General features: G+C 44.8%; 1 protein-coding gene across 8 annotated transcripts; it reads left to right on the top strand.

Moving 5' to 3' along the window:
* The first annotated feature begins 323,449 nt into the window (after positions 1-323,449).
* ASTN1 (astrotactin 1) lies at positions 323,450-974,847 on the top strand. 8 transcript variants are annotated; one of them, XM_073643365.1, is made up of 24 exons: positions 323,450-323,682; positions 324,275-324,581; positions 652,130-652,314; positions 684,247-684,643; positions 702,894-703,067; positions 751,054-751,161; positions 752,381-752,533; positions 755,962-756,129; positions 756,445-756,529; positions 779,792-779,866; positions 782,335-782,472; positions 782,884-783,034; positions 836,165-836,331; positions 843,124-843,318; positions 845,798-845,925; positions 883,362-883,466; positions 909,707-909,895; positions 937,503-937,774; positions 944,746-944,879; positions 949,911-950,074; positions 950,758-950,893; positions 951,427-951,527; positions 965,581-965,764; positions 974,534-974,847. In XM_073643365.1, the coding sequence occupies exons 2-24, from the start codon at positions 324,308-324,310 to the stop codon at positions 974,769-974,771; spliced, it is 3,921 nt and encodes a 1,306-aa protein (XP_073499466.1). In that variant the 5' UTR covers positions 323,450-323,682; positions 324,275-324,307; the 3' UTR covers positions 974,772-974,847. The 8 variants fall into 8 exon arrangements, with proteins under 8 accessions (XP_073499466.1, XP_073499465.1, XP_073499464.1 ...); XM_073643364.1 differs by lacking the exon at positions 323,450-323,682 and adding an exon at positions 323,689-323,971; XM_073643363.1 differs by lacking the exon at positions 323,450-323,682 and adding an exon at positions 323,689-323,894.
* The last annotated feature ends 56,755 nt before the right edge of the window (positions 974,848-1,031,602 follow it).

Consider the following 1,031,602-nt stretch of genomic DNA (forward strand, 5'->3'; position numbering starts at 1 on the left):
ACACACCACACAAACACACACTGTATACGCCATACACACCACACACACACACTGTATACGCCGTACGCACCACACACATACACACACTGTCTATGCTGTACACACCACACACATACACACACACTGTATACGCCATATGCACCACCCACACACACTGTATACACCGTACGCACCAAGCACACACACACACACACTGTATACATTGTACACACCACACACACAAACTATATACGCCGTACGCACCACACACCCACTCTGTATACGCCGTACACACCACACACACACTGTATACGCCATACGCAACACGCACACTGTATACGCCGTACACACCACACACACAAACTCTGTATACGCTGTATGCACAACACGCACACTGTAAACGCCATACGCACCTCCACACACACACTGTATACGCCATACGCACTACACACACTCTGTATACGCCGTATGCACAACACGCACACTGTATACGCCGTACGCACCTCCACACACACACTGTATACGCCGTAAGCATCACATACAGACACACACTGTATACGCCGTACGCACCACACACACGCTCTGTATATGCCGTATGCACCACACACACACTGTATATGCCGTACGCACCACACAAACACTGTATAAGTCGTACGCACCGCACACACACACACTGTATATGCCATACGCACCACACACACTGTATACGCCGTAAGCACCACCACACACACACTCTGTATACGTCATACGCACCACATACACACTGGATACGCCGTACGTACCACACAAACAAACTGTATATGCTGTATGCACAGCATACACACACACTGTATACGCCGTATGCACCACATACAAACACACACACACACACACACTGTATACGCCGTATTCACCACATACACACACACACACACTGTATACGCCTTACGCACCACACACACTGTATACGCCGTACGCACCACCACACACACTCTGTATACGCCGTACACACCACACACTGTATATGACTCGCCCCCTGGGCCGTGGGGCACTCAGGACCGATCTTCAGGGCAATGCTGGGAGTAGTAGTGGCGACCCGCTCCCGTGGCTCAGGGTGGTCAGACCAGTGGTAGTCTATGATGTGCTGTAAGTAATGTCCGACTACGCCACCCGTGGATTGCGGCCAGGGAGGACCGCCGCTGCAAGGCAGACCACTGAGGCTGGTGTTGGGGATGCAGCAGGGAATAGTACAACTCCCCACGGGAGGAGTGTAGCCTCAGGGCAGTGTAATAGGATTCTGGGGGTGATGGTGCAGGCGCAGCAGTAACCACACAGAGTCCAATAATGCAGTCCAGGGTCTTTTACTGATCTTATCAGAGACCCAACAGGAGTACAGGGTAGGAATGGACCTGGGTGTCTGAGGGCATTCAGGCGAGCTCCGCTGGTCAGGGTGAGTGGGTAGGCCTAGCGTTCTCTCTCTGCCCTTGCTGACTATCTCCCCCTTTAGTGGTATGATAGCCCACGTCCCTGAGCTTGTCGTGTACTACGCCTGTATGGCTTGCGACTCGGGCCTTAGGTACCTGTAGCTTCTCCGTGCTGTACCGGTCCCTCTGTGCGGCGGAACCTCCAGGCTTCTTGGCCAAGGGACCTGAAATCCCTTGCGGGTTGGTTATCTGCTGCAGGGCTTGCAGCCCTGACAGCCTCAGACCCCAGTGTCCGGTTGTATAGTCTCTCTCTGTCAGGACCGGCTCTCGTCGCCTCTGTCCCTGGCTTTCTGTTCCTCCTTTGCCTCCTGGACTCCTCAGCTGCTGCTGACCTGTCCCTCTCTTCTGGGAACACTTCTGGATACTTCAGAAGTGGGTCCTGGTCTCTCTAACCCTGCCCTCAGTACCAGTTTTTATAGGGGCAGCCTGCTCCCCCTACTGGCCTGGGAGAGGAGGTGCTGCATGCAAATGGTCCATGACCAGAGAACCTCCCTCCTGCTCTCAGACACAGCCTTACAAGTTTGTGGCATCCTGGCCTGGGGTGACACATATACACCATACGCAGCCTCTTGTGTGGTACCACCAGCCGAACACCGTCGTGAACACGCCGCACACACCACACACGCCACCGCCGGGATCAGCCGAATGATTCTCTGACTGCCTTCATCTTTGTACAGGAGGAGCGCATGCGCAGTTTTAATGTGACCTCCGCTATCTGCCTGCACAAAGATGGCGGCGGTCTGATTTACTGCACCACACACACATACAGACACACACTGTATATGCCGTGCGCAGCACACACACACACACTCACACTCTGTATACACCGTACTCACCACACACTCACTGTACACGTTGTACGCACCACACACACACACACTGTATACGCCGTATGCACCACCACACACACACTCTGAATATGCCGTATGCACCACACACACTCTGCATACGCCGTACGCACCACACACACATTGTATACGCCATACGCACCACACACACACACTATATAGGACGTACACACCACACACTGTATACGCCATACGCACCACACACACACTGTATACGCCGTACGCACCACACACACACACTGTAGTCGCTGTACACACACACACTGTATACGCCGTATGCACCACATACACACCACACACTGTATACGCCGTACGCACCACACAGACACTATACGCCGTACGCACTACACACACTCTGTATAAGCCGCACGCACCACACACGCACACTGTATATGTTGTACGCACCACGCACACACACTGTTTACGCCGCACGCACCACACACACACACTATACGCCGTATCCACTACACAGAAACTCTGTATATGCCGTACTCACCACACACACTGTATACACCGTATGCACCACCACACACACTCTATATACGCCATATGCACCACACACACTGTATACACCGTATGCATCACAAACACACACACACTGTATATGCCGTATGCACCACACACACACACACACTGTATATGCCATACGCACCACACACACTGTATACGCTGTAAGCACCACCACACACACACTCTGTATACGTCATACGCACCACATACACACTGGATACGCCGTACGTACCACACAAACAAACTGTATATGCCGTATGCACAGCATACACACACACTGTATACGCCGTATGCACCACATACAAACACACACACACACTGTATACGCCGTATTCACCACATACACACACACACACACTGTATACGCCATACGCACCACACACACTGTATACGCCGTACGCACCACCACACACACTCTGTATACGCCGTACACACCACACACATACACACTGTATACACCGTACGCAGCCTCTTGTGCGGTACCACCAGCCGAACACCGTTGTGAACACACCGCACACACCACACACGCCACCGCCGGGATCAGCCGAATGATTCACTGACTGCCTTCATCTTTGTACAGGAGGAGCGCAAGCGCAGTTTTAATGTGACCTCCGCTATCTGCCTGCACAAAGATGGCGGCGGTCTGATTTACTGCACCACACACACACTGTATATGCCGTGCGCAGCACACACACACTCACACTCTGTATACACCGTACTCACCACACACACACTGTATACGCCGTACGCACCACCACACACACACTCGGTATATGCCCTATGCACCACACACACATCGTATACGCCATACGCACCACACACACACACTATATAGGCCGTACACACCACACTCACGGTATACGCCATACGCACCACACACACACTGTATACGTCATACGCACCATACACACACACACTGTAGTCGCTGTACACACACACACTGTATACGCCGTACGCACCACATACACACCACACACTGTATACGCCGTACGCACCACACAGACACTATACGCCGTACGCACTACACACACTCTGTATAAGCCGTACACACCACACACGCACACTGTATACGCCGCACGCACCACACACACACACACTATACGCCGTATGCCCTACACACACACTCTGTATATGCCGCACTCACCACACACACTGTATACACTGTATGCACCACCACACACACTCTGTATATGCCATACGCACCACACACACTGTATACACCGTATGCATCACACACACACACTGTATACGCCGTACGCACCACACACACACTGTATTCGCCATGCGCACCACACACATACACTGTATACGCCCTACTCGCCACATGCACACACACTGTTTTTTCCTGTGTACACCATACACACACATACACACTGTATACGCTGTACGCAGCCTCTTGTGCGGTACCACCAGCGGAACACCTTCGCGAACACGCCGCACACGCCGCCGGGATCAGCGGAATGATTCACTGACTGCCTCCATCTTTGTACAGGAGGAGCGAATGCGCAGTTTCAATGTGCCCGCCGCTATCTGCCTGCACAAAGATGGCGGCGGTCTGATTTATTGCGCGTGGAGACAGCTCAAACGAGAGAACATATGAGGGAAGAAGACAGCACAGGGGTGGAGAGAGAGAGCAGACAAGAGGGAGACCACATGGGGTACACTGGTCAAAGAAGAGATCACATGAGAAGAGAAGACACCAGATGGGGGAGAGAGAAAGCGCACACGGGGAGAGGGACAGCTCAAACGGGACTGCACATGAGGGGAGAACACAGCACGGGAATGAGAGAGACAGCAGACAAGGGGGATAGCACATGGAGTAGACTGGTCAAAGAAGAGAGCACAGACGGGAGAAGTCAGCACATGGGAGAAAGAGAGTGGATAGGTGGGTTAGCATGTGAGAGTGTGAAATGTGATAACAGCAGGAGAGCACTAGGACCCTGTCACTTTTGCCTGGCTGGGCTCAGAGGAGGGGCTGTGCTAGAAACTGTGTGTATTCTGAGAGCGTCTGATGTGTGAGTCTAGACAGGAAGTCTGTGAACAGGAGCTGCAATACGATGCTGTCTTTACACTCTTCTGTGTGGAGTTTGTTTACCCCTATCTCTGTTTAAGAACAAGTGCTGAGCTGGGGAAGCTGTGTGGCTCTGTGCAGTTTTGTGGAAGTCCATGCTGAGTGGATTATAGACTTTGTGCTGAAGGAGTCACGTGTCAAGTGATGAAGGGACTGAGTAATCCATTTCTGTGACTGAGCATGCGGTTGGTGTACTGGATAACAGTGAGAGACTTCGGGAGTAAAGAATATTTCTGGTGCTATTTCCACTGAGAGGATATTGACAAGACTTTGTGAAGAGATCTTCCCAGACCTTAATCTGAGGCTACAATCTGAGGCGTGTGGGCTCGGCATCGGCCGACAAGACAAGGAATTTTTGCTGTTTTGTGAACTCTGTTTTTGTTTTGGCGCCAAAGTTTTCCGGGACTAGCTGAAGCCACCGTGATTCACAGGCCTGTGATAGACTGCATCTGAGGTTAACGGTACCATAACTTTAAGATATTCGGGTATCCTGATAATAAGAGCAATTGATATAGTTTCATGCATTATTATTGTTCATAGTGGTTGGATTGTATTCAGTGTGCCATCTCAGGGGGTCCCCATAGACCGCCCTCACTAGACTGACACAGTGTTTAGATAAAATTGTTCCAGATCTCTAGATTAATTCACACAAGCTGGAAACCTTGAGATTGGCACATTGATTTCAGCTTTTGCTGATTGTGTGTATTTAGTAGGGATAGTGTCCCAGGCAGAACCTGAGACTGATTCATTCAATACTGAATTTTAGTCTGATCCCTGTTTTAGTAAAGAAAGTGTTGTTTATTTCTGTCTCAGTCTCAGTTTGTGACTCACTGGATCTCTCTCGGACCTCCGGTCATTACATTTTTGGCGTACTCGGCAGGATCCAGTGCTTGTCATGGACGGAGACGAGGGAAGAAATGACTCTGCCGCACCAGCAGCCCCTCCGCTGGTAGCGGAACCCCTGGCAGCTGCGACGACTGTGGGAGGATATGTGCTGGTAGGAGCTTTACTCCAGCACATGCCGAAATACGACGGGCGTAACATGCCATTGCAGGATTGGGCTGAGAGGGTTCTTAGTGTGCTGCAGATGTGTAATCTGGCCCCCGCCTTACGGGCAGAGTTGGCATTAAATGCACTAGAGGGCGACGCTAGGCGGATGGTGATGGTACGTCCAGAGTCAGAGAGGAGCACGTTAGAGTGGCGTTCAGGAGGCCGGGCTCGTGTGGCCCAGCATCGTTCCTTGTTTTTCAATCGGCCCCAAAGGGAATGTGAGACTTTGATGCAGTACTCGAACACTTTACAGGAAACGTTGAATGAGGTGCAGCGACTAGACCCAGGGGCCATGGGGGCATTCCGAGAAGTAGACCGCTTACTCCAGGATCAATTCATAACGGGGTTAGCCAATAGACTCCTTTGAGACAAACTGATGGAGATGTCCCGAGCTACCCCGGAATTATCCTTCTGGCAGATTTATCGGGCACCGGTGGAAAGGGAGGAGGAGTCTACTCTGGTGGCCGAGGGGGCAGTGGACAGTGCACAGCTGGAGGGAGGTCAGGCGCCAGTTTCAGGAGGGGGTGGACTGGTAAACGTTGTACAGGCTCTGCGTGCCGAACTGAAGGAGTTAAAGCTGGAGGTGTCTAAACTCAGAGCTGGGCCGGTCCCTACTCCTATGGAAGGGCCACCCGCCCCGTCCTCTGGAATGGTGGTTCCACAGTCTGCCAGGTCGCCCCCCTCGAATGATCCAAGTTCTCGTCCACGAGGAGCAGTCACCTGCTGGAGGTGTGGGCGTGGGGGACACATCTCCCGGTACTGCCGGATGTCTGCAGCCCTGGAGCCTCCTTCGCCGGCGTTAAACTCCCAGCCGCTGCCATGAGAGGGCGAGCAGCAGCAGCCCACCCCACACAAAGCCCTCGACGGGAAGAACAAGATTTCGCGTGCAGTCCAGTGCTGGAAGCAGAGTTTGAAGGGCGGAAGATGAGATGCTTGGTCGACACAGGATCCGAATGTACCATAATGCCCTTAGAGGTGTACGAAAGGCACTTCAGTCAACTCGTGGTTCCCGAGGACGACCGAGTGATAAGACTTACAGCCGCTAACAATGGCCCACTGACGGTGAAGGGGATCGTGTGGATGCAACTGAAAATGTTTGGTCAAGAGCTGGGTCAGAAAGAGATAGTGCTGGTGGACCACCCTCCCAGAAGAGGGATGGAGGTGACGCTCGGAATGAACGTTCTGCGAGATTTAAATCATCAGATGTATGCCAGGGAGGGACCCAGATACTGGGCAAGTGCTACCCACCATCGACCCACCCAGAGAATGTTACACCGTCTAGTGCTGAGCTGCGATCTCCTGAAGAGTGCGGTCCCTGGGGGTCGGGTGGGCCTGGTCCGAGTGCCATCGCGGACCACGATCTCGCTAGCGCCCCGGCATGAAGAACTCTTAATGTTACCGGTGGGGGCTGCGCAGAGACTAAATGGGCTTGAAGTACTCATCGAGCCAGCCCCAGAGAAGTCCTCGTTCGCCAAGGCGCATGTGGCCCCGTCTCTGGCGATTGTGAAGAATGGACGGGTGCCAGTTAGATGTATCAACGTTTTAGATGAGGCTGTTACAATTCCTGCTGGGACCATTCTGGCTGAATTGTTCGTGCCGGCAGGGAAGGTGCCTGATAAGACAGTGTTTGAACTTCGCTCAGATGAACAGTCTTCCTGGACATTCGTGGTTGAAGTAGGCCAGACGGAATCTCCTACCGAAGAATGGAATGGTCGTGTGATCATGGACCAGATGGGAGTGGATCGGGAGAAACTGACCCCCGTGCAATTGGAGCAGCTGGAGAAGGTCTTGTGGGAACATCAAGAGACCTTTTCGCGACATGCGGAGGATTTCGGTTGTTCCCGGACGATTGAGCATGAGATTCCCACAGGGGATACTCCTCCTATTAGGGAACGTTATCGTCAAATCCCCCCAACACTCTATCAAGAGGTGAAGAGCATGGTGGCCAGTATGCTTGACAACCAAGTGATCCGAGAAAGCCAGAGCCCTTGGGCGGCCCCTGTGGTCTTGGTGCGGAAGAAGGATGGGACCCTTCAGTTTTATGTGGACTATCGCAAATTGAATGCTCACACGGTGAGGAACGCATATCCATTACCTCGCATAGAAGAGTCTCTGTCGGCATTGGGTCGGGCCAAATATTTCTCGACGTTGGATTTAGCAGGTGGCTATTGCCAGGTACCAATGGCCGAAAAAGACCGAACCAAGACGGCGTTAGTCCTACCAATGGGGCTCTTTGAATTCAACCGGATGCCCTTCTAATGCCCCGGGACCTTTTCAGCACCTGATGGAACATTGCTTAGGTGATATGAATTTTGAATCAGTCCTGATATACCAAGATGACATTGTGGTGTTCGGGGCCTCATTTGAAGACCATCTTGAGAAGTTACGTCAAATTCTCCGGCGGCTCAGTTGTTATGGCCTAAAAATAAAACCAAAGAAGTGCCAACTGTTACAGAGTCAGATTGAGTATCTAGGTCACGTGGTGACTCCGGACGGGGTTCTGCCCGCGACCAGTAAGGTCATGGTTGTGCAGGAGTGGCCACCCCCCCGTACCCTGCGAGAGGTTCGGGCCTTCTTAGGTTTAGCGGGATACTATCGGCGATTTGTACCTAAGTTTTCACAAGTAGTGAGTCCCCTTAATGAGCTCTTAAGAGGGACGGCACAAGGCCCCCAAAATCGCCCCATCCCATGGGGACCCCAGCAGCGAAAGGCATTTGAGGAGGTGAAGGCCGCCCTAACGAGTGCTCCGCTGTTAGCGTATGCCCGGTTCGATTCCCCTTTCCAGCTATATACCGATGGCAGTTTGCATGGCCTGGGGGCGGTACTAGCACAAGTGCAGGATGGTCAGGAGTGAGTAATCGCCTATGGCAGCAGGTCTTTGAGAGACACTGAACGCAACCCAGCTAACTACAGTTCGTTTCGCCTAGAGCTACTGGCCCTGGAGTGGGCGATGATGGAACGCTTTGCCGAGTATTTAACGGGAGCTGAGGTGCTGGTCATGACTGATAATAACCCTCTGGCTCACCTAGAAAACGCAAAGCTGGGAGCGTTGGAGCAGCGGTGGGTCGCTCGCCTTGCTAAGTTTAACTATCGAATTAAGTTTCGATCTGGGCGGGAAAACAGAAATGCGGATGCACTCTCAAGGGTGCCCCTTGGGTCCTCAGGGGAAAATGTTGATGACCAGCTGGAGGACACTGAAACCCCTGACTTGGGGCAGGTACCTATCTTCCGAAGTTTGGTACATTCAAGTGGGGTGGCGTCAGGGATGCCGTGTGTTCTGGGGAAAACACCCTCGGATTGGGTGAAGGACCAGAACGATTGCTCTGACATTGCACTAGTGCGCAGTTGGGTACAAAAAGGGGTCTGGCCGCGTTCAGAGGAAAAGGCCCAGCTGTCCGTGGAAGAAGTGAAACTACTGCGACAGTGGGATAAGTTGTGCGTGGAACAGGGCCTCTTGTACCGTAAGGTGTACCTGCCATCTGAGCTGCAGCACCGGTACCAGCTAGTAATTCCTATGGGGATGAGTCCGGTAGTCGCTCGCGAGGCGCATGAGAAGGGGGCCCACTTTGGGAGTGAAAAGACACTCCAGTGGCTGCAGCGAGTCCTCTATTGTCCTGAATTGGGGGAGATGGTGACAGAGGCGTGTCGGCAGTGTCGGGTCTGTGGTCTCAGTAAGAGCCCTGAGCAGCGGGCGCCCACGCAATCTATTAAGACTTCTGCTCCTTTAGAGCTGCTCATGATTGACTATGTCCTGATAGGATACTCAACGTCTGGGTATTCCTATTGCTTGGTAATGACAGACCACTTCACCAAGTATGCTGTAGCAGTGCCGACAAGAGATCAGACGGCGGAGACGGCGGCTGAAGCCGTGTGTCGATATTTCATTCAGGTGTTTGGGTGTCCGCAAAGAATACACTCGGATCAAGGGGCATGTTTTCAGGGGGCATTGATGAAGGAGCTGTACCAGCTGTATGCTGTCGCACAGTCGAGAACGACACCTTACCATCCCCAAGGTAACGGAGTTTGTGAGCGGTTTAATCGGACTCTGTTGCAGATGTTGAGGACGTTGGAGGGTAAACAACAGGTACGCTGGCCTGAGTATCTTCCCGAATTGATGTGGGCCTACAATAATTGAGTGCACAGCACTACTGGCTACTCAGCACACATGTTGATGTTCGGGAGGCCAGGGCAGGACATTGAGGATTTGAGAATGCCAGATCCCTCCTCCAATCCCCCTCGGACCGCATCAGAATGGGTTCGGGAACACCGGCGGCGATTGAGGGTGGTGTATCAGGTGGTGGGTGATCGACTCAGTCAGGTGACCCATAGGGACACGCGCCCCGTGCAAACCGAGCCTTTATCCCCGGTGGATAGAGTGTTGGTGAGAATCAAACGACGGTTCGGAAAGCTGAGTGAACGGTGGGAGGCGACTCCGGACCTGGTAAAAAAAACGACTGAGCCCTGAGATTCCAGTCTACGAGGTTGAACCGGTGGGGACATGGGGACCATCCCGTAATCTTCATCGTAACATGCTACAACGGTGCTGGTTTAAAGATGCCGTCCCCGTTTCCCCGGAACCACAGGCCGTGTCCCGAGGGGTGGGCATCCCTAATACTCTCGAATTTGATGGTGGGTCTGTCTCCGCCCCTGCTTACTTGCCCTCTGCGACCGATCTGTCCCCGTGTGAAGAGAGTATTGAGAATGTGGTATGTCCTTCAGAGAACGGGGAATCCGGTCAGTTACCTGATCCATATGATGTGGCACAGGGCGCCACACCTCAGGAGGGAGCAGCCTCATTGGCTCCCATTGAAGAGACTTCTGCTCCCTCGGGAGCCGAGCCTGTTGGGGTGGGTCTCAGGAGAACTACTCGAGCTACGGCAGGTATACCTCCACAACGCTATGCACAAGACGACTTTGAGTGGGGAGGTGTGTCGAGGACTCCAACCTCTAGTGGGGTGGCATGTGAGAGTGTGAAATGTGATAACAGCAGGAGAGCACTAGGACCCTGTGACTTTTGCCTGGCTGGGCTCAGAGGAGGGGCAGTGCTAGAAAGTGTGTGTATTCTGAGAGCGTCTGATGTGTGAGTCTAGACAGGAAGACTGTGAAAAGGAGCTGCAATAAGACTCTGTCTTTACACTCTTCTGTGTGGAGTTTGTTTACCCCTATCTCTGTTTAAGGACAAGTGCTGAGCTGGGGAAGCTGTGTGGCTCTGTGGAGTTTTGTGGAAGTCCATGCTGAGTGGATTATAGACTTTGTGCTGAAGGAGTCACGAGTCGAGTGATGAAGGGACTGAGTAATCCATTTCTGTGACTGAGCATGTGGTTGTTGTACTGGATAACAGTGAGAGACTTCGAGAGTAAAGAATATTTCTGGTGCTATTTCCACTGAGAGGATATTGACAAGACTTTGTGAAGAGATCTTCCCAGACCTTAATCTGAGGCTACAGGACTAAAGTCCCCGGCGTGTGGGCTCGGCATCGGCCGACAAGACAAGGAATTTTTGCTGTTTTGTGAACTCTGTTTTTGTTTTGGCGCCAAAGTTTTCCAGGACTAGCTGCAGCCACCGTGATTCACAGGCCTGTGATAGACTGCATCTGAGGTTAACGGTACCATAACTTTAAGATATCCGGGTATCCTGATAATAAGAGCAATTGATATAGTTTCATGCATTATTATTGTTCATAGTGGTAGGATTGTATTCAGTGTGCCATCTCAGGGGGTCTCCATAGACTGCCCTCACTAGACTGACACAGTGTTTAGGTAAAATTGTTCCAGATCTCTAGATTAATTCACACAAGCTGGAAACCTTGAGATTGGCACATTGATTTCAGCTTTTGCTGATTGTGTGTATTTAGTAGGGATAGTGTCCCAGGCAGAACCTGAGACTGATTCATTCAATACTGAATTTTAGTCTGATCCCTGTTTTAGTAAAGAAAGTGTTGTTTATTTCTGTCTCTGTCTCAGTTTGTGACTCACTGGATCTCTCTCGGACCTCCGGTCATTACAAGCACATGGGGGGGAGAGATTCTCAACGCTGCAAAGCCTGCCCCCATAGTGACATTACCGCCCTCCCGATGCAATAGCATTGGGCCTCCATCTGGTACTACATATTTTGATAGGATCTTGGAGATGGGAATACCCCTTTAACACTAGTAATCACTGGACTATTAGAGTCTGCCCGTGGAGGAAGATGGTTTCCTGCACTCCATGAAGACCACCATTGAAGCTGTATAGGTTGTCAGCCTGGGTTGAGTTAGATAGGGATAAATCTAATGCAGCTGTGAAAGAAATGTCAAACTGGAGGAAGATGGGTAGCAGTGCTGAGCACAAAACCGTGAGAGGCCACAGCCGGACCTACTAGGGTCTGCAGTGAAGCCGACTCGGATATCTGAAGATCTGAGGTATTACCTGGATAGTATTGTCCTTAGATGGGTCATTATTTTTATGGGGTCGTGTAACAAGGACCCTTAAAAGCAATGTCAGAGTTAGGAAGAGGCATCCACCTAATATGGAGGTCTTTGTGAAGTAACAAATTCCTGGGGTGTAGCTTCTGTAAAGTGATCAGGAACCTAAGGTAAAGAGGGACACTAATATGGTTATTTTCTGTTCCACTTCACTCATGTAACAAGAAGTAGCAGTGACACTTTGTGAGTACTGAAACCATTATGCTCTTGCTCCTCATCTGAGTATTGTAACTACCAAGTGTATCGCCTAAAGAACTTTGAAGAAAACAGAGAAAGGTATTTGATATCAGTCACTGAATTTTCCATATAAACTAGTCCTTGATACTCTCCACTCTGACAATTTGCCATATCAAGAGGATGATCAGTTGGAAATGTTGTGTCCCAAGTTCTTTTCCAACCGTTTCCCAGGAGATGTCTAGGCTCTTGCCACTTTTGGCCACTTTCCCTACTGCTTGTTCAGCAAAGCAGTGTCTTGCAATCCGCTGAATACAGAAAGTAATGTAACCAGTCAATCGATAATGAGAAAGAATTAACATCACACTTCATATAAAAGAGAAAAATTACTTAATTAAAAATGTAAGTCACATGAGCATGGTGGAATGCAGATATATCAAATAGATCATTTACAAAGCTATACATTGTATATATGAATCCTGCAGGGGTTAGATGCGGCATGAAAGATAGAGGACAGGGAGGGGTGATGAAACAGAGAGACAGCTGCAGGGATACTGTTCCAAGACTAAAGATGACCTGTTACCTTTCATATGGAGATATACCATGCAGCACAGATAACTAATTCAAAGAGGTCCGGATTTGGCTTTAAGACACAGTAACTCTTCAGTGATTGCAAATTGTCATATTGTCCCTTTCTTGCCCTCTCCCTGATTGGAGTGATGCTTTAGAAATCTGCTGTGCTTTGGGGTTGCATAAAAATTAGCAAGCATATTCTCAGACTGCTGACCTGCTGAACAGAAAGGTGCCTCAGACCCAACTTAAAGAAGAAGAGGAAAGGAGCCAAGAAAAGAAAAGAAGCCAATATGGAGATTTTCAATCGCAGAAAAGATGCAAACTTTGCATCTTTTACAGCTGAGCCAGGGCTCAGTTGAATTTTCTATCAGCGCTGTGTATCATAAGTCTGTGTGCAAAAGTCACCCAGTGCTTTAATATTTCATGTGTTTGATTCCCTTTAAGAAAGAGATGATGAGCTGAGAGGGGATTTTGCCAGTTGGTAGCTAACAATGGTTATAATACTAGTAATACCAGTATTCAGGAATAAATTTAAACTGACTTTAAAGTTTTTGATATCATTGGAGTCTTAGAGATGCATCCTCAGGTAACTAAAATATTGGGTCGAAAGCAGAGCACAAGATAAATCTGTAGATTTTTGTTCAGCAGGCTTGCTATGTTCACATGTCCAGTAATCACTAGAACTAAAGATGAACGAGCCCGAACTTGAAAGTTCGTCATTCGTACCGGACCGTTAGTGTCCAGTGCTAAACGCCAAACATGGACTTTCCCCAGAAGTCCGTTGCAGTGTTTGGAGTTCCGGGGAGAGAGAAAGATGAGGTTCGGGGTTTGGTTAAAGTACGGGTACAGTTCTGGTACCCAAACCAAACTTTGTAATAAAGTTTGGTCAGGTACCAGAACCCAAACTTCTGTAAGGTGCCCAAAAGAGGTAGTCGTGGGTGAGCTGTAGCCAATGCTCGCTTTGGCCCCCTACAGACAAGGTGTGTCCTCCCTCTGGTGTGCTGCTGTGTATGTGGTGTCTCCTACTTACTTCTGACCTGCCGGCCTCTTCTGACTCCATTAATTTCACTTCTGGAACCATGGCAGCAATCAGTTCAGAGGACACAGAGTTCATAACAACAACTAGAACTTTATTTGGTAACTGGCAGTATTTACAGTATTTACAGGCAGGTATAAAGGATAAGGCCCAACAGGTTGTCATATTTCCCACAGGTACCGGATACAACTTCAGCCCTTGTTCCCGATTCAGGTGAAGCATCTCTGTTGCTTTCTTCTCTAGCCCTAGACACTCTTCCTCACCAATGACAGTATATCTTGATCCCAATCCAGTCCACCTCCTAGAGCTTAAGTCCTGACTTCTTTCGCAGCCTCACAGACAGAATGTGCCCCCAGTCCCCTGACGACTTTCTCGAGGTTCCCAGGCCGGATAAGAGGACTCTTGTGTAGAGATTCTTTGGCGATCCACTCTCTGGGATACTAGGCCCAAGTCTACCCTAGCAGCCACTATAAAGTCTGTCAACTCTCTGAAGTACTGCACACTACTGACTGAACTCACTTCCTGCTTCTGGAAACTACCCAGAGATTCCTAAAGTGCCCACTTACTATGGACTATCCTCATACAGGGTTAACTCTCACACTGTCATAAATGCCTGCCATGTTACTGGCAAACTTCACCTGTCACATACATTCTAGACAGTGACATCTTGTAGCCGTTTGTTAATACTACAGCCCACAAGGAGACATATCAGGGACAAAACATTATTCAAATTCTATACTACACCAACATTGATGTCTTCAGAGGGAATATGGCAGCTGGTCATCTCCTTATGTAGCACCCCGAGGACTCGGCTGCTACAGGGGTATTGCACCTCAGACCAGAGGTGTGGTATTCCACTCCCGGGTAAGGATGGAGTGTGGAACTGGGCTCAGTTAGCTGCATGCACTACACTCACCCCATTTCCGGGGGACAGATCAACGGTACTCCCACCAGATAGATGTGCAGGTACGACAGCTTCTGTCCCTGGCTGGAGTGGGGGGGGGGAGGAACATCCCAGTGGTGTAGGAGCAGACAGGGGAGGGACTCTGGGCATAGGTAGGAGCCCATTGGTTGCTCGTCACCTGGGCTCGGGTGTCAGAGGGAGTATATAAGGTGGGCACCATCTTAGGACAGGGTCTGTTCTGTGCAGAGAGGAGCTCAGCCAGAGAGGGCTGATAGGGAGCTGTGGCTCAGTCTGGGCCCATCTCCAGAGTCAGGCCTGGAGTGGAGGCCTGAAGCTGAGAGAGGGAGAGAGAGAGAAGTCAGAGGAAGAAGGAACAGAAACACCAGGAAAGGCCCAGAGACACAAGAGAGAGGGAACCCTGAGATCCCACGAAATAACGGGTGAAGGGTTGGCAGAACAGGGTGCCGGATCCCAAACTGGTGGAGGCCAATTATCCTTAGCCAGGAACCGGAGGTCGTGGACAAGTTTTGGCGCGACCCCTCGCCATATCTACCAGGAAGGCATACCATATAGGGTCAGGGAAACCGGGAAAGGTTTCACCACCAGAAGGCACGAGGGAGCTGGACAAAGGTGGATCCCTGGTGGGGACGGCCAGTAGAAAGGAAGAGAGGGGAGCTCAGGACCACGCTCTGGAACTGCCTGGGAGTTGGCCGAGTCCCGCACCTGGTGGACGCAGGACGGCTCGGGTGGTCCTAGCTGTACACAAGGGACCTGATAAAGAACTGTGAGTAAAGCTGTGAAAACTGCAATTGCACGTCTCTGAGCTTCCTTGTCACACCACCACTACCACTATCATCTTTTCCTGCTTCACCATCTGTCCTGAGGCCATACCCCTCCCGTTGGGGGTTATACCATCCACGCTGCACATCCGTACCACCGGCCTCAGCGGACCGCCCTGCAGCGGCGGCTTCATAGCCGCATTCAACGGGTGGCGTAGTCGGACACTAATACCATCATATCAATAACGCCACTTAGTTTGACACCCTGGGCACGGACCGGGTCACCGCCACACGAAGACTACTAACCCCATCGGATCCGGCTCCGGGTATTCCCCGCGCGCACGCGCGCCGCACCCCAAACATGGCCCAGGGGGTGAGTCACTTACACTTCCACCGGTCCGCTCAACCCTAGTTAGAACACCTCCTGCAGCAATGCATTGACAAAAAATTTGTTCAGACACTATCTAACTAATCCATTTTCCATAGACTTCAATGTTAAAAAAAATGGATCTAGTTGAAATCAGTTTTTTTTCAAGTGGACAAAACATTTGTGTCTGCACAAAGTTTTGTCAATAGATTTCTTCTGGATCTGTTCTAACTAATGATTACTGGACATCTGACCATGTCCAGTAGTCATCCGTTAGACCAGATCCAGCAGCGATCCATTGACAAAAACATTGTGCAGACACACCTTGTTTGTCCACCTGAAAAAAACTGATTTCAACTGGATACATTTTATTCAACATTGAAGTCAATGGAAAACTGATCCGTTAAATAGCCATCCGTTTTTATTCCATTTGAAAAGTATCCACTTTTTTGCTTACTTGTGAATGTTCCAGTAATCATTCATTTGAAACTGATCAAATAAACAAAAATCGTATCCTTTTCAAATGGGAGAAAAATGGATGGCTAATTAACATATCCGTTTTCCATAAACTTCAATGTTGTAAAAATGGATTCAGTTTTTTTTCAGGAGGACAAAAAAATAGTGTCTGCACAACTTTTTTGTCAACGGATTGCTTCTGGCTCCATTTTAATGGATGATTAATGGACATGTGAACTTAGCTTTACAGTGGTTGCTCAGTGAACATAATAGTCAATGATTGTCCAGGTAAGATGAGCTATCCTCAGGATAAGTGATACATTATAGATTGGTAGGGGTTTAACTGCTGGGATCCATATCCATCAGCAGGACAGGACATTTTAATCCCCGCTAATGCTCCATTCATTCCCAATGGGGCTGACGGAAAAAGCCGAGTGCAGCGCTCAACAGTCCCATAGGGAGTGAACGTGGCAGCAGCTGGGTATGCACACTGCCTTTCTATTTTAATGTGGATGAAAGTACTGCTCTATGCCTATCGGTCCCATCATTTATCCCCTCCCACCAATCTACTGTACAAGTTCTAACGTATCCTAGGGATAGATGATAACTTATCTTCAGTTTAAAGTGGTCCTTTGTGGTTGGCACCATATTGGGAGCTCCCTAAGGCAGGCATATATAAAAATCATAATCAATAATTTTAGTATCATTTTTCAACAATTATGTGCTCACTAAAATCCCATTAGAATCAATGGAATGCGTTGTTACATCCTTCCCGGTACATCTTTCGTTCTCTTAGCTATTAAATAATCTTCTACCTTCTGGTAGAAAGAGAAGACATAAATTAAATTGTCTCCAACCTATTTACAAATATAGCAGATGCTGGATGCTTCAACCACCAGCTGATCATAACAATATATTTTGTTACTTGTCACTGTTCATCGTATTGTGGTGCTCTTGGATAATATACCGCAACAGAATGCACAACAAGTGATGGCAAATGGCAACTGTCACATCGACCTATATCTAAATTTGTGAAATGGGGAGTCTTACAAGATTACTGGGACACTAAGTGCAATTGAGAGGTGGAATAACAATTGCAGTCACAAAACGTGTACAAAAAATGTGTACAGCTGTCAGTAGTGTAAGAAAAATAACTAGAATTAATCATTAAGATGATGGAATCCTTTAACATTCAATTTCACCCAGTTTGAAGAATTCTTCCTAAAAATTTGATTTGCATTAAATTGATTCATCGTGATTAGCAGTACTGTACAGCCTCCAACTGTCCTGAAAAGATGTATGGAACACTCTGAGATCTCCTAGGACTGTATCCAACCCCGGTCAAGCTCTTTAACACAACGCACTGAGAGACTTTTCATATTTTTTTTAAATTAAACATTAAAATTAAAAATATTTTCAATAAAAAAAAATTGTCCAAACATCGATGAATTCTAGAATGAAGTTTATTGAGAAGGTTATAAGTCAGCGTGTTTTGAAGTTATTTCCAACTTCTTCTTCAGAAATGAGGTTATGTCCTGAGGACAAAGTTGGAAATAACTTTGAAACGCGTTGACTTATAATAACCTTTTTAATGAAATTCATTCAAGAATACATAGTTTCCTGGAATTTCATCAGCAGTGCAGGTTATACATATATTACCTGAAACAGCACATCCATGGTCATTGACACTTTTTCTTCTACCATACATTTTTTACAACACTATAATTAACTTTTGACACTCTTTTGAACCCCAAATATTCAACCAGCTCATGTAAAAAAGGATGTAATAAAAATTATAGATTTGTAGGTAGGTAGGTACACATACAGAAAGAAAAATGTGGCAGAAAACCACAGTATAGGTGTGAATATACAGTTGTCGAATTTGACTAGTAAAACAGGTGTGCAAAAACAGACATGTATCTATATTTTTTTTATTTAACAAAATTCAACCCACTTCGAAAAAAATTACGTACTAAGAAATGCTAGGTAGATAAACGTCCAAAATGCCAGCACCTGCAGCAGGGTGCTTTTTTGGTGTGGTGAATACTGATGTAAAATCTGACTTGTAAATTGATGTGCAAAAAAAATGATTTATGACATGCACACTTTGCCAGGCAGACCGTCACAGTTTCATTTCGAGATTTTGTGGAACTTTCTTTTTTATTTAAAAAAGAACAATTGTTCCCGCTTGTACAAAAAATTCAAAAGGGTGGTTTAGTCACTTTTGACAAACAACAATACCATCTCTGATGAACACAGATCAAAATTTTTTTTCTGTAAAAAAAATATTGTGCTGCCTTACTGCTGCTTTCTAGTGCATTAGTTGTAAAAATGAAAGTGTGACATTTAAATGCAGCAAAACAGATGTCAGCTATAATATATCACTGATCAATCACACTGAGTCTGGAACTGCTACTATTTCCTCTGCTATTTCTCACACATTCACAGACTACTACTTTCATCTTCAGTGCTGCATTTGTTAAACACATTATTGTCTGGAGTATTTGTTCAATTCCATTTTTTAGAGATTTTTCTTCCTATTTTTTTATCCTATTGCTGAGCTGTGAGCTTTGATATCCTCGCACCATCCTAAGTCACCTTTAAATGGCTGCTGCATTCCCTACCTAAGCATTTAATCAGGCTATGATAGTCCCTTCAGATTAACAGTGCTATACCAACTGATGTGATGGCTGTAAGACATTACGGTGAAGCCCACAGTTTGTTATTGATGATACCTGAGCCCTCTGTGGCTGATGCAGTCTTCTGAAGTATCTAACATGGAAGTGGGCAATTTTTTTGGCATTTTGCCGAAATGGAATTGCAAAATATCCACATTTGCCACAATTTGCAAAATTCATAAAATTCGACAAGAATTCAATTTGCATCCAATCGATTAGATCATTTCTAATTAATCCGTTTTCTTAACACTTTCACTACATCTGACTTTCCAGTAGTTAACTATCTTGATTCTCTAAAACTATTAGTACAGACAAAATAAAATAATCTAGAAACCTACATGAACATAAGTAGCAGACAAAGTAGAGCTAACTAAATTATAAGGCTCCATCTGTTCCCCATCATCTATTAAGAATGTAATTAGTTTAGAAAGGTTGTACTTGATGGACCTAGGTAACAATGGGTAAGTCTGCAATAAAAAGGGAACAGATGGACGAAGGTATGATTGCAAGAGCAGACTTAAAGAGGTTGTCCACTTTCTTTTGTTAGAGCAGCTTTCTGGATATGCACAGCACTTCTGTCCTTAAAATGGCTGCAGATCGAGGTACATGTGACCAGACAAGTCAGCCTCCCCCAATTGTACAACACCTCACATGGGAAATCTGCTTTGCTATTGGATGAGGAGAAGTAGGAGATAGACTTTCTGGTAGACCGTGCTTCTGTGAAAAAGGAGTAGTTCCACGTGTGGTAATACTTCAAGTAGTTTTTGTTAACGCGTTTCAGGTTCGCATCGAATTCTCTCTCAAAGCTGAACTATGTATGAACTCATGTAGTTCAGTTCTGAGAAAGTGTTCGGTTTGAAGTATTACCACATGTGCAACTACTCCTATTTTACAGCAGCACTGTTTACCAGAAAGTCTATCTCCTACTTTGCCTCTATCTACATGCAAAAGAAGATCCTCTTTTATCTGCAGACTTGACTGCAGCTGCTGAATAATAAACAGGCATTATTTTTGGAGTTGTGACATACACAACCAATTAGGTGAGCAACCCCTCACCCCTGATATCATTTTTAAAATAGATTACCCTTTGTGCGCTTGTCTCCTTTTTTCTTTTCCTTTCTATTGGATGAGGTTGATGGACTGGCCTGGTCCCGTTCTCCTCCATCAGCAGCTATTTTATGGTCAGAAGTGCTGTGTACTTTGTAAGACAAGTTGTTCTAACAAGAAAAAGTAGCCAACTCCTTTAATCCAGTTTGCTTGTAAAATGAAACAGTGTAAACACATAGATCAGCATTGCAACTGTATCTACAAAACGATCTGAAACTTGTACTGAAGATTATTTGCAAAGATTTTTTAATTTCTTTTATGCCATAATGATTCTTAATGCATATAGCCTTTAAAATATTCCAGAAAGGGGCTGGAGGCAGGGCAACCTAGAAGGAAGCCCCACATGACCGGGATGGGCCAGCAGGGTGTAATTTGAATCCCAATAATTGGGATTGGGTAGAGGTCAGGAAGGGCGGGCATTGGGACGGGGGTGGAGATGGGGGAAGAGAGGTATAAGAAGGAAAAGTGCGGGAAACTGTTAGTCCAGAGGAGAAGCGCATAGGAAAAAGTAACAGAGGAACATTAAAAAAAAAAAAAAAAAAAAAACCTTAATTCCAAATCGTTTGGGACGCTTCTCTGGCTGTCATGGAGTCTGTGGAGTCCCTTGTCGCTAGGTTGAGGGAGGCAGCAAGATCCAGGTGAGGAGGATGGCTCAAGGCCCAGCTGTCTGGTCTGCTGGGGAATGCAGGCGAAGAAGAATCCACGTCGGGATCAGGAAGAACCGCCAGGAGGACGCGGCCACCCGAGAGGCTCTCCCCGGAGATGGTGGGTATGGGCAGCAGGCGCAGGCTGCGGAGACCCTCAGGGGACCCTGCATCTGGTGACCATGCCGGCGGAACCCCCCGCCAGCGTGCACGCCGCGGCAGGAATCCGCCCAGCCGGCCTGCTGGCTCCCCAAGTGTCGGGTTGCGGTCCAGGAAGATGGTGCCCCGCTCCGTCGTGGTGCGGCCTGCTCCGGCGGCGCGCCGCAGTACCAGAGCGCAGGCCGTGCCGGAAGGAAGGCCCATGCTGCAGACGCGTCATCCAGGGGGCGGGGCCTCACCGGAAGGGCGGCCTACGTCACTTCCGCCCCAGGAAACAGACGGCAGGAACGACAGGCCTATCAGCGGCGGGCACGCGGACACGCCCCCCGCTCCAAGATCCCGCGGCAACGTACGGAGCGGGAAATTCAAAAGTCGGAGCACCAGCGCTACTGCAGAGGCGGATAACGGAGGGAACACTAGCGCGGCAGGCACACCTGGCGAGGTACCTGTCGGGGTGCCTGCCAGACAGACCAGCAGGGGAAGGATGCAGCAGAGGCGCACGGGCAGGCAGCAATTCCAGGACCTCCTGCCTGGCCAAGTCACACCAGGCAGAGGGATGAGGCGGCAGGCAGCAGCATGGGGTTGCCTGGCAGTTTTTCGCTGTCTGACACGGATCGGGCCAGGGAGTCCGGATCTGTCAATCAAGGCCGTACATGGATGGCGGTGAGGACCGGAGCAGAGATGAGTGGAGAACGAGCGGCTGGGACATCATCACGGGCTCGGGTCCCCCCTGGTGACGTGGAGGCCAGGGGCGCGGGCCCTGAGCGCATGGAGGCGGGCGGATTGGACTTCGGTGGAGATCAAGGCGAAGCAAGGAATCGTCAGGACTCGGGGCGTACGGCTGGCGGGGACACAGCACCCGTGCAGCTCGGTGAGTATGCATCTATGTATGGTTTGTCGACCGCGGGGTCTTTAGCGGACGGGGTGGGGGATAGGCAGTTGGCGGGCCCCAGCGGGGGAAATGTTAGAGGAGGTAGTGGGTCGGATGTATGCGGGATTAGGGATATGTTGGTTAACATGTCGCTCATTCTGGCCAGATAAGAAGGCGGTGGGGCTAATCAAGTGGGGTCGTCACCAGCGGGGGCTTGGGTACATAGTCAAGTGGCGCTGTCACAGGAGGGGAGCGAATCGGCCAGGTCAGCGGCGGTGGCAGCCGGGATACCGTCTGGTTTGTCGGTGTGTGTGCAGACCGAAAAGGAGAAAGGGGATACCGTAAAACTGGATGATAGGGCGAAAGGGGAAGTATATGTGTGTTTTGAGGGGCCGTTGGAGGCGCATTTAAAAAAAGAGGTTAAGGAAAAAATTTGGCGGGATGAGTATGTGGAAATTTTTTCCCTTCTTCCGTTGGAAAAGTTTAACCTGGATAAGGGAAAAAAGGACGACAGTAAGAAAGAGGAGGAAGAAAAGCGCAGGTGGAGGTTGATTCCACAGACGTTTGTTAACTGGTTACAAGCTTTTGCAATAATGGCTAGCGTTATTGGGGAAAAGGCTCCTGATAATTGCTCGGGGCTGTTTTGCTACTTGGACGCCATTGGGGAGGCTCATAGGACTTATGGGGGTCAGGCATGGTTACGGTTTGACGAGCAATTTCGTCAGAGGAAGGCAGTTCGCCCGGAGATTAGATGGGATCAAAAGGACATTGGATTGTGGCTGAAGGTTATGGCCCCAGTGAGGTATGGGCAGTCCTTTCACGGGAGCAACAGTGGCGGGAACCAATCAGCAGGACATGGGGGAAACAGTCAGGGGGCACAAAGCACTAAGAAAGAAGCGGGAACTTGCTGGCAATTCAACGATGGCCATTGCAAATATGGGAGCTCCTGTAAATTTAAACATGTGTGCTCCCATTGTAGTGGAGGGTCACACGGAGCAACAAAATGTTTTAAAAAGGGTAAGGGAAAGCCGACAGTGGGTACCGGTCAAGGGGGTGACTCCAGTGAGGGTGCAGGCAATGGCCCCCTTTCTAAGTAGGTATCCGGATCAGTTGAAGGCTAAGGTTATTTCGGAAGGTTTTTTGGAAGGTTTTAGAATACCTCTTCCTGAGCACGAGGTCCCCGTTTCAGTAAAAAATTTGTTGTCTGCCTCCCTTCATCCTGATGTGGTCAGTGTGAAATTGGCTAAGGAAGTGGAGTTGGGCAGGATGGCGGGACCGTTTCAGGACTTACCTAGTAGCAAAGTGATTATCTCGCCACTGGGGGTTGTGCCCAAAAAAGAGAGGAATAAGTTTCGGTTAATTCAGCATTTGTCGTACCCCAAGGGGCTCTCGTTGAACGATGGCATTGCACAAGAATTGTGTTCAGTTGAATATACTTCATTTGATGCTGCGGTGCAATGGGTACGGCGATATGGGTCAGGATCGTTGCTAGCAAAAGCGGATATCGAGTCGGCTTTTAGGTTGCTGCCAGTTCGCCCGGATAATATCCCGTTGTTAGGTTGTTTTTGGAATGGGGCATATTACGTGGATAGGTGTTTGCCAATGGGTTGTGCAATTTCGTGTTCTTTGTTTGAAACGTTTAGTACATTTTTGGAATGGGTTGTGAAGGACCTGGCATCAGTTAAGTCAGTCATTCATTATTTGGATGATTTCTTGTTTATAGGCCCTCCGCAATCGTTGTTGTGTAGGAATTTATTAGGTACTATGGTGTGGGTGGCAGAGCATTTTGGCGTACCATTGGCCGAAGAAAAGACAGAAGGCCCTTGCACAGCCATAAGTTTTTTGGGCATTGTAATTGATACAGAAAGGATGGAGTGTCGGTTACCGGAGGACAAATTGATTTTGCTCAAGCAGGAGGTTGATAGAGTCGGGAGGCTGCGCAAGGTGACCCTGAGGGAGTTGCAATCACTGTTAGGGCGACTGAATTTTGCATGCAGGATTATGCCAATGGGCAGAATATTTTGTCGCAGGTTGTCAGGCGCGACAGCAGGAGTGCGGGCCCCCCATCATTTTATTCGGCTAAATAGGGAACACAAGGAGGATCTAAAGGTTTGGAAGCTGTTTTTGGAAAGTTATAACGGCAGGTCATTAATCCAGCAGGAGTTCTTAAGCAGCTTTGATTGTGAGATATTTACGGATGCGGCAGGAGGTGCTGGTTATGGGGCCTATTGGAAAGGGAGGTGGAGTGTTGGAGTGTGGCCGGGCGAGTGGACGGAGAAGGGTCTTATGAAGAATTTGGCTTTTTTGGAATTGTTTCCCATCGTTGTTGCGGTTACTATTTGGGGTGAGTGTTTTGCCAACAGGAGAATTCGGTTTCATTGCGACAACATGGGAGTGGTGTCTGTCATAAACAGCTTGTCGGCCTTGTCCCCGCCTGTGATTAGGCTGCTGAGAGAACTAGTTCTTTGTTGCCTTAACTTGAACGCTTGGATTACAGCGGTACATGTTCCAGGTGTGCAAAATACCATAGCAGATGCCTTGTCTCGTTTTCAGTGGGACCGTTTTCGGGCGCTAGCACCAGAGGCCGAAGACGCAGGACAGGAATGCCCTTCGCATTTGTGGCAGCTGGTTATGGAAGAGCAGGACGTTTAATACAGGAATCCATTACAAGGCAGACTTGGGCATCATACGAGGCATCATGGCGAGTATGGCAAAGCTGGATTTTGCAGTGGGGTGGCGTGGAGAGTGAGGGAGATAGAGAGATGGCGGTGTTGTTTCTTGTGGGAAAGGCAGCGGAGAGCAGATGGTCCGTTTCAAAAGTTAGTAAATTTGTTGCAGGATTGGCATTCGGTTTTAGATTACAGGGGTTAAAAGATGTTACAAAATCGTTTTTAGTGAAACAAGCAATTAAGGGCTTTAGGAGGGGAAGTAAAGTGTTAGATAAACGAAGACCGGTGACTTTTAGTATTTTAGAGCGGTTGGGTTTTGTGTTGGATAAGATCTGTTGTTCGGTTTTTGAAGCCACACTGTTTAGGTTGGCTTTTTCATGGGCGTTTTTCGGCGCACTAAGATTAGGTGAGTTGGTGGCACCAAGTAGGAATAAGGCTGGGGGTTTGTTTGCCGAGGACGTGAGCGGTCGGGACAGGTGCATTGAATTCTGGATCAGGAGGGGGAAGACTGATCAATTGGGAAGAGGCAAGCGAGTGGTATTGGGGGAAGTTGATGGATCGTTTATGTGTCCTAGGAGATGTTTAATGGCTTATTGGCAAGTCTGGTCGGGACGTAAGGGCCCATTATTGTGTCATAAAAATGGTGAGTTTTTGTCTCGTTTTCAATTTATTGCAGTGTTTAAGAAAGGGATCATAGAATTGGGCCTTAGCCCTGAGGTATACGAGTCGCATTCGTTCAGAATCGGTGCGGCGTCAGAAGCGGACAGTTTGGGTTTAAGCAAGGAGGTGATAAAGCGCATCGGGAGGTGGAGTTCAGATCGTTATCTGTCCTATGTACGGCATTAGGTGTGCAGGCTTATGTTTTATCTGGTCAGAAGTGAATACAATTCTTTGGTTGTCTTTTTGCAGGTGGCGTCCCATTATTAGTCTGGATTCTCGGACACTCTTTCGTTCATTGGGGGGCACTGCGGGCGGATGTGAGGCCGAACGGTAGGCAATTGGGTTTTAGCAGGGAGCAAGCGGTGGTTCGGTGGCTAGGTTTTCGAGGGATGGTATGGAGAAGGATGCTGTCTGAATTCCATAAGGCGGCTCGTTTGGACCGGGCGCCGGATATTTTGGTAGTGCATTTGGGGGGGAATGATTTGGGGTCTCGGCCGGTTAGGGAATTGATGAGGGATATTCGGATTGATTATTTAAGGTTGTGGACATCTTTTCCGGGGGTGTTAACGGTTTGGTCTGACATTGTACCGAGAAAAAAATGGAGGGAGGCTAGATCAGTGAAGGGCATTAACAGGGCACGAGTTAAGTTAAATAGGGCCATAGCAGCGTTTGTCGGTAGGAACGGGGGAATAAGTGTTCGGCATCTTGATCTTGAGGCAGGGGTTGGAGAATTTTGGGCAAAGGATAGCGTACATCTGAACGATGTTGGAATTGATTTGTGGACATTGGCTATACAGGAGGGGATTGAGAGGGCCATGACGGTGTTTGGGCGCTCAAAAGCCAGAGGTGGTCAGGGCTGTTCGTTTGTGGCGGGGGGTGGGGTTATTGGAGTTGGCACAGAAGTGTCGGTGGAAAATTATTTGAATTTTACAGGCAGTGGTTTGATTAAGCGGGGTGATCTGGCATCTGGTTTTTGGGGCTCTGGACGGGGTTTTACCCTGGGAGCTTTTGGTGCCCTCGAGCTGGTGATGGACGGCTGAGGGTAACACGGTGGTTCGACTTCGGTTTAGTTTTGCCAGATCAATTTTTAACTCCATGAACCCTCCCTTCTTATTTATTTCATAATAATGTATATATGTTAATGTTGTTTGTTAATAAAATGGCCGCTGTGGCCAAATTTATCCAAAGAAAATTACAGGTGCAGTGTTTTTATTTGTTAAAGTATGTAAGTGTGGTAAGATGGGGGCGGAGGCATATGAATGGTGGAACCCGGGTTGGCCGTATATGGTCAAGAAAGGGGCTGGAGGCAGGGCAACCTAGAAGGAAGCCCCACATGACCGGGATGGGCCAGCAGGGTGTAATTTGAATCCCAATAATTGGGATTGGGTAGAGGTCAGGAAGGGCGGGCATTGGGACGGGGGTGGAGATGGGGGAAGAGAGGTATAAGAAGGAAAAGTGCGGGAAACTGTTAGTCCAGAGGAGAAGAGCATAGGAAAAAGTACCCACCCACCCACCCTCTTTTTCCGTTGGTATCTTTGTAGGTTATGGGTAGAAGGGTGTTTTTTTCTTTTAGCAGGGATGAATTAAAGGGGCATTTGATGTGGCATAAAGAAGACTATTTAAGTTGTGTAAGAAAGATTGTCACAGTGGCTTGGCGGGGGGTGGGGTTCTTGGAGTTGGCACAGAAGTGTCGGTGGAAAATTATTTGAATTTTACAGGCAGTGGTTTGATTAAGCGGGGTGATCTGGCATCTGGTTTTTGGGGATCTGGACGGGGTTTTACCCTGGGAGCATTTGGTGCCCTCGAGCTGGTGATGGACGGCTGAGGGTAACACGGTGGTTCGACTTCGGTTTAGTTTTGCCAGATCAATTTTTAACTCCATGAACCCTCCCTTCTTATTTATTTCATAATAATGTATATATGTTAATGTTGTTTGTTAATAAAATGGCCGCTGTGGCCAAATTTATCCAAAGAAAATTACAGGTGCAGTGTTTTTATTTGTTAAAGTATGTAAGTGTGGTAAGATGGGGGCGGAGGCATATGAACGGTGGAACCCGGGTTGGCCGTATACGGTCAAGAAAGGGGCTGGAGGCAGGGCAACCTAGAAGGAAGACCCACATGACCGGGATGGGCCAGCAGGGTGTAATTTGAATCCCAATAATTGGGATTGGGTAGAGGTCAGGAAGGGCGGGCATTGGGACGGGGGTGGAGATGGGGGAAGAGAGGTATAAGAAGGAAAAGTGCGGGAAACTGTTAGTCCAGAGGAGAAGAGCATAGGAAAAAGTACCCACCCTCTTTTTCCGTTGGTATCTTTGTAGGTTATGGGTAGAAGGGTGTTTTTTTCTTTTAGCAGGGACAAATTAAAGGGGCATTTGATGTGGCATAAAGAAGACTATTTAAGTTGTGTAAGAAAGATTGTCACAGTGGCTTGGCGGGGGGTGGGGTTCTTGGAGTTGGCACAGAAGTGTCGGTGGAAAATTATTTGAATTTTACAGGCAGTGGTTTGATTAAGCGGGGTGATCTGGCATCTGGTTTTTGGGGCTCTGGACGGGGTTTTACCCTGGGAGCTTTTGGTGCCCTCGAGCTGGTGATGGACGGCTGAGGGTAACACGGTGGTTCGACTTCGGTTTAGTTTTGCCAGATCAATTTTTAACTCCAAGAACCCTTCCTTCTTATTTATTTCATAATAATGTATATATGTTAATGTTGTTTGTTAATAAAATGGCCGCTGTGGCCAAATTTATCCAAAGAAAATTACAGGTGCAGTGTTTTTATTTGTTAAAGTATGTAAGTGTGGTAAGATGGGGGCGGAGGCATATGAACGGTGGAACCTGGGTTGGCCGTATACGGTCATGTTTAAAAAAGTTATTGTAACTCACTGCTCCACTTTTCAGCTCTGGTGGAGGACAATGGTTCCAGTTATTTGGAATTTCAGATAGCATGAATCTTCTATCCCAAGTAGTTTTCATTTAAGATGGAACTCCTTCACTTCTGGTTACCATCCATGTTGGGTGTTCAGAGTCTCTGGATGACTTCAGAGCAATTGGACTATTTCAATCGGAACCTTGCATTTAGAAGGGGCTAGGTGACTAAGATACCAGCCTTTCCTGGCCACAGTTTGTTGTTTACAGTGAGTCATTGATGAGTTTTTGATTCTTCACTTTGTCTATTTCTCACCACGATATTTTTAGTTCTATTTTTCGGATTCTGAGCTTGTCCTGTTTCTGACTACAATTCTGGTTAGTCCTTGTCTGAATTGACTATTGATCTCAGCTGGCCTCTGGTTATGCCAAAAATTTGCTGTTTCCCTGCCATCGATCCGAGACTACTCTACTCTAGAAAATTTATTGCATTAATGTCCACATCACAAAATGGAGATTAAAGAGTGAGTAACAGAGTATATGTTAGATTTTGCAACCCTGTTTCTTGTGGAACCACTATCCAGTTCCATATATACAACCCCAATTTCAAAGATTTGTGATGCTGTGCAAAGAGTAAAGAAAACACGAATGCAATGATTAGGAAATATCTTTTAGCTATATTGTATTCACAACAACTCTGCAGACAAAGGAGGAGAGCAGTGGCGTACCGCCAATGGCGGCAGGCCATGCGACTGCTATGGGGCCCGTGAGCTGGGTGGGCCCCATAGCAGTCGCCCCCCTCCTGCACTCCCCACTCAGCTGCTTGATTGCCGCCGCCTCCCACCGGCACTGTTTTCAGGTATGGCCGCGCGCAGTGCGCTGTGCGGCTGTGTATTGTAGTAATGACACGGCAGGGGCGACACTGCGCCTTTAATTGTGCTTGTGTTGCCCCTGCCGTCATTACTAGCAGACACAGCCGCAAAGCGCACTGTGTGTGGCCATGCTTGAAAACAGTGCCGGGGGCCAGCGGCGGCAATCAAGCAGCGGAGCGGGGGGTGCAGGAGGGGGGCCCCGATGAAGAAGGGTTCCTGATGAAGGGAGGTCCTGATGAAGGAAGGCCACGAGGGGGGCCCTGAAAAAGGCAGGCCCCGAGGGGGGCACTGATGAAGGGAGGCCCCGAGGGGGGTCCTGATAAAGGGAGGCCCCCAGGGGGGCCCTAATGAAGTGCCGTCAATTAAGCAGCGCTGGTGGAGCAGGAGGGAGGCCCTGATGAATTGCCGGCAATCAAACACCGCCGAAGGTCCTCCCTTTGGAGATGCTGGGGAAGCGGTGTGGGCCCCAACGGCGAGTGGGCCCCTCTGATGGTCCAGGGCCTGTGATGGCCATCAGACAAGCTGGCAGCCCTGCACAGCTGGACCGGACACAGGCCAAGGGGCAGGTGAGTGAGGCTTGTCGCCAGATTCCCCAATCCCCATATTAAATATATTTCTAATGTGTCTTGTGTGTATGTCAGTGTGTATGACTGTGTATATATATATTTATGTCTGTTTTATGTGTTTTTAAGAATGTGTTCAAATATGTACGTATGTCTGTATGTGTACTTATCTGTGTATCTGTTTGTGTATGTGCATATCTGTGTACCATGTGCATGTCAGCTTACCATGTGCGTGCATGTCTGCTTACTGTGTGCGTCCATGTCTGCTTACCGTGTGCATGCATGTCTGCGTACCAAGTGCGTGCATGTCTGCATACCATATGCGTGCATGTCTGCGTACTGTGTGTGTGCATGTCTGCGTACTGTGTCTGTGTGCATGTCTGCGTACTGTGTGTGTGCGTGTCTGCGTACTGTGTGTGAGTGTCTGTGTAATGTGTGTGTGTGCGTGTCTGCGTACTGTGTGTGTGTGCATGTTTGCATATGTGAAGGGTGAGGGGACAGCCTGGGCCCTGTGTACTATACCTATATTTCTCCGCCGTTTCTGTGCATCATGAATGTTGGTATGTATTAAAGGGCCCACTGAGACTCTTTCGCCCGGGGCCCACGAAAACCTGGAGTCGGCCCTGGTTGATAGCAATGATGGAGGAGGGAACATCATGTGACACTCTCTCTCCCATCATTCCTCCTCTGCGTCTGATGCAGTAGCGTGATGACGCTCCACGCTCTGTCAGACAGTGGAGCTGACAGCTGCTGAGGTGATGACAGAGACGCTCTGCAGAGACTGAAGCAGCAGGGAACGATGAGCGGTAAGTATGTATTTATTTATAAATTGGTGAGTACTGATAAAACTGGTGGACTGGGGGCTGCATTTTACCCTATGGTGGGGGGAAGCTACATTTTACCCTAAGGGGGGCTGCATTATATTGCGTACAGGACCATGGGGTGCAATATACTGTGTTGAGGACCATGGCAAATGTCTTATACTGTGTGGAGGACCATGGCGAGTGAATTATACTGTGTGGAGGACCATGGCGAGTGTCTCATACTGTGTGGAGGACCATGGCGAGTGCATTATACTGAGTGGAGGACCCTTGTGAGTGCATTATACTGAGTGGAGGACCATGGCGAGTGCATTATACTGTATGGAGGATCATGGCGAGTGCATTATACTGTATAGAGGATCATGACGAGTGCCTTATACTGTGTGCAGGACCATAGTGAGTGTCTTATACTGTGTTGAGGACCATGACGAGTGTCTTATACCGTGTGGAGGACCATGGCGAGTGTCTTATACTGTGTTGAGGACCATGGGGAGTTCATTATACTGCGTGGAGGACCATGGCGAGTGCATTATACTGCATGGAGGACCGTGGCGAGTGCATTATACTGTGTGGAGGACCATGGTGAGTGCATTATACTGTGTGGAGGACCATGGCGAGTGTCTTATAGTGTGTTGAGGACCATGGCGAGTGTCTTATACTGTGTGGAGGACCATGGCGAGTGCATTATACTGTGTGGAGGACCATGGCGAGTGTCTCATACTGTGTGCAGGACACTGGCGAGTGCATTATACTGAGTGGAGGACACTGGTGAGTGCATTATGCTGAGTGGAGGACCATGGCGAGTGCATTATACTGTTTGCAGGACCATGGCGAGTGTCTTATACTGTGTTGAGGACCATGACGATTGTCTTATACCGTGTGGAGGACCATGGCGAGTGTCTTATACTGTGTTGAGGACCATGGGGAGTTCATTATACTGCGTGGAGGACCATGGCGAGTGCATTATACTGCGTGGAGGACCATGGCGAGTGTCTTATACTGTGTGGAGGACCATGGAGAGTGCATTAGACTGTGTGGAGGACCATGGCGAGTGTCTTATACTGTGTGGAGGACCATGGCGAGTGCATTATACTGAGTGGAGGACCCTGGTGAGTGCATTATACTGAGTGGAGGACCATGGCGAGTGCATTATACTGAGTGGAGGATCATGGCGAGAATATTATACTGTATGGAGGATCATGAAGAGTGCATTATACTGTGTGGAGGACCATGGCAAGTGCATTATACTCTGTGGAGTGTGGAGAGGTGTGGGGCCATTATATTTTATGTAGGCCCATTATACTGTATGGAGGGCTGTGTGGGGGTCACAGTTGGGGGATCATACTGTGTTGTGGTCACCATACTTTGCCCTGGGAGTTGAGGTGGGGTACAATAGGGTCATTATACTGTGAATGTGGAGGAATTTACCATGGGGGTATCATACTGTGTTTGGGGACACTTTTGTTGGCATCACACTTTATGGGGCAATGAAAAAGGAATCTAGGACTTCAGCAGGAGGAAAATTACTATGTAAAGGCTGGAAAGTTGTGAGATCTGCTCTTCTGTGACCCCTACAATTATTTACTTTTTTTTTGGGGGGGGGGGGCAATTAGAACTTCTGCTATGGGGCCCCATGATTCCTATGTACGCCCCTGGAGTAGAGGGACCATCCAGCTTGTTATCAGCACACATTTCCTGCATCTCTGATGATACTAGGCCGCATTAGTGCCTATGGCATGAGCAGCTCAACCTTCTTATAAGGAACTATCAATGATGAGCATTATATAGAGGTTTTAGAACCACATATGCTCCATCCAGACAATGTGTATTGCAAGGTTGCAAGAAGACCTTGCATATTTCAGCAAGACAATGCTAAACCACATACCAAATCCATCACAACAGCACGGCTTCATAGAAGAAGAGTTCAGGTGGGGAACCCGCCACCTTCAGTCCTTATCTTTCACCAATAGAAAACATTTGGCGCATTATGAAATGAAAAATCTGGCAAAAAAGACCCAGGACTGAGGAGCAGCGAAAACATAACATCAGACAAGAATGGGACAATGTTCCTCTCCCAAAACTCCAGCAATTGATCTCCTCACTTCCCAGACTGCTGTAAAAAGAAGAGGGGGCGCTACACAATGGTAGACATTTATCTGTTCCAAGTTTTTTCAGATGTGTCGCTGCAATCAATATCTTCATGTATTTTTTTTTAATAAATGGAAAAATGTCCAACGTTCACCTTCTGATGTTCTGTATAAAATATGGAGACAATAGATTTCCAAATACTTGTTTAAAGTTTACACTTTTTTAAATTAAGATAGTAATATCTACAAGTGTGTTTTTTTTTAAATCAGCAGCATTAGTCAGTGCTTTCTTTTTATTTTACTGCTGCATACTACTTGGAGGAGATATTGCTAATTTGATGCTATCCACCAATTGTTCCAATTAAGTCTTGAGAACAAGCTGTAACAGATAAACAGGACATGTGTGGGCAAGGTTTATAAACATGCAAAAGTAAGAATTAACACCAGACAGTTTTTAGGTAATCCATAAACCACCACATCTATACTAAATTATCAGTGCAGAGAGACAAAGACATCCATTAGTGTGTAAAAGTCAATTTTATTTCATCAGTCAATTAAAATTATAACAACCAAGTTATCCACAAAACAGATAGCTAAAAAACAGAGTGCCCAGTATGGGGGACTAGCTCCTGCCCAGAGATATAATGTCCATAAAGGCTCATAAGTGACTACCCTAGTATAATATTGCTATAATCCTAAGGACTTCCTTAAGGTAAAAATATCTGCATGAGGTCTATAATCTATATATATAATTGTCTTATCCCGTCTGTCTGTCTGTCTGTCTGTCTGTCTGTCTGTCTATCTGTCTGTCTGTCTGTCTGTCTGTCCAGGAAATCCCGCGTCGCTCACTGGTCCGGCAGCGGCCAATCAGCGCCGCGGGATTTCTGAAAAAATATGGCGGCCGTTAGTGGCTCATCTGTGGGACGGAGCTCAGCGGTGATGCAGCCGGGAGATGAGAGCCGCGAGGCGCTCATCTCCCGGCCGGTACCAGCAGAAGGACCTCGACCGCCGGACCCATCTGTGGGACGGAGATGCAGCCGGGAGATGAGCGGCGCGAGGCGCTCATCTCCCGGCCGGTAGCAGCGGAAGGACCGCCGGCGTCGCTGACCTCCATGCGGAAGGGAGGACCGGGGAGCGGCGCTGCGGGTCTGGATGCTTCTGCTGCGAGCGCCCGCTCATGTCCCGGGTTCTCGCTGCGGAAGTACCCGCACAGGCAGCGCCGCTCCCCGGTCCTCACCAAGACGATTCGATAATTGTTCGCGGTCTTCGGACCCGACCAATCACTGATCTTGCCACAAAAGTTAAACACTACTGTGCTGATTGGTCGCGGACGCTGCCCGCGACCAATCACCGATTTGGGTGGCAAATTTAAATATCGGCCGCGACCAATCACCGATCTTGGCTCCACATTTAAACACCGCTGTGCTGATTGGTCGCCGACGCTGGGCGCGACCAATCACCGATTTTGGCGCCACATTTAAATAGCGTCCGCGACCAATCAGCACAGTGGTGTTTAAATGTGGAGCCAAGATCGGTGATTGGTCGCGGGCGATATTTAAATTTGGCGCCCAAATCGGTGATTGGTCGCGGGCAGCGTCCGCGACCAATCAGCACAGTAGTGTTTAACTTTTGCGGCAAGATCACTGATTGGTCGCGGGCCAAGACCGTGACCAATCACCGATTTGTGCGGCACATTTAAATAGCGGCCGCGACCAATTGGATGTCAGCGCCGCTCCCCGGTCCTCCCTTCACACCCTAGCCACATGGATGACAGCGGCGCTGCCTGTGTGGATACTTCCGCTGCGAGAACCCGGGACATGAGCAGGCGCTCGCAGCAGAAGTATCCGGACCCGTAGAGCCGCTCCCCGGTCCTCCCTTCACACCCTAGCCACTGATGTCCCCACAGTATCCGCATGGTGCTACAAAGGTCTGGATATTTGTGTTAAAAATCGCTGATTGGTCGCCGACGCTATTTAAATGTGGCGCCAAAATCGGTGATTGGTCGCGCCCAGCATCGGCGACCAATCAGCAATTTTTAACACAAATGTCCGGACCTTTGTAACACCATGCGGCTACTGTGGGGACATCAGCAGCTAGGGTGTCAAGGGAGGGCCGGGGAGCGGCGCTGCGGGTCGGGATACTTCTGCTGCGAGCAGTCGCTCATCTCCCGGCTTCTCGCAGCAGAAGTAGCCGCACAGGCAGCGCCGCTCCCCGGTCCTCACTAATACGATTCCGCTCTCCGGTCCTCACCAATACAATTCGCTGATCTTGGCGCTAAAGTTAAACACCGCTCTGCTGATTGGTCGCGGCCGCTGCCCGCAACCAATCACCGATTTGGGCGCCACATTTAAATAGCGGCCGCGACCAATCACCGATCTTGCCGCCACATTTAAACACTACTGTGATGATTGGTCGCGGACGCCAGCCGCGACCAATCAGAGAGATTGGCGCCAAATTTAAACAACCCTCTGCTGATTGGTCGAAGCCGCCGGCCGCAACCAATCAGCGATTTTGGCGCCAAATTTAAACCCCGCTCTGCTAATTGGTCGCGGATTCCGGCCGCGGCTAATCAGCATTATTGGCGCCAAATTTAAACCCCGCTCTGCTGATTGGTCGCGGTCGGCAACCGCGACCAATCAGCAGTATTGGCGCCAAATTTAAACCCCGCTCTGCTGATTGGTCTCGGTTGCCGGCCGCGGCTAATCAGCATTATTGGCGCCAAATTTAAACACCGCTCTGCTGATTAGTCACGGTCGCCGTCCGCGACCAATCAGCAATATTGGCGCAAAATTTAAACACCGCTCTGCTAATTGGTCGCGGTCGCCGTCCGCGACCAATCAGCAGTATTGGCGCCAAATTTAAACCCCGCTCTGCTGGTTGGTCGCGTTTGCCGGCCGTGACCAATCAGCAGTATTGGCGCCAAATTTAAACCCCGCTCTGCTGATTGGTCGCGGTTGCCGGCCGAGATCAATCAGCAGTATTGGCGCCAAATTTAAACACCGCTCTGCTGATTAGTCACGGTCGCCGTCCGCGACCAATCAGCAATATTGGCGCAAAATTTAAACACCGCTCTGCTAATTGGTCGCGGTAGCCGTCCGCAACCAATCAGCAGTATTGGCGCCAAATTTAAACCCCGCTCTGCTGATTGGTCGCGTTTGCCGGCCGTGACCAATCAGCAGTAATGGCGCCAAATTTAAACCCCGCTCTGCTGATTGGTCGCGTTTGCCGGCCATGACCAATCAGCAGTAATGGCGACAAATTTAAACCCCGCTCTGCTGATTGGTCACGGTTGGCAACCTCGACTAATCAACATTATTGGCGCTAAATTTAATCCCCGCTCTGCTGAATGGTCGCGGTTGCCGTCCGCGACCAATCAGCAGTATTGGCGCCAAATGTAAACCCCGCTCTGCTGATTGGTCGCGGTTGCCGGCCATGACCAATCAGCAGTATTGACGCCAAATTTAAACCCCGCTCTGCTGATTGGTCGCGGCCGGCGATTGCTACCAATCAGCATTATTGGCGCCAAATTTAAACCCCGCTCTGCTGATTGGTCGCGGTTGCCGGCCGCGACTAATCAGCATTGTTGGCGCCAAATTGCCGGCCGCGACTAATCAGCATTATTGCCGCCAAATTTAAACACCGCTCTGCTGAATGGTCGCGGCCGTGACCAATCACCATTATTGCCGCAAAATTTAAACCCCGCTCCGCTGATTGGTCACGTTCGCTGGCCGCGACCAATCAGCATTATTGGCACAAAATTTAAACCCCGCTCTGCTGATTAGTCGCGACCGCTGGCCGTGACCAATCTGCGATATAGGCGCCAAATTTTAACACCACTTTGCTGATTGGTCGCGGTTGCCGGCCTCGAGCAATCAGCGATTTTGGCTCCAAATGTAAACACCGCTCTGCTGCTTGCGCCCGGTCGGCCGCATACCTATTCTAGAATACCCGATGCATTAGAATCGGGCCACCATCTAGTCTATATATATAATCGTCTTATCTCGTCTGTCTGTCTGTCTTTCTGTCTGTCTGTCTGTCTGTCCAGGAAATCCCGCGTCGTTCATTGGTCTGGCCGCGGCCAATCAGCGACGTGGGATTTGAGAAAAAGATGGCGGCCGTTAGCGGCTCATCTGCAGGACGGAGATCAGCGGCGATGCAGCCGGGAGATGAGGCGGCGCGAGTCACTCATCTCCCGGCCGCTAGCAGCAGAAGTATCCCGAGCGGCGGCGGCGCAACTGACCTCCATGCGGCTAGGGTGTCAAGGGAGGACCGGGGAGCGGCGCTGCCGGTCGGGATACTTCTGCTGCGAGCAGTCGCTCATCTCCCGGCTTCTCGCAGCGGAAGTAGCCCCACAGGCAGCGACGCTCCCCGGTCCTCACCAATACGATTCCGCTCCCCGGTCCTCACCAATACAGTTCGCTGATTGGCGCAAAATTTAAACACCGCTGTGCTGATTGGTCGCGGCCGCTGCCAGCGACCAACCAGCGATTGTGGTGTCACATTTAAACAGCGGCCTCGACCAATCAGCGATCTTGGCGCCACATTTAAACACTGCTGTGCTGATAGGTCGCGACCAATCAGCGATTTTACCGCAAAATTTAAACAGCGGCCGCGACCAATCAGTGATCTTGGCGCAAAATTTAAACACCGCTGTGCTGATTGGTCGCGGCCGCTGCCCGTGACCAATCAGCGATTTTGGCGCCACATTTAAACACTGCTGTGCTGATTGGTCGCGGACGCTGCCCGTGACCAATCAACGATTTTACTGCAAAATTTAAACAGCGGCCGCGACCAATCAGCCATTTTGGCGCCAAATTTAAACAACGCTCTGCTGATTGGTCGCGGCCGCCAGCCGCGACCAATCAGCGACATTGGCGCCAAATTTAAACAACACTTTGCTGATTGGTCGTGGCCGCCAGCCAACCGCGACCAATCAGCGAGATTGGCGCCAAATTTAAACACCGCTCTGCTGATCGGTTGCGGCCGCCGGCTGACCGCAACCAATCAGCGAGATTGGCGCCAAATTTAAACACCGCTCTGCTGATTGGTCGAGGCCGGCGGCCACGCCTAATCAGCATTATTGGCGCCAAATTTAAACACCACTTAGCTGATTGGTCGCGGTCGCCGGCCGTGATCAATCAGCATTATGTGCGCCAAATTTAAACACTGCTTTGTTGATTGGTTGCGGTCGCCGGCCGCGACCAATCAGCATTGTTGGCGCCAAATTTAAACAACGCTCTACTGATTGGTCGCGGTCGCCGGCCGCGACCAATCAGCATTATTGGCGCCAAATTTAAACACCGCTTTGCTGATTGGTCGCGGCCGGCGGTCGCGACCAATCATCATTATTGGCGCCAAATTTAAACACCGCTCTGCTGATTGGTCGTGACCGCCAGCCGAGACCAATCAGCGATATTGGCGCCAAATTTAAACACCGCTCTGCTGATTGGTCGCGACCGCCGGCAGCGACCAATCAGCGATATTGGCGCCAAATTTAAACACCGCTCTGCTGATTGGTCGCGGTCGCCGGCCGCAACCAATCAGCGACATTGGCGCCAAATTTAAACACCGCTCTGCTGATTGGTCGCGGTCGCCAGCCGCAACCAATCAGCATTATTGGCACCAAATTTAAACCCCGCTCTGCTGATTGGTCGCGACCACCGTCCGCGTCCAATTAGCGATATTGGCGCCAAATTTAAACACCGTTTTGCTGATTGGTCGCGGTTGCCGGCCGCGACCAATCAGCGATTTTGGCGCCAAATTTAAACAACGTTCTGCTGATTGCGCCCGGTCGGCCACAATCTAGTATAATATATGGCTATATCTTAATATAGTGGGTATGGATCAATGAAGGGACACCAATTAACCCTTTCCTTAGATCCAAATAATTCCCAATTGATAGAGGAAGCCAAAAAATTAATTCATTTGTACACACTAATGGATCTCTTTGTCTCTCTGCACTGATAGTTTAGTGTAGATGTGGTGGTTTATGGATTTGTTTGAAGTGCCATTCTTTGTATATTTATATCCAATTATTTGATGTTCAGTTTTTAGGTAATAAACAGTGTTGAGCGAACATGCTCGACACTGCTCGGTACTCGCCCGAGCATCACGCTACTCGGGATGTTCGGCGAGCACCGAGCATTTCCGGGTTACTCGGGCAGGAGCTCGGGTCTCCGCCCTGTATGTTTGGCGCTCTTTACAGAGCCAATGAACATGCAGGGATTACCAGCCAGTCACTGTAATGCTGCAGCCATGTTGGTTGTGGGCATTACAGTGATTGGCTGGCCGCACAGCGGTCAAATCGCTGTACTATTCAGTTTTGGGCCTTTGGTATCTAAAAAAAAAGCAGTTTGAGTGTGTCGCTCACTGTTCAGCCGCAAATATCTCTATTTAAAAAAGTGTGGTATACCCCAGTAAAACAATAACTGTGGTTTTGCCATCCCACGCTAAAAAATCTCTATTATTCAGGTTTTGGTAGTTTTTTCCGTAAAGAAAAACAGTAGTGTCTCCTGACTGTTGTGACACAAAAATATATCTGTTGAAAATAGTCTTGTGTAGGCCCGACATCCCAGTGTGGTTTTGCAGTTCCACGGGTCAAATCGCTGTACTATCCAGTTTTGGGCCTTTGGTATCTAAAAAAAAAGCAGTTTGAGTGTGTCGCTCACTGTTCAGCCGCAAATATCTCTATTTAAAAAAGTGTGGTATACCCCAGTAAACAATAACTGTGGTTTTCCTCTTCCACGGTTCTAATCTACTCTTTATTACCCTTTTTCCATTGATAGTGCAAGTGTAAGCTATTTTACTTCATTTACAATGGGCAAGGCGCGTGGCAAGGGACGTGGAAGTGGACGTTCTGGTGATGGTTCGTGCAGAGGATGGGGCCGTGGCCAAGGTGAAAATGTGCCACAACCAACAGCCACATCTTCTCGCTCCCACTTCTTGACCGAATTACTAGGGAAGCACACTACAACACCAGTATTGAGAACTGATCAGTGTGAACAGGTTATTAATTGGATAGCAGATAATACTTCCAGTTACCTGGGCACCACCACCTCCGGTCTGTCTTCCACACGGTCAACTCTTAGTAGCCATGAGTCTCGACCGCATACTCCTCCTCACCCTGATGCTCCTTCCTCCCACCATGCCGAGTGTCGTCATACAGCAAGTGATCCCACACTTGGACACTCTGAAGAGCTGTTCACTGGTCCATTTCCATATTTGGGCCCCTCGCCTGATACGCTTGAAGTGGTGGAAGAGGAGATCCCATGTTGCGATGCCCAAATATTTGAACAGCCACGGCCACTGGAAGTCGACGTTGGCAATCTGTAACAAGAGGTGGACGATGACGAGACACAATTGCCAGGAAGTGAGGAGGAGGATCGTGGTGCGCAAGTGGAAGAGGAGGAGGTGGTGGATGATCTAGTAACTGACCCAACGTGGAAGGAGGACATGCAGAGTGAGGCCAGCAGCACACAGGGGGAGGGAGGCAGAGTACCCCAACAGGCAGGAAGAAGCAGTGTGGTGGCCGCTGACAGAAGGCAGGCAACCGTTCCCCGTAACACCAACACGAGGGACGTTGCCAGTACAAGAGGTAGGTCTTCCAGAGTCTGGAATTTTTTTAAAGACTCTGCTGATAACCCCAAAAAGGCCATATGTTCCACCTGCCATGCCAGCATCAGCAGGGGTGACAAAACTACCAGCCTGACCACCACCAGAATGATCAGGCACATGGCAGCAAAGCACCCGACTTTGTGGGGCGAAACCCAGGGTCCACGACCAGTGTCAGCGGGTGTCACCACTGCTTCTTCCACTGTTGTGCGTGCAATAGAACCCCCTGTTGTGTGTGCAAGGCAATCCCCTGTCCATACTGCATGTAAAGATGCCCCCTCCTCTCAGTCTTCACTTGTTATGGCAGTTTCTCATGAAACAGCATCAACGTCCACGTCCCACCGCAGCGTTCAATTGTCCATATCCCAGACCTTTGAACGAAAGCGGAAATTCGCAGCTAAAGCCCCACAGGCCACAGTCCTAAATACGCACATTTCACGACTGCTTGCATTGGAAATGCTGCCTTTTAGGCTGGTGGAGACGGAATCCTTCCGCAATCTTATGGCGGTGGCCGTCCCTCGGTACTCGGTCCCCAGCCGACACTATTTTGCCCGGTGTGCCATCCCCGCACTACACAAGCACGTGTCCCAAAGCATCTGCCGTGCCCTCAACAACGCAGTTACTGGGAGAGTCCACCTGACAACGGACACGTGGACAAGTGCTTGTGGCCAGGGATGGTACATCTCTCTGACGGCACACTGGGTAAACATAGTGGAAGCCGGGACCCAGTCGGACCTTGGGACGGAACACATCCTCCCCACACCGAGGATTGCGGGCCCTATGTCAGTCAGAGTTGCCCCCACAGTGTACAGCTCCTGCGCATCCTCCTCCTCCTCCTCCTCATGTTCAGCCTCCATCTCAGATATCACCACATTAGTTACAAGCTGGAAGCATTGCAGTACTGCCTCCGCCAAGCGGCAACAGGCTGTGCTGAAACTCATAAGCTTAGGTGATAAACCTCACACTACTTGTGAGTTGTGGACAGCTGTGAAAGAGCAGGCAGATCTGTGGCTGAGACCGCTGAACCTACATCCCGGCATGGTCGTGTGTGACAATGGCCGTAACCTGGTGGCGGCTCTGAGGCGAGGTGAGATCACACACATACCATGCCTGGCTCATGTGCTTAACCTCGTGGTTCAGCGGTTTCTTAAATCGTACCCCGAGTTGCCAGATCTGCTCGTGAAAGTACGCCGCCTGTCAGCTCATTTTCACAAGTCGGCTACAGCTTACGCCGCCCTTGCTGTGTTGCAGCAGCGTTTGCAGCTTCCGGCACACCGACTGGTGTGTGATGTCCCCACACGTTGGAACTCTACCCTCCACATGTTGCAAAGGATTTGTGAGCAGAAGAGAGCAGTTGTGGAGTACCAGCTGCAACAAGGCCGTCAATATTCAGGTCAGACTCCACACATAAGACCTCAGGAGTGGACCTGGATGTCTGACATATGTACCATCCTGACAAACTTTGAGGAGGCCACCAAGATGGTGAGTGGCGATGACGCCATCATTAGTGTCAGCATCCCACTTGTCTGTATTTTGCAACGCTCTCTGCAGAGAATTAAAGAGGAGGCATTGCAGCCAGAGTATGATGAGATGGATCAAGAAGCCGTAGCAGGCGATTACACACAGCCCAGCCTCATCTCATCCCAACGTGCATTGGAGGACAATGAGGGAGAGGAGGAGGAGGAAGAACAGGAGCTGCTATCATGCGTTGTAGACGGTAGTACCTGTACAAGTGTCATACTGTCGGTTCAGCGTGGGTGGCCTGAGGACAGGGGGGAGGAGGAAGAGGAGGAGGAGGAGGAGGAGGAGAGCATGGTCAGTCGTCATCTTGGTGAGGACACGGAAATCTTGCCCGTTACCAGCCTGGCATGCATGACTGACTTTATGTTACGCTGCCTTAACCGTGACCCTCGCGTTGTCAAAATGTTGGGTGACAGTCATTACTGGTTGGTGACACTTGTAGACCCCCGCTACAAGGAGAACTTTCACTCTCTTATTCCTGAGGTGGAGAGTTCTACAAAAATGGGGCAATACCAGAAGGCCCTTGCTGCAGAACTCTTAAAAAAATTCCCATCTGAACACGCTAGCGGCAGAGGTCACAGTTCGTTGCCCAACCAAGGCGTACAGGCGAGAGAGATGCAACTCCAATTGAGCAGAGGCAGGGGAACACTGTCAACGTTCTGGGACAGTTTTCTGACACCCGCCCAGCTTACTGAGGCGCGGGGTACTCTCACAAGGAGTGGAAAGTTTCAAAAGATGGTGAGGGAGTACCTTGCCGACCGTACCAGCGTCCTCCGTGATTCCTCTGTGCCTTTTAATTATTGGGTATCCAAGCTGGACACTGGGAATGAATTCGCTCTGTACGCCTTGGAGGTCCTGGCCTGCCCTGCCGCTAGCGTGTTATCGGAGGGTGTTTTTAGTGCCGCTGTGGGAATTATAACTGATAAGCGCACTCGCCTGTCAACTGACAATGCTGACAAGCTGACCCTTATCAAAATTAACAAGGGCTGGATTGGGCCAGACTTCTCATCACCACCAAATGACAGCAGAGTAACATAAAGTCAAATCCACTGTGTTATTTCGGGAGGTGTATTCACATGCACCGCTTCACACCCACACATGGGTATACGCTTACTCGTTTCGGCTGTTTAATCTTCTTCTCCTTATCCTCAGCCTCCACCACCACTATACCACCAGGGTGCCAGCATTGCAAGATCCTCCGTCCTTATTTTTGGCAGCTTTTGCTTGCAAGGCATAAGCAAATACTATGGGACACCCACTCCCCAATAATGGGACTTATGTTTGCAATATGCTGTACTGCATGGCTCTTGTAAGGGGCATTGCAAGTTGCTCCGTCCTAATTTTTGGCAGCTTTTGCTGGGAAAGCATAAGCAAATACTATGGGACACCCACTCCCCAATAATGGTACTTATGTTTGTAATATGCTGTACTGCATGGCTCTTGTAAGGGGCATTGCAAGTTGCTCCGTCCTAATTTTTGGCAGCTTTTGCTGGGAAAGCATAAGCAAATACTATGGGACACCCACTCCCCAATAATGGGACTTATGTTTGTAATTTGCTGTACTGCATAGCTCTTGTAAGGGGCAATGCAAGTTGCTCCGTCCTAATTTTTGGCAGCTTTTGCTTGGAAAGCATAAGCAAATACTATGGGACACCCACTCCCCAATAATGGGACTTATGTTTGTAATATGCTGTACTGCATGGCTCTTGTAAGGGGCATTGCAAGTTGCTCCGTCCTAATTTTTGGCAGCTTTTGCTGGGAAAGCATAAGCAAATACTATGGGACACCCACTCCCCAATAATGGGACTTATGTTTGTAATATGCTGTACTGCATGGCTCTTGTAAGGGGCATTGCAAGTTGCTCCGTCCTAATTTTTGGCAGCTTTTGCTGGGAAAGCATAAGCAAATACTATGGGACACCCACTCCCCAATAATGGGACTTATGTTTGTAATATGCTGTACTGCATGGCTCTTGTAAGGGGCATTGCAAGTTGCTCCATCCTAATTTTTGGCAGCTTTTGCTGGGAAAGCATAAGCAAATACTATGGGACACCCACTCCCCAATAATGGGACTTATGTTTGTAATATGCTGTACTGCATGGCTCTTGTAAGGGGCATTGCAAGTTGCTCCGTCCTAATTTTTGGCAGCTTTTGGTTGGAAAGCATAAGCAAATACTATGGGACACCCACTCCCCAATAATGGGACTTATGTTTGTAATATGCTGTACTGCATGGCTCTTGTAAGGGGCATTGCAAGTTGCTCCGTCCTAATTTTTGGCAGCTTTTGCTGGGAATGCATAAGCAAATACTATGGGACACCCACTCCCCAATAATGGGACTTATGTTTGTAATATGCTGTACTGCATGGCTCTTGTAAGGGGCATTGCAAGTTGCTCCGTCCTAATTTTTGGCAGCTTTTGCTGGGAAAGCATAAGCAAATACTATGGGACACCCACTCCCCAATAATGGGACTTATGTTTGTAATATGCTGTACTGCATGGCTCTTGTAAGGGGCATTGCAAGTTGCTCCGTCCTAATTTTTGGCAGCTTTTGGTTAGAAAGCATAAGCAAATACTATGGGACACCCACTCCCCAATAATGGGACTTGTGTTTGTAATATGCTGTACTGCATGGCTCTTGTAAGGGGCATTGCAAGTTGCTCCGTCCTAATTTTTGGCAGCTTTTGCTGGGAAAGCATAAGCAAATACTATGGGACACCCACTCCCCAATAATGGGACTTATGTTTGTAATATGTTGTACTGCATGGCTCTTGTAAGGGGCATTGCAAGTTGCTCCGTCCTAATTTTTGGCAGCTTTTGCTGGGAAAGCATAAGCAAATACTATGGGACACCCACTCCCCAATAATGGGACTTATGTTTGTAATATGCTGTACTGCATGGCTCTTGTAAGGGGCATTACAAGTTGCTCCGTCCTAATTTTTGGCAGCTTTTGCTGGGAAAGCATAAGCAAATACTATGGGACACCCACTCCCCAATAATGGGACTTATGTTTGAAATATGCTGTACTGCATGGCTCTTGTAAGGGGCATTGCAAGTTGCTCTGTCCTAATTTTTGGCAGCTTTTGCTGGGAAAGCATAAGCAAATACTATGGGACACCCACTCCCCAATAATGGGACTTATGTTTGTAATATGCTGTACTGCATGGCTCTTGTAAGAGGCATTGCAAGTTGCTCCGTCCTAATTTTTGGCAGCTTTTGCTTGGAAAGCATAAGCAAATACTATGGGACACCCACTCCCCAATAATGGGACTTATGTTTGTAATATGCTGTACTGCATGGCTCTTGTAAGGGGCATTGCAAGTTGCTCCGTCCTAATTTTTGTCAGCTTTTGCTGGGAAAGCATAAGCAAATACTATGGGACACCCACTCCCCAATAATGGGACTTATGTTTGTAATATGCTGTACTGCATGGCTCTTTTAAGGGGCATTGCAAGTTGCTCCATCCTAATTTTGGCAGCTTTTGCTGGGAAAGCATAAGCAAATACTATGGGACACCCACTCCCCAATAATGGGACTTATGTTTGTAATATGCTGTACTGCATGGCTCTTGTAAGGGGCATTGCAAGTTGCTCCATCCTAATTTTTGGCAGCTTTTGCTTGGAAAGCATAATCAAATACTATGGGACACCCACTCCCCAATAATGGAACTTAAGTTTGTAATATGCTGTACTGCATGGCTCTTGTAAGGGGCATTGCAAGTTGCTCCGTCCTAATTTTTGGCAGCTTTTGCTGGGAAAGCATAAGCAAATACTATGGGACACCCACTCCCCAATAATGGGACTTATGTTTGTAATATGCTGTACTGCATGGTTCTTGTAAGGGGCATTGCAAGTTGCTCCTTCCTAATTTTGGCAGCTTTTGCTGGGAAAGCATAAGCAAATACTATGGGACACCCACTCCCAATAATGGGACTTATGTTTGTAATATGCTGTACTGCATGGCTCTTGTAAGGGGCATTGCAAGTTGCTCCGTCCTAATTTTTGGCAGCTTTTGCTTGGAAAGCATAAGCAAATACTATGGGACTCCCACTCCCCAATAATGGGACTTATGTTTGTAATATGCTGTACTGCATGGCTCTTGTAAGGGGCATTGCAAGATGCTCCGTCCTAATTTTTGGCAGCTTTTGCTGGGAAATCATAAGCAAATACTATGGGACACCCACTCCCCAATAATGGGACTTATGTTTGTAATATGCTGTACTGCATGGCTCTTGTAACGGGCATTGCAAGTTGCTCCGTCCTAATTTTTGGCAGCTTTTGCTGGGAAAGCATAAGCAAATAATATGGAACACCCACTCCCCAATAATGGGACTTATGTTTGTAATATGCTGCACTGCATGGGTCTTGTAAGGGGCATTGCAAGTTGCTCCGTCCTAATTTTTGGCAGCTTTTGCTGGGAAAGCATAAGCAAATACTATGGGACACCCACTCCCCAATAATGGGGCTTATGTTTGTAATATGCTGTACTGCATGGCTCTTGTAAGGGGCATTGCAAGTTGCTCCGTCCTAATTTTTGGCAGCTTTTGCTTGGAAAGCATAAGCAAATACCATGGGACACCCACTCCCCAATAATGGGACTTATGTTTGTAATATGCTGTACTGCATGTGACGCGCCCCCTGGGCCGTGTGTACACGTGTGTGGGATACCCGGTGCCGGGTCTCTGGGGTCTCTAGTCTCTGTGGCGGTGACCCGGTCCCGTGGCTCAGGCTGGTCAAACCAGTAGCAGTCTTTCTTAGGTTTTGAGGTTAATTGTCCGACTGCGCCACCCGTGGATTGCGGTCAGGGAGTACCACCGCTGCGAGGCAGACCGCTGAGGCTGGTGTTGTGTGCGCAGCATAGAATGGGATAACTCCCCTCGGGAGGAGTATAGCCTCAGGGCAGTGAGTGTGGATGATGGGGGTGATGGTGCACGAGCGCAGCAGGAATGACTCAGAGTCTTTGCAGTGAAGTTCAGGGTCTTTACTGATGATTAGAGATGAGCGTTGTTCTACTCGAACTGTTCGCCAATCTCAAATTCGAGCTGTTTTGGGCGGTGTTCGAGCCGGTCGGCGAACACGAACAATTTGAGAAAAATTCGGCTGTTCGAGGTTATGTTCGATAACTGTTCGTGCACCAAAATCATAACTGGATTTTTTCTCAGTAATGATGAAAATTAATGTTAATACGCAGTTTGAGTGTACAGCGGGGTGGGGGGAGGGGCAGGGGATGGATCTCTGCAGGAACAATGAAGATCTCCATTTTTTTTTCTCTTTCCCGCATTTGCAGTGGGGAGGTGCAATCTGTCAGCCTATCAGCAGCGCACACACGGAGCGAAGTGCTTTTTTTCACACAAGCAAGGGCATGTGTGATTGGCAGTGTATGTCACATGTCCTTGCCCTATAAGACCAAGCCATTTTCCCCGTCGCCACCATTTTCTCACTGCTGCAGTTGCGTGTTAGACGGCACCGCTGTTGCTGTGTGCGCTATACCTTGTTAATTTCAAGCCAATTTTCGCACAAATATACAGTTAGCTTGGGAGTAGGGAATAGTTGTGATTGCAGTCCTTTTAAGGACTAGGTTACAGCATTTCCTACGACTTTTATCAGGCAGGTCTGTGCTCTTAAATAGATAGATTGTGGGAGTAAAGACTAATTGTAATTGGAGTCCTTTTCAGGACTAGGTTACATGAGTTCCTATCAGTTTTTGCCAGGCAGGTCTGTGCCAGTGCTGTGCAAGTTTTTTTCACAGCATTTGGCTGAATCTAGCAAAGCTAATCCTTTTTGGCCTATTGCAGAGTGTGTTAGTCAGTGGAGTAGCCTATCTGTGTTGCAAGATATACCACCTATGTATAGAATACCAATTTTTTTACTGCACCTAGTGAAGTAAAATCTTTTGGGCATAGCATCATTCTATTAGTCCATCTATACTGACCTCCATCAGGTTGCAAACTGAATATAATTTTTTTCTGCATCTAGCTCTGAAAAAATATTTGGGCTTCTAGCAGTGTGTGGGACTTGGTCTATTAGTCCATCTATACTGACCTCCATCAGGTTGCAAATTAAAAATAATTTTTTTCTTCATTTAGCTCTGAAAAAATATTTGGGCTTCTAGCAGTGTGTGGGACTTGTTCTATTAGTCCTTCTATACTGACCTCCAGCAGGGTGCAAATTGAATATAATTTTTTTCTGCATCTAGCTCTGAAAAAATATTTGGGCTTCTAGCGGTGTGTGGGACTTGGTCTGTTAGTCCATCTATACTGACCTCCATCAGGTTGCAAATTAAAAATATTTTTTTTCTGCATCTAGCTCTGAAAAAATATTTGGGCTTCTAGCAGTGTGTGGGACTTGGTCTATTAGTCCATCTATACTGACCTCCATCAGGTTGCAAATTAAAAATAATTTTTTTCTTCATTTATCTCTGAAAAAATATTTGGGCTTCTAGCAGCGTGTGGGACTTGGTCTATTAGTCCATCTATACTGACCTCCATCAGGTTGCAAATTAAAAATAATTTTTTTCTGCATCTAGCTCTGAAAAAATATTTGGGCTTCTAGCAGTGTGTGGGACTTGGTCTATTAGTCCATCTATACTGACCTCCATCAGGTTGCAAATTAAAAATAATTTTTTTCTGCATCTAGCTCTGAAAAAATATTTGGGCTTCTAGCAGTGTGTGGGACTTGGTCTATTAGTCCATCTATACTGACCTCCATCAGGTTGCAAATTAAAAATAATTTTTTTCTTCATTCATCTCTGAAAAAATATTTGGGCTTCTAGCAGTGTGTGGGACTTGTTCTATTAGTCCTTCTATACTGACCTCCAGCAGGGTGCAAATTGAATATAATTTTTTTCTGCATCTAGCTCTGAAAAAATATTTGGGCTTCTAGCGGTGTGTGGGACTTGGTCTGTTAGTCCATCTATACTGACCTCCATCAGGTTGCAAATTAAAAATAATTTTTTTCTGCATCTAGCTCTGAAAAAATATTTGGGCTTCTAGCAGTGTGTGGGACTTGGTCTATTAGTCCATCTATACTGACCTCCATCAGGTTGCAAATTAAAAATAATTTTTTTCTTCATTTATCTCTGAAAAAATATTTGGGCTTCTAGCAGCGTGTGGGACTTGGTCTATTAGTCCATCTATACTGACCTCCATCAGGTTGCAAATTAAAAATAATTTTTTTCTGCATCTAGCTCTGAAAAAATATTTGGGCTTCTAGCAGTGTGTGGGACTTGGTCTATTAGTCCATCTATACTGACCTCCATCAGGTTGCAAATTAAAAATAATTTTTTTCTGCATCTAGCTCTGAAAAAATATTTGGGCTTCTAGCAGTGTGTGGGACTTGGTCTATTAGTCCATCTATACTGACCTCCATCAGGTTGCAAATTAAAAATAATTTTTTTCTTCATTCATCTCTGAAAAAATATTTGGGCTTCTAGCAGCGTGTGGGACTTGTTCTATTAGTCCATCTATACTGACCTCCATCAGGTTGCAAATTAAAAAAATTTTTTTCTTCATTTATCTCTGAAAAAATATTTGGGCTTCTAGCAGCGTGTGGGACTTGTTCTATTAGTCCATCTATACTGACCTCCATCAGGTTGCAAATTAAAAATAATTTTTTTCTGCATCTAGCTCTGAAAAAATATTTGGGCTTCTAGCAGTGTGTGGGACTTGGTCTATTAGTCCATCTATACTGACCTCCATCAGGTTGCAAATTAAAAATAATTTTTTTCTGCATCTAGCTCTGAAAAAATATTTGGGCTTCTAGCAGTGTGTGGGACTTGGTCTATTAGTCCATCTATACTGACCTCCATCAGGTTGCAAATTAAAAATAATTTTTTTCTTCATTTATCTCTGAAAAAATATTTGGGCTTCTAGCAGCGTGTGGGACTTGTTCTATTAGTCCATCTATACTGACCTCCATCAGGTTGCAAATTAAAAATAATTTTTTTCAGCATCTAGCTCTGAAAAAATATTTGGGCTTCTAGCAGTGTGTGGGACTTGGTCTATTAGTCCATCTATACTGACCTCCATCAGGTTGCAAATTAAAAATAATTTTTTTCTGCATCTAGCTCTGAAAAAATATTTGGGCTTCTAGCAGTGTGTGGGACTTGGTCTATTAGTCCATCTATACTGACCTCCATCAGGTTGCAAATTAAAAATATTTTTTTTCTTCATTTATCTCTGAAAAAATATTTGGGCTTCTAGCTGCGTGTGGGACTTGTTCTATTAGTCCATCTATACTGACCTCCATCAGGTTGCAAATTAAAAATAATTTTTTTCTTCATTTATCTCTGAAAAAATATTTGGGCTTCTAGCAGCGTGTGGGACTTGTTCTATTAGTCCATCTATACTGACCTCCATCAGGTTGCAAATTAAAAATAATTTTTTTCTGCATCTAGCTCTGAAAAAATATTTGGGCTTCTAGCAGTGTGTGGGACTTGGTCTATTAGTCCATCTATACTGACCTCCATCAGGTTGCAAATTAAAAATAATTTTTTTCTGCATCTAGCTCTGAAAAAATATTTGGGCTTCTAGCAGTGTGTGGGACTTGGTCTATTAGTCCATCTATACTGACCTCCATCAGGTTGCAAATTGAATAAAAAAATTTTCTGCATCTAGCTCTGAAAAAATATTTGGGCTTCTAGCGGTGTGTGGGACTTGGTCTATTAGTCCATCTATACTGACCTCCATCAGGTTGCAAATTAAAAATAATTTTTTTCTGCATCTAACCCAGCCAATAGTTTTGGCCTAATACCACAGTTTGGCCACTCAGCTCTGCTCGGTTACCATCCATTGTTTTTTTGTGCAAACAACTCCAGAGTTGTGAATTAGTTAACCACCAAAATGAGTGGAAAAAGGCCTGCTGCTGGTGGAAAGGGGAATAGGCGTGTTGGGAAGGGGAAAAAAGGTTGTGTCCGTGGGGTAGGTGCAGAAGAAAGACCATCTTCCAGCCAAACTAAAATGTCTACTTCTTTTAGCGGACAATGTGATAAGATCCCTTTCTTACGGCCACGCCAATCGCTACAAATTCCAGATGAGGCACAAAAACAGCAGGTGCTTCAACGGATATCAAGTGCTCCTTTAAGTGGGCTCTCCTCCACATCAACTTCAACATCACAAATACTCCAGTCCTCAAAGGTGTCACCCAAATCGCACTTGCTTCCTCACAGCTCCCAAATCTCCAGCTGCCCGTCTGAGTATGAGGTAGAACAGATGGTTGAGTCTGCAGAGCTGTTTACTCATACTATAGCCTGGGAATCAGAGGTCGACTCCAGCGCTTCTGTGAATCCAGACGAGGAAATGATCTGCACTGATGCCCAGAATCTTTATGAGTCGGATCCAGGACCAGACGCAGAAGGTTCTGACCATAATGTAGACCCTCATTCCCAAACTGTAACTCCTGTTGGTGGAGACAATGAGGAAGACGATGATAAGACTCAAATACCTGATTGGAGCGACAACTTTAGTTTTTTGTCAGGGCAGGAACAGGTTGGCTCTGAGGACGACGGGTGTGATAACGCACAGGGTGATGATGATGAGGTCGGAGATCCCACTTACTGTCAACCCACAGTCAGCCAAGAGATGAGGTCAGCAGAGGAGGTGGAGGAAGATGCTAGTGACGACGAGGTCAGGTTGCGCCTTCCTGGACAGAGACGTAGTACTGGAAGCACGTCAACAACTGCATCCTCAAACACAACTCTGCCTCTCACCACAAGTCGTGGTGGCTCTTCAGGTCGCATGGGTGCTAAGCCTTGCATAGCCTGGGCATTTTTTCAGATCGATAAAGATGACCCAACTCGTGTTATCTGTAACATTTGTCAGCAAAAGCTAAGTAGAGGCCAAAAAATACATAGTTTGAGTACTTCATGCATGAACCGGCACATGGACATGAAGCATAAGTTGCAGTGGGAAGCTCAGTGTGCTACAATGCGGTCTAGCCGGCCGGGCCAACCACCGTCTGCCATATCTTGTGCATCCGCGGCCTCTTCATCCTCTGTGACTGGGGGGACAGCAGTCACACCTGTTTTGGGGCGCAGACCTGCCACCTCTTTACCCGCAACAGCCAGCGTGATTGGCAGGTCATCATTTTCTTTGGAGGTGGTAACACCAGCTGGTCTTGAGCGCTGTCCGACATCGATAGCACCACCTTTGGATCAAGGCAACCTAACATGTCCGCCTGCATCTTCCTCACAGACCGGCAGTTTGCCGGGGACACCCTTATCAACCCCGTCTAAGCACAATAGCCAGCCCTCGGTCCCTCAGATGTGGACAAGTAAAAGACCATTTCCTCCTAGCCATGAGAAAGCTAAGAGGTTGAATTTCACCATCTGCAAGCTCTTGGCTACAGAAATGCTGCCTTTCCGCCTGGTGGACACAGAGGATTTTCGAGACCTTATGTCCGTCGCAGTGCCCCAGTACCAGATGCCCAGTCGGCACTACTTCTCAAAGAAAGGTGTGCCTGCGCTCCACCAGCATGTCGCACACAACATCACCGCTTCTTTGAGAAACTCTGTGTGTGACAGGGTGCATTTCACCACAGACACTTGGACGAGTAGGCATGGACAGGGGCGTTACATGTCGCTGACTGGGCACTGGGTAACTATGGTGACAGCAGGACAAGGGGCTGCTGTCCAAGTCTTGCCGTCCCCACGAGTTGTGCGTCAATCCTCTTTATGTCAAAGTTCCACCACTGCTTCTGCCTCCTCAACCTCCTCTCGGTCTTCCACCTGCACCCAAAGCCTGTCTGGTCATGCCACAAGCTTTCTAACTGCGCAGAAGGGATCCTGCACACCTCCTTACTATGCTGGCAGTAGGGCTCAACGTCATCAGGCGGTTTTTACATTGAAATGTCTGGGAAATGTGAGTCACACAGCTGAGGAGTTGTGGTCAGCTCTGGAGAACCAATTTCATGAATGGTTGTCTCCACTGGACCTGAAACCAGGGAAGGCCGTGTGCGACAATGCTGCAAACCTGGGTGCGGCCCTTCGCCGGGGCAATGTCACACACGTGCCTTGTATGGCTCACGTGTTGAACCTGGTTGTCCAGCAATTTTTAGCCCACTATCCCAGACTAGATGGCCTTCTGCAGAGGGCACGGTCGCTGTGTGCTCACTTCCGCCGTTCGCATCCCGCAGCTCAGCGACTTACATCTCTACAGAAGTCGTTGGGCCTGCCACTTCACCGGCTAAAATGCGATGTGCCTACCCGGTGGAATTCAACTCTGCACATGTTGCAGCGACTGTGGCAGCACCGACAAGCCCTGGTGCAATACGTTCTGACGTATAGCCTGGGCCAACGAGATTCAGAGGTGGGGCAAATCACGCTGGAGGAGTGGTCTCAGATCAGGGACCTATGCACCCTTCTGCACAGTTTTGAAATGGCGACGAAGATGTTTAGTGCTGACGATGCCATTATCAGCATGACTATTCCGGTGATTTACATGCTGGAGCACATGTTAAACAGAATTCAGAGTCAGGTGGTGGCACAAGAGGAGGTGGAGGAAGTAGAGGAGGAGGAGTTGTATGCGGAAGGGCTAACATCTGCAAGGTCCAGACGGTCGGCAGCACCAAGGCGGCAGGCATGTGAGTGTGGGGGAGATGGTTTTACCAGGGCGCATGGTAGCAGCCAAACTAGTGAGGAAGGTGCAGGAGCCCAGGAAGAAGTGGAGGACGAACTGATGGAAGACTCATCAGATGAGGGAGACCTTGATCACATTTCTGTTGTGCGAGGTTGGGGGGAGAGGACAGAGGAAGGAAGCATGATTGTTACCTCGCCACCAACACAACAGGGACTTGGTGCTCCTGGATGCGCAACACACATGAGTGCCTTCTTGCTGCACTACCTGCAACATGACCCTCGAATTGTGAGAATTAGAAATAATCCTGACTACTGGGTTGCCACACTGTTAGATCCCCGGTACAAAAGTAAATTTGCAGAAATTATTCCTGCCATAGAAAGGGATGCACGCATGCAGGAGTATCAGCAGAGACTGTTGCAGAATCTTACATGTGCTTTTCCACAAAATACCAGTGGTGCACGTAGTGAATCTCACAGTTCCAACTTGCCAACCGTGGGACCGTCAAGTGTTCAGCACTCAATCCGTGACAGAACCACAGTATCTGCTGGTAACATCAATTTTGCGGAATCATTTCACCACTTTTTTAGCCCATCCTTTGCAAGGCCACAGGAGACAAGAAGTCTGACACATAGTCAACGCCTAGAGACGATGGTACAGGAGTATCTCCAAGTAAACATTGAAGCCACGACTGTGTCACTGGACCCTTGCTCTTTTTCGGCTTCCAATCTGGATAAATGGCCGGAGCTAGCCACTTACGCCTTGGAGATCTTGTCATGCCCCGCAGCCAGCGTTCTGTCTGAACGTGTGTTCAGCGCTGCTGGTGGTGTGCTGACAGATAAGCGCACGCGGCTCTCCACTGATAATGTAGACAGACTCACGTTCATAAAGATGAACAAATCATGGATCCGAAACGACTTTTCTACCCCTGTGTCATCCTGGGGAGAGTAAAAGCTTGATGATTGGTTAAAATCACCCTACCAACCGTTTTAAGCTTTCAAATTACTAATCATGTTTATCTGTATCTTGACTGGAAAATAATTTGGGCTTTGTAGCAGTGTGCAGCACTGATCCTATTAGGCCATCTATACTAAAGCTTCACCAGATTTAAAATTAAAAATAATTTTTAGCTGCATCTAGCCCGGAAAATAATTTTGGGGCTCCGAGATGCGCAAGGCACATAAGTGCCTTCTTGCTGCACTACCTGCAGCATGACCCTCATATTGTCAGAATTCGAAGTAATCATGACTACTGGGTTGCCACACTCTTAGATCCCCCAAACTTTTCGATCAACCTTTTCATTTTAATAAAGACCAAAAAAATGGTCATTTTTGAAATTATAAGCATTAGCAGGTTGTTAGAAACTGAAATCAAACAGTTTTCAACTCAAAACTTTATTCTAGGTGATGTTACATTTTCACATAGGACCCCTTGTTCGAAAGGAGCTTCTGAACTCTCTCGTCCATTGAATTTGTCAGGTTTTGGATGGTTTCTGCTTCAATTGTTTTGCATGAGGACAGAATGCCCTCCCAGAGCTGTTGCTTAGATGTGAACTGCCTCCCGCCATCATAGACACTCCTTTTAATGATGCTCCAAAGGTTCTGAATGGGGTAGAGGTCAGGGGAGCATGGGGGTCACACCATAAGTTTGTCCCCTTTTATGCCCATATCAGCCAGAGATGCAGATGTTTTATGTGCAGCATGAGATGGTGCATTATCATGCAGAAAAATGATCTTGCTGTGAAATACACGGTTCTTCTTCTTGAACCATGGCAGGAAGTGCTGTTTGAGAAAATCCACATACATTATGGAGTTCATCTTTAGCGCCTTCAGGGATCCTAAAGGGGCCGACAATCTCTCTCCCCATGATTCCAGCCCAAAACATTACTCCACCTCCTCCTTGTTGGCGCTGTAGCCGTGTTTGCGTGGGTGTCCATCAACCAGCCATCCTCCACTCCATCCATCTGGACCATCGAGCGCTGCACGGCACTCATCCGTGAACAAAACAGTTTTGAAATCAGTCTTCATGTAATGTTTGGCCCACTGGAGCCGTTTCTGCTTGTGTGAAGTGGATAGAGGAGGTCGACAGGATGGCGTATGCACAGCTGCAAACCTCTGAAGGACCCTGCATCTTGTTGTTCGGGGGACGTTGGAGGCACAAGCAGCTTCAAAAACTTGTCTGCTGCTATGACAAGGCTTTTTTGCCGCTGCTCTTTCAACCTGACGTAATTGCCTGTAGGAAAGAGTCCTCAATTTGCCCTTATCAGCACGCACACGTGTGTACTGTGAATCAGCTACATACTTCTTGATTGCCAAGACACTTCATCCTGATCATCGCACAATGTTGATTGTAGTCATGCCTTGACCTAAACACTCCACAATTTGTTGCTTCTCAGCAGCCGACACATCCTTTTTCTTTCCCATTTTGGCAGAAAATGTAGGCTGCTTAATAATGTGAGAGAGCCTTCTTAAGTAGTCTTGCCTTTCATTGGACACACCTGCCAAACTAATTAGCACAGGTGTCTGCAATTGCTTACAGTGATATAAAGAGCCCTGACACACATCACCATCAATGAGTTTAACTGACAAACAAACAAATTCTTCCCTTATCACTCCTAAACACTTTTTGCATAATAATTTGGAACGCGGTGTACATGTGCTTTTCCACAAAACACCAGCGGTTCACGTAGTGAATCTTACAGTTCTAACTTGCCAACCGTGGTCTGTATGGAATTGTTCAATAAAGGGCCCAAAATTAAGATAACATAGATGGGAGAGGTCTCTATGAATAGGAATTCCTAAGTATTTGATACCCTGTGAGGGCCAGGCAAAGGAAAAGTTGGACTGGATGGAATCCTATATGGATTTGGGGAGGGAGACATCGAGGGCCTCAGACTTCGCTGCATTGATTTTAAAATTTTACCATGTAACAAAGTGATCTATTTCAGCCATAACAGCATGGATGGATATATGTGATTGAGTGATATATACTAGGACATCATCAGCAAATAGAGAGCACTTGTACTCGGTGCCTCCCACCTCAATCCACCTAATATTGGGGTTATGGCGAATTGATGAGAGCAGGTGCTCCGTCACTAGGATGTATAAGAGAGGGGACAGAGGACATCACTGCCTTGTCCCATTGGTGATTGTGAAAGGTGATGAAAATGTTCTGACGCACCCCCTGGGCCTTGGGACACCCGGAGCCGGACCCTTTTTGGTGGATGCTGGTGGTTGTAGTCTTCGTGGCGGCGACCCAGTTCCGTGGCTCAGGGCGGTCAAACCAGTGGCGGAACTATTTATGTGGTTTTCATGTTTAAATGTCCGACTACGCCACCCGTGGATTGCGGTCAGAGTGAACCGCCGCTACAGGGCAGACCACTGAGGCTGGTGTTGTGGGTGCAGCAGAGCGTAGCATAACTCCCCACGGGAGGAGTATAGCCTCAGGGCAGTGTATGCGGAGGATGGGGGTGATGGTGCAGGGCAGCAGCAGTAACGACACGGAGTCAGTGATGCAGTTCAGGGCCTTTACTCACAGTTCTTATTATCCAGACTACGTCTGCAGGTAACGGCTGCCCACGTCGTACTGTGCTCACCAGGTGAGGGGCTCAGACAACTCCCAGATAACTTTGGAGCACTTCACAGGACCCCCTTTGTGTGTCCTTTGTCTGGCCTTTCTTACCAACACTTCTGTCCGGCTGCCTCGGGCCTCCTCTTGGTAAACTTGGCGCCAGTTTCCCTGACCCTATGTGGTGCCTTCCTAGCGGGTGTAGCGAGGGGCTGCGCCACATAAAATGTCAGAGCCTCCGGTTTCTAGCTGAGGGTCGTTTCCTGCCTCCACTAGTTCGGGGACCGGTCTCCCCCTTTGGCCTGACCCCTCCACGCAGGTGGATTCGGGCGTGCGGTGGCGACTCGCCCGTCCGCACCCCTGGGATCCCTTCATTCCTCGTTCCTGGAGCCTTCTCCGCTCCTCTTCCTTCCTTCTCCCTCTTCCAGGCCTGGGCCTCTGATACTAGGCCCGCCTCCGGAGCAGAGCTCATGCAGAGCCCCTGCTCCCTGCCACTTCTGCTCAGACTTCTCTGCACTGAACTAAGATGGTGCCCACCTTTTATACTCCCTTCTCAATGCACCCAGGAACTGCTTCCTCCCTGCTCCTGCACTACAGGGTTCCCCTTCCTCAGTGTTCCCTCCCCCCACTCCAGCCAGGGACAGGGACTGTCGTGCCCATCTCAGGGGCATATTGGTCGCCCTGCCCCACGGCAATGTGGTGTAATGCATGCAGGTGTCGGGTCCTGATCCACACTCCATCCTTACCTGAGAGTGAGATATCACACCTCTGGGTGAGGTGCAATACGTCTTTAGCAACCGAGCCCTCAGGGTGCTACAGTTCCATTTATCTTCAGCCTAGGTGACGTATTGCGATACAGGGCCGTGATTTTGGCTATAAAAGGGTCCCCTAGACCCCTACCCCAAGCTTTTTAAGAGAATCATATATGGCGTGCCAGGAGACTCTATGGAATGCTTTCTCAGCATCCAACGAGAGTATCTAATTACAAATTTTTAACTGCATCTAGCCCAGGAAATACTTTGTGCCTAGTAGCAGTGTCTGCTAGTAAGCGGATTATCCCGGCTGTTAAGCAAGCTGCACCACCTGTAGTTTAGACACTTAATTTTTTCAAAGGAAATGCTTCGGGACCATGGGATACTTAGTGAAGAGCATCAGGAGGCACCCCAAGGCATAGGGGCTGGGACTGGCAGTAGGATGCCTTGCGGTAGACAGCCGAGCTCGATCCTTATAAAAGCTTTTTAACTGCAGCAGCTTTAGTGGACGCTACTGGAGCTGGAATTACCGCGGCTGCTGGCATGAGACTTGCCCTCCAATAGATCCTTGTAAATGGATTTAAAGTGTATTCATTCAAATTAGAGAGACAATTTAAATTAAAAAGCTTAGAGCTGCCTCCACCACAGGGGGGCTCGCTCGACCCACCAGCGGACAGGCACCAGTATTGGGAGAGGGGGGCTGGCCGTCAGGGTTCACCGCGGCTCTGGCACAAACCCGGCGACACGGAGGTGGCACGGGCAGGAGCGGACTGGCCGTGTCGGCTTCTCACTTTTTGGATTTTAGAAGGGCATGACATGCCTATATCTGTGTCTCCCCCTCCTTTTACTCCTCCACCTCTTTTATTGTCGCATGACTATATGTACTTGTCACTTTTCCATGTGTTAGTTATGTCTTCTGAGCAGTTTGTCAGCTTTTGGACACCTTTGAAGGTGTTTTCTATGTGTTTCTATGTGTTTTTGTTTGCCTGCCATTGGTTTTAACGGTGTTCGAAGGTGTTCGACGAACAGTTCGACGAACAGTTCGGCGAACACACGGGTGTTCGACGAACCGAACCGAACTCGAACACTACGGGGGTGGCTCAACACTACTGATGATTATAAGGTAGACCCTCCCGGGAGTACTGGCTAGCATAAGAGGCCTGGTCAGTCTGTGAGCAAGCAGGAGTTCCCCTGGCCAGGTGGAGTTGTAGGCCTCCCCGTCTGTCAGCACTCTTCCTGGCTACCTTGCTGTAAGCGGGTAGAAGTAGCCCACGTCCCTGAGTGTACCGTGTAGTGCTCACCCGTATGGCTGGTGACTTGGGGCCTTCTGTTAGCCTCCGCTCCACGACGGCAGTGCTGGTCCCTTGCTTGTGACTGAGCCTCCGGGCTTCTATGGCCAGAGGACCTGAAATCCACTGCCGCTGGTTTCTGCTGCTGGATATATAAGTCCTCACAGCTTCGGACTCCTGTGTCCGGTTCCTATTGTCTTCTGCCAGGGCGAGCTCTGCTCAGGTTCCAGCCCCTGGTCTTTAGCTCCTAGCTCCTACAGAGCTCCTTGCTGTTACTTTCCCTTGCTCTCACTCTGACTCTGACTGTTCTCTTACTCACTCAACCCCGCCCCAGATCCAGTTTATAAGGGCAGAATTCTCCCCTCCCAGGATTGGGGCAGGAGGATGTTGCATGTTTAAGGGATCCTGACCAGGAAACCTCCCACTTGCTCTCCGACGTAATATCTCTATTACTGTGGTGACCAGACCCCTGGAGTGCCACACATGGCTCTTGTAAGGGGCATTGCAGTTCCTCATAATTTTTGGAAAGCCTTCCATTCACTGCTTAGGCCAACAGTGCATGGGAGACCCAGTTGCTATAAATGGAAAAAAATGTTTAGTTAACGCCCTCTGACCTCCATGTCATTTCCAAGGGCCATTGGAGTGGCTCGAAATTTTTGGTAGGCATTGCACTCACTGTATGCCCTATAACTGTGTAGCCAAACCGCTCCTTTTGTTACAGAAACATATCCTACAAGACATATCTGGTTGACTGGCCTGATATTGATGTGAATGGTCCCTGTTCCTCCTGCTCTTTCTCCTTTGCCACTACCTCATCCATCATTTATGACCTGAAGCTTTGTTTTAACGGGAGTCATAGAACTTGGATAGTAGCAGGAAAACATCCAGCAATCCTCGGAGGAGGTAGGATATGCGCCAAAACGCTGACCACCTCAGGCCTAGCCGCTACTACATACATGCGCTTGCATTACAACAAAACAAAGCAGATGCTAACTTCTATCATCCTCATCACGCTCCTCACCTTGGCACTCTCAACTCCCCTGATGGAGAAGTCAGGGCCCACCGGAGGAGTCTGATAGTCCGGTGGGCTCGGCCAATGCTGCCCTAAAGCAGGCCAGGCTAAGAAAAGTGTGGGAAAGGTTACCGGGACAAATAGGGGTGGCTGGGGACCCAGTATGGACACCCGGCCACCCCCTGGAGGCTGGGGAGCAAGCGGGGACACCCGGCCACCAGATGGCTGGGGACTGAGTATGGATACCACGCCGCCGACACAGCCATGGCGTGGTGGCCAGATTCCGCCTCCACATGCCTAAAAGGCCCAATTTAAATTGCAAGCAAGCAAGCAGTATGGTATTGCAGCCTGGGGGTGGGTGGGTGTCAGGCTGCATACTTGCGCTTGTATTGCAAGGAATGGGAGAGGTACAATTGAATACTGCCCTGGGACAAGGACTTGAATGGGAATAGTTGCAAGTCTGCAACGACAGGTGCAAGGTGGGAGGCATCTTCGCATGTACCATGAACAGGGGTTTGGCATGCACACACTACAGCGGAATAGGCTCTCCTTCCCACTAAATGCACTGGGGAGGGCACAGGTAATGTTTTGGTATACGCGCTTAATCTTATGTATAAGGCACACCAGGACAAATATGGGCGGCTGGGGACTGAGTATGGATACCTCGCTGCCGAAGCAGCCATGAGGTAGTGACCAGCTTCGGCCTCCTCCAAACTAAAAGGCCCCATTTCAAGTGCAAGCTAGCAGTATGGAATTGCAGTCTGGGGTTGGGTGGGTGGCAGGCTGCACACTTACACTTGCATTAAAAGAAAACATAGCAGACGCTAACTTCTGTCATCATCATCATGCTCCTCACCTTGGCACTCTCAACTCCACCGATGGAGAAGTCAGGGCCCACCGGAGGAGTCTGGTTCTCTGGTGGGCTCGTCCAATGCTGCCTAAAGCAGGCCGGGCTAAGAAAAGTGTGTGGGGGGATGTTCCAAGGAGAAATAGGGGCGGCTGGGGACCATTTTTGGACACCCGGCTGCCCCCAGGCGGCTGGGGACCGTGTGTGGACACCAGGCCGCGGGGCGGCTGGGGACCGAGTATGGACACCCGGCCGCCGGGCGGCTGGGGACTGAGTATGGATTCCAGGCCGCCAACACAGCCATGACGTGGTGGCCAGATTCCGCCTCCACATGCCTAAAAGGCCCAATTTCAGGTTCAAGCAATCAAGCAGTATGGTATTGCAGCCTGGGGGTGGGTGGGTGGCAGGCTGCATACTTGAGCTTGTATTGCAAGGAATGGGGGAGGTACAATTGAACACTGCCCTGGGACTAGAACTTGCATGGGGATAGTTGCAAGTCTGCATCTTCTGATGCGGTAAGGATCACTTATGATGGGCACACTTTTAGACAGTGACCTGGGAGTCAGAGATGCTTCCAGGGGTCTTCCCCATGCTGTTCCCTTGTCTTTTCAGCACTTTATGCATGTGTCACACAGCACATGGCCAGATAAGGTTGTAAAATGTTAAAATGACATTTCACGGTGAATGCATTTGTCATAGTTGAAAGCAATACAAAAGTGCAAAAACGCATAAAAAATGCTACTTGTGAACATAGCCGAAGGTGTGGAGGAGTATTTTTGTTTTTGGTCATTTATTTTAACTTATACACAAGTCTTTACCCTGGAAAGGATATTCCTTAACATATTTCACAGGAAAAAAGATTCACTTTCGTTTTTGAACGTTTTATTGTGAGCCTGTAAAAGTGGCTTAATACCTCTGACCACGTTGTTGACAGCAGTGACCTGGGGGTCAGAAATGCTTCCTGGGGCGATCCCCATGCTGTCCCCATGTCATTTGAGCACTGTCACTATCGTTTTGGGCACTTGTTAGGCTTTTAAAAGACTGCCGGGGGTGCCACCGCAAAAATGCTCGAGTCTCCCATAGACTAACCTTGGGCTCGTTGCTCGGGTGGAGCACCCGAGTATCACGGCGAGCTCGGCCCGAGCTTCGAGCACCCGAGCATTTTAGTGCTCGCTCAACACTAGTAATAAAGTATATTAATGCTTGGGTGCTGGGACATCACTCTAAAAATAATGAAAAAAAACAAACAAAAGTCCATGAAATTCATACAATGTTTATATGTTAAAAATTAATGGAAAAATCTATTTTTGCCCATCAGTTTCTGACACTACAATTACAATCTATATCAAATACTTAGTAAAGAGATTGATTTAGCCAAACCAACCAAAGACCAAGGAGATCTTTAGAAATGAAGTTATGATGTGCAACAACAACAACAGTGCCTGTTGTGCCCTGTATAGTTATTACTGTACAATCACTTCAAACATTGAGACGTCCATATGATCAGTCTTTTACAGAAGCAGCTGCAAACCTAATAGACTTTTTCCAGACAACCACTATAATAATCAGTCTCAAAAATTTCTTAACAGAAATGAATTTGTAGCTCTATCGAAAAAAGCTGAGTGCCCGCTATAAAAAAAAAATTCTGGAGCTATATTGATTGAATAAAATAAATCATAGGCACAGTTTCCGGTAATCGACCACTGCAATTAATTGAGGTTCACTATCTTAAACTATATATTAATAAACTTTAAAATAATAGTAGTAAAGCAAAAAATAAAATATTAACTACTAAAGCATACAAAGCCTCCTGGAATATTAAAAGGTAACCGTAATTTCAACAAACTTTGCATGAATTAATAGTATATGCAAATATAAGAAACTTTCTATTATATTTTATCAGAGAAATCTGCTTCTTTTCCCATTTATTAGCCACCTCTTTTCCTGCCTCCTGAATGTAACATTCACTCTGAATCCAAGGCGTAACGTTTCTCCATGCGGAGAGTGACATGTTAAGCATGTCAAGGTGAGAAGACTTTTAAGCTGCAATGCTCCTCTGGGAAATATGCAAATTGCCTCTTCAGAGTGGAAGAGGACTAGAACTCTAGTGCCACCTATAGGAAGTAGCAATCCTAAAAGTCAATATCGACCCTTTAATGAGCCTTGTCACATGACTTAGGATAAAAGCCAGAACAATAATCTCAATTTGCAGACACTGCACTGACGAGGGGCAGTACCCTGAAACACAGAGTCTGCAAATTGGGCTTTTACATCACGTCATAGCTTGATTCACATCCAAACAGCTCAGGACTGCTGTATAAAGCCCTCCATGCTGATGCTTCAACTCTTTGTGTATATTAGGGTGCTTTCACACTGAATTCTGGCACCTATTTTTGTCGCATTGGGGCTTTCATTCAAATCCCCCGCAAAACAGGATTCGGGTGTATATGCAGATGGGGCCATAGACTATAATGGTGCCGACAGAGCAAACGTGCTCTGTCATGTATCATTTTCACGAGTGTATGCCTACTGGAGACAGACACCCAGGCACAGTCTACCAAGTCTGAGTGTCCACCTCTAGTAGGCGTATATACCCAAAAATTATGCACGACAGTCTATGGCCCCATGAGCGCATACGCCCAAATCCCGATTTGTGGGGGGATTTAGACACAAGCCCCAATGAGACCAACGAACAGGCGCCAGAATGCAGTGTGAAAGTACCCTTAGTCTCCTCCCAATAGCCCAGAGTCAATTGCAAAATAAGAGATAGAGCTTGCGGACAGTGAAACTAGTGAAAAATGCAGGATACAAGTCATGTAATGGCCAGATAAAGTGTTATTCCTCATGTACCACACAAAAACAATTATTTTGGAAAGTCAATCAAAAGTATGCTTACATTTTAAAAGCACCAATCAGTCATAACATAAAAACCATATATACCATTTGTGCTGTCAAAAGATCACTGACCAATTAAAGCATTGACTTCACCAAACCTGTGAAGATATCCTATGGTATCTAGCTCCAAGACATTAGCAATAGATCCTTTACGTCCTGTAAGTTGTGGGGTGTGGCCTCTATCGACCAGACTTGTATTTAGCAATTCACACATTGGAGGTCTGGCCAACACTGTGAACTCTTTGTCACGTTCCTCAAATCATTCCTGATTTTTTTTTTTTGCAATGAAGAAGGGCATATGTAGGTGGTATGTGTGAGGGAGACATCCCTATCATTCCCAGGACTGAAAGATTACCAGTAACACAAAGTCCAGATGAGTTTTAACATCTTTATATAATAGTTAAAATTAACTTTAACCGGTTCAGGACTGCCCATTGTACATAAACGTCGGTGCTGCCTGGTCTCTGTGCAGCGCCGACGTTTAAAAACGTTGGGTGGTCCCGCAGCCCTCAGGACCCCCAGGGTCCTGAAAGCGCTGCGGTTCCGGTGCAGAGCGATAGCTCTGACAGGGGACATCATCGGGACTGGATTGGATCAGGTCCCAATGATGTTAACCCTTTGCTATCTTCTATATGCCGTGATCTATAGTGATCGCGGCATATAGAAGATAGTGAGAGGAGAGGGGGTCATCCACTCACCTCTCCGACGGCCCCCTGATGCCTTCCAGGACCTGCCGTTGTTATGGCAGCTAGAGGTCACATGACCGCCTCCAGATCTACAATATATGGTGTCCTGCTAGGCTCAGCCTGCAGCTGAACTCTAGCAGGAGACAGACAGTGTAAAACTGTCAGCAAAGATCTCATCCAATGCAATACCTGTCTATTACATTGGTTGAGATCAGTGATTAGAAAAATAAAAATTAATGTCCCATACAGGGACTAAGTAAAAATGTAAAAAAAAGTCAAAAAAATGTTTTCAAACTGTTAAAAAAAAATCACAAAATAAATAAAAATAAATAAATAAAATATTAAACCAATAAATCCATATATTTATGCAAAAACAAAAAAAGTACACATATTTGGTATCGCCGCGTCCGAAACAACCCGATCTATAAAACTATCACACTAATTAACTCCTTCTGTGCACACCGTAATAAAAATAAATAAAAAACGGAGCAAAAAACTATGCTTTTTCATCATATCACCAAACAAAAAGTGGAAAAAAATGCGATCAAAAAGCAAAATGGAAATAAAAATGGCACTGCTGAAAACGCCATCTTGTTCCGCAAAAAAAAAAAAGCCGCCATACAGCTCCATCAGCCGAAAAATAAAAAAGTTATAGCTCTCAGAATAAAGCGATGCAAAAAAAATATTTTTTCTATAAAATTGTTTTATTGTGTAAAAGCGCCAAAACATAAAAAAATATTCAGCAAGTGTAGTATCGCTGTAAACGTACTGACCCGAAGAATAACGCTGCCTTATCACATTTACCACACGCAGAACGGCATAAAAAAAAACCTCTAAAAACAATTCCTGAATTGTTGGTTTTTGTTAATTTTACCTCCCAAAAAACGGAATAGAAAGCGATCAAAAAATGTCACATACCCAAAAATGGTACCAATAAAAATGTCAACTCGTCCAGAAAAAAACAAGCCATCACATGACTCTGTCGGCCGAAATATGGAAAAATTATAGCTCTCAAAATATGGCAATGCAAAAACTAGATTTTGCAAAAAAAAGCGTCTCTCAGAGTGTGACAGCTGTCAATCATAAAAACCCGATATAAATCTGGTATCTCTGCAATCGCACCGACCCGAAGAATAAAGTAATCTCATCACTTATACCGCACGAGGAACGGCGTAAAAAATAAATAAAACCAATTCTTCACCTGCTACTGATTTGTTTATTATGTCTCCCAAAGATCGCAGTAAGGCTCTGCTCACATTTATCCTGTGCTCTGCGCTAAGCGCTTACACCAGAGTTTCCGTGTAAATCTCTGAAATACGTGATTCAGACGGAACCCATAACGGAAGATTCCCTGTAATGAGGCAGATATAGGCCACTGTGGATGCTGTCTGGCCTGTGATCCCACGGTGTCAGTTTTTTTAGGCGTGCATAAAAGTGCGGTTGGCCACAGTTTTGTGCACTTCTGAAAAAAAGGACACCGCTAAAGAGAGGCCAGATGGAGTCCAGAGTAACTCTGCTGTCTCATTACAGTGAATGGATCCCACAGGGGTTTCATCTGAATTACATCACTTGGAAATTCAGATGGAAACCCCGATGTAAGTGCTCAGCCTCGAGCGCCGGATAAATGTTACGTAAAATGTTCCCAATAAAAGCTTCAACTCAGTCCTCAAAAAAATCTAGTCCCCACTCAGGTCTGTCATCTGTTAAAAATATTCCAATCTGGAAAAGCGAAATGGCCCTTGCCCCCCAAAAGAAATTCAGAAAATTTTGTGCTCCCAAATAGTGTTGAGCCACCCCCGTAGTGTTCGAGTTCGGTTCGGTTCGTCGAACACCCGTGTGTTCGCCGAACTGTTCGTCGAACTGTTCGTCGAACACCTTCGAACACCGTTAAAACCAATGGCAGGCAAACAAAAACACATAGAAACACATAGAAAACACCTTCAAAGGTGTCCAAAACCTGACAAACTGCTCAGAAGACACAACTAACACATGGAAAAGTGACAAGTACATATAGTCATGCGAAAAGAAAAGAGGTGGAGGAGTAAAAGGAGGGGGAGACACAGATATAGGCATGTCATGCCCTTCTAAAATCCAAAAAGTGAGAAGCCGACACGGCCAGTCCGTTCCTGCCTGTGCACCTCTGTGTCGCCGGGTTTGTGCCAGAGCCGCGGTGGACCCTGACGGCCAGCCCCCCTATCCCAATACTGGTGCCTGTCCGCCGGTGGGTCGAGGCCCCCCACGGTGGGGGGGGGGGGTAACATCTGCAGAAGAAAGACCATCTTCCAGCCAAACTAAGATGTCGACTTCTTTTCGTGGACAATGTGATACGATCCCATTCTTACGGACACGCCCATCGCTACAAATTCTAGATGAGGCACAAAAACAGCAGGTGCTTCAACGGATATCAAGTGCTCCTTCAAGTGGGCTCTCCATCACCTCAATTTCAACATCACAAATACTCCAGTCCTCAGAGGTGTCACCCCAATCGCACTTGCTTCCTCACAGCTCCCAAGTCTCCAGCTGCCCGTCTGAGTATGGGGTAACACAGATGGCTGAGTCTGCCCAGCTGTTTACTCATACTATAGCCTGGGAAACGGAGGTCTGCTCCAGAGCTTCTGTTAATCCAGATGAGGAAATGATCTGATCCGATGCCCAGAATCTTTATAAGTTGGATCCAGGACCAGATGAAGAAGGTTCTGAGCATAATGTAGACCCTTGTTCCCAAACTGTAACTCCTGTTGGTGGAGACAATGATGAAGACGATGATGAGACTCAAATACCTGATTGGAGCGACAACTTGACTTTTCGGTCAGGGCAGCAAGAGGTTGGCTCTGAGGGCGACAGGTGTGATAACACACAGGGTGATGATGACGAGGTTGGAGATCCCACTTACTGTCAACCCACAGTCAGACAGTCGATGAGGTCAGCAGAGGAGGTGGAGGAGGATGTGACTAGCCCTGGGGATGGGGATGACTCGGTACCCGGGCATTTGCCTGGCCTTGGGGATGTCGCGGTGGTCGGCTCCCTGGCCCGTACCCTGGGGTCTCTCTTTAAAAGGGTGGATAATTGTTAATTTTATAAGAGTTCATGACGCCACCTGTGGTATCTGGTGACAAGCACCAGCGCTGCAGCAGTCCACTGAGGCCGGTGATAAGGCAGCTCGATGGTATAGCTCCCCACAGGTGGAGCTAGGTCTCAGGGCAGCGTATGCAGGGGGAATGCAGGACAGGCGAGACACAGCTGGGTCAGAGCAAGAATGGGAACGGACACGGTAGTCACTTCAGTACCTTTTACTGGTGGAAATTCAGGCACATCCCGGAGCACTGTAGGGTGAAGGGTGCATATCAGGATCCTCCCCAATGAGCGGGTGTAGGGCCTCCTGTTTCTTGCCTCTGCGTAGTAAGTTTCTGACCTGCCTGGAGCTAGGCCTAACTTTGTCTCTGTCCTGCGCTGGCTGACCTTGTGGTAGGGCCTTCTCTTGGAGTTCACGCTCCCAGTATGCGGGGCCTAAGCGTCTCCTGGCTCTGTTACATATCAGCACCTTAGCGATCCTGGGACTTGTAGTTCTCCAGGGATTCCGGTTATGCCTTACTGGGTCATAGAGATACCGGTAAGCTCGGATCCTGTGTCCGGTAAATGCTTCGGGGTGAGCTGGTTAAGCTCCTCTGCCCCTTATGTACTAACTCACCACTCGCCTTCGGCCTACTCGGGCCCTCACTAGGCTATACACACTAACGGCAGCTTGCCACGCTTCACTGATCTTACGGCACCGGCACACCTTAAGCTCTATCTGGGCTCCCTGAATCTAGCAAGCAGGAGCCTCGTGCTCCACTGCTGAACTATTAACTGCGTTCTCTAGACTAGACTGAGCTCCACTGCAGACTGACCTCTCTTAGGCTTCTCTACTGCAGGAACTCTTCAGAGGAACTGAACTGCCTAGCTCCACCTTCCCTATTTATATCTCTAACGGGCTCCCTCTGCTGGTCTGAGGTGGAAGGTGGAGATGTGTGAATGTTTATGGGGGCCTCTTGTGGAGGATTCCATCAATGCACTCTTGTAGGATCTGTGATACCAAGCGCAGCGGGGCATCACAGATGCTATTGACGACGAGGTTAGGTTGCGCCTTCCTGAACAGAGACGGAGTACTGGAAGCACGTCAACAACTGCATCCTCAACCACAACTCTGCCTCTGACCACAAGTCGTAGTGGCTCTTCAGGTCACATGGGCTCTAAGCCTTGCATAGCCTGGGCATTTATTCAGATCGATAAGGATGACCCAACTCGTGTTATCTGTAATATTTGTCAGCAAAAGCTAAGTAGAGGCCAAAAAATACATAGTTTGAGTACTTCATGCATGTACCGTCACATGGATATGAAGCATAAGTTGCAGTGGGAAGCTCACTGTGCTACAATGCGGCCTAGCCGGCTGGGCCAACCACCGTCTGCCCCATCTTGTCCATCCACAGCCTCTTCATCCTCTGTGACTGGGGGGACAGCAGTCACACATGTTTTTGGACGCAGACCTGCCACCTCTTTACCCGCAACAGCCAGTGTGATTGGCAGGTCGTCAGTTCATTGGGAAGTGGAAACACCTGCTAGTGTTGAGCGCTCTCCGACATCGAGAGCACCACCTTTGGATCAAGGCAACCTAACATGTCCGCCTGCATCTTCCTCACAGACCGGCAGTTGCCGGGGACACCCTACTCAACACCGTCTAAGCACAACAGCCAGCCCTCGGTCCCTCAGATGTGGAAAAGTAAAAGACCATTTCCTCCTAGCCATGAGAAAGCTAAGAGGTTGAATTTCACCATCTGCAAGCTGTTGGCTACAGAAATGCTGCCTTTCCACCTGGAGGACACAGAGGATTTTCAAGACCTTATGTCCGTCACAGTGCCCCAGTACCAGATGCCCAGTCGGCACTACTTCTCAAAGAAAGGTGTGCCTGCGCTCCACTAGCATGTCGCACACAACATCACCGCTTCTTTGAGAAACTCTGTGTGTGACAGGGTGCACTTCACCACAGACACTTGGACGAGAAGGCATGGACAGGGGCGTTACATGTCGCTGACTGGGCACTAGGTAACTATGGTGACAGCAGGACAAGGGGCTGCTGTCCAAGTCTTACCGTCCCCACGAGTTGTGTGTTAATCCTCTTTATCTCGAACTTCCTCCACTGCTTCTGCCTCCTCAACCTCCTCTCGGTCCTCCACCTGCACCCAAAGCCTGTCTGGTAATGCCACCTGCTTTCTAACTGCGCAGAAGGAATCCTGCACACCTCCTTACTATGCTGGCAGCAGGGCTCAACGCATCAGTGTTTACTTTGAAATGTCTGGGAAATGTGAGTCACACAGCTGAGGAGTTTTGGTCAGCTCTGGAGACCCAGTTTCATGAAAGGTTGTCTCCACTGGACCTGCAACCAGCGAAGGCCATGTGCGACAATGCTGCAAACCTGGGTGCGGCACTTCGCCGGGGCAATGTCACACACGTGCCTTGTATGGCTCACGTGTTGAACCTGGTTGTCCAGCAATTTTTAGCCCACTATCCCGGACTAGATGGCCTTCTGCAGAGTGCACGGTCGCTGTGTGCTCACTTCCGCCGTTCGCATCCCGCAGTTCAATGACTTACATCTCTACAGAAGTCGTTGGGCCTGCCAGTTCACCGGCTGAAATGCGATGTGCCGACACGGTGAAATTCAACTCTGCACATGTTGCAGCGACTGTGGCAGCACCGACAAGCCCTGGTGCAATACGTTCTGATGTATAGCCTGGGCCAACGAGATCCAGAGGTGGGGCAAATCACGCTGGAGGAGTGGTCTCAGATCAGGGACCTATGCACCCTTCTGCACAGTCTTGAAATGGCGACGAAGATGTTTAGTGCTGACGATGCCATTATCAGCATGACTATTACGGTGATTTACATGCTGGAGCACATGTTAAACAGAATTCGGAGTCAGGTGGTGGGACAAGAGGAGGTGGAGGAAGTAGAGGAGGAGTCGTATGCGGAAGGGATAACATCTCCAAGGTCCAGAGGGTTGGCAGCACCAAGGCGGCAGGCATGGGAGGGTGGGGGAGAGGGATTAACCAGGGCGCATGGTAGCAGCCAAACTGTTGAGGAAGGTGCAGGAGCCGAAGAAGAAGTGGAGGACGAACTGGCAATGGGCATGGAAGACTCATCAGATGAGGGAGACCTTGATCACATTTCTGTTGTGCGAGGTTGGAGGGAGAGGGCAGAGGAAGGAAGCATGATTCTTACCTCGCTACCAACACAACAAGGACTTGGTCCTTCTGGATGCGCAAGACACATGAGTGCCTTCTTGCTGCACTACCTGCAACATGACCCCCGGATTGTCAGAATTCGAAGTAATCCCGACTACTGGGTTGCCACACTCTTAGATCCCCGGTACAAAAGTATATTTGCCGAAATAATTCCTGCCATAAAAAGGTATTGACGAATGCAGGAGTATCTGTTGCAGAATCTTACATGTGCTTTTCCACAAAACACCAGTGGTGCACGTAGTGAATCTCACAGTTCTAACTTGCCAACGGTGGACTGTCGAGTCTTCATCACTCAAACAGTAACAGTAACACAGTATCTGCTGGTAACAGCAATTTTGTGGAATCGTTTCACCACTTTTTTAGACCATCCTTTGCAAGGCCACAGGAGACAAGAAGTCTGACACATAGTCAATGCCTAGAGAGGATGGTACAGGAGAATCTCCAAGTGAACATCGAAGCCATGACTGTGTCACTGGACCCTTACTCATTTTGTATTCCAATCTTGAAAAATCGCCGGAGCTCGCCACTCACGCCTTGGAGATCTTGTCATGCCATGCAGCCAGAGTTCTCTCTGAACGTGTGTTCAGCGTTGCTGGTGGTGTGCTGACAGATAAGCGCACGCGGCTGTCCACTGAGAATGTAGACAGACTCACGTTCATAAAGATGATCAAATCATGGATTCGCAAGGACATTTCTACCCCTGTGTCATCCTTGGGAGACTAAAAGCTTGGGGATTTGGTAAAATCACCTCACCAACCGTTTTAAGCAACAGTGGGGCAATTGATGCCACTTAACCCTAGAACGCATGACCATAAAAATCTACACTTTCACATACCTGGGGCCCTTTAGGCCCATGTGCAAATAACATGGAATAACTCAAACTCAAATGACAAACAACTATATACATGAAGAATACCTAGAGTTTCAAAATTCTAACTAAAGCAATCTTGCAGAAAATAGAAAACAATTAACTGGGCGGGCCTGCAAGGCCACAGGTATGCGTTCTAGGGTTAAGTGGTGTCTGTGCCACAATTTTGGGAGTCCCCTTGCTGTGTCTTACGTGACGTTGGCATCGTCAATTCCAGGTAGGTTGGGTCGCACCCCCCCCTTTTAACTGTAAGAAACTACATACACTATGGCTTGGGGTAACACAGATGGTTGAGTCTGAAGAGCTGTTTACTCAGAGGTCTGCTCCAAATCTTCAGTGTCTGCTAGTCAGCGTAGAATTTTTAACTGCATCTAGCCTAGGCAATACTTTGGGCGTAGTAGCCCAGCTGCGAAGCAAGCTGCACCGCCTGTGTATCTAATAAGAATTTTTAAATTAATCTAGCCTAGGCAGACTGTGGGGACCCCCAACCAAACCCAGATGCTCAGCCCCCCTACCGCCCCCCTTTCATGGACAACCCAATAATGTAACTCTTACAACTGGATGGGTGAGGATCGGTCACAGCTTTATTAACTCTTTATACTCATTCCATTAGAAAGGCATTTTATTTCTAAAATAATTCAGCTTGTTGCAGCATGCCCTGGGTCCCCACTCCGGCAAGTTGGCCAACAAGTGTAACTCTCCAACATGTCCATTCTATTTCCAGGCCACGGAGGATCCAGCGTACTCATATGCAGGACTCTGACCCCCACCCATCACTCTTAACGCTTGTTCCACTCCGTCCTGGATTCCTGACAGGAATATGTCCAGTCCAATATCTATTAAGTGAACACTGTCGGGCCGTATGAGGCCTGCTTTATCTCCTTTCAGTTGTCGGTGTCGTATCACTACACCGCCTCTGTCTCTTCTAAATTTTGCCATCCGAATATTTATTACCCGCCTTGTCCATTCGATGGCCGTGATGTCTCGCGCACCTTGCCATACCGCTATCGGCACAATCTCTGACCATACTATAGCCAATTTTGTGAAAAACTCTCTGAAGCGCTCAGTGTCTAGTTTCATTATTGCCATTAGTTATGCGCTCTTGTGATGACCTAGGTTGTTTCCCCCGGCCTGTATAACTAAGATGACCGGACCTCTTGCCTCTCTCCCTACCTTGATTACCTCCATTAGTACCTGTGGCCATAGCAGGCCTCTAATACCTCTCCAGTTGAAATATGTGTTATGAAACTCTAATTTCCTCCCGCCTGGGCGGACTTTCGCCCTTTTTTGTGCCCAATATATATACGAGTGGCCTATCACTCACACTGTTGGCTTAACGTCACCTGTAAAAGAAATAAACCACGTTAGGATAACAAGTCCGGTCTTATGTATCTCGCCAAACACGTGGATCGCCATCTCCCTATCCTCTGAACTTCCGTTTCTGACAGTCCTGCTCTTGCTGCTTCCGTGGCTGCACATATGCGGAATGAGTGTGTCCCGTAATCTTTGGGGTGGTTCCCTGCCGATGTTATGCATTTATTAAATATAGCTTGGAACAGGTATCTTGATAATGGCGTTCCATCAATGTGTGATACGAAGAAATTACTTTGTGATCTGATGGTTAGATATGTTTTTACTATTGTTACCCGACTCAGTGTACCGTTTGTGGGTTGTAGAAGTACCCAAGTACCCCTGCCCGCTGGAACCGTTTTCGATTGGTGTATGCGTACACGTATTGCATTATTGGCTATGACTACTTCCTGGTGTAATAAGTGTCCACTGGTGGTAATTTTGGATTGAGGGACTAATTCGCTTATACATAGCGCCCCGAAGAAGGCGATCACAAATACAGTAGACATTAGTGTTGCTTCAAATTGTGAGTGTCATGTTAATGGTGTTAGGGATAAGATGTGAGAAATCAGTTTTAGTGACACGGGATGGGACGTCTACATTCCTGACTTGGCTGACCCCTTTTCCACCCTTTTATGGATTATCTGATGATGAATCTTTGTCACATCTCCCCAATTCAGTAGTTGGAAGTGAAATGCTACTCCGGTCAGACACCGCTGCGCTGACGCCCCTGATATGCCCCTCATCATTAGCTGGTGGAGAAATTCTATGGTGACTTGTGATCTGGCTTGTTCACATTGGTCAACCCGTCTGCCTGCTACTAGTCGTGTCCACTCTTCCCATGCCTTAACGTATGCTTGCCACGTTGACGGGGCAACTGACGCTCTGATTAATGGCATCAACTATTCGCCACTAGATCCCATAGGGAGGGTGGGCAACTGTTGCCCGATGGGTGGGCGTTGTGGAAGAGCTCTGTGAAAATCTGCCAATTGAATTGTTATAAAGCGTTAGCAGCAGCTTTATACCCCTCAGCATAGCGACTAGCGCGGACCCATACATTGTGTTTTAGGCACAGAAATACTAGCCTGCGTAGTAGGCCTAGCACTGGGAGAGACGATGATGCCATCTTATTAATGCAGTGCGCTAGGCTGGTGTTTTGTGTTATGAAGCGTATATTTTTGTTAGCCAGGCGCGCGCCCCATATTTCTATTGCTACCACTATTGGGAAAAATTATTTTCAGGGCTAGATGCAGCTAAAAATTATTATTAATTTCAAAGCTGGTGGAGCTTGGTATAGATGGCCTAATACAATGAGTCCCACACACTGCAAGAAGCCCAAATATTTTTTCAGAGGTAGATGCAGATAAAAATTATTTTTAATTTGCAACCTGATGGAGGTCAGTATAGATGGACTAATAGAGAAAGTCCCACACATTGCTAGAAGGCCAAATATTTTTTCAGAGCTAGATGCAGATAAAAATTATATTCAATTTGCAACCTGATGGAGGTCAGTATAGATGGACTAATAGAACAAGTCCCACACACAGCTAGAAGCCCAAAAATTTTTTCAGAGGTACTGTAGATGCAGATAAAAATTATTTTTAATTTGCAACCTGATGGAGGTCAGTATAGATGGACTAATACAACAAGTCCCACACACAGCTAGAAGCCCAATATTTTTTCAGAGCTAGATGCAGACAAAAAATTATTTTGAATTTGCAACCTGATGGAGGTCAGTATAGATGGACTAATAGAGAAAGTCCCACACACTTCTAGAAGGCCAAATATTTTTTCAGAGCTAGATGCAGAAAAAAATTATATTCAGTTTGCAACCTGATGGAGGTCAGTATAGATGGACTAATAGAGAAAGTCCCACACACTGCTAGAAGGCCACATATTTTTTCAGAGGTAGATGCAGAAAAAAATATATTCAGTTTGCAACCTGATGGAGGTCTGTATAGATGGGTTAATAGAACAAGTCCCACACACAGCTAGAAGCCCAATATTTTTTCAGAGGTAGATGCAGAAAAAAATATATTCAGTTTGCAACCTGATGGAGGTCTGTATAGATGGATTACTAGAACAAGTCCCACACACAGCTAGAAGCCCAAATATTTTTTCAGAGGTAGATGCAGATAAAAATTATTTTTAATTTGCAACCTGATGGAGGTCAGTATAGATGGACTAATAGAGAAAGTCCCACACACTGCTAGAAGGCCAAATATTTTTTCAGAGCTAGATGCAGATAAAAATTATATTCAATTTTCAACCTGATGGAGGTCAGTATAGATGGACTAATAGAACAAGTCCCACACACAGCTAGAAGCCCAAATATTTTTTTCAGAGGTACTGTAGATGCAGATAAAAATTATTTTTAATTTGCAACCTGATGGAGGTCAGTATAGATGGACTAATACAACAAGTCCCACACACAGCTAGAAGCCCAATATTTTTTCTGAGGTAGATGCAGAAAAAAATATATTCAGTTTGCAACCTGATGGAGGTCTGTATAGATGGATTAATAGAACAAGTCCCACACACAGCTAGAAGCCCAATATTTTTTCAGAGGTAGATGCAGAAAAAAATATATTCAGTTTGCAACCTGATGGAGGTCAGTATAGATGGACTAATACAACAAGTCCCACACACAGCTAGAAGCCCAATATTTTTTCAGAGCTAGATGCAGAAAAAAATTATATTCAATTTGCAACCTGATGGAGGTCAGTATAGATGGACTAATAGAATGATGCTATGCCCAAAAGATTTTACTTCACTAGGTGCAGTAAAAAAATTGGTATTCTATACACAGGTGGTATATCTTGCAACACAGATAGGCTACTCCACTGACTAACACACTCTGCAATAGGCCAAAAAGGATTAGCTTTGCTAGATTCAGCCAAATGCTGTGAAAAAAACTTGCACAGCACTGGCACAGACCTGCCTGGCAAAAACTGATAGGAACTGATGTAACCTAGTCCTGAAAAGGACTCCAATTACAATTAGTCTTTACTCCCACAACCTATCTATTTAAGAGCACAGACCTGCCTGATAAAAGTCATAGGAAATGCTGTAACCTAGTCCTTAAAAGGACTGCAATCACAACTATTCCCTACTCCCAAGCTATCTGTAGATTTGTGCGAAAATTGGCTTGAAATTAACAAGGTATAGCGCACACAGCAACAGCGGTGCCGTCTAACACGCAGCTGCAGCAGTAAGAAAATGGTGGCGACAGGGAAAATGGCTTGGTCTTATAGGGCAAGGACATGTGACATACACTGCCAATGACACATGCCCTTGCTTGTGTGAAAAAAAGCACTTCGCTCCGTGTGTGCGCTGCTGATAGGCTGACAGATTGCACCTCCCCACTGTAAATGCGGGAAAGAGAAAAAAAAAATGGAGATCTTCATTGTTCCTGCAGAGATCCATCACCTGCCCCTCCCCCCGCCCCGCTGTACACTCAAACTGCGTATTAACATTAATTTTCATCATTACTGAGAAAAAATCCAGTTATGATTTTGGTGCACGAACAGTTATCGAACATAACCTCGAACAGCCGAATTTTTCTCAAATTGTTCGTGTTCGCCGAACGGCTCGAACACCGCCCAAAACAGCTCGAATTTGAGATTGGCGAACAGTTCGAGTAGAACAACGCTCATCTCTACTCCCAAATCCAAATGCCTATTCTACAATAATTTGTTCTCCAATTGTCAAATAGCGCTCCGTCCCTCCCAGATCTCGCTGTATGGCTAAGCGGTACGATACAGCCACATATGGGGTATTGCCACTTTTAGAAGAAATTGTGTGACACATTTCGGCACCATTTTTACCCATTGCCCTGTGTGAAAATGTAAAATCTGAGGGTAAAACATTTTTTTGTGGTAAAAATATAATTATGTTTTCTTCACTGCCCAATGGTATAAATTTAAAAATTTAAAAATACTCACTACTTCCCTAGATGAATTCCTTGAGAGGTGTCATTTACAAAATGAGGTCACTTGTGGGGGTTTCTGCTGTTTCGGCATGTCAGTGACTCTCCAAATGTGACATGGTGTCTGCAACCTATCCCAGCCAACATAGCGCTCCTTTCTCTTCCGAACCCTGCTGTACACCAAACCAGTGGTTTTCCCCCACATATGGGGTATCAGCGTAATCAGGAGAAATTGCACAACAAATTTCATGGTACAATTTCTCCTGTTATCCTTATGATAATGCAAAATTAGGGAATGAAAAACATTTTTTGTGGGAAAAATGTGAAAATTTTATTTTTACGGCTCAATATTATAAACTTCTGTGAAGCACCTTGGGGTTCAAGGAGCTCACCACACATCTAGATAAGTTCCCAAAGGGGTCTAGTTTCCAAAATGGTGTCACTTGTGGGGGGTTTCCACTGTTTAGGCACATCTGGAGCTCTCCAAACGCGACATGGCGTCCGCTAATTATTCAAACAAATTTTACATTCAAAAAGTCTAATGGCGCTCCTTCCCTTCCGAACCCTGCAGTGCGCCCAAACAGTGGTTTTCCCTCACATATGGCTATCAGCGCACTCATGAGAAATTGCACTACAAATTGTGTATTCCATTTTTTCCTGTTACCCTTGTGAAAATAAAAAAATTGGGTCTAAAGTAACATTTTTGTGAAAAAAAGTTAAATGTTCATTGTTTTCTTCCACATTCCAAAAATTCCCATTAAGAGGGGTAAGAGTAGTTTTATAGAAAACAATATCCAGGTTTCAGGCAGTTAGTTAGTCAGGGTGTAGTCCATGACACGGACACCCTAGTTCTGGGTCTACGACCCTTACAGCACAGGACCGGTGCAGGTCCTGTACAAGAGAGAGTGGAGTGGAGAAGAAAGGCTGAACAGACAGGGAGACAGGTTCCAGCAAGCAGAAACCGTGAAGAAGAGAGTGTTTTATCAGCGCACGTTTTCTGACAGCATGAGGACACATTTGATGCTCGATCTGGACGCCAGCACAGTCCTGGGCTTAAGACCTACAAGAAGTACTGAGAAGAGGAAGTGGAAGATGTTGGGTCTCAGGATAGGATGAGGATGAACACTGAAAAAGCACATAACCAAAGATACTTCACTAACCAAAGAAAATTTCTTAATCTGTATGCGGCAGCCGAGTGTAGAAGAATTTCACAGTAAAAGTGAGCCTGTTAATCCTGATCTTAGATCTCCTGTCTTGTTTGAAGTCAGTTCCGGTCCCATGGACAATGTAACAGTGAGTAAAAAAAATCCTCCATCACACAATACACTCCACTATCCGTTCTTTATAGAAGATGGGACACAGGACAAAGAGAACTCAATTCCGGCCCACAGCATGTTGAAACCGGCCCTGTGCCTCCCCCCTTCATTCCACCCATGGCCCAGTTTATTCATCAAAGTCTCAGCATTCCAGGTGGCCAATGTGGGACAGATGAGACTTGATTAATGAAGGGCCCACATTTCCACAGCTGCACATCTTGTCATGGACCACATAACCTTACCGTATCCTTAAAGTGCAAACTTTACAAAACTACAAATGTGGTGACAATAAAAACCTTTAAAAAGATAGTATCACAGACTGATAAATGTCATAGTAATATTCATGCCATAACTATACAATGGCATGATTCTCTCTTATTGTTTTCCCCCATGCTTTGATAGTAAAGCACCACTCGAGAGTTGTTTTTTTTGCACTGCTGGAGTGGTGCTTTAAGTGTAAGTCCTCTGCCCCCTGTCTAATACTCAACTTTTGGCATTTTCATCCGTTTTTGCAGTAGGTCTCCGGCGAAAAGCGATCTGCTCACAGCTCCAGTATTTCATGGAGCTGCGCGGAGGTCACTTTACTATACCAATCTATGAGAGCCTCGTTCTGGTCTCATAAACTTGCATTGCACTCTTGTGACGTAGCTTCTGACTTCCAACCAGTCAGAAGCTGCGCTCACAAGATGGCGCAGGGGGACTCGAGCGGCAATGAAGAAACTTTAAAGATGCCGGAGGGTTATTATATGACCAGGGGAAAGGTGCTTAGATTAAAAGCGTCACTCCAGCGCTGAAAAAAAGCAAAATGCTGAAGGGGTGCTTTAAGTCATATGCAAACATCTTGCAAATGGATTTCACTGCTTGCAATATCTCCAGGATTTGTTTATCGGTACTTCACAATCTGTGTCATATGTAATTTCCAGCTTGTAGTGCTCCAGTGCTGCACTTCTTACTGTTTCTCCATCTTCTACATTCAGTCCATCCGTGAAAATCGGACTGTACCTGGATGTCATCAGAGTGCGGTCTGATGTTTTCCACAGACCCATAGATTTGAATAGGCAAGTGTCATCCGATTATCGGAGGCAAATCGTGCATGCTGTGATTCTTTTCCTCCGACCGCTCTGTCAGAGAAAAAAATTGGAGAATAACATTGGTGCAATCCAATGTGTTGACAGATCACACTCATGCCAAAACTACTGTCTTGTGCCCGAGCCCTTAGTCTGATGAAGAGTCAGATAGGCCAAACAAAAGGGCAGATGATCTGCTGATGGGCTCATGTTCTGATGCAGTAAAAAGGCTATGAGGCTATTACTTACAGAACTTGTCTTTGGCACAGGACCATTTTCGTTCAAAGTATTGTCTCAACACGAAAATTGATAAAATTGCAAAGCACTTATAGAAGCAAACAACTTTGATATTTACCTCTTATTAAAAATTCTTCCCAATCTTAATTATAGAAGGTCATTTTATTCTATAGCTTACTATAGTTTAGGTTATCAGCCACTTCGGAAGTCTACCAGAGGTGCATAGTCTCCCAGGCAATGAGCACAGTACTTGCAAACACTTTACTACAGAGCTTGCAAGTGCTGATTCGAAGCTAGTAGGACTGCTGTATCTGTCTAGTTTCTGTGTCCCACCACTCCTCTTATACTGCATATGTAATGCCCCAAAGCTGTTGTGTATGCACCTTTAAGATGTAGCAGAGCCAGCTACTACCTTACTATGTTTGCACAATGTTCATATTCCCTTTTGCAGATAATGTACAGGATGGTTTAGTACATAGAAATGGTTTAAATAATAATGTACTTATGTTCTGCTATCAGGAGATTAAGAGTTAATGAATTAGCCTTGCTTTCCATATATGGAAATAAGGTCACATGGTTATACCACTTGACCAAGGTCCTGAGCTTAGTACTCAGAGAGAGAGAAGGAGACATCTTATTGTGTGGTGTGGTCCTTTCCTGGAAGCTGAAGGAGCAGGTAGGAAGCTCAGATCTCCTGTTTATATCCACAGCATTAGCTGTGTGATAGACTGTACAGATAAGCAGAAGATAGTACCTAGGAATCACTGCACCATTTATGTATCTGCATTATCATAGTGGAAATTAACTGTGCTTGCTGCATTGAAACTGAAACTCTGCTGAATCATCGTTTGTCTGGCTGTACCTCTGTATGGATGCAACAAGTAAAGCTTATCAATAGCCTATTCATCTCTGTGTTTTCTGGACAATCAGGTGCTCAACAAAACATCACACCAGGAATCAAAAGTTAATACAGTGCACCCTGGCGTCACAAACTACATTTTCTTTTACTTTTATTCCTGCCTTAGTGAAGTGGTAATACCCACACTCCACACGATGTGTGACCTATGGCAGAGTAGTGCATGTTACGCACACGCCCGGACTGACTGGAGTGAGCGTGGTTAGTGATCCCACTGGACCATGAACCGAGAAGTGCCTGGAGGGGCGTGACTAAGTATCAACTCGGTCCGACCAAGGTCGCACGGCGGCTCAGTCGACTCCGTGAACCAGGGAGGAACCGAGCAGAGGGACCAGGTGCTACTCCAGGTCAGACCCCGGTCACAGCTGTTGACTCACACCGGGGAATACAGGAATAGGCAGGTTAGGTTGGGATACAGACAGGTGAGTACTGGCAGGCATGGCTGGTATGCAGACAGGTGGGTACTGGCAGGCACAGCTGGCATACAGACAGGTGAGTACTGGCAGGAACGGCTGGTATGCAGACAGGTGGGTACTAGCAGGCACGGCTGGTATGCAGACAGGTGGGTACTAGCAGGCACGGTTGGTATGCAGACAGGTGGGTACTGGCAGGTAGGAACGCAGGCAGGATAGGGACCAGTACAGACTGGGATACAGGAACAGAGCTGCAGGTGCGGTAGACAAGCAGAGCAGAGCAAAACCCGCAGGTGCAGTAGACAAGCAGAGCAGAGCAAAACTCACAGGTGCGGTAGACAAGCAGAGCAGAGCAAAACCCGCAGGTGCGGTAGACAAGCAGAGCAGAGCAAAACCCGCAGGTGCTATAGACAAGCAGAGCAAAACCCGCAAGTGCAGTAGACAAGCAGAGCAGAGCAAAACCCGCAGGTGCGGTGGACAAGCAGAGCAGAGCAAAACCCGCAGGTGCGGTAGACAAGCAAAGCAGAGCAAAACCCGCAGGTTTGGTAGACAAGCAGAGCAGAGCAAAACCCGCAGGTGTGGTAGACAAGCAGAGCAGAGCAAAACCCAAAGGTGCGGCAGAAAAGCAGAGCAGAGCAAAACTCGCAGGTGTGGTAGACAAGCAGAGCAGAGCAAAACCCGCAGGTGCGGTAGACAAGCAGAGCAGAGCAAATGCACACAAGGTACTTACAATGAAGTAGCGAGTGGACACTAAACTCACAAACAGAAGTACAGAAACAACGAGTTGGAGTTAGGTGCAGGTTCAGACACTGCAGGAAAAGAGAAGGGATGGACATAGAGACAAACAAGTAATGGGCTAAGACACTGTTCAGACAGAAACTGAACCAGGAACAAGATACAGGAACGAGCCTGGGAACTCAGCCCCCAGGGTGGCAGAAACAGACTAGAAGTCACAGATACAGGTAACAGGCCTGGGTATACAGCCCCCAGGGTGGCGGAAACAGACAAAATACAGGACAGGACCTGGCAACTCAGTTGCACAGAACACACTGAAAGAAAGTGTTGCTCAGGCCCCTCCTACTGGGTGGAGGGAGTTTAAGTATCCAGTGACTCACAACAATAGGCTGGGGATGCATTAGGACTGTGCACACAGTAACTATAAGAATCAGGCAGTAACCTAAGCAATCAGACAAGAGACACAGCAGGTACCGGAGCAAAGTGTGCAGCCTGTTCTGATAGGTAAGATGGCGGTCTTGCATGGTGGGAGGTGGTAAGCCATGCCAGCACGCCGCCAGGGATGTTACAGTGCATCACTGGCATTACATATAGGTAAAGTTAATTTTGCATTCTGTGTGACTGCTGACTTATGAATCCCCTGAGCGCACATTCTGAGTGCTGCAGGGATTTGCCAGTTTCAAACCCAGTAATGGAGGGTATGTATGAGTTATACATACACCCGGACAGTGGGCACAGCCTCGCTCACCATACACTTGTATTGAACAAAGGCTGCGCACCATCTAGTGTCATGGCCAGTGGGCATGGCCGACTAGAGGGTGTGTAAGGTGCCCCAGCGAGGTAGTCGTGGGCGAGCTGTAGCCCCTCTCGCTCTGGCACCCTACAGACAATTCGTGTCTTCCCTCTGATGTGTGGCTGTGTATGTGGTGCTCTCCACTTACTTCAAACCATCCGATCGCGGCTGTCTCCAGGCATTTCTCTTCTGGGACCAGGGCAGCAATAAATTCAGAGGACACGAGGTTCTTAACCATAACTTGGACTTTACTTGGGGAAGAGGAATATATACAGTATTTATAGGCAGATATAATGGATAAGGCCCGACAGGTTATTATCTCTCTCACAGGCGCTGGCAACATCTTCAGCCCTGGTTCCCTCTTTAAGTGAAGCATCTCTGTGACTCTAATCTCTAGCCCAAGAGACTCTTCTGCAATACCAACAATGATATGGATCCGATCTCTCCCCCACGTCTTAGCCTGGAGTCCTATTTATCTTCCTCTGCTTCCTGCAGACTAGAAGTGCCCCGGGTCCTCAACACTTCCCTTGAGTTTCTCCGGCCGGCTAACAGGACTCTTGCTCTTGCGTAGGGAGACTTTCACACTAGTGATCCCACTGTCTGAGGGTATGGAGCACCCGTCTACCCTAGCAAACACCATATATTCAGGCTGCCCGCACGGTTCACTGTCCTATCTCTTACTCAACATCTCTTCCTGCTTCTGGAAAACTAAGCAGGGATTTTCCTAAAGTGCCCACCCTCTGTGAGCTGTCATCACTCAGTATTAACCCATCACTGTATGTGACACTGCTAGCAGACTCAACCTGACATCTGCACCCAGGACAGTGGCATCTTGTGGCTGTTTACAGGTACTACAGCCCACAAGGAATTATGCCAGGAGCAAGCTCTATATCGCTCAGGGCTTGATCAGGGCACTAAGTTCCCCCTTTACTCTGCTGACTGGACCACTGAAGCTAACCCGTTAGCTTAGCCTACCAACAGTTCAGAGAAGTCTAACTACAGGAACACTTCTTTTAACTATCTCAGTGCCAAGGGAAGGCTACGTCCTTCCCCATTATTACAGGTGCAGTCTTGCTCCATACAAGTCTATGGAGAGCGAAGCCAAGCCCACTGCCCGGGGTATATAAAACACATACATACCCTCCATTACCAGGTCTGAAACCATCAAATCCTGGTAACGATACAAGGACAATAAGAATACTGACAGTACAGCTTGATGCGGATAAACACATTTATATGTTATTGATTTGCTTTCATGGCTTTCTTTGCAATGTAACGTGGGTGGGATTACTTTGTGATGGACAGTTTTGCTTTTGTCCCGCTGTGTAACAACCTCGGGTGTTGCAGCTTACAGATTGCTGGATGGGTGTGTACATTTTTCCCATTTATTTATAAATCACTTTTATACTTTGCAATACCATTTTCGGCTTCCCAGTAAGTTCTGGCCAAGGTTGAATATGGAAATCAACGTGAAAATTATACAGCATCTTTTTTAAAGTTGTGCTGTTTCTCTTATAAAACCTTCTAGAAATGTATTAATAAATTGGCAACTAGGTGATAGTGTGGCGCCCCTGAGGGTTCAGTCGCCACAGGGGTACTACAACTGATGGTGCCTCACTCTCTGGTAAGGAAAAGGGTACAGCCCAGGACACCAACACCTGCATCCAACACTACACTGCTCCAGGCCGGCTGGAAGGGCAAGACGCGCTGTGTTCTGCTGAGCCCTGTCCCTAGCTGGAGTGGGGGGAACCAGAGTGAGGGGGAACCAAGTAGTGGGTGTGGGTGGAGGAAGGAGTTTAGGGGAGCATTTTGTTAGGATTATAAATAGGGGATCCATCTTAGTTAGAGGGAGTGTAAAGAAGTGAGAAAGAGAAAGGAAGCAAGAAGGAGAGGAGCAGGTGCTCTACAGGAGCTCTGCTCCAGAGTGGGCCTAGTAAATGAGGCCCAGCGGAGGAGAGAAGAGGAGAGGAGCAGAGGAGGAAGGCTCCAGTAACTGAAGGGGTCCCAGGGGTACGGAAGGAGCAGGAAGCCACCCGTACGCTCTAATCTGTCTAGTGTCAGAGGGACCAGGCCGCAAGGAGGGAACCAGTCCCTGGGCTAGTCGTGTCTCTTCAAGCCTTGGCTAGGAAACAGGAGGCTTCTGACTTTTATGGTGCAGTCGCCATACTCGCATTCTAGCAGCCAAGAAAGGTAGCCGAGTAGGACCAGGGAACTCCAGGTGTCCCTGAAGGATCCGAGGACGCCATCTTGGGGCTCAGTTTGTGAGGCGCAGGGCAGGAGGGAGAGACCCAGTGCGGAAAGTCGGCTGAGGAAAGGAACATATAGAAAGGGGGTCCCAATAAGTACTCTCGAATTGCCAGAGGGACTTCTGAACCGCTGCTTGGTGAACGCAGCGCGACGTGGGAAGCAGTAACCGGTACAGTGTACCTGAGGAGCCTAAAAATAACTGTGAGTAAAATCGGATGACTGCACTCCACTGTCTCTGTCGGTTATTGCCACTGCGCCATCATCCCTCCTATGCTACAACACCCTGCATCCCTTCTATCAACTCTGCCCTGGGGCCCGCTCTGCCTGTGGGGAGCAGAAACATCCCAGCTGCCATCCCATCACCCCCCAGAGGTCTGCAGCAGCGCTGGTACCAATTACCAGAAACCACAGGTGGCATCACGAGACAAACTGTACACTAAAACCCCCTTTTAAAGAGTGACCCCAGGGTACGGGCCCAGGAGCCGACTGCCGTGACATCCCAAATAGGTAAAGGCCCGGGTACCGAGTTTCCCCCATATATCCTCCCTGGGCAAGTCAATAACTTTTGTGGCATGCCACTGCAGACTTTGATATTCTCAAATTAATAATGATTAGTGCAGACTATACAGGACACGCCTCTTTGACAAGAAGAATCCAAAATCCCAGTTCTCTTTTTATTTATAAAAAAGACTTAAAAATAATGATTTAAGAATACCAAAATTGAAATTTTTATTAAAAATTGGAAATTTCAGTGTAATTTATGAATGAAGCAAGAACTGCCAAAAATTAGATGTTAGAGGCACTCAGATACACCCTGTATTAAACATAAAGGAGGGCCTCATACTCATTCTGTTCAAATTGTCATGTGGTGATACTGCTAGACTCATAGAGGCTGTGCACTAAGTGTAAAGTCTGCCAAAAATTACAAGCAAGGTCATCCATATGTAATAGAAGGAGAAAAGTCTTTCAGAGAATCAATGCGAGATGTATGTAATAAGGAGAAAGAGCACCATCTGGTGAGCATTTCAAGTTTGGACGCTGGACCCAGCGAGAGAGACGGGGGTGAGAGACCATAAGGCAAGACGGGTGGCTGCCGGTGAACGAGTGTGGGATTCAGCGCAGCGGTCCCTTGGGTGTCACGGCTATGGAAGAGGACCGGGACTTGGTTACGACATTAAGGAAATGTACTAGACCCTCCTACCCACAACGTGGTAAACTGCCCCAATTAACAGGACACAGAGAGTCTAGAAATGAGTCGTGCCGGAGAGATCACGTTAGCAAAAGCCGACGAGTGTCATCACTGAACAGGGCTGTCACTTCAACCGCTCCCTCACGGTGCCGGGAACAATCGGGTTTAGGCTATCAGGTTGGGAGGGGGACGGTTGAGGTGGAACAAGCCAAACAGGATCTAATTGACTTTGTCAGAAAAAGACTTAAAGGCCTAGCGGAAATAACCGGAGACTCCCGCTAGGGCCATTTGCAGAACCGATGGACTTCAGTGATTAATCCCTTATTTGGGCTAGATACAGTATTTTAGAGAAGGATTTTATTGCTATTGTTATTGATATTGTGCTGTATTGTGTGTTATTGCTATTGTTATTGCTATTGTGATATTGTTCTCATTACTAACCCCTGTTGCAATCCCTGTCAGCTTTGTTTAATATATATACATACAGTACAGACCAAAAGTTTAGACACACCTTCTTATTTAAAGATTTTTCTGTATTTTCATGTCTATGAAAATTGTACATTCACACTGAACGCATCAAAACTATGAATTAACACATGTGGAATTATATACTTAACAAAAAAGTGTGAGACAACTGAAAATATGTCTTATATTCTAGGTTCTTCAAAGTAGCCACCTTTTCCTTTGATGACTGCTTGGCACACTCTTGGCATTCTCTTGGTGAGCTTCAAGAGGTAGTCACCGGAAATGGTTTCCACTTCACAGGTGTGCCCTGTCAGGTTTAATAAGTGGGATTTCTTGCCTTATAAATGGGGTTGGGACCATCAGTTGTGTTGCGTAGAAGTCTGGTGGATACACAGCTGATGGTCCTACTGAATAGACTGTTGAAATTTGTATTATGGCAAAAAAAAAAGCAGCTAAGTAAAGAAAAACGAGTGGCCATCATTACTTTAAGAAATGAAGGTCAGTCAGTGCGAAAAATTGGGAAAACTTTGAAAGTGTCCCCAAGTGCAGTTGCAAAAACCATCAAGTGCTACAAAGAAACTGGCTCACATGAGGACCGCCCCAGGAAAGGAAGACCAAGAGTCACCTCTGCTTCTGAGGATAAGTTTATCCGAGTCACCAGCCTCAGAAATCGCAGGTTAACAGTAGTGTTGAGCCACCCCCGTAGTGTTCGAGTTCGGTTCGGTTCGTCGAACACCCGTGTGTTCGCCGAACTGTTCGTCGAACTGTTCGTCGAACACCTTCGAACACCGTTAAAACCAATGGCAGGCAAACAAAAACACATAGAAACACATAGAAAACACCTTCAAAGGTGTACAAAAGCTGACAAACTGCTCAGAAGACATAACTAACACATGGAAAAGTGACAAGTACATATAGTCATGCGAAAATAAAAGAGGTGGAGGAGTAAAAGGAGGGGGAGACACAGATATAGGCATGTCATGCCCTTCTAAAATCCAAAAAGTGAGAAGCCGACACGGCCAGTCCGCTCCTGCCCGTGCCACCTCCGTGTCGCCGGGTTTGTGCCAGAGCCGCGGTGAACCCTGACGGCCAGCCCCCCTCTCCCAATACTGGTGCCTGTCCGCTGGTGGGTCGAGCGAGCCCCCCTGTGGTGGAGGCAGCTCTAAGCTTTTTAATTTAAATTGTCTCTCTAATTTGAATGAATACACTTTAAATCCATTTACAAGGATCTATTGGAGGGCAAGTCTCATGCCAGCAGCCGCGGTAATTCCAGCTCCAGTAGCGTCCACTAAAGCTGCTGCAGTTAAAAAGCTTTTATAAGGATCGAGCTCGGCTGTCCACCGCAAGGCATCCTACTGCCAGTCCCAGCCCCTATGCCTTGGGGTGCCTCCTGATGCTCTTCACTAAGTATCCCATGGTCCCGAAGCATTTCCTTTGAAAAAATTAAGTGTCTAAACTACAGGTGGTGCAGCTTGCTTAACAGCCGGGATAATCCGCTGACTAGCAGACACTGCTACTAGGCACAAAGTATTTCCTGGGCTAGATGCAGTTAAAAATTTGTAATTAGATACTCTCGTTGGATGCTGAGAAAGCATTCCATAGAGTCTCCTGGCACGCCATATATGATTCTCTTAAAAAGCTTGGGGTAGGGGTCTAGGGGACCCTTTTATAGCCAAAATCACGGCCCTGTATCGCAATACGTCACCTAGGCTGAAGATAAATGGAACTGTAGCACCCTGAGGGCTCGGTTGCTACAGACGTATTGCACCTCACCCAGAGGTGTGATATCTCACTCTCAGGTAAGGATGGAGTGTGGATCAGGACCCGACACCTGCATGCATTACACCACATTGCCGTGGGGCAGGGCGACCAATATGCCCCTGAGATGGGCACGACAGTCCCTGTCCCTGGCTGGAGTGGGGGGAGGGAACACTGAGGAAGGGGAACCCTGTAGTGCAGGAGCAGGGAGGAAGCAGTTCCTGGGTGCATTGAGAAGGGAGTATAAAAGGTGGGCACCATCTTAGTTCAGTGCAGAGAAGTCTGAGCAGAAGTGGCAGGGAGCAGGGGCTCTGCATGAGCTCTGCTCCGGAGGCGGGCCTAGTAACAGAGGCCCAGGCCTGGAAGAGGGAGAAGGAAGGAAGAGGAGCGGAGAAGGCTCCAGGAACGAGGAATGAAGGGATCCCAGGGGTGCGGACGGGCGAGTCGCCACCGCACGCCCGAATCCACCTGCGTGGAGGGGTCAGGCCAAAGGGGGAGACCGGTCCCCGAACTAGTGGAGGCAGGAAACGACCCTCAGCTAGAAACCGGAGGCTCTGACATTTTATGTGGCGCAGCCCCTCGCTACACCCGCTAGGAAGGCACCACATAGGGTCAGGGAAACTGGTGCCAAGTTTACCAAGAGGAGGCCCGAGGCAGCCAGACAGAAGTGTTGGTAAGAAAGGCCAGACAAAGGACACACAAAGGGGGTCCTGTGAAGTGCTCCAAAGTTATCTGGGAGTTGTCTGAGCCCCTCACCTGGTGAGCACAGTACGACGTGGGCAGCCGTTACCTGCAGACGTGGTCTGGATAATAAGAACTGTGAGTAAAGGCCCTGAACTGCATCACTGACTCCGTGTCGTTACTGCTGCTGCCCTGCACCATCACCCCCATCCTCTGCATACACTGCCCTGAGGCTATACTCCTCCCGTGGGGAGTTATGCTACGCTCTGCTGCACCCACAACACCAGCCTCAGCGGTCTGCCCTGTAGCGGCGGTTCACTCTGACCGCAATCCACGGGTGGCATAGTCGGACATTTAAACATCAAAACCACATAAATAGTTCCGCCACTGGTTTGACCGCCCTGAGCCACGGAACCGGGTCGCCGCCACGAAGACTACAACCACCAGCATCCACCAAAAAGGGTCCGGCTCCGGGTGTCCCAAGGCCCAGGGGGTGCGTCAGAACATTTTCATCACCTTTCACAATCACCAATGGGACAAGGCAGTGATGTCCTCTGTCCCCTCTCTTATACATCCTAGTGATGGAGCACCTGCTCTCATCAATTCGCCATAACCCCAATATTAGGTGGATTGAGGTGGGAGGCACCGAGTACAAGTGCTCTCTATTTGCTGATGATGTCCTAGTATATATCACTCAATCACATATATCCATCCATGCTGTTATGGCTGAAATAGATCACTTTGTTACATGGTAAAATTTTAAAATCAATGCAGCGAAGTCTGAGGCCCTCGATGTCTCCCTCCCCAAATCCATATAGGATTCCATCCAGTCCAACTTTCCCTTTGCCTGGCCCTCACAGGGTATCAAATACTTAGGAATTCCTATTCATAGAGACCTCTCCCATCTATGTTATCTTAATTTTGGGCCCTTTATTGAACAACTCCATACAGACCACGGTTGGCAAGTTAGAACTGTAAGATTCACTACGTGAACCACTGGTGTTTTGTGGAAAAGCACATGTACACTGCGTTCCAAATTATTATACAAAAAGTGTTTAGGAGTGATAAGGGAAGAATTTGTTTGTTTGTCAGTTAAACTCATTGATGGTGATGTGTGTCAGGGCTCTTTATATCACTGTAAGCAATTGCAGACACCTGTGCTAATTAGTTTGGCAGGTGTGTCCAATGAAAGGCAAGACTACTTAAGAAGGCTCTCTCACATTATTAAGCAGCCTACATTTTCTGCCAAAATGGGAAAGAAAAAGGATGTGTCGGCTGCTGAGAAGCAACAAATTGTGGAGTGTTTAGGTCAAGGCATGACTACAATCAACATTGTGCGATGATCAGGATGAAGTGTCTTGGCAATCAAGAAGTATGTAGCTGATTCACAGTACACACGTGTGCGTGCTGATAAGGGCAAATTGAGGACTCTTTCCTACAGGCAATTACGTCAGGTTGAAAGAGCAGCGGCAAAAAATCCTTGTCATAGCAGCAGACAAGTTTTTGAAGCTGCTTGTGCCTCCAACGTCCCCCGAACAACAAGATGCAGGGTCCTTCAGAGGTTTGCAGCTGTGCATACGCCATCCTGTCGACCTCCTCTATCCACTTCACACAAGCAGAAACGGCTCCAGTGGGCCAAACATTACATGAAGACTGATTTCAAAACTGTTTTGTTCACGGATGAGTGCCGTGCAGCGCTCGATGGTCCAGATGGATGGAGTGGAGGATGGCTGGTTGATGGACACCCCACGCAAACACGGCTACAGCGCCAACAAGGAGGAGGTGGAGTAATGTTTTGGGCTGGAATCATGGGGAGAGAGATTGTCGGCCCCTTTAGGATCCCTGAAGGCGCTAAAGATGAACTCCATAATGTATGTGGATTTTCTCAAACAGCACTTCCTGCCATGGTTCAAGAAGAAGAACCGTGTATTTCACAGCAAGATCATTTTTCTGCATGATAATGCACCATCTCATGCTGCACATAAAACATCTGCATCTCTGGCTGATATGGGCATAAAAGGGGAAAAACTTATGGTGTGACCCCCATGCTCCCCTGACCTCTACCCCATTCAGAACCTTTGGAGCATCATTAAAAGGAGTGTCTATGATGGCGGGAGGCAGTTCACATCTAAGCAACAGCTCTGGGAGGGTATTTTGTCCTCATGCAAAACAATTGAAGCAGAAACCATCCAAAACCTGACAAATTCAATGGACGAGAGAGTTCAGAAGCTCCTTTCGAACAAGGGGTCCTATGTGAAAATGTAACATCACCTAGAATAAAGTTTTGAGTTGAAAACTGTTTGATTTCAGTTTCTAACAACCTGCTAATGCTTATAATTTCAAAAATGACCATTTTTTTGGTCTTTATTAAAATGAAAAGGTTGATCGAAAAGTTTGGGGGATCTAAGAGTGTGGCAACCCAGTAGTCATGATTACTTCGAAATCTGACAATATGAGGGTCATGCTGCAGGTAGTGCAGCAAGAAGGCACTTATGTGCCTTGCGCATCTCGGAGCCCCAAAATTATTTTCCGGGCTAGATGCAGCTAAAATTTATTTTTAATTTTAAATCTGGTGAAGCTTTAGTATAGATGGCCTAATAGGATCAGTGCTGCACACTGCTACAAAGCCCAAATTATTTTCCAGTCAAGATACAGATAAACATGATTAGTAATTTGAAAGCTTAAAACGGTTGGTAGGGTGATTTTAACCAATCATCAAGCTTTTACTCTCCCCAGGATGACACAGGGGTAGAAAAGTCGTTTCAGATCCATGATTTGTTCATCTTTATGAACGTGAGTCTGTCTACATTATCAGTGGAGAGCCGCGTGCGCTTATCTGTCAGCACACCACCAGCAGCGCTGAACACACGTTCAGACAGAACGCTGGCTGCGGGGCATGACAAGATCTCCAAGGCGTAAGTGGCTAGCTCCGGCCATTTATCCAGATTGGAAGCCCAAAAAGAGCAAGGGTCCAGTGACACAGTCGTGGCTTCAATGTTTACTTGGAGATACTCCTGTACCATCGTCTCTAGGCGTTGACTATGTGTCAGACTTCTTGTCTCCTGTGGCCTTGCAAAGGATGGGCTAAAAAAGTGGTGAAATGATTCCGCAAAATTGATGTTACCAGCAGATACTGTGGTTCTGTTACGGTTTGAGTGCTGAACACTTGACGGTCCCACGGTTGGCAAGTTGGAACTGTGAGATTCACTACGTGCACCACTGGTATTTTGTGGAAAAGCACATGTAAGATTCTGCAACAGTCTCTGCTGATACTCCTGCATGCGTGCATCCCTTTCTATGGCAGGAATAATTTCTGCAAATTTACTTTTGTACCGGGGATCTAACAGTGTGGCAACCCAGTAGTCAGGATTATTTCTAATTCTCACAATTCGAGGGTCATGTTGCAGGTAGTGCAGCAAGAAGGCACTCATGTGTGTTGCGCATCCAGGAGCACCAAGTCCCTGTTGTGTTGGTGGCGAGGTAACAATCATGCTTCCTTCCTCTGTCCTCTCCCCCCAACCTCGCACAACAGAAATGTGATCAAGGTCTCCCTCATCTGATGAGTCTTCCATCAGTTCGTCCTCCACTTCTTCCTGGGCTCCTGCACCTTCCTCACTAGTTTGGCTGCTACCATGCGCCCTGGTAAAACCATCTCCCCCACCCTCACATGCCTGCCTCCTTGGTGCTGCCGACCGTCTGGACCTTGCAGATGTTAGCCCTTCCGCATACAACTCCTCCTCCTCTACTTCCTCCACCTCCTCTTGTGCCACCACCTGACTCCAAATTCTGTTTAACATGTGCTCCAGCATGTAAGTCACTGGAATAGTCATGCTGATAATGGCATCGTCAGCACTAAACATCTTCGTCGCCATTTCAAAACTGTGCAGAAGGGTGCATAGGTCCCTGATCTGAGACCACTCCTCCAGCGTGATTTGCCCCACCTCTGAATCTCGCTGGCCCAGGCTATACGTCAGAACGTATTGCACCAGGGCTTGTCGGTGCTGCCACAGTCGCTGCAACATGTGCAGAATTGAATTCCACCGGGTAGGCACATCGCATTTTAGCCGGTGAAGTGGCAGGCCCAACGACTTCTGTAGAGATGTAAGTCGCTGAGCTGCGGGATGCGAACGGCGGAAGTGAGTACACAGCGACCGTGCCCTCTGCAGAAGGCCATCTAGTCTGGGATAGTGGGCTAAAAATTGCTGGACAACCAGGTTCAACACGTGAGCCATACAAGGCACGTGTGTGACATTGCCCCGGCGAAGGGCCGCACCCAGGTTTGCAGCATTGTCGCACACGGCCTTCCCTGGTTTCAGGTCCAGTGGAGACAACCATTCATGAAATTGGTTCTCCAGAGCTGACCACAACTCCTCAGCTGTGTGACTCACATTTCCCAGACATTTCAATGTAAAAACCACCTGATGACGTTGAGCCCTACTGCCAGCATAGTAAGGAGGTGTGCAGGATCCCTTCTGCGCAGTTAGAAAGCTTGTGGCATGACCAGACAGGCTTTGGGTGCAGGTGGAAGACCGAGAGGAGGTTGAGGAGGCAGAAGCAGTGGAGGAACTTTGACATAAAGAGGATTGACGCACAACTCGTGGGGACGGCAAGACTTGGACAGCAGCCCCTTGTCCTGCTGTCACCATAGTTACCCAGTGCCCAGTCAGCGACATGTAACGCCCCTGTCCATGCCTACTCGTCCAAGTGTCTGTGGTGAAATGCACCCTGTCACACACAGAGTTTCTCAAAGAAGCGGTGATGTTATGCGCGACATGCTGGTGGAGCGCAGGCACACCTTTCTTTGAGAAGTAGTGCCGACTGGGCATCTGGTACTGGGGCACTGCGACGGACATAAGGTCTCGAAAATCCTCTGTGTCCACCAGGCGGAAAGGCAGCATTTCTGTAGCCAAGAGCTTGCAGATGGTGAAATTCAACCTCTTAGCTTTCTCATGGCTAGGAGGAAATGGTCTTTTACTTGTCCACATCTGAGGGACCGAGGGCTGGCTATTGTGCTTAGACGGGGTTGATAAGGGTGTCCCCGGCAAACTGCCGGTCTGTGAGGAAGATGCAGGCGGACATGTTAGGTTGCCTTGATCCAAAGGTGGTGCTATCGATGTCGGACAGCGCTCAACACCAGCTGGTGTTACCACCTCCAAAGAAAATGATGACCTGCCAATCACGCTGGCTGTTGCGGGTAAAGAGGTGGCAGGTCTGCGCCCCAAAACAGGTGTGACTGCTGTCCCCCCAGTCACAGAGGATGAAGAGGCCGCGGATGCACAAGATATGGCAGACGGTGGTTGGCCCGGCCGGCTAGGCCGCATTGTAGCACACTGAGCTTCCCACTGCAACTTATGCTTCATGTCCATGTGCCGGTTCATGCATGAAGTACTCAAACTATGTATTTTTTGGCCTCTACTTAGCTTTTGATGACAAATGTTACAGATAACACGAGTTGGGTCATCTTTATCGATCTGAAAAAATGCCCAGGCTATGCAAGGCTTAGCACCCATGCGACCTGAAGAGCCACCACGACTTGTGGTGAGAGGCAGAGTTGTGTTTGAGGATGCAGTTGTTGACGTGCTTCCAGTACTACGTCTCTGTCCAGGAAGGCGCAACCTGACCTCGTCGTCACTAGCATCTTCCTCCACCTCCTCTGCTGACCTCATCTCTTGGCTGACTGTGGATTGACAGTAAGTGGGATCTCCGACCTCATCATCATCACCCTGTGCGTTATCACACCCGTCGTCCTCAGAGCCAACCTGTTCCTGCCCTGACAAAAAACTAAAGTTGTCGCTCCAATCAGGTATTTGAGTCTTATCATCGTCTTCCTCATTGTCTCCACCAACAGGAGTTACAGTTTGGGAATGAGGGTCTACATTATGGTCAGAACCTTCTGCGTCTGGTCCTGGATCCGACTCATAAAGATTCTGGGCATCAGTGCAGATCATTTCCTCGTCTGGATTCACAGAAGCGCTGGAGTCGACCTCTGATTCCCAGGCTATAGTATGAGTAAACAGCTCTGCAGACTCAACCATCTGTTCTACCTCATACTCAGACGGGCAGCTGGAGATTTGGGAGCTGTGAGGAAGCAAGTGCGATTTGGGTGACACCTTTGAGGACTGGAGTATTTGTGATGTTGAAGTTGATGTGGAGGAGAGCCCACTTAAAGGAGCACTTGATATCCGTTGAAGCACCTGCTGTTTTTGTGCCTCATCTGGAATTTGTAGCGATTGGCGTGGCCGTAAGAAAGGGATCTTATCACATTGTCCGCTAAAAGAAGTAGACATTTTAGTTTGGCTGGAAGATGGTCTTTCTTCTGCAGATGTTACTGTTGCTTTAACACCTACCCCACGGACACAACCTTTTTTCCCCTTCCCAACACGCCTATTCCCCTTTCCACCAGCCTTTTTCCACTCATTTTGGTGGTTAACTAATTCACAACTCTGGAGTTGTTTGCACAAAAAAACAATGGATGGTAACCGAGCAGAGCTGAGTGGCCAAACTGTGGTATTAGGCCAAAACTATTGGCTGGGTTAGATGCAGAAAAAAATTATTTTGAATTTGCAACCTGATGGAGGTCAGTATAGATGGATTAATAGAACAAGACCCACACACAGCTAGAAGCCCAATATTTTTTCAGAGGTAGATGCAGGAAAAAAATATATTCAGTTTGCAACCTGATGGAGGTCAGTATAGATGGACTAATACAACAAGTCCCACACACAGCTAGAAGCCCAATATTTTTTCAGAGGTACTGTAGATGCAGATAAAAATTAGTTTTAATTTGCAACCTGATGGAGGTCAGTATAGATGGACTAATAGAATGATGCTATGCCCAAAAGATTTTACTTCACTAGGTGCAGTAAAAAAATTGGTATTCTATACACAGGTGGTATATCTTGCAACACAGATAGGCTACTCCACTGACTAACACACTCTGCAATAGGCCAAAAAGGATTAGCTTTGCTAGATTCAGCCAAATGCTGTGAAAAAAACTTGCACAGCACTGGCACAGACCTGCCTGGCAAAAACTGATAGGAACTGATGTAACCTAGTCCTGAAAAGGACTCCAATTACAATTAGTCTTTACTCCCACAACCTATCTATTTAAGAGCACAGACCTCCCTGATAAAAGTCGTAGGAAATGCTGTAACCTAGTCCTTAAAAGGACTGCAATCACAACTATTCCCTACTCCCAAGCTATCTGTATATTTGTGCGAAAATTGGCTTGAAATTAACAAGGTATAGCGCACACAGCAACAACGGTGCCGTCTAACACGCAGCTGCAGCAGTGAGAAAATGGTGGCGACGGGGAAAATGGCTTGGTCTTATAGGGCAAGGACATGTGACATACACTGCCAATGACACATGCCCTTGCTTGTGTGAAAAAAAGCACTTCGCTCCGTGTGTGCGCTGCTGATAGGCTGACAGATTGCACCTCCCCACTGCAAATGCGGGAAAGAGAAAAAAAAATGGAGATCTTCATTGTTCCTGCAGAGATCCATCCCCTGCCCCTCCCCCCACCCCGCTGTACACTCAAACTGCGTATTAACATTAATTTTCATCATTACTGAGAAAAAATCCAGTTATGATTTTGGTGCACGAACAGTTATCGAACATAACCTCGAACAGCCGAATTTTTCTCAAATTGTTTGTGTTCGCCGAACGGCTCGAACACCGCCCAAAACAGCTCGAATTTGAGATTGGCGAACAGTTCGAGTAGAACAACGCTCATCTCTAGTTAACAGCAGCTCAGATTAGAGACCAGGTCAATGCCACACAGAGTTCTAGCAGCAGACACATCTCTACAACACCTGTTAAGAGGAGACTTTGTGCAGCAGGCCTTCATGGTAAAATAGCTGCTAGGAAACCACTGCTAAGGACAGGCAACAAGCAAAAGAGACTTGTTTGGGCTAAAGAACACAAGGAATGGACATTAGACCAGTGGAAATCTGTGCTTTGGTCTGATGAGTCCAAATTTGAGATCTTTGGTTCCAACCACTGTGTCTTTGTGCGACGCAGAAAAGGTGAACGGATGGACTCTACATGCCTGGTTCCCACCGTGAAGCATTGAGGAGGAGGTGTGATGGTGTGGGGGTGCTTTGCTGGTGACACTGTTGGGGATTTATTCAAAATTGAAGGCATACTGAACCAGCATGGCTACCACAGCATCTTGCAGCGGTATGCTATTCCATCCGGTTTGCGTTTAGTTGGACCATCATTTATTTTTCAACAGGACAATGACCCCAAACACACCTCCAGGCTGTGTAAGGGCTATTTGACCAAGAAGGAGAGTCATGGGGTGCTACGCCAGATGACCTGGCCTCCACAGTCAGCAGACCTGAACCCAATTGAGATGGTTTGGGGTGAGCTGGACCGCAGAGTGAAGGCAAAAGGGCCAACAAGTGCTAAGCATCTCTGGTGACTCCTTCAAGATTGTTGGAAGACCATTTCCGGTGAAGCTCATCAAGAGAAAGCCAAGAGTGTGCCAAGCAGTCATCAAAGCAAAAGGTGGCTACTTTGAAGAACCTTTACTATAAGACATATTTTCAGTTGTTTCACGCTTTTTTGTTAAGTATATAATTCCACATGTGTTAATTCATAGTTTTGATGCCTTCAGTGTGAATGTACAATTTTCATAGTCAAGAAAATACAGAAAAATCTTTAAATGAGAAGGTGTGTCCAAACTTTTGGTCTGAACTGTATATAAATTGTTATTTAAAGCCATTTGACTGCCCTCATTTTGTGACTCTGCGCGTTGCATTCTGACACCTGTATTACATTTACACCCTTGAAGGCAACAACTGTAGTTCCTCATTCAAATATTGTGAACAAAGTATAGTTATGGCACTCCTACATTCATAAAGGCTCTGCACACAGTGCAAAACCAGACAAAAATTACAATCAGTGTCATCCATGCACTCTTAAAGACACCAACTATAGTGCCTCATTCAAATATTAAAGAAGTTGTCCACTACTTTGCCATTGATGCCCTATTCGTAGGAAATGTGCCCATTTAGCGTGTGGATGGCTAGGAATTTTCTTTTTTGTTCCCAGGCCTGGGGTAGGGACAGCTGAACGCTGTGCTTTGCCAAAGATTTGGAAGAGCCTGATGATGGTGTGTCACCCTGGGGGATATAGGGGACTCGGTACCCCGGCCTTTTACCTTGCTTAGAATGTCACGGCAGTCGGTTTCCGGGCCCGTATTCTGGGGTCTCTCTTGAAAAAGGGGGTTTTTAGTGTATGGTTTGTTTTGTGACGCCACCTGTGGTTTCCAGTAATGGTTACCGGCGCTGCTGCAGACCTCCGGGGGTGATGAGATGACAGCTGTGATGTTTCGGCTCCCCACAGGCAGATCGGACCCCCCGGGGCAGAGTTGATGGAAGTGATGCAGGTGAGAGATGGCCAGGTCAGGGGGAATGACGGACACGCACACAGGGGGTTCGCTTCAGTACCTTTACTGGTGTAACGGCAGGTATGGTCCAGGGTTCTTGCTAGGAAGGGTGTGTGGCACCCCAGGGGTCTGGTTACCACAGTAATAGAAATATTACGTCTGAGAGCAAGTGGGAGGTTTCCTGGTCAGGAGCCCTTAAGCATGCAACACCTCCTGCCCAGACCTGGGAGGGGAGGAATCTGCCCTATATAAACTGGGTCTGGGGCGGGGTTAGACAGTCAGAGCCTGGAGTGAAGTTCCAGACACAGGGCAAGAAACAGCAGGAGCTCTGTAGGAGCAGGAGCTAAGTGCCAGGGACTGGAAGCAGATATATTGCTCGTCCTGGCTGAAGAGACTACTACCGGACAACGGAGTCCGAGGCTGTGGGAACCTCTAAGTCCAGCAGCAGAACCCAGCTGGCAGGGGATTCCAGGTCCTCTGGCCATAGAAGCCCGGAGGCTCAGTCACAAGGAAGGGACCAGCACCACCATCGACGAGTGGAGGCTATCAGAAGGCCCCAAGTCACCAGCCATACGAGTGAGCACCACACGGTATACTCAGGGACGTGGGCTACTTCCACTCGCTTACAGCAAGGTAGTCAGGAAGAGTGCAGATAGACGGGGAGGCCTACAACTCCACCTGGCCAGGGGAACTCCTGCTTGCTCGCAGACTGACCAGGCCCCTTATGCTAGCCAGTACTCCCGGGAGGGTCTGCCTTAATATCATCAGTAAAGACCCTGAACTGCACTGCAAAGACTCTGAGTCATTCCTGCTTTCTCACCGCATACAGCAGTACTAGTACTGGGATGCCCGTGCACCATCACTCCCATCATCCACATTCCCTGCCCTGAGGCCATACTCTTCCCGTGGGGAGTTATCCTATCTTTAGCTGCACACACCACACCAGCCTTAATAAATAAATACGTAGGGGGACGTCCGGTCTTGCCTGTGGAACTGGATGGCATTCCTATGAGTGCCCTACTAGACACTGGGTCACAGGTGACTACCATCCCGTATGTGTTCTTTAAGCGGTACTGGAATGACTCGGACATAACCCGCTACCCAGATGATGACCTGAGTATCATCGCCAGCAATGGTCAGCCCGTGCCGCAGGTGGGGTTCAAAGAGGTGACCATTAAGGTTGATAAGGTTGAACTGGCGGCACAAGGACTGATTATGGTGGACATTGACCGTCATGAGAGTCACCCTAGAATAACCTTGGGAACTAACGTGATTGAAAATTGTCTTGCAGAGGTGACTCTCATTTTACAGCAGGTTGCCAAGAACGCCAGTTCCAGCCAGCAGCGTGTCCTCCAAAAAGAAATCGGGGCACTGATGAAACGGCAACAGGTGGAATTATCTGGTGGTGAGATTGGTAGCGTGAGAATGTGTGACCCGTTCCCTATTGCCATGCCCCCGAAAAGTGAGATGATGATATGGTGCCGGGCAGCTATTGGTCTAAGAGGTAGAGACTACCAAGCAATGGTAGAGCCCGTCTACTCAGACAGTAGGCCCACCATTTTGACAGCACGGGGAGTGGTCGATGTACGCCATGGGAGGGTACCTGTCCGCATCGTAAATATCGGGGAGAGAGAAGTACACCTGCCCTGGTATGCCACGCTAGCCAAATTGTTCACCATAAACCAAAATTCTGTAAAGGCCATAGAACCCTTGCCTCCATCTCAACCAGAGGAAGGTAACGGCTCTAAGAAACAAATGGAGGACTGGTGTCAGCAACTGCATTTGGGTACTGACTCCACTCCCTCACACCAAAAACAGGGAGTCTACCTGTATGAAAGAGTCTTTAGTAAACACCCGCTAGACTTCGGGCGAGTAAAGGGGGTAGAGCATCACATCCCCACAGGAGACCATCCACCCATAAAGGAAAGATACCGACCTGTACCCCCTGCACACTATCAGCATGCAAAGGGGATGTTGCGGGACATGAAGGAGGCTGGGGTAATCAGGGACAGCTGTAGCCCCTGGGCAGCTCCACTAGTTCTAGTGAAAAAGAAGGACAACACAATGAGAATGTGTGTAGACTACAGAAAGGTCAACCGTATCACACACAAATATGCGTACCCGTTACCTAGAATAGAAGAATCTTTAGCTGCATTAAAATCTGCTAACTTCTTCTCCACTTTGGATCTTACTAGCGGGTACTGGCAGGTTCCTGTAGCAGAGGCAGACAAGGAGAAGACTGCATTCACCACCCCGATGGGTCTCAGCGAATTCAACTGTATGCCGTTCGGGCTCTGCAATGCACCAGGAACCTTCCAGCGGTTGATGGAATGCTGTCTGGGACACCGGAATTTCGAGACGGTCCTGTTATACCTGGACGATATCATCGTTTATTCCAAAACCTACGAGGACCATTTGAAACACCTGGCAGAAGTGTTTGACGCCCTGGCAAGCTACGTCCTAAAAGTGAAACCATCCAAGTGTCACCTGCTGAAACCAAAGGTGCAGTACCTGGGACACGTGGTGAGTGCTGACGGAGTGGCTCCCGACCCCGATAAGATCACCGTGATTAAAGACTGGCCAAGACCCTCCAGCATAAAGGAAGTGCGGCAGTTTCTCGGGTTGGTAGGCTACTACCGAAGATTCATTCCCGGTTTCACCAAAATGGCAGCTCCTATGCAGGACCTCCTGATAGGTCAATCCAGGAAGGCCAAAAACCAGAAGCCGCCCTTCAGGTGGGAAAAGCTGGAAGAGGAGTCCTTCCGCCAGCTGAAGATGGCCCTCACGGGGGATGAAATCCTGGCGTACCCTGACTACAGCCAGCCCTTTATCCTCCACACGGACGCGAGCAACATCGGGCTAGGAGCCGTACTGTCCCAGATCCAGCAGGGGAAAGAACGGGTAATCGCTTACGCCAGTCGAAAACTAAGGCCCGCAGAGAGAAACCCTGAGAATTATAGCTCATTCAAGCTAGAGTTCCTGGCAGTGGTGTGGGCAGTGACTGAACGTTTCAAGCATTACCTTGCCTCTTCCAAGTTCACCGTGTACATGGATAACAACCCGTTGACACACATGGACACTGCAAGACTTGGTGCCCTGGAGCAGAGATGGATGGCCCGTTTGTCCAACTATGAATTCACCATCAAATACCAGGCGGGACGCTCAAATGCCAACGCGGATGCCCTGTCCAGAATGCCAAACTTACCGGACGTAGGGGAAGATCCAGAAGAACTGGAAGAGGTCGAACTCCCTGCGTTCCACCGTCATGGGATTACCCTGTATTCCCACCGTGTAAGGGACAGGCGCTCTGCCGCGTTCAATTCCTTACCCCACTACAGCTGGGCGGAGACACAAGACAGTGATCCCGCAGTCCGACTGGTGAAGGAAATGCTGACACAGGCTGATGCCCGTCTTGACCCAGACGCTCCGGAGGAGACCAAGCAACTGTGGAAGGAGAAAAGTAGACTGTTTCTTTACAAGGAGAAGCTGTGCCAGAGAATGGTCAACTCTAGAACACATGAGCTGACCTGGCAGGTAGTGGTCCCAAGACGAGACGCGGCTATGGTTCTGGAGGCATACCATGACGGAGCAGGACACTTCGGATGGAAGAAGCTGGAGTTCCTGTTGCGTGGACGGTTCTACTGGGTAGGCATGAGAGGAGCCATCGAGAGGTGGTGTAGAGACTGTGGCCCGTGCAACCTAAGAAGGAAGGACCGCGCCAGCCAGAAGACTCCCCTGCAGCCCATCATCACCAGACAGCCACTGGAACTGGTAGCCCTGGACCATGTGAAACTGGCTCCAAGCAAATCTGGGTACATCTACGCCCTGACCATCGTAGATCACTACTCCCGGTTCCTGGTGGTGGTCCCTGTCAAGGACTTAATGGCTCAAACAGCAGCTAGAGCCTTCCAGCAGCACTTCTGCCGTCCACACGGGTATCCGGAGCAAGTGCTGACGGACCAAGGACCAGCCTTCGAAGCGGAGGTCTTCCAAGAGTTCTGCAATCTGTATGGCTGCAGGAAGATAAGAACAATGCCCTATCACCCTCAGACCAACGGACTATGTGTGAAAATTAACCAGGTGGTGATAGACTTGCTAAAAACGTTGCCCCTGGAAGAACGCAGTTTCTGGCCTGGAAAAACTGCCTGATTTGGTGGACTTATATAATCACATCCCTGTAGGTTCCACCAACTGTATCCCGGCTTACCTAATGAGAGCAAGACCTGGTAAGCTGCCTATTGACCTGGATATGGGATTCCTGACACCTGAGGACACCTCGCCAGAGGCAGACTGGGATACAGAACGGCAGCAGCAGTATCGGAAAGTACAGGAGAGCGTCGAGCGAAGTCTGTCTCAAGCAAGTACCTGGAGAGCAGGTCTTGAAGAGAAAGAGGCGGCTCCACAAGTTGGACGACCAGTGGGAGAAGGACCCGTACACAGTACTGCCTTCAAGCCATGATAATCCAAAAGTCTGTGTAATCAGTAAGGATGGAGGAGAGACCACAGCTATTGTCTCCAGAGACCACCTGAAAAAGTGTCCCGAGCAGCTGCAAAGCCCTGACTAAGATCAAGAGAACCCTCAACCCGCAGAGGAAAGGGAAGAAATGATCAGTACCGTACTCGGAGACTTTCCCCGGTCCTAGACTCAAATCAACAACGCAGTCGTGGTACCCGTCCTCACCTTTCTCCAGCCAGCCCCAGAAGGGCATACAGAAGAACAGGTAGTGTCAGAAGAGCAGCTGGCCCAAGAGGCAGAAGAATCCATACCAGCAGCCCAGGAGAATCAACCCTCTGCTAGTAGTGAGCCTGCCGTGCCCCTAGTAAGCCAAAGAGTACGCAGAAAGCTGCCAGGCCTACCCGCAACACCTTCTACACCCTGTAGTGCAGAACCAGATAGTGGGTTACGTAGGTCCACCAGGAGCACTAGAGGACAGATGCCCGCTCGCTGGAGAGTCTAATGCCAAGTATATATTTACCTGTACATACGTAAATGCTGAAAAAGGTTTATGTTTTTGTTGCCTGTTCATTGATTATGTTTCTCTAGTTACCCTGCAGGTTTATTTGGACTGACTGGTTATGGACGCTGAGTAACCGGAACTACATTGTAGATAGTTGCACCTTGGTGCCTCTTGCGAAGATGGCCGCGGAAGAGAAAAACCTGTCTGGCGTGGCCTCCTTGTGGCCCAAAGTATCTAGCCTCAGCCTTGCAGCCATACCCAGGGCCAACGTTTGGGGTTTGCTTTGGACAGGTCCCCTACTCTGTTCCAAGACTTCACCTTGTTGGGTGACATGTACACCCGGTTACGGACACGCCGTGACCTCTAAAGACTAAAGCTTCTTGTACATATGTTGTTGTATTATTGTTTATACCCTGTATCTGTGTTTTCTTAAAAATGTGTTTAGTCCCGGAGTACTAAAATTTACTAGGGGGGAATGTGGCACCCCAGGGGTCTGGTTTCCACAGTAATAGAAATATTACGTCTGAGAGCAAGTGGGAGGTTTCCTGGTCAGGAGCCCTTAAGCATGCAACACCGCCATCGAGGAGCGGAGGCTATCAGAAGGCCCCAAGTCATCAGCCATACGAGTGAGCACCACACGGTATACTCAGGGACATGGGCTACTTCCACTCGCTTACAGCAAGGTAGCCAGGAAGAGTGCAGATAGACGGGGAGGTCTACAACTCCACCTGGCCAGGGGAACTCCTGCTTGCTCGCAGACTGACCAGGCCCCTTATGCTAGCCAGTACTCCCGGGAGGGTCTGCCTTAATATCATCAGTAAAGACCCTGAACTGCACTGCAAAGACTCTGAGTCGTTCCTGCTTTCTCACCGTATAAAGCACTACTAGTACTGGGACGCCCGTGCACCATCACTCCCATCATCCACATTCCCTGCCCTGAGGCCATACTCTTCCCGTGGGGAGTTATCCCATCTTTAGCTGCGCATACCACACCAGCCTCAGCGGACTGCCTCGCAGCGGCGGTACACCCTGACCGCAATCCACGGGTGGCATAGTCGGACATTAAACCACAAAAACCCTATAAAGACTGCCACTGGTTTGACCACCCTGAGCCACGGGACCGGGTCGCCGCCATGGAGACTACAACCCCCAGAGACCCGGCTCCGGGTAACCCACACGCTTGCACACACGCCTCAGGGGGCACGTCAGGTGCACTTCAGGACTACTCCCCAGTGAGCGGGTATAAGGCCTCCTGATCCGTGTCTCCCTCTCTCTAAGCTTCTAGCCAGCCTGGAACTTGGCCTAGCTTCTGTGTTGTGTTGCTCTCTCACCTGACCGCTTGGTAGTAGGACCTTTCTTTGGCAACCACTATCCCTGGACGCCGGGGCCTTCGTGGTTCCTAGTCCTGTTATTGCTGGCGGCTTCAGTATGACCAGGGGTCGGGAAGCCTCCTGGTATGCCGGTTGTCCCTACTGGGTATAGAGGACCCTGTAGGCGCGGACCCGGTGTCCGGTTTGTGTATTGGGGTGAGCCTATGATGCTCCTCTGCCCCCTCAACTCCTCTCTCCTCTCCTCTTTGCCTCTGGCCACACTCGGGGCCCTCAATACAGCAGCAGACCTGCTGCGTCTTCACTGCTCTCAGTGGCAGCACACTCTCTGACTCACTGACTGCCTAACTCCACCCTCCATATATATCCCTAACAGGGCTCCCTCTGGTGGTATGAGGTGGAAGGGTGGAGGTGTTTGTAGTGAGGGCCTCTTGTGGAGAAGTCTGTCCATGCACCCTTTTGGGTCCTGTGGTACCTGTAGTATAGCAGGGTGCCACAATGGTGCTTCAGAATGTGCAAGCACCTAGCACAGGGGAAGAGGCAGTGTTGTCAGCTGCTGGTACCAATTGTGGACCCAAGCGTTCGGCCCACCTAGTCTTAGATGACATGTGCCTGGTCATGCTGGTGGTGGTTAGGCTCTTAGTGGTCAGACCCCTGCTGATCTTGGTGTGGCTCATGTTGCAAATCACCTTTTTTTTGTCTCAGAACTCTCTTTAAAAAAGTCCTAGACTGGGGAACACCTAACTCTTTGTCGGAGAAATTCACGAATGTTGGTGCTCTGCGGAACTGTTGCCTTCCTGTCTGTTTCAGTGCTGTCGATCTCTCCCCCGCAGTGCTGCTGTCCTCGGTCTGCATGCCAGCTTCCCAGGTGGATCAGTGACTTCTTCATCCACAACCTCGTCTTCCATCGCCACACCCTGATCTTCCTGACTTGGTGACTTAACAACAACATGACTTATTGGCAACTGTGTCTCATCATCATCTACCTCCTTAGACTAAATGTGACTTTCCACCCCGTCATTTTCTTGTGACTGTGGCTGCTCTAACTTTTGTGCATCACTAAACAGCATGCCCCACTGTCTCTCTTGGAACATGCAGGGTGAGAGGCCAAAATCAACTAATGATAATGTAAAGAGCTCCTTGGAGTGTCCTAGTGTGGGACCACTGGTCTCCTAGGACTCGACATGGAGGAGGAAGGAGGAACAGGGTGAGGATTAAGTAAACCAGACTGTTGGCTGGTGAGACTGGACCATGTGGAAGACTGGGTGGTACTGGCAAGCATACTGGAAGCATTATCTACTATCCAACCGAGACCACCTGTTTGCACTGGTGTGGCTACAGAAGTGGCATCCCGTGCCTCCCTGCAAAGTGTGATAGGAAGCTATGTGGATTGGTGTGTTTCTTGTGCTCCAGCAACAGGCGCAGTCGCATGTGCCCCACGTCCTCAGCATCTGCGTGCACCATCATCAGCACTACCACTTTCCTGAACCTTACCGCACAACTTACACATTTTGTAATTGCCAGGTCTCTGGAAACCAAGTTTCCTTGATTCATTGAAAATACATTTTTTTTCAATAAAAAAAAATGTGGTTACTTGCAGCAGGCAAAGCGTTTTTTTTTTAAATTTAATATCACCATCATTTAACAAAAAGCAGGTTAAACTGTATGGATGACAATACAGTAAATTTTTTTAAGGTTTTTTTTTTAGTTCAATACCACCGTAATTTAACACAGAGCATGTTAAACTGTATGGATGACAAATTCAATACAGTAAATTTTTTTAATATTTTTTTTTAGTACAATACCACCATAATTTCACACAAAGCAGGTTGAACTGTATGGATGACAAATTCAATACAGTAAATTTTTTTAAGGTTTTTTTTTTAAGTACAATACCACCATAATTTAACACAAAGCAGGTTGAACTGTATGGATGACAAATTCAATACAGTAAATTTTTTTGAAGTTTTTTTTTTATTAGTATAATACCACCGTAATTTAGCACAAAGCAGGTTAAACTGTATGGATGACAATACAGTCAATTTCTTCACTCCCCCACCTACTCCCCCCCAAAAAAAGTGTAGTCATCTGCAGCAGCTATATACACTGCTCAAGAAAATAAAGGGAACACTCAAATAACACATCCTAGATCTGAATGAATGAAATATTATCATTGAATACTTTGTTCTGTACAAAGTTGAATGTGCTGACAACAAAATCACACAAAAATCATCAATGGAAATCAAATTTATTAACCAATGGAGGTCTGGATTTGGAGTCACCCCCAAAATTAAACTGGAAAAACACACTACGGGCTGATCCAACTTTGATGTAATGTCCTTAAAACAAGTCAAAATGAGGCTCAGTATTGTGTGTGGCCTCCACGTGCCTGTATGACCTCCCTACAATGCCTGCGCATGCTCCTGATGAGGTTGCGGATGGTCTCCTGTGGGATCTCCTCCCAGACCTGGACTAAGGCATCCGTCAACTCCTGGACAGTCTGTCGTGCAACGTTATGTTGGTGGATGGAGAGAGACATGATGTCCCAGATGTGCTCAATCAGATTCAGGTCTGGGGAACGGGTGGGCCAGTCCATAGCTTCAATGCTTTCATCATGCAGGAACTGCTGACACACTCCAGCCACATTGTCTGGCATTGTCCTGCATTAGGAGGAACCCGGGTCCAACCGCACCAGCATATGGTCTCACAAGGAGTCTCAGGATCTCATCTCGGTACCTAATGGTAGTCAGGCTACCTCTAGCGAGCACATGGAGGGCTGTGCGGCCCTCCAAAGAAATTCCACCCCACATCATAACTGACCCACTGCCAAACCGGTCATGCTGAAGGATGTTGCAGGCAGCAGATCGCTCTTCCCGGCATCTCCAGACTCTGTCATGTCTGTCACATGTGCTCAGTGTGAACCTGCTTTCATCTGTGAAGAGCACAGGGCGCCAGTGGCGACTTTGCCAATTCTGATATTCTGTGGCAAATGCCAAGCGTCCTGCATGGTATTGGGCTGTGAGCACAACCCCCATTTGTGGACGTTGGGCCCTCATGCCACCCTCATGGAGTCGGTTTCTAACCGTTTGTGCAGACACATGGATATTTGAGGCCTGCTGGAGGTCATTTTGCAGGGATCTGGCAGTGCTCCTCCTATTTCTCCTTGCACAAAGGCGGAGGTAGCGGTCCTGCTGCTGGTTTGTTGCCCTCCTATGGCCCCCTCCACGTCTCCTGGTGTACTGGCCTGTCTCCTGGTAGCGCCTCCAGCCTCTGGACACTACGCTGACAGACACAGCAAACTTTCTTGCCACAGCTCACATTGATGTGCCATCCTGGATAAGCTGCACTACCTGAGCAACTTCTGTGGGTTGTAGAGTCTGTCTCATGCTACCACGAGTGTGAAAGCACAACCAACATTCAAAAGTGACCAAAACATCAGCCAGAAAACATTGGTACTGAGATGTGTTCTGTGGTCCCCAACTGCAGAACCACTCCTTTATTGAGGATGTCTTGATAATTGCCAATAATTTCCATCTATTGTCTGTTCCATTTGCACAATAGCATGTGAAATTGATTGTCAATCAGTGTTGCTTCCTAAGTGGACAGTTTGATTTCACAGAAGTTTGATTTACTTGGGGTTATATTCTGTTGTTTAAGTGTTCCCTTTATTTTTTTGAGCAGTGTATTTAGCAATGGACTGCAAAGCCCTATGCCCAGCCTACAAGCTGTATTCAGCCACTCTCCCTGCTCCAGCAGCTGTACCTAGGCTGAATGCAGAATGTATCACATAGAAACAAGAAAGCACAAGGTTAGCCCTTAGAACAACTTTTTGTATGGTGGTTCCTCAACAGTATCACCACTAGAGTACTCTGATTCCTGAAACTGTGCACACAGGTCTAGACAACTACTCACTCCCTCCAATCAGAACTGTCCCTGAGCTGTGCAATGGCGCTAGTGTGCAGAGTGTGGTGGCGTCGGTCCTTTTATGACCTCTGGTGAGGTAATGCGGCCAGTCAATCACAGTAATGCCACTACCAAAATGGCTATGGCATTACAGTGACTGGCACGCAATCCCCACATGTTTATTGCCTGTGTAACAGGCGCCAAACACGCGGAGCAGGGATTCGAACATTAAATCCGAGGACCACCCAATGCTCGGCGAGTGCTGAGAACATTCAAGCACCCAGATACTCAAGTGATATCTGAGTATCACCGAGCACGTTCGCTCATCACTAAAACTATACTTACAAGTTGTCATATAATCCCTATGATCCCCGATAAAAACCACAGAAGCCAATTGACAGTGACCATGGCTATGGAATCAGATTGAGCTAGTAGGTGAATAATGATTCTAAAATTACATAATGTATTGCTATTATTAGCTCTGTTAATGATATATTCACCATTAAGAATGTACGGTAGCAGGAGTACTGTATGCGACCTCCTGGAAAAAAAAAAGGTGCCATGAAAAACAATGAATTCGAATATCCTCATGCCCTCGCTAGCAGAAACTTCACACTGGCTGACATTCTGTAGAAATAGATGCCATAGGTCTCACAATAGCTTAACAAGCAGTACTGAAAATTACATTCCAGGACTCCGAGGCTGACAACATCGGCTATATCATTACCTTTTCTGCCCTTATAGTTTCTTGCAGCATAGACCTATATATACGAAGCGCTCATGTCACAGTAATTCATTTGTATAGTTGAGCATAATTGTAGAGCACAAATTCTGTAACTTTGGGTCCTTTTAGAATTAGAGTTGTAATTTTGCTTTCATGTAATTAGCTTTTTTAATAATGCATATATAATCCAGGCTTAAAGGGATCCTACATCAGAATAAAAATGTGCCCCATAGATATCAGTCTAAAAAAGTATAACTCTTTAATATGTTGGCCATCCTGATTCTGCTTCCCCATGCAGCAAACTTAGGTTGTAACAAGGTACAGTATATAGGTGAGAATTTCCAGAAAGTATTTTTCAGTATTTGCTCTTCCGTCAACCATTATAGTAAACAAAAGCTCTTTGCCTTCTGCCCTGTGATCTTACCTCAGCACCCCTAGTATCTCCAGTTTTAGATCAGATAGACAGGGTGGACGGTAGTGTTATTTGGCCTCTTCTTCCAATAGCACCCCAGGTATCTCCAGTATGAGATCAGACAGACAGAGTGGTCAGCAGTGTGAGCAACCTCTTCTTACTTCAGCACCCCTGGTACATGCAGTATTAGATCAGATAAACAGGGTGGATATTTGTGTGAGCAGCCACTTCCAACAGTACCCCTGGTATATACAGTATTGAATCATATAAACAGGGTGGACAGCAGTGTGAGCAGCCTCTTACCTCAGCACCCCTAGTATCTCCAGTATTGGATCATATAGACAGGGTGAACAGCAGTGTGAGCAGCCTCTTTCAATAGCACCCTGGTATATCCAGTTTTGGATCATATAGACAAGGTGGACAGCAGTGTGCGCAGCCTCTTTTTACCTCAACGCCCCTGTTATCTCCATTATTAGATCAGATTGACATGTTGAACATCAGTATGAGCAGCTTCTTCCAACAGCACCCCTGATATCTCCAGTATTAGATCATATAGACAGGGTCAACAGCAGTGTTAGCAGCCTCTACCAATAGCACCCCTTGTATATCCAGTATTGGATGATATAAACAGGGTGGACAGCAATGCGAGCAGCCTCTTTTTACCTCAGCACCCCTGGTATCTCCAGTATTAGATCAGATAGACAAGGTGGACAGCAGTATAAGCAGCCTCTTTTTACTTCAGCACCCCTGGTATCTTCATTATTAGATCAGATTTTCATGGTGGACAGCAATGTGAGCAGCCTCTTCTTACCTCAGCACCCCTGGTATCACCAGTATTACATCAGATAGACATGATGGACAGGAGTGTGAGCAGCCTCTTACCTCAGCACTCCTGGTTTCTCCTGCATTATATAAGACATAGAGGGTGGGCAGCATTGTGAGCAGCCTCAGACCTCCTGGTATTTCCAGAATTACATTAGAATATCCTGCAAATGAAGAGAGGAGTGCAGAGCTTCTTATCGCACATAATCACAGGCACATGTCCTATTAACATTCTATGACAGGTTTCAGTCAGTGCAACAAGATACAGGTCATTTTAATTCTATATTGATTACCTCACTAGACAGAACAAGCACACATTACTAATTAAAGGTATTTAGAAATTTGTTTATAATGATTTTTTTTTCTGTATTTTTTATGTTCCCATAAAAGCCTTTCAACTCCTTCCTGACAAAAGGCATACTGGTATGTCTCATATTGGGTCCCTGTGTATGGAGCGGGCTCAGGGGCTGAGCCCGTACTTTATCAGGCAGATGCCAGTGGGCATCTGCGTATAATTCCAGTGCCAGGAGTGCTCCACAATAGCTATAGTTTTACCAGTTAAATCTCTGACACCGATGGGCTATGAAAGCAGTTAGGGCCTCCTGAAGGCCACTTTGGTCCTCCTATTAAATCAGCCTGTGGGTGGACTTCATAGGAGAACATCTTTTTCAGTATATACTTCAATACTATTGTATTGCAGTTTTTAGTGTAAGTAATCAAACTATTACAGGTTTAAGTCCTCCAAGGGAACTAAAAAATAAAAAACCTTTTCAAATGAAATGAACTACTTTATATTTCTGCATCTGAAAAAGTCCAATCTATGAAAATATAAAGTTAATTAAGTCGATCAGAAAATGCCATAAGCAGAAAAAAAAATTGACACACTAGAATTTTGTGTTTTTTTTTGTCACCACAACACCTAAAAAATAAGGCAATAAAAGTGATGAAATTGTTGTATCTACCCCAAAATAGTATCAATAAAAAAGTCAGCTTGCCACACAAGAAACAAGCCCTCACAAATCTCCATTCTTGTAGAATGAAAATGTTATGGACCTTGTAAAATTAAAAAGAAAAATTCAACAAGTTTGGCATCGCTGTAATTGTACTGACCTGAGAATTATGTTGCCAGGCCAATTTTACCACACAATAAACACTACAAAAACAAAACCCAAAAAATAAATGCACCATTGCATTTTTTTCATTTGCTCAATTTCACAGCACTTGAAATTTTTTTCTGGTCATCAGTACATTGAAGGGTAAAATGTACTATAATATTACAACGCCAATGTGTCCTGCAAAAAACATGTCCTCATCTAAGCTGATATAAAAGGTATGGTTCTTGGAAGAAGGAAAGAAAAACAACAAAGTCCAAAAAAATGGAAAATTACTGTCAGGAAGGTGTTAAAGCCTCATCCCTGATAACTTCTTCAAAGCATCCAGGAAAGCCCCATAAATGACCATGTCATGTCTGTCAGAGGCCACAGGATAAAAAGGCTACCTCTGACAGACTTGGCACAATACTCTCCATCTGGCAGATTCTAGAGAAACCCCAACTTCTAACCTTTATCCCCTTTACAGGATCTGGTCCTACAACAGGTTCATCTGTTATTTCCCCTAGAAATGTGTGAAAAAATTGTCTACAAGGTGTTATAATTTCTATTATCCATATAGTTATTATTATTAATTAGTGGCTTTTGGCTCGATCTCAAGCCATGTTGACTTGATTGATGAACGATTTGTAGGAAGATCGATCTTGCGCAAGCCGATGTTACACTCACGCCACTAGGTTCAGATAGGGGCGAGACAGGTTACATGAATTCTTTGGAGTCCTGGGGGAACTGTCATTCAGAATGACCTTAGACCATGTGCTGCAGCTTCTCTCAGGCACACAGGGGTATTGACCCTCAGGCACAGACACATAGGTTGTTTCACTTCCTGACCAGACACACTTGACAAGAGTCCTCATAAACGGTAGAACAGTAGCATTTAATAAGAAGCCGCACAGCCAGTGCAAGTTAACTCTTATGAACAACAGGCACCAGTGACAAACAGTACAGTTTCCTTCGCAGCACAGCAGTTCACAGTCTTCCCAGCAGTATAGGACAGCACAGCTCTAATGCAAACACACATTAATGAACACAGCATTCTTTACAGCACAATGAGATTGATGAGGGGGGCGAGTTTGCTGAGGGAGATGATCCCTGTGGCACCATTTCTTCCAGTCCTTATCTTTCTGCCTGACAATACTCTGCACTGTTAGTCCAGGAACTCTACCTGACCTGTGCTTAGCTTCACTCCTGACTTGAATCCTTTTCACTTACAGGGGCGCTGCTGTGAGATACAGAACACACACACCACCTTTCTCTTCGGCTCCAGCCAGACAGTAAACAACTTCCTCACAATCCCCCTGGGGCTTTGCTAAAACACTCCCCTTCTCCTGTTACTGTGTTAACCCCTTAAGTTGCTGGATGCTTCTGGAGCACAACACTTCCTGTCTCATGTGCTTGTGCTAATTCTAATAGTTGCTGAATGCTTTTAAAGCAACAGTACTACTTCTGCATGTCACACTCTGCAACAGCACTACTTCTGCATGTCACACTCTTCCCTCCTTTTTGAATGACGTCCTTGAAATTCATCTTAATCAGTCAATCTGACCAATTCTAAAACTGTAGTCAAAGTTGGATAACTTTATATAGAAATTGGCATTGTGAAATTGGTATAACGTTCATAAACATTGATAGCAACCTAATCTTACGACCTTTTTCTTGTAGGATGCCTGTAAGAAATAAACAATTAACACAATTAAAACAATCAGCATCTCTTCAGCTGGAGCTTTTCGGACGTCTTCAACCAGCTTTCTCTCTCTATGCTTTAACAGTTCTTTGTTTCTGCTAAGTCTTTTAAGGAAAATCAAAGCATGAAAACAAGTCTTTCCACAAGGCACCATCTTCCATACTGCCTCTCGGTGGTGAATACCACTCCAGTGGGCTTACCTGGTCCACAGGCAAAGATACCTCTTTCCAGTCGACAGTTCTTCCCACTTGACTCGGTTCACCAAGTGTCTCATACGTCAGCATCAAGGGCCTCCTCACTTCTTGAGTCGACATCCTCCTGGTGGGTTGTTCCTCAGAGACCACGGGTTCTTCGGTCACAGAAGTTTCTTCCACCGCACTCAATTCCCGTGCTTCTTCAGATGCTCTTGGAGCTGTCTCTGTAAGTTCCTGTACTTCTCCTGAGTCGCTTATTTCCGCTCCTCCTGAGTGTCGATCGGTTTCTTCAGTGGTCGGTGATCAATCATCAGATTTGAATTGGGCTTCATCTGTACTCCTTGGTACGAACTCTTGAGCCTCAGGACTTAGTTCACTCTCCTGAGGATGGTATATCCCTCTCCTTGCCAGTCCAAGAAATACAACGGTGTGTTCTTCTCCATCGAAACTTTCAAGGTCACTATCACCTCCGGGGCTTCAGGCTGTGGTGGTCCCTTAGTCGATCTCGGACGATGTCGGTCTACTTCTGGGAAGTCTTGTTGTGTTGGGAGATAATCACAGGGTAGTAGTAAATTCCTATGGACTATTCTGTTTTTCTTGTCTCCTGTTTCCAATCGGATTTCATACACTGGGCAGTCATCAGCTTTCTTCTTTACGACCACATACACCTTGTCTTCCCAGTACGAATGAAGTTTTCCTGTACCGTCTTTCTCACGTACGTTCTTGACTAGCACACGGCTTCCCGGTGCCAATTCTGCTCCATAACATTTTCAATCATAGTACTCCTTACTCTTGCTCTGTCCTTGCGTAATGACTTTGGACGCTATGTTGTATGCCTCTGCCATCTGTTCCTTCCGTTTCCGAACGTACTCTGGATATGTTCTGTAAGTCTCTCACACCGGAGTATCAAACATGATGTCAATTGGCAGTCTTGGCGATCGTCCATACAATAGGAAAAAGGGTGAGTAATCAGTTGCACAGCTCTTTGTATAGTTATAGGCATGTACCACTTTTGACATTGACCTCTTCTAGCCTTTCTTCTCATCAGCTGTTAAAGTGCGCAACATCGACAATAATGTCCGGTTAAAACGTTCCACTTGTCCATTACCCTCTGGCTGATAGGGCGTTGTGTGGGATCTCTGAATTCTACAGTACTTTCCTAGCTTGACAAAGAGCTGGTTCTCAAATTCTCTTTCTTGGTCATGGTGTAACCTTGTAGGGAACCCAAACCTCAAAGCAAAATCATTGAAGATCTTCTCTGCTGCTGTTCGACCTGATTTATTGGTGGTGGCATATGCTTGAGAAAATCTAGTGAAATGGTCCATCACCACCAAGATGTATTCGTAGCAAGTCTCCAGATGCAGATAGCCTATTGAGAACATCTCAAATGGATACATAGTTTGGATGTTGCCCATAGGTGCCTTGGTTGATGTGTTGGGACATTTATCTTTCAGACATCCACACTCCCTGGTCACGTACCTCTCAAGATCTCTCTGCATGTACAGCCAGAAGAAACATTCACGGATCAAATTTGTTGTCCTTTCCACTCCCAGGGGTCCCATGTTTTCATGGAGTTCTTTGAAGACCAACCTACGGAATACTCTGGGTAGTACCAACAGCTGGTTTTGTCCTCCTTTACGATACAGGATACCGTCTTCACTGAGGTAGAGCTTCGTCCATTCTTTAATTAAAACAGATACTGCTGGTGACTCATTGTCTCTCTCTCATTTACTTGGAAACCGATTTTGGCCCACATAAAGTAATATTATACCAATTATCTGATCTTCCCGTTGTGCCCTACAGATTTTCCCTTTTGGTAGTTGTTGAATAAACCGGGGGTGATCTTGTTCTCTCCCCTTTATGGTGGTTTCCACCATCAACAGAAAACACAATGGTGTATCTTCCTCCTGATTAGCTTGCACTGCTTGGGTAGTGCTCTCAATTGCTTCCAGACTGACTTCTTCCAAGCATTCTTGCATGAACTCCTCAGGCTCTAGTGGCATTCTTGACAATCCGTCAGCATCTGCATTGCATTTTCCTGGCCTATACTTGATGCTGAAATTGAAGTCAGCTAGTTCAGCGTCCCATCTTTGACCCGTTGCATTCAGTTTGGCTGTAGTGAGGACATAGGTCAAAGGGTTGTTGTCAATGTATACCTCAAACTCTTTGCTGTAGTAGAGATAGAGATAATCTCTAAATCGTTCACAGATGGTCAATTTCAATGGCAGGAACTGCAATTTTCCGGAATGTAGATGGCAATTCTTCTCGGCGTGTGTCAACGTTCTAGAACCGTAACCGGTGACCTTCAATTTTCGATCTTGATACTGATACAGGGCAGCTCCCTGTCCAACCTGAGAAGCATCACAATGAAGAACAAATGGTAAATTGAAATCAGGATATCCCAAGATGGGTGGTTTTAACAGGTAGTCTACTAGTTCTTCCAATACCTCCTGGTGGTCTTCTGTCCAGAGAATGGGCTGTTGGGGCGAAACAGTGTTGTTTCTTTTAAGTCCTGTCCTACCCGCGTTCTTCCTTTTCTCCGTGGGTGTTGTTGTCTCTGTCCCCCCCCCAAGAGGAGGTATAGTAGGGCGGCAATCCTGGAGAAGTTTTGAACGTAAGTACGATAGTAGGAGAGGAATCCTAGTATCTGCCTCAACTCCCCGACGGTAGAGGGCCGCTTGTCTTTTAAGGCCAGTACCAGAGCAATTTCTGCTGGGTCTATAGTATATCCTTCTCTGGACACAATTTTCCCTAGAAATCAGACTTGTCTTTTGAACAGTTCACACTTCTTTGGGGTCAACTTAACTCTGTGTTGTTGATACCGTTGTAATACGATCCTCACGTGTTCAACATGCTCCCGGTAGGTTTTGCTGTGTACCACATTGTCATTCAAGTACGGCTGGCAGATATCGTCCCTCAATCCTTCAAAACATGTCTCCATGCTCCTCTGGAATTCTGCTGGAGCTGAACTGAGCCCAAACGGTATCCGGATCCACTCATATAATACCCACGATGTGATGAATGCTGTCAAGGGTCTACTGGACTCTTCGACAAACCCCTGGTGGTATGCCTTACCCTGATCAAGGACCGAGAACCAGGTGCTTCCTGATAGGCTATCCAGCATATCTTGAATCTTTGGTATTGGGTGTTGATCAGGTACTGGCTTTTGGTTTAGTTCCCGGTAATCACAACAGAGTCTCAACGCACCGTCCTTCTTCCTAACACGGACAATAGGAGAGGAATAAGATGACTTCGACTTTTGGACCCAACCTCTGTTGATGAGATCTTGTAAATATTCCTTCACTTCACGATGTAATGGTTTTGGTACAGACATGTAACTTCTGGTTACAGGAGTCGTGTCTTTCAAATTAATTTTCAAATGCAACGACGGGATACAGCCTATATCAGAGTCATCTTTGGAGAACGCATGACACTCTTCTCTCAGCATCTGTTTTTCTACCGCTAGATCTTCAGCACACAAGTGCTCCAGGGGTACTGGGGGATCCCAGGTCCCCGAGGTGGGTTGCGCAATTTCCTCCCCTAGGCAACTCCTGTTCCTTGATGGGGAGACTGAATTCACTGTAGACCCCTGGGCTGGTCTCACACTGGCTGGATATACCGTTTTAGTGGTTTCAATGTGACCTAACACAGCCTTTGGATCCAGTCTAATTTCGTGTTTCGTAGTATTCATCACCAGTACTGTCACTCGAGCAAACCCTCCAGTAGGAATCGTATGCACAGTCTCACCTTGAACTAAGCCTTCCGGAAGTTCTGAGGATTCTTTTGGCACAAACAGTCTTTTCTGGACTTTTCTTCCTGGTTGTACTTGAACTCCACACCTCACCCCCACCATTTGGTTTGCAGGGATGATGGTTGGGCGCAAGCCTACCTTGACTTCTTTTAGGTCCATTGTATTCTGTGCTTTCTTTACTCTATGAATCACATTTTCCACCACAGAGTTGGGTATGGCGAGCGATGTGGCGATTTCATCCACCACCAACGCCCCTGTCTTGTGTTTTATGATGACCTCACTGATTACATTATAACCCAGGATAGGATCCTCTGCCACGTTCTGATTACTGGTCATGAGAAAAGGTACCAAAAGCTCGATGGTGTTGCTGTTCTTCGTGGCCCTGAGTTGGAAAGTCACTTCCACCCAGCCTGTGAAAGGGATTTCGGAATGGTTGACGGCTTTGCCGTGGAGTTCCACTGGTTCCAAGAGTTATTTTAGTGACCGAAGGCAAGTATGTGGCAGGTAGCGCCTTCTCCATTCTTCATTTAAAAGGCTCGCTTGGGCTCCTGTGTCCCACAGTGCTTTTACTAGGAGTCCATCTAGATGGCACTGTATAAAGAACCTTTCACCGATTAGGCTGATGAGGCTATCTTTAGTGACCGAGGAATCCTCCTCCCAGGAGTACATCACTTGACCTCCGCATTGGGCATTAAGTAACTGATGCCCCTGTCTCCCTTGCTGCTGTTGTAGATGGTAACACATTTGAGGATAGTACTGACGCAGCCGTTTTACCTCATGCGCTGTTCTGGGGTTTGGTGAGATTTGAATTTGCTTCTGGGGCCTCCTCCATGTCACGGTTACCAGTCAGCCCACACTGGTAACCTCCTGTCTTTTAAACCAAATGACCGTGACCATTGGCATTCCTTGGCATAATGTCCTTCCTCACCACATCTTAGATTTGACACACACCGTACTCTGATTTGATGAACAGCATGCTTCACAAGCCGGGTATCTTCTGTTTTGGAACCCATTCCTGGGTCTGAGGGATACCGGTTCTGGCCTGGAACAAATCAACTTTTTCACATCCATCAACTTGGCTTGCAGTTCTCCTATTACTTCCACCCAGTCAGTGCTGGCAGGCCTCTCGTTTATTGGTGATTTAAGGTTCCTTCACGAAGGTGGCACTGGAGGGTCTCTATGATGATCTTCAGACTGGCCATCGGGCGTCTCCAACTTCAGCTGACTCATTTAGGTGATTTTAGGAGCAGAGCCTTTCTTTAACTTCTGTTTGCTATCTGACTCAAAACTAGCGGCCTCATTCATTTTATCAATTAGGACTTTGTCCAAAATGCCAGGATCTTCTTGGTACTGTTTCAGCTGCAACTTAATATCTTTGCTGATTAATCCCATTCCCAATGATCTCAAGAACTTCTTCTGGACTAGTCCTGCATCAAATTTCTCTTCCGCTTCTGCATCTCTGGATGCAAACAACAGTCTATCCTTCAGTTCAATTGCTCTGAACAAGAAATTTTGGGGTGATTCATTATTTTTCTATGAGAATTTAATGAGTCGGTGGAACAATTCTGAAGTACTCTCTTCTTTATAGTGCCCTTTTAAAATCATCTTCAGCTGTTGCAAGGTCAATTGACTTTTCATTTCTAGCATGCTACAGAGGTTCAGTCCTGGGCTGATTGCTTTCACCATCCCCTCATCGATCTCATCTGGCTGGTAGCCTTTCTGTAAGCCTGCATCGATCTGGTGCAACAAGTTCCTATAAGACAGTCTCTCTTTCTGTTCACACTCTCCAGTCTGTCCCAAGATCTTGAATTCTTTCCTTATGGTGATTTGAGGTGTTAGAGAGGACTATCTCCCTGATTTATCTAATCCGAGCAGGTTAAAGGTCCTGTCTGAGTCTATCACCCATTCAGAGGTTTTGGTCAATTCCTGCAGGGCTGTTGTTAGGGCTTTGAATTGTTCTTTCAATTCCTGTAGTTCAGTCTATGGACGGAGATTCCCACTTTTGGTAATTGGTGCCGCCCCTCCATCCCCCAACTTCAACCTGGTTAGAAACTGTGTTAGTTCCTGGAGGAATATCCCCATGACGTCTTCAGCTTCTTTCTCCCCCAGCTCATCCATTATTACATTAATGGCAGCTAACAGTTGCCTGCGGTTGTGTGCTTTGGAAATCTGTTCTACTGACATCTTTATATGTTCTGCTACTGTTCTCAATTCTTCACAGGTTAACTGAAGAAGCAGCTCACTAATTCTGTCCATTTGTATTTCCACATCCATTGCTGCTAGTGAGTTTATCTTTAGGGCTGGTCCCCTTTAAGTGGTGTAGCAGAGTCTAAAAATGTATATATTTATTTTGTTTCATTAAAACACTCCATTGCCTGTGTATTAAAAACCAAAGTGGCAACTATCAATATTCAATAATGACATTACTCCCTCAGGAGGATAAATAATAAGGACTTATATTGCCCTGATACAGCTCTATTCTTTGACGCGGAGGTTGGCACCCTAATAGCGTATTTGGCATCCCCGCTTAGCGGCGGCTGTCCCTTCCTGTCCCTATTGTGCCCTATCAGGTGAACTAAGCACAAAAGGATAAGGTGACTGCCTATTCTAGTACAGAGGTATTTCTAGCATAAAAATAATCAAGAGTAGAGATACAGAAAATAGATAAATGAACTTATCTCATATTTAGACTTTGCTTCAACACGTTTCTCCAATCATTATGGTTCATCAGGAGGCCGATGGCTGAATTCTATGCCCAGAATGGATAAAGCTGCATATTGTAGGTGCTGCAGAATAGCAGGATAGGTAGGGTTGCAGCAGGATAGCTGGCTAATGATTGGAGAAACGCATTGAGGCATAGTGCATTAAATTTGTTAATCTCTACACAGGGGTATTGACCCTCAGGCACAGACACGTAGGTTGTTTCAATTGCTGACCAGACACACTTGACAAGAGTCCTCATAAATGGTAGAACAGTAGCATTTAATAAGAAGCCGCAGAGCCAGTGCAAGTTAAGTCTTATGAGCAACAGGCTCCAGTGACAAACAGTACAGTTTCCTTAGCAGCACAGCAGTTCACAGTCTTCCCAGTAGTACAGGACAGCACAGTTCTAATGCAAAGGCGCATTTATGAACACAGCATTCTTTACAGCACAGTAAGATTGATGAGGGGGAAGGGTTTGCTGAGGGAGATGATCCCTGTGACACCATTTCTTTCAGTTCTTATCTTTCTGCCTGACAATACTCTGCACTGTTAGTTCAGCAATTCTACCTGACCTGTGCTTAGCTTCACTCCTGATTTGAATCCTTTTCACTTACAAGGGCGTTTCTGTGAGATACAGAACATACACACCACCTTTCTCTTCGGCTCTAGCCAGACAGTAAAAAACTTCCCCACAATCCCCCTGGGGCTCTGCTAAAACACTCCCCTTCTCCCGTGACTGTGTTAACCCCTCTAGTTGCTGGATGCTTCTGGAGCATAACACTTCCTGTCTCATGTGCTTGTGTTACTTCTAATAGTTGCTGAATCCTTTTAAAGCAATAGCACTACTACTGAATGTCACGCTCTGCAACAGCACAACTTTTGCATGTCACACCAATGTCTGCTCCGCCATTAGCTTGATAGTATCAAGCCATCAGGTTGCTGGTCTTCCTCTTCACCTTGTTCCTTCTTTTCTTCTGACCATGATGTTCTTCTCCAGTGATTGTTCTCTTCGTCTGATGTGTCCTTAGTAGGTAAGTCCTACTCAGGTGATTGCTCTCTTCAAATTCATATAGTGCATATATAACACACCCCTGAAGGATTCAGCTAGTCAGTTTTTAATCACGTGATGTCATAGACGTAATGGAAAAGAGAAGAATTAACTGGGTAGAAAGGCAAATTGAGCAATTGTAAGTACACAGTGCTGTATAAAATGATGATTGCAATATATTAAGAGGATAAAAAACTTTGAGAAGAGGAGGGCTTCTTTAAGTTATGTGTTAAAGTAACCATAGCAAATACTGAGAGATACTGTTATCATTCCCTGGATTCTGACATTATTCACAATATGCTTGGCACACTTCATTAAACAGGCAGAATATAAATGTTGCTTCTGTCGCCTGCAGTAAAATGTCTTGTCCAAGGAAGTGCGTTACTGGCCCCGTGGCTCTGGCTTCTATTCTTCACATTTTGTGCCACAGCGGGTGTCAGTATCGGCTGAGCGGTTTCTACTAGTCTATGTGTGTGAGTTACTTAATTTTATCACATCGTCTTTCTATGAAAAAAATGAGCAATTTTTCTGTCTTGCTGTGAAAAGAGAAAAAAATGGGTGTAACGCAGTGATTATTCCTTTTTTCAATTTATTATGAATGCCAGGAAATGAAATTGATATCATGATAAAATTGTATTAGACTGCCGGTAAAAGTAGACATTTCACAATTCACAAAATTCTTTAGTGGAGAAGTAGCTTTTTAGCTCTTTCTGGAGGAGTGAATAAAATGTGTAATGTGCTGCACAAATTGTTCACCATGTAACTGTATTGATGAACGGAGTATGAATTTTCTCTCTGCTCCGTGCTATGATGTGTTTCCAAATTCACAATAAAGGGCCTGAGATGTGAGATTTATGACTGCGCTCATTGTTGTATCTTCTTGTATCACAATGGTCCTCGCAGCAGCCATTCCTAATATTGTGTTTTACGTGTTTGGTAGCTTAAAGAGTTATTCCCATCTTTAAAGGTTATCATGTATCCTTAGCATAGATAATACCTTGCCGATTGGTGGGGGTTCAGCCATTGGGACCTGCATCAATCTTTAGTTCTTGCAGAGCCCTGTTCTCAGGATCTTGGTAGGACCCCCACTGATTACTAAGTTATCACCCATCCTACAGTCGTGACCAAAACTTTGGAGACTGAAACAAATAGTTTTCTCAAAGTTTCTTCAGTGTTTTTTGATCTTTTAGTCGAATATTTCTATGGTTACCGAAGAAAAATTATAAGAATTTCATAAGTTTTTTTTTTTTTACCCAATACATCAATTTACTGCAAAGACTGAATATTAATATAGTGTTGAGCTTTATTTTTGAAGTGTCGTACAATTCGCCCCAACAGCTGGATATCAGGTTCTAGGCCAAATCCACACTGATGACCACACATTCTTGTCTAATCCGAGCTTGGAGCTTATCACAATTTTTGTTTTTTTGCTTGTCCACTTGCTTTTTGAGGATTGACCACAGGTTCTCAATAGGATTGAGATCTTGAGAGCTTCCTGGCCATATATCCAAAATTTCAATCTTTAATTTCCTCTTTAAAAATCATTTTTGCCTTGTGATATGGTCTCCATCATGCTGGAAAAAACATTGTTCAACACCAAATTGCTCTTTGATTGTTGGGAGAAGTTGCTCCTAGAGGATGATTAGATCCCATTCTTTATTTGTGGCAGTGTTCTTAGGAAAAAAATCGTGAGTGAGCCCCTCTATGGATGAAAATCCTGGTGTCAGGATTCTTTACTGTTGGCAGATCACAGGACTCATGGTAGGCTCACCTTTTCTTCTCCGGACAATCATTCTTCCAAATGTCCCATACAGTAAGAAGGGGACTTCATTAATGTGGTTGTTCGGTCTTAGGGTACAAGTCTGCAGTCACTCTATGTGACTGCAGACTTGTGAATCCTCAAAACACACACAAGGTGAAAATTTTCCGGTGCAGGTGCCAGGAGCATTGGGTGCATGACTGCAAGTATGTGATTTGTATACTGTACATGTGGTCACAAGCTGACTAGACATGCACAGCCTCTCTTAATGGAAGTGTATTGAGCGAGGCTGGACACGTCTAGTCAGAATGTGGCCAGAAGTATTTATATCAAATCCTTTCAGTCACATAACCGCCCACTCCCGTGTGCATGCTGTGAGGAGTCACAAATTTGCAGTCACATAGAGTGACTGCAGACTTGTACCCTAAGGCCAGGCAACCCCTTTAAAGAAAATAACTTTGCGGGAAGTACAGAGAATGGACTACAGACAACTTTATCCTATGCAGCCCCCTTCAGACTAATTGGGACAGAATCTGGAAGAATGTCCAGTTAGTTACTAAAGTAATAAAAAAAAAAAGCAAATGCTGTAAAACAGACAAAAAGAGTGCTTGGCTTGCTTCTCCTATCCCAACAGATCCCTCACTCCATGGTACTGTGCACACATTGTCAATGACAGCCAGAATACAGGCAGCAGAGTGAGTGGTTCTACCTGCATCCTGTTCAAGGAGTCAAGGAGCAGCGCTGCTAACAGTCAACTGCATCTACGCCCTTATGTTGATGCAGTTGAAGTCGAATAGTGAAACTTCAAAAAGCTAAAGACGGCTTCCTTCTGGTTGACTTCTGTATTGTGCAGGCAACGCAAAGATGTCAATGTGCCACCTGCATCTTTTAGCAGAACCATGGCCAGTAGAGGCCAAGGCTGATCAGGAAGGTCAGATGGAAGGTGAGTAATATTTTTTTTGGTCTTTATTGCTGGTCCCGATGGATAATGTTATTTTCTACTATGTATAGAATGGTGGCAGACACTTTAAGTAATTTGCTAAATTCTTCAAAAAAATTACGCAAATTTCTTGCTCATCAAATTGATTTGTTCTCCTCTAGACTCAACATAAAAACCTGATATAAATAACTAGATGGTGGCCCGATTCTAATGCATCGGGTATTCTAGAATAGGTATGCGGCCGATGGGGTGCTATTAGCAGAGCGGCCGCGACCAATCACCGATCTTGGCTCCACATTTAAACACCGCTGTGCTGATTGGTCGCGGCCGATATTTGAATTTGATGCCCAAATCGGTGATTGGTCGCGGGCAGCGCCAGCGACCAATCAGCGATTTTTAGCACAAATGTCCGGACCTTTGAAACACCATGCGGATACTGTGGGAACATCAGCGGCTAGGGTGTGAAGGGAGGACCGGGGAGTGGCGCTGCGAGTCCGGATACTTCTGCTGCGAGCAGTCGCTCATCTCCCGGTTTCTCGGAGTGGAAGTAGCCGCACAGGCAGCGGCGCTCCCCGGTCCTCACTAATACGATTCCGCTCCCCGCTCACCAATACGATTCGCTGATTGGTCGCGCTCTCCGCACGCGACTAATCAGTGATCTTGGCGCTAAAGTTAAACACCGCTGTGCTGATTGGTCGCCGACGCTGTGCGCGACCAATCACCGATTTGGGCGGCACATTTAAATAGCGTCCGCGACCAATCAGTACAGCGGTGTTTAAATGTGGAGCCAAGATCGGTGATTGGTCGCGGACGATATTTAAATTTGGCACCGAAATCGGTGATTGGTCGTGGGCAGCGCCAGCGACCAATCAGCGTTTTTTAACACAAATGTCCGGACCTTTGTAACACCATGCAGATACTGTGGGGACATCAGCGGCTAGGGTGTGAAGGGAGGACCGGGGAGCAGCGCTGCGGGTCCGGATACTTCTGCTCCGAGCGCCCGCTCATGTCCCGGGTTCTCGGAGCGGAAGTATCCGCACAGGCAGCGCCGCTGACATCCATGCGGCTAGGGCATGAAGTGAGGACCGGGGAGCGGCGCTGCGGGTCCAATTGGTTGCTGCCGCTATTTAAATGTGCCGCACAAATCGTTGATTGGTCGCGGACTTGGCCCGCGACCAATCACTGATCTTGCGGCCAAAGTTAAACACTACTGTGCTGATTGGTCGCGGACGCTGCCCGCGACCAATCACCGATTTGGGCGCCAAATTTAAACACCGCTGTGCTGATTGGTCGCGGCCGATATTTAAATTTGGCGCCCAAATAGGTGATTGGTCGCGGGCAGCGCCAGCGACCAATCAGCGATTTTTAGCACAAATGTCTGGACCTTTGTAACACCATGCGGATACTGTGGGGACATCAGCGGCTAGGGTGTGAAGGGAGGACCGGGGAGCGGCGCTGCCGGTCGGGATACTTCTGCTGCGAGCGCCCGCTCATGTCCCTGGTTCTTGCAGCGGAAGTATCCGGACAGGCAGCGGCGCTGACATCCAATTGGTCGCGGACGCTATTTAAAATTGCCGCACAAATCGGTGATTGGTCGCTGTCTTGGCCCGCGACCAATGACTGATCTTGGCGCCAAAGTTAAACACTATTGTGCTGATTGGTCGCGGACGCTGACCGCGACCAATCACCGATTTGGGCGCCAAATTTAAATATCGGCTGCGACCAATCACCGATTTGGGCGCCAAATTTAAATATCGGCCGCGACCAATCACCGATCTTGGCTCCACATTTAAACACCACTGTGGTGATTGGTCGCGGCCGATATTTAAATTTGGCGCCCAAATCGGTGATTGGTCGCGGGCAGCGTCGGCGACCAATCAGCACAATAGTGTTTAAGTTTTGCGCTAAGATCAGTGATTGGTCGGGTCCGAAGACCGCGACCAATCATTGAATCGTCTTGGTGAGGACCGGGGAGCGGCGCTGCCTGTGCGGATACTTCCGCTGCGAGAACCCGGGACATAGCGGGCGCTCGCAGCAGAGGTATCCCGACCCGCAGCGCCGCTCCCCGGTCCTCCCTTCCGCATGGAGGTCAGCGGCGCCGGCGGTCCTTCCGCTGCTACCGGCCGGGAGATGAGCGCCTCGCGCCACTCATCTCCCGGCTGCATCTCCGTCCCGCAGATGGGTCCGGCGGTCGGATTCATTCTGCTGTTGCCTGCCGGGAGATGAGCGCCTCGCGCCGGTCATCTCCCGGCTGCATCGCCGCTCAGCTCCGTCCCGCAGATGAGCTGCTAACGGCCGCCATCTTTTTTTAGAAATCCCCCGCCGCTGATTGGCCGCTGCCGGACCAATGAGCGACGTGGGATTTCCTGGACAGACAGACACACAGACAGACAGACAGACAGACGGGATAAGACGATTATATATATATAGATAGGTTGAGTTCTGACAGCATATTCTCTTTTATTACATGTTTAAGTGGGACATACAAAATATATATAAAAAAAGATTTAAAAACCCAAAATGATGTTTAAAAGAAAACTTTAGCATCTCATTAGAATTAGAAAGTGATGTGCAGCTATAGCGATATCACATTTTACAGTGAGAATTTTAGGAGAAGGTTTCGAAGTGCATGAGATACTTTTGATACACATTAAAATGAATTTGGAGCGAGTGCACTTATAGTGGATACAACTGACCTTGGAATGTTAGATTTTTGCCCTTAAAGCCAGATCACGAGATATGAGAATTTCACGGACTCGGGTATAGGTATAAAGGTACTGAAGGGTTACAATGGAAGAGTGGCAGAGTTCTCGGGTCGGGTGAAATTGCTATAATCTGTCATTTACAATAGCTGTCAGTCTTTCACATGACATGACCTGATCCAATCTATCATCTACCAATTTGCAATGGTATAAAATAAGATTGTGCCATTGATTTGCAATGTTCCATCTTGCCGGAGCCATGACGTACGTAAAAAAATATTCTTTAAGAATGTGCAATCAATATGAATAATAGCAGCTGGCGGTATACAGTATCTAAAGATGCATGTTTATTTAAAGGGGAAAAGGCACCAAATATTATTAGCATTTTTTTTCCAAAGAGGGTTCAATATTACTGTGCAAATGCATAAATCAGGTTTCTCCTATGGATTCTCTTACATGTGAGAAATTGGATTTCGTTATATGATCTCATTGTATTAAAAAAAAGCAAAAATGACTAATCAAATTATAAAACTGCACAAAATATGTAATATGTCTGTGAATATATTTTTAAATTATATATATACACTGCTCAAAAAAATAAAGGGAACACTTAAACAACAGAATATAACTCCAAGTAAATCAAACTTCTGTGAAATCAAACTGTCCACTTAGGAAGCAACACTGATTGACAATCAATTTCACATGCTGTTGTGCAAATGTAATAGACAATAGATGGAAATTATTGGCAATTATCAAGACACACTCAATAAAGGAGATGAGCGTTGTTCTACTCGAACTGTTCGCCAATCTCAAATTCGAGCTGTTTTGGGCGGTGTTCGAGCCGTTCGGCGAACACGAACAATTTGAGAAAAATTCGGCTGTTCGAGGTTATGTTCGATAACTGTTCGTGCACCAAAATCATAACTGGATTTTTTCTCAGTAATGATGAAAATTAATGTTAATACGCAGTTTGAGTGTACAGCGGGGCGGGGGGAGGGGCAGGGGATGGATCTCTGCAGGAACAATGAAGATCTCCATTTTCTTTTTCTCTTTCCCGCATTTACAGTGGGGAGGTGCAATCTGTCAGCCTATCAGCAGCGCACACACGGAGCGAAGTGCTTTTTTTCACACAAGCAAGGGCATGTGTCATTGGCAGTGTATGTCACATGTCCTTGCCCTATAAGACCAAGCCATTTTCCCCGTCGCCACCATTTCCTCACTGCTGCAGCTGCGTGTTAGACGGCACCGCTGTTGCTGTGTGCACTATACCTTGTTAATTTCAAGCCAATTTTCGCACAAATCTACAGATAGCTTGGAAGTAGGGAATAGTTGTGATTGCAGTCCTTTTAAGGACTAGGTTACAGCATTTCCTATGACTTTTATCAGGCAGGTCTGTGCTCTTAAATAGATAGGTTGTGGGAGTAAAGACTAATTGTAATTGGAGTCCTTTTCAGGGCTAGGTTACATCAGTTCCTATCAGTTTTTGCCAGGCAGGTCTGTGCTCTTAAATAGATAGGTTGTGGGAGTAAAGTCTAATTGTAATTGGAGTCCTTTTCAGGACTAGGTTACATCAGTTCCTATCAGTTTTTGCCAGGCAGGTCTGTGCCAGTGCTGTGCAAGTTTTTTTCACAGCATTTGGCTGAATCTAGCAAAGCTAATCCTTTTTGACCTATTGCAGAGTGTGTTAGTCAGTGGAGTAGCCTATCTGTGTTGCAAGATATACCACCTGTGGATAGAATACCAATTTTTTTACTGCACCTAGTGAAGTAAAATCTTTTGGGCATAGCATCATTCTATTAGTCCATCTATACTGACCTCCATCAGGTTGCAAATTGAATATAATTTTTTTATGCATCTAGCTCTGAAAAAATATTGGGCTTCTAGCTGTGTGTGGGACTTGTTGTATTAGTCCATCTATACTGACCTCCATCAGGTTGCAAACTGAATATATTTTTTTCTGCATCTACCTCTGAAAAAATATTGGGCTTCTAGCTGTGTGTGGGACTTGTTCTATTAATCCATCTATACAGACCTCCATCAGGTTGCAAACTGAATATATTTTTTTCTGCATCTACCTCTGAAAAAATATTGGGCTTCTAGCTGTGTGTGGGACTTGTTGTATTAGTCCATCTATACTGACCTCCATCAGGTTGCAAATTAAAAATAATTTTTATCTGCATCTACAGTACCTCTGAAAAAATATTTCGGCTTCTAGCTGTGTGTGGGACTTGTTCTATTAGTCCATCTATACTGACCCCCATCAGGTTGCAAATTGAATATAATTTTTATCTGCATCTAGCTCTGAAAAAATATTTGGCCTTCTAGCAGTGTGTGGGACTTTCTCTATTAGTCCATCTATACTGACCTCCATCAGGTTGCAAATTAAAAATAACTTTTATCTGCATCTACCTCTGAAAAAATATTTGGGCTTCTAGCTGTGTGTGGGACTTGTTCTATTAATCCATCTATACAGACCTCCATCAGGTTGCAAACTGAATATATTTTTTTCTGCATCTACCTCTGAAAAAATATTGGGCTTCTATCTGTGTGTGGGACTTGTTGTATTAGTCCATCTATACTGACCTCCATCAGGTTGCAAACTGAATATATTTTTTTCTGCATCTACCTCTGAAAAAATATTGGGCTTCTAGCTGTGTGTGGGACTTGTTCTATTAATCCATCTATACAGACCTCCATCAGGTTGCAAACTGAATATATTTTTTTCTGCATCTACCTCTGAAAAAATATGTGGCCTTCTAGCAGTGTGTGGGACTTTCTCTATTAGTCTATCTATACTGACCTCCATCAGGTTGCAAATTCAAAATAATTTTTTGTCTGCATCTAGCTCTGAAAAAATATTGGGCTTCTAGCTGTGTGTGGGACTTGTTGTATTAGTCCATCTATACTGACCTCCATCAGGTTGCAAACTGAATATATTTTTTTCTGCATCTACCTCTGAAAAAATATTGGGCTTCTAGCTGTGTGTGGGACTTGTTCTATTAATCCATCTATACAGACCTCCATCAGGTTGCAAACTGAATATATTTTTTTCTGCATCTACCTCTGAAAAAATATTGGGCTTCTAGCTGTGTGTGGGACTTGTTCTATTAATCCATCTATACAGACCTCCATCAGGTTGCAAACTGAATATATTTTTTTCTGCATCTACCTCTGAAAAAATATTGGGCTTCTAGCTGTGTGTGGGACTTGTTGTATTAGTCCATCTATACTGACCTCCATCAGGTTGCAAACTGAATATATTTTTTTTCTGCATCTACCTCTGAAAAAATATTGGGCCTTCTAGCAGTGTGGGGGACTTTCTCTATTAGTCCATCTATACTGACCTCCATCAGGTTGCAAATTCAAAATAATTTTTTGTCTGCATCTAGATCTGAAAAAATATTGGGCTTCTAGCTGTGTGTGGGACTTGTTGTATTAGTCCATCTATACTGACCTCCATCAGGTTGCAAATTAAAAATAATTTTTATCTGCATCTACATTATCTCTGAAAAAATATTTGGGCTTCTAGCTGTGTGTGGAACTTGTTCTATTAGTCCATCTATACTGACCTCCATCAGGTTGCAAATTGAATATAATTTTTATCTGCATCTAGCTCTGAAAAAATATTTGGCCTTCTAGCAGTGTGTGGGACTTTCTCTATTAGTCCATCTATACTGACCTCCATCAGGTTGCAAATTGAATATAACTTTTATCTGCATCTAGCTCTGAAAAAATATTTGGCCTTCTAGCAGTGTGTGGGACTTTCTCTATTAGTCCATCTATACTAACCTCCATCAGGTTGCAAATTAAAAATAATTTTTATCTGCATCTACCTCTGAAAAAATATTTGGGCTTCTAGCAGTGTGTGGGACTCATTGTATTAGGCCATCTATACCAAGCTCCACCAGCTTTGAAATTAATAATAATTTTTAGCTGCATCTAGCCCTGAAAATAATTTTTCCCAATAGTGGTAGCAATAGAAATATGGGGCGCGCGCCTGGCTAACAAAAATATACGCTTCATAACACAAAACACCAGCCTAGCGCACTGCATTAATAAGATGGCATCATCGTCTCTCCCAGTGCTAGGCCTACTACGCAGGCTAGTATTCCTGTGCCTAAAACACAATGTATGGGTCCGCGCTAGCCACTATGCTGAGGGGTATAAAGCTGCTGCTAACGCTTTATAACAATTCAATTGGCAGATTTTCACAGAGCTCTTCCACAACGCCCACCCATCGGGCAACAGTTGCCCACCCTCCCTATGGGATCTAGTGGCGAATAGTTGATGCCATTAATCAGAGCGTCAGTTGCCCCGTCAACATGGCAAGCATACGGTAAGGCATGGGAAGAGTGGACACGACTAGTAGCAGGCAGACGGGTTAACCAATGTGAACAAGCCAGATCACAAGTCACCATAGAATTTCTCCACCAGCTAATGATGAGGGGCATATCAGGGGCGTCAGCGCAGCGGTGTCTGACCGGAGTAGCATTTCACTTCCAACTACTGAATTGGGGAGATGTGACAAAGATTCATCATCAGACAATCCATAAAAGGGTGGAAAAGGGGTCAGCCAAGTCAGGAATGTAGACGTCCCGTCCCGTGTCACTAAAACTGATTTCTCACATCTTATCCCTAACACCATTAACATGACACTCACAATTTGAAGCAACACTAATGTCTACTGCATTTGTGATCGCCTTCTTCGGGGCGCTATGTATAAGCGAATTAGTCCCTCAATCCAAAATTACCACCAGTGGACGCTTATTACACCAGGAAGTAGTCATAGCCAATAATGCAATACGTGTACGCATACACCAATCGAAAACGGTTCCAGCGGGCAGGGGTACTTGGGTACTTCTACAACCCACAAACGGTACACTGAGTCGGGTAACAATAGTAAAAACATATCTAACCATCAGATCACAAAGTAATTTCTTCGTATCACACATTGATGGAACGCCATTATCAAGATACCTGTTCCAAGCTATATTTAATAAATGCATAACATCGGCAGGGAACCACCCCAAAGATTACGGGACACACTCATTCCGCATAGGTGCGGCCACGGAAGCAGCAAGAGCAGGACTGTCAGAAACGGAAGTTCAGAGGATAGGGAGATGGCGATCCACGTGTTTGGCGAGATACATAAGACCGGACTTGTTATCCTAACGTGGTTTGTTTCTTTTACAGGTGATGCTAAGCCAACAGTGTGAGTGATAGGCCACTCGTATATATATTGGGCACAAAAAAGGGCGAAAGTCCGCCCAGGCGGGAGGAAATTAGAGTTTCATAACACATATTTCAACTGGAGAGGTATTAGAGGCCTGCTATGGCCACAGGTACTAATGGAGGTAATCAAGGTAGGGAGAGAGGCAAGAGGTCCGGTCATCTTAGTTATACAGGCTGGGGGAAACAACCTAGGTCATCACAAGAGCGCATAACTAATGGCAATAATGAAACTAGACACTGAGCGCTTCAGAGAATTTTTCACAAAATTAGCTATAGTATGGTCAGAGATTGTGCCGATAGCGGTATGGCAAGGTGCGCGAGACATCACGGCCATCGAATGGACAAGGCGGGTAATAAATATTCGGATGGCAAAATTTAGAAGAGACAGAGGCGGTGTAGTGATACGACACCGACAACTGGAAGGAGATAAAGCAGGCCTCATACGGCCCGACGGTGTTCACTTAATAGATATTGGACTGGACATATTCCTGTCAGGACTCCAGGACGGAGTGGAACAAGCGTTAAGAGTGATGGGTGGGGGTCAGAGTCCTGCATACGAGTACGCTGGATACTCCGTGGCCTGGAAATAGAAAGGACATGTTGGAGAGTTACACTTGTTGGCCAACTTGCCGGAGTGGGGACCCAGGGCATGCTGCAACAAGCTGAATTATTTTAGAAATAAAATGCCTTTCTAATGGAATGAGTATAAAGAGTTAATAAAGCTGTGACCGATCCTCACCCATCCAGTTGTAAGAGTTACATTATTGGGTTGTCCATGAAAGGGGGGCGGTAGGGGGGCTGAGCATCTGGGTTTGGTTGGGGGTCCCCACAGTCTGCCTAGGCTAGATTAATTTAAAAATTCTTATTAGATACACAGGCGGTGCAGCTTGCTTCGCAGCTGGGCTACTACGCCCAAAGTATTGCCTAGGCTAGATGCAGTTAAAAATTCTACGCTGACTAGCAGACACTGAAGATTTGGAGCAGACCTCTGAGTAAACAGCTCTTCAGACTCAACCATCTGTGTTACCCCAAGCCATAGTGTATGTAGTTTCTTACAGTTAAAAGGGGGGGGTGCGACCCAACCCACCTGGAATTGACGATGCCAACGTCACGTAAGACCCAGCAAGGGGACTCCCAAAATTGTGGCACAGACACCACTTAACCCTAGAACGCATACCTGTGGCCTTGCAGGCCCGCCCAGTTAATTGTTTTCTATTTTCTGCAAGATTGCTTTAGTTAGAATTTTGAAACTCTAGGTATTCTTCTTGTATATAGTTGTTTGTCATTTGAGTTTGAGTTATTCCATGTTATTTGCACACGGGCCTAAAGGGCCCCAGGTATGTGAAAGTGTAGATTTTTATGGTCATGCGTTCTAGGGTTAAGTGGCATCAATTGCCCCACTGTTGCTTAAAACGGTTGGTGAGGTGATTTTACCAAATCCCCAAGCTTTTAGTCTCCCAAGGATGACACAGGGGTAGAAATGTCCTTGCGAATCCATGATTTGATCATCTTTATGAACGTGAGTCTGTCTACATTCTCAGTGGACAGCCGCGTGCGCTTATCTGTCAGCACACCACCAGCAGCGCTGAACACACGTTCAGAGAGAACGCTGGCTGCATGGCATGACAAGATCTCCAAGGCGTGAGTGGCGAGCTCCGGTGATTTTTCAAGATTGGAATACCAAAATGAGCAAGGGTCCAGTGACACAGTCATGGCTTCGATGTTCACTTGGAGATTCTCCTGTACCATCCTCTCTAGGCATTGACTATGTGTCAGACTTCTTGTCTCCTGTGGCCTTGCAAAGGATGGTCTAAAAAAGTGGTGAAACGATTCCACAAAATTGCTGTTACCAGCAAATACTGTGTTACTGTTACTGTTTGAGTGATGAAGACTCGACAGTCCCACCGTTGGCAAGTTAGAACTGTGAGATTCACTACGTGCACCACTGGTGTTTTGTGGAAAAGCACATGTAAGATTCTGCAACAGATACTCCTGCATTCGTCAATACCTTTTTATGGCAGGAATTATTTCGGCAAATATACTTTTGTACCGGGGATCTAAGAGTGTGGCAACCCAGTAGTCGGGATTACTTAGAATTCTGACAATCCGGGGGTCATGTTGCAGGTAGTGCAGCAAGAAGGCACTCATGTGTCTTGCGCATCCAGAAGGACCAAGTCCTTGTTGTGTTGGTAGCGAGGTAAGAATCATGCTTCCTTCCTCTGCCCTCTCCCTCCAACCTCGCACAACAGAAATGTGATCAAGGTCTCCCTCATCTGATGAGTCTTCCATGCCCATTGCCAGTTCGTCCTCCACTTCTTCCTCGGCTCCTGCACCTTCCTCAACAGTTTGGCTGCTACCATGCGCCCTGGTTAATCCCTCTCCCCCACCCTCCCATGCCTGCCGCCTTGGTGCTGCCAACCGTCTGGACCTTGGAGATGTTATCCCTTCCGCATACGACTCCTCCTCTACTTCCTCCACCTCCTCTTGTTCCACCACCTGACTCCGAATTCTGTTTAACATGTGCTCCAGCATGTAAATCACCGTAATAGTCATGCTGATAATGGCATCGTCAGCACTAAACATCTTCGTCGCCATTTCAAGACTGTGCAGAAGGGTGCATAGGTCCCTGATCTGAGACCACTCCTCCAGCGTGATTTGCCCCACCTCTGTATCTCGTTGGCCCAGGCTATACGTCAGAACGTATTGCACCAGGGCTTGTCGGTGCTGCCACAGTCGCTGCAACATGCGCAGAGTTGAATTCCACCGTGTCGGCACATCGCATTTCAGCCGGTGAACTGGCAGGCCCAACGACTTCTGTAGAGATGTAAGTCGTTGAACTGCGGGATGCGAACGGCGGAAGTGAGCACACAGCGACCGTGCACTCTGCAGAAGGCCATCTAGTCCGGGATAGTGGGCTAAAAATTGCTGGACAACCAGGTTCAACACGTGAGCCATACAAGGCACGTGTGTGACATTGCCCCGGCGAAGTGCCGCACCCAGGTTTGCAGCATTGTCGCACATGGCCTTCCCTGGTTGCAGGTCCAATGGAGACAACCTTTCATGAAACTGGGTCTCCAGAGCTGACCAAAACTCCTCAGCTGTGTGACTCACATTTCCCAGACATTTCAAAGTAAACACTGATGCGTTGAGCTCTGCTGCCAGCATAGTAAGGAGGTGTGCAGGATTCCTTCTGCGCAGTTAGAAAGCAGGTGGCATTACCAGACAGGCTTTGGGTGCAGGTGGAGGACCGAGAGCAGGTTGAGGAGGCAGAAGCAGTGGAGGAAGTTCGAGATAAAGAGGATTAACACACAACTCGTGGGGACGGTAAGACTTGGACAGCAGCCCCTTGTCCTGCTGTCACCATAGTTACCCAGTGCCCAGTCAGCGACATGTAACGCCCCTGTCCATGCCTTCTCGTCCAAGTGTCTGTGGTGAAGTGCACCCTGTCACACACAGAGTTTCTCAAAGAAGCGGTGATGTTGTGTGCGACATGCTAGTGGAGCGCAGGCACACCTTTCTTTGAGAAGTAGTGCCGACTGGGCATCTGGTACTGGGGCACTGTGACGGACATAAGGTCTTGAAAATCCTCTGTGTCCTCCAGGTGGAAAGGCAGCATTTCTGTAGCCAACAGCTTGCAGATGGTGAAATTCAACCTCTTAGCTTTCTCATGGCTAGGAGGAAATGGTCTTTTACTTTTCCACATCTGAGGGACCGTTGTGCTTAGACGGTGTTGAGTAGGGTGTCCCCGGCAACTGCCGGTTTGTGAGGAAGGTTTGTGAGGAAGATGCAGGCGGATATGTTAGGTTGCCTTGATCCAAAGGTGGTGCTCTCGATGTCGGAGAGCGCTCAACACTAGCAGGTGTTTCCACTTCCCAATGAACTGACGACCTGCCAATCACACTGGCTGTTGCGGGTAAAGAGGTGGCAGGTCTGCGTCCAAAAACATGTGTGACTGCTGTCCCCCCAGTCACAGAGGATGAAGAGGCTGCGGATGCACAAGATGGGGCAGACGGTGGTTGGCCCAGCCGGCTAGGCCGCATTGTAGCACAGTGAGCTTCCCACTGCAACTTATGCTTCATATCCATGTGACGGTACATGCATGAAGTACTCAAACTATGTATTTTTTGGCCTCTACTTAGCTTTTGCTGACAAATATTACAGATAACACGAGTTGGGTCATCCTTATCGATCTGAATAAATGCCCAGGCTATGCAAGGCTTAGAGCCCATGTGCCCTGAAGAGCCACTACGACTTGTGGTCAGAGGCAGAGTTGTGGTTGAGGATGCAGTTGTTGACGTGCTCCCAGTACTCCGTCTCTGTTCAGGAAGGCGCAACCTAACCTCGTCGTCAATAGCATCTGTGATGCCCCGCTGCGCTTGGTATCACAGATCCTACAAGAGTGCATTGATGGAATCCTCCACAAGAGGCCCCCATAAACATTCACACATCTCCACCTTCCACCTCAGACCAGCAGAGGGAGCCCGTTAGGGATATAAATAGGGAAGGTGGAGCTAGGCAGTTCAGTTCCTCTGAAGAGTTCCTGCAGTAGAGAAGCCTAAGAGAGGTCAGTCTGCAGTGGAGCTCAGTCTAGTCTAGAGAACGCAGTTAATAGTTCAGCAGTGGAGCACGAGGCTCCTGCTTGCTAGATTCAGGGAGCCCAGATAGAGCTTAAGGTGTGCCGGTGCCGTAAAATCAGTGAAGCGCGGCAAGCTGCCGTTAGTGTGTATAGCCTAGTGAGCGCCCGAGTAGGCCGAAGGCGAGTGGCGAGTTAGTACATAAGGGGCAGAGGAGCTTAACCAGCTCACCCCGAAGCATTTACCGGACACAGGATCCGAGCTTACCGGTATCTCTATGACCCAGTAAGGCATAACCGGAATCCCTGGAGAACTACAAGTCCCAGGATCGCTAAGGTGCTGATATGTAACAGAGCCAGGAGATGCTTAGGCCCCGCATACTGGGAGCGTGAACTCCAAGAGAAGGCCCTACCACAAGGTCAGCCAGCGCAGGACAGAGACAAAGTTAGGCCTAGCTCCAGGCAGGTCAGAAACTTACTACGCAGAGGCAAGAAACAGGAGGCCCTACACCCGCTCATTGGGGAGGATCCTGATATGCACCCTTCACCCTACAGTGCTCCGGGATGTGCCTGAATTTCCACCAGTAAAAGGTACTGAAGTGACTACCGTGTCCGTTCCCGTTCTTGCTCTGACCCAGCTGGGTCTCGCCTGTCCTGCATTCCCCCTGCATACACTGCCCTGAGACCTAGCTCCACCTGTGGGGAGCTATACCATCGAGCTGCCTTATCACCGGCCTCAGTGGACTGCTGCAGCGCTGGTGCTTGTCACCAGATACCACAGGTGGCGTCATGAACTCTTATAAAATTAACAATTATCCACCCTTTTAAAGAGAGACCCCAGGGTACGGGCCAGGGAGCCGACCACCGCGACATCCCCAAGGCCAGGCAAATGCCCGGGTACCGAGTCATCCCCATCCCCAGGGCTAGTCACATCCTCCTCCACCTCCTCTGCTGACCTCATCGACTGTCTGACTGTGGGTTGACAGTAAGTGGGATCTCCAACCTCGTCATCATCACCCTGTGTGTTATCACACCCGTCGCCCTCAGAGCCAACCTCTTCCTGCCCTGACCGAAAAGTCAAGTTGTCGCTCCAATCAGGTATTTGAGTCTCATCATCGTCTTCATCATTGTCTCCACCAACAGGAGTTACAGTTTGGGAACAAGGGTCTACATTATGCTCAGAACCTTCTTCATCTGGTCCTGGATCCAACTTATAAAGATTCTGGGCATCGGATCAGATCATTTCCTCATCTGGATTAACAGAAGCTCTGGAGCAGACCTCCGTTTCCCAGGCTATAGTATGAGTAAACAGCTGGGCAGACTCAGCCATCTGTGTTACCCCATACTCAGACGGGCAGCTGGAGACTTGGGAGCTGTGAGGAAGCAAGTGCGATTGGGGTGACACCTCTGAGGACTGGAGTATTTGTGATGTTGAAATTGAGGTGATGGAGAGCCCACTTGAAGGAGCACTTGATATCCGTTGAAGCACCTGCTGTTTTTGTGCCTCATCTAGAATTTGTAGCGATGGGCGTGTCCGTAAGAATGGGATCGTATCACATTGTCCACGAAAAGAAGTCGACATCTTAGTTTGGCTGGAAGATTGTCTTTCTTCTGCAGATGTTACTCCCCCCCCCACTGTGGGGGGCCTCGACCCACCGGCGGACAGGCACCAGTATTGGGATAGGGGGGCTGGCCGTCAGGGTCCACCGCGGCTCTGGCACAAACCCGGCGACACAGAGGTGCACAGGCAGGAACGGACTGGCCGTGTCGGCTTCTCACTTTTTGGATTTTAGAAGGGCATGACATGCCTATATCTGTGTCTCCCCCTCCTTTTACTCCTCCACCTCTTTTCTTTTCGCATGACTATATGTACTTGTCACTTTTCCATGTGTTAGTTGTGTCTTCTGAGCAGTTTGTCAGGTTTTGGACACCTTTGAAGGTGTTTTCTATGTGTTTCTATGTGTTTTTGTTTGCCTGCCATTGGTTTTAACGGTGTTCGAAGGTGTTCGACGAACAGTTCGACGAACAGTTCGGCGAACACACGGGTGTTCGACGAACCGAACCGAACTCGAACACTACGGGGGTGGCTCAACACTACCCCAGACCACATCTCAGTACCAATGCTTTCTGGCTGATGTTTTGGTAATTTTTGAATGTTGGTTGTGCTTTCATACTCGTGGTAGCATGAGACGGACTCTACAACCCACAGAAGTTGCTCAGGTAGTGAAGCTCATCCAGGTTGGCTCATCAATGCGAGCTGTGGCAAGAAGGTTTGCTGTGTCTGTCAGTGTAGTATCCAGAGGCTGGAGGCGCTACCAGGAGACAGGCCAGTACACCAGGAGACGTGGAGGGGGCCGTAGGAGGGCAACAACCCAGCAGCAGGACCGCTACCTCCGCCTTTGTGCAAGGAGGAACAGGAGGAGCACTGCCAGAGCCTTCAAAATGACCTCCAGCAGGCCACAAATGTGCATGTGTCTGCACAAATGGTTAGAAACCGACTCCATGAGGGTGGCATGAGGGCTCGACTTCCACAGATGGGGGTTGTGCTCACAGCCCAACACCGTGCTGGACACTTGGCATGTGCCACAGAACATCAGGATTGACAAAGTCAACACTGGCGCCCTGTGCTCTTCACAGATGAAAGCAGGTTCACACTGAGCACATGTGACATATGTGACAGAGTCTGGAGACGCCGTGGAGAGCGATCTGCTGCCTGCAACGTAATTCAGCATGACCGGTTTGGCAGTGGGTCAGTAATGGTGTGAGGTGGCATTTCTTTGGAGGATGGCACAGCCCTCCATGTGCTCACCAGAGGTAGCCTGATTGCCATTAGGTACCGAGATGAGATCCTCAGACCCCTTGTGAGACCATATGCTGGTGCGGTTGGCCCTGGGTGTCCTCCTAATGCAGGACAATGCCAGACCTCATGTGGCTGGAGTGTGTCAGCAGTTCCTGCAAGATGAAGGCATTGAAGCTATGGACTGGCCCGCCCGTTCCCCAGACCTGAATCCGAGTGAGCACATCTGGAACATCATGTCTCGCTCCATCCACCAACGTCACGTTGCACCACACACTGTCCAGTAGTTGGCGGATGCTTTAGTCCAGGTCTGGGAGGAGATCCCACAGGAGACCATCCGCAACCTCATCAGGAGCATGCCCAGGCATTGTAGGGAGGTCATACAGGCACGTGGAGGCCACACACAATACTGAGCCTCATTTTGACTTGTTTTAAGGACATTACATCAAAGTTGGATCAGCCTGTAGTGTGTTTTTCCTTTTTAATTTTGGAGGTGACTCCAAATCCAGGCCTCCATTGGTTAATAAATTTGATTTCCATTGATGATTTTTGTGTGATTTTGTTGTCAGCACATTTAACTTTGTACAGAAGAAAGTATTCAATGAGAATATTTCATTCATTCAGATCTAGGATGTGTTATTTGAGTGTTCCCTTTATTTTTTTGAGCAGTGTGTATATTTATATATATAACAGAAAATGTGCTATCTGCATTCAAACAAAATTTGACAGGTGCATAAGTATGGCCACCTCACCAGAAAAGTGACATTAATATTTAGTAGATCCTCCTTTTGCAAAAATAACAGCCTCTAGTCGCTTCCTGTAGCTTTTAATGATTTCCTGGATCCTGGATGAAGGTATTTTTGACCATTCCTCTTTACAAAACAATTCCAGTTCAGTTAAGTTTGATGGTCGCCGAGCATGGACAGCCCTCTTCAAATGATCCCACAGATGTTCAATGATATTCAGGTCTGGAGACTGGGATGGCCATTCCAGAACATTGTAATTGTTCCTCTGCATGAATGCCTGAGTAGATTTGGAGCGGTGTTTTGGATCATTGTCTTGCTGAAAGATCCATCCCCTGCGTAACTTCAACTTTATCACTGATTCTTGAACATTATTGTCAAGAATCTGCTGATACTGAGTGGAATCCATGCGTCCCTCAACTTTAACAAGATTCCCGGTGCCGGCATTGGCCACACAGCCCCAAAGCATGATGGAACCTCCACCAAATTTTATTGTGGGTAGCAAGTGTTTTTCTTGGAATGCTGTGTTTTTTTGCCGCCATGCATAACGCCTTTTTGTATGACCAAACAACTCAATCTTGGTTTCATCAGTCCACAGGACCTTCTTCCAAAAAGAAATTGGCTTCTCCAAATGTACTTTTACATACCTCAGCCGACTCTGTTTGTGGCGTGCTTGCAGAAATGGCTTCTTTCGCATCACTCTCCCATACAGCTTCTCCTTGTGCAAAGTGCGTTGTATAGTTGACCGATGCACAGTGACACCATCGGCAGCAAGTTGATGCTGCAGCTCTCTGGAGGTGGTCTGAGGATTGTCCTTGACTGATCTCACCATTCTTCTTCTCTGCCTTTCTGATGTTTTTCTTGGCCTGCCACTTCTGGCCTTAACAAGAACTGTCCCTGTGTTCTTCCATTTCCTTACTATGTTCCTCACAGTGGAAACTGACAGGTTAAATCTCTGAGACAGCTTTTTGTATCCTTCCCCTGAACAACTATGTTGAATAATCTTTGTTTTCAGATCATTTGACAGTTGTTTTGAGGAGCCCATGATGCCACTCTTCAGAGGCGATTCAAACAGGAGAACAACTTGCAAGTGGCCACTTTAAGTAGCTATTCTCATGATTGCATATACCTGGCTATGAAGTTCAAAGCTCAATGAGGTTACAAAACCAAAAAAAGTGCTTTAGTAAGTCAGTAAAAAGTAGGTAGGAGTATTTAAAACAAGAAAATGATAAGGGTGCCCATACTTATGCAACTGTCAAACTTAGTTTGAATGCAGATTGCACATTTTCTGTTAGTACAATAAACCTCATTTCAAGGCAGAAACATTACTGTGTCCAACAGTTATTACATATATCAAACTGAAATAGCTGTTGCAAAAACACCAATTTTTATAAAACATTAAGCTTAAGATTAATAGGGGTGCCCAAACTTTTTCATATAACTGTATATATATATATATATATATATGTATATGTATATATATATATATATATATATATATATATATATATATAATTTTTTTTACATTTTGCTTTATTTTGCAATGTATTGTGACCATTTTGTGTTGTCTTCCAGAATTCCATTGAAAGTTGATGAAGCGGTTCTCCTGAACTCAGTGGCAAGAGGTGTTTTCTCCCCATCCCAGAAAAACGGTCCGGTTATATGAATCAGACTTTGATCAGAGTTTAATAAAGTTTTCCTTTCTAATAATAAAATGAGCATTACTTTCTATCTCATTAGAATGTGTTTATTTTAACATCAGGATTATAACAACATTCTGATATGAATTTTTATAGTTAGCACACCAGCCTCATCAGGTCTAAAATAGCTATTAAATAATGTATGCAGTTTGTATTGTGGAATCTGGTGTTAGATCCTCTTTAAGTGTTCATGTTTATCGCAATCAATTGCAGTATGCTCATTTTTTTTTATAGGAAAAACTGATTGTGACTGATTAGGTTATTGATTCTGTGTTTATTTGGTAAAATTGTACAAATTAAAGTGAATCTGGCATCAAATTACAACATACAAAATGCATACATTATTATATAGATTGCTTAGACCTGATGATTTTAAAAATGCATACATGTCAGAACGGCTTTTCCAAAGTATTCCCCTTGCTATTAAATAAAATAAAGATCTAGGCAGGAAATATGAGGGGAAAAAAAGGAGAAAGTGCTATCTGAGCATAGTAAGTAATGGTGTACTCAATATGAAAAAACAAGATTAAAGTTTGCTCACCTGACCTGGCTGTGCGATGTAGGCACAACACTATGAATCAATTTAAACTGATAGACATCCTTTCATCGGCATGCTGCTCTTCAGAGGAAAGTGGAATAAGAGTTTTACTGCCTTAAAAAAACTTGTCCACGTGAACGTCTAGTAAAAGAAGGGGGATCCGAAGGCGCTTCCATTGGTGAGAGGGATTCCAATCCACATTGAGGTGAACAAAGGCAGCGAACTTGAAAGATTCTAATATTTATTTTCTGCAATAATGATCCAACACTCAAAGTGCAAACAAAGTATACACATGAAAGGGATCAAAGGTAAAAACATGCTAAGATAAAAACATGCTAAATTTGAACCGTTTAAAAAATCTTTGCACAACGCGTTTCAACTATAAAATCTTCATCAAGTGCCTAAAGACATACAGTTGTGCTCAAAAGTTTACATACTCCGGTAGAATTTTTCCTTTCTTGACCTTGTTTCAGAGAATATGAATAATAACAAAAAAACTTTTTCTCCACTCGTGTTTATTAGTTGGGTGAAGCCATTTATTATCAAACTACTGTGTTTTCTCTTTTTAAATCTTAATGACACGAAAAACATCCAAATGATCCTGATCAAAAGTTCACATACCCCAGTTCTTAATACCACGTATTGCCCCCTCTAATATCAATGACAGCTTGAAGTCTTTTGTGGTAGTTGTGGATGAGGTTCTTTATTTTCTCAGATTGTAAAGCTACCCATTCTTCTTGGCAAAAAGCCTCCAGTTCCTGTAAATTCCTGGGCTGTCTAGCATGAACTGTGCGCTTGAGATCTCCCCAGAGTGGCTCAATAATATTGAGTTCAGGAGACTGAGATGGCCACTCCAGAACCTCCACTTTGTTCTGCTGTAGCCAATGACAGGTTGACTTGGCCTTGTGTTTTGGATCGTTGTCATGTTGGAACGTCCAAGTACATCCCATGTGCAGCTTCCGGGCTGATGAGTGCAAATTTTTCTCCAGTATTTGCTGATAACGTGCTGCATTCATCTTTCCTTCAACCTTTACCAAGTTTCCTGTGCCTTTGTAGCTCACACATCCCCAAAACACTAGCGATCCACCTCCGTGCTTTACTGTAGGAATGGTGTTCCTTTCATCATAGGCCTTGTTGACCTCTCTCCAAATGTAACGTTTATGGTTGTGGCCTAAAAGTTCAATTTTGGTCTCATCACTCCAAATTATTTTGTTCCAGAAGTTTTTAGGCTTGTCTCTGTGCTGTTTTTCGTATTGTAGGCGAGATACTTTGTGGCATTTGCGCAGTAATGGCTTTCTTCAGGCGACTCGACCATGCAGCCCATTTTTCTTCAAGTGCCTCCTTATTTTGCATCTTGAAATAGCCACATCGCTAGTTTTCAGAGAGTTCTGAATTTCAGCTGATGTTATTTGTGGGTTTTTCTATGCATCCCGAACAATTTTCCTGGCAGTTGTGGCCGAAATTTTTGTTGGTCTACCTGACCGTGGTTTGGTTTTTACAGAGCCCCTGATTTTCCATTTGTTAGTCAGAGTTTGAAGGCTGCTGACTGGCATTATCAATTCCTTGGATATTTTTTGGTATTCCTTTCCTGTGTTATACAGTTCAACTACCTTTTCCCGTAGATCCATTGACAATCCTTTTGCTTTCGCCATGACTCACAATCCAGAAACATAAGTGGCTGGATGAAAGTTGCAAGAGTCTGTCTAGATCCCAGAAACTCACTCAGCTTTTATGCCCACATACTGATTACAAGCAAACAGGTCACAGGTGAGGATGTTACCTTTAGTAGCCATTCAAACCCATTTGTTTCAAATTCTGTGCATGTTATCAGGCCAAAATCACCAGGGTATGTGAACTTTTGATCAGGGTCATTTGGATGTTTTTGGTTATCATTAAGATTTAAAAAGAGAAAACACAGTAGTTTGACAATAAATGGCTTCACCCAACCAATAACCATGAATGGAGAAAAAGTTTTTTTGTTATCATTCATATTCTCTGAAACAAGGCCAAGAAAGGAAAAATTCTGAGGTTGTATCTAAACTTTTGAGCACAACTGTATGACCCATACAAACTATTTAAACCTAAATTCATTGTGTCTGTGTGTGGTTTCCCCACAGGAGAAATCCAATCATTTTTATTCATTCTACTAAGAATTTCATTGGGTAGAACTGACTTTAGATATTTTATATATTGAAAATCCTTTTTATTAGTGTGAATTCAACCATGTTATGTAAATTTCATATTTAAATATATAACTGAATAATTGTATAGTATAGCATAGTTTATTTATTTCAAAATTTAAAAAAAATTCTAAAAGTTTAAAAAAAATAATAATAAAATAAATAAAAGTTTAAAAAAAGCTTAATTTTTTTTAAAGTTTCTAAATAAAAAATGGAAAAAAGTTTTCTAAAAAAAGAAAATGAAGTACATCTCATATAAAAGGTAAATATTAGTGATGAGCGAGCATGTTCTGTTAACCCTTTCGGCGAGAATGCTCGGGTGCTCGCCGTGTATTTGCGGCGTGCTCGAATGTTATGTTTGAGTCACTCCCGTGTGCATGATTTGCGACTGTTTGACAGCTTCAATACATGTGAGGAATGTCTTTTTGATAGGCATTCCTCACATGTATTAAAGCTGTCAAACAGTTGCAAATCATGCTCACAGAGTGACTCAAACATAACATTCGAGCACGCTGAAGACACTCGGAAAACACCCAAGCATGCTTGTAAATCTTGAGTAATGAGCATGCTCGCTCATCACTAGTAAATATATATTATTTTATATGTTACAAAGAAGATCAGTATTGTTTTTATATTTGTATGGCTACACACATGTTTAACTATCACATGTCTCTTAATACATGTTAAAATAATAGTGATCGAAGAAAACGATCCACTGAAAAAGACCAGAGTGAGTGCCATATAAGGTGCTCTTTTCTGTATCGATCGTTATATTCAGCCACCTAAAAAAGCCTTGATATTAAAATAAGCCTTTTATTAGTTCAAATAGAGTTATTGTTTGCTTGTTTTAATATTAGGAATATACAGTCATTCTAACATAGATTTTCAAAGTAAGTACACCAGCCTTGCCAGCCTTGTCAGGTTTAAGAGATCTATTTAATAATGTTTGCAGTTTGTAAAGGCTGGTAACAGATTCACTTTAATGCCATGTTCATACCAAACTGTTGCATAATGCTATATTTTTATAGGAGAAACTGATCATGACAGACAACGTTTTGGAGTCTTGGTTCATTTGGATTAATCTATGTATCTATTTCAAAATGAAATGAAGGAAACATTTTCCAAACTAAAGTGGATCTGTCACCAGATTTCACAATGAAAAAAAATCATACATTGTTAATCAGATATCTTATTCCTGAAGATACAAGTGTACTTACTTTGAAAATCCATATCAGAACTGCTCTTCTCCTTGCTATTAAAATATCCTTAAAAGGGTTGTCCAGACTTGGAGCTAATGTATGCAGTTACTCTGTTATGCTCACCAGGTGTGGTGGGCTCTCTAAGCTTTTGGGTACATGGACCCCGGGTGTTGTTACAGCAGCAGGAAGGCATGGGCAGCAAAGACTTGGCACATAAGCAATCTGACGAGCAGTAGAATGGATGAAGTCGAAACCAACAGGGATGAATGCAAGGACACACAAAAAGCATAGCTGGGGGACCATAACAAACACAGGACTGGAGTCTCAATCCCAAGACACAGGAGTGTGCCTAAATGAACCTTAAATAGGTCTAGGGAGATGATGTCATTGATTCACTCCAGAAACTTGCAAAATCCAAAGTGAAGTACGAAAGAGTGCAGCGGATCCAGGGGAAGGAAGCCTAGGATACCCAGGACAGATGTGGAACACACTCTGTGACTGCAGACATTTGAATCCTCACAGCCAGTACAGACTAGACGTGTCCGGCCTCATGTGAGAGGGAGATGTGTGGACATTGCTGCGGTATCAGCCTCCGGTCTCTGTTGCCTCTAAAAGTGACTCTATGGTGAACTTGATGGTGTGTGAGTCTGCAAGAGCAAGTAGTGAGGAGAGGAAGGAGATTGTGGTGCTGCACCTTAAGAGCTCGGTGTGTGCAGCGTGCTGGGAGTGTAGCAGAACTTTGAGTGAAGGTGAAGCCTTGCCTGTGTCTCTGGCCAAAGAGAAAGAATCACTTTGGGGGAACGACTACGGTTGGATGCAGAGTTGGATTCCCCCCCACTCATCTGAGTGACGTGAAGGGCATTCTGCTAGTCTGACAGACTGAAAACTGCGCTCTTGTGACAAGTACAGTGGCGGGACCCTGATCCATGGGAGCTTTCCGGGAAGTGGATAGGCTGTTGCGGGACCAGTTAATTTCTGGATTAGCGAATAAATTCCTACAGGACAAGTTGCTGGCGATGACCCGGATGACGACCGACATGACCTTCTACCAGATCTACCTCGCCGCAATAGAAAGAGAAGAAGAGTCCACGCCCGTGACAGACAAAGTAGTCAATGGTGCGCAGGTGATGGAAAGCCAGACAGAAGCCGAAGACTCGGATACTTTGAAGGACGTGGTGCAGGCTCTGCACGCAGAACTGAAGGATCTTCGACTGGAAGTGTCCCAGATGCGGACGAGATCCGTGCGACCTCAAGAGACGACACCGCCCTCCCGAGCTCCTCCGTCGGTCTCGACTTGGCCGCGGAGGCAGAACCAAGGAAGCGCCTTTTGAAATGAAAATCTCTTGAAATTAATGGTGTTTTTTATATAAAACTTTAAAAATGCTGAAATAAAGCTATGTGTGAGGGGTGAATTCATATGCGGCACATTTGTTGCCAGAATTTCTTAAACTTCTATTCATCTAAATGGAGTTTGACAAAATCCATGTGCTCACTGCAGCAACATTCACACACAGATGAAGTGAACTGACTACCAATTTCATACATTTCTGTAACTAATCTCTCTTTTATGAATATACCCTAAAGCATCACTGTATAGCTTAACATTGTGAGGTTTGGCTTGGGATCAACATGTGGCTCTTGGACCCCATAAGTTTCTAAAAGTTGGCAGCAGCTGATACTACTGTCTAAATGAATAAAAGGATGTCATATACTATAATTAAAGGAGTATTCCCATCTTAAAATGTTCTGGCATATTTTTGGGCAAAGTGGGAAATAATAGACAATAGGATGGGCACAAACTGAAACCTGTGAAACCTAAATTATTAAAAAATAGAAAGCAGATATCAGAATTTTCTAATAATGAACTATTATTTAAAAGCTAACATTGCATCATGCTAGTCTTTTATTTATTAGCCTTAGGCGATATTCACACTAATATATTTTCGGTCGTTGTGCGGTCTATGTGTGCAACTGACCAATGTGCAAGGGCACATAAGCTGCAGACGGACCTAGTCACATCATAACCTGCAGACGTGACTTGGCAACTATATGTGCTTGAAGGCTTTCAACCACATAGTGACGTATCTAGAGTCATATGGGCCCTATTGCAAAATTTGGACCTGGGTCCCCATCAACATGTTGGTCAGTTGTACGGGTCCTTGTAATAATGTCCTCTGTCCTAACCCCTATCCTCTAATAATGTTCCCTTTCTGTGATAACATCCCCATCTTGGCCCCTATCCTGTAATAATGTTCCTTTCAATAATTATATCCCCATCTTGACCCCTATCTTGGTCTTCATGCTATACAGTAATAATGTCCTCCGTCCTGCAATAATTAGTGATGAGCGAGCACTAAAATGCTTGGGTGCTCGATGCTCGGGTCGAGCAAATTGGAACACTTGGGTGCTTGACCCGAGCAACGAGCCCAATGTAAGTCGATGGGAAACTTGAGCATTTTTCATGCGGCTCCGGCAAAATAAATAACCAAAAACAAAAATACTCCTCCACAACTTGGGCTATGTTCACACATAGCGTTTTTGATGCGTTTTTGCTCTTTTGCATTGCTTTCAATCAAGACAAATGCATTCATCAGGAAATGTCATTTTAACATTTTACAACCTTATCTGGCCATGTGGTGTGTGACACATTATCAGACACATGCATACAGTGCTGAAAAGACATGGGAACAGCATGGGGAAGACCTCTGGAAGCATCTCTGACTCCCAGGTCACTGCCTAAAAGTGTGCCCATCATAAGTGATCCTTGACGCATGCGAAGATGCCTCCCGCCATGCACCTGCAATTGCAGACTTGCAACAATCCACGTCCTTGACACAGTGCAGAGTTCAGTTGTTCCTATTCCATTCCTTGGAATGCAAGCGCAAGTATTGAGCCAGCTACCCACCCACAGGCTGCAATACTATACTGCCAAATTTTTGACAGCTGCTTGCACTTGAAAAGTGGCCTTTTAGGCACATGGAGGCGGAAGCTGTCAACAATCTTATGGCGGCAGCGACCGGGTATCCATACTCGGTCCCCAGCCGCCACTATTTGTCCGGGTGTTATCTCCGCCTTCCACAAGCACGGGTCCCACAACATTACCCATGCCCTCCCCAGTGCACTTACTGGGAAGGACCACCTGACCACAAACACGTGGTCAAGTGAATGTGTGGCGCCCAGCTGCGCTTGGTACCACAGATCCTAGAGGGGTGTATTACCGGATTTCTCCACAAGAGGCCCTCACAGCATACACACACCTCCACCTTCCACCTTAGACCAGCAGAGGGAACCCGACAGGGATATAAATAGGGAAGGTCGAGTGATTCAGCAGTTCCTGGTCAGACACAGAAGGTGTCTAGTCAAGTCAAGTTTAGAGTACAGAGTGATTCTGCAGTTTCTCTGAAGAAGTTACCTCGGAGGACAGAGCCTGTTCCAGCTCCTGCAGCTGCTCTCCTGCAGTGGAGTTCTTCCAGACTAAGATTCAGTTGTAGCTCAGAATAGTGAGCTTTAGGTGTGCCGGCACCATAAGATCGGTGAAGCGCGGCAAGCTGCCGTTAGTATGTATAGCCTAGTGAGGGCCCGAGTAGGCCGAAGGCGAGTGGAGAGTTAGTACACAGGGGGCAGAGGAGCTTAACTAGCTCACCCCGAAGCAGTTACCGGACACCGGGTCCGAGCTTACCGGGATCTCTACGACCCAGTAAGGCATAACCGGAATCGCTGGAGAACTACAAGTCCCAGGATCGCTAAAGTGCTGATACGTAACAGAGCCAGGAGACACATAGGCCCCGTAAGCCAGGAGCGTGCAATCCAAGAGAAGGCCCAACCACTACGTCAGCCAGCGCAGGACAGAGACAAAGTTAGGCCTAGCTCCAGGCAGGTCAGAAACTTACTACGCAGAGGCAAGAAACAGGAGGCCCTAAACCCGCTCATTGAGGAGGATCGTGATATGCACCCTTCACCCTACAGTACTCCGGGACGTGCCTGAATTTCCATCAGTAATAGGTACTGAAGTGAATATCGTGTATATCCCTGTTCTTGCTCTGACCCGGCTGTGTCTCACCTGTCCTGCATCCCCTCTTCGTACGCTGCCCTGAGGCCTAGCTCTACCTGTGGGGAGCTATACCATCGAGTTGCCTTATCACCGGCCTCAGTGGACTGCCGCAGCGCTGGTGATCCTCACCAGAAACCACAGGTGGCATCACAAACTTTTATAAAATTAACAAATATCCACCCTTTCAAAGAGCGACCCCAGGGTACGGGCCCGGGAGCCGACCACGGCGACATCCCCAAGGCAAAGGCCCGGGTACCGAATCATCCCCATCCCCTGGGCTGGTCAAATGTGGCCAGGGACGGTACGAATCCAGTCCACAGATTTTTTTGCTGTGTTTTATTTCACCACAGCCATTCTGTAGCTTGATGAAAGGACTTGGGAAACCATATCTACTCCAGCTGTCATTTCTCCCAGGAAGTCCATTAAAGCTACTTTCACTTGAAATGTGGCCTTTTAGGCTCATGGAGGCAGAAGCTTTTCATAACCTTATGCCGGCGGCGGCCGGGTGTCCATACTTGGTCCCCAGCCGCCACTATTTCTTCCGGTATTGTCTCCGCCTTCCACAAGCACGGGTCCCAGAACATTACCCGTGTCCACCCCAGTGCACTTACTGGGAAGGACCGCCTAACCACAAACACGTGGACAGGTGAATGTGGCCATGGACGGTACGGAGCCAGTCCACAGCTTTTTTTGCTGAGTTGTATTTCACCACAGCCATATTCTTTAGCTCGGTGAAAGGACTGGCATAGAGGGAAACCATATCTACTCTGGGTGTCATTTTTCCCAGGAAGTCCTCTAATGCAGCTTGTTGCAGAAGCAATGGCAGCCCATCCTACATCAATTCGCACTTGTCGGTGGTGCTTTGACACACAAACATCTTTCTTTGCGCATTTAATTTCTTGAATACAGAGTTGGACAATGGCCTGATCTGCAATTCAGTTTGAGAAATAACATGAATAAGCACGTCCGATCCACATTAAATAAGCAGCCATAGAGTGTCCGGGAACCTTCCCCCACACTTTTCTTAGCCAGGGCTGCTTCTAGGCAGGGCTGGATGGACCCACCAGAAAACCGGCGACTCCTCCAGTGGGCACTGACTTCTCCTTCAGGAGAGTTCATAGTGCCGAGGTGAGGCCATGATGATGATAGAGGTCACCATCTGCTTAGTTTTCTGTTACTTGGCATGCAAGCGCAATTATGCAGTCAGAAACCCACCCACCCACAGGCCGCAATACTGAACTGCCGGATTTCTGGGCAGCTGCTTGCACTTGAAATGTGGCCTTTTAGGCTCGTGGAGGTGGAAGCTTTTCACAACCTCATGCCGCGTGTCCATACTCGGTCCCAAGCCGCCACTATTTCTTCCGGTGTAGTCTCCGCCTTCTACAAGCGCTGGTCCCTGAACATTACTGCTGGTAGTTTTCTGTGAGAATTTGCTTGCCTCCTAACAACCTGGAATATTTACAGTAAACTATGGCACGACGCCATGGTATTAGCACTGCTCCCAGTACCATTAGCGAAGCCATCCCCAATTTCCTTCTCGGGAATTTTATTTGGTAGACTGAGTGGCTGCCCAAATACATTAGTTTCAGTTTCTCACAAAAGAGCTGAAGATAGAGTGGCAGTAGGTGCAAGTTTCTCCAGCCTGTTAGATTTTAGAGGGTGAACGGCAACACATTGAATCAGTGGTTAGCACTGAAGACTTGCAGCGCTGGGATCCTGGGTTCAAATCCCAGCAAGGACAACATCTGCAAGGACTTTGTATGTTCTCCCCGTGTTTGCGTGGGTTTCCACCTCAGTAAAAAATCAGCCATACAGTGTCTGGGAACCTTCCCACATACTTTTCTTAGCCAGGACAGCTTCTTGGCAGGGTTGGACGGTCCCCCCAGAGAATCCTCTGGTGTACCCTGGCTTCTACATCAGGAGAGTTCATGATAGTGCTAACTTTGCAGCTGTTATGGGGCTCTTGAGCGGGGGGAGAAAGGTGCGCCCTCAGAATCAAATCCTCTGGTGGGCACAATGTTTTTCAATCTGAAACAGCTTCTCAGTGGGAGTTGTATTTCACCACAGCCATATTCTTTAGCTCAGTGAAAGGACTGGCATAGAGGGAAACTATATCTACTCCGGCAGTCATTTCTCTGTCGCCAGGTTCCGCCCATTGTCATACACGACCATGCCTGGCTGTATGTTCAGCGATGAGAGCCACAGATCAGGCTGCGGTGTAACAGCTTTCAAAAACTCTGCAGCGCTGGGCGGTTTGTCAATTAAGAATTAAGCATGTTACTGTATCTTCAGCACAGCCTGTTGCCGCTTGGCCAAGGCAGTGCTGCAGTGCTTTCAGCTTGTGACTGATGTGGTCATTTCGGAGATGGAGGAGGAGGTGCATGAGATGAACAATGTGATTACATTGAGGTTACATTGACGACTCTGTTTTTTATTCTAAAGAAAGATCCTACTGTTTTTTTTACATTATTTTTTAAGACAAATGCATTCACCGGGAAAGTCATTTTAACATTATACAACCTAATCTGGCAATGTGGTGTTTGACACATCATCAGACACATCCTGTTTCATTTATGATGGAGGGACTCTGAATGTCACCCCGGTGATATGCTGGTGGAGGATGTGCATGAGGAAAAGGAGAAGGACAAGAGCAAATAGCCAAAATCAGGAAGCGTATACCCATGTGTGGGTGTGAAGAGGTGCATGGGAATACAGCTCCCAAAAAAAGACACTGGATTTGAGTTTATATTATGCTGCTATCATTCGGTGGCGTTGAAAAGTATGACCCAATCCAGCCCTTGATCATTTTTATAAGAGTCAGCCTGTCAGCATTTTCACCTGACAGGCGGATGCGCTTATCAGTTATAATTCCACCAGCGGCACTAAAAACCCACTCTGATAAAACGCTAGCGGCAGGGCAGCATAGGACCTCCAAAGCGTAGAGAGCCAGTTCATTACACGTATCCAGCTTGGATACCCAATAATTATAAGGCACAGAGGAATCATGGAGGATGTTGGTACGGTCGGCAAGGTAGTCTCTCAGCATCTTCCCAAACTTTGAACTCCTTGTGAGAGTACCCCGCACCTCAGGGCCTGTGCGATGGGAGGGTCTGAGAAAATTCTCCCAGAACTTTGACAGTGTTCCCCTGCCTCTGATGGATTGAAGTTGTGTCTCTCTCGCCTGTACTCCTTGGTTGTCCAACGAACTCTGACCTCTGCCACCAGCGTTTTCAGATGGGAATTTTTTTAATAGTTCCACAACAAGGGCCTTCTGGTACTGCCCCATTTTTGTAGACCTGTCCGCCTCAGGAATAAGAGATATAAAGTTCTCCTTATAGCGTGGGTCTAGAAGTGTCACCAACCAGTAATGACTGTCACCCAAAATTTTGAGAACGCGAGGGTCATGGTAAAGGCAGCGTAACATAAACTCAGCCATGCGTGCCAGACTGCTAACAGGCAAGGCTTCCATGCCCTCACGAAGAGGATGACTAACCATGCTCTCCTCCTCCTCCTCCTCTCTGTTCTCTAGCCATTCATGCTGAACAGACGGTATGACAGTTGTGCAGGTAGTACCGTCTATAGCGCATGAAACTAGCTCCAGTTCTTCCTCCTCCTCTTTTTCCTCATTGTCACCCAATCCACGTTGGGATGAGATGAGGCTGGGCTGTGTGTAATCACCCTGTATGGTTCCTTGCTCCATCTCATCGTACTCCACCTGCAATGCATCCTCTTTGATTGTGAGCAGAGAGCATTTCAGAAGACAGAGAAGCGGGATGGTGATGCTAATTAAGGCATCATCGCCGCTCACCATCTTGGTGGAGTCCTCAAATTTTTGGAGGATGTTACACATGTCTGACATCCATGCCGACTTCTGAGGTCTTATGTATTGAGTCTGAACTGAATACCGACGGCCTTGTTGATGCTGGTATTCAACAACTGCCCTCTTCAGCTCACAAATCCTTCCCAACATCTGCAGTATAGAGTTCCAATGTGGGGACATCACATACCAGTCTGTGAGCCGGAAGCTGCAAACTCTGCTGAAACATGGCAAGGGCGGTGGAAGCTGTAGGTGACTTTCTAAAATGGGCACACAGGCGACGTACTTTAACAAGCAGATCCGACAGCTCCGAGTAGGATTTGAGAAACTTCTGAACCACGAGGTTAAGGACATGGGCCAGGCATGGTACGTGTGTGAGCTCGCTTCGCCTCAGAGCCACCACCAGGTTCAGGCCATTGTCACACACGACCATGCCTGGCTGTAGGTTCAGCAGTGTGAGCCACAGATCTGCCTGCTCTTTCAGAGCTGTCCACAACTCTTCAGCATTGTGCGGTTTGTCACTTAAGCATATTAGCTTCATCACGGCCTGTTACCACTTGGCCGAGGCAGTGCTGATGTGGTCATTTCGGAGATGGAGGCTGAAGAGGAGGAGGAGGCTGAGGAGAATGAGATGCAGGAGCGGTAGACTGTGGGGGCAATCCTGATTGACTGGGTCACGGCTTCCACTACGTTAACCCAGTGTGCTGTGAGCGAGATGTACCGTCCTTGCCCACAAGCACATGTCCATGTGTCCGTGGTTAGGCGGACTTTCCCGGTAACTGCATTGTTGAGGGCACGGCTAATGTTTTGGGACACGTGCTTGTGTAATGGAGTGACGGTACACCGGGAGAAATAGTGACGGCTGAGGATTGAGTACCGAGGAACGGCCGTTGCCATCAGGTTGCAGAATGCTTCCGTCTCCACGAGCCTAAAAGGCAACATTTCTAGTGCAAGCAGTCGCGAAATGTGGGAATTTAGTAGTGTGGCCTGTGGGCCATTGGCTGTGCTTGCTTGTTTCAAGGACTGGGGTATGAACAATTGAACGCTGCGCTGGGACAAGGACGTGGACGTGCTTCCTGATGCTGCTACTTGAGAGTGTGCAATGACAGGTGCAAGGCAGGAGGCATCTATGCACCTATGGACAGGGGATTGGCTTGCATGCACAACAGCGGAAGAAGCAGTGGTACCACCCGCAGACACTGTTCCTGGACCCTGGGGTTCGGCCCACAAAGTCGGGTGCTTTGCTGCCATGTGCCTGATCATGCTGGTGGTGGTCAGGCTGGTCGTTTTGCCACCCCTGTTGATGCTGGCCCGGCAGTTGGTGCAAATGGCCTTTTTGGGGTTATCGGCAGAGTCTTTAAAAAACAACCAGACTCGGGAAGACCTAACAGTTGTACTGGCAACTTCCTTCATGTTGGTGTTACGGGGAACGGTTGCCTGCCTTCTTTCGGCGGCTACCACACTGCTTCTTCCTGCCTGTTGGGGTGCTCTGCCTCACTCCCCCTGTGTGCTGCTGTCCTCGCTCTGCATGTCCTCCTGCCAGTTGGGTCAGTTACTATATCATTCAACACCTCATCTTCCACTTCCGCACTCTGGTCCTCCTCCTGACTTTCTGGCAATTGTGTCTCTTCATCGTCGACCTCTTGTGACACTTTCCCACCGTTGCCTTCATGTGACTGTGGCTGCTCAAATATTTGGGCATTGCTACATGCGATCTCCTCTTGCCCCGCTTCAAGTGGACTGGGCGAGAGGCCCGAATCTATAAATGGAAAAGTGAACAGCTCTTCGGAGTGTCAAAGTGTAGGATCAGTTGTCTCTGGGCACTTGGCATGGTGGGAGGAAAGAGGTTCCGGGTGAGGAATATGCGGTCAAGACTCACAGCTACTGAGACTTGACCGTGTGGAAGACAAGGTGGTGGTGGTGACTAAGTGACTGGAAGCATTATCTGCTATCCAACCAATAACCTTTTCACACTGCTCTGTGATCAATAGTGGTGTCCTGCGGTCCCCTATTAATTGGGACAGGAAGGTCGAGTGAGAAGATGTGGGTGTTTGCTGTGGCACAATTTCTGCTTGCCCACGGCCTCGGCCTCTCCATGCACCATCATCACCATCACGTCCAGTTCCCCTTCCCTTACCACGTGCCTTGCCCATTTTAAATGGAGGACCATATCTTCCACGCTTACTACAAATGACTGAATTTGGAGCGAATCCGTGTGACGGAGAAAACACAGTTTTAAATAGCTGACCTGTAGGTAACTATTTTGAACAGCAAACTGGTGTCAATTGCATCACTGCCACAGATTTTTAAAGGAAGTCAGAAATGGCAGTATTTTCTGAAAACGTATATGTGATCTGTGTGACGGAGAAAACACAGTTTTAAATACCTGCCTTGTAGGTAACTATTTTGAACAGCAAACTGGTGTCAATTGCTTCACTGACACACTGAAACTAATTTTTAATGGAGGTCAGAAATGGCAGTATTTTCTGAAAACGTATATGTGATCCCTGTGATGGAGAAAACACACATTTAAATACCTGGCCTGTAGGAAACTATTTTGAACATCAAACTGGTGTCAATTGCATCACTGACACACTGAAACAAAGTTTTAATGAAGGTCAGGAATTGCAGTATTTTATGAAAATCTATATGTGATCCATGTGACAGAGAAAACACAGTTTTAAATAGCTGGCCTGTAGGTAACTATTTTGAACAGCAAACTGGTGACTATTGCTTCACTGACACAGTGAAAAATTTTTAATGGAGGTCAGAAAATGGCAGTATTTTCTGAAAATGTATATGTGATCCGTGTGACAGAGAAAACAGAGTTTTAAATACATGCCCTGTAGGTAACTATTTTGAATAGCAAACTGGTGTCAATTGAATCACTGACACACTGAAACAAAGTTCTAATGGAGGTCAGGAATAGCAGTATTTTATGAAAATCTATATGTGATCCATGTGACAGAGAAAACACAGTTTTCAATAGCTGGCCTGTAGGTAACTATTTTAAACAGCAAACTGGTGACTAATGCTTCACTGACACACTGAAACAAATTTTTAATGGAGGTCAGAAATGGCAGTATTTTTTGAAAACGTATATGTGATCTGTGTGATGGAGAAAACACAGTTTTAAATACCTGCCCTGTAGGTAACTATTTTAAATAGCAAACTGGTGTCAATTGCATCACTGACACACTGAAACAAATTTTTTAGAGGAGGTCAGGAATTGCAGTATTTTATGAAAATGAATATGTGATCCATGTGACAGAGAAAACACAGTTTTAAATAGCTGGCCTGTAGGTAACTATTTTGAACAGCAAACTGGTGACTATTGCTTCACTGACACACTGAAACAAATTTTTAATGGAGGTCAGAAATGCTAGTATTTTCTGAAAATGTATATGTGATCCGTGTGACGGAGAAAACACAGTTTTAAATAGCTGGCCTGTAGGTAACTATTTTGAACAGCAAACTGCTGTCAATTGCATGACTGACACACTGAAACAAAGTTTTAATGGAGGTCAGAAATGGCAGTATTTTCTGAAAACGTATATGTGATCCGTGTAACGGAGAAAACACAGTTATAAATAACTGGCCTGTAGGTAACTATTTTGAACAGCAAACTGGTGTCAATTGCTTCACTGACACACTGAAACAAATTTTTAATGGAGGTCAGAAATGGCAGTATTTTCTGAAAACGTTTATTTGATCTGTGTGACGGAGAAAACACATTTTTAAATACTTGCCCTGTAGGTAACTATTTTGAACAGCAAACTGGTGTCAATTGCATCACTGACACACTGAAACTAATTTTTAATGGAGGTCAGAAATGGCAGTATTTTCTGAAAACGTATATGTGATCCGTGTGATGGAGAAAACACAGTTTTAAATACCTGCCCTGTAGGTAACTATTTTGAACAGCAAACTGGTGTCAATTGCATCACTGACACACTGAAACAAAGTTCTAATGGAGGTCAGAAATGGCAGTATTTTCTGAAAACGTATATGTGATCCGTGTGACAGAGAAAACATAGTTTTAAATGGATGGCCTGTAGGTAACCAATTTGAACAGCAAACTGGTGTCTATTGCTTCACTGACACACTGAAACAAATTTTTAATGGAGGTCAGAAATGGCAGTATTCTCTGAAAACGTATATGTGATCCGTGTGACGGAGAAAACACAGTTTTAAATACCTGCCCTGTAGGTAACTATTTTGAACAGCAAACTGGTGTCAATTGCATCACTGACACACTGAAACAAATTTTTAATGGAGGTCAGAAATGGCAGTATTTTCTGAAAACATATATGTGTTCCATGTGATGGAGAAAACACACTTTTAAATACAAGGCCTGTAGGTAACTATTTTGAACATCAAACTGGTGTCGATTGCATCACTGACACACTGAAACAAATTTTTTAGTGGAGGTCAGGAATAGCAGTATTTTATGAAAATGAAGATGTGATCCATGTGACAGAGAAAACACAGTTTTAAATAGCTGGCCTGTAGGTAACTATTTTGAACAGCAAAGTGGTGTCAATTGCTTCACTGACACACTGAAACAAATTTTTAATGGAGGTCAGAAATGGCAGTATTTTTTGAAAACGCATATGTGATCCGTGTGATGGAGAAAACACAATTCTAAATACATGCCCTGTAGGTAACTATTTTGAACAGCAAACTGGTGTCAATTGCATCACTGACACACTGAAACAAAGTTTTAATGGAGGTCAGAAATGGCAGTATTTTCTGAAAACGTATATGTGATCCGTGTGATGGGCAAAACACACTTTTAAATACCTGGCCTGTAGGTAACTATTTTGAACAGCAAATGGGTGTCAATTGCTTCACTGACACACTGAAACAAATTTTAATGGAGGCCAGAAATGGCAGTATTTTCAGCGCAATTATATGTGATCCGTGTGACGGACAACACACAGTTTTAAATAGCTGGATTTTTAGTGTTGAAATATGGAAAGGACCTGGCTGTATTCTGCAGTGCCAACAAGCAAATGGTGCAGAAAAACTGTGTTCTCTGGATTGCTTTTTAAGCAAATAATGAGGATTAACATCCAAAAAAAAATTATTCCTGGCCACTGAGACCGGGGCCTATTTCTAGAAATATCTAACAGCAGCAGCAGACAAAACTGGAATGGAGCCTCTTATGCTATATGCACTGCAGTCTGCTATATACACTGCCTGCCTGCCTACATACACTGCCTGCCTGATATCTCTGCAGATGGATTAGTCCTCAGAAGGACTGTTTGTTGAGATGGATATGTGTCTCTAATATAGTTTGGTATACCTACACTAACTAGAAACAAGCAAATCTCTCCCTAGCTCAGCAGCACCTCTCCCTACACTGTCTGATTCCGGAGTGACTGTGACGAGCATGGCGGCGCCAGGTCTGATATAGACCTGATGACGTGCGGCCAGCCAATCACTGTAATGCCACAACCAACATGGCTACGGCATTACAGTGAGTGGCAGACAATCCTTGCATGTTCATTGGCGCTCTAAGGAGCGCCAAACATGCAGGGAGGAGACCCGAGCTCCCGCCGAGGAACCCTGGAAATACTCAGTGAGTGCCAAGCATCTCGAGCAGTGAGATGCTTGGGCGAGCACTGAGCAGTAGCGAAAATGCTCGCTCATTGCTAGTAATAATGTCTTCCATCCTGACCCCTATCCTGTAATAATGTCCCCTTTCTAAAATTATGTCCCCATCTTGGCCCCTATCTTGGCCTTCATAATATAATAATGTCCTCCATCCTGTAATAATGTCCCCCATCCTGTAATAATGTCCCCCATCCTGACCCCTATCCTGCAATAATGCTCCCTTTCTATAATAGTGTCCCAATCATGGTCCCTATCCTGACCTTCATACTTGAAGAAAGTCCACTGTCCTGTAATAATGTCTCCCATCCAGGAATAATGGTCCATCATGGCCCCTTCCTGTTATAACTTCTCGTAATAATGTCCCCTTTACTGGCCCTTATCCTGTAAAAATAGCCCCTGTCTTTGCTCCCATCCTGTAATAATGTCCCCCATTCTGGCCCCCTTCCTGTAATATTCTCCCCTGTCTTGGCCCCTATCCTGTTATAATGTCCCTTTTCCTGGTCCCTATTGTGTAATAATTTCCCCCGTTCTTGCCCTCTTCCAGTAATAATATCCCTAGACTGGGACCCAATCCTGTAATAATGTCCCCCCATTCTGGCTCTCCTCCAGTAATAATGTCCCCAGCCTGAGACCCAATCCTGTAATAATGTCCCCCTGTTCTGGCCCTCCTCAAGTAATAATGTCCCCAGCCCGAGACCCAATCCTGTAATAATGTTCCCCGTTCTGGCCCTCCTCCAGTAATAATGTTCCCAGCTCGAGACCCAATCCTGTAAAATTGTCCCTCTTCCTTCCCCTCCTCCAGTAATAATGTTCCCAGCTCGGGACCCAATCCTGTAATAATGTTCCACTTCCTTGCCCTCCTCCAGTAATGATGTCCCCAGCTCGGGACCCATTCCTTTAATAACATCCCTCTTCCTAGCAATCTTCTCCAAGACATTTAAAAAAAAAAGATTGTTCTTACCTGACCCCTCTCCCTACACCCTTTTCTTGCGCCATAGCTGGCGCAGATGGGTGGGGCAGCACATGGCAGTGACAATTATACGGTGCCCGCAATGAGCACGCCAACATCAGCTTCTGACTCCTGATTGGCTGGCAACCTGTACAGCTATTGTGGTACAGGGAGCTGGTAACCTCGGAGGCACATCCAACTCAAAACAACCCTGGCATCAGCAGAAAAGCTGACTCCAAGTGCTAGTTCGCGGTCACGCCCTCTGTGATGTGACCGTGATCGATACACCCTTGACCACAGATATACGCTATGTGCAATGACCCAGCATAAATTATGAAGCCTGAAAAGTAATGATAATAAATACATCAATTAAGAAGAGAAAAAATGACCAGCAGCAGGAGATCGGACAGGGATCAAGGGAGCATCCGGAGATGTGAGCAATAAGGTGAGTTTGAGGGGGTTTTTTTACATCCTAGGTTTATTATGATCTGGGGTCTAGAGAGACCCCATTGCATTATAAGGAACATTCAATTTGAATATAACTTCTCTGCAAATCGAATTTCCTTGGAAAATTTGTCTAATTAGCATTTTGTCAGATTTTCTCATCTCGACAGGCTTCTCATTGTCCATCTCCATGTGTTTTGATTTTTTCAGTGTTTTTATGTGTATATTTTTTATCTCCATTAAATCTATATGTTTAATATTATATATTGATATAACTGTGTCACATTCATGCTTTAAGGTGATGACTATTGATAATTTACATGAAGCCATTTAATTCTTTTGTTTTGCTATTAGCTTCTGTTAACAGAATAACGAGGAAGTAATCCCATATTTATTGCTGATCCACAATGATATATTATTCCTAACTATTGGCCTCTATTAAAGTCAGCGCAGTGTCAGGGTTTCATTGTTCCATTCTGTGATATTTTTCCAGTTAGTTTAATGAAAAATGCAAAATAATTGTTAGGAAACAGTTTATTGGGTGACTCTTTGTGTGACTCTACAATGGCATACCATGGGATCCAACATTTCTACGCGTCATGTTATGGATTCATCGGACACCGATCTATAATAGGGTTGTGGGCATGAGGCTTTATGACAGTAACATCGTCCAATTAAAATTCCTTGCATTTGCGCTGTGGTTAGCAAACCCCCTCTGCTGGCATTTAGGAAGTCTATTACACAATTGGGTTGTGATGAATTGGAAGCAATTATAAATGACTGGAGGAAAATGTTTCAGGATAACAACAGATTAGTTCAGTCAAATAACTGAGAATTACTGATGACATTTGGAAAGTTGGAAGGGCAAATGAACACTGTAGTAATCCAGGTGATGAGATACATGTATTGAATTGATATTGGGAAAAAAGTTTTTTTTTATCCATATGTACCATCCATCTGTACAATAAACAAATGGAAACATTATTCAGGGAATGCATGTGAACTATAAAAATTGGTTTCTGTAAAAGTTGCAAGATGGAGAACTCTATCAAAACTGATTAAAATGATATGCTTTTCACTTCAAAGATTAGTGTTGCACTAAGTAATTATGATTGGGACCCCAAACCTTAAAGGGTTGTCAACTACTGGACAACCCCTTTTTATTAACTCATCTGTGCAGCAGAAAGTATTTAAAAAAACAGTATACTTCACTAGAGGAGCCAGGGGCTACCTGCATTATGCCACCTTATGCCACCCCACAACATAATCCCGAGAGAAGGATCAGTGTGATGTTCCCTTGTGAAAGCCTCTTTATGGTGTTGCCCATTTGGTCTCCAGCTCAATCTCCAGGTCTCATTGTGTCTAAGACAAAAGCAGGATTCATCAGGATTCATGGAAGAGGATAGACCCCCATCCCAGACTCCATTTCCGTTTTGCACTCCACCATGGCAGTCTTTGAGACTGGTGGCGTGATGTAATTGTGGCACCCCAGAGGGTCTGGTTGCCACAGTGGTAGTAATACCATGTCTGGGAGCAAAACAGGAGTTTCCTGGAAAGGAACACATTACATGCAACACCTCCTGCCCCAAACCAGAAAGGGGAGGATCCTGCCCCATATAACTGGATCTGGAGGCGGGGTACGTCAGTCTAAGTCTGAGTCTAGAGTTCAGTGTGTGGAGTCAAGTAGGACACGAAGGAGTAAAGAGCCAGGGACTGGAGCTGGAGCTAGCTCGTCCTGGATAGTATCCACAGAGGACCGGACGCCGGAGTCCGAGGCAGTGGGGATTGCATACCCAGCAGCAGATACCGCAGGGCAGGAGATTGAAGGTCTCCTGGCCCAACAGAAGCCCGGAGGCTCAGACACACGAAAGGACCCGCAACGCCACAGAGGAGCGAGGAATACACAAGGTCCGAGTCGCCAGCCATACGGGTAAGCGCAGCACGTTACACTCAGGGACGTGGGCTGCAACACGACTAGAAGCGGGATAGCCAAAGAGTATAGTCAGAACGGCATGCCTACAACTTCACCTGACCAGGAGGACTCTAGGATTGTTCACAGACTGATCAGGCCCTCATCACTAGCCGGTACTAACGTTGGGGCCCATATAATTGCCAACAGTAAAGACCCTGGGACTGCACTGCAAAGACTCCGTGTTGTCATTACTGATACCTTGCACTACCACCACCATCATCCATACACGCTGCCCTGAAGCGCCACTCTTCCTGTGGGGAGTTACATAACCTTGCTGCACATACCACCACCTTCAGCGGCTGCTCCGCAGCGGCGGTTCCCAATAACCGCATTCCACAGGTGGCGTAGTCGGACTATACATAACAGATATACATAAACTACCCTTAGATTGACCACCTGGGTCACGGACCGGGTCACCGCCACAGTGACTACAACCCCCAGCATCTACAGGCCCGGCTCCTGATACCCACGGTCCAGGGGGCGCGTCAACTTTGGGGTAGTCGGCAGGATTTCGTGCCCGCTACCACCGGGTACTGCGCGCCTTCACAGACTGTGTCGCATACCGTGGTGAAGATTTCCCGCCATTTGTTGCCGTTTTCCCGCCGTTGTCCACCATTTTTGAGTCGCCACGCGGGAAGAAGAGGGGCGTGATCATTGGAAACACGCGAAGTCTGAAGCCCCGCCTCACGCACGGACGCAGCGCCAGGTCCTGGAAGGAGCCACAGCGAATGCTGACATCAGACGCATGCGACGCCAGGTCCTCGACAGAGACCATCGCCTGCGGAACTGCGGCCTACGGAAGAAAAGAGAAGGAAGGTAGGCCACGGTTCACTATGGGGGAGGAAGACGCCTGATATGGAGGGAACTTCAACCACCGGCGCGGCCGCTGCCGCGGTAATGCCATTCTCCATGCCATATATACCGGGGGCGGCGTGGTTGCCCCAGTACTCAGGAGAGTCGCACACCCTGAGTGACTTCAAGGAGAGACTAAGCAGTTTATTTAAAGTATACCCCCTGTCCGAGGAGCAGAAAGTGAGAATCCTCATAGACCAGTTGATTGGTGCAGCCCAGAGAGAAGTAAAATCCTGGTCAGCCAGAGAAGAAGGGACTGTAAAAGAGATACAGGCCCGCCTAAAGGACACTTTTGACACTCGTACTACGGCAGAGATAAAGATGACGTTTTATGGGTACAAACAAAGGGCACAGGACAGTGTACGGGACTATGCTTTAAACCTGCAGGAGGCGCTGAGGGCCATCAAACAGGTAGACCCTGACAGTGTGCGTGATGAAAACAGACTGTTAACTGAATAATTTATTGAGGGTTTACTGTCCAGTGCCCACCAAACCCAGCTGCGCATAATGGCTCTGCAAAACCCTGACTTGGACTTTGCTCAATTTAAGGACAGGGCCATCCGGGTGCTTCAGGAACCAGCACCAGGTGGCGCTACAGCTCACCGGCGCCCAGCTATCACCTACCACCACGAGGTGGCACCCTTTTCCCTGGAGCCTGTAGGAGCTGATGCACAGACTCTGGACAATGCCCCGTCTACAGACCTGCACCATCAGGTCCAAGAGTTAACTGAAAGTGTAGCTGCGCTAACCAAAACTGTGCAGTCCTTGCAGGTGTATCCCAAAGGAAAGATCCAGCTGGCTTCCAGTCCGGAGGACATCCCGTGGCGCCGACAGAAGAGGATTCCACCATCCAGAGGGAGGAACAGCGACCGCTACGACCAGGACGGACAACCCATCTGCCGCCGCTGCAACCAGCCAGGACATTATGCAAAGTACTGTCATTTAAACGAGCAAAACCTGGGGCAGAGGGCCAACCCCCAGGCGTAAGACCACCAGGCCCATCAAGCTGGTGAGACAAATATGTGGGAGGGAGACCAGTCCTACCTATCGTGCTGGACGGCTTTCCAATGAGCGCGTTGCTGGACACTGGGTCCCAGGTGACCACCATCCCCTACATTCTTTTCAAACGGTACTGGACTGACTCTGACATTACCCGCCGTCCAGACGAATATTTGAGCATTTATGCCAGCAATGGTCAACCCGTACCTTAGGTGGGATTCAAAGAAGTGACAATAAAGGTTGGCAAAGTTGAACTGCCAGCACAAGGACTGATTATTGTCGACATTGATCGCCGAGAAAGTCATTCCATGATAACCTTAGGCACTAATGTCATTGAAAATTGTCTTGCAGAAATAATTGTCTTGTTACAGCAGGTTGCGGAGACCGCCAGTTCCAGCCAGCAGGGGGGTTCTACAAAGAGAGATCAGAGCCCTGATGAAAAGACAACAAGTAGAACTGTCTGGTGGTGAAATTGGCTGTGTCAGGATGAGTGACCCATTCCCTATTGCCATGCCCTCAAGAAGTGAAATGCTGATATGATGCCGGGCAGCGATCGGTCTCCGGGGTAGAGATTACCAGGCCCTGGTAGAGCCCGTCTACTCTGACAGTAGGCCCACCATTTTGACAGACAGGGGGGTAGTTGATGTCCGCCATGGGAGAGTGCCAGTCCACATCCTGAACATTGTGGAAAAAGAAGTCCATTTGCCCCGGTATGCCACCCTAGCCAAGCTATTTACCGTCAATCAAAATGCTATAAAAACAGTGAAAACCTTACCTCCATCCAAGCAGGCGGAGGGTAAAGGCTCCGAGGGACAGATGGAATACTGGTGTCAGAAGCTGCATGTGGGCACTGACTCCACCCCTCAACACCAAAAACAAGGAGTATACCGGGTAGTCCAAGAGTATGAAAGGGTCTTCAGTAAACACCCAATCAACTTTGGGCAGGTAAAGGGGGTTCAACACCATATCCCCAAGGGAGACCATCCACCCATTAAAGAAAGGTATCGGCCTGTACCGCCAGCACACTACCAAAATGCCAAAGGGATGTTGCGAGAGATGAAGGAGGCTGGGGTAATAAGAGACAGTTGTAGCCCCTGGGCAGCTCCATTAGTTCTTGTAAAGAAAAAGGATGGCACAATGAGAATGTGTGTATACTACAGGCAAATTAACCGCATAACACATAGATGCATATCCGCTACCCAGGATAGAGGAGTCACTAGCTGCGTTAAAATCTGCTAATTATTTCTCTACTTTGGATCTTACTAGTGGGTATTGGCAGGTTCCTGTAGCAAAGGAGTATAAGGAAAAGACCGCATTCACCACCCCGATGGGCCTCAGCGAGTTCAACTGCATGCCATTCGGGCTCTGCAATGCCCCAGGAACCTTCCAGCGGTTGATGGAATGCTGTCTAGGGCATAAGAATTTCGAGACTGTCCTGCTGTACATGGATGACGTCATAGTATACTCCAAGACATATGAGGATCATCTGAAGCACCTGGCGGAAGTGTTTGAAGCCCTGGCTGGCTTTGGCCTGAAGGTGAAGCCGTCTAAGTGCCACCTGCTGAAGCCCAAAGTACAGTACTTAGGACATGTGGTAAGCGCTGACGGTGTAGCACTAGACCCCGATAAGATCACCGTAATCAAGGACTGGCCGAGACCTTCCACCATCAAAGAAGTGCGGCAGTTCCTCGGGTTGGCAGGCTACTACCGAAGGTTTATACCAGGCTTCACCAAGATGGCGGCACCCATGCAGGACCTCCTGATAGGCCAGTCCAAGAAGGCCAAGAACCAGAAACCACCATTCAAATGGGACAAGCTGGAAGATGAGTCCTTCACCCGGTTGAAGATGACCCTAACAGGAGACGAGGTCCTGGCCTACCCTGATTATGGCCAACCCTTCATCCTTCACACGGACGCGAGCAACGTGGGGCTAGGAGCAGTGCTGTCCCAGATCCAGCAAGGCAGAGAAAGGGTGATAGCCTACGCCAGCAGGAAGCTCCGGCCCACAGAAAGAAACCCAGAAAACTACAGCTCCTTCAAGTTGGAGTTCCTTGCCATCATCTGGGCTGTGAATGAGCGCTTCAAACAATATCTCGCCTCGTCCAAATTCACTGTGTACACGGATAATAACCCGCTGACACACCTGGACACTGCAAAACTTAGTGCCCTGGAACAAAGATGGATGGCCCGACTGTCTAATTACGAATTCACCATCAAGTACTGGACTGGGCACAAGAATGCAAACGCAGATGCGCTGTCCAGAATGCCTAACTTGCCAGAAGGGGGAGAAGACCCAGAGGAGCTGGAAGAGATAGAAATCCCCGCGTTCCACCGCCATGGGATAAAGCATTGCTCCCATTGTGTGAAGAACAGGTGCTCTGCCAACAGAGAAGCCACGTTCAATCCATTGCCCCACCATGGATGGGCAGAAACACAAGACAGTGACCCAGCTGTTTGCCTAGTCAAGGAGTTGCTGACACAAGCTGACTCATACCCTGATTCAGATACTCCAGAAGAGACCAAACAGCTGTGGAATGAAAAGAGCATCATCTATGAAGGGAAGCTGTGTCGAAGAACTGTCAACTAGAGATGAGCGGTGTTCGACTCAAACTGTTCGCCAATCTGAAATTCAAGCTGTTTTGGGCGGTGTTCGAGCCGTTCGACGAACCCTAACGATTTGAAAAAAATCCGGCTGTTCGAGGTTATGTTCGATAACTGTTCGTGCACCCAAATCGTAACTGGATTTTTTCATAGTAATGCTGATAATCAATGTTAATACACAGTTTGACTGTACAGCGGGGCGGGGGGAGGGGCATGGGATGGATCTCTGCAGAAATAATGTAGATCTCCATTCTTTTTTCTCTTTCCCGCATTTACAGTGGGGAGGTGCAGTCTGTCAGCCTATCAGCAGCGCACACACGGAGCGAAGTGCTTTTTTTCAAACAAGCAAGGGCATGTGTCATTGGCTGTGTATGTCACATGTCCTTGCCGTATAAGACCCAGCCATTTTCCCTGTCGCCAACATTTTCTCACTGCTGCAGCTGAGTGTTAGACGGCACTGCTGCTGCTGTTAGCGCTATATTGTGTAACTGAATTGCAAGCAAATTTTCTCTTAAATAGACAGAAAGGTTTAGGGAGTAGGGACTAGTTTGTAATTGCAGCCCTTTTGAGGGCTAGGTTACAGCAGTTCCTATCACTTTTTGCAGGTCTGTTTTAGTGCTGTGCAAGTGTTTTTCACAGCATTTGGCTAAATCTAGCTAAGCAAATCCTTTTGGGCCTCTTGCAGTGTGTATTAGTCAGTGGAGTAGCCTATCTGTGTTGCAAGCTACACCTCCTGTGTATGTAATACAAATTTATACTGCACCTAGCCAAGTAAAACCTTTTGGGCCAGTAGCAGTGTGTGGTAATCAATCTATTAGGCCATCTATACCAAGCTCCACCAGCTTTGAAATTAATAATAATTTTTAGCTGCATCTTGCCTGTAAAATAATTTTGGGCATATTAGCAGTGTGTGGTACTCATTCTATTAGGCCATCTATACTAAGCTCCACCAGCTTTCAAATTACTAATAATTTTTAGCTGCATCTTGCCTGGAAAATAATTTTGGGCATATTAGCAGTGTGTGGTACTCATTGTATTAGGCCATCTATACCAAGCTCCACCAGCTTTGAAATTAATAATAATTTTTAGCTGCATCTAGCCCGGAAAATAATTTTGGGCTTAGTAGCAGTGTGTGCTACTCATTGTATTAGGCTATCTATACCAAGCTCCACCAGCTTTGAAATTAATAAGAATTTTTAGCTGCATCTAGCCTGGAAAATAATTTTGGGCTTAGTAGCAGTGTGTGGTACTCATTGTATTAGGCTATCTATACCAAGCTCCACCAGCTCTGAAGTTAATAATAATTTTTAGCTGCATCTTGCCTGTAAAATAATTTTGGGCATATTAGCAGTGTGTGGTACTCATTCTATTAGGCCTTCTATACCAAGCTCCACCAGCTTTGAAATTAATAATGATTTTTAGCTGCATCTGCCCGGAAAATAATTTTGGGCTTAGTAGCAGTGTGTGGTACTCATTGTATTAAGCCATCTATACCAAGCTCCTCCAGCTTTGAAATTAATAATAATTTTTAGCTGCATCTAGCCAGGAAAATAATTTTGGGCTTAGTAGCAGTGTGTGGTACTCATTGTATTAGGCCATCTATACCAAGCTCCAACAGCTTTGAAATTAATAATAATTTTTAGCTGCATCTAGCCCGGAAAATAATTTTGGGCTTAGTAGCAGTGTGTGGTACTCATTGTATTAGGCCATCTATACCAAGGTCCACCAGCTTTGAAATTAATAATAATTTTTAGCTGCATCTAGCCCGGAAGATAATTTTGGGCTTAGTAGCAGTGTGTGGTACTCATTGTATTAGGCCATTTATACCAAGCTCCACCAGCTTTGAAATTAATAATAATTTTTAGCTGCATCTTGCCTGTAAAATAATTTTGGGCATATTAGCAGTGTGTGGTACTCATTGTATTAGGCCTTCTATACCAAGCTCCACCAGCTTTGAAATCAATAATAATTTTTAGCTGCATCTTGCCTTTAAAATAATTTTTGGCATATTTGCAGTGTGTGGTACTCATTCTATTAGGCCATCTATACTAAGCTCCACCAGCTTTCAAATTACTAATAATTTTTAGCTGCATCTTGAATGTAAAATAAGTTTGGGCATATTAGCAGTGTGTGCTACTCATTGTATTAGGCCATCTATACCAAGCTCCACCAGCTTTGAAATTAATAATAATTTTTAGCTGCATCTAGTCCGGAAAATAATTTTGCGCTTAGTAGCAGTGTGTTGTACTCATTGTATGAGGCCATCTATACCAAGCTCCACCAGCTTTGAAATTAATAATAATTTTTAGCTGAATCTAACCTGGAAAATAATTTGGGGCTTAGTAGCAGTGTGTGGTACTCATTGTATTAGGCCATCTATACCAAGCTCCACCAGCTCTGAAATTAATAATAATGTTTAGCTGCATCTTGCCTGTAAAATAATTTTGGGCATATTAGCAGTGTGTTGTACTCATTATATTAGGCCATCTATACCGAGCTCCACCAGCTTTGAAATTAATAATAATTTTTAGCAGCATCTATCCCGGAAAATAATTTTGCGCTTAGTAGCAGTGTGTGGTACTCATTATATTGGACCATCTATACCAAGCTCCACCAGCTTTGAAATTAATAATAATTTTTAGCTGCATCTAGCCCGGAAAATAATTTTGGGCTTATTAGCAGTGTGTGGTACTCATTGTATTAGGCTATCTATACCAAGCTCCACCAGCTTTGAAATTAATAATAATTTTAAGCTGCATCTAGCCCGGAAAATAATTTTGGGCTTAGTAGCAGTGTGTGGCACTCATTGTATTAGGCCATCTATACCAAGCTTCACCAGCTTTGAAATTAATAATAATTTTTAGCTGCATCTTGCCTGTAAAATATTTTTGGGCATATTAGCAGTGTGTGGTACTCATTGTATTAGGCCATCTATACCAAGCTCCACCAGCTTTGAAATTAATAATAATTTTTAGCTGCATCTTGCCTGGAAAATAATTTTGGGCTTAGTAGCAGTGTGTGGTACTCATTGTATTAGGCCATCTATACCAAGCTCCACCAGCTTTGAAATTAATAATAATTTTTAGCTGCATCTAGCCCGGAAAATAATTTTGGGCTTAGTAGCAGTGTGTGGTGCTCATTGCAATAGGCCATCTATACCAAGCTCCACCAGCTTTGAAATTAATATTAATTTTTAGCTACATCTAGCCCGGAAAATAATTTTGGGCTTAGTAGCAGTGTGTGGTACTCATTCTATTAGGCCATCTATACTAAGCTCCACCAGCTTTCAAATTCCTAATAATTTTTAGCTGCATCTTGCCTGGAAAATAATTTTTGGCATATTAGCAGTGTGTGGTACTCATTCTATTAGGCCATCTATACTAAGCTCCACCAGCTTTCAAATTCCTAATAATTTTAGCTGCATCTTGCCTGGAAAATAATTTTGGTCCTGTAGCAGTGTGTGGTACTCATTGTATTAGGCCATCTATACCAAGCTCCACCACCTGTGTATCTAATAAAATTGTTTTACTGCTTCTAACCCAGTCAATCCTTTTGGGCTAGTACCACAATTTGGCCACTCAGCTCTGCTCGGTTTCCATCCATCGTTTTTTGTGCAAACAACTCCAGAGTTGTCAATTAGTTAACCACCAAAACGAGTGGCAAAAGGCCTGCTGCTGGTGGAAAGGGGAATAGGCGTGTTGGGAAGGGAAAAAAAGGTTGTGTCCATGGGGTAGGTGTTAAAGCAACAGTAACATCTGCAGAAGAAAGACCATCTTCCAGCCAAACTAAGATATCTACTTCTTTTAGTAGACAATGTGATACGATCCCTTTCTTACGGCCACACCCATCGCTACAAATTCCAGATGAGGCACAAAAACAGCAGGTACTTCAACGGATATCAAGTGCTCCTTTAAGTGGGCTCTCCTCCACCTCAACTTCAACATCACAAATAGTCCAGCCCTCAAAGGTGTCACCCCAATCGCACTTGCTTCCTCACAGCTCCCAAGTCTCCAGCTGCCCGTCTGAGTATGGGGTAGAACAGATGGTTGAGTCTGCAGAGCTGTTTACTCATACTATAGCCTGGGAATCAGAGTTCGGCTCCAGAGCTTCTGTGAATCCAGACGAGGAAATGATCTGCACTGATGCCCAGAATCTTTATGAGTCGGATCCAGGACCAGATGAAGAAGGTTCTGAGCATAATGTAGACCCTCGTTCCCAAACTGTAACTCCTGTTGGTGGAGACAATGAGGAAGACGATGATGAGACTCAAATACCTGATTGGAGCAACAACTTGACTTTTTTGTCAGGGCAGGAAGAGGTTGGCTCTGAGGACGACGGGTGTGAGAACACACAGGGTGATGATGACGAGGTTGCAGATCCCACTTACTGTCAACCCACAGTCAGCCAGTCAATGAGGTCAGCAGAGGAGGTGGAGGAGGATGCTAGTGACGACGAGGTCAGGTTGCGCATTCCTGGACAGAGACGTAGTACTGGAAGCACGTCAACAACTGCATCCTCAAACACAACTCTGCCTCTGACCACAAGTCGTGGTGGCTCTTCAGGTCGCATGGGTTCTAAGCCTTGCATAGCCTGGGCATTTTTTCAGATCGATAAGGATGACCCAACTCGTGTTATCTGTGACATTTGTCACCAAAAGCTAAGTAGAGGCCAAAAAATACATAGTTTGAGTACATCATGCATGAACCGGCACATGGATATGAAGCATAAGTTGCAGTGGGAAGCTCACTGTGCTACAATGCGGCCTAGCGGGCCGGCCAACCACCGTCTGCCCCATCTTGTGCATTCGCGGCCTATTCATCCTCTGTGACTGGGGGGACAGCAGTCACACCTGTTTTGAGACACAGACCTGCCACCTCTTTACCTGTAACAGCCAGTGTGATTGGCAGGTCATCATTTCATTTGGAAGTGGAAACACCAGCTGGTGTTAAGCACTCTCCGACATCGAGAGCACCACCTTTGGATCAAGGCAACCTAACTTTTCCACCTGCATCTTCCTCACAGACCGGCAATTTGCCGGGGACACCCTTCTCAACCCCGTCTAAGCACAACAGCCAGCCCTCGGTCCCTCAGATGTGGACAAGAAAAAGACCATTTCCTCCTAGCCATGAGAAAGCTAAGAGGTTGAATTTCACCATCTGCAAGCTCTTGGCTACAGAAATGCTGCCTTTCCGCCAGGTGGACACAGAGGATTTTCGAGACCTTATGTCCGTTGCAGTGCCCCAGTACCAGATGCCCAGTCGGCACTACTTCTCAAAGAAAGGTGTGCCTGCGCTCCACCAGCATGTCGCACACAACATCACCGCTTCTTTGAGAAACTCTGTGTGTGACAGGGTGCATTTCACCACAGACACTTGGACGAGTAGGCATGGACAGGGGCGTTACATGTCGCTGACTGGGCACTGGGTAAACATGGTGACAGCAGGACAAGGGGCTGCTGTCCAAGTCTTGCCGTCCCCACGAGTTGTGCGTCAATCCTCTTTATCTCGAAGTTCCTCCACTGTTTCTGCCTCCTCAACCTCCTCTCGGTCGTCCACCTGCATCCAAAGCCTGTCTGGTCATGCCACCCGCTTTCTAACTGCGCAGAAGGGATCCTGCACACCTCTTTACTATGCTGGCAGCAGGGCTCAACGTCATCAGGTGGTTTTTACTTTGAAATGTCTGGGAAATGTGAGTCACACAGCTGAGGAGTTGTGGTCAGCTCTGGAGACCCAGTTTCATGAATGGTTGTCTCCACTGGACCTGCAACCAGGGAAGGCCGTGTGCGACAATGCTGCAAACCTGGGTGCGGCCCTTCGCCGGGGCAATGTCACACATGTGCCTTGTATGGCTCACGTGTTGAACCTGGTTGTCCAGCAATTTTTAGCCCACTATCCCGGACTAGATGGCCTTCTGCAGAGGGCATGGTCGCTGTGTGCTCACTTCCGCCGTTCGCATCCCGCAGCTCAGCGACTTACATCTCTACAGAAGTCGTTGGGCCTGCCACTTCACCAGCTAAAATGCGATGTGCCAACACGGTGGAATTCAACTCTGCACATGTTGCAGTGACTGTGGCAGCACCGACAAGCCCTGGTGCAATATGTTCTGACTTATAGCCTGGGCCAACGAAATCCAGAGGTGGGGCAAATCACGCTGGAGGAGTGGTCTCAGATCAGGGACCTATGCACCCTTCTGCACAGTTTTGAAATGGCGACGAAGATGTTTAATGCTGACGATGCCATTATCAGCATGACTATTCCGGTGATTTACATGCTGGAGCACATGTTAAACAGAATTCGGAGTCAGGTGGTGGGACAAGAGGAGGTGGAGGAAGTAGAGGAGGAGGAGTTGTATGCGGAAGGGCTAACATCTGCAAGGTCCAGACGGTCGGCAGCACCAAGGGGGCATGCATGGGAGGGTGGGGGAGAGGGATTAACCAGGGCGCATGGTAGCAGCCAAACTAGTGAGGAAGGTGCAGGAGCCCAGGAAGAAGTGGAGGACGAACTGGCGATGGGCATGGAAGACTTATCAGATGAGGGAGACCTTGATCACATTTCTGTTGTGCAAGGTTGGGGGGAGAGGGCAGAGGAAGGAAGCATGATTCTTACCTTGCCACCAACACAACAGGGACTTGGTGCTCCTGGATGCGCAAGACACATGAGTGCCTTCTTGCTGCACAACCTGCAATATGACCCTCGAATTGTCAGAATACAAAATAATCCTGACTACTGGGTAGCCACACTCTTAGATCCCCGGTACAAAAGTAAATTTGCCGAAATAATTCCTGCCATAGAAAGGGATTCACGCATGCAGGAGTATCAGCAGAGACTGTTGCAGAATCTTACATGTGCTTTTCCACAAAACACCAGTGATGCACGTAGTGAATCTCACAGTTCTAACTTGCCAACCGTGGGACTGTCGAGTCTTCAGCACTCAAACAGTAACAGAAACACAGTATCTGCTGGTAACAGCAATTTTGCGAAATCCTTTCACCACTTTTTTAGCCCATCCTTTGCAAGGCCACAGGAGACAAGAAGTCAGACACATAGTCAACGCCTAGAGACGACGGTACAGGAGTATCTCCAAGTGAACATCGAAGCCATGATTGTGTCACTGAACCCTTGCTCTTTTTGGGCTTCCAATCTGGATAAATGGCGGGAGCTCGCCACTCACGCCTTGGAGATCTTGTCATGCCCCGCAGCCAGCGTTCTCTCTGAACGTGTGTTCAGCGCTGCTGGTGGTGTGCTGACAGATAAGCGCACGCGGCTGTCCACTGACAATGTAGACAGACTCACGTTCATAAAGATGAGCAAATCATGGATCCGCAAGGAATTTTCTACCCCTGTGTCATCCTGGGGAGAGTAAAAGCTTGAGGATTTGTTAAAATCACCTAACCAACCGTTTTAAGCTTTCAAATTAATAATAATTTTAGCTGCATCTAGCCCGGAAAATAATTTGGGGCCTGTAGCAGTGTGTGGTACTCATTCTATTAGGCCATCTGTACTAAGCTCCACCAGCTTTCAAATTACTAATAATTTTTAGCTGCATCTTGTCTATAAAATAATTTTGGGCATAGCAGCAGTGTGTGGTACTCATTCTATTAGGCCATCTATACTAAGCTCCACCAGCTTTCAAATTACTAATAATTTTTAGCTGCATCTTGCCTGGAAAATAATTTTGGGCATATTAGCAGTGTGTGGTACTCATTCTATTAGGCCATCTATACTAAGTTCCACCAGCTTTCAAATTAATAATAATTTTTAGCTGCATCTTGTCTGGAAAATAATTTTGGGCATAGTAGCAGTGTGTGGTACTCATTCTATTAGGCCATCTATACTAAACTCCACCAGCTTTCAAATTAATAATAATTTTTGTTCTCTCTGAACGTGTGTTCAGCGCTGCTGGTGGTGTGCTGACAGATAAGCGCACGCGGCTGTCCACTGACAATGTAGACAGACTCACATTCATAAAGATGAACAAATCATGGATCCGCAAGGATTTTTCTACCCCTGTGTCATCCTGGGGAGAGTAAAAGCTTGAGGATTTGTTAAAATCACCTCACCAACCGTTTTAAGCAACTCTGGGGCAATTGATGCCACTTAAGTGGTGTCTGTGCCCCAAATTTTTGGAAAAAATGGAGACTCTTTTCGGAGTCCCCTTGCTGTGTTTTACGTGACGTTGGCATCGTCAATTACAGGTGGGTTGGGTCTCCCCCAGCCCTTTTAACCGTAAGAAACTAAATACACTATGGCTTGGGGTAACACAGATGGTTGAGTCTGAAGAGCTGTTTACTCAGAGGTCTGCTCCAAAGCTTCAGTGTCTGCTAGTCAGCGTAGTAACCCAGCTGCGAAGCAAGCTGCACCGCCTGTGTATCTAATAATGATTTTTAACTGCATCTAGCCTAGGCAGACTGTGGTGACACCCAACCAAACCCAGACGCTCAGCCCCCTACCGCCCCCCTTTCATTGACAATACAATCATGTAACTCTTACAACTGGATGGATGAGGATCGGTCACAGCTTTATTAACTGTTTATACTCATTACATTAGAAAGGCATTTTATTTCTAAAATATTTCAGCTTGTTGCAGTATGCCCTGTGTCTCCAGTCTCCACAACGGCAAGTTGGCCAACAAGTTTAACTCTCCAACATGTCCTTTCTATTTCCAGGCCACGGAGGATCCTGCGTACTCGTATGCAGGACTCTGACCCCCATCCATCACTCTTAACGCTTGTTCCACTCCGTCCTGGAGTCCTGACAGGAATATGTCCAGTCCAATATCCATTAAGTGAACACAGTCGGGCCGTATGAGGCCTGCTTTATCTCCTTCCAGTTGTCCGCCTCAGTCTCTTATAAATTTTGGCATCCAAATATTTGTTAGCCGCCTTGTCCGTTCGATGGCCGTGATGTCTCGGGCACCTTGCCATACCGCGCTCGGCACAATCTCTGACTATTTTTGTGAAAAATTCTCTGAAGCGCTCAGTGTCTAGTTTCATTATTGCCATTAGTTATGCGCTCTTGTGATAACCTAGGTCGTTTCCCCCGGCCTGTATAACTAAGATGACCGGACCTCTTGCCTCTCTCCCTACCTTGATTACCTCCATTAGTACCTGTGGCCATTGCAGGCCTCTAATACCTCTTGAGTTGAAATATGTGTTATGAAACTCTAATTTCCTCCCGCCTGGGCGGACTTTTGCCCTTTTTTCTGCACAATATATATACGAGTGGCCTATCACCCACACTGTTGGCTTAGCGTCACCTGTAAAAGAAACAAACCACGTTAGGATAAAAAGTCCGTTCTTATGTATGTCGCCTAACACGTGGATCGCCATCTCCCTATCCACTGAACTTCCGTTTGTGACAGTCCTGCTCTTGCTGCTTCCGTGGCCGCGCCTATGCGGAATGAGTGTGTCCCATAATCTTTGGGGTGGTTCCCTGACGATGTTATGCAGTTATTAAATATAGCTTGGAACTGGTATATTGATAATGGCGTTCCATCAATGTGTGATAGGAAGAAATTACTTTGTGATCTGATGGTTATATATGTTTTTACTATTGTTACCCGACTCAGCGTACCATTTGTGGGTTGTAGAAGTACCCAAGTGCCCCTGCCCGCTGGAACCGTTTTCGATTTGCGTATGCGTAGACGTATTGCATTATTGGCTATGACTACGTCCTGGTGTAATAAGCCTCCACTGGTGTTAATTTTGGATTAAGGGACTAATTCGCTTATGCATAGCGCCCCGAAGAAGGCGATCGCAAATACAGTAGACAGTAGAGTTCGAATTGTGAGTATCATGTTAATGGTCTTAGGGATATGATGTGAGAAATCATTTTTAGTGACACGGGACGGGACGTCTACACTCCTGACTTGGCTGACCCCTTTTCCACCCTTTAATGGATTGTCTGATGATGAATCTCTTTGTCACATCTCCCCAATTCAGTAGTTGGAAGTGAAATGCTACTCCGGTCAGACACCACTGCGCTGACGCCCCTGATATGCCCCTCATCATTAGCTGGTGGAGAAATTCTATGGTGACTTGTAATCTGGCTTGTTCACATTGGTCAACCCGTCTGTCTGCTACTAGTCGTGTCCACTGTTCCCATGCCTTACCGTATGCTTGCCACATCGACGGGGCAACTGACGCTCTGATTAATGGCATCAACTATTCTCCACTAGATACCATAGGGAGGCTGGGCAACTGTTGCCCGATGGGTGGGCGTTGGGGAGGAGCTCTGTGAAAATCTGCCAATTGAATTGTGATAAAGCATTAGCAGCAGCGTTAGACCCCTCAGCATCTTGGCTAGCGCGGACCCATACATTGTGTTTTAGGCACAGGAATGCTAGCCGGCGTAGTAGGTCTAGCACTGGGAGAGACGATGATGCCATATTATTAATGAAGTGCACTAGGCTGGTGTTTTTTGTTATGAAGAGTTTATTTTTGTTAGCCAAGCGCGCGCCCCATATTTCTATTGCTACCACTATTGGAAACTTGGAAACAGTTCCAGGACTGTCTGTTATTTTGTCAGCACTTGTTCTGCCCAATACAGAGGCCATAAGCTTGTGCACCATTGGTTATTTAGTATCGCTGCATATCCGCCTGATTCTGCCGCCCCGGTGAATAATCTTAGTTGAATGTTGGACTGTTCTGCTGACATAAATAACGTGTTTCCGTTGAATGATTATAAGAAGGTTTTCCACACCTCTAAGTCCGCCCGTAGCTGCCTGCTGATTTTGATTGTATGACTCGGTTTAGATGCCCCTTTTGTTGCGGGCGATAAATGAAGAGAAAAAACTCTTCCGACTGGCATCACCAGGCTCGCAAACACGAGGAGACCTAGTAATACTTGCATCTGCTGTAGTGTTACTTTCCATACTGCGCAAAAAACCTAGATCAAGTGTAATGTTTTGGTATTTTTTCCCATGGGAGGCGGAACAACCTTGCTGTGGTGTCGATTTCGATGCCTAAGAAAGATTTTTTTAGTTGTTGGGCCTATGTTTTTGGTTGGGCATAATGGGACTCCAAACTGACGGGAGATGTTTGTGAATTCGTTGAGTAAGGGGCAGCGAAAGTGGATGACCAATCGCCACATGGCAGAAAAAGAAAGGAAAAAATCAGCTCACCCACCTAGAAGATCAACAGCATGGAGCCAGGAGTGCTACCAGATGAACATGAGGAACCAGGAAGATCCAGCTGAACAAATCTTCTAAAATCCACTTTTTATTGGGTCATACAAAAAATATTTTAAAAGTCCACCTTGGAGAAGAACAGCAAACGCGTTTCGAACTAAAGGTTCTTAATCATTGCATATCAAAAAAACAGCAATGAAGTGGTATTTATATGTCATGTCCTGCTATGCACCTGTTCAAGGCTGAGTTAATCAGAAATTTAAACACACATACCATGTTAAAATCGTATAGCATAGAAACAATGCATATAAATGTAAATAATCCAAAAGAAAAAGAAAAGAAGAAAAAAGGAACATATATATAATAATAATCTATAAATGATCATTAATATTGATACATCAAATCATGTCTGATATTTAAACCCGCTGGTACACGTGTATTTAAAGTATAAATCCACCATCTTTCTCTATTAAGGAGCTTTCTCCTATAATCATCCACCAAATCTCCACCAATCGCCACGGCCCATGGAGGGGACACCACAGTCAGTGAATCCTTCCTTATTTAGTATAGAGTCTACCAATACTTTGGGCGTATTAGCCCAGCTGCGAAGCAAGCTGCACCGCCTGTGTATCTAATAATAATTTTTAACTGCATCTAGCCTAGGCAGACTGTGGGGGCCCCCAACCGAACCCAGACGCTCTGCATCTAACCCAGCCAATCATTTGATAGTATTGCTAGTAGCAGAGTCGCATGGGCTCTAAACCTTGCATAGCCTGTGCATTTTTTCAGATCGATAAGGATGACCCAACTCATGTTATCTGTAACATTTGTCACCAAAAGCTAAGTAGAGGCCAAAAAATCCATAGTTTGAGTACTTCATGCATGAACCGTCACACGGATATGAAGCATAAGTTGCAGTGCGAAGCTCACTGTGCTGCAATGCGGCCTAGCAGGCCGGGACAACCACCATCTGCCCCACCTGTGTCATTCTGGGGAGACTAAAAGCTTGAGGATTTTGGAAAATCACCTCATCAACCATTTTAAGCAACTCTGGGACAATTGATGCCACTTAAGTGGTGTCTGACCCACAATTTTGGGAAAAAATGGAGACTCTTTCAGGAGTCCCCTTGCTGTGTTTTACATGACGTTGCCATCGTCAATTCCAGGTGGGTCGGGTCTCTCCCCCCCTTTTAACCGTAAGAAACTACATACACTATGGCTTGGGGTAACACAGATCATTGAGTCTGAAGAGCTGTTTACTCATACTATAGCCTGGGAATCAGAGGTCTGCTCCAAAGCTTCAGTGTCTGCTAGTCAGCGGAGTAGCCACCGCCTGTAGATCTAATTACATTTTTTTTTTTCAAATTCAAGTTTTTTTTTATTTTTGTGTTGAAAAAGTACAAGAAAATACAATATACACAGTAAAAGGGGTAGTATAACTATAAATCTATGCATAACGACAGTACATTGGGGGGTACAGGGAGGGTTTTCCATCAATATCCAGATCAAGCATGTATTTTTCCATATGAAAGATAGAGAGAGAGGGAGCGGACCACGGCAGACCACCAATCAATAGAGTGCGATTATGATCATTGTTGTGCCGACATCATGGATAACTTTAGTTGGGGGCTAGATGGTAGGCGTCAGAGTTTTGCAAATCAATCCAATCCCTCCAAATCACACAGTATCTATCAACATCAGCCGGTGAGATGGCAATCAGATGCTCCATCCTATTAAGGAGGGAGATCTCCGCAAACCATTCCTCCACAGTGGGTGGGTCTCTGCTTTTCTAGTGTCGTGGAATGACATTCTTAGCCGCCTGTATTAGGTAACCTATTGATGACCTTTTATAACTACTTTTACGTATTGGTAACATTGATAAAAGGAGGGCTTCTGGCGTATTAGGGATAGTCAAACCAGTTATTTTCTCAATCATGGGAACCACCTTTGCCCAAAATGCATTTATTATAGGGCATGCCCACCATATGTGTGACATTGTTCCTTCCCCCTCCCCACATCTCCAACATCTATCTGAGACCACTGGATACCATCTATGAAGGACTGCTGCTACCCAGTACCATCTAGAGATAATTTTGAAGGAGGTTTCCTGAGCTTTGGACCCTATTGAGATTTTATGTGTTAGGAAGAAGCATTTATCCCATTGTGAGTCAGACAAGGACTTCCCCAGTTCCCTTTCCCATGCACCGCAGAATCCTGGCCTATTGTCAGTTACCTGGGCAATGAGGAGATTATACGGTAGGGAGATGGAGTGTGTAGGGGGTAACAATGATAGGCTCAATTTTTCAAAGTTTGTGAGATCTCTATGAAGATGTGTGCACTTCTTCACAGTTGAATAGAAGTGTTGTAACTGGCTATATTCAAAATTAGCCTTCGGGGAAGTGGCTCTTCCCTGTAACAAGTCATTGAGGGGGAGCAGCGAAGTTTTGGAGATGACATGAGAAAATAATATCGGATGGGATTTATTTGAACCGAGAAATCTATTTGCAGATAGTTCTGGTGGGAAATCTGGATTATCAGAAATCGGGAACAAGAGGCCCTGGGGGTCGATTGAGGATAAGCTTTTTTTTGGGGATCTCAAAGCCAAAGCAGTGGCATAAGTACTATATGACAAGAGGCCAAGAGAGGGGACAATTAAATGGGCGCACCATGGGAGAGTGGTAAGAGCTTTAGGACAAATGGATTGAGCTATTTTGACCCACAATTTCCCCTCCGAATGATGGAAGAAGTCCAGGATTCTAGCGTGTACTGCTGCCATGTAATACCTTCTACAATCCGGAAGGCTAAGGCCCCCCTTTTGTTTGTGTCTGATCAGAACGTCCCCCCGAATGCTTGGATGCCCACTTGCCCAGATAAATCTGCAAAAGCTACTGCGTAGTCTTTTCCAAAAATTTGAGGGAATTACCACAGGAATGGTTTGGAAGAGGTATAAGAGTTTAGGTAGGACGTTCATTTTTAGTATATTTATTCTGCCGAACCAGGAAAAATCCTTCACCGGCCAAGAAGTAAGATCTCTATGGAGTTGTTCAATAAAGGGCCCAAAATTAAGATAAAATAGACGGGAGAGGTCTCTATGAATACGAATTCCTAAGTATTTGATACCCTGTGAGGGCCAGGCAAAGGGAAAGTTGGACTGGATGCAATACTGTATGGATTTGGGCAGGGAGACATCGAGGGCCTCAGACTTCGCTGCATTGATTTTAAAATTTGACCATGTACCAAAGTGATCTAATTCAGCCATAACAGCAGTGATGGATATATGTGGTTGAGTGATATATACTAGGACATCATCAGCAAATGCAGAGCACTTGTACTCGGTGCCTCCCACCTCAATCCACCTAATATTGGGGTTATCGTGAATTGATGAGAGCAGGTGCTCCATCACTAGGATGTATAAGAGAGGGGACAGAGGACATCCCTGCCTTGTCCCATTGGTGATTATGAAAGGTGATGATAATGTTCCATTTATCTTCAGCCTAGCTGACGGATTGCGATACAGGGCCATTATTTTGGCTATAAAAGGGTCCCCTGCCCCAAGCTTTTTAAGAGAATAATATATGGAGTGCCAGGAGACTCTATGGAATGTTTTCTCAGCATCCAACGAGAGTATCTAATTACAAATTTTTAACTGCATCTAGCCCAAGCAATACTTTGCGCCTAGTAGCAGTGTCTGCTAGTCAGCGGATTAACCCAGCTGTTAAGCAAGCTACACCACCTGTAGTTTGGACACTTAATTTTTTCAAAGGAAATGGTTCGGGCCCCCGGGACACTCAGTGAAGAGCATCGGGGAGGCACCCCAAGGCACAGGGGCTGGGACTGGCGGTAGGACGCCTTGCGGTGGACAGCCAAGCTCGATCCTTATAAAAGCGTTTTAACTGCAGCAGCTTTAGTGGACGCTACTGGAGCTGGAATTACCGTGGCTGCTGGCATGAGACTTGCTCTCCAATAGATCCTTGTAAAAGGATTTAAAGTGTACTCATTCAAATTAGAGAGACAATTTAAATTAAAAAGATTAGACCTGCCTCCACCGCAGGGGGGCTCGTCGACCCACCAGCGGACAGGCACTAGTATTGGGAGAGGGGGGCTGGCCGTCAGGGTCCACCGCGGCTCTGGCACAAACCCGGCGACACGGAGGTCGCACGGGCAGGAACGGACTGGCCGTGTCGGCTTCGCACTTTTTTGGTTTTAGAAGGGCATGACATGCCTATATCTGTGTCTCCCCCTCCTTTTACTCCTCCACCTCTTTTCTTTTCACATGACTATATGTACTTGTCACTTTTCCATGTGTTAGTTGTGTCTTCTGAGCAGTTTGTCAGCTTTTGGACACCTTTGAAGTGTTTTCTATGTGTTTCTATGTGTTTTTGTTTGCCTGCCATTGGTTTTAACGGTGTTCGAAGGTGTTCGATAAACAGTTCGACGAACAGTTCGGCGAACATACGGGTGTTCGACGAACCGAACTCGAACACTACGGGGGTGGCTCAACACTACTGTCAACTCCCGGACACATGAGCTGGTCTGGCAGGTGGCAAGTGAAGATATCCCCGAGCAGGTCAGGCTATGTCTACGCTCTCACCATCATAGACCACTACTCCTGGTTCCTGGTAGTAGTGCCAGTCAAGGACCAAATGGCTCAGATAGCAGCCAGAGCTTTCCAACAGCACTTCTGCCGCCGCCCGCATGGTTACCCAGAATGTGTGCTAACTGACCAAGGTTCGGCCTTCGAAGCAGAAGTATTCCAGGAATTCTGCTCGCTGGAGGATTTAGATGTAACCTATAACTGTAGTATTGCAAATGCTGAAATGTTTTATATGTGTGTACTAATTATGTTTTTTTCCAGTTACCCGACAGGGTTCAAAGACTTTCAGGTTATGGACAGTGAGTAACCAAAAACTTACCCTGTAAATAGTTGCACCTATAAAGTGCCCCTTTGTGCCAGACCAAAGAACAAAAACCCGTGGAGGTGGCTGAAGACGTGGTCCAACATCTGGATCATCAATGCCCTGCAGCCACCCCAGGGCCTCCGTGGAGGGTTTTAGACGGGTCCCTCAAATGTACACCTTATTTGGGTGAAATGGACACCTGGTTACGGATGATACCGTGACCTATAAGGACTGTAATGCCTGTAAACATGTTCATGTATTGTTATTGCTATTGTTTATGGTTATCTGTTATATTTTTGCAAAATGTGCTCAGTCCCAGAGTACTGAAATTTACTAGGGGGGAATGTGGCACCCCAGAGGGTCTGGTTGCCACAGTGGTAGTAATTAGAGATCAGCGTTGTTCTACTCGAACTGTTCGCCAATCTCAAATTCGAGCTGTTTTGGGCGGTGTTCGAGCCGTTCGGGGAACACGAACAATTTGAGAAAAATTCGGCTGTTCGAGGTTATGTTCGATAACTGTTCGTGCACCAAAATCATAACTGGATTTTTTCTCAATAATGATGAAAATTAATGTTAATACGCAGTTTGAGTGTACAGAGGGGTGGGGGGAGGGGCAGGGGATGGATCTCTGCAGGAACAATGAAGATCTCCATTTTTTTTTTCTCTTTCCCGCATTTACAGTGGGGAGGTGCAATCTGTCAGCCTATCAGCAGCGCACACACGGAGGGAAGTGCTTTTTTTCACACAAGCAAGGGCATGTGTCATTGGCAGTGTATGTCACATGTCCTTGCCCTATAAGACCAAGCCATTTTCCCCGTCGCCACCATTTTCTCACTGCTGCAGCTGAGTGTTAGACGGCACCGCTGTTGCTGTGTGCGCTATACCTTGTTAATTTCAAGCCAATTTTCACACAAATCTACAGATAGCTTGGCAGTAGGGAATAGTTGTGATTGCAGTTCCTATCAGTTTTTGCCAGGCAGGTCTGTGCCAGTGCTGTGCAAGTTTTTTTCACAGCATTTGGCTGAATCTAGCAAAGCTAATCCTTTTTGGCCTATTGCAGAGTGTGTTAGTCAGTGGAGTAGCCTATCTGTGTTGCAAGATATACCACTTGTGTATAGAATACCAATTTTTTTACTGCACCTAGTGAAGTAAAATCTTTTGGGCATAGCATCATTCTATTAGTCCATCTATACTGACCTCCATCAGGTTGCAAATTGAATATAATTTTTTTCTGCATCTAGCTCTGAAAAAATAGTGGGCTTCTAGCTGTGTGTGGGACTTGTTGTATTAGTCCATCTATACTGACCTCCATCAGGTTGCAAACTGAATATATTTTTTTCTGCATCTACCTCTGAAAAAATATTGGGCTTCTAGCTGTGTGTGGGACTTGTTCTATTAATCCATCTATACAGACCTCCATCAGGTTGCAAACTGAATATATTTTTTTCTGCATCTACCTCTGAAAAAATATTGGGCTTCTAGCTGTGTGTGGGACTTGTTGTATTAGTCCATCTATACTGACCTCCATCAGGTTGCAAATTAAAAATAATTTTTATCTGCATCTACAGTACCTCTGAAAAAATATTTGGGCTTCTAGCTGTGTGTGGGACTTGTTGTATTAGTCCATCTATACTGACCTCCATCAGGTTGCAAATTAAAAATAATTTTTATCTGCATCTAGCTCTGAAAAAATATTTGGCCTTCTAGCAGTGTGTGGGACTTTCTCTATTAGTCCATCTATACTGACCTCCATCAGGTTGCAAATTGAATATAACTTTTATCTGCATCTAGCTCTGAAAAAATATTTGGCCTTCTAGCAGTGTGTGGGACTTTCTCTATTAGTCCATCTATACTGACCTCCATCAGGTTGCAAATTAAAAATAATTTTTATCTGCATCTACCTCTGAAAAAATATTTGGGCTTCTAGCAGTGTGTGGGACTCATTGTATTAGGCCATCTATACCAAGCTCCACCAGCTTTGAAATTAATAATAATTTTTAGCTGCATCTAGCCCTGAAAATAATTTTTCCCAATAGTGGTAGCAATAGAAATATGGGGCGCGCGCCTGGCTAACAAAAATATACGCTTCATAACACAAAACACCAGCCTAGCGCACTGCATTAATAAGATGGCATCATCGTCTCTCCCAGTGCTAGGCCTACTATGCAGGCTAGTATTCCTGTGCCTAAAACACAATGTATGGGTTCGCGCTAGCCACTATGCTGAGGGGTATAAAGCTGCTGCTAATGCTTTATAACAATTCAATTGGCAGATTTTCACAGAGCTCTTCCACAACGCCCACCCATCGGGCAACAGTTGCCCACCCTCCCTATGGGATCTAGTGGCGAATAGTTGATGCCATTAATCAGAGCGTCAGTTGCCCCGTCAACGTGGCAAGCATACGGTAAGGCATGGGAAGAGTGGACACGACTAGTAGCAGGCAGACGGGTTAACCAATGTGAACAAGCCAGATCACAAGTCACCATAGAATTTCTCCACCAGCTAATGATGAGGGGCATATCAGGGGCGTCAGCGCAGCGGTGTCTGACCGGAGTAGCATTTCACTTCCTACTACTGAATTGGGGAGATGTGACAAAGATTCATCATCAGACAATCCATAAAAGGGTGGAAAAGGGGTCAGCCAAGTCAGGAAGGTAGACGTCCCGTCCCGTGTCACTAAAACTGATTTCTCACATCTTATCTCTAACACCATTAACATGACACTCACAATTTGAAGCAACACTAATGTCTACTGCATTTGTGATCGCCTTCTTCGGGGCGCTATGTATAAGCGAATTAGTCCCTCAATCCAAAATTACCACCAGTGGACGCTTATTACACCAGGAAGTAGTCATAGCCAATAATGCAATACGTGTACGCATACACCAATCGAAAACGGTTCCAGCGGCCAGGGGTACTTGGGTACTTCTACAACCCACAAACGGTACACTGAGTCGGGTAACAATAGTAAAAACATATCTAACCATCAGATCACAAAGTAATTTCTTCGTATCACACATTGATGGAACGCCATTATCAAGATACCTGTTCCAAGCTATATTTAATAAATGCATAACAACGGCAGGGAACCACCCCAAAGATTACGGGACACACTCATTCCGCATAGGTGCGGCCACGGAAGCAGCAAGAGCAGGACTGTCAGAAACGGAAGTTCAGAGGATAGGGAGATGGCGATCCACGTGTTTGGCGAGATACATAAGACCGGACTTGTTATCCTAACGTGGTTTGTTTCTTTTACAGGTGACGCTAAGCCAACAGTGTGAGTGATAGGCCACTCGTATATATATTGGGCACAAAAAAGGGCGAAAGTCCGCCCAGGCGGGAGGAAATTAGAGTTTCATAACACATATTTCAACTGGAGAGGTATTAGAGGCCTGCTATGGCCACAGGTACTAATGGAGGTAATCAAGGTAGGGAGAGAGGCAAGAGGTCTTAGTTATACAGGCCGGGGGAAACAACCTAGGTCATCACAAGAGCGCATAACTAGTGGCAATAATGAAACTAGACACTGAGCGCTTCAGAGAATTTTTCACAAAATTAGCTATGGTATGGTCAGAGATTGTGCCGATAGCGGTATGGCAAGGTGCGCGAGACATCACGGCCATCGAATGGACAAGGCGGGTAATAAATATTCGGATGGCAAAATTTAGAAGAGACAGAGGCAGTGTAGTGATACGACACCGACAACTGGAAGGAGATAAAGCAGGCCTCATACGGCCCGACGGTGTTCACTTAATAGATATTGGACTGGACATATTCCTGTCAGGACTCCAGGACGGAGTGAAACAAGCGTTAAGAGTGATGGGTGGGGGTCAGAGTCCTGCATACGAGTACGCTGGATCCTCCGTGGCCTGGAAATAGAAAGGACATGTTGGAGAGTTACACTTGTTGGCCAACTTGCCGGTGTAGAGACCCAGGGCATGCTGCAAAAAGCTGAATTATTTTAGAAATAAAATGCCTTTCTAATGGAATGAGTATAAAGAGTTAATAAAGCTGTGACCGATCCTCACCCATCCAGTTGTAAGAGTTACATTATTGGGTTGTCCATGAAAGGGGGGCGGTAGGGGGGCTGAGCATCTGGGTTTGGTTGGGGGTCCCCACAGTCTGCCTAGGCTAGATTAATTTAAAAATTCTTATTAGATACACAGGCGGTGCAGCTTGCTTCGCAGCCGGGCTACTACGCCCAAAGTATTGCCTAGGCTAGATGCAGTTAAAAATTCTACGCTGACTAGCAGACACTGAAGATTTGGAGCAGACCTCTGAGTAAACAGCTCTTCAGACTCAACCATCTGTGTTACCCCAAGCCATAGTGTATGTAGTTTCTTACAGTTAAAAGGAGGGGGTGCGACCCAACCCACCTGGAATTGACGATGCCAACGTCACGTAAGACACAGCAAGGGGACTCCCAAAATTGTGGCACAGACACCACTTAACTCTAGAACGCATACCTGTGGCCTTGCAGGCCCGCCCAGTTAATTGTTTTCTATTTTCTGCAAGATTGCTTTAGTTAGAATTTTGAAACTCTAGGTATTCTTCATGTATATAGTTGTTTGTCATTTGAGTTTGAGTTATTCCATGTTATTTGCACACGGGCCTAAAGGGCCCCAGGTATGTGAAAGTGTAGATTTTTATGGTCATGCGTTCTAGGGTTAAGTGGCATCAATTGCCCCACTGTTGCTTAAAACGGTTGGTGAGGTGATTTTACCAAATCCCCAAGCTTTTAGTCTCCCAAGGATGACACAGGGGTAGAAATGTCCTTGCGAATCCATGATTTGATCATCTTTATAAACGTGAGTCTGTCTACATTCTCAGTGGACAGCCGCGTGCGCTTATCTGTCAGCACACCACCAGCAGCGCTGAACACACGTTCAGAGAGAACGCTGGCTGCATGGCATGACAAGATCTCCAAGGCGTGAGTGGCGAGCTCCGGCGATTTTTCAAGATTGGAATACCAAAATGAGCAAGGGTCCAGTGACACAGTCATGGCTTCGATGTTCACTTGGAGATTCTCCTGTACCATCCTCTCTAGGCATTGACTATGTGTCAGACTTCTTGTCTCCTGTGGCCTTGCAAAGGATGGTCTAAAAAAGTGGTGAAACGATTCCACAAAATTGCTGTTACCAGCAGATACTGTGTTACTGTTACTGTTTGAGTGATGAAGACTCGACAGTCCCACCGTTGGCAAGTTAGAACTGTGAGATTCACTACGTGCACCACTGGTGTTTTGTGGAAAAGCACATGTAAGATTCTGCAACAGATACTCCTGCATTCGTCAATACCTTTTTATGGCAGGAATTATTTCGGCAAATATACTTTTGTACCGGGGATCTAAGAGTGTGGCAACCCAGTAGTCGGGATTACTTCGAATTCTGACAATCCGGGGGTCATGTTGCAGGTAGTGCAGCAAGAAGGCACTCATGTGTCTTGCGCATCCAGAAGGACCAAGTCCTTGTTGTGTTGGTAGCGAGGTAAGAATCATGCTTCCTTCCTCTGCCCTCTCCCTCCAACCTTGCACAACAGAAATGTGATCAAGGTCTCCCTCATCTGATGAGTCTTCCATGCCCATTGCCAGTTCGTCCTCCACTTCTTCCTCGGCTCCTGCACCTTCCTCAACAGTTTGGCTGCTACCATGCGCCCTGGTTAATCCCTCTCCCCCACCCTCCCATGCCTGCCGCCTTGGTGCTGCCAACCGTCTGGACCTTGGAGATGTTATCCCTTCCGCATACGACTCCTCCTCTACTTCCTCCACCTCCTCTTGTCCCACCACCTGACTCCGAATTCTGTTTAACATGTACTCCAGCATGTAAATCACCGTAATAGTCATGCTGATAATGGCATCGTCAGCACTAAACATCTTCGTCGCCATTTCAAGACTGTGCAGAAGGGTGCATAGGTCCCTGATCTGAGACCACTCCTCCAGCGTGATTTGCCCCACCTCTGGATCTCGTTGGCCCAGGCTATACGTCAGAACGTATTGCACCAGGGCTTGTCGGTGCTGCCACAGTCGCTGCAACATGTGCAGAGTTGAATTCCACCGTGTCGGCACATCGCATTTCAGCCAGTGAACTGGCAGGCCCAACGACTTCTGTAGAGATGTAAGTCGTTGAACTGCGGGATGCGAACGGCGGAAGTGAGCACACAGTGACCGTGCACTCTGCAGAAGGCCATCTAGTCCGGGATAGTGGGCTAAAAATTGCTGGACAACCAGGTTCAACACGTGAGCCATACAAGGCACGTGTGTGACATTGCCCTGGCGAAGTGCCGCACCCAGGTTTGCAGCATTGTCGCACATGGCCTTCCCTGGTTGCAGGTCCAGTGGAGACAACCTTTCATGAAACTGGGTCTCCAGAGCTGACCAAAACTCCTCAGCTGTGTGACTCACATTTCCCAGACATTTCAAAGTAAACACTGATGCGTTGAGCCCTGCTGCCAACATAGTAAGGAGGTGTGCAGGATTCCTTCTGCGCAGTTAGAAAGCAGGTGGCATTACCAGACAGGCTTTGGGTGCAGGTGGAGGACCGAGAGGAGGTTGAGGAGGCAGAAGCAGTGGAGGAAGTTCGAGATAAAGAGGATTAACACACAACTCGTGGGGACGGTAAGACTTGGACAGCAGCCCCTTGTCCTGCTGTCACCATAGTTACCCAGTGCCCAGTCAGCGACATGTAACGCCCCTGTCCATGCCTTCTCGTCCAAGTGTCTGTGGTGAAGTGCACCCTGTCACACACAGAGTTTCTCAAAGAAGCGGTGATGTTGTGTGCGACATGCTAGTGGAGCGCAGGCACACCTTTCTTTGAGAAGTAGTGCCGACTGGGCATCTGGTACTGGGGCACTGTGACGGACATAAGGTCTTGAAAATCCTCTGTGTCCTCCAGGTGGAAAGGCAGCATTTCTGTAGCCAACAGCTTGCAGATGGTGAAATTCAACCTCTTAGCTTTCTCATGGCTAGGAGGAAATGGTCTTTTACTTTTCCACATCTGAGGGACTGAGGGCTGGCTGTTGTGCTTAGACGGTGTTGAGTAGGGTGTCCCCGGTCTGTGAGGAAGATGCAGGCGGACATGTTAGGTTGCCTTGATCCAAAGGTGGTGCTCTCGATGTCGGAGAGCGCTCAACACTAGCAGGTGTTTCCACTTCCCAATGAACTGACGACCTGCCAATCACACTGGCTGTTGCGGGTAAAGAGGTGGCAGGTCTGCGTCCAAAAACATGTGTGACTGCTGTCCCCCCAGTCACAGAGGATGAAGAGGCTGCGGATGCACAAGATGGGGCAGACGGTGGTTGGCCCAGCCGGCTAGGCCGCATTGTAGCACAGTGAGCTTCCCACCGCAACTTATGCTTCATATCCATGTGACGGTACATGCATGAAGTACTCAAACTATGTATTTTTTGGCCTCTACTTAGCTTTTGCTGACAAATATTACAGATAAAACGAGTTGGGTCATCCTTATCGATCTGAATAAATGCCCAGGCTATGCAAGGCTTAGAGCCCATGTGACCTGAAGAGCCACTACGACTTGTGGTCAGAGGCAGAGTTGTGGTTGAGGATGCAGTTGTTGACGTGCTTCCAGTACTCTGTCTCTGTTCAGGAAGGCGCAACCTAACCTCGTCGTCAATAGCATCTGTGATGCCCCGCTGCGCTTGGTATCACAGATCCTACAAGAGTGCATTTATCGAATCCTCCACAAGAGGCCCCCATAAACATTCACACATCTCCACCTTCCACCTCAGACCAGCAGAGGGAGCCCGTTAGGGATATAAATAGGGAAGGTGGAGCTAGGCAGTTCAGTTCCTCTGAAGAGTTCCTGCAGTAGAGAAGCCTAAGAGAGGTCAGTCTGCAGTGGAGCTCAGTCTAGTCTAGAGAACGCAGTTAATAGTTCAGCAGTGGAGCACGAGGCTCCTGCTTGCTAGATTCAGGGAGCCCAGATAGAGCTTAAGGTGTGCCGGTGCTGTAAGATCAGTGAAGCGCGGCAAGCTGCCGTTAGTGTGTATAGCCTAGTGAGGGCCCGAGTAGGCCGAAGGCGAGTGGCGAGTTAGTACATAAGGGGCAGAGGAGCTTAACCAGCTCACCCCGAAGCATTTACCGGACACAGGATCCGAGCTTACCGGTATCTCTATGACCCAGTAAGGCATAACTGGAATCCCTGGAGAACTACAAGTCCCAGGATCGCTAAGGTGCTGATATGTAACAGAGCCAGGAGACGCTTAGGCCCCACATACTGGGAGCGTGAACTCCAAGAGAAGGCCCTACCACAAGGTCAGCCAGCGCAGGACAGAGACAAAGTTAGGCCTAGCTCCAGGCAGGTCAGAAACTTACTACGCAGAGGCAAGAAACAGGAGGCCCTACACCCGCTCATTGGGGAGGATCCTGATATGCACCCTTCACCCTACAGTGCTCCGGGATGTGCCTGAATTTCCACCAGTAAAAGGTACTGAAGTGACTACCGTGTCCGTTCCCGTTCTTGCTCTGACCCAGCTGGGTCTCGCCTGTCCTGCATTCCCCCTGCATACGCTGCCCTGAGACCTAGCTCCACCTGTGGGGAGCTATACCATCGAGCTGCCTTATCACCGGCCTCAGTGGACTGCTGCAGCGCTGGTGCTTGTCACCAGATACCACAGGTGGCGTCTTGAACTCTTATAAAATTAACAATTATCCACCCTTTTAAAGAGAGACCCCAGGGTACGGGCCAGGGAGCCGACCACCGCGACATCCCCAAGGCCAGGCAAATGCCCGGGTACCGAGTCATCCCCATCCCCAGGGCTAGTCACATCCTCCTCCACCTCCTCTGCTGACCTCATCGACTGTCTGACTGTGGGTTGACAGTAAGTGGGATCTCCAACCTCGTCATCATCACCCTGTGTGTTATCACACCCGTCGCCCTCAGAGCCAACCTCTTCCTGCCCTGACCGAAAAGTCAAGTTGTCGCTCCAATCAGGTATTTGAGTCTCATCATCGTCTTCATCATTGTCTCCACCAACAGGAGTTACAGTTTGGGAACAAGGGTCTACATTATGCTCAGAACCTTCTTCATCTGGTCCTGGATCCAACTTATAAAGATTCTGGGCATCGGATCAGATCATTTCCTCATCTGGATTAACAGAAGCTCTGGAGCAGACCTCCGTTTCCCAGGCTATAGTATGAGTAAACAGCTGGGCAGACTCAGCCATCTGTGTTACCCCATACTCAGACGGGCAGCTGGAGACTTGGGAGCTGTGAGGAAGCAAGTGCGATTGGGGTGACACCTCTGAGGACTGGAGTATTTGTGATGTTGAAATTGAGGTGATGGAGAGCCCACTTGAAGGAGCACTTGATATCCGTTGAAGCACCTGCTGTTTTTGTGCCTCATCTAGAATTTGTAGCGATGGGCGTGTCCGTAAGAATGGGATCGTATCACATTGTCCACGAAAAGAAGTCGACATCTTAGTTTGGCTGGAAGATGGTCTTTCTTCTGCAGATGTTACTCCCCCCCCCACCGTGGGGGGCCTCGATCCACCGGCGGACAGGCACCAGTATTGGGATAGGGGGGCTGGCCGTCAGGGTCCACCGCGGCTCTGGCACAAACCCGGCGACACAGAGGTGGCACAGGCCGGAACGGACTGGCCGTGTCGGCTTCTCACTTTTTGGATTTTAGAAGGGCATGACATGCCTATATCTGTGTCTCCCCCTCCTTTTACTCCTCCACCTCTTTTCTTTTCGCATGACTATATGTACTTGTCACTTTTCCATGTGTTAGTTGTGTCTTCTGAGCAGTTTGTCAGCTTTTGGACACCTTTGAAGGTGTTTTCTATGTGTTTCTATGTGTTTTTGTTTGCCTGCCATTGGTTTTAACGGTGTTCGAAGGTGTTCGACGAACAGTTCGGCGAACACACGGGTGTTCGACGAACCGAACCGAACTCGAACACTACGGGGGTGGCTCAACACTAGTAGTAATACCATGTCTGGGAGCAAAACAGGAGTTTCCTGGTCAGAAACACATTACATGCAACACCTCCTGCCCCAGACCAGAAAGGGGAGGATCCTGCCCTATATAACTGGATCTGGAGGCGGGGTTAGTCAGTCTAAGTCTGAGTCTAGAGTTCAGTGTGTGGAGTCAAGTAGGACACGAAGGAGTAAAGAGCCAGGGACTGGAGCTGGAGCTAGCTCATCCTGGATAGTATCCACAGAGGACCGGACGCCGGAGTCCAAGGCTGTGGGGATTGCATACCCAGCAGCAGATACCGCAGGGCAGGAGATTGCAGGTCTCCTGGCCCAACAGAAGCCCGGAGGCTCAGCCACACGAAAGGACCCGTACCGCCACAAAGGAGCGAGGAATACACAAGGTCCGACTCGCCAGCCATACGGGTAAGCGCAGCACGTTACACTCGGGGACGTGGGCTACAACACGACTATAAGCGGGATAGCCAAAGAGTATAGTCAGAACGGCAGGCCTACAACTCCACCTGGCCAGGAGGACTCTAGGATTGTTCCCAGACTGATCAGGCCCTCATCACTAGCCGGTACTCCCGTTGGGGCCCATATAATTGCCAACAGTAAAGACCCTGGGACTGCACTGCAAAGACTCTGTGTTGTCATTACTGATACCTTGCACTACCACCACCATCATCCATACACGCTGCCCTGAAGCTCCACTCTTCCTGTGGGGAGTTACATAACCTTGCTGCACATACCACCAGCTTCAGCGAACTGCTCCGCAGCGGCGGGTTTCCAATAACCGCATTCCACAGGTGGCATAGTCGGACTATACATAACAGATATACATAAACTACCCTTAGATTGACCACCTGGGTCACGGACCGGGTCACCGCCACGGTGACTAAAACCCCCAGCATCTACAGGCCCGGTTCCGGGTACCCCACGGCCCAGGGGGCGCGTTATAATCCCGAGAGTAGGATCGGTGTGATGTTCCCTTGTGAAAGCCTCTTTGATCTCCAGATCAATCTCCAGGTATCAAGACAAAAGCAGGATTTATCATGGAAGAGGATAGACCCCCATTCCAGCCTCCGCTCTGCACCATAATATCCTTTGAGAGAGGTGACGAGATTTCAATGGACACCTTCATGAGGGAATGTAACACTGGTCCTTCGCCAGAAATCATAGTGTGGGGTGGCATAATTTACGGTATTAAGATCCTTCTAGACTTTGTTCCAAGTACACTAACAGGTTTGTATTACACTAATTTAGTTGTGGAACCAGTAGATCCATCACACACATCAGGGACGGCATTGAGTGGGAATTCCAAAGGGAGCTGCCAGCAGCAGATCTTGATGATTGTCATGCCCAACTGCATTCAGCATGGCAGAGCATTCCTCAAGCAACCATTAACAACGTTATTGATAGCAGACAAGGCTACATGTGACGCTCATACTGAATTAATAAAAATGTTTCAAATATTTTGTTTTCATTTTTCACAAACCAATCACAAACTAAAATGTTTTTATACAAATGCACAAAGCATGGGCAACAAACAAGGAGAATTGGAACTACTAATGCAGGAAAAGGAATATGATGTCATTGGAATCACTGAAACTTGGTGGGACGATACACATGATTGGAATAAAAGGCTAAAAGGATACAACTTATTTGCAAGAAACAGACTTGATAAACGAGGAGGAGGTGTTGCATTGTATGTTAGAAAAGCGTATATCTGCACAGAGATTGAAGCTTCAGAGACTGGGAGTTCTGTGGAAACTGTTTGGGTAAGAATACAAGGAGAGAACAACGGAAAGGACACCATTGTAGGCATTTACTACAGGCCACCTGGGCAAGCTGAAGATATGGATGAACTCTTTATGTATCAAATGACCAAGTTCTCCAAAAAATATGACGTAGTGGTCATGGGAGATTTCAACTATCCAGACATTTGTTGGGAATCTCTCTCAAGTAAAACTAACAGGTCAAGCAAATTCTTATCCTCTCTTGCTGACAACTTTATCTTCCAAAAGGTAGGGGAGAAAACAAGGGGATCTGCTACTTTGGATCTAATCCTTATAAACAGGGAGGAAATGGTTGAGGAGGTAAAGGTGGCTGGGACCCTAGGAGGCAGCGATCATGCTATTATAGAATTTTGGATAACTAGAGGAGGAAGACATGTGAAGACTCAGACTTCAAGGTTAGATTTTAGAAAGGCAGATTTTAAGAGACTCAGAAAGAGAATAGGAGGGATCCAATGGCTGGATGTCCTTAAGGACAAAAATGTCCAGGAAGGATGGGAAATTTTTAAAAATGAGATTCTCAAAGCACAATCGTTAACAATCCCGAAAAGTAGGAAGAATGGGAAGCATTTAAGGAAACCAGGATGGATGAACACAGAACTTAAACACATGCTAAAAAGAAAGAAAGAAATGTTTATTAAATGGAAAGAGGGAGGCATATCTAAAGAAGATTATAATGCAGTCTGCAGATCCTGCAGGGCACGTATCAGGTTAGCTAAAGCTGACAATGAATTAAGGCTTGCAAGAGATGTCAAAAGCAATAAAAAAGGATTTTGGGGGTATGTCAAAAGTAAAAGAAAAGTCAAAGATGCTATAGGATTTTTACAGGATGAAAATGGAGAAATGGTAAGAGAGGATGTTGAGAAGGCCGAACTTTTTAATTCCTATTTTGCATCTGTTTTCTCTCAGAAAGAAAATGTAACATCAACTGATCTTCACTGTCCTTTTAAAGGAATAGAGGAATCCAAGTTATCTGTAAACAGAAAGATTGTGAGGGAATATTTAGCTAACATAAATGAGTTCAAGTCTCCAGGTCCAGATGAATTACACCCCAGAGTACTGAAGGAGATCGTAGAAGAAATTTTAGAACCACTCTCCATAATCTTTGAAAATTCTTGGAGAACAGGAGAAGTCCCAGAAGACTGGAGAAGAGCAAATGTTGTTCCTATCTTCAAAAAGGGGAAGAAGGTGGACCCAGGGAACTATAGGCCGGTGAGTCTGACTTCTATACCAGGAAAGATCTTTGAACAAATTATTAAACAACATGTATGTAAGTACATGGATAAGAATGAAGTGATTAACCAGAGTCAGCATGGGTTTGTAACTAACAAGTCATGTCAGACTAACTTAATTTCCTTCTATGACAGAATCACTGACTGGGTGGATCAGGGAAATGCTGTAGATATAGTATATCTTGACTTCAGCAAAGCATTTGACAAAGTATCTCACACCATCCTTATTGAAAAAATGACCAAGTATGCAATGGACCAGGCAACTGTTAGGTGGATTCATAACTGGCTTAGTGATCGGACTCAAAGGGTGGTTGTAAATGGCTTCACATCCAGCTGGATGAATGTCTCAAGTGGGGTACCACAGGGCTCCGTCCTGGGACCTGTATTGTTCAACATCTTTATCAATGATTTAGATGAAGGAATTGAGGGTAAACTGATTAAATTTGCTGATGACACAAAGCTAGGAGGGATAGCTAATACTAGAGAAGAGAGAGAGAGGATTCAAAAAGACCTAAATAAACTGGAGCAGTGGGCAGCAACCAACAGAATGGTTTTTAACAGGGAAAAATGCAAAGTACTACATCTGGGCAATAAAAATGAAAAAAGCATATACAGAATGGGAGGAATAGAGCTAAGCAACAGTACATGTGAAAAAGACTTAGGTATACTAATAGATCATAGACTGAACATGAGTCAACAGTGTGATGCAGCAGCAAAAAAGGCAAATACAATTCTGGGATGTATTAACAGAAGCATACAGTCTAGATCACGTGAAGTCATTATCGGTCTTTACTCCTCTTTGGTCAGACCTCATCTGGAATACTGTGTACAGTTTTGGGCACCACATTTTAAAAAAGACATAGACAAACTGGAGCAAGTTCAGAGAAGAGCGACCACAATGGTGACTGGTCTGCAAACCATGTCCTATGAGGAACGGTTGCAGGATTTGGGAATGTTTAGCTTGCAAAAAAGAAGACTGAGAGGAGACTTAATAGCTGTCTACAAATATGTCAAGGGCTGTCACATTGTAGAAGGATCATCTTTATTCTCATTTGCACAAGGAAAGACTAGAAGCAATGGGATGAAACTAAATGGGAGGAGATACAGATTAGATATTAGAAAAAACTTTTTGACAGTTAGGGTGATTAATGAGTGGAACAGGCTGCCACGAGAGGTGGTGAGTTCCCCTTCAATGGACGTCTTCAAACAGAGGCTGGACAGACATCTGTCTGAGATGATCTAGTGAATCCTGCTTTGAGCAGGGGGTTGGACCAGATGACCCAGGAGGTCCCTTCCAACTCTACCATTCTATGATTCTATGATTCTATGATAATTACATATCATTAACATGTCTGTCCATCTTGTGATTTCCCCAACTCCACGACTTTTCCTTCTTGGTGTGTCAATTTCAATGTTAAGGTGTATGTATATATACTATATATGTGTACACACATATATTTGATACACAGCTTTTGAGCAGTGACTGCATGATATACAACCATAACAGTTGTGACTTTTAATTTTGCTTCTTAGCAACAAAATATCATCTATTATTTGGTCACTATGTTCTATCAGTAAGAAAATGTCAGTTAATGATAAGCTTCTGAGGAGCTCGTTCAACCAATGAGAAGCAATATATCTGCACTTCCTGTTTCACTAGTACAAAATGGCTGACGTTACAAAACAGAAAAGTGGCAATATCTCATTTGGTGAATAAAGTATAATTAACAAATTTTGGCAGTTATTCTAATTTTTGATTTACTTAACCCCTTTCCGACGTGGTACATAATAGTACGCAACACGTCGGCACCCCCTGTTCAACACGGGCTCCGGCGCTGAGCCCGCACTAAATCGGGCACATGTCAGCTGATTTATACAGCTGACATGTGCCTTCAACAGCCGTGGGTGGAATCGCGATCCACCCTTGTCTGTTAACTAGTTAAATGCCACTGTCAATCTCTGACAGCAGCATTTAACAGCGCTGCGGTCTCTTACCCCGTCCATTGGTGACCCCTTCACGTGATCGCGGGTCACCGATGCGTGGACATGACAACCCGGGGTCTGCAGCAGACCCCTGTAGTTGTCACATCTAGATTGCTATGAGCGCCACCCAGTGGCAGAGGCAATCAGACAGTTGCTGCTTCTAGTCTCCTATGGAGACTATAGAAGCAAGCAAAAAGTGTAAAAAAATGTTTTTAAAAAAATATAAAAGTTTAAATCACCCCCCTTTTGCCCCATTCAAAATAAAATAATAAAAAATAAACCCCACATACACATATTTGGTATCGCCGCATTCAGAATCGCCCGATCTATCAATATAAAAAAATAATTAATCCGATCGGTAAAGAAAAAATTCCAAACGCCAGAATTAGGTTTTTTTGGTCGTTGCGACATTGCAATTAAATGCAATAACGGGTGATCAAAACATCGGATCTACCCCAAAATGGTATCAATAAAAATGACATCCCGGCACACAAAAAATAAGCCCTCTCCCGGCCCCAGAAAATGGTGCCATATATTTATTTATTTTTTTAGCAAACTTTGGATTTTTTTTTCACCACTTAAATAAAAAAGAACCTATACATGTTTGGTGTCTACAAACTCATAATAACCTGGAGAATAATAATGGCAGGTCAGTTTTAGCATTCTGTGAACGTGGTAAAAAAAAAAAAAGAAAAAAAAACAACAACTGTGGAATTGCATATTTTTGCAATTTCACAGCACTTGGAATTTTTCCCCTTTTCCAGTACACGATATGGTAAAACCAGTGATGGCGTTTAAAAGTACAACTCGTTCCGCAAAAAGTAAGCCCTCACATGGCCATATTGACAGAAAAATAAAAAAGCTCTGGCTCTGGAAAGAAGGGGAGCAAAAAACGAAAACACAAAAATGGAAAATGATCTGGTCATGAAGGGGTTAATGTATAGCTAATTTTCCATTTTAGGTAAAAAACACTTAAATTTTTTAGCATGTAAAATGTAATATATGTTTATTCTTCTAGTGCTTATTACTTACAGTACGTAGAAAAGATTTAATGCAATTCAAGGAATCACATGATGCAACTGTTTCTCATGAACCCGTAACATTACACCGATTCATTGGGCTGCTTTTTCCTAATAAATACAGATTATCCTCTCATCATGGTTCCAAATTAATATCCAATTAAAACACATACACTAAATTAGATGCAATCTAGATTCTCAGATCCTCAAACAGCGGGATCTCTTTTAGTTTTAGGGACATGTTGTTTTTGGAAAAATATAATCATGCATACCGGCTGATCATAGCATATTTTAGTTTAGCCTTTGGTCACATGTTATTTGTCTTATATATTACATTAACACAGTTTTATATACAAAAAAGGATAAAAAGTTACACTATAATGAACCTATAGATGTTTTGGGGAAAGAATTTGCCAGCGGTATAGTCATGCTATGTTGAAAACCAAAAGTATAGCTAAGACCAGGTGTAAACCACCCCATTTTTCTCAAGGCGATAGACTCTAAGGGACAAACATGGCAAAAAAATTTAGCAAGCAAAACTATTATATTTTTGTTTTTAGAAGGAGTTTTTGGAGGTTTACAGAGTTGAAATCTCTCAGCATTCCTTACAGACATGATAATTGTGGTGGTGGATGGGTCAAAATTAATGCAAGAAACAATAGAATAGTTGCCTACTGCTTTTATTTACCAAAAGGCCCCCAAAATGAAATGCACTAGAGAAAAATTTGTATAGATGGTAATATAATACCAAAATGAAGATTTAATAAATAAATAAAACAAAACAGTAAGAAAGCATAAAAGGCTACATGTATTGATAATGATGTTCCAAGTCATGAATTTTGCTCAATGTCCCAGTATCTTCTACTTAGACCTATGTGTAGAAGAAATAAAAAGTCATACCTACACTCTAAAAAGCTTAAAGTTGATTCAGAATGCATGGAAGTTGAGGACCAGAGTAATAACAGTGTTTAGCGTAGAGACAAGAATATACTTTGCCATCTGGAGATTACGGGCTACAATGTAGAGTTTATACTGATGAAACCAGACTTCATAATCCACAAAGATTCCAAGAATTGCAGTAGTGGAGGAAAATGACATAAGGCTCACTAAAGATGTAGCGCAAAAGTATAGATAGTTATAAGGTAGAGACATGAGTCAAGATTCGTCTTTTTGACAGTTGCCTCACGAATCAAAGAAGAGAGAAAATATCAGGAGTGATTGAGATATTATATGAATAGTGTACACAATAACAGGGCTGACATAAGTTTACTAACAGTCCAAACTTAGTTTTATAAACTTTTTGCCACCATCTAGTAGGTTCTTAGTAGGTAGTTGTATTGTCCGGATTTTTATTTTTGTATAGAGCAAACGGGGTAACTTTAAGTGAGGGTTACACCTTTATTATTTTTATCCTTCACATCTCTTTTAGAGGTGGGGAGCAAATTGAATGTATCGAAATTTCTGAAAATCACAGGTTCCGGAAAACTTGAACAATTGTGATTTCATTCCCACCATTTCACGCATTGTAGAAAATTGCACCAGCCACAGAAGGCCTCCTGACCGCAGACACAACAATGCTGGCTTACCCATAATGCCTTGCAGCTATCACATCACATGGTTTAGACCAGTGTTTCTCAAACTCCAGTCCTCACGGTCCCCAACATGTCATGTTTTCAGGATTTCCTTAGTATTGCTCAGATGATAGAAGTATCATCAACGCATCAGTTTGTACAATACAAAGTTATATTGTGGTACCGTGTTAGGCATAAAAATTGATGTAATTACTTTTATGCCAAAAATGACAAAAGTATTCTTGGAGTGATACCTTTATTGTCTAATTAGAAAAAAAATAAAATAAATATATACATATATATATATATATATATATATATATATATATATATATGCAAGCTTTCAGACCACAAAGGCTCCTTCATCAGGCAAGATTACAAATGAATTCATAAAACAAAAGGCACAACATTTGAGAGATGTTACAACAAAATATTTGTTCATGAGGTGTAAGTTGTGATGCATCCTACTGACAAGTTAGGGAGATTAAATTAGTTTTTTTTTGTTGCAACAAAACAAGCGGTTCTGCAACAAAACAAAAACTAATTTGATCTCAGGAGGGCCTCCTGAAAACAATGTTCCCATTAATAGGAAGTAGGTCTCCCATTGTTTTTGCCTATGCAGTGAATGCAAGGGGTTCCAAAAAAGTGGAGGCACTCCAATGCCCCTTAGAAGAGACGTAGAGGTCAGAGGGCTTCCTGAAAACAATGTTCCCATTATTAGGAAGTAGGTCTCCCATTGTGTTTGCCTATGCAGTGAATGCAAGGGTTGCCAAAAATTTGGAGGCACTCCAATGCCCCTTGGAAGAGACGTAGAGGAGTGCCTCATAAAAGAATGTTCCCATTAGAAAGGAGCGGGTCTCCTATACTAGTAATGCCCATGCACTAAGTGTATGGGCTGACAAACATTTACCCCTGGGGGGTATACATGAACATATTGTATAAATTTTTTTTTACGGCCATCATAAACACCCTTGAAAAAAATTATGTGGGTGTTGCATCACGGACCACGTTCATCCTGGTGATATGGTGCTGGAGGATGAGGAGAAGGAGGAGGACAAGAGCAAATAGCCAAAATCAGTAAGTGTATACCTATGTGTGGGTGTGAAGGGGTGCATGGGAATACACCTCCCAAAAAAAGACACTGAATTTGAGTTTATGTTACGCTGCTATTATTCGGTGGTGTTGAGAAGTCTGGCCCAATCCAGCCCTTGTTCATTTTTATAAGAGTCAGCCTGTCAGCATTTTCAGTTGACAGACGGATGCGCTTATCAGTTATAATTCCACCAGCGGCACTAAAAACCAGCTCTGATAAAACGCTGGCGGCAGGGCAGGCCAGGACCTCCAAGGCTTAGAGAGCCAGTTCATTCCACGTATCCAGCTTGGATACCCAATAATTATAAGGCACAGAGAAATCACGGAGGACGTTGGTACGGTCGGCAAGGTACTACTTCAGCATCTTCCCAAACTTTGCACTCCTTGTGAGAGTACCCCGCACCTCAAGGCTTCTGCGATGGGAGGGTCTGAGAAAATTCTCCCAGAACTTTGACAGTGCTCCCCTGCCTCTGCTGGATTGAAGTTGTGTCTCTCTCGCCTGTACTCCTTGGTTGTCCAACGAGCTGTGAACTCTGCCGCCAGTGTTTTCAGATGGAAAAATTTTTAATAGTTCCGCAACAAGGGCCTTCTGGTACTGCCCCATTTTTGTAGACCTGTCTGCCTCAGGAATAAGAGATATAAAGTTCTCCTTGTAGCGTGGGTCTAGAAGTGTCATCAACCAGTAATGACTGTCACCCAAAATTTTGAGAACACGAGGATCATGGGAAAGGCAGCATAACAAAAACTCAGCCATGCGTGCCAGACTGCTAACAGGCAGGACTTCCGTGTCATCACCAAGAGGAAGACTGACCATGCTCTCCTCCTCCTCCTCTCTGTCCTCTGGCCATCCATGCTGAACAGACGGTATGACAGTTGTGCAGGTAGTACCATCTATAGTGCATGAAACTAGCTCCTGTTCTTCCTCCTCCTCTTCCTCATTGTCACCCAATCCACATTGGGATGAGATGAGGCTGGGCTGTGTGTAATCACCCTGTATGGTTCCTTGCTCCATCTCATTGTGCTCCGCCTGCAATGCATCCTCTTTGATTGTGAGCAGAGAGATTTTCAAAAGTCAGAGAAGCGGGATGGTGATGCTAATTATGGCGTCATCACCGCTCACCATCTTGGTGGAGTCCTTAAAGTTTTGGAGGATGGTACATATGTCCGACATCCATGTCCACTCCTGAGGTCTTATGTGTTGAGTCTGAACAGAATACCGACGGCCTTGTTGATGCTGGTACTCATCAACTGCCCTCTTCTAATCACAAATCCTTCCCAACATCAGCAGTGTAGAGTTCCAACGCGTGGGGACATCACATACTAGTCTGTGAGCCAGAAGCTGCAAAAGCTACTGGAACACGGCAAGGGCGATGGAAGCTGTAGGTGACTTTCTAAAATGGGCACCCAGGCGGCGTAGGTTCAGCGGTGTGAGACAATTTATGGGTCAGGACTGAACCAGCTAACTACGTAAAATCACCTGATGCTGATGGGGGAGGGAGTGCACATGCCAAATAGAGAACTTATAAACACAGTGAAAATGACCAGCACATCCTTACTAATGTGAACAGGAGCCAACTAACAAAATTCACACTATAAAAAAGGTCAAAGTTGCCTCGACAGTTGCATTTCAGTCCTGACCCATAAATTGTAGGCTTGAATTTCAGCCCAAGAGAGGTGAGAGAGAAGGACAGGAACCTAACAATGAAAGACGCCTTGATGCTGGCTATTGGGCACACATATATTGGCCAATCTATGCGCTAAGTGCTTTACTTTACTGTAACTTTTCATATTAATATTGCAGAATTTTTTTTAAAATATTTAAGGTGTACATTTTTTAGGGCTTTCTTATGTTTCTATTGCTGTAATGCAGTTTCAATGTCTTAGAGCAATCACTCTTAGCAATTTAGGAGGCAGCTTTGACCTTTTTTATAGTTTGAATTTTTTTAGTTGGCTCCTGTTCATATTAGTAAGGATGTGCTGGCCATTTTCACTATGTTTCTAGTAGAGAAATTAAATTGATGGGTGAGGGTAGATAAATACTATAGGGGAGGTGTAAACATTAGTGCTAGTATGATTGAATAATAATATGGTGTAGCTGGCAATTGTCCTGCTTTGAATTGCAAATACTTATTTTTTTATATCCTTAATGCACCAGAAATCTGCAAGCCAGCACAATATTTTTACAGAAAACAAAAATCTGAAATCAGTGTCAGTGCTTGACAAAAGCAACTGTACTGAGCTTTTGCATTTCTTGTGAAATCCTTTTTGCGAAGGGGGACTATTTTATTTTTTTAAATAGACAAGACAACTCCCTAATAGCGAAGAGCGAGCACTAAAATGCTCGGGTGCTCGATGCTCGGGTCACGCACATTGAAATACTCGGATGCTCGACCCGAGCAACGAGCCCAATGTAAGTCTATGGGAAACTCGACCATTTTTCAGGCGTCTCCCCGCAGCGGTCTTCAGAGGGCCTAAAAATTGCCCAAATTGATAGGAACAGTGCTCAAATGACATGGGGACAGCATGGGGAAGACCCCTGGAAGCATTTCTGACTCCCAGGTCACTTCTGTCAACAACGTTGTCAGAGGTATTACGCCACTTTTACGGACTCACAATAAAACATACCAAAACGAAACAAAAAAGGATTTTCCTGGGAAATATGTTAAAGAATATTCTGACCAGGGTAATGACTTGTATATAAGGCAAAATAAATAACCATAAACAAAAATGCTTCTCCACACCTTGGGCTATGTTCACATGTAGCGTTTTTAAAGCGTTTTTTCACTTTTGCATTGCTTTCAACTGTAACAAATGCATTCACCAGGAAATGTTATTTTAACATTTTACAACCTTATCTGGCCATGTGGTGTGTGAGATATCGTCAGATACATTGTGTTTCATTTATGAAGGAGGGACTCTGAAAGTCACCAAGCCTATTTTTATAGGGCCATCAGGCGGCCTTTACTATTCTTAAAGGGCCAGCAGTCGGCCCTCACTATTCTTAGAGAGCCATCAGCCGGATATATTATATTGTTTCCATTACTAAAGAGTGGGTCTCCTATTCTGTTATTGCGTATGCAGTGAGTGGCAGGGCTGCCCAAAATTTGAATGCACCCCAATAACACTTTGAAAATTTGGATGCACCCATATTCCCCTTTGAAGTGACTTAGAGGAGGGCCTCCTGAAAACAATGTTCCCATTATTAGGAAGTAGATCTTCCATTGTGTTGGCTTATGCAGTGAATGCAAGTGTTGCCAAAAATTTGTAGGCACTCAAATACCCCTTAGAAGAGACGTGGAGGACGGCCTCATAAAACAATGTTCCTATTGGAAAGGAGAGGGCCTCCGATACTTGTAATGCCCATGCACTAAGTGTATGGGCTGACAAATATTTACCCCTGGGGGGGTATACATGAACATACTGTATCAATTTTTTTTTTACGGGCATCATAAACACCCTTTAAAAAAATGATGTGGGTGTTGCTTCACGGACCACGTTCACCCTGGTGATATGGTGCTGGAGGATGAGGATGAGGAGAAGGAGGAGGACAAGAACAAATAGCCAAAATCAGGAAGCGTATACCCATGTGTGGGTGTGAAGAGTTGCATGGGAATACACCTCCCAAAAAAAGACACTGGATTTGAGTTTATGTTATGCTGCTATCATTCGGTGATGTTGAGAAGTCTGGCCCAATCCAGCCCTTGTTCATTTTTATAAGAGTCAGCCTGTCAGCATTTTCAGTTGACAGGTGGATGCGCTTATCAGTTATAATTCCACTAGCGGCACTAAAAACCCACTCTGATAAAACGCTGGCGGCAGGGCAGGTCAGGACCTCCAAGGCGTTGAGAGCCAGTTCATTCCACATATCCAGCTTGGATACCCAATAATTATAAGGCACAGAGGAATCACGGAGGACGTTGGAACGGTCGGCAAGGTACTCCCTCAGCATCTTCCCAAACTTTGCACTCCTTGTGAGAGTACCCGGAGACTCAAGGCTTCTGCGATGGGAGGGTCTGAGAAAATTCTCCCAGAACTTTGACAGTGTTCCCCTGCCTCTGCTGGATTGAAGTTGTGTCTCTCTCGCCTGCACTCCTTGGTTGTCCAACGAACTGTGACCTCTGCCGCCAGCGTTTTCAAATGGGAATTTTTTTAATAGTTCCGCAACAAGGACCTTCTGGTACTGCCCCATTTTTGTAGACCTGTCTGCCTCAGGAATAAGAGATATAAAGTTCTCCTTGTAGCGTGGGTCTAGAAGTGTCACAAACCAGTAATGACTGTCACCCAAAATTTTGGGAACGAGAGGGTCATGGGAAAGGCATCATAACAAAAACTCAGCCATGCGTGCCTGACTGCTAACAGGCAAGACTTCCGTGTCCTCACGGATGACTGACCATGCTCTCCTCCTCTTCCTCCTCTCTGTCCTCTGGCCATCCATGCTGAACAGAAGGCATGACAGCTGTGCAGATAGTACCGTCTATAGTGCATGAAACTAGCTCCTGTTCTTCCTCCTCCTCTTCCTCATTGTCACCCAATCCACGTTGGGATGAGATGAGGCTGGGCTGTGTGTAATCACCCTGTATGGTTCCTTGCTCCATCTCATCGTGCTCTGCCTGCAATGCATCCTCTTTGATTGTGAGCAGAGAGCATTTCAGAAGACAGAGAAGCGGGATGGTGATGCTAATTTTGGCGTCATCGCCGCTCACCATCTTTGTGGAGTCCTCAAAGTTTTGGAAGATGGCACATATGTCTGACATCCATGTCCACTCCTGAGGTCTTATGTGTTGAGTCTGAACAGAATACCGACGGCCTTGTTGATGCTGGTACTCAACAACTGCACTCTTCTATAAAACCAAACAGAGACTAGGAGTATAAATGGCTTATAAAAGAAGATTGTTTATTAATAGTAAATAAACTGCTCATGTGACCAATTTGGGGCGTATATATTAAGATCCTACAAACTCTTATGCACACTTCCTCTTGAGAAAGCTGTCCTGTGACAGCAAAACGTGCGTCGAGGTGCGCCTGCTACCCTGAGGCTCCCCCCTTCCCTGCGTTCCCATCCACTTTGCGGTAAGTATATACTGTTTCCTACCTGGCCAGTGGGGTTTTCCCACATCCATTTGGGCCCCTACTGCAGTGGTGAGTGTGTCTTGAAATTTTGATGGCCGCACCTTCCTCAGCATTTGGGATGGGATGCAGTGAACTTTTGGGGACCTTGGTTTAGGCACTTTGCACTTTTTTTCCCCTTCTCCTACATTTATGATATTTAAAATGTATTTTTGTACTATATATTTATCTATTAATAAACAATCTTCTTTTATAAGCCATTTATACTCCTAGTCTCTGTTTGGTTTTATATATGCTGTGAGTAGGCTGTCTGGGTAAGGCCCGGTTATCCGGGATTCTAACCCGTTTTTTTTGGTTATTTGACATGTTGACTGCTGTTTATAAACTGCACTCTTCTGCTCACAAATCCACTTCTGCAGTGTAGAGTTCCAATGCGTGGGGACATCACACACCAGTCGGTGAGCCGGAAGCTGCAAACGCTGCTGAAACACGGCAATGGCGACGGAGGCTGTAGGTGACTTTCTAAAATGGGCACACAGGCGGCGTACTTTAACAAGCAAATCCGGCAGCTCCGAGTAGGATTTGAGAAACTGCTGAGCCACTTGGTTAGGCACATGGGCCAGGCATGGTATGTGTTTGACATTGCCTCGCCTCAGAGCCACCAACAGGTTCAGGCCATTGTCACACATGATCATGCCTGGCTGTAGGTTCAGCGGTGTGAGCCACAGATCTGCCTGCTCTTTCAGAGCTGTCCACAACTCTTCAGAATTGTGTGGTTTGTCACCTAAGCATATTATCTTCAGCCCAGCCTGTTGCCACTTGGCCGAGGCAGTGCTGCAGTGCTTCCAACTTGTGACTGATGTGGTCATTTTGGAGATGGAGGCTGAAGAGGAGGAGGAGGCTGAGGTGGATGAGGTGCAGGAGCTGTACATCATGGGGTCAACCCTGATTGACCTAGGGCCCACAATCCTTGGCGTCGGGAGGACGTGTTCCATCCCAAGGTCTGACTGGGTCCCGGCTTCCGCTATGTTAGCCCAGTGTGCCGTCAGCGAGATGTACCGTCCCTGCCCACAAGCACTTGTCCACGTGTCTGTGGTTAGGTGGACTTTCCCGGTAACTGCGCTGTTGAGGGCACAGCTAATGTTTTGGGACACGTGCTTGTGTAATGCGAGGACAGCACACCGGGAGAAATAGTGGCGACTGGGGACCGAGTACCGAGAGACAACCGCTGCCATCAGGTTGCGGAATGCTTCTGTCTCCACGAGCCTAAAAAGCCAACATTTCGAGCGCAAGCAGTCGCGAAATGTGAGAATTTAGTAGTGTGGCCTGTGGGGCATTGGCTGTGTATTTGCACTTGCATTCCAATGACTGGGCTATGGAAAAATTAACGCTGCGCTGGGACAAGGACGTGGACTTGCTTCCTGATGCTGCTACTTGAGAGTGTGCAACGACAGGTGCAGGGCAGGAGGCATCTTCGCATGCACCATGGACAGGGAATTGGCTTGCATGCACAACAGCGGAAGAGGCAATGGTGCCACCCGCAGATACTGTTCCTGGACCCTGGGGTTCGGCCAACAAAGTCGGGTGCTTTGCTGCAATGTGCCTGATCATGCTGGTGGTGGTCAGGCTGCTATTTTTGCCACCCCTGCTGATGCTGGTCTGGAAGGTGGTGCAAATGGCCTTTTTGGGCTTATAGGCTGAGTCTGTAAAAAACAACCAGACTCTGGAAGACCTAACAGTTGTACTGGCAACTTCCTTCTTGTTGGTGTTACGGGGAACGATTGCCTGCCTTCTGTCTGCAGCCACCACACTGCTTCTTCCTGCCTGTTGGGGTGCTCTGCCTCCCTCCCCCTGTGTGCTGCTGTCCCGGCTCTGCGTGTCCTCCTGCCAGGTTGGGTCAGTTACTATATCATCCACCACCTCGTCTTCCACTTCCGCATCCTGGTCCTCCTCCTGACTTTCTGGCAATTGTGTCTCATCATCATCCACCTTTTGTGACACTTTTCCATCGTCGCCTTCATGTGACCATTGCTGTTCAATTATTTGGGCATTGCTACATGTGATCTCTTCTTGCCCCGCTTCAAGTGGACCGGGCGAGAGGCCCGAATCTATAAATGGAAAAGTGAACAGCTCTTCAGAGTGTGCAAGTGTGGGATCATTTGTCTCCAGGCACTCGGCATGGTGGGAGGAAGGAGGGTCAGGGTGAGGAATATGCGGTCCAGACTCAAAGCTTATGAGACTTGACCGTGTGGAAGACAGTGTGGTGGTGGTGGTGGCTAAATGACTGGAAGCATTATGCGCTATCCAACCAACAACCTTTTGACACTGCTCTGGGTTCAAATCTGGTGTGCTGCAGTCCCCTAGGAATTGGGACAGGAGGGTCGGGCGAGAAGATGTGGGTGTTTGTTGTGGCACAATTTCAGCTTGCCCACGGCCTTGGCCTCTGCATGCGCCATCACCATCATGTCCAGTTCCCCGTCCCTTGTCACCCACCTTGCCCATTTTAAATGGAGGACAATATCTTCCACGCTCACTACAAATGGCTGAATTTGGAGCGAAGTTATATGTAATCCGTGTGATGGAGAAACCACAGTTTTAAATACCTAGCCTGTAGGTAACTATTTTGAACAGCAAACCGGTGCCAAAAACTTTGATGACATACTGAAAAAAAATTTGAACGGAGGCTAAAAATGGCAGTATTTTCAGCACAGTTATATATGAATGTGATCCGTGTGACGGAGAAACCACAGTTTTAAATGCCTGGCCTGTAGGTAACTATTTTGAACAGCAATCCGGTGTCAAAAACTTTGCTGACACAGTGAAAAAAAATTTGAGGCTAAAAATGGCAGTATTTTCTGCGCAATTATTTGTGATCCGTGTGACGGACAAACCACAGTTTTAATAGCTGGATTTTTAGTGCTGTAATATGGAAAGGACCTGGCTGTATTCTGCAGTGCCAACAAGCAAATGGAGCAGAAAAACTGTGTTCTCTGGATTGCTTTTTAAGCAGATAATGAGGATTAAGATCCAAAAAAATTATTCCTGGCCCTGAGACCTGGGCCTTTGTCTAGAAATATCTAAGAGCATCAGAAGGCAGAACTGGAATGGAGCCTCTTGTGCTATATGCACTGCAGTATGCTATATACACTGCCTGCCTATATACACTGCCTGTCTGATATCTCTGCAGCTGGATTAGTTCTCAGAAGGACTGTTTGTTGAGATGGATATGTGTAATGTACGGTTTTTCTCCCTACACTGCCTAATATACAACCGAATCTCTCCCTAGCTCAGCACCACCTCTCCCTACACTGTCTGATTCCAGAGTGACTGTGACGAGCACGGCGGCGCCAGGTCTGATATAGACCTGATGACGCTGTGCGGCCAGCCAATCACTGTAATGCCATAACCACTATGGCTGCGGCATTAGAATGAGTGTCAGGCAATCCCTGCATGTTGATTGGCGCTCTAAAGAGCAACAAACATGCAGGGAGGGGACCCGAGCATCCGCCCGAGCATCTCGAGTACTACTCCCTAACGTCCAGACATTTGATTGTAACTGTCAGTTATAATGTTGAAGAAAATGTATGGTGAAAAAAAAAGTGGCAATGGCAAAGGATGGGATTGTATGAAGGAAATTAAAATCCCTATACTGTGCCTAAGAATGTAGGAGCTGCTAGCAGTAGCAGAAGCACCACCACATCCACTGGCACAAGCCATCAGGGCAGTAATACAACCAAACACAAATCACAATTGTCATCCTTTACCTCCATCAAGCACATTATTGGGTAGGAAGCGGAGAGAGTTATGGAATATACAGCGCATTTTTTGTCTCAGCTTATTTGTCACAGTAGGATTATGTTTCCTCTGACAGAAACATTGTCAGTTTGAGTCAGTGTTCTGTTCTGCACTGTGGACTGGTGATTAATTTAAAAAAACATTAAAAAAAATCTGCTGTAACATTATTGCAACTTATAAAAAGAAGTTTTAAAGAGAATCTGTCAGCAGGTTTTAACTATGGAATTTCAGGTCAGCAAAATGCAGCAGCTGAGATACATATTTCAGGGATGTGCCACTTATTAGGCAAGGTGCTGTTGTTTCCATACAATGAAGGTTTAATCAACAGGAGATAACCACAGCTTGGGCTGATGCTCCCGTGAGCCCTGGTTGGACCACGCCCCTGTGATAAGCAGCTCACTGTCAAAAGACAATATACACAGAAAGCTATGGGGAAGGGAAGCTTTCTGAACTCGGCATCATGCTACATCTAAAATCTCTGATTGTGTTACAAGTGCTGCACCCAATAAACTTAAGCCCTCGTCTCACATAGCGAGATCGCTAGCGAGATCGCTGCTGTGTCACGGTTTTGGTGATGCAACAGCGACCTCACCAGCGATGTCGCTATGTGTGACACTTTGCAGCGATCAGGTCCCTGCTGTGAGGTCGCTGATCGCTGCAAAGTGTCCTGGACCATTTTTTGGTTGTTGCCCTCCCGCTGGTCAGCACACATCGCTGTGTGTGACCAGCGGGAGCAGCGATCAGGCCGGTAACCATGATAAACAGCGTGTTACTAGGGGCACACGCGCACTTAGTAACCCGCTGTTTATCATGGTTACGAGCCTGCTAAAGTGAGCGGTAACCTCCCGCTCACCGTAGCAGAGTGGTAACCATAATAAACAACGGGTTACTAGGTGCGCGTGTGCCCCTAGTAACCCGATGTTTATCATGGTTACCAGACTGCTCCTGCTTCAGCAGGCTGGTAACCAGGAGCAGGACATCGTGGAAAGATTCTTTCCACGATGTCGCTGCTCCCCTGATCGTTGGTGAGCCTGCCTGTTTGACAGCTCACCAGCGACCACACAGCGACGCAGCAACGATCCCTGACAAGTCGTATCGTTGTCTGGATCATTGCAGCGTCGCTAAGTGTGACGGGGCCTTAAGTGATACATCGCTGGTATCAAGGTCTCTTTTCCTACATCCTGCTGCTCTCAAATGAAGTAGCAAAAGCCTGCTTATAGATTCCCTTTAATAGGATGAAAATTAATGATTTCTCCGACCAGATTAAAAATAACTCAAGTCATTACCCTTGCTAAATTACTTTATAAATATGGCTCGCTTAAGTGAGGACTCCACCAGTTATTATCACCCAATATTTAATTTCCTGGTTCCCTGTGAACATGATGAGAGATAATCCATTTCATTTTGTGTTTTGCATTTCATTTCAAAGTATAGTGCCATTTTGGTATACCAGCCATACCTAAAACATTGTATAAATTGTTGTATGTCACACATATTTTTTTAAATATTGAAGTATGTTACCACTAGTGTTGAGCCACCCCCGTAGTGTTCAAGTTCGGTTCGGTTCGTCGAACACCGTTAAAACCAATGGCAGGCAAACAAAAACACATAGAAACACATAGAAAACACCTTCAAAGGTGTCCAAAAGCTGACAAACTGCTCAGAAGACACAACTAACACATGGAAAAGTGAAAAGTACATATAGTCATGCGAAAAGAAAAGAGGTGGAGGAGTAAAAGGAGGGGGAGACACAGATATAGGCATATCATGCCCTTCTAAAATCCAAAAAGTGAGAAGCCGACACGTTCAGTCCGCTCCTGCCCGTGCCACCTCCGTGTCGCCGGGTTTGTGCCAGAGCCGCGGTGAACCCTGACGGCCAGCCCCCCTCTCCCAATACTGGTGCCTGTCCGTTGGTGGGTCGAGCGAGCCCCCCTGTGGTGGAGGCAGCTCTAAGCTTTTTAATTTAAATTGTCTCTCTAATTTGAATGAATACACTTTAAATCCATTTACAACGATCTATTGGAGGGCAAGTCTCATGCCAGCAGCCACGTAATTCCAGCTCCAGTAGCGTCCACTAAAGCTGCTGCAGTTAAAAAGCTTTTATAAGGATCGAGCTCGGCTGTCCACCGCAAGGCATCCTACTGCCATTCCCAGCCCCTATGCCTTGGGGTGCCTCCTGATGCTCTTCACTGAGTATCCCGTGGTCCCGAAGCATTTCCTTTGAAAAAATTAAGTGTCCAAACTACAGGTGGTGTAGCTTGCTTAACAGCCGGGATAATCCGCTGACTAGCAGACACTGCTACTAGGCACAAAGTATTTCCTGGGCTAGATGCAGTTAAAAATTTGTAATTAGATACTCTCATTGGATGCTGAGAAAGCATTCCATAGAGTCTCCTGGCACGCCATATATGATTCTCTTAAAAAGCTTGGGGTAGGGGTCTAGGGGACCCTTTTATAGCCAAAATCACGGCCCTGTATCACAATACGTCACCTAGGCTGAAGATAAATGGAACTGTAGCACCCTGAGGGCTCGGTTGCTACAGAGGTATTGCACCTCACCCAGAGGTGTGATATCTCACTCTCAGGTAAGGATGGAGTGTGGATCAGGACCCGACACCTGCATGCATTACACCACATTGCCGTGGGGCAGGGCGACCAATATGCCTCTGAGATGGGCACGACAGTCCCTGTCCCTGGCTGGAGTGGGGGGAGGGAACACTGAGGAAGGGGAACCCTGTAGTGCAGGAGCAGGGAGGAAGCAGTTCCTGGGTGCATTGAGAAGGGAGTATAAAAGGTGGGCACCATCTTAGTTCAGTGCAGAGAAGTCTGAGCAGAAGTGGCAGGGAGCAGGGGCTCTGCATGAGCTCTGCTCCGGAGGCGGGCCTAGTAACAGAGGCCCAGGCCTGGAAGAGGGAGAAGGAAGGAAGAGGAGCGGAGAAGGCTCCAGGAACGAGGAATGAAGGGATCTCAGGGGTGCGGACGGGCGAGTCGCCACCGCACGCCCGAATCCACCTGCGTGGAGGGGTCAGGCCAAAGGGGGAGACCGGTCCCCGAAACTAGTGGAGGCAGGAAACGACCCTCAGCTAGAAACCGGAGGCTGCGACATTTTATGTGGCGCAGCCCCTCGCTACACCCGCTAGGAAGGCACCACATAGGGTCAGGGAAACTGGCGTCAAGTTTACCAAGAGGAGGCCCGAGGCAGCCGGACAGAAGGGTTGGTAAGAAAGGCCAGACAAAGGACACACAAAGGGGGTCCTGTGAAGCGCTCCAAAGTTATCTGGGAGTTGTCTGAGCCCCTCACCTGGTGAGCACAGTACGACGTGGGCAGCCGTTACCTGCAGACGTGGTCTGGATAATAAGAACTGTGAGTAAAGGCCCTGGACTGCATCACTGACTCCGTACTGCTGCTGCCCTACACCATCACCCCCATCCTCCGCATACACTGCCCTGAGGCTATACTCCTCCCGTGGGGAGTTATGCTACGCTCTGCTGCACCCACAACACCAGCCTCAGCGGTCTGCCCTGCAGCGGCGGTTCACTCTGACCGAAATCCACGGGTGGCGTAGTCGGACATTTAAAAATCAAAACCACATAAATAGTTCCGCCACTGGTTTGACCACCCTGAGCTACGGAACCGGGTCGCCGCCACGAAGACTACAACCACCAGCATCCACCAAAAAGGGTCCGGCTCCGGGTGTCCCAAGGCCCAGGGGGTGCATCAGAACATTTTCATCACCTTTCACAATCACCAATGGGACAAGGCAGGGATGTCCTCTGTCCCCTTTCTTATACATCCTAGTGACGGAGCACCTGCTCTCATCAATTCGCCATAACCCCAATATTAGGTGGATTGAGGTGGGAGGCACCGAGTACAAGTGCTCTCTATTTGCTGATGATGTCCTAGTATATATCACTCAATCACATATATCCATCCATGCTGTTATGGCTGAAATAGATCACTTTGTTACATGGTCAAATTTTAAAATCAATGCAGCGAAGTCTGAGGCCCTCGATGTCTCCCTCCCCAAATCCATATAGGATTCCATCCAGTCCAACTTTCCCTTTGCCTGGCCCTCACAGGGTATCAAATACTTAGAAATTTCTATTCATAGAGACCTCTCCCATCTATGTTATCTTAATTTTGGGCCCTTTATTGAACAACTCCATACAGACCACGGTTGGCAAGTTAGAACTGTAAGATTCACTACGTGAACCACTGGTGTTTTGTGGAAAAGCACATGTACACTGTGTTCCAAATTATTATGCAAAAAGTGTTTAGGAGTGATAAGGGAAGAATTTGTTTGTTTGTCAGTTAAACTCATTGATGGTGATGTGTGTCAGGGCTCTTTATATCACTGTAAGCAATTGCAGACACCTGTGCTAATTAGTTTGGCAGGTGTGTCCAATGAAAGGCAAGACTACTTAAGAAGGCTGTCTCACATTATTAAGCAGCCTACATTTTCTGCCAAAATGGGAAAGAAAAAGGATGTGTCGGCTGTTGAGAAGAAACAAATTGTGGAGTGTTTAGGTCAAGGCATGACTACAATCAACATTGTGCGATGATCAGGATGAAGTGTCTTGGCAATCAAGAAGTATGTAGCTGATTCACAGTACACACGTGTGCGTGCTGATAAGGGCAAATTGAGGACTCTTTCCTACAGGCAATTATGTCAGGTTAAAAGAGCAGCGGCAAAAAAGCCTTGTCATAGCAGCAGACAAGTTTTTGAAGCTGCTGGTGCCTCCAACGTCCCCCGAACAACAAGATGCAGGGTCCTTCAGAGGTTTGCAGCTGTGCATACGCCATCCTGTCGACCTCCTCTATCCACTTCACACAAGCAGAAACGGCTCCAGTGGGCCAAACATTACATGAAGACTGATTTCAAAACTGTTTTGTTCACGGATGAATGCCGTGCAGCGCTCGATGGTCCAGATGGATGCAGTGGAGGATGGCTGGTTGATGGACACCCCACGCAAACACGGCTACAGCGCCAACAAGGAGGAGGTGGAGTAATGTTTTGGGCTGTAATCATGGGGAGAGAGATTGTCGGCCCCTTTAGGATCCCTGAAGGCGCTAAAGATGAACTCCACAATGTATGTGGATTTTTTCAAACAGCACTTCCTGCCATGGTTCAAGAAGAAGAACAGTGTATTTCACAGCAAGATCATTTTTTTGCATGATAATGCACCATCTCATGCCGCACATAAAACATCTGCATCTCTGGCTGATATGGGCATAAAAGGGGACAAACTTATGGTGTGACCCCCATGCTGCCCTGACCTCTACCCCATTCAGAACCTCTGGAGCATCATCAAAAGGAGTGTCTATGATGGCGGGAGGCAGTTCACATCTAAGCAACAGCTCTGGTAGGGTATTCTGTCCTCATGCAAAACAATTGAAGCAGAAACCATCCAAAACCTGACAAATTCAATGGACGAGAGAGTTCAGAAGCTCCTTTTGAACAAGGGGTCCTATGTGAAAATGTAACATCACCTAGAATAAAGTTTTGAGTAAAAAACTGTTTGATTTCAGTTTCTAATAACCTGCTAATGCTTATAATTTCAAAAATGACCATTTTTTTGGTCTTTATTAAAATGAAAAGGTTGATCGAAAAGTTTGGGGGATCTAAGAGTGTGGCAACACAGTAGTCATGATTACTTCGAATTCTGACAATATGAGGGTCATGTTGCAGGTAGTGCAGCAAGAAGGCACTTATGTGTCTTGCGCATCTCGGAGCCCCAAAATTATTTTCCGGGCTAGATGCAGCTAAAAATTATTATTAATTTTAAATCTGGTGGAGCTTAGTATAGATGGCCTAATAGGATCAGTGCTGCACACTGCTACAAAGCCCAAATTATTTTCCAGTCAAGATACAGATAAACATGATTAGTAATTTTAAATCTGGTGGAGCTTATTATAGATGGCCTAATAGAATCAGTGCTGCACACTGCTACAAAGCCCAAATTATTTTCCAGCCAAGATACAGATAAACATGATTAGTAATTTGAAAGCTTAAAACGGTTGGTAGGGTGATTTTAACCAATCATCAAGCTTTTACTCTCCCCAGGATGACACAGGGGTAGAAAAGTCGTTTCGGGTCCATGATTTGTTCATCTTTATGAACGTGAGTCTGTCTACATTATCAGTGGAGAGCCGCGTGCGCTTATCTGTCAGCACACCACCAGCAGCGCTGAACACACGTTCAGACAGAACGCTGGCTGCGGGGCATGACAAGATCTCCAAGGCGTAAGTGGCTAGCTCCGGCCATTTATCCAGATTGGAAGCCCAAAAAGAGCAAGGGTCCAGTGACACAGTCATGGCTTCAATGTTTACTTGGAGGTACTCCTGTACCATCGTCTCTAGGCGTTGACTATGTGTCAGACTTCTTGTCTCCTGTGGCCTTGCAAAGGATGGGCTAAAAAAGTGGTGAAATGATTCCGCAAAATTGATGTTATCAGCAGATACTGTGGTTCTGTTACGGTTTGAGTGCTGAACACTTGACGGTCCCACGGTTGGCAAGTTGGAACTGTGAGATTCACTACGTGCACCACTGGTGTTTTGTGGAAAAGCACATGTAAGATTCTGCAACAGTCTCTGCTGATACTCCTGCATGCGTGCATCCCTTTCTATGGCAGGAATAATTTCTGCAAATTTACTTTTGTACCGGGGATCTAACAGTGTGGCAACCCAGTAGTCAGGATTATTTCTAATTCTCACAATTTGAGGGTCATGTTGCAGGTAGTGCAGCAAGAAGGCACTCATGTGTGTTGCGCATCCAGGAGCACCAAGTCCCTGTTGTGTTGGTGGCGAGGTAACAATCATGCTTCCTTCCTCTGTCCTCTCCCCCCAACCTCGCACAACAGAAATGTGATCAAGGTCTCCCTCATCTGATGAGTCTTCCATCAGTTCGTCCTCCACTTCTTCCTGGGCTCCTGCACTTTCCTCACTAGTTTGGCTGCTACCATGCGCCCTGGTAAAACCATCTCCCCCACCCTCACATGCCTGCCGCCTTGGTGCTGCCGACCGTCTGGACCTTGCAGATGTTAGCCCTTCCGCATACAACTCCTCCTCCTCTACTTCCTCCACCTCCTCTTGTGCCACCACCTGACTCCGAATTCTGTTTAACATGTGCTCCAGCATGTAAATCACCGGAATAGTCATGCTGATAATGGCATCGTCAGCACTAAACATCTTCGTCGCCATTTCAAAACTGTGCAGAAGGGTGCATAGGTCCCTGATCTGAGACCACTCCTCCAGCGTGATTTGCCCCACCTCTGGATCTCGTTGGCCCAGGCTATACGTCAGAACGTATTGCACCAGGGCTTGTCGGTGCTGCCACAGTCGCTGCAACATGTGCAGAGTTGAATTCCACCGGGTAGGCACATCGCATTTTAGCCGGTGAAGTGGCAGGCCCAACGACTTCTGTAGAGATGTAAGTCGCCGAGCTGCGGGATGCGAACGGCGGAAGTGAGCACACAGCGACCGTGCCCTCTGCAGAAGGCCATCTAGTCTGGGATAGTGGGCTAAAAATTGCTGGACAACCAGGTTCAACACGTGAGCCATACAAGGCACGTGTGTGACATTGCCCCGGCGAAGGGCCGCACCCAGGTTTGCAGCATTGTCGCACACGGCCTTCCCTGGTTTCAGGTCCAGTGGAGACAACCATTCATGAAATTGGTTCTCCAGAGCTGACCACAACTCCTCAGCTGTGTGACTCACATTTCCCAGACATTTCAAAGTAAAAACCGCCTGATGACGTTGAACCCTACTGCCAGCATAGTAAGGAGGTGTGCAGGATTCCTTCTGCGCAGTTAGAAAGCTTGTGGCATGACCAGACAGGCTTTGGGTGCAGGTGGAAGACCGAGAGGAGGTTGAGGAGGCAGAAGCAGTGGAGGAACTTTGACATAAAGAGGATTGACGCACAACTCGTGGGGACGGCAAGACTTGGACAGCAGCCCCTTGTCCTGCTGTCACCATAGTTACCCAGTGCCCAGTCAGCGACATGTAACGCCCCTGTCCATGCCTACTCGTCCAAGTGTCTGTGGTGAAATGCACCCTGTCACACACAGAGTTTCTCAAAGAAGCGGTGATGTTGTGTGCGACATGCTGGTGGAGCACAGGCACACCTTTCTTTGAGAAGTAGTGCCGACTGGGCATCTGGTACTGGGGCACTGCGACGGACATAAGGTCTCGATAATCCTCTGTGTCCACCAGGCGGAAAGGCAGCATTTCTGTAGCCAAGAGCTTGCAGATGGTGAAATTCAACCTCTTAGCTTTCTCATGGCTAGGGGGAAATGGTCTTTTACTTGTACACATCTGAGGGACCGAGGGCTGGCTATTGTGCTTAGACGGGGTTGATAAGGGTGTCCCCGGCAAACTGCCGGTCTGTGAGGAAGATGCAGGCGGACATGTTAGGTTGCCTTGATCCAAAGGTGGTGCTATCGATGTCGGACAGCGCTCAACACCAGCTGGTGTTACCACCTCCAAAGAAAATGATGACCTGCCAATCACGCTGGCTGTTGCGGGTAAAGAGGTGGCAGGTCTGCGCCCCAAAACAGGTGTGACTGCTGTCCCCCCAGTCACAGAGGATGAAGAGGCCGCGGATGCACAAGATATGGCAGACGGCGGTTGGCCCGGCCGGCTAGGCCGCATTGTAGCACACTGAGCTTCCCACTGCAACTTATGCTTCATGTCCATGTGCCGGTTCATGCATGAAGTACTCAAACTATGTATTTTTTGGCCTCTACTTAGCTTTTGCTGACAAATGTTACAGATAACACGAGTTGGGTCATCTTTATCGATCTGAAAAAATGCCCAGGCTATGCAAGGCTTAGCACCCATGCGACCTGAAGAGCCACCACGACTTGTGGTGAGAGGCAGAGTTGTGTTTGAGGATGCAGTTGTTGACGTGCTTCCAGTACTACGTCTCTGTCCAGGAAGGCGCAACCTGACCTCGTCGTCACTAGCATCTTCCTCCACCTCCTCTGCTGACCTCATCTCTTGGCTGACTGTGGGTTGACAGTAAGTGGGATCTCCAACCTCATCATCATCACCCTGTGCGTTATCACACCCGTCGTCCTCAGAGCCAACCTGTTCCTGCCCTGACAAAAAACTAAAGTTGTCGCTCCAATGTATTTGAGTCTCATCATCGTCTTCCTCATTGTCTCCACCAACAGGAGTTACAGTTTGGGAATGAGGGTCTACATTATGGTCAGAACCTTCTGCGTCTGGTCCTGGATCCGACTCATAAAGATTCTGGGCATCAGTGCAGATCATTTCCTCGTCTGGATTCACAGAAGCGCTGGAGTCGACCTCTGATTCCCAGGCTATAGTATGAGTAAACAGCTCTGCAGACTCAACCATCTGTTCTACCTCATACTCAGACGGGCAGCTGGAGATTTGGGAGCTGTGAGTAAGCAATTGCGATTGGGGTGACACCTTTGATGTTGAAGTTGATGTGGAGAAGAGCCCACTTAAAGGAGCACTTGATATCCGTTGAAGCACCTGCTGTTTTTGTGCCTCATCTGGAATTTGTAGCGATTGGCGTGGCCGTAAGAAAGGGATCTTATCACATTGTCCGCTAAAAGAAGTAGACATTTTAGTTTGGCTGGAAGATGGTCTTTCTTCTGCAGATGTTACTGTTGCTTTAACACCTACCCCACGGACACAACCTTTTTTCCCCTTCCCAACACAACTATTCCCCTTTCCACCAGCAGCAGGCCTTTTTCCACTCATTTTGGTGGTTAACTAATTCACAACTCTGGAGTTGTTTGCACAAAAAAACAATGGATGGGAACCGAGCAGAGCTGAGTGGCCAAACTGTGGTATTAGGCCAAAACTATTGGCTGGGTTAGATGCAGAAAAAAATTATATTCAATTTGCAACCTGATGGAGGTCAGTATAGATGGACTAATAGAACAAGTCCCACACACAGCTAGAAGCCCAAATATTTTTTCAGAGGTAGATACAGAAAAAAATTATATTCAGTTTGCAACCTGATGGAGGTCTGTATAGATGGATTAATAGAACAAGTCCCACACACAGCTAGAAGCCCAAATATTTTTTCAGAGGTAGATGCAGAAAAAAATTATATTCAGTTTGCAACCTGATGGAGGTCTGTATAGATGGATTAATAGAACAAGTCCCACACACAGCTAGAAGCCCAATTGTAGCGCCGGCGTCCCTGCCCTCTGCTAGGCAGGGACGCTGTTCCCCTCACCTCTCTGCTCCGTGCCCGGCATCCTCCTTCCGCTCTGCTGGCAGCGCGCGCTCCTTCCCGGCCACTGTGCTTAGGGCGCGCGCGCTCTCCCTCCCTCTTAAAGGGGCCGCGCGCGCCGTCCTAAGGAGTCCCCGGCCAATGGCCGGAGGACTTCACCATATATTAGGCACCTCCTCCAAAATGGAGGTGCCCGAGCAATGTTGTTACACTGTTCACTACTCTGCTTCAGCCCTCAGGTCCCGTTGCCAGTTACCTGCCAGATACCTGCCAGATTCCTGCCAACTTGCTGTCTTATTCCTGCCTGATTATCTGCTACCTGCCTGCTAGTCTGAGGTCCGACGGTCTGCCTTACTACTCCTGTCAGTCTGTCTAAGGACCAGCCTGTCCGCTCACCTGGGAGCGCACTTCAGCCACCTGCCTGCTTGCCTGAGGTCCGACGGTCTGCCTTCCAACTCCTGTCAGTCTGTCTATGGACCAGCTTGCCTGCTCACCTGGGAGCACACATCTGCTACCTGCCTGCTAGCCTACCTGGAGGCTCCGCCGTCACGTGCTGTGACCACCTGCCTGTCCAGTGACTCCTGCCCGCTCACCTGGGAGCGCTCATCTGCTGCCTGTCTGCTAGCCTACCTGGAGGCTCTGCCGTCACATGCTGTGACCACCCGCCTGTCCAGAGACTTCTGCCCGCTCACCTGGGAGCGCTCATCTGCCGCCTGTCTGTTGGTCTTCCTGGAGGCTCCGCCGTCACATGCTGTGACCACCCGTTCATCCAGAGCCTGCTCACCTGGGAGCTCACGTCTATCATCAGCCGCCACAGGTCGTACCAACCCTTTACCTAGAGACTGCCCCGGTCACTTGCCGTGACCATCTGCCCGTTCATCCAGAGACTGCCCCGGTCACTTGCCATGACCATCTGCCCGTTCATTCAGAGACTGCCCCGGTCACTTGCCGTGACCATCTGCCCGTTCATTCAGAGACTGCCCCGGTCACTTGCCGTGACCATCTGCCCGTTCATCCAGAGACTGCCCCGGTCACTTGCCGTGACCTCCAGCCCGTTCACTCAGAGACTGTCCCGGTCACCTGCTGTGACTTCCTGCCCGTCTTCCCTGGTCGCCACCCGCTCCCTTACAAGGACCGCCCCCTTGTATAGTAGCTCAGAGGTTCCGCCTCCCAGACCCGTTACAGTTTGCTCGGGCCATGGAACCCGGTGGCACCCAAGCTCCCTCGCTCTCGGACCTGTGTCATGAACTGTCCCGTCAAAGGTCCCAACAGGAGTCCATCCTGGGTCACCTGCGGAATGTCAATACTCGCCTGGACACTCTGACTGCTCCACCAGCAACCTCCGCCAGTGCCATGTCTCGCAATCCGGCAGCTCCGCTGCCCACTAATACCATGGTATCCTACCCCGGACCCCGGCTTTCTGCACCTCCTCGCTTCGGAGGCGACTCCGCCCAGGCTCGGGGCTTCATAAATCAGTGCACCCTGCACTTTGAACTATTGTCCCACCAGTTTAACTCCGACCGAGCCAAAATTGCATTCATCATGTCCCATCTCACCGGGGAGGCCCTGGCCTGGCTAAATCCTCTATGGGAGAGAGGAGACCCCCTGGTGTCCAACTTGCCTGCTTTTCTCACGGCTTTCCGGAAAGTCTTCGACGAACCCGGACGGAAGACCTCATCCGCATCATCACTGCTACGCCTCCGTCAGGGAAGTCTCACCGTGGGCCAATATGCCATACGGTTCCGTACCCTTGCCTCGGAGCTGGCCTGGGATAACGACGCTCTGGTATCCGTCTTCTGGGAGGGTCTGTCCGGCCGTATTAAAGATGAACTTGCCGGTCGGGACATCCCTACCACTCTCGATGACCTAATAACTCTTGCCACCCGGATTGACCTACGGTTCCAGGAGCGTGCCAAAGAGGTCACCCGTGAGAGGAGGTTACCACGTCTAGCTCCTACTTTTCAGAAACCCGTCACTCCCTCCGTCTCTACCCAGGTACACTCTCCTGAGCCTATGCACGTCGACCAGACCAAGATGGTCAAAACCCGTCAGGACTTACGCCGTGCCGAGGGGAGCTGCTTCTACTGTGGCAGTAAGGAGCACCGGATCCGTACCTGCCCGGAGAGGTCGGGAAATGCCTGTGTCTAGGTTCGCTCAGAGAGGTCGACCTAGACAAGAATAAATCCTCTCCATCTCTGCTGTTGTCAGTCTCAATCGTCTGCGGGGAGAACCGTTATTTCGAACTAGCCCAACTTGACTCTGGAGCAGCCGGGAATCTTATTTCACAGTCCCTTGTAGAGAAATACCGCATCCCCACCAAACCTCTGGCTGTACCCTTGTCTGTTGCTGCCGTGGATGGGGGTCTCTTACCACGCCCCATCCAACTCATCACCGAATCCATTACTCTGCAGGTGGGAATGCTGCATTCTGAGAGTATCTCCTTTCATGTTCTGCCTGGACTCTCCCACGCCCTCTTGCTAGGCCTACCTTGGCTCCAGAGACATGCACCCGTGCTTGACTGGCAGACCGGAGAAGTCCTTCGCTGGGGACAGGACTGCCATAAGACCTGTCTGGTTCCCGTCCATCCCGTCCGTCCTTCTCCTACCCCAGCTAATCTACCTGGACTTCCGATTCCTTATTGGTCTTATGCTGATGTCTTTAATAAAAAGGAAGCAGAGACACTACCCCCTCATAGACCATACGACTGCCCTATCGACCTGTTACCTGGTACTACTCCTCCCCGTGGGCATATTTATCCATTATCCGCTGCTGAGACCCGGTCGATGTCCGAATATATTGAGGAGAATCTGGCCAGGGGATTCATCCGGAAATCTACCTCCCCGGCGGGAGCAGGCTTCTTTTTCGTCAAAAAGAAGGACGGCTCTCTCCGTCCCTGTATAGACTATAGAGGCCTTAACCAGATCACGGTGAAGAATAAGTACCCCCTTCCGCTCATTCCGGAGTTATTTGATCGTCTGAGGGGAGCTAGAATCTTCACCAAACTGGACCTCTGTGGGGCGTACAACCTGGTTCGTATCCGTCAGGGGGATGAATGGAAGACGGCATTCAACACCCGGGACGGCCACTATGAATATCTGGTAATGCCCTTTGGTCTCTGTAACGCTCCTGCCGTCTTTCAAGAGTTGGTCAATGACATCTTCCGGGACCTTCTCTACTCCTGCGCAGTGGTGTACCTGGACGACATCTTGGTCTTCTCTCCGGATCTCCAGACTCACCGGAGGGACGTTCGTCAGGTCCTGCTCAGGCTCAGGCAGAATCACCTCTTCGCTAAATACGAGAAGTGCCTCTTTGAGCAGACCTCGCTTCCGTTTTTGGGCTACATTATTTCTCAGACCGGCCTACGAATGGATCCAGAGAAACTGTCTGCCATCGAGAAATGGCCTCGACCGGAGGGGTTGAAGGCCATTCAGCGATTCCTGGGCTTCGCTAACTACTACCGCCTCTTCATACCACACTTCTCTTCCCGGACTGCCCCAATTTCCGCGCTCACCCGTAAGGGTACTAATCCCAAAGAGTGGCTGCCCGAAGCAGAGGAGGCCTTTCTTTCCCTAAAACAGGCCTTCTCTTCCGCCCCGGTGCTGCATCGCCCGGACGGCAACAAGCAGTTCTTCCTGGAAGTTGACGCCTCCTCCTCTGGAGCCGGAGCGGTACTTACTCAAAAATCATCTTCCGGGAGAATGGTAACTTGTGGCTTCTTCTCCAAACTCTTCTCCTCTTCTGAGCGCAACTATTCCATAGGAGACCGAGAGTTATTGGCCATCAAGCTGGCGTTGGAGGAGTGGCATTACCTACTCGAGGGGGCTCTTCACCCGGTAATAATTTACACTGACCACAAGAACTTGGCTTACCTCCAGCATGCCCAGAGACTTAACCCGCGCCAAGCCCGGTGGTCCTTGTTTTTTGCTCGCTTTGATTTTGTTCTTCATTTTTGCCCGGCTGACAAAAACGTCAAAGCAGACGCCTTGTCCCGATCCTTTCTGGTGTCCTATCTCGAGGAAGAACCTAAACATATCATCGATCCCGCCAGAGTAATGCAGGTGGCTCCCGTGAGTCTAAATCGTCTCCCTCCCAGTAAGACGTTTGTTTCAGTACCTGATCGGAAGAAGATCCTACACTGGGGCCATTCGTTTAAACTAGCTGGCCACGCCGGTCAGAAAAAGACCCTCCAGCTTATTGCCCGGCACTACTGGTGGCCTACCCTGCACAAGGACGTAATAGACTTTGTTTCTGCCTGTGTGTCCTGCGCCCGCAACAAAGTCCCGAGACACCTGCCAGCCGGTCGCCTCCTTCCGCTTCCTGTGCGTGCTGCCCCCTGGCAGCATATTGCTATGGACTTCATAACTGATCTCCCCGTCTCCGCCGGTTGTACGGTCATTTGGGTGGTCGCTGATCGCTTTTCCAAGATGGCTCACTTTATTCCCCTGACAGCCCTCCCGTCTGCACCCGAGCTGGCTAAAGACTTTATCCGCCACATCTTCTGTCTTTATGGCCTGCCCCTCCACATCGTGTCGGATCGTGGGGTACAGTTCACCTCACGTTTCTGGAGAGCCACTTGTAAACTGCTAGACGTCACCCTGGACTTCTCTTCCGCTTACCACCCACAGTCCAATGGTCAAGTGGAGCGGATCAATCAGAACCTGACCAGTTACCTCCGGCACTTCGTTAATGCCCATCATTCAGACTGGGTGGATCTCCTACCATGGGCCGAGTTCTCTTATAACAATCACGAGAGCGAATCCTCCTCCAAATCCCCGTTTTTTGTAGTCTTCGGTCAGCATCCTCGGATTCCTTTTCCTGTCTACACCTCTGTGGACAACCCGGCTGCGGAATCTCTCGTTAGCAAATTTTCCTCCATTTGGGAGAGTACCCGATCCGCACTCCTTCAGTCGTCCGAACGGATGAAAAGACACGCTGACAAAAAACGCCTGGATCCTCCACAATTTCGTCCTGGAGATAAAGTCTGGCTCTCATCTAAATATGTCCGACTCAAGATACCTTCTTACAAGTTAGGGCCTCGGTTCATCGGTCCTCTGGAGGTCATCAGTCAGATCAACCCGGTGGCCTATAAATTGAAACTCCCGGCCAACTTACGGATCCCTAACTCCTTCCATGTATCTCTCCTCAAACCTGTGGTACTTAACTCTTTTTCCAAGTCTACAGGTACGCCTCCTGCTCCGGTTTCTGCTGAGGACAAGTTTGAGGTAGAGAACATTCTTGCCACCAAAAGGGTAAGAGGAAAGACCTTTTTTCTAGTAGATTGGAAGGGGTTTGGTCCTGAGGAGAGAACGTGGGAGCCCCGGGAGAACATCCATGCCCCTCTTATCCTAGCTAAATTTCTGTCTGGCCTAAAAAAGGGGGGCCTAAAGGGGGGGCTACTGTAGCGCCGGCGTCCCTGCCCTCTGCTAGGCAGGGACGCTGTTCCCCTCACCTCTCTGCTCCGTGCCCGGCATCCTCCTTCTGCTCTGCTGGCAGCGCGCGCTCCTTCCCGGCCACTGTGCTTAGGGCGCGCGCGCGCGCTCTCCCTCCCTCTTAAAGGGGCCGCGCGCGCCGTCCTAAGGAGTCCCCGGCCAATGGCCGGAGGACTTCACCATATATAAGGCACCTCCTCCAAAATGGAGGTGCCCGAGCAATGTTGTTGCACTGTTCACTACTCTGCTTCAGCCCTCAGGTCCCGTTGCCAGTTACCTGCCAGATACCTGCCAGATTCCTGCCAGCTTGCTGTCTTATTCCTGCCTGATTATCTGCTACCTGCCTGCTAGTCTGAGGTCCGACGGTCTGCCTTACTACTCCTGTCAGTCTGTCTAAGGACCAGCCTGTCCGCTCACCTGGGAGCGCACTTCAGCCACCTGCCTGCTTGCCTGAGGTCCGACGGTCTGCCTTCCAACTCCTGTCAGTCTGTCTATGGACCAGCTTGCCTGCTCACCTGGGAGCACACATCTGCTACCTGCCTGCTAGCCTACCTGGAGGCTCCGCCGTCACGTGCTGTGACCACCTGCCTGTCCAGTGACTCCTGCCCGCTCACCTGGGAGCGCTCATCTGCTGCCTGTCTGCTAACCTACCTGGAGGCTCTGCCGTCACATGCTGTGACCACCCGCCTGTCCAGAGACTTCTGCCCGCTCACCTGGGAGCGCTCATCTGCCGCCTGTCTGTTGGTCTTCCTGGAGGCTCCGCCGTCACATGCTGTGACCACCCGTTCATCCAGAGACTCTCGCCTGCTCACCTGGGAGCTCACGTCTATCATCAGCCGCCACAGGTCGTACCAACCCTTTACCTAGAGACTGCCCCGGTCACTTGCCGTGACCATCTGCCCGTTCATCCAGAGACTGCCCCGGTCACTTGCCGTGACCATCTGCCCGTTCATTCAGAGACTGCCCCGGTCACTTGCCGTGACCATCTGCCCGTTCATTCAGAGACTGCCCCGGTCACTTGCCGTGACCATCTGCCCGTTCATCCAGAGACTGCCCCGGTCACTTGCCGTGACCTCCAGCCCGTTCACTCAGAGACTGTCCCGGTCACCTGCTGTGACTTCCTGCCCGTCTTCCCTGGTCGCCACCCGCTCCCTTACAAGGACCGCCCCCTTGTATAGTAGCTCAGAGGTTCCGCCTCCCAGACCCGTTACACCAATATTTTTTCAGAGGTAGATGCAGAAAAAAAATATATTCAGTTTGCAACCTGATGGAGGTCAGTATAGATGGACTAATAGAGAAAGTCCCACACACTGCTAGAAAGCCAAATATTTTTTCAGAGCTAGATGCAGACAAAAAATTATTTTTAATTTGCAGCCTGATGGAGGTCAGTATAGATGGACTAATAGAGAAAGTCCCACACACTGCTAGAAGGCCAAATATTTTTTCAGAGCTAGATGCAGACAAAAAATTATTTTGAATTTGCAACCTGATGGAGGTAAGTATAGATGGACTAATAGAGAAAGTCCCACACACTGCTAGAAGGCCAAATATTTTTTCAGAGCTAGATGCAGACAAAAAATTATTTTTAATTTGCAACCTGATGGAGGTCAGTATAGATGGACTAATAGAGAAAGTCCCACACACTGCTAGAAGGCCAAATATTTTTTCAGAGCTAGATGCAGATAAAAATTATTTTTAACTTGCAACCTGATGGAGGTCAGTATAGATGGACTAATAGAGAAAGTCCCACACACTGCTAGAAGGCCAAATACTTTTTCAGAGCTAGATGCAGAAAAAAATTATATTCAGTTTGCAACCTGATGGAGGTCAGTATAGATGGACTAATAGAACAAGTCCCACACACAGCTAGAAGCCCAAATATTTTTTCAGAGGTAGATGCAGATAAAAATTATTTTTAATTTGCAACCTGATGGAGGTCAGTATAGATGGACTAATAGAGAAAGTCCCACACACTGCTAGAAGGCCAAATATTTTTTCAGAGCTAGATGCAGACAAAAAATTATTTTGAATTTGCAACCTGATGGAGGTCAGTATAGATGGACTAATAGAACAAGTCCCACACACTGCTAGAAGGCCAAATATTTTTTCAGAGCTAGATGCAGAAAAAAATTATATTCAGTTTGCAACCTGATGGAGGTCAGTATAGATGGACTAATAGAGAAAGTCCCACACACTGCTAGAAGGCCAAATATTTTTTCAGAGCTAGATGCAGACAAAAAATTATTTTGAATTTGCAACCTGATGGAGGTCAGTATAGATGGACTAATAGAGAAAGTCCCACACACTGCTAGAAGGCCAAATATTTTTTCAGAGCTAGATGCAGACAAAAAAATATTTTTAATTTGCAACCTGATGGAGGTCAGTATAGATGGACTAATAGAGAAAGTCCCACACACTGCTAGAAGGCCAAATATGTTTTCAGAGCTAGATGCAGATAAAAATTATTTTTAATTTGCAACCTGATGGAGGTCAGTATAGATGGACTAATAGAGAAAGTCCCACACACTGCTAGAATGCCAAATATTTTTTCAGAGCTAGATGCAGAAAAAAATTATATTCAGTTTGCAACCTGATGGAGGTCAGTATAGATGGACTAATAGAACAAGTCCCACACACAGCTAGAAGCCCAAATATTTTTTCAGAGGTAGATGCAGATAAAAATTATTTTTAATTTGCAACCTGATGGAGGTCAGTATAGATGGACTAATAGAGAAAGTCCCACACACTGCTAGAAGGCCAAATATTTTTTCAGAGCTAGATGCAGACAAAAAATTATTTTGAATTTGCAGTGTGATGGAGGTCAGTATAGATGGACTAATAGAACAAGTCCCACACACTGCTAGAAGGCCAAATATTTTTTCAGAGCTAGATGCAGAAAAAAATTATATTCAGTTTGCAACCTGATGGAGGTCAGTATAGATGGACTAATAGAACAAGTCCCACACACTGCTAGAAGCCCAAATATTTTTTCAGAGCTAGATGCAGAAAAAAATTATATTCAATTTGCAACCTGATGAAGGTCAGTATAGATGGACTAATAGAATGATGCTATGCCCAAAAGATTTTACTTCACTAGGTGCAGTAAAAAAATTGGTATTCTATACACAGGTGGTATATCTTGCAACACAGATAGGCTACTCCACTGACTAACACACTCTGCAATAGGCCAAAAAGGATTAGCTTTGCTAGATTCAGCCAAATGCTGTGAAAAAAACTTGCACAGCACTGGCACAGACCTGCCTGGCAAAAACTGATAGGAACTGATGTAACCTAGTCCTGAAAAGGACTGCAATTACAATTAGTCTTTACTCCCACAATCTATCTATTTAAGAGCACAGACCTGCCTGATAAAAGTCGTAGGAAATGCTGTAACCTAGTCCTTAAAAGGACTGCAATCACAACTATTCCCTACTCCCAAGCTATCTGTAGATTTGTGCGAAAATTGGGTTGAAATTAACAAGGTATAGCGCACACAGCAACAGCGGTGCCGTCTAACACGCAGCTGCAGCAGTGAGAAAATGGTGGCGACGGGGAAAATGGCTTGGTCTTATAGGGCAAGGACATGTGACATACACTGCCAATGACACATGCCCTTGCTTGTGTGAAAAAAAGCACTTCGCTCCGTGTGTGCGCTGCTGATAGGCTGACAGATTGCACCTCCCCACTGTAAATGCGGGAAAGAGAAAAAAAAATGGAGATCTTCATTATTCCTGCAGAGATCCATCCCCTGCCCCTCCCCCCACCCCGCTGTACACTCAAACTGCGTATTAACATTAATTTTCATCATTACTGAGAAAAAATCCAGTTGTGATTTTGGTGCACGAACAGTTATCGAACATAACCTCGAACAGCCGAATTTTTCTCAAATCGTTCGTGTTCGCCGAACGGCTCGAACACCGCCCAAAACAGCTCGAATTTGAGATTGGCGAACAGTTCGAGTCGAACAACGCTCATCTCTAGTTACCACAAGTCGGATATGCAATGGATTTATTGTATGACTTTCCCAACAGAAAATCTACTGCAGATTATAGCATGTGTTTTGTAAAATCTCATCCATAGGCTTCGAAAAAAAAATCTGCTAAATACATCTTTCCTGCAAAAGTGTATAATATGCAGTGAGCGCTGCTGATAACACTGAAATGGCGGTGTATTAGAAGCAAGTACCTCCAGCCTCATTTAAATAAATATTCAAAGTTGGCCTTAGTGATGTAATATCCCCTTGCATCCATGAGGGTATATCAACTTGTCTTTTCCTAGCTTAGCTACCAATGTAATTAGTTTGGTGACAATAAACCTCTAGACAGGTTCCCTTTAAAATGTAGAAAAGCTTGCTAAATTGAATGCATTTGACATGATTGGGGCTGTATTGTTCCAAGATTCATGAATGAACACAGAGGAAATGTCCTTGGAACAGACAATTAAAACAGATTAAAGATGATTACAATACAAAAAGATAATTGTAGTATACAATTGTAAGTATGGATAAACCAGGTGAAGGCAGAGAGATGTGCAGACTATTGGGGGCTGGGAAATAGAGTAATATAATGCAAGAGCAAAGGATAAAGGACCAGAAGATCATTAAATCATTAAGCGGTTAAACATAAGCAAACAAACCAATAACCTTCAGAGAAGAAAGTAACGCAAAAGATAAAAGGTGACAATTTTATTTTCTTAAGCCCCCCATACACTATAGAACGATGATTTATGAATGACAGTACTGCCAAGCGTTTAGTCATCAGCTATCTTGGCCATCTCTTTCGTATATATAGAGGTGTATGTGTTCTCCGAGAGAGCCTCTGCCAGACATCCCTGTCGGGGGCTTATCTCTTAGAGAACAAAAGGATTGGGAGTCTAAAACGAACATGTTGGATCCTTATTCTTCCCCATCTTCTGTCAGGGGCCCCCATACACATTTGATTGTTGGCAGAACTCATCGATATCAGTGAGTTTCAGCTAATATTAGCCTAAAGTGTTATGGGGGTCTTTATGCAGTTGAGCAGTGCTGCTTCTGCCATGAGGTGAGATGAGCATCTCAAATCAGGCAGTAATCTGTGGTGTCTCCAGTGGGGGTGGCATTTGTCATTTTTCCAACCCCAATGAATGGAATTTGGCCAGTTCTCTAAACTGGTTGTTAAATGACAGCCAATTCGGAGCATCAGTATAATGCTGAATATTTGCTATCTGCATTCATCTGTATTTAAGTCTGAAAGAATTGAAGAAATGAGCATTGGCGCTCCAAGGGCAGAGGTGACATGCAGGGTGTGATAATGTCACTTCATCATGAAATCACTGCTGCACAACAGAGTAGTTGAAGACAGTATGAAGGTAAGCACTCAAAGCTGAATATATAAGGGACTTGTATTGCAGATGGGGAGGAGGGGAAGAGAGTTAGTGTGAGTGGACAGTATGGGGAGGACAGTATGCAAAGAAGGGAAAAGTCTGAGAGGGGGCACAGTATGGAGAAGGGACAATGTCAGGTGGCACAGTATGGAAAGAGGACAGTATGAGAAGGGGAAACAGCATGGAGAGAGGGCAGTGGAATAAAGTGACACAGTTAAAAGAGGGGGCAGTGTGGGAAAACAGTGTGGGGATGGAACATAGTATAGGAAGGGGAGGCAATGTATGGGCGAGTATAGTGTGGGGAGATTGTACGCAGTCGTGGCTGCACGGGAAGGTACAGTGTAAGGGACAGTGCCCTTACACTGTAAAGAGGAGGCTGTGTGGGAGGACACTGAAGATGGGGACAGTGTGGATGGGGGTAGTGCAGAGATAGTGATAGCATAAGGGGAAACTGAGGACAGGGGAGAGTTTGATGTGAAAAATGGTGTGCAAGCCATACTTCATAAGGCAGGAGAGAGTGGCAGTCATAGTTCATAAGGGGGACAATGTGACAGTTATACTCATAATGCTGGACAGTGTGGTGGGCAAAAAAGAACAAAAACTGACCAGCACTTTTTTGGCAGAATAAAGCAAGTGAGAACATGTGTAAGCTGCTATGACTACATAATATGCAAACAAAAAACAGCACTCTGTATATATGCTAACAAGTATGCAAACAGTGACTATATGGAATATATATTGCATTACTGCTAGTGTTGAGCGAGCACTAAAATGCTCGGGTACTTGAAGCCCGGGCCGAGCTCACCGTGATACTCGGGTGCTCGACCTGAGCAACGAGCCCAACGTTGGTCTATGGGAGACCCGAGCAATTTTTGCGGCAGCACCCCCGGCATTCTGTAGAAAGCCTAAAAAGTGCCCAAAACGATAGTAACAGTGCTCAAATAACATGGAGACAGCATGGGGATCACCCCAGGAAGCTTCTCTGACCCCCATGTCACTGCTGTCAACAACGTGGTCAGAGGTATTAAGCCACTTTTACGGGCTCACAATAAAACATACAAAAACGAAACTGAAACTGTTTTCCTGTGAAATATGTTAAGGAACATCCTTTCCAGGGTAAAGACTTGTGTATAAGGTAAAATAAATAACCAAAAACAAAAATACACCTCCACACCTTGGGCTATGTTCACAAGTAGCATTTTTTATACGTTTTTGCACTTTTGTATTGCTTTCAACCGTGACAAATGCATTCACCGGGAAAAGTCATTTTAACATTTTACAACCTTATGTGGCCATGTGCTGTGTGACACATGCATACAGTGCTGAAAAGACATGGGAACAGCAAGGGGAAGACCCCTGGAAGCATCTCTGACACCCAGGTCACTGCCTAAAAGTGTGCCCATCGGTAGTGATCCTTGCGGCATCAGAAGATGCAGACTTGCAACTATCCCCATTCAAGTTCCTGTCCCAGGGCAGTGTTCAATTGTACCTTGCCCATTCCTTGCAATGCAAGCGCAAACATGCAGCCTGCCACCCACCCACCCCCAGGCTGAAATACCATACTGCTTGCTTGCACTTGAAATTGGGCCTTTTTTGGCATGTGGAGGCGGAATCTGGCCACCATGTCATGGCTGTGTCGGCGGCCTGGTATCCATACTCAGTCCCCAGCCGCCCAGCGGCCGGGTGTCAAGACTTGGTCCCCAGCCGCCAGGGGGCGGCCGGATGTCTATATTCGGTCCCCAGCCGCCCCCGTTTGACCCGGTGTGCCTTATACACAAGCGCGCATACCAAAACAGTACCTGTGCCCTCCCCAGTGCATTTAGTGGTAAGGACAGCCTAACCACAAACACGTGGACAAGTGAATGTGGCCAGGGATGGTCCATCTCACTGATGCCTTCACACTGGGTTAATATTGTGGAAGCCAGGACACAGTTGGACACTGGGATGCAACACGTCCTCCAGACATAGAGGATTGCGGGTCCGGGGTCAATCAGGCTTCAACACAAAGTTCAGAAGGTAGACAGCAGCAGTCATCGGCCTCCTACACAACGAGTAAATTATTCATGATCATTAGCCAATTGATCTCCTTAGCTTTCTGTTCCTTGGAATGCAAGCGCATGTATGTAGTAGCGGCTAGGCCTGAGGTGGTCAGCTTTTTAGCGCATATCCTACCTCCTCCGGGGATTGCTGGATGTTTTCCTGCTGCTATCCCAGTTCTATGACTCCCGTTAAAACAAAGCTTAATGTGATGAGTGATGGATGAGGTGGTGGCAAAGGAGAAAGAGCAGGAGGAACAGGGACAATTCACATCAATATCAGGCCAGTCAACCACGCATGTCTTGTAGGATATGCATCTGTACCAAAATGAGCCGTTCTCCTACACAGTTATAGGGCATACAGTGAGTGCAATGCCTACCAAAAATTTCTAGGCACTCCAATGCCCCTTGGAAGTGACATGGAGGTCAGAGGGCCTTAACTAAACTGTTTTTTCCATTTAGAGCAACTGGGTCTACTGTACACTGTTAGCTTAAGCAGTGAATGGAAGGCTTTCTAAAAATTATCAGGATCTGCAATGCCCGTTGAAACAGACATGGATTACAGCATACTAAAAACCTTCTACCCATTATTGGGGAGTGGGTCTCCCTTAGTGTTCGCCTATGCATTGAAAAGCAAAAGCTGACTAAAATTAGGAGGAAATGCAAAGCCCGTTGGAAGAGTCGTGGAGGTTTGAGGTAATTAAAAACAACATTTCAATGAACCTTGGAAGAGCTGTGGAGTTCAGAGTGGTTTAACAAGACGGTTTTAATGCCCCTTGGAAGATACATGGAGGTCACAGTAGCTTAACAAGACGGTTTTAATGCCCCTTGGAAGAGACGTGGAGGCCCCAGTGGAATAAAAAGACAATATCAATGCCCCTTGGAAGAGTGGTGGAGGTCGCAGTGGAATAAAAAGACAATATCAATGCCCCTTGGAAGAGACGTGGCGGTCACAGTAGCTTAACAAGACGATTTTAATGCCCCTTGGAAGAGACGTGGAGTTCAGAGTGGTTTAACAAGACGATTTTAATGCCCCTTGGAAGAGACGTGGAGTTCAGAGTGGTTTAACAAGACGGTTTTAATGCCCCTTGGAAGAGACGTGGAGTTCAGAGTGGTTTAACATGACGGTTTTAATGCCCCTTGGAAGAGACGTGGAGGTCACAGTAGCTTAACAAGACGATTTTAATGCCCCTTGGAAGAGACATAGAGTTCAGAGTGGTTTAACAAGACTGTTTTAATGCCCCTTGGAAGAGAGGTGGAGTTCCGAGTGGTTTAACAAGACGGTTTTAATGCCCCTTGGAAGAGACGTGGAGGTCACAGTAGCTTAACAAGATGATTTTAATGCCCCTTGGAAGAGACGTGGAGGTGACAGTAGCTTAACAAGACGGTTTAAATGCCCCTTGGAAGAGACGTGGAGTTCAGAGTGGTTTAACAAGACGCTTTTAATGCCCCTTGGAAGAGACGTGGAGGTCACAGTAGCTTAACAAGACGGTTTTAATGCCCCTTCAAAGAGACGTGGAGTTCAGAGTGGTTTAACAAGACGGTTTTAATGCCCCTTGGAATAGACATGGAGATCACAGTAGCTTAACAAGACGATTTTAATGCCCCTTGGATGAGACGTGGAGTTCAGAGTGGTTTAACAAGACCGTTTTAATGCCCCTTGGATACGACGTGGAGGTCACAGTAGCTTAACAAGACGGTTTTAATGCCCCTTACAAGAGCCATGCAGTACAGCATATTAAAAACATTATTCCCATTATTGGGGAGTGGGTCTCCCATAGTCTTTGCCTATGCCTTCCAAGCAAAAGCTGCCAAAAATTAGAATGGAGGTACTTGCAATGCTGGCAACATGGACCACGGTCACCCTGGTGGTATAGTGGTGGTGGAGGCTGAGGATAAGAGCAAAAAACAGCCGAAATCAGGAAGCGTATACCCATGTGTGGGTGTGAAGCGGTGCATGGGAATACACCTCCCGAAATAACACAGTGGATTTGACTTTATGTTACTCTGCTGTCATTTGGTGGTGATGAGAATTCTGGCCCAATCCAGCCCTTTTTCCCTTTTGATAAGGGTCAGCTTGTCAGCATTGTCAGTTGACAGGCGAGTGCGCTTATCAGTTATAATTCCCCCAGCGGCACTAAAAACACGCTCCGATAACACGCTAGCGGCAGGGCAGGCCAGGACCTCCAAGGCGTACAGAGCGAGTTCATTCCAAGTGTCCAGCTTGGATACCCAAATATTAAAAGGCACAGAGGAATCACGAGGGATGCTGGTATGGTCGGCAAGGTACTCCCTCACCATCTTTTGAAACTTTCCACTCCTTGTGAGAGTACTCCGCGCCTCAGGGCCGTTAAGCTGGTCTGGTCTCAGAAAACTGTCCCAGAACGTTGAGAGTGTTCCCCTGCCTCTGCTGGATTGGAGTTGCATCTCTCTCGCCTGTACGCCTTGGTTGGGCAACGAACTGTGACCTCTGCCGCTAGTGTGTTCAGATGGGAATTTTTTAACAGTTCTTCAGCAAGGGCCTTCTGGTACTGCCCCATTTTTGTAGACCTCTCCACCTCAGGAATAAGAGAGTGAAAGTTCTCCTTGTAGCGGGGGTCTAAAAGTGTCACCAACCAGTAATGACTGTCACCCAACATTTTGACAACGCGAGGGTCACGGTTAAGGCAGCGTAACATAAAGTCAGCCATGCGTGCCAGACTGGTAACGGGCAAGACTTCCGTGTCCTCCCCAAGATGACGACTGACCATGCTCTCCTCCTCCCCTCTGTCCTCAGGCCACCCATGCTGAGCCGACGGTATGATAGTTGTACAGGAACTACCATCTACAGCGCATGATACCAGCTACTGTTCTTCCTCCTCCTCTCCCTCATTGTCTCCCAATGCACATTGGGATGAGATGAGGCTGGGCAGTGTGTAATCTCCTGCTATGGCTTCTTGATATATCTCATCATACTCTGGCTGCAATGACTCCTCTTTAATTCTCTGCAGAGAGCGTTGCAAAAGACAGACAAGTGGGATGCTGATGCTAATGATGGCGTCATCGCCACTCACCATCTTGGTGGACTCCTCAAAGTTTGGCAGGATGGTCATATGTCAGACATCCAAGTCCACTCCTGAAGTCTTATGTGTGGAGTCTGACCTGATTATCGACAGCCTTGTTACAGCTGGTTCTCCACAACTGCTCTCTTCTGCTCACAAATGCTTTGCAACATGTGGAGGGTAGAGTTCCAACGTGTGGAGACATCACACATGAGTCGGTGTGCCGGAAGCTGCAAACGCTGCTGCAACACAACAAGGGCAGCGGAAGCTGTAGCTGACTTCCGAAAATGAGCTGACAGGCGGCATACTTTGATGAGCAGATATGGCAACTCCGGATACGATTTAAGAAACCGCTGAACCACGAGGTTAAGCACATGAGCTAGGCATGGTACGTGTGTGATCCGCCTCGCCTCAGAGCCGCCACGAGGTTACGGCCATTGTCACACACGACCATGCCTGGATGTAGGTTCAGCGGTCTAAGCCACAGATCTGCCTGCTCTTTCACAGCTGTTGACAACTTACAAGCAGTGTGAGGTTTATCACCTAAGCATATGAGTTTCAGCACAGCCTGTTGCCACTTGGCTGAGGCAGTGCTGCAGTGCATCCAGCTTGTAACTGACGTGGTGATATCTGAGATGGAGGCTGAACATGAGAAGGAGGAGGAGGATGATGCGTAGGAGCTGTACACTGTGGGGGCAACTCTGACTGACATAGGGCCCGCATTCCTTGGTGTGGGGAGGATGTGTTCCGTCCCAAGGTCCGACTGGGTTCCGGCTTCCACTATGTTTACCCAGTGTGCCGTCAGGGAGATGTACCATCCCTGGCCACAAGCACTTGTCCACGTGTCCGTTGTCAGGTGGACTCTCCCAGTAACTGCGTTGTTGAGGGTACGGCAGATGTTTTGGGACACGTGCTTGTGTAGTGCGGGGATGGCACACCGGGCAAAATAGTGTCAACTGGGGACCGAGTACCAAGGGACGGCCACCCCCATAAGGTTGCGGAAGGATTCCATCTCCACCAGCCTAAAAGGCAGCATTTCCTACGCAAGCAGTCGTGAAATGTGCGAATTTAGGACTGTGGCCTGTGGGGCGTTGGCTGCTAATTTGCGCTTTCGTTCAAAGGTCTGGGATATGGACAATTGAACGCTGCGGTGGGACGTGGACGTGGACGTTGATGCTGTTTCTTGAGAAACTGCCATAACAAGTGAAGACTGAGAGGAGGGGGCATCTTTGCATGCAGTATGGACAGGGGATTGCCTTGCACACACAACAAGGGGTTCTCTTACATGCACAACAGCGGAAGAAGCAGTGGTGACACCCGCTGACACTGGTCGTGGACCCTGGGGTTCGCCCCACAAAGTCGGGTGCTTTGCTGACATGTGCCTGATCATGCTAGTGGTGGTCAGGCTGGTAGTTTTGTCACCCCTGCTGTTTCTCGCCTGGCAGGTGGTACAAATGGCCTTTTTGGGTTTATCAGCAGAGTCTTTAAAAAAATTCCAGACTCTGGAAGACCTACCGGTTGTACTGGCAACGTCCCTCATGTTGGTGTTACGGGGAACGGTTGCCCGCCTTCTGTCCGCGGCCACCACACTGCTTCTTCCTGCCTGTTGGGGTACTCTGTCTCCCTCCCCCTGTGTGCTGCTGGCCTCGCTCTGCGTGTCCTCCTGCCATGTTGAGTCAGTTACTAGATCATCCACCACCTCCTCCTCTTCCACTTTCGCACCACGGTCCTCCTCCTCTTTTCGTGGGAATTGTGTCTCATCATCGTCTACCTCTTGTGACAAATTGCTAGCGTTGCCTTCCTGTGGCCGTGGCTGATCAAATATTTGGCCATCGCTACATGGGATCTCCTCTTCCACCACTTCAAGCAGAGCAGGCGAGGGGCCCAAATATGGAAATGGACCAGTGAACAGCTCTTTAGAGTGTCCAACAGTGGGATCAGTTGCTGTCTGACGACACTCTCATGGTGGGAGGAAGGAGCATCAGGGTGAGGAGGAGTATGCAGTCGAGACTCACGGCTACTAACACTTTACCGTGTGGAAGACAGACCAGAGGTGGTGGTGCCCAGGTGACTGGAAGTATTATCTGCTATCCAATTAATAACCTGTTCACACTGATCATTTCGCAATAGTGGTGCTGTTGTGTGCTTCCCTAATAATTTGTTCAAGAACTGGGAGCGAGAAGATGTGGCTGTTGGTTGTGGCACATTTTCACCTTGGCCACGGCCCCATCCTTGGCACGCACCATCACCAGAGCGTCCAGTTCCACGTCCCTTGCCACGCGCCTTGCCCATTGTAAATGAAGTAAAATAGCTTACACTCTTACTATCAATGGCAAAAGGGTAATAAAAAGGAGATTTGAACTGTGGAAGAGGAAAACCACAGTTCTATTTCTCTGGCCTACACCAGACTCTTTTAAACAGACATATTTGTGTCTGAACTGTCAGCGAGACACTGAAACTGTTTTTTTTATGCAAAAAGGCGGATAACACCCAGATTTGAACCGTGGAAGAGGAAGACCACAGTTTTATTTCTCTGGCCTACACCAGAATCTTTTAAACAGATATATTTGTGTCTGAACAGTCAGCGAGACACTGAAACTGTTTTTTTTATGCAAAAAGGTGGATTACACCCAGATTTGAACCGAGGAAGAGGAAAACCACAGTTCTAGTTCTCTGGCCTACACCAGAATTTTTTAAACAGATATATTTGTGTCTGAACAGTCAGCGAGACACTCAAACTGTTTTTTTTTATGCAAAAAGGCAAAAAAGTGGATAATAGAGAGATTTGAAACGTGGAACTGCAAAACCACAGTTATATTTTTCTGGCCTACACCAGACTCTTTTAAACAGATATATTTGTCTGAACACTCACAGACACACTCAATTTTTTTTTTGGGGGGGGGGTAAAACACCAAAAGGTTAATAAGATGGGTATTTGTACAGTCTGACTGAGGAAAAAAAAAAAGAGGATTTAGATGAAAAAAAAAGGATTTTTCCTGGCCCCTGAGACCTGGGGCTAAGTCTAGCAATTTGAAAAGCAGCACACTGGACTGTAATGCAGTGTTTGTTGGTATAACCACTGCATCTCCAATACAGCCTGCCTGCCTGCCTGATATCTTGGATGGATATTAGTCCTCAGAAGGACTGTTTGTCTGATTTTGCAGGCTTTAGCGACCCTACACTACCTATTTCGCAGTATAAATCTCTCCCTAGCTTAGCAGCACTCTCCCTACACTGTCTGATCCGGAGCGACTGTGTCCAAGATGGCGGCGCCTGGTTTTAAATACTCGAGGTGACGCTATGCGGCCAGCCAATCACTGTAATGCCCACAACCAACATGGCTGCGGCATTACAGTGACTGGCTGGCAATCCCTGCATGTTCATTGGCTCTGTAAAGAGCACCAAACGTGCAGGGCGGAGACCCGAGCTCCCGCCCGAGTAATCCGGAAATACTCGGTGCTCGCCGAACATCCCAAGTAGTGAGATGCTCGGGCGAGTACCGAGCAGTGTCGAGCATGCTCGCTCAACACTAATTACTGCTATATAGAATATACTTAGAAAATTAAGGTTCTTGGTGCAAAAATTGGCCAATTCATGAGAGCCCATTAGTTGCGACAAGGCTACCTCTCTGGTAGGACCCTAGACATAATATTTAGCAAACATGCCTCTCACGGGATAAAAGCTTACAAATGGTAGGATCCAGCACTAATTAAAAGCAGCTGTACACTGATGGAAGGAGCGCAGCCAAATATGGAGGCAGTCACCAACTCCAATAATATACTACGAATTAAAAAAAAAACTTACCAGCACCTACTAATATTAATTGCATTAGGCAGCAGGGAAGCTAAAATTAACACTGCATATAAAATATGAGGAATGCATTTTTGTTACTGATTATCCCTAAATTACATGGCCATATGCGATGCCATATGGTGATATGTGGAGGTGGCACTGTGTGCGGACATACAGGCTTCTTTACAGCTGTGCCATGTACATGGGACCTGAGACTGAGACAACTGAGACCTCACTCTGTAGATACAATTCTGCTATTTCCCTTAGAAGGGCTTCTTCACGAAAATAAGATACAAGAAAAACAATTATTACATTACAGTAACATGAAGCACCATCAGTGTTACGTTATCAGAGCTTATATGACAAAAGAAACATATACTGTATACAGTATACTGCCACAAGATATATTAAAATGCTTCATAATGCACTCAGACTGGCCAAGACAACATTTTAGTAGTCAAGTTATTTAATGCGTTACATCCTCTATTGAGAAAAATAGAAACTTTAAAAGTATGGATAATCATTTTAAAGAAAGTACACTTAGCAAAGAAATTGGCAATTCATGACAGTCCGGTAGAATGTTAATATGAGTTTAATGGCTTATTAATCAATCATGATGTTGGAATATTTTATAGATTCATTTTGTTACAGGAAAGTCTTGATTTGCTCGGTATATTTATTAATTTTAACTTTTTTATTCATTAGATTTGGAAGAAATTAACAAAAATAAAAATATAAGATTTACAGCCAATTTGATGGATGAACCAGGGGCGGACATACCGTCGGTGTAGCCTGTGCAACTGCACCGGGGCCCGGAGGATCAGGGGGGACCTTGTCGGGTTGCTAATATTGAGGGCAATCTGGCCTGCTTCTCAGATTGCCCTCTCATGTGCGGCAGGCATGGAGCGATCCCTCCAGCTCCGCTGCTGACAGGAGAAAATGGCAGCGGAGCGGAGGGATCCGTCCTCTGCTTCCTGCCTGGCGCTTCCTCCCTGACACAGACACGTGTGACTTGATGACGTCATCATGCAGCGCTCGCCTGGGTGAGGGACAAAGTTGCCGGCAACGAGGAGGATGCTGCAGGGGAGCGGGCTGAGAGGTAAGTTTTTTTTGTTTTTTTTTACTGAAACACTGGGGAAAGGAACAGAAGAATGAGGGGAGGTGGGGGAGAGCAATGATGGGGATGGGGGCGATGGGGAGAGCAATGATGGGGATGGTGGGAGTGGGGAGAGCAATGATGGGGAGAGCAATGATGGGGATGGAGGAGAGCAATGATGGGGATGGGGAGAGCAATGATGGGGCTGGGGAGAGCAATGATGGGGATGATGGGGATGGGGAGAGCAATGATGAGGATGGGGAGAGCAATGATGGGGATGGTGAGGATGGGGAGAGTAATGATGAGGATGGTCGGGATTGGGAGAGAAATGTTGGAGGTGCTGGGAGAGAGCAATGACTGGGGGTGCTGGGAGAGAGCAATGATGGGGGTCCTGGGAAACAGCAATGATGGAGTTGCTGGGACAGAGCAATGGTGAGGGTGCTGGGAGAGAGCAATGACGGGGGTGCTGGGAGAGAGCAATGATGGGGGTGCTGGGAGAGAGCAATGTTGTGGGTACTGGGAGAGAGCAATGATGGAGGTGGTGGGAGAGAGCAATGATGGGGTGGTGGGAGTGTGCAATGATGGGGGTGCTTGGACAGAGCAATGATGGGGGGCAGGGAGAGAGCAATGATGGGGCGCTGGGAGACAGCAATGATGGGGGTGATGGGAGAGAGCAATGATGGGGGTGCTGGGAGAGAGTATTTATGGGGGTGGTGTGAGAGAGCAATGATGGTGGTCTCACTTTGCTTGTACTGTAAAGCCTTGTATATTTTCCGTGTGCACATAGCCTTACACTTAATTGGGGAGAGTCACAGAGACTGAATCATTTATATTATTGGCCAGTGGAGATCATAATTAATGGGGGCACAGTGCTGCTTATAACTTTATATTTTGATTACTAAGTGCCTAATAGTATATTAATGGGGGGGTACATATCTGTAGTCAGGGGCACAGTGTGGGGGAGACACATGTATATATACACAATATATGTCACTTTGTTATTTTTAGGGCTGCACTGATCACCGTGACAAGACGAGACGTGGCTGGGAGATGTCGACATGAAGGTCTGACCAGATGGAGAAGGAGCAGCAGAAACCCACTCTTATCAGATGAGACGTCAGCGGTAAGTGCCTGGATGTAAATATTATTCTGTATCTGCACTTTGTGACTTGGAGTGATAATGTTGTTAGAACACTCCTGTTTGTTTTTTCCATCTAGTGTTTTGCGGTCACGTGACCATCTGCCTTTATATTCCAGCTCCGCCCTCCTGGCTGTGCTGAACTTCAGTGTTGTTGACTGTTTTTCTAGCCAGGTGCTTCAGTGCCTATCTCTGTCAGTTCGCTTGGTCCTTCTGGGACCTCTAGTACCTTTTTGTCTGTTTGTCTTTTTGTGTTCTGCAACAACTTCTCTGTTTAACAGGTGTCCCATTTTTTCTTCCAGTCCTTAGTTGTTTTAAGGACCCCTCCCCTTATGCTATAGGTCTTCGTTCAGACTAGCCGAGGACTAAGTCGGGTCTGTTCGCTAGGAACAGGCAGCCCACTACATCGTAGGGATTCAGCTTAGTCTTACTGTAGGGACAGCTTTCCCCTTTCTTTCCTTAGTTCATGTTGCAGATCATAACAAATGTTATCTGTAAAATCCCTTAGGCTGCATTCTCACATTTGTGTAAAATGTCCGTGTGCTGCCAGATTTTTTTATCAGACAATCCACGGACTCGTAGAGTTTTATAGATCCATTCACACATCCATGAAAATCACGGATCTGAGAATGAGATCTGTGAGGGTCAGAGAATGTCCTGTCCTGATCCAATTTTGAGGATTAGAATAGGACATGCTCAATGCGTCTGTAAAACAGGGCAGCACACTGACACTGCACGCAGATGCAGGAATGTAGCCTTATTATGTATAGCACAGTCCCTTAGTACATAGTGTACTCACTTATTATGCATAGCGCCATCCTCAGTTATATAGTTTAATATTTATTATGTATAACACCCTTCTTTATTACTTACCATCCTCTCTAGCTATATATGGTGCTGTCTCTTATTATATAGCTTCCTCTGCTGTTATGTACAGTGCTGTCCCTTACATAGCATATTCTTGTTATTTTTGTCAGTCACAGCGCCCTCTTTTATTACATAGTCCTCTCTTGTTAGATATAAAATGACTGCTGATTGAGCAGCCGGTGACCAGAAGACCAGTCCATCAGCTCCTCCATCAGAAAAGAAGCATTTGCATGCTCCATCAGCCGTCATTGCATTATATATCTAGAAAGAGAGGACGGTATGTAATAAAGAACAGGGGGCTATAAATAATCCAATATGTAAGGGATGGTGATGTACATAACAAGAGAGGGCACTGTATAATAAGGGATGGCAATATACATGCTGTAATAAAGGAGGCTATGTAAGAGGTATATATGTGTGTGTGGCTATATATACATCTGTAGCTTTGTTGCTATAAAAGATGGGGGGCCCAGACACATTTCTTGCACAGGGGCCCCAAGCAGTCAGTGTCTGCCCCTGGGATGAACGATCTGTAGGAATATCAATCTTGTGCAAGCCAAGAGAAGTCCACCAGGGTCTTCTCCACCATTATCTTGATTGTATGAAGCCATCGGGTTGCTGGTCTTCCTTTTCACTTTGTTCCTTCTATTCTTCCGTCAGTGTCCTTCTCCAGTGATTGCTCTCTTCGTATGATGTGTCCAAAGTAGGCAAGTCATAGCTTGGTGATCCTTGCTTAGAGTAACATGTCTGGCTTGATTTGTTTCAAAATTGATTTGTTTGTCCCTTTTGCCATCCATGGTATTGATAACAGCCTTCTCCACAGCACATTTTGAAGACGTTGATTTTTATTCTGTCTTGTTTCTCTAATGTCCAGGTTTTGCATCCGTATGTTACCATAAAAAAGGCAAAACTATGTATGAGCTGTGTCTTAGTTGCCAGTGAAATGTTCATCGATTGTAGACCTTGTCCAGTGACTTCATTGTTGATCTGCCCATAGCTATTCTCCTATTGACTTCTGGTGTCATTTCTGCATGTTGAGTGATCATTGAAGTCCTTTACAACTTCCAGTTCGTCGCCATCCATCTCAAATGTGTCCCAGCCTATTGTACTAACTACAGTATCTCCCAGACTTGATTGCATAGGTATCTGTTAGTTCACGTATTCTAAAAATTCTAAAGATTTCCAACGTGGTAACACCATTAAGGGTTCATGCACAGAGTGTTTGGAAGGAGCCAAGGTAGCCTTGCCATGCATGTGGAGGAGTACTCTACTACTCTACTATGGCTCAATTGCCTTCAATTCAATGGAGGCTTAGAAAGCACTTCCAAACTTTGCTGTAAATCCTTGCTGTCTCCACCTGGCTATAGGGAGGAGCAACAAGATCATGCAGAAATTTAACCCTGCTGTGTCCTGCAGGGTTTGTCTTCCTCAGCCAATCCCCTGTTAGACAAGGAATATAATAAACAGCTCTTCCCTCCTCATCTTTGCTTGAGCTTAGGTTCTAGTGGCATTTGTCTCTACCTTCTTGCCAAGGTGTACCTCTATCTAGTCTCTTGTCTTGTCTACTCTTCTATTTTGATTTAATAATAATAATTTTTTATTTATATAGCGCCAACATATTCTGCAGCACTTTACAATTAAGCGGGGACATGTACAGACAATAAATTTAATACAATTTAAGGACAGTTTAAACAGTTACATTAGGAGTGAGGTCCCTGCTCTCAAGTTTACATTCTACAAGGAAATGGGGGGACACAATAGGTGAAAAGTGCTTGTTATTTCAGGTCTGGCAATTATAATAAATAGGGATTATCATATAAAGCTGTATGATCCGGTCATCAGCCTGTAAGTGTAAGTGCAATACTCGAGTACCGAGTGCAGTTATCTTGTGCATGTGTAGCACTCCGAGGGTTCGGTTGCTACAGAGGTATTGCATCTCACCCAGATGTGCGATATCTCACTTCCAGGTAAGGATGGAGTGTGGCTCAGGACCCTAACACCCACATGCACTACACCAGATTTCCGGGGGACAGCTCGACGGTGCTCCCATTAGTTATGCAGGCACGAGTGAGCATGTCCCTGGCTGGAGTGGGGGGAGGGAACACCTAGAGAAGGGAACCCGGTAGTGTGTGCGTGGGGGAAGTAGATCCTGGGTGCACTCTGTACAGGAGTATAAGAGGGGGGCATCATCTTAGAAAGAAGGTGAGTTCAGAGAGGAGAAGACAGGGAGCAGAGCTGCTGTATGGGCTCTGCTCCACAGGCAGGTCCTGTCAGGAGGCCTGAGCCTGGAGGAGGGAAGAAGGAGGAAGAGGAGAAGACTGGGCTCCAAGAAGGACAGAGGGGACCCCAGGGGTGTGGACCGGCTGGTAGCCACCACACGCCCGCCGCTACCTGAGTAGGGTGGTCAGGTCAAGAAGATGGGAACCGGATCCCAAATTAGTGGAGGAGAGAAACCACCCTCAACTAAGAACCGGAGGCTGCGACATTACATGTGGAGCAGCCCCTCACCACACCCGCTAGAAAGGCACCACATAGGACCTGGGAAACGCAGGCCAACGTTTGCCCACCAAGAAGGTCCGAGGCAGCTGGACATAAGCGTGGTCACTAGTGGGGTTGAAGACCAGAGACAGGAGACATAAAGGGGGTCCTGCAAAGCACTCCAGAAAGACCTGGCGGTTAACCGAGCCCCTCACCTGGTGAGCACAGCGCGACACAGGCGGCCACCTCTGCAGCGGTGGCCTGGAGCAGTAACCGAGTAACCGTGAGTAAAGACCCTGAACTGCACCATCAGGACACCGAGTTGTCTTTGCTGCGCTCGTGCACTACCATCACCCCCATCATCCATACCTGCTGCCCTGAGGCTACACCCCTCCCGTGGGGGGGTTATCCCATCCCAGCTGCACACATAACACCAGCCTCAGCGGTCTGCCTTGCAGCGGCGGTTCCAGTGACCGCAATCCACGGGTGGCGTAGTCGGACAATTAACTTAACATCATGCTCATAGACTGCCACTAGGTTTGACCACCCTGGGCACGGACCGGGTCATCGCCACGGAGACTACTACTATCCCCCCAGAGATCCGGCTCCGGGTATTCCCCGCACACGTGCGTGCACACAACACAGGCCCAGGGGGCGGGTCACATGGAGGGTGTGATTTCTCCACTCCTGACCCCGGTTTGAATAATGAACCTGTGCTGTCTGTCCTGACCTTGGATTGTCTGACCTCGTCATTGCCTTCGTCCTCCTGTACCTGGTACGGTGCCTCTGACACTCCGGTCAGCTGCTGCAGACCCAGGGACTGCCCTGGACTGGTACCTGGTGTCTACCTGCAGCCAAGCCTATCCTCATCACGAGAGGCTCTAGCGAAAACAAGGTAGTCGCTTAGTTATGTCCCTCCAGGGTAAGCCTTACAACTCCATTCGATAAGAGCTATTCAGGTTTTTGCCACAGGATTTTGAAATGTGCATGAGCCATAAAGGGGTTGTCAACTGTATCTTTATTTTAACAAATATGGTAGGAACATAGTTATGTGACACTTAATAACAGAGAAGTATTACAGGTTTTAATCCTACACATGTTAGTGCAGTCTTCTTCACACAGAGACTGCATACAGCTCCTATTCTCAAAATGTTTACTAAGAGAGGGCCATATGATCAGATCTGTCCAATTGAAAACACTACACATAGAATGGTTGATTTTAATTGGATAAGGTTGATCACATGCTGATCACATGCTGGTCACATGCCCTTCCATCAACTACCATTTTTAAAATAGGATTTATGTACATTCTATGAGGAAAGCTGCAATAACAAGTGAAGGAAGAATACCTGTAATATTAGTAAGTGCCTCAATATTTTGCCCACAATTTGTTAAAATAAAAGTAAAGTGATCAACCCCTTTAAGATAGGCTATAGAAGGTAAAATGCTGACTAATTTTTTTTAGCTATTTCTATAACAATAGACCTAGAAGACCAAGTTTGGGAAGTGAAAGCGGACATTTTAAAAATAATTCTGGACATTTTGGCGCAAATGTGAGAATAATATAGTTGCATGGAGGAACGTGAACTCTAGATCATATTTACATTAGGGGAAATTGTATGCAATCTCATTGGTTGTAAATGCCATGTAGTAACGCCAAAGACGTACTTATAGAAAATTAATTTATGAGCCCCAATGGGGACAGTAAGCAACAACAATGTCTGTAAATCACTGTACAATATATCAGTGCTGTAAAAGCAAGAAAAAATAAATAAATCCAATGTGTTTTAAATTCTATTTTCTTTTTTTTTTTAGCAATTTTAATCTCTAACATTGCATGAAAAAGGGGAATGACTCGCCCCCAGGGCCGTGGGGTACTCGGCAGCCGGGCCTCTGGATGCCAGTGGGGGATATCACGGTGGATGGCCCGGTCCGTGGCCCAGGGCGGTCACCAAAAAGTTGATTTGGAAAGTTTGTGACACCACCTGTGGAATGTGGCTAAGGGGTGCCGCAGCTGCGGAGCAGTCCTCTGGAGCTGGTGTTATGGCAGCAGGGATGGTGTGGCTCTCCACAGGTAGAGCTAGCTCCAGGGCAGTGTAGGGGTAGATGGTGAATGCTGGTGAGAGATGGCAGGAAGGTCCCGGAGGAAAGACGGACACTCACACGTAGGTAAGCTTCAGTACCTTTACTGGTGATGATGCAGGCACGGTCCAGGGTACTCCAGGTGAAGGGCGCACTTTTGGACTCTCCCCAGTGAGCGGGTATAGGGCCTCCTGATCAGTGGCTTTACTCGCTAAGCTTCTGACCTGCCTGGAGCTAGGCCTAGCTTGGTTACTGTCTCTCTTTGCACCTGCTGACCTGGTGGTAGGGCCTTCTCTTGGAGATCACTCTCCCTGGTTGCTGGGGCCTCCGTGACTCCTAGCCCTGGTACTGTAATCAGCGTTTGGTGAACCTGGGACCTGTAGTCCTCCAGGGGTTCTGGTGGTCCCTACTGGGTATAAAGGGACCCTGTAGGCGCGGACCCGGTGTCCGGTATATATCTTGGGGTGAGCCTGCTATGCTCCCCTGCCCCCTCGCTACTTCTTCCTTCTCCTCTCGCCTTCGGCCACACTCAGGGCCCTCACTAGGCTTTCACTCGTGCTGTAGGCCTTGGCTTGCCTAAGCACAGCAGCCAGCGTGCTGCCTCTTCGCTGCTCTCTGAGCATCAGCACGCTCTCTGCTCAACTCTCTCTGTGTCTGACTCTAAACACTAAACTAAACTGCCTGGCTCAACCCTCCATAAATATATCCCTAACGGGCTCCCTGTGGTGGTCTGAGTGGGTAGGGTGGAGGTGTTTGAATGTGTGAGGGCCTCTTGTGGAGAAGTCCATCCTTGCACCCTTCTGGGTTCTGTGGCACCAGTGGACAGCAGGGCGCCACAATAACATAATAAGTTCTTTTGTATCTGAGCAAGAGAGACAATGATTAGTAAATTGAAAGACTGGCAATAAGCATACCTTTAAGTAATTCCAAATATCTTTTCGTCTTCTAGTCCACAATGCATTGACATTTAGTGTCTATTTACTGGCTATAAAACCACGATTGTAGTGAACCAAAAAGAGATAAGTATAGAACCCCAGTCAACCATATGAAGCATTGTGGTGGGAAACTAATCCATACAACTAAATGTGGATAAATCACTCATAGAAAATCGGTTACATGCACTCAGCCGCCAATCATTATCCAATACAAGAGCACAATCTATAAAATCATTAGGAGCTTACTTTGGGAAATCAATGGCTGAGTGTCTTAAAGAACAGTGAACATGCACAACTTTCTAACACCATTTTAACTGTCTTTAGTTCTTCTTTTTGAAAAAGTGGCAGGATTTGTCTGTGAATACTCCAACAAAAAAAGTGTAATATCTGTGCCGGTTTCTGGTTTGCCGTGCCTTTGCTGCTATTTTATTCCTGAAATTTGTGGCGATGCTAGTCTGGAAGCTATGGATTAATCCTTCTTGGGTTTCCTCCTGTTATCAGCCAAGAATGGAGCTGTTCACTATATAAACCACTGAGAGCCAGTTCCCACTACCAGTCAATGTTTGTGCTATCTGGCTTTACCTGTGTTCTGTGCTTCTGATGTTTCATTCTGATTTATTAAGTTCCCTGACCTCCGCTAGTTTATTGATGTTTCTAATGCTTGATGATTTTGTACCTCCCTTATGTAGCATCGGCGTCTCTGCCCCCTGCCAGGCAGAGACGCCGTTCCTCTCACCACCGCGCTCCCCGCCCGGCGTTCTCCAGCGCTCCTCTTCCTGCTGCTGCCGGCGCGAGCAGATTCCCGGGCACGGTGCTTAGGGCACGCATGCGGGCTCCCTCCCTCTTAAAGGGGCCGTGCTCGCCACCCTAAGGAGTCCCCGGCCAATTGCCGGAGGTCCTCCCATATATAAGGCACCCCCTCCAAAATGGAGGTGCCCGAGCAATAGTTGTTGCATAGTGTACTTAACTCTGCTTCAGCCCTCAGGTCCCGCTGCTAGCCTGACTACTAGTCCTGCCCACCAGCCTGACTACCAGTCCAGTCTGCCAGCCTGACTACTCTCCAGCCCGACAGTCTGTCTTCCGTCCAGCCTGACAGTCTGTCTATGGGCTCTGCCCGCCTCCTTACCTGGAAGCACCTGCCCGCTACCTACCGTGCCTACCTGGAGGCTCCTGCTTGTTACCTGCCGTGCCTACCTGGAGGCTCCTGCTTGCTTCCTGCCGTGCCTACCTGGAGGCTCCTGCCCATCACTTGCCGTGACTAACTGTCAGCCTATCTAGAGGCTCCTGCCCATCACTTGCTGTGACCACCTGTCAGCCTACCTAGAGGCTCCTGCCTGTCACTTGCCATGACCACCTGTCAGCCTACCTGGAGGCTCATGCCCATCACTTGCCGTGACCACCTGACAGCCTACCTAGAGGCTCCTGCCTGTCACCTGCCGTGACCACCTGACAGCCTACCTAGAGGCTCCCGCCTGTCGCCTGCCGTGTCTGCCAGTTCATCTAACCGGATCACTCATCAGCCTGCCTGCTGTGCCCATCTGCAATATCGGTCAGTCCCTACCATCTGTACCATAGGAGTCACCTGCTCCCTTACAATGTCGTCCCCAGAGTAGCACCTAGTCCCTCTGCTCGGACCCTGGTCACGGAGTCGATTGAGCCGCCGTACGACCTTGGTTGCTCCGAGTTGATACCTAGTTACGCCACTCTGGGTCCCTCCTTGCACCGCAGCACAGAGGTTCCACCACCCGGATCCGTAACACCTTACCTCCTGGATCTGACCCAGATACCTGATTATTCTTCTTGCCTGCTTGCGCCTCTGAACAGCAGCTGACTCTATGGCCCTTGCCCAGGGACCCCTGTTTAAATCCAGATCCCCGTCACTGGCCAATATTAAGTTTCAGCTCCCTCCAAAGATTTTCTATTGGGTTCAGGTCTGGAGACTGGCTAGGCCACTATAGGACCTTGAAATACTTCTTACAGAGCCACTCCTTAGTTGCCCTTGCTGTGTGTTTCGACCCAGACACGACCCATCTTCAATGTTCTTACTGAGGGAAGGAAGTTGTTGGCCAAAATCTTGCAATACATGACCCATCCATCTTCCCTTCACTACACTGCAGTCATCCGGTCCCCTTTGCAGAAAAGCACACAAAAAGTATGATGTTTCCCCCACCATGCTTCATGGTTGGGACAGTGTTCTTGGGGTTGTATTCATCTTTCTTCTTCCTCCAAACATGGCGAGTGGCGTTGATACCAAAAAGTTAAATTTTGGTTTCATCTGACCACATGACCTTCAGGTCATTGACCAAGTCCTCCCATGCAGTTCTGGGCTGATTCCTGACCTTTCTCAGAATAATTCTTACCCCACGAGGCAAGATCTTGCATGGAGCCCCAGACCGAGAAAGATTGACAGTCCTCTTGTGGTTCTTCCATTTTCTAATAATTGTGTCAACAGTTGTTGCCTTCTCACCAAGTTGCTTGCCTTTGTCCTGTAGCCCATCCCAACCTTAAGAAGGTCTCCAATTTGTCCCTAGTGTCCTTAGACAGGTCTTTGGTCTTAGCCATGGTGGAGAGGTTGGAGTGTGATTGATTGTGTGGACAGGTGTCTTTTATACAAGTAATGAGTTCAAATAGATGTAATTAATACAAGTAATGAGTGCAGAGTAGGAGGACTTCTTAAAGAAAAACAAACAGGTCAGTGAGAGCCAGAATTCCTGTTGGTTGGTAGGTGATCAAATACTTATTTTGTGCAATAAAATGAAATTTAATTAAGTAAAAATCATACAATGTGATTTTCTGTTTTTTCTTTTAGATTCTGCCTCTCACAGGTGAAATGTACCTACGATAAAACAGAACTCTCCATTCTTTGTAGGTGGGAAAACTTTCAAAATCGGCAGTGTATCAAATACTTATTTTCCCCACTGTACCTTTATTATGCTCTGGGGTCTGGAAGGACTCTAGAGAATTATAAGGAACATTCAATTAACATCAAATAGCTTTGATGCAAATCAAAATTCCTTGATAAATTCAAGGGATTTGCTGAATTTGAATTTCTGTAGGTTAGATTATCTTTGTGGGCAATCCTTTTAATATTTTGACAATATTTTTGCAACTACCTCCTCCATCTCAGTTGAAAGTGGAATTGGCTAAAAATGTCCCAATAACCCAAGTCATCCCACCAGTCACAACTGTTTCTAGTGTTTCTTGCTTAGAGATTTTTCCTTGGTCGCTGGTCATCATAGATGTCATCAAAACCTTTTCCAAAAATATTCAAAACATGGCAGCACAGCTTGTGGATCCAGTGGATTTTGTAGATGGTGAAAGACTGACCGGTCTGATGTCTCAGCAAACTAGGAGAGAAATAATTTGCAAACACTAGAAGGCTTAGCTGATCCTGTCTAGTTATGATAATGATTAAAGATAACCAAGAATATTCTACTTTGATGAATGATAAAAATCTAAGAATTTCTTGCTTTGATCAGGAACTAAATTTCGCCTCTGGCAAAATATGATTTATAGAATTATAAATGAACTTTCTGATATAGAATATATAATTTGTAGAAAGTCTTTACAGCCACAGTATGCTACATTAGTGACATTTCTATTGATGCAGCTTTTAAACAGGAATCTTAGCTGTCTCCCTTGTGCGCTTAGAGAGGAAGAACACATGGGATTGCCTTTTTTTCTTATCTACTCTTCAGTCAATGATTATTCACTTTTCCCTATTTGTCCTGTAAATTCTTTTTTATCCTCCCTCCCCCATCATCTTTCAAAAGATATCTATTTGGTATCCACTTTTTAGAGAGTTCCACAAATTCTTCTAACAGGGAGCATTTGGCAAAAACTGGGTTTTTCTGATTGGAGAAGTTGACTAATTAGAGGTATTTGCCAATATTATTATTATTACTACACTTAATATATATTGGGATATGATCTTGGAGATGGGAATACCCCTTTAAGTCCCTTTAAGGTACATAAAGGTAAAAATGGAGAAAGTGATATACAAAATTTCACTAACCCAAGAGACCATGAAAGAACATAAATGCCTATATAGGGCGTTGTTAGCAATGTAATCCTACTGAAGAGGGCAGAATGGTCAGCAAAGGGAAACATCATTGAAGGAATATGTCACCAATAATGGATGACAAAAAACAATGAAACAATGAATAATAGAATAATAACATTAGAATAAATATGTGCACTGCTGTGTGCAGATGTGGGAAAAACAATGAAAATTAACTGAAACAAAAATGATAAAGAATATATATGTGGTACATGAAAATACCGTGGTTAGCAGCGTAATCCTTCCGAGCTCCCTATCCCAGTTAAAGGGATGATAGATTCCAGTATATGAATGGAAAATAAATGAAAAAATGAGAAAATTATTAAATCAGAATGAATATGTATGTACACGGGTGTGTACAGATGTGGGACAAAAATAAAATGAAAAATGGATGATAAAATATATTTATATATATATATATATATATATATATATATATATATACATATATATATATATATATATATATATATATATATATATATTGTGAGGCAGTGACCGGGATCGTATACGAGGGACGTTACATATCCCCCAGAATGTGTACAGAGACCTATTAAATCCCTTGGAGTGCATTGCAGTCACAAACTCACCTGCGGCAGCAATGCAGGAATGAAGGTGAGCATTGACCTGGTCAGACTACCTGGCTAAGGCAGATTAAGTAAAACCCGGCAGGGCCTTCATTTCTTGGAGGAGGTCACAGGAGGCAGTGGGGCGGCCTCCTCCCTCCAACCCGGGTTTTCCAGTGGCTCTTGCCACAGATCCTTTAAAACCCCTGCACTAAGGATCAGTGTGGTTCTATGTTGGAACCTGCTAGGAGCATAGCAGGAAAGCTCAGCAGGATTGAGTGTGGCTGAACCCCCGCCTGGCAAGGCTCTGCACATGTCAGGCTCTGAGCGGCCCGGCGCGGCCGTTGCCCCCGGCAACCGTTGTTTATAGACTCATGTTAACCCGGTTGCGAACCGGAGGACTTTCTCTTTACCCATGAGTGGCTGAATGAAAGCTGTTTATGTTGGACTTGCTTGGGTCACTGCCTCAGTTACTGCACGGTGTGAACAGCGCCGCCTTACAATATATATATGTGATACATGATATAATTAAAACATAAAATGGGCCATTTACAAAATATTACCATGTGCCCATAGCAAACATTGCCATCCCAACATTTCTTTTTGTGAGGACCTAGCAATGTGATTGCTATGGGCAGCTGCTCCACTTCTTCTTTGCATCAATTTTGGTAAATCCACCCCAATGTGGTCCATTTTGATAAGTTTGCCCACTTGGGCAGTTGGGAACGTTACACTCTACGGGGAGTGAAAATTGGTGGCTGTCGCCTAATGGTGACTCCTTCTTTTCCATTCCTAATTTGACAAAGTTTTTGAAATGATTTGGGGTCCTACGCTACATATGGCTCTTTCGCCAATTGCCATATCTACCAATACCGATTGTCTCTGATTGCTAGAAGTGCTTAAAGTCCTAATCAGTCAGATCAGTCTGATGATCCAAATCATCTGTCTAATTTGATGGACAGAAATATACTTCATTCATTCCTCATCTATAAGCTACTGGCTCATTATTAGGCAGCTGTACAGCTGCCATTCACCCCCGAACAGGTTACGGTAGACCTTAAAGCAAGAATGTCAAACTCAAACACAGAGTGGGCCAGAATTAAAAATTCGGACAAAGGCGCGGGTCAACCTTGATATTTATTTAAAAAAGTCTACAATTGAAGTTTTTCCTTTTCATCAATTATAGTGATGAAGTTTTTCATATGGAAAAAAACTTAAGTTTTGCTTAAGCATTGAATTTGGAACAACCAAAGCTTAAAGAGAATCTGTCGCCAGGCTTTTGCTACCCCATCTAAAGGCAGCATAATGTAGAGCCATAGACCCTTATTCCATTGATGTATCACTTACAGAGCTGCTTGATATAATTTTTATAAAATCAAAGTCAAGAAGGTAGGGAGTGAACAAAAAACGTAAGATCTCTTTAAATCTTTGGTTGATTTATTGTAATGCTGCATAAACCAACATTTAGTCCATAAAAATAAACACAGCCCACTGGGCAAAACAGGAAAACAAAGCAAAAATGGTAACACATAGAACACAGTCCTTGGAGTAGCAGGGATTCACCTGCTGAGAGTTCAGCAACTCCACATGGTTCAAACACAAGCTCCCTTCTGGAGCTTACTTCTCCAGACATTAAACTCTGAATGCCTCAGCTGCTGAGTATTTAAACCTCCCCCAAACCACACCCTGGGGAGGAGATATGAACAATCTCCCACCCGCTCTATGGTTGTTCTCATAAAAACACGCCCTTTGGAAATTGAGACTTAACCCCTCCTTGCACATAACATGCTGGAGGAAACTTAACGGTTTCAATTCACTGACGCCCATAGCTTCAGGGAAACATATCTCCCCTCCACCAGTTTGCTAGTGACTTTGTCACAATGTGTATAATCTATTTATGGCAAATTACTATTGTCATTTTAATTAATAACCCCATAAAATAACTATTATAATGTAGCACAATAAAAGATAAGTTTTATTGATCTGCTAGAAAGGGGTCTTATCTAGTGGGGCTTTGCCCCTTTAGGACATATCCTTCCCAGGTCATTCATCTCCATTTGTGGTTATATAAAACTGTATTAAATCATGGCATGAGCGCATCGGCTCAATAGCATACCTGTGCCCACCTTGTGGAGGAGATAGAGGGGAGTAGTCGCCATGCACGCTGAGATGAATGTGAGAGCACAAGGGGCATGTGCCCTGATGTAGGATGAAAAGGAGGGAACTTTCAGCTCAGGTGAATACCCATCAGGACGTGCGTCATAGCTGGGGAGCGCATTACTATGAGGTGAGTGGTAAACAGCCTTGGAGTAACCAGGGAGAGTGCCAGACCAGAAACGCAGGATTTGTAGTACTAGTATGCGCTGTCTACCGATGGGCCAGCTCTAGTACACAGTTGCTATTTTCTCTCCGGCCAAATATACTTTATTTTTCGGACTATAAGACGCAGTTTTTTCCCCCCAAATTTTGGAGGAAAATAGGGGTGCGTTTCATATGCCCGAATGAAGGCTGGCCTGCGGCGGTGGTGGAGTAGGTTTCACAGGAGGCAAGGTCCCTTCTTCAGGAAGCCGGCGGCGGTAGAAGTGTGGCAACGCTGCAGGCTCGGTGTCGGTGGTGAGCAGAGCGGACTGCATTGCTTCCCCGAAGGCCACCTTCCTGAAGCCGTGGGCTTCTGGAGGGCCACCCACAGCTTCAGAAAAAATGACCCCTGGAAGCGGCGCATGTGCAGATTGAGATCTCGTCTGAACCGAGATCCCAATCTGCCCATGTGCTGCCGGAGGAGGCCATCTTCCTGAAGCCCACCGCTGGGAAAGCCATGCTCTCCACTCAGCCTCACCGCTGACATCAGGCCTGCAGCATCGCACTGCTTGTACACTCTCTCCTGTCACACAGGGCCTGCAGCATCGCCTCACTTCTGCCGCCGTCGTCTTCTTGAGGAAGGTACCATGCCTCCTGTGACACTGCTCCATCGCCGCCCCCCCCCCGGTAAGATACCTTAAATTCGGACTCTAAGATGGGCTCTCATCTTATAAAAAAACTTTTTTTTCCTATTTTCCACTCCAAAATTTGGGGTGCGTCTTATTTTCCAGTGTGTTATATAGTCCGACAAATACGGTAATTACATTGCGGGCCAGATTTGGTCCATGGGCCTGAGTTTGACTTGAATGCCTTACAGCAGGGATGTCAACTCAAACACACAGAGGGCCAAAATGAAAAACGTGGACAAAGTCATGAGCCAACCAGTATACAGTATAATGGGCCTCACAAAGTCCTCCATACAGAATAATGGGCTCCACATAGTCCTCCATACAGAATAATGGCCCCACAAAATCCTCCATACAGTATAATGGGTCCTACATAATCCTCCATATAGAATAATAGCCTCACATAGGGGTGGGGGATTCTGGTGTCGAGGGGCAAATAAAACTACCCAGCGGGCCAGATTTGGACTATGGGCCAGAGTTTGACATGTATGCCTTACAGTGTTTATCACATGTACATTTATATATATATATATATATATATATATATATATATATATATAGTGCATATGGTTATTCTAGAGAATCTGACAGTACTTCTATTCTTGCACTAAAAATAAGAGGCAAATGTAGGAACAGTAGAAACCTCAAAAGCTTTAATGTCAAACCTATTTTGGTTAAGTACATTACAAAGTCTTAAAGGGGTTGTCTACTACTTTTATATTAGTCACCCATCTTTGGTATAAGTTAACAATATAAGATGGGTCTAGTTTTAACACCAAGTACCTCCACCGATCCGCTGTTATGACCTATTACGGCAGATGGATGTAAACCTTGTATGGAGCTCCTCAGCTTTGTGCACATTTTTGTGGTCCTGCAGATGAACTCCTATTGGAGTCAGCAGTGTGATGGTGGCAGCAGGTCATAATAGCTAATTTTTACGGGTGCTCGGTGTCAGACCCCAATTGATCTTATATTGGTCATCTATCCCAAGGATAGGTAATATAAAAGCAGTAAGCGTTGATACTGACAAAGAAAAATTGAGTGGGCTTTGCCTTTGATTCACCGTACATACACACAAAGTTCACTTCTCCAAGTTGAATCCTCGATTTTAGAGAAAAGCATCACACAGATGCAAATCCTTCCTAACCTCAATGATTGAGCCCAAGCTGCTTTATAAGTAATTGCAAAGTGTTTTCCTCTGCGGTGCTGTCTGGCCGAATTCACTTTGCACACCTGTGGATTGTGCGCTTAAATGGACAAAATGAAATTGTTTTACTTTGAGGTACAATAAACATCAGCTGATATTGGCCACCAAAGAAATGACATTATATTGTAAAATGTGTCAAGGGACATCCTTCTACCCACATGAAGAAAATCATTCAATTTTTAGGACTCTGCCACTGTCGACACACGCTTTGAACAAAAATAAAAGGCGAATTATCATCAGTAGAGTGAAATCCCACAACAATAAAATGTGATTCAGAGCACAAGGAAGCTCAGTGAAAAACCATGTACCTACAGATGAAGCCTCTTATATGACAACACTGTATGAAAACATAAATGGACAGGTGCAACCTGTTACACTGCAACTATACTAGTAATATACAGTATCTGCAGGGGCAGGCTCCTACATCATGGCGTTGTATGAAATTATATATCTAGAGGTGCAGCCTGTCACATTGCAGCGCTGCAAAAAACTAAATACAGTAATGCATCTGCAAGTGCAGACTCATAAATGATGACACTGTATGAAATCATACACCCACAGATCCGGGATATTACATGATGGCGCTGTATGAAATGATACACCCACAGATGTGGGATATTACATGATGGCGCTGTATGAAATCATACACCCACAGATCCGGGATATTACATGATGACGCTGTATGAAATCATACACCCACAGATGCGGGATATTACGTGATGGCGCTGTATGAAATGATACACCCACAGATTTGGGATATTACATGATGGCGCTGTATGAAATCATACACCCACAGATGCAGGATATTACATCATGGCACTGTATGAAATCATACACCCACAGATCCGGGATATTACATGATGACGCTGTATGAAATCATACACCCACAGATGCAGGATATTACATCATGGCACTGTATGAAATGATACACCCACAGATGTGGGATATTACATGATGGCACTGTGTGAAATGATACACCCACAGATGCGGGATATTACATGATGGCACTGTATGAAATGATACACCCATAGATGCAGGGTATTACATGACGGCGCTGTATTAAATCATACACTCACACATGCGGGATATTACATGATGGCACAGTATGAAATTATACACCCACAGATGCGGGACATTACATGATGGCACTGTATGAAATGATGCACCCACAGATGAGGGATATTACATGATGGCACTGTATGAAATGATACACCCACAGATGTAGGATTATTACATGATGGCACTGTATGAAATGATACACCCACAGATGAGGGATATTACATGATGCACTGTATGAAATCATACACCCACAGATGCGGGATATTACGTGATGGCGCTGTATGAAATGATACACCGACAGATGAGGGACATTACATGATGGCACTGTATGAAATCATATACCCACAGATGCGGGATATTACGTGATGGCGCTGTATGAAATGATACACCCACAGATGAGGGATATTACATGATGGCACTGTATGAAATCATACACCCACTTATACGGTATATTACATGATGGCGCTGTAAGAAATGATACACCCACAGATGTGGGATATTACATGATGGCACTCTATGAAATGATACACCCACAGATGCAGGGTATTACATGATGGCGCTGTATGAAATGATACACCCACAGATGCGGGATATTACTTGATGACACTGTTTGAAATCATACACCCACAGATGCGGGATATTACATGATGGCGCTGTATGAAATAATACACCCACAGATGAGGAATATTACATGATGGCACTGTATGAAATAATACACCCACAGATGAGGGATATTACATGATGGCACTGTATGAAATGATATACCCACAGACGCGGGATATTACATGATGGCACTGTATGAAATGATACACCCACAGATGTGGGATATTACATGATGGCACTGTATGAAATGATACACTCACAGATGCAGGGTATTACATGATGGCACTGTATGAAATCATACACCGACAGATGCGGCATATTACATGATGGCACTGTATGAAATCATACACCCACAGATGTGGGATATTACATGGTGGCACTGTATGAAATCATACACCCACAGATGCAGGGTATTACACGATGGCGCTGTAAGAAATGATATATCCACAGTGTATGAAATCATATATCTACCGGTGCGGGATCTTACATGATGGCTCTGTATGAAATCATATACCTACAGATGAGGGATCGTAAATGATGGCGCTGTATGAAATGATATAGCAACAGGTGCGGGATCCGATATGATGGTGCTGTAAGAAATCATACACCTACAGTTTATGAAATCATATATCTACAGGTGTGGTATCTTTCATGATGGCACTGTATGAAATTATATAGCAACAGACAAGGGAACATACATGATGGCGCCGTATGAAATCCTATATCTACTGGTGTGAGATCTTACATATTAGTGCTGTACGAAATCATATACCTACAAATGTGAGATCTTACATGATGGCGCTGTACGAAATCATTTACCTACAGTGTATGAAATCATATATCTACAGGTGCGGGATCTTACGTAATGGCTCTATATGAAGTCATATACCTACAGATGAGGGAACTTACATGATTGTGCTGTATGAATTCATATATCTACAGGTGCGGGATCATACATGATGGTGTTGTATAAAATTATATTCACACATGGGGTATCTTACATGATGGCACTGTATAAAATCATATAGCAACAGGTTGCAGTGTGGCGCCCCTGAGGATTCAGTCGCCACAGAGGTACAGCACCTCACCCAGAGGTGTGGTGTCTCCTTCTCTCATGTAAGGAGGGAATGCTGCCCGGAACCCCAACACCCACATTCAACACTACACTACTCCAGGCCGGCTGGAAGGGCAATATGCACTGTGTTTCCTGCTGAGCCCTGTCCTTGGCTGGAGTGGGGGGAACCAAAGGTAGGGGGAACCAGTAGTGGGTGAGGGTGGAGGATGTAGAGTAGGGGAGCACCATTGTAGGAGGTATATAAAGGGTAGCCATCTTAGGGTGGCCGGAGTTCAGACAGCAAGGACAGTCAGTCAGGGAGCAGAGTCTCGTTAGGAGCTCTGCTTCACAAGTGGGGCCTAGTAATAGAGGCCCAGGAGGGGAGCAGAGGAGGAAGGCTCCATTCTATAGAAGGGATCCCAGGGGGTACGGCGAGTGCAGGACGGCACCCGTACGCCCCGAATCTGCCAGGTGTCAGAGGGATCAGGCCGCAAGAAGGGGACCGGCCCCAGGACCAGCCGTGTTACTCCAGGTCTCGGCTGGAAAAACCGGAGGCTTCTGCACTTCCATGGTGCAGTCGCCACAGTCTCATCCTAGTCACCGTGAGGGTCAAGTAGGTCCGGGAACTGCAGGTTGCCAGAGGGACTTCAGAGCACCCGAACGGGACTGTGTGTGGGAAGCGCAGGGCAGGAGGGAGAAGACCCAGCGCGGGAAGTCGGTCTAGTTAGGAACATAAAGAAAGCGGGGTTCCGTCATGAGCTCCTGACACATCTGAGGAAGAGCTGAACCCCTGGTCTGGTAGACGCAGTGCGACTCGGAAGCGGACACCCGTACAGTGTACCTGAGAACCTTGAATAAGAACTGTGAGTAAAACTCGGATGACTGCACTGTACTGCCTCCGTCAATTATTTCAGCTGAGCCATCCATCCCGCCTGCACTACAAGTCCCAGCACCACCCACCACCAAACTCCACACTGCCCCGGGGGCCCGCTCCGCCTGTGGGGAGCAGAAACATCCCAGCTGCCATCCAATCACCCCCACCGGAGGTCTGCAGCAGCACTGGTAATCCTTACCAGGTACCACAGGTGGCGTTACAAACTTTTTACTTTATTTTTATTTTCTATCCAAGTTCAATCCCCTTTTTCAAGAGTGACCCCAGGGTACGGGCCCGGGATCCGACCACCGCGACACCCCCAAACCAGGCAAAGGCCCGGGTATCGAGTCATCCCCATCCCCTGGGCGCGTCAGCAGCATCTTACATGATAGCGCTGTATGAAATCATTTACATACAGGTGTGGCTTATCATATGGCAGAACTGTATGAACACATGTAATTACATGGCAGCTTCATGCTGACTGCACTGCATTTCTTGCTTTTTAAAATAATATTTGTTTGATTATTATTACCTTAATAAGTAGCTAACCATAAGGACCTCAAATATCTACATGTACCTGTCTTCTGAATGAAAAACTGTCACTGAGACTCTTTTCTATTATTTATTAAGACATGTTGTTTTGTCTTGTTTTATACTGTTTATAAAGAGAACCTGACAGCTAATACATGCTGCCCGAACCATGGGCAGCATGAATTAGACACTGTGGCTGTATCATTCCAGCCAGGTATGTTTCACTCTGAAATGCTGCAATGTTTTAGAATAATCATTAGTGATGAGCGAGCACTAAAATGCTCGGGTGCTCGTTGCTCGGGTCGAGCACATTGGAATACTCGGGTGCTCGACCCGAGCAACGAGCCCAATGTAAGTCTATGGGAAACTCGAGCATTTTTCAGGTGGCTGCCCCCAGCGGTCTGCAAAAGGCCTAAAAATTGCCCAAATCGATGGGAACAGTGCTTAAATGACATGGGGACAGCAAGGGGAAGACCCCTGGAAGCATTTCTGACTCCCAGGTCACTGCTGTCAATAACGAGGTATTACGTCACTTTTACGGACTCACAATAAAACATACAAAAACAAAACCAAAATGGATTTTCCTGGGAAATATGTTAAGGAACATCCTTTCCAGGGTAATGACTTGTATATAAGGTAAAATAAATAAACAAAAACAAAAATGCTCCTCCACACCTTGGGCTATGTTCACAAGTAGCGTTTTTGATGCGTTTTTGCACTTTTGCATTGCTTTCAACCAAGACAAATGCATTCACTGGTAAATGTCATTTTAATATTTTACAACCTTATCGGGCCATGTGGTGTGTGACATATCATCAGACACATTCTGTTTGATTTATGATGGAGGGTCTCTGAAAGTCACCAAGTCTATTTTTATAGGGCCATCTGGCAGCCCTTACTATTCTTAAAGGGCCAGCAGTCGGCCCTCGCTATTGTTAGAGAGCCATCAGCCGGCTATGCTTTGTTGTTCCCATTATTAACGAGTAGTGTTTAGCCACCCCCGTAGTGTTCGAGTTCGGTTCGGTTCGTCGAACACCCGTGTGTTCGCCGAACTGTTCGTCGAACTGTTCGTCGAACACCTTCGAACACCGTTAAAACCAATGGCAGGCAAACAAAAACACATAGAAACACATAGAAAACACCTTCAAAGGTGTCCAAAAGCTGACAAACTGCTCAGAAGATATAACTAACACATGGAAAAGTGACAAGTACATATAGTCATGCAAAAAGAAAAGAGGTGGAGGAGTAAAAGGAGGGGGAGACACAGATATAAGCATGTCATGCCCTTCTAAAATCCAAAAAGTGAGAAGCCGACACGGCAAGTCCGTTCCTGCCCGTGCCACCTCCGTGTCGCCGGGTTTGTGCCAGAGCCGCGGTGGACCCTGACGGCCAGCCCCCCTCTCCCAATACTGGTGCCTGTCCGCTGGTGGGTCGAACGAGCCCCCCTGTGGTGGAGGCAGCTCTAAGCTTTTTAATTTAAATTGTCTCTCTAATTTGAATGAATACACTTTAAATCCTTTTACAAGGATCTATTGGAGGGCAAGTCTCATGCCAGCAGCCGCGTAATTCCAGCTCCAGTAGCGTCCACTAAAGCTGCTGCAGTTAAAAAGCTTTTATAAGGATCGAGCTCGGCTGTCCACCGCAAGGCATCCTACCGCCAGTCCCAGCCCCTATGCCTTGGGGTGCCTCCTGATGCTCTTCACTGAGTATCCCATGGTCCCGAAGCATTTCCTTTCAAAAAATTAAGTGTCCAAACTACAGGTGGTGTAGCTTGCTTAACAGCCGGGATAATCCGCTGACTAGCAGACACTGCTACTAGGCACAAAGTATTTCCTGGGCTAGATGCAGTTAAAAATTTGTAATTAGATACTCTCGTTGGATGCTGAGAAAGCATTCCATAGAGTCTCCTGGCACGCCATATATTATTCTCTTAAAAAGCTTGGGGTAGGGGTCTAGGGGACCCTTTTATAGCCAAAATCACGGCCCTGTATCGCAATACGTCACCTAGGCTGAAGATGAATGGAACTGTAGCACCCTGAGGGCTCGGTTGCTACAGAGGTATTGCACCTCATCCAGAGGTGTGATATCTCACTCTCAGGTAAGGATGGAGTGTGGATCAGGACCCGACACCTGCATGCATTACACCACATTGCCGTGGGGCAGGGCGACCAATATTCCCCTGAGATGGGCACGACAGTCCCTGTCCCTGGCTGGAGTGGGGGGAGGGAACACTGAGGAAGGGGAACCCTGTAGTGCAGGAGCAGGGAGGAAGCAGTTCCTGGGTGCATTGAGAAGGGAGTATAAAAGGTGGGCACCATCTTAGTTCTGTGCAGAGAAGTCTGAGCAGAAGTGACACGGAGCAGGGGCTCTGCATGAGCTCTGCTCCGGAGGCGGGCCTAGTAACAGAGGCCCAGGCCTGGAAGAGGGAGAAGGAAGGAAGAGGAGCGGAGAAGGCTCCAGGAACGAGGAATGAAGGGATCCCAGGGGTGCGGACGGGCGAGTCGCCACCGCACGCCCGAATCCACCTGCGTGGAGGGGTCAGGCCAAAGGGGGAGACCGGTCCCCGAAACTAGTGGAAGCGGGAAACGACCCTCAGCTAGAAACCGGGGGCTCTGACATTTTATGTGGCGCAGCCCCTCGCTACACCCGCTAGGAAGGCACAACATAGGGTCAGGGAAACTGGCGCCAAGTTTACCAAGAGGAGGCCCGAGGCAGCCGGACAGAAGGGTTGGTATGAAAGGCCAGACAAAGGACACACAAAGGGGGTCCTGTGAAGCGCTCCAAAGTTATCTGGGACTTGTCTGAGCCCCTCACCTGGTGAGCACAGTACGACGTGGGCAGCCGTTACCTGCAGAAGTGGTCTGGATAATAAGAACTGTGAGTAAAGGCCCTGGACTGCATCACTGACTCCGTGTCATTACTGCTGCTGCCCTGCACCATCACCCCCATCCTCCGCATACACTGCCCTGAGGCTATACTCCTCCCGTGGGGAGTTATGCTATGCTCTGCTGCACCCACAACACCAGCCTCAGCGGTCTGCCCTGCAGCGGCGGTTCACTCTGACCGCAATCCACGGGTGGTGTAGTCGGACATTTAAACATCAAAACCACATAAATAGTTCCGCCACTGGTTTGACCGCCCTGAGCCAAGGAACCGGGTCGCCGCCACGGAGACTACAACCACCAGCATCCACCAAAAAGGGTCCGGCTCCGGGTGTCCCAAGGCCCAGGGGGCGCGTCAGAACATTTTCATCACCTTTCATAATCAACAATGGGACAAGGCAGGGTTGTCCTCTGTCCCCTCTCTTATACATCCTAGTGACTGAACACCTGCTCTCATCAATTCGCCATAACCCCAATATTAGGTGGATTGAGATGATGTCCTAGTATATATCACTCAATCACATATATCCATCCCTGCTGTTATGCCTGAAATAGATCACTTTGTTACATGGTCAAATTTTAAAATCAATGCAGCGAAGTCTGAGGCCCTCGATGTCTCCCTCCCCAAATCCATAAAGGATTCCATCCAGTCCAACTTTCCCTTTGCCTGGCCCTCACAGGGTATAAAATACTTAGGAATTCCTATTCATAGAGACCTCTCCCGTCTATGTTATCTTAATTTTGGGCCCTTTATTGAACAATTCCATGCAGACCACGGTTGGGAAGTTAGAACTGTAAGATTCACTACGTGAACCACTGGTGTTTTGTGGAAAAGCACATGTTCACTGTGTTCCAAGTTATTATGCAAAAAGTGTTTAGGAGTGATAAGGGAAGAACTTGTTTGTTTGTCAGTTAAACTGGTTGATGGTGATGTGTGTCAGGGCTCTTTATATCACTGTAAGCAATTGCAGACACCTGTGCTAATTAGTTTGGCAGGTGTGTCCAATGAACGGCAAGACTACTTAAGAATGCTGTCCCACATTATTAAGCAGCCTACATTTTCTGCCAAAATGGGAAAGAAAAAGGATGTGTCGGCTGCTGAGAAGCAACAAATTGTGGAGTGTTTAGGTCAAGGCATGACTACAATCAACATTGTGCGATGATCAGGATGAAGTGTCTTGGCAATCAAGAAGTATGCAGCTGATTCACAGTATACACGTGTGCATGCTGGCAGATAAGGGCAAATTGAGGACTCTTTCCTACAGGCAATTACGTCAGGTTAAAAGAGCAGCGGCAAAAAAGCCTTGTCATAGCAGCAGACAAGTTTTTGAAGCTTCTGGTGCCTCCAACGTCCCCCGAACAACAAGATGCAGGGTCCTTCAGAGGTTTGCAGCTGTGCGTACGCCATCCTGTCGACCTCCTCTATCCACTGCACACAAGCAGAAACGGCTCCAGTGGGCCAAACATTACATGAAGACTGATTTCAAAACTGTTTTGTTCACGGATGAGTGCCGTGCAACGCTCGATGGTCCAGATGGATGGAGTGGAGGATGGCTGGTTGATGGACACCCCACGCAAACACGGCTACAGCACCAACAAGGAGGAGGTGGAGTAATGTTTTGGGCTTGAATCATGGGGAGAGAGATTGTCGGCCCCTTTAGGATCCCTGAAGGGGTAAAGATGAACTCCATAATGTATGTGGAGTTTCTCAAACAGCACTTCCTGCCATGGTTCAAGAAGAAGAACCGTGTATTCCACAGCAAGATCATTTTCATGCATGATAATGCACCGTCTCATGCTGCACATAACACATCTACATCTCTGGCTGATATGGGCATAAAAGGGGACAAACTTATGGTGTGACCCCCATGCTCCCCTGACCTCTACCCCATTCAGAACCTCTGGAGCATCATCAAAAGGAGTGTCTATGATGGCGGGAGGCAGTTCACATCTAAGCAACACTTCTGGGAGGGTATTCTGTCCTCATGCAAAACAATTGAAGCAGAAAACATCCAAAACCTGACAAATTCAATGGATGAGAGAGTTCAGAAGCTCTGTTTGAACAAGGGGTCCTATGTGCAAAGGGGTCCTATGTGCAAATGTAACATCACCTAGAATAAAGTTTTGAGTTGAAAACTGTTGGATTTCAGATTAACCTGCTATTGCTTATAATTTCAAAAATGACCATTTGTTTGGTCTTTATTAAAATGAAAAGGTTGATCGAAGAGTGTGGGGGATCTAAGAGTGTGGCAACCCAGTAGTCAGGATTACTTCGAATTCTGACAATCTGAGGGTCATGTTGCAGGTAGTGCAGCAAGAAGGCACTTATGTGTCTTGCGCATCTCGGAGCCCCAAAATTATTTTCCGGGCTAGATGCAGCTAAAAATTATTATTAATTTTAAATCTGGTGGAGCTTAGTATAGATGGCCTAATAGAATCAGTACTGCACACTGCTACAAAGCCCAAATTATTTTCCAACCAAGATACAGATAAACATGATTAGTAATTTTAAATCTGGTGGAGCTTAGTATAGATGGCCTAATAGAATCAGTGCTGCACACTGCTAGAAAGCCCAAATTATTTTTCAGCCAAGATACAGATAAACATGATTAGTAATTTGAAAGCTTAAAACGGTTGGTGAGGTGATTTTAACCAATCATCAAGCTTTTACTCTCCCCAGGATGACACAGGGGTAGAAAAGTCGTTTCGGATCCATGATTTGTTCATCTTTATGAACGTGAGTCTGTCTACATTATCAGTGGAGAGCCACGTGCGCTTATCTGTCAGCACACCACCAGCAGCGCTGAACACACGTTCAGACAGAACGCTGGCTGCGGGGCATGACAAGATCTCCAAGGCGTAAGTGGCTAGCTCCGGCCATTTATCCAGATTGGAAGCCCAAAAAGAGCAAGGGTCCAGTGACACAGTCATGGCTTCAATGTTTACTTGGAGATACTCCTGTACCATCGTCTCTAGGCGTTGACTATGTGTCAGACTTCTTGTCTCCTGTGGCCTTGCAAAGGATGGGCTAAAAAAGTGGTGAAATGATTCCGCAAAATTGATGTTACCAGCAGATACTGTGTTTCTGTTATGGTTTGAGTGCTGAACACTCGACGTTCCCACGGTTGGCAAGTTGGAACTGTGAGATTCACTACGTGCACCACTGGTGTTTTGTGGAAAAGCACATGTAAGATTCTGCAACAGTCTCTGCTGATACTCCTGCATGCGTGCATCCCTTTCTATGGCAGGAATAATTTCTGCAAATTTACTTTTGTACCGGGGATCTAACAGTGTGGCAACCCAGTGGTCAGGATTATTTCTAATTCTTACAATTCGAGGGTCATGTTGCAGGTAGTGCAGCAAGAAGGCACTCATGTGTCTTGCGCATCCAGGAGCACCAAGTCCCTGTTGTGTTGGTGGCGAGGTAACAATCATGCTTCCTTCCTCTGTCCTCTCCCCCCAACCTCGCACAACAGAAATGTGATCAAGGTCTCCCTCATCTTATGAGTCTTCCATCAGTTCGTCCTCCACTTCTTCCTGGGCTCCTGCACCTTCCTCACTAGTTTGGCTGCTACCCTGGTAAAACCATCTAACCCACCCTCACATGCCTGCCACCTTGGTGCTGCCGACCGTCTGGACCTTGCAGATGTTAGCCCTTCCGCATACAACTCCTCCTCCTCTACTTCCTCCACCTCCTCTTGTGCCACCACCTGACTCCGAATTCTGTTTAACATGTGCTCCAGCATGTAAATCACCAGAATAGTCATGCTGATAATGGCATCATCAGCACTAAACATCTTCGTCGCCATTTCAAAACTGTGCAGAAGGGTGCATAGGTCCCTGATCTGAGACCACTCCTCCAGCGTTATTTGCCCCACCTCTGGATCTCGTTGGCCCAGGCTATACGTCAGAACGTATTGCACCAGGGCTTGTCGGTGCTGCCACAGTCACTGCAACATGTACAGAGTTGAATTCCACCGGGTAGGCACATCGCATTTTAGCCGGTGAAGTGGCAGGCCCAACGACTTCTGTAGAGATGTAAGTCGCTGAGCTGCGGGATGCGAACGGCGGAAGTGAGCACACAGCGACCGTGCCCTCTGCAGAAGGCCATCTAGTCCGGGATAGTGGGCTAAAAATTGTTGGACAACCAGGTTCAACACGTGAGCCATACAAGGCACGTGTGTAACATTGCCCCGGCGAAGGGCCGCACCCAGGTTTGCAGCATTGTCGCACACGGCCTTCCCTGTTTTCAGGTCCAGTGGAGACAACCATTCAGGAAATTGGTTCTCCAGAGCTGACCACAACTCCTCAGCTGTGTGACTCACATTTCCCAGACATTTCAAAGTAAAAACCGCCTGATGACGTTGAGCCCTACTGCCAGCATAGTAAGGAGGTGTGCAGGATCCCTTCTGCGCAGTTAGAAAGCTTGTGGCATGACCAGACAGGCTTTGGGTGCAGGTGGAGGACCGAGAGGAGGTTGAGGAGGCAGAAGCAGTGGAGGAACTTTGAGATAAAGAGGATTGATGCACAACTCGTGGGGACGGCAAGACTTGGACAGCAGACCCTTGTCCTGCTGTCACCATAGTTACCCAGTGCCTAGTCAGCGACATGTAACGCCCCTGTCCATGCCTACTCGTCCAAGTGTCTGTGGTGAAATGCACCATGTCACACACAGAGTTTCTCAAAGAAGCGGTGATGTTGTGTGCGACATGCTGGTGGAGCGCAGGCACACCTTTCTTTGAGAAGTAGTGCCGACTGGGCATCTGGTACTGGGGCACTGCGACGGACATAAGGTCTCGAAAATCCTCTGTGTCCACCAGGCGGAAGGGCAGCATTTCTGTAGCCAAGAGCTTGTAGATCGTGAAATTCAACCTCTTAGCTTTCTCATGGCTAGGAGGAAATGGTCTTTTACTTGTCCACATCTGAGGGACCGAGGGCTGGCTGTTGTGCTTAGACGGGGTTGATAAGGGTGTCCCCGGCAAACTGCCGGTCTGTGAGGAAGATGCAGGCGGACATGTAAGGTTGCCTTGATCCAAAGGTGGTGCTATCGATGTCTGACAGCGCTCAACACCAGCTGGTGTTACCACCTCCAAAGAAAATGATGACCTGCCAATCACGCTGGCTGTTGCGGGTAAAGAGGTGACAGGTCTGCGTCCCAAAACAGGTGTGACTGCTGTCCCCCCAGTCACAGAGGATGAAGAGGCCGCGGATGCACAAGATGTGGCAGACGGTGGTTGGCCCGGCCGGCTAGGCCGCATTGTAGCACAGTGAGCTTCCCACTGCAACTTATGCTTCATGTCCATGTGCCGGTTCATGCATGAAGTATTCAAACTATGTATCTTTTGGCCTCTACTTAGCTTTTGCTGACAAATGTTACAGATAACACGAGTTGGGTCATCTTTATCGATCTGAAAAAAATGCCCAGGCTATGCAAGGCTTAGCACCCATGCGACCTGAAGAGCCACCACGACTTGTGGTGAGAGGCAGAGTTGTGTTTGAGGATGCAGTTGTTGACGTGCTTCCAGTACTACGTCTCTGTCCAGGAAGGTGCAATCTGACCTCATCGTCACTAGCATTCTCCTCCACCTCCTCTGCTGACCTCATCTCTTGGCTGACTGTGGGTTGACAGTAAGTGGGATCTCCAACCTCATCATCATCACCCTGTGTGTTATCACACCCGTCGTCCTCAGAGCCAACCTGTTCCTGCCCTGACAAAAAACTAAAGTTGTCGCTCCAATCAGGTATTTGAGTCTCATCATCGTCTTCCTCATTGTCTCCACCAACAGGAGTTACAGTTTGGGAATGAGGGTCTACATTATGGTCAGAACCTTCTGCGTCTGGTCCTGGATCCGACTCATAAAGATTCTGGGCATCAGTGCAGATCATTTCCTCGTCTGGATTCACAGAAGCGCTGGAGTCGACCTCTGATTCCCAGGCTATAGTATGAGTAAACAGCTCTGCAGACTCAACCATCTGTTCTACCTCATACTCAGACGGGCAGCTGGAGATTTGGGAGCTGTGAGGAAGCAAGTGCGATTGGGGTGACACCTCTGAGGACTGGAGTATTTGTGATGTTGAAGTTGATGTGGAGGAGAGCCCACTTAAAGGAGCACTTGATATCCGTTGAAGCACCTGCTGTTTTTGTGCCTCATCTGGAATTTGTAGCGATTGGCGTGGCCGTAAGAAAGGGATCTTATCACATTGTCCGCTAAAAGAAGTAGACATTTTAGTTTGGCTGGAAGATGGTCTTTCTTCTGCAGATGTTACTGTTGCTTTAACACCTACCCCACGGACACAACCTTTTTTCCCCTTCCCAACACGCCTATTCCCCTTTCCACCAGCAGTAGGCCTTTTTCCACTCATTTTGGTGGTTAACTAATTCACAACTCTGGAGTTGTTTGCACAAAAAATAATGGATGGGAACCGAGCAGAGCTGAGTGGCCAAACTGTGGTATTAGGCCAAAACTATTGGCTGGGTTAGATGCAGAAAAAAATTATATTCAATTTGCAACCTGATGGAGGTCAGTATAGATGGACTAATAGACCAAGTCCCACACACTGCTAGATGCCCAAATATTTGTTCAGAGCTAGATGCAGAAAAAAATTATATTCAATTTGCAACCTGATGGAGGTCAGTATAGATGGACTAATAGACCAAGTCCCACACACTGCTAGAAGCCCAAATATTTTTTCAGAGCTAGATGCAGAAAAAAATTATATTCAATTTGCAACCTGATGGAGGTCAGTATAGATGGACTAATAGACCAAGTCCCACACACTGCTAGAAGCCAAAATATTTTTTCAGAGCTAGATGCAGATAAAAATTATTTTTAATTTGCAACCTGATGGAGGTCAGTATAGATGGACTAATAGACAAAGTCCCACACACTGCTAGAAGCCCAAATATTTTTTCAGAGCTAGATGCAGAAAAAAATTATATTGAATTTGCAACCTGATGGAAGTCAGTATAGATGGACTAATAGACCAAGTCCCACACACTGCTAGAAGCCCAAATATTTTTTCAGAGCTAGATGCAGATAAAAAATATTTTTAATTTGCAACCTGATGGAGGTCAATATAGATGGACTAATAGAACAAGTCACACACACTGCTAGAAGCCCAAATATTTTTTCAGAGCTAGATGCAGAAAAAAATTATATTCAATTTGCAACCTGGTGGAGGTCAGTATAGATGGACTAATAGAACAAGCCCCACACACTGCTAGAAGCCCAAATATTTTTTCAGAGCTAGATGCAGAAAAAAATTATATTCAATTTGCAACCTGATGGAGGTCAGTATAGATGGACTTTTAGAATGATGCTATGCCCAAAAGGTTTTACTTCACTAGGTGCAGTAAAAAAATTGGTATTCTATACACAGGTGGTGTAGCTTGGATAGGCTACTCCACTGACTAACACACTCTGCAATAGGCCAAAAAGGATTAGCTTTGCTAGATTTAGCCAAATGCTGTGAAAAAAACTTGCACAGCACTGGCACAAACCTGCCTGGCAAAAACTGATATGAACTGATGTAACTTAGTCCTGAAAAGGACTGCAATTACAATTAGTCTTTACTCCCAACCTATCTATTTAAGAGCACAGACCTGCCTGATAAAAGTCGTAGGAAATGCTGTAACCTAGTCCTTAAAAGGACTGCAATCACAACTATTCCCTACTCCCAAGCTATCTGTAGATTTGTGCGAAAATTGGCTTGGCTTGAAATTAACAAGGTATAGCGCACACAGCAACAGCGGTGCCGTCTAACACGCAGCTGCAGCAGTGAGAAAATGGTGGCGACGGGAAAATGTCTGGGTCTTATAGGGCAAGGACATGTGACATACACTGCCAATGACACATGCCCTTGCTTGTGTGAAAAAAAGCACTTCGCTCCGTGTGTGCGCTGCTGATAGGCTGACAGATTGCACCTCCCCACTCTAAATGCGGGAAAGAGAAAAAAAAATGGAGATCTTCATTATTCCTGCAGAGATCCATCCCCTGCCCCTCCCCCCGCCCTGCTGTACACTCAATCTGTGTATTAACATTCATTTTCATCATTACTGAGAAAAAATCCAGTTATGATTTTGGTGCACGAACAGTTATCGAACGTAACCTCGAACAGCCGAATTTTTTTCAAATCGTTCGTGTTCGCCGAACGGCTCGAACACCGCCCAAAACAGCTCGAATTTGAGATTGGCGAACAGTTCGAGTCGAACAACGCTCATCTCTATTAACGAGTGGGTCTCCTAAACTGTTATTGCATATGCAGTGACTGCAAGGGCTGCCAAAATTTGGAGGCACTCCAATGCCCCTTGCAAGAGAAGTAGAGGTCAGATAGCATCCTAAAAGCATTGTTCCCTCCTAAAAACAATTTGCCCATTATTACGAAGTGGGACTCCTATAGTGTTTGCCTATGCAGTGAAGCAACGGCTGCCAAAAATTTGGAGGCACTCCAATGCCCTTGGAAAAGACGTAGAGGTCCTCCTGAAAAAAATGTTCCCATTATTAGGAAGTGGGTCTCCCATAGAGTATGCCTATGCAGTGAATGCAAAAGCTAACAAAAATTTGGAGGTTTGGAGGCACTGCAATGCCCCTTGGAAGAGACGTAGAGGACCTCATGAAAAAATGTTGCCATTATTAGGAAGTGGGTCTCCCATAGTGTTTGCCTATGCAGTGAATGCAAAAGCTGCCAAAAATTTGGAGGAGCTCCAATGCCCCTTGGAAGAAACGTAGAGGTCCTCCTGAAAAAAATGTTCCCATTATTAGGAAGTGGATCTCCCATAGAGTATGCCTATGAAGTGAATGCAAAAGCTGCCAAAAATTTGGAGGCACTGCAATGCCTGTTGGAAGAGACATAGAGGGCCTCATGAAAAAATGTTTCCATTATTAGGAAGTGGGTCTCACATAGTGTTTGCCTATGCAGTGAATGCAAAAGCTGCCAAAAATTTGGAGGAACACCAATGCACCTTGCAAGACACATAGAGGAGGTGATATGGTAGAAATGGTGGCGAACGATATGGCCATGGAGGATGAGGAGAAGGAGGAGGACAAGAGCAAATAGCCAAAATCAGGAAGCGTTTACCCGTGTGTGGGTGTGAAGATGTGCATGAGAATACAGCTCCCAAAAAAAGAAACTGGATTTGAGTTTATGTTATGCTGCTATCATTCGGTGGTGTTGAGAAGTCTGGTCCAATCCAGCCCTAGTTCATTTTTATAAGACTCAGTCTGTCAGCTTTTTCAATTGACAGGGGGATGCGCATATCGGTTATGATTCCACCAGCGGCACTAAAAACCCGCTCTGACAAAATGCTAGTGGCAGGGCAGGCCAGGACCTCCAAGGTGTAGAGAGCTAGTTCATGCCACGTGTCCAGCTTTGATACTCAATAATTATAAGGCACAGAGGAATCACGGAGGACGTTGGTACGGTCGGCAAGGTACTCTCTCACCATCTTCCCAAACTTTGCACTCCTTGTGAGAGTAGCCTGCGCCTCAGGGCCTGTAAGATGGGAGGGTCTGATAAAACTGTTCCAGAACTTTGACAGTGTTCTGCTGCCTCTGCTGGATTGGAGTTGTGTCTCTCTTGCCTGTACTCCTTGTTTGTCCAACGAATTGTGACCTCTGCCGCCAAAGTTTAAAGATGAGAATTTTTTTTAATAATTCTGCAACAAGGGCCTTTTCGTACTGCCCCATTTTAGTAGACCTGTCCGCCTCGGGAATAAGAGATAGAAAGTTCTCCTTGTAGCGTGGGTCTAGAAGTGTCACCAACCAGTAATGACTGTCACCCAAAATTTTGAGAACGCGAGGGTCACAGGAAAGGCAGCGTAACATAAGCTCAGACATGCGTGCCAGACTGCTAACAGGCAAGACTTCCGTGTCCTCACCAAGAGGACGACTGACCATGCTCTCCTCCTCCTCCCTGTCCTCAGGCCATCTACGCTGAACAGACGGTATGACAGTTGTGCAGGTAGTACCGTCTATAGCGCATGAAACTAGCTCCTCCTCCTCTTCTTCATTGTCACCCAATCCACGTTGGGATGAGATGAGGCTGAGTTGTGTGTAATCACCCTGCATGGTTCCTTGCTCCATCTCATTGTGCTCTGCCTGCAATGCATCCTCTTTTATTGTGAGCAGACAGCGTTTCAGAAGACAGAGAAGCGGGATGGTGGTGCTAATTATGGCGTCATTGCCGCTCACCATCATGGTGGAGTCCTCAAAGTTTTGGAGGATGGTACATATGTCTGACATCCATGTCCACTCCTGAGGTCTTATGTGTGGAGTCTGAACTGAATACCGACGGCGTTGTTGATGCTAATAGTCAACAACTGCCCTCTTCTGCTCACAAATCCTTCTCAACATCTACAATGTAGAGTTCCAATGCGTGGGAACATCACACACCAGTCGGTAAGCAGGCCGCTGCAAACGCTGCTGAAACACGGCAAGGGCGGCAGAAGCCGTAAGTGACTTTCTAAAATGGGCACACAGGCGGCATACTTTGACAAGCAGATCCAGCAGCTCCGGGTAAGTTTTGAGAAACCACTGAACCACAAGGTTAAGCACATGGGCCAGGCATGGTACGTGTGTGAGCTCACCTCGCCTCAGAGCCGCCACCAGGTTCTGGCCATTGTCACACACAACAATGCCTGGCTGTAGGTTCAGCGGTGTCAGCCACAGATCTGCCTGCTCTTTCAGAGCTGTCCACAACTCTTCAGCGTTGTGTGATTTGTCACCTAAGCATACTAGCTTCAGCACAGCCTGTTGCCGCTTGGCCGAGGCAGTGCTTCCAGCTTGCGACTGATGTGGTCATTTTGGAGATGGATGCTGAAGAGGAGGAGGAGGTGCAAGAACTGTAGATTGTGGAGGCAACCTTGATTGACCCAGGGCCCGCAATCCTCGGCGTCGGGAAGACGTGTTCCGTCCCAAGGTCCGACTGGGTCCCGGCTTCCACTATGTTAACCCAGTGTGCCGTCAGCGAGATGTACCGTCCCTGCCCACAAGCACTTGTCCACGTGTCCGTGGTTAGGTGGACTTTCCCAGTAACTGCATTGTTGAGGGCACAGCTAATGTTGTGGGACACGTGCTCGTGTAATGCAGGGACGGCACACCGGGAGAAATAGTGGTGGCAGAGGACCAAGTACCAAGGGATGGCCGCCGCCATCAGGTTGCGGAAAGATTCCGTCTCCACGAGCCTAAAAGGCAACATTTCGAGCGCAAAATGTGGCAACTTAGTAGAGTGGCTCATGGGGCGCTGGCTGCATATTTGCGCTTGGCTTCCAAGGACTGGGGTATGGACAACTGAAAGCTGCTCTGGGACAAGGACGTGGACATATTTGCTGATGGTGCTATTTGAGAGTGTGCATGGCAGGAGGCATCTTCGCATGCGCCATGGGCAGAGGATTGCCTTGCACACACAACAGTGGAAGAAGCAGTGGTGCCACCCACAGACACTGTTCCTTGACCCTGGGGTTCGGCCCACTTAGTCGGGTGCTTTACTGCCATGTGCCTTATCATGCTGGTGGTGGTCAGGCTGGTAGTTTTGCTACCCCGGCTGATGCTGGCCTGGCAGGTGGTGCAAATGGCTTTTTTAGGGTTATCGGCAGAGTGTTTAAAAAAACAACCAGACTCGGGAAGACCTAACAGTTGTACTGGCAACTTCCGTCGTGCTGATGTTACGGGGAACGGTTGCCCGCCTTCTGTCTGCAGTCACCACACTGCTTCTTCCTGCCTGTTGTGGTGTTACGCCTCCGTCCTCCCGTTTGCTGCTGTCCTAACTCTGTATGTCCCCCTGTCAGGCTGAGTCAGTTACTATATCATCCAACACCTCATCTTCCACTTCCACACTCTGGTACTCCTCCCGACTTTCTGGCAATTGTGTCTCGTAATCGTCCACCTCTTGTGACAGTTTCCCACCATCACCTTCGTGCGACCGTGGCTGCTCAAATATTTGGGCATCGCTACATGCGATCTCCTTTTGCCCCGCTTCAAGTGGACCAGGCAAGAGGCCCGAATCTATAAATGGAAAAGTGAACAGCTCTTCGAAATGTCCAAGTGTGGGATCAGTTGTCTCCGGGCACTCAGCATGGTGGGAGGAAGGAGGATCAGGATGAGGAATATGCAGTCCAGATTCACGGCTACTGAGACTTGACCGTGTGGAAGACAGGGTGGTGGCTAAGTGACTGGAAGCATTATCTCCTATCCAACCAATAACCTTTTCACACTGCTCTGTGTTCAATAGTGGTGTTCTGGGGTCCCCTATTAATTGGGACAGGAAGGTCGAACGAGAAGATATGGGTGTTTGTTGTGGCACAATTTCAGCTAGCCCACAGCCTCTACCTCGTCCTCTGCATGCACCATCATCACCATCAAGTCCACTTCCCCGTCCCTTGCCACGCGCCTTGCCCATTTTAAATGGAGGATAATATTTTCCACGTTCACTACAAATGGCTGGATTTGACCCGCAGTGATATGTGATACGTGTGACGGAAAACCACAGTTTTAAATAGCTGGCCTGTAGGTAACTATTTTTAACAGTGACCTCTTATCAATAACTTCACTGACACACTGCAACAAAATTTCAATGGAGGCCAGAAATGGCAGAATTTTCAGCGCACTTAAATGTGATCCGTGTGACGGACAAACCACAGTTTTAAATAGCTGGCCTGTAGGTAACTATTTTTATCAGTGAACTGGTGTCAATAACTTCATTAACACACTGCAACAAATTTTCAATGGAGGCCAGAAATGGCAGAATTTTCAGCATACTTATATGTGATCCGTGTGATGGACAAACCACAGTTTTAAATAGATTGCCTGTAGGTAACTATTTATAACAGCGAACAGGTGTCAATAACTTCGATAGCACAATGCAACAAAATTTCAATGGAGGCCAGAAATGGCAGAATTATCACTGCACTTATATATGATCCATGTGATGGACAAACCACAGTTTTAAATAGATGGCCTGTAGGTAACTATTTTTAACAGCGAACTGGTGTCAATAACTTCGCTAACACACTGCAACAAAATTTCAATTGAGGCCAGAAATGGCAGAATTTTTAACGCACTTATATGTGATCCGTGTGACGGACAAACCACAGTTTTAAATAGCTGGCCTGCCGGTAACTTTTTTTTAACAGCGAACTGGTGTCAATAACTTTGCTAACACACTGCAACAAAATTTCAATGGAGGCCAGAATTGGCAGAATTTTCAGTGCACTTATATGTGATCCGTGTGACAGACAAACCACAGTTTTAAATAGATGGATTTTTAGCGCTGTAATATGGAAAGGATCTGGTGGTATTCTGCAGTGCAAACAAGCAAATGGCGCAGATAAACGGTGTTCTCTGGATTGCTTTTTAAGCAAATAATCAGGATTAAGATCCCCAAACAATTATTCCTGGCCCCTGATACCTGGGCCTATTTCTGCAAATATCTGTAAAAGCACCAGCAGACAGAACTGCAATGAACCCTCTTGCTATGTCACTGCAGTCTGCTATATACCATGCCTACCTAGCATTGATATCTCTGCAGCTGGATTAGTCCTCAGAAGGACTGTTGGTTGAGATGGATATGTGTCTCTAATATAGTCTGGTATACCTACACTAACTAGAAACAAGCAAATCTCTTCCTAGCTCAGCAGCAGCTCTCCCTACACTGTCTGATTCTGGAATGACTGTGACGAGCATGGCGGCGCCAGGTCTGATATAGATCTGATGACGCTGTGCGGCCAGCCAATCACTGTAATGCCACAAACAACATGGCTGTTCGCTCCAAATTCAGCCATTTGTAGTGAGCGCGAGAGATATTGTGTTACATGCAGAAGTAGTACTTTAAAAGCATTCAGCAAATATTAGCAGTAACACAAGCACATGAGACAGGAAGTGTTATTCTCCAGAAGCATCCAACAACTAGAGTTAAAACACAGTCACAGGAGAAGGGGAGCGTTTTAGCAGAGCCCCAGGGGGATTGTGGGGAAGTTGTTTACTGTCTGAAGCCAAAGAAAAAGGTAGTGTGTGTGTTCTGCATCTGACAGAAGCGCCCCTGCAAGTGAAAAGGATTCAAGGCAGGAGTGAAGCTAAGCACAGGTCAGTTAGCGTTCCTGAACTTGCAGTGCAGACTATTGCCAAGCAGAAAGATAAGGACTGTAAGAAATTGTGTCACAGGGATCATCTCCCTCAGCAAACCCTCCCCCCTCCTCCATCTCACTATGCTGTAAGGAATGCTGTGTTCATTAATGTGCCTTTGCATTAGAGCTGTGCTGTACTGTACTACTGGGAAGACTATGAACTGCTGTGCTGCTAAGGAAACTGTACTGTTTGTCACTGGAGCCTGTTGCTCATAAGACTTAACTTGCACTGGTTGTGCGGCTTCTTATTAAATGCTACTGTTCTACCGTTTATGAAGTATTGATAGGACGACTCGCTCGGCCACTTTCGGAAGTAGACTCAGGAACCCGGGTTTTCTTTGCAGGCTTTATTAGCAGCATAAAGCTCTGCACTCCAGCAAAATAAATACAGCCTTAATTGGCTAAACCACAAAACAAAAGATAAACTGTAGCAGAGTCCATATATGTGTGTGCGGGTCACACATACAGGTTATGTCCAGCCTTCAGCTACCTCCTGAGCTATGGCTGTCCAGTCTGGAGACCTTGCTTCTCCAAACACAACTCAAAGAAAAAAAAACAGGGCTGAACATTTAAACGATCCTCAGCCACACCCTATGGTGGAGGTATGGGCAATGACGTCTCTCCCATCACTTTCATTCCTTTAAAACACACCCTTTAAGTGAGTTAACCCAGCAGCATATAACATGCTGGCAGAAAGTTCATTAGTTTCAGTTCACACAGGCTAGCAACCTGTGCGACACATACCTCCCCTCATATATCATGCCAGTGACCCTGTCACATATTCCCCCCCTTAGCCCAAAGCCGGGGGTTTGGGCACCTTCCCATACCAGACAGGGAATTCTAGAAAGGGCATTAGCGTTCTCGTGTAACTTCCCAGGCCTATGCTCTACGTGAAAGTTGAAGTCCTGAAGAGCTAGGAACCATCTAGTTACCCTGGCATTTTTACCCCTTTTTTCCCTCAACCACCTCAACGGGGCATGGTCTGATACCAACTTAAACTTCCGGCCTAATAGGTAGTATCTTAGTGTATCTACGGACCATTTTATGGCTAGACACTCTTTTTCTACTATTGCGTAGTTTTTCTCGCAGGACGAAAGCTTCCAGCTCAGATAGAAAATGGGATGTTCTTCTCCATTTATCTCTTGAGAGAGTACAGCTCCTAGACCAACCTCTGAAGCATCTGGACCACAAACTCTTTCTTGAAGTCTGGTGTGACCAGGACTGGCTGATTACACAGTGCTGACTTCAATAGTTGAAACGCAGTCTCTGTTTCCTCCGTCCACTTCACCATAGTTGATCTGGTGCCTTTTAGGAGATCCATCAGTGGCTCGGCCATCATGGCAAAATTTGGGATAAACCGCCGGTAATATCCCACCATTCCCAGGAATGCTCTCACTTGCTTCTTTTTGGCCAGGTCTGGATTGCCTCCACTTTATTAACTTGCGGCTTTATTTCGCCTCTCCTGACGACGTAGCCCAAGTACTTGGCCTCCTCTTTTCCAACGGCGCATTTTTTGGGATTTATTGAAAATCCCGCCTTTCTTAGAGCATCCAGAACGGCTTGTAGTTTAGGTAGATGACTTTCCCAGTCTGGGCTAAAGACTACAATGTCATCAAGGTAGGCTGTGGCATACTTCTTATTTGGGGCTAGGATCCTATCCATAGCCCTCTGGAAGGTTGCTGGGGCCCCCTGTAGTCCGAACGGCATCCGAGTGTATTGGAAGCACCCATCAGGTGTTGAGAAAGCCGTCTTCTCCTTGGCCGTCTGGGACATGGGGATCTGACAGTAGCCCTTTGTCAGGTCCAGAGTGGTGATATACCTCGCCGGTCTAAGCCTCTCGATGAGTTCATTGACGCGGGGTATCGGGTACGTGTCACACTTGGACACCTCATTCAGCCAGCGGTAATCATTACAAAAACTCCACTCTTCGTTGGGTTTTGGCACGAGGACGATGGGGCTCGACCATCCACTCTTTGACTCCTCTATCACACCGAGGTCTAACATCCTCTTCACCTCAGCCGAGATCACCTCCCGGCGTGCTTCAGGAATCCTGTATGGCTTCAGGTTTACCCTTATATGTGGCTCTGTTAGCACATCATGTTCTACCACCTGGGAATGCCCCGGCAACTCTGAGAACAGGTCCCGATTCTGCTGGAGCAGTTCTCGACACTGTTGCTTCTGGGCTGGCGAAAGGGTCTCCGCTATCGTGACATCTTTCACCTGGCCTTCGGGAGTAGCTCCCAGGCAGGGAGTTCCCACGGGCTCCCGATCTCGCCACGGCTTGAGCAGGTTTACATGGTACATCTGGTGTGGCTTTCTTCGGCCAGGCTGGTGGACTCTGTAGTTCACTTCACCGAGCTTCTCCACCACCTCATATGGGCCTTGCCACTTGGCCAGAAACTTACTTTCAACGGTGGGAATAAGAACCAGGACGCGATACCCAGGTTGGAACTGTCTCAGCCTTGCCGACCGGTTATACACCCTCGCCTGGGCTTCCTGCGCCTGGAGGAGATGTTCCTTCATGATGGGCATCACCTTCACCATTCTCTCCTGTAACTGGGCGACATGTTCAATGATGCTCCCGTGGGGCGTGACCTCGGCCTCCCAGGTTTCCTTGGCGATGTCTAGGAGACCTCTTGGATGCCGTCCATACAGGAGCTCAAATGGAGAGAAGCCAGTGGAGGCTTGAGGAACTTCTCTGACAGAGAAAAGCAGAAATGGGAGCAGGTAGTCCCAGTCTCGCCCATCCTTTTCAACGACCTTCCTGAGCATCGCCTTTAAAGTCTTATTGAAGCGCTCCACTAAGCCGTCCGTCTGCGGATGATAAACTGAGGTCTGAATCTGGGCTATCTGAAGGACTCTGCATAGCTCCTTCATCACCTTGCTCATGAAGGGGGTTCCTTGGTCTGTCAAAATCTATTTTGGCAGACCTGTCCGAGCAAAAATATGAACTAGCTCTGGGGCTATACTTTTACTGGACGAGTTCCTTAGGCGTACCACTTCGGGGTACCGGGTCGCATAGTCCATGACCACCAGGATGTATTGGTGGCCCCGGGCCAATTTAACTAAGGGACCCATAAGGTCCATGGCAATCCTCTCATAGGGAACCTCTATGACAGGTAGTGGAACTAATGGACAACGGAAGTGGGAGGTGGGCGCGGTTATCTGGCAGGTGGGGCAGGACCTACAAAAGTTTAAGATTTCCCGATGACATCCTGGCCATTAAAACCTCCTTACAATTCTCTCCTGGGTTTTCTCAACCCCTAGGTGTCCCCCCAGAATATGTAAGTGTGCCATGTTTAATATCCTCTGACGGTATGAACCTGGAACTAACAGTTGTTCCACTACCTCTTCACTTTTTAGTTTGGTCCCCCTGAACTGCAAAGTGTGGGTACCTGGTGTCCGCCCCCGGCTCTTGAGCAGCACCATTACAAACAGTAACATTATCCCACGCCCCTTTCAAGGTCAAGTCCCGAACCTGAGCTAACCCAAAGTTCTCTCCAGGCATCTCTAATTCAGGGAGGTCGACCACCTCAGACATAGTCTCGTCCTCGTCGCCGACAAGGACACATAGTGGGAACTCATCCACTTCCGATGTCGACCGGGATATTTCTCTAGGGTCCTGGCTTTTTTCCACGGGACTCGGTCTGGATCCCTTCCCCCACAAGTCCCAGAACAAGGGAAAATCGCGCCCCAAAATGACGGGATGTATCAGGTCCTTGACCACCCCGACCTCGTGGGATTAGGCGCCACAGTCTGTTCCGACTGTCACTCTGGCCACCGGGTAGTTCTTGGCATCCCCATGTATGCAGCGGATGCCCACAGATTTTGTAGGGATCAGCTGGTGGGGAATGGTGGCACTGATTAAGGTTACCAGACTCCCAGAGTCCAACAGCCCCAGGACCATCACAGCGTTAACGGATACGGCACATGCCTGTGGCCCCTCGCCGCGTTGACAGTCCACACTGCAGGCTGGGTAAGCATAGTATGAACATCGTCTGCCTAGGCTGCAGTCCATTGGCTCAGCAGACGTATAACACTGGGCGGCTATGTGTCCCGGATTGCGACACCGCCAACAGATTACATCCTTAACAACAGTCCTTGCGGCACTTTAAGTGGAAGTGGGACGCCCCCCAGTTGTGGCTCTGACCCCCTTCCGTGGTGAACCCGCCCCCTTTTGGGCACTCCAGTATGGGGAGGTGATTATATTGGGTTTCCCTAGGGATTTTTCGACCTCTTGGTACCTCTTTACCAGGCCAACAAGGTCGTCCACATTCCGAGGGTCGCCCTGGGCAACCCAGGTCTGCACCGGCCTCGGTAGGGAATGGATGAACCTGTCCATCACCACACGCTCAACCATCTGGGCAGGAATGGAAGACTCCGGCTGCAGTCATTTTTGGACTAGATGTAACAAGTCAAACATCTGTGAGCGTGGAGGTTTGTCGCCAGCATACGCCCAGTGGTGGACCCTTTGCGCTCTGACAGACATAGTCACTCCTGAGCATGCCAATATCTTGGTTTTTAATTTCGCGTACTCCTTTGCTCTTGTAAAGTCAGATCATAATAGGCCTTCTGCGGCTCCCCGGTCAAATATGGTGCCAGAACCTCTGCCCACTGCTCCTGAGGTAATCTCTCCCATTCCACCACCCTTTCAAAAACAGTCAGGAACGCCTCAACGTCATCCCCCGGGGTCATCTTCTGTAAGGTTCTCCTTACCGTTTTCCTGACGTGTGCGTCCTCACCTGGATCTGGGGGTGGAGCTCCAGCTGTTGTTGCTGCTGCTGCATTTGCTGTATTAGTTTATTTGTCTCCTGCTGGGTCTGCTGCATGCTCTGCTGGATTTGGACCAGGTGCTTAATGAGCTCATCCATGCTGCTGGATTTCTCTGGCTGGCAGCCTTTACATAGGACATCTGCTGGTCTCTGTGGCAGGTACACGTGTTCCTGGAATCTTGCACTCACTCTCGCACCAGCTGTGGTAGAACGACTCACTCGGCCACTTCCGGAAGTAGACTCAGGAACCCGGGTTTTCTTTGCAGGCATAATTAGCAGCTAGCGTTGAGTGAACATGCTCGACACTGCTCGGTACTCGCCCGAGCATCACGCTACTCGGGATGTTCGGCGAGCACCGAGCATTTCCGGGTTACTCGGGCGGGAGCTCGGGTCTCCGCCCTGCATGTTTGGCGCTCTTTACAGAGCCAATGAACATGCAGGGATTGCCAGCCACTCACTGTAATGCCGCAGCCGTGTTGCTTGTGGGCATTACAGTGATTGGCTGGCCGCACAGTGTCACCTCGAGTATTTAAAACCGGGCGCCGCCATCTTGGACACAGTCGCTCCGGATCAGACAGTGTAGGGACAGCGCTGCTGATTTAGGGAGAGATATATCCTGCAAAATAGTTAGTGTAGGGTCTGTAAAGGCTGCCAGATCAAACAAACAGTCCTTCTCAGGACTAATATCCATCCCAGGTATATCAGGCAGGCAGGCTGTATAGGAGACGCAGTGGTTATACCAGCAAACGCTGCATTACAGTCCTGTGTGCTGCTCCTGTTGCTGAAATTGCTGGACTTAGCTCCAGGTCCCGGGGGCCAGGAAAAATCCTTTTTTTTATCTAAATCCTCTTTTTTTTTTTCCTCCTTCACAATGTACAAATACCCATCTTATTAACCTTTTGGTGCCCCCCCCCCCCCCAAAAAAAAGTGTGCCTCTGATTTTTCAGACACAAATATATCTGTTGAAAATAGTCTGGTGTAGGCCAGAGAAATAGAAGTGTGGTTTTGCAGTTCTATGGGCCATTTGTATCTAAAAAAAACAGTTTGAGTGTGTCGCTCACTGTTCAGCCGCAAATATATATATATTTTAAAAAGCCTGGTATACACCAGTAAATTATTACTGTGGTTTTGATGTTCCACGGTAAAACATCTCTATTATCCTGTTTTTGGCATTTTTTGCTGCATAAAAATATTAATAGTGTCTCCCTGATTTTTCAGACACAAATATATCTGTTGAAAATAGTCTGGTGTAGGCCAGAGAGACAGAAGTGGGCTTTTGCTGTTCCACGGTAAAAAATCTCTATTATCCTGCTTTTTGCATTTTTTGCTGTAAAAAAAAAAAAAAATAGTGTCTCCCTGATTTTTCAGACACAAATATATCTGTTGAAAATAGTCTGGTGTAGGCCCGAGAAATACAAGTGTGGTTTTGCAGTTCCACAGTACAAACCTCTGTATTATCCACTTTTGGGCCATTTGTATCTAAAAAAAACAGTTTGAGTGTGTCGCTCACTGTTCAGCCGCAAATATATATATATTTTAAAAAGCCTGGTATACACCAGTAAATTATTACTGTGGTTTTGATGTTCCACGGTAAAACATCTCTATTATCCTGTTTTTGGCATTTTTTGCTGTATAAAAATAATAATAGTGTCTCCCTGATTTTTCAGACACAAGTATATCTGTTGAAAATAGTCTGGTGTAGGCCAGAGAAATAGAAGTGTGGTTTTGCAGTTCTATGGGCCATTTGTATCTAAAAAAAACAGTTTGAGTGTGTCGCTCACTGTTCAACCGCAAATATATATATATTTTAAAAAGCCTGGTATACACCAGTAAATTATTACTGTGGTTTTGATGTTCCACGGTAAAACATCTCTATTATTCTGTTTTTGGCATTTTTTGCTGTATAAAAATAATAATAGTGTCTCCATGATTTTTCAGACACAAATATATCTGTTGAAAATAGTCTGGTGTAGGCCAGAGAGACAGAAGTGTGCTTTTGCTGTTCCACGGTAAAAAATCTCTATTATCCTGCTTTTTGCATTTTTTGCTGTAAAAAAAAAAAAATAGTGTCTCCCTGATTTTTCAGACACAAATATATATGTTGAAAATAGTCTGGTGTAGGCCCGAGAAATACAAGTGTGGTTTTGCAGTTCCACGGTACAAACCTCTGTATTATCCACTTTTGGGCCATTTGTATCTAAAAAAAACAGTTTGAGTGTGTCGCTCACTGTTCAGCCGCAAATATATATATATATTTTAAAAAGCCAGGTATACACCAGTAAATTATTACTGTGGTTTTGATGTTCCACGGTAAAACATCTCTATTATCCTGTTTTTGGCATTTTTTGCTGTATAAAAATAATAATAGTGTCTCCCTGATTTTTCAGACACAAATATATCTGTTGAAAATAGTCTGATGTAGGCCAGAGAGACAGAAGTGTGCTTTTGCTGTTCCACGGTAAAAAATCTCTATTATCCTGCTTTTTGCATTTTTTGCTGTAAAAAAAAAAAAAAAAATAGTGTCTCCCTGATTTTTCAGACACAAATATATCTGTTGAAAATAGTCTGGTGTAGGCCCGAGAAATACAAGTGTGGTTTTGCAGTTCCACGTTACAAACCTCTGTATTATCCACTTTTGGGCCATTTGTATCTAAAAAAAACAGTTTGAGTGTGTCGCTCACTGTTCAGCCTCAAATATATATATATTTTAAAAAGCCTGGTATACACCTGTAAATTATAACTGTGGTTTTGCTGTTCCACGGTAAAAAATCTCTATTATTCAGGTTTTGGTAGTTTTTTCCGTAAAGAAAAACAGTAGTGTCTCCTGACTGTTGTGACACAAAAATATATCTGTTGAAAATAGTCTTGTGTAGGCCCGACATCCCAGTGTGGTTTCGCAGTTCCACGGGTCAAATCGCTGTACTATCCAGTTTTGGGCCTTTGGTATCTTAAAAAAAAGTTCTAATCTACTCTTTGTTACCCTTTTTCCATTGATAGTGCAAGTGTAAGCTATTTTACTTCATTTACAAGGGGCAAGGCGCGTGGCAAGGAACGTGGAAGTGGACGTTCTGGTGATGGCTCGTGCAGAGGACGGGGCCGTGGCAAAGGTGAAAATGTGCCACAACCAACAGCCACATCTTCTCGCTCCCACTTCTTGACCGAATTACTAGGGAAGCACAGAACAACACCAGTATTGAGAACTGATCAGTGTGAACAGGTTATTAATTGGATAGCAGACAATACTTCCAGTTACCTGGGCACCACCACCTCCGGTCTGTCTTAAACACGGTCAACTCTTAGTAGCCGTGAGTCTCGACCGCACACTCCTCCTCACCCTGATGCTCCTTCCTCCCACCATGCCGAGTGTCGTCAGACAGCAAGTGATCCCACACTTGGACACTCTGAAGAGCTGTTCACTGGTCCATTTCCATATTTGGGCCCCTCGCCTGATACGCTTGAAGTGGTGGAAGAGGAGATCCCATGTTGCGATGCCCAAATATTTGAACAGCCACGGCCACACGAAGTCGACGCTGTCACAAGAGGTGGACGATGACGAGACACAATTGCCAGGAAGTGAGGAGGAGGATCGTGGTGCGCAAGTGGAAGAGGAGGAGGTGGTGGATGATCTAGTAACTGACCCAACGTGGAAGGAGGACATGCAGAGTGAGGCCAGCAGCACACAGGGGGAGGGAGGCAGAGTACCCCAACAGGCAGGAAGAAGCAGTGTGGTGGCCGCAGACAGAAGGCAGGCAACCGTTCCCCGTAACACCAACACGAGGGACGTTGTCAGTACAAGCGGTAGGTCTTCCAGAGTCTGGAATTTTTTTAAAGACTTTGCTGATAACCCCAAAAAGGCCATATGTTCCACCTGCCATGCAAGCATCAGCAGGGGTGACAAAACTACCAGCCTGACCACCACCAACATGATCAGGCACATGGCAGCAAAGCACCCGACTTTGTGGGGCGAAACCCAGGGTCCACGACCAGTGTCAGCGGGTGTCACCACTGCTTCTTCCACTGTTGTGCGTGCAATAGAACCCCCTGTTGTGTGTGCAAGGCAATCCCCTGTCCATACTGCATGTAAAGATGCCCCCTCCTCTCAGTCTTCACTTGTTATGGCAGTTTCTCAAGAAACAGCATCAACGTCCACGTCCACATCCCACCGCAGCATTCAATTGTCCATATCCCAGACCTTTGAACGAAAGCGGAAATTCGCAGCTAACGCCCCACAGGCCACAGTCCTAAATTCGCACATTTCACGACTGCTTGCATTGGAAATGCTGCCTTTTAGGCTGGTGGAGACGGAATCCTTCCGCAATCTTATGGCGGTGGCCGTCCCTCGGTACTCGGTCCCCAGCCGACACTATTTTGCCCGGTGTGCCATCCCCGCACTACACAAGCACGTGTCCCAAAGCATCTGCCGTGCCCTCAACAACGCAGTTACTGGGAGAGTCCACCTGACAACGGACACGTGGACAAGTGCTTGTGGCCAGGGACGGTACATCTCTCTGACGGCACACTGGGTAAACATAGTGGAAGCCGGGACCCAGTCGGACCTTGGGATGGAACACATCCTCCCCACACCGAGGATTGCGGGCCCTATGTCAGTCAGAGTTGCCCCCACAGTGTACAGCTCCTGCACATCCTCCTCCTCCTCCTCCTCCTCATGTTCAGCCTCCATCTCAGATATCACCACATCAGTTACAAGCTGGAAGCATTGCAGTACTGCCTCCGCCAAGCGGCAACAGGCTGTGCTGAAACTCATAAGCTTAGGTGATAAACCTCACACTGCTTGTGAGTTGTGGACAGCTGTGAAAGAGCAGGCAGATCTGTGTCTGAGACCGCTGAACCTACATCCCGGCATGGTGTGTGTGACAATGGCCGTAACCTGGTGGCGCCTCTGAGACGAGGTGAGATCACACACGTACCATGCCTGGCTCATGTGCTTAACCTCGTGGTTCAGCGGTTTCTTAAATCGTACCCCGAGTTGCCAGATCTGCTCGTGAAAGTACGCCGCCTGTCAGCTCATTTTCACAAGTCGGCTACAGCTTCCGCCGCCCTTGCTGTGTTGCAGCAGCGTTTGCAGCTTCCGGCACACCGACTGGTGTGTGATGTCCCCACACGTTGGAACTCTACCCTCCACATGTTGCAAAGGCTTTGTGAGCAGAAGAGAGCAGTTGTGGAGTACCAGCTGCAACAAGGCCGTCGATATTCAGGTCAGACTCCACACATAAGACCTCAGGAGTGGACCTGGATGTCTGACATATGTACCATCCTGACAAACTTTGAGGAGGCCACCAAGATGGTGAGTGGCGATGACGCCATCATTAGTGTCAGCATCCCACTTGTCTGTCTTTTGCAACGCTCTCTGCAGAGAATTAAAGAGGAGGCATTGCAGCCAGAGTATGATGAGATGGATCAAGAAGCCGTAGCAGGCGATTACACACAGCCCAGCCTCATCTCATCCCAACGTGCATTGGGGGACAATGAGGGAGAGGAGGAGGAGGAGGAGGAGGAGGAAGAACAGGAGCGGCTATCATGCGTTGTAGACGGTAGTACCTGTACAAGTGTCATACCGTCGGTTCAGCGTGGGTGGCCTGAGGACAGGGGGGAGGAGGAAGAGGAGGAGGAGAGCATGGTCAGTCGTCATCTTGGTGAGGACACGGAAATCTTGCCCATTACCAGTCTGGCACGCATGGCTGACTTTATGTTACGCTGCCTTAACCGTGACCCTCGCGTTGTCAAAATGTTGGGTGACAGTCATTACTGGTTGGTGACACTTGTAGACCCCCGCTACAAGGAGAACTTTCACTCTCTTATTCCTGAGGTGGAGAGGTCTACAAAAATGGGGCAATACCATCAGGCCCTTGCTGCAGAACTCTTAAAAAAATTCCCATCTGAACACGCTAGCGGCAGAGGTCACAGTTCGTTGCCCAACCAAGGCATACAGGCGAGAGAGATGCAACTCCAATCCAGCAGAGGCAGGGGAACACTGTCAACTTTCTGGGACAGTTTTCTGACACCCGCCCAGCTTACAGGTCCTGAGGCGCGGGGTACTCTCACAAGGAGTGGAAAGTTTCAAAAGATGGTGAGGGAGTACCTTGCCGATCGTACCAACATCCTCCGTGATTCCTCTGTGCCTTTTAATTATTGGGTATCCAAGCTGGACACTTGGAATGAACTCGCTCTGTATGCCTTGGAGGTCCTGGCCTGCCCTGCCGCTAGAGTGTTATCGGATCGTGTTTTTAGTGCCGCTGGGGGAATTATAACTGATAAGCGCACTCGCCTGTCAACTGACAATGCTGACAAGCTGACTCTTATCAAAATGAACAAGGGCTGGATTGGGCCAGACTTCTCATCACCACCAAATGACAGCAGAGTAACATAAAGTCAAATCCACTGTGTTATTTCGGGAGGTGTATTCACATGCACCGCTTCACACCCACACATGGGTATACGCTTCCTCGTTTCGGCTGTTTAATCTTCTTCTCCTTATCCTCAGCCTCCACCACCACTATACCACCAGGGTGCCAGCATTGCAAGTTCCTCCGTCCTAATTTTTGGCAGCATTTGCTGGGAAAGCATAAGCAAATAACATGGGACACCCACTCCCCAACAATGGGACTTATGTTTGAAATATGCTGTAATGCATGGCTCTTGTAAGGGGCATTGCAAGTTGCTGCGTCCTAATTTTTGGCAGCTTTTGCTGGGAAAGCATAAGCAAATACTATGGGAGACCCACTCCCCAATAATGGGACTTATGTTTGTAATATGCTGTACTGCATGGCTCTTGTAAGGGGCATTGCAAGTTGCTCCGTCCTAAGTTTTTGGCAGCTTTTGCTGGGAAAGCATAAGCAAATACTATGGGAGACCCACTCCCCAATAATGGGACTTATGTTTGTAATATGCTGTACTGCATGGCTCTTGTAAGGGGCATTGCAAGTTGCTCCGTCCTAATTTTGGGCAGCTTTTGCTGGGAAAGCATAAGCAAATACTATGGGAGACCCACTCCTCAATAATGGGACTTATGTTTGTAATATGCTGTACTGCATGGCTCTTGTAAGGGGCATTGCAAGTTGCTCCGTCCTAATTTTTGGCAGCTTTTGCTTGCAAGGCATAAGCAAATACTATGGGACACCCACTCCCCAATAATGGGACTTATGTTTGTAATATGCTGTACTGCATGTGACGCGCCCTCTGGGCCGTGTGTACACGTGTGTGGGATACCCGGTGCCGGGTCTCTGGGGTCTGTAATCTCCGTGGCGGTGACCCGGTCCCGTGGCTCAGGCTGGTCAAACCAGTGGCAATCTTTCTTAGGTTTTGAGGTTAATTGTCCGACTGCGCCACCCGTGGATTGCGGTCAGGGAGTACCACCGCTGCGAGGCAGACCGCTGCGGCTGGTGTGTGTGCGCAGCATAAAATGGGATAACTCCCCTCGGGAGGAGTATAGCCTCAGGGCAGTGAGTGTGGATGATGGGGGTGATGGTGCACGAGCGCAGCAGGAATGACTCAGAGTCTTTGCAGTGCAGTTCAGGGTCTTTACTGATGATTATAAGGTAGACCCTCCCGGGAGTACTGGCTAGCATAAGAGGCCTGGTCAGTCTGTGAGCAAGCAGGAGTTCCCCTGGCCAGGTGGAGTTGTAGGCCTCCCCGTCTGTCTGCACTCTTCCTGGCTACCTTGCTGTAAGCGGGTAGAAGTAGCCCACGTCCCTGAGTGTACCGTGTAGTGCTCACCCGTATGGCTGGTGACTTGGGGCCTTCTGTTAGCCTCCGCTCCACGACGGCGGTGCTGGTCCCTTGCTTGTGACTGAGCCTCCGGGCTTCTATGGCCAGAGGACCTGAAATCCCCTGCCGGCTGGTTTCTGCTGCTGGATATATAAGTCCTCACAGCTTCGGACTCCTGTGTCCGGTTCCTATTGTCTTCTGCCAGGGTGAGCTCTGCTCAGCTTCCAGCCCCTCGTCTTTAGCTCCTAGCTCCTACAGAGCTCCTTGCTGTTAGTTTCCCTTGCTCTCACTCTGACTCTGACTGTTCTCTGTTCTCTGACTCACTCAACCCCACCCCAGATCCAGTTTATAAGGGCAGAATTCTCCCCTCCCAGGACTGGGGCAGGAGGATGTTGCATGTTTAAGGGATCCTGACCAGGAAACCTCCCACTTGCTCTCCGACGTAATCTCTATTACTGTGGTGACCAGACCCCTGGGGTGCCACACATGGCTCTTGTAAGGGGCATTGCAGTACCTCATAATTTTTGGAAAGCATTCCATTCACTGCTTAGGCCAACAGTGCACAGGAGACCCAGTTGCTATAAATGGAAAAAAAGGTTTAGTTAACGCCCTCTGACCTCCAAGTCATTTCCAAGGGGCATTGGAGTGCCTCGAAATTTTTGGTAGGCATTGCACTCACTGTATGCCCTATAACTGTGTAGCCGAACGGCTCCTTTTGTTACAGAAACATATCCTACAAGACATATCTGGTTGACTGGCCTAATATTGATGTGAATGGTCCCTGTTCCTCCTGCTCTTTCTCCTTTGCCACTACCTCATCCATCATTTATCACCTGAAGCTTTGTTTTAACGGGAGTCATAGAACTTGGATAGTAGCAGGAAAACATCCAGCAATCCTCGGAGGAGGTAGGATATGCGCCAAAATGCTGACCTCCTCAGGCCTAGCAGCTACTACATACATGCGCTTGCATTACAACAAAACAAAGCAGATGCTAACTTCTATCATCCTCATCATGCTCCTCACCTTGGCACTCTCAACTCCCCTGATGGAGAAGCCAGGGCCCACCGGAGGAGTCTGATAGTCCGGTGGGCTCGGCCAATGCTGCCCTAAAGCAGGCCAGGCTAAGAAAAGTGTGGGAAAGGTTACCGGTACAAATAGGGGTGGCTGGGGACCGAGTATGGACACCCGGCCACCCCCTGGAGGCTGGGGAGCAAGCGGGGACACCCGGCCACCAGGCGGCTGGGGACTGAGTATGGATACCAGGCCGCCGACACAGCCATGGCGTGGTGGCCAGATTCCGCCTCCGCATGCCTAAAAGGCCCAATTTAAAGTGCAAGCAAGCAAGCAGTATGGTATTGCAGCCTGGGGGTGGGTGGGTGGCAGGCTGCATACTTGCGCTTGCATTGCAAGGAATGGGAGAGGTACAATTGAACACTGCCCTGGGACAAGGACTTGAATGGGGATAGTTGCAAGTCTGCAACGACAGATGCAAGGTGGGAGGCATCTTCGCATGTACCATGAACAGGGGTTTGGCATGCACACACTACAGCGGAATAGGCTCTCCTTCCCACTAAATGCACTGGGGAGGGCACAGGTAATGTTTTGGTATATGCGCTTAATCTTATGTATAAGGCACACCAGGACATATAGGGGCGGCTGGGGACTGAGTATGGATACCTCGCTGCCGAAGCAGCCATGAGGTAGTGGCCAGCTTCGGCCTCCTCTAAACTAAAAGGCCCCATTTCAAGTGCAAGCTAGCCGTATGAATTGCAGTCTGGGGGTGGGTGGGTGGCAGGCTGCACACTTACACTTGCATTAAAAGAAAACATAGCAGATGCTAACTTCTGTCATCATCATCATGCTCCTCACCTTGTCACTCTCAACTCCACCGATGGAGAAGTCAGGGCCCACCGGAGGAGTCTGGTTCTCTGGTGGGCTCGTCCAATGCTGCCTAAAGCAGGCCGGGCTAAGAAAAGTGTGTGGGGGGATGTTCCAAGGAGAAATGGGGGCGGCTGGGGACCGTTTATGGACACCTGACAGCCCCCAGCCGGCTGGGGACCGTGTGGACACTCGGCCGCGGGGCGGCTGGGGACTGAGTATGGAAACCCGGCCGCCGGGCGGCTGGGGACTGAGTATGGATTCCAGGCCGCCAACACAGCCATGACGTGGTGACCAGATTCCGCCTCCACATGCCTAAAAGGCCCAATTTCAAGTTCAAGCAAGCAAGCAGTATGGTATTGCAGCCTGGGGGTGGGTGGGTGGCAGGCTGCATACTTGCGCTTGTATTGCAAGGAATGGGGGAGGTACAATTGAACACTGCCCTGGGACTAGAACTTGCATGGGGATAGTTGCAAGTCTGCATCTTCTGATGCGGCAAGGATCACTTATGATGGGCACACTTTTAGACAGTGACCTGGGAGTCAGAGATGCTTCCAGGGGTCTTCCCCATGCTGTTCCCATGTCTTTTCAGCACTTTATGCATGTGTCACACAGCACATGGCCAGATAAGGTTGTAAAATGTTAAAATGACATTTCCCGGTGAATGCATTTGTCATAGTTCAAAGCAATACAAAAGTGCAAAAACGCATAAAAAATGCTACTTGTGAACATAGCCGAAGGTGTGGAGGAGTATTTTTGTTTTTGGTCATTTATTTTAACTTATACACAAGTCTTTTCCCTGGAAAGGATGTTCCTTAACATATTTCACAGGAAAAAAGTTTCACTTTCGTTTTATTGTGAGCCTGTAAAAGTGGCTTAATACCTCTGACCACGTTGTTGACAGCAGTGACCTGGGGGTCAGAAATGCTTCCTGGGGCGATCCCGATGCTGTCCCCATGTCATTTGAGCACTGTCACTATCGTTTTGGGCACTTGTTAGGCTTTTAAAAGACTGCCGGGGGTGCCACCACAAAAATGCTCGAGTCTCCCATAGACTAACATTGGGCTCGTTGCTCGGGTCGAGCACCCGAGTATCACGGTGAGCTCGGCCCGAGCTTCGAGCACCCGAGCATTTTAGTGCTCGCTCAACACTATTAGCAGCATAAAGCTCTGCACTCCAGCAAAATAAATACAGCCTTACTTGGCTAAACCACAAAACAAAAGATAAACTGTAGCAGAGTCCATATATGTTTGTGCGGGTCGCCCACACACGTTATGTCCAGCCTTCAGATCCCTCCTGAGCTATGGCTGTCCAGTCTGGAGACCTTGCTTCTCCAAACACAACTCAAAGAAAAAAAAACAGGGCTGAACATTTAAAGGATCCTCAGCCACACCCTGTGGTGGAGGTATGGGGAATGACGTCCCTCCCATCACTGTCCTTCCCCTAAAACCACGCCCTTTAAGTGAGTTAACCCACCAGCACATAACATGCTGGCAGAAAGTTCATTGGTTTCAGTTCACACAGGCCAGCAACCTGTGCGACACATACCTCCCCTCATATATCATACCAGTGACCCTGTCACTGAGGACTCTTGTCAAGTGTTTCTGGTCAGCAAGTGAAACCACCTACGTGTCTGTGCCTGAGGTTCAAAACCCCTGTGTGCCTGAGAGAAGCTGCAGCACATGGTCTGTGGTCGCCCTGAGTAATAGGATTCCAAAAAATTTATGTAACCTATCTCTTCCCTATCTGAACCTAGCGGCATGCGTTTAACAATTGTCCTCCATTTAAAATGGGCAAGGCACGTGGCAAGCGACGGGGAACTGGATGTGATGGTGCATGCAGAGGCCGAAGCCGTGGGCAAGCTGAAATTGTGCCACAACAATCACCCACATCTTCTTGCCTGACCTTCCTGTCCCAATTACTAGGAGACCGCAGCACACCACTATTGAACCCAGAGCAGTGTGAAAAGGTTGTTGGTTGGATAGCGGATAATGCTTCCAGTCACTTTGCCACCACCACCACCACCACCCTGTCTTCCACACGGTCAAGTCTCAGTAGCCGTGAGTCTGGACCGCATATTCCTCACCCTGATCCTCCTTCCTCCCACCATGCCGAGTGCCCGGAGACAACTGATCCCGCACTTGGGCACTCTGAAGAGCTGTTCACTTTTCCATTTATAGATTCTGGCCTCTCGCCCGGTCCACTTGAAGCAGGGGAACAGGAGATCACATGTATGTAAGAGGGTGACTGGGACGGTCATGCGCCTCTTTCCCTTTTGTGAATGTATTGTTCTTCTCTGTGTTTACATATGAATACGTAAATGTCTACTGTCTAATGTTAGCTACAGGGACAGTATATGTTAGGAGTGGATGGTATATTAGATTAGGAATTAGGTACAGTGCAGTGGTGGGCACAATAGTTTAGGATAGAAATAGTTAATATATTTAGTAATAGCTGCAGTGTAAAAGGAGTTGGGGTAGTAACGGAGTAGTTTGCCCAGCAACTGACGGAGACGGTTGATGATTGGACCAGTTGAAAAAGGGGGAGGAGTTTGGGCCAGAGAAGAGCAATGGCTATTCCTCTCAGGAAACAGTTCAGTCAGAGCAGTTGTTGCTGTTGGTAACGTTAAAGTATGTGCTGGAGGAATACTGAGGAGAAGCTTGTGGCCCTTGAGGCTGAGGGTCAATAAGGATACCGACGGGCATTGTTAGAAAGAGTTAGGCAGCTTGGGGAACGTTGAAGCGGTAAACTCTGAGGAAAATTCCCTAAACGTCCGAGGCCTGGAGAAGGACTGATGGAGCCAGTCTTCACAACTCCCAAAGAGGGGAGAGCGGACGGGGACATACCTGAGGAGAGTAGGACCGTGTTCTAGAAAGCTGCCTTACCAGAGAATCTAACTCTGAAGATAAGACCGAAAGGGACAGAAGAGAGGTTGACTTGACAAATGTAATTGTGATGTGCAAAGGAACTGTATCTGTGACCCAGGGGCGGACACAGACTGTAGTGGGCCCCTGTGCAAGAAATTTTTGGGGGCCCCCCCTGCCCTTCATAAGGCAACAAAGTTATGTAAACATAACCCCCCCATGTGCATCTCTCACCCCCCCATGTGCAGCTCTCATCCCCACCATGTGCAGCTCTCATCCCCCGATGTGCAGCTCACCCCCCGTGCATCTCACCCCCCCTGTGCATCTCTCATCCCCCCCCGTGCATCTCTCACCCCCCCGTGCATCTCTCATCTCCACCCCATGCATCTCTCATCTCCCCCCCGTGCATCTCTCATCCCCCCCGTGCATCTCTCACCCCCCCATGTGCATCTCTCACCCCCCATGTGCATCTCTCATCCCCCCCATGTGCATCTCTCCCCCCCTTGTGCATCTCTCACCCCCCCATGTGCATCTCTCATCCCCCTGTGCATCTCTCATCCCCCTGTGTATCTCTCATCCCCCCCGTGCATCTCTGATTTCCCCCACTCCTAGTTAATTAATTGTATTTAAAAAAAATAAAACTTGGTATACTTACCCCCATGCGATCCCTGCAGAATCCTGGCGCTCGTCCACGTCGCTGCCACCAGGTTCTCCTGACGTTCGGCCATGTGACGGCGCCACATACATAGCCAGCAGCTTTTGTTTTGGCCAAAAGATTTTTAAAGCCGCCACCACGATAAGGTAGACTCTTCTGGCCGGGCCCTACTCTAACCTATTAAAATTTTCTTAAAATATCCAATACTCTTTTTAGATATATTTTTATTTAGTTTTCTTTAAGGGAATGTGTCATATACATTTTTTTTTAAATGACCAATAATACCACATAAAGGGAATACCGCCACACCATGACCAGACCACATATTACCACAACATAGTGACCGAATAATACCACACAGAAGGGAGAAAAACTGCCACACCATGACCAGACCACATATTACCACCACATTACTAATATTACCACCACATTACTAATATTACCATAAGTGTCATTATACACGGGAGCTCTATACATGGCATGTATAATGTAAGTGTCCAGGTAATCTAGTGATCACCAGTGACATTATACACAGGAGCTCTGTATATAGTGTCAGTGTACAGGTAATACAGTGATCACCAGTGACATTATACACAGGAGCTCTGTATATAGTGTACAGGTAATACAGTGATCACCAGTGACATTATACACAGAAGCCTGGTACATAGTATATAGTGTAAGTGTACATGTAATACACTGACTCACTGGTGACGTCTCTAGGTGAAGTCCTTCAGCTACGCTTTTCTCCTTCATCCAGCACAGACCGCCATCACGTCTTCCAGCCAGGACTCGTCTCTGCATAAAATAACACAGTTATCTAGAGCACATTCCCCAACTTCTACATTACGCAGCTGAATACAGACGTGCATCCACCATCAATATATGGTTAGTTATTATACAACCTACCATTCCAAATATAAATTGTAATCCACCACGGTGCCCCCATTAACTGTAAATAGGCACTTAATATATAATTTAATTAGAACCTCTACTCTTTCCGCCAATTTGTTACCAGTTACACTCCTGCATCCGCAACGTCCCCTACTCCATGCTTCCTGCTCCCCACATTCATTATTTACATGCACCCCCTGCCCCAATTCATTATATCATGTCCGTGCTCTCCCCACCCCATCATCATTTATCATTTACTCTCCCCCACCCCACATTCATTATGTGCAGCTCATTATCCCCCTACTCCCAATTCCCCCATGTGCAGCTCATTTTCTCCCAATTCCCCCATGTGCAGCTCTCATCCTCCCCATGTGCAGCTCTCAGCCCCCCATGTGCAGCTCTCAAACCCCCCCTTGTGCAGCTCTCAAACCCCCCATGTGCAGCTCTCAAACCCCCCATGTGCAGCTCTCAAACCCCCCCATGTGCACATCTCTCACCCCCCCACATGTACACATCTCTCATCCCCCTCCCCCACATGTGCACATCTCTCATCCCCCTCCCCCACATGTGCACCTCTCTCATCCCCCTCCCCCACATGTGCACCTCTCTCATCCCCCTCCACCACATGTGCACCTCTCTCATCCCCCCCACATGTGCACCTCTCTCATCCCCCTCCACCACATGTGCATCTCTCATCCCCCTCCACCACATGTGCATCTCTCATCCCCCCACCACATGTGCATCTCTCACCCCCCCACATGTGCATCTCTCATCCCCCCCACATGTGCATCTCTCATCCCCCCCACATGTGCATCTCTCACCCCCCCACATGTGCATCTCTCACACCCCCCACATGTGCATCTCTCACCCCCGCCCACATGTGCATCTCTCATCTCCCCTCCCCACATGTGCATCTCTCATCTCCCCCCCACATGTGCATCTCTCATCTCCCCTCCCCACATGTGCATCTCTCATCTCCCCCCCCACATATGCATCTCTCATCTCCCCCCCCACATGTGCATCTCTCATCTCCCCCCCCACATGTGCATCTCTCATCTCCCTCCCCACATGTGCATCTCTCATCTCCCCCCCACATGTGCATCTCTCATCCCCCCCACACACATGTGCATCTCTCATCTCCCCCCCACACATGTGCATCTCTCATCTCCCCCCCACACATGTGCATCTCTCATCTGCCCCCCCACATGTGCATCTCTCACCCCCCCATGTGCATCTCTCACCCCCCATGTGCATCTCTCATCCCCCCTCCATGTGCATCTCTCACACCCCCCATGTGCATCTCTCACACCCCCCATGTGCATCTCTCACCCCCCCATGTGCATCTCTCACCCCCCCCACATGTGCATCTCTCACCCCCCCACATGTGCATCTCTCACCCCCCCACATGTGCATCTCTCACCCCCCCATGTGCATCTCTCACCCCCCCACATGTGCATCTCTCATCTCCCCCCACACATGTGCATCTCTCATCTCCCCCCCACACATGTGCATCTCTCATCTCCCCCCCACACATGTGCATCTCTCATCTCCCCCCCACACATGTGCATCTCTCATCTCCCCTCCCCACACATGTGCATCTCTCATCTCCCCCCACATGTGCATCTCTCACCCCCCCACATGTGCATCTCTCACACCCCCCCATGTGCATCTCTCACACCCCCCATGTGCATTTCTCACCCCCCCATGTGCATCTCTCACCCCCCCACATGTGCATCTCTCACCCCCCCCACATGTGCATCTCTCACCCCCCCATGTGCATCTCTCACCCACCCACATGTGCATCTCTCATCTCCCCCCCACACATGTGCATCTCTCATCTCCCCCCCACACATGTGCATCTCTCATCTCCCCCCCCACACATGTGCATCTCTCATCTCCCCCCCACACATGTGCATCTCTCATCTCCCCTCCCCACACATGTGCATCTCTCATCTCCCCCCCACATGTGCATCTCTCATCTCCCCCCCACATGTGCATCTCTCATCTCCCCCCCACATGTGCATCTCTCATCTCCCCCCCATATGTGCATCTCTCATCTCCCCCCGCACATGTGCATCTCTCATCTCCCCCCCCACATGTGCATCTCTCATCCCCCCCCACATGTGCATCTCTCATCTCCCCCCACCACATGTGCATCTCTCATCCCCCCCCCCCACATGTGCATCTCTCATCTCCCCCCTACATGTGCATCTCTCATCTCCCCCCCACATGTGCATCTCTCACCCCCCCATGTACATCTCTCACCCCCCTCCATGTGCATCTCTCACACCCCCCATGTGCATCTCTCACACCCCCCCATGTGCATCTCTCACCCCCCCATGTGCATCTCTCACCCCCCCACATGTGCATCTCTCACCCCCCCACATGTGCATCTCTCACCCCCCCCACATGTGCATCTCTCATCTCCCCCCACACATGTGCATCTCTCATCTCCCCCCCACACATGTGCATCTCTCATCTCCCTCCCACACATGTGCATCTCTCATCTCCCCCCCCACACATGTGCATCTCTCATCTCCCCCCCACATGTGCATCTCTCATCTCCCCCCCACATGTGTATCTCTCATCTCCCCCCCCACATGTGCATCTCTCATCTCCCCCCCCACATGTGCATCTCTCATCTCCCCCCCACATGTGCATCTCTCATCTCCCCCCCCACATGTGCATCTCTCATCTCCCCCCCCACATGTGCATCTCTCACCCCCTCCCATGTGCATCTCTCACCCCCCCTCCATGTGCATCTCTCATCTCCCCCCACTCCTAGTTAATTGTATTTTAAAAAAAATAAAACTTGTTATACTTACCCCCATGCGGTCCCTGCAGAATCCTGGCGCTCGTCCAATATCGCTGACACCAGGTTCTCCTGAGTTTTGGCCATGTGACGGCGCCGTCACATGACCGGAAGTCAGGGGAATCATGAAGGCGCTGCCAAAGCAGCGCAGCGCAGAGCTGAGATGTCCCGGACCCGGCGCTTAGCATGGGGCCGGAGGCCCCATGAGGAGAGAGACGCACAAGAGGGGGGCCCCCAATGGGGCTCCGAGGGGGCCCCTACCGGCCGGGCCCCATACTGGAGTCAGGGCAGTCATGCCCTGATGGCGGCCCTGCTGGAGGGGCCCCCTCTCCCTCGGGGCCCCCGTTCAATGAACGGGCTGCACGGGCGGTAGTTCCGCCCCTGCTGTGACCAGAATTGAGCGACAAAAGGAGTTTAGTAAAGTTATGTTATAAAAAAGAGAGACTGTGTGTGACAATGATTGCTAGCCTCCAATGGCTGGATTCCTAAAGAAGATAAAGGAGCAACAGAAATTTTAAGTGTTGAACATTACATACAAATTACCAGACAACCGCGACATTATCTTTTATTTCTGGGCGGTCAGGGTGTAGGAACACAACAACTGCAGACTCGCCACTACTATCACCCTGTACCTCTTACATGTAGCGATGCCCAAATATTTGAGCAGCCCCGGTCATACGAAGGCAATGGTGGGAAAGTGTCACAAGAGGTGGACGATGATGAGACACAATTGCCAGAAAATCAGGAGGAGGACCAGCAGGGCCGGCGTCAGCACCCGGCGCACCCGGGCAAATGCCGGGGCCCTGAGCAGGCAGAGGGGCCCACTGGCAGTCGCGCACCCCGCTGGGCTATGGGCAGAGGAGAGCGGTGTCAGCGCCCGCCCTTCTCCGCCGCTTGCTCAGGGCCCCGGCAGCTAGATACTTACCTCTCCCCGTGCCTCCGCAGATCAGCTGTCTTCCTGCTCTGCACTCCCTGTGACGTCTCAGGTCAGAGGGCGCGGTGACGTCTTTACACCGCGCGCTCCCCTGAGCCGTCACAGGGAGCGCTGAGCGGGAAGACGCCGACAACGCTGGAGTTCGGACCCGAGCAGCGGGCAGCAGGTAGCAGGTGAGGAGAAGGGAGGTGAGTATTTGATTTTTTTTTTTTAATGTATGGAGGCATGGAGCATTATAAAGAGAGGGGGGGGGCATCCTGCATGGGGCATTATAAAGAGAGGGGGCGACATCCTGCATGGGGCATTATAAAGGGGGGGGCAGCCTGCATAGTGCATTATGTGGGGGGGAACAGCCTGCATGGAGCATTATAAGGGGGGTGGCAGCCTGTATGGGGCATTATGTGGGGGGTAACAGCCTGCATGGAGCATTATAAGGGGGGGACAGCCTGTATGGGGCATTATGTGGGGGGTAACAGCCTGCATGGAGCATTATAAGGGGGGGACAGCCTGTATGGGGCATTATGTGGGGGGTAACAGCCTGCATGCAGCATTATATGGGGGCCAGTATCCTGTATGGAGTTTTATAAGGGGACCAGTAACCTGTATGGAGCGTTATATGGGGGCCAGTATTCTGTATGGAGCCTTATATGGGGGCCAGTATTCCGTATGGAGCCTTATATGGAGGCCAGCATTCCGTATGGAGCCTTATATGGGGGCCAGTATTCCGTATGGAGCCTTATATGGGGGCCAGTATTCCGTATGGAGCCTTATATGGGGGCCAGTATTCCGTATGGAGCCTTATATGGAGGCCAGTATTCCGTATGGAGCCTTATATGGGGGCTAGTATTCCGTATGGAGCCTTATATGGGGGCCAGTATTCCGTATGGAGCCTCATATGGGGGCCAGTATTCCATATGGGGCCTTATATGGGGGCCAGTATTCCGTATGGAGCCTTATATGGGGGCCAGCATTCCGTATGGAGCCTTATATGGGGGTCAGTATTCCGCATGGAGCCTTATATGGGGGCCAGTATTCCGTATGGGGCCTTACATGGGGGCCAGTATTCCTTATGGGGCCTTATATGGGGGCCAGTATTCCGTATGGAGCCTTATATGGGGGCCAGTATTCCGTATGAAGCGTTATATGGGGGCCAGTATTCCGTATGGAGCCTTATATGGGGGCCAGTATTCTGTGTGGAGCGATTCACCGGTTTCTGAGCTATTGTGGAATTTACAATAGATATCACTCATGTAATGTAAGAAGTGAAATCTTTGCATTGTACAATATATATATATATATATATTTCTCCGCCGTATCTCTGCATCATGAATCGTGGTATGTGTTAAAGGGGCCCACTGAGACTCTTTCGCCCGGGGCCCAGAAAAACCTGGAGCCGGCCCTGAGGACCAGGGTGCGGAAGTGGAAGATGAGATGTTGTATGATATAGTAACTGACCCAACCTGGCAGGAGGAAATGCAGAGAAAAGACAGCAGCACACAGGGGGAGGGAGGCAGAGCACCCCAACAGGCAGGAAGAAGCAGTGTGGTGGCCACAGACAGAAGGCGGGCAACCGTTCCCCGTAACACCAACATGACGGAAGTTGCCAGTACAACTGTTAGGTCTGGTTGTGTTTTAAAGACTCTGCTGATAACCCCAAAAAGGCCATTTGCACCATCTGCCAGGCCAGCATCAGCAGGAGTAGCAAAACTACCAGCCTGACCACCACCAGCATGATCAGGCACATGGCAGCAAAGCACCTGACTAAGTGGGCTGAAGCCCAGGGTCCAGGAACAGTGTCTGCGAGTGACACCACTGCTTCTTCCACTGTTGTGTGTACAAGCAAATCCCCTGTCCATAGTGCATGCGAAGATGCCTCCTGCCCTGCACCTGTCATTGCACAATCTCAACTAGCTCCATCTGCAAGCACGTCCTTGTCCCAACGCAGCGTTCTTTTGTCCATACCCCAGTCCTTGAAATGCAAGCGCAAATACGCAGCCAACGTCCCACAGGCCACACTACTAAATTCCGACATTTCACGACTGCTTGCGCTTGAAATGTTGCCTTTTAGGCTCGTGGAGACCGAAGCTTTCTGCAACCTGATGGCGGCGGCCGTCCCTCGGTACTCGGTTCCCAATCACCACTATTTCTCCCGATGTGCCGTCCCCGCATTACACAAGCACGTGTCCCACAACATTAGCCGTGCCCTCAACAACGCAGTTACAGGGAAAGTCCACCTAAATACGGACACATGGACAAGTGCTTGTGGGCAGGCATGGTACAACTCGCTGACTGCACACTGGGTTCACATAGTGGAAGCTGGGACCCAGTCGGACCTTGGGACGGAACACATCTTCCCGACACCAAGGATTGCGTGCCCAAGGTCAATAAGGGTTATCCCCACAGTCTACAGATCCTGCACCTCATCCTCTCCAGCCTCCTCCTCCTCTTCAGCCTCCATCTCCGAAATGACCAAATCAGTCACAAGCTGGAATCACTGCAGCACTGCCTCGGCCAAGCAGCAACAGGCTTTGCTGAAGCTAATTGTGGACAGCTCTGAAAGAGCAGGCAGATCTGTGTCTGACACCAATGAGTCTACAGCCAGGCATGGTCGTGTGTAAAAATGTCCGGAACCTGGTGGCGGCTCTGAGGCAAGGCGAGCTCACACATGTACCATATCTGGCCCATGTGCTTAACCTCGTGGTTTAGCGGTTTCTCTAAAGCTACCCGAAGCTGCTGGATCTGCTTGTCAAAATACGCCGCCTGTGTGCCCATTTTAGAAAGTCACCTACAGCTTCCGCCGCCCTTGCCATGCTTCAGCAGCGTTTGCAGTTTCCGGCTCACCGACTGGTGTGTGATGTCCCCACGTATTGGAACTTAACACGGCAGATGTTGGGAAGGATTTTTGAGCAGAAGAGGGCAGTTGTTGACAACCAGCATCAACAAGGCCATCAGTATTCATTTCAGACTCCACACATAAGACCTCAGGAGTGGACATGGATGTCAGACATCTGTACCATCATCCAAAACTTTGAGGACTCCACCAAGATGGTGAGCAGTGATGACGCCATAATTAGCGTCACCATTCCGCTTCTCTGTCTTCTGAAATGCTCTCTGTCCACAATCAAAGAGGATGCATTGCAGGCGGAGCACGATGAGATGGAGCAAGGAACCATACAGGGTGATTACACACAGCCCAGCCTCATCTAATCCCAATGTGTATTGGGTGACAATGAAGAAGAGGAGGAGGACGAGGAAGAACAGGAGCTAGATATATGCGCTATAGACGGTACTACTTGCACAACTGTCATACCGTCTGTTCAGGGTGAATGGCCTAAGGACAGGGAGGAGGAGGAGGAAAAGGAGAGCATGGTCAGTCATCCTCTTGGTGAGGACACGGAAGTCTTGCCTGTTAGCAGTCTGGCACGCATGGCTCAGTTTATGTTACGCTGCCTTTCCCGTGACCCTCGTGTTCTCAAAATTTTGGGTGACAGTAATTACTGGTTGGTGACACTTTTAGACCTACGCTACAAGGAAAACTTTATATCTCTTATTCCTGTGGCGGACAGGTCTACAAAAATGGGGCTGTACCAGAAGGCCCTTGTTGCGGAACTATTAAAAAAATTCCCATCTGAAAATGCTGGCGGCAGAGGTCACAGTTCATTGGACAACCAAGGAGTACAGCCAAGAGAGACGCAACTCCAATCCAGCAGAGGCAGCAGAACACTGTCAAAGTTCTGGGAGAGTTTTCTCAGCCCCTCCCATCTTACAGGCCCTGAGGCGCGGGGTACTCTCACGAAGAGTGCAAAGTTTGGGAAGATGGTGAGGGAGTACCTTGCCGACCGTACTAAAGTCCTCCGTGATTCCTCTGTGCCTTATAATTATTGGGTATCCAAGCTGGACGCGTGGCATGAACTGGCTCTCTACACCTTGGAGGTCCTGGCTTGCCCTGTCGCTAGCGTTTTATCACAGCGGGTTTTTAGTGCCGCTGGTGGAATTATAACTGATATGCGCATCCGCCTGTCAGTTAAAAATGCTGACAGGCTGACTCTTATAAAAATGATCGAGGGATGGATTGGGCCAGACTTCTCAACACCACCAAATGATAGCAGCGTAACATAAACTCAAATCCAGTGTGTTTTTTAGGGAGGTGTATTCCCATGCACCTTTTCACACCCACACATGGGTATACACTTCCTTATTTTGACTATTTGCTCTTGTCCTCCTCCTTCTTCTCATCCTCCACCACCATATCACCAGGGTGACCGTGGTCCGTTATGCAACACCCACATAATTTTTTTAAAGGATGTTTATGATGCCCGTAAAAAAATATTTTTATACAGGATGTTCATGTATACCCCCCAGGGGTAAATGTTTGTCAGCCCATACACTTAGTGCCCACTCCTTTCTAATGGGAACAAATTTTTTATGAGGCCCTCCTCCACATCTTTTCCAAGGTGCATTGGAGTGCCTCTCAATTTTTGGCAGCCCTTGCATTCACTGCATAGGCCAAGATTATGGGAGACCCACTTCCTAATAATGGGAACATTTTTTTTCAAGAGGCCCTCCTCTACATCTCTTCCAAGGGACATTGGAGTAGGTCCAAATTTTTGGCTGCCCTTGCATTCACTGCATAGGCAAACAGTATGGGAGACCCACTTCCTAATAATGGGAACATTGTTTCCAGGAGGCCCTCATCTAAGTCTCTTCAAAGGGGTATTGGGGTGCATCCAAATTTTCAAAGGGGTATTGGGGTGCGTCCAAATTTTCAAAGGGGTATTGGGGTGCGTCCAAATTTTGGGCAGACCTGCCACCCACTGCATACATAATAACAGTATAGGAGACTTACTCTTTAGTAATGGGAACAACAAAGCATAGCCGGCTGATCATAGAATCATAGAATCATAGAATGGTACAGTTGGAGGGTACCTCCTGGGTCATCTGGTCCAACCCCCTGCTCAAAGCAGGATTCACTAAATCATCTCAGACAGATATCTGTCCAGCCTCTGTTTGAAGACGTCCATTAAAGGGAAACTCACCACCTTTCGTGGCAGCCTCCCATTCAGTTTCATCCCATTGCTTCTAGTCTTTCCTTGTGCAAATGAGAATAAGGATGATCCTTCTACAATGTGACAGCCCTTGAGATATTTGTAGACAGCTATTAAGTCTCCTCTAAGTCTTTTTCTTTGAAAGCTAAACATTCCCAAATCCTGTAACCGCTCCTCATAGGACATGGTTTGCAGACCATTCTAAGAATAGCGAGGGCCGACTGCTGGCCCTTTAAGAATATTAAAGGCCGCCTGATGGCCCTATAAAAATAGGCTTTGTGACTTTCAGAGTCCCTCCTTCATAAATGAAACAGGATGTGTCTGATCATGTCTCACACACCACATTGCCAGACAAGGTTGTAAAATTTTAAAATTACATTTCCCAGTGAATGCATTTGTCACGGTTGAAAGCAATGTAAAAATGCATCAAAAACGCTACATGTGAACATAGCCCAAGGTGTGGAGGAGTATTTTTGCTTTTAGTTATTTATTTTGCCTTATATACAAGTCATTACCCTGGAAAGGATGTTCCTTAACATATTTCCCAAGAAAATCCATTTTGTTTTTGTTTTTGTATGTTTTATTGTGAGTCCGTAAAAGTGTGTAATACCTCTGACAACATTGTTGACAGCAGTGACCTGGGAGTCAGAAATGCTTCCAGTGGTCTTTCCCATGCTGTTCCCATGTCATTTGAGCACTGTTCCCATCGATTTGGGCAATTTTTAGGCCCTCTGCAGATCGCCGAGGGGAGCCGCCTGAAAAATGCTCGAGTTTCCCATAGACTTACATTGGGCTCGTTGCTCGGGTAAGGCACCCGAGAATTCCAATTTGCTCGACCTGAGCATCGAGCACCCGAGCATTTTAGTGCTCGCCCAACACTAATGTTCAGTAAATGCACTCAATACTTGGTCGGGGCTCCTTTTGCATCAATTACTGCATCAATGTGGCGTGGCATCAAGGCGATCAGCCTGTGGCACTGCTGAGGTATTATGGAAGCCCAGGTTGCTTTGATAGCAGCCTTCAGCTCGTCTGCTTTGTTGGGTCTGGTGTCGCTCATCTTCCTCTTGCTGGCCAATCAAGCACAGTGATACTGTTGTGTGTAAACCAGGTATTGGTACTTTTGGCAGTGTGGACAGGTGCCAAGTCCTGCTGGAGAATGAAATTTCCATTTCCAAAAAGCTTGTCAGCAGAGGGAAGCATAAAGTGCTCTAAAATTTCCTGGTAGACGGCTGTGCTGAATTTGGTCTTGATAAAACACAGTGGACCTACACCAGCAGATAACATGGCTCCCCAAACCATCACTTATTGTGGACTTCACACTAGACCTCAAGCAGCTTGGATTGTGGCCTCTCCACTCTTCCTCCAGACTCTGGGACCTTCCAAATGAAAATTGTAACTCTGGGACCTTGTGGAGTGTGTCAATGACTGCCTTCTGGACATCTGTCAAGTCAGCAGTCTTCCCCATGATTGTGGAACCTACTGAAACAGACTAAGGGACCTTTTTAAATGCTTAGGAAGAATTTACAGGTGTTTTTTTGTTAATTATTGTAATTTACTGAGATAATGACTTTTGTGTTTTCATTGGCTGTAAGCCATAATCATCAACATTAACAGAATTAAACACTTGAAATAGATCACCCTGTTTGTAATGACTCTGTATAATATGAGTTTCATTTTTTGTATTGAAGTACTGAAATAAATTAACGTTTTTATGATTTTCTAATTTAGTGAGATGCACCTGTATGTGCCAAGTTAATCAATTTTGTTTTTTTAAGTCACTTTTCTTTTTTGACTTGTGTTTTCTACTGAGAAGTTTTTTAGCGTGCATTCTTTCAGGTAGCGAGGTGCTGATGTAAGGGGTAGGTAATCCCCACACTATCTAGAAAGTCAATTCACTACACACTCTTAAGTAAAGGTGATGCAAGTTTTATCATTCAAAATTGTTTTATTATGGTCCGTGAAAAAAATAAGTAATGATGCAAAGCGACTATATTACAATATAAGGCGTTTCGACCCATTCCGGATCTTACTCATTAAGTCGTTGTTTGTAGCATGTGATTTGTATGATAATAGAATAGGTGGAATTAGCAGAGGAAATCCCCAGATGAAGTTGTGATAATACAGTATAGTCATCAGTGCTTTATTCTGGGTAGAGAGTGCTTTTAGACCGCAGTATTCAGGCGGTGCTCCAGCTCTAACAGGAACAAGGTGCGGGAGCACCGCCTGAATACTAGAGTTGGTGCGAATCAATTCACACATTCCATTCCATTGGCCACGAGAGTGATCTGTAGGCTCTGCACAAGAGCAAGAGTATTACCTTTTACCTACAGGTATCCATGGCTCTTCTTTTGATTAAGCAGCATTGGGCGAAGTCACATGTGTATAACGCCACAATGATGATGTCAGTCCAGGCCAACTAATCAAAAGAAGAGCTGAGGATGCCGACAGGTAAGAATCGGTACTTTTGCTGTTGAGAAGCAGCCACAGACCACTGTCGTGGCCGATGGAATGGTAGATTTTAGATTTCATGAATCTCCTGACTTGACTTTTGATATGTCTGTACATCGCTATGATGTACTAGGGTTGTCTAGAGAAATTGTATAGTCTCACACCCTTATATTGCCCAAACTCTGAGTACAACCAGAAATGGGTGCTATTAATGGTTTTATGACATCAGAACTCCATATTAGTCTGTTGTTTCTTGGTTGGCAAAAGTAAAAAAAAAAAAAAAAAAAGATTCATCTTTCAACAATACATTATGAATAGCATTTTATCATTTATAAATGGGAATTCACTGGCAAGATGTAGGTGACGTAAAGGCTTGTAACCAGGGCTATCGTGCAGTAGTCGGTGACTGCTGGGCTGAATGTCCTCATTTTGTGAGGCTCACAAGGTCCATGTAGTGAAAGTCAGTGTTAAAGTTAATCTAAAAAGATGACTGGTAGTGCTGTCATCAAAGAGATGGATATCAAAGTGAAGTTTGAAGCCTTATTATTCTCATGAAATGACATTTTCAGGGATACTTGCCTTTTCCTCTGATAAATGAGACAGCATCTCTCCTCCTTCTCAGAAAGGGACAAGTAGTCATGAAACACTTCAATTCTTAAGACCAATGAAACCTTCGAGATTTACTTTGATGTCCATTTCTTCGTTGACAATGCTACCAGTGGTCTTTTTACCCTTATCTTCAATACTTTCTTGGTTGTCAGCTTCTTAGGTCACTGAAGAAAATACTGCTTCTAAACCTAAAATTTTGTGTCTCTTGTTACTATGGTATATATTCTAATATAAGGGATCATTCAGACAAGAGATAATTGGTCCGAGTTTCATCACAGTTTTTTTTTTATTAGAATTTCTTCAGAGTTCAGTCAATGTCAGTTTTTACCATCAGAGTTTGTTCCGAGTTTCATCAGCTCTTCTCAGATGAGAAACAAAAATGTTCTTTATATTCACTTAACTAACAGTCTGTGAAAAATAAACACCGCACCACTCAGATGACATTCGAGTTCTGTCCGATTTTTTCACTGACTTGCATGGCAGATTTTCATCTCATGCTAGGATCAATATCGGACATGTCTCGGCAACTTTGCAAGGACCACTTGGTCCACAAAAAAAAATCAGACTTGTGAACAGCCCCATAGACAAACACTATGAAAAACACGAATAGAACTAGTTCACAAAAAATGGACGTATGAGTGAGCCCTAACTGGTAGAAATGTTTAAAAAAGTTGACTTAGTTGATGCTCCGGAAAGAGAATCAGATTAATATTGTATGAGGCTGAAACTTGACAAATTACTTCTCCCTTTGCATATAGATGAGCAAAGAATAAAATATTTTTCTCCAAGTTGATAATCTTCTAACCTAATACTATAATTTCAAAGCTGTTACTTAACCCCTTTCTGCGGTGACCAATTTTTATTCTTACGTTTTCATTTTTTCATTCCCTTCTTCCAAAAGCTGTAACTTTTTTAATTTTTCCATTGACATACCTTTTATAAGAAGAGTTGTAGCTTTGCAGGAAACAATTGATTTTACCATACAATGTACTGGAAGCCAGAAAAAAAATTGCACAGTGGGTTGGGTTACTGCTAGTGGTGCTGAAGCTCGAAGACCCCAACAGCCTTGAATCTTTAATAGTATTGATCTTCTTTTATGGGCTAAAGGGACATTTTGTCATGCAAGGTGTGTGAAAGATTAAGTGCAATACAAAGGGAACGGGAAAAGGGAGCCCAGACTCTAGAGAAATAGAGGAGTGGAGACCTCCTAGGCTGATCTGATACCACCCTGTCTCCACTAACGTCTCTTATTGGTTCCTCACCAATCGCCGCATGTGAACCTAAACCCTGTATTTCCCTAATGCTTGGCCCTAGATAGGGAAGGGGGGATGAGCACTAGTCAATCGCTACTGACAACTAAAGACAACAAGGGAACAGACACGGGAGAAAGTAGCTTAACTTTAGCCGACTTCAGATAGATAACTCCAAGCATCCTCCTAGCATGACAGAGGAAGATAGCAGTATGAGAGCTCCAAGCATTCACAAGGAAACATGTGAGTATCACCGGCCCCTCCCTGCAGCAAAGTGAAACTATTTAAACACCCAGGCCAGGGTGTCAATAGCAGGAAGGAGGTGGCTGCTGGGTCCTAGAGTGAAACAGCTAAAAAGTTGTCTGTAATGCCAAGCGAAGAGATCTTCTGCAAAAAAATTCAGGGTGACTGTCTGTCACATCTGACACACCCATGACAGTACCTCTCCCTCTACGAGTGGCATCCAGACACTCAGGACGAGTTTTCTCAGGATAAGAGGTGTGAAATGAACGAACAAACCTGGGAGCATTCACATCTGATGCTGAAACCCACATCCTCTCCTCTGGACCATAACCCTTCCAGTGCACCAAGTATTGTAGAGAATGACATTGGAGACGAGAATCTACAATCCTCAAAATCTGAAACTCCAGATTACCATCAAACATTACTGGGAACGGCGGTAGAGGTGAGGGCTCAGAGGTTCCACATACTTCTTGAGTAAGGACCTGTGGAAAACATTGTGGACCTTAAGGGCCCGAGGAAGCTCAAGACAAAACACTGCTGGGCTACTTACGGCGGTTATGTTATAGGGACCAATAAACGTAGGTCCCAGCTTCCAAGAAGGAACTTTCAATCTTATATTCCTGGTAGACAACCACACAAAGTCATTCACATTCAGGTTTGGACCTGGCAAGCATTTTCTGTCAGCCATACGTTTATACCTGTCTCCCATGATCTTTAAATTACTCACAACCCCCTGCCACACCGAGGAGAGCGATGAAGAAAAACGTTCCTCTGCAGGAACTCCTGAAGCTCTTCCCCCACTAAAGGTACCAAACTGTCAATGGTAACTGTATGCACCAAAGAACAGTGACCTGCCAGTGGATTCTTGATGATGATTATTAATGGCAAATTCTGCCAGCAGTAAGTAGGATGCCCAAGCCTCCTGATTTTCGGAGACAAATTACCTGAGGAAGGTCTCCAAATTCTGATTGATGCACTCGGTCTGTCTATTCGATTGAGGGTGGAAGGCAGAGGAAACGGACAGTTGTACCCCCAGTCGAGAACAGAATGCCTTCCAGAACTTGGAAACAAACTGAGTCCCCCAATCTGACACCACATAGGAGGGAACCCTGTGAAGCTTCACGATCTCATTTATGAACACCTGACCAAGTGTCTTGGCATTCGGAAGTGCAGGTAATGCGACGAAGTGAACCACTTTACTGAACCTATCTACAACCACCAAAACCAACGTTTTGCCTGCAGAAACTGGTAGGTGAGTGATAAAATCCATGGACAAGAGTGTCCAAAGCCTACTAGGGATAGGTAGTGGAAGAAGAGTACCAGACGGATGGGTATGCAAAACCTTAGAACGCGTGCAAATACTACAAGCAGATACGTGTTCAATCACATCCCAATGCAACCCCGGCCACCAAAAACGACGAGAGAGGAGGTCCGTGGTTGCCTTACCACTTGGATGACCAGCAAGCACAGCGTTATCATGTTCCTTAACCCCTTTACCCCCGAGGGTGGTTTGCACATTAATGACCAGGCCAATTTTTACAATTCTGACCTCTGTCACTTTATGAGGTAATTACTCTGGAACGCTTCAATGGATCCCCCTGATTCTGAAATTGTTTTTTCATGACATATTGTACTTCATGAGTGTGGTAAAATTTCTTCGATATCACTTGCGTTTATTTGTGAAAAAAATGGAAATTTGGCAAAAATTTTGAAAATTTTGCAATTCTCAAAATTTCAATTTTTATGCCCTTAAATCAGAGACATATGTCACACAAAATACTTAATAAATAACATTTTCCACATGTCTACTTTACATCAGCACAAATTTGGAACCAACATTTATTTTTGTTAGGGAGCTATAAGGGTTAAAAGTTGACCAGCGATTTCTCATTTTTCCAACATGGTTCCAATTTGTTAGTGGACACCATGTCACGTTTGGAGAGCTCCTGTGTGCCTAAACATTGGAGCTCCCCCACAAGTGACCCCATTTTGGAAACTAGACCACCCAAGTCACCTATCTAGATGCATAGTGAGCACTTGGAACCCCCAGGTGCTTCACAAATTGATTCGTAAAAATGAAAAACACACAGGGGCTCTCCAAACGCGACATGGCGTCCGCTAACAATTTGAGCCGATTTTCCATTCAATTTGTTAGCGGACACCATGTCGCGTTTGGAGAGCCCCTGATGTGCCAAAACAGTGGAGCTCCCCCACAAGTGACCCCATTTTGGAAACTATACCCCTCAAGGATTTTATTAAGGGGTATAGTGAACATTTTGAACCCAGAGGTACGACACAGAATTTGATAACATTAGGTCATCATATTGAATAAGTTGTCATTAGTCTTGAGCGCAAGTGCTCGCTACTTGAGTTTGCATTGGGTACTCAGGTATGCACCATGTACTGCGTGTGTTCGAGTGACATGCTCGAGTCCCTGCCCCGCATGTTTCACGGTTATTAGACACCCAAGAAAAAACATGCGGAGATCGCTCATGCATGGCAGGCAATACCCGCAAAGTTTTTTTGGCCGCGAAGCATATGGGGCGGAGACTCGAGCATGTCACTCAAATACCCATGATACTCAATGCATACCAGAGCACCCGATGCAAACTCAAGTAGCAAGAACTAGTCGCCATATCATCATCTTTTTTTCTTACTTTTGAAAAAAATCCCAACCCCATCACAACCCTAACCCCAAACCTAACCCTAACCTCAGCCCTAACCCTAGCCCAACCCTAACCCTAGCACAAACCTAACCCAAGTGTTTATTTTTTACGCCGTTCCTCGTGCAGTATAAGTGATTAGACGACCTTATTCTTTGGGTCGGTGCGATTACAGTGATACCAGAATCATATGGGGTTTTTATGATTGACAGCTGTCACACACTAAAAGACGCATTTTTTGTAAAATCTAGTTTTTGCATCGCCATATTTTGAGAGCTATAATTTTTCCAGATTTTGGCAGACAGAGTCATGTGATGGCTTGTTTTTTGCGGGATGAGTTGACGTTGTTATTGGTGCCATTTTCAGGCACGTGACATTTTGTGATTGCTTTCTATTCCGATTTTTGGGAGGCAGAATAAACAAAAACCAACAATTCAGGAATTGTTTTTTTTTTTTTATGCCGTTCCGCGTGTGGTAAAATTGATAAGGCAGCTTTATTCTTTGGGTCAGTACGTTTACAGCGGTACCACATTTATATCGTTTTTCTATGTTTTGCCCTTTTACATAATAAAAGCAGTTTCATAGAAAAAAATATATTTTAGCATCGCTTTATTCTGAGAGCTATAACTTTTTTATTTTTCGTCTGATGGAGCTGTATCGCAGCTTGTTTTTTGCGGGACGAGATGATGTTTTCAGCGGTACTATTTTATTCATATTAGTCTTTTTGATCACGTGTTATTCCATTTTTTGTTTGGCGGTATGGTGATAAAGCATTGTTTTTTGCTTCGTTTTTTATTTATTTTTTTTACCGTGTTCACTGATGGGGTTAACTAGTGGAACAGTTTTATAGGTCAGGTCGTTACGGACGCGGAAATACCAAATATGTGTACTTTTATTGTTTTTTTTATTTTTTTTTATAATAATATTTATTGATGGGTACATTATATTTTTATTTTTGGTGGATTATTTTTTTTATTTTTTTTTTAAATATTTTTACAATTTTTTTTTTTCACTTTATGACTCTTTTTACACTTTTTTACTTTGTCCCTGTGCCATGCAGGCTGTCAGCGCTGGACAGGGAGAAGATAGTTTGGAGATGCACTGCGCATGTCCAAAAAATCTTCCTGCTGTCTGGTGACCCGGATGTTGTCATGACGACATCGGGTCGTCATGGCACCATCCTGGAAGCCGCAGCAGACAGCACTGGAGGCCGGAAGAGGAGGTGAGTATCGGCGATCACCTCCCCTTGCCACTGCAATGCTGCGATTGACTGCGATCGACTTCGATCGCAGCATTGCGGGGGTTAATGTGCCGGGAGCGGTGCGGGACCGCTCCCTGCACATAGCACCGGGTGTCAGCTGTGACAATCAGCTGACACCCAGCGGCGATCGCGCCCACACAGCCTGTGTGCGGGCGAAATCGCCAGGGCGTATAAATACGTATCTGGTCCATAAGTCCCAGGGCACAGATACGTACTAATACGCCCTATGTCGTAAAGGGGTTAATTACTTTGCGGCGCAGATTAGATGGTACAAATAACCTTCCTGAAGGGCAGGAGGCAGGGTGGTCCCCCTGAACCTCCAACACCTCACCTTCTAGTTCACTATATAATGCCAAAATCACTACCCCCTTCTGTAATATCGGGGCAGGGTTCTCATGGTCACCGTCACCAAGGAAGCTCCGGGACAAAGCATCAGCCTTGACATTTTTGACCCCTGGATGAAAAGTGACAACAAAATTGAACCTAGTAACAGAAAGGGACCATATGGCTTGCCTAGGGTTGAGATGTTTAGCTGACTGGTGATATGACAGGTTCTTACGGTCAGTAATAAAAGTAATAGGATGGACAGCTCTCTCCAACCAATGTCGCCATTCTTCGAATGCCAATTTGATCGCCAAAAGTGCCTATTACCCACGTCATAATTTCTCTCAGCCGAAGACAATTTCTTAGAAAAGAAGGGGCATGGACGCCATTTACCAGGGGACCGACCCTGAGACAACTACCACAACCCCCACATCCAATGCATCAACTTCCACAATAAAGGGCTGGTAAACATCGGATTGACTGAGTATAGGTGCAGTGGCAAAATAATTCTTTAAGGAATAAAAAGCCTGGAGGGAGGCTTCCGACCATTTGGAAAAATCAGACCCCTTCCTGGTCATTTTAGTAAGGGGTTTCACGATTACTGAGTAATTTTGAATGAATTTCCGGTGAAAATTAGTAAAGCCCAAAAAACATTGTAGAGCCTTCAGGTTCTTAGGACGGTCCCAATCAAGGACTGTACGGATCTTCTCCAGATCCATCCGAAAAACCAGAAGATGACAACAAGTACCCCAAAAACTGCACCTCCTGAAAGGTGAAAACACATTTCTCTAGTTTGGCATAAAGTTTGTTATCTCTAAATATCTGTGGCACCTGTTTAACATGCCCCCAATGTGTCTCAAAATCAGGTGAGTAAAGCAAAATATCGTCCAGATAGACCACTGCAAACCTCCCCACCAAATTATGGAAAATATCATTTATGAAATGCTGGAATACCGCAGGTGCATTGGTCAAAACAAAAGGCATAACCAGACTCTCGAAATGCCCCTCAGGGGTATTGAACGCTGTTTTCAATTCGTCTCCTTCTCTGATTCTAAAAAGATAGCAGGCTCCCCTTAAATCCAACTTGGAGAACACCTTAGCTCCTACAACCTGGCTGAACAAATCAGGAATCAGAGGAAGAGGGTATGGATGGTAATTTGATGTAATTCCCATATGCAAATTGCCTTGAGGACTTGAACTCTTTAGCGCCACCTATTGGAAGCAGCAATCCTACAAGTCACAATCAACCCTTTAACGAGTTGTGCAATATGACTTAGGATAATAGCCAAATCAGAATCTCAATTTGTAGACACGGTGTTTCAGGCTGTTGGCCCTCATCAGTGCAAAGTATGAGAACTGATTTGGCTAGGTGAGAGGCTTTAGACTGAGGTCTAAGGGGTAATGTTTCTCCTTGTGGAGAGTGACACACCGGCTCTGGTTTAATTTCCAGAAATCTAAACAGGGACGTAGACCGCCATCTTTTTTCTTCACAAAGAAAACCCTGCTTCCACAGGCAAAGACGAAGGCCTAATGTGTCCCTTCTCTAGACTTTCCGCAATGCAATGCTTCATCCTACAACTCTGCCGTTCACCTCCCCAAACAGACTTATCTCACCTTCCTGATCTCCTCACTATCCAACAACCCAAAAAAACTCTTCGACACCTTTCACTCCCTCCTCAGTCCTAAAGCGCAGGCCCCTATCATGGACATTCGTGCTTAGGACCTGGCCTCCTAATTCACAGAGAAAATAGAGAACATCCAACAGGAAATCAGCTTCCAGCCACCAAGTGCCGTGACTCCCATCCCTCCCCACATCTCCTCTGGATCACTCTCCACATTTGACACAGTCACAGAAGAAGTCTCCAGGCTCCTCTCTTCTTCTCATCCTACTACATGCACCACTGACCCCATTGCGACACACTTACTCCAGTCTCTCTCTTCAGTTGTCACTGATCACATAACTAAAATCTTCAACCTCTCTCTTCTGGTATCTTCTCCTCATCCTTAAAACACTCTATCATCACTCTATTATTAAAAAAGCCCTTTCTTGACCCTTCCTGCACAAACAACTACAGACCAGTCTCCAATCTCCCGTTCATCTACAAACTCTTGGATCGCCTGGTCTACTCCCGCTTTACCCGTCACCTCTCCATTCACTCTCTTTTAGATCCGTCACAGTCCGCCTTCCGCCCCCTACATTCAACAAAAACTGCACTCATCAAAGTGACCAATGACCTTCTGACAGCAAAACGTAATGGTGACTACTCTCTGCTCATTCTTCTTGACCTCTATGCAGCTTTCGACACTGTTGACCACCACCTCCTACTCTCTTTGCTTCACTCAATCGGCATAAAGGACACTGCTCTCTCCTGGTTCTCCTCTTACCTATCTGACTACTCTTTCAGTGTATCATTCGCTGGCTCCACTTCTTCCTCTCTTCCTCTCATTATTGGGATTCTACAGGGTTCAGTCCTTGGCCCTCTTCTCTTCTCTCTCTACACATCCTCAATTGGACAGACCATTATCAAATTTGGCTTTCAGTACCATATTTATGCTGATGACACACAACTATACACTACATCCCCTGACCTTACCCCCACTGTACTACAGAACACCAGTGACTGTCTGGCCGCAGTTCCCAACATCATGTCCACTCTCTATCTGAAACTCAACCTTTCCAAAACTGAACTTCTTCTGCTCCCGCTGTCTACTCACCTCCCTAAATCTGACGTCTCCCTCTCAGTGTGTGGCACTAAAATAACACCTAGCCAGCAGGCTCACTGTCTAGGTGTTGTGTTTGACACCAATCTTTCCTTCACCTTCGATATACAATATCTTGTCGCTCTTGTCACTTGCACCTGAAGAACATCTCTAGAATCTTCCCCTTTCTCACCTTGGAAACAACAAAAAACCTCACTGTTGCCCTGATCCACTCCCTCCTTGACTACTGTAACTATCTATTAATTGGCCTCCCCCTCACTCGACTTTCCCCTCTCTAGTCCATCCTTAAAGAAGTTGTTCACTACTTTTACATTCATGCCCTATCCGAATGGAGAGGTGAGCAGTACAGGTGACGTTGCATGTATTGATACCTGCCAGAATTTGTGTGTGATCAGCAGCTGTCTGAACCTGTCCCAAAACTGCACTCTGAAGATGATCAAAAATATTCGCAGGACCCCTTGGTCCAGAGATCAAATTGGTAGTCCATAGCCGCTGAATCAGAGCCCCACAAACCTTCTATCTGCCGTAATTCCCAGTGCCTCCCCAGTGCCACTTCTGTCTAATAGATTTGGTGCAACATTATCATGTATTCATTATGCCAAACTGTGTCTTCTAATCAGAAGAGGCAAGTTGAAGGAGGTTCACAAAACTCTGGTCCAGCAGCCCGTGCACTACTGATGTAGTATAGTACCGATGATCATCTCTACTGCGCTCTCATCAGTAAACATAACATCACCTACCTCCTTACTTCTCCATGTGGAAGTAACCAGAGCAGGATTAACCCTTTTATATTTTATGTACGGTAGTTACTACTTAATACAATAATATATAGTGAATATTATAAAATGCTTGGAAAGCATCGCCAAACCAGGGATTGAAGCTTGAAGAGGACAATTTGCATATTCCAGGTGCCTTCTGGGAAAAGCGAAGAGTCTCCTTCAGCTAGAAGATCGTTGGGTACAGCCGGGACCAGCTGCTTGGAAAGCATCGCCAAACCAGGGATTGAAGCTTGAAGAGGACAATTTGCATATTCCAGGTGCCTTCTGGGAAAAGCGAAGAGTCTCCTTCAGCTAGAAGATCGTTGGGTACAGCCGGGACCAGCTGCTTGGAAAGCATCGCCAAACCAGGGATTGAAGCTTGAAGAGGACAATTTGCATATTCCAGGTGCCTTCTGGGAAAAGTGAAGAGTCTCCTTCAGCTAGAAGATCGTTGGGTACAGCCGGGACCAGCTGCTTGGAAAGCATCGCCAAACCGCGCGCCGTCAATTTGTTTTTTTTGTTTATCCTAGGGTATCACAAGAAAGAAGACAGACATCAAGTCAGCAGGGACAAGGAGCAGCATGGCAGATGTGACAACCTACATGGTGAGCTGCAACATGTGCTACATGTTCACAGATCGACCAGAAGCTGAAACCAACTTCACCTGCCAGAAGTGTAGACTACTGGCTCTTTTAGAAGAAAAGGTGCGGGGACTGGAAGAAAGAATTGCGACATTAAAACTCATCAAGGAAAATGAAGACTTCCTGGACAGAACAGAAGCATCACTACTGGTCACGGAAAGTGAAGGAAGCGTCAGAGAACCTCCAGAGGCAGACAAGTGGAGGCAAGTGACCAAAAGAAGCAAGAAGACCATGGAGACACCACCAACCACACAACTGAGAAACAGGTTCCAAGGACTTGTGGAGGACGAAGATGGCACACCTAAGGATGAGGAACTACCAGCAAGCAAAAAAGAAAAGAGCACCCAGAAACACCCAGAAGCGACAAGAAAAAGGACAGCCAAGAAGGGAAGAAGAGTGGTGGTGGTGGGAGACTCACTACTGAGAGGAACAGAAGCAGCTATCTGCAGACCGGACATAACCGCAAGAGAAGTATGCTGCCTCCCAGGGGCGAAGATCAAGGATGTTACCGATAGGATACCGAAGCTCATCAGTTCCAAGGATGTCCACCCATTTCTTCTGATACATGTTGGCACCAATGACACGGCAAAGAAGGACCTACCGACAATCTGCAAGGACTTTGAAGCATTGGGGAAGAAAGTAAAAGAACTGGATGCGCAGGTAGTTTTTTCTTCTATCCTTCCAGTAGACGGGCATGGCGTCAGGAGATGGAACAGGATCCTTGATGTGAACAACTGGCTGAGACGATGGTGCAGACAACAAGGATTTGGATTCCTGGACCACGGTGTGAATTACCTCTATGACGGACTCCTTGCCAGAGACGGACTACACCTCAACAAACCCGGGAAACACACATTCGCCAGGAGACTCGCAACACTCATCAGGAGGGCGTTAAACTAGAAGAAGAGGGGATGGGAAGAAAAACGCCGGACATGAACATGCAACCAGAGAACATACTAATGAAAGATATGAAGTGCGACAAAGAAGGTCCAAGACAAGATACTTGGAAGGGAGGTAAGAAAATTTCTAATACAATCCACAGGGAGAAGATTGGAACAAAACAAAATCGTGTAAACTGCGTGCTAGCAAATGCCAGGAGCCTGACAAACAAGATGGATGAACTGGAAGCAGAAATATCTACAGGTAACTATCACATAGTGGGAATAACAGAGACATGGTTAGATGAAAGCTATGACTGGGCAGTTAACTTACAGGGTTACAGTCTGTTTAGAAGGGATCGAAGAAGTCGGAAAGGGGGTGGAGTCTGTCTATATGTAAAGACGTGTCTAAAGCCTACAATACGGGAGGATGTATGGGAGGGAAATGAGGCGGTCGAGTCCTTATGGGTGGAGATACATGGGGCAAAAAACAATAATAAAATTATCATAGGAGTCTGTTATAAACCACCAAATATAGCAGAAGCCACGGAAAGTCTATTAATGAGACAAATAGACGAAGTAGCAAAAAATAAAGAGGTGATTATTATGGGGGACTTCAACTACCCCGATATAGACTGGGAAACCGAAAGCTGTAGATCTCAGACAGGAAACAGGTTTCTGTCAATTATCAAAGACAATTATTTGTCACAACTTGTGCAGGAACCAACTAGAGGGACGGTCCTTTTAGACTTAATATTAACAAACAGGCCAGACAGAATAACTGAGGTGCAGGTCGGGGGGCACCTGGGAAATAGTGACCACAACATTATACAATTCCACATGTGCTTCAGTAGGGTGCCCAGCAAGGGAGTCACAAAAACACTGAACTTCAGGAGGGCAAAGTTTGATCAGCTAAGAGATGCCCTTCACCTTATAGACTGGGATAGTATCTTTAGTAATAGGAGCACGGATAGAAAATGGGAAATTTTCAAAACAGTCCTACATAGTCACTGTAGAAGGTACATACCTTATGGGAATAAAAGGGCTAGGAATAGGAGGAAGCCAATGTGGCTAAATAAGGAAGTCAAGAGGGCAATGAAAACCAAAAAAAGGGCTTTCGGTAAACTTAAACAAGAAGGCAGCGAGGAAGCGCTAATATCTTATAGGGAAAAAAACAAAATCTGTAAGAAACAAATAAGAATAGCAAAAGAGGAGACAGAGAGACTAATTGCCAAGGAAAGAAAAACGAATCCCAAACTGTTCTTTAACTATATAAACAGTAAAAGGATTAAAACTGATGGAGTTCCCCCATTGAAAAATAACCTGGGTAAAATCATAGAGGGCGATGAGGGTAAAGCAAACCTACTCAATAGCTTCTTCTCCACTGTTTTCACAAAAGAAAACAATTTATCGGAGGAAATGCGGAGTGATAAAGTAAACCCTTCGCTAAATATCACCCACCTAACCCAGGAGGAAGTTCAGAAACGCCTAAATAATATCAAAATAGACAAGTCACCAGGCCCAGATGACATACACCCCCGGGTACTAAAAGAATTAAGTAATGTGATAGACAGGCCGCTGTATCTTATATTCAAGCACTCTTTATGGACAGGGGCTGTCCCACTAGACTGGCGCCAAGCAAATGTGGTACCAATATTCAAAAAGGGGTCTAAAAGTGACCCTGGGAACTATAGACCAGTCAGCTTAACTTCTGTTGTGGGTAAATTGTTTGAAGGATTTCTTAGAGATGCTATTGTAGAATATCTTAATGATAATAACTGTCTAACTCCATATCAACATGGATTCATGAGAGATCGCTCCTGCCAAACAAACCTGATGGCCTTCTACGAGGAGGTGAGCTCACAGCTGGACCGGGGAGAGTCAGTGGATGTTGTATACCTTGACTTCTCCAAAGCGTTGGATACCGTGCCACACAAAAGGTTGGTATATAAAATGAGAATGCTTGGTCTGGGGGATAATGTGTGCAAGAGGGTAAATAGCTGGCTGAGTGATAGAAAGCAGAGGGTGGTTATCAATGGAGTAAGCTCAGGGTGTGTCAGGGTTACTAGCGGGGTGCCTCAAGGGTCTGTCTTGGGCCCTATATTATTTAATATATTTATTAATGATCTAGTGGAAGGGTTGCATAGTAAAATAGCAATATTTGCAGATGATACTAAACTTTGTAAAGTAGTTAATACAGATGAGGATAGGGCACAGCTACAGGAGGATTTAGATAAATTGGGGAGTTGGGCCAAAAAATGGCAAATGGGGTTCAATGCCGATAAATGTAAGGTCATGCACATGGGAAAGAAAAACAGCAGTCACCCATACATATTAAATGGGAAACCGTTGGGGAAATCTGACATGGAGAAGGACCTGGGCGTCTTGGTTAATCGCAAATTAAATTGGAGTGCCCAGTGTCAGGCAGCAGCTGCGAAGGCAAATAGAGTCATGGCATGCATCAGAAGAGGAATAGGGGCATATGATGAGAACATTGTTCTTCCTCTGTATAAAGCGCTGGTAAGGCCGCACTTAGAATATTGTTCACAGTTCTGGGCTCTGGTGCTCAGGAAAGACATATTGGAGCTAGAGAGGGTACAAAGGAGGGCGACTAAGGTAATAAAGGGAATGGAGGGACTAGAATTCCCAGAGAGGTTGTCAAAATTAGGCCTATTTACGTTGGAAAAGAGTAGGCTTAGGGGAGACCTCATAAACATGTATAAATACATCAGGGGGCAGTACAGAGATCTCTCCCATGACCTGTTTATACCAAGGATGTTGACAAAGACGAGGGGGCACACTATGCATCTGGAGGAAAGGAGGTTCCTGCACCAGCATAGAAGGGGATTCTTTACGGTCAGAGCCGTGAGACTCTGGAACTCTCTGGGAGAGGAAGTGGTGATGTTCAACTCACTTAAAGAGTTCAAGAGAGGCCTGGACGCCTTTCTTGAGAACAATAAAATTACATCTTATGCTTAGTGATAGTTAATTAATCCAGGGATTTAATCTGACTGCCAGATTGGTGTCGGGAAGTGAATTTTTCCTCAATGATGTAAATTGGCCTATACCGCATGGTTTTTTGTTGCCTTCCCCTGGATCAACGCTGCGGAATAGGTGCAGTGCACAAGAAATAGGCTGAACTGGATGGACGCTTGTCTTTTTTCGGCCTTATAAACTATGTAACTATGTAATATAACTTAAAACAATACAATCTATGGGATAAATTTCAATACCATGTATCAGTAGACACCTCCTCGCTCAGCTCTCTATGAGGAAGTTAACGAACACTTTAACATTCTTAATTATTTGTTCTAATGAAACACACTAAATAATACAGAATACTTTAGAATACAAAATAATGGTACAATGTCTATGATATCATTATAAATTATTATTTATTATTTTTGTGCTCTATTAGTAAATATTAAAACTATTAGTAAACATTGTTATGTCACAGACTCACAATGTAATCTATGATAATAAATATTGTTAAATCACTTTCACTACATTCTATATTATATTGTACCATGTTATTTTAGATTAGTCACATGTGTAAAAGTTATTGGGATGCTTTGTGATTTCCTATGTCGCTGTGCAGAGCCAAGCTGTAGACCAATGACAAGTAGTCTTGGAATTACTGTCAACGCGAATATAATGGAAGTTGTCTGGGGAGGGGACTTTAAAGTTGAGTGGTATTAAATCATTCAGCCTGGTTAAGAAAAACAAGGCATCTGGATGGACGTACAATGTTTTCCACCTTTGGTTCTTGGAATTCAACAGTCCTTGTAATAACCAGAATTGTGCTGCATATAGTCAGTGGAAGCACGCTCCATCCATCCCTCCCTCTCCCATCCATCCCCTCCTTCCACCTCTCTTCTATCTCATCCTTCTTTCATCTCCCTCCAATCCCCACTGCCTATAGACAAAAGAAATCAGAGCCAGGCTTAGGGTCTTCATTGCACTCAGAAGCTTCTCCGTGGAAAAAAAAAGGGTCTTTCTTCCTTCACCCTAGCAAGAGGGAGACGGGAAGCAAGGAAGAAAGGTTCGGGGAGGGAGGGGAAGAACAAGGGAGAGGAGGGAAGAAATATAAAGCGAGACAGATGGGCAGAGGTGATAGGCAGATGTGGCTTAGTGTGTGTAACTGGGCATCTTGATGCTGTGCTTGTAGGTGCAGCGAGGAGTTAAAGGGAGAGATTGAGGACATGCACAGGTACTGAGGGAATTTCTGCAGTGAAGGGTTACACCGGCTGTCAGGTAGGAGGGATGCGTGTGTCGATGTGTTTGTGCCTGCAGTGAAGGATTGTGGCATTGTATTTCCAGCGTATGCTTGGGTACGTCCAAGGAATGATGAAGGGTTTACACCGGTTGACATAAAAGCCAACATTAAGTATTGTTTGCATGTGATACAGATGATTGATGGTGGGATGAGAATTGACTGCACATCTGCAAAGTAGTGGGGCACGCGTGTGTACATGGGCTGCTCAGGGACCTTTCCACACTCTTTTAACCCTTCCCCATTGCAGGTTGTGCCTGTAGTTGTAGCTAGCGTAAAGGGAAGTGCACACTGTATGTGAGGTCATTGATAGTTAACCGTGTTTGTGTGAAGATACTGTAGAATTTCTCTGTGCCTGCAGCTAGGAGACATAGGAAGTGTTGGAAGACTAAAGATGGCTCCTGCCGGTGCTTTCTGGGTGCTGGTAGCCGGTTTCCTGTTCATATCAAGAAGTGGCGGAGAGGAGGATTCATCCAGAGAGCTTGAGTGTAAAATGAAGAGCATCACGGTGTCAGCTCTCCCCTTCCTCCGAGAGAACGACCTCAGCATCATGCACAGTCCATCTGCCTCTGAGCCCAAGCTTCTCTTCTCCGTCCGGAATGACTTCCCTGGGGAGATCGCAGTAGCGGATGATTTGGAGAATACAGAACTGCCTTACTTTGTGTTGGGTGAGTGCAACCTGCATCTTAGCACACGATTCACTCCTTAAAAAAAAAAACCTCACATGAACCTGTGTTGTCTATTGCAGAGGGTCATTCATCATAAACATCCACTGCAGGTGCTGTGCTCCACAAGGGCCTGCAGGATGCATATACTGAATGGAGAAATTACACTGTAAAAGTCTTCTTCATTGCAGATATGTACTGTTTATCGCTATGTAATGATGTGCGCCTATGTCAACTCTGCTGTGAGCCTGCTCCATGCCTCAACTGTCACCTCACAACTGCTAAAACAAATTAGAAATTGCCCGTGATGTCTTTGTACATGAGCAGTCCGGCACTTCGGAGATGAAAGGCTCATCCCTTCCTAAAACTTGAGCTCTATCAGATTTGGCCACGGGCATGCTTGTTAAATTGGGACTATTGATGTAAGAACTTAGTCCAGCGGTCAGAGCGAGGGAGAGGGAAAAAAAATGTCCACTTTAAGATAACACAATTTTTCATTCCAAAAATCTGTTTTTTGTTTGGGAACCACTGATGGCAGGATGGAGGTTACATGGCAGATCTTGAAATCAGTGAAGTGAGCACTGGCTAAATGATATGTATCATACACAGTAACTAATGCATTTCTTTTCATCTGTAAGGATCAATTAGCGACTTAGGTCACTTTGAACATGGGCCAAATTTCTCACTCATTCATGACGAGATGGCTCAGAAGTGCACTTGCTGTGGCTCAGAACATAACTTTTTTGGACCGAGATGCATTTGTCAGAGATGTGTTTTCCTTATGCTCTAAGTGGTTCAGGTGGGTGACTTCTAAAAGGGTCATAAAGTTATGAGATCATTACTCTAGATTGAAAACTACGTAAAACTTTATTGCATAAACTTCTGAAGATGATTTTCTCAGCTTATTGCCAATCAAGTTGTGCTCCTGTATAATGTATTTTAGTCTACTCAGCTGTTTTGGAGAAAAACTGTTATGGGAAAAATGGATGTTTTTTGCCAATAAGGCCTTAGGTGACTCTACACAACCTTTGAATTATTCAGAGCCGTAATATTGGTCTCATAAAAATATATGGTGTCCTAGACCTACTGTGCCTTTAGTCAACAGCTATTAATTCCAGTCTCTTACACAAATGCATGTTCGGCCTGGTTGAGCGGACAAATTTTCTCAATATATATAGAGTTGGTTAGGCCGCTGGTCAAAATCCCAGGCATGGATTGTCTCTCTTAAGATGAATTCAGACATCCAAGAATGGACTATGATTTCCAGGACTGGTCAGTGGTCTTCTGTTCCAAACTCAACAGTCCGGGAATCATGGTCCATACTCGGACCAACGAACATGGACAAATTTACCTACAGGTGAGAGAATTAGAATATCTATCACTGAATCAGTAGATAGCTTTGCCCACTAAATGATATTCCATGTGAGATCTGAAATATTATCGATACCAGAACTCTAACAAGAACTTCAGAAAACTATTGGGTAAAGTTTAACTTGGGTATTTTAAGCATATCACATATGCGTACTATATAAATGCATAAAGCTGGAGATAAGATCTCTGTGGGGTCCCCATAGCAAAATCTGTAATGCCATCCATTGCCCAATCCCCTTAATCACTAGTCTGGACAGCTATATACAAGGAAGAACAGATGTGTTACAGCTTTTGGAGAAACAATTGAAAGTAGCATCTGACCCTCAGATGGTTTTTGTTTTTTACTTAATGACATGTTCAGTTTAGTGTGTCTCAATATCATATCTCCAAAAGGGTCCCCAACTATCATGAATCTTTAAAAGTTTTGGTTTTCTTACTTTTTGTCCCTCACCTTCTCACCCCCAGGCTCCACGGCCCTGGTGTGGCAACAATCACTGCACCCACTCTGCGCCTCTCGTTTTCTTTCAGCATCTTTTCACTGGAAACAGATAAACTTGCCATTAGACACATTACAAATGGCCTATAATCTGGAATAGTTTTTTTTACATTAATTTACTTTACGATACGTCTTTTAAGACAACAATTCAAATCTGTGTAGATATTGAGCTGGAAAGGAATGCTGGGAGATCACAGCTCTGAAGCCTGCAAGGTTGTTAACTATAATATAGACTGGTATTAAGCATCAATATAAAATAAGGAATACAAGAAACACTATTTACAAACTTCTAAAACTGTTTTTTATACATTAATTGGTATATTGAAAAATGGAGTTAAAAAGTAGATGTAAGCTTTAAAGGGCTTGAGTACGAGTAAAATAAATGAAAGTCCTTCTAGAAAATGTTATAAACTACCAAACCAAACATTACTCACCTGACAAAACCAGGTCTGCTCCAGTGGAATTGTCCCCGGAGGTCTTGTCCTATAGTGATGATGTGTCGTGCATCCATGTGATTGCCTCAACCAATCAGTGGCCTCAGTGGTCATGTGCCATACTCGCCACCATTACCACAGAGGTCAGTAAATGGCTACAGTGATAAGGTGTATGTACAGTATGTCCTATCCTTTATTATAATATCTTTTATGTTCCCTTTGGAAAGTTTAAGAGTTGAAGTTTTGGCTTTAGCTTGAACATAAAGTTTATACTACATTTTATAGCAAAATGTGTCATACGTTGGAAGTGTTGTCAACCGAAATGGTCCCGTATTTACGCTTTTGAGCTATTGGGTGAACTTTACATTATAGAGTTGATCAGCTGTAATACCCGGAGATGTTTAAGATTTTTTCCTTTGTAAACTGAACTGGTATGCCATATCTGATGCTGAGACAATCATATTTTTTCTTGGTTTCTACAAAACAGTGTTTGACAGGTAAAACATGTAGCACTTACTGCATCTAACACATGAAGGCGTAGCTTGAAGTATATGGGCTTCAATGTAAAATATGTAACTGGCCTTCCGCCCATTTGTATTACTAGTGTCTACTTTGTGCTGAAGACATCTTTGGGTCCTCTTAAGTACCTGGGTATGGGTGACACTTTAGTGTCCAACCAGTCAATGGTCTACTTTTAACACTAATAGTCTTGAATAAAGTAATGAAGGGTCTTCATCTTCGGACTGATGTCTTCAGAGCCATATCTTGGAGGATGGGGTTGGTACACCAATGTGCTGTCTACTAGGCAGGTTTGGTGAGGAGGACATGAAATGAAAACCTGTCTTTGGTTAGGATATTTAGGTGCTGGACTAAAGTAATAAACAATATATGCTTTGGAAGAAGGAAAACTATGATTCTGGTCTTTTAGTGGGAACAATCACATTTCGATAATATCTAAAGGTGCCTTCTACTAAGACAACATAGTTTAGGAGTCTGAAAATTGTGCATTGATTTTTAAACACTCAAGTCAGACATACAGAGGGTCGTAATCTTCATTATAAGTATGGGTCTGTCTGACATAGGAAGTTTACAAAACTTTTATTTACTTTAATTTAGTTATTTCCATTTCCACTCATGAGAGTTGCATTATGTTAATTATGTGCCCTTCCCAATTATCACAGCAATGGCATGAATTAAAATACACAGAATGAAAGAAAATGACCTACTTGAGAGAACAGCCTGAAAATACCAGTAGGCATAAAACAAAAAAATCATTTCAAACTTTCAAATTTATTTGGCAGGGAATCTGAAGCATAAATTGGGCATCAAAGTTGATTGGCAGCTGGAGAATATGTGTATACAATTCTTATTAAACCAATTAATAAATGGTAAAGCTGATATATTTTCTACCCTAAAAAATATGTAAACTGACTAGTTGTGGACTAATGGGAATGTGAGTGTCGGCTTTCAGCACAACCGGGCACTTTAACTGACAGTTGGCTCTGCAGGACATCAGTATATTGCCAGTTGTCAGTTAAAGTGTCGGGAAGTGTTTTTACAACCGCTAATCACAGTGATGTGAGTAGTGAATGTAGCCGCGCTTGCAAGCCTTTATGACTTATATCCGAAGGCTGCAGGGGGAAATAAAATTCATTTTTTCCCAGGAGCTGCACTTTCAGTATGGCAGTTTGACAGCTTTGTAAGGCTATTAACCTGAAAATTAATCCCATATTATTAGCATTTTTCAAAGTGACAGGTTCCCTTTAATCAATAAACTAATTGATTTCCAACTTTTTTTAAACAAAAACAAACAACAAAAAAATTAATAGTCTAGCCAAAAATTTAGACCTATTGGAAAGTATAATTCACCTATCCATTTACTTTAAGAGGATGACAGCAAAAAAAAAGATAGCTGATAAATGCATGATAGTTAGAGAACCCCTACTGATCATCAAAACAAAGGTCCCATATCTCATGGTTGAATAGAGCAATCGTCACACATATGACCACCACTCCATTCAGTGTCAGTGGAACTGCTGGCCATAAGTTTTACATGGCTTTCTTCATCAACATATTTCCAATCTTCCCAGAGATAAGGACAACCCCTTAAACTACTGCATTGTTGGCAACATGAGTTTGCCATCATTCAATAAACCTGCTATGGGGCAAAATCTCTGCCTGGCCTGGTAACATCAATTTCTCAAATGTATCTAACCCAGTTACTGATGGTTGCTATCCCAGTACATATCTGAGGAAATTTGAATGGGTAAATACAGGCTCTTTGGCAGGAAAATTCCCAGCAACAAAAAGGGATCCACTTTGAGATATTTTTTTATAAATACAGTACAGTGTAAAAGTTTTAGACAGGTGTAGAAAAATGCCGCAAAGTATAAACGCTTACAATAATAGAAGTGTTATTAGTTTATTTTTTATTAATTAACAAAGTGCAAAGTGTATGAACAAAAGAGAAATCTAAATCAAATCAGTATTGGGTGTGACCAGACTTTTCCTTCAAAACAACATCAAAGCATCAATTTTTCTACATACACTTGCCCACAGTTTTTGAGGGAAATTGTCTTGGAGGTTGTTCCAAACATCTTGGAGAACTAACCACAGATCATCTCTGGATGTACAGTAGAATCTTTGGTATCTTCATGTAATCTGAGATATCAGGGCTCTGTAGGGGCCATATTGTCACTTCTAGTTCTCTATGTTCTTCCTTAAGGTGAAAATAGTTCAAAATGCCATGAGCTATATGTTTGGGGTCGTTGTCCTGCTGCAGAATAAATTTTAAGCCAATCTGATGCCTTTCAGATGGTATTGATTGATGGATAAGTATCTTCCTGTATTTTTCAGCATTGAGAACTCCATTAATCTTGACCAAATTTCCAACTCTATTTGCAGAAATACAGCCTAAACTTGCTTCACTGTTGGCTGCATATACTCATTATTGTACCATTGTCTGCAAACAAACTATCCTCAGCCAAATATTTTACATTTTAAATTATCAGTCCTGATCACCTGCTGCCATTTTTTATAGCCCGGTTCCTATGTTTATGTGCATGTTTGAGTCACTAGGCCTTGCTTCCATGTCAATGGTATGGTTTTTGGCTGCAGTTCTTTAATGAAGAACACTTCTGAACAGACTTCTCCGAACAGTGGATAAGAATAGGTGGGTCCCATTTGTTGCAGCTAGTTCTGGGCTGATGGCACTGCTGGACATCTGATTTCTAAGAGAAGTGAGCATGATGTGTCTCTCATCTACTGCACGAAGTTTCCTTAGCCAACCACTACATCTGTAATCCTCAACGTTGAAAATTTCTGGGTGTCCTTAGGCTATGTGTCCACGATGCAGAAATGCTCAGGATTTTTTCCTGAGCGTTTCTGCATCTCCCTGGCAGAAAAACATGCATGCGAATTGTACATGTGGATTGTACATGCGTTTTCCTGCCAGGGACAAGCGGAAGTGAAGCGTTCTTCACATGCATTTCCGCATGCTGGTTGACAAGCGCTTTCCAAGCGATTTTAGCATCACTTGGAAAGTGCTTGTCAACTTGGTCACACTATATAAATCCATGCAAACGGCATGGATTTATACAGTGTGACGGAAAGAATGGTAAAAAATAAAAAAATAAATCTATACTTACCCTCTGATGGCCCCCGGTGTCTTGCTTCCCTCCATTCTCCCTTGCCGGCAGCGGTACACTGAAGGACCTGCTGACGTCAGCGTCGCGTAGACCCGTCACATGACTATGACGTCAGCGCAGGTCCTTCAGTCCATCGCGACCTGCCGGCATGCGAGGATGAGCGCATCGGGGGCCGTCAGAAGGTAAGTATATATTTATTTTTTATTTTATTCTTTTTTTTACAGTTTTCTATGGTACCCGGGTCCGGAGGAGAGTCTCCTCTTCTCTAGACCTGGGTACTGTCCGCACATTAGAACGCATGGAATGCGCATCTACATATACAGTGATGCGTAATCCATGCGGTCTAATGCAAGTCAATGGCGGCGAAAACGCAGCTCTTCCCCAAAATAATTGGTAGTGCTGCGTTTTTTTCCGCAATGATAATCCGCAGCGGAAATTTCCACAGCATGTGCACAGCACATGCGGATTATCATTGGGGGACACGGCAGGCCTTCTACCATGCGTTTTTAAGCGTTTCTGCAGCGTTTTTGCCGCTGCGGAAACGCTTAAAAAACACATCATGGGCACACAGCCTTAATGCTGAGAAATGTCAATGACTTTAAACATGCAGCCAGTCATTAAACAGGTTGCCCCATCTTAAACTACAAGTCTGCAGTGACTCTATGTGACTGAAAACGTGTGAATTTCCCAACGCACACAGTGTGCACTGTGAGGATTCTCCAGTGCCTGCAATGGGAGAGGAGGATCGTGTCCGCAAGTATGCAATTTGCATACATGCAGTCACGTGTCCACTAGACTGTATCTGACCTCGCTCAATGAATGTTTATTAAGTGAGGTGGGATACAGTCTAGTCATAATGTGGCGAAAGTATGCAAATAACATACTTAAGGTCACATGACCACTCACTGCCGCCACCAGAAAATTCTCACATTGTACAGTGCACGTTGTGAGGATTCTCAAGTTTGCAGTTACATAGAGTGACTGCCTGGACAAACCCTTTAAGAACTATCTCAGTGTAAATAACAACAAGAAGTTCTGGAAGTAATGATATGGCCCTGGCAATCCAGCCTGTGTGGGATTGCTTAAAGAGACAGAGGTATTTGTAAGAGCCTTCATCCGCAGAAGATCTATGTTTAATTCTCCAAGATGTTTGGAACAACCTCCCTGATGATGTCCTTCAAAAACTGTGCACAAATGAACTGAAGTATTTATGTTTTCATGCTGTTTTAAAGGCAAAAGGTGGTCACTAGTGATAGGCAAACCCGTGACTGTTCGGGTTTGGCTAATTGAGCCGAACGCCAAACAGTTTTTTAAAAGTTTGGGTTCGGGTACAAGAACAGTACCCGAATCCCGAACCCGAACACGGACGCCGAATATCCCTGCTTTCCAGCGTTGCTACTTGAGTGACAGCGGAGGAAACACAACTCTGATCAGTGGTAATAACATTACCGTGGTCAGAGCACTGTGGCATCATGCTGACAAGTGTCAGCATGATGCCACAGCTGTGACAGTGATACACAGTAAAAAGCTTACTACGGGTCGTAGGCGCCGGCTGATTGTACTACTACCATCATCAGCCGGTGCCTCCTGCCGTAGGAAACAGCGAGCGCAGGCACCGCTGGATGGGAGCAATAGTCTCCCATCTGCTGGCGCCTGTGTTCTGCTGAAAGTTAAAAAAAATGTTCAAATTAAGAAAAAAATGTTCAAATAAAAATAAAACATATTATACTCACCTACACCTTGTCCCCAATGTTCGCCACACCTGCAAAAAATAAAAAAACACCATATACTCACCTTACACCTAGTCCCCGAAGCCCATGATCACCTGTAATAAAAGTAAAATAATAAAGCAACCTCATCCTCACCTGTCCGCCACAGTCCAAATAGTGAGGGTCCCACAAAGATCCCATGAACAGAGCGGCCACATTGTAAAATGTACCCGCTCTGTTCAGCAGCCGGCAATACACTGACTCAGTGTATTGCTGGCAAATGAGGTCAACACATGTGCAGTGAGTATTTTTCCCACACTTGCCAATGAGTTGAACTCAGAACTCAAAACGCTCAGTGTATTGCCAGCAAATGAGGTCAGCACATGCGCAGTGAGTATTTTCCCACGCTTACCAATGAGTTGAACTCATTGCCTGTGCATGTGCTGACCTCATTTGCTGGCAATACACTGAGTCAGTGTATTGCAGGCTGCTGAACAGAGCGGGCAGATTTTTCAATGTGCCCACTCTGTTCATGGGATCTTTGTGGGACCCTCGCTATTGGACTGCGGCAGAAAGGTAAATATGAAGTTGCTATATTATTTTATTTTTATTACAGGGGATATTGGCTTCAGCTGGAATGGGCGTGACGGTAAGTATGGTTTAATTTAGAATATTAAAGGGTGTCTGCTTTATTTCAAATAAAATATTTTATTCTGGATGTGGATGTTTTTATTTTACATTTGCCTTATATTATGGGTTAGTAATGGGGGCGTCTTATAGACGCCTCTCCATTACTAACCTGGGCTTGATGTCAGCTGGCATTAAAGCTGACATCAACCCCAACCCTACAACCCCACTGCCACCGCTACAGGGCAGTGGGAAGAGCGAGGCTAAGTGCCAGAATTGGCTCATCCTATGGATGCGCCATTTCTGGGGAAGCTGAGGGCTCCTGTTTCTAGCCTCAGAGGGGGCCAATATTAGTAACCCCTTCCTAGGCTATTAATATCAGCCCCCAGCTGTCTGCATAGCCTTTGCTAGCTGATAAAATAGGGGGACCCCACATCATTTTTTGGGATGGTCCCCCATTTTAATAGACAGTAAAGGCTATGTATACAGCTGGGGATTGATATTAGTAGCCTTGGAAGCTCCATGGGTATTACCCCCTTCCCAGGCTAAAAACATCTGCCCCAGCTGTCCGCTTTCCCTCTGCTGGTTAATAAAATTACGGGGGACCACACGCCATTTTTTTCCATAAATGTAATAATTTATTAATAAATGACATAAACAGTAAGGTACACATGCAAAGCACGGATTATATATATCACATATATATATCACATATTTATATCTATTTGTAAATCTATCTATTATCTATATATGTAGTTATCCATATATCTATCTATCGATCTATTATCTATTTATCTATTTGTCTATCCATATATCTATCTATCCATACATCTATTATCTATCTATCAATATATATATATATAAATATATCTAACTATAATCTATCTATAAATCTAGCAAAAAAATGGGGAACAGCACCATATATTCTAAATCCGGGTGCAAGGCCCCCACACAAATATCCGTTTGTTAGACAATACAGGAGGCAAAACAAGATATCTATAAATCTATTTATCTATCCATATATCTATGTATCTATCTATTATCTAATTATCTATCTATCTACCTATTATCTATCCATATATCTATCTATCCATATATCTATTATCTATCTATTTATAAATCTATCCACAAAAAGATTGGAGGCAGCACACAAACAGATGATGAAAAAATATCTTTTAATAGCCCATGTGGCTGTAGCAAAGTTTTTGGACCGAAACGTTGCTACAGCCACATGGGCTATTAAAAGACATTTTTTTCATCATCTGTCTGTGTGCTGCCTCCAATCTTTTTGTGGATATACATAGGACTGGTGTGTGCCTGGGGGCTTTGCACCTTTTTCCATTTTCTGTGCTGCTTTTGATTTATCTCTTTTTATCTATAAATCTATTTATCCATATATCTATCTATCTATATATCTATCCATACAGTTAGGTCCATATATATTTGGACAGAGACAACATTTTTCTAATTTTGGTTCTAGACATTACCACAATGAATTTTAAACAAAACAATTCAGATGCAGTTGAAGTTCAGACTTTCCGCTTTCATTTGAGGGTATCCACATTAAAATTGGATGAAGGGTTTAGGAGTTTCAGCTCCTTAACATGTGCCACCCTGTTTTTAATGGGACCAAAAGTAATTGGACAATTGACTCCAAGGCTATTTCATGGACAGGTGTGGGCAATCCCTTCGTTATGTCATTCTCAATTAAGCAGATACAAGGCCTGGAGTTGATTTGAGCTGTGGTGCTTGCATTTGGAAGGTTTTGGTGTGAAGTAAACATGCGGTCAAAGGAGATCTCCATGCAGGTGAAACAAGCCATCCTTAAGCTGCAAAAACAGAAAAGACCCATCCGAGAAATTGCTACAATATTGGGAGTGAGGTCTAAGATGGCAGACATACAAGAAACAGAGGCATGTTCACACTAGCAAAAAAGAAGCAAGACAAAAATATATCTCATACCCTACCATAATTATATATAAATGTAAAGCAAAATTGCATAATAAATATAGGGTACTTAGTGAACTATTTTTGATCAAAAAAAGTATACAAGCCGTCCCACCAGCGGCAAGGTGACCCTAAATTGGGACGGTACCTATACTGCCTATATTAAAAACCTTACTGTATATCAAAGTTGAAGTAATGCATATAAAAGGGTAGACAAATAGGACCGGGTCCCAACTCCAGACCACCTAGGCCCGTGGTAAGCTACATATATACCAATCAGCTCAACAAAGGGCATGCCACACCCTTAAATTGCACAGAATGCAAACAAGTCAAAAAACCAGACAATGTGAACTGAGGTCTAAGATGGCAGACATACAAGAAACAGAGGCATGTTCACACTAGCAAAAAAGAAGCAAGACAAAAATATATCTCATACCCTACCATAATTATATATAAATGTAAAGCAAAATTGCATAATAAATATAGGGTACTTAGTGAACAATTTTTGATCAAAAAAAGTATACAAGCCGTCCCACCAGCGGCAAGGTGACCCTAAATTGGGACGGTACCTATACTGCCTATATTAAAAACCTTACTGTATATCAAAGTTGAAGTAATGCATATAAAAGGGTAGACAAATAGGACCGGGTCCCAACTCCAGACCACCTAGGCCCGTGGTAAGCTACATATATACCAATCAGCTCAACAAAGGGCATGCCACACCCTTAAATTGCACAGAATGCAAACAAGTCAAAAAACCAGACAATGTGAACTGAGGTCTAAGATGGCAGACATACAAGAAACAGAGGCATGTTCACACTAGCAAAAAAGAAGCAAGACAAAAATATATCTCATACCCTACCATAATTATATATAAATGTAAAGCAAAATTGCATAATAAATATAGGGTACTTAGTGAACTATTTTTGATCAAAAAAAGTATAAAAGCCGTCCCACCAGCGGCAAGGTGACCCTAAATTGGGACGGTACCTATACTGCCTATATTAAAAACCTTACTGTATATCAAAGTTGAAGTAATGCATATAAAAGGGTAGACAAATAGGACCGGGTCCCAACTCCAGACCACCTAGGCCCGTGGTAAGCTACATATATACCAATCAGCTCAACAAAGGGCATGCCACACCCTTAAATTGCACAGAATGCAAACAAGTCAAAAAACCAGACAATGTGAACTGAGGTCTAAGATGGCAGACATACAAGAAACAGAGGCATGTTCACACTAGCAAAAAAGAAGCAAGACAAAAATATATCTCATACCCTACCATAATTATATATAAATGTAAAGCAAAATTGCATAATAAATATAGGGTACTTAGTGAACTATTTTTGATCAAAAAAAGTATACAAGCCGTCCCACCAGCGGCAAGGTGACCCTAAATTGGGACGGTACCTATACTGCCTATATTAAAAACCTTACTGTATATCAAAGTTGAAGTAATGCATATAAAAGGGTAGACAAATAGGACCGGGTCCCAACTCCAGACCACCTAGGCCCGTGGTAAGCTACATATATACCAATCAGCTCAACAAAGGGCATGCCACACCCTTAAATTGCACAGAATGCAAACAAGTCAAAAAACCAGACAATGTGAACTGAGGTCTAAGATGGCAGACATACAAGAAACAGAGGCATGTTCACACTAGCAAAAAAGAAGCAAGACAAAAATATATCTCATACCCTACCATAATTATATATAAATGTAAAGCAAAATTGCATAATAAATATAGGGTACTTAGTGAACTATTTTTGATCAAAAAAAGTATACAAGCCATCCCACCAGCGGCAAGGTGACCCTAAATTGGGACGGTACCTATACTGCCTATATTAAAAACCTTACTGTATATCAAAGTTGAAGTAATGCATATAAAAGGGTAGACAAATAGGACCGGGTCCCAACTCCAGACCACCTAGGCCCGTGGTAAGCTACATATATACCAATCAGCTCAACAAAGGGCATGCCACACCCTTAAATTGCACAGAATGCAAACAAGTCAAAAAACCAGACAATGTGAACTGAGGTCTAAGATGGCAGACATACAAGAAACAGAGGCATGTTCACACTAGCAAAAAAGAAGCAAGACAAAAATATATCTCATACCCTACCATAATTATATATAAATGTAAAGCAAAATTGCATAATAAATATAGGGTACTTAGTGAACTATTTTTGATCAAAAAAAGTATACAAGCCGTCCCACCAGCGGCAAGGTGACCCTAAATTGGGACGGTACCTATACTGCCTATATTAAAAACCTTACTTTGTTGAGCTGATTGGTATATATGTAGCTTACCACGGGCCTAGGTGGTCTGGAGTTGGGACCCGGTCCTATTTGTCTACCCTTTTATATGCATTACTTCAACTTTGATATACAGTAAGGTTTTTAATATAGGCAGTATAGGTTCCGTCCCAATTTAGGGTCACCTTGCCGCTGGTGGGATGGCTTGTATACTTTTTTTGATCAAAAATAGTTCACTAAGTACCCTATATTTATTATGCAATTTTGCTTTACATTTATATATAATTATGGTAGGGTATGAGATATATTTTTGTCTTGCTTCTTTTTTGCTAATATTGGGAGTGGCAAAATCTACAGTTTAGTACATCCTGAGAAAGAAAGAAAGCACTGGTGAACTCATCAATGCAAAAAGACTTGGGCGCCCACGGAAGACAACAGTGGTGGATGATCGCAGAATAATCTCCATGGTGAAGAGAAACCCCTTCACAACAGCCAACCAAGTGTACAACACTCTCCAGGAGGTAGGCATATCAATATCCAAATCTACCATAAAAAGAAGACTGCATGAAAGTAAATACAGAGGGTTCACTGCACGGTGCAAGCCACTCATAAGCATCAAGAATAAAAAGGCTAGACTGGACTTTGCTAAAAAAACATCTAAAAAAGCCAGGACAGTTCTGGAAGAACATTCTTTGGACAGATGAAACCAAGTTCAACCTCTACCAGAATGATGGAAAGAAAAAAGTATGGTGAAGGCGTGGTACAGCTTATGATCCAAAGCATACTATATCATCTGTAAAACATGGTGGAGGCAGTGTGATGGCTTGGGCATGCATGGCTGCCAGTGGCACTGAGTCGCTAGTGTTTATTGATGATGTGACACAGGACAGAAGCAGCCGAATAAATTCTGATGTATTCAGAGCCATACTGTGTGCTCAGATCCAGCCAAATGCAGCCAAACTGATTGGTCGTCGTTTCATACTACAGATGGACAATGGCCCAAAACATAAAGCCAAAGCAACCCAGGGGTTTATTAAAGCAAAGAAGTGGACTATTCTTGAATGGCCAAGTCAGTCACCTGATCTCAACCCAATTGAGCATGCATTTCACTTGTTAAAGACTAAACTTCAGACAGAAAGGCCCACAAACAAACAGCAACTGAAAACCACCGCAGTGAAGGCCTGGCAGAGCATCAAAAGGAGGAAACACAGCGTCTGGTGATGTCCATGAGTTCAAGACTTCAGGCAGTCATTGCCAACAAAGGGTTTTCAACCAAGTACTAGAAATGAACATTTTATTTACAATTATTTAATTTGTGCAATTACTTTTTGTCCCTTTAAAAACAGGGTGGCACATGTTAAGGAGCTGAATCTCCTAAACCCTTCATCCAATTTTAATGTGGATACCCTCAAACGAAAGCTGAAAGTCTGAACTTCAACTGCATCTGAATTGTTTTGTTTAAAATTCATTGTGGTAATGTCTAGAACCAAAATTAGAAAAATGTTGTCTCTGTCCAAATATATATGGGCCTAACTGTATATCTATTATCTATCCATATATCTATCCATATATCTATCTATCTATTGATCTATTATCTATTTATCCATCTCTCTATTATCTATCCATATATCTATCAATATATCTATATATCCATATATCTATCTATTATCTATCTTAGATAGATATATGGATAGATAATAGATATATGGATAGATATATGGATAGATCGATAGATAAATATATGGATAGCTAGATATATAGATAATAGATAATATATATACAGATAGATATAAATATGTGATATATATAAGCCGTGCTTTGCGTGTGTACCTTATTGTTCATGTCATTTATCAAGAAATGATTAAATTTATGAAAAAAAATGGTGTGGGGCCCCCCGTAATTTTATTAACCAGCAGAGGGAAAGCGGACAGCTGGGGCAGATATTTTTTAGCCTGGGAAGTGGGTAATACCCATGGAGCTTCCAAGGCTACTAATATCAAGCCCCAGCTGTATACATAGCCTTTACTGGCTATTAAAATGGGGAACCCCCAAGAAAAATGACATGGGGTCCCCATGAATATTAGCCCCCTCTGAGGCAAGAAACAGGAGCTCCCAGCCACCCCAGAAATGGCGCATCCATAGGATGCGCCAATTCTGGCACTTAGCCTCTCTCTGCCCACTGCCCTGTAGCGGTGGCAGTGGGGTTATATGGTTGGGGTTGATGTCAGCTTTAATGCCAGCTGACATCAAGCCCGGGTTAGTAATGGAGAGGCGTCTATAAGACGCCCCCATTACTAATCCCATAGTGTAAGGCAAATGTAAAATAAAAACACCCATACCCAGAATAAAATATTTTATTTGAAATAAAACAGACACCCTTTAATATTCTAAATTAAACCATACTTACCGTCACACCAGCTGAAGCCAATGTCCCTTGTAATAAAAATAAAACAATAAAGCAACCTCATCCTTACCTTTCCGCCTCAGTCCAAATAGCGAGGGTCCCACGAAGATCCCATGAACAGATCGGGCACTTTGGCAACTCATTGTTCAACTAATTGGCAAGCGTGGGAAAATATTCACTGCACATGTGCTGACCTCATTTGAGTCAGTGTATTGCTGGCTGCTGAACAGAGTGGGCACATTTTACAATGTGCCCACTCTGTTCATGGGATCTTCGTGGGACCCTCGCTTTATTATTTTACTTTTATTACAAATGATCATGGGCTTCAGGACTAGGTGTAAAGTGAGTATATGGTGTTTTTTTATTTTTTTCAGGGGTGGCAAACATCGGGGACAAGGCGTAGGTGAATATAATGTGTTTTATTTTTATTTTAACTTTTTTTTATTAATTTTAACATTTTTTTTTTTTTTACTTTTAGCAGAGCACAGGCGCTGGCGGATTGGGAGACTACTGCTCCCAACCAGCGGCGCCTGCGCTCGCTGATTTATATGGCAGGAGGCGCCGGCTGATGGCGGTAGTAGTATGATTAGCCGGCACCTATGACCCGCTGTAAGCTTTTTACCGCTGGTCACTGTCACAGCAGTGTCATCATGATGCCACAGCGCTCTGACCACAGTAATGCTATTACTGCCGATTAGAGCCTGTGTTTCCTGCGCTGTCACGCAAGTGGCAGCATGGGAAACACCCGAATCCGACCGGAACCCAAACAGTAACACGGACTTCCAAAGGAAGTCAATGTTCGGGGCCCGTGACTGAGCAGTAGGTGTTCAGTACGGACCCTGAACTTTACTGTTCGGGTTCGCCCATCTCTAGTGTTCACACTAAATATAGATTTGATTTGGATTTATTTTACTCTTTCACGTGGCATCTTGTTAATTGATAAAAATTAGCTATTAACTAGAGATGAATGCATCTTTTGAATTTTGAATTGGCTGAATTTTCCCAAAAGATTCAATTTGTAGAAATTAAATTCACTTGAATCACAATACTGAAAAGTTTGTAATTGCTTAGAAAATTCATGCAGAGAGAGAGGATAGAGAGAGGACGCCACCTGCTCATAAGAGCTTACACACTACAGGAGGGAAAGAGAGAAACCTGCTGACTATAAGAACTTACACTCTACAGGAGGGAGAGAGAGGACCCTGCTGACCATAAAAGCTTACACTCTACAGGAGAGAGAAGACCCTGCTGACCATAAGAGCTTACACTCTACAGGAGAGAGAGGACCCTGCTGACCATAAGAGCTTACACTCTACAGGAGAGAGGACCCTACTGACCAAAAGAGCTTACACACTACAGGAGGAAGAGCGAGGACCCCGCTGACCATAAGAGCTTACACTCTACAGGAGAGAGAGGACCCCGCTGATCATACGAGCTTACACACTACAGGAGGAAGAGAGAGAGAGGACCCCGCTGACCATAAGAGCTTACACTGTACAGGAGAGAGAGAGGACCCCGCTGACCATAAGAGCTTACACTCTACAGAAGAGAGAGGACCTCGCTGATGATAAGAGCTTACACACTACAGGAGGAAGAGAGAGAGAGGACCCCGCTGACCATAAGAGCTTACACTGTACAGGAAAGAGAGAGGACTCCGCTGACCATAAGAGCTTACACTGTACAGGAGAGAGAGAGGACCCTGCTGACCATAAGAGCTTACACTCTGCAGGAGAGAGAGATTTACCCAGTGACGGAGTCCCGCGGCGTACTGGCAGGACCTGCGGTGACGTCATTTAATCAGCTGATGGTCATGAGACCGCTGACGTCAGCGGTCAGGTGATGGTCGCGTGACCATCAGCTGACTAAATGACGTCACCGCAGGTCCTGCCAGTACACCGCAGGACACCGAAGAGAGAGGACGCGGCCGGGAGGAGACCGGAGAGGTGAGTATACAGGGTTTTTTTATGTTTAACTTTTTAATTCTTTTTTTTTTACTATAGATGCAGCATTTAAAGCATCTAAGTTGGTCACACAATATAAATCCATGCCAGTTGCATGGATTTATATTGTGTGACCAACTTGTCAAGCACTTTTCCAAGTGATGCTCAAAATCGCTTGGAAAAGTGCTTGAAAAAACGCATGTAAAAACTCTGAAAAAACGCTTCTCTCTGGCAGAAAAAACGCATGTAAATCTGCATGCGTTTTTTTCTGCCAGAGAGAGGCAAAAACGCTCTGCATCAAATCTGCATCGTGGGCATTTACCCTAAAACTTTAGCACAGTGCTATAGGTCGAGAATCGGGTTGTGGAACCCATTAGCAACAAGATTCTTAAGACTCCCATACATTATGACAGTTGCCTCAAACTGCAGATTTTGGCAAGACTGGCTGACCAACATGTTGAATTTCAACCCTTGACTGAACCTTTTGTTTTCCTGGGAGATAAGATGCCATCAGTGGAGTCTAAAATGGAGTACTAGATCCTCCCAATGCAGAACACATGCACTGTTGGTCAAACAAGGTATGTAGGGCGGTCAACTGAGACAGTTGTTGGCCGAGCAAGTGATGGCCAATAATTTTGACTTGACTGAACCTTTTGTTTTACTGGGAGATAAGATGCCACTAGTGGAGTCTAAAGTGGAGTACTCGTTTATCTTATTGCAGAACACATGCATTCTTGGTCAAACCAGGTGTGTAGGGCTGTCAACTAAGACAGGTGTTGGCCAAGTGAGAGATGGCCAACAACTTTCTAATGTGTATTGTAGGGTTTGTACTTACTCTGCTCCGGTTAAGGTAGCCACAGGAAGCGGTTTCTTTAAAATGTCCAAGGCAGGTTTATTGCAACTTTATAAACCGCACTCTTAGAAGTAAACGAAACACAACCTTGTCCGGCATAGAGTAACAAACAGAAAATAAACAGTCCATACAATATGGCAGGTTCACCCGCTTACGGTCAGTGTCCTTTAGCTCAAACTTGCTGGAGGTCTCCACACCTCCAGCCACAGACACTGAATGAGACACTTGGTCTCCATTTTATTTACAAAAACCACGCCCTCGGGGGGGATATGTGAGCAGCCATTCCCTCCCATCTCTTATGACTGCTCGTAAAAAACAGCCTTGATAGGCCCTCTTAACCCTCTCAGCACTACATGTGCTGGAGCATGCTTTCCCGGGTTTACATCACCAAAGCTATCAACCTCGGTGATACATACCTCCCCTCAAGGACCTGTCCGGCGGCAATCTTACAGTATGGACTTTTTGGGCATTGCCATATATCCTGAATGTTCAAACCATGAGATAAAATAAAGACTGGGATGACAAATTTTAGGGTGAATTAACTTATCATATTCCAGACTCTATCAGTCTATACTCCCCATTGCAATTTTGGAGAAACTGCATTATGCCGAAAGCAAACCTAGCTTCTTACAGGTCAAAGACGATATGTATCAAGTCTAGCCTGATGCTTTGCTCTCTGCATTTAGCAGACATTTATGAAACAGAAGCTTTGCGTTCATACGTGACTGCAGCCTACAGGTATGCTTGGCCTACATTTTTAAGCATGGTAAATCATTGAATGTCTATGTAAATTAGCTTTTTCTACTAGCGGAAGATAAAAGCAGTTGAAAGAAGCATGCAAGAGTATGTTAAGGAGACTTCTATAAGACTTAGACTTAGAGGGCCAAAATAACTTCTGCTCAGAATATTAAGTTATGAATTGACATTGTAATTCACTGCCTTCATAAATTATTCAAAATAATGAGTCTAGTTATATATATATCCGTTTCATTTTATTTTTACATTTTGTTTTCTATATGACATTTACTTAGCATTTTGTAATTAAGAATAAATACATAAGAGCCTCGTTTAGAATAAAAAATAATCCAAATAATTAAAAAAATTCATATAAATTTAAAATGAGGATAAGATTACGTGCACAGTCATAGCTCAAGGCGCCACATTATATAATTAGGAATTCTGTATATTGTATTTGCAGTTGAATGTAAAGGAGAGCTTTGGTTAAAAATGGCAAATTGTGCATTTCCTTTTTCTTTGTTATGCTACGGTCTTCAATACATCGACTCTAGAGATAAGCCTTTAAAAATGTGCAGAGTCTGCATTATGTCCACTGGAGAATTCTCTATTACAAAGCTGAATTCGCTGCATGTAAGTCAATGGAGGCTGAAATGATTGATTATGGATCCATATTGTTACCTACTTTTTCTTTTATGTCTCTTCTCAGCTTTTTTAATTGACTTTAGGATCACACGTGCACAGTTAGACTGTTATTGAATGTAATATAGGATACCTTCTAAGTATAGTGGCTCTTTACATTGTACAATGTATGCTTCTGAAAGCTGATAAATCTAATGTTTATGGAGGTCCTGGAAAACTTATTGTCGGAGGAGTTAAAGATCTAGAATGTAGAATTTTGGGAAGTCAATCCTTTTGTTCCAGGAGATAAGCCGCCGTCAGACATATTTGGCTTTGGCCTTTTCATAAAGAACACAGGAAGACTCGGATGAATGAGCACTCTTGTGTAGGGGAGAGATGGCACAGATCCCTGCCGGCCAGACGATCAGTGGAACCATTGTTCGGCCGACAGTCATCTAATTTGGCTTTACAGTTCCTCTTGGCTCTGCATATCTAGAGATATGTTGTCGACATGACCAGATTTGACAAAACAAGCAATCATAATACTCTGTCGGCAGTTTTTATGCTATATGTGTCAATATATGACAAACGTTTACTTGCGACGTGAGTGTTCTCTTTGGCTGTCATGATAATGTGTTGAACTTGTACAGCAACGAATTGGAGTCCTTAATTAAATTCTGGAAAAAGTAAGAGAGGACACTAGAGTTGAGTGAATTTGTTTGAGTGGAATTAAATTTTCTTCCAATTTTACAAAAATTCGCATTCTCAAGAATATGGATTTTTCCAATCTGCTAAGTGTAAATTCAGAAATTTGTCTGCTGACATTTTGCTGAACCGCAGAGGGCCGGCAAAAGGCTACAAATAACACTCACTTACCCAGCCGCCCTTAAAGCCTGTCATCTGGTTCTTAACACATCTTCATTTTGTCTTCCCCAATCACACAATTTTTCTTCGGCCGTTGTCACTCTGGGCCAAGACTTCTGGCTCGACCCGACCTCTGACATCACTGCACTCTGTGCTGTCACCGAAATGTCTCCCCAGAGGGACCCAATAGGCCTGGAGCAACACACGTCGTAACGTGGTGCGGTGTCGTCAGAGGCTTGGTCGAGCTTCTATCCCTGTCTCCATCCCTATGTTATATGTATGACTATAGTATTGGAAACATACACAATAAGTTGACTATTATATAATATTTCTTATTTATTGCAGAGTTTACAGATTGTTACCTTATATACATGAGATGTCTGATAGCACTTGTACAAAAATAGACAGAAAAAGAGATAGAAATACAACTTTATAGAAGTGTTGAGAGACTCTCCTGGTAGCACAATTATTTCCACAGGGCTTCAGCTTAACAGCCAGAGTGAACTTCTTAGTCTTTATCTATATCGGGATCCTTCCTAATGAAGAGCACAGTTTATAGGCAGCGTCACTTCGGGCTCTGTCATGGCTTATATACATCACTAACAGGCACATCATACTGTGCCTTGATCTATGCTCATTCTCTCTTCCTGACATTCAATCTGGGACTTAGTTTGCCACCTACAATCCAGCTCTAAATAAAGGCAGGAAAAACTAAACAAAGTTTTTAAACTCTGTTTCTTATATTCCTATATATTCCCGTCTGGCCCCACAAGTACTCCCGATTTTAGTACATCATATTTGGATGCAGGAGGTATGTTATATAAATTGGCATCCTCCAGAGGTTTTCTGTTGGCCAACTTCTGAGTCAATAAATCATAAAAAGAATATAAGACACTTTCCTGTTTTGTAGTTATTTAACAATCTTTGCCAACTAAGCCTTCACTTCATATATCCACACGAACCCCTGAAAATGCTAAACCATATGGTTTTTATATATATATATATATATATATATATATATATATATATATATATATCAGGTATAACAGCAAGGAGAATCGCGCAGATCGCACCGCTGCCACCAATTTGTCAAGGGACACAACTCTGCAGCCTCCAATCGTCAGGACAATTATGACGGATTAGGCCGCGACTGTTTTCACTACTAAGCCAGTTATTGGGGAATTCGCAGTGAATGCATCTTTTATATACCTCCAATTACAATGCATGGAATATATATATATATATATATATATATATATATATATATATATGCCGATACGATCACTGCCAACTCTGCAATAACAGAAGGAACTACTAGCTGCCACCACCGATCATTTATACAGGCCAATTGGACACTCCTTACAAGGTAGCGTATGATTTCAGGGATGTGGTTTATAGAGCAAGAGAAACATAGTTATTAAATGTTATATATTTCATCCGGAAAGGTAGACAGTGTTTGTAAAAAAATATACAAAGATGTTACAAAATGGAGACAAAACAATACGGTATATACAAATCAAATGAAATAAAAGGGATGACAAAAGAAAAGTACTAAACCTGGGTCACGGAAATGGCTCAGAGCTTACTGGATGGAGGTGCTCCTTTTTAGGCAAACGGACAGAACCACAGTAAATATACCTTCCAGGACTGACAAAATACAAAAACCCAAACTCTGCTTTTTATTAGATCAAGGTTACAACCACATACCTTCTCTTGGTGAGCTTATATGGGTGTTGGCCGTTGGATGTGCTAGGTCTTTTAGAAGTTTATGAGATCCCCATCTTTCAGTATATTTTTGTTCCTGGAGGTCCCAGGCGGGAGATATTGTTGTCATGTTTTCTATCACTGTTTTACCTTTCTATAGAAATTAAATATTACATGGATAACATGATCCATCTGACTAATATTAGGTTGAAGGTGTTCAACTGGCTTTATGCGTTGTGTTTGCTCCTTCACTACAACAAAAATATATCTCCCATAAATATTGGATTGATGCAAAACCCAATATTCATCCCCGACCACTGGCTCCAGAAAGTCTGAGATAATTCCTTTGAACAGAAGAAGATCTTGCCTCAGGACATGTACTTCTCCACCTTTGAGTATACAAATCCTAGACTTGTTAGCTGGTTCTCAGAGATCCCTTGTTGTAATTACATATTCACTGCAGGAGGTCTTTCTTTAATGGATGTTGAAGTGTCAGCTCTTTCTCACTTCCCCAGTTATAATTAATCCCATATGTTCAATCTGAGGGTAATATATCCCCTCTCAGGAGATGTCTTTATGGATTTTACAATTTTTCTCTACGAAATATATATATATATACTGTATATATAGCCTTTAACAAATCTTAGCATTACAAACTGCACATCCCTGCACATTCCTGCACATAGTAGCAGGAATGTAAAAGAAAACATTTTTTTCACTTTTTTCTCTTCACTCTGTGGTGGAGATACAGAGCGCAACAATTTCTGGCTCCAATTTTCTTATTGTTCATCTGGCCGTTTAATTTCTTTCAGCTCTGAGAGCGTGTACTTTCATCCCATTATGTAGCTGTCCAATCATAAAAAGGCAGCATGGTAGGGATGAAAAATTGCTAGGCACCCATTGTTTTGACAGAAATGGAACGTCCATAGAGAAGGTCAAAACTGTGCCAGCATAGTCACGTGAGACTTTATCTGTCTCGTGTGACCACCCATAACAGAGCTGCCATTCTCAGCTGCTCCGGTGATGCTCCTTAGGCCACATTCACATGTTCAGTATTTGGTCAGCATTTTACATCTATATTTGTAAGCCATAACCTGGAGTGGGTGAAAAGTGCAGAAGTGGTGAGCGTGTTTCCATTATACTTTTCCTCTGTTTGTTCCACTCCTGGCTTTGGCTTCCAAATACTGAGGTAAAATACTGACCAAATACTAAATGTGTGAATGTTGTCTACTCTGATGCTGCTGTCCCCTTTCTCTCCTAGCTCTCTAAGGCCTCCTTCACATGTCCATATAAAATACTGTGGTAGATCGACTCACTTGGTTGCACATAGAGTTAGACACAGGAACACTGTCTCTTTAAATCTTCCGTGGTTTATTAAGGGAATTGCAATGTTTGCAAAACAAAACATGGCCTTCCAGGCCTAACAGGAAAAACAAAACATAACGTATGGCACAGTCCTTGTTGCTACGGGTAACAACCCGCTTCAGGAACAAACAGCCCAAAGTTTACCTTTCCTTCACATGACAAAACAGCTCCAGAGCTTGTGCCTTCAGGCCCACCCCACACCAAATGCTCTAAAAGGCTGGGAATTTATCTTCTGACATCTTCCCTCTCTACAGGTGTTTAATCACCCTAGCACTAAACATGGCTGATTAACCCCTTATCACTTTGTGTGCTGGAACATTTTTTCTATGTTTATATAACTGGAGTTAACAATCTCAGTGCTACATATCTCCCCTCTAGTACTTTGCCCGTGACTTTGTCACAACACGTACATGAAAAACCGGTACTGGTGTAATCAATTTTTTCCATTAGTGTGTCATCCATGTGTTCGTTTTTACCATCAGTGCTTTTTACGGATGAATAAAGAACTAAATTACGAAGCTTCTCCTATACTATGCAATGTTAAACATGAACAGGACATGGATGACACACATATGGCACACGGTTGCCATGTGTGTGTTGTACGTGTTTTTCATGGACTCAAAGACTTTTATTGGCCCTTGTCATCCGTGCTGTGGGAAAAAAAATGGACCTGTCTCCATGTGTATTGCACTGACACGATTCCTGAAAAACATGGACATGTGCATAGCACCATAGGTTATAATAATGGGTACATTTGGTATCTGTGAAGAAAATGGATACCACATATACAGGAAACACGGATGTGTGAAAGAGGTCTATTAACGGGATTAAGGCGGTGTCAACGTGACTGGATGAGATTTTATCTGCCTCACATGATCTCACTTGATCACAACTCCCTACAGGGATTTCCTGTTATTAAGGAACTGGTGTAACAGGCCGAATTAACCCCTGTTCAGATTAAACCCAGGTATAATTTGGCCCAGGACAGAATATACCCTGGGGGATAAACTGTGCTAGACCAAACTATACCTAGTGGGTGTAAAATATCATAGGCCAAACTATACCCCTCCAGGCTACAATATACCTTTCTATTTCATGAGCCCTTCTAAATGAGTTTAGATGCAATTTTTTAATAACATCTAACTGATTTATACATAGTGTGAAGGTATTTGTGTTGTTAATCACATGATGAAGATTGATCTTACAATACAATGTGATTGGTAACGGACAACAGTAATTACATCTGAGATTACACTGTTGTCCATTAAGATAAGTGATTTTACCTTAGAATGCAATTGTAACTTGATCTTATCACTTCACTGGTTTTCTCATCCTGTCTCTGATTGGTTGAAAAGTGTACAGATCTCTTTCTATCATACTCAGACACACAGCTGCTTTTAATGTGTAACTACTGAGAAGTGCGGTAGGATTCTTTACCTTATTATATCTTTGTTGGAATCTAATATTTTTACTGATTGAAGTTTTTCTGGTTCAAGTAATAAATAAAAGTCTATATGTTTAGAACTTGAAGATTTAAGTCAGCAATCTTGTCACACAACTTACCTGACAAACCAAAGACAACATCTGCAAGGAGTTTGTATGTTCTCCCCATGTTTGTGTGGGTTTCCTCCAGGTTCTCCAGATTCCTTCCACACTCCAAAGACATACTGATAGGGAATATAGATTGTGAGCCCCAATGGGGACAGTGCCCAAAATGTCTGTAAATTGTCTGAATTGTAAAGCTCTGCGGAATATGTTGGCGCTATATAAATAAAAAGATTATTATTATTAAACCTGAACCCCCAATAAGATCTTGAAAAATTAAGTAATTCTTGTGTATATCACTCAACGCTGCTGATATCAATGGGGGTATAATCTGGTATCAGTTATCATTTTTTGTGAGGAAACATCTGAACATCGGGCTTCCTGATGAATCAACAGCGTGAAACTCATTGAGGCATAGTTGATATGAGGCAAACGAGGCAATCCTGAGATATATCAAAATGATGAGTACCCATCTTACCTTTATTGGATGTATTTCTCACACTTATCACCTCAAATGACATGTTTATTTGATCAGTCTATAATTATCTACACATACTGATCTTAAACTGATGCTGATGCATCTGAGAATCAGGATTTATTTTTACATATAGTGCCTGAAGGTTAAAACGGATATACAACTTAAGTATATATTTTAAAATTGATGAGGGGTCCGATATTTGAATTACCCCAAGTTTTGCCTCCTCTGATATGATTAACATTTTGATTTATCTCAAGCTGTGGATGTTGTTTTACCCCTTTAGTGCTACAGGTAAAACCCTGTCTAGTGTTAGTTATCCCTTTTGTATAGCACATTCTATATAGGGTATAACAGAGCACTTAGGGTTAGCCGCCGAGGAGCTGGGGCGCCACAACACTTCCTCTAGGGTACCGACCCCCGCATCTAGGCAGATGTCAGCACTGGAAAAAATATCGTGTATCAGAATACATAATACTCTACAGCTATAAGATCTCTATATATATAGTTGTACGTTATATGTTGTTAGTCAGTGTGGGATTCCTTTTTTAAGGTGATTAAATAAAGTTGTATTTTAACATTTTAGGTCCCAATATGATTTCATACTAATTGACCTTATTTGTTTGATATATTTTTCTCTATTTATACACTATGAAATGGTTTAGGCCAATTTGTCCCGCAGAGTATAAATTGGCCTAGGCCATAATATACTCGGGAAATATAATCAAGCCTAGGCCACTTTAATGTGGCACCCCTGAGGGTTCAGTCGCCACAGGGGTACTGCACCTCAGATAGAGGTGTGGTATCTCCTCTTCCAGGTAAGGATGGAGCATCACTCAGGACCCCATTTCACCACTCAACACTACACCACTCCTGTCCTGTAGGGGGCCTAAATGCACCAGGGTGCTGCCCCGGTCCGGGACAGAGGAGATGGGGGGGGGGACCAAAGATAGGGGGAACCTAGTAGTGGGTGAGGGTGGAGGATACACTTTTAAGAGGCACTTATTGATTGATATATAATCAACGGCCATCTTAAGTTCAAGGTCTTTGATTGAGCGTCTTCTGTCAGGGTCCAGCAAGAGTCTGTAGCTGGCTGAAGATTCGCGGTCCTCGTGCTCTGGCCTTGAGACGAGGAGCGGGTCAGAGTTAACCACTGTCTCTACCCGGTCAAGGTCCTGTCCTAAGAAGGCCTAGGAGGGGAGCAGAGGAGATAGGCTCCACAGGCAAAAGGATCCCAGGGGGATACGGACGGAGCGGAGTCGCCACCTGTATTCTTCAATCTGGCTTAGTCAGAGGGATTCCTGCTGCAAGAGGGGTGACTGGCCCCCGATATCTGACTTTGTCACTTCACATCTCAGTCAGAAAAGCCCGGAGGCTTAGTGGATCCCAGGGGGGTACGGACGGAGCGGAGTCGCCACCTGTATCTCTTAAACTGCATTTACCCAGTGGGACCCGGCCTTACACCACGTTCATACCACACACAGTCAGGAGAAGACTTAGTGGGAGAACTTACCAAGGAGAGGAACACACACCATCGGGGTCTCGACAGGTGCTCCTGATCTACCTGGGAAGTGCTGAACCGCCTTCCCGGTGGCCACAGTACGCCATGAGTAGCAGAGAGAAGCTTTGCGGCTGAAAGTTTATCTAAAGTGAGTAAAAACCCGGATGACCTCATACACCGCCTCCACTTGTTTATTCCTGCGTGGCACTGCACCCACCATACTTCCACATAGTTCTCCAATCCACTGCCCTCAGGCCTACTCTGCCTGTGGGGAGTAGTACCAACTGTGCTGCTAGAACACCGGCCTCAGTGGACTGAAGCAGCGCTGGTGGCCATCACCAGCAACCGCAGGTGGCGTAGTAGAAAAACCACTCATCCTCAAAAGCCCATTATTTTAATGTGACAGCCCTGGGCACGGAACGGGTCGAGGCCACGACTGCATCCCCGGCAACATCTACATTGAACCGGCTCCGAGTACCCCACCGCTCAGGGAGGGCGATAGGTGTCACATTAACACCGGGAATAGTCTGGGCTCGGGGTATACTATGGCCTGTTACAGCGGTAGAGGAGGTAATGCTATAAAAAAAACTCTGTATGTTTTTGTATGAAATCAGAGACAAACAGAGGTACAACATGAATGTCTTTGGGTGTCCTATTATGTCTCTATATGGAACCATAATGCAATAGTGTGAATAGGACTATAGACATACTTTATTAATAGTCTGATTCTGAAGCCATGTGTTACTTTACATCATCTACACATTCTTTTACTGTATGTTACCAAGAACAGGTGAATGTAAGAGTGATCAGAATTAGACTAGACTCAGCTTTTGTTTGGAATGTAGTCTGTAACCATGACAACATATGGGTCTGTACCAGAGATGTATACACTAAACTTAAAAAATGAGCCAGAGGACAATCAATAAAATATTTATGTAAATAATTATTGATGATGCAATGATTTACATGGTACAAAAATAAGAGGTGGACACTCACAGTAGAGGGCTCCTGTGCAAGTACTGAATTCAGGCCCCTTGTATGCTATAGCTCATCCTAGCAAAACACTAGAGATGAGCGGATTATTTCACTGCAAATCTTCAATTTAAATTTCCTTACAATCGCTGGTCCTGTCAAATTCAAACAATTTGTGATTAGATTCACAAACATTGCAAAAGAAAGCCATTTCACACACTTCTGAAGACTGCATTAGTCAGACAGCAGGCACTTACGACATCAAGCAAACTGGTTTCTCCTTTATGCCTTGCAACTTTCACATCATAGGGTTTAGCACAGACAAACAGGGGGAACTATCACAGGAACAATAAACAATGAAGGCAGGGAAAGAAGTCTAGGGGTAGGAGATCAAAGCGCACAGGTTATTATTATAGATAGGGAGGTGCAGGACCTGCAGAGTCAGTGTGACTGTGAATTTTTTGATTTGAGATACGCTGCAAAAACTGCACCTTAACAACGGCATTATTTCTTTATACTTCACACACTACAAAACAAGAGGACAGTTTAATACTCCTCTATCTTAATTTTATGCTTGTATTACAGTGCTGAAAAGGGGTTCAATATACTGTATTCCTAGGAGACCTCAGTGTTAGACACTTATTTCCCTTGCATTTAGATTAATTAGAGGATTTGCATTATTAAGATTCATTGCACCTTTATTAATTTTTTTGGAGAAAATTTGGCAACGATGGCAAGTTCTAAATTCAAAAGATTTGCTCATCTCTACAAATCACCTAGGGCTCGATTCATCAAAGGTTTCATGCTAGAATTCTGTTGTAAAAGCTTTGAAAAGTTGCAAAATTTAAGCGCAACTCGGAATTATGCCAAAATTTTGTGGCTCTTCTTCATGCCAGTTTCTCCCAGCTATTTTGAGATGGGTTCAGCTGGATAGGATGGTGGCACGGCGGGGTATGTGACGTTGTGGTGTTACATTCTCCGGAAATCTCCCTCCAGTCACTGGATGAAGTGAGATTTTGCACTTCATGATTCGTGAAGATGTGCGCACTAGTGATGATTGAGCACTATACTGCTGGAGTGCTCAGTACTCAAATCGAGCAAGTTGTTCACTCGGACATGTTCTACTCGAATAATGAGAATAATGGAAGTCAATGGAAAGCTCAAGCGTTTTTCGGGAAGACCGTATCAGGAGGGTTGGGGAGGCAGGAAAATCGATGAAATGGATGGAAACAGCACTCTAATAGAATGGGAACAGCATGGGGAAGATGCCTGGATGAATTTATGACTCCCAGGTCACTGCTGGGAACAATGTTGTCAGAGTATTACTCCACTTTTACGGACTGACAATAAGACATACAAAAACGAAGATAAAATGGATTTTACCGGAAAAATCTTAGGCAACATTCTTTCTAGTATAATGACTTGTATATAAGGCAAAATTAAAAAAGAAAAAAAGCCGGTCCATCTCTCACGGCATTTCCCCGTCACCTATGACTACAGTAGTAGTCACCGTTAAATTTAATTTTAATATTTTACTACCTTATCTGGGCATGTGGTGTGTGTGACATGGTCAGACACATCCTGTTTAATTTATGAAGAGGGACTCTGAAACTCATAAAGCCTATGCGGACAATGCAAGAACTGCCAAAAATTATAATAGAAGAGGGACTCCAATACTAATCCAATAGTATTAGACATAAAGGAGGACCCCATACACAATTCTGTTAAAATTGTTAGATAGTGGGGCCCCTAGACTCATAAAGCCTATGCACTAAGTTCAAGGGATGGCAAAAATTAGGACTGACTGCAATACACCCTGGAAGACACATATAAGAGGGCCTAAGAAAACATTTTTGCCATTTTTAAGGAGTGGGACTCCTAGACTGGTAAAGCCTATGCACTAAGTGCAAGGACTTTTAAAACATTTACCCCTGGGGGTATACATACAGTGCCTACAAGTAGTATTCAACCCCCTGCAGATTTAGCTGGTTTGATAAGATGCAAATAAGTTAGAGCCTTCAAACTACAAACGAGAGTAGGTTTTATGAACAGAAGCATAAATCTTACAAACCAAAAAGTTATGTTGCTCAGTTGAATTTTATTAAATTTTAAACATAAAAGTGTGGGTCAATTATTATTCAACCCCTATGTTTAATATTTTGTGGAATAACCCTTGTTTGCAATTACAGCTAATAATCGTCTTTTATAAGACCTGATCAGGCCGGCACAGGTCTGTGGAGTTATCTTGGCCCACTCCTCCATGCCGATCTTCTCCAAGTTATCTAGGTTCTTTGGGTGTCTCATGTGGACTTTATTCTTGAGCTCCTTCCACAAGTTTTCAATTGGGTTAAGGTCAGGAGACTGACTAGGCCACTCCAACACCTTGACTTTTTCCCTATTGAACCAGGCCTTGGTTTTCTTGGCTGTGTGCTTTGGGTCGTTGTCTTGTTGGAAGATGAAATTACGACCCATCTTAAGATCCTTGATGGAGGAGCGGAGGTTCTTGGCCAAAATCTCCAGGTAGGCTGTGCTATCCATCTTCCCATGGATGCGGACCAGATGGCCAGGCCCCTTGGCAGAGAAACAGCCCCACAGCATGATGCTGCCACCACCATGCTTGACTGTAGGGATGGTATTCTTGGGGTCGTATGCAGTGCCATCCAGTCTCCAAACGTCACGTGTGTGGTTGGCACCAAAGATCTCGATCTTGGTCTCATCAGACCATAGAACCTTGAACCAGTCTGTCTCAGAGTCCTCCAAGTGATCATGAGCAAACTGTAGACGAGCCTTGACATGACGCTTTGAAAGTAAAGGTACCTTACGGGCTCGTCTGGAACGGAGACCATTGCGGTGGAGTACGTTACTTATGGTATTGACTGAAACCAATGTCCCCACTGACATGAGATCTTCCCGGAGCTCCTTCCTTGTTGTCCTTGGGTTAGCCTTGACTCTTCGGACAAGCCTGGCCTCGGCACGGGAGGACACTTTCAAAGGCTGTCCTGGCCGTGGAAGGCTAACAGTAGTTCCATAAGCCTTCCACTTACGGATGATGCTCCCAACAGTGGAGGCAGGTAGGCCCAACTCCTTGGAAAGGGTTTTGCACCCCTTGACAGCCTTGTGACCCTCCACGATCTTGTCTCTGATGGCCTTGGAATGCTCCTTTGTCTTTCCCATGTTGACCATGTCTGAGTGCTGTTCACAAGTTTGGGGAGGGTCTTAAATAGTCAGAAAAGGCTGGCAAAAGAGATCTTTAATCCACACATGTGAAGCTCATTATTCTTGGTGCCTGAACTACTTCTTAATACTTTAGGGGGACCAAACAGAATTCTTGTGGTTTGAGGGGTTGAATAATAAATGACACTCTGAATTAACTTTTTACGTTTTAAAAAAACAAACAAAAAAAAAACAAAAACAAAATTTGCTGCAGTGCATTTCCCACTTCCAGGCTGATCTACAGTACAAATGTCACAATGCCAAGTTAATTCCGCATGTGTCAACCAGCTAAATCTGCAGGGGGTTGAATACTACTTGTAGGCACTGTATATATATATATATATATATATATATATATATATATATATATATATATATATATATATATATATATGTAAGAGAATTGTAGAGTTAGGCCTCAAACACATCCTGTAAAAATTATGAAGGAGTGCAACATAAACACCCCGGAAAAATTAAGACTGAGGGTCGCATGATGACCCTCTAAAAATTATGAGTGAGGGCCACCTGATGACCCTCTAAAAATTTGGAGCGAGGGCCGCCTGATGTACTTCTAAAAATTTGAAGCGAGGTCTGCATGATGGCCCTGTTGATATGGTGGACGAGGAGGAGGACAAGGAAAAGAAGAAACCATGAACCGTATACCCTTTTTTGAGTGGAAAGTAATGCAGGGAAGACACGAGAAAAAAAGGAACATTTTGATTTGGCTTTATGTTAAGTTGCTGTCACCCGGTAGGGTTGAGAAGTTTGGGCCCACGGCCTCGACCTCTGTGTGCACTATCAGCAGTACGTCCACTTCCCTATCCCTTACCGCATGCCTTGAGTACTTTAAATTAAGTATTTAACATAAATCTGCAAACTTTCCGATATTAATAGGGAAAATAAAATATGTAGCCCTGAAAAGGACTTTGGTTTTTAGGTTGCAGCAGCAGTATACCTATTGAAGGACCGTAAGGCAATAAACCCTATGTATATGTCTCTAATCCAAAACGATCCCACTTCCACTAGCTATCCCTACACTGAATGCAGGTAACAGCAGTTTTACTAGAGAAAGGACAGTATGTAGCCTTGAAAATGACTTTTGTTTTAATGGTGCATCAGCGGTATACAAGTACTGTAACAGCAATTAAACACTGCCTATATGCCTGCTGAAATCTAAGCTCTCGTTCCTATATTAACTCTCCCTGAACTTCTTCCAGAGGAGAGTGTGCCGAGCATCGCATCAGCAGATCTCGTATAAGACCCGATGATGCAGCCGGCCAATCACAGTAATGCCAGTAGCCAACATGGCTACCGCAATACCGTATATGGCAGACAACTCCCACATGTTTATTGGCTATCTAACAGCTGCAAAACATGCGGGGTGGGGATTCAAGCATGGCGCTTGAGCACCCTTGATACTTGATCAAGTAACGAGAGTACCCGAGCACCCCAATGCTCGCTCATCTCTAGTGTGCATCCTTCATGAATCAACATTTATATTCCAACTCTATATATCTAGACAGTTTAGAAAACAATACCGAGCATCTAAATACTTTCCGTTCTCAGTACAAACCTCTTTACTTCTAACCAGGTTTTAGAATTGTTCTTCCATGTGTTTTTTGGATTTTTTTTGAATGGATCAATTCGCTGTACTAATGATTTTTTATTATAGTAATTCCAAGTACTTATCTTATTGTGATAAGAAGTTCCAGCTGTGTTCCTAATCCTAAATCATCCCAGAGTATTTTTTGCCTATGTATAGTCAACGGTTTATTTTCTCAGCATGCTGTTCATCAGCTCTGGAGTGTTCTGGTGTTGCATGCTGATCATCCAAAAAAATGTTTTAAAATATCTGGTAGTAATCCTGGAGTCTCTTAGCTGTTAAATCATATTTGCCAACTTTCATGAAATTCCAGAGAGGTTTCAAGAAGAGGGGTCTTGTACTTCCAGAAGAGTTGCCATATCTTCCGAACCCTAACTCTAATCCCTTCACCACCTTGCGTTTTTCCGTTTTTGCCCTTTTGTTTTTTGCTCCCCTTCTTCCCAGAACCATAACTAATTTTATTGTTCCATCAATATAACCATATGATGGCTTGTTTTTTGTGGGACGAGTTGCACTTTTGAATGATACCATTGATTTTACCACATAGTCTACTGGAAAACGGTAAAAAAATTCCAAGTGTGGGGAAATTGCAAAAAAAGTGCATTTCCACAATTATTTTCTGATTTTTTATTTACCATCTTCACTAAATGCTAAAACTGACCTGCCAGTATGATTCTCCAGGTCAGTATGAGTACACAGATATCAAACATGTCAAGGTTCTTTTTTATTTAAGTGGTGAAAAATAATACAAAGTTTGTAAAGGAAAAAAAATGTTGCCATTTTCTGAGACCCATAGCATCTCCACTTTTTTTAATCTGGTGCTGGGTGAGGGCTTATTTTTTGCTTACCATTTTCAGGTACATAAGATGTTTTTATCCCCCGTTATTGTATTTTATTGAAATGTTGCGACGACCAAAAAAACGTAATTCTGGTGTTTTGATTTTTTTTTTACTCATTATGCCGTTTACCGATCTGATTAATTTACTTTATATTTTGATAGATTGGACATGAAATGCCAGGGAGGCTCCAAAAAGAGGGGTCATGAACTTCCAGAAGAGTTACCAAGTCTTCCGAACCCTAACTTAAAGGATTAGTGGGGTTCCCGACAATTAAATCCCCAGTTCTGAGTTATGTGTAGGGATGAGCAAAATTGATCTGTAAATTTCATGGTTTGTACCGGACACCTAGTGTCCAGGGCTGAACTCCGAACACAGACTTGTCCCAAAAGTCCGTGTTACAGTTTGGATGCTTAATAAAGCTTGTTGAAAGGCTGCAGCACAGCCAATCAACAAGCTTTTAGGTTGTGGACACTTCTGCAGCCATCACAGCCCTGCCAAGTATTGGTTGGCACCACCCATGACCTGGCCTGTCTAACCACAGGATCACGAGTGGCGCCGCCATTGTGCACTGACTAGCTCAACCAAGGGACAGTGTAAAAGAAAGAAATAATTTCAAAAAATGATGTAGGGTCCCCCATAATTTTAATAACCAGCCAAGGGAAACCAGACAGCTGTGAACTGGTCTTATAATGCTGGGAAATGGCAAATATCCATGAGCTTTCCCAGCCTATTAGTATCAGCCCCCAGATGACTGCTTCGCCATTGCTGGTTACTAAAAATGAGAGGACCCAAAAGAAAATGACATGGGGTCCCCCCAATTTTTAACAACCAGCTAAGGTAAAGCAGACAGCTGGGGGCTGATATTAATAGGCTAAGAAGGGCCATCAATATTGGCCCATTCCCAGCCTAATAAGACTAGCCCTCAGCCGCCCCAAAAATGGTGCATCCATTAGATGCTTAGACTCTGCTCTTCTCAATTGCCCTGGTGTGGTGGCAATAGGGGTAATAGTTTTGGGGGTTGATATCAGCTGTGTAATGTCAGCTGGCATCAAGCCCAGGGGTTAGTAATGGAAAGGCGTCTATCCGACACCTCCGTTACTAACCCTGTATTTAAGAATAAAAAGACACACACAGGAAAAAAAAAGTTTATTTGAATATACACATTCCCTGCTTTACCCATTTATTATTAAAAAAAAATCCCAGCAGGTCCGACGTAATCCATTTTGGATTCCCACGATGTCCAGCGATTCTCTCCCTCCACCTATTGAGCATCATTCTGAGAACGACACTCCATAGGTTACTCGCGGTCATGTCTCACGAGCAATGACATCAGCAACATCATCGCCTGTGAGACATGACCGTGAGTGACCTATGTGTCACTGTGAGGAAACACCTTTAACTTATGTATTGAAGTAAAATAATTTTTGGCATTGCACTTTTTTATCGTGCCACTTACAGTAGTCCATTTTTGTATTAAAGAAGTCATTACATTCATTTTTTAGGAGCCTCAGATATAAAAAGCCTATTTATGATTTCAGTTTTCTACCCCTATTGCTGCAACATGAGGACAGCTCTGTAATAACTCCAGAGCATGCAATGGAGCACACGGAGGCACATAAAATCATAGGCATATTGAAGTACTCTATCCTATATAGCCTGTAGAAATCCATGGTCTGCCCCTCGCGCCCCACAACTATAGATCTTTTGGTGAAAATGGCTTTTTAATATGAACAGAAATCATCTGGATTCTTCTCTTTATAAATTGCCACACACTCTTTTGAGTAAATGGTTCCCCCTCATCAACATCCTGCCAGCACTATAGGTACATGAACTTCCTTTTCCTCCCCTCTTAGCATGCAATGGAGCATGAGAACAGCTCTTTAATTGACGCGCCCCCTGGGGCCATGGAGTACTCGGTAGCTGGGAAGGTCCTTTTCTGGGGTAGTCACAATGGCAGTGACCCGGTCCGTGGCCCAAGGCGGTCAAATAAAAGGGGAATAAAGGAATAAAGTTTTGGGGAAAATGTTTGTGACGCCACCTGTGGTATGCGGCTATATGGGGCCGCCGCTGAGGTGCAGATCCTCTGGAGCTCTTGGTGACGCAGCAGAGTTGGTTCAGCTCTCCACGGGCAGAGCTTAGCTCCAGGGCAGTATAGATGAGTTATGAGGTAGATGTTGTCGGTGCAGTGTAGTGCAGGGCAGGTGATGCAGTAATTAGCCAAGGACACAGTGGGGTGCAGTCTTCAGGTTTTACTCACAGTTCTTAAGTTCTACAAGTTACAGTTACCGGTGTGTAACCACCCACGTCGTCCTGTGTCCTCCGGGGTAGTGATCCAGCAAACTCTCAGGTATCTCAGGAGCACTTGCACGGGACCCCATTCTATGTACCTCTCCAGGTCGTCTCACTGCGCTGGCTCTCACCCTCCTGACCTGCACCTCACACCCAGTGTCCCAAGCCAGTGGCCGCGGACCTTGTCGGGCGACATCCTCTCGGTCCCCTTGGTCCTCTATGGCCACCTTTTCGGCAATTAGGTGTGGAGTGTGGCTGCAGCACCTGAAATGCTGCAGCCTCCGATTTGCTAGCTGAGACCTAAAGTACTCCACTGGGCTGGGGCCGGTCCCCTACTACTGTAATTCGGGCGCACGGGTGGCTTCCTGCACTCGCCATGCCCCTGGGATCCCTTCTGTCTCTCCGGAGCCCTCCTCACCGCTCCTGTCTTCTCACTTTCCTCCTCCTGGGCCTCTCTCACTGGGCCCTGCTCCTCCCTTGCTCCCCTGAGCAGAGCTCCTCCTGAGCTCCCACTCTGAGCTGACTCAACTCTGATCTGAACTCCTTCTAGAACCTTCTACCCTCTTTTATACTCCTTCTGCCTGTGCTCTCCTAATCTACTTCCTCCACCCACCTCCTCTACCTAGTTCCACCCTCCAGCTAGGGACCAGGGACTGTGCTCTCCCTTAGGAGCTATCTCGCCCTTCCCTACTCGAGTAGTGTAGTGTTGGATGTGAGTGGTTGGTTCCCGTGTAGCACTCCCGCCTTACCTGAGAGTAGGGTACTGTAACGGGTCTGGGAGGCGGAACCTCTGAGCAACTATACAAGGGGGCGGTCCTTGTAAGGAAGCGGGTGGCTCCCCGGGAAGACGGGCAGGTAGTCACGGCAAGTGACAGGGACAGTCTCTGAGTAGAAGGACGGGTACTCACAGCAAGTGACAGGGACAGTCTCTGGGTAGAAGGACAGCAGGCAGGTGGCTGGTGAACGCTCCCAGGTGAGCGGGCGAGAGTCTTTGGACAGGCGGGTGGTCACGGCAAGTGACGGCAGAGCCTCCAGGTAGGCTAGCAGGCAGGTAGCAGGTGAGCGCTCCCAGGTGAGCAGGCAAGAGTCTCTGGACAGGCAGGTGATCACGGCAAGTGACGGCAGAGCCTCCAGGTAGGCTAGCAGACAGGTAGCAGGTGAGCGCTCCCAGGTGAGCAGGCAAGAGTCTCTGGACAGGCAGGTGGTCACGGCAAGTGACGGCGGAGCCTCCAGGTAGGCTAGCAGACAGGTAGCAGGCGAGCAGGCAAGAGTCTCTGGACAGGCAGGTGGTCACGGCAAGTGACGGCGGAGCCTCCAGGTAGGCTAGCAGACAGGTAGCAGGCGACCGCTCCCAGGTGAGCGGGCAGGCTGGTCCATAGACAGACTGACAGGTGTCGGAAGGCAGACCGTCGGACCGCAGGCTTGCAAGCAGGTAAACGAATATCATGCAGGTATCAAGCAGGAATCTGGCAGGTGACTGGCAGGTAACAGGCAGGAATCTGGCAGGTGACTGGCAGGTAACAGGCAGGAATCTGGCAGGTGACTGGCAGGTAACTGGTAACGGGACCTGAGGGCTGAAGCAGAGTGAAGGCTTTGCAACAACATGGCTCGGGCGCCTCCATTTTGGAGGAGGTGCCTTATATATGGTGAGGTCCTCCGGCCATTGGCCGGGGACTCCTTAGGACGGCGCGTGCGGCCCCTTTAAGAGAGGGGGAGCGCGCGCGCGCCCTAAGCACAGTGGCCGGGAAGCAGCGCACGCTGCCAGCATTGCGGGAGGAGGACGCCGGGCACGGAGTGGAGAGGTGAGGGGAACAGCGTCCCTGCCTAGCAGGAGGCAGGGACGCCGATGCTACAGTACCCCCCCCTTTAGGCCCCCCCTTTTTTAGGCCAGACAGAAATTTATCAAGGATGAGAGGGGCATGGATGTTCTCCCGGGGCTCCCACGTTCTCTCCTCAGGACCAAACCCCTTCCAATCTACCAGAAAAAAGGTTTTTCCTCTTACCCTTTTGGTGGCCAGAATGTTCTCTACCTCAAACTCGTTTTCAGCGGAAACCGGAGCAGGAGGCGTACCTGTAGACTTGGAAAAAGAGTTAAGTACCACGGGTTTGAGGAGAGATACATGGAAGGAGTTAGGGATCCGCAAGTTGGCCGGGAGTTTAAATTTATAGGCCACTGGGTTGATTTGTTTGATAACTTCTAGCGGGCCGATGAACCGAGGCCCTAACTTGTAGGTAGGAATCTTGAGCCGGACATACTTGGACGAGAGCCAGACTTTATCTCCAGGACGGAATTGTGGAGGATCCAGGCGTTTTTTGTCAGCGTGTTTTTTCATCCGCTCGGACGACTGAAGAAGTGCGGATCGGGTACTCTCCCAAATGGAGGAAAATTTGCTAACGAGAGATTCCGCAGCCGGATTGTCCACCGAGGTGGAGACGGGAAATGGGATCCGAGGATGCTGACCGAAAACTACAAAAAACGGGGATTTGGAGGAAGATTCGCTCTCGTGATTATTGTAAGAGAATTCGGCCCATGGCAGGAGCTCCACCCAGTCTGAATGGTGGGCATTAATGAAGTGCCGGAGGTAACTGGTCAGGATCTGATTGATCCGCTCCACTTGACCATTGGACTGTGGATGGTATGCGGATGAGAAGTCCAGGGTGACGTCTAGCAGCTTACATGTGGCTCTCCAGAAGCGTGAGGTGAACTGAACCCCACGATCCAACACGATGTGGAGGGGCAGGCCATGGAGACGGAAGATGTGGCGGATAAAGTGTTTAGCCAGCTCGGGTGCAGATGGGAGGCCTGGCAGGGGAATGAAATGAGCCATTTTGGAAAAGCGGTCAGCGACCACCCAAATGACCGTACAACCGGCAGAGACAGGGAGATCTGTTATGAAGTCCATAGCTATATGCTGCCAGGGGGCAGCAGGTACAGGAAGAGGAAGGAGGCGACCGGCTGGCAGGTATCTCGGAACCTTGTTGCGGGCGCAGGACACACAGGCAGAAACAAAGTCTATTACGTCCTTGTGCAGGGTAGGCCACCAGTAGTGCCGGGTGATAAGCTGGAGGGTCTTTTTCTGTCCGGCATGACCAGCAAGCTTAGACGAGTGACCCCAGTGTAGGATCTTCTCCCGATCAGGTACCGTTACGAACGTCTTACCGGGAGGGAGACGATTTAGAGTCACGGGGGCCACCTGCATTACTCTGGCGGGATCGATGATGTGTTTAGGTTCCTCCTCAAGATCAGACACCAGGAAAGATCGGGACAAGGCGTCAGCTTTGATGTTTTTGTCAGCCGGGCGAAAATGAAGAACAAAATCAAAGCGAGTAAAAAAACAAGGACCACCGGGCTTGGCGTGGGTTAAGTCTCTGGGCACTCTGGAGGTAAGCCAAGTTCTTGTGGTCCGTGTAAATTATTACCGGGTGAAGAGCCCCCTCGAGCAGGTAACGCCACTCCTCCAATGCCAGCTTAATGGCCAATAACTCTCGGTCTCCTATAGAATAGTTGCGCTCGGAAGAGGAGAAGAGTTTGGAGAAGAAGCCGCAAGTTACCATTCTCCCGGAAGACGATTTTTGGGTAAGTACCGCTCCGGCTCCAGAGGAGGAGGCATCAACTTCCAGGAAGAATTGCTTGTTGCCGTCCGGGCGATGCAGCACCGGGGCGGAAGAGAAAGCCTGTTTTAAGGAAAGAAAGGCTTCCTCAGCTTCGGGCGGCCATTCTCTGGGATTAGTGCCCTTACGGGTGAGTGCAGAGATTGGGGCAGTCCGGGAAGAGAAGTGCGGTTTGAAGAGGCGGTAGTAGTTGGCGAAGCCCAGGAACCGCTGAATAGCCTTCAACCCCTCTGGTCGAGGCCACTTCTCGATGGCAGACAGTTTCTCAGGATCCATTCGTAGGCCGGTCTGAGAAATTATGTAGCCCAAAAACGGAAGCGAGGTCTGCTCAAAGAGGCACTTCTCATATTTAGCGTAGAGGTGGTTCTGCCTGAGCCTGAGCAGAACCTGACGAACATCCCTCCGGTGTGTGGGGAGATCCGGAGAGAAGACCAAGATGTCGTCCAGGTACACCACTACGCAGGAGTAGAGAAGGTCCCGGAAGATGTCATTGACCAACTCTTGAGAGACGGCGGGAGCGTTACAGAGACCGAAGGGCATTACCAGGTATTCATAGTGGCCGTCCCGGGTGTTGAATGCCGTCTTCCACTCATCCCCCTGACGGATACGAACCAGGTTATACGCCCCACGGAGGTCCAGCTTGGTGAAGATTTTAGCCCCCCTCAGACGGTCAAATAATTCCGGAATGAGCGGAAGGGGGTATTTATTCTTCACCGTGATCTGGTTAAGGCCTCTATAGTCTATACAGGGACGGAGTGAGCCATCCTTCTTTTTGACGAAGAAGAAGCCTGCTCCCGCCGGGGAAGTAGATTTCCGGATGAATCCCCGGGCCAGATTCTCCTCAATATATTCTGACATGGATCGGGTCTCAGCAGCAGACAAAGGGCAAATGCGCCCACGGGGAGGAGTAGCGCCGGGCATCAGGTCGATTGGGCAGTCGTATGGTCTATGAGGGGGTAATGTCTCTGCCTCCTTTTTATTAAAGACGTCCGCATACGACCAATAAGGAGCCGGAAGACCAGGTAGATTGGCTGGAGTAGGTGAAGGACGGACAGGATGGACGGGAACTAAACAAGTCTTATGGCAGTCCTGTCCCCAGCGAAGGACTTCTCCGGTCTGCCAATCAAGCACGGGTGCATGTCTCTGAAGCGAAGGTAGGCCTAGTTAGAGAGCGTGAGAGAGTCCAGGCAGAACATGAAAGAAGATGTTCTCAGAGTGCAGCATTCCCACCTGCAGGGTTATGGATTCGGTGATGAGTTGGATGGGATGTGGTAAGAGGCCCCCATCCACGGCAGCGACAGATAAGGGTACAGCTAGAGGTTTGGTGTGAATGACATATTTCTCTACCAGAGACTGAGAAATGAGATTTCCGGCAGCTCCAGAGTCAAGTTGGGCTAGTTCAAAATAACGGTTCTCCCCGCAGATGATAGAGACCGACAGCAACAGAGATGGAGAGGGTTTACTCTTGTCTAGGACGACCTCTCTGAGCGATCCTAGACACAGGCGTTTCCCAACCTCTCCGGGCAGGAACGGATCCGGTGCTCCTTACTGCCACAGTAGAAGCAGCTCCCCTCGGCACGGCGTAGCTCTTGACGGGTTTTGACCATCTTGGTCTGGTCGACCTGCATAGACTCGGGTGAGTGCGCCTGGGGAGTAGCGGGAGAAGCGACAGGTTTCTGAATGGTAGAGGCTAGACGTGGAAACCTCCTCTCACGGGTGACCTCTTTGGCGCGTTCCTGGAACCGGATGTCAATCCGGGAGGCAAGAGTTATTAAGTCGTCGAGAGTGGTAGGTATGTCCCGACCGGTGAGTTCATCTTTAATACGGCCGGACAGACCCTCCCAAAAGACAGACACCAGGGCGTCGTTATCCCAGGCCAGCTCCGAAGCAAGGGTACGGAACCATATGGCATATTGGCCCACGGTGAGATTTCCTTGATGGAGGCGTAGCAGAGATGATGCGGATGAGGTCTTCCGTCCGGGTTCGTCGAAGACTTTCCGGAAAGCCGTGAGAAAGGCTGGCAGGTTGGACACCAGGGGGTCTCCTCTCTCCCATAGAGGATTTAGCCAAGGCAGTGCCTCCCCCGTGAGATGGGACATGATGAAGGCTACTTTGGCCTGGTCGGAGATAAACTGGTGGGACAGGAGTTCAAAGTGCAGGGTGCACTGGTTTATGAAGCCCCGATCTTGAGCGGGGTCGCCTCCGAAGCGTGGAGGTGCAGAAAGCCGGGGTCTGGGGAAGGAAGCCATGGTATTGGTGGGCAGCGGAGCTGCCGGGCTGCGAGTCATGACACTAGCGGTGGTTGCTGGTGGAGCAGTCAGAGTGTCCAGGCGAGAGTTGACATTAAGCAGATGACTCAGGATGGACTCCTGTTGGGACCTCTGACGCGACAGTTCATGACATAGGTCCGAGAGCGAGGGAGCTTGGGTGCCACCGGGTTCCATGGCCTGAGCAAACTGTAACGGGTCTGGGAGGCGGAACCTCTGAGCAACTATACAAGGGGGCGGTCCTTGTAAGGAAGCGGGTGGCTCCCCGGGAAGACGGGCAGGTAGTCACGGCAAGTGACAGGGACAGTCTCTGAGTAGAAGGACGGGTACTAACGGCAAGTGACAGGGACAGTCTCTGGGTAGAAGGACAGCAGGCAGGTGGCTGGTGAACGCTCCCAGGTGAGCGGGCGAGAGTCTTTGGACAGGTGGGTGGTCACGGCAAGTGACGGCAGAGCCTCCAGGTAGGCTAGCAGGCAGGTAGCAGGTGAGCGCTCCCAGGTGAGCAGGCAAGAGTCTCTGGACAGGCAGGTGGTCACGGCAAGTGACGGCGGAGCCTCCAGGTAGGCTAGCAGACAGGTAGCAGGTGAGCGCTCCCAGGTGAGCAGGCAAGAGTCTCTGGACAGGCAGGTGGTCACGGCAAGTGACGGCGGAGCCTCCAGGTAGGCTAGCAGACAGGTAGCAGGCGAGCAGGCAAGAGTCTCTGGACAGGCAGGTGGTCACGGCAAGTGACGGCGGAGCCTCCAGGTAGGCTAGCAGACAGGTAGCAGGTGAGCGCTCCCAGGTGAGCAGGCAAGAGTCTCTGGACAGGCAGGTGGTCACGGCAAGTGACGGCGGAGCCTCCAGGTAGGCTAGCAGACAGGTAGCAGGCGAGCGCTCCCAGGTGAGCGGGCAGGCTCGTCCATAGACAGACTGACAGGTGTCGGAAGGCAGACCGTTGGACCGCAGGCTTGCAAGCAGGTAAACAAATATCAGGCAGGTATCAAGCAGGAATCTGGCAGGTGACTGGCAGGTAACAGGCAGGAATCTGGCAGGTGACTGGCAGGTAACTGGTAACGGGACCTGAGGGCTGAAGCAGAGTGAAGGCTTTGCAACAACATTGCTTGGGCACCTCCATTTTGGAGGAGGTGCCTTATATATGGTGAGGTCCTCCGGCCATTGGCCGGGGACTCCTTAGGACGGCGCGCGCGGCCCCTTTAAGAGAGGGGAAGCGCGCGCGCGCCCTAAGCACAGTGGCCGGGAAGCAGCGCACGCTGCCAGCAGAGCGGGAGGAGGACGCCGGGCACGGAGTGGAGAGGTGAGGGGAACAGCGTCCCTGCCTAGCAGGAGGCAGGGACGCCGACGCTACAGGTACCACATCTCTGGGTGAGATGCAGTACCTCTGTGGCAACTGGACCCACAGAGGCGCCACATAATAACTACAGAGCATGCAATGGAGCAGATGCAGGCACATAAAATCATAGGCATATTGAACTACTGTATTCCACATAGCCTGCAGAAATTCATGGTCTGCACCTCATGCCCCACAACTCAATTTTTTATGAAAATGTCCGTCTAATATGATTAGAAGTCACCTGGATTCTCCTGCTTTGTAAATTGCCACACACTCTTTTGAGTGCATGGTTCCTCCTCATAAGCATTCTGCCAGCACTATAGGTACATGAACTTCCTTTTCTGCACCTCCTAGCATTCAATACTCCTTCCATTGTCCAATAGCTTGCCTGACCCAAACTGAAACCCTACCTTTCCATAGATTATCACAACAGGTAGTGGACAGCAAGTTAGGAAACAGCAAGAGCCTATATCAGGATACTTTTAGTGTGACTTAGTCAAGTAGGTGGTTTTGATTTTCTTTCTACTCTCAGTCTCCATTTAAAGCACATCTGTCCTTTCACACAAAGCCTATAGAAATTCATGGTCTGCCCCTCGTGCCCCACAACTATAGATCTTTTGGTGAAAATGTCCATCTAATATGATCAGAATTTATCTGGGTTCTCCTGCTCTATAAACTGCCTTACACTCTTTGAGTCAATAGATCCGCCTCATCAGCATTCTGCCAGCACTATAGGTACATGGGCTTCCTTCTCCTCCCCTTCTATCATTTATTACTCTTGGTGTTGTCCAATAGCTTGCCTGACCCAAACTGAAACCCTGCCCCTCCATGGATTGTACTTGGATTGTACTTGACAACAGGTAGTGGACAACAAGTTAGATAGAAAAACAAAAAACAACCATTAGTCGACTGTTTTAAACAATTTTTTTAGCGGTCAGATATGATTTTTAAATGAAGTGATTTGAAGATTTATTTATTTTTTGGTTGCACATATATAACAGACTGTATGGAGAGTGTGAACTTTTACATTAGTCTTTATATAGTGTACATTGTATATATGTGTCACTATTTGAAGAGTTTTTTTTATATGAGATATTTGATCAATTACGATAAAGAGATAAAAGTCAGAGATGTGTCTGTATGTTTTGCTGTATCATGAAGAAGAATTTCTCTATGACCCCGTGACCTTCAAAATTCCAGGCTCAATGAAAGAAAACACAGAATCTCTAAAGTTGAACCACCTGATTTGTTTTTTTATAAGTTTTATATCTTTTGGATTTGACTGTTTTTTTTGTAGGTTCTCATATATTGTGGTATGACAACGGACCAGACAAGCTCCTCTTTATTGAGTCTCCAAGATATGAATCAATCCTGTTTGCTACGAATATCCAAAGTGACGATGAGTCAGTTGAACATTTTCTAATACAAAATCCAGTTTTATACCAGGAAGCATACAAACATATATTGTATTTTATAGTCGTCTACAAGGGGAGAAATATCTTTTAAAAAAAAAATTATGTTTCTACCTCAGTCATTAGTCACAGGTTCAGTTCAATGTGTATTGTCTCCTGACATTCTCTTGTCAAACTTGACATAAAAGTAATTTGTCAACAGTGAATTAATTTCCATTCACTTCCAGTATAAGAATGTGTTTGTAAACACACTAACTAGTTCGTGGTAAGTCTTGGACTGGCCCACGAGAGAACAGGAGAATCCTCCGTTGGGCCCCACCACCCTCTTATATGAGCAGTACTTGGCACAATATACTTGAATCACTATGTACAGACAAATGTAGCATCTTATTCATTTACCAGTCTACCAAATTCATTGTTATATAAATTTGTGATTGATGATAATGTCACATTTGCATGTAGTTGAAAAGTGGGGCCCTGAAGTTGGTTACTGGTGGGCCCTTGGCACCACAGTCTGACACTGTCTGTGGCTACTGACTAGGGATGTGCGGACCTGAGAATGTTCAGGTTTGTTGGGTTAGACTGAACTTTTGTCCAAAGTTCGGATCGGGTACTAGGAGTCTACCCGAACCTGAAACGGAGAACCATGGAAGTCAATGAGGACCCGAACTTTGGTGCTGTAAAATAGTCAGAGTAAGGACTAGGGGGCTGCCAAAGGAAACAGAGTACCCCTACAGTCTCTCGCTCTCTTTCTCTGTCTATCTCTCTCTCTCTGTGTTCCCCAGGAACTCCGAACACTAAACGGACTTCGGAGAGAAGTGCGTGTTCGGAGTTCGGCATCGGACACTAGGTGTCCAGTACAAACCCCGAACTTTATAGTTTGGGATCGCTCATCTCTATTAGTAATCCTTTTAGGCTATCTTAACATATGTTTAAAGGTGGTCAGTCTTTGATGCAGTTTCTTGAGCATAAAGTATGAATTGGGTTGAATAGAAATGGGAACTATAAAGGAAGGACTTATACTTTTGTCCACCCTTACCTTTTCTTGAATATGGTTAAAAGGATTTTCTGAGATTTTAAAAAATAACAAAATAAGCATTAAGTGACAAGTAATTAAGGAGGAAAGAGAAAAAATGAAGGGGGTGCATATGGAGGAGACCAGACTATTCACAAGATGAGATGTGTAATGGTCCGACCCCTTCATCTGGTGCATCACACAGGGAGCGCTTTGCTCTTTTTCCTTCCAAGTAGAATTCCCAGACACCTCAGCACTGTTGCCATTATAGTCACTACCGGTCCATCGATAATGTTGTCCAATACAGAGGCGGGCATACCATTGGTGCAGCCGGGCCCAGGAGGTAAGAGGGCCAACTGCCGCCTCCAAAGCAGGTGGAATTGTGCATTATGATGAACTATTGGACTGGAAAGTGCCCATATATTGTTCTTGCACAAGGGCCCTTTTCTGCCTCTGTCCGCCAGTGGTCCAATACATCATTCACGTGACCACTGAAGATCCCTGGTCTTACTGGCCATGTGCGGTACATGTAAACCTCTCTACGGACTCATGAAATTGACTGCATGGGTCCTAAGAATTTCTCACAAGGAAAAATTCAGTATTGTAGCATGTTAAAAACAATCTCAGCTAGCTGTAATTCTACTGTAATTAAAAACACTTTGTGGCCACAAATAGACACATATATTATAAGCATCTCCCAACAGAGTATCACAAAATCAATAAAAAAAAGCTAATAATCTGTGGATTTGTTGTACCAAGAGAAAAGGTTAGGTAGGACACGTGTGTAAACTGCTCTATTCTGGCCTTGGCTAAAAAAAAATTGCTGTTGATGTTTTTCCCCCAAAAAAATGCTGTATGTAAAACCACCCGTAAACTTTGCTCTATCATTTTTATGATGTCCATTTGCTCAAAAAATAGGTAATAGAAAATACGATTATTCACGGGATAGACATTGGAGGCAGAGTCCCCAACAATTGACATAAGGTGGCATCGGAGATAGCAAATGACCTTGCCATTTTGGATTGTTTCTTTACTCTATTCAGCTTTCTTTAGAGGCTCTGTGGTCGGTACATAATCAATAGTCAACGATGCAACCCCCAGGAAAAAGCCAAATTGGGCAGTCAAGGCGTTATAGAACTTACTTCAGTTCTGGCAATCAGTAGAGACCAGTGTAGTGATATGTCTGCAATATGTACATTGGTGGCCTTTCCAAGCGTTAGATCACCAATATCTACCTTCACATCACATCTTTAAAGAAGCACTCCTCCCATCAAAGTTTCTATCCTCCTGATATATTGCAATCATCATATAATACAGCACTGTGTACTAACAATTACTCACTTTGACCTTCTACCCAGTTAATTCTTCTCTTTTCCATTAGGTCAATGATATCACATGATTAAAATCAGACTGGATGAATTATTCTAAGGTGTATGTAGAAACAGGAAGTCTATTTTACTGCATGAGTCACAAGTAGAACTACAATCCTACATCATTGCAAAGTCCCTGGCAGGTGGAGGAGTGGAGCAGCTGAGTTAGGAGATGAAGAGGGGGTGGAGCTGGGCCACCAGGGACTTTGCAATGAAGTAGAATTGTAGTTCTAATGATGACTAATTCAGGGAAAAGAGACGTCCTGATTCTACATAAAGCTTAGAAGGGTTCAGCTAGTCAGTTTAATCATGTGATGTCATAGACTTAATTGAAAAGAGAAAGAAGTAACTGGGTAAAATGGCAAAATGAGCAATTATAAGTGCACAGTGCTATATAATATGATGATTGCAATATATTTAGAGGATTAAAAATTTGATGGGAGGAGGGCTTTTTTAAAAGGAACTTGTCATTAGATAAATGCTACCGAACCATGGGCATCGTGAATCAGAGCCTATCGTCACGATTGCAGTAAGGTATGTTTTATTCTGTAATGCTGTGGCATTTCAGAGAAAACATAGTTTGAAAAGCTTATGTGCAGGGAGAAACCTGTCAATCAACTTCTGTGAATCAGGGAGAAGCTGTCCAGGGCCATCATCTGAAAAATCAGGTCTCACCCGATAGTTCCTAGATCACTTTTCACACTATGTTTTTTTCTGAAATGGTATGTAAAAAATACTTGGCTGCAATTGCATGGCCAGGCTCCGATTCATGCTACCCATGGTTCAGGCAGCATGAATTTAATTACAGATTCCCTTTAAAGAGGCCTTCCTCCCATTAAAGTTTTTATCCTCTTAATATATTGCAGTCATCACATTATACAGCACTGTGTTCATACAATTGCTCATTTTGCCTTTCTACCCAACTAATTCTTCTCTTTTCCATTAGGTCAAATCATTACATGATTAAAAACAGTCTAGCTGAATCCTTCTAGGCTCTACGTAGAAAAAGGAAGTCTCTTTTCCCTGCATGAGTCATCTCACTCTTCAACTCCTGACTCAGCTGCTCCGCTTCACCTCCCGGCCAGGGACTTTGAAGTGATATAGAATTGTAATTCTAATGATGACTCACGTAGGGAAAAGAGACTTCCTGTTTCTACACAGAGCTTAGAAGGATTCATCTAGTCCTATTTTTAATCTTATGATGTCATTAACTTAATGGAAAAGAGAAGACTTACCTGGGTAGAAAGGCAAAATGAGCAATTGCAAGTACACAGTGCTATATAATATGATGAGTGGAATATATTAAGAGGATGAAAATGTTGATCAGACTGCTTCTTTAAGCTTTGGTTTTCTGCTGCACAGTATTTGCATGGAGAATATATCCATGTGATTGATTATTTTGTAATTGTTTTATTCCAGTTGACGCTTTGATTTCACGACTATTATTTCAGACCTTTATTGGAATCCAATGTAACCATTTATCACCAATTTCCTATCCTTAATATCACACAGATTAGTTTCATTGACATATATAGCTAGAGGTCTTCATTTAACCCCGCTAATATAGTGACGAGGAGAAGATGTTATTTTAATTTATCAAATCCTTGGTAATATCGCTAGGTTCACATTTGGCTTGTTTCCTATAGAAGACATTTGAATGAATCCTTCGGGGAAGAACTAGGATTATTATTATGCAGCTTTCTATATCGGTAGAGACTTTTAGAAGCCAACGCTTCTATTTTTATTACATCTAGCTTTGCTTTTTTTGCTTGTAGTCACTATTTTGGTTTTTAACGCTCGGACTCTTAATTTTTATCGATTTGTTACTCTCTTACTAAAAATGATGTTTTCTTTGTAGAACTTCCTTTCCAGTCTTCAGACGTCCTTCCTTTACTCCTGACATTTATGCAGGTACATTAGATCTTGAGTGTTCTTTAATGAGGCACTTACTCCACTAATGTGCTCTATTATCTTCAATGCCTCTTAGCGCCTCCCCCCAATAATATAAAAAGGGTTTCGGATCATATGTTATAGATCTCAGCATGGATTTACTTTTTTTTTAGTATCCTCAGAACAATTTAGTTTGCCTGAAGACAAAACACAAAATGTAGCCAAGTCAATGTCAAACTAACCAAGTCGTGAAAATATGTAGATAATTTCCTTCAACTGGGTATCTGATAATCCAGAAAATCTCAGAATATCGAATTTACCATATATCCAATTCAGAACTGAAATATACAGTAAAAGTGGGTTGTGTCAAATGCACAAACAGAAGATTAAAAAATTCCTTTGTTGAAAAACAAAATTATAATAGACTGTTAACATGGTATTTTGGTCTTCCGATAAGATATACTGTATTATTACAAAGAGTTTTATTTAACTTTCTTTGTCTTTTTTGAGTAATCTAGAATGTTTGATCATCTGACATCTGTCAAGTCCCGTGATGTCAAATTAAAAAAAATTGGATTTTTAAAGAAACGTTCATACAATAAATGAGATCTAGAAATATTTACAGTGGGTATGGAAAGTATTCAGACCCCTTTAAATTTTTCACTCTTTGTTTCATTGCAGCCATTTGGTAAATTCTAAAAAGCTCGTTTTTTCTTCTCATTAAAGTACAGTCTTGACTGAGAAAAAAACAGAAATGTAGAAATTTTTGCACATTTAATAAAAAAGAAAAACAGAAATATCACATGGTCATAAGTATTCAGACCCTTTGCTCAGGATTGAGTAGATGCACACTTTTGAGCTAGTACACCATGAGTCTTCTTGGGAATGATGCAACAAGTTTTTCACACCTGGATTTGGGGATCCTCTGCTATTCTTCCTTGCAGATCCTCTCCAGTTCCATCAGGTTGGATGGTGAAGGTTGGTGGACAGCCATTTTCAGGTCTCTCCAGAGATGCTCAATTGGGTTTAGGTCAGGGCTCTGGCTGGGCCAGTCAAGAATGGTCACAGAGTTGTTCTGAAGCCACTCGTTTGTTATTTTAGCTGTGTGCTTAGGGTCATTGTCTTGTTGGAAGGTGAACCTTCGGCCAAGTCTGGGGACCAGAGCAATCTGGAAGAGGTTTTCATCCAGGATATCTCTGTACTTGGCCGCATTCATGTTACCTTCAATTGCAACCAGTCGTCCTGTCCCTGCAGCTGAAAAACACCCTCATAGCATGATGCTGCCACCATCATGTTTCACTGTTGGGATTGTATTGGGTAGGTGATGAGCAGTGCCTGTTTTTTTCCACATATACCGCTTAGAATTATCACCAAAAAGTTCTATCTTCGTCTCATCAGACCAGAGAATCTTATTTTTCATAGTCTGGGAGTCCTTCATGTGTTTTTGAGCAAACTCTATGTGGGCTTTCATATGTCTTGCACTGAGGAGAGGCTTCCGCTGGGCCATTCTGCCATAAAGGCCCGACTGGTAGAGGGCTGCAGTGATAGTTGACTTTGTGGAACTTTCTCCCATATCCCTACTGCTTCTCTGGAGCTCAGCCACAGTGATCTTGGGGTTCTTCTTTACCTCTCTCACCAAGGCTCTTCTCCCACGATTGCTCAGTTTGGCTGGACGGCCAGGTCTAGGAAGACTTCTGGTGGTCACTGTGCTCTTAGGAACCTTGAGTAATGCAGAAATTCTTTTGTAACCTTGGCCAGGTCTGTGCCTTGCCATAATTCTGTCTCTGAGTTCCTTGGACAGTTCCTTTGAGATCCTGATTCTCATTTGGTCTGACATGCACTGTGAGCTGTGAGGTCTTATATACACAGGTGTGTGCCTTTCCAAATCAAGTCCTATCAGTTTAATTAAACACAGCTGGACTCCAATGAAGGAGCAGAACCATCTCAAGGAAGATCACAAGGAAATGGACAGCGTGTGACTTAAATATGAATGTCTGAGCAAAGGGTCTGAATACTTATGACATGTGATATTTCAGTTTTTCTTTTTTAATAAATTTGTAAACATTTCTACATTTCTGTTTTTTTCAGTCAAGATGGGGTGCAGAGTGTACTTTAATGAGAAAAAATTAACTTTTTAGAATTTACCAAATGGCTGCAATGAAACAAAGAGTGAAAAATTTAAAGGGGTCTGAATACTTTCCGTACCCAATGTACATGCAGCCATGTCTTTTATTTTTGTCCATTTTTCCATTTTCTTATTTCTTATTCAACAGCCCTCGGCTTGATCTCAAGTCATGGTGACTTGATGGATGAACAATCTATAGGAAGATCGATCTTGTGCATGCCTAGATAGGTCCACTAGGGTCTTCTCCAGCGTTATCTTGATGATATCAAGCCATAGGGTTGCTGATCTTCCTCTTTACCTTGTTCCTTCCATTCTTATGACCATGATGTCGTTCTCCAGTGATTGCTCTCTTTGTATGATGGGTCCAAAGTAGTCAAGTGGTAGCTCGGCGATCTTTCCTTTGAGTGACATATTTGGCTTGATTTGCTCCAAAAATTGATTTGTTGGTTCTTCTTTCCATCCATGGTATTGACAACATCTTTCTCCAGCACCAGGGTCCACTAAGGTTTTCTCTTCCATTATCCTAATCGTATCAAGTTATTGGGTGGCTGATCTTCCTCTTCGCCTTGTTCCTTCTATCCTTTCGACCATGATGTCCTTCTCTAGTGATCGCTCTATTCGTATGATGTGTCCATATATGGGAATTAAATTGTACTACCTTTGCAATTCTCCCTCGGTTCTCCCCTTGAAGCACAACCATGACGAGGAGGAATTGAATGGAGCAGCCAGTTAATCCTGCGCCATAAGGCCTCATACGCACATCCGATTTTCTCACGTATGAGGAAAACGGACAAATTATTCTGATCAGACTTTGATCAGATTGTGGTCCAAGTGTCATCAGTTTTTCTCGACTTAGAAAAAAGTTTCTCTACCTTCTCCTTTCTGATAGTCCATGAAATTCGGTCCGGACTCGGATGTCATCCAAGTGTGGTCTTATTTTTTCACAGGCACCTAAACTATTCTAACTATACCATGGCTGCAGTACATGGATCAATACACCATCATTTTCTGAAATGCACAGGTATCACTAAAGCTAATAAAGATAAACACATAGCCTCCCCAACAAGTTTCGCCTATACAGGCTTTCTCAGGGGGCTGGGGCTATAATGGAATGAAAATGATAATCCCAGCCCCCAGAGGAAGCCTGATACCTCTGCATTTCATATAAGTTAGCTATCCAAATGATACTGTATTAATCCATGGAGTGCAGCCATGGTATAGTTAGAATAGTATATATCTTATAGTGCAAATGCATTAACAGCAGAGAGGATAGGACTCTAAACACGTTTGAGTCCAATTTGGAAAGGAAAATACAGGTTCACTACTGTAATTTAACATTTTTACCACTTTTAAATAGAATACAATACAAGTACATTATTAATACATCCCTTTATTTGGGTTTATTTACCCTCTGGGTAATTTGGCAGTAATGACAGTGTGCAACGTGCACACTGTCAGGATTCCCTTGTATTCACATGGTCTCAAGTATGCAACTGGTGTGGTTGTGGTCAGATGCCAACTAGGTTTTTATCCTAGTCTCTCAATGTTCTATTGCATTGTGGGACAACTCTCTCACGCTGGCAACAAAGAGGAATCGTGACAGTGTGCAGTGTGCACATTGCACACTGTCACCATTCAATAATCTGCTGTCACATGAAGTGATTACAGAAATTTGTCTAGCGTCTGGAAGTGGGAGTGATAGAGGTTTACTAAAACTGATATAAAATAAATACATTTTTTGTGGAAAACTTTCTTTTTTATTTATTTAAAGTCTCAATCATGGCTAAGAGTTAATGCTCCAAAAACATAATTTTTTTTGTAACGTTTAATTTATATTCAGTTATTTGAGGGGATTAAGTGGTCCACCTCTGGGGGTCTTTTTTTTTAGATAAAAAGTTATATTTTTAAATTTTGCACTATTTGCTTTTTACATGTTTTTTTTTTGGTTACCCTGCACATTCAACTTTGATGTGATCATAAATCAACTGGGAGCAGATCAGAAAAAAAAAAGATAAAAACAGCTGCAAACTCTTTCTCTCACTGATAGATTCTCAGTTAACTCATTCTGTAGTCAACAATAGCCAGTTCAACACAATGGCTGTAGAATGCAAATAGTGAAAATTTGTTAATGTAAACCAATTGCAAAAATCAAATACGTGCTCTTAATTTAAAAAAAAAGTCCCTAAAAGTGGACAATAGTTTTAAAATGAATTATTTGTATTACACAAGAAGTCGCCGTTAAGAATTTGACCATTACTGTGTTGGATATTTTACTATATTGCACAAACTGAACAAATAAAGCGCCGCTAATCTATCAGAACGGCTTATTCGGCTTTAAGAAAAACAATATGAAAGCTTCATGCAGCTTTACATCAGATTTTGCCAACAAATACCAGATTATAGCAGCAGAACCAATGATTAACAGAACATTGCTCAGACTTATGGAAATGCATGTTGTATATTTGTGCTAAAATTTCCCATTCCTAAATATTCTGCGAACCCAGACTTTTGCTCATGTTTAAGGCTTAGCTGATTGCTTTTGATTTGTTCTGGGGAGTGATTTGTTAGATTGAGTGAAATATGCTGAAATCTCTATATCATTTGGGTGAACATCTGGTGGCAATAATTACTATATATGTGTGTTGTAATAACCTGTGCAGCTTGATGGAGCAAATCATGTCATTACGACCCACTATGCCACAAACGAGGGATTGTGAGTTATAGCTGAAGGAGCAGGATTTAGTAACACAAGTCAGCGTGCGCACGTGCGATGATCTAAATCAGTCGCTTGAAGAGATGAAGAGTGAGGATGGTATTTTTGGAGATATAGTACAAGCCCTTTGGGCCTGACTTAAAAGAGGACCCGTCATCTATCTTTTTCTGCAGGCGCTGTAGCAATGTGTATGTTTGTCAGATATGCAACCGATCCAGCAGATTGTGACATTCCTTAAAGAGGTGCTCTGGAAATAGAAAATCAATAAATAACTAAAGGAAATATTGTTATGAATAACTTCCTAAATACTTTTAAATAGATAATGACAACAGTTTTGTCTAGGGAGGGAGGTAATTACTATATTATTAAGACGGCCGTTGCCTTGTAAAACAGACAGAAACCTGTAATAGAATGTTAAGACGGAATCTTAGAATCTTAGATTGGTCCGATTTTTTTCTGTTCTGTTGCTCTTGCATGATAAGACTCACACAGATATGTGAATGTTGCTTTAAGCTATGTGCCCACGTTGCGGACCTGAAGCATATTTTTTACGCTTCTCCCTGGCGGGAAAATCGCATGCGGATATTACATGCGGTTTTCCCGCCAGGTAGAAGCGTTTGTGAGGCGTCTTTGCATGCATTTCCGCATGCGGGTTATCAAGCACTTCTCCAAGCATCACTTGGAAAAGTACTTGACAACTTGTTCAGAATGGTAAAAAATAAAAAAATAAAGTTTATACTCACCTTCTGATGCATTCTCTGCCCCGTCTGGAGGCTTGAGCGGCTCACGCTGTTGTGTGCAGGACCTGCGGTGACGTCATTGAGTCATGTGATGGGTCACATGACTCAATGACATGGCAGGTCCTTCAGACAACAGCGCGACGGAGGGAAAACATCAGAAGATAAGTATAAACTTTATTTTATTCTTTTTTTTACAGGTTCTTTGGTACCCAGGTCTGGATGAGAGTCTCCTCTCCTCCAGACCTGGGTACCATCCGCACATTGATTCCGCTGCGCTTCCGCAAAATTAATGAACATGCTGCGGATTTTTGACCGCAGCATATACGCTGCGGAAAAATCCGCAGCATGGGCATTGACATTGCGGAATGCCATTGGGGACCATGGGGTACGGATATACATGCGTTTTTCAAGCGTTTACGCTGCGGAAATTCCGCAGCATATACGCTTGAAAAACGCTACGTGGGCACACAGCATTAAAGAGGTTTCTTTCTCCAAGATCCTATTCCAATATGTAGTAGATGTAATAATAATAATATTAGTAAATACGTCCAATTAGAGATGTAGTATAGCCCTGTTTAACTATGTTGCTTACCCCATGTGCAGGGCATTGCAGTTGAAGGGCCCCCTGGGCCTTGGGGACACCCGGAGCCGGGCCTTGTTGATGCTGGGGGTTGTAGTCACCATGGCGGCGACCCGGTCCGTGACCCAGGGCGGTCAAACCAGGGTAGTCTATGTGTATCTAGTTTAAATAGTCTGACTACGCCACCTTTTAAATGCGGTTATTAGGAACCGCCTCTGCGGAGCAGTCCACTGAAGCTGGTGATATGCGCAGCAAGGTAGTGTAACTCCCCCAGGAAGAGTATAGCTTCAGGGCAGCGTGTATGGATGATGGTGGTGATAGTGCCTGGATCAGTAATGATAACACAGAGCCTTTGCAGTGCAGTCCCAGGGTTTTTACTGGTGGCAATTATATAGGCCTCAACGGGAGTACTTGCTAGGGATGAGGGCCTGGTCAGTCTGGGAGCAATCCTAGAATTCCCCTGGCCAGGTGGAGTTGTAGGCCTGCCGTCTGACTGTACTCGTTTGGCTATCCCGCTTATAGTCGTGTTGTAGCCCAAGTCCCTGAGTGTGACGTGCCGTGCTCACCCGTATGGCTGGCGACTCGGATCCCGTGTATTCCTCGCTCCTCTGTGACGGTACTGGTCCTTTCGTGTGGCTGAGCCTCCGGGCTTCTGTTGGCCAGGAGACCTACAATCTCCTGCCGTGCGGTTTCTGCTGCTGGGCTTGAAGGGTCCCACAGCCTCGGACTCCGGTGTCCGGTTCTCTGTATGTACTCTGGCTAGGACGAGCTCTGCCAGCTCCAGTCCTCAGCTCCTTGCTCCTTAGTCCTGCTTGACTCCTGACACTGACTAGACTCTGGCTAGACTGACTAACCCCACCTCCAGACCCAGTTATAAAGGGCAGGATCCTCCCCTTTCTGGTCTGGAGCAGGAGGAGTTGCCTGTTATGTGTCCCTGACCAGGAAACCCCTGTTTTGCTCCCAGACATGGTATTACTACCACTGTAGCAACCAGACCCTCTGGGGTGCCACATTCCCCCCTAGTAAATTTCAGTACCCCGGGACTGAGCATATTTTGCAAAAATAACAGGTAACAATATACAATACATGAACATATTTACAGTCATTACTGTCTCTTTAGGTCACGGTATAATCCGTTCCCAGGTGTTGATTCCACTGAAGATGTAGTTTGAGGGACCCGTCCCAAACCCTCCACGGAGGCCCTGGGGTGGCTACAGGGCATTGATGACCCGGATGCTTGACCACGTCTTCAGCCACCTCCACGGGTTTTTGTTCTGTGGTCTGGCACAAAAGGGGCACTTTACAGGTGCAACTATTTACAAGGTAAAGTTTTTGGTTATCCATTGTCCATAACCTGAAAGTCTTTTTGGACCCTGTCGGGTAACTGGAAAAACATATTTAATACACATATAAAACATTTGTAATAATACAGTTATATATTACACTTTAAATTTACCAACGAGCAGGGATCTGACCTCTGGTGATTCTGGTAGATCTGCGTAACACACTGTCTATCTGTGTTCTACCTTGGTCCCCTGTATTTACCCCTGGTGTGGTGGGCTCAATGTTCACCTCACTACAGGTGTTTGGAGATGTCACTGGTAGGCTGGGCAGCTTCCTACGGATCCTTTGGCTTACCGTGGGTACGACAGGCTCGCTACTAGCAGAGGGTAGATTTTCCTGGTCTGCTGGTGAGGAATCTTCTGTCTCCTGGGCCAATGGTTCTTCCAACTCTACTGGGACTTCTACAGCTTCTTGAGGGGCTGGTTGGAGAAATGTAAGGACTGGCACAACTATTGCATTATTTACTTGTGTCCACGACCTGGGAAATTCTCCGAGTACTGTGCTGACCATTTCTTCCACTTCCTCTGCGGGTTGAGGGATATCTTGGCCTTCTTCAGCATGCTGTAGCTGCTCGGGACATTTCTTCAGGTTGTCTCTGGAAACTGTTGCTGTTGTCTCACCTCCGTCCTTACTTATGAGGCACACCTTTGTGTTATCATGACTTGATGGTAGAATGGTGTATGGCTCTTTTTCCCACTGGTCATCCAACTTGTGGAGTCGCGTCTTCCTCTTTAGGACTTGCTCTCCAGGTGACAAGGGGGCAGCAGGGGCATGTTGATTGTAAGTCCTCTCTTGCCTTTCCCTGGCTTGGGACAGACTTCTTTCAACACTTTCCTGTACCTTACGGTATTGCTGTTGCCGCTCAGTGTTCCAATCCGCATCCGGTGAGGCGTCCTCTGGTGTCAGAACTCCCATATCCAGATCGATGGGCAGCTTACCAGGTCTCGCTCTCATCAGGTAAGCTGGTGTGCAGTTGGTGGAATTCACTGGGATATGATTGTAGAGGTCCACCAGGTCTGGCAACTTTTCTGGCCACAGGCTGCGTTCCTCCAGGGGCAATGTCTTCAGTAGGTCTATCACCACCTGGTTCATCTTTTCACACATCCCGTTGGTCTGGGGGTGATAAGGCGTTGTCCTGATCTTCTTGCAGCCATACAGGTTGCAGAACTCCTGGAATACTTCTACTTCGAAGGCCGGACCTTGGTCAGTTAGCACACGTTCTGGGTTACCATGCGGGCGACAGAAGTGCTGCTGGAAAGCTCTGGCTGCTGTCTGAGCTGTTTGGTCCTTGACTGGCACTACTACCAGGAACCGGGAGTAGTGGTCTACGATGGTGAGAGCGTAAACATAGCCTGACCTGCTCGGGGATAGCTTCACATGGTCTAGGGCTACCAGTTCAAGTGGCTGCTTGGTGATGATGGGCTGCAGGGGAGCCCTCTGGCTGTCACGGTCTTTTCTTCTCAGGTTGCACGGTCCGCATTCTCGACACCACCTCTCGACTGCTTTCCTCATGCCAACCCAATAGAACCGTTCACGTAGCAGGACTTCCAGCTTCTTCCATCCAAAATGTCCCGCTCCATCGTGGTACGCTTCCAGGACCATAGACGCATCTCGCCTCGGGACTTCCACCTGCCAGACCAGCTCATGTGTCCGGGAGTTGACAGTTCTTCGACACAGCTTCCCTTCATAGATGAACAGCTTGCTCTTTTCTTTCCACAGCTGTTTGGTCTCTTCTGGAGCATCTGAATCAGGGTATGAGTCAGCTTGTGTCAGCAACTCCTTGACTAGGTGGATAGCCGGGTCACTGTCTTTTGTTTCTGCCCATCCATGGTGGGGCAATGGATTGAACGTGGCTTCTCTGTTGGCAGAGCACCTCTTCTTCACACAATGGGAGCACTGCTTTATCCCATGTCGGTGGAACGCGGGGATTTCTATCTCTTCCAGCTCCTCTGGGTCTTCTCCCCTGTCTGGCAAGTTAGGCATTCTGGACAGCGCATCTGCGTTTGCATTCTTGTGCCCAGCCCGGTTCTTGATGGTGATTTCGTAATTAGACAGCCGGACCATCCATCTTTGTTCCAGGGCACCAAGTTTTGCAGTGTCCAGGTGTGTCAGCGGTTATTATCCGTAAAGACGGTGAATTTGGAGGAGGCGAGATAATGCTTGAAGCACTCTGTCACGACCCAGACAATGGCAAGGAACTCCAACTTGAAGGAGCTGTAGTTCTCTGGGTTTCTTTCGGTGGGCTTCCTGCTGGCGTAGGCTATTACCCTTTCTCTGCCTTGCTGGATCTGGGACAGCACCGCTCCTAGTCCCACGTTGCTCGCGTCCGTGTGGAGGATGAAGGGCTGTCCATAATCAGGGTAGGCCAGGACTTCGTCTCCTGTTAGGGCCATCTTCAACCTGGTGAAGGACTCATCTTCCAGCTTGTCCCATTTGAATGGTGGTTTCTGGTTCTTGGCCTTCCTTGTCTGGCCTATCCCAAGGTCCTGCATAGGTGCCGCCATCTTGGTGAAGCCTGGTATAAACCTTCGGTAGTAGCCTACCAACCCGAGGAACTGCCGCACTTCTTTGATGGTGGAAGGTCTCGGCCAGTCCTTGATTACGATGATCTTGTCGGGGTCTGGTGCTACACCGTCAGAGCTTACCACATGTCCTAAGTACTGTACTTTGGGCTTCAGCAGGTGGCACTTTGACGGCTTCACCTTCAGGCCAAAGCCAGCCAGGGCTTCAAACACTTCCGCCAGGTACTTCAGATGATCCTCATATGTCTTGGAGTATACTATGACGTCATCCAGGTACAGGAGGACTGTCTCGAAATTCTTATGTCCTAGACAGCACTCCATCAACCGCTGGAAGGTTCCTGGGATGCTGCAGAGCCCGAATGGCATGCAGTTGAACTCGCTGAGGCCCATCGGGGTGGTGAATGCGGTCTTTTCCTTATCCGCCTCTGCTACAGGAACCTGCCAATACCCACTAGTAAGATCCAAAGTAGAGAAATAATTAGCAGATTTTAATGCAGCTAGTGACTCCTCTATCCTGGGTAGCGGGTATGCATCTTTATGAGTTATGCGGTTAATTTGCCTGTAGTCTACACACATTCTCATTGTGCCATCCTTTTTCTTTATAAGGACTAATGGAGCTGCCCAGGGGCTACAACTGTCTCTTATTACCCAGCCTCCTTCATCTCTCGTAACATCCCTTTGGCATTTTGGTAGTGTGCTGGCGGTACAGGCCGATACCTTTCTTTAATGGGTGGATGGTCTCCCGTGGGGATATGGTGTTACCTGCCCGAAGTCGAGTGGGTGTTTACTGAAGACACTCTCATACTCCTGGACCACCCGGTATACTCCTTGTTTTTGATGTGGAGGGGTGGAGTCAGTGCCCACATGCAGCTTCTGGCACCAGTCCTCCATCTGTCCCTTGGAGCCATTATCCTCCGCCTGTTTGGATGGAGGTAAGGGTTCCACTGTCTTTATAGAACTTTGATTGACAGTGAATAGCTTGGCTAGAGTGGCATACCGGGGCAAATGGACTTCTTTTTTTCCCAATGTTCAGGATGGGGACTGGCACTCTTCCATGGCGAACATCAACCACCCCCCTGGCTGTCAAAATGGTGGGCCTACTGTCAGAGTAGACGGGCTCTACCAGGGCCTGGTAATCTCTACCCCTTAGACCGATGGCTGCCCGGCACCATATCAGCATTTCACTTCTTGGGGGCATGGCAATAGGGAATGGGTCACTCATCCTAACACTGCCAATCTCACCACCAGACAGTTCTACCTGTTGTCTTTTCATTAGGGCTCTGATCTCTCTTTGCAGAATCCGCTGCTGGCTGGAGCTGGCGGTTTCCGCAACCTGCTGTAATAAGACAATTATTTCTGCAAGACAATTTTCAATGACATTAGTGCCTAAGGTTATCATGGGATGACTTTCTCGGCGATCAATGTCGACAATAATCAGTCCCTGTGCTGGCAGTTCAACCTTGCCAACCTTTATTGTCACTTCTTTGAACCCCACCTGAGGTACGGGCTGACAATTGCTGGCATAAATGCTCAAATGTTCATCTGGACGGCGGGTGATGTCAGAGTCAGTCCAGTACTGTTTGTAAAGAATGTAGGGGATGGTGGTCACCTGGGATCCAGTGTCCAGCAACGCGCTCATTGGAAAACCGTCCAGCACGACAGGTAGGACCGGTCGTCCTCCCACATATTTGTCTCGCCAGCTTGATGGGCCTGGTGGTCTTATGCCTGGGGGTTGGCCCTCTGCCCCAGGTTTTGCTCGTTTAAATGACAGTACCTTGCATAATGTCCTGGCTGGTTGCAGCGGCGGCAGATGGGTTGTCCGTCCTGGTCGTAGCGGTCGCTGTTCCCCCCTCTGGATGGTGGAAACCTCTTCTGTCAGCGCCACAGGACGTCCTCCGGACTGGAAGCCAGCTGGATCTTTCCTTTGGAAGACACCTGCAAGGACTGCACAGTTTTGGTTTGTGCTGCTACACTTTTAGTTAGCTCTTGGACCTGATGGTGCAGGTCTGTAGACGGGGCATTGTTCAGAGTCTGTGCATCAGCTCCTACAGGCTCTGGGGAAAAGGGTGCCACCTCCTGGTGGTAGGTGATAGCTGGGCGCCGGTGAGCTGTAGCGCCACCTGGTGCTGGTTCTCGTAGCACCCGGATGGCCCTGTCCTTAAACTGAGCAAAGTCTAAGTCAGGGTTTTGCAGAGCCATTATGCTCAGCTGGGTTCGGTGAGCGCTGGACAGTAAACCCTCAATAAATTGTTCAGTTAACAGTCTGTTTTCATCACGCACACTGTCGGGGTCTACCTATTTGATGGCCCTCAGCGCCTCCTGCAGATTTAAAGTATAGTCCCGTACACTGTCCTGTGCCCGTTGTTTGCACCCATAAAACTTTATCTTTATCTCTGCGGTAGTACGGGTGTCAAAAGTGTCCTTTAGGCGGGCCAGTATCTCTTTTACAGTCCCTTTTGCCCTGTTTGACCAGATCTTTACTTCTCTCGGGGCTGCACCAATCAACTGGCCTATAAGGATGCTCACTTTCTGTTCCTCGGACAGGGGGTATACTTTAAATAAGCTGCTGAGTCTCTCCTTGAAGTCACTCAGGGTGTGCGACTCTCCTGAGTACTGGGGCAACCACGCTGCCCCCGGTATATAAGGCATGGTGAATGGCATTACCGCGGCAGCGGCCGCGCCGGTGGTTGAAGTTCCCTCCATATTGGGCGCCTTCCTCCCCCCTAGTGAATCGTGGCCTACCTTCCTTCCGTAGGCCGCAGTTCCGGAGGCGATGGTCTCCGTCGAGGACCTGGTGTCGCACGCATCTGACGTCAGCGTGCGCTGTGGCTCCTTCCAGGACCTGGCGCTGCGTCAGTGCGTGGGGTGGGGCTTTGGACTTTGCGCGTTTTCAGCGATCACGCCCCTCTTCTTCCCGCGCGGCGACCCGAAAATGGCGGACAATGGCTGGAAAACGGCAGAAGATGGCGGGAAATCTTCACCACGGTATGCGACACAGTCTGTGAAGGCACACAGTACCCGGTGGTAGCGGGCACGTAATCCTGCCGACTACGCCAAAGTTGACGCCGTGGGGACTCCCGGAGCCGGGCCTTGTAGATGCTGGGGGTTGTAGTCACCATGGCGGCGACCCGGTCCGTGACCCAGGGCAGTCAAACCAGGGTAGTCTATGTGTATCTAGTTTAAATAGTCCAACTACGCCACCTGTGGAATGCGGTTGTTAGGAACTGCCGCTGCGGAGCAGTCCACTGAAGCTGGTGATATGCGCAGCAAGGTAGTGTACCTCCCCACAGGAAGAGTGTATGGATGATGGTGGTGATAGTGCCTGGATCAGTAATGATAACACAGAGCCTTTGCAGTGCAGTCCCAGGGTTTTTACTGGTGGCAATTATATAGGCCTCAACGGGAGTACTTGCTAGGGATGAGGGCCTGGTCAGTCTGGGAGCAATCCTAGAATTCCCCTGGCCAGGTGGAGTTGTAGGCCTGCCGTCTGACTGTACTCGTTTGGCTATCCCGCTTATAGTCGTGTGGTAGCCCACGTCCCTGAGTGTGATGTGCTGCTTACCCGTATGGCTGGCGACTCGGATCCCGTGTATTCCTCGCTCCTCTGTGGCGGTACTGGTCCTTTCATGCGGCTGAGCCTCCGGGCTTCTGTTGGCCAGGAGACCTACAATCTCCTGCCGATCGGTTTCTGCTGCTGGGCTTGAAGGGTCCCACAGCCTCGGACTCCGGTGTCCAGTTCTCTGTATGTACTCTGGCTAGGACGAGCTCTGCCAGCTCCAATCCTCAGCTCCTTGCTCCTTAGTCCTGCTTGACTCCTGACACTGACTAGACTCTGGCTAGACTGACTAACCCCGCCTCCTGACCAAGTTATAAATGGCAGGATCCTCCCCTTTCCTGTCTGGAGCAGGAGGTGTTGCTTGTTGTGTGTCCCTGACCAGGAAACCCCTGTTTTGTTCCCAGACATGGTATTACTACCACTGTGGCAACCAGACCCTCTGGGGTGCCACACAGTAGTTTAGGTATCCATGGTTATTATGACCACTCATACAGCAACAGTTAGTTGTTAGTGCTTATAACCATGGATACCTAAGTTACTGCAATGCCCTGAACATGGGGTAAGTGACATAGCTAATCACGAGAACTATACTACATTTCTAATTGGAGGTATTTGCTAATATTATTATTACATCTACTACATATTATGATAGGATCTTGTAGATGGGAAGACCCCTTTAAGGTTACATTGGGTAGATCTGTCAATCTCCTTTTAACTGCATTATAAACTTTGATACCATCAATGAAACCATACCTGTCATCAGTAATCTTGTATATCAGCCTATTAAAAAGTGGTCCTATGTGGTTTATAAGGGTGTAGGAGGTTTAGGAACCAGACATGCTTAGGCAAAACCTTGATTGGTAGCTTCCGGACAGCTGAAATATGGTCGGCCGAGGCTGCTATGTTTATGAGCCTTGTTTGTGGTCGCGTTATTTTATTAATGTCTCTTCTACAACTGTATAAAACTGCGAGAAGTGGAAATGGAGCCGGAGAGGCAGTGTTTTTTATTTGTATTCTCCCATCAGGCCTTTATAATCCAGGTGATTACACTGGGATTTTGAACTATCTGTAGTTGACATGAATAATCCATCCTGCTTACTGAAGGGAGAAAGCTTTTGCTCATCCTTTTAACATTACAATGGGCTGGACACATAGAAATAAGTAGTGTTTTATGGTAATGTGCTTAGGGCAGACACTTGTGGGATTTAGCAAGTTTACTGTATAATACAAGTATTCTAGTGCTCGGCACCTAATTGTCTGGGACAGGCTTCAGCAGTTTTGACTTAAGTTTCTCTTTATAATTCTGCCCAAATTCTCTTCTACTTTTATGATTTATTTTGTCTTGCTGGTGATTTAGAGAACGGATGCAGTACAAGCCTCTCCAAAAAGTAACTTTCTTTGCCCACTGTCCCCATTTCATACTTCCGGGAAATACATTTCTATGGCAGTAAAAATGTTGCACTCAGTTTTATACCAATTTATTGTGTATTTTTGACACTTTTTGCAGCTTGTTCCACAAAGGAGCATGACTTTCCTAGATGGAAAAGGGGTGCCATAAATGAGTCTAGGTTCACCAAATTGCACAAAAAATTTGAAAACAAAATTTGGCACAAATGAATGTGATTCTGTCACAAAATGACTGTTCAAACCAAGCACAGGTGCTCAGTGAATTAATGGCATGGCCGAGCAGTTCATTGCATCTTGCTACTTACCGTATTTGTTTTCCATCTATTTTCCTCCCTACTCTGGCTCCTGTTAAGCCGGAGCTGTCAATCAAGGAAGAGGTGGGAGACAGATGCAAAGCATGTAGATAGGAAAGTGCAATAAACTGCTCTGCCACGCCAAGAGTGCACCAAGCACCTAAGCTTAGTTTGAACAGTCATTTTGAGCTGATAGAATGCTCTAACCCAGGGGTGCACAACCTGTCACAGCTCATCTGCGGTCACCAGAGACGAGGGTCCGACAACCTCCGAGTAAGTCCAGCGTTCAATCAGGACCCCGCACCAGAGTGTTCCTAAAACTACAGACCGAGTACTATCCTGTCTGTGTGTGCATAGGCCGGGTCTCCCTCTGAACTCCTCTCAGAAAAAGGGCACGGGTGGCAGCTCCGCTCCTTCCGTTACCCGGTGGGATCCTCAGGGCCTACCGGGCTTTCCCGATCAGGACGTGGAGTAGCAAGGTCGGGTGTTGGGGGCCGGTCCCCCTCTTGCAGCCAGACTCCCTCTGAATATATCAGGTTGGCGAGGACAGGTGGCGTACACCGCTCCGTCTGCATCCTCCCCAGGATCCATTTGCGGTGGAGCTACACTCTTAAGCTCCGGGCCTTCTTGGTCATGGTCCTTGACCGGGCTGAGACATACATTATCTGCAGCCTGCCCCTCGACCCAAGGCTAAGGTACGAGGGCTGTGTCTCCATCCCCTGCAGGTCCACACTGGATCTACGCTCAGGGTGGGAGATCACAGTGTTCACAGTTCCAAGACTGATCAAAGCCCAAAAACCAAAAATGGCTTTATTATTAAATATGAAATTTAAAGTGTCACTAAAATGTGAGTCCTCCACCCTCACCCACTAAATGGTTCCTCTAACTCTTGGTTCTCCAATCTCCCTGTAACCAGGAGGGCAGCACCTAGTGCATACTAGCCCCCTCTGGTGGAGAAGTGTGGTGTTGGCTGTGGAGGTTGGGTCCTGACCATCACACTGTTCTTACCTCAGAGGAGGAACACTACACTCCATTACAGAAGTGCAGCATCCCTGTGGCGGTCGAACCCTCAGGGGCGCCACAATGTCGCAGTTCACCTCCTCCTCCTGTACAATGACTGTTAACGCCTCTATATAATGTAGATAACACAATATCCACAAATTACAATAGGTGAAGTCACAGCTCACCTCCTCTGTTGCCTGCACATTGATCTTTGTCCAGACTAGAACATTTCCAGACAACCATTCTGTACTAACAAATAGGGTCTGAGTAAATCTTTTGCTGCTTATGTCCATGTAAAGATTAGGAAAAAAGGGTTTCATACTGTATTTATTTTTGCAAGATATTTTTTTCATATAAATAGTCATATGAGAAAAATACAGAAAAATAAAAAAAACTAATAAATATTTTTAGAAAATACATTTAACATAAAAAAAACCTGATTTAAACAACAGGTCATTTTCTGATGACACATTCCCATTGACCTATCAATGAATATTGTATATAGGAACAGATTATAGGAGGAACACAAAGGGCATACAGTGCGTTCTGGGGCGTCCACTATCTATGGGTCTCAAACAACCTCTACCAAGGGCTAACTCCTGTGTATTCTCAATATAACCACATGTCAGCCTGAATCTGTCATCTTGTGACATGTTAATCACATATGTCACAGAGGTCACATCCGTGAAGACAAAAAAACTGTGATGCCTATCAATATCTGGAATGAAAGTGTCCTGCGGGCACATCCACCACTCTTGTATAGATATTATCAATGAAAGTTACTGGGATTTATAAGATCATTCCTACTCGTAATCTACTAAGAGGACTTGTTACAATTTCTGAACATACTATCATTAATCCTGAAGACTTGTGTAAGACCTTAAAGGGGTTTTCCCGTGAACCAAAGTTGATTTTAATCAATAGATCTTGGAATAATAATAACTTCCACAATTGGATGTGTTTAAATAAAGTGTTCCTGTGCTGAAATAATCTTATAAATGTGCCCCTGCTGTGTACTGTGTAATGGCTGTGTCTGACCGTGCAGGAACATGGTGTGATCATACCACATCTCCTGGGCAGGGGAGGAAGCAAAAGAGTATACAGACAGGAAAGCACGGGATCACAGCTGATTCTTTTTGTGAGATAAAACATTTCACTGCCTGTTTTTAAACAATGTTTTACTTCAAAGAAAGAATCATTTGCGATCCCCTGTTGTCCTGTCTGTATACTGTTTTGCTTCTCCCCCCTGCACAGGAGATGTGGTATGATCAGTCCATGTCCCTGTACAGTCAGACACAGCCATTACACAGCACACAGCAGGGGACATTTATAAGATTATCTCAGCACAGGAACATTATATTTAAACACATCCAATTGTGGAAGTTGTTATTATTCCAAGACCTATTGATTAAAATCAACTTTGCTCATGGGAAAATTCCTTTAAGTATTACATTGAAATAGGTTATTTTTTTTAAACTATTTATTTCAATTATGTTTTTGCTTTTCAAGTTTCCCTAAAATAAATGCCCAAGATTTACCAGGAAACCTCAGTCCACATCCCTTTAAGGAGGTTAGAGCTGGAGCGCAAGTAAATCAATCACGGGTGCAATCACGTTGATTGATCTATCTGCGCCGTGTGGACTGTTAGCAACATTCCATGACTGAAGTTGCTTACTCAACTTGTAGTTTTTATAGAAATCTCATGCACACACCCTGGTTTTTGTTTCATCAGTATTTTGTGCTTTGAATGTTTTTTTGCAGAATAGAGCATGTCACTTCTTTCAGCGTTTTTCACCCATTGGAATTAATGAGGGGTGAAAAAACGCTGAAAAAAACTCACCAAAATGCAGGTGTCAATTTTTTCAGCGTTGTTTGTGCCAAAACCTGATGAAATAGAATGAGATTTTTTTTTTTCCCCGAACTTTATGTACATGCATGAGACAAAAGGACAGTGAAAAAAATTCAGCAAAAAACGCAGCAAAAACTCAGCAAAATAACAACCAAAACTATCGCCATGCACACTTCAGATATGACAGTTAGTTCTCCTAAAGATCTATGGAGAACTGAAACGGTCTGTGTCTGCCTCTAGCTCCTCCCCCTTCCCTTCTCCATAGAATCTTGTAAGCACCAATTGTCATCTCCTATCTAGATAAGGGGAGAATCTGTCTTCACTGATTAAAGATTGTACCCATGATTTGAGAGCGAAAGAAGCAAAGAGAGAGAGAAAGTTCAGTGGAGGATTGGGTTCAGGTTCACCTGAACTTCCATGGGTCCGCTCATTCCTATTTCTGAACTAAAAATTAAAACAAAGGTTACTTTTTAATTTTCTTGGTTGTTAATTATAGAAGCTGAGTAGAATTGCATAGATTTGGTAATATAAGCTAAACATGTCAATGGCGGACTTCATTGGACCATGTTAGAGAATGGACTTTAGAATACCCACATACGCTTTGGAGAAATATAGCAAATTAATTTTCACTTCTTTGCAGTCACGTTATTGTAAGTACTCATTGGGGAATATGTTCACATTTATACCAATTCCCCTAATGTACCGGAGGTGACATGTTAATTTAGTAGAGGTCCACTTTGCCGACCTTATCGCTGGTTTTGTATTTCTGTTTATGTATTATTTATGGCCATGCTTCTTTTTTTTTCCCCGTCATTTCATCAGCAGATACTTGAATTCATACATTACCTGGTCAGTAATGACTTTTATATTCCTTGGAGATGTATAGCTTTCGATCTAGAATTTAGACTCTTCGTATCTGACTGCGCCGAGTCTCCGCACCGGAAGCGATTCTAGTCCTGATACTTTACGCACAATAGACACTTGAATCCAGATCTAAATTAATTCCGATATGTAAATGAACTGTAGAACAATTATAATCTGCTGCACATAATTTCTCTGTGATGTATTCAATGGGACTTAATTTTTCTAAATAATCTTTCTGTAACCAGGAATAGTAATTCATTTGACATGTTCTGTACTTTAAGTGCGGTGAGTGGGTGTTAGGCTATGTTCACACATCATGAGGTTTTTTTTACATCAATTTTCTGCAGCAAAACCTGATCTTCAAGGGTATTTTGTTCAGGATTTTTCTTGCAGTTTTGGTGCTTTTTTGATGCGTTTTTTCAGTTTTTTTGACATGCATGTCTGCATGTACATAAAGTTCTGTGAAAAAAAAAAAGAACCCCGTTTCTATTTTGGCATCAAAAAATGATGAAAAAACGCTGAAACAAATTTTGGTGCGTTTTTTGATACGTTTTTTCACCCATTACTTTCTATGGGTGAAAAAAAGGCGGAAAGAAGTGACGTGCTCTATTTTCCAAAAAAAACATGCAAAGCACAAAAATCCTGAAAAAAAAATACATGATGTGTGAACAGAGACTTCGGGTTTCTCATAGACTTTGCTGGTACTGCAAAAATTTGCATAAAAAACTGCATCAAAAAACGCTGAAAAAAAAAGATGATGTGTGAACATAGCCTAACTTTAGTTCAACCCTGGTTTTCCGACATTCAGGGGGTGTAAAAGCTCTTAATTGAATTGGCCATTGACCTTGTGTTTTTACATAGCCCATAGTTGCCCACCCCACCACCCCCACCCGAAACACAACACATTACCGAGATGCTCTGCCTCATTTATCACAACTAGTGCAATGTGAATGCTGACTGCAGGCTGCTACATGTTCCACTCATGTAAATCTGCCTCCACAGGTAGATGAGTCTGGGAATAAATTGGCTGTGACCGAACATCTCTGTATTTTTATCTGCAGATTATGTTTGCCTTTTATGTTGCCGGTTTGTCTTATATTGTAGATTGCATTGCACAATGAGAAAGTAATTTGCCATATTCAGAGCCTGTCCTGCCGGAACGTGCAAATGAAGGTCACTTGATACAGCGCAGGATGCATGGAGAGCGCTGGTCATGGCATATTTAGTCCCAGCAGCACTTCAACATCCACAGGACTGGATGTAATAATGTACAGTGGGGGGTATGCCGTCCCTTATATAATCTACTCTCCGTTCTTTCCACTTTGCATGCATTTATGGCAGATTTAGCCTCTTAGGAGTGTTAAAACCTTGACGCCTAGTAGGAGAGAAAATGCCTGGAAACATGGACTGCAGCTCTTTAATTTTTAAAAAAAAAAAAAAAAAGGAGTAGTTGGGTATTTTTGATGAGTGCTCGTTCACACTGCAGTATATTCTCTCATTCGATAGAATCGGCCCGATTGTGCAAATGACACTAGGATCAAACTCTGTCAGAGATTTATCCGAGTGTCATCTGAGTGTGATCCGATTCTCTCGCAGGTGCGGAGAAGACAGAGAACCTAATTTTTCCATCTTCTCCATTGACTCTGTGAGAATACATCTGACTGCACTCGGCTGACATACGAGTGCAGTCGGATGTTTCACACGCACCAATAGACTTGGAAAATTTGGGACAATCGGAATTTAGGCCAATGTAAGTCTATTCAGTAGCAAATGTTACATTTACCGACATATAATTCCAAAGGCAGGATCAAATGTGATGTCAACATAAATATGCAAATTGCCTCTTCAGAGAGGAAGAGGACCTGAACTCTATGGCACCACCTGTTGGAAGCAGCAATTCTACAATAACAGTATGTCATTCTCCACAAAGGAGAAATGTTACCACTTAGACCTCAGTCCACAGTCTCTCACCTAGTCAAATCAGTTCTCATACTTTGCACTGAGGAGGGGCAACAGCCCGAAACACAGTGTCTGCAAATTGAGATTCTGATTTGGCTTTTATCCTAAGTCATATTTCACGACTCTTTAAAGGGTCGAAAGTGACTTGAAGGATTGCTGCTTCCAACAGATGGCGCCAAAGATTTCAAGTCCTCTTCCTCTCTGAAGAGGTAATTTGCATATTAAATTTCCCAGAGGAGCATTGCACGGTGAATAAGGCTCCTTACATTGGCATGCCAGAACCGGTATGTCACTCTCTACAAGAGGAAACGTTACCCCTTAGACCTCATGGAAACATAAAGACATTAAAAGGTGCTTTATGAAAAGCTATTGGAAATACTGGAGGTACATGTACTATTTTTGGACAAGGGTCCTCTCCAACTTGTATTTGTATCTTTGGAGCTCATAATGATTTTTGGAGCTCAGTATGAGTCATACTCTAACGATGGTGCACAGCTGCTAATAGATTATTATATCTACACACAATAGACTGTACAGTATCTCATATGAAAAAAAATAAGTTAAAAAAAACTCTAAACATAACTAAAATGATATAAATTGTAATAATGTTATATATTAAAATAAAAAAATTGAATAAAAAAGAAAAATGATGACCAAAAATGTACCATAATGTGTATAATATGAGGTTCACAGGGAAGCCCCAAATGAGGAAAAAAGTAACATGGACGTCAGTACATGGGCAAAAAATGATCATGTAACTAGCAAGCAGTTGTCAGTTGTACAAATAATAATCGTGCATATACATATATTAAATGAAGGATCTCAAGTAAATAGTGATATACCAATAATGCACGAGAATATCCAAAATACCAAGAGACACACTACTAACGCACAGGAACATTATAAGCTAAATCACTGTGAGATAATAGTAAATAGATATATAAAGCAAAGATTCCTGGGCAGAAGAAAGACAGTAATGGTAAATGAAAAAGGTGATTACCCATAGTACGCATGTACAAGTGTGCTCCTCCTGAACTCCAAAGCATGTTTCGCTTAACCTTCCTCAGGGGGTGCTAACAATAGACTTTATAAATGTGAGAACTGATCACAGCATTACCAGCAGATATTTATTTAGGAAGATATTGGTTAAAATGTGCTGATTGAGTCTGGTAGTAGGTTGTGGGTAAGACAGAGGAGATATCTCAGCTTGGAACAAGAGTATTATTGATAGTCATTTGGAGGAGGGGTGTCCTAATTGGGACCAATTTATATCACTTGCCATTACCGTGAAGTTGAGTACAATCTAGTAGTTAATTTGTGTGAAAGAGAATAGTTGGATAATTACTATAGTCAAGGCAACCAATTAATGACTGCAAATAGGTATTTGAGTTAATACCTAAAATCCAAGAAGCGCCGGTGTCTGTGACTACAGTAGGTTGATTTGTTATTGCTCGTGGCGGAGCAGCTGCAGAAGTGAGGATAGTTCCATTTCTCACCTTTCTATTAGAAACAAACAAGACTAAAATCTGTCTGAGGCTACAAGTTAACACATAGGAGATATTTTATGAAATTGATTATGTCACGATGAAGAAGCAAAGTCAGCTCTAGTCTTCGAAAGTTGTCTCCATCTGTATCTAGGTAAGGAGGTGAATGTATATGACTGCCCATGTAGTCTTTAATGTTGCCTTTTTCTTAAAGGGCTAGATTGAAGTGGTAGAGATTTGTAAGAATTTTCATATATTGTTCTAAGATAGTATCGGGGAAGACTTGGCACCAATAGGTGGAATGTGAGCTGAGTGATGACTATGAATATTGATGGACTCCACATTAGTATGGACCTGGTCATCAATGAAGAGCAAAAGTGACCATCTATGGACAGTAGAGGAAAGCTGAAAGCTGAGGCTGTATGGAAATGATGAACCGGCTATGGAGAACGATCACATTGCGGTATTAAAATCTGAATGTAAAGACCCCATATACACTAGATAAAAGTCATTCAAACCCACCAGTTTCAGCAGGACAGGACAACAATCTGACGCATTTGGGGACCTCTTGCCTCTTCCCGACAGATGATGTCAGAGAAGAGAAGGATTGGGCAATTGGAATCTCAACAGCTGATCCTTTGTGAGTAGATACGCCATTGCCAAAGGTGTCTGGCAGCAGTTTTCTCTTAACTTTCCAATGAAAATACATAGCTTTCTGCCAAAGAAACTCTCTAAATGGACTAAAAATCTGTATGAAAAAAACACAGCATGCACTAGTCTCTTCCATATTATGGATGAGACTCATCTATTCAAGTCTAAGGGCTTTGCAAAAAAACTGGATCCTAAACAGATCATCCTTATAGCATTTGATTCCTATGGTTTACATTGCAATTATTTCCAATGGGAAATGTATTTATTTTTGAAAATTTTATGAGCTACTTATGTACGAAATCAGATGTCATATGGATGCCAAAAAGTGGACATACGGATGGGAAACGAATTGCATACGGATGACAATACAAATAAAAAATGATCCGTTTTTTCGATGAAAATTAAATGATTTTTTTATACTCTTGTGTGAACTTACAAAGTAAATATACAGAAAAAGATGCCCACTTCATATCAGTAAAATACCAAGACACCAGGTAGAACAGATTCCTGCACAAATGGCAGTTTCGCATTAGCTTCTTCAGGGGGCTGTAGGACAGATGCTGTAGAATTTTTCTGTTTGGAAAATGGCCTGTGATTCAGAGTTATAAATGTGCAGCATGTTAATTTCTTTTACAGATTTTTATCCATTTCAATGTTGAGGGTTGAAATCCGCACCAAATTTCCCGCAAAATCACCAGGTTACACACAAATCCAGAGGTTTTGAGATTTCCTACAGCATTACCTAGGTATAATTGAAAGCAAAAACTCCCACAGAAACAAAGGAGCACAGAACATGTGCAGGAGGTCAGCCATTATATTTTATTTACAAGTGGCATGCACTTGTACAAGAAAAGATGGGCAAAGTCTTTGGTACATTGACACAAGTTCATCTCTAGAATGCTGCTTATTGATTGTTCTGAGGTTAAGAACACAATCTTAAGGAAGGATGACAGGACTCGCATACCGTAATTCAAACAAAAATTACATTTTTACCAGGAAAACCTGTATTGCGCAGTCTTCATAACGATGTTTGGACAAAGAAGTATAAGGTGACGGGAGATGGCAGAGGGTAGATGTAGCTGTAGGACAGAGAGTGACAGTAGTGATGAAAAGGAAGAGTCGGAGGGGAGAATAAAATGATCAGGCGAATGGAAAGTGACGGTGCTATGTCAAGGAAGAGTGACATACAGCATGGATGAAAACGGGCTGAGGGAGTGGAGGACGAACATGGATAAATCGAGAGTGGAAATTGCCATCAGGCACACATAGAAGATGAAGGGGAAATATGTGCATGTTTTATTCATTTATGCATGCGTTTAAGAACATAGAAAACAGTGGATGTCATGGTTTAATTCATGACCACATTAAATATATTCTTGATAAAAAATATTCATATGAGACGTTCCAGCCCCTGTAGCTATAGTGCCTGCTCTAAGGAGGTGGCGAGCTACAAATAACTCACAACAATGTTGTCAAGAGATGATGATCAGTAATTCTGATTGCAGCCCAAGGTAGGGCATAGTAAACTACCCATCAAAACCGTTTTACCCTTTAAGATTTGAAGAAACTCATAAATAAGTGTCACCCATACCTGAAGAAAACTTTGATGTGTAAATCCAAGCCTTCTTTGGTGGATACAGAAGTGATCTTGTGCCCAACCTAATCAAAGACTGTGAATAATGCTGCAATTCTTCTGTTAGTCAAAAGGCAGTGCCTGTTAGAGAAGAAATAAAAATTCTTCTTGTTTGCACTAAAAAATCTTCAAAATTTCACCATGGTGCATCTAAAATAGAAAAATACAAGTAACTTTGCAATTAGTCCTTATTAAAAATTTCTGATCATTTCTTGACTATGACTCCTATAAAATGTTCATCTGCCCCTACTTTTACTAAATGTATCCTAGCAAAAATGAGGACAGAGGGCAAGGAGGATGGAAAGGAGTAGGACCCATGAAAGTTTTGACTGCAGGCCCAGACTGAATGGTGATATGATTTCATTGCTTGGGAGAACTTGTATTTTATGTAGAATTAATTGATGATTTTTATTAATATCCAATCATCAGCTATTTGAAAACAATAGCCACAACTCATCAAAGCTTTTACGCTAGAAATCAGGAGTAAACATTTTTCAAACTAGCTAAATTTTTGCTCAATTTTGCAACTTTTGAAGTGAAAGCTGCAATTTTTTTTTGTGCAGCCTCACATTGCACGAAAAAATTGTGACTTTTAAAAGCTTTTTAAACCAAATTTGCCCAGCTCCAACAAAGTGGGCAAAGCTGAAGCAGGATGGGGGTATAACGGGACATGGGAACAACTGCTTCTCAAATTCCTGATAAGCGGTGGTGATCCTTACTTGACAAATCTTACTCCAGTCTCTGATTGGAGTAAGATCTGTGGTGGGACACACACGCACACACACTTCACTCCTCTCCTGATTTATTAAGAGATGTGCATCTCTTACTTGACCCTGCCCCTTCAGGGCCATTGTGTTTCTTTTAAAAGTGCTGCTGTATTTTTTTGATTGTTTGTTTGCTTTTAGGGTTTTAGGTGAATTTTTAAGACATTATCATAAATATTATTTATATTTTCTATCTGGAAATTGTGTAAATTCCTATTTGTTTTCAATTTTCTTTCCAACATTGAAGGATCATTTATACAATAAATGTGAAACTGTTTATGGTCACTAGTAAAATATTTGCTCCTAGTATGGAAATGTGACTTGTATGTATGAAAAATAACATCATTTAACCCTTATTACTAAATAAAAATTAACTTAATATGCAGTGAATTGTCCACTAGATTTACTCATATTTTATGGAAGAGTAATTGAAAAGCTGTATGTTAGTGTTGCTTAATAATGGTGATGCAAACTGCTGCAATGGACACATAAAATAGTTATATTGTGATGAATATCAAGGAAAAAAGTCAAATTCCGAGAAACTCCGACATCTTAAAATATTCAGAAGAACATGACATTTTTTGATGATAGAATCCCATAGACGGATGCAATTATATGGTATATCCATCTAATGGGGTGGTAGTTGATCATCAATTTCATCCTTTATAGATTAGATATCGAGCCAAACAATATAGCTAAATTAGATAAAAAATGTTCTTTTGTTTTTTTTCAAAACAGTAATATTTATAATCTATCCAATTGTCCATTAATATCAGATAGGTGGAGTTCCATCTCCTGGTACCCCTGCCGACCAGCTGACTTAAGGGGCTGCTCAGTTTAGTGCCTTTTTCCCTTCACGGTGGACTACATTTGGTAGTGCCTGTGTCTGGTATTGCAGCTCAGTGCAGCTCATTCCCCTTTATATGAATGGTACTAAGCTGCCATGCAAAGTTGAGAAAGGAACTTGACAGTCTCCAAGGCAGATGGAGTGGAAAGAGATTGAGAATTAGGATGAGCGGACAATTCTACTACACATGGACTTTTTGATAATATCATAACTAAAAATGAGCAAATAAATTCAAGTGAAATTGAATTCTACTCCAATTTTTTAAAAATTTGCATTGTAAAATGTGCATTTTTTTGTAAATTGCTTCCACATGGATTCAGCAAAATGGCCATCAAAAAGTTTAAAAAAACTCTGCCCCTCACTGCCACCCGTCAGGTTCTCTTTGACTCTTCTGATCTCTATCACTGGGATCGTTCTGCACTTTGACCTTTTGTGCGTTTGCGCAGAACCCATCCGGGTCTCATCCAAGCCGTAAGTCCTGGCTCTGTGTGAGAGGCCCAGGGATTCCATCATGAGTGGTGGGGATCAGAAGATATGACGCGATCAGTAACAGACAGGAGCAGAGGGGTCGTAGAGGTGAGCGGTGAGGTGAACATAAGGATTTTATCTATTTTTTGCATATTACGTTTATTATGCTCTGGGGTCTGGATAGACCCCAGAGTATAATAAGAGACATTAAATTTGTGGAAAATAACTTCTCTGCGAATTGAATTTCCTGGCAAAATCCATGTGAACACGAGAATGTAAATCTTGCCTGATCTGCTCATCTCTAGTGATAACCCATTATGGTGAGAGCCTGGTCTTAGGTCGTGGTCGGATGGCCGTATAATTCAGAACGAGATAGGAATGCAGAGGATGGATGGACTGGCCGGTGGCTCACCCGACCCCAGTGTGACAACTACATGTACTTATATGCAGCTGTCAAGCTCGGATTGGAAGTACCGCCGGCCAGTCCGTGCACTGCGTTCAGATCTCACTCCAATTTTTACGGAAATCTGACTGCGCCCTTAGTCTATAATGCCATAAGGTGAATTTTGAAGATAGTCCACTCCAAAAGGGGTTGTTTGTTTTACATTGTCCCTAGGAAATGTTTGTAATCTTTAGCATAACCTGACTGTGTAAGTGCTCAATTTACCTGTAGTGCCACCACAGTTGCTCATTGACAATAATATTCTGTTCATTTAAAGACAACGCCACTCTTGTCCATAGGTTGTAATGGGTATTGCATCTCAGCTCCATTAAAGTGAATGAAGCTGATCTGCAATAATATATATGACGCACCCAGGGGATGGGGAGGACTCGGCGCCCGGGCCTTGTTGGTAGTTTTGGGGGATGTTGCGGTAGTCGGCTCCCGGGCCCTTACCCTGGGCCTCTCTTTTAAAGGTTGGATAATTATGTGAAAGTTCGTGACGCCACCTGTGGTGTCTGGTGAGGATCACCAGCGTTGCGGCAGCCCACTGAGGCCGGTGTTAAGGCAGCTTGGGTGGTATAGCTTCGCACAGGTGGAGCTAGGCCTCAGGGCAGTGTAGGAGAAGGGATGCAGGACGGAGGAGACCCAGCCGGGTCTGAAGAAGGATAGGCAAACACACAGTTCACTTCAGTACCTTTTACTGATGGAAGTTCAGGCACATTCCGGAGCACTGTAGGGTGAAGGGTGCATATCAGGATTCTCCCCAGTGAACGGGTATAGAGCCTCCTGTTTCTTGCCTTTGTGTAGTAAGTTTCTGACCTGCCTGGAGCTAGGCCTAACTTTGTCTCTGTCCTGCACAGGCTGACTTTGTGGTAGGGCCTTCTCTTGGAGTACACGCTCCCAGCTTGCGGGGCCTCTGTGACTCCTGGCTCTGGAACGTATCAGCTCTTGGGTGATCCTGGGACCTGAAGTCTTCCAGGGGTCTCCGGTTGTCTCTACAGGGGGATATACTGCCCTGTAGACGCGGACCCGGTGTCCGGTATATGTTTTCTGGGGTGAGCTTGTACAGCTCCTCTGCCCCCAATGCTACTCACTCCTGTAGCCTTCGGCCTCGCTCGGGGCCCTCACTAGGCTATACACACTAGCGGAAGCTTGCCGTGCTTCACCGCTCTTATGGCGTCGGCACGCCTTGGGCTCTAACTGAGCTCCCTGAGTCTAGCTTGCAGGAGCCTCGTGCTCCACTGCTGAACTCTTAGCTGTGTTCTCTAGACTGAGCTCGACTCTGTAGTCAGACCTGTACATGCTGAATTCTCCAGAGGAACTGACTGCCTAGCTCCATCTTCCCTATTTATATCCCTATCGGTCTCCCTCTGCTGGTCTGAGGTGGAAGGTGGAGGTGTGAGTATGCTGCGAGGGCCTCTTGTGGAGGAATCCGTCCATGCACCCCTCTAGGATCTGTGGCACTAATGCGCAGCAGGGGCGCCACATTTACAACCTGTGAACAGGTGTTGTATTGATTCATGAAAATACATTTTTTTATGCTAAACAAGCTCTTTAAGGCTTCTTTCCACTCTTTTGCCACCTATAAGGTTACTAAAAAAAAATCTTAAAAAATTAAAAATATAAATAAAGAAAGAAAACTCAACATATCATTCATTACACATAGCCAAGGGTTTAGCGAGGCACTTCCAATATGTGTGCCAAGTAATCCAACTAGACCTATTAACCCATTAGGCAGTAGGGTCTGTAACAGGCATAGTATTCACCAGTGATGTATCTACTTTGTAGCTACAGTTGCATAGTCTTGGTTATTGCTTTAGACTATTAAACAGATGCTTCCGCTGTGTGTAGGTGAGCTTCGCATTTTAATCAAGAACCTCAAGTCAACCCAGTCTCACGAGAGACACTAGAAAGGGGTTTAGTCATTAAAGTCTGACTTTTGAGTTTGTTTTCTTGAAAACCCATCATAAGCGAGAAGCATTGCCTCCCGTGTCCGACCTATTGAATCCTACATCATTTGAACAACTAAGTACATATTATGATTTGCGGCTCGTACTTCTGGCAGACCGCTCTTCCTTTTAAGTTTGGCACTTTGTTTTGCATTTAGCTGACGCCAGCAAAAAATCTATAGAACTGAAACATATATGCATTTTTTTATCCGTCAAGATGAAAAATAAAATCAAATTTGATGGTAGAAAAAATTGCAGTAGGCGGCCCACCAAAGACTAATATTTAATGTCTACCCTTCAATTCTGCTTCCGTGATTCACGTTTTGCCGACTAGTTACAATCTTGTCACCTAAGAAACAGATCTGACCATGTAGAGAGAAAACCCTATTATTTATCTCATTACTATTCTTGTTCCATTTCTACATATATCAGTTCGAGATCCCATCTGTGGTAATTGATTTGACTGAAAACAAAACAAATTTATTCTTGATTAACCTTAGGCACTTTGTAAATTGCGTCCTTTCAGATTTGTGCTGCAACACTTCAGATGTAACTGTTTCTGTATTATTGAGGACTCGGCTTTTTTTTTTGTAACAGGGAAATTCTCTTTTGGATTAAAAAAACAAAAAACAAAAACATGAACATATTTGTTGGTTTTGCTAGACAGTCCACAAGATGGAAGTTGTAAAGGGTTGAACTAATGGTCCAAAAAGCAATTTGTACCTCCAGGCCCCCAAAACAAAATCTCAAACAGGGCCCCAACCTATCACGTGCTTTGTATAAACCACATTCTTCTTATGCAATGTCTGTGACCACTCAAGCACCAAGAACCAGTTGATAATGTTAGTGCATGCCCTCATCATCTCCCACCTCGACTACTGCAATATTCTCTTCTGCGACCTTCCTACTAATAGCCTCGCACCTCTCCAGTCCATCCTTAACTCTGCTGCCCAACTAATCCACTTTTCTTCTCGCTACTCCCCTTTGCAAATCCCTTCATTGGCTCCCAATTCCCCAATGTATCCAGTTTATACTACTAACATTGGCCCACAAAGTTGCCCTTAATCTGTCTCTGCCGTATATCTCCGAACTAATCTCCCGATATCTTCCAACACGCAATCTCTGATCCTCATAAGACCTCCTCCTGTCCTTAACACTTATAAGTTCCTCACCCTTCGCCTCCAAGACTTTTCCTGAGTATCCCCCATCCTTTGGAATTCTGCGCCCCAAGATGTCCGATTATCCACCACACTCGGAACTCTACGGCGGAACTTGAAAATTCATCTCTCAACCTCTCCAAGAAAGCTTACATCCTGCAATAACCCACCTCACCACCACCGGAGCTGCATCTAGCCCCCAGCCTACTGTCTCCTTCCCCATTAACCTGTAGACCACAAGTCCACAAGGGCAGGACCTTCTGCACCAGTTTGTCAATATTAGTTTATTCACTGTAATTTATATTAGTATTTTGTATGTAACCCCTCCTCATGTACAGCACCATGGAATCAATGGTGCTCTAAAAATAAATAATAATAATAATATTCTTATCTCTGTACCCACTTTAGCAATGCCCCTAATTCAGCTTGACTGCTGTACTGTAATGGGTCCCTGTTGATTCCATTGACACTTTCTACGTGTGATCTTATGCTCCATTCTGCCAAAATGGAGTCACTTACCAGTATCATGTACAACCTTGCTACTTGTAATATAATTGCTACATTTGATTGCTGGCAGATCCCCTTTTTGGTTAGATTTAACCATGCTAGAGAGTGGCGGTAACTCATGGGTGGGACTTTACCAATAACACACATTTCTGGCCAATTAGATATTTTCCATTTTTTCTAAAATATAAATTTATGCAATTGTCTAAAATTATTTGCATTTTCATTTCTCAGAATTTCTGCTTGTAGTAGTTGAATTGGAACATTCACAATTTTATGAAAATCTACCTTTGTTATGGGATGATCACACAGGTAAATGGCTGGTTACAAGGCACATCCCTGATTCTGTAATTAGTTATGTACCTGTCTGCTCATGCCATGATCTGGACAGATTTTCCAGATCATCAATTACATAATTAAGGATCTCAGTAAATAATTGAAAGTGGAACATAAGCAGAAATCTGGAAAAGAGAGAGGGAAATAGAGAGAAATACAGCATTGGGGTTTCACCTGGTGTCCCCATTTCTTGTCTAAATTTATATAGTCTGAAGGTTTGTTATATTGTTCATATAGGGACCAGATAATACAACGAAATTATAAATTTAGATTAGAAAGGACTATGCTCCAACTCTTTTTGGAGTCCATATTAGTCAGTAAAAATAATAGTCTATGGCCAGTTTTCTGACCATTATTCACACAAAAAAAATGTCCCCATAGGATAGGAGATAACTTGCTGATTGCTGGGGGGTCTGACAACTGCGGACCCCAGCGATCATGAGATCAAGGCTCAGGAACCTTGAAACTGAGGCTCTGCAGGCCAATCCTGAACTAAGCGGAAGCGTGCATGCTCAACCTCCGCACAGTTTATTGTCTATGGGACTGGCAAGACAGCTATTTATGTCAGTTCCATAGACAATGAATGGAAGGGAGGGTCAATATGTGCACCTCCATTCCATTCATATCCAATGGATAGGGGATCGTTTGATTTTTTTTTTTGATAACCATTTAACACTCATTTGTTCATTGCAGCTGCCAAAAACACACATCTTTATATACACCTTTTATGTAGACTAATGAAGGCTTGATTCAGCTGAAACACGTTGCATAATCTGTTTTTCAATTTTGTCCTATATATTTAATTTTATAAATTACATTTCCCTTAGTCCCCCCAGTCTGAGGCCTCTCTCCTAGTTAAATCAGATATCCTGCTTTGCACTGATGAAGGACAAACACCCAGAAACACATTTGCAAATGGAGTATCTGGTTTGACTTCTATCTTAAGTCACGTGAAAAAGGTAGTTAAAGGGTCGATATTGACTTTTAGGATTGCTACATCCAATAGGTGTCACTAAAATCCAAGTCCTCTTCTTCTCTGAAGAGGCTAATTGCATATAAAAGTAAATTATTAACTCTTCTAGTTTTGGAAGCATTTTCTTCTTACCTGCTTAAGACTTTTGCACAATACTGTAATGTTTCAAATGAATGTTTGACATTACGATGGACATTTAAAGAAGGTGTCCACTACTTGGACAACTCCTTGTCATACACCACGCTAAGCCCCGATAAAATAAAAAAGCCTATACTCACCTCCCGTACTGGCGCCGTTTCAGCGGTGTCGGCACGCGCTCCGGTGCTGTTTTTGTGACACGTGACCCCGGCGCCTAATAAGCGCTGGTGTCACTGTCTCTGCCACCTGTTGAAATTGATCATAGAGGAAGTCAGAGATCAGCTGTAGCCCGGACTTCTTCTTCAGGTTTGATTTGTCCGAAGGCGGGGGCAGTGACGACAGAACTGATTGGGCGCTGGGGTCACGTGTCACAAAAACAGCACTGGAGCCCCAGGGAGAGCAAGTGCTGATACCACTGGAACAGTGTCAGTACTTGAGTTTAGATCAAGAAGGGATTGTCCAAGTAGTGGACAACCTCTTTAAAGAGGGTTATACGAGAATTGAACATGGGCTGTGTCTTGTATTGCCCCATGCAAGTCAATTGGGCTGTACTGCTTTATTCGTCACAACCCATATTCAAAAGTAGTGATATTTTTGTGAATAAAAAAGATTTAGAGTTATTTGAATTTAGTTTTTTTTTTTCTACAATGGCCACGTTGAAGCTATCCATTAACTCCAGCTGTGATAGCTCGTCTACAGCAATTTGTAACTTTTCTTAGAAACCGCTTCTATATAAGCAACTTTCTATTTTAGTCTAGTGGTTCTTTTAATGCAGGAAGATGAATTTTTGAACATAATTTCCAGCACGAAAACAAACATGTATTGAATGTGACTGTAGGCACAAACAGAAATGGAAACGACGCAAGAGATGAAATTCACAGCAGGGTTTCGGCTTCTTATATCAGTTTCGCCGTCATTTTGTACCAGCAAAGTTTCCTGGCTGGCAAAGGCTGATTACAAGAATGTTGAAGACCTTTTTTTTTTCCACTAATCTGAACATTTGAAATAAAGAGTAGAAGAGGGTATCAGTTCTAAACAATTATCTACATAGAGTTTTGGTGGCTCATAAATATGGCATACCCATCTGGGTTCTAATTAATATTTCTCACAGAGCCATTTATGGTGAAGCGTGATATTTAGATTAAAGTATGCTTTCAAACAAGCCAAGCAAGTTTCTAGGATGTAGGATAACGGAAGTTGGCTGGCAAGCAAATTTAAACAGCAGGCATCTGATACAAAGCCACCAAAGTTGAGCCTCTATCAGATTTTTAGGGTTTTTTTCCATGAGATTCAGATTTTTAGGGGTTTTTGTATGAGAAAAAAATGGACTGTCTCTATCCATGTGGTGGATTCCATTTTCATCCATTTTTGGTCTTTGTGTCCATTCTGACTATCCAAGTGGCATACGTTTTTCAGGTAGGCAAAAATTAAATCGCAAGCTTCTACCTGTAAAAAGCTGTGGATGACACATAGATGGCATCTGTGTACGTTCTGTTTTTACATGGATCCATTGATTTGCATTGGAGAGTATGATTTGCAACTATGATCAAAAATGGATATGTCACCATTTTTTTTTTGCCGATACTTTGGGATGATTCATTAAGACTGGTGTCATGCACATGCCAGTCTTAAAGGAGTTGTCCAGCCTTAGGCTACAAGTCTGCAGTCAGTCTACATGACTGCAGACTTGTGAATCTTCACAGCACGCAGAGCGATTCTCAGGTGCAGGCACTGGTAGCGGCAGGCACGTGATTGCAAGTGTGCAGTTTGCATACATGCAGTCACATGCCAACTAGACGTGTGGAGCCTCTATTAATGCAAGTATATGGAGCGAGGCAGGACACATCTAGTGGGAATGTTGCCGGAAACATGCAAATTGTATATTACTGCCCTTTCCCAGCGCCAGCACAGTGCACACAATGTGAGGATTTACATAAAGTGACTGCAGACTTGTAGCCTAAGGCTGGACAATCCCCTTTAATGAAGTACTTGCTTGAGTACAAACTAATGCTGTAAAGAGTAACATCCATAATAAATCACACTTGTAACAGTCCTCAAAGTCTTATGAAGACACCCCCTTTCCATATGCCCCTCATTCTTGCTTTCCCGCTAAAAGTCAGAATGGACAGAAGTCATTCATCTGAACAATCACCAAGTAATACAACATTTCCCAGTTTCCTAACCACTGCAAAAATCTGCGAACCGCCAGTGTTGCAGAAAGTGTTACCTGGAGGAGGCCATATTTTAAAAGAGCTGTATAAGGGTTCAGAATTAGAAAAATATACCTGCTTTCTTCCAATAATATCTCCACACCTGTCCATGGGTTGCATCTGTTGTTGTAACCTAGCTCTGTTAAAGGGATTGTTGCCTACTTTAAAATTTTAAAGGACATGTGTCATCTTGGTCAGGACTCCAGTTCCCTTTTGGATATTTTATGCCCTATCCTATGTTATATTTACTTTGGGACTTGCATTTTTACATGCTATAATTTAACTATCTTGTTCACACTGTGATGATTACAGACATTTCCTTGCTTGACCCTTGCGTATATACGAGGGTCAGTCAATAAGTAATGCCTCCTATTTTTTTACTCCTTTTAATTGGCAAGAAATTCAAATGCAATTACATAGGTTGAAAACCACAACATTAACGATTAATTTGTCACTTTTCAATATAATCTCCATCCATTTCCACAGTCTTGGTCCACCGTTTAACAAGGGCATGTATTCCAGCATGGTAAAAAGCATTCTTGGGACCCACCGTGCACAATCTTTTCTGTATCCCAGTTGTCCAATAATTTTCATCACACTGCCTTTACTGAGGCTGATAATGCCACACAATTCATCTGCAGTCATCCGGTGGTCACCACGAATGATGTCATTGACTTGCTGAATGTTGCTTGGAGTCACTGCGGTTACTGGCCTGCCACTCCGCATTTTGTCAGCCAAGTGTGATGGCCCTTCAGCTGTGTTACAGCGACGAACCCATCGTCTAACAGTACTGACATCCACTGTTGCATCACCGTACAAATTTTTCAGTCTCTCATGAATTCGAATGGGCGTTTCACCTTTTGCATGCAAGAATTCAATCACAGAACGTTGTCTAATACGAACATCGATGTCAGCCATTTTGCAAACGGATACAGTCCTGCCACCTGTTGGTGCAGGAAGTTGCAATTGCTGTGGATTGGAGAAGAAGGTTTGAGGAATTGTGCCAAATTCGAATATTTAACATAACTACCTTATTTAAGGAGAAAAAAAATAGGAGGCATTACTTATTGACTGACCCTCGTATGTGCACATATATGTTTTTTTTTACTGACTAATTGTCCTTGTGGTACATTTACATTTTTATGACTCCTGATATAAATTATGGTTATCGAAAACTGTCGTAAAAACTTTAAAAGGTCACAACATTTTTGCATGACAGGGAATTGTGTAAAATATTTGTGACTTTTAGGCCACGTGCACACGTTGAGTATTTGGTGTGTTTTTTACCTCAGTATTTGTAAGCCAAAACCAGGAGTGGAACGATCAGAGAAAAAGTGTAATAGAAACACGTCACCACTTCTGTATTTATAACCCACTCCTGGTTTTGGGTAACTTACCAAATGCTTAACGTGTGCATGTGGCCTTAGCGTTTTTCACCAGTTTGACGTAGCTCCGCCAAAATGGGTGAGGCCGAGGAGGGACAGGTTGTGTTCATATCTTCCCATAAAATTTTTAAAAATGCTGTCTCTTTATACACTACAAAAACTACCCCAGCTGCTGACTAGCGTAGAATTACTGGCGCACAGAGGCGTGCACCACTTACTAGAGGCACCAAATTCATTAAGAGGCGTGCGTCTCTTAAAGCTATCGGGGCCTTCTATGTAAGCAAGACTGGCATAATGTGATTGTGCGCTACACCAGTTTTGATGAATCGGCCCTAATGTATTTGTAGTATCCTTATCCTCTCGTGCCGAGCTTTGACGCCTTCTGCATTGTGCGACCCATGTTTTTTTTAACCCTCTCCAGATATGTAAGAAAGATTATGCGTTTTTAAATCTTTTATTGTTATGTTATTCATGGACACATGGTCGATTTTCATTCTTATTAGTATCACACCAAACTCTGCTCTTGTAGGAGAGTGGTGGGCTAAGAGCCTATTTCTGCACAGAGGTCCATCAGGAGATTCACCCATTTCCCTGTGGGCCAGTCTGAGACTGATGAGGAGTAATGTTTTCAGGAGGCTTCTTAGACATCATGAGCTTTGTAAAACCAGTCTGGGAGTAGTGTTGAGCCACCCCCGTAGTGTTCGGGTTCGGTTCGGTTCGTCGAACACCGGGATGTTCGAGGAACTGTTCGTCGAACTGTTCGTCGAACACCTTAGAACACCGTCGAACACCGTTAAAACCAATGGCAGGCAAACAAAAACACATAGAAACACATAGAAAACACCTGCAAAGGTGTCCAAAAGCTGACAAACTGCTCAGAAGACACTCTCTTTAAAAAAGCCGGCCGGCAAATTCAGCAGCGGCATACACCGGTACCCGACAATTTAGACAAGAAGGAATAGAGCATCACACATAGATTAGATAGATAGAAACATGTCAGTCACACATATAAGAAGCACAGTGACAGTGTTGGTTACTGCACTTGTCATTTAGTGTAAAGGATTTATTTAAAAAAATATTAGTGTTTTCGTGCACCGTCTCTTTAAAAAAGCCGGCCGGCAATTCAGCATCTGTACCGGACAATTTAGAACAGAAAGAATAGAGCTTCACACATAGATTAGATAGATAGAAACATGTCAGTCACATATATATGAAGTACAGTGATAGTGTTGCTTACTGTACTTGTCATTTAGTGTAAAGGATTTATTTAAAAAAATAATAGTGTTTTCATGCACTGTCTCTTTAAAAAAGCCGGCCGGCAATTCAGCAGCGGTACCCGACAATTTAGAACAGAAAGATAGAGCATCACACATAGATTAGATAGATAGAAACATGTCAGTCACATATATATGAAGTACAGTGATAGTGTTGGTTACTGTACTTGTCATTTTGTATTAAAATAAAGGATTTATTATTAAAAAAATTGGCGTGGGGTTCCCCTTAATTTTAGGCTCTAGCGGAGGTTAAGCAGACGGCTGGGGCAGATGTTTGAAGCCTGGGAAGGGGGTAATACCCACGGAGCTTCCCAGGCTACTAATATCAGCCCCCAGCTGAATACATAGCCTTTACTAGCTATTAAAATGGGGGACCCCCCCCAAAAAATGACGTGGGGTCCCCCCTAATTTAATAGCTAGCAAAGGCTAGGCAGACAGCTGGGGGCTGATATTAATAGCCCAGGAAGGGAGCCATGAATATTGGCCCCCTCCCAGGCTAGAAACACCAGCCGTCAGCCGCCCCAGAAATGGCGCATTCATAGGATGCGCCAATTCTGGCACTTAGCCTCGCTCTTCCACGCTGCCCTGGTGCGGTGGCAGGGGGTAATAGGGTTGGGGTTGATGTCAGCTTATAATGCCAGCTGACATCAAGCCCAGGTTAGTAATGGAGAGGCGTCTATAAGACACCCCCATTACTAACCCCATAGTCAAAGTTAAAAAAAACACAAACACCCAGAATAAAGTCCTTTAATTGAAATAAAGACACAATCCTTTATTGTTCTAAATTAAACCATACTTACCATCACGCCCATTCCAGCTGAAGCCAACGATCTCCTGCAATAAAAGAAAAATAATAAAGCAACCTCATCCTTACCTTTCCATGGTTCCCACGACAGCTTCAGCTCTGCTACATCGAGATGACAGGCTGGACCGCAGCAGAACGCTGCCATCCAGCCTCTCATCCCGCAGACACTGAGAAGCGCAGGCTTGCTTGCGCTGCTCAGCGTCTCTCTGTGACGACATCCAGATGAGCCGAGTTCATGTCCAATGAACTCGGCTCACCTCATGCACGTCACTGACAGCGTGGGAAAATTCTCACGCTGAAGCGGTGAGTGCAGGAGAATTCTCCCACGCTGTCAGTGACGTGCATAAGGTGAGCTCATGTCCAATGAACTCAGCTCACCTCCTGCACGTCACTGACAGCGTGGGAGAATTCTCCTGCACTCAGCGCTTCAGCGTGAGAATTCTCCCACGCTGAAGCGCTGAGTGCAGGAGAATTTTCCCACGCTGTCAGTGACGTGCAGGAGGTGAGCTGAGTTCATTGGACATGAGCTCACCTCATGCACATCACTGACAGCGTGGGAGAATTCTCCTGCACTCAGCACTTCAGCGTGAGAATTTTCCCACGCTGTCAGTGACGTGCATGAGGTGAGCCGAGTTCATTGGACATGACCTCGGCTCATCTGGATGCCGTCACAGCGAGACAGTGAGGAGCGCAAGCATGCCTGCGCTTCTCAGTGTCTGCGGGATGACAGACTGGATGGCAGCGTTCTGCTGCGGTGCAGCCAGTCATCTCGATGTAGCAGAGCTGAAGCTGTCGTGGGAACCATGGAAAGGTAAGGATGAGGTTGGTTTATTATTTTTCTTTTATTGCAGGAGATCGTTGGCTTCAGCTGGAATGGGTGTGATGGTAAGTATGGTTTAATTTAGAACAATAAAGAATTGTGTCTTTATTTCAATTAAAGGACTTTATTCTGGGTGTTGTGTTTTTTTTAAATACTTTACTAGAAATTCATGGCGGTCATGTCTAATACTGGCGTGACCCCATGAATTTTGGGCTTGGGGCCAGCTGATAATACCAAGCTGGCCCTAACCCCTTTATTACCCAGTGAGCCACCGCACCAGGGCCCTGGATGAGTTGGGTACAGCGCCAGAAGATGGCGCTTCTATGAACGCGCCATTTTCCGGGGTGGCTGCGGACTGCAATTTGTAGCGGGGGGGGGCCCAGAAAGCTTGGGCCTCCCTGCGCTGCAGATTCCAGCCCCCAGCTGCCTAGTTGTACCTGGCTGGACACAAAAATAGGGCGAAGCCCCACGTACTTTTTTTTAAATTATTTCATGAAATTCATGAAATAATTAAGAAAAAAAGGCCTTCCCTATATTGTTGTGTCCGGCCAGGTACAAATAGGCAGCTGGTAGTTGGGGGCAGCCCGTTCCTGCCTGCTGTACCTGGCTGGACACAAATATAGTGCGAAGCCCCACTTCAATTTTTTTTAATTATTTCAGGAAATTCATGAAATAATTTAAAAAAAATTGACGTGGGGCTTCGCACTATATTTGTGTCCAGCCAGGTACAGCAGGCAGGAACGGGCTGCCCCCAACCACCAGCTGCCTATTTGTACCTGGCCGGACACAACAATATAGGGAAGCCCTTTTTTTCTTAATTATTTCATGAAATAATTTAAAGAAAATTGACGTGGGGCTTCGCCCTGTTTTTGTGTCCAGCCAGGTACAACTAGGCAGCTGGGGGCTGGAATCCGCAGCGCAGGGAGGCCCAAGCTTTCTGGGCCACCCCCGCTGCAAATTGCAGTCCGCAGCCACCCCGGAAAATGGCGCGTTCATAGAAGCGCCATCTTCTGGCGCTGTACCCAACTCATCCAGGGCCCTGATGCGGTGGCTCACTGGGTAATAAAGGGGTTAGGGCCAGCTTGGCATTATCAGCTGGCCCTAAGCCCGAAATTCATGGGGTCACGCCAATATTAGACATGACCACCATGAATTTCTAGTAAAGTATTTAAAAAAAACACAACACCCAGAAAAAAGTCCTTTAATTGAAATAAACACACAATTCTTTATTGTTCTAAATTAAACCATACTTACCATCACGCCCATTCCAGCTGAAGCCAACGATCTCCTGAAATAAAAGAAAAATAATAAAGCAACATCATCCTTACCTTTCCATGGTTCCCATGACAGCTTCAGCTCTGCTACATCGAGATGACAGGCTGGACCGCAGCAGAACGCTGCCATCCAGCCTGTCATCCCGCAGACACTGAGAAGCGCAGGCTTGCTTGCGCTCCACAGTGTCTCTCTGTGAGGGCATCCAGATGAGCCGAGTTATTGTCCAATGAACTCGGCTCACCTCATGCACGTCACTGACAGCGTGGGAAAATTCTCCTGCACTCAGCGCTTCAGCGTGGGAGAATTCTCACACTGAAGCGCTGAGTGCCGGAGAATTCTCCCACGCTGTCAGTGACGTGCAGGAGGTGAGCTGAGTTCATTGGACATGAGCTCACCTTATGCACGTCACTGACAGCGTGGGAGAATTCTCCTGCACTCACCGCTTCAGCGTGAGAATTTTCCCACGCTGTCAGTGACGTGCATGAGGTGAGCCGAGTTCATTGGACATGAACTCGGCTCATCTGGATGTCGTCACAGAGAGACGCTGAGCAGCGCAAGCAAGCCTGCGCTTCTCAGTGTCTGCGGGATGAGAGGCTGGATGGCAGCGTTCTGCTGCGGTCCAGCCTGTCATCTCGATGTAGCAGAGCTGAAGCTGTCGTGGGAACCATGGAAAGGTAAGGATGAGGTTGCTTTATTATTTTTCTTTTATTGCAGGAGATCGTTGGCTTCAGCTGGAATGGGCGTGACGGTAAGTATGGTTTAATTTAGAACAATAAAGGATTGTGTCTTTATTTCAATTAAAGGACTTTATTCTGGGTGTTTGTGTTTTTTTTAACTTTGACTATGGGGTTAGTAATGGGGGTGTCTTATAGACGCCTCTCCATTACTAACCTGGGCTTGATGTCAGCTGGCATTATAAGCTGACATCAACCCCAACCCTATTACCCCCTGCCACCGCACCAGGGCAGCGTGGAAGAGCGAGGCTAAGTGCCAGAATTGGCGCATCCTATGAATGCGCCATTTCTGGGGCGGCTGACGGCTGGTGTTTCTAGCCTGGGAGGGGGCCAATATTCATGGCTCCCTTCCTGGGCTATTAATATCAGCCCCCAGCTGTCTGCCTAGCCTTTGCTAGCTATTAAATTAGGGGGGACCCCACGTCATTTTTTTTGGGGGGTCCCCCATTTTAATAGCTAGTAAAGGCTATGTATTCAGCTGGGGGCTGATATTAGTAGCCTGGGAAGCTCCGTGGGTATTACCCCCTTCCCAGGCTTCAAACATCTGCCCCAGCCGTCTGCTTAACCTCCGCTAGAGCCTAAAATTAAGGGGAACCCCACGCCAATTTTTTTAATAATAAATCCTTTATTTTAATACTAAATGACAAGTACAGTAACCAACACTATCACTGTACTTCATATATATGTGACTGACATGTTTCTATCTATCTAATCTATGTGTGAAGCTCTATTCTGTCTGTTATAAATTGTCGGGTACCGCTGCTGAATTGCCGGCCGGCTTTTTTAAAGAGACGGTGCATGAAAACACTATTATTTTTTTTGATAAATCCTTTACGCTAAATGACAAGTACAGTAAGCAGCACTGTCACTGTACTTCATATATATGTGACTGACATGTTTCTATCTATCTAATCTATGTGTGATTCTCTATTCTTTCTATTCTAAATTGTCGGGTACAGATGCTGAATTGCCGGCCGGCTTTTTTAAAGAGACGGTGCACGAAAACACTATTATTTTTTTTGATAAATCCTTTACGCTAAATGACAAGTACAGTAAGCAGCACTTTCACTGTACTTCGTATATATGTGGCTGACATGTTTATATCTATCTAATCTATGTGTGAAGCTCTATTCTTTCGGTTCTAAATTGTCGGGTACAGGTGTATGCCGCTGCTGAATTGCCGGCTTTTCATGTTTCACTGTTGGCACTGTTCCCATCGATTTGGACAATCACTGTAATGCCACAACCACCATGGCTGTGGCATTACAGTGAGTGGCAGACAATCCCTGCATGATTGGTGCTCTAAATAGCGCCAGACATGCAGGACACGCTTTTGGTGCACGAACAGTTATCGAACATAACCTCGAACAGCCGAATTTTTTGCAAATCGTTCGGGTTCGTCGAACAACTCGAACACCGCCCAAAACAGCTCGAATTTGAGATTGGCGAACAGTTCTAGTCGAACACCGCTCATCTCTATCTGGGAGGTCTTATATTTTTTCAAGAGCCTCAAGGACATCTTACAGGTGAGTCTTATGTAGGTAAATAGCAACAGGCGACTAGTGATCGTGATTAACGAGTGGAACAGGCTGCGTGGTGGTTCTTGAGTTCTCCTTCAATGGAAGTCTTCAAGCCGAGGCTGGACAGACATCTGTCTGAGATGGTTTAGTGAATCCTGCATTGAGCAGGGGGTTGGTCACAATGACCCTGGAGGTCCCTTCCAACTCTAACATGCTATGTTTCTATAATTCTGTGAGATGTTCCCATACATTCACTATCTATTTTGTGGACAGGTGATACATGTATTTTGTACAGACGCCTTTTTAGCTGTGTAAGCAGGTTGGCAAACCTCAGACAACACCGATCTCTGCATATTAATAACATTTGGAAAGCTAAATTTAGGTAGAGAACCGCTGACAGCTCGCAGGATCATCAATGGAAATTAGGCCCAAAGTATAAAATATAAGTTCTTGCATCGGACAAGCTTCTTCATAGATGACTTGAGTAGAACTTCCCTAGTGGGAATGCGGGTTATTTTATGCACCATTCTCTTTGACTTAGAGTTGCTATGGCAACCGGCAATCTATAATAAGGTGTTACAAGCTTCCCACCCATGAATATCATAAGCCCTTGCTGTCCTCTTTCAGTTTCTGACTCTCCAGTGTTTGATTCTCAACATATTTCTTTACTTACAAAAATTCCTTGGAGATTATATTGGTGACACACTTTGCATCTCCGAGACATAATTTCAGCTCAAAACTTGGAAGCATTAGGCCGACAGTTATGCCAATTTATACTTAAAGCGGCAGACATTCTGGCGTGAAAATGCTGCCTATGTAAACACTTCTGAACTAATCCGTGGCTCTGTTTTATTAGCAACAATAAGATTAACACATAAAATACCTGTAATAAGCAGCCAATTACCACCAGCAACAAACCAGCTCTCTGTATACTTAGTGCTGGATTTTCCATGCTTCATGGATTTGTAGGATCCTTCATACATGTGTATGGGATTTTACTCGTCATGGGACATGATGTTCTACAGACAGTAAGACCATGAAATATTTGGCCATTAAGTGCTGGGAGATGGGATGTACGTGTAAAATCTGGCTTTTGTAGATAAGCCTTTTAAATAGCGCCAACAGCGTGAAAAAAAAATTCTCATAAAGTTAAAAAAATATTGCTCGAACATACCTTCATTTACAGTAGTATATCAGCCAGCTGCGCACACTTAATGTATTCAGGAAATATTTCTGCTGGAGATGAGGTGATCAGACAAACTTCCATTGGCGGTGAAGTTATTATCTGCACTTTTAATGTCTCTTATTATGTTCTTCTTCTCTCTAGACCCCAGAGCAGAATAAATGTAATATGTAAAAAAATAAAAATAAATTTTATACTCACCTCAACTCTCACCGTAACTCATCCGGTCCTTGCCACGTCTCCGGTTGTCTCCGCTCATGCTGAAATTCCCATGCCTCTTCCCAGTGAGAAACCCAAGGATTTCAGTGTGAGCGGAGGCAATCTAAAGATCTGGTGAGGACCCGACAAGTGACGTAGAGGAGACTGAGAGGTGAGTATAAGGATTTTTTTTTTTTAACATTTTGATGGCCTTTTATGGTTCAGAAAAATGGCAGCCAAGGGACATCATTGTGCTGAATCCATGCAGAAATGAATAACAAAAAAAACCTGCATTTTGTCGAATGTGAATTTTTGTAAAATTTGAGTAGAGCTCAATTCCACTCTAATTTATTTGCTCAATTCTCATTTCTACACTTCTGTGTCATTGTGGAACTTATGCTTTCATTTCACCAATTCACACTAAAGTAAATTAATAAATGTAAGAAGCAAAAGAGTATCCAAAAATATTTTACAAAATTTATATAGAAAGACAACATGTTTTAGAGCTCCGAAGAAGCTGGTTATAGGAAGTTTCGCCCCCAGCAGTTCGCCCCCAGCAGTTCGTCCCCAGCAGTTCACCCCCAGCAATTCGCCCCCGGGTACATTTCGCCCCCGCACATTTTGCCCTTATCAATTCACCCCCAGGAAGATTCGCCCCCGCACATTTCGCCCCCGCACGTTTCGCCCCCCCCCCCGGACCGGTGCGACCTGGGGGCGATATGTGCAGGGGTGAAATGTGCGGGGGCAAAACATCCTGGGGGCCAAATGCTGGGGACGAAATGTGTGGGGGCGAATTGCTGGGGGCGAACTGCTGGGGACGAACTGCTGGGGGCGAAACATCCAATTCCCGAAGAAGCTATTGCTACAACGTTACTTTCTTCTCCCTAACCGATTCTCGAAAAACAATACGAAAGCCCATAGGAAAGTGAAAAGCACATATCCCCTTCATGATACCAATTAGATGCTCAATGTAATCATTAGATGGCACCACCATTGCTATTACATATAAGTGAAAACTCTCCATCTCTTTGCTTTACTGTACTTTTATACAATGATCAAAAAAAAATCTTCTAAATAAATTATCCATTACAGAAAATGAACAGAGTATTCGTGAATGATTACATTGTACAATTTCCTTGATGCAATTCTGAATAATTTAGATCTGAAATCCAGAAAAATTGTTCAACCGCTGATTTAAAAGGTTTTTCCATGTGAAAACAAAATAGTATATGAAAGTATAAATGGATGAGTTGTTCTTTTATGTGACATCTCTCAGTATTCACCAATTTATGAGTAATTTTGCTCCTCTATACACTGTTGATATTACATGCTTGGTGATTAATACTAATGGAAGCCATTGAAGCACCCCAGTCATGACCACTCTGCCTTGCTTGTTTCATTATGTAAGTGTTTCTGGTAGTTTTCTAGTTAAGGCCTATATACCATGATGGATACTTATCTACTTTACGTAAATTATTCAATTCAGCTGTAAGGTGAAGGTTCAAGCTAAACACCAACAACTGGGCTTGGCTTTGAGACCATCGCTTGACCTAAAGTGCCATCATTATACATGAGTGTCATTGCCCTGACCGGCAACCTGGCTTTCCTCCCACCCAGCTGCAACGCCCAGCAGCTACTCCGAGGACTCAAAGAAGGGTTCCTGTGTAAGTTCACAACCATGTACAGAGGTTAAAGGGTGAAGGCCAGGGCTGCCTTGGAACCTAATAGTTGGATTAACTAATGAAAAGCCTCCCTATTCAGAGCTGCCAGGAAACCCACGGACAGAGATACTTTATGGGCTTTTACCTAGTTTGGGGCTCCATTTCAGCAAATGGAGTTGGGTATTTGGTCAAGATTATTGGTGTCCTCAATGCTGAAAAATACACCAGATACTTATCTATCATGCAATACCAGGAAGGAGGTGACTGATTGGCTCAAAATTTATTCTGCAGCAGGAGAACGACTCCAAACATACAACCAATGTCATTAAGAAATATTTTCAGTGTAAAGAAGAACAAGGAAACCTGAAAGTGGTGATATAGTATGGCCCCACAGAGCCCTGATCTCAACATTATCAAGTCTGTCTGGGACTACATAAAGAGACAGAAGAATTTGCATAAGAGATATCAACAGAATATCTGTAGTTAGTTCTTCAAGATGTTTGGAACAACCTCCCTGATGAGTTCCTTCAAAAACTGAGTACACGTATATCTAGAAGAACTGATGCTGTGTTGCAAGCAAAGAGTGGTTCCCACCAAATATTAATTTGACTGAGACTTCTCTTTTGTTCATTCACTTTGCCATTTGTCAATTTATCAAAATAATTTATTAACACATCCATTTTTAAAAGCATTCTTACGTTGGAACATTTTTTGCACACCTGCCTAAAACTTTACACTGGTGGAAAGCTCAGATTTAACCCACTACATTTGCATATATTGAAATACATCAGTCATAGACTCCCATACTAGAAAAAGTAGTTTATTTGCAGATGTATGTGTACCCACTTGTATACTGGCCCGTCGAAGGTCAAGATGACACTTTTTTGATCACTATATGTTGAGTGAAGCCCTTTGGATAGGATCACCATATAGCCTGGCAGCTATATCGGACATATACTAAAAAAAAAAGGATGTCTGAGACTTGAAAAAAAAAATGTGCCTATGTACTACCAGGACGATAGTTGTGTTGTGTCCGGCGCCGTTCTCCGCCAGCACACAGTGGTCGCACACTTCCGCTGACGCCTCGTCAACAGAGAGGCAGTTTGTCTTCCTATTGACAGGGCAGTACTACTGGCATCATGCTGATTGACAGCTGACTCTTTGCTGCCTAATTGGGTAAGCCGACTGTCAATCAGCATGACACCAGTAGTTCCGCCCTGTCAAAAGGAAGACAAACTGCTGTTCTATTGAAAGGGAGTTGCTTAATCTCCGTCAGGAGCCGTCAATGACCTGCGTTGGGTGCAACAGACAGGTAGTTGCCTCTGTTAGCAACTACATACCTTTTTTCAAAGTCCCGGTTATGCCCTTTAGATAGTCCTGAGTGTAAACATGCTTTGGTTTGTTTCTAGTACTTTGATATTGCGTGGTAAGAACCTGGTCAGGATTCTACTTTCTAGAACTTTGTTAGCAAATAAGATGGCAAGGAATAAGTTCAAGAATCATGAAGAGAGTGTGATTGGGTCAACTGAAGTCAGCCCTTTCACGATTAGCGTCAAAACCAGGCACCATATTGGGAGATCTCATTTTTATGCTTTGGTAGAGACCACCTCTCTTTTATTAGGTCCCTGATTTGTAATTCTGTTTGTTCCAGTGGAACCAATGTTACGTCTGGACAACTGGTGCAAAAAATGTATTGCTTTTTCAATCCATTTGCAGAGTCATTAACCATATGCTTCTCTGCTGTTGAATTACTACATAATGCATATAGGGTAAGGACTAGTTAACCGTTCAACTGCTCAATGGCAGAGACGACAAAGATGACCGGACCACTCTTTAATCCAGGAAAAATAGCCAGCCGCCTTTGATGTGAATCACAAAAAAATCTGATTCTGGGGAATCCAATTTTTTTCGTGAATTCATTTTGTCTTGAATCCATATGCTTTTTTCTACATTCAACCACTATGTCGTATGGATATTGCATTGCATATAAAGGAGAAATGCATAGACTGTTTTTGCATTTTATTAATATGAGACGGATCGTGCACAGGAAATAATTACACACGTATGAAGCAATGTTGCATCATTGTGGGAATTAATCTCCCATGTCCGGATTTCCCTTCCTGCACATACTGAATATATTGCTGCATTTTCACTTCTTATCATTAGCACTTACCATTATTTATCTCCCGTGATACTGAATGTAAGCTTTGTCGGCTGTGGTAATCAGAGGATTTTTTAATCATCTTCCATTTGCTCCATTATTCTAATGTTATTTAGTCTGCATCTTATATATACAGAAAATGCAAAAAGGCATGACGGCACTAAGTTTATTATGGATTTATAAAAGGAATGGACCTAAAGACTTTACACTGCTGCCTTTATACACATTAAAAGGATAGACATAAGATACAGTAAGTGTTTGGTTAGATAAATCTCACATTCAGCAATTAACTCATGTGACTCATCCATTAGCATGCACATTTAGCTCAGGCAAACATGCACAGTAAGCCCTATGGAGGTCGGAACGGTTTGTTACTGCCAGACAACGCCGGAGTCGCTTATATCAGGAAAATCAAAAATGTCAGATCAGCATCCTACCAAAAATTTACACAAGAGGATCCCAGTTAAGTTATATGAATAACCATGATGTGACCCAGCAACAACAATCTAATGATTGGGGATTCCACTATCACCTATCCTTAGGATCAATATCAGATCTGTGATTGATCGGTGACTTTTTGAAGGTGCAATTTGCCTCTTCAGAGAGGAAGAGGACATGAACTCTAGCGCCACCTATTGGAAGTAGCAATCCTACAAGTCAATATCGACCCTTTAATGAGCTTTGCAATATGACTTAGGATAAAAGCCAAACAAGAGCCTCAATTTGCAGAAACGGTGTTTCGGGGTATTGCCCCTCGTCAGTGCGAAGTTTGAGATCTGATTTGACTGTGATTTTTGAAGGTATTGTAGCACCCTGAGGATTCGGCTGCTACAGGGGTATTGCACCTCAACCCAGAGGTGTGATATTCCACTCCCGGGTAAGGATGGAGTGTGGAACTGAGCTCAGAAAGCTGCATGCACTACACACATCCCATTTCCGAGGAACAGACCAATGGTACTCCCACTTAGAAATGTGCAGGTACGACCGAGTCTGTTCCTGGCTGGAGTGGGAGGGGGGTGGTACATCCCAGTAGTGTAGGGGCAGATAGGGGGAGCAGCCTGGGTAAAGATAGGAGCTCATTGGGTGCTGGTCACCTGAGCTCACACATAGAGGGAGTATATAAGGTGGGCACCAACTAAGAACAGGGTCAGTCAGCCACAGTCTGTCAGTCTGCCACAGTCGGTCAGTCTGTGAGAAGTCAGAGGAAGAGAGCAGAGCAGCCCCAGAGCAAGAGTGAGAGAGAGGAGAAAGGAAGAAAGACCCAGAGGGGGTGAAAGAAAAGGACTCTGAGAACCCAAAGTCCATCACCGGGTGAAGAGTTGGCAACTGGGTACCGGATCCCAAACTGGTGGGGGCTAAAGCACACCCTAGCCAGAGACCGGAGGCCGTGGGCAGGATCTGCCACGGCCACCCACCACATCCACCCTGAAGGCAAACCACGTGTAGGGTCAGGGAACCCAAGGCCAAGGGTCTCCCAACAGAAGGCCCGAGGGAGCTGGACCTAGGTGGATCCCTGGTGGGGACGGCCAGAAGACAGGACAGGAAGGAGGGCTCAGGGTCACGCTCCGGACTTGCTTGGGGGTTGGCTGAATCCAGGACCTGGTGGACGCAGCACGGCTCGGGTGGTCACTTGAAGCTGGAGTGACCGGAACATCAGCAGTAAGTAAATACCCTAAACTGCACAACCCGACTCTGTCTTTAATTACCATCTATGCTGCACCACCACAACCCCCATCCTCTGCACCTGACCCCCTGAGGCTATACCCCACCCGTTGGGGGTTATACTATCAAAAGCTGCACCAACACCATCAGCCTCAGCGGACCCTGCTGCAGCGGCGGCCGTAGTGACCGCAATACAACGGGTGGCGTAGTCGACATAAAGAACTTTATAACATCTGTAGGACTGCCACATACTCTGAGCTTGACACCCTGGGCACGGACCGGGTCACAGCCACTCGGAGACTACAACCCCCATCTGATCCGGCTCCGGGTATTCCCCTAAAGAATATGGCCCAGGGGGTGCATCAACTTTGGCGTAGTCGGCAGGATAACGTGCCCGCAACACCCGGGTACTGCGTGCCTGAAGAAAAGAACAAGTTTACCTCAAAAAGAAGTCTCCTGCCGGTTCCGGAGGGTCCCCGCCATCGGACTCCATCACAGGTCGATTCCCGCCGGTTGTCCGCCATTAACAGCTTTTTCCCGCCATCTGCAGAGTTTCCCGCCACTGGGAGACGATTCCCGCCATTTCCAAAGGTTTCCCGCCTTGTCAGAGCGGACGCCATTATGGGCGTGCCAGAGGATGGCAAGAGGCCGCCTCCCATCGTGGGCCAGGACCAAAAATGGCGCCAAAAGTGGAAACCGCCCCCACCAACAGAGACTGTGATGCTAGAGGTGTCTGTCAGTGTGAAAGAACTGCCCCTGGAGCTGACAATCACCAAGTGGCCCCGGGACCGCCCTCGAAGTGGGAGGACTGAGAAGAAGAGAGCAAAGATGGGTGTCGCCTGGAGCAGTCTGGAGAGAGCGCACCCGGAGACAAGAAGCCTAGAGCTGAGTCCAGAAGAAGCTTACCCGGAGATGGGAGAAGAGCAGAGCAGCACCGGCCCGCTGGCCAGGAGCCTGCTGGAGACAATGGAAGGAGAGCAGAGCAGCACCGACCCATTGGTCAGGAGCCTGCTAGAAGCAACGACCCCACTAGGCTTAGTGGAGGTCCTGGCACAGCTCCCCCGAGATCGGGAGTGTGCACAGACCGCTCTGGAGGGCCTCGCAAGGAGGATGGCCCGAGTGCAGCGAGAGACGTTGGCGGAGTGGAGCCGTGAGATGGCCCAGCAGACCGAGACCCGTCAGCGGAGCACGCCACCCAAGACGAGGAGACAGACCGCCTCTGAGGATGGCGCAGGAGGACTGAAGGCCGGAGACGGCGCCGAGAAGGGAGCCGAACGAAAGGAGGCAGGTAAAGGGGACGTCTCTACCCCAAGCCGGGAAACCGCGTGCCTGCCCCAGCTCCCCGTCGCAGAGCCCGAAGTACCCCCTGCCGTGCCCGTAACCGCAACGTCACTGCCACAGACTAGGCCTCAGCCGGAAGCCGCAGCCGCGACCCCTGTGACGTCACACGCCTCGACCCCGAGCGTGACCAAGCAGGAAGTACCACCAGCCTGGTCGCAAGGCCTAGTACCCCCGGGCGCCGCAATACTAACAGCGCCCCCTACCTCCGCGGAGCCACCGGCCTGGTCGCAGGGCCAAGTAGCCCAGGGCGCCGCCGTCCTTACGGTGCCCTTCACTTTCCAGGTGCCCCAGGCCTGGCCGCAAGGCCTGGGCAACCCGGGCGCCGCCACCACCACCGCGCCCATAAAACCTAAAGTGCCGCATCTGGGAGAAGATCTGTTCACCCAACACACATGGCCGGACGGGCAGCCCTTTGTCTGGCCCAGGGAGTACTACGAACAAGAGCTCCAAAAGAGGGCAAGGCCCATGTGTGAACCCCTGATTCCGGTTCCAAAGCCCGTAAAAAGGACCTCGCCCCCGCTAGAGGAGGCACAGTTTGAGTGGGACCCCACCGGAGAAGACCTCATGGGGTTCACTCAGGAGACTCGGGCAGCCGCAGCGGAGCGTGCAGAGTGCTGCCGCCAGCAGCTCGAGGTCTTTGAGAGTGAGCGGAGAGAGAGGCGGGTCCGGGAACAACAAGCCCAAATAAAGAGCGCGGAGCAGAAGAGCCGGGCCAGGAGGAGTCCCCGTGCAGCTCATGGTCCCCCTTCCACCGGGACTGTGATCAAGTTTAATATGCAGCACGGGTGGGGCTTCATAGGAGCAAGAGGACCCGGACGGGTCTGAAGCTAAAGGTAACCACAAAGAAAGAGCAGGAGGACGCCGTCGTTAAGTACAGCAGAGTACAAGCTGTATATAGTTGCCCGTCGGGGCACAGTGAACTGTTGCTAATATAGTCCCCGTTGGGACCAGCGAATTGAACTGTTACCCGTATTTCCCTTAATCCCACTGACCGAGGACATAGAGCGGTCATCCCTATTCCCATTACCTGGCCGAGGACTGAGAGCGGCCATATCCCTTGTAAATAGTTGCGCTTCCTAAAGCGCCCCCTACCGGTTTTATAGGAAAACCATTTTTTTCTAGAGAAACTGTTGCACTTTTCCCGGGCACACGTTGCACAGTGTCCGGAGGAGGAACCAGAAGAACGAATGTTAATATGAAAAGTTTTATGATGCTGCTAATATATATATTTTATATGTTTTATTATGTTGTTTATGAAAAAAAAAAATTGTATGTTTGGATGATGTTTTATATCTTACAGCCCGAGGACGTGCTGTGATTTACCAGGGGGGAATGTAGCACCCTGAGGATTCGGCTGCTACAGGGGTATTGCACCTCAACCCAGAGGTGTGATATTCCACTCCCGGGTAAGGATGGAGTGTGGAACTGAGCTCAGAAAGCTGCATGCACTACACACATCCCATTTCTGAGGAACAGACCAACGGTACTCCCACTTAGAAATGTGCAGGTACGACCGAGTCTGTTCCTGGCTGGAGTGGGAGGGGGGTGGTACATCCCAGTAGTGTAGGGGCAGATAGGGGGAGCAGCCTGGGTAAAGATAGGAGCTCATTGGGTGCTGGTCACCTGAGCTCACACATAGAGGGAGTATATAAGGTGGGCACCAACTAAGAACAGGGTCAGTCAGCCACAGTCTGTCAGTCTGCCACAGTCGGTCAGTCTGTGAGAAGTCAGAGGAAGAGAGCAGAGCAGCCCCAGAGCAAGAGTGAGAGAGAGGAGAAAGGAAGAAAGACCCAGAGGGGGTGAAAGAAAAGGACTCTGAGAACCCAAAGTCCATCACCGGGTGAAGAGTTGCCAACTGGGTACCGGATCCCAAACTGGTGGGGGCTAAAGCACACCCTAGCCAGAGACCGGAGGCCATGGGCAGGATCTGCCACGGCCACCCACCACATCCACCCTGAAGGCAAACCACGTGTAGGGTCAGGGAACCCAAGGCCAAGGGTCTCCCAACAGAAGGCCCGAGGGAGCTGGACCTAGGTGGATCCCTGGTGGGGACGGCCAGAAGACAGGACAGGAAGGAGGGCTCAGGGTCACGCTCCGGACTTGCTTGGGGGTTGGCTGAATCCAGGACCTGGTGGACGCAGCACGGCTCGGGTGGTCACTTGAAGCTGGAGTGACCGGAACATCAGCAGTAAGTAAATACCCTAAACTGCACAACCCGACTCTGTCTTTAATTACCATCTATGCTGCACCACCACAACCCCCATCCTCTGCACCTGACCCCCTGAGGCTATACCCCACCCGTTGGGGGTTATACTATCAAAAGCTGCACCAACACCATCAGCCTCAGCGGACCCTGCTGCAGCGGCGGCCGTAGTGACCGCAATACAACGGGTGGCGTAGTCGACATAAAGAACTTTATAACATCTGTAGGACTGCCACATACTCTGAGCTTGACACCCTGGGCACGGACCGGGTCACAGCCACTCGGAGACTACAACCCCCATCTGATCCGGCTCCGGGTATTCCCCTAAAGAATATGGCCCAGGGGGCGCGTCAGTATCATGGCTCACCAGTAGTGGAACAGCTTCGTACTTGTTGTAGTGGCCATGAGTATTACTGCATCTCTCTCTTATACATAAGAATGGCGTACTGTCCCAATCTCAGCCAACGCACAATGTACGGAGCTGTACATATTCCTATAAAGGGGCTATTCAAAAAATATTAAGCTATTCTATTGACGCGCCCCCAGGGCCGTGGGGTGCTCGGCAGCCGGGCCTCTGGTTGCTGGGGGATATCACGGTGGCTGGCCCGGTCCGTGGCCCAGGGCGGTCACTCAAAAGGGGGATATGTATATATGGGGAATTTGGGAAAGTTCGCGACGCCACCTGTGGTACCTGGTGAGGATCACCAGCGCTGCAACAGTCCTCTGAGGCAGGTGTTAGGGCAGCTTGTGATGGGACGGCTCCCCACAGGTGGAGCAGGCCTCAGGGCAGTGTAGTAGTAGAGAGTGGGTTGTGCTGGGCGTTGTAGTGCAGGGGGAACGATGGCGCCGATGAAGAATAGACTGAGGCAGTGCAGTGCAGTCATCCAAGATTTTACTCACAGTTCTTAAGACACTTCACAGGTGCACTCTACAGGTAAAGGCCTCCCGCGTCACGCTGCGTTCACCGGGCAGTGGTTCAATCCTTCCTCAGGCAACTTGGGAATACCTGGCAGAACCTGACTTTCTTGTGTTCCTATTTTGACCGTCTTCACTCTAGTCTTTCTCCCTCCTGCTCTGCGCTGCCCACTCTCAATCCCACTTGGGTGCTCTGAAGTCCTTCCTGTACGTCAGACCCGGGACCTACTTGACCCTCCTGGGGATTAGAATGCTGCAATGATCCCTCTGTCTTCTGACAGATGCGGGGCGAACGGGTGCCGTCCTGCACGCGCCGTACCCCCTGGGATCCTTTCTGTAGAATGGAGCCCACTCCCTGCTCCCCACCTGGGCCTCCTGACTTGGCCCTACTTGTGGAGCAGATCTCCTAATGAGACTCTGACCCCGGACTGTTCTTCTGAACTGTCCCGAGCTGTTCTTCTGAACTTCTCCCTAGAACTGAACCTAACTCTGAACTGCCACCCTAAGGTGGCTTCTCTATTTATACTCCTACTAAAGTGCTCCCTCTAACTACTTCCTCCACCCACACCCACTACTGGTACCCCCTACCTCTGGGTTCCCCCCATTCCAACGAGGGTCAGGGCTCAGCAGCTGCGATCTGCATGTTGGCACCTCAAGCCGGCCTGGAGCAGTGTAGTGTTGGATGCAGGTGTTTTGGGGTTCCGTGCAGCACTCCCACCTTACCTGAGAGAAGGGAGATACCACACCTCTGGGAGAGGTGCAGTACCTCTGTGGCGACTGAACCCTCAGGGGCGCCACACTAGCAATAGGGGATCACTCCATAGGATAGCAGATAACTTACTGATCACTGATAGCTCAACCGCTGAGACCTACAGTGATCCCAAGATTGGGGCTCTGGATCCCGAGAACTTTGCTGGTAGGCTCACTAGGTGAGGTGGTTCCTCAAAGTTGAAGGTCTGGGTGGGCACATGGGGCACAGGCATCAGGCAGTTGAGGCACACAAGAAAAAGGTAACAGAGATTCTGGAGGTCACAAATCGGTAGCAGAGGTCCTTGAGACTACATTCAGCTAGCAGAGGTACTGGAAGCCGCAGGGGTACAGGAGACGTAGAAACAGGTAGCAGAAGTGCTAGAAGCTGCAGGCAGACAAGGGGCTGGGAAGCAGGTAACAGAGGTACTGGAAGCTTCAGGGGTACAGGAGACTAAGAAGCAGGTAGCAGAAGTGCTGTAAGCTGCAGACAGACAGGAGACCAAGAACCACATAACAGAGGTACTGGAAGCTGCAGGCATACAGGAGACCTGGATGCAGGTAGCAGAAGAGCTGGAAGCTGCAGGCAGACAGGAAACTGGGAAGCAGGTAGCAGAAGTATTGGAAGTTGCAGGCAGACAGGAGACCTGGAAGCAGGTAGCAGAGGTAATGGAAGCTGCAGTAATGGGTACCCAAGCTGGGTAATACCAATACCCATGTGTGTGTCTTGGTCGGCCATATATAGGCCTAGGTAGATAATCACATGGGAATACGATGGGTTACTTGCAAAGCCTGATGTGGAGCACAAAAGTGAAGGGAGCAAACTCCGGACCCATGACAGATGTGAAACACTGGCTTTGCAAAAGCCTATTTTGAAAGTGGCAGAGGTTCGAATAATCAATCTCTCTATTTATTGTCACTGTTGAAGAAAGCGAAGTACAGCTCTTGGCTATTATGGACAGTCTCATAGACAATGAATGAAGTGAAAATCGAGCATGCCCACTTTCCCTCTATTCAAAATGGGGCTACACAGAACTAATCTCCTGGGTTCAAGAGTCTCGATCATGAGATCACTAGGGGTGCCAGCGGTTAGACCCCCAGTAATCAGTAAGTTAGGGATAACTTAATCATTTGGGGATAACCATTTAATCAGTGATCAGTGGTTGAAGTTATTAATTAGATCCACACTAATGACCTATATCAAAGTTCCGTAAAACTGCTTTAAGAAAAATGTTATATCTACAATGCAAAAGATCTGGAAAATCTTTAGTGTTTGTTCTGATATCCTCTTTGTTAAAATGTGGTTTCTAGTATCGATCTGAAAAATGATATTATTTGTATACACATCCTTGTCCATTGAGATGAGAAGTTCTATAGATATCTAATTACTGTAAGTATCCAATGCATTTGGCCGAGATGTGTGCAAATAAACAATTCTGTGTTCAGCAGTTGCAGATCAATGAACAGAGACCATAAAGGATTTAAAAGCTTTTCTCGCTCTAAAGATACTTATTAAATTTTGATAGATTATTAAGTTAGTGTCCAAAAATTTGGAGCTCTACTAATTGGGAAATCCAGTAATGGTGAAGAGTTACTAGCACGTGTGATTTCTCCAATCCGAAAACCAATCAAAAAAGTCCAAACCAATCCGAAAGGATTAAGTCTCTGTTAGCTATGTACTTTAGATTCTGAACAGTCAAGTGGGCGCAATCAGATGATAGAATTCTCAATATGTAGAGAATGAGGTCACATCTTCCCTGAAATGATGATCAGGCCCCCATTTCTGTGGACTGTTGGAGTGTCCTAAGCCTTCAAACCGCAAAAGATCAGAATTTTATTGCATATGTTATTGAACAGTAATACAGAAATCTAGAGGAAAAAACAATTACAGAAGCACTCCCAAGTTTTATCCTCTTAATATATTGCAATCATCATATTACATAGCACTGTGTACTTACAATTGCTCATTTTGCCTTTCTACCCAGCTAATTCTTCTCTTTTCCATTAGGTCTATGACCTCGCATGATTAAAAACTGACTATCTGAGTCCTTATAAGCTTTATGCATATGTATGTACTGAAGTGAAGGGGAGCACTGCCACTATTGAAAGATTAAAGGGGGGTACCCCTGACACTTGCCCTGTGCAACTCTAAGCTCCCTAGCGTCCCTGGACATGTTCTTTCACCCCGTGTGGCGATCATGTTCCTATCCCTGTCTTACCCTGAGAACGACCCTAACTAGTGTGTAGGGCAGCAGGAATGCTAGTCCTGCTCTAACATAAAGACACAAAGGGAAACAGACAGGGATAAAAGAAATAGCAATCACTCAACGCGCTCCCAGACTACAGAAAGGGGAAAGATTAGGTGAGGTAAACCAAATAGGAGATAAGGTAAGAAAAAAAGCTCAAACAATCGTCCAAACAGATATCTCCAGAAATTAGGTTACAGTCCCACTATCAGTATTTTCTCAGTATTCGGTCAGTATTTTTTCTCGGGAGTGGGAGCCAAAACCAGGTGAGGAACAATCAGAGATAATGTATAATAGAAACAAGTCACCAATTCTGCATTTATCACCCACTCCTGGCTTTGGCTCCCACTCCTGAGAAAAAATACTGACCGAATACTGACCAAATACAGATAATGGGGTCGTGGCCTTAGACGATCTCTCTTCACAAAGCTCACACCTCCAGTTTCATACCAGGTTATAGCAAGCTATTACTGGCAACTACTCAAGCTAAGAGGTGAGCATTTACCAGAGGGGAGTGGAGAACTCAGAACAGCTGGGATAACTCAGGATGGAAAGCTCCAGGTGACAAACAGAATTATTTAACCCTAGCAACAACAGAGCAAGAGAAATTTGTACAGCTTAACCCTTGCAACACCAGAATTAGGGAAATCTATACAGCTAACTGGAAGGCAAAGCAGATCCATCCAGTACAGGTGCACATGTAGCCAGATGCCCCGTGACAACTGCATACAGTGAGTTCTTGGATGTGACATTTTATGTTTTTCTTTTTTCGAGTGCTCATTGGCTTTATTTCAAAACACTGTATACTCTTTGTTATGACATTTCATGGCCATTCCTATAAGACTAAAAAACGGGACTGCGTGAAATAACCCATAGGTTGTGTTCTCACAATGAATTTTTGGAGAGTTTTTGACTCTGTGTATTTTCAATAAGCCAAACATGCCGCATCTAAGGCTGTTTTCCAACAATGAGTATTAGATGCTGTGTATTATCACTACGTCAAAAACGCAGCATTTTACATTTCCAACAAAGTGGATGGGATTTACAGAAATCTCATGCTCTTGATGCTTTTTCTTTATTCAGCGTAAATTAACTTGCAGTGCATATTTCAAATCCACAGGTCAATTTCTCTTGCGGTTGCGCTATGTTTTATGTGCAGGTTTTCCCCATAGAATTGCATCAATTGTAGAAAATCCATAGGTGAAAAATTCATGAGTTTTTAGCGCGCTTCTGTTGTGGAAACTCACTAAAAATGCATGTAATCTACACATTACTGTGTCAATAGAGTTTTGTCAGAGCCAATTACCAGGAAGTATCAAAAACAAAGCAGCTTTATTAAAATATGACACACCAAAAAGAGACAAAAACGCAATATCAAAAATGTGATAAAAATTCATGTAAAAATGGCAGTGAAAAAATGTAAGTAGCCTAATAGGTGCAGAAATGCCGAATAATTTCTGCAACATCAAAAACTCCCCAAATATTTATCATGGTAAATTCATTCTGTTATCATTTTATAGGGAGCAACCATGAAATGTTCAATGGGTAATGTTTTTTTTTAATTGCACTTGTTGAAAAATAAAACAAGACCTCTTATACCTCCTTTAGAGGGTGGAACAGGGACAGGAAAATCGGTGAAACAGTAGGCTATATATGAATCAGTCAGCAAATATAACCTTTTAAAGAGTAACTAAACTTTTCCTTTATTTAATTATCCTCCAAGCGTTACAAAGTTATGAATTTTTGCACTATACTTCATTACCTTACATTGCCTTCTTCACTCCCGAACACTACGCTACAGTGCTCTATCAATGTTCACTTCATGCTCCTTAGAAGCTACAGGAACTGTACAATTCAATCAGGAGATCCATGGCTGGTCCGGGCATCGTGGTCCATACATGGACTATGGAACGTAGAAGTTTGAATTTGGCCTAAAGGACTTGGAGCCGCTACCACTGTGTACCTATAGGGCAATCAATCAGTAGCATCTGGTGTACACTTGTGAATGCTGTACGGTTTTACATGTCAGACATTCACCACTTAAGTACGAACCTCAAAGTCTGGACCTGCCAGAAATTTACAGACTCGAACTCAACAGCCTCATAGACAAATATGAAACTACTGAGTACAGGTTAAAAGACTCACTGTCATGTCTGTCAGGGGCCACAGGCTCAAAAAGGCTGTGAAGACCCTGGGTCTTCCGTGGATATAATACTACTCAGACAACACAGGGTGAGGGTAAAACAGTGTGGCAATACTTTATTGAACCATCAAACAGACAATAATATATAGAACAGTCCCAGAAAAATACCCAAGATGGTGCAAAATTGCAAAGTATCACCCTTCTGCTGAATCACCGGTATTAGAGCAGCTGCGACTCCAGGGCTCCCAGGGTCAACTACCCCATCAGTGGCACCTCGCTTTTGGCGGACACTCACAGAAAGGAGGTAACAACATGTCCCAAACTGGCTACCCCAAACATATCCATGGGACCAGATGACCGAAGGGTCCCAACCTGGCTTCCCCAAACGTTTCCATGGGGTCAGGAGACTGGAGGGTCCCAACCTGGCTTTTCCAAATGTATCCTTGGGTTTTGTGAAAATCAATGGAGCAGATCTGTGTTCTTCCAGCTGGGTCCGTGGTCCGCTAAGCTGACATCCTGTAGAAAGTCAATTCTGGAGCCATGTTGTCCCAGCTGTTGCATTGGCAAGTCACTCTGATTCTTCTTGCAGAACGATATAAATCCCTTTCATACCCTCATCTGTGGCTCAGGTCATCATCCACAGGTCAGGGGGGGAGGTGGGATTAGTTTAACTCTCATTGTTTGAGCATTTAATCGATCTGCATAGTTCGTCCTTCTCTGTTTTGCACATCAATAAGCCACAGGGCCCACACAATGGTCAATCAATATATTTAGCTAGCATCCATTGTTCAATGACCATGCGAAATTAGCAGACAATAAGTTGCAGTGAATATCAACTCAACTTTCAACATCCAAGCTTATACAAACAATAGTCTGTGTTTCTTGACCAACCAATGAAAAACACATAAATTCAAAAGTCAACATAAAGATAATAGCGTATGTCTCCTGGCCTACTGAATTTACATCTGGATACCTAAGTTTAAATGCTGTTTTGCTACTTTACTCCCCAATCTTAATTAGCCAGACGTGATAGGCTTCCAATCATCCTTCTCCACTTATTGAGGACAGTCCATCAGTATGTCCTTAAGCACAGACACGAATGTAAGAGGTCTCACCTTCATGAGAACACAATTTTGTATCATCCAGTTTCCTCAGAGCATATTCCATGCTTTCCTTGCAAATAAACTCCACACGTAATTGGCGAGGACAGACTAGTATGCATTGCGTTCACACATGGCATCCTCCACATCCCGTGGTTCCTGGATCAAATCCGACCAAGTGTCAGTGGTTTGGTATTTAATCTGTTGAAGCTGTCACGGTTCCTGTAGTCTCCGTTTCTTGTTGCGGTTACACATCCACTCTGGTCCTCCTTCCAAGGCCGAGCATATGAGGTTGGACATGGTAGCATCCGAAACCTGCTGTGTATGCCTCTCCTATGGTCTGCTGGATTTGACTATATGCCTCTCTGGTTGTGGAGCCCTTGGACGGTGTCTACGAACACCAGTCCTCTGCAGCTCCCCTGGTTCCGCTGGACTGAGTAGTATCCCACCGCTGCCACCAAATGTAGAGATACGGGGGTCTCCCGTGGGCATAATACTACCCAGACAACACAGGTTGAGGGTAAAACAGTGTTGCAATACTTTATTGAACCATAAAACAGACAATAACATGTAGAACAGTCTCACCCTTCTGCTGACTCACCAAGATTAGAGCAGCTGCGACTCCGGGACTTCCAGGGCCGACTACTCCCACCAGTGGCACCTCACTTTTGGCGGGCTCTCACAGAGAGGAGGTAACGACAAGCTTAGCAAGCTGACAGTCCACTGAGGCACATGACCAGGCAACAGGATGGTCCTAATATGGCTACTCTGAACGTTTCCACGGAGCCAGGTGACCGGATGTTCCCAACCTGGCTTCTCTGAGTGTATCCATGGGGGCCAGGTGACGGGAGGGTCCCAACCTGGCTACCCCAAACATATTCATGGGACCAGGTGACGGGGGGGGGGTCCCAACCTGGCTTCCCCAAATGTTTCCTTGAGTTCTGTGATATTCAATGGAGAAGATCTGTGTTCTTACATCTGGGGACATGGTCCCCTAAACTGACATCCTGTAGAAATTTAATTCTGTGACCCTCTTGATGGAGCCATGTTGTCCTTGCTGTTGCTCTTTCAAGTCACTCTGATTCTTCTTGCAGAATGATAGAAATCCCTTTTATACCCACATCTGTGGCTCGGGTCATCATCCACAGGTCAGGGGGTGGTGGGAACAACTCTCATTGTTTGAGCATTTAATTGATCTGCATAGTTTGTCCTTCTCTGTTTTGCGGGTCAACAAGCCCCAGGGCCCACACAATGGTCAATCAGCATATTTAGCAATCATCCATTGTTCAATGACCCTGCGCCCCTGTCTTGAAAAATTAGCAGACAAAAAGTTGCAGTGAATATCAACTCAAGTGTCAACATCCAAGCTTATACAAACCATAGTCTGTGTTTCTTGACCAACCAAAGAAAAACACATAAATTCAAAGTCAACATAAAGATAATAGCGTATGTCTTCTGGCCTACTGAATTTACAGCTGGATAATTAAGATTAAATGCTGTGTCATCACAAAGGCTATCTCTGAAAGACTTGGCACAAGCCACTCCATCTGGCAAATTCCAGAGAAACACTGACCTTCAACCTTTCACCCTTGTTCATGAATATGGTCTTACAATGGGGTTCAGTGGATTGCTTCCACAGAAGGGCTGCCATCTGGATGAGCGAACCAGAGGCAGGAAGGGTAGCTAAGCAGAGCCAAAGCCAAGAGCTCACATCAGGAACAGAATCTTAAAACCAGCCAGTCAAAATTCACACCAAGGTCAGTAAACAGGAGGAATCAAGAAAACCCACAAGCGAGGACATGAGCCCAAGTCAGGTAGCAAAAGTCAGTTAGCAAAAATTGACTGGCAGTGGAAGTCAGAGACCAAAGGATTTAAATAGCAGGCTGTCCCACCAAGGGCTCCCAGAAAGGAGCAATCAAAATCAGACAATTGACCCCATTGTTTCCTGATCTCATGGCACCAAAAGTCCCAGGAATAAAATAGGACTGATGCTGTCAAGCTTCACCTGCAAAAAAAAAGAGTGGCCAAAGGAGAAACTGGTACAGGGGTTACACCCGCCACCGGTCCGGACATTGTGCACCCTGAATGTCAGATGTGTGGAACTGGAATTACAATTAGGTTCTTATAGATGCGCTTTATTAAAGGATTACAGTATGTTTGCTCTCCGATTCCCATATGCTCTACTATTTCAGATTTTTATATTTTTATAGAGCCTCTTTAAGGTGACACAGTTTTAAAAAATTTAAAAAAAAACACAGAACAGATGCTCATATGGTATACATTCATAAAACGATGCTGCAGTTTTGTAGCATACAGTCACTGGATTATTCTCATATTTTCCTAGCGCCAAACCAGCTGGATCCGATCGTGTCATTCACCCCTCTCATTTCATTTTATGTTCCCATTTCATTTGCATATTTAAATCTATTGCATAATATGATGCATTCTCTCTCCTCTCATCTAAGCATCCTCTCTATGCCTTGTGCTAGGTAAAACGTTTGCTGTTAAAAAGCTAATTATGCTGCATAAATAAGTAAGACTTCAAGGGAATATGCCACTGAAAGGAAAAATGCAACATTTTAAGGAGATGTATATTTTACAATTGCGCTCGTTCTGCAGGTGTAAAGTGCACATATGCCGGAGTTCTGGCAGGTCTTCTTTTCGGTGATTGTGTTTCGTAGCTCTGATTGTATTTTTAAGAGCTCGTTGGGTCTTGCCCAGGGGAGCTTCAATGGAGAGGTGGGTAATGTTCTCTCCTTTTTTTTTTCCGACAACCTATTTTTCCTGCTCCGTGGGTCACAGCCCGGAGGTGGTGCATAGCAGATTATCATAAGAATGAAGGCTGTCTGGCTACTGTGCAGAAGTACATGCATCAAACTGTCATCTAACGCTGGGTGTTATCTCTTATTTTATGCTTTGCTACACGGTAAGGGGCCACAATGTGTGATGTGTTTTTGCACAAAGGGAAATGATGGCACCATATCTACTAGAATATTTATCATTATATATGGAAAAAGGAAAAAAGCAGCGTACATGTAATATAGAAAGATAGACCTGGTCGTGTCTGCTGTGTGGCTCGTTCCCCATAATCTGATAGTGTGATTGTTAGAGTCACCAGGTGAGCTGAATCCTCCAAGCCCAAGTTTTGGGTGGGCACATGTATCAAGTAACCAGTCTAGTAACACTGAAGTCTTAATACCAGGAGACAGGTGTGTGTCTTGGTGAACCTTATATAGGCCCCGGCAGAAGATCACTGTGAGGACATGGCCACTTTCTAAATACTTTTCCAGCACTGAGCACCCATTTTCATCAATCTTAATTTTGTGTTTTGTTAGTAATTTGCTTGCTGTGTTTTGTTAGTGATTTGTTTGCTCATCAGTTCAACCTCAGGTATCTATTCCATTCAGTGACCATATCTCCGAGACCTTGGGCCATTGTTCTCTCCGTCACCACAGGTAGTCTCACATGCAAACCCAGGGGATGGGTTCCACCTGAAAAAATATCTCCACTAAGACACAATTAGCTGGGGGATGGAGGGGTGAGCTCTTCTGCCGATTCAGGGGGCTGAACCCTGTGCAGGAGAAAGGGAAGATTCATTGCTAGTCGGACTGAGAGACTGGGTGGTATCACGGGCTGCGGTCATTATATCCATCATCCGAAGGAGCATATGCTGTGACTGCCAATATACCGGCGGGAGATACAAAAAGCTGTGGGCCAATCAAAAGAAGGGGGACAGTGGCTATCACCTGGTACGGGGCAGTGGAACTACTGATCCCAGGTTGGAAACTCAAGGACTAAGAGAATTGCCTGTTGGACATTTACCTTGAATTGCTGTTCACCGTGGTCGGAAGGAATCAAACTATTAACTACTACTACTACCTGCCTAGGTGATTATTAAAACCCACAACCGCACATCTTTACAATCACATAGGAGCACACTGGGCCATCTGCAAAGCCCGGCGTGGAGCCACAAAGACTTTAGCAGACTGGGGTGAGGAAAGCAAAGCACGAATCCGAGAGAGGTGCATAACAGTGATCCTATAGTAAGCAGAATGTAACAGCATCAAGATTTAGGGCATTCACAGGAGTCTCATAAAACATCCGTCCTTACCTTTCCTCTCGGCTTGATATATCTCAAGATGTGTGTCAGCTTGAGATAATCCACCTTGAAGAACAAAAAATATATATACAGTGGGGGAAATAAGTATTTGATCCCTTGCTGTTTTTGTAAGTTTGCCCACTGACAAAGACATGAACAGTCTATAATTTTAAGGCTAGGTTAATTTTAACATTGAGAGATAGAATATCCAAAAAAAAAATAAAGAAAATCACATTGTATAAATTAGATAATTTTTTTTTGCATTGTGCAGTGAGAAATAAGTATTTGATCCCCTACAAAACATTATGAGTTCTGGCTCCTACAGACCAGTTAGACGCTCCTAATAAACTCGTTACCAGCATTAAAGACAGCTGTCTTACATAGTCACCTGTATAAAAGACTCCTGTCCACAGACTCAATTAATCAGTCAGTCTCTAACCTCTACAACACGGGCAAGACCAAAGAGCTTTCTAAGGATGTCAGGGACAAGATCATAGACCTGCACAAAGCTGGAATGTGCTACAAAACCATAAGTAAGATGCTGGGTGAGTAGGAGACAACTGTTGGTGCAATAGTAAGAAAATGGAGATAAAAAATGACTGTCAATCGACATCGATCTGGGGCACCATGCAAAATCTCACCTCGTGGGGTATCCTCGATCATGAGGAAGGTGAGAGATCAGCCTAAAACTACACGGGGGGAACTTGTTATTGATCTCAAGGCTGCTGGGACCACAGTCACCAAGAAAACCATTGGTAACCTTAAAGGTTTAAAATCCTGCAGTGCCTGCAAGGTTCACCTGCTCAAGAAGGTACATGTGCAGGCCAATCTAAAGTTTGCTCATAAACACCTGGATGATTCTGTGAGTTATTGGGAGAAGGTGCTGTGGTCAGATGAGACAAAAATTGAGCTCCTTGGCATTAACTCAACTCGCAGTGTTTGGGGGAAAAAGAAGGATGAGTACAACCCTAAGAACATCGTCCCAACCGTGAAGCATGATGGGGAAAAATTATATTTTGGGGGTGCTTTTCTGTAAAGGGGACATGGCGACTGCACCGTACTGAAGGGAAGATGGATGAGGTCATGTATCGCGAGATTTTGGCCACCAACCTCCTTCCTTCAGTAAGAGCATTGAAGATGGGTCGTTGCTGGGTCTTCCAGCAAGACAATGACCCAAAATGTGACACTTCTCGCCCTCCCTGGGAAATGGGGTTACTCGGAACCGGGTCAATGTAGGTGTTACGGGGGATGCAGTCGTGGCCTAGACACGTTCCGTGCCCAGGGCAGTCACATAAAAGATGTAATGGGCTTTCAAGTAAGAGTGGAGTTTTGACTACGCCACCTGCGGTTTCTGGTGATGGACCCCAGCGCTGCTTCAGTCCACTGAGGCCGGTGTTACGGGCAGCTAAGATGGGATGGCTCCCCGCAGGCCTCAGGGCAGTGAGTGGAGAGACGGTGGGTGCAGTGCCGCACAGGAAATAACGAGCTGAGACGGTGTATGAAGTCATCCGGGTCTTTACTCACTTGGGATGAACTTTCAGCCACAAAGCTTCTCTCTACTACTCACGGTGTACTGCGGCCACCGGGAAGGGGGGTTCAGCACTTTCCAGGTAGATCAGGAGCACCTGTCGAGACCCCGCTGGTGTGTGTTCCTCTCCTTGGTAGGTTCTCCCACTAAGTCTTCTCCTGACTGTGTGTGGTTCGAACGTGTTGTAAGGCCGGGTCCCACTGGATAAACGCAGTGTAAGAGATACAGGTGGCGTAGGCCGCTCCGTCCGTGTCCCTCTGGGATCCACTAAGCCTCCAGGCTTTTCTGACTGGGACGTGAAGTAACAAAGTCAGATATCGGGGGCCGGTCACCCCTCTTGCAGCAGGAATCCCTCTGACTAGGCCAGAATAAAGAATTCAGGTGGCGACTCCGCTCCGTCTGTATCCCCCTGGGATCCTTTTGCCTGTGGAGCCTATCTCCTCCACTCCCCTCCAGGCCTTCTTAGGTCAGGACCTTGACCGGGTAGAGACAGTGGTTAACTCTGACCCGCTCCTCGTCTCAAGGTCAGAGTACGAGGACCGTGTATCTTCGGTCAGCTGCAGCCTTTTGCTGGACTCTGGCGGTAGACCACAATCCAAGATAAGGACCACAATCAATGACGAAGATCACAATCAAAGACCTTGAACTTAAGATGGCCGTAGATTAAATATGAAAGAATAAGTGTTTCCTAAAAGTGTGTCCTCCACCCTCACCCACTACATGGTTCCCCCTATCTTTGGTTCCCCCTATCTCCTCTATTCCGGGCCGGGGCAGCACCCTGGTGCATTTAGGCCCCCTTCAGGACAGGAGTGGTGTAGTGTTGAATGGTGAAGTGGTGTCCTGAGAGATGCTCCATCCTTACCTGGAAGAGGAGATACCACACCTCTACTGAGGTGCAGTACCCCTGTGGCGACTGAACCCTCAGGGGCGCCACAAAAACATACAGCCAAGGCAACAAAGGAGTGGCTCAAAAAGAAGAACATTAAGATCATTGAGTGGCCCAGCCAGTCTCCAGACCTTAATCGCATAGAAAACTTATGGAGGGAGTTGAAGCTCCGAGTTGCCAAGCGACAGCCTCAAAATCTTAATGATTTGGAGATGATCTGCAAAGAGGAGTGGACCAAAACTCCTCCTGACATGTGCACAAACCTCATCATCAACTACAAAAAATGGCTGACTGCTGTGCTTGCCAACAAGGGTTTTGCCACCGAGTATTTTGTGTTGTTTGCCAGAGGGATCTTATACTTATTTCTCACTGAAAAATGCAAAAAAAAATTATCTGATTTATACAATGTGATTTTCTTGATTTTTTTTAATATTCTATCTCTCAATGTTAAAATTAACCTACCCTTAAAACTATAGACTTACAAAAACAGCAAGGGATCAAATACTTATTTCCCCCACTGTATATAATTTTGCTTTACTCTGCCAGGAATTGTTTATTTTATATGAGTCTTTATGTGGCCTTCCAGACATTGAGAATGATGTGTGTTTTAGTTTTCTAATGGGTTTTGCAAGTGTATTGAACATTTATCAAGAAACATTCCAAAATATAATTCTCACAAAGGTAAGGGTCCTTTGAATGCCACACAATTTTCTATGGACAATCAATATTTTTCAAGGGAATCTTTTAGCCCGTAGTCCTGAGCCAATCTCCCTGATAATCTGCCACCAGAGCTTATTTTGAATGAAAGTGGGAGTTGCCAGCGTGAGACATGTAGATTAGGAGAGCAGACTGTCAGTCATTACATGTCTCACACTGGTAACGCCTTCTTTTTTTTAAATAACCCCTTGGGGCAGATTCTCTGGGAGATCTACTGTATGTCGGCCCATAGATCTTAACAGCTGATTATATATTAAGAAAAAGGTGGATTTCTCTGGAATAAGACATCGGATAGCAGATATCAAGGTTTCATTTTATTCAACTTTCTATGACCTGCGTGTCTATCTAGACGGCTTAGGAGGGTTGATCCTACTGACACATTCCGTATTAGGCCTTATTCAGACATCTGAGTTTCACATACGTCTTCTAGCCTTGTTTCTTCATTGAAAGAACATATATCTGTTGGAATTTATGGGGCACACAGGTCCATATTTTGCTGCAGAATGAGTATCTGCAAAAAATGTAAAAAAAAAATTGAGTCTTGTCCGTTTTTGATTCAAGTCACACACCCAAATAACCCATTCAAATAGATGGGTTCAGTAATAAAAAAGATAAGAACACTAATGCCATCAAGGGTCATCTGAAGGTTGTCCATTTTTTTAATGTTTGATGATTAAGAGAAGCAATGGATTTTTTTTTTTGCATATGAGAAAAGCAGATGCTGCAAAGACGGTAAAAGTATACACGGACCAAAGATGGATTCAAATCAGATCCGGCACACTGATTAAGGACAGCTTGTTATTTTTCATGTACAAAAAGAATGGATATTTGAATGAAAAATTGTCCATTATTTCTCATGTAAAATCCCCCCTAAAAAAATATTTGAATGAGGCCTAATGCGGAACCCATGTACAATGAGAACTATATTTAGTAATTCAGCCCCCATAGCTGCCTACAGTGTAATTATGCCAATTTTGGTACAAAGTTAGGCACAATCATACAAATACTATAGTAGGTTCTTATGTTGCGGATACTTAGCAGATTTGTCTGGAATGGATTTTCTGGGTGAAAAATTTTTAGTAGTTACATACAGTTTCAGACTGGGATGCCAAGGGCCCATCAGTAACAAACTCCAGGGCCCCACTTTTCATCTTCATGCAAATGTAACATTATCCTCAATCACAAATTTATATAACAATGAACTGGGTAGATTGTTAAATGAATAAAATGCTGCCTTTGTCTGAACATAGTGATTCACGTATATAGTGCCAAGTACTGCTCATATAAGAGGGCGGTGGTTCACGCTTACACAGCGGCCCACCAGAGAATTCTCCAGTTCACCTGTGGGCCAGTCCAAGTATATTATGCCAAGTACTGGTCATATAAGAGAGTGGTGGCCCACCCGAGGATTCTCCGGTTCATCTGTGGGCCAGTCCAAGTCTGGTTAAATAGACGTCTTCTCCACAAACTGAGTGTCAATTTATGCGGCAGATTTTTACAGAACAGAATTGCAACACGTCGGGTAAAATTGTTAGCAAATCCACAGAGCAATCCACAACAAATTTTCCTGCCACTCATGGTGGAATTGTTTATAAAATCCATTCTGTTCTAAAAAGTTTGTATCAATGAAACACTACAGTATATCTGTGTAAAAATAATGGCTTATAGCCTCCTGCAGAAAACAAGGCAAGTAGAATGTTGCCATAATTTTATCCTCTAGCGCTGCAAAAATAGAGCGTTATGGGGAAAATTGCAAAATTCAAGAAATGACTTCAATGTGACTCTTTTTAGATACTTTAAAGTCTATATTCACCTTGAAACCATGATTTTAACCTAAATATATAGAATTGCTCCATAATGCAAAGAACAGTACTAAAAAATGTTCCCTCTGCTCCAACTGCACTTAGCTTTCTGGTAAAAGATTTCACGATTCAAGTGTCGCACTTCCACGGTTGTCTGTAATCAGGATGGCAATTAGCCAAGTACAGGATGTCATTTACAGCTGGCAGGAGATGGGGCAAAGTATGAATTTTGAAAGCCTTCTCCATAGCCAGTCAGGCAGTCAGATGGGTATTTTCACTAATTGCAGTATGTGATGCAATTGCTATATAAGCAATTTCTTATACATATACTTTCTAAAGAAATGAATTGGTGAAGTTGTACTTACCACTTCTTATATTACCCCAAACAACCTTTTTTTTTGTTGTTAATCAGCATTTACCTAATGTAGCCTGAATGCTATTATATCAGTCAGAAAATAAATCACCTATCATTCTTTTTACCAAAGTCATTAAATCATTAAGAACATTTGCAAATTGATTCTCATTTCATTCCAATGCAGATGTTTTGCTAAAAAATCTGCAGTGCTCAGAAAACTGTGTCGAGGAAAATGATTTTCCAGGTACTTTGTGAAAATCGCCTGGCACAAATCATCAGTGCTGAGCCATATTAATAGGGACATATGAGTTGTTTATGAGCCGCTCTGAGCTGCAGGATGTTCAGACGTAATGCTGCCACTTGGTGCACGATCTGGGTACAACTAGAATGGCTGATGAGACATTTCCAATTTCGTTTGCAGCCAATAACTGAATATTTAAAGGGGGTTTTTGTTACATAACTTGAGAACAGCATGAGGTAGGGGTTAAAACACAGATTTCAATTATGTGTCACTTATCAGGCTGTGTGCTGTTGTTTATGTACAATGAAGGTTTTATCACCTGATGATTGTCATTGCCTAGACTACATGGCACATGCTTGCTAGACCGACCATGCCCCCTCCCGTGATAAGCAGCTCACTGCCAATAGACAATGTACAGAAAGAGCCTGGTGTGGGCAGGGTTAGTTTTCTCAGCTCTGCTTGATGGTGTATCTAAGAACTCTGATTGCGTCACTACTGATGCACTCAGTAAACTAGGTGATACATGTTTGAATTCAGGCTCTCTTTGCCTACATTATGCTGCTCTCAGATTAGGAAGCACAAATCTGGTGACAGATTCCCTTTAAGGTACATTCACAAGGCAGATTTTTCCTGTTGAAAAATTGCTGTATGTTGGCTGGGATATCCTCAAAGGAAAAACTGTGCTATTTTCACTACATTTCCCAATCTTCATAAAGGATGTGTTCAATGCTTTGTACGTGTTGTGTGGCACCCCAGGAGTCCCGTTGCCACATTGGCATTGCCTCCCTCACAGGGGGTGATGCCATGCCTAGAAGCAAGGAGGGGTCCCCTTATCAAGTAACACCAGCATCCAACACTTTTCCTGGCTCCAGACCAGAAGGGGGAGCTCTAACCCAGTTTCAGGGGAGCTTCCCTTTTAAATTGGAGCCTGGAGGTGGGGTTTAGAAAAGTCAGTTGGAGTGCGGAAAGTCAGTTGGAGACAGGAGAGCGACGAGGGAGACGGGGTCATGCTAGTAAATATCTCAGTAAATTAGAATACTTTATAACACCAGCTTGAAAAATTATTTTAAAATCCTGTTGGCCTTTTGAAATGTATGTTCAGTAAATGCACTCAATACTTGGTCGGTGCTCATTTTGCATCAATTACTGCATCAATGCAGCGAGGCATAGAGGCGATCAGCCTGTGGCACTGCTGAGGTGTTATGGAAGCCCAGGTTGCTTTGATAGCAGCCTTCAGCTCATCAGCATTGTTGGGTCTGGTGTCTCTCATCTTCCTCTTGACAATACCCCATAGATTTTCTATGGGGTTAAGGCCAGGTGAGTTTTCTGGCCAATCAAGCACAGTGATACTGTTGTTTTTAAACCAGGTATTGGTACTTTTGGCAGTGTGGACAGGTGCCAAGTCCTGCTTGGGAATGAAATCTCCTTCTCCAAAAAGCTTGTTGGCAGAGGGAAGCATGAAGTGCTCTCAAATGTCCTGGTAGACGGCTGTGCTGACTTGATAAAACACAGTGGACCTACACCAGCAGATGACATGGCTCTGACGCGCCCCTGGGCCTACTTAGTGTAGCGTTGCGCACGCGGGGACTACCCGGAGCCGGGCCTGTTGGGGGTAGTAATTTCGTGGCGGTGACCCGGTCCGTGCCCAGGGAGTCAAACTGTGTGGCTGAGTATTAGCAGTAGATGTTGGACGACTACGCCACCCGTTGAATGCAGCTATGGAGCTGCCGCTGCAGGGCAGACCGCTGAGGCCGGTGGTACGATTGTGCAGCGTAGATGGTATAACCCCCAACGGGAGGGGTATGGCCTCAGGGCAGCCGACGTGGATGACGGGGGTAGCAGGAACCACTCAGAGACGATGCGGTGTAGTTCAGGGTCTTTACTGGTGATAAAGATAGACCCTCCCGGAGTACTGGCTAGCGATCGGGGCCTGGTCAGTCTTTGAGCAGATGGGATCTCCCCTGGCCAGGCGGAGTTGTAGGCCTCCCCAACTAATTGTACTCTTCTGGCTACCTTGCTAGAGGCGGGTAAAAGTAGCCCACGTCCCTGAGTGTATCGTGTGGTGCTCACCCGTATGGCCGGTGACTCGGGGCCTTCTAGTGGCTTCCGCTCCACGACGGCGGTGCTGGTCCCACGCGTGTGACCGTGCCTTCGGGTTTCTTGGCCAGAGGACCTGAAATCCCCTGCCGGGCGGTTTCTGCTGCTGGGTCTGGGTTAATCCCCACAGCCTCGGACTCCGGGTCCGGTGGTAACTCTTCAATCAGGGCGAGCTCTTCAGCTGCCAGCCCCTGATTCCTTTTTGCACTGCTCCCACTGAGCTCCTGATCTTTCTTTCCTAAGCTGCTCCTCTTCTTCTCTCTACTCTACTCCACTCACTAACCCTGCCTCAGCCCCAGCTTTATATAGGGGAAGTTCTTCCCCTCCCAGGACTGGGCAGGAGGTGTGGCATGCATAGGATTCCTGACCAAGAGACCTCCCACCTGCTCTCAGACATAACATTGCTATTACTGTGGAGACCAGACCCCTGGGGTGCCACATTCCCCCCTAGTGAAAGTTAGTACTCCGGGACTAAACATACTTTTGTAAACATAACAAGGTGCAAACAATAACATTCTAATAGAGACAACACATAAGGTGGTCACGGCGTGTCCGCAACCGGGTGTAACTTTTGAGGAAAATAAGGGTGTCCATTTCACCAACACAGGGAGACGTAACCAGGTAGGGGTCTGTCCTGCCCCGAGTCCTTAACAGTCTTTCAGTCCGTCCTGGGTTACGCTCCAACTATATGCACAAAGGATTCCCGGTAAATCCACCAAAGACTCCTATAAATAACTAGAAACACATAATTATACACAAGCAACAATAAACAGGTAAACATTAATAAAATAGCTTGAACATTTAGATCCTACGCCGTATGGGCAGCTGGCCTCTAGTGACCCTAGTGGACCTACGGAGCTGGTTGATTGGTCCTGAGCTACAGGGTATAGGGGCTGTCAAGGGTAAACTGGGCAGCCGTCTACGGACTCTTTGGCTCACTAGGGGTATGGCAGGCTCACTATAAGCAGAGGGTTGATTTTCCTGGTCTGCTTGTGTGGGGCCTTCTGCCTCCTGGACCGGCTGTTCTTCTAGTTCTACCTGCGTCTCCGTAGGCACTTGGGATGCTGGTTGGAGGAACGTGAGGACGGGTACCACAACAGCACCATTGACTTGAGTCCAAGACCGAGGGAAGTCTCCGAGCACAGTACTAACCATATCTTCCCTTTCCTCTACGGGTCGAGGGTCCTCTTGTTCCTCTTCAGGGTTCCGTAGCTGTTCGGTACACTTCTTTAGGTGATCCCGGGATACAATGGCTGTGGTTTCCCCTCCGTCTTTACTGATTGTACAGATCTTCGGGTTGTCGTGGCTTGAGGGCAGTACGGTGTACGGGTCCTTCTCCCATTGGTCGTCCAACTTGTGGAGCCATCTTTTCCTCTTCAAGACCTGCTCTCCGGGCACCAGGGGAACAGCGGGAGCATACTGGTTGTAAGTTTTCTCTTGTCTTTCCCTAGCTTGACAGAGACTACGCTCCACGCTCTCCTGTACTTTTCGGTATTGCTGCTGCCTCTCTGTGTCCCAGTTGGCTTCTGGTGAAGTGTCCTCGGGTGTCAGGACTCCCATCTCCAGATCAACAGGAAGCTTACCAGGTCTTGCCCTCATTAGGTAAGCCGGGGTACAGTTGGTGGAACCTACAGGGATGTGGTTGTATAGGTCCACCAGGTCGGGCAGCTTCTCAGGCCACAGACTGCGTTCCTCCAGGGGCAATGTTTTCAGGAGATCTATCACCACCTGGTTCATTTTCTCACAAAGTCCATTAGTTTGCGGGTGATAAGGTGTTGTTCTTATCTTCCGGCATCCATACAGGGTGCAGAACTCCTGGAAGACCTCCGCTTCAAAGGCAGGCCCCTGGTCCGTCAGCACCTGCTCCGGGTATCCATTCGGACGGCAGAAGTGCTGCTGGAAGGCTCTAGCTGCTGTGTGAGCCGTTAAGTCCTTGACGGGGACGACAACCAAGAACCGGGAGTAGTGATCCACGATGGTTAACGCGTAGACGTAGCCACTTCTGCTTGGGGTCAGTTTTACATGATCCAAGGCTACCAGTTCCAACGGCTGTCTGGTGATGATGGACCGCAGGGGAGTCTTCTGGCTGGCACGGTCCCTCCTTCTTAAGTTGCATGGGCCACAGTCTCTGCACCACCTCTCGATGGTTCCTCTCATGCCTACCCAATGGAACCGCCCGCGCAGCAGGAACTCCAGCTTCTTCCATCCGAAATGCCCAGCTCCGTCGTGGTATGCCTCCATCACCATAGCTGCGTCTCTTCTTGGCACCACTACTTGCCAGATTAGTTCATGCGTCCGGGAGTTAACCATTCTGCGGCACAACTTTCCCTTATAAAGGAACAGTCGACTCTTCTCAGCCCACAGTTGCTTGGCTTCCTCCGGAGCGTCTGGGTCAAGGCGTGCATCTGGCCGAGTCAGCATCTCCTTTACCAGACGGACGGCAGGGTCACTGTCTTGCGTCTCCACCCAGTTGTAATGAGGTAAGGGGTTGAACGTAGCGGTTTGCTTACTTCTTACACAGTGGGAATACTGGATAGTCCCATGACGGTGGAACGCGGGGAGCTCAACTTCTTCCAGTTCCTCTGAATCTTCCCCTACGTCCGGTAGGTTTGGCATCCTGGACAGGGCGTCTGCGTTGGTATTGGAGTGTCCTGCCCGGTATTTGATTGTAAACTCATAGTTGGACAAGCGGGCCATCCATCTCTGCTCTAGGGCACCGAGTCTTGCAGTGTCCAGGTGTGTCAACGGGTTGTTATCCGTGTACACGGTGAACCGGGAAGAAGCGAGGTAGTGCTTAAAGCGTTCGGTGACTGCCCACACCACTGCCAAGAACTCTAGCTTAAATGAGCTGTAATTCTCAGGGTTTCTTTCGGTGGGTCGCAGTTTTCGGCTGGCGTAAGCAATTACCCGTTCTTTCCCCTGCTGGATCTGGGATAGTACGGCTCCTAGCCCGATGTTACTGGCGTCGGTGTAGAGGATAAAGGGCTGGCTATAATCAGGGTACGCCAGGATTTCATCCCCCGTGAGGGCCATCTTCAGCTGGCGGAAGGACTCTTCTTCCAGCTTCTCCCATCTGAAGGGCGGCTTCTGGTTCTTGGCCTTCCTGGACTTGCCTATCAGGAGGTCCTGCATAGGAGCTGCCTTTTTGGTGAAACCGGGAATGAACCTTCGGTAGTAGCCTACCAACCCGAGGAACTGCCGCACTTCCTTTACGCTGGAGGGGCTTGGCCATTCCTTAATTGCGGTGATCTTATCAGGGTCGGGAGCCACTCCGTCAGCACTCACCACGTGTCCCAGGTACTGCACCTTTGGTTTCAGGAGGTGACACTTGGAGGGTTTCACCTTTAGGCCGTAGTTTGCCAGGGCTTCGAACACTTCTGCCAGGTGTTTCAGGTGGTCCTCGTAGGTCTTGGAGTAAACGATGACATCGTCCAGGTATAACAGGACCGTCTCGAAGTTTCGGTGTCCTAGACAGCATTCCATCAACCGTTGGAAGGTTCCTGGTGCGTTGCAGAGTCCGAACGGCATGCAGGTAAACTCGCTAAGTCCCATCGGGGTGGTGAATGCGGTCTTCTCCCGGTCCGCCTCTGCTACAGGAACCTGCCAGTACCCGCTAGTGAGATCCAAGGTGGAGAAGAAGTTAGCAGATTTTAAAGCAGCCAAAGACTCCTCTATTCTTGGTAAGGGGTACGCATCTTTGTGTGTGATACGGTTAATTTTCCGGTAATCTACACACATTCTCATGGTGTTGTCTTTCTTTTTAACCAAGACTAGTGGAGCTGCGCAGGGGCTACAGCTATCCCTGATTACTCCAGCCTCCTTCATGTCTCTAAGCATCCCCTTGGCGTGTTGGTAGTGTGCAGGGGGTACGGGTCGGTATCTCTCCTTTATGGGAGGATGGTCTCCCGTGGGGATATGATGTTCTACCCCCTTTACTCGCCCGAAGTCTAACGGGTGTTTACTAAACACTCTCTCGTACTCTTGAACCACCCGATAGACTCCCTGTTTCTGGTGTGAGGGAGTGGAGTCAGTACCCAAATGTAGTTGCTGACACCAGTCCTCTATTGTTTTCTTAGAGCCGTTACCTTCCTCTGGTTGAGATGGAGGCAAGGGTTCCACGGCCTGTACAGAATTCTGGTTTATGGTGAACAATTTAGCTAGCTTGGCATACCGGGGCAGGTGTACTTCTCTCTTCCCGATGTTTATTATGCGAACGGGCACCCTCCCATGGCGTACATCAACCACCCCCCGTGCTGTCAAAATGGTGGGCCTACTGTCTGAGTAGACGGGTTCTACCATTGCTTGGTAGTCTCTACCTCTTAGACCAATAGCTGTCCGGCACCAAATCATCATTTCACTTTTTGGGGGCATGGCAATAGGGAAAGGGTCACACATTCTCACGCTTCCAATCTCACCACCGGAGAGTTCCACCTGTTGCCGTAGCATCAGTGCCCGGATCTCTTTCTGGAGCACTCGCTGCTGGCCGGAGCTGGCGTTCTTGGCAACCTGCTGTAAAATGAAAATCACCTCCGCAAGACAATTTTCAATCACATTAGTTCCTAGAGTTATCTTTGGGTGACTCTCGCGCTTGTCAATGTCTACAATGATCAGTCCCTGTGCTGCCAGTTCGACTCTACCGATTTTAATGGTCATCTCTTTGAATCCGATCTGTGGCACAGGTTGACCATTGCTGGCGATGATACTCAAGTCGTCGTCAGGGTAGCGGGTTATATCTGAGTCATTCCAGTACTGCTTAAAGAGCACGTACGGGATGGTGGTGACCTGTGACCCGGTGTCAAGTAGGGCACTCATAGGAATGCCATCCAGTACCACAGGCAAGACTGGACGTCCTCCCACGTATTTGTCACGCCAGTTCGATGGGCCTGGTGATCTTATTCCTAGGGGTTGGCCCTCTACCCCAGGTTGTGCCAGTTTAAAGGACAGTACCTTGCCATATGTCCGGGTTGATTGCAGCGGCGGCAGATAGGTTGTCCTTCCTCGTTGTACCGGTCGCTGGGTCTTCCTCTGGCCGGTAGGGTCCTCCTTGGTCGACGCCACGGGATGTCCTCCGGTCCGGATGCCAGCTGGATCTTCCCTGGAGGAGCAACCTGTAAAGACTGCACAGTTCAGGTTAGCGCAGCTACGCTTTTAGCTAGCTCTTGGACCTGATGGTGCAGGTCTGGAGCCGGGTCATTGTTCAAAGCCTGCGCATCAGCCCCCACAGGCCCTGCCGACAAGGGCGCCGCCTCCTGGTGGTAAGCGGTAGTAGGGCGCCTGTGGGTCACAACGCCACCCGGTGCCGGTTCTCGGAGCACCCGGATGGCTCTGTCCTTGAACTGTGCAAAGTCCAGATGAGGATCCTGTAAGGCCATTGCCGCAACTGGGTTCGGTGGGCATTGCAATATAATCCCTCTATAAATTGTTCGGTCAACAGCCTGTCCTCGTTTCCCACGCCGTCAGGGTCGGTCTGCTTAATGGCTCTCAGGGCCTCTTGTAGGTTTAGTGCATAGTCCCTTATACTCTCATGTGCTCGCTGCTTGCACCCATAGAATCTAAGCTTAATCTCGGCTGAGGTGCGGGTATCAAAGGTGTCCCTCAGCCGGGTTAGTATCCCTGCGACAGTCCTCCTCCCAGGTGGCCAGGACTTTACCTCCCTTTGGGCTGCCCCGGTTAGTTGGGCCACCAGGATGCTCACTTTTTGCTCCTCTGTGAGGGGGTACACCTGGAAGAGGCTATCCAGCTTTTCTTTAAAGTCATTCAGGGTATGTGACTCCCCTGAGTACTGGGGTAGCCAGGCTGCTCCCGGGATATAGGGCATGGTGAAAGGCATGACTGCAGCAGCGGTGGCGCTGGCGGGGGTTGAGGCAGTGAAGCTCTCCTCCATTTCCGACATCTTTCTCCCCCCCTAGTGGACCGTGGCCTACCTTGCGATGATCCTCTTCCGTAGGCCGCGGCTCCGCAGTGGATCGTCAGGGTTGAGGTCCTTCCGTCGCGCTCCTGTGACGTCGGCGTCTGCTGGGCTCCTTCCAGGACCTTACGCAACATCCGGACGTGAGGCGGGGCTTCAATTCTCGCGCGCTTTCGGAGTCCACGCCCCTCTTCTTCCTGCGCGGCGTCTTCAAGATGGCGTCCAACGGCGGGAAAACTTCGCGGATGGCGGGAAGAAGGTAGAAGATGGCGCCGGATGGCGGGAAAACTTCGCGGATGGCGGGAAGAAGGTAGAAGATGGCGCCGGATGGCGGGAAACCTCCACGGATGGCGGGAATCTTCACCACTGGTAAGTTTGAACAGTCTTTTTCAGGCACGCAGTGGTTGCGGGCACGAGATCCTGCCGACTACGCCAAAAGGTGACGCGCCCCTGGGCCTACTTAGTGTAGCGTTGCGCACGCGGGGACTACCCGGAGCCGGGCCTGTTGGGGGTAGTAGTTTCGTGGCGGTGACCTGGTCCGTGCCCAGGGAGTCAAACTGTGTGGCTGAGTATTAGCAGTAGATGTTGGACGACTACGCCACCCGTTGAATGCAGCTATGGAGCTGCCGCTGCAGGGCAGACCGCTGAGGCCGGTGGTACGATTGTGCAGCGTAGATGGTTTAACCCCCAACGGGAGGGGTATGGCCTCAGGGCAGCCGACGTGGATGACGGGGGTAGCAGGAACCACTCAGAGACGATGCGGTGTAGTTCAGGGTCTTTACTGGTGATAAAGATAGACCCTCCCGGAGTACTGGCTAGCGATCGGGGCCTGGTCAGTCTTTGAGCAGATGGGATCTCCCCTGGCCAGGCGGAGTTGTAGGCCTCCCCAACTAATTGTACTCTTCTGGCTACCTTGCTAGAGGCGGGTAAAAGTAGCCCACGTCCCTGAGTGTACCGTGTGGTGCTCACCCATATGGCCGGTGACTCGGGGCCTTCTAGTGGCTTCTGCTCCACGACGGCGGTGCTGGTCCCACGCGTGTGACCGTGCCTTCGGGTTTCTTGGCCAGAGGACCTGAAATCCCCTGCCGGGCGGTTTCTGCTGCTGGGTCTGGGTTAATCCCCACAGCCTCGGACTCCGGGTCCGGTGGTAACTCTTCAATCAGGGCGAGCTCTTCAGCTGCCAGCCCCTGATTCCTTTTTGCACTGCTCCCACTGAGCTCCTGATCTTTCTTTCCTAAGCTGCTCCTCTTCTTCTCTCTACTCTACTCCACTCACTAACCCTGCCTCAGCCCCAGCTTTATATAGGGGAAGTTCTTCCCCTCCCAGGACTGGGCAGGAGGTGTGGCATGCATAGGATTCCTGACCAAGAGACCTCCCACCTGCTCTCAGACATAACATTGCTATTACTGTGGAGACCAGACCCCTGGGGTGCCACAGCTCCCCAAACCATCACTGATTGTGGAAACTTCACACAAGACCTCAAGCAGATTGTGGCCTCTCCACTCTTCCTCCAGACTCTGGGACCTTGATTTCCAAATGAAATGCAAAATTTACTTTGAAGTTGACGCGCCCCCTGGGCCGCGTATGTGTGGGGATACCCGGAACCGGACCTTTTGTGGATGCTGGGGGTTGTAGTCCTCATGGCGGCGATCCGGTCCGTGCCCAGGGCGGTCAAACCAAATGGCAGTCTATATGCTGAATGTCCGACTACGCCACCCGTGGATTGCGGTCAGAGTGAACCGCTGCTGCAGGGCAGTCCGCCGAGGCTGGTGTTGTGGGTGCAGCAGAGGATAGTATAACTCCCCACGGGAGGAGTATAGCCTCAGGGCAGCAAGTGTGGATGTTGGGGGTGATGGTGCGCGGGAGCAGCAGTAACGACACAGAGTCCAGAAATGCAGTCCAGGGTATTTACTCACAGTTCTTTATCCACGTTACTACAGCTGGTCATAACGTCCCACGTCGCACTGTGTTCATCAGGTGAGGGGCTCGGCCTACTCCCAGATAACTTTGGAGCGTTTCACAGGACCCGCTTTGTGTGTCCTTTCTCTGGCCTGTCATACCCCGCCAGTGACCTCGCTTCTTTCCGGCTGCCTCGGGCCTTCTCTGGTAAACCTTGGCACCGTTTCCCTGACTCTATGTGGTGCCTTCCTAGCTGGTGTAGCGAGGGGCTGTGCCACATAAAATGTCACAGCTTCCGGTTTCTAGCTGAGGGTAGTTCCCTGCCTCCACTAGCTTCGGGGACCGGTCTCCCCCTTTGGCCTGACTCGGGCATGCGGTGGCGACTCGCCGGTCCACGCCCCTTGGGTCCCTTCGTTCCTTGTTCCTGGAGCCTTCTCTGCTCCTCTTCCTTCCTTTTCCTTCCTCCAGGCTCTGGCCGCTCTCTCAGGCCTGCCTGCGGAGCAGAGCTCGGCCTGAGCCTCTGCTCCCTGTCTTCTCCTCTTACTCTCTCCTTGCTCTTTCAGTGCTGGCTGGGCCTCACAGGCTAGGCCCGCCTCCGGAGCAGAGCCCCATGCAGAGGCCCTTACTCTGTCACTTCTTCTCTCAGACTGAACATGGAACTAAGATGGTGCCCACCTTTTATACCTCCCTCTAGGTGCACCCAGGAACTGCCCTCTCCCTCCTATGCACTACAGGGTCCCCCCTCCCTTCCTCGGTGTTCCCTCCCCCCACTCCAGCCAGGGACAGGGACTGTTGTGCTCTACTTGGAGCATATCGGTCGCCCTGCCCCCCGGAAATGTGGTGTAATGCATGCAGGTGTCGGGGTCCTGATCCACACTCCATCCTTACCTGGAAGTGAGATATCGCACATCTGGTTGAGATGAAATACCTCTGTAGCGACCGAACCCTCGGGGCGCTACACATTTACTTAGTGTCAATGACTGCCTTCTGGACATCTGTCAAGTCAGCAGTCTTCCCCATGATTGTGGAGTCTACTAAAACAGACTAAGGGACCTTTTTAAATGCTTAGGAAGCCTTTGCAGGTGTTTTTGTAAATTATTCTAATTTACTGAGTTCATGACTTTTGTGTTTTCATTGGCTGTAAGCCATAATCATCAACATTATCAGAAATAAACACTTGAAATAGATCACTCTGTTTGTAATGACTCTATATAATATATGAGTTTCACTTTTTGTATTGAAGAACTGGAATAAATTAACTTTTAGATGATATTATAATTTAGTGAGATGCACCTGTAGATCTTCCAGAAAGTTTTCCTCCGTTACTTGTTTTTGAGCTTAGTGACACCTTGTATGTAAATTACTACCTTTGTTGCATGTATTATATCCAGCTCAGTTCATAAAATCTTGGGTGTGCACAGATAGCCACTGTCCTTGCTTCTGTGAAGTGTTCTGCACTTTTATGGACACTAGCCTCAACTCCTGTATGTGCAGGAGCCACACAGCCATGTAGGAAGAGATTGATGCTAGAGCACATAAAAGGGTAGAACACTTCTTTTTCCTTGAAGCTGATCTTACCCAGGATTCAAACTCAGTACCTGTAGCATGGAAGGCAGAAACATTAACAATGAGCCACAGTCAGCATAGTACATCTGTAATTGTTCACTTCTATGAAACTTTTTATGCCCTTAAAGGTTGAGAAGTACAGTGGTACCCTACAAAAACCTATGGGTAAAGGAATATGTCTACAGACAACTCAGAGACTGTATGGCACCATACTAAAACAATGTTCATGAACTTTCCTTTGAAACCAACAAGTTATAGGGTGTCTGATGGTGAGGTTGAAATATATATGTATGGGTGTGTAGAATGTATCTAAATGCACCTGAACAACAAGGGTGAAGTATAGAACAATGGGGCATATTAGTAGCCGCTCAGCAAGTGAAACACCAGTATAGATATTTTGTGTACATGGTTTAATGAATACATCACAGCTATTGAATTTGGTGCAATATATCACCGCTTCCTTAGGTTAAACTTCATGCACTTTTTCCCTTTCTTCCTGAAAATGCAAATGTAAGAAAACGTTTTTCTTTTTGATATAGTAAAAAGCTGACTTAGCCTCATCCTATAGACATTTTATGGATCACATAGACTGTTCTGCTGAAGCCCAAGCATAATCTGAGCTGTTCTGATCCTTGGTCTGGTGACCTGGACCCTTACCAATCAACACTACTAAACCGAAGCAATAATAAATAAATATATATATATATATATATATATATATACATATACAGTACAGACCCAAAGTTTGGACACACCTTCTCATTTAAAGATTTTTCTGTATTTTCATGACTATGAAAATTGTACATTCACACTGAAGGCATCAAAACTATGAATTAACACATGTGGAATTATATACTTAACAAAACAGTGTGAAACAACTGAAAATATGTCTTATATTCTAGGTTAATCAAAGTAGCCACCTTTTGCTTTGATGACTGCTTTGCACACTCTTGGCATTCTCTTGATGAGCTTCAAGAGGTAGTCACCGGAAATGGTTTTCACTTCACAGGTGTGCCCTGTCAGTTTTAATAAGTGGGATTTCATGCCTTATAAATGGGGTTGGGACCATCAGTTGTGTTGTACAGAAGTCTGGTGGATACACAGCTGATAGTCCTACTGAATAGACTGTTAGAATTTGTATTATGGCAAGAAAAAAGCAGCTAAGTAAAGATTAACGAGTGGCCATCATTACTTTCAGAAATGAAGGTCAGTCAGTGCGAAAAATTGGGAAAATGTTGAAAGTGTCCCCAAGTGCAGTTGCAAAAGCCATCAAGCGCTACAAAGAAACTGGCTCACATGAGGACCGCCCCAGGAAAAGAAGACCAAGAGTCACCTCTGCTTCTGAGGATAAGTTTATCCGAGTCACCAGCCTCAGAAATCGCAGGTTATCAGCAGCTCAGATTAGAGACCAGGTCAATGTCACACAGAGTTCTAGCAGCAGACACATCTCTTCCACAACTGTTAAGAGGAGACTTTGTGCAGCTGGCCTTCATGGTAAAATAGCTGCTAGGAAACCACTGCTAAGGACAGGCAACAAGCAGAAGAGACTTGTTTGGGCTAAAGAACACAAGGAATGGACATTAGACCAGTGGAAATCTGTGCGTTGGTCTGATGAGTCCAAATTTGAGATCTTTGGTTCCAACCACCGTGTCTTTGTGCGACACAGAAAAGGTGAACGGATGGACTCTACATGCCTGGTTCCCACCGTGAAGCATGGAGGAGGAGGTGTGATGGTGTGGGGGTGCTTTGCTGGTGACACTGTTGGGGATTTATTAAAAATTGAAGGCACACTGAACCAGCATGGCTACCACAGCATCTTGCAGCGGCGTGCTATTCCATCCGGTTTGCGTTTAGTTGGACCATCATTTATTTTTCAACAGGACAATGACCCCAAACACACCTCCAGGCTGTGTAAGGGCTATTTGACCAAGGAGGAGAGTGATGGGGTGCTACGCCAGATGACCTGGCCTCCACAGTCACCAGACCTGAACCCAATCGAGATGGTTTGGGGTGAGCTGGACCGCAGAGTGAAGGCAAAAGGGCAAAACAAGTGCTAAGCATCTCTGGGAACTCCTTCAAGATTGTTGGAAGACCATTTCCGGTGACTACCTCTTGAAGCTCATCAAGAGAATGCCAAGAGTGTGCAAAGCAGTCATCAAAGCAAAAGGTGGCTACTTTGAAGAACCTAGAATATAAGACATATTTTCAGTTGTTTCACACTTTTTTGTTAAGTATATAATTCCACATGTGTTAATTCATAGTTTTGATGCCTTCAGTGTGAATGTACAATTTTCATAGTCAAGAAAATACAGAAAAATCTTTAAATGAGAAGGTGTGTCCAAACTTTTGGTCTGTACTGTATATTATATAAATTAAAGACAGCACCATTTCATATTACTCACTAGTGGGTGCCAAGCCTCCAAACAGTCTGTCCAAACTGCTGCATGTCAATAGAAAAAATATAAAGAGGCAGCACTCCAAGAAATTTTTGAAAAAAAATGGACTTTAATGAGCCCAAAGGCGACGTTTCGGTTCACAGAACCTTTCTCAAGCACAACAAAATCACACAAAAATGGAAATCAAATTTATTAACCAATGGAGGCCTGGATTTGGAGTCACCCCCAAAATTAAAGTGGAAAAACACGCTACAGGCTGATCCAACTTTGATGTAATGTCCTTAAAACAAGTCAAAATGAGGCTCAGCATTGTGTGTGGCCTCCACGTACCTGTATGACCTCCCTACAACGCCTGGGCATGCTCCTGATGAGGTTGTGGATGGTCTCCTGTGGGATCTTCTCCCAGACCTGGACGAAAGCATCCGCCAACTCCTGGACAGTCTGTGGTGCAACGTGACGTTGGTGAATGGAGCGAGACATGATGTCCCAGATGTGCTCAATCGGATTCAGGTCTGGGGAACGGATGGGCCAGTCCATAGCTTTAATGCCTTCATCTTGCAGGAACTGCTGACACACTCCAGCCACATGAGGTCTGGCATTGTCCTGCATTAGGAGGAACCCAGGGCCAACTGCACCAGCATATGGTCTCACAAGGGGTCTGAGGATCTCATCTCGATACCTAATGGCAGTCAGGCTACCTCTGGCGAGCACTTGGAGGGCTGTGCGGCCCTCCAAAGAAATGCAATCCCACACCATTACTGAGCCACTGCCAAACCGGTCATGCTGAAGGATGTTGCAGGCAGCAGATCGCTCTCCACGGTGTCTCCAGACTCTGTCACGTCTGTCACATGTGCTCAGTGTGAACCTGCTTTCATCTGTGAAGAGCACAGGGTGCCAGTGACGACTTTGCCAATCCTGGTGTTCTGTGGCAAATGCCAAGCGTCCTGCATGGTGTTGGGCTGTGAGCACAACCCCCATCTGTGGACATCGGACCCTCATACCACCCTCATGGAGTCGGTTTCTAACTGTTTGTGCAGACACATGCACATTTGTGGCCTGCTGGAGGTCATTTTGCAGGGCTCTGGCAGTGCTCCTCCTGTTCTTGTTTTTTGAGCAGTGTATATATATATATATATATATATATATATATATATATATATATATATATATATATATATATATATATATATATATATACAGTATATATAAAGTTTAGTTATCTTTTAATCCTTTACTTGAGGGTCCCAAACTTTCAAGTTTTAACCAGAGCATGATTGTATAGATTGTTTTACCACCTGATAGAAGAAGAAAAAAAGCTAGTTAAAAATGCTCTTTAAACCTTCTCCCTTTAATGGGATTTCTTCCCTAAAGAGAAAATTGGTTGCAAAACACTACATGTGAACCAGTATTTGAAGCTGAAAACAGAACAAAAGGAATACTACTGTGCAACTGGTCAATGCGTGGCTTTCATTCCTCCCCTCCAGGGACAGACTCTCTCAGATTATAAGCATTTGGAAATTTCATTCTTAGCATTGACTGCTCAGAATAATCCTCCTCTTATTTACTACTGGGCATCAGATTTTCTTTCTTTGCTTTTACTGATTTGAAATAATGTATTCTTTAATTAGATTTACTGAGCCTATCCAAGAATTCTCACCAGGAAATGTAACGCAGTGTGAATCTTTAAAGTGATATCCCCATTCTCTAAATTAAGGGTGCATCACTATGATATGCCATTGCTTTATTATGGGGGAGAGTCTGACTTCTGGGAATTACAATGAGGGCTTGCTCACACCAGCGTATACATCGGATGAGTGCTATCAATATCATTCAATGGGGTAGCGTTGATACATGATTTTTTCAATGAAAAAAAAAATTGCAGCATGCTGTAATTTGCCATGCAAGTTTGATGCCATTCACACATTCAAGTCTATGGGTACGAGGAAATTATCGGACTGCACTCGGATGTCATCCGAGTGCAGTCTGATTTCCAAGGACTCACAGAATGGTGAAGGAGAAATTTTGTTCTTCATCTTCTCCTCACAATGTGTTACGGTTCACTCATCTGAGAGAATCGGATTACACTATGTTGACACTCGGATCAAACTCAGTTTGATCCGAGTGTCATTTACATAATCAATCTGATTCTTTCAGAAGAGAGAATCTACGGCCGTCTGACCTTTACACTGAAAATAAAGGAGCTACAGCACTTGGTTTAGTGATGCAACCTATTCACAGGAGGCTGACTGTGCAGTGAAAATTTAGAAGGGGGTGTAATACTAAAATAGCACTGTGATGTTATCAGGATCTATGGGGGTCCCAGAGAACAGAACTTCACCCATGTTATAGATGCCTTCCCTCGAACTGTTTGGAACCTAAATCTTTGTATATGTGCATGTATAGTGAGTATATTAATATACTCACCTACCACTGTCTTCTCTGGTATCCAGTGCCACTCCAGTCCTCTTCTGAGTGACATCACTGCTCTTCAGACTCTCCGGGTAAAATTGCCTCTTCAGAAAGGAGAGGACTAAAACTTTAGTGTCACCTATTGGAAGTAGCAATCCTAAAAGTCAATATCGATCCTTTAACGAACCTTGCTATATGACTTGGGATAAAAGCCAAATGAGAGTCTCAATTTGCAGACACGATGTTTCAGGGTATTGCCCCTCATCAGTGCAAAGTATGAGAACTTAGTGGTAACATTTCTCCTTGTGGAGAGTGACAAGCCATAAGATGGACACATACTCTTTTAAGATGACATCATGAGTTTTGGCTGCACAGTGTATAACCTGGCCTCATCAATTTCTACAAAGAGACCTTAACTTTTCATTGGTTGTTAGACTCATAAGTGTCCCTATATATTGTCCCTGTGCTCCACTAGGGATTGTATACCAGAGTTTTCTATCCTGTAGTGTCTAATGGAATGGAAAGTAATCTTTATGAGACAGTTGCCTTATATTTGGGGTTATTATTATTATTATTATTATTTATTTATATAGCGCCATTGATTAAAAACATTATTACCAACTTCAATATCGCAATCGGAATAAATCCTGACCGATCTATCAAATATGAACAGGACTTGTCTGTTGGACTCGTACCAGTTACCACATCTAAAATGGTTCATGGTTCAGAATTTTCGAGGTCCCACTATATGTCTAATTCCCTCGAAATGGTTCAACGCTTGGATCTATTCCTGGATTTTTAGCGGATGTGTCGGGTATGTAAAGCAATCATTTTACTGATTTTATCTGAAACCAAAGAGATTAAAAATATATAGTGTTTGTGACCATTTCTAGTTTATCGGCTCTTTATTTGGAGCCAAGCGGTAATTCACGGAAAATAATTCCAAATTTCATGTAAGTGGATATTGGCTAACATTGCTCCTAGTATAAAAACCACTGGCAGCCAAATACCTGGTGTTTCATCTCAGCCCCGTAATGACCTATCCAATTAGGTCTTTTATGTTCGTCACCTTTTATTACCACTTGGTAACATTTCTTTACATATGCCCCAACCTGTAAGCCAAGAATGGTAGCAGCGAGTGCCCTACGGATGAGCTAAAACTATTCTGCCAAGTATTTGGAAGATGAAGGTTGCGTTTATGGTCCTTAGGGGCCAAATACTACTTGTAAGAAGATCTTGGACGCTACATAAGATCAGTGAAACATCCCAGATACGTTAAATCCACCGTCTAAATATAAAAATAAATAAAACATGGCATTTTTATATGTTCTCGTCTACAAGCTGACACTCTCCTCCCACTATGGATTAGGAAGTTTATTATCTGGTTCTTTGTATTCTGCCCACCTCTCCCTGCCCATCCAGACAATTTAATTTTTCTTTACTGCCGAGACACACGCTCCCACTGTCTGTATAGTCACTTATTGCACTTTCCTTTTCTTTGCTCTGTCTGAGATTGTGAAGCATTGTTGGCTCTGTATAAATAAGGATATACACGCAGAAAGCAAGGAGAAAACTGCAAGTGCTGCAGAGAAGGCATTGAATTGTGTCATTTTAATTCCCTTCACGTCAGTAACTAGCGTTTCCCCTCTATTTCTATGATATTCGCAGTTTAAGGTGTGAACACGATTGGAAAAAAAATTGGATACCGTCGCCATTTGACAGCTTGGTAGCAGAAAAGCGTTGGCTATTGTTGTGTCAGCTGATTAATAATACGTTTTCATTATGTTTCCAGATGTACATGTTGTTTCTATTATGTAACTATTTCTTTTGTGCACTTCTTTTTTTTTACTATTTGAGTAATAGTCATCGATAGAAATATGAACACCAGAGATGGAGGAATTTATTTAAGTGGAATTAAATTCTACCTGGATTTTTCAAAAATCTGAAGAATACAGAGTTTTTTGTAGTTCACTATGCAAAATGGTGGCCAGCTGCTGAACGGTAGAGGGATGGCAAAAGGTTAAAAGAAAAACTCACCTTACCACTCACCGGTCACCCCCGCTGCTCTCTGTTTGCTCTCCACTACCGCGGCGTCATTATCTCAGATCTCCAGCCCGGTGTTCATTCTAGGTTAGGGCTTATGGCCGGGATCAGGCCTTAGTGTTTACTGCACATATTCTGGAAGCCTACTTGTGGCCGGAAGTCCCCGTCTAGAGTTAACACCGGGTCGTAGATGTGATGAGACGAAGCCACGCAGTATCGGATAGCAGGCAGGGAGCTGTGGGGAGAATTGAAAAAGTGAGCGGTATATTTTTCTTTCTTTTTAACCTTTTTCCAGTCGCTCACCTCTCCGGATGCCACTGCTGCTCCTTGCCCACTGTCTGGTCCTCTGGTGCACCGCATCTCTGGCCACTGTTCACTCTAGGCTGGGGCTTCCGCCTGTGAGCAGGCCCCAGGCCTATTTGCAGCTGGAAGTCCGAGCCTAGAGTGAACAGCAGGTTGAGGATTTGATGACAGGGGCACGGAGGAACAGACAGGGAGTAGCAGTGACATCTGGAAAATTGAGCAAGGAGGCAAGTCTGTTTTTCTTTTTTAGGTTACAGCCCCATTATCAGTGGGAGACAAAACCAGGAGTGGGTGATAAATGTAGAATTGGTGACTTGTTTCTATTATACCTTTTCTCTGATTGTTCCTCACCTGGTTTTGGCTCCCACTCCTGAGAAAAAAATACTGACCAAATACTGATAGTGGGGCAGTGGCCATAATCTTTTGCCGGTTGCATACCACTCGGGCCGCGCCAGCCGATTCTTACCCACTGTCCGTTCCTTTATCGTACCACATCTCTGGCCCACTACTCATTCTAGGCCAGGGCTTCTGGCCACTAGCAGGCCCTGGAATTAACTGCACATGCTATGAGGCCTACTCACATGATAGAGGAGTGGAGGACAAGACAGCAGGCAGAGAGGAATGGCAATGGCCAGAGAGTTGAGCGGTGAGTTCAAGTATTTTTGTTTAATTTTTACATAATTACATTTATTATGCTCCTATTGTTGTCGTGAGCCCAAAGCATAAGAGACATTACATTCGTGGAGAATTACTTTTCTGTTAATTAAATTTCCTGGAAAAATCCACATGAACAGGCGAATCCAAATTTGATGATCCGCTCTTCTTTAATGAATACAAAAAGGTTTTGCCTTACCTTTCCGCTTGACTTTACTTATCATGAGACCGGTTAAAAAAAAAAAAAAGATTTTGTCATACTCTTACAGGAGATAGTTGTGCCATGTAGTCGACCAGTGGTTGTCATATACCTTGCAGCCTGTCGATGCTTTTGCTAACCTTGTGAATTGCAGCCTGTTGAGAGTTACTCTTCTGTACCATCGACACAGTATGCGTCAAAACTTTTCTGGTGTATACATTGAACATGTTTACAGAAAATGTTTGAACAGAGCCTAATGGTCAATTTTTATGCGACACGCCATGCTTACTAGTCATTTCTATCCAAAGCATATTGCTCAGGCTAACCACACTCCTATAACAGGAGGATTCAGTGCTTGCTTCTCCTATCTCTGTTCTAGTAACCTTGGGTTAATTTTCTTCATGTTTGTAAGCAACATCCCCAAACCACCCTTACCTCAATTCTTCCAAACCCAACATTAGGCTATCATGAGATATACTTCAAAGGAAATCAGTCATCAGATTTATGGGGGCAGACTAAAATAGTGACATAGACCCTGATTCCTGTACTTTTCATTAAGTCCAATCGGAAGCCTAGGTCCTCCCATGCTTGCCAACAGTCCTGATTTTGCCAGGACAATCTAGGGAACTGTACCACAATAGGATAGGGATTATTCAAATCCCCAAATCTAAGTGGCCATTCGTGTCTGTCTTGGGGGAAATGGTCCTCCGGTGGAGCTTAAATATTCTTATCTGGGTGGGTCACTAAAATGGTAATAAGTACATACTCCTATTCATGAGTGGTGGGCTCCCTCCAACCAAAAGGAAATATCTGTCATCTTATAAACATCAAAGACTAGTAAGTGGACACTGCAGTGCAAATTGCCTCTTTAGAGAGGAAGAGGACAAGAACTCTAGTGCCATGTATTGGAAGAAGCAATTCTAAAAGTCAATATTGACCCTATAACAAGCCTTGTCCCATGACTTAGGATAAAAGCCAAACCAGATTCTCAATTTGCAGACACATGTTTAGGGGTGTTGCCTCTCCTCAATGCAAAGCATGAGATCTGATTTGGCTGTATGAGAGGCCTCTAAATGAGGCCTAAGAGGTAACGTTTCTCCTTGTGGAGAGTGAAATGCCAGTGTAAGGAGATTTATAGGTCATGCAATGATCGGCAACGCTTTGCACTGAGGAGGGGCAACACCCCGAAATGCATGTCTTTTAGGATTGTTACTTCAAATAGTTGGCACTAGAGTTCAAGTCATCTTCCTCTCTGAAGAGACAATTTTCATATTTCCCAGAAGAGCACTGCATGGCCTTTAAGTCTCCTTACACTGCCATGTCAAGCATGTCCCTCTCCACAAGATGAAATGTTACCCCTTAGGCACAGCATTGAGTATACTATACTGTTCAGCTTGTAATGCAGAAGAAAGTGATTTCATAAAAAGTAAGGTAATAATACTGCTAATTAAGATACAGCTGGAATCAGGGGCTGTGGCAATACTTTATTCTGCCCTCAGATAGGGCAACATAAACCCGTTGAGTTTGCAGCTTCCTTTTAGATTTATTACTCTACCATAGAGCGCTAAAGCACTGGATAAAAATGACCGCACTTACTGGTATTTTTTTTCCATTCTGTCCTATTTTATGATATATCTACAAGATACAGAAGGTATATTTGGTAAATAAAATATATCCTGTTTTACTTATTCCCTGCACATTTCCACGGAGGTGAATTTCTATGTTAAATGATTAGAGTGACCTACTTTTGGCTCTGTCTCTTGAAACATGTTTTTTTCCTTTCCTCTATAAAGTCAGATTTTTTTTTTATATTATAAAAATTTCTGGGCATCTTGATACAGCTCTGACATAACATTTCCTCAGTACATAAAAATACTCAATGTCCTCTGGATAAAAAATATGCAACAAAGCGCTTATAAATCTCTAATCCATCTCGTCTTGCTAATTCAAGCATGTCAAGAGTGAATTCTCCGAAATTACACTCTGAGAAAATTTCCATTTTAATACTTCCAGTGTTAAAAACCAGGAGGGACCTCGGAAAACACAATTGTCAATCTATACTTCACCGACAAGTGAATCACACTCCATAAAACTTCTAGCAAACACAGGTTCATTGCTAATAGTTATTTTCAGAAATTTATAAAATGCAGAAAAATTATGTAAAAAGTATTGGAATTTGCTGAAAAGGAAGAAATATAGATAGAAGTAACGTAAAGCAGAGTACTTTGATCATGAATAAAAAATTGTGTGTGTGTTTACATATATACAGTATTGCAATGCATCAGAAAATGATTGCAGTGGTTAGATACCTACCTTGGCTTGCAAAAGTATTCACCCCCTTGGCATTTTTCATGTTTTGCTACCTCACAACCTGGAATTGCGCTTTATTGTGAATGAAACAAAAAATAGGACAAAATAAATGAAAACTTCAGTGTGCATAGCTATTTACCCCCCTAAAGTCAGTACTTTCTAGAGCCTCCTTTTGCGGCAATTACAGATGCAAGAAGCTTTGTTTTAGTCTCCATGAGCTTACCACATCTCGCCATTGGGATTTTGCCCATGACTCAAGGCAAAACTGCTCCAGCTCCTTCAAGTTAGATGGTTTCCTCTGGTGAACAGCATGTTCAAGTCTGACCATAGATTCTCAATTGAATTAAGGTCTGGGCTTTCACTAGGCCACTCCAAAACATTTACATGTTTCCCATTAAACCACTCTAGTGTTGCTTAAGCAGTATGCTTTAGGTCATTGTATTGTTGGATTCAGAACCTCTGTCACAGTTTCAAATCACTACCAAACTGAAACAGGTTTTGCTCAAGATTATCCATCCTCCCCTTGACCTAGACCATTTTCCCTGTCCCTGCTGCAAAAAAACATCCTTATAGTATGATGCTCCCATCTCCATGTTTCACTGTGGGGATGGTGTTTTTATAGTGATGAGCTGTGTTTGTTTGGCGCCAGACATAGCAATTACCTTGGTGGCCAAAAACTAAAATTTTGGCCTCATCGAACATGAGAACCTTCCTCCATAGATTTAGGGAGTCTCCCAACATATATTCACCTTCTGATGGCCCCCGGTCTCCTTATCCCATGCGTCCGGTCTCCCCACTGTCTCGCGGTTGTGTAAAAGGACCTTCCATGACGTCATTTAGTCATGTGACAGGTCACGCGACTGCCGACGTCAGCGGTCGCGTGACCCGTCACATGACTAAATGACGTCATGGCAGGTCCTTTTAGACCATTGCGAGCTGCCGGGGAGCCAGGACGCATCGCTAAGGAGACCAGGGCCATCAGAAGGTAAGTATAATGTATATTTTTTATTATAATTCTTTTTTTTTTACAGGTACTATGGTACCCGGGTCTGGAGGAGAGTCTCCTCTTCTCCAGACCCGGGTACCATCCGCACATTGAATCACTTAATATCCGCATGTGCACATGTAGTCATGCGGATATTAAGCGATTCAATGCAAGTCAATGGCAGTGAAAACGCCACAATTACGCAAAATAATTGGTAGTGCTGCGAATTTTTCCGCAATGATAATCCGCAGCGGAAATTTCCGCAGCATGTGCACAGCACATGTGGATGATCATTGGGGAACATGGCAGACCTTCTACCAAGCGTTTTTTAAGCGTTTCTGCAGCGGAATTGCCACTGAGGAAACGCTTAAAAAATGCATAGTGGGCACACAGCCTAAGCAATCAGTATCCCCAGTGAAATTTTGACCACCTCTATATTGCACATGTGACTGCAGTTTTTTATTCTTACATCTTTTCCCAAATGAATTAAAGCAGCCCTCCTCCCACCATCAAAATTGTTATCCTCTTAATATATTGCAGTCATCATATTATACAGCACTGTGTTCTTACAATTGCTCATTTTGCCTTTCTACCCTGTTAATTCTTCTCTTTTCCATTAGGTCTATGACATCAAGTGATTAAAAACAGACTAGCTGAATCCTTCTCAGCTCTATGTAGAAAAAGGAGTTAAACTTTCTCTGCACAAGTCATGAGTCACTGCAAAAGTTTCTGGCAGGGGGGAGGAGGGAGCAGCTGGGTCAGGAGTTGAAGAGGGGAATGATAAATGCATGGACAAGAGACTTCCTGTTTCTACATAGAGTAAAAAGAAGAATTAGCTGGGTAGAAGACCAAAATGACCTATTATAAGAAGACAGTACTGTATAATATGATATTTGCAATATATTAAAAGGATAAAAACTTTAATGGGAGTGCTTCTTTGAGTAGGCACAGATTGTACTGCTTCCTTGTCTCTCTCTATAGATGATATAGTTATAGATAGCACTGCCTCCCTGCTTCTCCCTGTGAATGATGTAGATACTTATCTTTCTTGTTTTTTCTTTCATTGATAAAGGCACAGATAGTTTTTCTTCCAAATCTTCCATTTAAATATTGTAGGCACAGATAGTACTGCCTCTCTGTCTTTCTTTTAAATGATATAGCCACAGATAACCCTCCCATAACATCTTTCGTTTAAATGACACAGACTCATATATCACTGCCTACATATCTTCCTAGTAAATTATAAAAGTACAGATAGTACTGTCTCCCTGTCTTTCCTATAATTGATGTTGGTCCAGAAAGTCTTGCCTTCTGTATTTCCTATAAGTGATATAGGCACAGATAGCACTGCTTCCTTGTTCTTTCTTTAAATAATATTGGCACAGATAGTACTTTTTCCCTATCTCTCTTTACTTTATAAATAATAAGCAACTATGCATAGCCAAAGAAAACATTAGCATAAAGGGGTGGATCGCTAACCGGCCTTGGGCAGTAGACCCCCCCTTATTTTTAACCGTTAACTGTCCAAAGAACATGGAAATAAATTAGAGAAATAGACAGATGAACTGGTATAAATGTGCAATGTTCATAATCTCCAACTATTGCAATATGCCCAATGGCCAAATTCACCTCACATGCTCGTGGGTGACTAATATGAAAATGTTGATGGCCAGTTTGTGAAAGCACAGTGGCCCAAATTTTACAGAAAAGAGGCACAATGCAAAAAATAGTGAGGTCAAAGACTGAACAAAAGATAAACATATAAAGACGCTGAGCTGTGTATACATGGAGACCTCCTGATAAATGTAAAGCTGTTTGCCGAATTGCTTACCAGGGATGGAGAAAAGGTGGTGAAAGTAGAATGGTGCCCGACGCGCTTTTCGCGGTACAACAGTCCGCTTTGTCAAGGGCAGAAATTATGCAGTTTAGGGAATGAGGCCCATATATATATGCCGTAGGTGTACATGTGTGCCGGAGAGCACCGGAAGCGCGGCCGCGGAAACCGGAAGTGCGTCACCGGCATCACATGATCATGAGGGTATGTGTTTTACGGCGCATGTGCGCCGCCGCGACCCAAACCCCAGGCGCGCTCCCAAGCTGTCAAGCCGCCCGTGCGCATATAATAGTGCACAGGGCAGCATAGAGATAGACGGGAGCGCGGCGGGGATGGTCATTGCGGGACACATGCGCAGCAGATATCCATCAGGAGCACAGTCAGAAAATTAAGAATGCACCGTCAAAACACGCAAATGAAGGAAAACACACCAAACATAATACATGTAAGTGTCAATTTGAATTAGTAACAACAACATGATATAATACTACACACTATATCTGTAATTAGTAGAACTTCCATTTATCGTGCGATGGGCCATGCTCAGGTTTCAAAATCCTACAAGAGGCTAGAATGTGAAAGCAAAAAATGAAAAGAGGAAAAGAAAAAGACATAATGAATAAAGAGACACCACAACACAAATATAAAAACAATTAAAATTAAAACCTGACCACCATTTGATGGACAGGGATATGACAAAAGGATGCCAATTTAAATTACAAGTAGGAGGAAAAGCTCAGAGACTCGTTTAGTCCAAAAGGCGTAACTGTATTTAATCGCACAATCCATTGGGCCTCCCACTGTGCGAGGAGTTTCTTGACATTGCCGCCCCGTATCCCTAACTTCACTACATCAATCCCACGGACCAATAGGGAACGGGGATCGCAATTATGTTTATCCCTAAAATGGCGTGGGATGGTCTTTAAGAGGGAGGGGTCTGATATCGTCCTGGCTGCCCCAATGTCCCTCACATGTTCGCGGACGTGAACCCGAAGTTCCCTTGACGTCAGACCAACGTAAATCAAAGAGCAGCTACACGTAGCATAATAAATCACGTTAGAAGTGCTACAAGAAATATGGTGTCTTTTGTCGAAGGTCCTTTGGCCGTCCGCTGAAATAAATGAAGTACAACGAAGGACATTGGGGCAAGCCAGGCAATGTCCACATTTATAGCAGCCCAGTGTACGTCCCCTTGAGCCAAATAGGCTATGTTTTTCGGGGATGTAATGGCTCTTCACCAGGAGATCGCCGAGATTCTTAGATCTCCTGGGAGTCATCAAAGGACGGTCCCCTAGATAGGTTCACAGGGAGGGCTCCATCATCAATATGTCCCAGTGCTTGGCCAGGATCTGACGCATGCTCGACCACTCATGCTTGTAGATGGAAATAAATCTTATTTTTTCATTCTCATCGTCCCTCCTTTTGGAAAGGTGGAGTAAGGCATTGCGTGGAGTTCTCCTGGCTCTCTCGTAGCCATGTTTAATACATCTACGGCTATAGCCACGCTGCTCGAACCTATGTCTCAGATCCTGGGCCTAACATTCAAAGTCCGAGTCCGATGAGCAGATCCGCCTCATCCTTAGGAACTGTCCAACCGGGACGGCCCTAATCGTGGAAAGAATGTGGACAGACCCGGCGTGAATCAGTGAATTTACCCGCAGTGGACTTCCTATACACATCAGTCTGCATGCACCCTCGAGAGTCTACACGCAGCGAGATGTCTAGGAAGTCCACATTTTTGGTGTCAAAGGTATAGGTCAGTTTAATATTATACTGAGTCACGCCGAGCTCGTCTATAAAAGTCCCGAGCTGCTGGCTTGATCCCTGCCACAAAAATAAAATATCATCTATGTAACGTAATCAGCACATCACACGGTGGGCGGCCGATGCACCCCCATCGTCAAAGATCTCCCTCTTTATAAATAATGTAGGCACAGATAATACTGCCTCCCTGTCTTTCTTGCAAATAATATAGGCACGGGTAACCCTCCCTTAACGTCTTTCCTTTAAATTACATAGGTCCAAATATTACTACCTACATATCTTCCTAGTAATTTATGTAGGCACAGATAGTACTGTCTCCTATAAATAATGTTGGCCCAGAAAGTGTTGCCATCTGTATTTCCTATAAATGATATAGGCACAGATAGTACTGCCTCCTTGTTCCATCTCCAAATTGTTTGGCACAGATAGTACTGTTTTCCTACCTCTATTTTATAAATAATGAAGACTCAGTTGGTACTGCCTCTCTTTGTCTTTCTATAGATGATAGAGATGGACATATTAAATTGCCCTCTCACTCTCTTTTATGCTTTTCCCAAAATTTGAAACAAATACCCCATTTTTCATTACTAAACTTCTTACACCAAAATGATCCTCCATGCCAAAAAATGAAACTTTTCAAAATCCCATTAACATTTTTAAAAAAAAAAAAAAATCTCACATATTACGATGTTCACAGATCCCTGCAGCTATCTTACAGAATTCATCTGTCTCTGAATACACATATTAGTTGGCTGTTTTTTACCTGGTATTTATTTTGATTATTAGTTACTATATCTGTCTTTATGTTCTTTTTTCATTTCTTAATGTCTGCAATGCATTTCTAAGATTCCATAACTTTTTTCCGTAAATTCTAAGATCAGAATTTCTTTAGGAAGTTACAAATTCTTTGTGAACTAAGAAGATTGAGTTGATCGCTTAGAAGCTGCAATGGTTTCTCTTGGCGCAGTAGCTAATGGTCCTTGCCATGTTTTATATATATAGGCTTGATCACATCATAGAAATTTTTGGTGGTGATATACAGATAATGCGGCGCACACTGTGCTTGGTGCCGACTCTGCTCCATTTTCACAGCGTGAAGACTGAGTAACAGCTGTTTGCACCTCTGACTTTGAAAGGCTTCCTAAACTTTACTAGTTAAGATATCACTAATTATTTTTTCTCATTAATAGCTTGTTGCCATGGGGACAAAGTTATTATTTTTAATGTATTCGTTCTGTTAACGGTCCCCTAGACTTCAATTGAGTCTTACTGATTTTGGTCCTTGGAGGTTTTTTGTATCTCAGATCAGTTAATTGTGTATATGGTAATTTACAGTAGAATTATTCCGACATCAGAACATGGGGGAGATTGGAATATAATATAGATATCAAAAAGGCAGAGAACGGAAAGATTCCTGGACATGAGAACCTCTAAATGGAAGCGAGAGGTGGGAGTCATAGCTCAATTTGTAGAGTACATAGAGCAGGTCATGGTCCATTAAAAAGTCATTAGATTTACTTTATTACAATGGATGAATGACAACTGTTGGCTTGGATTTTTTGCATTTTTCTAGGTACGTTATTTACATTTACCAGCTAATAGAAGCCATGGTTTCTCTTGGGGCTTAGGAGAACAAGTAGATGTTTCTTCTTAAAGAAATAGCTACTTTCATCTCTAGAATAGGACATCACTGGATTGTTCCATATTATTTAAGAGGTTGTCCGTGATTTTTTTAAAAAAAGTAGCTTAAAGGAATGGCGCCGGCACCGGAGATGAGCAAAAGTATTGCTATTTTAAAAAGGGGAAACATATGGCTTGAGAAGGGGTTATGTTTCCCCTTCTTAAAAAAGCAATGATTATGCTCACCTCCGGTGTCTACGCCATTCCAGTGGTGTTGGCGCTGTCTCTACCAGCGATCACGTAACTGTATGACGTCACGTGAACCCTGCAAGCAATCAGTAGCCCTTCACTTTCCCCGCATTCGGATAAATCACTTACATCCGGAGGAAGTGAGCACTGCTACTCTCTCTCTTCCTCTGGATGTGTCTGACATGTCCAAAGGGGAGACTTTGAGACAAACTTCCTGAAAGTTGCAGGTCTCGGCAAATTCATACAATTAACAATTTGATTTGTGAGGGACATGCACACAATATATGCCCGGTACTATGCCCGGTACCATAGAAAAAGGCCTATCCTGATTGTGGTTACTATTGCAGTGCTAAAACACTTAAAAATGGAAATGTTGGCTCAGTCTGTGAAAAATAGTCTAAAGATTCAAGCTATAGGGAAGTGCTGGACCTGAAGAGTCAGTGTGACTGTCATTTGAGTGATCTGTTATTTACTGCACTGCCAACACCACCTTATTAACAGCATTTTATTTTCTGCCTACACACTGCAACAAGGTGGGCAGTTTATTATTCTGCCGTAATTTTGCTACTAAACAAAAATCCTGAAACCAAGGCTTGTGCGTGACAGAAAGTGTGCTTCATGCATTGTGATTATAGGCAAGCCATATATCTCCTTTTTTTCTAAGACTAAAAAAAATCTCATAATCCAGCAATTTAAAATTGTCTATGTTGTAAAAAAATATATATCTATATATACAGTACAGACCAAAAGTTTGGACACACCTTCTCATTTAAAGAATTTTCTGTATTTTCATGACTTTGAAAATTGTACATTCACACTGAAGGCATCAAAACTATGAAATAACACATATGGAATTATATACTTAACAAAAAAGTGTGAAACAACTGAAAATATGTCTTATATTCTAGGTTCTTCAAAGTAGCCACCTTTTGCTTTGATGACTGCTTTGCACACTCTTGGCATTCTCTTGATGAGCTTCAAGAGGTAGTCACCGGAAATGGTTTTCACTTCACAGGTGTGCCCTGTCAGGTTTAATAAATGGCATTTCTTGCCTTATAAATGGGGTTGGGACCATCAGTTGTGTTGTGCAGAAGTCTGGTGGATACACAGCTGATAGTCCTACTGTATAGACTGTTAGAATTTGTATTATGGCAAGAAAAAAGCAGCTAAGTAAAGAAAAACAAGTGGCCATCATTACTTTAAGAAATGAAGGTCAGTCAGTCCGAAAAATTGGGCAAACTTTGAATGTGTCCCTAAGTGCAGTTGCAAAAACCATCAAGCGCTACAAAGAAACTGGCTCACATGAGGACCGCCCCAGGAAAGGAAGACCAAGAGTCACCTCTGCTTCTGAGGATAAGTTTATCTGAGTCACCAGCCTCAGAAATCGCAGGTTAACAGCAGCTCAGATTAGAGACCAGGTCAATGCCATACAGTGTTCTAGCAGCAGACACATCTCTACAACAACGGTTAAGAGGAGACTTTGTGCAGCAGGCCTTCATGGTAAAATAGCTGCTATGAAACCACTGCTAAGGACAGGCAACAAGCAGAAGAGACTTGTTTGGGCTAAGGAACACAAGGAATGGACATTAGACCAGTGGAAATCTGTGCTTTGGTCTGATGAGTCCAAATTTGAGATCTTTGGTTCCAACCACAGTGTCTTTGTGCGACACAGAAAAGGTGAACGGATGGACTCTACATGCCTGGTTCCCACCGTGAAGCATGGAGGACGAGGTGTGATGGTGTGCGGGTGCTTTGCTGGTGACACTGTTGGGGATTTATTCAAAATTGAAGGCATACTGAACCAGCATGGCTACCACAGCATCTTGCAGCGGCATGCTATTCCATCCGGTTTGCGTTTAGTTGGACCATCATTTATTTTTCAACAGGACAATGACCCCAAACACACCTCCAGGCTGTGTAAGGGTTATTTGACCAAGAAGGAGAGTGATGGGGTGCTACGCCAGATGACCTGGCCTCCACAGTCACCAGACCTGAACCCAATCGAGATGGTTTGGGGTGAGCTGGACCGCAGAGTGAAGGCAAAAGGGCCAACATGTGCTAAGCATCTCTGGGAACTCCTTCAAGATTGTTGGAAGACCATTTCCGGTGACTACCTCTTGAAGCTCATCAAGAGAATGCCAAGAGTGTGCAAAGCAGTCATCAAAGCAAAAGGTGGCTACTTTGAAGAACCTAGAATATAAGACATATTTTCAGTTGTTTCACACTTTTTTGTTAAGTATATAATTCCACATGTGTTAATTCATAGTTTTGATGCCTTCAGTGTGAATGTACAATTTTCATAATCATGAAAATACAGAAAAATCTTTAAATGAGAAGTTGTGCACTTTTGGTCTGTACTGTATATATATAACTTTTTTTTTTGCAAACTTCCTTTTTATATTAAACCTGTGCATGCCACCAGCTACCATCCGTTTTCCCCTGGCTAATAGTACATGTATTTTCCAGACAAGTAGAGGCTTTGCAGCATGGTTTCTTGGCAAATTTATTCTCTGCAAATCTATTTTTTGGGGAAAATTTGGCAAAGCTGGCGAATTTGAGTTTCAAATGATCCACTCATGTCTCAAAGAAAGTACAATAACTCCGTGGCCGCTGGTGAATGGAGAATCAAGAGTACATGGAAACTCGACCATCATTACTGATCATATGTGATATCTGACAATACACATAAGCACTATGTCAAGGATAGCCTTGTTAGTAAATTGTGACTTATGTCTCATTCTGATCGTTTCACTGTCCCCGAGGAGCATTACTCCATGTTTTACAATCGCTTCTGCCATCACTTTAGCTGTATGCCGCCCAATTATTTTTAACAATTAAAATCAAGATCATTCTTGATGTTTATTATTTTCATCCCAAACTTTCTACTTTATAATGTTATATATATATATTAAGTTATGCTTACTATCAACTCAGACATTTTCATAGCCAAGAGATTGTATTGATCTTTTATAAGACATGATGTAGCTGTTGCTGGATGATATAACATTTCAGGGTCAACTGGTTTGGACAGATCCTGACTATACTTACTGTAATTGTAGAAACAAGTCTTTGCACGGCCTCGGGTATAGGTTGCTGCACTGGGATCCAAGCCTTGGAGGTACACGTTGGCCTATTTCGTCTACATAATCACAAGTTTTATATGGAAGATAATTTACTGAAAATTTTGCTGGCATTTTTATTGAAATCTTTTGGTAATTTTAAGTTTGTTATGGAAATATATTTTTTATTAAAGGGAATCTGTCATGTTTTTTTCTGCCCCATTTGAGAGTAGCATTATATAGGGGCAGAGAACATGATTCCAGCGATGTATTGCTTACTTTGCTGGTTGTTGCAGTGTTGATTAAAAACGGATTTCTCTGCTGCAGATCTAGCAGTTTTCTGAAAGCTGAGTTCTGTATAGCCCCGCCCACATCACTGATTGGTAGCTTTCTCTGTATAACCCCGCCCACACCACTAATTGTCAGCTTTCTCTGTATAACCCCGCCCACACCACTAATTGTCAGCTTTCTCTGTATAACCCCGCCCACACCACTGATTGGCAGTTTTCTCTGTATAACCCCGTCCACACCACTAATTGGCAGTTTTCTCTGTATAACCCCGCCCACACCACTGATTGGCAGCTTTCTCTGTATAACGCCACCCACAACACTGATTGGCAGCTTTCTGTGTATACTGTGCATTGAGAGATATCTGCCAATCAGTGGTGAGGGACAAGGTTGGACTACCCAGCAGCAGGCATATAGTCCTCTAGTGAGAATTTCCTGCTAATAAAACACCGACTTTTATAAACACTAAACTTAGTTAGTAGCCCAATAAGTGTTACGTTGTTGGAATCATGGTCTCTGTCTCTACCCTTTGCTGCTCTCAGATTAGATGGCAAAAACCTGGAGGCACATTTTCTTTAATTACATGATAGATTGTACCTTTTGAAAGTAAGCACATGTAATATGCTATGATGATATATTAAGAGCCACAGTGACATCTGCAGGCAGTAAAAAGGTACAACAGTCCATGAAAAATGTACAAGCGTGCATAACTTTTGTGTTTTTCCTCATGCTTGCAATGGTAGAATTTACCAGTTGCTATCGCGTACCTCTCTTTCTCTCATAGTAATATGTGTAATATTCATTTAAATGATCGCTACCATCTCAATAAACTTAGACTTATCTAATGGCAAAACAATGGCTAAAATTTAATACAACATTATTCATCCAAAATGACATATTTTAGCCCAAAAATTCACTCCAATTTGCTGTGCCTCTGTTTCTTGACAAGTTTAATCTGTTCCTAATGGGGGCAGCTTTTTATCTCTGTGCTGTTGCTCTCCTGTCGGTCAAACTTCTTATAGGACGGTGGCTCAGTGGTTAGCACTGTACGGTGGCTCAGTGGTTAGCATTGTTGCTTTGCAGCGCTGGGGTCCTGGGTCCAAATCCCACCAAGGACAACATCTACAAGGAGTTTGTATGTTCTCCCAGTGTGGACTTTCTCTGGGTTCTCCAGTTTCCTCCCGCACTCCAAAGACATCCTGACAGGGAATTTTGACTGTGAGCCCCAATGGGGACAGCAATGATAATGTCTGTAAATTGCTGCAGAATATGATTGTGCTATATAAGCAAAGCATAATAAATAATAATAACACTGGCATAAAAGAGAGGTTTGGGGTAGACAAGTCACTAGACAATGGTGGGAAGTAAGGGAAAGGAGATGTTCCAACACCTATAGTGCTGGCAGAATACTAATAAAAATGAATGGCAAATTAAAATACCTGAGAATTGAGACAGTTTATGGTAGCTGTACCGTAAGCAGTTTTAACTTGCAGGATCCGATAGCTGCAAGATTATGTTTTTACTCTGGCTTTGGGCAACGAGGTATATAAGGTATATCCATACATCAATTCACATACCGAGAAAAGTGAGGTTGAGCTCGATATAGTCTCTTTTTTCTACTAAGGGCTTTGGTATTTTTTCTACAGCTTCCAAATTGTTATGAAAGGCGTAATATGAATTTAAAGTGAGTTTATATAACATAAACGCGGTCAAGAACAAGCCTTTATTTAATTCCACAGATGCACTCAAAATCTGACCTATTGCACTGAATATAACAGCCAAAGGTTAATGTAAGCACTGGCTGTCCTTATTAGAGGTCACTCTGCTTTTGGAGCTTCATCATGCAACTTAACTTCATACTTTAATGGCATTTTAAGTATTTTCTGTTTTTTTTTTTTAATTCAAGAACATAATATGGAACCTGTTTATCAAAGCAGATGAGAGATGGCGAGGAAACTTGGAACCAAGCTGACTCTGTCAATGGAATTAAATGTTACTTTTATTAAATCATCTTCAGTTAAGCCATGGTTTTAGCGGATAAGGAGAGTAACAGATGCACAGGAAGGCGGTGTGTGCACTCAGATGTTATAGCCTAATGAAAAACATGAACCCTAGCGTCAACATGATGGACTAGGAGATGGAGACAGTGGCAAACTGTAAAGGTTAGGTACAGCGCTGATGGAAAATAGACATTAGCAAATCTTGTTTGGATCACTTGAAATGTTAGCGGATAGACTGTTACATGTCTCGATGGAAATTCTCTTTTTTTTTTCAGGTCTGATATTGGAAGCTAACTGAAAGAGCTATTCCAGGTTCTTAACATGCCCATGCATATTAGATGTAAGTCGGCATCTGTGTATGTAAGACCGTGTAACATAAAGGATGAGAATCCCAGTGCTGTGTGGCATTTGTGCATGAGGACTGCCATCTACTGTCCAAATTGGACTTTGCGGAACTGACCGAAAGAGGGAGAGTTTCAGGAAGGGATGAATTAAGATGGAGCACTGGGTCAGGTGGCCTTGATGATGCAGTTCCCCTGATATAAGAGGCCAGTGTGCCAAAACAGGAGCTGATTTGGTGTCGATAAGAGGGACGGTCAGGAAGTGGGAGTAGATGCGGAGACTGGTGTGCCATACCGTGACAGGAAGGTTGTGCCAGCGGGCTGTGGTGCATATGGAAGCAGAACCAGACGGCACCAGGCAAGTTACGGAAATCCAGATGACGCTGGTCAAGGCCCAAAGACCAGACCTGCGCCAGGCAAGTTCTGGAACCCAGACTACGCAGGTCAAGGCCGGAAGACCAGACCTGTGCCGGTCTAGACCTGGAGCCCAGATGATGCCAGTCAAGAGCCGACTCCCAGCCCTCATTTCCCTGGGTACAAGAGACATCAATCATTGGTTAAGCACCGAAGTTCATTGAGGGAACTCCGCTTGGGGGTGGACGCCTGCAGTGGTGAACGAGAGGCGCGAGTGAGCCGGAACTTTGCTTCCAGCATTGATGTACAGTACAGGGTTTGGCCTCTGATAGTACAACAGACAGGACGGGGGCAGGTTACTGCAAAGGAGGCCCAACAAGCCTTGTTAGACTTTGTCTGAAGGACTTGTGGCCTAGCGGAAAAAAACGGAGACCCCTGCTAGGGCCTGTGTTAGAGGAAGAAACAGTACAGTGACTCAGAGTACTGGGACCATTACCCCTGTTAGAAAGTTATAAGAATATTTCATAGGAGACTGTTGTAATAGTTATACAAGGAATCCTCAGGTTCACTCTATCTATATTGTATATTTGTAGGTATTGGAGGCGCTATTAGGCTATATATATATTGTATATTTCATGCTGAAATTACTCTGCTTTGCAATATTCACTATTGCCATAGTTAATACAATTTCCCACCATTGATAGAGAAATAAAAAGTTTAATTGGTTACTTCCGATGGCATCTGAGTGCAGTCCAATGTTTTGCACGCACTCATTGACTTGAATGGGTGCGCGCCGCTCGCGATACACTGGCAATTGCAGCATGCTGCGTTTTTTTTTCTCATTCCGAATCAGTATGAGAAAAAAATCGCAGATCTGCTCTGCCTCATCGAATAACACTGATCAGAGTGCAATGTGAGATTTTCTTGCATTGCACTCCTTTGTATTTTACGCGGGTGAGAGCGAGCCCCAAAGCTAACATATGCACCTGATAGGTTCAAGAAAATGCCTGGGGCACACTGGTTTCCTCTGTGTTTTTAAAGTAGCACTCCTCCCATCAAAATTTCCATCCTCTTACCATATTGCAATCATCATAATATACAGCACTGTGTACTTACAATTGCTCATTTTGCCTTTCTACCCAGTTAATTCTTCTCTTTTCCATTAGGTCCATGACATCATGTGATTAACAACTGAATTGAATCCTTCTAAGCTTTATGTAGAAACAGGAAGTCTCTTTTCCCTGTATGAGTCATGAGTCACTGCAAAAGTCAATGGTAGGGGGGAGGAGGGAGCAGCTGGATTAGGTGTTGAAGAGGGAAATGATTGATGCAGGGAAAATTGACCTCCTATTTCTACGTAGAGCTTAGAAGGATTCAGCTACTCAGTTTTTATTCACGTGATGACATAGACCTAATGGAAAGAAAAGATTTAACTGGGTAGAAAGGCAAAATGAGCAATTGTAAGTACATAGTGCTATATAATATGATGATGGCAATATATTAAGAGGATAAAAACTTTGATGGGAGGAGGAGGGCTTCTTTAAGTCTTGTGTAACCTTTCTCGGAAAGGACACTACTGTGTTATCTACCATTTATTTGTTTTCAGCCTCTTCTTATAATTTGTCTATACTGGATATTAGAGTCTCAACCTTCTGTATAGGAGGCAGAAACTCTAAGTGCTTATTCACATGTCCGATTTTTGCATACAAGTGGTATCCGTGGTTTTCACTCGTACATGTGCTACTCTTTGGGGCTATTCACATGTCCATGATTTTTTGCCATGCTGTTTGTCTGCGGAAAATCACAGAAACATGTCCATTTTTGATCCCAGGGTCAGATCAAAATCGAAAATACAAGTCTATGGGTCAGTGAAAATAGTCGGACTTCACTCGTATGACTTCCGAATGCATTCCGATTTTCACGGACTGTCAGAATGGAGAAGATGGAGAGATATTTTTAGTTTTAGTTTTCTCCGCATACGAGAAAAACTAATGACACTAAGACCAAACTCTGATCAAAGTGTGATCCAAAAAAAAATCAAACTGCTTTTCTCCTATATTTAAAAATGGGACGTGTGAATAAGCCAGCCACATTATTATCTATGAGGTCATTTTTCTCAGTTTAGAAACCTAAATAGTGTTCTTCTTTACAGGCAGAAGGTACTTTTAAGAAAATATACATTTTGATATGCCTGTATATTATGAGTAAACAAAAAAAAAAGCCAGAAAAATCAAAAGTTTTATTTTTTTTAAGTTACTAAAAAAATAATAGTACAAAAATAATAAAAATAAACACATTTTAATCTTGCATATAATTTTTTTTATCCCTAAACAGTAAGTACAATAGATCTATTTGGTATACCTATAACCATACAGTCCTATACAATACATTAAGCACTTTATTTATGGCGATCTGTAAGTAAAAGCTGGCACAATTGCAGTTTTTTTTTCTGCATATATTCCATAGGAAAAGTAAGAAAAAAAAATGATATACCGATATACTTACTTATATGTATGGCAAAATGGCACACAAAAAACGAAAACATATGGTATATAGCAGGAATAAAGATCTCAGAGTTCTTGATGTTAAAATGAAAATAGAACGGTTCTTCTGTCTAAGGGCTCGTGCAGATGACCACATAAATCGGATGAGTGTTATCCATCACTTTAACAGATAGGACTTGTCCCCATGTTATTCTGTTGGGCTGTGCACATGTCCAATTTTTTTCCGTGGACCGAGCCGGTCTAAGGAAAAAAATTGCAGCATTCACGATTTGCATCGTTTGCAAATTTGCAAAGCTAGGAGGGATAGCTGACATTAGAGAAAACAGAGAAAGGATTCAGAAACATCTAGATAAGCTTGAACAATGGGCAGAGACTAATAGAATGGTATTTAACAGGAGCAAATGCAAGATTCTATATCTGGGCAAGAAAAACGAAAATGACATCTACAGAATGGGAGGAATAGAACTAAGCAACAGCCCGTGTGAAAAAGACTTAGGTATACTAATAGATCACAGACTGCACATGAGTCAACAGTGTGATGCAGCAGCAAAAAATGCAATAAACATCCTAGTGTGATCCGATTTTATGGACTGACTTTATAGAGAAGGTGGAGAAAATCGGATCACACTCTGATCAAACTCTGACAAGATGAGGCCCCTTTCTAGATTCAATGCAGGTCTCAACAGTGGAAGTCATATCTATCAGACATTTATGGGTCTTATAGTTTTGCCTTAAATGTCTAAGATTGCACAACCACTTTAAACTATTTATTTTGGGGAGGATAGCAGGGGTTGAGGAGGATGTAAACACTCTTACAAAGAGTAAAATATTACATTTTTCCACATGCAAAATAATATAATTTCTCTTGTATACAACTCTGGCGCTCAGATGTGAAACAGGCGATGAGAATAAATTTATATCTCCCCAGTAAGGTTTGCAGTAATAAAAAACAAGACATCTTTGCATTATTATTTAAACATTTGGGAGATGGAACGAGGATGAGGAACCTGGCGAGCTATATATTAAGAATTCATTGCAACTTTTATGATGCTATGTTTCTCTAAATTCACTCTTAGTCCCTAACAATGCTGAACAAGGACGAATATTCTATAATAGTCTCTTATCACATATATAAATAGTTTCCGGAACTGTGGGGTCAAACAATCGCAGGCACCAAAACGAAACCGATCTGTCTGGTTGACAAGTTAATGATCCGTACCGTCTAATAATCATCAAAATCTATTATAATAGGCTTAAACAAAGATAAAAATAAAGCTATCAGAACGATTTAGTAACGCAACAGGTTTGCAAACCACAAAGGGAAATGTGGGAAGCTGTCCAACACAGTCTAGATGATGCCGTAATACCAGAGCCAACATTTGGGATTTTTTTTGTATATCCAGCACATCTTGTGCTTGAGGCATTTTTCGCTGTCACTTTTTTACGCTTTTCCTTGACACATGCTATGTAGTCAAAATTCACATGTCTTTAGACTGTGCTGACATTCAGCTAAGTGTCTCGCACTTGGAGACTCCTTATGTTCTCTCTTGAAGAGAATTGTTTCCAAAGCTATGCAGATGGCTGATCTATGTTCACGTACTGATGACTCCAAGAAGATAGTTTAATCTATAAATAAGTCATCCATTATTTTTGCTATCTAAAAAAGAGAGACAGATAGACACAGAAAGACATACACAGACAGATAAAAAAAAAATTGAAGCAACACTCCAAAAATATTGCACCTTATAGGAATTAGTTGTCCATGTGGTGACATTTTGGTTCATAGTGTGAACCTTTCTCAAGTTTACACTATGAACCAATACGTCACCGTATGGGCCATTAAACTCCTATAATTGGCACTATTTTTGGAGTGCTGCTTCCATTTTTTGTGTTTACTATTCAGGTTGGTCTATTGCTGGGAAGCTCTGCACCCCAATTCACCTCTTTTGATGTACAGTGTAATGACCGGGGGTCCGAGAGAGATCCAGTGAGTCACAAACTGAGACAGAGACAGAAATAAATAACACTTTCTTTACTAAAACAGGGATTAGACTAAAATTCAGTATTGAATGAATCAGTCTCAGGTTCTGCCTGGGACACTGTCTCTACTAAATACACGCAATCAGCAAAAGCTGAAATCAATGTGCCAATCTCAAGGTTTCCAGCTTATGTGAATTATTCTAGTTATCTGGAACAATTTTACCTAAACACAAAGTCAGTCTAGTGAGGGCGGTATATGGGGGACCCCCTGAGATGGCACACTGAATACAATCCTATCACTATTAACAATAATAATGCATGAAACTATATCACTTGCTCTTATACCCTTATTATCAGGATACCCGTATATCTTAAAGTTATGGTACCGTTAACCTCAGATGCAGTCTATCACAGGCCCGTGAATCACGGTGGCTGCAGCTAGTCCCGGAAAACTTTGGCGCCAAAACAAAAACAGAGTTCACAAAAACAGCAAAAATTCCTTGTCTTGTCGGCCAATGCCGAGCCCACACGCCGGGGGACTTTAGTCCTGTAGCCTCAGATTAAGGTCTGGGAAGATCTCTTCACAAAGGCTTGTCAATATCCTCTCAGTAGAAATGGCACCAGAAACCTTCTTTCCTCCCGAAGTCTCTCACCCTTATCCAGTACACCAACCATGTGCTCCGTCACAGAAATGGATTCCTCAGTCCCTTCCTTTATCACTCGACACATGACTCCTTCAGCACAAAGTCTCTAATCCACTCAGCATGGACTTCCACAAAACTCCACAGAGCCACACAGCTTCCCCAGCTCAGCACTTGTTCTTAAACAGAGAAAGGGGTAAAAAAACTCCACAGGGAAGTGTGTAAAGACAGCGTCTTCTTGCAGTTCCGTTCGCACAGACTTCCTGTCTGGCCTCTCACACCTCAGACACTCTTAGAACACACAGAGTTTCTTGCACTGCCCCTCCTCTAAGCTCAGCCAGGCAAAAGTCACAGGGTCCTAGTGCTCTCCTGCTGTTATCACATTTCACACTCTCACATACAGCTTGTAACACCACTGCCTGCGTCCCTGCAAGGCTTTCCATCTCCGCCATGCAGGGACACAAACATACTCACCACTCCAGGATGTGCAGTGAGCTCCTTGTCCTCTGCTTCCTGTGTGCAGTGAGCTTCTGGTCCTTTGCTTGCTGTACATGTTTCCTGTCTGCATGCTTAGAGTGGCAGCGCCTGCAATTCCTGATTCTTAAAGACACAGTGTGCACATTCCTAATGTGTCCCCAGCCTATTGCTGGGAGGCACTTGGTACTTAGGGCACCTTCCCTTGTGGGAAGGTGGCTGAGCATCACTCTCTTTCAGTGTGTGTGCAACTACTGAGTAGTCAGGTTCTGTTTCTGCCCCCCTGGGGTTTGAGTGCCCAGGCCGGAACCCTGAAGCTGTTTGTACCTTTGTCAGTTCTTGTCTGTATTGACACCTATCTCTGAACCTGTTTTGTATATGTATCTGGATCTTTCCCTTCATCTCTTATGTCTGAAACCTGCAGTGTCTAAACCTGTACCTATCTCTAATCTGCTGTTGCTGTGCAACAAAAGTGTTTAGTGAGTACACTTGCTACTTCATTGTAAGTACCCTGTGTGAACTTGTTCCAGTCTGTCTTGTTCGTACCAATCCTTGCATGGTCCTGTGTTATCCTGATGGTTCCCTGCCTCTCCGCGTCTGCGGTTCCCTGACTGTCTGTTCAGCATGAACTGGATCCTACCCATGTTTGTATACCAACTGGTACTGTCCGCACCTGCCAGTGCTAAACTGTATACCAGCCGAACCTGCGCACCTCATTGAGCATTAGCAGCCGTGTGTCTGAGGTCTGCCCTTGGTGTAGCACCTGGTTCCGCCCCTCTTGGTCTCTCCTTGGATCGCGGCACCGTCAGTTGCCGTGCATCTGAGGTCAGTCTGGGAGTGGCACTTAGTCACACCCCTCCAGGCACTCCTCGGTCCGTGGCACAGTGGGACTACGATCCTCGCTGGTTTGAAATAGTCTGAACACGAGCATAACACATATGATGTGACTTTGTTTTCTTCCTTTTTTTCCTTTATATAGTTTGATAGATAGATAGATGTGAGATAGACAGATAGGGACAGATAGGGAAAAAGAAAGTGGAGTTGCCCAGTCTTGCAAAATGTGGGTGCAGTCCTCCAAATCGACTGGCAAATGAATAATAATAGTATATAGGAGAAAAAAGGGTTGCACTCCAAACATAGGAAAAAGCATGAAAAAAATCTATTCCATGCTAAAGGTACACAATGTTTCGGCTCAAGTTGAGCCACTTGAGAGAAGCTTACACCTTGAGCTTAAATGTTGTGTACCTTTGGCATGGAATACATTTTTTTCATATTTTTTGCTATGTTTGGAGTGCAACCTCATTTGCTCCTACATATAAATATGAGATAGATGATGGATGGATGAATAGATATATATCCAAGTAAAATAGGCAGCACTCCAATATCCCAATGGCAGAAATGTAGTAGAGCTACTCAGCGGCATTATTACTGTGTTAGGATGTGCAATCTATGCTTTTATCCTACCTATTTTACACCACTGCCAGGACATAACCATGGGACACAACTAAACAATTTTTAAAGGAATTGTATGTTTTTATATGTTAGCAATTCCATTAAAAAAAATGAAATGTGACCTATTTAACAATCACAGCAAATGCATACATTCTGTAATAGATTTCTAGAGAAATGTCAGGAAATTTTTATTATTAACCCCTTACAAGCCAATTATTAGATTACACATGTAGAGTGAACAACTCACATACAGTATATTCCCGGCCAGTGGAATCCTCAGAGGTGAACCTCCATCTTACAGCCAAGTATTGACTTTTATGCTAATCCGCTTAGACTCTTCTTCTTCTTCTTACAAATGAAGTTTCCGAGCCCGGTGTCATGAGTTTCTACTATACCTTTAAATAGACAACTAAGCGCTCGGGTAGAAAATCCATCAAACATCTAATAAATAAAGCACGTTTGATTCCATTGTGGCAAATTCACATCTAGTCGCTCAGTCTCGCTAGGGTGAGCTAGGTAAATTGAATTTTGCAAATTAAGTTGATCAAATTTGCTACATCAAGTGACTGAGCTAGTTGCTGTGAAATTTTTCAGAATTGGGGACATTCATGTCTTAAGAAAGGTTGTTGAAATGAATTTGCATCTAGAAAACCAATATGATTTGTGAAGAAAAAAAAAATAAATGATGGTTTTTCACAGGTTTCTGTGTAGGAAGAAAGCTTTTTTTCATGCAAATTATTAATGGCTAGAAATAGACCTGGTAATTGTCAAAACTCAAAGCTCCTGGACCCTGATGCAAAATCTGTGACAGTCGCCTCAATCTCCCTGTTGTAACATGACCTAGAAGTGATTCCTTCTTATACTGCAGCGAAACGTTTTGGTCCCAAGAGTCAACATGCAACTGCAACCATTGCATCCCCTCCTGGTGATATTCGGATCGCATTCGGAGATGCAAGTCCACGAGTCTGAGGAAAACATTGGACTACACTCGGATTACATTTAAGTGCAATCCGATTTCCACGGACTGACAAAATAGAGCATATGGAGACATTTTTTCCCATCTTCTCCGCATCTGAAACAATTGAATCCCACTGTGATCATACTCTGATCAAACTCTGATCGGAGTGTGATTCGCATAATTGCCCCAATATCTTGGATGATAGACTCTACGACCGTTGGCACCTGCCCTTCTAGGAAAAAATGAAAGTCAGATCAAGTTAGACCCATTTTGCAAAAACTCCCATGCAAACAAATGTTTTTGGGGTCTATAAACATCTGAACCCAGATTACATAGTCTGCTATTCTAGTAAATTCTTGAGGAAAGCAAGGATTTATTTTGCTTAGATTAAAAATAAGGCTGGACTGATAAGAATCATAGGACAATACTTGTCAACGTCCAAGGTTGGCCACTTCGGAGGAGACTGAGGACATTTTCTCTATAGCCTTGTTGTCTTGTTCAAACCACATTTGACAATTCTTTAATGCCCACTGCAGGCCTTTCTATTTCACCTGAATGTGCATTTGGACATCAGGGCTCCATCCAATTAAGGAGTATCTTGTCATTATCCAAAATCTTAAAAAAAAACTTTTGGAAGCACTGGAACTAAGCTTCTGTAGCACCCGTTGGATTTGTGAAATCTTGAAAACTCTGGAGGTCTTCTCATTTTCTGGAAACCTCCTTGATGTTTGGAAAAAGTTGGTAGGTATGCAATGGGGTTACCACATTTGGTGTAGTCTTACCTGAAGGATTTCCATAGAATAATTATTGACGGTAGGGTATACCATCGTGTGAGATCCCAAGCACTAACAAAATGGAAGATGATGTTCTACCATTTTGCTATTATCAGGTGAGTTATCAGTGTTATCCTTGTACTGTATCAGCGCAATATGGATGAGCTGCAATTTTGCCGAAACACAAGATGAAGGCGGCATTTGGAAAAAAATCAAAGAGACTTCAGTTCTCCACCAAATCTTATTTTAGCCTTTTTGAATCCGCTTCTATGCAGACCTGTCTGTATCTCTTCAGACAACAAACGCTGCATGTAACTTGATTAGAGATGAGAAAATCAATTTATAACTAAATTTGTTACAAATTTTCCGAAAAGATGTTTTAGGACTAGATTCATAGGAATCCAGCAAAATGAGAATCAGTTGGCTGCCATTTTGCTGGATTCTTTTTAGGAATGAAAAGTGGTTATAATACAAATAAAACTTTATGCTCATCATGTGTAACTTGTTATTACACCGCCTCCACCATTCCTGTCACTGCATCTTCCTGGTCTTATATTCTGCCATCACTCCATTCAGGTATTGAGGTCAATCAGAGCACTGTTATTGGCTTCACGTGACCATGTTAGGTGGAGATGCACATCATGAGCTGCAATGGCAGAGGTGGTAGAGGCACCAGAAGATCAAATGAGATAGGCCATGTAAGAACAGGTTAAAAAAGGCAAGTATCAGGTTGCTTTTATTTTTTTTTAACCCCTTCTCTCCTTTATGGCAATTGGTGCAGTTTTCTATTCAGAGCTAATTTATTCGGACATAATCTGACCTGCCAGCCAAATTCAAATGAATCTGCCTGAATTGAAATTAAGGAGATTCTTTAAAGCACCACTCCAGTATTTTTTTTATTTTACCGCTGAAGTGATGCCAATAATCTAAGTTCCTTGCACCTAGTCTTGTACTTACCAGCCACCATCTTCTTCTCTTATCGACGCTGCCCCGGTTGGTCTTGTGCAGTTTGTGACCTGCCGAATCGTTTTAGTGTTTGCTGGATGATCCGGAAGTCACAATTCAATGCAAGTCTATGAGAGCCAGAGCAAGGCTCTCCTAAAATTACATTGAGAGCTTGTGACCGTTACCTCTGACTTCCGCTCAGTCAGAAGTTGTGGATACAAGATGCTGGATTGGGACTGGAGTGGCACTGGGAAGAGCTGAAGACAGTGACTGATAAGTAAAATACTAAGGTCAGGGATCTTACATTAGTAGCACCACTCCAGCACTGAAATAATAAAAAGAAACGCAGGAGTGGTGTTTTGTTTTCTAATCTGTATCCTTTGACCAGACTATACAAACTACAATGTTTAAAGCTTGTAACCATGGACACCCCTAGATCAGCGTAGGTGCTGTATGTACAAAATTGTAGGATCATTTTTAGCTAGTCTGTAAGCAAAGTTGCTTCCTTTTTTAAATTTATATGCCAAAACAATGCAAAAAAAATGCATTAAAAATAAAAAAGTAAACTTATTCTTATATAGCGAATGAGTTATTTTTCCAAAATATGTGTTTCTATGAGCTTCATTTACCCTGAATACATTGACTCGCGAGTCTTTCTCATTTCATTAAATATAGTATCTGGTTTCTTCAATGAACCTGGTGTAGAAAATGTACTCCGCGGAAAATGCATTTGTCTATGTTTACAGTAAATTTGTAAATCCTGGCAAATTGTCTTAAGAGTAAAAAAAAAAATCCAGAAATTTTCCTATTATGGACTACAATGTGTTTTCAGTTCTATAATCCCCCTGTATTCTCATTTGCAGTTTGTGTATGTACAGGGAGGGAGGCTGACCATGCCCGGCCTGGCATCCTGCGCCGGTTCAGTGAGATGAGAAGCGTGGCCTTCACGACGAGCCGTTATTTTATATTCCAAAACCAGTCAGCATTACGATAAAAAGATTTTCGTCTTCTTCCTGCTTTCACGCGGATGCATCAAAGTTGTTGACAAACTGGCAGAAAGTGTTGACTCGCTCATTATCGCACCGTTGACCTGGATTTATAGAAAACATGTAAATATTTACCAGCTCGGAACCGGTAAAATAATGGTAAGCCGGATTGCCAACCACTTAAAAATAGAAGACTTCAAGTCGTCCTATGAACCGCGTCTTCCGACAAGAACGCCACAATGTGTCACCTTCATGTGATTTAATAATGAGAGCAGGAAGAGAACATTTTTTTGGCACGAGCACGGAACAGATGTGAAGATGCAGATGCCGGAATGGTTAATTCTGTAAATAAAGCGTTAGGTGACACGGGATGAAATTGGAAGGAAATAATTACATTTTCCAACATGCTTCTCCCAGCTTTCAGGGAAAAGAGGCAGAACCAGCAGTGTTGTCTCGCTGGGATTTCTGCTGATCCACGCAGGTCTCCTTAACTACTTTTTGGGTAACCATGGTTACTGCATATTGCATCTCATTCTTCTGCTCCAGTGTGGCTTAGCCTGTCAGCTCAAGCTAAATTGGGAAAGCAGGATGGAAATAGACAGAGATGGTTTATTTCTACGGCTTTTCTGATTAACCTCTTTGCGGCAACACAATCGTAATGAGTCGGAAAGTCCTGTGACAGAAGAGCAGTTACAACTTTGTAAACAGCCGATTCCGGCGCTTATTTAACGTGTTTTTCAAAAAAATAATGGTTTTGATGCGAGCGACAACAAACACGTCAGAAGAACTTGTTTTGAATACTCTCGGAGTATTCCACAGCGAAACCCAAAAATAATCTAAACTCTAACGTGTCACACAATTCTTTTTAAAGTCTGCATTACATTGGTATCTAACCGTAAACTGATCATTCCACTGATTGGACCATCAGCAATTAGCAGTTATTTATTGGGATATTTTGCAGCATTTAAATTCTCTACAGCTCCCCCGCAGGTGGAAGGAAGTATTACATATTCCTCCACAAGTAGACTTATTTTTAGTATTTTTTTGCTGTGCTAATAGAAAAAGTACTCTTCTCAATTGGCCAAAAAGTCTCTAATTTGGTATTTGGAAATGTGTTTCCTAAACCATAGAACTCCTTTAAATGGGTGATCCATTAATTTACAACAGTGGTATAATGGAACAAGGGGCATGTAAAATATGTAAAAAATACATACTAAGCTGCTGGAATTGTGCCACTGTAATTGTGCCACTGTTGTGCACCACTATAAGAGATGAGTGAATAAATTTGTAGGTCCTGGTCCAGTGGCCAATTGAGTATTCTGTGTCGGCTGGACAGGAGCCTTGTGAACCACCTCCTACCTATCAGCATCCTCAGCTCCTCATTTGATTGATGCAATGTCGTATGTGCCTCACAACGCAATAATGACATTGTGCCAGGCTGTCTATTCAAAAGAAAAGTTGTGGATGCTGGCAGGATGAAGGCAGTTGGCAGGGCTTCCATCCAGAAGCTACCAAATACCGACTTGGCCACTGGAACATGAACATGTCAACTGATTTGCTAATCTCTTGTGAGTATCTTTTTTTTATCCCTAGCACGCTGAGCCCATTAAGCCACTATGAAAGTAATGGACATCCGCTTTAACTATTAGAAATTTAGACATCCTTGGTTTTAATTTTGCAAGTTTAACAGTGGCCCATCAAAGTACCATGTGACACCAAAGTAGGCAAGGTATTGGCACAATAATGGGCTTTTACTGCAAAATACCCTCACAGGGGTTTTCCAGCTGCAAAAATAAGTTACAATGTATTTTAAGTGAAAATCAAGAAAATGTACTAATATACTTAAATTAAATGGACTCTTTCAGCCCAAAATGACTATTTAAATCATGCACAGGCTTTTGGCACACCCTTGGCGTGACTGTGCATTTTGGTACACTTTCCCCCAACTACTTGTTTTCCATCTGCTTCTGCTCTCCTCTTTCTTGATTGACAGCTCTGGCTGATTGATGGGAAACAATTAAGTTGGATGGCTTGCTGCACCGAGCGCCTGTGCTTGGTTTGATTAGTCATTTTGTGCTGACAGACCCCCTTTAAGAAGTCAGCTCTGATCTCAGTGGCTATCCTGGGACCTGGTACTTCCACTTTCAGGTTTGTTTTAACACTAAAATAAACTTTTTTCTTCTTGTCAAAACAAATGATAATTTCCTGTCCTTCTAGGAAAATGTAATGCATTCTTTCCTTTGGGGTAGGATGGATCAACACTAGTGTTGAGCGAGCACTAAAATGCTCGGGTGCTCGAAGCTCGGGCCGAGCTCACCGTGATACTCGGGTGCTCGACCCGAGCAACGAGCCCAATGTTAGTCTATGGGAGACCCGAGCATTTTTGCGGCGGCACCCCCGGCAGTCTGTAGAAAGCCTAAAAAGTGCTCAAAATGATAGTGACAGTGCTCAAAAGACATGGGGACAGCATGGTCATCGCCCCAGGAAGCATTTCTGACCCCCAGGTCACTGCTGTCAACAACATGGTCAGAGGTATTAAGCCACTTTAACGGGCTCACAATAAAACGTTCAAAAACGAAACTGAAACAGTTTTCCTGTGAAATATGTTAAGGAACATCCTTTCCAGGGTAAAGACTTGTGTATAAGGTAAAATAAAGAACCAAAAACAAAAATACTCCTCCACACCTTGGGCTATGTTCACAAGTAGCATTTTTTATGCGTTTTTGGACTTTTGTATTGCTTTCAACCGTGACAAATGCATTCACTGGGAAATGTCATTTTAACATTTTACAATCTTATCTGGCAATGTGCTGTGTGACACATGCATATAGTGCTGAAAAGACATGGCAACAGCATGGGGAAGACCCCTGGAAGCATCTCTGACACCTAGTTCACTGCCTAAAAGTGTGCCCATCAGAAGTGATCCTTTCCGCATCAGAAGATGCAGACTTGCAACTATCCCCGTGCAAGTCCTTGTCCCAGGGAAGTGTTCAATTGTACCTCCCCCATTCCTTGCAATGCAAGCGCAAGTATGCAGCCTGCCACCCACCCACCCCCAGGCTGCAATACCATACTGCTTGCTTGCACTTGAAATGGGGCCTTTTTGTTTGGAGGAGGCCGAAGCTGGCCACTACCTCATGGCTGCTCCGGCAGCGAGGTATCCATACTCAGTCCCCAGCCGCCCGGCGGCCGGGTGTCCACGCTCGGTCCCCAGCTGCCAGGAGTCGGCCGGGTGTCCATACTCGGTCCCCAGCCACCTCGCGGCCGGGTGTCCATAAACGGTCCCCAGCCACCCCTATTTCTCCTTCAAACTTCCCCCACACTTTTCTTAGCCTGGCCTGCTTTAGGGCAGCATTGGACGAGCCCACCAGAGAACTAGACTCCTCCGGTGGGCCCTGGCTTCTCCATCAGGTAAGTTGAGAGTGCCAAGGTGAGGAGCATGATGATAATGATAGAAGTTAGCATCTGCTTTGTTTTCTTGGAATGCAAGCGTAAGTGTGCAACCAAACACCCACCCACCCCCAGGCTGCAATACCATACTGCTAGCTTGCACTTGAAATGGGGCCTTTTAGTTTGGAGGAGGCCGAAGCTGGCCACTACCTCATGGCTGCTTCGGCAGCGAGGTATCCATACTCAGTTCCCAGCCGCCCGGCGGCCGGGTGTCCACGCTCAGTCCCCAGCCGCCAGGGGGCGGCCGGCTGTCCATACTCGGTTCCCAGCCGCCCCGCGGCCGGGTGTCCATAAACGGTCCCCAGCCGCCCCTATTTCTCCTTCAAACTACCCCCCACATTTTTCTTAGCCTGGCCTGCTTTAGGGCAGCATTGCACGAGCCCACCAGAGAACCAAACTCCTCCGGTGGGCCCTGGCTTCTCCATCAGGGGAGTTGAGAGTGCCAAGATGAGGAGCATGATGATGATGATAGAAGTTAGCGTCTGCTTTGTTTTCTTGGAATGCAAGCTCATGTATGTAGTAGCGGCTAGGCCTGAGGTGGTGAGCATTTTGGTGCATATCCTACCTCCTCCGAGGATTGCTGGATGTTTTCCTGCTACTATCCCAGTTCTATGACTCCAGTTAAAGCAAAGCTTCAGGTGATGAATGATGGATGAGTTGGTGGCAAAGGAGAAAGAGCAGGAGGAACAGGGACCATTCACATCAATATCAGGCCAGTCAACCACACATGTCTTGTAGGATATGATTCTGTACCAAAAGGAGCGGTTCGGCTACACAGTTAAAGGGCATGCAGTGAGTGCAATGCCTAACAAAAATTTCAAGGCACTCCAATGCCCCTTGGAAGTGACATGGAGGTCAGAGGGCCTTAACTAAACCGTTTTTTCAATTTATAGCAACTGGGTCTCCTGTGCACTGTTGGCCTAAGCAGTGAAAGGAAGGCTTTCCAAAAATTATGAGGAACTGCAATGCCCCTTGAAACAGACGTGGATTACAGCGTACTAAAAACCTTCTACTCATTATTGGGGAGTGGGTCTCCCTTAGTGTTCGCCTATGCATTGAAAAGCAAAAGCTGACTAAAATTAGGAGGAAATGCAATGCCCGTTGGAAGAATGATGAAGGTCGCAGTGGAATTAAAAGACAATATCAATGCCCCTTGGAAAAGTGGTGGAGGTCGCAGTAGCTTAACAAGATGGTTTTAATGCCCCTTGGAAGAATGGTAGAGGTCGCAATGGAATAAAAAGACAATATCAATGCCCCTTGGAAAAGTGGTGGAGGTCGCAGTAGCTTAACAAGACCGTTTTAATGCCCCTGGGAAAAGTGGTGGAGGTTGCAGTAGCTTAACAGGACGGTTTAAATGCCCCTTGGAAGAGATGTGGAGGTCGCAGTGGAATAAAAAGACAATATCAATGCCCCTGAGAAAAGTGGTGGAGGTCGCAGTAGCTTAACAATACGGTTTTAGTGCCCCTGGGGAAAGTGGTGGAGGTCGCAGTAGCTTAACAAGACGGTTTTAATGCTCCTTGGAAGAGACGTGAAGGATGCAGTAGCTTAACAAGATGGTTTTAATGCCCCTTGGAAGAGATGTGGCGGTTGCAGTAGCATAACAAGACGGTTTTTAATGCCCCTTGGAAGAGACGTGGAGGTTGCAGTAGCTCAACAAGACGGTTTTAATGCCCCTTGGAAGAGACGTGGAGGTTGCAGTGGAATAAAAAGACAATATCAATGCCCCTGGGAAAAGTGGTGGAGGTAGCAGTAGCTTAACAAGACGGTTTTAATGCCCCTTGGAAGAATGGTGGAGGTCGCAGTGGAATAAAAAGACAATATCAATGCTCCTGGGAAAAGTGGTGGAGGTCGTAGTAGCTTAACAAGACGGTTTTAATGTCCCTTGGAAGAAAGGTGGAGGTTGCAGTAGCTTAACAAGACGCTTTTAATGCCCCTTCGAAGAGACGTGGAGGTTGCAGTAGCTTAACAAGACGGTTTTAATGCCCCTTGGAGGAGACGTGGAGGTTGCAGTAGCTTAACAAGACGGTTTTAATGCCCCTTGGAAGAATGGTGGAGGTCGCAGTAGCTTAATAAGATGGTTTTAATGCTCCTTGGAAGAGTGGTGGAGGTCACAGTAGCTTAAAAAGACGGTTTAAATGCCCCTTGGAAGAGAGGTGGAGGTCACAGTGGAATAAAAAGAAAATATCAATGCCCCTTGGAAGAATGTTGGAGGTCGCAGTGGAATAAAAAGACAATATCAATGCCACTTGGAAGAGTGATAGAGGTCGCAGTAGCTTAACAAAATGGTTTTAATGCCCCTTGAAGAAGTGGTGGAGGTCGCAGTAGTTTAACAAGACGGTTTTAATGCCCCTTGAAAGAGACGTGGAGGTCGCAGTGGAATAAAAAGACAATATCAATGCCCCTTGAAAAAGTGGTGGAGGTTGCAGTAGCTTAACAAGACGGTTTTAATGCCCCTGGGAAGAGATGTGGAGGTCGCAGCGGAATAAAAAGACAATATCAATGCCCCTTGAAAAAGTGGTGGAGGTCGCAGTAGCTTAGCAAGACGGTTTTAATGCCCCTGGGAAAAGTGGTGGAGGTCGCAGTAGCTTAACAAGATGGTTTTAATATCCCTTGGAAAAGACGTGGAGGTTGCAGTAGCTTTACAAGATGGTTTTAATGCCCCTTGGAAGAGACGTGGAGGTTGCAGTGGAATAAAAAGACAATATCAATGCCCCTTGAAAAAGTGGTGGAGGTCGCAGTAGCTTAGCAAGACGGTTTTAATGCCCCTGGGAAAAGTGGTAGAGGTCGCAGTAGCTTAACAAGATGGTTTTATTGCCCCTTGGAAGAGACGTGGAGGTCGCAGTAGCTTAACAAGACGGTTTTAATGCCCCTTGGAAGAGACGTGGAGGTCGCAGTGAAATAAAAAGACAATATCAATGCCCCTTGAAAAAGTGGTGGAGATCGCAGTATCTTAACAAGATGATTTTAAAGCCCCTGGGAAAAGTGGTGGAGGAGGTCGCCGTATCTTAACAAGATGGTTTTAATGCCCCTTGGAAGAGCCATGCAGTACAGCATCTTAAAAACATTATTCCCATTATTGGGGAGTGGGTCTCCCATAGTCTTTGCCTATGCCTTCCAAGCAAAAGCTGCCAAAAATTAGGACGGAGGAACTTGCAATGCTGGCAAACAAGAACCATGCAGTACAGCATGTTAAAAACATTATTCCCATTATTGGGGAGTGGGTCTCCCATAGTCTTTGCCTATGCCTTCCAAGCAAAAGCTGCCAAAAATTAGGATGGAGGAACTTACAATGCTGGCAACACAGACCAAGGTCACCCTGGTGGTATAGTGGTGGTGGAGACTGAGGATAAGGAAAAGAGCAAAATACAGCCGAAATGAGGAAGCGTATACCCATGTGTGGGTGTGAAGCGGTGCATGGGAATACACCTCCCGAAATAACACAGTGGATTTGACTTTATGTTACTCTGCTGTCATTTGGTGGTGATGAGAAGTCTGGCCCAATCCAGCCCTTGTTCATTTTGATAAGGGTCAGCTTGTGAGCATTGTCAGTAGACAGGCGAGTGCGCTTATCTGTTATAATTAACCCAGCGGCACTAAAAACACGCTCCGATAACACGCTAGCGGCAGGGCAGGCCAGGACCTCCAAGGCGTACAGAGCGAGTTCATTTCAAGTGTCCAGCTTGGATACCCAATAATTAAAAGGCACAGAGGAATCAATCACGGAGGATGCTGGTACGGTCGGCACGGTACTCCCTCACCATCTTTTGAAACTTTCCACTCCTTGTGAGAGTACCCCGCGCCTCAGGGCCTGTAAGCTGGGCGGATCTCAGAAAACTGTCCCAGAACGTTGACAGTGTTCCCTTGCCTCTGCTGGATTGGAGTTGCGTCTCTCTCGCCTGTACGCCTTGGCTGGTCAACGAACTGTGACCTCTGCCGCTAGCGTGTTCAGATGGGAATTTTTTTAACAGTTCTGCAGCAAAGGCCTTCTGGTACTGCCCCATTTGTGTAGACCTCTCCACCTCAGGAATAAGAGAGTGAAAGTTCTCCTTGTAGCAGGGGTCTAAAAGTGTCACCAACCAGTAATGACTGCCACACAACATTTTGACAACGCGAGGGTCACGGTTAAGGCATAACATAAAGTTAGCCATGCGTGCCAGACTGGTAACGGGCAAGACTTCCGTGTCCTCACCAAGATGACGACTGACCATGCTCTCCTCCTCCTCCTCCTCCTCCCCCCTGTCCTCAGGCCACCCACGCTGAACCAAAGGTATGATAGTTGTACAGGTACTACCGTCTACAGTGCTAGATACCAACTCCTGTTCTTCCTCCTCCTCCTCCTCCTCCTCTCCCTCATTGTCCCCCAATGCACGTTGGGATGAGATGAGGCTGGGCTGTGTGTAATCGCCCATTACGGCTTCTTGATCCATCTCATCATACTCTGGCTGCAATGCCTCCTCTTTAATTCTCTGCAGAGAGCGTTGCAAAAGACAGACAAGTGGGATGCTGAAGCTAATGATGGCGTCATCGCCACTCACCATCTTGGTGGACTCCTCAAAGTTTGTCAGGATGGTACAAATGTCAGACATCCAGGTCCACTCCTGAGGTCTTATATGTGGAGTCTGACCTGAATATCGACGGCCTTGTTGCAGCTGGTACTCCACAGCTGCTCTCTTCTGCTCACAAATCCTTTGCAACATGTGGAGGGTAGAGTTCCAACGTGAGGGGACATCACACACCAGTCGGTGTGCCGGAAGCTGCAAACGCTGCTGCAACACAGCAAGGGCGGCGGAAGCTGTAGCCGACTTGCGAAAATGAGATGACAGGCGGCATACTTTGACAAGCAGATCTGGCAACTCGGGGTACGATTTAAGAAACCGCTGAACCATGAAGTTAAGCACATGAGCCAGGCATGGTACGTGTGTGATCTCGCCTCGCCTCAGATCTCGCCTCGCCTCAGGTTACGGCCATTGTCACACACGACCATGCCTGGATGTAGGTTCAGCGGTCTCAGCCACAGATCTGCCTGCTCTTTCACAGCTGTCCACAAACTCACAAGCAGTGTGAGGTTTATCACCTAAGCTTATGAGTTTCAGCACAGCCTGTTGTCGCTTGGCTGAGGCAGTACTGCAGTGCTTCCAGCTTGTAACTGATGTGGTGATATCTGAGATGGAGGCTGAACATGAGGAGGAGGAGGAGGATGATGCGCAGGAGCTGTACACTGTGGGGGCAACTCTGACTGACATAGGGCCCGCAATCCTCTGTGTGGGGAGGATGTGTTCCGTCCCAAGGTCCGACTGGGTCCCGGCTTCCACTATGTTTACCCAGTGTGCCATCAGGGAGATGTACCATCCCTGGCCACAAGCACTTGTCCACGTGTCCGTTGTCAGGTGGACTCTCACAGTAACTGCGTTGTTGAGGGCACGGCAGATGTTTTGGGACACGTGCTTGTGTAGTGCGGGGATGGCACACTGGGCAAAATAGTGTCAGCTGGGAACCGAGTACCGAGGGACGGCCACCGCAATAAGGTTGCGGAAGGATTCCGTCTCCACCAGCCTAAAAGGCAGCATTTCCAACGCAAGCAGTCGTGAAATGTGCGAATTTAGGACTGTGGCCTGTGGGGCGTTAGCTGCGAATTTGCGCTATCGTTCAAAGCTCTGGGATATGGACAATTGAACGCTGCGGTGGGACGTGGACGTTGATGCTGTTTCTTGAGAAACTGCCATAACAAGTGAAGACTGAGAGGAGGGGGCATCTTTGCATGCAGTATGGACAGGGGATTGCCTTGTACGCACAACAGGGGGTTCTATCACACGCACAACAGCGGAAGAAGCATTGGTGACACCCGCTGACACCGGTCGTGGACCCTGGGGTTCGCCCCACAAAGTCGGGTGCTTTGCTGCCATGTGCCTGATCATGCTGGTGGTGGTCAGACTGGTAGTTTTGTCACTCCTGCTGATGCTGGTATGGTAGGTGGTACAAATGGCCTTTTTGGGGTTATCAGCAGAGTCTTTAAAAAAATTCCAGACTCTGGAAGACCTACCGGTTGTACTGGCAACGTCCCTAGTGTTGGTGTTACGGGGAACTGTTGCCCGCCTTCTGTGTGCGGCCACCACACTGCTTCTTCCTGCCTGTTGGGGTACTCTGCCTCCCTCCCCCTGTGTGCTGCTGTCCTCGCTCTGCGTGTCCTCCTGCCACGTTGGGTCAGTTACTAGATCATCCACCACCTCCTCCTCTTCCACTTGCGCACCACGATCCTCCTCCTCACTTCGTGGCAATTGTGTCTCGTCATCGTCCACCTCTTGTGACAAATTGCCAGCGTCGACTTCCTGTGGCCGTGGCAGTTCAAATATTTGGGCATCGCTGGATGGGATCTCCTCTTCCACCACTTCAAGTGGAGCAGGAGAGGGGCACAAATCTGGAAATGGACCAGTGAGCAGCTCTTCAGAGTGTCCAAGTGTGGGATCAGTTGCTGTCTGACGACACTCGGCATGGTGGGAGGAAAGAGCATCAGGGTGAGGAGGAGTATGCGGTCGAGACTCACGGCTACAAAATCTTGACCGTGTGGAAGACAGACCGGAGGTGGTGGTGCCCAGGTAACTGGAAGTATTATCTGCTATCCAATTAATAACCTCTTCACACTGATCAGTTCGCAATACTGGTGTTGTAGTGTGCTTCCCTAATAATTCGGTCAAGAAGTGGGAGCGAGAAGATGTGGCTGTTGGTTGTGGCACATTTTCACCTTGGCCACGGCCCCGTCCTCTACACGCACCATCACCAGAACGTCCAGTTCCACATCCCTTGCCACGCGCCTTGCCCATTGTAAATGAAGTAAAATAGCTTACACTCGCACTATCAATTGAAAAAGGGTAATAAAAAGGAGATTAGAACCGTGGAAGAGGAAAACCACAGTTCTATTTGTCTGGCCTACACCAGAATCTTTTAAACAGATATATTTGTGACTGAACAGACAGGGAGACACTATTACTGTTTTTTTTTACGTAAAACAGGCCAAAAGCTGGATAATACAGAGATTTGAACCGTCGAACTGCAAAACCTCAGTTCTAATTTACTGGCGTTTACCAGACTTTTTTAAATAGATATATTTGGGGCTGAACAGTCAGTGACACACTCAAACTGTTTTTTTATGTAAAAAAGACCCAAAAGTGGATAATACAGAGATTTGACCCGTGGAACAGCAAAACAATAGTTATAGTTATGTGGCGTACACCAGAATCTTTCAAACAGATATATTTGTGTCTGAACAGTCAGGGAGACACTATTACAGTTTTTTTTATGGCAAAAAATGCCAAAAGCAGGATAATACAAAGACTTGACCCGTGGAACTGCAAAACCACAGTTCTATTTTTCTGGCCTACCCGAGACTCTTTTAAACAGATGTATTGGTGTCTGACCAGTCAGGGAGACACTATTACAGTTTTTTTTACGGCAAAAAATGACAAAAGCAGGATAATACAGAGATTTGACCCGGGGAACTGCAAAACAACAGTTATAGTTATGTGGCGTACACCAGAATCTTTCAAACAGATATATTTGTGTCTGAACAGTCAGGGAGACACTATTACAGTTTTTTTTTTACGGCAAAAAATGCCAAAAGCAGGATAATACAGAGACTTGACCCATGGAACTGCAAAACCACAGTTCTATTTTTCTGGCCTACACCAGACTCTTTTAAACAGATGTATTGGTGTCTGACCAGTCAGGGAGACACTATTACAGTTTTTTTTCGGCAAAAAATGCCAAAAGCAGGATAATACAGAAATTTGACCCGTGGAACTGAAAAACCACAGTTATAGTTATGTGGCATACACCAGACTCTTTTAAACAGATATATTGGTGTACGACCAGTCAGGGAGACACTATTACAGTTTTTTTTATGGCAAAAAATGCCAAAAACAGGATAATACAGAGATTTGACCCGTGGAACTGAAAAACCACAGTTATAGTTATGTGGCGTACACCAGAATCTTTTATACAGATATATTGGTGTCTGACCAGTCAGGGAGACACTATTACAGTTTTTTTTACGGCAAAAAATGCCAAAAACAGGATAATACAGTGATTTGACCAGTGGAACTGCAAAACCACAGTTCTATTTTTCTGGCCTACACCAGACTCTTTTCAACAGATATATTGGTGTCTGAACAGTCACAGACACACTCAATTTTTTATTTTTTTTAGGGGGGGGGGGATACCAAAAGGTTAATAAGACGCGTATTTGGACAGTCTGACTGAGGGAAAAAAAAAATACAGGATTTAGATGAAAAAAAATTTTTTTCCTGGCCCCTGAGACCAGGGCGATAAGTCTAGCAATTTGACCAACAGGAGCACACAGGACTGTAATGCAGCGTTTGCTCGTATAACCACTGCGTCTCCTATATAGCCTGCCTGCCTGATATCTTGGATGGATATTAGTCCTGAGAAGGACTGTTTGTTTGATTTGGCAGGCTTTAGAGACCCTACACTACCTATTTTGCACTATATATCTCTCCCTAACTCAGCAGCACTGACCCTACACTGGCTGATCCGGAGCGACTGTGTCCAAGATGGCGGCGCCCGGTTTTAAATACTCGAGGTGACGCTGTGCGGCCAGCCAATCACTGTAATGCCCACAAACAACATGGCTGCGGCATTACAGTGACTGGCTGGCAATCCCTGCATGTTCATTGGCTCTGTAAAGAGTGCCAAACGTGCAGGGCGGAGACCCGAGCTCCCGCCCGAGTAACCCGGAAATGCTCGGTGCTCGCCGAACATCCCGAGTAGCGTGATGCTCGGGCGAGTAACGAGCAGTGTCGAGCATGCTCGCTCAACACTAATCAACACCAATGATGAAAGTGCAGGTCACACCAATAAAAAAGCAGGAAAGACGTGATTAAGACTTACCACTATGGTCCCGATTTGTTTGGACTATCCATTGGCCTAGCCCTTTTGTCGAGATCCACTACCTTCTTGAAATTCTAACCTCGGACTGTTTCCTGACTATGCCTTTGTCTCATCCCTCTGGTCTATGTCGTAACCTCTTGGCTTTTGACCTTGGATCTCTTGACTACCCAGCCTCATGGCTTGTCTGTAAGTAGTGACTAGCGGCACAGGCAGAACAGAAGACATTAGATATAATGACTATAGATTAGAAATATGTAATTACATTCAATATCAGAGGTTGAAGGTCACTTTAATCCAGTTTGTAAAAGTGGACACTGCAAAATACCCTAGAAACCCACAACCTCAGGCTTGAATTTGATGGAGACTATTGCTGATATAAGAGGACATTCGACAAGAAATATAAAATATATTTATAGTGGATCCACTCTAGGAGAATTATGTTTGGATTTTGCTAAATGGCCCATAACATTCTATGTGTTTTTAAAAGTAAAATTCCAATAAGCCTCATTTGTCATGATTGGAGGCAGTTAGTAAAGTAGACGAAAAGCATTTATTCTTGAGCTGTTAACATAATGAAGTGGATTTTGGTTTTCTACCTTCTCTGGGCGTCGTTGGTCATAATAGCTATATTTGCCACAGTGATTATTTAGACAGTGCACAGTTTGAGCTAAGTATTAGATAGGGGCAGGTAACTGAATCCTTTCATTTCAGGTCACACTGAGAGTACGGAGCTGTCTGACAGCCGCTGTGCTCTTTAATTCAAGGGTATGTAGAACACAGCGGCTCCCGGACCACACTCTGTGCTTAAAACTGTACGTATGGCAATGTCCTTTTTGAAAGCTGCCTGCGCAGTCATTCATTTTATCTTGTCCCGTGCATTCATATTGTGATACAGAGGCAGAATTGTTTATAGATAGGACCCTAACATATTTTTCTGCAAAAGCCTGTGGTTTGAAGTCCTTTACTCAATTGACAATTATTAATAGACTTTAATATGGCTTATCTCCTGTAAGGTTACATCGGCACTGAATAAAGAATGGCCTGCTTGTTTCTATTGAATCCATTTACTTTTACATTTCGTTCACTATATAATTTATTACTTTGATGTTGCATATTCTGGAACACTATATCCCGTCCTATCTACCTTACCCAAAATCTAGAAACTGAGGTAGATAATGGGTAAAATAATATTATCCAATGCACTTTTTTCTTAAACTTCTGTTCTATTACCCCATAGACTGCAGCCACAGATCAGAGTCCTATCAGACAGCTCTCTTCAGTCAATTGATTTCAATATAGCAATTAGCTGCTCACCTCTTTACCTCTACTTCTTAGCTCCTTACAAGCTGCTGTTATAAATCTTGCAAAATCAACAGCCACAACCTTAGGACAGCTTTCAGATCAGGTCTTTTAATCATAGGATAGCTCTAAGCTGCTCAAGAGACAACTTGAGAATCATCCTCCCACTGTCCTTTAGCAGATTTAGGCCACGGCCCCACTATCAGTATTTGGTCAATATTCGGTCAGTATTTTTTCTCAGGGGTGGGAGCCAAAACCAGGAGTGGGTGATAAATTCAGAATTGGGGACTTGTTTCTATTATACTTTTTCTTTGAATGTTCCTCAACTGGTTTTGGCTCCCACTCCTGAGAAAAAATACTGACCGAATACTGACCAAATATTGATAGTGGGGCCGTGGCCTTAGTTAGACAGTTAATGGATCAATTAATGTTTAATGTTGACCAAAAGTAACCATTCAGCATCACCGGTTGAGAAGTTTAACAGCTTACCCTTCTTCCTTCATTCAGGACACATGCAAGCTTCACCAAGCAGGGTATGATTGCATGTTGATGGGGAAGATTTGGTGATAGCTGTTTGTCAAACAGCTACCTAAATTGCCTGTAGAGGGAAGGGACCACGGGCCACAGTGCTTGAAAAACAAGTGCTCCTTTATTGACTTACTTGAATTGCATTTTCTTGCCCGTGGCCAGAAGAAATGCTGGAGAAACATCTGGCCCTTTGATCTTCTCTGATCAGAATGTTGTGACTATCCTAGTGGTATATTATATTATATCAAAGTTTGAATATCAAATTTAAGTCTAATTTTAGATTCAAACTAAAGTCAATATTATAGAAAGTTGATATGTTTTGGGGTCTGGGAGAGAACTTGCAAGTATGAGGAGAACATACAAACCCAATACACACGGTATCCCGAAAGTTGAGTCCAGAACAGCAGTGTGACAAAGTAACATTATTAACCAGTAAGGCACTGTGCTGTAATACAGATCACATAATGAAACTATTATAACTAAGTGCCAATTACTAAAACTTATACAACTGCGAGCCAATCACATCTATAGAGAAGGAGAGATCAGTACGTGCAGAAGGGGATCCGACGGGTACATGTGTAGCAGCGGGGGTAAGGTACATTACACAATTAGATTTCTGAAAAGACGAGTTGGCAGAGATTTGATATAATCCTATTATCCAAGTCATTTCCTATAATAGTATTATAAAAGGGGCCACAGATCATGTAATTTGCAATATCATATTAGCACAGATTCCCTTTAACCACACGGTCTTTTAAGTGCTGTCTCAGGGAGAACTTTTCACTTTTTGGAGAATGCCAAGCTGGCATAAGGAGACTTATAGGCCATGCAATGCTCCTCTGGAAAATATGCAAAGAGCCTTTTCATTGAGGAAGCGCCAACTATAGGAATAGTAACAATATTAAAAGTCAATATCGACCCTCTAAGTAGCCTTGTCTTATAACTTAGAATAAACAGACGAGCCAAAAAATCCATTTGCAGACACGTGTTTTGTGGAGTTTGCCCCTCATAAGTGCAAAGCAGGAGATCTAAGTTGGCTGGGTGAGAGGCCTGTTTTAGAGCCTCTTGCTTTGCGCTGATGAGAGGAAAACATCTCGAAACACGTGTCTGCCAAAAAATGTGTCTAGTTTGGCTTTTTATCCAAAGTCATGTCAAGGCTTATTAAATGGTCAATATTGACTTTTAAGATTGCTACATCTAATAGGCGGCGATAGAGTTCAAGTCCTCTTCCTCTCTGAAGAAGCAATTTGCATTTTAAGTGCTGAATATGCTACCCTATGTGAAAGAAAATTTACCGTAATTATGAAAGTGTTCCTGAATAAATAATTGATACGACACATGTATGCAAGGATAAAACATGGGCCCTTTGCTTGCCAATATCCCATCATAGTGCGCCCCCTTATGTATATCTGACTAATCCTAGTAATTCTGAGCTATGGAATTTATTAGCTCAGTATCTTACAGGCAATATAAATTACAGTCATAGCCTGCATGGAAGGTGGTTGTAGGCCCCCTAACCTACATTACAGACCAAAAGTTTGGACACACCTTCTCATTTAAAGATTTTTCTGTATTTTCATGACTATGAAAATTGTACATTCACACTGAAGGCATCAAAACTATGAATTAACACATGTGGAATTATATACTTAACAAGTGCTAAGCATCTCTGGGAACTCCTTCAAGATTGTTGGAAGACCATTTCCAGTGACTACCTCTTGAAGCTCATCAAGAGAATGCCAAGAGTGTGCAAAGCAGTCATCAAAGCAAAAGGTGGCTACTTTGAAGAACCTAGAATATAAGACATATTTTCAGTTGTTTCACACTTTTTTGTTAAGTATATAATTCCACATGTGTTAATTCATAGTTTTGATGCCTTCAGTGTGAATGTACAATTTTCATAGTCATGAAAATACAGAAAAATCTTTAAATGAGGTGTGTCCAAACTTTTGGTCTGTACTGTATGTTCGCACCTGCACTGCACAAACATTATCATTCCACAATTATCTGTCTGTCTGTCCCTCTATCCATCTATCTATCAATCTCTCTGGGGTGTAACTATAGTGGGTGCCAGGGGTTGACTTTGCTCCCAAATCCTGTAACCTAACAAAACCTAAATGGTCTATCTAGTTATCTGTCTGTCTATCCCTTTTATTTTTATAAGGCGAGTCTTATGTTCCTGATGGCTCTCTGCCTGACTGTGATACATCAGACTTTCTTTCCCCGCATGCTGCGGAGCTATAATCAGGCAACGTCTATATCTGTTGTAAATAACGTGAACAGTTGGGCGGCCATGGGACATTACATTAAGGAAAAATAATTCAATTTTGGTTATCATTATAAATGGTAAATTGCAAGATGTTGAAGTGCAGAATGGTCGGAAGAATAAATTGTTTCTCCCCATTCTTTGTGTCACCATTATCATAAACCCGGTGGATCCGCTCTGTTTGCATGAAGTGGAGGTGTAAACAGCTTATTCTTGCATCAAATAGTGTCCATAGCAACTGCAATTCGGAGATTACCGCACTATATGGAGATTTCTGCAGAAATGTTTAGTAGCCGAGCAGAGAACATGTGATCACTATGAAATCAGAAGACTCGTGATAAAATATGTTCACCTAGAAGTGATGGATCATGGTGACATCTGGAGACAAAAGATGCTGAGACGCTTTTACTTTTTTAGAACACAAATAAACTATTAGTTACAAAGTGGCCAGAGTTATTTTATTTGTATTTAAGTATTTAGAAAGAATATTACATTTTGAGACTTAAAGATTTCTTTACAATTTGCCCTGGTTTCCTTAGGAATGGGAGTAAAATCGCATTCACACTTGTGGACTTTAGTCAGTAATTTGCATCAGTATTTGCGAGTCAAAATAAGGAGTTGATACAAAACCTTGAAGTGCAAATCTTTCCATTATAGTTTATTTCTGTATGTTCCACCTTGATTTTTGGCTTACAAATACTAACCAAAATACGGTGGAGTGAATTAAGGCTTTAACCTGTATGGTAACACATGGAGCCATATGGTCCCCTAACATGACCCTCCACCTCCAACCCTGAATGTGCCTATATGTTTCCCATATAAAGTCACCATACCTAGTTCCCTCTGTTCCACTATCGCTTCCTCCCCCTATCATATTCAGAGCTCATTCTCCTATTTTTCTTGCATGAACATGAGGCGCACAATGGAAAGTCTGAACTACGCCTCCCATGCCTATTTTCTGTCAGTTGATGGACTCAACACCATCATCATCGGTGATGGGCCACCCAACATCAACAGAAAGGCAAGTAAGAGTGGTTCAGACTTTTCACACCATTCTCCATACTTTTGTGGGGGCTATTTTGGAGAAGAGAAGTAAGGCAGCAGCAACAGAATGAAGATTGCCAGGTACAGTAGCTTTGAATGTAAAATGTATAGTCACATTTAGTTTTGAGTGGAGTGTCACTTTAAGGTCCCCATATGCCTTAACCTGTCAATCATCTGATGTGAACAGTGGCCTCCCGAATAATCTGTTTTCAGTCAAGATAAGCAGTGTCTGGCAGTGGCTTTCTACTCTCTCCCTCTTAAAATAATGTGGATTCTCAGCCTAGTCTTAGGATCTGAGCCGCAGTTCTCGGCAATGGTCACTATACAGTGAATGTAGCTGAGCAGTTCAGCTTCCATCACTCTTTAGATCTGGTCACCACTTGATCTGATAATAGCTGATAATGGGGGTGTGGGGTGCCGGACCACCACCGATCTGATATTGATGTCATTAATTTCAGAAAAACCCCTTTAAGGCAGAATTGGGCTTTTATTGCTGCACAGGATGTTTAACCCAGCACTAAGGGGCATTATAGCCTCCAAAAGAATCAATACCCCTGTTTTATAAGCTGTAATGGAGCATACAACAATTTTTTTTAATTGAATCTGCAAGAAAAAAAGTTTAATGGAAATTCTGTCAAATACTTAATAATTAAATAAAATAAAAATAAATATAAAAGTATGTATATGATAAAATATTGGGTTCAACCTATTATTGCATTCCTGTCTTTTTTTGTCTATTTCTTGGTGTTTCTACCTGTTTTTCCTTCTTTTATTTTGCTCATTTTTCAAGTTTATTTTCAATATATTTCCTTGGGGTTTTTTTTTGTTTTGTTATTCAGTGTTCATCATTGTGGTCAGGGTTTGGGATTTCCAGATGTTTTTTTTTTTGCTTCAAGTAGGTGAAACGAGACTTTTTTTAAAAAGTTGCAAAAAAAGGTGAAAAATGGAAATAAAAAGCATTTTTTTTTATTTTGAGCAAAATTCTTGTACCATGTGTAACATTTTGAAGAATTTAGAGCAAAAAAAATCAACAAATGCTGTTAGACAAAAATAAGAAAAGTGACTTATATAAAAAAAAATGATGAATCAGACCCTTCGTGCCTGACTATGTCCTAATCTTCATGTTCCCCAATGCAATGCACAAAACTGTGGCGTATATGACATTCAGTCCAACAGATACAACATTTATAACTCATGCTTCACCATATAAGAGCACATGTGCCAATGACATGTTAAAGGCTATCAATCGCTCGAAGACAGTAATACATAAATATACATAAATTACCATAACTCTGCCTCACTGATGTCACTATGCTGCTTCTTTGCAAAAACAGCGCCTCACCTTTTGTACAGAAAATCCTACCATACCGTTATTAATAAGTCATTTTTTGCAGGTGTCACAGCCCCTGCCCACCACCTCCGGCTCAATAGACTTCGTTGTCCACTGATATGCTTATAATTTTATGTTGACAGCGTCTTCTATTGTCATAAAATATTTTTAAGTTCAATTTTCATTAGGTTTATTATTTTCTAATATCTGAGACAAATTGCTCTGAGATTTCAATATCCCCCTAATTTGTGGACTGAAAGACGTATTTTCTTCATAAGTTATTAGTTCCTCTGTGTTGGGTATTGGCACTGACAATTCTGCATCACTTGGGAAACATACATTATTATATTTTGCTGGGGTGGCCATAGCCATGTGGTGTGTATCGTGGAGTGGGGCGGTAGCTGTTGGTGAGGTGCTCATATGCTACATGAAAGTGGGGGTCCTGGCTGGGTGTGTGGACTTGTGCTGTGAGGGCTTTACATCCTTGCAGACCTCATGTAACCGACGTTGCTGGTTGGCCAGGACCAAACGTTGGACAGTTCGATGAGGGAGACCACCAGTTAAACATAAACCTTTTACTGAACGGAAACTAGGTAGGGAATATATACAGGAGATAGCAGGTTGACTAGGACCAGACGTTGGACAGTTCAATGAGGAAGACCACAAGCTAAACATAAACCTTTTACTGAACGGAAACTAGGTAGGGAATATATACAGGAGATGGCAGGTTGACCAGGACCAGACATTGGACTGTTCAACATAAACCTTTTACTGAACAGAAACTTGGTAGAGAATATATACAGGAGATAGAGGGTTGACTAGGACCAGACGTTGGACAGTTCATTGAGTGAGATCACCAGTTAAACATAAACCTTTTACTGAACGGAAACTTGGGAATATATACAGCGTGTAAACAGTCTTATGAACATTTCTCTCTTCATAGTGTAGATCATTGCAATGATTGATTGACCCTATTGGTGCCTTTTACCATAATCATCCTCAAAACTGAGAATTTTTGGAATTGAGGGAAAAATACATTTCTGTTCCATTATCATCCAGTACTACAGTATATACAGTGGTTGATAGTGATCCTTATATGATTACTCAGCTTCATCCTTGGCTTTCCCCAGAGGTCTTCTCAGCAGCTTAAACCTAAAACAGATACCCATTTCCTTGTAAATATATCACAATTTCTGGTTATGTGACAAGTGACAAGGTTGACAAGAAGAAATATGGATGATATACAGCTGGGTTGTGGAAGCTATAATCTTGTGCTGGAATTGCAATACTTAGAAACACTTTCTTGAGGTGCTTTGCTGGGTTCAGCATTTCAGCAGTCTACTCTAAAAAGGCTGTCAAAAAAAGTTAACTATTTTTACTTTCTCAGAAAAAGGAAATTTACTTTATATTCTGCTTAGCGACAAGTACGGCAATGCTGGAAATATCTATTTTTTTAAGTTGGCAACATATCAATGGGAAAGGAGTGCTCAATGCATGGTAAAAACAAAATTCAATGAAAATCCAAAAAGAAGGAAAAGGATGCTATGTAAAAAATCAGCACATTCCAATGAAATTATAGCCATTTTTTATTTAATTTCCACATATGAAATATACAGTATATAAGACTATCACAGTACGAACAGTGTTTAAAACAATTAAAAAACCCACATATAACATGGTGGCTCAATGGTTAGCACTGTTACTTTGCAGCGCTGCGGTTACCAAATATAACATCTGAAAGGAGTTTGTATGTTCTCCCCGTGTTTATGTGGGTTTCCCCTGGGTTCTCCAGTTTCCTCCCCTACTCCAAAGACATACTGATAGGGAATGTAGATTGTGAGCCCCAATGGGGACAGATGATATCTGTAAAGTGCCATAGAATATGATGGTGCTAACTCCTCCTTGGTCAGACCTCATCTGGAATACTGTGTTCAGTTCTAGGCACCATATTTAAAAAAAAACATTGAAAATCTGGAGCAAGTTCAGAGAAGAGCTACCAGGATGGTGAGCGGACTGCAAACTATGTCCTACAAGGAACAGTTAAAGGATCTGGGAATGTTTAGTTTGCAAAAAAGAAGGCTAAGAGGAGACTTAATAGCTGTCTACAAATATCTGATCAGCTGCCACAGTGTAGAGGGATCATCCTTATTCTCATTTGCACATGGAAACACGAGAAGCAATGGAATGAAACTGAATGGGAGAAGATACAGATTAGATATTAGAAATCACTTATTGACAGTGATGGTGATCAATGGGTGGAACAGGCGGCCACGAGAGGTGGTGAGTTCTCCTTCAATGGAAGTCTTCAAGCCGGGGCTGAACAGATATCTGTCTGCGATGGTTTAGTGAATCCTGCATTGAGCAGAGGGTTGGACACGATGAGCCTGGAGGTCTTTCCCATCGGTGTCACACCGGAATAAAGTACCAAGCAGGGAAATCCAAAGCATATGTAGTTCAACTATCAAGCCACAGGGTCTGGATCTGAATGATATGACCAGTGCAAAGAACTCATGGATATATATACAGTACAGACCAAAAGTTTGGACACACCTTCTCATTTAAAAATTCTTCTGTATTTTCATGACTTTGAAAATTGTACATTCACACTGAAGGCATCAAAACTATGAATTAACACATGTGGAATTATATACTTAACAAAAAAGTGTGAAACAACTGAAAATATGTCTTTTATTCTAGGTTCTTCAAAGTAGCCACATTTTGCTTTGATGACTGCTTTGAACACTCTTGGCATTCTCTTGATGAGCTTCAAGAGGTAGTCACCGGAAATGGTCTTCCAACAATCTTGAAGGAGTTCCCAGAGATGCTTACCACTTGTTGGCCCTTTTGCCTTCACTCTGCAGTCCAGCTCACCCCAAACCATCTCGATTGGGTTCAGGTCTGGTGACTGTGGAGGCCAGGTTATCTGGCGTAGCACCCCATCACTCTCCTTCTTGGTCAAATAGCCCTTACACAGCCTGGAGGTGTGTTTGGGGTCATTGTCCTGTTGAAAACTAAATGATGGTCCAACTAAACGCAAACCGGATGGAATAGCATGCCACTGCAAGATGCTGTGGTAGCCATGCTGGTTCAGTATGCCTTCAATTTTCAATAAATCCCCAACAGTGTCACCAGCAAACACCCACACACCATCACACCTCCTCCTCCATGCTTCACGGTGGGAACCAAGCATGTAGAGTCCATCCGTTCTCCTTTTCTGCGTCGCACAAAGACACGGTGGTTTGAACCAAAGATCTCAAATTTGGACTCATCAGACCAAAGCACAGATTTCCACTGGTCTAATGTCCATTCCTTGTGTTCTTTAGCCCAAGCAAGTCTCTTCTGCTTGTTGCCTGTCCTTAGCAGTGGTTTCCTAGCAGCTATTTTACCATGAAGGCCTGCTGCACAAAGTCTCCTCTTAACAGTTGTTGTAGAGATGTGTCTGCTGCTAGAACTCTGTGTGGCATTGACCTGGTCTCTATTCTGAGCTGCTGTTAACCTGCGATTTCTGAGGCTGGTGACTCGGATAAACTTATCCTCTGAAGCAGAGGTGACTCTTGGTCTTCCTTTCCTGGGTCGGTCCTCATGTGAGGCAGTTTCTTTGTAGCGCTTTATGGTTTTTGCAACTGCACTTGGGGACACTTTCAAAGTTTGCCCAATTTTTCAAACTGACTGACTTTCATTTCTTAAAGTAATGATGGCCACTCGTTTTTATTTACTTAGCTGCTTTTTTCTTGCCATAATACAAATTCTAACAGTCTATTCACTAGGACTATCAGCTGTGTATCCACCTGACTTCTGCACAACACAACCCAATTTATAAGGCAAGAAATCCCACTTATTAAACCTGACAGGGCACACCTGTGAAGTGAATACCATTGCCGGTGACTACCTCTTGAAGCTCATCAAGAGAATGCCAAGAGTGTGCAAAGCAGTCATCAAAGCAAAAGGTGGCTACTTTGAAGAATCTATAATATAAGACACATTTTCAGTTGTTTCACACTTTTTTGTTAAGTATATAATTCCACATGTGTTATTTCATAGTTTTGATGCCTTCAGTGTGAATGTACAATTTTCAAAGTAATGAAAATACAGAAAAATCTTTAAATGAGAAGGTGTGTCCAAACTTTTGGTCTGTACTGTATATATATATATATATATATATATATATATATATATACAGTATATATATATATATATATATATATATATATATATATATATATATATGTCTAAATGTATAAGTATACAAAAAAAGATAGAGGCAGCACACCAAAAAAGTCAACTAGTCAAAAAGTGGCGATGTTTCATTGCTAATGAGGGACTTTTTCAAGGCTTGAGAAAGTCCCTCATTAGGGACGAAACGTCGACACTTTTTGACATGGGTCAATAAATATTTCATAGTTGACTATTTTGGTGTGCTGCCTCTATCTTTTTTTGTATATTTTGAGGTCTGGTTGTACCTGTGAGGATTCGCATCCATTCTTTCAGCTGGTGCTGCACTTTTATTTTTTGCATATATGTATAAGTAGATATTACATATAATATAATATATATATATATATATATATATATAAGATAGATAGAGCGATAGATCTATTTTTTAGACGAAACTGAGGCTGGGGTACAGGAGAAACACCTTTGAAGATATGACCAAAATTGAAAAAAAAAATTTTTTGGGGGGGGGGGGTGAAGTCTGAATCGGTTTGGAGAGCTTTGCTTATCCATCCATTGTCAAAGTCTCAGATGTTCTATCTATAATATATGTGGTCGTATCATGGGGGAGGGGGTCCTAATTATAGTTATGCATCATATGATTTCTATTAATGTGAACATAGAGTTAAACATCTGCACTATTGCAAGGTTCATCCCTTCTATACTCCATCATGTCAAAGACATCTGTTCTGCTTCCCTACTGCTTAGCTATGGAATCTGGCACTCCAATAATGTTACATTATAGCGAGATTAAAACGGATTTGATCAGTCAGCGATTTATCATTTTCACTGAAGAGTAGATAATGTCTTACAAGACCTTCATTTTCAATGACAGGAAATAAAGATCAGGTAGAAACACTCTACGCATTGTCTATGTTGTCTCATTGAGTGCTCTATGTGGCAGTACACACTGAGCTTGATTTATTGTATTGTATTTACACGCCGCTAGCGCCGGTTTGTCGCACTTCATTATTGCAAACCACTGTCGGAAATGAGTGTCTGCCGCTGAAAGGAACATTTTGATGAGTGGCAATGGCGGAACAATTAGCCTCATCGTTTGTACAATAACTCACGTTACATTACATCTGGAGCTTGTAATTACTTGGAGCATCGTGATGTTACTTCATGATTAAGAATGTAAAGCCAAGTTGTAGACCCTTCCAAATTATTTCTCTCTACATAATTTTAAAAAATGGCACCTCAGTACACAGCTGTATGTGCCAGTGGAACTAATTATTGGTCATAGCATAAATTTTGATTTTATTGTACCTTTTACAATTTCCGAAGGGCGTGATCCACCATAAATTTTCATAATAATTTTACCAATATTGTTGTTTTCTGCATCATTCTTTGGAAAAATTTAAAGTGGGAAGATTTATTGAAAAATTTAAAATTGAATAAACCAGTAGGTAGAGCCTTCTCTGCAGATCAGATGGAATATCCTTCACTTTTCACAAAAAAACAAGCGCAGCATGCAGCAGTATACTAGCTTTCAAGATGATTTTGACATAATTTACATACATCAAATAATAATTCAGTTGGGTTCATTGCTCTCCACTTTTATCCATCATAGGGCAGATATAATCACAGCAACATGACTTCCACTTCTTCTCCACATCCTCACCAATCACACATTAACAGTTCACATTGAACACCGTAGCCAGCAGATTTTGTTTTGGCTAAAAGATTTTTTAAGCCGCCACCTCGACAAGGAGACTCTTCTGGCCGGGCCCTACTCTACTGTAACCAATTAAGCATCTCTTAAAATATCCAGTACTCTTTTTAGGTATATTTGTATTTATTTTTCTTTAAAGGAATGTGTCACATACATTTTTTAAAAAGACCAATAATATCACATACAAGGGACAAATACCTCCACACCGTGACCAGACCACATATTGCCACCACATAGTGACCGAATACTACAATACTGATCATTAATAAAAAAAACACAACACTAATATTACCATAAGTGCCGTTATTCACAGGAACTCTGTACAAAGTATACAGTGTACAGTGTCAGTGTACAGGTAATACAGTGGTCACCAGTGACATTATACACAGGAGCTCTGTATATAGTATATAGTGTATAGTGTCAGTGTAGAGATAACACACTGACTCACCAGTGACGTCTCTAGTTGAAGTCCTTCATCTTTGCTTTTCTCCTTCATCCATCACAGACCGCCATCACTTCTTCCAGACAGAACTTGTCTCTGCATAAAATAACACATAGTTATCTAGAGCACATTCCCCAACTTCTACACTACACAGCTGAGTACAGACGTGCACCCACCTCTTGAAGCTCATCAAGAGAATGCCAAGAGTGTGCAAAGCAGTCATCAAAGCAAAAGGTGGCTACTTTGAAGAACCTAGAATATAAGACATATTTTCAGTTGTTTCACACTTTTTTGTTAAGTATATAATTCCACATGTGTTAATTCATAGTTTTGATGCCTTCAGTGTGAATGTACAATTTTCATAGTCATGAAAATACAGAAAAATCTTTACATGAGAAGGTGTGTCCAAACTTTTGGTCTGTACTGTATGTCTGGAATTTTGAAGCAAACTTTGCAACATTTTAATAAAACATGTGACTTTTTACGTTAAAAGGTCACAAAAACGGGATAAGGACAAAAATAAAGAGGATTTTTAGTTTTGCATGAAATTCACAAACCCTTTGGTGCAGAAAAAAAGTCAAAGAATAACAAAGGAGAAAAAAAGAAAAGGGACTTAAAAAAACCTCAAATGATAAATCGGACCCTTAAGGTTTGGGCAAATGAACCTCAGTCTACTTGTCTCTATATTAAATGTATGTATATGTGCACAATGACTATGTATGAATATTCAGTTATCGTAATGGCGTAGTGATTAGTGTTGAGCGAGCATTAGCGACACTGCTCGGTACTCGCCCAAGCATCTCACTACTCGGGATGTTCGGCGAGCACCGAGCATTTCCGGGTTACTCGGGCGGGAGCTCGGGTCTCCGCCCTGCACGTTTGGCGCTCTTTACAGAGCCAATGAACATGCAGGGATTGCCAGCCAGTCACTGTAATGCCGCAGCCATGGGGTTTGTGGGCATTACAGTGATTGGCTGGCCGCACAGCGTCACCTCGAGTATTTAAAATCGGGCGCTGCCATCTTGGACACAGTCGCTCCGGATCAGACAGTGTAGGGAGAGTGCTGCTGAGTTAGGGAGAGATATATAGTGCGAAATAGTAAGTGTAGGGTCTCTAAAGCCTGCCAAATCAAACAAACAGTCCTTCTCAGGACTAATATCCATCCCAGATATCAGGCAGGCAGGCAGGCTGTATAGGAGACACAGTGGTTACACCAGCAAACGCTGCATTACAGTCCTGTCTACTCCTGTTGGTCAAATTGCTAGACTTATTCCGACCCCCGGTCTCAGGGGCCAGGAAAAATCCTTTTTTTTTCATCTAAATCCTGTATTTTTTTTTTCTCAGTCAGACTGTACAAATACACGTCTTATTAACCTTTTGGTATCCCCCCCCCCTCATAAAAAAAAAAATGAAGTGTGTCTGTGACTGTTCAGACACCAATATATCTGTTTAGAAGAGTCTGGTGTAGGACAGAGAAATAGAACTGTGGTTTTGCAGTTTCACAGGTCAAATCTCTGTATTATCCTGCTTTTGGCATTTTTTCCGTAAAAAAAACTTTAATAGTGTCTCCCTAACTGTTCAGACACAAATATATTTGTTTAAAAGAGTCTGGTGTAGGCCAGATAACTAGAACTGTGGTTTTGCAGTTCCACGGTTCAAATCTCTGTATTATCCTGCTTTCACCATTTTTTCCGTAAAAAAAAACAGTAATAGTGTCTCCTTGACAGTTCAGACACAAATATATCTGTTTAAAAGAGCCTGGTGTAGTCCAGAGAAATAGAACTGTGGTTTTCCTCTTCCACAGTTCTAATCTCCTTTTTATTACCCTTTTTCCATTGATAGTGCGAGTGTAATCTATTTTACTTCATTTACAATGGGCAAGGCGCGTGGCAAGGGACGTGGAACTGGACGTTCTGGTGATGGTGCGTGTAGAGGACGGGGCCGTGGCCAAGGTGAAAATGTGCCACAACCAACAGCCACATCTTCTCGCTCCCACTTCTTGACCGAATTACTAGGGAAGCACACCAGTATTGCGAACTGATCAGTGTGAACAGGTTATTAATTGGATAGCAGATAATACTTCCAGTTACCTGGGCACCACCACCTCCGGTCTGTCTTCCACATCGTCAAGTTTTAGTAGCCGTGAGTCTCGACCGCATACTCCTCCTCACCCTGATGCTCCTTCCTCCCACCATGCCGAGTGTTGTCAGATAGCAACTGATCCCACACTTAGACACTCTGAAGAGCTGTTCACTGGTCCATTTCCATATTTGTGCCCCTCGCCTGCTCCACTTGAAGTGGTGGAAGAGGAGATCCCATGTAGCGATGCCCAAATATTTGAACAGCCATGGCCACAGGAAGTCGACGCTGGCAATTTGTCACAAGAGGTGGACGATGACGAGACACAATTGCCATGAAGTGAGGAGGAGGATCGTGGTGCGCAAGTGGAAGAGGAGGAGGTGGTGGATGATCTAGTAACTGACCAACGTGGCAGGAGGACACGCAGAGCGAGGCCAGCAGCACACAGGGGGAGGGAGGCAGGGTACCCCAACAGGCAGGAAAAAGCAGTGTGGTGGCTGCACACAGAAGGCGGGCAACAGTTCCTCGTAACACCAACACTAGGGACGTTGCCAGTACAACCGATAGGTCTACCAGAGTCTGGAATTTTTTTAAAGACTCTGCTAATAACCCCAAAAAGGGCAGTTGTACCACCTGCCATGCCAGCATCAGCAGGGGTGACAAAACTTCCAGCCTGACCACCAGCAGCATGATCAGGCACATGGCAGCAGAGCACCCGACTTTGTGGGGCGAACCCCAGGGTCCACGACCAGTGTCAGCGGGTGTCACCACTGCTTCTTCCGCTGTTGTGCGTGTAATAGAACGCCCTGTTGTGCGTGCAAGGCAATCCCCTGTCCATACTGCATGAAAAGATGCCCCCTCCTCTCAGTCTTCACTTGTTATGGCTGTTTCTCAAGAAACAGCATCAACGTCCACGTCCCACCGCAGCGTTCAGTTGTCCATATCCCAGAGCTTTGAACAAAAGCGCAAATTCGCAGCCAACGCCCCATAGGACACAGTCCTAATTTCGCACATTTCACGACTGCTTGATTTGGAAATGCTTCCTTTTAGGCTGGTGGAGACGGAATCCTTCCGCAACCTTATGGCGGTGGCCGTCCCTTGGTACTTGGTCCCCAGCCGACACTATTTTGCCCGGTGTGCCATCCCCACACTACACAAGCACGTGTCCCAAAACATCTGCCGTGCCCTCAACAACGCAGTTACTGGGAGAGTCCACCTGACAACGGACATGTGGACCAGTGCTTGTGGCCAGGGACGGTACATCTCCCTGACGGCACACTGTGTAAGCATAGTGGAAGTCGGGACCCAGTCGGACCTTGGGACGGAACACATCCTCCCCGCACCGAGGATTGTGGGCCCTATGTCAGTCAGAGTAGCCCCCACAGTGTACAGCTCCTGTGCATCATCCTCCTCCTCCTCCTCATGTACAGCCTCCATCTCAGATATCACCACATCAGTTACAATCTGGAAGCACTGCAGTACTGCCTCAGCCAAGAGGCAACAGGCTGTGCTGAAACTCATAAGCTTAGGTGATAAACCTCACACTGCTTGTGAGTTGTGGACAGCTGTGAAAGAGCAGGCAGATCTGTGGCTGAGACCGCTGAACCTACATCCAGGCATGGTCGTGTGTCACAATGGCCATAACCTGGTGGCGGCTCTGAGGCGAAATCACACACGTACCATGCCTGGCTCATGTGCTTAACCTCGTGGTTCAGCGGTTTCTTAAATCGAACCCCGAGTTGCCAGATCTGCACGTCAAAGTATGCCGCCTGTCAACTCATTTTCGGAAGTCGGCTACAGCTTCCGCCGCCCTTGCTGTGTTGCAGCAGCGTTTGCACCTTTTGGCACACCGACTGGTGTGTGATGTGCCCACATGTTGGAACTCTACCCTCCACATGTTGCAAGGGATTTGTGAGCAGAAGAGAGCAGTTGTGGAGTAGCAGCTGCAACAAGGCCATCGATATTCAGGTCAGACTCCACACATAAGACCTCAGGAGTGGACCTGGATGTCTGACATATGTACCATCCTGACAAACTTTGAGGAGTCCACCAAGATGGTGAGTGGCGATGACGCCATCATTAGCGTCAGCATCCCACTTGTCTGTCTTTTGCAACGCTCTCTGCAGAGAATTAAAGAGGAAGCATTGCAGCCAGAGTATGATGAGATGGATCAAGAAGCCGTAATGGGCGATTACACACAGCCCAGCCTCATCTCATCCCAACGTGCATTGGGGGATAATGAGGGAGAGGAGGAGGAGGAGGAAGAACAGGAGCTGGTATTATGCGCTGTAGATGGTAGTACCTGTACAACTGTCATACAGTTGGTTCAGCGTGGGTGGCATGAGGACAGGGGGGAGGAGGAGGAGGAGGAGAGCATGGTCAGTCGTCATCTTGGTGAGGACACAGAAGTCTTGCCCATTACCAGTCTGGCACGCATGGCTGACTTTATGTTACGCTGCCTTAAAAGTGACCCTCGCGTTGTCAAAATGTTGGGTGACAGTCATTACTGGTTAGTGACACTTTTAGACCCCCGCTACAAGGAGAACTTTCACTCTCTTATTCCTGAGGTGGAGAGGTCTACAAAAATGGGGCAGTACCAGAATGTCCTTGCTGTAGAACTGTTAAAATAATTCCCATCTGAACACGCTAGCGGCAGAGGTCACAGTTCGTTGACCAACCAAGGCGTACAGACGAGAGAGACGCAACTCCAATCCAGCAGAGGCAGGGGAACACTGTCAACATTCTGAGACAGTTTTCTGAGACCCACCCAGCTTACAGGCCCTGAGGCGCAGGGTACTCTCACAAGGAGTGGAAAGTTTCAGAAGATGGTGAGGGAGTACCTTGCTGATTGTACCAGCGTTCTCCGTGATTCCTCTGTGCCTTTTAATTATTGGGTATCCAAGCTGGACGCTTGGAATGAACTCGCTCTGTATGCCTTGGAGGTCCTGGCCTGCCCTGCCGCTAGCGTGTTATCGGAGCGTGTTTTTAGTGCCGCCATGGGAATTATAACTGATAAGCGCACTCGCCTGTCAACTGACAATGCTGACAAGCTGACCCTTATGAAAATGAACAAGGGCTGGATTGGGCCAGACTTCTCATCACCACCAAATGACAGCAGATTAACATAAAGTCAAATCCACTGTGTTATTTCGGGAGGTGTATTCCCACACATGGGTATACGCTTCCTCATTTCGGCTGTTTTTTGCTCTTCTCCTTATCCTCAGTCTCCACCACCACTATACCTCCATGGTGACTGTGGTCCGTGTTGCCAGCATTGCAGCTTTTGCTTGGAAGGAATAGGCAAAGACTATGGGAGACCCACTCCCCAATAATGGGAATAATGTTTCTAATATGACTCTTGTAAAGGGCATTAAAATCGTCTTGTTAAGCTACTGCGACCTCCACTTCTCTTCCAATGGGCACTAAAACCGTCTTGTTAAGCTACTGGGACCTCCACCACTCTTCTAAGGGGCATTGATATTGTCTTTTCATTCCACTGCGACCTCCACCACTCTTCCAAGGGGCATCAAAACCGTCTTGTTAAGCTACTGCGACCTCCACCACGGTTCCAAGGGGCATTAAAACCGTCTTGTTAAGCCACTGCAACCTTCACGTCTCTTCCAATGGGCATTAAAACCATCTTGTTAAGCTACTGCGACCTTCACCACTTTTCCAAGGGGCATTAAAACCATTTTGTTGAGCTACTGCGACCTCCACGTCTCTTCCAAGGGGCATTAAAACCGTCTTGTTAAGCTACTGCAACCTCCACCACTTTTCCAAAGGGCATTAAAACCGTCTTGTTAAGCTACTGCGACCTCCACCACTTTTCCAAGGGGCATTAAAACCGTCTTGTTAAGCTACTGCGATCTCCACGTCTCTTCCAAGGGGCATTGATATTGTATTTTTCTTCCACTGCGACCTCCAACATTCTTCCAAGGGGCAGTAAAACCGTCTTGTTAAGCTACTGCGACCTCCACGTCTCTTCCAATGGGCATTAAAACCGTCTTGTTAAGCTACTGCGACCTCCACCACTCTTCCAAGGGGCATTGATATTGTCTTTTCATTCCACTGCGACCTCCACCACCCTTCTAAGGGGCATAAAAACCGTCTTGTTAAGCTACTGCGACCTCCACATCTCTTCCAAGGGGCATTAAAACCGTCTTGTTAAGCTACTGCGACCTCCACCACTCTTCCAAGGGGCATTGATATTGTCTTTTTATTCCACTGCGACCTCCACCATTCTTCCAAGGGGCATTAAAACCGTCTTGTTAAGCCACTGTGACTTCCACCACTCTTCCAAGGAGCATTGATATTGTCTTTTTATTCCACTGCGACCTCCACCATTCCTTCAAGGGGCATTAAAACCGTTTTGTTAAGCTACTGCGACCTCCACGTCTCTTCCAAGGGGCATTAAAACCGTCTTTTAAACCACTCTGAACTCCACAGCTCTTCCAAGGGGCATTGAAATGTTGTTTTTAATTACCTCTAACCTCCACGACTCTTCCAAGGGGCATTGCATTTCCTCCTAATTTTAGTCAGCTTTTGCTTTTCAATGCATAGGCGAACACTAAGGGAGACCCACTCCCCAATAATGGTTTTTAGTATGCTGTAATCCCCGTCTGTTTCAAGGGGCTTTGCAGTTCCTCATAATTTTTGGAAAGCCTTCCATTCACTGCTTAGGCCAACAGTGTACAGGAGACCCAGTTGCTTTAAATGGAAAAAACAGTTTAGTTAAGGCCCTCTGACCTCCATGTCACTTCCAAGGGGCATTGGAGTGCCTCAAAATTTTTGGTAGGCATTGCACTCACTGTATGCCCTATAACTGTGTAGCCGGACCGCTCCTTTTGGTACAGAAACATATCCTACAAGACATGTGTGGTTGACTGGCCTGATATTGATGAGAATGGTCCCTGTTCCTCCTGCTCTTTCTCCTTTGCCACCACCTCATCAATCATTTATCACCTGAAGCTTTGTTTTAACGGGAGTAATAGAACTGGCATAGTAGCAGGAAAACATCCAGCAATCCTCGGAGGAGGCAGGATATGTGCCAAAACGCTGACCACCTCAGGCCTAGCCGCTACTACATACATGCGCTTGCATTCCGAGGAACAGAAAGCTAAGGAGACGGATGGCCTCATGATCATGAATAATTTACTCGGTATAGGAGGCCGACCACTGCTGCTGTCTACCTTCTGAACTTTGTGTTGAAGCCTGATTGACCTAGGACCCGCAATCCTCTATGTCTGGAGGACGTGTTGCATCCCAGTGTCCAACTGTGTCCCGGCTTCCACAATATTAACCCAGTGTGAAGTCGTCAGTCAGATGGACCATCCCTGGCCACATTCACTTGTCCACGTGTTTGTGGTTAGGCTGTCCTTCAAATAGGGGCGGCTGGGGACCGTTTATGGACACCCGGCTGCCCCCAGGCGGCTGGGGACCATGTGTGGGCACCCGGCCGCGGGGCGGCTGGGGACCGAGTATGGACACCCGGCCGCCCCCTGGCGGCTGGGGACCGATCGGGGACACCCAGCCGCCGGGCGGCTGGGGACTGAGTATGGATACCAGGTCGCCGACGCAGCCATGACATGGTGGCCGGCGTCTGCCTCCACATGCCTAAAAGGCCCAATTTCAAGTGCAAGCAAGCTAGCAGTATGGTATTGCAGCCGGGGGTGGGTGGGTGGCAGGTTGCACACTTAAATTGCATTCCAAGAAATCAAAGAAGATGCTAACTTCTATCATCATCATCATGCTCCTCACCTTGGCACTCTCAACTCCCCTGATGGAGAAGCCAGGGCCCACCGGAGGAGTCTGGTTCTCTGGTGGGTTCGTCCAATGCTGCCCTAAAGCAGTCCAGGCTAAGAAAAGTGTGGGGGAAGTTCCCAGGAGAAATAGGGGCAGCTGGGGACCCGGCGGCGGGGCGGCTGGGGACCGAGTATGAACACCCGGCCTCCCCCTGGCGTCTGGGGACCGAGCGTGGACACCTAGCCGCCGGGCGGCTGGGGACTGAGTATGGATACCAGGCCGCCGACGCAGCCATGACATGGTGGCCGGCGTCTGCCTCCACATGCTTAAAAGGCCCAATTTCAAGTGCAAGCAAGCTAGCAGTATAGTATTGCAGCCTGGGGTGGGTGGGTGGCAGGTTGCATACTTACGCTTGCATTGCAAGGAATGGGGGAGGTACAATTGAACACTGCCCTGGGACAAGGACTTGCACGGGGATAGTTGCAAGTCTGCATCTTCTGATGCGGCAAGGATCACTTCTGATGGGCACACTTTTAGGCAGTGACATGGGTGTCAGAGATGCTTCCAGGGGTCTTCTCCATGCTGTTCCCATGTCTTTTCAGCACTGTATGAATGTGTCACACAGCACATGGGCAGATAAGGTTGTAAAATGTTAAAATGACATTTCCCGGTGAATGCATTTGTCATGGTTGAAAGCAATACAAAAGTGCAAAAACGCATAAAAAATGCTACTTTTGAACATAGCCCAAGGTGTGGAGGATTATTTTTGTTTTTGGTTATTTATTTTACCTTATACACAAGTCTTTACCCTGAAAAGGATGTTCCTTAACATATTTCACAGGAAAACCATTTCAGTTTCGTTTTTGAACGTTTTATTGTGAGCCTGTAAAAGTGGCTTAATACCTCTGACCACGTTGTTGGCAGCAGTGACCTGGGGGTCAGAAATGCTTCCTGGGGCGATCCCCATGCTGTCCCCATGTCATTTGAAGACTGTCACTATCATTTTGGGCACTTTTTAGGCTTTCTACAGACCGCCGGGGGTGCCGCCGCAAAAATGCTCGGGTCTCCCATAGACTAACATTGGGCTCATTGCTCGGGTCGAGCATCCGAGTATCACGGTGAGCTCGGCCCGAGCATCGAGCACCCGAGCATTTTAGTGCTCGCTCAACACTAGTAGTGATGTATTGTATGTCTATATTTGCTTGCATTGACTGTTTGTATGTCTGTTATTACTTTTTGCTCTCTATACTTACTTTATGGTTTGTTTTGTAGTCTGTCACTGTGAAATGCAAAACGCAAAAACATTAACAAGCTAAGGTTTATGGAGAGCATGCTTATTATGTGTCCCTATTTAATCCATACGCATAACGGAGCCCTGCTGTAAATGGGCTGCAGGTCTGACTGAAATGCTGCATATTTTTTATGCTTCTCCCCGGCAGGAAAAACGCATGCGGATTTTACATGCGTTTTTCCTGCCAGGTAGAAGCGTTTGTCAAGCGTTTTTGCATGCATTTCTGCATGCGGGTTGTCAAGCATTTTTCCAAGCGATTTTAGCATCACTTGGAAAAGTGCTTGACAACTTGGTCACACTATATAAATCCATGCAACCGGCATGGATTTATATAGTCTGACCAAGTAATAGTTAAAAAAAAAGGAATAAGAATGGTAAAAAATAAATATTATACTTACCTTCCTATGGCCCCCGGTATTTTCTCTGCTACGTCCGGTCTGTTGTATGGGTCGCCGACGTCAGAGATGGGGTCACCTGTCACATGACTAAAAGACGTCATGGCAGGTCCTTTCACATCACCGCGACCCATACAACAGACCCGACGTAGCAAAGAAAATACTGGGGACATTAGAAGGTAAGTATAATCTTTATTTTTTATTTTAAATTCTTTTTTTTTACAGGTACTTTGATACCTGAGCCTGGAAGAGAGTCTCCTCTTCTCCAAACCCGGATACCATCCGCACATAGAAACGCATATTATCCGTGTGTGCAAATGTGCTGACACGGATAATATGCATTTCAGTGCAAGCCAATGGCGGCAATTACGCTGCGTGTCTGCAAAATTAATGGACATGCTGCATATTTTTCCACAATGATAATCCGCAGCGGAAATTTACGCAGCATGTCCACAGCACATGCAGATTATCATTGGGGACTATGGCGCACATATTACCAAGCGATTTTAAGCGTTTTGGCTGTGGAAATTCCGAGGCAAAAACACTTGAAAAATGCATAGTGGGCACGCAGCCTAAGACTCATCACAAGGTGGAAATTTTGGCATGTCCCTATCAAACAGCAATAATCTGCAGTAGAATCCAACAGTAAGGCTATGTTCACACGTTGCTTTTTTGCTGCAAAACCTGATCTCTTGCCAGTAAAAAAGCTGCAGCCAAAGCGCAGGTTAGGTTTTGTTGCCTATTTTGCCGCTTTTCTTGCTGCGATTTTGCTATGGATTTTTTGCTGCATTTTTCAGGTTTCTAAAATTCAACTTTGCTTCCACCTTGCAAGTATGAGCAATACAAGGTGCTTGATCACCTGTACAAGACATATGTGAAACCATTTTGAAAAAAGGGCAATTTGATAAAATTATTTAGCAGTCAAAGTTTTGTTATGTCTGAAAAATGAGTGACTATTCTGAACAAAAATGGTATATTTATGTATGAAGTATAGCCGTCAACTAAAGTTACATGGGTTCATGAAAAAATGCACAGTTGCAAATGTAAAAAAATGGGAAAGTTCAGTTGGTCAGTCATTATTTACTTTTGCACACTGGTAGAGCTTTTAGCTGGTAGAGTATTGTTCACTTTCACACATTGTTAGGGCATTGTTTACTTTTACACATTGGTAGGGCATTGAGTTTGTAGTGCATTGTTCACTTTTATGCAATTGTAGGGTATTGATCACTTTTATACATTGGCAGTACATTGAGTTGGCCACGCATTGTTTACTTTTATACTTAGGTAGGGCATTGTGTTGGTTTGGTATTGTTTACTTTTACACATTGGTAGGACATTGAGTTGGTCGGCATTGTCTACTTTCATACATTGTTAGGGCATTGTTTACTTTCACACATTGGTAGGGCATTGAATTGGTTGGCATGGTTTACTTTTATACATTGGTAGGGCATTGTTTACTTTCACACATTGGTAGGGCATTGAGTTGGCCGGGCATTGTTTACTTTTACACATTGACAGTGCATTTAGTTGGTCGGGAATTGTTTACTTTTACACTTTGGTAGGGCATTGAGTTGGTCAGTATTGTTTACTTTCATACATTGGTAGGACATTGTTTACTTTAGACATTGGTAGGTCATTGAATTGGTAGGGCATTGTTTACTTCCACACATTGGTCAGGCTTTGTTTACTTTAACATGTCTCGCCCAGGGGGATACGTGGGTTACTCGGTACCCGGGCCTTTTACCTTGTTTAGCATGTCACGGCAGTCGGCTCCCGGGCCCGTACTCTGGGGTCTCTCTTGAAAGAGGGGTTTTTGGTCGGTAACAGTTTTTGTCTCGTGACGCCACCTGTGGTTTCTGGTAACGGATACCAGCGCTGCTGCAGACCTCTGGGGCAGGTGTTAGGGCAGCTGCGTTGGTGCTGCTCTCCACAGGCAGAGCACAGCCCCAGGGCAGTGTAGGTGCAGATGGTGATGCTGGGCGTTGTAGTGCAGAAGAGATGGCGCAGCAGGAGTAACTGACAGAGACAGGAGATTCACTTCAGTACCTTTACTGGTGCAGATGTCAGGTACAGTCCAGGGTACTCGGTAGGAAGGGTGCACTTCTGGACTCTCCCCAGTGAGCGGGTATAAGGCCTCCTGGTCCATTTCTCCTTCTCTCTAAGCTCCTGGCAAGCCTGCAACCGGGCCTAGCTTCTGTGTTGTGTTGTTCTCTCACCTGCCGCTTGGTAGTAGGACCTTTCTCTGGCAACCACTATCCCTAGACGCTGGGTCCTTAGTGGTTCTTGGCCCTGTAAAGGGTTTAGCTTCAGGTCGACCAGGGATCTGTATTTCTCCTGGTATGCCGGTAATCCCTACTGGGTGTAGAGGACCCTGTAGGCGCGGACCCGGTGTCCGGTTTGTATTCTGGGGTGAGCCTGTGATGCTCCTCTGCCCCCTCAACTCCTCTCTCCTCTTTGCCTCCAGGCACACTCGGGGCCCTCAGTACACAGCAGCTCACGTGCTGCTTCTTCACTGGTCTGAGTGCCAGCACACTGTCTCTCAGACTCACTACCTAACTCCACCCTCCAGATATATATCCCTAACAAGGCTCCCTCTGGTGGTATGAGGTGGAAGGGTGGAGGTGTTTGTAATGTAGTGAGGGCCTCTTGTGGAGAAGTCCATCCATGCACCCTTTCGGGTCCTGTGGTACCTGTGGTAGCAGGGTGCCACAAACACATAGCACTAATTTAATTAAATGACGCGCCCCCTGGGACATATTCCTTTTTGAGGGGAATACCCGGCACCGGATCAGATGGGGGGTTGTAGTCTCCGAGCGGCTGTGACCCGGTCCGTGCCCAGGGTGTCAAACTGAGTTGTATGTGGCAGTCCTACAGATGTTATAAGTTCTTTGTTTGTCGACTACGCCACCCGTTGTATTGCGGTCACTGTGGCCGCCGCTGCAGCAGGGTCCGCTGAGGCTGGTGGTGTAGGTGCAGCTTTGGTGATTTAACCCCCAACGGGTGGGGTATAGCCTCAGGGGGATCAGGTGCAGAGGATGGGAGTTGTGGTGATGCAGTGTAGACGGCAATCAGAGACTGAGTCGGGTTATGCAGTTTAGGATGTTTTACTCACTGCTGATGTTCTGGTCACTCCAGCTTCGAGTGACCTCCCGAGCCGTGCTGCGTCCACCAGGTTCTGGATCCAGCCAACTCCCAAATAAGTCCGGAGCGTGACCCTGAGCTCTCCTTCAGTCCTTTCTCTGGCCGTCCCCACTATTGATCCACCCAGATCCAGCTCCCTCGGGCCTTCTGTTGGGACACCCTTGGCCTTGGGTTCCCTGACCCTCCACGTGGTATGCCTTCGTGGTGGATGTGGTGGGTGACCGTGGCAAACGCTGCCCACGGTCTCCGGTCTCTGGCTGGGGAGTGTTTTTACCCCCACCAGCTTGGGTTCCGGTACCCTGTGCCGACTCTTCACCCGGGGATTTAGTTTGGGGTCTTAGAGTCCTTTTCTTCTGTGCCTCTGGGTCTCTCTCTCTCTCTCTCCTCTCTCGCTCTGGGTCTCTCTTCTCCTCTGCTCCTGACTTTCTCTCTGCAACTGACCCTGTTCTTAGTTGGTGCCCACCTTATATACACCCTCTATGTGTGAGCTCAGGTGACCAGCACCCAATGAGCTCCTATCTTTACTCAGGCTGCTCCCCCTATCTGCCCCTACACTACTTGGGATGTACCACCCCCCTCCCACTCCAGCCAGGAACAGACTCGGTCGTACCTGCACATTTCTAAGTGGGAGTACCGTCGGTCTGCTCCTCGGAAATGGGATGTGTGTAGTGCATGCAGCCTACCGAGCCCAGATCCACACTCCATCCTTACCCGGGAGTGGAATATCACACCTCTGGGTTGAGGTGCAATACCCCTGTAGCAGCCGAATCCTCAGGGTGCTACATAAACTGTACCAGTACTAAAATCCATGCTCATGTGAGGACACCAAGACATTATGGTAAAATATAAACTTCATAAAATCACAAAAATATTTCACATCCTGCTGTTCCTGTGTTTTTCCCCAAATCCGCTGCAAAAAAACTGATAGCTGTGTTGTTGCTGCCTTTTTGTACTTGCTCATTGCTTTATATGGGTAAAAAACACTGAAAAATGCAGATAGAATTGACATGCTGCAGTTTTCAAATCAGTTAGAAAAAAAACAATGGGCGTATGAGATTTCTGAAATGTCATAACTTTTACTGGTACTTTAAAAAGAAGCTTTTAATTTGCATAAAAAAAAGAAGCAAAAACGCAACATTGTCTAAATGTGCAAATCTACAGTGCCATCACATTGGAAATAAATTGCTCAGTTACACAATGCCCATCAAGATAAATGATCTATCCATTTAATATTCAAACATGTTGGCTCCCCTAGATGGAGAGATGACTTTTGGAGCTACACTCAACTCGGGCTAATAGTTAAAGGCTTCCGAACGAGGAAACCCCCCCTCCTCTATTATCTCTGAATTTTCTAAGTATGTGTTTGAATTAGGTTTTTTAAAACCACCCAATTAAAGGGAATATGTCATCTTGAAAATGCTGTTTAATCCACAGCCAATATTTTGACAACGAGATGTTGAGTCCATGTTAAAGATTAGGAGGATCTGAGGAGAATGATATATACCTGTAGGTTTGCCGTAAAAGTTTCAGTGAAACTTGTAATTAATTTGTCTAAGTGCTTAGGGGTCCAGTGGGCAATCTTACTGATCATTTACGCCCACTGGACTCATAAGCATAAAAAGAGTAGGGATTTAAATTAATAAAATACAAATTATACTGAACCTTTTTCTGTAAACTTATTTATCAATCTGCTTATGCAATCAATTTTGCCGGTAAGTCATCATGACATAGACATAAGATGTTCTACTATAGTAGCGTAGATTCCGTAATGTATTCATAGGTTCTTACCCCTTTAAAAAAATCCAGTCTGTTTCTGACAGGTGGGTGTATCACCATCTGTTATATAGAATTACAATTCACACTCTATGTTCCTGTGCAGGCAGAGTTTCTCCATCATCTTAGGAATTATAGTAATTATGTCCTTTTGTGTGCAATGGAGTTTATCCTAAAGATAAAAATGTTTACCGTCAACCAAGCAAGGCTCCTTTCATTTTTTTACATACCGTCACTTCTGCTCGATGGCTGTAAAGCCGCCTGAGAAGTACAGAAGCTACAATTCTGACAACATTACTAAACCTACTATAACTATTCGTGTACTAATTATATATCTCGTCTGCAGCTGCAGAACACTTGGAGTTTCTCTATTGGTGTAGGCAAAAAAAAGAGCAAGAAGGCTTGTATTCAAGAGAAATCATCTGTTAAAGAGCCAAATCATATTTATATATGGAAATCTGCTGGTTAGAAATGATTTACATAACTGGCCCCAATGAGTATTTAAAAGGGTTATGATTGTCTGAAGCAAGTATTATATTCACACACACCACAACTTTTTTGACTTATCTAAATAAATAAAATAAAAAAAATGGAGAATCTTTTCTTTGAATTCTGCATTGTGCTGTCCCTTTGTTAAATCCCCCATACGCATAAGATCATTAAAGGGTTTTTCCCACAAACAAAGTACATTTTAATTAATAGATCTTGGAATAAAAATAACTTCCACAATTGGATGTGATTAAAAAAAATGTTCCTGTGCTCAGATAATCTTAGAAATGTGCCCCTGCTGTGAACTGTGTAATGGTCGTGTCGGACCATACAGGTACATGGTCTGATCATACCACAGCTCCTGGGCAGGGGAGGAAGGGAAAGAAAGGATAAAGACAGGACAACATGGGATCACAAATTATTTTTTTGTGAGGCAAAACACTGCAAGTTTTTAAGCAATGTTTTACCTCACAGAAAGACTCAGCTGGGATCCCATGCTGTCCTGTAATGCTGAATGTAGCTCGCGGCCTAGAAGGCAGGCCACCATGATAGGGTGTGGTTGGGAACGCAGTTTATTGCAGTGGCAGGGATTGAAATTGAATTGATGAGTGCTTATATGAAGGGCTGAGTTGGTTTATGATGTCAGGAAAGGAGGTGGTCTTAAAAGGGGAGGGGGATATAAAAGTTGGGAACCATTAGACCAAGCCATTTTTGGTTTAGTTGACCCATTAAACTCTCACCCACCTTCCCTTAGTTATCCTGTTTAAAAAAAAATTGGGTGGGGTTTTTAAAATAAGGATGGAGTGGTATATTGGTCTTGAAAATTGTAGTGTCACGGGTGTGTCAGGTGTGACAGACAATTGTTCTGGATCCAGCTGTAGAAGGTCAATTGCGCTTGTCTCTACAGGCACCTTATTGATCTTTTCATCTCTGTAGTATAGTGATATCCTTCTCCCTTTAGAACCGAGCAATGACCTACACCTTCTCCTGCTAATTGGCACACCATTGCTGGATGTTTAAATACCTTCATTCTCTTCAGAGAGTTGCTGGTGATAGCTCTATTTTTCTCTGTCCAGACATGAAGTACTAGTAGTCGGCTAGTGTCTTCTTGGAGTTCCCTTGGAGGGCAGTTGGGGTGATCTCTCTGGTGTCTTCTCAAGCTAAGTGTTTCCCTTGTCTGTTTACCTGTTTGCCTTTAGTTGCAGTGAGGGCTGACTAGGGCTCACCCCTTCCCCTGCCTACAGGGCCTATCGCTAGGGGCAGTTAGGGATTAGGTTTCCTGCTCAGCGATAGGTGCGGAACCTATTTAGGGATGTTGGGGGAGTCAGGGTGTTGTCAGATCTGCCTAAGGGTCTCCACTCCCCCTTTCCCTAGTGTTTGGGCTTCCTCCCCCTCTTCCGATTGTTGTGCACTTAGTCTTTCCCTCACCTTGCATGACATATAGTTTGTTTGTCACAGCAGTGGAGGTGGAGGGAGGAGGTCTGTTCTATCTATTCTATTCTTACTTGTCATGCTGTGATTTTACTATACTCGTCTGATGAAATGTTGGATTTTCTAGGAGGTGGGTGCGTAAAAATCGGATGGCACGCTCATGGTCTGTGTGCCGTGCAATTCTTTTCACACACCCATTGACTTGCATTGGCGAGTCTCATCCGATATACATGGCCACTCGCAGCATGCTGGGATTTTTTCTCACTCCGATCCGAGCTGAGAAAAAAATTGCAGATGAACAGGGACTCATTGAATAACAATGGTCAGAGTGCAATCCGATTTTTTTATTGGATTGTACTCGTCCGTTTTTCACGCAAATGAGTATGAGCCCTAAAGGTTCTAAACAGACAAATGTGTTTCTATAGTTACAAACTATACACAAACCTTGAGTTGCCTGATCCAGCATTCATATTCTCTTTCTTCTCGTCTCCTTTCATCAGATCCGTTGCTTAGTTATCAAACTGTATCTCAGCCAGAAATAATAGGCAGAAAATAATTGTATGTGGATTAAATCAGAATTATGTGTTGTATTTGGAATAGTATCAGGAGCGGCTGTTTTTATTCTGCTGACAGATTTCCGGGGCTACAATGAAAAAATTGCCAATTCTTATTTGTCATATTATAATGGTCTGAGACATTTTGATAACAACATAAAATTAGGAAATTGATCAATTTGTAGTTCCCCTACATGTTCTTGTAAAGGTAACTGTATTCTTTGACTTTACTTGTTCTATATGGGATCTAAGAGGTAGCGTTTCTCCTTGTGGAGAGTGACAAGCCAGGTCTGGCATGTCAGAGTGAGGAGACTTATAAGCCATGCATGCTCCTCTGGGAAATTAAATATGCAAATTGCCTCTTCAGAAAAGAAGAGGACTTGAGCTCTAGCGCCACCTATTGGAAGCAGCAATACTACTTCCAATAGGTGGCACTAGAGTTCAAGTCTTCTTCTCTGAAATGGCAATTTGCATACTTGCTCTATATGAAATGGTTGACATTCACACGAACCCTGATGTGACCTTGGTATGAAGACAGTCATACTGAATGCGGGGATCCTGTGCTGCACTGCATGTTGTGTCTATCTTATAATGTCTAGTTTGCCTGGACATGATTACACTTTTCTATTTTAATATCATTACAGTTATGTCCAGAATTCCATACATAAATGGGAATCTGAAAATGGTGGAGGTGTTTTTTTCCCCCTGTTTTTTTCCTGTTTCATGCTGTCCTTCAACGTGACTTCTAATTAAATCAGAGTCTTGCTTAACTTCCCAGCAAACAGCTCTGCAGTGATATGGAGCTATCCCCAGGGGGACTCAATCAGCTTTAGTCTGTCAAACCCAGCTGTCCATCAGGTACAAGAGGAAAGCAAATCAGTTTTTTCCTTGTCCTTTGTGCTGTTTTTGTCGCTGTTTTATTTATATTTATACTTTCATTCTGTTTTTGTTTTGTTTTTTTTCTTAAATATTGTTATCGGAGTGTTTGGCAGGTTCTCTGCTTCAGGCTATGTGCACACAAAGCGTTTTTGATGCATTTTTGCAGCGGTTTTCCCGCCGCAGAAACGCTTGTTAATAGGTCTGCCAGGTATAGCAATGGTAATCCTGATGTGCTGTGCACATGATGTGGAAATTTCCGGTCTGGATTACCATTGCGGGAAAAAACGCAGCATGACCATTGTTCGGGCGTTTTCGTCGCGAATTCGCGTCCATTGACTTGCAGTGAACCGCAACAAGCCCGCAGGTATAATATCTATACTTGCGGTTTTCCTGGGTTTCAATTAAAGCCAATAGGCGCGAATTTGCGCCGGAAACACGCTGTGGGTGGTACCCAGGTCGGGAGAGGAGGACTACTACTCCTCTCATTCAACCGCAGCTCCCGCTGATAACAGCGAGAGCGGCGTGGCTGGGAGGAGCAGTAGTCTGCTCTGCCAAGTCCACGTGCCCGCGGTCAAAAAAAGGAAATAAAAAAGTAAAAATAAAAAAAAAAAACCTTCATACTCACCTGTCCGGCGCCCCCGGTGTCCTCCTGGTCCCCGGCGGTGATGCTCACCTCCCGGCAGTCAGCGGTACACTGCGCTCACTCCCAGCAGTGTACTGAGCTGCCAGGACCTCCTGTGACGTGGCGATCAGCTGATCGCTCACATGACCTCACCGTGGGAACCTTCAGAAGAAAGTTTCCAGGGTGATGGTGGTGAGAACTCACCGGGGCTGATCAGCTGATCTTCAGCTGATGAACCCCAGCGACCTCCTGCAGCAGCTTGTATACTGACAGGGGTGATTTTACACGCCTGTCAGTACACACTGCTGTCTTCTACAGCAGTGATATCAGTGATTGCTGATGTCACTGCTGTAGAAGTGACACGGATCGTCGAGGGACACTCATTGGCGGTGATCGTGGATTACGTTGCTGACGGCGGACAGGTGAGGGATACGGTTGTTTTTTTTTTTACGTTTTTTCAGGAGATCAAGGGATTCAGGGACTGAGAGGGTAATAAAAAAATTGTAGAACTGTGTGTTTTTATTTCATTAAAATACTTTATTCTGGCCGTGTTTTTATTGAAAAAGCGCCGACTATTTTACTACGCGGTTAGTAATGGGGGCGTCTTATAGACGCCCTCCATTACTAACCTAGGCTTTATGTCAGCCGCCAATACAAGGCTGACGTGAACCCCAACCCCATTACCCCACTTGCCACCGCTACAGGGCAATGGGAAGAGCGGAGGCTAAGCGCCAGATTTGGCGCATCTTATGGATGCGCCATTTCTGGGACTGCTGAGGGGTGATATTAATAGCCATGGAGGGGGCTAGTATTCACAGCCCCTTCCATGGCTATTAATATCAGTCCGCAGCTTAGCCTTTTCTGGTTAGATTTTATAGGGAAACCCCACATCATTTTTTTTTTGGGGTCCCCCTGTAATCTAGCCAGTAAAGGCTAAAACAAACAGCTGTGGGTTGATATCAATAGCCAGGGAACATTGCTGGCTAATGGCCCCTTCCCCGGCTACTAATATAAGCCCCCAGTGGTCGGCTTTCCCTCTGCTGATTATAAAAATGATGCGGGAGCCCACACCATTTGTTCTTTTTAATAGTAGGCTCTGGGCCCTCGATCTGGACATAGCAGCGCTTTGAAAGAATATTTTTTGCTGCATCCAAAATGTTGCATTTTATTGAACGCAGGTAAATCTGCATGTGTTCACTGAACCATGCGTATTTACCACATTCTATACCTTTCAGTAGTCAAATTTCTGTTGCGCAGACAAGTGACTCCGCAAGAGAATTTGACATGCTGCAGTCCTGAAAGACGCGCTGCATGTCAGTGTCCATGGGTGATCTGCAGCCTCTGATGCACGCATAATGGACATGGGATTTCTAGAGATCCCATCCACTATATGGTAATAACAGGATGCTGTGCGTTTGACGCTGTCTAAACACGCAGCGTCAAGCCTGCAGCGGCTCCTGATCGTGGCCATGTACCCAAACTCACCCGCAACATGTCACTTTCTGTAGCGGACACGCAGATTTTGACCGATTGAAGTGTCATTATATGCGGTGAATTCACATGTACCAACAACAAAAGTGTGGCATTAAAACACCGCCTTTTGGACGCAACAAAAATATGCTGCACCCAAATCGCTGCTGAGTGCTGATTGGGGGGACGTAGCTGCTAAGGAACCAGCTGTGAGCTGTTAATTATGGCAAGGGACCATGTTTGCCTAATGGCACCTTCCCAGGCCAAAAATACAAGCTCACAGTAGCCGCATAAATTATATGAATAGAAATGCTAATGAAGATAGGGTGAATGGGACTAGCTGACACCTAGCTCTTTTGTTTGATAATGTCAAGGTGTCAATCAGACCTTTTCATGACCAAACCTATTTAAAGTAAAGTAAAGAGTTAAATAAACACACAGAGTAAACACTTTATTTGAAATACAACAGACACATTCTTTAATTATTCAAGTTAACCAATATACTCACCCCAGTTCTGATGGTAATCTAAGGTTTAAGCAATGTGCCACCAAATAACTTTATTTAGCGCCAAAAAGCATTCATTGATGTACAAAAATGCTTCAAAAAACACATGCAAAAAACGCATGCAAAAAAGCATGTAAAAAACACGTCAAAAATACGCATACGTTTTTCCTGCCAAGTATATGCGGAAACGCACAGGAAATTTCTGCTTCAAATCCTGATCGCACGCACATGGCCTCAAAGTGATTTTTTATTAATAAGGTTTATTTTTCTTTAAAAAGTAACAAAACCTTAATTTAATGTTGCACTTTTCTGATGCTTCTTATCTGCATGATTTCTGCAGATGCCAGCATCAAACTATGCAATAACAATCTTCTCTGATTTGTTTTTGCTGCTTTTTCTGTGTTTTCTCCCATTTTTGAAGAAATGCTTTTAATGTCGCTTTTATAGTACAAAAAAGCTTTGATTCTGCCTTTTGTCCAAGTAATGGAAAACCCCTGGTCAAGTATTATATTCACACATATAAAATAAAAACAGCCTGAACTCGCCTCCGATGCTGGCACAGTTCTAGGGATGTCGGCACCAGGTTTCCCGAGGCTCTTGTGACGTCATTATGTCACGTAAGCCCTGCAGCTAATCAGTGGACGCTAACGGTCTGCTTTAGTCTCACTTCCTTTGGTCAAAATTCACAACTATTTCACCCCTTTAAAAAGCCATCTGCAATTTTTTACATATGTTTTTACATTTGTTTATTTTCAGGCTCCTCATAGAAGCCTGAAAGCCAGGGCAGCACGGTGGCTCAGTGGTTAGCATGGCAGCCTTGCAGCACTGGGATCCTGGGTTCAAATCCCAAGGAGTTTGTATGTTCTCTCCATGTTTGTGTGGGTTTCCTTCCACATTCCAAAGACCGATATGGAATGTAGATAACAGATTATAATGTCTGTGAAGCGTTGTGGAATTAATGGCACTATATGAGTGAGTAATAAATTCAAGCCCATAGAGGAAAAATGTGCCAAAAATGGCACAGTTCAACAGCATCTTTAGCAAAACAGTGGGCACAAGCCTTCATGGAATCACATTTAGTTTGCTCGGATAGTTAAACGCAGTAGATACACTGTAAGAGATGTGAAAATTATTACATAATGAACTGAATTAGTAACAAATTTCACAAAAAAATTGGACTCTCTTGAATTGTACAGTTTTTGGACTTTGATTTGCAGAAATTCAGCAAGATGGCAGCCAGACAGCCATCAATTTGCTATATTATTTGAAGCCCAGGAAGGGGCGTGTGTGTGTACAATATACTTGTAAGGTGCCCCAGCGAGGTAGTCGTGGGCGAGCTGTAGTCCCCACTCGCTATGGCACCCTACAGACAATACGTGTCCTCCCTGTGAAGTGTGGCTGTGTATGTGTTGCTCTTCACTTACTTCAAGCCATCCGATCACGGCTGTCTCCAGGCATTGCTCTTCTGGGACCAGGGCAGCAAGAACTTCAGAGGACACAAGGTTCTTAACCAGAACTTGAACTTTACTTGGGGAAGAGGGATATATACAGTATTTACAGGCAGATATAATGAAGGCCCGACAGGCAATCATCTCTCTCACAGGCACTGACAACATGTTCAGCCCTGGTTCCCTCTCTGTGTGAAGCATCTCTTGTGACTCTATCTCTAGTCCACGAGATTCTTCTGTAACGTTAACAGTGACCTGGATCAAATATCTCCCCCACGTCCTAGCCTGGAGTCCTATTTATCTTCATCCTGCTTCCTGCAGACTAGAAGTGCCTCGGGTCCTCTCTCGCTCTGATGAGTTTCTCCGACCAGCTAACAGGACTCTTGCTCTTGCGTGAGGAGACTAGCACATTAGTGATCCCACTGTCTGAGGGTGTAGAGCTCCCATCTACCCTAGCAGCCACTATAGTCAGGCTGCCCGCACGATTCCCCGTACTGTCTCTTAATGGCCTCTGGACACTAAAACCGAGGTTTTTTGTCAATGTGCCCACCTCCTGTGAGCTGTCATCACACAGCATTAACTCACAACTGCCTGCAACCCTGCTAGCAGACTCAACCTGACATCTGCACTCAGAACAGTGGCATCTTGTGGCCGTTTACAGGTACTGCAGCCCACAACAAATTATGCCAGGAACAAGTTCTATATCACTCAAGGCTTGATCCGGGCACTAAGTTCCCCCTTTACTCTACTGACTGGACCAGTAAAGCCAACCCCTTAACTTGGTCTACCAACAGTTCAGAGAGGTCTGACTTCAGGAACACTCCCTTTAACTATCTCAGTACCAAGGGAAGGCTAAGCCCTTCCCCACTATTACATTCCCCCGATTACATTCCCCTTCCCCACTATTACATACTCATCAGCCTAGGCCTTTACCTCTCTGCTTACATTGCCTCCGCTGCAGCTCCATGGTCCTTTGCAATGGTCCTTTGCATGGGTCTTTGATTCTTCTGGTGTTGAAGCTAGTGATTGGCCTCACATGCTCACATGTGGAATGAAGCATGTCATTGACGTAACATGCATTCCCCCCACATGACCCAAAGGGGCTAATCACTACCCTCAGTGCTTGAAAACCCATGCAGAGGACTGAGGAGCTGTGGTGGTAGAGGAGACTTGCAAAAGGAGTCACGTGATTGTCTAGAATCGGTGAGTTTAATGAGTTGGGTTCTTTTAACACCTTCCCTCCGTTTATTACGCTTTAGGGTTTTGAGTGACTTCAGAGCATTATAAAAGTATTTTCTCAGCAATTGGGGTCCTTTGGATTTTATTCATAGCAAATCTGCTGGCCTAATCTCCCTGAGTGAATCTCCCCAAAATGAATTAAGTCAAACTGTCTCATGATTGCTTATAAAGGGTGAAGTGATAGAAAACTTACCTTGATTAAGGTGCTCCAAGATCCATAGTTGACCCTGGAGCTTCAAGTCAAACCTCTTCTTCATATTTTCGTCTCCAGTTATCACTAAGTCTTAGGGTACATTCATACAAAGTTATTTTGACCTGGATATCGGACCAAAATCCACATCAAAAACTGCTTCAAAAACCTTTTTGAATACATTTCCTATTAATTAGCAAGACATGTCTATAGTGCTCGTAATTCTGGGATATTTTTCGTTGCATTTTTTTTTTCAGAGTCAAAAATAAAACAGCAAGTCAATTCTTGAGGTGTTTCTGCTTAAAAAAAACCTCCAGGTTTGACTTTTATGGTGCAGTAAGACGGCCATATAACGTGGATGATAACAAAGCTGGGCCTGTATTTCTATGAAGCTTTTAGGCTCAGGTCAGGATAGCCACCGGTCAGTCCGAGCATTGCGATGTGATAGTCGTCCGTGTTATACAGCCGTCTGACTGCGCCCTTAAAACAATAAAAGGAGAAAAAAAAAAAGCCCCATAAAAAAATATATATATATATCACACCAAAAATGCTCCAAATAATTAAATTATGTTTTCTCGATGTCGATATTTTAAAAAGTAAAACCCTTACAATGATCTTGATTCTTTCATACTATGTAAAAGAGCTCCAGTGTTGTTGACGCGCCCCCTGGGCTGTGTGTGGGGGAATACCCGGAGCCGGGTCTCTGTGTAATGTCAGGGGTTGTAGTCTCCGTGGCGGCGACCCGGTCCCGTGGCTCAGGGTGGTCAAACCAGTGGCGGATCTGTTTACTTGGTTTTTAATGTTGAAATGTCCGACTACGCCACCCGTGGATTGCGGTCACTGAGAATCGCTGCTGTGGGGCAGACCGCTGAGGCTGATGTTGTGTGCGCAGCAGAGGGTAGTATAACTCCCCACGGAAGGAGTATAGCCTCAGGGCAGCGTGTGTAGATGGTGAGGGTTGTGGTGCATGGGCGCAGCAGAAATGACTCAGAGTCCGTGCAGTGCAGTTCAGGGTCTTTACTGTTGATAATGAAGAAGGCCCTGCCGGGAGTACTGGCTAACATTAGAGGCCTGGTCAGTCTGTGAGCGAACAAGAGTCCCCCTGGCCAGGTGGAGGTGTAGGCCTTCCCGTCTGACTGCACGCTTCCTGGCTACCCTGCTGTAGCCGTGTAGTAGCCCACGTCCCTGAGTGTACCGTGTGGTGCTCACCCATATGGCTGGTGACTTGGGGCCTTTGGTACCTTCCGCTCCTCGATGGCGGTGCCGGTCCCTTGCGTGTGACTGAGCCTCCGGGCTTTCTATGGCCAGAGGACCTGAAATCCCCTGCCAGGTGGTTTCTGCTGCTTGATGTGGATATCCTCACAGCCTCAGACTCCGGTGTCCGGTTCTCTGCGTCTTCGGCCAGGACGATCTCTGCTAGCTCCAGTCCCTGGCCTTCAGCTCCTGTCTCCTACAGAGCTCCTTGCTGCTACTCCACTCTACTCTGCTCTACTCTACTCTGCTAACCCCGCCCCAGATCCAGTTTATAAAGGGCAGATTCCTCCCCTCCCTGGACTGGGGCAGGAGGCGTTGCATGCAATAGTGCTCCTGACCAGGAAAACCCATGCTCGCTCTCATGGTATTTGTACCACTGTGGCAACCAGACCCCCTGGGGTGCCACATTGTCATCTGTACTTCAAGTAAAAAGTTTGGTATGTTTGGTCAAGGTCAGCAATATGAAAATGTAAAACTTTCCACCATAACTTCTTTATAGGCCATGTTTAATATTTTACATCAGTATTTGTAAGCTAAAACCAGGAGGGGAACAATCAGAGGAAAAGTATAATAGAAACACGCCACCACTCCTGGTTTTGGCTTACAGATACTGATGTAAAATACTGACCGAATACTGAACGTGTGAATGTGATTATAAGGGTGAGCACTAAAACGCTTAGCAGGGCTGAAGGAGCGCGGCGTGTGTTTAGCACAGCTGTCAGTCGGAGAGTGTCACGGTGGTTGGACACCACCCATCAGACATTGACGTCATGTCATCAATATGACAACCCTTCCAGAATCTCACATTAATGACCAAGCTCGTGACATGGTGCCAGAATCCCATTACTTTACTTGCTGTTTCTGATTACCCTGCACTCAGAGCCATCTGCTGGATCAGATTATGACAATGATGGCTCATGGAGTACTGTAACATGGAGGTGAAATGATCATTTCCCTATCACTACAACACACTCAGCAGAGGGCTCATGTTGAGTGCTGCGTTTCCAAAGGCAGAAGCGCTGCACCCTTCTCAGCAAAAGGGTCTGGATGCATGCACAGCGGAGACCCCCTACATCTACTGGGTATGTTCAGGTGTTCAGATCACTGGTGATAGTGATCTCATTGACTGTTCAGTAGATTTCTGTATATGGGTAAAATGTAAAAAAGGAAAAAAATGTTTAAACATAAGGCCATGTTAACACATGAAGGGTTTTTCAGTGTTTTTTGCTGCAGATTTTTATGGTACCAGCAAAGTCTATGAGAAACCAGAATTCTCTGTTCACACATCATGTTTTTTTTGTTGTGTATTTTGTGCCTTGGTTGGGCTTTTGGAAAATAAAGCATGTCACTTGTTTGAGCGTTTTTTTCACCCATAGGAAGTAATGGGTGGTGAAAAAAATGCATCAAAAATGCACAAAAATTTGCATCAGCGTTTTTGATGGCAAAATAGAATGGGGTTCTTTTTTTTCACAGAACTTTATGTGCATGCGTAAATAGAGACAGAAGGACGGTGAAAAAAACGCAGCAAAAAACACAGCAAAACCTGCGTTTTTGATGCAGCTGATTTCCTGCCAGAGATTAGGTTTTGCTGCAGATTTGTGATGCTGAAAAACACAACATGTGTAAACATTGCCTAAAATGGGTAAAGTTTCTGACCCCCTAAAATGTGTACATGTGACACCCCAGGGGTCTGGTTGCCACAGTGATAGAGATGTTATGTCTGAGAGCAGGTGGGAGGTCCTTTGGTCAGGGATCCTGTGCATGCCACACCTCCTGCCCAGTCTTGGGAGGGGAAGAACTTCCCCTATATCAACCCGGGGCTGAGGCAGGGTTAGGAGTCAAGGAGAGTAGAGACGAGAAACAGTCATAGGAAGAAACAGCAGAAGCTCAGTGGGAGCAATACTACTACGAGTCAGGGGCTGGCAGCTGCAGAGCTCGCCCTGACTGAGAAGCTTTCTTACCGGACCCGGCGTCCGAGGCTGTGGGGACTAACTCTTACCCAGCAGCAGAAGCCGACCGGCAGGGGATTTCAGGTCCTCAGGCCCAGAAACCCGAAGGCAAGGTCACACGCGTGGGACCAGCACCGCCATCGTGGAGCGGAAGCCATTAGAAGGCCCCGAGTCACCGGCTATACGGGTGAGCACCACACGGCACACTCAGGGACGTGGGCTACTTGTATCCGCTTCTAGCAAGGTAGCCAGAAGAGTACAGTCAGTTTGGGAGGCCTACAACTCCGCCTGGCCAGGGGAGATCCCATCTGCTCAAGGACTGACCAGGCCCCGTTTGCTAGCAAGTACTCCGGGAGGGTCTATCGTTGTTACCAGTAAAGACCCTGAATTACACCGCACCGTCTCTGAGTGGTTCCTGCTACCCCCATCTTCCACGTCGGCTGCCCTGAGGCCATACCCCTCCCGTTGGGGGTTATACTATCACGCTGCACAATTCTACACCGGCCTCAGCGGTCTGCCCTGCAGCGGCAGCTCCATAGCTGCAAATCAACGGGTGGCGTAGTCGACACTCAAATAACACCTATCAAGACTGCCACACACTGAGTTTGACTCCCTGGGCACGGACCGGGTCCCCGCCACTCGGAGACTACAACCCTCATCTGATCCGGTTCCGGGTAAGCCCCCGTGCGCGAGACGCTGCGCGACACAGCAGGCCCAGGGGCGCGTCATACACATCTCTCAGCCCATACAAAACAATTTTTTGGCAGGAATACACATTGTCCTCACTATGCAAGGGAGAATTATTTTTTGGTATAAAAATGAATCATAGGTGGGCTAGGGTCACACCATAGTATTTTGCCTATTATACTAATCACACTCTGATCAGACATTGATCTAAGTGTGATCCGATTTTCTCGGATGTGGAGAAGATGGAACAAAAAATTCTCCATCTTCTCCATTCTGTCAGTCCGTGAAAATCAGACTGCACTCAGATGTCATAAGAGTGCAGTCCGATGTTTTTCACGAAATCGTTGATTTTCATGGCCGAGTCTGATCTGAATATCGGATGCAGATCGTGCGCATGCTGGGATTTTTTTCCTCCAACAGACTGGAAATATCATACGTGTGCCTGGCCCCAGAGACTAATATTGGCCCGAGTGCGATCAGATGTTTTGTCGGATCACACTAGCACCGAAAATACGGTCATGTGCACAAGCCCTAAAAAAAAACTTTTCTAAGGTTACTGAGGTTCTAAGTAATATAGAAGAGCACTTATCCCTGAGTTAGGCTAGGTGCCCACGATACAGAAATGTTCTGAATTTTTCCTGAGCGTTTCTGCATCTCCCTGGCAGAAAAAACACATGTGGATTGTACATGCGGATTGTACATGCGGATTGTACATGCGGATTGTACATGTGGATTGTACATGCGGATTGTACATGCATTTTTCCTGCCTGGGACAAGCGGATGTGAAGCGTTCTTCACATGCATTTCCACATGGGGGTTGTCAAGCGCTTTCCAAGCGATTTTAGCATCACATGGATAAGTGCTTGACAACTTGGTCACACTATATAAATCCATGCAACCGGCATAGATTTTATATAGTGTGACCAAGTTAGTTAAAAAAAGAATAAAAATGGTAAAAAATAAAAAAAAACATATACTCACCTTCCGATGGCTCCCGGTCTCCTTATCCGATGCGTCCGGTCTTCCCGGTGTCTCGCGGTTGTGTAAAAGGAACTTCCATGGCGTCATTTAGTCATGTGACAGGTCACGCGGCCGCCGACATCAGCGGTCGTGTGACCCGTCACATGACTAAATTACGTCATGGCAGGTCCTTTTAGACCATCGCGTGCTGCCGGGAAGACCGGACGCGTCATACAGGAGACCGGGGGCCATCAGAAGGTGAGTATAATGTATATTTTTTATTTAATTTTTTTTTTTTACAGGTACTATGGTACCCGGGACTGGAGGAGAGTCTTCTCTTCTCCAGACCCGGGCACTATCCGCACAATGAATCGCTTAATATCCGCATGTGCACATGTAGTCATGCGGATATTAAGAGATTCAATGCAAGTCAATGGCGGCGAAAACGCCGCGATTACGCAAAATAATTGGTAGTGCTGCGTATTTTTTCACAATGATAATCTGCAGCGGAAATTTCCGCAGCATGTTCACAGCGGAAACGCTTAAAAAATGCATAGTGGGCACACAGCCTTAATGTTCGATAGATGATGCCAAACTAGCTCAGCAATTTCTTTTTATCATTTTCAATGTCTTATCCGGTTCTGTGCTGCACCTTTGTTTTGATGCCACCAAGGCTTGTTGTGGAAGGGATTATAATGAGCAACAGTTCCCATTATTCCTTTCCCTCTTATAGCCATTACCTCTATTTAGAGCTGCCTATGTGCTTTTTTGATTATAAGGCCACGGCCCCACTATCAGTATTTGGTCAGTATTCAGTCAGTATTTTTTCTCAGGAGTGGGAGCCAAAACCAGGAGTGGGTGATAAATGCAGAATTGGTGACTTGTTTCTATTATATCTTTTCTCTGATTGTTCCTCACCAGGTTTTGGCTCCCACTCCTGAGAAAAAATACTGACCAAATACTGACCGAATACTGATAGTGGGGCCGTGGCTTTAGGCTTAAAGTGTTGCTTTATTTACTCACACACAATGCAAATCTACTAATGATAGACAGTTCAGCTGTCCTGCAACTCGCTAGATACTGCTGCTCAGCATGAAACTGACTTTGGGTATGTGCACCCATTGAGTATTTGCAGCAGATTTTACTGCACCAAAAAACCAAACTGTTGGCAGGAAAAAGGCTGCATAAAATACATGAATTTTTTGATGTATTTATACTCACTTTTTTCCCATTCATTTGAATGGGTGAAAAACATTGCAGAATTGCCACCCTGCTGATATGAAAAAAATGCTTTGATGGTTCAAATCCTCAAAAGAAAAACATTTGCAGCATGTGCTTGAGATTTCAGAAATCTTATTCACTTTGCTGCTACTGTTAAAATGCTGTATTTTTTAACCTTGAAAAATGCAGCGTGTGAACAAACCCGTACATTCCAACGACAGACAATTCACCAGTAAGTCATGCATTTTACTCCACATAAGCCATTTGTGCATATTTTTTAAAGATTAGAAAATAAAGCATCAAATTTAGGAAAAACAACTTTTTTTCATGTTTCTGCCCTTTTTGTTAAAATCCGAAGACCTTGAAAATCAATAGAAAATCCCAGCTGTACTGCAAAAAAAAGTAGAAAAAATAAGGGGAGAAAAGTATTTAGAAGGTTCTTGTCCCCCGATTTATATAGAACATCGCACTGGTTGGCTCGGTCAAAAGCCTTTGAGATTGCTCTTTCTACTTGCGTAGATCCAGCTGGTGTAGGGGGTCTCAAAAGCAATGCTCTCTTGGAAAAAGTATGCAAATAAGTGCTCCTCAAGAAGGAAGAAAACGCTCTCTCTAGTGCCAACTGGTGGCACTAGAGGGGCAATTCACTTGCTTCTGGAGGAAAGCTAATCTGCATAACATTTCTTAAGGTGAAACTGATAAATAAAATGTCCCAAAGTCGTTTTTTCCCCGAGTCACGATAGGATTAATTTCTTTGTAGAAATGGTTATATTTGAAGATGTTCTCTTTGTCTTTAACTCCGTCTTTACTAGTGTCAGCCCTTATTGTGTTGTAGTCAATATTAGCCCTGAATAAATGTAGTTGAATGATCTCCGGGAGGAAAATAATCTAGAACAAAGGTTTTTTTTTGGAATTGGGGATACTTCACTTGTAACATCCAGTATAAGGCTTTCGGAGATGGAAGTGATCGTCAATAAGGCGCAGTGATCAACTTCAATTCTTCCCAAAAGTGATGAAGAATTAACAATGCAATAAGAAGGAGGGAAACCAAAGACAGTTGTAAGAGGCGACAAATGAAAAAGTAAAAGGCGAAAGAAGCAAGATAGATTTAGCTGTCGCGGCTCATGAAGGTAATAATGAGTGCTGAGAGAAGAAGCTACAAGTTCTAAGGAAGCATGACGCCTAAGAGGAGGACTTGAAAGACTAGTACGAGGTAAATGGTTGGCATAGGATTTCTATGGGTGTAACAGAGGTTGGAAAACCAGAACAAGTAAAAAAAAAAAAAAAGGTTGTGATCGTTCGATCACTCAGTTGGATATTTATCATGTAAATTGCAGATGACAGCTGTCCAAAAGAAGAGGATAATATATGTATCAACTGGGTATGACATACGGTAAATGTGTAAAGTTGCCAAGAGCGGTAGTCATGACCGAGCTGCTGTCCGGTAACGCTCTGGCACTTTACAGGAAAACCGTGTCCCAGTCCCAATGTGCTGTCAGGTGTGGGGTGCATCACACTCACTTGTAGGCCGCAGGCCTTCGCTGTCTCCAGGCCTCCGTCCTCAGGAGCCACCACACTCAATTCAGGGGACACCAAGTACATTGCAACAAGCAAACTTTTACTGGCCAGTTCAAATTCATCATAGAGTAACATGTGGGATAGGGCACAGCACTTCTTGTTTCTTACTTCATTAGTACAACGCATTTCCAGCTCAACTCATTCATCTTGGACTATCCTTAAGACCACTGACTCCGTCAGACTCAGGAATTTCCTGTCCACTTCAGCAATGCACCCATGATTCACCACCTTCCGTCTACACGGGTCCCTGTCCATCTTCCACTGTATGCCAAAAGGACACAATGTGCCCAGCAGCCCCTATACCAGACTTTGGGCTCTGGATGCGACAGGAGCGTCCGCTCGGGATTCTCCCACTGCTTTGAACAACCGGTACATGCGAGCCGTAGCAGTCCACTGCACCTGAACTTGACCTTGTCATGGTACTTCCCTATCTGATTGAATCAGGAAGTGCCCAGTTTTCACTAACACTAGTCCCCACCCACTTGGCTAGTTCTATCCAGTAACTATATTCTTTCCTATAGACTAATCCTATTGTCCTTATCTTATATCCTATGCTGTTGCTAAGCCAGTTAACTATATGAACAGTACTATAATAATAATAATAATACTATTTTTTTATTTTTATAGCGCCAACATATTCTGCAGCACTTTACAATTTTAGGGGGGGGGCTTGCACAAACAAAAAGACATTACCAAATAAGCATAACTCAGATATTAAAAGAAGTGAGGGCCCTGTTCGCAAGCTTACAGTCTATGAGGAAATACGGGGGGACACAAAAGGTACAATGTACAAATATAGTATAATACAGCCATAATATGCTAAATAGGGTAAGTACATAGCACTACATGAACTGGTCACCAGCCAGTATGTGTACAGTACAGGCAGAGGCTAATCAGTGCATGCATGGGATGAGCATGATTTTGAAAAAAAAAATTGATATGGGCCAAACTGGGATAGTTAGACAAGTGTGTTAAGGCGATAGGCCGGTCTAAAGAAATGAGTTTTTAGGGCACACTTAAAGCTGTGGGTATTGGGAATTAATCGAGTTGTCCTGGGTAGTGCATTCCAAAGAATTGGCGCGGCACGTGAGAAATCTTGGAGATGGGAGTGGGAGGTTCGGATTAAGGAGTATATTAGTATAAAGTCATTAGCAGAGCAGAGGGCACGGGAAGGATGGTAGACTGAGATGAGGGAGGAGATGCAGAGTAGTGCTGAATTGTGGAGAGCTTTGTGGGTAAGAGTGATAAGTTTATATTGAACTGTGTATTGGATGGGCAACCAGTGCAATGACTGGCACAGAGAAGAGGCATCGGTGTATCGGTTGGAGAGGAATATGATCCTGGCTGCTGCATTCAGGGTGGATTGGAGAGGGGAAAGTTTAGAAAGAGGGAGCCCGATTAGTAAAGAGTTGCAATAGTCCAGACGAGAATGAATAAGAGCTACAGTAAGAGTTTTTGACGAGTCAAAGGTAAAAAAGTTCTGATTTTAGAGATGTTCTTGAGGTGTAGATGACACGAGGGAGTGATTTGATGTGAGGAGTGAAGGAAACATCTGAATCGAGTATGACCCCAAGACAGCGGGCTTGTTGCTGGGGTCTAACCCTGTGCTTACCCTCCACTATGCACTACTCACATTATACATTAACACTTTACATCCTTATATGCTGTACATTACCATCATACAATGTAAAAGACGCACATCATTATTCACGTTACACGTAAAATCGTATAACACTGTACACGTAGCGAGATTGTTGCCTTCAGGGGTAGGAACATAGCAGAACCGTCCATCACTCTTACAAATGAAAAAACTTTACATTCCAAGACTCCATTCTAGAATTTTTATACTGTAGATGTCTTTTGAAAAAATCCAACATATTTAAAGTACTTCTAGGCACAGGCAGATTGTGCAATGGTGGCTATATACAGTATATGCTCAGCTAGGTGACAATCCTCAATCCCCAAGTCACTCATTCAGCGGCAGCATTATTAATTTTTATACCGTTGGTAGCCTCACACTATAAAAAAAGAACAAAAAAAGGAGAATGTTATAAAAAAAACATCAGTATTACCCCAGCATGTAACATTATAAAGAAGTCAAGACTTAAAATCTCCCAAGATTCACAGTTCTTTTAAAGTGTCAGTCAACTAGAATAGCAAGGACTTGAAAGTCCCACTAAGGAAGGTATCACAGCAGGAGCTAGAGTGCCACCTTCTTGGAATGTGTTAAAGTGGTTAGCGGGGAAGGGGGGGTCTACGGAGCTACCGGTAAAGTCGCAGGTTACAAAAATAACACATCCAAAATTTTTATAGAGGAATGGAGAAATCATTTTTTGCTTTCAGAATAATTAACCCTTTATCATGATGCAATGATTTACTATTTTTTAACAGACTCTACGCATAAAAGATACGGTTCCGAAACATTGGAATTGGGTTGGGAAATCGATGCAAAGATCAAACACCCAGGACATGTTTTACTCATTTCTTTTCTCAACGTTAAATAACAGAAACTCTCCACTCATGAGTGGTGTAACCGAGACATAATTTGTACAAATTACATAGACATTTACACGTGCATGTAAGGCTTTGTTTTTTTTGGGGGTAGATTAATAATTGATGAATATCGTTGAAAGAAACATTTTCCAATGCAACAAAAAAATGGTGCATGTATCTCCAAGTTTATCAGCCTGGTTCATGTGGTCTTGGCACAGCTTGTTAGACATTTCTCTCTTCGTTATATCACCTCCCGCCTGGTATAATTTACACCTCTGTTTTGTGACTAACAAATACACACATTTTGATTAATTTGCTATGTTTTATGATCCCCAACCTTTAAAGACAAATTTTCAAAATTGTTAAAAAAGATGAAAACAATTTATCTATGCAATTTTTTGGGACCAAATTGTGTCTGATTGTCTACCACTTTATACTGTTTTGTCTTCTATCTCATCTTTGTCCATTCCTTTATCTTTGTTCCCTTTTTTTATCCTCTTTAGTTTCTTTAGCATCTTCTTGGTCAGCTTCATTCATTTTAAAGGAAATCCAGCAACAAGAGTTTTTTGCTATGTAATATGAGGACAGCATGAGGAAGGGGCTGAGACACTGATTTCAGTCATGTGTCACTTATTAGGCTGTGTGATGTTGTTTCCATACAATGTGTGTTTTATCAGTAGGGGATTATCACTGCTGGACTCGGTGTCTATGTACATCCTAGTCTAACCACATCCCTACCTCTGAATAGCAGCTACTGTCAATATACAATGTACATAAAAAGCTGTGGTGTGGTTAGCTTTCTGAGCTCTGCTGCATGCTACATCTAAAAACTCTGATTGTGTAACTACTGCTCCCCGTAAACTAAGTGACACATTGCCGGAATCAGGGTCTCTTTCCCTACATTAAGCTGCTCTCAGATGAGGTAGCAAAAACCTGGTGGCAGATTCCCTTTAAGCAGTTTTATCACCTCTTCATCACAATTTGTATGAAAATACATAGGGAGAGTCACAGTTTCTTTGACTGTTGTGTAACTTTTGCTTTAAAAGAGAGAAACAAAATGAGCATACACCCTGCTGTAAGTAAAAAGCAATAGAACATATAAATAACATAGGATACTTAGCAAACACTGTTTTTGATTAAAAAAAAGCATGGCCAATGTGAACCTGCTCCTACGCTTTGCATGTATGCCAACTTATACTCCAGTTCATTTCTTTAGGTTTTGCTTTAGGTTCTTGCACGCAGTGCACACAAGGGCTTGGCCTCCCGTTCTTTGAGCTGGGCATTATGTTTATATAGCTTTCCATTGCTGGGAGTCCATAGTTGGGCCTCAGTCCTGCTCAGCTCCTTATTCACGTTGAGGTCATTTTTGACACGTTAATGTCTTAATACTAAAGGTTAAGACCATCTCTATTGGGGTAACCTTGTCGTGGTAGGATGGCTTTTACGCTGTTTTTAATTAAAAATAGTGTTTACTAAGTATCCTATGTTATTTATATGCACTATTGCTTCTTACTTACAGCAGGGCATATGTTGACTTTATTACTATCTTAGGTTTTGTCTGTTTAATGGCCAGTGTGAACATGCTCCTACAGGTTACATGTATACCAGCTTATACTCCTGTTCATTTCTTTCAGTTTTCCTGAAAGCCTAAGTTCATACTAGTGTCACAACTTCCATTAATAAAGCATGCCTAACAGATGTGATGGATTCCATTGACTTATTAGGGATTCTGTAAAGGTTCCCATTGCTTTACAAAGATTAGTAAAGTGTCCATAGCACTTTTAAAATCAGAAGAGTGACAGAGTAAAAACAGCGCAAAGGTATCCACTCGGCATAAATAGTTCAAAAGAGGAAAAATGACAGCGCTCACCGGGGTTGCAAGAAGCTGAACAGAACTTTTATCCTTCCCTCCACATAAAAACAAGTGGCGTTACAAAAGACCATGAAAGTTTTTACGTGGATGGAAGGATTACAGTTCTCTTCAGTTTTTCTGCAACCCCGGTGGGTGCTGTCAAGGTTCCCATCGCTGTTCCCGAATTTTTGCCAATAAGAAGAATGAAGTAGATTACTCTATTTTTACTCTCAAAAAAGCAACATAATCCTGGCAAAATGGGGAAAACAGCAATATTAGGTATTAGAGATGAGAGAATCGAATCAATGTGAATTGAATTTTTGTAAAATTTTTAGCAATTCACTGTACCCAGCGAATATGAACAATGTGCACTTTGTTTTTTGCAAATCGTCCACTGTTTTATACACTGCAGAAAATTGTATGATCCAGAAAAGGATCACATGACCTCGGGCATAGCGGGGCGAGCTACTCCATGATGCCTTGCAGATATCACATTACATAGTATAACGCTGCCCATCAGGAGGGATTATTATAGCCTATATAAAAGCAGATGCAGGGAATGCAGTAACCAGTTTTTGGTGAATCTCCATAGTGGAAGTACGTACAGTACAGACCAAAAGTTTGGAAACACCTTCTCATTTAAAGATTTTTCTGTATTTTCATGACTATGAAAATTGTACATTCACATTGAAGGCATCAAAACTATGAATTGACACATGTGGAATTATATACTTAACAAAAAAAGTGTGAAACAACTGAAAATATGTCTTATATTCTAGGTTCTTCAAAGTAGTCACCTTTTGCTTTGATGACTGCTTTGCACACTCTTGGCATTTTCTTGATGAGCTTCAAGAGGTAGTCGCCGGAAATGGTCTTCCAACAATCTTGAAGGAGTTCCCAGAGATGCTTAGCACTTGTTGGCCCTTTTGCCTTCACTCTGCGGTCCAGCTCACCCCAAACCATCTCGATTCGGTTCAGGTCTGGTGACTGTGGAGGCCAGGTCATCTGGCGTAGCACCCCATCATTCTCCTTCTTGGTCAAATAGCCCTTACACAGCCTGGAGGTGTGTTTGGGGTCTTTGTCCTGTTGAAAAATAAATGATGGTCCAACTAAACGCAAACTGGATGGAATAGCATGCCGCTGCAAGATGCTGTGGTAGCCATGCTGGTTCATTTTGCCTTCAATTTTGAATAAATCCCCAACAGTGTCACCAGCAAAGCACCCCCACATCATCACACCTCCTCCTCCATGCTTCACGGTGGGAACCAGGCATGTAGAGTCCATCCATTCACCCTTTCTGTGTCGCACAAAGACACGGTGGTTGGAACCAAAGATCTCAAATTTGGACTCATCAGACCAAAGCACAGATTTCCACTGGTCTAATGAACATTCCTTGTGTTCTTTAGCCCAAACAAGTCTCTTCTGCTTGTTGCCTGTCCTTAGCAGTGGTTTCCTAGCAGCTATTTTACCATGAAGGCCTGCTGCACAAAGTCTCCTCTTAACAGTTGTTGTAGAGATGTGTCTGCTGCTAGAACTCTGTGTGGCATTGACCTGGTCTCTAATCTGTGCTGCTGTTAACCTGCGATTTCTGAGTCTGGTGACTCGGATAAACTTATCCTCAGAAGCAGAGGTGACTCTTGGTCTTCCTTTCCTCGGGCGGTCCTCATGTGAGCCAGTTTCTTTGTAGCGCTTGATTGTTTTTGCAACTGCACTTGGGGACACTTTCAAAGTTTTCCCAATTTTTCGGACTGACTGACCTTCATTTCTTAAAGTAATGATGGCCACTCATTTTTCTTTACTTAGCTGCTTTTTTTTGCCATAATACAAATTCTACCAGTCTATTCAGTAGGACTATCAGCTGTGTATCCACCTGACTTCTGCACAACACAACTGATGGTCCCAACCCCATTTATAAGCCAAGAAATCCCACTTATTAAACTTGACAGGGTACTCCACACCTGTGAAGTGAAAACCATTTCCGGTGACTACCTCTTGAAGCTCATCAAGAGAATGCCAAGAGTGTGCAAAGCAGTCATCAAAGCAAAAGGTGGCTACTTTGAAGAACCTAGAATATAAGACATATTTTCAGTTGTTTCACACTTTTTGTAAAGTATATAATTCCGCATGTGTTAATTCATAGTTTTGATGCCTTCAGTGTGAATGTACAATTTTCAAAGTCATGAAAATACAGAAAAATCTTTAAATGAGAAGGTGTGTCCAAACTTTTGGTCTGTACTGTAACTGCTCACAGTTTAGTCATGAAGATAAGGAGGAAAAAAACACCGAATAAACTGTACAGATAGTGTGGGACAGCACAGCAGTGGAGAAGATTAGTGTGCGAGAAAAAGAGAATAATACAGATTTAAAGGGGTATTCCCATCTCCAAGATTTTATCCCAATTTGTAGTAGGTGTAATAATAATATTAGCAAATACCTTGAATTGCAAATGTAGTATCGGTCTCCCTCTTACCAAACTTTCTTCTCTCCAATCCGTCCTGAATGCATCAGCCAGGGTCGTATTTCTGTCCAGCCGCTTATGCCTCCATCTTGTGCCAGTCATTACACTGGTTACCCATTCACTACAGGGTCCAATATAAACTCATTGCTCTCACCCACAAAGCTCTCCACAGTTCTGCACCGCCTTATATCTCCTCTCTCATCTTTGTCTATCGCCCTACACGTGTTCTCCGCTCTACAGATGACCTAAAACTAACATCCCCCATAATCCGAACCTTGCACCTCCGTCTCCAAGACTTCTCTCATGCTGCGCCAGTTCTCTGGAATGCTCTACACTAGGCGATCCGACTGATGCCTAGCCCCCATGTCTTCAAGCGAGCTTTAAAAACCCATCTCTTCAAACAAGCTTACCACCTCAACTACTCCGTAAACTTTCCCCTGTTCCCTCCTAAATATTATTCAGAATCTGCTCCCTACTATTCATCTGTCTCCACACCCTCCATGCACAAGATAACTGCACTCGGTACTTGAGTATTGCACTTAAACATACTGGCTGATGACCGGATCATGCAGCTTTATATGAAACTCCCTATTTATTATAATTGCCAGACCTGATATAACAAGCACTTTTCACCTATTGTGTCCCCCCTATTTCCTTGTAGAATGTAAGCTTGCGAGCAGGACCCTCACTCCTAATGTACCGGTTTAAACTGTCCTTAAATTGTATTGAATTTATTGTCTGTACATGTCCCCGCTTAATTGTAAAGTGTTGCGGAATATGTTGGCGCTATATAAATAAAAATTATTATTATTATTATTATTAGTAGTGTAGTTCTTCAGATTTGCAATGTCACTTACCTCATGCAGGGCATTGTAAGAGCTGTCTGACTAACTGTCACTATATGAATTTTCGTAACCATGGATACCTAAGCTACTTCAATGCCCTACATGAGTAAGTGACATAGGTTATCAGGAGAACTATACGACATTTCTTTTTGGAGGTATTTGCTAATATTATTCATATTACACCTACTACATATTGGGATAGGATCTTGGAGATGGGAATACCCCATTAATTGAAAGGGAAAGACTATGAGAGTCACTGTGTCTGTGAAGCAGGACAAGGGAGGGACACATAGCTGGCAGCTGATGCCATTTAAATGTAAAGCAGGTGTCAGAAATGCAATGCGCAGAGACACGAAATGAGGGCAGTCAGAGATGTATAAAAACAATTTATATATAACCAAGCTTTAACAAAGGGGTTAGTAACAAGAATCAATAGGGAATTTGCAATAACAATGAACAATCTCCCAAAATAATGTGATGCGCCCTGGCGTGGGAGTCACCACGGCAGTTCTTTAACTCCGTGAATGGCCCTAGCGGAGGTCACCGGTTATTCCCGCTAGGCCACAAGTCTTTTTCTAACAAAGTCAATTAAATCCAGTTTGGCTTTTTCCACTTCTCCCGTCCCCCTCCCAACCTGACATCCTAAACCCCACTTTTCCCGGTACCGTGGATGATCATTTGAAGTGACGGCCCTGTTCAGCGATGCAGCTCCTCTGTTTTTGCTGGCGTGACTCCTCTGACTTAGTTCTCTCTTATCTCCTCTTTGCTCGGCTGTTGGAGGCGGTCTCTCACGCCTTGGATAGCGGGGTCTTAACCAATGACTCTGGAGATGGAAAATGAGTCTACCGTACAAACTGTGCTCCACTGGGAACCGCTGATCTGTGATGGCCGAGGTACTGACCACCATTGTACAAGGTATGATAATCCGCTAGATGTCATAGCTGCAGCAGAGGCCCAAGCGACCACGCAAAAAGACATTATCCTGCTCTCTGATGCTTCAGCAGTGTGGGAAATGGTGCCGGGCAAGTATTTTTGTCTTTGTGAGCCGCGAAATGTATCTCAAAATGTTTGAATTCCCGTGAAACCACAAAGTTAGTCTCCGACTCGATCCTCCGCAGTTCTATCCACTCATCTCTAGTCATCTCTTTTAGCTATGCATTTAATAGTAATATTATTAATTATTATTATTAAATATATATATTATTAATATAGCGCATAGATGGTACAATGGCCCCAATTCATCACTGCTGGTTAATTTTTGCCTTGTGGTATTCGCTGATGTTCATTGTGTCAAACTCATTAACATGGTGCACACGATTCCCAAATTTTGCACAAAATTAAAAACTGACTTTTTTTTTGTTTTTATCCATTTTAACAACATTTGTTTAGCAAAAAGTTGTATCTTTTTCAAAATGTCATAAAATTTGCTCAAAAATTTCCATACATTTCCATACATGTACTGCAGTACATTTGCAACAAATTTTGCGGTTTTTTTTAACAAGTCACAAATGATAAAGTATTCTAAACATCTGGAAACCCTAAACCATGCCCACAGTGGCAAAACTTAAATAAAACAATCAGATTACAACATATAAAATAGACTTAAAAAAAAGTGCAAACTAAAAGATGAATTTGGTGCAAACAAAAAAAAGACACAAAACACCAAAAACTAAACAAAAACCAGGCGCAAATGGAGTAATAAATTGGGCCTTATATGATTAAGGGAATATTTAAACTTCTATTTCTCAAAAACTATTTAACCTGAAAGTAATTAAGCGTGCTCGATAAAATGAAATCTGTATCTAGACAAGTCACTATTCAGATAATCAGAAATCTTACCATAAAAACGGGATTTTAATGCTGCAAATTTAATGAGCAAAGAAAATGTTTTTTAAAGACATAATGCATCTCCATAGACATAATGCATCTCTATAATTAGTATTTCAAGGTAGATAATAAAACATTAAAGGAACATAAAACTGACACGTAATTGCAATAACCTTGCATTAGTCGACACTTCTATGATGTATGAAACAATTGTATGATGGATTCCTTTTAAAAACGGCAAAAATACCGCATTCATGCTAATCTAAATAATGCGCCTTTCCGTTACAGTATAGATAAAGCAATCAAAACATTACAGCCAACGAAACAAAACATATTTCAGGCTGCAGTCATTCACGTGCCGTATAATGCGCGTCAGCGATGCTTTATGACCGCCTGATAATGTATTAGTAATTGTGCTTTATGCTACATGTTTACAGTTTAGGATTTGGAAATAATTCACGGGGCTTTGTTTTCTGCCTAGGAGAACTCCGAGCTACTGATAAAACCTATCCACAGTCAAGATACTGTGCTTAATAGAATACCTAGCTAACCTATGTTAATTAAAATGCATTAAAGTGTCCAGGGAGAACTGAGTTATACCACGTATCGACTGAACGGCTACATTTAGAACATGACTGTAAAATATTTTTACTAACTACATTAATAATTTATAAAGCATTAAGGCTCTATATCATAATGCCTTTTCTAGTACAGTTGCCTGTTTTTATGATTAGAGGGTGTACTTTTTTATTGTGTACCTTGTGACATATCTCCCCTCACATATATCACCAGTGACTCTGTTTCACTGAGGCTACTAGCTTCAGTGAACTAAGCCTACAATTTCCTCCAGCATGTTATGCGTTGGGGGTTAAACCACCATTTTTGAAGGGAGTGTTTTTTTGCGAATGACATTGAGAAGGGTGGGAGGTCATTCAGCATATCTCCACCTCAAGAATGTGGCTGGGCAAGTTAAATTCTCAGCTACTGTTTTTTTTTCTCTGTTGTGAGTTTGGGGAAGGAAGTCTCCAGACTGTGGAACTTCAGCTTAGGAGGACCTAAACTGTGCTGCAACTTAAGCCGGCGAATCCCGCATATATATGGACAGTGCTATCATTTATCTTTTGCTTTGCCATTATGCCAGCAAGGCTGTGTTTATTTTGTGGAAACTGCAGTGCTTTATGCCAATTCAAATAAACCTTCAGATGAAAATGTTCCTATGTCTACTTCTGGAAGCAGCCGAGTGAGTCGTCCTACCACAACCTGTATATTTTGAAAAGAAATGGTTTAAAGGTGTTTTCTAGTTTTGGAAAATGCCTGTCCCTCAACAACAGTTGGTATTACCAGCAGCACTGATGTCAAATCGACAGCGCTGCAGCCAATCAGCAAACTCAGTGGCTCTGAGACCTGGTTCACACATTAAGTATTTATAAGCCAAAACCAGAAGTAGAGATGAGTGAATCCGAACTTAAAAGTTTGGTGTTCGAACCGAATAGTTAGTGTCTGGCTCTAAACGCCAAACACCGACTTCTTCTGCAAGTCCATTCAGAGTTCAGAGAGAGAATTTTTTTCCAGATCCAAAATTTGCATCTCCATTTTTTTAATGAGTTCGCATTCTGGCAAGTCCGAGTACAGTTCTGGTACTCAAACCGAACTTTGAACTAAAGTTCGGCTCGGGTACCAGAACCAAAGATTCCATAGGTCCGTTCATCCATAACCAGGAGTGAAGGAATCCGAGGAAAAGTATAATAGAAACACGTCATCACTTCTGCATTTTTCACCCACTCCTGATTTTGGCTTACAAATACTGATGTAAAATACTGACCAAATACTGAATGTGTGAACGCGGTCTAAGAGTCAGAGAAGCTCAGTTACTGGCTGTTGATGTTGATGTGATGTTAGCGCTGCAGATAAAGAAGCTAGGAGCAGCAGTGGAGACTCAGCACTGGACCAAGGGAGCGTGAATAAAGTACAGATTTTTGGGTATTTCTTAAACTGCAGCCAAGGGAAAAGGGGTTTTACAAAACCAAAAGGCCCTTTCAAAAACAGACCAAATGGAGGAGTTGTAAGGTTATGTGCACATTGGAGTTGATTCATTAAAGCTTTTATATCAGAAAACTAGCGTAAAAGCTTTAGAAAGTCACCACATTTTTGTGCGATAGGGAGTTGTGCAAAAGTTTTGTGACTTTTAGCATTTTTACACCAGTTTGACTCGGGTCTGCCAAAAGGGGTGAGTTGTGGTGGAATCAGGGTGGGACATGGCATTGGCAGACTCACTCCTCAAATGTATCAAACATACCAGCGCTTTGTACGCCAGAACTGCTACTCCAGTAGCATTTCTGGTGCAGTGCTTGGAATACTTAATGAATCTGGCGCCTTCTATTTCAGCAAGGCTAGTGTAGCGTGATTGTGTGATACGGCAATCTTGATGAATCGGCCAAATAAAGTCATTTTCACGTTTTTGAGGACTTTTGACACGTAATTGGAGTCACTGTTGCTTGCTCAATTTTCTAAGCTTCTAATCAAATAGAGAGAAAAACCTATATATGATGTAGAAAAGATTACTACATAGACTTGATGGGCTTAGTAACAGTTAAAAAAGTTGTCCAAACAGAAGTCCCTTGCAGAAGATCGCAATCCACCAGCTAGTCAGCCATTGAAACTCATACTGCTCACATCAGGGAAAATTTTAAGGCTATGTTCACACATGTTGGGTTTTTCAGCGTTTTCTGCTGCAGATTTTTATGCAAATTTTCAGCTGCATTTTGCAGTACTAGCAAAGTCTATGAGAAACCGGAATTCTCTGTTCACACCTCATGGTTTTTGTTTGCTTCGTATTTTGTGCCTTTGTTGGGTTTTTGGAACACAGAGCATGTCACTTCTTTCAGCTTTTTTTTTACCCATGGGAAATAATGGGTGGTGAAAAAAACGCTGAAAAAACACATCAAAAAACGCACCAAAATTTTTTTCAGCGTTCGTGATGGCAAAATAGAATGGGGTTCTTTTTATCACAGAACTTTATGTACATGCATAAATAGAGACATTAGGGCAGTGAAAAAAACGCAGCAAAAAACGCACAAAAAACGTATAAAAAACATAGCAAAACCTGCGTTTTTGACGCAGCTAATTTCCTGCCAGAGATTAGGTTTGCTGCAGCTTTCTGATGTAAAAAAAACACAACATGTGTGAATATAGCCTAAATCTGAATTTCCGTTCATTTTCTTCTCTGAATCAGCAATAAGACTCAATATGCACATAGCCGTACACAGAGTTTTTTTAACTGGATTTTGAAGTGGAATTACTACAAAATCTGTATCTAAAACCACTTCAAATACTCTTCATAGTGATTTCAATGGGAAATCCTGAGCCAGATTATTGGGAGTATTTTTTTATGGGGTTTTAAAAACATTATAGAGAAATAATAGAAGTGGCATGTGGCTTCTCTGATACTGATTGCCCATGGAATCTGCTCAAAACTTGATAAGGAAGGCTGCAATGAAATGTGGAGAAAAGCAGTTTTGAAAACCATGAAAACCACTTCAAAATTGAGTCAAACACCCCATCAGATCTGAAGATCTTGTGAAAAACTACAAGGATGTGGACTTTTCTTGAAAATCATGTTGGATTTGTTAATCTGAAAAAACTTTGCTTGACCATATCTTTATAGTGTCACAAAGCCAAAGACAAAAGTTGGATAGTAAGAGGCAAGCTCAAACATACATTTCTATTTGCAGATAGATTTTGGAATCACTGAAAAAAATCATCTTTGATGCTTTCTGTAAATGAGGTCACATGCACACCGAGATCAGTCTGATTCTCGACCAGTACACAGATTCTCTACAGCTCTATGGGATTTAATGATATTTGCTATAGCTAGCAAAGTCTTATGCATGCACCACTATTCTGGCCAAAAGTATGTGCACTAGTGATGAGCTAGCACTAAAATGCTCGTGTGCTCGAAGCTCGGGTCGAGCACATTGGAATACTCGGGTGCTCGACCCGAGCAACGAGTCCAATGTAAGTCTATGGGAAACTCGAGAATTTTTCTGGCAGTTGCCCCCCCCCCTGCCAGTCTGCAGAAGGTCAAAAATTGCCCAAATCGATGGGAAAAGTGCTCAATTAAATGTCAGGCAGGCAGAATATATAGGCATACAGGCAGGCAGGGTACATAGGAGGGTCCATGAAAAACATTGCAGGGCACTTGGAACACACTAGTGCTCTCCGATTTTCATGCACACGTCTCTTTAAAAAAGCTGGCCGGCAGTTCATCAGTGGCATACACCGGTACCCGACAATTTAGAACAGAAAGAATAGAGAATCACACATAGATTAGATAGATAGAAACATGTCAGTCACATATACAATAAGTACAGTGACAGTGTTGGTTACTGTACTTGTTATTTAGTGTTAAAATAAAGGAAAAAAAAAATTGGCATGGGGTTCCCCGTAATTTTAGTCTCTAGCGGAGGTTAAGCTGACGGCTGGGGCAGATGTTTGAAGCCTGGGAAGGGGGTAGCGGTGGCAGTGGGGTAATAGGGTTGGGGTTGATGTCAGCTTATAATGCCAGCTGACATCAAGCCCAGGTTAGTAATGGAGAGGCGTCTATAAGACACCCCCATTACTAACCCCATAGTGAAAGTTAAAAAAATACACAAACACCCAGAATAAAGTCCTTTAATTGAAATAAAGACACAATTCTTTAATGTTCTAAATTAAACTCTACTTACCGTCACGCCCATTCCAGCTGAAGCCAATGTCTCCTGCAATAGGAGACATTGGATAGCTTCAGCTCTGCTACATTGACATGACAGGCTGGATCGCAGCAGAACGCTACCATCCAGCTTGCCATGCCGCAGACACTGAGAAGCTCCTCAGTGAAGCTCCTCAGTGTCTGGCTGGGATGGCATCCAGATGAGCCGAGTTCATGTCCAATGAACTCAGCTCACCTCATGCACGTCACTGACAGCGTGGGAGAATTCTCCTGCGCATGCGGTGCCGGCAAATGACGTCACCGCTTGAGCAGGAAAATTCTCCCACGTGGAATGGCATTGAGATGGCAGGCTGGATGGTAGCAGAACGCTGCCATCCAGCATGCCATCCTACAGAGACATTGCCTGCGCTCCGCAGTGTCTCTGAAGGATGACAAGCTGGATGGCAGCGTTCTGCTACCATCCAGCCTACCATCTCAATGCCGTCCCAGCGTGGGAGAATTCTCCTGCTCAAGCGGTGGCGTCATTTGCAGGCACCGCATGCGCAGGAGAATTCTCCCACGCTGTCAGTGACGTGCATGAGGTGAGCTGAGTTCATTGGACATGAACTCGGCTCATCAGGATGCCGTCACAGCCAGACACTGAGGAGTTACGCTGAGGAGCTTCTCAGTGTCTGCGGCATGGCAAGCTGGATGGCAGCGTTCTGCTGCGATCCAGCCTGTCATGTCAATGCAGCAGAGCTGAAGCCGTCCTGGGAACCATGGAAAGGTAAGGATGAGGTTGGTTTATTATTTTACTTTAATTGCAGGAGATCGTTGGCTTCAGCTGGAATGGGCGTGACGGTAAGTAGAGTTTAATTTAGAACATTAAAGAATTGTGTCTTTATTTCAATTATAGGACTATATTCTGGGTGTTTGCATTTTTTTTTAACTTTCACTATGGGGTTAGTAATGGGGGTGTCTTATAGATGCTGTAGCATCGGCATCTCTGCCCCCTGCCAAGCAGAGACGCAGTCCCTCTCTCCGCCACGCTCCCTGCCCGGCATCCTCCAGCGCTCCTCTTCCTGCTTTTGCTGCTGGCGCGCACAGCTTCCCGGGCACTGTGCTTAGGGCGCGCGCGCTCCCTCCCTCTTAAAGGGGCTGCACGCGTCGCCATAAGGAGTCCCTGGCCAATTGCCGGAGGTCCTCCCATATACGTATAAGGCACCTCCTCCAAAATGGCGGTGCCCGAGCAATAGTTGATGCACAGTGTACTTACCTCTGCTTCAGCCCTCAGGTCCCGTTGCTAGCCTGACTACTAGTTCTGCCCACCAGCCTGACTATCAGTCCAGCCTGCCAGCCTGACTACTCCCCAGCCCGACAGTCTGTCTTCCGTTCAGTCCGCCAGTCAGTCTATGGGCTAGCCTGCCTGCTTACCTGGAAGCACTTGCCTGTTACCTGCCATGCCTACCTCGAGGCTCCTGCTCGTCACTTGCCGTGACCACCTGACAGCCTACCTAGAGGCTCCTGCCTGTCACTTGCCATGACCACCTGTGTGCCTACCTGGAAGCTCCTGCTCGTCACTTGCCGTGACGACCTGACAGCCTACCTAGAGGCTCCTGCCTGTCACTTGCCATGACCACCTGTCTGCCTACCTAGAGGCTCCTGCCCGTCACTTGCCGTGACCACCTGACAGCCTATCTAGAGGCTCCTTCCCGTCACTTGCCGTGACCACCTGACAGCCTACCTAGAGGCTCCTGCCCGTCACTTGCCGTGACCACCTGTCAGCCTACCTGGAGTCTCCGTCCCGTCACTTGCCGTGACCACCTGACAGCCTACCTAGAGGCTCCCGCCTTTCGCCTGCTGTCTCTGCCAGTTCATCTACCCGGACCTCTCGTCAGCCTGCCTGCTGTGCCCATCTGCAGTATTGGTCAGTCCCAACCATCTGACCCGTGGGAGTCACCTGCTCTCTTACAAGGTCGTCCCTAGAGTAGCACCTGGTCCCTCTGCTCGGTCCCTCCCTGGTCACGGAGTCGTTAGCCGCCGTACGACCTAGGTCGGTCCGAGTTGATACTTAGTTACGCCCCTCTGGGTCCCTCCTTGCACCGCAGCACAGAGGTTCCACCATCCGGATCCGTAACAGACGCCTCTCCATTACTAACCTGGGCTTGATGTCAGCTGGCATTATAAGCTGACATCAACCCCAACCCTATTACCCCACTGCCACCGCTACAGGGCAGTGGGAAGAGCGAGGCTAAGTGCCAGAACTGGCGCATCCTATGGATGCGCCATTTATGGGGCGGCTGACGACTGGTGTTTCTAGCCTGGGAGGGGGCCAATATTCATGGTACCCTTCCTGGGCTATTAATATCAGCCCCCAGCTGTCTGCCTAGCCTTGGCTAGCTATTACAATAGGGGGGACCCCACATCATTTTTTTTTTGGGTCCCCCATTTTAATAGCTAGTAAAGGCTAGGTATTCAGTTGGGGGCTGATATTAGTAGCCTGGTAAGCTCCATGGGTATTACCCCCTTCCCAGGCTTCAAACATCTGCCCCAGCCATCTGCTTAACCTCCACTAAAGACTAAAATTATGGGGAACCCCACGCCAATTTTTATTTTAATAAATCCTTTATTTTAACACTAAATGACAAGTAAAGTAACCAACACTGTCACTGTACTTATTATATATGTGACTGACATGTTTCTATCTATCTAATCTATGTGTGATGCTCTATTCTTTCTGTTCTAAATTGTCGGGTACCGGTGTATGCCGCTGATGAATTGCCGGCTTTTCATGTTTCACTGTGAGCACTGTTCCCATCGATTTGGGCAATCACTGTAATGCCACAACCACCATGGCTGTGGGATTACAGTGAGTGGCAGACAATCCCAGCATGATTGGTGCTCTAAATAGCGCCAAACAAGCAGAACGGGGACCCAAGGTCCCGCCCGAGCATCGCGCAAGTACTCGGCGAGCTCCGAGCATCTCAAGTACTGAGATTCCCGGGCGACTACCGAGCAGTGGCGAGCATGCTCGCTCATCAGTAATGTGCACTACTCTTTTTTTTTTTTAGTGAGCAAAAACACCACTGATATATTGCACATGCTCATGCTTTGCCCACAGAATGAAGAGTACTAAGCATGAAATGGAAAGCACGTTTGGCTGCTGGTAATGGTGGCGAAGCGAGCTGAACAGTGTCATTTTATAACCCAAAAGCTCCAAGCTTTTTATGTTTTACAAAACAAAATCACAACAAAATGTAATTTATATGTTTATAGTGCACAAGTATGGTACAGCGATTTCTGTTGGTCCAGGTTTTCTCTCTCTCTATGCTTCTTGGTGCAATGTCAGTACTATGCTGTCCTCACCATGAAATGAAGCATCATCAATGATGTCTATTTCAGGGATTGGGCTAGTCCCTGCAATACTGAGCATCCGTTGGTTGTCAGTTCTGACATATGCTCAGTATGGGCTCCCTTGTTATTGTGCGATATTACTTTCAATGCACAGTGACAATGCGCTCCCTCACTGGCTCTGATGAGCACTGATGAGCCAGCATGAGTGTGCACTGTCAGTGCACATTATAAGAAGAACCTGGTGAGCAGGAAAAACAGAGACCAGTGCCACCCCCAAAAGTGACTCCACAATTTTTCAGTAGCAACAGCTCCACAAAGTTCAGAGCTTCTCTGAATTTAACTTTAACCCCTTAACCCCCGAGGGTGGTTTGCACGTTAATGACCGGGCCAATTTTTACAATTCTGACCACTATCACTTTATGGGGTAATAACTCTGGAACACTTCAATGGATCCCTCTGATTCTGAGAATGTTTTTTCATGACATATTGTACTTCATGATAGTGGTAAAATTTCTTCGATATCACTTGCGTTTATTTGTGAAAAAATCAGAAATTTGGTGAAAATATTGAAAATTTTGCAATTTTCTAAATTTAAATTGTTATGCCTTTAAATCAGAGAGATATGTTACACAAAATAGTTAATAAATAACATTTCCCACATGTCTACTTTACATCAGCACAATTTTGGAACCACTTTTTTTTTTTTATTAGGGAGCTATAAGGGTTAAAAGTTGACTAGCGATTTCTCATTTTTACAACAAAATTTACAAAACCATTTTTTTAGAGACCACATCACATTTGAAATGACTTTGATGGGCCTTTATGATAGAAAATACCCAAAAGTGACATATTCTAAAAACTGCACCCCTCAAGGTCCTCAAAACCACATTCAAGAAGTTTATTAACCCTTCAGGTGCTTCACAGAAATTTTTGGAATGGGGAAGAAAAAAAAATGAACATTTAACTTTTTTCACAAAAATGTTACTTTAGACCCAATTTTTTCGCAGAGGTAACAGGAAAAAATGGACCCCAAAAATTTGTTGTACAATTTCCCCTGAGCACGCAGATACCCCATATATGGGGAAAAAACACTGTTTGGGCGCACAGCAGGGTTCGGAAGGGAAGGAGCACCATTTGATTTTTTGAATGTAAAATTTGCTTGAATAATTAGTGGACGCCGTGTTGCGTTTGGAGAGTCCCTGATGTGCCTAAACAGTGGAAACCCCCCACAAGTGACACCATTTTGGAAACTAGACCCCTCAGGAAACTTATCTAGATGTGTTGTGAGCACCCTGAACCCCCAGGTGCTTCACAGAAGTTTATAACATTGAGCCGAAAAAATAAAATTTTCACATTTTTCCCACAAAAATGTTTTTCAGCCCCCAGTTTTGCATTTTCATAAGGGTAACAGGAGAATTTACACCATACCATTTGTTGTGGAATTTCTCCTGAGCACACAGATACCCCATATATGGAAAATAAATCACTGCTTGGGCGCACAACAGGGTTCGGAAGGGAAGGAGCACCATTTGACTTTTTGAATGTAAAATTTGTTTGAATAATTAGCGGACGCCATGTTGCAGCCATTTGGTAAATTCTAAAAAGTTAATTTTTTTCTCATTAAAGTACACTCTGCACCCCATCTTGGCTGAAAAAAAAACAGAAATGTAGAAATTTTTGCAAATTTATTAAAAAAGAAAAACTGAAATATTACATGGTCATAAGTATTCAGACCCTTTGCTCAGACACTCATATTTAAGTCACATGCTGTCCATTTCCTTGTGATCCTCCTTGAGATGGTTCTACTCCTTCATTGGAGTCCAGCTGTGTTTAATTAAACTGATAGGACTTGATTTAGAAAGGCACACACCTGTCTATATAAGACCTCACAGCTCACAGTGCATGTCAGACCAAATGAGAATCATGAGCTCAAAGGAACTGCCCAAGGAGCTCAGAGACAGAATTGTGGCAAGGCACAGATCTGGCCAAGGTTACAAAAGAATTTCTGCATTACTCAAGGTTCCTAAGAGCACAGTGGCCTCCATAATCCTTAAATGGAAAAAGTTTGGGACTACCAAAAGTCTTCCTAGACCTGGCCGTCCAGCCAAACTGAGCAATCATGGGAGAAGAGCCTTGGTGAGAGAGGTAAAGAAGAACCCCAAGAACACTGTGGCTGAGCTCCAGAGATGCAGTAGGGAGATGGGAGAAAGTTCCACAAAGTCAACTATCACTTCAACCCTCCACCAGTCGGGCCTTTATGGCAGAGTTGCCCAACGGAAGCCTCTCCTCGGTGCAAGACATATGAAAGCCCGCATAGAGTTTGCTCAAAAACACATGAAGGACTCCCAGACTATGAGAAATAAGATTCTCTTGTCTGATGAGACGAAGATAGAACTTTTTGGTGATAATTCTAAGCGCTATGTGTGAAGAAAACCAGGCACTGCTCATCATCTGCCCAATATAATCCCAACAGTGAAACATGGTGATGGCAGCCTCATGCTATGGGGTGTTTTTCAGCTGCAGGGACATGACGACTGGTTGCAATTGAAGGAAACATGAATGCGGCCAAGTACAGAGATATCCTGGATGAAAACCTCTTCCAGGGTGCTCTGGACCTCAGACTTGGCCGAAGGTTCACCTTCCAACAAGACAATGACCCTAAGCACACATCTAAAATAACAAAGGAGAGGCTTCAGAACAACTCTGTGACCATTCTTGACTGGCCCAGCCAGAGTCCTGACCTAAACACAATTGAGCATCTCTGGAGAGACCTGAAAATGGCTGTCCACCAACGTTCACCATCCAACCTGATGGAACTGGAGAGGATCTGCAAGGAAGAATGGCAGAGGATCCCCAAATCCAGGTGTGAAAAACTTGTTGCATCATTCCCAAGAAGACTCATGGTTGTACTAGCTCAAAAGGGTGCTTCTACTCAATACTGAGCAAAGGGTCTCAATACTTATGACCATGTGATATTTCCGTTTTTCTTTTTCAATAAATTTGCAAAAATTTCTACATTTCTGTTTTTTTCAGCCAAGATGGGGTGCAGAGTGTACTTTAATTGGAAAAAAATTAACTTTTTGAGAATTTACCAAATGGCTTCAATGAAACAAAGAGTCAAAAATTTAAAGGGGTCTGAAAACTTTCCATACCCACTGTATATCACTAAAACTGCAGCTGCATCCCCCCCTCCTCTCCTCCCAGTTTTCTATTTACTGCATTGCTCTGGATGGATTTTTGAGAAAGTTTCTTAGCATTTACAGAAAGCCAGGAGGCTTAAAAAGGGAATTATATGATGCCGTTTTACAAGGTTTCACATATTTACCTGTACTTCTGATCTATGCAAAAGGTTTGTGGGAAGTGCATTTAGGAAAGGGTGGAAAATCTCCTATGAATTCTTCTAGCTATTTCAAAGCACAATTAAAAGGATTGTCTACTGAAGACAAAGCATTATAAACAAAGCTGCCCTCGAGCTGAATGCTATGGGTCTGGCTTCTGAAACCCCCTGAAATCAGCAGAAGCTGTGGTAAGCCCTGAACGGCCATGTATTATATGGAATCTTTAGTCGGCTCAGATAAAATAGAATATTGTGCTTTCTTAAATAGGGCTGAGCCGCATGGACCAGACCCAGACCATGGGCGAGACTGGTGCTTTTTTGGTGTAAGTTAGTTGTTTTTCTAGTCTTAAAGAACCTATTTAACTTCATTCCATCTAATTACCTTCCCTTGAGATACAGATAGATATTAAAGGGAATTTATCACCAGATTTTTGCTACCTAACCTGAGAGTAAAAGCACAGAATTTGAGCTTGGTTTAAGTTTATTATACATGCTGCACATAAATGCATGTTCACAATGGCCATAAATCAGAAAAAAACTACAAGAAGCAAAATGAACATAAACCCTGCTGTAAAAAAATAAATAAAAGGCAAAAGTGCATTTAAATAACATAGGGCTCTTAGTAACACTGTTTTTGATCAAAAATATCATGAAAGATATCCCACCACGGCAAGGTGAACCCAATAGGGATAGTCCTGCTCTGTCTAATATTAAAAACCTTACCATGTGTTAAAGTTGTCCTCAGTGTGTGAATAAGGGCAGACAAAGGACGGGGTCCCGAACTGTGGACACCAGCCTAGGGAAGCTTTAAATGTATTATCCAGCTCTAGGGAGGGAGGCCACACCCTGGCTTGCATAGAATGCAAAAAAGTACAAAGAAAAAACACAGAATTTGAGCCTGATGTAAGTTGGAAATACATGTGAAGTGACCGGGGGCAAGGCCGCGCGTTGGTATCTATGATCTGGCCCAGCAAGATCCCCACACACAGACTCTATCTTGATAACCGTATCTTTACTCGTATACATTTTTAACATAGCAGAACACAATAAATGACAACTGTAAATGTTCACAGCAATAACGTGTACTTATAAGCTGACTCTCACTGTCCCTACTTACACATTACCAGTCCTTTACTCCAGAAGGATGTATCCCCCGTCGCAGGCCTGTCTGTCTTTGCAGGAAGGCGTCCCAGCCGAAGAAAAAAAAACAGGAACAACAAATTTCGCTGAAAGGAAGGAATACTTCGGCCTCTCGCCAGAGGTCCCGCTTACAGTCTCTCTGATCCGGATAGCAGCTCTTGTGGATTCCCTTGTGTAGTCCACACTCCAGTAGTGGGGAGTGTAACAGCTGAATCCTTCAGCAATGCGGAAGCTGGGGAAAGCTCTGAGGAAAAGATGTCAGATAACAGCAGCCACGTTGAGAGTATCCTCTAAGGCACACACGAGGACCTGCACACCGTCCTGGTTCTTTTCACAGACTCCCTCAGACTCTCCGCGCGCTTTTTCTTGCTTCTCACTCTGGTCACGTGACTCTCTAGGGCGGGACACAGGAGACTCAGTCTTTTTCTCTGTCATCACACCCTGCGCAGGTGCAACCTCTGGCCACAAGGTGGCAACACTATCCTGCGTAATCATTTCTGTCACAGGCTCTATCTCAATTATCACAGAACAGCCAGAGCCTGCCAGCTCACTACACGCCCCCCCACTCAAAGGTTGGCAGTCCCTGTCAACGACCGGCTCCAGGGCGGCGATGGCTGTGGATGTGACAGGGGGCGGCTGGGAAGAGGGCCACACATTGTGGTCTCTGTAGGACTGTCCTGGAGGTACCCCTGCAGTGTTCCACGTTGTCCGCCTAACGGGTTGGATCCCCTCTCTCCGATCAGTCACCCCACTCTCTTTTCCAGTCAACATGTCAGTAGAGGAGGTAATCGGTTCAAGTGCGTCAGTCGGACGGACAGGGGTAGGCATGCATTCAATCTCTACATTCCCGGGGTCAGTGTCTCCGACAGTATTAGTGATATCCATCTCTCTAGGTATCACAGTAGGGGAGTCAGGCTGGGAACGGCAGGGGCGCAACATATTACGGTGCAAAGTTCGGATGCTGCCGCTGTCTTCGCCCTGCACTCGATAGACGGGGCCACCGGGGTACGGCTGTCCAATTACTCGATAGACTTCGGTCTCCCACTTGGGCCGGAGTTTCCCTTGCGGTTTCTTTATACGGACAAGGACCAGTTGACCTACATTCAGTGAGTCCTCTTGTACCGGACGTGGGTCAGCGTGCACTTGATCCTGGATTTGTCGGCCTACTAGCCGGTAGACAGTCTCCATTCTCTGGCGGTGTGTTTGTAGCCAGGAAGGATAGGTACCACAGGTATCTTCTTCGGAGCTAGACAGTTGCAACTCATGGATGTCTTTGCCTGGACGGCCAAAGAGAAAGGTGTATGGGGTGTATCCGGTGACGGAATGGACTTGATTATTATAGGCCCACAGCAGTTCTGGGAGGAATCGAGGCCAGTCGGGCTTTTTGTCTTCAGCCAGTGTCCGGATCAGTTGTAGGAGGGTCCGGTTAAAGCTTTCACACGCGCCATTCCCTTGTGGATGGTAAGGGGTGGTCCTGGACTTCTTGATTCCATACATCCGTTGGAGTTCTTCAATGACTCGCCCTTCGAAACAAGCCACCTGATCAGAGTGTAGCCGCTCCGGACACGCGTAGACCCGAACGAATTGCTGACAGATGGCCTGTGCAGCTGATTCGGCAGTCTGATCCCTGGTAGCAACAGCGACGGCGAATTTCGTGAAGTGGTCCACCATCACCAGACAGTACTGGTAGCCACTGTTCGCCGTTCCGATCAACAGATAGTCCACCATCAACAGCTCGAGGGGCCTCGACGTCTTAATAGTCTGGACGGGGGCACGCTGCTCCGCGGACTTGTGGAATTCACAGGTACGGCATTCTTGACAGATGTTTTCAACCAGCTTACGGAGCCCCGGACAAAAAATGAACTGCTGAGTCCACCAGAGGGTCTTGTCTATGCCGAAGTGGCCGTTCCTCCTGTGAGCTTCGCCCACCATCTCATGGGCCAACTGCACCGGGACGACAATCTGCAAACACTCCTCCAGCATAAGGGATAAAAGGGCTCTGCGATACAGGACTCCATCTTTCACGATCAGCCGATCCCATTGGGCAAGCAGAGCCAAGGCTCCGGTCGATAGTCGGGCTCTCACTTCGGAGGGCGGTTTCTCTTGTTTATTCACATACTGTTTCAGTAAGACGTGCTCGGGATCTCGATCTTGAAGCTTGGCCCATTCTTGCTGGGACAGGGGAGATCCCACCACGGCTTCAATCCCTCCTACTGCATACTGGCGGCTATCTTCTATTTGCTTTGCGAGCCGGGCAAAGTCAGGCATCTCATCTTCCTTCAACTCTTCATCCCGGTCCCCCACTGGCGGGGATGATGTCACTCTAGACAGGCTGTCAGCATTCTGATTCTCATTCCCCGCTCTGTATTTAATTTTGTACTGGAATCTAGAGAGCCTGGCCATCCAGCACTGTTCCATTGCCCCTAGTTTAGCATTCTCTAGGTGGGCAAGAGGATTGTTGTCCGTCATGACCAGCACCTCCGCTCCTGTCAGATAGCCGGCAAATTTCTCCGTCATAGCCCAAGTCAGAGCCAAGAGTTCCAAGCGGAAGGAGCTGTAGTTGACGGGATTCTTTTCGGTATCACGGAGAGACCTACTGGCATAGGCTATCACACGTTCTTTATTATCTTGAACTTGAGAGAGGACCGCCCCTAGACCTTGAAGGCTGGCGTCGGTGTGCAACTGAAACGGTAATGTGTAATCTGCATACGCCAGAACAGGGGGTGATGTTAGAGCAGCCTTAAGTGTCTGAAAGGATTTTTCTCGGTCAGGCCCCCAACTGATGCGTCGTCCTCTCAGACTGTTCGCGGTCCCTCGGAGAACCTCATGCAGTGGTTCAGCAAGCCGAGCAAAGTCCTTGACAAACCAACGGTAGTAGCCTGCCAGCCCCAGAAAAGCCCGGACTTCTTTGACGGTAGTTGGCTGCGGCCACTCTTGAATGGCTGCTATCTTCTCCGGAGAGGGCTGTACACCTTCGGCCGAGATCCAGTGACCCAAGTAGTCGATTTCCTGCTGGAGCAGACGGCATTTGCTGGGCTTCAACTTCAAGCCGTGTCCCCTCAAGCGCTGGAACACTTGGCCAAGCTTGTGAAGATGATCCTCGAAGGTGGCGGAGTATACCACAATGTCGTCAAGGTATATCAGTGTAAACTCAAAGTTAAAGTCTCCCAGACAGCATTCCATCAGTCTCTGAAAGGTCCCTGGTGCGATATTCAAGCCGAACGGCATCCGGTCGAACTCCTACAGGCCCATGGGAAGGATGAAGGCGGGCTTTTCCCTGTCCTTCTCACTCATTGGAAGCTGCCAATATCCACTGGCCAGGTCTAGGGACGAAAAATATTTGGCCTTCTTCAGGGCGGTCAGTGACTCTTCGATCCGAGGAAGTGGATATGAGTCCCGGATAGTGCAAGCGTTCAGCCTACGGTAGTCTACGCAAAATCTCAGGGAACCATCTTTCTTTTAGACTATCACCACGGGTGCAGCCCACGGGCTCTGGCTTTCACGTACCACTCCGGCGTGTAGCATGGATTCTAATAGGCTTTTCACTTCCTGGTATTGTTGAGGTGGTATCTGCCGGTACCTCTTGCGGATAGGGGGGTTATCGCCCGTGGGTATCTCGTGCTGGATACTGGTGGTACACCCAAAGTCTGTGTCATGCTTTGCAAAAGAGTCTTGGTGTTCCTGCAGGAGTTCCTCCACTTGAGACACTTCTTGTTTGGTGTATTGGGACTTGTCTAGCTGTACTTTTTCCCGTAGTTTTCGCCCAATGTCTTCATCGTCTACTTGAGCGTTTATGGCTGAGACGGTTACCGTCCAGTCGCCTTCTGTAGACGGGGTGAATTTTAGGGGTCCAATGGGATTCACTTCCGTGGGTAGAGCATATACCCGGGCAAGTTGAGTGCCGGCTTCAAGGGCTAGGCCTACGTCTGCGGTGTTGTTTAGCCTGACAGGGACTCTCCCGTTCCTCACGACGGCTAGAGTGCGAGCAACTAGTGGGTTTAGCTTACCCCCACTTGGGGTCCTCGGCTCGATCAACACTTCAACCCCCTCAAGTTGTCGGTGGGTGTTAAGGGGTAAGGAAATGACTGTCTCTTTTTCAGCAGGCAAAGTAATCCGGGTACGACGTGGCACCATAATGGTGGCTAGGGGTAGTTGTTCCTCTGCCATCTGTTGAAGTCCAACGGTCCGGATTGCGCACTGGAACGCCAGACGAGTCGGCTTATGTTTGGTGACTTTCTGCCAGTATTTGGGTCCTTTTCTTGTCAACAGCATAAGATCTAGGTCTTTCAAGATGTTCAATCCAACTATCACTGGGGTCTCGGAGCCGAAACCTTCCTTGACGAAGACGATCCCTCGTTTCCCTAAGTCCTGTCCGCAGGCCTTTGTGTCCATCCAAGCAACTCCGGTCACTGGAATGGGTAGATTATTAGCCGCAATAATCTTAATGGCGGTGTCTGGGTCACAAGCAGTTCTTGGTTTGAGGTAATTTTCGTAAAACTGTTCAGAGATCGTGGTCACTTGTGACCCGGTGTCCATCAGTCCCTGTACGGCAATTCCTTCCAGGACAACTTCAAGTGTCGGGCTATTCGAGGCAAGAGCACTCCGCCGTCGGCTCTGTTTTTCCACACCCCTCTTTTTGGCCTCCCCTGCTGCGCGAGACTCAGCTGCAGGGGTGTCTAGTTTAACGGCGGCCATTGTGGTGAGGCCCGGCGTGTAGCTCTGCTTGTGGATATGGCTGGGGTTCCATTCGCTGGTCTGATCGAAATTCCCTTCGCTGGGGTGACTGAGGGTTTGTTCGTTGGTGCGACGGAGGTTTTTGCGGAGGGAAGTGTTGAGGACAACGATTTGCCCTATGGTGAGGATCACCGCATGACCAACACTGTCCCACGGGACGACTAGTCTGTCTTCGCTGGTCTCCCTGTCGGTCTAATGTTAACTGTAATACCTGATTCTGTAAGTCTGCTACTGTAGCGTCGGCGTCCCTGCCCTCTGCTAGGCAGGGACGCTGTTCCCCTCACCTCTCCGCTCCGAGCCCGGCGTCCTCCTCCCGCTCTGCTGACAGCACGCGCTCCTTCCCGGCCACGGTGCTTAGGGCGCGCGCGCGCTCCTCCCCTCTTAAAGGGGCCGCGCGCGCCGTCCTAAGGAGTTCCCGGCCAATGGCCGGAGGACTTCACCATATATAAGGCACCTCCTCCAAAATGGAGGTGCCCGAGCAATGTTGTTGCACTGTTCACTACTCTGCTTCAGACCTCAGGTCCCGTTTCCAGTTACCTGCCAGTTACCTGCCAGTTTCCTGCCAGTTTGCTGTCTGATTCCTGCCTGTTATCCGCTTACCTGCTTGCTAGCCTGAGGTCCGACGGTCTGCCTTCCGACACCTGTCAGTCTGTCTATGGACCAGCTTGCCCGCTCACCTGGGAGCGCTCACCTGCTACCTGTCTGCTAGCCTACCTGGAGGCTCCGCCGTCACGTGCTGTGACCACCTGCCAGTCCAGAGACTCTTGCCCGCTCACCTGGGAGCACTCATCTGCTACCTGTCTGCTAGCCTACCTGGAGGCTCCGCCGTCACGTGCTGTGACCACCTGCCAGTCCAGAGACTCTTGCCCGCTCACCTGGGAGCGCTCATCTGCTACCTGCCTGTTAGCCTACCTGGAGGCTCCGCCGTCACGTGCTGTGACCACCTGCCAGTCCAGAGACTCTTGCCCGCTCACCTGGGAGTGCTCATCTGCTACCTGCCTGTTAGCCTACCTGGAGGCTCAGCCGTCACATGCTGTGACCACCTGCTTATCCAGAGACTCTCGCCTGCTCACCTGGGAGCACACATCTGCCATCTGCCTGATAGCCTACCTGGAGGCTCAGCCGTCACAGGTCGTACCTACCCTTTACCCAGAGAGTGTCCCGGTCACTAGCCGTGACCTGCCGCCCGTTTACCCAGAGACTGTCCCGGTCACTTGCCGTGACCTCCTGCCCGTTCACCCAGAGACTGCCCCGGTCACTTGCTGTGACCTCCTGCCCGTTTACCCAGAGACTGTCCCGGTCACTTGCCGTGACCTCCTGCCCGTTTACCCAGAGACTGTCCCGGTCACCTGCTGTGACTACCTGCCTGTCTTCCCTGGTCGCCACCCGCTTCCTTACAAGGACCGCCCCCTTGTATAAGTTGCTCAGAGGTTCCACCTCCCAGACCCGTTACAGCTACCATCTGGTTCAGGTCTTCCGTGTCACTGTTCGGATTTTTAATGTCAGATATGGATCTGCACGCAGCACCTGGAATCCCCACATCCATGACGGGTCCCCTTGAACGTTCTATGGCTTCCTGTTTGACTTCAGCAAAAGTAAGAGTCGGCATCATCCGGATCAAGTCCTGTAACGTGCTGTTAAGATACTGGTCTCTCAGTCCTATTACAAATTGGTCTCTCAGTACCAGGTCACGAGGAGCCATACCAGCTAGTTGTTCCCCTTTTCCACAGGCTTGTTCAAGGAGTACCTGAAGGGCGTTCGCATATTGGGGAATATCCTCCCATTCAAGCTGCGTCCGTCTAAAGAACATGTGTCGCAGTGTTCCCTGGTATGTGGTCGGCCCATAGGTGTTCTCCAGCACCCGCACCAAATCATCCACTGTACGCTGGCCCCTGACAATCTCCAGTCTGACTGTCGTCCATGCCTCCCCCTCTAGCGTCAGTACCGCCATTACTGCCAAGGTCTTAGGGTCAATATTATGCATTTCCCCCAGTATCCGGACTTGTTCCGCCCACTCTGGTACAGGGTAGTTTCACCCGCCAAATTTCCTGACCTGATTCACAATAGACACCGGCGGGGGTTTCTGACTGTACACGTGGCCTGGGTGGGAATCTTGTTGGTCACAGATCCTGCCGACTACACCAGATGAAGTGACCGCGGGCAAGGCCGCGCGTTGGTATCTATGATCTGGCCCAGCAAGATCCCCACACACAGACTCTATCTTGATAACCGTATCTTTACTTGTATACATTTTTAACATAGCAGAACACAATAAATGACAACCGTGAATGTTCACAGCAATAATGTGTACTTATAAGCTGACCCTCACTGTCCCTACTCACACGTTACCAGTCCTTTACTCCAGAAGGATGTATCCCCCGTCGCAGGCCTGTCTGTCTTTGCAGGAAGGCGTCCCAGCCGAAGAAAAAAAAAACAGGAACAACAAATTTCGCTGAAAGGAAGGAATACTTCGGCCTCTCGCCAGAGGTCCCGCTTACAGTCTCTCTGATCCGGATAGCAGCTCTTTTGGATTCCCTTGTGTAGTCCACACTCCAGTTGTGGGGAGTGTAACAGCTGAATCCTTCAGCAGTGCGGAAGCTGGGGAAAGCTCTGAGGAAAAGATGTCAGATAACAGCAGCCACGTTGAGAGTATCCTCTAAGGCACACACAAGGACCTGCACACCGTCCTGGTTCTTTTCACAGACTCCCTCAGACTCTCTGCGCGCTTTTTCCTGCTTCTCACTCTGGTCACGTGACTCTCTATTGCGGGACACAGGAGACTCAGTCTTTTTCTCTGTCATCACACCCTGCGCAGGTGCAACCTCTGGCCACAAGGTGGCAACACCATCCTGCGTAATCATTTCTGTCACAGGCTCTATCTCAATTATCACAGAACAGCCAGAGCCTGCCAGCTCACTACACATGCAGCACATAAATGCATGTTCACAATGGCCATAAATCAGAAGAAACCTAAAAGAAGCAAAATGAACATAAACTGTTCTGTAAAAAAATAAATAAAAAGAAAAAGTGCTCTTAAATAAAATAGGGTTCTTGGTAACACTGTTTTTGATCAAAAATAGCATGAAAGCTATCCCTCATAAATCAGTTCCTATTTTTGTATGCAAGGCTCCAACACTCTCACTATAGATCAATGAGAAAAATAACTGCTTTTCTATGTTCCTACTAAACGTATTTGTTAGCACACAGACTTGCTTTCCTATGAAGCGTTTTGCACATAAAATATCTGTTTTTAACATGCCTAAACAGGTAGTTTAAAAACATCTGCTGAAGTGTGAATCAATGCACGTTTCTGATATTCCCCGGGACATAGTAGTAAAGTCTTATACAATTAAGCTACTTTTAAAGCTTCCTGTATTGTCATGCTCCTATCCATCCTGAAGATTGTTAAATGTTTAAAGGGAATTTGTCCTCAGAATAACAGCCTATTGTATCATCATGCTATTGTGCTATATGGATTTGCGGAAAAAATGGCAATTTTTATATATATATAATGCGATCTTTGTTAAAAAAAATTGTAATCTTGCGATTTTTAGACTGGTCACTGTTTTTTTTTTTTTACTTCCATACTTCCTTTCCTTTTAGCAAGAGTTTTCTGCAGGCTCATTATCATCAGAGGCAGGATTATAATGAAAAGTAACACCTCTACACACAGCCGATAACAAAGGATGCACCAATAACAATAGGTGATGTTACATTTCCCCCTACTCCCCCTCCCTTCACAATGACCTTTGCACTCGCCCATTAGATGCTTTAATAGAAATGTCTATTCATTGTGGCTAATGTACATGTTTTCCTGAAACAACAGGAAGTTAGTCTAAACCCCCCCCCCCCCGGTGGCCAAAGTAAAAATTGCAAGATTTCTCATTTTTATTTTTCACAAAGATTGTGATATGGGAAAAAAACATTGCTATTATTTTTCTAATATTACATGTAATCTTAATTTAAACAATAAGAAATTTTCTGATGACGCATTATTTTTAAAGTGGCGAACAGGAGCAGCCACCACTGGATAAATGAAGTATTACGCGGTGGCAAAAAATGGTTTTCCAAAACTGCTCCAATTGGCCAAAGTGGAAGTTCAGAGAGTTGGGGAACCTTTCAATAATGGCTATATTAAGATAGGGGTTGTCTCCATAAGACAACCATTTTATTTTTTATTAAGGCACCGTTTCTTATATAGTTGTACATATCGCTTATTTTCTTGATCTAATATTTCCTATTCTTTTTATCTTTCTTACATGTGCTTATCTTTTCATATAATGCATTAATGCTCAACTTACTGTGCAAGTTGTATGGCATATGAAAAGAAAAAGTGGAAATTTAAGCTTATCTGACTTATCTCCAAAGGGTCAAAATATTGTGGCATCTTCTTGTCTGTTTCTTTTGGATCTTGATTGCTTTTTCTAGATCCTGATATCCTTTATGGATTCACAGCTTTCTGTTGCTTTCTTAACAGTTTTTTTTTTTCCTTTAATTTTGAATGCTCTGTCTGTATTAGTTGCTACAGAACCCAACAGAGAGAACTTTCAACTTTTACAGAGTATTAGTGTTTCTCATCCAGTGGCTCAAATTCTGCTTGTGGTCTTCTTGGGTCCAGAGCAAGAATCACATGAAAATAGCTGCACAGAGAGCTTCCTCTTGACCCCATATACTACTTTTTATGTCGCTATTTTGAGCTCAAAGGTGGCCAACGTTACACTATGGTGTTTATTTGTCACTGCTTCTACAAAGACACCAATACTTATCTCTCTGACATAGAAAATACATGTGAGATGCTAACAGACAAAGACAAGCATATTGACCCACCTCTTCCGACAAGCCTACAACCTGCAGTAACCACCGCTGCACGACCAGCTCTACCCTCACCTAATGTATCCTCACCCACCCCTAATAGATTGTGAGCCCTCGCGGGCAGGGTCCTCGCTCCTCCTGTACCAGTCGCTGACTCGTTTTGTTAAGATTATGTAAATGCTTTTGCTATATATACCCCTATCACATGTAAAGCGCCATGGAATAAATGGCGCTATAATAATAATAATAATAATAATAATAATAATATTGGAGTTAATATGCAAGAAGGGTTCAAGGTTCAGTCAGATAGAAGAGGTTGTCCAGGTCTGGTACAAAAAAAAATTCTCCAGTGTTGGCAGCAAGACCGCCTGGTCTTGTATTGAGTGAGGCCATGCACATCTATTTGGAATGTGCCCAGGAGCATGCATGTCACATACTTGTGGTCACATGAATGCCCGCTCCCGGCACCAGCATCGGAGGATTCTAAAAACATGTGCTATACACAATTTGAGGGCGCAGTCAGATGACAATCGCATCGCAATGCTCGGACTGGCCACTGGTTCTCCTGACAGCCTGTATTTCTATGTAGTTGTCACGCTTGGGTCAGAAGAACTGCCGGCCAGTCCGAACATTGCGATATGATCCTCCTCCGTGTTATGCTGTCGTTTGACTGCACCCTGAGGACTCACAAGTCCGCAGTCCAGGTAAAACTTGGACAACATATTTAATCATGGTGCACAAACACACAGAACAGGTGTGGACCCTTCTTGTATTTTTTACTTCATTGGTGGATTAAATTAGAAGCCACTCACAAGTTAGTAAACCTCAAACTCACCTGGTGCACAGGCTACGTTGTTGGATACACCCGATGGTTGGGGTCTACACAGTTGGACACTGTGGTCTGCATGTTGCCCCCTTGTCTCAAAATTTCTCCTATACACTATACCCTTCAAGAACAATAATGAAGCAATGTACACAAGTTTTAATAGATGAACTAAAATCCAACCTGAATTTTCATATTTTTTGGTCAGAGCTTTTCCTGACAATAATGTATACGTATTTCTATTATTTGGAATTTTTTCAGTAATGATTGAACTGTCCAATATTTTACAATCAAAAATACAATTGCTGTCAAGTGTGGCAAGGTTAGGGAGTAGTCCAAGGTCAACTCCATGCAGGGTTTTGCCATGGGGCGTCTACATTGTTTCTGTCGAGACTGAACGGTACAGAAATATCTAGAAGACATTGCAATACGCATTGCTTTGTGCCGTAGTGACATGTAATGTAAAAATAAGAAAATCTAGGAACACAATATTCCCAAGCTCCTCAGGCCATGTTGAGGGTAAGAAGGGTGTGTGGGAGTTGTCAGGGTTGGACTCGTCAGCTGCATTTCTATTAATGAACATGACAGTTGTGACTGGACTTAGCACTCCATAGGGCACTTCTTTTACTGCATCACTCTAACCGAGCTGACACATGTCCACTTCGTGCTTCCATCTCACTGCCGCTGTCTTTTCCAATAGAAGTCTGTCGACGGAGCACCTGTCCCACCACACTGACGGTGGGAGCTCCACTGGATTAAATGTTCACCCAAGACGTGATGTAGAGTTTAATCCTCAGTGCTGCTATCTGTGTTACAAAACACCAGGCGTATCGCTTAACACCGAGATCCAAATTTATATTCCGCACCTCCCAACAGCACCATAAACTCTGTACACAGCGCCGCGCCGCTGGACGTAGACTTGTCTCCGGCAGTCGGTGCATTATAAATGCTTCCCATATTGCTCCTCTCTGACATATAGGCTTATCCTCCCAGAAGCTTCCTATTGCTATAAACATTATAGATATTTCTAAACCCTGATATATGGATTTACCTTCTCCGCTTCCATGGTGCTAACATTATACGTCGATGGATTTTCCAACTCGCGACAATCTAACAAAGAAAGGAAAAAAAAAAGATGGACGGAAAAAGGCTTAATAGTATTTTTTTTTTTTGCTATAGGCAAAGCTAAAACCGGATGAGTTCTTATAGGTGCGGGATAATATAACCTGCTTAGAACGTGGCGAGAACGATTTCACAGAATCGCCTTTCATTAGAAGCGCTTCTCAAGAACGTAATCAGAAGGTCGCGCTCATCTCTAGATATAAGGCTTCTTACTCTCTCCAGAAAACTATGGGGTAGGGTTAAGACCACCCAGATCCCTAGTTTCGCATTTATAGGCTATTGTGTTAAGTAAAAATAATTAGGTGACGGAGTGCAGTATTACGGCTGACAATCGTCTAATGAACTAATGCGCTCAATTGCGGATAATTTTAGAATCACGGAGCGTGACTGGCCGCCCGCAAAGATAAAATTGCATCTCTTAACAACCATTTAAAAATAAAACCCCTTTTTTTTTTCCTTATTACACCGCCCCCCTAGAGAGAAAAATGCTGATGGATAAATAAGTCTGTAATACATTTGTCTCGCGCCCGGCTGTATCCCCTATTCTTTTCAATTAAGTTTGCGAGTCTTATTAATGTCGACTTTGTCTTCCCACATCCTCTGAGTCATTCCATCTGAAAAAGAACCAGCCAAGGAAATGTTTGGCTACTTGCAAAATGCTTGTGATGATTAACCCCTCAATAACTGGGCACAGGAGACAGTGGATAGGGGTACGAAACCGGTATGTAGTCATCTGGAGGAATGTTCATCAGGCCCCTATGCTTGTTGTGTAGCCTCGGCATTACCCTGGTAATGACCACCTCTGGATTATTGGTGCATTGTCTGGTTTTCACTTAGGACTCACTTTAATTTTTTAAATGTGGTACCAAGCTCGACGTATATCTCCTCCTCTTCTCCTGGAACCAAAAGTACAGACTAACATGTAAATCTATCATGCCTAAGGGTAATGTGCTTTAAATTTCCTGTTAATGTGTCTCTAGTTACTTAAGTGTTATCATGTATTTATTATGAAATAACATTAATTCCTTTGAATTCAATAGCATTATTTATATGTAAGAGTATATAATAAGATATGAAGCATATAATATTCTATCTATCGGTCTCATTCTCATCCAGGAGAGTAAGATGATTTTTTTCTCACTTGTCATCTGTGTTCAATCCATTTTTTTACTCAGCAGCAATGAGTCTTTTCCAGGACCACTTACAGTTTCCTGTGCTACAGAATTATAATGTATCCGGAAAAATTGCAAACCTTACTGACGATCCGTGTGGAATCCAATTTTTTTTCTTGCACTGTTTTTGATTTCTGAGTGATATCAATTTTTTTTCTCATGCTGCATACAGCTGAGAAAAAATACACAGATCTGCACTGCCACATTGAACAACATTGGTCCGACTGCAATCCGATTTTTTTTTTATTGGATTTCCCTCGTACGATTTATACTGTGAGAATGCTACTCACTTGAGTGCGTGGTAAGGTAACACAGGAACTGTTTCCATTTAAATTCCCAGGTTGGTTTATTGCTGCTTCCTAAACTGTGCCACAAGCAAAGGAAAATAAATGGCCTTTTAGTGCAGGCAAAACAAAGTAAACAGTTCCAACAAAGTCACTTTAGAGACAGTCCAGGACACTTCTTACCTCCACACACAGGCCATGCGTCAAACTAACAGACTCCATTTTTTCATGTGAACCACACCCAGGGGTGGAGATATGGTGAGCAGCCAGACCCACCCATCTCTCCAGCAGCCCATAAATCTGGCCCGGATGCACAAACAAGACTCTTAGTACTCTGTGTACTATATCATTGCTCCAGGTTTACATCACAGAGGACAGCTACCTATATGATACATACCTCCCATCAACTACAGTACAGACCAAAAGTTTGGACACACCTTCTCATTTAAAGATTTTTCTGTATTTTCATGACTTTGAAAATTTTACATTCACACTGAAGGCATCAAAACTATGAATTAACACATGTGGAGTTATATACTTAACAAAAAAGTGTGAAACAACTGAAAATATATCTTATATACTAGGTTCTTCAAAGTAGCCACCTTTTGCTTTGATGACTGATTTGCACACTCTTGGTATTCTCTTGATGAGCTTCAAGAGGTAGTCACCGGAAATGGTCTTCCAACAATCTTGAAGGAGTTCCCAGAGATTCTTAGCACTTGTTGGCCCTTTTGCCTTCACTCTGCGGTCCAGCTCACCCCAAAACATCTCGATTGGGTTCAGGTCTGGTGACTGTGGAGGCCAGGTCATCTGGCGTAGCACCCCATCACTCTCCTTCTTGGTCAAATAGCCCTTACACAGCCTGGAGGTGTGTTTGGGGTCATTGTCCTGTTGAAAAATAAATTATGGTCCAACTAAATGCAAACCGGATGGAATAGCATGCCACTGCAAGATGCTGTGGTAGCCATGCTGGTTCAGTATGCCTTCAATTTTGAATAAATCCGCAACAGTGTCACCAGCAAACACCCACACACCATCACATCTCTTTCTCCATGCTTCACGGTGGGAACCAAGCATGTAGAGTCCATCCTTTCACCTTTTCTGCGTCACACAAAGACACGGTGGTTTGAACCAAAGATCTCAAATTTGGACTCATCAGACCAAAGCACAGATTTCCACTGGTCTAATGTCCATTCATTGTGTTCTTCAGCCCAAACAAGTCTCTTCTACTTGTTGCCTGTCCTTAGCAGTGGTTTCCTAGCAGCTATTTTACCATGAAGGCCTGCTGCACAAAGCCTCCTCTTAACAATTGTTGTAGAGATGTGTCTGCTGCTAGAACTCTGTGTGGCATTGACCTGGTCTCTATTCTGAGTTGCTGTTAACCTGCGATTTCTGAGGCTGGTGACTCGGATAAACTTATCCTCAGAAGCAGAGGTGACTCTTGGCCTTCCTTTCCTGGAGTTGTCCTCATGTGAGCCAGTTTCTTTGTAGCGCTTGATGGTTTTTGCAACTGCACTTGGGGACACTTTCAAAGTTTGCCCAATTTTTCGGATTGACTGACCTTCATTTCTTAAAGTAATGATGGCCACTCGTTTTTCTTTACTTATCTGCTTTTTTCTTGCCATAATACAAATTCTAACAGTCTATTCAGTAGGACTATCAGCTGTGTATCCACCTGACTTCTGCACAACACAACTGATGGTCCCAACCCCATTTATAAGGCAAAAAATCCCACTTATTAAACTTGACAAGGCACACCTGTGAAGTGAAAACCATTTCCGGTGACTACCTCTTGAAGCTCATCAAGAGAATGCCAAGAGTGTGCAAAGCAGTCATCAAAGCAAAAGGTGGCTACTTTGAAGAACCTAGAATGTAAGACATATTTTCAGTTGTTTCACACCTTTTTGTTAAGTATATAATTCCACATGTGTTAATTCATAGTTTTGATGCCTTCAGTGTGAATGTACAATTTTCAAAGTCATGAAAATACAGAAAAATCTTTAAATGAGAAGGTGTGTCCAAACTTTTGGTCTGTACTGTATGTGTTCGGTAGCTACCTTACAATACACTAATGTGAGCGAACCCTAAAAATGATGCAGGCTATGCGGTCCACTACCAGATCTGCCATTTGTCAGATAACCAGACCAGTCCTGTATACACAGCGCTGACCAATAGTTGTATACACAGGTGAGGAAGCCTAACAGCGCTTCCTCCTTCCATTTTAGCGATCATGTAATCACCGGTGTAATGAGGACTAATATGTCAGCTCCAATTACAGTGGAAATCAGCAACAAAAAATGTTTTAGTGAAAAAATTTCAAAGATCTTTTATGACCTTATGGGGGGGGGCACAATGTGTGAAATAAATAAAATAAATATAGAAAAAATAAAACAAAAAAAGACAATGTCAGTCCAAATTGCTGTTTCTTTTCCCCATAAAAAATTATGACTGACATATAAAAATAATTATTACAGAAAAGGGAGCACAATTGAAAATGTGTTTAACCGGTCCTTTGTGATCATAAAAACAATGTGAAAGCAGACATTTTTTGTCTTTGCAATTCAAGACAATATAGTAAAAAAATAAACATATGAAAATAACATAAAAATAAGGTCCTATTATCACAAAAGAGAGGCAAAAATTATTTGATTAGTTTAAAGAGAAAAAAATGTTAGACCTATTAAAACAATATGTACGGCAAAAAAAAAATGTGTTGGTTCATAAAATGGGGAAAGCTGGCCAGTCTTAAACTGGTTAATTATATGTAAATATGTTTAAATATGTAAGTTAGGACCCCGTTGACTACTCTCCTCTAATAAAAGGCAGCATATTCTAGCTGTGACATTTCAGACTCGAAGATCCAATACTTTCTCAAAAATAACATGTCAAAAATGAATTTATCATCAGATGTCCCTAGATCTCTTGTGCCATTTCAGATAAGAGACATCCGAGTCAGTGAAGCACATTGGCTGTGTGTAATATTTCATTTCTCAATCTTCTTACATTGCTGCTCTTGAAGAATTGTCCTGCTTATTCTTCAATTCTGAAATCTGCACTTTCATCTGCTCTTTCACAAATAAATCCTTCTCCGGCCTTCCTGCTATTGAACTTGAAACTCTTCAAGCCATTCCTTTACTCTGTTTTTGAAGCAGTATACCCCATAAAATTCTTCATTTCGCACAAAGTCTAGTTCCTGTCCTTCAAAGATCCCGTGTCCTCAACGACCGGCTGCATTTTATCTTTAATCTCATGCTGCACCCTGTCTCATCCCTTGCAGTTTGCCAAAGGCATTCTCCTCTCCGCTCTCTTTTGTCTTTGCATCTGAGTTCTACTGACAGATATTTAGTAATTCTGCGTGCACCATTGGTCAAAAGTTGGACATAACAGGATGGTGGTACCTCTGCAACTGCAAAAGGAAGCTACAAGAAATGAAGGAGAGGTTGCTTCCACCTAAAGCAAAATATATTTTTATATATATATATATATATATATATATATATATATATATATATATATATACCTCAACTGTGCCGCCATTCTGCAGTCATTCCCATTTATGTACAGTATCTCTCTAAATAACTCCGGAGAGCAATAAACTCAGGTCCATGGTTATCACTTCTCCGGATTTCTCTAGTTGCTTACCGGTTTTCCTTTTGGAGGCCCAACTGGTGTAAGGCAATGCTTCTTGGGAAAAAATAGTTTTTACCTAATTTTCCTACTTTTTTATCAAAAAATTAATGGGTCTTACATTTCGGAAAACTCCCCTTCACCGGGTGAAGTTTGTTTACAAAAACCAAACAAATTGGCTTTACTCTGTATATCCAGAGATGACTCTCCACCGCTGCTCCCAATGACTGATACTGTCTACAGTGCTGACGTCTGCAGCCAATCGGTAAGCTTAGCGCCTCTGCTCACTAATTGGCTGCAGCGCCATCTACGTAGACAATAACAGACACTGAGAACAGAGGCAGAGTCTTCATCAGACGCAGGGAGGGTGAAAATGAGTCTGATTATGCTAATCACACTCTGATCAGAGTTTGACCACAGTGTGATCCGATTCTTTCGGAGGTGCAGAAAAGAAAAGGGTTTCTCCCCCTTCTTCATTCAGTCTGTCCGTGCAAATCGGACTGCACTCAGATGTCATCCAAGTGTGGTCTGATGTTTTCCATGACTCCATAGACTTGAATGACTGAATGCAATCCGATTCGGAGGCAAATTGTGCATTCTGCATGGCCATGGACTTGGACATGTGCACGGCCTCATTGAACAACATGAAGATAAGTGCTAGCCATCAAAATGACGTCTAGCATTCATCTTATTATTATGATGTCTGCATGTGGATGAGTAGCCCGGTGGCTCAGTGGTTAGCACTGTATGGTGGCTCAGTAGTTAGCACTGTTGCTTTGCAGCACTGAGGTCCTGGGTTCAAATCCCACCGAGGACAACATCTGCAAGGAGTTTGTATGTTCTCCCCGTGTTTGTGTGGTTTCCTCCCGGTTCTCTGGTTTCCTCCCACACTACAAAGACATACAGATAGGGAATGTAGATTGTGAGCCCCAATGGGGACAGTGATGATGAAGTCTGTAAAGCGCTGTGGATTATGATGGTGCTGTAAAGGAAAAGAATAATAAATAACTTAGTTGAGTAGGAAATAGAGGTGTCAATGGGTTACATGTGGTTGGACCACACTATAAAAAGTGAGGTCTCACAGAAAAAGACTTTAAAGGGAATCTGTTGGCAGGCTTTTGCTATGTAATCTGAAGACAGTAGGAGATAGGGGCTGAAACACAGAATTCAAGGATGTGTCATTTGTCAAAGAGCGTGCTGTTGTTTACCAACTGAGAAGGATTAATCACTAAGAGATTAACATGGACTACACTAGTCTGGCAGTGCCCCCTCCTGTGATAAGCACCTGACTGTCTATGGACTTTGTACAAAGAGAGCCTGGTGTGGGCGGGGTTTGCTTCCTCAGCTCTGCTTCATTCTAAATCTAAAAGCTCTGATTGTGCCAGAATAGCTGCACCCAGTAAACTAAGTGAAACATTGTTGGATTCAATTTATCTTTACCCACATTAATCTGCTCTCACATGAGGTGGAAAAATTGTTTATAGACTCCTTATAACTAAGTAGGGGTTGATGGTTTTCAGCTTATGTACATTCAGCGACCTTTAGTTTATTATAACTCAAAAAATGTCTGGAGAGAATATTTAGATTTTTAAAGGATAGAATAAGTCAAGAACATGTTTTTCTGCTTTTTTTTATTATTTTAGATGGAAATGTTTTTATTTTTTACTCTTATACAAACTTTACTTGTCTTTAACAATTTGCCTTGATATTGCCCCGGGTTCCTAAGAAACTCATCTCTATTAAAGTGGCTCTAGGCAAAAAGATTTGACCACATTCACATAAGCACTCCAATTTTGAAATGTTTGTGTTTTAAGAGAAGCTGTCACCATTCCTGACATGTCTGCTTTACTAAATACTCGTATTTCTCATAAATTAATTCAACATTGGAGCATTTTTTTCGGAAATCTCTACCAAGTGTCATTCCTTCTGGAAATGTATGAATAGTTTGACAACTGGATGTTACCCTTTCCCTTGTCGATAGGGCATGTCCCACCGCAGTCTGACATTGTTAGCACTCATGTGACATTATTAGACTGTGCAGGGGCATGCCCCATTGACAACAAGAATGGCAATAACTATGGTAGTTTTCTAATTCCTACATTTCCAAAAATAATAACAGATGAAAGGCTCGTAACACTATGATCATAAAAATAAGTATTTGCAAACATGCACAGATGTCTTGCTGTCATTATAATAGTTTTTAAAGGGTATATTATACAATAGTATTTTTCTTTTTCTTATTACTATTTTTTCAATTCATTTATTTCTTTTCAAAATGCTTAAAAAAAGGAGACATTAAACAATGGCAACTAGAAAAAAAACTAAAATTATATAAAAATCATAAATGGTTACAATGAACATTTTTGCTGCTAAAAGGGAATATTTATTTTTCACTAAGTATTTTACATGTGATCAACTTTTTGATTGTAGATTATTTTCATTTTATTTCTTGTGCATTCAGAGATTTGCTTTACAGGAGCCATATGGTTATAGACCTTACGAAACCATCGTCTGATGTTGTTTATTGATGATTATGAGAAAAATTTAAAGGCATGCTTATTTGTGTAGATCTTACAGTGTAGGAAGGGAGAGGGGGTGAGCTGTGACCATCACTTGGTGGATTCTGTATTATCTATAAATTGGTGCTACCATTCATTCTAATCCTGCCTGTGATGATAATGTGTGGCGCCCCTGAGGGTTCAGTCGCCACAGGGGTACTGCACCTCAGCTGAGGTGTGGTATCTCCTCTTCCAGGTAAGGATGGAGCATCACTCAGGACCCCACTTCACACTGAACACTACACCACTCCTGTCCTGTAGGGGGCCTAAAAGCACCAGGGTGCTGCCCCGGTCCGGGATAGAGGAGATGGGGGGAACCAAAGATAGGGGGAACCATGTAGTGGGTGAGGGTGGAGGACACACTTTTAGGAAGCACTTATTTATTGATATATAATCTATGACCATCTTTAGTTCAAGGTCTTTTGATTGTGGTCTTCTGTCAGGGTCCAGCAAGAGTCTGTAGCTTGCTGAAGATTCACGGTCCTCGTTCTCAGGCCTTGAGACGAGGAGCAGGTCAGAGTTAACCACTGTCTCTACCCGGTCAGGGTCCTGTTCTAAGAAGGCCTAGGAGGGAAGCAGAGGAGATAGGCTCCACAGGCAAAAGGATCCCAGGGGGATACGAAAGGAGCGGAGTCGCCATCTGTATTCTTCATTTTGGCCTAGCCAGAGGGATTCCTGCTGCAAGAGGGGTAACCGGCCCCTGATATCTGACTTTGTCACTTCAAGTCTCAGTCAGAAAAGCCAGGAGGCTTAGTGGATCCCAGGGGGATATGGACGGAGCGGACTCGCCACCTGTATCTCTCACACTGTGTTTATCCAGTGGGACCCGGCCTTACACCACGTTCATACCACACACAGTCAGGAGAAGACTCAGTGGGAGAACTTACCAAGGAGAGGAACACACAGCAGCGGGGTCTCGACAGGTGCTCCTGATCTACCTGGGAAGTGCTGAACCCCCCTACCCGGTGGCCGCAGTACGCCGTGTGTAGCAGAGAGAAGCTTTGCGGCTGAAAGTTCATCTAAAGTGAGTAAAGACCCGGATGACTTCATTCACCGCCTCCGCTTGTTTATTCCCGCGCGGCACTGCACCCACCATCCCTCCACACTGCTCATCATTCACTGCCCTGAGGCCTAATCCGCCTGTGGGGAGTAGGTAGTACCAACCAAGCTGCCAGAACATCAGCCTCAGAGGACTGTTGCAGCGCTGGTGGCCTTCACCAGAAACGACAGGTGGCGTAGTCGAACAATCACTCATCCAAAAAGCCCATTATTTTTCATGTGACAGCCCTGGGCACGGATCGGGTCATGGTCACGACGACACCCCGCACCACCGCCCTACATTGGCCCGGCACCGAGTACCCCACCGCTCAGGGAGGGCGTCACAAATGAGACTGCTGAAAAGTGATCTCTACGGAAAAAAAAAACAAGAGCATCCGCCAGTTATGTGATTCAGTGACTAGAGTGAAAATTGCAAGATTTCAGGATTTTTTTTTAAATATAGATAGTGACATGGAAAATAAAAGATAAAAAAATCACCAAAAATTTTGAAAAAAAAATACATATAAACTTGACTTAAATGGTGTTATTTTCTGATGACACGTTATTATGGAGCAATTTCAATAAATTACACCTTCTTATTACTTTTCATCAATTTTTCACATTTTATTTGAAGTAGAAAAAAATCCATCTCCCTATGTCTCTTAGACAGCTTTATTGTCAGGCTCATCTGGTAAGGTGGATTCTCTAAGCTTCAGGTCAGGGTGGGCACATGGACCCTAGGTGTTAATGCAGAAAGTAGGTAAGACATGTGGGCAGAGAGAACTTGGCAGACTCAGGAATCTCAGGAGCAGAAGGACGGATGAAATGGAACCCAGCAGAGATTAATGCAAGCACAAACACAAAATGTACAGCTGGAGTACACCAAACATAGGACTAGTCTCAATCCCAAGACACGGGTGTGTCATAATGTGTCTTAAATAGGTCTAGGGAGAGGATATCATTGACCTACACTGGGCAACTTGCAAAACTCAATGTGGGGCACAACAAAGGGCAGCAGACCAAGGGAAAGGAAGTGGAACCCGAAATACCTGCGACAGGAGTATAACAGTTATTCTGGTATATTAATGTTGGCAATGAGGCAGTTCAGACCCATTCACTTATGTAAGGTTTAGCTGAAATGCCAATTATAGCCCAAGCACAAGAGAGGGGCTGTTTCTTATAAAAGGGAAATAAATTTTTCTAACTTCAGACAAACTTTTGACACAGTTTGACAATTCGAAAACCTTACATTGAAAAGTTGACTTTATTCTATTTAATAATATTTACATGTAAATGACTTGAATTTATTTAATTTTTACATTTTATTTCATATTTTTTTTTATCACATTTTAATTTATATCCTCAGTACTACTCTAACTCTTAGCAGCAGAGATCCTAGGGCTATGTTATACCCACCAATCACATGGGCCATTCAAATGTCAATGACTCTAAAAGTATGCACAAAAAGATTTGCATTTCTTCGATAATTTTACATTCATGAAAGCTAAAATAAATAGTTTTCCATAAAATCACTTATATTCAGATAAGACACATTTTTATGGGTTCTTCTCGTATATTTTAAGATATGTTTCCACCACACAATTCTAGTGTTACTTTAAATTATATTCCCATAAAATGCTGCTTTACATTTCAGTGGAAACTGCTGGCAGGGGTGTTGTTTTAGCAAGAAGAGAGTCGTATATCTATAATCCAGAAAGATTTAGTGGCACGTATAACAATATGGGATATTTATCGCACATGAGATAAACATCTATTCAAGAAGTGTTTTTCTAAGAGCCCAATTCATCCAACAGTGACGAATCCCCAACTATATGGATCTATAGCTATAAATTTAATCCCGCTACTGATTAATGTCTCAAGAGTTAACCCCGCAAAGCTGGATGAAATTCTCCTTATCTCGGGTCAGTCGTTTTGATTTATAGACTAGTAAAAGTAGATTAATTCATAACACTGTGTAACCATAAAAAATGGTTGAGATGGATAATCTGCCGTCATTAAATGTGGGAGACCGGGGACAGTAATTAAAATATTCTAGATGAAGATGACTACTTCTGCATGTAGGTGGCTGATGAAGTTGGAATATGGATTTTATTAACTAATGGTAAAGACTGCATGATGTATCTATCAGCCATTTTGTAATCTATAATCATCATCTCCGTTCACAAGGAATTGACTATCCAATTAGGTGAAAAAGGAACATAGAGCACTTTAGTATTTTTAGACAGAAACTGCCACATTGGCACCAGACTAGCAAGACATGTATGATTGAAAATATGTACACTCCTCAACATTGAAATTGCAACACTAAGAAGGAAAATTTGTGGAATTATGGAAGTCACAGACATGTTAATTATCTGCAAACGATTAATAAAATCAGAAACAAAATATTAAAAACATCTCGATTTTATTCAGTATGGAGTGTGAGTGCCATCAACAGAAATCCCCGCACTTGCAATCTTGGTTGCTATCAATGAGGTTATTATTGGTTGTCTGAGGAAAATCATCAAGATCTGGTGCTGGCAGCTGCCTTTGTAATTGCTGACCAATGACATCCCAGATGTATTCGATGGGAGACAAATCTGGAGACCTGGCAGGCCATGGTGACAATATCGATCCTGTGATTTCCATAATACCAAGACTTTTCTTTTTGGTGTTACAACTTAAATTTTGAGGAGTATGTATGACTGGGGCTACATGTCACGCACAGTGTGGGAAAGACTAAGTGCAACACAAAAGGATAAGGGGAAGGAAGCCCAGACACTAGGAAAAGGGGGGCTGATCTAAAAACACCCTGCCTACCCTACCGTCCCTATATTGGTTCCACACCAATCGCTGAGCCGGAAACCTAATCCCTGTATATCCCTAAAGCTAGGCCTTTGATAGGGAGGAGGCGGTGAGCACTGGTCAGTTCCCACTATAAACTAAAGACAACAAAGAGGCAAAACTTAGCTTGAGTAGACACCAGAGAGATAACACCAAACGTCCTCCAAGGGCACCAAAGTGGAAGCTAGCCGACTGCTATAGCTCCAAACCTTCACAAGGAAAATGTGAATATCACCAGCAACTCCCTGAAGCAGACTGAGAGTTTATAAACACCCAGACCAGGGTGTGTCAATCAGAGCAGGAGGGAGGTTGCCGCTGGGTCCAAAAGTGAGAAAGATTAAGGAGACGTCTGCAATGCCAAACACCGTGACCTTCTGCAGCCAGATGCAGAGCAGCTGTCTGTTACATCTGACACACCCGAGACAGTACATGGTGACTTTTGGGTAGGCAAATGGTGCTACAGATCACATTATGATCATACAATGAAAGTGAATGAGTTTGCTTTGTTTCTGTGTCCTCAACAAGCAAGTCGAAAAATGTCCTGACCTTCTAGACTTGCTTGCTATGGTCAAGCAATTTGTTATAGACAGTGGTTTTGTAGTTAGAGCCATGAGATCTTGGATCACTAGAGAAATCTTCCTGCTTTACTCATCCTTGGGGAATCATGAGAAGATTAAAAGGAATCCATGAGATCCTTGTTCAGAATTTTAGATCTGACTAATTTGGGAAGTTTGGTGAATTACATAATATTCTTGCAAACCTTACAGCAATTTTGTACTAAAAAAAAGTACCCATCTTTTTATAAATGTATTCTCTTCATTATGTGACCTACAGATGGGTGGGGGCCTTGGTCCTGAGATCCCTACTGATTGCCGAAAAACAGATTTGGAGCACTCTGCTCAGCAGGCAGAAACGGTGAGCTCCTGCATGACTACTCTCAAGAAAAAAAGAAAGAACATATTTAAAGAGGTTGTCCACAACTTGCACAACCCCTTTTCAATCCCTATGTTTCTCCCTTGCAAACTAATAACCCCCATGCTGACCTCTGATGATGGCACTGTTGAAGCGGTGTTGGCACTGGCTCTCCCAGAGAGCTGCTACTCTCTCACGTCTTCCGGATGTATGTTATTCATCCGTAGGTGGGAAACGTAAAACCAATGCTGATTGGCCACAGAGATTATGTCGTGCGATCCCCGGGAGAGCCAGTCCCAACACCGCTGGAACAGCACAGGCACCAGAGGTGAGTATAGGTATTATTGTTTTACAAGGGAAAAATGGGGATTGAAAATAGGTTGACCAAGTAGTGGACAACCCCTTTTAAGAAAATGATGGGTTCTCTTTAAATTATTTATAGTTAGAAAATTATTTTTTTTTCTGGAGGCTGAATTTTTATTTTACAAATAAGACAGATATTGGGGTCCTGATAAGTTTGGACTCCGGGTGAACTTTTCCATTGCATGGACCTGTATATGTATTTTATTTGGTTGTGTTGACATTGCATAGTCTCATAGAGATGAGTAAATCTGTTGAAATTCAAATTTGGCAACTTCGCTGAATTTTCCCACGCAATTAGGTTTGTGGTGAATCAATTTGTCACTAATTGAAAATACCTCCAAAACTTCCAATTTCTACACTAATTTTCTTCATAGCCGTGCTGTTACACACACTATCTACACAGTTTTGTCAGTATTTTATAGCTTTCTCTACCTATTTCTATGGCTAAGCTGCGAGCTATGGTGTCGCCTCACTTTCCAGATTCACCATAATATGTCAGCTGCATTCCCTTCTTCTGCTTTTATACAGACTATGATGCTATACCATGTGATGTGATATAATAGCTGCAAGGTATATCTGGGAAGCCCAAAAAGAGATTAGACATTCACATCAAGTAATATTGTTTAGTAACGCGCTAAAGCCTACATTAGACTAATGTTGACCAAAACCTGCCTATAACGATGGGTTTCGGCCAACAATCTAACGTGCATGGGGACCTTGAAGAATAAAATGAGCTGTCCACTACTAGGACAACCCCTTCTCATACCTCACACTTGGTCCCGATAAAATTAAAAAGCCTATACTCACCTCCCGTGCCCGTGCTGTTGTTGTGACACGTGAGCCCGGCGCCCAATCAGTGTTGGCGGCACTGTCCCTGCCTTCTGTCAAATTGAACATGAAGGTGAAGTCCAGGCTGCATCTGATTTCTGACTTCCTCTACATGTTCAATTTGTTTGAAGATGGAGACAGTGATGCCTGCATTGACTGGGCAACACGCTCACGTGTTACAACAAATGCACGGGAGTCCAATGACCACGAGTACCAACACCACTAGAATAGCACTGGCAAGGCAGGTTAGTATAAGCTTTTTTATTTTATCGGGGCCAAGAGTTTGGTATGACAAGGAGTTGTCCAAGTAATGGATAACTTCTTTAATTATTGTGGAAGTTAAGGCTCCAGCATGCCAGATTTAGGACTGCCGATCCTTTTGTTTTCTCTGAGATAAGCTGCCACCAGACTTGTCTGGCACTGGGTTACTCATACAGATCACAGAAGCAGAAGTACTTGGCAGATTGAGCGCTGCTGTGTATGGGAGAGACGGCCAAGATAGTTGCCGACTGAACCATACCATCTATAGTGTACCGGGGGGTTTTAGGAGAGCCTAATCTGCTCTATATACTTTTTTGAACGGCAGGAATTACTTCCTTTTCAGAAAGCTCTTCATAACAACCTTCTTGATAAAAGGTCTTAAACCTGTACATCCCGGTTATCAGGCTAATTGCCAGCTATTGTTCTTTGTAATTAAGCATTTCAGGTCCATGTGGATTAAGTCTGTGTTCTTCGAAAGTTTTCTCCAGTAACTGAAAATCCAGACTCAGACATCTTCAAGTGGAGCTAAATCCAAAGACTTCTACTTTTCATGTATAGAGCACGAGGCGGAACAGGACAGTCTTGCCTTTGCTTCAATGTCAGAACATCTCCAGTTAATCAGACAATCATTTAGAGGTTGCTCAATGTCTAGAGGTCAGCTCCATATTTGTATTACATTCCATTCTACAAACCGGATTAGTGCTGGGATCAATAAATAACTTTCCCTGTAAGTAGCCGTTTAGACTGGAGCAGAATTTCATCTCCATTGTGAGTTAACATTATAGATTATTATGTTATGGTTGGGATATCCGATGCCTCGAATGAAAGACCATGGCCTGTCTTAGACCTATATCCAAGATTTAAAGGAGCTGCACAGGATAATAAGAACATAGCTTCTTTCTTCCAAAAACAACACCACACCTGCCAACAGGTTGAATGTATTATTGCAGCACAACTCCTTTTGAATAGGTGAGGCTGAGATCATGAAAAAAAAGCTGCTGTGCATTTCCAACCCTGCAGAATCCCATTAACTATTTGTGACTTAAGAAGGTGACATTTCACACCCCGTTGTTCAGATTGGGTTGGACGCAGTGGCGTACCGCCAATGGCGGCAGACCACGCGACTGCTATGGGGCCCGTGACCCGGGGGGGGCCCCATAGCAGTCCAGGGGTGGACATACCGCCGCCGGTGCAGCTGCGCCGGGTCCCCACCATGCAGCTGCACCAAGGGGCCCGCAAGGTGCAGCTGCTCCCTGCACGCGGTTAGGGAGCGATCCCTGCAGCTCCGCTGCTGTCAGGAGGAGAATAGCAGCAGAGCTGGAGGGTTCGTCCTCTGCTTCCTCCCTGACCCAGGCGCGCAGCTTGATGACGTCATCATGCAGCGCGCGCCTGGGTCAGGAAGAAAGCTGCCGGCAACCCGGAGGATGCTGCTGCAGGGGAGCGAGCTGAGGTAAGTTGTTGGGGTTTTTTTGTTTTTTTTTTACTGAAATGCTGGGGAGCGGAGGTGGGGGGAGAGCAATGGTGGGATGGTGGGGCTGGGGAGAGGAATGAAGAGGCTGGGAAAAGCAATAATGGGGCTGATGGGACTGGGGAGAGAAATATTGGGGCTGGGGAGAGGGCTGATGGGGCTGGGGAGAGGAATAATGGGGTTGATGGGGCTGGGGAGAGCAATAATGGGGTTGATGGGGCTGGGGAGAGGAATAATGGGGCTGATGGGGCTGGGGAGAGGAGTGATGGGGCTTGAGATAGGAATAATGGGGCTGGGAAGAGCAATAATGGGGCTGGGGAGAGGAATGATGGGGTTGATGGGGCTGGGGAGAGGAATAATGGGATGGTGGGGCTAGGGAGAGCAATGATGGGGCTGGGGAGAGGAATGATGGGATTGATGGGGCTGGGGAGAGGAGTAATGGGATGGTGGGGCTAGGGAGAGCAATGATGGGGCTGGGGAGAGGAATGATGGGGATGGTGGGGCTGGGGAGAGCAATGATGGGATGGTGGAGCTGGGGTGAGCAATAATGGGGCTGATGGGGCTGGGGAGAGGAATAATGGAGTTGATGGGGCTGGGGAGAGGAATGATGGGATGATGGGGCTGGGGAGAGCAGTAATGGGGCTGGGGAGAGGAATGATGGTGCTGGGAAGAGCAATAATGGGGCTGGTGGGGCTGGGAAGAGCAATAATAGGGCTGATGGGGCTGGGGAGAGGAATGATGGGGCTGGGAACAGCAATAATGGGGCTGATAGGGCTGGGGAGAGCAATGATGGGGATGGTGGGGAAGGGGAGAGCAATGACGTGTTGCTGGGAGAGAGCAATGATGGGGGTGCTGGGAGCGAGCAATGATGGGGGTGCTGGGACAAAGCAATGGTGGGGGTCTGGGAGAGAGCAATTATGGAGGTGCTGGGAAAGAGGAATGATGGGGGGCTGGGAGAGAGAATTGATGGAGGTGCTGGGACAGAGCAATGATGGGGGTGCTGGGACAGAGCAATAATGGGGGCTGGGAGAGAGCAATGATGGGGGAGGTGGGACAGAGCAATGATGCGGGTGGTGAGAGAGAGCAATGATGGGGGTGCTGGGAGAGAGCAATGATGGGAGTGCTGGGAGAAGCAATGATGGAGGTGCTGGGACAGAGCAATGATGGGGGGCTGGGAGAGAGCAATGATGGAGGTGCTGGGACACAGCAATGATGGGGGTGCTGGGACAGCAATAATGGGGGCTGGGAGAGAGCAATGATGGGGGTGGTGGAACAGAGCAATGATGCGGGTGCTGAGAGAGAGCAATGATGGGGGTGCTGGGAGAGAGCAATGATGGGGGTGCTGGGACAGAACAATGACGGGGGTGCTGGGACAGAGCAATGACGGGGGTGCTGGGAGAGAGTAATGATGGTGGTGCTGAGAGAGAGCAATGATGGAGGTGGTGGGAGAGAGCAATGACAGGGGTGCTGGGAGAGAGCAATAATGACGGTGCTGGGAGAGAGCAATGATGGGGGTGCTGGGAGAGAGCAATTATGGGGTTTTCACTTTGCTCGTACTGTGAAGCCTTGTATGTTTTCCGTGTGCACATAGCCTTACAGTTAATTGGGGAGAGTCACAGAGTGCAGATTATAGTTAATAGGGGGCACAGTGCTGCTTATCACTTTATATTTTGATTACTAAGTGGCTAATAGTATATTAATGGGGGGGCGGTACATATCTGTATTCAGGGACGCAGAGCGGGGGAGACACATGTATGCATACAATATGTGACCTTGTTATTTTCTAGGCTGGGGATCATCGTGACAAGACAAGTCATGGCAGGGAGATGTCGACATGAAGGTCTGACCAGATGGAGAAGAAGCAGCAGAAACCGGCTCTGATCAGATGAGACGTCAGCGGTAAGTGCCTGGATGTAAATATTATTCTATATCTGCACTGTGTGACTTGAAGTGATAATGTTATCTGTAAAATCCCTTAGGCCGCATTCTCACATTTGTGTGAAATGTCCGTGTGCTGCCAGATCTTTTTATCGGATGGTCCACGGACTCGTACAGTTTTATAGATCCATTCACACATCCATGAAAATCACGTATCTGAGAATGAGATCTAAGAGGGTCAGAGAATGTCCTGTTCTGATCCGATTTTGAGGATTAGAATAGGACATGCTCAATGCGTTGGTAAAACAGAGCAGCACACCGACACTGCACACAGATGCAGGAATGTAGCCTTATTATGTATAGCACAGTCCCTTAGTATATAGTGTACTTACTTATTATGTATAGCACCATCCTTAGTTATATAGTTTCCTCTTTTATTATGTATAGCGCCGTCCCTTATTATGTACCATCCTCTCTAGCTCTAGGGGCTCACAGTTGGGGGATCATACTGTGTTGGGGTCAGCATACTTTACCCTGGGAGTTGAGGTGGGGTACAGTAGGGTCATTATACTGTGCATGTGTTGGAATTCACCATAGGGGTTTCATACTGTGTTTGGGGGGCCCTTTTATTGGCATCACACTTTATGGGGCAATGAAAGAGAGATCTAGGACGGCAGCAGGAGGAAAATTACTATGTAAAGGATGGAAAGTTGTGAGATCTAATCTTTGGTGACCCCGACAATTATTTTAAAATTTTTTTTTGGGGGACGGGGGGGTCCCAATTAGAGCTTCTGCTATGGGGCCCCATGATTCCTATGTATGCCCCTGGTTGGACGAAGCAGTGAGCTTGAATATCGTAAAGAAGAAAATGGAAAGAAGAAAATACATCATCCTATACTTTGGGCGAGCCATATTTGGTTAAGGTCAAGGAACACTCCAGTTGTGGACACTTCAAAGCAGAGTTAGTGAACGCCCTTCCCTCTCCCAATTTATGGTTTGGGAGTTTTTTTGTCTCTGCTCCTACAATGTTGGGGAATGGAAGGATCAGACAATAAAATGATTGAGTTTTAAACTTCATGACTAATTTTAGCAACCAGGGCAGCAGTGTAAAGCATAGGGGTATGAGGTAATGTTAAATCAGTAGTGAGAGCGGAGGGCTGGGTTAGGCTACCTGAGACTTTTCCTTTTCAGCTTATGCTATGAAATAACCAAGCTTTAGCTGCCGATAATAACCATACTCTTAAGAGTGCAAAGCTTAAAGGGGCTAGATCTGCTTAGTTGCCGGTGGAGGTGGGAACAGCTGATCAGTCAGGGTGCCGGGTGTCACACACCCAAGGAACAGACATTGATGACCTATCCTAAGGATAGGCCATCGATAGAAAATAGATTGCCGTTATCATCCTGGTAGTGCTTTATAGGAATTAAAGTTTTTGAGATCATTGCTAGAATTCTAGCTTCAATCTTGGAAATTCTTTTACAATTAGATTTTTCTCAACAGCAGCTGATGCACCTGACTTTTTTATTTTCATTATGACATCCCCGAACTTGTATATACTGTATCTGGTGCCAGCCATGTCGATCAATACCTGCAAAGTTGCACTGTGTCATCAGAAGTATTATTCAATGATGTTTTACCATTAAGCTCTCATCCTAAGACTGCAGCTTGTTAACATCAATTTATAATTACAAGACTTAAACTCTACTTTTTTCCTAGGAAGCTGTCAATAATTTGTAATAGTGCAGCAAAAGCATTTAACAAACTAGACCTGGAAGCAAGAAGATGCGCGGCTCATCCGCTCCATAAAGTAGTCATTAGAGATGAACGGATCAGGCAAAATTCAAATTCACCTGTTCTCTCGAATTTTACCAGGAAATTTGATTCTCTGTGAATTTAATGTGCTTTATTAGTCTCTGGGGTCCTGCCAGATCCCAAAACATAATAAATGTAAGATGAATGAATTTAAAAAAAAAATACTTAGACTCCCCCTATACTCAACCCTCTGGCCACTTCCGCTGCACTCCGCCCGAGGCCAGTCCTCCACGATTCTGTCATCTTCATCTCTGGCCATGTGCTCACTCTAGTCCCTGCATGCTCCAGGGCTTACTTGCAGCCAGAAGCCCTGTCCTAAATTGAACACTGGGCCAAAGATGAGACATAACGGAGGAGTGGAGGATCAGTCAGCAATAAGGGGAAGTTAAGTGGTGGCAAAAGGTTGAAAAGAAGAAAAAAAACATACTTCACCCCTCACATTTCCAGCCATCCATGCTGCTCCTTGGCTTCTGCCCAGTCCTCCGCGCCTCCGTCACATCGTATCTCAGGCCCTTTTGTTTCAGTACAGATCTGCCTGGCTTTCGTCAAAGGATGAAGCAATCAGTGCACTGATTTATATAAAGTCTAAGTATCTGTATACAGCTTGCTCTGTTCTCCAATAGAAAAGGCAATCAAAGCAGAAGAAAAGTGAAGCACTCTGCATGATCAGTGGGGACTTAACACTTTTGGCCCCATAGCTCAAAGGAAGCCCCATCATGGAGCATTCATTTACCATTGCCCATGGATGGCTATATATATATATATATATATATATATATATATATATATATATATATATACAGTACAGACCAAAAGTTTGGACACACCTTCTCATGTAAAGATTTTTCTGTATTTTCATGACTTGGAAAATTGTACATTCACACTGAAGGCATCAAAACTAAGAATTAACACATGTGGAATTATATACTTAAAAAAAGTGTGAAACAACTGAAAATATGTCTTATATTCTAGGTTCTTCAAAGTAGCCACCTTTTGCTTTGATGACTGCTTTGCACACTCTTGGCATTCTCTTGATGAGCTTCAAGAGGTAGTCACTGGAAATGGTCTTCCAACAATCTTGAAGGAGTTCCCAGAGATGCTTAGCAGTTGTTGACCCTTTTGCCTTCACTCTGCGGTCCAGCTCACCCCAAACCATCTCGATTGGGTTCAGGTCTGGTGACTGTGGAGGCCAGGTCATCTGGCGTAGCACCCCATCACTCTCCTTCTTGGTCAAATAGCACTTTCACAGCCTGGAGGTGTGCTTGGGGTCATTGTCCTGTTGAAAAATAAATGATGGTCCAACTAAACGCAAACCGGATGGAATAGCATGCCGCTGCAAGATGCTGTGGTAGCCATGCTGGTTCAGTATGCCTTCAATTTTGAATAAATCCCCAACAGTGTCACCAGCAAAGCACCCCCACACTATCACACCTCCTCCTCCATGCTTCACGGTGGGAACCAGGCATGTACAGTCCATCCGTTCACCTTTTCTGCGTCACACAAAGACACAAAGATCTCAAATTTGGACTCATCAGACCAAAGCACAGATTTCCACTGGTCTAATGTCCATTCCTTGTGTTCTTTAGCCCAAACAAGTCTCTTCTGCTTTTTGCATGTCTTAGCAGTTTTTTCCTAGCAGCTATTTTACCATGAAGGCCTGCTGCACAAAGTCTCCTCTTAACAGTTGTTGTAGAGATGTGTCTGCTGCTAGAACTCTCTGTGGCATTGACCTGGTCTCTAATCTGAGCTGCTGTTAACCTGCGATTTCTGAGGCTGATGAGTCGGATAAACTTATCCTCAGAAGCAGAGGTGACTCTTGGTCTTCCTTTCCTGCGGCGGTCCTCATGTGAGCCAGTTTCTTTGTAGCGCTTGATGGTTTTTGCATCTGCACTTGGGGACACTTTCAAAGTTTGCCCAATTTTTTCGGACTGACTGACCTTCATTTCTTAAAGTAATGATGGCCACTTGTTTTACTTTACTTAGCTGCTTTTTTCTTGCCATAATACAAATTCTAACAGTCTATTCAGTAGGACTATCAGCTGTGTATCCACCTGACTTCTGCACAACACAACTGATGGTCCCAACCCCATTTATAAGGCAAAAAATCCCACTTATTAAACCTGACAGGGCACACCTGTGAAGTGAAAACCATTTCCGGTGACTACCTCTTGAAGCTCATCAAGAGAATGCCAAGAGTGTGCAAAGCAGTCATCAAAGCAAAAGGTGGCTACTTTGAAGAACCTAGAATATAAGACATATTTTCAGTTGTTTCACACTTTTTTGTTAAGTATCTAATTCCACATGTGTTAATTCATAGTTTTGATGCCTTCAGTGTGAATGTACAATTTTCAAAGTCATGAAAATACAGAAAAATCTTTAAATGAGAAGGTGTGTCCAAACTTTTGGTCTGTACTGTATATGTAACATTAACAGATTAATTGCAACTTATTACAAAGTGTTTCTGTCTCTGCATTTGGAGTGGAGTCTCACTTTAAGGGAGCACAAAAGATTCCTTGAAGGACATTATAGTCTTCCACTCTGACTGCCAGATTAATAAATGGTAATTTTATTAGGTTACAGTATGTCTCAATCAAAGCACATTTTCAATTAATGTAAGATGGATATTGTGCCAGTGTGTGTTTTGTGTCACAGGCTTCTAGAACACAGCTACTTCCATGTTTCGGATTCTTTTTTTTTTTTAAAGTAACTGCTTTATAAAGTCATTTTTCATGATAATTCACTGTCCCCTTGAAGTCTATAATTGACTTTAATTTTAGCTCTGTGGGAGTCACAGTGTAACTGCTCTCAATCCAATTAATAAATGTAAGTAAGCACAGAAATTAGTGATCTCTATGCACAGAATGACCTATGCGAATTTTAATGAGCAATCATAGTAAAAAAAAAAATCCTATATTTAAAGCTAGCCCAGTGTGTACTAATGCAGGCGGGCTGTGTTTCTCTGTACGGCAACACCAAATTTGTCAGTTGGCACAAGGAAATTATAATGTGTTTTCTGTATATTAAAGTAGAACAGTATAATTGGGGGATTTAATATATAAAATATCCATGTAGGGATAAGACATCTCTGAAATTTACATGCAGACTGTGCTATTGGTGGAAAGTCCTGCCTGTGCCTCTCATCCATCCTATATTGTCTTAAAGGGCTTGTCCAACTCTGAATCATTTTTAAAAAAGCATCCAGAATGCTCAAAAACAATAAAATAAAGTTTACTCACTTCCTCTTCCAGCAGAGGGTGGGCACTGGTGTCACTCACCACTTGTATTTCCACCACCTGATGATGACTCATTTGAGGAGGGTGATAGAAGCTGTGGGGCAGCACTGGTGTCACTCACTCCTTCTATCTCAGCCCCTTCTTACAGTTAGAAGCTATGAGAGATAGAAGCAGAGAGTTGGCACTGCACTCGCATCTCCTACAGTGTCCATCACCCAGGGTCCATGACCGCTTCAAAGGGCGATGATGCAAGAAACTGTAGAAAGTAACTGCAGTGCAGTCCTTTGATGATGTCCGTTTCCAGGAGGGGCTAGAGGCTGTTGGCAGGTGCTGGTGCCACTCACTGATTCTGTCTCTGCCACCTTCTTCCAGTTAGATGGTGGCGGTAGAAGCAGAGAGCCGGCGCTGCACTCACATCTCCCATAGCATCCATGACCCAGGATCCAGGATATCTTCAGAGGGCGACGATGCAAGAAACTGTAGTAAGTAACTGCAGTGCTGCCCCCTGATGACATCCCATTCCAGGAGGGGCAATGGACGCCGCCGGGAGTGAGTGCAGCCCCAATCTCCTGTGATATCAGGCTTGAGACTCCTCTAGAATGAAACATCATAGGAAGTACAGTAAAAGAAACACATTTAGGGATTAACAGCATAGGGAGAAGTGTAGGGTATTGTGTAAAGTAAATTACAAAAGTGGCTAGGGTATAAGGATGGATAATGAGAAAGTACATTTTAGCTGCCGGATCACCCCTTTAAGCCAAGACAAAAGATTTGGAATGACAAATTTGTATATACTTTATTATTCTTTTTATTATCTAAACAGTATGCAGTAAGCGCCATAGCTCTCTCTACTGATTTCTGCAAATACCTATGCAGGGGAATTAAATTTCTGCATCAAGAAATGGGATGTTCTGACCACAGGAAATTTGTATAATCATAGATTAGTTAGAAGAAGGTTACAATCACATATAAACACATGAGCCTCACTTTAATATATAGATATCAGAAAGCCTCCCTTTACGTTACAAACAGCCTGTAACTGAGGACATGGATAAAAAGGTTCAGGAAATTGCATTTTAGCAAATAATACCTCAATTTCCTTGCACAGGAACAAATGACAGATCCATAAAATATGAAATGGATGAAAAAGACAAAAGCAGAAAGACTACAAAAATGAAACAAAGATAGAAGTATGTTCATGAAACACAACATAAACCCTGCACAAATGGATTCCCGCACTGTCTCAAAACTCTGAAATTCCATTAAATTCTCCCATTCAGGCTGATTTCACTGCTCCTTCCTCTCTGCCTCCTTTTACATAAAGCTGTTTTTCTTTCGCCACATCCTATTGGTTTTTAGTAGTCTGTGTCTCAGTGTGCTCGCTCTTCACCTCTGATTACATCTCTCTATCCCAGTGCTCTTAATCTCCTCTCCCTGCCTCTGTCTGTACTTTCCCTCAGCTCTTCTTGTTAACCTTATCTCCTTTCCTCTCCAGCTCTTGTTTCAATCCTCTCTTGCCCCTAATGCCATACACTCTGCATTGCCAATCCGTTCTTATCCGGTCATAACAACTATTTGTCTTCTCCGCTGTTTGAAGCATTGTATTCCAGAATAATTTCAATTAGTAACAAAAGAGCTGGAACCGGGGGCTTGTATTTTCTATAAGAGCGAGCAAATTAATCTCAATGGCCCAGATATCAAGACATCAGTAACCAGTACTGTATAAATAGACAGAGATAGAAAACCCAATTGTTTGCAGACAGTTTATCTGGATGCCGCAAAATCTCTTGACAATCAAAGGAAATAGACAAAAATGAGATTACTGAAGCTGACATTGTCCATACTCCAAACCCAACTTTGACCATGAACTTAACTGGGGTCTAACAAAAGGCATAGCTGGTGATACACCGATGGTCCATTCGGCTATCATCTATTCCTCCCAACTTCCCATCTACATGCATGTGTCTGGTGGCAGAGTTACCCCCTCTGGGTGTGTTGCTTTTGTGTGGTACTGTCACGCAGGGTGAGGGAAAGAACAAGTGTACAATGATGTGAAGAGGGAGAAGGGAGCCCAACAACTAGAGAAAGGGGGAGTGGAGACCCTTAAGAAGATCTAATATCCCCCTTTCTGCCATTTCATCCCTAAATAGGTTCCTCGCCTATCGCTGAGCTGGAAACCTAATCCCTTAATGTCCCTAGAACTAGGCCCTAGGTAGGGAGGGGACGGGGTGAACGCTAGTCAGCCCCCACTGTAGCTATAGCCAACAAGGTAAACAAACAAAGGGGATACACTTAGCTTGAGAAGACACTAGAGAGATCACGCCAACTATCCTCCAAGGGAACTCCAAGAAGATACTAGCCGACTACTAGTACTCTAGGCCTGGACAGAGGAAAATAGAGCTATCACCGGTGACTCTCTGGAGACACTGAGAGTTTTTAATCAAGCAAGGGTGTGTCAATTAGCAGCAGAAGGTAGAGGTCACTGCTGGGTCCTAGAAGGAGAAGGATATCACTACACTACAGAGATAAAAGGATCAAGAAGGCATCTGCAAAGCCAAGCACAGTGACCTTCTACAGCTGGATCCATAAGTACTGTCTTTCACACTTGATACACCCGTGACAGGTACCCGGCTTTGTCTCATTGCATTGGGCTTAACTTGTTGCTCACCACCATTTGCTAAAAAATAGTAGGGCTCATATGAAAAAATAGAGATGGTGTGAATTAAGGTTTTGCAGCAACTAGAGGCCAAACTGGAAAAAAGCAGGCTCCAGTGGTAGACATGGTTATGGGAGAAGAAAAGCAGATAGAGGTAGGAGTCTCTCCACCATAGTTCTAAGTGTGTGTGGGTTGGGACACCGAGTTAAGCAGCAGCAAATGTCTGACAGTGAAGTAAACTGACAGTGCAGATCTTATGCCAAGAATATACCCCTACACTATGGAAAAGAATGGCAGTCAGTGGTTAGAATAGTCACCTTGCTGCCCAGTTGTGCTGCTGTGGATTACAAAATTGTTCAACTTGTTGTCTAAAGCCCCGATACACGCCAGATTAAAGTTGATTAAAATGAACAACTTCAACCAAAACAATTATTCATTGCGTGAAAAAAAACAAAACATACAGGGGTTATCCCATCTTCTCGTTAGAGTGCACTGCTTCCACCTTCCTACTTTGATTGGCAGTTGGACCAGCGGCATGGGTACACTGTTGACCCAAGCTCTCCGATGCTGTAAGCTGATTAAGCTTTGTCTCCGTAGTATTAGAAGAGCATTAGGGCACAGAAACTGAAGGATCCAGTGATCCAGCCAACTTCAGAGCAGTGCTTACAAGCTCTATAGAAAACAGTTTGTAAGGACTTAGCTCCTTGACTAGGTGACAAGCTACTGGTGATAGAAAGAAGATGTGATCTGTAACTTTCACAACAAACAGTAAACAATAAGATTCAAAATCCCTCTGTTCTTGCTTGTTTTTATAGGCATTTCTCACTTTTACCCATTTATGATAAGACAACCCCTATCAGAATGAAAGATCGTTTTATCTAACGGATCAAAGACCGTCATTGTTTGAAAAGAAGTCAAACATTTTTATTTTTTTCACCTTAAAGTTGGATATAAAACTTTTCGTACAAAGAAAAATTGTTTGTCCGTGAGCAGTCTTTCATTGAAAGAATATTCTCAATTGATCATTCATCACCCACTGTTACTGAACATATATAGTCAGGGTTAAGCCACGGCCCCACTATCAGTATTTGGTCAGTATTTTTTCTCAGGAGTGGGAGTCAAAACCAGGTTAGGAACAATCAAAGAAAAGGTATAATAGGAACAAGTCACCAATTCTGCATTTATCACTCACTCCTGGTTTTGGCTCCCACTCCTGAGAACAAATACTGACCGAATACTGACCAAATACTGATAGTGGGGCCGTGGCCTTAATGACTATAACGGGCAACATGGACTAAAAATGTGTATGGCTGTCTGAGCATTACATCTGTTTATCGATTGCTGATTAAAAGATCGTTCAACCAGCAACCGTCAACCCAATGTGTATGGAGGTCTTAAAGGGAATGTTTCCTATGAAAATGTTTAAATCAAGTTTTTCTGTTAAATGTAATTTTTAAAAAATGATGGTAATGTTTTTTTTGTTTTCTTTTACATATCAGAATATTTGTTCAAAATAAAAATTAGATATCTTGCAATTTTCACACTGGCCACCGAGGCTTTTTCAGACTCTCACTTCCTGTTGCTTCAGGAAACAACACATGTACATTAGCCACAATTAACAGACTCTGACCCTCTATTTTGTATTGAAGCAGCTAATGATCATGTGCAAAGGTCGTTGTAAAGGGAGGAGGAGGATGTGAGCTGTGACATTGCCTATAGTGATTAGTAGATCCTGTGTTATCAACTGTGTATGGACGTATTATCAATCATCAAAATTCTGCCTCTGTTAAAGAAACTGAAAAGACGGGAGGTATTATTTATTTTACTCGCTTATATAGCCTCATTAATTCCACAGTGGTTTACAGACATTATCATCACTGTCCCCATTAGGGCTCACAATCTACATTCCCTATCAATATGTCATTTTAGTGTGGAAGGAAACCAGAGAATCCAGAGGAAACCCACGTAAATATGGGGAGAACATACAAACTGCTTGCAGATATTTCCTTGGTGGGATTTTAATCCAGGACCCCAGCACTGCAAAGCTACAGTACTAACTACTGAGCCACCGTGCTGTCCATAGCCTTTGTGGTCACTGTTAAAATTGCAACATTACTATATATACTAAATATATTAATATTGGAACAAAACCATTGCCAAACAATGCTTAAAAATGAATGTAGCAGAAAAACTTGATTTAAACAATAGATCATTTTCTGACAACTCATTCCATTAAAGAGAAGATTTTCTGTCTTCCTCTGTGATCACATAATTGTTGAAAAATTCATCCAGGGCTCAATGTTATATGTGACTCAACCCTGCATTATCACACCTGCACTGGCTTATTCTTGGCTTATACATGCTGGGTTTGGCTGAACATTTATGTGTTCTCACTGTAGAGAGGGAAGAAAGCTCCTGCGTGACAACTCTGGAGCAGTTTATCTCTATTGAGAACAAAGGATTGGTCATGTTGAATTCATCATGCTTAGTCATGGTTCCCTCCTTCCTTCTCATCCTATAGGAAAGATTTATGGGTTTGGTTGACTTCAAACTAATTTGTTTGTGCACCTTAAAGAGGTTGTCCACTACTTTTACACTGATGTCCTATCCGCAAGGTACTGCACATCCACTTCCTATAGAATTGAATAGGAGGCAGATATGCAGTACCAAGTCCCGGCAACTACAATTAGACAGCCAAACTCCTCAAGTAAGTACTTCCGGCTGACGGCCTCAGCCGCAGGCACTGATAACAGCTGATCGGCAGGGGTGCCGGGTGTCTACCTTCTACCTAAGGATAAGGTATCAATGTAAAAGTAAGGGACAACCTCTTAAGGCTGGAATGATGCAGCACCATTGGTCACGACACAGGTCACATGGGAAATGATCACTCTATGCGGCTGCTATATCGTAACGTAATGTAAGAGAATGAAATTGCATTGCGACCCACAAGGTATTTCAACCGTGATCAGAAAGTTTTAAAAAATCGTAATCAGTTGGATTTTTTGGCAGCTTGCTAGTTGCAATGTGATGTAATAGCAGCATTCAGCAATCTTTGGCCATGTGACCTGTATTGCAGTTAGTGCTGCCGTATAGATCCAACCTAATAAAGGTGAGTTAATCGCCCTGAGATGTCTCAAAAAGTGTCTACATTCATGTTGTACGATTTGCTCTACCACATCTTTGTTTTCAATATTCCTTAAATTGTCCATCAGTGACCCCTCATTTTGCCAATTTAATGTGCCCTCCGGTCTAAAGTGATAATTTGACTATATGTGTCAAAAGCATAGACAATATACTTGGCGCCCTATGTGGGAACAATGGTGCTGCTGTTGCAGAGTTGTGATCTCTGCTTATTTTCAGAATGCCCTCTAAAGTTAAATGAAGAGCACATTAACTGTCTGAGTGAGACATGTCTTCTGTCCTCCAAATGGACTAGTGCCGATGGTCAGTAGAGGGGAATTGGTCAAGTTTTAGACTTTTCAAACCCTCTCCTTGAGACTGTGGTGGTCACTTTGGAAATAAATTCCCACGCAGGACACCAGGTCTTGTATATTGACTACGATATGCATTTGACATTTCTAGTGGGTCACCTTAATGTAAATATATCCAAAATGTTGTACAGATTTATTTCTAAATTGATCGAGGTTTGGAGCTCTATATCTCTGAGTTACAAATCCCCTGCATAGCCAGCGAGTTAAATGGTTTAACCAGAAGCTTAGAAACTAATTGCTCACTGTTTGCTCGGTAAGAAAAAAAAGTGTGCAGCATGTTCTTAAGTTCCCACAAGTGGTGGCTGCAAAGAATCAGACCGTGAACCTATAAGTCTATGACTATGCAGGGGATTTGGAGCCCTGCAGCAGAAAAAATAATCTCAGATTTTTGTAAAGATATAGCAAGAAAGTTTTCTGCAAAAACTTTTAGACCCAAAAAAGTTAAAGGGGGAATTATTGAAATCGACTTTGCTTGTGACTGTGTTGCTGTTATTTGAAGCAAATGTATCAAAGTATTGTACAATGTATGGACGCAACTTTGAATTTAAAACTTATGTCTAGAGCTGATTTTCCACTTTTTATTCCACGCCTATTCTGGAGTGACTTTTACACCTTTTTTAACCGAGTCCCGTCACAAATTATTTTTGTTTTTATCCTTTTGCTTTTTCTTCCCCTTCTTCCAAGAGCCATAAAAATGTTATTTTGATGTCCACATAGCCATAGGACGGCTTACTTTTTGCGGGATGAGTTGTTTTGAATGACACTGTTCATTTTATCATACAATAAACATGAAAAAAAAAAATCCAAGTGTAGTGAAATGGCGAAAAAAACAAAAACACAAATCATCCAATGTTTTTTCACTTTTAATTTTAGTCTTCATTGTACGGTAACAATATCCATGAACGTCCAGATCAGTATGGCTACAGTAATAAAAAAAGCTTGTATATATATTTTTATTATTTATTTAAGTTGTGAAATAAGAAATTTGTAAAAAAAATGATCGTGGCTTATGTCACAAGGCTGACATTGTTATTGTCACCATTTGGGGGTATAAACAACATTTTCATCACTTTTTATTGCATTTTTTTACTTATATGAAATGGCCAAAAAAATCTTAATTTGATTTTTTTATTCTTTGTGGTGTTTATTGTATGGGTTAATTAATTTTATATTTTGATAGATTGAACATATCGATACCACATCTGCTTATTTTTTTATTTCTTTATTTTTAATATAGGGAATAAGTCCCAAATTATGGCACATGACATATTTGTGCAACAGTTTGAAACTTTTTTACTTTCCACAACTCACGGCACTTTTCTAAAAGCTGTGAGGAGCTTAGCGGGATGGGATGCATCAAGCCACAGCACAACAAATGCACTATAATGTATGCCAGAAAACATGCTCGTGTAGATTTTATTTTCTGGCACATTTACAGGTCAAAAATGTGCCTAATTTGTTACACTTTACTCTAGCGAGCTATAGATTCAATATCTGTATATGAAATGCCAGTCATGAAAAATTCCCCCCATAGTTTAATAAGGTGGAGAATATTTAACATTTAATATTTATCCAACTTAATATTATAGGTTTGTGGAAACGCTTAACTTCCCTGGAGATTATGTTTAGGTAATATCTGCAGCTCAAATCAATTCTTTGCACATTATTAAGAGATGAACAGATTTTTTGAATTTCCAATTCGCTGACACCTTCAAATTTTCCCCTAAAAATATGACATGCGGTGAATACATTTGCAATGCTGAAAAGCTTGTAACACTTGGAAAATACACACGAGAGAGGGGAGAGAGAGATCACCAGCTGCCCATAAGAGCTTACACTCTATAGGAGAGAGAAAGAGAGAGAGAGAGGACCTTGCTGACCATAAGAGCTTACACTCTACATGAGAGAGAGTGAGAGATCTCACACTCTACAAGAGAGAGACAGGATCCTTCTAACCCCTTTAATCATAAGAGAGAAAGTACCCCACAGACCATAAGAGCTTACACTCTACAGAAGAGAGGACCCCACTGACCATAAGAGCTTACACTCTACAGAAAAGAGGACCTCACTGACCATAAGAGTTTACACTCTACAGAAGAGAGAGAGGACCCCGCTGACCATAGGAGTTTACACTCTACAGAAGAGAGAGAGGACCCTGCTGTCCATAAGAGCTTACACTCTACAGAAGAGAGGACCTCACTGACCATAAGAGCTTACACTCTACAGAAGAGAGAGAGGACCCTGCTGACCATAAGAGCTTTCAATGTACAGGAGAGAGAGGACTTTGCTGACCATAAGAGCTTACACTCTACAGGAGAGAGGACCTTGCTGATAATAAGAGATTACACTCTACAGGAGAGAGAGGACCCCATTGACCACAAGAGCTTACGCTCTACAGGAGAGAGAGAGGACCCCGCTGATCATAAGATCTTACACTCAATAGGAAAGAGAGATGACACTGCTGACCATAAGAGCTTTCACTCTACAGAAGAGAGAAGACTCCGCTGATCATAAGAGCTTATATTTTACAGGGGAGAGAGAGGACCCCACTGACTGACTAGAAGAGCTCACACTCTATAGGAGAGAGACAGGACCTCTTTAATCATAAGAGCATACACTTTACAGGAGAGATAAAGAAAGAGGATCTTTCTGACCATAAGAGCTAACACTCTACAGAAAAAAGAGCGAGAGAGAGGACCTCGCTGACCATAAGAGCTTACACTCTACAGGAGAGAGAGAGAGGACCCCGCCGACCATAAGAGCTTACACTCTACAGGAGAGAGAGAGAGGACCCCGCTGACCATAAGAGCTTACACTCTACAGGAGATTGCATTCTAAAACCCTTTTTACAAAGTAACAGTGCATTGCATGCAATTCGAGGTTTGATGTTCCTTTAAATACGAGTTATAAAAAAGTGAAATAATTGTGCTTGATCATCTACCCTCACATTCGTGCTTTTGTCCTCTTGCTTTGTGCTTGAAGTTATTTTGACCTCAAATGGCTTTCTATAATTAAAATAAAATCTGCGGAAAAATGAAAAAAAAGAAAAGCAAAATTTGTGCTAAAATAACATTCTCCATAGTAGATCCTTTTCGCTCACTTTATGAGTCACCTCTGAAATCTGCTGCTGCTCTATAATGGCAGATATCACCTTCTAGCAAAGAAATTTGTAATGACTTTTCTGAATTCAACACAATTGCGCTATAGAACACTGTAAAATACATTAATAGCTGTGAAACGGCTCCAGGAAACCCATTCGGAGAAGTCCACTTTCTTATTAGCAGCTTAAATACAGATTTTTTTTACGAAAATTTCTTTTTACAAACACCAGCCCATATGTGGTTCTGTATTGAGGTCCACTTCATGCAGTTTGCAGACCAGGACCCTCTACTGGTGAGGCATGATGTCACAATTCCACCTTTCTGTGTGTCTGGATGCAGTGAATTACGGTCTGCTGTCCAATCTAGAGCAGGGGCATGTTGAGCTGTCAGTATTTGATGGACAGTTCAGCTGCCCAATCGGATGCTGTGGCGTCCTAAGCTGTCAGTGTCTTGAATGACAGTTTAGCCATCCAATCAGAGTTAGGGTGTTACCTGAACTTCATTCATGTGTCTCCTGTTTAGATAATTACCTGGCTATTTAGCCAGCTCTCTGCCTCAGAATAGTGCCAATTGTAGCTTCTTACTCACTGGTGTATGTTTGACTTGTTTCTCTGTGCTCTGATCTACTGCTACTTTACCTAGGACCACTCTCTGACCATCCATTTGCATTGACCCTTTGTTTGATCCACTACATTCCTGGTATGTTGACCCCTGGACTGTGACTTGACTATTCTTTTGTATCACCCCTCTGTCTATGACGTACCCTTCTGGCTTTTGACCCCTGGACCGTGACCTGACTATTCTTTTGTCTCATCCTCTGTCTATGACATACCCTCCAGGCTTTTGACCCATAGACTGTGATCTGACTATTCTTTCGTCTCACCCCACTGTCTATGATGTATCCTTCTGGCTTCTGACCTCGGACCTTTTGATTACCCAAACTCGCTTTTCCATGAGTAGTGACTAGCGTCACACTTGGTTCCTATCTATGGGACACTGTGATGAGCTGGATAAAAGTACTTTGCACATTTGGATCAATAATCCAAAGAGAATTTGCAACTCCTGGTCTGACCTATCTTGGGAAATATATTTGGACATGATGACGCTAAAGTGGTTCTTCAGAGCACATACCAAAACTATAGCTAAAATGACTACAGGTGCTTTTGTATTACTGTCACGGACAGCACCCTCACCCACCCTCTGTGACGTGGGGAGTATAATTTTAAGGTGTTCACGTCAGTCAACAGTTCAGTCTCACACTCACCTCTCACTCAAGCTACAGATTGAGCACAACATGTACCCCCAATCAGTCCACACATCCAAGACGACCAATACTGCCACCACTTACCAAAAGGGTGGTAAGTCCCACAATGTACTCACTGCCCACAGGCCATACACAGGTCACATGAACAAGCTACCACTTAGTCTTTATAGAGATGCTTAGGGCAACAATGAATCAATATTAAAGTCTAAGGCCCTGATTCATCAAAGCTTTTATGCTAGAAAACCAACGTGAAAAGCTTTAAAAATTCTCACATTTTTATGCACAACTCGGAGCTGAACAAAAATTTTGCGGCTTTTACCATTTTCACACCAAAATGGTGGAGCTGGAGTGGGAAGAGGGCGCAACAGTGGCGAGACCCCTCGGCTTGTATAATTCATGATGAGTTGTGGCGTTCATTACACCAGAAATGTTACTGCAGTTCCTGACCGAAAAAGATTTGTGGTGAGGAGCATTGAGGCGCACGCCACTCGACAGACACACTGGATTCATCAAGAGGCGAGGGTAATCCTTCGGGGGGCTTGGTTCTCAAGAAGTCACCTAAAGTGAAGAGTTGAGGTCCATACTCACTTCATTAAAAATAATACAGGGAAGGAAGCGTCATATCACAGGAATGGAGAGGCGTGGGACCAAAAGAAAAACAACGCCTGATTCAGGAGAACACACCAGGTAAAAAAAATAATTACATTTTTATGGCAGGAGACAGCTCCTCTTTAAAAGAGTGATCTGTTTTGGACAATCCTTGTTTGTTAGAATGGTCCCTTGACATAAAACTGATCACAAAGGGTGAGCCCCATGGGGATTTCCATGAAACATCACCAAAAGGGAAATTAAGCATTACTTTAGGCCAATTAAAGTCAATGCATTGTCTGTGTCACGCCGGACAGGATAGGTCCTCCAGAGCAAGATGCTCTTTGCAATCGCTCTCTACTCTATCAAAGAGCTCAGGATTGTGAATACAGAACATCCCTTCTATATATTTGGTGTTTGTCTCTAGGGCGTACTTGCACTGTGTTCATGCTATATTTTTTAATGGACAGCACAGTGTATGATCATAACTGTTAGAACCTTGCTGTTAGGTTTTTTTTCCTTTGCTGGTCACATGACCTTGTTGGCCTATTTAATCCTGCTCCGCCCTTCTGGCTTTGCTGGACTTCATTGTATATCTACTTTCTAGCTAGCCTGTGCTCTGTATCTAACTCTGTTAGTTTGCTTGGTCTACGGACCTCTATGTTCTATCTATTTTGTTTGTTCGTCTGTCTGCTACTATTTCTGTTAGGAGGTGTCCCATATTCCTCCCAGTCCTTAGTACTTGTAGGGATTCCCTCCCCACATCTATAGGTCTCCGTACAGACTAGATTAGGACTTTAGCAGGTCTGATCGCAGGATCAGGTTCCCTGTTACATCGTAGGGATTCAGCTGAGTCCTATAGTAGGGACAGATCTCCTCTCTTTCCTTAGCTTTGGTAGCAGAACATAACAATAACCTTGGGAGGACTTTGATGTAATTTGTTTGAGTTGGGGTCCTTGCCTTAGGAATGTGAAGAAACACTATCATAGAACACCTGAAAAAATATCACTTAGAAATAAAAAAAGGAAAACTGAACGCATTTTTTATGCTTTTTTTATTATTGCATCTGCTCTGCATCTTACAGGAACATACTTTATGCGACACATTTTGTAAAGCACTTTTTGTTGTCATGTAACAAATGTTATAGGAGTTGTCCAGTAGAGCAAAAATATGCTTGTGCTTGAAAGATTATATTATGGCACTTACTAAAATTCTATATTTCATTATTTCTATTTTACTGTAATGCAATGTTCCAGTTTCAGCACCAACCTTGAGTCCTACCGGCAAAACATGTTTGACATGAGACAGAACTTCCTTTATTGCCATATGCTGTGTGTGAAGTTGACTGTTTGACTGTCTGTTGAAATGAGCCAGTTTTCCCCTTAATTAACATCACTAGTCACATTCCAACACAGATTTACAAAGTCCCAAGATCAGAAAAGCAGTTCTTATGTAGCACGGACAGGTTGTGCTGGTACAGCAGGGAGGTCTAGTGAGTACAACAGTGGCAGGAAACTTGGAATTAAGACAATTGGAGCAGGAGGAGCAGATGGTGTAGCAGAATTGGAATTAGGGTAACTAGTGTAGAAGAGTTGTAATCATTAAAGGGAAAGGGTAAGCTCAATGAAGAGCTGAGTTTGTGGTGGTGACTCAGTGTACCAGACTTGGTACAGTGATATAGCAGAGTTCAAGGACAGAGCTGGTCTAGTGATGTAGCAGAGTAATCTGGCAAAAAGGCACAGGTATATTAAAGCTGGATGTGCAATGATGTCCAATGACAGAACTGGTAAAGAAGTTAAGCAGAGTTTTATGGCAGAACTGGCCAGCGATGCAGTGGAGTTAACTCCACAGAAAGTGAAATAAAAACTGGAAAGACAAAAAGCACAATAGAGTCTTATCCGGTAAAAAAAAGATAAGATAAAAGCAGAGTATGCTCACCTTATGGGGTTGTGAAAGTCATAACTTGTATTAAAAGCTTGTACAAGGCTCCTGCAGCACCCCCAGGTAGATAGGAAGCAAATGCTGGAAGATGGGGTGGTTTGTCTGAATGAAGAGGTTGGATTACCTCGAAACGCATTGACGAATAAAACCGCATCTAGACTTTTTTTGGTTCCCTATCATATATTGAATCCATGGTAGCACCCACCCCATCTTGAAGCATTTGCAACTCCACAGAAAGGCAGAGGTCTAAAAGAGCTGGGATTACAACAATGTAAATTCAATTACAGTGGTAGGAAAACTGTAGGGGAACAAAAGTGCACAAGGCCATCAGGTGAAACCGTTGGATATAAGGAAAGTAAAAAGAAGGTGCCCACCTGAGCTGGTTGTGTGCAGGCACAACTGCTATGAACACCTGAAAATATCAGCTGCTGCTGCCTGGTGACTGGGAGATGATTTCCTACAAGATGACTTGAATGGTTACCATTTCCACAGTAAAATAAAAACCGTTCAACTCATCTTGGTCCTAAGGATTCTTCACTACAGCAGTGCGGCCTGATATTGTATTCTTGTCCAAACTGGCAAGTTAATTACAATATCGGCATGGACACATACTGCTTAAGTGAAACTATATGGTCCGACACAGTGACGTCATTCAAATGCATCAGGTTGCCATTGCAACCCAAAGAGCAGAGGGACCAGACATCCACAAATGGAGGTGATGGATCCATGAGAAGTGAGTAACAAGGGCTTCTAAAACAAGGATATCAGGGTATGTTCAAAAAATAACATATATATGTAATATTCCAAATACAATGGAGCATATGTTTATTCTGCCGGACACCCCCTTTAAATGTTTCCTGTTTAAGATTAACATTGAAATTGATTACATCCTGAAGGTCCCGGGTGTGTTGGCTGATGGACTACTTAGATTTGTTATTTTGTTTAAAGTTTTGCTTTATCATATTGTAGCTATTCCACAGACGCCTTGCCATTATCAGCCTCTATCCTCTATTCATTTAAATAGGCATTGATAACATCACGTCTACGGTGAGGGAAGGGAATGAGAGACATGTACGCTGTCTACATCTCCAGCACCTCATACCCTGCGCAGTATCTTATTCCGCATTACTGTCCATCTCTTAGCTCTAATTGCAGTGGAGCCATGACTTTATCTTTTCAATCATAATTCTGTTTTCCGACTGTCCTGACCTGCATCAATAGAAATTTAACCGTGAAAATCACTAAGATAAGATTGTACAGGGATTGCAAGACCCAGAAGCAAGGTCAGTATGGGGAGCTTCAATCTGATAAACATTGGAATATAAACCAAGTTTCAGGCAAACTACTGTGCTTTACTGGTAAAATTACATCCTACTTATAATAGTGAGAACGACAAGAATATCAATAAAGTCGAAAGAAACAACATAATATAAAGTTACTTGTTGTATTAGTCTCACTCCAAAACTAAGGCCCCCTTTGAAAACACCCCCCGTAATTCCCAAATAAAGTCCAAAAGTCACAGCTCTATATAATCCGCCCACACCACTGATGGTGGTGTGCACTGTGCATAGGCAGAAAGTTGCCAATCAGTGGTGAGGGTGGGATTATGCAGAACCCAAGAATATGGTGGACTACATGGCAGCAGGTTTACTAGTCATCTAGTGATAATCTCCTGCTGATAAAACTGTGATTTTATCAAAACTACAGCAAGCAGCCCAGTAAGTGACAAATCTCTGGAATCGAGGTGTCTGTCTCTACATTGTGTTCCTCTCCTATGCGTTGCAAGACAGTTTGAGTAGGACACCCTATTTTGTTGCTATTGGCCATTCTGATGCATTATATAAGCCTCAATGGGGCTCCCTTTTCAGGAAGATTGAGATAATCAGGTAACCGTGCTGCCCTTTCATGTAACAAGGTCAAATGCTCCATTCATGGTCAGGTCCATAGACAAAATATATGCAAGGGTCAACTCTCTTATTCTTTAAAAAAAAATATATATATGACATTCTGTCCCTCCCTATCATTTTTTGGCTTGCTTCTTCTTGTGCTTCCAAAATCTTTTGTTCCCTTCACCAGCTGAACAAGGCAACTGGTGGACACCCCTCATGTTGCTGGCGGGATCTCATTTGGTCCAGGAACCATATCCTAGACTTGGTAGTCTCAGTTCTTCATTCTCCAGCAAAATACTGGTTTATTCTTTCAGATTCTAAACTCTGTCATGATGTAGATGTTTATGATGAAGTCATCAAAAGTCTCCTAAATAACCTATTTGCTCAGCTTAAGGTCATGTTCACGCGTTCAGTATTTGGTCAGGATTTAACATCAGTATTTGAAAGCCAAAACCAGGAGTGGGTGATAAATGCAGAAGTGGTGACGTGTTTCTATTATACTTTTCCTCTGATTGTTCCACTCCTGGTTTTGGCTTACAAATACTGATGTAAAATACTGACCATATACTGAACGAGTGAACGTGGCTTAATGGTTTCTGATTGCCAGGTCTAATCTGTTAAGTCTCTAGCCTGATATATTTCTATGTAGTTTGCCTGTATATAACCTAACTCTATTCCTGAACTACTGTCTTTCCTGCAACTTTTGTCAACGCCCAAATTCTGACCCCTACTTACTCCTGACTGTTCTCCTACCTTGCTCAACAGATACCATGCCTGAAACATATATTTCATACCCACTGGCTTTGACCCCTTGCTCTGTCTCACCACACACTTGTCCCGTTGCCACTGCAATGCCTGACGGCCAATAATATGACATTTTATGGGCACAGAACGATCATATTAATAATCGTTCTGCGCGCAAAGAATATTCCAGGTCAGTAAATGACCTTAGCGGAAACGCACTAGAGCTGCATATGTGTTATTCAACTGCAGATTTTCCTGCATCTAATGCAAGTCTATGGGGAAAATCTGCTCATAAAACTCAGTGTATCCCCATGAGAAATGCTGTGTAGAGAGGAGCAAACCCAAACTGCAAAGTTCGGGTGTTCGTACCGGACAACTAGTGTCCGGTTCTGAACTCCAAACATGGACTTCTCTTGGACTTCTCTTCTTTACAGTTCAGGAGACCGGGGACGAGAGTGAGAGAGAAAAAGATTTTCCAGCTCTAAAGTTCAGCCCTCCATTGGTTTCAATGGGGTTAGGGTTCAGGTTCAAGTTAGGGTTAGGCTTTGGACTAAAGTTCGGTCGGGTAACTGCTCCCGAATTTCCTGGAGTCAGCTCATTCCTAAGGCTTCGTTTTTGGTGCAGCAAAAATGTACAACATCAAAAACTCACCAAAAACTCATTGTGGGAACTTAACCTAAATCTCTGAACTAAGCCCCCTTCCAACCTATAGCTAGCGTGCATAAAACCCATGTCACAGTCCCAGTTGCCTCATCCGCAACACGCTTGTTCTAGTTGGAAACATAGAAGCATTTTAATAACTCAAGACCATATGACGTGCTCCGTGATCTTCTTGCTGATTCCAAGGTCAAGTTGCGTGCAATGCTGCATCAGTTACAATTTTTTTTATTGTGCCTCCTACCATTGTGAAATAAATTAGCGCCCTTGACGGTCTCCTACCTCTGCCTAATTTTTGTCCCGGCCCTGACTGCACCTCAATTTGGTCAGCCCCAAAACCATTTGCAGCCACAAGGGTCAACAACCAGATCACACACGCGTTATGTGACCCAAAATATATAGAATATGAAAATAACTCTTTGATGGATGATTTTCATTATTTTATGATATTTTCTACAATGTTTTCAATGATTTTTGTACTGATGGGAGAACAATAGATTTGGTACAGCCATTCAAGTCTGGAAGAAGATAGTTATTATGGCACCATTCTTTTATAGTAATATGATCATTTGATCATACAATAGTTTCAGGCTGAAACAAGGTTGGATCTGATTGACGTATTACAATAGTACCATGTTGGCCATTATAGGACTCTAATGAAAAAATGATCAAAAGTTTCCTTTTCCTTCCCGGCATTCGCCAGTGATGTTTGATATGTGAATTTAGACTTAATTCCAGGAGCGATGTGTTAGGAAATACCATGCCCTACATTCCTCAAACACAGAGTTCTGCTCTTTCTGTAGATTTGCATTCGTACAATTCCTGAAGGGTAATTTTGAGTAACTCCACAAGAGATAAAGGGATTCACAACACAAATGATCAGCAGGGAGTGTATTTTTCAAAGTAAAACATAAGACATGTTGTATCTCTCCTACTGAGAAATGGTCCTGCAGAAAAGGCTCTTCCTGGTAGGGATGCCACCTTTTTGGGAGAAAAGATACTTGCCTATTGATTTATTATTGACACCAGATGAAAGTTTTTCCAGCACAGATATTGATTAATTCTTCTAACTTGAAAGACTCATGCAGCAATATCACATTTGTGCCTAATGAAGCCTTTTCTTCAATACGCCTTTACCAAGAATCAAAGATGCCCCTAAAGCTCCTTACGCACAAAAAAAGAGACTACAAAGGCTACGATGACCTTGGGCTTTGCCTTTCCTTTTGAAAATAAACAAGAAAATAAAATTTCGTTTCCCGTGTTTTCAAATGAAGAGTGTTTTGCTCTAGCCCACAATATAGAAAAACTTGGCTTTCAATGCCGCAAGAAGAACTTGACATTCCAATGTGAACAGTACCTGCCTGGCGAATGCCAAAAGGATTGCTTTTTTTCCACCATGTTATTTTTTGTGTCGTCTTTATGAGAATCAATGTATATGGGGAAAATATTTATTAAAAATCTTATTTCAAAATCATTCTTTATATCTGATCTCTAGAGTTGTGAAAAAAGTCAATGAAATGCCATAAGCCAAGTGTTAAGAAGATGCAACCAAGTCTCTAAAACAACACAAAAAAAGAACCTGACTGCCGATATATGCTGCACGATCCATGTGCGACATGTATAAGACACTGACTGACTGATTTCATCCAAGTAAAAGCATACTTTTAAAAGCCACCTAGCTACATAGAAGAAAAGTCAGACAGGCAGGTCCCCAGCGCCTTCTCCCTCTTTCCCTGCATGTGTGTGTAGGGAGAGACCTGTCACTTCAGGGCAGTGGGTGGGAAGAAGCCACTTGAGACCCGCCTTTTTGACTAAGATCCCATGCAGCTTGGTCCCTGGCAAGTATGTTATTCTCGTAAATTCTGCAGAGCTTCAGAGTCAAACATACTGTACATGTATGAAATCATGCAACCAGTGTCACATATATGCTGCCCATGGATCAGGCAGCATGTATCAGCTAGTACAGTTATATGAAAAAGTTTGGGCACCCCTATTAATCTTAAGCTTAATGTTTTATAAAAATTGGTGATTTTGCAACAGCTATTTCAGTTTGATATATGTAATAACTGTTGGACAGAGTAATGTTTCTGCCTTGAAATGAGGTTTATTGTACTAACAGAAAATGTGCAATCTGCATTCAAACAAAATTTGACAGGTGCATAAGTATGGGCACCTCACCAGAAAAGTGATATTAATATTTAGTAGATCCTCCTTTTGCAAACATAACAGCCTCTAGTCACTTCCTGTAGCTTTTAATGAGTTCCTGGATCCTGGATGAAGGTATTTTTGACCATTCCTCTTTGCAAAACAATTCCAGTTCAGTTAAGTTTGATGGTCGCCAAGCATGGACAGCCCTCTTCAAATGATCCCACAGATGTTCAATGATATTCAGGTCTGGGGACTGGGATGGCCATTCCAGAACATTGTAATTGTTCCTCTGCATGAATGCCTGAGTAGATTTGGAGCAGTGTTTTGGATCATTGTCTTGCTGAAAGATCCATCCCCTGCGTAACTTCAACTTTATCACTGATTCTGGAAACATTATTGTCAAGAATCTGCTGATACTGAGTGGAATCCAACAATAACAAGGACAGTGTATAGCAATCACCTGCAAACAATGACAGTATCCTCAAATCCCTAAATATATATTAAGAAAATCATCCAATTTTGGGATATAAGGTAAAGGTATGCAGAGAGATGTAGAGATGGAATAGCAGGCTAGTACTTACATATGTTGGGAGCTTATAGGGAAACAACCCCGACGATGCCGTTTCGCGAGTGCTTCTTCCGAGGGGGGCATGTATCAGCTGTCAGGTTCCCTTTAAGGTACAATACCAAGATTGTAACACCTATGCATAGGATTGGTAAGAAGCTGGTAAATGCTGGGGATTCCACTGCTTGGACCTCAAATTATCATGAAATTGGGGATTCTGAGTCTCCCATTTAAATGAAGCTGCAGCAGAGCAGGCATATTGCCATTGACTTTTCTAGATAGACTTTTCCTTTGAGCATGCTCCAGAGGAAGAGGTCTCATGAAGTCAGATCCTGTACATCATCATCATCCTGATTATAAATTGAGTGTTGCGCATCTGTCCCAGATCCAGACTGTGCTCCCCTGATTCTTGTCCACTGAACTCTGCTGTGTTCCACGCTGGGCTGTGCTGGTGGCCCGGTGTGATCTCATGTGCTCATCTGCCTGGGCCTAAATAAGGCCTACCAAGACACACACATGTGTCTTGGTATTAAATCTGTTAGTTTGTCAGTGCACCACGACCTTTTTCCTGTCTCCCAGCACCTCTGCTATGTGTCCACTTGCAGCTTCCAGGACATCTACTGTTCACCTGTGGCTTCCAGGATGTCTCCTATCTACTTGTGACTTCCAGTTACTCCTTCCTCAATAAGACTTAATTAGCCTCTACTACCGGTCTTCGGTCTCCAGGACGTCTCCTATCAGCCGGCGTCTTCCAGTAACTCCGCTACCTGTGTATGATCTCTAGGATATCTCCTGTTTCCCATATCTCTGCTATCTGTGTCCTGTGTGCCGCACCCATCTGCTGCGCTGACGTCCGCAGCCCGTGCGCCCACCCAAACCTTGAGCTTGAAGGATCCACTTCACCAGGTGAGTCTAACATTGAGTGGCTGAGTGAAGGTATACGGAGGTATGGAACCAGAAGTTTCAAACATCTTGATGGCTGTCTGGCGTATACCTCATCGCACTGACGTGAGGCCATCCTGGCTTTGTGGAAGCTTCATACCCTGAAGAGCACATTGTTTCGTTGAAATTGCACCGTCCTAGCGAGAGTTATTACAAAATATTCAGGGCCTCTTTTTCGAGTGAATCTCCGTGTAGAAAAAGTTATTTTTCTACACTTTTTATAAATGCACCACACATCGGCAAGCATAGTATGTAACACTGAGCGCAGTGAGGGTGAATTTGCCCTCTGGTGATTCAAGCACACTGTATTGAAATATTAAATCTAGAAATCTTCTAAACATCTTTCTTTCCCCCCTAAGACAGTCATTTTTTAGCTTCATTTGACACTCTTGTCTCTTATAATGTCTGCTACATATATAAAAGACTGTTTTCTTCATAGTGTCTCAAACACAATTTCATTTATCTGCATGATACATTATCACCAGCCCTCCACCTAAAATGAAGATTATTCATGGGCCTGCAGAGGAGGGATGAAAAAAAATAATTTTGTGATTTTTGATGGTTTATCTGTTTATTAAATCCTGCATGAATGTATCCTATTGCGTAGCAACAACAAAAAAATCTTTCACCTTCCTGCTTACATCTGCATTGAGCGCGAGCCTCTATTTAATCAAGTTTCTTCTATTCGCTGCGTCTTGTATCCCAGGGAAATTTACACCATCGCAGACCCAGAAGATTTTATGTTAACAATAGATTTTAAAAAATGACATCGAGAAGCAGAGCAATGCAATGCCATATAATGTAGGCAGCTCTTATCAGATATATATTGTGGCGCTCGCAACATAGCATAGCGCGAATACTGTTTTTTTTTTGGATACGTCCTTTCTTAATGTTTTGCATTAATTACCGTTTAGCTAATTACATTGTCCACTTTTTTATTAGTATATATTATTTGGTGTCATATAATAAGACTTGATATAGGGTCTGTTTCGAACTTTGATTTTTTTGCAAAAACAAAAGTATAGAGAGTAAATGTCATTTAATTAAAACTAAATTTAAAGGGGTTGTTCACTGATGATTATTTAAAAAATGGACCCATGGTGGTCATAAAATAATAAAAAAAAACATATGCTTGCCTACTGGACCTGTCACGCACAGTGTGGGAAAGACTAAGTGCAAATGCTAGGGAAAGGGGGAGTGGAGACCCCTAGGCAGATATAATATCACCCTACCTGTCCTACCATCCCTATATAGGTTCCGCACCTATTGCTGAACAGGAAACCTAATCCCTGTATATCTCTAGAGCTAGGCCCTAGATAGGGAAGGGGGGAGGGTGAGTACTGGTTAGTCCGCACTAAAAACTAAAGACAACAAGGGAGACAAACAAAGGGGGGAAAACTTAGCTTGAGCAGACACCAGAGAGATAACACCAAACGTCCTCCAAAGGCACCAGAGAGGAAGCTAGCCAACTGCTATTGCTCCAAGCCTTCACAAGGCAAAATAATGAGAATATCACGGGCGATTTCTTGAAGCAGACTGAGAGTTTCTAAACACCCAGACCAGGGTGTTTCAATCAGAGCAGGAGTTAGGATGCCGATGGGTCCAAAAGTCAGAAGGATTAAGAAGGAGTCTGCAATGCCAAATACAGTGACCTTCTGCAGCCAGATCCAGAGCGACTGTCTGTTACTTCTGACACACCTATGACAGGACCCCATACTTCATCTGTATTGCTGCCCATGTTTCCTGCTAGTCTTCTAGCTCTCTCTTTTAGATCAGAGAGCATGTGACTGCTGCAGCCATTAGCTACAGATTGCCTGCAGTGGTTACATAATGCCATCATTTAAAAGACTGATGGGGACTCATGAACAATAGAGCAACAGAACGGCGCGGTTCATGGGCTTTTTCCAGTACAAAAAAATAGTTAATTTCACTCGTAGAAAGGAAGCTAAACTTCCTTAAAGTGTTTTCTGACCCAAGGTGGCTAAGAGGTGTAAAGTGCATAAATGATGATAGACACATTACTCACCCAATAAATCCACTGCCGTTCTAGTACTGCAAGTCTAATACTTCCTGTGAAATTCTCTTAATATTTTATTTAGACATTTTGAATAAACGACTTCATAAAAGAAGACCTGGTCAAAAGTGAATGTCCAAGTCTGGAAGCCTTTTTGAGCCTGCATCCTCTAACAGACGTAACACTGTGGCTGCTTCTGTTGTGTCCCACTATTCTTTTACATCGGTGGCCCCCAACAGCCTTTGGCCCTGTAGCGGATAGGGTTAAGTTACTCCTATCACACATTCCTTTATATCTGTTTCCCCAACTTTTCTTAAACCTTCTGCTTAAAGGTCAGTGAACAGATTATAGTTGAGTAAAATATTAGGTTGATCTACGGAATTATTATAGGATGACAAATTAAGAATTTTCTTCAATGTCTCCATCTAGACCAGGGATGCACAACCTGTGGCCCAAGGCCCACATGCAGCTCAGGATGCCATTGTTTGTGGACCCAAGCCATCTCTGACTCCTCTTTGATCAGTTACCCTCATGAACGATGGGCATATTTGCACCTATTGCATGATCATTTTGACTCCTAATTTCTTTACTGCTAAAAAGAGGAGCAGTGGGACCTCTTTGTCAACAGTACTGAAAGTTCCAGATATAGAATCTCAAATTAATAGATTGTTACATATAGTACTGTCGATATATACTTAGTATCAGAAGACCAATATAACATTTTAGACATCACTTTGGAGTGATATAATCACAAAATTTGCCACTTGGACCTGAAAAGATTGTGGTTGTCATGCACGGTGTGGGAAGACTAAATGCAACACAAAGGGAAGAAGGGAAGGAAGCCCAAACACTAGAGGGAGTGGAGACCCCTAAGCAGATCTAATAAATCCCAGCCTACCCTACCGTCCCTATATTGCTTCCGCACCAATTGCCGAGCAGGAAACCTAAGTTCTGTATATCCGTAGAGCTAGGCCTTAGATAGGGAGGGATAGGGGTGAGCACTGGTCAGTCCCCACTATAAACTAAAGACAACAAGGAAGACAGACAAAGGGAATAACTTAGCTTGAGCAGACACCAGAGGAGAAATGCCAAGTGTCCTAGACACTTCCACTAATCCCATCTCCATAATATGCTGCCATCAGACCACTTTAAACCAGCATCAGGAAAGTTACAAAGAAAGACGGAACCATGGGATATTCACAATTTTCAGGATATTTGGGCCTCGTACAGCTTTATAAGATGTTTTTATGTTGTCACGATATAGTGGTATTGCATAGGATGGAAAGAGCATAGTACAAATTTTTGCCTCCTTGACCGTACCCCAGCTCTGGGTCAACATAAGGTCTAAAAAAAACATACAACCCTTTTTCTTTTTTTAACATTGGTCTTTTCTGCACTGTGATAAATAACCTAAATGTGTTTGCATTAGTTTTTATTGCCTTCTTCCTAATTATTATAATGGGGTTGAATGGCTCGCCTAGATACCATTGGCTGTCTAATTTCATTTCTTCAGCGCTGAATAAGCCCTGGTAGGATTATGTCCAGAGTATTATTGCTCTTGACTGGTGAATGCTGGGAGAAAACTCTTTATTTCCCATTATCATCAATTTAAATAAGGAAGCCTTTCACACTGGAGTGAGGGGAGCATGTAGTGCGAAAATGGACGGAATAATTACGTTGCACCTAAGCGTATGTGCAAGTGCCTCATTGATGGAGTCGAGCGGCAGAATACTTGAATTGCGTCCGCGTGACATAAGCAAGGGAGAGCGAACAGACAATTACTACCCTCTTTACATATTCTGCAGCAATCACTCTACAGCTGCCCAAAACCGTTCTCTGCCTCCAGTGCATTTCGGAAAAAATTGGTTCTCAAACACGAGAGATGAGCATGTGAAATGACAATGTCATTTGTGTATATAAATCCACGCGCCGATCTCGAGAAGCAGCAGGTCAGCCAGGGGTTCAACAACACTTTTTCTTCCCCTTACAGGAACTAAATATAATCAATCTAATCTTGTACCATTCAGAAGCTCACAGCTCCCATTTTGCAGAACATACCCTTACTCCTTGTATTAATAATTTACAGACTTTCTTTGAACTAAACAATGACAGATTTTCTAATTAACATATATAGCTGAGTTTTTTATGCTTAGAAATTATGATTTTTTTTTTTATAAATTCTAACTTTATTTTATTTTTAAATTTTTCAAAGGGCCGTATATTTTCAAAATAGTTTCTAAGGAAAAAAACACAAAAAAACAAAATAAAGGAAATAATTATGTATTTTATTTTGGAGGATCCCCAAATTGGTCCAGGCTATGGCACAATAATGGTTTTCAGTAGAAAACAAACACATTTGGAGCTGATTTTGGAGTCTATCACTTGGATTCTGACTTGGTATGCACTATGCGTGCACTGATGTTATTACAGTTTACAAAGTAATCAATTATTATGTATGAATTAAAGAGTTATTCCCTTCTTAAAAGATGGGTTTAGTTGGAAAGTGCTTGTAACAATAGGCAGCAAGGTGGCTCAGTGGTTAGCATTGCAGCACTCGGATCCTGGGTTCAAATCCCACCAAGGGCAACATCTGCAAGAAATTTGTATGTTCTCCCCTTGTTTGCGTGGGTTTCCTCTCGGTTCTCCTGTTTCCTCCCACATTTCAAAAACATACTAACAGGGAATCTAGATTGTGAGCCCCAATGAGGACAGCTGTCAGGGGGGTGTCAGGTGTGACAGACAGTCTTTCTGGATCAAGCTGTAGAAGGTTATTGCGTGTGACTCTGCAGGCACCTTCTTGATCATTTCATCTCTGTAGTGTATTGATATCCTACTCCTTCTAGGATCTAGCAGTGACCTTCACCTTCTGTTGCTAATTAACACACCCTTGCTGAATGTTGAAATACCTTCAGTCTCTCCAGAGAGTCACCGGTGATAGCTCTATTTTCCTCTGTCCATGCTTGAAGCACTAGTAGATGGCTAGTGTCTTCTTGGAGTTCCCTTGGAGGATAGTTGACGTGATCTTTCTGGTGTCTTCTCAAGCTAAGTGTATTCCCTTGTTTCTTTACCTGTTTGTCTTTAGTTGCAGTGGGGGCTGACTAGGGCTCACCCCTTCCCCTGCCTATTTAGGGCCTATCACTAGGTTTCCTGCTCGGCGATAGGTGCCGAACTTATTTAGGGACGTTAGGGGAGTCAGGGTGTTGTCAGATCTGCCTAGGGGTCTCCACTCCCCCTTTCCCTAGTGTTTTGGCTTCCTCCCCCTCCTCCCGTTGTTGTGCACTTAGTCTTTCCCTCACCTTGTGTGACAACAGCGATGATAGTGTCTGTTAAGTGCTGTGGAAGTAATGGTGCTATATAAGTGATTAAAATACATAAATAAAAAACAATCATCTTTCCAATTTACTACTTTAAAAAATTTTGCATAGTTCTCCATATAATTATACTTTTATTTTTTTGTTGTTTTTATCTTGTTGCCTAATTAAAAGGCCACTTCTGCAGTCTTGGAGTGAATGAACTTGTAATTTGCTTACAAGCTCTTTCTATTGAGCTTGTAAGCATTTAACTGTAGCTGGCAGGGATCACCATCTTCAGTGCCACTGCGCTCTTCCGATGCTGTAAAGGCAAAATTGCATCTTCAAACAGGATCGGAGAGTGCAACGTTTGAGCCAGTGCTGTTGGTCTGAACTAGCAGACAAGCAGGAGCGTACTTCATCCTAGCAAGCAGGAGGCAGGGGAGAGGTGAACTCTTGAAACAAAAGTATGAGACAAATCCTTTAAATGAAAGAGTGTTTGTTCTGTATAGATGGAGGGAAGACTCTTGGAATTATTTCCTCCAATGGGTCCTGGAGCCGTAATCAGACTCTATGTGAAAAATAAACATTCTTTTTCATTAGGTTTCATTTAATAGCAATATATCTTGCTATTGTTTTAGTTACCAGGGCAACATTCTATGTCTGGGAATGTGGAGACCGCTCGGTTTCATAAATGTGTGTACTGTTTGTACGTTCTACATAATGTGCATATTTCACCATATTTAAGCAGTCAAGGACTAATGTCAAATGAAAAAAATTATCCTACAATTATTATCCACTCACTATAACACTATGGAAAAATACCAAATACCAATGTAGAAAAAAGAGCAGAACAAACTAGAAATTACATATAAAAATGATTTTTATTATATCATTAAAAAACAATTAAATATGCACAAGGGTAAGGATAAATGGGAGGCAGCCTGATCAGAGCAAACCGTAAATTACATATACAAATGGTTTATCCACAGGAGGCATAGCATTATATGGGCCAAGTGGCAAAGAAATAAAAATACATACATATACAGTATATAGATCAAATTAATAAGTTCTATATAATTGATAGCCAGTCCTGGATAAAAGATTACAAATAGTACATTACCAAGTAATTGCGCAGAAAGATCAGTCAGCCACCCAGAACTCGACATTTGTTTCACATATCTGCTTCATCCGGGGTTTATATGTAATCTTTTATCTAAATAAGTTTTACTATTATCAATAAAATATGCAGTACTCCTGGATAAACAATCACAAATAGTACATTACCAAGAAATTGCTCAGAAACATCAGGAAGCCACCTAGAGTCCTACACACATTTCGCATATTTGCTGTGGGGTTATTAGTGATGTTTTATCCAGAAGTAGCTATCCACTATATATCTGTCACGGGTATGTCAGAGATGACAGACAGTCGCCCTGCAGTTGTTTGCAGGAGATCTCTACGTTTGACATTACAGACATCTTCTTAGAGGCTGTCTCTAGGACCCAGCAGCTACCCCCTCTGGCTAATTAACACCCTGCCTGGGTGTATAAATACCTACTGTGTTTCAGAGGGAGGTGCCGGCGATATTCATTAGTACTTGTGAAAGCTTTAGCAAAAGTAGTACATCATCCTCTCTGAAGCTTGAGGACATGTGCGCATTTGTCTGGAGTTCGTCTAAAGCTAAGAAATTTCCCCCTCTTTGTCTACCCCTGTTGTCTATAGTGTTTAGTGGAGATCGACTAGGGCTCATCTCCTCCCTTCCCTAGCCTTAGCCATACACCAGGGAAAGACAGGGCGAGGCACGCATACGGTGATTGGTGAAGACCCATTACAGGGACGTTAGGGGAGACAGGGTGACGCAAGATCAACCTAGGAGGTCTCCACTCCCCCCTTTCCCTAGAGTCTGGGCTCCCTTTCCCTCTTCCCTTTGTGCTGCACTAAGTCTTTCCCACACTTTGCGTGACATTATCTTACTGCTTTGATCTATATATGTATATATTCTTTTTCCAAGTGGGACAAGTTACAGTAAAATTGGTATTTTGTTCATTGAAGACCCTGGTGTTTGTATGCATACGAGTCTAGTAGGCGGTCCTTATTAGTGATTGACAGTTTCCCTGCATAACAGTGCAGAGATAGCTTTCAATCACTAGTTGGACCGCCCACTGGACTTTATACATACAAACATCAGGAATTTCAATTCATAAAATACAATTTATAGTGAATCCTTTTCAACAAACCTATATATCATTCTGCTCAGCTTCTTTTTCTCTATACCCTGCTGTCAACAGATCAGACTGCATGTACAACTTTTAAATCTGTGTTTTATGCTCAAATTATTATTTTTTTTTAATTTTATGGTTTTCTTAACATTTTTATATCACTATCAATCAGAAATGTAGCAATTTTTGCACTTACCAATGAACTTTATGCCAGACTCCCACTTCCTGTTCTATGCAGATGGCTTTTCAGTATTTTCATTATCATTACAGACAGAATTACAATGACAGGTAAGATATATAGTAGATAACACAAGATCCTACATTCACAATAGGCGAAGTCACAGCTCAACTTCTCATTTTCCCTTTAAAATGACCTTTTGCTCTTAATAGATCTTGCTCAGATAATACTTTTATTCGAATAAATAGGATCTGAGTGAGCTTATTTTTGGTAATTCCCATGCAAAGATCAGGAAATAGGAAGCTAACATGGGACTTAGTGGTCACTGTGAAAATTTGAAACTTTTTTTTTTAATACAGTGATATGAAAAATAATAAAAAAAATCCTGATTTAAGAATTCTCTTTAACTTATTCAAAAAACTTCTATTAGGGAGGGAATAATTGCTTGTTTCTGGCTAACTTAAATTGATTTTAAAACTTTTTATGATGAATTAAAAATCCAAACACTTCAGCTTGTAAGCATCAATCCACAATTTTCACATATCAGAAATGATTGTGTATTAATTATTAGAGATGAGCGTTGTTCTACTCGAACTGTTCGCCAATCTCAAATTCGAGCTGTTTTGGGCGGTGTTCGAGCCGGTCGGCGAACACGAACAATTTGAGAAAAATTCGGCTGTTCGAGGTTATGTTCGATAACTGTTCGTGCACCAAAATCATAACTGGATTTTTTCTCAGTAATGATGAAAATTAATGTTAATACGCAGTTTGAGTGTACAGCGGAGCGGGGGGAGGGGCAGGGGATGGATCTCTGCAGGAACAATGAAGATCTCCATTTTTTTTTCTCTTTCCCGCATTTGCAGTGGGGAGGTGCAATCTGTCAGCCTATCAGCAGCGCACACACGGAGCGAAGTGCTTTTTTTCACACAAGCAAGGGCATGTGTGATTGGCAGTGTATGTCACATGTCCTTGCCCTATAAGACCAAGCCATTTTCCCCGTCGCCACCATTTTCTCACTGCTGCAGCTGCGTGTTAGACGGCACCGCTGTTGCTGTGTGCGCTATACCTTGTTAATTTCAAGCCAATTTTCGCACAAATATACAGATAGCTTGGGAGTAGGGAATAGTTGTGATTGCAGTCCTTTTAAGGACTAGGTTACAGCATTTCCTACGACTTTTATCAGGCAGGTCTGTGCTCTTAAATAGATAGATTGTGGGAGTAAAGACTAATTGTAATTGGAGTCCTTTTCAGGACTAGGTTACATCAGTTCCTATCAGTTTTTGCCAGGCAGGTCTGTGCCAGTGCTGTGCAAGTTTTTTTCACAGCATTTGGCTGAATCTAGCAAAGCTAATCCTTTTTGGCCTATTGCAGAGTGTGTTAGTCAGTGGAGTAGCCTATCTGTGTTGCAAGATATACCACCTGTGTATAGAATACCAATTTTTTTACTGCACCTAGTGAAGTAAAATCTTTTGGGCATAGCATCATTCTATTAGTCCATCTATACTGACCTCCATCAGGTTGCAAACTGAATATAATTTTTTTCTGCATCTAGCTCTGAAAAAATATTTGGGCTTCTAGCAGTGTGTGGGACTTGGTCTATTAGTCCATCTATACTGACCTCCATCAGGTTGCAAATTAAAAATAATTTTTTTCTTCATTTAGCTCTGAAAAAATATTTGGGCTTCTAGCAGTGTGTGGGACTTGTTCTATTAGTCCTTCTATACTGACCTCCAGCAGGTTGCAAATTGAATATAATTTTTTTCTGCATCTAGCTCTGAAAAAATATTTGGGCTTCTAGCGGTGTGTGGGACTTGGTCTATTAGTCCATCTATACTGACCTCCATCAGGTTGCAAATTAAAAATAATTTTTTTCTGCATCTAGCTCTGAAAAAATATTTGGGCTTCTAGCAGTGTGTGGGACTTGGTCTATTAGTCCATCTATACTGACCTCCATCAGGTTGCAAATTAAAAATAATTTTTTTCTTCATTTATCTCTGAAAAAATATTTGGGCTTCTAGCAGCGTGTGGGACTTGTTCTATTAGTCCATCTATACTGACCTCCATCAGGTTGCAAATTAAAAATAATTTTTTTCTGCATCTAGCTCTGAAAAAATATTTGGGCTTCTAGCAGTGTGTGGGACTTGGTCTATTAGTCCATCTATACTGACCTCCATCAGGTTGCAAATTAAAAATAATTTTTTTCTGCATCTAGCTCTGAAAAAATATTTGGGCTTCTAGCAGTGTGTGGGACTTGGTCTATTAGTCCATCTATACTGACCTCCATCAGGTTGCAAATTGAATAAAAAAATTTTCTGCATCTAGCTCTGAAAAAATATTTGGGCTTCTAGCGGTGTGTGGGACTTGGTCTATTAGTCCATCTATACTGACCTCCATCAGGTTGCAAATTAAAAATATTTTTTTTCTGCATCTAGCTCTGAAAAAATATTTGGGCTTCTAGCAGTGTGTGGGACTTGGTCTATTAGTCCATCTATACTGACCTCCATCAGGTTGCAAATTAAAAATATTTTTTTTCTTCATTTAGCTCTGAAAAAATATTTGGGCTTCTAGCAGTGTGTGGGACTTGTTCTATTAGTCCTTCTATACTGACCTCCAGCAGGTTGCAAATTGAATATAATTTTTTCCTGCATCTAGCTCTGAAAAAATATTTGGGCTTCTAGCGGTGTGTGGGACTTGGTCTATTAGTCCATCTATACTGACCTCCATCAGGTTGCAAATTAAAAATAATTTTTTTCTGCATCTAGCTCTGAAAAAATATTTGGGCTTCTAGCGGTGTGTGGGACTTGGTCTATTAGTCCATCTATACTGACCTCCATCAGGTTGCAAATTAAAAATAATTTTTTTCTGCATCTAACCCAGCCAATAGTTTTGGCCTAATACCACAGTTTGGCCACTCAGCTCTGCTCGGTTACCATCCATTGTTTTTTTGTGCAAACAACTCCAGAGTTGTGAATTAGTTAACCACCAAAATGAGTGGAAAAAGGCCTGCTGCTGGTGGAAAGGGGAATAGGCGTGTTGGGAAGGGGAAAAAAGGTTGTGTCCGTGGGGTAGGTGCAGAAGAAAGACCATCTTCCAGCCAAACTAAAATGTCTACTTCTTTTAGCGGACAATGTGATAAGATCCCTTTCTTACGGCCACGCCAATCGCTACAAATTCCAGATGAGGCACAAAAACAGCAGGTGCTTCAACGGATATCAAGTGCTCCTTTAAGTGGGCTCTCCTCCACATCAACTTCAACATCACAAATACTCCAGTCCTCAAAGGTGTCACCCAAATCGCACTTGCTTCCTCACAGCTCCCAAATCTCCAGCTGCCCGTCTGAGTATGAGGTAGAACAGATGGTTGAGTCTGCAGAGCTGTTTACTCATACTATAGCCTGGGAATCAGAGGTCGACTCCAGCGCTTCTGTGAATCCAGACGAGGAAATGATCTGCACTGATGCCCAGAATCTTTATGAGTCGGATCCAGGACCAGACGCAGAAGGTTCTGACCATAATGTAGACCCTCATTCCCAAACTGTAACTCCTGTTGGTGGAGACAATGAGGAAGACGATGATAAGACTCAAATACCTGATTGGAGCGACAACTTTAGTTTTTTGTCAGGGCAGGAACAGGTTGGCTCTGAGGACGACGGGTGTGATAACGCACAGGGTGATGATGATGAGGTCGGAGATCCCACTTACTGTCAACCCACAGTCAGCCAAGAGATGAGGTCAGCAGAGGAGGTGGAGGAAGATGCTAGTGACGACGAGGTCAGGTTGCGCCTTCCTGGACAGAGACGTAGTACTGGAAGCACGTCAACAACTGCATCCTCAAACACAACTCTGCCTCTCACCACAAGTCGTGGTGGCTCTTCAGGTCGCATGGGTGCTAAGCCTTGCATAGCCTGGGCATTTTTTCAGATCGATAAAGATGACCCAACTCGTGTTATCTGTAACATTTGTCAGCAAAAGCTAAGTAGAGGCCAAAAAATACATAGTTTGAGTACTTCATGCATGAACCGGCACATGGACATGAAGCATAAGTTGCAGTGGGAAGCTCAGTGTGCTACAATGCGGTCTAGCCGGCCGGGCCAACCACCGTCTGCCATATCTTGTGCATCCGCGGCCTCTTCATCCTCTGTGACTGGGGGGACAGCAGTCACACCTGTTTTGGGGCGCAGACCTGCCACCTCTTTACCCGCAACAGCCAGCGTGATTGGCAGGTCATCATTTTCTTTGGAGGTGGTAACACCAGCTGGTCTTGAGCGCTGTCCGACATCGATAGCACCACCTTTGGATCAAGGCAACCTAACATGTCCGCCTGCATCTTCCTCACAGACCGGCAGTTTGCCGGGGACACCCTTATCAACCCCGTCTAAGCACAATAGCCAGCCCTCGGTCCCTCAGATGTGGACAAGTAAAAGACCATTTCCTCCTAGCCATGAGAAAGCTAAGAGGTTGAATTTCACCATCTGCAAGCTCTTGGCTACAGAAATGCTGCCTTTCCGCCTGGTGGACACAGAGGATTTTCGAGACCTTATGTCCGTCGCAGTGCCCCAGTACCAGATGCCCAGTCGGCACTACTTCTCAAAGAAAGGTGTGCCTGCGCTCCACCAGCATGTCGCACACAACATCACCGCTTCTTTGAGAAACTCTGTGTGTGACAGGGTGCATTTCACCACAGACACTTGGACGAGTAGGCATGGACAGGGGCGTTACATGTCGCTGACTGGGCACTGGGTAACTATGGTGACAGCAGGACAAGGGGCTGCTGTCCAAGTCTTGCCGTCCCCACGAGTTGTGCGTCAATCCTCTTTATGTCATTTTTCCTCCACTGCTTCTGCCTCCTCAACCTCCTCTCGGTCTTCCACCTGCACCCAAAGCCTGTCTGGTCATGCCACAAGCTTTCTAACTGCGCAGAAGGGATCCTGCACACCTCCTTACTATGCTGGCAGTAGGGCTCAACGTCATCAGGCGGTTTTTACATTGAAATGTCTGGGAAATGTGAGTCACACAGCTGAGGAGTTGTGGTCAGCTCTGGAGAACCAATTTCATGAATGGTTGTCTCCACTGGACCTGAAACCAGGGAAGGCCGTGTGCGACAATGCTGCAAACCTGGGTGCGGCCCTTCGCCGGGGCAATGTCACACACGTGCCTTGTATGGCTCACGTGTTGAACCTGGTTGTCCAGCAATTTTTAGCCCACTATCCCAGACTAGATGGCCTTCTGCAGAGGGCACGGTCGCTGTGTGCTCACTTCCGCCGTTCGCATCCCGCAGCTCAGCGACTTACATCTCTACAGAAGTCGTTGGGCCTGCCACTTCACCGGCTAAAATGCGATGTGCCTACCGGGTGGAATTCAACTCTGCACATGTTGCAGCGACTGTGGCAGCACCGACAAGCCCTGGTGCAATACGTTCTGACGTATAGCCTGGGCCAACGAGATTCAGAGGTGGGGCAAATCACGCTGGAGGAGTGGTCTCAGATCAGGGACCTATGCACCCTTCTGCACAGTTTTGAAATGGCGACGAAGATGTTTAGTGCTGACGATGCCATTATCAGCATGACTATTCCGGTGATTTACATGCTGGAGCACATGTTAAACAGAATTCGGAGTCAGGTGGTGGCACAAGAGGAGGTGGAGGAAGTAGAGGAGGAGGAGTTGTATGCGGAAGGGCTAACATCTGCAAGGTCCAGACGGTCGGCAGCACCAGGGCGGCAGGCATGTGAGGGTGGGGGAGATGATTTTACCAGGGCGCATGGTAGCAGCCAAACTAGTGAGGAAGGTGCAGGAGCCCAGGAAGAAGTGGAGGACGAACTGATGGAAGACTCATCAGATGAGGGAGACCTTGATCACATTTCTGTTGTGCGAGGTTGGGGGGAGAGGACAGAGGAAGGAAGCATGATTGTTACCTCGCCACCAACACAACAGGGACTTGGTGCTCCTGGATGCGCAACACACATGAGTGCCTTCTTGCTGCACTACCTGCAACATGACCCTCGAATTGTGAGAATTAGAAATAATCCTGACTACTGGGTTGCCACACTGTTAGATCCCCGGTACAAAAGTAAATTTGCAGAAATTATTCCTGCCATAGAAAGGGATGCACGCATGCAGGAGTATCAGCAGAGACTGTTGCAGAATCTTACATGTGCTTTTCCACAAAATACCAGTGGTGCACGTAGTGAATCTCACAGTTCCAACTTGCCAACCGTGGTCTGTATGGAATTGTTCAATAAAGGGCCCAAAATTAAGATAACATAGATGGGAGAGGTCTCTATGAATAGGAATTCCTAAGTATTTGATACCCTGTGAGGGCCAGGCAAAGGGAAAGTTGGACTGGATGGAATCCTATATGGATTTAGGGAGGGAGACATCGAGGGCCTCAGACTTCGCTGCATTGATTTTAAAATTTTACCATGTAACAAAGTGATCTATTTCAGCCATAACAGCAGGGATGGATATATGTGATTGAGTGATATATACTAGGACATCATCAGCAAATAGAGAGCACTTGTACTCGGTGCCTCCCACCTCAATCCACCTAATATTGGGGTTATGGCGAATTGATGAGAGCAGGTGCTCCGTCACTAGGATGTATAAGAGAGGGGACAGAGGACATCCCTGCCTTGTCCCATTGGTGATTGTGAAAGGTGATGAAAATGTTCTGACGCACCCCCTGGGCCTTGGGACACCCGGAGCCGGACCCTTTTTGGTGGATGCTGGTGGTTGTAGTCTTCGTGGCGGCGATCCGGTTCCGTGGCTCAGGGCGGTCAAACCAGTGGCGGAACTATTTATGTGGTTTTGATGTTTAAATGTCCGACTACGCCACCCGTGGATTGCGGTCAGAGTGAACCGCCGCTACAGGGCAGACCGCTAAGGCTGGTGTTGTGGGTGCAGCAGAGCGTAGCATAACTCCCCACGGGAGGAGTATAGCCTCAGGGCAGTGTATGCGGAGGATGGGGGTGATGGTGCAGGGCAGCAGCAGTAACGACACGGAGTCAGTGATGCAGTTCAGGGCCTTTACTCACAGTTCTTATTATCCAGACCACGTCTGCAGGTAACGGCTGCCCACGTCGTACTGTGCTCACCAGGTGAGGGGCTCAGACAACTCCCAGATAACTTTGGAGCGCTTCACAGGACCCCCTTTGTGTGTCCTTTGTCTGGCCTTTCTTACCAACACTTCTGTCCGGCTGCCTCGGGCCTCCTCTTGGTAAACTTGGCGCCAGTTTCCCTGACCCTATGTGGTGCCTTCCTAGCGGGTGGAGCAAGGGGCTGCGCCACATAAAATGTCAGAGCCTCCGGTTTCTAGCTGAGGGTCGTTTCCTGCCTCCACTAGTTCGGGGACCGGTCTCCCCCTTTGGCCTGACCCCTCCACGCAGGTGGATTCGGGCGTGCGGTGGCGACTCGTCCGTCCGCACCCCTGGGATCCCTTCATTCCTCGTTCCTGGAGCCTTCTCCGCTCCTTTTCCTTCCTTCTCCCTCTTGCAGGCCTGGGCCTCTGTTACTAGGCCCGCCTCCGGAGCAGAGCTCATGCAGAGCCCCTGCTCCCTGCCACTTCTGCTCAGACTTCTCTGCACTGAACTAAGATGGTGCCCACCTTTTATACTCCCTTCTCAATGCACCCAGGAACTGCTTCCTCCCTGCTCCTGCACTGCAGGGTTCCCCTTCCTCAGTGTTCCCTCCCCCCACTCCAGCCAGGGACAGGGACTGTCGTGCCCATCTCAGGGGCATATTGGTCGCCCTGCCCCACGGCAATGTGGTGTAATGCATGCAGGTGTCGGGTCCTGATCCACACTCCATCCTTATCTGAGAGTGAGATATCACACCTCTGGGTGAGGTGCAATACGTCTGTAGCAACCGAGCCCTCGGTGCTACAGTTCCATTTATCTTCAGCCTAGGTGACGTATTGTGATACAGGGCCGTGATTTTGGCTATAAAAGGGTCCCCTAGACCCCTACCCCAAGCTTTTTAAGAGAATCATATATGGCGTGCCAGGAGACTCTATGGAATGCTTTCTCAGCATCCAACGAGAGTATCTACTTACAAATTTTTAACTGCATCTAGCCCAGGAAATACTTTGTGCCTAGTAGCAGTGTCTGCTAGTCAGCGGATTATCCCGGCTGTTAAGCAAGCTACACCACCTGTAGTTTGGACACTTAATTTTTTCAAAGGAAATGCTTCGGGACCACGGGATACTTAGTGAAGAGCATCAGGAGGCACCCCAAGGCATAGGGGCTGGGACTGGCACTAGGATGCCTTGCGGTGGACAGCCGAGCTCGATCCTTATAAAAGCTTTTTAACTGCAGCAGCTTTAGTGGACGCTACTGGAGCTGGAATTACGCGGCTGCTGGCATGAGACTTGCCCTCCAATAGATCCTTGTAAATGGATTTAAAGTGTATTCATTCAAATTAGAGGGACAATTTAAATTAAAAAGCTTAGAGCTGCCTCCACCACAGGGGGGCTCTCTCGACCCACCAGCGGACAGGCACCAGTATTGGGAGAGGGGGGCTGGCCGTCAGGGTTCACCGCGGCTCTGGCACAAACCCGGCGACACGGAGGTGGCACGGGCAGGAGCGGACTGGCCGTCTCGGCTTCTCACTTTTTGGATTTTAGAAGGGCATGACATGCCTATATCTGTGTCTCCCCCTCCTTTTACTCCTCCACCTCTTTTCTTTTCGCATGACTATATGTACTTGTCACTTTTCCATGTGTTAGTTGTGTCTTCTGAGCAGTTTGTCAGCTTTTGGACACCTTTGAAGGTGTTTTCTATGTGTTTCTATGTGTTTTTGTTTGCCTGCCATTGGTTTTAACGGTGTTCGAAGGTGTTCGACGAACAGTTCGACGAACAGTTCGGCGAACACACGGGTGTTCGACGAACCGAACCGAACTCGAACACTACGGGGGTGGCTCAACACTATTAATTATAGAATAGGAAGATGGAGTAAAGCAAAATACAAACTTGCCGAGCCTAATTTATAATAGTTCACTCAGGAAAAAAATGCATTTCGGAAAAGGTCAAAAAGATCACGGCCTTGGGTGGCAAAATAATTAATTGTGGCATGCAACTGGTAAGAGTAACACTTTGACCCAGCTCAGGGCACAGTGGATGATGAGAGGGGGAGAGAGGTGAGTGTTATATATAAATCAGCACCTGTTACAGTGGAAAGTGACATCTGTTTTAAGGCAGAGTAGAAAAATGAGCCGTTTTAAGTTGGAATAAAAGGTATTGTAAGTTCAGTCCCTCAGTAGGTAAAGAAATTGATGACTTTATTCCCCTATTTAACTGGATTAATCTAATTAGCTGCTGTGTTAGTATACAATGTTTTTAGGTTCTGTATTAGAGATGAGCAAATGAATTTGATTAGAATTGAAGTCTACTTGAATTTAACAAAAATCCGCATTCACCAAATTTCTAATTTTTTGTGATTCACTTACACTTGGCTTAAGGAAGATGACGGCCACTAGCCACCATTTTTCTGAACCATGAAAGGCCATCAAAATATTAAAAAATAAATCCTTATACTCACTTCACCGCTTACCTTTCCGGCCCCTTGGCTCCTCACCGCTACCCATCAGGTCTTCGTCACATTGCCGGATTGTCGCCGGCTACACTGAAATCATCGGGCCTCTAAGATGTCATGACTTCAGTACATGCGACGTTGACCTTTGCAAATGCATTCACAGACCCCTCCCGGGTTTATCATTCCCTAAAACCCTGGCCTAGCATGAGAGGCTCGGGATTTAAAGCGTGGATAACGGCAATCGAAAGATGTAACGAGGGCCAAACAGGTGTCGGTGAGGAGCGAAATGGTCAAAGAGGTGAGCGATGAACACAATTCTGGTGTAATTCCGGTGCAATACTGGTGCAGATTTTAGTAATGAAAATCTGCAGCAATTTCATAGCAAATGAAGTTTGCCACAAAACCTTCTGCAGATTCACTGTTGATTCAAGGCAAAATCCAAGGTGAAAAATTACCCTTACATCTATAATTCAGAAAATTCAGAAATTGGTAAAATGCCTTCATTTGTATCGCACCATGAAAGGAAAGCCCAAAAAACAACAGCAGAATTGCGTTTTGTTTATCTTCACCATTTCACCGCACTTCTTTTCCTTTGTATGATAAAATAAACTGCATCACTCAAAACTGCAACAATAAAAAGGGGTTACTTTTTACACATTTCGATCAAGGATGAGCAGACCCATGGAAGTTCGTGTTCTGGTACCCGACCAGAACTTTATTACATAGTTGAATTCAGGTATCAGAACTGCACCCGAACTTTAACCAGAACCCGAACCTTATTGAAAACAATGGGGACCTGGACTTTTGAGCTGGAAAATTCTATCTCTCTCCTCCTGGACTTCTCCTGGAACTCAGAACATTGCAACGAACTTCCAGGAGAAGTCCGTGTTCGGCGTTTAGCTCCGGATACTAACTGTCCGGTACGAACTCGAACTTTTGAGTTCGGATTTGCTCATCTCTAATTACGATTATTATGCTTTATGGTCTAGAGAGACCCCAAAGCACAATAAGGTCATTAAATTCATGGAAAATAATTTCTATGAGAATCAAATTTCCCAGGAAAAACTGTGTAAACAGGCGAATTCGAATTTTGCCTGATCTCTATTCTGTATTTACTAAATATTTGATATTATCCATTACTTTTAACAATGATTTTGTACATTAAAAAATATGGTTTGTTTTTTCTAATGACAGTACCTGCAGCCATCGCTAGGAAAGAAAACTACATATAGATGAACTACATATACATCAACCACTGAGTGCAATACTAGCTGTATAAATCCATATGTCGTTATCTCCCCCTAGTGGTGGCTGCATACAGCCAAAATTATATAATCTATCAAATTAGTAAAATACAGCTCCCCTAGAGAGATGAATTCTGAAATAAATCACACACAATTTTGGACCTATAGTAAAAGTGGAATAGAGAACACAGAGAAGATTTAATACAGATGTAATATATTTGGCAGCGCTCTCAGTGGGGATAGGAGCTCGGTTTTGCAATGGTGCCCTAGGATTTCTGTTTACACCATAGCTTATCTATAATACGGACATTGAAGAATTCAATACATAGATTATTCTTATCTAGAGCACATTCTGAGATTGAGCACGGCAGTAGGATCTGTTCTCAACTGATGTCAATAAGATCACGTTCAGATGTGAAGGATTTGTTCTGCATTTTAGAGTGGATTTTGCAATAAAGTACATCCATGAAAAATGTGCAATGCAACTCTGGTGCTGATTTTAGAGACTGAGCTTCAGGGTTTGCAAAACATTACATCGAAATCTGCAGCAATTCCATAGCAAACACTATTTGCAGCAAATATAATTCAGACATTGTAACAATACCTTCATCTATACCACACAATGAACACCATGAAAACCCCAAAAATAGTGGAGGAATTCTCTTTTTTTCACTATGTCACTATATTTTGACCTTTTTTCCTTTGCATGGTAAAAAAATTGTATTGTTCAAAACTACAACTTATCCTGCAAAAAATAAGCCCTCATATGGCTATGTTGAAGAAAAAAGTAACAATTGTATGACTCTTGGAAGAAGAGATAAAAATGAATGCACAAAAATGAAAATGTATACAGTGGGGGAAATAAGTATTTGATCCCTTGCTGTTTTTGTAAGTTTGCCCACTGACAAAGACATGAACAGTCTATAATTTTAAGGGTAGGTTAATTTTAACATTGAGAGATAGAATATCCAAAAAAAAATAAAGAAAATCACATTGTATAAATTAGATACATTTATTTGCATTTTTCAGTGAGAAATAAGTATTTGATTTCTTAAAAATCATTATGAGTTCTGGCTCCTACAGCCAGTTTGATGCTCCTAATCAACTTGTTACCTACATTAAAGACAGCTGTCTTACATAGTCACCTGTATAAAAGACTCCTGTCCACAGACTCAATTAATCAGTCAGACTCTAACCTCTACAACATGGGCAAGACCAAAGAGCTTTCTAAGGAGGTCAGGGACAAGATCATAGACGTGCACAAAGCTGGAATGGGCTACAAAACCATAAGTTAGATGCTGGGTGAGAAGGAGACAACTGTTGGTGCAATAGTAAGAAAATGGAAGAAGTACAAAATGACTGTCAATCGACATCGATCTGGGGCACCATGCAAAATCTCACCTCTTGGGGTACCCTTGATCATGAGGAAGGTGAGTGATCAGCCTAAAACTACACGGGGGGGAACTTGTTAATGATCTCAAGGCAGCTGAGACAACAGTCACCAAGAAAACCATTGGTAACACATTACGCCTTAAAGATTTAAAATCCTGCAGTGGCCGCTAGGTTCCCCTGCTCAAGAAGGCACATGTGCAGGCCCGTACGAAGTATGCCAATGAACACCTGGATGATTCTGTGAGTTATTGGGAGAAGGTGCTGTTGTCAGATGAGACAAAAATGTAGCTCTTTGGCATTAACTCAACTCGCCGTGTTTGGAGGAGGAAGAAGGATGAGTACAACCCTAAGAACATTGTCCCAACCGTGAAGCATGGTGGGGGAAACATTATACTTTGGGGGTGCTTTTCTGCCAAGGGGACATGACGACTGCACAGTACTGAAGAGAAGGTGGATGGAATCATGTATCGCGAGATTTTGGCCAACAACCTCCTTCCCTCAGTAAGAGCATTGAAGATGGGTCGTGGCTGGGTCTTCCAGCAAGACAATGACCCAAAACATACAGCCAAGGCAACAAAGGAGTGGCTCAAAAAGAAGCACAGTAAGGTCATGGAGTGGCCTAGCCAGTCTCCAGACCTTAATCCCATAGAAAACTTATGGAGGGAGTTGAAGCTCCGAGTTGCCAAGCGACATGTGAGCAAACCTCATCATCAAGTACAAAAAAACGTCTGACTGCTGTGCTTGCCAACAAGGGTTTTGCCACCAAGTATTAAGCAAAATACTTATTTCTCACTGCAAAATGCAAAAAAAAAGTCTTATTTATACAATGTGATTTTCTTCATTTTTTTTACATTTTTTTTGGATATTCTATCTCTCAATGTTAAAATTAACCTAGCCTTAAAATTATAGACTGTTCATTGTCAGTGGGAAAACTTACAAAAACAGCAAGGGATCAAATACTTATTTCCCCCACTGTATATGTACCATATTTTTCGGATTATAAGATGCACTTTTCCCCACTAAATTTGTCTTATAATGCGAAGGTACAGTATTTTACCTGGGGGAGACGGCATTGGTGGAGCGGGGCCACAGATTCAGGGGGTTGGTGGTGGCTGCAGCAGGAGTGGGGCAAGCTGCTGGTCCTGTTGTCTAAAAAGAAGTCGCCGGTGAGCGGAGGTTCCCTCTCCCATACATATCCATGCGGTGGTCATCAGGAAAATGGCCGCTGGAGCATGTCAGATTGAGATCTCGGGAGACAAGATCTCGTCTCTCGAGCTCTCGATCTGCGCATGCTCTGGCAGCCATTTTCCTGAAGACCATCCGCTCACCGGTGACTTCTTCTGAGCACAGGGCCCTCAGCATCGCCCGACTCCCGCCACCCCCCCAGTCCTCCTGAATCCGCTACCCTTATGTGAGGGGACGGGGCCTGCAGCATCGCCCCACTTCTGCCGTAGTTGCCGCCGACCTCTAGAACCCTGGCTCCTGTCACCCCTGCTCTAATGTCGCCACCTCCCCCCAAGTAAAATGGATTATAAAAGGCGCACCATTTCCTATTTTCCACCACAAAATTTGGGATGCGTCTTATTATCCGGTGCGTCTTATAATCCGCAAAATACTATATATTCTTTTTTTAAATTATTCCTTAGGTTTTTATTGTAATGTTTCGGCTGAACAGTACTAATTACAAGGTTTTGGATGCTATAAAAGAAAAAACTAACACGAGTGTAGTCTATTGAGCTATTCAGAGGTGATAATGGTAAAAATCTAATTAAAGTATCTTTAATGCACAAGCTCTTCTAACGTGACAGGTCATCTATAATAACGAAGATTTCCCTTAGAAAATTGGAGACAACACTTCATTAAAGTCTTTGGTGAATGTTCTTCTAGATTTTAGTCTCTTTGGATTGTACTTTCTGTTTTTAGTACAAATATATTTTCCCTCCAACAATTTCACGTTTCCAGCACCACCCATGGGGAGCACTTATCAGAGTCGTTGTGATATCTGCTATGTTCTTCTCGCTTGTGTACAGAAACTGAAAAATTTAGCAATTGGTGCCACTGGCTTAAGGCCACTGTGATTGCGCCCTTTGGGGCCAATAATCTTCAGAATAAGCAGTAGTCATTAATCATAGTCTTGGTTGGGGAGATATGAATGTGTCCCTATGGCATAAATACAATGTTAGTTTTATGGCTCCATTGTAGCCATTTCTAAGACACAACAACTCTTCAAAGTTCTATCAACTCGGTTTGGTAATTTGACCTAAATTTAGGCTTTTGCTGCGTGCTAAAAAAAAAAAAAGGGCAAAACATTACGGCATAAGGCACATGCTCGAAACTACTTAAAAGTAATTATATGCGTCTGCTTCTGATAGTTGAGGTGCGCATCAATGCAAAGTCATCATCATAACTCCATCTCGAAGATTTAAAATTACCACTTAGAAAAAAAAAAAAAGGAAATGTCAACATTTTTCTCCTCCGTCTTTTTCTCTCTTTTCTTTTTTGTTTAAGCTAAATGATATACTTTTTTTTCTATATATTTTCTTAATATTCTCATAGGAAACTTGTTAGGTTTCTGAAAAAAAAAATGTTTGATCTTCAGTGTTGAAATCTTCAATCAAATTGCTCCCGCAGAGAATAAAAAAAAAAAAAGACGAAACTAAAAAACAAAAAAAGTAATATAGCAAAATTAAATTTCAGAAGTAAATCTATAAGAACTTCTCTGTTCTCGCTGTTATTTTATGCTTGGTTTACCTGTGCATCTATTTAACATTTTGATCAGACATTCATGAGATTCTCATGCACCTTTCCTGTAAGAGCTATTCATTTGTATAATGGCAGCAATCATCCTCGTTTTTATGAAAATGAATGAGACGTTGTCACAGTCCTGAGCCCGGTTACTTACATCATTGAATAGTAATGTCATCTTGCGGATAGTCCTTTTCTGTAACTATGCATGTGAATTGAAGGAAACAGATAAAATAGAGTTGAAACTGTCATTTTGCTACTGTACAACTAAATCTGTCACTTTCACTTAACTTACAGATACATCCAACCTTATTTTTCCAAGGACATAATTTTTTTCACAATACCAATTTAATAAATACTTGTGACACTCAAGCAAAGAAACTTAGGCTGCTAAGTACATCACAACCACTAGGTGGCAACACAAAATGATTTTGTGATACTCTGTTGGGAGTTGATTGTGCTATATATGTATAGCACAATCATCTCCCAACAGAGTATCACAAAATCAATTTTTTTTTCAAAGCATCATTTTAACTCACAATATCATAGTGAAATGGTTTCAGCAAAACTTCAGGAAAAAAAACTAATCAAAGGCATCACCTATTCATTTCTAAATGTGTACTTGACAACGAAAATCTAATGCTTGCTATGGGTATGTACAGCACATTACCTTATGTGATTAATCGCATCCTTTTGCCTTGCTTTATTTTTTTTATTTTTTATTTTATGGTACTAAATGCGAAGATGATTGTACAGTTTTGCACAGACAGCATGTTTCATCATTAATCCTCCCATTAACATGCACATTAATGAAGCAGGGAGAAAGAATGGCTGCAAAGCTGCCCTCTGTATTTTTTCTCTAACCTACAAATGATTCCTTTCTCCATAAAGAACTCAATTCCATTGAATACAAATTGAATACAATTATCATAAAATGCTATCTAAACTGCAGATGAGCAAAACTTTTGAAAATAAAAATTTACTATATTTGTCACATTTTTCTACAAATTTGATTTGTAGAAAATCGATTTACAGCTAATTGCAAATACTTCAAAGCCTTCAATTGCCCAGAAAAGGCTTGTGTAACACTCTGAGGTCTCGTAGGACTGCATCCAACCCCTTTCAAACTCTTAAATGGAATCTGTCACCAGGTTTTTACTACCTAACCTGAGAGCAGCATAAGATAAGGGACCAAGACCCTGATTCTATCAATACATCATTTACTGGGCTGCTTGCTGTAGTTTTGATAAAATAATTGTTTTATCAGGAGGAGATTATCACTAGAGGACTAGTAAAAACTGCTGCCATGTTGTCCTCCATATACATAATCTGTATAATCCCACTTCCACCACTGATTGGCAGCTTTCTGCATTCGCACAGTGTACACAGAGAGCTACCGATCAATATTGTGGGTGGGGTTATACACAGATCAGCATTTGGATAAATGGTAGATCTGCAGCAGATAAAACAATGATTTTATCAAAACTGCAGCAAACAGCCCAGTAAGTGATACATCAGTGCAATCAGGGCATCTTCGCTACATCATGCTGCTCTCAAATGGGGTAGCAAAAAATTGGTGACATAATCCCTTTAACACAAACTATTTTTTACTGCTGTCCAGTTATACACACATCTGTTTATTTACTGTTTTATGGCTTTCTGTCCCTATCTATATAGATCTAAGCTGTGAGCTTTTCTGTCCTCTCTATCCACAGTCAACCAAAAAATGTCTGCTGCATTCCCTGTCTGGTCTTTTTTACTGGCTATGATAGGTTCTATTGAATGGATGTGCTATACCATGTCATTATGATAAGCACGTATGGTAAGCCATGCCTAATGTCATATGAGCCCTCCCTGTCTGAAGAAATATTATGCTCTCTGTAAAACCGTGGTGAGCATTTTTTTTTTGCAGTTCGCACGAATCACAAATTGATCACATTCACTGGATCCAGAAAATTTCCTAAAGATAGACAAGAATTCAATCTGCATCAAAGGTTTAATGATAATCACAGTCGGCAATTCTTTACTGTAAGAGCAGCGAGACTATCGAACTCTCTGCCACATGATGTTGTAACTGTTGACTCACCAACGACGCTCTGGGCCTGGATGCCTTTTTTGAAAGATATAATATTAGAGGTTAATGGGCACTAGATTCTGTGATGGGACGTTGATCCAAGGAACTAGTCTGATTGTCGTATGTGAAGCCAGGAAGGAATTTTTCCCCTAACATGGGGCAATTAACAGCTGCGTCTTGGGGTTTCTGTTTTCCTCTGGATCAATATGTAAGGTTATATTTTGAACTCGATGGACATCCGTTTACCTTCAACCTTAAAAGCTATGAAACTATAAATTGATTCACTTATCTATAATCAAATCCCTTACCAGGCTGCAACGTACATCATAACCACTAGGTGGTTACAAATTGAAAAATATAGTATAAACATTTCCTGACAGAGTAGCACAAAATCCTATTTTTATTACAAAGTTGGTCATCATCACACAACACTTTTCATGTAATATGTTGTTATGAAAGGAAAGGAAAAGAAGAATTCATCTGTAGTTCAGTAGACCGATTTAGAGTTTTCTGGGAGTTTTAGCCCAACACAAAAGCTAATAGCGACAGGTTGAATAACATTAACCTAGACCAGGGATGTCAAGCTCAAACACAAAGAAGGTCAAAATGAAAAATTTGGACAAAGTCGCGGGCCAACCAGTATACAGTATAATGGGCCCCACACAGTCCTCCATAAAGAATAATGGGCCCCACATAGTCCTCCGTACAGTATAATGAGCCCCACATAGTCCGCCATACAGTATAATGGGCCCCACATAGTCCTCCATACAGAATAATGGCCCCACATAGCCCTCCATACAGTATAATGGGCCCCACATAGTCCTCCATACAGTATAATGAGCATCACATAGCCCTCCATACAGTATAATGGCCCCACAGTCCTCCATAAAGAATAATGACCCCACATCGTCCTCCATACAGAATAATGGGCCCCACATAGTCCTTCATGCAGAACAATGGGCCCCACATAGTCTTCCATACAGTATAATGAGCATCACATAGCCCTCCATACAGTATAATGGCCCCACAGTCCTCCATAAAGAATAATGACCCCACATAGTCTTTCATATAGAATAATAGGCCCCGCATAGTGCTCCATACAGAATAATGGGCCCCACATAGTCCTCCATACAGTATAATGGGCCCCACATAGTCCTCCATACAGTATAATGAGCATCACATAGCCCTCCATACAGTATAATGGCCCCACAGTCCTCCATAAAGAATAATGACCCCACATCGTCCTCCATACAGAATAATGGGCCCCACATAGTCCTTCATGCAGAACAATGGGCCCCACATAGTCCTCCATACAGTATAATGAGCATCACATAGCCCTCCATACAGTATAATGGCCCCACAGTCCTCCATAAAGAATAATGACCCCACATAGTCTTTCATATAGAATAATAGGCCCCGCATAGTGCTCCATACAGAATAAGGGGCCCCACATAGTCCTCCATACAGTATAATGGGCCCCACATAGTCCTCCATACAGTATAATGAGCATCACATAGCCCTCCATACAGTATAATGGCCCCACAGTCCTCCATAAAGAATAATGACCCCACATCGTCCTCCATACAGAATAATGGGCCCCACATAGTCCTTCATGCAGAACAATGGGCCCCACATAGTCCTCCATACAGTATAATGAGCATCACATAGCCCTCCATACAGTATAATGGCCCCACAGTCCTCCATAAAGAATAATGACCCCACATAGTCTTTCATATAGAATAATAGGCCCCGCATAGTACTCCATACAGAATAAGGGGCCCCACATAGTCCTCCATACAGAATAATGGCCCCACATAGTCCTCCATACAGTATAATGAGCATCACATAGCCCTCCATACAGTATAATGGCCCCACAGTCCTCCATAAAGAATAATGACCCCACATCGTCCTCCATACAGAATAATGGGCCCCACATAGTCCTTCATGCAGAACAATGGGCCCCACATAGTCCTCCATACAGTATAATGAGCATCACATAGCCCTCCATACAGTATAATGGCCCCACAGTCCTCCATAAAGAATAATGACCCCACATAGTCTTTCATATAGAATAATAGGCCCTGCATAGTGCTCCATACAGAATAATGGGCCCCACATAGTCCTCCATACAGTATAATGGGCCCCACATAGTCCTCCATACAGTATAATGAGCATCACATAGCCCTCCATACAGTATAATGGCCCCACAGTCCTCCATAAAGAATAATGACCCCACATCGTCCTCCATACAGAATAATGGGCCCCACATAGTCCTTCATGCAGAACAATGGGCCCCACATAGTCCTCCATACAGTATAATGAGCATCACATAGCCCTCCATACAGTATAATGGCCCCACAGTCCTCCATAAAGAATAATGACCCCACATAGTCTTTCATATAGAATAATAGGCCCCGCATAGTGCTCCATACAGAATAATGGCCCCACATAGTCCTCCATACAGAATAATGGGCCCCACATAGTCCTCCATACAGAATAATGGGCCCCACATAGTCCTTCATGCAGAACAATGGGCCCCACATAGTCCTCCATACAGTATAATGAGCATCACATAGCCCTCCATACAGTATAATGGGCCCCACAGTCCTCCATAAAGAATAATGACCCCAAATAGTCTTTCATACAGAATAATGGGCCCCGCATAGTCCTCCATACAGAATAATGGGCTCCACATAGTCCTCCATACAGAAAAATGGGGTCCACATAGTCCTCCATACAGAATAATGGGCCCACATAGTCCTCCATACAGAATAATGGGTCCCATATAGTCCTCCATACAGAATAATGGCCCCACATAGTCCTCCATGCAGTATAATGGGCCCCACATAGTCCTCCATACAGAATAATGGGCCTCACATAGTCCTCCATACAGAATAATGGGCCCCACATAGTCCTTCATACAGAATAATGGGCCTCACATAGTCCTTCATACAGAATAATGGCCCCGCATAGTCCTCCATACAGAATAATGGGCCTCACATAGTCCTCCATACAGTATAATGGGCCGTACATAGTCCTCCATACAGAATAATGGGCCCACATAGTCCTCCATACAGAATAATGGGTCCCACATAGTCCTCCATACAGAATAATGGCCCCACATAGTCCTCCATACAGTATAATGGTCCCCACATAGTCCTCCATACAGAATAATGGGCCTCACATAGTCCTCCATACAGAATAATGGGCCTCACATAGTCCTCCATGCAGTATAATGGGCCCCACATAGTCCTTCATACAGAATAATGGGCTCACATAGGGGTGGAGGTTCTGGTGTCGCGGGCCAAATCTAACCGCCATGCGGGCCAGATTTGGCCCACGAGCCGGAGTTTGTCATGTATGACCTAGATTGACAATCTCTAACATGGAAGAAGGGCCTGACATGTGCTAGTGGAGATAACTTTCAATAAAAGGAATTTATCACTGTAAATATTACAGTAAAATCAAACTTACTAGCGAGCTTCATGGTATAGTGATTGATTGTGCTCCATCTGCTTCTCTTCTGCTCCTTCGCTCCATAGGAATATGTCATATGAGTGCTCCAAAAGGTCGAGAGTGATCATGGAAGAGAGATGTCACATGGACTCTTTACGTAAAATCTTCAGCTCATAAGTTATCATTCTTGGAGGCCAATTATGAAAGTAAATGTCTTGACTAATATAACAAAGAATGTAATGATTACATTGTATCTGGATTCATGCAACCAACTAGAATTCTAGTTATATAAATCTCAATACTGGTTCGTTAGTATTATCCACCGGAAAATCCACAGTAAACAAGTGATAATTAGTTTAGAAGGTGTTGCAACTACACATACACATCATACCCATAATGGACGATGAACCTGCACAGCAACATAATGGCTCCCTTGGGATCATGTCATTTTAGAAAAACTTTTGCTCTTTAACTTTGTCTACTGGACACAATGATCAATAAGTAGTAAGTCCCTAGGGGATGTCACAGGTTGTATTCTTGTCTCCCGGAGCAAGCCAGAGGAAATAATTTAAGGGTTATTATTTTTTATTTTTTTTGTATGAAACCTTACTGATGTCCAAAGATTTAACAAATTTTCCCCTGAAACATCACTAAAATAGAAACAATTTTTCTATATAAGTTAATAATACAGATGATTAATTAGGCTCAGTGCTGGAGTACCAGATGTTTAGAAACACTAATTTTTCTAAATTGTAATGTGTTTAATACATCAGCGCAGAACTTACCCAGAGCATGGCTGCTCATTCAAAATTAAAATATATCTAGAATAGGTTTATTTTATCTTCCTATCTTATACCTAAATTTCACCTAACCTCTATGTGTTCTCCCTGTTTCATAGATGAAAAATATAGAATGTTGTAGGTACAGAAAAACTAGTTATTGGCTCGTCATCAGCAGTGAGCTTTATATGTGTCACCAATGAAAACACACAGGGTATTAAGAATTGCAACAATTATTTATCAAGAATATTAGACAACTGTACAGATGTCACAGATGGAAAATCAGCAATTTAACCTGAAAACACATCAAAATTAAAGGGAAACTGTCAGCAGATTTTTGCCATGCAATCTGAAAGCATCATGATGTAGAGGTCGAGGGCCTGATTCCAGCAATATGCGACTTGCTAGGCTGAATTTACTTTTTCAATGAAATCAGTGTTTTATCAGCAGGAGATTATCACTATAGGACAAGGTGGCTTGTGCCTCCTAGTCTTCCTGCTCTGTGTAATTCCGCCCTCACCACTGATTGGCAGCTTTCTGTCAATGTACAGTGTTGTGGGCAGGGTTATACAGAGCTCAGCATTCTGAGCACTGCCAGATTGTCACGCAAGGTGTGGGAAATACTTAGTGCAACTCAAAGGGAAGAGGGAAGGGAGCCCAGACTCTAGGGAAAGGGGGGATGTGGAGACATCCTAGGTTGATCTAGCGTCACCTTGTCTCCCCTTACGTCTCTGTGTTGGCTGTTCACCAATCGCCGGATGCGTGCCTCGCCCTGACTTTCTCTTATTGCTAAGGCTAGGGAAGGGAGGAGATGAGCACTAGTCGATCTCCAATAAACACTATAGACAACAAGGGTGAACAAACAGGGGGAAATGGCTTAGCTTTAGATGATTCAGACAAATGTGCACACGTCCTCAAGCTCCAGAGAGGACGAAGTACTGCTCCTGCAAAAGCCTTCACCAGTAGTAATGAATATCGCCGGCACCTTCCTCTGAAACACAGCAGCACAGCAGATATTTATACACCCAGGCAGGGTTTTAATTAGCCAGAGGAAGGTAGCCGCTGGGTCCTAGAGACAGCCTCTAAGAAGATGTCTGTAATGTCAAACGTAAAAATCTCCTGCAACCAAGCGCAGGGCGACTGTCCATCACTTCTGACAGATCCGTGACACAAATCTGCAGCAGAGAAAACAGTGAGTGTATCAAAATGACAGCATGCAGACCGGCAAGTGACACATCGCTGGAATCAGGGTCTCAGTCCTTACATCATGCTGCTCTCAGAATACATAGCAAAAACTTTGTGACAGATTCCCTTTTAATAGTTTTCTGAAGGTCAAAATGCGACTAAATTAAAAAAATGGTTGTGGAGGGAGGGCAGGGAATGGCTAGCTGCCGGAAAAGATGCTGCCCTCATTTATATAGCAGAGTTCCTTCATGTGCCACATGAAGTAACACAACATTCACTATCGACTGCTGAGTTTTACAATTTGCCGTGGAAAGATAATAAAATGTTCAACTTTTGCCAACTCCCACGAGCAGTCCAATTATACGAATAATGACCCTGCTGACATTTTTTGGCTCCTACTTATCTATGTCAGGGAATGAGTGGGATAAACTGATTTTGAAACTTCATTTATAATTCATCTTCTATAAGACCTCATTGCTACTTTTAATGAGTGTACTGATGCTTGAGCGTTCTTACAAATCAGACTATTTCTAGGAAACAGACAATAAAATAATATTGCTGTAATTTAACACGAATTAACACAAGGATGAAATCTGCATTAATTGCACCGTCACAGCTGTATCAACATTTCACCTTTGGGTAAGTAGTCCCAGCACACAATATACCTGATACAGGCAGATGTTCGACATAAACCCGCATGTGATAAAAGTAAAATGCCACTCGAGTGTTCACCTTCTTGAATTGGCCTTTTCTGCTTCAAATTCATTCATTTTAAATTATTCTGAGAAGTGAGAAAGAACAGGGATAATCTGGATTTCATGATATGGCAGCTTAAGTATTTGTTAATTTTTTTATACATTTTGAAAACTTATTGAGACAACAAACAAACATATATTGAAAAGGGATCTTCTAGGGGATGGTCTTCTCAAAGCGTAAAATATAGTGGAACTGAAAAACTGTCACAGTAAATCTGGATATAGGGCAACCTTCTTAAAGAGGTGGTATTCTGGTTCTATTCTAAAATCTGATTTCTTAAAGAACCACTACCATCAAAGTCTTTATCCTCTTAATATATTGCAGTCATCATATTATATGGCACTGTTTTCTTACAATTGCTCATTTTGCCTTTCATGTGATAAAAACAGACTAGCCGAATCCCTCTAAGCTCTATATAGAAACAGGAAGTCTCTTTTCCTTGCATGAGTTATCACTAGAACTACAATTCTACATCACTGTAGATTTATACCACTGAAACTCTATTTGCTACTTTACTTGTCAGATTACATACAAATGCAAAAAACTTGTGTGTACCAATGTAGGAAATTGGAAGCATGCAGAGGTAAGGGGTATTTCTTCCTTGCTGTAATGAAAATCTTTACTCAATGCAGACATGTTGGTTGCCAATGTAAACGGGCAAGGCTGCAGTGTAAAAAATAGTGAGACACATAATAAAACCCTTAGTCTATGATTAGACCACAGTTGAGCTAAAAAGGCATATAGCACCAGGGTTTTTGCTATGTAATCCGAGAGCAGCAAGATGTAAGTGCAGAGATCTTGATTCCAGCAATGTGTCACTTACAGGGCAGCTTGCTGTAGCTTTGATAAAATTGTTGTAAATCTTCTAGTTCTCTGAATGCTGAGCTCTGTATAACCCTGAACCAAACACAGTGTACACTGTGCATAGGCAGAAAGCAATGGAGAGAGTGAAGTTATACAGTGCTCATAGATATGGCGGACTTCCTGGCAGCTGTGAAATTCCTGCTAATAAAACAGTGATTTTATTAAAACTACAGCAAGCAGCCCAATAAGTGAAACATCAGTGGAATAAAGGACTCGGTCTCTACATTATGTGGCTTTCAGATTAGATAGCGAAAACCTGGTGACAAATTCCCTTTAATATTTCAGACTCTAGACAATACAGGTAAAAGTCGTAAATTAAAGTTTTTCTTACTAAGAGCTTTAAAGCAGGGTTCCCCAACTCCAGTCCTCAAGGCCCACCAACAGGTCATGTTTTCAGGATTTCCTTAGTATTGCACAGGTGATAATTCCATCATCAGCACAGGCAATAGTTACATCACCTGTGCAATACTAAGGAAATCCTGAAAACATGACCTGTTGGTGGGCCTTGAGGACTGGAGTTGGGGAACCCTGCTTTAAAGGAACCAATCAATGTAGCATGAGAAGCTGAGAAAACTAATATATAGTTTTTCTACAAAATTTGTACTTGCCTCATTTTATTTCCTGCTTTTTGGGGGCATAAGGGTCCAGTAGCTGGTTCTACCCACTGGTGGATGCCCACTTATACAAGAAAGGCAGTCAATTGCCAACTGGACTCCTAAGCCAAAAGTGTTCAAGATACAATTAATACTCTGTTTTTACCCTGAAAATTACAAATCAATCAGCTCAGCTCCTCCTGCTCTACGACTTTCTACTAAATTTGATGCAAATCGATTTGAAGAACCCGGACCATCAGCTACATCATTACTGTGTGGTCGGAAGCCCTGAGAGCCGCCTCTCACCTCATGGCATCCTCAGCTCTGCTTTTGATTATCTCAATGTCGTATGTGCGTTATTCTTCAATGATGACATGGCGCCTGGCCGTCTAATCAAGAGAAGAATTGCAGATGACGAAGGTAGGAGGTGGTGCTCACAGATCCCATCAATAAGCAACAGATTAATGTTGTGGTCGATGGGCCGGGTCTTTAAAATCAATTACCACTAACTCTACTTGCTGATCACAGATCTTACATTGACAGGTTCCCTTTAAAAACAATCAACCAACACGAAAGAAAATAATTAATCATAATTTTTGCTCAAATTATTTAATCTTTTGATGTTTTTTTTTTCTAGAAATTGCTGGAAATACAGATGACATCCCACTAGTCCGTTGGAGACAGCAGTGGCTTGAAAATGGGACTCTACTTTTTCACATTCACCACCAAGATGGATCATCAAATTTGCCAGGTCAGGAACCCACAGAAGAACCTCAAGGCGAGGCAGAAGAAGAGTTAAGGATTCTCCATATTTCCGTCATGGTAAGAGTATGTTCAACACTGCAAATTCCTTGTACATGTGAATAGAGAGAGGAAAAATGCTCCATGTGTAAATCAATATTACCAAGTAGACATTGATGTGTAACCACTCACCTAAAGTGGTTGTGCTGGGCCGTCACTACACTGGTAAAAGGCAAGATACAGTGGGGAAAAATAAGCATTTGATACACTGCTGATTTTGCAAGTTTTTCCACCTACAAAGAATGTAGAGGTTTATAATTTTTATTGTAGGTACACTTCACTTGTGAGAGACAGAATCTAAAAAAGAAAAAAAAGAAAATCACATGATTTGTAAATAAATAAATTGCATTTTATTGCATGAAATTAGTATTTGATCACCTACCAACCAGCAAGAATTCTGGCTCTCACAGACCTGTTAGTTTTTCTTTAAGAAGCCCTCTTACGCTGCACTCATTACCTGTATTAATTGCACCTGTTTGAACTCGTTACCTGTATAAAAGACACCTGTCCACACACTCAATCAACCTCTCCACCATGGCCAAGACCAAAGAGTTGTATAAGGACACCAGGGACCAAATTGTAGACCTGCACAAGGCTGGGATGGACTACAAGACAATAGGCAAGCAGCTAGATGACAAGGCAACAACTGTTGGCACAATTATTATAAAATGGAAGAAACACAAGATGACTGTCAATATTCCTCGGTCTTGGCCTCCATGCAAGATCTCGCCTCGTGGGGTAAGAATGATTCTGAGAAAGGCCAGGAATCAGCCCAGAACTACATGGGAGGACCTGGTCAATGACCTGAAGAGAGCTGGGACCACAGTTTTAAACATTACCGTTAGTAACACACTACGCCATTATGTATTAAAATCCTGCAGGGCATGCAAGGTCCCCCTCCTCACGCCAGCACATGTCCAGGCCCGTTTGAAGTTCGCCAATGACCATCTGGATGATCCAGAGGAAGCATGACAGACGGTCATGTGGTCAGATGAGACCAAAATAGAACTTTTTAGTATCAACTCCACTCGCTGTGCTTGGAGGAAGAAGAAGGATGAGTACAATCCCAAAACATCATCCTAACTGTAAAGCGTGGTGGAGGAAACATCATACTTTGGGGGTGCTTTTCTGCAAAGGGGACAGGACAACTGCACTGTATTGAAGGGAGGATGGATGCGGTCATGTATCGCAAGATTTTGGCCAACAAACTCCTTCCCTCAGAAAGAGCATTGAAGATGGGTCGTGGCTGGGTCTTCCAGCATGGCAATGACCTGAAACACACAGACAGGGCAACTAATGAGTGGCTCCATAAAAAGCATTGCAAGCACCTGAAGTGGCCTAACCAGTCTCCAGACCTGAACCCAATAGTAAATCTTTGGAGGGAGCTAAAAATGTTACCCAGCGACAGCCCCGAAACCTGAATGATCTGGATAAGATCTGTATGGAGGAGTGGGCCAATATCCCTGCTGTGGTGTGTGCAAACTTGGTCAAGAACTACAGGAAACATCAGACCTCTGTAATTGCAAACAAAGATTTCTGTACCAAATATTAAGTTCTGTTTTTCTATTGTATCAAATACTTATTTCATGCAAGAAATGAAATTAATTATGTAAAAATCATACAATGTGATCTTCTGGATTTTTTTTAAGATTCTGTCTCTAACAGGTGAAGTGTACCTACGATAAAAATGACAGACCTCTCCATTCTTTGTAGGTGGGAAAACTTGTAAAATATGCATTGTATCAGATACTTATTTTCCCCACTGTGTATCCATAATGCGGCTGCTGCACCGACTGCCGGTTCTGGATCCCTGGAAACGGAACTAAAGAGATATGCCAGAAGGAATGAATTGCGGTATAGTAGATGCGCTGCCATGGATGTAGATCAGAGTCGTAAGGGAGGGTAATATCTGTTAATTACGACTACGTGTTTCGGAGACAATACAGATATGATCGTCTCCGAAACGCGTAGTCCTAGTAAGCAGATGTTATCCTCCCTTCCGACGATGATCTACGTCGACGGCAGTGCCCGTTTGATACTGCAATCCATTCCTTCTGGCCTAATTCCTTGTACATGGCTGGAATACAGATGCGTTTTACTGTCCATATTACATTTTTACACCCATAACTTTGTATATTCTATTGAAGCCAACTTAGAGGTCTGCTTTTGATTTAGCAGAACAGCATGGGGTTCAAGTGATGGAGCTATTCTAGATGCTAAAATGCAGAATTATCATGGTTGAATGGAAACAGTCCTACGGAGATAAAAGATAAATATCTATAACTACTTTATTTTCGGGCTGTATCCAACTTTCTGACAGTTCAAAAGTTATCTTGCTGATCGCAATGTTTGTTTGGTTATTTTTGAAGGGTTTTCTTTAAGCATTTTTGTAAATTATTTACTTGGATTTTGCAGTTCAGCTTTAGTATTCTGCTACTGGTTTGAACTGTTAGGGAGAATGTAAAGTGCTTCTTGCTTTTTCTGCTTATACATTATTTATTACATGGTACGCTCTCATGTCCAGTGTACACTGTAAAATGAATGGAGGCCTAAGGATTTGTTCTTTTTTTCCCTGAGTGGCTTTTTATTCAAAGTGAATATTTTCTTTTGACTGGACTATATTTTCCATCTTACAAAGAGATATATAGGAAAAGATATGCACCGAAAAGATTGTAATTTTTATTAATGGGATTATTTAATGATTTTCTTTGTTTTCGAATGTAAAGCACCTGTCAATTGTAAAGCTAGCCACACTTAACATAAATGTTCATGCTTGACCAAGCTTGAATGCAGATGCAGTTTCATCTAGGAGACATCTGGAGCCTGCATAAGCCCAAAGGTCCCTTTTGAGCATAAAGAAAGACCAATTCTATTATAGACCCATAATAGTTACAAAAAATAAAAATCTGTAGTGACACTTTAATTCCACTACTAATTGCTCAAAAATACAGATGGGATACATATATTACTCTCAACTGTATATTTAGACCACATATGTCAAACTTTGGCCCGTGAGGCAAATCTGGCCTGCAGGGTGAGTATATTTGGCCCGCAATGTCGGGCAGGTCCCCCAAGTATATTTGGCCACGCCCGGCATCGCCCTTTCAACTATATTGGCATTCTAGATGCCAATACAGTTGAAAGCAATGATGGCGGAAGGAGTTTGCTGACGCTCCCTCCCCCATCATTCCTCCTCTGCATCTGACATCTCAGCGGTGTGCAGAGGACTTGAAGACACTATGAAGCGACCAGATAAACGGAGGAACAAGCAAAGGTTAGTATTTACTTATTTTTTCAATGTGGGGCCTATTATACAGTATGGAGGACTATCTGGGGCCATTATACTGCATGGAGGACTATGTGGGTTCATTATACTGTATGGAGGACTATGCAGGGTCATTATACTGTATGGAGGACTATGCGGGGTCATTATACTGTATGGAGAACTATGTGGGGCCCATTATTCTGTATGAAGGACTATGTGTGGCCTTTATACTTTATGGAGCACTATGTGGGGCCATTATACTGTATGGAGCACTATCTGGGGCCATTATACTGTATGGAGCACTATCTGGGGCCATTATACTGTATGGAGGACTATGTGGGCCCATTATACTGTATGGAGGATTATGTGGGGCCATTATACTGTATGGAGAACTATGTGGGGTCTATTATACTGCATGGAGGACTATGTGGGGCCATTATACTGTATGGAGGACTATGTGGGCCCATTATACTGTATGGAGGACTATGTGGGGCCATTATACTGTATGGAGGACTATGTGGGCCCATTATACTGTATGGAGGATTATGTGGGGCCATTATACTGTATGGAGAACTATGTGGGGTCTATTATACTGCATGGAGGACTATGTGGGGCCATTATACTGTATGGAGGACTATCTGGGGCCCATTATTCTGTATGGAGGACTATGTGGGCCCATTATACTGTATGGAGGACTATGTGGGGCCATTATACTGTATGGAGGACTATGTAGGGCCATTAAACTGTATGGAAGACAATGCAAGGCCCTGTAAAACTGTATGGAGCTCTATGTGGGGCCCATTATACTATATGGAGCACTATGGGGGGCCCATTATACTGTATGGAACACTTTTTGTGGCTATTATACTGTATGGAGGACTATGTGGGGCCATTATACTGTATGGAGGACTTTGTGGGGCCATTATTCTGTATGGAGGACTATGTGGGGTCATTATACTGTATGGAGCACTATGTGGGGCCCATTATACTGTACTGAGCACTTTTTATGGCCATTATATTGTATGGGGGGCTGTGTGAGGATTACAGTTGGAGAATCATACTGTGATGGGGTCACCTTCTTTGTAAGGGGGATTAAGGGAAGTGGGGTATAGTAGGGGCATCATACTGTGCATGTGGAGGATACTGTGGATTAATTCATTGTGGGGGTATCATACTTTGTTTGGGGGTACTTTTGTTTGCATCATACTGTATTCCAATATTTTATTTTAAGATTTATTTATTAATATGTACTTTGTTCGTGGGACAATTCCTTTAAGTTTATTTCCATATGGAAAAAGTTATTTGTTATATTTGATGATAAGGAAAACCTTCATCAATTGTAGTAATTTTTTTAATAAATATCAAGGTCGGCCCGTGACTTTGTCCAAGCTTTTAATTCTGTCCCTCTGTGTATGTGAGTTTAGACAATCCCATCCATCGAAATGGATCTCGAGATCAGGTCCTGAACTAGGACGTAGTATTTATTAAACAATGTGTCTTTTTTATACTATATTTAACCATTCAACAATCAGAATGATTTTTTTCATAAGGGGCAAAGTAAACAAAAGCAAAGTGGAAAACCAAAGTAATAAAATCAGACTTGATCCAATGCAAGATTGTCATAAAACCATGGAACAATAAAATAAACAAGCAGGAGTATGTCTCCTTAGCAGTCAGTCATTACCCGCTTCTCTTTGAACCGCTCCTGACGGCCTCTCTCTGTGCTTTGTTGTATTTATAGATAGCAAGCATTTCGGCTGACTTGAGATGAAAGATAGAACCGCTTCCCACTTTTCTCCGTAAGCCATTTCAGAACAAGTTATGCCAGTCATACTTCACGCGCAGAACGTCCTTTAAGGTGTACCTGTTAGATTTTGCCTAATGAGACGCTGAGTTAGCCCCATTTAACAGTCGTAACTGTGAGAGGAAGACAATTATAATCTGCTTCTCTTTTATCCCACCTGAAATGTACATTCGACAGAACGCATTGTCGAGGCCCTTCTTTATCTTTGAAGAGAGGATATTCAAACAATAGCAATTATCCAGATTTGCCATTTTAATTGGGTGCCTAGCAGTCTGTATCCTGACACACGTCTGCAGCAGGATACACGGTAATGAATTAAAAACAGCTCACTTTATTATGGCAGTCATCTTATACGAGGACTACCTGACACTTAAATGAAGAACATTGCATTATTACAGAAGTAGGTGATATAATCCTGTGGTGTAATATATTTGAAACAGATTTACATAAAGTATAAGAGTTGATCCCCCCAAAAAAGTGGATATAGCAAGTATAAAATGTGTTCAGATTTATTAGGGTGACTTTAAAGATACATAGAACCCAACGAACCTTATTCATCAAGACTGGTGTGAACAACGCCAATTTTTGGAGTTGAGTCAGATGCTCATGATTCATTTAGAGGCATACGCCTCCTAATGAATCTGGCGCATCTGAAAAGTGACGTGTGCCTCCGCGCACCTCCGCGCGCTTGCCACAACTCTTATTACAGTCAGGCTCTAGAGCAAAATGTTTGGTGTAAGGTATGACAAACTAGATGACCTGGGTGTCATGCCCCTGATCCTTTCCTGTCCTGCCTCAAGACCTGGGTGTCATGCCCCCGATCCGTCCCTGTCCTGCCTCAAGACCTGGGTGTCATGCCCCCGATCCGTCCCTGTCCTGCCTCAAGACATGGGTGTCATGCCCCCGATTTGTCCCTGTCCTGCCTCAAGACATGGGTGTCATGCCTCCGATCCGTCCCTGTCCTGCCTCAAGACCTGGGTGTCATGCCCCCGATCCGTCCCTGTCCTGCCTCAAGACATGGGTGTCATGCCCCCGATTTGTCCCTGTCCTGCCTCAAGACATGGGTGTCATGCCCCCGATCCGTCCCTGTCCTGCCTCAAGACCTGGGTGTCATGCCCCCGATCCGTCCCTGTCCTGCCTCAAGACATGGGTGTCATGCCCCCGATTTGTCCCTGTCCTGCCTCAAGACATGGGTGTCATGCCTCCGATCCGTCCCTGTCCTGCCTCAAGACATGGGTGTCATGCCTCCGATCCGTCCCTGTCCTGCCTCAAGACCTGGGTGTCATGCCCTCGATCCGTCCCTGTCCTGCCTCAAGACCTGGGTGTCATGCCCCTGAACCTTCCCTGTCCTGCCTCAACTCTTCCTCTTTTGGCAGAGCTGGGCAAAAAATGGCATGAAAAGCCCAGAAGTCACAGAATTTTTGCACAGCCTTATGTTTCGCAAATATTTTGCGGCTTATCAAAGTGTTTTACAACAGATTTCTGCCAAAAACACTTGGGCCTTAATGTATGAAAAATGTTTTACTGTTAATGAAGGTATATAAAGAAACTGCTAAAAATTTACAAAAAGTAAGACCCTCATTAATCAATTGTGTTTTTTAAGTGAATTTTCTTTTTTTGCTTGTGGTTTTAGTTGCAATTTTTTGGCAACAAATTCTTCATCGTGGGTTGATGAATTTTGCGCATAATCAATGATCCTCTTTTTTCTTGCCTTTTACCTTTTAGAATCAAAAATTGTATGATCCTATGAAATGTCACATGTTAGTCTTCAACTGTGCAGAAATAAAATTAAGCAGATTTTGTACTCCAGTAGGATACTGGAATATAATTGTGCAAAAAAATTCAATATTTTGAAATGTCATAAATGATGAGTTTGGGTAAAACATCTGGACAAGGAAAACAACACCCACATTGCTGAACAAAAATAAATAAACAGAAAAAAAAGTAAATTTAACTTAAAAAAAAATTGCAAATTAAATAATGAAGTAAATATAAAAATGTCCATATTAGATCCATTGTTTTTTTTAGAAAAAAAGAAGCAAAGACAATGATAAATCAGGTGCTACAGCTCCAAAGTTTTGGTCGCTGCTCAAAATATTGCCTTATTTGATGCATCTATATCTTAGGCTGGAAGCTTTATATTTTTATTGATATCCAAATTGTAGGAGAAGTTAGATACTTCTTACTGACAGTATTTTTTTTCCCCAAAATATTTTTTTTAACCTTGAATAGAGATGAGCGAACTCGAACTTAAAAGTTCGGGGTTCGTACTGGACAATTAGTGTCCGGTGCTAAACACCAAACACGCACTTCTCCCGGAAGTCCGTTGCAAAGTTTAGAAAGTTTAGTTCGTTGCAGAGAGAGAGAATTTTCCAGCTCAGACATTCAGGCCTCCATTGTTTTCAATGGGTTTCAGGTTCTGGTTCAAGTTCCGATTCAGTTTCGGTACCCGAACCGAAGTTTGGAATAAAGTTCGTGTCGGGAACCAGAACTTGGACTTTCACGGGTCCACTCATGCCTAACCTTGAAGGTTAAAAATAATGGAAAGAGTTCTAATTTGGCGAGAAAGTGGAGAAAGAAAAATATTTGCATAGTAGAAGGAATAATATGTTCTCTTACTGTCAGAAAGATAAAGAGAGATAGAAGAGAAAAACCTTTTAGGTGAAGAGGTGATAGCGGTATTAATATGGTTAGCCCATGAAAAAAGTTATATGTTTTGTGGGAGTCATACAAATAAGACCCCCATCAATCAACAATCATGTGAATGAGGGTCATATTTCCCCTATTTGGATGAAACAGTAGGCACACTACTACTCTATTCATTCTCTATGGGACTGACAGAGATGGTTGAGTACAATGCTTGGCTATCTCCATCAGGTGCATAGACAATGAATGGAAGAGCAGTTTACACTGTTCCATTTAAACTCTTCCAGAATTGTACCTCAGGACTTCTATTCTAGTCACTGAGCGCCTCCCAGCTGTAGGACACCCAACGATTATACATATCATTTATCCTGTGGATTCAATAAGCTAGGAAAAGATGTGATTGATTCTTTCTCGAACACTGTAGAAGAGTTGATAGCCTCTGTCACTGTGAGAACGATAAAGAAAGGTGGAAGAGGATGACCCTTTGGGTGGAATTAATAGGATTAACACACATAAATAATCTATGCTTGTTGCAATCACACTACTGAGGCCCCACCAGTCATGAGAATGAGGGTCCTTTTCCTCCATTTGAATTGAATGGAGGTCACACTTGCACACTATTACTCCATTCATTGACAATGGGACTGACGGATATGGCTTAGTACACTGTTAGGTTGTCTTCATTAGGTCTGTAGACAGTGAATAGAAGAGCAGTTCACATAGATGACCAATGCTCCATTAATCTTCTTCCAGAACCATGTCTCTGGGCTCCCATTCTAGTGATTGTGTTGGGTTTCGGCAGTGAGAAGGCCAACAATCATACTGTACATATCATCTATCCAGTGGATTAAAGAAGCTAGTAAAAAAGTGATGGATCAACTCACTGCGAAGAAGAAACAGAGAGATGGAAGTGGAGGTCCATTTGTGAAATGTGGGGTCTCATGACTGAAACCCCATCAATCAGGGTCCCATTTCTTCCATTTGAATGGAGTGGAGGTCATACTTGCTCACTATTACTCCATTCATTGTCTAAGTAACTAATGGAGATGGCTAAGTACATTGCTCAGATGTCTCCATCAGGTCAGTAGACAATGGCTGGAAGGGCAGTTTACATATGTGACCACTGCTCCATTTAACCTCTTCCATAACCATGTCTCTAGACTCCCATTCTACTAAATGTGGGGGTCCCAGCAGTGGACTGGCCAATGATAATACATATCACCTATTCTGTGGATTCAAAAAGCTAGTAGAAGAGGAGATGGGTCAGAAAAATAAAAAGAGACAAAAATGGAAGACCCTCTGGGTGAAGAGGTGACAGTGGAAATAGTAGGGGTACCCCATGAAAAAGGTATAGATTTGTTGGAAGTCCAATGAATAAGACACCACCAATTACGAGAATGAGGGTCTCATTTTCACCTGTTTAAATGGGATGGTGGTCACACATGCATACTACTACTCCATTCATTGTGCATGGGATTGATGGTGATGACTGAGCACAGTGTTTGACTATCTCTATCAGTTCCATAGACATTGAATGAAGTAGTAGTGTGCATACTTGACCATTGCTCCATTAGACCTCTTCCAGAACTGTGTCTGTGGACTCTCATTCTAGTGTTTGTGGGGATCTAAGCAGTGGGACAGCCAACGATCACACATATCATCTATCCTGTTTTTGGGTCTGATGGATATGGATTACAGTGTTTGACTATCTCCATCAGTTCCATAGACATTGAATGGAGGAGTGGTGAATTTTGACTACTGGTCCATTAAACTTCTTCCAGAACTGTGTCTCGGGACTCCCTTTTTTGTGATTGTAGGTGTCCTAGTGGTGGATATATATAAGTCATGGAGATGTTCAGGCTAGCTTCAATATAAAAGGGGGTTGTGTATATGATTGTTTTAGATAATATATACAGTAATATGAGAGTATATGGACTAGATGAAATCATATTGTGTCTATTGATACATTATTATTTTTTGCTGTGCATAGTCATTACCAGTCTTCTTACTTTTACATTCTTCTGAAGTCACTTGCGCATTTTCTACGAGTGGGCGAAGCCACTAATGACATTAATAATCTTCAGTAATCTTCCAACACCGGAGTGTATGATGGATGCATGCCCTGTAGACTCTCTTGTACATAATAAATTGGGACATTGAGTATTGTCATTTACAGAATAGGTCAGAGCCTGGGGGCTTCCAAGTCACTTTTCTTATTCCTTCTGAAACTAGAAGATCCCCCCGTCACTCTCTTCTAGGCGATCTCAGTAGATATTTATTTCCTGGATAATTAATTTTGATAACAAGCTGTCTGAATTCCCCTCTCCACATTCCCTTTTCTCTACCATCCATCACACTCCCAGCTCACATCTTAATATATTATGTGAATAATTAGAACAAAAGCAATGAGCTGTCAACACGTCTCCAGGTCCTTATATTAGTGAATGCCGCTCACTTTGTCTCTCTCAACCCCACTGTCTTTGGGACTTAGTCTTTGTTTGCTTAGAATAATATTATGTCACTTTGTCCCATTACCTTCTTGTAGAATATTAATACTTCGTAATAGGAAAAATTAAGGCTAAGCCGTCTGCATTAACAAAAGTTTGTATTTTGTAAAATTATTGCTGTATACAAATAAATAACAGATTTTCTGTACCGATATGCTTCAAGGAGTTTTCAAGGACTTCTAAAAATGCTTACGCTGGGCAAAATACATAATAATAACCAATTAAGGAGCAGTTCATATTCTAACCTTAAGCACCTTTTTCACGAGTGTTTTAAAGCACCTGGAAGTCCTGGAAAACCAAAAGGCGATGCATCATCAGAAAATGACCCGTTGTTTAAATCAGGCCTTTTTGTTCAATGTATTTTTAAAAACCTTCTGATCTTGTTATCTATCAATCTTCCATATTACTAACTAAATAGAATTAAAATCAGAAATCTTGCAATTTTTACAATGACTACAAAGTAAAATATTAGACTTTTCAGCCACCTCATTATCATCACAGACAGGATTACAATTGAAAGTAACACAAACTATTCGCAGTATATGACACAGGATCCACCAATCACAATCTCGTAGATTGTGAGCCCTCGCGGGCAGGGTCCTCTCTCCTCTTGTACCAGTCGCTGACTCGTTTTGTTAAGATTATTGTAAGTGTTTTTTGCTATGTATACCCCCTTTTTCACATGTAAGGCACCATGGAATAAATGGCGCTATAATAATAAATCATAATAATAACAATAGGAGATGGTTACAGGTCATCTTCTTCTCCTTCGCCTATTTTCATAATGACCTTTGCCCAGATCAGAGCATGCCCAGAAAATCTCTCCTGTATAATTTATTGTGTTGGTCTACTACACCTTATGTCTATATGGATTAGATCACAGAACAAGAAGATTGAGACTAGTTTTTATTGGGAAAATTGCAAGATTTTAGAAATTTTTTTTGAACAAAGATCTGAAATTAATAATGAAAAGAACCTTAAATTAATATATAACATAATATAAATATATATATATATATATATATATATATATATACATATATATAATCTCGTGGTAAAGCGACTTGCTCGGCTCTCCAGAGGCTGACACAGGACACACGGTTTGGGTAGACTTCCTGCTGGTTTATTCAGTGGTATAAACTTCAGCAGTGTCCCATAAAAATAAACACTCCCTCTCGGGGTTAACGGGAAAAACAAAAGAAGATAAGGTATAACAGAGTCCAATAGTAAGCAAGGCTCTGCTCGCTGCAGGTAGCACATTGAAGTCTTCAGCAACACCAGTCTTCCGGTGTTGCTCTCTGGTTTCACCCAAACACAGCCTGGAGACTTCCCTCTCCAGACCACACACTCCACAGAAACAAAGCAGACTGAGCATTTAACCTTGCTCAGCCACACCCTGAGGGGAGGTAGGGGGAATGACTTCACTCCCATCTCTATGTCATTCCCATAAAACCACACCCTTTAAATGAGTTAACTCTCCAGAATATAACATGCTGGCAGAAAGTTTATTGGTTTCAGATCACACAGGATAGCAACCTGTGTGATACATACCTCCCCTCATAGATCCTACCAGTGACTCTGTCACAGTATATATAAAGAGACATTATATGTGTATATATACATATATTTACTTAAATATATATTTAACCAAGAAAGTATTTTCTGATGACATATTCCCTTTAAAGTGGATCTGTCAGTAAATTTCACAATAAAAACTATGCATAATACAGAATGCATACCTCATTAGACCTGTTGAGGCTGATATACTTACTTTGAAAATCCATGTCATAATGGCTGCAGAGTATAGTCCTTTTTAATAGTTTACTCTCAATTATCAATCCACCAAACCTGATTGACAGTTCCTCAGTGTCCCTCCTCCCTGCTGTTCAGTACAAGCTGCAACTGTCAGTCAGGCTGGGTGGGCGGAGACTGAGAACACTTGGACTCGTGAGCTCTCTTACTCTTTAGCTGGATTAAATAAAATGCTCATTTTAATAACTGAATTATATTGCCACTCAAACAAAGATTTTCATAGTAAGTACATCAGTCTCATTGGGTCTAAGAAATCTGATGAATAATGTATGCAATTTGTCTTCAACATATCTCCACCTTCTATGATCCCTATAAAGTCAGAGCTGTCAATGAAGGAAGAGGAGTGTGGAGATAGAAGCAAAAAATGCCCAAATTACCCAACTTTAAATTTTAATATATAGGTGGAGACTGGAGATGCCTTTAGAAATGCACTGACCAGGTTCTCATAAATCATTATATATGGCTGTTTCTGAGTTAGTTTTCGTCCTTGCTGTTAGGAGTTTGGCCCACAGTCATCTCGGAGTCTGGGCCAAACATTTATATATTCTATTTGTTGCACTGAGATTCTTTAAAACATGTCAAATATGACTAAAAATTTATACACAGCAGCTGCCAAAATTTTAAAAGCATTTGCTGATAACATCTCCTAGATTACTACATTCCCTATCATGAAATGGGTATTAAAGCTGCCATTAAATTAATCATGTACAACAAAAATGAACTACAAAAGGCCAGTACAATAAATTTTCTTAAAATAATCACGCTGGGAAAAAACAGACCCATTTTTGGAAATTAATTTAGTTACTTGCACAGTAAATGCCTGTGCGTAAATGCTTGATAAGTGGAATTCCACTGTCTGGTTACCGTTCTGCCAGGCGAGGTGCTCAGGATGGGCCAAATCCAAAAATTAGCCTAAACGAAGGGGTGTCTGAATATGGATATGTCTATCACTTCTGTTTTGGTTGGTGGATGCATTCAGAAATAAAATAGTTAATAGTTGAAATAACAAAGTGCAAAATGAAAGGAGAATAAAGAGAATTGTAAATCAAAACAACACTTGGCGTGACCATCCTTTGACTCCACAACAGCATCAAAGAATCACTTCTTCTTGTTACTTGCACCGTTTTTGAAGGAACTTGCAAGGAATTTGTTCCAAACATCTTTGAGAACTAACCACAGATTTTATGTGAATGTCACTTGTGCAAATCCTACTGTCTCTTCATGTAATCTCAGACAGACTCAATGATGTTGAGATCAGGGCTCTGTAGGGGCTGTATCATTTCCATTACTCATTTTACTTTTTTATGCTGAAGATAGTTTTTAAAGGGGTTGTCCACTGCTTGGACAACCCCTTCTTAAATGTTCGGCCTGATAAAATAAAAACACCTATACTTACCTCACGTGCCAGATCCATTCCAGCGGTGTCGGCACTTGTGGTCCCGGGGCTGTGATGTGGTGGCGTCACTATCCCCACCTAAACATGAAAAGGAAGCCAGAGCTGCAGCTGACCCCGGACTTCCTCTTCATGTTCAGCTTATCCAAAGGTGGAGACAGTGACGCCAGCGCTGATTGGGCGCCGGGCATCACATGTCATTCCACCGAATCACAGCCCCAGGACATCCCTGGAACGGAGCAGGCATGGGTGGTGAGTATAGACTTTATTTTATCTGAGCCGAACATTTAGTTTCAGAAGGGGTTTTCCTAGTAGTGGACAACCCCTTTAAGGACTTTGACTGTTTGTTTGGGGTCATTGTCTTCCTACAGAATAAATTTGGAGCCAATCATCAGACCCCCTGATGGTTTTACATGATGGATAAATTCACTGGCCTGCAGACAATCATTATGGTATTACTCTCCAGCCCTTCGGTAAACAAACTGCCTTCTGTTACAGCTAAATATTTCACTTTTTGTCTCATCAGTCCAGAAAACCTGCTGCCATTTTTCTGCACCCCAGTTCCTATGTTTTTTTGTGCGTTGTTGAGTCAGTTGACCTTGCTTCCATTTAGAACATATGGCTTTTGGCTGCATTTCTTCCATGAAGACAACTTCTGGCCAGACTTTGCCAAATTAAGTATTTGCACAAGCCAACATCCACAGAAGATTTGTGGTTGGTTCTCCAAGATGTTTGGAATAACCACTCTTCTGAGTTCCTTCAAAAACTGTGTGCAAGTACCTTAGAGTCAATTATGTTTTAATGCTGTTTTGAAGGCAAAGGGTGTTCACACCAAATATTGATTCGATTTAGATTTTTCTTTTCACTTTGTATTTTGTTAACGGATGAAAAGAAACTATTAACACTTTCTATTTTTTAAAACATTCTTACTTTGCAGCACCGTTTCTACGTCTGCTCAAAACTTTTACATAGTACTTTATGCATATACCATATTTGTTTAAAGTGAGAAACCCGTTCTCATCATATTATTTTATATACACTAGATGTATTAATGGAAGGCTACAATCACTGAGTTATGTGACAACAAAGTAATACAGTAAAACATGGAATACATGTATAGTGTTGTAGAGATGAACAAATTGATTCAATGTGAGTCAAAATTGTGTAGAATTTTTAGGAATTCATTAACCTTAACAAATTCAAACAAAATGCGATTTGAATAACTAAAATAGTTGCTGTCATTTTACACATTACAAAAGACTGCATCAGCCAGAGAAGGATCACATGAGGACCTCATAATGTCTTACAGTGTCACATTTATTTTTATAGCACAGCCAATCAGGAAGGATTATTATAGACTGTATAAAAGCAGAAGTAGGGAAGGCAGAAGCCATTTTGGGGTGAATCTGGATAGTGAGCTGATGCCATTGCTTACAGCTTAGCCATAGAGGTAGAGAGAGAAAGACAGAAAACACTGAAGAAACTGTATGGATAGTATGTGTGACAGCACAGTAGTGCTGAAGATTAGTGTGTGAGGAAAAGAGAATACTACAGATTTAATAGATAGAGAGTGGGAGATGGAAGTGTCACTGTGTTTGTGAGTCAGGGCTTGGAAGGGCCACATAGTAGGCAGCCGCTGTTTGTTTGACTAGCATGGTTATAATGCATATATTCATTCACACATGTCTTTAAGGACAATGGGAGGGTTTAGAGTAAAGACAATGGGAGGGTTTAGAGTACTTTTAATTTGTGACCAATGGATTCACTGCAAGTCAACTTTTTGGGCAAAATTTGGGAAAACTGGTGAATTTCAATTTGAAAATATTCGGTGATCTTTAGTTGAGAGAGATGGCTGTCAGCCAACAGTGTAAGAGAACTTTCATCTACTATAACTTGCCAAAAACAAAAGAGGTAAAACCCAAATTGAGATGCCATGAACGACCATACGGAGTCACAACGACTTTGTCCACACTTAGAAATGGCATATTGACCTTGTGCAGTTTTCCAGGTGTGAATCAAAAATGAGCTTCAGTTTGTCAAACTGTTCAAATGGCTAACTTGGCAAAGTTGATTGTTTACTTCTCTTTATTATAGGATAATTCCTCCCATTCCCATTGGCAGCTGTCACCTTTAAACGCCATTTAGTATTTTACTTTCCATTTACTTTAAAATCTTATTCATCCAATTCTTTGCACAGATTGTTAAACATAATCCAGAGAGCTCACCCAGTACAGAATACAAAAGATAGGGTTTTATACAGTACTAAAAATCTGAACAGAGCTCATCCATTTTATTCCTTATTTTACAATATTTCTTAAAAGTTTTCTCCGATTAATGGGACCCAAAGAGCTGAAGCTGTAATTGATTCATTAGAACTCATTTATAAAATTGTAATTTTGGAAAAATACGACAATATCACAATAAAAAAAATCACTTGAAGCTTCAGTCAGATTCTTCTCTCCAATAGACATGTTCAAAAATTGATGCAACAGAAAAACATTTAGGGCTCATCAGGGTAGTTGTGTCAACAGGTACAGAGGTATGAAGATTTTTTTTTTGTTAGATTTACACAGTTTTCATCAGAAAGAAAATTGTAATGTGTTCAATTGGGTGCTGTATTAAAGGAGTTGTGCACTTCCATTTATTGTAATAATGAGCCCAACTGCATGGTTTAAAAATAAAAAAATCTATACTATATATATGAATCCCCAGTTGTTTCTGGCTGAGTTCCCCACTGGTCTTCTTAATTGCTCTTCCAATAGAAACAGCAGTTCACCACTGCAACCAATCAGTGACCACAGTGGTGACCACTGATTGGCTGCAGCAGTAACATACCATTTAGACCATGTTCAGAACAGTTTAAATTGAAAAAAGAAAAGGGGAGTTGATAGTAAATAACCCTTTAAAGAATATTGTTCCATAGTAGCATTGCCTATAATTTGGTGGAATACATATATGTAAATACACATGTTGTACCTTTGGTTCTTCAGTGCGTAGCCATAAGGTAAGCTGCTGTATAGGTTGTATGCCCATGGTTCTGTCCAGTGCAAAAATAAAATGCCTTAAAGGGGTGGTCCGGTGAAAGCAAGTTACATAGGATAGATAATAACTTGCTGATCAGTGGGGGTCCGACCACTGGTACCTCAATCAAAAGGCAGAATGGGTACGTTTTATCCCTTTTAGTCCCGGTGTAACAGGCCAGATTAATCCCCAGCCCAGAATATACCCGGGGTTAAAGTGGCCTAGGCCAGATTAGGCCCCCGGTATATTCTGCCTAAGCCAAACTATACCCCGGGGTATAAATTGGCCTTGGCCAGATTATACTCCTCCGGGGTCAGAATATACCCCAGCTGCTGTACATCAGATTTTTCAGGCTTTTGAGAACCATTGAGTGATATACTTAATAACGGGGCTCCAGGCATCACAGGGGCCCCAGGCAGCACACGGGGGGGGGGGGCAGAGACAGCGCACGGGGCCCCAGACAGCACACAGTGGGGCAGAGACAGCGCGCAAGGGGGGGAGAGACAGCACGCAGGGCCCCTGTGCGCTGTCTCTGCCCCCATGTGCGCTGTCTGGGACCCCCTGTGCGCTGTTTGGGACCCCCTGTGCGATGTCTGGGCCCCCATTCTTGAGTATATCACTCAATCCTGTGCGATGTTTGCGGCCCCTGTGCGATGTGTGATGTCTGGAGCCACTGTGTGATGTCTGGGGACCCTGTGCGATGTCTGGGGCCCCGCTCTTGAGTATATTAAAGATTAAAGTATATTAAAGTATATTAAAGTTCAGATTTTTCACGTTTATGAGCACCATTGAGTGATATACTCAAGAATTACATAATTGAAACAACATTTTATTGTTTCAAACTCTAAACACGCAGACTTTTTTTTCTTCAAACAGAAAAGCTTGACGGTTCATAAAAAACTTGACTGTTCAGGATATAATAAAAGTCATAACATTCTGAAACTTCAGCTTATAAATGTACCTTTACATGGGGCGATTATTGGTTCCAGAGAGGCTTTCGGCCGATAATCGTACACATGGCTGGTGACAGGACACTACAATATCAACGTTCAAAGGTAAACACTGATAACAACATTAAAATGATTAGTAAACACTGATAACAACATTAAAATGATCATGCTTGTTTTCACGATAAAGTGCATGTTCTATTGTTGACTGCAGATTGAAGCTTGCGGGATAGGTCAACCAATCCATGGTGTCAACGACTTTTGTGTGGATGACAATGTCACAACTCAACAGATTTGCCATGATTTCTGCATCAGTTGCCAAGACTCCATCACGAGAGATGCCAGAGGTGTTCACATATTCATTCACATCTTGATTAAAGTAGCCATGTAGTTTAGGATATAGCTGATGGCCTGAAAGTAGCAGTTCCCATCACCTTTGGTTTTATATGTACGCCGTGGTTGTCCAAGATCTCTTGTGCATCCAAAGTACACAACCCTACTAAACGTAAGGTCAAGAGTGGTGGTAAGATACTTCCTTCCTGAATTTGGTAGTGGGTTGAAAGTATTGCTTTGCTTGTGTTTCTGAGTGGCAGAGTCACTGGGACAGTCATCAGGGGACTGGGGTGGTAGAGAAGTCTCTTCATTCTGGTAAATCTTAAGGTTGCTGGCATGGTAGGGGTTGTTAGTATCTTGCCAGTCTTATTGTTCTTAAGTTTTACTCGTCCCTTGGTTAAGGATTCCACAACTAAGTATGGTCAAACCCAGTGTGGTTCCATGTTTGAACCCATGCGATGAATGCGACATTGATTCTTGATATAAACAATGGTGCCAGCAGTGATTTCTTTGTTGCTGTTGTGTTGGCGATCAAAGGCACACTTTTGGTGTTCCTGAGCAGAATGGATGTTGGTACTTACAGTTGAGTGGATCCTGTTATGAATGGTTGTGAGTGTATTTAGCACATCAGGGTTGGCATCATCTGAAAGAGACATGACATCCACAGTGACATTTTCTGGTGGATTGAGGTCAATAGGAAGCTTAGCCTTTTGTCCATACATGACTTCAAATGGAGTACACTTGGTTGAGGCATGCACAGATGTGTGATAGGAAAACAAAACACCAGGGATGAACTGGTCCCAGTTGGTTCCTTGGTCATTGACAAGCTTGTGAAGAGATGGTATACTGTTGAGCGGTGGAGCTTCTTTGTTGATTTTGGGACTTGTGACAAAACTGTTTTGACAGGCTTTGACATGTTGGTGAACATCGTTCTTCATTCCCTTCCAGTAATAATGGTCAGAAATTTTGGCAAATGTTTTATCTCTGCCAAAATGACCACCAGAAGTTGGGTTGTCGTGACAGGCCTTCAGGATATTTGGCAGTCGGCTTTTAGTGAGAACCTCCGTTTTTCCATAGTAAATAATCCTTTTCTCTGCTCGATATGGCTTAGATGTTTGTCTAAACTGGAACTTGGCATTTGAACATTTCTCTGGAGGTAGATCATAGATCCACTGGGGGTACTTTTGCTCTGTTGCAGTGTAGAATCTCAAAAGCTGATCATACAGTTGGTCTTCGATTGTTGTCAAAATTGGAAAAAAATTTTTTTTGGAGGTGTTCCAAGTTCTCTTTATATACCTTATCAGGATAGAATAGGAACTCACACTGGAGAACTTAAAGTGCGTATCATAGAGAGCAGGGAGAAACATACATAACAAGTTACAACACATAACACTAACTATGCACTGATGGAACTGCACCATCTACTGTCAGTTCAATGTAATGCCTCCAACACATGCCGTAAGTCTTGTCCACCCATTCCCATGCACTATATTTGCTGCTGATTTTCCACAGGGAAAAAATCAGCAGCCGATCTGCATCAAAATCCGCATCCCAATGATGTGGATTTTTTGTACAGAATCACAGCAGATTTCTCCGTGTCACGTGGAAGAGGGAAATCTGCTGCAGACCACATCGAAAATCTGACAAAAGCTGCATAAAATGGTATATGGTTTATGTATGTGCATCTATATATACTGTAGCACTACAGCAGCAAAAACACACTAATATTCTGCCCTAGAGGAGTATAGACCATGGGTATATTATAGCCGAGGCCAAACTATACCCCGGGGTATAAATTGGCCTAGGCCAGATTATACTCCTCTGGGCCAGAATATACCCCTGCTGCTGTAGATCAGATTTTTCACGCTTATGAGAACCATTGAGTGATATAGTCAAGAACAGGGCCCCAGACCTTGCACAGGGGCCCCAGACGTTGCACAGGGGCCCTAGACGTTGCACAGGGGCCCCAGACATCTCACAAGATTGAGTGATATACTCAAAAATGGGGCCCCAGAAAGCGCACAGGGGGGCAGAGAAAGCTCACAGGGGCTCTGCGTGCTGTCTCTCCCCCCCATTGCGTGCTGTCTCTGCCCCCCTGTGTGCTGCCTGGGGCCCCTGTGCACTGACTGGGGCCCTGTTATTAAGTATATCACTCAATGGTTCTCAAAAGTGTGAAAAATCTGATCTACAGCAGCTGGGGTATATTCTGACCGGGAGGGGTATTATGTGGCTTAGGCCAATTTATACCCCGGGGTATAGTTTGGCCTAGGTCATAATATACTCAGGGTATATTCTGGCCCAGAGGGGTATAATCTGGCCTAGGCCAATTCATACCCCGGGGTATAGTTTGGCCTAGGCCAGAATATACCCGGGGTATAATCTGTCCTAGGCCACTTTAACCCCGGGTATATTCTGGGCGGGGAGGTTAATCTGCCTCTTACACCGGCAGCCCCATAGAGGATGAATGGAATGGCGGTCAGGTATCTGACCTGCCACTCCATTTTGTAACAGGGATAAAAGTGCATCATCTGGGATAAAAATTCTCCTTTCTGCCAATTTGTGCAGGTCCCAGCAGTCAGTACGTTATCACCTATCCTAAAGATCAGTTGTTTTCATCAGACATCTCCCTTCAAAGGGTTGCCTATGCTTGGTGTTAAAGTCTGCATTCACTGTATGTGACTGTAGACTTGTAAATCTTCACAGTGAGCACAATGTGCACTGTCAGGATTCTCCTATGCTGGCAATGGGAGCTAGCAGTTGCATGACCACAAGGATGTAATTTGCATACATGCAGTCACATTCAGACTAGACTTTCAGTACCAGATATCTCTAGTCGAAATGGGTCCAGAAGTATGCAAGTCACAAACTTGTGGTCAATTCACTGCCCACTCCTGGCACTGGAGAATCCTAACAGCAGGCAGTATACACACTGTGACGATTCACTAGTCTGCAGTCACATAGAGTGACTGCAGATTTTATCCACAAGCTTGGACAACCCCTTTAAGTTAACATATATCATGTCAGCTTACATACCACAAAAAATAGAGCAATTAAGAATGCATTTTTAATTATTTTTTATATGAAAATTGCAAAAAAAAAACACAGACACTAGACTCTTTTTTTATGTTTGTTTTACATATGGATCAACAAAGTCACATACACTAAAAAGGCGGATTACTGTATATCCAGCTGACATTTATCAACACTAAATCAAACACCGCCTTAGCATCTGCCAACAACCTCTACTATCACCTGTTGTGATGACATTTCCTGAGGACACCCGCATCAACCATCAGTCTGACTTTTGCTCTCTATTACTTTAAAGAATCAAATGTTTCTTTTTCTGCTTTTAAAATATATATTTTCCTAGAATCAGCTAGAAGAAAAATATGAGCAAACTCCCTGAATTCTTAATAAACTGACTTTCTGCAGCTTTGACATAATGCCTGTCTTCAGAGGTCTTAATGTTTCATAGTCCATCAACTAGACTTTTTCGCAAAATGTCAAAATAAAAGGCAAATGCTGGAATCGTGTTGATGGGTTGAGTGTTTGAGGCTGAGCTAATAAGTGACAGGGTCAGACCGTTGTTAAGAAGGGGAATGTGACCGTCCCACACTTGCTCACATGAGGCCCTCACATTTACAATATTATTTTGGCAGGAGAAAAATCCAAACATAAAACTTGAGTTTTTGCAGAGTAAACAAGATCCAGAAGAAATGTAATGAAAAATGACAGGACTTAAAGTTATCGGCATCGGAAAGAAACATTCGCTTTAATTCCTCATCACCTTCCACAGGAACTACACCTCCGGTTTCTTTTATGTGATTTTTGTAATAGTTTTTCTCTCACTATCTACGTAAAAAATCTTGAAATTTTGACGTTTTATATTTGATCTTTGAGGCTTAGGATAGACTGATGCTCCATGTTCCGTAGAGATCACATTTTAGGAGTCATTTCATTACAATTGCAGGCAAGATCGAAGTCAAGAGTAACACATATAGATAGATAGATAGATAGATAGATAGATAGATAGATAGATAGATAGATAGATAGATAGATAGATAGATAGATAGATAACACAGGATCCACCATTCATAACAGGTGTTGGACACAGATCATCTTCTTGCCCTCTCTGCACGATGACGTCTGCACAGGTCACAGAGCGTGCCCACTAAACTCACCAATACAAATCAATTAACATTACAACCTATTGTTCTGGGAGCAGTTAAGGGACACTTTGTAGATACCTTTTTATCAAGGGGTTCCTCTAGCAAAAAAAGTATTTACCAAAGCAGAGAACTCGTTTTACAGTCCCATGTATGCACTAATCGTCATTGATAAAATAATAATATCAAGTATACCAAACCTTATATTAGAGTTGCGCAAACCTCCAGGCATTAAAATTGCATCAAATAAATTTGTTGTAATTAAAATCTGCCGAGAAAGGGTTTAAAAAATATAAACTTTTATTCTCCCCTATTCTTGGCCCTTATTATACCTGTCCCATCCCCACGACCACTCTCCGTTCCAGTCCTACAATCGGCTCCTCTAACGTCTTCCACCACCACTGGCTACGCTCCACGTTGTCATAGGTTGCGATGCACAGAGGAACTCAAGGCAGAAGAAGAAGGAAGAGCAGCCAATATGAGGACTGGGCAGGGAGCAGCAGCAGTGGGAAAGGTATAGAGAGGGCCGAGGTGAGTTTAAGAGTTTATTGGGCTTTTTTAATCCAGTCCTCAGAATCCAGAAAAATCATGGTCAACTGGCAACCAATTTGCTGAATTCATACAAATTGAATCCTGAAAATTTTGACTCATTAGAGTCTGGATTTTGGGGAAACATAATTAATTCAATCAGTTGAGAATCAATTTACTCACCTCTACATAATATACAGTACCGTGCAAAAGTTTTATGCAGGTGTGGAAAAAATTCTGCAGAGTAATAATGTTTTCAAAAATAGAAGTGTTAATAGTTTATTTTTATCAATTAACAAGATGCAAAGTGGATGAACAAAAGAGAAATCGATATTTGGCGTGACCACCCTTTGTCTTCTAAACGGCATTAATTCTTCCAGCTATGCTTGAACAAAATCAGGGATTTTGTAGGATTATATTTGGGTGTATGAACTGATTATACCAAACAAGTGATAATGATCACCATTTTTATGTGTAGGTTAAAAAACATTCATTACAGAAAAGGACATAGCTGTGACTCAATTATGCACAAAAACAAATAAATTGATAAACTGGAGTGCAAAAAAACAGCAACAAGCATTCTGGACTAATGATTCAAAATCTGAAAAGTAGGCATCAATAGAAGGCACTTTATTCACTGAAGTGCTGGAAAGCAGTAGAATAATGAGTGTCTGCAGGAAGAGTAAAGCATGGTGGCCAGTAAAGGTTTCTTGCAAGTTTGGGGTGGCATTTCAGCAATTTAAGTAGGGGATTTGCCTCATTTCAGAGGAAAAACATTCATTTAAAAGACAGATCTCTCTGCAAAGGAGACTAGTTCCAAAGATTTCTCCCCACCTTGCTCTCCTTGAGTGACAGGTCTCTCTCTATATATCTGTATAGGTGTATTTACAATAGATAAGTCCCCTGCGTGCACCACTCTTGTCCGTGCTCACTTGGTGGAAGCCTCCACAAGGTTGTAGCAGTACAGAGAAATCCAGGAATCCAGAAAAATCACAACGTTTCGGCGGCCGCTCAGGGACTTTATCAAGTCATAAAAAAATGCATAGCTCTCTTTTTTATATCTTGATAAAGGCCCTGCACGGCCGGAATGTTGTGATTTTTCTGTAGTAATAAAGTTACCAAATGGAGTATGTCTGGTGCCCTGGTTCCTGGATTTCTCATGTCTGCATATAACAGTATATATCAGCTGTTAGGTTCTGTTTAATGGCCCTGTTTAATGGTTTATTGTACTTAAAGACAACCTGTCATCAGGATTTTATACCCCAAACTACGGGTGTTCATGTAATGGTGCTTTAATGTTACTTTTCTTGTAGAAATCCATTTTGCTGTTTTAGAAAAATTTATAGGTGAAATTGTAAGCTAAATGGCAAGTGCAGTGGGCGGGCGATGCCCTTACAGCTGTCCTGCCTCTCTGAATATTTCCCACCCACTGCCTACCTCCAGTGTATGACTGACAGGACACTGAAACATGTCACCTGTCAGTCAGAGACAGGAGGCAGGCAGAGAAGGAGGGAAAAAGACAGAGAAGGAGGAGAGCTGTAAGTGCACCGCCCGTCCACTGCACTTGCAACTCATAGTTATACAATTTCAACTATGGATTTCTCTAAAACACCAAACCTGATTTATGCAAAAAGATTTAATCAGCAGTAAAGCACCTTTACAAACACGCCCGTAGCTTGGGGTATAAAATCCCGATGACAGGTTCTCTTTAATGTCTTATTTCAGCTACATTTTCAGCTTAATCTAAATCTGTCATTAAAATAGGCAACATATTCTGAGCAGGAATTCCTTTACTATTTAATGAATTTTTCAGTTTACACATTCTTAATAAAAAGAAAAATCCAACTAATGACTATGTGAGATGAATGGACATACCTCAAAAGTCAACATGCATCAATGTGCGGCTGCCCGGAATGTCCAATTTGTGATTTTTCGCCTTCACCTTCTAATTTGTGTTTGCCTGTCAAAATCTTGTTTTTTTTCCTCACTGTTCAATTCCGATAAACACATGAACTTTTTTTTGTGTATCAAATCTTAGAATGCAATGGGAAATCTAATCACATTGCAACCTTTATTTAATGAAATCCCTTAATTGACCCTCATTTACTTACCAGATATCTTTCTTATTCCTGTGCCGGCACTCGGCACTTCTCCAGAATTCCATGTCTCCGTTTTGTATTTGCCTGTCATCTTTCTCTGTCTGATACAAGTGCACCATCACCGAATGCTGCCCAGGAGAAGACCCAAGGGACTCAAACCTCTTCTCGTGAACTGAACTCTAACTCTTTCTTTGCATTGCACACATGTTATGTTAAAAGCCAGGACATCACGACAAGCCCGTTACAACCTTTTTCTTACGGGATATGAACAGTCCAGGGACACCATGGATAGTGCGATATTCAATGACCTCCTCCTGGGCAGCAATCATCAGTGATCTTATGAGCAGTAACAGACAGTGGCAGAAGAGCACTTAGGCTATTGATGTCCTGTGTCTTACCAAACCACCAGGAACGTAGCATGACTTCACTTTACCCTCTTATCTTGTTGGTTGTCATTAGCTTTCGTAATATATATATTAAAGCTTCCAGTAAGATGAACTATTTCCTACCAGGGTGGCATGGAGAAGTACTTTAAGGAGAAATTCAGAGGTGTGGTGATGCTGAGTATCGAAGAAGGGGTTTAGAGTGCTCCGTGGGTTGCTTGCTCTTGATGTTGCCTTTCTTGAGTGCTGTAGAGGACACTAAATTATAATGTGCAGCAAATGGATCAATTTTCTTCACTTTCATTCCACTTGTGTGAGTAAAGGCATAGCAGTATCTTCTTGACTACACGGCACCAAGGGCACATAGGCAATTGAATGCACATCATTGTCAATTTTTATTAACTCCATCAATACCATCATTCTCCATGTACTGAGCTCTCTGGCATATTTTCCTCATTACATTTTTTTTCCTGATTTAATTCCTCAGCACAAAAGGATCTCATCCTCTTCGCTTTCCTTCCCCAACCCCCCACCCCTCGTTCTCTCCCTACTATATTATTATACAGGAACAACCTCTATTTTAGCTATAATTTTCTTTTGATATGAAAGCAGCCCATTTCAGCCCAGACTATCCAGCCATTACTGCTGACAGCACAGAAACCTATTTGGAGGAAGAATATAATTATGGAAACATTATATTGGTGTAAACAATTTTTAAATATCCACTTATCATAGAGCGAGAGCTGTTTTCAGCACCACCCTCAGTGGACAGCTCCGGCACTCACAAACCCGTTTAATGGCAATCTTTTACTATTTCTTCCATGCAATTAAATGATATCTTATTTTTAATTAAACTACCAAAACGACTTTTGGATTCGGAGCTTAATGCACTAAAAATAGCTTTGTCTGAACATAAACCATGCCAAACCCTATCAGATCATCGCTTCTTCAGAATTGGGCTACTGCTCGCTGCAGGGTCAGATGTGAAACAGTTTTTTTTTTTTAATAACAAATCTTAAATCTGATCCAGATTGCTAATCAGCTGTGTTTATTGTGTCATACATCTCAAAGGAACAAAGAACACAAGCCTTGCCGACTCTCTCTTAATGCACTTAGCTGTTAACTATGCTGCTATCCACAGACAAAACTTCCAGGGCAAAAGCATGAGTAAAGGTCCACTTAGACAGGCTGATAATCGGGAAGAAGAGCTTCTAGAAAATTTTCATTATCAACCTGTTTAAACAGGAAGACAATCACCTTAACAATGAGCAAAATGCTCGAATGTCCGATAAGATGGTTTTAAAGGGAATCTGTCACCAGGTTATTGCCACCTAATTTGAGAGCAGCATAATGTAGAGTCAGATAGCCTGATTCCTGTGATGTGTCACTTACTGGGCTGCTTGCTTTAGTTTTGTTAAAATAACTGTTTTATCAACAGGAGATTATCATTAGAGGACCTGCTGCATGGTATCCCAACCACGCCCCCATCACTGATTGGCAGCTTTCTGTGTTCACTGTGAAAGCTGCCAATCAGTGGTGTGGGCAGGACTATACAGAACTCAGCATTTAGAGAACTGCTAGTTGTGCAGCAGAGAAAATAGGGATTTTATCAAAATGACAGCAAGTAGCCCAGTAAGTGAGACATCACTGGAATCAGGGTCTTCGTTCTTGCATTATGCTGCTGTCATATTAGGGGTCAGAAATCTTGGGAGAGATTCCCTTTAAGCAAGTTTAAAACATTCACTGTACATTGTCTTGTCTAAAGACTTGATATGCTGCTGATAAAATAATGTTCTGTGCGCACAAAATGATCGTATAAATGCTAATTCTGTGTGGTAGGACTTTGTCGGACAGACTAAAAAAGTCGTTAACCAACCACTGATTGGCTTGCATGTACTCAATCGGCCGTTTGTTTAGCGTTCAGCCTTCGGCAGGTGTGACTGTGCCTTAAAAAGTTCCTAAATGATCATGCATTATTTATAGTATTGGTTTTCTCAAATAGTCAGGGGAATCTTTGTGCCTCCAAGGCTCCAGGGAAGTGGGGTAACTTGCAGCTCGCGTGCCCCAATGCAAAATCCCAATAGGGCCGCCGACTATTGCAGGTCTTTAATATTAATAGTCTTTCCATGTGGGCCAAAGAGACCTTTTGGGCCATCTAAGCTCCGGAGCCCCAGTACGATTGCACAAAGAGACCTTTTGGGCCATCTAAGCTCCGGAGCCCCGTACGATTGCAACCCCTGCAACTATTTATAGTTATGCCCCTGCTCCAGGGCCCTTGTCTATACACAACCTATGTACTCCTTATACTTAATCTCATGCTGCTACAGATCTGTCCTTCCTTACCTTTTTTCTTGGCTTGAGATATCCAGAGAAAAGTGACATGAGATGACCGGCTTTGAAAACAAAAATTGTCTTACTCTACTGGGCGGTTTTTATGTTATAAGTGTCTGCTTGAGAATGTATTGAATTTGTATTGTGAAAAATGTGAAGTCCTTAAAGCACCACTCCAGCAATTTTATTTAGCTTTCCTCTGTAGTGGTGTCATTAATTTAATTTTCCTGCCCGTGGTATTATACTCACCAGCAACCATCTGTTATCGGTGCCGCTCTGGTCCTCTTCTGCAGGTTGAGACCTGCCGGATCTCTCCAGTGATTTGCCAGATTAAGGCTCTCATAGACTTACATTGAGAACTTGTGACCTTTAGCTCTGACTTCCGATCAGTCAGAGGTTGCAATTATAAGATGGCAGAAAGGGACCTGAACGGCGTCGAGAAGAGCAGAAGACAGGGGCTGCTAAGTATATTACTAAGGTCTGGGATCTTACGTTAGTGGCACAACTCTAGCACTGAAATAAATTTAAAAAAAAGTACTGGAGTGGAGCATTAATGAATTTTTCAGTATTCCAAGGGTGGACACATTCCTTCACTGTTTGCAAATCAAAATTTCCATATTTCTACCTAAGATGATTTTGTATTGCTCCCTCTAGTGTTATTCATGCAATATGTGTCTATGTGAGAATGTGTTGAATCTGTACTGTAAAAATTGTCTTTTAATGGGTTCTCTTATCTTCATAAATGGGAAAAATTGAAAAGGTTCTTGTAAAAACAAGCAACTTTGCAATTTACCACTTATTGAAAATCCTCTCCGTTCTCAAGAATTTTAATATTATAGTTAATTGCTCATTGCCAAGATGACTGGCCACTGTGGTGGCTCATCTCTTAGGCAAGGAGTTCAGTGTTTGCAAGCTCTACTCTATAGAGTTTGTAAGTGCTGCTTTGAAGCTGGCTGGATTGCTTGACCTGGCCAACTTCAATGGCCCTGCACTCCTAAAATGCTGCAGAGGCAAAGTTGCTTTTGCTTGCAGAATTGGACAGTATACAGTTTGGACCAGAGACTCAGCCAAGTCGCTGGTCCGAGCTATAAGTCTTTAGGAAATAGTCCAGGATACAGAGGAGAGGTAGTCTCATGAAGATAGAAAATGCAATAACCCCTTTAGGCTGTAATCACATTGCATGCCATGCTGTGGCTCATATCTACAGCAGCTCTGTGTCGCAGTGGTCTTTCCACCGTTTCCCTCTGCTATTCCTTAATCTTTCTGGGAAACAGTGCAGAAGCCAGATGGTATTGTGGATGAAACAGTAGATCTTCCAGGTGATACAGCCATTTTCCTGCAAGATTAAAGGGGTTGTCCGGGACCATGGGCATACCCAGGATGAAAACTAGGGGGGGCAAGCCATGGTCACAGATACCGAAGAGAAATATATATATATATAGTACATTGCAAAGATTTCACTTCTTACATTACATGAGCGATATCTATTGTAAATTCCACAATAGCTCAGAAACCGGCGAATCGCTCCACATAGTATACTGGCCCCCATAAAATGCCCCATACAGGATACTGGTCCCCATACAATGCTCCATACAGGATACTGGCCCCCATATAACACTCCATACAGAATACTGGCTCCCATATAACGCTCCATACAGGATACTGGCCCCCATATAACGCTCCATGCAGAATACTGGCCCCCATATAACGCTCCATGCAGGATACTGGCCCCCATATAACGCTCCATGCAGGATACTGGCCCCCATATAACGCTCCATACAGAATACTGGCCTCCATATAACGCTCCATACAGAATGCTGGCTCCCATATAACGCTCCATACAGGATACTGGCCCCCATATAATGCTCCATACAGAATACTGGCCCCCATATAACGCTCCATACAGAATACTGGCCACCATATAACGCTCCATGCAGGATACTGGCCCCCATATAACGCTCCATGCAGGATACTGGCCCCCATATAACGCTCCATACAGAATACTGGCCTCCATATAACGCTCCATACAGAATGCTGGCTCCCATATAACGCTCCATACAGGCTACTGGCCCCCATATAATGCTCCATACAGAATACTGGCCCCCATATAACTCTCCATACAGGATACAGGCCCCAATATAATGCTCTATACAGAATACTGGCCCCCATAAAATGCTCCATACAGAATAATGGCCCCCATATAACGCTCCATACAGGATACTGGCCCCAATATAATGCTCCATACAGAATACTGGCCCCCATAAAATGCTCCATACAGAATTCTGGCCCCCATATAATGCTCCATACGGAATACTGGCCCCCATATAACGCTCCATACATGATACTGGCCCCCATATAACGCTCCATACAGAATACTGGCCCCTATATAACGCTCCATGCTGGATACTGGCCCCCATATAACGCTCCATGCAGGATACTGGCCCCCATATAACGCTCCATACAGAATACTGGCCCCCATATAACGCTTCATGCAGGCTGTTCCCCACACATAATGCCTCATGCAGGCTGTTCCCCCCACATAATGCCCCACGCAGGCTGTTCCCCCCACATAATGCCCCACGCAGGCTGCTCCCCCCACATAATGCCCCATGCAGGCTGTTCCCCCCCTTATAATGCCCCATGCAGGATGGCACACACACCCCCTTCCTTATAATGCCCCATGCAGGATGTCACACACCCCCCTCCCTTATAATGCCCCATGCAGGATGTCACCCCCCCTCCCTTATATTGCCCCATGCAGGGTGTCACACACATCCCCCTCCCTTATAATGCCGCATGCAGGATGTCACACACCCCTCCTCCCTTATAATGCCCCATGCAGGATGTCACTCCCCCTCATAATGCCCCATGCAGGATGTCACCCCCCCCTTATAATGCCCCATGCAGGATGTCACCCCCCCTTATAATGCCCCATGCAGGATGTCATACCCCCCTCCCTTATAAAGCCCCATGCAGGATGTCACCCCCCCTTATAATGCCCCATGCAGGATGTCACTCCCCCCCCTTATACTGCCCCATGCAGGATGTCACTCCCCCCCCTTATACTGCCCCATGAAGGATGTCACCCCCCCCTTATAATGCCCCATGCAGGATGTCACACACCCCCACCTCACCCCCCTCCCTTATATTGCCACAGGCCTCCATACAATAAAAAAAAAAATCAAATACTCACCTCACTTCTCACCTGCTGCCACTGCTCTGGACTCCAGCGTCACCGGCCTCATCCCGCTCTGCGCTGTGACTGCTCAGGGGAGAGCGCGATGTAAAGACGTCACCGCGCCCTCTGACCTGAGACGTCACAGTGCAGCAGCCATGGAGGATGCAGGAGCTGCTGCGGAGGCACGGGGAGGGGTAAGTATTGTGCCGGGTGCCGGGGCCCTGAGCAAGCGGGGGCTGACGGTGAGGGGCCCCCCCGCCTGCTCAGGGCCCCGGCATTTGCCCGGGTGCTGACGCCGGCCCTGGTGTGCGGCATGCGTCCCTGCTTCTAGGGGGGGGCAGCTGCCCACCCCTGCCCCACGGTGGGTACGCCCATGTCCGGGACTTTAACATTGATGGTCTATCCTTAAAATGGGTCATCAATGTCTGATCGGTAGGAGTGCAATTCACGGCACCCCCACGATCAACTGTTCCTGGTGTCGGCAGTGGCCAGAGCTGCACGGCACAGCTTCATCGACTGAATAGTGGCCGCGGTCGGTTACTGCACATCCATCCCCTATTGATTTGAATAGGGAGCAGATGTGCAGTACCCGGCCGTGACCACTTTACAGTCAGCGGAGCTGTGTATCTCGGTAACTGAGCAGTTCCTTACACCGCCGACACTGGGAACAGCTGAGCGGTGGGGGTGCCAGGTGTCGCACCACCACCAATCAAACATTGATGACCTATCCTAAGGCCATCTATGTTAAAGTCCCTTTAAGTGATTATGCAGTGAAGCATTGGCACAGAGCTGACACAGCATGACCACAGCTAGTGAACGCAGCCTTAACTAAATTTGCAGTTTGGTAAGGGTAGACAAATTTGCGCCTCACAGCTGAACTAAATTTTCATATTTATAGAAAGGTTAAATTATTTGCAGTCAATTTGCATCAGTATGCACATGAAGAAGTTAACAAGATTGGATATTTTTTTCTGCAGGGTATATAAACAGGAGCTAATATCTTGTTTTCGTGCACACAGCTGCTTTTGTCATGTTAGCTGCACTCCAGAAAGATATACTTTTTCCAAAATTGATTTTTAGGAGTGCATGCCTAAACTTGCATTTTTATTTTGAAGGGAAGGGAATGAAATATAATGTACGATAGCTGAAAGCAAAATGTGCTGCTATAATGTAAGCAGCTTCTCTCCTTGCAGATGTACCATAAAATTCTCCCATTGTTAATTCAATGTAAACACCCACTAGATAGCGGATAGCGAATGGTTTGGCTATTCCAGAGAGCTAATTTAACATCTAATGCACAAATAAAGTGATATGATAATATTTCTCGTACAAGCAGACTTTACTTGATCTTCTATTATTCAGATTCATTCTATCCGGATATCAAAAGATTTCCATATACTCATATTATGCAAAACATGATCTTAAGCATTCGGTTATTGTGTTTGTCCTCTTTGTCTCTACCTAGGCTGTTTGCATTGGATTTATTTCTTTCCTAATGTAATTCTTCGTATCTTTTTTTTTCTTCTCCACATTGTAATAGGGTGGAATGATTGCTCTCCTGCTGTGTATCCTGTGCCTTCTCCTTATTTTATATACTAGACGACGGTGGTGCAAGAGGAGACGTGCACCCCAGCCGCAGAAGAGTGCAAGTGCAGAAGCTGCCAATGAGATCCACTACATCCCTTCCGTGCTTATTGGAGGTGGTCATGGACGAGAGAGTCTTCGCAACGCACGAGGACAGTCTACTCATCCGGGTGGTACCCTTGGAATTCGTGAAACCCCCATCCTTGATGGCTATGAATACGATGTCACTGAGCTTCGTCATCATCTCCAACGGGAGTGCATGAATGGTGGGGAAGATTTTGGAAGCCAGGTGTCCCGTACACTGGACTCCCTTCATGGATGCAATGATAAGAACACCATGGACCTCACTCCTGGTGTGTTTTCAGTGAAAGAAACCATTTCAAAGCTAACAAATCTCTTGAGATCTCTAGAGATTTGGTTGCTTGTACTTGTGTCCATGTTTAATGTATCATGATTACAGATGTGTCCTTCCTTACCTTTCCTACAAACTAGAGATGAGCAAATCTTTTCAAATTTTAATTCGTTAGGTCCATCGAATTTCTTCCAAAATTTTTTTTTTTGGCAAATCGATTTGTAGCGAAAAGCAAGTACTCAAACTGTCCTGAAAAGACAAGTACAAGGGTAGACATAAGTATCCAGAAGAGCTGGTAGCTGACAGAACTCATGTAAGTGGATACAAGTCCAGACACACCAATAAACTCACTTGGAAATGTTCAAGCATATATACAGGTAGACAGCGTCCAATCCAGGGTGTTCAATCAAATGTGAAGTTTATTCCGCCATAAATATGCAAGACAAGTACAAGGGTAGGGTAAGAGGACTGTTTTCTCTCCATCTGAGAAAAATGGCTCTATTATGCTGATCAGAGTTGGATCTATTTTTCTCAGAGGTGGAGAGAAAAATAAGTTTCTCCACCTTCTCCATTATGTCAGTCAGTGACAATCGGACCACACTTGGAAGTCATCCGAATGTGGTCCAATGTTTTCCATGGACCCATAGACTTTCATTGTCGATTTTGATGTTCCACTCGGATCACTAGGTCAGAGAAATAAATTGGACATTTGCAAGCCCCATAGAATAACATGAATCAAAACCATAGATAGCACTCGTCTGATTTAAAAGGTGATGTGGAAACCCTTCTTCTTTCTTAGGGAGAGCTTTGGAATAGACAGCAAAGGGTCTTCACATTGCCAGTGAGATTCAAATTAAAATAATTCATCGATGAAGAGAGGGAGACAAAATACATGCGACATGCATTGTCAGCAGGTAGAGTCTGTCTGAGGCAGCTAAGACTCACCATATTTATTAGCTAGACAGAGCGGAACTACAACCGTTACATGCAACTGAACAGGAAACCGAAATAGACTATCAGTGATAACACACTTCCCGTGGCCCAACGTAAAACCTTCTTGTCAGGAAACTCACAGGAAACCAGTATCTTCGTCCGACATTCCATGATGCAAGTTTAGCTGCAAAGACTACAGACATAGAAAAGCATATAATATATATAAATATATAAAATATTAACCATAACAACGGTCATGTGCACGGTCCCTAACAGCGAGGTCACCTAGGAATGTATACGATTAATTTCAAGCTCTTTAATACAAACACATCCTTAATAATGTCAAAGTTACCTCAACATATATGACTATGGGTAAACAGATGGTAACTGTTCTTCACCTCTGTGCTGTCGCACACTATCCGTAATGTTTATTCAGTGTTTCATGGCTTTTTATCCCTATCTCTATTGCTGTGGCAGTCTCTTACAATGCAGACTCATCTTAAAATGACTGCTGGATTCCCTGCCTCGGCTTCTATATAGGCTACCTTTTATTCCCTCCAGATTGGCCAACCCAGCTACACCCCCAAGGTCATTTGAGCCTTTTCTGCTTCATAAGATCTTCTACAATGTGTAAAATGGCAATTGAATTGAATAGCGGATTGCTCGAATATGCCAGGTTTAGCAAATTTCTTAAAATTTGTCAGGAATTTGATTTGCTCATCTCTACTCTCAGCATATCCTGAGTTAAGTGGCATGACCAGCCTAAAAAAACAACAACATGATTTTACAAAACTCTGTTGGGATATGCTTGTACTATATGTGTGTCCACCCTAAAGTTGTGATGTAGATTACGGCCCATTGAGGGTTTTGCTAACGTGTCCTGACAATGTAATGAATTTGGATCAGAAATAATTTAAACTCTTGATGAAATTTGTGGAAAGGTAAAAGCAGACACATCTGTACAGTATGTTCAGTAAATTACCAGTAGTTGTCTTCTCGGTGGGAAAAGCAGCTGGTGTCTAGTAGTATAATATATTCTTGTCGTGAGCAGTTCAAAATATTTGAAGCAAAAATTGGAATATACAGGTACTTCATTTTTTAATTCAGCACCAATCCCAAGTCATAGATTATTGATCTTCTGCCTCCAGCATGATGAAGTGTCATGAGTCTGGAGCAGTGGACGTAATGTTACCAATGAAGCCAGCGATTGTCTGCTTTGGCCATAGGAGGGCAGTGACCCATACAATGTGTTTCCATGCACATAAGCCTATCTTTACAGCTCAGCTCCCTTAGGGACTGCTCATATCGACATGTTTGCATTGATGGAGTACTCTAGAAAAGAGAGAAAAAATCAGCTCGCCCAAAGTAAGATATTCCGTATGAACGGAACATTGTAGCATGGCAAGTATGCTTGTAAGAGGAAGAGAAAATCCAGCAAAGAGGGAATTCTTTAAAATGTAGAAGTTTATTCCAAATTCTTTAAAATCCAATCCAGAACCTCAGACGCGTTTCAGACTTAGTCTTTATTCAATCAAGTCTGAAACCCGTCTGTAGTTCACTATGCTGGATTAGATTTTAATGAATTTGGAATAAACTTCTACAGTACATTTTAAAAGATTCCCTCTTTGCTGGATTTTCTTTCCTCTTACTCTAGAAAAGCTCCTGGTATGCACAATAGAGAAGTCCAAAGAGGTCAAATAGGCAGAAAGAGGATAAAAAAGTGTTCTTTTGGACCCCTATACCAGTATATTTCAAAGTACCATAACCATTGTATTAAATAACATAGCAAACCTTGCTTGTCCATTCCATGGAGTGCAGTAAAAAGTCACATGCTTCGCAATGTTTGCTTTTTTAACATGAGAGCCAATAAGTAATGGATGATCCTCTACGGCATGGAAGACATCATTTATACCTACAAGCCAGGAAAAGCTCCCTACAAATCCAGTCCAGGACATCCTGACAGGTGCCTTAAAGCGCCATCCATCCCCGATATAATGGCATCTGTTTAACGGATTCCTTTTGAGCTGTCCATGGTCTTTCCATGTCATATCCATTGGAAGGATGTCATTGTTGCAGATGGGTGATGAGTGTGATGGATACAACATACAGTGGCACCCGTCACCCATTAGCTATAATGGGGTCCATTTAACTGATATGTCATGTAAAGCTCATGGGCAGGTCAAGAGTTATCCATTAAACAGATCCCATTATACTGTGGGTGGATGGATGGCATTGTAAGGCATCTGTGGCAGGCTCCTGCTCTGTGTAAGTGGGGAACTTTTTCTTAAATATGTATTAAATGGAGAAAAAAATGTGATGTGAACAGGGTCTTGGTTCTGATGATCTTCATGAGTGATCGGAGTTAAACGCCCACTGATTAAACATTAATGGCCAATCCTTAGGACACGCCGTCAATATTTTCATCCAAGAAAAGTCCTTTAAAAGTAAAGTAGGACTCTATTTTTTGCTATTTGACATAAAAGAATTGTTTTTTTAGAGAATGAAGGAAAGATTTGCTCTTTAGTACCTCTCCTCGTTGGAAGTGCTGTGTGTCATGTAATGCTTTGCAGAGAAGCCGTCACTTAGAATAGAAGGAGCGATGCTATTTTCCAAAACACTTTTGGAAAGATAAGTGTGTGCTGCTTTTTTTTTGTGTGGCGCTTTTACCACTCCTATAAAAGCAGAATATTTTTTCCTCTATCTAGAGGAGTGCTTCTGTCGTCAAAGTGCTCCTCGTTCTACTTAAAATGCATGCCCCAGAGGCATCATTACATGTGTGATTCTTCAGCCCCCAGTTCCATCAATAATAGAAAAAAAAAGAAAAGAAGACAAAAAAGAAGAAAGTTTAGAAAAAAAATTATTACATTTTACTTAGATTGTTTGACGGCAGAAGGTTATGTCAATGTTTTCGACAATCCTCATATCATAGAGTTATAAATATGGGGATGATCTCATGAAAGTAAAATCTATAGTTTATAGTTAGAATTGAAGATAATTATGTGTCTTCATCCCGTATCTGAAGAACCTTTAAGGACTTTTCCCAAAGTAATACGCTATCCCCTATCGATAAGATAAGATTACTGGGGGTTCCAGTGGTCAAACCTCAAGCGATCAGCGAGACATCCCCTAATATCAGAGCTCTGGAACCCGAAAAGCAGATTCCGCACTATTCATTGTTTATGGGACTGCCTGCGAAAACCGAGGGCTGCACCCCAGTGATCAGAAAGTTATCACATATATCCCATCAATGGGGATAAGTTTTTTTTTTTAAGTTTCTATATATTAGCAAAGGACTCTTAAAGTTCTCATGAAAGCAACATATTCTTAAACAGAAAATAGATTAACTATTTGTTCAAATTCAGGAAGTTTGTATTTTATGGAGGCCATTGATCAACTTTGTAATACATGTGTGGATCCGTCTCAGTGAGAGCAACTCTTTGGCTCATTGAGGGGCGAGAAGAACCCCACACTGGGATGTTTAAATGCCCAATAGGAAGACTTTACAGAAAGTCTCTTGCCATCAAATCAAATGAAATCCAATGATAGTTTATTTCTAACCACTTTTTTCAATATATTTTCTTTAACCCTGGGTGACAAGTGACTATGTGCTCCTGCCTGTTAATGAACAGTGGAGTAACTTGATATATATTTAAAAGTTTGTATCATAGAATTAATAGCCCCTGATTGCTGCAATATTTCCAACCTTGCAACTGTCCATGATCCAGTAGGAGAGTCCATAATTGGGAGCTGCCCGGGAAAAAATGGCTATTTCTTGATTGCAGCTCTCCAGCACGGTGATATCTCTTCTTCTTGTTCAGTTTTTCCTTCTCTGACTCAAGACTTTGTGTCTGTGTTCTGTAGATTCATTGATAAACTCTTTGCTTTTCCTATGATTTGATCCTCCCCGGGAAAACTCTACATGCTGTTCTTCTTTATAGGCACATTGTACTAGTACATAGAAATACAGATCTGTGTTACAGTACACCTCTATATACTACTAACTTACTAAATATACCTACAGTATATTCACCTCCATTATCAACTATCACTCCAGTGGCATCACTCGGATGTCCTTCGTCAATTTTTGCAAATTTCCTGCAGCAAGGGAGATGTGTACATGTACGGAATGTGATCACTGGGGCCAGTTATTGGCTGCAGTGGTCACACGAAGCATGTATGAAGGCATGTCATATCAGCAGGATACACAGTAAACTTAGACTCGAGGAGAACACTGGAATGGATGCACTGGAGTGACAGGGAATTAAAGATTTGAGTTTAGTCTATTTTTTTTATTATTTAACCCATTGCCTGTTCACTGCAACTCTTTTTATAAAAAAAACTAATTAAAAAAAATGTGTTTATAACTTAAAGGGTATGGCCACTTGATTGGGACAATGTCCATTTTACATGCCATTTTCAAACTAAGGTGAGCAAAAAAGAAAAATGGAACTTTTGTATATTATAGCCAGCCACATATCATGATGATTTTAGGTGATTGCAATATGTATGGAAATGTCCAAGACAAACTGAAAGAGAAACCAATGTTTTAATTTTTTTTTTAAAAATATATATTTTATTAGAGAAATCTGCCTTTTTCGCCTCCTGGACTGATATTTCATTCTCAAAAATCTCAGCTGACGGGTAAAATCTGTCTTCAGTGAATACAGAATTTCCTATTACTGTAATAGGACATGACAGTTGGTGCTCATAAAGCTCTATGGTGAACTGTTATTTCAGGAGAATTTGGAGCAGAATAGAATTTTAAAAGCTCTGCTACTTTCTATCTCAGTAATTGGGAAATCTGTCTTTATTGAGTACAGATTTTACCCATGAGTTGAGAGTGAAAGATCAATCCAGGAGGAGAAAGAAGTAGATTTCTCTGATTAAGATATACTACAAAGTTACTTATTTTCATGTGGACTATTGATTTATGAAATAAAAATTAAAACCAAGGTTACTTTTTTATTAAATATATTCCCATGCATAAATCCAGTGGCTGCAGTGATAGCTGTTGTACTGCTCTCTAAGGGATCTAAATGCACGTTGGCACTTAATGCACCAGATTTTGCATTGAGCCTCAGATCTATAAAAATGATTGGGTCAATGGGAAATGGATAAATGACAACATATTTCTCCATTGGATTTATTCAAGGGCAAAGAGTAGCAAACACCAGCAGCATATGAATGCCCTGTAAGTACAGTACGTACATTACATCTCCATTCTTCAATAATTTAATCTACAGTTTTAGTGTTCTTTATCCGCATACAATATTAAACAGCTTTATGCGGAGAATGCATTATGGCAAGTATACAAGTGTAGCCTCCCAATTATTGAAGCTGCCATGTACAGGAGGTGAAAGCTGAGCCTTAGAAATAGCAGATGTTAGTCTTGATGAGATGCAAATGATGTGATAATGAGTCCTAAGCGTACCCCTTTCATTGACATATACAGGTGTTAATGCCGAAGAATAGCATCACACTTGTAATTCTGCGCATCAGTAAATCTGAACCTTCTAATGTCTCAGGTATTTGTGCAGTGCACACATATCTGTGTGTAGAATAAAAAGAATAAATTACCCCCTGGAGCATAATTAGGTTACAAATGATCCAGTATTGTTTTTAAATTAATAATTGATTTTATCATATATTAATTATGCATGAGGTTTCTCTTAAATTTTTAGCCAAATGGAGGAAAATAGGGATAAAAGACTTTCTTTGGTTACCATATAAGTAGAATTAAAATTTAAAGGGATTGTTCACTAAGTTTATTTTAATAGATGTGCTGGAGATAAAATTGTATTAATATATACGCATTACAGATTCTCATGTTTGCTTGTTAGTACATGCTTCCTCAGGGACTACACAGTTCTACTAGTGTCATAATGACTGAGGAAGGAAGGGCATGTGACCAGCATGTGATCAGCCTCCCCCAATTGAAAAGCATTACACGTGAGAAAGCTGTTTATCAATTGGAGGAGGCTGATCACATGCTGGTCACATGTTCCTCCAACGGTAGTCATTTTGAGCTGTGTAGTCCTTGAAGAAAACAGGAAGAGAACATGTACTTATGTTTGCGCAACTGCTACGAAATCATGTCCTTGGTATATTTGATAAAATAAAGATGAAGTGGACGAGCCCTTTCAGGAAGAAAAAAATGTGACGTGAAAAATATTTGAATGGTGGCACAGAGACTTTATGGCTCTTTACCATGGATCTCTACACTCTGTGTGTCGGCATAAAGTGAATTTAGTAATGTTCCAAGTGAGATCCAACAAAATATACCTTCATGTCTCTACATTAAAGCTGACCCAAATGCAGGTACATTGTAGCCAGGCCTCATGGCAACATATTTCTTCTTTATACATCTTGGAGATTGTGGGGAGCTTTAAAGGGGTTGTCCAGGATATTAGCATTGATGGCCTCCTTAGGAGAGATCATCAATGTCTGATCAGTTGGGATGTGACACCCGGCACCTTCGCTGATCAGCTATTCCCGGTGTCAGCGACGACAGGAACTGCTCAGTTATGGAGCTGCACAACACAGCTCCTTCGACGGAATAGTGGCCATGATCGGGTACTGCAATCCACTTCTTTTTGATTTGAATAGGGGTGGATGTGCAGTACCCGGCCACAGCCACTATAAAGTCGAAGGAGCTGTGATGTGCCGCTCCGCAACTGAGCAATTCCGGCCTCTGTCGACACAAGGAAGAGCTGATCAGCAGGGGAGCCAGGTGTCGCACCCCTCACCTATCAGACATAGATGACCTATCCTAAGGATAGAAAATCAATGTTAAAGTCCCTGTGGGGTTTCTACTCACTTGGGTGCGTCGGGAGGCAAACAGGAAGCGTTTTCATTTAAATATCCATGATGGTTTATTGCGTCATAAGCCAGCCAAAAGCAAAAGGAAGACAGAGAGCCTTCAGAGCAGACAAAACAAAGTAAACAGCCCTTTAAGCAAAGTCTCTGGCTAGCCAGTCCTATGGGCACACAGGCTAGATAGCATCCAGTACACAGGCTCAGTCTGGAGATGACAGCACACATGAGGTATTCTCCCTCCAAACACACCCCATGTGCCAAACAACGGCCTCCATTATAACCTGTTAACCACACCCAGAGATGAAGTATTTGGGTAGCTAGACCCGCCCATCTCTCCAACTACCCATAACCCGGTCCCAGATGCACCAAACCGTCCTCTCAGTGCTTACGTGCACTAGATCAACATTCCCGGATTGCATCACAAAGAACAGCGATCTCTGTGATACATACCTCCCATCAACTATGTGTCCGTTAGCCACCTTACATCCCGGACAGTCCCTTTAAAGGGTTATTTTAAATCATTAGATGTTATAGGATAGATAATAACTGCCAATCCTGAGAACAAGATCTGAAATTGCCCATCAGAATATAGGGTTGACTGGACATGCACAACACAGCTCAATTCTTTCTCTATGGGACTGCTGGAGATAGCCGAGTACAAAGCTTTGCTTTTTTTGCTAGTCGTATGGAGAATGAATGGAGCGGAGGTGCGCATATCCGCCCAACACTATATTATATACACTAGAACAGCGGTCAGACCCCCATGATCAGCTTAATTAAGCATAGCTTGGTTAACACTATGGATAAAACATGGGAGTAACTCTTGAATATGTGCATGAGGCTTGGGAAACATTCTTGACAACAGAGAAAGGAATAAAGTCAGATTGGAAAAAAATCAGGCAACTGAGGGAGATAGAGACAAATCGTAAAATCAAAGAATGCAGAATCTGAGAACGAAAGAACAATTATGAAACAGTGATTAAAGGGAATCTATCACAAGGTTTTTGCCAACTAATTGGAGAGCAGCATGATGTAGAGACAGAGACCTTTATTCCAACGATATGGAACTTTCAGGGCTATTTGCTGTAGTTTTGATGAAATAAAAGTTTTATAAGCAGGAGATTATCACAGGAGGACTAGTAAACTTCTTGCCATGTAGTCTTCCTTATTCATGAGCTGGGTATACCACTGATTGGCAGCTTTCGGCCAATTCAAAGTGTACATAGAAAGCTGCCAATCAGTGATGGTTATACAGAGCTCGGCATTCAGAGAATTGCTAGATCTGCAGCAGAGAAAACTCTAATTTATCAAAACTGCAATTAGCAGCCAAGTAAGTTATACATCACTGGAATCAGGGTCTCTGCCCCCATTCATGCTGCTCTCAGATGGGGAAGCAAAAATCTAGTGAGAGATTTCCTTTAAGAAATTGTGATTGTCAAACATTGCATAGAAGAAAAAAACAGCTTATGTCCCCAAAAACAGCATCATTCCTATCAGTAGATTTTGTCTGATATTCTGTTTTATTCCATTTTAAGGCCACTGAATAGTTTCCTACGTCTTGGATGTGTGGGAGGCTAAACTTTTGTATTATATCTTGTTTATCACAATGAAATAGCATTTCTTAGGACTGCAGAGAACACTGTTAGCCTAGAAGTGGAAACAGACGGGATTTCTACGAAATATCACATTGTACCCAGTCCTCCTACCTTCTCCACCTACTTACTGTACATTGCTGGTGTTACGGAGCACAGGCTCCCAGCACTGCTAAAATGTGCTGTAATTTAGTGTGAATGAAAGTCTGATTAGCAAATAACAGTTTTGTCTCCACAATATTATTCTGTATGGAAACTCTTTAGAACAATGCTGTGTAATACTTGTTTCAGCAAAATGTATGTTATCAGGAAAAAGGAACCTGCTACTTCTTCTAAGATTTGCCACACAGTTTTTCAGAGTCCCTAAGTGCAAGCTTTCCTCCTGCTGAAGAGTAACTGAGAATTTATAATGTCTGTGTCACGCCAGCAGGTGGCGTACGTAGTTCATGGACCCACTGTGCCACGGGGCCGGGCTTGCCTGGGAGGGGCATAGCTAGGTGGCTACTTGGTGTTCACCACTGGAGGTTGAGTCAGGCTTGAGCTGCAGGTAGCTGCCAGGTACTACTCCTAGGCAGTCCCTGGTACTGCAGTTGCTGACCCTAGGGGGCGGGTTCGCTGGATGGGAACACAGGAATGGAGTCGCTGGCCGGCAGGATACGGAGACTGATAGACAGTTCGAACAGCATGGGGTTCAGGGATAAGTTCTCGGTCAGACACATGGGTCTCAGGAAATGGTTCAGGTACAGCCTTAGCGGCTACAGGGTTCAGGTACCGCCTTAGCGGCTACAGGATTCAGGTACCGCCTTAGCGGCTACAGGGTTCAGGTACTGCCTTAGCAGCTTCAGGGTCACGTATAAACTACACAGACTACAGGGATGATACTGAATAAGGAATTTACTATAATAGACTAGGGATGGCTGACCTGGCAACATACAGTTGTACACACGCTACCACTAAGTAACTAAGTAACTATTTGCTGGGGGCATCTTTGCAGGTGTGCACGCTGCCCCGTTAAGAGCAGGGGAGCTCACTAGGCACACCACTGGAAGCCTGTGCGGCGTGCACAAGAGACGGAGGCTGAGGACATTGCTGCGGCTGGGGCATTGAGTATGGCAGTGTCCCCACATGGAGGAAGAAGGGGAACCGGCAATAGGTGTTACAGTCTGCACAGTTCTTGAGTGCCTTAAAAGACTTATTCCCACCTTCATAAATGGATATTTTCGAATAGTACTTGTAAATACAAGCAATTTTGCAATTTACTGGTAGTCAATTTTTGTAGCCATTCATAAGATATTAAAGAAATTGTCCACAACTTTTTATTTTCCCCCCAATGTATTCAGCAGGTGCCCATAAGGGTTTTTGTAATTACCTTTATTTGTCCTTTTTGCCTGTGAGCGGCGGTTCCGCGGGTCGCTCACAGGCATCACGTGACCCCCCGCTGATGTCACGTCAAGTGAGGTGTGACATCAGTGACGCAGTCCCCGCGGTTGATGCTGGGCTGTAGGCAGGGTTTCTCCATGCGTGACACACAGCATCCACCGCGCACTTTCCCAATGAATGAGGAGAGGGAAGGTGTATGGTGGATGCTGGGTGTGACATGTGGGGTAACCCCACCCACAACCCAGCATCCACTGTGAGTACCCCCTGCTGCAGCCAGAACTTGACGTTACATCAGCGGATGTGAGAGCCAGCTGTAGCCGGGGGTCACGTGATGCCTGTGAGTGGCCAGTGATAGCGCCGCTGACAGGCAAAAAGGGCAACTAAAGGTAATTACAAAAACCCTTATGGGCACGGGCTGAATGCATTGGGGGGGATAATAAAAAGCTGTGGACAACGCCTTTAACACTTTTCTTTTGTTTACTGCTCTTTGCCTTGAGACTGACCACCCCTGCTAGACAGGAGAATATGAGTATTGCTTACAAGCTCAATTCTATTAAGCCAGTAAGCAGTATATTGAAACTTGCTAGGATTGCTGAAGTGTGCCAGTACCTTCAAATTCCAGCCAGATTCAGCGCAATACTTACGAGCAGTGGTCGGTCTCCTAGGCAATGTGCTGTAAACAAAAGAAAAGTGTGAATATCTCAAGAACGGATGCAAATTTTAATGAAAAGTAAATTGCAAAATTGCTTTTTATTTACAAGCATTATTCGAAAACATATATTTATGTAGATGAGAATAACCCTTTAACCACTAAAAGTAATGCTGTTGCTGTTGTGGAGGCTTTAGCTCTCTGGTAGTTGCTTGGACATGCACGGACACCAGGTTTTAATATCAAAGCAAAATAAAGTTTATTGTTCTTCATAAACTTTTGAGATACAAAAAATAAACATAGCTTTCTTCAGCATAAATTAATAAAAACAGTCCCTTCTTTGGATAAGGCAAACTAAATCAAATGGTCTCACCAACTTGGTGTCACAGAAATCTCTCAGTCTATAACACAGACTATCCACTAGCTATCTCTTTCTCCAGTCTCAGCACAACTACTTCTCCCTGACCTAGTCCAGCTGCCTTTTATTAGGCCTGTAAGACCTGAACTGGAGTATGAGAGCAACCTTTCCCACCCAAGCTCTTTTGGTCACTCCTAAATCCCGGACCCAAAATCCAGACAAAATAAAACCACCTCAGTAACCTATTGTAACTGACGCTCTTATTCCATGACTTACATCACCGGGACCAGCCACCTCGGTGACAAATACCTGCCATCCAGGATGTTACCTGCTGCATTCTTGCACTGTACAGATTGTAACTCAACTATAAAAATGATTCCTATTTTGTAGTAATCAAAGTTTTGAAGTCATGATTCTAGAGATATGGACCTTTTTTATTTTTAAGTTATTTACAAGGGGTCGTTGCTCACAGATTAATACTGCAGGGCAGACTAAAAACATACCCCTGAGGAACGCTTAAGCACTGCCCCCTTGATAACCACCATAAAATTAGCAGGAAATATAAAGGCCTATATCTCTGGAACTGTGGCTGACTTAAAAAAGGAGAAAATTGAATACTCGGAAGCAGCGGGAATAAAGTAAGAACGAAAAGAGATCACTTTTTACCTGGTTACATGTCCTCTTTAAGTGAAAAAAATGGCCTCAGAGGGTGTCTGAAAAAGAAAAGAAAAGATAAAGAAAACTAATTAAAAAGTTGAAGGAGTTTTTACAATCAGCTTTAGTTCTACGTAACCTTTTTAAAGAAAATTCAAGGTGTTACGTTTACTTGTATTTTCTTTTATTATGGAGTGAAATGTCTTCTTACATGACTTTGCATCAATCTTAATACTTAGTGATAAAGTTGACTTTGTATTTGAATTTTAGTATTATGCATTTTTGGCAGATTGTCTTTACTTTCATGAACACATAGAAGTGATTGTGTATGGCGCTGGTTGTCAGGTAAACTGCACCATTAGGCCGCCCCCTCGGTGGTATCAGACTGATAAAGCGTGGGTTTATTGTAGTCATTAGGAGAGGACAGATGCTGCTCACCTTCTCTTTTGCATTTTGCGTCTTCTAGATTCTTCACTTCTGTCAAGATCTAAATGACAAGACAGTGCAAAGGGAATTACTTTCCACAACAGCTCTGTAACCTTGAGCCGCCGCTCCATTGTTTCTCCGTAGCCATTTATCTCAGTGCTGAGCGCAGAACTCGGAGAAATAAAGACTCACTTTTTTTTAATATTACCCCCTTTACCCGTTTTCAGTAGATCTAATATAAGATTCATTCAACCATTTTATCAGTTTGCAAATGCAGTCACGCTCCATCGGATTAGGAAAGAAATTGAATATCTATCCCAAAACACAGCCGTGCATTGTTACAAATATGTGCCAACATAAAAGTACCGCTACTTGTGAAGATCATGGCACCGTGTGCATACATAGCAATTCCCAAAATCACCATTGTTATAATTAGTATCATTATTGGAATCTCCCCTAACAGAAGTCTGAATTCTAGTAATAATGTGCCTGCTGCGGGGAACTTTAATATTCATGTACTTTACCCCCTGCAGATGCATCAGCCACCAATGCGCAGGCGCCATTTATATTAGTACCGCAGTCAGTGTTTTCCATAATGTCCATAGGGCATTTGCCCTTCTTACTGCTCCGTAGAATCATCTCTATATTCTAAATGGAGAAAAAATAGTAAAAATCAAAATATGAAAATATGAGGCTATCTATAGTGTATATCTATTTCTTGTATCTCTTCTGTATATGTTTATCATAGTCAGTCTTTTGGGTAGTAGACTATCAGCATGGCACATCTAGAATTAGCAATTTTTGCCCACTCTTCCTTGCAGCAGCGCTCCGAATCTGTCAGATTATGAAAGCATCTCCTTTGTACAGTGTCCTCTTCATGTCACCCACAGTTTCAGGTGTGGTCTCTTGTTGAGCCATTCTAAAACTTTGATCTTCTTCTGGCAAACCCATTCTTTTGTTAATTTGGAGGTACGCTTAGGGTCGTTGTTGTGGTGAAAGGTGAAATTCCTTTTCATCTTCAGCTTTTTAGCAGAAGACTGAAGATTTTGTTGCAAAATTGACTGATATTTGGAACTGTTCACAATTCCCTCCACCTTGAAAAAAACATCAGTTGCAGTTGCCAAAAAAAAATCCCCAAAGCATAATGCTGCCTCTACCATGCTTGACTGTGGGTATGATGTACTTTTGGTGATGTACAGTGATGATGGTTTTGAGTCAAACATACCTTTTGTAATTATGGCTGAAAAGTTCACCCTTAATCTTATCAGACCATAGAACATTTTCCCACATGCTTTTGGCAGACTTGATGGAGGTTTTAGCAAAACATAGCCAGGCGTGGATGTTTTTCTTTGTAAGAAAAGGCTTCCATTCTACGCCACAGATCAGACATATGAAGAATACAGAAGATTGTTGTCACATGCATTATACAACTAGTATTTCTCAGAAATTCCTGCATCTCCTTTAATGTTGTTGTAGGCTTCTTGGCAGCCTCTCAAACCAATTTTCTTCTTGTCTTTTCATCAATTTTTAGGGATGTCCATTTCTAGGTAATGTTACTGTTAGGCCAAACTTAAGCCACTTTGTGGTGACCGTCTTCAGTGTTCCATAGTTTATCTAATGCCTTGAAATTTTTTTGTACTTTTTTCCTGACTAATAACTTTCAACCATGAGATGCCTTTGCTGTTTTGTAAGCTGTTTACAAGCCATGGCTTGTTCTGTAAAATGCAACTCAGAAGAATCATACTAGAACAGCGAAACTTTATATGGGGTTAATAAAAATCACTGTAAATGATGTCAGATGTGTACTGACTACTTTTTAACATGAGTTTAAAGGGACTGTCCACTACTCGGACAACCCTTTCTCGATTACTAAATTGCCCCCATTTAAAATAATAATAGCTATATTCACGTCCGGTGCAGACGTTGCTCCAGCAATGTCAGTGCCTGGTATCCCGGAGATTGTGTAACACAAGATAGGCAATCAGCATCAGCTTCACTCTCATCTTCTTTGGATCAAACTATCACCAGGAAGAAGTGAGTGCTGCTGGTCTTTGACTTCCTCACATTCGAAGGAGGTGAGAGTGAAGCAGACAATCAGTTTTTTTGTGGGACAGTCTGTTATAAAGCTTTCCCAGATTCCTGAACATCGGACGTGCCCAGTAGCCGTGCCAGGGATTACATTGCACTATAACTGGGCAGATCAGTCTTTTTCCATGCTGAGTGGGTCACTCTCGTGAGGAACCATAATGATACATTCTGACTTGACAGAAGAGGACAAGTAAAGGTCTTGTATTTGCTGATTATTTTATGGATACTGTATACTGTAAGCTCTTCATTTTTACTGCTTCTTTATTTATAGCCTTTATATATTTTGCAATAAACTAATTTTCCAAAACGTGAGATTCCCCTAACAAATTTTAGTTTTGCGCTAGCATGTTGGATTCCTGACACCATCCACAGCTTTGTTCATTAGTGTTACTTTTGCATATCTGATTAGGCATTCTCGTTAGGTTGCTACAATTACTACCTGCTGGGCTGACAGTCTCTTGGAACACAATTGAATTTTCCTGCATGCATCCTTGTGCTGCAGCGTAGCTATAAATTATGTTGTCATTTCAAATGTCCTTGAGTAAAGCGAAGACCAATGTGAACCTGGTCCATACAACTGGTAAGGCTTTGTTCACACAGAGTTTTTGGAGGGTTTTTTTTGAGTATATCCGTTCCAAGATACACCTCAAAGACGTCTTCAAACATACTTGTGGAAAAAACAAAATTGTATTGGAAATCCACTTAAGGCCACGGCCCCACTATCAGTATTTGGTCAGTATTCAGTCAGTATTTTTTCTCAGGAGTGGGAGCCAAAACCAGGAGTGGGTGATAAATGCAGAATTGGTTACTTGTTTCTATTATACCTTTTCTCTGATTGTTCCTCACCTGGTTTTGGCTCCCACTCCTGAGAAAAAATACTGACCGAATACTGACCAAATACAGTCATATGAAAAAGTTTGGGCACCCCTATTAATCTTAAGCTTAATGTTCTATAAAAATTGGTGTTTTTTCAACAGCTATTTCAGTTTGATATATGTAATAACTGTTGGATACAGTAATGTTTCTGCCTTGAAATGAGGTTCATTGTACTAACAGAAAATGTGCAATCTGCATTCAAACAAAATTTGACAGGTGCATAAGTATGGGCACCTCACCAGAAAAGTGACATTAATAGTTAGTAGATCCTCCTTTTGCAAAAATAACAGCCTCTAGTCGCTTCCTGTAGCTTTTAATGAGTTCCTGGATCCTGGATGAAGGTATTTTTGACCATTCCTCTTTACAAAACAATTCCAGTTCAGTTAAGTTTGATGGTCGCCGAGCATGGACAGCCCTCTTCAAATGATCCCACAGATGTTCAATGATATTCAGGTCTGGGGACTGGGATGGCCATTCCAGAACATTGTAGTTGTTCCTCTGCATGAATGCCTGAGTAGATTTGGAGCGGTGTTTTGGATCATTGTCTTGCTGAAAGATCCATCCACTTTGTAACTTCATATTTATCACTGATTCTTGAACACTATTGTCAAGAATCTGCTGATACTGAGTGGAATCCATGCGTCCCTCAACTTTAACAAGATTCCCAGTGCCAGCATTGACCACACAGCCCCAAAGCATGATGGAACCTCCACCAAATTTTACTGTGGGTAGCAAGTGTTTTTCTTGGAATGCTGTGTTTTTTTGCCACCATGCATAACGCCTTTTTGTATGACCAAATAACTCAATCTTGATTTCATCAGTCCACAGGACCTTCTTCCAAAAAGAAATTGGCTTCTCCAAATGTGCTTTTGCATACCTCAGCCAACTCTGTTTGTGGCGTGCTTGCAGAAACGGCTTCTTTCGCATCACTCTCCCATACAGCTTCTCCTTGTGCAAAGTGCCTTGTATAGTTGACCGATGCACAGTGACACCATCTGCAGCAAGTTGATGCTGCAGCTCTCTGGAGGTGGTCTGAGGATTGTCCTTGACTGATCTCACCATTTTTCTTCTCTGCCTTTCTGATGTTTTTCTTGGCCTGCCACTTCTGGCCTTAACAAGAACTGTCCCTGTGTTCTTCCATTTCCTTACTATGTTCCTCACAGTGGAAACTGACAGGTTAAATCTCTGAGACAGCTTTTTGTATGCTTCCCCTGAACAACTATGTTGAATAATCTTTGTTTTCAGATCATTTGACAGTTGTTTTGAGGAGCACATGATGCCACTCTTCAGAGGAGATTCAAACAGGAGAACAACTTGCAAGTGGCCACTTTAAGTAGCTTTTCTCATGATTGCATACACCTGGCTATAAAGTTCAAAGCTCCATGAGGTTACAAAACCAAAAAAAGTGCTTTAGTAAGTCAGTAAAAAGTAGGTAGGAGTATTTAAAACAAGAAAATGATAAGGGTGCCCATACTTATGCACCTTTCAAATTTTGTTTGAATGCAGATTGCACATTTTCTGTTAGTACAATAAACCTCATTTCAAGGCAGAAACATCACTGTGTCCAACAGTTATTACATATATCAAACTGAAATAGCTGTTGCAAAAACACCAATTTTTATAAAACATTAAGCTTAAGATTAATAGGGGTGCCCAAACTTTTTCATATGACTGTACTGATAGTGGGGACGTGGCCTTACTGTTCATATCAGGACTTTTTTTTTTTCTTGAAGAGGTTTTAAAAGGCATCTGGTGGAAAAGAGTGCACGTCATTTCCTTAAAGCTGATTCTGATGGAATCTGCTCCAATCTGGGCACTGTCCGACCAAAAGGCTCCAAAGAATGCTTCAGGAAAAAAAAACTCTTTTCAAATGCATCAAAACTTGTTAAAAAAATGCTTCAATTAAAGAACAAATAATTAAATAAAACCCAAAAGGTCATTTCGAGAATAGGTTTGCGCTTGCAAAATTTGTCACTGTTGAACCTGATCCATATCAATGAGAACCTTGTCCATGTAACACACAAAGTTTTTGAAGGAGTTCTTTTGAGCAGATCCGCTCAAAAATACTCCTTAAAGACTACTTCAAAACTTTAGGGAAAAAAATAAACAAATTTGTATTGGAAATCCACTTTACTGTTATATCAGGAGGTTTTTTTTAGTTTTTCTTCTTGAAGAGGTTTTGAATGGCATCTGGTGGAAAAAAAGTGGATGTCATCTTTTTGAAGCTGATTCTGATGGAATTTGCTCCAAACTGTCCAACCGAAAGGCTCCGAAAAAAACTTCCCAGGAAAAAACTCTTCCCAAATGCATCAAAGACGTCTTCATAAAAGTTTCAGTGAAAGAAAAACTCATTAAAACAAAAACAAAAAGGGTATTAACAGAATAAGTATGCATGTAAAAAAATTAGTAATTTTTGAAAGTCTAAAAAATAAAAACAGCCTGAAATGCTAATGATTGTCTTTTTGTCCTTCTCTTCCAGTCTTTGCATTGAACTCTGCGTCTTCGGGAGGCGATAACGCCAAGATGTCTCTGATGAGCAAGTACAAGGAAAGCATGATCTCTAACAATCCGGGGGACCCCAACAACCAGCCCACCACCCTGCTGTCACACGGTGCCTCCATCCAACATAAAAGAATCAACAGCAAGTCGCGAGGTGCCTGCGTGTGAGAGAGTCTGCGTGGGTGTATTTCTTCCATTGCGTAAATGCCTGTTTTTGCTAATTAATTTCACCACGTATGTTGAGTTAAGGGCAGGAAAAAAAAATCCGTGTGAATGCAATACATATTTGTTATAGCCTTTACAAAAAAAATCTGTGTGTATTTCCATATAATCCGTATGTAGAGCTTTGTCTGTGCTCATGTGTTTACTATATAAATGTAAGTTTACCAGATATCTGCCATTAGCAGGAGACTTTTATTAGAGGCCGCCCGTCTGTTCTTGTGCCTAAGGTTGCATTAATAAACCAAGTTTATTTCAACCTATTTTGTGTGCCTTCGTTAGTATATCATAACTATAACTGTAAGAAGCAAAGTCAAGATGTATGGCTCATATCTGTCTTCTGTATGGTGAGCGAAGCCGACGGCAGATTACTGATCCCTTGTATCTTATTAAGTCAATGGCAGGGATCATTGAGCCCTATGAGATATCTTTCATTAATTTCTACTTTATTAACACCTTGTAGGCCATTTGTAGATAAATAACGATTGAGTTTGAGTCTTTATGGTTGGGTTTTAATTACATCTTCCAATAGAGAAGCCACACAAGGCTGCACCAGTACAACATCACGGAAAACAATGGGTTAGATTAGATTTATTAATCCTTGTCCAATTTTAGTTTGTCTAACTTAAAGGCCCCGTCACACTTAGCGATGCTACAGCGATCCCGACAATGATACGACCTGGCAAGGATCGTTGCTGCGTCGCTATGTGGTCGCTGGTGAGCTGTCAAACAGGCAGGCTCACCAACAATCAGGGGAGCAGCGACATCGTGGAAAGAATCTTTCCACGATGTCCTGCTCCTGGTTACCAGCCTGCTGAAGCAGGAGCAGGCTGGTAACCATGATAAACATCGGGTTACTAGGGGCACACGTGCCCCTAGTAGCCCGCTGTTTATCATGGTTACCACTCTGCTACTGTGAGCGGGAGGTTACCGCTCACGTAGCAGAGTGGTAACCATGATAAACAGCGGGTTACTAAGTGCGCGTGCGCCCCTAGTAACCCGCTGTTTATCATGGTTACCAGCCTGATCGCTGGTCCCGCTGGTCACACACAGCGATGTGTGCTGACCAGCGGGAGGGCAAAGACCAAAAAATGGTACAGGACATTCTGCAGCGATCAGCGACCTCACAGCAGGGGCCTGATCGCTGCAAAGTGTCACACATAGCGACATCGCTGGTGAGGTCGCTGTTGCGTTACCAAAACCGTGACTCAGCAGCGATCTCGCTAGCGATTACGCTATGTGAGACGGGGGCTTTACACCACCTATTGTTGGTACATTTTGGTACAATTTGGCACAGGTAGTTTTAAGCCACATCCATTGCCTTCCAAGTCACACCCTCTTTCTCTATGCCACACCCATTTGTGATTGAGGAGCAAAAAGTGTCTAAAACACTTGAAGTTTTGGGACTGACACAAACTTTGGTTATCTTAAAGTCTGCTACTTCAGCGTTTTTAACTCTTTAGTTAGATGTTTAGAGGATGTCTGAAGTACATTTATAAGCATTACATAAGTTTTTACACTTTTATTGACAAATACGTCAAGTTTATGTAAGACTTAATATTTTCACTGATGACCCTTATTTTTCAAGACTTCTGGAATTTGTCTAAGATACTGTTTAGATCCCATTCTTTATTCATGGCAGTGGTCTTCGACAAAATTGTGAGTGAACCCCTCCATGGATGAGAAGCCCCAACACATAAATTGTCTCAGGAGGCTTTACTGTTGGAATGACAGAGGACTCATGGTAGCACTCACCTTTTCTTCTCCAGACAATCATTCTTCCAGATGTCCCAAACTGTCTAAAACGGCTTCATCAGACAAAATAACTTTACCCCAATCCTCTTCAATTCAATCCCTGTACTTCCTGCAGAATCTCAGAATATTTTTCTTGGAGAGAAGTGGCTTACTTGATGTCCTTCTTGGACCAAGCCAGCGTCCAAAAGCCTTTGCCTCACAGTGCATGCAGATGGACTGACACCTGCCTGCTGTCATTCCTGAGCAAGGTCTGCACTGGTGTTGAACCAATCCCATAGCTCAATCCCCTTTATGAGATGGTCCTGACACTTGTGGGACTTTTGTTGGGTACTTTGAAGCCTTCTTTACAGCAATTTTCTTTAAAGTTCCTGATGATCTGATAAATGGTTGATTTATGTGCAATCTTTCAAGCATTAATGTCCTTGCCTGTAAAGTCCTTTTGATGCAAAGCAATGATGGCTGCAGGTGTTTCTCTGGAGGTAACCATGGTTAATATAAAAAGACAATGATTTCAATCACTAGCCCCGTCTTAATGCAACCAGTCTACTCTTAGAATTCAAACAGCATGACAGAGTATTATCAGCTGCCTTGTCCTTGTTAACATTTTCTGTTGTGCTAATGAGAAGATCACTGAAATAATGTAAGCAGATCATTTTGTAGCAGGACTGAAATTCAGTGGAAATTGGTGTTTGCCGATTAAATTCATTTTCAGGCAAGGAATAAATTTGTAATTTTTTTTGCAATTCATCTGATCACTATTCATAATAATCTAGAGTTAGTGCAAACTGCCACTATAAAAATTGAAACACCAAACTTTGTGAAAACCAACATTTGTGTCAGTCTCAAATCTTTTGGCCACAACTATATGCCAAAACATTTGAAAAACGAAGGCATATTTTTCACAAACACATTTTAGCACATTGTCCTCAGTATTGCATTCAAATGTAAATATAAATGTATCCTTATACATTATATTGATAATACATTTTAACAAGTTTTGCTCTGTATTTGGACCCAAAATATTTTCTGTATTATATAAAATTCCAAAATCAGAGAATGCCCCCTCTCATTGGGTCGATCACTGGCTCGGCACCTCTTCTCTAGTGTCAGTGTTTGGCTACAATGGGTACATCAACAGCTCTCTGTAGCTAGTCAGTGAGCTTAGCAGCTCATGCTGTGTAACGTGGCTGAGCCACTGAGTACATTGTTGTTATATACATGTGAATGGAATACCATACATTTGCAATAATTTTAAACATGTAGCATGCTCACTGTGCATCATATTGATTTAATTGTCTGATGTTTTTTATCACAGCTCACTGTATCTTACAAAGACCTCATGTCCACAATTTACAGCTCTATAGAACATCCATAGACTTTCATAACTACCACCGTAGACTTCTGTGGGACCATGCTGTACTCCACACCATATTCCATTTAAAGGATACCCATACTTTTATATGACTTTTTAGAATAAGCTGTTGTCTGTGTGTATATAAAGAAGAACACTATTTTATAATATGTCTTGTATCATGGATTTTTTACCAGTCTTCTCCGTTGCATGTTCTATTTCTAAGTTGCAATTGACACCGAGCTGGTGGGTGAAGACTAGAAGCTATGATGAATCCTATAAACAGCACACACATACAGAGAGCTAGACAGTGGAGAATGCCTGGTTTTCTTTTGTTAGGTAGTACACCGACAGCAGCAGAGGCATGATGGACATTATACTACAGTACTGACCAATGTACCTGTGAATCCAGCACTGAGATAAGCTCACTAGAATCTGATGATCTGTTACTCTGCTACTCCCAGATCTTCTCTAGATACAATTCAATATGATTTGTAGCCTGATAACTCATTGTACTGAGTGCTCATCATTTTTTCTCTGTCTTCCACTCTATACAAAATAATCGGTGGTGTAACTTGATACTTCACTGTCCTGAGTGCTCATAACTTCTCCTCTGCCCTGCATTCTATACAGCATAATAGGAGGTGTAACCTGATAACCTCACTGTGCTAAGTGCTCATCATTTCTTCTCTGCCTTGCACTTTGCACTCTATACAGTACAATATATGATGTAACCTGATACCTCACTGTGCTGAATGCTCATTCTTTCTCCTCTGCCTTGTATTCTATACAGTAAAATAGGTGGTGTAACCTGACACCTCACTGTACTGAGGGCTCATCACTTCTCCTCTGTCCTGCACTCTATACAGTATAATATGTTGTGTAACCTAATACCTCACTGGGCTGAGTGCCCATCACTTCTCATCTGCCCTGCATCCTGTGCAGTATAATAAGTTGTGTAACCTGATACCTCACTGTACTGAATGCTCATCACTTCTCCGCTGCCCTGCATACTGTACAGTATAATAAGTTGTGTAACCTGATACCTCACTGTACTGAGTGCTCATCACTTCTCCTCTACCCTGCACTCTATACAGTATAATAGGTGGTGCAACCTGACACCTCACTGTGCTGAGTGCTCATCACTTCTCCTCTACCCTGCACTCTATACAGTATAATATGTTGTGTAACCTAATACCTCACTGTACTGAATGCTCATCACTTCTCATCTGCCCTGCATACTGTACAGTATAATAAGTTGTGTAACCTGATACCTCACTGTACTGAGTGCTCATCACTTCTCCTCTACCCTGCACTCTATACAGTATAATAGGTGGTGCAACCTGACACCTCACTGTGCTGAGTGCTCATCACTTCTCCTCTACCCTGCACTCTATACAGTATAATATGTTGTGTAACCTAATACCTCACTGTGCTGAGTGCCCATCACTTCTCATCTGCCCTGCATACTGTACAGTATAATAAGTTGTGTAACCTGATACCTCACTGTACTGAGTGCTCATCACTTCTCCTCTGCCCTTCACTCTATACTCTATAATTGGTGGTGTAACCTATGGTATACAGTATAATAGGTGATGAAACCTGACACCTCACTGGGCTGAGTGCTCATCACTTCTCCTCTGTCCTGCACTCTATACAGTATAATATGTTGTGTAACCTGATACCTCTCTGTGCTGAGTGCCCATCACTTCTCATCTGACCTGCATCCTGTACAGTAAAATAAGTTGTGCAACCTGATACCTTACTGTACTGAGTGCTCATCACTTCTCCTCTGTCCTACTCTATAGACAGTACAATAGGTAGTGTAACTTGACACCTCACTGTGCTGAGTGCTTATCACTTCTCTTCTGCCCTGCACTCTATACAGTATAATAGGTGGTGTAACCTGAGAGCTCACTATGCTGAGCACTCATCACTTCTCCTCTGCCCTCCACTCTATAATAGGTTATGTAATCTGACACCTCACTGTGCTGACAGTCCATCTTGTCTTGAGCAAGACGGATTTTAGCAGTTTTTTAGAGTGAATAATACGGAAATTTCAGTTGGCAGGTGAGAGGGGAAGAAGTGGCTCATAAATGGAGAAAGAAGCATATTTCTCTGATAAGCTATGTTACAAAGTTTCTTATATTCACTTGTATAGTTGATTTATGCAAAGTTTGCTGAAATCAGATGGTGCATTACAAAGGAATATTTTCATAATATAGCACCATGGAAAGCCCAATATGGCAGCTCATGGACTGTATTAAGCTCAGTATTAAAGTTCTGTATAGACTTTGTGTACCTACATTCAGTCTCCGTGCATAAGGAATCCATTCTTTATAAGATATAGAAAAAAATTAAAGTCCACATGCATCATCCATGTCCTAGAATACATGGCCTTGTTCCTCATTACAATCATATTCCTCTATATTGGGTGACTATAGACTGTAAAGACACTTTTTCTCGAAGACAGCTCTGACTTATGGTGGGCTATGTTTGCCATGCATTTATTAACTTGTATGTTATTCCTATTGTTCTGCATTCATTCACACCAGCCCTGCTGGGACTCAGGACACAATATCCTTATCTCTACCATATATATGTATGCATAATAGAGCAAATTTCATAGGGAGTCAATTAACCCAGCAATATGTCCTCTGGAGGGAGAGAATATAATAGAAAAATTGTCAATTACCTTATGAGCCATAGAATAATGGAATATCTATGAGAACTATAAGGGTCTGGTATTGGAGAGATTCTAATGTATATGTTACTGGGAAGAATAAAGACCTTGAGTTTCAAGGCAAAATCTTTCCTTCAGTACAAATACCTAGAAAAATACATAATATATGCGGTTGTAAGATATTTCTTGAAGTTTGCTAATCGATAATTGAGGTCTAAATGCACTTGTGGTATAAAAAGGGTATCTTCTTATGTTAGGATCAAAAAGCGGTTTTGGTTACATTGCAATAAAATTGCAACATTTTGCTACAATTTTACAATAATCCTGGCAAAAAAATGGGATTTGAAGGTAAAAATTAACGCAACCTATGTTGATGCTACAAAATAGCCCCTTTGTCTGATATCAGAATATTTAAGACTTATTTTAAGGGTTAGTGCACATGACCGCATTTTCGGTCCAAGTGCTACCTGACAAAACTTCGGATCACACTTGAACCAATGTCTCTCTATGGGACCGTGCACAGACAGAGTCTGTCCAAGGAAAAAAAAACGTAGCATGCATGGTTTGCATCCGGATCGCACTCAGCCATGCAAGTCATTGAGCCCATGAAAAAAATCAGGCCGCACTCGGATGACATCCAAGTCTGGTTCGATTTTCATGGACTGACATATTGGAGAAGATGGAGAAATTTTTTTATTTTCCACCTTCTCTTCGGATCACACTATGATTACACTATGGTCAAATTTGCATAATCAACCGGATTTTCTTGGATGAGAAAAAATACGGTCGTGTGACCCTAGCCTTAGAATAGGTCATCCATATCAGATCAGTAGGGTTACGCCACTGATCAGCTGCTATAAGCTCCAAAGGTGACCAGATGTAAACATATTGAACAAAACTAAAATATAAAGTTTTATTCAATGTGTAGCTGTCGCTGCTGGGTACTGAGGAACAGCTCCTAGTCAGTAGAATAAGAGGTGATCTGCAGTCCTTGGCAGTGACTGCTACTCAGTAAATGGAGCAGTTTAGTGTGTTTACTTTGTAGCTGTAGCTTTTACTAGCTGATCGGCGGGGGTGCTGGGATTCGGACCCCCACTGATCTGATACTGATGACCTATCCTATGGCGAAGTCATTGATATCCTGTGACAGGACAATTTTAAAATTATTAACATGTACAGACTTAAATGTTGTGCTATGTTCTAGAGGTATGTATATATTTATTTTGGTAGAGAGAGGAGAATAAGCCAATGCCAGAAAAAGGATTGAAATCCAACATGTCCAATTCAAAACAAAAGTAGCCAGAATATTCTTAAAGGGAGTCAGTCAGCACAGAATGACTGATCAAACCAAATACAGGCACTGTGCACCCTTGGTGTGGCCAAACATTTAAGTGCACCTTCCCACCTACTTGTTTTTCATTTATCTCTGCCCTTCTCTGCCTCTATAAAGCCAGAGCTGTCAATCATAGAAGAGGGGGTAAGAGATAGAAAACAAGAAAGGTGGGAAGGTGCACCTAAATGTTTGGCCACACCAAGGGTGCACCAAGTGCCTGTACTTGGTTTGAACAATCATTATGTGCCGACAGATTACAAATAGATTTCATTAACTTCCTTTCTTGGTGATTTTAGTGACTTTAATAGGCTATTCTCCAAACAGAAATTTATCCCTAAATAATAGGGTAGGAGATAACATACTGATCACTGGGGGGGGGGTCTGACTGCACGGATCCAAACTATCAGTCCAACAGTGAACAGCAAGCTATAGGTTGGTGATAACTTGATATCTTGTTACAAATCCTATAAGATTTACTCAGGAGAATAAAGAAAGTCACAGTTTGAATTGCACAGGACATTAAGACTCCGTCTGAAGTGATGTGTTCTCCCACCTGTCAGTATTAGTGATATCAGTGACACAAGCTGTTTTACCCTTTTAATGAATAATTAAGGTACAAGAGGGATATCTTTTTTTTTTATTTATAGAAAGCTTCTTATAAATGTTAATCTCTGTCTACAAAATGAATATGTTGACTGGGGCTGTTGAAGAGAGGCTAGAATTATCCCAGCTTGGTGCCCTTTAATTGGTTTGCCTGGTACAATAAAAAAAGCATGTTGGAATTATAGCGTACACGGTGTTTTCAGGACGCAGAACAGACATAACCCACAGTTATAAGATGTATACGACTGGTATATAGTGGGTGAACAAAGCTGCTCAGTGAATAGATTTCCTGTTGTTTAAAAAAAGGAAAGGAAAACTTTAATATTTTTAAAACTCTGAAACTAGATAAAAATGTGTAAATATATATATATATATATCTGTGTGTATATATATATATGTACACACATATATATATATATATATATTTTATGTGTATAAAGTATATACAGAAATAGTTTTTGACCTATAGTTTTTTGAGAAACTAAGAAACGGACCATTTTCTTCTTAGGTATCATGCCTCTTTTTTCATCCTTTTCTAAAAGGAATTTTTCAACAGTTTTTTGCTACCTCATCTGAGAATAGTGTGATGAAGACAAAGAGACCCTGATTCCAATGATGTATCACTTAGTTTACTGGGTGCAGCAGTAGGGACACAATCAGAGTTTTTAGATGCAGCATGTAGCAGAGCTCAGAAAGCTAACCCCACACACACCAGGCTCTCTGTATACATTGTCTATTGACAGTAAGCTGCTTATCAGAGGAGGGGGCGGAGTCGGTCTAGCAGTCATGTGAGCTGTAGTCTTAGCAGAGATCAACTGGTGATAAAACCTTCATTGTAAATAAACAACAAATCACAGCCTGATAAGTGACAGACTACTGGAATCTGTGTTTCAGCCCCTATCTCCTGCTGTCTTCAGATTACATAGAAAAAAACTGCTGACGGATTACCTTTAAATACTGAAGTCGGTAAACTGTCTGAACTTTTTTTTAATTCATTCTCTCTTAACAATGGATCAGCGAAAATCTGATGGAACTCCGAAGTGTAAAGTGTGTCTTCCATTTTTCATCTGTGTCTAGCAGATCACTGTGGACTTTAATGGCCGAGTTTGATCCGAAAAGTGGATGAGAATAGGGCATGCTCTTCGAGGGGTTGTGCAGAAAAGCCTGCAGTCACTCTATATTTTAGCACGTATCTACAGAAGTAATAGTTTCAAGGTGTTAATGTGTATCTAGCTATTACTTCACCCAAAAACTATTTTTGGTTCATATATTACTCTAATATGTCTAAGAATTGTCCAATTCTCATACTTTGTGACTTTCCATCCACTCTTTTTAAGTGGACAGTTCCTCTTCATTAGCATTCTACCACTACTTTCATATATTAAAGTGTGCCGATTGGTTCCCCTTAAAATATGCTCCTTTATTTAACTTTTTGATTTAGCCTATGCAATATATGTACTTTTATTTTAGTGGTTGAATGCACAAACTTCAGGATTTGCCGAAGATTCTGTAGTTTGTTTGCACATTTCAGTTTGTGCTCAATGGGTGAAATACTGATAATGTTGGTGACCGAGTGTAGAAACATTATAATATTTGGAAAAGACATCGCCTGTCCCACATAGTCTGCTCTTAGATCAAGATTAGATTAAAGTTTTACGGTACAATATTTTTCATTATATTGCTTGAAGTAACTTTTTACATTTCTTGCTATTTAATTACTTTAGTGGTGATACAGTCTTCTGTCTCCCACAGCAATATCTCAGCTCACAGAAAGACATACATTTATAGAATCAAACATTGAACGTTTCCGGATTCGCTCCATGTACTGTACTTGTACTCTATTCGTTGCTCAGCTATATATTTATATATTGATAGGCTACATTAAATGATCGTAGAAGGTGAACATTGTTTTCTATTGTAGAACGAGTTCACTGATGTTCGAGGAACTTTCTGAAACAAGTTTTTGTTCTTTGAAGAAAGAACCCAATTTGTTATCCTTTTTTTTTTTTTGGGCTGAACGAACATTTTTAACCCAAATTTTTCTTTTCCGCGCAATGCTTTTTCCTCTCCTTTTTTCCAATAGCCAAAACATTTTTATTTTTGCATCAACATAGACATATGAGGTCTCCTTTTTTCAGGATGAGTTATAGTTTTGAATGACCACATTCACTTTAACATGAAATGTAATAAAAAAGGGGAAACAAATTTCAAATGAGGTGAAAGGATGGAAAAAAAAAACTCAATTAGGGTAGGTCCACATGAGCGTATAACAAAATCGTTCAGTTTCATCCAGAAAATGGGACAAATTTTTTCTAACTTATCAACCGTGTGCAATCCGTTTTTTTTTATAGCAGCAGCTGTTAATCATTTACAAGACTATTTACAGTTTCCAATGAAACTATGATTTCCTATGATTCTCCAATACAATACAATAATTTTTTTCCCATTTTTCTTTTTTCATTTTACTGATTTTAAAACTTTTGAGACCTATAACTTTTATATTTTCTGTCTATGGAGCTTAGTTTACAAACAGCTTTTTAATAGCTTTTTATTGTATGTTTTGCAATCATTGTTGTGACCAAAAAATGACAATTCTTGTGTTTTGTTTTTATTACTTAGCGATGTTTACTGAATGCATTGCTTGTACATTGTATATTTTGAGAGATAAGAGACTTTTATGAATGTGGCTATTTATTTGATGTTTTTGTTCTTGGATTGGGCATAATTATTTTTATTTCTTTTTTATTTAATTTTTTTATTATAAAAATTAAAAATACCCGTTTGAATGTTTTAGTCCCTCTAGAGAACTTGAACCTGCAGTTCTTTAATCACATGTACTAGATATTTCAATACTTTTATATTGGAGTATATATAGAAGTCAATGATCTTCTATGAAGCCCACCCACATAGGAGCACTAAGATGGCTTTGAAGGGGTCCTGGGCTGCCATGGTAATGATACAGCAGCCTACAATTACATTGCAAAGGGAGAGGAGGACACCCAAGCACACATTAGGAATCATTTAGAAACTGATCTGAATAGTTAAACAGCAGCAATGTGAGATAACTCTTGTCACTCCTGTTAAGTCATGACCCTGGTATTGTCGACGGTCCGTTATAATAACCTCGTATAAACCCTTATGTATTTCCCCCTTTAAACCCCCCTGATACCTATGAAATAAAACTATGACACAGATCAATTGGAAATTTTGGGCCACAGCAGCCTTTATTTAAACATACAAATGTGATTTTTAACATAACCATGGTAGGGTCCTTGAAGTTCACAAGATCTGGTGAATACCAATAAATGCAACCAACCATAATTGCTTCCAGCCATTACCCCACTGGCTCGGAAGCACCATAACCCAAAGGGTTCAATTGTACACTTAACTTCGATGAATCCGACAACTCCTTGCCGTAAATCCCACCGAAATTCACCAGATCATAACCATAATTTACCAATTAAGGAATCCATATCCTAATGTATCCCCCATACCAATTTCAAACCGACTTCAAGGACCCCCCAAACTTCACAACGAGGCCATTTGAACACCTCAAATGCCTGAGCACCCCCTTAAATAGACTGCTATGGCCCTTTCTATCCCTTCCTGTAAACCCAATGCCCATAGGTCAATGTCCACAGCATTCAAGTGCTGCTAACAAAAATTCCTCCCCACTCTTCTCCAAATCCAAATGGCGCACTGTAATACCCCCATTCCTGTTAACAAAATTTGACCCCGCCCTGTTCACCTTTATGCGTGCCTTATTTATCTTATCCACTGACCGGGAGTTCCTCCAACACTTACAAGGGACAATTTCGGACCAAACCTTAGCCATGCCTGAAAATGCAGTTCATAGGCGCAACAAATCATGTTTGATTTCTTTTACTAACTCCCTGAATGGACGAACACCGAGGTCATTGCCAATCACATATAAGACCAAAATATTGGGTGCCCTATCTAAACGAGTGCTGTGATGCACCTCCTGTAACACCTTACTCCAACCCATGCCCCTAAAGGCCAGCCACCTGATCACCGCTGTGTCTCTGGAAAAGCCGAGCTGTTTACCCTCTCGCCTCACGTCAGCACTCAGTGCTCCCCTGTGGTCATAAGCTATGACCCATTATCCAAATCAATAAAGGATCATAACCTGGAACCAAACACAAACAGTGATAACAACAAAACTCCCCTTTTTTATATATATATATATATATATATATATATTATTATAACTTTGATATATGCTTCAACATCTATCCAATTGACCCATCCGATCCCTAGCGTTCAACTCCATCCCAATCCTAGTGAGGAAACTTTCAACTAAACCTTGAGGCCTGAAATAAACCTGATACCGCTTAGACTCCCAACGCCCAATCCGCTGTATCGCTTCTGCACTCAGACCGCCCACTGAAGCTTCCCTCGCTGCCCCGATTCAAAATGAATGGAATGCGAAACACTGAAATAAATTGATATTTTGACAGGAAGGACCCATTTGTATGACATAGTAATGGAAGAACCCGACTGGGCCTCAAAGCCATAAATAGGTGCAAACAACATAATAGGCACATTTCCGATCCGGGCACCACTCCCAACACTACACACTTATCCTTTCTATTCCGATCCATTTTTGACTTTCAGATCCAGAATTCCAAACCCCGCGATGAGGTCACAACATCCGCTTCAAAAATTCCCCCACCCGTTTTTTGGTTGAGGGATACGATCTCACCCACCCTCAATGCGCCGAAGACGCAAGTGAGAAGGCCACCCGAAAGAGACAGGTCTCATACTCCAAATTACAAATAGAACTCAAGACCTCCCCCAATTGTTCTAAAACTCCTAACGAAACCGGACGTCTATTATCCTTGTGCCCCCTCCCTCTGTGAAAACCCTTTAATGCTTGCTTAATTAAAAAACATTTAGTCAGATCTTTCAACCCGCGCATTTTGAAACCAAAAGCTAAGGCTGCAATGACCCGAGAAATATCTAACCCTCAGATGCCCCTTGACTTAACCACATTAACAGCTCACCCACCCAATCATCATTCTGCAAACTCACACCCAACTGTGCTAACCGATCCTCCCACAAACACCATACCGACTGATATGCCGCCCAAGTGCCAGACGGAATATAGACAGAAGAAAACAAACGATCATAAAGCCTATAACTTTATATATAAAATATCAAAATTTTATTAGAAATCATACAAAAAACAGACATAGGGGTAGGGTATAGAGTATAGCCACTGTGAACCAGATACAACCAGCTACACGCAGTACAGCATAGCAATCATATTATGTTAAATAGATATTCACAAATTTGTGCCAAAAATTCAAAATATTATATTCCAATATTTTAATGCCAAGTGCCAGCCGTCAGAGAAGACCTGATCAAAGACTCCACGGCTCGGAGACCACGTCCCAAAGTTCCGCCGGGCACTCCAGCCCCTTGTTCTCCGCCTCCGGTGCCAACAGCCGAAAATGCTCCCACTGAAAACAAGAAAGTAATCAGCAATTGAGTTCTTCAGGCCTGGCACGTGAGACGCCGTAACATGAGCATTTATGGTAAGACAGCTCAGCACCAGCTGCCGAAGTACCCGAATCATTGGGGGGGGGGGGGTGATGCAGTAATACCATTGATAGCACAAGCTACCCTCATGTTATCACAATTCAAACGCCCCCTCCTGTTCGGCAATTCCTGCCTCCATAACTGAACTGCCACTAAAATGGGAAACATTTCAAGCAAAGCAATATTTTTAATTAACCTGATCTAAACCATTCCTCCGGCCATTTGCCTGCGCACCACTGACCTTTTAAATAAGCCCCAAAACCGAGACCCCCTGCAACATCGGTAAGCAAATCTAACTCGCAACTGTCCACAACTTCTTCCTTGAGCAGGGATCTGCCGTTGTATTGTTCTAGAAAATTCCCCCACACCACTAAATCGGCTTTGTGCTCAGAAGATAAACGCATGTAATGATGAGGGGATCACTCACCTGAAGTGGCGCTCGCCAAGCTTCTAGAAAAAACCCTTCCCATAGAGATGATACGGCATACGAAATTAAGCTTTCCGACAAGCAACTGCACTTCTCTCCATGTTAATTTTTTAACTCGTTTTGCCCTGGCTACCTCCTGCTTCAAATCTGCCAACTTCTCTTCCGGAAGTTGAAATTCCCACTTCAAGGAATTGATAACGATACCTAAAAAACGAATGGTCGTACATGGGCCCTCAGTCTTGCCTGGCGCTAACGGAACCCCGAAATGCTCACCTATCCATTGAATGGTCCTAAGAATCGTTTCGCAGCAAAGGGATTCCTTTGGACCAACACATAAAAAATCATCCAGGTAGTGAATGATTGAATCAAGGCCTGAAACATCCCGAACCATCCATTCAAGGAAAGAAATGAATGCCTCAAAATGCGTGCATGCCAAGGAGCAGCCCATGGGTAAACATCTATCAAGGAACAGCCCATGGGTAAACATCTATCAACAAAATATTCCCCCTCCCAGTAACAGCCCAGTAACCTAACACTGTCTTGATGGACCGGCAATAAACAAAATGCTGATTCAACATCATTTTTGCCATCAATGCCCTCCTGTCACACTGCCTGACCCAGCACGCTGCCTCGTCGAAGGAAGTGTAAACAACTGAACAAAGCTAAGCATCAATCCCATCATTAACAGACATCCCCCGAGGATAAGACAGATGGTGAATGAGCCAGAACTTATTGATCTCTTTCTTGGGAACAATTTCCAAAGGAGAGATCACAAGATCACTAAAGGGCGGTTCTTTAAATGGTCCTGACATATGGCCCAAAGCCACCTCCTTGCCCAACTTCTCTGAAACCACCCCACCCTATACTGATCAGCAGATTTTAAATTCTTAAAGATGCAAGGGATTTTGAATGGGGGAGCTGGAATTTTAAAACCTTCTTCAAATCCCGACACTAACAACGCAGTCTTTTCCCTATCCGGATACCTATCTAGGTAGGGGCTCATCGTGGTAAGCATCACCGGAGTCTCCCCTTGTGAATCACCAGTGGCTGACTTTGATTTATTCTTTTTGAATCATCTGATAGCTCCGTGTGAGGACACGCTGCAATGTGAGCACAAATGCTTGAATTTACAGTATGACTCTAACCTACACTGGCTCTCGTTAAATTGCCAGCATTTACCTGGCTTTTTCATCCCCTACTGTCCTGATTGGCCTCCGATCCCTTGCGTTCCTGACTGATTGACGGACTGGCCGAATCTAGTGGGAGCCATCACCCTCAACCACAGGTCGATGTCCTTCTGGTCCCAGTGTACAGTAGGACGAATAGCCTTATGTTGATGAAATTGCTCATCATAGCGGAGCCATGCTTGTCCCCCATAAATCCTATGGGCCTCCCCGATGGAGTCCATATAGCAAAATAGGGGTGAGCAGTTCTCTGGGGCTTTTTCACCTATAATGCTGGCCTAAATGGCAAAAGCCTGCAGGCAGTTAACGAACGTTTAATGAATCAAGCACCATCTGAGCTTCTCCTCATCCTCCTTCTTACTGTCATCTTTTTTACATTTGTCTAAATTTAATTTTTCCAATGGTAACAGGGAAAAAAGTTCGGGAAGCGCTGCCCGGGACCAACATTGTAGCTGGGGAATTCCTGTGGGGGCTTCCTATATGGACCAATAATAAATTGCTGCCTGTTTGGTGGCCATCACTGGGCATCCTGTTGTCAAGGGGCGAGGAAGAGGCAGGCCGCCCGACCGGAGCCTCTCCATGGTGGCCGTGACGTCGCGGTTCCCAGAAGCCTCGACGCACACAGACCCTGCCCTTGTCCTAGGCTGAGGCCTGGTAACAGCCGCTGGACTCGGCCCTGCAGTCGGATTCCTCCCAGGCCAGTGCCGGTTTATATGCCTGTTCCTCAGCCCTGAAGGGGCTCCTGCGCCGGCGCTGAGTCCAGGGAGCCAATTCGGGCGACAACCTCATGGGAGGCCGTGACCTGCGGGAACGGTGCTCGGGCTGCTATGACGCCTCAGCCGTTCCCGCTCCCCCCCGATGATGCCCGCAACCTGCTCCTCCACCCAGGCGGAAGGGTGGGATACACGCAGTGGGAGCACGCAGGCTCTCCAAAAGTTGAGCCACGGAGGCCATCTCGGGTGAGTCCAGGAGTGTGTGTGCAGGGGACTGAACGTATCCCCTGCGAGCGGAAAAGTGCCGGACCCCTCCCCCTAATGACCATATATATAACCCCAATACAATGCCCACCCTTTTTAATTCGGACCACCCACTCCCTCCAACCCATTGTCATGTCGGCCTCCGCCCACGCCAGGGTGGGGGTCAGCTGAGCTCTGGCCTTTCCTGGTGAAACCTTTTCGTTCACTCTTTTTGATAAGTTTTTCTTAATCAGCATTTTGCCAGCACTATATGTGCTGACATTTGCTTTTGCTCCCTTACTTCTACCTTGAACTGAAAAATCACTTGCCTGTTATGCCTACATACAGTTTCACAGTAGGAGAGCAAGAGGCAAAAGTCTTCCTCCATGGAAGACGTAGATCACCCATTCACTACACAGATACACAAGATGCACCATTGATTTTAACAGACACCATGTAATACTTTATTTCTCCAGTGGTGGCATTGCATGAAAATTGCACATCAAGCTTTCCTTTTCTTTTGTTTTTCTCATAAAAAATATTCATAAAAATGCAAGGAAAGTAAAGTGAAAGTTGCATGGATGGTGAGTATTTTGTATGGTGATGAACTCTTGGTGGGGCACAGATGTGTACCTTCTACAGCCCCTCTCTCTCTTCAAATCAATGGTGCTGATTCTTTACATCATGAGTCAACTACAGCCATAGAAGCCTTGACTGCTACAGTTGAGAAAAAGGATTTGTGCAGTTCTAGTTCACTAGTTCAGGGTTCAGTTCGGTCCTCCATGGCAGCTTCTGTGGCCGGCATCCTCAACCTGGCATCCTGATCACCTCTGGTGACTTATGTCGCTCCATAACACGTGTCGTGATGTCACTTGTCACTTGTAAACACCAGAGGCCCACAGGATGCCAGGTTGAGGATGCCGGCCACAGAAGAGAAGAGTGTCCTGGTTCGGCTGTAAAGGAGTCCTGGATTGGATATTGGACCAGGGCAGAAAAAATATTGTATGCAAAGAAGAAAAGATCCAACTTCTGGTGTGAAAATTCGTAAAAAAGTATAAACTTTATTTAAATGATTAAAAATATATGAAGGCAACACTGTGGCATACCAGGTATGGATGTGACTGGGGATATGGGGAACAACGCGTTTCGAATACTTTGTGTGTTCTTAGTCTTGTTTTTATGGGTGCCGCAACATTGCATTAAAATGCAATAAAAGGCAATCAAAACATCGTATCTACCACAAAATGGTATCAGTAAAATGTCAGCTCAGGGCTCAAAAATAAGCACTCACCTAGCCCCATATCCTGAAAAATGAGAGCATTTTGGATCTCAGAAAATGGCAACAAAAGCAAAAACTATTTTTTGACAAATTTCTGAATTTTTTTTCACCACTTAAATAAGAAAAACAAACTAAACATGTTTGGTATCTGTGTACTCGTTCTGACCTGAAGAATCATATTTACCAGGTCAGTTTTGTCATATATTGAGCATGGTAAATTAAGAAACAAAAAAAATTGTAGAATTGCAATTTTTGTGCAATTTCACCGCACTTGGAATTTGTTTCCCGTTTTCCAGTACAGTATGAGGCAGAATTAATGGTGTCATTCAAAAGTAAATCTTGTTCTGCAAAAAACAAGCTCTCATACTGCTATATGGCTGGAAAAATAAAGTTATGGCTTTTGGAAGAAGGGAAGGAAAAAACAAAAAACAAAAAATGGAAAATCGCATGGGGATGAAGGCGATAAAGGCTCCTTTACACAGTTACAAAAGTTTGTATACTTCAAAATAATAATAAAAATTCCATTAAATACGGAAGTGGTGTATTTCTATCTATTCCTCATACTAAGTATCCACATGCAAGCAGGAGGTCAACACAGGTAATAAAAGCAAGCTCTAAGCCTAGTCAAATGCACTTTAATATTTTATTTGTGCATTATGAACCAGCGCATGAAAAATCCGACAAAACACGCTAGAGCTAGTTTGATGTTTTTTCTGAATAGCAACAAACCATTCAGCACAGATGTGGAAACTGGAGCTGAATCCTAAAACGTAATTTGCTACGAATTCTACAAGTCAAGCCCCAAGACTTTGCTTTCTTCTGTCTTTGCTCAACAGGGGGTAGCTGTGCTCTGAGTGGACTTGTTGTTCCTAAGGGGTATTTTTATCATTAAATTTAGAAATCCTCCAAATGTGCTCTGCATTATTTTTTATCTTTTTCTTTACTAAGATCCAAATCTGGAAAAATGGCATCAATTATTTGGACTGTAGAATAAATACCTGGAGATTTGCTGTTAACTTTCATCATTTTTTTTCAATGTTTTATCTCTGCTTTTTAAATACCCGATTTTTTTTAATTTCTATCTGTAAAGAGATGGACATATTGCCCACGTTCCCCCTTGAAGAAACAAGTATATTGTTGTAAGGTGAAAAGTGATATGCGTTGATGATGTTTATATGTGTAGTGATCTGTGTTGTTGCTGATGAGACTGTGTTCTGCCCAGCAACAGGTAGTTGATAAGGACAGCAAGAGTTAATGGTTGGAACTAGCCCAGAGAGGAAGGGGCTAGGCTGAAGGGAGAGTGACAGTTTCCTGGTAGTGAGTCAGATAGGGTCCAGAGTGCATAGAGAAAAGCTAAGGTCCAATGTGAGCAGTGCCACATTCTTGGGTGTTCCTAAAACGAGAGGGGACCGGGAAAAAGAGATAGCATGATCTGGAGCAGTAAAGAGGAAGAGTGACTGAGATAAAGAGTGATTCTCCAGAGAAAGGTGCTGGGAGAGGAAAGTGAGAGAAAGTAACGGGCATAGACAGAACTGAGTACGCAAGACGAATAGAGTGCCCCGGGTGGGAGTTGAAGAGCGTCAGGGTTAGAGAAGATGAGTACTGTCCATAACTGGCACCATAGCTCCCCTAGGGGGAAAGAAGACGCCGAACCACAGGTTGAGTAAAGGGTTCTGGCTAGCTGAACAGTAGTGTCGAGCTGGGTTGTGGTGAAGTAGTGAGGAACAGTGAAGACAGAGGACTAGTAAAGAGAGAGAAAAGAAAGGGACTGAATTTCTGTGAGGAAATGTTACGCATTATCAAGGAAACGTTTGAGAAGATATGTACCCGCTATCTAATAATAATAATAATTTTATTATCTACTGTATAACCAGCAACATCAGTTACATGCGGCCTCCACAGGCGTAGAGCCGACAAAGAACAAAACCACACACTCAGCCAGGTAATGTGCCGGGGCGCAAGACATGAGCACCTCATCCATGGCTACCGCTCTGCGCCACGTTACACATTGACATAAGAACTTGCTTTTGCAAATAGAGTTGTATTTTAAGATTAAACCATTTTTGGATACATATCATTGATGGTATCATTTTACCAATTTGTTTGAGGAGACGGGATATGAGTTTTTTTTTTTAATGGCTTTCATTTTACAGTTCCGATGACTTTTTAACAACTTTTTATTGTGACTTTTTGGAGGATGAATTAACAAAAACCTTTAAATATTTGGCAATATATTTTTTTACACTATACACCACGTGCTGAATTATTAGGCAAATGAGTGTTTTGATCACGAGATACTTTTTATACATGTTGTCCTACTCCAAGCTGCATAGGCTTGCGAGCCAACTACCAATTAAGTAAATCTGGTGATGTGCATCTCTGTAATGAGGAGGGGTGTTGACTAATGACATCAACACCCTATATAAGGTGCGCTTAATTATTAGGCTACTTCCTTTCCTTTGGCAAAATGGGTCATAAGAGAGATTTGACCGGCTCTGAAAAGTCCAAATATTGTGAGATGTCTTACAGAGGGATGCAGCAGTCTTGAAATTTCAAAACAATCAATCGTTTCATGGCAAATAGCCAACAGGGTCGCAAGAAGCGTGTTGGCCAAAAAAGGCGCAAAATAACTGCCCATGAATTGAGGAAAATCAAGTGTGAAGCCGCCAAGATGCCATTCGCCACCAGTTTTGCCATATTTTAGAGCTGCAAAGTTACTGGAGTATCAAAAAGCACAAGGTGTGCGATACTCAGGGACATGGCCAAGGTAAGGAAGGCTGAAAAACAACCACCTTTGAACAAGAAACATAAGATAAAATGTCAAGAATGGGCCAAGAAATATCTTAAGACTGATTTTTCAAAGGTTTTATGGACTGATGAAATGAGCGTGACTCTTCATGGGCCAGATGGATGGGCCAGAGGCTGGATCAATAAAGGGCAGAGAGCTCCACTCCGACTCAGACGCCAGCAAGGTGGAGGTGGGGTACTGGTATGGGCTGGTATCATCAAAGATGAACTTGTGGGAACTTTTCGGGTTGAGGGTGGAGTGAAGCTCAACTCCCAGACCTACTGCCAGTTTCTGGAAGAAAACTTCTTCAAGCAGTGGTACAGGAATAAGTTGGTATCGTTCAAGAAAAACCTGATTTTCATGCAGGACAATGCTCCACCACATGCATCCAATTACTCCACAGTGTGGCTGGCCAGTAAAGGTCTAAAAGAAGAAAAAATAATGACATGGCCCTCTTGTTCACCTGATCTGAACCCCATAGAGAACCTGTGGTCCATCATAAAATGTGAGATCTACAGGGAGGGAAAGCAGTACACCTCTCGGAGCAGTGTCTGGGAGGCTGTGGTGGCTGCTGCATGCAATGTTGATCGAAAACAGATCAAGCAACTGACAGAATCTATGGATGGAAGACTGTTGAGTGTCATCATAAAGAAAGGTGGCTATATTGATCACTAATTTTTGGGGTTTTTGTTTTTGCATGTCAGAAATGTTTATTTCTAAATTTTGTGCACTGATATTGGTTTAACTGGTGAAAATAAACAAGTGAGATGGGATTATATTTGGTTTTTATTAAGTTGCCTAATAATTCTGCACAGTAATAGTTACCTGCACAAACAGATAGCCTCCTAAGATAGCCAAATCTAAAAAAAAAAAACACTCCAACTTCCAAAAATATTAAGCTTGGATATTTATGAGTCTTTTCGGTTGATTGAGAACATAGTTGTTGATCAATAATAAAAATAATCCTCTAAAATACAACTTGCCTAATAATTCTTCACACAGTGTAATCACGCAAAATATATAGTGAAATTGTTTTATTGATTGTTTTAACCTTATAGATATGGTGATACCAATTATATACGTTTTTTTTCTTTTTTAAGAAATATACATTTTTTATTGGGAAAGGTTGATTTTTTTCAATTTTCTAAACACTAAAGACTATTTTTTCAAAGTGCGGATAGAGGCCTTGAATATGTACTCCTTACATTGCAATACTGTATTATCCACTGCATTGTACTGCATTAGGTTTTCTACTTTGAGTCAACGGTCAGCAACAAAGAGGTTAAACAGCTAATATTGGAGTTGCTTCTAATAAAACCATTGTCACCCACAAATGACGGCACAAAGATTCTCATCCCCTCGGCATTTTTGCAGTGTTATACTACAGTGGCTCGCGGAAACTGCATAGTTTTGGCAATGTGCCAATGTACATCATGGGCGGGTAGAGATTAAAAAGGTATTTTTGCTTTGGTCGGTCTTTTTTTGGAATAGTCTGCCAACAATAAGATGATCCAACGTGCTCTAACAGATCATATGTAATCTCTGAGATGGAACCCAGCAACAAGTGATCAATCCCATCTTAAGGAAGATTAAGCATTAGAGAATTTCCATTAAAATCAATGAGCTGTTCATATAAATCAGGGACTGATGAGTCCTCCCAGAAAAGGTGCGCTTTGTAGCTGCTCTCTGCACTGTCTCCTAGTTGAGGTTCCCAAGCCGAATTGTGGTTACTCTTGGATTGATTCTAAGAAACATAGTCCCTGACATCATAAATTGCATATAATGTACAGGGTTTATTGAGGCTTTGTCTTTTAAAGAGGCACTCCTCCTCCTCCTCCTCCTCCCATCAAAGTTTTAATACTTCTAATATATTGCAGTCATCATATTAAATAGCATTGTGTACTTACAATTGCTCCTTTTGTCTTTCTACCCAGCTAATTCTTCTCTTTTCTCTGCTCTATGTAGAAACAGGAAGTTTCTTGTCCCTGCATTTATCATCCCCCTCTTCAACTCCTGACAGAGCTGCTCCCTCCTCTCTCCTACCAGGGACTTTTGCAGAGATGACTCATGCAGGGAAAATTGACCTCCTGTTTGTACATAGAGCTTAGAAGGATTCAGCTAGTCGGTTGTTAATCATGTGATGCCATAGACCTAATGGGAAAGAGAAGAATTAACTGGGTAGAAAGGCAAAATGAGCAATTGTAAGTACACAGCGCTATATAATATGATGCCTGCAATATATTAAGAGGATAAAAACTTTGTTGGGAGGAGGAGTTTTTTTTTAAAATTTTAATCTAGTTGTCCAGGCTTATGACATTGACAATCAACTCTTAGGCTAGAGTCACACCAACGTATATTGTTTCATCCGAGAGATCAGAGTTTGATCAGAGTGTGATTATAGTGTGAACCGATTCTCTCGGATGAGGAGAAGATGGAAAAGAAAAATTCTCCATCTTCTCCATTGTGTCAGTCCGGTCCACAGACTCATTGACTTTTATGGCCGAGTGTGATCCAATAATCGGATCCAACTCGGGTATGCATAGAATAACGTTGGTCCTATGTTTTGTTGGATTGCACTCAGACCGAAAATATGATCATCTGCAGCAGCCCTAAGGATAAGACATCAATATCAGAGCAGTGAGGGTCCAACAACCTGACCTTGCAGCTGAAAACAGTTGATTAATGGTGGTGCGAAGTGTCGTGTCGGACATCCACCAATCTGATAGTGATGACTTAAGTCATCAATATCATAAGTTTGGAAAACTTCTTTAAATAGGAGTGAAGTAGAAGAGTAAAAGTCTTTGGATCAAGTTGGGGTCTCTATCGCTATGTTATATTAATCCGGGAAAACTGAATGTCACCTACAGTCAGAATTGTTAGTTTTATATTAAGTTTTGCGGTACATAGTTTTTCTCTCCCTTTTGCATGCCTCATATATCAATTGGCAATAAGCAGCATCATTAGCTTTTTAAATGTAAATGAATCAATTGTGTAAGGGTAATACTATCCCTACGCCACACAGCTATATCTTATTATAAAAGGGTTATTAACCTTCCATCACCAAACACTTATATTTAAGTGCTGTAATTGATGAGTAAAGCATTGCTGTTCTCAGCATTGGGACGAGAGCAGTTTTGGATCTAGTCCTCAAATTTCAAGTAGTTTTGCAGCAAATGAAAAATAAAAGGGACTTGAATTCTACATTTTTTATTGATGAACTGCAGTTATAAACTAATCATTGCATAGTAACTTTCTGACATAGGCACATTAATTAAAGGGAATCTGTCACCAGGATTTTGCTACCCCATCTGAGAGCAGCATGTGTCACTTATGTGGCTGCACACTGTAGTCTTGATAAAATCCCTGTTTTTATGAAGATCTACCAGTTGACTAGATTCAGAACTCTTTCTAACCCCATTCACATCACTGATTGGTAACTTTCTGCCTATGCACAGTGTACACAGAAAGCTCATGAATATGGAAGACTAAATGGCAGCAGGTTTACTAGTTCTCTAGTGATAAACTCTTGCTGATAAAACAGTGATTTTATCAAAACTGCGGCAAGCAGCCCAGTAAGTGACACATTGCTGGAATCAGGGTCTCTCTCTATATTATGCTGCTCTCCGATTAAGTGGCAAAAATCTAATGACAGATTCCCTTTAATAGTTAGCAATAAGTGGATACATTTCACCAGGGCTATATTGACAAACGATTCGCTTTTACTGCATTTTACGAAATGCATGTAAAAACTGCACATTCGCCTTATAATCATCTCATTCTCAGAGATCGATTGGTGGACTGTGCCTTATAATTATTTTGCCCTCGCTGTGACTGATATCAGCGCTCTATGCACGGACCTCCTGAGGAGCTTGTGATGGGCTTGTGTTTATGAACAGCAGCCAATCAGAGTAATAGGAGGAGGAGAGAGCAGCTGCCTGAACCAATGATGAGACAGAGGGCGTGTCTCAGACTACTTCACACTCCCTTTAGGCAAAGTAGCTGAACTGTAGTCACAGATCATTGATCTTCACTTGTAAATCTGGGCTGAATAGCAGCCAAGTAGCAAAAATGAAAATAAACAGGCAAACACTATCTATAGGTACTGACTTATCTATCGTATTTGAACATCTGCTCTAATTCTAGACCTCTAGTGATAATCTTCTGCTCATAGAACAGTAATTTTATCAAAACTACAGCAAGCGGTCCGGTAAGTGATACATCGCTGGAATCAGGGTCTTTGCCTCTACATCATGCTGCTCTTTGGTGGGGTAGCAAAAACCTGGTAATGGATTCCCTTTACAGATACCCATCCACCTTCATTAGCTGTGAACTAACTGCTCTTCAAGCTGACAGCTTTTCCTCTCAACCCTCCATAAACCTGAACTCTTGGTTTCGCCTAGCTGGGTTGCATATTCAGAGGAGAGAGGGAAGCTTTTGGCTGCACCTTATCTTCCTTGGGAACAGAGGATTGGACATTGCAATTCAACATGACCAATCCTTATATCCCATAACATCATCTGTTGGGGTACAGCTGGGAATCCCCTATACATATCAGATGCTGTAATGTGTATATACACCTATAGAGATGCAACACTAAAGCTAGTCATGCATATCAGATGGCTGTCAGCCCAACCATTCGGCCGGCAGCCATCTCAGACGACCTTCCCATACAAAGGAGCGTTCGCTTGGCCGATCATTCCTGTGTTCTCTATGAGAGAGCCGCCAACTGATACATTGGTTGGCGTCTTATCTCCGGTAGAACAATGTGATTGGCTGTCTGAAATCGGACATATCCGATTGACATCTCTCCTGATCAGTCGGACAGCTCCCCCATACACATTAGACCAGTGTTCCCCAACTCCAGTCCTCAAGGCCCACCAAAACGTCATGTTTTCAGGATTCCCTTAGTATTGCCAAGGTTATAATTGCATCACCTGAACAGGCAATAATCCCATCACCTGGGCAATACTAAGGAAATCCTGGGAACATGACCTGTTGGTGGCTCTTGAGGACCGGAGTTGGGGAACTTTGCATTAGACAGTCAGATGAACCTGTCGATATTGGCGGGTTAAGCCGACATTAGTCTGATATATGGCCAATGCCATATGTCTTATGGATAGCTATCAGCTGACAAGTGTGCACTAGTTCTGAGTGGAGTGGTGTCTAGTGAAACAGATGAAAGCCATCTACCCAAGCCTCATCTTCCTATATATAGTGGTTATGTCATCATGACTTCAGCGCACTTGACTGCTGCAGCCAATCACTGAGTTCAGCAGCTAAATTGGTGTACGTCGACTTCATCAATATGTTTAGTGATTGGCTGCAGGGGTCACATACATGCAGTTGTGATGTCATTGCTGCAACCTTCCAATACCCTTTAAGACATTGCACATGGAGGGAAGCATCATTATTATAAGGCAAAGCAATACAGCTGAAAGTTATTTATATAGATGTAATAAAATATTCCTCTAATATTTTTTCTGGCTGCACTATTTTTGTTGAAATTGCACTTTGAAGGATTTTTATTTTCTTTATTGCTTTTGGATGCAGTACAATATGCTCATTAGTATAAAATGCATAAAAGCAATCAGTTTTGTTATTTTAGGACAAAGGAATTAACTTTCTATAATAAATAAAAACAAAGAGGAAGATAAAAAAAGAGAATGTAAAAGTTGTAGAAGGGTATGTCAGATTCATGCAAATTGATCTAAAAAGATAAGCCTTTTTATAAACGTAGAAAATGTTAAATATAATACAATAATGAATAGTTACAGGAAAAGCAATTAGGTGATAAGAGAAGACTTTTTTTCTAATTAGTTCTAATAGCTATGAAATGTTCAGCACACAAGTTTTGGCACCTACAGTTAAATTAGGAGTGTAATAATTGCAGGAACTATTCTTTTCATGATTCTATCATTAACACATTATTATATTATCAGTCTTTTCCTGTAGCATATATAACACCTAATTTATAGACTATATCCAGTTCAGGTGCTAATAATGGTAAAAATCATTTTGCACATTGTCCAAATTGGTGTCCAAGAATATGGAACATAAAACAGGTTATGGTGCAGATGACGCTGACACCTTATATCTTCTTTCTATAAAACTAACTATATTTTAATGGTTCCAATTCTTACATTGTGAATTAATATACGGTATATATATGGCATGTTATTGTTACATTGCTACAATACTGTATTTCACTTTTCGGAGAGGCAGGATTGGAAACTTAACGTTTTATTTTTTCCGGTCAGCTTATCAAAAAATCATGGACAGACAATATTTTTTACGGACACATTGGTAAACTGTAATAAATCATTATGATTATGAGTGATCCATGTCTACAGCCCATAATTCTGATATGTAGACATGAGGTGCATATACTGTAAACTGTAAAATGATGATAATTACAGTCAGAATAATCTGGATACATTTCTTCAGCTGGAAAAATAATCACGGACGCCTTAAAAAAAATTTACGGCATAGAAATTAGTGCCCTATTTTTAGAGACTGTCTTGGAATTTCTGAACGATTGTCAACCCTACATGGAAGTGATGGGGTGAATGCACACAAGCAGCAGAGTAGTCGCTCCCTCCAGCACTGCAGCCTCTCTTTCCTTCCTTCCAGCACTGCAGCCTCTCTTTCCTTCCTTCCAGCACTGCAGCCTTCCTTTCCTTCCTCCAGCGCTGCAGCCTCCCTTTCTTCCCCCAGCACTGCAGCCTCCCTTTCCTTGCTTCAGCACTGCAGCCTCTCTTTGCTTCCTCTGGCGCTGCAGCCTATCTTTCCTTCCTCCGGCGCTGCAGCCTCTCTTTCCTTCCTCTGGCGCTGCAGCCTCTCTTTCCTTCCTCCAGTGCTGCAGCCTCCTTTTTCTCCCTCCAGCACTGCAGCCTCCCTTTCCTTCCTCCAGCACTGCAGCCTCCTTTTCCTTCCTCCAGCGCTTCAGTCTCTTTTTCCTTCCTCCAGTGCTGCAGCCTCCCTTTCTTTTCTCCTGCGCTGCAGTCTCTCTTTCCTTCCGAAAGCACTGCAGCCTCCCTTTCTTCCTTCCTCCAGCACTGCAGCCTCCCTTTCCTCCCTCTAGCACTGCAGACTCCCTTTCCCCCCCCCAGCACTGCAGCCTCTCTTTCCTTCCTCCAACACTGCAGCCTCCCTTTCCTTCCTCCAGTGCTGCAGCCTCCCTTTTCTCCCTCCAGCATTACAGACTCCCTTTCCTTGCTCCAGCACTGCAGCCTCTCTTTCCTTCCTCTGGTGCTGCATCCTCTCTTTCCTTTCTCCAGCACTGCAGCCTCTCTTTCCTTCCTCCAGCGCTGCATCCTCCCTTTCCTTCCTCCAGCGCTGCAGCCTCCCTTTCCTTCCTCCAGTGCTGCAGCCTCCCTTTTCTCCCTCCAGCATTTGCAGACTCCCTTTCCTTGCTACAGCACTGCAGCCTCTCTTTCCTTCCTCTGGCGCTGAAGCCTCTCTTTCCTTTCTCCAGCACTGCAGCCTCTCTTTCCTTCCTCCAGCACTGCAGCCTCCCTTTCCTTCCCCCAGCGCTTCAGTCTCTCTTTCCTTCCTCCAGCACTGCAGCCTCCCTTTCCTTCCCCCAGCGCTTCAGTCTCTCTTTCCTTCCTCCAGCACTGCAGCCTCCCTTTCCTTCCTCCAGCGCTTCAGCCTCCCTTTCTTTTCTCCAGTGATGAAGTCTCTCTTTCCTTCCTAAAGCACTGCAGCCTACCTTTCTTCGCTCCAACACTGCAGCCTCTCTTCCCTTCCTCCAGCACTGCAGCCTTCCTTTCCTCCCTCCAGCACTGCAGACTCAATTTCTTCCCTCCAGCACTGCATCTTCCCTTTCCTCCCTCCAGCACTGCAGCCTCTCTTTCCTTACTCTGGCGCTGCAGCCTCTCTTTCCTTCCTCCAGCGCTGCATCCTCCCTTTCCTTCCTCCAGCACTGCAGACTCCCTTTCCTTCCTCCAGCACTGCAGCCTCCCTTTCCTTCCTCCAGTGCTGCAGCCTCCCTTTTCTCCCTCCAGCATTACAGACTCCCTTTCCTTGCTCCAGCACTGCAGCCTCTCTTTCCTTCCTCTGGTGCTGCATCCTCTCTTTGCTTTCTCCAGAATTGCAGCCTCTCTTTCCTTCCTCCAGCGCTGCATCCTCCCTTTCCTTCCTCCAGCGCTGCAGCCTCCCTTTCCTTCCTCCAGTGCTGCAGCCTCCCTTTTCTCCCTGCAGCATTTGCAGACTCCCTTTCCTTGCTCCAGCACTGCAGCCTCTCTTTCCTTCCTCTGGCGCTGCAGCCTCTCTTTCCTTTCTCCAGCACTGCAGCCTCCCTTTCCTTCCCCCAGCGCTTCAGTCTCTCTTTCCTTCCTCCAGCACTGCAGCCTCCCTTTCCTTCCTCCAGTGCTTCAGCCTCCCTTTCATTTCTCCAGTGCTGAAGTCTCTCTTTCCTTCCTAAAGCACTGCAGCTTCCCTTTCTTCGCTCCAGCACTGCAGCCTTCCTTTCCTCCCTCCAGCGCTGCAGACTCAATTTCTTCCCTCTGGCACTGCATCTTCTCTTTCCTCCCTCCAGCACTGCAGCCTCTCTTTCCTTACTCTGGCGCTGCAGCCTCTCTTTCCTTCCTCCAGCGCTGCAGCCTCTCTTTCCTTCCTCCAGCACTGCATCCTCCCTTTCCTTCCTCCAGCGCTGCAGCCTCCCTTTCCTTCCTCCAGTGCTGCAGCCTCCCTTTCCTCCCTCCAGCACTGCAGCCTCTCTTTCCTTCCTCCAGCACTGCAGCCTCCCTTTCCTTCTTCCAGCGCTGCAGCCTCCCTTTCCTTCCTTCAGCACTGCAGCCTCTCTTTCCTTCCTCCAGCACTGCAGCCTCCCTTTCCTTCCTCCAGTGCTGCAGCCTCCCTTTCCTCCATCTAGCACTGCAGCCTCCCTTGACTCCCTCAGCACTGCAGCCTCCCTTGACTCCCTCAGCACTGCAGCCTCCCTTGACTCCCTCAGCACTGCAGCCTTCCATGACTCCCTCATCACTGCATCCTCCCTTTCCTTCCTCCAGCACAGCAGAGATGCTGGATGGAGGAACGTGGGATTACGAGAGGGTGGGTAGCATGCCGCGAAATGACAAACTGACCTGTGAGTGCCATGGAATGACGAGATGATTAGCAGGCAATGGAGAGGTGCCACAAAGTGATGCGTGGAGGTGGGGTCCCATTCAAAAGTTTTCTTTGGGGCCCATTGTAATCTATTTACGGCACTGCGTAGATAAGTGTAAATCTGACTTTTTTGGATCACTGTCAATTAATAGCTTGACCTTGTACTTGGTCATACCAACTTTTCCACTTGAAGTCCTTAGAAGCTCCTTTGGCGCTCCAAACTGTCTTTTTGTGGGACTTTTTAGAATTAGCTGTCATTCTCGTGTGCATGCTAAATTAATAACACCATTTCTGGCCATTACGTCATGTGACTCGCCCCCTGGGCCGCGGGGCACTCGGATCCGGGCAATAGGGGGAACGATGGGAGTAGTAGTGGCAACCCGGTTCCGTGGCTCAGGGTGGTCAGGCCAGTGGTAGTCTGCTACATTCTGCTGATAATGTCCGACTACGCCACCCGTGGATTGCGGTTATTAGGAACCGCCACTGCATGCAGACCGCTGGGGCTGATGAGGTGTGCAGCTAGGGTAGTGTGACTCCCCACGGGAAGAGTGCGGCCCCAGGACAGTATAATGGATGGTGGGAGTGATGGTAGTGAGAGTCCCAGTGTTAATAGTGCTGGAGGAGCAAGGAGCACACAGACAACAAGTTGCAGTCCAGGGTCTTTACTAAAACAGGTAAACTGACCCATAAACAGTCCCAGCTAGGAGGGGACCTGGATGTCTGAGAGCAACGGGGAGATTGGCCCTGGTCAGGGTGAGGGTGTAGGCCTACCGTGCTTTCTGCGCTCCTTCTGGCTATCTCCTCCTTATAGGGTAACAGCCCACGTTTCCGAGCTTTCCGTGTATTCTCGCCTGTATGGCCTGCGACGTGGGTTCCTTTCTGCTCCCAGCCTTGTACGGCTTTGCTGGTCCCTTCTGTTGTGGCAGAGCCTCCAGGCTTCTTAGGCCAAGGAATATACAGTCCCCTGCGAACTGGTTATCTGCTGGGGGATGTAGAATCCTCCCAGCCTCAGACACCAAAGTCTGGTAAAGTCAGTCTCTTATCTGCCAAGACAGGCTTGCTTCGCCTCTTGTCTCTGGCTTGTGGCTCTCCTCCTGCCACACTTCCTCTTAGGTGCAGTGCAACTGTCTGTCCCTGCTCTGCTCTGGGACAAGTCTCAGTGCTGAGACAGGCCATCAAGTTCTCCCTAACCCTGCCCCCAGCACCAGCTTTTATAGGGGCAGCCTGCTCCACCTACTGGCCTGAGACAGGAGGCATTGCATGCTAATGTTCCCCTGACTAGAGAACCCCCCCCTTGCTCTCAGACACAGCTTTATTACATTTTGTGGCATCCAGGCCAGGGTGACACATTCCCCCCTAGTGAAATTTAGTACTCCGGGACTAAACAATACACAAAGACAATATGCATAACTATAAAACATTAATAGACAAACGACGCACAGATTGAGTTCTTAAGGTCACAGTGTGGCCTGTGACCGGGTGTCCATATCACCAGCACAACGGGGAGCCATAACCAGGTGGGGGTCTGTCCTACCCCAAGTCCTTTACAGTCTTAGTTCATTCCTTGGTTAGGCTCCGAACGCAGTCCATACAAGGTCCCGGTTATAAAAAGTCCATAACCTGTGAGTCCTTACGGTAAATGCAAGAAACTGAAACACAGAATTACCAAACATGCATGTAACTTTGCAAACAATTCAACATTTGGCAACAGGGTTATTTACAATTTTAGTGCACCCTATATTCTCCAGCGAGCGGGTATCTGCCCTTTTGTGCTCCTTGTTGATCTACGTAGCCCACTGTCTGGTGGTGGACCAACCAGGCTTTCCCCACTAGCGTTAGGGGTACAGCTACCAGCTGGGTGTACAGGTAGGGCAGGCAGCTGTCTGCGGGTCCTTTGGCTTACCGCAGGCATGGCAGGCTCACTGTCAGCAGAGGGTTGACTCTCCTGGGCTGCTGGTACAGGCTCTTCTGCCTCTGGAACCGCTTGCTCCTCTTCACCTTCCGGCTCTGGTGTTGGTTGTTGCTGTGCCGGTTGCAGGAAATGCAGGACAGGTACCACTATGGCATCATTTATGTGAGTCCAGGACTGAGGGAACTCTCCGAGAACGGTGCTGATCATTTCTTCCTTGTCCTCTGCGGGTTCAAGGTCACTCTGATCCTCTTCTGCACTAAGGAGTTGCTCGGGGCATCTTTTAAGGTGGTCTCTGGAGACGGTACTAGTGGTTTCTCCTCCGTCCTTGGTGATCACGCACACCTTCGGGTTGTCGTGATCAGACTGCAGTACGGTGTAGGGTTCCTTTTCCCACTGGTCGTCCAACTTATGTAGCCTTCTTTTTCGCTTTAGGACTTGCTCACCAGGTTCTAGGGGACCAGCAGGGGCGTGTTGATTGAAGAGTTTTTCTTGCCTCTCTCTCACCTGGGCCAGGCTCTTCTCCACACTCTCCTGTACCTTCTTGTACTGCAGTTGCCTTTCCGTATCCCAGTCCGCATCCGGGGAGGTGTCCTCAGGTATTAGGACTCCCATCTCCAGGTCTACGGGCAGCTTTTCTGGTCTAGCTCGCATCAGGTAAGCCGGGGTGCAGTTTGTAGCATTCACCGGGATATTGTTGTATAGGTCTATCAGGTCCGGCAGTTTTTCTGGCCACAGGCTGCGTTCCTCCAGGGGCAACGTCTTCAGGAGATCAATGACTATATTGTTCATCTTCTCACACATCCCGTTGGTTTGGGGGTGGTAAGGCGTTGTACGAATCTTCTTACAGCCATAGAGGTTGCAGAACTCCTGGAAGATTTCAGCCTCGAACGCTGGACCTTGGTCTGTCAGGACCTGTTCCGGATACCCGTGTGGACGGCAGAAATATTGCTGGAAGGCTCTGGCCGCTGTTTGGGCTGTCAAGTCCTTTACCGGGACCACCACTAGAAAACGGGAATAGTGGTCCACGATTGTCAGGGCATAGATGTATCCAGACCGGCTTGGAGCCAATTTGACGTGGTCCAGAGCTACCAGCTCAAGAGGCTGCGTGGTGACGATGGGCCTCAAGGGTGTCTTCTGGCTGGTGCGGTCCTTCCTCCTCAGGTGACAAATGCCACAGTCTCTGCACCACTTTTCTACAGCTCCTCTCATGCCGACCCAAAAGAACCTTCCTCTTAGTAGGAACTCCAGTTTCTTCCAACCGAAGTGTCCCGCTCTGTCATGGTAAGCTCCCAGGACCATAGCTGCATCCCGCCTTGGAACCACGACTTGCCAGGTCAGCTCGTGCGTCCGGTGGTTGACAATCCTTCTGCACAACTTGCCTTCGTAGAGGAACAGCTTGCTCTTCTCCTTCCACAGCTGCTTGGCTTCCTCTGTAGCATCCGGATCCATGCGGGCGTCTTCCTGGGTCAGCAGTTCTTTCACCAGATGGATGGCAGGGTCACTATCTTGGGTCTCGGCCCAGCTGTGGTGAGGTAGGGGATTGATGATCACGGTTGTTAGATCCTCCTCTTTCACGCGGTGGGAGTATTGAGCGGCTCCATACCGGTGAAACGCGGGGAGTTCTACCTCCTCCAGCTCTTCTGGGTCTTCGTCACCTTCAGGTAAGTGAGGCATCCTTGATAGGGCGTCCGCGTTGGCATTGGTTTTGCCTGCCCGGTACTTGATCACGAAGTCATAGTTGGAGAGATGGGCCATCCACCGCTGTTCTAGGGCACCCAGTCTTGCATTGTCCAGGTGTGTCAACGGGTTGTTGTCCGTGTACACCGTGAACTTCGCGGAGGCCAGGTAATGCTTGAAGCATTCCGTCACGGCCCACACCACCGCCAAGAATGGAGCTGTAATTCTCCGGGTTCCTCTCGGTGGGCCTCAGCTTCCGGCTGGCGTACGCGATCACCCGTTCTCTGCCCTGTTGGTTTTGGGACAGTACGGCTCACAGTCCCACATTACTGGCGTCCGTGTGGAGATTGAAAGGCTGACCGTAATCAGGGTAGGCCAGGATCTCATCCCCCGTGAGGGCCATCTTTAGCAGGCGGAAGGACTCCTCTTCCGGTTTATCCCACTTGAAGGGTGGCTTTTGACTTCGGGACTTAGACTGTCCGATCAGGAGGTCCTGCATAGGAGCTGCCATCTTAGTGAACCCGGGGATGAACCTTCGGTAGTAGCCTACCAACCCGAGAAACTGTCTCACCTCCTTGATGTTCGAGGGGCTTGGCCAGCTCTTGATTGCCGTGACCTTGTCAGAGTCGGGGGCCACTCCTTCCGCGCTTACCACGTGCCCTAGGTACTGGACCTTTGGTTTCAGCAGGTGACACTTTGATGGTTTCACCTTCAGGCCATAGCCTGCCAGGGCTTCGAACACCTCGGCCAGGTGTTTGAGATGGTCCTCATAGGTCTTCGAATAGACGATCATGTCGTCCAGGTAAAGGAGGACCGTCTCGAAGTTTCGGTGCCCTAGACAGCATTCCATCAGCCGCTGGAAGGTCCCTGGTGCGTTGCAGAGCCCGAAAGGCATACAGTTGAACTCACTCAGTCCCATCGGGGTGGTGAAGGCGGTCTTCTCCTTGTCAGCCTCTGCCACAGGAACCTGCCAGTACCCGCTAGTAAGGTCCAAAGTAGAAAAGAAGTTAGCTGATTTTAGTGCGGCTAAAGACTCCTCTATTCTAGGCAGCGGATATGCGTCTTTGTGGGTGATACGGTTGATTTGTCTATAGTCGACGCACATTCTCATGGTGCCGTCTTTCTTTTTCACCAGAACCAAGGGGGCTGCCCAGGGGCTACAGCTGTCTCTAATGACCCCAGCTTCTTTCATCTCTCTTAGCATGCCCTTTGCGTTCTGATAATGTGCAGGGGGTACAGGTCTGTGTCTTTCTTTTATCGGTGGGTGGCTCCCTGTGGGGGTGTGGTGTTCTATCACCTTTACTCGGCCGAAGTCTAGGGGGTGCTTACTAAAGACTCTCTCGTACTCCTGTACCACCCGGTAGACTCCTTGTTTTTGGTGCAGGGGAGTGGAGTCAGCACCCACATGGAGTTTCTGGCACCAGTCCTCCTTTTGTTTCTGGGAGCCATTACCCTCCGCCTGTGGAGATGGAGGCAAGGGTTCCACGGCCCTGATAGCTTTGTGTTCGACGACAAACAGTTTGGCGAGTGTAGCGTACCTGGGTAAGTGTACTTCCCTCTCCCCAATGTTGAGGATGCGGACGGGCACCCTCCCATGACGGACATCAACCACCCCCCGGGCTGTCAAAATGGTGGGCCTGCTGTCTGAGTACACGGGTTCTACCATGGCTTGGTAGTCTCTACCTCTCAACCCGATTGCAGTCCGACACCAGATCATCATTTCACTTTTGGGAGGCATGGAAATGGGGAATGGGTCACTCAGTCTTACGCTACCAATCTCACCACCAGACAGTTCTACCTGCTGCCGTCTCATCAGGGCTTTTATCTCCTTGTTGAGGACTCTCTGTTGGCTGGAATTAGCATTCACCGCCACCTGTTGTAGAATTACAATTACCTACCTCTGAAAGACAATTTTCAATTACGTTAGTACCAACAGTTATTTTAGGGTGACTTTCACGACGGTCAATGTCCACAATAATCACTCCCTGTGCCGGCAGTTCAACTTTACCAATTTTAATGGTCATCTCCTTGAACCTCATCTGCGGCACGGGTAAGCCATTACTGGCGATGATGCTCAAGTTACTGTCTGGATACCGTGTGATATCAGCATCAGTCCAATACTGCTTAAAAAGTACATAAGGAATAGTGGTTACTTGTGACCCAGTATCCAGCAAGGCGCTCATGGGGATACCGTCCAGCACCACGGGTAAAACCGGGCGCCCCCCCAACGTACTTATTACGCCAATTATAAGGGCCTGGTGATCTTATGCCTGGGGGTTGGCCCTCTGCCCCAGGTTGGACCCGTTTAAATTACAGTACCTGGAAATGTGTCCGGGCTGGTTGCATCGACGGCAAATGGGCTGTCCATCCTCTGCGTAGCGGTCTGTGGGCCTCCCTCGGAACGACGGGATCCTCCTCTGTCGACGCCACGGGACATCCTCCGGACTTGAAGCCAGCTCGATGGGTCTTGACGGGTCCACTTGCAACGCCTGGACGGTCCTGGTCAATGCCGCGACGCTCCTGGTCAGCTCCTGGACTTGGTGGTGCAGGTCTTCCGACGGGGCTTGGTTCAGGGCCTGTGCATCAGCCCCCACGGGGTCCATAGAGGAGGGCGCCGCCTCCTGGTGGTAGGTGAGAGCAGGGCGCCGGGGGTTTATAGCGCCACTGGTTGCAGATTCACGGAGCACCCTTATGGCCCTGTCCTTAAATTGGGCAAAGGTCAGGTCGGGGTTCTGAAAGAACATGAGGCGCAGCTGGGCCCTGTGGGCGCTGGACAGCAGACCTTCTATGAATTGTTCTGTTAGCAGTTTATCCATTTCCTGCACACTGCCAGGGTCAGTTTGTTGAATAGCCCTCAGGGCTTCCTGCAGATTTAGGGCATAGTCTCTGATGCTGTCCTGTGCCCGCTGCTTACATCCATAGAACCTCATTTTAATTTCAGCGGAGGTACGTGTGTCAAAGGTACCCCGCAGCCGGGCCAGAATACCCTTCACAGTCCTTTTCTCCTCAGTGGGCCATGATTTTACCTCCCTTTGGGCTGCGCCAGTTAACTGCCCTGTCAATATGCTGACCTTCTGTTCCTCTGTCAGGGGGTAAACGTGGAACAAACTGTATAGCCTTTCCTTGAAGTCAGTTAGGGCATGGGGCTCCCCTGAGTATTTGGGCAGCCAGGCCGCTCCAGGGATGTAGGGCAGGGAAAAGGGCATCACCGCTGCTGCAGCTGCGTTGGTGGTAGTGGGCGCCTCTGTGTCCGACATCTTCCTCCCCCCTAGTTAAGCATGGCCTACCTTCCGACGATCCTCTTCTGTAGGCCGCGGCTCCGCTGCTGCTGCTCTGGACGAGGACCTTGCGTCGCGTCCTGATGACGTCAGCGTCGCTCTCTCTCCCTTCCAGGACCTTGCGCAGCGTCGGTGCGTGGGGCGGAGCTTCGGGTCTCGCGCGCTTTCGGCGTCCACGCCCCTCTTCTTCCCGTGCGGCATCCTGAAGATGGCGTCCGATGGCGGGAAACAGCTGCGGATGGCGGGAAGACGGCAGAAGACGGCGGGAAACGGTCCAAGATGGCGTCTGATGGCGGGAATCTGCTCCGGATGGGGGGAAACTACTTCGGACGGCGGGAAACTTCGCCACAGGTAAGTTACAAAAGTCTTTTTCAGGCACGCAGTACCCGGTGGTTGCGGGCACGAAATCCTGCCGACTACGCCAAAGCTGACTCGCCCCCTGGGCCCTGGGGCACTCGGATCTGGGCAATAGGGGGAACGATGGGAGTAGTAGTGGCAACCCGGTTCCGTGGCTCAGGGTGGTCAGGCCAGTGGTAGTCTGCTACGTTCTGCTGATATTGTCCGACTACGCCACCCGTGGATTGCGGTTATTAGGAACCGCCACTGCATGCAGACCGCTGGGGCTGATGAGGTGTGCAGCTAGGGTAGTGTGACTCCCCACGGGAAGAGTGCGGCCCCAGGGCAGTATAATGGATGGTGGGAGTGATGGTAGTGAGAGTCCCAGTGTTAATAGTGCTGGAGGAGCAAGGAGCACACAGACAACAAGTTGCAGTCCAGGGTCTTTACTAAAACAGGTAAACTGACCCATAAACAGTCCCAGCTAGGAGGGGACCTGGATGTCTGAGAGCAACGGGGAGATTGGCCCTGGTCAGGGTGAGGGTGTAGGCCTACCGTGCTTTTTGCGCTCCTTCTGGCTATCTCCTCCTTATAGGGTAACAGCCCACGTTTCCGAGCTTTCCGTGTATTCTCGCCTGTATGGCCTGCGACGTGGGTTCCTTTCTGCTCCCAGCCTTGTACGGCTTTGCTGGTCCCTTCTGTTGTGGCAGAGCCTCCAGGCTTCTTAGGCCAAGGAATATACAGTCCCCTGCGAACTGGTTATCTGCTGGGGGATGTAGAATCCTCCCAGCCTCAGACACCAAAGTCTGGTAAAGTCAGTCTCTTATCTGCCAAGACAGGCTTGCTTCGCCTCTTGTCTCTGGCTTGTGGCTCTCCTCCTGCCACACTTCCTCTTAGGTGCAGTGCAACTGTCTGTCCCTGCTCTGCTCTGGGACAAGTCTCAGTGCTGAGACAGGCCATCAAGTTCTCCTTAACCCTGCCCCCAGCACCAGCTTTTATTGGGGCAGCCTGCTCCCCCTACTGGCCTGAGACAGGAGGCATTGCATGCTAATGTTCCCCTGACTAGAGAACCTCCCCCTTGCTCTCAGACACAGCTTTATTACATTTTGTGGCATCCAGGCCAGGGTGACACACATGCATATGATGCATTTTTCACCAGTTCATTCCTCTTCATGCTCTTCTCTGATTTTCAGTTATCATAGGAGCTAGTTTCAACCCATTAGCTCAGAGATGTCTCCCATACATAGTACACACAGAAATTATGTATTCCTGCTCTCTGCTACCTATGTTGTACAGTGCATGTTCAGAAGCAGCATGGAGGACACAATTCTATACAATATAGCTGTAAATTCAGCCTGGGGTGAGAAAAACACTTACTCCTCCTCCTATTCTCTGCACTCTAGTATCCATTGATGTTAATAGGCAGCTGTAATCTGATCCCTCAGTGAGCTGGCAGTCCATCTTGTTTTGAGCAAAACAGATTTTTGCTGCATTTCTGAGTGAATGATTTGCTCTTGAGGAGGGGGGAGTGCAGAAGACGTGGCTCATAAATTGAGAAAGCAGCATATTTTTCAGATTGGATAGGTTACAAATTATTTTTATATTTGCTTGTACTATTTATTCAAAGTCCGCTTAAGTGACAGTGACCATTTACAATCAGTATATAGTCGTAACCCCCTTCCTTTTGCACTGTGGCCTTCAATCTCTCATTCTCTATAATTTTGACCCCTAAGTTTTCAAAAGTGTGAGTTGTATAAATATTAAACTTTTCCAATACAATTTGAAATATTGCATTTGGTTTCCATAGTTCTAGTTGGTGACATTTTGATGGATGCACATAAATCTTCTTCAACATCTTAAAATAATTGGTTCTCTTATGCTGATTAAGCATTTCTCGAAATTGTTTAACATTGAGTTCCTCCCTTGCTTGGAGATATTCATGAATCAGATTACTGTACTTATTCCAACAATGTATGATCCTAAACCTGGAGGCTATAGTTTATGCACATGGTGAAGCTGCATAGCATGGACAATCGACTCCATGTTGGCCTATATTTTTGCACCGCCATATTGTGCCTCTGTTCTGCAATCATTCTAGTGGAGAATATCTCATATCACAGTAGTAGAACATGCTACATTTTTTCTTTATGATTGATTTCATAATAATTAATAAACAAAACCCAAGAAAAAAAAATCTGCATATACCATGTAGTGAGTAAATAATAATAGTACATGTAAATAACATAGTGTTCCCAGTTGACATTATTTTGATCAAAAAAGCGTAAAAGCCATCCCACCACGACAAGGTGTACCCAGTCAGGATGGTTCTATCCTTTCTCTAGTATCAAAACCTTAATTGTTTCAGCTGATCTCAATGTAGGTAAGGGTAGACGGGAGCTTCACAGCTCAGACACCTGTGAATGGGAAGCTATATAGATGACATGCCTAGCTCAAAAAGGTATGTACAAAGTACAAGAAACTACAGCAAAACCAAAGAAATGAGCTGGAGCTTAAGTTGAGATATGTGCAATGTGTAAGAGCACGTTCACACAGTGGCAATTTCAGAAACATAACCCAAGAAAAAAACAAATGATTATATACCCTGTAGTAAGTATATAAGTAAATCGGAATAGTACATGTTAATAACATAGGATACCCAGTTAACATTAGTTTGATCAAAAAAGCGTAAAAGCCATCCAACCGCGACAAGGTGACCCCAATTGGGATGGTTCTATTCTGTCTCTAGTATTTGAACTTTCCCTTGTGTCAGCCGACTTCAATGTAGATAAGGGCAGAGCATGACAGGGGCCCAACTATTCAGACACCTGCCCATGTTTCTTGTACTTTGTACAAACAGGGGCAGGGATCCACTTTTGAGCTAGACTTTTCATCTATATAGCTTCCCATGGACAAGTGTCTGAACAGTTGGGATTGAAAGTCATTACTGGGCACTGTTTTACAGATGTATACAATACTGTCTGTAATATGGCCATCATCAGCCCTAAGACACTCAGTGAATTCACTATATGTAATTTTTAAAATCCTATTTGAGCGCTGATCGGTTAGTTGTCCTTTGTCTCTGCATTTACAGGATTTTTATTGAACCCTATAGCAGAATGTACATACAATTCTTTCCGGTTTGGACTTTGAATCTAAGATTTCGGCTTTTGATCATTTTCATGTTCATTGGTAAATTAGAATTGTTCTTAACACTGCTGGTGGCTGCTTTCTTTCTGATCCAGTAGGTATCACTGATACCAGGAAAGGTGGTGTGGACCTTAGTGAAGGGTGATATGTACTCTGATCGTGACTCTACTGGAGGCAGATTGCACTCACCTCCTGCAGGAATGCTACCGAGCCCTGAATATGAATGATTTAAGAAAAGTTAATAAAAGTAGTCAATCACTGAGGCTAGTCAGCAGCCAAAGACAGGATTTTATGGCCATTAGGGGTGTATGTTGCCCTATTTAAACCCCATGTGATACCAGTCCCTTGACAATCATTGCTTTTTCTTTTTCATCAAATATAACATTTCTCTCTACTTCCTACATCTATCATTCCTATGTGTGAATCAGCACAGACTGGCTTACTCGAGTCCAATACTGAAAAGGCTCACCTGGAATCATTGTGCAATCTCACGCGCAACTCTGATATTAGCAGACTACTGTAAAGCTATGTGCCCACGATGCAGAAATGAAGCAGAAAATTTCTGCAGCATTTCTGCATCTCCCTGGCAGAAAAAACGCATGCAGATTGTGCATGCGTTTTTCCTGCAGAATACATGCGGAATACATGCGGATTCACATGCGTACCCACATGCGTTAACGCATGTGTTTCCGCATGTGGACTGACAAGCACTTTCCAAGCGATAGCATCACTTGGAAAGTGCTTGACAACTAGGTCACACTATATAAATCCATGCAAAAGGCATGGATTTATATAGTGTGACCGTAAAAATAAAAAAATAAAGCTATACTTACCCCCGATCCCCCGCCGCGTGTGCTGTCGCGCTCGTCCTGGCTTCTTCCGGGTTGCCGGCATCTCGCGAGACAGCCTGCGGTCACATGACCGTGACGTCATCTCAGGTCCTGGAAGGAGAAGCGCTGCAGGGGCCGCCAGACAGGTGAATATAACTTTATTTATTATTTTATTCTTTTTTTTACAGGTACAATGGTACCCAGGTCTGGATGAGAGTCTTCTCTCCTCCAGAACTGGGTACCATCCGCACATAGAGACGCATATAATCTGCTTGTACAAATGTACAGACACGGATTCTATGCGTCTCAATGCAAGTCAATGGCGGCGCTTCCGCTGCGCTTCCGCAAAAATTAGTGAACATGCTGCGGATTTATTTGCGCTGCAGAAACGCTGCGGAATAATCCGCAGCATGTGCATTGACATTGCGGAATGCCATTGGGGACCATGGGGTGCGGATTACCATGCGTTTTTGATGCGTTTCCGCTGCGGAAATTCCGCAGCATAAACTCTTGAAAAACGCATCGTGTGCACGCAGCCTAACTCTGGTGCCCTTAAATTTAATAGACCCTTTGTATTCAAATCTGGATTTGTTCCTCATGTTCTCTTCTGTTTAACCCATTCATGTCCTTCTAGATTTGACCCTTGGCCTGTCTGGCCTGTCTGAATATTCTTTTGCCTAACGTCTGTGAAAAAGATTTGGGTATACTAAAAGATCACAGGAGTCAACAGTGTGATGCTACAGCTAAAAAAGGCAAACACAGTTCTTGGATGTATTAAGAGAAGCATAGAGTCTAGATCACATGAAGTAACTATCCTCCTCTACTCCTCCTTGGTCAGACTTCATCTGGAATACTGTGTTCAGTTCTGGGCACCGCATTTTAAAAAAGACATTGAAAAACTGGAGCATGTTTAGAGAAGAGCTACCAGGATGGTGAGCGGACTGCAAACTATGTCCTACGAGGAACGGTTAAAGGATCTGGGAATATTTAGTTTGCAAAAAAGAAGGTAAAGAGGAGACTTAATAGCTGTCTACAAATATCTGAAGGGCTGTCACAGTGTGGAGGGATCATCCTTATTCTCATTTACACATGGAAACACGAGAAGCAATGGAATGAAGCTGAAAGGGAGAAGATACAGATTAGATATTAGGAAAAACTTTTTGACAGTGAGGGAGATCAATGAGTGGAACAGGCGGCCACGAGAGGTGGTGAGTTCTCCTTCAATGGAAGTCTTCACACAGAGGCTGGACAGACATCTGTCTGAGATGGTTTAGTGACTCCTTCATTGAGCAGGGGGTTGGACACGATGACCCTGGAGGTCCCTTCCAACTCTAACATTCTATGATTCTATATCAGACCTAATGGCCTTGAACCTGACTATCCTCAACTAAGCTTTTGGAAACCAATTTTCTCATTGTCCTCTTTGTATAGAATGTAGCCCAGAGATCTTTGCCATGAAGGTCAGATCCTTCAATAGGGGTGAAAAGGTAAATATTGGAGAGTCCTTGGAACCTGCTAGGTTCGTGTCAAGCCTGTCCACGTTGGCCCTTTTGAGTTTTGACGGATACATAATAGTAACTTTTCTTAAATTATTTATGTGAACTATACAGAATATTTCAAAAGTATCTTCATGCAAAAAAAATGAAAAGCATCTCATCAAAACTTCTTAAATGCTATTATTAAAAAAATAAATCTTATTTCCTATACTAAGACACAAATGAAGCCTGAGCTGGCCATGGCTGGATGATTTTCGAGCTGTATTGGCATAAGCCGCAATCATTGCAGGTGGCCATGGCAATGTTTTAATGTTTTCTGTGTTGCCCTTATGATATTGCTATGACTAGGACAGACTTCAGGTGTGACCTAGGAAAAAATAAAAAAATAAAACATGTAAAAAGTCTTTGGGACTGAACTTTTTTTTGAAATTTATAAAACTTTACTTGGTTTATTATAAAACTTTACTTGGTTTCTGTAACTTTAGTTTTGTATCTTTACTAACTTGCTTTTTCTTTTTCATCAAATATAACATTTCTCTCTACTTCCTACATCTATCATTCAGTTTATATCTAAGTTATGTCCTTGGCCTCCTTCTGCTCTCCATATACTCCTTAGGCAAACTAATCAACTCTTACAGTTTAAATCACCATCTATATGCTGATGATACATTAATGTATATTTCCACTTGCATCATATCTTCTTATTTTATTGCAAATTGCCTTAAATCCATCTCTTCCTGGACGTCTTCCAATTATCTCAAATTAAATCTGGTCCAAACTGAATCAATCATTTTCCCGCCATCTTCCTTGCAGATTTTCTATAGCAATTGACCACACCACAATGTCTTCACCCCCCACCACTATTCAGTACTTTAGAAGTGCCTGATGTTCTGGCATATTAGTGGACATATTAAAAAACTAATTAAATTCTGTCTTGTCCAGCTGAAAAAAAACCCTGCAAAACTTATACTATTACTAAATCATTTTTCCCTGTATAAACTGTGCATAATTCTGTGCTTGCATTAATGCAGTATTCTCCTTATCTCCCATTTTTACTTAGCCATTCTCTTTTCAATCAATTATTTAATCCTCTGGATAAAAATTGTCTATCCAAGGCTCTTTTCGCTTCTCTTCAAGGGTTCCGATATTTAGATTTTTAGATTGCAATGTTGTTTTTGCCATAAAAAATACTGGAACTCCAACAGAACATAGATGGGCCCCATTAGAAGTTGATGAACTCTATCAAGATTTCTTGGGATCTGTTAAAGAACAAAAGGTCCTTCATGGCTCTCATGGCCTTATTATGGAAGAAACACAAAATGCTAGTATGAATAGAGTCTAAAGCTCCCCATTCACTTTAGATATCTGTTGGCCGAATGATTTTTATGTTGACCACTCTGTCGGCAGCTATTTCCCCCGACTCTCCTATACACAACCGCTCGCCCTGCCAAGCACTCCTGTGTTCTCTATGAGACAGCCAATGCTAGACTTCTTGTCATGCACAGTGTGGGAAAGACTAAGTGCAACACGAAGTGATGAGGGGAAGGAAGCCCAGACACTAAGAAAAGGGGGAGTGAAGACCCCTAGGCAGATCTAATAACACCCTGACTACCCTACCATCTGAATATTCGATCCACACCAATCGCTAAGCAGAAAACCTAAGCCCTGTATATCCCTAGAGCTAGGCCCTAGATAGCGGGGGTGAGCACTGGTCAGTGCCCACTATAAATTAAAGACAACAAGGGAGACAAACAAAGGGGGTAAAAATTAGCTTGAGCAGACACCAGAGGGATAACACCAAACGTCCTCCAAGGGCACCAGAGAGGAAGCTAGCCAACTGCTATAGCTCCAAGCCTTCACCAGGGAAAATGAGAATATCATCAGCGACTCCCTGAAGAAGACTGAGAGTTTATAAACACCCAGACCAGGGTGTGTCAATCAGAGCAGGAGTGAGGTTGCCGCTGGGTCCAAAAGTCAGAAGGATTAACCCTAGAACGCATGACCATAAAAATCTACATTTTCACATACCTGGGGCCTTTTAGGCCCGTGTGCAAATAATAAATAAATGACCAACTGGAAATGACAAACCACTATATACCTGAGGAATACCTAGAGTTTCAAAATTGTAACTAAAGAAATCTTGCAGAAAATAGAAAACAATTAACAGGGCGGGCCTGCGAGGCCCCAGGTATGCGTTCTAGGGTTAAAAAGGCATCTGCAATGCCAAACGCAGTGACCTTCTGCAGCCAGATGCAGAGCGACTGTCTGTTACATCTGACACATCTGTGACACTTCTCTAATGGCAGCTTATATCTTACAGAACAAAAAGGAATGGCTGTCCAAAATTGAACATGTCAGATCTTTCTGTCCTCCAACATTATAAGTTGGGGGAAGAGTCGGTAATATAGGGGCCTTAAGTAATCCCACCATTCTACCCCATTCAATAATTCTCTTCCACTTCTATGTTGTGTTTTACATTAATAATGCCACAAAACATACCACAGGTGCCAACTGGTTCCATTGACTTACAATAGTGTCCAACAGGGTTCTGTTGTAGTGTTCATGTTTTGATGATGGGAATAATTCTGCATGTAATGTTATTCCTCCAAGCAAATTTGGCAAAATTTGTAATGGAGGCTCCTTCACGGAACCAGAAGATGCAAAATAGCTCTTCTTATTAGCTCTTCATACTGATGAATTGTGCAATTTCCATTTGACGGCTCTACGGGTTTTAACTTGTTGGGTTTCTGTTCCTGTAGCATAGTAAATAGAAGAGCACAATGTTTTTGGTGGCTCTAAAATGCAGCAATGGTCAAAAATATTAAATATATTATCTGACCAATAAGTAGGTTATTATTTTATATTTCTAAACTGTGAAAACTATGAAAAATGGCTTGCTTGATAGAGAGTGCCAATTGGGACTTCTTGTAGGATGCAGTTTTAGTGACGTTCTACTCAATATTTTAGGCTGCTCTACTTACAAAACAATATGAAGTTTTAGAAGTAAAATATTTGTAAACTTTACATGGAATTTGTCGCCTTCCATGTACCTGCATATTCGATGATTCTCAAGATGTTGAAAGCCTAACAATTATCTCTGCTGGTGTTAATACCATACATATGGCCATTGCATCTGATGAATAGATGGAATATATGTAACGAGGACTCTTTAGACACGAGTAAACGTATTATTCAGTGTGAAATTCTTTTGTGTCTAAAAAATCTAAAGCGGATTTGCGAGAAAATCTGCAACAAAAATCCAATGCAGAATCTGGGATTTCTGCCGTGGAAGCGTAGCTTGATATGCTGTGTATCTGCACATAGATTAGCCACATTCAGTCAGGAAAATCTGGTGAGGAATCATTCGCAATAATACACCTGTCACATTTTATATTTTTCTGTGATGCTGATTTTTAAATCCGTAGGAAAACAAATGTGCTCGGAGCACAGATTACGTATTAAAATTGAAAGCGGAGGGTTTGTGGCCAAATCTCACATGGAAACCAATGTGAAAATATAACTCCATGTGAATCTATCGTTAAAAGGATCTTTCTTAACAACAAAACTTTCTCTAAAAACAGTTGCTGAAGTGATCATCAGTTTGCCATAAAACTTTAAAACTTACTCCAGGGGATTAACTGATCCAGATACAACCATGTATGTGGAGCAATTTGTACTTAGCGACACCCTCTTCTAATTCCTCGAAGGTGCTACCAAGCAAAGGAAACTCTCCTACTTTGCCAATTTGCCCTAAAACTCTTTTGCAGTAGAATGTAGAAGAAAAACAAGTCCAGGCCTGACGAAGGCACTGAAACTCGAAGCCTCAATAAAGTGACTGTGCGTCTACCTCTGAGCCATCAACTTTTTCAGCAGTGCCCATTGGTCTCTTGTTTTTCTTGTACCCTCTTCTGCACTTACTGTGGTTGGCATACTGCATAACTGGCACCAAGAGGAGCAGCAGCTGGTACACTCTTTACGAGCTTTCTAAAAAGTTTTGCCTGTTCTAAGCCCCTCTTGCTAAGGTGCACAGTTCCACTTACTCTTACAGTTACTTTAGATACCCTTTTGGGTATATGAACTTCATAAACATGGCGTCGTGCCTGTAATATACTATATAGCTGTCTGCTTATTTTAATGCAACACTTCAAGTATAAATCACTAATAGCTTAAAGGGGTTGTCCACTACTTTACTGTATATCCCCCCCCCATGTATCCCCCCGGGGCCCCTAAGACTTCTTGTAAATACCTTCTGTTGCTGATACTGCCTGTGAGTGGCGCTATCACTGGCCGCTCACAGGCATCACGTGACCCCCGGCTGCAGCCGGCTCTAACATTCGCTGATGTCACGACAAGTGCTGGCAGCAGCCGGGGGTCACGATCTTCCTGGTTCCACGGTGGATGCCAGGCTGTTGGCGGGATTACCCCCCGAGTCACACCCGGCATCCACCACGCGCTCTGCCTCTCCCCATTCATTGGGAAAGCGCGCGGTGGATGCTGGGTGTGACGCGGGGGGTAACCCCGCCCACAACCCAGCAGCCACTGCGGGGACCCCAGTGCTGAGTCATGCCTCACTTGTTGTGACGTTAGCGCGGGGTCAGGTGATGCCTGTGAGCGGCCACCGATAGCGCCGCTCACAGGAATTATCAGCAACAGAAGGGGGGATAAAGTAGTGGACAACTTCTTTAAGTTGGCAATAATAGCTGATCACTCGAAATTTCAGGATCTTTAAGGTAATGTTCACCAAAGATTTTTTTTTTGGAATGGATCCGCTTCGAAATCCTCCTCAAAAAACAATTTTCAGAAAAAAGAAAAACTCCAAAAATTTTCCAAAAAAAAAGCATTTGCTAAAGAAGTTATCACTTGAAAAAATTGTTGTTTTTGAGCACCTCAAAAAATGTAGCACTTTGTACATGCCCGTCTTAGCGAAGGAGCACGGTGGAGTAAGAGGCACCAGATTTATTAAGAGGCACAAGCCACTTAATGAATTCGGGCATCTTAGTGTGCACTGCTGTGTGCCTCAAAAGAAAGCTTACCCCTGGCAGGGAATGTAGTAAGATGGCATAAGGTATGCCACTTTTGATCATGAACTTGATGGGTAGGCATTGCCGTGTGCCCATCCCACCTATGCTTTACCCACTTTGGCATTGCTGGCTTGACTGGCGAGATAACTCCTAAAGTGGCACAATTTTTGTACAATGTGGTGTTGTGCAAAAATTTAGCAACTTTAGCATTTTACACCAGATTTCTGCTGTAAACACTTTGTTGTATTGGTCTCTTATCGTGAGCGTAGCCTAAAAGTGAAGTGTTGCCTTCTTATGACAACCTGTTTCCATATATCCTATTAAGACATATGGACGCTAAAGAGAGAAGTCCCTTTTCTATGAGGTAGGAAGTTTGGGAAACAGGATAGGATAGCTGAGATTGCCAAACGATTGCATTCTGAACTAAGAATAATTACCAGGAATAATGGTTCTTCAGTAATATTATAATCAAATACAATCTGGCGGATCCTAGCCCTCACCGCTTCCGCTAGATCAATTACTGCCCCCGCTCTGCATGGTCTACTTTGGCTATTTTTTTTATTACCTAGAGCTGCAGAAGAAAAATAAATGCGTTCTCAATCTGTTTATTATTGTAATTACATTTTCTCACTTTCTGAAATTAGCAGTATGTTCTTTTACGTTGGAACAATACGAGTTTGGCTAAATCACTCTGCAATTTATCCTAGATTAAGAGGTTCTTTGTAGTTTCAAGGCAACAGCAAATTTGTGATTGCTTCGGCTGCGGTGTGTTGTCCTTCTGGTGCCCTTGAATTGAGAATTATTAAGATGGAAAAATGCGAATGTGCTAATAAGAGTCATTTCAATAGGTATCCAATGGCTATCATCCAATGGCCTGCGGATCACCATCCAAGAATCACCCCAGAAAGTATTCTTAAAATCAGATGTCGTATGAGACAGCAAATTAAGAGATAAACGCTACCAGCTACTTAAGATTTCTTTACATAGTTTTTTTGTGCTTGTTTTAATCTCTTGACTGCCAGAGGCTTTGGAAGTATGTCGTTTTGCAATTTGTTGCTGGCCCCTCGAGCGATGGAATATGTTTGTGTGAGTTTATTTATATTTCATCAGATAATTTCATTGATCCTACTCTTCTCCTCCCGTCCTGTCCTATTTTCGTTTTGCTTATCGAAAGACGCTGACTTATATCTTACAGCGGGCTCAGCCTTTCTGAACCCCGAAGGAGATTGCGGAGGGGAGATGGATAGTGAAACTCAGCTAACCTTCTATACAGACCCGTCTCGCAGCCGGAGACGAAGTCGAGGTCAGTAAAATAATGCAATGTATTCTATGACCTATTGGGCCCTTCAGACTCAGGAGAAATTGAACCTTTGCATCCCCTATAATAACTCTACTTTTTAAGGCCTGTTATCAGATAGCCCTATAAACTTGTATGCCTGTAAACTTGTAGCAATACACCGAGGCATCATTCTATTAAACCAAAAACAAACAAAAGGTGCAGCAAAATGTCTCACAGAAGGAAATACTTTATTAATATAACCGAGGTATATGGTAGCGGAATTTTTTTTTTTTTTTAGAAAAAGACAGAGTGACTAAATGCAGGGCCACAACCCCATACACAGTTTACACTGTACATTGATTCTAGTACAAGGTTGCCTTAAATCTAAGTCCCAGTGGATAATATAAGGCAAAACATAGTTATTAAAATCACTTACATAATACTATTGTGGTAAGATCTGGTGGTGATGTAGCCCTGGTCCCCCAACGCACGTTTCACTAAGGTTCATCAGGGGTGTCCTCCTGACAAAGCTTGGAGAAAATTCTTATTTGGCTTTATATTCTGAATCATCTGACTACCATCTTTAAAGTCTTTTAGGATTGTTGGCTCCAATAAGTGGCACCCAAGACCATGCTCTCTTACTCAGGGAAGAGACTATTTGCACATTTTATTTCTCAGGGAGCATTGCTTGACCTATAAGTCTCTGTGAGCCAGTTTAACATTTTCCTGAACCTGACAGCGGATACATGCTGCCCGAACCACGGACACCATTTATCAGACACTGGTGGTATGATTTCAGCCATGAAGGTTTTGACTCCAAAACATTTTGGCATAAAAACTATAGAGGACGAAGCTGCACTGGAAAATAGTTGGACAGGTGGGTCCTCGGCAGCTTCACTTCTCCCGCTGCCAATAACTCAAGGGTCTCTCCCTATACATGCATGCAAGGAGAGACCTGTCATTCAAGAGGAGAGGGCATGTAAAAAGCTGCCGGGGACCAACCTTTCCGACGAGTTATCCATGCATCTTTTAAAGAATGTTTTTCTCTAAAATGCCACACTGCTGCTTTTCCTTTAAGTTTTCTTTAGTTCATATACAGTAGAGTGGAAATAATGCTGATGGGTTCAATTTCTATGTATACAGTAAATATGTATATTATAGTTACATGGTCTATGTCACGCAGCTTGCTTGCGTTGTTGGGTATGATCCCACAACAATCCTATTTCTTTTATTTTTATTTCAGCAGTAGGTTCTCCACGCAGTCCTGTCAACAAGATGACTCTGACCCTTCTCAGTATAACCAGCTGTGTTATTGGCTTGGTATGTTCATCCCATATCAGCTGCCCTTTGATTGTGAGGATTACACTTCATGTTCCAGAGCACCTTATTGCTGATGGTAAGGATATACTTCAAAGCAAGACTGTACTTATAACTCAAGAGTAGTGGGTGTTCTGACAAGAAGAGGGAAATGACAAAGCACATGATTGTAGAAAATATATGTAGGTGTAAAAAGCCATACAGGTCCACCTAAACAACATTATATGGCTGCTCTCTGCTCTGACAAGATCATCTATCCACAATTGATGCAGAAGGTGTCTACAATGCTTATTCTTATAACACATCTAGACTACAAAGACATAAGTACATTTTATTCTAGTACATCAGGTCCTGTATTAAATAACTGTCAATATACAGTATATATACACTGTATATATACACATATATATATATATTGTGGTAGATCGGCTCACTTGGCTGCACATAGAGGTTCACACGAACACTGTCTCTTTAAATTCTTCCCAGATTTATTAGACAGGCAGCATAAACCGTGGGGAAGTAAAACAAACATGGCCCTTTCGGCAAAAGCAGGAAAAACAAAACAAAACAAAGTGATGATACCAAACACAGTCCTTGTAGCTGCGGGGATCCACCCGCTCCAAGTCCAGAAAACTCAGGGTTCAGATTAGCACAGAACACGCATCTCCTCTCTGGAGTTTGCCTCTCGAGATTCACTGATCAACTAATGCCTCTGCAGGTCTTGTATTTAAACCCCAGACCACACCCTGAGGTGGAGATATGGAGAACAACCTCCCGCCCACTCTATGGTTGTTTTCATATAAACACACCCTTTTACAAATGGTGGATTAACCCCTCTCAGAAAATAACATACTGGAAGAAACTTAACGGTTTTAATTCACTTAAGCTAACAGCCTCAGGGAAACATATCTCCCCTCCATCACTGAAATGGCATGGGAATAGCATGGTGAAGACCCCGGAAGCATCTCTGAATCCCAGGTCACTGCTAGAACAATGTTGTCAGAGTATTACACCACAATTCTTCTAGATACACTTTCACACAGTTTTTGAGGGCACTCAGCAGGGAGGTTGTTCCAAACATCTTAGAGATCCAACCACAGATCTTTTGAGGATGCAGTCTTGTGCAAATCCGTCTACCTCTTCATATAATCCCAATGGTATCCTTAATTCTAAAAAATAAAGACAGATACTTATCCATCATGCAATATCACCAGTGAGGCATTTGTTAGGCTCCAAATGTATTCTACAGCAGGAGAATGACCACAAACTTACAGTCAATGTCATTAAGAACTATCTTTAGTGTAAAGAATGATAAGGAGTTCTGGAAGTGATGATACGGCCCTTGCTGAGATTTGATCTCACATCATCTAGTTTGTCTGAGATTACATGAAGAGACAGAGGATTTGCGCAAGGGACATCCACAGAAGATCTGTGATTAGTTCTCCAAGATGTTTGGAACAACTTCCATGCCAAGTTCCTTCAAACACTATGTGCAAGTGATAAGTGTACCTAGAAGAATTGATGTTTTGATGCTGTTATGAAGACAAAGTGTGATCACACCAAATTTTGATTTGATTTTGATTTCTCTTTCATAAAATTCATAAATTCATTGGTATTAATATGGAGTTTGCCCTTCTTTGCAGCTATAACAGCTTCCACTTTTCTATAATATTTTGGCGTGTCTGTGGGAATTTTTCCCCATTCCTCCAGAAAAGCATTTGTGAAGTCAGACCCTAATGTTGGAGGAGAGGCCAGGCTCACAATCTCCATTCTATTTCATCTCAAAGTTGTTGAATGAGGTTGAAATCAGGGGTCTATAAGGTCAACTCTATGCGGCCAACTCCCACAACCATGTCTTTGCAAACCTTTCTATGTGCAATGGGGCACAGTCATGCTGGGACAGAGATGGAAGCTACAATTGTCTAAAATGTCTTAGACATTACGAAGGGCCTAGAAAAAAGGGCCTAGGCCAACCCCATAGCCTTATCTCCAAGTACCAAACTTTACAGCTGCACAATGCAGCCAACAGGTAACGTTCTCCTGGCATTCACCAAATCCAGACTATGGGATCAGATTCCAGATAGAGAAATGTGATCTGTCATTCCATAAAACATGTTTTCACTGCTCCAGAGTCCATTAGTGCCAGCTTTACGCTTCTCCATCTAACGCTTGGCATTGTGGGTGTTGAGTTAAAGAGGTAGTCCACTACTTTTTCATTGATGCCCTAGGATAGGGCATCAATGTCTGATCAGCCCTGGTGACTTTTCTGCCCTCTGCTCCTTAGCACTAGGTAACTCTGCTCTGTAACTTTACATGGTCTCCACTTCGTGACTGAGTAGCTGCGGTTCCTAATACTTTTACCAACACAGTGTATATATTAACTTATTAATAAATAAATACAAATATAGGAAAAAAAAGTAGCTGCACAGTCTTCAGTCTGGTGCTGCTCCTGGCTGACTTCTCTCCCATCCAGCTACAGTTAATTGACAAGTCTCTAACCATGTTTGTTCATAGGGAAGGACCTGTCAATCAACTGGAGTTGGAGGGAGAAGCCGGACGGGATGGCTTTCCAAACTATGCTCTCTGAAATATTGCAGCTTTCCAAGGCTAAACATAACTGGCTGCAATTGCATGTCCAGGCTCTGATTTATGCTGCCTGTTGAATATAATGACATTTTACCTTTAACCCTTGTTGAACGAGACACCACTATGGCAGCAATGTTTAGTGTTAGGCTATGTGCCCACGATCAGGCTATAGCAGTGCTTTGGACTCAGCATATTTTCGTTGCGTCCAATGAACTGCGTCCGATCACGCATTTCATTGAACACGTGCGGAGTTACCGCATCCTATACATTCTATTGGGGAAATTTCTGTTGTGGAGACTAGCGTCTCCGCAACAGAAATTGAAATGCTGCGGCTCGTAAAGCCGAGCCACCGGTGAGTTTATGCGGCATCAAATAGAAGCACAGTGGGCATGGGTTTTTTACAAATCCATCCATTGTGCTTTTACTGTACAACGCAGCATTTTGGATGCAGCGCAGGTGTTGCCTGATGAAGAGCAATAACCTAAAACGTTGCTACATATAATTTTGTCATAGTGGTGTTTCATCAACATAGATCTATACAGCTAGCACTAGTTTTCATTTCACGACCACAGTAGAATGCTGACCCTTTCTCTCCATGCCATTATATACTGTGGAAATGAGGTCAACTCAGGACTTATCCCCCACCAAGTTTTGATGCTAAACATTCAGATAAAAAGCCAACTTTGAAGTGCCTTTACGGAGAAATATGTGTTGCACCAAATTTATCGAGCAGAAACTTCTGTCAATCTGCACTGTTTTCGACAAATTGGAAATGTCTAACACTACTTGGCCAATGAACCCCAACCATAATGATAATGAAACCAAAGAGGAGATGTTTTCACATATTTGACATACGTTCATTATGTTTGCATGTAATTGGCATGTATGATAAGTAACTCACATGTTATCCCTTACATTTAGGAAGTCGCTTCATCCTCCTGGAGGGCAGCCAGTTAGATGCTAGTGACTGGCTGAACCCTGCACAGGTAATTCTCTTCTCACAGATGAACTCCAGTGGTCCCTGGGCCTTAGACCTTTGTGCAAAACGAATTCTGGACCCTTGTGAGCATTTATGTGACCCTGAAACAGGTATTATATCTTTTGTTCCCATAAGTACAGGCTTTTTTATACAGTTTTTGCGATAATGAATACTTTCAGATAGCAGAACTCGTTAAGCTTCAAACAATGTAGGGTGACTCTTAAAATCAATTACATAATGATTGCATTTCCTAATTTCAATCAACTTAACAGAGCATTGCATAAGATCAAGTTCTTAAACTCTTTCATTTTTATAACCTGAAATGTATTCAATCTTGACCAAATTTTTTTAATTCTCCGTGAAACAGTTCTAGTAGAGTAGAGGTCATGACGGGTCTATGAGACAGATTTACTTTCTACTTCCAGGAGAGTGTTTATGCCATGAAGGCTACATGAGGGATCCAGTGCACAAGAACCTCTGTATACGGAATGAATGGGGTACTAACCAAGGGTATGTAACACAAACCAAAAATTCCTGCCATGTTTATATTTCTAATATGGACATTAGTGTTGAGCCACCCCCATAGTGTTCGAGTTCGGTTCGGTTCGTCGAACACCCGTGTGTTCGCCGAACTGTTCGTCGAACTGTTCGTCGAACACCTTCGAACACCGTTAAAACCAATGGCAGGCAAACAAAAACACATAGAAACACATAGAAAACACCTTCAAAGGTGTCCAAAAGCTGACAAACTGCTCAGAAGACACAACTAACACATGGAAAAGTGACAAGTACATATAGTCATGAGAAAAGAAAAGAGGTGGAGGAGTAAAAGGAGGGGGAGACACAGATATAGGCATGTCATGCCCTTCTAAAATCCAAAAAGTGAGAAGCCGACACGTTCAGTCCGCTCCTGCCCGTGCCACCTCCGTATCGCCGGGTTTGTGCCAGAGCCGCGGTGAACCCTGACGGCCAGCCCCCCTCTCCCAATACTGGTGCCTGTCCGCTGGTGGGTCAAGCGAGCCCCCCTGTGGTGGAGGCAGCTCTAAGCTTTTTAATTTAAATTGTCTCTCTAATTTGAATGAATACACTTTAAATCCATTTACAAGGATCTATTGGAGGGCAAGTCTCATGCCAGCAGCCGCGTAATTCCAGCTCCAGTATCGTCCACTAAAGCTGCTGCAGTTAAAAAGCTTTTATAAGGATCGAGCTCGGCTGTCCACCGCAAGGCATCCTACTGCCAGTCCCAGCCCCTATGCCTTGGGGTGCCTCCTGATGCTCTTCACTGAGTATCCCGTGGTCCCGAAGCATTTCCTTTGAAAAAATTAAGTGTCCAAACTACAGGTGGTGTAGCTTGCTTAACAGCCGGGATAATCCGCTGACTAGCAGACACTGCTACTAGGCACAAAGTATTTCCTGGGCTAGATGCAGTTAAAAATTTGTAATTAGATACTCTCGTTGGATGCTGAAAAAGCATTCCATAGAGTCTCCTGGCACGCCATATATGATTCTCTTAAAAAGCTTGGGGTAGGGGTCTAGGGGACCCTTTTATAGCCAAAATCACGGCCCTGTATCGCAATACGTCACCTAGGCTGAAGATAAATGGAACTGTAGCACCCTGAGGGCTCGGTTGCTACAGACGTATTGCACCTCACCCAGAGGTGTGATATCTCACTCTCAGGTAAGGATGGAGTGTGGATCAGGACCCGACACCTGCATGCATTACACCACATTGCCGTGGGGCAGGGCGACCAATATGCCCCTGAGATGGGCACGACAGTCCCTGTCCCTGGCTGGAGTGGGGGGAGGGAACACTGAGAAAGGGGAACCATGTAGTGCAGGAGCAGGGAGGAAGCAGTTCCTGGGTGCATTGAGAAGGGAGTATAAAAGGTGGGCACCATCTTAGTTCAGTGCAGAGAAGTCTGAGCAGAAGTGGCAGGGAGCAGGGGCTCTGCATGAGCTCTGCTCCGGAGGCGGGCCTAGTAACAGAGGCCCAGGCCTGGAAGAGGGAGAAGGAAGGAAGAGGAGCGGAGAAGGCTCCAGGAACGAGGAACGAAGGGATCCCAGGGGTGCGGACGGGCGAGTCGCCACCGCACGCCCGAATCCACCTGCATGGAGGGGTCAGGCCAAAGGGGGAGACCGATCCCCGAAACTAGTGGAGGCAGGAAACGACCCTCAGCTAGAAACCGGAGGCTGTGACATTTTATGTGGCGCAGCCCCTCGCTACACCCGCTAGGAGGGCAGCACATAGGGTCAGGGAAACTGGCGCCAAGTTTACCAAGAGGAGGCCCGAGGCAGCCGGACAGAAGGGTTGGTAAGAAAGGCCAGACAAATGACACACAAAGGGGGTCCTGTGAAGCGCTCCAAAGTTATCTGGGAGTTGTCTGAGCCCCTCACCTGGTGAGCACAGTACGACATGGGCAGCCGTTACCTGCAGACGTGGTCTGGATAATAAGAACTGTGAGTAAAGGCCCTGGACTGCATCACTGACTCCGTGTTGTTACTGCTGCTGCCCTGCACCATCACCCCCATCCTCCGCATACACTGCCTTGAGGCTATACTCCTCCCGTGGGGAGTTATGCTACGCTCTGCTGCACCCACAACACCAGCCTCAGCGGTCTGCCCTGCAGCGGCGGTTCACTCTGACCGCAATCCACGGGTGGCGTAGTCAGACATTTAAACATCAAAACCACATAAATAGTTCCGCCACTGGTTTGACCACCCTGAGCCACGGAACCGGGTCGCCGCCACGAAGACTACAACCACCAGCATCCACCAAAAAGGGTCCGGCTCCGGGTGTCCCAAGGCCCAGGGGGTGCATTAGAACATTTTCATCACCTTTCACAATCACCAATGGGACAAGGCAGGGATGTCCTCTGTCCCCTCTCTTATACATCCTAGTGACGGAGCACCTGCTCTCATCAATTCGCCATAACCGCAATATTAGGTGGATTGAGGTGGGAGGCACCGAGTACAAGTGCTCTCTATTTGCTGATGATGTACTAGTATATATCACTCAATCACATATATCCATCCATGCTGTTATGGCTGAAATAGATCACTTTGTTACATGGTCAAATTTTAAAATCAATGCAGCGAAGTCTGAGGCCCTCGATGTCTCATTCCCAAATCCATATAGGATTCCATCCAGTCCAACTTTCCCTTTTCCTGGCCCTCACAGGGTATCAAATACTTAGGAATTCCTATTCATAGAGACCTCTCCCATCTATGTTATCTTAATTTTGGGCCCTTTATTGAACAACTCCATACAGACCACGGTTGGCAAGTTAGAACTGTAAGATTCACTACGTGAACCACTGGTGTTTTGTGGAAAAGCACATGTACACTGTGTTCCAAATTATTATGCAAAAAGTGTTTAGCAGTGATAAGGGAAGAATTTGTTTGTTTGTCAGTTAAACTCATTGATGGTGATGTGTGTCAGGGCTCTTTATATCACTGTAAGCAATTGCATACACCTGTGCTAATTAGTTTGGCAGGTGTGTCCAATGAAAGGCAAGACTACTTAAGAAGGCTGTCTCACATTATTAAGCAGCCTACATTTTCTGCCAAAATGGGAAAGAAAAAGGATGTGTCGGCTGCTGAGAAGCAACAAATTGTGGAGTGTTTAGGTCAAGGCATGACTATAATCAACATTGTGCGATGATCAGGATGAAGTGTCTTGGCAATCAAGAAGTATGTAGCTGATTCACAGTACACACGTGTGCGTGCTGATAAGGGCAAATTGAGGACTCTTTCCTACAGGCAATTACGTCAGGTTAAAAGAGCAGCGGCAAAAAAGCCTTGTCATAGCAGCAGACAAGTTTTTGAAGCTGCTGGTGCCTCCAACGTCCCCCGAACAACAAGATGCAGGGTCCTTCAGAGGTTTGCAGCTGTGCATATGCCATCCTGTCGACCTCCTCTATTCACTTCACACAAGCAGAAATGGCTCCAGTGGGCCAAACATTACATGAAGACTGATTTCAAAACTGTTTTGTTCACGGATGAGTGCCGTGCAGCGCTCGATGGTCCAGATGGATGGAGTGGAGGATGGCTGGTTGATGGACACCCCACGCAAACACGGCTACAACGCCAACAAGGAGGAGGTGGAGTAATGTTTTGGGCTGGAATCATGGGGAGAGAGATTCTCGGCCCCTTTAGGATCCCTGAAGGCGCTAAAGATGAACTCCATAATGTATGTGGATTTTCTCAAACAGCACTTCCTGCCATGGTTCAAGAAGAAGAACCATGTATTTCACAGCAAGATCATTTTTTTGCATGATAATGCACCATCTCATGCTGCACATAAAACATCTGCATCTCTGGCTGATATGGGCATAAAAGGGGACGAACTTATGGTGTGACCCCCATGCTCCCCTGACCTCTACCCCATTCAGAACCTCTGGAGCATCATCAAAAGGAGTGTCTATGATGGCGGGAGGCAGTTCACATCTAAGCAACAGCTCTGGGAGGGTATTCTGTCCTCATGCAAAACAATTGAAGCAGAAACCATCCAAAACCTGACAAATTCAATGGACGAGAGAGTTCAGAAGCTCCTTTCGAACAAGGGGTCCTATGTGAGAATGTAACATCACCTAGAATAAAGTTTTGAGTTGAAAACTGTTTGATTTCAGTTTCTAATAACCTGCTAATGCTTATAATTTCAAAAATGACCATTTTTTTTGGTCTTTATTAAAATGAAAAGGTTGATCGAAAAGTTTGGGGGATCTAAGAGTGTGGCAACCCAGTAGTCATGATTACTTCGAAATTCTGACAATATGAGGGTCATGTTGCAGGTAGTGCAGCAAGAAGGCACTTATGTGTCTTGCGCATCTCGGAGCCCCAAAATTATTTTCCGGGCTAGATGCAGCTACAAATTATTATTAATTTTAAATCTGGTGGAGCTTAGTATAGATGGGCTAATAGGATCAGTGCTGCACACTGCTACAAAGCCAAAATTATTTTCCAGTCAAGATACAGATAAACATGATTAGTAATTTGAACGCTTAAAACGGTTGGTAGGGTGATTTTAACCAATCATCAAGCTTTTACTCTCCCCAGGATGACACAGGGGTAGAAAAGTCGTTTCTGATCCATGATTTGTTCATCTTTATGAACGTGAGTCTGTCTACATTATCAGTGGAGAGCCGCGTGCGCTTATCTGTCAGCACACCACCAGCAGCGCTGAACACACGTTCAGACAGAACGCTGGCTGCGGGGCATGACAAGATCTCCAAGGCGTAAGTGGCTAGCTCCGGCCATTTATCAAGATTGGAAGCCCAAAAAGAGCAAGGGTCCAGTGACACAGTCATTGTTATGTTCTGCTACCAGAGCTAAGGAAAGAGAGGAGATCTGTCCCTACGATAGAACTCAGCTTGATCCCTACGATGTAACAGGGGACCTGATCCTGCGATCAGACCTGCTAAAGTCCTCAGCTAGTCTGTACGGAGACCTATAGATGTGGGGAAGGAATCCCTACAAGTTCTAGGGACTGGAAGCAAAATGGACACCTCCTAACAGAAGTAGTAGCAGACAGACGAACAAACAAACAATATAGAACACAGAGGTCCGAAGACCAAGCAAACTAACAGAGTTAGATACTGAGCACTGGCTAGCTAAAGAGTAGTAATACAATGAAGTCCAGCAAAGCCAGAAGGGCGGAGCAGGACTAAATAGGCCAACAAGGTCATGTGACCAGCAATAGAAAAAACCTAAGAGCAAGGTTCTAACAGTACCCCCCCTTCTAAGAGGATCCTCCGGATCCCCTAGGACCAGGCTTATCAGGAAATCTCCTGTGAAACGCTCTGATAAGTCTGGACGCGGAAACATCATCCGACCTCACCCATGAGTTATCCTCGGGACCGAAACCTTTCCAGTCCACGAGATACTGCAAACTACCTCTATACCGTCTAGAATTAAGGATGCGAGAAATTTCATATTCCCCGTCCTCCACCACCGGGGGAACAGAGGCAGAGGCGTCACAATCCGACACAACAGCTTTTTTCAACAGAGAGACATGAAACACGGGATTAATTCTCCAGGAGGTAGGAACCTCCAACCTAACAGCAGATTGGTTGACAACCTGAAGCACCTTAAAGGGCCCTACAAACTTGGGACCCAATTTCTTAGAAGGAATCCTCAACCGCAGATTCCTAGAGGACAACCAAACCATGTCACCAACAGCGAACAAAACCTCCTGTCGTTTCCTATCAAAGTAGTCTTTAGATTTTCTGTTAGCCTCCTGAAGATTACCACGCACATCCGTCCAAACTCTCTCCAAATCGCCGGAAAAATTCTCCTCCTCAGGCACGGCAGATACCAACTTGGAGAACGACCCAAACGACGGATGTCTCCCAGAACAACAAAAAAAAGGCGAACACCCAGCAGAAGAAGATGTATGGTTGTTAAGAGCAAATTCAGCAAGTGGCAGAAACTCAGACCACCCCTCTTGATTGTCTGCCACAAAACAACGCAAGAACTGCTCAACATCCTGGTTTTTCCTTTCTGTCTGGCCATTAGATTCAGGATGATATCCGGATGAGAACGACAAATGAACTCCCAACCTGTCACAAAAGGCGCGCCAAAAACGAGCCACGAACTGAGGTCCCCTATCAGAAACAATGTCAGTAGGAACGCCATGAAGTCTGACAATTTCCTTGACAAAGGCCTTAGCGAGAGTCTTAGCGCAGGGCAGTTTGACGAAGGGAACCAAGTGACACATCTTGCTAAAACGGTCCACGACCACCCAGATGACAGTAAAACCCTCAGAGGGGGGAAGGTCAGTTATAAAGTCCATAGCTAAATGTGTCCAAGGAGCACTGGGAACCTCCAGAGGACAAAGCAACCCCGCAGCAGGAGTATGTGAGGACTTAGATCTAGCACATATAATACATTGACGCACCCACTTAATGACTTCCTTCTGCCATCCAGGCCACCAAAAACTGCGACCCACCAGTCTCTTGGTCTCAGAGATTCCGGGATGACCTGCCAACCGAGATTCGTGACACTCAACAAACAAATCTCTCCTAAAGGTCCCAGGCACAAACAACTTCCCATGGGGAGTGTTAGATGGGGCATTCTCCTGTGCTTTAAGAATCTCATCCTCCAAAACGGAGTCCAAAGCAGCAATCACAACACCTTCTTGTAAAATGTTCTCCTCTTTCTCAGCACCGACTATGGGAGAAAAACTGCGAGACAAGGCATCCGCCTTAACATTCTTAGTACCTGGGATGTAAGTAACGGAAAAATTAAACCGCGAGAAAAACAGTGCCCACCTAGCCTGACGGGCATTCAGGTGCTTGGCAGCATCAAGATATATCAGATTTTTATGATCCGTAAAAACCTGAACGGGAAATTCAGCACCTTCCAAGAGGTGGCGCCAGTGTTCAAATGCGAGTTTAATAGCCAATAATTCCCGATTACCAATATCGTAATTCAGTTCAGTCTCCGAAAAATTTTTTGAAAAAAAGGCACAGGGATGTACTCCATCCCCGTTATCCTGAGACAATACTGCGCCAACCCCCACAGAGGAAGCATCAACCTCAACCAAAAACGGCTTAGTCACATCAGGCTGCATAAGGATGGGAGCAGAGGTGAACCTCTCCTTGAGATACACAAAAGCTTCAATGGCCTCAGAAGTCCACTGAACCGCATCAGCACCTTTCCTGGTGAGATCGGTCAGAGGTTTGACAATAATAGAAAAATTTTTAATGAATTTTCTATAATAATTGGCGAAACCCAAAAACCTCTGTATCGATTTCAAACCAATAGGCCTAGGCCATTCCTGCACAGCTTGAACTTTCACCGGGTCCATCTCAAAACCTTCACTGGAGATAACGTAGCCCAAAAAACTAATTCTCTGTACAGCGAACTCACATTTCTCCAGCTTAGCAAAAAGCGAATTGTCAATTAATAACTGTAATACTTCACGTACGCTCCGCCAATGAGATTCCAGATCCGGCGAATAAATCAAAATGTCATCCAAATACACAACCACATTTTTGCCGATCAAAGGTCTAAGGATGTCATTAATAAGATTCTGAAAAAATGCAGGAGCATTAGTAAGACCAAAAGGCATAACCAAATTCTCAAAATGACCCACAGGAGTGTTAAAAGCAGTCTTCCATTCATCACCCTCCTTCATGCGCAACAGATTGTATGCCCTCCGAAGGTCAATTTTAGAGAACCACTTGGCCCCCACTAACTGGTTAAACAGATCAGGAATCAATGGCAGTGGGTAAGGATTGCGTACAGTAATTTTGTTAATCTCACGAAAATCCAGACAAGGACGTAAACCGCCGTCCTTTTTTTTACAAAAAAAAATCCAACCGCCACAGGAGACTTAGAGGGCCTAATGTGACCGGCGGCCAAGCTTGTCTGTATGTATTCCTCCAAAGCCTTTCTCTCAGGAATAGTAAGGTTAAATAAACGACTTTTAGGAAGAGTCGCTCCAGGGACAAATTCAATGGTACAATCATAGTCTCTTTGGGGAGGCAAAACCTGCGATTCCTTCTCAGAAAAAACTCTCCAAAAATCCTGAATAGGAACAGGCAATTCCCCCCTATCCACAGCTGCAATGCGCCCGTTACAACACTTGTCATAACATTTATGGCTCCAGGATTTAATTTCATTGGTAGACCAATCCAGTACAGGATTGTGCAATTTTAACCAGGGCAATCCCAACACCACCGGTGAAGGCAAGTTATTCAAAACTACCAAATCCAAATTCTCATGGTGAACACCATTAATAGTGAGGGGAAATTCACAGACCTTGAGAGTAACATTCTTCAAAGGGGAGCCATCCACAGAAACCACAGCAATGGGGGATGACAAAGGTTCGGGTTTTAAATTGAGTTTTTCCAAGAATCCCCCATCAATTACATTCAGAGTAGACCCACAATCGACAAACACCCGAAATTCCATTAATTTTTCCTGAGCAATAGTGGAAGCAGCTAAAAATACACCCTTGGAATTTAAACAGGCAATACGGGCATGACTGACCTTTTTTTTTTTTCTTTCTTCATACGAAGCACACAGCTTTTAATGAAATGACCAGAATTTCCGCAATAGAAACACAAACCTTCAGAAAATCTGCGGTCCTTTTCTTGAGAGCGAGGTGCCATCGCTCCAATCTCCATTGGCTCTCCACTGTCAGTACACACATTCTCATGACCAGAAACTGACATAGCAGAGGATTTACTCTCATTAACCCTTGCACGCAGTCTCCTATCCACCCGTATAGCTAATTGCATAGCCTGTTGCAAATCTTCAGGTGTGGGATAAGCAATTAGCAAGTCTTTAACCCTTTCACTAAGCCCAGCAAGAAACAGACTCTTCAGAGCAGAATCGTTCCACCATATTTGAGTAGACCACCAACGGAAATGAGTACAATATTTTTCCACATTACCTGATCCCTGTCTCAAACGTCTCAACTCAGTCTCAGCAGATGAGACACGGTCAGGATCATCATATAATAGCCCCAAAGCAGAAAAAAAACTATCCACTGATCTAAAGCATGAATCACTAGGTTGCAAAGAAAAGGCCCACTCCTGAGGCTCTTTGCGCAAAAGTGACATTATGAACCCTATGCGCTGGGATTCATCCCCAGAGGACCTGGGTCTCAAACGAAAATACAATAAGCAAGCATTTTTAAATGAAAAAAATTCTTGATGTTCACCAAAAAATAAATCAGGCAAACGTACCTTAGGCTCCAAGAAATGTGCTCCAGGACAGTTACTCACGTGCTGACGGAGCTCGGCCACCTCCAGAGAGAGTCCCTGCAGGCGTTGAGCCAAATCCTGAATCGACACCATGATGGAACAGAAAAATCTTTCCTTAGAGAATTTGCAGGCTGGACTTACTGTTATGTTCTGCTACCAGAGCTAAGGAAAGAGAGGAGATCTGTCCCTACGATAGAACTCAGCTTGATCCCTACGATGTAACAGGGGACCTGATCCTGCGATCAGACCTGCTAAAGTCCTCAGCTAGTCTGTACGGAGACCTATAGATGTGGGGAAGGAATCCCTACAAGTTCTAGGGACTGGAAGCAAAATGGACACCTCCTAACAGAAATAGTAGCAGGCAGACGAAAAAACAAACAATATAGAACACAGAGGTCCGAAGACCAAGCAAACTAACAGAGTTAGATACTGAGCACCGGCTAGCTAAAGAGTAGTAATACAATGAAGTCCAGCAAAGCCAGAAGGGCGGAGCAGGACTAAATAGGCCAACAAGGTCATGTGACCAGCAATAGAAAAAACCTAAGAGCAAGGTTCTAACAGTCATGGCTTCAATGTTTACTTGGAGATACTCCTGTACCATCGTCTCTAGGCGTTGACTATGTGTCAGACTTCTTGTCTCCTGTGGCCTTGCAAAGGATGGGCTAAAAAAGTGGTGAAATGATTCCGCAAAATTGATGTTACCAGCAGATACTGTGGTTCTGTTACGGTTTGAGTGCTGAACACTTGACGGTCCCACGGTTGGCAAGTTGGAACTGTGAGATTCACTACGTGCACCACTGGTGTTTTGTGGAAAAGCACATGTAAGATTCTGCAACAGTCTCTGCTGATACTCCTGCATGTGTGCATCCCTTTCTATGGCAGGAATAATTTCTGCAAATTTACTTTTGTACCGGGGATCTAACAGTGTGGCAACCCAGTAGTCAGGATTATTTCTAATTCTCACAATTCGAGGGTCATGTTGCAGGTAGTGCAGCAAGAAGGCACTCATGTGTGTTGCGCATCCAGGAGCACCAAGTCCCTGTTATGTTGGTGGCGAGGTAACAATCATGCTTCCTTCCTCTGTCCTCTCCCCCCAACCTCGCACAACAGAAATGTGATCAAGGTCTCCCTCATCTGATGAGTCTTCCATCAGTTCGTCCTCCACTTCTTCCTGGGCTCCTGCACCTTCCTCACTAGTTTGGCTGCTACCATGCGCCCTGGTAAAACCATCTCCCCCACCCTCACATGCCTGCCGCCTTGGTGCTGCCGACCGTCTGGACCTTGCAGATGTTAGCCCTTCCGCATACAACTCCTCCTCCTCTACTTCCTCCACCTCCTCTTGTGCCACCACCTGACTCCGAATTCTGTTTAACATGTGCTCCAGCATGTAAATCACCGGAATAGTCATGCTGATAATGGCATCGTCAGCACGAAACATCTTCGTCGCCATTTCAAAACTGTGCAGAAGGGTGCATAGGTCCCTGATCTGAGACCACTCCTCCAGCGTGATTTGCCCCACCTCCGGATCTCGTTGGCCCAGGCTATACGTCAGAACGTATTGCACCAGGGCTTGTCGGTGCTGCCACAGTCGCTGCAACATGTGCAGAGTGTAACATACCTGGCGGCGTCCTTGCATAGTGGTCCATCTCCCACTGTGCAAGAGCGCGCACTTGATCTCCTGTCCAGAATGTCTCTCTGGCTTTCCTCCTTGCTGTCTGTTTGTCTGTTTTGGCTGCATAGGGCGACGCCCGCTGAACTTCCTGTTTCTTGTACCTGCTGCGGACACGCCCCTGTTGCACCTTCAGCCTATTGCTGTCCATCTTTGGGTATTTATACCACCTTCTTCCTCAAGATGGCGCCTGAGCATAGTGTTTCTTTCAGTGTGTGCTTGCACTCTGAAGGTGCCAGGTCCCGTTCTGTGTTCTCTTGTCTGCCTATCCTGGAGGCTGTATTTCCAGACCTGTCTGAACACGCTCCTAGCCTGTTCCTCCTGCCTTCTAGGGGCCGATTACCTAGACCTGTTCCTGTATCTTGTCTGACCTGTCTGAACACGCTCCTAGCCTGTTCCTCTCGCCTTCTAGGGGCGGATTACCTAGACCTGTTCCTGTATCTTGTCTGACCTGTCTGAACATGCTCCTAGCCTGTTCCTCTCGCCTTCTAGGGGCTGATTACCTAGACCCGCTCCTGTATCTTGTCTGTCCTGTCTGAACACGCTCCTTGCCTGTTCGTCCTGCCTCTCTGGGGGCCGTATTCCCAGACCCGCTCCTGTATCCCGCTGCAGTGTCGGTCTCCTCCGTACACTCAGTTCCAGTCTGAACTCTCTCCTATCCTTTACCTGTTTTGCCTCTATGTCCGTTCCCTTCCTTTTTCTGCAGAGTCTGAACTCGTACCTAACTCCTGCTTGTTGTCTCTGTACTCCCGTTTGTGAGTTTGTGGTCCACTCGCTACTTCACTGCAAGTACCCTGTGGGTGTCTGGCTCTGCCTTTCCCTTCCTGTCTGTTCCGTGTGAACAGAGGCCTGTCCCCCCTACTCAGCCTAGCCTGCTCTGACTCCTTTGCTCACCGCTCCGGCGGTTCTAGCCTGCTCTGACTCCTTTGCTCACCGCTCCGGCGGTTCTAGTCTGCTCTGACTCCTTTGCTTACCGCTCCGGCGGTTCTATCCTGCCCTGCTTCTGCCCGCTGCTCCGGCAGTCCTGTCCTGCCCTGCTTGTGCTCGCTGCTCCTGCAGCCCTGTCCTGCTCTGTTCTTGCCCACCGCTTCGGGCGTTCCCTCTCTGCTGTGGTTGTCTACCGCATCTGCGGTTCTGTGACCCAGTCTGTACTGGGTTTTAACCTTTCTGTGCTCCAGCCCGTCCTTTCGGCCAGTACCTCCCTGCCTGCATACTCGCCTGTATCCACCCATCTGCATACCTGCCGTGTTTGCTTATATCCACCAGTCTGTGCCTGCCTAACCTGCCTGTTCCTGAGTCCCAGTGTGTACTGGGTCCTATCCCGCCTGTGTTCCTACCTGCTAGTGCCTCCCTGTCTGCACTCTAGCTGCGCTTGCCTTTACCCGCCTGCCTGCATACCAGTCGTGCCTGCCTATACCCTCCAGTCTGTGCGCCAGCCTAACCAGCCTGATCCAGTAATCCCTGTGTGGGTCAACCCCCGTGTCCGGAGTTTGACCTGGAGTAGCACCTGGTCCCTCTGCCCGGTTTCTCCCTGGTGCACTGGCGTCGTATGCCGTCGTGCCATCTTGGTCGGATCGGCCAGATACTTAGTCACGCCCCTCCAGGCACTCTCCGGTTCATGGTCCAGTGGAATCACTACAATCACACGCACACGCCGCTCAGCCCGGGCGTGTGCATAACAGCATGCTCAGGCCATGGTTCCCGTTGAGCCCCACGGCCTTCGCTCTCTGAGAAGTTTTCCAGCGACTACATGCATTAAAATAAATAAATAAAAAATTTTTTTTCCTTTAGCTGAGTTCCAGGCGAATTACACACCCGTCCAGATGGATCTATCTGCTCTCGTTCCTGCGGATCCGCTACGTTATTATGGGGATCCAAGACAAAGTCATGCATTTGTGGAGCAATGCATGCTACACTTCAAGTTCTACCCTCTATGTTTTCCCACCGATCGGGTTAAGGTGGCATTCATTATGTCTTACCTGGCGGGTGATGCCTTGGAATGGATCAACCCCCTATATGAAACACAGGATCCGATCCTCCTGGACCTAATGGCCTTCCTGGTGGCCTTTCTAATGGTCTTCGATGATCCTAACCCGGAGGCTCCTGCTGAAGCTTCACTTCCCAATATCCCGGAGCAGCCCCAATGGGTAATGTGTGTGGGTAGCGCAATAGTCCTCCAGCCCAATGAGACTACTGCCCACCCAGAATCCTCACAGGGTGACTACGCTTTCCGGAATACTTCTCCCAACCTCAAGAGGCAGTCCAGACGTGCTAGACGTAGAGGCAAGCCGTCACGCCAGGGTCTGTCCTCCCTGAGACCTCCTGACCCCAACCTTGAAGTCCCTACTGAAGCTTCATCTCCCTGTATCCCGGAGAAGCCCCAACGGGTAATGTGCGTGGGTAGTGCACCAGTTCTCCTGCCCGAAGAGACTTCTGCCCATCCAGACTCCACACAGGAGAACTTCCTGCACCCGGCATCAGATGCTTCACCCACTTTAACCGGTGTGCATGTCCAAGGATGCTCCAAAGCTGTGGTTACCTCAGAGTCTGTGCACCTCTACTACCTGGCGGAGGACCCCCTGTTGCCTCCTGAATCCTCCGGGATACCACTCGATGACAAATGGAGAGAGACTTCTCTACACCCAGTACTCGATACTTTGTCCGCTTCGTCCTGTGAGCCTGACAATGGGTACCCCAAAGTGGTAGTTACCCCCGAGTCTCTACACCCCTCCGACCAAGCGGAGGACCTCCAGTTGTCTCCTGGACCCTTCGGGGTGCTACCTGGTAGCGAAAGGACAGAGACTCTCCTATACTCTGTACCTGATACCTCGCTCGCTTCGTCCAGTGAGTCCAACCTAGTGTACTCCGAAGCAGAGGTTACTCCTGAGTCTCTACGCCCCTCCGACCAGGCGGAGGACCTCCAGTTGTCTACAGAACCCTTCGGGGTGCTACCTGGTAGCGAAAGGACAGAGACTCTCCTATACTCTGTACCTGATACCTCGCTCGCTTCGTCCACTGAGTCCAACCTAGTGTACTCCGAAGCAGTGGTTACTCCCGAGTCTCTACACCCCTCTGACCAGGCGGAGGACCTCCAGTTGTCTCCAGAACCCTTCGGGGTGCCACCTGGTGGTGAATGGACAGAGACTTTCCTATATCCTGGATCTGATACCTCGCTTGCTTCGTCCAGTGAGTCCGACCTAGTGTACTCTGAAGCAGAGGTTACCCGTGAGTCTCTACACCCCTCTGACCAGGTGGAGGACCTCCAGTTGTCTCCAGAACCCTTCGGGGTGCCACCTGGTGGTGAATGGACAGAGACTTTCCTATACTCGGTACCCGATACCTCGCCTGCTTCGTCCAGTGAGTCCGACCTAGTGTACTCTGAAGCAGATGTTTTCTCTGAGCCTCGGCACTCTTCTGACCCGGCGGAGGACCTCCAGTTGTTTCCTGAATCCTCCGGGGTACCACCAGATAACAAAGAGACAGTGACTTTTCCTTATTATGTACCTGATAACCCATCTATTTCTTCCTGTGAGCTTGACAAGATGTACCTCGAAGCAGAGATTACCCCCAAGTCTCTGTCCCCCTCCAACCCGGTGGAGGACTTCCAGTTGTCTCCTGTACCCTCTGGGGTGCCACCTGAAAATATGTGGAGAGAGACTTCCTTGTGTGCTGTTCCTGGTACTCCACCCGTTTCGTCTGTTGCTAAGGGTGGCTAGATGGGAGGTAGCATCCTAGCTAACCAGAGGAGACCAGTTTTTCCGGTGGACAGTGGAAGTGATCTCTTCGAAGTGAAGAATTGGCCCTCGAATTCCCTGCGGAAGATTCTGGCAGGCCTGAAGAAGAGGGGGCGTAAGGGGGGGGGTACTGTAACATACCTGGCGGCGTCCTTGCATAGTGGTCCATCTCCCACTGTGCAAGAGCGCGCACTTGATCTCCTGTCCAGAATGTCTCTCTGGCTTTCCTCCTTGCTGTCTGTTTGTCTGTTTTGGCTGCATAGGGCGACGCCCGCTGAACTTCCTGTTTCTTGTACCTGCTGCGGACACGCCCCTGTTGCACCTTCAGCCTATTGCTGTCCATCTTTGGGTATTTATACCACCTTCTTCCTCAAGATGGCGCCTGAGCATAGTGTTTCTTTCAGTGTGTGCTTGCACTCTGAAGGTGCCAGGTCCCGTTCTGTGTTCTCTTGTCTGCCTATCCTGGAGGCTGTATTTCCAGACCTGTCTGAACACGCTCCTAGCCTGTTCCTCCTGCCTTCTAGGGGCCGATTACCTAGACCTGTTCCTGTATCTTGTCTGACCTGTCTGAACACGCTCCTAGCCTGTTCCTCTCGCCTTCTAGGGGCGGATTACCTAGACCTGTTCCTGTATCTTGTCTGACCTGTCTGAACACGCTCCTAGCCTGTTCCTCTCGCCTTCTAGGGGCTGATTACCTAGACCCGCTCCTGTATCTTGTCTGTCCTGTCTGAACACGCTCCTTGCCTGTTCGTCCTGCCTCTCTGGGGGCCGTATTCCCAGACCCGCTCCTGTATCCCGCTGCAGTGTCGGTCTCCTCCGTACACTCAGTTCCAGTCTGAACTCTCTCCTATCCTTTACCTGTTTTGCCTCTATGTCCGTTCCCTTCCTTTTTCTGCAGAGTCTGAACTCGTACCTAACTCCTGCTTGTTGTCTCTGTACTCCCGTTTGTGAGTTTGTGGTCCACTCGCTACTTCACTGCAAGTACCCTGTGGGTGTCTGGCTCTGCCTTTCCCTTCCTGTCTGTTCCGTGTGAACAGAGGCCTGTCACCCCTACTCAGCCTAGCCTGCTCTGACTCCTTTGCTCACCGCTCCGGCGGTTCTAGCCTGCTCTGACTCCTTTGCTCACCGCTCCGGCGGTTCTAGTCTGCTCTGACTCCTTTGCTTACCGCTCCGGCGGTTCTATCCTGCCCTGCTTCTGCCCGCTGCTCCGGCAGTCCTGTCCTGCCCTGCTTGTGCTCGCTGCTCCTGCAGCCCTGTCCTGCTCTGTTCTTGCCCACCGCTTCGGGCGTTCCCTCTCTGCTGTGGTTGTCTACCGCATCTGCGGTTCTGTGACCCAGTCTGTACTGGGTCTTAACCTTTCTGTGCTCCAGCCCGTCCTTTCGGCCAGTACCTCCCTGCCTGCATACTCGCCTGTATCCACCCATCTGCATACCTGCCGTGTTTGCTTATATCCACCAGTCTGTGCCTGCCTAACCTGCCTGTTCCTGAGTCCCAGTGTGTACTGGGTCCTATCCCGCCTGTGTTCCTACCTGCTAGTGCCTCCCTGTCTGCACTCTAGCTGCGCTTGCCTTTACCCGCCTGCCTGCATACCAGTCGTGCCTGCCTATACCCTCCAGTCTGTGCGCCAGCCTAACCAGCCTGATCCAGTAATCCCTGTGTGGGTCAACCCCCGTGTCCGGAGTTTGACCTGGAGTAGCACCTGGTCCCTCTGCCCGGTTTCTCCCTGGTGCACTGGCGTCGTATGCCGTCGTGCCATCTTGGTCGGATCGGCCAGATACTTAGTCACGCCCCTCCAGGCACTCTCCGGTTCATGGTCCAGTGGAATCACTACAATCACACGCACACACCGCTCAGCCCGGGCGTGTGCATAACACAGAGTTGAATTCCACCGGGTAGGCACATCGCATTTTAGCCGGTGAAGTGGCAGGCCCAACGACTTCTGTAGAGATGTAAGTCGCTGAGCTGCGGGATGCGAACGGCGGAAGTGAGCACACAGCGACCGTGCCCTCTGCAGAAGGCCATCTAGTCTGGGATAGTGGGCTAAAAATTGCTGGACAACCAGGTTCAACACGTGAGCCATACAAGGCACGTGTGTGACATTGCCCCGGCGAAGGGCCGCACCCAGGTTTGCAGCATTGTCGCACACGGCCTTCCCTGGTTTCAGGTCCAGTGGAGACAACCATTCATGAAATTGGTTCTCCAGAGCTGACCACAACTCCTCAGCTGTGTGACTCACATTTCCCAGACATTTCAAAGTAAAAACCGCCTGATGACGTTGAGCCCTACTGCCAGCATAGTAAGGAGGTGTGCAGGATCCCTTCTGCGCAGTTCGAAAGCTTGTGGCATGACCAGACAGGCTTTGGGTGCAGGTGGAAGACCGAGAGGCGGTTGAGGAGGCAGAAGCAGTGGAGGAACTTTGACATAAAGAGGATTGACGCACAACTCGTGGGGACGGCAAGACTTGGACAGCAGCCCCTTGTCCTGCTGTCACCATAGTTACCCAGTGCCCAGTCAGCGACATGTAACGCCCCTGTCCATGTGTCTGTGGTGAAATGCACCCTGTCACACACAGAGTTTCTCAAAGATGCGGTGATGTTGTGTGCGACATGCTGGTGGAGCGCAGGCACACCTTTCTTTGAGAAGCAGTGCCGACTGGGCATCTGGTACTGGGGCACTGCGACTTACATAAGGTCCCGAAAATCCTCTGTGTCCACCAGGCGGAAAGGCAGCATTTCTGTAGCCAAGAGCTTGCAGATGGTGAAATTCAACCTCTTAGCTTTCTCATGGCTAGGAGGAAATGGTCTTTTACTTGTCCACATCTGAGGGACCGAGGGCTGGCTATTGTGCTTAGACGGGGTTGATAAGGGTGTCCCCGGCAAACTGCTGGTCTGTGAGGAAGATGCAGGCGGACATGTTAGGTTGCCTTGATCCAAAGGTGGTGCTATCGATGTCGGACAGCGCTCAACACCAGCTGGTGTTACCACCTCCAAAGAAAATGATGACCTGCCAATCACGCTGGCTGTTGCGGGTAAAGAGGTGGCAGGTCTGCGCCACAAAACAGGTGTGACTGCTGTCCCCCCAGTCACAGAGGATGAAGAGGCCGCGGATGCACAAGAAATGGCAGACGGTGGTTGGCCCGGCCGGCTAGGCCGCATTGTAGCACACTGAGCTTCCCACTGCAACTTATGCTTCATGTCCATGTGCCGGTTCATGCATGAAGTACTCAAACTATGTATTTTTTGGCCTCTACTTAGCTTTTGCTGACAAATGTTACAGATAACATGAGTTGGGTCATCTTTATCGATCTGAAAAAATGCCCAGGCGTGCTTCCAGTACTACGTCTCTGTCCAGGAAGGCGCAACCTGACCTCGTCGTCGCTAGCATCTTCCTCCACCTCCTCTGCTGACCTCATCTCTTGGCTGACTGTGGGTTGACAGTAAGTGGGATCTCCAACCTCATCATCATCACCCTGTGCGTTATCACACCCGTCGTCCTCAGAGCCAACCTGTTCCTGCCCTGACAAAAAACTAAAGTTGTCGCTCCAATCAGGTATTTGAGTCTCATCATCGTCTTCCTCATTGTCTCCACCAACAGGAGTTACAGTTTGGGAATGAGGGTCTACATTATGGTTAGAACCTTCTGCGTCTGGTCCTGGATCCGATTCATAAAGATTCTGGGCATCAGTGCAGATCATTTCCTCGTCTGGATTCACAGAAGCGCTGGAGTCGACCTCTGATTCCCAGGCTATAGTATGAGTAAACAGCTCTGCAGACTCAACTGTAGTGCCGGCGTCCCTGCCCTCTGCTAGGCAGGGACGCTGTTCCCCTCACCGCTCTGCTCCGTGCCCGGCGTCCCTCTCCCGCTCTGCTGGCAGCGCGCGCTCCTTCCCGGCCACTGTGCTTAGGGCGCGCGCGCGCGCCCTCCCTCCCTCTTAAAGGGGCCGCGCGCGCCGTCCTAAGGAGTCCCCGGCCAATGGCCGGAGGACTTTACCATATATAAGGCACCTCCTCCAAAATGGAGGTGCCCGAGCAATGTTGTTGCACTGTTCACTACTCTGCTTCAGCCCTCAGGTCCCGTTGCCAGATACCTGCCAGTTACCTGCCAGATTCCTGCCTGATTATCTGCTACCTGCCTGCTAGTCTGAGGTCCGACGGTCTGCCTTGCTACTCCTGTCAGTCTGTCTAAGGACCAGCCTGCCCGCTCACCTGGGAGCGCACACCAGCCACCTGCCTGCTTGCCTGAGGTCCGACGGTCTGCCTTCCTACTCCCGTCAGTCTGTCTATGGACCAGCTTGCCCGCTCACCTGGGAGCGCTCACCTGCTACCTGCCTGCTAGTCTACCTGGAGGCTCCGCCGTCACATGCTGTGACCACCTGCCTGTCCAGTGACTCCTGCTCGCTCACCTGGGAGCGCTCATCTGCCTGTCTGCTAGCCTACCTGGAGGCTCTGCAGTCACGTGCTGTGACCACCCGCCTGTCCAGAGACTTCTGCCCGCTCTCCTGGGAGCGCTCATCTGCCGCCTGTCTGTTGGTCTTCCTGGAGGCTCCGCCGTCACATGCTGTGACCACCCGTTTAACCAGAGACTCTCACCTGCTCACCTGGGAGCTCAAGTCTACCATCAGCCGCCACAGGTCGTACCAACCCTTTACCCAGAGACTGCCCCGGTCACTTGCCGTGACCACCTGCCCGTTCACCCAGAGACTGCCCCAGTCACTTGCCGTGATCTCCTGCCCGTTCTTCCAGAGACTGTCCCGGTCACTTGCCGTGACCATCTGCCCGTTCACCCAGAGACTGCCCCAGTCACTTGTCGTGATCTCCTGCCCGTTCTTCCAGAGACTGTCCCGGTCACCTGCTGTGACTGCCTGCCTGGTCGCCACCCGCTCCCTTACAAGGACTGCCCCCTTGTATAGTAGCTCAGAGGTTCCGCCTCCCAGACCCGTTACATCAACCATCTGTTCTACCTCATACTCAGACGGGCAGCTGGAGATTTGGGAGCTGTGAGGAAGCAAATGCGATTGGGGTGACACCTTTGAGGACTGGAGTATTTGTTATGTTGAAGTTGATGTGGAGGAGAGCCCACTTAAAGGAGCACTTGATATCCGTTGAAGCACCTGCTGTTTTTGTGCCTCATCTGGAATTTGTAGCGATTGGCGTGGCCGTAAGAAAGGGATCTTATCACATTGTCCGCTAAAAGAAGTAGACATTTTAGTTTGGCTGGAAGATGGTCTTTCTTCTGCAGATGTTACTGTTGCTTTAACACCTACCCCACGGACACAACCTTTTTTCCCCTTCCCAACACGCCTATTCCCCTTTCCACCAGCAGCAGGCCTTTTTCCACTCATTTTGGTGGTTAACTAATTCACAACTCTGGAGTTGTTTGCACAAAAAAACAATGGATGGGAACCGAGCAGAGCTGAGTGGCCAAACTGTATTATTAGGCCAAAACTATTGGCTGGGTTAGATGCAGAAAAAAATTATATTCAATTTGCAACCTGATGGAGGTCAGTATAGATGGACTAATAGAGAAAGTCCCACACACTGCTAGAAGGCCAAATATTTTTTCAGAGCTGGATGCAGATAAAAATTATTTTTAATTTGCAACCTGATGGAGGTCAGTATAGATGGACTAATAGAGAAAGTCCCACACACTGCTAGAAGGCCAAATATTTTTTCAGAGCTAGATGCAGAAAAAAATTATATTCAGTTTGCAACCTGATGGAGGTCAGTATAGATGGACTAATAGAACAAATCCCACACACAGCTAGAAGCCCAAATATTTTTTCAGAGGTAGATGCAGATAAAAATTATTTTTAATTTGCAACCTGATGGAGGTCAGTATAGATGGACTAATAGAACAAGTCCCACACACAGCTAGAAGCCCAAATATTTTTTCAGAGGTAGATGCAGAAAAAAATTATATTCAGTTTGCAACCTGATGGAGGTCAGTATAGATGGACTAATAGAACAAGTCCCACACACAGCTAGAAGCCCAAATATTTTTTCAGAGGTAGATGCAGATAAAAATTATTTTTAATTTGCAACCTGATGGAGGTCAGTATAGATGGACTAATAGAACAAGTCCCACACACAGCTAGAAGGCCAAATATTTTTTCAGAGCTAGATGCAGAAAAAAATTATATTCAGTTTGCAACCTGATGGAGGTCAGTATAGATGGACTAATAGAATGATGCTATGCCCAAAAGATTTTACTTCACTAGGTGCAGTAAAACAAATTGGTATTCTATACACAGGTGGTATATCTTGCATCACAGATAGGCTACTCCACTGACTAACACACTCTGCAATAGGCCAAAAACGATTAGCTTTGCTAGATTCAGCCAAATGCTGTGAAAAAAACTTGCACAGCACTGGCACAGACCTGCCTGGCAAAAACTGATAGGAACTGATGTAACCTAGTCCTGAAAAGGACTGCAATTACAATTAGTCTTTACTCCCACAATCTATCTATTTAAGAGCACAGACCTGCCTGATAAAAGTCGTAGGAAATGCTGTAACCTAGTCCTTAAAAGGACTGCAATCACAACTATTCCCTACTCCCAAGCTATCTGTAGATTTGTGCGAAAATTGGCTTGAAATTAACAAGGTATAGCGCACACAGCAACAGCGGTGCCGTCTAACACGCAGCTGCAGCAGTGAGAAAATGGTGGCGACGGGGAAAATGGCTTGGTCTTATAGGGCAAGGACATGTGACATACACTGCCAATGACACATGCCCTTGCTTGTGTGAAAAAAGCACTTCGCTCCGTGTGTGCGCTGCTGATAGGCTGACAGATTGCACCTCCCCACTGTAAATGCGGGAAAGAGAAAAAAAAATGGAGATCTTCATTATTCCTGCAGAGATCCATCCCCTGCCCCTCCCCCCACCCCGCTGTACACTCAAACTGCGTATTAACATTAATTTTCATCATTACTGAGAAAAAGTCCAGTTATGATTTTGGTGCACGAACAGTTATCGAACATAACCTCGAACAGACGTATTTTTCTCAAATCGTTCGTGTTCGCCGAATGGCTCGAACACCGCCCAAAACAGCTCGAATTTGAGATTGGCGAACAGTTCGAGTAGAACAACGCTCATCTCTAATGGACATCCTCCCACATTCATCTTTCCAAAATTTCCAGATAAAATTCATTATTTATGTTGGGTTATTTCTTTGTCTATTTTGGATGGGATAGTATTAGATTCTCTCTTCCAGTTGTCAGTAAATTTATACATTTCTAAGAAAAACGGAAAAATGTAGAGTCCCGAGAAACAAATGTTCTGGAATCCAATCAATAGAATATGGAATGAACTGCAATACCAGACACAACCTATGGGCATGAGTGGCACTGTATTTGGAAGAAAGTGGCCAGATTGTTCTAATATCATACAATACTGTTAAAGAGAACCTGTCAGCACAATTTTGCAAGTTAACGTAAAGGCATTGCCGTAATGGCTCTGTTACACAGATTAACTCAATAACTTTAGTTAAGAAATGCGCTTGTTAAGAACTGACCTGGGTTGGAGTAGTGGTATTGCAACCACTAGGGGCAGCACGGCAGGTAGCGTAGTCAGGAATAGCCAGAGGTCGGTACACTTGAACAGCAGTATAGTTTGAAGGACAAGCAGGTTGCATGGTAAGGAATATCAAGCAGTCAGTACACAGGAACAGCAGTACAGTTTTGGATGAAGCACTAAGTGAAGGAAGAGCTTGACTAAAGGCTGGGAGCTCAATAATCTTGCAAGGAAGGATGTGCCAGTCCAGGTTTTTATAGGGTGTTCAATCAGGAAATCACAGGATGAAGCCAAGCAGGAACAGCACAGGGTGTACCACTCAGGAACAACACGGGTACTGATTATTGGGTTAGCAAGGAACTGTCCAGCGAGCTGAATAGCTCAGAGGGAAAAGCTGCTTCCTGGTGCACAAGAGTTGCTTAGTACGAGTCCTGACAGCACTTTGTGATTCTTCTTTAGTCAGCATTTGAAGTTTTCAGGTAATGAGATTTAGGTGCACAGGGGCAGGACTGTGCACAGGGTCTTCTCCTCCTGCTCTGGCCCCTCTGCCTGCCTCCAGTCGTTGAATGACAAGTTACTGTTTTTCAGTGACCTGCCTCCTGTTTGAAATTTTGCACCTGTGCTGTCCTTACCACAGACGTCGAGAGCACAGATTGAGATCTCGTCTGGTCTTCGATAAAACGGCATTGGGGGGCTGCGCATATGCTGATTGAGATTTTGGCTCAATAATGTCTTTTGTAGATATCATTGAGCCGAGATATCAGTCTGCTCATGCTCAACCTTGCTTATGCCACCTATGGCAAGAACGGCACCAGGGCGCAAAATTTCAAACAGGAGGCAGGTCACTGAAAAACAGTAACCTGTCATTCAACGACCGGAGGCTGGAGGAATGGCTGGGGCAGGAGGAGAAGACCCAATGCACAGTCCGGCCCCAGTGCACCTAACTCTCATTAAACGAAGACTTCAAATGCGGGTTAAAGAGCTCTAAAGCGGTTTCTTCACCAAAGGTATCAATTAAATACCAGCTCTATTACAGCCATGCCTTTACTTTAATTTGCAAAATCATGATGACAAGTTTTCTTTAAGATACAGTTTATTTTTTGTTTATTTTTGTTACTTATATGTTCATTTCCTTTTTACGCAGCCCCTGGCCGTACACCATGTTCCAGAGGGGATTTGATCTAGTTTTAGGGGAACAGCCAGCAGATAAGATATTCAGGTATAGTATAAGATTACAAATCTCATTGATTCCTAACTTAAGATATTAAAGGAGTTGCCTCAATATGATAAATGAGTAAAACTGTAAAGCATGGAGGAATTTTTAAGTCTATAGCTTATTGTCAGAGGTGGTCAGTCTCCTAGGCAATCATGCTTGAATGCTCGTTGGATCCGGTCAGCTTCGGTGCCAATCCACTCCTCCGATACTGAAGAGGCAAAACTGCCTATGGCAGCAGCATTGGAGAGCGCTCAGTTTCGGGTAGTGGCTCGACCATGCCGCCAACCCGACCTGTTAATCTTTAGAAACGCGCTGCTTAGAATCAAGCAGCGTGCTGGGAGACAGGGGAGCGCTCCTGAAGATTGATATTGAGAATATCCCTTTAAGTACAGTAGATTTGATGATAATTGTGGAAAATAATGCAAAAAGAATATCGAAAGGCTGTATCATCAACGGGAGCAGATCAGATCATTACTATGTTCAGCACTCGCTCTAGAAAATGGTTTACTCATGCTTGCTAGGAGCAACACCTACAATTTATGGTGCACTATATATATATATATATATATATATATATATATATACACACTGTATATATAACTGTTCTATATCACAAAAGTTGTCAAAATGGTCGTAAACTCAGCCTCTGACCTTGACAGCTACCAGTGTCTTCTCCTCACTGAGAAGCATCTCTTGCGGTCATATTTGCCCATCACCTTCATTAGTAACGTCTCACAGGCTGACAGACACCAAGGACTAGAATAACAGCCATGACCGCAAGGTCCAGCGTGCTCCTCAATGAATCTTATCATGTCACAATAGGTTTCAGAATTTATGCGCAATATACAGTATATTTGTGTGACACATTCACAGACACTTTTTCATACAGTCTTGGAAAATCCTGATACAAAATATAGACTTAGTATTCCAAGAGGAGAAAACTGCAGTCTCTATATATTTTTTTAAAATAGATATGTGTAATATATGTTTTGAAAGGGAACCTGTCATGTAAAAAAAACGCTATTAAGCTGCAGATATGGGATTCATCTGGAGGTTAATAGCATTCTGAAGATACCCAGTGTTGCACTGAGAGCCCCACTGCCCACTGAATAATTAACTTTATTCCTCCGGAAGGCTTGGGCTTTCAGTCATAGAGGCGCCTCTGGCATGGCTTTAGTCACCACTCAGTGCATAGTGATTAGCGGCTGTAACTGCGCCCTGGCACTGACTGAGAGCCAGGACAGCATTAGAGCCAGCTGTTAGTCAGTGTTGGGGCGTGGGTACAGCCGCCACTCACTATGTACTGAGCGGTGACTGAAGTTGCGCTGGCCTCACCTCTATGACTGAAAGCCATAGAGATACTACTGATAACACCTCTATTTAGAGTAGATAACACAGGATCCACCATTCACAATAGGTGATATCACAGCTCAGCTCCTCCCTCTGTACAATGACTGATAACACCTATATATACAATAGATAACACGTGATCCACCATGTACAATAGGTGATATCACAGTTCACCTCCTCCTCCTCCTGTACAATGACTGACAACACCTTTATATTCAATAGATATCACAGGATCCACTATTTACAATAGGTGATGTCACAGCTCACCTCCTCCTCCTGTACAATGTGTCCAATGACTGATAACACCTCTATATACTGTAGATAACACAGGATCCACCATTCACAATAGGTGATATCACAGTTCACCTCCTCCTCCTCCTGTACAATGACTGACAACACCTTTATATTCAATAGATATCACAGGATCCACTATTTACAATATGTGATGTCACAGCTCTCCTCCTCCTCCTCCTGTACAATGTGTCCAATGACTGATAACACCTCTATATACTGTAGATAACACAGGATCCACCAATCACAATAGGTGATGTCACAGCTCACCTCCTCCTCCTGTGCAATGACTGACAACCGCTTTATATACAGTAGATAACACAGGATCCACTATTTACAATAGGTGATGTCACAGCTCACCTCCTCCTCCTGTACAATGACTGATAACACCTCTATATACAATAGATAACACATGATCCACCATGTACAATAGGTGATGTCACAGCTCACCTCCTCCTCCTTTTGTACAATGTCCTTGCCCTGATAAAAACCCGCTCAATAAATCCTTCAATACAATTCAATAGGATCTGAGTCAGTGTACTGGAGTCCATGTGGCAACAGGAAGTAGGCGTCTAATATTGGGCCTAGTGGCCAGTGTGAAAAATTGTTCAGTTTCTGATTATTAATTTATTTGGATAGTGATATGAAAATATATATATACTGTATATGTATATATATATGTATATCAGTTCCTCCTAAAGACACATTCCCTTTAACCTGGTGGTGATTATCATATAAGTCATAAAGCTGTGATAAGTGCTTCTCTATCTGTATATATACATATATATATATTATATATTTATGTTAACACAATTTTATTTTTAACACAGATTCACTTACACACTGGGAGAAGGTATGTGGCTTCCTCTCAGCAAGAGCTTTGTCATACCCCCTGCCGAACTGGCCATTAATCCATCAGCCAAGTGTAAAACCGACATGAGTGTTATGGAGGATGCAGTTGAGGTCAGGTGAGTGTGTGGGATACACAGGGGAGACTGGTGTCACTGAGCAGATCCTGTCCCTGCGCTCTGATTAATGGGCCGCTAGTATCAGGGACATGTTGTACTGATAAATCATGGCTATATATTGAATGCATGCTTTGCCGCTCGCTGGTATAAAGTTACTACCTTACAGAGGCAGCATTTTTGCCCGATGATTTGTATGTTCTCACCAACACATCTCTCACTTTTTTTGCCTCTATCTCAATCCTTCCCTTTTTCTGAATCTCTTCCCCCCTCGCCCTGACCTCCCTCTTGCCCCTTGCACTGATATGCAGCCTTTTTTTCTAGCTTTCCATGATTTGATGGATTTCCTCCCTGTCTCTTCCTATCTATCATCCTACTCCCTGCCTCCTTCCCTATTGTTTGCTTTGCCCACAGAGAGGAGCTTATGACCTCCTCCTCATTTGATAACCTTGAGATTCTGCTAGACTCATTCGGACCAGTTCGAGATTGCTCCAAAGGGAACGGGGGCTGTAGCAAGAACTTTCGATGTGTTTCTGACCGCAAGTTGGATTCCAGCGGCTGCGTGGTAAGTTTGGCTGCAAAAGTTATCTATAAACGGATATTATATATAAAGTTTATTGCATCTCCATTTTTGAGCATAAAAATACAGTATATTCTTCCCTACATACAGAAATTTAAAGGGAGTCTGTCAGCAGAAAATGACTGTTCAAACCAAGCACAGTTTCCTGGTGCAGCCTTGACATGGCATCTGCCCACCTACTTGTTTTACATCTATCTCCACCTTCCTCCGGTTCTTGTAAAACCAAAGCTGTCAACCAAGAAAAAGGAAAGCGGAGATAGATGCAATATAAGTAGGTGCGAAGGTGCACTGAACTGCTCAGCAACAGCCATGGTGCACTGCGTGCCTGTGCTTAGTTTGAAAAGTCATTTTCTGTTGACAGACTCATTTAAGGCTGAAAAGACAGATAGAATAATGATAGAGTCCAACAAAATTTTACTTTAGAATTATGAGATTTTAAGGGGTTATCAAGGAGTAGAAAAACATGACTGGTCCTTTCAAAAAATAATGGCACACCTTCCATGTATTGAAATAATTAAGTAAAATGGATGGTAGCACTCAGAAATATGTTGCAAAATCAGGCAGTTCTGTAATTGTAATCCGGTCATACAAAATGTTGGCCAAACACAGCTTTATCAAGTATGTTTAACACTAACACATGTGTATATACACTATATATACACTTATTAATGACATCAATAAATAGTGATAGAAGTCATAAGTGACATCATTGAAACAGGGTTTGCCAATCAAATGCATGATACATTTGTTATTAATAGTCTAAGGGGTAATATTTCTCCTTCTGGAGAGTGACATGCCTGGCACGCCAGTGTAAGGAGACTACTAGGCCGTGTAATGCTCCTCTGGGAAATTAAATATGCAAGTTGTCTCTTCATAGAGCAAGAGGATTAGAACTCTAGTGCCACCTACTGGTAGCAATCCTAAAAGTCAAAATCGACCCTTTAGGATAAAAGCCAAACCAGAATCTCAATTTGCAGACACATGTTTCAGGGTGTTGCCCCTCGTCAGTGCAAAGTAAGAGATCTGATTTGGCTGTATGAGAGGTAAGGAGGAACGTTTCTTCTGTTGGAGAGTGACATGGCAAGGACTCATTCCAACGTAATCCATGTTTTTTACGGATAGCACTTGTACCTATTTTTGTCTATGGGGCCAATATTTTTGCTGTGTTCAAAATTGCAGAGACTTGTACGACATTAATATGGGAGGTGGTTCAAAATCGCCAATGCGAGTCTATGGATCCGTAAAAAAAAAATTGGACAGCACTCGGATGCCGTGTTATTCACGGACTGGTTAATAGGAGAAGTTGGGGAAACTTTTTCCAAGAATCAGCTGAGAAAAACTGATGAAACTTTGACCTCTGATGGAAAAATACTGTCGCTCTGAGCAAACACTGATGGAACTTGGACCGATTGTCTCATATGAGAAAAATCATTTCTTTCTGTACTAGGGTGTGTAAAAGAATCAAGCATACAATGTCATCTAAAAGATATGAAACTGATTCTGATGTAAGCATGCATGTCACAAAAATCCAACAGATACTTGACGTACATTTTTTCATTATTTTTTTCCAGTTGTAAAAAAAAAGAAGTCTTTTTATTTTCTTGAGAAATAGTCCTTTGTCTCCCACTCTTTGTGGTACTGCTGCTCAGATCTACAGTATTGACTTGAAAGGGACTTAGCAATGTTTTGGTAAACTTTCTTCTTCTCCCAATAGTTCCTTTAAATCCAATATGGGTGTTCTTTCCTTGCTCAATCTATAAGCAGAATTATAGGGTAATAGAGTCTGGTGGCTTCCCCCTGTGCGACAAGGAGCCTGTCTCATGTGCATAGAACCATATTGTCTGCCTGGTGGGATTAAATTATAGAAGAGGTGAGAAATATGTCATGGACCCTGCAGTGTTTTCGGATATGATCATTGTTGAACTCCAGCTAGGTGCCATATTGGGAAATGGGTATTTGCATTTCAAAGTTAACCAAAATTATTTTCTTTGTTGATTATATGACATGAATGGGCAGGAAATAAAAGCCTCAGTGATAATATGCATCTATGCATCCTAATGCTGCCATAAAGGCCTCAAACCTGCATACAACTTTATAGAATTAACTTATATAAAAGTTCAGCAATTTTACACTCATACATTGCATTAATTATCCTGTATCGTTCCATTTTAGCCTGAATTATATGCGGAGCTGCCGTAATCATTGTGCAGACTTCAGAGCTGCAATCACTCAGCACCCATTGATAGCTCAATATCTGCATTTATTACTTTTTTTAATTTAATTTCTTATCTTAAATCTTTAATTAATATATTGATGCTGTTATTTCTTCCAAGCCCCCCATACCCATGCACGTTCATTTTGGCTGAGTATTGGCTGAGTGTTTCCAATGAAGAGAGGTTAGTAAGTTAATATAAGACGCCTCTAGTAGCGCCTTAGCTCCCATGGGAAAAAAGGACTGGTGATAACATTCAACAGGCAAAATGTTTCTTTCCCCATGCATCATCTGTGAAGGGAAAGTCAAGGCCCTTATACATATTAGATGGTCAGTGGGTTCGGCCAACATTAAAGGGTTATTCCCTAGAGAAAAAAAACCTATGTTATTCCTTATCTATAGGATTGGAGATAACTTGCTGATTGTTTGGGGTCCGACTACTGGTGATAAGCATCAACTTTTTCCAAAGACGGTCAGTAGAAATCAACTACTGTAAGTAACTAGGTGGACTGATACCTTTGTCTTAGGTATTGACATATTGTCCATTAGGGATGAGTGAATCTGTGGATGTTTAATTCATGGACATTTTGCTAACAAATGGATATGTCATTATTGAGCATACTCCTGAAAAAGGAATTAGTATTGTAAGTGCAGTAACTTATGTGTAGCATAAAGGGCTCCATACTTGTAAATTTAGAAAGTATTTTTTTCCATCCCTACAATCCCACTGTCTACTTCAATCTGCTCCCATCTTATACATGGTGTTCTTTCTTTCATACAGTTTAGCCTACTCTTTGATTCCCTTAAGCCTCCCTCTTAATCCCTAGATCTCATCCTGAATTTTATTAATCTAAGCTCTACTATCAGTTCCATGATGCATCACATAGTCAGCTAGAGCCAAAGCCATCTCTTTCTGCTAGTAGGATATTGCAATCACCCTTTCCTCTACATTTCCCTAAATAAACTGATCTATTATCAGTATACAGCCAGGAAACTGAACTGTGATCTCCTTCATTATATCTTGCTGCAGGAGCTGTATAATCATCATCAGTAGCTTTGATAGGAGTTTATGCTCCCCTTCCTTCCACCTTTTACAGCACTTCAGTGGTACAAGTAAACTCAATTTCATCATACAGGAAGTTCTGGTAAATGAGATGGAGACCCCCAACAGGGAACATAAAGTCATGTAATTCCCAAGGGGACCCTGTAGGATCACATTACCTACCTGATGTGAAGTACAATATGAATTTTCAGAAAGGAATAACATAATAGTAGCTAAATTATATATAGCGGGGAACTAGTAACAGGATGAATTAAAAAGATCACTGGAGTGCTGCTTTATGTAAATTGGTATAAAAGTTAAATGCTTTTTTGCAGAGCCGTAAATGCAAAAGTACAGTGGGGGAAATAAGTATTTGATCCCTTGCTGTTTTTGTAAGTTTGCCCACTGACAAAGACATGAACAGTCTATAATTTTAAGGGTAGGTTAATTTTAACATTGAGAGATAGAATATCTGAAAAAAAATCAAGAAAATCACATTGTATAAATTAGATACTTTTTTTTGCATTTTGCAGTGAGTATTTGATCCCTCTGGCAAACAACACTTAGTACTTGGTGGTGAAACCCTTGCTGGCAAGCACAGCAGTCAGACGTTTGTAGTTGATGATGAGGGTTGTGCACATGTCAGGAGGAATTTTGGTCCGCTCCTCTTTGCAGATCATCTCTAAATCATTAAGATTTTGAGGCTGTCGCTTGGCAACTCGGAGCTTCAACTCCCTCCATAAATTTTCTATAGGATTAAAGTCTGGAGATTGGCTAGGCCACTCCATGACCTTACTGTGCTTCTTTTTGAGCCACTCCATTGTTGCCTTGAGATGATCTGCAAATAGGAGTGGACCAAAATTTCACCCGACATGCGTGCAAACCTTATCAGCAACTACAAAAAACATCTGACTGCTGTGCTTGCCAACAAGGGTTTTGCCACCAAATCTTAAGTGTTGTTTGCCAGAGGGATCAAATACTTATTTCTCACTGCAAAATGCAAACATTTTTTATCTAATTTATACAATGTGATATTCTTGATTTTTTGGGGATATTCTATCTCTCAATGTTAAAACTAACCTGCCCTTAAAATTATAGACTGTTCATGTCTTTGTCAGTGGGCAAACTTACAAAAACAGCAAGAGATCGTATACTTATTTCCACCACTGTAAATGCATGGAATGTAAAGCTATAGAGTTAGTCAGTGGTCATTAATTCAAGAGACTAAATGGTCACTACACTAGTTGTAGATACAACTAGTAGACCTAGAATCCTAGTGAAATCCATTCAGTTTCAAGGTGTCTTCAAGAAAGACAAAAAGGGAGCAATCTTTGAAAATGAGATTTATTTAGTTTTAATTCCTATTGCTTATATGGTGCCAACGTTTTTCTCAAACCTAACGTTTTTCCCAAGCTAACTTATATTAGTCCCTACCCCCAATACTAGAGCTCATAATCTAATTTACTTAAGTGCTCATTCAGATGCCTGTGCACATCAATCCAAGATCAGACAGCTAATGCATGGGAAGGCTGTGGCCCTCCCAACCCGAGTGTGGCAGCTTCATGTATTTCTATGAGGCTGTCATGCTCTGGTCAGGAGTAGAGATGAGCGTTGTTCTACTCGAACTGTTCGCCAATCTCAAATTCGAGCTGTTTTGGGCGGTGTTCGAGCCGTTCGGCGAACACGAACAATTTGAGAAAAATTCGGCTGTTCGAGGTTATGTTCGATAACTGTTCGTGCACCAAAATCATAACTGGATTTTTTCTCAGTAATGATGAAAATTAATGTTAATACGCAGTTTGAGTGTACAGCGGGGTGGGGGGAGGGGCAGGGGATGGATCTCTGCAGGAACAATGAAGATCTCCATTTTTTTTTCTCTTTCCCGCATTTACAGTGGGGAGGTGCAATCTGTCAGCCTATCAGCAGCGCACACACGGAGCGAAGTGCTTTTTTTCACACAAGCAAGGGCATGTGTCATTGGCAGTGTATGTCACATGTCCTTGCCCTATAAGACCAAGCCATTTTCCCCGTCGCCACCATTTTCTCACTGCTGCAGCTGCGTGTTAGACGGCACCGCTGTTGCTGTGTGCGCTATACCTTGTTAATTTCAAGCCAATTTTCGCACAAATATACAGATAGCTTGGGAGTAGGGAATAGTTGTGATTGCAGTCCTTTTAAGGACTAGGTTACAGCATTTCCTACGACTTTTATCAGGGAGGTCTGTGCTCTTAAATAGATAGGTTGTGGGAGTAAAGACTAATTGTAATTGCAGTCCTTTTCAGGACTAGGTTACATGAGTTCCTATCAGTTTTTGCCAGGCAGGTCTGTGCCAGTGCTGTGCAAGTTTTTTTCACAGCATTTGGCTGAATCTAGCAAAGCTAATCCTTTTTGGCCTATTGCAGAGTGTGTTAGTCAGTGGAGTAGCCTATCTGTGTTGCAAGATATACCACCTGTGTATAGAATACCAATTTTTTTACTGCACTAAGTGAAGTAAAATCTTTTGGGCATAGCATCATTCTATTAGTCCATCTATACTGACCTCCATCAGGTTGCAAATTAAAACTAATTTTTATCTGCATCTACAGTACCTCTGAAAAAATATTTGGGCTTCTAGCAGTGTGTGGGACTTGTTCTATTAGTCCATCTATACTGACCTCAATCAGGTTGCAAACTGAATATATTTTTTTCTGCATCTACCTCTGAAAAAATATTTGGGCTTCTAGCTGTGTGTGGGTCTTGTTCTATTAATCCATCTATACTGACCTCCATCAGGTTGCAAACTGAATATATTTTTTTCTGCATCTACCTCTGAAAAAATATTTGGCCTTCTAGTAGTGTGTCGGACTTTCTCTATTAGTCCATCTATACTGACCTCCATCAGGTTGTAAATTAAAACTAATTTTTATCTGCAACTACAGTACCTCTGAAAAAATATTTGGGCTTCTAGCAGTGTGTGGGACTTGTTCTATTAGTCCATCTATACTGACCTCCATCAGGTTGCAAACTGAATATATTTTTTTCTGCATCTACCTCTGAAAAAATATTGGGCTTCTAGCTGTGTGTGGGTCTTGTTCTATTAATCCATCTATACTGACCTCCATCAGGTTGCAAACTGAATATATTTTTTTCTGTATCTACCTCTGAAAAAATATTTGGCCTTCTAGTAGTGTGTCGGACTTTCTCTATTAGTCCATCTATACTGACCTCCATCAGGTTGCAAATTAAAACTAATTTTTATCTGCATCTACAGTACCTCTGAAAAAATATTTGGGCTTCTAGCAGTGTGTGGGACTTGTTCTATTAGTCCATCTATACTGACCTCCATCAGGTTGCAAACTGAATATATTTTTTTCTGCATCTACCTCTGAAAAAATATTGGGCTTCTAGCTGTGTGTGGGTCTTGTTCTATTAATCCATCTATACTGACCTCCATCAGGTTGCAAACTGAATATATTTTTTTCTGCATCTACCTCTGAAAAAATATTTGGCCTTCTAGTAGTGTGTCGGACTTTCTCTATTAGTCCATCTATACTGACCTCCATCAGGTTGCAAATTAAAACTAATTTTTATCTGCATCTACAGTACCTCTGAAAAAATATTTGGGCTTCTAGCAGTGTGTGGGACTTGTTCTATCAGTCCATCTATACTGACCTCCATCAGGTTGCAAACTGAATATAGTTTTTTCTGCATCTACCTCTGAAAAAATATTGGGCTTCTAGCTGTGTGTGGGTCTTGTTCTATTAATCCATCTATACTGACCTCCATCAGGTTGCAAACTGAATATATTTTTTTCTGCATCTACCTCTGAAAAAATATTTGGCCTTCTAGTAGTGTGTCGGACTTTCTCTATTAGTCCATCTATACTGACCTCCATCAGGTTGCAAATTAAAACTAATTTTTATCTGCATCTACAGTACCTCTGAAAAAATATTTGGGCTTCTAGCAGTGTGTGGGACTTGTTCTATTAGTCCATCTATACTGACCTCCATCAGGTTGCAAACTGAATATAGTTTTTTCTGCATCTACCTCTGAAAAAATATTGGGCTTCTAGCTGTGTGTGGGTCTTGTTCTATTAATCCATCTATACTGACCTCCATCAGGTTGCAAACTGAATATATTTTTTTCTGCATCTACCTCTGAAAAAATATTTGGCCTTCTAGTAGTGTGTCGGACTTTCTCTATTAGTCCATCTATACTGACCTCCATCAGGTTGCAAACTGAATATAATTTTTTTCTGCATCTAGCTCTGAAAAAATATTTGGCCTTCTAGTAGTGTGTCGGACTTTCTCTATTAGTCCATCTATACTGACCTCCATCAGGTTGCAAATTAAAACTAATTTTTATCTGCATCTACAGTACCTCTGAAAAAATATTTGAGATTCTAGCAGTGTGTGGGACTTGTTCTATTAGTCCATCTATACTGACCTCCATCAGGTTGCAAACTGAATATAGTTTTTTCTGCATCTACCTCTGAAAAAATATTGGGCTTCTAGCTGTGTGTGGGTCTTGTTCTATTAATCCATCTATACTGACCTCCATCAGGTTGCAAACTGAATATATTTTTTTCTGCATCTACCTCTGAAAAAATATTTGGCCTTCTAGTAGTGTGTCGGACTTTCTCTATTAGTCCATCTATACTGACCTCCATCAGGTTGCAAACTGAATATAATTTTTTTCTGCATCTAGCTCTGAAAAAATATTTGGCCTTCTAGTAGTGTGTCGGACTTTCTCTATTAGTCCATCTATACTGACCTCCATCAGGTTGCAAATTAAAACTAATTTTTATCTACATCTACAGTACCTCTGAAAAAATATTTGGGCTTCTAGCAGTGTGTGGGACTTGTTCTATTAGTCCATCTATACTGACCTCCATCAGGTTGCAAACTGAATATATTTTTTTCTGCATCTACCTCTGAAAAAATATTGGGCTTCTAGCTGTGTGTGGGTCTTGTTCTATTAATCCATCTATACTGACCTCCATCAGGTTGCAAACTGAATATAATTTTTTTCTGCATCTAGCTCTGAAAAAATATTTGGCCTTCTAGTAGTGTGTCGGACTTTCTCTATTAGTCCATCTATACTGACCTCCATCAGGTTGCAAATTAAAACTAATTTTTATCTGCATCTACAGTACCTCTGAAAAAATATTTGGGCTTCTAGCTGTGTGTGGGACTTGTTGTATTAGTCCATCTATACTGACCTCCATCAGGTTGCAAACTGAATATATTTTTTTCTGCATCTACCTCTGAAAAAATATTGGGCTTCTAGCTGTGTGTGGGTCTTGTTCTATTAATCCATCTATACTGACCTCCATCAGGTTGCAAACTGAATATATTTTTTTCTGCATCTACCTCTGAAAAAATATTTGGCCTTCTAGTAGTGTGTCGGACTTTCTCTATTAGTCCATCTATACTGACCTCCATCAGGTTGCAAATTAAAACTAATTTTTATCTGCATCTACAGTACCTCTGAAAAAATATTTGGGCTTCTAGCAGTGTGTGGGACTTGTTCTATCAGTCCATCTATACTGACCTCCATCAGGTTGCAAACTGAATATAGTTTTTTCTGCATCTACCTCTGAAAAAATATTGGGCTTCTAGCTGTGTGTGGGTCTTGTTCTATTAATCCATCTATACTGACCTCCATCAGGTTGCAAACTGAATATATTTTTTTCTGCATCTACCTCTGAAAAAATATTTGGCCTTCTAGTAGTGTGTCGGACTTTCTCTATTAGTCCATCTATACTGACCTCCATCAGGTTGCAAATTAAAACTAATTTTTATCTGCATCTACAGTACCTCTGAAAAAATATTTGGGCTTCTAGCAGTGTGTGGGACTTGTTCTATTAGTCCATCTATACTGACCTCCATCAGGTTGCAAACTGAATATAGTTTTTTCTGCATCTACCTCTGAAAAAATATTGGGCTTCTAGCTGTGTGTGGGTCTTGTTCTATTAATCCATCTATACTGACCTCCATCAGGTTGCAAACTGAATATATTTTTTTCTGCATCTACCTCTGAAAAAATATTTGGCCTTCTAGTAGTGTGTCGGACTTTCTCTATTAGTCCATCTATACTGACCTCCATCAGGTTGCAAACTGAATATAATTTTTTTCTGCATCTAGCTCTGAAAAAATATTTGGCCTTCTAGTAGTGTGTCGGACTTTCTCTATTAGTCCATCTATACTGACCTCCATCAGGTTGCAAATTAAAACTAATTTTTATCTGCATCTACAGTACCTCTGAAAAAATATTTGAGATTCTAGCAGTGTGTGGGACTTGTTCTATTAGTCCATCTATACTGACCTCCATCAGGTTGCAAACTGAATATAGTTTTTTCTGCATCTACCTCTGAAAAAATATTGGGCTTCTAGCTGTGTGTGGGTCTTGTTCTATTAATCCATCTATACTGACCTCCATCAGGTTGCAAACTGAATATATTTTTTTCTGCATCTACCTCTGAAAAAATATTTGGCCTTCTAGTAGTGTGTCGGACTTTCTCTATTAGTCCATCTATACTGACCTCCATCAGGTTGCAAACTGAATATAATTTTTTTCTGCATCTAGCTCTGAAAAAATATTTGGCCTTCTAGTAGTGTGTCGGACTTTCTCTATTAGTCCATCTATACTGACCTCCATCAGGTTGCAAATTAAAACTAATTTTTATCTGCATCTACAGTACCTCTGAAAAAATATTTGGGCTTCTAGCAGTGTGTGGGACTTGTTCTATTAGTCCATCTATACTGACCTCCATCAGGTTGCAAACTGAATATATTTTTTTCTGCATCTACCTCTGAAAAAATATTGGGCTTCTAGCTGTGTGTGGGTCTTGTTCTATTAATCCATCTATACTGACCTCCATCAGGTTGCAAACTGAATATAATTTTTTTCTGCATCTAGCTCTGAAAAAATATTTGGCCTTCTAGTAGTGTGTCGGACTTTCTCTATTAGTCCATCTATACTGACCTCCATCAGGTTGCAAATTAAAACTAATTTTTATCTGCATCTACAGTACCTCTGAAAAAATATTTGGGCTTCTAGCTGTGTGTGGGACTTGTTGTATTAGTCCATCTATACTGACCTCCATCAGGTTGCAAACTGAATATATTTTTTTCTGCATCTACCTCTGAAAAAATATTTGGCCTTCTAGTAGTGTGTCGGACTTTCTCTATTAGTCCATCTATACTGACCTCCATCAGGTTGCAAATTCAAAATAATTTTTTTCTGCATCTAACCCAGCCAATAGTTTTGGCCTAATACCACAGTTTGGCCACTCAGCTCTGCTCGGTTACCATCCATTGTTTTTTTGTGCAAACAACTCCAGAGTTGTGAATTAGTTAACCACCAAAATGAGTGGAAAAAGGCCTGCTGCTGGTGGAAAGGGGAATAGGCGTGTTGGGAAGGGGAAAAAAGGTTGTGTCCGTGGGGTAGGTGTTAAAGCAACAGTAACATCTGCAGAAGAAAGACCATCTTCCAGCCAAACTAAAATGTCTACTTCTTTTAGCGGACAATGTGATAAGATCCCTTTCTTACGGCCACGCCAATCGCTACAAATTCCAGATGAGGCACAAAAACAGCAGGTGCTTCAACGGATATCAAGTGCTCCTTTAAGTGGGCTCTCCTCCACATCAACTTCAACATCACAAATACTCCAGTCCTCAAAGGTGTCACCCAAATCGCACTTGCTTCCTCACAGCTCCCAAATCTCCAGCTGCCCGTCTGAGTATGAGGTAGAACAGATGGTTGAGTCTGCAGAGCTGTTTACTCATACTATAGCCTGGGAATCAGAGGTCGACTAAAGCGCTTCTGTGAATCCAGACGAGGAAATGATCTGCACTGATGCCCAGAATCTTTATGAGTCGGATCCAGGACCAGACGCAGAAGGTTCTGACCATAATGTAGACCCTCATTCCCAAACTGTAACTCCTGTTGGTGGAGACAATGAGGAAGACGATGATAAGACTCAAATACCTGATTGGAGCGACAACTTTAGTTTTTTGTCAGGACAGGAACAGGTTGGCTCTGAGGACGACGGGTGTGATAATGCACAGGGTGATGATGATGAGGTCGGAGATCCCACTTACTGTCAACCCACAGTCAGCCAAGAGATGAGGTCAGCAGAGGAGGTGGAGGAAGATGCTAGTGACGACGAGGTCAGGTTGCGCCTTCCTGGACAGAGACGTAGTACTGGAAGCACGTCAACAACTGCATCCTCAAACACAACTCTGCCTCTCACCACAAGTCGTGGTGGCTCTTCAGGTCGCATGGGTGCTAAGCCTTGCATAGCCTGGGCATTTTTTCAGATCGATAAAGATGACCCAACTCGTGTTATCTGTAACATTTGTCAGCCAAAGCTAAGTAGAGGCCAAAAAATACATAGTTTGAGTACTTCATGCATGAACCGGCACATGGACATGAAGCATAAGTTGCAGTGGGAAGCTCAGTGTGCTACAATGCGGCCTAGACGGCCGGGCCAACCACCGTCTGCCATATCTTGTGCATCCGCGGCCTCTTCATCCTCTGTGACTGGGGGGACAGCAGTCACACCTGTTTTGGGGCGCAGACCTGCCACCTCTTTACCCGCAACAGCCAGCGTGATTGGCAGGTCATCATTTTCTTTGGAGGTGGTAACACCAGCTGGTGTTGAGCGCTGTCCGACATCGATAGCACCACCTTTGGATGAAGGTAACCTAACATGTCCGCCTGCATCTTCCTCACAGACCGGCAGTTTGCCGGGGACACCCTTATCAACCCTGTCTAAGCACAATAGCCAGCCCTCGGTCCCTCAGATGTGGACAAGTAAAAGACCATTTCCTCCTAGCCATGAGAAAGCTAAGAGGTTGAATTTCACCATCTGCAAGCTCTTGGCTACAGAAATGCTGCCTTTCCGCCTGGTGGACACAGAGGATTTTCGGGACCTTATGTCCGTCGCAGTGCCCCAGTACCAGATGCCCAGTCGGCACTACTTCTCAAAGAAAGGTGTGCCTGCGCTCCACCAGCATGTCGCACACAACATCACCGCTTCTTTGAGAAACTCTGTGTGTGACAGGGTGCATTTCACCACAGACACTTGGACGAGTAGGCATGGACAGGGGCGTTACATGTCGCTGACTGGGCACTGGGTAACTATGGTGACAGCAGGACAAGGGGCTGCTGTCCAAGTCTTGCCGTCCCCACGAGTTGTGCGTCAATCCTCTTTATGTCAAAGTTCCTCCACTGCTTCTGCCTCCTCAACCTCCTCTCGGTCTTCCACCTGCACCCAAAGCCTGTCTGGTCATGCCACAAGCTTTCTAACTGCGCAGAAGGGATCCTGCACACGTCCTTACTATGCTGGCAGTAGGGCTCAACGTCATCAGGCGGTTTTTACATTGAAATGTCTGGGAAATGTGAGTCACACAGCTGAGGAGTTGTGGTCAGCTCTGGAGAACCAATTTCATGAATGGTTGTCTCCACTGGACCTGAAACCAGGGAAGGCCGTGTGCGACAATGCTGCAAACCTGGGTGCAGCCCTTCGCTGGGGCAATGTCACACACGTGCCTTGTATGGCTCACGTGTTGAACCTGGTTGTCCAGCAATTTTTAGCCCACTATCCCAGACTAGATGGCCTTCTGCAGAGGGCACGGTCGCTGTGTGCTCACTTCCGCCGTTCGCATCCCGCAGCTCAGCGACTTACATCTCTACAGAAGTCGTTGGGCCTGCCACTTCACCGGCTAAAATGCGATGTGCCTACCCGGTGGAATTCAACTCTGCACATGTTGCAGCGACTGTGGCAGCACCGACAAGCCCTGGTGCAATACGTTCTGACGTATAGCCTGGGCCAACGAGATTCAGAGGTGGGGCAAATCACGCTGGAGGAGTGGTCTCAGATCAGGGACCTATGCACCCTTCTGCACAGTTTTAAAATGGCGACGAAGATGTTTAGTGCTGACAATGCCATTATCAGCATGACTATTCCGGTGATTTACATGCTGGAGCACATGTTAAACAGAATTCGGAGTCAGGTGGTGGCACAAGAGGAGGTGGAGGAAGTAGAGGAGGAGGAGTTGTATGCGGAAGGGCTAACATCTGCAAGGTCCAGAAGGTCGGCAGCACCAAGGCGGCAGGCATGTGAGGGTGGGGGAGATGGTTTTACCAGGGCGCATGGTAGCAACCAAACTAGTGAGGAAGGTGCAGGAGCCCAGGAAGAAGTGGAGGACGAACTGATGGAAGACTCATCAGATGAGGGAGACCTTGATCACATTTCTGTTGTGCGAGGTTGGGGGGAGAGGACAGAGGAAGGAAGCATGATTGTTACCTCGCCACCAACACAACAGGGACTTGGTGCTCCTGGATGCGCAACACACATGAGTGCCTTCTTGCTGCACTACCTGCAACATGACCCTCGAATTGTGAGAATTAGAAATAATCCTGACTACTGGGTTGCCACAATGTTAGATCCCCGGTACAAAAGTAAATTTGCAGAAATTATTCCTGCCATAGAAAGGGATGCACGCATGCAGGAGTATCAGCAGAGACTGTTGCAGAATCTTACATGTGCTTTTCCACAAAATACCAGTGGTGCACGTAGTGAATCTCACAGTTCCAACTTGCCAACTGTGGGACCGTCAAGTGTTCAGCACTCAAACCGTAACAGAACCACAGTATCTGCTGGTAACATCAATTTTGCGGAATCATTTCACCACTTTTTTAGCCCATCCTTTGCAAGGCCACAGGAGACAAGAAGTCTGACACATAGTCAACGCCTAGAGACGATGGTACAGGAGTATCTCCAAGTAAACATTGAAGCCACGACTGTGTCACTGGACCCTTGCTCTTTTTGGGCTTCCAATCTGGATAAATGGCCGGAGCTAGCCACTTACGCCTTGGAGATCTTGTCATGCCCCGCAGCCAGCGTTCTGTCTGAACGTGTGTTCAGCGCTGCTGGTGGTGTGGTGACAGATAAGCGCACGCGGCTCTCCACTGATAATGTAGACAGACTCACGTTCATAAAGATGAACAAATCATGGATCCGAAACGACTTTTCTACCCCTGTGTCATCCTGGGGAGAGTAAAAGCTTGATGATTGGTTAAAATCACCCTACCAAACGTTTTAAGCTTTCAAATTACTAATCATGTTTATCTGTATCTTGACTGGAAAATAATTTGGGCTTTGTAGCAGTGTGCAGCACTGATCCTATTAGGCCATCTATAATAAGCTCTACCAGATTTAAAATTAAAAATAATTTTTAGCTGCATCTAGCCCGGAAAATAATTTTGGGGCTCCGAGATGCGCAAGACACATAAGTGCCTTCTTGCTGCACTACCTGCAGCATGACCCTCATATTGTCAGAATTCGAAGTAATCATGACTACTGGGTTGCCACACTCTTAGATCCCCCAAACTTTTCGATCAACCTTTTCATTTTAATAAAGACCAAAAAAATGGTCATTTTTGAAATTATAAGCATTAGCAGGTTGTTAGAAACTGAAATCAAACAGTTTTCAACTCAAAACTTTATTCTAGGTGATATTACATTTTCACATAGGACCCCTTGTTCGAAAGGAGCTTCTGAACTCTCTCGTCCATTGAATTTGTCAGGTTTTGGATGGTTTCTGCTTCAATTGTTTTGCATGAGGACAGAATACCCTCCCAGAGCTGTTGCTTAGATGTGAACTGCCTCCCGCCATCATAGACACTCCTTTTAATGATGCTCCAAAGGTTCTGAATGGGGTAGAGGTCAGGGGAGCATGGGGGTCACACCATAAGTTTGTCCCCTTTTATGCCCATATCAGCCAGAGATGCAGATGTTTTATGTGCAGCATGAGATGGTGCATTATCATGCAGAAAAATGATCTTGCTGTGAAATACACGGTTCTTCTTCTTGAACCATGGCAGGAAGTGCTGTTTGAGAAAATCCACATACATTATGGAGTTCATCTTTAGCGCCTTCAGGGATCCTAAAGGGGCCGAGAATCTCTCTCCCCATGATTCCAGCCCAAAACATTACTCCACCTCCTCCTTGTTGGCGCTGTAGCCGTGTTTGCGTGGGGTGTCCATCAACCAGCCATCCTCCACTCCATCCATCTGGACCATCGAGCGCTGCACGGCACTCATCCGTGAACAAAACAGTTTTGAAATCAGTCTTCATGTAATGTTTGGCCCACTGGAGCCGTTTCTGCTTGTGTGAAGTGGATAGAGGAGGTCAACAGGATGGCGTATGCACAGCTGCAAACCTCTGAAGGACCCTGCATCTTGTTGTTCGGGGGACGTTGGAGGCACAAGCAGCTTCAAAAACTTGTCTGCTGCTATGACAAGGCTTTTTTGCCGCTGCTCTTTCAACCTGACGTAATTGCCTGTAGGAAAGAGTCCTCAATTTGCCCTTATCAGCACGCACACGTGTGTACTGTGAATCAGCTACATACTTCTTGATTGCCAAGACACTTCATCCTGATCATCGCACAATGTTGATTGTAGTCATGCCTTGACCTAAACACTCCACAATTTGTTGCTTCTCAGCAGCCGACACATCCTTTTTCTTTCCCATTTTGGCAGAAAATGTAGGCTGCTTAATAATGTGAGAGAGCCTTCTTAAGTAGTCTTGCCTTTCATTGGACACACCTGCCAAACTAATTAGCACAGGTGTCTGCAATTGCTTACAGTGATATAAAGAGCCCTGACACACATCACCATCAATGAGTTTAACTGACAAACAAACAAATTCTTCCCTTATCACTCCTAAACACTTTTTGCATAATAATTTGGAACGCGGTGTACATGTGCTTTTCCACAAAACACCAGCGGTTCACGTAGTGAATCTTACAGTTCTAACTTGCCAACCGTGGTCTGTATGGAATTGTTCAATAAAGGGCCCAAAATTAAGATAACATAGATGGGAGAGGTCTCTATGAATAGGAATTCCTAAGTATTTGATACCCTGTGAGGGCCAGGCAAAGGGAAAGTTGGACTGGATGGAATCCTATATGTATTTAGGGAGGGAGACTTCGAGGGCCTCAGACTTCGCTGCATTGATTTTAAAATTTGACCATGTAACAAAGTGATCTATTTCAGCCATAACAGCATGGATGGATATATGTGATTGAGTGATATATACTAGGACATCATCAGCAAATAGAGAGCACTTGTACTCGGTGCCTCCCACCTCAATCCACCTAATATTGGGGTTATGGCGAATTGATGAGAGCAGGTGCTCCGTCACTAGGATGTATAAGAGAGGGGACAGAGGACATCCCTGCCTTGTCCCATTGGTGATTGTGAAAGGTGATGAAAATGTTCTGACGCACCCCCTGGGCCTTGGGACACCCGGAGCCAGACCCTTTTTGGTGGATGCTGGTGGTTGTAGTCTTCGTGGCGGCGACCCGGTTCCGTGGCTCAGGGCGGTCAAACCAGTGGCTGAACTATTTATGTGGTTTTGATGTTTAAATGTCCGACTACGCCACCCGTGGATTGCGGTCAGAGTGAACCGCCGCTACAGGGCAGACCGCTGAGGCTGGTGTTGTGGGTGCAGCAGAGCGTAGCATAACTCCCCATGGGAGGAGTATAGCCTCAGGGCAGTGTATGCGGAGGATGGGGGTGATGGTGCAGGGCAGCAGCAGTAACGACACGGAGTCAGTGATGCAGTCCAGGGCCTTTACTCACAGTTCTTATTATCCAGACCACGTCTGCAGGTAACGGCTGCCCACGTCGTACTGTGCTCACCAGGTGAGGGGCTCAGACAACTCCCAGATAACTTTGGAGCACTTCACAGGACCCCCTTTGTGTGTCCTTTGTCTGGCCTTTCTTACCAACACTTCTGTCCGGCTGCCTCGGGCCTCCTCTTGGTAAACTTGGCGCCAGTTTCCCTGACCCTATGTGGTGCCTTCCTAGCGGGTGTAGCGAGGGGCTGCGCCACATAAAATGTCAGAGCCTCCGGTTTCTAGCTGAGGGTCGTTTCCTGCCTCCACTAGTTCGGGGACCGGTCTCCCCCTTTGGCCTGACCCCTCCACGCAGGTGGATTCGGGCGTGCGGTGGCGACTTGCCCGTCCGCACCCCTGGGATCCCTTCATTCCTCGTTCCTGGAGCCTTCTCCGCTCCTCTTCCTTCCTTCTCCCTCTTCCAGGCCTGGGCCTCTGTTACTAGGCCCGCCTCCGGAGCAGAGCTCATGCAGAGCCCCTGCTCCCTGCCACTTCTGCTCAGACTTCTCTGCACTGAACTAAGATGGTGCCCACCTTTTATACTCCCTTCTCAATGCACCCAGGAACTGCTTCCTCCCTGCTCCTGCACTACAGGGTTCCCCTTCCTCAGTGTTCCCTCCCCCCACTCCAGCCAGGGACAGGGACTGTCGTGCCCATCTCAGGGGCATATTGGTCGCCCTGCCCCACGGCAATGTGGTGTAATGCATGCAGGTGTCGGGTCCTGATCCACACTCCATCCTTACCTGAGAGTGAGATATCACACCTCTGGGTGAGGTGCAATACGTCTGTAGCAACCGAGCCCTCAGGGTGCTACAGTTCCATTTATCTTCAGCCTAGGTGACGTATTGCGATACAGGGCCGTGATTTTGGCTATAAAAGGGTCCCCTAGACCCCTACCCCAAGCTTTTTAAGAGAATCATATATGGCGTGCCAGGAGACTCTATGGAATGCTTTCTCAGCATCCAACGAGAGTATCTAATTACAAATTTTTAACTGCATCTAGCCCAGGAAATACTTTGTGCCTAGTAGCAGTGTCTGCTAGTCAGCGGATTATCCCGGCTGTTAAGCAAGCTACACCACCTGTAGTTTAGACACTTAATTTTTTCAAAGGAAATGCTTCGGGACCATGGGATACTCAGTGAAGAGCATCAGGAGGCACCCCAAGGCATAGGGGCTGGGACTGGCAGTAGGATGCCTTGCGGTGGACAGCCGAGCTCGATCCTTATAAAAGCTTTTTAACTGCAGCAGCTTTAGTGGACGCTACTGGAGCTGGAATTACGCGGCTGCTGGCATGAGACTTGCCCTCCAATAGATCCTTGTAAATGGATTTAAAGTGTATTCATTCAAATTAGAGAGACAATTTAAATTAAAAAGCTTAGAGCTGCCTCCACCACAGGGGGGCTCGCTCGACCCACCAGCGGACAGGCACCAGTATTGGGAGAGGGGGGCTGGCCATCAGGGTTCACCGCGGCTCTGGCACAAACCCGGCGACACGGAGGTGGCACGGGCAGGAGCGGACTGGCCGTGTCGGCTTCTCACTTTTTGGATTTTAGAAGGGCATGACATGCCTATATCTGTGTCTCCCCCTCCTTTTACTCCTCCACCTCTTTTATTTTTGCATGACTATATGTACTTGTCACTTTTCCATGTGTTAGTTGTGTCTTCTGAGCAGTTTGTCAGCTTTTGGACACCTTTGAAGGTGTTTTCTATGTGTTTCTATGTGTTTTTGTTTGCCTGCCATTGGTTTTAACGGTGTTCGAAGGTGTTCGACGAACAGTTCGACGAACAGTTCGGCGAACACACGGGTGTTCGACGAACCGAACCGAACTCGAACACTACGGGGGTGGCTCAACACTAGTCAGGAGGCCATTTTGCATGGATGTCTGAATGAGGCTTAACTTGGAGCAAGGATGTCAAACTCAAACACACAGAGAGCCAAAATGAAAAACATGGACAAAGTCAAAGGCCAACCAGTACATAGTATAATGGGCCCTACAAAGTCCTCCATATAGGATAATGGACCCAACATAGGCCTCCATACAGAATAATGGGCCCCACATAGTCCTCCATACAGAATAATGGGCCCCACATAGTCCTCCATACAGAATAATGGCCCTACATAGTCCTCCATACAGAATAATGGCCCCACAGAGTCCTCCATACAGAATAATGGGCCCCACATAGTCCTGCATACAGAATAATTGCCCTACATAGTCCTCCATACAGAATAATGGGCCCCACATAGTTCTCCATACAGAATAATGGCCCTACATAGTCCTCCATACAGAATAATGGCCCCACATAGTCCTCCATACAGAATAATGGGCCTCACATAGTCCTCCATACAGAATAATGGGTTCCACATAGTCCTCCATACAGAATAATGACCCCACATAGTCCTCCATACAGTATAATGGGCCTCACATAGTCTTCCATACAGTATAATGGCCCCACATAGTCCTCAATACAGAATAATGGCCCCACATAGGGGTGGTGGTTCTGGTGTTGTGGGCCAAATAAAACTAGCCTGCGGGCCAGTTTTGGCCATGGGCCAGAGTTTGACATGTCTGCACTAGAGCCAATTTTTTAGAATACCAGTTAATGATTAAGGTTTTGAAAGGCGAGAAGAAGTAGGAATATTCAATGGAACCCACACAAGCTTGAGGGGAACATGAAACATAAAAACTCCACCCTTCGTCAGATTCAAACCCAAGACCCCATTGCTGCATGAGTTGTTAATATAAGTAAGTTAACAATGCAATTCCATTTTCCAGGAAAAAAAAAGAAAAAAAATCACATTACAATGAAATGTATTTTTTCCACAAGCTTCAAAATAATTTCCTTTCTTCTCGCTAGCGCTGATCGGTTAACTGTAACGATTCGAGCAATGTAGCAGGCATAAAAGTGTGCTAAAAGGACAGGAAGAATGTAATTGCGGGGCAGTATCCAATCATTTTTTGTATTTCTGAATTGAATGAAGCCAAGAAAGTGCCATGGTAACATTTAAAAGTGTTTTCTCTAAGAATCCTGGGAATCGGCAGAGTCAATCACAATATAATAGACCTTAGTCCATACGTAGCAAGTCACAATTTTAACCCTTTCGCTTCAACAGGAGGGGGTCAGAAATATACTGTTGAGCAATTTCCTGCCGACCGTATGACATTGGAATGGGATAGGAACTTGGAGATTTGCAAACTATTCCACAATCTGTGGCTTCTAATGGCTTTAATACATCACAGTCATCTGGTTCAGTTAACTGGGTCATAAGGCACGCACCGAGAGTAATCGGGTACCGAGGTACATATTACACTATTTAATAGACATTAAACATCCAGACCACCTCTGCAGTGATTCTTATATGAATCATAATCTCCCGATGTCTCCAACCACCAGAATGGAAACAGGTCAACTTTTTTACGACTGAAGCAGCAGTGAGGCAACCCCTTGTCTGCAATGTTATTGTCAGACTTTATAGCCTAGACTAGAAGTATCTTCTAGGTCTTTACAGATTTATTTTATACTTAGGATGAATCACATTCCTGATCTCTTTGAAATTGTGTCTCAAATCTTTTTATCTTTTGTACCTTTGAAAATCCAACTTTTTGTTTAAGATAAAAAATATTTTGTTTTAACTCTAAAGGTAGTTTTTTTTGGCATTATGAAAAAAGGCAATGTACTTGCTAAGTATGACATTGACTGAAGAGCTTAGATAGGCTTTTAAGATCTGTAGACCACATCCAACCTGTGATGATGACCAGTTGGTTGAACATGAGTTTTACAAAAACTTTTAAAGAAGGCTTGGGAAAAAATACTTCTGAAAGTTGGAGGTGTCTAGTTCATGAATATTAGAATGCAGTAAGACAGCCATATAACACGGACAACGATTGCATCTCAATGCTCGGACTGGCCAGCGACTCTCCTGACCGGAGTGTGACAGCATATGTTTCTATCCAGATGTCTCACTTGGGTCAGGAAAGCCGCCGGTCAATCCATGCACTGTGATGAGATCGCCGTTTGACTACACTCTTAGGCTGAGGCTACACAGTGAGGGATCGTGCACACGACTGATTATATTGGACGAGTGCTATCCAAGGGCTTCACGGATAGCACTCGTACCCATGAGGCTGTGCACATGTCTAATTTTTTCCTCAGACTGAGTGGTCCAAGAAAAAAATCAGTAACATGTTCGATTTTGATTCGAGTGTCGGATCAAAATCGGTATTGAAAGTCTATGTGTCCGTGGAAAAACTCAGACCACACTTGGATGACATCCAAGTCCAGTCTTATTTTCACGGACTGACAGAACGGAGAAGGTGGAGAACATCTACAGTGGGGGAAATAAGTATTTGATCCCTTGCTGTTTTTCTAAGTTTGCCCACTGGTAAAGACATGAACAGTCTATAATTTTAAGGGTAGGTTAATTTTAACATTGAGAGATAGAATATAACTATCTTATAATATAAGATGAACTGTTTTCTTACCAACATCTATGCAGAAATGCAAACACTAAAAACAATTCCTGTTACGATACTGGTGTACCACTGCTGGAAACCAGTGGCCGAAGGAGCACGAGCAGGAACAGCAAGCAGTTATAGATATTCTTGAATATAGCAAAGGACTTGTAGGAAGCAATCTGTAGATAGGTGAGAACAGTCTGGGTAAGACAGCCCAGGAGCTGGAGACTGGAACTAGACTAAACAGCTAGGCACAATACTCTAGCAATGAGTGAGAGATCCATGTGGCTTTAAGTAGGCTCAAACAGGAAACAAGATGGATTCCTCAGGTTCAGAATCTGCCATCTTAGTAAAGGGCAATTGCAGAACACAACAGCAGCTTCCAGTGGTAAGAAGTGGGGTTGCTGCACAATTATTAAGTTGAATATTAGCAACCATTAGAATTCAAACTGTAGAAGGACAACAGGAATCCTGACAGCTTGTGATTTTCAAAAATCTCCAATTATGTCTGGAGTGTTTGTTTATTTATACCCATTATAAATAGTCATTCCGTGCATAAATTGTTACGGATCCGGGTGGTGGAATCTCTGTGCTTCGGTGCAAGGAGGCACCAAGTGCCTACTCGGACCGATGCAGGTCACACGGCGGCTTAGTCGACTCCGTGAACCAGGGAGGGACCGGGCAGGTGAACCAAGTGCCATTCTGGGACCGACTTTGTGTGAGAGCAGGTGACTCCCACGGGTCAGATGACATGAGCTGACTGGTACAGAGGATGAGCACGGCAGGAAGGCTGGCGGGTAGTCCAGGTAGATAAGCAGGCAGGTACGGCAGATAGCCAGACAGGTGCTCCGGGTAGGCAAGCAGGCGGGTATGGTGGAAAGCCAGACACGTGCTCCAGGTAGGCAAGTTGGCGGGCACAGCAGGTAACTGGCAGGTGCTCCGGATAGGCAGGCTGGCGGGCACGGCAGGTTACTGGCAGGTGCTCCAGGTAGGCAGGCTGGCGCTCACGGCAGGTAACTGACAGGTGCTCTAGGTAGACAGGCTGGCGAGCACGGCAGGTAACTGGCAGGTGCTCCAGGTAGGCAGGCTGGTGCGCACGGCAGGTAGACAGACTAGCAGGCTGGACTGTTAGACAGACTGGCAGGCAGGACTGTTAGACAGGCTGGCAGGCTGGACTGTTAGACAGACTGGCAGGCTGGACTGTTAGTCTGGCGGGCTGGACTGTTAGACAGGCTGGCGGGCTGGACTGTTAGACAGACTGGCAGGCTGGACTGTTAGACAGTCTGGCGGGCTGGACTGTTAAACAGACTGGCGGGCAGGACTGACAGGCAGCGGGACCTGAGAGCTGAGGAAAGTGTTAGCGCACAAAACAACAACCTTGCACAGGCACCTCCATTTTGGAGGAGGTGCCTTATATAGGAGAATTTCTTCAGCCATTGGCCGGGGACTCTTTAGGACGGTGAGCGCGGCCCCTTTAAGAGGGAGGGAGCGCGTGCGTGCGCGCCCTAAGCACAGTGCCCGGGAAGCTGCGTGCGGTGCGCCACTACAGCAGCAAGGAAGCAAGAAGATGCCTTACCGGGACCACGGCGGTGAGAGGAACGGCATCTCTGCCCGGCAGGAGGCTGAGATGCCGATGCTACAGTACCCCCTCCCCTTTACGCCCCCTCTTCTTTAGGCCCGCGAGAAATTTTTTAAGAAGATCAGGGGCATGAATGTTCTCCCTGGGTTGCCAAGACATCTCCTCCAGGCCAAACCCCTTCCAATCCACAAGAAAGAAAGTCTTTCCTCTTACCCTCTTGGTGGTCAAAATGTTTTCTACCTCAAAGACGTCCTCAGCGGAGATTGGAGCTGGAGTGGTACCTGGATCGTCAGAGAAGGAATTAAGAACAACTGGTTTGAGGAGGGATACATGAAAGGAGTTGGGAATCCGTAAGGTGACCGGGAGTTTCAGTTTGCAAGCCACAGGATTGATTTGGTTCACAACCTCGAACGGACCGATGAACCACGGACCCAACTTATAAGAAGGTATCTTGAGACAGACATATTTGGAGGAAAGCCAGACCTTGTCTCACGGACGTAAATGAGGCGGATCCAGGCGTCTCTTGTCAGCATGTTTGTTCATCCGCTCGGAGGACAGAAGAAGCGCAGATCTAGTGTCTTCCCAAATAGCCGAAAATTCACTGACGAGAGACTCCGCGGCAGGATTGTCCATTGAAGAGGAGACGGGAAACGGAATCCAGGGGTGTCGACCGTAGACCACAAAAAACGGGGATTTAGTAGAAGACTCGCTTTCATGGTTGTTATAGGAGAACTCGGCCCTGGGCAGGAGCTCAACCCAATCGCTATGGTGAGCGTTGACAAAGTGCCGAAGAAAGCTGGTAAGGATCTGGTTGATACGTTCCACTTGACAATTGGACTGAGAATGATAAGCAGAAGAGACATCCAAAGAGACATCCAGCAGCTTGCACGTAGCTCTCCAGAAGCACAAAGTGAACTGAACTCCGCGATCTGAGACAACGTGGAGGGGTAGGAAGTGAAGACGGAAGATGTGATGGATGAATTCCTTAGCCAGCACAGATGCAGATGGAAGACCAGGCAGAGGGATGAAGTGGGCCATCTTAGAAAAGCGTTCAGCGACCACCCAAATGACAGTACAGCCGGCAGAAACAGGGAGATCCTTGATGAAGTCCATTGCAATGTGTTGCCACAGAGCGGAGGGCACGGGAAGAGGAAGGAGACGGCTGGATGGAAGGTGCCTGGGAACCTTGTTACGGGCACAAGAAGAACAAGCCGCGAAAAAGTCCGCAACATCCTTGCGCAGGGAAGGCCACCAGTAATGTCGGGTGACGAGCAGAATGGTCTTCCTCTGGGCAGCATAACCGGCTAGTTTGGATGAATGGCCTCAGAGTAGAACCATCTTTCGATCCGAAACCGCTACAAAGGTCTTACCAGGTGGAAGATGAGACCGGTTAAACGGAGCAAGTCATTACTTTGGAGGGGTCAATGATATATAGAGGCTCCTCCTCTTGGTCGGAAGACAGGAATGAGTGGGATAGAGCGTCAGCTTTAATGTTCTTGTCCGCTGGGCGGTAAAGCAGAGTGAAGCAAAATCGGGTGAACAATAGAGACCACCTGACCTGACGCGGATTTAGTCTTTGGGCGTTCTGCAAATATGTGAGGTTCTTATGGTCAGTGTAGATGACAACTGGGTACAGAGCCCCCTCAAGCAAATAGTGCCACTTCTCCAGCACTAACTTGATGGCCAGCAGTTCTTGATCTCCTATAGAGTAGTTGCTTTAGGACAAGGAGAAGAGCTTGGAGAAGAATCCGCAGGTCACCATTTGCCCGGACGAGGATTTCTGGGTGAGCACTGCTCCAGCCCCGGAGGAGGACGCATCAACCTCCAGGAAGAACTGCTTGTTGCAATCCGGATGGTGTAGCACAGGAGCGGAGGAAAAGGCTTGTTTAAGGGAGACGAAGGCCTTCTCCGCTTCGGAAGTCCATTCCCTGGCATTTGCTCCTTTACGGGTCAGCGCAGAGATGGGAGCAGTCCGGGAGCAGAAATGAGGAATGAAGAGGCGGTAATAGTTTCCGAAGCCCAGGAATCGCTGAATCGCCTTCAACTCCTCCAGTCGGGGCCCCTTTAAGATGGCAGACACCTCTCGGGATCCATCCGCAGACCAGTCTCGAAGATAATATAGCCCTGGAATGGCAGAGAGGTCTGCTCAAAGAGGCATTTCTCGTATTTAGTGTACAGGCAATTCTTCCGGAGCCTCAGCAGTACCTGACGAACATCCCTCCGGTTTGAGGGCTGATCCAGAGAGAAAACCAAGATATCGTCCAGGTACACCATCACGCAAGAATACAGGAGATCTCGGAAGATGTCGTTGACCAGCTCCTGGAAGACGGCTGGAGCATTACAGAGACCAAAGGGCATCACGCGGTATTCGTAATCACCATCCCCGGTGTTGAATGCCATCTTCCATCCGTCTCCCTGGCGAATGCGGACCAAATTGTACGCCCCATGAAGATCGAGCTTGGCGAAGATCTTCGTGCCTTTAAGGCGGTCAAACAGCTTCAAGATGAGAGGCAGGGGGTACTTATTTTTGATGGTGATCTGGTTAAGGTCCCTGTAATTGATACAGCGATGTAGAGAGCCGTCTTTATTCTTGACGAAGAAGAATCCTGCTCCAGCCGGAGAGGAGGATTTCTGGATAAATCCCCTAGCAAGATTCTGCTGTATGTACTCAGACATGGCACGGGTCTCGGCCAGCGACAAAGGGTAGATTCGCCCACGGGGAGGAGAAGCACCAGGTACCAGGTCAATGGGGCAATCATACGGCCTATGAGGTGGTAGTGTCTCAGCCTCCTTTTTGTCATATTCATCCGCATAGGACCAGTAGGGCGCCGGCAGACCAGGTAGATAAGCCGGAGTAGACGGGGGTCGAACAGGACGAACCGGAACCAGACAGGACTCATGGCATTCCTGACCGCAACGGAGCACTTCACCAGATCTCCAATTCATGACGGGCTCATGTCTTTGGAACCAGGGTAGACCAAGCAAGAGGGAGTGAGAGAGACTGGACAGCACATGAATGGAGATCTTCTCCAAGCGCAGCATTCCTACCTGAAGGGTTACTGGCTCAGTGACAAGCAAGATGGTCTCCGGGAGAAGCTTCCCATCCACAGAGACAACCGCCAATGGTTCAGCCAGACGTACTTTAGGAATCTGGTAACGCTCCACGACGACCTGTTGAATGAGATTCCTAGCGGCTCTGGAATCCAGGTGGGCTGTCTCGAAGAAGCGAGTCTCACTACTGGAAATGGAAACAGACAGAGTCAAAGACGGAGAGGGTTTACTCTTGCCTAGGACGACCTCTCCAAGCGGTCCTAGACACTGGGGTTTCCTGGCCTCACCGGGCAGAAACGGATCAGATGCTCAATACTGCCACAGTAGAAGCAACTCCCCTCAGCTCGGCGCGTCTCCAAGCGAGACTTGACCATCTTGGTTTAGTCAATTTCCATAGGCCCAGGCGAACATGCCCGGGGAATTGCTGGTTGCGAGGCTGGCCTTTGGAATGTTGGAGCGAGACGCGTAAATCTTCTCTCCCAAGTAGTCTCCTTAGCACGTTACAGAAAATGGATGTCAATCCGGGTAGCTAATAACACCAGGTCATCCAGGGTAGAAGGGATGTCACGACCGGCTAGCTCATCCTTGATCTGTCCGGAAAGACCTTCCCAAAAGGTGGACACCAGGGCCTCATTGTTCATTGCAAGTTCAGATGCGAAGTTTCGAAAATGTATGGCATAGTGGCCCATAGTGAGACTCCCTTGGCGGAGAGCGGGTAGTGAGTAGGCAGTAGAAGATTTTCGTCCGGACTTATCGAAGACCTTCCCGAAGGTATCAAGGAAAGCCAGAAGATTGGACTCCAGGGGATGCCAATGCCAATGCCTCTCCGGTGAGGTGAGACATGTTGAACGCCACCTTGGCCCGGTAGGAGGTGAATTGGTGTGACAGGAGTTCAAAGTGCAGCGTGCACTGATTTATGAAGCCCCGACATAAGACGGGGTCACCAGCAAAATAAGGAGGCGCAGAGAGCCGGGGCCCAAAGCCGGGTGCCACAGCGCCACTGGGTTGAGGTGCCGCCGAAGCGGGTGCCGCTCGGTTAGAGACAGAAACAGTCGGAGTGGACAGCGCATCCAGGCGGGAGTTGACTGTCCCGCATATAGGACAGGATAGTATCTTGTTGGGATCTCTGGCAAGAGACCTCTTGATACAGATCTGAGACCGAAGGAGCCTGGGGGCCACCGGGTTCCATGGCCTGTGCAAACTGTTACGGATCCGGGTGGTGGAACCTCTGTGCTTCGGTGCAAGGAGGGACCAGAGGGGCGTAACTAAGTGCCTACTCGGACCGACCCACGTCACACGGCGGCTTAGGCGACTCTGTGAACCAGGGAGGGACCGGGCAGATGAACCTGGTGCCACTCTGGGACCGACGTTGTGTGAGAGCAGGTGACTCCCACGGGTCAAATGAGAGGAGCTGACCGGTACAGCGGATGAGCATGACAGGAAGGCTGGCGGGTGGTCCAGGTAGATAAGCAGGCAGGTACGGCAGATAGCCAGACAGGTGCTCCGGGTAGGCAAGCAGGCGGGTACGGCAGAAAGCCAGACAGGTGCTCCGGGTAGGCAAGCTGGCGGGCACAGCGTGTAACTGGCAGGTGCTCCAGGTAGGCAGGCTGGCGGGCACAGCATGTTACTGGCAGGTGCTCCAGGTAGGCAGGCTGGCGGGCACGGCAGGTAACTGGCAGGTTCTCCAGGTAGGCAGGCTGGCGGGCACGGCAGGTAGACAGACTGGCAGGCTGGACTGTTAGTCAGACTGGCAGGCAGGACTGGCAGGCAGCGGGACCTGAGGGCTGAGGAAAGTGTTAGCACACAAAACAACAACCTTGCACAGGCACCTGCATTTTGGAGGAGGTGCCTTATATAGGAGAATTTCTTCAGCCTTTGGCCGGGGACTCTTTAGGATGGCGCGCGCAGCCCCTTTAAGAGGGAGGGAGTGCGCGCGCGCTCGCTATAAGCACAGTGCCTGGGAAGCTGCGCGCAGTGCGCGCCACAGCAGCACCTGGGGAGCAGGAAGACGCCGGACTGGGACCGCGGCAGTGAGGGGAACAGCGTCTCTGCCCGGCAGGAGGCAGAGACGCCGATGCTACATAAATGTAGATGTTTCTTACATGATAGCTGCTTAATTAGTAAAAGATATTCCCTGTGTCCAACCAGCTTAGTCCCAGGTCTCATCAGTCCTTTGTTCTTTACAGTGAGATCTAGCACAAACTGTGAGATCTATCAGACTTGAGGAATTAACCCTTTCCTTGCTCTAACAATGTATATGGGCGATACTGTACACCTGTATGGCTCTGATTGTAGCAGAGAAAATCTCCTCAATATGGTTCCATACAGAGTGCCATATGGCAACACATGGAGTGCCCAAGGCTTGTAGCATAGAGCCATACAGCTACTATTCAGGCACTGCTCATGTCAGAGCCCTTACACACATATATATACTAATGCAGTTTTAGCTATTTCAAGACATAGATAGTTTTCAGCTTAATGTGAGCTGTCACATGATAAAGGCTGGTAACAGAAATTATATGATAACTATCGAACAGGGAAGTCAGTCTGCAAAACAGTCACTTTTACACCTGTTATAAAACAGAATATAAAGTCTCATCCATTAAGTGCCTCTGAGATCTGGTTTCTTCAAGTCTTATAAAATCATCAATCTTTCATCTGCGATAGTATTTTAGTTTTAGTGTTCAAGAATTCTAAAAAAAAGCAAAGTAGCAACTTCAAAGCTTTATAAGTATTAAGGTACCTAAATGAGGTGTAATGAAATGTAGTCTTAAAGCAGTTGTCCAGGATCCTATTTATTTAGAGTCCAAAAACAGTGCCACCTATGTGTACAGGCTGTGACTGGTACTGCTGTTCAGCTCCATTCATTCAAGACCTCAATCAGACTTCAGTGTTTTTCATAAGCACAAAAAAATGGTATGTGTGTCATCAGCGTTTGGTCAGTGTTTTTCACATATGGATAAATAAATTAGAGATTATTACTGACTTCAGGAAGTGACATAGTAAAGCCCCTCCTCCAAAGAACCATTGAGTAACAGAGAAGATTCATACAGAGCCTTAAATGTGCATAAAGTTTATAGTCTTATTCTTCTAAATTATTTAGGCTTTTAGAATAAGAAGTCCATTACCATACCATCACTTTCTAATAATAAGAAAATGACTCTGTCCCAGTCTACACAGCAAAGATCAAAAATAAACTGATACAAAATACTACCAGAATTCCAAAAGTTACATCGTCATAACAAAAAACCTGGTTTGAATAATATATAATTTCCTGATGATACATTACTTTTAAAAGCAAAATATAAGGTTTCAATAATTTAATGTTTTCATCCCAAAGTACCTCTCGTATGACATTCATTTTTTACTTAAATGAATCATGAGCGAAAATATCTTAATTAAATGTGACACTGTAGTATGTTTGAAGCTTTATATCTTTAAGTAAAATGTGACTACTGAAGCTTTGCTTAAATTACAACTTGAAAGTGCAAAATAAACTGCAGTTGAGGCAGAAGCCAAGATTGGAAACTTGGATGTTTTTATCCACAATTTGTCCATTATTTACCTTTTCATCTCATTTTAATAATCTGAACCTGCTCGATTTATAGTTTACTCTTAGCATAAACACCAGCTCGAATAATGTAAATGTTCCCACTTCTGTAAAAGCTGTTTAGATGTGTAACTAGGTAGATGTGCAGACACTTTGGGGGTATTTCATAGCAGAAAAAAAAAGGAAAATTGATGTGACATGTTGAAATTTAAAGAGCAAAAAAAAAATTTCTTGAGCTACTGATCACAATTTTTTTAAAGAAAATATGTCCAAATGCTGATTCATTATATACTGTATTGTGTATATATATATATTTAATTAATTAATCATTATTTGTCTTTTTTTATAGTAAAGCTTCATTTTCCTGACATACAGCTCCACATTCATTGCTTTGCTGTAATGTTAAACAATTACATTCTGTCTTTTTGCAACAACATTTACACATTGAATTCAACAATGACACAGTATGCAGTAGACTCCTAAACTCCCCCTAGTGGTGACAGTGGGTAGACTGAATTATAAAATTAAATGGAATCTGACTGCTGATATATGTTGCCCGATCCACGAGCAGCAAGTATCAGACACTGGCTGCATTATTTTAGCATGTATGTGTTACACACACGCCGCTTGGTTCAGATAGGGAATCATTTTCATTTGCAGGGGCGCTTCTGTGAGATACAGAACACACACCTGTCTCCAGACAGACAGTAAACAACTGTCACTCCAGGTGTGAGTGAAACACAGAGAGTCACGCCAGGTGTGAGTGCAACACAGAGGGGAAAGGGAGCCCAGACACTAGGTAAAGGGGGAAGAGGTGACCTCCTAATCTGGACTAGCATCACCCTGTCTCCCCCTGACGTCCCTATACAGCCTCCACAGCTGTCGCTGATCACGTGCCTCGCCCTACTATCCCTGGCGTAAGGCTATAGCTGGGGGTGGAAGGAGATGAGCACTAGTCAACCTCCGCTAGCACTCTAAAGACAAAAGGGGAAGAACACACAGGGGAATAACAACTTAGCTTGAGAAGAACACCAACAGGACACACGGCCTCAAAACTCCAGAGAAGACATGATGCTGCTTCAGCCAAGTTCCAAGTAGAAATGAGTATAATCGGCGACGCCCAGCTGCAGAGATAGGTATATATACACCCAGGCCAGAGGGAGGTAGTCGCTGGGTTCTAAAGACAGCCTCCTTTTGTTAGAACCCTCCTGTTTATTTTTTCCATCTTGTGTTTTGCAGTCACGTGACCTTCTGCCTTTATATTCCAGCTCCGCCTTTTTGGCTGTGCTGGACTTCAGTGTTGTTTGACTGCTTTGCTAGCCAGGTGCTTCTGTGCCTATCTCTGTCAGTTCGCTTAGTCCTTCTGGGACCTCTAGTACCTTTTTGTCAGTTTATCTTTTTGTGTTCTGCAACAACTTTATCTGTTCAGGAGGTGTCCCTTTTTTGTTCCATTTATTAGTTCTTTTATGGACCCCTTCCCTTTATTCTATAGGTCTTCGTTCAGACTAGCCTAGGACTAAGGCGGGTTCATTCGCTAGGAACAGGCAGCCCACTACATCGTAGGGATTCAGCTTAGTCTTACTGTAGGGAAAGCTTTCCCTTTCTTTCCTTAGTACTTGTTGCAGATCATAACAGTAAGTCCAACCCTAAAAATATTTTTACGGGGATCAGTATTGCTTCCGTCCAGGATTTGGCTCGACGCTTGCAGGGGTTGACTCTGGAGGTTCCTAGTGTGCCTTGGACTCATTTCACAATGGATTTTATTACTGATCTGCCCATGTCCGGGGGTTTTACTGTCATCTGGGTGGTCGTGGACCGTTTTAGTAAGATGTGTCATTCAGTTCCATTCATTAAGTTGACCTGTGCCAAGACACTTGCTAAGGAGTTTGTTGAGGAGATTGTCAAGCTTCATGGCGTTCCCACGGATATTGTTTCTGTTAGGGGACCTCAGTTTGTGGCTCGCTTTTGGCGTGCTTTTTGTGACAGGTTGGGAGTCCATTTGTTATTTTCGTCTGGGTATCATCCTGAGTCTAATGGACAGACTGAAAGAAAGAACCAGGATGTAGAACAGTTTTTGCGATGTTTTGTAGCGGACAATCAAGAGGGGTGGTCTGAGTTTCTGCCTCTCGCAGAATTTGCTCTTAACAATCATACATCCTCCTCAGCTGGGTGTTCTCCTTTTTTTTGTTGTACTGGGAGACATCCGTCTTTTGGTTCGTTCTCCAAATTAGGGTCGGCGTTGCCGGAGGAGGAGAATTTTTCCGGTGATTTGAAGAGAGTTTGGACTAATGCACGTTGTGACCTTCAAGAGGCTAACAAGAAGTCCATGAAGTATTTTGACAGGAAACGTAAGGAGGTTTTCTTTACTGTGGGTGACATGGTTTGGTTGTCCTCAAGGAACCTGCGGTTGAGGATTCCCTCTAAAAAACTGGGTCCTAAGTTTGTGGGTCCATTTAAAGTGCTTCAGGTTGTTAACCCGTCTGCGGTTATGTTGGATGTCCCTACTTCCTGGAAGATTAATCCTGTGTTTCATGTTTCCTTGTTGAAAAAGGCGGATGTATCTGATAGGGATGCCACTGTCACAGTTCCTCCTGTGGTGGAAGACGGCGAATATGAAATTTCTCCTATTTTGAATTCTAGATGGCATAGAGGGAGATTACAGTATCTTGTCTCCTGGAAGGGTTTCGGTCCCGAAGATAACTCCTGGGTAAGGGCGGATGATGTCTCTGCTCCTCGGCTTGTTAGAGCTTTCCACAAGAGGTGTCCGGATAGGCCTGGGCCTGGAGGATCCGGAGGATCCTCTTAAAAGAGGGGGTACTGTTAGAACTCTCCTGTTTTTTCTATCTTGTGTTTTGCGGTCACGGGACCTTCTGCCTTTATATTCCAGCTCCGCCTTTTTGGCTGTGCTGGACTTCAGTGTTGTTTGACTGTTTTGCTTGCCAGGTTCTTCTGTGCCTATCTCTGTCAGTTCGCTTGGTCCTTCTGAGACCTCTAGTACCTTTTTGTCAATTTATCTTTTTGTGTTCTGCAACAACTTTTTCTGTTCAGGAGGTGTCCCTTTTTTGTTCCAGTCCTTAGTTCTTTTATGGACCCCTTCCCTTTATTCTATAGGTCTTCGTTCAGACTAGCCTAGGACTAAGGCGGGTCCATTCGCTAGGAACAGGCAGCCCGCTACATCATAGGGATTCAGCTTAGTCTTACTGTAGGGAAAGCTTTCCCCTTCTTTCCTTAGTACTTGTTGCAGACCATAACACCTATCTAGGAAGCTGTCTGCAATGCCAAACGTGGAGATCTCCTATAAGCCGCTGCAAGGCGACTGTCTGTCACCTCCGACACACCCGTGACAGTACTTCCCCCCTACGAGTGCCCTCCGGACACTCAGGACTGGGTTTCTCAGGAAAAGAGGTGTGAAAAGAGCGAACCAATCTGGGAGCGTTTATCTCTGACGCTGAAACACACATCCTCTCCTCTGGACCATAGCCTTTCCAGAGCACCAAGTATAGTTGAGAACGACGTTGGAGATGAGAGTCTACAATCCTCGAAATCTTGAACTCCAGGTTACCATCAACCATTACTGGGGGCGGTGGTAGAGGTGAGGGCTCAAGAGGTTCTACGTACCTTTTGAGTAAGTACCTGTGGAAAACATTATGGACCTTAAGGGCCCGAGGAAGTTCAAGACGAACCTTTGCTGGGTTAATGACGGCGGTTATTTTGTAGGGACCAATAAACCTAGGTCCTAGCTTCCTAGAAGGAACTTTCAATCTTATATTCTTGGTAGACAACCACACAAAGTTATTCACATTCAGGTCTGGACCTGGCAAGCGTTTTCTTTCAGCCATACATTTATACCTGTCACCCATGGTCTTTAAATTACACATAACACCCTGCCATACCGAGGAGAGCATCGAAGCAAACTGTTCCTCCCCAGGAACTCCTGAAGCTCCACGCCCAATGAAGGTACCAAACTGTGGATGATAACCATATTCACCGAAGAACAGTGACCTGCCAGTGGATTCTTGACAATGATTATTGATGGCGAATTCTGCCAGCGGTAAGTAGGATGCCCATCCTCCTGATTTTCGGAGACTAAACACCTGAGGTATGTCTCCAAGTTCTGTTTGACACGCTCAGTCTGACCATTCGCCTGAGGGTGGAAGGCAGAAGAAAAGGACAGCTACACCCCCAGTCGAGAACAGAATGCCTTCCAGAACTTGGAAACAAACTGGGTCCCCCGATCAGACACCACATCGGAGGGAACCTCATGAAGCTTCACAATCTCATTTATGAACACCTGGGCAAGTGTCTTAGCATTGGGAAGTGAAGGTAAAGCAACGAAGAGAACCATTTTACTGAACCTATCTAAAACCACCAAAACCACCGTTTTGCCTGCAGAAACTGGTAGGTCAGTAATGAAATCCATGGACAAGTGTGTCCATGGCCTGCTAGGGATGGGTAGCGGAAGAAGAGTACCAGACGGACGGGTATGCAAAACTTTAAAACGCACGCAAATACTACAAGCAGCTACGTGTTCAATCACATCCCAATGCAACCCCGGCCACCAAAAACTACGAGAGAGGAGGTCCATGGTTGGCTTACCACCTGGATGCCCAGCAAGTACAGAGTTATGATGTTCCTTGATTACTTTACGGTGCAGATCAGATGGTACAAATAACTTTCCTGAAGGGCAGGAGGCAGGGGCATCCCCCTGAGCCACCAACACCTCCCCCTCTAGTTCAGGATAAAGAGCCGAAATGACTACCCCTTTCTGCAATATCGGGGCAAGGTTCTCATGGTCACCACCACCAGGGAAGCTCTGGGACAAAGCATCAGCCTTAATATTTTTGACCCCTGGACGAAAAGTGACAACAAAGTTGAACCTAGTAAAAAACAGGGACCATCTGGCTTGCCTAGGGTTGAGATGTTTAGCTGACTGGAGATATGATAGGTTCTTATGCTCAGTAACAGTAATAGGATGGACAGTCCCCTCCAACCAGTGTCGCCATTCCTTGAATGCCTATTTGATCGCCAGAAGTTCCCTATTACCCACGTCATAATTTCTCTCAGGTGAAGACAATTTTTTTAGAAAAGAAGGCGCATGGACGCCATTTACCAGGGGATGAACCCTGAGAAAACACAGCTCCAACCCCGACATCCGAAGCATCGACCTCCACAATAAAGGGTTGAGAAACATCGGGTTGACTGAGTATAGGTGCAGTGGCAAAATGATTCTTTAAGGAAGAAAAAGCCTGGAGGGAAGCATCCGATCATTTGGAAAAATCAGACCCCTTCTTAGTCATGTCAGTAAAGGGTTTCACTACAACAGAGTAATTTTGGATGAATTCCCTATAAAAATTAGTAAAGCCCAGAAAACGTTCTAGGGCCTTCAGGTTCTCGGGACGTTCCCAGTCAAGGACTGCACGGATCTTCTCCAGATCCATCCGAAAACCTGAAGATGACAACAAGTACCCCAAAAACTGCACCTCCTGAACAGCGAAAACACATGTCTCTAGCTTGGCATAGAGTTTGTTATCCCTTAATATCTGGAGTACCAAATTAACATGCCCCCCGATGGGTATCAAAATCAGGTGAATAAACCAAAATATCGTCCAGATAGACCACCAAAAAGCTCCCCACCAAATGATGAAAAATATAATTTATGAAATGCTGGAATACCGCAGGTGCATTGATCAAGCCAAAAGGCATAACCAGACTCTCAAAATGACCTTCTGGGGTATTGAACATTGTCTTCCATTCGTCCCATTCTCTGATTCTAACCAGATTGTAGGCTCCCCTTAAATCCAACTTGGAGAATACCTTAGCTCCCGCAACCTGGCTGAACAAATCAGGAATCAGAGGAAGAGGGTATGGATCATGGATGGTAATTTGATTTAATTCCCGGAAATCTAAACAGGGACGTAGACCGCCATCTTTTGTCTTCACAAAGAAGAACCCTGCTGCCATGGGCGAAGATGAGGGTCTGATTTGTCCCTTCTCCAGACTTTCCGCAATGAAATTCTTCATGGCGTGTCTCTCAGGGTCAGAAAGATTATACAATCTGGACTTGGGTAGTTTAGCTCCGGGGGTCAGGTTAATAGGACAGTCATAAGCATGATGAGGAGGCAAATCCTGACACCCCTTCTCAGAAAAAACGTCCTCAAAACCAGACAGAACTGCAGGCAGAATCTCCGTAAAGACAGCAGCAATGGAAACATTAAGACAGTTCACATGGCAGTAATCTTCCCGGCTTGCCAATCCACCAATAGATTATGTTTAACAAGCCAGAGGATACCTAAAACAATCGGAGTAGGAAGATTCTCCAAAACATATCAAGGAATGATTTCATAATGAACTGACCCCACCCTCAGTTTCACATTATGTACAATCTGAGTAAATGCTCTCTGTGCAAGTGGCGCCGAGTCAATGGCAAAGATGGAAATAGGTTCAGCTAAAGCACAGCAAGCGAGACCATGAGTTTTCAAAAACACAGCAACAACCATGGTAACCCTGGCTCCACTGTCAACAAACACAGAATTTTTTTTGATTTTGCTCTCTAGCACCACCTCTGCAGTCAGGACAAAGCGGGAATTGCAGTTTGGCCACAAATGCACCCCTTGTTTATCCAACTCCAGACTACCGAGAGTTAATCGAGTCTCTTTTTGTTTAGGAATTGAAGGACAGGTCCCAACAAAGTGTCCCTTTTTCCCCACAGAAAAAACATACGCCTTTTTTTCTTGCGAATCTTTGGGGAGATGTATGATGAAGAGACACCCCCTAACTGCACAGGTGCCTCCAGCTCCCCCAGTACTGGTTCACCTCCAGACCGCTCCCTTGGCAAAGGTACACAACCCCGACAAGAAGGCCCCGGAGAAGGAGGTGCACCCGTCTATCCCGAAGACGCCTATCCAGACGTATGGCCAAAGACATGGCAGTCTCTAAGGACTGAGGGGTATCATATACAGCCAAGGCATCTTTCAACCTTTCCGTTAGCCCCTCACAAAATTGACTTTTAAGGGCTGAGTCATTCCATTTGAAATCCGTTGCCCATCTGCGGAATTCCGAACTGTACGTTTCCACTGACCGAATCCTCTGTTGAAGGCGACGTAGCTTAGACACAGCCATGGCGACTCGGTCAGGGTCATCATAGATGAGGGCAAGAGCTCCAAAAAAAAACCTCCACAGATTGGAGAAAAATCGAATCCTGCGGTAACGAAAACGCCCACGACTGAGGATCTCCCTGTAGGGACGAAGCTTGAAATACAATTTGCATGCCTCCTTAAACACAAAAAACCTGTCCCTACCTCCTGAAAACCTGTCCGGGAGGGCAACCTTGGGTTCAGGATGGACAGGCCTACCTGCAGAGACCCCCACATTGGCAGCCTGTAACCACTGATATTGCTGCTGAACCTCACAGCGGAGGTCATTCACCTCCAGAGAAGGACAGCAGAACTGCTCTGCGAGCTCTGCAACTGATCCCATACCAAAAGGGAAAAAAAACAAGGTGCATGCCCACAAACACACAGAGAAAAAAAATGACAGTTTTTTTTTTCTTTTCAAAACATCCTAGGCTGGTTATAATGTCACGCCAGGTGTGAGTGCAACACAGGGAGTCACGCCAGGTGTGAGTGCAACACAGAGGGGAAAGGGAAAGGGAACCCAGACACTAGGGAAAGAAGGAAGAGTTGACCTCCTAATCTGGACTAGCGTCACCCTGTCTCCCACTAATGTCCCTATACAGCCTCCGCAGCTGTCGCCGATCACGTGCCTCGCCCTACTATCCCTGGCGTAAGGCTATAGCTGGGGGTGGAATGAGATGAGCACTGGTCAACCTCTAGTAGCACTCTAAAGACAAAAGAGGAAGAACACACAGGGGAATAACAACTTAGCTTGAGAAGAACACCAACAGGGCACATGGCCTCAAGACTCCAGAGAGAGCCAAGTTTCAAGTAGAAATGAGTATAACTGGCGACGCTCACCTGGAGAGACCAGGTATATATACACCCAGGCCAGAGGGCGGTACTCGCTGGGTCCTAAAGACAGCCTCCTATCTAGGAAGCTGTCTGCAATGCCAAACGTGGAGATCTCCTAAAAGCCACTGCAGGGCGACTGTCTGTCACCTCTGACGCACCTTGACAACAACATCCCCACAATCCCACTGTGGCTCTGCTAAAACACTCCCCTTCTCCTGTGACTGTGTTAACCCCTCTAGTTGCTGGATGCTGCTGGAGCACAACACTTCCTGTCTCATGTGCTTGTGCTACTTCTAATATTTGCTGAATGCTTTTAAAGCACTACTTCTGCATGTGACATATGTTTGACTCCTTATGCATTTTTGACTCTGAAACACTGTGGCGTTACAGAGAAAACCATACTTTAAAAACCGCTGGGGTCCGAGCCACATGAGAGAATAGTCAGATAGATCAGTCTCCGGCTGCATCTCCCCACGACTACCAGTGACTGACAGGTCTCTTCCTATATTCACAGAGAGACCTGTCACTTAAGAACAGCGGGTGGGAAGAAGCCGACGGGAACACAACTGTCCTACTGGTCTCATGGGCAGCAGGTTTTAGCTATCATGGCAGGGCTGTCAGATGTCAGGTTTCCTTTAAGCTCTATGTATAAATGAAGATTAAAAGGGACGTCCACTACTAGGACAACCCCTTCTTAACTTAAATGTTTGACGCCGAAAAAATAAAGTTTATACTCACCTCCCATGCCGGTGCTGTTCCAGCTGTGTCAGCACACATGTTCCCGGGGCTCACATGCAGTTGTTATGACAAGTGAGACGGGCGCCCAATCAGCGCTGGCGTCACTTTCCACAAACATCAAGAGGAAGTCAGAGATCAGCTGCAGCCCTGACTTCCAGTTGATGTTTGATTTGTTCGAAGGTGGGGCCAGTGATGCAAGTGCTGATTAGGTGCCAGGGTCACGTGTCATAACAACAGCATGGGAGCCCTGGGAACGCGAGTGCCGACACCGCTGGAACAGCACCAGCACGGGAGGTGAGTATAGACTTTTCTATTTTATCGGAGCCAAGTGTGGGATATGAGAAGGGTCTGTCCAAGTAGTGGACAACTTCTTTAATAGTGTTAGGAGATTCAGCAAAGAATGTTAGATCTAAACATGATATGGTATTAAAGGGTGGATATTAATAATAGGGCTGCATTCATCTTTCTACATTAAAATACATGTTTAGATGTTATCCTAATAAAAAACTTGTATGATCAAAAGTATCCTGATCTTCAGATATAAGTCAGATCCCGGGTCCTGCTGGAAGGTTCACTTCCAACTTGTGCATGACAACACTAAAGAGTTTCTGATATCAACATGACCACTGGCACACAGACAGAAGAGACCCCTGTGCAAGAACAATATATGGGCCCTTTCCAGCCCATGAAATCATCATCATACACAATTCCACCTGCTTTGGAGGTAGAAATGGTCCCCTTCACCTGTTTGACTCCTGTGCGGCCGCACAGGTTGCACCAATGATATATCTTTCCCTAGGCATGACATCAATGCTGTGCATAAAGGAAGTTTAGCCAACGCTCTACATTCACAACTAGTGTTGAGCATTCCGATACTGTAATATCGGGTATCGGCCGATATTCGCGGTATCGGAATTCCGATACTTAATTCCGATACTTTTACAATATCGGATACCGGAATCGGAAGTTCCCATAATGCCTGCGCTCTGCAGTGTCTGTGAAGGATGACAAGTTGGATGGCAGCGCGATCCAGCCTGTCATCAGAATGCCATCCCAGCAGGGGAGAAATCTCCTGATTGTTTAAAAGCCGGCGGGCGGTATAAAGCCGCCGGCTTTTAAACAATCACACAGCCCCATACTGCTTCCCCGCAGCCTCCCACCCCAATCCTCCGCTCCCCTCGCCACCTCCCATCCCGATCGTAAGTTAGGACCGGGCGGGGAGCGCAGCACCAAGGAGCGGGGAGTGAAGGACCCGGGCGGGGAAGCCGGCAGTGAAAAGACTTCACCGCCGGCTTTCCCGTTCTGTGCTGTGCTTTCCCGCCGGTTATTTCAAATGAACAGCTGAGGTATCAGCTGATGCCGATCAGCTGTTCATTTGAATTAGCCGCGGTGCCCTCAGAGGGTTCATGTGAGTTCATGCTTGACTGCATGAACTCACATGAACTTTCCCACGGCCGCACAGGTCAGCCTCACCTCCCAGACGATCAGACCGTCATGATTAGTGTGTGTGCGGGGTGTGTGTGCGGGGTGTGTGCGCGATGTTTGTGCGGGTGTGCGCGGTGTCTGTGCGATGTGTGCGGGTGTGTGCGGTGTGTGTGCGGGTGTGTGCGTGCAGGCAGACATAGGCCGATGTGACACTACTACTCCCATCGGCCTATGTCTGTCCCCCGTCCACTCCTGCCAGCAGGATCAGCTCGATGGGAGCAGTAGTTCCCATCAGACTGATCCTGCTATTTAAATTGCCCTACTGTGTCCCCAATAAATTTTAAATACATGTCATTGGTGGCCAGTGGTTTCTGTGCGATGTGTGCGGGTGTGTGCGGTGTGTGTGCGGGTGTGTGCGTGCAGGCAGACATAGGCCGATGTGACACTACTACTCCCATCGGCCTATGTCTGTCCCCCGTCCACTCCTGCCAGCAGGATCAGCTCGATGGGAGCAGTAGTTCCCATCAGACTGATCCTGCTATTTAAATTGCCCTACTGTGTCCCCAATAAATTTTAAATACATGTCATTGGTGGCCAGTGGTTACCTAAAAGAAATTAGTTCATACATTACCTGTCCCCGGCGATCGCCACCTAAAATAAAGTAAAAAATAAAAAACTACACCTATACTCACCAAGACACCTAATTCCCCGAAGCCATCGATCTCCTGTAATAAAATATAAAATAATAAACCACAACCTTATCCTTACCCCTCCGTAGCAGTCCACGAGTGTCCCACGAAGATCTCCAGTTCAGAGCAGCCACATAGAATGTGACCGCTCTGAACCGCTGCCGCCGCTAGAATGACGGGGCCGTAAGGGTTCACCGGAGTTCAGGCAGCGCTGCTCCGGTTAGCTCCTTTACGGCCCTGCTGTATCGTGAGAAATTCCCACGGTACAGCAGTGCCGTAAACGAGGTCTCCGGAGCTGCGCTGTCTGAATGCACTCCGGTGACCTCAGTCAGTGGCTCCCGCTGCCGGGAGCGGACGTGTTCCCGGCAGCGTGAGCTTACAGCAGCCATGCACAGCTGTCACCATCTCCAGATGTGACAGCTGTGCATGGGAGATCAGCGCAGGAACGTGGACAGGTAACTATTATTTTTAGTAAACTAAGAATTAAATAAAATTGTGTGTTTTATTTCAAATAAATTATTTTTTTCTGGGTGTAGTGTGTTTTTTCTTTTTAACACTTTATGGGGGTGTCTTATAGACGCCCATCATTACTAACCTGGGCTTCATGGCAGCTGGCGCTGACATGAACCCCACCACTATTACCCCCTGCCACCGCACCAAGGCAGCGTGGAAGAGCGAGGCTAAGGGCCAGAGTTGGCGCATCCTATGGATGCGCCATTTCTGGGGCGGCTGACGACTGGTGTTTCTAGCCTGGGAGGGGGCCAATATTCATGGCACCCTTCCTGGGCTATTAATATCAGCCCCCAGCTGTCTGCCTAGCCTTTGCTAGCTATTAAAATAGGGGGGACCCCACGTTATTTTTTTTGGGGGGGTCCCACATTTTAATAGCTAGTAAAGGCTAGGTATTCAGCTGGGGGCTGATATTAGTAGCCTAGGAAGCTCCTTGGGTTTTACCCCCTTCCCAGGCTTCAAACATCTGCCCCAGCTGTCTGCTTAACCTCCGCTAGAGACTAAAATTATGGGGGATCCCACGCCATTTTTTTTTAAAATAAATCCATTATTTTAACACTAAATGACATTTGAGGAGTTAATAAAGATGCAGTCCCTAAATTGTTATTTATTTTTTAATTAATTTTTCCCAAAACTTTTGACGTGGGCTTCGCCATATTTTTGTATGCCAGCCAGGTACAGCATCCAGCTTCTATGAACGCGCCATTTTCCGGGGCGGCTGCGGACTGGAATTTTCAGTGGGGGGCAGAAAGCTTGGGCCTCCCTGCGCTGCAGATTCCATCCCCCAGCTGCCTAGTTGCACCTGGCTGGACACAAAAATAGGGAGAAGCTCCACGTTTTTTTTTTTTAATTATTTCATGAAATTCATGGAATAATTAAGAAAAAAAGGGCTTCCCTATATTGTTGTGTCCAACCAGGTACAAATAGGCAGCTGGTGGTTGGGGGCAGCCTGTTCCTGCCTGCTGTACCTGGCTGGACCCAAATATAGTGCAAAGCCCCACGTCAATTTTTTTTAAATTATTTCAGGAAATTCATGAAATAATTAAAAAAAAATTATGTGGGGGTTCGCCCTATATTTGTGTCCAGTCAGGTACAGCAGGCAGGAACGGGCTGCCCCCAACCACCAGCTGCCTATTTGTACCTAGCCGGAAACAACAATATAGGGAAGCCCTTTTTTTCTTAATTATTCCATGAATTTCATGAAATAATTAAAAAAAAAAATACGTGGGGCTTCGCCCTATTTTTGTGTCCAGCCAGGTACAACAAGGCAGCTGGGGGCTGGAAGCCGCAGCGCAGGGAGGCCCAAGCTTTCTGGGCCCCACCCGCTGCAAATTGCAGTCCGCAGCCGCCCCGGAAAATGGCGCGTTCATAGAAGCGCCATCTTCTGGCGCTGTACCCAACTCATCCAGGGCCCTGGTGCGGTGGCTCACTGGGTAATAAAGGGGTTAAGGCCAGCTTGGCATTATCAGCTGGCCCTAAGCCCGAAATTCATGGGGTCACGCCAATATTAGACATGACCACCATGAATTTCTAGTAAAGTATTTAAAAAAACACAACACCCAGAAAAAAGTCCTTTAATTGAAATAAACACACAATTCTTTATTGTTCTAAATTAAACCATACTTACCATCACGCCCATTCCAGCTGAAGCCAACGATCTCCTGCAATAAAAGTAAAATAATAAAGCAACATCATCCTTACCTTTCCATGGCTCCCACGACAGCTTCAGCTCTGCTACATCGAGATGACAGGCTGGACCGCAGCAGAACGCTGCCATCCATCCTGTCATCCCGCAGACACTGAGAAGCGCAGGCATACTTCCACTCCTCAGTGTCTGGCTGTGACGGCATCCAGATGAGCCGAGGTCATGTCCAATGAACTCAGCTCACCTCATGTACGTCACTGACAGCGTGGGAAAATTCTCCTGCACTCAGCACTTCAGCGTGAGAATTTTCCCACGCTGTCAGTGACGTGCATGAGGTGAGCTGAGTTCATTGGACATGACCTCACCTCATGTATGTCACTGACAGCGTGGGAGAATTCTCACGCTGAAGCGCTGAGTGCAGGAGAATTTTCCCACGCTGTCAGTGACGTGCATGAGGTGAGCTGAGTTCATTGGACATGAACTCGGCTCATCTGGATGACGTCACAGAGAGACACTGAGGAGCGCAAGCATGCCTGCGCTTCTCAGTGTCTGCGGGATGACAGGCTGGATGGCAGCGTTCTGCTGCGGTCCAGCCTGTCATCTCGATGTAGCAGAGCTGAAGCTGTCGTGGGAACCATGGAAAGGTAAGGATGAGGTTGCTTTATTATTTTACTTTTATTGCAGGAGATCGTTGGCTTCAGCTGGAATGGGCGTGATGGTAAGTATGGTTTAATTTAGAACAATAAAGAATTGTGTCTTTATTTAAATTAAAGGACTTTATTCTGGGTGTTTGTGTTTTCTTTTAACTTTGACTATGGGGTTAGTAATGGGGGTGTCTTATAGACGCCTCTCCATTACTAACCTGGGCTTGATGTCAGCTGGCATTATAAGCTGACATCAACCCCAACCCTATTACCCCCTGCCACCGCACCAGGGCAGCGTGGAAGAGCGAGGCTAAGTGCCAGAATTGGCGCATCCTATGGATGCGCCATTTCTGGGGCGGCTGACGGCTGGTGTTTCTAGCCTGGGAGGGGGCCAATATTCATGGCACCCTTCCTGGGCTATTAATATCAGCCCCCAGCTGTCTGCCTAGCCTGTGCTAGCTATTAAATTAGGGGGGACCCCACGTTATTTTTTTGGGGGGGGTTCCCCCATTTTAATAGCTAGTAAAGGCTAGGTATTCAGCTGGGGGCTGATATTAGTAGCCTGGGAAGCTCCGTGGGTATTACCCCCTTCCCAGGCTTCAAACATTTGCCCCAGCTGTCTGCTTAACCTCCGCTAGAGCCTAAAATTAAGGGGAACCCCACGCCAATTTTTTTATAAATAAATCCATTATTTTAACACTAAATGACAAGTACAGTAATCAACACTGTCACTGTACTTCATATATATGTGACTGACATGCTTCTATCTATCTAATCTATGTGTGATTCTCTATTCTTTCTATTCTAAATTGTCGGGTACAGATGCTGAATTGCCGGCCGGCTTTCTTAAAGAGACGGTGCATGAAAACACTATTATTTTTTTAAATAAATCCTTTACACTAAATGACAAGTACAGTAAGCAACACTGTCACTGTACTTCATATATATGTGACTGACATGTTTCTATCTATCTAATCTATGTGTGAAGCTCTATTCTGTCTGTTATAAATTGTCGGGTACCGCTGCTGAATTGCCGGCCGGCTTTTTTAAAGAGACGGTGCACGAAAACACTAATATTTTTTTTAATAAATCCTTTACACTAAATGACAAGTACAGTAAGCAACACTGTCACTGTACTTCATATATATGTGACTGACATGTTTCTATCTATCTAATCTATGTGTGATTCTCTATTCTTTCTATTCTAAATTGTCGGGTACAGATGCTGAATTGCCGGCCGGCTTTCTTAAAGAGACGGTGCATGAAAACACTATTATTTTTTTAAATAAATCCTTTACACTAAATGACAAGTACAGTAAGCAACACTGTCACTGTACTTCTTATATATGTGGCTGACATGTTTCTATCTATCTAATCTATGTGTGAAGCTCTATTCTGTCTGTTATAAATTGTCGGGTACAGATGCTGAATTGCCGGCCGGCTTTTTTAAAGAGACGGTGCACGAAAACACTAATATTTTTTTTAATAAATCCTTTACACTAAATGACAAGTACAGTAAGCAACACTGTCACTGTACTTCATATATATGTGACTGACATGTTTCTATCTATCTAATCTATGTGTGAAGCTCTATTCTTTCTGTTGTAAATTGTCGGGTACCGGTGTATGCCGCTGATGAATTGCCGGCTTTTCATGTCATTCTACATTATTCTTAGTTGTTTTCCTTCATGTAGAATTAACCTACAAGGAAAGAAAGGGTTTATTTTCATTCCGATATTTGTGTCCCATTGACTTGCATTGGTTTCCGGTATCGGAATCGGCGATATCCGATACTTTTTGGGTATCGGCCCGATCCAATCCGATACGATATTTCCTGATATCGGAAGGTATCGCTCAACACTATTCACAACACTAAAATGCTGACAGAAACAATGCTTTCCCATGCCAAATGAGAAGTTGGACAGACCCTGGACCTCATAGATATCTAAAGATGAGGGCAGCTGTGACAATAAATACATGTGCATTTGTAAGAATATAAAATGCTGTTGGAAAAACATCAAAGCATCATTTTTATCAATTTTACAACTCCTTAAAGGATAAGATTTCATTTTAATGAGGGGCATAGTCCTAGTTGTATGTATAGAAGCGTTGGGGAAGCCAACAGGATAGGGAAGGGGAAGATTGCAGGAATTGGCCGTGCAGGAACCCCTTATTTTCGTCTATGTGTAATCATAAATTGCTGGGGAAAGAACATTATTTCAACTACCAAGAGGAGGGAAGGACACAAGTACATTTATGCCTCCGAAAACTAGCTGTCATATTACAGGTTCCATAGTTTTAAGGTTGAAAGAAGCTAAGTCCATCGAGGTCAACATATAACATGCTGATCTATAGGAAAACAAAAACCTAATGAATCAGATGATAATGGCCCCATCTTAAGGAAAAACTCCAGATAGGTCAATCGGACTATGTGCACTAGATCTTTGCAGAAGCGACGTTGATTCAGGGGTTTATTCTGATTGACATATTTTGGTTTTGGAAGGATATTCTCCCTCTAGTATATTTTGGTTTTGACGTATTTTGGTTTTGGAAGGATATTCTCCCTCTAGTATAGGACATTTGACATTTTGCCTTCTTCTAGATCAACATGGTAGAATTTAATGGTTAGATTTGATGGATCTGTGTCTTTTTCAACCTTATTAACTATCTATGTATCATGTCTATTGATCAGTTGGACCTTCAAAACCAAATTGAACATTTGTCATCATCCATGCAGTATTAGATCCTTTAATATTGTCCTTAATGGAAATGAACACGGATCTATGTGAGAACATATCGGTGAAGACAAAACCCAAAGTAAAAGCGAAGAATTAATTTTAGTACCATGTAATAATGCAAGATCCCTCGGAGTAAAATTCCTTGTTAGTAAATCCCATGTTTGAGAAACAGAAGCAACAGAAACATCCAACTAAAAATAACGGATCATTCACAATAACCTTTTGATCCAAATTAACGGTGCAACATATGCTTGTCTCCATAAATAAGGATAATCTACAACCATCATGCACTATATTCAGGTAATAGGTAGCACCTGGCATTCTCCATTGACAGTGGTGGTAGGGAGGGGGGGACTTGTGATCACACATCCCCTTATTTAGTATGTAACACCTTGGAGCACCTGCTCTATCAAAGACAGGCAAATACAGAAAGAAAAAAGTATCAGTGGTATTTTGTTCCCCTCTGAGGGAACCAGATCTGTTAACAAGAGAAATTGAATCACAAGCAGACTGTGATTGTGAAACAGAGAACAGGATAACAGGGGAAGGGAGGTGAGAATGAGTATTGTAAGAAAGACGCCAGGAGAGAAGAGAAGAGTATATTTAGAAATGAAGGATTGCGTGGCAGGCAAATCTAAAAGAACTCAGCGTGCAACTTTCAAATGATAGAAAAAAATAAATGCCGGTGAAATAAAAGTCAGGTGCAGGAAGAAAGAAAAAGCAACATTCACACGTTTAGAGCCCTGAAACATATGCATTTAGCTTTTATTTAGCTGGGACATAGCAATCAATAGGTATTATAGACTTGGCACCATGTGAAGTATGTGCTGTGTTTTTTTTTTTTTTTTAACCTAGCTCTCACCTTGCTAACAATTTAACATAATAAGGATCACACAAAGCTGTAAAACCCATTCTTAATGGCCAATAGTCGTGAGTGTGTCCTTATTTATCGCACGGCACTGTGCTGCAGCCGCAGCCGTTGTGTGCACCAAACGAACACATGCCCAGTTTCGCCAAACAGTAAGGAAAAAGCTTGGGAATAATAACCTGACTATAGTTTGGAAAGGGCAGGGGAGGAAGGACAGCTCTGTAATGCTTTAATTTGTCCTGTGTTTCTTCCTATCTGGCAAATTGTCTCTTCAGAGAGTCAGAGGATTTGAACTCTAGCGCCACCTGTTGGAAGCAGCAATCCTACAAGTCATTATTGACCCTTTAATGAGCCTTGAAATATGACTTAGGATAAAAGCCAAACTAGAATCTCAATTTGTAGATATGGTGTTTCGGGGTATTGCCCCTCATTAGTACAAAGTATGAGATCTGATTTGGCTGGGTGAGAGGCTAAGACTGGGATCTAAGGGGTAACGTTTCTCCTTGTGGAGAGTCTGGTTACACATCCGATTACTACTACATGCAGAGTGGATGTGGTTTAATGTAATTCTAGAAAATACCATGGTAAATGACTGAACTTTGATCATGTCGGTGCACTAAACAGTTGCAACTCCATTGTACAGATGAATAGATCCATAGGCACTGCTGTATAAGCGATGCATGTACATATGTGTCCATCCTTACCTTTATTTATTATGGTTACTTATATTGCACCATCATATTCCGCAGCGCTTTACATACATTACACAATCAAAATTCCCTATCAGTTTGTCTTTGGAGTGTAGGAGGAAACCAGAGAACCTGGAGGAAACCCACGCAAACACAGGGAGAACATACAAACTTGGTACGATTTCAACCCAGGAACCAGCGCTGCAAAGTAACCTTGCTAACCACTGAGCCACCGTGATGCACTATCTTTGCTCTTGGCTAGTGATGAGCGAATGAGTAAAGCAAATTGAATGTGGTTCGAATTTCCCAAAATATTTTTCAGGATTCAATTCATACAAATCCAGCAAAATGGCAGCAAGCAGTCCACTATTTTGCTGGAGTCTTTCCTCAACTATTCTTACTCCACCTCAACTGCCTTTGCTTTATCCACACCAGTCTTCTGTTCTTCCATTGCTCCATTTCGGTGCCAAGGCCAATCTGAATCCCATTTGACACATATGACCGCATAGTGCCAGATACAGGCCTCAAGTTGGCCTCAACAATGGAATGGAGTAATGAAAAAAAGAAGACTGGCGTGGAGAACCAGGGAGCTGTGGTCGTGTAATTGGAGATGGTGTGAGAGCAGGTAAGGAAAGGTGAGCATAAAGTTTTTTTTCCCATTTTAAGCTCTGCTTTCAACAAAAATTTTTTGGACGGAATGAAATCTTCAGGGACGAATTTAAAGGGAATGTGTCACCACCCCGATTTAGGGGAATAATAAGCAGATAGGATGGGTTTGCTTGGCGTCCCCCGGACGCCAAGCCTCTGGAAAACAGACTTTATAAAACCAGATTTCTCTACAATCAGACCTCTCCTATGGGCCATACAGTATAGATAAGTATAGATTTACTGTTCTATCACCTGTATGTCCATAGTAGAGGTCTGATATCGCCCAGGGGGTGACACATTCCCTTTAAGCGAATCTGCCCAGTTTGAAATTTAGAATATTTGCTTAATTTCTATTCTTGAGCCAACATCTCCCAAAAAGTGTTGTACGACATGACCAGATTTTAACTTTTTTAAAATATCACGTTAGGTGGGATACTCTGTTACAGATTTAACGTCTCTGACTGCAGATGTTAAAGAAGTTGTCCACTACTTGGACAACTCCTTGTCATCCACCATGTTTGGCCCAGATAAAATAAAAAAGCTTATACTCACCTCCAGTGCTGATGCTGTACCCGCAGTGTCGGCACTCGCTCTCCCTGGGGATCTCGTGCGGTATTGTGACACATGACGGCGGCACCCAATCAGCGCTGGCGTCACTGTCTCCACCTTCGTACGAATTGAACATGAAGAGGAAGTCAGAGATCAGCTGCAGCCCGGACTTCCTCTTCCTGTTCAATTCGACAGGAGGCGGGGACAGTGACGCCAACACTGATTGGGCGCCGGGGTCACGTGTCACAACAACAGCACGGGAGACCTGGGGAGAGCGAGTGCCAACACAGTGGAAACGGCGCCGGAAAGGGAGGTGAGTAAAAGCTTTTTTATTTTATCAGGGCCAATCGTGGGATATGAGAAGAGGTTGTCCTAGGTGTTTTCCAACACTTAGGATAGGCAAATATCAGATCAATGAGGGCTCAGTATTAATACCCCAAAAGGAGCACCCAAACTTAAGCAACCATCTTACATTACATTTACATGTGTCATAACAGAGGGGACATAACATTGGTGCAACCTGTGCAACTGCACAGGGGCCGAAGAGGTAAGGAGACCACCTCCAAGGCAGATGGATTTGGGCATTATAATGAGCTGTTGAACTGCAAAGGGCCCATATGATGTTCTTGCAAAGGGGCCCCTTATCTGTCTGTGCCCTGTCCACTCCTGTGTCATAACCTATGTAGGGTTTATAAGGTGAGACACCAAATGGAAGACTGCAAAATAATGGCGTCCAAACTTCATATCAGACCAAACATCTTGACCGCCAATTACTTCTCTGATCAAAGACATTAGGAGGTCTCAACTCTTGGATGCCTCCAACGATCTCTTTAAAATGTTCTTTTCACTGCACTGTTATGTGATTATACAGGGCAGAGTAATAGGTAGAGATCACTGAGATGGAGGACAAGAATAAATAATTAATTTGAAGTGAGGGTTGGATGTGAAAAGTGCTGAAGTTTAATGTCGTATTGCGGCAACATCAGCAAATTGCATTCACTGGTCATTAGATGTTGCTAAATGGCCATTTAATGCTTGGTTTACCCTTAAAAGATCTAAAGAGGGAACATATTTATATGTATATAAAATATATGCAATGTAATAACGTGGGAAAACCATGATATGTGATAAAAGGCCGTGAAAGCATTGTGCTAGTTTCTGCTCAGTTGCCCATTATAAATTATATCAGATCCCATTAAAAGCCTTATCCCTGTATCTGTAACACTTCTTCTACTGAGTAAGCACTGGCCTAATATCAAAGTTATATCTAAGCTCAGAAGCTAAAATGCATCTAGAACTGTGTTTGTTTCCTATAACAACCAATCGCAGAACAGCTTTCATTATTTAAAAGCCTTATTAGAAATGACAGCTGTGCTGTGATTGGTTGCTATGGGCAACGCAGCTAGTTTTTCTTTTTAGACAGTTTTATAGTCCTTCTCAATTGTGTTTATAGATGGGATATACTTTAAGGGTTTGTACCAAATATGGAATTTATCCACTTTCCATAGGCTATGGGATAAATTCCTGATTTTTGGACCACCACCATTATAAAGAATGGAGCTAAGCTGAGTCCCAAAGGATGGAATTGGAGGTCAACCGTGAACATCTCCATTCCATTCACTCTCTGTGAGACTTCAGAGATAGCTGAGTGCTGTACTCCAGCTGTCCCATAGATTGTGAATGGGGAAAAGGTGCGAATGTTTGACCTCCGTTCCCTTCAGATAGGGGTCTGTAGTGCCCAATTTGTCCCAGCGTCCGGATTCCCAGCAATCAGAAAGTTATCATCTATCCATAGGAACCCTTTAATAGAGGATTATTTTAGCTTCATCAAGCCCAAAACAAACAGTATATATAAGACAAAGTGACTAAGGTCTCATGCAAGTTACCATTTTGGGCTTCTGTTTTGCATAGTTCTGTAATAATTTAACTATACCCTTTAACTAAGTCATAATGTTTCTCTGCATATCAATAATCAGGGGCGGACATATCATTGGTGCAACCTGTGTGACCCAAGAAGTAAAGGGGCCCATTTCTACCTGCAAAGCAGATGCAATTTTGCATTTAGGACCTCTTGGGCCCATATATTGTTCTTGCACAGGGGCCCTTTACTGTCTGTGTCCACCGGTGGCGATAATACAATGCCATAGAGCGACTGCTGGTGCATAAATGAGTCCCATAGGGACCTTATATTCAAAAGTGCTGTAAAGAAGTTGCAGTTTATGGCACAATAAATTTTGACTTTGGCTGATTGGAGTTTTCTGGACATTTTTGAAAAGCGTTGAGAATAGTAGGCCAAGTGGGGTCTCCATCAGCCCAATGGATTTTCTATAATAATTTACATGAAATATTGACGTAAATCTATTCTATGGCAGCTTATAGAAGCATAGATTTTATTTTCTGCTGCATGGACAGACAAAGATGCACCAAATTTACTAAAAGGCATCTCTTAATAAAATTGCCACATTTTACTGTGTCATGTGTAGTTTTTTTAGGACTGTCATGTGAAGAACTTTTTTCCTAGAAAGGATTGGACATCAAAATTTATTGCTTATATACCAGGTTTTATACAGATTTTGAGAACATTTCAACAAGTCTTCTTAGAAATGTGCCTGCGTTTAAACTTTACCTGTGTCATTGGTCGTGAAATTGCTTGAATCCAATAAATGGACCAGTTCATACTTGCACAACGTGTTATATTCCTAATATTCCATGTTAGCCAGTTCTATAAATGGTTGTTTTTGGAGCAAACGCTGAACCCAGCAGCTTAGATGGGTTGTTCTCTTTCAGAAGATCCCAATCCCCGGGTGCAATTTGTTATAAACAAACAAACCACGTTTTACTCATCATTCTTAGGTCCAATGCTGAGTTCTCTGCTGCTGTGCCCGATGTCTGACATTGGCTACAGTGCTAATGTCATGCCAAGAGTGCCATAGCCAATCGCTAAGCTCAGCGGCTCTGCCCGTGTAATCGAAACGCCCCACACAGAGACACTAAGCTTAGGTCTTGGCTGCTCTGCTGTTGACGTGACGTGCAGCCAATATCAGACACCATGAGCAATGGCGGGACTCAACAGTGGTCTTAGGAGCGGTAAGTAAAGCTAGTGACCAGGATTTTTTGAAAGAGGACAACCCCTTTAACAGTAGATACCTTGGTGAGCAGCGACCATGGCATCTAAGTCATTATATGGGGGAAAAGGTGAGCCTCCATCACATGTGCACACATTCAGACCGTGCTTGCTCTGGGAAGCAAGAGCACTGTCAATCAGAAGTGGGAAAAGACCTTCAAAATGCAATTGAGAAGGCATAACTGTGCACCAAACTCTTGGTCGCACCAAGGGTGCACAATGGCCTCCACATTTACATGCAACTGCTGGAAACCTATATGTTGTTTAATGGCAGCCAAGGAATGATGCGGGGCTCAATTTGGCCCTATAGGGCTACCGGATTTCTACATATGCCTTTGCTTGCACACAGACCCACAATTCCAGTTTTACACATTTTGTCTACCGGATAGGTGTGATAATCTCTAATTAATGCAAAAAAGACATCAGAAATACAATTCTATTGTCCTTTATCTAGTGTCACTATTACATTACCAAAAATGTGCTCAAAGTAAAAAGTTGGTCAAAAAGGGTTAACCTGGACACGATTAAGGCTATTTTGTTAATATTGGCAGGTATGATATATCAGTTCCATATATATTAATATAGTGATGATTAAAACATGAACTGCATCATAAAGTGCTTTCCTAGTCAGACTGGAATATTGATGACCAATTGAAGTTACAATAAATTGATAAAACCCTTCCCCCAATATATCATTAAATAACATATAAATCAATGCTTTAATGCATCCAGAACAGTTTCCCGGTGCTCCGCCATTATTTTGCATTCATTTGTATGAGTAAAGACCGCTATCTTAGTGGCTCAGCCTAGCTCTTATGATTCATCACCCATCTAGTTCAAAGGAACGATGACACTAATTTGTCAAACCTGAGTTTTAGTTTTTGTTTTTAGATTTTTTTTGCTATTTGATCATCAGCTCAGTTTTAATGTGTTTACCGCAGGTTTGGAGAATTTTAAATTGCAAGTAGCCAAACACTTTTTTGAAGTTTTATTTAGTCTAGAACATTGCTTGGCAACCTCATCTTCTTTTGACGCTTTGTCTAAAAAGCGGTTTGTATTCCATAAACCAAACTCTTAAGAATAAAGAGAAAAGATGTGAACTTCTCAAGCAGGCAGGATCAATTGTCAGACACTTGATTAAAATGTTTTATATTTGGCAGAGGAACACACAAATATATAATAAACACTTCATTTTTCATAATGCGCTTTCGAAATGTAGGAAGGAATCATAAAGCTTTGGAATAAATGGATGGAGAATATCATATGCAGGATGAAATCAGAATATAATGGGTGGTCTGGTGCATTAATCTTATCTCTCTACAGTGCCCGCCAGGACTTAGTCCTATGAAAGACATGTCTGGCTGCTACAATCGTCAGGTGGGAGTTGACTGCTCAGATGGCTTCAATGGAGGTTGTGAACAACTGTGCCTTCAAAAAGAAGTCCCTTTTCCCGATGACCCAGAGATGTATAACATATTAATGGTTTGTGGGTAAGATTCCTCTAAAGTGTTGACTTATGTAATAATAGAAAAATTTGATTTTTGCTCATGGATCAAAAATTTCCGAATATAAAATAAAAAAAAAGTCTGAAAGGGAGTCCGTCACTACAAAAATGCATCTTCAGTGTCTTACAGGGTTGTAGCCTCTATAAAAACCATACTAGCACTGTACCTGTTTCTTGTACAGTGCTTAAGAAATTAATTTCCAATTTGTATGTAAATGAGGAGGCTAAGGAGCACCCTTGGCATGGCTAAGAGTTTGGTTAGCAACTACCTGCCTGTAAGTTTTTTGGCACATAGTCAAAAAATAATTTAGTCCCAGATAAACCCTTTTAATTCAATTGGAACTGAAATGCAAAATTAGAAATACTTCATAGAGAAATAGAAAAAGAAAACAATTATTTTTATAAGCATTTATTATTATTATTATTATTATTATTATCGTTCTTCTGTATCCAACTGCATTTTAGAACATGCCTGGGTGCTGTGTTTGCTCTCTACACTAGTTAAGGTAAATTAGACCACTGCGCACACAGCAAGTATCAATGTAACATAATTACTGAAATTAGATAATTGGGTAATGCTATTAATATAGTAACCTTTAATAATTTCTGCTGTGCCAAATCCTCTGTGTTTATTTCTGTCACAGCAAAAATTATCTGTTGAGTGGCACTTTTAATTGTCTTGTAAACCAAAGGCATTTCAGCAGATGATGATTCACCTTTGCATACACTGTATCAATGTAAAGTGATTTAGACGTCAGCACAGATTTTTTTTTGTCTTGCTATTCAGCATAACTTGAGGAGACAAATTCACAACGATGCAAACACTTTTTATATCTCCACTTTATGGATTTAAGGCTCTGGGTTAAATACAACATTGCCAGTGCAATGAGTCATGTGCCCCTGTCTATGTATATTTCTATAGATGTGACTATTACAAGCTTCGATATCGCTCATCATTGAAGATGTCATATAGCCTCGACTTCACAATAGTAAAAGATCGTAAAAGAATGCAACAAATTGGATTTGGCTGGAATATGGATATAAAGGAACACAAAGAATATTTACATCCTAAGGGCTCAGTCACTCGTCCGTTTTTCACGTGCTAGTGCTATCTGTTTTTTTCACATTTAGCACTCATACCTATGACAGTCTATGGGGCTGTTCATGTGTCAGTGATTTTTTGCGGACCAAGTGGTCTTTGCAAAATCGTGGAAACAAGTTTAATATTGATCTGAGTGTAGGATCAAACTCAACAATGCAAGTCTATGGGTAAGAGAAAAAAATCAGACAGCGCTCGGATGTCATCTGTGTTCTGTCAGTTTTTCACTGACTAAGGGCTCATTCAGACGTCCGATTTTCTCATACCTGTAATAATCTATGGAACCATTCACATGTCCGATTTTTTCCTTGGGCTGAGTGGTCTGCGGAAAATATTGGAAACATGTCCAATTTTGATTACATCAAAATCAACAATTCAAGTCTATGGATTCTATGGAAAAATGGAACTGCACTCTGATCTGTACAATTTTCACAGACTGTCAGAACGGAGAAGGTGGAGAATTTTTTTTTTTTAAATTTCTCCACGCACGTGAAAATTGGATGACACTCGTACCACACTCTGATCAAACTCTGATCAGAATAATTGGTCTGATTTTCTTGTACTTGAAAAAAATGGGACGTCTGAATGAGCCTTTATAGATAAGAGAAGGCGGATAATCAGTGAAAAAAAACTGATGAAACTCTGACCAAACTCTGATGAAAATCTGATAAAACTCTGATAAAATCTGATAAAACTCTCATAAAACTCTCATAAAACTCTGCTGTAAATCTGATAAAACTCTCATAAAACTTGTTCCATTTTTCTCAAAAAAAGTCTGAATGAGGCCTTAGCCATTATTTTATGGTCTCCAGAAACCTTGTTTCAGATTTGTCTTTTTTTGTTTTTTTTCATTCCAAAAGTTTTATTGGGTTTGTACCAGTAAAAAAGTACTACAATTATAGAAACAAGAAAGGTTTAAGATCTTACAATACTATCACAATTCTTCTCAATATGTCCATTAAATGAGTTATATACAATAACTAAGATCATATCTGGAGTGTAAAAAAAAACCAAAGAGCATTACAGATTTGTGAAATCAGGATTACCTAGTTACTTAACTGGGGAGAAGGTAGACAGTTTGTTCAGGATTTCGATATTTACAGCAAAAGTCATCATTACTATCAGATTAGTGGAGGTCTGACACCAGCATAGATTAGACATTACCACTTGGACAGTGGCGAAGGTGCACAATGAATGAAGCCAAAATGCCACTGCTAACTTCACTGTTCTTAGATACTGCAACTCAGCACTTATTGAAGTAAATGTGAGCTGAGCTGCAGTACCTAAGATAATCCACTACACAGTGTATGGTGCTCTAGTGCTCCTGCTCTGTACACTGTACAGAACCTGATAAGACCTGATCAGTGGGGGTCCCAGGATGGGACCCACATAATCTGAAATTGATGACATTTGCTAAAAACATCTATAGCATGAAATAGAATATATATTCATTATTCACACATTTCATGTTTTGCAGAAAAATAGTGCTGTAGAACATGTGTAAGGAGATGGATATACTGCCCACGTTCCCAATTGAAGACACATACAGTCATATGAAAAAGTTTGGGCACCCCTATTAATCTTAAGCTTAATGTTCTATAAAAATTGGTGTTTTTGCAACAGCTATTTCAGTTTGATATATGTAATAACTGTTGGATACAGTAATGTTTCTGCCTTGAAATGAGGTTCATTGTACTAACAGAAAATGTGCAATCTGCATTCAAACAAAATTTGACAGGTGCATAAGTATGGGCACCTCACCAGAAAAGTGACATTAATAGTTAGTAGATCCTCCTTTTGCAAAAATAACAGCCTCTAGTCGCTTCCTGCAGCTTTTAATGAGTTCCTGGATCCTGGATGAAGGTATTTTTGACCATTCCTCTTTACAAAACAATTCCAGTTCAGTTAAGTTTGATGGTCGCCGAGCATGGACAGCCCTCTTCAAATGATCCCACAGATGTTCAATGATATTCAGGTCTGGGGACTGGGATGGCCATTCCAGAACATTGTAGTTGTTCCTCTGCATGAATGCCTGAGTAGATTTGGAGCGGTGTTTTGGATCATTGTCTTGCTGAAAGATCCATCCACTTTGTAACTTCATATTTATCACTGATTCTTGAACACTATTGTCAAGAATCTGCTGATAATGAGTGGAATCCATGCGTCCCTCAACTTTAACAAGATTCCCAGTGCCAGCATTGACCACACAGCCCCAAAGCATGATGGAACCTCCACCAAATTTTACTGTGGGTAGCAAGTGTTTTTCTTGGAATGCTGTGTTTTTTTGCCACCATGCATAACGCCTTTTTGTATGACCAAATAACTCAATCTTGATTTCATCAGTCCACAGGACCTTCTTCCAAAAAGAAATTGGCTTCTCCAAATGTGCTTTTGCATACCTCAGCCGACTCTGTTTGTGGCGTGCTTGCAGAAACGGCTTCTTTCGCATCACTCTCCCATACAGCTTCTCCTTGTGCAAAGTGCCTTGTATAGTTGACCGATGCACAGTGACACCATCTGCAGCAAGTTGATGCTGCAGCTCTCTGGAGGTGGTCTGAGGATTGTCCTTGACTGATCTCACCATTCTTCTTCTCTGCCTTTCTGATGTTTTTCTTGGCCTGCCACTTCTGGCCTTAACAAGAACTGTCCCTGTGTTCTTCCATTTCCTTACTATGTTCCTCACAGTGGAAACTGACAGGTTAAATCTCTGAGACAGCTTTTTGTATGCTTCCCCTGAACAACTATGTTGAATAATCTTTGTTTTCAGATCATTTGACAGTTGTTTTGAGGAGCACATGATGCCACTCTTCAGAGGAGATTCAAACAGGAGAACAACTTGCAAGTGGCCACTTTAAGTAGCTTTTCTCATGATTGCATACACCTGGCTATAAAGTTCAAAGCTCCATGAGGTTACAAAACCAAAAAAAGTGCTTTAGTAAGTCAGTAAAAAGTAGGTAGGAGTATTTAAAACAAGAAAATGATAAGGGTGCCCATACTTATGCACCTTTCAAATTTTGTTTGAATGCAGATTGCACATTTTCTGTTAGTACAATAAACCTCATTTCAAGGCAGAAACATTACTGTGTCCAACAGTTATTACATATATCAAACTGAAATAGCTGTTGCAAAAACACCAATTTTTATAAAACATTAAGCTTAAGATCAATAGGGGTGCCCAAACTTTTTCATATGACTGTATATAGTTGTAAATGTACCTTGATGTGTAATGTGTATTATTATATGAGTTTTTAGTGACAGCGTTGTAGTTTAACCGACAGTAGGGAGAGTTAGAGTTAATGACTGGGACTAGCCCATAGTGGGAGGGGGGGAAGTGCAGGGACAGAGACAGTTTCCTGTCAGGATGTCAAACAGGGCCTACCTTGCAGCTAAAACTGACCTTTGGTCTGAGTATTCAGCAGAGCACCATGAGTTGGGTGTCCCTGACGTGAGTGGAGACCGAGCAGTAGATAGGAAGATTCAGAGTGCAGACAAGGAAGAGTGACAGAAAGACAGAGTGAAGCACAGGAGATGGGTCCTGGGACAGGATGCCAAGCAGTATGGCCCTGAGTCTATAACTCAGAGAGGTAACAGGCCAGGATGGAACAGGGAACGTGAGACGAAGAGAGTTCCCTGGGCGTGAGTTCCAAGACGTTAGAAGTAAAGAAGCTACGTATCACCTATTGGCAAACTAGCTCCTTTAAGAGGAAGAGAGGACAGGTTGAGAATAGGACTTTCACTTACTGGACTGTAGTGTTGTGCTGGGTTGTGGTGAAGGAAACAGGACTAGTTGAGGCAAAAACAAGTAAGTGTGGAAGAAGTAAAGGGACCGTGTGTGAAGATGCTCCATGTTGTGAAGGAAACGTTTGTGAAGTTATGCACCTGCTATCTATGGTACATAATTCCCACCAAGTTCATGTTCAGTAAAAGACTGTTTATTTTTGGGTGGTGGTCTCCCTCATTCAACTGTTCAACCTCTGGCCCTGGCCATCCAAATTTACCAGCATCATGCGGCCTGCAAGGGTGTAACGCCCCTGTAGATGAAGTCCACACACCCAGCCGTGTCCCCCACGTTCATGCAACATGCTGGGGCGTAAAGGGAAATTCTTCTTAGCCAATGAAAAGAAGGGCCATAGTCTGGGCAACAGTTTTATTCAATCTGGTTTGGCAAGCAATTTAAGATCCGAAGGTTGGATTTGGGTGCAATCCAATCTTTCTTTGAAATTTAAGTGAAAGTTGCTAAGAAAGTATCCATTTAAAAAGAATATGTCAGCAAGTTGTGCTATGTAATCTGAGAGCAGCATAATGTAGGGGCAGAGACCCTGAGTCTAGTGATTTGTCATTTAATAGGCTTTGTGTTGCTGTTGAAATAAAATCAGTGTTTTATAAGCGGAATGTCACTAGAGGACAAGTTGTCTCTTGCCTGTATAATCCCACCCCCACTTCTTGCCTATGCACAGTGTACACAGAGACCTGTCAATCAGTGGTGTGGGTGGGGTTATACAAGGCTCAGCATTCAGAGAACTTCTACATCTGCAGCAGAGAAAACAGTGATTTTATCAAATGAAATCATGCTGACTAGTAAGTGATACATCATTGGAATCAAGGTCTCTGCCCCTACATCATGCTGCTCTCAGATAGGAGTAGTAAAAACTTGTGACAGATTCCATTTAACCTTAGAATGGTATTAAACTCATACAGATTGAACATTTACATTAGTAACATAGGACAGTGACAACTATCTTTTATATGACTATGAACATGGTTGGATTGAACTCTGTACACTAAACAAATGTCTTCCTCACTAACAGTAAAACATGTTGTACGATAAAAAGAAATATGGAAAAAATAAAATAAACTAAGTAGTCATCAGCAAGTCAGAACAACTTCTAAATAAGACCCATGAACGAAAGCTGTTTCTCCATAGGCAATGCCCATGGGGAGGCCAAGAATAAAAAATAATAATAATAAAATATATATATGTATATATATATATAATATATATATATATATATATATATTTATATATATGTATACACATACATATATATATATATATATACATATTTTAACAAAGAAAATCTGCATAGACACACTGTACAGAGCACATACAGTGTCTGTTGGACAAGCTATAAGAGTGGTCTACTTTGACTTCACCGTCAAGCAGAGATAAGAATAATTGATTTCCCGGGTTAGAGGTCCACAGCACATTAGCCTCCGTCACCTCCCGGAGAATCAATGAGAAGAGATTTTATTGGCGCATATACAAATTGTTAATCGAGGAAGTTAAATAATTCTTCATTCGAGAAAGTTAAGAAGATCAGTATTTATAAGACAAACATGAAAGCTGATGAAAACTGATCATTAGACAACAGATGGCTGCCTCCACTGATTTTACTGCAGTAATGCTTGCACCTTATTATACGTGAATGTCAACTTTACTTTTATTTAGTATATATGGATTTTATTTGACTATTTTCTGCTTTAATTGGCACTAAGGTTAGGCCAGTGTCCCTGTGCTGTCTCATGGAAGGCACCTAGAGTTGCTTTCCTGCACTTTAGGTCTCTAATCCTAATGAAACAAAAAGGAGACAGATCTGCTGACGGCAAGAAATGATTAAGTCTCCAGTTCACAGTGTGGAATCTATTATTGACCGGACCAATTTTGTGGTTTTCTTCCAGTTGTATTGAAGACTATAAACTAGGTCCGGATGGGTTATCGTGTCATCTAGTCACAGAATCATGTCCCGGAGGAGCTCACTGCGGAGAAGGTCCAGAGATGGCAATGAACCAGACACTTTTTGGGGAGTTATTTTATGGTTACAATAACCAGACCAAGGAAATTTCACCAGGCCAGCTGCTGAAAGGATCATTTAGGTGACTAATACTTATTTAATTATTCCTGAAAGAGAATATCTGAACTTTTACCTGCATATCTATTGTAGCATGCAGTGCAACGTTAAAAAAAAAGTAAGACTTTTGAATCTAAGGAAAGTTTTTGGAAAAAATGAAATTCCGTCAATACATTAACAAATACCAAAGGGATGCTACCCAAGAGTCAGAATTTTCTTAATAATAGATATACCAGCTGTGTTGAATGTTAAAGGGAACCAGTCGGGTTCACATTGCTCCTGAAAAAGTCACTGCCACCATATATTTCTTCCCAAGCGCCAGTGTTTGTCTTATCAGTAGCCTAATTTCGAACCATATGCCAAGAAGTCAAGCTTGCTGCACCCTATTTTCCTGTCCATTGTGACTTGATTGACATCTCTTAGGACATGGAACTGACGCGCCCCTGGTCCTTCTGTGTCGTGCGGCATCGCGCGCACGGGGGCTTACCCGGAGCCGGATCAGATGGGGGTAGTAGTCTCGTGGCGGTGACCCGGTCCGTGCCCAGGGAGTCAAACTAAGTGGCGAGTCTATTAGCAGTAGATGTTGGATGACTACGCCACCCGTTGAATGCAGCTTTGGAGCTGCCGCTGCAGAGCAGACCGCTGAGGCCGGTGGAAGGATGGTGCAGCGGGGATGGTATAACCCCCAACGGGAGGGGTATGGCCTCAGGGCAGCAGGTGGAGATGATGGGGGTTGTGATGGTGCGGTAAGGAGGCACAGAGACGTGGGATGCAGTTTCAGGGTTTTTACTCACTGGTGTTGCTTCAGTCACTTCGGCCGGGAGTGACCACCCGAGCCGTGCTGCGTCCACCAGGTGCGGGACTCGGCCAACCCCCAGGCAATTCCGGAACGTGGTCCTGAGCTCCCCTCTCTCTCTCTCTCTCCGGCCATCCCCACCAGGGATCCACCTTTGTCCGGTTCCCTTGGGCCTCTATATGGTAAAACCTTTTAAGGCTTTCCTGACCCTACTCGTGGTGTACCTTCCTGGTGAATGTGGTGAGGGTCGTGGCAAAACTTGACCACGACCTCCGGTTCCTGATTAAGGATGTTTTGCCTCCGTCAGTTTGGGATCCGGTGCCCTCTTCTGCCAACCCTTCACCCTTTTTAGCTCACTCGTGGGATCTCAGGGTTCCCTCTTGGTCTTATGCCTCTGGGCCTTTCTTCCTCTTCCTCTCTGCTTCAGGCCTGGCCCTGGAGCTGGGCCCAGCCGGAGCCACAGCTCCCTGTCAGCCCTCCTGGCTGAACTCCTTCTCAGAACTCTCCTGACAGACTGACCCTATCTCTAGATGGTGCCCACCATATATACTCCCTCTATGTGTGAGCCCAGGTGACTAGCACCCAATGGGCTCCTACCTCTATGCCCAGAGCCCCTCCCCTATCTGCCCCTACACTACTGGGATGTTCCTCCCCCCCTCCCACTCCAGCCAGGGACAGACGCTGTCGTACCTGCACATCTAACTGGTGGGAGTACCGTAGTTCTGTCCCCCGGAAATGGGATGAGTGTTGTGCATGCAGCTATCTGAGCTCAGTCCCACATTCCATCCTTACCCGGGAGTGGAATATCACACCTCTGGTTTGAGGTGCAATACCCCTGTAGCAGCCGAGTCCTCAGGGTGCTACAGAACATCATCCCAAGCCTCTTTGATATTGTTTAAATGAGCCATTGATGTTTAGGTACAGAGCGTGCACAGTAAATGGTTTATTTGCTCTGACCTTCATTGATGCTCTGCTTCATGACGCATGCTGGAGGATTGATGTTCGAGGCGCATGTCTCAAATGATAGGTTAGGGATGATGTACCCTTGCTGGATGGATATCAATCAAGCCAGATTGGGTGGGGTTGTTAGTGCATGCCATTCTTGATCTCTTGGCATAAGTCTTCTCCTACTTAAGGAGGATCTGTCACTAGGTCAAAAATGACAATTTTTTGCCCATATTTTAATATTGCTACTCCCCTGAGAAAGCCAGATTTTGGTTTTAAATCCTCCACATAGTTCCAAAGCTATGGGACTTTTTATTTAGTGCTAATGTTTATGGTCTTTTACAAAGGGGGTGTAGCTCACAGGATCCTCTGGGGCGTGTCTTTAGGCTGCTTTGCATTATTACACTATAATCTATGGCCCCTGTTGGTGAAGAACATAGAAATTAACATGAAATAAAAAGGCTCGTACCTCTGGAGCGGTATAGTGTTAAAAATACAAAACGGTATTCTCAAGGCAGTATTGGGAATAAAATAAGAGCAAAAACTTGTTCACTTGTGATTGAGGGACAGATCCTCTTTAACCTCCGACTGTTCATTTTCAAAGCAATCTTCGACATAAATCTGATTTTCAGCTATGGATTTTTGATATAGATTTTCTGAAAATCCAATGGATAACCTGTCCAAAGCAAATCCAGTATATTATGTTATTGCTCTTCAGCCATCATCATGGCTCCTAACTCATATATTCATGCTTCTATTGTAGACAGAATAATTTTGCTCGTGGACTAGAGCATCAACTTCCAGATGGTCTTATTGTATCCACCATACCCTCAGAAACCCAATGCCATGAGGAAATATCGGAGCCGGTTCCTGACCCTGATTTTTTGACAGGTCAGTAAATACAATCATTTCACTGCTATCTCGCTTCATAAGAACAGATGACGAAGTAGCTAATAGATCTCCAGGTGCTCCGAATGTCAGGTTGTCACCAGAATGTATGTGATTACTGCTGGTGAGGTTTATGTGTATGCTTATTTTAACATTATTAGCTAATGCAAGGGAGAGCATTGTTTATTGGTTGTGTTAGATCTATATTATCACCCCTTAATGTGTTATCACATGACACTCTCATCCATTAATGCTATTTGTGTGTGCAAAGTCTGATAAGCTATTAAAAGGTGATAATATCAGATGATAACACATCCAGTAGAAATCGATGAAAAGTCACCCCAGGTAGTAATGCATTAGACAGTGTTTGGTGAAAAAAAAAACATTACACGTTCCTGGAATTCTGATGTCGCTTGTTTGGAGCCAAGATGCGGCCGTAAATCAAATCTTGGCGTATTTGTAAATTTATTAAAAAAGAAAATCAGAAAAAAATAAATCCTGGATTAATAGTGACCACTAATAACAAGTATGTATTGTATGCCTATAGATAGAGAGGGGTTAGACACCAGTAACAACTTATTCAATCAATACAAGCAAAGAAATCAAACCATAGATGTCTATAAATTAAGTTATGTGTAATAATGAGAAATGACAGGGAAAAAGTATTGAACACGCTTACTTAAATCAATTTAATACTTTGTACAAAAGCGTTTGTTGGTGTTGACAGCTTCAAGACTCCTCCTGTATGGAGAAACTAGTCACAGGCATTGCTCAGGTGTGATTTTGGCCCATTCTTCCACACAAACAGTCTTCAAATCCTGAAGGTTCCGTGGACTCCTTCTATGAACTCTGAGCTTTAGTTCCTTCCATAAATTTTCTATTTAATTCAGGTCCGGTGATTGGCTCAGCCATTCTAGTAGCTTTATTATCTTTCTCTGAAATCAATTGTGAATTACCTTGGCTGTGTGTTTGGGATCATTGTCTTGCTAAAATGTTCACCCTCATTTCATCTTCGTCATCCTGGTAGATGGCAGCAGATTTTTATCAAGAATCTCTCAGTACATTTGTCCATTCATCCTCAATTATATGATGTTAGCCAGTGCCGTATGCTGAAAAACAGCCCAGCCCACGTCCAAACTTCACTGCTGCTATGGTGTTTTAGGGGTAATATGAAGAGCATTTTGGCCTCCAAGCGTGGTGTGTATTAAGGCATCCAAAGAGTTCAATTTTTGTCTCATCTGACCAGACTATTCTCCCAGTATTTCACAGGCTTTTCTAAATGTTGTTGAGCAAATTTTAAATGCCTTTGAACATGCTTTTTGTTCAGTAATGCAGTTTTGCATGCTGAGCGTGTGTAAGGTGCCCAAACAAGGTAGTCATGGGCGAGCTGTAGCACATGCTCGCTTTGGCACCCTACAGACAAAGTGTGTCCTCGCTCTGGTGTGCTGCTTTGTATGTGATGTTTCTCACTTTCTTCTCGCCAGCCGGCCTCTTCTGGCTCCAGGAATTCCTCTCCTGGAACCAGGGCAGCAATCAATTCAGAGGACCCAGAGTTCATAAAAACAACCAGAACTCTACTTGGTAACTGGCAGTATTTACAGTATTTTCAGGCAGGTATAAAGGTTAATGCCCAATGGGTTGTCATCTTTCCCACAGGTACCGGATTCAACTTCAGCCTGGTTCCCGATCTAGGTGAAGCAACTCTGTTGCTTTCTTCTCTAGCTCTAGAGACTCTTCCTCACCAATGACAGTATAACTGGATCCCAATTCACTCCACCTTCTAGATCTTGAGTCCTGACTTCTTCTGCAGCCATGCAAACAGAATGTGCCCCCAGGCCCCGATGACTTTCTCGAGGTTACCAGGTTGGCTAAGGAGACTCTTGTGGAGGGGTTCTCTGATGATCCACTGTCCGAGATACTAGGCCCACGTTTACCCTGACAGCCCTTTCAGAGCCTGTGGGTTTCTGCAGTACTGCACAGCTCCTGACTGTGCTCACTTCCTGCACTCACTTCCTGCACTTGACACTAACACTGAGTTCCCCCTCCCACTACTGGACTGGCTGTCACAGTTAACCCTACCTAGGCCGAACTGCAGTCCCAGTGGGCTCTAACTTCAGGAATGTGCTTTTAACCTTTTTTTTAGTATCAGGGGTAGACTATCACCTCCATTACTACTACACGTGCATACAACAGGCCATGGAGGTTTAGTGCATTACATATAGATTTCTTTGAAACTATTGTACCTGCTGATTCCAGGTTTTTCTGTAGCTTTCCACAGGTGGTCCTTGGCTCTTGGGCAACTCTTCTAATACTTCTTTTGACTCCTTAGACTGAAATATTGGGGGAGCTCATGGTTGTTGCTCGTTTATGGTGAAATTATGTTCATTGCGCTTCCAGATTATGGCCCTAACAGTGCTTATTGGAATGTTCAGTAATTTAAAAATTCTTCTGTAACCAATGCCATCCGTATGTTTTGCAACAATAAAGTTGAAAATGTTTGAGACAGCTCACTGGTTTTACCCATCATAAGTTGTTTCTTGTGTGGCACCATAGTAATGAGACACCTTTTTATAGGACATAAGTTGACCCTCCTGATATTACTTTTCACTAAGTGGCAGGATTGCATTTTAATTACTGATAGATTTCAGCTGGTGTCATGACTTTCCATGGCTTTTTGCACCTCTCTTTCTTCATGTGTTCAATACTTTTTCCCTGTGTCATTGCTCATTATTACACATAACTTAATTTATGGACATCTATGGTTTGATTTCTTTACCTATGTGGATTGCATGGGTTGTTAACGACATCTGGTGATTATTTCATGTCAATAGCACCTTTAGAAATATATTTATTTATAAAATCGGTGATGTGTTTAATACTATCCATTAGGTCCATACTGTCCATTAGATCCATACTGTCTATGATATCATGTGATTAAAAACAGACTAGCTGAATTTGTCTTTGTAGAAACAAGAAGTATATTTTCCCCTGCATGAGTCATCATTAGAGCTACAGTTCTACATCACTGCACAGTCCCTGGCAGGGAGGAGTAGCGGAGCAGCTGGGTCAGGAGTTGAAGAGGAGGTGGAGCTGGGCTGCCAGGAACTTTGCAGTGACATAGAATTATGCTTCTTATGATGACTCATGCAGGGAATATAGACTTCCTATTTCTACATAGAGCTTAGAAGGATTCAGCTAGTTAGTTTTTAATCATGTGATGTCATAGACCTAATGGAAAAGAGAAGAATTAACTGAGTAGAAGAGCAAAATGAGCAATATGACGATTGCAATAGGTTAAGAGGATAAAAACTTTTATGGGTGTGCTTCCTTAAAGAAGTTGTGCAGGTATACTTTTATCTGACATTGGGCATGGGCAGACGCCACTGCACAATTTCTGTTCGATGCTTTGTGGGTATTGTGTACCGCACAGCATGCAGTGGCGTCTCTTTACAATCAATGTAGAGTAGTATTGCTGCTCAACCCCTTTAATCAAGGACCCCTTTAAATTGACTCTGTATGTGGCAGTGTCTATTTTTAACTATTATCTATCAGGGCAGAGGATTTCCCATATTCACTATTTTTTTGCTGCGGTTTACAGCTTTTACACCATTATTTAGATGAGACATCCCCGGAACTTTGGTTGCAAACAGTTAAAGTCAAAATGTTCAGTCTCAGAATTTCACAGGCAGACGATTCCAGTTGAAGTCATTACTAATCAGCACGGTGACATTATCGAACCATTACGCTTTTCTTAGACACCTTCTTATCCCACTCTAACATATGCTGCGTAGCCAGCGCTTCGATATTGTATGAACCCTGTCTAATTAGCAGCTTTCATAGATAAACGGGATCTGTCATTACTCTCCACTCACCTATTACCAGAGCTGTCTGCATTCTTCTTTTTAGCTCACGTTGTAACCTTATGCACACATACATTATCTTCCTTTTATGTAAATTGGTAACATGACTTAAACAGATGAGGTTGACCTTCTATTAATACGATAAAAGGATAGCAAAAATGTTTTGGCTTGGCAAGGTTTGCTGACTGTGCTTTACAATTAGTGTGTGTCATGCCCTTGCCAGACCTTACCCACACTTTGTCCAAAACAGTTAGGAGTCCTTCAAGATCCACTTTTAGAGTATGACTGTGTTTTACACAATACCTTTAGAAGAGCAAGGTTTTGCTGCTCTTCACCGATTTCTACCAGCACGAAAGGTGCTAGAACGTCCTTTCCCCTCATTTCATAGCATGCTTTGCTCTTGCACTTGTCCAATGGCTTGTCTACCCTGAACTGAAAGCCCATGTTGTGCTTGTATGCAGATTGACAGGAGAATAGATGCAGAGAGACAAAGACGAGCCACCACTTCTTATAACCCGTCTCAGTGTCTCTGTTGCTAGATATGGATTGCACCTGACAACAGGCAGTGGATAGAAAGTTAGACAGAATTAAGACAGTCTAGTAGTCGGCACTTTGGAGTGATTTTTTTCTGGGGTAAGAAAACATGACTTTTTTAAATAAAATGATTTACAGATTGTCTATTTATCTCATCAACTATCAAATGAGATCAAGTTGGCCACTTAAAGTGTCGATCAAAAAGTAACAGAAAACCTAACTTGTTTAATAGCAGAGAGAACCTATGTCTATATTTTTCATGGTGTATCTATGTTGTTTGGAGAATGGCATCATCTGGTTATACAGAGACTGATTAAACACAAGAAATAGGGCCAGGAATGGAGAGATAATGAATGTTTCCAAAAATTAAAACCATTCGTTCGGCTAACAGCTGTGTCCACACACATCTACATACGCCATGTTCAGGCTGAATGTGCATTATGTTTATTTTCATGAACAAAGGAAATTCATGGATGGTCAGGCGCTATCTTCGGGAGATCAGGCATGGTGAAATCCAGAATGGCCTCAAAATAGATTAGATAATCCTAGAACCACCATTCATAGTAGATGAAGGATTTATAAAACGTCCTCCCCCCTCCCTGCACACTGAACTCTGCACAGATCACAGAGCATGCCAAGAAAGATCCCATAAAAGTCAAGAAACATCTCTCGACATTAGTTTCCTATGATTCATGCAGTTGCTGTAAAGTATCTCTCTAAGTGCTGTTAAAAGAAGTTTAGGTAAGATGGTCGTACCATCATCATATACAGAAAATAGATAAAGTACAAAATCCCCAATCAGAAAATAAAACAGATTACATAAAAAAAATAGGTTTCATTGGCAGATTTTAATAATTAAAAGTAATATTGGTGATGCATTCCTTTGAGAAGAATAAAATATATTAAGCTGCTTTAGCTGGATTTATGCAAATGAATTATTGGGATGAATAATCTTCAGAATTAATCCTGATTGTAGGACTATAAACCCTCTATAGTGTACATTTGTTTTCTTCCTATTTTCTAATCTTAGTCCATTTATTTTCCCGAGGCTTTTAGCGTTCTTTGTCCAAGAGACATTAAATTCTTCATAAAAGAGTTGAATGTAGTCTCGACCTGTATTGAGTATTGAGAGTCCTCAGTGGTTGATACCTTTTAATGGCTAACTGAAAAGATGGTAACAAATTGCAAGCTTTCGAGACTACTCAGGTCTCTTCATCAGGCATAGTATACCACAAAATCTGAAGAGTCACATATTTATACACAATAAGACACACAAAAAAAATGTGGTATACTATGCCTGATGAAGAGACCTGAGTAGTCTCGAAAGCTTACAATTTACCATCTTTTCAGTTAGCCATTAAAAGGTATCAACCACTGAGGACTCTCAAATCTAAATAATCTAAATATTTTTCTATCTACTGGCTAACATGGTACAAGAATATATATTTTCCCTATATTAGTCAGTATGTAATGCTTCATTTCTCCTGTAGTTGCTTTCCATGTGAATTGGACACTTACTGCCAGGTTTCCATACAGATGGGTGGATTGCTTAGGTTTCCTGCAATGGGACGCCCAATGTTTAGCTTAATTACAGTAGATCTTACTTAAAAAAGGAGAATTTGGCAGATATAACATGCTTTTCTTCACCTTCCTTTATATAATTAATGAGATATAAAACTTTTAATTAGAGATAAAAGAATTAATCCATAACAAATTAAATTCATTAGGAATTTCCTAAATCTGGGAATCTGAAATTTTTGTAATTTGATTTGCATGAATCCAGGATCATAGTCAACCGGCTAGCATTTTGCTGGATTCTTTTGGTGGTCAGGAATGGATTAAAATAAAAAAAAGCGTTATACTCATCTGTCCTTAGCCTTTACCCAACTCTTTACGTCACCTCCGTCATCACTGCAGTTATCTGATTCTCCATTTCGGTCTCTTCGATTCTTCTGTTGCTGAGGACCTCGTGATCATGTGGAGGTGATGCATGTCTTTCATGTTAATGGTATTTGTTGCCCCGTCACAAGACAGCGGCCTCACGTTGGAAAAACCAAAAGAGACCCATGGACAGGGTAGCTATGGGGGAGGCGGCATTAGGAGTCAGGTGAGGCTAAGACAGGTGAGTATAACATATTTTTTTACCCTTTCCCTCCTTTTATTATGGTTGGGGTCTCAGAGATCTCAGAGAATTTATTTATTTAATGACCTTTGGTTCCATCTCGAGCCATGGAGACTTGATGGATGAACGATCTGTAGGAAGATCGATCTTGTGCAAGTCTAGATAGGTCCACCATGGTCTTCTCCACCGTTATCTTGATAGTATCAAGCCATCGGCTTTCTGGTCTTCCTCTTCGCCTTGTTCCTTCTATTCTTCTAACTATGATGTCCTTCTCCAGTGATTGCTCTTTTCGTATGACGCGTCCAAAGTAGGCAAGTCGTAGCATGGTGATCCTTGTGTCTAATTACATGTCTGGCTTGATTTGTTCCAAGATTGACTTATTTGTTTTTCTTGCCATCCATGGTATTGATAACATCCTTCCCCAGCACCACATTTCAAAGGCATCGATTCTTCTTCTGTCTTGTTTCTTTATTGACCAGGTTTCACATCCATATGTTACTACAAGTAAAACTGTCAGGATTTCTGTTGCCCTTCTACAGTTTGACCACTAGTGGCTGCTTTTGTTCGCTTTAATATTGTGCTGCAGTTTCACTCCTTATCACTGAAGGCTGCTGTTGTGTTCTGCAATTGCCCATTACCAAGATGGCAGATTCTGAATCTATGGAATCCATCTTGTTTCCTGTTTTGGGCCTACTTAAAGCTGCATGGATCTCTCACTCATTGCTTGAGTATTGTGGCTAGCTGTTAGCCTAGTTTCAGTCTCCAGCTCTTGAACATTCTAACTCAGACTGTTCTATTCATCTACGGATTGTTTCCTACAAACCCTTGTTATCTCCAAGAACTTTTACTACCGCTTGCTGTTCCTGCTTGTGCTCCTTCGGCCACTAGTTTCCAGCAGTACTACGCCAGTATCGTAACAAAGACCATACTATACTACAATCTCAGAGCATAATAAATGTTGTTTTTTTTATGGCAATCAAGACACTTTCGATACAGATGCAATTATAAATCAAATTTGTTGACCGTATCCAGCGAATCTGCCCAAAAGAAATTTCTGGATATTAACTCATCTCTACTCCTAATATGTTTTATAGGTGTTTGCAACAGTCATTTTCTCTTAATTTGTAGGGGGTATAGATGTATGAAGCATCTTTTTTTGCAGCTTGCTATTACTATAGTTATTTCTTTACCGCCAAACAATACAACAGGAAAAAAATAATATTGTCTTGATGTGTTCTGGGACTGCATTACCTAAATCGGATTATGTACCGTTCTAATCATAATTCTAGCACCATTTGACACATACCAGTTTTCAGATGGATTATGTGATATCACAACTTTGCAGAGTGGCTCATTTGATGATTTTGATCAATTAAGACCTAAATTAATGGATCCAACTTCGTAATCTTATTTGTGCTCTGAGGGGTAATTTCACAGTTCTTTGCATTTATCCTCACAATGATTATCATAAAGTTCACAACAATCATCTTTTTCTGGTCTTTGTGCTTGACACCATATATCAGGTGGTGCAGGGGCAGACAAGTGATTGGTGCAACCTGTGCAGCTGCACAGGGGCCCGAGATGCAGGGGGGCCACTACCACCTCCTCCAGGTGTAATTGTGCATTATGATGAGCTATTGGAATGCAAAGTGCTCATATACTGTTCTTGCACAGGGGCCCTTTTCTTTGTCCTCCAGTGATGTAGTGAATATGATTTATAGGACCTACCCTGCAAACAGCTTTATGTTTTCTAATCCCCTCCACAACAGCACCAACAGGAGGTTGTCTCCCCATCCTAATTAGGGACAGGAAACTCAAGAGGTTAAATAGCCCTTCCCTTCCCTCCTGTTAGAACCCTCCTGTTTGTTTTTTCCAGATTGTGTTTTGCGGTCACGTGACCATCTGCCTTTATATTCCAGCTCCGCCCTCCTGGCTGTGCTGGACTTCAGTGTTGTTTGACTGTTTCTCTAGCCAGGTGCTTCTGTGCCTTTCTCTGTCAGTTCGCTTGGTCCTTCTGGGACCTCTAGTACCTCTTTGTCAGTTTGTCTTTTTGTGTTCTGCAACTACTTCTCTGTTTAGGAGGTGTCCCATTTTTTGTCCCAGTCCTTAGTTCTTTTAGGGACCCCTCCCTTTACGCTATAGGTCTTCGTTCAGACTAGCCGAGGACTAAGGCGGGTCTGTTCGCTAGAAAATTCAGCCCCTGAGGAATGGTTAGAGGAAGGTGATTCCACTCCAGGGCATAATACTGATCAGGATGATAGGAAGTTTTTCTTCTCCTCGGATGAGCTTGAAGAACTTCTATATGTTTTCAGAAACACAATGGGGGTAGAAGTGGAGAAAACGTCTCGCACGGTCCAGGACGAGATGTTTGGGGGATTGAGATCAAGGAAGAAAGTGGTGTTCCCCATTCATGACAATGTCCAGAATTTAATTCTGGGTGAATGGGAATTTCCAGAAAGGAAGCTGAACATTCCATCTGACCTAAAAGATCGCTTTCCCTTAGATGAGAACGTCTCTAAATGCGGGACAGAGTTACCTGTCGATATCCAGGTGGCCAGAGTGGGGAAGAAAACTACCTTACCTTTTGAAGACTCTTCTCAGCTTAAGGATCCACTTGACCGCAAGATGGATAGTCTAATTAGGAAGTCATGGGAGACGTCAGCTGCCGCACTGAGTACGAACGTCGCTTCCACCTGCGTCACAAGAACCCTGTTCCGTGGGTTACATCAGTTAGAGGATCATATCCAGGGTGGTACCTTGAGAGAAGATCTTCTGGCCTCCCTGCCCCTCCTACAAAAGGCAGCAGGATTCCTGGCGGACGCCTCCGCTTAATCCGTCCGGACTGCAGCAAGAACTTCGGTTCTCTCCAATACCGCAAGAAAGGCACTGTGGTTAAAGATGTGGAGCGGTGACATCCTATCTAAAACCTAACTATGCTCCACACCCTTAAAGGGGGAATACGTCTTTTGTCCGGCACTGGATGATTTATTGGAGAAAGTATCCAATAAAAAGAAATCTCTCCCAGAAACAAAAACGCCCCAAAAAAGGCCATTTCGTCCTCCTCAGACACAAAATCCCTCATACAGAGAAAGGGTAAATCGGGTTGCTGGAATTACTCCAAAGGAGAAAGAGGTAGAAGCATTTTTCAATCCCAACATTCTGATAGGTAATGATGGCAGACAGATGGGAGGCAGAATCTCAGGATTCTTCAGGCAATGGCGGAGAATAACATCAAACCGCAAGATCCTAGACTGGGTCAGGTCAGGAATAAAAATAGAATTTTCCTCCTTTCCCCCTCAGAGACTGGAAGTAACATCTCTCCCATCAGCAAAACTCCAGACGGTTCTAACCTCAGAATTTCAGTAGATGCTATCTTCAGCAGTAATTGTTCCCATGCCAGAAGCAGAAAAGGGCAAGGGCCATTACTCAAGATTATTCCCAGTGAAAAAAACAAACGGATCCCATCAGGTTATCATCAGCCTGAAGTGGCTGATTCAATACATTCTTTCCCAAAGATTCAAAATGGAGTCAGTAAAAACAACTGTCCCACTGATCGGAAAAAACTTTGTCATGGCTACCGTAGACCTAAAAGATGCATATTACCAGATTACCAGCGATATCTGAGGTTTGCGGTAGAGATGAGCGTTGTTCTACTCGAACTGTTCGCCAATCTCAAATTCGAGCTGTTTTGGGCGGTGTTCGAGCCGGTCGGCGAACACGAACAATTTGAGAAAAATTCGGCTGTTCGAGGTTATGTTCGATAACTGTTCGTGCACCAAAATCATAACTGGATTTTTTCTCAGTAATGATGAAAATTAATGTTAATACGCAGTTTGAGTGTACAGCGGGGCGGGGGGAGGGGCAGGGGATGGATCTCTGCAGGAACAATGAAGATCTCCATTTTTTTTCTCTTTCCCGCATTTGCAGTGGGGAGGTGCAATCTGTCAGCCTATCAGCAGCGCACACACGGAGCGAAGTGCTTTTTTTCACACAAGCAAGGGCATGTGTGATTGGCAGTGTATGTCACATGTCCTTGCCCTATAAGACCAAGCCATTTTCCCCGTCGCCACCATTTTCTCACTGCTGCAGCTGCGTGTTAGACGGCACCGCTGTTGCTGTGTGCGCTATACCTTGTTAATTTCAAGCCAATTTTCGCACAAATATACAGATAGCTTGGGAGTAGGGAATAGTTGTGATTGCAGTCCTTTTAAGGACTAGGTTACAGCATTTCCTACGACTTTTATCAGGCAGGTCTGTGCTCTTAAATAGATAGATTGTGGGAGTAAAGACTAATTGTAATTGGAGTCCTTTTCAGGACTAGGTTACATCAGTTCCTATCAGTTTTTGCCAGGCAGGTCTGTGCCAGTGCTGTGCAAGTTTTTTTCACAGCATTTGGCTGAATCTAGCAAAGCTAATCCTTTTTGGCCTATTGCAGAGTGTGTTAGTCAGTGGAGTAGCCTATCTGTGTTGCAAGATATACCACCTGTGTATAGAATACCAATTTTTTTACTGCACCTAGTGAAGTAAAATCTTTTGGGCATAGCATCATTCTATTAGTCCATCTATACTGACCTCCATCAGGTTGCAAACTGAATATAATTTTTTTCTGCATCTAGCTCTGAAAAAATATTTGGGCTTCTAGCAGTGTGTGGGACTTGGTCTATTAGTCCATCTATACTGACCTCCATCAGGTTGCAAATTAAAAATAATTTTTTTCTGCATCTAGCTCTGAAAAAATATTTGGGCTTCTAGCAGTGTGTGGGACTTGGTCTATTAGTCTATCTATACTGACCTCCATCAGGTTGCAAATTAAAAATAATTTTTTTCTTCATTTAGCTCTGAAAAAATATTTGGGCTTCTAGCAGTGTGTGGGACTTGTTCTATTAGTCCTTCTATACTGACCTCCAGCAGGTTGCAAATTGAATATAATTTTTTTCTGCATCTAGCTCTGAAAAAATATTTGGGCTTCTAGCGGTGTGTGGGACTTGGTCTATTAGTCCATCTATACTGACCTCCATCAGGTTGCAAATTAAAAATAATTTTTTTCTGCATCTAGCTCTGAAAAAATATTTGGGCTTCTAGCGGTGTGTGGGACTTGGTCTATTAGTCCATCTATACTGACCTCCATCAGGTTGCAAATTAAAAATAATTTTTTTCTGCATCTAGCTCTGAAAAAATATTTGGGCTTCTAGCAGTGTGTGGGACTTGGTCTATTAGTCCATCTATACTGACCTCCATCAGGTTGCAAATTGAATAAAAAAAATTTCTGCATCTAGCTCTGAAAAAATATTTGGGCTTCTAGCGGTGTGTGGGACTTGGTCTATTAGTCCATCTATACTGACCTCCATCAGGTTGCAAATTAAAAATAATTTTTTTCTGCATCTAGCTCTGAAAAAATATTTGGGCTTCTAGCAGTGTGTGGGACTTGGTCTATTAGTCTATCTATACTGACCTCCATCAGGTTGCAAATTAAAAATAATTTTTTTCTTCATTTAGCTCTGAAAAAATATTTGGGCTTCTAGCAGTGTGTGGGACTAGTTCTATTAGTCCTTCTATACTGACCTCCAGCAGGTTGCAAATTGAATATAATTTTTTTCTGCATCTAGCTCTGAAAAAATATTTGGGCTTCTAGTGGTGTGTGGGACTAGGTCTATTAGTCCATCTATACTGACCTCCATCAGGTTGCAAATTAAAAATAATTTTTTTCTGCATCTAGCTCTGAAAAAATATTTGGGCTTCTAGCGGTGTGTGGGACTTGGTCTATTAGTCCATCTATACTGACCTCCATCAGGTTGCAAATTAAAAATAATTTTTTTCTGCATCTAGCTCTGAAAAAATATTTGGGCTTCTAGCAGTGTGTGGGACTTCGTCTATTAGTCCATCTATACTGACCTCCATCAGGTTGCAAATTGAATAAAAAAAATTTCTGCATCTAGCTCTGAAAAAATATTTGGGCTTCTAGCGGTGTGTGGGACTTGGTCTATTAGTCCATCTATACTGACCTCCATCAGGTTGCAAATTAAAAATAATTTTTTTCTGCATCTAGCTCTGAAAAAATATTTGGGCTTCTAGCGGTGTGTGGGACTTGGTCTATTAGTCCATCTATACTGACCTCCATCAGGTTGCAAATTAAAAATAATTTTTTTCTGCATCTAGCTCTGAAAAAATATTTGGGCTTCTAGCAGTGTGTGGGACTTGGTCTATTAGTCCATCTATACTGACCTCCATCAGGTTGCAAATTGAATAAAAAAAATTTCTGCATCTAGCTCTGAAAAAATATTTGGGCTTCTAGCGGTGTGTGGGACTTGGTCAATTAGTCCATCTATACTGACCTCCATCAGGTTGCAAATTAAAAATATTTTTTTTCTGCATCTAACCCAGCCAATAGTTTTGGCCTAATACCACAGTTTGGCCACTCAGCTCTGCTCGGTTACCATCCATTGTTTTTTTGTGCAAACAACTCCAGAGTTGTGAATTAGTTAACCACCAAAATGAGTGGAAAAAGGCCTGCTGCTGGTGGAAAGGGGAATAGGCGTGTTGGGAAGGGGAAAAAAGGTTGTGTCCGTGGGGTAGGTGCAGAAGAAAGACCATCTTCCAGCCAAACTAAAATGTCTACTTCTTTTAGCGGACAATGTGATAAGATCCCTTTCTTACGGCCACGCCAATCGCTACAAATTCCAGATGAGGCACAAAAACAGCAGGTGCTTCAACGGATATCAAGTGCTCCTTTAAGTGGGCTCTCCTCCACATCAACTTCAACATCACAAATACTCCAGTCCTCAAAGGTGTCACCCAAATCGCACTTGCTTCCTCACAGCTCCCAAATCTCCAGCTGCCCGTCTGAGTATGAGGTAGAACAGATGGTTGAGTCTGCAGAGCTGTTTACTCATACTATAGCCTGGGAATCAGAGGTCGACTCCAGCGCTTCTGTGAATCCAGACGAGGAAATGATCTGCACTGATGCCCAGAATCTTTATGAGTCGGATCCAGGACCAGACGCAGAAGGTTCTGACCATAATGTAGACCCTCATTCCCAAACTGTAACTCCTGTTGGTGGAGACAATGAGGAAGACGATGATAAGACTCAAATACCTGATTGGAGCGACAACTTTAGTTTTTTGTCAGGGCAGGAACAGGTTGGCTCTGAGGACGACGGGTGTGATAACGCACAGGGTGATGATGATGAGGTCGGAGATCCCACTTACTGTCAACCCACAGTCAGCCAAGAGATGAGGTCAGCAGAGGAGGTGGAGGAAGATGCTAGTGACGACGAGGTCAGGTTGCGCCTTCCTGGACAGAGACGTAGTACTGGAAGCACGTCAACAACTGCATCCTCAAACACAACTCTGCCTCTCACCACAAGTCGTGGTGGCTCTTCAGGTCGCATGGGTGCTAAACCTTGCATAGCCTGGGCATTTTTTCAGATCGATAAAGATGACCCAACTCGTGTTATCTGTAACATTTGTCAGCAAAAGCTAAGTAGAGGCCAAAAAATACATAGTTTGAGTACTTCATGCATGAACCGGCACATGGACATGAAGCATAAGTTGCAGTGGGAAGCTCAGTGTGCTACAATGCGGTCTAGCCGGCCGGGCCAACCACCGTCTGCCATATCTTGTGCATCCGCAGCCTCTTCATCCTCTGTGACTGGGGGGACAGCAGTCACACCTGTTTTGGGGCGCAGACCTGCCACCTCTTTACCCGCAACAGCCAGCGTGATTGGCAGGTCATCATTTTCTTTGGAGGTGGTAACACCAGCTGGTCTTGAGCGCTGTCCGACATCGATAGCACCACCTTTGGATCAAGGCAACCTAACATGTCCGCCTGCATCTTCCTCACAGACCGGCAGTTTGCCGGGGACACCCTTATCAACCCCGTCTAAGCACAATAGCCAGCCCTCGGTCCCTCAGATGTGGACAAGTAAAAGACCATTTCCTCCTAGCCATGAGAAAGCTAAGAGGTTGAATTTCACCATCTGCAAGCTCTTGGCTACAGAAATGCTGCCTTTCCGCCTGGTGGACACAGAGGATTTTCGAGACCTTATGTCCGTCGCAGTGCCCCAGTACCAGATGCCCAGTCGGCACTACTTCTCAAAGAAAGGTGTGTCTGCGCTCCACCAGCATGTCGCACACAACATCACCGCTTCTTTGAGAAACTCTGTGTGTGACAGGGTGCATTTCACCACAGACACTTGGACAAGTAGGCATGGACAGGGGCGTTACATGTCGCTGACTGGGCACTGGGTAACTATGGTGACAGCAGGACAAGGGGCTGCTGTCCAAGTCTTGCCGTCCCCACGAGTTGTGCGTCAATCCTCTTTATGTCATTTTTCCTCCACTGCTTCTGCCTCCTCAACCTCCTCTCGGTCTTCCACCTGCACCCAAAGCCTGTCTGGTCATGCCACAAGCTTTCTAACTGCGCAGAAGGGATCCTGCACACCTCCTTACTATGCTGGCAGTAGGGCTCAACGTCATCAGGCGGTTTTTACATTGAAATGTTTGGGAAATGTGAGTCACACAGCTGAGGAGTTGTGGTCAGCTCTGGAGAACCAATTTCATGAATGGTTGTCTCCACTGGACCTGAAACCAGGGAAGGCCGTGTGCGACAATGCTGCAAACCTGGGTGCGGCCCTTCGCCGGGGCAATGTCACACACGTGCCTTGTATGGCTCACGTGTTGAACCTGGTTGTCCAGCAATTTTTAGCCCACTATCCCAGACTAGATGGCCTTCTGCAGAGGGCACGGTCGCTGTGTGCTCACTTCCGCCGTTCGCATCCCGCAGCTCAGCGACTTACATCTCTACAGAAGTCGTTGGGCCTGCCACTTCACCGGCTAAAATGCGATGTGCCTACCCGGTGGAATTCAACTCTGCACATGTTGCAGCGACTGTGGCAGCACCGACAAGCCCTGGTGCAATACGTTCTGACGTATAGCCTGGGCCAACGAGATTCAGAGGTGGGGCAAATCACGCTGGAGGAGTGGTCTCAGATCAGGGACCTATGCACCCTTCTGCACAGTTTTGAAATGGCGACGAAGATGTTTAGTGCTGACGATGCCATTATTAGCATGACTATTCCGGTGATTTACATGCTGGAGCACATGTTAAACAGAATTCGGAGTCAGGTGGTGGCACAAGAGGAGGTGGAGGAAGTAGAGGAGGAGGAGTTGTATGCGGAAGGGCTAACATCTGCAAGGTCCAGAAGGTCGGCAGCACCAAGGCGGCAGGCATGTGAGGGTGGGGGAGATGGTTTTACCAGGGCGCATGGTAGCAGCCAAACTAGTGAGGAAGGTGCAGGAGCCCAGGAAGAAGTGGAGGACGAACTGATGGAAGACTCATCAGATGAGGGAGACCTTGATCACATTTCTGTTGTGCGAGGTTGGGGGGAGAGGACAGAGGAAGGAAGCATGATTGTTACCTCGCCACCAACACAACAGGGACTTGGTGCTCCTGGATGCGCAACACACATGAGTGCCTTCTTGCTGCACTACCTGCAACATGACCCTCGAATTGTGAGAATTAGAAATAATCCTGACTACTGGGTTGCCACACTGTTAGATCCCCGGTACAAAAGTAAATTTGCAGAAATTATTCCTGCCATAGAAAGGGATGCACGCATGCAGGAGTATCAGCAGAGACTGTTGCAGAATCTTACATGTGCTTTTCCACAAAATACCAGTGGTGCACGTAGTGAATCTCACAGTTCCAACTTGCCAACCGTGGGACCGTCAAGTGTTCAGCACTCAAACCGTAACAGAACCACAGTATCTGCTGGTAACATCAATTTTGCGGAATCATTTCACCACTTTTTTAGCCCATCCTTTGCAAGGCCACAGGAGACAAGAAGTCTGACACATAGTCAACGCCTAGAGACGATGGTACAGGAGTATCTCCAAGTAAACATTGAAGCCACGACTGTGTCACTGGACCCTTGCTCTTTTTGGCCTTCCAATCTGGATAAATGGCCGGAGCTAGCCACTTACGCCTTGGAGATCTTGTCATGCCCCGCAGCCAGCGTTCTGTCTGAACGTGTGTTCAGCGCTGCTGGTGGTGTGCTGACAGATAAGCGCACGCGGCTCTCCACTGATAATGTAGACAGACTCACGTTCATAAAGATGAACAAATCATGGATCCGAAACGACTTTTCTACCCCTGTGTCATCCTGGGGAGAGTAAAAGCTTGATGATTGGTTAAAATCACCCTACCAACCGTTTTAAGCTTTCAAATTACTAATCATGTTTATCTGTATCTTGACTGGAAAATAATTTGGGCTTTGTAGCAGTGTGCAGCACTGATCCTATTAGGCCATCTATAATAAGCTTCACCAGATTTAAAATTAAAAATAATTTTTAGCTGCATCTAGCCCGGAAAATAATTTTGGGGCTCCGAGATGCGCAAGACACATAAGTGCCTTCTTGCTGCACTACCTGCAGCATGACCCTCATATTGTCAGAATTCGAAGTAATCATGACTACTGGGTTGCCACACTCTTATATCCCCCAAACTTTTCGATCAACCTTTTCATTTTAATAAAGACCAAAAAAATGGTCATTTTTGAAATTATAAGCATTAGCAGGTTGTTAGAAACTGAAATCAAACAGTTTTCAACTCAAAACTTTATTCTAGGTGATGTTACATTTTCACATAGGACCCCTTGTTCGAAAGGAGCTTCTGAACTCTCTCGTCCATTGAATTTGTCAGGTTTTGGATGGTTTCTGCTTCAATTGTTTTGCATGAGGACAGAATACCCTCCCAGAGCTGTTGCTTAGATGTGAACTGCCTCCCGCCATCATAGACACTCCTTTTAATGATGCTCCAAAGGTTCTGAATGGGGTAGAGGTCAGGGGAGCATGGGGGTCACACCATAAGTTTGTCCCCTTTTATGCCCATATCAGCCAGAGATGCAGATGTTTTATGTGCAGCATGAGATGGTGCATTATCATGCAGAAAAATGATCTTGCTGTGAAATACACGGTTCTTCTTCTTGAACCATGGCAGGAAGTGCTGTTTGAGAAAATCCACATACATTATGGAGTTCATCTTTAGCGCCTTCAGGGATCCTAAAGGGGCCGACAATCTCTCTCCCCATGATTCCAGCCCAAAACATTACTCCACCTCCTCCTTGTTGGCGCTGTAGCCGTGTTTGCGTGGGGTGTCCATCAACCAGCCATCCTCCACTCCATTCATCTGGACCATCGAGCGCTGCACGGTACTCATCCGTGAACAAAACAGTTTTGAAATCAGTCTTCATGTAATGTTTGGCCCACTGGAGCCGTTTCTGCTTGTGTGAAGTGGATAGAGGAGGTCGACAGGATGGCGTATGCACAGCTGCAAACCTCTGAAGGACCCTGCATCTTGTTGTTCGGGGGACGTTGGAGGCACAAGCAGCTTCAAAAACTTGTCTGCTGCTATGACAAGGCTTTTTTGCCGCTGCTCTTTCAACCTGACGTAATTGCCTGTAGGAAAGAGTCCTCAATTTGCCCTTATCAGCACGCACACGTGTGTACTGTGAATCAGCTACATACTTCTTGATTGCCAAGACACTTCATCCTGATCATCGCACAATGTTGATTGCAGTCATGCCTTGACCTAAACACTCCACAATTTGTTGCTTCTCAGCAGCCGACACATCCTTTTTCTTTCCCATTTTGGCAGAAAATGTAGGCTGCTTAATAATGTGAGAGAGCCTTCTTAAGTAGTCTTGCCTTTCATTGGACACACCTGCCAAACTAATTAGCACAGGTGTCTGCAATTGCTTACAGTGATATAAAGAGCCCTGACACACATCACCATCAATGAGTTTAACTGACAAACAAACAAATTCTTCCCTTATCACTCCTAAACACTTTTTGCATAATAATTTGGAACGCGGTGTACATGTGTTTTTCCACAAAACACCAGTGGTTCACGTAGTGAATCTTACAGTTCTAACTTGCCAACCGTGGTCTGTATGGAATTGTTCAATAAAGGGCCCAAAATTAAGATAACATAGATGGGAGAGGTCTCTATGAATAGGAATTCCTAAGTATTTGATACCCTGTGAGGGCCAGGCAAAGGGAAAGTTGGACTGGATGGAATCCTATATGGATTTAGGGAGGGAGACATCGAGGGCTTCAGACTTCGCTGCATTGATTTTAAAATTTTACCATGTAACAAAGTGATCTATTTCAGCCATAACAGCAGGGATGGATATATGTGATTGAGTGATATATACTAGGACATCATCAGCAAATAGAGAGCACTTGTACTCGGTGCCTCCCACCTCAATCCACCTAATATTGGGGTTATGGCGAATTGATGAGAGCAGGTGCTCCGTCACTAGGATGTATAAGAGAGGGGACAGAGGACATCCCTGCCTTGTCCCATTGGTGATTGTGAAAGGTGATGAAAATGTTCTGACGCACCCCCTGGGCCTTGGGACACCCGGAGCCGGACCCTTTTTGGTGGATGCTGGTGGTTGTAGTCTTCGTGGCGGCGATCCGGTTCCGTGGCTCAGGGCGGTCAAACCAGTGGCGGAACTATTTATGTGGTTTTGATGTTTAAATGTCCGACTACGCCACCCGTGGATTGCGGTCAGAGTGAACCGCCGCTACTGGGCAGACCGCTAAGGCTGGTGTTGTGGGTGCAGCAGAGCGTAGCATAACTCCCCACGGGAGGAGTATAGCCTCAGGGCAGTGTATGCGGAGGATGGGGGTGATGGTGCAGGGCAGCAGCAGTAACGACACGGAGTCAGTGATGCAGTTCAGGGCCTTTACTCACAGTTCTTATTATCCAGACCACGTCTGCAGGTAACGGCTGCCCACGTCGTACTGTGCTCACCAGGTGAGGGGCTCAGACAACTCCCAGATAACTTTGGAGCGCTTCACAGGACCCCCTTTGTGTGTCCTTTGTCTGGCCTTTCTTACCAACACTTCTGTCCGGCTGCCTCGGGCCTCCTCTTGGTAAACTTGGCGCCAGTTTCCCTGACCCTATGTGGTGCCTTCCTAGCGGGTGGAGCAAGGGGCTGCGCCACATAAAATGTCAGAGCCTCCGGTTTCTAGCTGAGGGTCGTTTCCTGCCTCCACTAGTTCGGGGACCGGTCTCCCCCTTTGGCCTGACCCCTCCACGCAGTTGGATTCGGGCGTGCGGTGGCGACTCGCCCGTCCGCACCCCTGGGATCCCTTCATTCCTCGTTCCTGGAGCCTTCTCCGCTCCTCTTCCTTCCTTCTCCCTCTTGCAGGCCTGGGCCTCTGTTACTAGGCCCGCCTCCGGAGCAGAGCTCATGCAGAGCCCCTGCTCCCTGCCACTTCTGCTCAGACTTCTCTGCACTGAACTAAGATGGTGCCCACCTTTTATACTCCCTTCTCAATGCACCCAGGAACTGCTTCCTCCCTGCTCCTGCACTGCAGGGTTCCCCTTCCTCAGTGTTCCCTCCCCCCACTCCAGCCAGGGACAGGGACTGTCGTGCCCATCTCAGGGGCATATTGGTCGCCCTGCCCCACGGCAATGTGGTGTAATGCATGCAGGTGTCGGGTCCTGATCCACACTCCATCCTTATCTGAGAGTGAGATATCACACCTCTGGGTGAGGTGCAATACGTCTGTAGCCACCGAGCCCTCGGTGCTACAGTTCCATTTATCTTCAGCCTAGGTGACGTATTGTGATACAGGGCCGTGATTTTGGCTATAAAAGGGTCCCCTAGACCCCTTCCCCAAGCTTTTTAAGAGAATCATATATGGCGTGCCAGGAGACTCTATGGAATGCTTTCTCAGCATCCAACGAGAATATCTACTTACAAATTTTTAACTGCATCTAGCCCAGGAAATACTTTGTGCCTAGTAGCAGTGTCTGCTAGTCAGCGGATTATCCCGGCTGTTAAGCAAGCTACACCACCTGTAGTTTGGACACTTAATTTTTTCAAAGGAAATGCTTCGGGACCACGGGATACTTAGTGAAGAGCATCAGGAGGCACCCCAAGGCATAGGGGCTGGGACTGGCACTAGGATGCCTTGCGGTGGACAGCCGAGCTCGATCCTTATAAAAGCTTTTTAACTGCAGCAGCTTTAGTGGACGCTACTGGAGCTGGAATTACGCGGCTGCTGGCATGAGACTTGCCCTCCAATAGATCCTTGTAAATGGATTTAAAGTGTATTCATTCAAATTAGAGGGACAATTTAAATTAAAAAGCTTAGAGCTGCCTCCACCACAGGGGGGCTCTCTCGACCCACCAGCGGACAGGCAGCAGTATTGGGAGAGGGGGGCTGGCCGTCAGGGTTCACCGCGGCTCTGGCACAAACCCGGCGACACGGAGGTGGCACGGGCAGGAGCGGACTGGCCGTCTCGGCTTCTCACTTTTTGGATTTTAGAAGGGCATGACATGCCTATATCTGTGTCTCCCCCTCCTTTTACTCCTCCACCTCTTTTCTTTTCACATGACTATATGTACTTGTCACTTTTCCATGTGTTAGTTGTGTCTTCTGAGCAGTTTGTCAGCTTTTGGACACCTTTGAAGGTGTTTTCTATGTGTTTCTATGTGTTTTTGTTTGCCTGCCATTGGTTTTAACGGTGTTCGAAGGTGTTCGACGAACAGTTCGACGAACAGTTCGGCGAACACACGGGTGTTCGACGAACCGAACTCGAACACTACGGGGGTGGCTCAACACTAGTTTGCGGTCTCACAAAATCAGACGGTATGCCATTTCCAGTTCAGACTCCTTCCCTTTGGCATCTCCTCAGCGCCCCAGACCTTTACAAAAATTATGGCGGAAGTAGTCGCATACAAAAAATATCTGCATTGTTCCTTACCTAGACGACTTCCTCATCACGGCTCCTTCTACTCCCATCCTCAAAGAGCAACTTCAATCAGTCTTACAGACCCTGGGATCCTTGGCCTGGATCATAAATTATGAAAAATCAAACCTTACCCCATCAACACAAAAGGTCTTCTTAGGAATTCTCTTAGATTCTCAAGATCAGAGGTCCTTGCTACCAACATCCAAACAAATAAATGTGAGATCAAGGGTCCAGATACTAAAGAACCAAAAGACGGTATCCATAAGGTTCGCCATGTCGGTTCTAGGATCAATGACAGCATGCATCCAGGCGGTCCCCTGGGCCCAGGCTCACACAAGAATCTTTCAGAACTTTGTCCTCTCTCGCTGGGACAAATCTCCAGAGATGCTCAACTCCAAAATATCTCTTCCCCAGCATGTGAAAGTGTCTCTCAACTGGTGGCTCAACCCGGGAAATGTGACCAAGGGGATTTCGTGGATTCAGCACCCAATCTCTTCTCTAACAACAGACGCCAACAAAAGAGGTTGGGGAACAGTCATATCCCGGAAGATCTTCCAGGTCATCTGGCCCAAAGAGATGGATGACCAATCCTCAAATTTCAGAGAACTGAGAGCGGTAGAGGAGGCCCTGAAGGCAGCAGGACCTATTCTCCAGGGAACTCACGTCATGATTTATTCGGACAACATGACAACAGTGGCCCATCTTCGTCATCAGGGCAGTACAAGGATCAGAAGCCTACGAGAAGTCTTGGCAAGAATTTTATTCTGGGCGGAACATCATCTCCTGTCTCTATGAGCCCTTTATCTGAAAGGAGCCAAAAATATTCAGGTAGACTTCCAAAGCAGGACGCAAATAAATCCAGGAGAATGGAGCCTCAGTTCAAAGATGTTTCAGCTGATAACCAGGAAATGGGGTCACCTACAGTACAGACCAAAAGTTTGGACACACCTTCTCATTTAAAGATTTTTCTGTATTTTCATGACTATGAAAATTATACAAAAGGGCCAACAAGTGCTAAGCATCTCTGGGAACTCCTTCAAGATTGTTGGAAGACCATTTCCGGTGACTACCTTTTGAAGATCATCAAGAGAATGCCAAGAGTGTGCAAAGCAGTCATCAAAGCAAAAGGTGGCTACTTTGAAGAACCTAGAATATAAGACATATTTTCAGCTGTTTCACACTTTTTTGTTAAGTATATAATTCCACATGTGTTAATTCATAGTTTTGATGCCTTCAGTGTGAATGTACAATTTTCATAGTCATGAAAATACAGAAAAATCTTTAAATGAGAAGGTGTGTCCAAACTTTTGGTCTGTACTGTAGATGTAGACCTGTTTGCAAGTCGACAGAATACAAAGATGAATCAATATTTCTCCATAGACCCCAGAGAGACCCATTCAAGGATAGATGCTTTCTCTCACCCATGGAGCTTCGGGTTGGCCTACGCATTCCCTCCAATTCCATTGCTACCGAGGGCATTACAAAAAATCTGAATGGACAGGGTCAGGACCATTCTGTTCGCCCCTCTATGGCCAAAGAGAAGTTGGTTTGGGGCTCTGAACCTCCTAAGCCCAGAGGGCCCTCTTATCCTGCCTCCGGACTGCGATCTACTCCCTCAAGGTCCAATATTTCGTCCAGCTCCCCACAGCTTATGCTTGGCAGCCTGGCTTCTGAGGCCTTAATCCTGAAGGCCAAAGTTCTCTCGGATGTTGTAATAGACACCCTACAGAAAAGCAGGAAGCAGGTCACTAATGACAATTTATTTAAAAATATGGATGACCTTCTCTACATGGTATGGATCTACTCCCATCGATCCCTTTCATCCTGATATTGCCAGGATATTGGACTTTTTACAGGATGGTCTATCTAAAAGATTAAAACCCAGCACCCTGAAAGTCCAGGTCTCTGCTCTAAGCTCATTCTTTGACCAAAACCTGGCTGACCACCGGTGGATAAAGAGGTTCATGACAGCAGCATCTAGAATATGTCCAAGAAGGCCCATCATGGTTCCAATCTGGGACCTGAATATAGTCCTAAAGGGTCTAACTATCCCGCCCTTCGAACCTATGTCTCAAACTCTGATGGACAAATTATCTTGGAAGGCTGCTCTTTTAGTAGCCATCAATACAGCAAGAAGAGTCGGCGAGATCCAGGCCCTTTCCATCAGGGATCCTTATTTGAGAATCCTGGATGACGGAATAATCCTCAGCCTAGATCCTTCTTTTCTTCCAAAGGTATCTTCTCATTTTCACATGTCCCAGGGATAATTTTCCCATCATTTTGTCAGAATCCAAAAGACAACAGAGAATCGGAGTTCCATTCTCTTGATGTCCGAAGAATCATCCTTTACTACCTACAACAAATGGAGCCTTGGAGAAAAGATCAGAACCTTTTTGTCCAGTATTGGGGACCAAACAAAGGGAAGAAAACCTCCAAGAGTTTTCTTGCTAACTGGATCAAAAAAAGCAATCACAGAGGCATATAAATATCAAGACCTGCCTCCTCCAGTGTCGCTAAAAGCTCATTCCACCAGAGCCATGTCAGCCTCATGGGCTGAAAGGGCCAGCGCTTCCATCGAGCAGATCTGCAAAGCTGCCACCTGGTCCTCGGTCCATACCTTTACCAAGCATTACAGATTAGATTTGATGTCAGTAAAAAATTTAACCTTTGGCAGAAAAGTTCTGCAGGCTATAGTCCCTCCCTAACGATATTCTTTGGTATTACTCCTGTTTGTGTTGTCATGGAGGGGATTAGAGAAAATAGAATTAGACTTACCAGTAATTTGGTTTCTAAGACCCTCCACGACAGCACGGGTAATTTCCCTTCCATGAAACTTTATGTTCATTTAAAATTCTTTGGTGTTAATAAATAATTCAAGCATTCATACTGTGTGGTCGTTGGTAAACACTGAGGATGGAGGGAAGGGGAGGGCTATTTAACCTCCTATGTTTCCTGTCCCTAATTAGGATGGGGAGGCAACCTCCTGTTGGTGCTGTCGTGGAGGGTCTTAGAAACCGAATTACCAATAAGTCTAATTCTATTTTTCCATTGACTTGGGTTTAGGAATAGCTTATAGTCAGCATAGAGAACAGGGTGAAGGGAAAAAGTCTAGTGCTAAAAAAGACAACATAACAACCATTTTTGTGTTGGCTAGTCCTGTAAACTGAGAAACTGGGGAATCCAAAAAAACATTGAAATAAAAGTTCCTTTTTTATAGTTAAAGTTTCTTTCACACAGCAATACCATTTACACAAAAATTGTACAGAAAAATACTTGTGGGCATTACATGCCCGTTAGCACTGTTTTCCTTTGGTGCCTATGACGCGCCCCCTGGGCCAGTGTTGTTGGGGATACCCGGAGCCGGATCAGATGGGGGTTGTAGTCTCCGAGTGGCTGTGACCCGGTCCGTGCCCAGGGTGTCAAACTCAGTGTGTGGCAGTCCTTACTGATGTTACTAAAGTTCTTTATGTCGACTACGCCACCCGTTGAATTGCGGTCAATACGGCCGCCGCTGCAGCAGGGTCCGCTGAGGCTGATGGTGTTTGTGCAGCTTAGGTAGTATAACCCCCAACGGGAGGGGTATAGCCTCAGGGGGTCAGGTGCAGAGGATGGTGGTTGTGGAAGTGCAGTGAGGAAGGTAATGAGAGTCAGAGTCGGGTTGTGCAGTTCAGGGTTCTTTACTTACTGCAGATGTTCCGGTCACTCCGGCCTTGAGTGACCACCCGAGCCGTGCTGCGTCCACCAGGTCCTGGACTCGGCCAACCCCCAAGTAGTTCTGGAGCGTGGTTCTGAGCTCCCTTTCTGTCCTGTCCTCGTCTCTGGCCTTCCCCACCAGGGATCCACCTATGTCCGGCTCCCTCGGGCCTTCTGTTGGTAACCCTTGACTCTGGGTTCCCTGACCCTATGCGTGGTCTGCCTTCCGGGTGGATATGGTGGGTGGCCGTGGCAGATGCTGCCCACGGCCTCCGGTCTCTGGCTGAGGTATGCTGTAGCCCCCACCAGTTTGGGATCCGGTACCCTGTTGCCAACTCTTCACCCTGTGATTGTATTTGGGTTCTCAGAGTTCCTTCTTTCTCCCCCTCTGGGTCTTTCTTTCTCCTCTCTCACTCTTGCTCTGGGGCTGCTCTGCTCCTCTGCTCTCTTCCACTCCTCTGCAAAGACTGATGTCTCTCTGACTTCTCACAGACTGACTGTGGCTGACTGACCCTGATCTTAGATGGTGCCCACCTTAAATACTCCCTCTATGTGTGAGCTCAGGTGACCAGCACCCAATGAGCTCCTAACTTTACCCAGGCTGCTCCCCTATCTGCCCCTACACTACTGGGATGTACCACCCCCCTCCCACTCCAGCCAAGGACAGACTCGGTTGTACCTGCACATTTCTAAGTGGGAGTACCGTTGGTCTGCCCTCCGGAAATGGGATGTGTGTAGTGCATGCAGCCTTCTGAGCTCAGTTCCACACTCCATCCTTACCCGGGAGTAGAATATCACACCTCTGGCTTGAGGTGCAATACCCCTGTAGCAGCCGAATCCTCAGGGTGCTACATTCCCCCCTGGTAAATCACAGCACGTCCTCGGGCTGTAAGATATAAAAAACACCAAAACATACAATTTTTTTTCATAAACAACATAATAAAACATCATATAAAACTTTTCATATAAAACTTTTCATAAATAACACTCTTGTCTTCTGGTACCTCCGGTCACGGTGCAACTTGTGACCGGGTAAAGTGCGACAGTCTCTTGAAGAAACACGGTTTCCTATAAAACCGGTAGGGGGCGCTTTAGGAAGCGCAACTATATACAAAGGGATATGGCCGCTCTCAGTCCTCGGCCAGGTATTAGGAAAGGGATGACCGCTCTCAGTCCTCGGTCAGTGGGAATAGGGACACACGGGGTTAACAGTTCAGTTCTCTGGTCTCAACGGGGACTATATTAGCAGCAACGGTTCACTGTGCCCCGACGGGCAACTATATACAGCTTCTACTCTGCTGTACTCAACGACGACGTCCTCCTGCTCTTTCTTTGTGATTAACTTTAGCTTCAGACCTGTCCGGGTCCTCTTGCTCCTCTTCACACCGCAGCTCCTCCTCCGTCAGGCGATGCACATGGAGGGCGTAGGGTCCTTTGGCACACTTGTGCCGGGTGAAGGTGACCTCGTCCCCTATATAAAGGTCACGACCTCTGTGTCCCTCCGGTAGGTGGGACTCAACGTCTCTTCTTGTCACGAAGACGTCACCTGGGGTGCGGTGATCTCGGATGAAGCCCCACCCGTGCTGCATATTAAACTTGATCACAGTCCCGGTGGAAGGGGGACCATGAGCTGCACGGGGACTCCTCCTGGCCCGGCTCTTCTGCTCCGCGCTCTTTATTTGGGCTTGTTGTTCCCGGACCCGCCTCTCTCTCCGCTCCCTCTCAAAGACCTCGAGCTGCTGCCGGCAGCACTCTGCACGCTCCGCTGCAGCTGCCCGGGTCTCCTGAGTGAACCCCATGAGATCTTCTCCGGTGGGGTCCCACTCAAACTGTGCCTCCTCTAGCGGGGGCGAGATCCTCTTTATGGGCTTTGGAGCCGGGATCAGCGGTTCGTCTAGGGGTCTCTCTTTCCGGAGTCGAGGATGGTGAAACTCCGGTGGCCATATGAAGGGCTGCCCATCCGGGCACGTATGTTGGGCGAACAGATCTTCTCCCAGATGCGGCACTCTTGGTTTTATGGGCGCGGTGGTGGTGGCGCCCGGGTTGCCCAGGCCTTGCGGCCAGGCCTGGGGCACCTGGAAAGTGAAGGGCACCGTAAGGACGGCGGCGCCCTGGGCTACTTGGCCCTGCGACCAGGCTGGTGGCTCCGCGGAGGTAGGGGGCGCTGTTGGTATTGCGGCGCCCGGGGGTACTAGGCCCTGCGACCAGGCTGGTGGTACTTCCTGCTTGGTCACGCTCGGGGTCGAGGCGTGTGACGTCACAGGGGTCGCGGCTGCGGCTTCCGGTTGAGGCCTAGTCTGTGGCGGTGACGTTGCGGTTACGGGCACGGCAGGGGGTACTTCGGGCTCTGCGACGGGGAGCTGGGGCAGGTGCGCGGTTTCCCGGTTTGGGGTAGAGACGTCCCCTTTACCTGCCTCCTTTCGTTCGGCTCCCTTCTCGGCGCCGTCTCCGGCCTTCAGTCCTCCTGCGCCATCCTCAGAGGCGGTCTGTCTCCTCGTCTCGGGTGGCGTGCTCCGCTGACGAGTTTCGGTCTGCTGGGCCATCTCTCGGCTCCACTCCGCCAACGTCTCTCGCTGCACCCGGGCCATCCTCCGTGCGAGGCCCTCCAGCGCAGTCTGTGCACACTCCCGATCTCGGGGGAGCTGTGCCAGGACCTCCACTAAGCCTAGTGGGGTTGTTGCTTCTAGCAGGCTCCTGACCAACGGGTCGGTGCTGCTCTGCTCTCCTCTCGTTGTCTCCAGCAGGCCTTCTGGAGTGGCGACCGGCAACAGGCTCCTGACCACTGGGTCGGTGCTGCCTGGAGTGGCGGCCCGCATCAGGCTCCTGACCGCTGGGTCGGTGCTGCCTGGAGTGGCGGCCCGCATCAGGCTCCTGACCACTGGGTCGGTGCTGCCTGGCTCTCCCTCCATCTCCGGGTAGGCTCTTTCTGGACTCTGCTCCAGGCTTCTTGTCTCCGGGTGCGCTCTCTCCAGACTGCTCCAAGCGGCACCCATCTTTGCTCTCTTGTTCTGTCTCCGCCCACATCGAGGGTGGTCCCGGGGCAACTTCAGTTCCAGGGGCAGTTCTCTTACGCTGATGGACACTTCCAGCATCACAGTCTCTGTTGGTGGGCGCGGTTTCCGCTTTTGGCGCCATTCTTCGACCTGGCCCACGATGGGAGGTGGCCTCTTGCCACCCTCTGGCACGCCCATAATGGCGTCCGCTCCCCCAAGGCGGGAAATCTTCGGAAATGGCGGGAATCGTCTCCCAGTGGCGGGAAACTCCATGGATGGCGGGAAAAAGCCGCAAATGGCGGACAACCGGCGGGAGACGACCTGTGATGGGGCCCGATGGCGGGGACCCTCCGGAATCGGCAGGAGACTTCTTTTTGAGGTAACGGTGAACTTTTCTTCAGGCACTCAGTACCCGGTTGTTGCGGGCACGTTATCCTGCCGTCTACGCCAAAGTTGACGCGCCCCCTGGGCCAGTGTTGTTGGGGATACCCGGAGCCGGATCAGATGGGGGTTGTAGTCTCCGAGTGGCTGTGACCCGGTCCGTGCCCAGGGTGTCAAACTCAGTGTGTGGCAGTCCTTACTGATGTTACTAAAGTTCTTTATGTCGACTACGCCACCCGTTGAATTGCGGTCAATACGGCCGCCGCTGCAGCAGGGTCCGCTGAGGCTGATGGTGTTTGTGCAGCTTAGGTAGTATAACCCCCAACGGGAGGGGTATAGCCTCAGGGGGTCAGGTGCAGAGGATGGTGGTTGTGGAAGTGCAGTGAGGATGGTAATGAGAGTCAGAGTCGGGTTGTGCAGTTCAGGGTTCTTTACTTACTGCAGATGTTCCGGTCACTCCGGCCTTGAGTGACCACCCGAGCCGTGCTGCGTCCACCAGGTCCTGGACTCGGCCAACTCCCAAGTAGTCCTGGAGCGTGGTTCTGAGCTCCCTTTCTGTCCTGTCCTCGTCTCTGGCCTTCCCCACCAGGGATCCACCTATGTCCGGCTCCCTCGGGCCTTCTGTTGGTAACCCTTGACTCTGGGTTCCCTGACCCTATGCGTGGTCTGCCTTCCGGGTGGATATGGTGGGTGGCCGTGGCAGATGCTGCCCACGGCCTCCAGTCTCTGGCTGAGGTATGCTGTAGCCCCCACCAGTTTGGGATCCGGTACCCTGTTGCCAACTCTTCACCCTGTGATTGTATTTGGGTTCTCAGAGTTCCTTCTTTCTCCCCCTCTGGGTCTTTCTTTCTCCTCTCTCACTCTTGCTCTGGGGCTGCTCTGCTCCTCTGCTCTCTTCCACTCCTCTGCAAAGACTGATGTCTCTCTGACTTCTCACAGACTGACTGTGGCTGACTGACCCTGATCTTAGATGGTGCCCACCTTAAATACTCCCTCTATGTGTGAGCTCAGGTGACCAGCACCCAATGAGCTCCTAACTTTACCCAGGCTGCTCCCCCTATCTGCCCCTACACTACTGGGATGTACCACCCCCCTCCCACTCCAGCCAAGGACAGACTCGGTCGTACCTGCACATTTCTAAGTGGGAGTACCGTTGGTCTGCCCTCCGGAAATGGGATGTGTGTAGTGCATGCAGCCTTCTGAGCTCAGTTCCACACTCCATCCTTACCCGGGAGTAGAATATCACACCTCTGGCTTGAGGTGCAATACCCCTGTAGCAGCCGAATCCTCAGGGTGCTACACCTAAGTAAGCATATTCTCTCAGAAAACCTCTGTAACACTGCATACAATGAAGTATATCACACTGTTTTCAGACATTCAAAATGACACAAGGTATATGTGGGGTCCTGTTGTATTTTAACCTTGAAGCTTCAGGTTGCACCACGCTACCATTTATCATCAACACTGAATGGCCGCAATAATAAAGACTCCCATAGAGTAATATATTGGACCTTTTTTGGCCTTCATGACAGCAGCAATTTATAGTGGCAGAGATTCCAGTAGATGTTGAAATCGTTTTGCAGGACTATTGGGAAATGCGGATAGGACAACTTCTTGCAGTTGCTGCAAAATAGATGAAGATACCAACATGCTCTGGACAGTCTGTTGTACCTCACCCCAAAAGAAGCTCCTCCTTGTCCCAAATCTGGGGATTATAAGCACCAGGGACGCATGGAAAATTCATTTTCTTGGAACAAATCTCTGATTATACAACCCTTGTGTCATGGTGCATGTTGAAAGTGTCCTTTGGCTATAGGGTAAACAGCTGCCATGAAGGAATGAACTTGGACAACTCAATAATTAGGTAAACCTTATGATCCAAATGTCCATCCGTAGGTATCAGAAGACTCACATTGTGCCAATAACACAATACCTACACCATTATTTCACTTACTTTTAAATCTGGAATGTGGGAGAAACTGGAGGAAACCCACTCAAACACAGGGTGAAAACACAAACACCTTGCAGATGTTGTCCTCAGGAGGATTGGAACCCAGGTCCCCAGCGCTGCAAACAACAGCGCTAACCACTGAGCCACCATTCTGGGTATGCTCTCAACGCTGTTACATGAGAAAGCCCTGCAAGATGCTACCCTAGGGACTAATTAAGGCTATACCCATTGTTGAAATATTAGAGAAATTTATTAAAACCAGCATTTCATATAGAAGTTTTAAATCAAGATTAGTTTAATTAAAATGCAACAAATTTATAAAGAGATGCATTGCTCATAATCAATTTGGTGCAAGTTATGCTATCCATGCACCAAGAATAAAAATGTATGCTTGGTATGAGCAGACAAAACCTAAAATAGAAACAAACTAAGCAAAAACCCAGCTGTAAGTAAGTAAAAAGTAATGGTACATACAAATAACACTGGGTACTTATTAAATGCTGTTTTTGATTTTAAAAAATGCCTAAAAGCAATCCCACCACGACAAAGTGTACCCAAATCGGGACGGGCCTATATTATCTGTAATATTAAAACCTTACAATGTGTCAAACTTCAATTTGAATAAGGGCAGAACAGGACCTGAGCTTGACTGTGGACACCCAGCCATTGGAAGCTATATAAATATAATGCCCAGCTCAAAGAAAGGGAGGCCAAGCCCTTGTTTGTACTGAGTACAAGAACCTAAAGCAAAAGCCCCCAAAAATGAGCTGGAGTATAAGATGACATGCAAGCAACCGTATATAGGAGCATGCTCACACACACTGGCAATGGTGGAAATTATAGTATATCTATCTGACCTACTGTGGCTTGATCCAGTACCACCTACATCTATCTTAAAGTTATTATTTCTCTCACTACGTGGAGAAAAGCAATGTTTACCACAAGCATGTTCTGTGCCAAAATATGTGAGTTTTATGCTACAAAATTTGCGTAAATCATTTTATTAGAAACACACCACCCATCCCCAAGATTATCACATTTCTACTAATCCATTGCAAAAAATCAGATTGGAAATGGAAATACCAGTCAGCCAAAATTAAATTTCTTCGGGGGGGCAAAACTAGGCTTATACAGTATCTGGCCATAATGTGGAGACATAAATTGAAGCTCCTGAACTGCAATTCCACAGGACTCCTTACTACAGTAAAGCAAAAAGATTCATAGAAGCTTGGTCCAGTGGCCATATCGGTAGTCCAATGCTACCAGAACACAGCCCTATGAACCTTCTCCTACTCTTCTGATTAGTCGTCACTGCGTGACGTAATGCATGTGATGCAACAATGACATTAAGTTGAGACTACTAATCAGAAGAAGCACCGAGGATGCCAGCAGAGAGGAATTAGTTCGCAGTGTTTTGGCCGTGGACTATCGATGAATCTTTTTGGTCAATTCTATTCCTCACCTACCATTTATAATACCAGTATGTTCTTTTGAGACAGAAGAGACCTCCAAGGCTTTAGGGCCAGATGTCCTTGGAGTTATACTTGTGCTGGCACACAAAAACATTTATGGTACAATAAATTGTCAGCTTCAGCTACTTGACTGCTATAGAGAAATCCAGGATTTTTAATGATAACCACAGAATAGATGGGATAGGTGTGATAGATAAAGAAATATTAGACATATTATATAACTAATATGCATTTCTAAGAATTCATCACTCTTGCCCATGGGTTGTGTTTGGTATTGAAGCATAGCCCCATTCACTTAGAGTATGTTTCGTGGATCAGCTATGCCATACATGCACAGCCTATGGAGATGTGTTGGATAGCCTTAGCAACTTTATAGTATGGGGGCTTCACTAAACAACTCCTCACATCTTGGCTTTGTGAGCTTATGCAAGTTGACCTGGGTGAGTAAAGGCTAGACTTTACTTCACCAGAGTCATAGATGCAGTTTACTTCAAAAGTCCTGTATCCAAATACCAAGAGTGCCATGCCGGCATCCATCACCCAAAACGCTTACCTTGTAAGTCTCCTCTTAGCTATGCCACTATGAAATAGTATTCGGAAATTGTGGGTAACTGCGCTGCTGGTTTTATATCCAATAAGGAATCGAATCAAGAGGGGGCATCAGTGCGATTTATTCTCTATGTGTTTCAAAGTATTCTTACTGCTTCAGGAGCACATCAGATCTCTGAAGTTCTCCTGAAGTAATTTGAAATGCGTAGAGAATAAACTGCACTCATTCCCTCTCTTTGATTTGATTCCTTATTGGATATACAGTGGGTACGGAAAGTATTCAGACCCCTTTAAATTTTTCACTCTTTGTTTCATTGCAGCCATTTGGTAAATTCTAAAAAATTCATTTTTTTTACAATCCCAACAGTGAAACATGGTGGTGGCAGCATCATGCTATGGGGGTGTTTTTCAGCTGCAGGGACAGGACGACTGGTTGCAATTGAAGAAAACATGAATGCGGCCAAGTACAGAGGTATCCTGGATGAAAACATCTTCCAGAGTGCTCTGGACCTCAGACTTGGCCGAAGGTTCACCTTCCATCAAGACAATGACCCTAAGCACGCAGCTAAAATAACAAAGAAGTGGCTTCAGAACAACTCTGTGACCATTCTTGACTGGCCCAGCCAGAGCTCTGATCTAAACCCAATTGAGCATCTCTGGAGAGACCTGAAAATGGCTGTCCACCAACATTCACCATCCAACCTGACGGAACTGGAGAGGATCTGCAAGGAAGAATAACAGAGGATCCCCAAATCCAGGTGTGAAAAACTTGTTGCATCATTCCCAAGAAGACTCATGGCTGTACAAGCTCAAAAGGGTGCATCTACTCAATACTGAGCAAAGGGTCTGAATACTTATGACCATGTGATATTTCAGTTTTTCCTTTTTAATAAATTTGCAAAAATTTCTACATTTCTGTTTTTTTTCAGCCAAGATGGGGTGCAGAGTGTACTTTAATGAGAAGAAAAAAATAGCTTTTTAGAATTCACCAATGAAACAAAGAGTGAAACATTTAAAGGGGTCTGAATACTTTTCGTACCCACTGTAACACCAGTAGTGCAGCTTACCCACAATTCTAAAATATTTCATTTCTGCAGCAGCTGAGATCCCTATTTGATGCGTTTTACAGGGTTGTGTTTCACACAGCCACATCAAGTGAGCAATACTGACTTTTGCCTAAACACTGTTATTTGGATAACACCCTATTGCATTTTAATTGTTCCCCCAGCCATTTCCTAACAGTGAAATAGTAAGTAGAAATGGGTGAATCGATTTATATGGAAACAAATTTCTTACAAATTTCCCACAAAAATTCAGATTCTCCAAAATCCAATTTTTTTTAGATTCAATTTGCAAAATTGTGACCGGTTGACTGTTATTTGCTGGAATCTTTTGAAGGCTGAGAAGCAAATAATTTAAAGAAAATTTCTACTCACCTTTCATCTCTTGGTCCTATGCCACCTCGATTGCCTCTGCTGCTATCGCAGCTCCCCAGTCTTCTGTTCTATCAACACTTGACCAGTCTGAGGGCTGTGATTGACCCCACACAATCAAGTGGGGGGAGCTGCACACATCATGATGTTTGTTGACCCCCGCATGAGGTTGAGGTCTGAAGCCTGTGATTGGGCTCACTTTGCCACGTGGGGCAGAAGGGGTGACATACATCCCAAATTTATTTGGTCTTAATCGAATCTGCTAGCTGAATTCAAGCAAATCTGCCCAAAATGAATTTTGAGAGATTTGCTCATCTCTAATATTAAAATATTGGGGTTAACTAAAGTTCAACTTTGTTTTTTTTTTAGGTTTTATTCTAAGTAAAGCTTTTGTTGACAATTGGAATTTTTCAAGTTTTTCACTTTCATGTATCACATTTGTGATAGAAAAAAATTCAAGAATGAAATTTTTCTCTTTCGCTATAGAATCAGAAAAACAGAATTTATGCAGCAAACTGATGAGTCCCATAATGAACAAAAAGAGTGGCTGTCGTGATATCTGTTAATGGGTGTCTTTAATAAAAACATGTTGCCAAATATTGCATTTTTTCATGTTTGATTTCTCAATGTGTATGTGGGAATCAAACTCTATAAACTTCTGATCTGCTGGTGAGGCAACTTCATTAAATGCTTGTTCCTTTAGGCTCAGTGCCCACGATGCAGGAATGCTGCATATTTTTTACGCTTCTCCCTGGCAGGAAAAACACATGCGGATTTTACATGAATTTTTCCTGCCAGGTAGAAGCGTTTGTCAAGTGTTCTTCACATGCATTTCTGCATGCGGGTTATCAAGCGCTTTTCCAAGCGATTTTAGCATCACTTGGAAAAGTGCTTGACAACTTGGTCACACTATATAAATCCATGCAACCGGCATGGATTTATAGTAGTGTGACCAAGTAATAGTTAAAAAAAAAGAATGGTGAAAAATAAAAAATAAAGATTATACTTACCTTCCGATGGCACGCAGTCTCCTTCTCCGCTCCGTCCAGTCTCCCTGATGTCGCGCGGTGGTGTGAAGGACCTGCGATGACGTCATTGAGTCATGTGACAGGTAATGCGACCGCCGACGTCAGCGGTCACGTGACCTGTCACATGACTCAATGACGTCATGTCAGGTCCTCACACCACCGCGAGCTGCTCAACACACCGTACGCATCACTGTGGAGACCGGGAGCCATCGGAAGGTGAGTATAATCTTTATTTTTTATTTTAAATTATTTTTTTACAGGTACTATGGTACCCGGGTCTGGATGAGAGTCTCCTCTTCTCCAGACCCGGGTACCAACCGCACATTGAATCGCTTAATATCCGCATGTGCAGATGCAGTGATGCGGATGTCACGCGGTCCAATGCAAGTCAATGGCGGCGATTACGCTGCGTGTCCGCAAAATTAATGGACATGCTGCGTATTGTTCCGCAATGATAATCCGCAGCGGAAATTTCCGCAGCATGTGCACAGCACATGCGGATTATCATTGGGGACCATGGGGCACGTATTACGAAGAGTTTTTTAAGCGTTTTCGCTGCGGAAATTCCGCGGCAAAAACGCTTGAAAAACGCATAGTGGGCACGCAGCCTTAAACTCAGCCCTTTTCATTCTCGCTGCATCAATCTGTCAGTCGCAACACATATGATGCTGATAAATACAGATTAAGCTCTATGAAAACCACAACTTTCCTGAGCAGGTATATAAATATTATCGGAGCCTTCATCCATCACGTCTCGGGATTTCAGACAGTTCATTTTGTTTCAGTCATTTTTATGTACAGTGACTTGCAATTTCTAAATTAAGCATTGTTTCATCTCCTGTTATTTGATAGAGCACATTATCCCTGTCCTCGTGTCAAGGTACCTGATTTATTTGCTTATCTCCATGATCCAGGAGCTGACAGTGGACTGGCATATTTCCATTGTCATGCATAAAGTGTGCGACATAAAAATACTGTTCTTCCAAATGAATCTTTGACGGCTGATAGATATCCATCTTTCTAGTTCAGTCCTTCTGACACTCAAATCACACAACTAGAAAATTCTATTTATCTCACATGTATCTATTTGACTATCTAATTATTTTTCTTTGTATATATATATATATATATATATATCTATTAGAGATGAGTGGATCTCTAGAAATTCAAATTCGCTCGCTTCGCGAATATATCTCCAAAAAAAATGTTTTTGCACCAAAAAAATTGCACAAATCTCAATACTTGAAAGTTTATAATTGCTCTGAAAATACACAGGGGTCCTCAAACTGTGGCCCGCGGGCCACATGCGGCCCGCGGAGGATTTTTATCCGGCCCGCCGGGCTGTGGGCAGAGGGGAGCGGTGTCAGCGCCCGCCCTTCCCCCCGCTTTCTCAGAGCCCCGGCAGCCCGATACTTACCTCTCCTCATGCCTCTGCAGATCCGCTATCTTCCTGGTCTGCGCTCCCTGTGACGTCTCAGGTCAGAGGGTGCGGTGACGTCTTTACACCGCGCCCTCCCAAGTGCCGTCACAGGCAGCGCAGAGCGGGACAACGCCGGAGACGCTGGAGTCCAGACCAGAGTAGAGTAGCGGCAGCAGGCAAGGAGGGAGGTGAGTATTGGATTTTTTTTTTTTTTTTAATGTATGGAGGCATGGGACATAATATTAGGGGTGACATCCTGCATGTGGCATTATATGGGGGGGTGACATCCTGAATGGAGCATTATAAAGACAGGGGAGTGATATCTTGCACGGGGCATTATATGGTGGGAGAAAGGGAAATCCTGCATGGGGCATTATATGGTGGGAGAAAGGGAAATCCTGCATGGGGCATAATAAGGGGGAAACAGCCTGCCTATTGAGGACCTATGCTGCCTATTGGGGACATTTACCTGCCTATTGGGGACATTTACTTGCCTATTGGGGATATTTACCTGTCTATTGGGGACCTATGCTGCCTATTTGGGACATTTACCTGCCTATTTGGGACATTTATCTGCCTATTGGGGACCTATGCTGCCTATTGGGAACATTTACCTGCCTATTGGGGACATTTACTTGCATATTAGGAACCTATGCTGCCTATTGGGGACATTTACCTGCCTATTAGGGACCTATGCTGCCTATTTGGGACATTTACCTGCCTATTGGGGACATTTACCTGTCTATTGGGGACGTATGCTGCCTATTGGGTACATTTACCTGCCTATTGAGGACCTATGCTGCCCATTGGGTACAGTTACCTACCTATTGAAATACCGGTTGAGTTAACTTTACTTGTTCTTCATTTTAAATATTGTATTTGTTTCTGTATTGTTTTTTTTACTACAAAATAAGATATGTGAAGTGTGCATAGGAATTTGTTCATAGTTTTTTTTAAAAACTATATTCCGGCCCTCCAATGGTCTGAGGGACCGTGAACTGGCCCCCTGTTTAAAAAGTTTGAAGACCCCTGGTATAGATAGATAAATAGACAGATACATCAATAGATAAATAGATCTGAAATTGATAGACAGATAGATAAATAGATAGATAAATGGATATCAGATGTGTGATGGTAACTGTATAACATTGTTAACAATTAGCAGAAACGACAATATTATATGTATGATACATTTTTAAAAAATCTAAAAAAATATAACTTTCCTTTCTTACAGGCATGGTCAACTTTAGCGAGGTAACAGGTTATCCTTTAATCCAGCACTGGACCGTACGATCTGTAATGTACCATGTTAGACTCAACCAACCCATCATCTCCCAAGGTAAAGTCAGCTATTATCATGACTTTCATTTCCCAACAGACCATTGAACTTTGTGTAAATCAGTGATTCTTTATGAAAATGTCTTAAAAACTTGGGTCTCTGCACATTTTGTGCCCAGTTTAGTGAAAAGTACAGTATTTTTTACCCTTAAACTGTCTGATAGCTAAAAATAGATAGTTAGTTGAGAGGATTGAATCTTTTGAAATTTGAATTCTCCAGCTTTGTGAAATTTTTCTCAAAAATTTAACTCTTAGCTAATCGATTCGGCATGAATCACAATTACCTCGGAGGTCTCCTAAGACTGTATTAAACCCTGTTTAACCCTAGGAAGCAAACACAGCTGTAAAGAAGTCAAAGTGACCTCAACCAGTCTAGCTATGCCTAAACAGATGGTAACTGGTGGTAACCAACAGACCATTTAACAACACACTGCACTAATAGAATTGTTAGACTTTATAAATTGTAAAATTACTCCAAAAATTATCCCTTTTTGAGGACAAATGTCTGCCGTCCTGGTGTTTACACACAGGTGGTATACACAGAGCCTTTTTGATAAGCCGTGGTCCAAGAACAATCAAAACCTTTATTGTTTCTTAAATTAAGAAACTAAAGCTTTTTATTAAGCCATCCAAAAATTATACCTATTTTGATATCATTATTCATCAAGTCCAAGAAAATTCCAAACAACACTAGACACTGTGAGAATATCACTATATACTTAATCCAATGTGGTTGTTTATTTCAAACCCACAGGATGACGGAGACTCTAGTTTAAATTAAAAATATGTACTTTTATTCAATATTTATAATAAAAAACAGGGATAAGAAAATGACAGGGAACATCCAGGAAAGAGAGATGCAATATATAGCTTGGTCATATCTCATTTGGCATGAACATATAGCAATTAACTAAACCACCTTGTTCACATGATATATATTTAATTAGTACTATGAACATATGCAAACAAATTTAACAAAGTGCAAATTGTGCAGTAATCGGTCAGTTAATATAGAATAAAGGATACGGAATCCGACATTCAATCAGTAAATAATTATGAAGTGGTAGGTGCTTAATTTCTATTTAGAAATAAATACCCATATTACCCTATTCCATTGAACAGATCGAAGACAGACAGCTGCTTACTGACATAAGATAGTTTAAGTGCCTGTTAGAAAAATAGCTACAGACTGACCATGATTTCAGCATTTACCTCTCAAGACCCCTACGCCGTTTCGCTGTTAAGTTTCTTCCGGAGGTGTGTGCATATTTTGATATCAGCAGAAGGTTTTATGTTTAGAAAGAGAAGACGCTATGTCTTCTTAACAAGCTTTACAAAAATTAGCCCTATTATTTTAAGATCAGCTACAGGTTTGCCATTTGCAAAATGAAGAAATAATGGCTTTTTATCAAATATCCTCTTTTTGGAAGCAGGGACAGGGTTGCTGTTTTGAAAGTGAAGAAGCAATGGCTTCTAAAAGCTGAGCAAAAATTATCTCTTTTGTGGAAGCAATGTCAGGTTTATTTACCCGAACAGTGTATCGTTTCAATCATCAATATTGTTTAGTTATAGAACACAATGGACAAGCAAGAGAAGTGTATAGCTATCGTAGCTGTAACGGGTCTGGGAGGCGGAACCTCTGAGCAACTATACAAGGGGGCGGTCCTTGTAAGGAAGCGGGTGGCTCCCAGGGAAGACGGGCAGGTAGTCACGGCAAGTGACAGGGACAGTCTCTGGGTAAAAGGGCAGGTAGTCACGGCAAGTGACAGGGACTGTCTCTGGGTAGAAGGACGGGTACTCACGGCAAGTGACAGGGACAGTCTCTGGGTAGAAGGACAGCAGGCAGGTGACTGGTGAGCGCTCCCAGGTGAGCGGGCGAGAGTCTCTGGACAGGCAGGTGGTCACGGCAAGTGACGGCAGAGCCTCCAGGTAGGCTAGCAGGCAGGTAGCAGGTGAGCGCTCCCAGGGGAGCAGGCAAGAGTCTCTGGACAGGCAGGTGGTCACTGCAAGTGACGGCGGAGCCTCCAGGTAGGCTAGCAGGCAGGTAGCAGATGAGCGCTCCCAGGTGAGCAGACAAGAGTCTCTGGACAGGCAGGTGGTCACGGCAAGTGACGGCGGAGCCTCCAGGCAGGCTAGCAGGCAGGTAGCAGATGAGCGCTCCCAGGTGAGCAGACAAGAGTCTCTGGACAGGCAGGTGGTCACGGCAAGTGACGGCGGAGCCTCTAGGCAGGCTAGCAGGCAGGTAGCAGATGAGCGCTCCCAGGTGAGCGGGCAGGCTGGTCCATAGACAGACTGACAGGTGTCGGAAGGCAGACCGTCGGACCGCAGGCTTGCAAGCAGGTAAACGGATATCAGGCAGGTATCAAGCAGGAATCTGACAGGTGACTGGCAGGTAACTGGTAACGGTACCTGAGGGCTGAAGCAGAGTGAAGGCTTTGCAACAACATTGCTCGGGCACCTCCATTTTGGAGGAGGTGCCTTATATATGGTGAGGTCCTCCGGCCATTGGCCGGGTACTCCTTAGGACGGCGCGCGCGGCCCCTTTAAGAGAGGGGGAGCGCGCGCTCGCGCCAAAGCACCGTGGCCGGGAAGCAGCGCGCGCTGCCAGCAGAGCAGGAGGAGGACGCCGGGCACGGAGTGGAGTGGAGAGGTGAGGGGAACAGCGTCCCTGCCTAGCAGGAGGCAGGGACGCCGACGCTACAGTACCCCCCCCTTTAGGCCCCCCCTTTTTTAGGCCAGACAGAAATTTATCAAGGATGAGAGGGGCATGGATGTTCTCCCGGGGCTCCCACGTTCTCTCCTCAGGACCAAACCCCTTCCAATCTACCAGAAAAAAGGTTTTTCCTCTTACCCTTTTGGTGGCCAGAATGTTCTCTACCTCAAACTCGTTTTCAGCGGAAACCGGAGCAGGAGGTGTACCTGTAGACTTGGAAAAAGAGTTAAGTACCACGGGTTTGAGGAGAGATACATGGAAGGAGTTAGGGATCCGCAAGTTGGCCGGGAGTTTCAATTTATAGGCCACTGGGTTGATTTGTTTGATAACTTCTAGTGGGCCAATGAACCGAGGCCCTAACTTGTAGGAAGGAATCTTGAGCCGGACATACTTGGACGAGAGCCAGACTTTATCTCCAGGACGGAATTGTGGAGGATCCAGGCGTTTTTTGTCAGCGTGTTTTTTCATCCGCTCGGACGACTGAAGGAGTCCGGATCGGGTACTCTCCTAAATGGAGGAAAATTTGCTAACGAGAGATTCCGCAGCCGGATTGTCCACCGAGGTGGAGACGGGAAATGGGATCCGAGGATGCTGACCGAAGACTACAAAAAACGGGGACTTGGAGGAAGATTCGCTCTCGTGATTATTGTAAGAGAATTCGGCCCAAGGCAGGAGATCCACCCAGTCTGAATGGTGGGCATTAACGAAGTGCCGGAGGTAACTGGTCAGGATCTGATTGATCCGCTCCACCTGTCCATTGGACTGTGGGTGGTATGCGGAGGAGAAGTCCAGGGTGACATCTAGCAGCTTACATGTGGCTCTCCAGAAGCGTGAGGTGAACTGAACCCCACGATCTGACACGATGTGGAGGGGCAGGCCATGGAGACGGAAGATGTGGCGGATAAAGTCTTTAGCCAGCTCGGGTGCAGACGGGAGGCCTGGCAGGGGAATTAAATGAGCCATTTTGGAAAAGCGGTCAGCGACCACCCAAATGACCGTACAACCGGCAGAGACAGGGAGATCTGTTATGAAGTCCATAGCTATATGCTGCCAGGGGGCAGCAGGTACTGGAAGAGGAAGGAGGCGACCGGCTGGCAGGTGTCTCGGAACCTTGTTGCGGGCGCAGGACACACAGGCAGAAGCAAAGTCTATTACGTCCTTGTGCAGGGTAGGCCACCAGTAGTGCCGGGTGATAAGCTGGAGGGTCTTTTTCTGACCGGCATGGCCAGCAAGCTTAGACGAGTGACCCCAGTGTAGGATCTTCTCCCGATCAGGTACCGTTACGAACGTCTTACTGGGAGGGAGACGATTTAGACTCACGGGGGCCACCTGCATTACTCTGGCGGGATCGATGATGTGTTTAGGTTCCTCCTCAAGATCAGACACCAGGAAGGATCGGGACAAGGTGTCAGCTTTGATGTTTTTGTCAGCAGGGCGAAAATGAAGAACAAAATCAAAGCGAGCAAAAAACAAGGACCACCGGGCTTGGCGCGGGTTAAGTCTCTGGGCACTCTGGAGGTAAGCCAAGTTCTTGTGGTCCGTGTAAATTATTACCGGGTGAAGAGCTCCCTCGAGCAGGTAACGCCACTCCTCCAATGCCAGCTTAATGGCCAACAATTCTCAGTCTCCTATAGAATAGTTGCGCTCGGAAGAGGAGAAGAGTTTGGAGAAGAAGCCGCAAGTTACCATTCTCCCGGAAGACGATTTTTGGGTAAGTACCGCTCCAGAGGAGGAGGCGTCAACTTCCAGGAAGAATTGCTTGTCGCCGTCCGGCCGATGCAGCACCGGGGCGGAAGAGAAAGCCTGTTTTAAGGAAAGAAAGGCTTCCTCAGCTTCGGGCGGCCATTCTCTGGGATTAGTGCCCTTACGGGTGAGCGCAGAGATTGGGGCAGTCCGGGAAGAGAAGTGCGGTATGAAGAGGCGGTAGTAGTTGGCGAAGCCCAGGAACTGCTGAATAGCCTTCAACCCCTCTGGTCGAGGCCACTTCTCGATGGCAGACAGTTTCTCAGGATCCATTCGTAGGCCGGTCTGAGAAATTATGTAGCCCAAAAACGGAAGCGAGGTCTGCTCAAAGAGGCACTTCTCATATTTAGCGTAGAGGTGGTTCTGCCTGAGCCTGAGCAGAACCTGACGAACATCCCTCTGGTGTGTGGGGAGATCCGGAGAGAAGACCAAGATGTCGTCCAGGTACACCACTACACAGGAGTAGAGAAGGTCCCGGAAGATGTCATTGACCAACTCTTGAAAGACGGCGGGAGCGTTACAGAGACCAAAGGGCATTACCAGGTATTCATAGTGGTCGTCCCGGGTGTTGAATGCCGTCTTCCATTCATCTCCCTGACGGATACGGACCAGGTTATACGCCCCACGGAGGTCCAGCTTGGTGAAGATTCTAGCCCCCCTCAGACGGTCAAATAATTCCGGAATGAGCGGAAGGGGGTATTTATTCTTCACCGTGATCTGGTTAAGGCCTCTATAGTCTATACAGGGACGGAGTGAGCCATCCTTCTTTTTGACGAAGAAGAAGCCTGCTCCCGCCGGGGAAGTAGATTTCCGGATGAATCCCCGGGCCAGATTCTCCTCAATATATTCTGACATGGATCGGGTCTCAGCAGCGGACAAAGGGTAAATGCGCCCACGGGGAGGAGTAGCGCCGGGCATCAGGTCAATTGGGCAGTCGTATGGTCTATGAGGGGGTAATGTCTCTGCCTCCTTTTTATTAAAGACGTCCGCATACGACCAATAAGGAGCCGGAAGACCAGGTAGATTGGCTGGAGTAGGAGAAGGACGGACAGGATGGACGGGAACTAAACAAGTCTTATGGCAGTCCTGTCCCCAGCGAAGGACCTCTCCGGTCTGCCAATCAAGCACGGGTGCATGTTTCTGAAGCCAAGGTAGGCCTAGCAATAGAGCGTGAGAGAGTCCAGGCAGAACATGAAAGAAGATGCTCTCAGAGTGCAGCATTCCCACCTGCAGGGTTATGGATTCGGTGATGAGTTGGATGGGATGTGGTAAGAGGCCCCCATCCACGGCAGCGACAGATAAGGGTACGGCTAGAGGTTTGGTGGGAATGCGGTATTTCTCTACCAGAGACTGAGAAATGAGATTTTCGGCAGCTCCAGAGTCAAGTTGGGCTAGTTCAAAATAACGGTTCTCCCCGCAGATGATAGAAACCGACAGCAACAGGGATGGAGAGGGTTTACTCTTGTCTAGGACGACCTCTCTGAGCGATCCTAGACACAGGCGTTTCCCGGCCTCTCCGGGCAGGAATGGATCCAGTGCTCCTTACTGCCACAGTAGAAGCAGCTCCCCTCGGCACGGCGTAACTCTTGACGGGTTTTGACCATCTTGGTCTGGTCGACCTGCATAGGCTCGGGTGAGTGCGCCTGGGGAGTAGCAGGAGAAGGGACAGGTTTCTGAAAGGTAGGGGCTAGACGTGGAAACCTCCTCTCACGGGTGACCTCTTTGGCGCGTTCCTGGAACCGGATGTCAATCCGGGTGGCAAGAGTTATTAAGTCATCGAGAGTGGTAGGTATGTCCCGACCGGCGAGTTCATCTTTAATACGGCCGGACAGACCCTCCCAAAAGACAGACACCAGGGCGTCGTTATCCCAGGCCAGCTCCGAAGCAAGGGTACGGAACCGTATGGCATATTGGCCCACGGTGAGATTTCCTTGATGGAGACGTAGCAGAGATGATGCGGATGAGGTCTTCCGTCCGGGTTCGTCGAAGACTTTCCGGAAAGCCGTGAGAAAGGCTGGCAAGTTGGACACCAGGGGGTCTCCTCTCTCCCATAGAGGATTTAGCCAAGCCAGTGCCTCCCCCGTGAGATGGGACATGATGAAGGCTACTTTGGCCCGGTCGGAGATAAACTGGTGGGACAGGAGTTCAAAATGCAGGGTGCATTGGTTTATGAAGCCCCGAGCTTGAGCGGGGTCGCCTCCGAAGCGAGGAGGTGCAGAAAGCCGGGGTCCAGGGCAGGATGCCATGGTATTGGTGGGCAGCGGCGCAGCCGGGCTGCAAGTCATGACACTAGCGGTGGTTGCTGGTGGAGCAGCCAGAGTGTCCAGGCGAGAGTTGACATTCCGCAGATGACTCAGGATGGACTCCTGTTGGGACCTCTGACGGGACAGTTCATGACATAGGTCCGAGAGCGAGGGAGCTTGGGTGCCACCGGGTTCCATGGCCCGAGCAAACTGTAACGGGTCTGGGAGGCGGAACCTCTGAGCAACTATACAAGGGGGCGGTCCTTGTAAGGAAGCGGGTGGCTCCCAGGGAAGATGGGCAGGTAGTCACGGCAAGTGACAGGGACAGTCTCTGGGTAAAAGGGCAGGTAGTCACGGCAAGTGACAGGGACAGTCTCTGGGTAGAAGGACGGGTACTCACGGCAAGTGACAGGGACAGTCTCTGGGTAGAAGGACAGCAGGCAGGTGACTGGTGAGCGCTCCCACGTGAGCGGGCGAGAGTCTCTGGACAGGCAGGTAGTCACGGCAAGTGACGGCAGAGCCTCCAGGTAGGCTAGCAGGCAGGTAGCAGGTGAGCGCTCCCAGGTGAGCAGGCAAGAGTCTCTGGACAGGCAGGTGGTCACGGCAAGTGACGGCGGAGCCTCCAGGCAGGCTAGCAGGCAGGTAGCAGATGAGCGCTCCCAGGTGAGCAGACAAGAGTCTCTGGACAGGCAGGTGGTCACGGCAAGTGACGGCAGAGCCTCCAGGCAGGCTAGCAGGCAGGTAGCAGATGAGCGCTCCCAGGTGAGCAGACAAGAGTCTCTGGACAGGCAGGTGGTCACGGCAAGTGACGGCGGAGCCTCCAGGCAGGCTAGCAGGCAGGTAGCAGATGAGCGCTCCCAGGTGAGCGGGCAGGCTGGTCCATAGACAGACTGACAGGTGTCGGAAGGCAGACCGTCGGACCGCAGGCTTGCAAGCAGGTAAACGGATATCAGGCAGGTATCAAGCAGGAATCTGACAGGTGACTGGCAGGTAACTGGTAACGGGACCTGAGGGCTGAGGCAGAGTGAAGGCTTTGCAACAACATTGCTCGGGCACCTCCATTTTGGAGGAGGTGCCTTATATATGGTGAGGTCCTCTGGCCATTGGCCGGGGACTCCTTAGGACGGGGCGCTCGGCCCCTTTAAGAGAGGGGGAGCGCGCGCGCGCCCTAAGCACAGTGGCCGAGAAGCAGCGCGCGCTGCCAGCAGAGCGGGAGGAGGACGCCGGGCACGGAGTGGAGAGGTGAGGGGAACAGTGTCCCTGCCTAGCAGGAGGCAGGGACGCCGACGCTACAGTAGCCCTGGCAGCAGCATAGCAGTATGGATATAACATGATGGACAGGCAGGAGAAGCATTACTGTGCAGGGGGCATCAGCCCTGACAGAAGCAGAACAGTGTAGAACCCAATGGAGAGGCAAGAATATATCATGTCTAATCTAATTATAGGCGTCAGCTGCAGCTGAATGAAATTCAACTCTGATCCATACCCGATTCATTTTGACAAATGTCAAAAGTCTAGGTCTAACTGGGCTTGGCTGTTTAGTTGAATCATCTCGGTTTGCTGAATTATATCAGATTGGTGCAGTACAGATAAAACATCTGGTCATTCATGTCACATATATTGTGATCATGTTTTAGCAGCAGGGGACTATTGGCTCTGTTTTGGATGTCGTAAAAAAATTCCCTCATTTTGCTTTCATATGGTTTAAACGCATGGCCATCCAGTAGTCATTAATTTGCTTAAGAGTAATTATACACCTGTCATCCCACAAATAATCGAGCATACAGCTTGTCATGCTTAGTAGCACCACCGATGGCTCTGTTTTTTAACTTTCCCCCACCCCACTGCAACTATTGATCATCATCAATTTCACTCTTGACTGTCAAGCTTTTCCTCTGCCTTTCCTTGGATAAATCAATGTCATGCTCCACATCCACCTGATGCTCCTCCATCTCTTGCTGCATGTAACATTGACTTTGAGGGTCCCCATAAGCCCCAGGGCAGCAATGAGCATTGTACAAGTTACTGATTTTTCTCTATGACCTCTTAAATAGATAAATAAGAGTGGGATGATGTTGTTTATGCCACAGTTCTCCCTATTGACAAACAGAATAGTCTCTTTGAAGGGATTCAGTATGCAACATGCATCATTTATCATTTGCCAATGCTGGATTTCAAAGTAACACAAGATTTTTTACCTGCCACATGATATAATCAGTCACTGATATCTTCTGCACATACAAATGTTTCAACATATGCAGCATTGATTCCCAGCAGCTTGTGACATAGAAAATCAGGCGGTGGTCAGCTAGACTATTCTGCTTTTTCTTTGCCACATAAGAATGTTATTAAAATGATCTGATACATTACTGGCCATGCCCACCATCATCGTCAAATGGGTTTAAATCTTCAAGAAATTTGGCACTATTGAGTTCAGGACATGCCACATGCAGGGAGTATGAGTTACTTTTCTGAAATGTAAGGCAACCAGAATGCTCTGGGAAGTGGCACTCACGACAATACCTAGTTGCTGTTTATGGGGAGTCATCCAGCATAAGATTTGCAGCATAATGTCCAGCAGCAACTTGTCAGCTATATGACTTTTGTCGCTTTTTCCTTAAAGTTATAAAACTGTTTGGCAGTGCTTTATCTTGCATAAATAAAAAGAATATGGGCAAGAGTTATATGTGACTGTTCTTTTAATTAGCTGATTTGGTTCATCGTCATCATTGCAGTGTGTTATACATGCTCTCGTCCTGCCACAGATCACTAACGTCACTGATGGACTGTGTCATTCGAATCAATTCATATCATCTCTAGTCATGTTATATTTTTTAAGGAAGGCAACCAGGTCCTTCTAGACCCTTTCCAATGAATCAACCATCAAAACATGTTGTAGGAGAGAGTTCAATAGTACTACTTCTTGTACAGTAAAGACTCACCTATTGTGATGACGATTACAATTTTTCTTCCTTTGGACATAGTGGATGCCCCCTTAATATTGAAGGCTTCAGTGTAAAAATATCATTAGGAAAATCTCTGTAATCTCTGATAACCTGTCAAGTTACTGCCGTCCACCCATTCCCTTAATAAACTTAGTCACACTTCTCTGTACCTGTATTATGTCCTTTTATACACTTGGGCCAAAATTGTACACAGTATTCTATGTGTGGCCTGACCAGTGAATTGTATTGAGGCAAAAGTATGCTCTTATCATGTGAATCTATGCCTGTTTTAATGTATTCCATAATTTTATTTTCCTTGGCAGCAGCTGCCTGGCATTGGCTGCTAAACTTTAGTTTACTGTCTTCCGATATCACAAGGTCTTTTTCAGCGGTATTATTTTTCTTGAGTGTTTAACTGTAGAAAAAGTGATTAAATGATACTGCCCTAGAGGCTTTCTTAAGCTACCTCGAAGGAATATTAGCATCGGATCTCTAAAATAAGGTGCAATGCTTACTCTGCAGTCTTTTGAAAGGTTGTCAATACATCTATAAGAACAGAGTAATTGCTCAGACTTTAATGATACTTCTGCTATGACCACAGCTGACCTTCTGGGTCTAAGGCTTTACGTGTCGAGCAAGTTCATTATACCTTGACCAATCTGAAGAATATTTTAGAAGATATAAAAATAATGCATTCTTTATGGAGTAGTCCTAAAACCACAATCAGTGAGTGAAAATGTCAAAGCCGCTAATTGGTTCAGCCCTGCCTGCGTATGTCATGTAACCTGGCCTGCTAAGACTTCTTGATGAGGATGTGAGTTATTTGATGCAATAATCCCACTCATTAAAATTGACCTTGTGTTCTTGGATGCGGGAAAGGAAAAATATCACTAGGAAAAGGGCTGATCAATTGTAACATATTTATTCGAGACAAAAACAGGTTATCTTTATTTTTCTACAGATGCAACTTTCGTGGCCGCGTTAATAAGCTGTTTGCACCAAAATAAATAGAGATAAATGTCACTTCCTAAAGGCTTCTGTGTGTGGCCTTTTCTGTGAATGAAGAACTTGAGGAAATTAACATTTAGCTATACTGTATATTTATAACAAACTTATTAAGATATTTCTGAAAAGCCATGTTAATAACACTGCTATAAACAGTCTAACCACATTGTACAAGTACAATAATTGTACGGTAAACCAACTAGCTTAAGAGAACTTATCGCCAGGTTTCGCTCCTTTTATGATTCCCACCACAATGTATATTAGGAAAGACCTTTCTAACCTGATAACTATCAATTGCATTCAAAATTATTCAACCCCCATTGCAAATTTGATGTTATCTATGGCTATGGGTTTGTTGATTATGACATTTGATGACATTTTATAAATATGTCAAGAGAGCTGTGAAAAAAGTTAACTGAAGAGATGATTGCCTTCCAATAACAAGTAAAAGGACACAAAAAAGATGGCAAACTGTGACTCCCCAGTATCACTGTTCCCTCTCCAGTGACCAGAAATGGTGCAAGAGCAGAAAAATAAATATTAAGCTCAGATAATGGAAAATGGACTGTACAGGCAACAGTTCTCTTCTGCACCGGACAACAAGAGACACTGTTTAAAACCTAGGATAAAAAAAAGAAAATACCCTGTAAAAGAAAATAAATAAATAGCATTAGTACATGGGGGTACTTATTTGACACTATTTTGATCAAAAGAGCGTAAAAACCATCCCACCATGACAAGGTGTACCCCAATCAGGAGGGTCCCTAACTACTCTAGTATCTCAACTCGCTATGTACCAGCAGACCTCAAAATACATGGGGTCAAAGCAGGACCTAGACCTGACTATTTTACACCTGCCTGTGGAAAGCTTAATAGACAAGATGTACAGCCAAAAAGGAGGGTATGTCCCTATATGTACACAATGCACGTGGTCTCCCATTTTTGGTTTGTGCATTTTGTCTATTTAGCTTCCCACTAACAGGAGTAAAACAGTCAGGTCTCTGCCCCCATCTATTTTGAGGCCTGCTGGCACATAGGGAAGTGAGATACTAGAGCTAGGGACTATCCTGATTGGGTACACCTTGTCGCGGTGGGATGGCTTTTACTCTCTTTTAATCAAAATAGTGTCAACAAAGTACCCCATATTAATTACTTGTACTATCACTAGTTATTTTTTTAACCTTCTGCAGGGTATTTGCTCATTGTTTTCATCCAAGGTTTTGTCTGTTACTAGCCACAGCGTGAATGTGCACCTACACGTTACACTTATACCAACAGGTGTGTAGCACCATTTTTTCAGTTTTGCTAAGGAGACATCTTTTAGCAAACATTTGGCTCCACAAGACACTTGGATGACCTAGTAGTTCAGTAGACACTTGAGTTCCTGCTTACATATGACTCAGGTGTTACCAACTTTTTTATATAAAGTATGAGACACTACTTAGTCAGTAATACAGTGGTTAGCAATTTAGGCATTAGATAATATACACCATAGTGAGAAACGTTTATAGAGGTAAAAAGTTGTATACCACAGGCTTTTAGCCACTTATAGATATTAGTAGAGTTGTAGCTAGTCTTTACTTCACCAGGAGCAAAGCATAAGTAAGTTTGTTATCCTAGTTCTGTATATATATGACAAGGCCAAAGCAGAGTGACTCCCACCTCACTCAGAAAAATTTACGTACTCGTTCTCCCATGAAACACTCTCATGATCGTCTATGAGTACCACTATATGTTCCTTCAACATCTGAAACATGTTAGCTGTTTCCCTAGAGATGAAGGAGGAATTTGGCCAAGGTTTACTTTGCCAGTTACTTAAAAAACATGTACAGTTAAGCTAAAATATTGCATTTATAGGGGATCACGAACAATACCAGATTGTTTAGCCAATTGTCATTGCCAAGATATTTTTGAAAATTATGCAATAGCATAAGTATTTACCAAGAAATCTTGGTTAACTCAAGGCTTTAATTGCTGAACTGTGGACATTGCAAGGTGAACCAAATGGAAATGTAACTAGAAAGTATCAGGCAAAATTAAGAGTATAACCAGTATGACAAAAAAAAAGAAATGAAAATAGACACGGGTTCGAAGCTCAGAAAGGAAGCATATGTGACTAAATTCTCTGTTCTTAAGACATCACCTATTTATGGACACCCTGTATATGTTCGATAGCTGATGACTAGTGTTGAGCGAGCACTAAAATGCTCGGGTGCTCGAAGCTCGGGCCGAGCTCGCCGTGATACTCGGGAGCTCGACCCGAGCAACGAGCCCAATGTTAGTCTATGGGAGACCCAAGCATTTTTGCGGCGGCACCCCCGGCAGTCTTTTAAAAGCCTAACAAGTGCCCAAAACGATAGTGACAGTGTTCAAATGACATGGGGACAGTATGGGGATCACCCCAGGAAGCATTTCTGACCCCCAGGTCACTGATGTCAACAACGTGGTCAGAGGTATTAAGCCACTTTTAAGGGCTCACAATAAAACGTTCAAAAACGAAACTGAAACTGCTTTCCTGTGAAATATGTTAAGGAAGTTCCTTTCCAGGGTAAAGACTTGTGTATAAGGTAAAATAAATAACCAAAAAAAAAATACTCCTCCACACCTTGGGCTATGTTCACAAGTAGCATTTTTTATGCGTTTTTGCACATTTGTATTGCTTTCAACCGTGACAAATGCATTCACTGGGAAATGTCATTTTAACATTTTACAACCTTATCTGGCCATGTGCTGTGTGACACATGCATACAGTGCTGAAAAGACATGGGAACAGCATGGGGAAGACCCCTGGAAGCATCTCTGACGCCCAGGTCACTGTCTAAAAGTGTGCCCATCAGAAGTCATCCTTGCCGCATCAGAAGATGCAGACTTGCAACTATCCCCGTGCAAGTTCTTGTCCCAGGGCAGTGTTCAATTGTACCTCCCCCATTCCTTGCAATGCAAGCGCAAATATGCAGCCAACCACCCACCAACCCCCAGGCTGCAATACCATACTGCTTGCTTGCACTTGAAATTGGGCCTTTTAGGCATGTGGAGGCGGAATCTGGCCACCACGTCATGGCTGCGTTAGCGGCCTGGTATCCATACTCAGTCCCCAGTCCCCAGCCGCCCGGCGGCCGGGTGTCCACACTAGGTCCCCAGCCGCCAGGGGGCGGCCTGGTGTCCATACTCCGTCCCCAGCCGCCCCGCAGCCGGGTGTCCACACACGGTCCCCAGCCGCCCCTATTTCTCCTTGGAACATCCCCCCACACACTTTTCTTAGCCCGGCCTGCTTTAGGGCAGCATTGGACAAGCCCACCAGAGAACCAGACTCCTCCGGTGGGCCCTGGCATCTCCATCAGGGGAGTTGAGAGTGCCAAGGTGAAGACCATGATGATAATGATACAAGTTAGCATCTGCTTTGTTTTCTTGGAATGCAAGCGTAAGTGTGCAGCCTGCCACCCACCCACCACCAGGCTTCAATACCATACTGCTTGCACTTGAAATTGGGCCTTTTACGCATGTGGAGGCGGAATCTGGCCACCACGACATGGATGCTTTGGCGGCCTGGAATCCATACTCAGTCCCCAGCCGCCCGGTGTATGTAGTAGCGGCTAGGCCTGAGGTGGTCAGCGTTTTGGCGCATATCCTACCTCCTCCGAGGATTGCTGGATGTTTTCCTGCTACTATCCCAGTTCTATGACCCCCGTTAAAACAAAGCTTCAGGTGATAAATGATGGATGAGGCAGTGGTAAAGGAGAAAGAGCAGGAGGAACAGGGACCATTCACATCAATATCAGGCCAGTCAACCACATATGTCTTGTAGGATATGTTTCTGTAACAAAAGGAGCGGTTCGGCTACACAGTTATAGGGCATACAGTGAGTGCAATGCCAACCAAAAATTTTGAGGCACTCCAATGCCCCTTGGAAATGACATGGAGGTCAGAGGGCCTTAACTAAACCATTTTTTCCATTTATAGCAACTGGGTCTCCTGTACACTGTTGGCCTAAACAGTGAATGGAAGGCTTTCCAAAAATTATGAGGAACTGCAATGCCCCTTGAAACAGACGTGGATTACAGTGTACTAAAGACCTTCTACCCATTATTGGGGAGTGGTTCTCCCTTAGTTTTCGCCTTTGCATTGAAAAGCAAAAGCTGACTAAAATTAGGAGGAAATGCCATGCCCGTTGGAAGAGTCGTGGAGGTTAGAGGTAATTAAAAACAACATTTCAATGCCCCTTGGAAGAGCTGTGGAGTTCAGAGTGGCTTAAGAAGACGCTTTTAATGCCCCTTTGAAGAGACGTGGAGGTCACAGTAGCTTAACAAGATGGTTTTAATGCCCCTCAGAAAAGTGGTGGAGGTCGCAGTAGGTTAACAAGATGGTTTTAATGCCCCTTACAAGAGCCATACAGTACAGCATCTTAAAAACATTATTCCCATTATTGGGGAGTGTGTCTCCCATAGTCTTTGCTTATGCCTTCCAAGCAAAAGCTGCCAAAAATTAGGACGGAGGAACTTGCAATGCCCCTTACAAGAGCCATGCAGTACAGCATATTACAAACATTATTCCCATTATTGGGGAGTGTGTCTCCCATAGTCTTTGCTTATGCCTTCCAAGCAAAAGCTGCCAAAAATTAGGATGGAGGAACTTGCAATGCCCCTTACAAGAGCCATGCAGTACAGCATATTACAAACATTATCCCCATTATTGGGGAGTGGGTCTCCCATAGTATTTGCTTATGCCTTCTAAGCAAAAGCTGCCAAAATTTAGGATGGAGGAACTTGCAATGCCCCTTACAAGAGCCATGCAGTGCAGCATATTACAAACATTATTCCCATTATTGGGGAGTGTGTCTCCCATAGTCTTTGCTTATGCCTTCCAAGCAAAAGCTGACTAAATTTAGGAGGAAATGCAATGCCCGTTCGAAGAATCGTGGAGGTTAGAGTTAAAACAACATTTCAATGCCCCTTGGAAGAGCTGTGGAATTCAGAGTGGTTTAACAAGACGCTTTTAATGCCCCTCGGAAAAGTGGTGGAGGTCACAGTAGCTTAACAAGACGCTTTTAATGCCCCTCGGAAAAGTGGTGGAGGTCCCAGTAGCATAACAAGACACTTTTAATGCCCCTCGGAAAAGTGGTGGAGGTCGCAGTAGCTTAACAAGACGTTTTTAATGCCCCTTACAAGAACCATACAGTACAGCATCTTAAAAATATTATTCCCATTATTGGGGAGTGGGTCTCCCACAGTCTTTGCTTATACCTTCCAAGCAAAAGCTGACAAAAATAAGGACGGAGGAACTTTCATTAATGGCAACACGGACCACGGTCACCCTGGTGGTATAGTGGTGGTGGAGGCTAAGGATAAGGAGAAGAACGTAAAACAGAAGAAATGAGGAAGCGTATACCCATGTGTGGGTGTGAAGCGGTGCATGTGAATACACCTCCCGAAATAACACAGTGGATTTGACTTTATGTTAGTCTGCTGTCATTTGGTGGTGATGAGAAGTCTGGCCCAATCCAGCCCTTGTTCATTTTGATAAGGGTCAGCTTGTCAGCATTGTCAGTTGACAGGCGAGTGCGCTTATCAGTTATAATTCCCCCAGCGGCACTAAAAACATGCTCCGATAAGACGCTAGCGGCAGGGCAGGCCAGGACCTCCAAGGCATACAGAGCGAGTTCATTCCAAGTGTCCAGCTTGGATACCCAATAATTGAAAGGCACAGAGGAATCACGGAGGACGCTGGTACGGTCGGCAAGGTACTCCCTCACCATCTTTTGAAACTTTCCACTCCTTGTGAGAGTACCCCGCGCCTCAGGGCCTGTAAGCTGAGCGGGTCTCAGAAAACTGTCCCAGAACGTTGACAGTGTTCCCCTGCCTCTGCTGGATTGGAGTTGCCTCTCTCTCGCTTGTACGCCTTGGTTGGTCAAAGAACTGTGACCTCTGCCGCTAGCGTGTTCAGATGGGAATTTTTTTAACAGTTCTGCAGCAAGGGCCTTCTGGTACTGCCCCATTTTTGTAGACCTCTCCACCTCAGGAATAAGAGAGTGAATGTTCTCCTTGTAGCGGGGGTCTAAAAGTGTCACCAACCAGTAATGACTGTCACCCAACATTTTGACAACACGAGGGTCACGGTTAAGGCAGCGTAACATAAAGTCAGCCATGCGTGCCAGACTGGTAATGGGCTAGACTTCCATGTCCTCACCAAGATGACGACTGACCATGCTCTCCTCCTCCTCCCCCCTGTCCTCAGGCCACCCACGCTGAACCGACGGTATGACAGTTGTACAGGTACTACCGTCTACAGCGCGTGATACAAGCTCCTGTTCTTCCTCCTCCTCCTCCTCTCTCTCATTGTCTCCCAATGCACGATGGGATGAGATGAGGCTGGGCTGTGTGTAATCGACCGCCATGGCTTCTTGATCCATCTCATCATACTCTGGCTGCAATGCCTCCTCTTTAATTCTCTGCAGAGAGCGTTGCAAAAGACAGACAAGTGGAATGCTGACGCTAATGATGGCGTCATCGCCTCTCACCATCTTGGTGGACTCCTCAAAGTTTGTCAAGATGGTACATATGTCAGACATCTAGGTCCACTCCTGAGAGATTATGTGTGGAGTCTGGCCTGAATATTGACGGCCTTGTTGCAGCTGGTACTCCACAACTGCTCTCGTCTGCTCACAAATCCTTTGCAACATGTGGAGGGTAGAGTTCCAACGTGTGGGGACATCACACACCAGTCGGTATGACGGAAGCTGCAAACGCTGCTGCAACACAGCAAGGGCGGTGGAAGCTGTAGCCGACTTGCGAAAATGAGCTGACAGGCGGCGTACTTTGACGAGCAGATCTGGCAACTCGGGGTACGATTTAAGAAACCGCTGAACCACGAGGTTAAGCACATGAGCCAGGCATGGTACGTGTGTGATCTCGCCTCGCCTCAGAGCCGCCACCAGGTTACGGCCATTGTCACACACGACCATGCCTGGATGTAGGTTTAGCGGTCTCAGCAACAGATCTGCCTGCTCTTTCACAGCTGTCCACAACTCACAAGCAGTGTGAGGTTTCTCACCTAAGCTTATGAGTTTCAGCACAGCCTGTTGCCGCTTGGCGAAGGCAGTACTGCAGTGCTTCCAGCTTGTAACTGATGTGGTGATATCTGAGATGGAGGCTGAACATGAGGAGGAGGAGGAGGAGGATGCGCAGGAGCTGTACACTGTGGGGGCAACTCTGACTGACATAGGGCCCGCAATCCTCGGTGTGGGGAGGATGTGTTCCATCCCAATGTCCAACTGGGTCCCGGCTTCCACTATGTTTACCCAGTGTGCCGTCAGGGAGATGTACCGTCCTTGGCCACAAGCACTTGTCCACGTGTCCGTTGTCAGGTGGACTCTCCCAGTAACTGCGTCGTTAAGGGCACGGCAGATGTTTTTGGACACGTGCTTGTGTAATGCGGGGATGGCACACCGGGCAAAATAGTGTCGGCTGGGGACCGAGTACCGAGGGACGGCCACCGCCATAAGGTTGCGGAAGGATTCCGTCTCCACCAGCCTAAAAGGCAGCATTTCCAACGCAAGCAGTCGGGAAATGTGCGAATTTAGGACTGTGGCCTGTATGGCGTTAGTTGCGAATTTCTGCTTTCGTTCAAAGGTCTGGGATATGGACAATTGAACGCTGCGGTGGGACGTGGACGTGGACGTTGATGCTGTTTCTTGAGAAACTGCCATAACAAGTGAAGACTGAGAGAAGGGGGCATCTTTGCATGCAGTATGGACAGGGGATTGCCTTGCACACACAACAGGGGGTTCTATTGCATGCACAACAGCGGAAGAAGCAGTGGTGACACCCGCTGACACTGGTCGTGGACCCTGGGGTTCACCCCACAAAGCCGGGTGCTTTGCTGCCATGTGCCTGATCATGCTGGTGGTGGTCTGGCTGGTAGTTTTGTCACCCCTGCTGATGCTGGCATGGCAGGTGGTACAAATGGCCTTTTTGGGGTTATCAGCAAAGTCTTTAAAAAAATTCCAGACTCTGGAAGACCTACAGGTTGTACTGGCAACGTCCCTCGTGTTGGTGTTACGGGGAATTGTTGCTCGCCTTCTGTGTGCGGCCACCACACTGCTTCTTCCTGCCTGTTTGGGTACTCTGCCTCCCTCACCCTGTGTGCTGCTGGCCTCGCTCTACATGTCCTCCGGCCACGTTGGGTCAGTTACTAGATCATCCACCACCTCCGCCTCTTCCACTTGCGCACCACGATCCTCCTCCTCACTTCCTGGCAATTGTGTCTCGTCATCGTCCACCTCTTGTGACAAATTGCCAGCGTCGACTTCCTGTGGCCGTGGCTGTTCAAATATTTGGGCATCGCTACATGGGATCTCCTCTTCCACCACTTCAAGCGGAGCAGGCGAGGGGCACAAATCTGGAAATGGACCAGTGAACAGCTCTTCAGAGTGTCCAAGTGTGGGATCAGTTTCTGTCTGACGACACTCGGCATGGTGGGAGGAAGGAGCATCAGGGTGAGGAGGAGTATGTGGTCAAGACTCACGGCTACAAAGAGTTGACCGTGTGGAAGACAGACCGGAGGTGGTGGTGCCTAGGTAACTGGAAGTATTATCTGCTATCCAATTAATAACCTGTTCACACTGATCAGTTCGCAATACTGGTGTTGTTCTGTGCTTCCCTAGTAATTCGGTCAAAAAGTAGTAGCGAGAAGATGTGGTTGTTGGTTGTGGCACATTTTCACCTTGGCCACGGCCCCGTCCTCTGCACGCACCATCACCAGAACGTCCAGTTCCACGTCTCTTGCCACGCGCCTTGCCCATTGTAAAGGAAGTAAAATAGCTTACACTCGCTCTATCAATGTAAAAAGGGTAATAAAAAGTAGATTAGAACTGTGGAAGAGGAAAACCACAGTTCTATTTCTCTGGCCTACACCCGACTCATTTAAACAATCTGAACAATCAGGGAGAAACTATTACTGTTTTTCTTTACGGAAAAAATACCAAAAGCTGAATAATAGAGATTTTTTTACCGTGGAATGGCAAAACCACAGTTATTGTTTACTGGGGTATACCAGAAAATTTTAAATAGATATATTTGCGGCTGATCAGTGAGCGACACACTCAAACTGGTTTTTTTTGGTAAAAATGGCCCAAAAGTGGATAATGCAGAGATTTGACCCGTGGAACTGCAAAACCACACTTGTATTTCTCGGGCCTACACCAGACTATTTTCAACAGATATATTTGTTTCTGAACAATCAGGAGACACTATTATTTTTTTTTTACGGCAAAAAATGCCAAAAGCAGGATAATAGAGATTTTCTACCGTGGAACAGCAAAACCACAGTTATAATTTACTGGTGTATACCAGACTATTTTCAACAGATATATTTGTGTCTGAACAATCAGGAGACACTACTACTGTTTTTCTTTACGGCAAAAAATGCCAAAAGCAGGATAATAGAGATTTTTGACCGTGGAACAGCAAAACCACAGTTATAATTTACTGGTGTATACCAGACTATTTTCAACAGATATATTTGTGTCTGAACAATCAGGAGACACTACTACTGTTTTTCTTTACGGCAAAAAATGCCAAAAGCAGGATAATAGAGATTTTTGACCGTGGAACAGCAAAACCACAGTTATAATTTACTGGTGTATACCAGACTATTTTCAACAGATATATTTGTGTCTGAACAATCAGGAGACACTACTACTGTTTTTCTTTAGGGCAAAAAATGGCAAAAGCAGGATAATACAGAGATTTGACCCGTGGAACTGCAAAACCACACTTCTACTTCTCGGGCCTACACCAGACTATTTTCAACAGATATTTTGTGTCTGAAAAATCAGAGAGACACTACTAGTTTTTTTTTATGGCAAAAAATGCCAAAAGCAGGATAATAGAGATTTTTTACCATGGAACAGAAAAACCACAGTTATAATTTACTGGTGTATACCAGGCTTTTTTAAATATATATATTTGCGGCTGAACAGTGAGCGACACACTCAAACTGTTTTTTTTAGATACAAATGGCCCAAAACTGGATAATACAGAGGTTTGAACCGTGGAACTGCAAAACCACACTTCTATTTCTCTAGCCTACACCAGACTATTTTCAACAGATATATTTGTGTCTGAAAAATCAGAGACACACTTTTTTTTTGGGGGGGGGGGACACACCAAAAGGTTAATAAGACGGGTATTTGTACAGTGTGAAGGAGGGAAAAAAAAGAGGATTTAGATGAAAAAAAAGGATTTTTTCTGGCCCCCGAGACCTGGAGCTAAGTCCAGCAATTTCAGCAACAGGAGCCCACAGGACTGTAATGCAGCGTTTGCTGGTATAACCACTGCGTCTTCTATACAGCCTGCCTGCCTGATATCTGGGATGGATATTAGTCCTGAGAAGGACTGTTTGTTTGTTCTGGCAGCCTTTACAGACCCTACACTAACTATTTCGCAGGATATATCTCTCCCTAAATCAGCAGCGCTGTCCCTACACTGTCTGATCCGGAGCGACTGTGTCCAAGATGGCGGTGCCCGGTTTTAAATACTCGAGGTGACGCTGTGCGGCCAGCTAATCACTGTAATGCCCACAAACAACATGGCTGCGGCATTACAGTGACTGGCTGGCAATCCCTGCATGTTCATTGGCTCTGTAAAGAGCGCCAAACATGCAGGGCGGAGACCCGAGCTCCCACCTGAGTAACCCGGAAATGCTCGGTACTCGCCGAACATCCCGAGTAGCGTGATGCTCGGGCGAGTACCGAGCAGTGTCGAGCATGCTCGCTCAACACTACTGATGACCAGTAATCAAATATGTATGGGGAAAATAAATCGTGGAGTTTAGTTGGAATGCCTACTACCTGCTCCTGTTTCCGCACAGAACTTTCTGCCATTGTCACATTCCTCCAAATAGAACTTGCAGAAATCCACATGATTAATACCAAAAACAACACCATTTAGATGAAGGGAACTGATTTTCAGTTGCAAAAATTTCTGCTACAGATCTGTCATGTGGGCATCCACCTATACGCACATTGTTGTGTTAATATGGACTGATCAGAAAAGTAAATTACTGACCAATAGCGATGAGTGAACATGCTCATTTAACCCTTTCACCGAGCACACACAGGTGCTTCCCTAGTATCTTTGGCGTGGTCGTATATTATGATTCAGTCCCTGCGTCTGCATGATTTATGGCTGTTACACAGCCTAAACACATGTGAGGATTCCCTAACAAACAGGAAATCCCAGCATGTGTTTAGGATGTGTAACAGCCATAAATCATGCAGACGCAGGGACTGAAACATAATATACAAGCACGCCAAAGATACTAGGGAAGCACCCGAGCATGCTCGGTGAAAGGGTTAAACAAGCACGCTCGCTTATCACTAATGACCAATTGTTAAATATCATATGTCTTATTTTTCACATAGCAGAAGAAATAAAGTAGTGTTCTGCACAGCAAAAGTATAAAAACCAAGGCCCCGATTCAATAAAGTGTTTCCAAAAGAAACTTGGTGTAAAAAACTTTGAAAAGTGGCAAAAATATTTTACATTACACAAAGTGGAGAAAACATTTTGCGACTTTTTACCATTATCACTCTAGTGTTGGCCAGCTACGCCAAAATGGTTCTGGCGACGACCACTCATCTAATTCATGACGAGCTTTGGCGTGCCTTGCGCCACAAATCTTATTGCAGTCCATGTCTGGAATAAGATTTCAGGTGAAGCACACGGAGGCGAATGCCACTTCTAAGATGCACTTTATTAAGAAGTTTGTGTTTTTTAATGACTCCAGCACACCCCTCATCAACACCGGTGTGAACAACGCCGATCTTGATGAATATAGGCCCATGTATTCTATCTTTGGTTGACGAAGATCCACAACAATAGAAGTTAAATGCCTGTGGTTTTGCCATGTGGATCATGCTATGTGAAAAGTAGAAGCTTAAAGGGGTATTCCCATCTCCAAGATCTTATCCCAATATGTAGTAGGTGTAATAATAATAATATTAGCAAATACCTCCAATTAGAAATGTAGTACAGTTTTTCTGATTCACTATGTCTCTTTCCTCATGTGCAGGCATTGCAGGACCTTAGTTATCCATAGTTATGACCACTGATATAGTCAAACTAGCTAGTTGCTAGTGGTCGTAACCATGGACACCTAAGGTCCTGCAATGCCTGCACATGGGGAAAGAGACATAGTGAATCAGAAGAACTATACTACATTCCTAATTGGAGGTATTTGCTAATATTATTATTATTACACAGACTATATATTGGGATAGGATCTTGGAGATGGGAATACCCCTTTAACCCTGGCACTGTTGCCTTCATTTAGAGCACGTGCGCTAAGTAATATGTCTTTTTTCATCCCGTGAAACTCTATTTGCAGTAGTTCTTGCTTTTCTACAATATGAGAATTACTCATTTCTGGGAAAATATAGACAATCTTTGAAGAGATCAGAATTTCATCTTAAAGCATTTATCTGCTCTGGTTTTTATCTGCCATTTATTGTGAACATCTGATCTTCAGACACAGATTACACATCACATTTCTATCTTCTATTTATTGGATTCTGTTCCAGGAATAACTTACATATCAGATTAGACAATAAAATTTTAGTTTATGTCAAACCATTTCTTGTTTGCTTTTTTTCAAAGTGTCAAAATGTTGCTGGAAAAGGTCAATTTTATCATTTTTACATACGGCAAATGTGCAAGAGCAAGAAATACAAATTCCATCCAAACAATCTTATCAGAATTATTAAGGACTGGCAGATCTCGCAGGCGGAAAAGTGATAAAACAATGGTCCCCCAGGTTTCCACCACAGGTCCAAGCTGAATTAAAGTCTGGAATTGTCTAGCCTGTGTATTCATAACTAGTTTAAATGGACCAATAGTAAAAATGTAAATGTCTAAAGGTATAAAAAGATCTATTCTTTAAGGGATTGTCCAGTTAAAGGGTTATTTCCATCTTTAGAAGTTACCATCTATCTTCAGTTTAGGTGGAAATTTGTTGATCGGTGAGGGTTTAATGTTTTTAGACCTCCAAGGACCTCTAGAAAAGGTCTCTGAAATGCTTGATCTGAATGAAGCTGTGGTGGGACATTGATGCCCATAAACAGTGCAAGAAATAAGAAAGATTAAACGTGAACCAAGGTCAGATGAAAAATAGACCACCGCAGTGTGAATTAGGGGTAAAAAAGAATATAACCCTGAATCATCAAAGCAATATCTCCAGAATTCTGGTGTAAAATGCTTTAAAAAGTCACAACATTTTGGCGCAAATCAGAGTTGCATAAAAATTTTCAACTTTTGGTGTTTTGATGCCAGTCTTTCTAAGCTCAAAATGGGCAGAGTTAGGGTGTCACAGGGATGTAATGCCACAGCTTTTCCAATTCATGATGAGCTACGGCGTTCCTTATGCCATAACTCTTACTCCAGTCAGGGACTAGAGTAAGACAGTGGCACATGACACTCGTTAGACACTCCAGATTCATGAAAAGGCCTGCACCTTTCATGAATCAGAGCGTCTGACTCCACCACATCCTCTTATCAAGACTGGCAAGAAAATCATCGGTCTTGATGAATCGGGGTCTATATTTATAGCCCGGTGTCCAGAGACCAGACTAATGGTCATAAAAAAGGCAAGGAGAGGTGTGGCATAGCAGAGTGGAAAGACACCACATGTATCGCCAACCTTAAGGCAGCTTCATCAGGAGTATGTAATGAAGATATAGTATATAGATGTCCCATATACATAACTCATGTAATTGCCAGGGTGGAGACAGCTGCACAATCCCATTACTAGGCCTTATTCAGTACACATGTGCTAAAATCGGCATCATAGAAGTGAAAAGGGCCCAAAAACATGGCGGTGTACAGCGATGGCTACGTATGCGCAATAGACCTACTGCTAAATAGATCCAAAGAACCTACAGCATAGACACAAATAGAATGGAAATGTGGCACAGGCGACCATCGTACATGGATGAAACAAATACAAAAAGGCTGGGTGGAACTATGGGCATGCGCTAGAGACAGATATGTAAAGTATATTATAGTAAATGGCAAATATACAGAGGTGATTAAAATAGAGTCTAACAAGAGTATTGTAATAAATGCCAGCTATGCAGGGACAATTAAAATAGAACACAACAGGATGGTGCATTACAATAGCTTGTGATACCTAATAATACACAGAACAAAAAAGAGGAAATAAGCATTTTTTTGCTGAATATTATTATCAAAACTCTACTCTGATATAGGTCATGATAAAAAGAAGAAAAATTGTATTCATGATTAGAGCTATAACAACAGACTAGAAGGAACAAGTTCTTATAAACATTAATTACAGCAATAAAAAGTAAAAAGATTTAAAAAAAAAAATATTAAAAAGCCGGTTTTCTCCAGCAGTCCCATAAAAAATGAATGGAGTGATGGTGCACATGTCTGGCTACCACTCCATTCAGATGGGGCATTTCAGAGTCCCATTCTTTATGGATAGGAGATAACTTGTAAAGATAGGAATAACCCTTAAAGGAAACAATTTTATACAACTTATTATTAAATGCTGAGTTCAGAGAGAGGAAGTCCATTATTCAGAATCCTCATACCAAGACTACAAAGAAGAGTGCCTCTTACTCTTGAGGACCCATACTGCCCTGTATTACACACACAACCTATTAAAGTGGCTCTCTAGGATTTTTGATTTCTCCTGTGGTGGCACTGCTGGGAAGTTAAACACTTAAGTCCGCCATACACATTGAACTAATTTCACTCGAACCCGCCAATAACGACGGAGAAGATAAAGATCTGGCGTTTCCAATTTCGGAATGCCAATCTTTTTGTTTTCCCCAAAATAGGCTGCCGTAAGAGAAGTCCAACAGTAGCTCCCTCGTAGAAAACACAACATTGTCCTCTCCTGTGATTTGAAGAGTTAGGAGAGATAGTTGTCGGCCGATTGATCTTTTGTGCCATCATTCAACCAATAAATATCTATTATGAATGGAACTCATTACTACAAGACTTCTCTACAGATACCATGTGTCTGTTCTGTAAAGGTCTAGGCAGGAGGTCTTTTGATGCGAATATTGAGAATGGATCTTTCTAACAAGTATGGTTTGACAAAAGCAGACATTGCCTTTAACAACAAGTCCAAACCATTAATAATATTTGGATGTATACTTATCTTTGATAGGATTTTATTGACATAAACGGGTGTTTCAAAGTCTGACTTCTTCCATGAATGACTTCTAAACTGGCTTGAATTAGTTGGAGATCAGATGACCTATCTAAGACTTCCCAGGTGACAGATTTTCTTCTTATTGAACGGACATTTAAAAGGTCTGACTAAGATTAATCTGCTACTCTGGGATTACCGCAGTCTTAAGTATAGCAGTTTATTATCGACTGTATTGTAGTTCTGTAACAAGGTTAAATATCCAACAATCCAGAAGTTGTTAGTGGCTACAATTAAAGCATTTCTAATGATATGGTAAAGAGGTTCTGCTATATGCAGATATTTTTTAGTTCTGATATATTTTCATTTATCTTTTACATTTCATGATGTTTTATTTCACTTGTTCTTTTCCCATCAGCATTCACTCACACACTTCACGCTCTTGATGGAGCTACTTCCCGTCTAGAATTCATGCCACTATTAGAACAATTTGGAAACCATTATATTCAGGAGGCGGTGTACGGATTTGAGGAAATCTGCTCTATCTGGTATCCCAATCGGCAAGTACAGAGACAACTGTGGCTGGAGTTTGAAGACATAAGCAAAGGTAAGAAATAGAGTTGAGCAAAAAGTTTCGCAGCAGCATCCTGGTCCAGTGATCGCATTTGTACTTCATGGCTACTAGACCAGAGCACTTCGAACCTCTTACTACATGCAGTATCCCAAGTGTCTCTTCTGATTGGGTGCCGTTGCAATGTAATGATGACCCCCACGACGTCATGTGATAAAACCTCTGGACCAGGATTCTGCAAATCTTTTGCTCAACCCTAGTTAGAGATTTTGTGCAATTTAAATTTTGTTTCACATTTTCACCTCTTACACTTTTGCATATGTCCAATTTATTTTGCCTACAGATGCAAACTTAAACCAAAGATTTATGTGAAATTTTCATAACATGGCTGTTCCAATACAAAGTAAATGAGTGGCCACTGTAAATTGTGTAGACTCACTACGATGACACCCTACTGAATCTTGCAGGCTCGTCTTACATTTGCTACATTTGTATTTAATCAGCATAATAACTTGGTTCTCTAAAGATTTTCCTTTCTTCAAATTCTTTGGTTGCCTACTATTGCACATCAATTACATTTGAAACTACAGTCCACGACATACAAGGCTGTCAACAAACTTCCCTCCATACATCTGTGCCCTAATCCTAATCATTATACATAAATTCCTAAATACCTATAATTAGCAAATTACATTCATTTTGTCTAGGGAAGTAATCATCCTAGCAAGCTCTGTTGCTGTGACAGAAAGATGACCTATACCTATCTCCTGGTCAGAGTAGCAACTTTGTATTCAGATAGACAGGGTGGATAGCAGTGTGAACAGCTTTCTCCTACCTCAGCACTCCTAGAATCTCAAGTATTTGACCAGAAAGGTAGATGGACAGTAGCGTGAGCAGTCTTTTCTTACTTCAACACCTTCGGTATCCCCAGTATTAGATCCGACAGAAAGAATGAACAGCAATGCGAGAAGCCTCTTCTTACCTCAACACTCCTGGCATTTCTACTATTAGATCAGAAAGACAGGGTGGACAGCAGTGTGAACAGCCTAATCTTACCTCAGCAGCCCAGGCATCTCCAGTATTAAATCAGATAGACAGGGTGGACAGCAGTGTGAGCAGCCTCTTCTTACCTCAGCACCCCTGGTATCTCCAGTATTAGATCAGACAGACATGTTGGACAGCAGTGTGAGCAGTCTCTTCTTACCTTAGCACCCCTGGTATCTCCAGTATTAGATCAGATAGACATGGTGGAGCTATCACTTTTTACCTGAGCATTTCTTGTATCTCTAGTATTAGATCAGACAGACAGGGTTTACAACAATGTGAACAGCCTCTTTTTATCTCGGCACCTCTGTTATCTCCAGTATTAGCAGAATAAAACTAGTAGGAAAAAGACAGCGCAATAGGGTTTTATCCAAGGGACATGCAGGTGTTTAAATAAGGTTATACTAACCTGATTTAGTTGTCTATACACCACATTTCAATCACTTATAAATCCAGTTGCTGCAGGTCCAACAGGTCATCAGAGCGTGAAAACACAGATAAGAAGGATTTGCGTATAATCTGCCCTGCTGATTTACCATAGAATAAATCCAACTCCAGACGGAAAGTACATGCGTTTCTTCTTTATTCAGTCAAAGTGTTTCGAAGTACTACAGACTTCTTCATCAGGACTAGAGATGCATCTATCTGTGATCGCCAGTATTAGATCAGATAGGCAGCGTGAACAGTAGTGTGAGCAGCCTCTTCTTACCTCAGCATCCCTGGTATCTCCAGCATTAGATCAGATAGACCGGGTGGACAGCAGTTTGACCAGTTTCTTTTTACCTTAGCACTCCTAGAATCTTCAGTATTAGATCAGATAGACAGGGTTGACAGCAATGTGATCAGCCTCTTCTTACCTCAGCACCCTGGTATCTCCAGTATTGGATCAGATATACAGGGTGGACAGCAGTGTGAGCAGCCTCTTCTTACCTCAGCACCCCTGGTATCCCCAGTATTAGAACAGATAGACAGGGTGGACAGCAGTGTAAGCATTCTCTTCTTTCCTCAACTCTCCTGGTATCTCCAGTATTAGGTCAGATAGACATGGTGGACAGCAGTGTGAACTACCTCTTCTTACTTCAGCACTCCTGATATCCAGTATTAGATCATAAAGACAGGGTGAACATCAGTGAGCAGTCTCTTCTTTTCTTAGCAGCCCTGTTATCTCTAGTTTTAGATCAGATAGACAGAGTGCAAAGCAGTGTGAGCAGCCTCTACTTACCTAAGCATCTCTGCTATCTCTAGTATTAAATCAGATAGACAGGGTGGACAGCAGTTTGAGCAGCCTCTTCTTACCTCAGCACCCCTGGTATCTCCAGTATTAGATCAGATAGACAGGTTGAACAGCAGTGTGAGCAGCCTCTTCTTAACTCAGCATCCCTGGTGTCAACAAAATTAGATTAAAATATAGCCTGGGATATGAAGGGAGAAATATGGAGTTTCCTACTGCACATGCTCCCTCGCACATGCCCTATTAATAATCTGAGACAGGTTTCTGTCAGTGTAGCAAGACTGCATTCATTTTAATATACTGTACATTACTGAAATGTATTTAGGAATCAAATTATAATGTAAATTCCTTTAGATATTTTTTTGTTTCTATTCCCAGAGAAACCCTTTAATGACACCCAGAAAACTTCAGAAACCTATTGGTTGAAAGTGTGTACTGTATGTTGCCCACAAGAGAGGAATTATTGAAAAGATATAGTTCTATTTCCAGAAAAGTAATGTAATTTTTGTCCTTGCTGTGTGCACTGATTTATGTAACAGAGATATAAAATTTGTTAGGTTTTACTGAGGCATTAATTGTTTCTTTTGTTCTTCTTGACGCCTTCTGAAGATACACATCTATTTGTTCAGTGGAGTCCTTATCTATAATGAATAACAGCGAGGGGGACAGTAATAATTGCAGTCTTAACAGTGGTCATACCCTACAGATATTAGTTAGGATCAAACACAAGAAAGACATTTCAGGCCGGGGATGCTAAATCTTCATTTGTTCACCTCTTTACCAAGAAAACAGAACTACAGGAGACAATGCATTTTATTATAGGTGTAGATTGAAAGTCCTTGGACCTGGTCCAAAAGGGATAAAACTTAAACTCTGCTGCGTTAGATCAAGATTTCATGCTATTTGCAGTCATATAATCACTGCAGTATAAAGTAATCATTTGTATGATAAGGCAGCTAATGTAATCGGATCCCTATTGCCTACTTATAATGCCTCTCCTCCACAAATAGCTGGCTAGATGCTTTTTGCAGGTCAGTAGACACAATAATGGCCAGCCGTATTCAAAAACCTCAGTCAGTGGCATAGTGTGGGTTGTCAGTGCCAATACAAGTCAAGTATTGTGCTTGTTAACCCAGTAATAATGCCTTGAGTGCCCCTTAAAAAAATGCCTCCTACAGGAGTGGACACAGACAGAAGAGGTCCCCAATGCAAGAACAATATATCGGCCCTTTGAAGTCCAATAGCACATCTAAATACACATTTCCACCTGCTTTAGAGGTGAAAGTGGGCCCCATTACCTCTTGGTCCCCTGTGAGGAGACACAGGTTCCACCAATGGTATGTCCACCCTTGGCCACCTAAAACCAAATAATGACCCATGAGTGGCCCCTTTATAAAGTGCTAACTCCACCTTAGCGCTCCTGAAAAACTAATGACTCTTCTTGAATGCCCCAAGAGTCATAAGAGTAATAATGTCACTTTTGCATGTAACCCACAAAAACATTAAGTTTATACTAACCTAATCCAAGCGACCTAGTCCTTTTGTCCCCTGCACACAGAGTTTGCCGACACATGTTGTTCAATGCAGTGAGATTATTGTGCCGGATGTCTTGTAGACTGTAGACTGTAGGCCAAGTTCAGGCTGCTGCTTTTCTTTTTTATTCTTTTGAAATTTTGCATCACTATGAATTTTGCCCGCTGGCCAACCACCTCTATGGCGATACCCAACATTACGTCACTGGCCTCTATCATGCCTCACTCCAATGTTTCACATAGATGCTGCTGCAGGGTACTAAGCATTTGCCTCCTATTCAATTCAATGGCCTATGGATAGGGCATCAATGAAAAAGTAGTGGACAACTTCTTTAACATATTGTATTTCCATATCAAGGGTGTAAGATGACCAGTCTTTTATTTAAAAAAAAAACCATGATTTCCTTATACTCTGTATGGAAACGTTTTTGCTATATGTGTCCCTATTAGAGATGAGCGGATCTTTTGAAATTCAAATTCGCCAACGTCACCAGATTTTCCCCCAAAATCTGATCTGCTCAAATAAATTTGCTTAAATATCACTGCTGGAAAGCTTATAATTGCTCGGAAAATACATGTAGGGAAATGGAAAGAGAGAGAGGACCCTGTTAACCATAAGAGCTTACACTCAATAGGAGAGAGAGGACCCTGTTGACCACAAGAACTTACACTCAACAGGAGAGAGGTCTCCGCTTACCATAAGAGCTTACACTCTACGAGAGAGAGAGAAAGAGAGGACCCTGCTGACCAAAAGAGCTTACACTCTACAGGCAAGAGAGACTTACCCAGTGACTCTGAAGATGGAAAATGATTCTGCCTTGCAAACTGTGCTCCACTGGGATCTGCGATTTTAAGGAAATTCGACTCGATCTTCCGCACATTGATCATGCTCATCTCTAGTCTATATGTGTCTATCCATTGATTGTGTATTAAATTTGTACAATGAAAATTTGGGGTCTAAACAAGAATTAGTGGAAAGGTAATCTTGGGTGCATTTTTTTTTTACTCACTTACTGTATATATGTCACGGGTGTGTCGCCACGAAGATCATCACGATTACACAGCCTGACTTCTCGCAGCTGACTTTTTGGTGCTTTGTGTTTTTCTGCAGTGAGGGAGTTAATTCTCTCTCTCTCTGTGCTAGACGAGGTCCAGCCTCGCCCAGCTGCAATTAATGCTGCTGTAGTGAGACTCCTTCAAATGCCTGCTGGTCTGTTAGGGAAGTGTCGGTGAAAGGATTTCATGCAGACTAACAGAGCGGATCGTGGTATTTGGAGTTTCAGAGATAAGTGTATTTGGAGCGTTTTTTCCCTTCCTCGCTTTATCATTTATCTCCTTTCCCGTTGGTGTTCCCTCTGTTGTAGTTGTGTAGTTTTTGTATGCAAGGTGGTTTTGGTTTTTCCCTTGTACTGTCTCGTTCGTCTAAGTACTGTGTGTGGGCATATTATTACTTGTCCCCTTTTGTTGTGATCGGGGTCCTTCTCAGGACTAGATTACTTAGGTGCAGGGATCCTCAGGAGGTAGGGGTTACGCTGGCGGCCTGGACCTCTGTACCTTTAACAGTACCTCCAGGTTGAGGGATTAGTCAGGGCCCCAGCTTAGGGTCAGCTTAGGCCCCCTACCTCCAGTATACAGAGACAGCGTGACATTTTCACCGACCACTTAGTTTTTCTCCAGCTACCATGGATCCAGTAGCCGGTCTAGCTCGGCAGTTGCAGAGTTTGTCCATGGAGCTGGCGGACGTTAGGTCCAAGGTTTTGTATCCTCAGGAGCAAGCCGGACCAGAACCTAAAGTAGCTCTCCCTGACAGGTTCACTGGGGGGCGGGACAAGTTTTTTGTTTTCCGGGAGGCATGCAAGTTGTACTTTCGGCTGCGGCCTCGCTCATCGGGGAGTGAAGAACAAAGGGTGGGAATTCTCATCTCGCTCCTACAAGGGGACCCACAATCTTGGGCGTTCTCTCTTCCCCCGGGCTCCCCGGCTCTCCAGTCAGTGGATAGGTTTTTCGCTGCTCTGGACTCGTATATGATGACCCAGATCGGATCTCCCTTGCTGAGTCTAAGTTACGTAGGATTCAGCAGGGAGATCGTCCGGCGGAGGAATTCTGTTCGGAGTTCCGTAGGTGGGCCACGGACACCCAGTGGAATGACCCGGCTCTTAGGAGCCAGTTTTGTCAAGGTTTATCCGACAAATTACAGGATGTGTTGGCACAGTATGACTCTCCCGCGTCACTGGAAGCCGCTATGGCCCTTGCTATTCGCGTTGACAGACGGCTTCGGGAGAGGTGCGGGATAACTCCACCCCCTGTGATGACTCCACCTCCTACAAGGTCCCCTCATATGGTGGTTCCCCTGGTCAGTCCAGAGGAGCCTATGCAATTAGGAGGGACATAATTTCGGGGGGGGGGACCGGTGGTGCGCCATAAGACAGGAAGGTGTTTCTTCTGCGGGAGAAAGGGACATTTTATTGGGGGGTGTCCATCCCGTCCCTTGCAGAGTGAAGAGTCGTCGGAAAACTGTTGATCCCAGGTTGTGTGGTGGACGGCAATCTGGGAGTAGGTATTTCGTCCCTAGGTTCATCTCAGTTTCTCGTACCGGCGGAGGTGGTGGTGGGTACGAGAACTGAGAGGATATCTGTTCTTCTGGATAGTGGGGCCGGGGCTAATCTGGTTGATGCTCGGTTTGCCCGGGTTCAAGGTATGCGATTGAGTGAGTTGGCTAAACCCATCCCCATATTCTCGATCGATGCCAGGCCTCTCGGTCAGGGAAGTTTTTTGCAAGCTGTGCATGACGTAAAACTTCAAGTGGGGGCGATACATAAAGAACTGTTGTCTTGCTACGTGTTGGAGGGTCTTCCCACTCCTATAGTGTTGGGCCTTCCTTGGTTAACTAAGCATAACCCGGTTATTAATTGGCAAACCAGAGAGATAAGCCAATGGAGTAAATTCTGTAATAAAAACTGCATGAACACGGTCATCGGTGCGGTTACTCCTTGGGTCTTACCTCCATTTCTGGCGGACATTGAGGATGTATTCTCGGAGAAAGGGTGTCAGGAACTACCTCCTCATCGCGAGTATGACTGTTCTGTAAAACTGCTCCCTGAGGCCAAGTTACCTAAAGCTAGGTTGTATAACCTTTCTGGTCCTGAGAGGCAGGCCATGAAGGATTATATTTCAGAAAGTCTGGCTAAGGGGCATATTAGACCTTCATCTTCACCGGTGGCTGCGGGGTTCTTCTTTGTTAAGAAGAAAGATGGAGGCCTACGCCCTTGCCTGGATTTCCGTGAACTTAATCGGATTACGGTCCGAGATCCGTATCCGCTCCCACTTATTCCCGATCTCTTTAATCAGATCGTGGGCGCCAAATGGTTCTCTAAGTTGGATCTCAGGGGGGCGTACAATCTGATTAGGATGAAGGAGGGGGATGAGTGGAAGACGGCGTTTAACACTCCGGAGGGGCATTATGAGAACCTTGTCATGCCATTCGGTCTGACTAATGCCCCGGCGGTGTTCCAACACTTTGTTAATGACATTTTTCGCCGCCTGGTGGGACAGTTTGTTGTCATATATCTGGATGATATCTTAATTTACTCGCCGGATCTGGTGTCTCATCAGGAGCACGTTAGGCAGGTGTTACAGATCTTGCGGGATAATAAACTGTATGCCAAATGGGAAAAGTGTGTGTTCGCCGTACAGGAACTCCAGTTTTTAGGCTTCCTGGTTTCAGCGTCCGGTTTTCGTATGGACCCTGGGAAAGTGCGGGCAGTTCTTGAGTGGGATCGGCCAGAGAATCTTAAGGCACTACAACGTTTCCTGGGGTTTGCTAATTATTACCGGAAGTTCATTCGTAATTTCTCGTCCATGGTTAAGCCTCTCACAGACATGACTAAAAAGGGGACGGATTTTTCTAGGTGGTCTGACAAGGCTTGTCAAGCATTCTCCTCCTTGAAAAAATGTTTTGCCTCGGCACCCATACTCATTCAACCTGATGCGTCACAGCCATTCATTGTAGAGGTAGACGCTTCCGAGGTAGGGGTGGGAGCAGTATTGTCACAAGGTTTGTCCCCTGGTAAGTGGCATCCGTGCGCCTTTTTCTCTAAAAAATTGTCGTCCGCTGAGAGGAATTACGATGTCAGCAATAGGGAACTCTTGGCCATTAAGTTAGCTTTTGAGGAGTGGCGCCATTTTTTGGAGGGGGCAGTCCATCCGGTCACCGTCATCACCGATCACAAGAACCTGCTATATCTGGAGTCCGCGAAACGTCTGAATCCCAGACAAGCTAGGTGGTCATTGTTTTTTACCAGGTTTAATTTTGTCGTTACATATCGTCCTGGGTCAAAAAATGTAAAGGCGGATGCCTTATCTCGTAGTTTCCCTGGGGCCGGGAATACGGACGACCCGATTCCTATCCTTCAGGAGGGGGTGGTGGTTTCGGCAGTATGCTCTGAGCTGGAGGAGGAGGTATTGGAGGCTCAGGGGGACGCCCCTGTTGGACCTCCAGGGAGACTGTTTGTTCCAGATCAGTTGCGACAAAAGGTGATCGAGGCACACCATAACTCAGTTTTTGCAGGACACCCGGGGAGTAAAGCAACTGTGGATCTCCTCTCGCGTCGGTTTTGGTGGCCTAACTTACATAAGGAGGTGGTAACTTTTGTCGCGTCCTGTGGGGTTTGTGCGCGCTCTAAGACCTCACATACCCGTCCGTCTGGGGCCCTCTTACCTTTGAAGATCCCGGAGCGTCCTTGGACTCATCTGTCTATGGACTTTATTACGGACCTCCCTCCGTCTTCGGGTAAAACGGTTATACTCGTTGTAGTGGACAGGTTCAGCAAGATGGCACATTTTATCGCTCTTCCTGCTCTCCCTAATGCTAAAACTCTTGCGCAGGTGTTCATTGGGGAGATTGTGAGGCTTCACGGGGTACCCTCCGAGGTGGTGTCTGATCGGGGGTCTCAGTTTGTGTCCAAGTTCTGGAAGGCGTTTTGTGCACGGCGGGGGATGCATTTGTCGTTCTCATCGGCTTTTCATCCTCAGACCAATGGTCAGACGGAACGAATGAACCAGAGCTTGGAGACATATCTCCGGTGTTTTGTGTCAGAGAACCAGGAGGACTGGGCTTCTTTCTTACCTCTGGCAGAGTTTGCTCTTAATAATAGGCGGAGCGAGTCCACTGGTAAGTCCCCGTTTTTTGGGGCATATGGTTTTCACCCCCAGTTTTGTACTTTCAGTAGGGGGGGCTCTTCGGGGGTTCCTGAGGAGGAACGATTTTCCTCATCACTCGCTTCAGTATGGAGAGGGGTACTGAATAATCTGAGTACTATGGGGAACCGTTACAAACGTATGGCTGACAGGAGGAGAGTGTCTGGTCCGGACCTAAGTATGAACGATCGGGTATGGTTGTCTACCAGGAATATAAAACTTAAGGTTCCCTCCTGGAAACTGGGTCCCAGGTTCATCGGGCCGTACAGAATCAGTTCTATAATTAATCCGGTGGCATTCCGTCTTGACCTCCCCCCTACGTTTAAAATTCACAACGTGTTCCACAGATCGTTGCTTAAGAGGTATGTGGCGCCGGTGGTACCGTCACCTTTACCTCCCCCTCCAGTGGTGGTCAATGGTAACTTGGAGTTCCAGGTATCGAGGGTCATCGATTCACGCTTTAATCGCCGGTCCCTTCAGTACCTGGTTCATTGGAAAGGGTATGGTCCTGAGGAGAGGATGTGGGTTCCTGCGTCGGATATTAACGCAGACCGATTAGTTCGGGCCTTCCACACGACTCACCCGGATAAACCTGGCTCTGAGGGTCCGGAGGCCCCTCGTAGAAAGGGGGGTACTGTCACGGGTGTGTCGCCACGAAGATCGTCACGATTACACAGCCTGACTTCTCGCAGCTGACTTTTTGGTGCTTTGTGTTTTTCGGCAGTGAGGGAGTTAATTCTCTCTCTCTCTCTGTGCTAGACGAGGTCCAGCCTCGCCCAGCTGCAATCAATGCTGCTGTAGTGAGACTCCTTCAAATGCCTGCTGGTCTGTTAGGGAAGTGTCGGTGAAAGCATTTCATGCAGACTAACAGAGCGGATCGTGGTATTTGGAGTTTCAGAGATAAGTGTATTTGGAGCGTTTTTTCCCTTCCTCGCTTTATCATTTATCTCCTTTCCCGTTGGTGTTCCCTCTGTTGTAGTTGTGTAGTTTTTGTATGCAAGGTGGTTTTGGTTTTTCCCTTGTACTGTCTCGTTCGTCTAAGTACTGTGTGTGGGCATATTATTACTTGTCCCCTTTTGTTGTGATCGGGGTCCTTCTCAGGACTAGATTACTTAGGTGCAGGGATCCTCAGGAGGTAGGGGTTACGCTGGCGGCCTGGACCTCTGTACCTTTAACAGTACCTCCAGGTTGAGGGATTAGTCAGGGCCCCAGCTTAGGGTCAGCTTAGGCCCCCTACCTCCAGTATACAGAGACAGCGTGACAATATATCGTGCCATTAATTCCACAGCACTTTACAGACATTATCATCTCTATCCCCATTGGGGCTTACAATCTAAATTCCCTATCAGTATGTCTTTAGGGTGTGGTAAGAAACCACAGAACCCAGAAGAAACCCACACAAACACGGGGAGAACATACAAACTCCTTGCAGATGTTGTCCTTTGTGGGATTTGAACCCTGAACCCCAGCGCTGCAAGGCTGCAGTGCTAACCACTGAGTCACCACCATCCATAGTATTTACAATGTGAAAGTAGTGCCTGCAGGCTAAGCAGTAATGTCACGAGAGCAATTGTTTCAACACAGAATTAATAATTATTTTTGTTCTTCTGCACATACATTGCACATAAGGAGGCATTTCTCAGTACCATAGTTATGTTTGATGCTCTGATTGGCATGCAATGGACAGACCATTGTGTCACCATGTACAAAACCCAAGTGATTTGCTGTACACATTATATTTGCCACATAACTGCGATTTACACTGCTAGGTTAATTGACTTCCCAGAAACTTGGCCTTAGTAGCAGGTGCTTGTCTGATCGACATAGGGATTCTAAATTGAAAGCTTCAACTGATATGTAGATGAATAAAGCACTGCCTAATAACGATGGCGCAGAATGGAAAGAGCATATAATAAAAAATACCAAATATATATGATAATATAGAGCTATGTGGTGTAGTCTCAAAATCATAGACTGCACTGAACCATTTATAGAGAAAACTGGAAAATTTAGTGTTAAGGTCTCAATTATATCTGGAAGACGGAAGATCCTTTAAACAGGAAATGGCCAACAAAGTAGGACCACCCTGCTCTACATTTTTAGATTGTTTTAATAATCTCAATATCTGTTGTAGTTTAGGCTATTGAAAAGGCTAAATTTCAGGACAACCTTGAGTAAAGAAGTTAACTATGCATTCCCTAGTGGTCTAAGGTAATGAAAGGGTCGCAATTACATTTTGGTTACTTCTGGAAGGACTTGTCCTCACAAGACATTCAAAAAAGATGGGATGACGTAAAACTGGTCCTGTCTATAAATGAAAGTTGTTTTACAGTTATAATATGAACGACTCATCATGAGAATAGGTCAACAATGTCAGATTGGGGGGATCCAACACATAGCTCCCAAAATGAGCAGTTCTTTCCAGTTCTGGCAATGGCAGGAGGCAAACAGTGAACCGAGCTAAGACTCCAAAGCTTCATTCACTGTGTAGTGACTGTTCAATTCAATAGTAGCTGACCTGCAGTATCTCAGGACTGATACATAAAGTATATTTCAAAAATTGCATTTTCACATAGTGTTCTCACTTATTATGTATGGCACCATCCATTATTAAACAGTTTCCGTACTGATTATGTATAGCACCGTCCATTATTGCATAGTGTCCTCACTTATTGTGTATAGCACTGTCCATTATTAAAGTGTCCTCACTTATTAAGTATAGCTTCATTTTTTATTACATAGTGTTCTCCTTATTATTTATGGCACTGTCAATCATTACATAGTGTCATCACTTAATGTATACAGTGTCAGATGCCTCTGTGGGGTTTGTATTAGTATAAGGTGTAGAAGGTATTTATTTTGAGGAGTTAAATGCTGTAGCTAGGGCAATGCATTCAGCGAGAAATTTGGCATTATTTCTCTATTCATTCTTGGTTTCCCACACGTGTTCATCATGGGACTCCCATGATGAGATCTGTTATTTGATATCTCACCTATCATGTGAACCCCCCAACATATGACATATTAGGTGACCAGGTAGACCTGCTCAGTCTGAACAGCCTGGGGCCCCGGAGAGCCTCAATCTTCCCCTCCTTACCTGACTGCATTGTTCCTGTAAAGTTTGGAAGAAGAGGGATTTTGATATAGAGATACAGGGATTGTCCTAGAACCCTTACATCTCATGTATAAAAATCCTAATGCATCAGCCCACCAAGCCATGCAATTTTAAGTACTTATTGCACTTTGCAGTATGTAAGACTCTGAGCTCATGCTCTGGAGTGGCGCCCTTGATATATCTCTGAGCTAGGTTGTAGGAGCCAGTACTGCACTGTCACTCTGGGATTGTCTGTACTTTGCTGTATCTAAGATGCCCTGTCTCATTAATCCCGATATCAGATGATATGACACCATTGACAAAGCTCTGTCTGTGACTATTGTAAACAGTCCTATGGATAAAGCTCTGTGGGTACAATGTGTGCAGTGCTATTCCTATTATAGGTATCAGTTAAAGACAGCTTCCCGTGCATACTAAAGAGATGTCTAAGTGACGGATTTGCTCCTTATTAGCAGTGGCAGTAAATTCTTTCCAAATATGTAACTGATCTGATTTAGCGATACTGACAAAGTCAACTACACACATTTATTTCAGGAACTTTCCCATAAGCAGAATAGATGGCTGAGAAATATGGAGAAGCGAATGACATGATTGTAAAATACAGTCTGCAGTGCAAGACTCAATTACAGGCTCTGTGGTGATTTGCAAATACTGGATCTCATTTATCAAAAACATCTCCGACAAGAGGACCTCATTGCCTGTGGCAATTAATCAGGGTTTAGCTTTTATTTTCTAAATTGTACTAAAAAAATTAAATATTCAATCTGCATACCCTTCAGATATAATGATTTGGGCAACAACCTGCCCACTTTCTTCTGTCTACATCTGATGTTTTTATCAATTATTTAAATCAGCCATAACTTGCCAACAATGGTCGGCTTTTTGGTTCCACCACTGTAAGACTCCACCATTGTGCTTTCCAATTCAAGGTCATGACTTTCTACAAATTTTTTCCAGTTTCTCACAATAAAAAATTATTACATTTTTGTTACATACTAGCAAATTCCTTTACTGACTGAAAACCACATCACAACTGCTCGTTGGTCATCTATAGACATATACAGAAAAGACATGACCCAATATAGCATTGTGCCATCCCGGCCGGGCCGCTGTGGTCACGGTACTGGTGCACGGCGGTCCGAGTGCTGGTATGGTCCGACCGGGGATACGCGCCAGTCTTTGTCAATTGTGGGGGTTAATAAAATAATAAAAAGGTTTGTGATGCCAGTTGGGATGCTCGGCCTGGTATGGCCGGGCACTGATGAGGGCCCCTGGGAGTTAGGTGGTGATGAGCAGTGCCAGATGATTATCCCTTCCCAACCAGGGCTTGCTTCCAGGGGAGTTGGAGCAGGAATGGCGCAGCAGGGAATAATCAGCTTGAGACAGGGTAATAACCATTTTGTACCTTTTACTGGAGTTCTGCAAACAGTTCCAGAAGCTTCTATACAGTTCACATACAGGGTTTTGGTCAGACCTGCACTGTGAGGGTTCAGATTCTCTGCTGTGAGGTTGTGTAGCCTTCCTGCTGCTAATTATACCTCTGGTAGATGATTCCTTGGATCCTCAGGGGTCCAAGGTGAACAGTTACTGGATCTGTGATCCCTTCCAGTGAGCAGGCAGCTTGAATCCTGTGGAAAACACCTACTTTCTTCTGTAGTAGTTTTCCTGATTCTATGCACTGCTGAGCCCCTAGGAAAAAGCACTCTTCAGCCAGTCATAAAGACTGAGCAGTCTTTCAGTTTAGCACGGACCCTGGAAGTCCCTGTGCTCTCGGGACTGAGACTCCGCCTTGTGCAGCTTGTCCTTGCAGAGGGAGCACGCATCTCTCCCTTGTACAAGGACCCTCCATGATGCTACATGTTTCCTCACCAAAACTACAACCATTCAAGCACCTCCTCCCCTATCTGAGGGATCGTGCACAACTTCCTGGTTTGGACAAAAGTGCACAATCCTCCAGTAAGGGATCACGTAACAATGTGTGTATGTAATGATAACAGCAGAGAACTTATCCCTCACCATAACTGGCAATACATATGAATTATATCCCACATGCAGGCATTTTGTGGCGCTCTACAGACACGGGTGCCACAGTATCACAATATTAGGCATCTTATTGTAACACTCATAAAGGCACCTCAGATAAATACACCTAAGGGGGCACTACCATGGTTAGAAGACAATATCAAAGGAATTTCAAGGGTTTTTTAAAGAAGTTCTCCATTCCTGAAAAGGTTTTTACCTTACCAAACCCCTGCTGCAATTTTTCCAATACTGTTCTGTACCCTCCCTAATCTAGAAGAAGATTGTAAGAATTGCAATTAGAAGGGTCAGTAAACTTTATTTTATTATTTTGCTGAATGTTTTGATGGGTTTTGGATAAAAATATATCAGGTTTGGACAATTAATACACTGCTCAAAAACATAAAGGGAACACTCAAATAACACACCCTAGATCTGAGTGAATGAAATACTCTCATTGAATACTTTGTCCTGTACAAAGTTGAATGTGCTGACAACAAAATGACACAAAAATCATCAATGGAAATCAAATTTATTAACTAATGGAGGCCTGGATTTGGAGTCACCCTCAAAATTAAAGTGGAAAAACACACTACAGGCTGATTCAACTTTGATGTAATGTCCTTAAAACAAGTCAAAATGAGGCTCAATATTGTGTGTGGCCTCCACGTGCCTGTATGACCTCCCTACAATGCCTGGGCATGCTCCTGATGAGGTTGTGGATGGTCTCCTGTGGGATCTCCTCCCAGATGGACTAAAGCATCCGCCAACTCCTGGACAGTCTGTGGTGCAACATGACGTTAGTGGATGGAGCGAGACATGATGTCCCAGATGTGCTCAATCGGATTCAAGTCTGGGGAACTGGCGGGCCAGTCCATAGCTTCAATGCCTTCATCTTGCAGGAACTGCTGACACACTCCAGCCACATGAGGTCTGGCATTGTCCTGCATTAGGAGGAACCCAGGGCCAACCGCACCAGCATATGGTCTCACAAGGGGTCTGAGGATCTCATCTCGGTACCTAGTGGCAGTCAGGCTACCTCTGTTGAGCACATGGAGGGCTGTGCGGCCCTCCAAAGAAATGCCACCCCACACCATTACTGACCCACTGCCAAACCGGTCATGCTGAAGGATGTTGCAGGCAGCAGATCGCTTTCGACGGCGTCTCAAGACTCTGTCACGACTGTCACATGTGCTCAGTGTGAACCTGCTTTCATCTGTGAAGAGCACAGGGCGCCAGTGGCGACGTTGCCAATCCTGGTGTTCTGTGGCAAATGCCAAGCATCCTGCACGGTGTTGGGCTGTGAGCACAACCCCCATCTGTGAATGTTGGGCCCTCATACCACCCTCATGTAGTCGGTTTCTAACCGTTTGTGCAGACACATGCACATTTGTGGCCTGCTGGAGGTCATTTTGCAGGGCTCTGGCAGTGCTCCTCCTGTTCCTCCTTGCACAAAGGCAGAGGTAGCGGTCTTGCTGCTGGGTTGTTGCCCTCCTACGGACCCCTCCACGTCTCCTGGTATACTGGCCTGTCTCCTGGTAGCGCCTCCAGCCTGTGGACACTACGCTGACAGACACAGCAAACCTTCTTGCCACAGCTCGCATTGATGTGCCATCCTGGATGAGCTGCACTACCCGAGCAACTTCTGTGGGTTGTAGAGTTCGTCTCATGCTACCACGAGTGTGAAATCACAACCAACATTCAAAAGTGACCAAAACATCAGCCAGAAAGCATTGGTACTGAGATGTGGTCTGTGTTATGATCTGCAACAAGTACTAAGGAAAGATAAGGGAAAACTGTCCCTACAGTAAGACTAAGCTGAATCCCTACGATGTAGCGGGCTGCCTGTTCCTAGCGAACAGATGCGCCTTAGTCCTCGGCTAGTCTGAACAAAGACCTATAGCATAAGGGTAAGGGTCCCTAAAAGAACTAAGTCTCTGGAACAAAAAATGGGACACCTCCTAAACAGAGAAGTTGTTGCAGAACACAAAAAAACAAACAGACAAAAAGGTACTAGAGGTCCCAGAAGGACCAAGAACTGACAGAGAAAGGCACAGAAGCACCTGGCTAGAGAAACAGTCAAACACTGAAGTCCAGAACAACCAAAAGGGCGGAGCTGGAATATAAAGGCAGAAGGTCAAGTGACCGCAAAACATAAGATGGAAAAAAAAGAAACAGGAGGGTTCTAACAGTGCCCCCTCTTTTATGAGAATCCTCCGGATGCTCCAGGCCCAGGCATATCTGAAAACCTCTTGTGGAAAGCTTTAACAAGCCTAGGAGCAGAGACATTATCCGTTCTTACCCAGGAGCTGTCTTCGGGACCGAAACCCTTCCAGGAGACAAGATACTGTAATTTCCCCCTATGCCATCTAGAATTCAAGTTACGAGAAATTTCATATTCGCCGTCTTCCACCACAGGAGGAACTGTGACAGTGGCATCTCTATCTGACACTTCAGCCTTCTTCAACAAGGAAACGTGAAACACAGGATTAATCTTCCAGGAAGTAGGGACATCCAACCTAACAGCAGACAGGTTAACAACCTAAAGCACTTTAAATGGACCCACAAACTTAGGACCCAATTTTTTAGAGGGAAACCTCAACCACAGGTTCTTTGAGGACAACCAAACCATGTCACCCACAGTAAACAAACCTCCTTATGTTTCGTGTCAAAATACTTCTTGGAATTCTTGTTAGCCTCTTGAAGGTTGCAACGTACATTAGTCAAAACTCTCTCCAAATCACTGGAAAAATTCTCTTCCTCCGGCACCGCCGACCCCAATTTGGAGAACGAACCAAAAGACGGATGTCTCCCAGTACAACAAAAAAAAGGAGAACACCTAGCAGAGGAGGATGAATGATTGTTAAGAGCAAATTCTGCGAGAGGCAGAAACTCAGACCACACCGCTTAATTGTCCGCCACAAAACAACGCAAAAACTGTTCTACATCCTGGTTCTTTCTTTCAGTCTGTCCATTAGACTCAGGATGATACCCAGACGAAAATGACAAATGGACTCTCAACCTGTCACAAAAAGCACGCCAAAATCGAGCCACAAACTGAGGTCCTCTATCAGAAACAATATCCGTGGGAACGCCATGAAGCTTGACAATCTCCTTAACAAACGCCTTAGCGAGTGTCTTGGCGCAGGGCAACTTAATGAATGGAACCAAATGACACATCTTACTAAAACGGTCTACGACCACCCAGATGACAGTAAAACCCTCAGACACAGGAAGATCAGTAATAAAATCTATAGAGAGATGCGTCCAAGGTGCACTAGGAACCTCTAGAGGGCAAAGCAACCCCGCAGCAGGAGTATGTGAAGCCTTTGACCTGGCACACACAGTACACTGATGCACCCACTTGATGACTTCCTTCTGCCATCCAAGCCACCAAAAACTGCGACTGATAAGTCTCTTAGTCTCCGAAATTCCTGGATGACCTGCCAACCGAGACTCATGACACTACACAAACAAATCTCTCCTAAAGGCTCTAGGCACAAACAACCTCCCATGGGGAGTGTTGGATGGAGCATCATCTTGAGCTTTCAGAATCCCATTCTCCAAAACGGAGTCCAATGCCGCCATCACAACTCCTTTCTGTAAAATGCTCTCCTCCTCCTCGGCACCGACCGTAGGAGAGAAGCTGCGAGATAAAGCATCGGCTTTAACATTCTTAGTACCAGGGATATAGGTAACAGAAAAATGAAACCTAGAAAAAAAAAGTGCCCACCTAGCTTGACGGGCATTCAAGCGCTTGGCAGCATCCAGATAGATCAAATTCTTATGATCTGTGAACACCTGAATAGGAAATCTAGCGCCTTCCAAAAAATGACGCCAATGTTCAAACGCGAGTTTAATAGCCAGCAACTCCCGATTTCCAACATCATAATTCAGTTCGGTTTCCGAAATTTTTTTCGAAAAGAAGGCACAAGGATGTACTCCATCCCTGTTCTCCTGAGACAAAACTGCTCCAACGCCCACCGATGAAGCATCTACCTCGACCAAAAAAGGCTTGGTCTCATCAGGCTGCATAAGGAAAGGGGCAGAACTGAACCTCTCTTTGAGATACTCAAACGCTTCAATGGCCTCAGTAGTCCACTGGCCCGTACTCACACCTTTCCTGGTGAGATCGGTCAGAGGCTTAACAATTACAGAAAAATTCTTAATGAATTTCCTGTAATAATTGGCAAAACACAAAAATCTCTGTATAGATTTCAAACCAATAGGCCTAGGCCATTCCTGCACAGCCTGAACCTACACCGGGTCCATCTCAAAGCCCTCACTGGAGACAATGCAGCCCAAAAAACAAATTTTCTGCACAGAGAACTCACATTTCTCCAGCTTAGCAAAGAGTGAATTATCACTCAATAACTGCAAAACTTCACACACACTCTGCCAATTGGACTCTAGATCTGGTGAATAAATCAAAATGTCATCCAAATACACAACCATATTCTTAACAATCAAAGGTCTCAGATTGTCATTAATAAGGTTCTGAAAAAATGCAGGTGCATTGGTAAGACCAAAAGGCATCACCAGATTCTCAAAATGACCTACCGGAGTGTTAAAAGCAGTTTTCCATTCATCACCCTCATTCACTCGTAACAAATTGTATGCCCCCCGGAGATCAATTTTAGAGAACCACTTGGCCCCCACTAACTGGTTAAACAAGTCAGGAATTAACGGCAATGGGTAGGAATTGCGTACGGTAATCTTATTAATTTCACGAAAATCCAGACATGAACGTAAACCCCCGTCTTTTTTTTTAACAAAGAAAAATCCAACTGCCACAGGCGACTTAGAAGGTCTAATGTGACCAGCAGCCAGGCTAGTCTGAATGTACTCCTCCAATGCCTTTCTTTCCGGGATAGTCAGATTAAACAAGTGACTCTTGGGAAGAGTAGCTTCAGGAACAAACTAAATGGCGCAATCATAATCCCTATGAGGAGGTAAAACTTGCGACTCCTCCTCTGAAAAAACCCTCCAAAAATTTTGAATAGGTACAGGAAATTCCCCTGTTTCCACAGCCGCAAATCGACCATTACAACATTTATCATAGCACTTCAGACTCCAAGATTAATCACATTAGTAGACCAGTCCAGCAAAGAATTGTGCAGTTTTAACCAAGGCAAACCTAAAACGACCGGAGAGGGTAAATTATCTAATACAACCAAGTCCAAAATTTCTTGGTGAACTCCATTGATAGTGAGGGGAAATGCAGCAACCTTGTGAGTAATACATTTCAAGGGAGTGTTATCAATTGCAATCACAGAAATAGGTGATGACAAAGGTTTGGATTTCAATTTAAGGTTTTCCAAAAACCCTTTATCAATCACATTAAGTGTTGAACCACAATCCACAAATACCTGAAATTCAATCAAATTTTCCTGCAAAGTAGTATTTCCAGAAAGAAATACTCCTGCAGAGCGTAAACAAGCTATACGGGCGTAACTGACCTTTTTATTTCTTTACTTAAACGAAGCTCACAATACTTAATCAAATGGTCAGCTTTACCACAATAAAGACACAATCCCTTGGCGAACCTCCGGTCTCTTTCCTGAGAGGGGAGCGACTTCGCCCCAACCTCCATCGGTTCTCCGCCGTCAGAGCAGATTTTCTGGGGACTAGAACCTGGCATTACAGGAGTCTTTACCTCATTCTGTCAAAATCTCAGTCTCCTATCCACATGAACAGCTAATAGCATGGCATCCTGCAGAGTCTCAGGTGCGGGGAATGCAATTAGCAAATCCTTAACCCTTTCACTCAGACCAGCAAGAAATAGACATTTCAGAGCCAGATCATTCCATTTAACTTCTGAGGCCCATCTTCTGAAATGTGTGCAATAATTTTCAACATCACCTGACCCCTGATTCAAACACCTGAGTTCTGCCTCAGCAGATGAGATTCAATCAGGATCGTCATATAATAGCCCCATAGCAGAGAAAAAATTCTTCTACAGACCTTAAACATGGATCATTAGGTTGGAGAGAAAAGGCCCACCCCTGTGGTTCTTTGCGCAAAAGTGACATAATAAAACCAATGCACTGTGATTCATTCCCAGAGGACCTTGGTCTCAAATGAAAATATAACAAACAAGCATTTTTAAAGGAAAAAAAATCTTGCTGTTTACCATAAAAAACATCAGGCAGTCCTACCTTGGGTTGCACAAAATGGGCTTCAGAACAGCTATTCACGTGTTGCTGGAACTTGGCAACCTCCAGAGACAGTCCCTGCAGGCATTGAGCCAAATCCTGGACAGAAACTATACCGATCCCCAAATTTCTTTCCTTTTAGTTTTTTTTTTTTGGGCTGGACTTACTGTTATGATCTGTAACAAGTACTAAGGAAAGATAAGGGAAAACTGTCCCTACAGTAAGACTAAGCTGAATCCCTACGATGTAACGGGCTACCTGTTCCTAGCGAACAGACCCACCTTAGTCCTCGGCTAGTCTGAACGAAGACCTATAGCATAAGGGGAGGGGTCCCTAAAAGAGCTAAGGACTGGAACACCTCCTAAACAGAGAAGTTGTTGCAGAACACAAAAGACAAAGAGACAAAAAGGTACTAGAGGTCCCAGAAGGACCAAGAACTGACAGAGAAAGGCACAGAAGCACCTGGCTAGAGAAACAGTCAAACACTGAAGTTCAGCCCAGCCAAAAGGGCGGAGCTAGAATATAAAGACAGAAGGTCACATGACCGCAAAACACAAGATGAAAAACAAACAAACAGTAGGGTTCTAAAAGTCTGTGGTCCCCACCTGCAGAACCACTCCTTTATTGAGTGTGTCTTGATAATTGCCAATAATTTTCATCTATTGTCTATTCCATTTGCACAACAGCATGTGAAATTGATTGTCAATCAGTGTTGCTTCCTAAGTGAACAGTTTGGTTTCACAGAAGTTTGATTTACTTGGAGTTATATTCTGTTGTTTAAGTGTTCCCTTTATTTTTTTGAGCAGTGTATAAGGACAGAATCTTAAATTTGCTAATAAAAATAATAACCTAAAAAATTATTGCAAAATAAAATGCTCTCCTCAATAATAAATAAAACAGTATTGCTAGTGTCACTTATTGGAGGTTACTACCCTATATGCCAATCCCTGACTTTTAATTAGTTTTGCTATATGACTAAGGACTAGAGATGAGCAAACTCAAACATACAAGTTTGGCATTCATACTCGACAGTTACTGTCCGGTGCGAAACGCCGAACACGGACTTTCCCCGGAAGTCCATTGCAATGTTCTGAGGCCTGGGGAAAGTCCGTTGCCGAGAGAGAAAGAGAGAGAGAGAGACTCCATTGTTTGATTCTGGCTCAAGTTTGGGCACTGTACTGGTACCTGAGCCGAACTTTGGACTAAAGTTCGGGTCGGGTACCAGAACCCGAATTTCCACTGGTTCACTTATCCCTACCAAGGACATTAGCCAAGCCAGAAATCCGTAAGATGATTCTCGCTAAAAGTGCTTGGCCAGAAGAGACTGGTTGGAACCTGATCATTTTATAAAGAGGATCCCAAAGACAAATCAAAACGTTGAGCTCCTCTCCCAAGATCGGCAAATTCTACCACCTCCCAAAATATATATTTGCCAGCCTTTCCTTAGATCTCATTTTCTGTCAATCTCCTGTATATTCCCATAATCAATTTCATTCTTAACAAGTCAATACTTCAGTGTCGCAATTCCGGTGAGAAATCGGTTAGGGACATATGACTTGAATGTATCTCTACCTACGAGACATGCAGCACAAAGGAACCTATTGCATAAATGAAGATATGATGATCATTTACATGATCAGTATATTCCATGAAATCTAAATATGCATTTTTTTTCTCCAAATTCCCATGGATGGAATATAAGAATATCTGCTTTTCACAAAGTAGATTTCCACACATTGAAAGACAGAAAAACAATAAATTACTGCGCAAGCTGTGTAATCTTTAACAAGATGGGAAGTGTTGCTTTCTAAAGTCTTGTGGTTATTTAGCCTCAGCACTGCTAAGGTGTAATATCTGCCTCAATCCTTGCATCCAGCCGTGAGAGCTCTCACGTCTTCCAATTTCCAACACAGACAGATCTCAAAATGCATCTGTCTCTGGCTCATTTGTGACTATAACATCAGCATTTAATTTGCATGTGTGATTAGTTACTCCTCAGATGTGTTAAGAGCACCAAAAACAATGTGCCTTCAGATTTTAATGATGTTCTCTTGTTCTCACCAGTATAATTTGACTTTAACTGTACTTTGTTATATTATGTTTCTGATATACCTGTAGAATATACAGGATTACTTTTGTCTAAAGATACTCTTTAAGCCTCCATATACACTTTAGGCTAATATTGGCTGAACTTGCCAATATCAACGGGTTCGGCCGATAGTTTAATGTATGGCACAAGCCAAATGATGATCAGGAGAGATGTCGATCGGACATGTCCAATTTTGGACTGCTGATTTCATTGATCTCCCTGAGATACACCACTGGCCAACATATCAGCCGGCAACTTTCTCATAGAGAACACAGGAGTGATGTTTATATAGGAGTGTCAGTTGAGATGGCTGTCGGCCAGGGGCGTACATAGAAATCATGTGGCCCCATAGCAAAAGTTTTAATTGCCCCCCCCCCCCAAAAAAAAAGAGAAAAAAAAAAGAAATATTTGTCGGGGTCACAGAAGAGCAGATCTCACAACTTTCCAGCCTTTACATAGTAATTTTCCTCTTGCTGAAGTCTTGGATTCCTCTTTCATTGCCCCCATAAAGTATGATGCCAACAAAAGTGCCCCCCAAACACAGTATGATACCCCCATGGTGAATTCCTCCATAGCACTCTCCACATGCACAGTATAATGACTCTACTGTAACCCCCCCCAGCAAAGTATGGTGATCCATCACAGTATGATCCCCCAACTGTGACCCCCACACAGCCCTCCATGCTTTGTAATGAGCTTATATGCAGTATAATGGCCCCACACCTCACAAAACTATATAATGACCCCCACTAACCCTCCACACAGTATTATGGACCCCACACAGTATGATGGACCCCATACAAACCTTCAGACTATATAATTGCTTGCATACAGAATGATACATTCCCCATGGTCCTCCCATACAGTATAATGCACTCCCCATGGTCCTCCCATACATTATAATGCACTCCCCATGGTCCTCCCATACAGAATAATACACTCCCCATGGTACTCCCATACAGTATAATGCACCCCCCGCAGGGTAAAATGCCGCCCCCACAAGATACAATGTAGCCCCCACAGGGTAAAATGCAGCCCCCAGTCCTCCAGTATTATGGCCACCATGTATTCACTGATTTAAAACAATAAATAAATACAATACTCACCGCTCTTCATTCCCCCCACTGCTTCGGTTTCTGCAGCACGTGTCCTCACCTCAGCAGCTTCCCTGACTGACACAGCGTGGAGCGCGATGAAGTAACATCATTGCGCCCGCTGCGTTAGACGCAGAGGGGGAATTATGGGAAAGGGAGTGTCACATGACACATGGGGCAGGGGGTGGCGCTGGCTGGCCAGAGATGGGGCCCAGTGCGGGGCGCCCCATTGTGAGTGCTGATACCCAACCCCCCAGCTTACAGGCCCTATAGCTCAGTATGCCACTGCAGTTGGCCAAACGATCAGCTAAAGCATTGTTTGGCCAACAGCCATCTAATGTGGTTGTCCAGCATTAATCATACTTGCTAACTACCCTGGAGTCTATCATAAAATGTGGAGACTCTTTGGCCTCCCCGGTGTGCTGGCAAGTCTTTAATATCTCACCAAAACCTTTTGAAATCCAGTGAATCCAGATTTCTTGGAATTTACGTTACTTGTGCCCTGTTATCTCAAGTAGGCGGAGAAGTTATTGTGGATGGGGTTAAAAAATGGGAGGGAAATGAATATGGAGAGTTATCACTGAGAAATGAGGTGTACCTACTGTAGCATAGCTGGGAAGGACAGCTCTGCAGGGTTTGATTAGATGCACCTGCAGTGTTTTTCCCAAAGAGCCAGGTCCTGTATCAGTGAAAGGGAAAGTCAGTGGGTGTGTCACTGTTCAGAGAGTCTGCTGGACTTTTAGAAGAGGCGAGCGTGAGGGCTCGCAAGTGACGCGCCCCCAGGGCCCTGGGGTACTCGGCAGCCGGGCCTCCGATAGCCGGGGGGTATCACGGTGGCTGGCCCGGTCCGTGGCCCAGGGCGGTCACTCAAAAAGGGGGATATTATATACAGTTAGGTCCATATATATTTGGACAGAGACAACATTTTTCTAATTTTGGTTCTAGGCATTACCACAATGAATTTTAAACAAAACAATTCAGATGCAGTTGAAGTTCAGACTTTCAGCTTTCATTTGAGGGTATACACATTAAAATTGGATGAAGGGTTTAGGAGTTTCAGTTCCTTAACATGTGCCACCCTGTTTTTAAAGGGACCAAAAGTAATTGGACAGATTAAATAATTATAAATAAAATGTTCATTTCTAGTACTTGGTTGAAACCCCTTTGTTGGCAATGACTGCCTGAAGTCTTGAACTCATGGACATCACCAGACACTGTGTTTCCTCCTTTTTGATGCTCTGCCAGGCCTTCACTGCGGTGGTTTTCAGTTGCTGTTTGTTTGTGGGCCTTTCTGTCTGAAGTTTAGTCTTTAACAAGTGAAATGCATGCTCAATTGGGTTGAGATCTAGTGACTGACTTGGCCACTCAAGAATATTCCACTTCTTTGCTTTAATAAACTCCTGGGTTGCTTTGGCTTTATGTTTTGGGTCATTGTCCATCTGTAGTATGAAACGACGACCAATCAGTTTGGCTGCATTTGGCTGGATCTGAGCACACAGTATGGCTCTGAATACATCAGAATTCATTCGGCTGCTTCTGTCCTGTGTCACATCATCAATAAACACTAGTGACCCAGTGCTACTGGCAGCCATGCATGCCCAAGCCATCACACTGCATCCGCCATGTTTTACAGATGATGTGGTATGCTTTGGATCATGAGCTGTACCACGCCTTCGCCATACTTTTCTCTTTCCATCATTCTGGTAGAGGTTGATCTTGGTTTCATCTGTCCAAAGAATGTTCTTCCAGAACTGTGCTGGCTTTTTTAGATGTTTTTTAGCAAAGTCCAGTCTAGCCTTTTTATTCTTCATGCTTATGAGTGGCTTGCACCGTGCAGTGAACCCTCTGTATTTACTTTCATGCAGTCTTCTCTTTATAGTAGATTTGGATATTGATACGCCTACCTCCTGGAGAGTGTTGTTCACTTGGTTGGCTGTTGTGAAAGAGTTTCTCTTCACCATGGAGATTATTCTGCGATCATCCACCACTGTTGTCTTCCATGGGCGCCCAGGTCTTTTTGCATTGATGAGTTCACCAGTGCTTTCTTTCTTTCTCAGGATGTACCAAACTGTAGATTTTGCCACTCCTCATATTGTAGCAATTTCTCGGATGGTTTTTTTCTGTTTTTGCAGCTTAAGGATGGCTTGTTTCACCTGCATGGAGATCTCCTTTGACCGCATGTTTACTTCACAGTAAAACCTTCCAAATGCAAGCACCACACCTCAAATCAACTCCAGGCCTTTTATCTGCTTAATTGAGAATGACATAACGAAGGGATTGCCCACACCTGTCCATGAAATAGCCTTGGAGTCAATTGTCCAATTACTTTTGGTCCCTTTAAAAACAGGGTGGCACATGTTAAGGAGCTAAAACTCCTAAACCCTTCATCCAATTTTAATGTGGATACCCTCAAATGAAAGCTGAAAGTATGAACTTCTACTGCATCTGAATTGTTTTGTTTAAAATTCATTATGGTAATGTCTAGAACCAAAATTAGAAAAATGTTGTCTCTGTCCAAATATATATGGACCTAACTGTATATGGGGATTTGGGAAAGTTCGTGACGCCACCTGTGGTACCTGGTGAAGATCACCAGCGCTTCTACAGTCCTCTGAGGCAGATGTTAGGGAAGGCCTCAGGGCAGTGTGGTAGTAGAGAGTGGGTCGCGCTGGGCGTTGTAGTGCAGGGGGAACGATAGTGCCAATGAAGAATGGACAGGGGCAGTGCAGTGCAGTCATCCAAGATTTTACTCACAGTTCTTTAGACACTTCACAGGTGCACTATACAGGTAAAGGCCACCCGCGTCACGCTGCGTTCACCGGGCAGAGGTTCAATCCTTCCTCAGGCAACTTGAGAATACCTGGCAGTACCCCACTTTCTCGTGTTCCTATTTTGACCGCCTTCACTCCGGTCTTTCTCCCTCCTGCTCTGCGCTGCCCACTCTCAATCCCGCTCGGGTGCTCTGAAGTCCTTCCTATATGTCGGATCTGGGACCTACTTGACCCTCCTGGGGGATTAAAATGCCGCAGCGATCCCTCTGTCTTCTGACAGATGCGGGGCGTATGGGTGCCGTCCTGCACGCGCCGTACCCCCTGGGATCCTTTCTGTAGAACGGAACCTACTCCCTGCTCCCCTCCGGGGCCTTCTGACCTGGCCCTAACTGTGGAGTAGATCTCCTAATGAGACTCTGCTCCCGGACTGTTCCTCCGAACAGTCCCGAGCTGTTCTTCTGAACAGCTCCCTAGAACTTACACGACTACTCCACCACTCAACTCCACTGGCACCCTAAGATGGCTTCCCTCTTTATACTCCTACTAAAGTGCTTCCTGTAACTACTTCCTCCACCCACACCCACTACTGGTTACCCCTACCTTTGGGTCCCCCCACTCCAGCCAGGGTCAGGGCTCAGCAGAAACATACATTGCTTCTTGCCCCTCCGGCCGGCCTGGAGCAGTGTAGTGTTGGATGCAGGTGTTTTGGGGTTTCGTGCAGCACTCCCTCCGTACCTGAGAGAAGGGAGACACCACACCTCTGAGTGTGGTGCAGTACCTCTGTGGCGACTGAACCCTCAGGGGCACCACACAAGCACAGCCTAGATGTGAGATGCGGCTAAGAGAGAGACTAGTCAGGGATTCTCTCTGAATTGGTCCTAGAGAGGAAGGGACAGTGTAATCTTTGTGTGGGTTGTCGTATACCTGCCGGAGTATTGGATGCCGAAGTATTGCACATGTACCAGACATATGTACCGTAGTTTCATGCTTTAATTGCCTTTGTGCCAGAGCACGGCTGTTTTGTGTTAAAGTGCCTCTTGGTTTTATAGAGTTAATAAACCTTACCTTGCTGGAATAATAATGTTGTCTGTGTGAACACTGCTTAATGCCTACCAGAGACAGTAAATCCCTACACTCATTCAAAAATTTTCTGTGGTGCACTGTACATCTCATTGATGCTAACCTTGTAAAGTTGACACGTGTGCTCTTCATGCCTCAAACTTGATAGCCCAATTGAGAAATTTGAGCTATTTATGTTTTTTTCTAGCTGTATGGCCTTCACGCCATCAATGTCTGATGAGTTGGGTTCTAAATCCTGAAAACCACTCTAATCACAAGGAAGGAGGTACCCGTCTCTTAGACAGTTTCGGTATCCCTTACATACTTTATTTTCCTAGGAAATACTCCATCTGATGAGTCTGAGGAAAGAGAAAGAGAACCAAAAGTGCTGACGTTCCCAGAGTACATCAACAGTCTTCTTGATACCGGCACCAGACGACTGATTCAAGGTTTGCGCATGGAGTGTCAAAGTCGTGGACGATGTTCCTCATATTGCCAGTTGTGCCACGTTACTTCTAGCCCAGATGCTCCACCAGAACCTGTTCTTCTAGAAGTCACAAAGGCAGTCCCGATATTTGAGCTGGTCACCAACAACAATGTCACCCAGCAGGTAAGTCAATGCTATAAATGGTGCCCCACAGGAAAAGAGGTGTTGGTATAGGAGATGTCTGGGATTTTAAAGCATTTGTCTGACAGAAGGGAAGGTGGCAAAAATACAAAAATACTTCTCAACTAAATTGACTGCCGTTCCTGCACAAATGTTTCAATGATCTACATATACAGTAGCTCCCTGCGGCGATGATGTGCTTAACATTCACATGGTGGCAAAAGACAAACAGTAACCTCAACATGTGTGGAACATGTCCTCTAAGGCCAGTGTTTGTCTTCAGTGGTCAAGTACATATATTCTATGTCTTCAGTCCAAAACGTGAAGAAAAATTAACATGAACCAATTTTTATCTTATCTATTACGGTATTTATTTTCCTTTTACCATTTTCCTTATGGTCAGCTTTTTTCTATTAACCCTAGAAAACCTCTTTAATTCAAAGAAAAAAAATATAGGTGGCTTTAATGTAATGTTCACAAGGTGGATTTTTTTTGTGTGTTTGTATTAATATCTGCAACAGAAATCCAAAACTTACCAGATTTCTGCCATTAATTTTTGTGTAGCGACAGAGAATGTATAACTGGTGGAGGAAGGCTGGACTCGATGGACCTGAGTATTTTTTCAACCTATGTAACTATGTAAGGCTTGGGTCACACAAGTGCATGTTCTCTCATCCGAGAGAATCTGGTCGCTTATGTAAATCACACTCTGGTCAAACTCTGCACGGCCGAGTGCAGTCCAAATATCGGATCAAACTCTGACATGTTGCAATTTTTTCCTTGGACTGCCTCGGTCCGAGGATAATATCGGACATGTGCATGGCCCCATAGAATAGCATTCGTTCAAGTGTGATCCCATGTTTTGTCAGATCGCACTCAGACCGAATATATGGTCACGTGCACAAGCCCTTATTATGTATAATTTGCAGTTTGAAATGCCGTGAGTACGCGCACACATTAGTTTCAATCAATGAGACTCATAGGCGCATGACTATCTGCACAGTTTCCGCGTGGAATCCGCTAAAACTTATTGAAGCTGTTTTCAAATCCGTGCGAGAAAAATCAACGGCTATATAGGAGTGGCATAAGATTTGTGGGGCCAGGTATCTCAACAAATTTAATACAGTTTATCTTTTACTTTAATAGATACATAAAAGTTGCATATAAAAAAAATAAGAAAAACCAAGACAGCGACATTAAATTTAGTTTTCTATTTTGTTTTAGTAAGGTTTAGTAAGGTTTTTAGCTTTGTTTTAGTAAGGTTTAGTAAGGTTCTTGGTTACTTCTGATTCTTGACCTTATTTCAAACCAGAGTATACTGAATGTTTAAATATATATCCCAAAGCCAACTTCTCATTTATGATAAAGAATAATTTACAAGCCACGCACGCAGGGTTCAGCTCGGTGCTTGGTTTTGCTTACATTACACAGAAGGGTTTGGATTATTGAATACATAGACTCATTTAATGCCCTTAACTTTTTAAAACAAATGAATTCTTAACACTACTTAAATATAGTGATGTTGCAGACTATAACATGGTGTAATAGTTCGTATCTTTGTATGCAACAGCAATAATTTATTATGAAGCAAGCAAAGAAAACAAAAAAGAGTTATTGAGTCATACAAGAAATCCGACAACCAAGCATAAGCCTAGTCAAACTTTTCTGAACCTTAAAGGAACCTTGTGTTTAAGTTGATAATCAAATTGTTCCATCAGGACAACCCCTGTCCATATGTCCTATTCGATGAAACAATCAATCTAAAGTGAAGGTAAAGCGATTCCAGATTAAAGGGGATTTACAACACTTTAAGGCTTTTAGGGTCGCACAACCGTATATTTTCTCATCCAAAAGAATCAGGTTGATTATGCTAATCACACTCTAATCAGAGTTTGATCATAGTGTGGTCCAATTCTCTCGGATGAGAAGAAGATGGAAAAGAAAATTTCTCCATCTTCTCCATTCTGTCACTGCTCGGAAATCGGACCGCATTCAGATGTCATCCAAGAGCAGACCTTTGTTTTCCATGGACACATTGACTTTTCTTGGCTGATTGTGACCTGAATATCGGAACAAACTTGGGCATGCTGGGATTTTTTTTACCCCAGACCTATTCTGTTCAAAACAAAAAATCGGACATTTGCACGGCCCCACTGCTTAACATTGGTCCGAGTTTGATCTGATATTTTGTCGGATCACACTCAGTCTAATAATGTGGTCGTCTGCACAAGCCCTGAAGGGGATTTACAAGGCTTTAAGGGCTCAGTCAGACGGCCGTATAAATCGGACTGAGTTCAGATCACAATGCACCAACTGGCCGCAGCTCTCTAGGCCCTTTCGTGACACAGCATAGAAATATATGAAGTTGTCACCTTCTGGTAGGAAGATCCGCCGACCAGTCTGTGTACTTCCGATCTTGGTCGGATTTAGACGTTCGTCTTACTGCACCCTAAAAGGAATTTATCAGCACTTTCAGCACAAAGGGTGGACATAGTTAGATAGACTGACATAGATAGATAGTGTGATAGATTGCTCACTCAGCTGCACATGGAGGTAACGCAGGAATTCTGTTGATTTAAATTTCCCAGTGGTTTATTAATGCAGGCATAAACCACTGTAAAGTCCATCAAAACAAACAGGCCTTCCTTGGCAAAAAGGGTAAACAAAAGAAAACAGCAGAGGCCTGTGGGAATCTGTCCGCACTGGGTTAACAGAACACCCATGGTTCAGATTAGCACAACAAGCAGCTCTTTCCTCTGGAGTTAGCCTCACAAGATAACTGAAAACTGAATGCCTCAGCAGGTCCAGTATTTAAACCCTAGACCACACCCTAAAGTGGAGATATGGTGAATGACCTCCCACCCTCGACAATGGTCATTCACAAAATCCACTCCCTTTTAAAATGGAGGTTTAACCCCTCTCAGCAAATAACATGCTGGAGCAAACTTCCAAACTTCATAGTTTCAATTCATGGAACTAATAGTCTCAGTGAAAAATATCTTCCCTCTATCACTTTACCATTAACTTTGTCACAATAGATAGATAGATATCAAGTAGATGGGAGGATTCACTGAACTGGTAAGCCATGTTAAGGGTGTGCCTGTGCTTGATTTGAACAGTCCTTTTATTGCTGACAGACTTAGATTAATGTTCTTCCGGTACACTCGATCTTTCAGGGCTTTGTACATTGCATGGTGGCTATGAATGGTAATGCAGCTCTCTCTCATTCAAGTGAATCTTGCTGTAAGGCATTCAATGACAGATCACAATGTACAGAACTATGCCAATTCCAATGCACCACACTACCCTCAATCAGCAGATCAGTGGAGGTGCCAGGACATCTGATAATGATTATTTATCTTTACTTACCAACATTGATGTTTGGTGGAATATTCATTGCTACCTGAGTCCAACGCAGGAGCAAATCCAACTCATATAAATTCCACTCCTTTTCAGGCAAGAACAGCCCATATTTGCCAGGATTGTATTATAAAGTAAATAAGGTTGGTAAAAAACAAATGTCCATCAAATTGAAACAATGGATAGGAAAGGACAAAGGCAAAGGGGTATACGTTCCTCCATAATGCATGATCCATTGTGATGATCACAGCAAATTTAGAACTGTTGGCAACTTTGGGGAGAATGTATTAAGCCTTTTGTGCCAGTTTTCAAGCAACAACAAGCAGAAAATTTTGCCGCACATCTTTATTTTGCAAAAACTTTCTGAGATTTTACACCAAGTGGTAGGGAGGGGATTTGGTGTCATTAGTTAGTCAAATAAGTGTAAGCCTGATCTACTACTACAACTTTGAAAAAAGCTGCAATTCTTACGCCAGTGAGAGCAGGGGGAGTAAAAGCTGATTAAACATCTCTGGACAGAAGTTTTTTTTTTCAATTTGCATCAGATTTACCAAATTGTGATACATTTGGTGCAAATAAAAGCAAAGTAGCCTCGTGTAAAACTAACTTTTTAAAAATTTTCTTCATAATAAATTTCCCTTTCTGTTTATCTTAAGGATTGGTCTTTAAGAGTGAATGTCCACCATTAACGCTAACAACATGTCGCTTTGAGGTCCAACATTTAGTGCAGGTTACATGGTAAAATGTTGTCTTTTTGCAGCCACCCCTAGATGAAGCTTAGTTGCCTACTGCATACTACTTTAATATTGAAGTTGATTTGGCATCAGAGTATGCTGACTTACGTAAAAGATAGTACAGTATGGGGAAAGACCGTTATTTTATTAGCCAAAACGGCAAAATAATATTGTGTCATTTGACTAATAGAAACAGTCAAAAGATTACACTAGATTTATGAGCCCCCTGTGCTGTAGTTATGACCACCGAATGCCTGTGTTTTATAATTTAGCTCTGTGTTTGCAGATGATTTTATGCTTTTTTCCCAGAAATAATGGGCACTAATCACTATTAAGATGCCAAAAGAAAACCTTTAGTAAAAAATTTTGGACCCATTTTATGGAAAAAAAACACAATGGTGTTCAAGAAGTGACATTCACCTGAAAGTTTGTGTGTAAGAGGGCGGACAGACGGCTATATTTCTCGTGCTTCTGTCACGCTCAGGTCAGGAGAGCCGACGTTCAGTCCAAGAATTGCAATGCGATCCTCGAAAGAGAAATATGGCCGTCTGTCTGCCCTCTTAATGTAGATTTCTTCTTATTTTGATATAAGTATCTGGCGTGATAAATACTGGTTTAACAATCTGCATACAAATTTATCTGCATATAGGTCAGGGATGTCAAACTGAAACACACAGAGGACCAAAATGAAAAACTTGGACAAAGTCGTGGGCCAACCAGTATACAGTATAATGGGCCCCATATAGTCCTCCTTAAAGAATAATGGGCCCCACATAGTCCTCCATAAAGAATAATGGGCCCCACATAGTCCCCCATACAGAATAATGGGCCCCACATAGTCCTCCATACAGAATAATGGGCCCCACATAGTTCTCCATACAGAATAATGGCCCCACATAGTCCTCCATACAGTATAATGGTCCTACATAGTCCTCCATACAGAATAATGGGATCCACATAGTCCCCCATACAGAATAATGGGCCCCACATAGTCCTCCATACAGTATAATGATGCCACATAGTCCTCTATACAGAATAATGGCCCCACATAGTCCTTCATACAGAATAATGAGCTCCACATAGTCCGCCTTACAAAATAATGTCCCCACATAGTTCTCCATACAGAATAATGGCCACACATAGTCCTTCATACAGAATAATGAGCTCCACATAGTCCTCCATACAGAATAATGGGCCTCATATAGTCCTCCATACATAATAATGGCCCCACATAGTCCTCCATACAGAATAATGGCCCCACATAGTCCTCCATACAGAATAATGGGCCCTACATAGCCTTCCATACAGAATAATGGTCCTACATAGTCCTCCTTATAGAATAATGGGCCCCACATAGTCCTCCATACAGCATAATGGGCCTCACATAGTCCTCCATACAGTATAATGGCCCCACATAGTCCTACATTCAGCATAATGGGCTCCACATAGTCCTCCATAAAAAATAATGGTCCCCACATAGTCCTCCAAACAGAATAATGGGCCACACATAGTCCTCCATACAGTATAACGGCCCCACATAGTCCTCCATACAGTATAATGGCCACACATATTCCTCCATACAGTATAATGGCCTCACATAGTGCTCTATACAGAATAATGGACTCCACATAGTCCTCCATACAGAATAATGGGCTCCACATAGTGCTCCATACAGAATAATGGCCCCACATAGTCCTCCATACAGTATAATGGTCCCACATAGTCCTCCAAACAGAATAATGGGCTCCACATAAAACTCCATACAGTATAATGTGCCCCACATAGTCCTCCATACAGTATAATGGCCCCACATAGTGCTCCATACAGAATAATGGGCTCCACATAGTCCTCCATACAGTATAATGTGCCGCACATAGTCCTCCATACAGAATAATGGGCTCCACCTAGTGCTCCATACGGAATAATGGCCCCACATAGTCCTCCATACAGTATAATGGTCCCTCATAGTCCTCCATACAGAATAATGGGCTCCATATAGAACTCCATACAGTATAATGTGCCCCACATAGTGCTCCATACAGAATAATGGGCTCCACATAGACCTCCATATAGAATCATAGCCCCACATAGTCCTCCATACAGTATAATGGGCCCCGCATAGTCCTTCATACAGTATAATGGGCCCCACTTAGTCCTCCATACAGAATAATGGGCTCCATATTTGCCTCCATACAGTATAATGGCCCCACATAGTCCTCCCTACAGAATAATGGGCCCCACAAAGTCCTCCATACAGAATAATAGGCCCCACATAGTCCTCCATACAGAATAATGGCCCCACATAGTCCTCCATACAGAATAATGGGCCCCACATAGTCCTCCATACAGAATAATGGGCCCCACATAGTCCTCCATACAGAATAATGGCCCCACATAGTCCTCCATACAGAATAATGGGCCCCACATAGTCCTCCATACAGAATAATGGGCCCCACAAAGTCCTCCATACAGAATAATAGGCCCCACATAGTCCTCCATACAGAATAATGGCCCCACATAGTCCTCCATACAGAATAATGGGCCCCACATAGTCCTCCATACAGAATAATAGGCCCCACATAGTCTTCCATACAGAATAATGGCCCCACATAGTCCTCCATACAGAATAATGGGCCCTACATAGGGGTGGTGCTTCTGATGTCACAAGCCAAATAAAACCATCCTGCAGTCCAGATTTGACCCACGGACTAGAGTTTGTCATGTATGATCTAGGTAATAACAGGTCTTCATTTGCCTCACTGGTAGCGTACTCTACGTTAATTTGCCCGTGTGTCTCCGATTTATAGCCAGGGCCAATGTTCAGCTGTCTGTCTTCTTACAGGAATATTCTGTGCTCATGTCTGTCTGTCCTTCTCTCAGTTGCTGCAGGAAGCCGTGCTCAGCTATCTTTGGTGCTCAGGTCGTGGTGACGTGATTGAAGATTGGTGTCGATGTGACTCCACAGCATTTGGTGTAGACGGACTTCCGACGTGTGCTCCTCTGCCACAACCCATGTAAGGTTCAAAGATCCGGAGTTTATCTACATTTCTGTGTTCACTCTATCAGAATGTTCCTTCTTCTTTCATTCTTCTCATAGATAAGACCTAAAAAATAACAGACCTTTAAAAAATTTCTATTGTTTCTCCCAGAGCACAATTTTTTTTCAAATCTACTAGCACATATGGGTTGTTGGAGGCTTTAGATGTTATGGAGGGTTGATCCCTAAATTAACAGATGTAATCGATTGCTCTTCATTTAAATGGCCACTTGTAATTCTAAAGGGAATCCGGTGTCTGCAGCCCCATCTGACGACAGCATAGAGAAGGGATCAAAACCCTCATTCCAGTTCTGTGTCCCTTCTTGTTGTTGTTTTGATAAAAAAAAGTATTTATCTACTACAGCTCTGCTAGTCCTTCCAGTGATGAGCGCCTACTAGGTAGACCTCCATATTCACAACCTTCAGGTATCTCCATACACAGCGTTAATTGACATCTTACCACCTATGCACAGCGTAGGCAGAAAGCTGTCCATCAATGGTGCCAGTGGGGCTAGACAGTTTCTCTTTAAAACTTTAAATGATAGAATAGGTCACAAAATGAAATTTTGTTGGTAATGTTTTTTCTTTTTCATATCACAATCATTATTAAAAATAAAATTTAGAAATCTTACAATTTGTTTGTTTTAGAAAATTTACATGTACATTAACCACGGCGAACAGACTCAGACCCTGTCTTTTGTATTGAAGCATCTAATGAGCAAGTGCTATGGCCATTATTAAGGGAGGGGGAGCAGGGGGAGCTGTGATGTGACACTACTTAGAGTGGCTGGTGAATCCTGTGTTATCAGCAGCATTTAGAGGTGACCCTGCCTCTGGTGATAAGGAAACTGCTGTAAACACTTCCTGAAATGACAGGAAGTATGAGTCTATAAAAGCCCCAGTGGCCAATTTGAAAATTGCAAGTTTACTAATTTTGTTTCTTAATAAAGATGAGGACATGAAAAAAAAATGCAAAAAATATATGTAACATAAAAACCTAATATAAAAAATACATAATTTTCTGATGACAAATTACCTTTACTTTTTTCTGTAAAGACCACTTTTTTACATGAGCAGAATTGGCCAAACAAGCATGTGCAAGAATTTTTGCTCCCAATCATTGGTTTGTTTAAAAATGGCATCGATCAGTCAGTCGAAAAGGAAAACTCTTGTTCACTAGCTGATCGAATCTTTAAAGGGAACCTGTCATGTTCCCAAATGTTATTAACCTGCAGATATCGGGTTATTTGGCAAGGTAATAGAGATTTAAAGCTGCCCGGTCTCCGCACTGAAAGCCCAGCTACCAGGAGGAAGGCGTCAAAGTAGCCGATATCGGCAGCATCTACCCACATCAGTTAAGAGATAGGCAAACTGTAGAGGGACCGAAAATTAAGAGATTGTCTCATTACTAACATATATCTCCTATCCTCAGGATGGATGATAGATGTATGATCACTGGGGGTACACATGTTGAGATTTTCACCAATTCAAAGAATGAGAAGCCCAAAGCCAAAGTCCCCTTTGCGAGTGGAGATGTAAGCATCTGCGACCACCACTTCTATGACCAGTGAGCGGAGTAGTGGTGGTCACACTTGCTCACTACACCCATATTCACGTAGGAAACCTTGGGTCTCCTCTTTTGGTGATCCATGGAGACCCTCAACAATCATCAGCCTTTAAACTAGCGTCAATCAACTTGCTATGTGGTTGACCGATGCAAGCTATGGGCAGAAATCTGGTGCAGGCTGACCTTATCTTATTCCACCATACTTTTTGCTAACTCCTGTAGACCCCTTTTGTCTTTCCACATCACCTTTCACAGATCACTGTCATCCTTAGTCGCTGCTCACACTGCTGGCGACTCACAGTTCTCGTATCCATAACGGGATATTGTTTGTCGCTGTCTCATCTTTTATGTGATGCAATAAAACATATTTTATTGATAATTATGTTTCCACAGTTCCCAGTCTCATGTTCGGCTTCACACATCTCTGAGCTTTGTGGGATATGAGTAATAATTTTCTTTTTTTATTAAGTTATGGATCGCAGCTTGCTAAACCAATTTAGTAAGGCGCGTGCCGTGCGCCTACCCTCTGTATGTTTCATGTGCTATAAAGCGCTCTCTCTGCTCCATAATCTGATCTATAGGGTTGTGTCACTGATTCATAAGCTCAAATCATTACAAATATGGTAAGTCAATAAAAAAATGTAACTGCAAAGACGTTTCAATAATGTGACCGGAGAAGTGCAGTAGACAATCTGTTTTCCTGTTGAGACATATCGTGTATATAGGGCTTTAAAGGAAATACTGCGTTATGATTAAACATAAGGTAGGTCTTAGTAAAAGCTATTTTTAAAGCTATCTGTCACCAAGTTTTTACTACCTCATCTGAGAGCAGCATCATATAGGGGCAGAGACCCTGATTCCAGTAATGTATCATTTACCTTATTGACTGCTGTAGTTTTGTTAAAATCTTTGTTTTATCTGCTGCTGATTATGTGACTGCTGATCTCTGTATAACCCCACCCAAACCACTGATTGACAGCTTTCCGTGTACACTGTGCATAGGCAGAAGTGGTTTTACTATCTAGCAGCAGGTTTACTAGTCCTCTGCTGATAAAACAGTGATTTTATGAAAACTACAGCAAGCAGCCCAATAAGTGACACATCACTGGAATCAGGGTCTCTGCCCCTACCTTATGCTGCTCTCAGATTAGGTAACTAAGACCTGGTAACAGATTCCCTTTAAGATTATATTTGCCTCTCTATGCTACTAAATATGTGAAGCTAAGCAGGTTGCACATATGGTATTTCTACCCCTGGTGCCCTATGAGCTTCTGTATTGTGCTTTCTCACCCCAGAAGTAATGCTCGTAGGGAAGAATACTTCTGTGGAATGTTCTGCGAGGGGAACAGGTTACAATTCTTTTCTCACAGATTCCAGATGAGTCTATAAAAAATTGCTCTTTATGAATTGGAGGCGCGCTGCAGAACGGTATCTGCCCATATAATTTCGGATGACGAAATCTGGTGAAAAAGCCATTTTAAAATCAATAAGGGGAGTTCTTTGTCAAGATCTTCTTCACTTGGCCAGATTGAAGAGCAGCTAGAAAGACTATCCTGTATTTTGTTGATCATGCACTGATTTGAGTGGGCATTGTGTAATGCATTACTTCACCTGTGGGGGAGCTGTAGGGAAATTAAACACTTTCTGAAGGTTGCTCCACTTACAGATGATCACTTAGGATCCTTGCTCCAGCTTATTGTCAATGAACCCTTCTAAAAAGTAAGGATTGTCCAAAGAGGAGAACCCTATAATCAGACAGCCCTAAACATAAGTCTAGATGGATTGCGTGCAGCTCCATGTCTTCTCCTCCTTCTACATTTTCTGCCATCTCTGTTGGTCTTAGCAGGGGACTGAATTATTGGACTGCAGAGTTGATTACTTTATGACAGGAGGCCAATAACTCTTCTGGGTATACTATCCTATCAGCTCAATTATTGATCTGAAACATAGATATTGATCAAAAGAAAGTGTCTATAGATTTCTAATAAAAAATGTGAAGATTGGATTTGTTTTTCCGGTGGCTCAAACCAGAGAGAAAATGGAAGAACTGGTAGATATGTGATCAACCATAGGTGTCAGTGCAGTGAATTGTATCACTCCGTAAGGCCTACTTAATAAACGCCAATTTACATTAATAATTGCTTAGCTAAGTTTGGTAAAACATCAATGACATAAATCAATAACAGAATCCAAGTTATTATTTAATCCATGACTCTTCTCTATCCCATGTACAGTTACATCATGCATGGTTTTTTTTCGGGAAATTTAATTTTCTCCAACACTCCTAAAGTCCTACTGTTAAGAAATTTTAATTATACCAATGTATGGAATTTCCTTGGTGGAAAAAAGGAGAGAAAGGAGTGCTTTCTGAGCACAGTAGGTTAAAAAAAAATAAAAACAATTGTGAAAATGTTCTCATCTGCCAAAGTTGCGGAGCACAACTCCAAATAGCATAATAATGGATTCCAATGGGTGCAGCCAACCTTGTATACTGTGGGATTTTCCTCCTAAGGGAGTTCCAGCAGAGCTTAATGAAGTGGAAAAAGGACCAAATGAAGGACTCTCCCGTCAAAATGGAATGGGGCAAATGGATCCAATGAGTACTGATAAAACAAAAGTTAGTAAAAATAAACTTATATTTAAAAAACACTGTGTTTCGGCTGCATGCAGCCTTCCTCAGGTGTATAGAAAATGGTCATATAGTCAGCGCTTATATACCTCTCACATAAGATGGACAGAGTTATCAATTAACAAAACAAGCAAATAAAAAATGTTTGTTAATTCATAACCCTGCCCGTTTTATGTAAGAGCTGACTATATGACCATTTTTTATACATCTGAGGAAGGCAGCCGAAACGCGTAGTGGTTTTTTTAATTAAAGTTTATTTATATCTAGCTTCTGTTATAACTATACTCATTGGATCCATTTGCCCCATTCCATTTTGACAGGAGCGTCCTTCATCCGGTCCTTTTCACTTCATCAGGGAATTTTAATTGTGAACCCTAATGGGATGTGCAATGTGTTGGTAATAATATAAGCAATCAAAAAATAAGAACAAATAAAGGAAATGCAAGGTTAAAATAAGTAGTGCATCCTCTCAAAACTGCTGGGACCCCCTATTAATTACAGATAGATAACATTTTCTTGCCCTATACCAACACTTTATATGATAGGAGTAGACCTTGGATGATTTCATTATTTATTAGTGAAATTTACAGATGTAGCAGCCATTATCTTAACAGCCAAAGATGCTCGTAAATGCTATTTACATTGCGATGCAGATCTATGCTAAGTGTATGAACCACACTTCACATAAATAATGTAGGCACACTATGTCCTCCGAGTAGTTGGCTCGGGTTTTTAGGATAACATGTTTGCTGCTTTACATGTATGTAATACGAACATGTCAGGATTCAAGACCCTCTGTTACGTCCCCATAGGTTACACCTATCTATGCTGCAGGAGCCCAGCAGTTCCCTTCTGGTACTTGAATGGATGCATTATGAATCCCCAATCGGAGCACGAATAGTAGATTATCTCATTAGCCAGGAAAAGGTTACCGACAAACTGGACCATTCCAAAGTGGAAGCAGGTAACAATGACGGTGAGAAGAGTTCTTTCAAAATAAATCACATTACTTTTAGATAACTTATGTTAAGTTAAGGAATAATTACATTATAGCATTTTTGGCCAATGTAGTAAAACACTTAAAACCTGAATACATTAGATTACTGCAGATAAATCCACTAAAGTCCTCCATACAGAATAGAGAGCTGTCGGAGGAATGATAGTTCAACCAATCCTTCAGCTGACAACTATTTCTCTTGACTCCTCCATACAGACTAGCGCTCTTTCTGCTGAGCTCCCCTGTGTCCTCAAGGAGTCAGGCATCTCTGGTGGCAGCTTATCTCACCAAGAACAAAAGGATCAGCCGTAAAAAATCAGCCTTGATCTTTAACTTCCCCAACAATCATCCTTGTGCAAGAGCTAGCCACAAGAACAATTAAAAACTAGCACAAAAGTCATCTGGACATGTTTCGCTGCTAATCATACTTCATCAGGGGTACATTGGCTATGCATTTGCATAAACTCCACCAATTTTTTGTTTAAGGCTGTCCTACAAAAAATACTCTAAGCAAGTGTGTTCATCTTTTCAGAATTAATATTTATCTGGTAAAGATTCTAATTTCTTAACTTCAGCTGGTGTATTATATACATTGTATTTACATCTTTTATATTCTAGTTTAATATTGCACCACTTATTTTCTATATCTTTTCCATTATCAGAGACTGTCTTAAGTTTCGTTGAAGATATAATCTCAGGAGCAAAATCTCCATGTGTGATGCCAGCCCAAGTCTCTGACAAACATTCCTCCGTTATATCGATTGTGGTCCGCTGCCTGGAGTCTGACACTTCTTACACGTGAGAGCTATCCTCCGCTGCTCCATAATGTTATTTGATTATCAGGGGTATAATGGAGTCAGACTCTGCCGGTTAAAGTGCTCTGATTCTATTTTCATTTAAATTGACCATCTTTAACATTAGTAAAGTGAATCAGTGAAGTGAATTATTATGGAGCATTGTGGGAAAAAAAGGTTAATAGATTTTGCTATTAATAGTCCCTGTATTATTTAACAGGTGACACGCTGTTGCCTTAGGACTTATGGGCCCCTTAATAACCCCAGTTTGGTAAATTAATCTTTTCTTATTACTCCCATTTAATCATCTTTGGTAATATCTGTTCACGTTGAGGTCTTAGTTTGGCCAAAGTGTGATAAGCTTTGCACCGCGCCTTAGGGCTTCACTCTTTATATTGTAGCAGGTAATATCATTTGTGGTCTTCATCCTAGACAGGTTTAGTAGCTTAACCCCTCTTATTCACTGACTTAAGAAATCTTTCAGTATGTCTTGTGCATTGATCAAAATAAAATAGTCTTGTCTCCCGGCTTGATTAGGTTCACACTATGGGGAGTTGATAACACAGGCAGACGTTCTGAGCCGAGCCATGTGACTGTGCGAATGCCGTGTCCAGAGGTGGATGACGTCAAGTCTCAAGGTAAAGATTATTTTAAATTTATAAAAGGGGAATGTGTAAAGGATATCAACTACAGTTGGTGCGAATCTATTCACACATTCAATACCATCGGCCATGACATTGGTCTATGGCCACTGCATGGTAGATGGAGTACCGTTTCATATTATCATGCTAGGTATGGGAAGAACCCAGCGTACGATGACGGGAAAAGAGGGGAAGCATAGCAACTAGGGAAAAGGGGAGTGGAGACCCCTAAGCAGATCTAACAACATCCTGACTCCCCTATCGTCCTTAAATAGGTTCCGCACCAATCGCCGAGAAGGATACCTTAGTCCTGGCTGACCCTAGAGCTAGGCCCTAGCAAGGGAGGGGGAGAGGTGAGCACTAGTCAGCCTCACTGCAACTAAATACAAAACACGGAAACAGACAAGGGGATACACTTAGTTTTGAGTAGACAGCAGAGAGAACACGACTACAATCCACAAAGGAACTCCAAGGAGAATCCAGCCGACCGCCAGAACTCCAGACCTGAACAGAGGATTTTACTCTATCACCAGCAAGTCTCTGTAGAAACTGAGTGTATTTAAATATCCAGCAAGGGTGTGTTAATTAGCAGCAGAAGGTGGGGATCACCGCTGGGTCCTAGAGAGAGGGATGATGAAAGGATCAAGAAGGTGTCTGCAAGGCCAAGCGCAGCAACCTTGTACAGCCGGATCCAGAATGACTGTCAAACCAGACACACTTGTGACCCGTATCTGCTGACAGCCGTTGCTCTTATTTTGATTAGCCGCCCTGGCATGACGACAGTGTTGTGACATTATGCACATATGAAGCCGGGCCAGGCCATCTAACCAAAAGAAGGGCCACCAGCAGATAACTGGAGGTGTCACCCAGGGGGATATAGGGGACTCGGTACCTGGGCCTTTTACCTTGCTTAGGAGGTCACGGCAGTCTGCTCCCGGGCCCGTACTCTGGGTCTCTCTTTTAAAAAGGGATTTAGTGTACAGTTTGTTTCGTGACTTCACCTGTGGTTTCCGGTAATGGTTACCAGCGCTGCTGCAGACCTCTGGGGGTGATGGGATGGCAGCTGGGATGTTTCTGCTCCCCACAGGCGGAGCGGGCCCCCGGGGCAGTGTAGGTGCAGATGGTGGTGATGCTGGGGCTTGTAGTGCAGGAGAGATGGCACAGCAGGAGTAAGTGACAGAGACAGGGGATTCACTTCAGTACCTTTACTGGTGCGGATGTCAAGTACGGTCCAGGGTACTCGGTAGGAAGGGTGTACTTCAGGACTTCTCACCAGTGAGCGGGAATAAGGCCTCCTGGTCCATGTCTCCCTCTCTCTAAGCTCCTGGCCAGCCTGCAACTGAGCCTAGCTTCTGTGTCGTGCTGTTCCTTCACCTGTCGCTTGGTAGTAGGACCTTTCTTTGGCAACCACCATCCCTGAACGCCGGGGCCTTCGTGGTTCCCAGTCCTGTCAAGGGTTTAGCTTCAGGTCGACCAGGGACTTGTAGTCCTCCTGGTATGCCGGTAGTCCCTACTGGGTATAGAGGACCCTGTAGGCGCGGACCCGGTGTCCGGTTTGTGTCTTGGGGTGAGCCTATGATGCTCCTCTGCCCCCTCAACTCCTCTCTCCCCTACTCTTTGCCTCTGGCCACACTCGGGGCCCTCAATACAGCAGCAGACGTGCTGCATCTTCACTGCTCTCAGTGGCAGCACACTCTCTGACTTTCTGACTGCCTAACTCCACCCTCCATATATATGCTCCCTCTGGTGGCATGAGGTGGAAGGGTGGAGGTGTTTGTTTGTAATGAGGGCCTCTTGTGGAGAAGTCCATCCATGCACCCTTTTGGGTCCTGTGGTACCTGTGAACAGCAGGGTGCCACAGAGGTACTCCTTCTCACATACAGCAGTCATAGACCATTGTTGTGGCCGATAGAATGGGCAGTGTGAATAAATTCACACCAACTCTAATAGTGACACCTTCAGAGGCATTGTGTTTACTTAAATACGTGATTTTTTTTGGCAAAAAATCTTTTAGGTAATAGAATTTCATTATACTATTTAGATTGCTTGGCTTCGACAGCCTCGGTGTATCACAGTACATAACAGACTACAGAATGAGTTACAAGTGATCCGCCAGTGAGTTTGTACTGATAACTCTTATCTCTCTTTTTCTGAATAATCTTCTAAGCTGATTTATGGCAGCATCATAGTTGAACTTTGATTTGGTCAGAAAAAAGTGTGGTTAAATAATGAATGTACCATATTCATCTCTAGAAGTGCAACATTAAAAAATACAGACCCATACGTATACCATGGACCTCCGTAAAGAATTCTAGCACATGGTTTAAATGATGATTTTGGAACAATAAAGTTACATTTACTGTTGATTTTAATTTTTGGAAGTATTCCCACACTTAATTATAATGGTGTTATACACAGGATATCAATCTCCTCTGAAATCGGTCCTACCTAATGAGTTGGCCGATGCATCCAGGTGGAGAGTGAATAGATAGTTGACAGAGCATGAGCATTTTTTTTCTCCATTTACTTCAATTGGAGTTAGACAGCCGAGCACAGTTGCAAAACTGCACACTTCTCTATTCTAAAACACCAAAAGCTCTATTCTTCACCCAAAAGAAAACGGACAAATCCCATGAATATACAGTGGGTATGGAAAGTATTCAGACCCCTTTAAGTTTTTTACTATTTGTTTCATTGCAGCCAATTGGTAAATTCTAAAAAGTTCATTTTTTTCTCATTAAAGTACACTTTGCACCCCATCTTGACTGAAAAAAAAAACAGAAATGTATACATTTTTGCAAATTTATTAAAAAAGAAAAACTGATATATCACATGGTCATAAGTATTCAGACCCTTAGCTCAGACAGTCATATTTAAGTCACATGCTGTCCATTTCCTTGTGATCCTCCTTGAGATGGTTCTACTCCTTCACTGGAGTCCAGCTGTGTTTAATTAAACTGATAGGACTTGATTTGGAAAGGCTCAAACCTGTCTATATAAGACCTCACTGCTCACAGTGCATGTCAGACCAAATGAGAATCACGAGCTCAAAGGAACTGCCCAAGGAGCTCAGAGACAGAATTGTGGCAAAGCAAAGATCTGGCCAAGGTGCAAAAGAATTTCACATTATTCAAGGTTCCTAAGAGCACAGTGGTCTCCATAATCCTTAAATGGAAGGAGTTTGGGACCACCAGAAGTCTTCCTAGACCAGGCCATCCAGCCAAACTGAGCAATCGTGGGAGAAGAGCCTTGGTGAGAGAGGTAAAGAAGAACCCCAAGATCACTGTGGCTGAGCTCCAGAGATGCAGTAGGGAGATGGGAGAAGGTTCCACAAAATCAACTATCACTGCAGCCCTCCACCAGTTGGGCCTTTATGGCAGAGTGGCCCGACGGAAGCCTCTCCTCTGTGCAAGACATATGAAAGCCTGCATAGAGTTTGCTCAATAACCCATGAAGGACTCCCAGACTATGAGAAATAAGATTCTCTGGTCTGATGAGACGAAGATAGAACTTTTTGGTGATAATTCTAAGCGGTATGTGTGGAGAAAACCTGGCACTGCTCATCACCTGCCCAATACAATCCCAACAGTGAAACATGGTGGTGGCAGCATCATGCTATGGGGGTGTTTTTCAGCTGCAGGGACAGGATGAATAGTTGCAATTGAAGGAAACATGAATGCGGCCAAGTACAGAGATATCCTGGATGAAAACATCTTTCAGAGTGATGTGGACCTCAGACTTGGCTGAAGGTTCACCTTGCAACAAGACAATGACCCAAAGCACACAGCTAAAATAACAAAGGAGTGGCTTCAGAACAACTCTGTGACCATTCTTGACTGGCCCAGCCAGAGCCCTGACTGAAACCAAATTGAGCATCTCTGGAGAGACCTGAAAATGGCTGTCAACAAACGTTCACCATCCAACCTGACAGAACTGGAGAGGATCTGCAAGGAAGAGTGGCAGAGGATCCCCAAATTCAGGTGTGAAAAACTTGTTGCATCATTCCCAAGAAGACTCATGGCTGTACTAGCTCAATCCATTTCTACATTTCTGTTTTTTATTCAGTCAAGATGGGGTGTAGAGTGTATCACAAATGTCTAAGGTGGGAACACTTCCCAAAATTGTTTACACATATTCAATTTGCATGAAATCAATTTGCTCATCTCTATTGAGACCTCATCATCATGGTAATAACCACATTGTAGTCTACATTGATTAACATTAGCCTATAATTCTCGCAGTTTGGTACCCAAAATCATTATTTTCTTAATACCAGAACTGAAAAATGCAAAATATTCAGTAGATGCACCGAGGCAAAACAATAACTCATTTTCTTTGTCATCTTTAACAGTTTATTAACTTTAGTCTTAAGGGTGCTTCTACTCAATATTGAGCAAAGGATCTGAATACTTATGACCATGTGATATGTCAGTTTTTCTTTTTTAATAAAATTGCAAAAATTTCTACATTTCTGTTTTTTTTTCAGTCAAGATGGGGTGCAGAGTGTACTTTAATGAGAAAAAAATGAACTTTTTAGAATTTACCAAATGGCTGCAATGAAACAAAGAGTGAAAAATTTAAAAGGGTCTGAATACTTTCCGCACCCACTGTATCACAAATGTCTAAGGTGGGAATATTCTTTCAAGAATATAATGGTCATCGTCTGATTTTGGGCATTAAAAAATAATTCATTAATTGCCAAAAACATTGTGTAGTCTTAGGTTTTTAATATAAGATATCTTCTGAAGATTATATTGCTTATTGCTCGGCAGTACGAAAAATTTGATGATATTGCCAAAAATAGCCATGCATACCACTTGACTATCTCCAGTAGTCCCATTGAGAACGAACTGAATGGTTGGCACACGTTGCTGCCACTCCATTTTGACTAATCATTTCAAAGCCTTGTTCTTGGGATCGGTGAGGTCCAAGCGGATGGGTGATAGCTTTAACGGTTGAGAATAACCCTTTAAGTCAGCCAATTCTAGCTGCTCAAACCAAGGGAAGCATGAATCAGAGTAGAAAAGGAAAGCCAGTCTTATTTGGTCCTGAGCAGGTAGTAACGTCACTGCCAAGAGGAGATAACCATACAGTATTGGAAGGAAATCCAGCTTCACGGATATAAAATCTTCATCTTTATTGGCAAGATTATGGACCATGAGTAAAGGTGCTGTGTGCACCAGAAACACGTTGGTGTTTCCATAGATGGACTAAATTTTGAATGTAAAAATACTTCTATAATCTTCCCCATAAAGATGAAGATTTTATATCCATGAAGCTGGATTCTCTTCCATTACTATAGAGCATGAATTGGAGCCTGACTTCACCATTGCAGTCAGGTATGTTTTTCTCTGAATTGCTCCAATGGTTCAGAGAAAATGTAGTTTTAGAAGCTAGCAGACTGACTATGCCCGGACCAGCTTCAAGTGATTGACAGGTCTCACTATCTACACACATGGAAGAGTAACAATAAGAGAAGAGCATATGCATCCCAAGAATAGTAGAAAATTAGTCAAGAAACCTGTGTTTCATAAACATGTTGTAATTTTATTGGAATAATTATATTATTTCTAAAAACAGGTTTCAATACACCAAAAATCACAAGTAGTAAACAACCAGGCTAGTGAAGACACAATTGTGAGGACAACAACACAGGCCATAACTGGATATTAGTATAAGGGCAGTTCATTAAATATATATTTATTTTACACGCTATCACATCATGTATGTATGAGCATGCCCAAAGGGAAGAAGAACAAAACAGGAGTAGAAAAACACACAATGCCACACAATGTACCACCTAAATCCCCCAAATCAATTGAAGGAGCACCAGTCAGTATACAGTAGTATGAAAGAGAAATTATGGTTCTTACCCATAAAGTGCAGATGTGCCTGTGCGTGTCAGACAAAGCCCCGACGCACGTTTTGCGTTTGCTTCCTTTGGGGGGATTTCTGTATAACACTTTGGCTATTTCTGTATAACACATTGAAGAGACCTGTCAATCACCTGGAACAGCACGTGAAGAAGCCGGCTCTTTAAAGTATATTTTTTGTACAGTCATGTTCTTATTCATGCTGCTAGTGGTTTGGGCAGCATGAATCGAGTGACATGTTCCCTTTAGTTTCTTGCAACTGGAGTAACACTTCCACTATAGCTGTCAACTATAACCAAGGACGTAGCTATAGGGAGTAGAGATGTAGCAGTAACACTCAGTCCCTGTTACCGAAGGGGTCCCAAAAGCCCCTCCGCCACATAGAAAGACACAAGCATTGTAGATTTTGCATTGAGGGTCAGAGCTTTGAGTTACGCCTCTGGCTATATGCCCTCCTATGACTACACGCATGTGTATTTTTGCATCTAGAATGCAATATATTATGAATACTTGCGTGATTTCTTCTCTTAGAAAACCAAAATAACACCTAAGGGAATGGCTGTAATTTCAGTATACTTATGCATTGGATTACATAACATTCAGCACTCTTGTTTTTTTATATCAATGTTTGTCTTCTTGGCACTAAAATAGAGTAGAAGTCAAGATATTTACTTTAAACTATGACAAGCTTCCCACCATCTTGTGCATATTTTATAATGAAATGCTCTGCGCTGTAAATAAATTAATAGGTAGATGATGTTAAAAGGAAAAAAAATACGTCAGAAAATATAAAACAGCTCTGAGAAGAAAACAAAAAGTTGATTGTTGCGCTATAGTGAGATTAACTTTGGTGCCCAGAAGAGATATTGTAGCCCACATCCTCCGCCTCTGTACAGACTCTGCAGCAGGGAGATCAGAATTACATAAAGTAGTCAAAAATTCATGCTGTGCAAAGCTGAAATTTTTTTTACTATTCAATGAAAGCTTTTTTTGAATTGCTACCATATATTCTCATCAAGACCTTTAAATATTAACTTTTTCAATTGTGGTCTATCCCCAAGGATTTTTGGGAAGTGCATATTGTTGTTCCTGTCATGGATTTGTTAAAGATCCTGTCTGATGTTGCTTATGGGTATAATTTAGCTCTTACCCCTTGCAATACAAGTAGCTGTATGTTTGCTTAAGACTTTTTATGCATTTACTGGCTAAAAAAAAAATATTTGACAATAGGGTGATGAAAATTTTAATAATTGATCACCTATAGGTTCAATATCGTAATGTTCCTCTTTAAATCATATATAAGTAGATACAGTCTATTCTAGTACATTCTCAAAAATTGCCCACATAGTTCATTTGTTTTAGCAAAACTGATATAATAGTAAAGTCTTAAAAGACCCAATAGATTTCTGTTTCTTAAATATAGCCTAAAAAAGGACAAATTATCCATCCAATCAAAAATTCTATTTATGACACATTTATACTTCATGCAAAGTTATAATCTTAGTGTGTATGGAGTGCATAAGGTAAAAATATTTGGAATATGTCACAAGAATATTGAGAATAAGCTATAATGGAATACTATATTATCAAATGTATTTGGTGTCACATACACAATTAAAAAAGAACTAAGAAATGAAAGTTTGCTTTTGTTTGTTTAGTTATCTAACCAGTTGACCGTAAAAACCAGACAAGTGCACGATTTGCCTCGAATAATCGGAACACATTCAGACATTTAAGTCTATGGGTCCGTGACAAAAATCAGACTGCGCTCCGATGACATCGGAGTGCGGTCCGACTTTCATGGACTGACTTAATGGAGAAGATGGTGATTTTTTTTTTTTATTATTCCTCACAACCGATAAAATAGGATCAAACTCTGATTAGAGCATTAGTATAATCGGACCGTTTGTCTTGGATTGAGAACATACAGTTGTGTGACCCCTAGCTTAGCAGGTGCTGTCAGCCCATAATATAACAATCAGGGCCAGCATCCGGCACACCAGGGAAAGTGCTGGGGTTCTTGCGCCTCGGGTTGAATGCTAAAAATGGGGGGAAAAATGTAAAAAGTGGCAGAATTGTTGTTTTTTGGTTATTTCACTCTCCCAAAAAAATGGGATAAAAAGGGATGAGAAAGTAGAAACTACATACTCGTGCCGCTGTAAGGGGGAAATTTGGCCGACATCTAATTCCACGCCCCTAAGCACCTTAGATAGCGGTCCCTGGGTGTGTGCATGTGACTCGCCCCCTGGGCCGCGTGGGGAACCCGGAACCGGGCCTCTGGTGGGATGCTGGGGGTGGTAGTCTCAGTGTGGCGGTGACCCGGTCCGTGGCTCAGGGTGGTCAAACCAGTGGCAGTCTTAGTGTAATAACAAATGTCCGACTACGCCACCCGTGGATTGCGGTCAGTGGGGACCGCCGCTGCGCTGCAGACCGCTGAGGCTGATGTTGTTTGTGCAGCCGAGTATGGGATAACTCCCCACGGGAGAAGTATTGCCTCAGGGCAGCTAGTGTGGATGATGGGAGTGATGGTGTGAGCGTCCCAGTACTAATGGTGCTGGTGCGGCGATGAAACACAGAGACATGTGGTGCAGTTTCCAATGCTTTACTCACAGTTCTCATCCAGGACACTTGTGCACATGAAGGACCGCCTGAGCCGTGCTGCATTCTCCAGGCAAGGGGCTCGACCAACTCCCAGGCAATTGCAGAGCGTGGCACAGGGCTCCCTTCTCTTCCCTTCTCTGGCCGTCCTCACCAGTGACCCACCTTTGTCCAGCTTCCTCGGGCCTTCTCTTGGTGAAACCTATCTCCGGTTTCCCTGACCCTATGTGGTATGCTTTCCTGGTGGATGTAGTGAGGGGTCGCACCAAGATGTGGTCACAACCTCCGGTCCTTGGCTGAGGAATCTGTTGCCTCCACCAATTTGGGTCCCGGTACCCTGCTCTGCCAACCCTTCACCCGCAATCTCCTGGGCCTTTGGGGTTCCTTCTGCCTTCGTGTCTCTGGGCCTTTCTCTGTGTTCCAGTTCCTTGTTTCCTTTCTTACTTCCTTTGCTGTTCCTTCTCCTCTCTCTCTCTCTCAGGCCCCAGCCTCCTGACAAGGCCTGCCCGTGGAGGAGAGCCCATGCAGCAGCTCTGCTCCCTGTCACTTCTCCTCAGACTGCACACTGATCTAAGATGGTGCCCACCTTATATACCTCCCTATGTGTGAGCCCTGGTGACTAGCAACCAATGGGCTCCTACCTATGCCCAGAGACCCACCCCTATCTGCTCCTACACCACTGGGTTTTCCTCCCCCTCCCCACTCCAGCCAGGGACAGAAGCTGTCGTGCCTGCACTTCTGTGGGAGCACCGTTGAGCTGTCCCTCGGAAATGGGGTGTGTGTGGTGCATGCAGCCTAACGAGCCCTAGTCCACACTCCATCCTTACCCGGGAGTGGAATATCACACCTCTGGTTTGAGGTGCAATACCCCTGTAGCAGCCGAGCCCTCGGGGTGCTACACATGCTGTTGTGTTTCTGCTGTGGACACCTTCAGATTTAATTCTGACGCGATTTCAGCAGTGCAGGACCCCTTTAACTTCCCAATGAAGAAAGCAGACAGCTTTGCAAACTTAAAGGGGTATTCCCATCTCCAAGATCCTATCCCAATAGGTGTAATAATAATATTAGCAAATACCTCCAATTAGAAATATAGTATAGTTTTTTGATTCGCTATGTCTCTTTCCTCATGTACAGGCATTGCAAGACCTTAGGTATCCACGGTTACGACCACTAGCAGCTAGCTGACTAACTGTCACTTTATCAGTGGATGTAACCATGGATTCCTAAGGTCCTGCAATGCCTGTACATGAGGAAAGAGACATAGCGAATCAAAAGAACTATACTACATTTCTAATTGGAGGTATTTGCTAATATTATTATTATTACACCTACTACATATTGGGATAGGATCTTCGAGATGGGAATACCCCTTTAAAGTCTTGTTTACTGACATTAGAACTTATATACAAGGGATAGCAGGAACAATGCTTGGCTTTTTCTTTTGCACAACACAGAGGCACATTCTTAGCAGTTCCGGGTGGCGGTACTTGTGAGAAAGATGACAGATGCATAACAGGTTACGCTGGGGGCTTCATTTTCCTAGTACAGGGACGCACGGATCAATGTGTTACATTGCGCCACTATACTCTAGCTGCACTCTTGTGTACATTGTAGGGAGCTCTCACTAGCTATCACCTTACTGACATGTCCCTGCCTGGCTGACCCCATATTTCTTCACTGTGGACCTCCAGGTCTGGCTAACACTGCAACCTACTTTAACTCTTCCAGATTGGGTGCCCATCTTGCCTGCTATGAGGAAACTGCTTGTTGAATGACTTTCTCCCTTGCCATTCTGCTGCTTGCACACACACACACAGTGAAGGTAATTCCCCTCTGAGGGTGTCCTTCCTTATCTGCAGCTCACTACCCACTAACTATGAAACCAGGAACTCACACACTTGTCCCTATTACTCCTCCCCATTTATGGGCCGGCCCTACAGTTAACCCTGTCGCCTCTAACTAACAGGAGTTGCAACCTGTAGGGGGATAAAACATGTAATAAAATACAATTTGCACACAACAACAGATGGGTGTTGTTACGCCATCTTCTCCACTTTTACACTGCAGCAAACAATCCCTGATACAACTTTATTGATCAATATTAAATAAGTTAATGTTCTTGTAAGGTGAGAATTTAAAATTAAAAGCGAGGAGATGCTGGTCCCTGAAACACACCCCTATAAAAAGAGAAAGGGTAATACCCAGTTATAATTTAATTCTTAGGAAGATAGAAATTATACAATGTATGGATAAGAAAAGATGATCTTCTGGAATTATTTCATGAAAAATGTAAGTATTTACTAATTTAAAAAAAACTACAAGAAGCAAAATGAAAATATGCCCTGCTGTAAATAAATAAAAAGCAAGTGCATTTAAATAAAATAGGGTTCTTAGTAACACTGTTTTTGATCAAAAATAGTATGAAAGCTATCCCACCAGCGACAAGGTGAACCCATTCGGAATAGAACCTACTCTGTCTAATATTAAAAACCTTACCATGTGTCAAAGTTGATCTCTGTGTGATTAAGGGCAGACCGAGGCTCCGGTCCCAAAATGGGAACACCAGACAAGGGAAGCTTTTAAATGTTTTATCCAGCTCTAGGAAAGGAGGCCACACCCAGGTTTGCACAGTATGCAAAATATACAAAGAAAAAACACAAAATTTGAGCTTGGTTTAAGATGGTATACATGCAGCACATCAATGCATGTTTCACAATGGCCATAAGTCAGAAAAACCTACAAGAAGAAAAATGAAAATATGCCCTGCTGTAAATAAATAAAAAGCAAGTGCATTTAAATAAAATAGGGTTCTTAGTAACACTGTTTTTGATCAAAAATAGTATGAAAGCCATCCATCCCACCAGCGACAAGGTGAACCCATTCGGGATAGAACCTACTCTGTCTAATATTAAAAACCTTACCATGTGTCAAAGTTGATCTCTGTGTGAATAAGGGCAGACTGAGGCTCTGGTCCTAAAGTGGAAACACCAGCCAAGGGAAGCTTTTAAATGTGTTATCCAGCTCTAGGAAGGGAGGCCACACCCAGGTTTGCACAGAATGCAAAATATACAAAGAAAAAATACAAAATTTGAGCTTGGTTTAAGATGGTATACATGCTGCACATATACATATGCCCTTATTCACACTATTTTTATGGCTTCTGGGCTAGTCAGCAGTTAAAAAAAACAATTATGCTCACCTCTTCTTGGCCCTGCCTATACCTGTTCTGCTCTGGCAGCAGAGGTGAAAAAGTATAAGTATAGATGAGTATTAAGCTAGGGTCACACAATACTTTTTTCTCTCATTCGAGAGAATCAGGCCGATTATGCTAATCACAGTCTGATCAGAGTGTAGTCATAGTGTGATCCAATTTTCTTGGATGTGAAGAAGATGGAAAAAAAAATCTCCATCATCTCCGTTCTGTCTGTCCGTGAAAATTGGACTGCACTGAGATGTCATCAGAGTGTAGTTCGATTTTTTTCCATGCAGTCATTGACTTGCATGGCTGAGTGCGATCCGAATATCAGATGCAAATCGTGCATGCTGTGATTTTTTCCTCTGACAGACTCTGTCCAATGAAAAAATAGGACATGTGAACAGAGCCATATAATAACATTGGTCTGAGGGCGATCCAATGTTTTGTCGGATCACACTCGGACTGAAAATACGGCCATGTGCACATTATGAGCCCATAGGCCTTTGGTTTGCTATTGCACCAAGTCTTTGTGGTCCCTACTGACAGACTCCTCGACTGCTGCTGAAATAGCCCCAAACACTAGGGTCATTCTGTTGCTTTTAAACCTCGGATATTACAACATTTGCTATAAAACAGCTTAAATACCCAGACCAAAACTGGTTATGGCTCATGAAATCCCCAAATGCTAAAAAAAAAACATTTCAGAAGCCGAGATCAAATTTCTTTGCATTTGTAATTAATTCAATGTAATAAATTGCTAGAAAGATCTTTGTTTAGTTTCATGACCTCAACTGTTCCATTTTGTGTATTCAGTGTTATTTGTTACAGCAGTTCCTGCAGTTTAGCCTCTTTTGCAAACCAATTAAATATAATTAAGACTAAAGTTAATAAACTGTTAAAGATGACAAAGAAAATGGGTTATTGTTTTGCCTCGGTGCATCTACTGAATATTCTGCATTTTTCAGTTCTGGTATTAAGAAAATAATGAATTTGGGTACCAAACTGTGAGAATTATAGGCTAATGTTAATCAATGTAGACTACAATGTGGTCATTACCATGATGATGAGGTCTCAATAGAGATGAGCAAATCGATTTCATGCAAATTGAATATGTGTAAACAATATTGGGAATAAGTCCAGCAAATTTGAATAATTCGCTATTCAATTTGATTGAGCCACCAAAAATATCCACCTCTATTTTACATAATACAGAAGATTGCATCAAACAGAGAATACTTGTTGGAACCTTCCTGTTTGTTTTTTCCATCTTGTGTTTTGCGGTCACGTGACCATCTGCCTTTATATTCCAGCTCCGCCCTCCTGGCTTTGCTGGACTTCAATGTTGTTTGACTGTTTCTCTAGCCAGGCGCTTCGGTGCCTATCTGTGTCAGTTCGCTTGGTCCTTCTGGGACCTCTAGTACCTTTTTGTCAGTTTGTCTTTTTGTGTTCTGCAACAACTTCTCTGTTTAGGAGGTGTCCCATTTTTGTTCTAGTCCTTAGTTCTTTTAGGGACCCCTCCCCTTATGCTCTAGGTCTTCGTTCTGACTAGCCGAGGACTAAGGCAGGTATGTTCGGAAGGAACAGGCAGCCCGCTACATCGTAGGGATTCAGCTTAGTCTTACTGTAGGGATAGCTTTCCCCTTTCTTTCCTTAGTACTTGTTGCAGATCATAACACTGCCCCAGTCTCTCAATCAGCTCATCTACCCTGGGCATTAGATAAAGGTCAAGGACTAAGGCGGGTCTGTTCGCTAGGAACAGGCAGCCCGCTACATCGTAGGGTTTCAGCTTAGTCTTATTGTAGGGACAGTTTCCCCCTATCTTTCCTAAGTACATGTTGCAGATCATAACAATACTCACGTGACCTCTTGCACAATCAGTCGAGCATCACCATAATGCTTGGAGCTATCATATCACATGGTATAGCACAGCCAATCAAGAGGGACTATCATAGTATGTATAAAAGCTGAAGCAGGGAATGCAGCAGCCATTATACAATGAATCTGGATAGTGAGAGGATGCCACAGCTCAAAGCTTAACCATGAAGATGTGTACAGAAAGCTAAAAAACTGTGGACAAATTAGACAGTGTGTGACAGTACCATCCGTTTATGTTGAGCTTACATTGACACTACTAAGGCCTCCTTCAGACATCCGAGAATCATGGTCCTAGGAGTCCTCAGATTGTTATATACACCTTTTCAGGGCATTGGAGGATTTATAGTACTTGCAGTTTGTGGCAAATTGATACACGCAAATCAATTTTTTAGGAAAAAAAATAGTTGAAGATGGAGAATTTGAATTAGATACCCTCAACTCTCACTCTCAAAAATACACCCTGTTTTAGGTTGTGTTAATGTTACTGTTCTTTTTTTTCAATATTTAGAGGTTGCTGATAAGATCTACAACCTTTTCAATGGCTACACCAGCGGTAAAGAACAGCAAACAGCATACAACACCTTGCTAGAACTGGGGTCCCCCAGTCTACACCGTGTACGATTCCACTACAACCAGCACTTTCAAAGTTTTGGAGAGTTTACATGGCGTTGTGAGGATGAACTGGGGCCCAGGTATTCTTTTCATTAAATTAAAAGCTTGTTTGTGTGGATGTACTATAATATCTTGAGGTTTTTAAAGAGTGAGTGGTTTCTATTCTGTTTTTATGGAGGAGGAATGGGCTTAAAAGAAGCAGTTCCCATCAATATCACCTGTTTTATGCAGGAAGTAGGCCAAGCAGGAAATTTGTGGGGTGCAGCTTTAGCCAATAGCAACAGAGCAGGAAGTGATGTCAGACAGGGGTCATCATTTTGGAAAATTCTGCTGTACAGTGTGTTAACATGCAGCACTAGTTACAGTATTATTTCATGTGGTGTTAAAGCTTAACTTTCCCATGAAACCTGTAGAAAAGCACAGCCTTGCTGCCTTCAACACACGCTACAAGGTAAAACTGCTTTTGATTAACATACTAATCTAGAATGTAAAAGAACTGTCCTGATTCTCATACTCTGTAACTTGCCATCCAATCTTTTTGAGTGGGCACTTCCTCTTCATTGGCATTCTGCAAGCGCTATAGCTGAATGAACTTCCTTTCCTTCACTTCCTGCCATGTGTTATACCTTTCATTGGCCTTCCCTGAATTGAAAACCCACCAATCTGTTATAACAATATACAGACTGACAGACAGAAGAGCAGGAGCAGAGGAAAGGCTCCTGTCTTCCATCTCAGTGTCTCTGCTGCCTGGGATGGATTACACTTGGCAACAAACAGTAGAGAGAAGGGGAACATCTAATGGCTGGCACTCTTATGGGTAAAACTACACCTTTTTTAAATTAAGTGTCTATTTAACACATTATCTATCAAAATAGATCAAGTTGTCTGAAAGTATAGACACCATTTAAGGACTTATATTGTATCAAGTGACTTGAAAGAACTAAAGATGTCATACATAAAATCACTCTAAAAGGTCCATTTTAGCAATTAAGAAAAAAAAATGGCCAGAGTTTTACTTAGTTTTCTAGTTCAGTCTCTATTGTCTTAAAGGGGTTTCCCACGAACAAAGTTAATTTTAATCAACATTTTAATCAATAGATCTTTGAATGATAATAATTTCCACAATTGGATGTGTTTAAAAAAAATGTTCCTGTGCTGAGATAATCTTATACATGTGCCCCTGCTGGGTACTGTGTAATGGCTGTGTCTGACCGTGCAGGAACATGGACTGATCATACCACATCTCCTGGGCAGGGGAGGAGGCCAAAGAGAGTATACTGACATTACAGCAGGGGATCGCAAATGATTCTTTCTTTCTGGTAAAACATTGTTTAAAAACAGGCAGTGAAATGTTTTTCCTTACAAAAAGAATCATTTGCAATCCCATGCTGTAATATCTGTATACTCTTTTGCTTTCTCCCCTGCCCAGGAGATGTGGCATGGTCAGACTATGTTCCTGTACGGTCAGACACAGCCAATACACAGTACATACCACATTTATAAGATTATCTCAGCACAGGAACATTTTTTATTACATCCAATTGTAGAACTTATTTTTATTCCAAGATCTATTCATTTAAATGTACTTTGTTTGGGGGGAAAAGCCCTTTAAATAGAATTTGATAGAAAATAAGTGAAATTCTCCAAAGGGTCAATTGTTAACGAGTAGTGTTGAGCCACCCTCGTAGTGTTCGGGTTCGGTTCGGTTCGTCGAACACCGGGATGTTCGAGGAACTGTTCGTCGAACTGTTCGTCGAACACCTTAGAACACCGTCGAACACCGTTAAAACCAATGGCAGGCAAACAAAAACACATAGGAACACATAGAAAACACCTTCAAAGGTGTCCAAAAGCTGACAAACTGCTCAGAAGACGCTTTCTTTAAAAAAGCCGGCCGGCAATTCAGCAGCGGCATACACCGGTACCCGACAATTTAGACATGAAGGAATAGAGCATCACACATAGATTAGATAGATAGAAACATGTCAGTCACATATATATGAAGTACAGTGACAGTGTTGCTTACTGTACTTGTCATTTAGTGTAAAGGATTTATTAAAAAATATAATAGTGTTTTCGTGCACCGTCTCTTTAAAAAAGCCGGCCGGCAATTCAGCAGCGGTACCCGACAATTTATAACAGACAGAATAGAGCTTCACACATAGATTAGATAGATAGAAACATGTCAGTCACATATATATGAAGTACTGTGACAGTGTTGGTTACTGTACTTGTCATTTACTGCAAAGGATTTATTAAAAAAAATAATAGTGTTTTCATGCACCGTCTCTTTAAAAAAGCCGGCCGGCAATTCAGCATCTGTACCCGACAATTTATAACAGACAGAATAGAGCTTCACACATAGATTGGATAGATAGAAACATGTCAGTCACATATATAATAAGTACAGTGACAGTGTTGGTTACTGTACTTGTCATTTAGTATTAAAATAAAGGATTTATTATTAAAAAAAATTGGCGTGGGGTTCCCCGTAATTTTAGTCTCTAGCGGAGGTTAAGCAGACAGCTGGGGCAGATGTTTGAAGCCTGGGAAGGGGGTAATACCCACGGAGCTTCCCAGGCTACTAATATCAGCCCCCAGCTGAATACCTAGCCTTTACTAGCTATTAAAATGGAGGACCCCCCCCAAAAAAATGACGTGGGGTCCCCCCTAATTTAATAGCTAGCAAAGGCTAGGCAGACAGCTGGGGGCTGATATTAATAGCCCAGGAAGGGAGCCATGAATATTGGCCCCCTCCCAGGCTACAAACACCAGCCGTCAGCCGCCCCAGAAATGGCGCATCCATAGGATGCGCCAATTCTGGCACTTAGCCTCGCTCTTCCACGCTGCCCTGGTGCGGTGGCAGGGGGTAATAGGGTTGGGGTTGATGTCAGCTTATAATGCCAGCTGACATCAAGCCCAGGTTAGTAATGGAGAGGCGTCTATAAGACACCCCCATTACTAACCCCATAGTCAAAGTTAAAAAAAAAACACAAACACTCAGAATAAAGTCCTTTAATTGAAATAAAGACACAATTCTTTATTGTTCTAAATTAAACCATACTTACCATCACGCCCATTCCAGCTGAAGCCAACGATCTCCTGCAATAAAAGAAAAATAATAAAGCAACCTCATCCTTACCTTTCCATGGTTCCCAGGACAGCTTCAGCTCTGCTACATTGAGATAACAGGCTGGACCGCAGCAGAACGCTGCCATCCAGCCTGTCATCCCGCAGACACTGAGAAGCGCAGGCATGCTTGCGCTCCTCAGTGTCTGACTGTGACGGCATCCAGATGAGCCGACAATGAACTCGGCTCACCTCATGTACGTCACTGACAGCGTGGGAAAATTCTCCTGCACTCAGCGCTTCAGCGTGAGAATTTTCCCACGCTGTCAGTGACGTGCATGAGGTGAGCCGAGTTCATTGGACATGACCTCGGCTCATCTGGATGCCGTCACAGCCAGACACTGAGTAGCGCAAGCATGCCTGCGCTTCTCAGTGTCTGCGGGATGACAGGCTGGATGGCAGCGTTCTGCTGCGGTCCAGCCTGTCATCTCGATGTAGCAGAGCTGAAGCTGTCGTGGGAGCCATGGAAAGGTAAGGATGATGTTGCTTTATTATTTTACTTTTATTGCAGGAGATCATTGGCTTCAGCTGGAATGGGCGTGGCGGTAAGTATGGTTTAATTTAGAACAATAAAGAATTGTGTGTTTATTTCAATTAAAGGACTTTTTTCTGGGTGTTTGTGTTTTTTTTAAATACTTTACTAGAAATTCATGGTGGTCATGTCTAATATTGGCGTGACCCCATGAATTTCGGGCTTAGGGCCAGCTGATAATGCCAAGCTGGCCTTAACCCCTTTATTACCCAGTGAGCCACCGCACCAGGGCCCTGGATGAGTTGGGTACAGCGCCAGAAGATGGCGCTTCTATGAACGCGCCATTTTCCGGGGCGGCTGCGGACTGCAATTTGCAGCGGGTGGGGCCCAGAAAGCTTGGGCCTCCCTGCGCTGCAGATTCCAGCCCCCAGCTGCCTAGTTGTACCTGGCTGGACACAAAAATAGGGCGAAGCTCCACGTATTTTTTTTTTAAATTCATGAAATTCATGGAATAATTAAGAAAAAAAGGGCTTCCCTATATTGTTGTGTCCGGCTAGGTACAAATAGGCAGCTGGTGGTTGGGAGCAGCCCGTTCCTGCCTGCTGCACCTGACTGGACACAAATATAGGGCGAAGCCCAACATCAATTTTTTTTTCATTATTTCATGAATTTCCTGAAATAATTTAAAAAAAATTGATGTGGGGCTTCGCCCTATATTTGTGTCCAGTCAGTTACAGCAGGCAGGAACGGGCTGCCCCCAACCACCAGCTGCCTATTTGTACCTGGCCAGACACAACAATATAGGGAAGCCCTTTTTTAAAAAAATTATTTCATGAAATAATTTAAAAAAAATTGACGTGGGGCTTCGCACTATATTTGTGTCCAGCCAGGTACAGCAGGCAGGGACGGGCTGCCCCCAACCACCAGCTGCCTATTTGTACCTGGTTGGACACAACAATATAGGGAAGCCCTTTTTTTCTTAATTATTCCATGAATTTCATGAAATAATTAAAAAAAAAAATGCGTGGGGCTTCGCCCTATTTTTGTGCCCAGCCAGGTACAACTAGGCAGCTGGGAGCTGGAATCCGCAGCGCAGGGAGGCCCAAGCTTTCTGGGCCCCACCCGCTGCAAATTGCAGTCCGCAGCCGCCCCAGAAAATGGCGCATTCATAGAAGCGCCATCTTCTGGCGCTGTACCCAACTCATCCAGGGCCCTGGTGCGGTGGCTCACTGGGTAATAAAGGGGTTAAGGCCAGCTTGGCATTATCAGCTGGCCCTAAGCCCGAAATTCATGGGGTCACGCCAATATTAGACATGACCACCATGAATTTCTAGTAAAGTATTTAAAAAAACACAACACCCAGAATAAAGTCCTTTAATTGAAATAAACACACAATTCTTTATTGTTCTAAATTAAACCATACTTACCGTCACGGCCATTCCAGCTGAAGCCAATGTCTTCTGCAATAAAAGTAAAATAATTAAGCAACCTCATCCTTACCTTTCCATGGTTCCCACGACAGCTTCAGCTCTGCTACATCGAGATGACAGGCTGGACCGCAGCAGAAAGCTGCCATCCAGCCTGTCATCCCGCGGACACTCAGAAGCGCAGGCATGCTTGCGCTCCTCAGTGTCTCGCTGTGACGGCATAAAGATGAGACAAGCTCATGTCCAATGAACTCGGCGCACCTCATGCACGTCACTGACAGCGTGGGAGAATTCTCCTGCACTCAGCATTTCAGCGTGAAAATTCTCCCACGCTGTCAGTGACGTACATGAGGTCAGCTGAGTTCATTGGACATGAATGAGCTCACCTCATGCACGTCACTGACAGCGTGGGAAAATTCTCACGCTGAAGCGCTGAGTGCAGGAGAATTTTCCCACGCTGTCAGTGACGTGCATGAGGTGAGCTCATTCATGTCCAATGATCTCAGCTCACCTCATGCACGTCACTGACAGCGTGGGAAAATTCTCCTGCACTCAGCGCTACAGCGTGAGAATTCTCCCACGCTGTCAGTGACGTGCATGAGGTGAGCTCATTCATGTCCAATGAACTCAGCTGACCTCATGCACGTCACTGACAGCGTGGGAGAATTCTCACGCTGAAGTGCTGAGTGCAGGAGAATTCTCCCACGCTGTCAGTGACGTGCATGAGGTGCGCCGAGTTCATTGGACATGAACTCGTCTCATCTTTATGCCGTCACAGCCAGACACTGCAGAGCGCAAGCATGCCTGCGCTTCTCAGTGTCTGCGGGATGACAGGCTGGATGGCAGCGTTCTGCTGCGTTCCAGCCTGTTATCTCGATGTAGCAGAGCTGAAGCTGTCGTGGGAACCATGGAAAGGTAAGGATGAGGTTGCTTTATTATTTTTCTTTTATTGCAGGAGATCGTTGGCTTCAGCTGGAATGGGCGTGACGGTAAGTATGGTTCAATTTAGAACAATAAAGGAATGTGTCTTTATTTCAATTAAAGGACTTTATTCTGGGTGTTTGTGTTTTCTTTTAACTTTGACTATGGGGTTAGTAATGGGGGTGTCTTATAGACGCCTCTCCATTACTAACCTGGGCTTGATGTCAGCTGGCATTATAAGCTGACATCAACCCCAACCCTATTACCCCCTGCCACCGCACCAGGGCAGCGTGGAAGAGCGAGGCTAAGTGCCAGAATTGGCGCATCCTGTGGATGCGCCATTTCTGGGGCGGCTGACGGCTGGTGTTTCTAGCCTGGGAGGGGGCCAATATTCATGGCTCCCTTCCTGGGCTATTAATATCAGCCCCCAGCTGTCTGCCTAGCCTTTGCTAGCTATTAAATTAGGGAGGACCCCACGTCATTTTTTTGGGGGGGGTCCTCCATTTTAATAACTAGTAAAGGCTAGGTATTCAGCTGGGGGCTGATATTAGTAGCCTGGGAAGCTCCGTGGGTATTACCCCCTTCCCAGGCTTCAAACATCTGCCCCAGCTGTCTGCTTAACCTCCGCTAGAGACTAAAATTACGGGGAACCCCACGCCAATTTTTTTTAATAATAAATCCTTTATTTTAATACTAAATGACAAGTACAGTAACCAACACTGTCACTGTACTTATTATATATGTGACTGACATGTTTCTATCTATCTAATCTATGTGTGAAGCTCTATTCTGTCTGTTATAAATTGTCGGGTACAGATGCTGAATTGCCGGCTGGCTTTTTTAAAGAGACGGTGCATGAAAACACTATTATTTTTTTTAATAAATCCTTTGCAGTAAATGACAAGTACAGTAAGCAACACTGTCACAGTACTTCATATATATGTGACTGACATGTTTCTATCTACCTAATCTATGTGTGATTCTCTATTCTTTCTGTTATAAATTGTCGGGTACAGATGCTGAATTGCCGGCCGGCTTTTTTAAAGAGACGGTGCATGAAAACACTATTATTTTTTTTAATAAATCCTTTGCAGTAAATGACAAGTACAGTAAGCAACACTGTCACAGTACTTCATATATATGTGACTGACATGTTTCTATCTATCTAATCTATGTGTGAAGCTCTATTCTGTCTGTTATAAATTGTCGGGTACCGCTGCTGAATTGCCGGCCGGCTTTTTTAAAGAGACGGTGCACGAAAACACTATTATATTTTTTAATAAATCCTTTACACTAAATGACAAGTACAGTAAGCAACACTGTCACTGTACTTCGTATATATGTGGCTGACATGTTTCTGTCTATCTAATCTATGTGTGATTCTCTATTCCTTCTATTCTAAATTGTCGGGTACAGATGCTGAATTGCCAGCCGTTTTTTTTAAAGAGACAGTGCATGAAAACACTATTATTTTTTTTGATAAATCCTTTACACTAAATGACAAGTACAGTAAGCAACACTGTCACTGTGCTTCTTATATGTGTGACTGACATGTTTCTATCTATCTAATCTATGTGTGAAGCTCTATTCTTTCGGTTCTAAATTGTCGGGTACCGGTGTATGCCGCTGCTGAATTGCCGGCTTTTCATGTTTCACTGTGAGCACTGTTCCCATCGATTTGGGCAATCACTGTAATGCCACAACCACCATGGCTGTGGCATTACAGTGAGTGGCAGACAATCCCTGCATGATTGGTGCTCTAAATAGCGCCAGACATGCAGGACACGCTTTTGGTGCACGAACAGTTATCGAACATAACCTCGAACAGCCGAATTTTTTGCAAATCGTTCGGGTTCGTCGAACAACTCGAACACCACCCAAAACAGCTCGAATTTGAGATTGGCGAACAGTTCTAGTCGAACACCGCTCATCTCTATTAACGAGTCCACCAGCAGCTAATTTCTAGTTAATAGTAAATAGCATTTGTGTAATTATTACATGTTGTAGTGCTCTGAGTGTTTCTTTTTACTATTGTGATGACTGTATTATAATTTCCACAATACATACTTAAATGTGCAAGTGGATATTGTCCTTGTGAATGTGTCTGTATTCTACAGTTATATTAGATTCATACTTACATGCTGTCATTGATTGTATGTGTTGCTCACTGCTTTCTAAAGGGTAATGTTTCTCCTTGTGGAGAGTAACAGGTCAAGTCTGACATGTCAGAGTGAGGAGACTTATAAGCCATGCATGCTCCTCTGGGGAATTAAATAGGCAAATTGCCTCTTCAGAAAGGAAGAGGACTAGAACTCTAGTGCCACCCATTGGAAGTAGCAATCCTAAAAGTCAATATTGACTTTTAGGATTGCTACATCTAATGGGTGGCACTAGAGTTCTAGTCCTCTTCCTCTCTGAAGGGGCAATTTGCATATATTGCTCACTGCTTAAAAGAGATCAAACATTTGAAAAAAATAGCAACAAATGTAATATCATGACAAAATAAGCTATATTCAGCTCTTCTTCCACCTGGTAATCTAGTAGAGAAGCTCTAATAGTCATTTCGGTCTTTGTTTACAAGTGACCAACACGTGACCGCTGCAGTCAGTCAGTTGGCTCATAACACCATAGCTCTCAACATTGAGTAGCAAGGCCACTAGTACATCATGTGATTGCTGCAGACACTGATTGGTTGCATCTGTCGTGTGCTGGTTTCTTTGCAAAGACTGAGAGCATTCCTAGAGCTTATACTCTGAATCACCAGAAGAAAGAAGTGAGTATAGCAAATTTATGCATCATGTATGTTTGTATCATGCAAATTCACCTATGTTGTCCAAAAATAAATGTGGAATGTACTGTAAAAATAAATATTTTTTTCATACTTCTTCCTCCTTGTATAGGAAAGCTGGCCTAGTATTATCTCAGTTAGAAGCTTTGAGTCCTCGATGCAGCTATCTCCTAGGCGAGCCAAGGATCAGCCTTCGGCGTTCTTCACTGCGCTACTTAGCCTGCCGCTACAGTGAACCTAAACCCATTGCAGTGAACTGGACTGAACTGAGTAGAGACCTGAGGAAGAACTGTGAGGAACAAATACTTATAGTACTGAGCAATGACTATGGAGACAGCAAAGACAACTAAAAGTCACTGGTGCCTCTTCTAGTACCAGGACTCAGGAACAGATTGTGCTTAATATAAAAGCAAGCTGAATTCATAACTGTACAAAAAAAAAGACTTGTTGATTAACTAGTCCTGTGTTGAGTTCTGGTCGTACAACAGAAATTAAACTGGACAACATATATGACTGCCACTTGTTAGTTTCTGGATGTATGAACATGGCAAGAGACGTCATGACCTTCTCAGTCATAGTGCACTAAACCGAAAGTGTACAAAAGTGTAATACCGGAATCCTAAACCCCCAGATGTATATCATGTAATGTCCTACAGTATTGCATCCAATGTTATGGACATAAATACCTAAATGGTTGCAACAATAACCAACTCAGGCTGTATGTCATGAAGATGTTTACCCCATTATGCCATAAAGCAATGTTAACCAAGATTTACCAACCATTGGAAAAATTATACGGTTTTTTTCTATGGTTTTTTGGTCGTAAGAGTCAATGTTCTTCCTTGGTTAAGAAATCCAAGTTAAAGATGTTAGAGATCTAAAATGATCCCCTTCTTTTCTATATCTACAAATGATAACTAAGGATAATAATTACGCATTAAGAGCTCTCTTCATGTGTTCGGTAACTCTTCTTGCTTCTTGCTCTTGCTAGGAAAGAGTCTAGAGGCGACAGAGCTGATCACACAGTGCCTAATTCTCACTGGGTTTGGTCTATTTATCGGTGTCTTCCAGCTGTACAACTGCAACAACTGATTCAGTAGCAGCTTCGCCCCAGGTAGAAGATCCAAGTCCCTTTTCCACTAAACAATTTGACATAAGCCAGAATGGAATTTTTTTACAATTTACTGTTTTTTCTATCAAAATGAGTCGATAGCTTTTTTTATTGATCTCAACAGACCAGGACCTTAAAGTCTAGATTTGTTATTTGAATTGCTAGTTTAGGCTGTGAAATATGTTATCAAGCTGACGTCGTGAAGTTCAACTTCATAGTGCGGTCCAAGGGGAGCTAATGTGGTTGAATATATTAAGTTTGCCTTCATTACCATATTATTACAACTACGATACATAATTGTAAAACTATATTGGCCCTTTTGTCTACAGGTATGTCCTTCCTTACATCTTTTCTTAGCTTGACATATCACGAGATTTTTTTTCAAAATTTTGCACTTTATGTGATATCACAAGATGTTTGGCTCAATATTTAAAAAAGATTGGATGAGTTTTTAAGATGTTTATGTTAAATATGTTTATATTTGGCCAATTAGTGATTGAAATACCTAGGGTTTCGCTAGCATGTCACATTAATATATTGGATATGTTTTTGTGAAGATATAGCGTCATTGACCAAATTTAAACCAAGATAAAAATGGACACATCTGTATCTTCATTTGAACCATTGACCCCAATTGTGGTTACGTGTCTTTCAAAATTCCTGTTAGTGGTGATTCCACTCTTCAAAATGAATTCCTCTTAAAATTCTCAAATGGGATTATTGAACTTTACCCTTATCATTTGTTTCATTATTGCTTTAGTTCTTCATCTATTATCCAATCAACTGTTGGGCATTTCATCTACTTTTATTTCCCACCAAAATATGTTTTATCTTCTCCCATAATGTCAGACCTTCACTACTTATGGCATAAATTATCAGTGGGAATTTAGAACCATCCATCATTCATCAATTGTGCAATCCAGAAGTTCTTGTTGAACGCCTTTGCCAGGCAATTATGTCAATTTTTCCCATTGATTGACTTTGATGAAGGTCATAAGATTTAAAAAAAAAATGTAGTCAGTAATAAATCAATTTACGATACTTATTAGCCCATTTATATATGAAGCAAAGAAGATTGCATAATTGTTTACTTTGAGTATGTTGCATCTTATGGGACAAACTAGTTATTTTTCAAAAATGTTAAAGGGGTTGTCTAGTTCAAAATAGCCCAATGTGTTTTTATGATGAAAAGCAGCTTCTTTCTAATTACCTCCCACTGCTGTTTCTGCTTGTGAGTGGCGTTATCGCTGGCCGCTCAAAGGCATCACGTGGCCCCCGGCTGCAGTCGGCTCTGACATCCGCTGATGTCACGTCATGATTCTGGATGCAGTCAGGGGTCTCTCTTCTGCGTTCCACGGTGGATGTTGAGCTGTGGGTGGGGTTACCCAGCACGTCACACCCGACATCCACCGCGCGCTCTCCCTCTCCTCATTCACTGGGAAAGCGTGCGGTGGATGCTGGGTGTGACGCATGGTGTAACCCCACCCACAGCCCAAAAGCCACTGCGGGGACCCCAGCACTGAGTCACGCCTCACTTGACGTGACATCAGCGGGGGGTCACGTGCCGCCTGTGACTGGCCAATAATAGCGCAGCTCACAGGCAGAAACAGCAAAGGCAGGTAATTAGAAAGACGCTTCTTTTCATCATAAAAACACATTGGGCTATTTTGATAAGTACTGGACAACCCTTTTAAAGAACTTCAAAAATATTCTTTGGAATGTTGGTGGATTATAGAAACAAAATCAATCAGCTTCAATTTTTATCTTTTAAATTAAAACCCCTAACATACTAGACTAATATCTACCGAATACACCGATATCAGTGGGATTATCCAACAGTCTAATGTGTATGGGGGCCCCAACTCTATACCAACGGATTATGCCAAGGGAAATAAGGATCTAGCATGTCCGACTTGGGTCTGCAGATTTTTTTTTCTAGCCTGAGATATCTAGCTATGTCATAGAGTACACTAGTGGGCTCCTGTCTATGGGAGAGTCAGTCGAAATAGCTGTCAGCCCAACGATTGGCCAAACCATTGTTCTTCTGACAGCAAACTAAAGTGTAAGGGGGGCTTTAGTCTGAGTTCACATTTATATTGTCATATCCCATTTTCTGTTCCATAATGGGAGCAAGAAAGGGAAAATGATAGAATACTGCATCTGCAATAGAACAGTAACCAACGAAGCCTGACTGAGCCCTCTTACCTATAATGCAGTCCATTTGGCTCTATCATGTATTTTCTCAGGTTGCACTGTTCTTCCTTTCAAATATGACTAAACCTGTGACACCGTCTTCTGATGGAGCCTCCAACAGTAATGTAAATTCTTGAATTTGCAAGTTATTTCCCTCCCAATGTTTTTTACATCATTCATATAAGCCATGCAAATAATACAGAAGGAAGTTGCACTAAGAATGCAAAGTATTTAGAAGGTATATGGCTTCCATAAGACATCATCAATAGATCAACTATATAGAAAATATGTTGAAAGTCTTATATTGTGTTAGTTTAACATATACAAATAACATTATTGTGTTATTTTTCACATGGTTATGTAATGGAAATGTCTTCGGTGTAGAGATTCACTTTAACTCCTGGTCTTTTGGGTTCAAAACATTAGTACATAAATACCTACAATATTGTATAGTCTATAAAATGTGAAGAGTTTATGCCTCTAATGAAATCAGAAGTTTTACGAGTTGAACCAAAACGGGGATCAACGGTTGTTTGCCAAATGATATCCAGTAAGAAAATCAATTTTTCGGAAGATGAGGATACCTTGAGACTGGATCATCCAGCCAAAAACTACTTTAGCTAGTCATTTTATTTTGTACTTTGCACTATTTTGTAGCAAATAAGTTGCATTAACAGCAGTGCAGAGGCTCAGTGAAGTGCTCCCAGGACACACGTATTTCCTAGACTTGAATTAATTGGGTGAGGAGATGAGGAGGGTGCAGCATCCACCGTTCTCATCTGTTGGAACACCAATTTACACTTCAGCTCATAAATCATATTTTACCATAAATTTATAAATTGTTTAAGCCGTTAAAAATTCAAAACATTACTGTTAGTAGCAAATGAAAAAACACATGTCACTAGCGATGTGAAATAATGTATACTATCCTGTACAAAAGAGATCCGAGGTTCCGACTCAGCGACACATACCACTTTGACAGCAGAGTTGACAATCAATGTTCTGGTTTATGAATTGGATAAGCAAATTATGTACAAATTTAACTTTTCATTGGTTTATTTATATACAGATTTTGTTTCTAATTTTATTAATTTATATTTCTGCTAAGAAGCTGTTAGAAGATTGAGTTATTGGATTCGAAGATCGGCCACTACTTGCAATGTAAGAAATTCTGCAATTTAGGGTTCACCAAGACATAGAAATATTTTTGCCACCATGAATTTTACCATAACTACGGCTTTGTTCATACTATCACTGAAATCCTTTCTGTAGGATTTGCATTGCTTTTTAGTGCCAAGTCAGTAGAATCTCCTTAAACAGCAGATCCATCATAAGCAGGGCCCGGACAAGAAGTAGGTCATCCTCAAGATTCATGCAAAGAAGGGAGCATGAAATTTATGAGAGAAGAAATAATCGGTTTTTCTACATCCGCAATGTGCCCTGACCTTTGCTTTGTTAACAATTATTAAAAACAATTAGTACTTCCCTGCTAAAAATTGGCTGATAGCCAAAAATGAAACATTGGCGGTGAAGGGCATGTTCTGAAACCCCTACTTTTAGCACGAAAAGGCTAATCCCGTCCTGATCATGACTATCTCCGGTAGCAGATGCAATGATGCTAGTGTGAAAAAAGCCTTATTTACTGTTACTTTCATGGGGACATATTGTTTAGCACATTGGGTTTACCAAGGTCATAATCAAAAATTAACCAAAAGTCAACCAACCATCATGTCTTCTTCTTTGCATATTTCTGTTTGTGGACTCCATTGTTTGCATATTACTTAGTTAAAATATAGCATGGTAATAGAAATTCTGAAAAAATGTGAAAAAATGGCTGTTTTTGAAAAGCAACCAATCAGATGTTACTTATTGTATAAACTGTACAAACGTTTTATTGTGATTGGTTGCCTATAACACTCCTTATGAAAATTTACCAATAAAACCATGTTCAGAAATGAAAAAAAACAAACAATTTTGGCTAGACTATCCAGCTTTGAAACATTGTAATGTAACATTTGATTTCATGTGGTGGGATCAAGATAATCTTCTTCCCTGATAATAGTCCTCCTAAAATGGAAGATGCTCCTACTTGGGTATGTGATGACCACAACAGTATTCTATGCATTGTTAAGGGGGTTGTCCACCTTTAGGCTACAAGTCTGCAGTACACACTGCGCGCTGTGAAGATTCTCAGGCGCCAATAGTGGACGATTGTGAGGTCAAGTATGTGATTCGTATACTTCCAGCCTCATTTCAACTAAACTTGTCCGGCCTCGCTCAATATATGTGCATTGAGAAAGGTCACGCCCATCTAGTCGGTGTGTGACTGCATTGTCTGCAAATCACGTACTTGCGGTCACATGACCGCCCGCTTCCAGTGTTGAATCCCAGTGCGCATGATGTGAGAATTCACAAGTCTGCAGTCACATAGAGTGACTGCAGACTTGTAACCTAAGGATGGACCGTTAAGGAATATGTCATCTGTAGCATATGAAACAAAGGGCTTAAAATAATGGGCTTTTAGGGTATATTCACATGATGTATAAATAACATCTGGATTTGTGGGTAAAAAAATTAGCAGCATGTTAGAGGATGACATTTTAACAAATTTCCTCTGCAGATTTCCATTCTAAGGCTATGTGCCCACGATGCAGAAATGAAGCAGAAAATTTCTGCAGATTGTGCATGCGTTTTTCCAGCAGAATACATGCGGATCCACATGCGAGTTCACATGCGTTTCCGCATGCAGATTGACAAGCACTTTCCAGGCGATAGCATCACTTGGAAAGTGCTTGACAACTAGGTCACACTGTATAAATCCATGCAAACAGCATGGATTTATACAGTGTGAACTGTAAAAATTAAAACAAATAAAGCTATACTCACCCCCGAGGCCCCGGCGTGGCTGCAGCGCTGCTTCCTGGCTGGTTCCCGGCTGCCGGCATATCGCGAGACAGAGCGGTGAAGGGCCTGCGGTCACATGACTGTGACGTCACCGAAGGTCCTTCAGCGCTGCTGGCATTCAGAGAGAAGACGCCGGGCAGGTGAGTATAAACTTTATTTGTTATTTTATTCTTTTTTTACAGGTACAATGGTACCCAGGTCTGGATGAGAGTCTCCTCTCCTCCAGAACTGGGTACCATCCGCACATAGAGACCCATAGAAGCCGCTTGTAAAAATGTACAGTCGCGGTTTCTGTGCGTCTCAATGCAAGTCAATGGCGGGAGTTCCGCTGCACTTCCGCAAAATTAAATGACATGCTGCGGATTTTTGTATGCAGCATAAACGCTGCGGAAAAATCCGCAGCATGTGCATAGAACATGCGGAATCCCCTTGGGGACCATGGGGTGCGGATTACCTAGCGTTTCACAAGCGTTTATGCTGCGGAAATTCCGCAGCATAAACGCTTGAAGAACGCTACGTGGGCACACAGCCTTAGGGTTAGTGCCCACAATTCAGATTTGATGCAAAGCGTTTTTGCCTCTCTCTGGCAGAAAAAAACGCATGCAGATTTACATGCGCTTTTTCTGCCAGGGAGAAGCGTTTTTTCAGCGTTTTTACATGCGTTTTCGCATGCGTTTTTTCAAGCACTTTTCCAAGCGATTTTGTGCATCACTTGGAAAAGTGCTTGACAAGTTGGTCACACAATATAAATCCGTGAAACCGGCATGGATTTATATTGTGTGACCAACTTAGATGCTTTAAATGCTGCATCTATAGTAAAAAAAAATAATTAAAAAGTTAAAAATAAAAAAATGTTTTCATTTACAGAGCTTAAAGGGGTTTTCTGGGAAATTCAACATTTATTGTTGCAAAATTAGAAAATCCAAAAATGTTTAATATACGTGCTTTGAGGCAGTGACCGGGATCGAATACGAGGGACGTTATATATCCCCCAGAAGTCACAAACTCACCTGCAGCTGCAATGCAGGAATGAAGGTGACCATTGACCTGGTCAGGCTATCTGGCTAAGGCAGATTAAGTAAAACCCGGCAGGGCCTTCATTTCTTGGGGGAGGCTACAGGAAGGCAGTGGGGCGGCCTCCTCCCTCCAACCCAGGTTTTCCAGTGGATCTTGCCACAGATCCTTTAAAACCCCTGCACTAAGGATTAGTGTGGTTCTATGTTGGAACCTGCTAGGAGCATAGCAGGTTAGCTCAGCAGGATTGAGTGTGGCTGAACCCACGCCTGGGAAGGCTCTGCACCTGACAGGCTCTGAATGGCCCGGCGCAGCCGTTGCCCATGGCAACCGTTGTTTAAGGACTCGTGTTAACCCGGCTGTGAACCGGAGGACTTTTCTGTTTACCCGTGAGTTACTGAATAAAAGCTGTTTATGTTGGACTTGCTTGAGTCACTGCCTCAGTTACTGCACGGTGTGAACACCGTCGCCTTACAGCTTGGTGGAGAATGCGGGCATAGTGACTGAGGCATACCCCACCGGCCGCTGCATGACCACAATCCGGCCTGCCACCTTTCAGCCCCACCCCGTGGACAAAATGGAGGAGCTGTTAAAGCAGCTGGTACTCACCCAGCAGCAGCAGCTACAGTCTCAGCGGCAACAGCAGGAGCAGCACCTGAGTCTCCAGTGGCAACAGCAGGAATGGGAACAGCAGCATAATCAGCAGCAGCAGCAGAAAACAAACGAACTGCTGCTGCAACAGATTGCTGCCCTGCAGGAGACACTGACGGCCCTAGCCCCGGACTTCATGAGGCCCGGGACAAGGTCCGCTCAGCGTTGAGGAAGATGGGACCGGAGGACGATGTGGAAGTCTTCCTGACCATTTATGAGCACACAGCAGAGCGGAAAAACCTACCGGCCGGCCAGTGGGCAGAAGTGCTGGCTCCGATTCTGGTCAGCGATGCCCAAAAGGCCTACTTCGACCTCAGTCTGGAGGACGCCCAGGACCACCAGAGGCTCAAAGGTGAGATCCTTGCCCGACAAGGGGTCAATACATACATGAGGGCTCAGCGTGTATTTTCATGGGCCTATGTGGAGACCCGACCCGCCCGGTCTCAGGCTTATGACCTCCTGCAGCTGGTAAAGAGGTGGCTCCAGCCTGAGACTTTGTCTCCAGCCCAGATGGTGGAGAGGGTGGTGGTTGACCGGCTGGTGAGGACTCTGCCAGTCGCTATCCAATGTTGGGTGGGGCAAGGGGACCAACCCAGGAACCGGGAAAGGGGTCGCGTCCCTCTGCTGAGGACAGTCAGCACCGTACCCGTGCTGAAGGGGTACCCCGGAATGAGAGTGGCAGGAGACCGGTTCCCTCCCAAACAGACATAAGACCTAACAGTACCTCCACCATTAGGTGCTGGCAGTGTCAGGGGCCGGGACATGTGGTTGCTAACTGCCCCCTGACTACGGAACCCATGGACTGCGGGCTTATCCGCCGGGTCTCAATGTACACCCAGACTGTCTGCTCTGAGAGCGCCGACCCCCCGGACAGTGAACCCCAACTGTACCAGGTACTGGTTAATGGGTACCCCACGGAGGCCCTCCTAGATTCGGGGAACCTAGTGACTTTGATACATGGGTCACTGGTGGCAGGAGATAACCCCAGTGGATGGACAGTCGGGGTTGTGTGTATCCATAGGGACCTCCGAGAGTACCCAACCGCGGAGGTAGTTTTGTCCATGCCATGCGGAGACATAACACATGTGGTGGGGGTGGTAAAAACTCTTCCCTATGGGACTGTGTTGGGAAGAGACTTGCCCCTGTTCTGGACTGTGTGGAAAAACAGTAAAATACATTACAGGCACTGTACTCGACGAACCCGAGTGAGGGGTACCTGCCGTAGGGGTGTCCAACCTAGGGACAGAGTGTGACCCCAATAGGTTTCCCCTAGAGGTGCTGGCAGGAGAGGTCGAGGAGACCCCATCAATCCCCGAGCTGGAAGTGTCCAGGGGCACGTTTGGGACAGCTCAGCTACAGGATCCCACTCTGACTCGGGCGAGGGAAAGGGTGTAAGAGGTAAATGGCGTAGCTCAACAGCCCGGTGCAGATACTGTATTTCCATGCATGGTAGTCAACGGTGAGTTGCTCTATAGGGTAGACAAAATCAGGGAAGAGGTCGTGGAACAGTTAGTGGTACCTCAGTAGTACCGTCGGGCGGTTCTGGAGTTGGCACACACACACCTGCTGGGTGGACACTTAGGGGTTAAAAAGATGCAAAAGCATATCTTGCAGCGGTTCTTTTGGCCTGGGATTTATGCGGAGGTCCAAAAGTACAGCGAATCCTACCCCGAATGTCAGTTGACCACACCCACCGCAAGTTTCCGTAGCCCATTGGCAACCCTGCCAGTGATAGAGGTTAGTGATGAGCGAGCATGCTCGCTACTGCTCGGTGCTCGCCCGAGCATCTCACTGCTCGAGATGCTCGGCGCTCGCCGAGTATTTCTGGGTTGCTCGGGTGGGAACTCGGGTCCCCTCCCTGCATGTTTGTTGCTCTTTAGAGAGCCAATGAACATGCAGGGATTGCCTGCCATGCACTGTAATGCCATAGCCAAGTTGGTTGTGGGCATTACAGTGATTGGCTGGCCGCACAGCATCATCAGGTCTATATCAGACCTGGCACCGCCATGCTCGTCACAGTCACTCCGGATCAGACAGTGTAGGGAGAGCTGCTGCTGTGTCAGGGAGAGATTTGATCGTGTATTAGGTAGTGTACGGAGAAAATATGTACATTACAAATATCCATCTTAACAAACAGTCCTTCTGAGGACTAATCTATCTGCAGAGATATCAGGCAGGCAGGGTATATAGCAGACTGCAGTGCATATAGCACAAGAGGCTCCATTCCAATTCTGCCTTCAGCTGCTATTAGATATTTCTATACAAAGGCCCAGGTCTCAGGGGCCAGGAATACTTTTCTTTGGATCTTAATCCTCATTATTTGCTTAAAAAGCAATCCAGAGAACACCGTTTTTCTGCCCCATTTGCTTGTTTTCGGAGAGGTGCTCCTGCGTCAGGGAGAGATTTGCTTGTGTATTAGGTAGTGCAGGGAGAAAAAACGTACATTACACATATCCATCTTAACAAACAGTCCTTCTGAGGACTAATCTATCTGCAGAGATATCAGGCAGGCAGGGTGTATAGGCAGGCAGACAGTGTATATAGCAGACTGCAGTGCATATAGCACAAGAGGCTCCATTACAATTCTGCCTTCTGCTGCTGTTAGATATTTCTATGCAAAGGCCCAGGTCTCAGGGACCAGTGGGCGGCCGGGTGTCCATACTCGGTCCGCAGCCATCCCGCGGCCGGGTGTCCACGCATGGTCCCCAGCCGCCTGGGGGCAGCCGGGTGTCCATAAACGGTCCCCAGCCACCCCTATTTCTCCTTGGAACATCCCCCCCCCACACTTTTCTTAGCCCGGCCTACTTTAGGGCAGCATTGGACGAGCTCACCAGAGAACCAGACTTCTCTGGTGGGCTCTGGCTTCTCCATCAGGGGAGTTGAAAGTGCCAAGGTGAGGACCATGATGATGATGATGATAGAAGTTAGCATCTGCTTTGTTTTGCAAAACGCATGTACGTAGTAGCGGCTAGGCCTGAGGTGGTCAGCGGTTTGGCGCATATCCTACCTCCTCCGAGGATTGCTGGATGTTTTCCTGCTACTATCCTAGTTCTATGACTCCCGTTAAAACAAAGCTTCAGGTGATAAATAATGGATGAGGTAGTGGCAAAGGAGAAAGAGCAGGAGGAACAGGGACCATTCACATCAATATCAGGCCAGTCAACCACATATGTCTTGTAGGATATGTTTCTGTAACAAAAGGAGCGGTTCGGTTACACAGTTATAGGGCATACAGTGAGTGCAATGCCTACCAAAAATTTTGAGGCACTCCAATGCCCCTTGGAAATGACATGGAGGTCAGAGGGCCTTAACTTAACCGTTTTTTCAATTTATAGCAACTGGGTCTCCTGTACACTTTTGGCCTAAGCAGTGAATGGAAGGCTTTCCAAAAATTATGAGGAACTGCAATGCCCCTTGAAACAGACGTGGATTGCAGCGTACTAAAAACCTTCTACCCATTATTGGGGAGTGGGTCTCCCTTAGTTTTCACCTTTTCATTGAAAAGCAAAAGCTGACTAAAATTAGGAGGAAATGCAATGCCCGTTGGAAGAGTCGTGGAATACAGAGTGGCTTAAGAAGACGCTTTTAATGCCCCTTTGAAGAGACGTGGAGGTCACAGTAGCTTAACAAGATGGTTTTAATGCCCCTCACAAGAGACGTGGAGGTCCCAGTAGCTTAACAAGATGCTTTTAATGCCCCTCAGAAGAGACGTGGAGGTCCCAGTAGCTTAACAAGACACTTTTAATGCCCCTCAGAAGAGATGTGGAGGTCCCAGTAGCTTAACAAGATGCTTTTAATGCCCCTCAGGAGAGATGTGGAAGTCCCAGTAGCTTAACAAGACGCTTTTAATGGCCCTCAGAAGAGACGTGGAGGTCCCAGTAGCTTAACAAGACGCTTTTAATGCCCCTCGGAAGAGACGTGGAGGTCCCAGTAGCTTAACAAGACGCTTTTAATGCCCCTTACAAGAGACATACAGTACAGCATCTTAAAAACATTATTCCCATTATTAGGGAGTGGGTCTCCCATAGTATTTGCTTATGCCTTCCAAGCAAAAGCTGCCAAAAATTAGGACAGAGGAACTTGCAATGCCCCTTACAAGAGCCATACAGTACAGCATCTTAAAAATATTATTCTCATTATTGGTGAGTGGGTCTCCCACAGTCTTTGCTTATGCCTTCCAAGCAAAAGCTGACAAAAATAAGGACGGAGGAACTTTCAATAATGGCAACACGGACCACGGTCACCCTGGTGGTATAGTGGTGGTGGAGGCTGAGGATAAGGAGAAGAACATAAAACAGCCAAAATGAGGAAGCGTATACCCATGTGTGGGTGTGAAGCGGTGCATGTGAATACACCTCCCGAAAAAACACAGTGGATTTGACTTTATGTTACGCTGCTGTCATTTGGTGGTGATGATAAGTCTGGCCCAATCCAGCCCTTGTTCATTTTGATAAAGGTCAGCTTGTCAACATTGTCAGTTGACAGGTGAGTGCACTTATCAGTTATAATTCCCCCAGCGGCACTAAAAACACGCTCCGATAACACGCTAGCAGCAGGGCAGGCTAGGACCTCCATGGCGTACAGAGCGAGTTCATTCCAAGTGTCCAGCTTGGATACCCAATAATTAAAAGGCAAAGAGGAATCACGGAGGACGCTGGTATGGTCGTCAAGGTACTCCCTCACCATCTTTTGAAACTTTCCACTCCTTGTGAGAGTATCCCGCGCCTCAGGGCCTGTAAGCTAGGCGGGTCTCAGAAAACTGTCCCAGAACGTTGACAGTGTTCCCCTGCCTCTGCTGGATTGGAGTTGCCTCTCTCTCGCTTGTACGCCTTGGTTGGTCAACGAACTGTGACCTCTGCCGCTAGCGTGTTCAGATGGGAACTTTTTAACAGTTCTGCAGCAAGGGCCTTCTGGTACTGCCCCATTTTTGTAGACCTCACCATTTTAGGAATAAGAGAGTGAAAGTTCTCCTTGTAGCGGGGGTCTAAAAGTGTCACAAACCAGTAATGACTGTCACCCAACATTTTGACAATGCGAGGGTCACGGTTAAGGCAGCGTAACATAAAGTCAGCCATGCGTGCCAGACTGGTAACGGGCAAGACTTCCGTGTCCTCACCAAGATGACGACTGACCATGCTCTCCTCCTCCTTCTCCCCCCTGTCCTCAGGCCACCCACGCTGAACCGACGGTATGACAGTTGTACAGGTACTACCGTCTACAGCGCATGATACAAGCTCCTGTTCTTCCTACTCTTCCTCCTCCTCTCACTCATTGTCCCCCAATGCACGTTGGGATGAGATGAGGCTGGGCTGTGTGTAATTGACCGCTACGGCTTCTTGATCTATCTCATCATACTCTGGCTGCAATGCCACCTCTTTAATTCTCTGCAGAGAGCGTATAGATGTCAGACATCCAGGTCCACTCCTGAGGTCTTATGTGTGGAGTCTGACCTGAATATCGATGCCCTTGTTGCAGCTGGTACTCCACAGCTGCTCTCTTCTGTTCACAAATCCTTTGCAACATGTGGAGGGTAGAGTTACAACGTGTGGGGACATCACACACCAGTCGGTGTGACGGAACCTGCAAACGCTGCTGCAACACAGCAAGGGCGACGGAAGCTGTAGCCGACTGGTGAAAATGAGCTGGCAGGCGGCGTACTTTGACGAGCAGATCTGGCAACTCGGGGTACGATTTATGAAACTGCTGAACCACGAGGTTAAGCACATGAGCCAAGCATGGTACGTGTGTGATCTCGCCTCGCCTCAGAGATGCCACCAGGTTACGGCCATTGTCACACACGACCATGCCTGGATGTGGGTTCAGCGGTCTCAGTCACAGATCTGCCTGCTCTTTCACAGCTGTCCACAACTCACAAGCAGTGTGAGGTTTCTCACCTAAGCTTAGGAGTTTCAGCACAGCCTGTTGCCGCTTGGCGGAGGCAGTACTGCAGTGCTTCCAGCTTGTAACTGATGTGTTGATATCTGAGATGGAGGCTGAACATGAGGAGGAGGAGGAGGATGATGCGCTGGACCTGTACACTGTGGGGGCAACTCTGACTGACATAGGGCCCGCAATCCTCGGTGTGGGGAGGATGTTTTCCGTCCCAAGGTCCGACTGGGTCCCAGCTTCCACTATGTTTACCCAGTGTACCGTCAGGGAGATGTACCGTCCCTGGCCACAAGCACTTGTCCACGTGTCCGTTGTCAGGTAGATTCTCCCAGTAACTGCGTTGTTGAGGGCACAACAGATGTCTTGGGACACGTGCTTGTGTAGTGCGGGGATGGCACACCGGGCAAAATAGTGTCGGCTGGGGACCGAGTACCGAGGGACGGCCATCGCCATAAGGTTGCAGAAGGATTCCGTCTCCACCAGCCTAAAAGGCAGCATTTCCAACGCAAGCAGTCGTGAAATGTGCGAATTTAGGACTGTGGCCTGTGGGGCGTTAGCTGCGAATTTCCGCTTTCGTTCAAAGGTCTGGGATATGGACAATTGAATGCTGCGGTGGGACGTGGACGTGGATGTTGATGCTGTTCTTGAGAAACTGCCATAACAAGTGAAGACTGAGAGGAGGGGGCATCTTGCATGTAGTATGGACAGGGGATTGCCTTGCACACAACAGGGGGTTCTATTGCACGCACAACAGCGGAAGAAGCAGTGGTGACACCCGCTGACACTGGTCGTGGACCCTGGGGTTCACTCCACAAAGTCGGGTGCTTTGCTGCCATGTGCCTGATCATGCTGGTGGTGGTCAGGCTGGTAGTTTTGTCTCCCCTGCTGATGCTGGCATGGCAGGTGGTACAAATGGCCTTTTTGGGGTTATCAGCAAAGTCTTTAAAAAAATTCCAGACTCTGGAAGACCTACCGGTTGTACTGGCAACGTCCCTCGTGTTGGTGTTATGGGGAACGGTTGCCCGCCTTCTGTCTGTGGCCACCACACTGCTTCTTCCTGCCTGTTGGGGTACTCTGCCTCTCTCCCCCTGTGTGCTGCTGGCCTCACTCTGCATGTCCTCCTGCCACATTGGGTCAGTTACTAGATCATCCACCACCTCCTCCTCTTCCACTTGCGCACCACGATCCTCCTCCTCACTTCCTGGTAATTGTGTCTCGTCATCGTCCACCTCTTGTGACAAATTGCCAGCGTCGACTTCCTGTGGCCGTGGCTGTTCAAATATTTGGGCATCGCTACATGGGATCTCCTCTTCCACCACTTCAAGCGGAGCAGGCGAGGGGCACAAATCTGGAAATGGACCAGGGAACAGCTCTTCAGAGTGTTCAAGTGTGGGATCAGTTGCTGTCTGACGACACTCGGCATGGTGGGAGGAAGGAGCATCAGGGTGAGGAGGAGTATGCGGTCGAGACTAATGGCTACTAAGAGTTGACTGTGTGGAAGACAAGGCCGGAGGTGGTGGTGCCCAGGTAACTGGAAGTATTATCTGCTATCCAATTAATAACCTGTTCACACTGATCAGTTGTGTTGTTCTGTGCTTCCCTAGTAATTCGGTCAAGAAGTGGGAGCGAGAAGATGTGGCTGTTGGTTGTGGCACATTTTCACCTTGGCCACGGCCCCGTCCTCTGCATGCACCATCACCAGAACGTCCACTTCCACGTCCCTTGCCACGCGCCTTGCCCATTGTAAAGAAAGTAAAATAGCTTACACTCGCACTATCAATGGAAAAAGGGTAATAAAAAGTAGATTAGAACCGTGGAAGAGGAAAACCACAGTTCTACTTCTCTGGCCTACACCCGAGAAATAGAACTGTCTGAACAACAATCTGAACAATCAGGGAGAAACTATTACTGTTTTTCATTACGGAAAAAATACCAAAAGCTGAATAATAGAGATTTCTTACCGTGGAACAGCAAAACCACAGTTATAATTTACTGGTGTATACCAGACTTTTTTAAATATATATATTTGCGGCTGAACAGTGAGCGACACACTCAAACTGGTTTTTTTAGATACAAATGGCCCAAAAGTGGATAATACAGAGATTTGACCCGTGGAACTGCAAAACCACACTTGTATTTCTCGGGCCTACACCAGACTATTTTCAACAGATATATTTGTGTCTGAACAATCAGTTGACACTATTATTTATTTTTTACAGCAAAAAATGCCAAAAGCAGGATAATACAGAGATTTGACCCGTGGAACTGCAAAACCAAACTTGTATTTCTCGGGCCTACACCAGACTATTTTCAACAGATATATTTGTGCCTGAAAAATCAGGGAGACACTATTATTTTTTTTTTTACGGCAAAAAATGCAAAAAACAGGATAAAAGAGATTTTTTGCCGTGGAACAGCAAAACGACAGTTATAATTTACTGGTGTATACCAGACTTTTTTAAATATATATATTTGCGGCTGAACAGTGAGCGACACACTCAAACTGGGTTTTTTTAGATACAAATGGCCCAAAAGTGGATAATACAGAGGTTTGAACCGTGGAACTGCAAAACCACACTTGTATCTCTCGGCCCTACACCAGACTATTTTCAACAGATATATTTGTGTCTGAAAAATCAGTGAGACACTATTATTTTTTTTTTTACGACAAAAAATCCCAAAAGCAGGATAATAGAGATTTTTTACCGTGGAACAGCAAAACCACACTTCTGTCTCACTGGCCTACACCAGACTATTTTCAAAAGATATATTTGTGTCTGAACAATCAGGAGCCACTATTATTTATTTTTTACGGCAAAAAATGCCAAAAGCAGGATAATAGAGATTTTTTACCGTGCAACAGCAAAACCACAGTTATAATTTTCTGGTGTATACCAGACTTTTTTAAATATATATATTTGCGGCTGAACAGTGAGCGACACACTCAAACTGTTTTTTTTTAGATACAAATGGCCCAAAAGTGGATAATACAGAGGTTTGAACTGTGGAACTGCAAAACCACACTTGTATTTCTCGGGCCTACACCAGACTATTTTTAACAGATATATTTGTGTCTGAACAATCAGTAAGACACTATTATTTATTTTTTACGTCAAAAATTGCGAAAAGCAGGATAATACAGAGATTTGACCTGTGGAACTGCAAAACCACACTTGTATTTCTCGGGCCTTCACCAGACTATTTTCAACAGATATATTTGTGTCTGAACAATCAGGAGACACTATTATTTATTTTTTATGGCAAAAAATGCCAAAAGCAGGATAATACAGAGATTTGACCCGTGGAACTGCAAAACCATCATGTATTTCTCGGGCCAACACCAGACTATTTTCAACAGATATATTTGTGTCTGAACAATCAGGAGACACTATTATTTATTTTTTATGGCAAAAAATGCCAAAAGCAGGATAATACAGAGATTTGACCCGTGGAACTGCAAAACCAAACTTGTATTTCTCGGGCCTACACCAGACTATTTTCAACAGATATATTTGTGTCTGAACAATCAGGGAGACACTATTATTATTTTTTTTACGTCAAAAAATGCCAAAAACAGGATAAAAGAGATTTTTTACCGTGGAACAGCAAAACCACAGTTATAATTTACTGGTGTATACCAGACTTTTTTAAATATATATATTTGCGGCTGAACAGTGAGCGACACACTCAAACTGTTTTTTTTTAGATACAAATGGCCCAAAAGTGGATAATACAGAGGTTTGAAGCGTGGAACTGCAAAACCACACTTGTATCTCTCGGCCCTACACCAGACTATTTTCAACAGATATATTTGTGTCTGAAAAATCAGTGAGACACTATTATTTTGATTTTACGGCAAAAAATGCCAAAAGCAGGATAATAGAGATTTTTTACCGTGGAACAGCAAAACCACACTTCTGTCTCTCTGGCCAACACCAGACTATTTTCAACAGATATATTTGTTTCTGAAAAATCGGGGAGGCACTATTATTTTTTTTTTTAGGGCAAAAAATGCCAAAAACAGGATAATAGAGATTTTTTACCGTGGAACAGAAAAACCACAGTTATAATTTACTGGTGTATACCAGACTTTTTATAATATATATATTTGCGGTTGAACAGTGAGCGACACACTCAAACTGTTTTTTTTAGATACAAATGGCCCATGGAACTGCAAAACCACACTTCTATTTCTCTGACCTACACCACACTATTTTCAACAGATATATTTGTGCCTGAAAAATCAGAGACACACTTTTTTTTTTTTGGTGGTTGGGACACCAAAAGGTTAATAAGACGGGTATTTGTGCAGTGTGAAAAAAAAAAGGATTTTTCCTGGCCCCCGAGACATGGAGCTAAGTCCAGCAATTTCAGCAATAGGAGCACACAGGACTGTAATGCAGCGTTTGCTGGTATAACCACTGCGTCTCCTATACAGCCTGCCTGCCTGCCTGATATCTGGGATGTATATTAGTCCTGAGAAGGACTGTTTGTTTGATCTGGCAGCCTTTACAGACCCTACACTAACTATTTCGCAGGATATATCTCTCCCTAAATCAGCAGCGCTGTCCCTACACTGTCTGATCCGGAGCAACTGTGTCCAAGAGGGCGGCGCCCGGTTTTAAATACTCGAGGTGACTCTGTGCGGCCAGCCAAACACTGTAATGCCCACAAACAACATGGCTGCGGCATTACAGTGACTGGCTGGCAATCCCGGCATGTTCATTGGCTCTGTAAAGAGCGCCAAACATGCAGGGCGGAGACCCGAGCTCCCGCCCGAGTAACCCGGAAATGCTCGGTGCTCGCTGAACATCCCGAGTAGCGTGATGCTCGGGCGAGTACCGAGCAGTGTCGAGCATGCTCGCTCAACACTACTCACAATCAAAGAGGATGCATTGCAGGCGGAGCACGATGAGATGGAGCAAGGAACCATACAGGGTGATTACACACAGCCAAGCCTCATCTCATCCCAACGTGGATTGGGTGACAATGAGGAAGAGGAGGAAGGACAGGAGCTAGTTTCATGCACTATAGATGGTACTACCTGCACAGCTGTCATACCGTCTGCTCAGCGTGGATGGTCAGAGGACAGAGAGGAGGAGGAGAGCACGGTCAGTCATCCTCTTGGTGAGGACATGGAAGTCTTGCCTGTTAGTAGTCTGGCACGCATGGCTGAGTATATGTTACGCTGCCTTTCCCATGACCCTCGCGTTCTCAAAATTTTGGGTGACAGTCATTACTAGTTGCTGACACTTCTAGACCCATGCTACAAGGAGAACTTTATATCTCTTATTCCTGAGGCGGACATGTCTACAAAAATGGGGCTGTACTAGAAGATCCTTGTTGCGGAACAAATAAAAAAATTCCCATCTGAAAACGCTGGCGGCAGAAGGCACACTTCGTTGGACAACCAAGGAGTACAGGCGAGAGAGACAAAACTTCAATCCAGCAGAGGCAGGGGAACACTGTCAAAGTTCTGGGAGAGTTTTCTCAGACCATCCCATCGTACAGGCCCTGAGGCGCGGGGTACTCTCACAAGGAGTACAAAGTTTAGGAAGATGCTGAGGGAGTACCTTGCTGACCGTACCATTGTCCTCCGTGATTCCTCTGTGCCTTTTAATTATTGGGTATCCAAGCTGGATACGTGGAATGAACTGGCTCTCTATGCCTTGGAGGTCCTGACCTGCCCTGCCGCCAGCGTTTTATCAGAGCGGGTTTTTAGTGCCGCTGGTGGAATTATAACTGATAAGCGCATCCGCCTGTCAACTGAAAATGCTGACAGGCTGACTCTTATAAAAATGAACAAGGGCTGGATTGGGCCAGACTTCTCAACACCACCGAATGATAGCAGCGTATCATAAACTCAAATCCAGTGTCTTTTCTTAGGAGGTGTATTCCCATGCACCATTTTACACCCACACATGTGTATACGCTTCCTGATTTCGTCTATTTGCTCTTGTCCTCCTCCTTCTCCTCATCCTCCACCACCATATCACCAGGGTGACCGTGGTCCGCGATGCAACACCCACATAATTTTTTTAAAAGGTGTTTATGATGGCCGTGAAAAAATTTTTTTATACAGTATGTTCATGTATACCCCTCTGGGGTAAATGTTTGTCAGCCCATACACTTAGTGCATGGGCATTACAAGTATAGGAGGCCCGCTCCTTTCTAATGAAAACATTTTTTTATGAGGTCCTCCTCCACGTCTCTTCCAAGGGGCATTGAAGTGCCTCCAAATTTTTGGCAGCCCATGCATTCACTGCATAGGCCAAAGCTATGGGGGGCTCTCTCCTTTCTAATGGGAATTTGTCGTTACTGTGGCACTGCTCTGTGTGTCTTTAAATTCTTAGTGGGGTTTTTCCTAAAATTGGTCAGCCGTTGGAATCACTGCATACCCTCTACCTGTATAGCAGACCCTCTCCTTTCGAATGGGAACATGTCGTACCTTGTTACTGTGGCCCTGCTCCATGTGTCTTTAAATTCTTAGTGGGGTTTTTCCTAAAATTGGTCAGCCGTTGGACTCACTGCATACCCTCTACCTGTATAGCAGACCCTCTCCTTTCTAATGGGAACATGTCATACCTTGTTACTGTGGCCCTGCTCTTTGTGTCTTTAAATTCTTAGTGGGGTTTTTCCTAAAATTGGTCAGCCTTTGGACTCACTGCATACCCTATAACTGTATAGCAGACCCTCTCCTTTCTAATGGGAACATGTCGTACCTTGTTACTGTGGCCCTGCTCTATGTGTCTTTAAATTCTTAGTGTAGTTTTTCCCAAATTTTGGCAGCCCTTGCAGTCACAGCATGGGCATTACCACTATAGGAGACCCGCTCCTTTATAATGGGAACATTTTTTTTACTGAGACCCTCCTCTATGTCTCTTCAAAGGGGTATTGGGTTTGTCCAAATTTTTGGCAGCCCTTGCAGTCACTGGATACGCAATAACAGTATAGGAGAACCACTTGTTAATAATGGGAACAACTAAGCATAGCCGGCTGATGGCTCTCTAACAATAGCTACGGCCGACTGCTGGCCTTTTAAGAATAGTAAGGGCCGTCTGATGGCCCTATAAAAATAGGCTTTATGACTTTCAGAGTCCCTCCATCATGAATAAAAAAGGATGTGTCTGATGATGTGTTACACACCACATTGCCAGATAAGGTTGTAAAATGTTAAAATGACATTTCCTGGTGAATGCATTTGTCTTAAAAAATAACGTAAAAAAAACAAAACAATAGGATCTTTCTTTAGTGTAAAAAACAGCGTCACCTATTTAACCTCAATGTAATCACATTGTTCAGCTCATGCACCTCCTCCATCTCCGAAAGGATCACACAAGTCACAAGCTGACAGCACTGCAGCACTGCCTTGGCCAAGCGGCAACAGGCTGTGCTGAAGATAACATGCTTAATGCTTAATTGACAAACCACCCAGCGCTGCTGAGTTGTTGAAAGCTGTAACACAGCAGCCTGATCTGTGGCTTTCACCGCTGAACATACAACCAGGCATGGTCGCGTGTGACAATGGGCGGAACCTGGTGATGGAGAAATGACAGCCGGGGTAGATACGGTTTCCCTCTATGACAGCCCTTTCACCGAGCTAAAGAATATGGCTGTGGTGAAATACAACTCCCACTGAGAAGCTGTTTCAGATTGAAAAACATTGTGCTCACCAGAGGATTTGATTCTGAGGGCTAACCTTTCTCACCCGCTCAAGAGCCCAATAGCAGCTGCAAAGTTAGCGCTATCATGAACTCTCCTGAGGTAGAAGCCAAGGCACACCAGAGAATTCTCTGGTGGGACCGTCCAACCCTGCTGAGAAGCAGTCCTGGCTAAGAAAAGTGTGTGGGAAGGTTCCCAGACACTCTATGGCTGCTTTTTTTTTACTGAGGAGGAAACACACGCAAACACTGGGAGAACATACAAAGTCCTTGCAGATGTTGTCTTTGCTGGGATTTGAACCGAGGATCCCAGCGCTGCAAGGCTTCAGTGCTAACCACTGATCCAATGTGCTGCCGTTCACCCTCTAATATCTAACAGCCTGGAGAAACTTGCACCTACTGCCACTCTATCTTCAGCTCCTTTGTGAGAAAATGTATTTGGGCAGCCACTCAGTCTACCAAATAAAATTCCTGAGAAGGAAATTGGGGATGACTTTGCTACTGGTACTGGGGGCAGTGCTAATACTATGGCGTCGTACCATAGTTTGGTAGAAATATTCCAGGCTGGTAGGAGGCAAGCAAATTCCCACAGAAAAGTACCAGCAGTAATGTTCAGGCCACATTTCAAGTGAAAGCAGCTTTACAGGACTTCCTGGGAGAAATAACACGCAGGGTAGATACGGTTTCCCTCTATGCCAGTCCTTTCACCGAGCTAAATACAGCTCTCAGTGAAAAAAGTTGTGGACTGGCTCCGTACCGTCCCTGGCCACATTCACCTATCCACGTGTTTGTGGTTAGGCGGTCCTTCCCAGTAAGTGCACTGGGAAGGCCACGGGTAATGTTGTGGGACCCGTGCTTGTGGAAGGCAGAGGCGATACCAGAAAATATAGTGGTGGCTGGGGACCGAGTAAGAACACCCCGCCGCCGCCGGCATGAGGTTGCCGAAAAGCAGCCCTGGCTAAGAAAAGTGTGGGGGAAGTTCCCGGACACTCTATGGCTGCTTTTTTAATGTGTATTGGTCATGCTTATGCATGTTATTTCTCAAAACGCATTACAGATCAGGCCGTTGTCCAACTCTGTATTCAAGAAATTAAATGCGCAAAGAAAGATGTGTGTGTCAAAGCACCACCGACAAGTGCGAATTGATGTTGGACGGGCAGCCATTGCTTCTGCAACAAGCTCAATTACAGGACTTCCTGGGAGAAATGACATGCTGGGTATATACTGTACGGTTTCCCTCTATGCCAGTCCTTTCACCGAGACTGAGCTAAATACAACTCTTAGCAAAAAAAGTTGTGGACTCGCTCCGTACCATCCCTGGCCATATTCACCTGTCCACGTGTTTGTGGTTAGGCGGTCTTTCCCAGTAAGTGCACTGAGGAGAGCACGGGTAATGTTGTGGGACCCATGCTTGTGGAAGGCGGAGGCGATACCCGGAAATATAGTGGCGGCTGGGGACCGAGTATGGACACTCGGCCGCCGCTGGCATGAGGTTGTGAAAAGCTTTCGCCTCCAAGAGCCTAAAAGGCCACATTTCAAGTGCAAGCAGCTGTCAAAAATTTGGCAGTATAGTATTGCAGCCTGTGGGTGGGTGGCTGCCTGCATACTTGCGCTTGCTTTCCAAGGAATTGGGTAGGGACTAGTGTTGAGCCACCCCCGTAGTGTTCGAGTTCGGTTCGGTTCGTCTAACACCCTTGTGTTCGCCGAACTGTTCGTCGAACTGTTCGTCGAACACCTTCGAACACCGTTAAAACCAATGGCAGGCAAACAAAAACACATAGAAACACATAGAAAACACCTTCAAAGGTGTCCAAAAGCTGACAAACTGCTCAGAAGACATAACTAACACATGGAAAAGTGGCAAGTACATATAGTCATGCGAAAAGAAAAGAGGTGGAGGAGTAAAAGGAGGGGGAGACACAGATATAGGCATGTCATGCCCTTCTAAAATCCAAAAAGTGAGAAGCCGACATGGCCAGTCCGTTCCTGCCCGAGCCACCTCCGTTTGTGCCAGAGCCGCGGTGGACCCTGACGGCCAGCCCCCCTCTCCCAATACTGGTGCCTGTCCGCTGGTGGGTTGAGCGAGCCCCCCTGTGGTGGAGGCAGCTCTAAGGTTTTTAATTTAAATTGTCTCTCTAATTAGAATGAATACACTTTAAATCCTTTTACAAGGATCTATTGAAGGGCAAGTCTCATGCCAGCAGCCGCGTAATTCCAGCTCCAGTAGCGTCCACTAAAGCTGCTGCAGTTAAAAAGCTTTTATAAGGATCGAGCTCGGCTGTCCACCGCTAGTCGTCCTACCGCCAGTCCCAGCCCCTATGCCTTGGGGTGCCTCCTGATGCTCTTCACTGAGCATCCCGTGGTCCCGAAGCATTTCCTTTGAAAAAATTAAGTGTCCAAACTACAGGTGGTGTAGCTTGCTTAACAGCCGGGATAATCCGCTGACTAGCAGACACTGCTACTAGGCACAAAGTATTTCCTGGGCTAGATGCAGTTAAAAATTTGTAATTAGATACTCTCGTTGGATGCTGAGAAAGCATTCCATAGAGTCTCCTGGCACGCCATATATTATTCTCTTAAAAAGCTTGGGGTAGGGGTCTAGGGGACCCTTTTATAGCCAAAATCACGGCCCTGTATCGCAATGCGTCACCTAGGCTGAAGATAAATGGAACTGTAGCACCCCGAGGGCTCAGTTGCTGCAGAGGTATTGCACCTCACCCAGAGATGTGATATCTCACTCTCAGGTAAGGATGGAGTGTGGATCAGGACCCCGACACCTGCATGCATTACACCACATTGCCGTGGGGCAGGGCAACCAATATGCCCCTGAGATGGGCACGACAGTCCCTGTCCCTGGCTGGAGTGGGGGGAGGGAACACTGAGGAAGGGGAACCCTGTAGTGCAGGAGCAGGGAGGAAGCAGTTCCTGGGTGCATTGAGAAGGGAGTATAAAAGGTGGGCACCATCTTAGTTCAGTGCAAAGAAGTCTGAGCAGAAGTGACAGGGAGCAGAGGCTCTGCATGAGCTCTGCTCCAGAGGCGGGCCTAGTAACAGAGGCCCAGGCCTGGAAGAGGGAGAAGGAAGGAAGAGGAGCGGAGAAGGCTCCAGGAACGAGGAACGAAGGGATCCCAGGGGTGTGGACGGGCGAGTCGCCACCGCACGCCCGAATCCACCTGCATGGAGGGGTCAGGCCAAAGGGGGAGACCGGTCCCCGAAACTAGTGGAGGTGGGAAACGACCCTCAGCTAGAAACCGGAGGCTGTGACATTTTATGTGGCACAGCCCCTCGCTACACCCGCTAGGAGGGCAGCACATAGGGTCAGGGAAACTGGCGCCAAGTTTACCAAGAGGAGGCCCGAGGCAGCCGGACAGAAGGGTTGGTAAGAAAGGCCAGACAAAGGACACACAAAGGGGGTCCTGTGAAGCGCTCCAAAGTTATCTGGGAGTTGTCTGAGCCCCTCACCTGGTGAGCACAGTACGACGTGGGCAGCCGTTACCTGCAGAAGTGGTCTGGATAATAAGAACTGTGAGTAAAGGCCCTGGACTGTATCACTGACTCCGTGTCGTTACTGCTGCTGCCCTGCACCATCACCCCCATCCTCCGCATACACTGCCCTGAGGCTATACTCCTTCCGTGGGGAGTTATGCTACGCTCTGCTGTACCCACAACACCTGCCTCAGCGGTCTGCCCTGCTGCGGCGGTTCAGTCTGACCGCAATCCACGGGTGACGTAGTCGGACATTTAAACATCAAAACCACATAAATAGTTCCGCCACTGGTTTGACCGCCCTGAGCCACGGAACCGGGTCACCGCCACGGAGACTACAACCACCAGCATCCACCAAAAAGGGTCCGGCTCCGGATGTCCCAAGGCCCAGGGGGCGCGTCAGAACATTTTCATCACCTTTCATAATTACCAAAGGGACAAGGCAGGGATGTCCTCTGTCCCCTCTCTTATACATCCTAGTGACGGAGCACCTGCTCTCATCAATTCGCCATAATCCCAATATTAGGTGGATTGAGGTGGGAGGCACCGAGTACAAGTGCTCTCTATTTGCTGATGATGTCCTAGTATATATTACTCAATCACATATATCCATCCCTGCTGTTATGGCTGAAATAGATCACTTTGTTACATGGTCAAATTTTAAAATCAATACAGCGAAGTCTGAGGCCCTTGATGTCTCCCTCCCCAAATCCATACAGGATTCCATCCAGTCCAACTTTCCCTTTGCCTGGCCCTCACAGGGTATCAAATTCTTAGGAATTCCTATTCATAGAGACCTCTCCCGTCTATGTTATCTTAATTTTGTGCCCTTTATTGAACAACTCCATACAGACCATGGTTGGCAAGTTAGAACTGTAAGATTCACTACGTGAACCACTGGTGTTTTGTGGAAAAGCACATGTACACTGTGTTCCAAATTATTATGCAAAAAGTGTTTAGGAGTGATAAGGGAAGAATTTGTTTGTTTGTCAGTTAAACTCATTGATGGTGATGTGTGTCAGGGCTCTTTATATCACTGTAAGCAATTGCAGACACCTGTGCTAATTAGTTTGGCAGGTGTGTCCAATGAACGGCAAGACTACTTAAGAAGGCTGTCCCACATTATTAAGCAGCCTACATTTTCTGCCAAAATGGGAAAGAAAAAGGATGTGTCGGCTGCTGAGAAGCAACAAATTGTGGAGTGTTTTGGTCAAGGCATGACTACAATCAACATTGTGCGATGATCAGGATGAAGTGTCCTGGCAATCAAGAAGTATGTAGCTGATTCACAGTACACACGTGTGCGTGCTGATAAGGGCAAATTGAGGACTCTTTCCTACAGGCAATTACGTCAGGTTAAAAGAGCAGTGGCAAAAAAGCCTTGTCATAGCAGCAGACAAGTTTTTGAAGCTGCTGGTGCCTCCAACGTCCCCCGAACAACAAGATGCAGGGTCCTTCAGAGGTTTGCAGCTGTGCGTACGCCATCCTGTCGACCTCCTCTATCCACTGCACACAAGCAGAAACAGCTCCAGTGGGCCAAACATTACATGAAGACTGATTTCAAAAGTGTTTTGTTCACGGATGAGTGCCGTGCAACGCTCGATGGTCCAGATGGATGGAGTGGAGGATGGCTGGTTGATGGACACCCCACGCAAACACGGCTACAGCGCCAACAAGGAGGAGGTGGATTAATGTTTTGGGCTGGAATCATTGGGAGAGAGATTGTCAGCCCCTTTAGGATCCCTGAAGGGGTAAAGATGAACTCCATAATGTATGTGGAGTTTCTCAAACAGCACTTCCTGCCATGGTTCAAGAAGAAGAACCGTGTATTCCGCAGCAAGATCATTTTCATGCATGATAATGCACCGTCTCATGCTGCACATAACACATCTGCATCTCTGGCTGATATGGGCATAAAACGGGACAAACTTATGGTGTGACCCCCATGCTCACCTGACCTCTATCCCATTCAGAACCACTGGAGCATCATCAAAAGGAGTGTCTATGATGGCGGGAGGCAGTTCACATCTAAGCAACAGCTCTGGGAGGGTATTCTGTCCTCATGCAAAACAATTGAAGCAGAAACCATCCAAAACCTGACAAATTCAATGGACGAGAGAGTTCAGAAGCTCCTTTCGAACAAGGGGTCCTATGTGCAAATGTAACATCACCTAGAATAAAGTTTTGAGTTGAAAACTGTTTGATTTCAGTTTCTAATAATCTGCTAATGCTTATAATTTCAAAAATGACCATTTTTTTGGTCTTTATTAAAATGAAAAGGTTGATCGAAGAGTGTGGGGGATCTAAGAGTGTGGCAACCCAATAGTCAGGATTACTTCGAATTCTGACAATCTGAGGGTCATGTTGCAGGTAGTGCAGCAAGAAGGCACTTATGTGTCTTGCGCATCTCGGAGCCCCAAAATTATTTTCCGGGCTAGATGCAGCTAAAAATTATTATTAATTTTAAATCTGGTGGAGCTTAGTATAGATGGCCTAATAGAATCATTACTGCACACTGCTACAAAGCCCAAATTATTTTCCAGCCAAGATACAGATAAACATGATTAGTAATTTGAAAGGTTAAAACGGTTGGTGAGGTGATTTTAACCAATCATCAAGCTTTTACTCTCCCCAGGATGACACAGGGGTAGAAAAGTCGTTTCGGATCCATGATTTGTTCATCTTTATGAACGTGAGTCTGTCTACATTATCAGTGGAGAGCCGCGTGCGCTTATCTGTCAGCACACCACCAGCAGCGCTGAACACACGTTCAGACAGAACGCTGGCTGCGGGGCATGACAAGATCTCCAAGGCATAAGTGGCGAGCTCCGGCCATTTATCCAGATTGGAAGCCCAAAAAGAGCAAGGGTCCAGTGACACAGTCATGGCTTCAATGCTTACTTGGAGATACTCCTGTACCATCGTCTCTAGGCGTTGACTATGTGTCAGACTTCTTGTCTCCTGTGGCCTTGCAAAGGATGAGCTAAAAAAGTGGTGAAATGATTCCGCAAAATTGATGTTACGAGCAGATACTATGTTTCTGTTACGGTTTGAGTTCTGAATACGCGACGGTCCCACGGTTGGCAAGTTGGAACTGTGAGATTCACTACGTGCACCACTGGTGTTTTGTGGAAAAGCACATGTAAGATTCTGCAACAGTCTCTGCTGATACTCCTGCATGCGTGCATCCCTTTCTATGGCAGGAATTATTTTTGCAAATTTACTTTTGTACCGGGGATCTAACAGTGTGGCAACCCAGTAGTCAGGATTATTTCTAATTCTCCCAATTCGAGGGTCATGTTGGAGGTAGAGATGAGCGTTGTTCTACTCGAACTGTTCGCCAATCTCAAATTCGAGCTGTTTTGGGCGGTGTTCGAGCCGTTCGGCGAACACAAACAATTTGAGAAAAATTTGGCTGTTCGAGGTTATGTTCGATAACTGTTCGTGCACCAAAATCATAGCTGGATTTTTTCTCAGTAATGATGAAGATTAATGTTAATACGCAGTTTGAGTGTACAGCGGGGTGGGGGGAGGGGCAGGGGATGGATCTCTGCAGGAACAATGAAGATCTCCATTTTTTTTTCTCTTTCCCGCATTTACAGTGGGGAGGTGCAATCTATCAGCCTATCAGCAGCGCACACATGGAGCGAAGTGCTTTTTTTCACACAAGCAAGGGCATGTGTCATTGGCAGTGTATGTCACATGTCCTTGCCCTATAAGACCAAGCCATTTTCCCCGTCGCCACCATTTTCTCACTGCTGCAGCTGCGTGTTAGACGGCACCGCTGTTGCTGTGTGCGCTATACCTTGTTAATTTCAAGCCAATTTTCGCACAAATCTACAGATAGCTTGGGAGTAGGGAATAGTTGTGATTGCAGTCCTTTTAAGGACTAGGTTACAGCATTTCCTACGACTTTTATCAGGCAGGTCTGTGCTCTTAAATAGATAGATTGTTGGAGTAAAGACTAATTGTAATTGGAGTCCTTTTCAGGACTAGGTTACATCAGTTCCTATCAGTTTTTGCCAGGCAGGTCGGTGCCAGTGCTGTGCAAGTTTTTTTCACAGCATTTGGCTGAATCTAGCAAAGCTAATCCTTTTTGGCCTATTGCAGAGTGTGTTAGTCAGTGGAGTAGCCTATCTGTGTTGCAAGATATACCACCTGTGTATAGAATACCAATTTTTTTACTGCACCTAGTGAAGTAAAATCTTTTGGGCATAGCATCATTCTATTAGTCCATCTATACTGACCTCCATCAGGTTGCAAACTGAATATATTTTTTTCTGCATCTACCTCTGAAAAAATATTGGGCTTCTAGCTGTGTGTGGGACTTGTTCTATTAATCCATCTATACAGACCTCCATCAGGTTGCAAACTGAATATATTTTTTTCTGCATCTACCTCTGAAAAAATATTGGGCTTCTAGCTGTGTGTGGGACTTGTTGTATTAGTCCATCTATACTGACCTCCATCAGGTTGCAAACTGAATATATTTTTTTCTGCATCTACCTCTGAAAAAATATTGGGCTTCTAGCTGTGTGTGGGACTTGTTCTATTAATCCATCTATACAGACCTCCATCAGGTTGCAAACTGAATATTTTTTTTCTGCATCTACCTCTGAAAAAATATTGGGCTTCTAGCTGTGTGTGGGACTTGTTGTATTAGTCCATCTATACTGACCTCCATCAGGTTGCAAACTGAATATATTTTTTTCTGCATCTACCTCTGAAAAAATATTGGGCTTCTAGCTGTGTGTGGGACTTGTTCTATTAATCCATCTATACAGACCTCCATCAGGTTGCAAACTGAATATATTTTTTTCTGCATCTACCTCTGAAAAAATATGTGGCCTTCTAGCAGTGTGTGGGACTTTCTCTATTAGTCCATCTATATTGACCTCCATCAGGTTGCAAATTGAATATAATTTTTATCTGCATCTAGCTCTGAAAAAATATTTGGCCTTCTAGCAGTGTGTGGGACTTTCTCTATTAGTCCATCTATACTGACCTCCATCAGGTTGCAAATTAAAAATAATTTTTATCTGCATCTACCTCTGAAAAAATATTTGGGCTTCTAGCTGTGTGTGGGACTTGTTCTATTAATCCATCTATACAGACCTCCATCAGGTTGCAAACTGAATATAACTTTTTTCTGCATCTAGCTCTGAAAAAATATTTGGCCTTCTAGCAGTGTGTGGGACTTGTTCTATTAGTCCACCTATACTGACCTCCATCAGGTTGCAAATTCAAAATAATTTTTTGTCTGCATCTAGCTCTGAAAAAATATTTGGCCTTCTAGCAGTGTGTGGGACTTTCTCTATTAGTCCATCTATACTGACCTCCATCAGGTTGCAAACTGAATATATTTTTTTTCTGCATCTACCTCTGAAAAAATATTGGGCTTGTAGCTGTGTGTGGGACTTGTTCTATTAATCCATCTATACAGACCTCCATCAGGTTGCAAACTGAATAAAAAAATTTTCTGCATCTACCTCTGAAAAAATATTTGGGCTTCTAGCTGTGTGTGGGACTTGTTCTATTAGTCCATCTATACTGACCTCCATCAGGTTGCAAATTGAATATAATTTTTATCTGCATCAACCCAGACAATAGTTTTGGCCTAATACCACAGTTTGGCCACTCAGCTCTGCTCGGTTCCCATCCATTGTTTTTTTGTGCAAACAACTCCAGAGTTGTGAATTAGTTAACCACCAAAATGAGTGGAAAAAGGCCTGCTGCTGGTGGAAAGGGGAATAGGCGTGTTGGGAAGGGGAAAAAAGGTTGTGTCCGTGGGGTAGGTGTTAAAGCAACAGTAACATCTGCAGAAGAAAGACCATCTTCCAGCCAAACTAAAATGTCTACTTCTTTTAGTGGACAATGTGATAAGATCCCTTTCTTACGGCCACGCCAATCGCTACAAATTCCAGATGAGGCACAAAAACAGCAGGTGCTTCAATGGATATCAAGTGCTCCTTTAAGTGGGCTCTCCTCCACATCAACTTCAACATCACAAATACTCCAGTCCTCAAAGGTGTCACCCCAATCGCACTTGCTTCCTCACAGCTCCCAAATCTCCAGCTGCCCATCTGAGTATGAGGTAGAACAGATGGTTGAGTCTGCAGAGCTGTTTACTCATACTATAGCCTGGGAATCAGAGGTCGACTCCAGCGCTTCTGTGAATCCAGACGAGGAAATGATCTGCACTGATGCCCAGAATCTTTATGAGTCGGATCCAGGACCAGACGCAGAAGGTTCTGACCATAATGTAGACCCTCATTCCCAAACTGTAACTCCTGTTGGTGGAGACAATGAGGAAGACGATGATAAGACTCAAATACCTGATTGGAGCGACAACTTTAGTTTTTTGTCAGGGCAGGAACAGGTTGGCTCTGAGGACGATGGGTGTGATAACGCACAGGGTGATGATGATGAGGTTGGAGATCCCACTTACTGTCAACCCACAGTCAGCCAAGAGATGAGGTCAGCAGAGGAGGTGGAGGAAGATGCTAGTAACGACGAGGTCAGGTTGCGCCTTCCTGCACAGAGACGTAGTACTGGAAGCACGTCAACAACTGCATCCTCAAACACAACTCTGCGTCTCACCACAAGTCGTGGTGGCTCTTCAGGTCGCATGGGTGCTAAGCCTTGCATAGCCTGGGCATTTTTTCAGATCGATAAAGATGACCCAACTCGTGTTATCTGTAACATTTGTCAGCAAAAGCTAAGTAGAGGCCAAAAAATACATAGTTTGAGTACTTCATGCATGAACCGGCACATGGACATGAAGCATGGGTTGCAGTGGGAAGTTCAGTGTGCTACAATGCGGCCTAGCCGGCCGGGCCAACCACCGTCTGCCATATCTTTTGCATCCGCGGCCTCTTCATCCTCTGTGACTGGGGGGACAGCAGTCACACCTGTTTTGGGGCGCAGACCTGCCACCTCTTTACCCGCAACAGCCAGCGTGATTGGCAGGTCATCATTTTCTTTGGAGGTGGTAACACCAGCTGGTGTTGAGCGCTGTCCGACATCGATAGCACCACCTTTGGATCAAGGCAACCTAACATGTCCACCTGCATCTTCCTCACAGACCGGCAGTTTGCCGGGGACACCCTTATCAACCCCGTCTAAGCACAATAGCCAGCCCTCGGTCCCTCAGATGTGGACAAGTAAAAGACCATTTCCTCCTAGCCATGAGAAAGCTAAGAGGTTGAATTTCACCATCTGCAAGCTCTTGGCTACAGAAATGCTGCCTTTCCGCCTGGTGGACACAGAGGATTTTCGAGACCTTATGTCCGTCGCAGTGCCCCAGTACCAGATGCCCAGTCGGCACTACTTCTCAAAGAAAGGTGTGCCTGCGCTCCACCAGCATGTCGCACACAACATCACCGCTTCTTTGAGAAACTCTGTGTGTGACAGGGTGCATTTCACCACAGACACTTGGACGAGTAGGCATGGACAGGGGCGTTACATGTCGCTGACTGGGCACTGGGTAACTATGGTGACAGCAGGACAAGGGGCTGCTGTCCAAGTCTTGCCGTCCCCACGAGTTGTGCGTCAATCCTCTTTATGTCAAAGTTCCTCCACTGCTTCTGCCTCCTCAACCTCCTCTCGGTCTTCCACCTGCACCCAAAGCCTGTCTGGTCATGCCACAAGCTTTCTAACTGCGCAGGAGGGATCCTGCACACCTCCTTACTATGCTGGCAGTAGGGCTCAACGTCATCAGGCGGTTTTTACATTGAAATGTCTGGGAAATGTGAGTCACACAACTGAGGAGTTGTGGTCAGCTCTGGAGAACCAATTTCATGAATGGTTGTCTCCACTGGACCTGAAACCAGGGAAGGCTGTGTGCGACAATGCTGCAAACCTGGGTGCGGCCCTTCGCTGGGGCAATGTCACACACGTGCCTTGTTTGGCTCACGTGTTGAACCTGGTTGTCCAGCAATTTTTAGCCCACTATCCCAGACTAGATGGCCTTCTGCAGAGGGCACGGTCGCTGTGTGCTCACTTCCGCCGTTCGCATCCCGCAGCTCAGCGACTTACATCTCTACAGAAGTCGTTGGGCCTGCCACTTCACCGGCTAAAATGCGATGTGCCTACCCAGTGGAATTCAACTCTGCACATGTTGCAGCGACTGTGGCAGCACCGACAAGCCCTGGTGCAATACGTTCTGACGTATAGCCTGGGCCAACGAGATCCAGAGGTGGGGCAAATCACGCTGGAGGAGTGGTCTCAGATCAGGGACCTATGCACCCTTCTGCACAGTTTTGAAATGGCGACGAAGATGTTTAGTGCTGACGATGCCATTATCAGCATGACTATTCCGGTGATTTACATGCTGGAGCACATGTTAAACAGAATTCGGAGTCAGGTGGTGGCACAAGAGGAGGTGGAGGAAGTAGAGGAGGAGGAGTTGTATGCGGAAGGGCTAACATCTGCAAGGTCCAGACGGTCGGCAGCACCAAGGCGTCAGGCATGTGAGGGTGGGGGAGATGGTTTTACCAGGGCGCATGGTAGCAGCCAAACTAGTGAGGAAGGTGCAGGAGCCCAGGAAGAAGTGGAGGACGAACTGATGGAAGACTCATCAGATGAGGGAGACCTTGATCACATTTCTGTTGTGCGAGGTTGGGGGGAGAGGACAGAGGAAGGAAGCATGATTGTTACCTCGCCACCAACACAACAGGGACTTGGTGCTCCTGGATGCGCAACACACATGAGTGCCTTCTTGCTGCACTACCTGCAACATGACCCTCGAATTGTGAGAATTAGAAATAATCCTGACTACTGGGTTGCCACACTATTAGATCCCCGGTACAAAAGTAAATTTGCAAAAATTATTCCTGCCATAGAAAGGGATGCACGCATGCAGGAGTATCAGCAGAGACTGTTGCAGAATCTTACATGTGCTTTTCCACAAAATACCAGTGGTGCACGTAGTGAATCTCACAGTTCCAACTTGCCAACCGTGGGACCGTCAAGTGTTCAGCACTCAAACCGTAACAGAACCACAGTATCTGCTGGTAACATCAATTTTGCGGAATCATTTCATCACTTTTTTAGCCCATCCTTTGCAAGGCCACAGGAGACAAGAAGTCTGACACATAGTCAACGCCTAGAGACAATGGTACAGGAGTATCACCAAGTAAACATTGAAGCCATGACTGTGTCACTGGACCCTTGCTCTTTTTGGGCTTCCAATCTGGATAAATGGCCGGAGCTAGCCACTTACGCCTTGGAGATCTTGTCATGCCCCACAGCCAGCGTTCTGTCTGAACGTGTGTTCAGCGCTGCTGGTGGTGTGCTGACAGATAAGCTCACGCGGCTCTCCACTGATAATGTAGACAGACTCACGTTCATAAAGATGAACAAATCATGGATCCGAAACGACTTTTCTACCCCTGTGTCATCCTGGGGAGAGTAAAAGCTTGATGATTGGTTAAAATCACCCTACCAACCGTTTTAAGCTTTCAAATTACTAATCATGTTTATCTGTATCTTGGCTGGAAAATAATTTGGGCTTTGTAGCAGTGTGCAGCACTGATTCTATTAGGCCATCTATAATAAGCTCCACCAGATTTAAAATTACTAATCATGTTTATCTGTATCTTGACTGGAAAATAATTTGGGCTTTGTAACAGTGTGCAGCACTGATCCTATTAGGCCATCTATACTAAAGCTTCACCAGATTTAAAATTAATAATAATTTTTAGCTGCATCTAGCCCGGAAAATAATTTTGGGGCTCCGAGATGCGCAAGTCACATAAGTGCCTTCTTGCTGCACTACCTGCAGCATGACCCTCATATTGTCAGAATTCGAAGTAATCATGACTACTGGGTTGCCACACTCTTAGATCCCCCAAACTTTTCGATCAACCTTTTCATTTTAATAAAGACCAAAAAAATGGTCATTTTTGAAATTATAAGCATTAGCAGGTTGTTAGAAACTGAAATCAAACAGTTTTCAACTCAAAACTTTATTCTAGGTGATGTTACATTTTCACATAGGACCCCTTGTTCGAAAGGAGCTTCTGAACTCTCTCATCCATTGAATTTGTCAGGTTTTGGATGGTTTCTGCTTCAATTGTTTTGCATGAGGACAGAATACCCTCCCAGAGCTGTTGCTTAGATGTGAACTGCCTCCCGCCATCATAGACACTCCTTTTAATGATGCTCTAAAGGTTCTGAATGGGGTAGAGGTCAGGGGAGCATGGGGGTCACACCATAAGTTTGTCCCCTTTTATGCCCATATCAGCCAGAGATGCAGATGTTTTATGTGCAGCATGAGATGGTGCATTATCATGCAAAAAAATGATCTTGCTGTGAAATACACGGTTCTTCTTCTTGAACCATGGCAGGAAGTGCTGTTTGAGAAAATCCACATACATTATGGAGTTCATCTTTAGCGCCTTCAGGGATCCTAAAGGGGCCAACAATCTCTCTCCCCATGATTCCAGCCCAAAACATTACTCCACCTCCTCCTTGTTGGCGCTGTAGCCGTGTTTGCGTGGGGTGTCCATCAACCAGCCATCCTCCACTCCATCCATCTGGACCATCGAGCGCTGCACGGCACTCATCCGTGAACAAAACAGTTTTAAAATCAGTCTTCATGTAATGTTTGGCCCACTGGAGCCGTTTCTGCTTGTGTGAAGTGGATAGAGGAGGTCGACAGGATGGCGTATGCACAGCTGCAAACCTCTGAAGGACCCTGCATCTTGTTGTTCGGGGGACGTTGGAGGCACCAGCAGCTTCAAAAACTTGTCTGCTGCTATGACAAGGCTTTTTTGTCGCTGCTCTTTCAACCTGACGTAATTGCCTGTAGGAAAGAGTCCTCAATTTGCCCTTATCAGCACGCACACGTGTATACTGTGAATCAGCTACATACTTCTTGATTGCCAAGACACTTCATCCTGATCATCGCACAATGTTGATTGTAGTCATGCCTTGACCTAAACACTCCACAATTTGTTGCTTCTCAGCAGCCGACACATCCTTTTTCTTTCCCATTTTGGCAGAAAATGTAGGCTGCTTAATAATGTGAGAGAGCCTTCTTAAGTAGTCTTGCCTTTCATTGGACACACCTGCCAAACTAATTAGCACAGGTGTCTGCAATTGCTTACAGTGATATAAAGAGCCCTGACACACATCACCATCAATGAGTTTAACTGACAAACAAACAAATTCTTCCCTTATCACTCCTAAACACTTTTTGCATAATAATTTGGAACACAGTGTACATGTGCTTTTCCACAAAACACCAGTGGTTCACGTAGTGAATCTTACAGTTCTAACTTGACAACCGTGGTCTGTATGGAGTTGTTCAATAAAGGGCCCAAAATTAAGATAACATAGATGGGAGAGGTCTCTATGAATAGGAATTCCTAAGTATTTGATACCCTGTGAGGGCCAGGCAAAGGGAAAGTTGGACTGGATGGAATCCTATATGGATTTGGGGAGGGAGACATCGAGGGCCTCAGACTTCGCTGCATTGATTTTAAAATTTGACCATGTAACAAAGTGATCTATTTCAGCCATAACAGCATGGATGGATATATGTGATTGAGTGATATATACTAGGACATCATCAGCAAATAGAGAGCACTTGTACTCGGTGCCTCCCACCTCAATCCACCTAATATTGGGGTTATGGCGAATTGATGAGAGCAGGTGCTCCGTCACTAGGATGTATAAGAGAGGGGACAGAGAACATCCCTGCCTTGTCCCATTGGTGATTGTGAAAGGTGATGAAAATGTTCTGACGCGCCCCCTGGGCCTTGGGACACCCGGAGGCGGACCCTTTTTGGTGGATGCTGGTGGTTGTAGTCTCCGTGGCGGCGACCCGGTTCCGTGGCTCAGGGCGGTCAAACCAGTGGCGGAACTATTTATGTGGTTTTGATGTTTAAATGTCCGACTACGCCACCCGTGGATTGCGGTCAGAGTGAACCGCCGCTCCAGGGCAGACCGCTGAGGCTGGTGTTGTGGGTGCAGCAGAGCGTAGCATAACTCCCCACGGGAGGAGTATAGCCTCAGGGCAGTGTATGCGGAGGATGGGGGTGATGGTGCAGGGCAGCAGCAGTAACGACACGGAGTCAGTGATGCAGTCCAGGGCCTTTACTCACAGTTCTTATTATCCAGACCACATCTGCAGGTAATGGCTGCCCACGTCGTACTGTGCTCACCAGGTGAGGGGCTCAGACAACTCCCAGATAACTTTGGAGCGCTTCACAGGACCCCCTTTGTGTGTCCTTTGTCTGGCCTTTCTTACCAACCCTTCTGTCCGGCTGCCTCGGGCCTCCTCTTGGTAAACTTGGCGCCAGTTTCCCTGACCCTATGTGGTGCCTTCCTAGCGGGTGTAGCGAGGGGCTGCGCCACATAAAATGTCACAGCCTCCTGTTTCTAGCTGAGGGTCGTTTCCTGCCTCCACTAGTTTCGGGGACCGGTCTCCCCCTTTGGCCTGACCCCTCCACGCAGGTGGATTCGGGCGTGCGGTGGCAACTCGCCCGTCCACACCCCTGGGATCCCTTCGTTCCTCGTTCCTGGAGCCTTCTCCGCTCCTCTTCCTTCCTTCTCCCTCTTCCAGGCCTGGGCCTCTGTTACTAGGCCCGCCTCCGGAGCAGAGCTCATGCAGAGCCCCTGCTCCTTGCCACTTCTGCTCAGACTTCTCTGCATTGAACTAAGATGGTGCCCACCTTTTATACTCCCTTCTCAATGCACCCAGGAACTGCTTCCTCCCTGCTCCTGCACTACAGGGTTCCCCTTCCTCAGTGTTCCCTCCCCCCACTCCAGCCAGGGACAGGGACTGTCGTGCCCATCTCAGGGGCATATTGGTCGCCCTGCCCCATGGCAATGTGGTGTAATGCATGCAGGTGTCGGGTCCTGATCCACACTACATCCTTACCTGAGAGTGAGATATCACACCTCTGGGTGAGTTGCAATACCTCTGTAGCAACCGAGCCATCAGGGTGCTACAGTTCCATTTATCTTCAGCCTAGGTGACGTATTGCGATACAGGACCGTGACTTTGGCTATTAAAGGGTCCCCTAGACCCCTACCCCAAGCTTTTTAAGAGAATCATATATGGCGTGCCAGGAGACTCTATGGAATGCTTTCTCAGCATCCAACGAGAGTATCTAATTACAAATTTTTAACTGCATCTAGCCCAGGAAATACTTTGTGCCTAGTAGCAGTGTCTGCTAGTCAGCGGATTATCCCGGCTGTTAAGCAAGCTACACCACCTGTAGTTTGGACACTTAATTTTTTCAAAGGAAATGCTTCGGGACCACGGGATACTCAGTGAAGAGCATCAGGAGGCACCCCAAGGCATAGGGGCTGGGACTGGCAGTAGGATGCCTTGCGGTGGACAGCCGAGCTCGATCCTTATAAAAGCTTTTTAACTGCAGCAGCTTTGGTGGACGCTACTGGAGCTGGAATTACGCGGCTGCTGGCATGAGACTTGCCCTCCAATAGATCCTTGTAAATGGATTTAAAGTGTATTCATTCAAATTAGAGATACAATTTAAATTAAAAAGCTTAGAGCTGCCTCCACCACAGGGGGGCTCGCTCGACCCACCAGCGGACAGGCACCAGTATTGGGAGAGGGGGGCTGGCCGTCAGGGTTCACCGCGGCTCTGGCACAAACCCGGCGACGCGGAGGTGGCACGGGCAGGAGCGGACTGAACGTGTCGGCTTCTCACTTTTTGGATTTTAGAAGGGCATGACATGCCTATATCTGTGTCTCCCCCTCCTTTTACTCCTCCACCTCTTTTCTTTTCGCATGACTATATGTACTTGTCACTTTTCCATGTTTTAGTTGTGTCTTCTGAGCAGTTTGTCAGCTTTTGGACACCTTTGAAGGTGTTTTCTATGTGTTTCTATGTGTTTTTGTTTGCCTGCCATTGGTTTTAATGGTGTTCGAAGGTGTTCGACGAACAGTTCGACGAACAGTTCGACGAACACACGGGTTTTCGACGAACCGAACCGAACTCGAACACTACGGGGGTGGCTCAACACTAGTTGCAGGTAGTGCAGCAAGAAGGCACTCATGTGTCTTGCGCATCCAGGAGCACCAAGTCCCTGTTGTGTTGGTGGCGAGGTAACAATCATGCTTCCTTCCTCTGTCCTCTCCCCCCAACCTCGCACAACAGAAATGTGATCAAGGTCTCCCTCATCTGATGAGTCTTCCATCAGTTCGTCCTCCACTTCTTCCTGGGCTCCTGCACCTTCCTCACTAGTTTGGCTGCTACCATGCGCCCTGGTAAAACCATCTCCCCCACCCTCACATGCCTGCCGCCTTGGTGCTGCCGACCGTCTGGACCTTGCAGATGTTAGCCCTTCCGCATACAACTCCTCCTCCTCTACTTCCTCCACCTCCTCTTGTGCCACCACCTGACTCCGAATTCTGTTTAACATGTGCTCCAGCATGTAAATCACCGGAATAGTCATGCTGATAATGGCATCGTCAGCAATAAACATCTTCGTCGCCATTTCAAAACTGTGCAGAAGGGTGGATAGCTCCCTGATCTGAGACCACTCCTCCAGCGTGATTTGCCCCACCTATGGATCCCGTTGGCCCAGGCTATACGTCAGAACATATTGCACCAGGGCTTGTCGGTGCTGCCACAGTCGCTGCAACATGTGCAGAGTTGAATTCCACCGGGTAGGCACATCGCATTTTAGCCGGTGAAGTGGCAGGCCCAACGACTTCTGTAGAGATGTAAGTGGCTGAGCTGCGGGATGTGAACAGCGGAAGTGAGCACACAGCGACCATGCCCTCTGCAGAAGGCCATCTAGTCCGGGATAGTGGGCTAAAAATTGCTGGACAACCAGGTTCAACACGTGAGCCATACAAGGCACGTGTGTGACATTGCCCCGGCGAAGGGCCGCACCCAGGTTTGCAGCATTGTCGCACACGGCCTTCCCTGGTTTCAGGTCCAGTGGAGACAACCATTCATGAAATTGGTTCTCCAGAGCTGACCACAACTCCTCAGCTGTGTGACTCATATTTCCCAGACATTTCAAAGTAAAAACCGCCTGATGACATTGAGCCCTACTGCCAGCATAGTAAGGAGGTGTGCAGGATCCCTTCTGTGCAGTTTGAAAGCTTGTGGCATGACCAGACAGGCTTTGGGTGCAGGTGGAGGACCGAGAGGAGGTTGAGGAGGCAGAAGCAGTGGAGGAACTTTGACATAAAGAGGATTGACGCACAACTCGTGGGGACGGCAAGACTTGGACAGCAGCCACTTGTCCTGCTGTCACCATAGTTACCCAGTGCCCAGTCAGTGACATGTAACGCCCCTGTCCATGCCTACTCGTCCAAGTGTCTGTGGTGAAATGCACCCTGTCACACACAGAGTTTCTCAAAGAAGCTGTGATGTTGTGTGCGACATGCTGGTGGAGCGCAGGCACACCTTTCTATGAGAAGTAGTGCCGACTGGGCATCTGGTACTGGGGCATTGCGACGGACATAAGGTCTCGAAAATCCTCTGTGTCCACCAGGCGGAAAGGCAGCATTTCTGTAGCCAAGAGCTTGCAGATGGTGAAATTCAACCTCTTAGCTTTCTCATGGCTAGGAGGAAATGGTCTTTTACTTGTCCACATCTGAGGGACTGAGGGATGGCTGTTGTGCTTAGACGGGGTTGATAAGGGTGTCCCCGGCAAACTGCCGGTCTGTGAGGAAGATGCAGGCGGACATGTTAGGTTGCCTTGATCCAAAGGTGGTGCTATCGATGTCGGACAGCGCTTAACACCAGCTGGTGTTACCACCTCCAAAGAAAATGATGACCTGCCAATCACGCTGGCTGTTGCGGGTAAAGAGGTGGCAGGTCTGCGTCCCAAAACAGGTGTGACTGCTGTCCCCCCAGTCACAGAGGATGAAGAGGCCGCAGATGCACAAGATGGGGCAGACGGTGGTTGGCCCGGCCGGCTAGGCCGCATGGTAGCACAGTGAGCTTCCCACTGCAACTTATGCTTCATGTCCATATGCTGGTTCACGCATGAAGTACTCAAACTATGTATTTTTTGGCCTCTACTTATCTTTTGTTGACAAATGTTACAGAAAACACGAGTTGGGTCATCTTTATCGATCTGAAAAAATGCCCAGGCTATGCAAGGCATAGCACCCATGCGACCTGAAGAGCCACCACGACTTGTGGCCAGAGGCAGAGTTGTGTTTGAGGATGCAGTTGTTGACTTGCTTCCAGCACTACGTCTCTGTCTAGGAAGGCGCAACCTGACCTCGTCGTCACTAGCATCCTCCTCCACCTCCTCTGCTGACCTCATCTCTTTGCTGACTGTGGGTTGACAGTAAGTGGGATCTCCAACCTCATCATCATCAACCTGTGTGTTATCACACCCGTCGTCTTCAGAGCCAACCTGTTCCTGCCCTGACAAAAAACTAAAGTTGTCTCTCCCATCAGATATTTGAGTCTCATCATCGTCTTCCTCATTGTCTCCACCAACAGGAGTTACAGTTTGGGAATGAGGGTCTACATTATGGTCAGAACCTTCTGCGTCTGGTCCTGGATCCGACTCATAAAGATTCTGGGCATCAGTGCAGATCATTTCCTCGTCTGGATTCACAGAAGCGCTGGAGCCGACCTCTGATTCCCAGGCTATAGTATGAGTAAGCAGCTCTGCAGACTCAACCATCTGTTCTACCTCATACTCAGACAGGCAGCTGGAGATTTGGAAGCTGTGAGGAAGCAAGTGCGATTGGGGTGACACCTCTGAGGACTGGAGTATTTGTGATGTTGAAGTTGATGTGGAGGAGAGCCCACTTAAAGGAGCACTTGATATCCATTGAAGCACCTGCTGTTTTTGTGCCTCATCTGGAATTTGTAGCGATTGGCGTGGCCGTAAGAAAGGGATCTTATCACATTGTCCGCTAAAAGAAGTAGCCATTTTAGGTTTGCTGGAAGATGGTCTTTCTTCTGTAGATGTTACTGTTGCTTTAACACCTACTCCAAGGACACAACCTTTTTTCCCCTTCCCAACACGCCTATTCCCCTTTTCACCAGCAGCAGGCCTTTTTCCACTCATGTTGGTGGTTAACTAATTCACAACTCTGGAGTTGTTTGCACAAAAAAACAATGGATGGGAACCGAGCAGAGCTGAGTGGCCAAACTGTGGTATTAGGCCAAAACTATTGTCTGGGTTAGATGCAGAAAAAAATTATATTCAGTTTGCAACCTGATGGAGGTCAGTATAGATGGACTAATAGAACAAGTCCCACACACTGCTAGACGCCCAAATATTTTTTAAGAGCTAGATGCAGAAAGAAATTATATTCAATTTGCAACGTGATGGAGGTCAGTATAGATGGACTAATAGAACAAGTCCCACACACTGCTAGAAGGCCAAATATTTTTTCAGAGCTAGATGCAGAAAAATATTATATTCAATTTGCAACCTGATGGAGGTCAGTATAGATGGACTAATAGAACAAGTCCCACACACTGCTAGAAGGCCAAATATATTTTCAGAGCTAGATGCAGAAAAATATTATATTCAATTTGCAACGTGATGGAGGTCAGTATAGATGGACTAATAGAACAAGTCCCACACACTGCTAGAAGGCCAAATATTTTTTCAGAGCTAGATGCAGAAAAATATTATATTCAATTTGCAACCTGATGGAGGTCAGTATAGATGGACTAATAGAACAAGTCCCACACACTGCTAGAAGCCCAAATATTTTTTCAGCGCTAGATGCAGAAAAATATTATATTCAATTTGCAACCTGATGGAGGTCAATATAGATGGACTAATAGAACAAGTCCCACACACTGCTAGAAGCCGAAATATTTTTTCAGAGGTAGATGCAGAAAAAAATTATATTCAGTTTGCAACCTTATGGAGGTCAGTATAGATGGACTAATAGAATGATGCTATTCCCAAAATGTTTTACTTCACTAGGTGCAGTAAAAAAATTGGTATTCTATACACAGGTGGTGTAGCTTGCAACACAGATAAGCTAATCCACTGACTAACAAACTCTGCAGTAGGCCAAAAAGGATTAGCTTTGCTAGATTTAGCCAAATGCTGTGAAAAAAACTTGCACAGCACTGACACAGACCTGCCTGGCAAAAAATGATAGGAACTGATGTAACTTAGTCCTGAAAAGGACTGCAATTACAATTAGTCTTTACTCCCAACCTATCTATTTAAGAGCACAGACCTGCCTGATAAAAGTCGTAGGAAATGCTGTAACCTAGTCCTTAAAAGGACTGCAATCACAACTATTCCCTACTCCCAAGCTATCTGTAGATTTGTGCGAAAATTGGCTTGAAATTAACAAGGTATAGCGCACACAGCAACAGCGGTGCCGTCTAACACGCAGCTGCAGCAGTGAGAAAATGGTGGCGACGGGGAAAATGGCTGGGTCTTATAGGGCAAGGACATGTGACATACACTGCCAATGACACATGCCCTTGCTTGTGTGAAAAAAAGCACTTCGCTCCGTGTGTGCGCTGCTGATAGGCTGACAGATTGCACCTCCCCACTGTAAATGCGGGAAAGAGAAAAAAAAAATGGAGATCTTCATTATTCCTGCAGAGATCCATCCCCTGCCCCTCCCCCCGCCCCGCTGTACACGCAAATTGCGTATTAACATTAATTTTCATCATTACTGAGAAAAAATCCAGTTATGATTTTGGTGCACGAACAGTTATCGAACATAACCTCGAACAGCTGAATTTTTTTCAAATCGTTCGTGTTTGCCGAACGGCTTGAACACCGCCCAAAACAGCTCGAATTTGAGATTGGCGAACAGTTCAAGTCGAACACCGCTCATCTTTAGTAGGGACTACTGAACGCTGCAGTGGGACAAGGACGTGGTCGGTGATTGTTGCAAGTCTGCAACGACAAGTGCATGGCGGGAGGCATCTTCGCATGCGCCAAGGATCACTTATGATGAGCACACTTTTAGGCAGTGACCTGGGAGTCAGAGATGCTTCCAGAGGTCTTCCCCATGCTGTTCCCATGTCTTTTCAGCACTGTATTCATGTGTCTGATGATGTGTCACACCCCACATGGCCAGATAAGTTTGTAAAATGTTAAAATTACATTTCCTGGTGAATGCATTTGTCTTGGTTGAAAACAATTCAAAAGTGCAAAAACGCATCAAAAACGCTACGTGTGAACATAGCCCAAGTTGTGGCGGAGTATTTTTGTTTATTTATTTTGCCTTATATACAAGTCATTACCCTGGAAAGGATGTTCCTTAACATATTTCCCAGGAAAATCCATTTTGGTTTCATTTTTGTATGTTTTATTGTGAGTCCGTAAAAGTGGTGTAATACTCTGACCACGTTGCTGACAGCAGTGATCTGGGAGTCAGAGATGCTTCCAGGGGTCTTCCCCATGCTGTTCCCATGTCATTTGAGCTCTGTTCCCATTGATTTGGGCAATTTTTAGGCCCTCTGCAGACCGCCGAAGGGAGCCGCCTGAAAAATGCTCGAGTTTCCCATAGACTTACATTGGGCTCATTGCTCGGGTCGAGCACTCGAGTATTCCAATGTGGTCGACCCGAGCAACGAGTACCCGCGAATTTTAGTGCTCGCTCATCACTAATAAAGGTACCTTTTGAAGAGATTGCAATGGATTTGGTAGGGCCCATTGTAAAATCCGCTCGTGGCCACGAACATATACTGATGGTCGTCGACTATGCCACCCGGTACCCGGGGGCTATACCGCTATGCCACACCTCGGCAAAACTGATTGTACGGGAGCTGTTTTCCATGTTCTGTCACCTTGGACTACCTAAGGAGATCCTAACGGATCAGGGGACCCCTTTTATGTCCAAAGTGACAAGGGAACTGTGCAAACTGCTAAAAATTAAACAATTGTGCACCTCGGTGTACCACCCTCAAACCAACGGGCTAGTAGAAAGGTTCAATAAAACCCCCAAGTCCATGTTAAAAAAAGTGGTTTCTAAGGATGGAAGGGATTGGGACATGTTGCTACTCTATTTGATGTTTGCCATCCGTGAGGTACCCCAGGCTTCCACAGGGTTCTCTCCCTTTGAGTTATTGTACGGCAGACACCATAGGGGTCTGTTGGATGTAGCCAAAGAGACGTGGGAACAAGAGCCGACTCCACATAGGCGTATAATTGATCACGTGGCTAGTATGCAGGACTGGATCGCGGCGGTCATGCCCATCGTGAAAGAACATCTGTTAGATGCCCAAGCAGCCCAGAAGTGCACATATAATAAAAGAGTCAGAGTCAGATCTTTTAACAAGGGCGATCGGGTGTTAGTACTGGTACCCACAGCCGAGATTAAGCTCATGGCCAATTGGTAAGGGCCATATGAGGTTCGAGAAAAGGTAGGGGAGGTAAATTACCAGGTGTATCAGCCCGGAAGGAGGAAACCTGAGCAGCTTTATCATGTAAACCTGCTAAAACCTTGGAAAGATCGAGAGTGTTTAGTTACAGACGTCCCTCCGGGCATATCACCAGAGAGTGCTCTACCTTCAGCCAGGGATGCATCCAGGGGAGAGGTCAGGATAAGTGATGCTCTCACTATACAGCAGCGACGGGAGGCTCGCTCACTGGTGCGGCAGAATACCGACGTGTTCTCAGAGCTACCGGGTAGTACTACAGTTCTCCAACATGACATTGTCACCGAACCTGGGGAAAGGGTGCGAATGAGACCGTGCCAGGTACCCGAAGACCGTAGGCAAGCCATCACGGCTGAGGTAAAACAGATGCTCCAGTTAGCCATCATCGAGGAATCACGGAGTGAGTGGGCTAGTCCCATCATACTGATTCCGAAACCAGATGGATCATTACGCTTCTGTAACGATTTCCAAAAACTAAATAAAGTGTCGAAGTTTGACCTTTATCCAATGCCCAGGGTGAATGAGCTGCTTAAGAGATTGGGGCAGGCCCAGTACTTTACCACGCTCAATCTCACCAAGGGTTACTGGCATGTACCTCTCACAAAATCAGCGAAGGAAAAGACCGCCTTCATAACTCTGGAGGGTCTATTTCACTATGTGGTCTTACCTTTTGGGTTACATGGGGCCCCGGCTACATTCCAGAGGTTGATGGACATAGTGCTCAAGCCTCATCAGGAGTACGCGTCCGCGTATCTAGATGATATTCATCTTTAGCACGGACTGGCATATACATCTATCCCAGGTACAAGCAGTGCTGGATTCTCTCAGAGCCGCGGGGTTAACGGCAAACCCAAAAAAATGTGCGATAGGGCTAGAGGAAGCCCGATATTTGGGGTATGTGATAGGCCGAGGAGTTATCAAGCCCCAAATCAATAAAGTTGAGGCCTTAAAAAATTGGCCTAAACCGTCAAGTACAAAGCAGGTGAGGGCGTTCTTTGGCATTCTTGGGTATTACCGCCGCTTTATACCTAATTTTTCTGGGAGAACGGCGGCCCTGACCGATCTCTTGAGAGGAAAAAAATCAGTAATGGTTCGGTGAAACCCTCAGGAAGAAGAAGCCTTTCAGTCCATGAAGTTGGCCCTGTGTGGACAGCCGGTCCTCATCAGCCCCATTTTACAAAGATTTGCATTTTCCTGAATCTGAATATTTAGCAATTGCTTCACGTGCAATTCAGCAAAATCACAACCAGCTGGCTGGCTGCAAAGGGATAAAAAAAAACTCAAAAAATGTAATTCTCACCCTCCCATTACAGCTTTCCATCTGGTCCTACATGCCTCTTCTTTTCACCTTGCTCCATCACATGCATCCTCTTCTGTCAGCTTCACTCAGAGCCAGGGTTTCCAGTGCTGAGTAGGCCCCTGATGTCACTGCGTACCATGCCATAGTTTATTAGATCTCGAGTGTGCTGTGAAGGCATAGATGGTGCTCTATGCCATGATGGCATAGAGCGCAGTGACATCTTAAGCCTAGTCATTGTGAAACATTCTTTTGGACAATAACCTCGATACAAATGGCCTCAGGATGGTTTACTTTTGGCATGACACAAGACTCATGGTAGCTTTTTTTCTCCGGACAATCATTCTTCCAGATGTCCTAAACAGTCTGAAAGAGGCTTTATCATAGTAAATAACTTTACCACAGTCCTCTGCCTTCTAATCCTAATACTTCATGAGACATTATTTTTTCTTATGAATCCCACCTTAGACTGTTTTTGACGTTTGAAAGAATGATTGTTCATAGAATAAAAGTTGAGCGCTACCATGAGCCCTGCGTTATGCCCAAAGTAGAGCATCCTGACACCATTCATGTGAGGGGGCTTTTCATCCATGGAGCGGGTTCGCTCACAGTTGTTGCCTAAGAACATGGCCATGAATAAAGAATGGGATCTAAACATCCTCCAAAAGCAACTTCTCCCAAAGATCCAGGAGCAAAGATGAAGCACAATGTCACAAGACAAAAGTGATGACTAAGTGGCTTTGTCAACAAAACATGAGCATTTTGGAGCCATGACCAGGAATCTCCCCAGATCTCAAACCCATTGATAACCTGTTGTCAATTCATGAAAAGCGGGTGGACAAACAAAAACATGTAAATTGTGATAAACTCCAAGCACTGACCAGCCAAGAATGGGTTGTCATCAGCCAGGATTCAGCCCAGAAGTCCAGCTGCCAGGGCAAATTGTAGAAGCCTTAGATAATAAGGGTCAACACTGTATATATTGAGTCTTTGTATAAACTTGATGTATTTGTGAATAAAAATGAAAAAAAAAATGAAATGCTAATAATTGTACTTCAGTAACCTTAAAAACATCCAACTAAAAGATCTATTAACACTGAAGCAACAGACTGTATGAAAACCAACATTTGTGTCAATCTCAAAACTTTCGAATGTAGATTTAAAAATCCACAAAGTAGATCAATTTCAGCACAGAAATTTTCTGCCGTGTGAGGATGTGATTTTAGACATCACTTACTCATTACTGAGACTGTAATGTGCTGTGTATTTTCCATCCCCAAATGCGGACTCAAAATCGATTGTCCTGAAACCTACCGCCTTCTAAATGAGGCTGTCAGGAATCACGTATTTTAAGCATTCAGTCTGTCCCAGATTTTGCATTTCTGAACTATGACTGAATTTGAGCTAGGACAGTGAGAGAGAGACAGAGAATATTCTCTCTATATTTTACTATAGTTAGATTTTTTTAAAATCTCCCCAGAACATAAGAGTTCTTCTTCAGGAGACTGCGTGTGTGTATAGGGCTTGATCTAGAGCTGACCTACTCCATACCGGACAGGTGCAAGTTGCGTTATCTCCTGTCACAAATACAAGGAGTATGATTAGAATTGAGGGTTAGTGGATACAAATCAGGATTATGTAATTATAGAGTAATGTACAGTGAAGGAAATAAGTATTTGATCCCTTGCAGTTTTTGTAAGTTTGCCCACTGACAAAGACATGAACAGTGTATAATTTTAAGGGTAGGTTAATTTTAACATTGAGAGATAGAATATCAAAAAAAAAAATCAAGAAAATCACATTGTATAAATTAGATGCTTGTTTTGCATTTTGCAGTGAGAAATAAGTATTTGATCCCCTACAAACCATTATGAGTTCTGACTCCTACAGACCAGTTAGACGCTCCTAATCAACTCGTTACTAGTGTTGAGTGATACCTTCCGATATCGGGAAATATCGGATCGGATTGGATCGGACCGATACCCAAAAAATATCGGATATCGCCGATTCCGATACCGGAAACCAATGCAAGTCAATGGGACACAAATATCGGAATAAAAATAAACCCTTTCTTTCCTTGTAGGTTAATTCTACATGAAGGAAAACAACTAAGAATAATGTAGAATGTATTACATGAAAAGCCGGCAATTCAGCAGCTGCATACACCGGTACCCGACAATTTATAACAGAAAGAATAGAGCATCACACATAGATTAGATAGATAGAAACATGTCAGTCACATATATATGAAGTACAGTGACAGTGTTGCTTACTGTACTTTTCATTTAGTGTAATGGATTTATTAAAAAAAATAACAGTGTTTTCATGCACCGTCTCTTTAAAAAAGCCGACCGGCAATTCAGCAGCGGTATCCGACAATTTAGAATAGAAAGAATAGAGAATCACACATAGATTAGATAGATAGAAACATGTCAGTCACATATATAAGAAGTACAGTGATAGTGTTGATTACTGTACTTGTCATTTAGTGTTAAAATAAAGGATTTATTAAAAAAAAAAATTGGCGTTGGGCTCCCTGTAATTTTAGTCTCTAGCGGAGGTTAAGCAGACGGCTGGGGCAGATGTTTGAAGCCTGGGAAGGGGGTAACACCCACGGAGCTTCCCAGGCTACTAATATCAGCCCCCAGCTGAATACCTAGCCTTTACTAGCTATTAAAATGGGGGGCCCCAAAAAAAATGACGTGGGGTCCCCCCTATTTTAATAGCTAGGCAGACAGCTGGGGGCTGATATTAATAGCCCAGGAAGGGTGCCATGAATATTGGCCCCCTCCCAGACTAGAAACACCAGCCGTCAGCCTCCTCAGAAATGGCGCATCCATAGGATGCGCCAATTCTGGCACTTAGCCTCGTTTTTCCAACCGCCCTGTAGCGGTGGCAGTGGGGTCATAGGGCTGGGGTTGATGTCAGCTTATAATGCCCGCTGACATCAAGCCCAGGTTAGTAATGGAGAGGCGTCTATAAGACACCCCCATTACTAACCCCATAGTCAAAGTAAAAAAAAAAACACAAACACCCAGAATAAAGTCCTTTAATTGAAATAAAGACACAATTCTTTATTGTTCTAAATTAAACCATACTTACCATCATGCCCATTCGAGCTGAAGCCAACGATCTCCTGCAATAAAAGTAAAATAATAAAGCCACCTCATCCTTACTTTTCCATGGTTCCCACGACGGCTCCAGCTCTGCTAAATTCACATGACAGGCTGGACCACAGCCGAAAGCTGCCATCCAGCTTGCCATGCCGCACACACTGAGAAGCGCAGGCATGCTTGCGCTCCTCAGTGTCTGGCAGTGACGGCATAAAGATGAGCCGAGGTCATGTCCAATGAACTCAGCTCACCTCATGCACGTCACTGACAGCGTGGGAAAATTCTCCTGCGCTTGCAGTGAGCGTGAGAGAATTCTCCTGCTGAAGCGCTGAGCGCAGGAGAATTTTCCCACGCTGTCAGTGACGTGCATGAGGTGAGCTCATGTCCAATGAACTCAGCTCACCTCATGCACGTCACTGACAGCGTGGGAGAATTCTCCTGCGCTCAGCGCTTGAGCAGGAGAATTCTCCCACGCTGTCAGTGACGTGCATGAGGTGAGCTGAGTTCATTGGACATGACCTCGCTCATCTTTATGCCGTCACAGCGAGACACTGAGGAGCGCAAGCATGCCTGCGCTTCTCAGTGTGTGCGGCATGGCAAGCTGGATGGCAGCGTTCTGTTGCGATCCAACCTGTCATGTCAATGTAGCAGAGCTGAAGCTGTCGTGGGAACCATGGAAAGGTAAGGATGATGTTGCTTTATTATTTTACTTTTATTGCAGAAAACATTGGCTTCAGCTGGAATGGGCATGATGGTAAGTATGGTTTAATCTAGAACATTAAAAAATTGTGTGTTTATTTCAATTAAAGGACTTTATTCTGGGTGATGGTGTTTTTTTTTTTAACTTTGACTATGCGGTTAGTAATGGGGGTGTCTTATAGACGCTTCTCCATTACTAACCTGGGCTTGATGTCAGCTGGCATTATAAGCTGACATCAACCCCAGCCCTATTACCCCACTGCCACCGCTACAGGGCAGTGGGAAGAGCGAGGCTAAGTGGCAGAATTGGCGCATCCTATGGATGCGCCATTTCTGGGGCGGCTGACGGCTGGTGTTTCTAGTCTGGGAGGGGGCCAATATTCATGGCACCCTTCCTGGGCTATTAATATCAGCCCCCAGCTGTCTGCCTAGCCTTTGCTAGCTATTAAAATAGGGGGGACCCCACGTCATTTTTTTGGGGGTCCCCCATTTTAATAGCTAGTAAAGGCTAGGTATTCAGCTGGGGGCTGATATTAGTAGCCTGGGAAGCTCCGTGGGTATTACCCCCTTCCCAGGCTTCAAACATTTGCCCCAGCCGTCTGCTTAACCTCCGCTAGAAACTAAAATTACGGGGAGCCCCACGCCAATTTTTTTTTTAATAAATCCTTTATTTTAACACTAAATGACAAGTACAGTAATCAACACTATCACTGTACTTCTTATATATGTGACTGACATGTTTCTATGTATCTATTCTATGTGTGATGCTCTATTCTTTCTTTTCTAAATTGTCGGGTACCGCTGCTGAATTGCCGGCCGGCTTTTTTAAAGAGACAGTGCATGAAAACACTATCATTTGTTTTAATAAATCCTTTAACACTAAATGACAAGTACAGTAAGTAACACTGTCACTGTACTTCTTATATATGTGACTGACATGTTTCTATCTATCTAATCTATGTGTGATGCTCTATTCTTTCTGTTGTAAATTGTCGGGTACCACTGCTGAATTGCCGGCCTGCTTTTTTAAAGAGATGGTGCATGAAAACACTATTATTTTTTTTAATAAATCCTTTAACACTAAATGACAAGTACAGTAAGCAACACTGTCACTGTACTTCTTATATATGTGACTGACATGTTTCTATCTATCTAATCTATGTGTGATGCTCTATTCTTTCTGTTGTAAATTGTCGGGTACCACTGCTGAATTGCCGGCCGGCTTTTTTAAAGAGATGGTGCATGAAAACACTATTATTTTTTTTAATAAATCCTTTAACACTAAATGACAAGTACAGTAAGCAACACTGTCACTGTACTTCTTATATATGTGACTGACATATTTCTATCTATCTAATCTATGTGTGATGCTCTATTCTTTCTGTTGTAAATTGTTGGGTACCGGTGTATGCCGCTGCTGAATTGCCGGACGGCTTTTTTAAAGAGACGGTGCATGAAAACACTATTATTGTTTTTAATAAATCCTTTAACACTAAATGACAAGTACAGTAAGCTGAGCGCTGCCATCCAGCTTGTCATCCTTCAGAGACACTGCAGAGCGCAGGCATTATGGGAACTTCCGATTCCGGTATTCGATATTCTAAAACTATCGGAACTCAGTATCGGAACTCCGATACCGCGAATATCAGTCGATACCCGATATTTCAGTATCGGAATGCTCAACACTACTCGTTACCTGCATTAAAGACAGCTGTCTTACATAGTTACCTGTATTTTAATATAGCTGTGTCTCAGCTTCTAGAAAGAGAAAATGGAAAAAGGAACAGCACAGATCTAAGTGCAATATTACTCAAAAAGTAGTAAAAGGTGGGGTAACTGAATACTGCTCACCTTGCAGAAGTCTTGAGATTCAGCATTTAATAGTGATATGACTCCTGTGACTTACAGAGTCTTCGTTTGGCTTGCAGCACACTTTGCCAGGAAAATCAGGCCTCTATATAGGAATATCCTTGCAGAAGTCTTGAAATTCACATAACAATAGAACTTTTAAAGCTTATGGAGTCTTTATTTGGCATGCAGCACGCTTTACCAGAAGAATCAGGCTTCCATATAGGAAGATCCTGTTAAGGCAGTTAGTCAAATAGGTGTGTTCTGGTGAAAGTATTGCGGCGCTTCCAGATAAGATCCAGTAGGTTTTTTCATCCAGAATTTATTTTTCAAAAGAATATAAAATATAGAATAGCAAGATACAACGCGTTTCAACTCATTACAGAGTGTTCCTCATGTATAATTTTATAATATAATTATACCTGAGGATGACTCTGTAATGAGTTGAAACGCGTTTTATCTTGCTATTCTATATTTTATATTCTTTTGAAAAATAAATTCTGGATGAAAAAACCTACTGGACTTATCTGGAAGTGCCACAATACTTTAACCAGAACACACCTATTTGAATAGTTACCTGTATAAAAGACTCCTGTCCACAAACTCAATTAATCAGTCAGACTCTAACCTCTACAACATGGGCAAGACCAAAAAGCTTTCTAAGGATGTCAGGGACAAGATCATAGACCTGCACAAAGCTGGAATGGGCTACAAAACCATAAGTAAGATGCTGGGTGAGAAGGAGACAACTGTTGGTGCAATAGTAAGAAAATGGAAGAAATACAAAATGACTGTCAATCGACATCAATCTGGGGCACCATGCAAAATCTCACCTCCTGGGGTATCCTTGATCATGAGGAAGATGAGAGACCAGCGAAAAACTACACGGGGGGAACTTGTTAATGATCTCAAGGCAGCTGGGACCACAGTCACCCAGAAAACCATTGGTAACACATTACGCCTTAAAGGTTTAAAATCGTGCAGTGCCCACAAGGTCCCCCTGCTCAAGAAGGCACATGTGCAGACGCGTCTGAAGTTGCAGGCGCGTCTGAAGTTTGCCAATGACCACCTGGATGATTCTGTGAGTTATTAGGAGAAGGTGCTGTGGTCAGAAGAGACAAAAATTGAGCTCTTTGTCATTAACTCAACTCGCCGTGTTTGGAGGAAGAAGAAGGATGAGTACAACCCTAAGAACATCATCCCAACCGTGAAGCATGGTGGGGAAAACATTATACTTTGGGGGTGCTTTTCTGCAAAGGGGACATGACGATAGCACCGTACTGAAGGGAAGATGGATGGGGTCATGTATCGTGAGATTTTGGTCAACAACCTCCTTCCCTCAGTAAGAACACTGAAGATGGGTCATGGCTGGGTCTCCCAGCAAGACAATGACACAAAACATACAGCCAAGGCAACAAAGGAGTGGCTCAAAAAGAAGCACAGTAAGGTCATGGAGAGGCCTAGCCAGTCTCCAGAACTTAATCCCATAGAAAACTTATGGGGGGATTTGAAGCTCCGAGTTGCCAAGCGACAGCCTCAAAATCTGAATGATTCAGAGATGATCTGCAAAGGGGAGTGGACCAAAATTCCTCCTGACATGTGCGCAAACCTCATCATCAACTACAAAAAACGTCTGACTGCTGTGCTTCCCAACAAAGGTTTCACCACCAAGTATTAAGTGTTGTTTGCCAGAGAGATCAAATACTTATTTCTCTTATTAATGCAAAAAAAAAAATATCTAATTTATACAATGTGATATTCTTGATTTTTTGGGGGATATTCTATCTCTCAATGTTAAAATTAACCTATCCTTAAAATTATAGACTATTCATGTCTTTGTCAGTGGGCAAACTTACAAAAACAGCAAGGGATCGAATACTTATTTCCCCCACTGTATATAACAGTCAAAAGGGATTCAATGTATTATTTTTATCACCAATAGACTGCGTTTGCATAAGGTTAGTAGGACTCCATGCAGAATTCATGTGATATTAATTGAGTTGTCCTTTACTGAACAACACCGCATGAAGAGCTCCAAGGCCCATCATAAAACAAAATAACTTCATACTGAACCTGTGCCATTCTTCCATTGTCAGCGATGTGTCACTTGCCAATAAAGTTACACTGTTGTGTTGCATGACCACTGCATTCAATTAATGGCCGCTGATTGGCTGTAGCCTTCATTATTAATTCAGAACAGACTAAGGGAAGAGTCAGACGGCAGTATAACTTGGACGAGGATAGCAACACAATGCTTAGACTGGCCGTCCGCTCTTCCCACCTGAGCATGACAGCTGCATAGAAATACATGCTGTCATGCTCGAATCGGAAGAGCTGACGACCAGTCCTAAAATTGCGTTGCGATCCTTGTTTGAGTTACTCTTCTCTTATAGTACTAATTTACCATGATATTAAACTATAACTAAAAATCTAATTTGAGTTTGGTAGTCCTAATTCAATTCTATGTGTGCCTCTGAATATACATGTTATTCAGGTATAAATAACTCTATATACCATGCAAAGGCAGCTTAGTCTTTAAAGAAGCTTTTAGGTGCATTTGTGAATATTACAAAGCTTTCATATGTTGGCGGAAAATAAATCAGACAGCATTTAGACGTTTGTCCATGCAAGAAAAAGCCTGAAATTTGTAAGATTATTCCTTTGCAATCATATTTTTCTCTATGTAGATGCCATTAAATATCCACTTCAGTCCTTTTTGCAGAAGCAAACATTTCTTGAATCGTAAATACAGTCCAAACTTTTTTTTTTTTAAAGGAGATATAGAAACCTAGTTTGAAAACTTTGCAGTAAACATTTCATCTTTTAAATTAAAGCAGAATAAAAGCCAATTAGAGACCATGTAGTAGGAATTATAATACTGACGGTTAAGAAGTAGAGGAGCTTTCATAGATGGAATACTAAGAAGGGAATGGATATATAAAAGATCACAGTGATCATAGCTGGTAAGACGAGCTAAACCATAAATGGGTGAAAATAAAAGACTTTAGAATATAAGCATAAAACTAGAAATATATTAAAGAGTCAGAAATTATTTCGAGCAAGGCATTGAATGGAGTTTTGACAAAAATGATAATCTCGTTTTTAGTTTAGTTGAATTGTTCTTGAGATGTCTTTCCCCCAAAACTTTCCATAAATGTCCAATTTGAATCTTCTGACGCAAGTGATATCTTGAAAAAAAATATTTTTGAACCATATACTCTTAAGGGACAAAATCTATAATGAAATTTAGACATGAATGATCTTCTTTGTTGGCAAGACCTTGGAGCTACTACGGGGGCTCTTGCTCTGATAGACTCAACTTTTTTACATGTCTTAGATGGTTGACTATATCCAGGGGTGGATTAAGAGTAGCAAGGGCCCCGGGCAGTTTAGAAGGCGCGGGCCCCCCCCCCCGACACACCTGATTTATCACATGACACGTCACATGATCCCCTGTGATAGATCATGTGATAGTTCACGGGAAATTAATTTGGCACAATATTAATTGTGCTGCCCCATCTGAGAGCAGCACAATATAGGGGCAGATACCCTGATTCCAGCAATGTGTCACTTTTTCAGCAGCTTGTTGTCATTTTGAGAAAATCACCGTTTTATCTGCTGCAGATCTAGCAGCTCTCTGAATGCTGCGCTCTGTATAGCCCCGCCCACACCACTGATTGGCAGCTTTCTGCCCATGCTCAGTGTACACAGAAATCTACTGATCAGTGATGGGGGTGGGGTCCTACAGAACTTACTAGTCAATTACCTTCTGACAAATCAATGATTTTATCAAAACAACACTAAGCAGCCCAGTAAGTGACACATTACTGGAATCAGTGCCTCTAACCCTACATTATGCTGCTCTCAGATTAGGTGGCAAAAACCTGATGACAGATTCCCTTTAAAGGAGCTGTAAACACAAAAAAGTTTGTATTAAAAAAAATACAAGCCATTTGTGAAATTAACTTTTTTTCATTGTTAATTCACATTAGACTGTATCTTCAACACTTTTGTCAGCAGGTCTTATTACAGACTCTGAATAGGGCAGCTCTCTCCCTCTCCCTCAGCAGAAAGTCACAGCATGGTTAAAAAACGGGATCTTTTATGATTTTCTCATAATAAATAAAAAAGGACATGCAAGTCCTCCAAACTATTTTCCGTCTCTGTATAGGGGAGGTCCTAAATCTTTCTTGTTCTTTAGTTGATCACATGTCAAAAAGGCAAAGCATTTACTATGAACTCGCCTAAAAAAATATACACTTGGAGAGTAATATCATCATCTGCATGTAAATATTCCTTGACTCTAAGGGCTCTCTCACACTGTCGTATAACACAGCCGAATGCTATGTGATGTTTTATCAGATAGGACTCGGCCCTATGTTATACTATGGGACAGTGCAGATCTGCGACTATTGGCATGAGAAAATAATCTCATTCGATATTCGGACCATGTGCACCCATACAAGTCTACGGGTGCACGTAAAACATTGGACTGCACTCGGATGTCATCCAAGTGCAGTCCGATGAACACTCACAGAGACTATGGAGAAGATGGAGAAATTAAGTTCTCCATCTTCTCCATATCTGTGCTGCGAGAGAATCGGATCACACTCAGTTGAAGCTCTGACAGAGTTTGAGCCGAGTGTCATTAGCATAATTGGCCCTATTCTCTTGCATGAGAGAATATATGGCTTAGTGAGTGGACCCTAAAACTGAATAGTAGTGACGGACAGGCACCTCACAAGCGGGATCCATGTAGCTCTCAGATGTCATGTAGGTAGGGCTTCATTCCATGGGGTAGGGGTTAATTTCAAGGTATATAAAAAAAATGGACTTCAAATAAAAATTAAATGAACACAAAAAGCACTAATTGAATTATTTTTTTCGTATTTATGTTTGCAGCCCCTTTAAAAACCCTTTAAGGACCAAGGCACATATATGTCCCATAGTTTTAAACTGGAAAAAAATTTGATTGAATAAAATTTA

Source organism: Phyllobates terribilis, unplaced genomic scaffold (genome assembly GCF_046119375.1).
Source record: "Phyllobates terribilis strain yellow unplaced genomic scaffold, ASM4611937v1 Scaffold_8__6_contigs__length_399053987, whole genome shotgun sequence".
Lineage (NCBI taxonomy): Eukaryota > Metazoa > Chordata > Amphibia > Anura > Dendrobatidae > Phyllobates > Phyllobates terribilis.

Bases quoted from the DNA above. Each gene is read 5' to 3' on its own strand.
- ASTN1 (XM_073643365.1), top strand. From the start codon at position 324,308: ATGGCTCCTGCCGGTGCTTTCTGGGTGCTGGTAGCCGGTTTCCTGTTC. The intron at 703,068-751,053 runs GTGCCTGCGTGT...TATATCTTACAG, and splicing joins AATCAACAGCAAGTCGCGAG to CGGGCTCAGCCTTTCTGAAC. The intron at 756,530-779,791 runs GTATGTAACACA...CTTTTTACGCAG, and splicing joins GAATGGGGTACTAACCAAGG to CCCCTGGCCGTACACCATGT.